The sequence below is a fragment of the Schistocerca nitens genome, chromosome 8 (assembly GCF_023898315.1).
Source record: "Schistocerca nitens isolate TAMUIC-IGC-003100 chromosome 8, iqSchNite1.1, whole genome shotgun sequence".
Lineage (NCBI taxonomy): Eukaryota > Metazoa > Arthropoda > Insecta > Orthoptera > Acrididae > Schistocerca > Schistocerca nitens.
In genome coordinates, this window is record NC_064621.1 from 238,241,058 (window position 1) to 239,394,490 (window position 1,153,433).

Here is a 1,153,433-nt window from a genome sequence, read left to right on the forward strand (position 1 = left end):
AAGACAGGGGTGTTCCCATCAAAACTTAAAATGTCTACTATAAAGCCACTTTACAAGAATGGTGATAAATATGATGTTAGTAACTTTAGGCCTTTATCAATGTTGTCAGGTTTCTCAAAAATAATAGAAAGGATAATGTATCAGAGACTATACAAATTTCTTATTAAGAATAGAATATTGGTTAATGCGCAAAATGGTTTCCGTAAAAATAAATCAACTGAAACAGCTATCTTCAATTTTTTGCAACTTGTTCTAAATTCCATAAACAGGAAGGAATTAAATTGTGGATTGTTTTTAGACTTATCAAAGGCCTTTGATGTCATCGACCATAAGTTACTGCTTAGGAAGTTATATGCCTATGGGATACGTGGAGTTGCCCACAAATGGTTTGAATCATATCTGTCAGACAGGTATCAGAAGGTGGAGATAAGCCAGGCAGATAGGACATATTCATCAAGATTCGAGAGAGTTTTGTATGGAGTACCCCAGGGATCTGTATTAGGGCCATTACTGTTTTTAATATTTATCAATGACCTACCAAGTCAACTATCTGAAGCAGAGGCAGTACTGTTTGCTGATGATACAAGTTTGTTTGTTAAAGCAAATAGTGAAGCTGACTTACAGGAAAAAGTCACATTAGCAACAGACGAAGCAGACAGATGGTTTAATGAAAACAGACTCATTGTGAATGCCAAAAAAACAACGTGGATCAACTTCAGACATATTACAAATAAAATAAAAACTAACCTTACAGTAGAACTGGGTAAGCGTAAGATTGAACAAGCATCATTCACTAAATTCTTGGGAGTATGGTTTGATGAACACTTAAGATGGGAAAAGCATGTAATATCATTGAACAAAAAATTAAGTCAAACATGTTATATACTTAGAATGCTTAAAAGCTCATGTAATATTAAAACAGTGTTATGTGTTTATTTCTCATTCATGCACAGTTTATTAAGCTATGGCGTACAGTTTTGGGGGAACATCAGTCTAACAAAACACTCATTTAGACTACAAAAGAAGGCAGTCAGAATAATAAAAGGTATAGGATATAGAGACTCTTGTAGGCAAGCTTTCAAAGAATTAAACATCATGACACTACCATCTTTATACACATATGAAAGCATATGTTTCTTAAAAGAACACGAGGAATTTTCTACATTAAACAGAGAATTTCACAACTACGAAACAAGGAATAGGAATGATTTTCACAGAGAAATTCATAAAACAGCTATGTATCACAAAAGTGTACTATACCAACCCAAAATCCTCTACAGTGCTCTCCCCAAAGAACTAAAAATAATACCAAAACTGTACATATTTAAAAGAGAATTAAAAAACATGTTATTGAGCAATAGTTTTTACAGTATTGAAGAGTTTGTGAATCGTTGACAATAAAAGCGCAGTTCTATGAAAGTGTGAAACTGTTAATGTAAGAATGTAAATAATCTTTGATGTGAGAATCACTAACCTTTTCTTTTTTTTTTTTTTTTTTTTTTTTTTACGTTGTTATCCTACTTGTATATTTTTATGTTAATGTTCTAAAAGTTCTATTAAAATTGTAATGTCTAAGTGACAAGTAAATTCAATTAAAAGTTTTCATGTATATGTATTTTAAATTGTAATGTTTATTGACAAGTCCTATATCATTTCGATGATGTACTACAAGGACGCTAATAAATTGAATTGAATTGAATTGAATAATAATAATACAGGATCAAACAATAAACACCAGGTATTACAGCAAGCATATTATTAAAGATCCCAATACCACAACAGATAAATGCAGACTTTGCAAACAACAAATAGAAACAGTAGATCACATCACAAGTGGATGTACAATACTAGCAAATACAGAATACCCCAGAAGACATGACAATGTTGCAAAAATAATTCATCAACAGCTTGCCTTACAACATAAACTTATAAAACAACACGTTCCTACATACAAGTATGCACCACAAAATGTACAGGAGAATGATGAATACAAATTATACTGGAACAGAACCATTATAACAGATAAAACAACGCCACATAACAAACCTGACTTCATCATCACCAATAAAAAGAAGAAATTAACACAACTAATCGAAATATCCATACCCAATACAACAAATATACAAAAGAAAACAGGAGAAAAAATTGAAAAATACATCCAACTGGCTAAGGAAGTCAAAGACATGTGGCATCAGGATAAAGTTGACATTATACCAATTATACTACCAACTACAGGAGTCAAACCACACAATATCCACCAGTACATCAACGCAATACAGCTACATCCAAACATATATATACAACTACAGAAATCCGTAATTATTGATACATGTTCAATTACCCGAAAGTTCCTAAACGCAATGTAACATATACTGTACAGTTAAAAGGAAGTCACGCTTGATCAAGGTCCGCATCACTTTCATTTCGAACCAGACCTAAGGTCTGAGAAAGGAAAGAAATAATAATAATCATTATGAACTGTTTGCAAAATGTGTTTAACATGTTTTTAATACTACAATCTTCAGTCTGAAACAACTTTTTCATTACACATTTTTACTTTTGAATTTGACTAGATTACATTTTACCATTTGCTTAAATGAAAACCAAAATTTTGTGTTGAGTGAAAAATATTTTTGGACCAGGTAGTGACTACAGAATGTATTGAGTTGTGTACTAAAAATAAAAGTGTCTACCACTGACCAGCTCCATTATAACCTCTACAGGCAGATGTACTTCCAACACCTAATGGAAAAAAACATAACAGAGCAAATCTGGAAGTAGGTGTGAGAATCAATGATGATAACAATAAAATAATGTGCACTGAACACAACGGAAAATCAAGTTGTGCAGATTTACAATGATGTCACAGAACCTGATGTTGAGATGATGTGTTTAAGACAATTTCAGACAACAACTTTAGAATACTAGTAATAATAATAATAACAATAATAATATTTATTCAATTTTAAATCATTTTGTACAATGATATGGACAAGTCACATCTAAAATGTTATTTGAAATACAGGATGCAGATAATATCACATGAAAGCAAATTAATATACCTTAATTATGAACAAAAAGACTGAAAATCAGATGTTAAAATCCTCAATGCATTTCATGTCTTTGTAGCAGCAAGTGATATCGATTAGTGGACATAGACAGCTGTGATATGTTTCAGTGTGTTTTATCTTTATTTATGCATTTCTTTGTTCTATTTTTCTGGTGCTTGCTCTGGGTATGTTTTGGCTCTAACTCACCATGTTTGTAACTTGTTCTTTAGTGTAAATACATTAAGTTATCTTGCATGTGTGGAACTTATTCTTCCTTGACATCAATTCTACTCACTTAAGGTAGATAGCTAAAGTGGTGACCCCAACAAAGAACTAGAATCATGATTAACAACCCCAATGGCACTACAGTCAAGTCGGGGCCACAGGAGCAGCTTCAAAATGCATCTGCACAGGACACCACAGCAGAGGCAGGCTCTTCAAATGAACTTACAGTCTCTGCAGTTCAAGGTCAGAACTTCGAAAATGTTAAGCTTCACACCTTCCTGACGAAACAACTGCACCTCAGACAGGTAGAGAGTATATTTTTGCAACATTGCATCCTAGCTTCTCTCAACAGTTTTCATGGTGTTGTGGCACATCTGAATGTGGCACAAATTACATGAGCAGAGGACTTGTTAAGTTCATAAAGTCATGAGATTCTAAAAACAGGTTTAATCAAAGAGTATTCTTTAGCCCCAGAGAACAGATTGCATACACTGTTACAGGAGATGTCGACTGGTGACATGTCACCAAAACAAATACTGGCACAACAAAAATTACTAGCTTGCAATGATTTGCTGCCTGAGGCTTCACCTAAGTTATTGTGGCTTAGGCAGCTACCAACAACAATCAGCACTGCCTTACTAGCACACATCGAATTACCCTCAGGAGTCTTGCCTGACAAAGCCGAGATGATGGCTGAATATTCAGAATGTAAGGGTTGTAACACTGTCAAACAGACACCTGGCTGAAAGCCCTGTACTGAGCATTACCCATAAAGGTGGGCAAGATACCCCCAACTTATGTATAGTGCCAGCCATGCATGCAAGCAAAGCAGAACAACTGACAGAGTGTGTAGATGTTACAAGCCATGGTGGCAGCTCTGAAACATGAGTAAATAGCCACTCTGGAGACAAAAGTAAACACAGATAAACAAAAAATATCAATCCATGCAATTTTCCAAACTAGTTCAATAATGTGGTAAGGATGTAGGTGACCTTTGACAAAAACATTGCCCTACTATTTCTTTTCCTCCCATGTCTACCATGCAAGGCTTACAGCAGGAGTTGATTGCTGCCATATGAAGGCAATGTGAGACATACCTGGATATGTCACACGAAGAAATTTCCGGGGGCTCACCATTCAATGATCAACAATCAACAGGTCATGTACCACTGACATGAAACAGGATGCACCAAACTGTTTTTATGCCAAAGGGAAGCATTGTCTACCATGCAACTCAGAGGTCTGTGAGAAGACAGTGCATAACATTTATGGAGGGACTCAAAACCTGTAGGTTCAAGGAGCTGCAACTGGCAGATAGGAGGCAGTTGACAAAACAGATTGCCCTTGCATATGCAACTAAGAAGCAATCTTGCCAGCTGTTTGTGAGGGACAATGCATCCGGAACAATGATTTTGGTAGAAACAGGTTCTGTTGTAGTGTGTTACCAGCTGGAATTTTCACAGTAGACGGTTCCAAGGTTCTGATAACTCTAACAGAAGCATATAATTCTAGAACTGATATTATGGAAAGAATAGTTTTGACACTTGATCTTGGGCTACAACACACATTCACATGGCCATTCCTCATGACAGACAGGGTGGAACCAATTTTGGCAGCTGATTTTTTACAAGTCTTCCGACTGGTTGCCGACTTGTCTTCTAACTGACTCCTAGAAGTGGCTTAATTGGCACAAATGGATGTGACACGGTACGGCTAGAATTTCCAGAGATTATAGAAATCAGGAAAATAGGAACAGCTCGCAAGAACAACACTCAGCACTACATTCAGACTTCACCCAGTCCTCCAGCAATGGCATGCCCACACAGGCTTACAAAAGAAAAGTTCACCACAGCTGAGGACGACATAGACATTCAGATTACTGAAGGCATCTTGTCTCTGTAAATTCCCATACTATTGTTGGTAAATATCCATTACCTTAAGTGGCAGACTGGAACAACGCTATAGCAGGAGCGAGAGTTTTCAATGTTGCAAGGTGTACATACAGATTCTTGTCACAAAGGGCAGCAGGAAGAAGACTACTGTCACTACTCCAATTTGTTTGTTCCATTTCAGCTTTACATTGTTTTGTCTTAAAAATGCTGCACAACCATGGCAAAGGTTTATTCATCAGGTTTTTAGAGGGCTTCCATTCCTGTTTTGTTGCATGGATGACATTCTTGTCTTCTCCGACAGTGTGGAACAAATAAGGTGCACCCACAAAGCCTTTTCCAGAGGCTTAAGGACTCAGAGTGGTAATCAACAAAGACAAGTGCATTTTGGTACAGAGAGCATACAGTTTCTCAGGCTCTTCATTTCTGCAAAAGGTCTGTCTCCAAACCCTGGCAGAGTACAACTCACCCGTGACTTCCTGGTTCCGAGGACTTTCGATGAATTACAAATATTCTTGGGAATTATGAATTTCTATTGATGCCACACGCAGCTGTGAGACAGGCTCCTCTGACTGCACTTCTGACAAGAAATTTCACCTCAGGGAACGAGAAGGTACCATGGAATGAGAATCTACTGGAGGTCTTCAAGAATGTTGAGGATACTATGACACAGGCTGTGCTATTACATCATCCTATTCATGATGTCAAACTGACAGTCATGGTTGACACCAGGCAGGTGACAGTCGACACGACATTACAACAGAGAGGATCAATGTTGATTGGCAACCATTTGTCATTTTTTTCCCCGCCTCTTGACAGAAGCACAGTGTAAGTGGAGTGATACAGAGTGTGAATTACACCATTAATGCAGCAATTAAATTCTTCAAAGAATACCTGGAAGACAAGCACTTTAAAATATGTGCAGATTATGCACCGCTTACAGCATTCTTTTCCAAGAGACAGACCTTGCATCGCCCCATCAGTGTTGTATAGCGGACTTCATGGTACAGTACTCCACAGATGTTAGACACACAAGCAGCGTGAATAATCTTGCAGCTGATTATACAGGGTAACACTGATTCAGTGGCATGGGATTTATTAATCAATTTCAGATAATTTTTGTCTGCTCAATAGGAAAATAATAATGGTTTTGTTGAATTGACTCTACTTTTTGAAGTAAAGTCAATCCATTTATACTGGAAATTAAATTATAAAAAATAAGAGAATATTTTTTAAAAGGTTTATTTTAAAGTTATCATATGATTTCAAACAAAGTGCTATAAATGATACAGAGAATAAAAAAATTAATTACAACAACAAAAACACATCAATAAGAATTAAGAAAATCATTTTGTTTGGGATTTTCTTCAGTGTTTTTGGTCTGGACAGTCTCTCTGCAAGTCCCAACAGTTGACTGCCATCATATGGAAATCCCAAAAGTCTTGATATCTTACCTTCAAAATCTTGATGTCCTGGAGGAACATTTTCCCTGTAATCGCCCAAGTTATTAGCAAATTTATCTAAATGATTATGCAAAAAATGCAATTTGACACTCATATTAGTTCCTAGTTATAGAAATTCTGGAGCATTTTCTCTACTATTTTGGAATATTCTTCAGCTTTGTGATTCCCCCAAAAATTTTTGAGAACTGATACAAAGCTTGTCCATGCTTCCAATCAACCTGAGTCATGCGGCTTGTGAATTCATCATTGTTTATAACATTTGTGGCTCATCAAAAATTCCTACTTTTAACTTTTTTATACTGAGACCAGGTAATGATTGATACACATATTTGAAGCAATCATCATTCCTATCTAAAGCTTTAGCAGACTGTCTTATAAGCCCAAGTTTAATATGTAGTGGCAGAAGAATGATTTTTTTCTCAACTGACCAATGGTTCATGAATGATGTTATCTTTTCCTACAGTCAGGTTCATTCTTGGCAGATAGTATTTCCTGTTCCAATGTTCATTTTTCGCACTACTGTCCCACATACAAAGAAAGCAGGAATATTTAGTGTATGCATTTTGCTGATCCAATAGAAAATTCACCATTTTTAAATCTACACACACTGACCTCTGATGTCGATGAAATGAAATTGTCTCTAAAACAAGTTTAACATCTTGATATTTTTCCTTAAGAGTAGTTGAATGAGCTATTGCGATCAAAGCTAATTCATTTCCATTATGCAGTAACACACATTTAAAACTTGTTTTTGAGCTATCTAGGAAAAGTTGCCATTCTTTTGGTTGGCATACTGGTAGACCCATTAAAAAGCCCAGAAATATTACTACACCATACGACATCATTCATCTCATTAAAATATGGAAGATTGTCATGCTCTCTAGTTCAATAGGATGTTATTGATATGCTAAGCTGAAGGCAGTCTTTTTCTTTTAGTCTTGATGCAAGAAGTTCAGCTGAGTTCTTAGATAAATTTAAATATCAAATCAAATTGTTTAGCTCAACCTGAGAAAAGCCTTGCAGAATAGACTGCATTCTTCGAATTCACTTTCATTACTGCTTTTACTCTGACTGTCTAACATTTTCACACATCACAGTATTTGCCTGATAAGAAAGTATGTACCAGTATTGGCAAATCTCCACTATGCAAGATTGGTGGCTTAACGGATTGTATGTATTTTTTATAGAACAGTTTATCATGAGAACCAGAGTAAAAAAAAAAAAAAAAGGGCTAAGTACTTCATCAGCGTATGTATCTAAATAGACTCCGTAAACTTATGCCACAAAGAAAAACCTTTAATTTTTTGTTCCCCTGTGTTATTTGTCATGTAGCTGTGCAAGTTTCAAGGTAGTCTTCTGGGATAAGATAGCAGTTGATCAAAAGAAAGGCCCTGCATTGGCTCGGTTGTTGGCTGATCAGTCTGAAGGTTTGGTGTTCGATAAAGCAGAGGTGAAAGACTTTATGGTGTGATACATCACAGGATAGATTACATCCTTACATTCCACGAGACACAAGAAAGAGGTTTTCTGTGCCTTTCATAATTTAGCACTTCCAGGAGTCAGGGCTTCAACTAAACTGCTGGTAAAATACATCATATGGCATAGAATAACAAAGGATTCCCACTGATGGACTCAATGTTGTTTACAGTGTCAGAAGAGTAAGGTCAGCAGGCGTGCACTGGCCTATGGGAATGTTCACTGAACCTACAGTCCACTTCATGCAGTATTGATTTGTTGGAACCTCTTCTGTATTCCACAAGTATAGTTACTTGTTGATGGTGGCAGATCAGTTTGCCCATTGACCAGAACCATTCTCTGTTTCCAACATTTCAGCAGACATGTCAGTTACAAACTACTGACTGCCTGTTTTGCTCTCTATGGCATACCCCAAGTGATCACGTCTGACAGCAGATGAGAATTAAAGGCTTGTCTATTTCAAGAGCTGATGCAGATATGGAGCTGCAGTCACATTCAGACAACTAGTTACCACCCAGCAAGCAATGGGTTACATGCAAGATTTCGCTGATCTCAATGGGTGGGTTAACGGCACATGGCTCTAAGTGGACGGATGCTTTGCCCCTAGTGTTGTTAGGCCTTCGATCAGTGATGCAGGTAGATCTAGGTTGTTCATTGGCAGAGTTGGTGTTTGGTGAGCAACTATGCCTGCCTGCTGACCTACTGACTGACGAACCTACAATCCTAATGTCTGAGGAACATACATTTGATTTCGATTGACAGTTAAGAGAGAGAATGTCACAGATCAATATCCATCCTCCATGACATTATGGCAACAAAGACGTTTTCATACAAATGGATCTGGTCACATCAATGCATGTCTATCTACTGGATGACATTGTACAGCCCCCTCTTCACCAACCATATACATATCTGTTTCAACTCTGCACTGATTGCCGAATGATGTCATGATAGATTGGAACAGAAAGCATGAAATGGTCTCCATAGTGTGGGTGAAACCAGCTGACCTCAGCACACAGAATAAAGAGACTTTTGAGTGCAGCCACTACAAACCAAGGCCTAATGGGGCCACACAAACCTCAGGCTATGGACCACACCACACCACCTACAGACCCTGCACCTATTGCTCCAGTGATCACACGGGCCAGATGAACTGATCTCTACCAATACCCCGAGTTACCTGGGGCACCAAACTTCTAAAACAGGGCCTAGTGTAGCAGCAAGTGAACATAGACAACAGTGATATGTTTCAGTGTGCTTTATCTTTATGTATGTATTTCTTTATTCTATTGGTCTGTTGCTCACTCTTGCCATGTTTGTAATTTGTGCTTTAACATATATATATATATTAAGTTATCTTGCAAGTATGGAGCTTATTCTTCCTTGCCATCAATTCTGTTCACTTAAGGTAGATAACTTAATCTATAATGAAACACACATCATAACTACCACTCTCACAGAATCAATATTGCTCTTCACCTTGGTTGCTTTTACTGGGTACTGGGTACCTGAATACAGCAACAATTAAAATAGAAAAGCATAAACATTCTTTTCATTTATTCATAGTGTTCCTTTGTATCGTTTCAGGATAGCAATTAACGGAATTTGCAGGTAAGTTCCAGACCTAAATGTAAGAATAATGAAGAAAAGTGTGCATCATGCAAAAATTTTAACTGGTATTGCAAACAGTTATGTATGACACGTTATACAATTTTCAAGCCGCAGAGAAAAGTGCTAAAACTAAAAATTTTTATAAAAAGAATTCTCTGGAGATAAGCGTACAAGAAAGACTGAGCTCTGCAAATAAAAGCAAACAATCTGAAAAAGTGTGTGAAATGTAAGAAGTCTGAAGTATTTTGTGACAGGCATGTATCTTTTGTAATGTAATTATGAAGGTTATGGAAAGTAACAAGGTACATGCAAAAGAGCATGAACACACTGTTTGCGTAGCATTGAATTCATAATACAGCCATGAGCGTTGAGCAGCAATGGCCAGCAAACAGTGCTTATGTACAAAGCAGTTCTTAATAAATTATAAGTTTTAAATTTACGATTATAAATAACAACTGTGTAAACGAAAACCCAAAACAAAATATATGAATATGTGGCAACTGTATAAAAGTGAACACTAAAGATAGCAAGGAAGAAATCACTAGTATCATTAGAAGAGTTACAAATATTAAAATCTGAATATGACAAGTTGTTGCTTAAAAAGCAATGAAGTAAATGTGAAATCCAAGATGAGAGAAACAGTTGGCACAAGTCTAAAAGACAATGAAATCTTGTTTCTCAATAATTAAATCACGTGAACACCAGCAAACATTTTAATGCCTTAGCAGATAAAATTGATGAAACAGGAAAATTCTGCCAAGTGACAAAACAAGGACAGTCATCCTAAAAATACAACAAAAAGATCATTTAAGAGTTATCATATGAAAACAAAAATTTATTAGTATCTGAGTCATCACCAAAAATATGCTTCCCTGCTAGACAACCTTGTAAAGCCTAAAATTGTTAGGCCCTAAATTTAATATTTTTCAGTTAACCTGTTTTGAACTGAACTTGCTCTAATAACAGATGAACACAGTACATGTAGAAGCTTATTACTTAGAGATACTTTTTTTCAAGTAACCATGCTCAGTACAGTTACAAATGCACTTGCATTTAACTGACACTTTCCTTAATTTAATTAAGAGAGAAAAGAAAGAAAGAAACCACTCATCTCAACACAAAAGACCCATCTTATGGCATAACTGACAGTCTTGGTTTTCCCAGGGGCTATGTCAGTTTATCTGTTAGCAGATCTTCAGCTAAAACACACGAAATGTGTACCTGTTCTTCTATCACTTCTTTTCGAATAAAAATGAAGGTCTTTATCTCTATATGTTTAGTTTGAAGAAGGAATTCAGGATTTGTGAGAGCCTCACCATATTATCACACTTGATGGAACTTTGGTCCACTTTCATATTTCTCTAAAAATTCTACACATATAAATTACCCCCTTAGCAGCTTCTGCTACAGCTATCAACTCTGTTTCAGATGTTGATATCAGGCCCGTATCAGGTGGGGGGGGGGGGGGGGCAACATATTCTAAGTTGATGCTTACGTGAAGTCACTGCCAGAGGAATCCCTGTTGCATCTAGAAATGAAAAACTTTCCTCCAGACAAAAGGGGACGGCGCTATAAGAGATGAGCCGAATAAATCCTGAACAATTGAACGCCAACCACTGTTTGTTCGTGTGGTTGATCGGGTGTGTGAATGATCAGCCTTGCTATAATTACTAGTGAAATCCACATAGGCACACTACCAGTGTGGAAATAAATGACTAACAAGGATAACAGGTAAGAAAGATTACATATTAATCTTCTTGGCATGTGAAAGAAAATAAATTTTGACAGAAAATTTTTGCCAGATCACTACACTGCTAAGGTTCAGTTGTACAGTTCCCGGTTAGCAGCCGCTAAAGTTCTGTTCTCGGAATAACGTGGAGAATGCGTTGTACAAACAGATAATAATGCCTAACCGGAGAATAAACGCATGGTGATTCTGGCAAGGTTAATGAAGTCAACTGGAGAATAAGTTTTGACAATGGCAGGAACAGTTACGGGATTAGTGATGAACGATTGTTTGCTAAAAAAAGGAAGGAGAAGAAACGGGGACATCATACAAATTCTACGGATAAATATGATGATTCTGTGAGCATATGAATGAAATGTGAAACTATTTCCTAACATAAAACTGTTTCCTTGTAGTGGGCCTAGCAGACAGCGACAAAACAGATGTAATCAAATCAAGAAACCACACCAGGTTTGAGTGTCTTTGTATTAACAGCTTTTTCAGTATTAGATAACAACATTTTGATTTACATCTACCAAAACGTTTTACTAACTTTGATGAGATAATAGAGTCTTTCGCAGAAAGGAAACCACGCTGCATAGAGCTGTAGCAAGATAAGAGAGAAAAAATGTGGTGATCTAAGGACTGAAGAAATGTGTTCTGCCTTGCTTGTCTCTTGTCTTTGCTGCTATTATGTTTCCTATATCTAATTTTATGTCTCACAAAAGAGAAAGTTATTAGCTTATAGGCAATAAAAGGTGTAAGTTTTTATTCTTCCAGTTACAAGTAATCCCACACAGCAATAGTTGTGAGCTTTTTAAAGGGGTGTAGGACGTCAAACTGGCTTACTGCAAGCAGGAGAGGCAGCTCGGGACATTTTATTTTCCACTATGCTGAATATAGGTTTGATGACTTCCACTACAAAATATACTCGTTTGAATTCCACAGAGCGAAATACAATGATGTGCGATAGAAAAATGCTGTGTGAAGGAGCGGGGCACTGCACTTTGGTACACTTAAGACCAAATAACATGTATTACATTTCCTCAAACACATGTTTTATGTATCAAACTCTTCAGAAAGATATGCGCTACAAAATGAACATATTTTTGAAAAATCAAGTTTTGTATTAAATTTTTGACGACCTGTCCCAAACGCTCGAGGTGGGGAGGGGGGTGCCACTATCAAGTTTTTGATTCGCTCCGGAAATATCGTATATCTTGGGCAGGTTGATATGACAGCAGTGATCTCTATACTAATATACTTAATATGGAGATCATTGTATGACAGTCATTGTCTGTTTCCCGCTGAGCCAGGTGTTAGCTCCATCTGCACAATGTAATAAGGACATCAAATGAAGACCGAATGTGGTTTTGCTGCATCCTCCAAAGTCTACATTACTGTAGCAATCGAGAATGCCCAGCACAAATCTGGATGACAGATTATATACTAATGTCAGGATAAAGTTCGTATCAAAGAAAATACTTGAAATATTCCCTCTAAAAATAGGAGATTTGGTATATATTTCTCGTATTACAATTTCAATGAGTGAGATGTGGTGGACAGTTTGACAGTTCTGATGTCACATGTTTTTGTAACAGCAACAAATTCCGCATTGAAAACTTATACTTTGCGAAAAAATGCAACTGTATGCGATTTTTGAGTATTCAGTTTATTTCACTTTGTTATTTATTTTTCGGAAAAAAATGCTACCAGGGAGGCGTCGAAGTGTCTGGTGGTGTGCGCAACGCAGATCAACTGCTTGATCATAGACTTCATTTTTTTGCAATGTATGAGGTGTTGTCCAGGAACACGTTCACCGGCAGGGAAGGTAACGCTCAGCCTGGAAAAATATTGCTCGGAAACAGACAATAGTAATGGACAAAACTCCGTACCATTCTGTTTTGATGCATAAAGCTCGAAGAATGCAGTGGAGGAAAGTGGACATTTTGCTCTGGCACACGGAAATGCTCCATGAGATGAAGTTGAACCTAACATGTGTAAGGCAAAGTTAATGGAAATTGTAGGGTTGTTCTAGCCAAAACTAACGCTATCGAGTTGGCAAACTTTCTTACAGTACAGGGAACAGTTTAATCAGGCTTCTTCCATACCATGCTCATTTAAATCCTACAGAGTATGTGGTCCTAGGTGAAAAGTAATGTGGCTAAAAACAACAGTAAGTACTCTCATTGAGGCTGAAATGCTGACAAAAGAGGCCACTGCAAATGCTAGACAAGACTGGTCTTGAGTTATTAGCCATACCAAGAAGGTAGTTGAGGAGACATTGATTCACGAAGGATTGTGACGAGTTTTGAGGAATGTGTAACTTCTCTAGTTGCCATGTTAATATCTCATTCTTTTGTCGAAACACAGCAGAGTTTATAATTATTCATATCACTAACATTTTAACGCAGTTGAAATCCGGACAGAATCCTGAACTAGTGTAACTGAAGAGAACAGAATCCTGAACTAGTGTAACTAACAACTGAATGCAAGTCAGGTCAATAGTTCATGAATCAGCCCACTCTCAGTATAAAAATAAACTTTAACTTCTTCACTTATATTGATACAAAACCCACACTACTTCTCGTATCGCCACCTACCGACAGCCCTCAATAATTACATTACATCATTGAAGAATTTGTAGTCGCTTGAATACGGTGGTAGGTATGGAAGTTTCCCATGTTAATCATATGGCAAAACACTCTCGCCTTTGAGCGCTGTCATTTGCCAGAATCTTGTTTCCATATTTTAACCCATTTATGAGATATGACGATTTTATGACTACTTCATTTTAGTTTTTTCACTGACGCTCGAGTTCGCGACAGAGAGCTTTATACACATTCTGGACAAATCTGGGCGACAGATTGTATGGTTAGGTCACATCATGAAAACTGATAACGGCTGGGAGAGCAAGTGTACTGACCCCACGCCCCTTAATACCACATCCAAATGACAACAGTGGCAGAGGACGACACTGTACCAGTGGGCCCACAAGGAGCCGTGGATCGATTTTAAGTTTTTTACATGTACAGTAAAACCCATTTTTAACACATTTCTCCCTAAATACCTTTTTCTCAAACAGGAGCTTTTCTTACATGGTGATGATGCAGAATAATAATTCAAGAATGTTTTAGATGATATAGATGCGAAGTAATTGTACAATTATCAGTATCCTAGGCTACAAATTTATTGGTATGCATGTGACAACAGACTTACCAATGTGTTCCAAAGTGCCGTGCATAAAAAAGGGATTTTCCGCTGCTCATGACTCAGGTAATAAAAAAGGTATGCTAGCTCCTGGTCTAGGGACCACTTGTAAGGAAGGGCTGTTTTAGTGTCACTATCCTACAATACCTATCTGTTGCTTCTTTTTGCGTTTGACGTAGTCTGTGGTGGGCTTCATAAGACTTGTGGATGAACTGTTAGTTTGTGGGTGGTTTCTTGGGAAACCCCAAAAAAGGGTTTTTTACTATATTTACGCCGTCTCCGGTGGCTCAAAACCCTGCCGAGGATTCTAAAATGGCAATGGGCAGCAAATCGCTGAAATTTTTATAATATATTCCTAAGATCACGATACCAAACAACCTTGAAAATTTTCTTGATATCTGTATCCCTTTCCGAGCTATAGAAGATCAAAGGTACCCTACTCGTACACGTAAAATGTCTATGTAAAAATTAAATATAGTGATTGATTCAGTTAAACCAGATGAATGAATGGGTGATGTTTTGCGTAAATTCATAGGCGGTTCCTAAGAAAATCCGCAAAAAAGCGTTGGACTCCATTTTTTATTTATTTATTTATTTTTTGCCATCAGCAATGGACCAATCCCAGCCACAGATTCCAAGACTGCTATGCACAGCAAATGACTGAAATTTTTCGGTATATACCTAAGATCCCAATATAGCTAGGATCCTGATCTCGAATTACCTTGAAAATTTTCGTGATATCTTTGTCCATTTCCAAGATACTGAGGTTAAAAGTTACACTACTTCTATAAGTAAAACACTAGGAACATAACAATTTTATCTAAATGAAAATCAACTGCCACATATCTGAAAAGGTCACCACTTGAGAATATCTCGACTTATTTGGTTTCTTTGCTTTTTTATGTGTTCTCAATGTCAGGATAAAGTTTGTATGAAAGAAAATACTTTGAATATCCCCCAGAAAAATAGGAGACTTGGTATATATTTCTTGTGTTACAATCTCAATGAAAGAGATGTGCTGGAAAGTTGACAGTACTGCTGTCACATGTTTTCATAACAAAAAATTGTGACATACACTTCGACAGTTCTACTGTCGCATGTTTTCATAACAGCAACAAATTCCGCATTTAAAACTTGTATTTTGCGAAAAAATTCAACTGTAAGCGAGTTTTGAGTGTTTTATCAGTGGTGATCATATCTTTGGTTTGTGGCAAAGTTTGCAGTGATATCAGTTCGTAGTGTTTTGTTGTGTTGCAATCATTCAATTCATTTCAGTTTGTTATTTATTTTTCGGAAAAAATGCTACCAGGGAGGCGTCGAAGTGTCTGATGGTGTACACGCAACGCAGATCGACTGCTTAATCATAGACTCCATTTTTTGCAATGTACGAGGTTTTGTCCAAGAACACGTTCACCGGCTGGGAAGATAACGCTCGGCCTGGAAAAATATTTCTCGGAAATCGACAATAATAGTGGTTTGATGCATAAAGCTCGAAGGATGCAGTGGAGGAAAGTGGACATTTTGCTGTGGCACATGGAAATGTTCCATGAGATGAAGTTGAACCTAACATGTGTAAGGCGAAGTTACTGGAACTTGTAGGGCTATACTATCCAAAACCAACGCTACTGGGTCGGCGAACTTGCTAACGGTACAGGGAACGGTTTAATCAGGCTTCTACCAACCATGCTCGTTTAAATCCGACAGAGTATATGGTTCTAGGTGAAAAGTAATGTGGCAAAAAACAACAGTAAGTACTCTCACTGAGGCTGAAATGCTGACGATAGACGACACTGCAAAAGTTAGACAAGACTGGTCTCAAGTTATTAGACATACCAAGAAGGTAGTTGAGGAGACATTGATTCATGAAGGACTGTGACGAGTTTTGAGGAAGGTGTAACTTCTCCAGTTGACATGTTAAAATCTGATTCTTTTGTCGAAACACAGCAGTGTTTATAATTACTCATATTACTAACATTTTATTCTTAATGATTATTTTAATATATATATTTACCACAGATTATAGTTACTTATGTCTTTAACTTAAAATAGGTTATTTTATTATAAATTATATAATTATATGTAATATACAGATTCTATTTTATATAATATAGATTATTCTTTTTATATAATCAATTATTTTTGTTCTATTAACATAAATAATTAATAATCAATGAATAGATTATTTAATTACTAAATATTTAAGTTAACTTAATATAAAGTTAATGTAATATTAATAACATATTGTGAAAATTTACATAATTATATCTAATATATTTATTATATTATTTAATGTTTCATTATTATTAGAGAAAATAAAGATTTATTTGTATACAGGTTCCATATTTATCTTTAGTTATATATAATAGAGAAGTTGTTGTAGTCATGAAGAAGAGCACAGCTCAATTTTTGTTACTATTTGTTTTTCTTTTCTTTTAATTTCTTCAAATTTTTGTGTTTTTTCTTATCTCTTGTGAGATTTAATTTTTTAACTCTTTATTGTTTATACCTTAAGTTTTATTCTTGCTTGTTTATTCACTTTTAATTTGTATTATATGTAAGTTTTGTTAAAGTAAATTTTCTTTTTGCAGTAATTTGATTTAATTATCAAGTGGACTTGGATATAGTAATTGATTAATGTCTGCATAATTCGTGGTAGCAGTCACGGTTATATGATTGGTACAAGGGAATATTATTGGTTGAAACAGTTGATAATATTATTTGGGTTAAAATGTAAATTTGTAAGGTGGAACATTAAAATTTCTTTATAGCTCTTTTTATGAATCTGTGAAATTTAAATAATGAACTAGGATTAGATACCTTATTAATTTAAATGTTAATTATATTTACCAGGGTATTATTTGTTAAGGTCTTTAAACCCCACGAATTTTGCAGTGTCTCATTCCATTCACAGTAACCTTCCACGTGACTGAAAATACATGATTTACTCTACTTAATTTACTTGTTTGTATGTCTCCATTAGCAGAGAATCATTCTAGAGTTTTAATTCTCAGGATTTATAATTATAACATATTTCAGCTCAAGGTGCAGCTTATAGTTAAGAGGAGGTGGGTTACAATAGAGTTTTGTTTATAACGGATTTGATGGTGAAATACTTACTGTTGATGAAGGTGGACTTGGTAGTAATTTGATTCATTTAATTTAACTGATATTGGCTCTGAGATGTGTACACATCGCCCATTGTTCTCATTATTGATTATTCGATTGCAGTTAATTTAAGGTAGCTTCAATTTAGATAAGTTGTAGCATAGTAGATGTACTGGAAAGTGTATCTAGGAAGAGCTTCAACATATAAGTTATTAGTAAAGTATTTCACTTACACTGAAAATTTTTCTGTGCAAATCAGGATGTCTTGATTATTTATTTTATTATATTTATTTTCTGTTTATTTAAAGTAAATTTTATTTTCTGTACCATTTGTATCAGGGTTTATCAAAATTTTCATATTTATATCACTTATCTCAATTTAGGTTGATTTATACATAATTTATAGTTAAAGTGTCATAATTATTGTTAAATTATTTATAGAAATTAAATTTTAATCGTTTTCTAAGATGTCTAGTTCCTTAAGAAAAATTTGATTTTTTTAAAGTTAATTGTTTTTATTTAATTTTCTAATTATAAATATTAACTTATTTATTCTTTTAGGGATAGGCTTTAAAGCTATTAACTTATAATTTGCTTTTTGAAATATAATAGCAGGCTTTAAACCAGCTGTCTTTATGATTGCATTTTAGTTCATTATTTTATATTTTGATTTTATAATAATTTTTGCTTTTATATTAAGATCCTTGATATAATTTAAAAGTCTTTGTAATGATGATAGAATTTTTATATTTCTTTATATAAAAATTTGACCTTGTTAACTTACTATAAGGAACTGGACAAAATTGATTTCTGTATATTTATCAAAAACATGTCCTCCTGAAAATTTTTGGAGGTCTGGCCTGCTCAGTGAGCGAATTTTTGAAGAGCCGTGGTATTTTGACTGTGCAAATTTCCAGACTGTGACGAAAAGTATATAATAGCAAAAATGGAATCGCTAACGGCTTCTTTTCGAAGAGAAAAGTAGAGAAGTATTAAATTCGAAGACCAGTACGGTAAGCGGTCAAGATGATGTGTATCAACCGACTCTGTGGTGTTACGATTTACTATTACTTACTGCTGATCAATAAATCGCCAGGAAAGCCTACCATTGTTGGGAAAATGGAGCAGAGATGTGTCAATGGAAGATGTGGATGGTGAGGATATGAAAGTGTGTGGAAATCTTAATGTAAGTGTTTATTTTATTTCTAATAATAATTACAATAGACTAAGAACTGTAACATCACAAGTATTACAAAACTTTAAATAGAAAGTCTAAAAGCTTACTGAATTATTGTTGTTTTAGGAATGTGTTAAATATTGGAATAAAATGTGAAAAATGTAGGGATGGAATGGAAAGAGCAGGGTTAAGGTCCTTGAGACTCACTCTGTATATTACTGCAATAAGAATGTTAATTTCTGCAAGCACAAGTAATTACAATCATTTCGTAGTACGCAAGGAACTTAATGTTGTGAAACATATCAGTTCATTTGGTTTTGCAGTAAATTGTATCATCAACATTTGTTGATAATTTTTTCTTGATATTCAACACTTCCATCAGCGTTATAATAACATTTGTACCGATCTCAAATTGCATTAGCTATTAACTGTTCTTTACTCTCCTGTCCATTTTTCTGAAGACCCAGATGTTCACATACACGCCATCTCCTTCACATTCTAATAACTGCCTTATTAAAGTACCTTCCCAATCCACGGAACTAGGGGTAAGGTACAAAGGACTTTTTTCCATAAAATGTTATGTAGACTGCAACACACAAGAACAGTTATGTCTACTGTTCTTACGTCAACATCAGTTATTGTCTGGAGAATTCTAAAACTGTTAACAGAATGCCAAACGCATTCAGTACCACTCAACTTCCATGGCATAGCCGATAGATGAAAATTTTCTCACAATGGGTTATTCCTGTGTTTGGGTAGGGCTTCATTGAGTTTTCCTTCAGGGCGAATGCTTCGTCTTCAAAAATGTAAATGGCAAGCAAATATGTCTAATATCTTGTTGGTGAGAACAAATTCAATCTCTTATTTTCCATCAACTCCCCCCCCCCCAAATCTGTTTCCGTAAGTACTCCTCCATCAGATACTCTTCCATTAGTTCCAGAATGGACGTAAATAAACTCATAATTTGCATTGACCACAGCAAACAGAACAATAATGTAGAATCCTTTATATTTGAAGAAATATGAAGCAGTTCTTGAGGGTTGGCTGGGTGTCTTTTATCAATAGTAACGAGATAGATTCCAACATCCCAGTACTTTTTGGAGTCTGTTGGTATGTTAATCCAGTTTGACAAATTACAAGGAAACTGAAACAGAAGATAATTACCTACAGAATAATTATTTAAAAACATACCATTTACGTGGTGATGAATCATGACAAGTGAAAACTGTGTGTAGAACTAAAACTCAAACCCAGGTCTGTTGCTTTTTCATGGCAACCGTGTTGCAGAGGCGCTAATTCTGTGGAGATTGCAGAACATAATTCATGGAATTTGGAAGGTAAATGAGGCCTGTAATGACATAAACTGTGAGGTATGCTTGGGTAGTGCAGTCGCTAGCACAGTTGCTCTGGTTCAAATCCCATACTGACACACATACGTAAGTTGTCATGGTTCATTAACCCACCGAATATTTTGCCCTGAATAAAAAAATCCATCAAATTTCTGTTTTATTAACAAAAATATATGATCCCTTATGCTGGGATGTTGTGAGGGTGGTGTTAACATCCCACCAAAATAAAGTAAAAGGAGTGTAATAATTTCTGAAGGGGAGGGCGCCACCTCCGTTTTCGTGGGAGGTATTCCATACCCCCAGACTATTCGATGTGTCCCCCAGAACAAAAATCTGCTTTATTTCTCTCTGTGTGTGTGTATGTGTTAGCAAAATTGTGGTTAATGTCTTTTGCGAGATTAATATAACTTTAAGATCACTCTGACATGTACTGAATTTACAGTTTACGACTCTTATCGTTTCAAAATGTGTTTTTTGTAGTTGACTTAAAAACCACATTGTTGACTCAATTTCTTATTTCAGGAGCATGATGTGCCTTCAGGAAGATTTGAAGATAGTGTACCCACAATTTCAATATCCAGAGTTTAGGTTTAAGTGATTCATCTGTGCCAAGTACTCCATATTCAAGTATAGAAAGAAGGGGTGTAAATAGGAAAAAGAAGATTGTATCGCCTTTGAACAAGAATCAAGAAAATTTCTTGGACTTCGCTACGTCTGTTCTGACCAGTCAGGGTAAATCCAGAGCATTTGGGAAGAATGTAGCATTGCATATGGATGATATGGATTGACACTGGCAAAAGATTGATGAAAAGTGAATATCTGATGTTCTGTTCCATGGCAAGCTAGGGAATTTTAAAGCCTTTTCTAAAATAGTTATGGATCTGCTAAATCATCACAATTACATCGACAACAGCCAGCAGTGAAATTCATATTTCACAGATACAAATGTTCAAACTCAGCCTTTCACTCACAACAGGATAGGTAATCAACATGCATTGAATTTTGATCCATTTCATTCATACTCTTTCAGTACCTCCGATTAGTTTCCGTATTTCAATGGAGCACCTTCCCAACTATATTCTACAGAAACAGGCACAGTGTCTTATCATATAACTGTTCATACTAACTGCACCTAATCTAAATACATCACATCCTGATAATAGACTTTTTCAAACAGAAGCAGGTAATGCTTCTTCTAATGAAAGAATTTATCGCCAAGAGATCAAGAAAGCGATCAGGGAAGATCTTGGAGAGCATTTAGTTCTGGATAATATTGCAAATAATGAACAATGAACAAAATCTAAATATATATGGTTTTCTAGGATGTTTTATTAACCATGTTTTCAGTAAATCTGCATTTTTTTACTGCCATACAGTCGTAATTTTTTATAATTTCAGAAACTTATCATTTGTACATTGCATCATCGATTAATATTGTGCTAATGCAGACTGCTAAAAGTTTCACATTTAATATTTTGATGAATTGATAATTACAGTGTTTGAAATACACATACTAATTCATATCACATTTCATTAGATTACTATTCAAAACATTAACATTTCAAACACAAAGCACGATTGTATTATTCTCAACGTATAGCAAAATTTATGCTGTAAATAGTCTTTATGGGTTTGACACCTGATCGTGTTGTGCAAATTCCACAATATTTCCTTGTAGCTACTGTCTGACATCTTCAGGAGGTACAACCTTGCTGGTTGCTAGGTACATCTTATGGCATAAGCACATCGACGCCCCATTTCTCGAAATAGGGCGTCGACGTGCAGATACCGCCTTTTGTAACTAACCAACAGCAAGGTTGAACCACATGAAGATGCTGGACAGTTGCTCCAAGGAAATATTGTGGAACGTGATCCGGCGGTAACCCCGTGAAGACTATTTACAACAAATCCGCCAGGAGCATCTATCGAGATTTGGATTAAAAGAAATATAAAAGATAAAATAGAAAATTGTTAGAGCGTCACCACACAAAATTTATATTTCCGCAAAAAGTAACCTTTCCTCATTTCCATTTGTTATGATCAGTACGTATAGCATTCATACTTTCTCCACTATGATATGTAACAAAGTCAAAATTTGAGTGGTAATGGAAAGTTAGTTTATGTTAATATGAAGATATTTCAGTCATGGCGTGCTTATCTTTAAGAAATCTTCCTTGAGAACATCAAATATGGCTGTGAGTTTGAGCTGACATTGTAAATTGAACTTCAGGTTCTCATTGCTTCTTCCACTGAGTAAAAACTGAAGGGTGGCAACAAGCCATTCTTTAGGAGAAATAGATTCCCTCATCCTAATATCTTGCTTTTGAATAATATTGAAAACTTGTGCAAGTAGATCGTCAGAAGACTCTTTGTTAATTCATAAATATCTTGTGACTCGTTAGCAGCAAGGTGTATCAATAAAGACATAAAATACCACGGTTCTTCAAAAATTCGCTCAGTGAGCAGGCCAGACCTCCAAAATTTTTCAAGAGGACATGTTTTTGATAAACAGACAGAAACAAATTTGGTCTAGTTCCTTATAATAAGTTACCAAGATAAATTTTTATATAAAGAAATATACAAATTCTATCATTCTTACAAAGACTTTTAAACTAAATCAACAATCTTAATATAAAACCAAAAAGTACTATAAAATCAAAATATAAATTAATGAACTAAAACGTAATCATAAAGATAGCTGGTTTAAAGCCTACTATTATACTTCAAAAAGCAATTTAGAAGTTAATAGCTTTAAAGCCTATCCCTAAAAGAATAAAGTTAATATATATAATTATTAATATTTACAATTAAAAAATTAAATAAAAACAATTAACTTTTAAAAATCAACCTTTTCTTAAGGAACTAGACATGTTAGGAAACGATTAACATTTCATTTCTATAAATAATTTAACAATAATTATGACACATTAACTATAAATTATTTATAAATCAACCTCCCCTTCGAGGTATATCAACAAAACCCATCGGCAGCTGAGGGTTTCAATTAATTATCATTTATTCTAGTGAAGCTGCATGGTCATCAATGGTATCTGTTCTTCCGAGAACAATTACTTTCTTCATATATATATATATATATATATATATATATATATATATATATATATATATATATATATATATATATAAAATAATTGTTACCCAGCCATTGACCTTCGTCTGTGTGAATGCGCATGGGTTGCCCGAACTCTTACGGGAATTGTCACCTTAGTGTGGGTGAGTAATGAGTGTATGGGCAAATACCTATTAGGTACATTACGTGTGTAGATTGTGGACAGTTGGGAATGTGGGTCTCACAGGAAGCGTGCAAGCGATAAGTTCCTGCAGTCGCGCTATTCATCTGTGTCCTTAGTGGGTTTGATGGATAGAGCATCTGGCATGTAAGCAGGAGATCCATAGTTCGAGTCCTGGTCAGGGCCCACATTTCCAGATGTCCCCATCAAGGTATATCAACAACACCTTTCGGCAGCTAAAGGTTTCAATTAATTATCATTTGTTCTATATCATTCAGGTCAGGACTCTATGCAGACCAATGCATTACAGGGATGTTATTGTCGGGTAACCACTCCACCACAGGCCATGCATTATGAACAGGTGCTTGATCGTGTTGAAAGATGCAATCGCTATCAACAGTGGGAAGCAAGAAGGTGCTTAAAACATCAATGTAGACCTGTGCAGTGATAGTGCCACGCTAAAAAACAAGGGGTGCAAGCCCCCTCCATGAAAAACACGACCACACCATAACACCACTGCCTCCGAATTTTACTGTTGGCACTACACACGCTGGCAGATGACGTTCACCAGGCATTCGCCATACCCACACCCTGCCATCGGATCGCCACATTGTGTTCCGTGATTCGTTACTCCACACAACGTGTTTCCACTGTTCAATCGTCCAATATGTACGCTCCTTACACGAAGTGAGGCATCGTTTTTCATTTACCAGCGTGATGTGTGGCTTATGAACAGTCGCTCGACCATGAAATCCAAGTTGTCTCACCTCCCACCTGACTGTCATAGTACTTACAGTAGATCCTGTTGCAGTTTGGAATTCCTGTGTGATGGTCTGGATAGATGCCTGCCTATTACACTTTACAACCCTCTTCAACTGTTAGCTGTCTCTGTCAGTCAACAGACGAGGTCGACCTCTACACTTTTGTGCTGTACATGTCCCTTCACGTTTCAACTTCACTATCACATCGGAAACAGTGGACCTAGGGCTGTTTAGGAGTGTGGAAATCTCGCGTACAGACGTATGACACGAGGGACACCGAATCAGCTTACCACATTCGAAGTCCGTGAGTTCTATCCAGTACCCCATTCTGCTCCCTCACGATGTCGGATGACTACTGAGGTCGCTGATATGAAGTACCTGGCAGTAGTTGGCAGCACATGGCACCTAATATCAAAGACGTATGTTTTTAGGGGTGCCTGCATGGAGGTATAAGGAGGGGAGATGCCATGACGTCACAAACTTGAAGCCGACAGAAACCGAGCTCCGCCATTGAAGTTTGGTCAGAAGACTCGTTTCCGATTGTGCTGCTGTGTAGAGCTGTGGAAGTTTTTTTCATTTTATAATGCCGGTTTGCGTTGTTTACGGGTGTACTAACCGTTGGAATAGTGCTACCAAGTTAAAAGGAATCACGTTCCATGCGTAAGTGGCCCCGTTCGTAAAATATTTGTCTATATTCGTGAGATGTGCGGCCTTGTTTACGTTTCGTGAAACTGTTTTCTTCTTATCTTATTTCAGATTTCCGATCAATGAAGCTCGTAGAGCTCTGTGGGTTCATATGGTAAGAAGGAAAGACTGGATGGTACTGAAAATACTATTATGTGTACTTGTACAAGTTTGCTGTGTTGACATTCACAAAAGCACTATCATATGCTTATTTTTCTTGACAAAGCACAAACGATGTTAGTATTTACAAATGAAATTTTGAATAAGTGTGTAAACGAGTAAGAAATATCATCCAGTATGTAAACTAGCATAGCTTTCGGGTTCTGCTTTCAGTTTACATCGACACAAATACAGTAAAAGGTGATTTGAGTTTGAAAAGAGCTTTGTACACTATTATTTTTCATCATTCGAAGTTCGTATCCAAAAGAAACACTTAAGTTAACGAGACCAAATCAGTTGTATTGCTGGGGCAAAAAAGGCATTAAAAAGAACGAAAACGCCTGAAAAAGCTATTCTGACGTTGTGTTATGCATGTAAACATTGTAACACTCAACATCATCTGAAATTATTTCGCAGACATAACGTTAAATATGAAGAACACGCAATTCTCATAAGAGCCCTGTCACTGTTTTGACCAATCAAACATGGCGGCCGACCACGCCCACCGCCTTCAAACAGACGTACAGCAGACGGCCATAGTGCCATCTCCCCTCCTTATACCTCCATGGGTGCCTGGATACGTTTGATCACATAGTGTATGTAGTACATCACACAACACAAAGCACAACCTGTGTGAAACAAAGAAATTAGAAAATCACTTCACCATGTTAGAAACAGCGTCAAAATGAGATTTTAATGTATAGAATGTTTGATATTTGTTCCTAAAAGAGGAATTTTTTAAAGTTGAGAAGAATAAGTTTTCTCTGGACCGACTGAAATATTCATTAAAAGCAGTATTTCCTTAAAATCAGGTATTGCTATTGCTGCTACCGACCAGAATACTCGTTTTAGTCTCACAATATCATTTATTGATGTTTAGTCAAGCGTTCGTGACATGTAGCTCACACTGTAACCCAAGTCAGGTCTTGTTCCAAGGATTAGGTACATTTGTGTTCCAACTGCTTATCGATAGGAAAACTTACATTTCCCTGCATTCTTTTTTTCCTTGTGGTATATCTGGTTTCATTACAATAGATGTAGAAACAAGTTTGTGCTCTTGAAAACTGAAACAACCCAGAATCTTAATTGCATAATCTTATTGATTTATCATGATTGCACCACCATCAAAATGTTTAATCTCAAGTCTGAGAATATACAATGCTGGTTTCACAGGGATGTTGAATTCAGTTTCAGCTCTTCAGTGAACTTCATGGCATCAGGTGGGTCACTCACCAAACCAGCAAATCTGCTATATAAACAGCGACTAACAATTTGTCATCTTCTTCTCTGACATACATGCACAGATTTGCATAATTTGTCTTGAAACTTGATAATCAGAGAAGTGCCCCAAAATGTTTATGTCAACATCTTCATGCTTGCTTATTTTCAAACAAACTTCGATTTATTTTGCAGACTCACATTGTACCATTTATGCACGATCCTGGCAGGTGCATATACATTACGTCTTATAATTTTCCGTAAAGGAAAGCAGTAGAAACATCAAGAAGATGTATCTTGTCTACTGCAGCAACCATCAATCTTTTCACGAAAAACTCACTTGCATGGTATGGTTTTTGGGCCTTTTGGTAGCACTGTTAATGTCCACATCTTATTCTCCTGCAGCGACTTTATTTCATTTTCTATAACTTACCTCCAGTGAACAAATTGTGCACTATTGACAGTTTCTTGACATGACTGTGTGTTTTCTTTTGTTCTGTTAATCATATCTTCAGTGAGCTTTGCAAAATCATGTAGCCATGAAGACTTCATTAATTTTGAATGATTTTGCAGTTATTGATGAGGTGGCATAAGCGGTTGTTACCAACACCATCCTCATCAGTCTTCGATTCATTAATCTCTTCTTTGTCCGAGTTTACCTCTTCTTTAAGTTCCTGAACTGCACACTGTCCTTGGTTTCTTGCTCAACAACCTAGAAGCCTAGTTTAATTTCCTCTTCACAACTTCCAGGTCTTTCATAATTTTATGCAAGATCGCAACTCTTCTGAGATAAATTTTTCTTTCACGTGAATTCTGCAATGCTTATCTCCATCGTACTGCTGATATATCACTCAACATATTTCTTAACCATCGTCTATCTTCGTTGAATTTGGGTGCCACGGGTGTCACCAGTGGTTGCCAGTGAGCATATGCACACTAAAAATTGTACTCAAATTATGTCATTTCTCTTCTAATGCGAGGCGGAAACTAAACAAAAATTAAATCATTTCTCTTCAGATTTGTGCTGGTACGCAAATAAAACGGACGAAAACGTGTTTTGTAGCGCTCTCTACACGATAACTAGAAACCAGCGTCAAGTGCTAAAATGATACTCAGCTGCACTGCTATCAAATCAAGGGCAGGGATGCAACTGTATGTTTTCGACTGCATATGCTCTGGCGTGATGTTAGATGCCGGTGTTGTGAATGCTATGTTGCCAGTACCACGAAATCGATATTTTTGAGGATGTGTGTGAAATGTTGTGCAAACAACATGGCGAATTCTGTAGTTGGTCTGCTAGAAAGGACCTTTTCACGTAGGCCTGTGGAGAGAAAAGAGATAATTAAAAATTAGGTAGACCTACTCCAAATTTAAATATTACAAAGGAAGGGTGTGGGACGGGAATCACTGATCTCGCTCAAACTATGCAAATAGAAGCAGGTAGATGCCTGAGTAGGCTGTAGGAAAAGGTAAAATGCTCTCTAAACATTTACAAGTATAGGATGAAGGTTTTTTTGTACAGCAGTTGATGTGTTGGTGCCATTGCACAGTAGTCCAAGGGTATCTGTGACCAAAATGGTACTGAAACAGAGGATGACAGACTAAAGGCCGAAATAGTAAATGTCTTTTTCCAAAGCTGCTTCACAGACGAAGACTGCACTGTAGTTCCTTCTCTAGATTGTCGTACAGATGACGAAATGGTAGATATCGAAGTAGACGACAGAGGAATAGAGAAACAATTAAAATCGCTCGAAAGAGGAAAGGCCGCTGGACCTGATGGGATACCAGTTCGATTTTACACAGAGTACGCGAAGGAACTTGCCCCCCTCCTTGCAGCGGTGTACCGTAGGTCTCTAGAAGAGCGAAGCGTTCCAAAGGATGGGAAAAGGGCACAGGTCATATCCGTTCTCAAGAAGGGACGTCGAACAGATGTGCAGAACTATAGACCTATGTCTCTAACATCGATCAGTTGTAGAATTTTGGAACACGTATTATGTTCGAGTATAATGACTTTTCTGGAGACTAGAAATCTACTCTGTAGGAATCAGCATGGGTTTCGAAAAAGACGGTCGTGTGAAACCCAGCTCGCGCTCTTCGTCCACGAGACTCAGAGGGCCATAGACACAGGTTTCCACGTAGACGCTGTGTTTCTTGACTTCCCCAAGGCGTTCGATACAGTTCCCCACAGTCGTTTAATGAACAAAGTAAGAGCATATGGACTATCAGACCAATTGTGTGATTGGATTGAAGATTTCCTAGATAACAGAACGCAGCATGTCATTCTCAATGGAGAGAAGTCTTCCGAAGTAAGAGTGATTTCAGGTGTGCCGCAGGGGAGTGTCGTAGGACCGTTGCTATTCACAATATACATAAATGACCTTGTGGATGACATCGGAAGTTCACTGAGGCTTTTTGCGGATGATGCTGTGGTGTATCGTGAGGTTTTAACAATGGAAAATTGTACTGAAATGCAGGAGGATCTGCAGCGAATAGACGCATGGTGCAGGGAATGGCAATTGAATTTCAATGTAGACAAGTGTAATGTGCTGCGAATACATAGAAAGATAGATCACTTATCATTTAGCTACAAAATAGCAGGCCAGCAACTGGAAGCAGTTAATTCCATGAATTATCTGGTAGTATGCATTAGGATTGATTTAAAATGGAATGATCATATAAAGTTGATCGTCGGTAAAGCAGATGCCAGACTGAGATTCATTGGAAGAATCCTAAGGAAATGCAATCCGGAAACAAAGGAAGTAGGTTACAGTACGCTTGTTCGCCCACTACTTGAATACTGTTCAGCAGTGTGGGATCCATACCAGGTAGGGTTGATAGAAGAGATAGAGAAGATCCAACGGAGAGCAGCCCGCTTTGTTACAGGATCATTTAGTAATCGTGAAAGCGCTACGGAGATGATAGATAAACTCCAGTGGAAGACTCTGCAGGAGAGACGCTCAGTAGCTCGGTACGGGCTTTTGTTAAAGTTTCGAGAACATACCTTAACCGAAGAGTCAAGCAGTATATTGCTCCCTCCTACGTATATCTCGCGAAGAGACCATGAGGATAAAATCAGAGAGATTTAGAGCCCACACAGAAGCACACCGACAATCCTTCTTTCCACGAACAATACGAGACTGGAATAGAACGGAGAAACGATAGAGGTACTCAAGGTGCCCTCCGCCACACACCGTCGGGTGGCTCGCGGAGTATGGATGTAGATGTAGATGTAAATATATCAGTTTAGCAACCAAACAACGCTAATAACTCAGATCTCTCTCAAAGATAATTTTAAATAAGGATTTGTTATTAACATTTTGACATTAGACTGTGTTAACTGATGTTCAAAAGATCTTGACAAGTAACAAATATATACACTATTGGCCATTAAAATTGCTACAACACGAAGATGACGTGCTACAGAAGCGAAATTTAACTGACAGGAAGAAGGTGCAGTGATACTCAAATGATTAGCTTTACACAGCATTCACACAAGGTTGGCGCCGGTGGCGACACCTACAACATGCTGACATGAGGAAAGTTTCCAACCGATTTCTCATACACAAACAGCAGTTGACCGGCGTTGTCATATGAAACGTTGTTGTGATGCCTCCTGTAAGGAGGAGAAATTCGTACCATCACGTTTCCGACTTTGATAAAGGTCGGATTGTAGCCCATCGCGATTGCGGTTTATCGTATCGTGACATTGCTGCTCGCATTGGTCGAGATCCAATGACTGTTAGCAGAATATGGAATCGGTGGCTTCAGGAGGGTAATACGGAATGCTGTGCTGGATCCCAGTGGCCTCATATCACTAGCAGTCGAGATCACAGGCAGCTTATCCACATGGCTATAACGGATCGTGCAGTCACGTCTCGATCCCTGAGTCAACAGATGGGGACGTTTGCAAGAGAGCAACCATATTCACGAACGGTTCGACGACGTTTGCAGCAGCATGACTATCAGCTCGGAGACCATGGCTGTGGTTACTCTTGATGCTGCATCACAGACAGGAGGGCCTGCGATGGTGTACTCAATGACGAACCTGGATGCACGAATGACAAAACGTAATTTTTTCGGATGTATCCAGGTTCTGTTTACAGCACCATGATGGTCTCTCTACCCTTCATTCGATCCCTGCGAAACCCTACATTTCAGCAGGATAATGCACGACCACATGTTGCAGGTCCTGTAGGGCCTTTCTGGATACAGAAAATGTTCGACTGCTGCCCTGGCCAGCACATTCTCCAGATCTCTCACCAATTGAAAACGGCTGTTACTGCTCTTGATGAATTGTGCCATCGTGTTGAGGCAGCATGGGCAGCTGTACCTGTACGCGCCATACAAGCTCTGTTTGACTCAATGCCCAGGCGTATCAAGGCCGTTATTACAGCCAGAGGTGGTTGCTCTTGGTACTGATTTCTCAGGATCTATGCATCCAAATTGCGTGAAAATGTAATCACATGTCAGTTTTAGTATAATATATTTGTCCAATGAATACCCGTTTATCATCTGCATTTCTTCTTGGTGTAGCAATTTTAATGGCCAGTAGTGTAAATTTGTCAGCATGCAACAGCTGTGCTGACCATTCTGACAGTGAACAGTTTTTCAAGCATGTTCATCCGACACGCGTTTCGTTTTTCGGCGGAATTTTTTCGATACTGAAGAAAATGGCTGACATTCTAAAGAAGAATACTATGGCATTTCGTCCAAGAAGGAAACTCACTCAGATCAACCTGCTACTCGCAAATCCACGACTGGCTAATGGAGGTAACTGGAATAAATTCAGATTCTGCACATACCACGAAATTAAATCCTGACAGTTACTGTGTTTTTGTCAAATTTCTTATTCCAGTGATGGTTGACAAGCTGTTGGTGCCCAGAGACAAATCAAATAGTAATGCTTCTACAAGCTGATATTGCATGTAAATCTGTGAGGATGTCGAACGCCCTGTTCGAAGTTGTTAATCAGATAATTAAAGATTCTCTTTCTAAATGTGAATATATCTATAATTGATGGAAGATGATCAAGACTGTATAAACTGCTATGTTTCAATGGAATCTGGTCAGTGGAAATTGAAGTAAAGGCAAATATAGCGGCTCACATTTCTGTGGATGGTCACAATGTTCACATTGTGTATTCTGGGCAGGTCATGACGTGTCACATTTGGAATTAGTCAGTTCGCTTTTAACGAGACTGCCCATACTGTGTTTTAGTTCTGAAAGACAATTTAACTCAGCAGAAAAACTCGCACTCAGTGATGTCTTGCTGTGTAATTAACAACCTCTTTCGTTACTGGTTACAAAGCAAGTACTTCTGATGTGCTCATCACTACTGGCAATGATTTTCCTCCATTAGAAATGGGGATAATTCTTGACTGACTTTTCCATGAATGTGATTTGCAAAATAAAAGAGAACACCATTAGATGCAACTGAAGACTGTTCAGGTGACTCCTCCTCCTACAGATCACATTCCGCTCATAAATAAAAACTGTACAATGCAGAAGAATCAGAGGAAACAGAAAGGACCCGTGGAGCTGGTGGTAACAGGGAGGCAACCCTGCCACTATCCAATGCCGATACAAAATCAGAAGACATGGACAAACAGATAACAGTCCTTGTAGCTGTGACAGGGATATCAAGCATAGAAGAACAGAAAATGATAGACCAGAGATAGTCTGAGTTTGTGGTTGAAATATGCAAATCAACCCCAGACATTCCGATGGAAATTCCAAAAGAAAATAAACAGGCAGGGAGAACTGCTAAACATGTAAATGTTGTAATCCCTATGGCAACAAGTGCCACACAAGAACACTTCCAAGGCAGATATGGTGAATCAAGACATCCGTTGATGCAGGATCAAACTTCAACCAAATGCAAAGATTCATTATCAAGGGAAACAAAAACTTGAGAAGGACGACATGAAGGTTAAAAAGAGAGATGTTAAAAACGTATTAGTGACACAAACCCCCACAGTTCTAATGAAATCAACATAGAAATAAGAGAGATAGATGATGTAAATGAAATAATGTTTATTTCAGAAAATCTTTAGCAAAATTACGATGACAGCAGAGTCTGTAACTTATTAACTGTTTCATTTAATTGTTCAAAGATTCACTTACTTCTTTATTATAGTAGATATTTATTTATTTCTTTGTTGGATGTTTTTGTCCTGTGAAATGAAATTAAAACGATGCAAGTCAATAAGAGTACACCTCCAAATATTAACGGAATGATGTCACAGCCAAAAGCTGGTGCTCTACAAGAATTTGTGTGTTAGTCAGGGATTGATGTAGAGTCATTGCAAGAAGTTGTGATGTCTAATTTTAAGACTGCAGAATATGTTGACTTAGTAAATATTTCACTTGAAACAAATGTGGGGATAGCCATTTTAATCAAATACATGTATCTGAAACTGTGAGAGTTAAGCCCAACAGAGCAATAGACAAAATATTTTAGTCATCACCGTATTAATCTGTATGCTGCTTCATGTACTTCCAATAAAATGAACAGAGAAAAAATCTTTAAAGAATAAATTACTCATTAACAAAAGAGATCTTGTAATTTGAGGTGATTTTAACTGCATTTTAAACAAGAAAGATCAGACTCTGAATTTCTTTGTTTCTAATGAATTAAAGCATTTAGTCACTAGCTTAAAACTTATGGACACGTGGGAAATTAAATATCTCACATTTGTTGAGTTCACGTATGTGGTTCTACAGTCATGAAGCAGAATCGGCAGAATCTATGTGTCACCTAGTCTAGAAAGATCTTTGATTAAGCTGAAACATCTCCCGTGTATTTCAATGACAACTGCAGCATGTTGGCTTGCATCAATCTTATGACACAAACGACTCAACGGATAAGAAATCAGTGGAAAGCATATATATTATTAGTGCAAGAAAAGATTTAGCAGACACTCTGAAAGAAGCACGGACATTGTGCCTACAGTTGTTTTTAAGGCATGCAACAATTATAGATTGGTAGAGTAAGAAGGTGGAAATAATGTTAAGGAAGGTATTATCCAATACACTCAAAATGATCCAGAGATATGAAAAACAACATAGCATTTTATTACACACCATTGAGAAACTTCTGTGATCAGTTAAATGTGTCAAAAATGTCAAGGCTAAATTGTTATGCATTAGGAGAAAGGATATGGAAGGCCTAAAATTAAAATCCAAGGTGAAGGTTGTTTTGGAGAATGTAACTACTTCTCTGTATCATCCCTTGCACTCCATCTTCGAGCCACAAGTGGCCCATCGGACCATCCGACCGCCGTGTCATCCTCAGTGTGGATGCCAATTGGAGGGGAGTGTGGTCAGCACACCGCTCTCCCGGTCATTATGATGGTTTTATTTGACCGGAGCCGCTACTATTCGGCCGAGTAGCTCCTCAATTGACATCATGAGGCTGAGTGCACCCTGAAAAATGGCAACAGCGCATGACGGCCTGGGTGGCCACCCATCCAAGTGCCAGCCACGAGCAACAGCGCTTAACTTCGGTGATCGCACGGGAACTGGTGTATCCACTGTGGCAAGGCCGTTGCCATTATCATCTCTTGAGGCACACCAAATAGATGGTGAACCTTCCTTGATGAACTTCGAACTGCAAACAGTATGGTCCTCACATTTCAGAAAGAGATAATGCTGGAGGCTTCTACTTATTACGAAGCACTCTATTCTGCAGGTCAGATATGTGAAAAGTTCTTTGAAGAATTCCTTGATATCGTGGTCCCACAGATTTCAGAAGAGGAAAATGAAGAGCTTCTTACTGCATTCAATGAAGAAGAAATATATGAGTGTGTGTGTAACTAAACTTCAAAAAAATCTCCAGGACCAAATGGCTTGCCTGTTGAATTTTATAAATGATACTGGAAGATAACTCCTGCTAGATTAATGCAGATGGCAAATGAAGTTATTCAGGGGAAACAAATACCTACTGAATTCAAAGAGAGTGAAATAACATTAGTTCTGAAGAATAATTCAAACAAAAACTTAAACATCTTTTACCTTTTTCCCTGCTTAACTCCAACTACAAAATAATCTCAAGAATTTTAAACAGCAGTTTTTTGTACTTGGCCAATAAGATTATAAGTCAACGTAGGTCATGTGCACCGGGCAGACCCATATGTCAAAGAATAGCACAATACAGAGTTGTAATTACTGTAACCTCCATGATTAAATGTGCACTCATGTTTATGATTTTCATAAATCCTATGATTGTGTGTGCCATAGGTTTCTTACCGAAACTTTGCAAAAAATGGGTTTTCACAAACCGTTTCTTAATATAATTAAGAACATAGCGACAGGAATCAGTGCTAACATGTCAGTAAACTCTCCAAAAACGGAATAGATAAAGTTAAGATGTAGAGTTCCTTAAGGCAGCTCTCTCTCTCTCTGTCTCTCTCTATGCTCCTGTTTTTTACTTTGAGCTGTTCCTCCATAATGTTCATGCCAGAGTAGCAGGAATAACATTATCAAGGCACCAGACAGTAGCAAGAATGTATGCTGGTGATGTAGGGGTCTCACTGAAAATTACTGAGATATTCCAAACTAGAAAAATTACTGTGTTGTGTTGGAAACAAACACCAATGAAAATGAAAGTATACTTTTAAATCTGCGGACTTCCACCAAATATCCATATATAGGAAAAAGATAGTCAATGTAAAGCACCTGGAACAACTCTGACTACTTGTCCAATGAAGATGACAGCTATTAATTGAAGAAATGCATTGGGACAAATTCAAGGAAACGAGAGTATTTACACCATAGTATAAACTAAGTTCAGAGAACGAAAATAATTAATAACAACTTTCTCTCTAATGCTTACTTCGTGGTGAAACTGTTTCCATTATCCAGAATGACAGTCAGGAAGACTATGTCTCCTGTCACTAAATGCCTGTGGAAAGGAAAAGCTTTCAGAGTAGACACAAGAATAGCCCTTCTAGAGAACAAAAATGGAGGTTTAAGATTAGTTGACATATTAAATAAGGCCTCTGAACCTTTTATAAAAGTGACCACTGCTATAAAAAGGAAATCTAGACAGCATTAAATTGTTGGAAACACTCAGACCTGAAAGTCTCCAAGCACTAACAGGTGTACTGGAAATAAATTGATGGCTCCAGTGTGCAAGTTACCTCAACAATGAGATCACTAATTCATAACAGATAATGACCAGATACATTATACTTCACAGAAAGAAACATGAAGGAAGAATCAAATATATAGAAAATATCCAAATATTGTATGGCATGATGTATGAAAAAATATCAGCGTGGATGAACTGTCATCTGACTTACTTACAACATGGTATAAAGCCGTAAATAATGTAGTCAGTGCAAATAAAAGGCTGAATACATCTGGAATTAGTGAAACAAATCTTTGTCAATAATGTAATCTTGAGGATACAGTAGTGCATAAATTTATATGTGCTGGCAATATACAAAACCAATAATAGTTCAGAGATCATCTAGCTTGTCTTACAAGCTCTTCAACAGACCATTTAGCATCAACAATACTCTGCAGACCGCAGGCTCAATACTTTCCTATATTAAAAAAGATTGCCATTCATTGATTAAAGGGACAAGACATGAGCTACATCATTATTGATCTGGGAGCTGACACATACTTGAAGTTCAGGTGTATATGTAGTATAAATTACATAAAATGATGAAGTACTCAGAACACAAGAAAAATATGGAAATGTTCTTAAAATTGTTTCTGAGAGAATGGGCATAGAAAAATAACAGCAATCATAAAATATTTCATTCTTAAGATTCTGCTTTTTAATTTACATCTAAATGTAGTTCAAGTAACACATCAATGTAGCAGAGTGAAAATGTTCTGCAAGATGAATCTGTTAGTGCTGTGGATACGATTATCGACCAATATTGTTCCTTACTTTAATTGTTTATATACTTTATTTTTAAAATTAATTACTTAATTAATTTAACAGTTTGAAGAATGATCTGCAATGACTAAGTTTATATCAACTTTTGTATAACACTGTAATTCATTGTATTCTGTACACTAAAATATTTTTAAAAAGTTCACAGGCTGATGATTTTATTACTTATAATCTTAAACTATTACTTGTCAAATTTGGATATATTTTAACTGTGCAATTTGTATGTGTAAAATAAATATATTTACCTTAGTTACAATTTTGTGTAGTCACCACTCACATGGGAGAGGACTGACCTAACTTTTTAGTGCAAAAAAACGCTCTGACACAGAAAAAGAACAATGCACCACAAAGGAATGATCTGAATGGGATGGAAATCAATGCATTTGGTGTACATGTACAGAAAAATCAATGACTAAAATTTCAGGAAAATTGCATGACTTATGCAATAGAAAGAGATTTACAAATTGTGCAAGTTAATAATGCATTGGTCCACCTCTGGCCCTTATGCAAACACTTATCAAGTGGTTATTCAGATTGGAATTGACTGATAGAGTTGTTGGATGTCCCCCCGATGGATATTGTGCCAAATTCCGTCTAATTGGTGCCTTAGATTGTCAAAATCCCGAGCTGGTTAGAGGACTCTGCCCATAGGGCTCCAAACTTTCTCAATTGGGGAGAAATCTGGCAACCTTGCTGGCCAATGTAGAGCTTGTGAAGCACAAAGATAAGCAATAGAATCTCTTGCCATGTGTGCCTTCATTTTATCTTACTGAAATGTTAAGCAGCAGCTTGCCATGTAGGGCAACAAAATGGGCAGTAGAATATCGTCAACATACTGCTTTGCTGTAAGGGTGCTGTGGTTGACAACCAAAGGTGTACTGCTGTGAAACGAAATGGCACCCCGGACCATCATTCCTGGCTGTAGGGCTTTACAGTGGGCGGCAGTCAGGCTGGTATCCATCGTTATCAAGGGTGCCTCAAGACATGTCTTCACTGGTCATCAGAGCTCAGTTCGATGTGAAACTCGACAACAAGACAGCTCTGCCCCAGTCAATGAGATTACACGCTGAATGTGCCCGACACCACAGTAGACAGGGTTGTTGATGAACAGAGGTCAATAGTGGGTGACAGAAGGAGGCCATGAGCTCAGCCCTCTTTCTGTGAACCACATATTTATGACAAAGCCAGGGCACTGAGTACCCCTCTGATGACTGCTTGGTTGTCATGTTCTGTTGTCTCTCTACCAGTAGATCGATTGCTTCCTTCTTCTTGCTGTGTTTAGCCATAGTTCGCTCACTCCTGCCAACATAATCGAACAATAGCATCATTCCTATTCAAAGGTCGAGCGATTTACCGATTTCTCCAACTGAATTCTTTGAGCCCAGCGACATGTCCTCCCTCAAATGCTGATATCTGCCTATAATGTTCATGCTTCTGTCTGCAAGACATAGCTATTGCCCAACTGAGTACATGGAATGAAATTTGCAAAGACTTTATGACCTGTTACCAACATGTCACCTGTTTACTATCCTTGACAGCTGCATGGTGAAACTGTGCTGCAGTAGCACACATTCATCCATCAGCTACCAAGGTTTACAATTTTTCTTTTTCTCTCAATAACTATGTGAATATCAATTTGGACAAATTTGGGTAACGCCATTGTGGTGCATCTATTTTTTTCTGTAAAAATTTATTTTTCGTTTCTCCTTATTGAAATGTGGTAGCCAGCTTGGACGTTGGGTAGCCACCACTTTCATATGCCTTCAGTGTGGAATTCTGAGGTATTAAGATTCCCACAGTGAGGGGTGCTGAACAAAGCATGCCTTTAGTGGATTTTGTCCAACCTTGTCAGCCAGTGGAGTGGTGTGAGAGGGATTAAGTGTTGCCTCAGATGCAAGCGTGCAGGGACCTGTGTGGGCATGCATCACTCCGTTGGCTGACATCACATATCCAAATAACACCCTCCTCTCCCACTCGCCCACACCATGACACGGAACTCTGTGTGCTGAACTTAAGGCTCCTTGGATCGCCTCTCCCCTTCTCCAGGCACTGATGTATACCCACATTTTGTAATTATGCTCTTCAAGGGTCAGTTCTTACCAGTTTATCTTTTTTCGTGGTTCAGGTCATCTAAATCCGGATACCCACTCCTCCTCCACTCATGTGCACTTTGTACAGATTACTTCCCTTGCAAGGGAAAAGGCTATGGCAGTGGTAAAAACAGCGAATATATGATGAAATTTAATATGAAAGTATGTGAAAGGAACTGTAGCTAGAGATATGATGTTGGCAATCCATTTCTTTTACTCTCCATGTTTGTTGTTTGGGAACTATGATGCTTGAGATACAGAGGGAGTGAAAGATCTGGGACTTATTAATGCATTAATTAAAAAACATTGTGGAAATCATAAACATACACAATATGCTTGATCTTAGTGCATCAGGTAAAACTAATAGCTCAACAATATTAAGCACACTTATCATGATGATATAGTGATACCATCTGTTTATTTTCGTAATATTGTAGCATACTGGGAAAATTTTGCATGGGCTGCCACTGCCTCTGACTCCCTATGGAGTTCTTTGAGCAACATCTTTCACCCTTCACGGGGATTCCAACATAACTACATGAACGTTTTAGTGCATAAGGATCTAAGCATATGTGTACATGTCATGTTGCATTTGGACATGCCCAAGGCACTATTACAAAAGCCACCATATTTTTGCGAGGGATGAACATACTGTAAAGATACCAGCGAGCAGTAAGCCTACTATTGAATCTTTGGGACAGGTTAAGTCTGCGTACCTTTTGCAGCAGGACGTTACTGCAGACCAGAATTACAAATGCCACCTATCGCTTACACCACACTACACCCGGAGAGTCTGAGACTCTGTAATCATCTGTGCAGCCTTTGCTGCAATCGGATGATCCACTGGCGTCACCTGAACAGTCTCCAGTTCGTAACAGAGGTAGTAGAGTAGTACACTACAATTTCCTCTAAAATTTCCAGGTAAGGCAGTGGGGGTTCATGCGTGGTAACACAATTCATCAACCGCTAAAGCAATCACTGAAAGAATAAACTTTTTGCTTCCTGGAAATTATAATGTCCAAATAGTATTAGGAACAGAGAGTTGGTTGAAATGGGAAGTGAATAGCAACAAAATCCTATATTCAGATTGGAATTTTTATTGTAAGGGTAGGTTAAACGTCAATGGTGGCAGTGTACTTATTGATGTAAAGAATTTGACGTTATCGGGGATTCCAAATCTGGATTAACCTGGGTAAAACTAAGCATAAGAGCTCAGTCAAAAATGGCAATCAGTTGCTTTTATAGATCACCTGGGTCAGGAACTGTGGCGGTAGAGCACTGGAGAGAGAATTTGCAGAATATCATCAGTAATTTTCATGGTCACGACGTTGTAATAGGCGGTGACTTCAACTTGCCAGATATAGACCGAGGAAGTTATGCTACCAAAACTGGTGTCAGTATCAAGGAATTAGTGTGACGTAATTCTCAACATCTTGTTTTATGCTACAAAAACTGGTGCCAGAAACAGGAATTACTGTGACTTTATTCTCAAAATATTGTTCGAAAATTACTTCTAGCAGATAGAGAACCACATTGTGAAGATAACGTCTTAGGCCTCCCATCAACAAACAAATCTAAACTTCTCGAATGAGTTAACTTAGAGTAGGGTATCAGTGATAACAAGACTATGATTGCAACTACATATATGAGTATTACAAGGAATGTTAAGAAAGTTAGGAAAATAGTTTTTCTTAGAGAGAATGACAGGATTCAAACTGGAGAGTATCTGGTTAGTCAGAATCAAAATATTCAGTACTATTGCGGATGAGGATGTGGAGCACAAATGGAGAAACTCGAAAGAATCATTCAGTATGCGTTAGACAAGTATGCTCTGAAAAATGTGTTAAGGGATGGGAAAGACCCACCATGGTTTAATAGCTGTGTTAGAGAACTGCTATGTAAACAAAGAGAGCTTCATCACAAATTCAGAAGAAGTCAAAACCTAGCTGAGAAACAAAAGCCCAACAAAGCAAAACTAAATGTAAAGAGAGCAATAGGAAGTGTTCAATGACTGTGAAAGTAAATTTTGTCAACCAATCTTAGAAAAACATTAAGAGGTTTTGGTCTTGTGTAAAATTAGTAAACCTTTCGAAATCACTTATTCATTTACTCAGTGACCATATTGGCACCACATTGTAAGATAACACAGAGGAAGTCGAAATAATAAATTCAATCTTCCGAAATTGTTTCACCTCGGAAGATCTGCACGTGATCCGTACTTTCAGTCATCATACAAATGTCGAAATGGCAGATACTGAGATAACCGATCACGGAATAGAAGAGTTACTCAAATCGATTAGTAGTGGAAAGGCATCAAGACCAGATAAGATACCTATAATATTCTACAAAGATTATGTTAAAGAACTTTCTCTCCTTCTACCAACAGTTATCGTAAGTTGCTACAGAAACGAAGGATACCTAGCGACTGGAAAAAAGGGCAGGTTATTCCAATTTTCAAGACACAGCGTTGGACAAACCCACATATTGTAGGGCGATATCGTTGACTTCAATCTGTTGTAGAACTATGGAACATGTTTTAGGCACAAGAATTATGATGTCTGCAAAAATTAAAATACACTGACGAAAAAAATAAAACACCAAAAAGAGTTGTGCGACATAAAAGGAAGTTGATAAGTGTGTTTCTACATCTGAAAGTTGATTTCTATTCAGATTTTACTCCAGCCACACAAGAATGGCGCTAGAAATCAAATTTGCTTTAAGTACACGCTGTAACGGACGTCAGTGTTAGATGCCTATGAGATTGGACGAGGTGGGCTATGTTAGTCAAGAATGCCTTTAAGGCGACAAATACACCATTATCAGCACCTCACTCAGTTTGAACAAGGTCCTGTCACAGTGCTACAAGAAGCTGGATTTCCATCTGTGATGTTGCAGAAAGACTTGACAGGAATGTAGCCACTGCACATGATTGCTGGCAGCGGCGGTCACGACAATGTACCGGCGCAAGGAGACTGGGCTCTCGACAGCTACATGACACGACTGAGAGAGAAGATCAACGTGTTCTGTGTATAGTTTTGGCGCAGCTTACTGCATCTGCAGCAACAATTTGAATAGCAGTTGTCACCACAGTGACACAACGAAATGTTAGAAACCACTTACTTCAAACCTGACGTCCTGTAGCGTGCATTCCACATGACACCAAACCACTGTCATTTGCGACTTCAGTGGTGTCAAGCGACAGCTTATTGAAGGGTAGGATGAAGGTCTGTTGTGTTTTATGATGAAAGCTGTTTGTACCTCAGTGCCAATGATGGCTGTATATTGCTTAGAAGGAGGCCAGTTGAGGGCCTGCAACCAACTTCTCTGCACACTAGACACATTGGACATAAACCAGGAGTTATGGTCTGACGTGTGATTTCGTATGACAGCATGAGCACTCTAGAGGTTGTCTCATGCAGTCTCATTGCAAATTTCTACATCAGTCTGGTGACTCGACCTTTTGTACTGCTATTCATTAACAGCTTTCCAGGAGGTGTTTTCCAACAGGATAACACTCACCGACATACCACTGTTTTAACCCAACATGCTCTACAGAGTGTCGACATGATGCCAGTCGAGCACGTTTGGGACATCATCGGATGACAACTCCAGTGTCATCCACAAGCAGCATTAACCATCCCTGTATTAATTGACCAAGTGCAACAAGCATGGAACTCCATCACATAAACTGACATCCAGCGCCTTCCAACACAATGCATGCACGTTTACGTGCTTGCATTTAATGTTCTGGTGGTTACACTGGTTATTAATGTACCAGCATTTCACATTTGCGGTAACTTGTAAGCTTTCTATAAACAATTGCCTGAATATATTACTTTCATAAGCTTTCCCCTCATGTAACATGCACTTTAGGTGTCTTATTCAGTTGCTGAGCAGAACTAACTGTTGGTTGGCCCTGTGATATGTATGTGAACAGTGTCATGAAATATAACTTTAAACTTCATGAAACTCAAAATTTTAAATACAGAAAATGAATCTAATTAAATGTCAAAAGAAACCAACTGTGTGCTCAATGAAAACTATATATTTAAAACTCAGTATTGAAATATATTATGAATGTCATGTGATATTAAGTGCTGCAGTGTTAGACTTGGAATATCCACAAAAATTAATTACAGCTGTTCAAAAATTGCTCTGAGCACTATGGGACTTAACATCTGAGGTCATCAGTCCCCTAGAACTTAGAACTACTTAAACCTAACTAACCTAAGGACATCACACACATCCATGCCCGAGGCAGGATTTGAACCTGCGACCGTAGCAGCAGCGTGGTTCCAGACTGAAGCGCCTAGAACTGCTCAGCCAAATCAGCTGGCAATTACAGCTGTACTTAGAAGAAAATAATTGTTTTAAATTACCTGTAATTTTCATTTAAAATTAATCTGCTTGCTAGCATGACATCTGACAATAATAACTGCACATTGTTTGCTGAAGAATGCAAGGTGATATCTCTCCTGAAATAAAAATGGCTTACCTCTTGCTCAGCATACTGTTTTTGTATCTGGAGTAGTGAAGCTCTGGAATGCAAATACAAACCAGCAGATTGCAGGAGCTAAAGGAAAATAAATTACTCACTGCTAATATTTTGATTGTCAGAAACAATATGTGACTTTGTGTGAGGTGCATTGTATATACAACAAAATAGTCAAAACTTTACTATAAATTGTGGAGGTGGGTTTTCCTTTAAAGAAAATCGTTCTTCAAAAATTAAACATTGATTATTTACAAAAAGGACTGTAAAACATAAGAAGACTCTAACAACTACAAAATTACAGACATCTCAACCAGTTGCATAATTTGCGACATAATGAAAAGAAAGAGATCAAATTAATACTAATGATAAAAGTTATTATTTCTATGAAGGACAAAGATTTACTCCTTCATGATCTTTAAAATTCCTCCACTCTCTTCTCCATCAATACAAAGAATGAAAATGTATTATAAATGCGTTTTCATCTCAAAAATAAAGTATTCCAGATAGTTTCTCCCACATTCACAAATAGCAGATCTCATTCTCTAACACACTCAGCTGCTCACTATTATGTCTCAAATAAGAAAGCCCAGTGCTACACGACTGAGTAACAAGCCAACCACAGGTAAAACTAAACACAGAGTCAAGGATCTTATTCACAACTCATGCAGTGCACTCATCTTAGCCCCAGTACAGTAAAGGTGGTGTATTTACAATAGCAAAAAAAAAAAAAAAAAAAAAGAGAACCTTACAAGCTTTTCTCGTACTTCCTTCAACCTGTGACCTTTCAATGTTAATGAGTTAAATATGCTACATAGACAAATGTATGCCTGAAATTTCATTACTCTACTTTAATTACTTTTTGGTGCTGCGATATTTTCCGATCAGTGTAGATTCTGCAAACAGAGATCTTGCGAATCTCTGTTTGCTCCATTCCTCTATGAGATCCACAGTGCTGTAGACATTGGCGCTCAGGTTGGTGCCGTGTTCTTCGACTTCAGGACTGCAATGCCAATTACTGAAAAAAAAAGTACGAGCTTCCCGAGTATCGGATCAGATTTGCGATTTGATTCAAGACTTTCTTGCAGATAGAACATGACACGTAAATCTTTATGAAACCAAATCGACAAATGTAAAGGTAATTTCGAGGGTACCCCAGTGAAGTGTGATAGGACCGTTATTGTTTACAATGTATGCAAATGATCAAGTAGAATACGTCAGAAGCTCTTTACAGCCGCTCGCAATGCTGCAGTTGTCTATAAGAAAGTAGCAATGTCAGTAGACAGTATCGATTTGCAGAATAACCTGTACAGGATTGATGAATGGTACAAGCTCTGGCAGCTGACTCCGAATGTAAACAAATTTAACATGTTGCACACACATAGGAAAAGATCCACTACTGAACAACAGCATTACTGATGACAAACTGCTGTATACAGCATATACCATAGAATATCAAATAGCAACTATCCAAAGCGACATTAATTGGAATGGCCACATGAAACAAATAGAAGAAAAAGCAGATACCACACTAAGATTCATAGGAGGAATCTTAAGGAAATTTAACTGGTCCACAAAGAAAGTATCTTACTAGGTGCTATTTAGACCAATTCTTCAGTACTGTTCATCAATCTGTCACCCTTACCAGATAGGTCAGATAGAAGATCCAATGAAGAGCAGTGCATTTTGTCTACACGTGAGATTTACACAGATTCTCAACAAGTTCCAATGGCAGAAATTACAAGAGAGGCATTGTGCATAACATAGAGGTTTACTATTCAAATTTCGAGTAGGACCTGACAGGGAGAGTTGGACAACATTTTACTTCCTCCCACATACATCTCACGAAATGACCACAACGAGAAAATTTGTGAAATTAGAGCTAATACAGAGGATTACCGTCAACTATTCTTCCCATGTGCCATTCAAGAGTGGAGCAGGGAAGCGGGGATCAGTTGCTGGTACCAAAAGCAGATCTCCTACTGGCACTCAAATGGCGCCACAGCTTTGAGAAGTAGCCAGAAGCCTCCTGACCAAGGTCAATGCAGCTTCCAGCTGTTTACTGACAGCAGCCAATTCCCATTGTGTCAGCTCAAGACAACCACAATCCTTAGCCATATCATAGTGTTTAAAAAAAGCTGAATAAGAACTCAAGAAACACAAACAAAACATTCATGAGCAACTGAGAAAGAACAAGCAGACCCCTGAAAAAGAGAAACTCACTGTGGCGCTACTGAAGTTGGGATGTGTCGAAAATATAGAGCAGAAGAGTAAACAAATACTAAAGTCTACGCCGTAGACATATTGCAGAGATGTTGGTGCTGGGAGTAGAGTTCGCACTATAACTGAAGATTGTAAGATCCTGAAGTTCTCAAAACAGAATTAAATATTTCTGCTTATAACAGGTATATCGACAGTTACTAGTCATTAGAGACTCGGCTTTCACAAAGACTAGTGCAGCAAATAAATAAGCAAGTTCTAAATGTAAAGAAATTCTAATTAGGCAGATAAGAACACAGCTAATTTTCACTTCTTGTGAGAAATACATCCCATTTAACATTCTGGAAGCCAACATAAATTATTAGGTTTGAAGCATCAGGCACCATATCCAAGATCTCAATCGAATACAGCAAAGCGCTCGGTCTCTCATTCACAATATTTTCCACCCATGCTGCCCGAGACGCTCATAGTCACAAATGATGGATTCACGTGCTTCCTATACATTTGCTGTATAAGTTTAAAACAACAATATACTTTTATAAGTTTTTAACGCATTATTGTGTTCGTTGATGAAGGTCTTATGAACAGTTTTTCTTTTAATGTTTGTAATAGATAAACTACAACTGAGGGCGTTTTTCCGTTCACCATCCACAATTTCAAGCAATACTTGATCTCCTAAACTTCTACCTTATTTGCACTTGTTTTTGTGATTCCATGAACAAGATCGTTCCTTCTGCAGTTCAAGAAACTATACAGTTGCTAATGAGCAATTCTCAACTTTGTTTTAAACTGTAAAAACTCACAAAATAACAAAATTACTTAAGGCCCATCACATGAAACGATCTGTCTGTCACACATATTTGTGAAATTGTCTGTGCATTCAATAAATCGCTGCAAATATCTTGTGTTTACACGATGAAACTTTCAGTCTACTGCTCACCCACCATCTGTAGGTCTAGGAAACAAATTTCAGTGGCAAGCGATTATGCGTTCACAAACTCAAAATTTATTTCATTTATTCTAAAATTCTTAACAGAGAAAGTACTACTGTAGTCTGTGTTTGCTACTTGTGTAGCAAAAAATTGTAAACGTAACGCAAGAAACAGAGAGAAATATCAAAACTGGTCTACACCAGGGCTGGCCGCGGTATGCCAAACAGCACGTGAACATGATATGTGGGCTGGTTGTAGGGCGAGGCTCGGTGTATCTCAGCTTTGCTCAAGTCTTCTCAGAAGTAACCACTACAGTGAAACATTTTATTTAGTATTGCGGTGTGCCACTTTTTGGCTGACATGACTAACTTCACTTTGGCAGAATCATGGAGTCAGTACTGTTTACCCTTCGCTATCAGTTGTTGCTATATCGGACGTTCAGAGCTCCAGCGACTGTTTGCATATAAAGAGGCAGTCTAGTGATCTGTCCCTACAAATCTTTAAAAATGAAATCGAATGACAGAAGAGATGGATGAGAATTCTCAGCATCTATTTCGCATTTGCAAATTTGTTATGTGATGACGTTACAACACCATGCAGAAAGAAATTAAAGACGTATTTGATTATGAAAGAGCAAAAATTGCAATGGTCAACAGATGGGAAACAGTGTTCTGTATTTCAAGGAGCAATGAAGAAACTGAATTGAATTTCTGGGGTTGCATGCATCATTCCAATGTCTGTTGCAACATTTTGCGGTGGAAATGAATGAAGAGTATAGAGACCTTAGTATTGCTGTAACGTATGTTGGTTAAATTAAGGGAAATGTCTAGAATAACGATTTAAAACCAGCTATTATTCAATATATGAAGGAAAAAGGAGTGCAGAAACGAAAATTATAACATCCGAAATCGATCACAGACCTCGCATTTTAAGTGGACTTAACTGCCCACTGCCCGTGGTAAGACACTGCAAGATGTAAAACAACTTATTTTTGATCTGACAGGGATGCATTTAAAAAGAAAATCGCATTGCAAAAGGGACAAATTCGGGCAGAAAGCACAATCCAGTTCCCTAAGTTCTTAATGTTAAAGAAAACGTGAGGTTTGAAGAACTCATCGTGAGGACATTGCACCATGCTTTAACTGCACCACAGTGAAGGTATCATGATTGTAAATCTGTAACTGTAAATGCATGGAACTCAATGTGGCACTGATGGAGTTATAAGGATAGTTTTCTAGGTGTTTTGAGGACACTGCCAGTCTTGCATCTGTTAGACAGTTTAACACTTGAGTCGGAAGCGTTCCTGTGCATATGTGAATAGAACAGATTGATCTGCATTGAAATTCCATTTTAAAGACAAATCTTTTCCCTTGAAGTTGCCCAGGACGTCTACATTGTTTTTCTCTGGAAGAGTTTCCCACATCTCCATCACACCTCTGCAAACACGTTAAAATATTGCGATCAAAATATGTTTGTTAATGTTTTTTATTCAATTATGGAACTAAATAAGTCATCATTACATGGCAGTCTGAGAGCCAAAACCTGTGAAATTGTCTCCGACTGCCATATGCCGACAGTTTGTACCAGATGAAAGTTATATTACGTGTTCAGTGCGCCAAAAACAATTAAATAATTCTGAAAATTCATTTCGTTTGAGATATATGTTTTTGATAAATATGAAATATGAATCTAATCGTATGTAGTATGACTGTATTTCCACTTAGTTATAGCACATGCGCAGTTTACCCCTCTTCACCCACCTACTATTCAGACAACATGGATTGGCGTTTTGGAAGTGTGTAGTGAGGTTGAGCACTGTGGCATCTACATCTACATCTACATCTACATCCATACTCCGCAAGCCACCTGTCGGTGTGTGGCGGAGGATACCTTGAGTATCTCTACCGGTGTTCCCTTCTATTCCAGTCACGTATTGTTAGTGGAAAGAAGGATTGCTGGTATGCCTCCGTGTGGGCTCTAATCTCTCTGATTTTATCCTCATGGTCTCTTCGCGAGATATACGTAGGAGGGAGCAATATACTGCTTGACTCATCGGTGAAGGTATGTTCTCGAAACTTCAAGAAAAGCCCGTACCGAGCTACTGAGCGTCTCTCCTGCAGAGTCTTCCACTGGAGTTTATCTATCATCTCCGTAATGCTTTCACGATTACTAAATGAACCTGTAACGAAGCGCGGCGCTCTCCGTTGGATCTTCTCTATCTCTTCTATCAAGTTTATCTGGTACGGATCCCACACTGCTGAGCAGTATTCAAGCAGTGGGGGAACAAGCGTACTCTAACCTACTTCCTTTGTTTTCGGATTGCATTTCCTTAGGATTCTTCCAGTGAATCTCAGTCTGGTATCTGCTTTACCGACGATCAACTTTATATGATCATTCCATTTTAAATCACTCCTAATGCATACTCCCAGATAATTTATGGAATTAACTGCTTCCAGTTGCTGACCTGTTATATTGAAGCTAAATGATAAGAGATCTTTCTTTCTATGTATTCGCAGCACATTACACTTGTCTACATTGAGATTCAATTGCCATTCCCTGCACCATGCGTCAATTCGGTGCAGATCTTCATGCATTTCAGTACAATTTTCCATTGTTAAAACCTCTCGATATACCACAGCATCATCCGCAAAAAGCCTCAGTGAACTTCCGATGTCATCCACAAGGTCATTTATGTATAATGTGAATAGCAATGGTCCTACGACACTCCATGCAGCACACCTGAAATCACTCTTCCTTCGGAAGACTTCTCTCCATTGAGAATGACATGCTGCGTTGTGTTATCCAGGAACTCTTCAATCCAATCACACAAGTTGTCTGATAGTCCATATGCTCTTACTTTGTTCATTAAACGACTGTGGGGAACTGCATCGAACGCCTTGCGGAAGTCAAGAAACACAGCATCTACCTGGGAACCCCATGTCTATGGCCCTCTGAGTTTCGTGGACGAGTAGCGCGAGCTGGGTTTCACACGATCGTATTTTTCGAAACCCATGCTGATTCCTACAGAGTAGATTCCTAGTCTCTATACTCGAACATAATAGGTGTTCCAAAATTCTACAACTGATAGGCGTTATAGATATAGGTCTATAGATCTGCACATCTGTTCGACGTCCCTTCTTGGAAACAGGGATGACCTGTGCCCTTTTCCAATCCTTTGGAACGTTACGCTCTTCTAGAGACCTACGGTACACCGCTGTAATAAGGGGGGCAAGTTCCTTCGCGTACGCTGTGTGAAATCGAACTGGTATCCCATCAGGTCCAGCGGCCTTTCCTCTTTTGAGCGATTTTAATTGTTTCTCTATCCCTCTGTCATCTATTTCGATATCTACCAGTTTGTCATCTGTGTGACAATCTAGAGAAGGAACTACAGTGCAGTCTTCCTCTGTGAAACAGCTTTGGAAAAAGACATTTACTATTTCGGCCTTTAGTCTGTCATCCTCTGTTTCAGTACCATTTTGGTCACAGAGTGTCTGGAGATTTTGTTTTGATCCACCTATCGCTTTGACATAAGACCAAAATTTCTTAGGATTTTCTGCGAAGTCAGTACATAGAACTTTACTTTCGAATTCATTGAACGCCTCTCGCATAGCCCTCCTCACACTTCATTTCACTTCCCGTAATTTTTGTTTGTCTGCAAGGCTTTGGCTATGTTTATGTTTGCTGTGAAGTTCTCTTTACTTCTGCAGCAGTTTTCTAACTCAGTTGTTGTACCACGGTGGCTCTTTTCCATCTCTTACGATCTTGCTTAGCACATACTCATCTAACGCATATTGTACGATGGTTTTGAAGTTTGTCCACTGATCCTCAACATTATCTGTACTTGAGACAAAACTTTTGTGTTGAGCTGTCAGGTACTTTTAAATCTGCTTTTTGTCACTTTTGCTAAACAGTAAAATCTTCCTACCTTTTTTAATATATATATTTGCGGCTGAAATCATCGATGCAGTAACCGCTTTATGATCGCTGATTCCCTGTTATGCGTTAACTGTTTCAAATAGTATAGTAGCTGTATTCTTGGTTGTCACTGATCTATATAGTGGGTGCTTAAAGCGAAGGTAGATAAATTTACTTCACGATATGCAGGAAGAATCCGACTACTGACATAATGATCTGTGGATTGCTTTGGAAACAAATAATTATCTTTTGACACTCATAACTTCTAGAATAACACGGAAAAATATTTGTGTGAGGAGAGTAGCTGATCGTCACGTTGAGGTTCGTGGCAACAGGAAGAAGGTATAAGGATCTAGAAATTTCGACTGTAATTTCAAAACAACCATTGACTGAAACCATACACAATACATGTGTAAATTTGGACACTTTCCTGACGGCAGCTTTCTTAAAGTCAAGTAAAGAACGTCAGATCTGTAATATATCACTAGTGAAAAGGTACAGACATTATTTTTATAGTTTTAGACGTGTTTGAAACTCAGCATATCTAAGAAATTATAGGTGTGTGTGGTATTAGCTACAGTTTAGTTTCTGAGTCCGGATATTCAATTTGCTGCCTGATGTCCACCAGCAACCCATTATAAGCTTCGTCACCAGAATGTAAAACTCTATTCTAAATTCATATATAGGGATTACAGCCCATATGTAAAGTTTTACTTCTAGTTATAACATAGTGAGTTCTATATTTCATCTCTAATTCACTCTTACTATGAGCTACATATTGTTTTTAGATCTCGTGACTTTGTTTATCTGTTTACAGTAAACAGGCCCTACGATACTTTTATTTTATTAAAAGTTTTCTTTATCGTTTCCCTATTAGTCGTAGGGCTAAATGCTCGTATTTTCTCTGTTAACAATGAGAAGCTTATCTCTGTTGCTTTATTCATTGCCCTTTATTTTCCACAAACATATGTGACTCCAGTACATTTCAATAAATTCAGCAATGAACTCTCTAGAGCACTGATATGTAAGCCTATTTGCCGTTCTGAAATTCATTGTGAACACACAGACGTGAAACACTAGACTGCAATAACAAAAAACTAAGTCGAACACCTTTCACGCACTGGGTTTGCAGCGATCTCCTGTTCACACGCTACTACTTTTCTGTGTAGATATGGTTGTCGGCAACAGATTGGAGCAAATGTCCTGTCCATATGCAGCTCGTTGTCTTCATAGTTGTGATATGTGCAGACATTTGCGCCAGCAGACCATTGCATGTGGAGAGGCCTTAACACGAAAACCAGAATACAGATATGGTACTTTGAAATTCTCCGTCGAGGTGGCAGTTGAACGACATTAATTGGTGGTAGAACACCGAAATTGGCGTCACAAAGTTAACCAGTTTTAACTTCTAGTGGCATGGCTAAAAGTGGTGTCACCCGAGGGAGTTCACAGGAATCTGGATATTTCCAAATGCAACTTCAGTATCGCCACTCGAGTTGCGAATGAGTGGCGTCACTTTAGTTACATGTCACAATAGTGTATTTGGACACCTGTTGGAAACCCGAATCACAGCATCTGTAGCAAAATCTGTGCTGTCTTTCGTATATAGTATCTTTGGTATTGTTGTTATTGTGGTATTATGGCGGATAGCAGTTCAGAAGAGCTGTATGATGATGCTATTTGGGTGTTTTATAAAGACAGAGTCAATTGGAAGGATGTTACACCAGTTCCGCAAGATGATGGACCACATCCCGTAGTAGCTATATCATATACTGAAAAATGTGCGTGATATTTTGCTGTCAGTCAAAGTAAACATTGTGTACTGGATAAGATTGTAACTATTGTTCTTCCATACATAACGTAGCCAAGGGATGTGTGTCACAATACGAGTGGAAAATATTTTTCAAGCTCTGTGTGCAGTGAATCATTGGTGTATAGTACTGTTGGGAAGGAAACATACGTAGCACGGCCTAGAATGTTTGCTGTTTACGACTTATTGAATTCACGATCGTTTGTTGACATCATACATTCTGTATAAAATTTGCCTAGACATGTGCAAATAAGTGGTAGTTTTATTAGAACTGGTAACAATCAGATTCATGGCATTCAGCCGCACGAACTAGAACTGAATGAGGTGCAGGTGAAGATGTTTGTTTAGAAAATATTCCAGATAATTAATAAACCGCGTTCAGGTGCACCATATTTGTAGTTGTTTTAAGTTACATGTACGGAGAGTGCCTCGAAATTGTTTTATGATGCTCATCTAATTGATTAGTTGTTACCAGCACCCTAAAAAACACGACGACGGGCGTTGGTCGAGACCTGTGATGTAACGAAGACGTGACGAGAGACCTTATAGTGTTATTGGTAGTATATTTATGTGCTCTGTGAGAAGTGTGCGTTTGTAGCAGACGTTTGCTTTGTGTGACGCTGCCTAATGTTTAATTTTGACTTTTGGAAAGTTGTTGGTTGTGGTGTTTGTAAAAGGGTATTTTGTGGGAAACGACGGTATGGATCACACTGTAAGGTGTGTTATACCACGCGATGGAATGTGTTTATACTACATCAAGCACTCTTTGGGTGACCGGCAACTATTTCAATGAAGTAAACTATGGAAATATTATTAGGTATAGAGAGAGTCATCTGATGTAACAGGGCCCAAGTCAAGATAAAAATCTATCTGTGGTAATGTAGTATAATAATCTTATTAAATTACACTCAACTGGAGTCTGAAATATCTTTTGCTTGATAAGTAGATAGAAAGTAAAGTCGTATGGCATTGTCACCCAGGAGATCCTAAAGGGCAGATTTAGATGCATAATTTCAAAGGTTTTTTTTCCTTTCTTTTTCTTGTACTTGTGGCACCTTTCATACACGAAGTGTGTGAGATGTGTATTTAACTGTATCTGGTTAGTGTAGGTGATAGTAAAGGGCCGTTGTAGTGTGGTGTCATGCCTGTGTTTATGATGAGGGAATGGTTAAGATGAAACCTAGTGCTGGCAAATAGCCTACATCTCTGGAAGAGCACCGAGGGGGCTGACAAGCTTAATATCCCCATCTGATGGACATCTTGCCACCGACAGTGTCACATGCCATTACATAATGAGACAGTGCAGCGAGGTTTGGAGTTTAATCCAGGACAGAAGTGCAAAGATAGGTGCTCAGGGAGCATACAATGCCATAACTCCAGCCTTCTGCCTTAAAAGCAAAGGGAAATCGTCCAACATCAAATGGTATACCCAGGCGATTACCCTGCATTAATAATTTTTGTATTCCTGTCTGTTATTTTAATATTAAAATTATTTCTTGAAATGATGTGATGGGAAAAGTACAAAAGAATTTCATTTTGACCTGCTTTATGTAGAAGTTATTTGTTTCCAACATGGAAATGTACTATCCTATGATATATTATCGATGTACAAGCCAAGGAATGAAAACCTTTGTCAGTGGTTAATATCAAGAATATAAACTGAAGACTATCACACCTTGACACACACACAGTGTTATCAGTTTTAAATGTAAATTCAGTGACAGAACTGTTAATTCAAAGGAAAGTCATTTGTTCATCAATGCCTCATATTAGAACTTGTCCTTTGAAGTGCATAATTATCATTTTGGTTGCAAATTTAACAAAGGAACTCACATGAATCTCTCTTTTCACCATCCATTTGACATGGCTGCCCTTCTGTAATCTTTCCACTGTGTCAATCATTATCTGGAGACCAAGCTGACATAAATGGCTCATGCATTGTCAGACCAATGCCAAAAAAGTTATTTTTTTCTCTCCCCTAAACTCCCGGCCATCTGGCTCTTCCACTTACATTTTCGCAAAGCCTGGCATATAGCCTAATGTAAGTTTAGACAAAATCTGTGAAGGCGAGTAGGCACAGACTTTTTGTTAGGCTAGTTATTTTTTTTAGTTTCTGTGTAGATATGAGGTTGAGTGATATATTTCGCAATGGTTCCCTGTGAACAGAATCGTGGCTGAGCTAACTGGATCACAGCAGATATGTTTGTCCTGCGCTAATGATCACTAGTCAGTCATCTGAACTATCACAACTTTCAGTCTACAGTAAAATAACATCCCATTATTCTTCGCTTTCAGGGACTAATTTCTATGTCAAATTCAAGATTATTATGACTATTAATTTTCAGAAGACAAGCCTGAACAACAATACAGGAGAGAGGCTGAAACAGCACATTTTGTTGTTGAGTATACAAAGCTGCAGGTGGTGAAGGCAATATCTAGTGATAGCCACCCGAACTGAAACATGACTGTCAGTGCTGAGAGACATATAAACAAGGTTTTATTTTTTCAAAGGGCTGTTCTCAAGTTACCTGAGTATACTCAGGATTTTAAGTTTCTACCAAAATAATAAGAGTGAGAACTAAGGGACTTTATGTTTAGGGTAAAGTGTTCCAACACTCTCCTTTCCCTAGTCTCAAATTTGATTATTCTACCTTTGGTCACTGTTTTTCCTCAGCTACCATGAGACCTCGCAGGTCATGAAACGAGTTGATACATAATCTGTTTATTTTATTTTTATTTACGTGCTTGTTTTACCTCTCAGGATTAGAACCTTCATACCTTTTTATATCTAACCAGACCTCCTTAGTCAACATAGCAGTAAGTCGAGTACATGAGCAGTATATAATGATGATGATGGTGATGACAATTAATTGCACAAATTAAGGAGAGAAGAAGATAAAGAAAGAATTAGTATTATGCCTGGGTACAGTGAAGATTCTTGGATCTGGTGGTGCTGTTATGGCGTGATAGATATGTGGCATGTGAGAAGAGGTGTTGAGGACACCACTGACTAGGAAGCTGGTGCATAAAACATTGTATATGAAAGCCATGACACCAGTCTGGCCATATCCACAGTGCTGTACATAGGAAGGACTGACATGATCAAACAACCAAATATTCCACTCATGTCCTAAGCAAGTGTTCATGGTTAATTCAAGTCATCTGGCATTATCACTATTTGTGCTGTGTTGAGTTACATCACAGTAGTAAATATTTCACAAGACTGGAGACTGACCTAATTTTTGTTTAAATTGAGGTGGAAATATTCTCTAAGTTTTTTGATTACACCTAGGGAAGGCAAGAGATTTTCTGCAAGCTGAATCAGTTTGTTCTTCTCAATTTAGATGCTTATCCAAGACATCTTTTACTGTGTTTGATAGTATAATTGGATATCATTAAGGATTTTTAGAGGAGCTATTTCACCAAACTGTCCGTTAATCAACTTTTGATGTAACATGAAGGTGATAAGTTACTTTTTAGCCTTCAGTTTAAGATTTTCTGTTGATCATGATACTGACTAAAGTTGTTTGCTGATATAGCAGCAGCAATGTCCCTAGGGCTGGTGTGTAGAAATAACTGGCTGTTGTCATTATATAATCAGTGATTACCAGGATGTAGTGCATATGAGATGACATGATATGGATATGCAGTGAGAACAGTAATGGACCAAGGCTGTACCCTGGAGGACTCTAGTGTGTGTGTGTGTGTGTGTGTGTTTCCGTGATTACTGCTCTGGCCGGCAGACAATTCTGTAATATTTGTTTTTGAACTAGCTGTAGAACTGCGTTGTTTGAGAAAAGCAGCTGTTTCATTTCTGTAAGTAATATGTCTAAAATCAGCATCCTCAAAAGCTTGCAGAAATCAAGCAGTGTCAAAATTGTCACTTCATGCCTATCCATGGTATGCATGGTGTTGTCAGTCACTTTAATAAAATTGCTGTGCTGTGATGTTTTTGGAGGCTTGACTGATATTGTCAAGGATCTTGTTAATTCTAAAGTAGTCCCTCAGTTGCTCATAAACAGTGATGTGATGGTACTGCAGATAATATGCTCATCAGGCCATACTCGCTTGGTGACCATTGGCTGTTGGTCATTGAAGGATACGGAAAACTAAAAGACGAAGATTGAAGGTACCAGTGAGAACTGGAATTTAATATTGACAGTGTTCTTAATCATACCTTCGGGATTCCATCTGTACCTGCTACCTCAGAACATTGCTTTATTTACTGTTGTTGTTGTTGTTGTTTTGGTCTTCAGTTCAGAGACTGGTTTGATGCAGCTCTCCATACTACTCTGTCCTGTGCAAGCTTCTTCATCTCCAAGTAACTACTGCACCCTACATCCTTCTGAATCTGCTTAGTGTGTTCCTGTCTTGGTCTCCCTGTACGATTTTTACCCTCCACACTGCCCTTCAATACTAAATTGGTGATCTCTTGATACCTCAGAACATGTCCTACCAACCAATCCTTTCTTTTGGTCAAGTTTTGCCACAAATTCCTCTTCTCCCCAATTGTATTTAGTACCTCCTCATTAGTTACGTGATGTACCCATATCATCATGATCATCATCATCATCAGCAGCAGCAGCAGCAGCAGGACTTGCTTCCAGCGAGCCGGTTAGGAACTTTGTGAATGATAGGCCTCCATTGGTTTTTGTCCTAGTATAGCTTTTCCCTCTCCACTACATCCCATGTTACTCCTCTCCTCTTGAGACCTTCCTTAACCTGGTCTGTCCATCTCTTTCTAGGCCGCCCAGTTGCTCTTCATCCTGGTACCTACATCTCCAAATACTGGCATGTAGTTTGAGTCTGGTGCATTTGCTTCACACGACCGAACCACTTCAATCTCAAAGCACTCATCCTCTCTTCTGTAGTCAATGTCAACTGCAGGTCTCTTCTTACATAATCATTCCTGACTCTGTCTCTTCTAGTTTTTTGTAGAGCTGACCTAAGGAACTTCATTTCACATGCTTGTAATTGACTCTCTTTCTCTTATTTATGACACAGGCCTCGACTATACATCATGATTGGCTGGAGAAAAGTTTTATACGTGGTCTGTTTGGCTCTTTCAGGGACTTCCTTGTCCCAGATCAGATTTTGTACTTGGTGGAAGAAGCTAGAGCCTTTTGTTATTCTGTTTAAGACTTCTAGTTTGGAACTTCCATCTCGTGATATGATGCTACCCAGATAATTGAAACTTTTCACACATTCAACCATCTCCCCCTCCAGTATGATGTGACAAGATGTGTGTGTCCTGGTAGTCTTCATTGCCACTGTCTTGTTCCTACTCACAGTTAACTTGAATTTTTTAAATTTTGTGTTCCAGTAATCTGGTCTCCTCTGAACCTCCATTTCAGTCTCTTCCCAAATGGCGATGTCATCAGCAAAAACAAAAGCATTGAGATCTTCATTTTCTTCTTGTTTGATTTCTTTTACGATTGTGTCCACAAGTGTAATGAAGAGTATAGGGGAGAGCGAACTGCCTTGCTGACCACCTCTCTTTGTCTTAAACCATTTTGATCTTCCACCTCCTACTTATAAACTGCTCTCACAACCATTACAGTACCTGGACTTTTTTAATTAATGAATCAGGAACATTATGTTTTCTCAAGCATTCCCATATTTTATTTACACTGTCATATGCTTTTTCCAAATCCACAAATACTACTGTCAAGTCATTTTATTTTTCTCAATATTAACCATTAACTGTCGGAGGGAGCTCTATTGTTCCCCTGTTACTTCTGAACCCATGCTGGTGTTCTAGAATTTTATGCAATCTTTTTTCTATGACCTTTTTCCATTATCTTAAGGCAGTGTGATTCCTCGGTAGTTGGTGCATTTCTTTCTACTACCTTTTATGAACAATGGTATTATAATTCCTTTTTTCCATTCACCTGGCACTTTGTTTTATTTCCACATCACCCCCAGCACCTGGTGTAACCATTGTATTCCATGGATTCCTGTGGCTTTAATCATATCCCCTGTCAGCTCATCTACTCCAGCCACCTTCCCACTTTTCATCTGTTTCAGGGAATTCTCTGTTTCTAACCAAGAGATTGGATCCTGCCCTTCCTTTAATTCAATGACTTTGGTGTCACTTTCATGTGCACCTTCCCCATTCACTAAGATTTCAAAATAATTTTTCATCTCTTCTCTGATACCTTCCATGTCCCTGATAATATCCCCATCCTCTGTTTAAATCGCTTTTATGTCTTCACAATCAGATCTTTTACTTTTCAATAACCCACATAGCAGTTTTTGATTCCCTTTGCTATCATGCTCTAGTTTCTGGGTGAATATTTCCCTACTCTTCTCCTTTTCCTCCTTCACAATTCTCTTTGCTTGGAGTTTCTTTTGTCAGTATTCCTTCTCTAGTGTTGTCACCTTGTGTTCATCTAAATGTTTTAAGAAAAATGCATTCTGTGGGGAAGATGCTGTCCTGTGGCTAACAATTTATCACAACACAGGAACATATTGCTGTTGAGAAAAGTTGTTTTATTTGTATGTAGGGGCTTGAAAAACAGCATCAAATTTTGATTTTTCTATGCTGAGTCTGCAGTGCTGCTGGATTTGACACTCTGCATACAACAGAGTGGACATTCCAGAGATTGGCATTGTGCACAAATGACTTCATTTTGCTCTACAGGTTTCTGTATGCATACCAAAATTCAGGTATTGGATTTTGCTTGAATCTTTTATGTGCAGAGTTTCATTTATTAACTATCTAGCATCATTCCATAGTCAGCCATGGAGCAGGAGGTATCTTTGCTTTAATACATCACTGAGGGGCATGTTTTTCACAAAACACAGTAAGCCTGTGACTGAATTCCCGCACTTTCCTGTGGTAAAGTTGTCTCATTGCTTATATTCTGCCTTTGAACATCTGAAGAGATCTTTTGTACTGCTTCAAGGTTAACCAGTATTAAGCTTCTGTAGATTATAAGGTGACACTTTTCTGTGGGGGTATGATCTCTGTCTGCCAGAAATTATGACTTTCCACATAGTTTGGATGGTCCCTCTTTCACTTTCTTGATTCCTGCATGCTGGTGGCTGTCAGAACATCAATCACTATATGATTGACCCTTTCTGGGATTCGGTCAGCATCTTGTTTGTCACCGGTCCTTAGTAGCCCCTATTGCTGCTTTTTGGACTGTCAGGCTGTTCAGAGACTAATTACAACATGTGGAGCCTCGCAGTCTATTGAATACTCAAAGCTGGAGAACACACGGTTTTTTAATTGTAATCATCTGTGTTTGTCACACTAATCTTTATGTTGTAATTTTTACAAACAGTAGTACAACATCCTTCATTGTACACGTGTTCATTAAAATTCATTTCTTTTGCAGTTGTTGACGTTTATAACTACTTTAGAGCAATCCTGAAATTGGGAGAGAAATCAGAGCGAGCCCTGCACCTTACGAAAGATGCACTGGACTTGAATCCTGCAAATTATACTGTTTGGCAGTACAGGTAATTTTTTTTTACTTTGTCTAGATTAGTTTGAGGTCACTGTTAACCTTATGTCTTCCAGGCTACACAGTAGACAGGTAGGTTTGATTTCTTATGGTTGTAATCAGTAACATAGTATGAGATTGTGTTGTACACATGGGGCACTTATGTGTTTTGTATGTACTGTATGTGTATTAGATCAGATTAACTTCATAGTTTCTACACCATTTACTTTATACTTTTTACACTATTTGCTGTAACGAGTGAAATGAAGGCCTGCTTTGTTTATACATCAGAGAGGAAAGGGACCAGAAAGCAGCAAAGGAAGAAGTGTAATGAATTGTGTGCCTATACATCAAGTAGCTATATGCAGTGTTGTATAAACAAGTATAGCACCCAACATCCAAGGTAGCAGGAAGTGAACCCCGTGCTACAGATAGGTAGTTGCTGTACAAGGTAGCTGTCTTTTACACTAATAACTGATGTGTTCACAGGGCATTATAACTGAAACACAAGTAATGTGTGCAACACAAAATAAAACAAGTAAGGACAGCTGACAGCAATGATCCCCCTTCAATTTACAAAAAGATAATTAACATTTATTAACACAGCAAACAATGAAATACTCAGCCTTGAGTGATGAGTGATGCATGACTCTGTAGTTAGAGCTCTAACACTAATCTAATTTTTATCACAGTGAAGGAGAACTATCCAATCTAGAGGTTCTCAAACTGTTTTGGTGACACAACCATTGTGCGATACTAAATATTTTACAGAGGGCTAAAATGTGCATTGATGTTCATTCTTTAATTATAATCGTTTAATGAAAATCATCCAAAAATAGATGCATTGTACACTACTGAATTCTACAGCAATGTACAAAACAACACACAACACACAAAATAACCTTATATTAGTTCCACTGCTAATTGATAAAATTATTTCCATTTAATGGAGATTATGAAGTTTTTATTTATTTTTTTATTTTTGACCAAATGTTTAATGCCAAGCTTGATAGAACGGAGTTAGGTTAGAGAATTCCCTCCCTAGGCCCGACAAGATGCCTCCTGAGACGCAGCAAGGTAGGAGTAGGCAAAATGCAACAGGGAATAACAATATTAATATGCTAATAGTAAACTGCAGGAGCGTCTATAGAAAGGACCCAGAACTGCTCTCATTAATAAATGGCCACAATGCCCACATAGTACTAGGGACAGAAAGTTGGCTGAAACCAGACGTAAACAGTAATGAAATCCTAAACTCAGATTGAAATGTATACCGCAGAGACAGGCTGGACAGTGAAGGGGGAGGAGTGTTTATAGCGATAAGAAGTGCAATAGTATCAAAGGAAATTGATGGAGATCCGAAATGTGAAATAATTTGGGTGAAGGTCACGGTTAAAGCAGGCTCAGACATGGTTATTGGGTGTCTCTATAGGCTCCCTGGCTCAGCAGCTGTTGTGGCTGAGCACCTGAAGGATAATTTGGAAAATATTTCGAGTAGGTTTCCCCACCATGTTATAGTTCTGGGTGGAGATTTTAATTTGCCGGATATAGACTGGGAGACTCAAACGTTCATAACGGGTGGCAGGGACAAAGAATCCAGTGAAATTTTTTTAAGTTCTTTATCTGAAAACTACCTTGAGCAGTTAACCAGAGAACCGACTCATGGCGATAACATATTAGACCTTCTGGTGACAAACAGACCCGAACTATTTGAAACAGTTAACGCAGAACAGGGAATCAGTGATCATAAAGCGGTTACTGCATCAATGATTTCAGCCGTAAATATAAATATTAAAAAAGGTAGGAAGATTTTTCTGTTTAGCAAAAGTGACAAAAAGCAGATTTCAGAGTACCTGACTGCTCAACACAAAAGTTTTGTCTCAAGTACAGATAATGTTGAGGATCAGTGGACAAAGTTCAAAACCATCGTACAATATGCATTTGATGAGTATGTACCAAGCAAGATCGTAAGAGATGGAAAAGAGCCACCGTGGTACGACAACTGAGTTAGAAAACTGCTGCGGAAGCAAAGAGAACTTCACAGCAAACATAAACATAGCCAAAGCCTTGCAGACAAACAAAAATTATGGGAAGTGAAATGTAGTGTGAGGAGGACTATGCGAGAGGCGTTCAATGAATTCGAAAGTAAAGTTCTATGTACTGACTTCGCAGAAAATCCTAAGAAATTTTGGTCTTATGTCAAAGCGGTAGGTGGATCAAAACAAAATCTCCAGACATTCTGTGACCAAAATGGTACTGAAACAGAGGATGACAGACAAAAGGCCTAAATAGTAAATGTCTTTTCCAAAGCTGTTTCACAGAGGAAGACTGCACTGTAGTTCCTTCTCTAGATTGTCGCACAGATGACAAAATGGTGGATATCGAAATAGACGACATAGGGATAGAGAAACAATTAAAATCGCTCAAAAGAGGAAAGGCCAGTTCGATTTTACACAGAGTACGCGAAGGAACTTGCCCCCCTCCTTGCAGCGGTGTACCGTAGGTCTCTAGAAGAGCGTAGCGTTCCAAAGGATTGGAAAAGGGCACAGGTCATCCCCGTTTTCAAGAAGGGACGTCGAACAGATGTGCAGAACTATAGAACTATATCTCTAACATCGATCAGTTGTAGAATTTTGGAACACATACTATGTTCGAGTATAATGACTTTCCTGGAGACTAGAAATCTACTCTGTAGGAATCAGCATGGGTTTCGAAAAAGATGGTCATGTGAAACCCAGCTCGCGCTATTCGTCCACGAAACTCAGAGGGCCATAGACACGGGTTCCCAGGTAGATGCCGTGTTTCTTGACTTCCCCAAGGTGTTCGATACAGTTCCCCACAGTCATTTAATGAACAAAGTAAGAGCATATGGACTATCAGACCAATTGTGTAATTGGATTGAAGAGTTCCTAAATAATAGAACGCAGCATGTCATTCTCAATGGAGAGAAGTCTTCCGAAGTAAGAGTGATTTCAGGTGTGCCGCAGGGGAGTGTCGTAGGACCGTTGCTATTCACAATATACATAAATGACCTTGTGGATGACATCGGAAGTTCACTGAGGCTTTTTGCGGATGATGCTGTGGTATATCGAGAGGTTGTAACAATGGAAAATTGTACTGAAATGCAGGAGGATCTGCAGCGAATTGACGCATGGTGCAGGGAATGGCAATTGAATCTCAATGTAGACCAGTTTAATGTGCTGCGAATGCATAGAAAGAAAGATCCCTTATCATTTAGCTACAATATAGCAGGTCAGCAACTGGAAGCAGTTAATTCCATAAATTATGTGGGAGTACGCATTAGGAGTGATTTAAAATGGAATTATCATATAAAGTTGATTGTCGGTAAAGCAGATGCCAGACTGAGATTCATTGGAAGAATCCTAAGGAAATGCAATGCGAAAACAAAGGAAGTAGGTTACAGTACACTTGTTCACCCGTTGCTTGAATACTGCTCAGCAGTGTGGGATCCGTACCAGATAGGGTTGATAGGAGAGAGAGAGAGATGATCCAAAGGAGAGCAGCGCGCTTCGTTACAGGATCATTTAGTAATCGTGAAAGCGTTACGGAGTTGATAGATAAACTCCAGTGGAAGACTCTGCAGGAGAGACGCACAGTAGCACGGTATGGGCTTTTGTTGAAGTTTCGAGAACATACCTTCACCGAAGAGTCAAGCAGTATATTGCTCCCTCCTACGTATATCTCTCGAAGAGTCCATGAGGAAACAATGAGAGAGATTGGAGCCCACACGGAGGCATACCGACAATCCTTCTTTCCACGAAAAATACGAGACTGTAATAGAAGGGAGAACCGATACAGGTACTCAAGGTACCCTCCGCCACACACCATCAGATGGCTTGCGGAGTATGGATGTAGATGTAGATGTAGATTAAGCCCCATGTCACATTCAGCATCCAGTCTGTTGGGGTATTTTGTCATTGTAGCTGCATATGCTGATTGTTTTGTTTCACACAGTTATGTTGTTGGGAACAGGAGAAGAACAGACAGAGCCTGTGTGGCAAGTTTTGGTTGTCCATCGCAAATGCTACACCAAAATTCAAGTGACATAGTTTTGAGTAATGATGCCATGCTTGACTAATGTTGATTCTAAAAAGGAATCATAGTTTTGTTTGACATATTTTCTGGCTTCTGAAAATTTGGTTCACAGGAATTCTGAACCCACGAATTCATTTCCAGTTTTGTAATCTGCTTTTCAGGGAATCATGTCGCAAAAGGTGCAGGCATATGGTGGAGAATGACCAATTCTTCAAATATTTCATTTGGTAATTCTGCTCTCTCTATAGAACACATTCAGCATTAAAAAGATTTCTAGTTCTCTTTTGCCAATATAAACAATCCAGAAATTTAATTTCTGCTTTGAAGGCGGTTGTTCTGTAATTAGTATTGAAAACTGTCCTGATTTCCTATTAAAGATAAATTTAATTCATTAGTTTTTCAAAATAGATCTGCCATAAAGGCTAGTCTGAGCAACCAGGTGATGCCTCTCAAATGGTCTTTTAATTTAAAAGAAATATCAGACATAAAAGCTTGTAATTCAGCTCATAGTTTGAATAATCTTGTTAAGGTCTCAGCCCGAGATAACCATTTAACCTTGGTGTGGAGTAGAAGTGTTTTTTGTATGCTGCCATAATCACCACACAGTATAGACAACAATTGACACTGAAGAGAGTACGGTTTAACATAATTGATTATTTTTACTTCATCACCTAAAGCCAATTTTAGATATGGCGGCATCATCTTTATTGTGAATGCTTGTCTATGTAGGATACAGTGGCTGCAACTACAGTTCGGTGCTTTACTTTTTATTAGTAATCCTGCTCTTACTTTTTTACCAGTTATTGCCTTGGTCCCATCAGTATGAAAATCGAACAGTCAAACCAATCAAGATGGTTTATAAAACAGAAATTGTTAGTGTGTTAAAAATTTCTCTTCCAGTAGTGTTAGTTGGCAGTGATGGGCACACAAGCAAGTCTTGTTCGAGTGAATGTTTATATGGACATAATAAAATTATCAACAAAATGGCTGGTCCAGAACAAGATAATTTGTTTGTGTTGAAGACGTCCAACTAGTTCTTGTTTGGTGTAGCCTGTGAAATCATTAATTCGATACAAAGGGGTGTCATTTGAAGGTTGCACTGTAGAAAGACGCTTTGCAGATTTTTCATCAAGCATACACTGTTTTAGGTCTGCCATACATGGTTTTATTAAATTCTCAGCATTAGTGTGCATTTTGCCCACTTGTGCAATGCGATAGCTGACCAAATACAATGCCTCCTTTCCTTTTTCATTCACAGTTTGAGCCTCATACTTCAGTTTTTTGACTTCTTAACAATAGTTCTTTTTTACATATAAAAATCCTTCATTCTTGTCTTTGCAATTGGGGTGTCAGTTTCTAAATGTCGAGGCATCTTAGCAGGTACCATGGACTATTAGAAAATAGCTTTGTACATAACGAGCAGAGAGGTGAGCCATTAGAATCAACATATCTGAGATTGGTGTGAGACTCTTCAGCTTTATAGACTAGTTGGAAACTTTACTGCTTGCAGCCTAGGAACTAGGAGTAATTACATCGCCTTTTCAAATTTCGGTCTTGATTGGAAATCTTTTAGGTTGATGCTGCATCTTTTATGTGAATCACCTTTGAGGTCTTGATGCAAGACTTTTTTGCAACACCTTTAAGCCAATGCTCCAGTCTATCTTTTAAAATGAACAATTTAATTTACAATACAGCAAACATAAAATAGTGCTGCCAGAAGATCAATAACAAACATGAATTGAATGTAGTGTAGTCTGAGAGTGGTGTGCAGGTTCACCATGCCAGATTGGATTGTGCATTGCAATCACAAACTTGAGTAGGAATTGTACTCCGTGTTGCACTGCGTGGGTTTATGTAGCCGCAGTTGGGGAAGCACAGTAGTGAAGCCATGAATACTTCGAGGCAGTTCCCAGCACGGTTGCTGCACGTGTGTGCAGTGATAGTTACCACATGCCTGCTTGTACAACCTAAATTCTTTTCAGTCAATAAAATTCTCCTGGGTTTGAGGCCGCATTGTCATCAGTGAAATTCTGACGTTTTGGCGACTGTTGCAAGGCGCCTTCCTCAGGGTGTATTGCCAACTGCTGAATGAGCACTAGTTTGGATACTTATACACTATGGAGGAGTGCAGAGGTCCCACATAAAATTGTACAAGGCCAGGAATATCTGTGTACAGGCTAGCAAAGCTTTGTTGTGGGGAAGGATCCGCCACATTCATGGTAGTCTCGACGCGAACAACATAAAACTGTATGAACTGCACCTCTTTCTGAGTGGGAAACTGGATGAGGATGACTGGCAGAAGGTCAACAGGTTAACCTTCCAACAAGCCACAAGGTCAAGTGAAAGTACCACTAGTCTCTAGGTGATGAAGTTGACAAATTGCAACGGAAAACAACAGATGAAGGACCAATTCTGGACATGCGCCGAACAGTGGTGAACTTCTCCAGCCATACCTTGAGCAATGCAGCCACAAAAATTTTGGGCAAAGGGATGAACTATGCAATCACACCAGAACTAGTACCGAAAGAAGACATTATTGAATCAGTGGAGGCCTCGGTTCATCATCTACCACAACCAGAAGCAGAGAAGATCCGACAAGAAACAGTACGAGTCTTGGCTCACGCAAAGCCTCCGAAGCAAAACATCAGTAAGGAGGAATGTCATGCCATCAAGGAGCTGAAGAACAACTTTCAGATAGTGCTAATACAGGCAGACAAGGGAAATGCCACCGTAGTGTTGGACACAGTAGATTATAGCAAGCAGATGGAGGATCTTTTGAATGGACCCATTTATCATAAACGTAAGGGAGATCTGGAAATGAAATGAAATCGATGCAAGCACTGCTGAAGCAAACCAAGATGAATTTTGATGCGACCTGATGACTCATTCCACAGATGCCACAGACACCAAGAATATATGGTGTACCAAAGATCCACAAAGAAGCCTTTCCTTTACGGCCGATAATGAGTAGTATTAACTCACCAACCTACAAATTAGTGAAAGAATTGGCTCCGAAACTTAGACGTTTAGTGAGCCATACAGATTCATACATTAAGGACTCCACCCATTTTATAGCAATTTTTGAAAGAAAAGTGTGTATCAGATACGGATCTGATGGTCAGTTTTGACGTGAAGTCTTTGTTCATGAATGTACCCATGACGGACACCATGAACATCTTAGAGGAACACATGGCACCTGATATCTGCGAGCTAGTGCGCCACTGTTTGACGACCACCTATTTTAGGTGGAAAGGGTTTTTATGAGCAGACGGACGGAGTAGCCATGGGTTCCCGTCTTTTGCCGGCCGCAGCAGACATTTTTATGCAAGTGTTTGAAGAAACAGCACTCCAGTCCGCACCATTATGCCCAGAATGCTGGCTACAATATGTTGATGACACCTTTGTTATCTGGCCACACGGAGAAGAAGAGCTTCAGAACTTTCACGAACATCTCAGCCAGCAGCAGAGCAAAATTCACTTTACCATGGAGCTAGAAAAGAATGGAGTATTGCCTTTTCTCAACGTGGAAGTTTACCATAAGCCAGAGGGGAAGGTTAGACACAGAGTTTATAGGAAGCACACCAACATGGCCAGGTACCTGCATGCACCCTTCCACCACCTTCCTACGCTAAAGAATTCAGCCCTGCAAACTTTAACTAAGAGAGCCTACAGGATCAGTGATGAACACAACCTGCAAGTCGAACTACAGAACTTCAGGTCCATTTTTGGAGCTAATGGCTACAACATGATGATGATGATACACAAAACCATGGTGCAGAAGGAGGAGGGCAACAGGGAAATGCAGAATGAAGCGCAGAACACTGTCGTGCTACCATATGTACAACGGGTTACTGAACGTCTGGGCAAAATTCTCCATCGGGCAGGCATTAAGCCGATTTTTCATAGCAAAACAAAATAATAGACATTCTGGGCTCGACGAAAGATACAATCGATAAGTTTCATGCTGCCGGAGTTTATGAAATTGGGTGCGAATGTGGACTGGTGTATGTAGGTGAGACTGGGCACCCAATAAGCACAAGGTTAACTGAACACAAGAGATATATCTGCCTCAAACAATACAACAAATCAGTGGTGGCGTAACATCAGTAACAGTGCAGGATGAAGATCGAATTTCGAGAGGTCCCGCGTACTGGTGAAACAGCCATTTAGTTTGAGGAGGAAGATTAAGAGAGGCTATAAAAAATAGCTAAGCAACCCGACAATATGAATAGAGAAGACGGGTACCGACGTCCAGCATCTTGGCTGCCAGCTGTGACAGCTTTGCGGAAGGACAGCTCTTGCAGAGCAACAGGCACGCGGTAGGCCACAGCGGTAGAGGACTGACTAGTCGATACTAGGTAGTTAGTAAACAACGCTATGTTGTAATTGCCGCTAAGTCTCCTATTTGCCGATTTCCACCAATGCAAGCAGTAAAGGTAACTCCAATGGAAAACACCCGTTTCTGCCTATGACAACACGCAGTGCAAAGACCAATAAAATGACCTCCTAATACCCTTCCTCCTCACCCTCACATCCAATGACAGCACTCCTCCACAGTATATAAGTATCCAAACTAGTGCTCATCCAGCAGTTAGCAATACACCCTGAGGAAGGCGCCTTGCAACAGACACTGAAACGTCGAAATTTTACAGATGACAAGGCCTCAAACCCAGAAGAATTTTATTGACTGTGACAGCGGCCGCGGAAGTCTACATTTACAACTAAATTCTTTGTTTGTAGTTTTTGATCATAGCATTATTGTAGAGTTATCATCATGTTTGTTGCCCCATTTTTGGCTATTACCCACTTAGAGAAAAAATAACTTTTATAAAAAAACATTCTCAGTGTGTGAAAGACTTGCTGTACTTCATTCTTTAGGTTGATATTATTTTGGCGGAGCCCTCCCAGAGTCCTCGGAGAGCCCCAAGGCTTTGTGGAGCACTCTTTGAGTCTTGCTGATCTACTCTATGGAAGTTCAGCCTGATGATCAGTGTAGGCGAGTGTTGCTGGCAATCTGTGCATATTGGAACTGTCTGCAACTCTTTCACACAATGAACTGTGACAGGATTTACAGCTGTGCGGACTGATGAACTGCAACTGGCTAAGGGTTGCTGTGTGTACATATGTCTATTCTTGGTGAAAGCGGAAAGTAGTTCCTTGTGTCAGTGCCCTCTGTGTGACTGCCATCACTATAGGTGGAAGTGAACACTTTGAAGGTCTCATGGTGGAGGCATAAACTAGCTACACGTTGAGCACCATCTGTGTGGTGGCAGATTTGAACTGAGTGGTATGTGGCACGGAGATTGCCTGCTTGGTGGTGCCCTCTGGTGTTTATTGCTGCATACCATGTCTATGCAGCCTATAGTAATGCATATTTTAGTGTTTTTTTCTAATTAGATGTTAAACATTTGAGGTAGAAATAGGAGCCCAGCACAGATTTTCTCAAAAGTTTACTGATGTCATGCTGTACCTCTGAGCAGTTAATTAGTTAGTTGTTTATTTCTCCATAGATCATTTACAAAATGTCAGACATAGCCATTAATTCTTAATTGAAAATGGAAACAATTTTTGAAAAAAATTAACTAATTAATGCATACAGTAATATTATCTTATAAGAAAAATACTTTAACACCATTCATTTGTTTAACATCACTGGTCACTGCCCGCTTACCCCCCCCCCCCCCCCTCTCCCTCTCCCTCTCCCCCCCGCCCCCCTCACTTCACTGGCATCAGGACCTCGGCAGTACTTCAGCATTTTATTGAGTTATTCGTGTTGTCACCTAGGCCCGTCTGAAAAAGCTGAGTCAGCACCTCACTACCATGATGAGATGTTGAGCTCCTGAAAGTGCAAAAAGATCAGAATTGTCTGTCAGAGATACCGGGCACAGGATTTTACATAACGAAATATTAAACTATGACAGTTTTCTGTAAATAACAGTTGTTTATTGATAAATAATGTTAATTTTTTACCATTCCATTCTGTGTTATCTAAATAATCCTCAACTTTCTAGTACAGATGTAGGAAAGTTCTTGTAGTGTGTAAATACTTTAGGATCAAAGGAGACCACTCACAGAGAAGTAGAAATGTTGAGTTGTCAATAGACACATACAAAAAGAGGGAAAACTTCCTAGCTTTTGGAGTTATTCTTTGATGAGCCAGAGTATAAAAAAAACAACCCACCCACACCCAATCCTTTCTCGAGGACCGGCATTTTCATTGTCGCATTGGTGATGCCATGTCTTACTCTATGTTCAGGAGAATAGGTGTCCCTGGGCAGTGTCCTCAGTGTCACATTGTTTGCCAAGGCTATCATTGACATTTCCTCCGCAGTCAGGAGCCCTGACAAATGCTCTTTGTTTGTGGATGACTTTGCAATTTTCTACTCTTTCTCTGATCTTACAACAATGACGAGGCAACTACAGCTGACCATTAGGAGGCAGGAAACCTGGGCCCAGACAACTGATTTTCGGTTCTCACCCGAGAAGACTACATCATGTGTAAATTTTAACCGTGCTCGTCGGAGTTTTAACCAACCAGTGCTCACAATGGGGAACAATATTTTATGTTTTCAAGACACTGCGTGCTTTTTGGGTTTATTATTTGACTCGAAATTGACTTGGCTCCCACACCTGAAAGACCTACGAACAAAGGGCTTCCAGTCATTGAATATTTTGAAATGCCTTAGCAGAAAAACATGGGAAACTGATTGGTCCCACCTCCTGCAGTTTTATAGGGCATTTGTTCGATCATGCTTAGATTATGGCAACATAGTCTTTGGATCGGCCCATCCTTCCTACCTCAGGATGTTAGATGCTATCCACCATGAGGGCCTTTGGTTATTGACTGGAGCCTTTTGAACCAGCCCAGTTCTGAGTCAGTGTGCAGGGGCTGGTGAACCACCACACTGGATTCGGAGACATATCATTTTGGCTCAACAGGCGCAGAAAATCTCAGCCTCACCTCAGTCATTGACATTTAGTTCAGTGGTCCAACCCACCTTTGAATGACTGTTCAGGAATTGGACCCATGCAACCAAGGCATTTGGTATATGTGCTACAGACTGTCTCAAGGACCTGGATCTCTCAGGTGTCAAAATACACTGTCAGGGCTGGAATGCATTGCTGCTTTGGCGTCTTCAGAGGCCCAAAGTGATTTTAAGCTTGACACAGTACAAGAAAACTTCTACTCCAGATTTTGTTTTTACAACTTTGTTTTTGCCCATTTTTAATACGTATCGAAGTTTTATCGTTGTTTATACAGATGGATCCCAGCAAGAGAATGCTCTCCATTGTTCTACTGTGTTCCCTGATAGGGTTTTTAAAGTGCATCTTCCAGAAAAATTTACAAATTATGATGCGGAATTATATGGTATTCTGATGCCACAGGAGAGGGTTCGCAGACATTACCATACAAGGTTTCTTGTCTGTTCTGACTCTGTTAGTGCACTACAAACACTTCACCAAATGTATCCAGTGGACCCGCTGATTGAACTCATTCATGACTCCTTACAGCAGGTCCAACACTGTGGTGAGGAGGTGATCTTCTGCTAGGTACCTCGCTACAGTGGGACACAGGGCAATGACATGGCCGACAAAGCCGCCAAGGAAGCATGTTGGGATAGTGCTGCCCATCAATGTCCCATCCCATTGCACGCCATCATCTCATTTTCTGACAGATGCATCATGCACCAGTGGGAGGCTGCTTGCTTGCAGGTGACAGACAACAGACTGCGTTTGCTCAAATCGACCATAAAGGCATACTGGACTTCATTTCAGCCTCGCTGCTGGAAGGAGGGTCTGCTTACCAGACTGCACATCGGGCATAGCCCTTTAACGTGTGGCTGCCTCCTCTGGCAGGAGGAACCACCACTCTGTGAAGTTTGTGGTGTGCTGCTTTCAGTTCAGCATATTGTGACTACATGTGTCCTATATAATGATATTAGGGTAGCCCCCAGTCTCGCTGGAGATCTGCCCACCATCCTCGCAGATACCGATTCCAGTGTTACAGGGGTGGTGAAATTTTGTGAACTGTTAGCCTCATCCTTAAAGCAAAGAACGGTGGACTTTAATACATTATAAACTGCTCCATATGTGGGGATAGCCTTTGTCCCCACCCATGAGATTTGCATGCTGACTTTTCATCAGGGTGCTGATGACTGTGATGTTGAGTGCCCCATCAACCCAAATAATAATAATAATAATAATAATAATAATAATAATAAATAATAATAATCTTCTGACTTCTTATTTTTTAGTTTTTGTATTGTTTATTGACTTCATACTCTGTGGAGAGTAATATCATTAAACTTTCCACATAATATTTTAGTGGAACAACCTTTGATTTTGGGAATATGTTTATTGTTTCTCTGCTATATGTGAAGATATTCATTCCTAAAATTTACTACTTTCTCTGGATCATTCATTGAGCACAGTATTTTATCCGTAAGTTTGTGTGATTCTGTTTTCCTGTTTCTGGTTTTATGATCTGCCATATTGCTTTGCTTTTATTTTCAGCAATAAGTATAGTTCTATCATTTTCTGACGTTTTGGTGCAAGCAACACCTTCATTGGTTGTTCTGACTCAGTGGCAGTAAACCTTCAGTTTTCTGTTTCCCATTGACATTGCTGTCTTTGGCACACTAGGGGAACATATTCTTTTATAATTTTTTTTATAGCCAGTTGCCATTCTTTCTCCTACTCTCCCAGAGCTTGCTTTTGTGACTTTTGTTTCACAAAGTTTTGAGACATTTGATATTGCTAACTTCCTCTTGTGATCTAGGTGCGACATTTGCCAGCTGCTCTGCAATTCATTTCCCTGTATGCCTGTGTGAGTTCTAATCCATGTAAAGTTATAAATCAGTTCTTCTTTTGCAACATTCTTATTTCTTGTTTGCTCAATTGGACTGTTGTATGGTTTGGATTCTTCAAAGAATATAATGGTATTTTACTGTAGATCTGTTTTACTGCCATTCTTTGTAGGCCATATAAAGTGTTTAGCTTTTCAAGAGCCTTTAAAATGGCATAGTGCTCTGCCTGATTGTTTGAACATTCATTTCCCAGTTTACATGTACGCTTTTTGGTGATGCAAATTGCAATGCCTCGTCCTAATACTTGTTCAGTTTTACTCCTGTCAATGACTACTTCTATCAAGTACTGTCTCGTGTTATTTATTTGGCTAGGAATGCAAATATTAGCTGGGTGATTCCAGTTTTATCAGGAACAGCAGTTTCTAATGTTTCTGTTGCATTTCCAGTTTTAATTTCATTGTTCACTATTTCCTGTATTTTGGTAATTATTGATGTTAGCCCCAATAGAGTACACTGCACTTTGTTAGATAATGCTTTGTAGGGTTTGGCAACCTTGATGTTTATTAATCACTCTACTCATTTGTACCTGTTACAATTGAACTGCCTTGTTAGAGTGTAAATCCATACTGGAGATGTATGTGATGTAGGTAGTATTACTCCATTGTGGGTGATTCTAAGAATCTCAGAACCAAGTCCCTAGTTAAGTCTGGCTGATTTTGATAAGGGTGTATGTTAATTTTGTACATATGTCTGTAATGTGTTGTAGATAGTCATTGACTCTGAAATTATTATCAGTAATTATTCCAAAGTATTTTAATTGGTCAGCTTGCTTCCACTCTTTATGGTTCAAGGTGATCTTGACATTTGTTTTGCCCCTTTTTCTTTTTCTTATTTTGAGTAGGATTTTTGATTTCTACTCATTGAAATATATTTTGTCATTTTCAGCCTCTTCTTCAATTTTTCACATTTCAATATTAGAAACCACTTTCGTCTGAAGAGATGCAGCTTCCTTTTGTCAATAATCAAATAATCAGCAAATGTGATAGTTTGTTTTTAATTGTGTATTTTGAGTTGAGTGATGATCTTGACGTTGTTGACAGGTAAAAATGATTCTCCTTCATCAAAATGACTTTTAACTAAATTGTAAAAGTTTTTAGGACATTAAAGTTCATGTAAGGAATTGATAGTACTAGATCATCAAGGGGTGTTGTGGTCTCCTTGTACATTCATGCTTACCATTAACATGTATTTACTGTACACCAGACCAAGTTCAGCAAATTTCCTTACAGCTTCTAAAGTGCCTTCAGTACTTTTCCAAGGAGTAAACCCATATTGGCTGTTGTTTGATGAGGCCTTTGAAGAAATTACATGCATGATTTTGTTTACTAGCAATTTTACCAGTACCTTTTCCTCTGTAAACGGAATGCTGACTGAGTGGTATTTTGTAATATCTGTATTGTTCTCCTTTCCAGGGTTTACTGCTGGTACTGTTTTGATTTTCTTCCATTTCTTTGGAAAACAGCAACGTTTTAAGCAAGTGTTGTTTATACTTTGGAAGAATACTAAACATGTGAAGGATCATTTTGCTGTTGATCCCATTGTGACAAGGGCTCTAATTTGGATTCATTCCTTTTATTATTTCAAAAATTTCTTGCTCTGTAAGTTTTCTGTCATCAAGTGTTTCTATAGCTTTCTGTGCCTGTCATTGTAATTGTTTATGGTGTTCATTATCAGCTCTTTCTTCATTTCTTGTTGCAAAATAATCATTGATTTTGTCTTCTAAGATATAGTTATAGAGATTCCCTAATTTCTTGAAAGTGATCATCATCATAATTGTACATACAGTTTTTCCAGGTAATAGACCACAGACTGGGTTCCAAGAGTTAGTTTTGGGCATTAGGTCACAACATTCCTTCCATGACTATAATTTTCAATTTAGTATAGACTTGATTTACTCCTTTTCAGCAAACTATTGTGTTTTTGTGTGTGCCCTAAGCTCATCATCATTTTTTGTCCATTGATAAAGTCACCTCATTGTATTTTTTCTCCTTTTCGTTAACCACCTGTCCACCAGGGAAATGATTTGTTCTGCAAGTAGAATGTTTCAAAAGCCATACTGCAGGCTGTTCATGAAATTATTTTGTATGCAGCTACAATTTTTCCTCTTCTGTTTCTCTTTCAACTAGTTGGCTCGTCTTGTCGTCTATTTTCCTTTATTCATTATGCTGCTCATGTGAAAACTCTGGCAAGCAAACTTGTCAAATATATACCCATAAAATTCACCCAATTTCTGTTCTTTGGCGATGAATATGTTTGAAATGAAGGTGTCATGAGGTTAGCTATTTTCTTATAACGGAGCAAACAATTTTACGATCTGAACAGCTTTCTTCTTTGCAAAATTCCCATTAACGTATTACAGTTAGCGTGTGAATGTTCCCTATCATGAGCTCAGTATTACTCTTGCCTCTGCTAATTTCAAAAGTGTTTTATCACTGGCTTCATTCACAATATCTAAACCCCCCCAGGGAGCCCACAGCTCTTTTGTGTCTATATATGTAGCTTGCATGGGGCTCTGAGCTATTGCAACCCTTCCTCTCTCCCGGGCTGCATTCCCTTTCCCATATCCAATCCATCCCATCCTAACTCCTCCCTCACCTGCCACACCCCCCTTTCTTTCTCAGTGTTTCCCTTTATGACAACCTGGGTAATCCCTCGGTTCCTCTATTCCTGTTCAGTCTCGTGTTTCGACTCCCCCCCCCCCCCCCCCCCCCTTGGTGTTTGACCTCCCTTTCAAAATTGTTTCCATTATGTGAGCCAGTTGGGGAAGAGCTCGCTCCCTAGTGTCTCTGGTGCAGGCTTCTCTCTCTCCCTAGCATCTCCGGTGTGGGTTCCTCTCTCCCTAGCATCTCCAGTGCGGGTTCCTCTCTCCCTAGCATCTCCGGTGCGGGTTCCTCTCTCCCTAGCATCTCCGGTGCGGGTTCCTCTCTCCCTAGCATCTCCGGTGCGGGTTCCTCTCTCCCTAGCATCTCTGGTGCGGGTTCCTCCCCCCCTAGCATCTCCTGTACAGGCTCCTCTCTCCCTGGCATCTCCAGTGTGGGTTGTTCTCTCCTCTTCCTTCCCCACCATAGCCTGCCCACCCCCCACCCTCTCGGTATGTCACTAGCATTTGTAGCCAGTCCTTGTAGCAGGGCTTTTATGTACCCGTTTGGCCGAGCCCCCTGACAGCACATGGATCACACTTCTGCTACCTGAGCTGTCACTGTCTCGTTTTTGCCTACGAGTGGTTGCTCATTGTTTTGGGGCATCAGAATCTCGCCATTGATCGCTGTGCCTGGTGGCCCTTGCTGCAGCTGGGTGGCACCCATGGGGTGATGGGGTGAGCCCCTGATTATACTGGGTGGTACCAGGGTGGGTGCTCTGCAAATGAAGAGTGCTAAGCACTGTACTTCTGGCTGCTCTTCTGTGGCAATCTCTTCAGACGGGAATGGTTCTCTCTCTGCTCCTATTTTTGCTCCCTCACCCTTTCCCTTCCCAGTCACCCCCTGGGAGGAGGGCCAGGCCCCGTGAAGTGTTGCCATATTTACCTGTGTAAATATGCCCTCGGTAGCTGCACCCCCATTGCATCTGGCTGAAAAGTGATTGTCTACAGTAGGCTATTTTAAATGATGCTGTCCAGATAAGGTTTTCAGTCCAAATACTTTAATTGTACATTGTTGTTGAATAATCTACAGTTTATGGCCAGATCAAGTCTCATTCACTATAATTTATGCACCAGTAAACCGCTAGCCACATACTACACTTCATAGATTCCATATATTGTTGTTCGAGTGCAGCAACCTAACACTGAAGTGACCCAAGTTTTCGTGTGGCAAGTAAATCAGTAACACAGTTACTAGTTACACTGGCCTTCCAAGAAGGTAATCATATTGTAACAAAAATGATGTGCACTGTAAGTATAATTTGCAAATGACAACAGTTTAGATAGATCCTGTTGTCACAGTAAGCATTACTTCAGATTAATACACTTCAGGAAACCAGTTAAGAGTTCACTGTGAATCATTGAAAAACATTCACTGTGTAAACTCTGGAACATGGCATTTAGATGAAACTCTACACATTGTATGAGTTGTATTTGTGCTAACTTTTCTGCGGCACAGTTTTAGACACAAAATGACTCGGATGGCTTCTAGCAGCCTCTCTTTTATAACATTATAATAATTAGCAATACATTCACGTATCATTGTTTGCTTTTGTTTTACAAATTACAGTTGAAGATTTACATTCCAGATTAACTTAATAGTGGTGAAAGATTCTTCTAAATGTGAACTTTTAGATACAGCAATAATTGCTATTTAATTATGGTGTCTAGTTTGCCAAAATATGGCATCCTATTTTAGTAACAATGTTTTGACTAAAAATGCCAATTACTCTGAAACTAAATAAGAACAAGATTTACTACCATTTTTCCAACATTAGCTGTATAAATGCTATAATTACCTGTAAATAGTTTGATCTGCTTTGTATGGAAGTTAGTAGTTGGTTATATGTTTACATAGGAACAATAACAAAGTTTTATATTACTGGTATCTTGCAATTACCACAGTTTTTAGATAAACTAATTACACTAATGGCTTCTAAACAACAGGGGGGAAGAATCCACCTGCTTTGTTACACACATTACTCTGTTTGTTCCATGACAGATGGGGAGACTTTTTCCACTACCAAACCATTCTATTTTTGTAGAAAACATCAAAGATATGTTTGGTGAAGTTGGCTCACTTAGTAATATATAACCTAATTCCTTGCTGAATAAACCCTCTTCTGTCAGGCAACGGGAAGAAGAAGAAGAAGAAGAAGAAGAAGAAGAAGAAATGTCATTCTCCCCTCCACCCTGACATCCCAGAGGGCGTCACCCCCTCCCTCTCAATCATGTCTGATCCTATATCATGGCTGTTACTCTGTCATTACTGATGATGGACACGACTTGTCACAATGACCAATTCTGGCTCATTTGATGCCCATCCAGCCTCTTGTGCTACTCTTCTCAAATGGAACTGTAAAGGTTATTATCGTTACTGTCCAGAATTGCAGTCTCTTCTGTCTCTTCTTTCTCTTCACTCTGTAGCTTGTGTTGCATTGCAGGAATCTCGTTTTGTGGATACTCATTTGCCGACTCTTCATGGTTTCCAAGCCTTCTGTCAGAACCAGGTCAGCCCTTTGCAAGCCTCTGGTGGTGTCTGTATCTGGTCCACATGGACGTCATTAGTTCCTGAGTTCCTCTTCATACTGCACAGCAAGCAGGTCCATTCATATCCATTTAGACTATGTGGTAAAGATATGCGATCTATATTTCCCTCCAGACTAGCCTCCTACACTTCCTGCTCTTTGTGTCCTTTTTTGACAGCTCCCTCCCTCCTACCTTCTCCTTGGGGATTTAATGCTGATAACACTGTGGGATGCTACTGTGACCACTGACTGGGGCAGGGTTGTTAAAGACCTGCTTGATCTCTGCTTCCTCAACACGGGAGCCCACACAGACTTGAGTGTTGCACATGACACTCTCTAGGCCATTGATCTTTCCATCTGTAGCTGTGGATTCCTCCCCTTCATCCAACTGAGAATTGATAATGATTTGCGAGACAGTGATCATTTTCTGATCGTCTTATCTTTACTTCAGCATCACTCGCATGGATGTGTGCCTTAACTAATACGAGTTGGGATACCTGTTTCTTGGCTGCTATCCCAACTGCTCCACTACACGATGACGTTGATGAGTCTATAAGGAATTTGACCGACACCATCCTTTCAGCAGCTATGTTGGTGATTTCTTCTTGCTTGGGTTCTCCCTCACGGAGGACTGTCCCCTGGTGGCCCCTGAAATTGCTGCAGCTATTAAAGACTGCCATTGTGCTCTCCAATGCTACAAGTGACATCCATTCTCAAATCACCACTTGACTTTTAAATTGCTTTGTGCCCAGGCTCATTATCTTCTTTAAAGGCAAAAATGGATTTGTCAGGAATAATATGTCACTGCCACACAGCTGCATGCTCCCTCTTCATAGGTATGGGCAAAGATCACATGCATTTTTAGCCGCCTCCTTCCTACAGGTATACCAGGAATTTCCCTGAATAGTGTTATCCTCACCAACCCAGACATTGTTGCTGAGCATTCTGCTCAGCATTTTGCCCGGGTCTCAGTGTCGATCCACTAACCACTCGCATTCTGTCTTCTCAAACACTCTCTGGAATGACTTCCTTTATCTTTACTTCCCCTCCACCTGGAGCCTTGTAACACCCCATTTAGCAAGTAGGAATTCATCAGCATCATTCTCTCTGTACTGTCACTGCTCCTGGGCCAGACTGGGTGCACAACTGAATGCTTCAACAGTTATCAGTGGCCAGCCAATGTCATATACTTGTACTTTAACCATCTCTGGAGCAAGGGGGAATGCCCTTCCCAGTGGTAAGGAAGTTCTGAAATTGAGTAAGTTGCCCCTTCGGATGGACAGCTATCACATGATCAGTTTTACCAATGTCCTCAGCAAGTTACTTGAATGTATGGTGAGTCGAAGGCAGTATTGCATCCTTGAGTCCCAGGACGTTTTGGCTTTGACCCAGGATGGTTTTTACCGAGGCTGCTCTACTGGAGGTAGTTTACTCCATCTGGAGTATGCTATTCAGATGGCTTTTACCCAGAGTCAATGCCTTGTTGCAGTTTTCTTCAATCTGCATAAATCTTATGATACTGCATATCGCCAACACATCCTTGCCACCTTAAATGAGTGAAGCCTCCCTGGGTCACTCCTGATTATTATCTGGACCTTTCTTTTGTGTTGTACATTTCAGGTTGGCACCTCCCATGTGCAGAAGAATAGGGTTCTGAAGGGTTCTGTTTTAAGTAGCCCTCTCTTTTTTATTGTCTGTTAATGGTTAGGCGGCAGCTGCAGAGCCTTCGATGTCCTCCTCTTTGTAAGCTGATGACATTTGAATTTATTTTTGCTTGTACGTGTTGAGCATTGCTGAGGGCAGACTGCAGGGGCAATACACTAAGTGCAGTCTTGGGCTCTCACTCATGGCTTCCATATTTCAGCTGATAAGACCTACATTATGGGGTTTCTATTATCATCATACAGTCCATCTCCATCCAGATCTGTACCTTGGTGGCCAGTCCCTCAGTGTGGTGGACAACCACCATTTTTTGGGACTGGTCTTTGATTCCAAGTTGACAAGTCTTCTGCATCTACGCAACTAAAGTGGACATGTTCTTCGCAACGCGGTGCTCTTCAATGCCTCAGCAACACCAACTGGGATGTGGGCCACTCTACGCTGATTAGGCTGTACACAGCATTGGTCCAATCCTGTCTAGATTACGGGAGTGTGGCATACAGCTCAGCACCACCCTCAGTGTTGCAGATGCTGGACCTGATACACAATTGAGGGGTATGACCGGCAACTGATGTCTTTTGCACTAGCCCCGTGATCAGCCTCTTAGGAGAGGCAAGGGTTCCACCATTGCAGGTTCTGCGCCAGTAACAGTTGATTGCTAATGTTTTATGCATGTGCTGCTCCCTGAAACTCCTGAACTACCGTTTGCTCTTTACAGATATCCATCTCCTGCAACGGCAGCCCAGGTCTGAGTTTACTATTGCTATACACATTCAGTCCCATTTTCCTGGACTCCAGCTTTCGCCTCTACCAGCTCTTCTCCGGACCCACTCACATGCTCCTCTGTGGCGCATCCGTTGCCCACAGCTCTGTCTTGACCTATCACTAGGTCTGAAAGACTCGGCTCATCCTGAGGACCCCCCCCCCCCCCCCCCCACTGACAATTCTTCTTCATTTTCAGCACATTTCGGGGTTTAGAAATAGTCGACACTAATAGCTCGATGGTTGCTGGTCGTGCTGGTTTTGCTTACATTGGTGTGGGATGCAATGAACTCTGCACCTTGCCGGATGGCTGCAGTATTTTCATTGTGGAGTTAGTAGCCACCTCTTGTACTCTTGAGCATATTTGTTCCTGCACCGGTGAGTCCTACCTCATATGTAGTCACTCTTTGAGCAGTTTATAAGTTCTTGACCAGTGTTACCCTTGCCATTCCTTGATCCTGACTATCAAAGATTCCCTTTTTGCTCTCAAACAAAGTGGACACTTGGTGGTCTTTGTCTAGATCCTGGGTCACATTGAGGTCATTCCATCTCAAATCAGCCAGAAATTTTAGGAAATGACACCCATCATCATGCAAATCCTTGTAATTTTGGGTAGTGGAAATTTACCTAGATATATTGACATTGTAAATGTTGCAGATCAATTACTTTTTCGCTTATGATAAAAAGAAGTTGTATAGATTCAGGAATTCAGGCTCTCATAGATGAGCTCCATTATAATTTAAAAATTCCTACAGTTTTTGCAGTGGAAGCTTGAAATTTTTTAGTTGAAGAGGAAGGTTTATATTTTTATAGGAATGCTTCTTGTGGTGAATATCCATCATCTACATCTCAGAAAAAATTGTAAATAATTTCTTTTAAACAAAATCCATGCATGGGCATTAAAATTTTTAAAGGTATTGTCCCCTCATAGATACCTTTGAAAAATTTTCAATATTATAAATATTCCATTTCGTCACACAAAAAGAATCAGTTTGTAGAAATAATGTGAAGTGTGAAAAACAATGTTATTGTACAAGAAATATTGAAGTTGCTAATTCATGACTACCATGTCATCACTAAATTGTTGAAGTTGACTACACTGGATTTCCCTAGAAACAAATCATATTTGAGAACACTGTTTCATTGCCGCTACATTATTGCATCATCCAGTTCCTTTGTTTTGAGTCATGTGTTCACAGAGCATGTAGTTCTGAGCTCTTGTACTGAGTTGTACCCAGAGTCAATTATTGGTTAAAAATTCTTTTAACTATTCATTCCAAAACAAAAGTAAGTCCCACAATGTTACAATAATAATGTGAAATAGTTTTGTAATGAAACAATGGGATAGAATGATTTTTTTTATTATTTAAATACTTTTTAGGTTACACCAATCATCTTTTGAAACATTTGCAACAAATGTTGGTTTTATGACTGAAGCAGTACGGAAAGTACAAGTAGGCAGTGTATTCTTGGACAGCATCTGCAAGATGTATGTGATAATGCCCTGACTTGTGTGAATGAACTGACCAGTGAAGAACAAGAACTTTTATTATGCCAGAGCAACAGTCATTCATACTGTGTTTCATGTGTGTACATTAAACACAAAGATAGGTACCTGTGCAGATTCTCTCTACATAAGAAAATTTGCTGTGATGCCTACAATTGCCATAACGACCTGGTTGGTTGGTTTGGGGAAGGAGACCAGACAGCGAGGTCATCGGTCTCGTCAGATTAGGGAAGGAAGTCGGCCGTGCCCTTTGAATGGAACCATCCCGGCATTTGCCTGGAGCGATTTAGGGAAATCACGGAAAACCTAAATCAGGATGGCCGGACGCGGGATTGAACCGTCGTCCTCCCGAATGCGAGTCCAGTGTCTAACCACTGCGCCACCTCGCTCGGTCATAACGACCTGTTTCATATGGATTGCATGAAATAGCTTAGAAAAGGCAACGACCTTCAAAATGAGAGGCTTTAGCATTATTCTTGGGTAGAAAATGTGTCCAACCTGTATCAAACTTATTAATGAAAAACAAGCAAGTGGCGACTCATCACCAGACTATATAAATGACAGTAATGTGAAGGTGCAGACTCCTGAAAAATCTGTGCTAAGTACTAGCTTAACTAGCTTATGAGTATCTCCTGCAAAGCTGCATTCAGTTGCTTGGCATAGTCGGTATGCAGCAGCCAAAAGAAAATTGGAATCAGCAGCTGGGGCCCTGAAAACTATAATTTCACATACATGTCAAGCTGATCTGGCTGCTGATGCAAGCACTATCCCTGACAGTCATTTAACAGAACTGGAATAAAAGGCAAAACATCATGATGAACTCATGGACAAAATCAAATAGAATATTGAATATACAAATAGTCAAGAAAAAATTCAGTTACTTACTCTTGTTCCGCCACCTTGGTCTCGACAGAAAGTTAGTTCCAAATTTCAGGTTTCTGAATATTTGGTACGACAAGCAGGGGCTCTTCTAATGGAGAAGGGTATTTTACCGGTGGCTGAGCAAAAAAGAGGAAAGACATTGCCACATGATGCAGCGCAAAAAGTAGAGAGTTTTTGTTTGGATGACGAAAACAAGAATAATGCCTGGGAAAAAAGACAAAGTGAGCACCAGCAAAAATACCTATGAACAAAAGCGTCTTGTTTTAAGTAATTTAACTGAACAGTATTCTCTCTATAAAAAAAGTATCCTGAAGACAAAGTAGGATTCTCAAAATTTGCCTCTCTTGCGCCAAAACAGTGTATACTTGCAGGATCACCAGGAACACATAACGGATGTGTGTGCATTTCCCACAAAAACGTTAAATTGCTTCTAAAACTCCATTTCTATTAAAGAAACATACCAAGAATAATTTAAATAATGACATGTGATATAAAAAACCGATCTTGTATGCTTCGTCTGTGTGAAAAATGCCCCACCAGTTCATTGCTGCAAACCCACTTGGAAAATGAAATAGAAGACTATGATCCCGATGAGATGGTTCAATACAGTCAATGGGCATCAACTGATAGAATGAATTTAAGTGTTCAGATCACTTCTCTATCCGAATTCTGTGACGCACTAATTAAAAAATTGGAAAACATACTACACACTCTTTTATTTCTCAATCACAATCTGATTATCTGAAAATGAAGAAGGAAACACTTGACATAGAATCAGTGTTAATTTTAATGGATTTCAGTGAAAATCTCAATTTTGTTGTTCAAGATGAAGTACAGGGGTACCATTGGAACAATGGCAGCTGCATTCTTCACATTGTCCATATGTATTACAAAAAGGACAAACAATTGTATGCAAAAAGTATTTGTTAGTGTTCCAGACTAAGAAGACTGTACTGAATTTTTTTAAGTGTGAATTTCCAGAAATTCGTCTTGTGTATGTTGAATATTTCACTGATGGTTGTGCTGCACAATATAAAAATTGTAAGAATTTCAGAAATATCTGCTACCATGAACACAACTTCAACATAAAGTGCAGCTGGTCCTGTTTTGCTACCAGCCATGGCAAATCTCCCTGTGATGGTATTGGTGACACTGTTAAAAAGACTTGGTCACAAAAACAAGTTTGCATAAAGTTTATAAAGATCAAGTACTTACAGTGTCACAGGTATTTGAATTCTGTCATGAGAACCTGCAAGGCATTTCAGTTCTCTTTGTTTCAAAAGGTACAAGTCAGACATTATCTTTCTCAGCACTTCATACATGCAAAACCAATTCCTGGAACATGATCTATGCATCACATTGTACCAATATCACCAACCAAGATTGGAGCAAAAAGGCTGAGCTGTGATATGGATTTTAGTATCTTGCATGATTTCTCAGATGCACTTCTGCCACTAATGTCAGAATGCACTGTGCAGCCCAGCTGCTATGTTGCATGTGCATATGACTCATCTTTGTATTTGGGAATTGTTGAGAAGGCGAATTGTGAAGGAGGAGATGTTACAGTAAGGTTCATGCATCCTCATGGACCATCCCTGTCCGTCTATTGGCCTGTTAATGGTATTTGTGATGTTTCTTTCTCTCACATTCTGTGTGAAGTTGGTATCACCACAGCAACAGGCCGTACTTATTCTCTGAGCAAAGAGTCCTCAAAGTTGGTGGAAGAAAAGAGGTTCTCATCCAAAAAAGCATCAAAGTGTCTTGTCACGTGTGTAGTTCCAAATCAACTTGAATGCAGATTACAGCACCAGCATTTTGTGCAGTGTTGACAATATTGGCTTGTGACAATTTATTTGGTTATGGCAGAGGTAAGAAAGTATTCATATGTCATGTAATGTACAAGTTGCCCTATATTTTATAATGCGTAATTTTGTTTCATTTGTGTGATGAAACTTTATTATTTGTTGATCACTTTCTAATTTTTTCAGTGTTTTCCAGAGTGGTGGGGGGGGGGCAATTTCCCAAAACATTTTTTCTAATTTAACAATAAAATTAAATAAAATTAATTTGCAAAAATTTAATTGGACATTTTTAATGTGTTTTCAGAAACTACATGTCCGAAAGGATATTCAGGGAAGAAACTGTCAACATACCAGTTTTTGTTTGAAAACTGCAGCCAATATTCAAATTTTTACAGTTGGCTTTGAAGTAATACAGTGCATCAAACTTTCAGCAGTTGCTACCAACAGAATGTATATACAGTAATAAAAATTGGCAGAAGTTCATGGTATTAGATACAAAAGCAGTACACAAAATCTCAGTTCACAGCTAGATAATGGGTGTCATGGCCTGGATGACTTGACAGGGAACGACCCATTGGGATCCCAGGGGATGAACTTGCTGACAGGCTGGCCAAATTAGCTACTGCAACGTTCCTGTTAAGATATCCATAAAAACTCCATCCGAACAGGTCTTGGAAGGCCCAATGGTACCGAGCGGCCGCTGTGTCATCCTCAGACCACAGGCGTCACTGGATGCAGATATGGAGGGGCATGTGGTCAGCACAACCCTCTCCCGGCCGTTTGTCAGTTTACGAGACTGGAGTCACTACTTCTCACTTAAGTAGCTCCTCAGTTTGCCTCACAAGGTCTGAGTGCACCCTGCTTGTCAACAGCACTTGGCAGTCCAGATGGTCACCCATCCAAGTGCTAGCCCAGCCTGACAGCGCTTACCTTCGGTGATCTGACGGGAACCGGTTCTGTTAATATTGGTAGTTTGGATTTGGACCTTGATCGGTATCGTACTGTCGAGTTCTAAGAACTTGGAGTGGCATACTCAGACTTCTGAACAAATGATAGGTTGTAAGGGAGACTATGAATTTGTGGAGGTCCTCCATGCGGGCCCCTCGCAAGGACTCCGTTGTCCTTTGCCATCTCAGCATTGCTCATACTTGGCTGACTCATGGTCATCTCCTCCATTGCAAGAATCCACTCCACTGTTTTTGTGGTGCCCATTTGATGGTGGTCCACATTTTGCTGGACTTTACTAATGTAGCTGCCCTGCAGCGGACTCTTTAATCATTCAGACTCGCTACCCCTGGTGTTAGTGGGCAATATGTCAGCAGCTGTATTGGTCTTACGGTTTATTCATGGATGATGTTTACCATTTTCTCCAAGGGAGAGCTCCTCAGCCTTTTCAGCCAATTGAGTGGTGCGCAGGACACATTGTTGCCATCTCTGCCCTTAACAGGCTCTGGACTTGGTGGTCTGCTCCAGCCCTTACCCTACCCTCTCTTTTGCTCTTCTCCCCCCTTCTCGTTTGTTCTGTTTGACATGGTGTTTTTTCTCTATTTTCCTTTGCTTGTCTTGTCCCATCCTATCGACAGTTTTTTTCGGAGTATTAGTGGATGGTGTCCTCTGGTACATGGTGAGGGGTATGCCCCCATCGCATGTTTTGCCTTTGGGGCCTTCTGGCTGCTCTCTGGATGGAAACTTCACCTTTCTTTCTCCCCTTTTCTTCTTCCTTGGTCCTTTCTCTAGGCTTTGTTGACCTTTGGTAGACCTTGGAGTTTTCTTTCCTAGGGTTTTGTGCACTGGAGCCTTCGTTGGTGTAGAGTTTTGTTGATTTGCCTGTTCCAGGTAGGAGCAACTGATGATCTCGTAGTTTGGTCTCTTTAAGCATTAAACCAAGCAACCACAATACATAAATCTCTGATGCTCAAGTATCTTTTCATTTCCTTACCACTGTCATTGGTTACTGAGTCAGGCTGTATGCTTGACCTTGCCTGAATATCTGTGGCAGCACCTTTCTTAATAGATAAAACTTTATCAGTTTTTCCTAAAGGAAATTGTAGGTCCCTTTCTATATCAGAATGCATGTTAACTCTCTAGAGTTGTAAGTGTTTCACAGTTATTTCTACCACTACAGTATCCTCATCTGAATACTACTTCAATATTATTTTGTTTGTTCCTTTGTTGACGATTATCACTGTGATGAGTTTCCTTCTTACTTCTTTGTTATTCCAGAGGTTTTATTTTGTATGCAGTATGATACTTTGGCAAATACTAATATTAAAAAAAGTGTATAAATCACAAAGTATTCTATAATACGATTGGATTGATAAAATATCTACGAAGAAAGCGTTGGCAGAGAACACATGTATAAAATGTATTATGTATGCAAGCTTTAGGAGCCAGTGGCTCCTTCTTCTCATAGAAGGGTTGAAGGGGGAGGAAGAGGGGTGAAGGAAAAGAATGGGTGAAGTTTAGGAAAGGGGGTAGAGTTTGGAAAAGTCAGCCAGAACCCCGGGTCAGGAGAGACTTACTGGATTGGATGAGATGGAAAGACTGATTGTTGTGGACTGCACCAGGTGAGATTTGAAAACCTGAGAGCTTAAAAGCAGAAGATAGGGTAATAATGCAAGACAGAGATTACTACTAAAACATCATGCATGAGTTAATAAGAATGAAAATCTAAGTGCATTGTACACTGTGAGATCAAAAGTATCCGGACACCCCCAGAAACATATGTTTTTCATATTAGGTGCAGTTTGCTGCTACCTACTGCCAGGTACTCCATATCAGCAACCTCAGTAGTCATTAGACATCATGAGAGAGCAGAATGGGGCGCTCCAGAGAACTCTAGGACTTGGAATGTGGCCAGGTGATGGGTGTCACTTGTGTCATACGTCTGTAATTGACATTTCCACACTCCTAAACATCACTAGGTCCACTGTTTCCAATGTGATAGTGAATTGGAAATTTGAAGGGACACTTACAGCACAAAAGCGTACAGGCTGACCTCATCTGTTGACTGACAAAGACAGCCACCAGTTGAAGAGGGTCGTAAAGTGTAATAGGCAGACATCTATCCAGACCATCACACAGGAATTCCAAACTGCATCAGGATCCACTGCAAGTACCATGAAAATTAGATGGGGGGTGAGAAAACCTGGATTTCATGGTCGAGCAGCTGCTCATAAGCCACACATCACGCCAGTAAATTCCAAACGACGTCTCGCTTGGTGTAAGGAGCATAAACATTGGACGATTGGACAGTGGAAAAACATTGTGTGGAGTGACAAATCATGGAATACAATGTGGTGATCCGAAGGCAGGGTGTGGGATGGCGAATGCCCAGTGAACATCATCTGGCAGTGTGTGTAGTGCCAACAGTAAAACTCGGAGGCTGTGGTGTTATGGTGTGGTCATGTTTTTCATGGAGGTGGCTTGCACCCCTTGTTGTTTTGCATGGCAGTATCACAGCACAGACCTACATTGATGTTTTAGGCACCTTCGTGCTTCCCACTGTTGAAGAGCAATTCGGGGATGGCGATTGCATCTTTCAACACGATCGAGCATCTGTTCATAATGCACAATGACCTCAGCAGTTTGGTCATGTAGGAACTTACCCCCCCCCGCCCCCACACTAAACAAACAAACAAAAGGTAAATAAAAAAATTACAATCACTTAATCTTGGGAAATGTACTTGCCCATGTGAATCTACTACCGTACTTTACAGATTATAAGACACTATGGGCTGTAAGATGCACCTTAATTTCCCAGCAATTAAAAAAAAACACTCACCACTTTCATTACTAGATTGCCAGACTAAAAATATTTATTAGTTTTTAAAACTGAACTGACCTTTAAAATCCCTGGAAATCATCATTCGGACTTTCTTCTTCGTCATCTTCTTCTTACTCCTCTTTGTTGTCATCATTGTTCTCTTCATGTATAAGATGGTCTTCACTGCCATTGAGAGCATTTCTTATGTCAGACTTCTTGAAAGAATTAACAATAATGCCTTCTTTCACTTTAGACTATGATTTGGTTTATCCACTGACACACTTGTTTGATTGTTGGTCGTTTTAAAGCCTCCTTCGGCGTGAATTCATGTCGAGTGTCATCCATCGTCCATTTGTTCCATCCCTCTCTCATATATACTCTAAATGGTTTATTTATCAAGACATCAAGAGGTTACAATTGTGGAGTAAGTCCTCATGAAATAACAGCAAGCTCTGGATTTCTGTGTCTCAGTTTCACTTTCACAGAATTTTTCAAATGACTAATAAACTGATCTAGCCCAAGGAAAGAAATCTTTTTCAATAAATCATCTTTCCTTCTCTCTCACAGTCTGTTAATCCATAATTTCATACCAGCCTTGTCCACCCAGCCATTGTCATGTACATGAACATCACCACCTGGCAGTATTTCAGACGGTTTTGACATTGTTTTATGCTTGAAAATGATCATTGGATTAAATTTAGTACCATAAGCACAACCTGAAAGGACAACAGTGTAGTGCATTTTTTCATGTCCACCTGTTTTTATTGTTACAGTTTTATCATCTTTCATGGCAACAGTTCTGTTACTTGGCATATCAAATGTTAGAGGAGTTTTGTCCATATTTCCTACTTAGCTTATTTCCACACTGGTTTTCTTTCGATATTTAATAATAAAGTGATGGAAAGGTAATATTTACTCTTCATACTCTTGTGGCATTTTGTGAGATATTTTGGTTTTGGTTCACTTGCTAAATCCATGACGCTTCATAAACCTGTAGCACCAACCAACTCCACTGTTAAAGTCTGTTAAGTTCCTCTGTAGCGCTAGCTTATGAACATGTATTTGAATCATTTTTACATTAATTCCAGTGACATTTTGATGGTCTTGAATCCATTCCAATTTGCCATCTTCTAGTTTTGGCCATTTTGTACTTAGTCTTCCTCATTGTTTTCAGTTCTTTTGCTAGCCCACCAATCGCAAACGGTTTTTTTTCTGTCGGTGGAGGGCTGAAATATATGCAATTACTTTCAATTTATAGCCTGCATCTTATGAATACCTTTTAATTTTTTCCATTGCGAAACTAGCTACTAACAGAAATATTATACTTTTACCGATAACACAAATCACTTTCAGTTCACATTCTGTGGTGTAAACTGGAGTGATGCATCATAGGCTAGACAGTGTTCTGCGTTTGCGATGGTGGGGTGGGAAGGAGACAGTGTTAGCTAGCTTGTGAATCCCTTCAACTCATGTTCATCGCATCAGTGCCCTGCTGCTGCCAGTCGAATCCAGTGTTGCCAAATAGTGGTATGATTCCGATGACATTGAATATGTGGCCATTTTTCAGATTGTTGGGGGTTTTAAGTCAAACATTGGACATTTTTATATTAATTTTGAGTATAAGATGCACCTGAATTTTGGAGGCAGTTGTTCAAAGAAAAAAGTGCATCTTATAATCTGTAAAATACAGTATTAAACTGTATCTCACACAGAAATACTGATAAATATATTGAGTTTATGCTAAATATTTTGCAGTGCTTGTTGAACCATTGCTATTGTCATTGCTAACCAGTGATAGGTTCATCACAGATGTCAATTTAATTATACCCTCTGACTTGTATAATAATGATTATCCAGTATCTAGATCACCTGGTATAGAGGAGCCTGAAGATGGTGTAATGGAACACAAAAATCGATTACAAGAAAAATAAGACCCACAAATATAGCCTAAATATGTAATATCTACTACATAAAACATTCCTAATTGTAGTCTAGACCATTGTCCATCATTACACTTGAGATAGTATCCTGTGTTCCAGTGGAATATGAAGGAGCAGAGTCCCACAGTGTTTGTGTCTTTTAATTCTATAGAATTATTGGTAGCCTGTTAGCAGCTTCCATTCTGGAGGGCTTGGATTTGGGTTTGTAGTTTTCATTTCATAGACCAGATACTTATTCAAAGTCAGGAGCCAAATTTAACTCAGGAGTTATCTTTGGAGTTCATCCTAGCTTATAAGGAGCTATCCACTCTATCCCTACAAGATACGAGGGTGGTTTGAAAAGTTCTCGGAACAGAATAGAAAAAAAGTACTTACATCATTGAAACCTTTTTTTTTTCATTGTAATCTCCTTGTAGATTAATACACTTGGTCCAATGATGATCCAGTGCTCTGATACCATTTTGCAAATGAGTTTCCTCCAGGCCTGCAAAATAGTTGTCAACTCCAGCTATCAATCCTTCGTTTGAAGTGAATCTTCGTTCACCAAGAAAAATTTTCAGTTTTGGGAAGTGATGGAAGTCTGACGGAGCTATAATAAGGCAGGTGTGCCAACAATTCATACCTTAGTTTGTGTAATTTTGCTATGGCCATGGCACATGTGTGCGTGTGCACATTGTCTTGATGGAAGATGAATTTCTTCCTTGTATGTCTTTTTTTTTTTTCAGTTTGTCCAGGGGTTAACATAGTATTTCCCAGTAATTGTTCGCCCAGTGGGGAGACAATCTACAAACAAAATCCCCTTCGCATCCCAGAACACTGATGCCATGACCTTTCCCACTGAAGGAATTGTCTTTGCATTCTTTTGTGGCGGAGAATCGGCATGTTTCCATTGCTTTGACCAGTGTTTTGTCTGTGGGGTATAGTAGTGCACCCAAGTTTCATCTGTGGTCACAAACCGGCACAAAAAAATCTTGTTCATTTCTCCTAAAACGGCCAAATATTGTTGTGATATGTCCATTCTCGTGTATTTTTGATCCAGCATCAAGTATCAAGTGTTGCGGAACCCATCCTGCAGATAATTTTTTCATTTCTAATTCTTCAGTTAAAATGTGATATACCCTTCAGATGACATCTGACAAGCGTGAGCAATTTCACGCACTTTTAATCGGTGATCCTCCATAATAATTTTGTGCACTTTTGCACTGATTTCTGGAGTAGTGACACATCTTGGCTGACCACTGTGCGGGTCATCATCTAAGCTCTCCCGACCAAATTTAAATTAATTTGTCCACTTGGCAACAGTTGAATATGAAGGAGCAGAGTCCCACAGTGTATTATGGAAATCGGCATGAATGTCCTCTGCTTTCGTGCCTTTCTTTATGAAGTACTTAATCACTGATAGAATGTCAATTTTTTTTCCCATCTTCGCGAATCACTACGCGATAACAACAACAGAGCCATGTCGTCGCCACAGCTCTCTTCCAAGAGCCCTGACGTGACACGTGTTTACAGGCAACAGTCCAATGAATATCACGTGAACAACTTGGTGCGCTAACACTGACCTCTTGTGGTGATTCCAAGAACTTTCCAAACCACTCTCGTAGTAGATTGAGAGCTTATTTGATGGTGGTACATATTCGCTATGTCAGTGGTCACTAGGCTCTCTGGTATATGTTGTATGATCGTACTATTATTCTAAATTATTTACTTTTTTAATGGCTGAACAGACTTTGTACATGCTTACACTTCATAATTTTTTGAATCTTTACATTAAGATCATACAGAAGGTGATAACCAAATGTTTTGTACTAGGGTAGTAACATCACACAGAAATTTTTTAGCTTGTTAGTGAAACACCTTTGGGTTAGAGATCACTCATTGAAATGCTAAAGCATTGAGTTATCGATAGGCACTTGGTGGGCACCTGTTGACGGCTCAACACATCTGCCTTTTTGGTGAGTGATCTCCTATAATCCAAAAGTATTTATGCTGTATCAGAACTTTCCTGTAATGTTTTTTACTGAAACAGTTTCTCATAATTCAAGGACATTTGAGTTTCGGTCTAAAATTTTTGAGTGTCATCATTCCGATTTTGAAAAGTGTGTTAACTGTGAATGTACTAAAAGCTTTTGGTTTATGGTAACATGTTTTTAACTATAATAAGATTTATCACTTCAGCATTCAGTGAATATAAATTTAATTTATGGTTTTCTGACTTAGAAGTGTAGTTGTCTCATGGGTTACAGAAATATAAATGTGATTTCTTAAGTGCTTTGTTATGAAACAAGTTATTTGATTTATAAATATTGGAATATTTTGTGTTTCAGGAGAGAGCTGTTGAAACATCTAGGCAAAGATTTAACAGAAGAACTAGAATATGTTAAGGCGATGATTGAAGAAAATACAAAAAATTATCAAGTGTGGTAAGTTCGTGACTGCAGTTAAGGGGGTGCTAGGAATCTGAGTCAGATATTAATTTGCATTGACTATAATTGTGTGTTCTTATTTGGTAATGGCATTTTGTGCTGACGGTGAGCTCAAGGTAATGTCCATCTTTAACCAACTGGAAATCTCAGTTATAATTGCAACTTGTTAAATTCATCTTCTGGTTAAATTTATAATATATTAATTTTAATGTCTCATTACATGCCATTTTCCACATCTGTTATTAGAACTCTATGTTATACACTGATATTTACAGTATTTTGTTCCATTTTAATGGTTAATTCATTATGCCAGTTGACTAGTAGGATAATAAAAATGTTTGGGGTTCAGTTCATGGCCACTACAATAATTATTTTCAATATTTAAATGGTAATCATCTTGTGCATAAATTCCTCTATTTTGAAATGGAAATGTTCAACCAAACTTTGTGGATGAGGTATTGCTTCAGAGGACTCCAAGGGATTTAATTAATGTACGGTTTGTGTCCTCAGTTGATAAAATTATAGTTTTTATTTTTACTTTTTTTTTCAATTATCTAGTGATGAAGTAATCATTGATTTCGTGCGCTCTGATGTCAGTGTCTGGATTTTGTGCTCATCTAACTACATCTAACTACATGCATTTTTAAAATTATGCATGTAAGATTGTTCTCCTGTTATTTAGCTTGCCATTGCTGACTATTTATAAATGAGAGACACATTTGAGAGTATTTAGTACTATCAGTGTAGTTACTCAGTGTTGTGTAACTTTTGTGTAAAAACACTACACTTGTGAAATGAGATTAACCTATGTACTCGGAAAGGACAGTCTATGGAATTCATGGGGGAAAAGGGGTACCAAATTAAAGAAATGGCTATAGTAGCAGAAGAATAAGACATATGATAAAAGAAGTTCTGGCAGAATGTAAATAATTTGGGAGTGAAGGTGACCAGTCACCAAATAGCAGAGGCACTGAGTTGTAGACAGGTACACACAAAAGAAGAAAAGCTTGATTGATTTTGGAATAAACCATTTTAATGAGCCAGTGTGCCTCCCCACATACACAAAACTGTGACCTGTGACTCTACGTGCCGGCTAGGTAACATAATGGTAGGAAGAGGAGTTGGGGATGCCAGAGCCATGGTGTGTAGGGCGTGATGAAGGTGACGTGGAGGTGTGGACTGGGTAGTGGTGACAAGACAGAGGGAGGGGAAACTGTTTGGTAGAGGACAGTGGGGGCAGTGGGTCTCAACAGTTTCCCCTTCCTCTGTTCTGTCAGCCCCTACCTGTCCACATATCAGTGTTATCTTCATTATGCACTGCACCTCACTGGCTCCGGTGCCCATATGTGTCATATGCATAGCTCATGCACGAGTTTTTGTGTTGTCCTTGCCTCTGTGGAGTCTTGCCCTGCCATCTGGCTTGCGAGGCAACAGGAACATCATCTGGAAAACTGCTGCCAGGGCACACATCCAGGCCTGAGGGTGTTTCCTGGAGTGATGATGGCGATGGTGATGGTGGGTCTAGATCCAAGGGGTCAGTGAGCGGTGACGGCGGGAGCAAGGGCGCATCGTACATCTGCTCTTCCTGTGATGCCCTGGTGGCACCTGTGGGTGGCTGTGAAGGCCGCAAGGTCATGTGGGGCTGTGAACTTGGGCGAATAAAAGCAGCAAAATCATGGGGCAAATGCCATGCCCGAATTTGGGTCTGGTGGTGGTGCTGCAAGCCATTGGGCCCTGCAATCAAGTACATAAAAGAGTCAATGTATTCCTGGATCACGCCTCTTTCCCAGTGTCTATGGTTGCCACAAACCCTGAAAAGAATGAGATCGTGTGGGGCAAAGTGATACTTGTGGACGGCAGTACTGGATGGTGCGGTGGGTATAGCAAATGTAGCAGTGTCTGATGGCAGTTGCTGTGCAGAAGTTCTGCCGGTGATGGTCTGTCTCATGGGTGGAAGCGATAGGAGATGACAAAGAGTTTGCAGCGCCTGTTCCCTTGTGTGGGTGGTGCAAAGCTTGGCTGCCTGTTGCTTAAAAGTGTGTACCAAGTGTTCTGCTTCGCTTTTGGACTGCAGGTGAAATGGAGCACTTGTTAGATGACAAATGCCAATTTGTTCACAATCACATGAAGTGAACTATGGTCCATTGTCCGACACAAGTACTTCTGGCAAACATTCTATGCAAAATGTGGAGGACAGCACTTGAATGGTGCTACATGATGTGGTTGAAGCCATAGGCACAGAAAATGGAAACTTGCTAAATGAGTCTACCACTGTGAGCCAATGAGTGTTCCAAAGTGGTCCTGCAAAGTCAACGTGCACTCGTTGCCATGGTGACTGAGTATTAGGCCAAGCTGCAAATATCTATGGTGGAGCGGATTGGTTTTCTGCACATGTGCATCATCTGATCAATGTGGGGATCCACGCCCTGCCAAGTACAGTGCCATTGCGATAACTGCTTAGCGCGAACAATTCCCCAATGTCCTTGGTGGAACAGTCACAACTCATCCTTTTGTTACACTTTGGGAATAAGCACACATGATGGTTCACTGTCAGTTTGAACTAGAACCGGACTGTATTAAAGAGAAAGGTTATGCCGACTTGCAAAATATCAGTGCACCACTGAGTTCTGGATGCTGATTGGGCAGCAAAATGCAGCAGATGCATCAAAATCAGAGTCTAGGCCAATCGGAAGGCAAGATAAGGCATCTGCATTGCTTTGCTTTGCTGTAGGTCTGTACACAATTTCATACTGATATTGCGAAAGCACCAAAGACCATCATTACAATTTTTGGGCAGTGCATGTAGGAACTGGCTTTGACAGATGAAACAAGGACTGTAAAGGCTTGTGAGTGGTCACTAAATAGAACTTCTGGCCATATAAATAGTGATGGAATTTTGTCACACCATACACAGCGAAAGCAGCTTTTTCAGTTTGAGAATAATTGCGCTGAGTTTGACTTTACAGCTTTGAGGCAAAAGCAATAGGTCTGTCTTGTGCAGCAATTCTGTGCAAAAGCACAGCACCGATTCTGTAGGAAGAGGCGTCGACTTGGAAAACTACTGGCTGGACGGGGTCAAAATGCATCCGTCACTAAACAAGGCATTTTTGAGTTCTTGAAAGGTGTCTTGACAGTCTTTAGTCCACACTTAGATACCTTTTTTCCAATGCAAGCGATGCAATGGAGTCGCAATCTGAGCGGCATTCAGAATGAACCGAATGTAGTATGTCATCTTGCTTAGTACTGACTGCAGTTCAGACACATTGTGAACAGGCAGGTCACAGATTGCAAGCAGATGTGATTGGAGTGGGTGCACACCCTGACTGTTTACCACATGATCTAAATACTATAGTTCAGTTTGAAAAAAGTCACACTTTTTGAGATGACACTTGAGTTCTGCTTCTGACAAAACTTGAAAGAGAGTACACAAATTGGCAAAGTGTTCCTCTGGTGTATGACCTGAGATGACAATATTGTCAAGGTAGTTTGAACAAAATGGCACATCGGCAGTCAGCTGTTCCAAGAAACATTGAAAAACGGTGGGTGCGGAAGCACTGCCAGAGGGCAAACACAAATACTTGAACAGTCCTAAGTGTGTGTTTACAACAAAAACCTTCTGTTGTTCTTCATCCAATGGAACTTGCACGTAGGCATCATGCAAATCTGTCTTCGAAAAGTAATGTCCTGCACCAAACCTGTCCATGAGTTCCTCAGAGCGAGGTAACGGATAAGTGTCAATTACTGTCTATAGGTTGAGTGTAGACTTCAAGTCAACACACATGCAAATGCGACCAGAAGGCTTAGGCAACGAAACTAGTGCCCTTGCCCATTGACTAGCTTGAATAGGAACAATTACACCATTATCTTGCAATTCTTTCAGTTCAGTGGCTACTTTTTCTCTTAAAGCAATTGGAATGGAGCAGTCTTGGAAAAACTTAGGCTGTGTATTGTCTTTCAGTGTAACATGCACTACAAAGTTATTAATTTTTCTCATTATGTCTGGAAATAGTTCAGGAAATTCTTTAAGCAAGCTAGCTAAATTGGCTTTCAGATCACAAGCTGATAGGGAAAGTTCGTTATCTTGGATACTAAGGCCAAACAAAGCAAAGGCATCTAAACCAAAAATGTTCTCACTGCCTCTTGACTTCAATATAGTAATATTCACAGTCCTAGTGTGAGATTTGTAAGTGCAGCAAAATACACTGTTCAAGCACTGGAATTTCCTGTCTGTTGTAAGCAGTGAGGTGCTTGCTAGATTTAGAAAGGCATGGCAAGCCTAACTGTTTGTACGTGTCATGATTTAGCAAAGTTATTGAGGCACCTTTGTGAAACTGAAAGTCACACGATGGCCAGCAATGCGTAATGAGACAAAAAGTTTGTTAGAACATCATTGCGCAACACTAGGGTGAGTAGGAGGCACAACCCTAATCTTACTTTTGTCAGACCCTGTTGTAGGTTTTGAAAATGCAGTATTCACTGCATGTGCATGAGTCTGTTTTTTCTGGGAGCGGGAAAAATTGGTGTTTTTGTGCTGTTGCAAACAAACTGCTTGGACATGGCCTTTTTTTCCACATGTGTAACATGTTGCATTATGTGATGGGCAATCCTGTCTTTTATGGTGAGCAAAACATATAGGGCAACATTTCACTAAGTTCACAGGTCTGTTTACATGTCTATGTGGCTGTCTGTGTGGCTGTGTATGCTCTCGTTGTTATGGCTGCTTGCTGCGGTCACGAGCAATGGGCCACTTGACCCGACAAATCAGGGCCTGGTCAAACTTATTGGCTGCTATGGCACTCGAATCATATTGTCCTAAGATTTGCAATACTTGGGGAAATGATGGATCAGAGTACTTTAGGATCTGTTCCCATATTCTAGTTTCTGGGACATTGAATGTTATTGCATCCCTAACCATTAAATCACTGTAAAAGTTGCCACAACTACACTTAAATTTACACTTCCTAGTCATGTCCATTAATTCTGTGTATCACTGACGATACATCTGTTCAGCTTTTTCTCAAGTGAAAGAACTGATATCTGGCTGCAGCTATTTGAACTTGCTGGTCATAGTATTGAGTTAATGGAGCGATTACTGGGTCATAACTGAGTTCATCAGGAGATGCTGTTGGAAATAGATTTTGTATTAACCTGAACATTGGGGTCCCCGCAATCAAAAGATAGTATTGCAGCTTTACAGTACCTTCAGCATGATGAACTTGACAATGCACTTGGAACTGTGACAGGTATTCGAGCCATTCCTCTTCTGTGTCACTAAATTGCTGGAACATTGGTATACTGGTCGGCAGCACTTATTGGGCTGATTTGTCACCTGTTGTGCGGCCGAGGCCGCTTGTGCAGCAAGAAGTTGTTGTACTGTTGTCAGCAAGGCAGCAGCCTGTTGGTTCTGAAACTGAAAAGCTGGTGTTACATCTGTCACATTGGCCGTCTGCTGCTTAGGCATGGGCGCACGGGTGGTGGGGGTGGGGTAGCGATGTTTCACACAAATACTTTATAGCAAAATAGCAAGCAAAACCTCTGAAAAAAGAAATTTGATTAGTTCTGTGGCTCCCCTCCTGGAATGCATGCAAGAACACAACAACAAATTAGCAAAATGAGCACCCCTGTAAGCTAAAACACAAGAGAAGCAAACAAAATCTTTGGCCAAGTTGATGAACTTTGATCTGCACTGACTTTTCCTCGGCGCCGCTTTTGTGTCATCATTACCACTGTAGAATTTTGTTCCAGGTGTAGCAAAGGAGAGAATGTTTGGTGGCTGGTATCCCCTGTCTACAACACAACAGCACACGTGTTAACAGGGTTCTTTATTCATAAGAACAAGAAACTACTTAACTTTAAACAGGTTCTTGTGGTAAAAGTTCTTCTGCAATAGTCCACATTAGCCTCACTGCTGGTAAAATACAAGTCCAGCTATAAACATTACACTCTCTTAGCCGGTGACGTGAACTGTCAGATACCAACGAGAATAGTAACTGAGCTAGTAACTGGGCTGACTGCGACTGTCTCTGTCTGTGACTGACTGGGCCCTCAGGTCCGCAGCAGCTATCTAAATACTGGCGGTCGAGAGGGCGTTGGTAGCACGTTGCTTGGAAGTTGGCCCTTCTCCTGATAGGTGCACTTGATTCAGCACCTGTTATCAATCTTCTTGCAAAATCTTTGCTGACTGGTGTGCTGCCAGCACACATGCCATCCCTCTCCCTCTCACAGTCCTAGCGAGCAAACCTGCCATGTTCCTCCAAGATACTATCTACTGAGCCCCAACACCTCTTCCAGCCAGGGTGTATATGACCGAGGAAAACTTGCAGATCCGGGAAAAACCTGGGAATTTTTTAGAATTCCAGGAAGTTTTCATGGTTTTAGTTTTCAGTTAAATTTTTGTAATTTCGACTGGTAAGAACCGATACTCTAACAAAGGATACTACTGTATCCTGCTACTGCAGAATAATACTGCAGCAATAAAATATGAACGAGAGAAAAAAATGAAAATAAAACATAAATTGCGAACGAAATGTGCCATATACAACAAAACACAGTGCTCATACAAGCGTCTGCCAACAGCAAAATGTGTCAAAGGCTTTAGGAAGACTATGCAATGCTTCATAACAAGAAATTGCTTCTGATGAGCATGATGTCCCAACTGTTTACATTAGATTCGTTTTAGCAGTTACGTGCAGGCTCATGTGCATGTGCAGTTGAGTCGCGTATGAGTAGTACCTTCTCCTGCTTTTGGCTGCAGAAATGTGGCTGTCGGCTGTGTAAGCAGTCGCAGCAAGCAGCTAGATGCTACTGGGAAAAATTTTACTGGTGCACCCAAGCTGCCAGATTCATGCATGCACAGCAGGCCCAGATCTAGGAGGCAGAGGAGGGGGGAGGGGGGTGTCAAACTGTGGAAATATTGGGGGGGGGGGAGGAGAGGGCTCCAAATTCATATTCTTGAGGAAAAAAAAAAAACCTTATTTCACAAAGCGCCTAGTAATCAGCACACATTGCTCTACCGATTTCATATAATTTTGAAATGCTTCCCTTTTGGTTTTCGAACATATTCTAAGCTGATTTCTGAATGAATCATGAGTTGATTTTTGAATGCGTGCATAGTGTACGTGATGTCTCTGTCAAGGGAATCCCCCGTGCATCTAGAAATAAACTTTCCTGCGGACAAAAGTGGATGGGGCTATACGAGCTGGACGGAGTAAAGCCGGACAGGTGAATACCAATCACTTTCTGATTATATGGTTGATTGGGTTTGTGAATGATCACTATTGTTCTGATTACTAGCGAAATCCATAGATTCAGACTACCAGAGTGGAACAACTAACAAAAAGAACAGGTAAAAAAGATTATTCATTATCTTCTCGATGTATCCAAGAAAATGAAACTTTGCCAGAAAATTTTTGGCCATTTCGCTACACTAGTAAGGGCCAGTTATACAGTTCCTGGCTATCAGCCGCTTGAGTTCTATTCCGGAAGTAGCACGGAAAACCCATTGTATGAACATGTAACAACGCCTAACCGGAGGATAATCTTGGGCTAACTAAACCGGTGATTCTGGAAAGGTTAGTGAAGTTAACCGGACAATAAGTTTTGACAACGGCAGGAACAGTTACGGAATTAGTGATGACAAGATTGTTTGTTAGAATGAGGAAGGAGAAGAAATGGGGACATCACACACATTATGGAAGAAAATGACGATTCCAAATTTATATAAAAATTTTGCACTACTACTTTTCAATCTCATGCTTGAGAAACTGGAACTTATGATTGAAATCTGAAACTGTTTCCTAACATAAAGCTTTTTGCTTGTAGTAGACCTAATAGGTATTGAATATTGGTACTTCGTGAATTGTATCATGTCATGTTATAAAAATGACGATTTGTGCCAAAACGGTCTCATTTATTTGGTGTGTGTTACAACTGCTGCAATAATAAAAAGGCCTATTTTGTTTTATATAGCAGACAATGACAAAATAGATGTAATCAAATCGAGAAACCACACCAATCTTGGGTACTATTTGTATTAACAGCTTTTTCAGTATTAGACAGGATGTCAAACCGCCCAACTGGGAGAAGGAGAGGCACCACAGGACATTTTAATTTCCACTGTCCGGAATATAGTTTGATATCATACATTACAAAATATACACGTTTCAATTCCACAGATCAAAATACATTAACGTGCAATAGTAGAATGCTGTGTGGAGAGGCATGGCACTGTGCTTTGGCACACTTAAGACCAAATAACCTGTTTTACAGTTCCTCAAACACACACATTTTGTGTATCAGACTCTTCAGAAAGATGTGCCTACAAAATGAACATATTTTTTAAAATTCGATTTTTAAAATTTTTGATGATGTCCTATCTCAAACACTCAAGGGAGGGAGAGGGTGCCACTATCCAGTATTGCCTAGGTTCGGAAATATTGTAGATCCGGGGCTGATGCACAGAGCAGTCTGAATTATAGTGGGGAGGTGGGTAGTCTCCACGTGACCCTTGTTTACATGTAGTGATTTTGCTGTTTCCTCTTCGTTTACTGCTCTCACGTCAAATGAAAACAAAACGGATTTCCATGGCAGGGAGCTGTCAAGTGAATTAAAATACATTCACATAATTATGGAAGACCAAAATATGTTATTAGTTTCAGACTTTATTATTTACACCTTTCTGACAGTCGAGCATTAATCATCTTGCAGAACAATGAAGTTATTTTTTTCGGTATGCTAAAGAAATTTGGCTTTTATTAATCTTTTCCACTGAGGCAGACAATGTATTTGAAACGAAGTGTTTAATTCCACACTACTGGCTGGCACACTACTGTTTGCTGCGTTTCAAGTGCGCATTTTCATCTTCTAGCATTTATAGCATTATGCCATAATAAAGAAGCAAACATGAGATAATACAGTACTGGTACTCCAAGAAGATTTACGTTCTGAAAACCACACTGAAAAGCTTAATATCAGGTCGAGGCCTATTTCATTGGGAATCTAGACATATGAATGTGCACTTTAAGCATGCACTTCAAATGTGCACATTTTAGTATGGTTCACAAAATTGCAATGCTCTTGGAGTATCCTCTGATGTCTTGTTTCTTTATGAAATAATGTAAAATGCAACATTATTCAACATTTTACATGTACGAACATATGGGCTTCCTACGTTGTCGTAGCTGCGCAAGCGTGGTGGTGCCTGTTATCTTGTACTCTCTGGCAACTGCTGAAATGAACCTATTTCTGACAGGTCGCAGGAAAATACTTGTGAATGGTGATTTGAAAAGCATTACTTTCAAATTAAATTTCCTTTTACTCAAGTTGAACCATGTGCGAGAATGTACGATGAATTTTTTAAATCACATAGCATTTGACTCTCATTTAACAATCAACTCTTTGATGATGAGCCATTTAGAAGAATTTTAAGCCCAGATATCGAACTTTTATGTTGTTATTGAAAATTTTACTGGCATATTTGTGTGATGTATCTTAAGTGTAACATGCACAAAAAAGATCAACATTATATGTGAAAGCATAGCTTCTCTTGCAGCTTATTTATCTTCGAGACCAATATTATATGTGAAAGCTTTTCTTTTCTTATAGCAACACTATGTTTTAATTTAAGCTATCAACTTTTCCTATTCATGTGCATGGGCTACTTACTCTGATGATGTAATTGGGTGACTACATCACATTTACTATGCTCTGAATATCTGCTGTCATCGGCTAGCGAGATCATGTGACGTGAGCTATGACTGGCTTACAAAAGCACATCACAATCTCGATTGCAATTCTTTGGAAAGTAACATGCAGTGTTTGGTGCAATTCGAATTTATCCTTTTGTAATACGAAAATATGCAGCATACATGTTGCTGCACATCAAAGATCTATCCAAAACATCTTTTTTTCCCCCTGAGTTTCATTTTCTAAAGTGCTGGAAAATTCTACGCCCGTGTATAAAACCATAACCATTCAAAGGATTGATAAGTTTTACAGTTCCGAGGGAAAATATACTGTACTGTCACTTACCATGGTGGTTTCACTCTGGAGGAAGTGTTTTTTTAACTGGGAAATCTGGGAAAAGTCTGGGAATTTTTTTCCCTTGTCTGCATATATGTCCTGTGGCACATTTGTATGATGTATATTAAAGTGTAACACATGCAAAAAAGACCAATACTATATGTGAAAGCTATACTACTGTATTAGAAAGGCTTGACAGCTGTGTGCTCACTATGTTCTCTTAGCATTTGCGTACAACACTCCAACAGAAATGGAACAGAAACAGATGATTAAAATATGCCAGTTAAATGTGATGTGAGATGCCATGGTGATGCAAGAACTCAGAAAAGTGTTGGAGGAGATGGACTTGCACATACTATGTATACAGGAGTCATATTCCAGCAATAGGACATTACCCTACATTCCTGTTACAGCACACAACATAAGACCAGGTCATATCCAATGGCTGCTATTGTGGTGCTAGATAAAGACAACAGTGACAAAGATACATCAGCTGTGTGATAAACACATGGTGACAATAGAAATAATGACTGCCTTACAAAAAATTTGCATAACTGATCAATATTTTCGATACTGTCAGAAGATACAATCACATGTAGAAAATTTAAAAACAGCAGAAATACTGCGTCAGCACAATAGACACATTTTCATATTGGATGCAGAGGCAAAATCAACATTGTGGCATAACAAAGTAATTGATGAAAAAGGAATCTTGACTTCAGGACTCTATGCAAGAACTTGGCCTTCATGTCATTAATAGGCCTTTCAACCAGCCAGCTTTCCAAAATTGCACAGGTTTGGCAACAAATATAGATCTTAGCCTCGCAAATTTGAGAATGTCACCACATTGCAAACTGAAAGGTGTGTGACGGACGTACAAGAAGTAACCATAATCTCATTTACTTCTCAATTAAAGGTGCAGATAATGACTTAGAAGCTAAAATTCCATTTGAGTGGCTGTGCAATCTATACCACGTGATCGGAAACTTTTAAAGGCAGACTTCAAGACTCAACCACTGCAAGGAAGCAGATTTGATGTTGAAGCCAAAGCCGATTAATTGATGAGAGTGTTGCACATAATGCAAAAGAAGGTTTAAAATTTTCTGGAGTTTTGCCGTACAGTTTTTAAGATGCAGAGCAACACAGATGAGATGATAATACCAGAGATCCTTAGAGGAAACAACAAAGAAGGCTGAATTTCTTTCGAACAGTCAAACATCCAAACATCATGAGGAAAAAGACTGCTTCAGCTGTAGGATAAATATTTATTATCCTACTAGTTTCATGGTGTTAGAGCCACATCTTCAGGGATACATCTGTATATAAAGAAAAACAAAACACACAAATATCTTGTTTGGTTAAAATGTATGGGGTTTGCTCAGAAAGTAATGCACCACATTTTTTTTTTCAACAATTCTTTATTGAACATAATGATAACTACACACAGGAAAGAATGGTGTTTTATGTACACATCCTATTTTTCCATGTAAACTCCATTCCGTTCTGTAGCCTTCCTCCAGCATGAGACAAGGGCGTGTATGCCCTGTTGGTACCAGTTCTTGTCCTGGTGGTGGAGCCAGTGCTTCACTATGTGACTCAACTTCTCATCACCCTCAAAATGTCTTCCATGAAGGGCATCCTTTAATGGCAGAGCAAGGGGAAGTCTGAGGGAGCTAGATCAGGGCTGTCAGGTGTGACAAGCCTTGGATGGTCTCCCAGACTGGTGCAAATTGTGGAGCTCCGCCAAACCGCCTTCTGATGATCTCACCCTCTGTGCCCAGCAACTAGCTGTACTTCTGTTGACAGCAGATTCTCCCTAGGCTTTGCACAAACATTTGTGAATATTTCCCAGAGTTTCTTTCTCTGTAGTGATAAATTCAATGATGGCATGTTGCTTGTAACACACACCACCTACAGACACCATTTTTAAACTGTCCTGCTGCTACGCTATCTGTTGGAAGTGACAGAAACTTGGTGCCCTCGCTCAGGACACTACAAATAATGCAGACGTAACGTTTCACATTCGTAACATTGTTTTCAGCTGGGGGGGGGGGGGGGAGGGAATGTGGTACATTACTCACTGGGCAACCCTTGTATATAGAAAAAGTATATACTCACATTTATTTCATAATTTACTTTGAGCAATAACTAGCAGGTGACCCAACATTCTTTGACCAAATGTGATAAAAATGTCTAGCCATCAAGAGGTCGCCAGTCCAATTTAAAGTATGGCAGAATGCAGGGAACATTATCCCAATGCAGGAAATGTAGAATAAGGATAAAGTGGTAAACCAGATTGAACAAATGATGTGTGTAGGTGATGAAAGTCACATTCACACTGGTAAGATAAAATAAATCTCGTAATGCAGAGCTTGTATGATTGTACAATAGTTAACGAAGGTCATGTTTAGATAAGGTATTGCTTACAACAGAGGACGTCTTGCTAAACTGATCAACTGGGGAAAGGTAGACTGCACGGAACATCATCAGAATACAGGAAATATAAATTAAAGTGGTAAATCAGATGTAACGTAAAAGTGTAAAACAACTTATGTGTAGGTAATGAAACCTACATTCACACTGTAAGGTAAAATAAATGTCATAAGGCAGGGTGTGCATGATTGTATGATAGGTAATGAGAGATATTTACTTTGTCTTACCAAGTGAGTGTAGGTTTCATCACTTACATATCATTTGTTTTATGCTTTTATGTTGTATTACATTTACATTCAATCCGATGTACCACTTTATTCTGCCCCCTCTACGTTGTGAGCTGTAATTAGTGGCATATTTGACTTTTGTGTGTACATAAAAATTAGAAATTTGATATAAAAATGTATATTTTTGTCTTGTTTTACATGATTTTTGTCCTTAATGTTCATGTACTATATAAAGTTATGTCGTTCTCAGATCCAACTGTAGCATTTTAATATCATTTAATTAATTTTCTGTCCTAGCAAAATGCGCCATGGTGTTCTTAACTTAAACTTTCCCAAAACTTAATTCATTCATCTAAGAATGAAACTCTCACTATAATAATGCTCTGAAATTTTCCAGGCATCACCGGAGAGTGATTTCTGAATGGCTGAATAATGGCTCATCAGAACTGGAACTTACTGAAGCTGCTCTTTCATTAGATGCCAAGAATTACCATGCCTGGCAGCATCGACAATGGGCTATCCGACATTTCAAGTCAGTAAAATCATTAATATGGAAATTGATAAATTTTATGTAACACGAATCTTGCATTCCAGGGAAGCATTAGGAAACGCTTGAATGGTCTTTTAGAGTTAGACTGGCCCACAAGGAAGTTTTGTACTTTGAGTTAGGTTGCAAGTGGTGGAATGAAAAACAAATCATATTGTTATTTATTTAGGTCACAGAGGTAGGTCTGTGTAGAAAGTAGCATCTTTATCACATTGAAATTAGCTTCAAGGGTTGGTCAAGTAGAGGTGGTTATTTGAGTAATAATATGTATAATATTAAAATGTTGGTAAGACACGTGTTTGATACTTAAAAGCATATTTCCCATGTTGTATGTGAATGATTTTCTGGGAAAATACAGGGTAATCATGAAGTCCATGAAACATTGTAAAAAATTGATACAGGTAAATTGCTAAACATGCTACACATGAAGCAAAAAATGATGAAAGACAGAAAGACAAACTCTCATTTTTTTAAGTGTGGTACTGGAGAGTTGTTTGTTTGGAAAACTGTCTTCAGTGGCATCAACAATAATAAGTTGCTGAAAATGGTGGTGAACTAGGCAAAGTATGCAGAGAGCTTTCCATGACAACTTTCACAGGATACCACTGGTCTATGTGAGAGATGTGATGTTCTGAAGTCCTACAAAGCCTGCCTATTAAGTTAATGACAAATTGAACTTCCCCCAGCCAATAGTGGGAAGAATCAAGGCATACAAACTGCAGCTTGCACAAGTCATAACCCTTGATGATAAATTGTTTGATCAGCAGTTTTGCATGGTATGCAGAACCATCTTAAAAATAATGACTTTGCAAGCAAATTGATCTTCAGTGATGAAGCCCCTTTTCATATTTTCAAAAAGGTCAACGAAACAACACTCACAAGGGGACAGAGCATTCACATGCACCTGTTGAACACGTCTAGGATTCTGAGAAAGTTAACTTGTTTTGTGCCATGTCCAATAAGTAAGACAGTCTACAGACCTGTCTTCTTTGCTGAGAGAAATGTCAGTGGTATCACCTATTTCAACAGACTGCAGTTGTTACTCATACCGTAACTGGAAATTAATAGCAGGGATTTTATCTTTCAACAAGATGGTACCCCTTGACATTTTCATTATTGTGTAAGAGATTTTTCGAATGGGACCTTGCCATATCACCCTGATTGGGCTTGTGTGTCTTCTTAATCTCACTCCTGATATTTTTTGGGGGTGGGTATGCACAGAATTGGGCTACCAATTAGATGTGTGCCATGTGATAAAGGATGTACATACAGAATCTTTTTAATCATTGTAAAAAGACTGTGAGTGTTAATTTTTCATGTACTGTATCATTTGAACATTGTCTTTTGCTATTTATCTGAAATGATTTTTTGAAATGTTTTGTGGACTTCATAATTTCCTTGTATATGGCAGCTGTTGACAGTTACTCAAGCCATCTGATATTTAAAATTGCAGAACCAGTGACATAATTGCATCTCATATGTGCCATCATGAACTTACCAGAAATCAAACTAAAGAACTACAGTAATTATTAAAGGTACTTGTTGTACAGTATGTTTATGATTGAAAGTAGTGTTCAGTATTGTTTATTATGAAGGGTCTCACAATGAAAATTTACAAAATTACCATTTGTCATTGAAAACATGTGACATTACAGAATGTGAGAGAAAAGACATATAAATGGAAGTACTCATATTTCCTGTATTTTCGGTTCGTACACGATATGAACTCACACCCCAGATTTGGATTGTATAATTTTCTGTGGGTGGATACCTTTCCAGACTACACGTCATCATTTACATGAAGTGAAGTGCTCAAAAATAAACATAGAAAATTGGAAGTGACTGGAAAGCAGTCTGGGGAAAAAAAATATCTTGTGAATTCAGGACTCCTTTTAGTTTTATGTTTTTTTTTTATTTTTAATTTATTTCATTTGTAATGCCTGATGCCCAACACAACTGTCCTCTACAAAGAAGACAATCTGCATGATACAGTGGTGAATGTAGTGCAGCATAAGCTCTATATATAATCGAAGTAAATCTACATTATTCTACAACTTCTACTTGGAAATGATCTGTGAATTATGCACATTAGTTATTAATCTGTTCTACAATTATTACTTACTGAGCAGAATACTTGTGGATGATTCAAAAGATTTTGCACCACCACTACATTCAAATGGAAATAAGTCTTCAGATCTTCAATGTTATCATTTTGCTTCAAGCAGGGACCTTTTCACAATACAGTTGTTTCTGTCCTTGTCAAAAACTGATGATTGTATTTGTGTAGTGGAAGAATAAACTTCTTTCCTCTTTGAGGAAGAAATGTACTAACTTTGATGTCTCAGATAACAAGGTATATAATTCTTCATCTTGAATGGAGCAGTACATAAGATAAGGGAAAGGCAACCACTCACCTATTGTTGATTGATGCATCAGTCACAGTAACACACAACACAAGACAGCATTCACACAAGCTTTTGAGCATTAGCTCCTTGTTGAGCTATGGTACACACATTCACACACTCAACCACAAGGGCATCCAAACATACGTGGCCACAGGAGCATGGGTTTTGGTGTGTGTGTGTGTGTGTGTATGAATGCATGTGCTATTGCCAGAAAAAGAGCTAATGCTCAAAAGCCAGTGTGAATACTGTTTTCTGTTGTGTGTTTCTGTGCCCCACGCATTGATCAACCATAGGTAAGTGGTTGCCTTTCCCTTGTTTTACATATTGATCCATCCAGGAATTTCCTTTATTGTTATAATTTTTTATCTTGCTTGTTCAATGTGTTGATAATTTTACAGGTTGTATGATGGTGAACTTAACTTTGTAGACAGATTACTTGATGATGATGTCCGCAACAATTCTGCATGGAATCAGCGCTATTTTGTGCTCAAGCATACAACAGGATTCACGCCAGATATTATTCGACAGGAGGTAGAATATACCAAAGAGAAAATAAGAATAGCATCAAACAATGAAAGTGCATGGAATTACCTTGATGGGTTTGTATAACCAAAATGTTTTTTTTTGGAATAATTGTTTTGTTTTAATACTAGCAAGTGTGTACCATGTTGGCATATTACTTCTGTAGGTGTTACAGGAATGTAAAATATCATTAGTTGAAAAAGTTTTTTTTTTCCATTTTGCAACACCATATGTGCCAAATTTTAAATTTCCATCCTTTCTATTAAGGCAGTGGACGTGTATTCAGGAGCTATGCTGTTCAAATCCTTTCGTATCCAGGTTTTATATGGCTTCTCTAAATCACTTATGGAGTGTTCTAGGATGATTCCCTTGATAAACCTATGCCTGATTTCCTGCCTTTTTTTGTCTAATCTGAGCTAGGACTTTATTTGTAATGAAGGCGATGAAAACTTTATTTTTGAGACTCCTATGACTTACAGGTAGTATAGCTTCACATTAAAATATCCTCCTTGCCACAAGAGGACAAACTTGATTTTCCATTAATTTTACAAAACTCAGTTTGCTTTTTCGAGCAGGTAGTTGTATTTTGTTTTAATTTATCACCTCTTCTAGCATGAGCTTTTGTAAATTACAGATTGCAATGATCAGTCATCCTTGTTTAAATTTTATTGTGCAGATCTAGATTTCTGCTAGAAGCTAGCCATTCTCAATGCTGAGAATACAAGAAGTACATAGTTAGATGATGTCATAAAAGTTACAAGTAAGGGCTTAACTCATATGGTTTGTACATTCATTGAATACTACGAGGGTCACTCCAAAAGAAATGCACACTATTTTTGTAAAAATACAGTGTTCATTCAGCATGTGTGAAAGTTTTAGTGTGTAGATACATCCTTCCCGCTTGTTTTCAAACTTAGTTCAACCTGTTTCCGTGAGTGGCGCCATCACAACATGTCTTCAAGTTGGCTGCTACACTTGATGTTCGTCAGAAGCAACGTGCTGTCTTAGAATTCCTGTGCTGTGAAAACGAGACAGTGGGAAACATCCACAAGAGGTCGAAAAAGGTGTATCGAGATGCTGCTGTTGATTGCAGTACAGTTAGTCGGTGGGCAAGCAGGTTATGTGATGAAAGTGGGCACAGCAATATTGAGGATTGTCCTTGCAGCGGCAGGCCTCGTACTGCACACACTCCAGACAATGTGCAGAGAGTTAACGAATTGGTGACTGCTGGCAGACGCATTACAGTGAACAAATTGTCAGCTACATTGGGATAGGGGAAGGAAGTGTTTGCAGAGTACTGAAAGTGTTGGCATTAAAAAAGGTTTGTGCCATGTGGGTTCCCAGGATGTTACAGTGGCTCACAAAGAAACAAGAAAAACGGTATGCAGCAAACTTTTGGAACAGTACGAGAATGGTGGAGATGAATTTCTTGGAAGAGAGATGAAGAGGCAATCAGTGGAGTGGCATCATGCAAATTCGCCCAAGAAAAAAAAATTCAAAACCACACCTCTGGTGGAAAAGTTATGGCTACGGTGTTTTTCGATTCCGAAGGACTCTTGCTTGTGGACATCATGCCAAGTGGAACCACCATAAATTCTGATGCATATGTGATGGCACTGAAGAAACGTCAAGCTCGACTGAGTCGTGTTCGACCACATCGGCCAAAGCTGGATGTTTTGCTGTTGCACGACAATGCATGGCCACATGTCAGTCAAAAAACCATGGAAGCGATCACAAAACTCGGATGGACAACACTGAAACACCCGCCTTACAATCCTGACCTGGCTCCTTTTGACTATAATCTGTTTGGGAAACTGAAAGACACTCTTTGTGGAACAAGGTTTGAAGATGACGACTCACTTATGCCCACTGCCAAAGAGTGGCTCCAACAGGTTGGTCCAGAATTTTACCGTGCGGGTATACAGGCGCTGGTTCCAAGATGGCGTAAGGCAGTTGAGAGGGATGGAAATTATGTGGAGAAATGAAAATATTGTTCCTAAAGGATGTATCTACACACTGGAAAACTTTCAAACATGTATAATGAATGATGGATTAAAAAAAAAAAAAAGTGTGCATTTCTTTTGGAGTGACCCTCGTATACTGAATACTACTGTTTGCGGAAGGCAGGCTGTATGGAGAACACATCGGTTGGTTGCATGGCACCATCTATGTGAACTGTGTATATGAACTTCAAGGGAAGTAAACCACTGTGGATGAAGCCCGACCAACAGGCATTACATGCACTGAGTGAAAATAATAGTGATATGTAATATACAAACCATATGAGTTAAGCCATTACTTGTAACTTTTATGACATCATCCAGCTATGTACTTCTTGTATTCTTAACATTGCGAATGGCTAGCTTCTAGCCAAAATCTAGATCTGCACAATAAAATTTAAAAAAGGACGACTGGTCGCTACAATCTATAATTTACAAGTCAATATAATAGTCATGGAGTGCAACAGCTTTCAGAGTGGAAGGTAACCTGACATGAGATTTTTATTAACCAATTGGACAGATTGGAAGAAAACATGGAATGGAAAATGAGGTTTAGCTTCTCAACTGATGTGTCTTGAAAAGTGCACTCCATAAGTGATTTAGGGAAGCCAGGAGGAAATTGAGCTATAACATCATGCCTCATGAATAGAAGCCCATTGCCTAAATAAAAAGGTTGAAAATTAGAGATGAACAGGTCAGTTGCAAAGAGCTCTTCCAGTAAGTTATTGTTTCTTGTCTTATAGATTCTGTTGATGAATTATGCCAAACTATAAAAGTAAATAAACATCAGAAGGGTGTTTGTTTGCCAATAACTGAAACAAAACAAAGTAGCAGTGGTAGAGACATGAATAAAAAGACTTTGGGATCAGCAGTTCCTATCCATGGTCAGAAATGTGGAAGTAAAATGAGGTGAAAATATGATAGTGTAGGCAAGAAAGTGATGCCTACAACCAGTTTCTGTTTTCACCCTGGAGACTGGAAATTTGATGTCTCCTTTTCTGTCTACCTGCCTTTTGTTGTTGTTTATATACTGCACTGTTGAGAAAAAAAAAAAAAAAAGTATCTTCAAGCCACATCAGTAAAGTTCGTGAACCACAGTCTTCCTTCCATGTTTTCTTCCAATCTGCCAGTTAGTTAGTAAACCACTTATACATAAGAGGAGGTAATAAAATATAACTTAAACACAACTACTTACTCAAAAAATTGAGTTGATTATTGTAAATTTAAGGCAAGATTGAATGTGTCCTCTTATTTTAGACAAAGAGGATATTTTAAAGGAAAGCTATACTACCAGTAAGTAATCAAATCTCAAAAATAAAAGTTTTTATTGACTTTTAATGGAACATTGTTTTCTTAGCTGATCTCTGAATGACAGAAAATTTCTAAAGCTTATTGATAGTTGTTTCATTTGTAATATGGATGTGGAATATTGAAAGTCTGTCATTAGAGTACATTCTTCAGTGCATTGTTTCTTTTTGTTTCTGTTAGGATACTGTTGCACGCAGAACAGAACATGGCACAACAATTAAGTTTACAGGAATTCTGTGAAGAACTCTATGGTGCAGGCAGCCGTTCACCCTATCTATTGGCATTTATGGTCAATCTTTTAGAGGATCAAATAGAGCAACAGCCAGAAAAGAGACCAGAACTGTTGCAGAAGGCTCTTGCAGTAAGTTTTGTTTTATTTCATTGATAAATAATCCTTTACTATGAAGTAAACAAACATTAATTATGCACAAGTCATTTTGCCAATAACTGAAGCAAAACAAAGTAGCAGGGGTGTAAAAATGGTAAAATGACTTTGTTACCAGCAGTTCCTTCCAGTGGACAGAAAAGTGGAAGTAAACTGAAGTGAAAACATGGTAGTGTAGGTAAGAAAGCAGTACTCACCTCCAGTTCTTGTTCTGACTTTTCACCCTAGAAAATTGAAGTGCCAGCTCAGGAAGTTGAGAATCTATGTCTCTCCCTCTAACTACCTTTTATTGTTGTTGACATGTGTGATTATTGAATAAAATTCTCTCTGTTTTAAGACATGTCAATTAAGTTGTATTCTCAAGATTTCAACAGTTGTCACTATCACTGTCTTCAGTTGTAATTTCCGAAGGGTTATTCAGCTGTTGGAAACCAAAAGGATTTTATGAAGTCATGGTGCTGGGAAAGACTTATAGGGGATATTTGATTGTTGTTTTAATCTTTATCAGGCGTGACATTGGACTGGGCTTATCGTGAAAGTAATTAATTCTAGATGGAGTATCATGAAGAGGTATAAAAATAATCTCAGAACTTTCCCAATATAATGCAAAGCAGCAGCTCTTTACAGTACTTTTAAGTGACTTAGCTGGTCATTTCTGTAATTTATGAGATTCCTTGCAGCATTTGCTGTTAACTGTTGAGAGGTGTTGTCTCGTAAGGAATATTAAAATTAAGAATGACTTCCAAAAAATTAGTACCTTTTTTTTGTGACCTACTGTTGACTGTATTACCTGAATAAATGTAGAAATAAATTTTTGACATTGCTGGAATAATTCGACATTATTGTTCAAAATCATATAAAATGTAATGACTGTATGAAAACCTTTGTCAGACCTCAGATTTAAAGGAGATGCACACACTGGTGAAGGTACACTTACAGTTTCGGCAGCTTCTGTTGGTAATGATCTGTGTGATAAATCGTGAGGAGTCAACATGACATATCCGGAGTCAGACACAAGTAACCAATGAGCTTCTCCTTTATAATTTTCTATGGGTTTGTTAGGTTGGAATTAAACTGCATCCTCGAATTTTTTCTCAAAATGAGAAATAAGACGTAGAAGTGGGTTACTGTAAATAATTTAGAAGTAAAGGAGATTACTCACCATAACAGAAGTATTGAGTTGTTGTCAGGCACACACCGAAGAGAATTAATATTTTGTTAGCTTCCAGAAGAGTCTATTGACAAGCTAGTTCTCTCTCTCTCCCCCCTCTCTCCCTCCCTCCCTCCCTCTCTCCCTACCCTCCCTACCCTCCCTCCCTCCCTCACTCCGTCCCTCTGTCCCTCCCCCTCTCTCCCCCTCCCCCACTCTCCCCATCCCCCACTCTCCCCATCCCCCACTCTCCCCCTCCCCCCCTCCCCCACTCACCCCTCCCCCACTCTCCCCCTCCCCCACCCTCCCCCTCCCCCACTCTCCCCCTCCCCCACTCTCCCCTCCCCCACTCTCCCCTCCCCCACTCTCCCCCTCCCCCACTCTCCCCTCCCCCACTCTCCCCCTCCCCCACTCTCCCCCTCCCCCAATCCCCCACTCTCCCTATCCCCCACTCTCCCTATCCCCCACTCTCCCCATCCCCCACTCTCCCCATCCCCCACTCTCCCCATCCCCCACTCTCCCCATCCCCCACTCTACCCCTCCCCCACTCTACCCCCCCACTCTACCCCTCCCCCACTCTCCCCCTCTCTTCCTCTCCTCTCCCCTCCCCATTCCCCTCCCCCTCCACACCCGCTCTATCCCCCTCCCCTCTCCCCCTTCCCCCTCTCCCGTCCCTCTTCCCCTCCCTCTCTCCCCCTTCTCCCTCCCTCCCTGTCCCCCTTCTCCCTCCCTCTCTCCCTCCTTCTCCCTCCCTCCCTGCCCCCCTTCTCCCTCCCTCTCTCCCTCCTTCCCCCTCCCTTTCTCCCCCCTCCCTTTCTCCCCCCTTCTCCCTCTCTCCCCCTCTCCCCATTCTCCCTCTCTCCCTCTTCTCCCTCTCTCCCCCTTCTCCCTCTCTCCCCCTTCTCCCTCTCTCCCCATTCTCCCTCTTCTCCCTCTCTCCCCATTCTCCCTCTCTCCCCATTCTCCCTCTCTCCCCATTCTCCCTCTCTCCCCATTCTCCCTCTCTCCCCATTCTCCCTCTCTCCCCATTCTCCCTCTCTCCCCCTTCTCCCTCTCCCCCCCTTCTTACCCGCACCTTCCTTTGGTAGGTGGAGTGGGGCGGTGGCTGTGTCAGATGGTGTGGTGTAGGTCAGTCTGTCAGCTCATCTAGTTTTTTCCCCGTCACCAAAGATATATATGAAAAATCAGTAAGCAATCTTAAAATTCAGTATAACCAGCTCACTAAACATTACTGTCACACTATCCATATCAAAAATGAATGTAACATCCTGAATGTAAAACTATCAATATCATCTTCACTTGAAACATCCGGGCTGAGAGGCTGTGGTCGATGTATAAAATTTCCACCTAATGTTTCGACTCCATCTGCGGGAGACATCTACTGCAGTAGCCAGACAACCTCAGAAGATGTCTCCTGCAGATGAAGACGAAACTTTAGGTGGGAATTTTATACACTGACCATGGTCTCTTAGCCCGGAAGTTTCAACTGAAGACAACACTGGCCGTGAAAGCCTACATTGTGTCAATATCATCGTCCTAATAGCACAGATAAAATTGCTATGAGTGACATAAACAGCAATGAAATTTATAATCTTGGTTATCACAAATATTTGTCTTTTTGGAATATGTAGCAAGTTACAAGGTTGTGGTTACCATGGGACCTGTTTTTTAATACATTGTGGATTTCACGTCTGGGTTGATGTGAGAATGTGACAGTATTCATTCGTCTGTTGCTCTCTCTCTCTTCAGTTGTGTAAAACCAGCAGCTGACACAGCCCCTTTTGTTACCATCAGACCTCACAGTGAGCATTGACATTGCTGCTTGAAACACGTAAGTACTCCATTGACTCGTATCTAGACTTCCAATGACACTTGCAGAAATTAATACTGTTGCTGAGTATTTAAAGTCATTTCAATTCTGACTACAAATGGATTCAGGTAAACTGTAGTTTAAACAAGATAGATATTCAGTAAAAGCCAAGGTATGTATGTGGTGTACTTTCACATGATAGGCAGCATGCCAAAATTTGCTGCCTGCTCAGAAAGGCTTTTCAACAGAAAGTACTGATCAAATATTAAATGCTCTGAATAACCGGACATCACCCATTGGTATTTTTTGTGATCTCTCAAAGGCCTTTGATTGTGTAAATCATGGAATTCTTTTAGATAAGCTAAATCATGGTTTGAGGGGGGCAGTGCACAAATGGTTTAATTCATACTTAACTGGAAGAATGCAGAAAGTTGAAATAAGTGGTTCATGTAATGTTAAAACAACAGCTGATTCCTCAAACTGGGGGGCTATCAAGTACGGGGTCCCACAGGGTTCGGTCTTAGGTCCTTTACTGTTCTTGATATACATTAATGACTTACCATTCCACATTGATGAAGATGCAAAGTTAGTTCTTTTTGCTGATGATACAAGTATAGTAATAACATCAAAAACCAAGAACTAAGTGATGTAATTGTAAATGATGTTTTCACAAAATTATTCAGTGGTTCTCAGCAAACGGACTCTCTTTAAATTTTGATAAAACACAGTATATACAGTTCTGTACAGTAAATGGCACAACTCCAGTAATAAATATAGACTTTGAACAGAAGTCTGTAGCTAAGGTAGAATTTTCAAAATTTTTAGGTGTGTCCATTGATGAGAGGTTAAACTGGGAGCAACACAAGGTCTGCTGAAACGTCTGAGTTCAGCTACGTATGCTATTAGGGTTATTGCAAAGTTTGGTGATAAGAATCTCAGTAAATTAGCTTACTATGCCTACTTTCATTCACCGCTTTCGTATGGCATCATATTCTGGGGTAATTCATCGTTGAGTAGAAAAGTATTCATTGCTCAAAAATGTGTAATCAGAATAATTGCCCACCCATGGTCATCCTGCAGACATCTATTTAAGGATCTAGGGATCCTCACAGTAACCTCACAGTATATATATTCGTTTATGAAATTTGTTGTTAATAATCCAGCCTAGTTCAAAAGTAATAGCAGTGTGCATAGCTATAACACCAGGAGAAAGGATGATCTTCACTATGCAGGGTTAAATCTGACTTTGGCACAGAAAGGGGTAAATTATGCTGCCACAAAAGTCTTTGGTCACCTACCAAACAGCATCAAAAGCCTGACAGATAGCCAACTAACATTTAAAAATAAGTTAAAAGAATTTCTAGATGACAACTCCTTCTACTCATTGGCTGAATTTTTAGATATAAATTAAGGGGATTAACCGACACGTTCCACATCATTACGAAGTGTCGTATTCATGATCTATGGAACAAGTATTAATCTAATCTAATCTCTCCACTTCCCTTCCCTTATTTGCCCTAGTGCTTGGCCAAGCTTGTGTTACTAACCCCTTCCAGCTAGTATTGTGCTTGAAAATGACTCAAACTGTTCAAGTTCAGCTTGAGAAATCCGTAGCTTTGATCAAGTATTCAAATGATGCCCAGTTTAGTGACTTCTGTTGATACTACTTGCTTGACGTGTCTTCATTTATTAGTATATCATTGATGTAAACACAGTTGCTAATAAATAAAGAAATGATCATAATCATGATTTAATCTTGATGTCTTGTCTTGTCTTGTCATGTGATCAAGTGACATCTGTTGGTATTATATCACAACATGTTTTGCCACTGCACTTACTTGCATGTTCACAGTTACAGTCAATTTACTATGATTTATTTCTTTTGTTAGGCATTTAATCCAAATTTATTGTGTTAATAACAAAGTTGATTTTTTTATCTCATAGAAGCATTTGTTCATTCGTAAATATTCAGCTGTAATCTATCAGTTTTGGCTCATTCCTATCTTATTAAGTGATGACAAAAGAAGTAGCTATAATAACCACAATAAATTATAATAATTGTAATAACAAAAGAAAAATTATTTGATTGAAAATGGAATACTTAAAAAAATTTCTTGGCGTCAGGAGACGACACTTCATGAGCTAAAGAAGCCATTCAACTTTGATGGGAACCTATCAGAACTTGATGAAATACCAACTGATGATATGAGTGGTGAGACCTTTGTCTCAATTACAGGTGCAGCATCTGTAGTTAAGTTGTATGATGATGACTCAAATGTGTTGGATCAACAGTGATGAAGTAACACTTCTTGACACTGTATGTGGGTATTTGAGTCCTTACTGCTCAAGCTTTTGAGTGGTAGTTTGAGGAGGAAAAGAATTTTTTTGTGTTTTTCCTTTGCATCTGCATAGATTGAATACAGGTGGGACCGCATTGCTCTGAAAATGGAGAGTTAATAATTAATAGATTACCCGAAATTCAAGGTTCAGGAATCGAAATGGTTGCTCTATGCTGAGAAGAATCACATGGCAACACCAAAGAGTACAGTAAAGATGATGTAGATGTAATATCCAGCCCTCCAACAAAAATAAAAACTTCTGGTGTGATATCCAAGTCAACCCGAAAAGGTAGACAGGAACATTACATATGCCAGACCCCCAGGGGGGATTGCCATTCTTTGGCGGGTTCTTGCTTGGCTCCCATGGGGCCCCAGCCTTTGCAGCATCTTTTCCCTTCCTGAATGGGGAGTCATCACAAAGGGAGTCCCACAGGGTTCAATTTTGGGTCCTCTGCTGTTCCTTATTCTTGTGAATGACCTCTCACTTAACATGCAGCAAGCAGAACGAGTACTTTTTGCAGGTGACATGAGTGTTATAATAAATCCCATTCCAGAAAAAGCAGCTGAAGATATTGTTAAGGATGTCTTTCAAAGAATTATTAAGTGGTTCTCAGAAAATGGACTCTCCCTTAATTTTGAAAAAACTCACTATATCCAGTACTGTACACTGAATAGAGTCATACCAACAATTGATGTAGCTTATGAACAGGGCTCAGTTAACAGGGTACATTTCTCCAAATTTTTGGGTGTTCACATTGATGAAAACTTGAACTGGAAGAAGCATATTACTGAGCTTCTCAAACAATTAAGTTCAGCTTCTTTCGCTCTTCGTATAATCGCTAGTCTTGGTAATAAACGGATCAGCCTCCTAACGTACTTTGCATATTTCCATTCAATAGTGTCTTATGGAATAGTTTTCTGGGGTAACTCACCACTTAGACATAAAGTATTGATTGCACAAAAGAGAGCAATGAGAATAATTAGTGGTGTCCACCCAAGGATGTCATGTAGGCACCTATTCAAGGAGTTAGGTATTTTAACTGCACCGTCAGAGGACATATATTTGCTAATGAAATTCATTATAAATAATCCATCTCAATTCGCGAAGAACAGTGATGTTTATACGTACAACACTAGAGGGAAAAATGACCTTTCCTATCCATTATTGAAGCTGTCAGTTGCTCAAAAAGGAGTACGTTATTCAGCAACAAAAGTCTTTGATCATTTGCCCAACAACATAAAGTGTCTGGCAGATAGCAGATCAAGTTTTAAATGTAGCTTAAAATAATTTCTTTTGGACAACTCCTTCTATTCAATGGACAAGTTTCTGTTTCAGAACTGGCGAAAAATAAAAAAATAAAAAAAATTAAAAAATTAAAACAATTGTACCTCTAAATGTAGTTGCATGTGTAGAACTAAAAATTTCAGTAATATTAATATTAGCACTATTCATGTGTGTATATATATCTTGTAATCTGACTTGTTCCACATCATATCGATAAAATAATTGTGAAAATGATCTATGGAACATGACATAACTAAACTAAACTATCCTGCATGTCTATCCTCTTGCTGTTCTTTTTCCCCTCCCTTGGGGAACATGTCTGGGGTGTTTTTGGGAATGTTCCGCATAGTCTGTCATTGATATAAGAACAGTCTCACCATTGTCTTTTGTTCTCCTTTTACTTTCTTTGTTTACCTTCTCCTCTTGTTCCTCTGCTTTGGCATTTGAGGCTCCTCTTTTTCTTCTTCCTTCCTGTGTGCTCCTGACAGCCAGCCCATGCGTCTGACACATAACAGGTGATGGGTAACGCATAATTCCCGGCCCTGGGTTGACAGGTAGGGTTCGCATGTACCGCCTGGTACAGACCAGGCCCAGGGAGGAGTGATTGCCTGAGCTGCTACCTTCCCAAGTTGTTAATTGATCCCTCTGTCAGGTGTTCTGGAGGTGTGACTTGAGGTGTGAACAGTCACCTAAGACAGGTGCGCCCCATTGTGAAGGGGGCCCCAGTTGGAAGGAGTGTGCCATCAGAGACACTGGCAATCATGGGGGATTTTCTTGCAATGAGACAATCACCTTCACAATCAGTGCATACAAAACATAAACGGAATGAGGCTAACGATTCCGAGACTCTTCCAGCTGTACGGTTTCACTTTCTGAAGACCGTCAGTCCTTCGCTATGATAAATCCACTTATTATTCTGAAAGGTGTTGATACAATTGCTGGCCCTGTGAATCCTGCTCTCATTCACACAATGGTACTTTGCTTTTGGAGACTACTTCTGATTCTCAAGCACAACTGCTTGCAGCTTCGTTCTTCCACAGCTATCCTGTTTGTGTCGAGGCCCATAGAACTCTGAATCCTTCCCATGGTGTTATTTACACTAGGCTGCTCGATGGTCTGACACAGGCAGAAAACCAATCTTACCTCTATGAACAGGGTGTCATTGCTGTCTGTCGGGTGATGAAAAAGTTAGCCCTATAGTGGTCTGTCTCTCTCCATGCATCTCCGGCTCCCTTGTTTATGTGTCTGTGCGTCAGTCCCTCTTATGCCGTCTCAACACTATCCACCATTGTGGCATCCGTTTGGCCAATGGCGCCTTTTAAACTAACTCGGTTGAGAGTCTGTATGCTGAAACTGCTGAACTATCGCTGTCCTACTGCTGTGACTTTCTCCTTAGCAGGTATGCATGCCATTTGTCTGCCATGCATGGCCACCCATCCTGTGTATCCTTCTTCGATGATTCCTTTGATTGCCAGTATTGGACACGTCCTTCTTCTCTGTTACCTCCTGGAGTTCATTTTTGGCACTTTCTATGACTGCTTAGCTTCACACTATCTGCAACTTTCCTGGTGTGTGTGAACCCTTCATCACCTTGGCATCATGAAGCGGGCCGTGTTACCCTTGGCCTTCATTGGCTTACGAAGAATACTACTCCAGCCTGACTCTATTGCCTTCAGTTTCATGATCTTTGTATGGAACTTCGTTATAGTACCTTTTGTGTACACTGATGGCTCTTGGACTGACGGTGGTGTAGGGTGTGCCTTCGTCATTAACACCCACATCTTTCAATATCGGCTTCTGGCACACTGCTCAGTATTTACAGCTGAGCTCTTTGCTTTGTATCAGTTCATGGAGTACATCTGGTGACACAGACATTTCAATTGTGCCCTCTGCTCACTCTCTCTCAGTGCCCTTCAAAGACTACTTGCACTGTACACCGCCCATCCCTTAGTGCAACAGGTCCAGGAAAACTGTCACTTGGTCACTGTTAGGTGGAGCCACTGTGATGTTTATGTGGGTTCCCGGTCATGTAGGTGTGCCAGGAAACGAGGCTGACAACGCTGCTTCCAACGCTGCTTCCAACGCTGCTTCCAACGCTGCGGTCTTCGTACCTCAGCCCATTAGTTCCTGTATTCCCTCCAATGATCTCCGTGTTGTCGTCTGTCAGGAGGTGGTGTCCCTTTGGCATCGGCATTGGCCCTCCCTTCATGGGAATAAGCTCCACATAATTAAGCCTCTCCCAGCGGGTTGGAGGACCTCCTTTCGGTCCTTCCTCCGTCTGAGTTATCGGCCGTTTTAGCAAATGACTCGTGGGCTGTCAACTGCATTTTACTATTTATTCATCAAAGCATATGGTGAAGCCCATTTAATTTTTGGTTTTGGACCTCCATTTCTGTATGGTGTCTTTTGTAGAGCTATTTCTCCAAATCCCTGTTTTTAGCTGTCTTCTATTATGTCAGTTGGGATTGACGTATAGTCATTTTTTAATGCCTCTCTGTCTTCGTGTTCTATAGTTTTGACTTGGGCCTTTATGACCCCAGTTGTTTTTGTGCCCTAAAGCAAAACAAACAAACAAACAAACAATCGGAACAGTCTCATCACTGTTTTTACGATCCATTTTTCTTTCTTCATTCATCTTTTCCTTTCCTTCCTCTGCTTTGGCATTTGAGATTCCTCTTTTCTCTTTTTCTTCTTCTCCCTGCCTGTGCACTCCTGAACGGTAACCCATGCATCTGACGCATAACAGGTGACTGGGTAATGTATAATTCCCAGCTCCGGCTCGCACATATTCCCTGGTACAGGCCAGGCCCTGGGAGGAGTGACTGCCTAAGCTGCTACCTTCCCAAATTGCTGATCGATCCCTCTGTCAGGTGTTCTGGAGGTGTGACCTGAGGTGTGAACAATCACCTAAGGCAGATGTGCCCCCTTTTGAAGGGGGGCCCCTTTTGGAAGGAGCGTGCCATTGGAGATACTGGCAATTATGGAGGACTTTCTTGCATTGACCCAATCATCTTCACAGTCAGTGGCTACAAAACGTGAATGGAACGAGGCTATCAATTCAAAGACTCTCCCAGCTGCACAGAGGTTCCTCGTGTTTTCCTGGACTGAAGACGGTCATTCCTTCGCTATGGTAAATCCACTTGTTATTCTGAAAGGTGTTGATACAATTGCTGGCCCTTTGAATCCTGCTCTCGTTTATACAGTGGTACTTTGCTTTTGGAGAGTACTTCTGATTCTCAAGCACAACAGGTGCTTGCAGCTTCGCTCTTCCACGACTATCCTGTTTGTGTCGAGGCCCATATAACTCCGAATTCTTCCCTTTGTGTTATTTACAGTAGGCCACTTGATGGTCTAACACAGGCAGAAATCCAATCTTACCACTCTGATCAGGGTGTCATTGCCGTCCACCGGATGATGAAAAAGATAGCTTCCTCATTAGTGGCCACCCACACTCTACTTCTCACCTTTGGTAGAGTGGTGCTTCTGTCCAAGATCAAAATACACTATGAAATTATCACAGTCCGACTGTACGTTCCGAACCCGGTGTGCTGCTACCACTGTCATCATTTCAATCACACTAGAACGTCTTGTCGACACCCAGCCCCATGTGTAACCTGTGGTAGGGATGCACACGAGGGCGATTGTTCACATCCTCCTTCCCATTGTATCAGCTGCAGTGGTAACCATGCCACCTCCTCCTGCAATTGCCCTGTGTGTCTCAATGAGTGGACTATCCAGGAGTTTCGGGTGAAGGAAAAAGTGCCTTAGTCGGTCGCTCGCAAGTTGTTGGCTAGTCGGGAACTCTGTGTCTATCATCTGGTACCTACAGTACTGTTCTTGCTACCTCTCACTCCATGAAGGACATGGCCACGCATACGTGCAACCTCACATTCAGCATTGAGATTGTGAAATCACCCAATGACATGGTAGTGTCACTGTCTCCTCCTTCAGCTGTGCAGCATGCCACCAAACTGTCACCTCTCGGGGCGAAGTCACCAGCTATACAATTGGCAGGCCAGAAAGGACAGAAGGAATATTCTCATGGAGGTCTCCTACATCCCTCCAGGCAACCAATATCTGAATCTTCCTCTGCAAACCAGAAAGGCTCAAAGGAGTCAAACAAAGGCAAATGGTCTCCTCATTCGCCAACTTGAAGATCCTCTTTGACTGTGTCACCATGTGGTACCCTCGCCCGGCCAAGCTCTGTGTCGCCGGTGTGCAGTACAAAACGTTTTGCTGCACTGTACTTCACAGGCTGACTGCAGAAAAATGGTGATGCCCCTGTAGACCACAGGGAGCTGGACCCGAATCATGGTCTTTGATCCAACATAGAGCATTTACGGCTGCTCTTAGTGTAGCAGTGTCCACTTGTTCTCTGCCTTCAGGAAAAAATTATCCTCACAACCACTTTGAGCTCTCGTGTTTCCTCCTGGTCCATTTTGACCTTCCGCCTGAGGTTGGCATTCCATCTCCTGAGGGAGACATGCTGCTCATATGGGATGCCTGTTCATAGTCAACCCATCTCCCTGACTATTTGCCTACAAGCTGTTGCAGTTCCCTTTTCCTTACTCACTTGACCTTTTCCCTTTACATCCCTCCATCATGCAGTATTACCAGGGCAGACTTTCTCCACCTTATTGGGCAGCTACCTCACCCCTTTCTGCTGTTCGGTGACTTTAGTGTGCACCATCTGTTTTGGGGTGATGCACTGCCCAGCTTGCACATTGTCTCGAGTGGTTCATTCTCTCTGACACATACTCGAGTGACCATTTCTCATGTGCAATCCGTTTGTTGACACCTACCCACCTATGTTCACACCCAAATGGCAACTTGGCATTGGGAAGGCATTATAGAAGATAGATCAGGGATGGTACATTAGTAAGCACTGTGTCAGCAGCAGCCCAGAAAATTTAAGAACAGAGTAAAAAGCAAAGATAGATTGAGGAAAGAGAAGTGAAAATTGCAAATAATTTCATGCCCCTCTCTCCCCTCCCTGCTCTGTGTTGTATGGTTCAGTTCTTAAATGCACTATACCTCTCTTGTCTTCCTATTGTATCTCCACTTATCTCTGGACAGAAGCTGGTGCAGTGCTGACCATTGTACTACCTCTGATATACTTTCCAACACCTCACCCTTTATCTTTATCTACCCATGTCCTCACTACAGTTGGGTCCCTCTCGTCCTGGGTTCCTGAGCTACCTGCCCTTCCTTTCAAACCTTCTCCAACCAATGCCCCTCTCTTCCCTTAGAAGGAATCAATGGGTCTAAAAGCGATGATAGCATCACCACATTTACTATTGTGTGTCTCTGTCCCCAATACTAAACATTCTGCCTCCTGAAATTAACTACTGGCCAGCCATTGTGTCTCAGAAGTTATTAATTTTCTCAGTTGAATTTTGCTTTGCTATAACTGAATATTTTCTGTTACACAAAATAAATGTGCGTCATAATTAAGTTTTACCATTTGTGTTTTTTATTGTCCTCCAGCTCTGGACACTACCACTGAGACTGGAAAATTATGATTCTACTTCAGTTTACAGGGTAATTATAAAGTCCATGAATTAAAACTAAAAACTAAACTCTGTGATCAGGCCCTGAAAGCCATTCAATGTAGATCAGCTGGTGTCTCATCATTCACCAACATGGCTTCATGTGGGTGCAGTCTTAAGGGACATGGGGTCAGAACACCACTCTGCCAGCTGTTATCAACTTTCAGACCTTGGAGCCACTACATTTACAAGCATCTCCTCAGTTGGCACCACGAGTCTTAGTGCATAATGTTCCAGTCCTCTCACAGGGAAAATACTGGGAGTTGAACATAAAACGTTTTAAAATATCAGTGTAGGTAAATGGCTAAACATAATGTATAAACTCTTAGAGTTGTTATTTGTTTTTAATTTGGAAGACTGCCCACAGAGTTGCCACCAGCCATAGTGGCTGAAAATGGTGGTTATCCAGCCGGAGAGAGCATTTTGAATGCTAGAATTTGTCTTTTGCCAGTTGGTAGTGAGTGTGCAAAGAGCTTTCCATGGTGAGTTTAACAAGACAGCAGCAGTTTACAACAACATTGTAAAGTAGTACAATGCATTTGAGGAGGATGGATGGTTGTGTGATGCAAAATGTTCGAACCAACAGGGTGTTACAGAACAGACAATGGACCATGTGAGGGAGATGATATTGTGAAGTTCCACAAAATCTATGTATCGAGCTAGTGCAAAACTCAACATCCGTCAGCGAACAATGTGGAAAATCCTTCATAAGCGATGGCGAGTGAAACTGTATGAATTGCTGTTCATGCAAGCCGTAAGCCATGATGAGGAACTGCACTGTCTAGAGTTTTGCATTGGTATGCAGAACCATCTTAAGAATGACAACTTCCCAAGCAGATTAAGTTTCAGTGACGAGGCCTCTTTTTATCCTTGGGGAAAGATTGTTGTTCTTTCCACCTTGTGACCTTTTTTTGTGTGATTACTTCAAGGCTAAAATTTTTGTTCCAACTCTACCACAAAATCTCAAAAACATCTGATTCCGCATAACAACAGCCGTTCTCACCTTCACTCCTTTTATGGTGGCTCTGGTATGAGTAGAATTGGGCTACTAGTTAGATGTGTGCAATTGGATGAAGGGTGGATACACAGAACATTGATAAACATTGTAAAAAAGCTTTGAGAATTTAATAATATTATTTGTTATCTGTTCTTGGCCATTCATTTGTAACGGTTTTTTTCAAATGAACCTGGACTTTAAAATTACCCAGTATTTATTTGCCAGTATTCATACTACAACTCTGGCAGGTAGACTTCCTGCTCTTCAGACCATGAATTAAAAGGTATATCCCAGTTTACTATGTATGACTTTCTTATGTTTTTAATTTGAATATGTAATTTGTTTTCAGTTGTGTGATGCCCTAGCCAAAGAACACGATGTCATCCGTGTCGCTTATTGGAAATATATTGCAAGAGTACTTGCCAGTAAAGCTTCAGCCAATAATCTTAGCAGTGATACAAGAGGGGGAGGTGATACCATTTAATTTTATTAACAAGATTTTAACTATCTCCTCGGCTCTGTACAAATGCTGTTACTTTTAAATGGCACTGTAAATGAATTCAGTTTATTTAAGAACCTGCAGGACCATCCATATATTTGCAGACTAATATATGAATCAGTGTTTCTTTTGTAATCACTTTTATCATCTGAGGTAACTACAAAGTTGTATAAAACATATAACTTGCAGTATTTTTCTGTGATACACATATGTATATTACTGTACATTCTTAAAGTTACTTTAATTTTACAACTTGTATATGAGTGTTGAAAGAGCTTACTGCTTTCCACTTAAGATAAATAGCTTAGTACATCTTTTGCTTTCTTATGCAATTAACACTGTACAAAGACTGTATACAATAAACAGATATCAACAGTAAACTTATTTGAATCTCTGTGATTTATTATAATCATTTAGTGACATATAATACATAAAAATCCTTATGTTACTTATGGCTGTACAAATGTTTAATAGATTCTATCTCCTATTACATATAAATATGTAACCCCCCCCCCCAAAAAAAAAAACAACTATTTTTAGCTTGTGGACTGTAGTATCCCTCTTATACCAGAATCACTAATGTACCTACAACAAAAAGGCAATTTTGACGTACATGTAGTGACAAGTTTAATTTGTGTGTTCTTTGTTATGCCAAAACATTGAATCAGTTGCCCTGGTAGTGTAGGAAAGAATGCAGTGTCCTTTATCATGAAAGTTTATAATGGGCATACTTTGTGATACCACAACATCAAATGCCACATTTGCGATTTGGCGCTCTGTTAAGAACCATCAGTGTGTTGTGCAGTAATGAATGTGCTACACAAGTTGAGTAAGTATCCTTATAAATTTTCTTGCGCGTGGTTACCGTTTTGTATTTTGTCATTTTTTTTTAACCTTGGCTATAACAATGTGACTGATAACACTTAAACTGTTTACTTACGAGATCAGTTCTTGATACACGGCTTAATTACGAGAAAAGAATGTATTTCAACAGTGTAGCCAGGAAAAGACTGCACTTTATTTGCTACTCTTTTGTGGTGAGCAGTAATTCTTAAACAGTGTGTGTGAGATTACAAGAATAATACGTGGTATGGCCAAAGAGGAGTATGAAGGAACTAAAATGATACTTGCATCTTGCAGAGGAGTAGTATCAAATATGAATGTGGTCGCACTAAAAGTCTTATAAGTTTTAATTTACTTTCACTTTCCATTAGTTATAGAGTAAGTGACTATAATCAGTAAAAGAATCTCGAGTCATTCCATACCAGTTGGTCCAAGGAAAAAAAAAAGACTACTACACCATATTAGAAAAATATACTTCCTGGGTGAATTCTCTAATGTTTAGTGAACTCAAAAATATTTTTAAATTTTTGTATCACTTAGTAACAATGGCAATTTTTGTTTCAGGCCACATTTTTTTTTTTTTTGCATGTGCAACCATCTGTAGAGTTTTAATTATTCAGTAATGGGATGTCATAGGTCTTTAAAATAAAAAGCATTTAGTTCAGCACATTCTGGCCAACAAATTAAAACCATTATCACCTAACAAAATGCATTCCTTAATATATTTTTGATATCTCAAAGTTATTGGCCAAAAATAAAAAAAAAAACCTCAATTTTTGAATAGTAGTTCTCTGAAGACGGAGTAATTTATCAGCCTTAATATTTTTTATGCTGTATAGTATTGTTACTTTTTATTGAGTATAAGTGGTGAGAAGCTTACACTTAAAACGGATTTTTTGAATTTTTTCATTTTTTGGCCTGCAGTATCTAGGTTAGGGGACTAGATGAAAATCTGAAAATTACACACTTAATAGACTTTTATGATCTCAAACTTCAGTATAAATATCAGCTTAGAGATTCAGTTGGAAGGTAGGGAAAAAACTTACAAGTATGAGTCAAAAATACATTTTTAACATTTGCGATATCTAGTCTAATGCATAAAGTACAATATTATGAAAAAGAAAGTTGCTACTCACCATATAGCAAAGATACTGAGCCGCAGATAGGCACAATAAAAAGACTGTTACAAATAAAGCTTTCAGCCAGTAAGGCCTTTGTCAACAATAGACAAAGGAGGAGGCTGGGGTTGGGAGGGGAAGGGATGGTATGGTAGGGGTGGTGGTCAGTGAAGTGCTGCTGTTTAGATGGCAGGGGAGAGGTGGGGAGGGGGAGCAGGGAGAAATAGCCGAAAAGGAGGGAAGTAAACGAACTAGGTGTGATGGTGGAATGACGGCTGTGTAGTGCTGGAATGGGAACAGGGAAGGGGCTGGATGGGTAAGGACAGTGACTAAAAAAAGTTGAGCCCAGGAGGGTTACGTGAATGTAGGGTGTATTGCAGGGAAAGTTCCCAACTGTGCAATTAAGAAAAGCTGCTGTTGGTGGGAAGGATCCATATGGCACAGTCTGTGAAGCAGTTATTGAAATGAGGGATGTCATGATTGACAGCGTGCTCGGCAACAGGGTGGTCCACTTGTTTCATGGCCACAGTCTGTCGGTGGCCATTCATTTGGACAGACAGCTTGTTGGTTGTCATGCCCACATAGAATGCAGCACAGTGGTTGTAGCTTAGCTTGTAGATCACTTGACTGGTTTCAACCCCACTGCCCCCCAAATCACCCCCTGTTAACTTTCCAGAACTTCCTAATCTCGGACCTTGCCTCACCATCATTCCCCGAATCCCTCAACATGCAAACTAACTTTATATCCGCAGAAAAAACCACAATCTGCCATCTAAAAACTGATCCTGACCTTATAATCCTACATGCGGACAAAGTCTCCACCACTGTTTTGAACTGCAAGGATTAGCCGGCCGAAGGACACCGCTAGCTGTCAGATGCTTCCATCTACAAACCTTACCACAGTGACCCCATTCCAGAAATCCATTAGGACCTCGTCACTACTCAAATCCTAGGCCCATCCCAGAACCTCTCCCTGGAGTCCATCTCTCTACTACCCCTACCACTCCTCACACTCCTACCTTCTACACGCTTCTTAAAGTCCATAAACCTAACCACCCAGGACGCACCTGTGGCCGGTTACTGTGCCCCCACTGAGAGAATCTCTTCTCTTGTAGACCAACACCTTCAACCTATTACCTGGAACCTACCCTCCATATAAAGGATACCAACCATTTCCTCCACCCATTCTCCACAGTTCCTTTCCCTTTACCACACGGTGCCCTGCTCATATCGATGCCACCTCCCTTTACACTAACATTCCTAATGCCCATGGTCTTGCTGCTATTGAACACTACCTTTCCCAATGCCTGACGAATTCCAAACCAGCAACCTCCTCCCTAGTTGCTATAACCAATTATATCCTCAGCCACAATTACTTCTCCTTTTTAGGCATTACCTACAAACAGATCTGGGGTATAGCTATGGGCACCTGCATGGCACCGTCCTATGCCAACCTATTCATGGGCCATCTAGAGGAATCCTTCCTGAAAATTCCAGGATCCTAAACCCCTCACATGGTTCAGATTCGTTGATGACATCTTTGCCATCTGGATTGAGTGTGAGGACACCCTATCCACATTCCTCCTGAACCTGAACAATTTCTCCCCCATTTGCTTCACCTGGTCCTACTCAACCCAACAAGCCACCTTCCTAGATGTTGACCTACACCTCAGAGACGGCTATATCAGTACCTCCACCCATGTCAAACCTACTAATCACCAGCAACACCTCCACTTCGACAGCTGCCACCCTTTCCATACCAAGAAGACCCTTCTGTATAGCCTAGCCAACCATGTTTGTCGCATCTGCAGTATGAGCGGTCCCTCTTGATATTACTGAGGGTCTCACTGAAGCCTTCACAGACTGTAATTATCCTCCCAACCTTGTACACAAACAAATGTCCCGTGCCTTATCTTTCCAGTCTCCCACCACCACCCAAAGTCCCACCGTAAGGCCACAGAGGAACATTCCCCTCGTAACTCAGCACCACCAAGGGCTGGAGCAACTGAATTACATTCTCTGCCAGTGTTTCGACTAACTCGAGAAATGCCCTGCCCACTATCCTTCCCACCCCTCCCACAGTGGTATTCCGCCGTCCACCAAACCTACACAATGTACTTGTCCATCCTTACACAACCCCTGCTTCAACCCCTTACCTCATGGCTCATACCCCTGTAATAGACCTAGATGCAAGACCTGTCCCATACATCCTCCCCCCATTACCTACTCCAGTCTGATCACAAACATCACCTATCCCAGTCAGAGGCAGGGCACCTGTGAAACCAATCATGTGATCCACAGCTAAGCTGCAATCACTGTGCTGCATTCTATGTGGGCATGACAACCAACAAGCTGTCTGTCCAAATGACTGGCCACCGACAGACTGTGACCAAGAAACAAGTGGACCACCCTGTTGCTGAGCATACTGGCAAACATGCCATCCTTCATTTCAATGACTGCTTTGCAGCCTGTGCCATATCGATCCTTCCCGCCAACAGCAGCTTTTCTGAATTGTGTGGGTGGGAACTTGCCCTACAACATATCCTATGTTCCCGTAACCCTCCTGGGCTCAACCTTCGTTAGTAACTGTCCTCACCCATTCAGCCCCTTCCCTGTCCCCATTCCAGCACTACACAGCTGTCATTCCACCATCAAACCCAGTCTGTTTACTTCTCTCCTTTTCCACTGTTTCCTGCCTGCTCTCCCTGCCCACCTCTGCCCTGCCTTCTATCTAACCAGCAGCACTTCACTGTCTGCCACCCCTACCATACTATCCCTCCCTTCCCCTCCCCGTCCCAGCCTCCTCCTAACTCCCACCCAGTTGCCACTCCCATCATGCAGTGGTGCTGCTGCTCGCAGTGTGGTTTCAGTTGCCTGAGACTGCAGTCGTGTGTTTGGTTTCCGCACACGTGTGTGTGTGTGTGGGGGGGGGGGGGAGTGGTCTATTGTTGATGAAGGCCCTACTGGCCGAAAGTTTTATTTGTGACAGTCTTTTTGTTGTACCTATCTTAGACTCAGGAGCTCTGCTATATGGTGAGTAGCAACTTCCCGATTCATAATATCATCCTGGATTTTCCAATGTTGGAATAAAGTACAGGGTGATCAACTGTTAATGATACTGATTTTGTGGCGTGTGGCCGCCGTGTCCATAGTGTGGTAGACAGATCTGCAGTAAATATAGTACAGTTTATCATGTAGGTTATTTTTAACACACATAACATAAAAGTAAAAGAAAGTAAATTAAGCATTTATATGAAGCAAGGGGTGCTGGAACTGCCTCCCTTTATTGTTCAAGCATTTCTGATACCTGCTTAGAAAATTGCTCGTTACACTTTGTTGTGCCCTCTGAGAAATGGCAGCAATTTCTTGACAAAAATTTATTTTAAGTTCATCTAAAGTGTGTGGATTCCACTTGTACATTTTCATGCCCCCAGAGAAAAATTGTAGGAGGTTAAGTCGGGGAAACCAGGGGTCATATGTTATTAGTAATAACTCTACCTTGAAACAAGTCATGAATTTCCTGTAATGAGAAGGTGACTGTAGTGCCCTCTCAGAGTCATGCTGAAAGGTCACAAAGTATGGTCTCTCACAGTCAACTGGCAGAAACAGGCCACCAAATGTGTTCCTTACATCTCTCACTTTCCTGGAAAAGAATAGGGCCTATTATTATCTCACCACCAATGCCACACCACACTCCCATTTTTTGCTGTTGCAGGAGTGCCTTGTGTGATATGTTGATATGTTAGGCTTTTCAGAGCTCCAATAATGGTTATTTTATGAATTAATTTCTCCATCATGCACCCTGTTCAAAATCCACTCACGAAACAGTAACCTCTTTGCAGGACCACCCAATTTAAGTTCATGCACTGCAGTTATTTTAAAGAATTGTACCATTTACCATTGGTAACTTATAGCTGTTCCTGTGGCTCACAGGAAATTCCCATTTGCTGAGAAAGATGTCAAACTGAATTTCTAGGAGACCTTTCCAAAGCATGTCCAGTGTTATGAAGAGTTTTCTCTGTGAGTACTGTAAGTGGTTGTCTGTGTTTCCTTCAACAACACTTCCCATTTCACAAAATTTATTGACCAATTGATCAGTCATATGCCAATTGGGAAACAGAGAATCAGGAAATTCCTCTCAAAGTAATCTGCTTACTGCACACGTGGATTCTGTACACACGTATGAATCACACATGTATTTCCCGTTTCAGTTGAAACATTTTCACTCAATATACTGTTTTGTTCTGCTTAACAAACATAGGATACCTGCACAAAATTTCTAAACAAAAAAAAACCTCGCAGTGGAGGGGAAATATACTGCCCACCAGTGCTGGCACCGGCTTGCCACTGGCAGGGGAAAAAATTTCCTGCCTGGCGGTTGCATGAATGATTGATCACCTTGTATATCAGTTATGTAATTTAAGCTTATCTATGCTTACTTGTTATTTTTTGTTGAAAATGAAGCAACTAATTATGTTATCATATTTTTGTCTAATTTGTTTTTACTACACTGTTCGTTGAACAGCTCAGAAATTTCTTCACTCAGTTTGGGCATTTGGTTAAAAATTCTACAATCACTGTTGTAAATTTCAGGGGGGACAGCTTCTTCATTACAGTTTTAACTGCCATCTGACCTTTATCCCTCTCAACTTTTTTAAATGAGGTCCTTGGTCCAAGTGGGTGATAAAATGTAACATAAACTTCTTGGTTTTGACAATCCACCACTGTTAATCGAAAGTGCTAGCTACTATGTCTTTATTTTGAAGCGTTAGCAGTAAAAGTTTTCCACATCGGTGAAGTTCACTATCACGGTTGTTGCAGTGAACATACAAGTGAACCCGTTGTGAGAACTGTAGAGGTCTTGTGTGTGCTTGCATTTTACATACTCTTGACAGAATTTACTACTCTTGACAGAATTTAAACATTTATAGGTCTGGTTCTCATAGGTCCATTGAAGCCTAGTTTTTGTTACAGTTCGCCTTGTTATACCCTTGATCCCATCACACACATTCTTCCCGTGACATGATTCAAAACAGTGCTATTATACATCAAGTCCAAAATCTTCTTTGTGGAAGGAGATGTTAATTTTTTTGTTTTTATGTTGGTTTGCAGCACCCTAGAGAAGGAGCCCCCCCCCCCCATGAACCATGGACCTTGTTGGTGGGGAGGCTTGCATGCCTCAGCGATACAGATAGCCGTACCATAGGTGCAACCACAGGGGAGGGGTATCTCTTGAGAGGGCAGACAAACGTGTGGTTCCTGAAGAGGGGCAGCAGCCTTTTTAGTAGTTGCAGGGGCAACAGTCTGCATGATTGACTGATCTGTGGCCTTGTAACGCTAACCAAAATGGCCTTGCTGTTCTGGTACTGCGAACGGATGAAAGCAAGGGGAAACTACAGCCGTAATGTTTCCCCGAGGGCATACAGCTTTACTGTATGGTTAAATGATGATGGCGTCCTCTTGGATAAAATATTCCGGAGGTAAAATAGTCCCCATTTGGATCTCCAGGCGGGGACTACTCAAGTGGACGTCGTTATTGGGAGAAAGAAAACTGGCATTCTATGGATCGGAGCATGGAATTTCAGATCCCTTAACCGGGTAGGTAGGTTAGAAAATTTAAAAAGGGAAATGGATAGGTTAAAGTTAGATATAGTGGGAATTAGTGAAGTTCGGTGGCAGGAGGAACAAGACTTTTGGTCAGGTGAATACAGGGTTATAAATACAAAATCAAGTAGGGGTAATGCAGGAGTAGGTTTAATAATGAATAAAACTATAGGAGTGCGGGTAAGCTACTACAAACAGCATAGTGACCGCATTATTGTGGCCAAGATAGACACGAAGCCCACACCTACTACAGTAGTACAAGTTTATATGCCAACTAGCTCTGCAAATGATGAAGAAATTGATGAAATGTATGATGAGATAAAGGAAATTATTCAGGTAGTGAAGGGAGACGAAAATTTAATAGTCATGGGTGGCTGGAATTCGACAGTAGGAAAAGGAAGAGAAGGAAATGTCGTAGGTGAATATGAATTGGGGCTAAGAAATGCAAGAGGAAGCCGCCTGGTAGAATTTTGCACAGAGCATAATTTAATCATAGCTAACACTTGGTTCAAGAATCATGAAAGAAGGTTGTATACGTGGAAGAACCCTGGAGATACTAGAAGGTATTAGATACACTACTGGCCATTAAAATTGCTACACCACAAAGATGACGTGCTACAGACGTGAAATTTAAACGACAGGAAGAAGATGCTGTGATACGCAAATGGTTAGCTTTTCAGAGCATTCACACAAGGTTGGCGCTGGTGGCGACACCTACAATGTGCTGACAGGAAAGTTTCCAACCGATTTCTCATACACAAACAGCAGTTGACAGAGAAATGTGTACCATCACGTTTCCGACTTTGATATAGGTCGGATTGTAGCATGTAGCGATAACGGTTTTATCGTATCGCGACATTGATGCTCGCGTTGGTCGAGATCCAGTGACTGTTAGCAGAATATGGAATCAGTGGGTTCAGGAGGGTAATACGGAATGTCATGCTGGATCCCAACGGCCTCGTATCACTAGTAGTCGAGATGACAGGCATCTTATCTGCATGGCTGTAACGGATCATTCAGCCATGTCTCGATCCCTGAGTCAACAGATGGGGATATTTGCAAGACAACAACCATCTGCACAAACAGTTCGACGACGTTTGCAGCAGCATGGACTATCAGCTCGGAGACCATGGCTGCGGTTACCCTTGACGCTGCATCACACACAGGAGCACCTGCGATGGTGTACTGAACGACGAACCTGGGTGCACGAATGGCAAAACGTCATTTTTTCGGATGAATCCAGGTTCTGTTTACAGCATCATGGTCGCATCCGTGTGTGGTGACATCGCGGTGAACGCACTTTGGAAGCGTGTATTCGTCATTGCCATACTGGCGTATCACCCGGCGTGATGGTATGGGGTGGCATTGGTTACTCGTCTCGGTCACCTCTTGTTTGCATTGACGGCACTTCGAGCAGTGGGTGTTACATTTCAGATGTGTTACGACCCGTGGCCCTACCCTTCATTCGAGCCCTGCGAAACCCTACATTTCAGCAGGATAATGCACGACGGCATGTTGCAGGTCCTGTACGGCCCTTTCTGGATACAGAAAATGTTCGACTGCTGCCCTGGCCAGCACATTCTCCATATCTCTCACCAATTGAAAATGTCTGGTCAATGGTGGCCGAGCAACTGGCTCGTCACAATACGCCAGTCACTACTCTCGATGAACTGCATGGGCAGCTGTACCTGTACACGCCATCCAAGCTCTGTTTGACTCAATGCCCAGGCATATCAAGGCCGTTATTACGGCCAGAGGTGGTTGTTCTGTTACTGATTTCTCAGGATCTTTGCACCCAAATTGCATGAAAATGTGATCACACGTCAGTTCTAGTGTAATGTATTTGTCCAATGAATACCCGTGTATTATCTGCATTTCTTCTTGGTGTAGCAATTTTAATGGCCAGTAGTGTAGATTATATAATGGTAAGACAGAGATTTAGGAACCAGGTTTTAAATTGTGAGACATTTCCAAGGGCAGATGTGGACTCTGACCACAATATAATGGTTATGAACTGTAGATTAAAACTGAAGAAACTGCAAAAAGGTGGGAATTTAAGGAGGTGGGACCTGGATACACTGACTAAACCAGAGGTTGTACAGAGTTTCAGGGAGAGTATAAGGGAACAATTGACAGGAATGGGGGGAAAGAAATACAGTAGAAGAAGAATGGGTAGCTTTGAGGGATTTAGTAGTGAAGGCAGCACAGAGGCAAGTAGGTAAAAAGATGAGGGCCAGTAGAAATCCTTGGGTAACAGAAGAAATACTGAATTTAATTGATGAGAGGGGAAAATATAAAAATGCAGTAACCGAAGCAGGCAAAAAGGAATACAAACGTGTCAAAAATGAGATCAACAGGAAGTGCAAAATGGCTAAGCAGGGATGGCTAGAGGACAAATGTAAGGGTGTACAAGCTTATCTCATTAGGGGTAAGATAGATACTGCCTACAGGAAAATTAAAGAGACCTTTGGAGAAAAGAGAACCACTTGTAAGAATATCAAGAGCTTAGATGGAAACCCAGTTTTAAGCAAAGAAGGGAAAGCAAAAAGGTGGAAGGAGTACATGGAGGGCCTATACAAGGGCGATGTACTTGAGGACAATATTACGGAAATGGAAGAGGATGTAGATGAAGATGAAATGGGAGATATGATACTGCGTGAAGAGTTTGACAGAGCACTGAAAGACCTGAGTCGAAACAAGGCCCCGGGAGTAGACAACATTACATTAGAAGTACTGACAGCCTTGGGAGAGCCAGTCCTGACAAAACTCTACCATCTGGTGAGCAAGATGTATGAGACAGGCGAAATACCCTCAGACTTCAAGAAGAATATAATAATTTCAATCCCAAAGAAAGCAGGTGTTGACAGATGTAAAAATTATCGAACTATCAGTTTAATAAGCCATGGCTGCAAAATACTAACATGAATTCTTTACAGACGAATGTAAAAACTGGTAGAAGCTGACCTCTGGGAAGATCAATTTGGATTCCGTAGAAATATTGGAACACGTGAGGCAATACTGACCCTACAACTTATCTTAGAAGATAGCTTAAGGAAAGGCAAATCTACATTTCTATCATTTGTAGACTTACAGAAAGCTTTTGACAATGCTGACTGGAATACTCTCCTTCAAATTCTGAAAGTGGAAGGGGTAAAATACAGGGAGCGAAAGGCTATTTACAATTTGTACGGAAACCAGATGGCAGTTATAATAGTCGAAGGGCATGAAAGGGAAGCAGTGGTTGGGAAGGGAGTGAGACAGGGTTGTAGCCTCTCCCCGATGTTATTCAATCTGTATATTGAGCAAGCAGTAAAGAAAACAAAAGAAAAATTTGGAGTAGGTATTAAAATCTATGGAGAAGAAATAAAAACTTTGAGGTTCGCCGATGACATTGTAATTCTGTCAGAGACAGCAAAGGACCTGGAAGAGCAGCTGAATGGAATGGACAGTGTCTTGAAAGGAGGATATAAGATGAACATCAACAAAAGCAAAACATGGATAATGGAATGCAATCGAATTAAGTCGGGTGATGCTGAGAGAATTAGATTAGGAAATGAGATGCTTAAAGTAGTAAAGGAGTTTTGCTATTTGGGGAGCAAAATAACTGATGATGGTCGAAGTAGAGAGGATATAAAATGTAGACTGGCAATGGCAAGGAAAGCACTTCTGAAGAAGAGAAATTTGTTAACATGGAGTATAGATTTAAGTGTCAGGAAGTCGTTTCTGAAAGTATTTGTATGAAGTGTAGCCATGTATGAAAGTGAAACATGGACAATAAATAGTTTGGACAAGAACAGAATAGAATCTTTCGAAATGTGGTGCTACAGAAGAATGCTGAAGAGTGGATGGGTAGATCACATAACTAATGAGGAGGTATTGAATAGAATTGGGGAGAAGAGGAGTTTGTGGCACAACTTGATTAGAAGAAGGGATCGGTTGGTAGGACATGTTCTGAGGCATCAAGGGATCACCAGTTTAGTATTGGAGGGCAGCATGTAGGGTAAAAATCATAGAGGGAGACCAAGATATGAATACACTAAGTAGATTCAGAAGGATGTAGGTTGCAGTAGGTACTGGGAGATGAAGCAGCTTGCACAGGATAGAGTAGTATGGACAGCTGCATCAAACCAGTCTCTGGACTGAAGACCACAACAACAACAAGCAACAGAGAAGTAGACCCATTTGTTTACGGGAAGGTGGTGCTGTTTTATGTAATTTGATAACTGCAGTTGAGAAGCGTGCACTGCTGTAAGGTTGTGTTCAAGGTGGTCACTTATGACTAGAACTGTGCTTTACCAAATTTTGATACAGTACATAAATGATGTAGTAAATGGTAGGATCACCGGTAGTATTAGTAGCATTGATAGAGAAAGAACGTAAATGTATATGTGGGAGAGGAACTGGGAAATGATGACTTTTCTTTGTTTTATTGTTTGTCTGTTTCACGCATAATCAGAACCACACATCAGTATTAATTCAGTAAGCATTTTATATTCTTACAAAATGTAAATTGCATTGTGTAAGTAATAAAAAATTAGCTGCATGTGTAACCTCTGCATTTTTATGTAACCAAAGTAATTACCTTTGACACAAATACAATTTGCAAGCACAAACACAAAACATTATATAATTATTGTTGTTATTTTGTAAAATAGAACGTTCATCATAATCAAAGGCAAGAGTTTCATCTTACTGATAAGTGCAAAAGTTGTTTAGCAATAAGAGAAACATGTTTTGTATAAGATCATCGAAGTACTGTAGCAATTTTGATATGTTTTAATTTTTCATTTGTAAAAACTTTTAATGATTTTTTTGAGGAACTTTTGTTTTCAAGCCCGCAGCTCGTGGTCGTGCGGTAGCGTTCTCGCTTCCCGCGCCCGGGTTCCCGGGTTCGATTCCTGGCGGGGTCAGGGATTTTCTCTGCCTCGTGATGGCTGGGTGTTGTGTGATGTCCTTAGGTTAGTTAGGTTTAAGTAGTTCTAAGTTCTAGGGGACTGATGACCATAGATGTTAAGTCCCATAGTGCTCAGAGCCATTTTTTTGTTTTCAAGCACTGTATGATAAATCTGTATTTTTTTTATTTTTACCACAATATCTCTCTGTTTCACATTAAGAAAATCAACTATCAAATAAAACCTGAATTAAACATTAGCAGTTTCAATTTTTCTATGAACACTGTGTATTTTTAAGTAACAGACAGGAGGATAATTACGTGAAATAAAAATATTCTGTAGGTTATGTGGCCATTTATATGTCATCACTCAGTTTCTAGACAGTTCACCACTTCCAGTTTCTAGGGGAACAACATATTCAAACAAAGTGATCAAAATGGGGCAATGCCCGACAGGTACGCAACACACCTAACACACAGGTAACACAGTTACAGTCTTAACTGACCAAAGCTGCTGGTAAAAATACCGTAGTGAACGCTCAATTACAGTAGTCCATGGTAACATATAGTAGTTTTACAATTCTACTTATGACACAAAAACTGCAACTCTATAGTTTATCTTGATCTTTATAATAGAACACAAATGAATGAATTGTGACTGATTTATTTATCCAATCGTGAACAATGAAGGAATAAAATTCGGAAAAGTTTGCAAGAGCTAAGCATTCATCAACTACCAAGGTTTGCTTTCTGTCTTTCATAAATTTGCAATCAGCCTTGGCGATAAAGATGCATTTTCAGATTTTCAAGGTTAGCTACCAACACTTCAAAAAACACTTCTTGTGATTTTATGATTGTCACCATTTCCAATCTGTTTTGTCACCCATTGTTTGTATTCTACATTGTTAGTCATCAAATCATCATCTTCAGATTCTGCAGGCATAACAAGTAAAACTTGTTTGCATGGACAACCTTGACGTTTTCTCATGATCATACACATCAACTGTCAACACTGCATACCAGAACTTCCAAAATATTTTTGTAGTCAGCTCTAAGAGTAGCAAATCAATCATCAACTTTACATTGTGGTGATACAAATGCATACATTATGGGTGTCAAATATCCCTGCAACGGTACACCATTTTAGTCTCAACTTGCAAAGTTTTGACCTTTCAGTTTCAATGTCAGGATTTACTTTTTTGAATTCAATAAATAGTTTGTTTAAATTACACAATATTAACATTTTTTGTCTTTGAATCTTATCTTTTTTGGCTGAATAATTTGTTTGGAAAATATTAAATCTTGGGTGATTAATGTTTTTGCAGTGCTTTATGCCATACAAAAGAGCAGTAAACACTTCAACCATCTCAGTTTTTTGTTGATGAAAACATTGTGTCATCTGACAATGGTGCAAAAGTCTTTTTGTAGGTTTTGTTTTTTGTGAAAGTTTGAAACAGTTTGTTGTTTCCTATATTGTAGAAAGCAGCCATGTAATTGCAGCCTGTAAGTGCATGGAACATTGGTAGATGCTGTTGCTAATTCTGTGCAGTTGATGCTGTTAAGGCCTTTATTAATTTTTCTACTAGTTGCTGAAACTGCCACCCAAATGTCAGATTCAGAAACTTTATGCATACTGGTCAGTAATATTATTAAAACATCAGTATCAGGGACTTTTACTAAAATTTTTGACGCTAGTGGCACTGTGCCAACATGAAACATAAACTATGTATCCTATTCTTCATGTTGATGTTTGTAATCAATCTCTCCAGGTTTTACAACATGATTTTCCTTTACTTGATAAGAGTAAGAAGCACTGACCTCCAATGGCTATAAAGGATTTCTTAGTTTGCATTATTGATACCAAATGGTCATTCCTCCATTAATGTACTAAGATCTATACCAAAGCCTCCTTAAAATAATTAAGACTTCCCACAAAATTGCTTTGTTTGGCTTGTGGAGGTTCTTTTAATTTTATAACAAATATCAAACTCTCATTGATTTTGACATTCGGAACCTTTGATTGAAGAATATATGTATCTCTGGAGTATAATTTAAACAAAATTTTATGAGAATAGGCTCAGCTGCGTTAGCTAAGGTTTGTGGCAAGGAGGACCCAGTCTGATATAAGATGTAAAATCTGCCTACTATTTCAACATAGATTTGTATGAACTTGAATCCTGTCGACTTGAGATTCCAATGTCATGGAAAATGTGGTCTTGTCTGTTTTTAACATTACCCCTGTACACAGGAAAAGAGTAGACGGTACTGGTCCTAGCGAAAGGGTCTAACAAGTGTTCTACACACACTTTTTTGTCATGGCTAATTGCGAGTAGCTGACCAAAGATGTTTTTGCAATTTTCAGTACTGCCTCTTTATCTTTATTCATTTGAACTCTGGAGGTGCACTGTGTTGAGAAATTAAGAATTTTGTTTTATGATGTTGGTTTCTCTAATCTTCCAATAACAGGACTGCATTCAGAAATAAAACTAAATTGATTTTCCACTGACTTAACAGTAAGCAGGAAATCTCTAACATCAAATGATGCTGCTCTACCAGTAGAAATGTTACATAAAACATTTTTTTGATACTGTCATCAAATTAATGAGTGGTATTTTTAATCATTTTAATAATTGGCCTACTGTGAACACTTGCTGTATCATTTTTTTCTGCTCATTCTTTCTTTTCTTTTCTCTCTCTCTCTTTCTCTAGATATATTATCTTGTTGTGACAAACCAGGATTTTACATGACAGCAGTCAATATTTTTGTTCTCATACTATGGTGAGAGCCACTCTTTGATGCGCAGATGTAGAGTTCGCAGTAAGATTATTAACAAATTGATTACAGGCAGCGGCATTAAAAGCAGGTGATCTAGCAAAATTGGCATTTGTATGCCTAATTCCAAATGTGCCTTGTCGAAATTTGGTAACCAACAGTGAATTTTCTTGATTCAGCCCGATTGAGTTACTTAAGCACATTAAGGACTGTATGTCATAATTAGTCTGGTTTAATGCAAAAAATAAATCAGTCATGCTGTAAACTGAGTCAGAGTACAGTTGAAATTTACTGGTACAGATGCTTTTTGAAAACTGCTTGAATTAGTTGATAACTCACAACAGTAGTAGTAGCATTGAGCCATTTTTCCATGTTCACCCATCAAAGTATGCCTGCAGAACTCTTTGTAACCTTTAACAGCTTTGCTCAGTAAATCAGGTAATTCAATCCTCCCGATGTCAGAAAGACTTTGATTAGACGTAGTATTGATAAATATTTTCAAGAGTTCATCCAGCATCTCAAGCACAATTTGAATTGTGAATAAGTGCAGTGTTTGCAATGAAGCAGCAGTCAGCAGATGTAGTTGCTTACAATGATTAAAGTGTCAAAAAAAAAAAAAACAAAAAAAAAAAAAAAGCTGACTATTGAGCCACCTGCTAATACTTCTGCTTGAGCCAGTACTTCAGCTAATCCATGGGAATGTATAAATTTTCCAGTGGCATCAAAAATTGCACCCAAATTTACAATTTACCCTGTATAGTGCAGCTACTCAATGTGGCATGGACTCAACAAATCATTGGAAGTCCCATGCAGAAATATTGAGCCATGCTGCCTCCATAGCTGTCCATAATTGTGAAAATGTTGCCAGAGCAGGAATTTGTTCATGAACTGACCTCTTGATTGTGTCCTACAAATGTATGATGGGTACGCAAATCATTCACTCAAATTGTACAGAATGTTCTTCAAACCAAATCACAAACAATTGTGCCCAGTGACGTTGCACATTATTGTCCAGAAAAATTCCGTCGCTGTTTGGAAATATGAAGTCCATGAATGGCTACAAATGGTCTCCAAGTGGCAGAATGTACCCATTTCCAGTCAATGATTGGTGTAGCTGGACCAGAGGACCCAATCCATTCCATGTATATACAAACCACACAATTATGGAGCTACAACCAGCTTTCACAGTGCATTGTTGACAACTTTGGCACCGAGCGAGGTGGCGCACTGGTTAGCACACTGGACTCGCATTTGGGAGGGTGACAGTTCAATCCTGAGTCTGACCATCCTGATTTAGGTTTTCTGTGCTTTCCCTAAATCACTCCAGGCAAATGCCGGGATGGTTCCTTCGACAGGGCACGGCCGACTTCCTTCCCCATCCTACCCTAATCCGATGAGACCGGTGACCTCGCTGTTTGGTCTCTTGCCCCAAATCAAGCTAACAGCTTTGGTCCAAGGCTTTGTGGGGTCTGTGCCATACTTGAATCCTATCATCAGCTCTTACGAGCTGAAATTGGGACTCATCTGACCAGGCCATGGTTTTTCAGTCGTCTAGGGTCTAACCAATATGGTCATGAGCCCAGGAGAGGCACTGTGGACGATGTCGATGTCGTACTGTTAGCAAAGGTACTTTCATCAGTATTCTGCTACCACAGCCAATTAACACCAACTTTTGCTGCACTGTTGTAATGGATACTTTTGTTGTACATCCCACATTGATTTCTGGGGTTATTTCATGCAGTGTTGCTTGTCTATTAGCACTGAAAACTCTTCTCCACCACCACTGCTCTTGGTCTTAATGGCCGTCGGCTACTTTGTTGTCAGTAGTGAGAAGTAATGCCTGAAATTTGGTATTCTTGGCACACTTTTGACAATGTGGATCAAGGAATATTTAATTTCCTAACAATTTCTGAAATGGAATGTCCCATGCATGTAGCTGCAACTACCATTCCATGTTCAAAGTCTGTTAATTCCCATTTGGCCATAATCAAATCAGAAACCTTTTCACATGAATCACCTGAATACAAAGACAGTTCCGCTAATGCATTGCCCTTGTATACCTCGTGTACATGATACTGCCACCATCTATATATATATGTATATCACTATCCCATGAGTTTTGTCACCTCAGTGTACATAGTCATCTTGGCTATGGTCAAATCATACAACATCATAATTACTTTTCCACATGTTTCAGCTATTTTTTGGACAATGACAACTGTTTCATTTACAGCAGCATGAGAAGTTGGAGAAAAATTTATTGCAGGCAAGCAGTCAACTTTTTGAATTCTACTGTGATATGTTGCATCTGGCAGTCATGTGGAAGGCATGCAACCATGGAGTTTCATGCTCACTGGACAGGGCTGCAGTTTCGGAACCATTCAGTTGTATTTCTCTGTCAGGCAGAAGGCACAGAGAAATGAGTATGCTCACTCTCTTTTACTCAGTGACTGTCTCACATGCTGCTTTTATTCTGCATCTTTCTCTATCACATAGGTTTGTAAATTGTGTTTCTGTGCTGCACAATGCTCTCATACTGTACATGTACAAGAAAACGCAGTGAGGGGAATGTACTGCTACATGCTTATCTCTTTACATCTAGCAATCTTTCATTATTCCCTGGAAGAAAGAGGAAACTTGACTTTGGCTTTTTATTTACATCTTTTACTCTTTATTTGCTTTTTTTTTTAAAGAGACTACGTAAGAGTTACTACTGAAAAAATTTAATTAAGAAATTTTTAATTAAAAATAGCTGTGCAGGGATATGGCATGGAAAACCAATCATGTTTTGTTTGTTTATACTTTATTGTACATAAAATATACATCTGATTATGAAACTTGATGGTTGAAGGTTGATGTAAGTCAGGATCTTAGACTATAAGTTCAATTCCAAACAATCACCACTGTACGTGTTTGCGATCAGTAAAGATTTCCCAAAATCATTGAATCTAAATCCTTTGATGATCTCTTTGGAAAGGAAGGTTGAGCTTATACCCCATCCTCCTTTGCTGTGGGCTTGTGCTGCATTTCTAGTGAAATTGCTGTTGAAGCATCATCATCTTACTTTAAATTTGATAGAAAATTGCTGTTAAGGTTTTTTTTTTCAGATAATTGTGCATAACAGTATTAAAAGATGTAGCTGCTCCTTGAAATTGAAGGTACTGCCTCCGGCAAAATGTACCCTGTCATGAGTACTTGATTGTGTGTAAACAGATGGAGGACAGCGAGCTCTTAAATACTGTACCTGTAGCATCCACTTACTTTAATTGAAACATTACTCTGAGAATTAGCAATTATAATGTGAGTTATATCTTTGTCTTCCTTGGCTTCATGGCAGATTGGCACAGAGCATGCTTCAAAGCAGTGTACAGTCAACTGGCAATTGATCTTGGGGCTCTAATGTAAATTAACAGTACATGCGAAACTGAGATTATATGATTCAAGGAAATGCAACCAAGTTACTGCTAATACCTTCACAACTGCAATGTAGGGTAGAAGAGTCCTTGAAAATAAGTGTTGGAAGAAGAATTGAGAATATTTTTTAAAGTGCTGATATCAGTTTCTATGAATACTGTGAATGGAAGGAGTCATTCACAATGAATGAGAGTTCACTGGAGAGCAGAGCCTTTAGAGGTTGTTTTACTTTGGCCATGTGATTAAGGAGTGTTCTGTGGAAGAGGATGGTAGCCAATCCAGGCAGACATAAGTGTGCATATAGTGGGAATAGCTGTCTGGTCCACCAGATCCCTGAAAGATAATTGCATCTGAATGAGGCAGTTGCTGTGTGTTTCACATCATAGTCAGCAGTTGACTGACATCTTTATGATTGTTGATAGTGAACAAAAATCATGTTGAATCTGTAGTGTGGACGGAACTATAAACAGTCAAGTACATTGCAAAACTGGAAATTTTTCAAATGGTGTACAGTTTGTGTTAACACCTACGTTAATTTTAACAAAAACTTGTCATTCAGATAGGACACATACAGGAAAAGAAGGGTGTAAATACTATGGAAGTTTTACCTAAGTGTCATCATTAAGAATTTGTTTCTGTGGACAGCAGCAGCATTGGGTTACAGAACTTTCTCTACATCACAATAATGGCCTTGTGGGTGCTTCTTTTCTGATTGATTACATGTTTGCTCATTTGAAAAACTGTTGTTTTTTCATAGTTTATTTATTCATACAACTATTATTAATGCTACTATTATTGTCATCATTGTTGTTATTTCATTTGATAAATTAGGCTGTGTACTTTACCATGATAATGATCTTGATCTTATGTTAAAAAGGAATAAGGAGGCTACTGCCTTAAGGATGTAAAGGAAAGAAAAACATTATATTAGGATTTAAGCTACACATGTGAACTGCACATAAAATTTATTTTGTATCCAACATTTATATACTATTTAGCATAGTCAGAGATTATGTTAGTTTAACAGGCACATTACATAAAATATTTTGACACAGACAACTTTTGTGTTATATGCATATCAAAATACATTCACTTACATAAATACATAAGAATATGCTTTTCTGATAACAGAGATGAACTGCTTGTACAATTTTCTTCCTCGAAAGATTCGAATTTGTTAATTTTTCATGAAAACTGGATGATCAAAGATCTGTTTGTGTATGTGGCTCTAATTCACACTTAATAATTGTTGTAACATAATCATTTATGCTATTATAATTTTTACAATTTTATTAAAAATAAAGCAAGAAATATTACATATAAAATAAAGTTTTTGATGACCATGATCTCTTGTTATATTCTTAGTTCATTAGAATAAATTTTATGCTAAATTAAGGTTGTGTGTTGTTGTAGAATATGGTAAGCAAACAGTTGGGCGGTATTTACATTTAATGAAGAAGATGGATCACAATTTAGTTGTCACTCAGACCTATAGACCACGATGAAAAGAAACTTAAAATTGGCAACATTTTTTTGGTTGGCAAGTTACTCTTTGAGTATCCTTCTTATATATGATGTCCCTGAATAAGAATCAAAACCTCCAAAACTGGAAATGTCACTCTGTTAAAAAATTCTTGTTTCTCATTCTTTTGTGGAAATTATGGTATGCACCACTATGCAGTTATGGACATGGCTATTTATGCATGGAGGTATGAAAAATAGGTGAAGGTTTCACTTAAACAGAAATGCAGCAAAGCAAGAATATCTACATAAATATTTTATTACCTCATGCGGAACCAAGCTTTGAAATATCGAAGCCATGTCATTAGGTGTGGTAATGACAGATTTATGATAAGAAGGCACATTAGCAAAGAACTGCCATTCTGTGAAGTGTATTGGTATTGTACAGTGTATTTTAGTAGAAATTCCAAATGCACACTGTAACTTATGAGAATTGTATGGTGTTTTGATCACTTAGATGATTAATGACATTGTATTAATTTAAGGAGCAGATAACAGAAGTGACATGGGAGAGACTTAATCTTTATAAAATGTGTGTGTGTGTGTGTGTGTGTGTGTGTGTGAGAGAGAGAGAGAGAGAGAGTGCTGTCAGGGCTGAAATATGGGCAAGACTAACTTTTGGAACTGACAGCTCTCATTGAGTATAATGTGCATGTAATTTTACAAAATTTCCAAGTTTAGACTGTGATGATTAATAGGTGGCAATTGTCTTTTTATGATTATTTTCCTCAGTTCATCCAAGTCTTCATTTATTTGCCAGGTTTCCACAGAGAACAACAAGTTTTTGGTGCAGCATTGTTTTAATTATTTGTTGATTATTATTGTGGTTGAGTGTTACTTAGAAGCTGTGTTAAATAAAGAACACACTTAACAAATCATAGTTGTTTTATTGAGCCAGGGGCAAGACAACATTTTCTCATTTTAAATAGAATTATGTTTTGCATAAAAAAAATTGGGCAATATAATTCTGATCTTTTTTCCTGTTTTATGATCTCACAAAGAGAACTAAGTTTAGCTAACCTAACATGTGAAACAAGAAGTTAATATTGACATTGTAGATTACTTATGGAGAATGAGGTTTTCAGATTTTCCATCAATAGTGATGAACAATTTACTGTACAGAAGGAACAAGTACAGTGATGGAAATCAAAAATTTTGTCGAGATATATGATAAATATTTACCCCAAACTAAAGACACCACTGTGTTTTGAGATTACTCTGGGGCTCTATGAACAAACATATGTGAATTGACTACTTAATTTCTGTTATAGCATAAATAGGTACTACCAGAATTAAAACACCAGTTTTAGGGAGAAATCACTAGATTTCTTTTCTGTAAGTATTTATGATGGAAAGTTGTCAAAAAATTAAATTTGATCAAAGGACAACAGATTTGCCAATATGTATTATTTCTTACAAGAGTTACATAGTTGAGGAGCAAACAGCTCAGCAAGAATAACATTTTGTGGTGATACAGTGGTGAAATAATATGCACTGACATTTCATTTGATGATTTTTCCATAGAGATTATAACAGGTCCCATTAGAGTACACACACATTCATATTTCAGTTGTTTCTCACTACAGTTAAAGAAACTTTACACCACAGTAACATTTATGCCATGGGTTACAAATTTTGTAGTGTTAATATCTGTATAACTGATGATATATCAGCTTCTTGTGTTTAAAATCAAATCAGTTTTACACTTATTGTGTAAAGATATTATTTCTTTTTCTTTTGGTTGACAGAGCATGATATGTACATTGTACAAATTACTGCATTACAAATATGGAGTTTCACTTTTATGAATTTTGTATGTATTTAATTTTCTTGAACATCTAAGAGATAGTATTCTTAAGAAGTATTGTATAAATAAAATCATTTAATACTTAAATTAAAAAAAGACTGTCATTTTTTGCAACTATTAGATATGGTTTTTGAGTAATTACTATGGCTTGCCAAGCAGTCAATAAAATGGTGAGCTTATTGAGTCGAAATAATACTAAAAAATAACAGCTTTCTACAACCTTTGATACAAGACCATGTGTGGAAAACCATTTCCGTATAATAGTAAAGCCAACAAAAAACAAAAACAAAAGGTGTGGCGGAAGAGAGATATAAAAGTGATTATCTAGACAGTAACCCAAATTCAGTTATACATTTCATATATAATATGCAGCCATCTTATATCTCATTGCGAAGTGTCTCATAAAGAATAATATTGCAGTAAAATATCAGATACATCAGTAACAGTATTTTTGTCCATGTTTTTGTGAATTGTAAATTATGCATTTATCTATGTTTTTAAAAAGAAGTTCCAATCATGATACTTGTGTGCATATTTTACTGTCAATGATCTGAAGGTGTCACATACATATATAAGCTCAAATGCGTTTTTAAACATCGACCATGAAGAACTGCTCATTCCAGAAGATCATTTAAGAGGAAAACATTCATCCCTATATACTTGTGACGCATAAAGCTGATTTGAACACACAGTTTCATACACTAATTGTGAGGAAATAAATATTCTTTTACAAAATTAAAGTCTTATTTACAATACTATCTGATGGCTTATAATTTATCCCAGTAGCATTATTTGTCACAGGTAAAGGTCTATCCATGCAATCAACAACATAAACCCTTTGTTTTTTTCCTTAATATTATGTTACTGTTTATGCATGTTGTAGATTTTATGCTTAGCAAAATTCTTTTACATGTTAATATCTTTTTAGTTAACACACAGAAGTGACAAAGAATGCATATAAGTTCAAAATGCTACACACCGAAAAAGCTTCTTGTAATTCAAATATACATTGTGCTTCATGATAGTCTTCACACATTCTGTTTAAATTTTCTTACAGAATATTCAGATATGATCTTCCTCATATAAAAAGAATTTCTAGTACTAAAGCATTTTTTCTCTTAGCTAAGTGTATATTTCATACTTACAGAGTTTGTCACACTACTGTATTACATTCTTTTCTACATCACAGAAATAGTTTGTTAATATATATATATATGGAAATAATTACTTTTATGGACAGTAGGAGGTACACAGAGCTGCATTAGAGACATATCTTTTTGATTCCATCAGAACATACAGTGCAGATACCTAAGTTTTTATTTCAGTATCATGTATCCAGTTACCTTCTTCAGGAAATGTACCTCTTTTGAGCAAACCTCCATCCAGTTTTCCTCTGTGCCATGTTTATTTTAGTGACTTTCTCTTCATCTGGAAAGAGATAAAGATGACACGAGTTGAAGTACTTCAGGTACTTGTAATGTACAATGTGAGTTTTCGATGCATGCTATAATGAGACTACATCAGTGTGATCCTGGAGTTTAGTAGATGGTGATATAGCTGTATTCAGTTATACAACATGATACGCCTTTTTGCTATTATAATATTTTGTAACATTGGTAATACATATTTTTGTCAATATGAGATTATTGGTTTATATTGATATTTGGGGATCCATATTTTTATGTAATGTTTATTTGCCTCCTTTTATTACAAGAGAGTATCCAAAACTAATTGATCGCTCAAAACTTAACAAAATACAATCAGTATCTGAAGTAAAATATTCTACTTAATTAGCATCTTTGAACAAAAATCGATATGTATCTCTGTGAGTTATTGATGGAAAGTTTTTGTAACTTTGGTTTATGTTTTCTCTGTGTAGCAATAGCTGAGAGTTGGGTGTGAGATGTGATGGAGAGATGCTGAAATGTAACTCATCTCTGATGTTCCCTTGTGGGTCATATTGTTAATATTTTATGAAGTGAGAAAAAGTTGTTTTGTGGTTAATCAAATATGATGAATAAGTAAAAAAGTAACTTTATCAGGTTTTTCATTTTAACTATGTTACATTTAACACCTGTTTATGCTGATTTGAATACAAGACAGAAAGGCATTATTGATGGCTTACTGAATGGAGGAATTATACCACAATACTGACAGCAAGAAGAAGATTAACTTTGACTTTTCAGAATGAGCAGTGTTAATGAATTAGTTCTTGGACCCATGCCTTGCAATTGATCTTAATCATTTCTTTGTTTGGTAACTGCCAACAGAATTATAACTGTAGTTTTGTTAAATCAGTTATTTAACACCATTTCAATTATAGGCAGGACAGGCTTCCATTAGAATGCGAAAACTTTGTCTGCAGAAAGCACAGATAATTCGCTGATGAAATTTCCTCTTGCATTTTTTTTTTTGTTTCCTGTATGATTTAACAAAATTAATGTCAAAGTATTTTGTTTATAGGAATGAGTTTTCAGAAACAGGCGTTGTCCAAAAGAGTCAGCTGTGGGTGGATATTGCAATAAGCAGTTCCACAGAAGACTTCCTGGATCACATTGACAATACACAGCAGATACTAAACAGGTGTGGCTATGGAATGGATGGTTTTGCAACCCTGGAAATAGTACATTATATTAGGAATCAAAAATGGGAGCGGTGCCATTTGGTCAACACACCTTCGCCATTGACCGTGATATCAATGTTCAGCTGAGATGGTGTTGTGTACCGGTGAACAAAGTGCTGTTGCCATGAAGGTATTTTACAAAAATGATGACAGCTATGTGGCCGTGTGGCACGTATTTTGTGTTCATTACAATTTGATACATCACGCCGAGTGCCATCGACACATGCTGTTGAAGTGTGGGTACAGAACTTTGAGGAAATGGGTGGAAGTGCAAAATGTGTGCACATCAGAGAATATTACAGGAGTTGAAGAAGCCTTCAGGCAAAGTCCCTCCCATACATCCTGTATACAAGAATGCACTGCAACTTGAAATATCGGATCACAGTGTACAGAGAATATTGCACGAAGAACTGCAATGCCACCCGTAAAATATTCAGATAGTGCAAAAACAGAATCCAGACGACTTCGCTTGGTTTACAACTGAAACAGTTTTTGCATTTTGTGACCAGTGTGCTGTTTGGACCAAGCAATTCCACTGAATCTTTATAATGTGATTGTTTTGCATATGAATTTGTTGGTGTAATGTTGTTCTGACTTTTGTTCATGAGCTACAATAAACTAGTGACAGTCCCATAAATATTGGTATGTGTGAAAACTGGCATATAATGTTTAGATTCCTTTCAGCATTCTCTCTACATCATTTGCTTTATTATACACACTGAAGAGTCACCCTGTATGTAGAAATGAAGAAATGCTGCGGAGTCGACGAAAATTAAAATTGTTAGTACTCTGTGAAATTCCATTTTAGGAATTACATTATCCACTCTTACCAAGAAGAAAAACACTGCTTAAAACAATCAACAGTAAAGTCAAGACACATCCTGAGGTTAACATTATGACTGGAACAGTTTGCCCAATTCTGCACTGATCAAGAAAAGGTTTGCATCACTCTCATCATTTAAATAGTTTTTCTTCTGCTTTTAATCAGTATTTAAATCAGAAACTTCTCTCTTAATACTCTTTTGACTACGGAAAATAGCTGTCTACAATTACCTTTGCAACTGAGGTAAAAGAAAAACACCATCCTGAGTGCAGTTCACTAGAGCATACCACGTTTGCAACTTTGAACAGGACAGGGCAGTTGACAGAGAATTCTGTTATGACTTACTGGCAACCAAAAGACCCAAACATTTTGGTACTTTTGCAGATTTTTGCCTATGACCTACATTCTCTGTGATCTACAACTGGAAGAACTTAGATCTTTCTTGCAGAGCATTAAATTTCTTACAATTTGCGTTGTTAACACACTGCCTGCCTCGAGACTACCAGGAGCCACAGCGGACCCTCACTTGTGCCTGACGCTGAGTGCCCACTGGCCTGGTGGTGAAACAACCATCATTGTGCATGCAGTGGTCAACATGTTAAACATTTTTTTACACAGATACAGTCAAAAGATACAGAGCTTCAGAGGAATCACAGAATTCTCAGAGTATCTAAAAAAAGCTGCAAAAAATGCAGGTTTTAGTGTTACAATTTTAATTTTACATTTTTTTGTGAAAACAAAGTGGTACAGGCTTGTGCTGGTCTGTGTTTGTCAAATCAAAAGAAGCTTCCTCCTCTTCCCCTCCATGACCTAACAACAGAGTGTTTATTTCTACTGGGGTTGGAGAGTTGGGAGGCCAGATGCTGATGCATGAGCACAATGCACCCTTGTGAAGTCCTCCCCACACAGTGGATAACCTCCAGAGGACAGTTGCTTAAATATAGGCTTGAGCAGCCATATCTCGACAGCCTTGTGGACAGCATTCCAAGGAATATTCATCCATGTTGCAACGCATAGGGTGGAGCATCATGGTGTCGAATGGTACCAAGAAGCAGATTTTGATTTAAAAGATATGCACTTTCTAACAGTTTAGTTTTATTTTGTTTATTCTTTTGTTTTGTTGCCTTTCATAGTAAAGTTGTTTCTTTCATAAGACTTTTTCTTTCATTCCTTTTCACCCCTAAGTGTTAGCCTGTTTATGTTCACAGGTATGCACGTAGTGCAATTTTTTGCAATTTTCTTCACAATAAAACAAGGAAAATGTATATTTTTTTGCTTAATAAGTGAAAACAAGTTTCAATTTATTGACTTGTTCTATACCACTGTAATCATTTCATTTAGAATCTGTGCAATGGACATTAAATCATTAATGCATGTGGAAAATATGTATTCCACGATAAGTTTTTCAGATGAATTCTGCATCTACGAGGACCTCCTCAAGATGAGTCTATGGAACAAATAATGTGTCTGATGTAATTCATGGTAAGACTATTCTGCTAACAGAATGTCTTGTTACCATACAACTGATAATTTTAACGTATCACAAATACTGGAATTCTACAAGCAATCAGTCCTGGTGGTCATTTTCACATAAGCAGTGGTGATGCACTGTCTTAGCAGAATGATTTACCACAATTTGTCACAAGGTTAACCATTGATAAGGCAGAAGCTGATCAGTCAGAATGTGAGGTACCAAATTCCATTGGAGTATTTAAAGCTATGATCTTGTGACAATTTAGAATAGTATTATCTATCAACATTTACAGCAAGGGTTGCTGAAAACCTATGAGATTGCATCTCAAGGACATGGTTTTTCAGCTTGCTACAGTGTGCACAATGTAAATGTAAATGGTTCAGAGCCTTCATAAAAGAAGTTTTGTTTAGCATGTGCTTTTCATTCACAGAACGGTGTTATAATAGCTAATGACATCAGGAAGAGGAATTTCATGTTTGGAGTTATGTTTATACTCTAATGAATCAGTTCAGTGTTGGATTTGACAGCAGATAGTTTTTCATTTGGAGAGAGGAGTACAGAATATTAGGATAAATTAACTTTATCCACAGAGCATCACAATATTAAGGGGCTGACTAATGATGTGGGTGGGAATCAGCAACTATAGGTCCACAGACCCTCCCTGTCAGAATATCTTTTAAAAAAATTGCTACCAGATTCCAAATATAACATAAAAATGGAGGGATCTATCTGAAGCTGAACTGCGAATATGTCAGGGCTAAAATAAATACAACCAGTAACTGTATAAAATTAGTCTTGCTCAATTTATATCTATTCTCAAATACTAGGCAGATCCTGGATTAGAATGTTCTACATATACTTGCAGTTACCTGCTGTTGAGACAGCTGAAACTTGCTGGCAATGGGTGTGGTCCAGTAGAAGGAATCTGGCCAGGAACAGAATCAAGCAGTGGGTACCACTGAGCTACAGGCTTTCGTGGGTTGTCAAGCATCTCCAACCAGTGGTCACGACCAACACCAATAAAGCTTGCACCAATTGCTGTACAACCCATGAGTTCATTTGGTCCAATCCTGTTGAAAAAATAATTAGAATTTTTATATTTTAAATTGACATTGTAAGTGTGATAAAAATGTAAAATATTATGAGTGAGGACACTGATATTATTCATGATTATATTTGTGATTGTAACTATTAACAAAAATAATAATATGAACATACACTGCTTAGTCAAGACATTACGACCACCTGTTTAGTACCATGTTGTTCCATTTTTCAAACACAGTACAACAGAGATTCTGCTTGGAATGGATTCTAAAAGTTCTTTACAAGATTCCAGGAGTATGTGGCACCAGATGTCTAAGCACATATCAAGAAATTTCCGCAGATTACAGCATGATGGTTTACGGGCGCACAGCTGGCACTCGATATGTATTCCGATGGGTACAGAGCAGTCACATATTCCAGCCAAGACATCAGCATAGTTCACAATAATGCTTCTCAAACCACTGTAGTAGGATTCTGACGTTGCAACAGGACAGTTATCTTGCTGGGAGGTGTCATCACCACAGGTGAAAACTCGAGCACGAAGCATTGCAGATGGTCCACAATAATCTTTATGTAGTTCACTGCTGTCATGATGCCTTTGATTACCACCATACAGGGTGTCCAAAAAGACTTTCCCTGATTACATAAATTGATAACTCAGGCTAGAAGTAAGATACAAATATGAAACTTGTGTCGAATTGTTTACAACTATCAAAGTTTTTTTTCTGCTTTAGGTTCGCAGTACATAAGTAGTGGATGAGGTATAGTGCCCAAGAAGCCATGTTAATCAATCAGGAGAAGGCACAGTGTGTCCTGTGGTACAATGAGACACGATCACCAAGCACAGTGCAGAGACAGTTCCAGACAACATTTGGAAGGAATCCACCTGATGTCAAGAGCATTAAAGCCTGGTATGAGAAGTTCAAGAACACAGGATCGGTTGCTGACCTTCAGAGGTCTGGTCAAACAAGAACTTCAGCAGACAGGGTGGAAGCTGTAAGGCAGTCTTTTCTGCGAAGTCCGAAGAAATCGGTGCGCGGGCCTCAGGTGAATTACAGATGTCAAAAAGCTCTCTCTATGAAATTTTACACAAACGTTTATTGTTTCGTGCATACAAAGTGCAAATCATTCAGGCCTTGTTGCCCAATGACAGTACACGTCGATATGACTTTGCGGTCGAAATGCTATCACGTATTGAAGATGATGATGGTTATCTCAGACGAATTGCCTTTTCCGACGAAGCGACCTTTTTTGTCAGTGGAGTAGTGAATTGCCATAATGTGCACATTTGGGGTTCACAACCCCCTGGCAGGGTCATAGAGTGCACCAGAGGCAGTCCAAAGGTGAATGTTTGGTGCGCGCTATTGCACGATCGAATTATCAGGTCATCCTTCTTCGCTGAGGCTACCATCACATCTGCAGTGTATCTGGACATGCTGTTCATCTGCTGCTTTAGTATCACCCCGATGTCTTGTTTCAGCAAGACAGTGCACCACCTCATTGGGGTTTGGACGTCCGTGCCTATCTCGATATGACCTTTCCTGGGCAATGGATTGGTCGTCATGGGCCAATGGTTTGGACTCCACACTCTCCTGACGTAACCTCAGTAGACTTCTTTTTGTGGTGTTATGTCAAGGACGAGGTCTACCGAACACGTGTACCAGATCTTGAAACTCTGCGGCAACGGATAACCACAGTCATTGAATCGATCCCTCCAGTGATGTTGACTAATGTGTGGACGGAAATTGAATATCGCCTACCAAGGGTGCTCATGTGGAAGTTTACTGATGTGTGTAAAAACCTTTGATAGTTTGTAAACAATTAGACACCAGTTTCATATTTGTATCTTACTTCTAGCCTGAGTTATCAATTTATGTAATCAGGGAAGACTTTTTGGACACCCTGTATATCCCATGGAATCACTACTAAATGTACCCCATTGCATAATTCTGCCCTCACTGGCTTGCATCTGTGGCGCAGTGCATGTTTTGTGCAGCCATTCACCTGTGTGACGGGGTGTAAGGACACAACCATTGACTTGGTGTTACAAGGAATGTGATTCATTCGACAGGTAATACGTTTCTACTGATCCACAGTGAAAACTCAGTGATGCCGTGCCCACTGCAGTCATAACTGATGATGGCATTGGGTCAACACAGGAGCACATGAGGTCATGTGATGTGGAAATCTATGTTCAACAATGGCCTTTGAATGTTGTACTCCGGAACACTTGTGCCTGCACCAGTATTGTACTCTGTCTTCAGATCTGCCACAGGTGGCTGCCTATCCTGGATTACATCATTTTGATAATGGCATGGCTTAATTTCTTTCACCTCCCAGGGATTTTCTTTTTCAACTCACTGGAACAAGTCAACATCAGAGATTTAAAATGGTTCACGTCTATTAAATCACAACATATCTATATTTTGAAGATGTATGGTTTTTGTTCATTACATGAATTAAGAGAAACCATCAACATCAACTGCATTCATGCTTTGAAATAAATCCAAAGCCAACAAGTGCAAATTTGTGCCTGATTCGGAATCGAATCCAGATTTCCTGCTTAACACAAGCAGTCGCCTTGCCCACCTTGGCTGTCCTGGCACACTTCTCATCCAACCCAAATTCCCATCTTGTCGCATGCAAGTAGCGTCCCTGCCCATTCGCCACCTGGTGGCTACTCTCCCTGATTCCCACAGGACTTTGGACGTAATGTGTATCCACACAGAGAATGGTCAGGGACACTATTTGCATACGACAGAATGGAAATTTGGGTCGGATGGGAAGCGTGCCAGGATAGCCGAGGCAGTCGGGGTGACCGTTTACGTTAAGTGGGGAATCCAGGTTTGAGTCCTGGCCTGGCATAAATTTTCACTTGCAATGTTTGGATTTATTTCAAAGCCCAAATGTGGCTACTGTTGTTGGTTCCCTTTAATTCATAGTATATGTCAGTAACCTTTGTGTCGACTGTCTTTTGTTTACGACTGCCAGCAACCTTGGCATTCTGTAAGTTGAGTCGGTGGAAGCACAGGCACTGACTCCATGAGTCTGAGGGAGCCCTAGTCCCCCTCCCCCCAATAACTTAAGAAAATTAGTAGTTATATTATGCTCTGTAAAATCAAAATTATGTTGGAATTTTTTATTTTCCTTGTCTGACGATACTTACCTTTCAAAATACATTCAGTAATGAGTTAAAACAAATAATTATTATGGTAGTAAGCAGGTTAACTGAAAACGAGTGGTGTACATCATGATAGTGTTACGGTGCTGCGGGCACACTTAGAATTTGTCTCGGTGCGCGAACCTTCGGGTAAAGTCTGGCGCCGCAGCCGCGGCGACATCAAGAGGACTGGAGCAGAAGCGCCTAGAACCCTCCGCCTCGCGTCGCCTTGACGCTTCGAGACATTACGACGCTGCGGCTATATAAAGACCACCCTGCTGTCGCAGTCATTCAGCGTGGATAGTTTCATTCAGTGCATGCTGCAGACATGTTTAGTGTTCCGACTTTAGTGTCTAGTGGACTATTTTACATGACTATTTTTTATTCGTTTACTTTACTCTCTTAGTGTATTGTGAATTAAGTCTGTATTAGATAAATTTGTTACCAAAAAGGCGTACATGGAAGTCGATGATACTGCAAGTCAACCTCCAACAATTATTGTGTTGTCAATTGATTCGTTGTTTTCAGGCGAGAACGATTCACAGCCAAAACCTGGACGATTCGGTAAGGGAAGATCATTTCAGAAGTCTTGGTTGATCAAATATACATGGCTACAATATGAAGCATCTACCGAAATTTTGTAATGCAAAACCTGCAAAGAGGCAGATGCTAAAAATCTATTACAATTTTCTTCAAAGGAAGAAGATGCATTTACTTCCGTAGGGTTTTCTAACTGAAAAAGGGCTTTGGAAAAATTCCGTTTTCATGAAAATATGTTTATGTATAAAGAAGGTGTCCTGAAACTAAATTTTATTACTAACCGAAGTGGGGCCTCTCAATTAAATGAACAGTTAGATAGTGATATGAAGAAAGGCCGTTTAGCTCTTGAGAGAATTCTTACTACCGTGCAATTTCTGTGCCGACAAGGACTAGCAATTAGAGGGCACGAAGATGTAAACTCAAATTTTTTGCAGTTGTTGGAACTCCGAAAGAATGACATACCAGAGTTTAAAGATTGGTTAGGGCGTTCGGTGTATAAGTGGATGTCGCACGATATTCAAAATGAGATCATTGATCTACTAGGAAAGTCTGTGTTGAGAAAGGTATTGGCTTCAGTCAAGAAGACTGACCATTTTTCCATTATGGTTGACGAAACAAGTGATTCTTCGATTCACAAACAAGTGTCATTTTGTATTCTTACTATCGATGATTCCATAGTCTTCAACGAAGACTGTATTGGCTTATACGAGACCACCAACACTGAATCACAAACTCTGTTTAGTATTTTAAAAGATGTTTTTGCTCATCTTGATTTGTCAATGGATAACTTAAGAGGACAGTGCTGTGATGGTGCTTCGAATATGAGACGTAAGTTCAAAGGAGTAAATAAGTTAGTTTTGGATATACAACCAAAAGCACGTTATGTGCATTGCACTGCTCACGCGTCAGACTTCCGACACTTCCTGAGGCTAGATATGAATATGGGCGTCATGTACAGTCTTGGCTTGCAAGGGGATATTATTGTGCAATTGATACACACACAGAAAAGAAGCGTTAAAGTGTATAATGAAGATAATATTGTATTATGAAGATGTTTTTCTTATTTCAGCTTAGGCTGTTTGTTTTTGATTGATTGTGTTTGAAATAATTTATTCTTTATTTGTTGAGCTTCTGAAGTAGGAATTCAGTTAAAAGTACGAGCTCAGTCAAAACTAACTATAAGTTTACGAGTGGCCACCACAACTGACTGGTCATGTGACACTGACTTTCGTCAGAATTCAATAACAGATGTTTATCGTTTTAAGTTAATATGCTATGCTGAAAGCGTAATGAAATTTAAAGGGAAATCATCATCCCATTGTTGAAAAGTTTCCAGCCCAAGGCTGCATATGTTTGGAACATAAGCCTCGTCATGTAGTCCTATTTTGCCACCGTCTTTCTGTGTCTCTCTGGTCCAGTCCTCGCCTCTGTTTTCTACACACTCCACATCTTTCAGTCATCTTCCTCTTGGTCGTTCCCTTCGCATCTCCATTTCATGTATCTTCTTGGGAATCCTCTTGCTTTCCATTCTCTTTAAGTGCCCATACCATCTTAGTCTCGATGTTTCTATCCTGCTCTGCAAAGTTTTCTCTTTCACTGTTTCCCTTACCCTTTCATTCCTCATCCTATCTCTCCTTGTTAGTCCTATTCTACTTCTGAGGGACATATTTAAATATTTAGACAATATTGTTTAATTTGGTTTCAGGGAAATAATCAGTAGCTGTAAAATGAAAGAAAAGGAGCAGTAAGTGGAAATGTTCTTACAAGGGAAGTGTATGGGCTCGAACAGGAATTAGGTGTTTCAATTCTACTTAGAAGCTGTACGTACCACTGAGACTAGCATGGTGGAAGCATTCCATTGGTTTACTCTTAATTTTCGACTATCGTACTTTGAAAATGTACATGAGGCTCCTCAACAAAATACATGAAACAGCATGCAGAATCACAATAGTCACATTTGGCGAAAGCAGTATCTGGACAGTCCTCACAATCTCATTCTTCAAACGCCATTTGAATCACATTTCTGAATTCAGCAACATGTGCGGAAGTATTGTACCCAGCCGCTTGCCAGGAATATTGAAGCATAAGCTGATACACTGGAGCAGACAGCTGGTTATGAGTAATAGAGTGCATCTTCATTACGAAAATTCTGTTTCCTAATTTAGTGTCGAAATCACTGTAGAGAATCCTTACAGAGTCTGTTATACTTCTTACACATATTCTGTAGTGCCCGACGAGATATACATCCAAAGCCTGTACGTATTTTATTGAATATTCGCCGAATGATCATGCATTCAGTGTCTTTACCCGCAAATGAATCATTTACTACAGTTTTGTCCTTGTGAGTACTCCCAGAATCACAAAGTATTATAGACTTCTGGTTATTCGCGACATTAACAACATTCACGAAATGGGATTTCAAATGGTCTTTTGGCGTGTTTTCCCACTTTTGCTAGCCTCCAAATGTATATTTAGTGGAAGATTGTCTTCAATAGCTTTTTTAACTTTTGGACCGAAAGTTCCTTCCAGAATACAAATATTCAGTTCTTTTGTTTGGTCTCCACTCACTGAAAGTCCAATATCTATTGTATAACTACGGATTGTATTGTGTGGAGATTGGACCAAGGCAGCTGTTGATTTCTCTCCATTTCTAGACAACGTCGTACTAGAAGACAGTTTATAATATAATACACTATGATCAGCGTTACAAATGAAGTGTCGCTGTATCTGGAAACATGCGGTTTTCTGGTTTACTTCTTCGACAAAACGCATCCCAGACTGGCTAATATCTTGGTCTTCCTGTATATCTCTGGCTGTCATGAAAGTAGTGGTGTGTTTAGGGCACATTCTGTATTATTTATTGATATGTGCTATGAAAGCTGCAGAATATTTAGACTTTTGTGCCCAGTTTCTGTTGTTTTTTTTTTCTTTTTTGCATAGCCCAAAATTTTAGGTGCCAGTAATGGACGCACTTTCCTTCATCACTTACTATGTCAGATTAGGACAGAACGTGTTTTTTTAATCTCCAGTTCTTTGATTGCCTTGTTTCCTCGAAATGGATGTCTTTTTTCTCTCCACGTAATCAAATGTTACTTTGATGTTCTATGTGTTTTTTATAGATGGATATCTCTTCAACAACGACGTGTAGGTCGTAGTTTTACGTGGAGGTGTGTGATAATCATCATAAAAACGTTCAAGACCTTCTTCCGAAAATCCTGTTAAAATACTAAAAGTGTTTGGATTTCTGATATTGTGAACGTTCAAATCAGCAGAACTGTTAGCTTCTTTTTGAGGAGTACTGTTTCCGCCGCTGCCGCTAGCACTAGAATCTTGGGCTCTTATTAGTCGCGTTATCGTCTATAAAGTTATTTTCTTCGTCCGCTGTCCTATTCGTTGTAACTTCAGTTGAACACTCAAATGAATATTCATGTTTCTGAATAATCAGATTCTCCACAAACATTGCGTCAGTGTCATCATTCTGTCCTATACCGTCTTTCGTTGGATAACGCCTTCTTAACTTGGATGCCACGATATTTAAAACGTTCCAAACATTAATGGTTTCGTTCATTTCTGCTGTACCTGACTGATAATGCAGTATCCGCTAAAAACGTAGACACTACTTTTTTGTTTTAAACAAAAATATCTTACGAGGATCCTCAGATAGTTCCTGATGGTTACATGTGTTGATTCATCTAGCAATAAACTGTATTTTTGGTCACCTATGTATGTATGTCAGTTAAGAAATCGTTCTTGAAATGATGTGCTAGACTATAGTGTATTAGCTCTGTGCATTTGGTTCTACGTAATTTTATGTCATTTGTCGACTTCGAATCCTTAAAGCAGTTTTTACACACATCAGTCAAGTGACCGATGTTGGAAATTGAGCTATATTCAGCAATGTACAAAGCTAAAGTACACTAAGCTCTTGCACAAGAATTACATGTTTCCACTGGGACTGGTCACATGTCAATTACTTATTTTGAGAAATCAGTTCATAGTGGTGTAAAAATGTTTTGAGGTAGAATATGTACGCGTAGAATATTACCCTGTAGAGTAACCTTTTATTTTCCATCCCCAGAAAGGGAATTATGGAAGTAAAGGACTGTTGATATTTATTAGGAACAGAAAATTAGCACAAAACTGAGGATGCAGCGCTGGCACATAGCCGAAAGTGAACAGGAACTGAGTTTTTTGCTTCTTCTAAGGTAACTTGTGCTAGGTGTAACTTAAGAAATTGACATAGGCTAAATAAGCAGAAAACATCACAGGTGAACTTGCAAGAGGAGTAAATGTCACAGGTGGGAAGCAGAGTCTTCAAGACAAGACAAGATAAGACAAGACAAGACAAGATAACTGGGAAGCGGAGTAGATAAATGCAATAGATTCACGCAAGGCATAGAAGCAAGAACAAGGGCGCAAGGCAGTTTAGAAGAAGTAGCAGCTAATCTCTATGAATGTAAAAGTAGTGAATAATAAAATGAGTCTAAAATCACTAAAGAGACTCGCGAAACAAATTACAGTCGATGTAATGAATGAGGAAATACGTGCCAGTCACTCGGATATACTCTTTTTTTTCTTTATTGTCATTTTAATACCTTAGACAAGGTAGGCCGGCAGCGGCAAAACTACGCCGCTCTTCGGCCACAGATAGCACAATTAGTACAGATGAAGACATAGAAAAACAAAACAAAACGATGGATAAAAAACAGTAGACATACAAAGTAAAATACATGGAGCCGTTCACAGGTGTAGCGAAATAAAAAACGTTCAGCACTGGTACACGAACATAGATGACAGAAACGACACACGTGAACGTTGGAGCACGGACGGTGAAACACTAAGGCAATAACACGATGGCACACAAAAAACTGATGGCGATGATCTCCGGCTCGCGAATGTTCACTGTTTGTGTACGAGTCCGGGGACCTACCAAAGCGGAAAAGGTGGAGGAGGAGGGGGAGGAGAGGGTGTAGATGCCAGTGGCAGAGGATAAGGGAGAGGGGGGGAAGAAGGTAGGGGGGTAGGGGGAGCCCGGGGGAGAGGAGGGAGGGAGGAAGGGAGGAGGGAGAGAAGGGAGAGAGGGTGCCATTGGGAAAAACACAGGGGGTGGAAGGGGAGGATCAAAGTTGGTAGGAGGGATAGATGGAGGGGATGAGGGCATCATCAGGGAGGGGGAGTTGGCGGAAATCACCTTGGGCGAGGGTATGGAGAGCAGGTGGGACGTGGGAATACAGGCGGATGGGGGTGGGAGAGGATGAGAGAGACAAGTGGGTGAGGTGGATCAAGTTTGCGGGAGGTGTAGAGGGTCCGTATCCCTTCAAGGAAAAGGAGGGGGTGCGGGAACGAATGAGGTCATACAGGATCCACGTGGGGGAGGGGAGGCGGATGCGATAGGCGATGCGGAGCACATGGCGTTCTAGGATTGGAAGCGATTTGTAAAAGGTAGGAGGGGCAGAGATCCAGGCGGGATGCGCATAGCAGAGGATAGGGCGGATGATCGGATATACTCAGTAATGTGTTCCTTTTGTACTTAAACAAGTCAGATTGCAATTCATTTCTGGTCTGAGAGCATTTTCGATGACAGAATTACGTCTCTGCTACTGTGAACTGCACATGTTATATTGCTCTGAGATTTTATTATTATATGTCGAAATTAATAGGAAACGGGATACAACTGTAAATATATTTTTATTCAGCTGTCACTACAGTCTAGTCGCTTGGAGAGCTAGCGTCGCTGCAGTTGTCAAACATTTTATTATTTTGCCCAATGGAATTTCGTTACTGCTTGACAGAATGTTCCTGGTACTGGGATTTCCGTTTTTTATGATTTAGTGCTGAAATTACCAGTATCAGAAGTTGTTAAAAAATGGTTCAAATGGCTCCAAGCACTATGGGACTTAACATCTGAGGTCATCAGTCCCCTAGACTTAGTACTACTTAAACCTAACTAACCTAAGGACATCACACACATCCATGCCCGAGACAGGATTCGAACCTGTGACTGTAGCAGCAGCGCGGTTCCGGACTGAAGCGCCTAGAACCGCTCGGCCACAGCGGCCGGCTCAGAAGTTATTGATTGGCTAAGTGCATGAATGTAATAATTATATTTTATTTTTTTAATTATGTTCGGTTAGCCGCACATTATTGATTTGCATGTGTTTGAACCTCTAAAAAGTCAGTAAAATTTTCTTCCCCACTAAAACCAGAATTTTATTCCAACCCTAGAACGGCAAACCTGATGGCAAATGCGGCGTGTGGAGACGAGAGAGGGGGAATGTTTTTATCTTTATTTTGCATTATTACCAATTCAGGGGCCACACACCGATCAGCGCTGCTATGGTACAGATAGAAGGTTTGTTTTCAAATGTGTTGCTTATTTGTAGTAATGAATATGAACTTAAAGCAATCCATTTGTAATACAACTTAATAAGTAGACGACAATCAACTTTTAAAGCATTTACTAAACATCTAACTCCGTGTCTCATGGCACATCGTGGTTTGATTTTCCTAATTCTTTGGGAAGTAGAAATTATAGTGTCCCCAATGGGCATGGCATAAATTCATCGCCATTCATCGCTAAATGCTTTATTAATTAATACTGGACACACGTTCACCGAGCAGCTACAATGCAACTGTTTGAACGTTGCAGCTGCCTAAGCACAGGTGTTGTTCCTACGGTGCACGTCGCTGACTTTATAATGAAAACTGGCGCGGATGTCGTGTCTGCATTTGTTTTCACTGCGTGCCCTCTCTGTCGAATTTACTTCCTCTGTCGAAAATTGCTCCATGTATGGCGAGCGGGTGCATAAGCAACAGTGATATTACACAAGCATTCTGTCGGAATGCAGGCCGGCAGGATTAAAATCCACTTATCAAAATAATAAAATTAACTGTCGCCGGATGTGTCATTAGGCATGAGGTTTTGTCTTTACGAAGATATCAGAGAAATCACCTGGTTCCAAGCCCTATCAAAAAGAAATCCGAAGTCACGAATAATAAGATCTTGCGCCAAACTTATTTCCACAGATTCCTTAATAAATGAAGCCCAGAAGGATATCGGTGTGACCAAGATTTTAGTGACAGAATAATCCGTAGAATGTCTTGTGGAGATACAGCGTTAGGCTACGGTTGCGTTACTGCACTGCAAAAGGCTGCAAAAGTATGGATACCATATTCCATGCAGTGCGTGTGGTCTGACCTACGTAGGCTTTTCCACTTTAAGTTGGTATTCTGTAGACTCCATCCTTCCTCAAACTCAGATCATCCTTTTCCGAGTCGAGAAGGGCGCAGGATTTTGTATGTGGCTTTGACCTGATGCTTCTTAAGGATTCTGCTTAATGTAGAAGAAATGTTACCCACATATGGGATGAATGCCGTAGATTTAAACTGTTCTTTCTCTTCTTTATGTTGAGAATGATCACGTTTACTACCCGTTAACACTGTCCTAATTTGATGTGAAGAGTATACAGAAGAACAGATTGTAGGTGCTCCAACTCCTTTACATGACTCAACATGTGTCCGATGCACCATTGTACGAAGGGCGCCACAGTCTGTGAAGGATGGTGGCAGCTAGACGCCTGTAAATATATGTCCGTATCTATGGGCTAATGATAAACAGAACGCCCTAGTGACCCATCCACTTGCCGGCTGCCTAAGATATCTAGAAATGGGAGATAGCCATCTTTCCCCATCTCCATGAATATTTTGTGAATAGCATTTAGGTGTTGTAAAAATTGTGACAGTTCTTCCTCACCAGGGAGTCATACCACAAAAGTGTCGTCCACATACTGCGAGAAGACTTTCGGTTTCATTTCTGCGGACTCGAGTGTCCTCTCTTCAAAGTATTCTGTATAAAATGTTGGCTACCCCAAGGGGATAGGGGACTACGCGTAGCAGCACCATAAATTTGTTCAAAATATTCACTACTGAACAAAAAGTGAGTTGAAAAAAGTGCGTGATGGAACAGAACTTTCATATCGGGTTTGAACTGCAATGAATCATTATAGGGAGCCTTGTGAGGAGTGGAGCAACATCAAAACTTTTTAATAAATCCGATTCAGTGAGCTGTACAGACTTCAACTTATTCATAAAGTGAGCAGAGTTGTGGAGACAATGTGAACATTTTCTTCCAAACGGTCTCAGTACCGAAGCAAGATGTTTAGCTAATTCTAATTCGTAAGCCGGTGCTCCAATATTACTCACAGCTAGCCGTAGTAGTAGGCCTTCCTTGTGGATTTACAGAGCAGTTAATATTCTCCTATCTTCCTATAGCTTATCAGTCTACTGTGATGCTGATCCATACTTTTCTGAAGGGCCTGATTCATGCTGTTGCTAGACATAGATTTGTGGAACCGACTGACTTCATGTTCCGACTTAAGGTGAAAAATGAAGGCAGAAAAGTGAAATCTGTGTTGGGCCTTTTCACTTTGTGTCACAATGCCTTTACAAAATGAATCCTTAAGTCATATATGACAGTGGCAACATCTCAAAAATATTTCTATTTGACATGGTAGTGGAATATTGGTGTCACTACACGTGTTCTTTGTATTTGCGCAGTCTCTGTTTATGTCAGGCTGTAAAGGCATTGGAAAGGCACTTACCTATCATAATCGATGACGTTGACAATGAGGCTCACGTCCTCGATGTTTTCTGCGGGGACATCAAACACCAGAGCCTCGTTGTAGACTGGACATAGCGTTGCCTTTTTGACAGTTGTTTTCTTCTTCTTTATACGTTTCCCTTCGCACAGCAGGTACACTTTGACGTACGGATCTGCAACAAGGAAACGTGAGGCTGTATACGTCGAATTACTACGATAGACACCAACTGCGTGTGGTCTGCACTTCGTAATTTACATTAGGTGTAAGTTTCTTGTTCTGGCGCGTCTATGGTTCTGAGAGAGGCTCTCCAGCCAGAACAGTGGCTCTCCAAAGGGGATTGTCGCTCACTGCTGTTGCTTTATCGTTACAGGGTAGTGCTTTATATTGAGAATTCCTCGAACGTTTTCATCTGCGGAATACTTCGATCTAAGAATATTTCTTAGAAGTGATTGTCGAGCAAATGGCAATTCTGTCATTGAATTTTTCTTGCCAAACGTTCAGCCTCGGCTTCTACAGGTAAACGTTAACTTCAGTGTGAAGCTCGCTACTGTAACGAGATCATACCGGCGCAGCCTCCACAACATATAGCTAGAAGAGACTTCAAATTTTTTCTGTGGTGGCACAAGTGACGTCAAATGTCTGAGAGGGAAGAACTACGCTAAAATCGCGTTTCAGAGAAATTCCGCATTTGAAAACGTTTCGTCCGAAAATTTGAGAAGAACACATTTCAGGTAATTAATTAATTTAAGAACTATAACATGAACAAACCCCACAACTTTGACAACGTCACAATTTACACAACATAAATCCAAGTCTGCACTCAACTACTATCAGTAGTTCACTTACCGCTACGACTTTTGAACGTAGGTCTGAAGACTGTGGCTCTCTGTGAGGGTATGAATGAGGTACTGACGTTTGTTTCAGTCATTTCTACCAATGATCTCCGTCGTTCTGTATTACATTAAGAAATTCAGTCTATTTGCACTAATGGCCATTAAAATTGCTACACCACGAAGATGACGTGCTACAGACGCGAAATTTAACCGACAGGAAGAAGATGCTGTGATATGCAAATGATTAGCTTCTCAGAGCACTCACACAAGGTTGGCGCCGGTGGCGACACCTACAACGTGCTGACATGAGGAAAGTTTCCAGCCGATTCCTCATACACAAACAGCAGTTGACTGCCGTTGCCTGGTGAAACGTTGTTGTGGTGCCTCGTGTAAGGAGGAGAAATGCGTACCATCACGTTTCCGACTTTGAGAAGGGTCGGATTGTAGCCTATCGCGATTGCAGTTTATCGATCGCGACATTGCTGCTCGCGTTGGTCGAGATCCAATGACTGTTATCAGAATATGGAATCGGTGGGTTCAGGAGAGTAATAAGGAACGCCGTGCACGCTCCCAACGGTCTCGTATCACTAGCAGTCGAGATGACAGGCATCTTCTCCTCATGGCAGTAACGGATCGTGCTGCCACGTCTCGATCCCTGAGTCAACAGATGGGGACGTTTGTAAGACAACAACCATCTGCACGAACAGTTCGACTACTTTTGCAGCAACATGGACTATCAGCTCGGAGACCATGGCTGCGGTTACCCTTGACGCTGCATCACAGACAGGAGCACCTGCGATGGTGTACTCAACGACGAACCTGGGTGCACGAATGGCAAAACGTAATTTTTTCGGATAAATCCAGGTTCTGTTTACGCATCATGATGGTCGCATGCGTGTTTGGCGACATCGCGGTGAACGCACATTGGAAGCGTGTATTCGTCATTACCAAACTGGCGTATCACCCGGCGTGATGGTATGGGGTGCCATTGGTTACACGTCTCGGTCACCTCTTGTTCGCATTGACGGCACTTTGAACAGTGGACGCTACATTTCAGATGTGTTATGACCCGTGGCTCTATCCTTCATTCGATCCCTGCGAAACCCTACATTTCAGCAGGATAATGCAAGACCGCATGTTGCAGGTCCTGTACAGGCCTTTCTGGATACAGAAAATGTTCGGCTGCTGCCCTGGCCAGCACATTCTCCAGATCTCTCACCAATTGAAAACTTCTGGACAATGGTGGCCGAGCAACTGGCTCGTCACCATACGGCAATCACTACTCTTGATGAACTGTGGTATCGTGTTGAAGCTGCATGGGCAGCTGTACCTGTACGCGCCACCCAAGCTCTGTTCGATTGAATGCCCAGGCGTATCAAGGCCGTTATTACGGCCAGAGGTGGTTGCTCTGGGTACTGATTTCTCAGGATCTATGCACCCAAATTGCGTGAAAATGTTATCAAATAAATGGCTCTGAGCACTTTGGGACTTAACATCTGAGGTCATCAGTCCCCTAGAACTTAGAACTGCTTAAACCTAACTAACCTAAGGACATCATACACATCCATGCCTGAGGCAGGATTCGAACCTGCGGTCGTAGCGGTCGCGCGGTTCCAGACTGAAGCGCCTAGAACCGCTTGGCCAAATTGGCCGGCGACAATGTTATCACATGTCAGTTCTAGTATAATATATTTGTCCAATGAATACCCGTTTATCATCTGCATTTCTTCTTGGTGTAGTAATTTCAATGGCGGGTAGTGTTTTTATGCCTTTACCTACTCAAAATACTGTGGTTTGTAGTCTCTATCTGTGGGCTTACGAAGTGTGCCGGATTTGTTGGTAGTAGGTTTTATCAGACATTGGCTGTGGACGTTTACCACGCCATAATGTTACTTGCCTCGTCATACAGCATCCACTTGGGCAGGCTTTAACACAAGCAACTCGGAAGTATCCTCTGGTCAAGTAAGTTGAGAAATCTGGAAATAGATGTATGTAAAAATATAAAGGCTTCTACTTAAATGTGTTTGTGTGTGTGTATGTCAGGATGGGGGACGGATCAGCGCCTGCTTTCCTAGCTCTGTACTTCATAAATTATTAGCTTGTGCCGTACATAGTCCATCTGACCAAAGCAAAGCCATTCGTGTTTTGAAATACACTGATGGAAAAAATCGCAACACCAAAAAATAGCTAACGTAGGGTAATGAAATTTCGAGAACACGTTTGTCTAGGTAATATATTTAAGTGATTAACACTACAAGATCACAGGTAATGTAAACGCGATATAAGACATTGTAAATCTAGCCGCCAGAATGTTGAATGCAGGCACGCAAACGCGCGTGCATTGTGTTGTACAGTGGCCGGATGTCAGTTTGTGGGACGGAGTTCCACTCCTGTTGCGCGTGGCCGGTCAATACAGAGACAGTTGACGCTGTTTGTGGATGACGCTGGAGTTACCGTGCAATGATGTCTCATATTTACTCGATTGGGGAGATGATGATATTGGCGCCCGTACTAATTCCCAACCATTGCTCAGTCCAACCTCGCCACTTTCATGAATGAAATGATGAGGACAACACAAACACCCAGTCATCTCGAGGTAGGTGAAAATCCCTGACCCTGCCGGCAATCGAACCAGGGACCCAGTGCTAGGGAAGCGAGAACGCGATCGCGAGACCGCGAGCTGCGGACGATTGGGGAGAGATCTGATGTTCGAGCAGGCCAAGGCATCATGTCGACACTTTGAAGAGCATGGTGGGTTACAACATCCTTAGCTGCTTACAGGCGTTGACATACGTCAAAGGGGACAGATGAAAATGTGTGCCCCGACCGGGACTCGAACCCGGGATCTCCTGCTTACATGGCGGACGCTCTATCCATCTGCACCACCGAGGACACAGAGGATAGCGCGACTGCAGGGATTTATCTCTGGCACACCTACCGGTCGGGGCACACATTTTCATCTGTCCTCGTTGACGTATGTCCGAAAGAACAGATACCATCTTAGTATATATCAGTTGTTACCTGGTTGTCTTCACATCATTGAGTCGCACTCATATGAGTAAGCAACCAGAGTTTCTGTTACTACATTGACGATACAAATGAATTAAGAAGAACGAATAAAAACCGTTCAAAAGATGTTATTAATGAAAATTTTTTGTTTGTGTTGAGAAGTTATTTGTTGCAAGAGTGTTTGTGCTACATGCTCATTGTGTTAAATCTTAACCAATGTTACTGAACAGAAGGATAGACATTAACTAAGTGAGGCTGAAGAAAAGGGAAGTGGACTATCTTCGAGACTGATGATTTTGGACGAAGTGACTTTGGGTTTTGGAGGCAGTATTAACATTCACGATCTATTCTGAAAGGCCATTACATGCTCTTTAAGTGCTCTAGAGTTTACGCAAGTGAAAGGATGTCGTAATTTTTGACTCTGATGTAATGTTAGCCCAGATATATGACTTTTACAGTCGCGCTCATAACTGATTAGTTGCAAGTACTAATATCGTTGGCTGTCTTAGCAATGGACGACAATATCTACATGTTGAGCTGCAAAAAATACGTTATTGCTTGAGATTAGGAGCAGATTCATTTATTGCAGTTACGCAGTTAATGCCCGCTAGTTCTATTAAACAAGATCCTGCTAGGGAAAGTATTTGATCGCAAAATGTGACAGTGATATAGACCAAATCAAAATTGGTGAAACAGTCTGTAACATCATGGTAAACGTTAAGGCCTTATAAGCCAGTGTGAAGACTGTTTAGCTGTTAAGAGTATTGAAAGACCACACAAATCATCATATACGAGGGCTGTTCGGAAAGTAAGTTCCGATCCGTCGTAGAATGGAAACCACTGTCAAAATCCAATGAAGTTTTGCACAGATGTGTTGGCCAGTGTCTCTAATACGTCCATCGATCGCATCACGTCGCTCGTTTCAGTTACGAGTTTACAGTGAACACGTAAAGATGCTTCGGAAAGTGTGTCACTCGCCAAGTATGAGGGTCCAGTGAGAAATTTCGCCTGATGGCATGCAGCCCACGTAACATAACTGTCACGCCGTTCCTTCTTCATGACAATTCTCAGCTGAACTCTGCAGGGGCAATGAAGATCCTCCTACAGCGTTTTCAGTGGGAAGTGTTTGATCACCCACAATACAGACCGCAGATGACCCCCTGAATTTCATCTCTGCTCACTTGAACCGATGGCTATGAACATTTTATCACAGGCAACGAGGTATAGATCAGCGTAGAGACTTAGCAGAAAGCACAGGCGGCAGCCTTCTATGACGAGGGTATTGGAAGGCTTGTTACGATAAGTATGTAAGTCGGAGCGGCGACTACGTAGACGAATAGCTGGAAGGTGTAGCTCATGTTGCATATAAAACATTTTTGATTTTCACAGTGGTTTCCATTGCGCGACCTATTGGAACTTACTCTCTGAATAGCCCTCGTAGCATTCAACTTGCGAATACCGTTGATGTATTGTCAACGAATAACACGATCAGTTCGACTGACGGACTCTCCGCAATAGACAGAACTTAAATTGTTTGTTGGATGTCAACAGTGTGCCAAGACCGAAGAACTAAAATTCTTAGTTGTCTTTTCATCAAGACAGACTCAGTGAGACTTAGCCTTTTCATTTGCGTGATAACCTTCTCCTCTAAACCACGGCCTTCAGCCAGTTACTTACAACTTGTAAATCTGGTATTACTATCCGTCGGAGTAGATAAATAGTGTTTATTTTTGTAAATAAACTTTTTAAAGAATCTGTTACATTTTTGTATCGCCTACGGCGGGTTATTCACTCTCTCAACATAATTTTAAGAGTGCAATGTTTCTTATTCACTGATGAGCCAAAACGTTATGACCACCGTCCACAGCGACGTTGGATGCAGCCTGGGGGCGTTGCGGGATCGTGACGCGGTAACATAAGTATGTGGGCCGAGCAGACACGGACGGGGGAACACCCTAGCGAAGATGTGGGCTGCAAATGGGGAAGTCCGTTGAGATAAGTGACTCTGTCTAATGGCAGGTTATTATTACGCACAGCATGTGAACGAGCGCCTCGAAACGGTGAAGCTGGTCGAATGTTAACGTGCTACTGTCAGAGTACCTATGGAAAGAGGGAGAAGAACAGTAAAACTACCACTAGGCGCTAAATGGTTGGACGTCCAGGATTCTTCACAGAACGTGGGGTTTGGAGGCTTGTCTGCTCTGTAAAGTAGGATAGATGATGATCTGTCCCATCTCTGCCGAAAGAGCACAATGCTGGTGCACGCACAAGTGTTTCGGAGCACACCGTTCATCGTACACTGTTGAACATGGGGCTTCGTAGCAGACCACCCCTACGTGTTCATATGTTGACCCGACGACATCGTCAATTACGATTGCAGTGGGCACGGGAGTATCGGGATTCGAGCGTTGATCAACGGAAACGTGTCGTCTCTTCCAGTGAATCGCATTTTTGCTACACTAGGTCGATTGTCGTCTCACAAAATCCGTCATCGAGGGGAACGGCAGCTCGGAATTTGCTTTGCAGCACGAGACGTATACAGGCTGGTGGGAGCAGTATTATGCTATGGGAGTCATTCTCCTAGGTTTGCTTGGGATCTGAGGTAGTAATCGAAGACACGCTGACAGCTGCAAACCACCTGCATCCCTTCATGATTCATGTTTTCCCCAACGGAGATATCATCTTTCAGCAGCATAATTGTCCGTGTCTCGGAGCCAGGATCGTGCTACTGTGGTTCGAGGAGCATTACAGCGAAGTCACGTTGATGTCTCTGCGACCAAATTCGTCTGATGTAAATCCCATGGAACCCGTCTGGCTCGCTATCGGGCGCCTCATCGCGTACGCATATCAGCGGCCTGTTATTTACGCGAATTACATGACCTGTGCATAGACGTCTAATGCCGCATACCTCCACAAACCTCCCTGATACGCAGAACAACTGATGTATTTCTTTCCAAAAGCAGACAGACAAGCTATTAAGCAGGTGATCATGATGTTCTAGCTCATCAGTGTACATGTGTACAAACTTAAATGACTGCTACATTTCTTGATGATTGTGGGTCGCTGTAGTTTGGGTTGTTGGACTCAAGACAGCATTTTATTTAGCGCTTCAGCAACTTAAAGTGATGCGATTGTTAGTACAATAAATAAAATATTAACACTTCCTTTATTAAAAACGACTAAAAGCGAATTTCATATAACGATTCCCCTCTCCCCTCCCCGTTCCCCATTTCCCCTTGACGCACAAACACACAGACTCACACATCTGCAAGAATGAAAAGGCCATAGAAAAGCTAAAGACAGAAAATGATTGTTGCTCTAAAGCACAGGATAAGAAATAAAGATTAAATGAAATGTTGCAGCAGACAGAAGTGGGTTGCTGATACTAGACTGAAAGCTGGTGAGCGCAGCAATGTGGAGACGGATTAGGTAAGGAAGAATCTGATGGCTTACAGAATTTGGAAAACTGAAGCATATTCGTCTCGTAAGTCGCTAAAGTCCCAAGTTTAATTTACAGCTGTCTACTGCTGTAAAATAAAACACTTTCCAAAGGAATGTGGTCAAATATACGATTTACAACGCCCTTAACAAATCAGAATTCCTCCGTGGGCTATAAGTCAAAGTATTTGTCTATGTAACGCATTTTTTAAGCGCGCAGTTGCTGTTGTTTGCTTTAAAAAAATTAATAGTAAACGAATCATGTATTTTAAAATCACAAACAGTTTGTTAAATATATTCATCATTAACTGAGTAAATGAGCCTGTTTTCACTTCAAAGCGTTTCATATTTCGAAATCAAACTGAATACAGCTGTTATTTTCTGTTCCATCTTAATTGTCGCGCCGTACTTACTCTTTATTACAGCGATCGCCGAAAACCTAGCTTCTTACAAAAGGAGTGAATATTCGTTGAGATTTACCACCGAGAGGTGGATATTTATCTTTTACTGACATCCAGAAATCGCCAAGTCCCATGCTGATGCATTGTGTAAGAGACGTTCACATGAAAATGAGACAGAAGGTAGAAAATAAGTAAACTGCTCATTGTTTCAAAAGCAATTGCTATAACTATTAACACATTTATCACAACGTGAGAAAAGATGGTCAGCGCCTTCATGGAAAAACGTTTGGGATTGCGTATGGAACCATGACTATACCCAAGTGACACCTTTCGCCCCACGCAAATCGTCTACCACGAATATCTTTCTTCAGGGCTCCAAAAATATGAAAATTTAATGGAGAAAGATCATGACTGAATGGATGATGTATACGAGGTGCATTCAATTTCTAAGGCCTCCGGTTTTTTTTTCTTGACTGGAAAGAGATAGAAACATGCGCATTGTTTTAAAATGAGGCCGCGTTCATTGTCAATACGTCCCAGAGATGGCAGCACCGTACGGCAGATGGAATTTTACCGCCAGCGGCGAGAATGAGAACTGTTTTAAATACTTAAAATGGCGACGTTTTCCTTACTTGAACAGCGTGCAATTATTCGTTTTCTGAATTTGCGTGGTGTGAAACCAATTGAAATTCATCGACAGTTGAAGGAGACATGTGGTGATGGAGTTATGAATGTGTTAAAAGTGCGTTCGTGGGTGCGACAGTGAAATGAAGGCAGAACATTGTGTGACATCAAACCGAAACAACCTCGGGCTCGCACAAGCTGGTCTGACGACATGATCGAGAAACTGGAGAGAATTGTTTTGGGGGATCGCCGAAAACTGTTGAACAGATCACCTCCAGAGTTGGCATTTCCGTGGGTTCTGTGTACACAATCCTGCATGACGACCTGAAAATGCGAAAAGTGTCATCCAGGTGGGTGCCACGAATGCTGACGGACGACCACATGGCTGCCCGTGTGGCATGTTGCCAAGCAATGTTGACGCGCAACGACAGCATGAATGGGACTTTCTTTTCGTCGGTTGTGACAATGGATGAGACGTGGATGCCATTTTTCAATCCAGAAACAAAGCGCCAGTCAGCTCAAAGAAAGCACACAGATTCACCGCCACCAAAAAAATTTCGGGTAACCGCCAGTGCTGAAAAAATGATGGTGTCCATGTTCTGGGACAGCGAGGGCGTAATCCTTACCCATTGCGTTACAAAGGGCACTTCGGTAACAGATGCATCCTACGAAAATGTTTTGAAGAACAAATTCCTTCCTGCACTGCAACAAAAACGTCTGGGAAGGTCTGCGCGTGTGCTGTTTCACCAAGACAACGCACCCGCTCATCGAGCTAACGTTACGCAACAGTTTCTTCGTGATAACAACTTTGAAGTGATTCCTCATGCTCCCTACTCACCTGACCTGGGTCCTAGTGACTTTTGGCTTTTTCCAACAATGAAAGACACTCTCCGTGGCCGCACATTCACCAGCCGTGCTGCTATTGCCTCAGCGATTTTCCAGTGGTCAAAATAGACTCCTAAATAAGCCTTCGCCGCTGCCATGGAATCATGACGTCAACGTTGTGAAAAATGTGTACGTCTGCAGGGCGATTACGTCGAGAAGTAACGCCAGTTTCATCGATTTCGGGTGAGTAGTTAATTAGAAAAAAAAATCGGAGGCCTTAGAACTTGAATGCACCTCGTATAGGGCAACAATCATCCCACTGAGAAGAGTCCTTCTTCATCTCGGCCAAAACAAGCTCAACAAGTAAACAGTAACTTTATTGTCAATCTTTTTCTATTACTTTTTTTATACTGACATGACTGTTCATAAAAAATGCGTCCCTGCTGTTCGTAAATCAATAAAGTGTTCTATCGCAGTATTCTAAGACATTCGAGGAAGGATTTTAGGAGAGAACGTCCACAGAAGTGCTCTACGATCGATTGGCTACTTCGCCATGACGCTGAACGATCGGCTATGGCCAACATTATTTAGGAACTTTTGACTGAGAATAAGATTATAGCTTGTCGCCATCCGCTTTACTTAGCTCCGCGTCACTTCTTTCTCTTCGTCAAAATGGAAATGAAGTTCAAGTGGTCGAAGGTTTGATACAATTCAACTGGAATCGCGGAGGGCACTAAACTTCTTAACAAAGAAACACTTCCGGTACGTAATTAAAAAGTGACGGAAACGTTGAAATCGGTGTATTCATGCCCGAGGAGACTACTTTTAAGATGATGGGGCAGAATAAACTTTAGTAATACGTAACAATTTTAACTAATATAGGGTGTTTCAAAAAGAATGTTCGTATTTAGAACGCATGTATTTATTAAACTGTAAGACATACAACTATGAAACTCGGGATTCATATGTACGAATCTTTCAACTATAGATTACAGATGTTCAATATGTTATGAACCAGTGATACGAACAATATCACATCGATACTCGAATTCCTCCTACACTCGGATAAGCATGTTCATCGTCGCTGATGTTAAGGCAATACGGATCCGTCTCTTCAACTCTTCCAGGTTCTGTGGTAATGTTGGTGCTTAAAAATGGTCTTTAATGAAACCCAGCAGGAAGAAGTCGCAGGTCGTCAGATCCGGTGATCGTGGAGGCCAGCTGAGGAATGCGATTTCACCAGCTGTTTGACGACCAATCCAACGGATCGATAGAGTTTCATTCAGATATTAATGCACTTGGCGACTCCAGTGAGAGGGTCTTACTGAAAAATGAAGTTGCGCTGATCCAGCCTCGGTGACAATCAGTTTTGTAATACTGTAAGATACTGCTGACCGTTAACTGTGTTTCTATCAAAGAAGGATAGGCCATAAACAGATGAATGTGATAGCGCACAAAACACATCGATTTTGGGTGAAGCTCGCACATGTTCAGTGTGTGCATGTGCGTTCTGTAGGCCCCAAATTCGAACATTTTGTTTGCTTACTTTCCCAATAAGATGGAAAGTCACTTCATCATTGAAAATGATGCGTTGTGTGAAAATCTTATCGTTGTCAATAGCATTCTGAAGCTCGTCAGAAAACTTTAGCGTTTGTCGTTATGACGTAGAGCCTGAAACAGCTGTTACTTGTACGGCTTCATTACCAACCGATGTCTCAAAACACGTCAAATTATTGTTGTAGGCAATTGTAACCCCCTACTGGCACGACGAGTTGATTTTGTAGTACTACGTTGAAAAGCGGTGTGAATTCGTGCGGCATTTTTGTCGGAAACATGAGGCCGGAAAGTACTCTTTCCTTTACATACACAACCTGTGTCTACAGACTGTCGATACCATCTGCGAATGTTCCATACATTCAGAGGATCAGTTTGGTACCTCTTCCTGAAACGTCTTTGCACTATTATCACGAAATTACATTTCGCAAACTCGAGAACACAAAATTATTTCTGCCGCGGAGTAGCCATTTTGAAACATGTGACGTTAACGAAACAAACAGAAGAAACCCGACATCGGGTGGCAATGAATATAAACTCGATCATGTATTCGTTCCTCCAATATCCGAGCCGTAGCGCAGCGGTCGACAGATTTGACAACGTAATACTTTGCAACATGTTTTTTTTTCTTTTTTTAAACACTCCGTATTTCGGAAACTTCTACATACCAGCCCGCAGTTTCTAGCATTTTGTTTTCCCTGCACGAGCAACGTTGGCTCGTGATGAAGCGCCGCTCTGAGTGCAGCAATTGGCTCTGCCGGACGTCACAACGCGGCCATTTAGCTTTTATTGGCGCGAACGCTGCATCGGAATTTATCGCGGACTATTCTCGCGTCCGTGTACAGCGAGCCAGAAGAGCAATGTTGACTCTGTTAATTACGGTGTGCGTGCAGCAACAAAACTCAGTCTCTTCGCCGGCGGCCGGGTGACCTATGCTTCATTTACCGGCCAAATAACCAAGTACCGGTCGTCCAGTCTCGGGGAGTTTGAGTTTCACCGCAGATTGAAACAGCACTGATCATACAATATAATGTGCGGCTTACTGTTGCTGTGAATACCTCCGGCATAGAATATCGTCCATAATTTCAAATGGCTCTGAGCACTATGGGACTTAACTTCTAAGGTCATCAGTCCCCTAGAACTTAGAACTAATTAAACCTAACTAACCTAAGGACGTCACATACACCCATGCCCGAGGCAGGATTCGAACCTGCGACCGTAGCTGTCGCGCGGTTCCAGACTGTAGCGCCTAGAACCGCTTGGCCACACCGGCCGGCTCCATAATTTCTCAAGAAGCTTTCTCATCATGAGAAATCGATATAAAATAGCCACAAAGAACATGAAATGGGTTAAAACATCCGCTCCTCACTGAATATCTAGATCTAGGTATGAGGTGGTATCCAAAAGTTTCCGAAATATGTGAATTAAAATTATTACGCCTAACCTTGATTTTATTCAGCGCCATCATCTTCAAAACTTGGGAGCGGAAGCACCGATTTTAATGGTTCTGCTACATTTGTGACCAGAACGGACGAACTCTTTATAAATAGTCTAAAATTTACTGTTGCTTGTGGCTTATTTTAATGATCACATAATAACATCTTTGAATGATAAAACATCACCAGTTGGGATCTTCTGTCACTTATCGAAGGCATTTGATTGCTTCAGTCATAATATTCTATCAGAGAAGTTAAGTTTTTATGGAATATGTAATTCAGTAAGTGCCTGGTTGAGTTCTCATTTAAGAAACAGAATGCACAAAGTTACTTTAGCCTGTGGGAATGAGACAAAGAGGGATGCCACGTCATCTGTATGACGAGAAATTACCTTGGTGGTCCCACAGTGTTCGATCATTGGCCCACTGCTATTCTTACCTTCTGTTAATGCTGTGCCATTTTATTTGAATCAGGAGGCAGACGTGGTCCTCTTTGCAGATGAAACGAGCATTGTTGTGAAACCGAGCAAAGAAGTATCAACAGAGAAAATATTAAAAAACTTTTGTGGAACTTGATGAATGGTTTTGTTCAAATGGGCTAACTGTAATCTTTGAAAAAAAAAAAAAACGCATTTCGCCTAGTTTTGTCCTGTCAAAAGCATCCCGCTTCCTATCGACCTAGTGTACCAACAGAAATAGTAAACTGGGTAGAAAACTGTAAGTTCTTTGGTGCGCATATTGATGACAACTAGAAGAAATCATATATTAGCCCTGGTAACACATTAGGTTTGGCTACTTTTACTATAAGAATAATTGAAAACTTTGCCGATGTAGAAGTGAGTAAATCAACTTATTTTGCATATTTTTATTCATGATATCTTCTGGGGCAATACTCTGTGGTACCTCCTTGCGTAGGCAAGAAGTATTCACTGCACGAAGGAAATTACTTAGAATTATGAGTGGAGTTCAACACATACATCTTGCAGGTATCCCTTTAAGCAGCTGAGAATATTCATCACAGCTTCACAGTGCATTTACTTACTTATGGAATTTCTTATTAACAATCCATTTAACAAGGGAACATTCCTAATTAATTTGGAAATACTGCTGAATTTTGGTTTATATTTTGTTTTCTGTCATGTATATCATGTGAAGCAATGTCGTTTATTTTACGTCCATGATGTAAGAATATATTGTATTTTAAGCATTTAGTTACTATTTATCGTTACTGTAATGATTTTATATCATAACAATGACTTACTTAAAATTTTCAATTAACAAAGTATATGTACGTGAAACGGCTACCTAAGAAACAAAAAAATGAATCTAAAAAGCAAAATAACAATTTAAAACATAAAGGAAATATAAATAAAATAAATAATTAGACCAATACTGAATGATTAGACATTAAATAATAAGTTGAAAAGACTCTGATAGTACATTGCGTACAGCTTATTTTCCAAAAATAAGTTGAAAAGACTCTGATAGTACATTGCGTACAGCTTATTTTCCAAAACAGGTGTATTTAAAAAACTAGCTTATTACTCATGGATATATCTAGCTAGAAAGCTTCTTTATGTTGTAAAGAAGTTTTCGGTTTTCAGCGTTAATTAATGGTGGTGGGATACTTTGAAAAATTTCAAATGATTTCAAAATTCGACTATACTGCTGCCAAGAATGTTAATTTCTTATCAAAGTTTATATGAGAAACATTTTTGGTATACCATCGTTCAGAAAATATTCCCTCTGAACTTAATATGGCAAATTACTTTTTTGGGGTTGTTCTACCCCTCAAAAATGAAATTGGACATAAAGAAAAAACTAAGTGTTGCATTATTTTACACCTTCTACATGCTTGCAAGTTTCATGAAGATCGTTTATTGACACTTGGGGAATGTTTCCTTGTAAATACGAGGGTAACAGGTATATTAACAAGTACAACGATAGAAGCCAAAATATCAGCATTACCCTTTAATGAATCTAACTTTGGCACAGAATGGGTGAATATACAGCCCTAAAAACCTTTGAAAATCTACCCTTGGAAGTAAAATGCCTGACAGATACAAGAAATGTATCAATTGTGGATTGAAGAGCTTTCTCCTTAACAATTCCTTTTATGCCATAGTGGAACTCTTGAATAGAGGTAATTAGTCATTAAAGAAATACTTGTAAATGGCCCATAGGCAGCCAAATAAACATTATTTTGTACTTTTTTACTGATTTGTATATAATTTTGTATGTTTGTTCTGTTTCTATAGTCCGCATCATAGCGTTTATCGTGAATTTAATCTATGGAAGAAGTAACTAAATAACTGATGTCAATCTCATGATGGCAGTACAATATATGTGATGGTGGTAGCAGCATTGTGGCACTGGCTTTCTCAAAGAACGATTCCCTAAATTTATGAGACACCATTTAGAGAGACCTGTGTCGCCAATCTACTAAAGACTGTAATTTAGTTTTCCTGAGCATCTCTGTTATACTTTAGTATCTGCTAGATCGATCTGTTAACACTCCTGAATTCTGAACGCAGTCGAGATGTACTGATATACGAACCCTAAATGTACATCAAACACTAGTACACTCTTGTGTGCCATGCCTATTATTCATACATGCCACTTCCAGAAATCCGTCAACAAAACTTATTCTTCATTCTCCTTCCCTTTTATGTGTTTTTTTGTTTCATATTGCTTGTAGGATATTGACTCCCCAGAAGGGGAGGAAGAAACGAAATGAAACTTCAAGGGTTCACGTTCTGGTACGTGATGTTATTACAGTGATTACAAAACAGAGACACATATACAAAGAGCTCGGCAGTACGAGCTCACTTATCAGGATGACGTTGTACCCACTCTGGCCTGGATGTACGCAATCACTCGTTTGCGAAGGGTGTCATAAAGCTGTCGCATCCTCTCTTGAGGCAAGCTGGCTCACAACTGTTGTAACTGGTCGTCGATGACCTGGAAACTGACTCTGGGATAGTGGTTTGGTTGGCTTGTTTGGGGGAAGAGACCAAACAGCGAGGTCATCGGTCTCATCGGATCAGGGAAGGATGGGGAAGGAAGTCGGCCGTGCCCTTTCAAAGGAACCACCCCAGCATTTGCCTGGAGCGATTTAGGGAAATCACGGAAAACCTAAATCAGGATGGCCGGACGCGGGATTGAACCGTCGTCCTCCCGAAAGCGAGTCCAGTGTTCTGAGATAGTGTTGAGGTCTGAAATGGTCCCCCACGGGTTGTGTTGGAGACAGATCAGGGGATGTTGCCGGCCGCAGAAGTAACCTCAACACCAAGCAGACAGTTCATAGAGATAGGTTCCATGTGTGAACGAGCATTGTCCTGTTGAAAAATACCGTAATGATTCTTGCACACGAGGGCGCCAGATGTCCATGAAGTATCGTTGTGCTCTCAATCAACACAAGCCGTTGAAGTCATATCTGACAGCTCTCCATACCATGAGGCCAGGAACAACACCACTGTTCCTCTGCAAAACATTGGAATAATGGGACCAGTCCCCAGGCGGCCGTGATACTCACCTATGATGGTCATCTGAGTTAGTGAAGACTAGCGAGGCTTCTCTGAACACAGTGTGACGCCACTCTAGTCACAGTTCGCTCCGAACACAGCCGTCCATGTTGTGGTGGCAATGGCAGCCTATTTATGGGACGCTAATTCTCTAGTCCTGCTGCAGCTAGCCGACCAATGTTGCAGCATGAGACACAATGATGCAGGGAATCTATTACTTCATCTCTGATGGCAGGCGCAAATGTGGAGGGGTTACGATATACTTGGTTCGATCCTCCATTGTAATGGTCGGACGAGCATGCTTGCCCTCGAATGTTCCACAAATCTGGATACAGCACGATTTGACCTGCCGGCTCAATGGAGACCCAATTAGGCCCTTTCCAAACTCTGTGAGCTGCTGATAACGCTTCATCACATCAGTACGCGGTACCTACATCTACATGATTACGCGGCAATTCACAATGAGTTGCCAGGCAAAGGGTTGATCCACCCACATTCAAGTTGTTTCTCTACCGTTCCATTCTCGAACAGTGCGGAAAAACGAACACTTAAATCTTTCTTTACACCTCTGCTTTCTGTTGTTTCATTGTAATGATCATTTCTCCCTATGTAGGTTGGTTTTCAGAGGAGAAAGTTGGTGACAGAAATTTTGTGAGATACCGTTGCAGCGAAAAACGCATTTATTTTAATGACGACACTCCAACTCGCGTGTCATATCGGGAAACTCTCTCCCCAATTTCGTTATAATACAAAACGAGGTGTCCTTCTTTCAACATTTTGAATGTCCTCTGTAAGTACTATCTGGTGCGCATACCACAACATTATCTATGTGATCATTCCAATGTAAGTTATTCGTAGTTGTTATCCCTAAGTATTAAGTTGAATTTACAGTCTTTAGATTTGTTTGTTTTATCGTGTAGCCGAAATTTAGTGGATTTGTTTCAGTACTCTAGTGCATGACCTCATACTTTTAATTATTTAAAAATCCACATTTCGCACCATACTGATGTCTTGTCTAAATCGTTTAGCGATTTGTTTTGATCATCTGATGACTTTGTAAGACGGTAAATGGCAGCATCATCTGCAAACAATATAAGAGGGCTGCTCAGATGGATTCCTAAATCGGTTTTGTAGGTCAGGAACAGCAGAGGGCGTATAACACTTCCGTGGGGAACGCCGGATATCACTTCTGTTTTACTCGATGATTTTCCGACGATTACTATGTTCTGTGACCCTTTTGACAGGAAATCACGAATCCATTCGCACAAATGAGACGATGCTTCATACGAATGAGGTTTGATTATACACTGAAGCGCCAAAGAAACTGGTATAGACATGCGTATTCAAGTACAGAGATATGTAAACAGGCAGAATATGGCGCTGCGGTCGACAACGCCTATGTAAGACAGCAAGTGGGTGGTGCAGTTGTTAGATCGGTTACTGCTGCTAAAATCGCAGATTTTCAAGATTTAAGTGAGCTTGAACATGGTGCTATGGTCAGCGCACGGGCGATGGGACACGTCTCTGAGGTAGCGATGAAGTGAGGATTTTCCCGTACGCCCATTTCACGAGTGTACCGTGAATATCAGGAATCTGGTAAAACGTCAAATCTCCGATATCGCTGCACCCGGAGAAAGATCCTGAAAGATAATCGTTCAACGTGACAGAAGTGCAACCCTTCAGCAGATTGCTGCAGATTTCAATGCTGGGCCATCAACAAGTGTCAGCGTGCGAACCATTCAACGAAAAATCATCAATAAGGGCTTTCGGAGCCGAAGGCCCGCTCGTGTATTTTTGATGACTGCACGATACAAAGTTTTACGCCTCGCCTGAGCCCGTCAACATCGACATTGGACTGTTGATGATTGGAAACAAATTGCGTGGTCGGACGAGACTCTTTTCAAATTGTATCGAGCGGTTGGGCGTGTACGGGTATGGAGACAACCTCATGAAACCATGGACCGTGGATGTCAGCAGGAGATTGCTCATGCTGGTGGAGGCTCTGTAATGGTGTGGGGCGTGTGCAGTTGGAGTGATATGGGACCTCTGATGCGTCTAGATACGACTCTGATAGGTGACACGTACGTAAGCATCCTGTCTGATTATCTGCATCCATTCATGTCCACTGTGCGTTCCGACGGACTTTGACAATTTCAGCAGGACAATGCGACACCCCACACGTCTATAATTGCTACAGAGTGGCTCCAGAAAAACTCTTCTAAGTTTAAACACTTCCGCTGACCACCAAACTCCCCAGACGTGAACATTACTGAGCATATCTGGGATGCCTTGCAACGTGCTGTTCAGAAGAGAACTCTACCCCCTCGTACTGTTACCGATTTATGGACAGCCCTGCAGGATTAATGAGGTCAGTTCCCTCCAGCACTACTTGAGGCATTAGTCGAGTCCATTAGACGTCGTGCTGCGGGACTTCCGCGTGCTCGCGGGGCCTCAACACGTTATTAGGTAGTTGTACCAGTTTCTTGAGGGGTAAGTAGCCTGTGAGGAACGGTATCAGAAGTCTTCTCCGTGTCCTTCACATTGTTTGCTCGACGCCTCACGCAGTTTGCGGCCGTTATACACCCTACCTGGCCTGGTAACTACAAACACGAACAACACTAATGTACTATGGTGGTCGTCCTATCTGTCACAGACAATTGAAACTATAATAATTTACATATCTACCAAAGACGTATCCGTGCATAAAGTTATACTGATGCCCGTCCATGTTTTCTGAGTGTCTCCTTTTCTTTGTGAGGCAGTGTACATCAGACCTAACGGGTGCCCTATCACGTCCGAATTCACTAAACCGTATGCATACAATAGTAAGTGTACGAGATGCAGTGGGGCCCATCGGATGCTTTTCCAGAAGAACATGAGTGGCAATCTTAATGGTACAAGTATCGCCCAAAAAGAATCTAAATAATTAATTTTTAGTTTCTTTTCTGGTATACATACAAATCCCCATTTCACAGTACGCAGCACGATGCTTGAGAGACAAAGCAAAATGGCGCAGTCCATTCATAAAATGAAGTTTCATGTGGTAATACGTTTTCTGCATTTGAAGGAGACAAAGCTGTGACAGTGCTTGCTGAGTTCGTGATAGTATACGGTAACAATCCACCATCATATGAAACAGTGATTATGTGGTGCACTCGCTTCCTGGGTGGTCAAACGAGTCTGAATGACAAACGGCTCGCTGTGAAGAACTGGAAATTGCAAGAGAAGATGAGTCCATAGTACTCGAAGACTGGCGAATGTCAAGTGTGTGAATAGTGAAAAAAATAAAATTTAATCGTAGATTGGTTATCAATATCTTGCACGACATTTTGACCACCTGCTGGGTTGCGAGACTGCTCCAACCCGTACAAAAAGGCTACCGAACCGAGGCAGTAACGGTATCGTTACTGTTATTTCACACCAGTACAGATGACCTGTTTAGCAGCCTAACCACCACGGGTACGTGCAGGGTATATCACTATGACCTCGCAACAAAGAAGTAAAGCAAGCTATGGAAACATATGAATTCAACCCCGCCGAAAAAGGTGATGATCCTCCATTAATGGGCAAAGTGATGCTGAGTGTATTTGAGGAGTGCCATGGTGCGGTGCAAACAGATTATGATGGTAAGAAATCACATAACGAGGTTATGGGACGATGTAAAGACAAAGTGGTACGGGAAGCTGTCGAAGAGGATTTTTTTTTATTCACGATGATGTCTCAGCACTCACAAGTGCCGCTTCTCTGGACTATCAAATTTTGCCTCACCCCCACATTTTTCCTGACGTGACCTGCAGTAACGTCTTACTTTATTTTCGGGTGAAGAAACTACTTTGTGCCAGACATTTTGAGAATGGCGATGAGGAGATTTTCGAAGCAGAATGTCTGGTGAACATCCAAAATGCAGACTTCTCCACCAAGTCATGCATCAGTAGGAAGAATATGTCGCGTTGCAGGGTGATTATGTGAGAGGAGTAGCACCATTAGCAAATTTAATGGCCTCAGCTTCTTTGTTTTCAAGGTGACAATCAAAATATTATGACTGCTCCTCAGACTTGCCATACTCCGTAATTTAAATGACAGCTGTTCTCTTCACTGTGGGTGAAACGCTGAGACGTGTAATAAGTTGCGTTTTTTCTATACAGCTGAGGCTCCCACAGTTAGTCGGCGCTCCAATCGTGGCTCTGCTGTCGTAGATTCTAAATTGACAGTGGAGGAAAATTCAAAAGTCCAAGATGGCACTGGCGAGAAAATTTAAAACTACAAGATGGCGGTAGCGAGAAATTAAAAAAAAAGGAAAATGGCAGAACTAGCCCAGTAGTGCCAGGAGGAAATTTTTTTTTTAAAAAACGGAAAAATTAAAAAGATCGAAAAGCGCCCAGTATTGGGGAACTAGCCCATTTATGCTTTGTAAGCCCACTGATACTATAATTCAAGATAGTGGCCTGTTCAAAAATATCCATAAGATCTGGATTTTGCGCTTGTTTCAACAGCATTCGAATATTTTTCAAAAATACATAAGGATATTGACAACAATGGCGTACCTTTTCACTAGTGATCTAACTTGTAGGTTAAGCAGCACTTGTCAGCAAGCTTAATTCGATTCACGTACCACACTTGGTATAAGCCACAATGGACTCTCACTGACACACACACACACACACTAATTGCGTAAATGGGGATCATGTTTAAAGTATCTGACTGACCTGAATTATTTGTCAAAAATACATAAGCGCACACAAAGCTTATGACACTGATGTTTCACAATCAAACAGTAATATTTGTAATTTGTTCCAGTCCTAAATGAGGCTGTATTACTGGTAGTAAAATTAAGATGTAGTATTTATCAAAAATCTGTAAGCATACACACACAGTGCTTACGTGAGTGTTCTTTCCACTTCAAAATACATAAAGAGTGTAATCTACAGCATTTCCTTATCTAAAATGCATGTAAAAAATATGTCAGCAACACTGTGTATATGTCAAGTGACGGAATGTTATTTGCATATCTAAGATAACATACACGCTGTAACTTACAGTTTCCCACATCTAAATTGTTCTTTAACTGTACTGAACAAACGTGATTAGCTGAAATAAGATGCTAAACAGTATGCTGACATTTCATCTTAGGCCTACTAAATAACTGACCAAGCTCCATTCAAGGGGGGAGGGGGGGGGGGGAAATAATGCATCATGTTCTACTCTAGAAAATATAACAGATGTTACTGAGAGGCTAATATCGTTTTTTGTTACTGGAGGTTATGTACGAAAAAATAACTTTCGCGGAAGGCTGCAACGTTTGACGATCGTAAGCATGGTGCAAGGACTATCTCAAATGTATACAGACCGTATTTCTGTACTAAATAACTAAATAATACCAAAATCTAATTGTAATGCGCCAAATACGAGATATAAAACAAACAACATATCTAAAGACAGACTATCTGATCAACCAACATTTTTTCTGGGAAGAGGGTTTTGAGGAGATCTTTAATTTGTTGTATCATTTAAACTATACAGTCTAATAGTATGCAAATATAACTTCATGTTGCTCCAAATATGAGATGTAAACATACAACATACACAAAGAAAATAACGGAGAAGCTTCCACGCACAGAGATGGAAGTCTGATACCTAGAAAATATGATCTTTGCACCAAAATAAAATTATTTATCAACTAAGTAAAGATACTGAGCACAGGCCAAATGCAGGTTGTTTATTTTATTGTAATATACAACTACAGCCTCTGACTGCGAAAGAGAATTCGATCACTGTGTCAAAATAAAATTATTTATCAAAGAATGTCACAATTTTGAGTACAAAACATATCTGGCACTACTGTTGTAATTTAACTGTCCTACAAGGTTTTTAAAAAATACAAATTGCTTGTACAGTAGCACAGACCAAATGCAGGTTGCTTATTGTAATACACAAGTATCATTACAGCCTCTGACTGCGAAAGAGAATTCGATCTCCGCATCAAAATACAATTATTTATCAAAGAATGAAACAATTTTGAGTACAAAACATGTCTGGCACTACTGTTGTAATTTACCTGTCCTACAAGGTTTTAAAAAATACAAATTGCTTGTATAATACAATTACTAATAAAACTTAACTGAACTTTGACATCTGTGCCACACTTTGCAAGATACCACAGACCCTCAAATTGAGGGTTGTTATTAAAATCAATCTGATTACATTCCATTACCTTTATTTTACTTCTGCTGATGTATATCTTATTATCTCTGTCAAAGACACCACCCATTTCATTCCGTACTTCTCCCATATTCTTTGCAGTCTCAGAAAGAATTATAATGCCACTGGCAAAACACAGAGTTTTTATTTCTTCTGTCTGTCATTTTCAAACATCTCCTTGATTTCCTTTACCACTTCTCAGTGCACAGATTGAATAAGTTCAGGGACAAGCTACAACCTTGTCTCACTCCTTTCTCATTTACTGCTACGATAGAGCTGCATGCCACTCGGAAAAAATCACAGCTGTATTTTCCCCTTGCTTTCAGCCATTCGCAGTACTAGCACAGCAAGGCCATGATGTGAAGTGATCGTATGGCATTGTCGGGTGGGAGACACTGCCAGGGGTTGATCGGCCATCTGGTGTCTTCTGTTTAACGTCATTTTAGCGACTTGCGCGTCGATGAAGATGAGATTCAATGATTTGGACAACAGAGGCACTCAGTCCTTGAGCGATGAAAGTCTCCAACGCAGCCTGGAATCGAACCCGGGACTCCAAGATCTAGAAGCAGCGACACTAACCTCCAGACCACAAGCTGTGGAGACAGCAAGGCCATGTTGGCTAATGGTACAAGGCCAGATCACTCATTCATCCAGACTGTTGCCCCTTCAGGAAGTACGTGTTAGTCTGGCCTCTCCACAGATACCACTCCACTGTGTTTGCCTCCAAGATACGAGTGTGCGTATTGATGAGGCATGCATCCTCTCCAACTTGTGAAGGTCCACGGTTCATAGGAGTGGGGGATAATAACAATGACAGGTATGAAATGTTTTAATATATGCATAATAATTAGTGTACGTTGCAAGGTTTTTACATTTTTCTGCCATTTTAAATAGTTCACCTTCACTGTGGAGGGGCAAAGATGAATGAGCGCACTACTCGAGTAGTGAATAATGTCCTTGACTCTGTGTTTAAGTTTATCTGTGGTTCGCTTGCTCGCCTGTTAGTTGTAAGCGCTGGGGCATTCTTATTTGGGGTACGGTAGAGAACAGTTGCGATTTTAGACAATATTTATAAATCTGAGAGAAATTATCTCGAATCTTTGTTATGGAGATGAAAACTTGTATGTGAACATGTCTTATTGATTCTATAGGTGGATAGAGTTTTTGAAGGAATTTTTCAAGGTAACTAATGCATCCGCAAGAATGAAATGTTTGTTTGTCGGAACTATTAACCGAAGTAAATCTTTTCCCTTCAGATTACTAATAACATATTGATTAGTGTTAATTTGATCTCGTTCTTTTCATTATGTCACAAATAATGCAATTGACTTGAATGTCTGTAATTTTTGTAGTGAGAGAATTTCGTAATTATTAGTGTTTTCTTGTGTTGCACAATCTTTTTTGACAACAATCAGATTTTAATTTTTCAAGAACGACTTTCTTGAAAGTAAAACCCTCCTCCATCATTCTTAGTACAGTTTTGAATATTTTGTCGTGTGTGCATTGCACCTTGCGTCACACGAAAGAACAGATTGTTTATGGCAAGTAAAAAACTAATTTTGTGGCGAGTAGTTTATTTTTTTTCTTTAGCTTCTGTATCTGCCGATTTCGCTTTGCTTTCCAGAAAGTCAGTTCACCAGACACAAAACAACGTGCTGAGCATGAGGTAAGTTACTTTCATTTCAGAGCAGATCTCACTTTGCATTCTTATGAGGAAACAGTTCGTCGTCAGAATTATCAGGTGTTGTGGTAAGCATGAACATTAATTTACGGTGAACGGTGTAGTTTATCTCAAACAGTTATTTTCCTTCTTAGTAGAGCAGTTTTTTTTTTATTTCTGTGCACATTTAAATGAGAAATAGCACTTTATGTCAAACAACTTTCACAATGTACTTCAGTGTTGAGTTTCGGTTAAATGGTTTTCACTGAGTACACAGTTAGTTACTTTTGGCGTTTAATTAGATTAGTTTTCATTATTTCAAATTCAGGATTTTACTAAGTTTAAAATTTTGTTTCACACACTCTTCACATGCGCAAAACAATGTGTAACACCCCAAGAAACCCGAAAACCCAAATAAGAATGTCATGATAATTTAAAGTAGGGAACAGTGTTATCCTGACAGGTACGACAACTTTGACAATAATATAACACGTTAAAGTTTTGATGAACACCAATTTCAGTAATTACTGAGTATGTCATGATATAAAGGTAGAAAGAAAGATAGGTTATTTTTAATTAGCTATCAAACATCTCAGAAATAACTGCAAATCAGTACGACGAAAGTTAAGTCCAAAGTAATATGTCGGTCAGAGATAACATTTATTGTGTGAAACAGTTGTAAACGCGGCGAAAAGGAAATTCAATGCCTCTACAATGCTCGATCATGGAAAAGTTACTCGCTTGCTAGCTTGCTTGTTATCAAGTCGTGAGAGAGCACCGTTTGTTATAGTACTACGGACGGAACGCTACGAGATTGTTTCTGTTAAAAAAAAAAAAAAGTACTATTGCGTGATAAAGATGCGAGGATTTTGTTCTCAGTTATTCTGACTTGAGAACTTGAACTGAAGTGATATTCTGATAATGTACGACGAGTTAATGAACTTTAATTATTGGAGATATTATTGTTGGACTCAATCTTCATCAAAGTGAACAGTTACAACGAAGAATGGACATAGTATCGAAGAATGCAATACCTGATTAGCCTTGAGCAGGAAATATTAATACGACCACATGACGGTAATACAAATACGCCGATTGTAAAAGTTGTAATTGTCACGATCACCGAACTGAAAAGAATCGCAATTGATCTGATCCATTGGTGTGCGTGTAGTGTGATGTTCTCATTCTCTAACTGCCAAGAAGGGACAATAAAAATTGTTCGTCAGTAATGGAAATCTCACGTGTTGGCTCCATCACTAATTGAACTGTGTGATAGTTGATGATAAAAATTAATTAACTTTGAACATTTTAATTGAAAGAGTGACTTGATGAACATTGAGCATTGAAAGGAGTGTTTTGGCGAAATAATATTACGACGCACGAAAGCAAGATAGCATTACAGATTATCTCTGGATTTGCGTCGTGCCGTAGTGAACAATTCTGCCTAGCAACGTAACAACAACTACTGATACTGAACCGCAAGTGAATGTTTCCTCGCTTCAGTGGTGTGAAACGACGCCGGTGATGAATGATTCACTCAATACTGCAATAACTAACTAACCGGGCATAGCAAATCATCATAAAACAGTAACAGACAATTAAAATCAGCAGTTCGCATCGCTGAGAAGACTGTGCGGACTCGCAAACGGACTTTCATGCATTACGCGAGGAACAATTTTCTTTAGAGATTTTCAGGTGCTGTTCCACGTTATCCGACGGGAACAACCATCACTGCGCGTCGCGTCTCCATTCCACCGACCGAACTGTGGCAGTAGCGGCTCAACATCAACAGCGACAACAAAAGCGGAGAGGGGACGTCACAAATGTCAACCAACAGTCAGTATCACTCAGCAGTTGAATACGATCTCTGAAGCTCAAGTTACACGAGAAGAAAGTTTTTGAAAAAAAAAAATATCTTCAGTATTTTTATTTATAGGCAAATTTTTATAGAAAGTTTACAACATCAGTGATTAACACAATGCTTTTGGTTTTCTTTTTGTGGATGGAGTGGTGGTCTTGACCGTATGACCCTTACTTGGAACCTCGTCTGGCGCAAATATCACGACATTAAAATCAGAGGGATTGTAACTTATAAGGAGTCTTACCGGCACCAGTTCTTGCAGCGCCACGTTCATGAGCGGGACAGGAAAATAAAACGGGAGGGAGGGGGGGGGGGGGGGGGAGGGTGGAGAAGTGACTGTGCTGTAATGCAGAAAGTGCCCTTCGGCAAACACAGTAATGTGGTTTGCGGATTATAGATGTACTTGCACAAACACGAAAGCAGATAATGCAGATAGATAAGGCATCCCTGTTTCAATATCAGCCGGTGGCCGGAACGAGTCCCCTCTCTCCTAACGGAGCTTTTTCAGATCGCTGCCAGCCATTTCGTCCGATTGGGCGGGCTGCGTGCTGGGACTAACTATCCTTCCTCCGGCAACGATCTCGGCGCCATTCAGATGCAAATCAGCGTTCGGGCGCTCTCGCCTCCGCACACCTGCGCTCACATTGATACTTCTGCCGTCCCTCGTTACGCCAGGCCTCTGCGCTTCTCATATTCCGGCGGCGCCTTCCTTTCAGCATTGCCGGTGATGGGATAGCGGACGCGTGAAGGCAAAAATTGGAAGCTCGCACTGCCAATATATGATGTCGCCTTGTCTCGGTAGCCTGGGAAGCCCTTCTATAACCAGTGCAGCACGTTAGATTTATTGCACAATGGCTCAAAAATCTAATGGTGATGACAGCGTTGTACCACAGCTTAACACGTGCAATTCTGACACTCACCAAACACCAAAATACCAGAAGTGCAAGGACCACGTTACGATGCACAGAGACTGACAGTAGCGCTCCTAGTGGTCTGGCACTGAACTTCGAATTTGGGGAAACATGACGCGATACTTTGTATTCTTGCTTTACCAAATACGAGTACTAGATGATAATATTTTTCATTTATACTTATGGGTGGCTCTGGTAGACTGGAGGTAAAGTGTATTTATTCGTAAAACCCAATATTGCAATTTCGACCCTGTGGCTGTTATCAAGTGGAAATTATGTTCCTTATTACGACTTTCTTATGCGTATTCCACTCTTTGAACTGCATTGTAAGTATGTTGTTCGTATTCTGCTTAATTTTTGTTCTCATCCATAATATTTGATGGGATAAATGATTCCATATTTAGAAATGTTTTATGGAGGTGGTGTTGAGCAGCTTTAATGAATGTTAAGTACTGCATTTTGCATATTTGTTTTTCGTTCATATGAAACAGAAGCTGGTTTCATCGTATGGTCTGTGGGCTCATCCTGTTTACTTCTGCATTAGAACTCGTGGGTCAACTGCTCGATTTAAATGCGTTGTTAAGTGTATTGCTCGTATTCTACGTTATTTTTGTTCAAATTCGTTTTTCGTGCTCTAGTATTTAATGGAGGCCACCGGAATTTTCATTCACTTGTGCTAAAATGTACTGTTTGTAGCAGCCCCGGATCTACATTTCCGAACCGAGGCAACAATACTGGCATGAAAAATCAAACTGTCGTTTAATACTGAAAAAGCTTTTAATACGAACAGCATCCAAGACTGGTGTGGTTTCTCGATTTGATTACGTCTACCTTGTTACTGTCTGCTAGATAAAACGAAATAGGCCTTTCTAATATTGCAGCAATTGCAACGCTAAATAAGCGAGACTGTTCTGGTACAAATAGTCATTTTTATGTACTTCATTTACACAAATAACACGACAGAACATAATTCAAGAAGTGCCAATATCAAATGCCTATTAGCCTCCTACAAGCAAAAAGTTTTGTGTTAGGAAATAGTTTCAAATTTCATTCACACACTCCAGTTTCTGAAACATGGGATCGAGAAGTAGTAGTACAAAATTTATATATAAATTCGGTATCTTCAACATAACTTGTATGATACCCTGTTTCTTCTCCTTCCTCTTTCCAACAAACAATTTTGTCGTCACTAATTCTGTAACTATTCCAACCATCGTCAAAACTTTTTGTCTGGTTAACTTCACTAACCCTACCGGAATCACAGTTCCCCCACGCTTATTCTCCGGTTAGGCGTTCTTATATGTTCGTACAATGTGTTCTGCGCCCTATGAACAGAACTTAAATCGGCTGCTAACCGTGGAGTGTGCAACTGGTAGTGTAGCGATCTGACAAAAATGTCCTGTCAAAATGTCATTTTCTTGGATACGCCGAGAAGATAATATATAATCTTTCTTACCTGTTATTCCTGTTAATCGTCTGTTTCCACTCTGGTAGTATGAATCTATAGATTTCGCTAATAATTATAACAACGCTGATCATTCGCACACCCAATCAACCACATAAACAGCGATTGGCATTCACCATTCGGGTTTACTCGGCTCAGCTCGTATAACCCTGTCCCCTTTTATCTGCGGGAACGTTTTTTATTTCGAGACGGGGATTTACCTGGCAGAGACATCACTTACACTATGCACACAATTCAAAATTAACTTACGATTCGTTTAGAAATCAATCTAGAATTTGTTCAAAAATGTTCAAAAACTAACTTGGATGCGTTTCAAATTCATATGAACAATCGATAGACCAACGTGCGCTGTATGCTAAGGTGCTTTGTGAAACAAGGTTTTTTCTTCAAGAACATGAATTTGGTGCCGCCTGAAATTGACGCCCGCGGCGGATACCCCGGTCTGCCCCACTTAGATCCAGGCTTGGTTTGTAGTAACCTTTAATAACGTGTGTTTTGTAGAAACGAAACCATATATGGAATCCGATTACGGATGCGAGCAGATCTTAGTGAGGATACGAGCAACATATTTACAGTGCAATTCAAAGAGTGCAGTACACACGGGAAGTCGTAATCAGAAGCATAGTGTGGTGAAATCAGCTTCTGTTATAACTACGAAACGAAAATAAAAGTAGAAGACTAATAAATTTCAGCCAATAAGAAAGCGAGCTAGTGCGTTGATAAACCTACAGCGCTCCAAATGGCCTGGCTGTGAACCAAGGTCGTGTTATTGGACGTACCTATATGAATTTCACCCCCGTGGTGACAATTCTGCTCAATTTTGTTATCCACTACGGCAGCAGCACACCAAGCGGACAGAAAGCTATACTTTTTAATACGAATCGCCTGAATGCAAATGGTATCTGTTATACTGATTTGTAACATAGTTTTTCAATAGGGAGCGTACGTAGTGCCATAAAAAAACGGCACTAACTGAAAAATGGCACCACTTTTGTCTGTATTTAGTTTACTAAGGACCCTGGGAGGTATGAAACGGTATAGTACAAAACAGCTTATCTACGATTCTCTTGTTACCTAGCGATTTCTGCTGAAGCACATCGTTTTCTTTCAGGAACAAAAATGCCTGATAAACAGCAGAAGGCTTAAACTTTTGCAGAAAGTAGTCGTATATCTACCCATCAACGTAAAGTTTTCTTCACTGCACTTGCAGTCAAATCAGAGAATGTCGAACGCGGGAAACTCGTATGGAATGCAATAACTACATTTTTTAACGTATCAAATGAGCCACCACGACTGTAGCTGAAGGGGAATCCATACAGACGTGACACTAAAGCGTCACAAGCAATAAAAATGTTTCCCATTACAGAAGAAACCAGTTCCACAATTGTTGCTACATCTGGAACACAAACGGGAAGAATCTGCAGCACGTTCGCTTCTGAAGCAAAAATGATTACGTTTACAGTTAGCAGTAGCTTGTTTGGCAGTTTATCTTGTAGCGAAATTGAAGTAAATATTGCTTGCGAGTTAGTATAGGTAGAGGTCATTCTTGGCAACCGGAATAAAATAATAATTGGATCCTTTTTCCGACCTCCCAACTCAGACGATACAATTGCTGAAAGGTTCAAACAAAACTTGAGTCTAGGTTCAAACACGTACCCGATAGCTGGTGTTGACTACCATTTACCCTCGAAATGTTGGCGAAAATGCATGTTTAAATCCGGAGGGACGCATGGTACATCATCCGAACTTGTGCCAAATGCATTTTATGAAAATTATTTCGAGCAGTTAGCTCATGAGCCCACTCAAAGAGCAAAAGGTTGTGAAAAATTCTTGACCTCCTAGCAACAATTAATCCTGAGCTAATAACGAGGATAAAAACGGATACAGGGTTTAATTAACACAGGGTTGTCGTAGCGACACTGAAATCGTAACTCCCAAATCCTCCAAGAATAAACGAAAAATATATATATTGAAAAAAGCGGATGAAAATTCGCTTGACACCTTTCTGAGAGACAAAGTCCACGCCTCCCAAATTAACATGTAAGTGTATACCAGATGTGGCTTGAATTCAAAGAAATAGTATCAGCGGCAATTGAGAGATTTGCATCAAATAAATCAACAAACGACGGAGCTGATCCCTCTTGACACACAAACAGGTTATAATACTATTGCAGAAACAACGAAAAAAGCACGGAAAATTTAAGCGAATGTAAAATCCCCAAGATTAGCGATCTTTTGCAGAAGTTCGAAATTTAGCGCTGACTTCAGTGTGAGATGCTTTTAACAGTTTCCACAACGAAACTTTGTCTCTAAATCTGGCAAAAAATCCAAAGATATTCTGGTCGTATGTAACGTATGCTAACGGCAAGACGCAATCAATGCATTCTCTCTGCGATAGAAATGGAAATGCTGCTAAAGCAGAGTCACTGAAGACAGCCTTTCGAATTCTCTTCACCAAAGAAGACGAAGTAAATATTCCAGAAGAAGAATTAAGCTGCCACCATGCGTAACTTACAGGAAGATGTCCTCGGAGTTGTGAAGCAACTTAAATCACTTAATAAAAGCAAGTCTTTCGGTCTAGACTGTATCCAGTTATGTTCCTTTCAGAATACGCTGATACAGTAGCTCCATACTTAACAATCACGTACAATCGTTCGCTCGACGAAGATCCGTACCCGAAAACTGGAAAGTTGCGCAGGTCTCACCAATATTCTAGAAAGGCTATAGGAGTAGTCAACTAAATTACAGGTCCATATCATTAACGTTGATATGCAGCAGAATTTTGGAACATGTATTTAGAAAATATATCAATATTGTGCGAAAATTGTCAATTGAACCCAAATTATGAAAAGTGTGAGGCTATCCACGTGAGTGCTAAAAGGAATCTCTTAAACTTAGGTTACACGATTAATCAATCAAATCTAAATGTCACAAATTACACTAAATACATAGGAATTACAATTACGAACAACTTGAATTGGAAAGAATACACAGAGAATTTTGAGGGGAAGGCGAACCAAAGTCTGCGATTTATTGGCGGAACACTTAGAAGACGCAACAGATCTACTAAAGAGCTGCCTACACAACGCTTGTCCATGCTATTTTGGAATACTGCTGCAATGTGCGGGGTCCTTACCGGATAGTATCAACGGAGTACATCAAGAAAGTTCAAAGAAAAGCAGCACCCTTTTTTACTATCGAGAAATAGGGGAGAGAGTGTCACGACATGACACAGGATTTGGGGTGGATATCATTATAAAGGCGTTTCTAGTTGCGGGGGTGCATTCTCATGAAATTTCTGTCACCAACTTTCTCCTCCGAAGGCGAAAATGTTTTGTTGACAGCGACCTACATAGGGAGAAACGATCATCATCATAAAATAAGGGAAATCAAAGCTCTCACGGAAATATAGAGATGTTCGGTTTTTCCACGCGCTTTTCGTGATTGTAATAAGAGAGAATTATTGCGAAGGTGGTTCGATTAACCCTTTGCCGGGCACTTAAGTGTGATTTGCAGAGTACCCATGTAGATGTAGACAAAAATGTACGTGTAGTATAAAGTCGAGTGAAATGTAAGAATGTGGGAATCGTTAGACTCCATACAAGAGTGTTACACGTCAAGAGAAGTAAATATCATAATACGAACTGACAACAACAGAAATACCTGCTCCTCATTCTTGAAATATGTGTTTATATTCTCTTGCTTTCCGCGGAATAAGCTACAATTATATACATAGTAGCACAGAATCCCGGTGTTGCCCAGGTATTTATTTATAGCTGTACGTGCACGCCCTTACCGCGCAGTTTCAGGCCTTGTGCTTAATGTTTATGACGTCACATCTCGTAAACTACGTGTAGTACAATGATATAATATTGTAGGTATATTCAGCGACACATATAGATACTTTCTGCGGAATTTATTGCGAATAGAGTCAGTAGCAAAGAAGTAATAAGTTTAAACGCCATGCATGATGCGGCAGTTTTTCACGCATATCATTGTTAATGACTTCATATCTCCTGAACTAGGTATCGTACGATGATATAATTTTCCACTTACATTCTTTGGTATGTACGCATACTGGCTGTAAAATGTGTCACGAATGCAGTTAGTAGTAAAGTAGTAATAAATTATAACGTCATACCTCATGATATACTACTGCTGCATGATCAGCGGAAAAATAGTAAGGGATAAACTGTTTTCCTTTCATCATTTTGTAGAAGTTGTCAGGGAGAAAAAAATTTCATGAAGGTTTGAAATTACGTATAAAACTTGTTGCAAGTCGGTAAGTGTTCGCATTCTCAAATACAGAGTGAATAAAGTCTGGGAATGCACGTGTTGTGAGCTATGCTTCTTCATCACCCTCATCCAATCCATTTGACAGGTAGGTGGTACTTACCCCCGCAGCGATTCTTTCCAGACAGTTAAGTGATATGAGCACCAAGTTTGGTTGCAATCGCTCCACTGGTTTAGGATGAGAGGTGGAACATAACATCCAAACAAACATACTTATATCCACTTTTGTTATATGTAGGAGTTCGAAAGTGATTCTTCATTAATAAGTTATAGCTTATGACGTCGAATCAGAGAGATTAGGCTATTTTTACACTTATTTCACGATCATTCATATCTTGACAATTTACTAATGATTGGAATGCCAAAACGTTATGACTATTTGGTTAAGTAAGCGCAAAAGTAATTAAAAACAAACATAAATTTACGTCCATCCTTCTCGTCACTAGGGGCGCTGGTGTTCCAATTGTCAGACTAACAACTTTCACAGAAGTGAGTGTCGCAGTTGTACTGTGCGTGTACTGTTAGGGCGGTTGCTTTCAGCAAGGCATCCACAAATCCCTCATCATAGCTCCTTCCACAACGCAGCCACAGAATAATCGTCTGCAACGCCCCTGCTTCGTTACTTGTCGTATAACACAATTTTCTGGAGCCACGGTCAGGCGCTAACGACCGCCTCGTCGCCTTGTAACTTGAAAGCCGTTCATTAAAAAGTCGCGTTTCAAGTTATTCATTTTTACGCGAGTTGTGAGACGCTTAACTATTGCAAAGACATTATGTTCCCGAGTTATAGATTGCTAGGCTTGTTACAGTCTGACTGATAAAATTACGCCTGTAACCAATATTTTGGCGCTATAATGATCTGACGAATAATATGCCCGTGCAACAGAACTGGGTCGAAGCGTGCCCTGTAGTACGAGAGATAAATGCACTCTGTTTCCGACTGTTCACCTGCGAGTTTCTGTTCCCTTCATTATCGCTGCCTGTCGGAGCTAGCTTGTGGACACTCCGACGTTTCGTTCCGCAGACCATTCCCATGTTGCAAGCTACAAGGGGTAATGTCAGATCGTGGTATTGCTTGCACAGCTTGGCGAAATATTTTGTTTGCAATGTTTTCAGGACCACAAATGAACCTTCAGTCATGTCCCGACGTAACTTCCGTTGTTCAGAGAGAAAGAGAGAGAGAGAGAGAGAGAGAGAGAGAGAGAGAGATCTTGTTCCATGTTGGCGGCCCAGTGGTCCATGCGTGAAGTTAGCGAATGGTACTGACTACGTTTCCACAGTTATAACACTATTCAGGGTATTATAGAGTGTATGTAGTTTTGTTTTGCTCTGATTCTCATGCATCATGGAACTGTAACAGGTGCGACAGTCAAACGAGCGATTTGGCAAACCTGGAAATAGCACATTACGTTATTAATCAGGTAACGGGAGTGGTACCATGTGGACAACAAACCTTTGCTACTAACCATGATATGTTCAGTCGATATGGCATCGTAGACCGATGAATAACGCGCTGTTGCTGTGAAGGCGTTTTACAAAAACAAACCGAGCAATGTGGCGCAGTTGTTAGTACACTGGACTCGCATTCGGGAGGACGACGGTTCAGACCCACGTCCGGCAATCCTGATTTAGGTTTTCAGTTATTTCCCTGAATCGCTTCAGGCAAAATGCCGGGATGGTACCCCCAAATAAACCAACTAACAAAAACAACGAGAGCTACGTAGCCGCGCAGCGTGTGTGTATTGGATGCTCATTACAATCTCGCACGACATGTCCCAGTCCCATCGGCACATACTATCCAGGACACGGGAGATACGATGTGAAAGAGGGGTGGAAGTGCAAGTGCATGTGCACACCAGAGGATGTTGCAAGAGTGGAAGAAGTCTTGTGCCAAAGTCCCAGGTGTTTTGCACGCAACCGTACGCTGCAACTTGACATATTGGATAGCAGTGTACAGCGAATATCGGGATGAATTTACCGTACTCTCCCGGTCACTAAACTGCCCGGATTTGAACCCAATCGAGAATCTGTGGGACCATCTTGATTGGGATATAAACGCCATGCCTAGAAATCGAACGCAGCTAACCACAGCACTGGAGTCAGTGTGGGTCCACATCCCTGTCGGTAATTTCCAGAACCTCAATGACTCTCTTCCTGCGATTCTTGCAGCGGTTCACGCCGTAAAAGATCATTCAGGCTATTTTCAGATGGCCACATTAATGTGACTAGACAGTGTATATCACTGTGAATAAATTTGTATCGCTGATGGTTTCAAAGTAGCTCGTTTCACTGCCACACATGTTTCATGTGTAATTGTTGTTTCTCTCTTCTTTCTGTATTGGTTATTAATAATTAGGAATGCCACTAAAGCATCTTAGATTTTTCTTCATCCACAATTATTTACGAAATCTGTACGATTTTCATACTTGAAACGTTATTTGATTTGAGAACGAATTATTACTGCATTCCACCTTCAGCCTTACTATTAGTCAAAGTAAAAGGAACTGCCACCAGCAGAAATTTGCACGCTTTTACAGGCAGATAGGTTAGCCAGTCTCTGCGAGACTTCGAGACAGAGTGCTGTCCAGACTTTGTTCTGCGTGACTGCTATATTTCATGTGGTTTTTTTAAGTAGATGTTAGGCTTCCAATGTGAGATTGTACATTCTCATGACACATGATCTTCCTAAAATGACGTTCACATACGCACTTATGAATCAGGATAGAAAATTTCAAGGCGTAGTCATGATCTTAGATTCATTCAAATATTAGCACAAGCTCCCCTTTTCTTTTCTGTTGCGCGATGAAATCACCTCTTGCTCTTGAATGTTTCATTTAAAAAGAGGTCAGACAGCATTAGTAGTTATTCTTGGGTCAAAATTTCGTATAAATAGGGGAATATTTTCATGACATTTTACTGAAGTCACATAAGTAATGTACTCAGTTTAGTTCAAGACATTTGAGCACACCAGACACCCAGAGCAATTAGACCCCAGCATTCTATTTTATTTATTACTAGACTTTCCCTGCAGCACACATATTTAAAAGGCCTCGTCCTCCCCCCCTCTCCACCTCATCCTCCCATCTCTATCTATCTTTCCCTCTCCATACTCTTTGTCACATTATCTTCTTCCCATCTCTTTGTTCATTTCTTCCATCCCCTCTCTCTCATCATATCTTCCTCCCTGTCCCTTTGACCATGTCCTCTTCCCCCTCTTTCCATATCTGCCTCCCCCTCTTCCTTCTCCATCTGCCCACTAACCCTCTACACCTTGCAGCTGCCTGTTGCATCTTCCTCTCTTCCCCTGTCTTTGTTCATTTCCTCTTCCCCCTTGCTCTGCCCATACTCTTCTCTGTTCATCTCAACCTGTCCCCAGCAATGATCATTGGCACATTTAGTCCCTGAAATACGGTCCAATAAAGCAGGACAATATTACTCCCACAATACATCTGTCATGCAGGACATGCCACAAATCAGGGGCTTGAAAATCATTTGTTTGTCCCACCATGCAAAGCAGGTCAACAGTGCAAGCTAATACTATTCCAACACAACACACCTGTCATGCACGGCAGCCTACACATGTGGGCCTGGAAAATCGTTTCTTGCCCCTGATGTGTAGGCTAACCCGCAAAGCAAATTGCTTTGTCAGGCTGATACTGTTCCCACAAACATGTCTTCCATGCAGGGAAGCCTATATGACAGAAGCTGAAGAAAACACATTCGAAATAGAGCAAGCGGGCAACAAACCCCACAGTGCTGATACTTGTGAGGCCTGCTGTTTCTGTGCCAAATTTGGTTGAAATCGGTCCAAGGAGTAGGGAGGGGATTCCGGACATACACACTTACATTCTGCTTTTACAGGGTGAGGCATTTTTACTGTCATGGCCACATTGCTCCAAAATGAAGGAGCAACTTGAAAATTTTTTCATACAAAATTTGCAGTATTCATAAGGGGACATACAAGAGTGACCATAACTCGTCCTTAAAACGCCATTCTCAATGTTTTTCAGGGTCAAACTACTTTTTAAAAAAATGAGATAGCGTATTTTCTTCTATGGAAATGGAAAGGCCATTTAGGTTCAAGTATAATAGTTGTAGTACATATGTCTGGTAGGGGTGATAGCAAGTGGTTTTCACACACTTTGACTTTACTGCCATCCATATAGATTCAATATGTACAGTACTTGTACACTGCATAAACACAATTCATGTTCACATTACAAACAATTTCAGTTTAGTAAATGCTCAAAGTTACGACATTAACTTCGACGCATTTCCGAAAACGCGCTAACATGAGTGTTGAACATGCCTCAACATTTGTTTGCTGATTACTGGACAGATATTCCTGATTTGCTGACATAGATCTTCGGGTGTGGTCGGAATTTGATAAACTTTGTTGTATCGCCATCAGAAAAAGTTTGTAGACGTCGTACCATGATACATAATCCCAGAATTCCACACCAAACATTCACGCTCCACTGTCTTTGGTGCTCTGCTTCCTGTAACCATCCACTGAACAATTATGCATATTACACCAGTTCACTTGAGCATGATTGGTGATGTCGTCTCATCAGAAAATAAAATGTTAGAAAACATACCATTTTCAATTTGTACCAGAGCTCATTGACAAAATTCAACATGCTTCTGGAAATCATCCCCAGTTCGTAAACGCGGTCGGTGTGCCCTTTGCTGGGCACTTTAAAAAGTTTCTGCACAGAGACACACATCCACCGATTTCTACCCCGCCGATGGGACAGGCAGTTATTTTGAAGCCCCTCAGATTTCGTTTGCGGCCGGTAGGCGATAGTGTCTAGTGTCGCTACCCGCCTGTGGGACAGGCAGCCCTTCCGACACGACTCAGATTCCGCATGTTTCCAGCAGATACTAGTGGCGAGAGGGTTGCCTGGTCTGTCGGCGGATGCGGAACAGTGTGTGGATGTCTTTGAACAAAGATAATTTTAAAGTGCTCAACAACGATGCCCAGGTGACATTAAGGGTTTTGCTGAACTGAGGGGTCCCAGAAGGCCCCCTTTGTCGTTTAATTCACATGTTCGTTAGTGTTGTACCGCCCGTGTACACACCACTGGAAGATCCGAAAACGGAGGGTTGAAAAACCATAAACACACTTTGCTGTTTTGGTTCATATTCACATTCGTCAAATGCTTTTATGCGGGTTTAGTGGTTGTCGAGGACGTCCTCCTGTCGTACATCGCATAGAAAATTGTCGTTTCTGACCACGAAATGCATGAAAATTAATGCCCCATTTATGTTACCTTCTAAGGCCTCTTCGTGTAGACTGTGAGCAGCGGTGTGTCCAAAACGTTTTACTCGGCCACCCTAAGAAAACGGCGTGATTTTAACGCTGGGTAGTGGGAGGTATGACGTTCTTCCCTTGATGTGGCACATCCACAGTGACGTTGGCAGAACTTTATCAAATTTTCATGCTAATGTGACAACATTAACCCAACTTACACCCGACTTGATCGTCTAAGCTCTGACCTTTTTATTATTTATTTATTTTTTATTTTTGCATGTGTGTTGACACGTTGCTGTTTGAAGCGTCACGGAGCTCCAGCGTGACGTCACAGGGCGCCACGTGTTGCAGCATTACACACGATGGTTGTAGGCACGTTCGTGCCAAATTTCGATCTTATGTGTCCCATCTGGAGAAAATGATGGGGCTTAAAAAAAGTGGCCTCTTAATGTTGTTGTACAGTGTATGTCACAAATTAATTTTCATCAAAGATATAAATTTAATAACAAACCGTCTTAGTAATACAAAAGTCGCTATTACACCACTCGGGCACAAATGTGACAAAACAAAAGATGATCAGCTCGGGTGGATTATTATTACAACAGTATGCATTTTATACAATTTATTGAGACTGCAGAACAGCACACACAAGAGATATTCAAGTCATAAATGGGTTGACAGTCTGAAACAACGGAAGATATTGTGAAGGAGGAGCCACTTGGCCCGAAAAACATTGTAAGGGCTGTGGAAAACATGGAGAGGGTGACACAAGTGGCGATTTGGAGCAGAAGGAGATCTGCATGGAAGCACACGCCGCAATTAAGATTAAGTCGTGAATTACTAAGTCAGTTTTGCGAAATAATTTAAATACTGATCTGTACAAGATTTTCAGCTATATACGGCATGCAAGTTATGATCATAGAGAACTTTGCGATTAGAATGCAAGTGCTACTTGAGGAAAATGAAAACGCGGTAATCATTGTAGCCAACGGCCTTGCCGCAGTGGTAACACCTGTTCCCGTCAGATCACCGAAGTTAAGCGCTGTCGGGCTGGGCTAGTACTTGGATGGGTGACCATCCTGTCTGCCGAACGCTGTTGGCAAGCGGGGTGTACTCAACCCTTGTGAGGCAAACTGAGGAGCTACTTGATTCAGAAGTAGCGGTTCCGGTCTCGGAAACTGACATACGGCCGGGAGAGTGGTGTGTTGACGACATACCCCTCCATATCCACATCCAGTGACGCCTATTAGCTGAGGATGACATGGCGGCCGGTTTGTACCATTGGGCCTTCATGGTCTATTCAGAAGGAGTTTAGATTAATTGAATAATCATTGTAGGTTCTGGAGCTCATGTTACTTGGGTGTGTGCAAGCGGTTAATAAACAGAATTTCCAATACTGGGCTCATTCGAACCCTTGAAAAATTCTCCACTCAAATCATTTAAGAATGAGGTTATCAGTTGGCATTTTTGGCATCATTGGATCATACAGCGTCCAGTCACATTAATGTGACCACTGCTAATGTTCGTCATCAACGTGCAATAACCACTCAGGCCGGCCGGAGTTGCTGAGCGGTTCTAGACGCTACAATCTGGAACCGCGCGACCGCTAAGGTCGCAGGTTCGAATCCTGCCTCGGGAATGTACGTGTGTTATGTCCTTAGGTTAGTTAGGTTTAAGTAGCTCTAAGTTCTCGGGGACTGATGTCCTCAGAAGTCAAGTCCCATAGTACTCAGAGCCAATAACCACTCACAGATGGCAGGTGACAGAACTAGTAGAGAAGGGTATACAGGGTGTTACAAAAAGGTACGACCGAACTTTCAGGAAACATTCCTCACACACAAAAAAAGAAAATATGTTATGTGGACATGTGTCCGGAAACGCTTACTTTCCATGTCAGAGCTCATTTTATTACTTCTCTTCAAATCACATTAATCATGGAATGGAAACACACAGCAACAGAACGTACCAGCGTGACTTCAAACACTCTGTTACAGGAAATGTTCAAAATGTCCTCCGTTAGCGAGGATACATGCATCCACCCTCCGTCGCATGGAATCCCTGATGCGCTGATGCAGCCCTGGAGAATGGCGTATTGTATCACAGCCGTCCACAATACGAGCACGAAGAGTCTCTACATTTGGCACCGGGGTTGCGTAGACAAGAGCTTTCAAATGCCCCCATAAGTGAAAGTCAAGAGGGTTGAGGTCAGCAGAGCGTGGAGGCCTCTACCAATCCATCGGTCACCGAATCTGTTGTTGAGAAGCGTACGAACACTTCGACTGAAATGTGCAGGAGCTCCATCGTGTCGTACTTGTAAAGGCACGTGTTCTAGCAGAACAGGTAGCGTATCCCGTATGAAATCATATAACGTGCTCCATTGAGCGTAGGTGGAAGAACGTGGGGCCCAATCAAGACATCATCAACAATGCCTGCCCAAACGTCCACAGAACATCTGTGTTGATGACGTGCTTGCACAACTGCGTGCGGATTCTCGTCAGCCCACACATGTTGATTGTGAAAATTTACAATTTGATCACGTTGGAATGAAGCCTCATGCGTAAACAGAACATTTGCACTGAAATGAGGATTGACACATTGTTGGATGAACCATTCGCAGAAGTGTACCCGTGGAGGCCAATCAGCTGCTGATAGTACCTGCACACGCTGTACATGGTACGGAAACAACTGGTTCTCCCGTAGCACTCTCCATACAGTGACGTGGTCAACTTTACCTTGTACAGCAGCAACGTCTCTGACGCTGACATTAGAGTTATCGTCAACTGCACGAAGAATTGCCTCGTCCATTGCAGGTGTCCTCGTCGTTCTAGGTCTTCCCCAGTCGCGAGTCATAGGCTGGAATGTTCCGTGCTCCCTAAGACGCCGATCAATTGCTTCGAACGTCTTCCTGTCGGGACACCTTCGTTTTGGAAATCTGTCTCGATACAAACGTACCGCGCCACGGCTATTGCCCCGTGCTAATCCATACATCAAATGGGCATCTGCCAACTCCGCATTTGTAAACATTGCACTGACTGCAAAACCACGTTCGTGATGAACACTAACCTGTTGATGCTACGTAATGATGTGCTTGATACTAGTACTGTAGAGCAATGAGTCGCATGTCAACACAAGCACCGAAGTCAACATTACCTTCCTTCAATTGGGCCAACTGGCGGTGAATCGGGGAAGTACAGTACGTACTGACGGAACTAAAATGAGCTCTAACATGGAAATTAAGCGTTTCCGGACACATGTCCACATAACATCTTTTCTATATTTGTGTGTGAGGAATGTTTCCTGAAAGTTTGCCCGTACCTTTTTGTAACACCCTGTATAAAGCGTCTCGGCGGGACGGGAAAACAGAGCAGTCATTGTCGTAACACGGAAACAGTTCGATTTATCTGACGTCCAAAAGGGCATAATCATTGTCTTTAGGGCCAAGGGTGGAAGCATTTACGGAACGGCTAAATTTGTAAAATGTCCGCGTGTCGTCGTGGCTAAAACATTGCAATTGTGGTGTATCATGGCCCATAGATGACAGGGGTGAACGACGGCTGCGGAGATGTGTACGGACGAACAGACGTGCAACTGCTGAGCAACTGACCTAACGGATGAACCAAGGGGCTACCAACAGTGTCTGTTCAGCGCTGCTACGCATGGGCCCCAGAGCACGCGCCTTGTTCATGCACTCAGGCTGACTAGTGTTCATTGGCAACCAATGCTGGAATTTGCACACCAGTACCGCAATTGGACGTCCACTGAGTGGCGGTAGGTATGCTTTTCAGATGAATCACGTTTTATGCTCCATCTGACTGACGGCCGTTGGCGCGTACGGCGTGAAACGTCTGAAAGCAAACACCCTGCAATAATCGTCGGAAGAGTTCAGGCCCGAGGAGGGTGCGTTATGGTCTGGGGTACGTTTTCGTGGCATCCCTTGGGTGATCTTGTCATTCTGGAATGCACAGTGCATCAACAGGAGTATGCATTGAGTATGGAGAGTACGTTCATCTCTACATGCATTTGTTTTTCCTCGGCACGATGACAGATACCAGCAGGACAGGTTATTTCCCCTTTTCGCGACATCTCTTAGTTCTCAAGGTCCATTGAGCCTTTTTCGTCATTAGACTTCAAATCATATGTCCGTACTCACAAACTCACCATGTTAACCAAATGTTCTTGTTGTGGTCTTGAGTCCTGAGACTGGTCTGCTGCAGCTCTCCATGCTACTCTATCCTGTGCAAGCTTCTTCATCTCCCAGTACCTACTGCAACCTACATCCTTCTGAATCTGCTTAGTGTATTCATCTCTTCGTCTCCCTCTACGATTTTTACCCTCCAAGCTGCCCTCCAATACTAAATTGGTGATCCCTCGATGTCTGAGAACATGTCCTACCAACCGATCCCTTCTTCTAGTCAAGTTGTGCCACAAGCTTCTCTTCTCCCCAGTTTTATTCAATACCTCCTCATTAGTCATGTGATCTACCCATCTAATCTTCAGCATTCTTCTGTAGCACCACATTTCGAAAGCTTCTATTTTCTTCTTGTCTAAACTATTTATCGTCCACGTTTCACTTCCATACATGGCTACACTCCATACAAATACTTTCAGAAACGACTTCCTGACATTTAAATCTATACTCGATGTTAACAAATTTTTCTTCTTCAGAAACGCTTTCCTTGCCATTGCCAGCCTACATTTTATATCCTCTCTACTTCGACCATCATCAGTTATTTTGCTCCCCAAATAGCAAAACTCCTCCACTACTTTAAGTGTCTCATTTCCTAATCTAATTCCCCCAGCATCACCCGACGTAATTCGACTACATTCCATTATCTTCGTTTTGCTTTTGTTGATGTTCATCTTACACCCTCCTTTCAAGACACTATCCATTCCGTTCAACTGCTCTTCCAAGTCCTTTGCTGTCTCTGACAGAATTACAGTGTCATCGGCGAACCACAAAGTCTTTATTTCTTCCCCATGGATTTTAGTACCTACTCCGAACTTTTCTTTTGTTTCCTTTATTGCTTGTTCAATATACAGATTGAATAACATCGGGGAGAGGCTACAACCCTGTCTCCCTCCCTTCCCAACCACTGCTTCCCTTTCATGTCCCTCGACTGTTATAACTGCCATCTGCTTTCTGTACTAATTGTAAATAACCTTTCGCTCCCTGTATTTTACCCCTGCCACCTTCAGAATTTGAAAGAGAGTATTCCAAGCAACATTGTCAAAAGCTTTCTCTAAGTCTACAAATGCTAGAAACGTAGGTTTGCCTTTCCTTAATCTTTCTTCTGAGATAAGTCGTAGGGTCAGTATTGCCTCACGGGTTCCCACATTTCTACGGAATCCAAACTGATCTTCCCCGAGGTCGGCTTCTTAACCAAATAGGGGGAGGCAATCAACGAGGAACTGGCAAAAAATGACCGGCTGTAGTTTGACCTCGTACACATGAATTTTCGGCAAAGGCTTCCAGAAAAAGTACATCACGTTATTGCATTTCCATTACAAAACTCATAGTTTTACATTGCTTTACTCTATTAGGCCCTTTCAAAAGACGTCGTACTGTAACATCTTACACATCCTCAGCCCCTAAGCGTTATTATTATTATTATCATCATTTTAGTAGAGTTTATTTAGTTATCGTTGTCGTTGTCAGTTTCTATCAATTAATCACATAAAAATTATTATCCAGAGATATTTTTGTTTTTGGCTTTCTCTGATGAAACAAATAATAAACGACTTATTTTCAGTCGTTGGAGGAAGCAGATGAATTTGTATTTTCGAAACCTATGTTACTCATGAAGCAAACAGAAATGGGCGAGTTCAGAAAAGATGTCTCGGACAAATTATTCACTTCCAATGATTCAAATGGCTCTGAGCACTAAGGGACTTAACATCTGAGGTCATCAGTCCCCTAGAACTTAGAACTACTTAAACCTAACTTACCTAAGGTCATCACTCACATCCATGCCCGAGGCAGGATTCGAACCTGCGACTGTGGCGGTCGTGCGGTTCCAGACTGAAGCGCCTGTTCGGCCACAGCGGCCGGCTCACTTCTAATCCACACCTTTTTTCGGTTACCAACCGAGTGGCCTCAAGAGCCTACAGGCATACAGGATTATTCATAAGTACCTCCAGGGTTTCAGTAGATGACTGCGAAAAACTACAAGGCATACAGAAAAATGACACGTATTACTGGATGGAGGATTTCTCCAAGTTTCGATTTGTAATACTCGCTGTGGAATAGTTGCACAGTAGGTAGCAGGGTGCAGGTCTATTAAAATACGTTAAGTCGTACTGAATTAGTTCGAGCCCGCAGACACGCAACTCAGTGAACAGATTTCCCGAGTGGGTTACTGTCAATGCGATTTCAATGAATTGCACCTACATGATCTTCCGTTCTAATGACATTTTCCGCACCACAAACGGCGCTCATGTTGAGCACCTATAATGTGAGTTAAAACATGGAGAGATTGTCTAACCACTCTCTTATGTCCATTTCCTGTATGTCTTGTAGTTTTCAGACAGTTGTCAGTTGCCTTCTAAAACTTCAGAGATATTTATGAATAACCCTGTTTTTAGGAGGAAATCAAGCCATGCTCCATTAAAAATGTGTTATAGTATGAAGACGACTTCAAGAAAGTACTTACGGCTCAGTATTGAGACAAGCACCTAGTTGTAAGCTGATAGTGACTGGGGTATACCGGATATATGAGATGAAGTGTTGACTAAATACTAAAGTGGGAAAGGGTTTTAGCACTACAGTACCGTGCCTCGTAATTGCCAACTGATTAATTCTGTAGTTTGATGTAATTTCGATTATCGCTTCAAAAACCGTAATGTATTTACAAACTATTGGCAAATAATATTGTAAAACTTTGTAGTGGAAACGCTGGCAAAGCCAGGGAAATCTGCATTGTATAAAATGTCAATTTACAATATGTTTCAAATATTGCAATAATATCATTGGGTGCAAGTGCGTGCAGAGATAGATAGATAGATAGAGAGAGAGAGAGAGAGAGAGAGAGAGAGAGAGAGAGAGAGACAGTAGTTGCAAGTTATCGGTGGTGAAGTATGGACGCAGATTGGATCAAGGGCGTAATGAAGTGTGTATTATCAAAATGGTGTTTTAAATATCACAAGGCATGGTAAAAGGATCGCCGAGCGCATATTTGGTCACAGAACAAAGCGTGCAAGAAGAGTTGGTAATTGAATTATTGAAAGAAGATTACTGTGTAGCCGAAGTTCATAAAAGTTGCTCGTTATTGAATAGAGCTTGTTGCCATTAATTATTGCCACAAAATGTAGTACGTAGCACCATCTGCAACTCGCCTCAAAGAAAGATCGAGTCATTTAATTGATTAATTTTGTATACGGCTGGCCAGCGTCGTAGACACAATATTTCGAACATTATAGTGTTTTTAGCTGTACTGTAATTGACTTGAGTGCTGTCATTACCCTGCTTCGCAAACTATCAGTACGTTCCTATCCTTTCACCATTACTGTTGAGAGTATCGTAAGTGTAAGAGATAAAACCATTTCAACTGAGGGAAATTGAATTGCACTTGGCAGTTAACTAAACTCGAACCATTTGACGAATCTAAAAGGGTTTGTTGAAAAATAATGCCTCTGAATTCTTTATGCGAAGAGCCTAGAGTTTTTTTAAATAAAACAAACGTTATTAACATGATCCATGCATGTGTGCTTTATGTGTGGACAAACTCTTCGAATTCGAAACTCGATTATAGCAGACTATTTCTCTCGCACCGATGCAATTATCTTACATACCGCCATGTTACACTCTACCATTCAGAGCCCTCTAGCGGTAGAGGGCTGCAAATATGTAGAAATGAAGAATAAAGAAATAGAATCTTAGTAATGTCTGCTTTATTTAAAGAGCTTCAAGAGTTTTCGCACAAAAAATCCGGAAGTGTTTTTTTCACCACACCCGCGTACATATAGTAATAATAAACTAACGTTCACTGTACATTGTAGTAGTTATACCGCATCTTATCAGTAACTAAGTAAACACAATGCAAAGAAAAAATGTTTGAAATTGTTGGAAATTAAAGTCAATATTCAGTTTGACTAAAGTGACTATAATTTTTTCATGTGTTCGAAAATATTCCAAGTATTTAGATTTTTCACTACATTTGTTTTTCCAAATCCTTGTCGTTAGTTAGTCAAATTATAACGAGCTTTCCTGAAGTAATATCTACTATAAAACAGAGATTAGTCGTGGCTATTTGCTTCACAAAACCTGACGACAGATAGTATTACAATGAGTGATGTTTTACGTGCAATCAGTATTTATTTGACTGTAGTAATTACAAAGAACTCCAATGCACTATTAATTCACTTAAATACATGTTACGATAAGTGGCTTCTCCACTTGTGTTTGCAAGTGAGCATTCTCTGTTGCGCTACTGCGTACCTTTACATCTGTAATTATTTACGTAATTTCAAATTAAATTCAGTAACTCACTTATTAGCTGGAATTTCATATTCTGTAATTAAAACTTTATACAATTTCAATTACATATTCAGGATTATAGTTAGCTGCAGTTTATTATTTAAGTATTTTCGAGAATTCTTTCCGATCGTTGTCGAATACAATAAGTATGTGTGCGATAACGGTGAAGTTACAATCTTATTTACACAATTTTGGTTACCATTATTCTTCGAAATTCATGCCTTTTCTGTAAAATACAGAACATAGAACATTAGGTTACACAGATCATTAAATAATTAATATACTGCTGAACGTAGACACGTTATAGCGTTACAGATGTCGTGCCAAGCTGCCAGTACGTATTGCTAATCCTTACGAAAGTCATAACTATAAAAGATAGAGACTCCAGGGGAAATATTTATTTATTGACTATGCTCCAATAATATGCAAACAGTGTTGCGTTATATTAACTAAACCACTTGTATCTTGTAAAGTCAAACCATGATTTCTGAATGTATAGGAAGGTCGGGTAGTACAGGACAGGTAAAGGTTTTAGAAATTACAATACCTGACGGATAAAAATTCGCTGTACCGAGAAGGAGTTGTGCAACTTAAAAGAAAGTTGGTAAGTGTGTTTCTACATCTGAAAGATGATATGCTGAAACGTCTCCTTAGACAAATTTATGAATGATTGTGCTGGTAAACCCCTTACGTTATTTGATTTTCAAACAGCTGAGCAAAACTGAACGTACTCAGACATTTCTCTCTTTACTTATTCTGATCATCACTAAACTGACACACAATATTTTTACCGCAACGCAATCGGACTTTCAAAAATCCCTACAAAAGAATGGCCCTGACTAACAATAACCTATACCTTTCATGAATCACTTTCCTCACCAAAATCTTCGTTACTCGAACTACTGCAATACAGCGAGCGCCAATACTGTCAGCTAAATAAAAGATTCTAACTACTGAAGGCACTAACTACTGATAAGCATAATTAGCAAATGAAAGATTTTGATAGAGAACAAACAATGTATTTACCTTAATAGTGTTCAAAAGTCATAATATATATATCAGTTCATGACATCCAGTCTTACAAATTTACTCATTCTGATGGACACACGTCCAGATCATCCGCTCTCAAAACTCCACATCTCACTCCCCACATCCACCACTGCTGGCGCCTCACCTCCAACTGCGCAACGCTACGCGCTGTTAACAGCCAACTGCCCAACACTACAATAGCGACTATTTCAACAATGCCCACCAGCCACAGACTACACACAGCACAGCCAGTGATTTTCATACAGAGCGCTAGGTGACGTTACCAACATAAAAACCTAAACAGCCTACTTACAATGTATTGAAATTTCGTGCCAGTCGCTTAAGAGTGGCGCTAGTAGCACCACTATGAAGATGCAAATCAGGTTTGCTTTACATACACGCTGTAATGGTCGTGTGCGTTAGTCACCTTTGACATTTGACGTGGTGAGTCGATGTTAGTCACGAATGCCTTTCAGGCGACAAAGACAACACTGTCAATACTGAGTTTGAACGAGGTCGTGTAATAGGGCTGCGAGAAACTGGATGTTCCTTCTACGATATTGCAGAAAGACTTGGCAGGAATGTAGCCACTGTACATGATTGCTGGCAGCGTTGCTCACGGGAATGTACGGTCGCAAGAAGTCGAGGCTGCGGATGGCCACGTGGCACTAACGAGAGGGAAGACCATCTTGTTCGGCTTGTGGCTCTGTTTGTACGGAACATTCAGAGCCTGAATCCTACTTGCACTTTCGCGAATTTTTTTCCAGCTGTCTCATTTGACTGCCCCTAGTATTTCACATAGAAAACAACCGGAAATTATGTGAAAACAAAATGTAATTCTAATATTTAATGTATCCTGGTCGATTCTAGTGCACTTTGGTTTTGGTTCATAAACTAAAACGAACGAAGAAATATTTTAATGGATGACCAGGGCACGTGGTGCGACTGCTCCTGCCAGCGCTAGCAGAAATTATCCACTGAAGCACAGGTGTGCGCACGAAAATACCTACTTAAGGGATTAATATGCATTAAAACTGGCGAGTAATTAGGAGAGATTTCATTTTATAAATATGATTATTTATTGAAAACAAATTGAGTACTGTGTATTTCAAAAACGTCAGTTTGCTGTACGTCGCTCCGTATACGAAGGCTATTCGGAAAATAAGACCCGATAGGTCGCGAAATGGAAACGACAGTGAAATCCGATAAACCTTTGCACAGATGTGTTGGACAGTGTTCCTAGTATGCCTGTGGCATTACGTCGGCCTTTTCAGTTCAGAGCACACAGTGAGAACGCAAAGATGTCTAGAACAGTAGTGTCTCCTGCTGAGTATGGATTCTCCCTTAGCAGCCTGCGCCTGATTTCATGCAACCCCACATAACGCAGCTGTCATGCATTCCTTCTTTATGACAATTATCGACCGCACACTGCAGGGGCAATGAGGACCTCCCTACACCCTTTTAGATGGGATGTATTTGATCACCCACCATACGAGGTGGAATTCAAAATTTTCGGGACTGGTGCTGGCATCTGGAAAGTAGGAGTAGTAGATCGTTGCACCACTAGGTGGCGAGAGCTGCCAGCGTGCACAGTGGCATTCATCTGGGAGGATGTGTTGCGTGTCCACAGTGATTTCCTTAATACTCAGTGTTTGGTGTATGGCGATTTTATGATGGATCCACAAACGGAACAGCACGTGTGTAGCAAATTCTGTGGGAATCTCGGGAAAAGTGCTATGGAGACCCTTGCAATGATTCAGCAAGTGTTTGAGGGACAGTGCGTGGGCCATACACGTGTGTTTGAGTGGCATGCTCGGTTCATGGCCGGCCGTACAGACGTCGAAGATGATGCTCACACTCAATGGCCCGTTAGCCACACAACGCCAGACATTGTTGCCAAACTTCAACAATTATTTCCTGAGGATCGACATGGAACCATTCAAGACCTTGTGGATGAAGTGGGTATTGGTTATGGGACATGTCAACCAATGTTGACTGATGAACTGGACATGCATCGTTCGCCGCGAAATTTGTGCCAAGGATCTTGACTGCCAGTCAGAAGGCATAGTGTGTTGAAGTGTGCACAGACCTTCATCAGACCACATCTGATGATTCAACCTTCTTGTCACGGGTTATGAGTGGCGACGAGAGCTGGATATATGGTTATGAACCAGACACAAAGCAACAATTGTTCCAGTGGAAGAGCCCGGGCTCTCCAAGACCCAAAAAAGCGAGAGAGGTGAAGAACAAAGTGAAGAGCATGAACATCGTTTTTTTTTTTTTTTTTTTTTTTTTGTACCAAGGGAATTGTGCACAAAGAATTCGTCCCACCCAACCAAACAGTGAATTCCACTTACTACTGTGACGTTTTGCGATGGCTCCGTGAAAACGTACGGCGACGATGGCCCGAACTTTGGCGTCAAGGGAACTGGCTGTTGCATCACGACAACGCGCCCTGTCACAAGTCCTTGCTGATCAGGACTTTTACAGCAAAAAACAACATGGCGGTTGTAATCCACCCACCACAACCGCCAGATTTGGCACCTTGCGACTTCGCACTATTCCCAAAACTGAAACAAAAGTTGAAAGGTCGTCGGTTCGACACTCTAGAGAGGATTCAAGAAGCATCGCTGGCGGTGACAAAAACCCTCAAAGAACAGAACTTCCAGAAAACGTTTGACCAATGGCAGAAGCGCTGGGACCGGTGTGTACATGCCGATTGGAACTACTTCGAGGGTGATGGTGAATATTAGTCCAAATGTTTTCAACAGATGGCTGTACCAGTCCCGAAAATTTTGGATAGCGCCTTGTACAGCCCAGGCGTGGCTCACTCTGATGTTCATCTCTGTTCACTCGAACCGCTGGCTATGAAGACAAGATTTCGGCACAGACGACGAATACAGACCAGTTTAGAGAAGTGGTGTGAAGCACAAACTACTGCCTCCTATGACGAGGATACCGGAAAGTTGGTTCAACACTACGACAAATGTCAAAGCCGGAGCGGCGTCTATATAGAGAAATGGCTGGAAAGTATAGCAAACTGTTGCAAATAAAGCAGTTTTGATTTTCACTGCGGTTTACATCTCGCGACCGATCGTACCTTACTTTCCGAAAAGCCCTTAGATTATCTTGATTGACTGACGTCGATGAGGTGAGCTCCAGTTTGACGGCAAACTGCATCAGAAGGGAAATTATGGCTGTCGTGATAATCGTGAGTTACAAGGTGCGAGATGGGTAGGGCCCCGGAGGGAAACCCACCCGGTAACCACGAGTAATGGAACGCACTCCGCCCTGGGGGCGGCCGTAGGCATCGCTATGGCGTGAGCTCAGCCGATGTCGGCCTGCGCGCTCGCACTTTCACGCACTGCGTCGCGTTTTTGGTCATACGAGTATCCTACTGGCCAGAATATAAGCCGCATCCGATTGTATGTTGCAGTCTTAATTCTGAGTGGGGTGGAAGCGCGTGGGAAGGGGGGGGGGGGGGGGGTTGGGGAAGGAAAGATTGTCAGGGGAAAAAAATACGCTCATTAATCATTTACAACTATACAAGCCCAAATTAATTGCGTGGCAGAGGGTTAATCGCACCATCTTCAAGCTGTTCCTATAACGTTCCACTGTCGAACAGCGTGCAGGAGAAACGAACACTTAAATCTCGTTTGATCCATTAGAAATCGTTTGTGAAAGCCCGCGACTGTGACAATAAGAGGCCTGCTTATAAATAACTTTTCTGCTACCAGTTAAAATTTTTATTTACGTTTTACACGACGCATTTTGGAAATGATTCCCATTTTCAAGTGCATTTTTCTCTGTGTAGTACGCCATTTTGTCGTAATGTTTTTGATGCGTGAGGTGCTGATTTTGCTGCAATATATAAAAAACGCTCAATATTTAGTTGATTCTCGATCTTTAAACTGTATATAGTTAGTGGCGAAATTTGGAAGAACTTGCACTTACAGTTTTCTTATAGTCCATTTGTGCAGTCTTTCAAGTGTTAAACATCACGTGGAACCTTCTGAATACAGTATATAGCGAGAATAACAAAACTTACGTAAACAAACAGTTTTTAGACGTAGTCAACAGAGGTAATATTATATGTTTTCCACAGTGTAGGATATGCTTTTGTACATAGAATATTTACCATAATTTGCGTATGTCTGTCTGCAGTAGTGCTTCTTTCTATGTGTTATACTTTTATTTAATTATATTGTCGACACTTCTGAAGAAATTCATTGATTCACTTTCAAGTTTTTCGTTTAATATTTTGTATTGATATTTTCTGTTATGTGAATATATCTCCAATTTCAAATTTCGCCTCTAACAATTTCTAAAGACAGATAACTAACTAAATATTGCTCTTTTTTATATAATGCAGTAAAATTAACAGAACAAAACAGAATTTCATTCATAAAATACATTACGAAAAAATGGCATAAATGTAAATAAAAGAAAATCGTGACTGATAGCAGAAAAGCCACTTCTGAACAAACCCACTGAACACTTAAATGTGTCCGTGAGAGCTCTGATTTCTCTTATTTTTATTACAATGCTCATTTCTCTCTATTATGTGGACGGCAACAACTGTTCGATATATGATCACTCTGAAACGCAGTTTTCAATAATATAAAATACAGAAATACCGGCCATCTAAGCAGAGTCTTCACTGATGTCACTGTTAACTTCGCTACAGGGTTTTGTCTCTCCGTTCTCGAAGTCGGTTGTCTTCGCTACCATGCAAGGGCATTGTTGACGCAACTCTTTGCAGGGGCGGATCCGGGATCCGATTCTTTTCGGGAGGGGGTTTGGGGGGGGGGGCGGGTGGCGGGAGCGTTGTTACTGTCTACACCTCCTTCCCACCCCTACGCCTGAAATTATACTTACTGTTACCCAAACTTTTAATTTGTCACAGATGCCTACAGCTTTAATAATTATAACAATAAGATAAATAAAATCTTTTAATATAATATTAACAATAATTTGTTTACGTCATAACTTAGTAGTGTTTTAGCAAGAAATCACAATTCAGAGAAATATATTATTTGAAAAGGATTCACCCAAAACATTTAAGAAAAACATGTTTCATGACGTTGATTTAAAAACCACAAGCGTGAACGAGCTTAATTTTATTGGAAAGCACTTTCTGTAGATCTGATTGTGATATGCTTCTCACTTACGCAGTTATTTCAGTTTTTAGTTCACATAGCGAGTGTGGACGTTGGCAACACATTACAGTTGTTGCTGCTGCCCCAAGAATCAAGTCAGTGATGACTGGTAACCATAAAATCTCATTTATCTCGCAAACGGTTCGCATCCAGATCTATGTGTAACAATACTTTTTTGCTTCTAGTATCGTGTGCTTTCAATCGTATGCATTTATGCTATTAATTCTGATACACCTTATATAATAGTATATATAATTATATAAGTGGTCGTAATCATCGTTCAGTGGAGTCAGGAGTAGACCAGAGTTGAAGCCGTTCAGTGAAAGTGAACTACATACATGCACTATCTTCAGACGTAATTGAAGTAGGTGTAATGTTTATGCCAATAAATTATTGTAAATTGTTGTTAATCTGTGGTGCTATATATTTCTGCTCAGCTGTATCCTAACCCTGTCTTGCACGGTCAGGAGCCTGTATAGTTGCTGAATGTAAACAAGCCATGTCATAACATTAACTACTTTGGATGGTAAGTGTTGGGTCTTGCCCACTCGTCTCGTATAGGGTGCCGTACAGGATGCTGCGTTATCATAATGCTATACAACAATTCAAGCAAATATTTCAATAAAAGCCGACCAGAGTGGCCGTGTGGTTAAAGGCGCTGCAGTCTGGAACCGCAAGACCGCTACGGTCGCAGGTTCGAATCCTGCCTCGGGCATGGATGTTTGTGATGTCCTTAGGTTAGTTAGGTTTAACTAGTTCTAAGTTCTGGGGGACTAACGACCTCAGCAGTTGGGTCCCATAGTGCTCAGAGCCATTTGAATCATATTTCAATAAAACAAGTTGACAATGCTTTACTTGAATGTACAAATGTGTCGCGAGGGAGGGCTGACATACAAAATAAATCCGAGTTCTTGCTACACACAATGTACAGACAGACAATGGATATGGATCACTACAATCTGATATCGTACCACTCTCTGATAGACCGTGCTAATACTCCACTAACGTCCGTATACTGAGCCGACCTGAGCGGTAAAGTCCGGCAGCGGCGCTTATATTCACTTCGGCTTGAGGCGCTCCTGACGTAGTGCTGTCCTGTTCCTGTCCATTGGCTGACGTCATTTCACCGCCTTCTCTGGTCTTGCGTTCTTCGTCTTAGTTCCGGCGCTTGTGGTTACGCCAGAACAGTTAGGGTTCTCTTCCTGCCACCTATTTATGCTTGATGTCAAGTACACTGGGTGATTACAAAAAAACATGCTTAATTTAGCATCTTTGTGTCTTAGTTTACTCTCTATTCTGTGCATGCTCTTTAGTTGTACTTGAAATCTCTGTATCAAGATTCATTAATCTCCTTGGTTTTCTTCTAACATATAATCAAAGCAATAACAGCCCTCGGTCGCAAAAATTAAGTCTATTGACCTGGTTTCGGCTCTAATGTGAGTGCCTTCATCAGAAGTAAAACGGTCAAACTGGCCTATAATATAAGTACAAAAATTATGGAAAAAAAAATTTTTTTTGTATAAGTGTGAGTCTGACTAACAGTACAAGAAAGAAAGAGTACTTACATATCACATATAAAATAAATATCAAGCGATAAAGCTTTAGTCACAAAATGTTATAAAAGGAATACATGGAAGGCAAGCCAGTATGGGCTGCTCACACATATCAAGCCAAAGGTAACAACAGACTGAGACGCCCGCCTTAACAATTGCGGACAGATGAACATTACACCAAGAGTGCCACCTAGTAGCCGCAAATACAAATAGCTACTTAACATACAAAATATAGAGATATCGATTCAAATCTTGTTAACGACGCGGTGTAAAGTATTAATTCCAAAAGTATGAGCTGTGGCCTCTTCCTCTCCAGGGGTGCTACGTTAAAGAGCCAGTCTTTTGAGTTCGGAAGAAAGGGATAACGGTGGGTCTCATATTGTTGTCGAAAGTCGTTGAAAAAGCAGTTGGTGCTCTGAGGACTGGAGCGACTTCTTTTAAAGAAATAACGAGGGAGAAGTGTGCTTCAGATCTATAAGAGGCAACTGCTGCTCTTGCGACTCAAGGGAAAACCAAGAGTGCTTGCTGCTAAAACGACGGAACTGGATAATTCTCAATAGGGCGCAATACAGTGGCATTTACACAATATGAGTATTACGAGCGGAAAGAATATCCTACACGGAAGAAGCTGCTACTCTCATTAGGAGATACTGAGTTGTTTTTCGGAGAAAAAACGACTCCTTAAGCTGTACTGAAGAAGTTAGGATTTCGATCGAAAACGATCGAAAACGTTTTCTGGAAGAAGAGGTGTGGTTGAACGGGAGGATATCGTTGTCTGGAGATGCCTTTTTTTCGTAGGGAAGTATTGAAGTGTAAGCCTCTCGAAATCGTTTGGTTGGACCAAACGTGGGTAAATGCTAGTCATTCCAGATCGACTATGTGGACAGTTCACACGGCACGTGGAAGAACGGAAGCTCCAGTTGGAAAATGTAGTCGGCTCATTCTTTTATATGCTGGAACAATCGGTGGCCTTCTACCAAATGCTTTGTTGGTGTTTACAACAAAGAAATCTGGGAACTATTACAAGGAAATGAAGGGAACGAGATTCAAAGAATGGTTCGTAAAAATTTTCCTTCCATGCATAGAAAGGAACTGAAATGTGATACTGGATAATGATCACTCCTTCGAATCAAGCAAAGCAGCAGAAAGAGTAAGATAGTGGACTGGCTGATGAAGAACGGCTTAGATCCATTTGATAGGGAAATGAAAATGCCAGAACTGCTGGAAACCGTGAAACAGTAAAAATAACGTAATATAATTTACTAGAATGACAAAATTTGAAAAGAAAATGTTCGTAGAGTGTTGCGCTTTCCATCATATAGTTGCCATTTTACTGCACTAGAACTCGTCTGGGCTCTGATGAAATTGTATGTTGCAGACAGAAGTAAAAGTTTTAAATTAAAACACGACGAGTTTTTAGTGCGTGAGGCATTGGGCAGTATTACTGTAACAAAACGAAACACTTTTGTTAAACAAATGTCGCAAATCTTGGAACAGACATGGCGAAGAGAACGTGCACTGGAAGAAAGAGTGGAAGGATTAATAATAAGTTTAGATGATAGCAGCAGCAATGGTCAAGATAATGACACCGACGTAGGAGATGTGGATAATGACAGCAATCTCTCTGAAGACTGTGGAGCCTACCCCCTTCCCTAAAATGCAGATTATAAATGCATCTGTCCATTGAAATACTGAAACATGGTAACTTTTTTTGAATATCTCTATTATGAATGACAAACTGCAACTGTGATCTAAAATTGGCGATTTATCTGGGTGCAAATATGCAACAAGTAGCTTTTTTGGGTTTTAGATACAATTTATTTTTCCATTAACTAGTTTTCAAGCCACTGCAGCCTCATCATCAGATGGGATCTTGCAGCACTATTTCCGGTCACAATAGCAAACGTGTTTTCCAAAAATACACAGAAAAGCCAATCCTGCTGACGGTGCCGTTAAAAAAAACCTCATACTACCCTAACTAAAATTAAACTGCGTTCTACAGGTCATCTGTAAGCTGAATGCCCCACATCCCCATCAGTGAAGCAGGTGCATGTGACGAAATTAACATACTTAAATCTATAGCCCAAAATAATGGATATAGCAGTTCCCTCATAAGCACCCTAACTGAAAAAGTCTGAACTAAGATTAAGTAACAGTCACCACCATTACAAGGTAAAAAAGAAATGCCAAAATTTGTAAGTCTTCTATTCTTTGGCAAAGTGTCATACAAACTTGCAAATCTTTTCAGATCGTTTAACATAAAAGTATATTTCTACACAGACAATAAATTAAAACTGTTCAAAATAATAAATCCACTGAAGAATGGCACAAAAAGGCCAGCATATACAAGGTCACATGCTCGTGTTCTTGCTTCTATATAGGAAAAACAAGTATAAAATTTGCATGAACAATAAATTAAAACTGTTCACAATAATACATCCACTGAAAGAATGGCATCAAAAGGCCATCGTATACAAAGTCAAATGCTCCTGTTCTTGCTTCTATATAGGAAAAAAAAGTATAAATTTTACAGCCTGCTACAAAGAACATATGGGTGTTTTTCGACTCAAAAACGTAAATAAGACCCTCTTTACATCACATATTGTTCATCATGAACAATCTGTCGGTGATATCTTTCTGTTCTACACATTGCTGAAAAAGGGTTAAGATGGATCTCCTTGAACAATTAGAGATTTACATTCACAAGCTAAAATCATCTCAAAAAATCCTTAACAAACAAACAGAATCAATGCAGAACCTTTTCTTCCAGAATTTCAAAGACATCCTGGCACCACAACACCAAACAAGACATATTGATCCTCTGATCTATATTAATTGTACATTGTCAATAAAAGAACACACCTGCAGCTAGGAAGACTCACTTAAGGTTAGGTTCTCATTCAAAAGGGTCAAAAATTCGATTTTTCATTGCATCTTTTGAAAGGTTTTTTAATCCGTGCGTTACAAATGTTTCTACAGCCAATTGTTCGAAGCAGTGTCACGGCCGCCTTGGAATGCTCTCAGCATGAGACGCCAGCTCAGGCAGAAAACTTGTCGTGCCATGACGCACGTTCACAAAATGATTTACATTGCAGTTTGCATGCAAACATATTCGCCGACAAAGCTGACGAACAATGGGTGAAGGCTGCCGACCGCAGCATATGCAGATCAGTCAGATCGGCTTCTCTCGCCAAGTAGAAAGAGGGAATTGTTCTCCAGGAACAATTCGAGTTAGAGGAAGGGATGGAATTACAGACTAAACATAAGTAACGAAAACATTTTTTTGGTCAAAATTAGTCAAAACACAATTTTTAATCCTCAGTATTGGATTAGCCATTTTCAGTTTTGAAAATCTAACTTAAAAAATATATGATTACTTGTAGCTTTTGTGCAAACTGAATTAGTAATATATAGAAAAGTCTTCCCTAAACTATAAACAGGTTTTTCTCGAGACACCATTTTCCAAAACTGCGTGCAGCATAAAATGAAAACGGTTCAGCCTATTAACTTCTACCTTCTACCTTTGACCCTCAAAAAGTAAACACTTTTCTTAGGAGCTTATACCTATAATATACGAAATTTGTTAATATTAACTGTTTTTGTAAAGCCACAAAGAGTGAAAAAACCTTCAAAAATCGAATTCAAAGTTTGAGTTAGGTGCATATCGTTAAATTTAAGGTTTAATGTAGTATCGACTGAAGTTATCCATTTTCGATTTCAGATAACTCTTGAAGGGGCCACAATGTACGAGACATGTCTACTTAAAATTCGCAGGCCGTTGATCAAACCATAATAACGGGCGCTATTTCCTTTTTTTGTATTGAAAATCTAAAATAAAGTTCAAAGTATCAAAGTATGATCAACCAATCTCCAAACAGATCCTTTGTACGTATTTTCATTGCCACAAAAAAAGCAAAAAACATATTTATACCACCATTATTGCCAAAAAAATGTTCAAATGTGTGTGAAATCTTATGAGACTTAACTGCTAAGGTCATCAGTCCCTAAGCTTACACACTACTTAACCTAAATTATCCTAAGGACAAACATACACACCCATGCCCGAGGGAGGACTTGAACCTCCGCCGGGAGCAGCCGCACAGTCCGTGACTGCAGCGCCTTAGACCGCTAGGCTAATCCTGTGCCATTATTCCCCATGCCCCTACTAATGAGAAGAATTCTCTAACAAAGACTAGGAAAGAAGTGGAAAAGTTTTGGAATCTCCTTGACCAAACAATAAACCAAGTAAATATTAACAATGTTAAGATCATGTAAGGGGACTTCATTGACCAACTCGGAAGAGAAATACCGGGATATCAATGGGAAATGGGCTCCACATAAACAAATAAGAATGGTCAAAGACTTGTTGAACTCTGTAGGGAATGCAAACTGATCTCAAAGTCCATATACTTCAAAAGGAGGACTAACAAACTTAAAACGTGGAAACATCCTGATTGAAGAAAAGGAGAATGGCAGCTGGATCATGTAGTTATGGACAAATTCTTCCACAGAAAAATCTACAATGTTAAAGTATTAAGAGGGGTAGATACAGGTTCAGATCATTACATTGTCAAAATCAAAATTAAGTTCAACCACAAAAAACGAAACCAAAGTGCAATAAATGAGAGAGGAACTTCGATCCCCACCAATTAATTAGAAATGATAAATAAAAAGAGAAGTCACACAAAACATAAAACAGACAGATAATTTAGAAGAACTGGTTCAAATTCTCAGACAACAAGCAGAAAATTTAGCCCCATTGAACCCACGTTGTAAGTAGGCTGTTTATGTTTTCTTATTGGCAACGTTACGTAGCGCTCTGTATGAAAATCACTGGCTGTGCTGTGTGCAGTCTGTGGCTAGTTTGCATTGTTGACTGCCATTGTAGTGTTGGGCAGCGGCAGCTGGCTGTTAACATCGCGTAGCGTTGCGCAGTTGGAGGTGAGCCGCCAGCAGTGGTGGATGTGGGGAGAGAGATGGCGGAGTTTTGAAGTTTGTAATACTGGATATCATGAACTGCTATGTATATTATGATTTTTCAACACTATTAAGGTAAATACATTGTTTGTTCTCTATCAAAATCTTTCATTTGCTAACTATGCCTATCAGTAGTTAGTGCCTTCAGTAGTTTGAATCTTTTATTTAGCTGGCAGTAGTGGCGCTCGCTGTATTGCAGTAGCTTGAGTAGCGAAGATTTTTGTGAGGTAAGTGATTTGTGAAAGGTATAGTTTAATGTTAGTCAGGGCCATTCTTTTGTAGGGATTATTGAAAGTCAGATTGCGTTGCGCTAACAAAATGTTGTGTGTCAGTTTAAGCTCAGTCTTGTATAATTGTTCAAAGGGGACGTTTCATATGTCGACCCTTAACCGAGGATACCTCACTGGAATCTTCTGATTTTTTCTTGTAGGTTGAGTAATTAGTGTAGATTTTGTTTATTGCTAGCGCGTGATTGTAGAGAGAATCTCCTTTGTAGTTGCAGTCTTTCATTGTTGTACAGTAAAACAGGTATGGCATGCATGTAGATTTGCACCAAGTATTTTGCAGCTGCGCTTGCAATTAACTAGATATCATTTTCAGTGCTATGTTAATGTGTTCTCTTATTTTTGCTCTTCAAATTGTGTTTTTCTGTGTTATCGTGTAAAATATTGTGACAATTATGGCGTGTGAAAAACGTAATACTAGGCTCCAAAGTAAACTGAGAAATGACAGTGAAGACGAAAGCAGTGTGTTAGCGCCGCAGAGTAATTAATTAACTAATGTTCAAAGTAGTAATTTGGTAATTGCGCATAGGGAAATGATGCGGGTTGCAAATAATGGTGTACACAGTGAAACAATTAGTGAACAGGGAAGCATTATCGATCGATCGGTCGGCAACAGCTCGCCTCAGGAATCCGAAATGACAGGAAACAATCTCGCAAATACTGTAGATTCAGGTTTTGGGTCCTCACCGTTTTCTCAAATAAGTCAAGACACATTTTCTGCTTGTCAAAATGTGAATGTTGCCGGTGCAAATGCACTGCCGAAAAGCATAGAGGAACAGATTCCAGACACTAATACATTATTATTGCAATTAATGCAACAAATGAAACAAAATCAGAGACAAACACAGCAACAGTTAGACAAAATGCAACAAAATCAGAGTCAAACACAGCAAAAACTACAAAAGTTAGACACAATGGAACAAAATCTTCAAAAGTTAGACACAATGGAACAACACCAGAGACAAACACAGCAGCAGTTAGACGCAATGGAACAAAATCTTCACACCACGCTTGAACAAACACGTGAAGATTTGACTACTGAGTTACATAAAATCGAATCGAAATGTCAAAAAGTCTGTAACGACGTAAAAACACAAATTTGTGAGCATTTTCAACCTATTTTTTCGCGGCATGAAAATGCATTACAGAATCACGAAGCAGCCATAAAAGAACTGCAAATTATTGTTCATGAAAATCATGAGACCTTTCAAGCTAAAATTGACTCAGTTGCATCTACCGATTCGGTTACGCAACTTGCAAAAACTCAGGAAAACTGAAAGGACACAGTAGAAAGACACATGGAGGAAATTAGTACATTATCAGAGAAAGTAGCTGAACTTTCGGATCAGCTAAATAATTTATCTACGAAGGTACATGATAATCTGAATGACACAAAACCGGTAGTCTTTAATGACACAGAAGAGTGCGAACAAATTAGGAAATTCAAACAAAATCAGAATCAAATTAATACGCAACACCAAAGAGAAATCCGCGAAGTACAAGATCAGCTGACACAGGTAATACAAGAATTACGTATTTCAGAGGACACTCGCGCCCCAATAAGGGAAGAGGGACATAGAAATACGGAACAGCCACAAAATAATAACACAGCGCATTTCGGAAATTATGAAAGAAATTGGCAAGGTGCATCGAATTTTGAAATGGAACCGCCGAAACGACGTAACAATGACCGATATGCGACTTGCCGACATGATGACTTTGACTATAAGCTGTTCATTACTACACGTAAATTCAAAACATTTAAGAATTCTGGCAACTACATTCATCCACAAACATGGCTCCATCAATTCTCTCATTATTTTCCTCCCAACTGGTCGTTAGAACACAGATTAGAATTTATGTGTGGCTATTTAGAGAACGAAACAGCTGTAAGAATGCGATCGGTCATTCACGATTGTCACAGTGAAGGAGAATTTTACCATGCCTTCCTCTCAGCATATTGGTCTCAAGCTACACAAGACCGAGTAAAACATAGCATCATGATGATGAAACACTTTGAACAATTATACAAGACTGAGCTTAAACTGACACACAATATTTTGTTAGCGCAACGCAATCTGACTTTCAATAATCCCTACAAAAGAATAGCCCTGACTAACATTAAACTATATCTTTCACAAATCACTTACCTCACAAAAATCTTCGATACTCAAGCTACTGAAATACAGCGAGCGCCACTACTGCCAGCTAAATAAAAGATTCAAACTACTGAAGGCACTAACTACTGATAGGCATAGTTAGCAAATGAAAGATTTTGATAGAGAACAAACAATGTATTTACCTTAATAGTGTTGAAAAATCATAATATACATAGCAGTTCATGATATCCAGTATTACAAATTTCAAAACTCCGCCATCTCTCCCCCCACATCCACCACTGCTGGCGGCTCACCTCCAACTGCGCAACGCTACGCGCTGTTAACAGCCAGCTGCCGCTGCCCAACACTACAATGGCAGACAACAATGCAAACTAGCCACAGACTGCACACAGCACAGCCAGTGATTTTCATACAGAGCGCTACGTAACGTTGCCAATAAGAAAACATAAACAGCCTACTTACAACGTAAAAGACATGTCTGGTGGAACTCAGAATGTGACAAAATTCATGAAGAAAGACATCATGCATGGTTAATATTTCAAACACACAAAACAGAAGAAAATGCAACCAACCTCAAAAATATCAGGAGAAAGTTCGCACAAATTATCAGGCAAACCAGGAGACAATCACAGAAAGATCTAATTGACTCAATAGAAGAAAATTACCACAAAACCAATTCCAGTGACTTTTACAAAATGTTTGGAAGACAATTACAAAATTTTATCCTTCCCACATTAATGCTGAAAAGAGAAGATGGAAAAATGGCACATAACGAGAAGGAAAATGCTGAAATCATGGCAAAAGCATTTAGTAAACTTTTGAATTGTGAAGAACCCCAGGAACTTTTAGCAATTAATACAGACATACCCACCAAGACTCCACCTGATATCATAAATCATCCAACAATCCAAGATGTGGAAACGGCATTCAGAGAGATGAAAAATTATAAGGCATGCGGAGAAGACCAAGTTTTTCAGAAATGTGGAAATATGCCAGTGATACAGTTCGAACATCCTTACACATAGCCCTAACAAAAATCTGGATAACAGAAAAGTTTCCCAAACATTGGACCACGGCCATAATCCAACCACTCCACAAAAAAGGAGATAAAAGAAACAGGTAATTACATAGGTATCTCTCTCTTAAACTGCACATACAAGATTTTCTCCAGAATCCTATTCAAGAGGATCAAAGAGCAACTAGAGGAAGAATTAGGTGAATACGAAGGAGGCTTCAGACCTTGAGAAGCTGTGCAGAACAGATCATCACTTTAAAATTAGCCATATCATATTACAAGAAACGAAATAAACCTCTTGTAATAACCCTCGTAGACTTTAAAAAAGGGTATGACTGTATCCATAGACCTTCAATGTTAAAAATCTTAAGAAATTTCGGGCTCTGTACAAAATTAATCAAATTGATGGAACTCACCTTAACCAACACTGTATCAACAGTCAAATTTAGGGGGGAACTCTCTGAACCATTCGACATAAAAACAGGTTTAAGACAAGGAGATTGCTTGGCACCTTTGCTGTTCAACTGTGCTTTTGAATACATAATGAGGGAATGGTACAAGATTAACCCAAAGAACATCCAAATTGGAAGTCCCAAAGACAAAATAAGTTTAAATTGTCTAGGATTTGCTGATGACCTTGCTCTCTTATCCAACAGTATTCAGGAAACCAAACAACAAGTTATCTCACTACAGGAAATAGAACAGAAACTTGGTCTTCGAATATCCTTTGAAAAAACAGTCATCATGTTAACTGACCCTCCACTCATAAACAAAATTGCGTTAGGAAACCAAGAAATCAAAATGTAGATAAATTTAAATATCTGGGAGAAATCATAACATATAACCTCAATGAAAAGCCAACATGGAATAACAGAATAAACAAATTGATTAGAGCACAATACATCACCAAGAACACCTACAACAAAAAGAACCTGTCAATAGCAACAAAATTAAAACACTACAAAACAGCCACTCAACCAGAAATAACATACACAAGTGAAACCATCTTCAAAACAACTAACACTGCACAAATAGACAAAATACTCAAAATAGAGAGAAGATCCATCAGAACGTGCATCAACAAATCGTACCAGAAAGATGGTCACCGGAGAGTAGCTACAAATGAAACAGTTGAGAGTTGGCAATATTCTCTTAGGATGTAAAGGTTGGCTACAGCGCGCACACACAAGCTCTGGAATCTAAGATATTGTTGTCGCGCTTCGCAGCGCACGGATTAACGAGTGGCAGTTTTGAAGCCAGTGTAGGAGCCCGCCTGCTGTGGTGCGCACGTGTGTTGGGCGAGGGGTCGTCGCCGAGCTGCCGTACTGCCGTGTCCACCAGCAGCGACACAGGATTTGGTATTGAGTTGATATTTTTTATAATTTGCAGCGCGCTTATTAATTTAAAGAAAAGGGTTTGTGTATGTGCGTAGCAGAATACGGTAATTTTGATAATGATAGGAGTTGAATTCTTAAGGGAAACCATTGTTAGCTTAAGTATTGATTTTTGTCATTGATTTCTTTTGTAATTGTCAGGGAATTGTTTCACTATGTATTTAATTGAGAAGTATTTCAGTCTGTCTCAAGAGTTTGATTAATTTGCAATATTGCTTTAATGCCACTGGAGGCAGATTTACACACGAAGCGATTGTTCAAAGAGCTTCTAGCGTTTTGTTAATTGAATGAGAAAGAATCGCTTTCAGAATATAGTTTTAAAAAATGGGAATTACGTATTTGGGTTATCATTTATCGAGTTTAGATTTGACCAAACCCTTTCTCTTGAATTATATGTAGTTGTAGTGCGCAGCAGCAGCCGCAGCAACAGCAGGAGCCGCCATACAGAACATGCATTGCACTCAGCATGAATAATAGGTTTTTTTATGTTTTTTGTTAAAATAAAGGAATGCAGCAGATCAAGCAGTGGCAGCAGAAAGACCAAGTAAGTTATTTGTTGCGCATAGGACCAATAATAAAAAAAATAAAGTTTAGGCGATCTCTGTAATAGTAAAGTTAACAAGAGTACAAGCACGAGATTTTCAGTAGAAAACACGAGGTAAGAACATATAGAGCTCGCGATTTTCACAGTCTACAAGGAAATAGAACCGGTAATGAGTACAATCAGGAAGAAACGCATTTCATTTTTCGGACATCTAATCAGAACACCAGAGAACAGAATCATGAGGAGAATAATAGAAAAATTGTGGAATAGTTAGTGCAACATTAAGCGGATTACAGAAATCAAGGAAGATATGGATGAGCTACAGATTACATTGCAAGACCTAAGAAACAAAACTGACAGAATCAGGAAACTCACAGACAAACAAACAAGACTGTAAACAAGAATCAACAAACAGACAATAGGAAGAGTGATGTACGGCGAGGAAAGGAGGAAGAGATCCGAGAGAATAAAGAAGTACTGGGCTGACAGGAAACTGAAAAATTCTGTGTATAAGGTTGCCTAAGGTAGTCAGTGAAGGCCATAAAATGTAAATAATAATAATAATAATTATAATAAGTATCTAAAATCCAAAAAAAGTTAGTGGTTGCGTATTTGTACCCAGATAAATGGGCAAATCGTAGTCTTTACTTTGTCTCGACACATATTTCCAAACAATCTCTTTTTCATTACGAGGACAGCCTGTTTTGATCCCCTGAGGCTATTAGCGTTTTTCACGCTTCAGTGGCACGGTAATGCTGCGGCCCTAAAATTTTTGAGTGTGATATTGGCAGACGGGCGACCGATACATCGTAACAACAAACAGCCACGTAGTAAAACTGGCAATATGACCGTCGGCTGCCAGGGACTTCCTTTGTGCGGCTCACTTTGTAGCTTTAGGGCACTGGGTCACAGTTCCGACGTGTGGCTGGCTTATTCTTTTAACTCCCCCCATCCACCTCCTTCTCCTTCTCCTCCTCTTCTTGTGCTCCTCCCGCACTTCCGACCTGCGACGCCAGGCCATCCAACTTCCCTACACCGACGGCCCCTCGGACATAATGAAGAAGAATTGGGCAGCTTCTTTAGAAAACGCACCCACGTAGCGGCCAACACTTGTCAGCCTTAAGACATTTCTGCCACAGCCTTCTACGCGAGCGAAAAATAAGCCCTAACATAATTTGTTATCAGCTTTATTTTATTTTCCTTCTTATATCTCATGCTCAGCGCTTTAACCCGAAAAAGTGGGAAAGTTTTAAACTTCCGGCGGCGTACTTTTAGCCTATATCATCATAAAGAGGGCAAGCGGCCTCTTATTCTTTTCCTTTTTTCTATCTAAAGAGGACGACTGACATGATTCGTACAACCATTTATAGCAAGAGTACAAAAGAAGATCACATTGTTCTTGGTAATCAGCATTTTTTCAGTGTATAAAATCCATCGCTGCGACTAAAGAAAAAATAAAATTAAAAATTTAGAACTTACAGTAACTTCTGCATGAGAAATTTGCTTTTCGGATAACAGTAGACGACTAAGCCAAGACAAACACAGTACAGTAAATTTAGTCAGAGAGATAATAATAATCGATCCAGCCACCACAGAACGACAGAAGATACATAAACCTATAACTGTCTGGGATCGAGGTCTTCCTATTATATGCCAGGGGTCCTTGAAAGGATACAGAAAGTAAAAGTCCAAATACTTTCAAATGCCACTACTTGCTTCCATGTAACACCATACTCCAGACAAATTCCTGATACTTAAATTTATATTCGATGTCAAAATTACCTCTTTCTTCAGAAAAGCTTCTCTTGCCGTTACCACCCGGTATTTTGTTTTCTCTTTACTTCAGCCATTACAGTTATTTTGTTACCCAATAGAAAAATTTGTCTTTTGCTTTTAAGGTCTCATTTCCTAACCTAATTCCATCAACATCATAGGATTTACTCCATTACCTTTCATTATCCTTCTTTTACTTTTCTGTTGGTAGTCATCTCATAATTTCTCTTCAAGACAGCTTTCTTACTTAAAACCCTGCCTTACTCCCTTCTGTGTCCTTTGATATTTGTGTCTATGGTCTGGTTTCTATAAGAGTTGCGGATAATCTTTCGCTTGCTGTACTTATCCGTGATAATTACCGAATTTTGAACAGTGCATTCCAGTCAACATTATCAATAACATTGTCTAAATCTACAAATGCTATAGCCGTGAGTTTCTTCTTCTTCAATCTATCTTCCACGAATTGTAGTAGGGTCAGTATCTCTTTGTTTCTCCTTAATTGACCTTCCACCTGATGGGCTTTTAACAATCGTTCCATCCTTCTGTAGAGAATTACTATTTAGTGTTCTTCTGTTAGTATATGGGCCAGAATATGACGAGAGAGATTACTACTGAAATAATAAACAAACAGTTCACTGACTTTTTCCATCTGTCCCGTTTTCATTTGACTGCCCCTTATATTTTGCAACCATGATTCGGTAATACATCAATCAGCGCAGCCTTCGTTGTTATTGATATTATTATATTCTTCTCGAAATCTATTTCCTGTACGCAGCATTCATCTTTCCAATATTCATGCACGCTTCTACAACTCTCCATGTATCCTCCAGCCATTCCCGCTTTGCCGTGTTGCATTTTCTCTCAAGTTCATGTTTATACGTCTGTAATTTCTTTTTCTTGCTTCGTTTTTTTATTTTCTCTTTTCATCAGCTGAAATGAGTACATTCTATTTCACCCAAAGATTTCTACCTGGCCATGTCTTTTTGCCTTTTTTCTCTTTGATATTTTCACTATTTCATTTCTCAAAAGCTATCTGCTTTGTTTCTTTTGCCTGTATGAATTACTTGATCTTAACTCTCAGCAATCTTTGTTTGTTTCGATTTATTCAGGTTCCGCCGCCACCGAGGTAGCAGCGTGGTTTGAGCCACTTTGCCACGGTTCACGCGGCACCCCCCTTCGGAGGTTCGAGTCCTCCCTTCGGCATGGGTGTGTGTGTGTGTTGTCTTTAGAGTAAGTTCGTTTAAGTTCGATTAAGTGGTGTGTAAGCCTAGGGACCGTATACCTCAGCAATTTGGTCCCATAGGAACTAACCACAAATTTCCAGAATTTCGGGTCCCACCTCCTTAACTTTCTATCTTCCTTCAGTTTTAATCGGCAGTACGTAGCCAATACATTATGGTTGGAGCACACATCAGCTCCTGAAATGTTTGGGAGTTTAAAATCTGGTTTATAAATCTCTGTCTTAACATATATAATGTATCTGATAGCTTCCGGCGTCTCCAGGTCTGTCCATGTATACAAGCCTCTCTTATTATTTATATACCAAGTATTACCAATGATTAGATTGTCCTCTGTGCATAATTCTACCAGGCGGATTGCCTTTCCAACCCCTACCCGGTTCATATACTTATACTATTTTGCTCCTATTCCTGTTTTTTCTATCAGTTCTGTTCCCATGTCACAATTACATTCTCACCTGCCTTGACGTATTGGATAATTTATCTCATCGCACGATTTTTCAGCCACACCATAAGCGGAGCTATTACACACACACACACACAGATATATATACTTATACACTGATGAGCGAAAACATCATGAACACCTGCTCAAGGGGTGTTCCGGTCTCTCAGCCTTATTTTACGCTCATGTTCAACATTTTTTTCTGCAAAAATTGTTTTTGCATCAAAATCTTTATCACCAAACAAAGTGCACATCTTAAAAACTATGTAAATAATTTATGGCTGGTAAAGTGATTAGCCAATGCAGCAGAAAACGACAGCCAAAATAGCTCTGCACGGATTGCGTAACTAAACGGTTCGCACGACTGAGCGTGAAGTATAGGTCTGCAGTCAAAATTAAACATAAGTACATTAGCAGAATTAAATTCTCTATGGCGTGAACTTGCAAAATCAGATTTCCTGAATTGCATTTAAGAAAGGCGGCCACTTGAAAACGCTGATTCTGAAAATCGACTTATTGTGTTGCCTTTAACAGTAAATAAATAACAAACAGTATGAAAAATGTATTTCTTTAGATGCACGCCAAACTTACAAATGTCTGTTTTACTAAAGAAAAAGCGGAATACAATTTTACCGAGCAGGTTTTTTGGACCAAGCAAACCATTTAAAAATAAAATTGTCTTGAGAAATACGTATTTAAAGTTTCCAGTTAGCTTTTTATCTATGTAACGATAAAATTTTTCAACTTATTATTAATCTGATATCCCTGGGCAATACAGAAAACCTTCCTTTTCGCCGAAGAATTCGTTTTCTAGAGTGGGAGCCTCTCTAGCCGCAGTTCTAGTCTAGACGCTGGTCTGAAACGAGTGCCGCTTCGAATGCTTGAGCCGTTTTTCGTTTTTCGTCCGTTTTTGTGGTGAATGAGCAAAGCATAGTGTCGACAACGACTCCCATGACTTAAATCCGTCGTAAAAAATGACTCACGCCCGGTTGTAAACAATTTGGACGACTTTTACATTGGGCATACTTGTAACATCTGATGGGCAAGTACAAAACCTATGTCGATATTTTCTTCGACCTAGGACTTTACAATAGCTTTACAGAGAAAGAGATACCGATCGGAGTGCCAAGCACCGAGAGCGGTTAGGGTGGGCGTACTCGCGTCCAGACAAACGCGATTTTCGAGTATCAAGAATAATTTCCCGACACAATCCTTTTGATCACATAAATGAAAAAATGATTTTTTGAAACCTCAAGACCGGAAAATTTCCTTAATAGAGTGTGGGTCCACCTTCGTAACGTGATACAACAGTGAATGTACGTGGTACAGATTCAACATGTCCATGGTAGATTTCCGGCGGGATGTAACATCATTTCTAAGTACAGATCAAGCAATTCCCATAAATTACGAACCGGTGATTTTTGGAGGCGAAGCTGGGACTCGATATCGACCCAGATATGTTCCATAGGGGTCAGATCAGTCGAATACTGTGGTCAAGATATCAAGGTCTGTTTCGGTGTGAAGCTTCTCAACACACTGTAGCACGATTCTGGCTATGCGACGCGGACAGTTATCCTTCTGGAATATTTCATCACCGTTGGGGAAGACATCAAGATTGAAGTGCTGCAGATGATCCGCATTAATGTTCATGTAGACCGCAGCTTTCATGGCGCCTTCGGTTACTACCAAAGGTCCAAGGAAGTACAGGTGAATGTTCTCATAGCGTAACACGGCCTCCGCCGGTATGTGTCTCTGACGCGGGGTATGTTTCGAGCAGACTTCCCATGGCTGGTGGCATATTCCGGACACGACAGTCAACATGGTGCGACGAGAAACCTGATTCATCCGACCAGCCTACACGTTTTTCCATTGATCTACAGTCCATTGGCGATGATCTTGTACCCAATAGAGTCTTAAATGATGATGTCGTTTGGGGACGTGGGAACACTTACGGGTCGTCCGCTGCAGAGTCCAATGTTCGGCAGTGTGCACTGAACGGCGAACTGTGTAACACTTGTGCTTGCACTAGCATTTCAGTCATTCGTCAGACCTGTCACAGATCGCCATCAGTCCTGTTACAGAGCAGGCAAGCCTTCAACCTCCGTGTTATGTGATGAGGCATGAGCATCCGGCACCTTGTCGCCAACTCGTGATTTCACTGTCCTTCAAACATTTTCGATAGATACTCACGACAGTACCATGTGAGCAGCCGACCAGATTCGCCGTTTCCAAAGGAAGAGATGCAGGAAGATCAGAGTTTCCCGTCCTATCGACATCCAGGTTATTAGGGACGGAGGAAAAGCTCGAAATGTTTCAAGCATGGAGAAGGAAATCGGCCATGCCCTTTCAAAGGAACCCTTCTGGCATTTTCATGGAGCTGAGAAATCATGGAAAACATAAATCTGGACGACCGGACGTGGATTGGAAACATAATCCTCCCGAAAGACATTTCCGAGATGGTCGTTGCAGGCACGGGGCATAAAAATCTGTCATTTGTTGGAGTCGTTTATGTCAGTGGATTTCCCCATATGCGTGTCATATCTCCATTAGAATGGTTCTCCATTGCTCTCTAATCCACTTCCTTAGCGCGTTACGTGCGCCCAACGTCAGCGTGCTGTATCAGTCTCGCAGTGAACAGTGAACTTAATGTTTGGGCTGATCAGTACGTACTGCTGTGGTGGGTCGAAGGTTTTTATCAGCCTTGGCTATGCTGACAGTTCACTAAGCCGTTCTTCTTGGTCTGTGACTAGCATTCTACTTCTCTTGTTCATTATGCAACACACTCCTGTCTGAGTTCCTGTAGCTTTCCAGTGCTCGCCAGTTATTACTCGTGCCACCATACTTCACAAATTCCCAATGTACCTGACTTTAGCTTACTCATTCCTCTTTTCAAGTTGTTTAACGTACATACATAATTAAGGGAGCTAACATTCCTTGCTCTACCGTGCTAAAGGCCAGATTGCTTTTTCTAACGATGTCAACCTTCTTAGTCGTCCCCGCCCAGATATCCGACTAGGGGACTGTTTACGTTTGGAATATTGCACCTGTGAGGATACCACTGTGCTTTAACCATACAGTACAGCTGTTGTCCTTGGAAAATGTAATTTCTGTGCTTTCTCCTTGATTTCAGCTGAGTTGCAGAATCAAGCTAGCAAGGCGAAGTTGGCTACTGTTATTAAGCCAGATCAGTCAGTTATCCAGAATGTTGCCTGGGAAACCACAGAAAAGGCAACTGTCCCTGCTCAGGAACTGTACGTTAGTCTGGTCTCTCCACACAGATATCCGTCGAATATGGCTGCACCTACAATACGGCAGGCTGTATGGTTGAGGTTCACAAGCCATCCCAGCGCGTCAAGGTCCATCAGCCGTGTATTGGCCTAACTAGGCACGTATTCATGAATATTATGACTAAACCTGGCGTGTAATACATGAGAGTACTGGTCTGGCTACAAATGAATAGCTTCATTTAAAATTTTGCTTTCATTGGACTCGTCATGGGTAGTCCCCTTAATGCGATGGTTGCCAGTTCCCTTACTGAGCACTTCGAAAGACAGGCGCCTTGTAAACATGACGTGTGGTAAAGGTGCGACGACGACACTTTCGTCATGTGGAGTAATGGTGAGGATCAGCTCGATCACTTCTGATCAGCCACCATGCCAACATTAAATTTACTATGGAGGTAGAAAACTGTCAACAGCAACCCTTTGTAGATGTGATGTTTGCGAGGCATAGTGAGGACCTGGGCCACAGTCTGTATCGAAAATTGACACCACGGACCAACACCTGTACAAACTTTCAATATTCATCCAGTCAGAAAAGAAGTGAGATTAACAAGTGAAAGGTGGCTACACTGAGCCACAGCGCCAGAGATCGCGCTAGAGAGTATTGTTCCGCCGCCTCCACTGGCAGTGATTCTTGAGAACTCGTAGTAGGCAGTGATTATTGAGAACTCGTAGTGGGCAGTGGTTGTTGAGAACTCGTAGTAGTCAGTGCTTGTTAAGAACTCGTAGCAGAGAGTGTTTCTTGAGATGTGCTAGTAGAGAGTGCTTGCTGAGATGTGATACTGAAAAGTTCTTGTTGAGATGTGGTAATAGCCAGTCGGTGTGGAGATATATTGTAATGATTAGAGTGATTTTGGTCAATATATGAAGGTAACGAAACTTGATTTATTTTTCATTATTTAATGTCGTAAATAATGCTTCATTACAGGTTCAGTCAACAAAGCATCTGGCTTGTGTTCTGGGATTAAAGTGTAATTCTGGTTTTCTTGAGTAATTATGGTATTTTTATTTCCTTTAATTAATTCAGTATAAATGATATTTAAAATTTCTTGTGTTGTTGAAGAAGAACCGTGCCAGATGCGTACGTTGAGTCATACTTCCACACACAGAACAGTTATACTTGTGCTTTGGTTTCGTAGGTTTTATAGTTGCTGGGGACTTAATTAATTAATTGTGTTAATGAAAATTTCCACTTCATTCTTTGTTGTTGTTCTATGCAGTCAGATAGCGTAATAATACCAGTCAGGGCCAACCGTTTACGAGACATAGCGTAATCGGACATACAGCTACCAAAAATTAAAATTATTTGCATTCTATTTTAATTAAGCCCCCATGCACAAGCTCGTGACGTGCGTAAGACGAATGAATACGCTGCAGCCCTTTGGACGGAAGATGCAACATATGGAATGCGTCCTGAGAAACAAAGATACTTCACCATAATAATAGCGATCTGCTCCGTCTTCGCATCCTTCTATGGCCAGAGGACTTGTCTGTCGCAGCTGTAATAAATTACATACACACAAAAGTGCCTCGATCATCATTCTATCTACTAGTGAAAACCATATAAAAACCCGTGTAGTATTTCCTGATATTAGCCTTCATACACAGACAGAAACAAGTGGCGCGGGCCTTTAATTTGGAATATGGATAGAAGTGTCACGAAACCCAGCACCCGGCGGAGTGCCACATCAGAAGAGGATTTGTCTGGCACGTCCTTTCTATCTTACATCCCCACGGTGACAGATAGAAGCATGTACCCCACAAATACAGCGTAAAGACTTTATACAAACCAATCAAACAGATCAGGATGTCTCAGAACAGTAAAGGACCAAACGGACACATTCACCATGTCTGGAGTATGCCACACACCGTGCACATGTGAAAAAGTCTGTGTTGGAATGACCAGACGATCGACCAGTAGAAGGATCATCGAAAATGTACGGCTGGCTGGTTTAGGTGCAGTGACGGAGAACGACCGTGGAGTAAAATTCGCCGACAAGCAGGTTCTCGCTGTGGAGAGGAGCTACCACGCCCGTTTTCTTCGGAAAGCCTTTGAAATACTATAAGAATGACATTAGTTTTAACAAGAAATAAGAAACCCTCATGACAAACGGATCACAGTGAAAGACCGTTGCAGGTAACGAGGGAAGAACCACAGGGGAAGATGCGACTAGTGCGTATAGCCTCCTATCGCGGCCTCGACTCCAGTCCGCCACCAGCAACGGAGAGCGAATCTTTCAAAATGCCAGCCACTTGTGCTGGCAAAACGTAAAAACAAATCAACAAATATCGGCCATAGATCCCTAGCCGAAATCCAACAGGCAGTATGTCGCGGGACTCCTTAAACATTTCAGTAGTGCCTTCACAAGAGTTAACTGATGTCCGAATACTAAAATAAATTTGTTCTTTGATAATGTGTTTAAATGTTCTGTTTTTCGAAATTGGAATTCCAGGGCCGCGCGAAGTGGCCGCGCGGTTAGAGGCACCATGTCAGTAGTCGTGCAGCCCCTCCCGCCAGGGGTTCGAGTCCTCCCTCAGGCATGGGTGTGAGTGTTGTCCTTAGCGTTAAGTTAGTTTAAGTAGTGTGTAAGTCTAGGGAACGATGACCTCAGCAGTTTGGTCCCTCAGGAATTCACACACATTTGAACATTTTTGGAATTTCAGGAAATGTATGTAGAGAGTTCTAAAGGATTTCAGTCTCGGGTACGTGGCTAAAGGTAACAAATTTCCAAGTTTTTTGTTTGATAATGCAGTTATTAAGCGATACACTTTTAACTTAGAGTTTGTACACCGAATGGAATGGCCTACGTTCTGTAACTGTAGGGTCTCACTTTCAAAAAGAGAAAAAATTACACAATATTGTTGGTGTCTTAGTGCAAATCAGACAATTTTGTGCAACGGTTATGTGATCATTGAAAATATCTACCACAATAAACCCAGAAAATTGTTCCACATAGATTAATCCGACTTCAACTGTGTTGGTTATGCTGTGGCATCAAAAGACGAGAGCTGTTTTACTGAAAGTGACTTTCATTAACACTTGGTAAGAAGAAAATGATCATCGACGCCAACAGCAAATCATACACTGATCCACCCTGGTTTAAAACAGCGCTATGTAGTGGAAAATTAGATTACGCGCAGAAGCTTTGAAGTCGCCTCCTGCTGGAATCTGGCAGCAGCGTGGTCTTTGACCCGCCCTGCTAACCCACCATCTACCTTAATAGTGCTGGCTACAGCGTACAGCGTGTCAGACATTCATCAGTCTGTCAAAGCGCAGATAATCCAGGATAACGACTGGACGAAATAATATGAACAGCGTGCTAATATAGAGTGGGGACATCTTTGCCATCCACCTGTTCCGATTCCTCAAGCAGAGTTAGGTGGCTCAAGAGAATATATTCGGCAAAGCTATTGTTTATAATGTAATGCAGTGTCTCTGAAATCAAAGATAGCCTTCATCTGGCTTGAAAGCAAGAGCGTACTTTGGATCTGAGCTTGGAGCGGAGGAAGGGAAGATATTGAGCTGAGGTGAAGGCAGGTGATTGTGTGTAGGGGGAGGAGAGGTGTGGGGTGAGGGCAGGAACTAATGTACGTTTCACGATGTAGAGCGAAATAGTATTGAGATTTCACAACAAACGGCTCTATGTATACTCGCTATTGGTCAGTACTCATTATACGCTGCGTCTTTTTGAAACAATTGCATCAGTGTGATGGGGCATCATGCGGGTTTGGATTATGGGGATCATTTTCCCCAGAAGGGTAGAGGAGATAGTTGTCTCCAACCTCCCTTTCCTGTTTGGCACTTTATGCTTGTTTTGGAGATACAGAATACTGGGATTTAATTACGAGGGCTTACTGAAAAATGATGCCCCCGAATTTTTTATTCTGTTCTCAACAACAGTTGAGGTATTAATTGTCATGCATATTACTCAGTTGACTTTCCCGCGTCACTGATGCAAGATGCTACCCTCTGACGCTAGAGGGCCCCGAATTTTAGTGAGTAAGATGGCGGTGTGCAATGTAATTATGTCGGTGCGTGAGAATCAGCGTGCTGTGATCGAGTTTCTAATCGCAGACAACTTGCCTCCATTTGAAATACATGGCAGAATAAAGGCTGTGTACGGGAACTACCGTATCGACATCAGTAATGTACGACGTTGGTGTGTTGGTGCTCGTAATGAAGGAAGTGCAGGTGCTAACCCGAGCATGTGTGACAGAGCTCGGAGTGGAAAAAGGCGTACGGAAGCCGACGAGACTCATTGGAAACGAACTGATGAACTCATCAGAGAAAATTGTCGGATAATACAGACACAACTATCAGATGAGTGTGGCATAACACGAAGACGTGTACAGGCAATTATTCTAGAACTTTGGTAAAGAAAACTGTGTGCGCAATGGGTGTCTCGAATGCTCACTCCTGATATGAAGCAGAAGAAATTGGACGTCTGTCAAAAATTTTGTTTTGCGTTTTGAGCTTGAGAGTGATGGGTTCCTTAACAACATTGTTACAAGTGATTCTGTGAGTCGGTAAACAAGAGAGCACCAATGGTTCCACCAGAACGGATCACCAACACCAAAGAAGTTCAAGGTCATGCCATCAGCAGGCAATGTTATGTTCACAGTGTTCTGGGATGTTCAATGTGTTTTGCATTTGGAATTAATGTCCAAAGGCACCAGAATAAAATCTTCAAGATACTGCGAGAATCTCATAAAACTGAAAGCACGAATCCTTCAAATTCGTCGATACATGGAGCACCCTCTCCTTGACAATGTCAATCCACACACGAGAGCTGCGGCATCTGCAATAATCCGACGCCTAACTTTCACTGTCATCGATCACCCTCCATATGGTATCGATTTTGCCCGATCCGAATTTCATCTGTGTCCAAAACACCTTCAAAGACTTCTGTTTGGTAGTGATGAAACTGTGCAAGAAGAAGTGAAGTTGTCGCTCTATCAACGAAGTCAAGGATTCTACAGTGATGGTATGAACAAACTGGTCTCTTACAGGGAGGAGCCGGCCGGTGTGGCCGTGCGGTTAAAGGCGCTTCAGTCTGGAACCGCGTGACCGCTACGGTCGCAGGTTCGAATCCTGCCTCGGGCATGGGTGTGTGTGATGTCCTTAGGTTAGTTAGGTTTAATTAGTTCTAAGTTCTAGGCGACTGATGACCTCAGAAGTTAAGTCGCATAGTGCTCAGAGCCATTTTAACCATCTTACAGGGAGGAATGTGTTCGTTGTCAGAGAGACTATGTTGAGAAATAAATATGTAGAAGTGAAGGATAAAGAAGTTAATAATATTCGTTTCATTTAAAAATCTTTAACGGTTTTTCACATAAAAATTCAGGGCATTATTTTTCATCAGGCCACGTATTTTAATTTATTTCTTGGGTAATATTGTCAATTATCTCAGACAAAAATCAAAGTTTTCACAGTTTGTCCAAATTCCTTTAGGACTGTGGCTACCAAAACTAGAAGGCATGAGTTAAGTTCACAAAATCACTGTATTTATTGAAAATAATATCCCCCTGAGTCAATACACAGCTGAAATCGAACTGTTTTGAAACACTGCAGTGTTTTTATGGAATTACAGCTTGCTTGGATGCATTTAATTGTGTCACAACAGTGTCCTTTCATTGCCAACTTCAATTTGGGGAACAACCAGGAGTCCGCTGGGGTCCAATCCGGAGCATACGGTGGGGTGAACCATGACTGATCTGTTTGCTGGCCTAAGACTCACGCAAGGCCTCCGCTTTAAGGGCTGGGGCGTTGTCGTGCAGGAGCGACCAGAAACTTGTCTCTCGGTATTCGCGTCGAATTCCACGAATTCGGTTTCCACAAACTCAAAACTTAACACAAAACTTTATGTTGCCTCGCTGCTCGACGGCCATTTCCCGGCGAGTGTCAGACACGTACTGTTAGCAATCAGAATGCCTGCTGCAGCGATGCTAGCGCTTTGACCTTCTGCACGGCCATTGTTGAAACTTCAAGGATCTCAGCGCGGCAACTCGCCACGAGATAGCATTGCAGTTTGGAATTTCATATAAGCAATCCTGATAGAACTGGGATACACTGTGTAGTGCATGTGTTTGCTGAAGTACCATGTTATTGATTATGTATAGCATAAACTTGAAACAGAGCGAGGTGGTGCGGTGGTCAGCACTCTGAACTCGCATTCGGAACGACGACGGTTCACGTCCCCGTGAGACTTAGGCTTACCATGATTTCCCTAAATCGCCCCAGGCAAATGTCACGATGGTTCCTTTGACAGGGCACGGCCGATTTCCTTTGCCATCCTTGACATAATCGGAGCTTGTGTTCCATCTGTAATGAGTTCGATGTCAATGGGACGTTAAATCCAATCTTCCTTTTTTTTTTGTAAACTTGGACTAATTTTTTTCCTTTTTTGACGAGAAGAGAACAGTGAATTCCAGTTACTTATAGAAATATGGTTATTTTTGTAGTTTAGTATTTTGTATGCGTCATGTCTAAATTTCAGCTCTGCTGTGTGGAACCAGAGTGACTTACACATAAATACGTAATCTGGATTTTAGGAGGGTATGTAGACGAAGCACATTTCTTTTGTGACAAAACAGGTAGAGATAAGGCTTTGTAGGGTTAACACTGTACGGGAAGTTTCAAAGACATGTTTTTAGGCACAGAAATAATTCGGAAGGCAATTCATTCCATGTAACTGAAATAATCGAGTATGTCTCTGACTGCGGAAAGAAATATATCATAAATGCTTTGTTCAGTGAATTATAAGATGATATTTTGAGATGATGTAATGTGGGTAATGTGAAGAAGACTCACTCTCATCCTATTAGGCTTGGAACGAAAAGTCGCTGTCGTCGAAGCCTAACTCAGTAACACCTGGAGAAATTTCAATCAAATTGTTAGGTACATGATCTTTTATACAATAATAATGGTGTGGGAGTACTACCACTAGGGGTTGGGATGTGGATCAGAGGGACAGGGTAGCATAAAATTAATAGAAAGCGCGCTTTTGGCATTTGTGGTGTCACCGCCAGACACCACACTTGCTGGGTGGTAGCTTTTAAATCGGCCGCGGTCCGGTAGTATACGTCGGACCCGCGTGTCGCCACTGTCAGTGATAGCAGACCGAGCGCCACCACACGGCAGGTCTAGAGACGTCCTGGCACTCGCCCCAGTTGTACAGCCGACGTAGCTAGCTACAGTTCACTGACTAATACGCTCTCCTTTGCCGAGACGATAGTTAGCATAGCCTTCAGCTACATTTGCTACGACCTAGCAAGGCGCCGTATTCAATTGATATTGAGATTCTATTAATGTATCATCAAGAGCGATGTTCTACAAATGTGGATTAAAGTTAAGTATTCCAGAAGCTACGTACTTTTCTTTATAGCATTCATTACGCATCCTGTTTCAGACCTCACGCCAGCCTGCGTGAGTTTAAGCGCGTGCCTTTCGGCTTCCTCTCATTGTGTCTAGGCTGTCTTGTCTAGACACAACAGTATTTATTTTCTGTATTTGACTGACTCGGTATAAGGGCGTTTATAAATTAGTTATACAAAAGTTACCTTTGATTTTGAAAAGGAAAAATAACTTACAGAAACGTTTGATACAGCATTGAATGTAGTATATCTTCAAGTTCTATTCCCGCCTAACACTATTAGCTGCCGACGTGCCAGCATGTGACATGCACAGTTAAGTTATTGCAACAGTCACCATGCTGGCCGACCTTGATCTGGCGTCCGATATGTACACAGCCGGTTTAGGTGAGGCGATTGTACCAGCTACTAAGAATTTGTTTTTGAGGTGGTGGCTTGCGATATTTAGTTCTGACTTGTCTTCGAACTGTAGTAGCGGATTTGGATTCATGAAATCATAGACAAAACTGCGCACACTCTGCGCTATTATACATCTCCATGATTACTGTTGAAACAACTCATTTGCACATGCCACCTAGCCGCAACGTCAGGAACTAACAGCGTTAGCGGGGATAGAACTTGAAGTCATATTGCACTCAGAGCTGTAGTAAATATTTCTGTAAGTTACATACCTTTTTCAGACTTAACGGCTAGTTTGGTACGACTAATTTATAAACACCGTGTACTTTTAAAATTATGAAGTGCAATTTGTTCCTTATTTGTGTTGTTCAGTGCGTCAATCAGATTGCGAGAAGGGGCACTGCAAATAGGTAATAATTTTAAACTTCCTGGCAGATTAAAACTGTGTGCCGGACCGAGATTCGAACTAGGGACCTTTGCCTTTCGCGGGCAAGTGCTCTACCGACTGAGCTACCCAAGCACGACTCACGCCCCTTCCTCACAGCTTTACTTCTGTCAGTACCTCGTCTCCTACCTTCCACACTTTACAGAAGCTCTCCTGCGAACCTTGCAGAACTAGCACTCCTGAAAGAAAGGATATTGCGGAGATATGGCTTAGCCACAGCCTGGGGGATGTTTCTAGAATGACGGAGCGTGAGTCGTGCTTGGGTAGCTCAGTCGATAGAGCACTTGCCCGCGAAAGGCAAAGGTCCCGAGTTCGGGTCTCGGTCCGGCACACAGTTTTAATCTGCCAGGAAGTTTCATATCAGCGCACACTCCGCTGTAGAGAGAAAATTTCATTCTAGGTAATAATTTTGTTAATGTGTTTCAGGATCTAAGACCAGGTCCAGTGGCTGAATATCACAGATAAAAATTCTTCCAATCCATCTGTGGCATGAATCAGCAAACCAAAGTTTAGTAGTATTAGTTGAAAACAGTCTTGTTTGCAATTTTAGTTTTTTTATTTATCAACTACGCATTTCACCTTACTTAGGCATCTTCAGGCTTATCTTAATTTGGTATTTCTTAGGACGATCCTTTAGACAGTGTAGCTAAAGGACATCGTCGAGTACATCAGGCCAACATCGTCTTCGTTAACCTCAGTAAACACTTTCTAGGTTGACGTGAGTGGATCCAAGACCTGCACAACGCGTACACGTAACCAAACTTGGTAGACGTATTTCTTACTATCTGGAGACAAATGCAGTGGAGGTAAAACCAGCAACCTCCCACTGATGTGTGTGTGTGTGTGTGACAGAGAGAGAGAGGGGGGGGGGGGTCATAATGGAGCGATGAACAGGGAAGCTGGGGCAGGATGGTGGATTGGGGAGGAGGAATGAGGAGATGAACGTATAGAGAGGGAGGGAGGAAATGGACAGAGAAGGGGGAGGAGATGGACAGATAGACACAGGAGGAGGGATGGACAGAAAGAGGAGTGAGGAGATGATGGACAGAGGGGGGGGGGGGGGATAGGAAGATATGTACGCAATATATCTGCTAATACACACACACGGGTGAAGCCGCAGGTGAGGAGGTGGTATAGATACTTTACTTTGTTTAGTTGGGAGAGTATGTATAAGATACCTTCAGTGGAGAGATCAGCATCATTTGACACTTAGCGAGAAAGCATAGATCTTGATACCGTTGAACAACGATATCTGATTTCTTAATAGCACGGTTTATGTTCTTTTATCCAAGTGCAAAACACCAGCCCTGTAGCCGAGCCAGGTCACATGGACTAGGGCGCCCACCCACGTAATCACGCGTCCCGGGGGCACGTGAACTACCGCGGGTGCTGTTACTTAATTAGTACGTCGCTACAGTTTCTCTCACGTTTAGCCCCTGTGTTCCGCTGTATCCGACTGAAGTGACCTAAAGTTTTTGTTTAAATACTATTAAGTATCGAGATCATTAAAAGGTTCATTGGTTCTACCGAACAAGAACGGAAGAGGCTGTGATGTCATTGAAGGAACCATTGCAACGTGGTACGAAGTACTCCGCTGTTAATTAAAATTTCAGTATCAGTTCGACTCAATGCCCATGTGGCATCTTAGTGTACTAAATTTTGCACCCTGTGTATCACCGAATGAGCCACAAATTTAATCGTGCGTTCTCCCTACTATACTGTATACGCATAATAAGTAAAATTCCATTGTTTGATAAATTTATTCTATGCCAGTTTTGATGTCTAGTAGTATACTTGTGAATGCCATTTGAAATTAGTAACAATCATGATTAAATCTAAAATGAGATGTGTATTGCTCCCGATCGTAAGAAGCAGCACTGTCCTTAAGCAACGTCAGGTAAGTAAAATGCATTAACTGTTCATTTACGTGTATTGTATGTAACGTGTAGACGAAGGATGTCTTGTGCCTTTTGTCAGTTTCATGTCGAACGAGCAAGTTCCTGGTAAGATGATCCAGTGGCGTTGTATCGACGCAGTGGTCAGCAGTACGGGGCTCTGAACGAAGGACGCCGAAGTTCATGACGGAGAGAACAGCTGGGAATCATTCTCAAGAACTACTACACTGCCTATCAGTAACAAAATATTCCGAAAGGATTATGAATTATGTATCAATCTTACATCAGACTTTAAAAAGGCTTTCATATGTAATGATGTATGTAACACCTATCAGAGTGTGATTAAAAAGAAATGTCTTCTTTAATTTGTGTCTTTTGAGTAGAGCAATAACTCTACAACGACAAGAAAACGAATATTTGTTCAGATTTGCTGGAAACTGTTAATACGGTATAAATCTGTCAGCGAGATATCTGAAAAGGAATTTCTTTATTTATGAACTTATTATGAACAGGCAATAAACATTCAAAAGCCGTTAGTGAGAAAATATTAATTTGCAAACTATTATGAATTTCAAATAATATTGTTATGTGTATTGATCTTTGGTAAGCGACTCATAACTTATTACAGTGAAATTAATGCTTTGTCGCAATAGTGTCATTTTAAAGAGTGATAATTAATTTGTTTAAAAGTGGATGTATATTCCGTCTATGCAACTAACTGAAGGCCATGCGCGTTTCGCTTCTTTTATTTGTGACGCATCTTCAGTGGCGACTTCCACCGCTTTTAGCACCTGTATGTGGCCCTGAAAATGTGATCATGTCTCCATGTTCCAGTTCGCCGATTTCCGGCGTTCTTTCACCCACATTTGATTGAACACTTCGCGTACATGACTTCCACTTTACATTTTGTGTTCAACATGTTAATGATGGTTCAAATGGTTCAAATGGCTCTGAGCACTATGGGACTTAACTACTGAGGTCATCAGTCCCCTTGAACTTAGAACTACTTAAACCTAACTAACCTAAGGACGTCACACACATCCATGCCCGAGGCAGGATTCGAACCTGCAGCCGTAGCGGTCGCGCGGATCCAGACTGTAGCGCCTAGAACCGCTCGGCCACCCCGGCCGACTGTTAATGATCAAATTAGAATTTGTAACTAGTTGTTTTCAAAGCAACTGATCTTACAATTAGAACATTACGCGTACATTAAGTATGCAACGAATCGTAACATTTATGAATGACTACTAATAATTAATTTAATGCTCAAAGGTGTTCTGAAGTCTATTAACTAAGAAGACCTCAGAAGAATATCAAATATTAGATTATACGGTGAAACTTAGAAGTTATGGCAGTGAAACTCACTGAGATAATATATGGAAATATTATGGAGCAATTCAGTTAAACAGAATTTGCCCATTACCGATTACCGTTGCGATGCGTGATTGTTTTTGAGAGAAAGCTCACAATTTAATTTGAATTAACTCTCTGACGTAGTGCATTCTCTTCTATACAAATTAACGGCCCTGTTGATATTTGAGGGACTGTTTAACCTATTCGCATTTAATGGGAGCATTGGAATATAAGAGAAAACTCATAGCTTGTGGTGAACGTACGATATTTAGCACGGACAAACTAATATTTGAAGAGAGACTTTCTATCTGTTATTAGCAAGAAGCTGAAACCAAATAAGGGGGTTTCGCACAATATTATCTACTGTATATAAGAGACTTTCTATCTGTTATTAGCAAGAAGCTGAAACCAAATAAGGGGGTTTCGCACAATATTATCTACTGTATATATCAGTCGTCCTTATATAGAATCAGGACTGGAGCGATGCAGACTAGATTGGCCAAATAACACGGGAGATATACGCGTACGCCTTATTCAAAAATGTTTCAAATGGCTCTGAGCACTATGGGACTTAACATCTGAGGTCATCAGTCCCCTACAACTTAGAACTACTTATACCTAACTAACCTAAGGACAACACACACGTCCATGCACGAAGCAGGATTCGAACCTGCGGCTGTAGCAGTCGCGCGGTTCCGGACTGAAGCGTCTAGAACTGCTCGGCCACCGCGGCTGGCACACGCCTTATTGAAAAGTAGCTAAGTACCCGGCGTTGCCGTGGTATGTATTTATTTCAATTATCTATTAATCGATGTCTTCCCTCCCCCTCGCTGTCTGTCCATCTCCTTCCCCTTCTCTCTCCACGTTATCACGCTCACAGCAAGAGGAATTCTTACCTCCATATGTAAAATATATTTCAAGTATGTTTAACAGATCTCACAGGTATTTGAACACAAATTTCACCTGTATCTCTAGCGAATTTCGTCCTGCAGTTTCATTTTCATTCAGCTCAATGTTTCTGACGTCTTATTTCCTGACCTACGTATCGCAAAATGGTATATTTTTGTAGGTACATTCAGCGATATATGTGGTTACTATATGCGAAACGTTTTGCGAATAGAGTTAGTAGTAAAGAAGTAACAAAATAAAACGTCATTCCTGCACGCAGTGCGAAAGTATAGTAAGCGATAAAGATTTTACCTTTCATCGTGCTATGAGGGTCACCAGCGAGAAAAAGATTGGTGAGGGTTTGAAGTTACGTGTTGAGTTTGTTGCAGTTCTCTAACTGCTCTCATTCTCAAATACTGGATGGCTAAATTATGGCTATATTAAGATGGTATCTATTCTTTAGGCCATGACCATGCAGTTCGTTATAATGAGATTACAATAATATAAATACCCTCAGCTGTATACAGGCGTTGATATCAGTCAACAGAGACAGTTGAAAATGTGTACCCCGACCGGGACGCGAACCTGGGATCTGCTACTTACGTGGCAGACGCTCTATCCATCTGAGCCACCGAGGACACAGAGAATACTTCGACTGCGAGGACTTATCTCTCGCACGCCTTCCGTGAGACCTATATATATGTATGTATATATATATATATATATATATATATATATATATATATATATATATGACGAAAGAACAGATACCATCTTCACATATATAATTAAGGCTCACCGGCCATTTGACCATCTTCTTCTGTGCGGACGCACAAACAGTACCCGAACTCTTACGGGAATCGGCATTAAAGCCACGAGTAATGAGTATGATGGGCAGGGACTCTATGAATATAGTGCGGGACAATAAGTTGCGAATGTAGGTCTCACGGGAGGCGTGCCAGAGATAAGTCCCTGCAGTCGCGCTATCCGCTGTGTCCTCGGTGGCTCAGATGGAGGGTCGGCTCACAGCCGTGTTAGCGTGCGGAGCTGCTCCGCGCGCCGTCCGACGCTCCGCTCTCGGTGGTGTTTACTTCCGCGTCGCGGTGTTTGTGTCTATCGAGTCCAGTACTAACGTACTCCATGGCGCACTCGTACCGCCGTGCAACGATCAAAGTAACGTTTCAGGCCGAACATCCACGACCCAGAGCTTTCGAAGTCGAACAGTTCATACGAGAGGAACCCCCAGGACGTAATCGGCATACATTTTTCCTTCACTGGAAGTGTTGTCTACATCAAGATGTCGACGCAGGAAATCTGTACTCACATAATTCACCGTCATGCCACCGGACTAAAATTTAAACACTCTGATGGACATATGGGTGCTGTGACAGTCGTCCATGCTGGATTCGTCTCCGGATATTGCGGGTGTTTGAGCTCCCGTTCGAGGTGCCTCAGGATGTGGTCATTGCTGCTTTTCAACCATATGGCACCGTCTTGGGTCACGTCGCGGAGAAGCGGCAAACATTTACGACCTACCCCGTATTAAATGGCGTCCGGCAAATAAAAATTGATCTGACGAAACATGTCCCATCGTACCTGCTGATTGGCGGTGTGAGGGCCATCTTCATGTACGATGGACAGCCACGAACGTGCGCAGGATGTGGCCAGGAGGGACATGTACGTTCCGAATGCTTACACCGCCGCTTAATACAGACGCCGTTACGTGAAGAGACCCAGGCTTCGACGGTTACGTCCTTACCCATCACCTACGCCAAGGTTGCACAGGACCCCGTCGTGCCACTCCCGATTGCGCCAGCAGCATCGTCAACGCCGCCCGCCGCAGCACAACGCGCCGAAGACACAAGCACGGAGTCGCCTCCAGTGCTCGCTTCTGGACCGTCCGGGTTGCAGACCGAAACCGGTGTTCCTGTTGGAACCGTGGACGTCGACCTCGGTGTCGTGCCGACGTCTGCCTTTGTCCAGACAGGTTCGGCGTCAGAACACGGGCGACCACATTCTGATTCAGAAGGCCACATCAGAAAACAGCGGTCGCCTCGCAAACACAGGAAACGACGACGAACGCCTTCCGATGACGCCCTTTCTCAGACGGCCCCGCGAGATGTCGACCTGATGTCTGACGGTGATCTCCCATATTTCGTCCAGCCACGCAATGCGGCAGCAACAGGCACCCCTCCTGTGACGCCTCCTCTCCCAGCCTGGGACGTGTCCTCGCCGTTGTCAACTAATGATGACGGCGGTCCCCCTGCCACTCATGTTGCGGAATCCACAACACCCGTTCCGGAAGTACGTGACCGTCACATGTCCACGTCGTCAGCTTCTTGGGCCGATGACGTTGAAGAAGAAGTGGAACAGACTGCCAGCGTGTCTGCAAAAGAGTCCACCACGGCGACACTGGGGCTGGCGCCCCGCCAGTAATTATCACCACTGCGGCACCACCGGTGGGTCCCCACCTGCCGGCTACTTCTACCGCACGTTCTGCAAATACTGAGGATGGCTGTACACAGCAATATCGTATCGCCACGATGAATTTGCCACCATTCGTGCCTCCCATAAACTGGCTATTTTCCGAGACACAATTTACTCTGCGGATGTGGATATCGCACTCTTACAAGAGGTGTTTGTGGCTGACTTCCTAGTTCCCACCGGATACAACGCCCATGTTTCCCCCGCATCCGACACCGGTAGCGGCGTCGCCATCCTGCTACGCGACGGACTCCCTGCAGAGGACGTCATCTACCTCCCCACTGCGCGAGGTATGGCCCTCACACTGTTCGGCGTGCGTATTATTAATATCTACGCTCCGTCCGGCATTGGCCGCCGTCATGACCGACAAAATTTTTTTGCCGAAAGCGTCGCACCCCTCTTCACCGGTCCGCAGGACGATTAGGTACTCGGTGGGGATTTTAACTCGACACAAGAGCCCGCGGACCAACTCCCGCGACATTCCCCTTGTGCATCTCTCTCAGTGGTCATCGACCGTCTACGACTTGTTGACACTTGGAAGAAGCTCCACGGAATTCAACCGGGCTATACATTCTACACTTCTCACTCGTCAAGCCGCATAGATCGCATCTACGTTACCCGCTCCCTTGCTGATGGCACACGTCATGCGGAAGTCTGGCCCTTGGCCTTTTCAGACCATGATGCGTACCTCTGTGACGTCACTCTCTCCCGACAGCGAGTGTGGCATTGTCGTAGTCTGTGGAAACTCAATGTCGCTCACCTGACCTCCTCAGACTGTCGCCGTATGGTCGAAGAAGCGTGGGCACGCTGCCGCCATCGTCGAGAAGCCTATGACTCCACATTATAATGGTGGCTCTCCTGTACAAAGCCGACCCTCAGGAAGACACTGATGAGTTATGGGAAGGAATTTAAGGAGTGGCAAACTAATACCCTGCAGCTCTACTACACCATACTACGTGACTGTGCGACGATGCCTTTCTCACCAGCCCGGCAGTCGATGGTCCATCGCACGAAGGCGCAGATCTCCTTGATCATGCGGCGTCACTTGGAAGGAACTGTAGTCCGTTCTCGTGCTTCTAATCGTATCCCTCAAGAACGTCCGTCGATGTACCACCTCCTTCAGGAAAGACAACGACGACGACGAGCTCTGATCCAAGTACTCACTGATGTGGAAGGGCGCCGGCACGACACCCAGCAAAGCATCGGTCGTGCTCTCCATGCTCATTTTGCCGGGCCATACGCAGCCGTACCGCATTCTGCAACACTGATTACAGAAGTCGCTCAGCTTACTACGAACACTCTTCCGGAGGATGCCGTGCATGGCCTCCAAGACGACGTAACCACAGATGAAGTGGTAGATGCTATCAAGGCGGGTTCCGATAACAGATCTCCTGGACCTGACGGTATACCCATAGACTTTTATAAAAGTTTTCACTATTTGTTGGATTCCACGTGGACGGCAATCGTACAGGAGCTGATGTCACCGATGACAGTGGTCCCGAGCGCCTTTCTAGATGGCATTATTATCCCCGTACATAAACCGCACGGGTTATCGAGGATCCAGGACTATCGACCAATTACTTTGCTCAACAGCGACATGAAAATATTCACACGGCTACTGGCATCGCGACTCAAGAAGGTCGCACGTTACGTCACATCCTGCGACCAGACTTCCCTAGGAGGCGACAACAACATCCGTACGGCCCTTTGCCGTTACAGAGACATGATAGCATTAGCGCATTATCAACGTCTCCCTGGCGCCTTAGCTTCACTGGACTTTAGCCAGGCTTTCGACCGTGTTGACCACTTCTATTTACGGACAGTTCTTCAGCATATGGGTTTTCCTGGCGGTATTGTCACAGTGGTTATGCGCCTGTTGAGTAATGCAACCTCTAAAATCATGTACAATGGTCGCCTCACACCGTCCCTGGTCATCGCACGATCTGTACGACAAGGCTGCCCTCTTTCCACGATTTTGTATGCTTTCGCCTTTGAAACCCTTGCTCCAGGGCATGCGCCAACGTTTGGAAGGTATGGCTGTGCACGGCCACCGTTTCTGTTGTACAGCCTACGCAGACGACATATTACTATATCTGCGCAGTGAAGATGAAGTACGAGCAGCACTAACATGGGTGGCGACTTACAGCGAAGTGTCGGAGAGCTGCCTTAACGTGTCAAAATCCAAGGTCCTGCTCATTGGTGAGGGCTTGCCGGAGAGATGCGTTGCCACCATACGATGTCTTGGACTTGATTTCGCAGCAGATTGCGCCGCTCAGCGGCTAAAATGGCAGACGCTTGCTACAGACAATCAGAGCAAATCTCGCAGAGTACCGGCTACGAGCTCTCGACGTTATCCAACGCGCGCAATACGTGAACATGTATCATGCTTCCCGTATACCACACGTGGCTCAAGTACTACCAGTCCCAAATATCCTGGCCCGACGACTGTTGATGGCTTTCGGCTCCTTCTTCAGCTCGGGGATGTTGTTCAAGGTGCAATATGAATCCCTTGCACTGCCACGAGATCGTGGCGGGGTGGGACTCATCCACGTGCCGACTCGTGTCAAGGCACTTTACGTCAGCTCCCAACTAAAACTTTGGCATCGTTGCCCGCAGAGCCTTACTAGCCTCCTGCTTCACAACTTTGCACCGGCCTCCTTGTCCGCCCCAGTACTGGTATCGACCATTCCAACCCCCTTTTATTACATTAAACGATTTTTCCTGGAGTTCAGTTATGTCTACCGGTCCTTACCACTTACACGTTTGTACCCCACGAAAACAGTCTCCGAATTGTTACAACAGTGCCGCCCGTCCAACCCCATCGAACGTAGGTATCCACAGTACGTGTGGCGACACATATGGAAGGCGATCCATGCCCGTTTTCTCGAATCAGACGTTCAATCAGCGTGGTACATCACCGTGAATGGCAAACAAGTTAACCGAGATCGTCTGCACCGCATCCATCTCGCCGATTCATCCCTCTGCACCCATTGTGGAGTGGATGGATGACACGGATGTCCACCGGTTCCACTGTGGCAAAGCGTTCGACGTCTGGACATTTGCGCGGCGAATTTTGGCGTTTCTTACTCGACAGAAACCAGCTCAGATCGACATCCACATGCTTTTGTACCCCGATAAGACTTTCTACCCCTCCACCAAAACTCACTCTGTGAATTGGATCTGTGGCCACACGATCCGCTATCTTTTTACTTCTGGCGACAAGTCTACGCTAGGATATTGGACGTATCTCAACGAACGACACTGCGTCCTGATACGCAACCCACGCTATAAGCAATATTTTTCCAATTTCTTACGGAGCACCTTCGATGACCCACCTCGTAGCTGGAACGTCCAAGCCCTGAGAAACTGAAACGTGTATTAACTGTATTAACCGAACCGAACTGAATAGATCTGCTACCCAGAACCCACGCCTACGCAATGAGAAGACACGTTTGGACGAGCTGGCCTGCTGTAGGCGGAGACACTTCAGGAGCTCCTATAAGAACTGGTCTTTAACTACAAGTCGCACGACGACCTTATATATATAAAGCTTTTCCTTATTTATTCATCATAATTTGTTCTTAAAGGGAAAAAAAATAAAAACAAAAAAAAAGTGGCAATCGTCGTGCATTTTAAACTTATAGTCGCCTGTTCGCGGCCAAGTGTATTTTTTTTACCACATTTCGGCCCTCGTCTAAAGTTATTAGAAAAAAAAGATGGATAGAGCTTCTGCCAGGAAGCAGGAGATCCCAGGTACGAGTCCCGGTCGAAGCACACATTTTCAACTGTCACCGTTGACTTACATCAACGCCTGTATGCAGCTTATTTCCCTGTAATTTCATAAATTATGGTTATTCCCACGTTGTGGGCTACAGTGCTTTTCCATCCCCACCCCTTTGATGGACTGGTGGTTCATACCCCACAGCGATGAAACCCTGACAGTAAGTGATATGTGTACTAAGTTTGGTTGAAATCGATCCAGCTGTTTAGGAGGAGATGTGGGACATACATGCATACATATGTACATCCATTTTAATATATCCGGATTATATAGACGAATACCGCACGTGGCGTGGTCCACAACATAAGACGGAAGGCTTCTACAAACCAAAAGCGTACCGGGTCACGGCAGATGTTGATATTACTATATAAAAGAAAGAAATGGTGAAGTATTAACTTATTTAGAAACTAAACGCAGTCCAGCACGGCAGGCACTTTGTCGAGCTGTCGCGTCATGTAGCTGTTAATAGAAACGAAAAAAGCTCCAGATGGCGTCCTGCAGGTGATCGGGCGGCGGGCGGTGCGTGCCCTGCGCGGCGACTGCTCCTACCCCAGGCGGGCATCTCCGGCAGGAGGTGAGCGAGTTAATTCGGCCGCTATTCAGAGGGAGCCCGCGTTCGAATGGAACACTTGTCCCGCAGCCAATGAAGCGCGGCTCTCGAGAAAGCAACGGACAAATTCGAATGGGGAACAAATCGCGGGCGGAATACAAAAGTGGGTCGCCGGCCATTGTCCGGCTCGCCCGGGCTTATCTGTCGCGGCCAGCCGGCGTTCGGCCCTTCCCCTCGGCCCTGTGCGTCCGTGTACCGACCCCGGGCTATTTCCAGTAGGCTGCGCAGGCCTAAGCCGGCGCCTCTTCCTCGACGCTTTTTGGCCTCGGTTTTCCTGTCCTCGTTTTCTGCCGATCTGAGCGAAATGGCATTCGCGGAAGGGCGGACAACGCGTGGCTTTCGTCGCGTCCCGGCGCACACATCGGGTCCAGCGGATTTACTCATTCCGTCTGACGCTCCGCTGCTCGTAGATTTTGTTGGGCGAGCAGCCGCGGGAATCAAATCGCGAAGGCCGGCCGCCCTGGGTCAGGTCAATAACGCAGTCCCCAGCAACCTCATTCGCGGAGTTGCTGTTGTCACTTTCATCTGGGTGAAGGTCCCTGCTGGCAGAACACGCTTCCAGTCGAGGATTCGTTACGCGAGGTCGCTACATAACAGAAATAAGGTCGCAACTCAGGTTTGATCACTGCGAGCGCGCTGGTATCTCGTTTATCCGGACTATGTGGGGCAGTGTCATGTGGATAACAAGGAAATTCAATAAAAACTAGTATGACGTTGCGTAAATAATATGAACATATACGTTACACTCATTTCACGGCCGGCCGGGTGGCCGAGCGGTTCTAGGCGCTTCAGTCTGGAACCGCGCGACCGCTACGGTCGCAGGTTCGAATCCTGCCTCGGGCATGGATGTGTGTGATGTCCTTAGGTTAGTTAGGTTTAAGTAGTTCTAAGTTCTAGGGGACTGACGGCCTCAGAAGTAAGGTCCCACAGTGCTCAGAGCCATTTGAACCATTGAACTATGGCTCTGAGCACTATGGGACTTAACATCTGTGGTCATCAGTCCCCTAGAACTTAGAACTACTTAAACCTAACTAACCTAAGGACATCACACACATCCATGCCCGAGGCAGGATTCGAACCTGCGACCGTAGCAGCCGCGCGGTTCCGGACGAACCATTGACCTCATTTTACGTAAACATACATATTACACATTATTTTCAAATACATTTTAAGCAATGATTTTATCTTGGAACTCTTCCTTTTGCTCCGTGTTTGCATAGAAAACAGTAATGTGTTTGTATAACCATGCTAATTTCTGCACGTTTTTAGATTTAAAAAACCCACTGATGATGGTGATATTTATCGCCGAAACTAGTTTGGGAAAATAAAGAAAAAAACGAATAACAAGGCGTTTTGCATCAAGGTGGACTCAATTTTCTGATATTAGAAATTTTAAGCAGATATTCAAGAATTTAAGTTTTATGCATTGAAATCCACATATTTTGTAAAAACGGATGTGGAGATACACTATGTGATAAAAAGTATCCGGACACCCCAAGAAACATACGTTTTTCATATTAGGTGCATTGTGCTGCCACCTGCTGCGAGGTACTCCATATCAGCGACCTCAGTAGTCATTAGACATCGTGAGAGAGCAGAATGGGGCGCTCCGCGGAACTCACGGACTTCGAACGTAGTCAGGTGATTGTGATTGCGTGTCACTTGTGTCATACGCCTATGCTCGAGATTTCCACACTTCTAAACATCCCTAGGTACACTGTTTCCTATGTAATAGTGAAGTGCAAGCGTGAAGGGACACGTACAGCACGAAATCGTACAGGCCGATCTCGTCTGTTGACAGACAGAGACCGTCGACAGTTGAAGAGGCAGACATCTATCCAGACCATCACACAGGAATTCCAAACTGCATCAGGGTCCACTGCAAATACTATGACAGTTAGGTGGGAGATGAGAAAACTTGGATTTCACGGTCCAGCGGCTGCTCAAAAATGCCAAACGACGCCTCGCTTGGTGTGAAGAGCGTGAACATTGGACGACTGAACGGTGGAAAAAAGTTGTGTGGAGTGACGAATCACGGTACACAGTGTCGCGATCCGACGGCAGGGCGTGGATACGGCGAATGCCCACTGAACGACATCTGCCAGCGTGTGTAGTGCCAAAAGTAAAATTCGGAGGCGGTGGTGTTATGGTGTGGTCATGTTTTTCATGGAGGGGGCTTGCACCTCTTGTTGTTTTGCGTGGTACTATCACAGCACAGGTCTACATTGATGTTTTAAGCACCTTCTTGCTTCCCACTGTTGAAGAGCAATTCGGGGATGGTGATTGCATCTTTCAACACGATCGAGCACCTGTTCATAATGCACGGCCTGTGGCGGAGTTGTTACACGACAATAACATCCCTGTAATGGACTGACCTGCGCAGGGTCCTGACCGGAATCCTACAGAACACCTTTGGGATGTTTTGAAAGCCGACTTCGTGCCAGGCCTCACCAACCGACATCGACACCTCTGCTCAGTGCATCACTCCGTGAAGAATTGGTTGCCATTCCTGAAGAAACCTTCCAGCACCTGACTGAACGTATGCCTGCGAGAGTGGGCGCCGTCATCAAGGCTAAGGGTGGGCCAACGCAGTATTGAACTCAAGCATTACCGATGGAGGGCGCCCCGAACTTGTAAGTCATTTTCAACCAGGTGTCCGGATACTTTTGATCACATTGTGTATATGTATGTATGTATACCCAATATTTTCTCCGAAACTGTTGGACCTATTTCAACCAAACTTGGTACACATATCTCTTACTCTCTGTAGATAATCGCTGTGGAGTAAGGGGCGGGGTGGGAATGGGGGAGGGGAGGGGGGGGAGGAAGCAATGTAGCCCACGACGTGTGGGTATCCTTAATATTTGAGAATAGGACCATTTAGTGACTTGAAACGAACTTTACACATGACATCAAAACTTAATGACTTTTTTTCTCGCCAATAACACTGGAAGAAATATCTACTCGGACAACATCGGGCACTCATCTAGTAATCATTAAATTTCTTTTGAGCCAGTTTCGTAAGTCATTTATGTGTAGCATGATCATGTACGCGCTTCACCAGCAGTAGTTCAACCGACGTTGTTTCCGTGTGGCTTTCCAAATAAACCATTATTTTGTAAGCTGTGTTGTTGCCTTTGTGTCATAATGTCTTCAGATTGAGCGCGAAATTTGCTAGATAGCTCTTCATCACTATCGTCATCGTCTGCAGACGAGCAAACGACTGTAATGTCGGCATCAGAAATGATACAGCGGTTGTTATGTCGTAGCAAGTCATTTATGTCATTAATATCGATGTCTGTGCGTCCTAGCATGTATGCAAACACTTTAATGAATTCCGACAGGTCGAACTTTGCACTAGCTCCTTAACATATGTGTAAACAGCGTCAGTGGACTCAAAAACGGCTAATCTTACGTTACCAGTCTGTCACCGTTGAAACTCCAACACAAAATTCAGCAGCAGTCCTTTTAAAGAATTCTTCTTTATCCATCCTATGCGCTGCATCTCTTTATTCATTGACACTAACACATTCTTCCTTTTTGTTTTCATTTTGCACACGCAACAAACGGAACCAACAACAAACGTTTCCAGGTCAGGGTTTCAATCTTCTGACCGATTTTAGAATCATATGACGGAACGCACACTAGAGACCACTATTTTCTACAGCTTTGTTGTTCTGAGACAAGTGGTTATGTTTCGTGCAGAGTTTGTAAATATAAGGAGCTCTAAATATTTAATGGCTATGTTATTATTTATTTAGCGTATGGCTAATACAGACCTATCATAAAATCAAATTACATATACATATGTACATATCGACATACAAGAAACTTAAGTTTGTCTTTACAACTGAATATCCAGTCCTTCAATCAAGCGCACTGCATCTGGAGTTGCTAGCAGGATTCCTCTTCAGCACCATGATAGACTCGAATCCTGCATTCACTGACAATGTGGTGAACAGTCTAGTATGGGGCCCCGCAGTACAGGCTGGATTAGGCAGCTTCTTCCACTTAAAGACAGCATCCCTGCATCGGCCATGGCCCTTACGGATTCTGTTGAGAATAGTCCAGGTCTTGCGTGGTAGGTCGAATCCACTTGGAAGTTTAGCACCTGAGAAGATGTTATGCAGGCGCACATCTGTCACTGCTTCCCACCGACCTTTACATTCTTCAAGAGGTTTGAAATCCTTAGCAACCATGTCAGCAGCATCGTACATATTTGAATGTCGTGATTTCAGTCTCTTACGATTTGAAATTGGCAGGTTGCTATGCACGAGTAGGTTAGAATTCCTGGAGATCTTGTGGAATTCTCTCATAAGGGCAGTACATCTGCGTAGATCAGGAGGCATTAACAGTGGAAGCCAATAAAATGGAGTAGATCTGATTGCGCCAGATATTATTCGCATTGTCGTATTCAGCTGGGTATCAACAAGAACTGCATGATGACTGTTCATCCGAACAGGTGCACAATACTCAGCACTTGAGTACACCAAGGCCAGAGCTGAAGATCGCAGGGTGGTTGCTGAAGATCCCCAGGTAGTTCCGCATAGCTTATGGAGAATGTTGTTTCGAGTCCTCAACTTTTGAGATAAGTTAAGAAGGGGTTGTGTTGAAGCATAGTGTACAGTCCAGGATGACACCAAGATATTTTGGGTTCCATTTATGACGAAGAATTCTGACTCTGAAACTTACTTCCAGTTTTACGTTCGCCAACCGATTATTTAAATGGAAGCAACAAACTTCCGATTTACTCACACTGGGTTGGAGCTTCCAGATTTTGAAGTAATTATCTAATGCAGACAGGCCATTGGTTAGAATCTCTTCTGTTGTCTTCATGTCCTGGTGTTGTACAGGTAGAGCCAGGTCATCGGCATAGCAATATTTTCTGGACGAAGTGTCAGGTACAACAGATAGATATAGGTTGAACAGTAATGGTGAGAGAACTGATCCTTGAGGCAATCCGTTGTTCAGCATCCTCTCCTTACTTATGTTGCTTCCAGTGATTACATGGAAATTTCGATCGCTTAGCATGCTGTTAATCAGTGGAGCCATTGTTCTGCAGAGTATGATGCGGAGAAATCTGTAGATAAGGCCTTCATTCCACACATTGTCGAAGGAGGCAGTTGGATCACCAAACGCCACAGATGTTTCTGCTTCATTTGATATCCTGACTCTATGAAGAATATGAGAGACAATGCTTGGTCGCAGCAGCTACGCCCTGGTCAGAAGCCTGCCTCATCAACTGGAACGTTCTATCCTAGATAATGGCTATGTGATATATAAAACCGTTTGGGGATTATCAATTCTTCAGGTACTGAATTTTAATGTGATAAAATTCTATAAATTTTTAAAACTACCCTGTCGGAAAAGAATTAGTGCACCCTTTTAGATTCACTCAAGATTTATTGTTGCAACAGTACATGTGCAGTACGTGAAATGATTACATTCACAGTTTAGTAGCACAAGCGGTTCTGAGGTATCAGGTATAGACCAATGGTGATACACCAATATTAGTACGTGGTGTAGATTCCGTGAATGGCAAAGCAGGCGCTGACTCTGGCACCAAGTCGATCGTACAGATGGCGAATACTGTCCTGGGGTACGTTATTCCACGCCTGCTCGACCTGTTCACGTAATTCTGTAAGAGTTGGTTAACAGGCCACGCAAGCCATTTCTCGTCCCATCGTAACCCACAGTTGCTCGATTGGAAACAAATCCGGAGATCATGCTGGCCAGGGAAGTTGCTTCTGCACGTTGAGTTTCATGGGAAGTGTGGGGACGAGCATTATCGTGTTGGAACAACACATCATCTTCCTGTTGCAGAAACGCCAAAAGAATGGCTTTTACAACAATCTGCACGTACCGAGGCTGGTTTACGTTCCCTCCATAAACAACAACGTTGAACGAGAGTTGTAGCTTATCGCACCTCAGACCCAGAGGCCTGGGGTGAGGTCAGTGCGTCTTTGACGAATATACGAGACAGAGTTCATCAGGTCAACGCCATACGCGCAAACGACCATCAGAATCTGCTTTCATCGCTGAAGACCATGACGCGCCATTCCATCTCCCAAGCGATCCCCTGATGGCACCAGTCGGGCTGTGCATGTAGATACTGTGGTGAGAATGGAAGACCGGCTAGAGGTGTGAGTGCTCCTAGTCCCTCTGCTAATACTCGGTTCACAACAGTATATGTTGACACGTCTGGGCTCACAAGGCCTCTTATCTGTGCTGTAGTGCCTGTACGATCTACCAGTGCTGCCCTTACAACACGACGATCCTGGTGGGCGTCTGGGCTGTGTGAGAATGTTCAGGTGACCAGTGATACTAACACAATTGCACAATTGACGCAGCACGTCCAACTTGTGTCGCAATTCTCCGAACGGATCATCCCACCACTGGGAAGGCCATAATTTGACACCTATGAAAGTCGCTCAGCCGGCTGTAGGAAGCGTGAGTTCATCCCCGTGGCATGGTTGCCTTCTTGCTTCACACTTTGCACCACACAGACTTACGGCTGTGAACATTCCCTTCTAAAGGGTAGACAGATGGCATTCTGGTAGCTGCGCCACTTCCTTATCTGCTGGCGGGCGATGTTACAACCATTGTCAGTACATCTCCTATCTTCCAGATGGCATATGCTCTTATCGGATCAAAATCGACGTCGTTTTTTCACATATACAATTTTTTTTTCTGGCAGCGTAGTTATGTAATGTGTACACGGTTAACTGTAATAACACATTTCTATGTTGACGATGACAACTGCAACTGTCATGAAATATTATTGTTTCAATGTTATTAAATACAGAGTGATTCAAAAAGAATACCACAACTTTAGGAATTTAAAACTCTGCAACGACAAAAGGCAGAGCTAAGCACTATCTGTCGGCGAATTAAGGGAGCTATAAAGTTTCATTTAGTTGTACATTTGTTCGCTTGAGGCGCTGTTGACTAGGCGTCAGCGTTAGTTGATCCTAAGATGGCGACCGCTCAACAGAAAGCTTTTTGTGTTATTGAGTACGGCAGAAGTGAATCGACGACAATTGTTCAGCGTGCATTTCGAACGAAGTATGGTGTTAAACCTCCTGATAGGTGGTGTATTAAACGTTGGTATAAACAGTTTACAGAGAATGGGTGTTTGTGCAAAGGGAAAAGTTCTGGACGGCCGAGAACGAGTGATGAAAATGTAGCACGCATCCAGCAAGCATTTGTTCGCAGCCCAGGAAAATCGACTCGCAGAGCTAGCAGAGAGCTGCAAATTCCATAATCAACTGTATGGAGAGTCCTACGAAAAAGGTTAGTTATGAAACCTTATCGTCTGAAATTGGTTCAAGCACTGTCTGCAGCTGATAAGATTAAAAGAATCGATTTCTGTGATTTTATCCTTGCTCAAATGGAAACAGATCAATCTTTCGTTTCAAAGATTGTGTTTAGTGATGAAGCAACTTTCCACACTAACGGGAAAGTCAACCGTCACAATGTCTGTATATGGGGCACTGAGAATCCGCGGGAAACAACTCAGTATGAACGTGACTCGCCTAAGGTGAACGTTTTCTGTGCCATTTCAGCCAATACAGTTTTTGGTCCCTTTTTCTTCGAACGTGCTACTGTAACTGGACTACAGTATCTGGAGATGTTCCCTCAGCTCGAACAAGAAGCACAACAATTCATATTTCAGCAGGATGGAGCGCCACCACATTGGCACTTATCTGTCCGTAACTACCTGAACGTCAACTACCCGAGGCGATGGATCGGCCGCCATGCAGCCCGTGACAGAGCACTTCATCACTGGCCTCCAAGAAGCCCTGATCTTACCCCCTGCGATTTTTTCTTATGGGGGTATGTTAAGGATATGGTGTTTCGGCCACCTCTCCCAGCCACCATTGATGATTTGAAACGAGAAATAACAGCAGCTATCCAAACTGTTACGCCTGATATGGTACAGAGAGTGTGGAACGAGTTGGAGTATCGGGTTGATATTGCTCGTGTGTCTGGAGGGGGCCGTATTGAACATCTCTGAACTTGTTTTTGAGTGAAAAAAAAACCTTTTTACTCTTTGTAATGATGTATAACAGAAGGTTATATTATGTTTCTTTCATTAAATACACATTTTTAAAGTTGTGGTATTCTTTTTGAATCACCCTGTATTTCCAGTAAGACATGGAGATAAACGAATTAAGCGTAGAGCGCATGGACAAAGTTCACGATATTAGTGTAAGTGTCAGAGAAACATTATTAACTGCAACAAACAGCCTCCCTGCAATGTGGAGTATTCTGATGTGCTGGGACGAGAATGAGAGGTGTAACAAATATTGTAACCTTTGTCCTCAGCTGATTGCTAGAATAGACGTTGAGGTTTATGCGGAAATTTTCCTGTTGTTGAAGAGCTGCCATTGTGATACTTTGTAAATATGGAATTTTATTTCAGCGCTAATTCATATAAAGTCGTGTAAGTATTCACATGCACGCCCATAGACAGTCGTCTCCTATTGTGAATGAGTGCCGTTTCTAGCCCGCGCACAGTCCAGTTCCATCTGAATAGGTCTCCTTTCATTGGAACTGTTTTAATTTTACCAGTAATTTCCCCCAATCTGACGTTAGCGTTTAAGAATCATCGGAGTGTCTATTGCGCCTGTTCTGTAGTCACGTCTGTCTATAGCGAAGTTGCGTACATAGAGAACGTTTCAGAGAACGACGGAGTCTACCAGCATCAGTGGCGCGGAGCAGAAAAGAGCTCAACGTTCCAGCACAATTATCTTTCAGATTACGGCGACTGTGGAAATTCAAGTAATGTAGAAAACTTTCAAAACTTGCTGGGTAAACTCTGTCCTGATGAAGGATACTTAGGTATTCAAGAGGCTACACAGACTTTTTAGTATTACACATTCCATGTAGCAGAACTCTTTAAAAATTTATTAATTTATGAGTAGTAAGTAAATATGCAATCATTAAACGTGTCAACCGTATAAAGAACTCCAATTTTGGGGGAAATTCGTGACTAATATTAAACGTATACAGTGTTTAATCTCTGTTGTGTAACTTGATTGCATGCTTTGCTGTGGAGCTGTGTGTCATCGCGAGAGCTGAGCTGACTGGTCCATCAGAGATGAATTTCATGAGACAACAAGCACAGTTAACTGTTCTTCTAGTGTGGTTCACCTGTACCAATTTTATGAATGAGATATCCTCAAACAAAAAAGTAGAACACTTTGTTTCATAGCAGTTAATATAGAAATTAGTGACATGGTGCATTGTAATGTCTCATACTTATAGTGCGTAGACTACTGTGTGTATTGTTAAGTTAGTGTGATCATAGGAGGGAGCGTTGACATCCAATAGTGAATTTTGGTTATTGTCAGGACCCCTCCACAATACAGAAGAATGCAGCGCGAAGGGGAGTAAATATTGGGTCCATTTCTGAAGATTGTTTGTGTGCAGAGGCAATAGCTTCGCCGCAGGCAGTAACGGATCCATTAAGGCACTTAACAATTTTAGCCACAACTGTTACAGATGTTTCTGCAAATGTAGCTAATATAGAAACTAAGCAATTTGAAATGAACATCGAGGTAGAGAAAGCTGTAATTAAGCAAGATTTAGAGCCAATTACTGCGGGTATTTCAGGTAAAGCTACAAGACAAGAACAAAGGTAGAATGAAATAATGCAACTGCCTTAAGCACAGGAACAATTTCCAAACCAACTGACTAAGATTTCACAGCGGATTAAGGACATGAGTAAGCTGTGAAATATGCAGTAGATCACATAAATACGACTGTTAACAGTGTGTCGTCAGGATATAAGAAACTCATTTCCGAGAAATTTAACGAACATAGGAAGAATTTTTCGAATAAAATCGAAGAGTGGACTCGAGTGAAAGAAGGTCAAGTTTCCGCTTACGTTCAAAAAAGCGTACAGAAAGCTGTTTCTAATCCATCGGCCGAGAAATTGCCTTCCGCTGAAGAACGTAAGACTGTACAACAGGAAGTTAAGGAGCAAATTGGCTCACGCTTCGTTCATTGGAACAAACAGATAAATGCGCCAGTCGACACGTTTTCTAGAAAAATGGAAGAGGTCCAAGGGGCAATACGGAATCCGAAACCAGAGGTGCGTGGCGAGCATGTATCACAGGCCTCGAGCCCTGTACGAAATCGAAGCAATGTGCAGGTGTATTAGATATTTTATCAGATATTTAATTCTGACGCTGCCAGCTGTGTGCTATCACCCACAAATTTAGATACAACAATGCTGATGGAAGAGAAGCTGTTAAAACAGTGACAATTTCGGCCTTTTTCAGCAGACAAGAAGACTGTTAATTCCGTTGTATTAATTAGAGGATTTCATGGAGTTTCACCACGAGCGTGGGCAGAGAACAAAAGATCAGCTATGCTGCAGGATATTCTCAACAGGATTCAGCTCTCTACGTCTACATCTACATATATACTCCGCTAGCCACCAAGCGGTGTGTGGCGGAGGGCACAATTCGCGCCAAAGTCATATTTCCCCCCTTCTGTTCCACTAGCGGATCGCGCAAGGGAAAAACGACTGTCTGTACGCCTCAGTACGAGCTCTTATTTCCCTTATCTTTGAATAGTGATCATTGCGCGATTTGAAACTTGGTGGTATTAATATATGCTCTATATCCTCGGTGAAAATCAGATTTCGGAATTTTGAGCAGCCCCTTCCGTTTAGTGCGTCGTCTATCTGCAAGTGTGTCCCACTTCAAACTTTCTATGAGATTTGTAACGCTCTGGCGACGGCTAAATGTACCAGTCACGAATCATACCGCTCTCCTTTTGACCTTCTCAATCTCTTGAATCAGACCCAGCTGGTAATGGTCCCATACAGACGAACAATACTCCAAGACTGGACGAACTAACGTATTGTAAGCTATTTCCTTTGTTGAAGGACTGCATCGCTTCAGGATTCTATCAATAAACCGCAATCTAGAGTTCGCCTTACCCGTTACTTGTGTAATCTGATCATTCCATTTGAGATCATTTCGAATAGTCACACCCAGATACTTGACGGACGTTACCGCTTTCAAAGACTGGGCATTTATTTTGTACTCGTAAATTAATGGGTATTTTCGCCATGTTATATGCAGTAGATTACACTTACTAATATTGAGAGATAACTGCCAGTCATTACACCACGCATTTATTTTCTGCAAATCCTCATTGATTTGTTCACAATTTTCGTGTGATACTACTTTCCTGTAAACTACAGCATCACCGGCAAACAGTCTAAGGCTGTTGTCAATACCATCAACCAGATCGTTTATGTAAATCGTAAAAAGCAGGGGACCTATTACGCTGCCCTGGGGCACACCTGAAGTTACGCATGTTTCTGTTGGAGTCACCCCGATCAAAACGACATACTGCTACCTGTCTGTTAGAAAACTTTCTATCCAACCGCATGTGTCATCGGATAGACCGTAAGCGCGCACTTTTTGTAGCAACCGATAGTGCGGAACTGAGTGGAACGCCTTTCGAAAGTCGAGAAATATGGCATCAACTTGGGAACCGGTATCTAGAGCCTGTTGCATATCATGCACAAAGAGGGCCAGCTGTGTCTCACATGACCGCTGTTTCTTAAAACCATGCTGGTTTCTGCAGATGAGTTTCTCAGAGTCTACAAAGGTTATTATGTCTTAACACAATCTCTCTTTGCTACAGATATCATGGGTCAGTGCCGTACGTATGAGGAATGTGAACATGCATTCCTCGCAAATTACTGATCACTTGGGATACAGGAACTGTTGAAAAAAACAAGTTTTTCATTCTCAAGTATTATCGTACAAGAATGGTAATTTTCGGAGATGCCTTGAGAAGTATGAGAACAAAGCCTGTTACTGGGATGAATGCATGTCACACAAAGACTTATTAAACATGCTCAAGGCAACGTTACAATTGTAAATAGTTGACAAGCTGATTCATGCGAATGAGGATAATGTGGAAGAGTTTTTGTCGATCTTGGAGTCTATGGATTTAATCCAGAAGGACATGAAGTTGAGACAGGGACAAGAAAACGAATGTACGCCAAACCCAAACCAAAATAATGGCCAAACAACCACAACCCAACGGCAGATCATATGGCTAACAGTATGAATCAGACACATATTCTACAATATAGCTATAATGCAAATCATCGTCTTTACAATCAGGACGGCAATCGTTCTTGTTTCAGGCATAACAGGAACGAAAAAAATAGACCGAATCGGAGACTTAATCCTATGTATTGTAACCATCTGAGACAATATTAGAATCCACAGTGGCGTAAGACACGGTTCGGCAGGAGCAACAATTAACTCAGGACTGGCGAGAGCAGCGACGGATTATTACGGAAGTAACTGAAGAACGTGCTCCCCGACCATGGCCTCACTGGTAAACTAAACTCGACCGTACCGTGCCTCAGAGGAGCGGTCGAAGAATCTTTCGGGGGCTATATGCAGAAGGTGAATGATACAAATAAATGTAATGAGGATTAGCCAACAGTACCGATCTCAGGGGTAAAAGTAAATACTGAAGGACTTCATGTTACTGTTATCTGAACACTGGTGCTTCGGTAAATGCGATCTCCTGCAGCCTCTTTGAAACGTTTGCCTACTTTACCTGTAAGCAATTGCAGAACAGTTGGAGCTGTCGCAGACAGTAAAGATACAAACGTTGCTTACACTAAAGTGATTCAATTTGTAATACCAAAAAAGCAGATAAAATACCTTCTGCACCATCCAAAATTTTCCCCGTTTCATATCGATTGATAACTTGTACTGTACTTCTGATTCTGAATCAGTAAGCTTTATTACAGAAACTATATTTAATACGTAATCGATGTAAGAGCGTGTTTATTTCTGACTGTATATAATTGATTGTAATTATAATGAAAATATTGTAAATTGCTGGGTCATAGCCAAGGGAACTTTATTTAAACATAAAGCAACGATGAAATGGCAGTAGCTGAGCCGTTGTTTTTTTTTTTTTTTTGCGTATGGAAAGTCTCTGTCGCGTTGTGAGCAGAGAGGGAGCAGAGCAGCTTGAGAAATGAAAGAGTGCGGGAGTGTTTGTTGGATGTTCCCGCACACGCGGTGTGCAGCTATGCTCGCGCCAGTGTAGACGCGCCTGATTCGTTAACCCGCGAGTACGTATTGAGAGCACGGCAGGAGTGGACAGGCGGAGGAAGCTGCAATTCTAGCCGTTGCCTGCCCCATAATTATCCGTGTCTCTGGAGACGACTCGGGGCTCTCAAACAGCTGCAGAAGCAACAGCGGCAGCTCAGCGGTGTAGTCGGCTACATTCTTCGTCGTCCGCACAGCTACAACATCGTAAGACTGTTAACTGACAGATACAGTACTGTAGAGGCTATACCCAGTTGCATTTCCTTCACAAAGTTTGACTAACTCTAGTAATAACCTGCAATAGTTAAAACTTGTAGCGCCCCTGTGATGTCATTGCCCTCAGACATTGTAAAAGAGCACAGACCATTTCCTTTCCATGCAATCGCCGAGTGTGGTAAATGTATGAGAATTGATTAAGTATTTACTGCCAGTTTAGTTTGTTTGCTAATGACGAGTTTCAGTCTAAATTTTCTGCCTCAGTAACTGTTCATTCTTGTATATCATAACAGAGGCTTAACTAATTTGCTATTTTGAGTATTAACTTCAGTCGCTTGAAGTGGCGTAAAATTACACTAGCAAAAATATTAACTAAAGATACAGCTCAAATTAAGAGTCCGCATTTTGAATTATTCTGTATTTAGGTTAGCGACTGAATTCTGCTGGCTTGGTACGTATTTTATTGTTATATTAAAAGTAAAATCAGTTACTCATTTGCTTAAAGGAAATTCAGTTCAATCTTTCAATAATCAGAAATAAATTGCTTGTCCTTTTCTAAATTTTGCATTGCATTGCACTGAGGTTACTGAACGTATTTTTTTTACATAACAAAGTTATAGTTACATTCATTTAACTTTACTTTCAAAATTTAGAATTTCAGAATAAATAACTGCAAACTCACTTTTTTCTGATTCATTTATTTCCTCGTGAACTGTTGTGCTGTGGAAAAGCGTGACAACCTTCTATTGCCACGCCAGTGGTCATTTGCTTAAATTCCTTTGCCATTACCTTTCTTAAGATTCTGCAGACTCAATGCCCTAGAGGTTTGGCGACCGTTTAGTTATCTCCTTTTTAGCTAACCAGTATTTTTTTGTATATCACTATTTTTTATTATATGTTACGTGGTGGTATCCTTCCCCCTCCCCCACTCCCCTCCCGGTGTCGTTCGTGGGCGATTGTACTATATTCCACCAATTCCAAAATTATCATCAGTATTTAGCTTAAGTTTAGAATAGATTCTTCCTTCAGAAGAGCCTGTTGTACACTTTCCTCCAACTAACCGGTGTTATTTTGCTTCGGTAACGACAACCTTACTCACTGTAAAATTTCATTAGGCATACGCGATAACGGTCAATTATATAACAATTCAGTAGGCTGATTAGGAATGGTGACGTTACAAATTCACTTTCTTAGTGATTAAGTGAATGTCGACTGTATCGTAGGATAGGAAAATATATGCGAGAAGGACGGAAGAATCCACTTCTCTGCTGGAAAGTTTATAATTAAGTTAGATGGTGCCGAAGTTTAACTAGATCTGTTGAGAAAGAAGAGTAAGCATGAGCGATACTGCAGACGGGCATGCATAAAATTGATTATTTATAGTAACCGAAGGTGTTCAATATGTTTCAAATGACGCTGAGCACTATGGGACTTAAATTCTGAGGTCATCAGTCCCAGGAACTTAGAACTACTTAAACCGAACTAACCTAAGGACATCACACACATCCATGCCCGAGGCAGGATTCGAACCTGCGACCGTAGCGGTCGCGCAGTTCCAGACTGTAGCGCCTAGAACCGCTCGACCACTCCGGCCGGCTAATCTAAGGGATTAGAACATAAGGAAAAGATAAGATGTTTGAATGATCAGGTCCTTACGACTAGAAGATCAGTTAGCAAATTTAGTTAATAATTATTATAAGGTCTTTAAGGAAAGTCCAAGTTTCGTAAAAGGATACACTTGCCACCTCGATGTCTTCCCACACCAAACTGTCTACCATAGTTTTATCCCATACCCAGAAAGCTGATATTGGCAATAGAAGAGGAGGTTAATTAAATGATTTCGTAGGATTTGATCGAACCCTCGAGCAGCTCCATATCGTAGCCCGCTCCCGGTGGTACCAAAGCAAGCACAGTTTCGGTAGGCAGCCAAAGGATACACACAATGTAAAATTAAAGGTAAAGTACATATGTAATTTACTGAAATAAATGGAAGAAAACTACCATCTGTCAAACAAACAATAAACGTTCTCTTTTGCAATTAACTGATGTTTAAATAACTAGGAGTCAAAGTGCCAAACTATCTGTGCGGGAAGTGTTACTAAATGGGAAAATACGCGAATTCCGACACTAGCTGAGAAACTAAAATTAGGAGTTTCATATCAACAATGGAGGCAACTACAAAAACATGCTGGAACGTTGTCATATGCTCATAACTAAACGTTTTGTTCAAAATCTTTATGACATACGACACCGTACATCCTAATGCTTTAAATATCGTTACTACTGAAGGAGAATCGCAGTTTTTAATCAACCAAGGTTGAAACGACGGTCAGACTTAATGCATGGGACTGATTATTAGCTTCTTGAGAAAGAGAGAACTTCTGAGCGAAATGGGAAGAGGTGAGTTACGAATTTTTTACGTAAATGTTATACACACATACATTCGAAAATATAAGAGAAACCCATAGTTCAGTCACTTAACTTGCTATCGTTCAGATCTTTCTTATCGTCACAGTCACAGGTCTAAGTTAGTGCCATGCTATCTGCAAACATAAGGGATGTTAGGATAACGTGTGCCTGAATCTTTCTTTATAATCCAACCTTCTAAAATACATATATATTTATTCAGCCATCCCAACACAGGAAATATTGTACCCCGGATCACGTACGCTACAATGCTAACTGACCTGTCCATGTCGCGGAATTGGCAACGCTTTATCTTCTGTGACGTGAATGACGCTGATTTGCGTTCGGCTAGAGCGCTGCGGGCGAAATCATTCGTCACACTGCTGACTGTAGCTCATGATCGGCTGTGGTTTTTCCCGAGTTTTCAATCTAAGAATGTAGATTAGCTCCTGTAATTCAACAAACCAAGTTTATTTCTCACAATCATATGCGAAATGAAATAAATGAAAAGTAACACACAAACATTTCTCGCGAGTTCCTGTTTAAATGCAAACTGTATTGCAGTCGCAAGGGTTTTACACTCGTCTTCCATGCCGTCAATTTCCACTTTGCTATACAGCTCTTCTGGTACGGATTATTATGGTAAAAAAGATCTCCACGTGCAGGTTAACACTAGAAAGTTTTCAAAATGCGCACTCGGTTATGATGCGAATTAAGGCTGGACATATTTCAGTGACAGTCATTTCAAATTTAGATTGTTTTACTTTGCATGTAACTTATCGCAAATGATATAAGAGTGGCACAAAACGATGAATTTTGGATTGTTGTTGAAAGGGGGCTGCAAACGCAGTAATATACAAGTGAAAGCGTGTTTTTCGAGCATATTTTGACGGTGTCAACTTTGAAGAGCCACAGACGGCAAACCATAATTATGTTAAAAATTTACTTTGTACAGTTTAAAGATAACCCGCAAATATTCGCAACAGACGTACGCTTTTATCTGCAGCACAGTTATTACTGGGGATATCCGCACTCACGCAGACCTGTTATTATAAGTAGTGTTGTTTTCAAGTGAAAGCTGTGTGAGGATTATTAGCGCACAGATAAAAAAAAATTAAAATAGGCAGCGTCTATCGTTTGCATGTTATGCTCGTTCTCTTCTATTCTCCTCCCTTCATTCCAGTATAAACGCTTGTTCACAAGTATAAACGAATGGCAGTGAACATTGGCGAATTATCTATGAATACTCGTTTGCAGCAGTGTAAACGAGGTTTTACACTCGTTCACTTCGTTCGCTCTAGTATATACCAGGATTTAGAGGGACCGATGATCTAGCAGTTAGATGACGACTATTATTCATTTATTTCACAGCTGCGATTTCAGCTCTAGAGCCATTTTCAAGTACCAAGGGAAAGGTCTTGTAAGGTAATGCTTCTTAAATTGTTTACCAAATGTTACCACACTATGCTTTGCATTTTTTATCCATATGTTATATTGGTTTCAGTTTTCACATTGCACACAAAAACGCCTCTACACCCAAAATTACGATAGTGAAGTGAATAAACAGTTTTAAAAAGTCCAAATCGCAGCAAAGATTTCATTTAAAAATTATATGATATGATTCTTGTACAGGAAGGGCTGCCACGTTATATCGAATATAACATCGACAAAATTTAAATAGGATCTAATGCTTATGGATCTTTATTAATTCTTACTCGTAACTAATTTATTGATTTACCTGAATTTAAAATCCACTCGCGTGACCTTTCTTTATCTTTGACGGGAAATCTGAACATTTTTAGTTCAGGATTTGTTCGTCTACTCCTTCCACAGCTGATATACTCGTAGGTTCTCGGAATGACGACTCGATCCTCTACCACCGGTATGTCAGAAACAACTGTACTTCACAGAAGCCAAATAGTGGAAAGCTGCACGCGTTCGGCCTATGTTGCCACACATTTCACAGAACGGAGTGCCATCTAGTGGTTGATTCCAGAAGTAAGGGTGTGACGCTGTTGCCGCCTGGTGGCCGCTCCCTGACAAGGGTTGCCTGCTAGGCCAAGCGATCGCCGATGAGTGCGGACAACGGAGCGCGCGCGTCCGAGCCAGCCGGCTGGGTCGCGCCGGGGCCGGCCGCTGGCCGGTCGGTGGGGCCTGCCCCGCTCCCCACAGGACGGATACAACGGCGACGACCCCTGCAACGACAACGGATTCTGACAGACAAGATAATGAGGACACGACCACGACGAGCGCTATGCGAGGACAACATACGTCAAACCCCTATGACGAGCGACATCAGCTAACACAGAACGATCGGCAACAACGGGAACTAAGACGTGAAATACAACACATGATTCTGCAAAGTCAGGAAGTATACGACAACCGCACTAGTACAGTTCCTACTTCACAGCCTGAAGAACAAGTAGACGACGTGGAACAATTTTCTCCTCCAGAAGACGACGACGAAATGGAGGGAGTCTCCTCTGAAGAAGTTTGGACCATGCAGCCCACCGACGGAGAGGGCGATTTTAAACTAGTTCGCCAAAGAAAACGACTCAACGCTTCTCCTAAGCAGAACAACTCTCGGAAGCGACAACGTCCAGAAGAACTGAAAACTTCCAACCGTTATGCGGCTATTGCGACGGAAGATAATACGGATGCTCCAGAACGTATGGACCAGACGAGTGATGTCAATCTCGAAGCAGATAAAGAGGGGACAGATGGCTCTGGCCGGAACTTACTACGCAAAGTCCCGCCCGTTACTATTTACCATACCAAGAACTACATGGAACTCAACAAGGCGCTGAAAGCGAATACTGACGGCAGTCTTAAGGCCATCTACCGACGAGACAGGATCAAATATCACTTTGACTCCTATGAAGATCAACGGCGGGCCATCAATTTCTTTGTGTCGAATGACATCCACTTTTTTACACATCAGGCCGCAGAGGACAAGGACCTCAAAGTGGTTGTCAAACGTCTACCTGCCGAAGTTACGGAGGAAGAACTGAAAGCCGCTCTGATAGAGAAGGGTTTCCCTGTCATCAACGTCCACCAGTTTAAAAATCGAGACGACCACACGAAGGAATTACGACCTCAAGATGCTTACTGTGTCACGTTGCCAGCCCAAAAGGAAAACTACAAGATTTTCGACATCAAATACCTTCTATATACTGAAGTCGTTATTGAAACCTACAACAGACAAGAAGGACCTGTTCAATGTCGCCACTGCCAGCGATTCGAACATACGGCTAATTATTGCAGCTTGCCTGCTCGCTGCGTTCGATGTGGAGGGCAACACCGATCTTCAGCATGTACTCATCACCGAGGGGTTCCGCCGAAATGTGCTAACTGTGAAAAGGACCATCCTGCCATATGGCGTGGTTGCCAGAAATACCAGGAACTTCTCAGGAAATGCACACAACGGTCTTCCCCGCAGCCCTCTCAACGGAGGACTCGTGTAATACGGAACTCCAACCTGACGCCACACCCTCCGCCCCACCGTCAGCAAACGCCACAAGAACAGCCGGCGGCGACACGGCAGCCAGTAACACAGCCTCCTCCTGAAGCACGCCCACCTCGACAGCACCGCCAGCATTATTCATACGCCCACGCAGCATCACCCCGCCGACCGGAACCGGAAACCTACGTCTCATCAGCTCATTTGATGGAATCTATAGCTCCAGCGCTCTCTGATGTCGCCAAACTTCTCACCGCCGTGCAGCAACAACTAGTCGGGATACTTTCTTTAATCGAAAGTGTATTGAAGGCCTTTGGAACACCTTAAGATGGATCGCCCTGGGACGACGAGAAACCTGAAAATCTGTATATGGAACGCCAACGGAATGAAACACAAGAAAACAGAATTCACTGATAAAGGTAGCCAAACGGAGGGCAACTACTCACACGGTCTACCCTGTAGTAGCTTTCGACGAGTTCCCGCCTCTACTCCAAGAACTGAAGACACAGAGAAACAGGAGCAGGCGACGTTGGCTCCGCTATAGAAACCCGATCGATCGACGAGAAACACACGTCTTAACACGAGAACTGCACAGGAGAGTAGCCGAGTGGCGACAGCAGGTCTGGGAAGATAAGATGGATGAATTCTTACTTCGAACCAAGAACGAATGGCAGGTAGTCAAGAACATACGACACCAGCGGCCACCTAAACGAGCCATCAGAGGAACAGATGGCCTCCTCGCCCAGGCGGAGCTGTATGCTACGACTTACCAAGAACAGATGTCTACACCAGCGACCCCCGTGAACGACGTCCGCTTGCAAGAACAGGAAGCCGTCGTTACAGCAGAATGGACTGCTTTTCGTACTGCGCCTGTGCAGAGCCGCCCACAACTCACCACACCAGCAGAGATCCGTAAAATTATCCGGAAGACTCGGAATAATGCGCCGGGCAACGACTCCATAAGCAACACCGATTTGAAACACTTGCCCAGGAAGCCAACTGTGCTCCTTACCCGAATTCTCAACAGCTGTCGTCTGCAGGGATATTTTCCTACGGCATGGAAGACGGCTCGAGTAGTTCCAATACCCAAGCCAGGTAAAGACCCAGCAGAACCCACCAGTTACCGGCCAATTAGCCTCTTGCCGACCCTTGGCAAGGTGCTAGAGAGAGTGCTGTTGAAGAGGCTCCATGACACGCTTACAGCGCATGATGTTATACGACCCGAACAATTCGGTTTCAAGGACAAGTTATCTGCCGAACTTCAACTTCTACGGATCACCGAACGGATACAAGACGGATACAACAAGCAGCACTTCACGATTGGTGTCTTCCTTGACATCGAAAAAGCTTACGATAAGGTGTGGGGGCCCAACCTTATCGTCAAAATGCATCGCACTACCCCTATTGCGGATTGTTACATTAGACTCAGACAGCTTTCTGCAGGACAGGAAACTGTATGTCCGAGTCGACGACCAAAACTCCGAAATGAAACTGATCTCCGTAGGAATTCCGCAGGGGTCTGTCATTTCGCCTCTGCTTTTCAACTTATATATAAATGACATCCCAACAGTCCCCCTTGTTACGGCGAGTTTTATGCGGACGATACGGCCTTTCTGACAACTGGACGACACTTGGACCAGCTAATCGCTAGGATGCAACGGCAACTTGCTGTAATGGAACGCTGGGCGCTGCAAAATAAGATAACCATCAACCCGACGAAGACGGCAGCCGTTCTATTCACACGGAGGAAACCAGTTCTGAACGACAGACTCCAAATAGCTGACCAATTTATCCCATGGTCGCCGGGAGTGAAGTATCTAGGTGTCTACCTTGACAAAAAATTACTCTTTACGCAGCATATTGGCGACAAGCAGACGGCAGCCCAGAAGATGGCCAGGTCATTTATTACGTTCCTGAAGAGTAAGGATCTCAACCCTAAGACTAAACTCCAATTGTACAAGGCAATGGTGGAACCCACAATGTTGTATGGCTCCACCTCGTGGTGAACTACGTGCGTCTCCAACTACAACAAACTCCAAGCGCTGCAAAACATTTGCTATCGATGGATCACAGGAGCTCCATGGTGGACAAGAAACGTCGACATCCGCACCGCACTCCACGAGACCACTATACAAGAGAAGGTCCATGACAAGGCTCTATGAGTTTTTGACAAGATCGATGCCCTTAGGGACGAAGTTCGACAATTAGAATCGGTAGGAACGGTAAACCCTGCAAGATGGCACAAGTATAGAGTACCGAAGTCAATAACGTTTCACCCCCCATAGGCAATCTGTCATAACACGAGGAAGCAGTCACACATAACAGCCTTGACACATTTCACCCTCCACAGGAGATAGACATCACCAAAGACAGCAGGCTAAAGGACCCATTGCGTGCCCAAGCCTAACTCAATGTGTAATAAATAAAGTGTTTTCCTTTTATCCTTACATCCCATCCTAGAAGAATAAGTCATCAAGGATGGTCTCTTCAGTCCACACTATATATATATATATATATATATATATATATATATATATATATATATATATATATAAAGCGATCGGGCAATCTGTTTCTTACGTGATCTGGGATTATACTACAATTTGTTTTGACAATTCGTGGTAGACATTATTTTAAGTCGTACCACGGTATGAAGTTACATAGGAACAACAAAGGACTGATTCGATATAAAACAATATTTACGATCAGGGTATCGATTATTGTTCAATGGCCGGTCATGAATACGATTATTGTTCCAGTATGCACACATTCAGAGAGTAAATAAGACGAAATTAGAACACGGGAGACAAAGTTGTAGTATACTACAAAGATTCTACTGGTAACATAATAAGAAATGATAAATCGCCAGCCAGCCGCTGTGGCATAGCGATTCTAGGCGCTTCAGTCCGGAACAGCGTTGCTGCTACGGTCGTAGGTTCGAATCCTGCCTCAGGCATGGGTGTGTGTGATGTCCTTAGGTTAGTTAGGTTTAAGAAGTTCTAAGTCTAGAGGACTGATGACCTCAGATGTTAAGTTTCATAGTGCCTAGAGCCATTTGAACCATTTTGATAAATCACCGTTGGTACACATTTGGGATATTCCCAATTCAGTCAATATTAATGACTACAAATCTGAATTACAACAAAAATTTTGTTTGTATGTCCAATGAGAATTGTTTGAAAGCTATGGACAGAGAACTGAATATTTGTGCAGGTCTATAAGTAAACGAACTGATGATCAAGACATTATTCCCTTTTAGTTTTTAAGTACCATCTAGACAGCATAGGATGACTGTTTACAGGAACCAGAGCTGTTTATTACTGCCACTCGTATAGACAGATATTACCCACGCTATCATTTCCGAAAGTGGGAGACTGCTATAGTCCAGCTATTCGCCTGACACTACAGCTACCTTCCACACAACTGTGACCGGCGGGTTACTCTATTGCTCCAAATACCTCCCACCGTTGCCAGCACTGGTACCGGCCATCGAAATACTGGCCAGCACACGCAAAATTCCGGACAAGAACATCAATAGGGCTGTTTATTGTCAAAGAAACCTCCTGCGGCCGCTACGGATATAGGCGCCACTAGATCCGCCACGAGAGGTGCCAACCTCGCCACCAATGGTGCGAAAATCACCAGCAACAGCGCTGCAGTCACAGGCACTATCTTCTTACCTCTGTAAATCACTTGTCCTCTGAGTGGCAAGTGGATATCCTTCGACTGGGCAGGCATTTAGGGAGCCACCTCACCACTATGGAGCAGTCCAGTTTGCTGAGCCTACCGAGTATCACCTCTCTGAAGTGTCCAAACAGTCAGCTGTTCCAGAACCCAGTTGAAGCTGATGCTCCTCCTCGACTCCAGCACCTCCGGAGTTCTATATGAGCTGCCAGCAGTCCACCATGAGCAACGCTCTGTGTTTTTGGCCCCCAAGGACTCAAACGGCAGGAAATGGTACCCAGCAGTCTTAGACATTTCCTGTGTTTGTGGGTTTGGAAGAGCCGTCCAAAATGTGGTCCACCTGGGCATGGAAATTTATTCTGTCAGTCTTGCAGTGAGAGCATTTTATGGCAAACTGTGATTAAGGCTGGCCACTCATTTTCAAGCTATAAGGCGGCTACCAGAGTGGCTGACGTAACCGTTGCTCTTGTGGTCAATAGGAAGTGCCTCTGCTTATGTTATTGATAATAAAGTGTTTACTCTTAATTGTCTAGCTGGAGCCTGTTCCTTCTGTGTGAGCCCATGCCAAGGCACATCAGAAGACTTCTGGGGTGAAGAGTGCTTGTTCTTGAAAGGGAAACTGCTCGACTCACTCTGACCTCTATCTACACGTATTGGGTCACTGACGTGTCACGATACAATCAACGCGGTCTGTGACATGAGGACGCATTTAGATAGGGATGCATTGGGTAACGAATGAATCCTCATGCAGAAGTCATATGTTAGAAATTGATGGTGTTTAGATTTACGGGGTTGGAACTTAATTATTTTCAACTATTTATTCACAACCGACACAAAAGAGCTACATGTTTGGACCTGTTACTATCCTACAAGGTAGTCACAAGCGTTGTGTAGAACCCGTTGCCAGCGATGTGGAAGGCGTAGTATATCGTTAGCAGAGCCTGTTCTGTTGATGGTGCGAATGGAGCGGTCTACTGCCTGTCGAATCTCTGGAAGAGTTCTGAAGCGAATGCCACGAAGTGGTTCCTTCATCTTCGGAATCAAATCAAAGTCAGAAGGACTTAAGTCTGGGGAGTATGGTGGATGGTACAGTACTTCCCAGTCTCATCGACCGAACAGAGCAGCCATAGCTTGCACTGTATGCACCCGCGCATTGTCGTGCTAAATGATGGGTGGGTTGCGCACTAAGTGTCGCCGCTTCTTTCTCAAAGCTGGTCGCAGGTGATGCTCCAAAAACGAACAGTAGTACTGTGTATTGACGGTCGGCCGTGGAGGAACGTAATGCGTTAGGATAACACCATCACAGTCGTACACGAGAATCACCATAACTTTAGACCGCTCCACTGGCACCATCAACAGAACAGGCTCTGCTAACGGTATACTACGCCTTTCCACATCGCTGCCAACGGGTTCTACACAACGCTGGTGACTACTTTGAATGACAGTAACAGGTGAAAACATGTAACTCTTTTGTGTCGGTTGTGAATAAATAATTGTCACTATTTAAGTTCCAACCCTCGGATGTAATTTCCGATTTTGGATGACAGTGGCACCCCCTCCCCCTTTATCCTATTGAGAAAAAACAAAAAGCTTCTTTTTACATAAAATGGAACCAAACTGAGGGTATCCCATGAAAATTATAAAAATTCCAAAAATTGTCAAATAAGAGCCTCCCTGTTGAGTATGTAGTTCGTAGGAATAGGCCGGATAGTCGAGTGTGGAGCAACTAGATAGCTGGAGGTCGTGTCTAAGATGCAGTAAGAGGCGGCCTCGGCTAAGGTTATTAGAAGCTGAAAAGTTGCGTTTTGTTCCAATAGAAGTTTGAAGTGAACAGTACTCTATGTGACTCGCTCTCCTTTTTAACTTTAAATTGTAATCCTGCTTTGTTTATTAAGGAGATCATCGACGGGAGAGACTAAAAGCAGGTTTGATGCGTTGTAGTGAGAGCGGTGAATGTTTTCCATTTCAGTAGTTGGATCCGAGAGTCCTTTGAAAATAATTGGGTTGCTAGAGGGCATTAAATGTCGTGCTGACAAATTGAACCCTGTTTCGCTGGGCAAAGCGAGGCTGGCTACATTTAATTAGACGCATAGTAAATGTGTAACAGTGCCGTACAGAATATGGATTGAGAGTAAAGTAATGAGTAGTAGCAGAAATGAGAACAGCGGGAAGATTGAAGGGAGGTACCGGGGAAATTTCAACCCACTTGTAAAAAATTCGAAGTGGGATGAAAATTTGTTTCATAACATAGTTAAGCATGCTGAATTTAGTGGGTAAATCCGATTTTCTTAACAAGTTTTTTGATAGTTTCGGATTTTTGAGCTTTGAAAAAAAATCAATATTTTTTCATATCCATACGTGGACTTGTTGTTTATCACGGAAGTTTGAGCCAAAAGTGTTTGAAACTGATGGAGGAGCAGCATATTTTTTTGTGACCATTTTGATTTTTTCAGAAAAGTTAAAAAGTATAGTTAGTTTTCTATCAATAGATAGACACGAACAGTGCAGAAATTTAACTGAAACATTAATTTACAAGAATATGTCTGTATATGTGTATAACCTGTAAGTGCATCCCTAATCGTGTACGTATACGCGCCTAATCTACACGTACGTCCAAACTGAACGCAGATAAATAAATTACTTTTTTTTGATAATTTCCAGACGCGCTGGTTTACGTTCGGGGCGGACCAAATTGTGTAAATATTTATAAAAGTTTCTGGTTCACGAAAGGTGGCAGCAGGGTGCGAGGTTCTTAGGGTGAGCAGGCGACCAGCATTTGACCACAGTCCAGTTACTTTGCATAACTTTATTTACACCACAACACATATACAATAACTAGCAATCAGCACCCCTGCAGTCTACCAAGTTTAACGTGATGAAGAAGTCCAGCGACAGATGACAGCATGACTCCGGACGGCCGGTAAAGAACCTATTTTTCAAATGGTTCAAATGGCTCTGAGCACAATGGGACTTAACATCTGAGGTCATCAGTCCCCTAGACTTAGAACTACTTAAACCTAACTAACCTAAGGACATCACACACATCCATGCCGGAGGCAGGATTCGAACCTGTGACCGTAGCAGCAGGGCGGTTCCGCACTGAAGCGCCTAGAACCGCTTGGTCACATCGGCCGGCGAACCTATTTTTATTCCGCGTGGCCAACTAAACTCACGGCCGACGATCCGCCGTTACCATCATTATTATGAAAAACGAAGTGCGCTGATTGCAACCAAACTACATTAAATTTTGAGTTCGATCCAACGTGCGGGAAGTTTTCGCGTAAAATCACGCTAAAATGTTCTTATTGCGAAATGAGTGGACATTAATCTTCCAAATCACATCACAAAGCTTCCAATGAAATACAAGAAGCGCTCCTTTTAATGTAAGTACATATCTGTGCTGGGCATTTATATATGCAGGAACAGGATATTGTCGCATTCAATAGTTCGCGATGATTGTGAATATGCTATCCTTCTCCTGTGATACTTTTCAAGAACATGTGCGACTTAGAGAAACTGCTGTTGATAAATCTACGAAAGTAATTTTTGATGAAATTGGGTAATACTAAAAACGCACATATAAAAGGTCACAAGCTTGCTGAAAGTAACTCAGATAAAGATTCAAAATTGAATTTCGAGAATGAACTGATCCATAATGATCTTGAGGAAAATAAAAAATTGGATTCCGGTAACTGAGATTATTGCTAATGATTGTGAGGACATTCGCAAGTGGATTTTGTGTGTCTGATTAGTTGTGATAATATTGTCAACATGGATAGAATACTGCAAGGTTCAGATGACAAAATTAATTTAGCGGTGAGTTACGAGGGTTCATGGCCAACTAGAGGCTTCCGACAAACGTTAGTTTTGGCAGCGTTGTTGATTTGATCACAGGATATTGTCGATTTTGCTATCGTAACAAAGTTTAGTCCAGCTTGCACGGCTACAGCAACTCAATTAGGTGGAGATTCAACGGAATTTCATTATTGGTTGGAAGGGCACGCCAATCAATGTTCTATGAATCAGTCGGGATCCTTTGGTGCAAAGGAACCTACGATTGCTGAAAATATATGGAAATGATCGGAGTGCTGTGGATTTCGATGTACCAAAATGCTTTGAAATGGTGATTCGAAGGCTTTCAATCATGTTGCCTCATTGACTAATTATGGAAGTAATAATGAAATGCAAAAGGAAGAATGTGTGAATTATGTTGCAAAAAAAAAAGTGTTCTATGTCAATATTTCTACACAAAATCTCTTGTATATACGTAGATGTGTACACATACCTGTTTCACATCCATTTTATTTTCAGTATTTATAGCCCAAAATTCAGATAGGATGCATTAACAACTCATACTTTTTTCGGGGTCTGTACAGGTATAACACAAATTGTGAAAGAAGAAAGAAGTGGAAAAGTTACGTTGGCTGGCAATGGTCATGGGCGACTGAAGGACACTACATACAGAATATTACAAAAAGCAAAATATGGAAAGAAAGGTGATATAAAGGTACATATAAACATACTTTTCGAATGATTGACATTTTACAGCTACAGTAGTGTCAACTAATTTATTATTTACAGAATAAAAAATCCGTTATATTCTCCACTACAGAATTGCGCTTCTGCTGAAAAAATCTTCGACAAATTCACTGCCCGATAGAAAAGTCATCACGGTGTTTTATCAGTCAGCATTGGCAAAGGAAATTGAGCCTGGATCTCATGCTTCTTATATAGAAACGCCAATTAATCAACTTTTTTAGATAAAATGCTTCCTCTATATGCTCGCTAAACTGATGAATCAGTAGTAACAAGATGTGCTAGATGTCTAACACCCAATGCTAATGAGAGTTTACACAGCATTATGGGCAATAGGTGTCGCAAAGAGAAGTATGTTTCTGCAAAGAGTGTAAAAATAGCGGCTTCTGTCAATATCGAACAGCACAAGCATCAGGAAAAAAGGATAAAGTAGTATTGTAGCAAGCTGAGTGAAAAATTCGAAAAACAACAGAGAAGTTTGTTTAGAAGTTGATTCTGCCAAACATCAAAGAAAATAAGCTGTACTCGAACATGATGGTGAAAGCTATGGTGCCGGGTAGATTTTATGTAACTGCGTATTATTCGTACATTTACGGTGTGCTTGTAATGTAATACGTAAACTGAAAATGAAGAATACAATTTACAAACGTATCAAGTCGTGTTTTATTAATTTTTCCTTAATACTGGGCCAAACATTGTATTTTGTCGTACTAATTTTATTTTACGCTAAATTATGCAGTTTTCGTATGTATATAGTGTTAAAACGGTCAATATACTTCAATTTCTTTAAAAAAATCATAATTGCTGAAACGAAAGAAAGCTACTCCTCCGTCAATTTTAAAAATTTTTGGCTCAAAACGTTTTTGCGAATACATCTCATAATAACCAACAACCCCACCTATGGGTTTAAAACATTTTTGATTTTTTCAACACTCAAAAATTCAAAAGTGATGAAAAAAATTTTGCTTAGCAGATTGGATTTACTCACTGAATTCGCAATGCCAAGATATGTTATGAAACAAATTTTTTGCGCCCTGTGATTTTCCTCCGACTGGGTTTAAATTTCACCAGTACCTACTCTTAACGTCAGGGTTGGTGATTACAAAGTGAATGAACTTATGGCATTCTGCTACCTAGGCAGCAAAATAACCCATGACGAACAGAGCAAGTAGGACACCACAAGCAGATTAGCACTGACAAAAAGAGCATTCCTGGCCAAGAGAAATTTACTGGTATCAAACAGAGGCCTTAATCTGAAGAAGAAATTTCTGAGAATGTACGTCTGGAGCACAGTATTGTATGGAATGAAACATGGACTGTGAGAAAACTGGAACAGAAGAGAATCGAAGCATTTGAGATATGGCGCTACAGAAGAATGTAGGACCTTAGGCGGACTGATAAGGTAGGGAATGAGATTCTCCAGAGAATCGGAGAGGAAAGGAACATATGGGAAACACTGACAAGAAGAAGGGACAGGATGGTAAGACTTCTATTAAGACGGCAGGGAATAACTTCCGTGGTGGTAGAGGGAGCTGTGAGGGTAAAAACTATAGAGGAAGACAGAGGTTGGAATACGTCCAGCAAGTAACTGAGGACGTAGGTTGCAAGTGCTACTCTGAGGTGAAGAGGTTGGCACAGGAGAGTAATTCGTGGAACGGGCAGCACCAAACCAGTCAGAAGACTGATGACTCAATAAAAGAAAGAAATAGTGCATAGAATTAATCCAGATCTTCCAATAAACAGTTCCGAGCAAGTCTACGGAGCAGGAGGGATGTAGGAGGAGATTCACAGAGAGAAGAGAGACGAATCGATGGACGGTGAGGGGGAAGAAGCAGATGGACAGAGCGATGTGGGAGTAGGGTTGGATACAGAGGATGGAGGAGGCAGAGAGGTGGGATGTGGGGACGGTGGACGGAGAGGGGAGAAGGAGGAAGTAGACAGAGAGGGGGACAGAGGCATGGGAGAGGATGAGATGAACACAGAGAAGGAGAAGAGGAGATAGGCAGAGAGAGGTGGGGATGTTCCTAATATATGTGACATTCGCATACGTGAGCGAAGCCGCGGGTAAAAAGCCATTTAATCTGTAAAGTCATGGAACAAGTGGATGGGCAGTCGAAAAAAACAGCTGGATAGACCGCAAATGAAATGAGCAGACGAGTAAAAAGACCTAAAGTGCTGTCGGCAAATTAAATAGTATTGACAAGTGGGGTCTAGAAGCAGCAATAAGACACAGACTTAAATGGCGTAAGTCGTTCACACACAATTTATTTAGCTTGAGTGTCACAGAGATGCTCCACAAACTGCAGTGGGAGATATTTCGAGAAAGATGATGGGTATTCCGAGTGCCAGCGATCTAAAACGACTGAATAAACTTATAACACTCCGAAAGACAAACATTACGGCTAATGACCACGACGTTGAATTTTGAGAAAGCAAAGAGGGGAGTACTGACATTAATTCTTACCAAGTACCACCTTGAAAGAAATAGGAAGGGAATAACATGATACTGATGCACTATGTACACTCTGCCACACGTGGTACAGTGGTTTTCGCAGTAAGAAAGACACGTCGTCGTTTGTCAGCTCAATACAGTGATCTACGAAAGCCACTTCAGCGGTGGGAAAACTGTTACATTTGAAATACAAAATGCTGTAATTTACAACCAATTATTTATTATAGTCAAAGTTTCGATGTAATGGAGCAAAAGGAAGGATGATTAGGGTTTAATGTGTCGTCGACATCGAGGGGATTAGACACAGAGCACAAGTTCGGAACGTTTCAAAGATGGAGAAGGAAATAGGTCGTAGCCTTTCAGTAACACAATAGACTACTATTCAGTGAAAGTATTTAGATATGCCCACTAACGGTCGAAACCGGCAAACAACGGTACTGCATTGCAACTATGATTGCAATAAATAATCGATTGTGGATTTTCAGTGGTTGCTCTGCCTCTTGATGGACCACAAAATGGTTCAAATGGCTCTGAGCACTATGCGACTTAACTTCTGAGGTCATCAGTCGCCTAGAACTTAGAACTAATTAAACCTAACTAACCTAAGGACATCACACACATCCATGCCCGAGGCAGGATTCGAACCTGCGACCGTAGTGGTCGCTCGGTTCCAGACTGTAGCGCCTAGAACCGCACGGCCACAACGGCCGGCGATGGACCACACATAGGCTCTTAAACTTGCTGTAATATGTATAGACTTGTCGTATACACCCTGTCTGGCTCCTTGTAACGTTCACCTCTTCGCATCCTGTTGAAATGTACAGATGGAAAATGTTTTAAATTATGTACAATAACCTAGATTCTAGGTTACTGTCGTACATCAGGGCTTCCCAACCTGTGGTCCGCGGACCCCTTAGGGGTCCGCCGGCTCTTTCTAGGGGGTCCGCGGCCACCTTTCACCAAATCGCGTAAAATAATGAGTAAAATTATTGAATATAGATGTGAAAATCAAATTCATCACTATTTTTTTTTTTCGTGTGAAAAACGTGTGTACTTTTACTTCAGGTCGTATTCCCAAGCAGCCTTAGCGGTTCGTAAGTGAGAACGCATACACAGTTTAGTGCCGGAGAATGCGGCTTCTCTGATCGACTGCTTCGCAACAATACGGGGGTCGTTTGTGCGCCGGCTCACGGCGCTAGATGCGTTGAAACCTTTTACGCATGCGCGGAGCGAGCTTCGTCGACCAATCACAGCGCTCGCTGGCACGTATGCGGCCCCAGGCATCATTAAATGTTAAATTTGCTTTGTCAGTGTACTACCCATTTCATAAGTCGATTTTTGACCAGTTTATTACTTCTAACATGGATCAGTGGCTGAAGTCAGTATCACTGAAGAAGGGTGCAGTTTCTCCATCGCCTTCACAAGAGAAGTTTCCAGTTGAAATGAATGAGGAGGGAGGACGACCAAAGGAAGACTTTACATACATTTGAACATTTTTCTTCGGATTTCACGAAAAACCAAACACACACACACACACACGAATGTTACGAAATACGCATGCTCCTTACACAACAGTAGCCAAATAGTGGAAGTGAACAGATCATAAGCGGCAGCTTGTCAACAGCGAACAGTTTGGATGTGACGGTGATTGCTCTTGGAGGAAGACAGCTCCATCGTGTGAAATTTCAATTACCAAGTAATTTTAATCAGGCTATAGTGTGTTGAACAAAGGGAGTAAATCCACTAGTAACTGTCTGGATACAGTGGGAATTCAAATTGGATCGTTAATTTCAAGTTGTTTTCATTCATCTCCAAACCGAAGACTATTGATACTTCGGTGTGGGGGGGGGGGGGGGGCGTCATTGGGAACATGGCACATGGCACTTGCATTAAGAATGTTTCAGTTCCCATGGGTTTCGCTCGGAAATTTAAAGTTACTGTGCTCTTGACTGACTAGGGGTCCGCCATGGATTTTCGACTGAAGAAGGGGTCTGCCAGCTGAAAAGGTTGGGAAGACCTGACCTAGATGAATGGTTTCGAGACCTAGAATTGCGCTTCAAGGACTGAGTCTACTCTCTGGAAAGGCATAGAAAAGGTGAATACGGCTGCCCTTGCACTTCCTGGTTTCATGTTACGCTCACCTGCGCGCCAAACGCGAGTCACTTGTTCCTTAACAATCACCGTGTGGGATATATTGGTCACTCGCGAAGCTTTGACAAATGTTGGCCAGTCAGGGCAAGCAGAGAGCAGAGCTTTAGTCAAGTTCATGCTTCTTCGCAAAATGGATGTAATATAGAACTTGTCTCATTTGTTTCGATGTAAATGCATTCAACAGGCTGCGTCGAAGGATTTGGTGAGATCGAAACTTGCTTCTTACTTTGAAGTTATCCTTACATTGCTGGAATTTACGTATGCTTCAAAGCTGCGCAAAATCTAACTAACTTCTAGTGTCACATAACCATTCGTTTTCTGAGTGAATTTAGAATTATTGTTTGGTCAATTCGATATCGCAAGTGTACGTGGAATTCAGAATAGTGTTTTACTTTACATATCCGTGGTTATAAATGACTTATAATCTCTCTCTCTCTCTCTCACTTGTAAAATCACGATATTTAGTTTTGTAATGCTAATTTGAAGGTGTTTTGTGTGACGATTTGAAGCTTTAATTTGAACACGGTACATTTAATGCATGGTATTTGACAGCGAGGTGTAATTCACTTTGTGCAATCCTTTTGATCTTTATAAGGCTTTTTCAGTACTTCCGGCGTTCATGAATTCATTGCTTCACATACTTGCCTTTGTCTATAATCCCCACCACACGTCCCTCACCTACACATACGTATATTCAGGGTGGAAATCATGGACACGTCTACCATTCACCTACAATGTGCTACTTTTGTGTGCCGAGCTGTTGTCTATCTTAGAATTTTCAGAGAATTACAGGTAAGACAGCTTGATGAAGTTCTTCTGGAGACGTAGTCGCAGCAGCGTGTCATCGTAGTTCACTCTCTCCACCACAATCAACTCGTAGCTTTTCATGCATTACAGATTACAAATGGCAAGGAAGTTTTGCCTTCACAAGCAAAGCTTATAAAGCAAGGTTCAGAAAATGGTTCAAATGGCTCTGAGCACTATGGTACTCAACTTCTGAGGTCATTAGTCCCCTAGAACTTAGAACTAGTTAAACCTAACTAACCTAAGGACATCACAAACATCCATGCCCGAGGCAGGATTCGAACCTGCGACCGTAGCGGTCTTGCGGTTCCAGACTGCAGCGCCTTTAACCGCACGGCCACTTCGGCCGGCTAAAGCAAGGCTTAATAACGATGGTTGTTTGCTGTGCAGTATTTGTAGTCAGTGTTCCAACCTAAAATTTCTCAGAATCATTAACAATAGCCCTTTGTTGCGTTTGCAAGAATTGTGCCTCATCAGTAGTAATATTATTCAACACGTTTTGCGTCACAGGAGGCCATACTTAGTAATTTTGAACAAATTTCAGAGCACATTATACAGGGTGTTACAAAAAGGTACGGCCAAACTTTCAGGAAACATTCCTCACACACAAAGAAAGAAAATATGTTATGTGGACATGTGTCCGAAAACGCTTACTTTCCATGTTAGAGCTCATTTTATTACTTCTCTTCAAATCACATTAATCATGGAATGGAAACACACAGCAACAGAACGTACCAGCGTGACTTCAAACACTTTGTTACAGGAAATCCGGGCGGTCGCAGAGGGTGGGCTTACTGGTAGTTGGGAGCTCCAACGTCAGGCGCGTAATGGGGCCCCTTAGGGATATGGCAGCAAGAGAGGGGAAGAAAACCAATGTGCACTCCGTATGCATACCTGGGGGAGTCATTCCAGATGTGGAAAGGGTCCTTCCGGATGCCATGAAGGGTACAGGGTGCACCCATCTGCAGGTGGTCGCTCATGTCGGCACCAATGACATGTGTCGCTATGGATCGGAGGAAATCCTCTCTGGCTTCCGGCGGCTATCTGATTTGGTGAAGACTGCCAGTCTCGCTAGCGGGATGAAAGCAGAGCTCATCATATGCAGCATCGTCGACAGGACTGACTGCGGACCTTTGGTTCAGAGCTGAGTGGAGGGTCTGAATCAGAGGCTGAGACGGTTCTGCGACCGTGTGGGCTGAAGATTCCTAGACTTGCGCCATAGGGTGATGGGGTTTCGGGTTCCGCTGGATAGGTCAGGAGTCCACTACACGCAGCAAGCGGCTACGCGGGTAGCAGGGGTTGTGTGGCGTGGACTGGTCGGTTTTTTAGGTTAGATGGTCTCGGGCAAGTACAGAAAGGGCAACAGCCTCAAAGGGTGCGGGGCAAAGTCAGGACATGCGGGGACCAAGCAGCAATCGGTATTGTAATTGTAAACTGTCGAAGCTGCATTGGTAAAGTACCGGAACTTCAAGCGCTGATAGAAAGCACCGAACCTGAAATCGTTATAGGTACAGAAAGCTGGCTGAAGCCAGAGATAAATTCTGCCGAAATTTTTACAAAGGCACAGACGGTGTTTAGAAAGGATAGATTGCATGCAACCGGTGGTGGCGTATTTGTCGCTGTTAGTAGTACTTTATCCTGTAGTGAAGTAGAAGTGGATAGTTCCTGTGAATTATTATGGGTGGAGGCTACACTCAACAACCGAGCTAGGTTAATAATTGGCTCATTTTACCGACCTCCCGACTCAGCAGCATTAGTGGCAGAACAACTGAGAGAAAATTTGGAATACATTTCACATAAATTTTCTCAGCATGTTATAGTCTTAGGTGGAGATTTCAATTTACCAGATATAGACTGGGACCCTCAGATGTTTAGGACGAGTGGTAGGGACAGAGCATCGAGTGACATTATACTGAGTGCACTATCCGAAAATTACCTCGAGCAATTAAACAGAGAACCGACTCGGAGAGATAACATCTTGGACCTACTGATAACAAACAGACCCGAACTTTTCGACTCTGTAAGTGCAGAACAGGGAAACAGTGATCATAAGACCGTTGCAGCATCCCTGAATATGGAAGTTAATAGGAATATAAAAAAAGGGAGGAAGGTTTATCTGTTTAGCAAGAGTAATAGAAGGCAGATTTCAGCCTACCTAACAGATCAAAACGAAAATTTCTGTTCCGACACTGGCAATGTTGAGTGTTTATGGAGAAAGTTCAAGGCAATCGTAAAATGCGTTTTAGACAGGCACGTGCCGAGTAAAACTGTGAGGGAAGGGAAAAACCCACCGTGGTTCAACAACAAAGTTAGGAAACTGCTGCGAAAGCAAAGAGAGCTTCACTCCAAGTTTAAACGCAACCAAAACCTCTCAGACAAACAGAAGCTAAACGATGTCAAAGTTAGCATAAGGAGGGCTATGCATGTTCAGTGAATTCGAAAGTACAATTCTATGTACCGACTTGACAGAAAATCCCAGGAAGTTCTGGTCTTACGTTAAATCAGTAAGTGGCTCGAAACAGCATATACAGACACTCCGGGATGATGATGGCATTGAAACAGAGGGTGACACGCGTAAAGCTGAAATACTAAACACCTTTTTCCAAAGCTGTTTCACAGAGGAAGACCGCACTGCAGTTCCTTCTCTAAATCCTCGCACAAACGAAAAAATGGCTGACATCGAAATAAGTGTCCAAGGAATAGAAAAGCAACTGGAATCACTCAACAGAGGAAAGTCCACTGGACCTGACGGGATACCAATTCGTTTCTACACAGAGTACGCGAAAGAACTTGCCCCCCTTTTAACAGCCGTGTACTGCAAGTCTCTAGGGGAACGGAAGGTACCAAATGATTGGAAAAGAGCACAGGTAGTCCCAGTCTTCAAGAAGAGTCGTCGAGCAGATGCGCAAAACTATAGACCTATATCTCTGACGTCGATCTGTTGTAGAATTTTAGAACATGTTTTTTGCTCGAGTATCATGTCGTTTTTGGAAACCCAGAATCTACTCTGTAGGAATCAACATGGATTCCGGAAACAGCGATCGTGTGAAACCCAACTCGCTTTATTTGTTCATGAGACCCAGAAAATATTAGATACAGGCTCCCAGGTAGATGCTATTTTCCTTGCCTTCTGGAAGGCGTTCGATACAGTTCCGCACTGTCGCCTGATAAACAAAGTAAGAGCCTACGGAATATCAGACCAGCTGTGTGGCTGGATTGAAGAGTTTTTAGCAAACAGAACATAGCATGTTGTTATCAATGGAGAGACGTCTACAGACGTTAAAGTAACCTCTGGCGTGCCACAGGGGAGTGTTATGGGACCATTGCTTTTCACAATATATATAAATGACCTAGTAGACAGTGTCGGAAGTTCCATGCGGCTTTTCGCGGATGATGCTGTAGTATACAGAGAAGTTGCAGCATTAGAAAATTGTAGCGAAATGCAGGAAGATCTGCAGCGGGTAGGCACTTGGTGCAGGGAGTGGCAACTGACCCTTAACATAGACAAATGTAATGTATTGCGAATAAATAGAAAGAAGGATCCTTTATTGTATGATTATATGATAGCGGAACAAACACTGGTAGCAGTTACTTCTGTAAAATATCTGGGGGTATGCGTGCGGAACGATTTGAAGTGGAATGATCATATAAAATTAATTGTTGGTAAGGCGCGTACCAGTGAGATTCATTGGGAGAGTCCTTATAAAATGTAGTCAATCAACAAAGGAGGTGGCTTACAAAACACTCGTTCGACCTATACTTGAGTATTGCTCATCAGTGTGGGATCCGTACCAGATCGGGTTGACGGAGGAGATAGAGAAGATCCAAAGAAGAGCGGCGCGTTTCGTCACAGGGTTATTTGGTAACCGTGATAGCATTACGGAGATGTTTAGCAAACTCAAGTGGCAGACTCTGCAAGAGAGGCGCTCTGCATCGCGGTGTAGCTTGCTAGCCAGGTTTCGAGAGGGTGCGTTTCTGGATGAGGTATCGAATATGTTGCTTCCCTCCCGAGGAGATCACGAATGTAAAATTAGAGAGATTCTAGCGCGCACGGAGGCTTTCAGACAGTCGTTCTTTCCGCGAACCATACGCGACTGGAACAGAAAAGGGAGGTAATGACAGTGGCACATAAAGTGCCCTCCGCCACACACCGTTGGGTGGCTTGCGGAGTATAAATGTAGATGTAGATGTGTAGAAATGTTCAAAATATACTCCGTTAGCGAGGATACATACATCCACCCTCCGTCGCATGGAATCCCTGATGCGCTGATGCAGCCCTGGAGAATGGCGTATTGTACACTCCTGGAAATTGAAATAAGAACACCGTGAATTCATTGTCCCAGGAAGGGGAAACTTTATTGACACATTCCTGGGGTCAGATACATCACATGATCACACTGACAGAACCACAGGCACATAGACAAAGGCAACAGAGCATGCACAATGTCGGCACTAGTACAGTGTATATCCACCTTTCCTAGCAATGCAGGCTGCTATTCTCCCGTGGAGACGATCGTAGAGATGCTGGATGTAGTCCTGTGGAACGGCTTGCCATGCCATTTCCACCTGGCGCCTCAGTTGGACCAGCGTTCGTGCTGGACGTGCAGACCGCGTGAGACGACGCTTCATCCAGTCCCAAACATGCTCAATGGGGGACAGATCCGGAGATCTTGCTGGCCAGGGTAGTTGACTTACACCTTCTAGAGCACGTTGGGTGGCACGGGATACATGCGGACGTGCATTGTCCTGTTGGAACAGCAAGTTCCCTTGCCGGTCTAGGAATGGTAGAACGATGGGTTCGATGACGGTTTGGATGTACCGTGCACTATTCAGTGTCCCCTCGACGATCACCAGTGGTGTACGGCCAGTGTAGGAGATCGCTCCCCACACCATGATGCCGGGTGTTGGCCCTGTGTGCTTCGGTCGTATGCAGTCCTGATTGTGGCGCTCACCTGCACGGCGCCAAACACGCATACGACCATCATTGGCACCAAGGCAGAAGCGACTCTCATCGCTGAAGACGACACGTCTCCATTCGTCCCTCCATTCACGCCTGTCGCGACACCACTGGGGGCGGGCTGCACGATGTTGGGGCGTGAGCGGGAGACGGCCTAACGGTGTGCGGGACCGTAGCCCAGCTTCATGGAGACGGTTGCGAATGGTCCTCGCCGATACCCCAGGAGCAACAGTGTCCCTAATTTGCTGGGAAGTGGCGGTGCGGTCCCCTATGGCACTGCGTAGGATCCTACGGTCTTGGCGTGCATCCGTGCGTCGCTGCGGTCCGGTCCCAGGTCGACGGGCACGTGCACCTTCCGCCGACCACTGGCGACAACATCGATGTACTGTGGAGACCTCACGCCCCACGTGTTGAGCAATTCGGCGGTACGTCCACCCGGCCTCCCGCATGCCCACTATACGCCCTCGCTCAAAGTCCGTCAACTGCACATACGGTTCACGTCCACGCTGTCGCGGCATGCTACCAGTGTTAAAGACTGCGATGGAGCTCCGTATGCCACGGCAAACTGGCTGACACTGACGGCGGCGGTGCACAAATGCTGCGCAGCTAGCGCCATTCGACGGCCAACACCGCGGTTCCTGGTGTGTCCGCTGTGACGTGCGTGTGATCCTTGCTTGTACAGCCCTCTCGCAGTGTCCGGAGCAAGTATGGTGGGTCTGACACACCGGTGTCAATGTGTTCTTTTTTCCATTTCCAGGAGTGTATTATAGCCGTCCACAATACGAGCACGAAGAGTCTCTAGAATTGTACCGGGGTTGCGTAGACAAGAGCTTTCAAATGCCCCCATAAATGAAAGTCAAGGGGGTTGAGGTCAGAAGAGCGTGGAGGCCATGGAATTGGTCCGCCTCTACCAATTCATCGGTCACCGAATCTGTTGTTGAGAAGCGTAAGAACACTTTCACTGAAATGTGCAGGATCACCACCGTGCATGAACCACATGTTGTGTCGTACTTGTAAAGGCACATGTTCTAGCAGCACAGGTAGAGTATGCCGTATGAAATCATGATAACGTGCTCCATTGAGCGTAGGTGGAAGGTTCAAATGGCTCTGAGCACTATGAGACTTAACATCTGTGGTCATCAGTCCCCTAGAACTTAGAACTACTTAAACCTAACTAACCTAAGGACATCACACACATCCATGCCCGAGGTAGGATTCGAACCTGCGACCGTAGCAGTCGTGCGGTTCCGGACTGAGCGCCTAGAGTAGGTGGAAGAACATGGGACCCAATCAAGACATCACCAACAGTGCCTGCCCAAACGTTCACAGAAAATCTGTGTTGATGACCTGATTGCACAATTGCGTGCGGATTCTCGTCAGCCCACACATGTTGATTGTGAAAATTTACAATTTGATCATGTTGGAATGAAGCCTCATCCGTAAAGAGAACATTTGCACTGGAATGAGGATTGATACAGATAGCCGTACCGTAGGTACAACCACAACGGAGGGCTATCTGTTGAGAGGCCAGACAAACGTGTGGTTCCTGAAGAGGGGCAGCAGCCTTTTCAGTAGTTGCAAGGGCAACAGTCTGGATGATTGACTGATCTGGCCTTGTAACAATAACCAAAACGGCCTTGCTGTGCTGGTACTGCGAACGGCTGAAAGCAAGGGGAAACTACGGCCGTAATTTTTCCCGAGGGCATGCAGCTTTACTGTATGATTAAATGATGATGGTGTCCTCTTGGGTAAAATATTCCGGAGGTAAAATAGTCCCCCATTCGGATCTCCGGGCGGGGACTACTCAAGAGGATGTAGTTATCAGGAGAAAGAAAACTGGCGTTCTACGGATCGGAGCGTGGAATGTCAGGTCCCTTAATCGGGCAGGTAGGTTAGAAAATTTGAAAAGGGAAATGGATAGGTTAAAGTTAGATATAGTGGGAATTAGTGAAGTTCGGTGGCAGGAGGAACAAGACTTTTGGTCAGGTGACTACAGGGTTATAAACACAAAGTCAAATAGGGGTAATGCAGGAGTAGGTTTAATAATGAATAGGAAAATAGGAATGAGGGTAAGCTACTACAAACAGCACAGTGAACGCATTATTGAGGCCAAGATAGATACGAAGCCCACACCTACTACAGTAGTACAAGTTTATATGCCAACTAGCTCTGCAGATGACGAAGAAATTGAAGAAATGTATGATGAAATAAAAGAAATTATTCAGACAGTGAAGGGAGACGAAAATTTAATAGTCATGGGTGACTGGAATTCGAGTGTAGGAAAAGGGAGAGAAGGAAACGTAGTAGGTGAATATGGATTGGGGCTAAGAAATGAAAGAGGAAGCCGCCTGGTAGAATTTTGCACTGAGCAAAACTTAATCATAGCTAACACTTGGTTTAAGAATCATGAAAGAAGGTTGTATACATGGAAGAACCCTGGAGATACTAAAAGGTATCAGACAGATTATATAATGGGAAGACAAAGATTTAGGAACCAGGTTTTAAATTGTAAGACATTTCCAGGGGCAGATGTGGACTCTGACCACAATCTATTGGTTATGACCTGTAGATTAAAACTGAAGAAACTGCAAAAAGGTGGGAATTTAAGGAGATGGGACCTGGATAAACTGAAAGAACCAGAGGTTGTGCAGAGTTTCAGGAAGAGCATAAGGGAACAATTGACAGGAATGGGGGAAAGAAATACAGTAGAAGAAGAATGGGTAGCTTTGAGGGATGAAATAGTGAAGGCAGCAGAGGCTCAAATAGGTAAAAAGACGAGGGCTAGTAGAAATCCTTGGGTAACAGAAGAAATATTGAATTTAATTGATGAAAGGAGAAAATATAAAAAATGCAGTAAATGAAGCAGGCAAAAAGGAATACAGACGTCTCAAAAATGAGATCGACAGGAAGTGCAAAATGGCTAAGCAGGGATGGCTAGAGGACAAATGTAAGGATGTAGAGGCTTATCTTACTAGGGGTAAGATAGATACTGCCTACAGGAAAATTAAAGAAACCTTTGGAGATAAGAGAACCACTTGTATGAACATCAAGAGCTCAGATGGAAACCCAGTTCTAAGCAAAGAAGGGAAAGCAGAAAGGTGGAAGGAGTATATAGAGTGTCTATACAAGGGCGATGTACTTGAGGACAATATTATGGAAATGGAAGAGGATGTAGATGAAGATGAAATGGGAGATACGATACTGCGTGAAGAGTTTGACAGAGCACTGAAAGACCTGAATCGACACAAGGCCTCGGAGTAGACAACATTCCATTAGAACTACTGGCGGCCTTGGGAGAGCCAGTCCTGACAAAACTCTACCATCTGGTGAGCAAGATGTATGAAACAGGCGAAATACCCTCAGACTTCAAGAAGAATATAATAATTCCAATCCCAAAGAAAGCAGGTGTTGACAGATGTGAAAATTACCGAACTATCAGTTTAATAAGCCACGGCTGCAAAATACTAACGCGAATTCTTTACAGGCGAATGGAAAAACTAGTAGAAGCCGACCTCGGGGAAGATCAGTTTGGATTCCTTAGAAATACTGGAACACGTGAGGCAATACTGACCTTACGACTTATCTTAGAAGAAAGATTAAGGAAAGGCAAACCTACGTTTCTAGCATTTGTAGACTTAGAGAAAGCTTTTGACAATGTTAACTGGAATACTCTCTTTCAAATTCTAAAGGTGGCAGGGGTAAAATACAGGGAGCGAAAGGCTATTTACAATTTGTACAGAAACCAGATGGCAGTTATAAGAGTCGAGGGACATGAAAGGGAAGCAGTGGTTGGGAAGGGAGTAAGACAGGGTTGTAGCCTCTCCCCGATGTTATTCAATCTGTATATTGAGCAAGCAGTAAAGGAAACAAAAGAAAAATTCGGAGTAGGTATTAAAATCCATGGAGAAGAAGTAAAAACTTTGAGATTTGCCGATGACATTGTAATTCTGTCAGAGACAGCAAAGGACTTGGAAGAGCAGTTGAACGGAATGGATGGTGTCTTGAAGGGAGGATATAAGATGAACATCAACAAAAGCAAAACGAGGATAATGGAATGTAGTCGAATTAAGTCGGGTGATGTTGAGGGTATTAGATTAGGAAACGAGACACTTAAAGTAGTAAAGGAGTTTTGCTATTTGGGGAGCAAAATAACTGATGATGGTCGAAGTAGAGAGGATATAAAATGTAGACTGGCAATGGCAAGGAAATCGTTTCTGAAGAAGAGAAATTTGTTAACATCGAGTATAGATTTAAGTGTCAGGAAGTCATTTCTGAAAGTATTTGTATGGAGTGTAGCCATGTATGGAAGTGAAACATGGACGGTGAATAGTTTGGACAAGAAGAGAATAGAAGCTTTCGAAATGTGGTGCTACAGAAGAATGCTGAAGATTAGATGGGTAGATCACATAACTAATGAGGAGGTACTAAATAGGATTGGGGAGAAGAGGAGTTTGTGGCACAACTTGACCAGAAGAAGGGATCGGTTGGTAGGACATGTTCTGAGGCATCAAGGGATCACCAATTTAGTATTGGAGGGCAGCGTGGAGGGTAAAAATCGTAGGGGGAGACCAAGAGATGAATACACTAAGCAGATTCAGAAGGATGTAGGTTGCAGTAGGTACTGGGAGATGAAGAAGCTTGCACAGGATAGAGTAGCATGGAGAGCTGCATCAAACCAGTCTCAGGACAGAAGACCACAACAACAACAACATGAGGATTGACACATTGTTGGATGAACCATTCGCAGCAGTGTACCCGTGGAGGCCAATCAGCTGCTGATAGTGCCTGCACACTCTGTACTTGGTAAGGAAACAACTGGTTCTCCCGAAGCACTCTCCATACAGTGACGTGGTCAACGTTACCTTGTACAGCAGCAACTTCTCTGACGCTGACATTAGGGTTATCGTAAACTGCATGAAGAATTGCCTCGTCCATTGCAGGTGTCCTCGTCGTTCTAGGTCTTCCCCAGTCGCGAGTCATAGGCTGGAATGTTCCGTGCTCCCTAAGACGCCGATCAATTACTTCGAACGTCTTCTTGTCGGGATACCTTCGTTCTGGAAATCTGTCTCGATACAAACGTACGGCGCCACGGCTATTGCCCCGTGTTAATCCATACATCAAATGGACATCTGCCAACTCCGCATTTGTAAACATTGCACTAACTGCAAAACCACGTTCGTGATGAACACTAACCTGTTGATGCTACGTACTGATGTGCTTGATGTAGAGCAATGAGTCGCATGTCAACACAAGCACCGAAGTCAACATTACCTTCCTTCAATTGGGCCAACTGGCGGTGAATCGAGGAAGTACAGTACATACTGACGAAACTAAAATGAGCTCCAACATGGAAATTAAGTGTTTCCGGACACATGTCCACATAACATCTTTTCTTTATTTGTGTGTGAGGAATGTTTCCTGAAAGTTTGCCCGTACCTTTTTGTAACACCCTGTATTCAGGAAGTTTCGTGAGCATTCAGGTTTAATTTTTCAAGGAGTAGTAGAAGTTCAAGTGATCTGTCCCGAAAGAGGATTACATCCAAAAAACAGTATACTTTTCCTCTTACAGAGACAGTATTTTCATTGATTTACAGATAACATTCCACTTTGCCTTCACAGTATCCAACAGGCAAAGAGATTCACCTGAAAACCACAGCGATCGGCGAGCGCGCGGAGCAAGCTCACCTGAGGAGCCGGTGATGTCCATGGCCTTGAGGTTGCGTCCCTTGATGATGGTGACGGTGAGCCGACCGGCCGTGGGCAGGTAGCACAGCGACAGCATCAGCTCGCCCAGATCCACCTTCTCCTGCAAGCAGACGACTTTTTCTGAGCTTTACTTCCAAACCTGATACCTTGTTGCATGGTACATGAAGTACACAGCTGGCCACTAACAATGAAATAGCACGATGGTCGCATACAACATACATCAAACTGGCGTGAAACGCACCACATGCTCGGTACGTAAACGATTAGCAGTTCAACGCAACCGCGGAATAAAGTTTGACTAAAGCGCTATCTACATTGCGTGCCAATTTTAAAAGAACACAAAATCCCGAAGATTGTGGCGAAGTTTTACAGAAGCTTGAAATTTAGCGTGATTTGCTATGCGAGATGCTTTTAATAGTTCCCGCAACGCAACTCCGTCTCGAAATCTGGCAGAAAACCATAGAGATTCTGATCATATGTAAATTATACTAGCACCAAGATGCAATCAATACCTTCTCTTCGCAATAGCGATGGTAATGTTGCTGATGACACAGCCTCGAATGCAGAGTTACTAAATACGGTTTTCCGAAATTCCATCAACAAGGAAGACGAAGTATATATCTCAGAATTCGAATCGAGAAGAACTGCCAAACTGAGTAACTTGGACGTAGGTATCCTCGGTGTGCCGAAACAGCTTAATTCACTTAATAAAGTCAAGCCCTGCAGTTCACATGGTATACCAGTTATGTTCCATTCAGAGTAGGCTGTTCAAGTAGGCTGTTTAGGTTTTTATGTTGATAACGTCACGTAGTGCTCTGTATGAAAACCACTGACTGTGCTGTGTGCAGTCTGTGGCTGGTTTGCATTGTTGGAATTTGCGATTGTAGTGTTGGGCAGTTGGCTGTTAACAGCGTGTAGCGTTGCGCAGTTGGAGGTGAGCCGCCAGCAGTGGTGGATGTGGGGAGAGAGATGGCAGAATTTTAAGAGCGGACGATGTGGACGTGTGTCCGCCAGAAAGAGTAAATTTGTAATACTGGATATCATGAACTGATATATATATATATATATATGTATATATTATGACTTTTGAACACTATTAAGGTAAATACATTGTTTGTTCTCTATCAAAATCTTTCATTTGCTAACTATGCCTATCAGTAGTTAGTGCCTTCAGTAGTTAGAATCTTTTATTTAGCTGGCAGTATTGGCGCTCGCTGTATTGCAGTAGTTCGAGTAACGAAGATTTTTGTGAGGTAAGTGATTCATGAAAGGTATAGGTTATTGTTAGTCAGGGCCATTCTTTTGTAGGGATTTTTGAAAGTCAGATTGCGTTGCGCTAAAAATATTGTGTGTCAGTTTAAGCACAGTAATTTATAATTTTTCTAAGGGGACGTTTCAGCTGATGCAATAGCTGCTCCCTTAGCAATCGTATACAACCGATCGCTCGTCAAAAGATCCGTACCTGAGGACTGGAAAGCTGCGCAGGTCATGCCAGTACTCAGGAAAGTAAACAGCAGCAATCCGCTGAATAACAGGCCCAGATCACTGACATCGGATTGCAGTAGGAATTTGGAACATATACTGTGTTCGAATATTATTAATTACATCGAAGAAAACGATTTATTGACAAATAGCCAACACGGATTCAGAAAGTATAGTTCTTGCGAAACGCAGCTACCTCGTTATTCTCACGAAGTAATGGGTGCTATCGGCAGGGCACCTCAAATTGATTCCATATTTCTGTATTTCTAGAATGCTTTTGCCACGTTCGCTCACAAGCGACTTCTAATAATAGTGCGTCCCTGCGGACTACCGTCTGAGTTGAGCGACTGGATTCGTAATTTCCAGTTCAGAAAGGTCACGGTTCTTAGTAACTGACCGAAAACATCGAGTAAAACAGAAGTAATATCAGTCGTTCCCCAAGGAAGTGTTATAAGCCCTCCGCTGTTCTTGATCTATATAAACGATTTAGAAGAAAATCTGAGCATATCCCTTAGATTGTTAGCAGGTGATGCTGTCATTTAGCGTCTTGTAAAATCATCAGATGATCAAAGCCATTTTAAAAATGATTTATGCAAGATATCTGTATGGTGCGAAAACTGTTAACTGGCTCTACGTAATAAACAGCGTGAAGTTATGAGTATGATTACTAAAAGGAAGCCGCTAAATTTCGCTTACACAATAAATCAAACAAATTTAAAAACAGTGATATCAACTAATTACTTAAGGGTTACAATTGATAACACCTTATATCAGAACGATCAGATGGATACTGTTGTGGGGAAAGCTAATTAAAGGCGATGATTTATTGGTAGGACACTTAGAAAATGCAACAGGTCCACTAAAGAGACTGCCTACACTACGCTTTTAAGTCCTCTTCTGGAGAATAGCTGCGAGCTGTGGGCTTTGCATCAGATAAGATTGAAGGAGAACATCGCAAAAGTTCAAAGAGAGGCAGCTCGTTATGTATTATCGCGAAACAGGGAGAATGTGCCATGCGTACGGTACGCGAATTGGAGTGACCTTCATTAAAACAAAGGCGTTTTTCGCTGCTGCTGGATCTCCTCATGATATCTCAATCATCAACTTTATCCTCCAAGTGCGAAAATATTTCCTTGGCGCCCACCTACTTAGGGAGAAATAATGATCATAATGAAATACACTACTGGCCATTAAAATTGCTACACCACGAAGATGACGTGCTACAGAAGCGAAATTTAACCGACAGGAAGAAGATGCTGTGATATGCAAATGAGTAGCTTTTCAGAGCATTCACACAAGGTTGGCGCCGGTGGCGACACCTACAACGTGCTGACATGAGGAAAGTTTCCAACCGATTTCTCATACACAAACAGCAGTTCACCTGCGTTGCCTGGTCAAACGTTGTTGTGATGCCTCGTGTAAGGAGGGGAAATGTGTACCATCAGGTTTCCGACTTTGATAAAGGTCGGATTGTAGCCTATCGCGATTGCGGTTTATCGTATCGCGACATTACTGCTCGCGTTGGTCGAGATCCAATGACTGTTAGCAGAATATGGAACCGGTGGGTTCAGGAAGGTAATACGGAACGCCGTGCTGGATCCCAACGGCCTCGTATCACTAGCAGTCGAGATGACAGGCATCTTATCCGCATGGCTGTAACGGATCGTGCAGCCACGTCTCGATCCCTGAGTCAACAGATGGGGACGTTTGCAAGACAACAACCATCTGCACGAGCAGTTCGACGACATTTGCAGCAGCATGGACTATCAGCTCGGAGACCAAGGCTGCAGTTACTCATGACGCTGCATCACAGACAGGAGCGCCTGCGATGGTGTACTCAACGACGAACCTGGGCGCACGAATGGCAAAACGTCATTTTTTCGGATGAATCCAGGTTCTGTTTACAGAATCATGATGGTCGCATCCGTGTTTGGCGACATCGCAATGAACGCACATTGGAAGCGTGTATTCGTCACCGCCATACTGGCGTATCATCCGGCGTGATGGTATGGGGTGCCATTGGTCACACGTGTCGGTTTCCTCCTGTTCGCGTTGACGGCACTTTGGACAGTGGAGATTTCAGATGTGTTACGACCCGTGGATCTACCCTTCATTCAATCCCTGCGAAACCCTACATTTCAGCAGGACAATGCACGACCGTATGTTGCAGGGCCTTTCTGGATACAGAAAATGTTCGACTGCTGCCATGGCCAGCGCATTCTCCAGATCTCTCACCAATTGAAAACATCTGGCCAATGGTGGCCGAGCAACTGGCTCGTCACAATACGCCAGTCACTACTCTTGATGAACTGTGGTATTGTGTTGAATCTGCGTGGGCAGCTGTACCTGTACACGCCATGCAAACTCTGTTTGACTCAATGCCCAGGCGTATCAAGGCCGTTATTACGGCCAGAGGTGGTTGTTCTGGATACTGATTTCTCAGGATCTGTGCACCCAAATTGCGTGAAAATGTAATCACATGTCAGTTCTAGAATAATATAATTGTCCAATGAATACCCGTTTATCGTCTGCATTTCTCCTTGGTGTAACAATTTCAATGGCCAGTAATGTAAGAGAAATCAGAACTCACACGAATAGATTTGAGTGTTCATTTTTCCGCATACTTTTTTAGAGTGGAACGGCAGAGAAATAACTTGCAAGTTGTTCGATGAACCCTATGCCAGGCGCTTCATTAGGAATTTCAGAGTGTTGTTTCTCGCTTTGGTCGGGATCTCTTGACTGTCACGGGAATATGATGTCGATGGGTATAGTGAGACGACGCTCATCGCTAGGCAGTATCTTAATGGCACTGCGTAACTATCGCCTGAGAAGACAGACGTATTGTTGGTTTGATCGCGCAGAAACGGGCGACGTCCTCGGCATTACAGCCTGTCTGCAAGGGGACAATTGTGGAGCTTCCCTTCATGCGGCAGTAGAGAGAGGACCACCTCATCACGGCACGGGGCACAGCAGTCGCACCACGTTGTTTTTGTAGACTATTTAAGCTTCAGCGAGCTGTATTACGATGGGTGTTGCTGTGTGTGAAGACTCCGCGGAGAATGAACCTTTCCAGATTCCATTCACTGTCATGGTACAGGCTCAGTACCTGCTGTGTTGATACGGCGTGATGGTGTGTACAGAACACGATCACCCCTTCTTCGTTTATCTACAACTACAATAACATTCCGCAAGCCAGTGTACAGTGCATGGTGGAAGGTAGACTGTACCAAATGTTTACACGATTTCACGTGTTCAAGATGTTTATCACTAATCTTGTAATCATAGGCCGTTGTCCTACTTTTCATACTTTTTGCTATAGGAATTACCTTACATTTATCCATATCTAAAGAAAGCTTCCATTCACTGAACCAAGTAGAACTGTTGCTGCGCCATGAATAAGTGCAGGCATGGATTTGGGCAATTCTTGTAAATTTCACGCAGCTATGGCTGGAAGGTAGTAGTTAAGAGACCGATTGTCAGATCGGATGGCAGGCACGGGTAATGTTACGAGGGTAATCCCAAATGTTAGGTCTCCTATTTTTTTATAAGTACATAGACCTTTTTATTTCTACAATGGTTTACATCAGTTTACAGCTTGAACATTTAGCTATTTTTCGACATAATCATCACTTCTGTCGACGCATTTTTGTAGAAGCTGTGGCAGTTTTTGTATGCCCATGTCATACCAGCTCGCCGCCAAGCTGTTCAGAAAGTTATGAAACTCTTCTTTCACCTCGTCGTCTGAGCTGAATCGCTTTCCGGCCAAATGTTCTTTTAACTTAGGGAAAAGGTGACAGTCACTGGCGCCAAGTCAGGACTATAGGGTGAGTGGGTGATTATGTTCCACTGAAACTGTTGCAGGAGAGCGACGGTTTGCCGAGCAATGTGTGGGCGTGCTTTGTCATCGAGAATTTGTACGCCCTTGCTCAACATTCCTCTTCTCCGGTTCTGAATTGTCCGTTTGAGTTTTTTCATAGTCTCACAGTACCTGTCAGCGTTAATTGTGGTCCCAGTGGGCATAAAGTCGACCAACAATACCCCTTTCCGATCCCAAAACACGGTTGTCATGACTGTGTTTGTTTGAATTTCCGCGGCTTTGGCGAAGAAGGATGCCGCCACTGGCGTGATTGTTGCTTGGTCTCAGGTGTGAAGTGGTATGCCCAGGTTTCGTCACCCGTGACAGTTGAGTCCAGAAAGTAGTCCTGTTCAGCTGCAACGCGGTGAAGAAATGCGCGGGAAGCGTCAACTCGTTGCAGTATGTAGTCCTCAGTCAGCATGCGTGGCACCCATCTTGCGCACACCTTCCGGCAATTCAATGTTTCCGTTAAAATTCTGTAAGCAGTGCTTCGGGAAACCTCAGGAACCAACGTGCAGAGATCACCCAGGGTGATCCGCCGATCTTCACGCATGCTTTGCTCAACCTTCAACATTGTCTCCTCAGAAACTGACGGTCTCCCGTTCGTTTGTTCGTCGTGAATTTCGGTCCGACCAGCTGCAAACTCTCTACGCCACTTAAGAACATTGTTGACATCCATGCACGTCTCACTATACACTTCTGTCAATTGGCGATGGATTTAAATCGGCGCGGTGCCCTTTGCGTTAAAAAACCGAAAAACTGCGCGCAATTCGCATTTGACGGTAACATCCAAGGGCAGCTCCATTGTCAACGGCTGCCAAGTCAAGATTGAGCGCCTTAGCGCGACGTGAGCATGTTTACACACAGAGCGTGAAGCACTCTTCATAACAGTGTGACCAACTGCCACACAAACAGAGTTCTGTAGTTATAAAAAATAGGAGACCTTACTTTTGGGATTACCCTCGTAGTATTTAGTGAATTATTCTGTGAAGCAGGTTCGCGACACCACCCGTAGGCGAGAAGGCACTGTTCGGTGGGCACTGTATTTAAGCGTGAAGTAATCAGGGCAGCACAGGGCACTGACGTGCTGTGAAGAAGCCACACGTTGCAGTTACAACAGCGCCCAGTGACCTGTGTGTAGGAGCCGAAGTGCGATGAGGAAAGCTGACGTTATCCCCTCCAGAGGAGCAACGTCAGAGGCGTAGGGAAAAGACGTAGGAACAAGTGAGCCCGGAGATTCAAAGGGGGCAGTTGTGTCGCCCTTCTGTCCACGTCTAGATCTTGAGAGAATGATGACTGTCACCGTCTGGTGATGGATATCGGTGGCCAACCCACCCGCTGAAACTATCACCAACCTCCCCTGCACGGACTGTGGCGGGGTGGGCCACATCTTGGAGCTGCTCTGGTATGAGGAGCGAGAGGGCTGCTAGTCTCTGTTCCCTGGTAAAAATCATCTGGTAGGACTGCAAGCTGCCGTCCGCAGGGATGGGGCCGGTGTGGAAACTTGTGACCTCCCAGGTGCAGAGCTGTCTACGTCACTGACCAAGCTGCCCTGGGTGGACGCTGGAGCTGCTAAGGCTCACTACAGCGACGGTAGTTGGCTGTTTGCCTACAGCGCTCTACATGGGGTCCACGAGTTGCGCTTGAGGGAGCATTCGTCGTGTCTCGGGCTACTGGCACAGCCAAGCACGGCAACCACTTAGCGACGGCTTGAATGGGAGCGCAACGTCTAGGAGGCTGGGCAACCGGACGCCGACGCAGCAGATTCCGGCATTGGCATTGGAGCTGCCTCATGCATGCAGGTCGCTCGGCACCTTCACCGTGCCGGTGTTTCTCTTCACGCTTTGGTGTGAGTCACGTATCTTTCTCAAACCGTACCTCTCGGTCGTTCTGACATATTACAACACCTGAGCTCGGGTTCATTGTAACACTGTTCTCCCACTCTTTCTGCAATTTAGTACGATCGTTCAACGATGGTACTTTGCTGTACACATCACCATCACCAATGCATTGTCTTATAATGATTGTATCTGATAAATCGCTTATGTATGGGTTACTCAAAAAGATAGGCCCAGTTTAAGTAATTTGCATTTCACTGCGCGTAAATGGGACGTGAACAACCTACACACTGAAGGAAAGAGGAAGGCCCAAAGTTTTGTTAACCATTAGCTGCGTGAACGGCCATTAGCATGGTGATAGTTATGTAGGACACTTGCGCTATTAAGCAGTTGCGAGTAAGATGGCTACGATGCAGCAAAATGTTCTCTCGTTCTTGAGTTTTCAAGAAGTGAGTTGGCACTTACAGTGCAGCGGGCACTTGATCTCCGATCCGACACTAAACCGCCAACTACAGGGAGCATAAGATATCAGTTTAAGCAGTTTCAACAGTCTGAACGTCTCTGCAAAGCAAAAAGCCCGAGCCGACCGTGTGTACCAAAGGATGACGTTAGGCGAATGCAAGACGGTTCCTCTTCCAACACGATGGAGCTCCATCCCAATGTCACCTTTGTGTACCAGGAATTGTTTGATCGACCCATTCCTCGCCTATGGGTGGATCACATGAGAAATCAAGACGTGGCTGTACACTTCTGGCCACCGAGATCTCCTGATTTCATGCTCTGTGACTTTTTCTCTTGGAGCCATGTTAAGGAGGCTGTTTACATCCCATCTCTGCCCACAGCTCTGGCCGACCTATGGAATCGGTGTTCACAACACATGCTTCTTCGCGTGTGCGCCAAGTTTGGCTACCGCTTAGATGTTTGCCGTGTAGCAAAGGGGAGACATATTGATGCGTTTACAAAAACAAACTTGAAATGCCCTCCTTTCATTGGTATGTAGACTGTTCGAGTACAATTTATATTTCATGAAATACAAATCAACTAAATTGGCCCATCTTTTTGAATGACCTTGTATATCTAAAACATGATACATCCTATTACGCTTCCTTGGCGCACACTCCGTGTTATTCTCGTTTCTGCAGAATATTTGCTGTCCAGTGTAAACTACTGAATTCAGTTAGTCAAATATTCCTCCAGCCAATCACTTAATATGAGCGCGCCTTGATTAGCAGTCCTCGGTGTGCTACAACGTCGAATCTATGGAACTCTATGAGGACGCAATCTACCTGTTCATCTGCTCCACATATTGTTAATAAGATATCGTGTATGAATATAGCAAGCTGTATTTCACACGAGTAGTTTATCTCTGAATCTGTGCCGATTCTCTGAAAGAAGCTTTTTTCCTCGAGGGACGTAATAATGTTTGAGCTTTGAATACGTACTAAGGTCCTACAGCAGACGGAAATTGCAGATCTTGGTCTATAATTATGCGCATCTGATCTATTACTCTTTTCGTAAGGGTAGTTTCCAGTCCCACGAGATTATTTGCTGCGCAAGCGTCTGTTGGTAAATATGTGGTAGGAAAAAGAGATTATTCCGAGGTGTATTCAATGCAAAATCCAACTGGAATTCCGTCGGGGCCTGTTGCCTTTTTCGCTTCAAGTAGTTTCAATTGTTTTCCAATACCAGTGGTGCTAATATCGATATCGCTCGTTTGTGTGTGCGGTGGTACTGTTGTGTTCTCTTGAGTGTATTTATTTTTAAATACTGAATTTAATATACATGTTTTGTGTCTGTTGTTTTAGTTTTGCACCAGGCAGATCCACAAGAGGTCGAATTGACGGTGTACTTTCGAAGTGATTAAAATTTGAAAGATTTGCTAGGGTAAGTTATTTATATAATAGCGGCCCACGATGTAAAAAGGTTAAAAACGGTTTCTTTTTGTGGTTTCCTGTAGAAGTACGGCAACGTTAATCTCTAGATCTCAGTAACGGATAATGACGTCGAAAAATTTTCGAATTTCCTCGAGAATACCCTCTTAAAATCATACGGTAAAAATTTAGACAATCTGCCGTGAATAAAAAAGTGCTCATCCTCACATTGGTACTATTCGAACCTAAAAATCATGGTTTTTTGGGGTTTTCTTACGACCAGCCCATAAACAAATGGTGCCTTTATAAGCCGCATACAGTCCACCCCAGACCACACCTAAGGCTATAGAACCGACCAACTTTCTCAGTTTGACTGGGCTGGAGGGGGTGTGTAATGTTTAAATTTTGACTCTGTACTGTAGGATAGTGAAAGTATGTCCGATCATTCGATACGTACACAAATAGGCTTTAGGCAAATGGCTCCCCAGAATAATTGATCCATAACCTCTTTGATCAATAGAGCGAGAGATATGACCTGAAGAGTCGCATGGACCGATATACCGACATAATTAACCAATCTTCCTGTACTGTCATATCCAGATTCTACCTCTTCGCGTTGCGACAGTACCAACGGTCACTGCTGCCGGGAAGTAGCTCTTCCTAACAGCATCCCATACGAGAAAAACAGTTGCGTCTTTACTTGCGGTTACTCGCACTTAAGGTACTGGGGCTACACACGGCTTTGTTTTAAAAAGAATAGCTAGATGTAGTCATAGGGTCGAAGCGTGCATGTCTCCTTTCATGTCCCGCAGCTAATTCACTGTAAAAAGTAACCTGTAGCTGTGATTCTGCAGTCAAACATTCTATGCATTAGACAGAACTACGAGTTAATAAAATACGCAGAACTATAAACAAAAGATAAAAGAATAATTTAATAAAAAGGGTTCTATTCTAACTCTGTAAGTTATGAGTACGACAGAGAATTACTTTGAATAATGTTTATTGAAGAAAGGACATCTGAAATGAACGGGAAGTGATCCTTCTATATTCAGTTAAAATACAGACAGAAAATACCCTTATCAAATGCAGCAAAGTCGAGTTGAGAGCGATATGGGAATGGTGGCAAAATCCCCAAACTAAATACTCGTTAAAGATTCACGAAAACTAAGTCCGTTTTGTGACCACAATACACGAAAGATTCACCAGTTCAAAATAGTTCATAGTTCACCACGATGATTCACAAAGTAACACACGTGATATAAAGAATAGTAACTCGTACTCTGTCTGTCCACAATCCCGCATTTCAAGCGGAAAAAGTTAGAGTTTTGCTCTGGAGCACATTCAGACCTGTCGAATTACAGTGTCCCTTCAGAAGTATGATAGCGGCTATTCACCGCCCAGAATCAATTACCTATACGGCTGAATCGCACACGTTACTCTAGAGAGGTCTGCCTTCTTCCAGCACTGGACATAAAGTGTCCCTAATCACCCCATGAGTCCTTCACTCGAGGAGTCCCAGTCTCGACTCGACTGCAGCAGTGTTTCGCTACTATCCGCTCCTCCATAGGCTGAGTGCTATCCCCACCAAAAATACAGCGTCTTTAAGCTCTACAGGAATGATTTGATTCAAGGTGACCACTTCCCAGACTAAACTAATGTGTTACAGCAACTACATAAAGAAATGTCATAAACATTCTGTTACACTCAGATCATTTACAATAAATATAACTAATAGCTGGTTAATAAATAAATAAGCAAAAACTCTTGCGCAAGTCCACTCTCGTTAAATGAGTACAAATTATTGCTTAAACAATTATTTATACCTGCTTGACAGAAGCAACTTTTGGCACTCTTTACAATACAGGTGTCAGCTAACACAAGCGACTGAGCACTTTCAAATTACCATTGTTTTAATAGCACTTGCTCTGCTTCATGCCTCACTTGTCAGTTCTGACGAGGTGGGAGGCCATACCGCCCTCGTAAACTTTTACAAAATAGTAAAAAAATAATCGCATTACTTCATAACATGTATAAAAATCACAATTCACGTAGCTGAAACAACAAAGTGTTTCAGTAGATCTGAGCCAAACATTATTAAAGTGACGCGAAGAATTTATTTCGTGACGCATTAGACCCATTAAAACATTAAAATAAAGTTACTGGCAAAATAGTAAACGTTCGTTAAATAACTACAAAAGTATGATAGTATGAGGTATTGATGCTGCGTTCATTTGCTGTGTAAATGTAGCGAATAAGATGTTCTGACAAACGTTTGCATAATGAAGAAGGTGTAAAAGACCTTGTAAATCAATAAATGAAATAGATACGCAGCTTTCAGGGATGATAGCTATAGTGTAAAGCTATAACCTGAGATAAGGTTTGGTTTCATCGCTTCATACGATGTCAAGTAGTTAATTCAGAGATTCATTGTGTAAATATTTATTCAAAGTGAAATGTTAACTTCTGTAGTTTTAGAGCTACTGAAGTATTCCTGTGTCACTGGATGCCTCTCAGTTTTCTGAGATCGCAAATGTATTCGGATCTGCATCAATAGTTGATGTGAGTTATTGTCGAATCTCAAAGAACTTAAGATTGTCTGACACTCCACCATTTCCTGGAGCATATTCTGCACAAAGGCAATGCGAGCATCAGCCGTCCAAATTCCCGGCTATGGAATTTACCCGTTTCCGGCAACGAGCTCATTGTCTCTGCATCTCGCAGGCCACAAATGGAGCCGATTAGCTCGCCTAGATATGTGTAGCTTTACAGCGTGGAACGTTTGACGGGCCAAAAAGGGTATAATGCGGCACGAAATAAATCCTTCGTGCCACTTTATGTACAAATAATGTTTGGCTCAGATCTACTGAAACACTTTGTTGTTTCAGTTAGGTGAATTGTGATTTTTATACATGTTATGAAGTAATGTGATAATTTTATTACAATTTTGTAGAAGTTTACGAGGGAGGTATGGCCTCCCACCTCGTCAGAACTGACAAGAGGGGCATAAAGCAGAGCACGTGCCATGAATGCTAATGAACGGCCACGGCACCCAAGCGGTTCGCTATGAAGTTTACGGATGGACGTTACATACGAGCAGTCTTTGTTAAAAAGTGCAAATAACGCTGTTCCTTTGCTTTTTTAATTCAGGATGAGAATGGTTTTTAGGACAGCTAGTTTTTGGTTTGGAGCCGACTGGGTGTGTTGGTCAGTGAAGTGTTGTCATCTAATTGGAAACAGGAAAGAACTTTTTTTTTGGGGGGGGGGATTAATTGGACGTATTGTTTTCATTAGTACAGTTACAATTAATGTGGGTTTCAGATTTAATTTCGACGATTTCCAGAGAGAAGAGGCGAAACCATTAATTGCAATGTAAAATTTAATTTGGGTAAAAGGATATTAGTTTCGGAAAAGTGGTGAACATTAGCTGATCGTGAAGTAAACTACATCTGTAACAGATTTGGAGATAGATTTAAGGGAAAGTTAATTGGCGGATAATTGTATCCCTCGTTACACAGAGTTAGTAGCTATTCGTAGACAGCCCCGTGTCCAGTGAGAATGGTGGCTGTTTTCTTTTTTTCATTATTGTTGTTGTTATTATTATTGTTATGGTGGTAGGTCGTTCCGAATTATAGAACAGACTCATTTGTAATTTGATGATGAAGTGGATGCTGTTGTTAATGTTTTCCGGACAGTTCGAGATCTCGTATGAAGTTAGTAGTACTGAGCTTCACAGAGAAACAGTTTTTGTTATCCAATTTGCGGGTTGATATTTTGGAAATGCATTTTTTGTACGTTCGTAACAGGCTGTTTGTAACATACACCACGTGTTGTAACCAGTCTAACTACGACACTTCTGTTGATTGAGACGCCAAACGTCTGAAGTGGAACAGATTTGCTTCAGTGTGTTGTAAAGAGAGTGAAAGTGACGGTGGCTACTAGCCTTTAACACTGCGGGACAAGACAGCGAGTATAAGAAAGGAATGAAAAAAAGCATATTCTTCAGTAGCATTAAAAAAGTTCAAAAAGGCTGTTGAGCATATTATTTTTCAAGTTATCCCAAAGTAAATTTGACATCGGATTACGAACGAAAATAAACTGAAAATGTATTTTATTTGCTTCTGAAGTGAGTACAAGAAGGAAACCATGTATTAGTGCCTTATAAGAGGAGTAATTTCATTCCGATACTATGGGAAAAGTAATTACTCAGTGAGGTGTATGTTGAAAATCGTTATGTAATAAAAATCAATAAATAACGTTATATAGCTGAAACAAAATAACAAGCAAATGTCTCTCACTTGTGTTACATCACTGGATTTTTACTACATTTTTACTAACAGAGGAGTGACGAAAAGCCAAAATGGAGCTTTCTGCGTTACTGACGCACAATTTACATTAATTAATCAATATTGAAAGGGTAGTCTTAGTGTATTCTTAATAAAAAACATTTATAGATGAAGGGTATATCACTGGGCGAAGTAAAAATATTGATTTCTGTAGTTTTCATTAATTACATGAAAGAGACTTGTACACGAATGTAATAACTTCATATCGATAAAATCATATCATCGTTAATGTTTGCACTTCTTAATTTAGAGAAGGATTTACATGTTTTCGCTCGTTACGGCGCAAAATGTGCCTAATGTAATAAACCCAGTATCTAAATTGTTATATTTTTATTACTCTAACTGAGTTTGTTACTTTTCCGTAAGAATTTTTTTTTTATATCAGATAAAGAGTGGCACAATGAATAGTAGAGTTGGACAGTCTGCTTTCGCTATAATTGAGCGTCTTGAGTGTTTGCTGAAAACAAGTTTTTGAACTAAAAAATAATATATAACAGAAAACAAAAGCAAAGTAGTGTGGGATGTTATAAAAGAAGAAATTGGAAGAGGGCAGACACAAGTACAAATCAAAGATAAGGATAGAATAAACGAAAGTCCTCAGGAATTAACAAATTTTGTAAATTATTATTTCTATAGGATTTGCGGAGAAGCTGTAACAAAACCTTCCTGAAACACACCCACAATGACTTACTCAGCAAGAACAGTGATGTTGTTTCCCACAACAGAGTTTGAAGTCAGGACGACAATACAACATTTACAAAATAAGAAGTCAGAACGCATGGATGAGGTTCCTGTCTCTGTTGTGATGGCTTGCATACACAGCATAAAGCTCCCTTTTAACGAACATAATAAATGAGTTCTTTAATTCAGGTATTTGTCTTGGGAACCCAAAGCATGCACGAGTTGTGCCCTTACTAAAGAAAGGTAGTACAGATAGCATCGAAAACTGCAGAGTAGTTTCACTACTGCCTCCATACTAAAAATAAAAAGGTTACTTGAATAAATACAACCTTTTTAACGAAGCATCTTTTGATATCCGGAATAGGGGAAATACAATATCAGCCATTTCAGAGTTCACAAAGCAGTACTTGAAGCTCTTGACAAGGGTGGCCGTGTTACAGGCATATTCTTTACTTGTCCAAGTTTTCTGACACATTGACCACAAAATACTACCAAACAAGCTGGAAGTGCTAGATATAGGAGGAACAGTGAGCGAGTGGTTCTAGTCGTAGCTGGGAAACGATGGGCAAAAGGTAGATATAGTTCACACATCTGCTGATGATAAATGTTTAGTAAAACAACTGTCAGACAAGAAACAAACGTTTTCTTCGGGAAAGTATATTGGGTACAATTATGTCCTTCATACATATCAGTGACTCTTCACACAGTATAAGATATGAAGAAAAAGTGATCTTTTATGATACCAACAACATCATAGTCGCTGATAAAACACCAGAATTTCTATTAGAGGTAGCAAATGAAATCATAAGGCCTTGTAACACTAACTAAAACGACCTTGCTGTAATGGTACTACGGACAGCTGAAAGCAAAGGGAAACTACAGCCGTAATTTTTTCCGAGGGCATGCCGCTTTAGTGTAGGGTTAAATGATGATGGAGTCCTCTTGGGTAAAATATTTTGGAGGTAAAATAGTCCCCCCATTCGGATCTCCGGGCGGGGACTACTCAGGAGGACGTTGTTATCAGGAGAAAGTAAACTGGCGTTCTATGAATCGGAGCGTGGAATGTCAGATCCCTTAATTGGGCAGGTAGGTTAGAAAATTTAAAAAGGGAAATGGATAGGTTAAAGTTAGATATAGTGGGAATTAGTGAAGTTCGGTGGCAGGAGGAACAAGACTTTTGGTCAGGTGAATACAGGGTTATAAATACAAAATCAAATAGGGGTAATGCAGGAGTAGGTTTAATAAATAGGAAAATAGGAATTCGGGTAACCTACTACAAACAACACAGTGAACGCATTATTGTGGCCAAGATAGATACGAAGCCCACGCCTACGACAGTAGCACAGGTTTATATGTTTACTAGCTCCGCAGATGACGAAGAGATTGGTGAAATGTATGATGAGATAAAAGAAATTATTCAGGTAGTGAAGGGAGACGAAAATTTAATAGTCATGGGTGACTGGAACTCGATACTAGGAAAAGGAATAGAAGGAAACGTAGTAGGTGAATTTAGAATGGGAGTAAGGAATGAAAGAGGAAGCCGGGTGGTAGAATTTAGCAAAAAAAAATGGGTCAAATGGCTCTGAGCACTATGGGACTCAACTGCTGTGGTCATAAGTCCCCTAGAACTTAGAACTACTTAAACCTAACTAACCTAAGGACAGCACACAACACCCAGCCATCACGAGGCAGAGAAAATCCCTGACCCCGCCGGGAATCGAACCCGGGAACCCGGGAGTGGGAAGCGAGAACGCTACCGCACGACCACGAGATGCGGGCAGAATTTAGCACAGAGCATAACTTAATCATAGCTAACACTTGGTTCAAGAATCATAAAAGAAGGTTGGAGATACTGGAAGGTCTCAGATAGATTATATAACGGTAAGACAGAGATTTAGGAACCAGGTTTTAAACTGTAAGACATTTGCAGAGGCAGATGTGGACTCTGACCACAATCTAATGGTTATGAACTGCAGATAAAAATTGAAGAAAATACAAAAAGGTGGGAATTTGAGGAGATGGGACCTGGATAAATTGAAAGAACCAGAGGTTATAGAGAGCTTCAGGGAGAACATTAGGGAACAATTGACAAGAATGGGGGAAAGAAATACAGTAGAAGAAGATTGGGTAGCTTTGAGAGATGAAATAGTGAAGGCAGCAGAGGATCAAGTATGTAAAAAGACGAGGGCTAATAGAAATCCTTGGGTAACAGAAGAGATATTGAATTTAACTGAAGAAAGGAGGAAATATAAAAAATGCAGTAAATGAAGCAGGCAAAAAAGAATACAAACGTCTCAAAAATGAGATCGACAGGAAGTGCAAAATAGCTAAGCAGGGATGGCTAGAGGACAAATGTAAGGATGTAGAGGCGCATATCACTAGCGGTAAGATAGATATTGCCTACAGGAAAATTAAAGAGACCTTTGGAGAAAAGGGAACCACTTGCATGAATATCAAGAGCTCAGATGGAAACCCAGTTCTAAGCAAAGAAGGGAAAGCACAAAGATGGAAGGAGTATATAGAACGCCTATACAGGGGCGATGTTCTTGAGGACAATATTATGGACATGGAAGAGGATGTAGACGAGGATGAAATGGGAGATATGATACTGCGTGAAGAGTTTGACAGAGCACTGAAAGACCTCAGTCGAAACAAGGCCCCGGGAGTAGACAACATTCCATTGGAACTACTGACGGCCTTGGGAGAGCCAGTCCTGACAAAACTCTACCATCTGCTGAGCAAGATGTATGAGACAGGCAAAATACCCTCAGACTTCAAGAAGAATATAATAATCCCAATCCCAAAGAAAGCAGGTGTTGACGGATGTGAAAATTACCGAACCATCAGTTTAATAAGTCACATATGCAAAATACTAACACGAATTCTTTACAGACGAATGGAAAAACTGGTAGAAGCCGACCTCGGAGAAGATCAGTTTGGATTCCGTAGAAATGTTGGAACACGTGAGGCAATACTGACCGTACGACTTATTTTAGAAAATAGATTAAGGAAAGGCAAATCTACATTTCTAGCATTTGTAGACTTAGAGAAAGCTTTTGACAATGTTGACTGGAATACTCTCTTTCAAATTCTGAAGATGGCAGGGGTAAAATACAGGGAGTGAAAGGCTATTTACAATTTGTACAGAAACGAGATATCACTTATAAAGAGTCGAGTGGCATGAAAGGGAAGCAGTGCTTGGGAAGGGAGTGAGACAGGGTTGTAGCCTATCCCCAATGTTATTCAATCTGTATATTGAGCAAACAGTAAAGGAAACAAAAGAAATATTTGGAGTAGGAATTAAAATCCATGGAGAAGAAATAAAATCTTTGAGGTTCGCCGATGACATTGTAATTCTGTCAGAGACAGCTGAACGGAATGGACAGTGTCTTGAAAGTAGGATATAAGATGAACATCAACAAAAGCAAAACGAGGTTAATGGAATGTAGCCGAATTAAATCGGGTGATACTGAGGGAATTATTAGGAAATTAGACACTTAAAGTAGTAAATGAGCTTTGCTATTTGCGGAGCAAAATAACTGATAATGGTCGAAGGAGAGAGGATATAAAATGTAGACTGGCAATAGCAAGGAAAGCGTTTCTGAAGAAGAGAAATTTGTTAACATCGAGTATAGATTTAAGTTTCAGGAAGTCGTTTCTGGAAGTATTTGTATGGAATGTAGCCATGTATGGAAGTGAAACGTGGACGATAAATAGTTTAGACAAGAAGAGAATAGAAGCTTTCGAAATGTGTTGCTACAGAAGAATGTTGAAGATTAGATGGGTAGATCACAACTAATGAGGAGGTGTTGAATAGAATTGAAGAGAAATTTGTGGCACAACTTGACAAGAAGAAGGGATCGGTTGGTAGGGCATATTCTGAGGCATCAAGGGATCACCAATTTAGTATTGGAGGGCAGCGTGGAGGGTAAAAATCGTAGAGGGAGACCAAGAGATGAATACACCAAACAGGTTCAGAAGGATGTAGGTTGCAGTAGGTTCTGGGAGATGAAGAACTTTGCACAGGATAGAGTAGCATGGAGAGTTGCATCAAACCAGTATCTGGTCTGAAGACCACAACAACAACAACAACAACAATGCATCTACAGATAGTGCAAAAAGCAGAAAGTTCTCAAGGATTAGCACTGATTATCAGCTAACATGGAATGAGCACACAAAGATGCTGACAAAATCAATACCATCAGAATGTTGTGCTCTTAGGCCTACAGTGGTTTGTAACAGGCTATAACTTTTGGTGACATACTCTGCCTACTGCACTTAGTTCTTAGCTGTGAGATTATATTCTAAAGATCGAAGGTACAAAACATGGACACAGTTTTTAAACTGCAGAAAAGGGCCGCACTTATAATAGCCGGAAACAGTAGTCGGGCTCGTTGTGAAGAGTTACTTAAAAAATTGGGCATCTTTACTGCTCCAAATGAATACACCTACCGGTCTGTGGTGCATATCAGGGCAAACATTATCAAGAATTTAACTTACAGTTCTATACATAATCATGGGATAAGATCCAGTTTGGACTTATATCTCCCAAGGAAAAACAAATAAAACACTCAAAATAGCATTTTGTATACGGGAATAATATTATATAATGCATATCGAAAAAGGAAATGACATAGATTACTAAAATGCATGTGTTTAAAAAGTCAGTTTACACTTTGTTCATAAGTAATGCACACAGTTAGAGATTGATTAGAGGACTCGAAGTAATGGGTAGCAACTGCGACACTCTGTCACATTTCAACACGTGATCATGGTTTACTTATTTCAAAAGGATATGATAGTAATATTTTATCATTCTCCTGAGTTCAACATATCACTCGTTTTGGGGGGATGCTGACTCAGTTTTTCAGGTCTGCTGAATATGCCCAGGTATGGGATCTGCTTTCTGAACAGATTGTAGTTGGTGCAAGGGGCACAGCAGCATCTTTACAGGCAAGGAGTACCCAACTGGTGCCGTTAGCGTTGAGAGTCTGTTATATTACGAGTTGCCAGAAAGAAGATAGAAGTCAAGGAACTTCGTACAATAGGAACCAACCGAATGGGGCAGTGAAGCTGGTAAGATATTGACCTCATATTCGGGAACGTGGAGTTGCTCTGTCCGGCCATTCTTATATGGGTTTTCCGTCGTTTTCCAAGATCACTAAGGCAAATGATGGTTCGTTAATCAAAGCCACTGCAGACCTCTTGTCCTATCCTCACAGACCACCTATCCGATCCTTCATAAAGCATTTTATGTATTCTGTATGTTGTATATTTTTAGCTATTGATCTGTACTGTATTATCTTGTAAGTCCTATGTCATTTTGAGATGATCCTTGGGTAACTAAAGATGATAAAAGTAATGAATGTGCTGCTTCTAATGGATGATAAATGTAGTATCCCAGGGTACGTTCATTGGGCGTCACAATACTAATGAGAGCTTGTATTACTTCTCGCAGTTGACGAAGAGTCATCAGTAGTTGTACTAGGGCAGCATAGCGGATAGCGGCACGAGATCTGTTTAACGGCAGAGACGCAAGGCTTTCAGATCTGTGTGAGACTTTCGAGTAGAATGAACAGAACATATCTATTTATTGTCCTGAACATGTCGGGTTTTGTACCTACAAATTATTACTCCTCTGCCTTCATCTCAATAAATATGTTTCGGAAATTTATCGTTTAGGAGTGGAAGCGAATGGAGAACATGCTCTGTCGGAAAAAATGTGCAGAGATTGGTTTCGAAGGTTCAAAGACAACGATTTGCAGGTGAGTGACAAAATGAGTACTGTTCGGTGTGGCGTAACACGAGCTGTTGCACCGGGGCAAACGGCAACTGATGAACGCTACGAAGCACAAATTACTCAATTTGCATTGCACACTTAAGGATACATGTCCGCAATATGCTCAGACACTTGACGAACTCATTCTGCTTCTTGTCAGTGCCATACAACATGTTCCAAGCTGAGAGAAGGAAACGTTGAAGGGACTTCGATGGGATGTCTTATCCCACCCGCCTTATTAACCAGACATCGTCCGTTCCTATTACCACTTGTTTCGGTCCATGCATCATGATGTTGCTGAAAAACACATATTTTAACGATCTAGAACACTGCATGAACGGATCACCTCGCAAGAACAAATTTTTTATCGCGGAATCCATTTGTTAAACGAAAAGTGGAAAAACGTTGTAGCTATCGAAGGACACTCTTCAGTAAATTAGCTTATAGCCGGCCGAAGTGGCCGTGCGGTTAAAGGCGCTGCAGTCTGGAACCGCAAGACCGCTACGGTCGCAGGTTCGAATCCTGCCTCGGGCATGGATGTTTGTGATGTCCTTAGGTTAGTTAGGTTTAACTAGTTCTAAGTTCTAGGGGACTAATGACCTCAGCAGTTGAGTCCCATAGTGCTCAGAGCCATTTTGAAATTAGCTTATACTACTCAGTCAAAATAGCCGGCCGGTGTGGCCGTGCGGTTCTAGGCGCTTCAGTCTGGAACCGCGTGACCGCTACGGTCGCAGATTCGAATCCTGCCTCGGACATGGATGTGTATGATGTCCTTAGGTTAGTTAGGTTTAAGTAGTTCTAAGTTCTAGGGAACTGATGACCACAGATGTTAAGTCCCATAGTGCTCAGAGCCATTTGAACTCAATCAAAATAAACTCGTTTTTGTCCATTAACCAGCGAGAATTAACTCAAGTACCCAATAGGAGATGCCCGAACAGTGCTTGCTTTCACTAGCAGGGATGGAGATATTAACACAATAACAATCATTCGAAGCGAGGTGAAATGTCGACAGCTCTATAAGACAAAGAATTTGCAGGTATCGGAGAAACCTAATATAACTCTAAATAATGCTAGAATGTTTGTAAGGAAGAACTTTCTTGGTGAGTGTGTGTTTGCAGAATGGGAAAAGCGGGTATTGTGAAATAGCAAAAAATGTACTACCAGAAAATTCGACTGGTGAAACAAAGAATCCGATTTGGGCAATCAGATGGATGCAAACTGTCATAGCAATTTTGCAGAATGCTAGCACAGAGCCCCTGCTAGGCATCAGGAGCATGCCTTTCCTTCTACATTTCATCTGAATCCATTCAATATCTCCTGAGAGGTTGGGCAAGATTTTATTTGTGCACTTAAGCAATGACTGTCTGCGAGAGTCGCAGTCTTTAACCATCTGTTGCCTGATCCAGGCGCTGCAACATTTCCCCACCGCCTACTTAAGAGGCAACTTTCTCTATGACGCAGCATAGCCATCACACAATGTTCACATTGCGGACTGATCACCAGTAGGTAATGATGCACTTAAGTACTTTAGTCACAGGGATCCCTTACCGAGGGCGGGAGTCCATGGAATAAAAATGATGTAATTTAATGTTGCCAATGCAATACTTTTTACTTATCTTTTTCTTATGTATCTATGTCTGTGTCTTAAATACCACGTTGTTTTGCATTTTATTTTAGTTTTAAAGCATTTTTCAGGTTCCGTTTCATCACATGCCTCTCCCTGCTTACCTTCCTGTCCTCTACAGGACTCCCTGTAACATGAGCCGGCCGCTCCCGGCGGAGGTTCGAGTCTTCCCTCGGCCATGGGTGTGTGTGTTGTTCTTAGCATAAGTTAGTTCAACTTAGTTTAAGTAGTGTGTAAGTCTATGGACCGATGACCTATGCAGATTGGTCCCTTAGGAATTCACACACATTGAACATTCGTAACTCGAGCGTCCAATTTTAAGTGGTACTTCCTTGTCCATCTCATCGGCCGTTCTGTGTTCTCTCGGGACGCTGACGTGCAAGTTTATGCTACATAATCGATTTCTGCGTCGTGTAAACGAGTTAATACAATATTCATGTTATTATTCTGTTTTCATTATACAAGTTGACAAGCTATTTTTCAACATTATTTAGTTAATGTAACATATATGTACTTTACAATACTAGACAAGTTTTCACAACAGTGTATTATGTTGCTTTCATGAGATGTGTGGACGAGTTGTTATGCAACTTATATTATTGTGCTTGCTGTCAATGATCCCTATCGCTACATTGTTATCTGTTTTACTAGTTCCACTGTACTTTTTTTCGATACTACTGTACGCACATATTATTAGATTATGGTCTTGGGGGCCGAAAGCAGTTTACAATAAGAATTCCAGCTGTTGCTGGCATTATATTCATGATTAATACTACAGTTGCGGAATCTGTATCAAGTTGCAACATGGTATTTTTCGGTTCGTGACAAACAGTGGTCACATTCAGACAACACTTTACTTCTCTCACTGTCTTTTTCAAATAAAATTACTATTACAGTGCAGACCAGAAAAACTGCAATACTAGGAAGGACAGGAAGTAAGGAAAATTTAATTTTTGTGCTTATACAGCGTAGCAGGAACAATATACGCTACCGTTTAGAAAAGTGAAGCACCAAGACCGAGAGATGTGATTAGAATGAAATTTGTTCCACCGACTAGGGACATGGCACTACGCAAATGATTAGCATTACAGACCAGTATATGCACGGTGACGTATGTGCACCACCATGTGCTGCTATCACAGCCGCTAGACGTCGTGGCATGAAATCAAAGAGTGACTGAATATGGTGCTGAGAAATAGTCTGCCGTGCGGCTTGTAGGCACATCCACAAAGCATTAACTGTGATTGCAGGAAGAACTGAACGAACAATTTGTCGGCCGACTATATTGCAGAAACTTTGAATGAGTGACATCCCAGGTGAACGGGTAGGCCAGTGAAGCAGTGGTATGGTATTGTATTGTATGTTAACCGGGGACCTAGAAACGACGGAGAGGCTCCGTCCAGCAGCAGCCGCAGTGGTCCACAACCCCACGACGACTACAACAGTCCACTTCACCCCTCCACCACCCAACACCGAACCCAGGATTACTGTGCGGTTCGGCCCCCGGTGGACTCCCCCCCCCCCCTCCCCTCCCAGGGAACGTCTCACACCAGACGAGTGTAATCCCTATGTTTGCGTGGTAGAGTAATGGTGGTGTACACGTACCTGAAGAATTTGTTTGCGCAGCAATCGCCGACATAGTGTAGCTGAGGGGGAATAATGGGAACCAGCCCGCATTCACCGAGGCAGATGGAAAACCGCCTAAAAACCATCCATAGACTGACCGGCTCACCGGACCTCGACACAAGTCCGCAGGGCGGATTCGTGCCGGGGACCAGGCGCTCCTTCCCACTACGGAAAGTCGTGCGTTAGACCACTCGGCTAACTGGGCGGGCGAAGCAGTGGTACCTGTCATTCTTCGAAGAAGGCTTTCACGTTCCTCAACAAATACGGTCGGGTTTTGTCCTACTGAAATATCGCATGTGGAATGGCCTGCAGGAAGGACAGCGCCTCGGGTTGTAAAACCTCCCGGATGTAGCGGTTGCTGTTCAGATTGCTCCCAAGACGTAGGGGGCGAGATCGTGTGTTATAGACAATGGGATCTCAAACCGTCACACTTGGCATTTATCCTCTATGCCGTTCGACAATACAGTCTGCCCGATTTCATTCACCAAGCCGGCGTCGAATGCGTGTGCGGCTATCGCTGTAGAACAAGTTGAAGCGGGACTCGTCCGGAAATACTACACTACTGGCCATTAAAATTACTACACCAAGAAGAAATGCAGATGATAAACGGGTATTCATTGGACAAATATATTATAATAGAACTGACATGTGATTACATTTTCACGCAATTTGGGTGCATGGATCCTGAGAAATCAGTAGCCAGAACAACCACCTCTGGCCGTAATAACGGCCTTGATACGCCTGGGTATTGAGTCAAACAGAGCTTGCATAGCGTGTACAGGTACAGCTGCCCGTGCAGCTTCAACACGATACCACAGTTCATCGAGAGTAGTGACTGGCGTATTGTGACGAGCCAGTTGCTCGGCCACCATTGACCAGATGTTTTCAATTGGTGAGAGATGTGGAGAATGTGCTGGCCAGGGCAGCAATCGAACATTTTCTGTATGCAGAAAGGCCCATACAGGACCCGCAACATGCGGTCGTACATTATCTTGCTGAAATGTAGGGTTTCGCAGGTATCGAATGAAGGGTAGAGCCACGGGTCGTAACACATCTGAAATGTAACGTCCTCGGTTCAAAGTGGCATCACTGCGAACAAGAGGTGACCGAGACGTGTAACCAATGGCACCCCATACCCTCACGCCGGGTGATACGCCAGTATGGCGATGACGAATACACGCTTCCAATGTGCGCTCACCGCGATTTCGCCAAACACGGATGCGACCATCATAATGCTGTAAACAGAATCTGGATTCATCCGAAAAAATGAGGTTTTGCCATTCGTGCACCCAGGTTCGTCGTTGAGTACACCATCGCAGGCGCTCTTGTCTGTGATACAGTGTCAAGGGTAACCGCAGCCATGGTCTCCGAGCTGATAGTCCATGCTGCTGCAGACGTCGTCGAACTGTTTGTGCAGATGGTTGTTGTCTTGAAACGTCCCCATCTGTTGACTCAGGGATGGAGACGTGGCTGCACGATCCGTTACAGCCATGCGGATAAGATGCCTGTCATCTCGACTGCTAGTGATACGAGGCCGTTGGGATCCAGCACGGCGTTCCGTATTACCCTGCTGAACACACCGATTCCATATTCTGCTAACAGTCATTGGATCTCGACCAACGCGAGCAGCAATGTCACGATACGATAAACTGCAATCGCGATAGGCTACAATCCGACTATTATCAAAGTCGGAAACGTGATGGTACGCATTTCGCCTCCTTACACAAGGCATCACAACAATGTTTCACCAGGCAACGCCGGTAAACTGTTTGTGTATTAGAAATCGGTTGGAAACTTTCCTCATGTCAGCACGTTGTAGGTGTCGCCACCGGCGCCAACCTTGTGTGAATGCTCTGAAAAGCTAATCATTTGCATATCACAGCATCTTCTTCCTGTCGGTTAAATTTCGCGTCTGTAGCTCGTCATCTTCGTGGTGTAGCAATTTTAATGGCCAGTAGTGTAGGTTTTGCGTCTGAGTACTTCAGTGTCGGCGTTCACGGGCCTCTTCCAAACTGCGGCGTTCGTAGGATAACTGAGTGGAAGCCGACGCAATGGCACGCTTGCCACCAGTCCAGCCTGCGGAAGACGGCTTCGAATCGTCGACGCAGTCATGTCTACACCTGTTGTAGCGCTCCAACGTCGCGCCTATACTGTGGACGAAGCTGCTCAGTCCGTTACGGTCAAGCGGACAAGATGGCGGACATCTCTAGCTGTGGCCACTTTGTATCGTCCAGTACCCTGTCGGCGCTGTGTACGGCCCTCTTCTCTCGACTGGTTCCACATATGCCTCAAAAATGGTTCAAATGGCTCTGAGCACTATGGGACTTAACTTCCGAGATCATCAGTCCCCTAGAACTTAGAACTAATTAAACCTAACTAACCTAAGGACATCACACACATCCATGCCCGAGGCAGAATTCGAACCTGCGACCGTAGCGATCGCGCGGTTCCAGACTGTAGTGCCTAGAACCGGTCGGCCATTCCAGCCGGCTCCATATATGCCTCAGTGTTGAAGCAGTGTGCCCTGTGCGAGCCACACCTCACGGAGAGCAATAATTCTGCCCCGTTCCAACGCATTAATATACCGATATTACACCTGTGATGATGGCGAGGTACAGTGGCACTTGGTTACGGGTTTCCACTTTGTATGGCGGCTCCGCACCAACTGGGCATTGCGTAAAACTGACATGTCCGGCCACACAAAAGAGGGCGCTGTTGTGGCTACGTGCACGTCACCTCTCCGTCATTTGAAACACTTACGACGGTTCCGCTGTTCTACAGGTTCTCATATCGTGGTGTGTTGAACACCATTACTTCTGGTCTTTCATCTTTTGCAAACAGTATTGTATGATTAAATTTGTAAGTGATATGGGGCTAGAGTGGGGTGCAAACTTCCATTCGCAGAGCTAGCACCTCTGAAAGCAGCACTAGCTTTATCCTACCTGGACACCGAGTCCAATTGAGCTCAGATGATAGATATGGGCACACCAGTCCGGCTTTCGCAGCCGTGCAGTGCGGACGTGCTGTTGTTTCCGCAAGCGGAGCGCGCGCGCTCGCTGTTGTTTACATTTCAGCGGCCGTCATTTACGTGTCGCTTACTTGTAGTGGAACCATGGCCAACCGTTTTAGAAAATCAATACTACGATTCAGCTTCTGCAGCGACTACACTCGACCAAAGGCCTTGGAAGTGGGACGCTTCCTACGCGACGTTGCTAAGATCCCAGCTTCCGACATCTTGGGCATCCATTTGTCCATATTAAGTAGTACGGTGTACGTGAAAGTCGTCAATGACGCGGTATGTGAAAGAATACTTCGTGACACCAAACACGGATTACGCTCTTGCCACGCCAACGGATATGCCGGTGCGGTCACTGCCGACCACGCAGTCTTGAGAATGCACACCATACGAGTTTTCGAACACCCGTTCGAGCTCCCGTCGGAAGACTTTATCATGGCTTTCCGCCCCTATGGCACTGTGCGTAGCCACACTGCCGAACGCTGGGCGCAGTTCCAAACGTACCCCGTTCTTAACGGTGTACGACAGATCACCATCGATCTCCATCGCCACGTGCCATCTTACCTGCAAATTAGCGAGTGCCGCGCGGTCGTCATATACGTCGGCCAACCCAAGACCTGTTCCGGGTGCGGCACAGAAAGCCACCTCGGGTCTGACTGTCTTTAGTGACGAATAACTCAATTACCAGCCGCTACCGGGGCGCCTCCGATCCCGACGACGGTTTTACCGATCACCTACGCATCGGCGTTTCTTCTCCTCCCACCGGCCGCCTCCCATCGGACCACGCACCGGTGACCCTTCCTGTTGCTGCGGATACCGCTGGGCTATACGCGTCGCGCTCAATCACAGCCTAACGCTACTCCGGCGCCTCTATCAACAACGACGCCTTCAGATCCCCACCCGGCCGATGATATGGACGCCCCCGCGACGGACTTCCTCCCAGAGCGCCGCGACTCCCTTCCGTCTTCCAACACAGAGGGACGAATACGCAAACGACGTTCACCTAAAAGGCGCAAGAGGAGGTGCCGCACGGTCTTGGAGCGAGACGGATCACCTCTCTCTGATGCTCCAGACGCCGTCCGACCCCGACGAGGCCTCGGAGAACCTGCATCACGACACGAATGACGACAACATGATGCCAGCTGTGGTTGTGCCGGTGCCCACTCTGCTGGCTCACCCATGTGCACCTGAACCAACGGTCTCCACCTTTGCGACTGCCGCTGAGACGTCCTCCGCTCCTACGAACGAAGTGGAACGTAAGAACATCACAACAGCCCCTTCAGTGGCGTGGAGTGATGAAGTCAACGAAGGCTCGGACCACACGCTGGGGACAGAGTTACCACAGACGGAAGCATAGTTACGCCGCTGATAACGCCGTCTGGTGGCGTATGGCATGACTCGCCGTTGCCTCGCCCCTCTTCACTCTCCGCTGATGGAGGTCCCCTCCACGGTGGGATACGGCTCCAAACCTACCGAGTAGCGACGATCAACACTAACAGCATTAGCTCCCCCGTGAAACTTCAACTGCTGCGAGAGATGATATGGGTGTCGGACGTCGACATCGCACTACTACAGGAAGTGCACTTGGCCACACTTCCAGACGTCGCGGGATATAACACTTAACCTTCTCCTGGTGACCACCTGGGACGCGGCGTAGCCATCTACGCCAGAGAAGTCACTCCAGTGGTTGATTTCACATACCTTTCATCCGCTAGAGGCATGGCCGCCACCGTCATGGGGACGCGTATTGTCGACATTTACGCCCCGTCAGGCTCCACCCGCAGACGCGACAGGGCACACTTCTATTCAGAAGAAATCGCCCCTTTGTTTCTTGGACTCTGTGACCATTACTTGTTTCAGGGTGATTTTAATTGTGTCCTTCACCGTAAGGATGAAATGGCCCACTACAACACCTGTCAAGAACTGCCTCTTGTCCGTGAGTTGTTGCTCCGCGACACTTGGGAAGTTCGGCACGGCGACGAGCTTGGACTTACTTACCAGACGAGTCACTCCTTGATCCACCTTGATAGGATTTACGTCTCTCGGGAACTCACCTACTGTCCAAGGTGCAGAACTTTAGCTCTTGGCGTTTTCGGACCACTGTCTGATAACGATCGTATCAACAGGTGATGCAAGAATGAGCAATAATTTTCGACAAATATAGGCGTTCAAAGTCAACAATGTCTCGGCAGAGAACCTAAAAAGAAATAGCTGCATAGACAAAGAATCAAAGAAAGCAAAACAAATACAACCATGCACTGCCAGAAGGAAATCTCCTCTTCTATATCTTCCGCATTTTTCGTGAAGTATGAGGGATCATCAGGAAAGACTGGGACAGATTATTTTTCACAGACGTTTATTAATCCATTTCAATATTTACATGATCTATCTCTTACTTGAATGCGCTTTTTACTGCGTCTCTGCCAGTCCTCGACAACATTGTGCAGTCCATTCATTGTCAGGTCCTTGGGAATCGCCTCACTTTTCTCGAGCAATGCTTCAGAGTTGTCAAATCGAATACCCTGAATATTTGCCTTTAGTGATGGGAATAAAAGAAAATCACAGGATACAAGATCGGGTCTATAAGGCGGAGTCGGTACACAGACAATACTGAATTGAGCTAGAAACTGAATGACGTGATTCGCAATGTGAGGCCGCGCATTGTCATGATGAACTCACCACCTAGCCCGAGAAAGTTCTGGCCGTTGCCTTGCAATGTGCTTTCTCAGTTTAGCCAATAGTGACGTATACTATGCTGCTGTAAGAGTAGTGTGAGAGGAAACTGCATGCTGGTAAATCCTTCCATGACGGTCAATAAATGTGATCACTATCACTTTCCCGGCAGATGGAACAACTTTCGACATTTTTTATGTTGGCGAACCTGGCAAATTCCACACTTTGCTGGCTCGTTTTTCTTCAGAATCATAATGATGAAGCCATGACTTATCACCGATGATAATCGATCCCAGATACGCGTCAGCAAAGAGACGTAGCACCTCGCGGCGTTTCTCCATTCGCACAGTCTTTTGTTTTGGAGTCAACAGGCGTGGCACCTAACAGGGCACAGACGCTGGCCATATGGAGGTGATAATGCATAATCGTAAAGACAATGCATAATCGTAAAGACACTGTCAAGCGAAATTCTTAAGACTTCACTGAGGTTATGTAGTGTTATACGACGATCATCACGGACAATCACAGCAGCTGTGTTGATATTGCATGCGGACATGGCAGCAGCTGAAACACCGGGTCCATCTTGCTTAACAGAGACATATCGGCCGTCTTCGAAGTCCTTGAACCACCTAAACACTGTTGCATGAGATATTGCACCTTAACCGTACGCTTGCTACAACTTTTCGTACGTTTCAGTGGTTGAATAGAACACAGAATTTTACTGTACTGTTCCTCTCTCGTCACCTCCATTGCTTGGCATGCAAAATGCAAAGAGCATTTAGAAAATAGAACAATACTGTCAACCTACCGATATGAGAGTGCTGCCGCCTATGGACATTATACATAAAACCCCTGTTTTCAAATATGCATGGTAGATATAGAAAACTATCACGGAAGCGGCAGGAAAAAATCATTCTCAGTCTTTGTCGATCAGCTCTTATTCTTGTAGCTATGTTCCCCCACCCCCTCCCCCTCTTCTTTATTCTTTTTATTGTGACTTTGGAATACGTAGCGGTTTCTGTAAACCCCTCAGGCACACTTTTTAATATTATTTGTTCTTTCCCGTGTCTCTTCTGAGAAAAATTCAATAACGTTGCGTATAATCACTTGAGTCCATCCCTGCATAGACGATGCGTGAGTATTGTGGTTTCATGATATGTAAGCCGGCCGCGGTGGTCTAGCGGTTCTAGGCGCTCAGTCCGGAACCGCGCGACTGCTACGGTCGCAGGTTCGAATCCTGCCTCGGGCATGGATGTGTGTGGTGTCCTTAGGTTAGTTAGGTTTAAGTAGTTCTAAATTCTAGGGGACTGATGAGCACAGATGTTAAGTCCCATAGTGCTCTGAGCCATTTGAGCCATGATATGTAATAAAATAATAGCAATGATGTAGCTAGATCGAAGAGTGCAGGTCGGCAGGTCACAGGCAACTAAGGTGGCGGCCCCTTTGGAACGAAGGGATAGACTTGCCCGGCGCTGATGAAGAGAATGTATTTCTATGCATGGGCTGAGTTAATTTATTCGAGTTCTACCTACTTTGCGTTGATGCGCTGAAACGCCGATCATATGCATATCCACGCAAGTAGTACACTTTGTTCCAATTTGAAATCTGTTGGATGCTACCTTCATGGTGTCTGAATGGCCAGCAGTACAGTTAGTAGTCGCTGACATTTTCTGTGTTGTCGCACAATATGTCTGAAGGAACAGGCACTGTGGCGTCTACAGCCGTTACTAAACACATGAAATGCATTCGCAGTTGCGAATATGGACCATCATCATCTGTATAATGGAATGGCGACAGTGAAAATTTGTGCCTGACCGGGACTCGAACCCGGATATCCTTGTTAACGTGAGCGGTCTCCTTATCATTCGGCTATCCGAGCACGGTTCAGAGCCAGACCCAAACTTCCATATGTTGTCAACTACGTGTCTACAACTTGTACATTCATTCTGTATATTACAGGGGAGACATATGAAATGAAAGTCACTTGCCCGGTGTAAGCCGATAAATACAATAGTGCAGTGCCCGTGTTGTTCAGAAGTGCGGTGCTGTGTTCCTTCGGACATGCATGGGTGTTCTTGAGAGTCTTCACATAACCTACATCTACATCTACATCTACATGACTACTCTGCAATTCACATTTAAGTGCTTGGCAGAGGGTTCGTCGAACCACAATCATACTATCTCTCTACCATTCCACTCCCGAACAGAGCGCGGGAAAAACGAACACCTAAACCTTTCTGTTCGAGCTCTGATTTCTCTTATTTTATTTTGATGATCATTACTACCTATGTAGGTTCGGCTCAACAAAATATTTTCGCATTCGGAAGAGAAAGTTGCTGACTGAAATTTCGTAAATAGATCTCGCCGCGACGAAAAACGTCTTTGCTGTAATGACTTCCATCCCAATTCGCGTATCACATCTGCCACACTCTCTCCCCTACTACGTGATAATACAAAACGAGCTGCCCTTTTTTGCACCCTTTCGATGTCCTCCGTCAATCCCACCTGGTAAGGATCCCACACCGCGCAGCAATATTCTAACAGAGGACGAACGTGTGTAGTGTAAGCTGTCTCTTTAGTGGTCTTGTTGCATCTTCTAAGTGTCCTGCCAATGAAACGCAACCTTTGGCTCGCCTTCCCCACAATATTATCTATGTGGTCTTTCCAACTGAAGTTGTTCGTAATTTTAACTCCCAGGTACTTAGTTGAATTGACAGCCTTGAGAATTGTACTATTTATCGAGTAATCGAATTCCAACGGATTTCTTTTGGAACTTATGTGGATCACCTCACACTTTTCGTTATTTAGCGTCAACTGCCACCTGCCACACCATACAGCAATCTTTTCTAAATCGCTTTGCAACTGATACAGGTCTTCGGATGACCTTACTAGACGGTAAATTACAGCATCATCTGCGAACAACCTAAGAGAACTGCTCAGATTGTCACCCAGCTCATTTATATAGATCAGGAACAGCAGAGGTCCCAGGACGCTTCCCTGGGGAACACCTGATATCACTTCAGTTTTACTCGATGATTTGCCGTCTATTACTACGAACTTGGACCTTCACGACAGGAAATCACGAATCCAGTCCCACAACTGAGACGATACCCCATAGGCCCACAGATTGATTAGAAGTCGCTTGTGAGGAACGGTGTCAAAAGCTTCCCGGAAATCTAGAAATACGGAATCAACTTGAGATCCCCTGTCGATAGCGGCCATTACATCGTGCGAATAAAGAGCTAGCTGCGTTGCACAAGAACGATGTTTTCTGAAACCATGCTGATTACGTATCAATAGATCGTTCCCTTCGAGGTGATTCATAATGTTTGAATACAGTATATGCTCCAAAACCCTACTGCAAACCGACGTCAATGATATAGGTCTGTAGTTCGATGGATTACTCCTACTACCCTTCTTAAACACTGGTGCGACCTGCGCAATTTTCCAATCTGTAGGTACAGATCTATCGGTGAGCGAGCGGTTGTATATGAGTGCTAAGTAGGGAGCTATTGTATCAGCGTAATCTGAAAGGAACCTAATCGGTATACAATCTGGACCTGAAGACTTGCCCGTATCAAGCGATCTGAGTTGCTTCGCAACCCCTAAGGTATCTACTTCTAAGATACTCATGCTAGCAGCTGTTCGTGTTTCAAATTCTAGAATATTCCATTCATCTTCCCTGGTGAAGGAATTTCGGAAAACTGCGTTCAATAACTCCTCTGAATTAATGGCCGACCGTTATGGCAACACATTCACGAGAATGACATCGTCATAATTTTCGAAAGACTGTCATCACGACTTTGCCAGCAGAGGAAGCTGCCTTGAATTTAATTTTTGTGATTGCGGATGTTGACACTTCAGTGATTGGCTTTTTATTTTCAGCTCAAAGTGATGCGCCATGTTTCGTCACCTGTTGTGACCCGTGACAGAAAGACCTCTTCATTACCCTCAAACTTCTCTAACTGTAAGATGAAATCGATTTTATTGCAGTCCTGTGATCTGTTATGAGTAATTGTGGAACCCATCTTGAGCACCTCTTCGAATACCCAACAGTCTCTATCATTGCTCACGCATTTCCAATACTTCTTGTAGCTGCACAGCCACATGTTGAGTTTTGGTGCGCCGTTATGCATAACGTCATTCAGACGATTCACCATGTCAGGAACAGTGGCTGTGACCGGATGTGCCTAACGTGGTCGTGGAACTCAGTTTCCGTACCTCTTGACGCTGTAACTCTCATTACAGATCGCCCCACAGTATTCCTATCAACTGCATTAAAACCACACGTTACACACAAAAGTTTATCGATGTTTGCACGGCTTCCTTTTGCGCAACCAAGAATTCTGTAACAGCATTTTGCTGATAACGAGTGGCCGGCCGGAGTGGCCGAGCAGTTCTAGGCGCTACAGTCTGGAACCGCGCGACTGCTACGGTCGCAGCTTCGAATCCTGCCTCGGGCATGGATGTTCACAGCTGTTCACTGTTGATGTGACTACATCATTGGTGTTGAAGTGTTTACTTCCAAGATGACCTTTCAGTTGAGGGAAAACGTGAAAGTCACTTGCGGCAAGATCAGGTGAATATGGAAGATTTGGGAACACTTCCCAGTTGAATCTTGCTAGCTCCGCCTGCGTAATTCGAGTTGTATGAGGTTGAGCGTTGTCATGCAGGAAGGGGGATTTGTGAGACAAAAATCCAGGACGTCTTGTTTTGATGACAGATCGCAGGTTCCTCAAGACATTACGGTACCTCTTTCCATTCAGTGCGGTGTTGCGATACAGCTAGTGAACGAGAAAAAACCACTGACAGTCCCAAAAGATGGTCGCCATAACTTTCTCTGCCGAAATATGAGACCTCTGCTATTTTAGGGACACTTTCGCCACGTTTCTTCCACACCATGCTCTGACGTTTCGTCTCAGGAGTCGAATGGTCGACCCAGCGGCAAGCCGTTTACAGAGCAGGTCTCCCTCCCTCTGCTGCATTTCAAGAAACATTCTGACCGAACCCATCCGTTGCTGCTTGTGGACTTCATTCAGCACACGTGGCACAAACCTCGCACGGGCTCTGGGTAGTGAAGGCGGTCTGTCAGTGTCCTTGTGAGAGATGAGCGCCCACTTGCAGCCCCAGGAGGTAGCAGCATTAGTATTTGTCAATGTAACTCGATGTTCTTCCAGAATATTGGGAACTGCAATAGTGGCATCACCATACACTACTGGCCATTAAAATTGCTACACCAAGAAGAAATGCAGATGATAAACGGGTATTCATTCGACAAATATATTATACTAGAACTAACATGTGATTACATTTTCAAGCAATTTGGGTGAATAGATCCTGAGAAATCAGTAGCCAGAACAACTACCTCTGCCGTAACGACGGCCTTGATACGCCAGGGCATTAGTCAAACAGAGCTTGCATGGGTTGTACAGGTACAGCTGCCCATGCAGCTTCAACACGATACCACAGTTCATCAAGAGTAGTGGCTGACGTATTGTGACGAGCCAGTTGCTCAGCCACCATTGACCAGACGTTTTAAATTGGTGAGAGATCTGGAGAATGTGCTGGCTAGGGCAGCAGTCGAACATTTCCTGTATCCAGAAAGGCCCGTACAGGACCTGCAACATGCTGTCGTGCGTTATCCTGCTGAAATATAGGGTTTCGCAGGTATCGAATGAAGGGTAGAGCCACGGGTCGTAACACATCTGAAATGTAACGTCCGCTGTTCAAAGTGCCGTCACTGCGAACAAGAGGTGACCGAGACGTGTAGCCAATGGCACCCCATACCATCACGCCGGGTGATACGCCAGTATGGCGATGACGAATACACGCTTCCAATGTGCGCTCACCGCGATATCGCCAAACACGGATACTACTATCATAATGCTGTAAACAGAACCTGGATTCATCCGAAAAAATGAGGTTTTGCCATTCGTGCACCCAGTTTCGTCGTTGAGTATATCATTTCAGGCGCTCCTGTCTGTGATGCAGCGTCAAGGGTAACCGCAGCCGTGGTCTCCGAGCTGATAGTCCATGCTGCTGCAAACGTCGTCAAACTGCTCGTACAGACGGCTGTTGTCTTGCAAACGTCCCCATCTGTTGCCTCACGGATCGAGACGTGGCTGCACGATCCGTTACAGCCATGCGGATAAGATACCTGTCATCTCGACTGCTAGTGATACGAGGCCGTTGGGATCCAGCACGGCGTTCCGTATTACCCTCCTGAACCCACCGGTTCCATATTCTGCTAACAGTAATTGGATCTCGACCAACGCTACCAGCAATGTCACGATACGATAAACCGCAATCGCGATAGGCTACAATCCGACCTTTATCAATGTCGGAAACGTGATGGTACGCATTTCTCCTTCTTACACGAGGCATCACAATAACGTTTCACCAGGCAACGTCGGTCAACTGCTGTTTGTGTATGGGAAATCGATTGGAAACTTTCCTCATGTCAGCACGTTGTAGGTGTCGCCACCGGCGCCAACCTTGTGTGAATGCTCTGAAAAACTAATCATTTGCATATCACAGCATCTTCTTCCTGTCGGTTAAATTTCGCGTCTGTAGCACGTCATCTTGGTGGTGTAGCAATTTTAATGGCCAGTTGTGTATGTCGCTGTGGTGGGTATCCCTGTGCGCTGTTCGTCATTCACATCTTCGCAGCCTTCCACAAAATATACATGCTAACGCTGAATCATTTGAATGGTCATACAGCCTATCCCATTGACAGACGTTAATTCCCGATGGATATCAACAGCAGATAATTGTTTTCCTGCAAAAGAACGAATGACAGAGCGTAGCTCACACTCGGATACACATTGCAGTGGTAACTCCATGATAGCTGGTTCAAATGGCTCTGAGCACTATGGGACTTACCATCTGAGGTCATCAGTCCCCTAGCACTTAGAACTACTTAAACCTAACTAATCTAAGGACATCACACACATCCATGCCCGAGGCAGGGTTCGAATCTGTGACCGTAGCGGTCGCGCGGTTCCAGACTGAAGCGCCTAGAACCGCTCGGCCACACCGGCCGGTCCCACATATCATGAGCATAGCTTATTTTGCAGAGAAACAAAACAGGAAAATTTATTTATTGGACGACCCTCGTATTTACGGCTGTAAAAAAAGTTAGGACATTACTTATTGAACGACGCTTATAGTTGTGAGATGGTGCTAACAGTTCTGATAGATTAGCCTCCCCCTGTAGGCCAGCCAGCAGCCGCCTCCGCTGTGTCAGCATTTCCTCCAGTGCCGGCCCCCCGGCGCCTACCTGCTGTTTGCGGGTGCTCGGATGCGCCTGTTTACCTCTACGCTGCCTGCGGCGTAGCTCTCGCTTCGCCCGCCCCAATTAGCTCGCACCGGACTGTCTGCGCCATCCGCTCGAGTGGTCGATGTGTGATGTGTGTGTGTGTGTGTGTGTGCTCATTTCCCGCCGCCCACGCGTCAGGTGGCTGAGACGTATCCAATCACTGCCACCACATTTCCGGCACACCGGGCTAGTCTCAGAGATTCTAACGGTTCCTCCAGTCCCAGTTCTCTAGTTGTTATATGTTCCACTGGTCATATGAACGACTAAAAAAAAAACTATTTAAGATAAATTATGTAGAGCGAGTCAGTTTACAGGATATGTATTCACGATTAGTTTTAACGTTGATGAACATATTATTTTTCAGTCCTACTCACGCAACGTACTTAAAAATTATTTATTTTTTTATTTTTTTAAGACTACAAGCTTTTAAATGAAAATTTATCCATGGAGAAGAAGGAGATTTCGTGACAAAATGATTTTAGGTTAGCTTTAAAACTTGCTTTGCTACCTGTCAGACCGTTCATATTGTTGGGCAAAGCATCTAGATTTTTTGTAGATGTATGTTGAGCTCGTTTCTGAGTTACTCATAGCTTTAATGATAGGTAGTAAGTTCATTTTTTTTTTTTAGTGTTGTAGGTATGGATATCACTAACATCACTGTTCTTCTGAAATTGTGATGGGCTACTTACAATGATTTTCCTTTAAGTACTCCGCCACGTTTTTCTGACTATATGTTATGGCTAATCTCAGGAACTACTATAGGGTTTTTGATACAGTTTCCGCTAGTATATAGGCTCACACCAGTTCGGATAGCAGCCGACACGGTAACTCACCGTGTTTGGTTAGAGGGCTGACGGCCCTCTGTAATAATAATAATAATAATAATAATAATAACAATTAAAAAAACTGAGTGAAGTATTCAACTTTTCTGCCTCATGATGACTGGGTGTTGTGTGATGTCCTTAGGTTAGTTAGGTTTAAATAGTTCTAAGTTCTAGGGGACTGATGACCATAGATGTTAAGTCCCATAGTGCTCAGAGCCATTTGAACCATTTTTTTGAAGTATTCAACGATGAACCTGAAAGGGTGTCAACTTAGCTGCAAAAGGCAAAGGTTCCGAGTTCGAGTGGATATTGGATTTTTTTTTTAAGTAGCCATCCGTGTTAAAGCGCCGTTTCCGGGATTGAGAGGTGCGCTGGTCTCATGCAGAATCCGCCCGGTGGATTAACGACGAGGTGAATACCGGGTTGGTACCGACGTCCAGCCTTAGTTTGGTCGAAAATATTTAGAAAACTTTCGCTCGCTGTCACATGAATAACACTACCCTCAGACAGTTGGGGTAAACATATTCTGTACTGGGAGGCGCAGGGCGAAGAGCGAGGGGAAGGGATGCAATACAAAACCTAAATCCTAAATCAGGGTTCGCAGACTCCCAAGTATTTGTGCAATATTTTAACGAGAATGCCACCTCGTTCGCCATGTATTTATTATACAGGTTGGTCCGTAGACGTGGAATCACACTTCTAAAAGAAAAAAAACCGGCAGATAACAGATATTTAAAGTCAAGTAGTTAGGTAATCATCTTGTGGTGCAGTTCTTCTTATTGTGTCCGTGCTTGTTTCACCCATACATGTTTCAGCACTTTTGTGCTGTCATCAGTGGGTTTAATTTTTATTTTTAACTTACATTATTTTATTGTTTATTTATTTTGGTAGCAGAATAGCTACCAAAATAAATGGACAATAGCATCATCTAAGTTAAAAATTAAAAATTTAAACGCACTGATGATAGCACAGAGGTGCTGAAATATGTATTGGTGAAACAAAACAGAAAAGAGATGTCTTGCATAAGGCGGAACTTCTCATCCCAAGCGGTTAGTGATGAGTGAGGGGGGGGGGGGGGAGGGGAATGTGAGACTATAGTAACAACGTGGCGACAATTTGAAGGTTGTCATCTTGGATAAAACTCGTAATATTCAGCTGGAAAGGGGGTCATGCGATATATTAAACAGATAGAGTATTACCCGAGAAATTAATGCTATCTATCATAGCTTTATTCGTTCCCGAGTTATGACTAATATCTCTTCCTTACAAGCGACTTGAAAGCTGACGGTGTGGTGTGAACTCGCAAAATTCCGTGGAACTGGCTCTGTGAAAGTCAAACCGAATGTGGCAACGGATGAAGCACATTAATCACAGTTTTGGCGTAGTTTAGTGATGGTCCACAGTTTAGTACACGCCACATCTTACAGAAAACTGGGGGCAACGTAAATCAATAATACAGACATCAAAAAAAGTTTTGCATCACCTCGGTTCACAGAACTCCTGAAGATAGACGTTGACTGTGGATACTGCATCATAGACACAATCCTTTTGACTTTTGCCGGTCGCTGTGGCCGGGCGGTTCTAGGCGCTTCAGTCTGGAACCGCGCGACCGCTACGGTCGCAGGTTCGAATCCTGCCTCGGGCATGTATGTGTGTGATGCCCTTAGGTTAGTTAGGTTTAAGTAGTTCTAAGTACTAGGGGACTGATGACCTCAGAAGTCAAGTCCCATAGTGCTCAGAGCCATTTGAACCATTTTGATACGTGAATGCCATCCTCCGACTGCTAGTGCAGCTATATCGGCAACATATTGGCGAGGCTTTCGTCTTCATGGACGACAATTCGCTCCCCCATCGTGCTTATCTTGTGAATGACTTCCTTCAGGGTAACGACTTCGCTCGACTAGAGTGGCTATCATGTTCTCCAGACATGAAACCTATCGAAAATGCCTGGGATCGATTGAAAACGGCTGTTTATGGATGACGTGACCCACCAACTACTCTGAGGGATCTTCGCCGAATCGCCGTTGAGGAGTGGGACAATCTGGACCAACAGTGTCTTGATGAACTTGTGGATAGTATGCCACAACGAACACAGGCATGCATCAGTGCAAGAGGACGTGCTACTTGGTATTAAAGGTACCGGTGTGTACAGCAATCTGAACCACCACCTTTAGAGGTCTCGCTGTATGGCGGTACAACATACAATGTGTGGTTTTCACGAGCAATAAAAAGGACGGAAATGATGTTTATGTTGATCACTATTCCAATTTTCTGTACAGGTTCCGGAACTGTCGGAACCGAGGAGATGCAAAAATTTTTTGACGTGTGTAAGAATTTATGCCGGACGTAAATGGGACCCTTACAAAATGAAAATGTTACATTTCACTGAGGACGATCCAGGTAATCGGTTTCAGTTTGCAGAATGGGTGACACACAAGCTGGTGGAAGACTGTCTTTTCCTGTATGACATAATGTTTGGTGATGAAGCTAATTTCTGTGTGAAAGTAGTCAGTGGTCAGATTGAACTGTCACTGACTAGTTAAATCGGAGGTACTTGATGCACAGAAAGTAAGGGGTGGAGAGCAATATGAAGTTCTCGTATTGTACGCCTCTTCTTCATCCGAGGACTACTAACAGCAGCCCATTATCTACCATTGTTAGACGAATTTGTACTGCCGTCACTGTTGTCTGAAGACGGAACATTTCCAGTTTTCTTTGGGTACGATGGTGCCCCACCCAATTATGGGTCAGCTTTTCAGGCGTACCTGACTATCCAATTTTTCTAGAGATGGCTATGTCATAGAGGTACGATGGAGTGGTTGTCACGGTCCTCGTATTAAAGCCCATTTGATTTATGTCTGTGGTGACATATGATGGCAATTGTGGATGCTGTGAAATCAGAAGCCTTCCGGATCTCAGGGAGTGGGTTCATTTGTTGGTTAATGGACGTAATGAATGGATAAAGTCCATAAAACGTGCTGGACAAGCCTTTAATATTACGACCAGCATCTGCCTTGTTCTGCACAAAATACTCGAGAATGACTAAAGCTATGCTGAAATGTAAGACACCATTGTTTTCACGTATAATTTCTTATCTGTTTGATACGTCGTACGGTTTCCTGCCATTTAAATATTACGAATTGTATCCAAGATAGTGGCTTCAAAAATGGACTGTTGTTGCTATCAGAACTTCACAGGATTTTCTCCTCTCCCGTCTTATATTACTTGACTGTTTATCCATCTGCTTTTTCGAATGTTCCTTTCACACTTATTTGCCACCCTTTGAATCATTCATTTGCAATCAGAAAGTACAATATCAAGCACATGCGTAACGATGCTTTGTTTTTGTATCTTGATGTGCTTTCAGTGACACTTTAATCGTCCATTGTCGTTACATTAACAATAAATTGCTCAAAAGAAGTTTTGAAGCGCTCTCATAACTCGTATAGTTTCCCGCTTTTTGATGGGGAATCTCTTTTTCAGTCCTCTTTTGACTGCAGGAAACGCAAAGTACAGCCATTTGTGCAATGGTAATCTGGGGCGCCCGTACCCTGTCCGTCGGTAGAGTGCGACCACTACCTTGGCACCCACAGATAACGTTGAAGTTAAGTAGACGAACTAATCGATCCCTGATATTAAAGAAATTATTGAGATGTTAACTTCGTTTTAGGATTTACACAAAAAATACATTTTGTAGCATCTTCATTTACTATCACACACACAACATTAAACCTTATAATAACTAATTCGATGGTTTTAGTACAGATTAATAATTATACTAGCGACACATCTCGCGCTCAACCTTCGATGCCATGTGAAACCGGCTCCTGGATGCGGTGCTCCTCTTCCATCCCCACGTAGGGTCGCCTCTGATATACACTGCACAACACAATTCAAGGACAACTTTTTCGAAACGCCGTAATTGTTTCCCGTTGCGACGAAGAAGTATGAAATTTAGTTAAAAGGCGATTACAATCCTCCTCTGTAAAGGGGTAAAAACATGGCGTCCTGCGACGCCTCCGTATTGGCCTCAGTCACTGTTCAGACAGCAAGGTCTCGACACATAGGAAAAAAGGGGAGGAGCTTAGAAGCTCACGTGAGGTGTAAGGTGGGTTAATAAAGCCATACTGACAACACATTTCACGACAATTCAGCCAAATGTGGACATGTCACACTATGGGAAGGTAGTCACAGCTATCTTACCTTCAATTCACCCCTTTTATTGATGACTTTGCGATGGAGGTCAGAACCGCGATGCCCAGCGCTGAAATCACCCTATTTTCTTATGGCTGGCTGAGGAAAACATTTAAGACACACCGCCGATCATAATCGACGCACTGACCGTGATCGCGCCCCTTTGGAGTGCAATGTGATAGCAATTTTTGCACAGGTGTACAGTGTGGCTCCACCAGGGACCTTTCAAAACCACGCGACGAAATTGGAACGTGATCCGAAGCAGGAAAGGGTGCATCTTCTTTTTCAGCCATCCCATTTCGCGTCCTCCTAGGCTTGATCACCGACACATGATCAAATAAAACGCCAAAGAATCCCCCTAAGACCATCCAGTTCGGCAACAACCTCGGTGCTACCCGCCCACATTTGTTGAGCATACGTAGATGCGCATGGACAATCTGTAATGGAATTCTAAGCGTTTCCAGACAGGCAACCCCTTCACAGCTCTCCGATTCTGCATACCCACTACCAGACACAAGAGTAGCAGCGTAGCCTGCCTGCAAGCTCCTAGGACCGCTGTCGCGGATTTTTTCTGCACAGGTACATTTTTAAAGTGGTCAACAAAGGTGGGCGATTAGAACAGAGGGTTCTGCGGAACTAGGTGATCTTAGATACATCCTTTGCTGTTTTATTTCACGCATGTATCAATGTCGCACCCTTCGGTGATGACGCCACATGAGGGCGTGAAACATCTACAGCTACGTGATTACTCTGCTATTCACAATAAGTGTCTAGCAGAGGGTTCAATGAACCTTCAAGCTGTCTCTCTACCGTTCCAATTTCGAACGGCGCGCGGTAAAAACGAGCACTTAATTTTTTCTGTGCGAGCTCTGAATTTTCTTATTTTATCGTGATGATCATTTCTCCCTATGTAGGTGGGTGCCAACAGAATGTTTTCGCTATCGGAGGAGAAAATTGGCGATTGAAATTTCATGAGAAGACTCCGCCGCAACAAAAACTGCCTTTGTTTTAACGATTACTACTCGAACCACTTCAATTCACGTATCATGTCTGTGGCACTATCTCCCCTATTTGGCAATAGTACAAAACAAGCCACCCTTCTTTGAACTTTGTCGATGTCATCCGTCAGCCCCACCTGATGCGGACCCCACACCGCATAGCAATACTCCAGAATAGGGCGGACAAGCGTGGTGTAAGCAGTCTCTGCAGTAGACCTGTTACACCTTCTAAGTGTTCTGCCAATGAATCGCAGTCTTTGGTTTTCCCTATCCACAACATTATCTATGTGATCCTTCCAATTTAGGTTATTTGTAATTGTAATCCATAAGTATTTTGTTGAATTTACAGCCTTCAGATTTGTGTGACTTATCGCTTAATCGAAATTTAGCTGATTTCTTTTAGTACTCATGTGAATAACTTCACACTTTTCTTTATTCAGGGTCAATGGCCACTTTTCGCACCATACAGATATCTTATGCAAATCATTTTGCAATTCGTTTTGGTCATCTGATGACATTACAAGGCGGTAAATGACAGCATCATCTGCAAACAATCTAATAGAGCTACTCGGATTGTCTCCTATGTCGTTAATATAGATCAGCAACAATAGAGGGCCTATAACACTTCCTTGGGGAACGCCGGACATTACTTCCGTTTTACTCGATGACTTTTCGTCTATTACTACGAACAGGAAATCACGAATCCAGTCGCACAACTGAGGCGATATTCCATAGGTAAGAAGTTTGGTTAGAAGACGCTTGTGAGGAACGGTGTCGAAAGCCTTCTGGAAATTTAAAAATATGGAATCAATTTGACATCCCCTGTCGATAGTACGCATTACTTCATGAGAGTATAAAGAGTTAGTTGTGTTTCACAAAAACGATGTTTTCTGAATCCATGCTGACTATGTGTCAATAAATCGTCTTCTTCGAGGCAATTCATAACGTTCGAACACAGTATATATTCCAAAACCCTACTGCAAACAGACGTTAGTGATATGGGCATGTAATTCAGTGGATTACTCTTACTTCCATTTTTGGGTATTGGTGTGACTTGAGCAATTCTCTAGTCTTTAGGTACGGAAATTTCTGTGAGCAAGCGGTTGTATATAATTGCTAAACATGGAGCTATTGTAGCAGCCTACTCTAAAAGGAACCTGACTGGTGTTCAAGATGGACCGGAGGCCTTGCCTTTATTAAGTGATGTAAGCTGCCTTGCTCCACTGAGGCAGTCTACTTCTAAGTTTCTCATCTTGACAGTTGTTCTTGATTGGAATTTAGGAATATTTACTTCGTCTTATTTTGTGAAGGAATTTCAGAAAATCGTGTTTAATAACTGTGCTTTAGTGGCACTGTCATCAATGACTTCACCGTTGTTATCGCGCAGTGAAGTTATTGATTGCGTCTTGCCACTGGTGTGCTTTATGTACGACCGGAATCTCTTTGGGTTTTCTACCAGATACCGAGAGAGAGTTTCGTTGTGGAAATTATCAGAAGCATCTCGCATTGAAGTACGCGTTATATTTCCAACTTCTGCAAAACTTTGCCAATCTTGGTGACTTTGCGTTCTTTTAAATTTGGCATGCTTTTTTCGTTGCTTCTGCAACAGCGATCTGACCCGTTTTGTGTACCATGGGGGTTAAGTACCGTCACTTATTAATTTATGTGGTATATGTCTCTCAATCGCCGTCAATACTCTCTCTTTGAAATCATTCCACATTTTTTCTATGCGTACGTGATCAGATCGGAAGGAGTGGAGACTGTCTCTTTTTTAAGAGGCGTTAAGAGATTTTATCAGCTTTATTAAGTAGATGTACTTTGCGTTTCTGTTTGATGGTTGTAGGTGTTACGGTATTCAGCCAAGCAGCAACTGCCTTATGGTCGCTGATCCTTGTAATCGTCAAGATACTCCCTATGTGTCCAGGATTATTTGTTGCTAAGAAGTCAAGTATACTTTCGCAACCATTTACTCTTAGAGTGGGCTCATGAACTAATTGTTCAAAATAATTTTCTGAGAAAGCATTGAGTACAATTTCGGATGACGTTTTATGCCTACAGCCGGCTTTAAACGTATAATTTTTCCAGCATATCGAGGGTAGTTTGAAGTCACTCCCGGGAGGACGACTGTTCAATCCCGCGTCCGGCCATCCTGATTTAGGTTTTCCGTGATTTCCCTAAATCACTCTAGGCAAATGCCGGGATGGTTCCTTTGAAAGGGCACGGCTGACCTCCTTCCCCGTCCTTCTCTAATCCGATGAGACCGATGACCTCGCTGTTTGGTCTCTTCCCCCAAACAAACCAACCAACCAAGTCACTACCGACTATAATTGTATGAGCGGGGTACCTATTTGAAATGAAACTCAAGTTTTCTTTGAACTGTTCAGCAACTATATCTTCTGAGTCGGGGGTCGGTAAAACGATCCAATTATAGTTTAGTCCGATTGTCAAGTGTAACCTCTACCCATACTATTTCGCCGGAACTATCTACTTCGATTTCACTACAAGGTAAACTACTTCTGACAGCAATAAATACTCCACCACCAACTGTATTTACGTTATCGTTTCCGAGCACTATCAGGTAGTTTGTAAACATTTCTACTCAACTTATTTCCGGCTTTAGTCTGCTTTCCGTGCTATTACTATTTGAGCTTCCGATCTTTCTATTAGGGCTTGGACCTCTGGTTCTTTCCTAACACAGCTACTATAATTTACAACTACAATACCGATCGGTTCTATAACTACCTTACTGTGTTTTACCTGCCCCCTTTTAGACGGACGTCCTTTCTGTGGTTTCCTGAGACCCTCTAACCTAAAAAACCGCCCAATACCTTCCACACAGCCCCCGCTAACCGTGTAGCCGCTTCCTGTGTGTAGTGGACTCCTGACCTATTAAGCGGAACTTGAAAACCCTCTACCCGATGGCGCAAGTCAAGAAATCTGCAGCCTACACGGTCACAGAACCGCCTGAGCCTCTGGTTCAGACCTTCCACTCGACTCTGCACCAAAGGACCACAGTCGGTTCTGCCGACAATGCTGCAGATGGTGAGCTCCGCCTTTATCTCGCAAACAAGATAGGCAGTCCTTACCATTTCCGCTAACTGCCCGAAAGCAGTGTCCAAAGCGACACACGTCATTGGTACCGACATCGGCCACCACCTGCATCCGGTATCCGGATGCACCCTTCCCACATCCGGAATGGTTCCCCCCCCCTCCCCCCCCCCCCCCCCGGTATACACACGAAGTGCACACTGGCTTCCTTCCCCTCCTTGACAGCCATGTTCCTAAGTGGCCCCATTACGCGACTAACGTTGGAGCTCCCAACTACCAGCAAATCCACCCTCTGTGAAAGCCCAGACCAGGTGGGCTGAAAAATTATAAGCACCCATTGCTGCTTTGGGTCTCATTTAAATTTCATTGAATGGTTATTAACGGTCCCTAGTGGTTCCCCACTGTACACCAGTGCAAAAACTGCAGTGCCACTGTAGGAATGCGATCATCTTCAATGGGGTTGTTGGCCAAGTGTGCCCTTAGAGAAGTGCTGAATCTTCCAGGGAAGTTGGGGTGGGCACTATTAAAGTTTGTCAAAAACGTCATCCTGTTGCTCACTGCACTGCGAACTGCCGTTTTCCAACGCGAAATGTATGAGAGTCAACGTCCCAAATGAAGGGGTGGTTCCACTGATGCATTTTCTGCCACTCCCTGAGGACTTTTCGTGTCGATTCTGTGCGGCGGTGTGTCTGTAATGTTTCCCCCGGCCACCGCGTGATTTCAACGATAAGCGTAGCGGTTTTGACCCCATCGCAGCGGCCTCGAAACAGGAGTTAAATGTGGATAAAAGGGTTGAGACGATCGTCCCGTCGTGTGACACGTCCACGAGAGCATTGGGCAAAAAATGTGGTGAGGTTTGGTGCCATTGTGACGTCATTAACCCACCTTGTACCTCTAATGAATATCTAAGCTCTGTCCTTTTTTCGCATCTGTCAAGACGTTGTTGTTTGAGTCTCGCCGAGTCTGAGGGTGACGTCACAGGCTGCTAAGCTGGTCACACATTTGAGTCACATTTCATACTTCTACATCACAGTGGGAAACAAATAGGATGTTTCGAACAAGTAAACCCTTATATTTGTTGCGGAGTGTATTTAAGCCTATATAACCAGGGTATTTCAATACATCAAGCCCTGTCTCCAGTCGTGAAGCCGGCCGATGTGCCCGAAAGGTTCTAGGCGCTTCAATCCGGAACCGCGCTGCTGCTACGGTCGCAGATTCGATTCCTCCCTCGGGCATGGATGTGTGTAATGTCCTTAGGTTAGTTAGGTTTAAGTAGTTCAAAGTTCTAGGGGACTGATGACCTCGGATATTAAGTCCCATAGTGCTTAAAGCCATTTGAACCATTTTGAACCAGTCGTGAACGGAACAGCATAACTTGTGTACATTCTTGACTCTATCAACATGGCATTGACAGCTGGATTAGACTGTTTGCCGATGATGCTGTAGTCTACAGGAAAGTAGTATCACACGAAAGTTGCGAACAAATCAATGAGGATTTGCAGAAAATAAATGCGTGATGTAATGACTGGCAGTTATCTCTCAGTATTAGTAAGTGTAACCTACTGCGTATAACAGGCGAAAATCCCCATTAATGGACGAGTACAAAATAAATGCCCAGTCTTTGGGAGCGGTAACATCCGTCAAGTATCTGGGTGTGACTATTCGAAATGATCTCAAATGGAATGATCAGATTACACAAGTAACGGGCAAGGCGAACTCTATATTGCCGTTTATTGGTAGAATCCTGAAGCGATGTAGTCCTTCAACAAAGGAAATTGCTTACAATACGTTAGTTCGTCCGGTCTTAGAGTATTTTGCATCTGTTTGGGACCCTTAGCAGTTGGGTCTGATTCAAGAGATTGAGAAGGTCCAAAGAAGAGCAGCAAGATTCGTGACTGGTACATTTAGCCATCGCGAGAGCGTTACAAATCTCATGGAAAGTTTGAAGTGGGACTCACTTGCAGATAGAAGACGCGCTAAGCAGAAGGGGCTGCTGACTAAATTCCGAAATCCGATCTTCGCCGAGGATGTAGATCATATATTATTACCACCAACTCTCAAATGATCACCATTCAAAGATAAGGGAAATTAGAGCTCGTACTGAGGCGTTCAGACAGTTATTTTTCCCTCGCGCGATCCGCTAGTGGAGCAGAGAGGGTAAATATGACTTGGCGCGAATTGTGCCCTCTGTTACACACCGCTTGGTGGCTAGCGGAGTATATATGTGGATATACAACATGCCTCCAATGGTAGTTTCAAGCTAAAGGGATGCACATTGTCACTTTACGGAAAGAAGATTTGTCAGTAAAATTGCCTGCGAAATTAGCGAGCCGGCCGCTGTGGCCGAGCGGTTCTAGGCGCTTCAGTCTAGAACAACGCGATCGCTACGGTCGCAGGTTCGAATCCTGCCTCGGGCATGGATGTGTGTGATGTCCTTAGGTTTGTTAGGTTTAAGTAGTTCTAAGTTCTAGGGGACTGATGACATCAGAAGGTAAGTCCCATAGTGCTCAGAGCCATTTGAACCAAATTAGCGTACGTCATTTGCACATTCATCCACTATGGTGTTTCACAAAGCACTGAAGATCTACCTGATAGTGGTGGCCCGCAATAAACTACACCAGTTGATAACCGCTACCGGCAAATTGCGCTCCGTAGGACCCCGAGGGGAATGCAACAGAAATGGAAGCTGCCGTTTTGCAGACAACAGGGAAACCAGTGTCACCCCAGACAGTATACAGTCGTCGCTATACAGTCACTTTGGTTTCTAGGTTGGTTGCCTGATTTTGGGGAGGGAACCAAACAGCTAGGTCACTGATCCCATCGGATTAGTAAAGAAGGGGAGGAAGTCGGCCGCTCTCCAACAGAGGAACCATACCGGCATTTGTCTGAAGCGATGTAGGGAAATCACGGTAAACCTAAATCATGATGGCCGAACGCGGGTTTGAACCGTCGTCCTCCCGAACGCAAGTCTAGTGTGCTAAGCACAGCGCTACCTCGCTCGGTAGGCTTCTAGCATTACATTATAAACAACAGTACAAACCTACAGCACTAGGACCGCAAAGGAGGCGTGTGGCAGGACATCTAGAATGGAACCTCAGTTAATGGCAAAGGGTTCTCTTCAGCGGAAAATGCAGGATTTGTTTGACGCATGATGGTAGTCGTAGGAAAGTGTGAGGTGAATAGGTACCAGTACACGTCATAGGAGTACTGTCCCTCTGATTCAGGAGCTAGGTCGATGCTTAGAGGGGTGTTATGTATTGATATCGGACGCTTCTTGTCAGTATTCAGGATGATTTGATGCTGCGCAGTATTGGAACAGGGCCGGCCGAAGTGGCCGCGCGGTTCTGGCGCTGCAGTCTGAAACCGCGAGACCGCTACGGTCGCAGGTTCGAATCCTGCCTCGGGCATGGATGTGTGTGATGTCCTTAGGTTAGTTAGGTTTAACTAGTTCTAAGTTCTAGGGGACTAATGACCTCAGCAGTTGAGTCCCATAGTGCTCAGAGCCATTTGAACCATTTTTTTATTGGAACAGGATTCTCCAATCCGTTGTCTATAAACAAACTCAAAGTTTCGGCAGTAAGTTCCTCTTTCAAGAAGGCGATACACGAGGACGTAGCGTCCACCTGCTGAACATCTTCTTGCTGGAGGATGAAATCAACTGCTTAGGAATGGCCAGCTGTAGCGCTGTTATTAGCTCGACTGAGCACGCTTGACGCCAGTTGACACTTGCAGTGTGTCTCTGCAGGAACCCTCACGACACATGGAGTGGTCCCAGGAGGGCCGTCGTTCAAGAATGGGACAGGCTTGAGAAGTAGAGTCTCAATCACTGTGTGGACAGAATGCCAGCAAATAGCCAAGAAACTTACAGTGTATGGGGAGGAGTAACTTGGTACCGAAAGTTAACCAGCCGCAGAATTTCCTTTGCAGTTGGCATGAAAATGCTACGAGACGACGTGGTCATCTGGATGCAGAAAATAATTGCAGCGTGTACCACGTACCCTACGCCGCCTGGCGGTCTGCTCCACTTGGCTTCCAAAATTCTCTCTTGGTAGCAGTTTGCACTTGTATCGTACTCGACAATGTTGACGTGACACTATGTATCTAATGTTTTTACATGACTAACATAGCAATGGTAAGCTAGGAAGTCACATTGTAGTCGTCGTAGTATGTCTCTTGTCAATGCTGAAGTGTATCATATTTTTATGTCTTCTGATACCAGTCTTATGTTGTATTTTTGTAGCCTTTGCAAATGACTGAGAGTCGAAACGCGTAATGTTGATGAAAAATAAAAGTGTGATCAAGACAAAAGTAAAGTAATTAAAAGAATTTTCTTTCGGAGATGTGCAAGTTGTTGCACTGTCGGACAGACTGCCTTCATTTGGGTTATTGTTTTGTTTTCATTTTAAATGTAAGTCACTTTTCATCTCATAATGTTTACTCTTTCATTCTTTGCTCTCCTTGAATCTAACAAGTCAATCGGATATTCATATTTTTTTATAGTTGTGGTTCATGAAGTTCAGAACTCAAATATCAATCAAGGTAAGCAGTTTGCTGCACCTCTCAAAATTTCTTGAGAAAATCGACTTTGAAGTTTTCCGGGGAACTTAAATTTACCAGAATTAGGACGACTTCCACGGCAAGCTATCTGGTTCACTTGATAGCTTTGAAGGACGGTAATCGGGTTTCAACTGGATCCCTGCCTCAAATCTTGCTAGTATATTTTTTTGTTTTATTCCAATACCTACATCATTTAAATATAAAATTAATCAAATACATACTAATTAACGCATATCTAATCATCATTTTAATGAAAAATACACGTCTTCTTGTTTCTAATTACATATCGCTTGCACTGCGAACATAAATACTTAATTATCGATATTTTATAAAAGACTGTTAGTAATGATTGTTTAAATTACAAAACATAAATTTATTAACAATCTGTTACAAACTATAGATAATTAGATTTCGTATTTGCAATGGGAACTGGAATTTTGCATGAGCTATGTAATTAGAAACAAGAAGATCCGCATTTTTCATGAGAAATGATGACTAAATATGTGTTAATTCATGTGGTATGTATTCGAAATGAACGAAAAAAAAAGACAATAGCAGGATTCGAACAAGGGATCCAAATATTACCCGATTAACACTCTCCGACGCTACGCGGCCTAAAGCGCAAATCGCTTTAATTTTAGTGAATTAAAGTTCTTCGAAAATCTTCACACTCGATTTTCTCGAGAATTTCTGGGAGTTGCATGGAATGCTTTGGTTGACTGATATTTGAGTTCTGAGCTTCAAGTAGCATAAATACAGAAAACTGCAAAAATCCTATTGCCCTATAGTCTCCTTGCCAACCCACAGACGTTCCCAGATGTGCTGCAGGTGGAAATAATTTTTGAGTAGTTTATATGAAATCTACATCGTCACTTATAGTCAGCGAGGGACCTCACGTTTTGTGGTGAAGAGTACTTCGTTTGCTACTGTCACTTCCTCAGTTTCCGGTGCCTCACATTTTACCTTCATGCTGTTATGGCATGATATGATGTAGAAAGAAGCAATGTTTCCGTAGACTCTTCTAGAAACGTACGCTGCAGGAGTATTACCAATGAGCGATGCTGCGTTGCACAAAGCCTCCCTTTTGCTGTCCGACACCCACGTCTGCCAATCAAACCCGTGACAAAGCGTTCTGCTCTTCTTCTGATCCTTCCATTTCTTTCTATCAATCATATCTGGTACAGGTTCCTGATTGTAGAGGAATCGGTCTGTCCAGGATTCTGTAAGCTACCTTCTTTGTGGACCGTATATACTTCCTGAGAATTCTTCCAATGATTCACTGTATAGCATCTTGCTGTCGTAAGATAAGTTGTATGCGCGCGTTCTACTTAAACCACGCCGTCCGCATACTCTCAGATATGTTGCATATGTGACGGTTCCCCTGTGACTGTTGGAAATCGTATAGTTAAGAAATAACGGGAATTTCCTCCTATTTATGCCCAGTACAGTATTTTGTTTACGTTGAGAGTCAACTGCCAATTCTTGCACCAAGTTAGATGCTCTGCAGATCTTGTATGTCACTGCAACTTTCTAGCGTAAAAACAGCTCTATATACTGAAGCACCATCCTCGAATCGCATCGTGGTGCTTAAGACATCACACGCTAGGTCATTTGCATGCATTGTGAGCAGTGACAGTCATTTAACACTTCTTTGGTGTATGCTTGAAACTATTTCTATGTTTGAAGATTTATCTCTTTTAAGTGTAACATCCTGTATCCTGCTTGCTAGGCTACCCTCAATTCAATCACGAAGCTGATACGATATTGTGTGAATTCGTATATCGATTATTTGGCATCGATGTGGGACTGTATCGAACGCCTTCCGTAAGTCAAGGAACACGAGATCAACTTGGATGGCGTATAGCGGCCTTCTGAGCCTTGTGAACCATTAGAACGAGCTAAATTTCAAATGATCGTTATTTGTGAAATCCATATTGATTCTTACTCATGAGATTTTCGGTCTCCAGAGCGGTTGTGATACGTGAGTTTCAATTCTACAACAGACTGTTTCAGCAACAAAGGCATCTGTTCGACGACTCTTTGAATCGGGAATGACTTGCACTTTTTCCTATCAGTTGAAGCTCTTCGTTCCTCCAACGACGCAAATAACATTTGAACTGTTCTCATTGGCATGCCCTAGTACTGACGCAGGTAACGGGGGTGAAGCTGAGAGAAAGGTGACTGTCACGGAGTGTCACAGGTGCCTTGACGTATGTGGGTCACAGCTGAGCTACGGGTGCCATCTGTCATCTTTGTAAATATGACCGTAGCTTGCGGCCGGAATCCTATTTGGATACAGCACGTAAATCACATTCGGTACCTGTCAGCTATCGTTTCGACCTTCGTCCCAATATTACGTTCACGCGCGCGCACACACACACACACACACACACACACACACACACACACACACACACACAGCCCGCATCTCGTGGTCGTGCGGTAGCGTTCTCGCTTCCCACGCCCGGGTTCCCGGGTTCGATTCCCGGCGGGGTCAGGGATTTTCTCTGCCTCGTGATGGCTGGGTGTTGTGTGCTGTGCTTAGGTTAGTTAGGTTTAAGTAGTTCTAAGTTCTAGGGGACTGATGACCATAGATGTTAAGTCCCATAGTGCTCAGAGCCATTTGAACCATTTGAACCACACACACACACACACACAGACACACACACACACACACACACACACACACACACACACACAGAGGGAGAGAGAGAGACATACATACTTATGTGATGCCTATAAAAGAATGAGTTTCTTGGGATTACACAGAAATATACTACAATGTATTTAAAAAGTGGAAAAGCCTTTATGGCGGCTGTTAACATAAATATGAAATTTTCTGATACGGATCTTTAAGATAAATGTATTACAAAGATCAGTCCTTTCCTGGACTGATTAAAATTACATCCACATAATAAATAACGCTGAATTATCTAGTAGCTCCAGGAAAATCAGTTATCATGCAGTTACAATGCCGTACGCCGGCAAAGTAGCGAACAAAATCGGCAGAATCCTGACCCAACGCAACAGAAAACGAGTTTTCCATCCAGCTCCTAAAACACGTACAGTATGAGATACAGTGAAAGATGACTTGGAATGCCGTATACTGGGTGTCAATTTATTGCTTGCAAATACTGTCGCGCGTATTTCGGGAAGACTGTGCGGACAGCAGAAAAAAGTTCCATGAGTACAGGAGACTCTGTGAATTCAACAAAACCTATAAAATATGCTGTTGCGCAACAGTGCATAGCTACAAGGGATTCAATGAAGTATGAGCAAACGGAAGTGCTAAATAGGTCTCGTCATTTTGACGTTGTGTTTTAAAGGACTAGGTTGAGATATGGCTGTTCGAAGGCCTGACCTGGAGAGACAGTGGCTTCACTCTCAGTAAAGCGAGGGGAAAAGTGAATTTATAACGTGAGAGCGGGCGGGGGGGGGGGGGGGGGGGGGACTTTCATGCGCGACGGCGGGGCAGTAGCACTGAGAGCCGGAGTTCGCGCCCAGCATTCCACGATGTTCCCGTCCACTCCCTCCTACCACCACCCACCATCATCTACAATATCGTCATCACTACATCCGGTGATGTGTGCGGCGGAGTAAGAGCTCATTCTACAATTATCACCTGAAGACATGACAATGTACGCTGTCGCAATATTGCGTTTCGTGTACGACTGAACTCGGCTGAACACCCGAGACCAGCGCAAAGGGTTGACTCGTCAAAATACCTTGAGACGATACAGAAGTACAGAATCTAACGAACTAAAATACGTCTTCGTTATCACCTTCAGTTTATTTCACCGCAAATTTTCAAGTTTTGTCTCATTGCAGACTACGGCGAAATTTATGGTTCGGTCAGCTCGGGATTTTTCCTCATATCGTGATATGAATAATGACAATGGACAAAAGAGAAATACGCGACTCAGTCTGTTCTCGTGGCATTTTAACAGTTGGAAGACTATCAAATAATGTCATTTCGGCGGTTTGGATGGCAGCTGTCTCAAGTATGACTGTAATAGTGAAAGTGACCGGACGATTGTAGAATTATACTTGTGCTCTCTGTGATGATGAGAGGCGATTTCGGTGCCGGCCCTAGCATACACCTCCCAAATGGAAGCTTCTGGTGTTCCGATCTCAATGCCCACCTCCAGGTCGACGGATCACTACCTAAGAGTAACATACGCTAGCTCCATGAGAGCGTGCGGAGAAGTACGAGATCCAACACAGGAGCCGGCCGCGGTGGTCTCGCGGTTCTAGGCGCGCAGTCCGGAACCGTGCGACTGCTACGGTCGCAGGTTCGAATCCTGCCTCGGGCATGGATGTGTGTGATTCCTTAGGTTAATTAGGTTTAACTAGTTCTAAGTTCTAGGGGACTTATGACCACAGCAGTTGAGTCCCATAGTGCTCAGAGCCATTTGAACCATTTGATTCCAACACAGGGAAAGTAACAAACGGCGTACATGCTTTCCTTTGGCGCTAAATGAGCATACACATCTTCACAGATTCTCTTACCTAAGTATATTCAATCTTGTGGCAAAAATCAGGAGACTGCCGTCAAACTCTCAGATACAACACAACTCACGGTATTTCTTTTTGAAATTGATTAACTTTTCTACCGCGATGGAATTCTCCATGAATCATGAAGAAACAATCTACTGACTAGTATTGATGTTCCGGGAGTTTGCGTGTGCTCATAGATGTGAGCAGGGTTCGTCACTCATGAAATACACTGACGTTTTCAATAACCACTCATATTATTTAGAGGATACACATTTACTTACACAGTAGTATTCCTCATTCACTATTTTGACATGTGACATTTTGTACATCTTATTTCGAAGATGTGGTGAAACACTTTCACAACATCTAGGCGCATCACGATAAATACCTGAAAACCAATGAAGGTACAGGGTTTGATAATTTCGTGCCATGTTCTCGCAAAACGTGTACGAAATCAGGTGATACGTAACTTCTTTTTCATGGGTGAGCTACGTGTCATTTATGGCACCATAACTCACGCATGTCCTCATTATTACGCTCCAAACCTTTACAGCCTGGGTATTTACGTTGCTCAACAGAATTAAAGGATCACTTTTTAGAAACTTCATAATTGTCCCCCTTTCCGCAGCATAAGTTTTAAGTTTGGTTCAAACCTGCCTAAAACCTTAATCGGTAATGGTGAAAAAGCGCGGAGTCCTACGACGTCACACTCCGGCTCGACGGCATTTCAAACAGCAACGTGTGGACACAGGCGGAAAGAAGATCAGAGGTCAGATGTACATGTGACATGTGAAGTGGGTTAATGATGTTACATTGGCACCATATTTCACCAGAAAGTTGCCCAACGTCACTGTGGACATGTCACAATAACAAGATCGTCCCAGCCCCTATTACCCATATTTCATCCTTGCTTTTGACGCCTTCGCGATGGAGGTCAGAACTATGACATCCAACGTTGAAATTACGTCTTTTCTTGTGGGTGGCCACGGAAAATATTGCAGACACACCGCCGTTCAGAATCGAAACTAAAAGGCCTCAGGAGGCTACATAAATTGCGTCAATGGAACTACCCCTTTCTTTGCAACATTTATTACCACATGTTTCGCAGTCGATAACCGCAGTTCGCATTGCGATGAGGAGTAGGAAGATGTTCTTGACAACCTTCGGTACTGCTGATGCCTCCTGAGCCATTCAGCCCTTCTCAATGAGTATCACGTTCTGGCTTAACGTTAAGCACCGACACGTCAGGTGGGAACGGTAGAGCAGAGGGTGCTGCAGCACGCTGACAGGTGCCTCTCCAGGACGACAATGCCACGGTAGCGCCATCTACACGAAGAGGACATAAGCGCCGCGCTGCCTAGCCACGACCCAATTGAAGACTAGCAGTTCTATGACATACACAGTGGCATCAAGAATAGACAGTTGTATAGCAACGACTTGGGAACTGTAATACTTCTCTTGTATTGCGAATTGTATATATTGAAGAGATTCCTTATTTGTCTGTCGCCCTTTGCTTGAGACACATCATTGTAAATTTCTCAGTGTTAAGTATTTTCATTTATTTTCTGCAAAGAAAATTCATTAAAACCATTTTCTTGAATTGTTGTCTGCTGGCCGCTGTGGCCGAGCGGTTCTAGGCGCTTCAGTCCGCAACTGCGCTGCTGCTAGAGTCGTAGGTTCGAATCCTGCCTCGGGCATGGATGTGTGTGATGTCCTTAGGTTAGTTAGGTCAAGTAGTTCTAAGTCTAGGAGACTGATGACCTCAGATGTTAAGTCTCATAGTGCTTATAGCCATTTGAACGATTTTTTGTTGTCTAATGATCCAAGAAAGTAGGTTTCCTACGCACCCCTATACTCAATGCGTAGGCAGGATACAACACATCACAGGGTTGCAACGCCACTGAACGTGATCTCACCCCTTTAGAGTGCAGTGTGACTGCAAGTTTTGCTCTGGTGTACAGTGTGCAATCACTAGGGACCGTTCAGAGACATTTGATGTAATCTGAATGTGGTCCCAAGCAGCAAAGGGTCTTATACTTCTACTGTGTTCCTTTTCCATGCCATCCTGAGATGTGGTCACGGTGGGGTGCGACATTGACACATGCATGAATAAAACGGGAAAACGGTCCCTTTGGGATACCCAGTTCGGTAAAATTCTCGGTGGCACCTGCCATCTTCAATTGAGTATTTCAAAAATGTGTCTTTGCAGAGCAAACCTGCGAAATACTCCTAGGTGGCTGCAGGCAGGCAACTGGCTTTAGTGTCAAGTGTTTGTTTGCCTGTAGACGCCTCTGGATACTTCGCAGTTTTCTCTGTAAAGACACGTTTTCAAAATTTTGATTAAATGTGGGCGGGTGCCACCTAGGGTTTTGCCAAGTGTTGCACTCCTCAGTTACCACGCCACAGGAGGATGTGAAACAAGAGCACTGCAAATGCTTAAGAACTCTTTGGTGCTTCAGAGCAAGTTCAAATTTCGTAGAATGGTTTTGATCGGTCCTTAGTGGTTCCACTCTGTACACGAGAGCAAAAGTTGTGGTCGCACGACACTGCGAAGGGGTGAGATCAAGTTCAGATCGAGTGCTCCCTTGGGCGCGCGCGCGCGCGTGTGTGTGTGTGTGTGTGTGTGTGTTGTTCTTAGCGTAAGTTACTTTAAGTAATGTACACTCCTGGAAATTGAAAAAAGAACACATTGACACCGGTGTGTCAGACCCACCATACTTGCTCCGGACACTGCGAGAGGGCTGTACAAGCAATGATCACACGCACGGCACAGCGGACACACCAGGAACCGCGGTGTTGGCCGTCGAATGGCGCTAGCTGCGCAGCATTTGTGCACCGCCGCCGTCAGTGTCAGCCAGTTTGCCGTGGCATACGGAGCTCCATCGCAGTCTTTAACACTGGTAGCATGCCGCGACAGCGTGGACGTGAACCGTATGTGCAGTTGACGGACTTTGAGCGAGGGCGTATAGTGGGCATGCGGGAGGCCGGGTGGGCGTACCGCCGAATTGCTCAACACGTGGGGCGTGAGGTCTCCACAGTACATCGATGTTGTCGCCAGTGGTCGGCGGAAGGTGCACGTGCCCGTCGACCTGGGACCGGACCGCAACGACGCACGGATGCACGCCAAGACAGTAGGATCCTACGCAGTGCCGTAGGGGACCGCACCGCCACTTCCCAGCAAATTAGGGACACTGTTGCTCCTGGGGTATCGGCGAGGACCATTCGCAACCGTCTCCATGAAGCTGGGCTACGGTCCCGCACACCGTTAGGCCGTCTTCCGCTCACGCCCCAACATCGTGCAGCCCGCCTCCAGTGGTGTCGCGACAGGCGTGAATGGAGGGACGAATGGAGACGTGTCGTCTTCAGCGATGAGAGTCGCTTCTGCCTTGGTGCCAATGATGGTCGTATGCGTGTTTGGCGCCGTGCAGGTGAGCGCCACAATCAGGACTGCATACGACCGAGGCACACAGAGCCAACACCCGGCATCATGGTGTGGGGAGCGATCTCCTACACTGGCCGTGCACCACTGGTGATCGTCGAGGGGACACTGAATAGTGCACGGTACATCCAAACCGTCATCGAACCCATCGTTCTACCATTCCTAGACCGGCAAGGGAACTTGCTGTTCCAACAGGACAATGCACGTCCGCATGTATCCCGTGCCACCCAACGTGCTCTAGAAGGTGTAAGTCAACTACCCTGGCCAGCAAGATCTCCGGATCTGTCCCCCATTGAGCATGTTTGGGACTGGATGAAGCGTCGTCTCACGCGGTCTGCACGTCCAGCACGAACGCTGGTCCAACTGAGGCGCCAGGTGGAAATGGCATGGCAAGCCGTTCCACAGGACTACATCCAGCATCTCTACGATCGTCTCCATGGGAGAATAGCAGCCTGCATTGCTGCGAAAGGTGGATATACACTGTACTAGTGCCGACATTGTGCATGCTCTGTTGCCTGTGTCTATGTGCCTGTGGTTCTGTCAGTGTGATCATGTGATGTATCTGACCCCAGGAATGTGTCAATAAAGTTTCCCCTTCCTGGGACAACGAATTCACGGTGTTCTTATTTCAATTTCCAGGAGTGTATAAGTCTCGGACCGATGACCTCAGCAGTTTGGTCCCTTAGGAATTCACACAAATTTGAACATTTTTTCACGTTCAGTGGCGTTGGAGATCTGTTATGTCCATTGAGATGGGTTGAAGCGCGCGGGAGGTGTCAATAGCGCCAAGAACTTCTTCCTGTTCCTTATCGCACTATGAACTGTCGTTTTAAACTGTGTGCGCGGCTGGTCCCGGCGGAGGTTCGAGTCTTCCCTCGGCGTGGGCGTGCGTGTTTGTACTTAGGATAATTTAGGTTAACTACTGTGTAAGCTTAGGGACTGATGACCTTAGCAGTTAAATCTCATAAGATTTCACACACATTTGAACATTTTTTTTAAACTGCGAAATGTGTGACAATCAAAGAAACATTGTTTCATCGACGGCCTTTATGTCACCCCCAGATGCAATCTAGTTTCGTTTCTCAGCGAGGGTGTGTCTGAAATGTTTTCATCAGCCAGCCATTAGAAAACCGCATGATTTCAACCCTGGGCGTCGCGTTTCTGACCTCCATCGCGGAGGCTCAAGAGAAGGGGTTAAATGTGGATAAAAGGGGTCTAACGACCTTGCCGTCGTGTGGCACGTCCGCTGTGGCGTTGGCAACATTGGTGAAATTTGGTGCCAATGTGACATCATTAATCCACTTTACACATCAGGAGCACTTTTGGCCCCTTTTCGCAAGTGCCGAGACCTTACTGAGTGACGTCACATCATTAAACCGTTTTACACATCAGGAGAACTTTTGGCCCCTTTTCGCAAGTGCCAAGACCTTACTGGGTGACGTCACAGGGCGCCGCGCTTTTGCACCACCACAGAGGAAGGTTTTAGGCACCTTTCAGCCAAATTTCAAACTTACGTATCGGAATGGGAGACAATTACTAGGTTTCGAAAAAGTGATCCTTTAATTCTGTTGTGCTGTGTGTTATGGCACTCGAGATAGGGAGTGCTTACTTCTCTTAGTGTGGTGTATATGTAAGGTATTGCACGAAATAATGTGAATATTTATCTATCGCGGTAGGGCCACCTCCGGCATATATCGCAGTCTTGCATCTATTGGATATCTGAATATATAAATCCTGAATAGCGGACCAATGGCATTTCATAGCATTTATTCCAAGGACAAAAATCAGGCTTTGTTGCAAGAGGATGTAGAAGCGTAACTGGCTCTTTATTCTTTTCGTACAGGGTACATAGTAATCCAATAATATTCACATACGACAACTGTAGATGTCAAGGAAGACGTTTTAGTTTACTTGTGCGGTAAACAATCTTGAATGATTACAACCACATAAATGGCGACATACAAACAATTGATAGTAATATATACCGCTTGGGTGAAATACCGGGTGATCAACAAGTCAATATAAATTTGAAAACTTAATAAACCACGGAATAATGTAGATAGAGACGTAAAAATTGACACACATGCTTGGAATGACATGGGGTTTTATTAGAACAAAAAAAAGTATTGCTAGACGCGTGAAAGATCTCTTGCGCGTGTCTTTTGGTGATGATCGTGTGCTCAGCCGCCACTTTAATCATGCTTGGCCTCTCAGGTCCCCAGACCTCAGTCCGTGCGATTATTGGCTCTGGGGTTACCTGAAGTCGCAAGTGTATCGTGATCGACCGACATCCCTAGGGATGCTGAAAGACAACATCCGACGCCAATGCCTCACCATAACGCCGGACATGCTTTACAGTGCTGTTCGCAACATTATTCCTCGACTACAGCTATTGTTGAGGAATGATGGTGGACAAATGGTTCAAATGGCTCTGAGCACTATGGGACTCACCTGCTGTGGTCATAAGTCCCCTAGAACTTAGAACTACTTAAACCTAACTAACCTAAGGACAGCACACAACACCCAGCCATCACGAGGCAGAGAAAATCCCTGACCCCGCCGGGAATCGAACCCGGGAACCCGGGCGTGGGAAGCGAGAACGCTACCGCACGACCACGAGATGCGGGCAATGGTGGACATATTGAGCATTTCCTGTAAAGAACATCAGCTTTGCTTTGTCTTACTTTGTTATGGTAATTATTGCTATTCTGATCAGATGAAGCGCCATCTGTCGGAAATTTTTTGAACGTTTGTATTTTTTTGGTTCTAATAAAACCCCATGTCATTCCAAGCATGTGTGTCAATTTGTACCTCTCTATCTACATTATTCCGTGATTTATTCAGTTTTCAAATTTATACTGACTTTTTGATCACCCGGTACAACTGGTCCGGAAAACATTTCGAGTGCTTTAAGATAGGCAATCCAGTAAACATTATCTGCACATGCATACGAGTAAAGATGATATAAGTTCCGCCACCTATGTTAACGTGCTAGAAATATTTTTCGGGCCTGGAAAATCCTCACTAAATGACGTATATATATATATTTTTAGTTGCATGAATTACAGTGGTATCGGTATCAACTTCGCCTTTTTGAAGGGAACTATAGTAGTTTCAAGTTGCTGCATGCATGCATGTCTGAAGGAACATTGCATCAAACTATAGACATTTTCAAATACAAACACTGCACCAATCCATTGCATGCCAAAGCCAAGGCAACTTGAAGAGAAAACTGAATATGTCTCTTCCTGGGCGCGAGTCACATAACTGTGCGAGCACTATGGAAAGCAGAAATTGGGACATGTGGAGGTTTGGGTCGGTACAGGAAGCGTGATTCGATAGTCGAAGTGGTTAAGGCGACTGCTCGCGACCAGCAGAAAATCTGGGTCTGAAACCCAGCCATGCATTAATTTTCATATGTTTCCAGTAAATTGTATAGCTACTGCGGAGCCGTATTCGCATTCTGCGTATTTCTTTCATAACAAGATAAATTAGATACGCTGCCACTGTCGTAGCTTTGTACCAACTTTCCAGTACCCTCGTCATAGAAGAATGCAGAAAGAACGCGAAGAGAACATTTGGAATTTATACACAAAGGTATAGTGACAGACGGTGGCCAACAAACTCTTCAGTGAGTGTACAAAAAGTTATTAGAATGATGTTGCAGTACTATGCGGAGCGTAAGGACCAAGCTTACAGCTAGCGGAGCGAAAGAAATAAACGTTCTCACAACTGTTGCTCACAATCCACACCTAAGCACTAGAGAAACTGCGAGTGCTTCTGGAATAACTCAGCCCAGCATTTTGCGTGAAAACACGTTCCATCTGCATCATGCGTCACTTCACCAGGAGATAAATAAGCGAGATTGCAAAAGACGCATGGGATTCTGTCGCTCCGTTCGGAAGCGAGATCAGGACAAGAGGTTCTTTCTTGAAGGAATTCTCTTTACCGATGAAACTATCTTTACAAATCATGCAATGCTGAATGTAAGAAATATGCGATATTGAGCCACTTACAATTCGCACAAATAGAGGCAGATTGAACATTAGAGGTAGAGGACTGTGAATGACGGTGCGTGATTGGTCCTTCCTTCATCGATAAAAACCTTTAACGGGTTCAAGATACGTACAATTTCCTACCGCAGTACTACCGGCTCTCCTAGAGCAAGCACCACTTGGAATTCGTAGATATACGAGGACTGTCCAGAAAGAAAGTTCCGATTGATCGCGAAATGGAAAACACAGTGAAAATCAGAAATGTTTTATTTGTAGCACTTAGCTACAAAAATGGTTCAAATGGCTCTAAGCACTATGGGACTTAATATCTGAGGTCATCAGTCCCCTAGACTTAGAACTACTTAAACCTAACTAACCTAAGGACATCACATACATCCATGCCCGAGGCAGGGTTCGAACCTGCGACCGTAGCAACAGCGCGATTCCGGACTGAAGCGCGTAGAACCGCTCGGCCACAGCGGCCTGCAGTTAGCTACACCTTCCAGCTACTTCTCTACGTAGTCGCCGTTCTCACTTAGACATCTGTCGTAGCGTTGTACCAACTTTCCAGCACCCTCATCCTAGAAGACAGCCGCCAATGCTTTCCGCCAATTCTCTACGCTACCCTAAGGCTCGTTTTCTATGCGAGAATGTTGTCTTCATAGCCACCGGTTCATGTGAGCAGGGAAGAAACTCAGAAGGAGACAATTACGGGCTGTATTGTGGGTAATCAAACATTTTCAATTGAAAACGATGCAGGAGCATCTTCATTGCCCCTGCAGAATGCGGCTGAGAATTGTGTTGAAGAAGAAACCGCACGGCAGTTATGCAATGTTGGCTGCATAGCTTCAGGCGAAATTTCTCACCAGGCCCTCGTACTTGGCGGGGACCACTATTTTCTAGACATCTTTACGCGCTCACTGTGGGCTCAGAAATGAGAAGAGTGACGTTATGCTATCTAGAGTAATACTAGAGACACTGTCCAACACATCTGTGCAAAGCTTTATCGGATTTTCATAGTCGTTTCCATTTCGAGACCGATCGGAACTTACTTTCTGGTCACCCCTCGTATGTAGTACCACCAAGAGGGGTGCCTGGTCCACTACTCACTTGCGGAAAGGTGGATGTTCATCCAATTCTATCCTGTCGCTGGGTAGGATATGGAAGCGTTATCAGTCGCCCTGCACGTTCGTGGTGATTTGATTCTACTGACGTTTTTCTTTAGAATAAACTGAAAGATGAAGTCCATGCACAAGTTCCGACAATCAAAGAGGATTTAAAGCATCATATTGGCCCAGCGTGTGCCATGATATCGAAGAAAACTTTTCAGGCTGTGCAGAAGTCCTTGCACCCACGATAACAAACATGTATTGCAATAGATGGTGGGCACATCGAACAGATGAATAAATTGGATTTCAAGAAAGTCTTTATGACCACACATGTAATTGTTTTCTTGAAATTAAATCTACAACGTGAAGTTAAATAACTACCTTTATAACTCATTTTCCTATATTAAAAATCATTCAATATATTACATGTACCTTTCTTACAAGGCCCTGGCAAAAAAAAGCAGAAATGTTTCCGTAGTTAGTTGGTAAGTTATCGTTAGATTCCACGTGCTTTACCTTCCAGTTGGTGTTGGGGTCCCACCACAAGTAACCGAATCTAATTAGTATCAGATTTTAAGCAAACCTTTCTCTAAAGTTTCGCCGGCCGGAGTGCCCGAGCGGTTCTAGGCGCTACAGTCCGGAACCGCGCCGGTCGCAGGTTCGAATCCTGCCTCGGGCGTAGGTGTGTGTGATGTCCTTAGGTGGGTTAGGTTTAAGTAGTTCTAAGTTCTAGGGGACTGATGACCTCAGCAGTTAGGTCCCATAGTGCTCAGAGCCATTTTTTTCTACAGTTTCGCTTTTGTAAATAGACATTTTAGCTATGTCAAGCTGGAACTTCCCTTTTAACTTGTCGCAACATTTCCGTATAAAATGTTTTCATCATAAGGCAGCAATCAGTTTCATGTTAAAAACAAATTAATCGTAAGTTTTAGATATTGTAATGTCTCTGAAACCACTAATCCGAATATTAATTGTGTAACGCCGTTGAATTTTTCTCTTCTACCATACCAGCAGCAGAAATTACTAGAGTTCCATTTCATAAAACGAAGTTGATACCGATACGTCTGTAAACAATACAGCTATGAAACAACAACACTCTCTCACAATTCATTTGGGTGAAAACGAAGAACGATATCTTAAACGGTTCATGTAATACCTTAGTTGAAGCGCCCTATACACCGAATTTTCTCGCAAGGCTCCTCAGGCGTATTTTCTCCGGTATTTCGGCAGATTTGCAGTTTCATTTTCGCAAACAAATATTACTCATGGTACATTGTCGAAGGAAGGCACTGGTTTCTTTCCCGTTACAAACAAAATGATTTTTAAAGCGGAATTTCACGTGCCAGTTCGATAGAGCGGTACCAGAGTAGTCTAATGCGATGTTTGTTTTATCGACATGTGTTAATAGGCACGGTAGAACATGAAGACTGACCAGTCCTCCATCAGCGACAGTGCGGCCCTCGTCGGTGCTGACTGCTACCATTGCTGCGGCGCTGCTCAGCCGATATTGGAGTCTGGCCGCCCTTCGTGTGTTATTGCAACTGTTAGTATATGTCGATAAAACTAATATCGCCCTACACTAATTTGGGACCGCTTTATCGACCGGGCACATAAATTATACAGTAAAGAAATCGACGCTGTCCGTCGACAGTGGGCCTCGCATGAAAGAGACGATGAGCAGCATCTGTTTGGACTGACTCTTGCTACACATCGCAATAACGAAATTGCAAACATATGTCGAAATATCAGAGACAATGCGCCTGACGACTCATATCCTGTACATATACAGGGTGGTCCATTGATCGTGACGGGACCAAATATCTCACGAAATAAGCGTCAAACGAAAAAACTACAAAGATCGAAACTTGTCTAGCTTGAAGGGGGAAACCAGATGACGCTATGGGTGGGCCGCTAGATGGCGCTGCCGTAGGTGAAACGGATATCACCTGCGTTTTTTTAAATAGGAGCCCCCATTTTTTATCACATATTCGTGTAGTATGTAATGTTTTAGTTGGACCACTTTTTTCACTTTGTGATAGATGGCGCTGTAATAGTCACAATACTCACAGTTTTAGACGAACAGTTGCTTACAGGTAGGTTTTTAAAATTAAAATACAGAACGTAGGTACGTTTGAACATTTTATTTCGGTTGTTCCAATGCGATATATGTATCTTTGTGAACTTATCATTTCTGCGACCGCATGTTGTTACAGCGTGATTACCTGTAAATACGACATTAATGCAATAAATGCTCAAAATGACGTCCGTCAACGTCAATGCATTTGGCAGTACGTGTAACGACATTCCTCTCAACAGCGAGTAGTTCGCATTCCGTAATGTTCGCACATGCATTGACAATGCGCTGACGTATGTAGTCAGGCATTGCCGGTGGATCACGATAGCAAATATCTTTCAACTTTCCCCACAGAAAGAAATCCGGGGACGTCGGATACGGTGAACGTGTGGGCCATGGTATGGTGCGTCGACGACCAATCCACCTGTCATGAAATATGCTATTCAATAGCGCTTCAACCGCACGCGAGCTATGTGCCCGACATCCATTATGTTCGACGTACATTGCCATTCTGTCATGCAGTGAAACATCTTGTAGTAACATCGGTAGAACATTACGTAGGGAATCAGCATACCTTGCACATTTAGATTGTCATCAATAAAATGGGGGCCAATTATTCTTCCTCCCATAATGCCACACCATACAGTAACCCGCCAAGGTCGCTGATGTTCCACTTGTCGCAGCCATCGTGGATTTTCCGTTGCCCAATAGTGCATATTAGACCGGTTTACGTTACCGCTATTGGTGAATGACGCTTCGTCGCTAAACAGAACACGTGCAAAAAATCTGCCATGATCCCATAATTTCTCTTGTGCCCAATGGCAGAACTGTACACGACGTTCAAAGTCGTCGCCACGCAATTCCTGGTGCATAGAAATATGGTACGGGTGTAATCGATGTTGATGTAGCATTCTCAACACCGACGTTTTTGAGATTCCCGATTCTCGCGCAATTTGTCTGCTACTGATGTGCGGATTAGCACGTCGTGGTTGTCGTTTCACATGTGGCTGAACACTTCCTGTTTCCTTAAATAACGTAACTATCCGATGAACGGTCCGGACACTTGGATGATGTCGTCCAGGATACCGAGCAGCATACATAGCACACGCCCGTTGGGCATTTCGATCACAGTAGCCATACATCAACACGATATCGACCTTTTACGCAGTTGTTAAACGGTTAATTTGCACACGGGTAATGTTGCCTGTGTCTATGTGCCTGTGGTTCTGTCAGTGTGATCATGTGATGTATCTGACCCCAGGAATGTGTCAATAAAGGTTCCCCTTCCTGGGACAATGAATTCACGGTTTTCTTATTTCAATTTCCAGGAGTATATATATATATATATATATATATATATATATATATATATATACTATTAATGAATGGGACTCAACTTCTGAGGTCATCAGTCCCTTAGAACTACTTAAACCTATATATATATATATATATATATATACATATATATATATATATGTATTTGAATTACAAAAAACTAATAAAAAAATTGCACGGCGCGAGATTCGATCCGGCGACCTTCGGATTACGAACCCGAGCGCTTACCGCTGCGTCACGATGCTGTAGAAAATTATCAATCGTAGAGAGTATTTCACCGTAATGGTTTCTTTTAACTGTCGATTTTCTCGACAACGGCTGAGAAGTGCATCTTGGTGCTTTGCCACATTAAACCTCTGGCCATGAGCTTTTATTATGCGCAGCATGAATCGAATCTGAATTTCACAATTGGCGGCCTCCCCTTGTCAGTGCCAGTGATGGCTGTTTGTTGGTTAGAAGGAGGCCAGTTGAGGGCCTGCAAGCAACCTGTCCGCATTCTAGACACACTGGACGTACTACCCCTAGAGTTATGGCCTAGGGTGCGATTTCGTACGACAGAAGGAGCACTCTCGTGGTTATCCCAAGCACCTTGACGGCAAATTTGTACGTCAATCTGGTCATTCGACCTGTTATGCTGCCATTGGTGAGCAGCAATCCAGGGTGTTTTCCAAGAGGATAAAGCTCGCCCACACACCGCTATTGTATCCCCACATGCTCTAGACGGTGTCGACATGTTGCTTCGGCCAGCTCGACCACCTGACACGTTCCCAGTAGAGCATGTATGGGACATCATCGGACATCTCCATCGTCATCCATCAACAGCACTAACCGTCCCTGTACTGTCCGACCAAATGCAACAGGCATGGAACTCCATCCCACAAGCTGGCATCCGGCACCTGCACAACTCAATGCATGCACGTTTGCATGCTTGCATTCAACACTCTGGCGGCTACACCAATAATGTACCAGCGTTTCGCATATGCAATGGTTTATCTGGTGCTAACATTAACTTGTGGTCTTGCATTGTTAATCTCTCAAAAAGGTTACCTACACAATTTTTTTCCCTTGGAATAACACTATTGGCTACAACAGGCAGAAGACGTGCTTTGTTAGTGCTATACATGTTAGACTTTTAAATCACACCACTCCATGTTTCGGCTAATGGTACAGCAGGCTCTTGAAATCTTTAGGAAAGAATAGGCAGTCTCGGGTGCAAAATGGTTTTTAATTTATTTAATTTATTCATTGATATCGTTTAGTTGTTTTCATCTTACATAACGGATACACGTTTATCATTAATCTGTAAACATATTCTGTGTTTTCCCGTCTGGTGGCGTCACCTAGTAAAATGTCGATCATTTTCATTCATAGCTCTGCGGTAGGAGCCGCGAACTTGAGCCATAAGGCTGCTTTATACACCTGGCCTATGTTGTAAACATGCCCTGCGTCGTGTTAAGAAAAAATAGTTCACATGGCTCTGAGCTGAGGTCATCAGTCCCCTAGACTTACAACTACTTAAACCTAACTAACCTAAGGACATCACACACATCCATGCCCGAGGCAGAATTCGAACCTGTGACTGTAGCGGTCGCGCGGTTCCAGACTGAAGCGCCTAGAACCGCTCGGCGACATTTGTGTTAAGAGCGAGCACGCATAAACACAGGTAACGAGTGACTCGTGTACGATTTTATTCCTTATATTACCCACATACTCTATGATTAGACATCTCTTAGCCCTCAACAACTGCTTCTTTATCTCCATCCTTATCTACGTGGTTGCTTATGTTTGCTCCGCTTACCGCTCTTCACTCTGAAACATATTCTTCTTTATTTCCGTAGGTGGATGTGTCCTGTGAATTTTATATGATGACGTGTCACTTTAGGTGATTGCAAGACTTTCTGTACACTTGTCAGTGGTCCTCGAGTGTATTTACCCGGTGCGTTTGTCTTTGGTTACGTTCTTTTCACAACTCTGGTCGTGGTTTCCCAGTTGCTTTATTTAACTGATAATGTAGCTTTATAGCTGATTCCTGACTCATAAATTTGTATCGAGCAAACTTGTTTTTCCCCCAGATGCTCCTCTGAGAGTCAAATACGTCACAGATTAAATAAATTAAAAACTGTTTTGCAACCGAGATTGCATATCCTGTCTTTTAGCGATTTTTACTGCCGTGTTCTTCTTCGTATGCCAGTGTTGAAGCAGCTAAGTGAAAAATCCGTGTAATTCGCTCGTTTATTTATATGTAAAAGCCGACTTTGTGGGAGACCGTGTGTAGAAGATTCGTGTGCCGATTTGAAATTCCACATTCACATAGTTTACTTTTTGCGTCACTTCTGCGTTACCTTTCATGGATTTTACCAATGCCCTTTTGTATTGTGATATATTGTGAAATTTCGAACATTCACGAGTGCCGCGGTTAACTTGTACTGTTATCATCAATTGTAGGGTTAAACGTAAATGTGCTCTTTTAAAATTTTTGAGAACAGTATGCCTATCCTCGTTCAAAACAATCGTTCTCTAATTTCATTGTATAATTGCGTGAGAAATACGTTATTTTTGAGAATTTTCGGACGCTTACAGAACTATAGTTTCGTAAGTTACCGGTGCGATTATTTTGGATATGTAACTTATTTCGTAGCAAATCAGCGTTTGTGGTTCACAGTTACCACCAAACAATAGATCAGCTCTTAATTTGACTGTATATCCAAGCAGATAACCGTGCTTTATTGAAAATTTTCGGACGCTAACGTTGTCTTGTGCATAATCTAATTTGCAGTAAATTGGCGTCTGTAATTTAGTTATTGTAGCAATACCCTAACCAAAATATTGTGTTACATTTAGTTATCCCTTAAAGAGGAGTAGCCGTATATATTACCTACATTTATCATAAATTAACTCTTTTTTACGAGTCCGCTCACAACCTCATTAAGCTTTAGGAAAATAGTAACTTTTACCACAGGTTTTTCTGTTGCCTTAACAGAAATCTCTTTTTGTGTATTTGCTTCTATCCTTACATAGAATTAGCAGCTTTTTAGCTCAACAGATTAAAACATAATCAGTGGGCTCAATTTAAAGTTATTTGTTCACTGTCCTGAAATAAAAGGCACCAGCTGAAATGCAGTCCTTTTTGAATTCTGTACTTGAACAAGTAATGAGCTGTAAGAAAATGAAACGCCTACAGCCGTCCTTATGATCTTATTTATTGTACCAGTTTCGACGCTTCAGTGCACCATCTTCAGGCTTTAATTGATGGTGAAGGGGTTATCACGGCCCATGTACCCTGCATCTGTGGCCAACATAACTGGTTTATGTGGTCTGTCTGTAATCGTGGGCCGGCCACGGTGGCCGAGCGGTTCTAGGCGCTTCAGTCCGGAACCGCACGACTGCTACGGTCGCAGGTTCGAATCCTGCCTTGGGCATGGATGTGTGTGATATTATTAGGTTATGTAAAGGATGAGCCAGACAGAAGGGGATTTTACTTTATTATGTCAGCTTTAAAACGGTAACTTCATTTTTCTTGTTACGGCCAAGCCACGGCCGGCAGCGTTGACTGCCTGTAAATTCTTTCGTCCCACGGTTTAGCAACAGGAAGTCAGCACCATCGAAAGGCACCTTGGCCACGTGCCTCACTCACGTGCTGACGAGGTAACGCCGCCCCAGGCGTTGCTTAGCAGGAAAATTCTATGCCGCCTGCACGGCTTTCTCGCTCCCGACCAATCAGGGTGGAGGAAGCCGCGTGGTGGGTCGAATATACCCGGCCGCCCATCGCCAGGCCCGCTCTCTTGTCTCTTGTCTTCTCGCTCTGTTGGACGCGCGCCCTGTAGCAGTGAATATCTCCCGCTTTCGTTACCTTCGCGAACTATGTTTTGCCAAACTCTACACTCTGGCTCACCCTTGCCTGCCTAGGCCCGGCTATGTGACCCCTTTTTAACATGCTTTCGCCAATAAATGGCCTTTGTCTAAGTATTATCCTATTCATTCCATAACGCCCACCGCCTACCCATACACCCATCCTGTACAAGTTCTAGGGGACTGGTGACCTCACACGTTAAGTCCCATAGTGCTCAGAGCCATTTGAACCATTTTTTGTAATTGTGGTTTCAGCACTCCAACTGACTGTTGGCAGTTCATGGCTGGAGTGCTGAAACGTCTACACCCGTCTTTATGATCTTATTTATCGTACCAGTTTCGGCGCCTCAGGGCGCCATCTTCAGGCTTTAGTTGACGGTGAAGGGGTTATCACGGTCCGTGTATACATCGCATCTGTGGCCAACATAACTGGTTTACGCAGTCTGTCTATAATTGTGGTTTCAGCACTCCAACTGTTGTTGGCAGTTTGCAGTTCATGGCTGGAGTGTTGAGACCACAGCTACAGATAGTATGCGTAAACCAGTAATGTTGGCCATTGATGCAGCGTATATATGGATCGTGATAAGCCCTTCAGCATCAACTGCGGCCTGAAGATGGTGCACTGAAGCGCCGAAACTGGTACAGTAAATAAGATGATAAGGACAGCTGTAGGTGTTGCATTTTCTTACAATAGTGAACAGCTGTGGTCCCCAAGACTCCCAGTCAAAAGCGTGGACATACAAAAAGTAATGAGCTGATTGACTTCCTTGAGCAGCCGGAAAGCGCCTTGAATACTGTCGAACGATGGGCAGCCGTGGCGAGTCGTCGTGTCGGAAGAGCTCCCGACAATCATGTAGCTGTGATACCAGTTTCAAAGGTACCTCAAGTACTGTCCGCTCCTGTGGGTCCTGTCTCTTCTACAGAAAGCACAGAATCTGTCACTACACATCTACTTGACTGCGAGCAGCGTTTCAATGGTAGAGGTTGGGTTGTTTGGGGGAGGAGACCAGACAGCGAGGTCATCGGTCTCATCGGATTAGGCAAGGACGGGAAAGGAAGTCGGCCGTGCCCTTTCAAAGGAACCATCCCGGAATTTGCCTGGAGCGATTTAGGGAAATCACGGAAAACCTAAATCAGGATGGACGGACGCGGGATTGAACCGTAGTCCTCCCGAATGCGAGTCCAGTGTGCTAGCCACTGAGCCATCTCGCTCGGTTCCAATGGTAGAGCTAGGCACCCTGTACGAGGTGGATGGGGACCAGGGAGGACTCAGGGTGCTGTGCCGATCCGTCTGACAAACAAAACTGAGATGCTGTCTCCCACTGAAACGGAAACTAAGCCAGTGGGACGCACTTCACATGTTTTGGAGAAACCCATTTTGTCTGGTGTCTAGAGGAGGGGTCTATTAGTCATCAGCAGTTCAAACATACGGCGAATGATGGTACCCGCTAGGAAATGGCAACAAGGAACAGTAAAGGACACGAGGTGCACTCAGTGTGTTTGCCTGGGGGTCTCATTTAACATGTTGAAGAGGCTACTCCGACAGCCATTGAGGGAACAGGGTGCAACCAATTGTAAATTGTTGAGCACGCTGGAACAAATTATGGCTGTCGTCAGGGCTCCGAGGTCATACTTGGGTCATTACAGTGACTGGCAGAGAAGGTTGAGAAGACCAGCCTTGAACGTGGCGTTTCAACGAAGTTCACAATTTGCTGCATTCCCGATGACTGATCGTGGCGCTTTGGTTCTGAGCGGAGTGGAAGGACTGAACCAGAGACTTCGAAGGTTCTGTGACAAGCTAGGCTGCGACTTCCTGGACTTACGCCATAGGGTTGAGAACTGTAGGGCATCCTGAATGGGCTCAAATGGCTCTGAGCACGATGGGACTCAACTGCTGAGGTCATAAGTCACCTAGAACTTAGAACTACTTAAACCTAACTAACCTAAGGACAACACACACATCCATGCCCGAGGCAGGATTCGAACCTGCGGCCGTAGCGGTCGCGTGGTTCCAGACTGTAGCGCCAGAACCGCTCGGCCACCAGCGGCCGGCATCCTGAATGGGTCAGGTGTGCACTACACATCAGAGGCTGCTAATCAGGTAACTGACTGTGTGTGTGGTGCATATACGCGTTTTTTTTAGATTAGTCGAGTCCAGATAACCCCCGCTTTAGGAAGCCAGATATATCAATCTAAGATCGAAAGACATGCCTCCCACAGGCAAGAGTATTAAAATCGTAGTGTTTAACTGCTGAAGCAGTTTCAATAAAGTGCTGGACCTTGAAGCTCCCATGACAATCAGTGAAGCTTACATAATACTAGGGACGGAAAACTGGCCGAAGCCTGAATTTGACAGCAGTGAGATTTTTGGGGAAAATTTAAGTGTGTGTCGACAAGCTAGGCCAATGGGAAATGGAGTTGGTGTATCTGACGAAGCAGACAACAGTCTCAAATCCATGGAGACAAAAATTGAAATTGCATGTGAGACTGTTTGGGCACGACTCAGTATCAGCTGTGAGCGTAAAATGATACTTGGATCCTTCTATCGCCCACTAGACTCATCTCCTGATGTAACAAAAAACTTTAGAGAAAAACTTAGTTCACTTGTAGGTAAGTTCCACAGTCATACAGTAATAATCGGTGAAGACTTTAATCATCCAACAAACAGGCGGGAAAATTAGACTTTTGTTAATGTTCAGTAAACTAGATAAAAATCAGTAGTGTTATAGCTCAGTGAATTTGAAACTTTCAGCGCAGGGAAGGAGAACGTTGAGGAACTACGACTCAAGTTTAAAAGAATAATTGACCCTACACTGGATAGATATGTACCCAGTAGAACAGTTCATAATGGAAGGGGCCCTCCACGGTTACAGTCGCTGTAAAGAAACTTCTAAACAAACAGAGACTGCTGCATAATAGGTGTAAAACAAAGCATAGGCTATAGATAGAGAGTCACCGAATGAAATACTTTTGGCCGTCGTGAGAGAAATGTGTGATGCCTTCAGCATTCTACGTAGTAGAATACTCTCACATGATTGTTCACAAAACCCAAAGAAATTTCGTCGTATGTAAAGGCTGTTAGTGCCGCCAGAGTTAGTTTCCAGTCCCTATTGAATGGAGGGAAGCCAAGCAAAAGCTGAAATGCTTACCTCTGTTTTCAAATGTTCCTTTACGATGGAAAACCCAGGAGAATTGCCCCAATTTAAACCTCGTACCACTGAAAAGATGAGTGGAATAAGTATTAGTGTCAGTGGTGTTGGCGAAACAGACGAAATTGTTCAATTGACAAAGCTACTGAGTTCGATGAAATTCCCATCAGATTCTGTACTGAATATGCGGCTGAGTTAGCCCCTCTTCTAACTATAATCCATCTTAGATCCCTCGAACAAAAAACCGTGTCCTGTTCGTTAAAAAAAGATCTCAGATCACACCCGTCTACAAGAGGGGTAGTAGAAGTGATCTACAAAACTACCGTCCAATATCCCTAACATGGATTTGTTGTAGAACCTTAGAACATATATTGTGAGCTCAAACATAATGAGTTATCTCGAACAGAATGACCCCCTGCATGCCGAAAACCTCGGTCATGTGAAACCCAATTCGCACTTTTCTCACATGACACTGGAAGATTTGGATCAAGGCAGGCAGGTAGGTGCAATATTTCTTGATTTCCGAAAAGCATTTGACTCGGTACCATACCAATGTTTATTATCAAAAGTACGAGTATATGGGGTACCAAGAGAAATTTATGACTGTATTGAGGACTTTTTGGTAGAGGGGACACGATATTTTATCTTGGACGGAGAGTCATCGTCAGATGTAGAAGCAACTTCTGGTGTGCCCCAGGGAAGTGTGTTGGAACCTTTACTGTTCATGTTGTATATTGATGACCTTGCGGACAATGGTAATAGTAACCTCAGACTTTTTGCAGCTGAATCAGTTGTCTGAAAGAAGCTGCATAAATATTGTCAGACCTCGATAAGATTTCAAAGTGGTGCAAAGATTGACAACTTGCTGTAAATATTCAGAAATGTAAAATGGTGCACTCACAAAACGAAAGAATGTAAATCCCATGATTATAATATCAGTGAGTCACTGCTGGAATAGGTCAATTCTTACAAATACCTGGATGTAATACTTTGTAGGGATATAAATGAAATGATCACGTAGTCGCAGTTGTGGGTAAAGCAGCTGGTAGACTTCGGTTTATTGGTACAATCCTTGGCAAATGCAATCAGTCTACAAAGAAGATTGCGTACAAATCATTCGTGGGATCGGTTCTACACTGAAGCGCCAAAGAAATTGGTATAGGCATGCATGTTCAAGTACAGCGGTATGTAAACAGGCAGAATACGGCGCTGCAGTTGGCAACGCCTATATAAGACAACAGTGTCTGGCGCAGTTTTAGATCGGTAACTACTGCTACAATGGCACGTTTTCAGGATTAAAGTGAGTTTGAACGTGGTGTTACACTCGGCGCACGAGCGATGGGACACAGCATCTCCGAGGTAGCGATGAAGAGGGGGATTTTTCCCGTACCACAATTTCACGAGTGTATGGTGAATATCAGGAATCCCGTAAAACATCAGGTCTTCGACATCGCCGTGGCCGGCAAAAGATCCTGCAAGAACGGGATCAACGACAACTGAAGAGAAACGTTCAACGTGACATAAGTGCAACCCTTCCGCAGATTGCTGCACATTTCAACGTTGGACCATCAACAAGTGTCAGCGTGCGAACCATTCAACGAAACATCATCGATATGGGCTTTCGGGAGCCGAAGGCTCACTCGTGTACCTTCTGACTGCAGGAAGCAAAGCTTTACGCCTCCCCTGGGCCCGTCAACTCCGACATTGGACTGTTGATGACTGGAAACATGTTGCCTGGCCGGCCAAGTCTCGTTTCAAATTGTATATAGCGTATGGACGTGTACGGGTATGGAGACATCCTCACGAATACATGGATCCTGCATGTTGGAAGGAGACTGTTCAAGCTGGTGGAGGCTCTGTAATGGTGTGAGGCGTGTGCAGTTGGAGTGATATGGGACCCTTGATACGTCTACATACGACTCTGATAGGTGACACGTACGTAAGCATCCTGTCTGACCACCTGCATCCATTAATGTCCATTGTGCATTCCGACGGACCTGGGAAATTCTAGCAGGACAGTGCGACACCCCACATATCCAGAATTGCTACAGAGTGGCTCCGGGAACACTCTTCTGAGTTTAAACACTTCCGTGGCCATCAAACTCCTCAGAAACGAACATTATTGGGCCTATGCGGGATGCCTTGCAACGTACTGTTCAGAAGAGACCCTCACTCCCTCGTAGTCTAAGGGATTTATGGACAGCCCTGCTGGATTGATGGTTTCAATTTCTTGCAACACTACTTAAGAGATTAGTCGAGTCCATGCCACGTCGTGTTGTGGGACTTCTGCGTGCTCGCGGGGGCCAACACGATATTAGGCAGGTGTACCAGTGTCTTTGGCTCTTCATTGTAGACTATTGCTCAAGTGTGTAGGACCCATACCAAATAGGTCTAACAGGGGATAGTGAATGTATACAGATACGGGCAGCACGAATGGTTACATATTTGTTTGATCAGAGGGAGAGTGTCACAGAGATACTGAAGAAACTGAACTGTCAGGCTCTTGAAGACAGACGTAAACGATCCCGAGAAGGTCTGCTAACAAAGTTCCAAGAACCAGCTTTAGATGATGACTCTAGGGATAGAGGAATATTCTACAAACCACTACGTACCGATCACGTAGGGACCATGAGGATATGATTAGAATAGTTGCTGCACGCATAGAGACATTCAAACAATCATTCTTCCCGCGCTCCATACGTGAGTGGAACGGAAAGAAACCGTAGTGAGTTGTTGAAAGGGATGTACCGTTTGTCATGCACTTCACAGTCATTTGCAGAGTATAGATGTAGATGTATTTTCGAAATTTCATTACTCTACATTTATTACTTTTTCTGTCAGTGTACCAATAATAAAAAAGAGCGTAAGCAGTCGTCGATGAACAGAAGAATAGAACCTTCGAAATTGATAAAAAGCGTATTTAGAACGACCCAGTAGAGTGCAGTTGCTGTTCAAGTTACTTATTAGGAAAGAAAACGCTCTTAAGCGTCAGTTTATTGCATCCCGGATCGTGTTTAGACTTACGGTTACTTTAGTGGACAGGAAAGAAGAAGTGAAACCAGAAACTTTTGTCGGTGAGCTGGCGGCAGGATTGCGGCTCTGGAGGCTTTGGCGCCCTCTACCTGCCCTGGGTGGCTCGCAAAGGGCTGCCGAAGATCTGAGCACTGCCTTTCAGAGGCGGCGGCGGCGCCGGCCCCAATCACACGCGGGCCAGCCCAGACTGGAACAGCCGCCCGCCTTTGAGGACGGCGGCTCGTTAATTGCCGGCAGTCTGGAAACTTGGCCGGAAATACCTAACGAGGATCCGGCCTGAGTTGTGCATCTTACCCTCCTCTCCTTCTTCACCCTTTCTCTACCACGAAACTTCCTCAGACGCACAGTTCCTACTCTTATCTGTCTGCTTTATTCAATAACGCCAGGATGTCGGAGAAAAAAAAATCGGGTCGCTGTAATAAAAGTGTCAACATACTAGCGCCCCCGGCTGTTTTATTTTCCACTCTCGGTATGGGCAATACATGACCTACTTTGTTTACTTGACTCTTTTTTTCATCGGAGGAATGGGTCGTACACCGCCGCTTTTAGAGGCCATATATTTAATACGGAACTAATCCTCACACCCTTTTCCGTAAGTAGACAAGTTAGCGAATTATATAAAAACATGTGAAATGACTGGATAATACCGTAGGATTAATAATGTTAGCGAAACCGGAGAGCTATATTTTAAACCAAATAAATGTTTATTAAATAATTTTCACTAATAGGTGTATGGTGGTCTCACGTAAATAGCCCGTTCCAAGGAAAAAATTGGCCAGGTGCGAATAGGACTCTCGTCCTGACGTCTCCGTACAAACTTAATCACGCGCATGGACAGTTTATCCACTCTGGGAACTGAGATTCTCGCAGATTTTTGCCTGTAATCGACACTGATACTGGCAAGATATCGATCCCAGGGTTTCCACGACTTTCGATGTTTTAATTTCAAATTTGAAGTCGGATAAGAAATACGCTGCTGGCCATTAAAATTGCTACACCACGAAGATGACGTGCTACAGACGCGAAATTTAACCGACAGGAAGACGATGCTGTGATATAGAAATGATTAGTTTTTCAGAGCATTCACACCAGGCTGGCGCCGTTGGCGACAGCTACAACTTGCTGACACGAGGAAAGTTTCCAACCGATTTCTCATACACAAACAGCTGATGACCGGCGTTGCCTGCTGAAACGTTTTTGTGATGCCTCGTGTAAGGAGGAGAAATGCGTACCATCACGTTTCCGACTTTGATAAAGGTCGGATTGTAGCCTATCGCGATTGCGGTTTATCGTACCGCGACATTGCTGCTCGCGTTGGTCGAGATCCAATGACTGTTAGCAGAATATGGAATCGGTGGGTTCAGGCGGGTAATACGGAACGCCCTGCTGGATCCCAACGGCCTCTTATCACTAGCAGTCGAGATGACAGGCATCTTATCCGCATGGCTGTAACGGATCGTGCAGCCACGTCTCGATCCCTGAGTCAACAGCTGGGGACGTTTGCAAGACAACAATCATCTGCACGAACAGTTCGACGACGTTTGCAGCAGCATGGACTATCAGCTCGGAGACCATGGCTGCGGTTACCCTTGACGCTGCATCACAGACAGGTGCGCCTGCGATGGTGTACTCAACGACGAACCTGGGTGCAAGAATGGCAAAAAGTCATTTTTTCGGATGAATCCAGGTTCTGTTTACAGCATCATGATGGTCGCATCCGTGTTTGGCGACATCGCGGTGAACGCACATTGGAAGCGTGTATTCGTCATCGCCATAGTGGCGTATCACCTGGTTCTTCAGTCTGGAACCGCATGATCGCTACGGTCGCAGGTTCGAATCCTGCCTCGGGCATGGATGTGTGTGATGTCCTTAGGTTAGTTAGGTTTAATTAGTTCTAAGTACTAGGCGACTGATGACCTTAGAAGTTAAGTCGCATAGTGCTCAGAGCCATTTGAACCATTTATTGATCCCTGCGAAACCCTACATTTCCGCAGGATAATGCACGATCGCATGTTGCAGGTCCTGTAGAGGCCTTTCTGGATACAGAAAATGTTCGACTGCTGCGCTGGCCAGCGCATTCTCCAGATCTCTCACCAATTGAAAACGTCTGGTCAATGGTGGCCGAGCAACTGGCTCGTCACAATACGCCAGTCACTACTCTTGATGTACTGTGGTATCGTGTTGAAGCTGCATGGGCAGCTGTACCTGTACACGCCATCCAAGCTCTGTTTGACTCGTCGCCCAGGCGTATCAAGACAGTTATTACGGCCAGGGGTGGTTGTTGTGGGTACTGATTTCTCAGGACCTATGCACCCAAATTGCGTGAAAATGCAATCTCATGTCAATTCTAGTATAATATATTTGTCCAATGAATAACCGTGTAGCAATTTTAATGTCCAAAAGTGTAACAAGAGAAATATTTTTTTCGTGTGATATAATCAAAAATTAACAATCACAGAAAAGGTATTCACAGTTTCCGATATAAACCACCTTGGGCTGTATAATGGAATGGCAACAATGATAATTTGTGCAGGCCTGGGACGAGAACCCGGATTTCCCCATTTACGCGAGCAGTAGCCTTAACCGCTTCGGCTATCCGTGCACTAATCATGATCAGATCAAAACTTCTGTATGTCGTCATCCTTGTGCCACAACCTGTACTCATACTTTACCTATATTCCCGTCCAAGGAGGGCCCATTTATTGACAGCCGAGGTCATGGTATTGCGAAATAAACATGAAATCGCTGTGTCTGTGTTACTAAGATGAAGGATGAAGTGTTCCGTTGTACATGAATATGTCTTTAAGAAGTACGATGCAATGTTCCAACGGAACAAAAAAATGCCGACGAAAGACTTGGCATGCCGTACTGCTCGCCTTTAAATACTTTCTGTGACTTCAGAAACAACTGAAGCCAAGTTAGAAACTTAAATAATGGCCACCATTCAAATTTAAAGGTAGCTGTACCACACAGAAAACAGTGAAAATTATTGTGGTCGTTTTGTGGTCTATTATTATGATATCACGTAACTCAACAAATTGTTAAGAAAATTTACATAGCTTGCTTATATCCAGTTTTACAAAGTGACAAAATTGTACGTAAAACTATAAATACACGTCAAATAGTAAATTACGGGTACTCACCCACTAGGAATATAAGGGAAGGGTCTGGGAAACTCACGCCGTCCTCGTACTGCGTGTAACTGTGGAGGATTTATAGTATTTGCATACTTGCATACCATCTTTTGACAAACACGTCTACAGCTCTTTATACATATGTCTGATTTGAAATGTAGCTTGTTGTGGTGTGCATAATGACATTGTCAGCTTTCATATGGCACATGATATGATCAGATTATTCCTGTGGTTAAGTTGTTATTAATTTTACGATCTACCACAGTTAAAAAAAATTCAGATTGCTTAACATCAATCCCAGAATCATTCTTAAAGCTGCAATGAGCTTGTCTCACCACCGCGACTTTTTTGGTTTATTTGGTTTTCTGTATGATGTTTGTAGCGTCTGTAATCGAGACTCGTTGAAAATATAAAATTTGCCTTTTATTCTGTACACCTCCGTTGTCACTGTGTTGTCTCCACCCCTCTTCCTAGGCCTGGGTCAGAGTTATCGATATGTCAGAGTAACGATATTTTTTATATTATCGATATACTGTGTCGAATACTATCGGCGTTTCTTGCATGCTTCAATCGACTAGCTAGCCGCTGATATACTTATTACGGCCTTTCGTTATGCAGGTTATGTTCTCGTAATGTCAAACAAACCTTTAAAAAGTGGACAGACTGCAGTTCACACGCGAAACTTCTGATCTATTGCAACAAAACACAGAAACTAATAAGAAAAGAGTTGCAAAATTACAAACAGACAAACTCCCTTAGATTAAATTAGATTGGATTAGATTCAGTTTTCGTTCCACAAACCCAAAAAATGTGATGATTATCTTGAGTGTGGAACATGTCAGAAAGTATAACATAAAAACATAAATCATTCAAATATAATACTTGCTACCCTGATCATTTGTCAGGAGATTGTCGAAATAGGCGAATACAATGTGGTAAACTGGAACAGCTAACATTTGCAGAATTAACAAGCTGTCAGAATCAAACATTGTTATGCACTATTAATAAATTTATACACAAAATACGTAATCTTGACTGTTGTGACCAAGTGCTGTCAAAACTGAAATCTAACAGACATTTTTACTTAAGCTGGCTTAACAGTCTCTGTTAAGATACTCATCTATAGGGTAGAATAAGTTGCCTATCAAAAAGTCTTTCGAACTCTGTTTAAATCGTGCTTAATCTGAAATGGTTGCTGCCAATTTATTGAAAATGTGTGTTCCTGAATATTTGACCCCTTTTTGGACCAAGGTGAGTGATTTTAGGTCTTTACGTAGATTTTTCTTATTCCTAGTATTGATACTATGTATTGAGCTATTGGTTGGAAATAGAGATGTATTACTTGCAACAAATTTAATTAAGGACAAAATATACTGAGAATCAGTGGTTAGAAGACAATGTTCCTTGAACAGGTTCCTACATGATGTTCTTGAATTTACACCACAAATGATTCTTATCATACGTTTTTGCACTCTAAAAACTTCCGCTCGGTTTCATGAGTTGCCCAGAATATGACCCCATATGATATATGGCGATTACTTTTGAAATAATAAACAGTTTTACTTACTTTTTCCATCTATATCGTTTTCATTTGTCTGTCCTTTATGTGTACGCAGTACGAGCAGAGCATCGACTACTGAAACGTGTGTGAACAAATTTCATTTAACTACAAATTAATTCCCAAAAATCAATCTGTTTCACAAAAGGCATAACTTTAACACTGTTCCACAGTTGTTATAACATAAATGGTCGTAGTTTACATGTAGAAGCGATGGTAGTTGGTTGCAGATCTAAAAAAAAAAACATCGATAAACAATAAAATTCTGAGGGAAATCATGGAATCCTGACGAGAAATGAAATCTGTTTGAAGAAGAAATCAAAGGAAGTCCATAGTGTTACACAAAAAAGATAAGATCAAGAAATAATGATTACATTTTTTTATCACTTACGTGGAATGAAGAAAAGGCTGACAAACAGAATTTTAAACTTAGCTTTCTCAATGAAGAACTGAAACAATGAGATAACCGAAATTCGCGAAGATCTAAGAAATTAGAATATACGGAAAATATTTCAAGACAGAATAAATTCAAAACCATGATTAACAATGAAAAATTTGCTCAGGATTCACCTCGACAAGCTACACTGAGCAAGCTGGAGCAACGGTACGGCACTGGACTCATATTCAGAAGGAAGGCGGTTCAAATCCCCGTCTGCCATCCAGATTTAGGTCTTTTTGGTTTCCCTAATTCACATGCGAGAAATGCTGGGTTGTTTACTCTGAAAGGAACATCCAAATCGCACCATCGTCTTTCCCCAATCTGAACTTGTGTTCCGTCTAAAGCCATGTCAGTGACGGCTCTTAAAAGTCTCTCTTCCTTCGCAAGTTACTGGATGAAAGAAGAAACAACGCAGTGGACTGACAAACAATTATTGCGAGGAAAAGAAGTGCTACATAAGTTCACACTTGGTCCTCTGTTGAGCACACCAAGGAAAGAAAAGCTCAATAAAAGAGGTAAAGTCAGGGAAGCAGTTAAATACCCTTACATATAATCAGTATTCTGAAGATGACGAAGATTAAAGGAAAGGCCAAATAGAAAAAGAATTGACAGTGGTTGTCATAATACAAAATTAAGTAAATTAATAAATTATAGAAATAATATTAATCTGAAGAGGCCGGCCGGAGTGGGCGAGCGGTTCTAGGCGCTTCAGTCTGGAACCGCGCGACCGCTACGGTCGCAGATTCGAATCCTGCCTCGGAGATGGGTGTGTGTGATGTCCTTAGGTTAGTTAAGTTTAAGTAATTCTAAGTTCTGGGGGACTGATGACCTCAGATGTTAAGTCCCATAGTGCTCAGAGCCTTTTGAACCATTTTAATATGAAGAATAAGTTTTGACTGTGCTAGAACTTAGCCTAGAATAATCACATGCATGACTTGAATCTAAATCTCATTTCTAAGTAAAGAACTTACCTTACATTAAAAAAATGCTATGATCAAGGTGCATGTAGCACTTTTACAGTACAAATAATGGTAATAGAAATACTGATTAATCTGAGAAGCGATATAATGCATACAGTTTTTCTGAGACTGTTAGCGAAGATACTCAATATGATACATAAAAAGAGAATGCAAATCTTACTGAAAAAAAATCAAGTCGAGTGGCGCAGTGGCAACAAGCTGGACACAAATTCTGGAGGACAATGCTTCAAAACCCCTTTTCACCATCCGGTTTTTGGCTTTCCTTGGTTCCCTTAAAGCGCGTGAGGAATTTGCCAGAATGGAACTTTCAAAAATAAGACAGGCAAGTTCCTCACACTCCGCCTATGACCTCGATGTCGACTTGACTTTCAACCCTACTCTTCCTTGCTTCCTTCCTTTACCAACCAGAGCTTATACTGCGTCTTTATATCATCATCGACACTACATTGAACCCTAATATCTCTTCCTTTTTTTCCCTCCTGCCTTCATACTAGGAAAAAGTGGTGACAGAATTGCTAGCATATGTCAGCGTGATTCAAAGAGGGAGCTGTGGATATTGGGCTCCGTCTTTGACGTATGTTAATGAATCACACTCGAAAATAATGAATTAGGAATTAAATGATCGCTAAATAAAAAAAATCACAATTCGGGTTATTCCTTTAAAGAAGGCATTTGATAAGCAATGATTAGATTCTAATAAAGCCTTGAAGCACATCTAATAGAAGAGTCTGGGTTAGGATTCTAATAATTGTGTAAACGAAACAATTGCAATCGCGTAGTTGTGCCGTAACAGTCGTGATATTAGTAATAAAGGCAGATAGTAATAATGAAGGGAATGTGTTGAACCTGTGGTCAGAGTTGAAAGCAAGCTGGATATTGAATCAGTACGGAAATCTTCAAAGTGAAGCTTGAAGCTATGAAATTCTATAAAATGTTTTTAGTGTTTCTACGCATCGTCGATCTCACTGAAGCGACTGCAGAATAAGTCATTGACGGAACACCAATAACCGTTGCTAATGGCTAAGTGCGAATCAGCCCGAAATCTTTCTAAGTTCCTCGATACACCTGCCTTGGCGGTGGGCCCCGGTAGTCAAGACTCTCAGGAGTGAAGCAGTCACTGCCCTTAGTGAAGTAGGAGTAAGGAGTCTCTCTCTGAAGAAGATGTAAGAAGAAGTAACTTTGTACCGACTGTTCGCTAAATGGTAAACTCGCATTTCTGCGTTCTCGATCTTTATTCAGATGGGCTAGGCTACGCTTCTTCCGACCTACGACCGGTGAAAAGTTCCTCAAAAATCGCTGCTCCTCTAGCCTGGGCTACTATTTAGGAGGTTAATCCATTTGGCCCAGCTGAGTCTCACACCTTCAAAGTGTCTCAAAACTGAGGGTTCCCGCTCCATATAGCATCTGGCACTTGATGGAGAAAACACAGATTTCAGATTTAATCCTGTTTTATTGCTCCACACAGTTTCCTCGGCCTCCAGCCTATCAAACAGTTAGAGTTTTCAGCTCGGAAGCGGGAAAACTAATGAACTACTTCATATTGAAACTCACTAAATTTCAGTGCCTGTCTTGTTAGTCGCCACACAGGTTCCTCGGTCTTCATCCTGATCCACAGCAGGGGTGTGGGCGACACCTACAAAATTGAGGCCATCTCCTTGCCTCCCGTTCTCAAAAACAACTATCTCTTGTCTCGAATGACGTATACGTATTACCTTGTAGAGTACCGTAATACCAGTTGCAAGCTAATGAGATCCGAGTCGTCCAGGCGTTACTTTCACGTCATTCCTTCTCTAAGCCAGAGCCGAGGAGAAAGCAATTTTGCAAGAGAAGTGGAATCCACCTGATATGGAGATCAAATGACGACCATCCATAATAATACTACACAATGCCACATTTGCTGCATTGTCGTGGGGTAATCATACTCCGCTGTGCTATACCAAACTGACATATTAATCTTGAACATTACTATGTTCTTAAAAGTCTGAAGACAAATTCTCAGTCAGAAGCTCGGTATTCTTGTATTATTTCTGTTGCATCATGAATTCTGCTTTGTATAAGTTTAATCAGATTTGACACTTAGCATATGGATTTATAACACTTTATACGATTTTCATTTGCTCTACAGAAATATATATCTTTTAATTAAGGTGCACCTGCTATGTTAGTAAATACGTTTCTGAGCCAAGGTAGTGCTATAAGGTGTAGCATTGACGTTATTCGAAATACAGGCTGAGCACAAAGTCTTGCCCTGATTGTAAAAATTTATAACAGAATAACCTTTTGACATAATAAGTTACATTTGATGCTGTTAGATAGGTTAGTGTTACTAGTTATATTGTAAGACCATGTTCGTTAGTAAGCCTCAACGTGTGCTCCCTTGGTAGCTCGGTTAATGTTGAGGCGGTATTCCAGTTCCCACTAGGTGTTTCGTAATATGTGTCCTGTCACAGTACCCACAGCAGCTTGTATCCTAGCCTTCATTTCGACGACGTCAGCAACTGGTGTGACGAAGACTCTGTCCTTGGTATAGCCCCAGAAAAAAAAAAAACCAAGGGGCGTAATGTGTGGAGAGTGGGATGGCCAGGGTGTTGGACCGTTCCTTCCAGTCCACCGATCCGGACATTACTCCCCTCTCCAGACATTACGCCCCTTGATTTTTTTTCTGGGGCTATACCAAGGACAAAGCCTTCGTCACACCAGCTTCTGACATCGACGAACTGAAGGCTAGGATACAAGCTGCTGTGGTTACTGCGACAGAACACATGTTACGAAACACCTGGCGGTAACTGCAATACCGCCTCGACATTCTCCGAGCGACCAAGGGAGCACACGAGGTTTACTAACGTAAGTGGCCTTAAAAAAAACAGTAACACTAACCTATGTAACGTCATCAAATGTAAATTATTATGTCAAACGGTTATTCTGTAATAAATTGTTATTATCAGGACAAGACTTTCTGCTCACCCTGTACACTTTTTTTTTTCAAAATTGTAGTGTAAAGTTCTTGATATTAGAATGCTAATCGGAAAAAAGTACTTCGTTGAAGTTTACATTCGAACAATTAAATATCTACACTTGCTCAGGAAGAACCACATGCTCATGTCAAATTGTTCCCATCGATTTGTTTACGTAGTATAGCCGAGCGAGATGTCGCAGTAATAATAGGGGCGTTAGAGTATTTGTGTTTCTCATACATTTCCTAATGAAAATGCTGTAATGGTTCATTTGGTACAGATGCGGTCGGTTTCCATTCCAATCTCTGTTCAATCAGTGCTTGCACTCCGCCTCTAATGACCTGTCACAGACGAGTAGCTAAATCCAAATCTTCCTTTCGTCTTCCTCCATTCATTTTGGACATCCTTTTTTCGTCCTCGTTTCATCTTTAGGACTGCCGATAATGGTCTCTCCAGAAACTAGCAGGTGTGCTTGAGAATTTAATTGCCTGGTTGACACTTCTTTTTATCTACTGAATGCAGCCCCGCTCCGGCCGCCATTGTGACTCGCGCTTTTAGGAGAGGCGTCAAGTTACTTTATGACGCACGGCAAGTGGAATACGTCTCAATATCAACTTGATGCGTTTGTGTTACAGATTCATAACCGCGGCTGCACACGTTTGGGATGCTGTCTGTCTGCCATTTCTCTTTGTATGCCACATTAAAAACAATATTACGCCTATCTTTTCCAGGCAGCATTAAGTTACGAGATGAATAAAACAATACACTGAATGTATCATATATCTACAACTGTTCCTTATTTTCTGTTTTCTTAGCTGAGACAAGTATCATTATTCCATTTTAAACTGTACTCCCATTTCACTAAATCTAAAATCTCAGTGAGTATTTTTTTTCCCTTTATTGTATTTCAATTCCCCATCAAGGCGGGCTGGCAGCAGCATATGCGCTGCTCTTCAGCCGAAAGACATAGATCATACAATAGAAGACATTCAAAATAACATAAAGGACAAAATACGGTGTACAAAGATATAAAAAAGGGGGGAACATTATGAAGACAATAGACAAAAAGAAGGCGACTGTAAAACGGAGATAAAGAACCAAAAAAAGTAGCGCACACAAAAAACCACGCACTGGGACAATTAAAAGAACACACAAGGCAAAGAATGACCGGAGCATAAAGTGTTGTTCGGACGGCGCAGCACATAACAATTACTGAAAATAACACTATGTACAAGTCCAGCACACAATTAAAATCGCAGCTCTCGATGCACAGGAGAACAGCACCAAGCACAACACAGATGTAGCACACTGATGATGATGAGGAGCAAACAGAGGATCTGCCAGGCACATGGAGATGAGGGAGATGGGAAGAATGGAGGGAGGGGAAGGAGGGGAGGAAAGGGGGGAGACGAGTGGGGGGTGCGTCGAAGAGGGCCAGGCAGGGAAGGACGTGGGAGGGAAAGGCTTGAGGATGGGGTTCTGTGGCTCAGGGGGGGAGGAGAAAAATTCGCTCTGGGAGAAGGAGGGGAAAGGAAAAGGGGGGCTCTAGGGGGGGGGGACAAGGCCAGTTTACAGTTGGAACGAAGGGTATATGTCATGGAGAAGTTCATCATCCGGGAGGGGGGGGGGAGCTGGAAATTGCCCTGATGAAGGAGATCGAGGGTGTGGGGGAGGAGAGAGGGAGGGAGGAATAGAGCGATAGAGGCGTGACAACGGGCGGGGGGGGGGGGGTGTAGAGGAAGGAGGAATCCAGGGGGTTGGGGGATCAAGCCTGCAGACAGTGTAAAGGACGTGGAGATGTTGGAGGAAAAGGAGGAGGTGGGGGAAGGGGATGAGGTCCTATCAGTATTTTTATCCAAAGAGGTCTTTTAAAACAACAAACGAGAGTAACTTATTCAGCTCAGCAATATCTGAGATTACTTTGTATCAGATTAGATTCATAAGGTGGAGATGTTTTCTATTTACTGTTCTCTTAAGTTTAGTTTACTGCAAAAAAATTATTTTATTTACACGGTTCAGTCACATTAGTATAACAACCAGCTACTTTCGACATCAACGTGCAATAACCACTCACAGACGGCAGGTGGCAGCACTAGCAGCGGAGGGTATAGAAAACGTGTAGAGGTGGGGAGGGGGATAGTGGGAAAACAGTATAATCATTGTCGTAATACGAAAACGGAGCGATTGACCTGACGTCCAAAAGGGTATTATCATTGTCTTTCGGGACAAAGGTGGAAGCTTTCTGTAACAGCTAAATTCGTAAACAGTTCGCTTGCCGCCATGGTTAAAGTATACTGAGGCAACTGAGGTGCACCATGGCTTATAGATGATGGGGGTGAACGACGGCTGTGGGGATGTGTACAGGCGAACTGAATGCAACTGTTGAGCAACTGACCGCTCAGGCTACCAACAGTGTCTCCTCAACGACTGTTCGGCGAACGTTGCTGTGTATGGACTTCCCCAGCCATAGCCTGATTCATGCACCTATGGTGATTGCTGTTCGTCGGCGACAAAGGCTGGAATTTGCACGCCAATACCGCCACTGGGCGTCCACTGAGTGGTGACAGGTGGCCTGTCCAGATGAATCACGTTTCATGCTCTATTGGACAGTGGCCGCTGACGTGTACAGCGTGAAACGTGTGAAAGCAAATACCCAGCAACAATAGTTGGAAGGGTCCAGGACATTTTGGTCTGGTGAGTGTATTTTGTGGTATTCCCTGGGAGATATCGTCATTCTGGAAGGTGCAATGCATCAAAACAAACATCCATCTCCTTGTGGACCATGTCCGTCCCTCATGCAGTTTTTTTTCCTCGGCACATTGGTATCTGCAAGGAGGACAATGCAACGTTTGACATAGCTTGCAGTGTGCGTACGTGGTTCGAAGAGCACAAAGATGAGTTTAGTGTACTCCCCTGGCTAGAAAACTCCCTGGATTTAAACTCAGTCGAGGATCTGTGGGACCATCTCCATTGGGCTGTTGGCACCATGGATCCTCAACCGAAAAATCTACCGCAGATGGTCACAGAAATGGAGTCGGCATGGCTTCACATCCCAGTCGGTTCCTTGAAGAACCCCTTTGACTCTCTTCCTGTACATCTTGCAACGGATTGCGCTGTAAAAGGTGGTGTTGGGAAAGCGCTGTCGATACTATCTCACTGCAGCTCATCCATTTTCATTCACAGACCCATGTAGGCCATTTCAGTATACGTAGTCCGCCCCCGGTAGCTGAGTGGTCAGTGCGACGGACTGTCAATCCTAAGGGGCTCGGTTCCACTCCCGGCTGGGTCGGAGATTTTTCTCTGCTCAGGGACTGGGTGTTGTGTTGTGCTAATCATCATCATTTCATACCCATCGGCGCCAAAGTCGCCGAAGTGGCGTCAAATCGAAATACTTGCACCAGGCGAACAGTCTACCCGACGGGAGGCCCTAGTCACAGGACATTTACAGTATACGTAAGACGCTCTGTGCTCACAAGGCGGTGATGCTCGCGAACGAATAGGTGTGTTTCCAAGCAGACATCAGAGCCAACCATTCGTACACAGAGCAGTTTTGAATGTCAGCACACATTCCCAGCCAGCGACTCCTACACAACAGCTTAGGTCGGCACCAGTAAAAAAAAATGCCCCCTAAAATTACAAGTTGGCTTCAGAGACCATTTTTTTCTTTACCGAAATATATTTGTATTTATGTTCTCTACCTTATGTATTAATTTGAACGAATAGTTTCCGAACACACTGCGTGCGTCATCGAAGTTGTAAAAATAACTTTGGATCGCCCTGTATTCTCCTCCTCTCTCGGAACAGAACACATCTCAAACCTGCATTCTTACTTGATCACTACCACAGTCAGTGCTCTTAAAATGGCCTGTTTTTATTTTTTTATTTTTTTAAATATACTGGACTGGCACATGTGTCTGTGTAATGGGGCAGGGTGCAAGTTTGATTTGTGAAGATAATAATTTTTTTTACTAAAATGGTGGTGTGATGATGGGGGGGGGAGGGGGGATGTGGCTGTCATCCACCGTCCTTTGCTGGGTATGTCCTTGATGCCACATATCTAAGAGCGTCAGTACGGTAAGCAATTAATACCCCTTTGTGCTTTCTGAATACTGGGTACAATCAGGAAGGAAAACGATAAAGTTATAGAATTATCATACAATACTTGATTATTACGTTGGTCTCTCCCGCTCGCTCGAGTTTATCCATTAGACTCTTCCAGATATTTAGGCCTGTATGAGGTGTGGGTCTCCGCGGTGAAACTTTTGTCACCAGCGCGGAGCGTGTCGATAGCTCAGTCCTGTCCCCCGCGTGAGCAAGTGTCGGCGTTCCATTATACAAAGTACGGGGCCAGGCCACCCGTGGCCCTCAAGCTTTCTCTGCCACCGCAGGCGGCAGGGGGGTGGGGTGTAATTAATTTGATGCGCTCTGGCTGGCGACGGCCGCCCAGAAAAGGTGATGAATGTCGCCGCGCTGAAATGGCGTTCCATTCGTCAGCGGTAAGGTGGAGAGAGAGTGAAGGAGGTGGGTATAGGGGAGAGAGGGGAGAGGTGGCTGTGCTGAGGCAGCGCCGAAGTAGTCTCTCTGGAAGATACGTTAAAGCCGTCAGATGTACGCTAAGTTGTTCGTAATATCCTAGCAGTAGAGACAGCTTATCCGCTTCTTCTTCTTGCGGCTGCCCTATAGCTGTTACAGCATCCCGCATCTGTATCGCCAAGCTCCTCGACCCCGTCATTCTTCCTCATCTTCTTCTATTCCTGTTCTCTCCATCGCTTCTTGGATACCGCTTAGCCACCCTTTTCGTGGACTTCTTCTTTTTCTTCCAGGTGGTTACCATGAAATAAAGATCCTTTATCATTTGGCTACATTATAGCAGGTCAGCAACTGGAAGCAGTTAATTCCATAAATTATCTGGGAGTGGGCATTAGGAGTGATTTAAAATGGAATGATCATATAAAGTTGGTGGTCGGTAAAGCAGATGCCAGACTGAGATTCATTGGAAAAATCCTAAGGAAATGCAATCCGAAAACAAAGGAAGTAAGTTACAGTACACTTGTTCGCCCACTGCTTGAATGTTGCTCACCAGTGTGGGATCCGTACCAAAATAATGGTTGAAATGGCTCTGAACACTATGCGACTTAACTTCTGAGGTCATCAGTCGCTTAGATCTTAGAACTAATTAAACCTAACTAACTTAAGGACATCACACACATCCATGCCCGAGGCAGGATTCGAACCTGCGACCGTAGCGGTCGCTCGGTTCCAGTCGGTAGCGCCTGGAGCCGCATGGCCACTCTGGCCGGCGGATCCGTACCAGATAGGGTTGATAGAAGAGATACATAGGATCCAACGGAGAGCAGAGCGCTTCGTTAAAGGGTAATTTAGTAATCGCGAAAGCGTTACGGAGATGATAGGTTAACTCCAGTGGAAGACTCTGCAGGAGAGACGCTCAGTAGCTCGGTACGGGCTTTTGTTGAAGTTTCGAGAACATACCTTCACCGAGGAGTCAAGCAGTATATTGTTCCCTCCTACGTATATCTCGCGAAGAGACTATGATGATAAAATCAGAGAGATTAGATCCCACACAGAGGCATACCGACAATCTTTCTTTCCACGAACAATACGAGACTGGAATAGAAGGGAGAACCGATAGAGGTACTTAAAGTACCTTCCGCCACAACCGTCAGGTGGCTTACGGAGTATGGATGTAGCTGTAGATGTAGATGAAGGAAGTTCTCTGTTTAGCCATCTGTCGTCTTCCATTCTTTTGACATGCCCTAATCATCCAATCTGTCTTTCTTCTATTTTATAAGTAATACTATAATGAGTCTGCGTCCTTTCTCTTTTTTCCTCATTTATTACGCGGCTATGTTGGGAAATTCTACGTGATCTACCCAGTTGGTCCATTTCTAAAGCTTTAATTCTCTTTTTATTTCTTTCTATGGGTTCCTAACATTCACTTCCATAACTCGTTATTGGTTCCACTATGGATTTGTATAATCACAGTTTAACCTTGAAAGGCGTATGTACTCGTTGGCAGCGATGTCGAGGCATTGTGGAATCTTTGACCAGAGCAGTTGCGCTCGAGGCGCAGTTCAGTGCAGTTGCAGTCCAGATAGGACTCAGTACAGTTGCGAGCTAGCGGTTGCGAGTAGCACGTGCGAGACGAGGCAGTCGCGGTCTAGATGCGAGAGAGTTTAGTTGTGTGTGAGCGGTCGGCGGGCGTCGACATGCCACTGGTCAAGATTCAGGATGAGGTATATTTTTATTAAATAAGTACTCATGCAGTATTGCGCTCAACAGATAATCTAATGTATATTCATTGTAATTAACTTTCAAGAATCGCCCCAATAATAATTTTGATTTCAAAGCAATTTTTAACAAACAAAAAAAAATCATTTGATACCCTTGCATTTCCTTAAACAAAAGTTTCAGTTTATTTAAAAAAAAAAAAAATTAATTATTGCGATGCATTTCCTCCAAGCCGCGGCCAACAATAAGAGCAGAACTTTGACATGCAGTTATACTGAGGTAAGAAATTAATTCTGATTTTTGCACAGGGCCAAAGACTGACATTTCGGTCTATTTGCATTTTTATTGTCAGTGAGATTTTATTATCACTGAATTGACTTTCATTTTGTGAAAAACTTATACTTGGGTCAGATAGCTAATTTTATTTAATTGTCTTTGTCATTAAATTTCTCTGGGGAGCTTACACTTAGCTCTGGCTCCATTTCTAATAAATATTGGCTTTTCAAATTTTTGTGGGGAGGTTACACTTGGCGACACCCAGTCCAGGATCGTATTTCGTGAGAATCTTTTGAAAAACAGTCAGATATCTGCTCTTATTTGCTTAAATATAATTATAATTTGGCGCAACGCTTTTACTAATTTGTGACTTTTCTTTCCTTAGATCATCGGCAATTCGTTGCTCTGTTGTATTTTGTTTGTTGCTTTTGCATTGTGCTGATTTGTTTTGTGAATAATTTTGACTATTGTAAAAATGCCGCGAAAAACTGTGAATAGTGTATCGCGAGGTATTTTGAATGAAATTTCCGACTTAAACAACATGACCGACAGCAATTGTGACGCGCAGAGTAGTGATGACAATGCTGTGTTCACTAACAGTCAGTGCGTTCAGCCGCGAATGACGACTTTTACCTTAATGATGAACAAGAGAACTCAATTGTCTCCTCTGTTAATTTGACGACAACTGATGACGCGGGGCGTTCTGTTGGAATGAGCGCTGCCCAGCTTAACACACTCGGTTTGGAAAATTCAGGTAACGTGCAGAGAAATTTTTCTAATGAAAACGGACAATGTACTGAAAGTACGACGGATTTATTTGATTCCGAAATGGTGTCTGACAGTGTACATCTGACTGATAAACGTTTTTGTAAATTACAGAATGACCAAGTGGTCACACAAAGAGAGACAATTCCAGATCCACCATTAATTAGCACAGAGAATGGAAATGTTAATTTTAGCTCGGATCAAATTATGGCACTATTGCTGCAACGAATTAACCAAATTATTGAAAAACAAGACAACCAGAGTGAAAAATTAGACAACAATGATGTAAATCTCAAACAACTTAGTGAACAGGTCAAACTGCAGAACGAAAAACAAGACAAGCTTAATGAAAAATTAGACAACAATTCTAGGCAGCTTAGTGAACAAATTAGAGCCGTTGCCGCGCAATGTCATGACACTAAAGTACAGTTACGCGAGGAAATTGAGGTTTGTTCAAAGAAAAGTAGCGAAGAGATTAGAACTGTTGCTCAAGATTTAAGGGAAATGCAAACAGCCACAACAGAAACACTTAGAGTGGAAATTAGCGCAGTCGCTAAACAATGCTCTGAAAAAGCTACACAATTACGCGACGAGTTTAAAGCAATGACGGTAGAACTTTCGCGCACAATGGATGAAAAGATTGATGCGAAATTCGAGCAACAGAACATTCAAATTAATGAACGTCTTAGTCTTCACATACAAAACAGTGATACGCGTTTCCGCAAATTTATTGATGATCAAAATAAAGTAAAACGTCAAGTAATGGAAACAATCACTGCTCAGAGACAGGAAGACAAACGTAAAATGTTTGCGAAGGCAAAAACGTATATAGACAACAATATTGCTACAGTGTCCGACGAAATTAATTCCATCAAACAGTTGAACGCGGAATTAGGTGATGAGATTTCTGACCTTAAATCAAAAACAGATACACACACAGCAGATATTCAAACAGTGACCGATAGACTCGAACAATTAGAACTAACACAGGATTCCGATGTCGTCAAAGCTGACGTTAGAAAACTGAACGAAACTACACGTAATTTGCAAAAACAGATTAATGCGTCTGATTCTAAAACCGATGATCAGGCAAAAATACTGACTGAAAAATATGATGAATTGGCCAGTCGTATTGATGCTATCGAAAGTAGTAATGACAGCAAATCAGATGATACTTCACCGGTTTCATTTAACCAAACACCTGAATTTCAAAATTTGCAGCAGACAATTAATGAGATCGATTCATCTAATAACACCTTGCGTAGAAAATTGTCAAGTTTACAGCAGGAGGTAACAGAGATGAAAAACATTTCAATTAATAACACATCACAGCACACGCCACTTTTCGAACATTTGCCAGACTCACGCAGCGCGTGTAATTTGAGTAATCTACAGAGAGTACGGGACTTAGATTCCGAACAACCACAGTTCAATAGATTCTCTTACAATACTGAACCTGTTCCATCATACAGAGATGATAATTTCGATTACAAACATTTTCTGTCAGTAAGAAAATTTAAAGTGTTTAAAAACGACAGAACACAGATTCACCCACTAGATTGGATACAACAGTTTAGCTTTGCTTTTCCACCGACTTGGCCCGTAACACACAAGCTTGAATTTATTTGCAGCTTTTTGGAAGGCGAACCGGCAACTCGTATGAGACCGATCGCGAGACAATGCTATTCAGTAGAAGAGTTTCAGAATGCCTTTCTATCTGCGTATTGGTCGAAGACGACACAGCGCGGAATTAAAGATCAGTTAATTAGCTTACCAAATTATGAGAACACAAATTTTTCCAGTGTCACGCAATTTTTTGAGCACACGGTCCAACAGAACCAGTATTTAAGTGAACCTTATAGTGAATCTGCACTTATACAATTATGCATTTCTAAGTTACCACGGTCATTAAGAGTTTCACTTCTAACGGGTCAGCAAAAGGAAAATATTTCAGCATTCAGAGATCTGTTACAGCTCTTGGAAGTACAACAATCTGATTATTCTTTTGTAAATAAAAACTTTTCGTATAATAACCAAGGTCAACAAACTTACAGTAATTATGATCAGGGACGTAATTTCAATAGGAAAAATAACAGACGCTTTAGGAACGACAACTACCAGAACTTTAACAGCAGACAAAATTCTCATTATCAACATCATCAAAACCTTCAGCAACAGGAACCACCTTTTAGTAACAATAGACGTTTTCCACCACAACAGCATGAAAGTCAGCCGGTTGGAATACATAACCAACAATGTAATGCACAAGGTCAACCCAACTACAATGTTTCGCCGCGTGCACGTATAGTCCCAGATCCAACAAATAGTGACGCACGGCAGCAAGGAAATAACTACGTACAGAGAAGACAGTATTTCAATTCCTATCGCAATGCACCGTATAGGAATGACTATCACGACAGACGTAAAAATGACGAGCACAATTATCAACGTACATATAATAACAGTCGATCTTACCAACAGCAAAATCATCCGCAAGAACATATTCTTATGAATGAACCCGACAGTAGGTATCATCCAGAGCGTAATACGTCTGGAAGAAGTAATAGAACTGTTCAAATTGTAGAAATGCCACAACATCCTCCTGATAATAATAACACGTCAGATAGAATCTGACTAGATACAGTACAGGACGCATCTTCCAATAACACAAGCACTACTTTTGACACGCAAAATGTTGTTCATGAAAATGTTATTACTTTCGACGACATCCGAGACACTCTTTTACAGGAAAGACCAGTTGTTCAGAAAACCATTTCACATCCTGTCATCGAAATTAAAATAGGTTCATCGAAATTTTCAGCAGTAATTGATTCTGGCTCACCTATGTCAGTCATTAATGAGGAAACTTTTAACGAGTGTAACAAAGAGAATACGTATCCCACATTACCATTAGGCAAAACAAAAGTGAAAGGAGCAGTATCGAGTAAAGGAGTAGATGTTAAATTACAGACGCATTTATCATTTTGTATTGCAGGTCACACATTTCACTCAAATTTTTGGATTGTTCCCTTATTGACAACAGACGTAATTTTAGGTACTAATTTTCTCGTACAACACGACGCAGTGGTCGATTTTCAAAATTCTTATTTAATGTTGAAGGACGAAAATGTACAATTAGCTTTAGAATTTCAGCATTCCTTATCTGCGGAAGAACAAACAATTAATCGCACAGAGGTTATTTCCGCAACACGTAACATAGACTGTAATCCCACTTTGTTCACAGACACGTACGTACATAACTATAACACTCCAGACGAAGCTGACTACGACGTTATGCAGATGATTTCCGATAAAGTTAAACAAAGCAGTGCAAATACAGACGACGAACGAACGCAATTACATAAAATTCTTTTACAGCAAGCTCCAGTTTTCGACAACATTCCTGGTACTATGTCCGGCTTTATGTATGAATTTCAAGTCAAACAGCACGACACATTTAAAGCAAAGCATTATCCCATTCCATATATCCACCGAGAACAGGTTAAAAAAGAATTGCAAGATATGCTCGACCAAGGAATTATAGAACCGGCAGTTAGTCCGTACATAAACCCGCTGCATATTGTTAAGAAAAAAGATGGCTCACTTCGCCTTGTACTTGATTCACGTCACATTAATGACATTATTATTAATGAAACAGATCGACCACAGACATTAGAGGAACTTTTACAGAAATTTCATGGTACTGCTATTTATTCTACATTAGATTTGAAATCGGGATTTTGGCAAATTCAACTTCATCCGAATTGCAGAAAATATACAGCTTTTCTCTGTTTTGGTGACTGTTATCAATTTTGCAAATTACCATTCGGCTTAACTATTTCTTCTGCAGCTTTTATTCGCGGTTTAAACACAATACTTCCGACAGAACTTAAAGACAGAATTACGACGTACGTAGACGACATTCTTATCGCAGAAGCTAACTGGACTGAACACAATGTGATTCTTGAACAACTGTTGCAAACTTTTCGTGCACAAGGACTCACAGTTAATCTCAGTAAATCACATTTTGGTAAAACTTCTATAAAATTTCTTGGACACGTAATTTCAGCAGAAGGCATTGCGCCTGATCCGGAAAAACTTCAAGCTCTACGTGACATTACTGTTCCTACGACGAAGAAACAATTACGCAGCTTTTTGGGCTTAATTAACTTTTTTCGTAAATTTATTCATCACTCTGCTTTAGATACACCTAGATTATGCCAATTAACAGGTAAAAACACTATTTGGTCATGGGATAAGCAAGCACATTCTGAATTCGTGAACCTGAAACATGCTTTGTTGAATGCTCCACTTTTATCACACCCAGATCTTACTAGAAGTTTTTCCATTGCCACCGACAGTTCCAATACAGCTTTAGGCGTACATATTTTTCAGGAAATAGAAGAAGATGGTTCTAAAGTAATTAAAAACATCGCATTTGCAAGCCGCATTTTGTCACCTGCTGAACGAAATTATTCCGTTACTGAACTAGAAACATTATGTGTTGTATGGGCTTTTGCGAGATTTCGATACTTTCTTTATGGCAGACACACGACCGTTTACACAGATCACAGAGCTATACAATTTCTACTTTCGGCTAAATTCACTTACGACCGGTTAAGTAGATGGAAACTATATTTACAGGAATTTAATTTTACAATAGTTCACATTCCCGGCACACAAAATGTTGTAGCAGACGCACTTTCTCGTTCTCTCAGCAACAATCAGCAAGACGTAGCAACCGACTTCTGCAAAGCAAATTTCAGTGTCATGTACATTCAGCAAGTTGCATTTGAAAATTTTATTTCGTCGTCACTACAGGACATAGCACGAGAGCAAAGCAAAGACAATGTGTGGAAAGAAATTAAACACCTTTGGGAAGATAAGAATAATGTTACGATTAGGAACCACTACACTGTACGCAACGTCATTCTGTTTCGCCGCTCTCATCCAGACAGCAACAATTGGTTATTATGCATTCCTGACGAACTGGTTAACAAATTAATCTGGTACACTCATTTAAGCTACGCACATTACGGAGCCAGAAAATGTTTTCTTATACTGAGACAGAACTGTTATTTTTCAAACATGGAAAAACGTATACGACGAGTTTTAGCGTCATGTAAAATTTGCCAGAAAGCTAAGTCTGACACCACTTCACATATTCCTCCATTATATGCTATTATACCTGTTAAATTAAGACATATGGCCGCAGTAGACATTTTTGGTCCAATTCCGAGAACTAACAGAGGTTTTTGCTACATCTTTGTCGCTGTTGAGCTCGCTTCAAAATTTGTTACCTTCACTCCGTTACGTAAAGCTACTACCAAAACTGTCTCGAAAGCATTTGTAAAACATTTTCTATTTCATGTAGGACATGTGTTGAAAGTAATTTCTGACAATGGATCACAATTTCGTTCTGCTATATGGACACGCATGTTACGAGCTAGAAACATTTCTCCGATTTATATGTCCAAGTACCACGCTTCTTCGAACCCTTGTGAACGATTAATGAAAGAAATTGGTAAACTGTGTAGAATATACTGCCACAAAAGACATGTTAATTGGGACACACACATACACTCATTCCAAGATGTAATTAATTCCATTCCAAATGAATCCACTATGCTATCTCCGTCTGTAATACTGAAAAACGTTGAACCACCAAACAAAATTAAAGAATTAGTAACATTTCCTACATCTCGTCGATTACGACACCACGAAATAATTGACATTGCGCTGAACAACATCAAACGTGCCGCAGAGCGCCGGAGAAGACAGCAAAAACAGGTTTGTAGACGCCGAGACTTTCACGTTGGACAGAAGATATTAGTACGTACACACTATTTATCCAGCAAATTAAAAGGTAAGTGCAGTAAATTTGAACTTCTATACGCAGGTCCATATCGGATTCGCAGCATTCCTCACCCCAATGTTGTACACGTCGAAACTCTGAGAACCAGGAAATCGAAAGGCAACCACCATTGGTCAAACATAAAACCCTTTATTGAGTGAACATACTTTATGATTTATCACGCCGTAATGCTATTTGCTAATTTTTACGAACATTTCTGCAATTATATTCACATGACTACTTATTGATGATTATCGTATTTTTTCTTGGCAAGTGCCCGGCAAGGTAAGGTTAGCAGGTCGCTCTTCTTGTCGTTACACATCAGACCGTGCATATTTTTCAGATGAACTTACGCATTTTATGAATAATTATGCAATTGTCTGTAGTGACGCATTAATTTTATCAAATTCTCTCTCCATTAAAGTCTTTAATTATCGCCTCTATTAACTATACTACATACAAGCTGAACACAACGAATGTCACATTTTGTCTTTCTTATGTATGTACGATTGTTTTCATGTTTTGTTTGTATGCACTGTGAACTAGTTAAGGTATAACACACACCAGTTGACTTTGACATTTTTTGCCCTATGATATCTCAACATCGTGACTGTTTTACATTTTCCTTTTTTTTGCTGCTGCATTGTGATATTCTGTGTACACTTTTTGCGTCTGAACACTGCCTATGTTTTTGACATATTACGTTTTCTGTCATGTTACGCGGTATGCTTAATTGTGTCACCATTAACCAGTCATTATCAAATGGGTATATGATTTAAATACAAGACATTAATCTTTGTTCATCAATTTCAGAAAGAAATGATACGTAAAGGAAATAAATTAAACAGAAATGGGAATTTCACTTACGGAATAAACGAAAGAAGATGCAATAACTTTATGAGGAAGAGTAAATGGATTAGGATTAACAAGCATTAACAAGAATATACTATACACATTGTAGAATAGCAGTCTTAACTAATTTTTTCTTTCAGAATACAAGGCGATTGATACAGGCTGTCAGATAGAACTACACATCTTAGTTTTAAGTGATGAAATATGCTAGAGATAAGGAATAGTTGTGTGATGAATAATGAAGTGATTTTTGCAGATGATAATGAATGCTGATGATGAATAATGATGAAGAATATACTAATATGGATAATGAAGTTTTTCTTTACAGGTGATGACGATAATGAAGTTATGATAATATGGATAATGAAGTTTTTTCTTTACAGATGAGGATGATGTTGAAGTTTATGTATTTATGCTATGTAGTTATTTAAGTATTTGTTGCAGTTTGCTTTGACAGCAGGTGTTATATTGCAGAGTAGGATGACTGAAGGTTTTGGAAAGGACAGCTATGGAACACATTTTTATACACATTTCACTACCTGTTAATTCGAAGTTCACTACTTTTCAGCATAGTCTGCGTTTCTTCTTTCAGCTCAATAATCCATTTTGTATTTTTTCCAGGAGAAGCTTTTCATGATACTTACTAAACTTGTTACTTATTATACCTGTTCTAGTACTTGCATTTTACTTTTTTACCCATTTGTGTCTATCATTTATAAATGTGATAACCTTGCTACAGCTGACTCATGACGAATGACGTTACACATTTTTCATTTATAGGAACAACCTAGAAGCAATTTTTTCTCTTATTTCTTCTTGCTTTCCCTTATAATTACCCAAAGCAATGCATTGCTAGCACAAAAAACAAAATGTATTACCAGTCCCACATAATGTCACTAGTTTATGATAATTCTGAATGATACTGATCAGTTCTGAATAGTATGTCACTTGAATAATGACTTCTTAATGATACCAAATATATATATATATATATATATATATATATATAAAAATATAATGCTTTGTAACTGGCTAATGGTTGCCACTGTTTATTGTAATGAGACTACTTATTATGCCCATGATTATTAATGCTATGATTGTAATTTTGTAACTGGCTAATAATTGCCACTGTTTATTGTAATGAGACTACTTATAATGCCCATGACTATTAATGCTATGATTGTAATTTTGTAACTGGCTAATAACTGCCACTGTTTATTGTAATGAGACTACTTATAATGCCCATGACTATTAATGCTATGATTGTAATTTTGTAACTGGCTAATAACTGCCACTGTTTATTGTAATGAGACTACTTATAATGCCCATGATTATTAATGCTATGATTGTAATTTTGTAACTGGCTAATAACTGCCACTGTTTATTGTAATGAGACTACTTATAATACCCATGATTATTAATGCTATGATTGTAATTAACTGATTTTTTTATAATGACTTCTTAATGATCTGAATAATACTGAGTGAGGAACAATGTTTTATACTATTCGATACTTGATGGCCACTGAGTGCCAATAATTAATGTAATTAAGACTTCTGATGAACATTATTCTGTCATTCTAAACATGGTTTGTAACCGGCCCAAGACTGCCGCTATTTATTGTAATACGACTACCCATGATGGCAATAATTTAATTTTATGAACATTATTCTGTAATATGGTTTGTAACTGGCCCAAGACTGCCGCTGTTTATTGTAATACGACTACCCAGGATGGCAATAATTTAATTTTATGAACATTATTCTGTAATACTAGAATAAATGGTACAGAAATGTTCAATAACTAGGCTATGGATGCCGCAAACTACTTATGTAATCATTAATCAAAACTAGTCTGTGATATAATGTCCTTCACCTTCTGACCTAACTACCTGGAATTACTGTAACATCCATTTGTCTTGTCCATCCTCATTATCATGGAGCACTATATTTGGTTTTTGCACTAATTCTACGTTGGTGTGCCTCTTAAGAGCGTGGTGTTGACACGACATGCTGTCCACCACCGTAAGCGATGAAGACGTTATTATGGTTCCACTGTATGGTGTACCTGGTGTACTGCCAAATGATAGCATGGAATATTACTACGACGTTTCAGTGTCTTGATACGCTGATAAATACTTCTGGGAACGGAACTGCAGATTGTATCACTTGGTATTGTGATTCTGTGGAAAGATATGGACTTTCAGTGCAGCTGTGTGCAAACTAAAGTGCTACAACCATGATGCAATCCTTTCCTTTCCTATCCTAATAGTGAAAATCATTTTAGCTAACATCATTTATGTTCATGGCCTATACATTTTTTTTCGATTTGCTGAATTCTAGTGCAAGAACACTTATTTCTCTTGTCGACGTGATTTTTTGCCATTATGTTTCTTTGTTGTGTAAATGCTAAAGACATTTTTTTCAATTTGTTCTGAAGTGCAGTATATGTGCACTTTTGTCATTTATATTGTATATACCTTTTATGATTTGATGATTTTTTGTAAAAACTTGAAGCATTCTTCAGTGCATGTGCACTTATATGTTAATATGTTTTCTACTGAACTTCAGAGCCTGTGCACTTTTCTCATTTTTCAATATGATTTGTGCTTATTCTGTATACCTTTTGTGATTTCGTGATATGTTTAATACTTCAGTGCGTATGCACTTGTGTCATCTGTTGCTCATTGTATATACATTTCGTCATATGCTGGTGTGTTCTGAACTGCGGTGCGTGTGCACTCGTGTCGCTTGTCAACATGATTTTTTTTTTTTTTTTGAAAATGCTACAGAATCTTACAGTGCGTGTGCACTTTATCTATCAAATAATTTGTATATATATTTTTCTGATTTACTAATATGTTTTGTACTTATATTTTGTCTTGTCTGTAATGTTTTGTAATCGGTGCATGTGCACAACATTTAATTCATGTACTACATCTAAATATTTTGTAAATGTTAATTAATTAAAGAAAAAATTTTGCCGCGATTGGCAAGTCCAAATGACTCACCATCGCTGCCAAATTTTTGCCCCCCCCAGTGGAGGGTTATGAAAGGCGTATGTACTCTTTGGCAGCGATGTCGAGGCATTGTGGAATCTTTGACCAGAGCAGTTGCGCTCGAGGCGCAGTTCAGTGCAGTTGCAGTCCAGATAGGACTCAGTACAGTTGCGAGCTAGCGGTTGCGAGTAGCACGTGCGAGACGAGGCAGTCGCGGTCTAGATGCGAGAGAGTTTAGTTGTGTGTGAGCGGTCGGCGGGCGTCGACATGCCACTGGTCAAGATTCAGGATGAGGTATATTTTTATTAAATAAGTATTCATGCAGTATTGCGCTCAACAGATAATCTAATGTATATTCATTGTAATTAACTTTCAAGAATCGCCCCAATAATAATTTTGATTTCAAAGCAATTTTTAACAAACAAAAAAAAATCATTTGATACCCTTGCATTTGCTTAAACAAAAGTTTCAGTTTACTTAAAAAAAAATTAATTATTGCGATGCATTTCCTCCAAGCCGCGGCCAACAATAAGAGCAGAACTTTGACATGCAGTTATACTGAGGTAAGAAATTAATTCTGATTTTTGCACAGGGCCAAAGACTGACATTTCGGTCTATTTGCATTTTTATTGTCAGTGAGATTTTATTATCACTGAATTGACTTTCATTTTGTGAAAAACTTATACTTGGGTCAGATAGCTAATTTTATTTAATTGTCTTTGTCATTAAATTTCTCTGGGGAGCTTACACTTAGCTCTGGCTCCATTTCTAATAAATATTGGCTTTTCAAATTTTTGTGGGGAGGTTACAACCTTTAAACTCATTTTTGAGGAGCAAAGTGCAGGATTTAATTTTTGGATAGCCTATAGCTGACCTTCCCTGCCTTATATGTCACATCTTCCATCACTTGAAACGATTCTACATAGATACTTCACTTGCTTATATATTTCAATTCGATGTCCGCCAATGTCCAAGCTACTCTTCTGCTTTCTGCAACATGGGTATAGCGTCTTCTCAAAATTAATTTTGAAACTTCACTTTTTATATTCTTTCAGCAGCTTCCTAAGCATCCTCTTCGTCGTTTGCTGTAACGTCCTGCTAACCAGCATGCAGAAGTGTGTACAGTCGTGGACAAAACGAGCGAGACCCGTCGCCTTTTCGTTATGCTGATCCGCACAGCTTTAGAGTCTGCTACACAGCATAACAGGCAAGGCGACGAAGTGCTACCAACATACTATGCACAGGCGTGAAATTGAAAAACTATTCGAACTTTGTCAGACTGTTTTCAATCATATGTAAGAGTATATTAATGCTGATTAGTGTATTAAACACAACACGTAAATATAAGATATAAATGAAAGAAGCTCACTTTTTTACACCACCAAGGGACCGTATACCACAGGAAGTGCGATACATTTCCGTTTATTATGTCTACTCGTACACGAGGTAAACAGGTTTTAAAGGTTGGGTAGACAGATAGACGGTCAAGAAAGTGAGACTAGTAGGTGACGAAATCCTAACAATGAAAATAGCTACGACGGTTACTGAAGATGAGGGTCGCATATTAATTTCCTCCACTCTTTATTCGAAATGTTCTAGTTGCTGTCGATACATCAGCATATTAATCGTAGCTACGCTTTCGATCCAAATCACGTTTACAGGAATGCAAATAAAATCCATTTACCTATACACGTGGTAATTCAGATTCCAGTATTAATGCCACCGCGTTTTAGAAGTGCGAGCATTCCCATTGCTAGCTAGCTTAAGAAACACTTTGGCTAATGAACGTTTTATGGCTGTGGCGAGTCTAATGGAGAATTCGAAACATGGTAGAATACGTTTGGCAGCTATGTAGCCCTTTATTTCCTGGGGTGGTGCAGAATTATCCTACTAAATTTACTCGCTAATAACAGTATTTTGTTATTTCGATAAACATCCCGAATGATTGTCACATAAGCGGTGACATAAAGGTAGAAAATTCATGTTTTTGAGTCCACAAAGCTCTATGCAACAGAAACTGCAGATCATTTTGCCATTTTCATTGCGAAATTGCCGGCTTATTCCTGTCTGGGGTAATAATAGAAGGCTGTTTGCCTGGGTTGTCTGCTAGCGTAGTGAAAGGTGTTTGCTACTGCAAGGAAGGTCTGGTTTGTTTTAGATTTTAATCTCGATGGAGGCAGATAGGCTATCAGTAAAGAAATTTTAAGAAATTCTCGCGCTCCAATACGTTTTATTGCTACCTTTATTCTGTATCGGCGCCCTGTGGATGTCAATATGAAACTCTTGTAGAATTTTATACTTGTTACTGCCTACTTTTTCCGCTTCTGTTAATAATTGAATTGACTTAAGTGTGGCACTGAATGATTTTTAACTGAATTTCGTTATGAATCTTCACACATTGCTAAATTTGAACACTTTCATGGTAGGTCAGCAACGGTAATCCAGTATGACTTGTCTGGATGTTGACACAGACCGTTTCGCAGCCGAACGCACATAATATTTTGCTAATTCGTAACGATCTAGGGTACTTTGTCTTACTAAAACAGTTATGTTATGTCGATAAGCTGAAATTCATTTTTATTAGTAAAGTTCATACTCATTAGCGTTTCTTGTTTCATTTATATCTTATATTTACGTGTTGTGTTTAACACACTAATCAGCATTAACATAGTCTTGCATATGATTGAAAACAGTCTGCCAAAGTTCGGAAAGTTTTTGAATTTCACGCCTGTGCATGGTATGTTGGTAGCACTTCGTCGCCTTGCCTGTTATGCTGTGTAGCAGACTCTAAAGCTGTGCGGATCAGCATAACGAAAAGGCGAGGGGTCTCGCTCGTTTTGTCCACGACTGTACATATACTAGTTTCCTGCTTCACTCCCAATGCCTATACACTTTTTGCATCAGACGGCAGTGTCTTCTTCACATACTGTACATCTGAAAGAGTTTGGAGCCAGTATCCTGATTTAGTCCTTTAGTTATTCTGGAGACCTCTTTAGAAAGTTCTTTCCCCGTTTTAATGACACATTCTGCCGACTTGTAGAGGTTTATGATACTTTTTATATACATTTTCGGCAATTATCCTGACTACAACATGTCGCACAATATTTGTAGTGGCACTGTGACATATATTTTCTCAAGATATATGAAGACTAAATTTCTTTGAATTCTATGATGACTAGAATCCATTCCAGTCACTTCTCCGTGATCTGACTAGGGTGAAGATGTTATAATCTTCTCCATTTTTTATTTTAAAATCCTCCCGTACAGCCCCCAGCCAACTGAAGTTGTGACACTTACGCCACGATAATTACTACACACTTTCCTGCTTCCTTTTTTGATGTGTGTCCTAAATTCGCGAAGTTCCGCTCTGCTGGAATTTCCTCCCCACAACACATACTTATATTAAATATTCGTACAGAATACTTGAGCCATACGTCACTATGTTGCTACATTTCCGCGCTGGTGTTTACCTCATGCTCTCGCCTTCTGTACCTGTTTCGTGGTTTCTCTCTCATCTCCCACTTTATTTCCTTGTTCTCTATGCCATTTTCTGTTAACAGGTTCTTTAAAGTGGTTCTACAATCCTATCAGATTGATAATCGGCCTGTTTGCTCTATCTTTTACCCCTTTCCTCAACCTTGCAGCCATTTTACGTGTTACCGCCACATTTGTGCCACCCATGCGTCAATCGACTTCGACGCATTTATCATCCCACATTTCATTTTTCCTTTTACAGGTGTCCTTTATTACTTCTCTACTCTTTCTAGTGTGCCGGCCGGGGTGGCCGAGCGGTTCTAGGCACTACAGTCTGGAACCGCGCGACCGCTACCGTCGCAGGTTCGAATCCTGCCTCGGGCATGGATGTGTGTGATGTCCTTAGGTTAGTTAGGTTTAACTAGTTCTAAGTTCTAGGGGACTGATGACCTCAGAAGTTAAGTCCCATAGTGCTCAGAGCCATTTGAACCATTTTTTTTCTTTCTAGTGTACAAGTCTCTATCCTGTTTGCCCCTTGTTCTCAACCAGTTATGATACATCATCTTTATTAGGTTCTCCTTTACGTCAATGCTTGAGTCCACCAATGTGGGGGCCTTCTACAGTCTTCTTTATTCTGCCCCGGTGCGTCAAAAGCTACCTCATGTATGCACTTTTCAATTCCTTCATACATGCGCTTAGTCTTTCCTTCTTCTAGGTGACTCATATTGCTTGCTAATGATAAGTTATAGAGAAATTGTGCAGACTCTTGTTTCTAACTACCTAAGTTGTGTTTCGTTAGTTCCCATTGCTCTCGTACGAAAATTTGTCTGTCTTAATATCTCTTTGGTGCTTAGATATTACTACCTCCTCTGCACCTAACTAGAAATGGCGTGAACCCCATTATGCATCCCTGTGGAATCTATCGTCATTTGTTCTTATGTTTGAATTTTTGTTTTGAGTAATATCGTCGATTATTAACCTGATTTTGCTGGAAGGACTCTCCCATGTATTCGTGTAATCTACTTGTGAGGAAAAAAAACATTGGAATCTTTGAAGGACAATGTCTCACATACATCAACTAAACTTTCTCCGATGTCATTTACTGTATCACCTTCATATCCTCCCACTGCTCCACTATCCGCTGCCGCCCCTACTTCCTCACTAAAATTCCCCAATGAAATTTTTTCTTTGCATGCACTTTTGTTCTCTAGCACCCTCGATAATTCTTCACAACACTCGTCTTTGATTTTACTGCCAGCGTCATATGTAGATGCCTAAGCTCCGACAGTGATAATTTCGTGGCCATATGTTGATATTTTCTAAGTCGTAATCCTCTCGTAAATATCTTCCCAGCATTATCCCTTCTAGGCTTCTTATGGACAGCCATTCAGATTCTTCTTTTGGTCCGTTTCTCCATTGTAAAAACGAAGGTAATCTGTTGTAATTTCATTTCCCTTTCCCTTGATCTTTGTTTCACTGTGAACACACATCTACATCGAACCTACTTAATTCCTGGAATACTTCTCTTTCCTTTGTGCCCAAACTCTGCACATTCCACATTATATAGTCCTCTTCCGTAGCCTTTTCGTCTCCGTGATGATGCAATCCTGTTATTTTTCCGAGTATTTTAACAGTGATCTTGAGCCGAGAACAGCTGTCAACATGAGCAACGTAGAAGTAAATATCCTCGGAGTAGTGAAGCAACTTAAATCACTTAATAAAGCAAGTCTTCTGGTCCAGACTGTATACCAATTAGGTTCCTTTCGGAGTTGCTGATGCATTAGCTCCAAAATTAACAATCATATACAACCGTTCGCTCGACAAAAGATCCGCACCCAAAGACTGGAAAGTTGCACAGGTCACACCAATATTCAAGAAAGGTAGTAGGAGTAATCCACTAAATTACAGGCCCATATCGTTAACGTCGATATGCAGCAGGATTTTAGAACGTATATTGTGTTCGAACGTAATGAATTTCCTCGAAGAAAACGGTCTATTGACACACAGTCAATATGGGTTTGGAAAACATCGTTCTTGTGAAACACAACTAGCTCTTCATTCACATGAAGTGGTGAGTGCTATTGACAAGGGCTTTCAGATCGATTCCGTATTTCTGGATTTCCGGAAGGCTTTTGACACTGTACCACACAAGCGGCTCGTAGTGAAATTACGTGCTTGTGGAATATCGTCTTAGTTATGTGACTGGATATGTGATTTCCTGTCAGAGAGGTTACAGTTCGTTGTAATTGACGGAAAGTCATCGAGTAAAACAGAAGTGATTTCTGGCGTTCCCCAAGGTAGTGTTATAGGCCCTTAGCTGTTCCTTATCTACACTCCTGGAAATGGAAAAAAGAACACATTGACACCGGTGTGTCAGACCCACCATACTTGCTCCGGACACTGCGAGAGGGCTGTACAAGCAATGATCACACGCACGGCACAGCGGACACACCAGGAACCGCGGTGTTGGCCGTCGAATGGCGCTAGCTGCGCAGCATTTGTGCACCGCCGCCGTCAGTGTCAGCCAGTTTGCCGTGGCATACGGAGCTCCATCGCAGTCTTTAACACTGGTAGCATGCCGCGACAGCGTGGACGTGAACCGTATGTGCAGCTGACGGACTTTGAGCGAGGGCGTATAGTGGGCATGCGGGAGGCCGGGTGGACGTACCACCGAAGTGCTCAACACGTGGGGCGTGAGGTCTCCACAGTACATCGATGTTGTCGCCAGTGGTCGGCGGAAGGTGCACGTGCCCGTCAACCTGCGACCGGACCGCAGCGACGCACGGATGCACGCCAAGACCGTAGGATCCTACGCAGTGCCTTAGGGGACCGCACCGCCACTTCCCAGCAAATTAGGGACACTGTTGCTCCTGGGGTATCGGCGAGGACCATTCGCAACCGTCTCCATGAAGCTGGGCTACGGTCCCGCACACCGTTAGGCCGTCTTCCGCTCACGCCCCAACATCGAGCAGCCCGCCTCCAGTGGTGTCGCGACAGGCGTGAATGGAAGGACGAATGGAGACGTGTCGTCTTCAGCGATGAGAGTCGCTTCTGCCTTGGTGCCAATGATGGTCGTATGCGTGTTTGGCGCCGTGCAGGTGAGCGCCACAATCAGGACTGCATACGACCGAGGCACACAGGGCCAACATCCGGCATCATGGTGTGGGGAGCGATCTCCTACACTGGCCGTACACCACTGGTGATCGTCGAGGGGACACTGAATAGTGCACGGTACATCCAAACCGTCATCGAACCCATCGTTCTACCATTCCTAGACCGGCAAGGGAACTTGCTGTTCCAACAGGACAATGCACGTCCGCATGTATCCCGTGCCACCCAACGTGCTCTAGAAGGTGTAAGTCAACTACCCTGGCCAGCAAGATCTCCGGATCTGTCCCCCGTTGAGCATGTTTGGGACTGGATGAAGCGTCGTCTCACGCGGTCTGCACGTCTAGCACGAACGCTGGTCCAACTGAGGCGCCAGGTGGAAATGGCATGGCAAGCCGTTCCACAGGACTACATCCAGCATCTCTACGATCGTCTCCATGGGAGAATAGCAGCCTGCATTGCTGCGAAAGGTGGATATAGACTGTACTAGTGCCGACATTGTGCATGCTCTGTTGCCTGTGTCTATGTGCCTGTGGTTCTGTCAGTGTGATCATGTGATGTATCTGACCCCAGGAATGTGTCAATAAAGTTTCCCCTTCCTGGGACAATGAATTCACGGTGTTCTTATTTCAATTTCCAGGAGTGTATATAAACGATTTGGGAGACAATTTGAGCAGCCGTCTTCGATTGTTTGCAGATGACGCTGTCGTTTATCGACTAATAAAGTCATCAGAAGATCGAAACAAACTGCAAAACGATTTAGAAGAAATGTCGGAATAGTGCGAAAAGTGGCAGTTGACCCTAAATAACGAAAAGTGTGAGGTCATCCACATGAGTCCTAAAAGGAACGCGTTAAACTTCGGTTCCACGATAAATCAGTCTAATCTAAAAGCCGTAAATTCAACTAAATACCTAGGTATTACAACTACAAACAATTTAAATTGGAAGGAACACACAGAAAATGTTGTGGGGAAGGCTAACCAAAGACTGCGTTTCATTGGGAGGACACTTAGAAAATATAACAGACCTACTAAGGAGACATGCTTACACTACGCTTCTCCGTCGTCTTTTAGAATACTGTTGCGCGGTGTTGGATCCTTACCAGACAGGACTGACGGAGTACATCGAAAAAGTTCAAAGAAAGGGAGCACGTTTTGTATTATCGCGAAACGTGGGAGAGAGTATCACAGAAATGATACAGGATTTGGGATGGACATCATTAAAAGAAAGGCGTTTTTCGTTCCGACGGAATCTTCTCACGGAATTCTAATCACCAACTTTCTCCTCCGAATGCCGGGCGCTAATGACCGTAGCAGTTTTGCGCCCTAAAAAACCATAACAAAAAAAAAATCCTCCGAATGCGAAAATATTTTGTTGACACCGACTTACATAGGGAGGAACAATCACAAAGATAAAATAAGGGAAACCAGATATCGTACGGAAAGATATAGGTGTTCATTCTTCCCGCGCGCTATACGAGACTGGAATAATAGAGAATTAAGAAAGTGGTTCGATGAACCCTCTGCCAGGCACTTAAATGTGATTTGCAGAGTTTCCATGTAGATGTAGAGATATTTTATAAACGCAGAGGAACCGGTCCATCGCAGAACCCTCACCCTGGAGAAGCGGGTAACATTTCGGGTTGCCGCTCCGTAGTCAGACCGCTGTCCGAGGGCTTCGAGTAAACAGGGAAAGGAAGTATCAGGACCGGATGAATTAAAGATGGCACGTTGTGAAACACTCTTCGTGTGTCCCGGCTTGGAAGACTGCGCCAGCAGCTGCGCTGCCACAGGTGTAGTCCTCCACTTCATTGAAACATGCAAACCCTCTCGCTCTCATAGGCAATGTGACGGTAAGGTGGTGTTTCCTGAGACGGGTCAGTTAATCCAGTCGTATTTAAAAATTTCTTATTGCTCATACCAGGCGTCTAGACAGCATTGTGACCGAACTGAGTACTACTTGCTAACCGGAATGTGACGAGCTTTTCTCTTCTAATGAATTTATTAGTTGATTTTTTTGTCATTGTGTCAGTTGCAGTTCCAGTGTTTTCTAGAAAGATATGAATGAGTCACAACTTTTCATACTAAATACTAATTTATATTAGCACATTTCAAAGTCCCCTCTCCCATAGAAGACATCACGCTAACAGCGTGTAACACATGATCTAGCTTTGATAACGGACTCATTCACGTATGAGCATTACGCATTGCTTCTTGAATAAGAGGTATATCATATAAAGACGAACAACAGTTGTACAAAGATGGTACAATATAGATAGAAGGTGAGGCTTAAAGCTTAAAATTTAAATACAAATAAGTTACAAACATAAATTACAGTTTCTTGACAGTAACATATGGACGAACAGTAATTCTACGAAGTGGTAAAATATGGATGAAAAGAGAAATTCAAAATTTAAAAGAGGGACGTAAATATGTCACGAAAACAGGTTACAGGCTTTCAGCCAGTCCAGTGCTGCAGTCGGAAGTCCGTGGATCTCTTGCAGCGATTCTTCAAAATGGATATTTGGGCGTTCGAAGGCTTTTTGTAAGGTTGTTTGTTCTTTGGCGTCACACTTTACATATAAAGGATTTTCGACCATTCCCCATTGGAACATTGATTTATTGCATATTCCCCGCACAGTGCGGATTCTGGTGAGGTTGCATCACACCCTTCTAATGTGGCTGAAATCAGCGACTTTCGTTGTCGGGTCTTTTACGAAGTTACAGTTTCTGACTTCTTCTCTCCATTGTGATTGCCAATGCTCGTCTGTAGTAAATTTCCGAAGTTATGTTACTGTTATCACTGGGGATCTCTTGATTCCAGTCGTAATTCCTTATGTTCGCTGGTAAATTGTGTAGAATCGGCGTGAATATGCAACGCTGATTTGTTAGAGCGTTTTTGCAGCTGAGACTTTAGAGCAGCGAGACGTCTGGTCTGGGGTTGCGCTCTGTTGCTGAGACCAGGTAGCCACTGAGCGGGAGTTGCCCTAATTTCATTGCATGATTGAGTTGGACATCAACGAGATGTGTGTGGAGGCTGTGATCCAAAGAGGAGCAAAGTACTCACCAGCAGAGTAGACTAGAGAGCTGCTGCTGGTTCTGAAGGTGTTGTATTCAGCTCCCCAAGACGTATTTGCTAATTAATTTACGTAAATTGATGCAGTGAAATAGCTGCTGTCAATATTACTAGCTGTAAACGAAGCAGAAGGAGGCTGTGGGTACTGTTTGCGCCGAGTTTTACGTCTTTGTAAAGGCCGGTAAATTAAATCTATGGACTTAATGTTTTTTAAATCTTTTTAACTTTTATCCTCTGTCTTTCTTTTCCGCCATATACATAGGATCTCTAATGGGGGAGAAGGAGTACTACTTGCCAATATTTAGGAGTGGATTTCGAGTTTCGTATTTGATTAATGCGATGGAGGCCTTCAGAAAACCTTCATCAGAATCAGGGGATGAGAACTACACTGTCTGAAAATAAACAGATGAAACACCCAGATGATGTGGTTGAATGTCTTTGTTAATTTGTACATATACACACCACTGGACGGTATGTAAATAATTAACATTACAATTATTTGTTAAAGTTAGAAGGTCCACCTGGAGTGCATTAGCATTGTTCATGTTAATGTTGTTAACAGGCCTGGTAGGGTGCATAAAGGTCATGTACAGCGTCAGATATTGAGTGATCACAGTGATGGACATGGAGATGCGGCTTACTCAGGTGACACAATGTTGTCAGCACCTGAGAGAGTTTGAAAATGGCTTCATCGTGGACTCCATTTGGATGGCTGGTCGAATCATGGAATATGTAGAGTTGTGGGTCGTTTGAAAGTGACCATGGCCCAAGGTTGAAGAACACTGTTTTGAGGGCAGGCATACTCTTCATCAGGATTGGGATTGACACGTTTGAACTCTCCAAGGGAGGGTCACCATATTGTGCATCAAGTGTATCATAACCCCTTCACATCAGTGCCTGCCATCTGAGAACAAGTAATGGACTCCCTGTGACATTCTGTGTCATCCCACACCATTGGTCAGAGACTAGCAGCTGCTGAAACAGGCAAATATTGTCCCACTGTGATGTTACAGTTAAATTCAAATTGAAATATCTAAAAATTGTTTTTATTTAAATAGTATCGAATCTGTGCTGGCATATGCAGTCGACAGCACACCAGTCGGCAAAGAGGTTGCAAGAAGATCGATAATGGGTACCGAATCAAGTGTGACTATCTGGAGAGAGGCCAAAGACAGACTCACAAGCTACACACTGCCAACGCCCTTTTGACTCCCAGTATTTAGATCGCCGCTGCAGACCCGAGGGCCCAGCCAGTCAGTCAGTCACAGACAGTCAGCCCAGTCACAGTCGGAGTCTCAGCTGCTAGCCCAGTCACTATTCTAGTTGGCATCTGTCAGTTTACATCACCGGCTACGAGAGTGTAGTATTTATAGCTGGACTTGTACTTCACCAGCAGTAGACTAGCGTGGACTATTATGGAAGAGTTTGTACCACAACACATGGACTAGATTAAAGATAAGTAGCTTTCTCTTCTGAGAAATAAAGAACACTGTTAATACATGTATGCAGTTTTGTTGTAGAAAGAGGATACCCACCACCAAACAACATCTTCTCCGTGGCTTCCTCTGGTACAAGACTCTACAGTGGCAACGACGACGCAAAAAAAATGAAATGCGAACCAGTATAATTATCGAGCTTATGCTAAACAATGTCAACATGTAAAAGTGTTATTTCTGTGATAAATGTTCGTTGGAAGGAGGGTATATCATGTGAAAACACTACTAATTTTATGGAAAATAAAATATGGAAATGACTGTAATTTTTAAAGGTACTGACTGTAACATTCTACGGTATTAGAACATGTAACCCACTTAAACAAACTGAAATCATGAAGGTAGGGAATCTACTGTTGGTTTTAGATGACCTTGGCGCCAGCAGCGCAAGGGAGGAAAAAAACGCAAAATCAAAGACAGTTGCAGTTGGGCCTTGGCAGTGTACGTATTGTAGCATGTCATGTCTGGTGCTGTGAAGCTTAAACCGTAAAAAATTCTGTATGAAAGCGCTTAATAGTTGTGACAGTAGCTTATAGTTCCTGAAGTCGTCTCCAGTTTATTTTGTATCGGAAAACAAGAGTAACAGACTTGTTTTATATGTTGGAATATGGAGCCAATGATACAGCAAGTTAACGTGGCTACCACATGTGCGTGGTATTATAAATTAATTCCGTCACTGGAGATGGGAAGAGCCTATCCAAATATTCGTTCAGCAAGTGACAACTTCAACAAGGCGGCATTTTTGTGTTAATCGTATTTAGCAGTCTGTCAAGATGTTACACTCAACCTTATAGTTTGCCAAAGTTTTATGAAAAGTATATGTTAGAACCATTGTTCCAAAGTCATATACCGATCCAGAATTCCCCATCAGTTTTGTTAAATGTAAATTTTGTGTCATTTTGTACGGCCAAAAGATGATAATTAATTAATTTTGGTGTTATGACAATCTTTCAGTGTCATATAAAAGTAATTTCCAAGAATTTGTTTACTTTCGTTCTGAAGAGATAATAAGTGTGGTCGCTTTGATATATCATTGTAAACTTCAATTTTATGAGATTTCTTACCTATAAATTAGTTTTAGCAGAATGTTAACTTAATTATTGAAAATCAGGATGGCAGACATTAAGCCGCGTAAGGATATCTCAGTCTGCCTCCATCTCGTTTCCAAATAAAATTGTTTCCGCAACAGTCATTAATGTAAATTTACTTCTGACACATTAAAAAACATAAACTAAAAGAAAGTACTTAAACCGCAACTTCAGAACTGCCGACCGAAACAATCTTTGTAGATATAGTTTTTCTTTTTTGCTACGGGGGTGCGGATAAGAAGAAATCCAGGTAGCCCATATAAAATGTCATGTGTGTCGCCACTTGTGTTGTGTACAGATACGGAAAATCGAGCGCCATTACCCACTCCTCGCTCTGGAGCGAAGTTTAAATCATAAATAGGTGCCTTGCTAATAATAGTATTCTGTTATGTACCACATGTCAAAAAATTTTGTTAGAGATTGTTGTTAATGTTGAAAAACAGTGCAATGTTGTGCAGTTTTAATGAAAATGCTCTACTGGGCGAACTAAAAGCTGTTTCTCTTTTCTTTGTCTGACAAGCTGCATGGAGGCAGAGCAGGAGAGACGAAAGTTATTTTTTGTGAGACGGTCCCAGCGGCTACCGGTACACACCAGTGGTGCCATAAATTCGCCTGCCAAGCGGGTTCACTTTTTGTACGCAGCCAACGCCATGTTTCACTTCTGGAGAGACACAAAAATTTATTCTGCGTATTATTAATTCCATTTTAAGCAATATTAGCGGGTAATACGGGTAAATATTGTCACGTTTGTAGTTGAAAAGCTTTCCTTTCCCTGCTGTGTAACGTTAAAAAAACAGTTAGATTACACATGATTCGGACATTTAAAAGACAAAGGCTGATTGGTCACGCGTGGAATACGGGGTTCGGTTATACACTACTGGCCATTAACATTGCTACACCAAGAAGAAATGCAGATGATAAACAGGTATTCATTGCACAAATATATTATACTATAACTGACATGTGATTACATTTTCACGCAGTTTGGGTGCTTAGATCCTGAGAAATCAGTACCCAGAACAACAACCTCTGGCCGTAATAATGGTCTTGATGCACTTGGGCATTGAGTTGGATGGCGTGTACAGGTACAGCTGCCCATGCAGCTTCAACACGATACCACAGTCCATCAAGAGTAGTGACTGGCGTATTGTGACGAGCCAGTTGCTCGGCCACCATTGACCAGATGTTTTGAATTGGCGAGAGATCTGGGGAATATGCTGGTCAGGGCAGTAGTCGAACATTTTTAGTATCCAGAAAGGCCCTTACAGGACCTGCAACATGCGGTCGTGCATTATCCTGTTGAAATGTAGGGTTTCGCAGGGATCGAATGAAGGGTAGAGCCACCGGTCGTAACACATCTGAAATGTAACATCCACTGTTCAAAGTACCGTCAATGCGACCAAGAGGTGACCGAGCCGTGTAAGCAATGGCACCCCACACCATGACGTCGAGTGATACGCCACTATGGCGATGATGAATACACGCTTCCAATGTTCTTTCAACGCGTTGTCGCCAAACACGGATGCGACCATCATGATGCTGTAAACAGAACCTGGATTCATCCGAAAAAAATGACGTTTTGCTATTCGTGCACCCAGGTTCGCCGTTGAGTACACCATCGCAGGCGCTCTTGTCTGTGATGCAGTGTCAAGGGTAACCGCAGCCTTGGTCTCTGAGCTGATAGTCCATGCTGCTGCAAACGTCGTCGAACTGTTCGTGCAGGTGGTTGTTGTCTTGCAAACGTCCCCATCTGTTGACTCAGGGATCGAGACGTGGCTGCACGATCCGTTACAGCCACGCGGATAAGATGCCTGTCATCTCGACTGCTAGTGATACGAGGCCGTTGGGATCCAGCACGGCGTTCCGTATTACCCTCCTGAACCCACCGATTCCATATTCTGCTAACAGTGATTGGATCTCGACCAACGCGAGCAGCAATGTCGCGATACGGTAAACCGCAACCGCGATAGGCTACAATCCGACCTTTATCAAAGTCGGAAACGTGATGGTACGCATTTCTTCTCCTTACACCAGGCATCACAATAATGTTTCACCAGGCAACGCCGGTCAACTGCTGTTTGTGTATGAGAAATCGTTTGGAAACTTTCCTCATGTCAGCACGTTGAAGGTGTCGCCACCGGTGCCAACCTTGTGTGAATGCCCTGAAAAGCTAATCATTTGCATATCAAAGCATCTTCTTCTTGTCGGTTAAATTTCGCGTCTGTAGCACGTCGTCTTCGAGGTGTAGCAATTTTAATGGCCAGTAGTGTACTATGAGTAGGCTGCCGCTAACACAACTGCTGTGCTTGGAGTCGTGCCGTGATAAGGGAAGCATGACGTCGCAATGTATTCAGCGACGAATAGATGTTCTGCACTACCTCGGATGGCCTTCGATGGCGAGTTTGTTCGCGAAGTTAGGAGAGGTCCCATTCTTCGAAAATTTTGGAGAGGCGTCATGGTATGGGGAGCCATCGTGCATGACTTCAGGTCACGGCTGATTGTGACGAAATGAGCTCTGACGGCACAATAGTGTGTCACGGACATCTTGCATCCTGACTTGTTACCTCTCATACGACAATCGTGGTGCTGTCTTTGAACAGGAAAATGCTCGTACACAAATGGAACGTGTATCGATGAACTGTCTGTGCGATTGCCAGCAGCATCCCTAGGTTTGTCTCTGATAGAATATGTGTGTAAGCTGCTCAACTGTCAGCTCCGTCCCAGTTCCAGTATCTGGTATATCAAGAATCAGTTACAACAGCTGTGTGGCAGCTTCCCTCAGAAGAATATACAATGGCCTTACGACACCCTTGTTAACTGAATCAGTTCATACATTCAGGCCAGAGGGGATGTTACGTCATTTTGATTAGTGGGCTCAAACTGCCAAGTTCTTTGTAAATGAGACTCGATCTTGTAATCACTGAAATAACATGACATATCCTGCATCAAACCAGTCTCAGGACTGAAGACCACCACAATAACAACATCCTCTCAACACGTGAAGTTTTATTTCGTTTTCGTCGCCTCTTTTCGGTGCTTCATCTTTTTGCTAGTCAGTGTATTATTAATTTAATTCTGTGTTAAGAAGTACAGATTGACTCGTAAGATGCTAAATTTTTGAATGGAGATTAATGGATGAGCACTATTACTTTACAAATATTTACACTACTGGCCATCAAAATTGCTACGCCACGAAGATGACGTGCTACAGGAGCGAAATTTAATCGACAGGAAGAAGATGCTGTGATAAGCAAATTAATAGCTTTTGAGAGCATTCACACAAGGTTGGCACCGGTGGCGACACATACAACGTGCTAACATGAGGAAAATTTCCAATCGATTTCTCATACACAAACAGCAGTTGACCGGCGTTGCCTGGTCAAACGTTGTTGTGATGCCTCGTGTAAGGAGGAGAAATGCGTACCATCACGTTTCCGACTTTGATAAAAGTCGGATTGTAGCCTATCGCGATTGCGGTTTACCGTATCGCGTCATTGCTGCTCGCGTTGGTCGAGATCCAATGAGTGTTAGCAGAATATGGAATCGGTGGGTTCAGGAGGGTAATACGGAACGCCGTGCTGGATCCCAACGGCCTCGTATCACTAGCAGTCGAGATGACAGGCATCTTATCCGCATGGCTATAACGGATCGTGCAGCCACTTCTCGACCCCTGAGTCAACAGATGGGGACGTTTGCAAGACAACAACCATCTGCACGAACAGTTAGACGACGTTTGCAGCAGCATGGACTATCAGCTCGGAGACCATGGCTGCAGTTACCCATGACGCTGCATCACAGACAGGAGCGCCTGCGATGTTGTACTCGACGACGAACCTGGGTACACTAATGGCAAAACGTCATTTTTTCGGATGAATCCAGGTTCTGTTTACAGCATCATGATTGTCGCATCCGTGTTTGGCGACACCGTGGTGAGAGCACATTGGAACCGTGTATTCGTCATTGCCATATTGGCGTATCACCCGGCGTGATGTAACGGGGTGCCATTGGTTACACGTCTTGGTCACCTCTTGTTCGCATTGATGCCACTTTGAACAGTGGACGTTACATTTCAGATGTGTTACGACCCGTCGCTCTACCCCTCATTCGATTCCCGCGGAACCCTACATTTCAGCAGGATAATGCACGACCGCATGTTGCAGGTGCTGTACAGGCCTTTTTGGATACAGAAAATGTTCGACTGCTGCCCTGGCCAGCACATTCTCCAGATCTCTTACCAATTGAAAACGTCTGGTCAATGGTGGCCGAAAAACTGACTCGTCACAATACGCCAGTCACTACTCTTGATGAACTGTGGTATTGTGTTGAAGCTGCATGGGCAGCTGTACCTGTACACGCCATCCAAGCTCTGACTCAATGCCCAGGCATATCAAGGCCGTTATTACGGCCAGAGGTGATTGTTCTGGCTACTGGTTTCTCAGGATCTATGCTCCCAAATTGCGTGGAAATGTAATCACATGTCAGTTTTAGTATAATATATTTGTCCAATGAATATACGTTTATCATCTGAATTTCTTCTTGGTGTAGCAATTTTAATGGCCAGTAGTGTATTTATATCAACGTATAGTACACAGTTTGCATTATTGAATGTCATAAGCATTTTTATTTCTCGAATATCACATCCGCTGGATGAGCTCCTCCTCGACATTCACATTTCTGCACCCTGACAGGAACATTTGACCTAACATTTCAATAGGAATCCTGGAGTTTTCCTCTGGTGTTATTGCTTTACGTTATTCGGTGGTAGCAGGTCGAGTACGGTAAACCGCATTCTTATGGTGGCCACACGAAAATAAAAAAATCACACGTTGTCAGGTCAGGCGGTCTTGTGTGCCATGCAATGTCACCGTACCTTGGAACGACATGGTTACCAAACAATCGTCGTACGGCTCCCATCGATATCCGCGCCGTATTCGCCGTTGCTCAGTCATGTTGCAACCAACTGTTGGCGGGAAAATGGTGCTATTCTTGAGCAACAAAACTTTCCATGGTGGCAACATACCGAACAGACGTTACAGTGGCTGCGCACCCGTCATCATCTTCAAGGAAATAGGGGCCTATGAGGCCGAGCGGTCTGAGGCGCTGCAATCATGGAATGTGCGGCGGGTCCCGGCGGAGGTTAGAGTCCTCCCTCGGGCATGGGTGTGTGTGTTTGTCCTTAGGATAATTTAGCTTAAGTAGTTTGTAAGCTTAGGGACCGATGACCTTAGCAGTTAAGTCCCATACGGTTTCACACACATTTGAACATTTTTGATAAAATGTCGCAGCATATAGCCACCCTTCCTGCTATGCTGAGGTGGATCTTACTAGGATGAATAGCGAAAATTATGTCTACTGACAAAGCCTCTGAGATGGAAGTGAGCTTCGTGCGATATCTAGACTGTTAACGAAACTGTCGTCATAGTGCACTTTTTCTAACATGCGTTCAGTATATTCTACATGCCTTAGCAGATCGTTAGGCTGAAGTTGCCAAACGACCTGCAGCTTATACGGATAGAACAACTTGGAATTCATTCAGTATTCGTTGAACATTCGAAAGATGCCGCAGTAGACGCTCTGCATGATGTCGAACACAATGCTGTGGGTTTCTTAAGAAAGCAAGAAAGTAGTTTTCACAGCCTCGATATTGTCTCCGGTACGAGTGATTCGAGGTCTCCCTGCAGAAAGCTTCAATTCAGAACCCTTTGCATCTTCAAAATTGCGGGCCCAGGTGTTGATTGGATGCTGTGAGGAAACACGACCATGCTCTCCGATGTTGGAATAACGCCGAAATCCTTGACATGTGGCCCCTACACTTTCATTCTTTTACTGCAAATGCACGCTGAACACTGTTCCATTGCCGGCCGAAGTGGCCGTGCGTTTCTAGGCGCTGCAGTCTGGTACCGCGGGACCGCTACGGTCGCAGGTTCGAATCCTGCCTCGGGCATGGATGTGTGTGATGTCCTTAGGTTAAGTTAGGTTTAACTATTTCTAAGTTCTAGGGGACTAATGACCTCAAAAGTTGAGTCCCATAGTGCTCAGAGCCATGTGAACCATTTGAGCCACTGTTCCATTGCTCCATGTTTACTAGGCAAGACAGTGGGAGCAAAATTGTATATGTCATTTAGCGCCAGCTACGACGCACCGTTGCTTCAACACATTTCAAAATATCCGATTCTTTTGAGTCACCCTGCTGCTGTAGGTTTATTTTCTTATGTGTAAAACAGTGCAGTCGCTGGCTTGCTCGACATGTTCCTATGTCGCAGGCAAGTGTAGACCTTTTACTACACAGAGAAATTTTATTGTGTCCGCGTTCCGGACGAACACTCTATTCAGGCTAGCTGGAGCCCATATTTAGAGCCATAGAGTAGACGGCTAGTGCAAGCAGGACTGACCTGTCGCTGCATGCGCAGCAACAAGGTCTACGACAAAATAAAACGAGTCTGTTGGGCAGTGAATGGCGCGTATCTGCCTGCAACAAGCCAGCGCACGTGTCGGCTGCTGGGTGTCGCCGGGCGCACAAATAATTTGGGGAACAATAGCGGCGGGCTCTTTGTCAGAGACCGGACGCAGTTCCCGCAAACGGCGGGCCCGTTCACTGAGTTTTCCCGCAGCTGTGCGCGAGGTGGACGCTTGGGGAAGGGGCGGCGGCGGTTTTAATGTCCCATTATCAAAATTTCTCTGAACGGCGAAATGTGCGACCGCCTCCTTCACTTCTCTAAAGCCCGCGCAACTACAACGCAGAGCCCCGACGTTGTTTAATTACAGGCTTGATTGGCACCATTCTTCACAGAACTTGATTTTACGTCACTCTCTACATGAAGAACAATAGGCGGGGGAAGACTGACTTACCACGAAGAAGCACCACGAAGAAGCACCTACACTTTATACAATGTATTCACAAATGATCAGCCAATATCAAATCACACCAGATATTTCATATACGTTCACGAAATAGCAGTGGCAGTTCTAGATTCGAGTTTCTTAAAGGTAAAAGGAATACTGATACGATCTTTGAATATGCTCCACTTCTACTATGATTCTAACCACCCGAAGCGAAACCACAGCAAGAAGCAGGTGTGCGCTTTCCACCTTAGTGGTGGACAGGCATGGCGAAAACTTGCTCTGCTCGTAGCTAAAACATCCAGGAAGGAAGATTAGGGTTTAACGTCCTGTCTGCCCGTGGTAGATGAGTGGTTAGCGCGACGGAATGTCATACCTAACGGCCTTGGTTCGATTCCCGGCTGGGTCGGAAATTTTCTCCGCTCAGGGACTGAGTGTTATGTTGTCTTTATCATCATCATCACTTCATCCCCATCGACACGCAAGTAGCCGACGTGGCGTCAACTCGAAAGAATTGCACCAGGCGAACGGTGTACCCGACGGGAGGCCCTAGCCACACGACATTTCCTGGTGAGGAAAGGATAAAATAGACACCAACTGCCGCTACAATGTGCACGGTTGAATTCTATGTGAAGGAGTCTGAGAGCCATAAAAAGCAGTATGCAAGGAACGCTGGTTCTCGTGGGTGCCTATCAGGAGTACCGAAGGGACAGATGAAGAACACAACTGGATACCCTTCCACAGCCTCTGGCTGTGTGTCGAATTTTGAACAGGAAGAGGGTGGGAGTGATACGCTGCAAGGCCGACATATGGAAATATTACCTTTCATTTTAATTCAAATGTGGCTGGGGGATTAGATAAATAATTAACTTTATTACTTGCTTTACTACTCCTACATGTGAAGCAAATAATCATCTGAAGTAAATAATTATGAAGTTAACTAATATCCAAGCTCCTTGAAATTAAATTATTTTGTGATAGGGAAGCTGCTCATTAATTTCAGCTGAGTTAAAATCGATCATTATTATCTATTCAGAGACAAAACAGATTCCCCTCACTGTCTTGAACGCTATTGATTAAAGTCCTTACTGAGTGAACCTTGCGTACTAGATCTTGCTAAGGTTAATAACAAGGCCTCATTGGCCACAATTTTCTGGAAAAAGCTTATTTCAGCTGACACAGCTATAAATAAAATACACGGTCCAGTCAGGTTAATGTGGCCACCGCCTACACTCTAAGCCAACGTATAATAACCACTCACAGATAGCAGGTGGCAGCACTAACAGTGGAAGGTGGATAAAGCGGTTGGGACGTAGTCATTGTCGTAATGGGAAAATGGAGCGATTTATCTGCCGTCCACAGGAGCATGATCATTGGCTTCCGGATCAAGGATGAAAGCAATTCCGTACTGGCTAACTTTGTGGTAAAGTATACTGTGCATGGCAAAATGAAACTACGAGTATCTAGAACTGGCTCTGAGCCAACCTGTGGTGCACCATGGGCCATATATGACAGGGGTGAACGACTGTTACGGAGGTGTGTAGGGGCGACTACACGTGCAACTGTTGAGCAACTGACCACCTAGATGATCCAAGGACTACCACCAGTGTCTCCTCGACGACCGTTCAGCGAACGTTGCTGCGTATGACTTCTGCAACAACGCCTGGTTCATGTACCCATGCTGACATCTGTTCATCTGCGATGATGGCTGGAATCTACGCCAATGACGTAACTGGACGTCCACTGAGTGACTATAGGGGGCATTTTCAGATGAATCATGTTTCGTGGTCCATCGGACAAATGGCGGTTGGCGTGTATGGTGCGAAATGTCTGAAAGCAAGCACCCTGCAACGATCATCATAAGGATCCAGAGTGGAGGAGGGAGCAATATGATCTGGGGAATGTTTTCGTGGCATTCTCTGGATGATCTCGTTATTCAGGAAGGCACAACGAATCAACACAAGTATTCATCTATTCTCAGGGACCATGCCTCCCCCACATGCTGTTGGTTTTTCCTCGGCGCGATGGCATCTACCTGCAACGTGTCACACAGCTCTCAGTGTACGGGCGTGGTCCGAAGAGCAGCAGGATCAGTTTACATTTCTCCCCTGGCCGTCAAACTCCCAGGGTTAAAACCCACCCCCACTGGATCCTTAGCAGAGAAACCCAGCGCAGCTGGCTATGGCATTGGAGTCGGCAAAGCTCCACATCACTTCACCACCAGTACCTCTGAGAACCTCACTGTCTCTCTCCCTGCACGTCCACACTACAAAAGGTGGTTATTCAAACTTCCTACTGATGGTCACATCAGTGTGACTGAAAAATATATGTCACTTTCTTTAGGGTGTACACCATCTGATCAAAGGCACCCACATACCTTTTAGTGGACACTAATGTGGAGTGTGTCCATCCTTCGTGTTTGTAACGGATTAAATTCTCTGGGGACACTTCCAATGATGTAAATGAGCGTCTGCGGAAGAATGCCAGCCCATTATTCCTCAAGAGCGGAAACCATGAAAGGTAATGATACTGGACACTCGGATCTGGAGTGAAACCAACGTTCTAACTTACCCAAAATGTGTTCCATTGGCTTCAGATCGGTCTATTTTGGGAATGTTATTGTCCACTAGACATTGCCTCACAGTCGCTGCTTTGTGACAGGGTGCATTGTCATGCTGATACGAACCATCATCGCCTCTGAACTGTTCGTCTACTATATGGAGCACACAGGGCTGTAAAATGTATTTATGTCGTTCTGAATTTAGCATTTACTTAAACGCAATAAGGGGACCACACCCGAACCATGAAATACATTCCCATACTGTTATGCCACTTCACTGTTGGAACTACACATGAAGCAAATAACATTCTCCAGACATTCGCCAAACTGAAGCCTTCCACCGGATTGCTACAGCACTCTGTCTTCATGCCACAAGTGGCCCATCGGGATCATCCGACCGCCGTGTCACCCTCAGTTGAGGATGCGGATAGGAGGGGCGTTTGGTCAGCACACCGCTCTCCCGGTCATTACGATGGTTTTCTTTGACCGGAGCCGCTACTATTTGGTCGAGTAGCTCCTCAATTGGCATCACGAGGCTGAGTGCACCTCGAAAAATGGCAGCAGCGCATGGCGGCCTGGATGGTCACCCATCCAAGTGCCGGCCACGCCTGACGGCGCTTAACTTCGGTGATCTCATGGGAACCGGTGTATCCACTGCGGCAAGGTCGTTGCGGGATTGCTACAGGGTGTAACGTAATTCATCACTGTGTTTCAGTCATTGGCAATAGCCAGTCGTCCAGTGGCAGCTCGACCATTGTATCCCATCCTTTTCAACTCCTTACGCACAGTCATTGTGCTAACTGGACAGCTGGTACCACTTTCGAACTCAAGAGTGATTGCCTCCGATGGTTTCATGCGATTTTTCACAACAGCCCTCCGCAATGCTCGACAGTCCCCGTACATCGGTACATGAGGTCTGCCTGGTTTTATTTTAGCTGAGGTTGTCGCTCCGCATTTTCACTTCACAATCACACCACCGACAATCAAAATGGGCAGTTTTAGAAGGAATTGCGATGTTCCTGATGGATCAGTTACTCAGGTGACATCCAAAAACCAGTCCATATTCTAAGTCACCGAGTTCTTCTAACCGATCCAGTCTGCTGTTAGTGCGTTCCACTGACAACACAATACTCCTCGCTTCCTTTTACAATGGCAGGTTGACCTCTCGTGGAATGTAACAGTCAATTCCACATTACATGGGAGTGTACGGACACTTTTCATCAGTGTGATTTCATTACGTATTTCACTCACTGAACTGCACAACTATAGCGTATTGTGATGCAAAACCCTATAAAAAAGTGCGACGGACTATTAATATGACGATAAATGTAAAGCACCTCCGCGAGAGATAATTACTATAGGGAATTTAAGCATCTCATTGCGAACTCGATAACAAAGATATACAGACTTTATTAAGGTACGGCAAAGAGATAATTATTCCTTGATGGACATTGGAGGAGAGATGTTCTATGTCGCATGGAGAGGAGATTGTTGGAAGCCACCATTAAGACACTAATCTATGTTTTATGATACTGAAGAAAATAAATTCATATAAAAGCACAAAAGGAGTATCAGGTGTGTAGAGTTCATAAACCTTAATCATTTCAAAGGAAATGTTCAGTGATTGTAAAGACACAAGTCGTTCGGAAGTGTTGTGTGGCTTGATGGTCCGAAACTGCAGATTTACACGGTTTTGGGATTCGTAGAGAATATTGCTCCGAAGACCTAAATAATTTCGCGAACTAAAGTTGGACGCCACATTCTATACACCTGACACAGCATAGCACTCGGCTGTACCGATCGATTTCCGTAGAGCGATAAATTATCTTTGGCGATTTCAGGTGGAGGAGTTCCAGCAAAGAGACTCAACGAGATCTGCTGCTGCGAAACGCATATCGTATTACCGTATTCTTTAACTTGCGGAGAACAGTAAGCAGTATCTACTTCATAACCACCGCAAACATAATTAAAAGGACTCAGCTTAAATAAAAGAAGCAAACGGTAAAAAGGAATCGCTAAACCAAACCATAAATAAATATCAATCAATAATAATACGCAGTCACATTAATAAAACGCTCATTAAATAATAGAGAGAATAAAAATAAGAACTTTAAATAACACAAGACTTAACGCGAAAACGATCCTTTTTCTACCTCAGTCTCGCTTTCGTTACTCGGTTAACGTGGCGCCAAAACGAACGAGAATTGCATACGAAGGTCCTGGGTTGTCTCTGGTATGATTAACGCAACACCGACGTTACTGAAACACGTCAGTGGCCTGCCGTAGAAGACGCTGCTCTGGCAGGTAGAGCTGACCAAGAGATGCTCGTGGTCGAACAGACCCTTGATTTCCCGATACGGTGAAGAGCTAGGCAGGGTATCGAGCGCTGCTCTAACCATCATGTGATATGTGACTGGCATTGCACGAGTGAAGTGTTATGTGGGTAACTAAGACGTAGCCACAAGAAGAAGTGACTGCTTTGTTTAAACTCCAATAATTTTGTGGAGGTTAAGATGGAGTGTATTAATCCTGCCAGCGACATATAAAGTACACCTTCCTGTATTTGAACCAACTTCCAAAGGGAGTCTCATAATAAAACTAGAGCTGTCATCAAACCTAAGGCCGATTTGAGCACCGCAAAGTTTTACTAGTCATGTTCCTACCCGAAGTAGTATTCCGTTAGCCGGCCGAAGTGGCCGTGCGGTTAAAGGCGCTGCAGTCTGGAACCGCAAGACCGCTACGGTCGCAGGTTCGAATCCTGCCTCGGGCATGGATGTTTGTGATGTCCTTCGGTTAGTGAGGTTTAACTAGTTCTAAGTTCTAGGGGACTAATGACTTCAGCAGTTGAGTCCCATAGTGCTCAGAGCCATTTGAACCATTTTTAGTATTCCGTTACCTTACAGGGCATTTCAAGTGGACTCCAAACCACAGAAGAACTCTATATGTTTCACATTAAGACATATTGCCCAGAATGAAAGAAGTCGTGAGTACCAGATAAAATCCTGGAACTGACTGGGGATCGATCCCCAGACATTTAGATTCATAGTATAGCACCGTAACACTGAGTTATATACACTCATGTTAAAAAAAAAAAAAACAGAACCTTGAACAACTAGAGGTAGGACATTCATATTTACAGGACCTGTACATTAGTATGTTCTGCAGCAGAAACGATTAGCATTTGAACGATGTCGGTCCGCGGGTTCAAGGCCAGCATCGATATCGCGACACAACACCACCTACCGGTAAAATGTGTCTGCGGCTCTCGCTCTCGCTGTAGTAATGGATCAGTTTGACTTGAGCAGACGTGCAAGATGCCTCACAGACGCATACGCGAACCGCACCGTCATATCAGTTATCCTCACCTCTGACGCAACAGTGGAACTGTGTAACACATTGTGCACTACCAGGGATGACAGTCCGTCGCCGTTTATTACGGCATGGGTTACATGCGGGTCATATACTTCTATGCCTATCATTGACAAATGTACGGAAAGATGCTGGACGGTAATGGTGTATGGAACGACATCACTGGGAACAGTAATGGCATCAGATAGTGTTTCCGGACGAATACAGGTTCTGTTTGTTTGAAAACGATGGCAGCATTTTGGTTCGCCGCAGACAGGGGAGTGGCATCTCAGTGGCTGCATTCGACCGAGACATACAGCGCCATCTCAAGGCTTTATGGTGTGGGGTGCTATTGAGTACACAACAAATCACGGTTGGTGCGTGTCCAGAGCAGTGTGACCATTAGTCACCTACGTGAATCACATCTTGCGACCAGTAACCACACCATTTTTACACAACACCCCAGACGCCATTTTTCAGCAAGACAACGCACGATTACATGTTGCTGCGCGAACACATACCTTCTTGCTATTACAGGATGTCAGAATTTTGCCTGGCCCGCTAGATCACCAGACTTGTCACCAATCGAAAATGTGTAGGATATGGTGAAACTAGGGTGCAGCACTGTGACCTAATGCCAACTGCCACAGGCGAACTTTGGAACCAGGTGAATGCAGTGTGGATAGCTATACTACAGGGCGCCATTCGCATCTTACACGCGTCGATGCCATTACGCATCGAACAAGTCATCAGGGCCCGTAGCGGACCCTGCGACTACAACCTGCACTCGTAAATCCATTATATATATTCCTGTACAGGGAGACATTTTTAAGTGAAAGTTGCTTGCTTGGTGTCGGCGGATAAAAACTAAATTGCAGTGTCTGGGAACCGTGCGACTGCTACGGTCGCAGGTTCGAATCCTGCCTCGGGCATGGATGTGTGTGATGTCCTTAGGTTAGTTAGGTTTAAGTAGTTCTAAGTTCTAGGGGACTAATGACCACAGCAGTTGAGTCCCATAGTGCTCAGAGCCATTTGAACCATTTTTTTGCAGTGTCTGTGTTGTTCAGAAGTACGGACTTGCGTACATTCAAAGTTTCATTGTCGTCATTCCATTATGCAGCTGATGGTTGTCATTATTCGCAACTGCGAATACATCTCGTATATTTAATAAAGGCTGTAGTCGCCACAGTGCCTGTTCCTTTGAACATGCATGCATGTCCGAACAACACAAGCATTGCAATATCGTATAATATATGCATTGCCGCTGCGTGCCTCCGATGATGGACATGTTAGGATTATGAAGTTATCAACTAATCGAGGTCTAGGCGCACCTGACTGCCTCAGAAGCAATTCCCATTATGAATATTCGTACAGGGCCACTCACCGTCAGACTCTAAAAGTGGTTCAAATAGCTCTGAGCACTACGAGACTTAATTTCTGAGGTCATCAGTCCCCTAGAAGTTAGAACTACTTAAACCTAACTACCTAAGGGCATCACAACCTGCTGCCGAAGCGGTCGCGCGGTTCCAGACTGAAGCGCCTAGAACCGCTCGGCCACACACATCAGACTCTTTTGGTGCATACTTCGTCTTTCATTTGCCTTGTAAATCGGTCATGAGTGGTTAACTTGAAAAAGTAAATTATCTAATTAAATACATATCAAGAGGTCCTTTTCGATCGTTCTACTTAGATTTCCAGTTGTTGTTGTTGTTGTGGTCTTCAGTCCTGAGACTGGTTTGATGCAGCTCTCCATGCTACTCTATCCTGTGCAAGCTTCTTCATCTCCCAGTACCTACTGCAACCTACATCCTCCTGAATCTGCTTAGTGTATTGATCTCTTGGTCTCCCTCTACGATTTTTACCCTCCACGCTGCCCTCCAATGCTAAATTTGTGATCCCTTGATGCCTCAAAACATGTCCTACCAACCGATCCCTTCTTCTAGTCAAGCTGTGCCACAAACTTCTCTTCTCCCCAATCCTATTCAATACCTCCTCATTAGTTACGTGATCTACCCACCTTATCTTCAGCATTCTTCTGTAGCACCACATTTCGAAAGCTTCTATTCTCTTCTTGTCCAAACTAGTTATCATCCATGTTTCACTTCCATACATGGCTACACTCCATACAAATACTTTCAGAAACGACTTCCTGACACTTAAATCTATAGTCGATGTTAACAAATTTTTCTTCTTCAGAAACGATTTCCTTGCCATTGCCAGTCTACATTTTATATCCTCTCTACTTCGACCACCATCAGTTATTTTACTCCCTAAATAGCAAAACTCCTTTACTACTTTAAGTGTCTCATTTCCTAATCTAATCCCCTCAGCATCACCCGATTTAATTTGACTACATTCGATTATCCTCATTTTGCTTTTGTTGATGTTCATCTTATATCCTCCTTTCAAGACACTGTCCATTCCGTTCAACAGCTCTTCCAAGTCCTTTGCTGTCTCTGACAGAATTACAATGTCATCGGCGAACCTCAAAGTTTTTACTTCTTCTCCATGAATTTTAATACCTACTCCGAATTTTTCTTTTGTTTCCTTTACTGCTTGCTCAATATACAGATTGAATAACATCGGGGAGAGGCTACAACCCTGTCTCACTCCTTTCCCAACCACGTTACGTTTGCAATAAATAGTTACTAATTAGATGAACAGTTTCTCTCGCAGAGTTCGTGCACATTCCAGTGTTCTACATCTGGACCAGAATAGCAGAGTATTTTATAGTTGAGCGACTAAGGGGACAACGTTGGCAGTTCACCGTTAGACCTACCCAAGTGCGGAATATGGCTATGGCAACTGTGTGCTTCCGCAGGTTAATATGAACACCCACGGGTTCCGCTATAAAGCGCCGTTTGAGCTCGCTCTGTAGGATCGTAATGGCCTTATCACTTTCCTGTGCAGTTTCGCTACAGGAAGGGAATCCGGCCACTCTCTAACGTTAACAACGCCAAATCAGATAATATCCATGCCGACCACATCTCTGTAGGAAAGAAAGACAAAAGAAAAAGAAAAGAACGTTTGTATCAGACAAGTAAGACACGTAAATCAATATTTGATCGGGTTAGCAAAACAGATTCAGGACAACATGGAAAGACCTTAGTGAACGTCAGATCCGGATTCCGAAATTAGATTTTTGCCTTCTGGAAACTGTGTCGCTTATAAACGTGGAGGTAGACAGACGGAGACTGACAGCGATCCACTTGCAAGAGTACCGGACTGTATGCCAGTATTACTTTGTTCCCCTCGTTTCACGGGAGTAGACATGGCGGTGCTGCCTCCGTGGCGACATTATCACTTCACTTTGTCGATTAATAGCTGGCAATGTGTTTACTTCCCACAATATCTGTAATGCTTGTTTTGGTGTCAGTCAGTACACACTGTAAAGTTATGCTCCAAGTTCATTCAATTCCTAGCTTTCGTTTTCAGTACTACCATAACTGGAAGTCTATTCTTAGACCTTGTGATAGAATTTTATTGAAATCTCTGGTTTTTTCATAAGCCAAGGACGATTGCGACGATGTCAACAGGACGTTAAGCCCAATCTTACTTCCTTCTACTCCGAGCCCTAGATCTGTTCCTAATCGATTGCTTCAGAGGGATGATGCTTTGTTCATCATTACATAAATTTTCACGTAAGAACATATGGTCCCGAGGTAAGATCACGGGCGCTTTAGACACCTGCATAAAACTGAAATTATCCATCTGTATCTTTTTACTCGTATATAAAGAAGTCAGATGAAAACGAGACAGCCCGCATCTCGTGGTCGTGCGGTAGCGTTCTCGCTTCCCACGCCCGGGTTCCCGGGTTCGATTCCCGGCGGGGTCAGGGATTTTCTCTGCCTCGTGATGGCTGGGTGTTGTGTGCTGTCCTTAGGTTAGTTAGGTTTAAGTAGTTCTAAGCTCTAGGGGACTTATGACCACAGCAGTTGAGTCCCATAGTGCTCAGAGCCATTTTTTTGAAAACGAGACAAATGGAAAACGAACTGTTTATTACTTGGAAAGTAATCACCGTAACAGTTAATACATTTACCCCACTGTTAGACAAGACGGTCAATGCCTTCATGGAAAAATGTTTGCGTTAGTTTACGGAACCGTGATTTCACCCAGGCGCTCGCCTCTTCGTCCGTAGCAAATGGTCGCCCACGAATGTCTTTCTTCAAGGCTCCAAAAATATGGAATCCGCATGGGGAGAGATCGGGACTGTGTGGAGGATGTGTAAGGGCTTCCTAGCGAAACTTGTGCAGCGCAGTCGAAACGACCTCCCAACAAAACGTCCGCCCACATGTTGTGTGTGTTGTTTCCAGTACGCTGCGGAAGTTTCCTGGGAAGCCCTTACCCGTACAACATACAGTCCCGATCTCTCTCTCTCTAGCCCCCCCCTCCCCCCCAATGCGAATTCATATTTTTGGATCCTTTAAGAAAGACATTTGTGGCCATTGATTTGCTTCAGACAAACAGGTGCACGCCTGGGTACAATTATGGCTCTACAGCCGACAACAAACATCTTTCCATGAAGGCATTGGCCGTCTTGTCTTACAGCGAGATAAAATGTATTAACAGTTATGGCTATCATTCTCGAAATAATAAACTGTTTACTTACATTTTACCCATCTGTCCCGTTTCCATTTGACTTCCCTTTATATTTAATTTATCAGCTTTCTTCGTGTAGTTCAGGTTTTTCTATTCGTTTTCTCTTTTAAATATTGTCCGCATGGTTACGACTTCTATTGTAACTCAGAACCACCTCTTATTTGCAGTGACATAAAAAGTTTTCAGGCGAGTAGCTTTCATGAGCTAATTCTCCGAGGCCTCATGTGAGAGCATTGCCAAACTTACTTTTCAAAAGTATTTTTGTGAAATAAATGAAGTATCACTGCCTGCAAGTTACGGTGAATGTAATCGGTATTGGTAATGATTTTCTCGATAATATCAAATACTCGCCGCCAACCTTTCGCCAAAATTTTGATGGTTCTGCTTCATCAGAAAACTATGTCCAACCTGTTGTTCTTGCGGAGTCCAAGAAAAAGGACTTTGGCTCCATTTTTCAGTATTTTAAAATAGAGGATGATCTAATAAAAATCAGAGTGCAAGGAAAATAATTATTTAAAGTAAATAGTGGGAGTCGTGACTTAACTATAATCGGAGTTCTTTTCATTTTATTGTTTAGAAAAGTTCATTTCACCCCTAGGCGCTAACTGACTCTAGGTTGGAACGCGCTGTTTTGTGAGTAGGGTGGTTGGATTTTGGTTGACCACCTCATGATTACAGTGAGCTAAGTGTTTCGCGTCACCCGATTTCAGCGACCAGGGCGTTGGAGTCTGGTGACAGGTCTATGCCGTGTTCAAATCCCGCGACGTACTAAACAATTCGCACGTACAAAACGCTGGAGCCTACTCAGCAAAGGAAGGAAGGAAAATTAGATTTGCAACATAAGTTTGGAATAGCAGGTTCCGGATTAAAAAAGGTGTAAGGCAGGAAGTAGTCTTTCGCCCCAACTATTCAAGAGTGGAATTAAAATTGAAGGGGAAAGGGTATAAATGATAAGATTTGCTGATGACATTGCTATCCTCAGTGAACGTGAAGAATAATTGCAGGATCTGCTGAATGGAATGAACAGAAGACGAAAGTAATGAGAAGAAGCAGAAATGAGAACAGCGAGAAATTTAACATCAGAACTGGTGATTACGGAGTAGATGAAGTTAAGGAATTTTGCTGCTTTGGCTGCAAAATAGTTCATACGGACGGAGTAAGGAGGACGTAGAAAGCAGACTACCAGTGTCAAAAAGAGCAGGGCATTCCTGTACAAGAGAAGTCTACTAGTATCAAACATAGGCCTTAATTTGAGGAAGACATTTTTGAAAATGTACGTTTTGAGCTCAGCATTGTACGTCAGTGAAACACTGACTGTGGGATAACCAGAAAAGAAAAGAATCGAAGCGTTTGAGATGTGGTGTTACAGAAGAATGTCGAAAATGAGGTGGACTGATTAGGTAAGGAATGAGGAAACTCTTTGGAGTATCGTCGAGGAAAAGAATGTATGGAAAACACTGACAGTTGAAGTGACAGCGTAGTAGGACATCTGTTAAGGCATCACGGAATAACTTCCATGGTACTTGAGTGTGCTGTAGAAGGTAAATATTGCAGAGGAAGAGAGAGATTGAAATACATCCAGCAAAAAAATTGAGGCTGTAGGTTGCAAGTGCTAGTCTGAGATGAAGAGGTTGGCACAGGATAGGAATTCGTGGTGGGCCTCATCAAACCAGTCAGAAGGCAGATGATTCAAAAGGAGATGGAGCCGGAAGGAAATCGGCCGTGCGCTTTTCCCGACAGTTGCCTAGAGCGATTTAGGGAAACCATAAGTATACTTGTGTGAGAGCAACGAGCAATGCGGTTCCCCACATTACAAGATGGTGAGCGCTGGGAAACACCGCAAAATGGTTGGTGGCGAGGAAGGCGGAGCCTTTCCTGACTATCTCTCTGGATATCACTGCTTTGAGATGCCAAGCCGCGAGACGTCAGAAGACTGTAGGGCTGTCGCGACGGTACAGATAGCAGGCTTCTTTGTACTCCGGAGTCTGCGCTCCCCCCAGCGTTAAACGAGTCGTGTTGTTTGCCCACGACTGCCAGTGATGTTCTTTCAAGACGATCAAAGCACCTCGTGAGCCGTGACAGCAGCTTGTTTGCTTTTAACAACAAATCATATCAAGCCATTTTTCGGTTAGTTTGAGCACTTGTTAGAACTTAAACGTTGAAGGCAGTAACCATGTGTAATATATCAAGTGCTGTAGGAATTTATCCCTTCAACACAAATCTGCAATACCATCTGTTTTTTGGACACATTTGAACCTACTTTCATTTGTAAAATATTCAATCGAAGAGTCTGGACGTTTATAAAGTTTTCTAGAACTCGGGCGTAACTTTGCCACATGTATATTTTTCCGTTTACACGTATATCGAAGTTACTTAAGCTACGATAATATACCGTGAGAATTTATAATTGTTAGTAAAAGTGTGTATAGTAGATTAATATCACTTATTCTTATTTTGTAAAGTCATTTTAAAGTCATTCAAGACAATTGTTACCATTTATTCTGTTACTGATATACAATCGATATCCGATTAAGGTATATACGAGGGCTATCCACAAAGTACATTACGTTTTCGTTTGTGTCCGTTAGGGGCGGGGCTAGCGCGGCCATCTTGGTGTCATGGCATTCTGTCGCTCAGTCGGAATCCTGCCGTGCTAGTGAGAGGTTCGTGCTGTACTCCGTTGAGTTACTGTGACAGTTTGAAATGTCAGCGTTAATTAAAATGCCACGAAGTGTGAAGCGCGTGCTGTAGTAAGGTTTCTGACTGCAAAAAACTGTACACCGATAGAAATCTATCAGCAGATTTGTGAAGTGTATGGGGACAACATAATCACTGAAGGTGGAGTGCGTCAATGGGTCATAAAATTTAAAAATGGCCGAACTAACGTTCACGACGAAGCGCGAAATGGAAGACCCAGCATAGTGACTGCCGAACTTGTCGAAAAAGTCGATGCCACGGTCCGTGAAAACCGTAATTTCACAATAACGGAACTCTCTATGAGTTTTTCACAAATTTCACGAAGTTTGTTGCACGAAATCATTACCGAAAAGCTTAGTTACCACAAGTTTTTTGCAAGATGGATACCAAAAGTCTTGACAGAGATTCACAAAAATCAGCGAATGGCTGCAGCGTTAACGTTTTTGGACGCTTACGAGAAAGATGGCGACTCATTACTCGATCGCATCGTTACTGGTGACGAAACATGGGTTAATCATGTGAACTGCGAGACAAAATTGCAGTCAATGCAGTGGGGGCACATAAATTCCCCCCAAAAACCCAAGAAATGCATGCAAACAATGTCGGCAAGGAAGGTGATGGCGACTGTCTTTTGGGACAGAAAAGATGTGATTTTTGTGGATTTCCTGGAAAGAGGCACTACAATAAACTCTCAAAGGTATTGCCAAACTCTGCGCAACCTCAGAAGAGCAATACAAAACAAGAGCAGGGGAAAGTTGGGCTCAAAGATCTTGCTGATTCACGACAACGCCCGGGCCCACACGGCAAATGCCACTCGTGAAGTTCTCGAATCTTTTAAGTGGGAGTTGTTTCCTCATCCGCCGTACAGTCCCGACCAGGCACCGAGCGACTTCCACTTATTCCCAGCAATGAAGAAGTGGTTGGCTATGCAGCGTTTTGATGAGGACGCACAGCTTCAAGAAGAGGTAACCACGTGGTTGAAGGCGCAGGCGGCCGAATTTTACGACGAAGGAATTTCCAAGCTCGTCCATCGCTACGATAAGTGCCTTAATTTAAATGGCAACTATGTAGAAAAGTAGTATTTAAGTGTGGCTTTCATCTGTATATAATAAAAAATTTTAAAATACTTTATTTATTTTTAAATACAAAACGTAATGTACCTTGTGGATAGCCCTCGTACTTAATGTAAAGCTAATAACTTTAGAAATATTTACTCTAATTTTACAGTACTGATATTAGCTGTTAATTTCATAAATCTCTAAAAGAGTTTACATTTGGAGCAAATAAACTTTAAGTCTAAAAGACTACAAAACTTAAAAACGGAAGTTACCTGATAGTAATTTGATTTATAGATCTTTTTGGAAGCTTCCAGAACAATCCGCAAGCTATTCAGGATGTAACTGGTATAAGTGCAGATATTTTTACTGGTGACTGAGGACAGTGTACTGAACAGCATTATGCCAGTATTATTTGCAGACTAAATTATAGCAATTAGCAACAGAATGTTTTTAGGTTGGGCAGTATCACCAAATACATGTGCCAAGAGCAAACAATTAATGTTTATTTTTCCCAAGGGCAATACGTCAGTTGGTGAAATGTGACATGTGGACGCAAAAGGATTAGTCTATACTGTAAGCAGCGGTGTACCGTAGGTCTCTAGAAGAGCGTAGCGTTCCAAAGGATTGGAAAAGGTCACAGGTCATCCCCGTTTTCAAGAAGGGACGTCGAACAGACGTGCAGAACTATAGACCTATATCTCTAACGTCGATCAGTTGTAGAATTTTGGAACACGTATTATGTTCGAGTATAATGACTTTTCTGGAGACTAGAAATCTACTCTGTAGGAATCAAGCATGGGTTTCGAAAAAGACGGTCGTGTGAAACCCAGCTCGCGCTATTCGTCCACGAGACTCAGAGGGCTATAGACACGGGTTCACAGGTAGATGCCGTGTTTCTTGACTTCCGCAAGGCGTTCGATACAGTTCCCCACAGTCGTTTAATGAACAAAGTAAGAGCATATGAACTATCAGACCAATTGTGTGATTGGATTGAAGAGTTCCTAGATAACAGAACGCAGCATGTTATTCTCAATGGAGAGAAGTCTTCCGAAGTAAGAGTGATTTCAGGTGTGCCGCAGGGGAGTGTCATAGGACCGTTGCTATTCACAATATACATAAATGGCCTTGTGGATGACATCGGAAGTTCACTGAGGCTTCTTCCAGATCATGCTGTGGTGTTCGAGAGGTTGTAACAATGGAAAATTGTACTGAAATGCAGGAGGATCTGCAGCGAATTGACGCATGGTGCAGGGAATGGCAATTGAATCTCAATGTAGACAAGTGTAATGTGCTGCGAATACATAGAAAGATAGATCCCTTATCATTTAGCTACAAAATAGAAGGTCAGCAACTGGAAGCAGTTAATTCCATAAATTATCTGGGAGTACGCATTGGGAGTGATCTAAAATGGAATGATTATATAGGGTTGATCGTTGGTAGGGCGGATGCCAGACTGAGATTCATTGGAAGAATCCTAAGGAAATGCAATCCGAAAACAAAGGAAGTAGGTTACAGTACGCTTGTTCGCCCACTGCTTGAATACTGCTCAGCAGTGTGGGATCCGTACCAGATAAGGTTGATAGAAGAGATAGGGAAGATCCAACGGAGAGCAGCGCGCTTCGTTACAGGATCATTTAGTAATCGCGAAAGCGTTACGGAGATGATAGTGTATTGCCAAACTCTGCGCAACCTCAGAAGAGCAATACTCCAGTGGAAGACTCTGCAGGAGAGACGCTCAGTAGCTCGGTACGGGCTTTTGTTAAAGTTTCGAGAACATAGCTTCACTGAAGAGTCAAGCGGTATATTGCTCCCTCCCACGTATATATCGCGAAGAGACCATGAGGATAAAATCAGAGAGATTAGAGCCCACACAGAAGCATACCGACAATCCTTCTTTCCACGAACAAAACGAGACTGGAATATAAGGGAGAACCGATAGAGGTATTCAGGGTACCCTCCGCCACACACCGTCAGGTGGCTTGCGGAGTATGGATGTAGATGTAGATGTAAGCATAGTTCACTTAGTGGTGCAGGTACGACCGTGCAGAAAATATTATGTAGTAAATTATGTGATGTATTTGGTGGAAGACTGTTTAATTCAGAGAAAAAACAATCAATATACTGATGTGTGTACATATTAAGTTAGCACTTATGCCCGTTACATCCTATAAACTGTTCCTGCTTTTCGCCAATTGCGTCAGACCAGTTTTGTATCGGAGAGAGTGAACAGGATATGAAAGTCTTTGGTTGTGGTTACAAAGACAATGGATCGCTTCTTAACTTCAATGTACATTCCGAATTTATATTTGCCTTGAGATTTGGGGCAGTTTTTGTGACCATGGATTGATTAAGGTTAAATGGAAATAAAACATCATAATCTGGAAACAAAGTTATTACGGTCTGGCGTGTCAGCAACCCAGGACCTAATGAGGTGTATTAAGACCAGGCAGCTATCGCCGCCCCTGACATTGACGTTATTTGCAAGTTACGTAAATAATTGACAATATGTGTGAAAATTGACAATATATGTGAAGATTTCTCTCTTGAACTTCATGCGTGCACATTGCATATGAATTGGTTTACACTCATAAAGCAGTTCCATTTAAAATTAATATTTGCAATGTTGAAAATTAAGGGAGGATCCTTAAAGATCACTCTGAATTGGCAAGCAACTCGATTTCGCACATGGCTCATATAAGGATTAAACCTTCTACCTGTATGTTGACTCACAGGCACTCCCTATGCATCATCTTCATACTTGGAGATCTCAAGGTCTGGTACAACTTAAGTATATCGACATCAACAATTAATTTTTTTGGTAGAGTTCTTCTATTGATTTTCTTTTGCTGTCGTCCTACTAATGAACGTGAAAGTTTTTCGCCGAAAAAATAACTGGACGCTTTGCTCTAGCACCCATCTCCAGAATCAACGCTACCGACGTAGTCTTCTTCGCTGACACACAGCCCGAAGGAAGTCTGCTCGAATCTTGGTGGTGAACAATTATTATTGCTATTATTTGGCCGGCAAAGGGCAGGAGAGGTGGTGGCGTACAGTTCTTCACCATTACGCTCTATACCAAAGCCGTAACTTCCAACTATCTTCGTGGTGCCTTGTGGAGTGAGGAGAAGTCACACTTTTGTTGGTGATCCGTCTGTCGGACGAGGATGTAAGTTTCCGTGACCCAAGAGCGCCCATAAGATGGTTTTTAAGAGGGGTGGGGGGAAAGGGGATAGACCTTAAGGAACGAAGTATTTTTAATACTTTGGGAGACGAATATCCAGTTTTAAGTAGCCAAAACAATTCCAGTAAGGCTTAGTTAAAAATCCACGTAATACCGACTTTTCAGTCAATTTATTGAAAGAACAGTTCCTGGTTACAGTATATTTTTTCCGTTGCCTGGGTGTTATGGGTGTGGGGCGTTCGGACCCCCTTGCCCCCGGTATGGGCGTCCTTGCTGTGACCCCCTTTATGCCCTTCAACCTTCAAGAGAAGTGGGCTGTGTACCGAAAACAGGTTCAAATGGCTCTGAGCACTATGGGACTCAACTGCTGAGGTCATTAGTCCCCTAGAACTTAGAACTAGTTAAACCTAACTAACCTAAGGACATCACAAACATCCATGCCCGAGGCAGGATTCGAACCTGCGACCGTAGCGGTCTTGCGGTTCCAGACTGCAGCGCCTTTAACCGCACGGCCACTTCGGCCGGCTAAAACTGGTTCCACGCCCCCAATTTTCCCATTATTGTCAACAATAAAAACACGTATAGCAATCACTGCCCTGTTCGCAAGAGAATTACACATATAAACAGTTCAAATGTGGTCTACCGGTAAAGCCTGTAGCAGATTCTGAGCCAGTGGAGTTCGTCATTCTCATGGAGGTAACAAAGAAGGGAGATGACGCTTTAAACTTCAGTTATACGTTGTTTTGAAGTCAGAGTGGGTTGGGCCGCCATTCTAAATACTTCAAAACATTAGCAGACTACTGTTTACGATTGCTTCTTGTTCAATATTTCAGTTGTGTGCACTCAACAGCCGTTTTAAATACTAACAATTACAGTGCTCTGAATAACATAGTGTCAGGAAGACAATTTCGAACGTTTTTCTGTTCTTGAATGCGTATTTGCCCTAGTAATACGACACATTTGTGCTCGTTAATGTAGCTTGCTTTTCGTTGATATATTTGAAGTAACCAAGGAGAGAAGGATCTGATGTGAAAAGAATACCTTCGTAATCCATTCAATTCCACTCCTACTGTATTTGTATCGATAGCAAATGAAGCTGAACTCCGAAACCAATACTTGTTTGCTTACTGGTACTGCTTCTTGTTCGTCAGATTTTCAGTTTTCAACTCGTATGCACGACATTTTTAATGTTCACAGTTGCAAAAAACGTTGCGTTCTTTGTTAGGCCATAAACGTGTGCAATGAAGAAAGAAGCAAGGCATGTTATCGTATACTGTGCATGTCGACAGAGTGAATGGTTATTGAAGTATCACCGGAACAGAACTGATAGGAAATCTAAAGTCAACTGACACAAATAAAAGCACTAGAACAAAAGTAAAAAGCAAAAGCATAACTAATGCATACAAAAGAAAATATTTCTTGAACGGCTCCACTTACGAATGAAATGTGATTCCTTTAAACTTTAGATTATGATGGGATCGATTAGTGTACAGCTAAAAGACGCAAGCTGGCATTTTTGATGAAACAACTGCGTCTCTACACAATCAAAGCACCAGACGCTATTTGGGATACGATCACGAAAGTCAGTAGAAATCCCCAACAGTCGAAACTGGGCAAGGACACGTCAGAGTGACGTCACGGGGAACTAGCACCGCAGTGAACCACGGAAGAATAAATGCGGTGAACCTAATGTTTTTGGGCTACATAAGATGGCGGACGTCGGATTCAAGTTTGTGACGCAATGACAACTCCCTTCTTTTTTTTCACTTCCATGGTTATTCTCGTGGTCACAACAGTTCTCTTTATAACCAATATCATGAAAACGCCAAAAAGTTTTGTACCATCTGAATATTTAAGAACGTGTGCGGGCTTACAACAGGTAACGAAAGAAGAAGCATAATTTACTGTGAAATACATAGCCTGACGACAGAAGTGAAGCACTCAGAAAGGAAGAAGGAAACAAAATGAAACTTCACGGATTAAGACGGCATGTGATATTTCACTGATTACAGCAGCAAACCGTATTGACAAAGAACTTAGCAGCATGAGTCCACTTATCAGTATGACACTGCACCCTCTCCGTCACAAAGCCGTTATGTCTTCTCCTCGGGCAACCTGGTCCACTACTGTTGTAACAGTTTCTTCATGTCCAATATACTGGCACTAAGACACCTTTAACGTCCAAGATGCTCCCACACATGTCGTTCTATCGGAAACAGTTTCCGGGATCTTGGTCACCTTCAAGCAGACATTTGTGCTGTATGGGGACGACCATTGTCCTGTTGATAGCGGCTGAATGTTCGAATGATGTCGCTGTAGTGTACACCACTTCGGCGACCAGCTTCCTGTGCTGAAAACCCTTCTTGCCTAAAGTGACAACGTTTGCACTGTCTGGTCTGGAAATGACCCTCCACGGCTTGTGGACAAACAATACACGTAAGCCACACTGACCAGCTCACTGAGAGTGGTGGTTCACATTTTCTTCCATTACGTAAGTTGCCGTACGTAGCGATCTTCTGTAGTCAAAAGAGTATTGAGGAAGAGGTTCCCAATCAACTAACACGAACTACGGAAGACATGATGATGGGTGCAAATTATTTTCGTATGTTTATTTTAAGCTGGAAGTTACTGTATCCCTTGGAAAAGTGTAATTTGCAGCTGTATGTCTGATTCTAGAACATCTGCATACAGGACTTTCCCTTAAAAACCTCTAGGATGTGCAGAGCTTGCCTGGTGGATACTAATACGAAAAAGAACAGACCGGGAGGTTTTTTAGTTAGAGAGTGTCGGGAAAGTACAGACAGGGCTTCAGTCTTAAAGCGTGCAGAAAAAACTCAGGAAAATGATTGACAGAGCAACAACCAGTACTTGTAAATTGTCGCAGCTGTGTTGGGAAAGAATCAAAGCTCCAAGTGTTAATAGAAAGCACTGAAGGTCAAATCATTATAGGTACCGAAAGCTCGCCAGAGTCGGAGATAAGTTCAGTCAAACGTTTTACATAAGAACTAACAGTGTTCAGAAACGACAGATTATATACAGTTGTATGATAAGAAGTTTCTGGCCTAGTGTCGCTTCCTAGAGTTTAGCGGCGTTGGATACCGCCTGGTGGCGTTGCGGGCACGGAACGCGGTAACGAAAGTATGTAAGCGAAGCAGACACGGACGGGGACCCTCCCTAGCGAAGACATGGGCTGCAAAAGATGAAGTTCATTGAGGAAAGTGGCTTCGGTAAAGGGCAGGTTATTATTACGGAGAGCCTGTGGACGACTATCTCGAAAACGGCGAAACAGGTCGAATGTTCACTTGCTACTGTCGTGAGCATCTAACGAAAGAGATAGAAGGGCAGTCAAACAACCACTAGGCGCTAAGTGGTTGGACGTTCACGACTGTTCACAGAAAATGGGGTTCGGAGGCTTGCCTGCTCTGTAAAGTAGGATATATGGTGACTGGTAACCTGTGGCATCTCTGCCGAAAGAGCACAATTCTGGTGCACGTACAAGTTTTCGGAGCACACTGTTCATCGAACACTATTGAACATGGAGCTCTGCAGCAGACCACCCCTGTGTGTTTACATGTTGACCCAATGACATTTCTAGCTACGTTTGCAGGGGCTACGAAACCATTGGGATTCGAACGCCGCTCAATGGAAACATGTCGGTTCTTCGGGTGAATCACGTTTTTGCTACGCCACGAACTCCGTCATCGAGTTGAAAGGCGGCTCGAAACGTGGAGTGCGCCACGGACGCAGGTTGGTGGGAGCGGTATTATGCTTTGTGAGACCTTCGCTTGCATGGGACCAATGGTAGTTATCAAAGACACGCTGACAGCTGCGAACCACCTGTATTCCTTCATGCTTGATGTCTTTCACGACAGCGATGTAATCTTTCGACAGTATAATTCTCCATGTCTCGGAATCAGGACTGTGCTACAGTGGTTGCAGGAGAATTATAGAAAACTCACGTTAATGTCTCGGCGATTAAATTCCCTGGTTGGAAATCCTATGGAACCCATCTAGGTCGCTATCGGGCGCCATAACCGCGTACGCATACCAGCTGCCCGTTATTTACGTGTTATTACATGAGCTGTGGGTAGACATCTAACGCCACATACCTCCACAAATCTACCAACAAACTGTCGTATACCTGATAAGCAGAATCAGTGATGTATTTTGTTGCAAAGATGGACAAACAATCTAATAAGCGGGTGGTCACTGTGTTTCGGCTCATGAGTGTACGTTACCTTAGCGGCAACGCCACGAAATACGTTCGGTTTAAGTTTTAGAATCCGGAGATTTGGTTGGTTCTTACTGCTATTTTCCGCAGAGCACGCAGATTCCCAGCCGTGCCTATATGTCAGCCTTCTCATTGGTCCATTTGAAAATGGTGCCAATTAGGGGAGAGATTTTCTGCCTCGCTCCCCACCTCAGAGCATTATTGGTCGGAAACAGCAAAATTAAGCTAAACTAGGAGACTGTTTATCATCTTTACTTGGGTTTTGCTGGACAGAATTCGCAATGTCTGCCACCACTGAACGGTGAGTTCCTCCTCCGGCGAAAAGCAGTTAAGTTACAGAGCGTCCAGAAAGAGCTCAGTTCGTTTCACGCCTTTGGACAGTAATGACTTGATACTGAGCGATGGATTGGTAATGATTTCATGTTAGGGGATGGAAGAGTACCTCTTGACCTGGGAGATCATGGAGTGAAGACTTATTGCTGGACGACTGATGAGGTGAGCATTGAGGTCGCAGAGGAATGTTTCCACTAGAGTTCTAAGGACAGAAAGAGAGCCGAACTCTGGATATCAAGCCACTATTGCCACTGCCATACACATTACGTTGCGAGTGTGGTGAGATGCACCATCGCTGCATTCAACGATTCAGTAGAGACGCGATATTAGTTTACTCCCTTCAGAAGCCGCTTATTCCGTTTTAATACTCCGCCGCTAGCTAGTTTGCTTTCAGTACGCGCTTTGGTGATCTCACTGGTTTTCGATACTATTTATCCGCATTCATCTTGAACTTTACTAAACATGCGTTCAGTCACTGGTCGTATTTGTGTGTTATCGGGATAACTTTGAATTTATCGTGTCCACCAACTTGTACCATTAGAACCCTTTGTCCAAGTATTAAATGATCAATTGTTTATCTCTGTGGGTAACTCATGTATTTCATTTTAAGATAATAAATCTGACTGTTATAGTGACCGCTTGTTTCTATTATATATATATAGACTAGCTCAGCGCCCGCTTCTCCGCTCGCTTAGGCTGTATGGCATACAGAGATTTTTTTAATGCAGTTTTGTCATATATCGACATGGTTGGAGACCGTGGCTATTATATAAAATAAGTTGTTGATGGTGTACAGTTCTTATTTAATCGAATTTTTATTTTTTTCACAAACTGAAACAGCTTCTAAGCTTTCCACGCTAGTTAAGGCCATATAAACATGGTCTTTTCGAATGCACTTCTGACCAAAGTGCGGTTCTGGTAGCTGGAGTCCGAAAGTTTTGTTAATCATGACATTTCCGTTCTTTTGGGGATGTTCCCATAGCAACTTTCATCCTCTAAAAAGTATTTCTTTATATCTATCCGAGAAGTGCTATATCAATTTTCATGAATTTAGCTCTAATTTTTTTTAATGTAACGAAATATTTTCTTAAAAATTTTCATTCCCTATTGCACTTCCTTGGGGACTGAATTTCACTGAAACACCATTTGTTTTATTTCTAACCGAAAAGTCAGATACCACCCGTCATAGATTAGTCTTAAAATTCCTTAAGTAGTTCTTTAGCAATTATTCATTTTGAAAAAACTTTCACCCTCTATTTTACCCCCATAGTGGCTGCATTACAAAAATGCTGAAACATATGTTTTTTCATCTCTAACCCCGAAGTGAAAGACCAATTTTCAAAGATTTAGCTTTAAAAATGCTTTCACAGTGAACTAATTCCATAAAAACATTCATTCCCCATTTCACCCCATAGAGGTTGAATTTTCAAAAACAGTGAAACACTTATTTTTTATTTCTAACTGAGAAGCCAAATTTAAATTTTCAGATTTAGCTTTAAAAATGCTTTCCTAGTAAAAATTTTCATAAAAATCTACTCCTCTATCCCACCTCCTTGGGGGTTCAGTTTGCAAAACCACTGGAACACGTATTTTTTATTTGTAGCCGTGAAGTCAAATACCAATGTTCATAGATGTAGCTTTAAAAATGCTTTAGTAGTTTTTTAATAACAATATATTTTCAAAAAAAACTTTCACCCTCTATTTTACCACCGTAGGACTGAATTTCAAAAAACGCTGACCGAGAAACCAAATACCAATTTTCGTAGGTCTAGCTCCAAAATTACGTTAGTCGCGATTTTTTTTAAAAGAACCTCCATCCCCTATTTCACCCCCTTAGGGTTGGAATTTCGAAAAGCCTCTTCTTAAACTACGTCTACAGTATAAGCTCCACACTTTCTCCAAATTTCTATCCTTAGCGATTTTGGCTGGGTGATGATGAGTCAGTCAGTCAGTCACTCAGTCAAGACATTGCGTTTTATATGTAGAAAGATGATCCCTCCTGTCATTAATTTGACTATGTGCGTGGCGTGGTATCCATATTCCCATGTTTGATTGGGCCCAACGTTATTAATTACCATTCAGTAAGACGTTTCCGTTCCGCGACATGATCATTTATTTTAATTAATTTGCATGATCATATGGGGTGCTTTCCTTCTCTGTAGTCACCCGAGGTCGGACTTTAGCATCATAGGTGTATGCAAAACAGCACAACAGACACCCCACAACATCTCGACAATTCTGTGACTTTGCGTCTGCCGTTCGGCGTCTGAATACGATGACTGCAATGAACCGACTATTGGCATGTCGCCATTAGGTATCACTTAGTACTGGAAGATAAATTTGTATGCAGTGCTTGCAGTGACTGACCTGCGGCGCGCAGAGGATGTTCATGGTGTACTCCATCTCCTGCAGGAGGTCGACGCTGTCGAGCAGGCCCTTGAGGACCACCTGCCCGATCAGGTCGTGGCGGGAGAACCGGTCGAAGTCGTAGACGGAGAACTGCAGGTACCGGTGGCGGAGGTCGTCGTACGGAACACTGCAAGATACAGAGGTGTGCTTCGTTAGACGCTGAGGATCATCTGCACGACGAAATTACGCTGGAGAACTGGAAAAAGGCGTCTGCTTGAAGAACATTGGCACGTGACTGTTCTAGGTACTTATTCGGCCAAGTTCTCGCAGTGGACTGAGACGAAGCTTTCTCGCACTAAGACACAGAAAGTAAACAAACGCGATTCGATCGTGTGAAGTTTTGCAAAAATGGAGGGATCATATAAATGACAAAAAAATGAGAAATGTACCTCATTTGCCACAAACTTTGAATTTGCGCCGTAACCTCTAGAAATTTAAAAATAATTGCCTGACCACAATACAGAAACACTTGATTAAACTGAAATGTAATATTTTAATTATCGTATAAATTATTAATTCATAGGTTCTAAAATTAACATGAAGGTTTTCGGTGTGTTGCAGAGACGTTAGAGGTATAGAAATAGAATAATGCTATTTGAGATGTACAGAAGTATTGCTTTTTTTTGCGCATTTTAATGTTGATGTAATTCGTTTCATTTTATAACTACCAATTTTCATTTAAATGAGGATGACTGTTGAGTTCTTTACGAAACAGGAAGCCATGAGCTCAAGGGTACCTCTGGTTTGTGGCGAGAGGGTGGCGGGAGGGGGGGGGGGGAGTGCGGAAGGAGTGGAGGTCGATGAAGACCATTCTGGTAAGGGCAATAAAACAAATCAGTGAGATTCTCTTGCAACTCACTTGTGAAATGACCTTGTTTCTTTAGGAACTTGAGTTCAGGGTTGCAATAGGAACAGTACCAACTACGATGCTATTCTCTTTCTTGCTAGAATCGAGCCCTGACATGCGACCCAGGAAGATACCTCAGCCTCACAGTCGTCACTCTTCTGGTGCATCGAAATTATAGTCCAAGTAATGTGATCAGTGTTCTCCGCAATTGGCCCAGTGGTAGGCGCCATGTTGGCGAGAGTTTTTCCAGTGAGAGACCGTACACAGTGGGTAACAGTAACAATTTCTAAAATACTTTGTGTTTCTAGAGGAATTGTACGAGGGCGTGCTTCAAAGTAATGCGTCCGAATTTTTTTATGTGAAAACTCTTAAAGCTTATTAAAAAGCACAAACGTTACTAACATTCTACATCTTTATTTTCCATTTGCCATACTTATTTCTCAACAGTCATCCTGACGACGAACACAATTCTCCCAACGAGAGACCAGTTTGTTGATACCGTCCTCTAGAACGATTGACTTTGTTGACGGAGCCACAGCCTCAGCTCTGCTTGCACCACTTCATCATTATCAAAGTGAAATTCTCGGTCTTCTTTGAGTTTTGCAAGCAGGTAAAAGTCGGTTGGTCCAGGTCAGGACTGTATGGATGATGATCGATGACAGTGAACCCAAGGCATAGGATTGTTGCAGGTGTTGTAGCGCTCGTGTGTGGTCTGGGGTTGTCATATTGAAGGAGAAGACGGTCCATGTGTTGACGAACTGTTTGGATTCGAAATTTAATTACAGCACGCTGTTTCCCCCTCACCGACATACTTGCGTTACACATCATGTTACGCGCTACAGTTCGGAGCCCTCTAACGGCAGGGGGTTGCAACGTGCGTCAGCGAAGCGGGAAAGTCGACGGAGTGATGTGCACGGCACGTAATATCAGTCGCAGCTCGTGGTCTAGTGGCTGGCGTCGCTGCCTCTGGATCACGGGGTCCCGGGTTCCATTCCCGGCCTGGATGGGGATTTTCTCTGCTCTGGGACTGCGTGTTTGTGTTGTCCGTATCATTTCATCATCATAATTCGTTACGCTGGCTAGATTGGACTGTGTAAAAATTGGGACTTTGTATGGGCGCTGATGACTGCGCAGTTGAGCGCCCCACAAACCAAACATCATCATCATCATCATCATTATCGTCACGTAATACCTCAACCGATATTGAGAACAGAATAAAATATTCAGCACACTATCGTAGATATTATTAGAAGTAGTAGCATAGACTAATTCGACAAAACACTCCGGTTAACATTACACAGATACAGCTGCTAGACTGTAACCCAGACTAATACCACAGAAGGTGTGAGGCAAAAGCAAATGAATAAGTTCAAAGTCGATTTTCATAAATTCCACTTCTGACTTCAAGGCACTTTCAGATGTTCCTGATAACCACTTGTCCGTTCTTCTGACGTCGTCTTAGCGTTCTTTTATGACAGCAGCGTTCATACCCCGAGCGATCAAATCGTCTACTTTGTTTACTTTTTCTTTGTAGACTTCGACTTTCAACCATCGCCAGAGATGAAAATCTGAAGTCCGGGGACCTGAGCAGCCGAGAAACATGGCCATTTCTGTAGATCCATCTTCCGGAAAATATTAAGATTAGACGATGAATCACCTGATTACTAGAATTTCATCCTCCTGAAACAATCTGTATATAGCGACGTTTATGTTTCAAGAACCGTAAATTCCCTCCGTAATCTACGTAACTGCAAGATTAACCGCTGTCCTGTTGTCCAGTTACACGTGAAGATGCTGTCGCCTACAGGTTAGGCAACTCGCAGTTACGTTTCACTGTCGCTACTCGCAGCTCAAAAAGCTCTCCTTTGTACGTCTAAATCAGATAGGTCCTTTCGAAAGATCAGAAGATATTAATTTCGTAACCTTTTCTGAATTAATGACTTTCTTAACCTGGAAAATCTGGTGAAAAATATTTGTGTCCTCTTTCTCACCGATTAAAGGTCAGAAAATTTGTTTGCTGATGTAAAGGTAAATTTTAGGCACCCAGTAGATTTCAGTTATCAACTAAAAGTTTTATTCTTATCGATGTTACGATTAGCTTAGGACTTTCTGTTGACCCACATCCCCACCATCAACCTTGATTACAAAATGTAACGGTTCAATGTTTCATTCACGTCTGTAAGATTCGTCGAGGGTTCACGGTATGGAACTTTCACTCGTTAGAGGAAATTGTGGGCGGTTTATAATAATAAATACAGGAGAAAAGAAAGGCTATAGTTTAGCTCCTCGTATAAACCGTTTTTTCACGAGGGTAAGTTTAATCTACATCAATAATGGAAATAAATAACTTCTTTTCCAGCCTACGATAGGTGGTTGACAAAAGTGAAAGTTAGTGTATATTGAATTTCAGGTAATTTCGGGTGCTAGAGAAATGTTAGGAACATGAAAGACAATATTGAGCATAACACTTATACTAGAAGACAAATTAAAGAAAGGCAAATCAATGTTTACATCATTTTAGAGTAATTTTCTTATAATTTAGACTAAAAGACACTGTTTGGAATTGTACAGAAACAAGACTGTAGTTATAAGGAGGAAGCAGTGGTAGAGAAGGGGTGAGACAAGGTTGTAGTCTACGTACGATGTCATTCAATTATTACATTGAGCAGTCAGTAAAGGAAACTAAAAAGAAAATAGGAAACGGAGCAAAACTAAAACTTTTTCTATTGGCCGATGACATGGCAATTCTGTCAAAGATGCAAAGGACCTCGAATAGCTGTTGAACGAAATGGATAGTGTCTTGAAAAAGGACTGAAAGATGAACAGTAACTAAAGCAAAACAAGGGCAATGGAATGTAGTCGAATTAAATCAGGAGATGCTGAGAAAATTAGATTAGAAAATGAGACACTGAAAGTAGTAGATGCGGTTTGCTATTTGGGCAGCAAAGGGACTTACGATAGCGGAACTAGAGAGGATCTAAAATGGAGATTGCCCGTGCCAAACAGAGCATTTTTTAAATGAGGATTATGTTAACAGTGAATACAAATTTAGGTGTTTGGGGGTCTTTCCTGCAAGTATTTATCTGGAATGTATTTTTGTATGGAAGTGAAAAGTGAACGATTAAAGGATCACACAAGAAGAGATTAGAAGCCACTGAAATGTTATGCCACAGAAGAATGATGAAGATTATGCGGATACATAGAGTAACTAATGAACAAGTATTCGACAGAATTGCGGAAGGACGAAATTTACGGGACAACTTGACTGAAAAAGTATTGGTTGATAGGATACATCTTGAGGTATCAAGAAATAGTGAATTTGGTAATGGAAGATGTGTAAGGAGTAAAAATTGTAAAAATAGGGCAAACATATTGAATGTTTCTAAAATCTAATCTGACCTACGAAGAAAAAAGTATAATATCGACTGGTATGATATTTTCGCTATATGTAAGCCGAGTGTTAACTCAGACATGAAGAAACTTGAACAGTAAGAAAAATTTAAACTGATGCTCCCATGAAAATCTCAACTTAAACTCAGTAGGCTTTTTTGAAACTGCAGAGGAAATAATTTACATGTGCGAGTCCGTATCACTGATATATAAGAAAAAGATAGAACACAACATAAAGTACTGTAGAGAAAGTTGAATAGTATTCTGCATTAGATGATTTTGGGATCGCATGATTGTAGGAAGAATGCTCCGTGTTGAGATTACCTAAGTGCAGTGTAGTCAAGGAAATATTATCTATCTTGAAGCTGGGAGAAAATGGAGAAGAAAATCGATACATTTTGAAATTTGTTTTCAAAAATGGACGAATATGTTTCACGTTGCCAAAAAAGATTTGTGATGTTTTTGAACATTGTGCGGTACCCGTAGCTGATGCACAAAGCTGACTGAATATTTTTTGTCTGGAAATTTTGATGTCTAAGATACACCTCAATCTACTTGTATGGGACTAAAAATCGGCCATCAATAGGTTCCGATGCATTTATGCTGTTTAGAAACGCCCCGAATTTAGATGCTCTGAATAATGAATCCAAATTCTAACTCCGAAAGATATCTAAATTAGAACAAAATTTCACAACTTTATGAGCGACCAAATTTGGCCACGTACGACAGTGGTGTATGAAAAATGTGTTCTTCGAAGTAATGTTAACTGATGTAAAATAATTATAGGTGCAAGAAAAATGCTGGTGCTGTGTGGAGGAGTGTTTGGATATTTATTGCCTTGTATATAAAAAAAAACTGTAATAGTTTTGCTCCACGTGTCGTGACCACAACTCTGATGGCCAGAGGTCTACGCATATAAGAGAAGTGAGCCTATAATACGTGCCGCATTCGCAAGTCTTCTGTCCTCACCATCCGCAGGTATTCAAATTTTGTAGACAATTTTATCCCGTCCGGTACAGTGGAATTCGAATGTTGATTTTTCGTCTGCTTAAGCCAGACTCGTAGTTTAGAATCCATGAACTAACAACGCAGAGGCCGACCATGACCACACTCTAATATAACATAGCCTGTCACATTCTTGATACATTTCTTATGTTTATATCTTCTATCGTAATTACTGAGCCACATTTTGTGAAATTATTTGCGGGACAGCTCCCCACAATGGGAAGTCAGTTGAAGTCGTGCTACAAGTTGTCACATATTGCATACTGTTAAACATTATGTGGCAAGAACGACATTTCTGTTGGGCTGGTGATCACAGTGATTAATTGTTTTTAAAATAATTAATTATCCGGCACAATCACATTTACAAGGGCCAGTCAGAAAATAAAACTTTCTAATTTGATGGCAGTGTAGTACTCATGAATTTGGTGCACTTCTTCTACCGCCCACTCTCGGGACAGCACCCTTCATCAAACGATGGCAGCATTGTGTACGTTATGAAACGGTCAGCATTGATGTAAGTACAAGGCAGCGTTCTGTGATTGAATTCTCTACTGCAGAAGATGAAACGCTCAATTCGTAGCTGTAGAGAAGCTGAAGGGCAAACAGTGTTAGCTGATGCAACACAGAGCAGCCAGACAGCAAATGCAGTGATGTCACGCAACATCCAGCGTGTCGACCAAATCATCAGACCCTTGGGTAACAATAGATGAGTTATGTCGCCAGTTATCCATCGGTGATGGCAGTTCGATGACCATTATACACTGACTGACCAACTCCAAGACGCGCAGATACTGTGCACCGAAAACGTTGAATGACCAGAATAAAATGGCGAGGAAAACTATTCATCCACTCTGTTGCACCTTCAGGCCTCCATCTGTTCGGTCCAATCAAAGAAGCTCATCGGGGCGCCATTTTGAAGAAGTGGATACCCTGAAAATTTTTGTGCGCCAGTGGCTGAGAAAGCAGGACCGTGATGTTTATCGCACAGGCAAGTACTTTTCTTGTAAAATAAAAATAAAGAAAGAAAGCATTACTTTCCAAATGACCCTCACATTTCTAACGAAATGCCCAGATTCGGCCGACATCGGCCACCATCAGACCATAAAGTATAAGCTGTACTTCAGTTCCACCACTGTGGAAACCACACTTAGTGACAGTTGGTCATTTCTTTACAAATAAATCTGTTAAATATTGGCTATATAGTTTTTTTTTTGTGAAAGGTACTTTAATTCAAATTCACCACAATGTTAAATAATTTTAATGTCCTACACCTCTCAATGTGATATGTGTTGCATTTTGTACACGTATACTGCTGGTTTTTGCATCGAGAAGTAGATCATCTTGTTCTTCCTCCTCCTCCATTCTCCATTATCTAAGATCGGCCCCATGTCTTCTTCGTTACTCTTCTTTCAAATGCTATAGCTTTTCCTTTTTTGTCATGACCAAATGAGAAAATGAAAAAAAAACTGTGAATACTTAAAAGAAGAGTAATGAGGAAGATAGAGGGACCGATCATAGAAAAGGAGAGTGGAGGAGGAGGAGGAAGAACGAATAAATCTCTCTTTTGGCGCAACAACCAACAATCCTACAGAAGATGAAGCGCAAAAGAATTCAGTGGGCTGGCCAAGTAGATCATATGCCAGAAGAAAGACAGGTGAAGAAGGCACTTGATGGAAACCAAACACCAGATGCCCGATTGGACGAGGAAGAAAGCGCTGAATGGACGACCTAGTGAAGGACCAGGCAGCTCTGAACACTCCTGGACGAACCGAGCACCAAACATCAAGGAATGGAGGCAGTTTGTCGTAGCAGCGCTTAGTCTGCAGGGCCTGTGATCGTTGGATATGTATTTGAGTATATTTAAGACAAACGTTGATAGATTCACTAATTTTGGGCAGAACATTATTTATAATGTATAAGACAAACAGAGGCCAGGCCACGTAGCGAAGATGCCATTGGATGCAGCGTGTTAGAAAATTCTTTACGTCACTTCAGCCCTTTTAGTTTCATGAAGTTCCAGTAGTTGGCGGTGCTATTCGTAGCCTTCAAAATGGTGTCTGTAACGTAGGTGCGTCCCAAGCAGAGAGCTGTTTCTTTTCGTCGCAAACCAGAGCTTCGCAGAGTGTCGTCACAAAAATGCAAACTAATATCTCCTTCGCCCTGACATCGCAAGGCTTCACACAGGTCCGCGGACCCTAGAGGAGCTCATAAAATTTCATTGGACTGTTCTTCGTCATCCACACTACTGCCAGGATCTCGCAGCTTCCGACTTCCATCTGTTTGGCACAGTGAACGATTCACTCCGCCGAAAGCAGTACGTCATGATGGAGAGGTTACTGATGGAGCAAGATGTTGGCTCTGACGTCGACAAGTAGAGTGGTACCATGCGAGCATACAGGTCCTTCCAGTAAAGTGACGTAAGGCCGTCGCACTGAATGGAGAGTGTGTTATAAAATAGGGGTTTTTAGCCAAAAGAGTGGGGAATAATATAGTGTATTGGAATCCTGAATAAAACCGACTTGCTTTCAGAAAATAAACCGTTACATTACTTACTGAACGCCCCTTGTAATACTGACTTAAAAGTATAATTATTATTATCTGCTCCATGTAATTCAGAAAGGCAAAAATCATAATACTGAAACTGTCCTTTATCTTCTAGCCTCAGCGTAATTATTATTGTAAAAATCTGTAGATATATTCGCGCTGGCGCGGACCTCTAATTATGGCTCTATGGGCATACAAAGTGGTATCGCAGACTGCATGCGGCCTGAGGGTTGTCGCACATTGATATAATAGATAAAGTCAATATGAAATTTTGAGTTCAAAGAATAGTTGATTCCTCACCTAAAGATGAAGGTCTCGTTAAAAATGGGGTTGAGGTTCTTGCGGTGCACCTTGGTCTGGAACTTCTTCTTGCGGTCCGGCAGCAGGTAGACCTTGACGTATGGGTCGCTGCTGCCCATCATGTCCTTCACGGGCAGGTCGCGAGCCTCCAGCACCTGCAAGCACAGAGAAGATTCAGTAGACTGGCGGAGTGAAGCTGCCTTGTAGGTTTCTGGAACAAAACTTTCACTCTTTATACAAAGCAAATGTTTTTGAAAACTAATATGTGGAAATTGAGTGTTCAACCAGAAGATGACCCTTTAGTGGTCGACAGCTATCATGTGGCAACTTATGATCCACCCCCATAGCTTTAATTTGTCAACATGTCCTCAGGAGATCTCCTACACCGCTTGGTGCACTAACGCTATTAGGAGCGAAGGTATAGTGGAGAATGGATTCCTTTCTCTCTTCACAAGAATGTTTGTCCAGAAAGGTTTCTGCTTACTATAGTCAAGCCGTGATTCTCCCCATACAACTTTATTTTCCCTCTCCCCCTCTCTCCCCAACTCTTCCCTCTATTACCAAACTCATAATACCTTCATACTTCAGGATGTGTCTTATGACATGAGCCCTTCGTTTGTCATGTTGAGCGATAATTCTAATTTCTCCAATTAGATTCAGCATCTCTTCATTAATTATATTGTATGATCTACTCGACTAATCTTCAGTGTTCTTCTACAACAACTCATTTCGAAAGTGTCTGTTGTCTTATCTGAATTGTTTATCATGTGCATTAAAGGCGCTTCAGTCTGGAACCGCGTGACCGCTACGGTCGCAGGTTCGAATCCTGCCTCGGGCATGGATGTGTGTGATGTCCTTAGGTTAGTTAGGTTTAATTAGTTCTAAGTTCTAGGCGACTGATGACCTCAGAAGTTGAGTCGCATAGTGCTCAGAGCCATTTGAACCATTTGAGCCATTTCACTTCCATTCAAGGCCCGACATAAGACAAATGCCTTTAGAAACCATTTCCTAAAGTGGAGGCGATGTAAGAAGATCCCTGACAGTTGCAGTGGGCTGGGTGCGGCAGATCCGCGAGTCTACCTCAACCAAACAGGTAACCCGAGCCTATAAACATCTCTATGGGAACGCTTCAGTGTTGTCGCAGCTCTACAGAAGGTTACTCCCTCACAAATAGTACTTCGCAAGTGAAAGCTGGCCACAGCGCGCTTGTGGGGGATCTCCTTACACCGTCTCGACTATGACACTACTTCTCTACTGCACCCACAGTCTTTTATTCTACTGGCAAACTGATCTAATACTTTTGCTATCTCTTTCCATAATATAATTTCCTCAGGAACCCGTGATTTAATTTGCCTACACCTAATTACTCTTGGATAATTTTTGTTTATGTTCATTTAACAAAGTCTTTTGAAAACTCCATCTTTCCATTCAACTAATCTTCCACGTCCTTCGCTGTCTCTGACAGAATTAGAATGAAATCGGCAAACCTGAAAGTATTTACTCCGCGCATCACAGTTGAAGGATCATTTTTTCTAAACCTCATTATTGTCTCCCATTGCGACGCAAAAGTTTGAAATTTGACTCAAAGGTGTCTAAAACCTTCCTCTGTAACGGTGCACAAATGTGATGCACTATGACGTCATACTCGGGCTTGGGGACGCTCCACACAGTAAAGTGTCGACACGTGCTAAGAAAGGGCCACAGCTCAGAAGTTCATGTGCGGCGCAAGGTGGAATCATGATGCCACATAGGCACCAGACTGCAGCACAATTCTGCCCAACGCTACCGTGAACGTGTCACACCCATCTTACCGACATTTCACTCCTTCTTTCGACATCTCTGAGATCGAGGCCTGAATCGCTACGGCCAACGTTGAAATCACACGGATTTCTTATGAGTGGCCGATAAAAAACATTTCAGATACACCATAGCTCAGAATCTACTCAAAAAGGCCTCGGGCGGCATATAGGCGTCAATGAAACCATCCCTTTGGGGCGCTAATTCTCTAACAGTTCACGGTCGAAAATGACAGTTTGTCTTGTGATAAGCGACAGGACAATGTTATTAACAGCCCTTGATACTGCAGACATTCTCTCTGGACGATTTAACTGTCTCTAAGGACATTGTGAACATGCAATACCGTTGAACATGATTACTCCCATTTGGTGTGTAGTGTGACAACAATGGCCGGCCGGAGCGACCGAGCGATTCTAGGCGCTACAGTCTGGAAACGCGCGACCGCTGTGGTTGGAGGTTCGAATCCTGCCTCGGGCATGGATATGTGTGATGTCCTTAAGTTAGTTAGGTTTAAGTAGTTCTAAGTTCTAGGGGACTGATGACCCCAGAAGTTAAGTCCCATAGTGCTCAGAGCTATTTTTTGGTATTTCGCCTGTCTAATACATCTTGCTCACCAGATGGTAGAGTTTTGTCAGAGTTGGCTCCCCCAAGGCTGTCAGTAGTTCTAATGGAATGTTGTCTACACCCGGAGCCTTGTTTCGACTTAAGTCTTTCAGTGCTCTGTCAAATTCTTCACGCAGTATCGTTTCTCCCAACTCATCTTTACCTACGACCTGTTCCATTTCGGTAATATTGCCCTCAAGTACATCACCCTTGCATAGTACCTCTGTATACTCCTTCCACCTTCCTGCCTTCTCTTCTTTGCTTAGAACTGGTTTCCCATTTGAGCTCTTGATATTCATACAAGTGGTTCTCTTTTCTCCAAAGATCTCTTTAATTTTCCTGTGGGCAGTATCTATCCCTGCTTGGCCATTTTGCACTTCCTGTCGATCTCATTTATGAGACGTTTGTATTCCTTTTTGCCTGCTTCATTTACTGCATTTTTATAGTTTCTCCTTTCATCAATTAAATTTAATATCTCTTCTATTACCCAAGGATTTCTACTAGCCCTTGTCTTTTTATCTACTTGATCCTCTTCTGCCTTTACTATTTCGTCTCTCATAGCTACCCACTCTTCTTCTACTGTATATCTTTCCCCCGTTCTTGTCAATCGTTCCCTAATGCTCTCTCTGAAACTCTTGACAATCTCTGGTTCTTTTACTTTATCCAGGTCGCATTCCCTTAAATTTCCACTTTTTTGCAGTTTCTTTTAATCTACAGTTCATAACCAATAAACAGTGGTCAGAGTCCACATCTGCCCCTGGAAATGTCTTAAAATTTAAAATCTGGCTCCTAAGTCTCTGTCTTACTATTATATAATCTATCTGAAACCTTCAAGTGTCTCCATGCCTCTTCAACGTATACAACGCAGGTAATTAAACCTAACTAACCTAAGGACATCACAAACATCCATGCCCTAGGGAGGATTCGAACCTGCGACCGTAGCGGTCGCTTGGCTCCAAACTGTAGCGCCTAGAACCGCACAGCCACTCCAGCCGGCGGCGGAATACCCTCAAACTTCAAGAAGAGTATATTAATTCCAATCTCAAAGTAAGCAAGTGTTGACATGTGTGAAAATTACCGCATTATCAGTTTAATAAATCACGGCTGCGAAATACTAACACGAATTCTTTACAGACGAATGTAAAAACTGGTAGAAGCCGACCTCGGGGAAGATCAGGTTTGGATTCCGTAGAAACGTTGGAACACGCGAGGCAATGCTGACCCTACAGCTTATTTTAGAAGATATATTAAGGAAAGGCAAACCTACGTTTCTAGCATTTGAAGACTTAGAGAAAGCTTTTGACCATGTTGAGTGCTATACTCTCTTTCAAATTCTGAAGGTGGCAGGGGTCAAATACAGGGAGCGGAAGGCTATTTACAATTTGCACAGAAACCAGATGGCAGTTATGAGTGTCGAGGGGCACGAAAGGGAAGCAGTGATTTAGAAGGGAATGAGACAGGGTTTAGCCTATCTCCGATGTTATTCAATTTGTATATTGAGCAAGCAGTGAAGGAAACAAAAGAAACGGATTGGCCGTGCGGTTCTGGGCGCTACAGTCTGGAGCTGAGCGACCGCTACGGTCGCAGGTTCGAATCCTGCCTCGGGCATGGATGTGTGTGATGTCCTTAGGTTAGTTAGGTTAAATTAGTTCTAAGTTCTAGGTGACTGATGACCTCAGACGTTAAGTCGCATAGTGCTCAGAGCCATTTGAAACAAAAGAAAAGTTTGGAGTAGGAATTAAAATCGATGGCGAAGAAATAAAAACTTTGAGGTTCGTCGATGACATTGTAATTCTGTCAGAGACGGCAAATGACCTGGAAGAGCAGTTGAACGGAATGGACAGTGTCTTGAAAGGAGGATATAAGAGGATCATCACCAAAGCAAAACGAGGATAATGGAATGCAGCCTAATTAAATCAGGTGATGCTGAGGGAATTATATTAGGAAATGAGACATTTAAAGTGGTAGATGAATTTTGCTATTTGGGGAGCAAAATAAGTGATGATGGTCGAAGTAGAGGGGATACAAAATGTATACTGGCAATGGCAAGGAAAGTGTTTCTGAAGAAAAGAAATCTGTTAACATTGAATATAGATTTAAGTATCAGGAAGTCTTTTCTGAAAGCTTTTTTATAGAGTGTAGCCATGTATGGAAGTGAAAAATGGACGATAAATAGTTTAAACAAGAAGAGAATAGAAGCTTTCGAACTTTGGTGCTACAGAAAAATGCTGAAGATTAGATCGGTGGATCACGTAACTAGTGATGAGGTACTGAACAGAATTGGGAGAAGAGTAATTTGTGGCACAAAGCGACTAGAAGAAGGGATCGGTTGGTAGGACACTTTCTGAGGCATCAAGGGGTTATCAATTTAGTATTGGAGGGAAGCTCGGAGGGTTAAAATTGTAGAGGAAGACCAAGGCATGAATACGCTAAACAGATTCGGAAGGATGTAGGTCGCAGAAGTTACTCGGAGATGAAAAAGCTTGCACAGGTTAGAGTAGCATGGAGAGCTGTATCAAACCAGTCCCAGGACTGAAGACCACAACAACAACAAAGAATCGTAAACATTGGTTTATTCCGTGAGAGAAGGTTAATGTCGGCACCACACAGGCACCACTGAAATAAGCTCTGTGACATTCTAGTTACTTTCAGAAGATCCAAGATCCAACCAGTGGGCTGAAAAAAGTGCACCATTAAAAGTCAGTATTCTGCTTCCGAAGGGTTGCATAGATTATCGACAGGGTAACAGTTCAATGGTACATAGTATACAATGATCAGGCAGAACATTATGACCACCTATTGAATAGCCGGTATGTCCATCTTTGGCACGGATAACAGCGCGACGCATCGTGGTATGGAAGCAATGAAGCCTTGGTAGGTCGCTGGAGTGAGTTGGCACCGCATCTGCACACACTAGTCACCTAATCCTCGTAAATTCTGTGGAGGGGGGGAGGGGGGCGATAAGCTCTGTCGCCACGTTCAATTAAATATCCAGATGTGTTTGATTGGGTTCGAATATCGCAAGTTTGTGGGCCAACACGACAGTTGGAACTCTCCATTGTGTTTCTCGAACCACTGTATCACACTTCTGGTCTTATGACATGGCGTATTATCTTGCTGAAAAATGCCAGTACTCTCGGGGAAACATGATGGTCTTGGAGGGGTGGAAGTGGTCTGTAAGTAGTGTACGATACTCCTTGGCTGTCATGGTGCCTTGCACGAGCTCCAATGGACCCATGGATGCCCAAGTGAATGATCCTCAGAGCATAATGGATCGGTCGCCAGCTTGTCTCCGTCCCGCAGTACAGGTGTCAAGGAGCTTTTACCCTGGAAGACGACGGATTCGCGCCCTTCCATCGGCACCAGGATTAATCAGCTCATGCAACGCTCTCCCACTACGCCAACGTCCATTGCCGTTGGTCACGTGCCCATTTCAGTCGTAGTTGGCCATGTCGTGGTGTTAACACTGACAAAAGCTTGGGTCGTCGGCTGCGGAGGCCGATCGTTAAGAGTGTTCGATGCACTGTGTGTTCAGACATGCTTGTACTCTTCCCAGCATTAATGTCTGATCTTACTTCCGCGACAGTTTGACTCTTATCCTGTTTTAACAGTCTGCCAGGCCTACGACGTCCGACATGTGTAATGAGGGATGGCAGCCCAACTCCACGACGTCTGGATGTGGTTTCACCTTGGTTTCGCCACGTTTTGAAGACGTTCACCGAACCCTCTTTGGACAGTCGACAATTTTTGAAGTTTCCGAAATGCTCGTGCCTAGCCTTTGGGTCATCAGAATCTACCCTCGCTCAAACTCGGGTAGATCGCGCGCCTTCCCATTCTACACAGGGACAGCAAGCTCACTGACATTACATACACTGCGGATTGTCTGACTAGCAGACATTCTCCCTGAGGTGACGCTGCTATCGCCTGGACAGGTTTTTATTGATAGTCAATCGGTGGTCATAATGTTCTGGCTGATCAGTGTACATCACAAATGAGGTCTGTATACTCGTTTTAAGGTCGTCAGCATGGCTTATGACGTCATCTGCGAACTCTTCTTCTCCGTACGCTAGGCGACTCGACGCGCCAGTCTTCGAAGATGGCGATTTAACTGAAAATTCGTCACCTCAATCTGTTATAGACGTGCACTATGTCATCCATGAAAGGAGAGCGAGGACACGAGTTAGCAAGTGCAACCTAAGACTTGCGGCATTGCCGCTACATATACAGCTGTTGGACATGACGATCATTTTTTACCAGTACGTCTACATATACGTGATTACTCTGGTATTTTCAATAAAGTGCCTGGCAGAGGGTTCAATGAACCACCTTCAAGCTATTTCTCTACCGTTCCACTCTCGAACGGCACGCGGGAAAAAAGAGCGCTTAAATTTTTCTGTGCGAGCCCTGATTTCTCTTATTTTATCGTGATGATCATTTCTCCCTATGTAGGTGGGTGCCAACAGAATGTTTTCGCTATCGGAGGAGAAAACTGGTATTTGAAGTTTCATGAGAAGATCCCGTCGCAACGAAAAACGCCTTGTTTTAATGATTGCCACTCCAATTCACGTATCATGTCTGTGACACTATCTCCCCTATTTCGCGATAAAACAAAGCTAGCTGCCCTTCTTTGTACTTTTTCGGTGTCATCCGTCAGTCCCACCTGATGCGGATCCCACACCGCACAGTAATACTCCAGAATAGGGAGGATGAGCGTGGTGTAAGCAGTCTCTTTAGTAGACCTGTTGCACCTTCTAAGTGTTCTGCCAATGAATTGCAGTGTTTGGTTTGCTCTACTCACAATATTATCTAAGTGATCGTTCCAGTTTAGGTTATTTGTAATTGTAATCCCTAAGTATTTAGTTGAATTTACAGCCTTCAGATTTGTGTGACTTATCGCGTAATCTAAATTTAGTTGATTTCTTTTAGTACTCGTGTGAATAACTTCACACTTTTCTTTATTCAGGGTCAATTGCCTCTTACACTGACCAATCGGTTAACAGTGAATGTTGTTTTATATATACCGGGTGATTCAGCTGCCCCTATTGATGTCGTTTTTGCAGCTCTCAATTTTGTATCTGTCTAACATCTGCCCGTCTGGTATGCCCGGAAATCAGATATCTTGGCAGTTACTGCCTCACCGTAATAGGAAGCCGTAATGTTATAATGTTATTAAACAGTGGAAATTATACATGTGCTCTCAAGGGAATATGACACTGATACACCGGCGAAACGCTAAGGTGATAGTGCCACTGCATTAAAACTAATACGTGCTATACTCTGCACCAGTCGGTCTGTACTGTGCTATCGGGTGTTAGGAGCAACGTTCGAATCCGGAACGAGAATTCAATTTATTTTATATGTTTGTTTAGTTTTGATCGCACATAATGTGGGTGAAAAATTCTATTTTTGTGCAGATTGTCAGTGACCCTAAAGGGGGCCGATTTATTAGCAGACCGGGCAAATACGAAGCAGAAGTAAGGGGAACGAATCTGCACTGACAATGTTTACCAAGTCTGTAAATCCTCAAAGTGATGCCTGTTTTGGTTTATTTGCATCTGGACCCTCTACTGAATAGATCTGTTTGCGTGACGAAGACTTACCGGTGTCAATCATTTGCAGGTTACCGTGACGAGATGCCGTAGGTGGTCAAAATCCCACCCGTCGAGTTCTTGTTGTAGCTGTAGATGATATTGGTGATATTTATGTGAATGCGGTATACATCATATACAGAGGACTGGTCGGTGTTAAACAGTTGTGCATTTGCCTTTGTACTCATGTGTGGGCTAGTAATAGCTGTATCCAGAATGGCATCTTCATTTTCACAAGATGTTAAGGTCCTCTCTCGGACACGTGGTAATTTTTGACTCACACCTCTTGTCCTTCCACGTCTTTCACCACTGCGGATTGTCTTTGTAGTCAGGTGTCGCATATCTGGATACTGTTTCTGATACAGACGTAGCTCAGTTTTTCTTACTTCTCCATACATAAAGAGCATGCCAACGAATTTCTCTGTGGAAAACATGACGAGTGACAACGGAGCCTACACTCGAGTCATATACCAGTACACTGTTCACAGGTCACAATATCAATAACAGCGTCGTTTTTCTATTTGAACTCTGCGAGATTCGAACCACCTTTCGTTAGTTGCTTGGCTAACGCATAACCACATGCGCCATGCTAAACTGCTAGGAACATTCTTGTATTACGAACAGATTACAGTACATTCTCCATTATTTTGTCATTTAATGTGTTTTTTACTTTGCTGTTGCCACGTTTTAAGCATTAATTTTGTTCTTCATTACATTTGGTCAACAGGCAGAACATATTAACATAGTTACATAGTAGACGAATGTAGATAAATGATTTAAAGGATTGATGTTTTCAAACGGACTACACCACCTGTCAGATACGTTCAGAATCGTTCGCAAGATGAGCTTACTGGTCTTTGCACCATACAGGCAGCAGGAGAATTCGACCCCATGAAGATTTCACAGTTTTGTTGGGATGCATCAGACAATTTCGGTAGGGTCAGCTGAATCACTCTGTACATATATACAGGATGTAACGGGCATAAGTGTAGATATTTCGACTGGTGACCAACATTACATCAGTGTTTACATCATCTGCAGATTAATAATTATATACATCATAAGTAGTATGTTTTTAGGTTGGTTAGTACCTCCAAACACAAGTACATATGGCAAGAGCAAGTCATTAATGCTTATTTTTCCCTGGGCAGCAGGTCAGGTGTTGAAGTGTGGATGTACGGTCGCAAAACCGTTAGTCTAAGCTGACAGGCGTAGTCCACTTAGTGGATCTGTATGATTATGCAAAAAACATCAGGTCATAAAGTTTGTGACGTGTTTATGGGAAGACTATTAGACATACACACACACACACACACACACACACACACACACACACACACACACACAGAGAGAGAGAGAGAGAGAGAGAGAGAGAGAGAGAGAGAAAGAGAGAGAGAGAGAGAGAGAGAGAGAAAAGCAACCAACACATTAATATGTGTACATATTATAGTACCACATATAAAATATCTGCACTTATAACTGGTACACCCTGTGGTATGTATAGAGTGATTCAGCTTCCCCTGTGGGTTGTATGGAACATACAACGTCTTCAAATGCAATATGTAATATTTTCATATTCTCTCGCTCGATAAGTGCAAACTGTTAATACACTCCTGGAAATTGAAATAAGAACACCGTGAATTCATTGTCCCAGGAAGGGGAAACTTTATTGACACATTCCTGGGGTCAGATACATCACATGATCACACTGACAGAACCACAGGCACATAGACACAGGCAACAGAGCATGCACAATGTCGGCACTAGTACAGTGTATATCCACCTTTCGCAGCAATGCAGGCTGCTATTCTCCCATGGAGACGATCGCAGAGATGCTGGATGTAGTCCTGTGGAACGGCTTGCCATGCCATTTCCACCTGGCGCCTCAGTTGGACCAGCGTTCGTGCTGGACGTGCAGACCGCGTGAGACGACGCTTCATCCAGTCCCAAACATGCTCAATGGGGGACAGATCCGGAGATCTTGCTGGCCAGGGTAGTTGACTTACACCTTCTAGAGCACGTTGGGTGGCACGGGATACATGCGGACGTGCATTGTCCTGTTGGAACAGCAAGTTACCTTGCCGGTCTAGGAATGGTAGAACGATGGGTTCGATGACGGTTTGGATGTACCGTGCACTATTCAGTGTCCCCTCGACGATCACCAGTGGTGTACGGCCAGTGTAGGAGATCGCTCCCCACACCATGATGCCCGGGTGTTGGCCCTGTGTGCCTCGGTCGTATGGAGTCCTGATTGTGGCGCTCACCTGCACGGCGCCAAATACGCATACGACCATCATTGGCACCAAGGCAGAAGCGACTCTCATCGCTGAAGACGACACGTCTCCATTCGTCCCTCCATTCACGCCTGTCGCGACACCACTGGAGGCGGGCTGCACGATGTTGGGGCGTGAGCGGAAGACGGCCTAACGGTGTGCGGGACCGTAGCCCAGCTTCATGGAGACGGTTGCGAATGGTCCTCGCCGATACCCCAGGAGCAACAGTGTCCCTAATTTGCTGGGAAGTGGCGGTGCGGTCCCCTACGGCACTGTGTAGGATCCTACGGTCTTGGCGTGCATCCGTGCGTCGCTGCGGTCCGGTCCCAGGTCGACGGGCACGTGCACCCTCCGCCGACCACTGGCGACAACATCGATGTACTGTGGAGACCTCACGCCCCACGTGTTGAGCAATTCGGCGGTACGTCCACCCGGCCTCCCGCATGCCCGCTATACGCCCTCGCTCGAAGTCCGTCAACTGCACATACGGTTCACGTCCACGCTGTCGCGGCATGCTACCAGTGTTAAAGACTGCGATGGAGCTCCGTATGCCACGGCAAACTGGCTGACACTGACGGCGGCGGTGCACAAATGCTGCGCAGCTAGCGCCATTCGACGGCCAACACCGCGGTTCCTGGTGTGTCCGCTGTGCCGTGCGTGTGATCATTGCTTGTACAGCCCTCTCGCAGTGTCCGGAGCAAGTATGGTGGGTCTGACACACCGGTGTCAATGTGTTCTTTTTTCCATTTCCAGGAGTGTAGCACAGAAAAATTAACAGGACCTTTCTGCAGGAAATTTAATGCAGTTAAATTTTATACTGTGATACTATGCTGCTAGAAGCCGTAATTTTCGAATTTCTCAACAAAAATGTACAAACGTTACCTTCAGACACGTATTTATTGAATAACTCGAAAACCTTGGCTTCTAGCGAATCCCAGTACAAATATTAACTACATTACATATCCTACAAAAAGATCCTGGTCATTTTTTCTTTAGGTTAACAGTTCGTGTATAGTGAGCGAGAGAATATGAAAATTTCGTATTTGGTTTCTGAAGGCATTGTGAATTGCATAAAACCCATAGGTAGGGGCAGTTTAAAATATGGTGATTAACGAAGATAGTCAAATATTTTAATATGTTATTCTACAAGTAAAAATCAAGAAATTTTTTATATAAACATAGGTCCGCAAATGTTTGGTTACGGAGTTACGGCTAATAAATAATTTTGCCTGAAATTTAGCAACTTCGCTCATATGAATCCATCGCAAAACTGTGCGAGGTTAAGGTAAAGCACGATTTCCATTTATTTCGATGTTACTGATCTGGTGAATCTAATAAAACATGTTCCAAACGTGTATCTGTAGTAGTTTTCCACAACATCAAGAAAAGCAAAGATTATTATACAAGTAAATTTGTTTACTTTCCATTAAGAATGGATTCATTGTTGGCAACCGTTAGTGAGTTGTTTCAGTCGTTTCCTAACCTTGAAACGAGTTAGTTTTCTGTATTTTTCAATGAAAGAACATAATAGCAACAGTGTATTTGTGTGAGAAACATAATAACTGCTGTAGTTTGTAGATTATTTATGAAATAGGGATGCCTTTCAAATTTACGACAGAGGAATACGCCGATATGGTGTTTATTTACCGCAAATGTGATGGTAATACTACGGCTGCAGTTAACTAATATCGCGTACGTTATCCAATGCACGATCCATTAGTGGAGTATTTCGAATATTACGGGAGACAGGTTCTCTACCTAGCGTCCATAATCAATACGAGCTCTCGATACGTGAAGACGATGATGAGAATATTATGGAAGCTGTTCAACGTAGCCCGGGTACCAGTACAAGACTTATCTCTCAACGATTAGGAGCCGCGCGGGATTAGCCGAGCAGTCTGAGGCCCTGCAGTCATGGACTGTGCAGCTGATCCCAGCGGAGGTTCGAATCCTCCCTCGGGCATGGGTGTGTGTGTTTGTCCTTAGGATAATTTAGGTTTAGTAGTGTGTAAACTTAGGGACTGATGACCTTAGCAGTTAAGTCCCATAAGATTTCACATTTGAACATTTTTTTTCAACGATTAGGCATTTCAGAATCTCAGGTAAGGCGTACAATGAAGTGCAATAATCTGTATCCTTACCATGAACAGAAAGTGCATCATTTACATCCGGGAGATCCTGCCCTTCGCTTGGAGTGGTGTCACTGGTTAAATACTAATCGGCAGTTACACAAATACATTTTATTTACTGATGAGGCACAGTTTACTCGAGATTGTATAAACAATTTACATAACGAGCACATACGGTCTGAAGCAAACCCACATGCAACAGTGCAACGTAATTTCCAGCATCGATTTAGCATAAATGTGTGGTGTGGTATATTCAACACACACTTTATTGGACCGTTCATTTTCCCAGGACGTCTAATTGGAGAGACGTGTTTACAATTCTTTCAAGAAGAAATGCCCCGCTTGCTCGAAGGCTTTCCACTTGCTACACGATTGCAAATGTATTTTCAACATGACGGCGGGCCTCCAGATTTCACCAATGCCGTTACTACACATTTAAATGAACGTTTTCCCCAGAAATGGACTGGTCATGGTGCTACACGTCTGTGGTCAACCAGATCGCCCGATTTAACACGAATGGATTTTTGTGTATGGGGATGGATGAAAGACATAGTTTATGAGGACAAAGTCAATACACGTGAGGCATTACTTGCTCGCATTATGAATGCAATAAACGAAATTAAGAACAGCGCTGTGAAACTGAAACGAGCAACGAAATTTGTTCATACGCATGCCGCTAAATGCGTTGAACTCGGTGGAGACATTTTTGAATATTTGTTGTGAATGTACTGTGAAATTGTATGTACACTGTACAACTTCCTTAACACCAGCTTTGTTTTTTTCAGTTTAACAAGAATTCACGTGTGCTGTGGTATTAATAAAAGCAGATTATCTGACACATTCATACAGTTTCAGTTAACGTTATTACCATCACTTTTCCAAAATTAAATTCTCTACAACTTCTATTGAAAACTTTGTGCAGTTATCTGGAATTTAAAATACAAATTGGGCCAAGTAGTTAATAAATTAAAAATTTTACTAAATTACTAGTTTGCTTCTCTGGATGTTATGGAAAACTACTGCAGATACACGTCTGGGACAGGTTTTATCAGATTCAACTGACCAATAACAAGAAAATAAATGGAAAGCGTGCTTTACTTTAACCTCATACAGTTTTGCGATGGTTTCATATGAACGAAACTGCTAAATTTCAGCAAAATCTTTTATTAGTCGTAACTCCATAACTAAAAATTTGCGGGCCTATGTTTATATGAACTTTTTTCTTTAGTTTTACTTGTAGAATAATATATTAAAATACTTGCATATCTTCGTCAATCACCCTGTGTACACAGACACACACAAACACACACACACAAACACACACACACACACACACACACCATAACCATATATATACAGGGTGAGTCACCTAACGTTACCGCTGGATATATTTCGTAAACCACATCAAATACTGACGAACCGATTCCACAGACCGAACGTGAGGAGAGGGGCTAGTGTAATTGTTTAATACAAACCATACAAAAATGCACGGAAGTATGGTTGGTTGGTTGGTTTTGGGGAAGGAGACCAGACAGCGTGGTCATCGGTCTCATCGGATTAGGGAAGGATGGGGAAGGAAGTCGGCCGTGCCCTTTCAGAGGAACCATCCCGGCATTTGCCTGGAGTGATTTAGGGAAATCACGGAAAACCTAAATCAGGATGGCCGGACGCGGGATTGAACCGTCGTCCTCCCGAATGCGAGTCCAGTGTCTAACCACTGCGCCACCTCGCTCTGTCACGGAAGTATGTTTTTTTAACACAAACCTACGTTTTTTTAAATGGAACCACGTTAGTTTTGTTAGCACATCTGAACATATAAACAAATACGTAATCAGTGCCGTTTGTTGCATTGTAAAATGTTGATTACATCCGGAGATATTGTAACCTAAAGCTGACGCTTGAAACCTCCGACGTTCAGTTGTGTGTTGTAACAATCACGGGCTACGGTCAGCGAGCAGCATCTGCAGGGACATGTTTACGATGACGACCGTGTTTACGAGTGTGGCTGTAGTGCACTGTTGTGGTTTGGTCTAGCTTTCGCAGTGTCCGCATGTAGCGCTTGCTGCTATTGTTATTCTGCATTCGTCTCCGCACGCAGACCAATTGCAGTACACCGTGTTACCAGACGTCTGTGATAGTGTAGTGTTGTAGGAACTGTGACCATGGTGTATTCGAACTCTGAAGAGGCGGAGATGATACTCATCTATGGCGAGTGTCGACGAAATGCAGCTGAAGCCTGCAGGGTGTATGCAGAACGGTACCCGGACAGAGAGTACCCAACGTGCCGCACGTTGCAAAACATCTACCGCCAACTGTATGCAATTGGTAAGGTCGTAGCACGCAAACGGGTCCGTAACAGGCCCGTCACAGGAGAAGCGGGTGCAGTTGGTGTGTTAGCTGCTGTTGCCATGAACCCACACATGAGTACACGGGACATTGCGAGAGCCGGTGGACTGAGTCAAATTAGTGTCATGCGCATACTGCATCGTCACCGCTTTCACCCGTTTCATGTGTCGCTACATCAGCAATTACATGGTAATGACTTTAATCATCGATTGCAATTCTGTCAATGGGCATTAACAGAGAATGCGTTGCAGTTCTACCTGTTTACCGATGAAGCGGGTTTCACAAACCACGGGGCAGTGAATCTACGGAACATGCATTACTGGTCCGTGGACAATCCTCGCTGGCTCAGACAGGTAGAGCGACAGCGACCGTGGACTGTAAATGTATGGTGCGGAATCTTTGGCGACCGCCTCATTGGTCCTCACTTCATTGCAGGGGCCCAAACAGCTGCAACATACATCGCGTCTCTACAGAATGATCTGCCAACGTTGCTCGAAAATGTCCCACTGGAAACGCGTCGACGTATGTGGTATCAGCATGATGGTGCACCTGCACATTCCGCAATTAACACTAGGCTGACCCTTGACAGGATGTTCGACGGGCGTTTCATAGGACGTGGAGGACGCATAAACTGGCCAGCCCGTTCTCCTGATCTTACACCTCTGGACTTCTTTCTGTGGGGTACGTTAAAGGAGAATGTGATGTGCCTACAACCCCAGAGGATATGAAACAACTTATTGAGGCAGCCTGCGGCGACATTACACCAGATGTACTGCGGCGTGTACGACATTCATTACGCCAGAGATTGCAATCGTGTGCAGCAAATGATGGCCACCACATTGAACATCTATTGGCCTGACATGTCGGGACACACTCTATTCCACTCAGTAATTGAAAACGGAAACCACGTGTGTACGTGTACCCCACCCCTCACGGTAATGTACATGTGCGTCAGTGAAAAAGACCAATAAAAAGGTATTAGCATGTGGACGTAATGTGCTGTTCCAGTCTCTTCTGTACCTAAGGTCCATCACCGTTCCCTTTGGATCCCTACGGAATTCGGTGCTCTCCGATACACACGATCGAACAGCGGAGGAGTGGTACTCAAGCGTCAACATTAGGTTACAATATCTCCGGATGTAATTAACATTTTACAATGCAACAAACGGCACTGATTACGTATTTGTTTATATGTTCAGATGTGCTAACAAAACCAACGGGGTTCCATTTAAAAAAACGTAGGTTTGTGTTAAAAAACATACTTCCGTGCATTTTTTTATGGTTTGTATTAACCAATTACACTATCCCCTCTCCTCACGTTCGGGCTGTGGAATCGATTCGTCAGTGTTTGATGTGGTTTACGAAATATATCCAGCGGTAATGTTAGGTGAATCACCCTATATATATATATATATATATATATATATATATATATATATATATATATGTGTGTGTGTGTGTAGAGAGAAGGAGAGCGCCGGTAGAGTGGATCATAACAAGCATATTTCACATAGCAACCCATGTCTGCGTCCCTTAGCGTACGGCGCTAGGCTTCGATGAACAGCGTCGCGCGCCGTCGAGAGGGTAGGCACACAACATGCCATCCGAACCGTCATGGTAGCAGGTCTGCAGGGCAACGATTTCAATGCGTTTGTGACATCAAGGTAAGAGAGACGTCAGGTTGAAGTTTTATGTTCTTTATTTGCGAATGCTGTAGTTTACATTGTTGCGGATATTCCATGCGGGAAAACACTGCAGATTTTCCTCCTCTTATCGAAACGTGAAAGCGTTGCTTTTGACTCTGCAAATACCTGTTTCACAAGTATTGCATAGAGGGCAGCACCTGTGTGCGAGTCCCTTTGGCCATGCGTCAGTCTGTCATCAAACGGGGACACTTTTGTTTTTGTTACTGTGTGGAGCGGACAGGAAATGAAGCGCTACTCTTGGGAGGAAAGGGGAGACGTGCGCTGTGCTGACGGGGCAGCGGAGGATGGAAATACTCGCGCTGCCCGTTTGTACTTTCGGCGGTTTCTGAACCTTCGAATGCCAGATCCACGCATATTTACTGCCATCCACTGGTCCCTACGAGAGACAGGTTCAAATGGCTCTGAGCACTATGGAGCTTAACTTCTCAGGTCACCAGTCCCTTAGAATTTAGAACTACTGAAGCCTAACTAACCTAAGGACATCACACACATACAAGCCCGAGGCAGGATTCGAACCTGCGACCGTAGCGGTAGCGCGGTTCGAGACTATAGCGCCTAGAACCGCTCGGCCACTCCGGCCGGCAGAGACAGGTTCACTTGAGATTCATTTTCCACTGGTAAGTTCTCGCAATGGCACATGTGCATAAGGCCTATTTCGAAACCCGGTGTATTCATTTTGTGATGGACGCGGCCGTGAACATATAGCGCGTTCACCAAGGCTTGAAGGGGAGGCGTTAGCACTGCTGGAAAACACGCTCAATAAGCTCGCGGCGTATTGCACGGGAAATGGGTGTAAGTCATTCTACAATTCGGCGTATTTGGCATGAAGATCATTTACTCCCCTACCGCCTTCAGAATGTTCACGGCCTTAACTCAGGCGATTTTGCACATCGAATTGAATTCTGCCAGTGGTTTTTGGAAAGGAGTGCCATTCAACCGGATTTTCTGGACCGTGTACTTTTTACAGATGAGACATCCTTTACACGAGAGGGTATGTTCAACCAGCAACACGTGTGTGCACAAGAAAATCCCCACACCGCCTTTGCTCGTCATCACGAAGGTCGTGTCGATGTCAACATTCCGGCCGGCTTGGTAGTCGAGAATGTGGTCGGTCCATACATGTTTCCCCGGAGACTGAACGCAGACACTTAATCTTTTCACGAGAAACTCTGACAGAATTGTTGGAACATGTTCCACCCAACGTGCGACAGCGAATGTGGTACCAACACGATGGTGCACCTCCGCACTTTTGACATGCAGTGCGAATGCATTTCGATCAAATCTTTGCCGGCCGCTGTGACCGAGCGGTTTTAAACGCTTCAGCCCGGAACCGCGCAGCTGCTATGGCCGCAGGTTCGAATCCTGCCTCGGTCGTGGACGTGTGTGATGTCCTTAGGTTGGTTAGGTTTAAGTAGATCTGAGTCTAGGGGACTGATGACCTCAGATGTTAAGTCCCATAGTGCTTAGACCCATTTGTACCATTCTGATGAAATCTTTGGTGAGAATTGGACAGGGTGCAGTGGGCCGATGGCATGGCCTGCACGTTCCCCATATATTTCTTTGTTCTGGGGCCACCTGAAACAAGTTGTCTACGGAACACCCATTGAAACTAATGAAGAGATGATAAAGCGCGTTATGGCAGCCTCCGATGAAATTTCTACTTTGCCAGGACTGTTTGAAAGAGTGCGACAGACACTCCAGCGTCGTTGCACGGTGTGCATTCAAGCAGGAGAGCGAAATTTCGAGCAAATTATGTAACTGTTTTCAAAGAAAGGGTAAAAAATTTCACCCCGACTTCTTATTTACCTTAACACCACTAATACATTAAAAACGTCGTCCTACAGACATGATACCATGAAGGCTCGCATGGCCTGTTGTGTGCCTACCCTCCTGGTGGCGGACGCTGTTCAAGAAAGGGATGCGGACATGGGTTACTATGTGAAATTAGTTGTGACAAACTCTACCAGTTCTTTCATTTTCTATATTCATTTCAGCCGCACACACACACACACACACACACACACACACACACACACACATATATATATATATATATATATATATATATATATATATATATATATATATATATATATATATATATTACTGACGAGCCAAAGAATTTGTTACACCTGCGTAATATCGTCTAGGGCCCCGGTGAGCACGAAGAAGTGCCACAACACGACATGACATAGCCTCGACAAACGTCTGAAGTACTGCTGGAGGTAACTGACGCCATGAATCCTGCAGAGTACGAGGGGGTGGAGATCTCTTCTGTACAGCAGTTTGCAAAGCATCCCAGATATGCTCACTAATGTTCATGTCTGGGGGGAGTTTGGTGGCCAGTTGAAGTGTTTAAACTCAGAAGAGTGCTCCTGGAGCCGCTCTGCAGCAGTTATGGACGTGTCAGGTGTCGCATTATCCTGCTGGAATTGGCCAATTCCGGCGGAAAGCACAATGGACATGAATGGATGCAGGTGATAAGACAGGATGCTTACGTATGTATCACTTGTCAGAGTCGTATCTAGACGTATCAGGGGTCCCATATCACTCAAACTGCACAACACGTGCACACCATTACAGAGTTTCCACCAGCTTCAACAGTCCTCTGCTGACATGCTGGGTCCAGCGATTCATAAGGTTGTCTCCATACCCGTACAGGTCCATCCGCTCGATACAATTTGAAACGAGACTCGTCCGACATGTTTCCAGGCAACAGTCCAATGTCGGTGTTGGCGGGCCCAGGCGAGGCGTAAAGCTTTGTGTCGTGCAGTCATGGAGGGTACACGAGTGGGCCTTCGGCTCCAAAGCCCATATCGATGATGTTTCTTTGAATGGTTCGCACGCTGACACTTGTTGATGGCCCAGCACTGAAATCTGCAGCAATTTGTGGAAGGATTGCACTTCTATCACGTTGAACGATTCTCTTCAGCCGTCTCATTCTTTCAGGATCTTTTTCCAGCCGCAGCGATGTCGGAGATTTGGTGTTTTACCCGATTCCTGATATTCACGGTACACTCGTGAAATGGTCGTACGGGAAAGTCCCCACTTCATCGCTATCTCGGAGATGCTGTGTCCCATCGCTCTTGCACCGACTATAGCACAACTTTGAAACTCACTTAGAGCGTAGACATCTAATGCTACGTAGCTCCTCAAACTTACCAACAGACTGTCAGATCCCTGCTACGCAGAAACAGTGATGTATTTCGTTCCAAAGACGGACAAACAAGCTACTACGAAGGTGGTCATAATGTTTTGGCTGATCAGTGTATGTTAGCACGTACTAAGCCATAATGCTCACCTACAAGAATCTGAAAACCTGATTAAAATTGCACGTCAGAGCACAGAGAACTCATTTCCAAATTGTTGTTCACTGTGGACATTAAATTCCAAGATAAGAAAACAGCACCTTCACTCCATAGGGTCAGCGCTAGATGCTACAACGTGTTGCGAACCCGTTTGAGAGGTTATCTTCCCCTATCATTCGCTTTGCCGCGCTTCAGCTTCTGTTTAATGAGTGTGGTAAAGTACGATTAAAGTAAAAGATGAATTATTCTCTGAAAGATTTTAACCATAGAATTAATTCAAAAATAATACAGAGGGGTTAGGGATTGCAGTTGACTCTCTAGCGATAGGATTTACGTTTCTCTTCAAATGGTTCAAATGGCTCTGAGTACTATGGGACTTAACATCTGAGGTCATCAATCCCCTAGAACTTTGAACTACTTAAACCTAACTAAGAACATCACACACATTCATGCCCGAGGCAGGATTCGAACCTGCGACCGCAGCAGTTGCGCGGTTCCGGACTGAAGCGCCTAGAACCGCTCGGCCACTCCGGCCGGCTAAGTTTCTCTGTTGGTCCATCATGGCCAGGGGATACCGTCTGGTAAGTACTTTTCAGTGTCAAACTTCACCAACAGCCGTATACTTTAAGATATTTTATTTTATTCTGAGACCAATCAGTTTCTGCAATTCATTTTGCCATCTTCAGGCTCCATACGCTTTTATACAAATAAAAGAACTCATCGTATAGCGCCAGAAACCAGTGGATATCGTGAATTTCAATCGTTAAAGACGTCACGCCTTCGTATGAAGCATTTATATAACGACTGAAATTCACGATACCCAGTGTTTTAAGGCGCTAAACGATTGGTTCGTTTATTTGGATAAAAGCATATGGATCCTGAAGTTGGCATGAATTGCCGAAACTGGGTGCTTTCAGAATAAAATAAAATATTTTAAAGTATACGGCTATTGGTGATGTTTATTGACATTGAAAAGGATTTAAGTTTGGCCCTGAGACAGCGTCTTGAAACAACCATCTAACATAACGGAAGTTCCCTGGAAGACCTCTACTTGAAGTGACTTTATCTCTTCCTTTCCCACAAACTACAGTTATCGATTGAATCGTACACAGTGCCTGCAACTGTCCCTGGAATCAAATCACATGCAGACAGATCAACAACATACTAAATGACTCCCCTTTTACCTTTGCCACCAGATATACTATTTTCTGACAACGTGAAGTTGGTGATGAAAGGTGAGTTCTCGAAATCTGAAAGTTCGTAATTTCAATTCAGTGCTGTTAATATACAATAGAAACTACGTAACGAGTAAGAATATATATTGGGTGGTTAAAATTAAACTTTTCCTATTTAACTCGTTATAACTCCGACAATAATTACCGTACGATTACCATACTTGCTAGCATTAATGTCCAGAGTATGGGTTGCATTATTTCCATGCGTTTCAGCCCCACAGTCCAGTTCCAACTACGACCACCAGGTACCTAATCAGTCATCGTGATTCATAGTCTCACACACATGAAAAGTCGCAGTGTACTTGTTGACGTGTCAGCATGAGCTTGGACAAAAGGAGCAGGGCATTATTGGTAAAACTGTATTACCAAAACAACGTAATGCTGCAGCTGCTCTTCGAGAATATGTCCTTGACATTAATGCTACCAAGTTTGGTCCTCGTATAGTAATTAGTTTCCTTATTATAACGTCTTAAATAGGGAAATTTTAATTATAAACACCCGGTATAATATGCGTTCCGATAACAATATCTTTGTAATTCTTTAAAATAATTTTCGTACTATCATTATTAACTTGAAATTGTCACCGTCTATTTTACTACAATATACCTCAGCTACCAGCATCAAACATGCGTCACATATGGCAAGACTGTAAACAACAACTTCAGTTTCTATATGTACAGGGTATCCATTAATTATCTTTACAGCTTAAGACTATAATAACTTAAAACTATACTAGATATTAACAAATAGTTTCCAACATGTGATAAGATAACTCATAAAGTTTTTTTACCTTCCAGATATTGCGGTTTTCACGCAGAATTGAGCTTGAAAGCATGACAAAATGTGGACGCCACAAGAGAAAGCTCAGTGTGTGGCCTGTTTCATACAGACGACGACTGATACCCAAGTGCAACGTAACTTTTGAACACGGTATGGAAGGTAACCACTGTACCGACCAACTATTCAGGTTTGGCATACATCATTTATGGTAACAGGTAGTGTTCGCCATGAAACGGGGTGGGTCGCCCAGCTCTTTTAGATGCCAATTTTAGACAAGTTACGGCAGGTGTCTACAAGGAGTCCGAAAAAATCGGTCAGTATACTACGGCCAGAATGTTGGAAATGAGACCATCAACACTGGATAGTATTTTGCATAAGATGTTACGGCTGTACCCCTACAAGGTGCAGCTGCTTCAGGCATTAAAGCCTACGCCGACCCCTGTGACCGAGCGGTTCTAGGCGCTTCAGTCCGGAACCATGCTGCTGCTACGGTCGCAGGTTCGAAACCTGCCTCGGGCTTGGATGAGTGTGATGTCCTTAGGTTAGTTAGGTTTAAGTAGTTCTAAGTTCTAGGGGACTGATGACCCCAGATGTTAAGTCCCATAGTGCTCGGAGCCATTTGCACCATTATAGCCTACGGACAAGCCTCAGTGCGAACAATGGCTCTAGGCACTATGGGACTTAACATCTGAGGTCATCAGTCCCTAGACTTAGAACTACTTAAACCTAACTAACCTAAGGACATCACACACATCCTTGTCCGAGGCTCAGCGCGAACAGTTTGTGGCTATGCAAATAATGAATTCTTGGAAAAGATTTGTTTCTCCGATGAGGCAAAAGCCGGCCGCGGTGGTCTAGCGGTTCTGGCGCTGCAGTCCGGAACCGCGGGACTGCTACGGTCGCAGGTTTCGAATCCTGCCTCGGGCATGGGTGTGTGTGATGTCCTTAGGTTAGTTAGGTTTAAGTAGTTCTAAGTTCTAGGCGACTTATGACCTAAGATGTTGAGTCCCATAGTGCTCAGAGCCATTTTTTTGATGAGGCAAAACTGAATCTTCAAAGCGTTTGTGTATGGAGTTCACAGCATCCTTATGTTACACGTCAAATGGAGGGAGACATTCCCAAGGTCAATGTTTGGGAAGGACTGATGCACAATTGCATCATCGGTCCATTCTTTTTTGTCTAGTCTGCCATCAACAGTGTTGTTTACCTGGACATGTTACAAGAGTTTTCTGTGCCACAGTTGGATCACCTAATGTCGTATTCCAGCAGGATGGGGCACCACCTTACTGGTCCCTAAATGTCCGTCATTTCTAGACGAAAAGTTCCCGGGTAGGTGGACTGGACGAGATGGTCCAATTCGATGGCCGCTACAGTCCGCTGATCTCACACCGTTAGAATTCTCTCTGTGGGGTTTTGTAATGAGCTGGTGTACCGAACCAAGGTTAGAGGCCTACGGGACTTGAAGGCACGCATTCGCGGTGCATTTGAAGATGTCACCGTGGAGATCTTGAATCGTGCGTCGAGAGAAATGGAAGTGAGACGAGAAATTATCCGTGCCACTAAATGAGCACAGATTGATGTGTATGAAGGAAACAAAACTTTATCAATTTTCTTATCGCATGTTGAAAAACATTTGTTAACATCCGATTTTAAAAGTTGTTATTAAGATTGTTTATGGACACCCTGTACTTTTGTTAAATGATTTTTGAATTGCCGCTGTAGCCTGAAGATCATGTTTGTGTGTCGAAACGTGTAGCTTTATTAAATTATTAAATTAAGTCAACAAAAATTTATGACCGGTAGCGGTCTCTCAAAAAACTTTTCGTATTTTCGAAACACTCAAGCTCAATTAACAGATAATATGGCTTTAAAAAAATAAGATCAGTTTCAAATTCCCCATTTGGCCAGGTAATATCAAATACCTACGTAGAATAGTAGTGTGTCGCTGAGTCACTCCGTGATCAAATTAGTTGTAATTGAGCATGGTCAGATCTATCATGTTGTTATTTTGGTAAATATATGCGAACTAAGTCAAATAATATTTCTTTCTGGAATACGCCGTTTATTGAAAAACTGTAGAGTCTTTTTTGCAGCAAAATGTTGCATTAATCCGGAATATTTCTTGAAATCTGTAACAGTCGGTAGAGTCAGGAGTAGGGACGGCGGTAACTGCTGAAACAAATGGCTTTCGGTTATATTGTTGTTTTTCTTTTTTTGTATGCCACTTTAACCTGACTGTTAAAACCGTTCGAAGTAAACGGTTTCTGAAAAAAAAAAGATTTTCGGTTTTTTATTCATTTTATTTCCTGCAATAAATGTAGAAATCGAGCATAGACTGAAAAATTTTGACTCCTTTAGTTTCTAGATGTATGGAATCAAAATATTGAATTAAGTAGACAAATAAAAGAAAACGTAGTCCGTATACCGTTCGTTGCTTGTCTGGAAAAGTGATAGGTGATTGAATAGCACAAATATCACCAGAATTTTTCTACGGATTCTAATTTTTTGAAACTGTTCAAAAATGATGTTGCAATCGAGGAACATTACACTATTTGGGCATAACGAATACTCAGTTCTAAAGGGTGAAAACTGAGGTTGAAGAACTCTATTTTTCGTATTAATTTGTCCGTTTTCAAGAACTACACACAAGTAAAGGCATATTACGTAGACACAGGCAGCAGGTCAGCTACTTTCTGTTTTTACTGTATACTATGAATGAATTAAGTTCTAAGTTTTCTCGCCCGGCCGTTGTGGCCGAGCGGTTCTAGGCGCTTCAGTCCGGAACCACGCGGCTGCTACGGTCGCATTTTCGAATCCTGCCACAGGTATGGATGTTTGTGATGTCCTTAGAATAGTTAGGTTTACGTAGTTCTAAGTCTAGGGGTCTGCTTAGAGCCATTTGAACCATTTTTTCTAAGTTTTCTCCTTATATGATGTAGCAAGTTTGTTGTGGCTTCTCCCGCTTCTAATATTTTAAACCAAGCGATGCATTGTACTTCATTGATACCGCACTTCGTAAAATACTTCCTGACTAGGGATGGTCTCATTCTGTAATACAACTGATGTTCGACAACAACAGCGCGCGTCATGTAAGATGGCGCTTCGGTGCATAGAGGCGGAGCGGTAAGAAAGCGTGCTCTCAAATGGCTCTAAACACTATGGGACTTAACATCTGAGGTCATCAGTCCGCTAGATTTAGAACTACATAAACCTAACTAATCTAAGAACATTACTCACATGCCCGATACAGGATTCGAACCTGCGACCGTAGCAGCAGCGCGGTTCCGGACTGAAGCGCTTAGAACCTCCCGGCCACGGAGAAGTGTGCAAGGATGAGAACTGCGCATGCGCGGCAGCAGAGAGCGGGTAAACGAAGTCCACGTTGCCGAACTGTGTTGCTGAGGACAACAATCGGGTCCATTTGCTATTCAAGTCTTGACGATGTTCCGTCCACTGCTCCACAGATTTAGTCTGCGTGATGTCGGGAGGCGAGAAAAGTTGACACAGCTTTATGAGGATGTGCAGTACAATTTTTCTCAAAATGACAATTGCCTGACAACAAGATTATTAAAACTGCTAGCAGTTGTTATCATTCATTGTGATTTGAACTGAATTATAATTATAACGTAAACCACAACAAAATTAACTTCAAGCACGAACCGAAATTATTTTGCTTGCTAACTGCTTCTACTCAACAGAATTTTTAAAAATGTGTGTAGGGTGTGTGTGTGTGTTTGACTGTACTTAAATGAAATCATTGTGTGCAAAAAAAATAATTGCTACTTGAAACACGTATGTTGTGTGGCGGCGATGGCGAGGCATTGCAGAGTCTCTGACCAGAGAGCTATTTGTCGTTCCTAGTCTGCGCTTGACCGCGCGAGAGTTCAGTTGCGAGTTACAGTTCGAGAGTAGTAGCGCATGCGAGATGACGTAGTCTGTGGTAGTAGCGCGCGAGAGATAGTCGCAGTTGTGTGTGAGGAGTCGGCGGGCGTCGACATGGCACACTGGTCAAGATTCAGGACGAGGTAGAATTTTAAATAAGGTAATGAGGCAGCATTGCGCACATTTGATAATGTAATGTAAATTAACTGTAACTAATTTGATCAAGAATCACCCCAATAATAATTTGTTTTCAAACCAAGCATTTTAACAAAAGAAACATTTTATTGAAAGAAATATTTCCCTTGGTATTCCTTAAAGAAAAGTTTCCCTTAAATTCAAAATTTTTGCAATGCATTTCCTTCGAGCTATGGCGAAAAATAAGAGCAGATCCAGTTTTACTGAGGTAAGAATTTGAGTTTAATCAGGGCCTAAAGATCGACATTTCGGTCTATTTGTGTTTTCATTGTCACTGAGATTTCATTATCATTGAATTGACTTTGATTTTTGTGAGGAACTTATACCTGGGTCAGATTGCTATTTCTGATTTATTGTCGTTGTGATTAAATATAATTACTGGGAGGTTACACTTAGCACAACATTTAAAATATTGACTTTTCAAATTTCTGTGTGGAGGTTACACTTGGCGACATCCGGTCCAGGATCGTATTTCGTTGAGAATCTTCTGAAACGTAGCCAGATATCTGCTCTTATTTGCTTAAATATAATTAGCATTTGGCGCAACGCTTTTACTAATTTGTGAATTTCTTTCCTCAGATCATCGGCAATTCTTTGTTCAGTTGTATTTTTGTTTGTTGCTTTTTGCATTTGTGCCTATTTCTTTTGTGAATAATTGTGGCTTTAGCAACAATGCCGCGAAAAACTGTGAATAGTGTATCGCGAGGCATTATGAACGAAATTACCGACTTAAACAACGTGACTGATAGTACTTGTGACAGGCAGTGTAATAATGACAATCCTGCATTCACCGACAATCAGTGCGTTCCAAGCACTAATGATGATTATTGTCTTAATGATGAACAAACGAACTCGGTTATGTCCTCTGTTGATTTGACGACAATCGATGACGCGGGACGCTCTATTGTAATGAGCGCTGCCCAGCCTAACACAACCGGTTTACTAAATTCACGTGATGAACACACAAATTTGTCTAATGAAAATGAACAGGATACACAAAGTACGACGGATTTATTTAATTCCGAAATAGTGTCTGACAGTGTACATCCGACTGATAATCCTTTTTGTAAATTGCAGAATGACCAAATGGTCACACAAAGCATGACAATTGCAGGTACACCACTAAACAACACGGGGAATAGAAATGCTAATTTTGGCTCGGATCAAATTATGGCACTATTGCTGCAACGAGTTAACCAAATTATTGAAAAACAAGACAACCTTAGTGAGGGTAACAAACAACTTAGTGAACAGGTCAAGCTACAGAATAAAAAACTAGACAATAATGATGCAAATTTCAAACAACTTAATGAAAAACAAGACAATCTTAATGAAAAATTAGACAAACAGAGTAAAAAATTAGATGACAATGATGAAAATTTCAAACAACTTAGTGAACAGGTCAAACAAGATAACGAAAAACTCAAACAATACTTTAATGAAAAATTAGACAACAATTCCAAACAGTTAAATGAAAAATTAGACAACAACAATTGGTTATTATGCATTCCAGACGAACTGGTTAATAAATTAATATGGTATACTCATTTAAGTTATGCACATTATGGAGCCAGAAAATGTTTTCTTATACTGAGACAGAACTGTTATTTTACCAACATGGAGAAACGTATACGACGAGTTTTAGCGTCATGTAAAATCTGCCAGGAAGCTAAATCAGATACGACTTCACATATTCCTCCATTACATCCCATTGTACCTGTTAAATTGAGACATATGGCCGCTGTAGACCTTTTTGGTCCGATTCCCAGAACTAATAGAGGTTTTGGCTACATCTTTGTCGCTGTTGAACTCACGTCAAAATTTGTTACCTTCACTCCGTTACGCAAAGCTACTGCTAAAACTGTTTCGAAAGCATTTGTAAAACATTTTTTATTTCATGTAGGGCATGTGTTGAAAGTAATTTCCGACAATGGATCACAGTTTCGATCTGCTATATGGACACGTATGTTACAAGCTAGAAACATTTCTCCGATCTATATATCCAGGTACCATGCTTCTTCGAACCCTTGTGAACGATTATTGAAAGAAATTGGTAAACTGTGTAGAATATACTGCCATAAAAACGTATTGATTGGGACACACACATACTCTCATTCCAGGATGTAATTAATTCCATACCAAATGAATCTACTATGCTATCTCCGTCTGTTATACTGAAAAATGTTGAACCACCTAACAAAATTAAAGAATTAGTAACATTTCCTACATCTCGTCGACTACGACACCATGAAATAATTGACATTGCGCTGAACAACATCAAACGTGCCGCAGAGCGCCGGAGAAGACAGCAAAAACAGGTTTGTATACGCCGTGACTTTCACATTGGACAGAAGATATTAGTACGTACACACTATTTATCGAATAGAGGAAAAGGTAGGTGCAGTAAATTTGAACTTCTATACGCAGGTCCATATCGAATTCGCGGCATTCCTCACCCCAATGTTGTACACGTCGAAACTCTGAGAACCAGAAAATCAAAAGGAAACCACCACTTATCCAGCATAAAACCCTTTATTGAGTGAACATACTTTACGAGTTATCACACTGTAATGCTATTTACTAATTTTTATGATCATTTCTGCAATTATATTCACGTGACTAATTATTGATGACTATCGTATTTTTTCTTGGCAAGTGCCCGGCAAGGGAAGGTTAGCAGGTCGCTCTTCTTGTCGTTACACATCAGACCGTGCATATTTTCCAGATGAACTTACGCATTTTATGAATAATTATGCAATTCTATGTAATGACGTATTAATTTTATCAAATTCTCTCTCCATTAAAGTCTTTAATTCTCGCCTCTATTAACTACACTACATACAAGCTGAACACAACGAACGTCACATTTTGACTTTTTATGTACGATTGTTTTCATGTTTTGTTTGTATGCACTGTGAAATAATTAAGGTATAACATACCATTTGACTTTGACATTTTTGCCCTATGATATCTCAACATCGTGACTATTTTACATTTTTCTTTTTTTCTGCTGCATTGTGATATTCTCTGTACATTTTTGCCTTTGAACACTGTCTATGCCTTTGACATATTACGTTTTCTGTCATGTTATGCTGTATGCTTAATTATGTCACCATAAACCAGTCATTATTTAGAGGGTATATGATTTAAATGCAAGACATTAATCTTTGTTCATCAATTTCAGAAAGAAATGATGCGTAAAGGAAATAAATTAAACAAAAATGGGAATTTCACATACGGAATAAACGAAAGAAGATGCAAAAACCTTATGAGGAAGAGTAAATGGATCAGAATTAACAAGCATTAACAAGAATATACTATGCACATCGTAGAATAGCAGTCTTAACTAATTTTTTCTTTCAGAATACAAGGCGATTGATGCAGGCTGTCAGACAGAACTACACATCTTAGTTTTAGTGATGAAATATGCTAGAGATAAGGAATAGTTGTATAATGAATAATGAAGTGATTTTTTGCAAATGATAATGAATGCTGATGAAGAGTAATGATGAAGAATATGCTACTATGAATAATGAAGTTTTTCTTTACAGGTGATGATAATAATGAAGTTAAGATAATATGGATAATGAAGTTTTTCTTTACAGATGAGGATGATGTTGAAGTTTATGTATTTATGCTATGTAGTTATTTAAGTATTTGTTGCAGTTTGTTTTGACAGTATGTTTTATATCGTATGGTATGATGACTGAAGGTTTTGGAAAGGACAGCTATGGAACACATTTTTATACACATTTCACTACCTGTTAATTCGAAGTTCACTACTTTTCAGCATAGTATGCGTTTCTTCTTTCAGCTCAATAATCCATTTTGTATTTTTTCCAGGAGAAGCCTTTCATGATAGTTACTAAACTTGTTACTTATTAAGCTCATACTAGTACTTGCATTTTTTTTTATTTTACCCACTTGTGTCACATCCTTGCTACAGCTGACTCATGACGAATGACGTTACACATTTTTCATTTACAGGAACAACCCAGAAGCAATTTTTTTTTCTTTTTCTCTTCTTGCTTTCCCTTATAATTACCCAAAGCAATGCATTGCTAACTAACTAGCACAGAAACAAAAAAAATGTATTACCAGTCCCAAATAATGCTACTAGTTTAAGAGAATTCTGAGTAATACTGATCAGCTCTGAATAGTATGTCACTTCAGTAATGACTTCTTAATGATACAAAAAAAATATAAATTAATGCTTTGTAACTGGCAAATAACTGCCACTGTTTATTGTAATGAGACTACTTATAATGCCCATGATTATTAATGCTATGACTGTAATTAACTGATTTTTAATCATGACTTCTTAATGGTGTGTATCACCAGTTTCAAATAATGCTACTCATTTAAGAGAGTTCTTAATAATACTGAATGATGAACAATATTTTATACTATTCAATACTTGCTGGCCATTAAGTGCCGATAATTAATGTAACTAAATGAATTACGTTATTAATTATGCCATTAATTAGCTCCTGTTTTCAATGATGACTTTTCATGTTTTGGTAACTGGCCAATGAGTGCCAATAAATTGTATAACTCAATGAATTATGTTAATGCTATGCCAATAATTGACCCTCCTTTTCAATGATGACTTTTGATGAACATTATTCTGTCATACTAAATATGCTTAGTGACTGGCCAAGGACTGCCACTGTTTATTGTAATACGATTACCCATGATGCCAATAATTTAATTTTATGAACATTATTCTGTAATACTAAATACATGGTACAGAAATGTTCAAAGACTGGGCTATGAATGCCGCAAACTACTAATGTAATTCTCAATCAAGACTACTATGCGACTTAATGTCCTTCACCTTCTGACCTAACTACCTGGAATTACTGTAATATCCATTTGTCCTGTCCATCCTCATGATCATGGAGCACTATTTGGTTTTTGCACTAATTCTACGATGGTATGCCTTGTAAGAGCGTGGTGTTGACACGACATGCTGTCCACCACCGTGAGCGATGAAGACGTTATTATGGTCCCACTGTTTGGTGTACCTGATGTACTGCCAAAATGATAACAGGGAATATTACTACGACATTTCAGTGTCTTGGATACGCTGATAAATACTTCTGGGAAAAGAACTGCAAATTGTCTCACTTGGTGTTGTACTTCTGTGCAAAGATATGGACTTTCAGTGCAGCTGCGTGCAACTTAAGTGCTACAACCATGATGCAATCCTTCCTATTGCTTCCCTAATTCTTGTAAAATGAAAAAGTCATATACAGTGCGTGTGCACTTCCTTTTTTTGATTAATAAGATCAGTTATCCTGAAATTACTTAAGACTTGTATAGTGCATGTGCACTTTATCACACTCCTTGATTTGTTTGTTTGTTGTAGAAAAATACTAGAGAGTACTACAGCCCGTGTGCACTTTTGTCATTTGTCAATATGATTTGTACTCATTAGGTTTATTTGTCGTAAAATTATTAGAGTTTTTCAGTGCGTGTGCAGTTTATGCCATTTGTACTCATTACGTATATATTTTGTGGTTTTCTGATATGTTCTGTACTACAGTGCGTGTGTATTTTTGCCGTTTATTAATATATTTTCTGATTTGCTGATATATTCTCAACTGCACTGCATGTGCACTTATGTCACTTGTCAAAATGATTTTTTACCTTTGCGTTTATTTGTTATGAAAATGCTAAAGAGTTTTTCAGTGCATGTCCACTTATGTTGTATGTTAATATGTTTTTTACTGAACTTCAGTGCCTGTGCACTTTTCTCATTTTTCAATATGATTTGTACTCATTCTGTATACCTTTTATGATATGTTCAATACTTCAGTGCGTATGCACTTATGTCATTTGTTACTCATTATATATACATTTCGTCATTTGCTGATATGTTCTGAACTGCAGTGCATGTGCACTCATGTCACTTGTCAACATGATTTTTTGCCATTCTGTTCTGAAAATGCTACAGAATTTTTCAGTGTGTGTGCACTTTGTTATCTATCAAATAATTTATATATACATTTTCCTGATATGTTTTGTACTTATATTTTGTCTTTGTCTGAAATGTTTTGTACACGGTGCATGTGCACCACATTCAATTCATGTACTACATCTGAATATTCTGTAAATTGTAAAGGATGATTAATTAAAGAAAAAAATTTTGCCGCGCTTGGCAAGTCCAAATGACTCACCATCGCTGCCAAATTTTTGCCCCCCCCCAGAGGAGGGTTATGAAACACGTATGTTGTGTGGCGGCGATGGCGAGGCATTGCAGAGTCTCTGACCAGAGAGCTATTTGTCGTTCCTAGTCTGCGCTTGACCGCGCGAGAGTTCAGTTGCGAGTTACAGTTCGAGAGTAGTAGCGCATGCGAGATGACGTAGTCTGTGGTAGTAGCGCGCGAGAGATAGTCGCAGTTGTGTGTGAGGAGTCGGCGGGCGTCGACATGGCACACTGGTCAAGATTCAGGACGAGGTAGAATTTTAAATAAGGTAATGAAGCAGCATTGCGCACATTTGATAATGTAATGTAAATTAACTGTAACTAATTTGTTCAAGAATCGCCCCAATAATAATCTGTTTTCAAACCGAGCATTTTAACAAAAGAAACATTTTATTGAAAGAAATATTTCCCTTGGTATTCCTTAAAGAAAAGTTTCCCTTAAATTCAAAATTTTTGCAATGCATTTCCTTCGAGCTATGGCGAAAAATAAGAGCAGATCCAGTTTTACTGAGGTAAGAATTTGAGTTTAATCAGGGCCTAAAGATCGACATTTCGGTCTATTTGTGTTTTCATTGTCACTGAGATTTCATTATCATTGAATTGACTTTGATTTTTGTGAGGAACTTATACCTGGGTCAGATTGCTATTTCTGATTTATTGTCGTTGTGATTAAATATAATTACTGGGAGGTTACACTTAGCACAACATTTAAAATATTGACTTTTCAAATTTCTGTGGGGAGGTTACACTTACTAGTAAAGACTAAAGTAAAAGACTATCGTAAAATTGTCAGTAAGTTGTCATATTTTCTGCTGTCAACGGGAATTATGAGTGTAAACTAACTCGTTCGACATTACAGTGAGAGGCCGTATTTATAATCCATTGAACAAGCAAAGAATTGACTATCATCTGCGAATAACTCCAGCGAATGCTGACAGATAACATCGAAAACCGCCGATATCTCAATAAGTAACAGTTACCGTCATTTTAAGGCATCTTTCAGTTCTGCCTTGAAAATTGCAGGGGTTTACATGCGGAGTCATCGGACTTTTGACAAATGTATCCGGCTGCATTCTCGCGTGTTATTAGAGCAAACGACAACTTGGGAGAAGCTTAACTTCCCCTTGAGAAATATGTTGAACATTATGGTCTGCTTAATTCAAAGGGTACAATATCCTAATCAGTAAAGGCTAAGAAGTTCTCATTACTATGTATCCAAGTGATTTGTTGACAAACCCATTTTTTAAACCACGTGCCTTTAAAACTAAGAAATATTATTACTTTACTTTGCTTCGAAGTCCACATCGTTATACCATCACCACTGCTATTTGAGTCTGTTTCCGGACCATCTGATTTATGATGATGGGTTCAAGGCTTACGTCCAACATCACCCTGTCAAATTCTTCTTTCTGGAGCTTTCCAGAATGCCGCAGTCCCACACTAAAGGGGGGATGTTACCTGTTGCCTCATGCACAGCGATTCAGTGTCTGTTCTCCTGAATGTTTTAGTTTTTTTTCTCCCACATAGTCTTTAGGCTTTGCGCAAATTCCATGGGGCTATACTGACAGTGACACGTGGGTGGGCAAAACTGTGACCCCATTCACGGGCAAGCAAGTCAGATTTGTACGTTCTGTGGCGTGACTTGTATAAATTAACGAACTGCAGATCGGCACGACTCCGGTTTATACTGTGCGAAATATTTTTATTTTTAAGCCATGGGAAAATATCCGCATTTCTAGTGTTTGTTCTTGGTGTTTTCTGTGTAACAGTTGAATTATAACTGTCAATGACCGACTTCGAAGCAAGGTGTTCAAGAATTGTAAACCACGTCACGAAACTGACAGTGTTCATTTCCGAATGGTAGTCACTGCTGATTTTCTTACACCGAGGAACAAAACCGGAAGAAGAGCGAGCATGCAGAATAATTATCCGAGAACCTATTCCTGTGAGAGTTTTAAAACCACCAGTACCATCACGCAATTTGCTGCAGGTCTTTCTGGAATTTTTCTGATTGGCCCATGTTTCATAAATGTAATATACTGTTGAACTACCTCCCTATCTTGTATCGTGAATCTTTATATAGGATGTAGTTCGCGCAACACCTGTCACTACTCTGAACTAAAACTCTCTTCGTAACATATGTGCAACCAATGTCTTTTAAAATTCTTTACATTGACGAAGCGCTTACCTTTGCAGACAATTTTCTCCTGCATAAATGCAACAAGTTTTTGTGGCGTCGGGCATTCACCACCGACATGGAGCACTTCAAAAGATTGATGTTGAAACCATCCAGTTGAATTACAGGTTCCTTGCGATTTCGATGTTTTCCAGGCGACACGAAACCAACTTTTTCCACGGTTCTTACAGCTCCAACAGTTTCGTTTATAATTCTCTTTACAGTTCTCTTGCCGACACCTCAAGCTTCTGCAGCCCGTTCCTGTGTCCTCAAATGTCAGTAGTTGGAGACCTCACGTTTGACAAAATTAAAAATGCGGTAAATAATCCCCCTCGCCTGCTTGTGAAGAGCCTAACGTTTATTGCCATCACCTGACTTTTTTTTCTAATCACACTAAAACATTTTCAGATACACATTCACAGCTATACTGCTCCAAGAAAAAAAAACAAAAAAAAACCCCAATGAATGAATAATTCGGTTGTCGCGAAGTACGGCAACAGTGCAGGATGCAGGAGACAGATTCTCGCTGTCTGGCTGTAACTCGCTGCTAGCCGCTCGGAAAGAGAGTGAATATTATCGGCTGTCAGCGGCTAATGGGGAGGACGTCCAGAATGGCTGATAACTGGGCCATCTTCCTACATGACGCGGACTTAAGTTCAAGCTGCCATCGTAGATATGCGCTGTCGCCACTTATGCGCCATTGATCAGACCAGCTGGGACAAGTCCTGCACACTGCATGTACATGCGTACCATGTAATAGGCGACACCACATGGTAACAGGTACAGTATTGCCTCAGCAACGCAGTACCAATTCTTATGCCACGTGTTTCTTGCTCATTTCTGTCGGCACTGTTATTGAAGTAGCACTGACCGCTTTCTCCATTTTTGGTTGTAGCGCAATATCTCAAAGCAATAGCAATGCTACGAATAAAAATTACTCGTATTTTAAAAAAGTATTGTTTAAAAACCAAAAATTTTGGAGCTGCTGCTATGGTTGATTAATACTTAGGTTCTTTTACACTGCCAATAGCAAAAAATTGATAACAGCTCATGTTTTCAAATGGTTCAAATGGCTCTGAGCACAATGGGACTCAACTGCTGTGGTCATCAGTCCCCTAGAACTTGGAACTAGTTAAACCTAACTAACCTAAGGACATCACACACATCCATGCCCGAGGCAGGATTCGAACCTGCGACCGTAGCAGTCGCATGGTTCCGGACTGCGCGCCTAGAACCGCGAGACCACCGCGGCCGGCTGCTCATGTTTTAACCGAGGCCAAACAAATTCAGAATAATACCGGTTATTCAGAACTGAAATAGGGGAACTCGGGGCAAAACGGGATAGCGGGGCACGATGGGAAATTGCTCTTTTCTAGACTGGACAGTGTTGCAACCTGTTGTATGGGCATGTAACTATTTCTCCGAATGGAAGGGAAGTGAGGGCAGCCATTCTGATTTAGTTTGAAGTGCGAGATCTAAGTGAATTGTTGTCCGCCACGTTACCGCTTGCGTTGTTCTAAAGTTTGGTGAATTTCAGCGCCAGGTAAGCTGTTAATTGTTAATTGTGTATCCTAAAATGACACATTCCTTTAAAGTGCATGGAATTTGTTATACTTTAGTTATTTAATGCGTTTAAATACGTCAGTTATTACACTCCATAAAAGTTGTTAACCCCAAAAGTGCTCTTGGGGCGGAACGGGACGGGGCAGAATGGGATAGTGTCCCGCTCTGCCCCGTCATATTTTGATGCAAGTAGAAAGCAAACCCAGCCTGGATGTTCATGAATGCCAGACTCTCCCAGCCAGCTACGTTCGCCGAATAACTCAACTTTCCAGATATCGCCCGAGGCTGTCATTCCAATCCCACTAATCTGTCAAAATACTCGGCGGAGTACAAGACGAAAAGGAAAAACCGTCGTATTAACAGATTATCCTTATAAGAAGGAACTGCAGAATGCTGTCGCACGTAAAGTAGGCCTACAGAAAGGAGGAGGGTGCACAAATATAAACAGTCTCAGGGCAGAGACGTCAGGTGCAATGCAACTTACGGCAAAAATATCAAACTATACACCCAAAAAAACCAAAACAGAGGACATCAAAGACCTTAAGAAAAGTAAAAGGAAGAAGATGATGGAGAAGAGAGAATCAGAGAGAGAGGATGCTGAGTGTCTCTACTATGGGGACTTCTACTCCGTTTCTAATGAGGGCTGGGTCGCATGCCAGACTGGGCACACAATTCATGTGCTGGCATAGACAGTGAAGATGATTTGTGACTATTGTCGAAAGGGCTAGTAGTTAGTGGTTTGGTGGTTATTAAGCATTGTACATTTTTCAGAATGACATTAAAATATTTCCTTATTTTGAAGAATGACTTTTTAATTGTTTAAATTACAGATTCCTTAGTCTGAATTGCCTGTTATACAACATTTTGTCATAGTTTAATACGATATTCGTAATTCAAATTCAACGTTTATGCAATAATTTAACAAAAAATACCCTTATCCCATTCTGCCCCGTGGGTGGGGCGGAACGGGAAATATGCAAGACTTTCTTTGAAAAATTGTAAAAAATGCAAAATGTATTGTTTTAAGTGCTTTTAAAATAGGATACATTAGGTACACTACAAGGTGTTTTTTTATCACTTTAAGAAGTGTTCCCTTATTTTATAGAAATTGTTAAACATTAAGTATCCCGTTCCGCCCCGAGTTCCCCTACCGGTATAATTTTTAGCCGGTCGGTTTTCCCATCCCTAGTCAGGAGGGTAAACATGCTCTGTCCTACTTCGATTAGGCGGAGCCAGAGCGTCCAAACATTTACGGCAACCTCGCGGGCTCAAAGAGGCGAATGTCTGCGGTTGTCGACCGTACAGTGTACCGCGCCGCGACACCTAGTGCAAGAACTGCCTAACGGCCACGAGGCGGCGGGTCGCGCTCTTTGTGTTGTTTGGCGGGCGAATACTCGGCGAGGCATAATTTATTGCGGGACCCCGCTTCCCTCCTCTTGCGTTCACCGAACAATGAGGAGAGACCTCCCGTGACTGACAAGGCAAACAATTGCCGGCAACAAGTGTGATTTGTGTGCGGGTTTTTCGCTTCCTTTCTTTTTCGTTTCGTTTTTACCTTCGTAATTTGTTACCGTGCGGGAGAACAGAGGTAGCGAGTTCGTACTTGCCGTCAAACTGATTGTGGAAACCAGCGTGCGATAGCAAGGTAAAAATTTCTATGCCTGATTGTGAATGCGTATCGTAGATAGAAACATTCTCTTACTGGTTGACGTAATCCGCTTTTCGTTCAGTGCAGTGTGTTCAGCTCTTCTCCTCTCAGCAAATTCCACCCCTCGTGTGTGTTTTTTTAAGATTTGAAAATTAACCGTCTTGAGGTTAAAGCTCACTTTTTGTTTGCAAGTAAATTTGACACTGGGTCTGTGGTGGTCACATTCGCAGCAGATAAATTGAAATTGTGGAAGTTTAAAATAAAAAAGCCTTTTACATGTTGCACATTAAGTTTCTTATTTAACTTATGCGTTTCATCTTATTTACAAGGCCTCTTCAGTGGATGTGAAATATTGCGCGATATTTTTCGTTTTCACACATAGGTTATAGATTTGAAACAGCTGATTGAAGTTCTTATAATAAAATGGAAAGGTACTTATAGATCAGCGTCTAATTCATTATTTGTAAGCCAAACTGCTTTCCCTCTTGTGACAAACCGATTGGAAGCTTGCAGTTTTTATTTTGGTCACTATGTTTTCGAAATATAGCCATTTTCTGTGTCTAGACTGTCATTCTTTCTGTAAGTGCTACCAACTATATCGTTTTTTTGACTTCAGTAGTTTTTTTTTGTTTGCCTGTCTGTGTATTGTTGTAAGTTTGTGTGTGTGTGTGTGTGTGTGTGTGTGTGTGTGTGTGGGTAGGTGTTATATTATTGCTTTTTTTAAAAAAAATTATTTTTATTTTCTTATCTTTTTCATTATAATTTATTTTTTTCATTTTTCGTTGCTTTGTCAAGAAGACCATCAATTGGGACCTTTTTGTATTACATGATCAGTCATTGTAAACACTGAGTGGTTAGTCATATTCACTAGGTAATTTATTAGAAACTAATTTTCAGCTTTTTTTTGTATATGTGATTATTTTCCTGTAAGGTTAGGAGGTGTCTTCCAGTATTTATTCTAATTATTTCCATATCTTTTTCTCTTCTAGTAGGTTTGTGATTATTTTCTATTAAATGTTTGCAAAAGTTGGGTGACTTGTCCTGTATTTCCATGCTCTGATATGTTCTTTGTGTTGGGTTTGTCCCACATACCTTTCATCACAAGAGTTGCATTGTAGTTGGTATGTTCCTCTGTCTGCCAGATGTCTGTCTTTTGTTATATTTTGAATGTAGTTTTGGACTGAACTCTCTGTTTTGAATGCAATGTCCATACCTTGTCATTTGAAAATGTCTATTTTATGTGTGAGTGTACGCTTGAATCTTCTTCCTTGTGTTCATGTATTCTTTGTGTCATCATTGTTGTGTCACTATGTGTCTTTGATTGTGTAGTTGTTGGGCTGTGGTTTGTGACTGTGTGTGTATAATTTTTTTTGACAACATTTTTTTAATGTTTTGGCTAATAATCTGACTAGATTAGTTACTGCGCCCATTATTTGTTGCTTCTTTTGTGATGACGTCTAGTTATTTCTCAAAGTTTTCTCTGCAGAGTGGTATTGTGTTGAGTCTATGAAGTATGTGTGTGAGTGCTGATTGTTTCTGTGAGAAGGTGTGATTTGAAGTCTGATGGATGACTGTGTTACTTTCTTTAGGTTTATAGTAATTTTCAAAGTTATGGTGATTGTTTCCTTTATTAATGATTATGTCTAAGATTTTTATTTGGCTGTGACGTTCTTCTTCCATTGTGAATTATATGTGAATATGAATATGATTATCCACTCACTGTTTACACTGACTGATCATGTAACAGACAGAAGTCCCAGTAGATGATCACAAATCTCATTCTTCTCCCAATTATATGAATGAAAAATACAAAAGAAAAATTATAATAAAGATGAATAAGCAAAAATAATAAAATAAAAGGGGCACACACACACACACACACACACACACAAACTTAGATAAACACCCAACACTATTGAAAACAAAAACTGAGAACATTGGCAACAGTTGCAGAAAGAATGATACTCTTCACACAGAAAATGGCAATTACAGTGCTGTATTTCTAAAACATAGTGACCACGATGAAAATTGAAAGCTTTCGAGCGGTTTGCCACATGAAAAAGAGCTGAACGGCTCGCAAACAACGAACTAGACGCTGATCTATAAGTACCATTGAATTTTATTATAAAAACTTCAATGAACTGTTTGAAATCTATAGCCTACACGTGTAAGTGCAAACTATAACCTATATGTGCGAAAGAAAAAATTGCGAAATATTCATACAATGAAGGCTTTCACGACCGGCTGTTTCAGCTGCCAAGAATTCTTCCGGGTTGTACGGCAGTGGTCCATGGAACTTTTCTAACCCTGACGTTTCGTCCAAAGCTACGTTGGACATCTTTGAAGGTGCTCCTGGTTGTGCTGAGTCTGGTCGACTGACGAGTCGGAAGTCGAAGAATGGCCTAAATACCGTGGAATGTGGGCGTGATCTGGATTTCATGTGATAGCAGAGATAAACCTTGTCAAGGATAAAATATAACTGTCGATCATAGCACGTTAAAGATAAAAACTTCTCATTCTGTAGCGCCACTGTCCATATATCGCTGTTTCATAGCTTCTTATTTTCTGTTAAAATTATTCCCATGTTTTGGCCTATATCTTTCGATGGCTTCTCTATATATCCGTGGATAATAGTTCGTCATAGTGCATAAAACTTCAGTTTCCCGAACTTTCACTACGTGATCACCGGACTGAAGAGCATGTTCCGCCACAGCTGATTTGTCTGTTTTCCCTAGTTGGCAAAGACTTTTATGTTCCTTCAACCGTGTATTCACACTTCCCTTTGTAGTTCCAATGTAGACCCTACCACATGTACAGGGAATCTTGTATGTACCACTTGCAGACAGAGGGGAACGTTTATTCTTAACGGAACGAAGTGCTTGACCTACTTTCTTGGTTGGTCTGAAAATCGGTCGAACATTATGTTTCCTTAAAATCTTGCGGATTTGATCCGTTACTTTCTTGATGGAGGGTAGAGAAACCGTGTTCTTCCATCGCTGTGTCCTATCGTTGTCCTTAGGCCTCCTGTTATTCGGTCTCAAAACTCTATTTCCTTACTAGAGTAACCATTCTTCTCAAAAGCCTGCTTTAGGCGTTTTAGCTCGGCGTCCAGGTATTCCGGCGCACAAATCCTTTTAGCTCTGACGACTAGACTTTTAATTACACCTCTTTTCTGTTGTGGATGATGATAGGAATCCTTATGCAAGTATCTGTCAGTATGTGTAACCTTACGAAAGACTTTATGCTTCAAGCTGCCATCAGTCTGTCTCATAACGAAGACATTCAAGAACGATATTGAATTGTCTTTCTCCATTTCCATGGTAAACTGGATTTTAGGATTTATACTATTTAATCTACGTATCGAAACCATGTCGATGGTATCGCTTTGGACGAAACGTCAGGGACAGAAAAGTTCCATGGACCACGGCCATACAACACCGAAGAATTCTCGGCAGCTCAATTGCGTAATATTTCGGGACTCTCACTGGAGATACCTTATAAATAAGGCGAAAAGCGTCTGGGTGCACAAGTTAAATAAGAGAATTTGCAGCATGCAAAAGGCGTTTTTCTTTTAAACCATGGCAGTTCAAGTAAATATGTTTTAGAGACGGTTTCTGTCTTCAATAAACAATTCTTTTTCGACCAGTTCGTATTTCAGTGAAGTTTTGCCGTTATCATTGTGTTCCCTTCATTTTTATAAATAGAAGATACCGTACTTCATGCAACTGCCTGTCACTTGCACTGCAGCTGATATTCCTGCACAGTTTATCTTTCCATGTTTCGTCAACAGTGGTACAGCGTGTATTTGCGATTACAGTTTCTTACAGACATGACAATACAGAAAGCACGAAAACTGGTGATGACACGCGGTACTGTGCCCTAATATCGTCTGTACTACAGATGAACAGCTACACCAGCAACAGAATGTACTATGAAGAAAAATAAAGGGCACTCTCTGAAGATGGCGAAACTTCACAGTAACATGTATGAGTGAAAAAGACGAGAACAGTGCTTTCTCCAGGCAGAATCCTTCTCCAACACACACGGGGGTGCACTGAAAGTGTAGCCTCTGAATGTTTTATGTGAAAAATGTTTGGGCCTTTTAAATGAAACAAACGATGTTAACATTCTACATCTTTATTGTTTATGTCTACCAATTTGCAGCTCTCTGCCGTAAGAGGGCTCCGTACTGTAGCGTGTAAAAATCAGTGTGGGCCTCTGGAGGAGCCAAGGTGGATATCTGCTCCAACCTCGACGTGAAACATTAAAACCGGCCACACCCATCTCTAAAAGGCAATCCTTTGCGCGAATCCCATAGGGCCTTGTTGGTCGTTGCCGGTTGCGAAAAGCCTTTCCAGTGGAGGCCGAGCAACAGTGTGGTATGCAGGTGTGTATGGTGTGGATAAGGTTTGATAGGCCTGGCGCACCATTAGTAGACGCCGCCGGAGGTGAAGTGGCGGTTCACCTGCCTCTGCACAGAGGCTCGGTATGGGGCTGGTTCTGAACGCCCCAGTGGCCAACCGAATCCCCTCATGGTGCACCACATCCAACAGCTTCAAATAAATGGGTCTTGCAGACCCATACACCGTTCATCCATAATCAAGCTGGGACCGCACGAAGGCTCTGTAAAACCGGAGCAGACAAGTCTTGTCTGCTCCCCATGTGTGGTGACTAAGACATTTTAAAATAGACAGCGCCTTAAGAGACCGTTTTTTCAGTTCCTTAATGTGTGGCAGCCACGTAAGCTTAGAATCAAAAGTCAGGCCCAGAAACTTCACCGTGTCTTTAAAATTCAGAACGGTGTCCCTCATCCTCAACTCAGGCAAGTCAAAAATGGAACGAGAACGGTTAAAAAGAACACACACCGACTTATCAGTTGAAAACTTAAAACCACTCTTCTGTGCCCATTCATCCAAACGTCGCAGAGTGAATTGCAACTGACGAGTCATCGTTGCAAGGCTTGAAGAAGAGCAAAATACAGAGAAATCGTCCACAAACAAGGAACACTGCACAGGACTTTTCACAACAGACGTAATACTGTTAATAGCAATAGCAAAGACCGTCACACTTAAAAAACTACCTTGAGGGACACCGTTCTCTTGTTCAAAGCGACTAGACAGTACGTCTCCGACTCGGTACCGAAAATAACGTGGCGACAGGAAGGACCGAATAAAATTTGGAAGACATCCACGAAAACCCCATTCGTGGAGCTGCCTGATGATAAGATGCCTCCAAGTAGTGTCGTATGCCTTTTCAATGTCAAAAAATATTCCCAACAGGTGATGCTGGCGCAGGACAGCCTGTCGTATAGCCGCCTCCAGGAGGGCCAGGTTATCAAAGGTGGAGCGATACCTCCTGAACCCACACTGAAAGCGACAAAGGAGTTGTCTGGATTCTAACATCCAGACATGGCGGCGGTTGACCATCCGCTCCAAGGTCTTTCCCACGCAGCTAGTGAGGGCAACACTACGGTAACTACCCGGGCACGTGCGGTCTTTCCCAGGTTTTAAAAGAGGAATTAAAATTACTTCACGCCACGCGTCGGGGAAGTGACCAGACATCCAAACTAGATTAAAAAGTCGGAGGAGGATTTCTTTATTTCTCCCTGTGAGGTGCCGCAGCATGCTATAGTGGATTCTGTCCTGACCAGGGGATGTATCACGAGCCCCACACAATGCAGAATCCAGTTCCCACATGGAAAATGGGCAGTTGTACTCTTCTGTATTGGGTGAGCGGAAGTCAAAACTGCTACTCTCAGCAGCCACTCTGTGGGGCTGGAAAGCTGGATTCTGACTGGCGGTTGCAGTAATAGCTGCAAAATGAGCCGCCATAGACTGGGCAATATCTTTTGGGGTCGTTTGGAGAGTACCATTCCACATTATAGCAGCCATAGGGCACCTCCCACCTCTCCCAGAAATCCTCCTTATGGTCTCCCATACAATGGAACTTCGTGTAGAACGATTAATGGTGTTCAGGAACTGCTGCCACGACCTCTTCTTGCTCTCTCGTATAATCCGACGACACTTTGCCCTCGCCACCCGAAAGGCTGCAAGGTTCTCTACAGTTGGCCGGCATTTGAACCTAGGCAGAGCTGCCCGCCTAGCCCTGACTGCAGAGCGGCATTCGTCGCTCCACCAAAGGATAGGCTGCCGCTTCGGTTGTCCCATGGACTGTGGGATGGACGCTTCACTGGCGCGGTGGATCACTTCAGTAATATGATCCACCCACTCCTGGACACTGACCCGATGTTCAAACTGGGCTAGTTGACTATACAGTGCCCAATTGGCTCTACGGAGCACCCATCGAGGCGGTTTCCTTTCCGGTTCCACTGCATGTGGCAGGTGAATCCAGATGGGAAAGTGATTGCTGCCGTGTAAGTCATCAACCACTTCCCATGCAGCAGTGTGGGCGATGGCTGGAGAGCAAAGCGATAGATCAATGGCAGAGAACGACCCAGTTGCAATGCAAAAATGCGTGCTTTGACCTGTATTTAGCAAATAGGCACTGGAAGACTGTTAGCATATGACGCACATGTACTAATATTGCAACTGCCTGTAAATTCGTCGTGAGGGAGAGAGGCGAGGAGTGGTAGTCGGTGTTGACGAAGATACCTACTCCTCCTCGAGCTCTCTGTCCACTCAGGTCGTCCTTTTTGTGGAGGACATAACCACGTAGCTCAGGAGTGTATGTTTCACTGAAATTTGTCTCTTGCAGACATACACACATAGGTCTATCCTGAATCAATAGACGTAGTTCCTCCACATGTGTCCTGAACCCTTGCAGGTTCCATTGAAATATGGGAGCCATCACGGTGGTTGTATTTTCTGCCTCTCTTTCCGCCGAGGTGGGGAGACTGCAGCGGGTGGAGGCTCAGTCTTGGGGCGAGATGATTGCCCCATATTCTCAGACTCCATCAGCTCATGGGAAGAGTCTGATGAAGCGTCTAGTGGGACCACATTAACATGATCCGAGGGTTTACCAGCCGATTTAATCTGTTGGTGCTGCTTGATGTGTGCTTTCCTTTGTTTAGGCGGCTTTGCTAGAACTGGAGCAGGGGTGTTTATGACCACGCTGGGCTTTGGAACAGCCTCAGCAATCGGAGATGCCTGGGGCTCTTCAATGTTAGCTACTGTACCTTTGTCTGCTGTTCGAGGAGGGGCTACAGGCTCTGATACACTTGCTGCCTTGTAAGTGCACTGACACGTGCAGGTGTTCGTGCCAACACTAACAACCTCCGTCTGTGTAGATACATCGACTTTTGGAGGCGGCTTCTGAACAATGGAAGCAAAAGACGTAATGAATGTGGGTGGCTGCATGGCCTTAAAGATCTTTTTGGCTTCACTGTAGGGGATACGCTTAGTTGTTTTTATTTCTTGTATTTTACGTTCCTCTAGGAAGATTCTACAGTCCCTACTCCAAACAGGGTGGCTTTCAGAACAGTTTATACATCTGACAGGCGACGAACAGTCAATTCCGTCATGGGCAGCCTTACTGCAGTTACCACACATCGCTTCTCCTTTACACCCTAGAGTTGTATGCCCAAAACGCTGGCACTTAAAACAGCGCATTGGGTTTGGGACATACGACCGGACGTTTAGTCGAAGAAATCCTGCCTTGACGTGTTCTGGGAGTTTGGGGGTATTGAAAGTAAGAATGAAGGAGTCAGATTTCACCAGGTTCCCATCCACCCTTTTCATGATGTTCTGAATGTCAACAATTCCCTCCTGAGCCCACTCACTCTTTAATTCATCTACAGGAATGTCAACAAGATCCCTACAGGTAACAACACCCTTACTGGAGTTCAGGGTGCTGTGAAGCTCTGTATCGATCGTGTATTCCCCCAAGCTTTTAGCTGTTTGAAGGTTAACTGCTTGCTGAGCAGTTGACGTTTCAACAAGCAGTGTCCCATTCCGTAAACGCTTCACTGATTTTAAAGTGCCAGCTATTCCTTCTAGACCCTTTTGGATATAGAATGGCGAAACCTTTTCAAAGGAACCCTCTTTCCTTTTTATTATTAAAAACACATTCTGGTTGTCAGTATGGGCTCTGTTACTCTGAACTGCTGTCCGTTTCCTGACGCCTGAGTCAGGAGGACTGGCTAACCGAGCCCTCTTGTTGGATTGGGCGGTAGTGCCTACCAGCGGTCCACCCATCCCACTGGCCAGCGAAAAATTAGAAGGAGGAAAAGATGAAGAATTCGTGGTATCCATGGTCGTCCCACGAGCAGCTAGGGAAACTTATGTCCATCCAGACAGCGCCCCGCATGCCTGGATAAGCCTTGTACAACTGAGGTGCGGCAGGTGCCCCAGAGGTTGCCCGCTAGCGACTGTTCCACCTCAACAGCCATGCATCTTGTCGGCGCGCAGCACACCTTAAGATTGAAGGGTTTTTTATAGAGGTATGTACCGTCCTCGCGATCCAGGCAATCAAGCCAAGATCCCCGGTCCCTACGACACACAACGTTCCACCGTTGCGCCACACTGTGGTCGCTGAAGCATGCCCAGAGCTTACGGTATCTGCAGACTGGCGGCGCACACCAGTCCACAGCTCGAGGACCCCGGGTTCGCCAAGCCCGTACCCAGCAAACGAATGCTGAGCCCTCTGAGGGCTAGTGTGTAACATGGCCGTGCGTAACGCAACTACGTGGGTGCATGAGAAACACCGCGCTGTAATAGAATTTCGAATTCAAAGAGATGGTTCACACCCAGAGCATCCTCTCCTCCAGCAAGACGGTGCTAGATCATTCACGAGCGCTGCGACATCGGCAACAGTCCGACGCGTGGGTTCACTATCACTGACCGTCCTCAATACATTCCCGACTTGGCCCCATCCGATTTTCATCTGTTTGCGGAAACTAAACAAACCTTCGAGGACTTCACTTTGATACTGATGAAGCGGCGCATGCAGAGGTGAGGTTGTGGTTCAGTAAACAAAGTCAAACATTCTACAGTGACCGTATCAAGAAATGTGTTCGTTGCCAGGGTAACTGTGTTGACAAATAAATGTGCAGACACTAGGAATAAATATGTACAATGTTAATAACGTCTGTTTTATCTGAAAAGCTTTAAGAGTTTTCACATAAAAAAATGGGTGCCATTACTTTTCCTCACGGTCTCAAACATTTAGTAGTCATAACATTATGACCACGTACATCAAAGTGTGTTGTTACACTTCTGGAACGCAATGCAGCTGCGATTCTGCATTGGATGGATTCGAGTCCTTGATAAGGTTCCGGAAGTACGTGGCATCAGACAACCTAAATTACACATCGTTAGTTTGTGGGCGCGGAGCTGGCGTCTCACAGTGACCCACGTGTGTTCGTCTCGTTCATATTCGGTGCATTCGGTGCCCTGGACAACAACGTAAGTTGACTATCATGCTCCACAAACAATTATAGCACGTTTATGACCTTGTGGCACAGAAACTTATTCTGCAGGAAAGGGTCATCTACATCTACATCTACATGGATACTCTGCAATTCACATTTGAGTGCCTGGCAGAGGGTTCATCGAACAACCTTCACAATTCTCTATTATTCCAATCTCGTATAGCGCGCGGAAAGAATGAACAGCTATATCTTTCCGTACGAGCTCTGATTTCCCTTATTTATCGTGGTGATCTTTCCTCCCTATGTAGGTCGCTGTCAACAAAATATTTTCGCATTCGGAGAAGAAAGTTGGTGATTGGAATTTCGTGAGAAGATTCCGTCGCAACGAAAAACGCGTTTCTTTTAACGATTTCCAGCCGAAATTCTGTATCATTTCTGTGACACTCTCTCCCATATTTCGCGATAATACAAAACTTGCTGCCTTTCTTTTTCGATGTACTCCGTCAGTCCTACCTGGTAAGGATCCCACACCACGCAGAAGTATTCTAAAAGAGAATGGATAAGCGTAGTGTAGGCAGTCTCCTTAGTAGGTCTGTTACATTTTCTAAGTGTCCTGCCAACAAAACGCAGTCTTTGGTTAGCCTTCCCCATAACATTTTCTATCTGTTCCTTCTAATTTAAGTTGTTCGTAATTGTAATACCTAGATATTTAGTTAAATTTACGGCTTTTAGATTAGACTGATTTATAATGTAACAGAAGTTTAACGAGTTCCTTTTAGCACTCATGTGGATGACCTCACACTTTTCGTTATTCAGGGTCAACTGCCACTTTTCGCACCATTCAGATATTTTTTCTAAATCGTTTTGCAGTTTGTTTTGATCTTTTGATGACTTTATCAGTCGATAAACGACAGCGACATTTTCAAACAACTGAAGACGGCTGCTCAGATTGTCTCCCAAATCGTTTATATAGACAAGGAACAGAAAAGGGGCTATAACACTACCTTGGGGAACGCCAGAAATCACTTCTGTTTTACTCGATGGCATTCCGCCAGTTACTACGAACTGTGACCTCTCTGACAGGAAATCACAAATCCAGTCACATAACTGAGACGATATTCCATAAACACGCAATTTAAATACGAGCCGCTTGATTGGTACAGTATCAAAAAGGTCAGGAAGGATTTAAAACATAAAGGGCTATCGGTGATACAGAATAATGCTCAGTTACAAGAGGACCGCCCCCTACTCGTCATCGTCGAGTTCGTCACAATTTGTGGGATACGTAGCGCTTGGCCAGAAATGAAATTCACAGAAGTGGTAGCGCCAGATGGTAAAGCGTACAGAGAAAACAGCATTTCTGGCGCGGATCGGAGAGGCATTAGCCATTTATGCCAGCTTAGTTTCTAGACGGCGGTTGTCGTAGCGGAAAGAGTGCAGAACGGTAGTCACGGTCGCTGGGTCGACTATCTACGCGGAACCTTCTTTATGTTCAATTATTACGTTACTTACACTTCAAATAAACCTACATAATGCTCAGTACATTGTATCTATTATTATTTTTGTAAAATGCGGTAACGAGAGGCAAAGGAAAATATGGAATAGCAAATAGAGTTCCAGGAAAGTGTCGTATGGCGATTATGAGAACTTCGTATTTAAAAGTAATTACTTTTATTATTTTGCAATTAATGATTTACGCCTGCTGCGGTGCCAGTCACCGTAAAAACAGAGGTAACAGTAATTTTATCGGTATCTTGCACACGTCAGGAAGACAGATTTTTTACAATTAAGCGTTTGTTTTAAAGTTTATGTAAAGAAAGAAACGTATTTTACATTCATAGACAAGTCTCTCACATCGGGCAGTTTGGCAACAAACCACGCTTAGGTTACGATTCCATCTTGGAAAGCTATTTGCAGAGTCCTCGTGGACCCTCCAAGTACAATCCATTCCTGCAAATTTATTTCAGATCCCATTTTTCCTTTCCCTTTTTCGAATATTTTGTGAAAAAATAGTAAATGCAATATATTGAGCGTTATTTCGGTTTATAGGCAGTGTAAGTAACGTAAAAACTGAAAAGATAAAAGAAGAAATGCTTCTGCTTAGGGAACTGATCCCACGATCCTGGGATTACCATAGTGTACTCTTTCCGCCTTGACAACCGCTTCTTAGATACTACGCTAACTTAAATAGCTCATGCCTCGCTCGGTACACTCCAAAAATGCTTTTTTTCCCTAAACTCTTGGCCATCTGGCGTTCCCACTTCTATCACTTTAGTTTATGGCAAGGCCCAGCATATACGATGAATTTGTACGAAAACGCTGATGACGAGTATGCGCGATCTCCTTGTTGGTGCACATCTGTCATGGCGGTTGGTATCGCAGTCCCCTTGTAAGCTCAGGTAAATGTTACCCAGAACACAATACTGCCACAAATGTTGTGCGTCCACGGCGCGGAGCATGTTTAGAACAGCATTTCGCCTGTATTACGACGTATCAGCTCAAGAAACACGATTATTCTGATCAAGAGAACCATTGATCTACTGTCCAAACTCGAAGACTACGTGTTCACTGCAGTAATATTAGGTTGGTGCATTTGTTCGTAGCCGGCCGGAGTGGCCGAGCGGTTATAGACGCTGCATTCTGGAACCGCGGGACCGCTACGGTCGCAGGTTAGAATCCTGCCTCGGGCATGGGTGTGTGTGATGTCCTTAGGTTAGTTAGGTTTAAGCAATTCTAAGTTGTAGGGGACTGATGACATCAGAAGTTAAGTCCCATAGTTCTCACAAGGGAACCTCCCCATCGCACCCCCCTCAGATTTAGTTATAAATTGACACAGTGGATAGGCCTTGAAAAACTGAACACAGATCAGTCGAGAAAACAGGAAGAAGTTGTGTGTAACTATGAAAAAATAAGCAAATTATACAAACTGAGTAGTCCAAGTGTAAGATATGCAACATCAAGGACTGTGTAAGCCGAGGAGCGCCGTGGCCCCGTGGTTAGAGTGAATAACTGCGGAACGAGAGGTCCTTGGTTCGAGTCCTCCCTCGAGTAAAAATTTTACTTACTTTATTTTCGCAAAGTTACGATCTGACCGTTCATTCATTGACGTCTCTGTTCACTGTAATAAGTTTAGTGTCTGTGTTTTGCGACCGCACCGCAAAACCGTGCGATTAGTAGACGAAAGGACGTGCCTCTCCAATAGGAACCGAAAATATTTGATCGCAAATTCATAGGTCAACCGATTCCTCCACAGGAAAACACGTCTGAAATATTCTATACGACACTGGTGACGGCATATGCTTCACATTACAGGAATATGTTGTCGACCCACCTAACTTGCACACTTGGCGAATGGGTAAAAAGTTTCTTCTACCTTGCCCGATTTAGGTTTCCTTGTGGATGTGATAATCACTCCCAAAAAAGTGATGAAGACATAAGAGTTTGTCACATAAACTGCAACAAATGAATGCAAGTTTCACAGTCGCACAGGTTTCCCTGTGCTCTGTCAAAACATACGTTTTTAACGTTTTCAAGTTTTTCCGTGTGTAGACCGTCAAATCCTGCATGTGTCCAAGCAAATCTGAACATGTCCTGGAATTTTGGAGAGCGAAGTTGATCATGTCTGAGTGCATGAACTTTGATAATTGTCTGAAAATAAAAAATTAGAACTTGTCACTCGAGGGAGGATTGAACCAGCGACCTTTCGTTCCGTAGCTGCTCGCGGTAACCACGGGACCACGGTGCTCATCAGTGTACACGTACCTTTATGTGGCTTATCCTGGACACGGACTGCTCAGTTTGTATATTTTGCTTATTTTTTTCATAGTTCCATACAACTTCTTCCTGTTTTCTCGATTGATCTGTGTTCAGTTTTTCATGGCCTATCCCTGAGCCAACTTATAACTAAATCTGAGGGGGGTGCGATGGGGAGGTTCCCTTGTCAGAGCCATGTGAACCATTTGTTCGTAGCGCTTTCCCATAAGTTTGACGAACACAGAAGATATAGTTAACAGAGACTTGAGTCATCAATAGTATCCTCTCCTTCACTATTTACAAAACGCTGAAGGAACTTTTCGATTCCATGGCTGCAGCAATCACCTGGTTTTGAGGCGAAGAACTCGTCGAGCCATGTTCGAAGTGCATTTTCATTCGGAAACGAAGTTCCTCGAAGACTGTTGGACAGAGAGTAGAAAAGGTGAACGAGGTGGGTGCGGAATGACTCGCCAACCCAACTCCTGCATAGTGTTTTCTGTCAGTGTAGGCCGGCCGAAGTGGCCGTGCGGTTAAAGGCGCTGCAGCCTGGAACCGCAAGACCGCTACGGTCGCAGGTTCGAATCCTGCCTCGGGCATGGATGTTTGTGATGTCCTTAGGTTAGTTAGGTTTAACTAGTTCTAAGTTCTAGGGGACTAATGACCTCAGCAGTTGAGTCCCATAGTGCTCAGAGCCATTTGAACCATTTTTTTGTCAGTCTAGCAGAAAGCTGGAGGGGGTTATCGTGGAGCAGCATCGTTTCACGTAGTCTTCCTGGTCGTCTGCAAGACGTCTCAGTTGTTGATAATAAATGTCAGCACTGATGGTTACTCTCCGAGGAAGCAATAGGTAGTACACCACACCGACGAAGTTCCACCACATGCATAACATGGACTCTTAGGACGCGCGCAGGTCTTTGTACGGGAGGTTGCTGCTTTGTTTGGGCTCAACCATTTATCTCTTTTCTTTGTGTTAGCACAAAGTCAGTAACAGTACAGGACATGAATGGTCGGTGTTGTTCACGAGCCAACTGACGACGAGCCAGCGCAGATTCACTTATGACCACCTGCTCACTTTTGTGAATTTGGCTTAGAGCACGTGGTTCCCGTATGCTCAGTTTTTAAGTCTTTCACAATGCGTGGAAATACCACACGGTGGTGAAATGATCCCAGTTTGTCACATCTGTCAGCTCGCGAACACGCTGACGTGGGTAGTTGTTGATTAATGCGTTTAGACGATCTTCATCAGACTCCGAAGGTCCTCCTTAACGTGGAGGGTGACTAACGTCAAAACGATCCTCCTTAAACAGAAAACAATTTTCTTTTCGTGCTCAGTCCAGTGACATAACCCCATATGCGGCACCAATGTTTCTGACCATCTCCGCTGCTGTTACCCCTCTATTGAACTCAAACAGAAAAATATGTCGAAAACGTTCCGATTTCTCCACTTGGAACTCCATTTTGTTGGGTCCACAGCACCACTCATTATATACAAATGACAAAATTACAATAAGTAAACTCAAACTGCAACAATTAATTACAAATAAAAAATGACAATCGACAAATAAACCCATAGCAACAGGAATACCAATAAGCAAAACAAAAACACTACAAAAATGGTTCAAATGGCTCTGAGCACTATACGACTTCACTTCTGAGGTCATCAGTCGCCTAGAACTTAGAGCTAATTAAACCTAACTAACGTAAGGACATCACACACATCCATGCCCGAGGCAGGATTTGAATCTGCGACCGTAGCGGTCACTCGGTTGCAGACTGTAGCGCCTAGAACCGCACGGCCTGTCCGGCCGGCAAAAACACTACAAACTTATGCATAATCCTAATAATTAGTGATGTCATGCGTCCAACAACTTGTCGCCCACTCTTGGAGGCACCGTCCTTCAACTACTCTCCGCAGATGTTCACTATAATAGTATGCGGAAAGCTCATGTAGGCGAGTTGAACCGTCTCCGCAATGTTTGTTCCTAGGCTCCAGGCCATAACAGTCTGACTTTCTCAGAGTCTGTTATATCAGTGGATTTCATCCAGTTGGCGTCCGTTATCGTCGCTAGAATTGTGGTATCGATAGCTACGATGCCACAACCTAGGTGCGCTCTGCTAGGTTGGCACTGCGACACCGACATCGACGACAGCGCCCTCTAGCCGGCGCTGTGCAGCTCTACGAGCGCTGCTCCGGATTCAGCCCCATTTGATTGCGAGTAGACGATGGAGCAACATTGTTTCTCTTTCATAGTGGGCGAGCCACTACAGATTTTGCCTTTGTAACTTCTAGCCGAAGTTAGATTTGATTGATGTACAGCTTCGCACCTACGTGTTAATCTGTACGCAAATTTAAGTAATAATATCCTTTGTATATGTTCATACCCCAGTAAAAGAGTTTTAACCTATACGCAGTACCAAAGCATTTCACCTTTTCCTGCTCCTACTCGCTTCCTACATTGGGCCTGTCCTTGAGTTTACAGGAGCAGACCCACGCGCCGCCTACCAGGCGGGATACAAAACGAATGATACCCCACTCGCCACCACTCCTCTTGCACTCTTTCCCTAAAGCGTCACGTCACCACAACGACTCCAGGTCGCATAGAATAGACTATGTTGTTCTCGGCGGCGAGTGTTCATCGGAGACAAGGGTATCGTCATGGGTGCCACATGGAAGTTGACAGGACCGCTGTTATTTTATATATATCCGTAAATGATATGGCGGAATGGGTGGACAGCAGTCTGCGGTTGTTCTGTCGACGATGCTAAGGTCTACTGGAAGATGTTGAAGATGAGCGACTGTAGAAGGATACAAGACGACTTATAAAAAATTTGTAGTTGGTGTGATGAATGTTAGCCGGCCGGTGTGGCCGAGCGGTTCTAGGCGCTTCAGTCTGGAACCGCGCGACCGCTACGGTTCCAGGTTCGAATCCTGCCTCGGGCATGGATGTGTGTGATATCCTGAGGTTAGTTAGGTTTAAGTAGTTCTAAGTTCTAGGGGACTGATGACCTCAGGTGTTAAGTCCCATAGTGCTCAGAGCCATTTGAGCCATTTTGTGATGAATGTTAGCTACCTAGCTAGCTAGCTAGCTAGTAGAAAAGTATAAGTAAATGGGGATGATCAGGAAAAAACAAACCCATAATGTTCGGATACAGCATTAGTAGTGTCCTGCTTGACACAGTCAGGTCGTTTCAATACCTGGGCGTAACATTGCAAAGCGATATGAAATGGACGAGCATGCGAGGATTACGGTAGGGAAGGTGAATGTTCGACTTCGGTTAGTGGGAGGTTTTTAGGATAGTGTTGGTCATCTACAAAGGAGACCGCATATTGGACGCTGGTGCGACCTATTCTTGAGTAGAGCTCAAGTGTTTGGGACCCGCACAAGGTCGGATTAAAGGAAGACATCGAAGCTGTTCACAGACGGGCTGTTCGATTTATTACCAGTAGGTTGGAACAACACGAAAGTGTTACACAGATGCTTCGGCAACTCAAAAGGGAATCCCAGGAGGGTAGGCAACGTTCTTTTTGAGGAAGACTATTGAGAAAATTTAGAGAACCGGCATTTGAAGCTGACTGCAGAACAATCCTACCGCTATCAACATACAATTCGCGTAAATTAGGACTCATACGGAGGCATAATGACAGTCGTTACTCCCATGTTTTATTTGAGAGTGTAACAGGAAAGGAAACGATAAGTAGTGGTACAGGGTACCGTCCTCCACACCCCACAAGGAGGCTAGCGGAGTATGTGTGTAGATGTAAATTCAGTCTCGCGGTAGGCAATGATCATAATGTTTTGGGTCGTCATTGTACTTATTATGCATCTGTGGCTGCTCAGAGATCACACTCAAGTCTCCGGCTTCTCCGATCTTTCATTGAGGTTCTGAGAGCGTACGAGATTACTCGTTGCCCTCCCATTACTTTCATTCAAAGACCAACAAAAGAGTTTCGAAAAGAACAGACACCACATATATAACTAAGGTGATGACGGCACGGGAAGATGTACACAGAACTCGAAATCTTACAAGGAATGGAAGAGATACCGCGAGTAATGAGGCTAATGAGTGGGAGCACTGCATCCGTAGTGTGTGGTATAAATTAGGAATTTCAGTCTGACGAGAGGCGTGCTAAGAAAGTGCGTGCAGCTGTGGTGACTACTGTGTGGGGATAGCGTAGTAGTCAGCGCATCTGCCTCGTAAGTAAGAGATCTGGCTTCTAATCCCGGCCGGCCGCGGTGGTCTCGCGGTTCTAGGCGCGCAGTCCGGAACCGTGCAGGTTCGAATCCTGCCTCGGGCATGGATGTGTGTGATGTCCTTAGATTAGTTAGGTTTAAGTAGTTCTAAGTTCTAGGGGACTGATGACCACAGCTGTTAAGTCCCATAGTGCTCAGAGCCATTTTTCTAATCCCGGCCGGCCGCTGCGACCGAGCGGTTCTAGGCGCTTCAGTCCGGAACAGTGAGACTGCTATGGTCGCAGGTTCGAATCCTGCCTCGGGTATGGATGTGTGTGATGTCCTTAGGTTAGTTACGTTTAAGCAGTTGTAGGGGACTGATGACCTCAGATGTTAAGTCCCATAGTGCTCAGAGCCATTTGAACCAGTTTCCTAACCCCTGTCCGTGACAAATTTTTAACTTTCCCTATTGATATAAATCAATACCCATTGGCAGTTAACGCTTTTAATTCTTTCGTGTCAAGGCTGTAGTCTACACATGCTCAGTTTCTAAATTTAATACTTGTCTTATTGCGTCAAACCTTTAATGTAAGATTATATCACTTAATGAGAACACGGTATGAAAATATTTAAAATTTTGAAATTCTGTCAATTTTATGAAATACTAAAAATCAAATTTTTATTGTTCCTCCAAGCCGTTAATAGAAAACTTGTAACTGGAACTAGTTGATTTTAGCCATTTAGTAATACAAATCCCTTCGCGAGAGTGAAAACCCTATAACATGCAGTCACCAACAAGTAAAATATGAAACACATAGTAGTGCGACATCCCTCAGACGGAACACACACTTTTATCGCTGCGGAAACAGTTCAGCTTAGCTTCCTTGCGCAGCTCTCCCATTGCATTCAATGATCCCATAAGGTAGATGCATATCATCGATCTCTTCATCTCTGAACCGACCCATACTCATGAGTATCTCTGTTAACGTCCAAATATCGCAGCCGCAAAAACAAACCCGAGAGAGGAATGACTAGGGGAAGCTCTCAAACACGGCCAACCAATTCGATTCATACTTGACAGGTCGCTTGTGTACAACCTACAATGTAAAACTCTAGGATTTTTGGCTCAACACTCTTCCGTTTTTGAAAAAACTGCCCCGCAATCGACTCAAAATTAACGGAATAGATAGATAATTAACAACAGAACATTTTTCATCCCTAGAAATCGGTGAAGGAGACTGAACGGCCGCGTATCGACTCATAACGTAACGGCTCTTCAGATGCGACCGATTCTCAAATGCGTTATGCAAATTTTTTTTAGTAAGGCAATCAATAATTTCACAAACCACTTTGACTAGTAAAGAAAGAAAATTTTAAGCATTGTTGTATGAAAAAACTCCGCGCAGTGCTGCTGCGAAATCCTCATGGACAACTCGCGATGTGGTACAGAACTTTATTTGGAGGTTCCTGAAGTGCAGTGTGCTTCCATATACCCATCGAGAATTGCCAACCGGGCGGATGCAACAACGATTCATAACGTATTTCATGATCAACTTTCAGCATCGATTTTGTAAGTGACGTTGTCGTACGCGTGGTATTCATAAAATTAATTCCTGAAAAATAAGTATTTCTAATATGAATAAAGTCTGTTTTCCGCCAAATCTTCCACAGGTACGATGTAATTACGCGAAGATAGGATTCATAAAATGTTCTTGGTGCAGCGAGTATATTTGCTTCGAATATTTATGTGACAAGTACCATCCATGTAGTTTTTATTAAAAATGAAATTCCTCCAGCTGTACTTAAGATTTTATATTTACTTCGCTACTAGTTTCGACGTTGCGTCAACGCCATATTCAGGCCCGTACACTTTGATGAAATCAGTTGTGTGTGGCTCAGTCTAGCAGTCCGCAGTGAGACCAACACGTGATCCACATCGATGGCGGGCACTAACTAGTTTCATCAAAGTGTACGGGCCTGAAGATGGCGTTGACGCAACGTCGAATCTAGTAGCGAAGTAAATATGAAATCTTAAGTACAGCTGGAGGAATTTCATTTTCAATAAAAATTATACCAGCTGTGTCCCACATTCATCCAGTTTAAATATGGATGTACGAAGATCCACGTAGTTGTTCGAAGGAGACTGAGAACATTAACAAAGTTTGTGTAGAGCTATTTTAAGTAGACCCGGATTAAAATATTCACTGCTAATCCAAGTCGTTAGAGAAATTTATCGTCTACCTTGTTGTTTCTATGTTTTCTTCTTTATTTTCGGCTCCTTTTTACGCAGTTGCACGTACACAGTTGAACAGGTTAACTTCCGTCTTTTGCAGCTGTAATCAAAGTCTTATTAAGAACAGATGCGTGTCGCTTTGTTCTAAACCATCTTCAGTGGTCACTGTAACAATATGTTTTTTTTTCTCTCACAATTTTATATTTCTCATTCTTTACTTACTACTATAAACAGTTTTTGTTCTTTTTTTACTCATGGCTTGTGACGTCGCAAGTTATTACAGGATAACATTTATTGCAGTAAGACACATAGACGTGGAGCCCGGTGAACATACAGGAGGCTGCAAACTTGTGTCTTAGCCATGACTCATAGCACATTTGTCGCTGCTAGCCAGCGTGAGAACGGGCTTCTGTGTCACTTAGAACGACTGTACTCGTATATTCATACCCCCTAGAAATCTAAATAAAACATATTAAATATTAACCGATTATTTTCAAACTTGGTATACTATTTTTTGTTATTTAGAAGAAGATCCCCCCCAAATTTCAAAGCTATAGATATAATAGTTTCAGAGATTCAGAAAATTACCTAAAACCCCCCAAACTGACACTCAGAGTGAAAAATTCATTTAGGAACAATAACAGTTTGTCTTTTGTTATCGTTTGAAATCATTAGCAGAGTTCTCAAGTTAGCCAATCAATTTATTTGGATTTTTATTTTCAAAACTTTAATTAGTTTAAAATTCGGGAAAAATTAATATCAGTTTATGATGTTGTTGTGTGAATATATGGGAAAGAGTGAGAGTGTGTATGTGGGACATACGTTAAAAAAAATTCAGTGTTATATTTTGTACAAGATTAAGTAATTGGAACGTGGGAAAGATGTATTTTGCCCTTACTGCTGATGACGTATGTGTGTGATTGCTTTTGTAAGAAGGCAGCCAGAATATCAGTTTAAAGTGCAATTGTCTTCTAAATTATTTTCAATACTAATTTTATTTTCGTTTTGTTATATTAAACATTGTGTTAGTATTTGCATTTTGGGATGACGTAAAATACTTTCTGAATAGTGATGGGCTTAGGCGAGTTTAGCCACGATAATAGCCTCGAAGGATCATCTGACTGGTCCATCAGACTGATCAGCCAATCAGAATTAAGTAGTTCCCGAGCACAAATAGTTAGATATGCTGTGAGTGAGAGAGGCTCGTGACAGTCGCTCGCCAGCTTCGGACATGCAAAGGTCATATTAAATGTCTCAGTGTTTATTATGTGTAAGATGAAGAATTATTGAGTGCCAGCCATTTAAACCGAGTCTTAATAAAAGCCGTTGCAGTTATGGACAGTTTGATGAAATTTTGGAGTTTTTGGATTGTTTTGTTGGAAAGTTACGAGCGTGCGAACTTTCGGCGTTTGTAATAATTCCGAGTGGCGTATTCTGTTATCATTTATGGAGTATTTGGCGAGCAGTTTCTATTAAAGAAACCCACTGAAAAGGACCGAATGTGAACCTCATTTATAGTAGCGGATCTGTGACTCAGATCGCGCCTTCAATCGGGTCGCAGGTTCGAATCCTGCCTCGGGCATGGATGTGTGTGATGTCCTTAGGTTAGTTAGGTTTAAGTAGTTCTAAGTTCTAGGGGACTGATGACCTCAGATGTTAAGTCTTATAGTGCTCAGAGCCATTTGAAGCATTTGGTCAGAGAGCGGACGCCATACTGAGGTAGGTGGACATTCAGTGTTGAGCAGTGCGACGAACAAAAAGCTGCACATAACCCACCCCGCCACAGGTTATTCAGTTCGAGGCTGTTCTTTGTTGCACCGTCTTCGTCTTCCACGAGTTTTTGCACACAGCACAATCACTGTACTTAATACACATGCATTTCTGTATTGGGAAGTATCGCCATTTCGCGTGTTTTGTTTTGCTATTGCGGGATGCGTTCGTCTAGTAAGAGAAAAAGTGATATTGTTACAGTCACTACTGCAGACGCTTTAGAATAAAGCGAAACGCGTCTGGTTCTTAAAAAGAGTATTGTCACAGTTGCAACATACAGCAATTAACCTATTCAACTGGTTATTATTCCTTGTTGCTTGTCTTGTTAACCCTCCTATTCCTCAATGCACAAACGAAAAAAAAAAAAAAAACACTGGATGCATACAGGGATCGAATACAGGTTCTCTGACGCGCAGCCAGATGGCTTGGTAGCTACGCCAGCGGCGTTATCTGTCACCTGTGTTTTCGGACCCCATATTAAATGATGAAAAATGCTGGATTTCCAATTGTCTATGAATCCCGTTAAGTTAGAGCCGATTGCACGTCTTGAATTTTAGGGGTCGTTTTCTCAAGAACAGGAGGTTGTTAGCTTTTGAGCCAAATTCTTTGAGAGTCTTTTATTTTAGGTTCCATACATACGGCCTGCCAAATACGAGCCGAATCGGTCGCCTGTGTCTGAGGTCTTCGTCTTGCGAGTAGTACTGACTGAAGCTGGAGGCCGTAGAGTAAAGCGGGCATTATTGTTGTCAATAGCAAGCACCGTGAATAAGTGAAACAGATTTGCTTAGTGTAGTACAGATACTAAGACAAATAAGAGTAAGCAATCAAACGAAATGCAAATACCTTCTAACGACTCATCAAAGACCACTGACCCCTCTTACCAAAATACCCAGAAAATATCCCTGAACAATGCTCGAAATCGGGTTCATCTGTAAAGAAATATGTGCTAACTACTACACTTATTGTTACTCCAATCTTGTTGGTGTCCTCTTACCTTCACTATGAGCCCCTCGATGTCTTGGTCGTATCTGAGGGCGAAGTGGAGTTTGCCGCAGTACTCCATCTCGGTGCTGGAGCTGTCCGTGGAAGACTGGCGGGCCATCATCTCCTTCTTGTACAGCTCAGGCTGCAACGTAAGAGGCAGTGCGTTAGAAAATCACTGGGGTTTCTGCAAAAATGCGATTTCAATACCCATCACTGAAGTTTCATAGTCACGAGGTTCTAGTTCTAGTTCGGGGAGATGCATTATCTTGTAATTAATGACTAAAAGAATGTTTTGACTTAAAAGTAACTGGATATCTTATGTACCAAATGTGGTGAAAATGTAAAAGGCCGCGTGTGTCATGTAGTCAAGTATGCCAAATATGGAGTGAACGGGAAGGACGTGGGGATCTGAGTAGCACTCGAACAGGGGCAAGGTAACATACGTGTCGTCCTGATTAACAACACAGTACGCGTCTCGCTCTATATTTCGAGGAAGATACACAACCAGAAATGCGACTAACGATGAAACATCGAGTTAAAATTAAACATTCATTTAATAAAGGCAATCTGGAAAAAAGCCTTAGCCTCTTTATACAAATTGCCTTCATTTCATTGGAGCGCAACAGGTTTCGACTTTCTTGGTTTTCATCGAGTGCAGAGTAAATGACGGTTATATGACTAATCGCCTATCTACATATGCGATCAACTGTCATTGTCAAATAACTCGAATCAGCGTGCGCGACCTATGTATCACCTATGGGCTGTTGTTGTGGTCTTCAGTCCGAAGACTGGTTTGATGCAGCTTTCCACGACTACACTATCGTGTGCAAGCCTCTTCATCTCCCAGCAGCTTCTGGAACCTACATCCTTTTCAGTCTGCCTACTGCATTCATCTCTTGGTCTCCCTCTACGATTCTAACTGCCACCCCTTGCCCCGTACGCACACACGCGTTCCACCACTATTAAAGTGGCGATACCTCGATGTCTCAGAATGTGTCCTACCAACCGATTCCTTCCCTTAGTCAAGTTGTGTCACAAATTTCTTCTCCCCCTAATCGTATTCAGTACCTTGTCCTTAGTTACGTGCTAACTACTACACTTATTGTTACTCCAATCTTGTTGGTGTCCTCTTACCTTCACTATGAGCCGCTCGATGTCTTGGTCGTATCTGAGGGCGAAATCTTCAGCAATATATCCATCAGATCTTCAACATTCTTCTGTAGCCCGACATTTCAGAAGCTTCTATTTTCTTCTTGTCTAAACTGTTTATCGTCCATGTTTCATTCCTATATCTGTGTACGATCCAGGAAAATACCTTCAGAACAGACTTCCTAACGCTTAAATCTATATTCGATGTTAACAAATTCCTCTTTGTCAGAAACGCTTTTCCTGTCATTGCCAGTATACATTTTATATTCTGTCTATTGCGGCCATCATCAGTTATTTTGCTGCCCAAATAGCAAAACTCATCTAATACTCTTAAGTGTCCCATTTCCTTATCTAATTCCCTCAGCAACACCTGGTTTAAGTCGACCACATTCCATTACCCTTGTTTGCTTTTGTTGATGCTCATCTTATATCCTCCTTTCAATATCCTATCCAGTCCGTTCAACTGTTCTTCCAAGTCCTTTCCAGTCTCTGACAGAATTAAAATGTCATCGGCAGACATCCAGGATTTTATTGCTTCCCCTTAACTTTAATTCCCTCTCCAAATTTTTCTTTGGTTTCCTTCACTGTTTGCTCAGTGTACAGACTGAATAACGTCGGGGATAAGTTACGATCCCGTCTCACTTCCTTCTCCACCACCGCTTCCCTTTCATATCCTTCGACTCTTATAACTGCCATACGGTTTCTGTACAAGTTGTAAAAAGCCTTTCGCTCCCCGAATTTTACCCCTGTTACCTTCAGAATTTCAAAGAAAGTATTCCAGTCAAAAGTTTTCTTTAAGTCTCAGACGCTATAAACGTAGATTTGTCTTGCTAAGATAAGACGTAAGGTCAGTATTGCTTCGCCTGTTCCTACATTTCTCCGGCTTCCACATCGATATTCCCCGAGGTCGGCTCCTACCAGGTTTTCCATTCTTATGTACAGAATTCGAGTTAGTATTTTGAAACCATGACTTATTAAGCTGATAGTAATGGAATATTCACACCTTTCAGCACCATATGGGCTAACGATGTTTAATATGTTGAACTGTTATTTCCTGTTCCAATCGTGAATGTAGAATGAGTGGAATGAGTGGAATGGTAGTCGGTAAGCCTCGGTGTGAGCTCGAATCTCTTTAATTTTACGTTCATGGTAAGCAATATATTGGTTAACGTGTTTAGGAACGTGTGCTTGTGAAATTTTAACGTTACGTCACACGGTGGTACATGACGCCTCTACTGTGCCGTCTACCACAACACTTGAATGGAAGATCTCCATGATGCATTCGCTCTTGCTGAATGAAACTGTGACGAAACGTGCTACTCTTCTTTCTATCTTCTACATTTCCTTTGTCATTCCTATCCGCTACGGTGCCAGATTGATGAGCAATATTCAAATATCGGTAGAACGAGGGTTTTATACTTACTGAGATTTCTTCCGATGAATCTCGATCTGACCTCTGCCTTTCCTGCAGTTACTTTTAAGTGGTTGTTCCACTTTAAATCGCATACTCCCAGACAGTAATACTGACTGGTTCCAGTTATTGTTCTGAAATCGTACAATCATGCAGTGAGGGTTTTTTCCGCCTATTTATCTGAAATTCATTTCTTTTGTTTGAACGTCACCTAGCATTTCCTGCAGCAGTCGTCACTCATCCGCAGGTCTTCCGGCCTTTCGATACACGTTCCTAGCGTTGCTCTCTCTCTCTCTCTCTCTCTCTCTCTCTCTCTTTCTCTCTCTCCCTCTCTCTCTGTAACAGCATCATCCTAGAACAGCCTCATGGTGCTTCCGACGTTATACACAAGGTCATTTCAATGTACTGCAAAAAGTAATAGTCCTGTAACATTCCCTTAAGATACTCCTGAAGTCGCATCTATGCCTGAAGATTCCTTTCCGTTCCGGATGATGTGCTTGTGTTATATTCGCTAGGAACACTTCTGTCCCATTAAAACCATGGTACGATATACCGTGTGCTCGCATTTCGGTTATTAGGGGACTATGTGGAATTGTATGGAACGCCCTCCGGATATCAAGAAACAAGGCAGCCTACTGCTGCTTACAGCCACAGGGCAAAATGACGCGTTACATTATACTTGATCTGAGCTAACGGCAGAGGAAAAATCCTAGTAGTACTAGTAGTAGTAGTAGTAGTAGTAGTAGTAAAAGAAGAAGAAGAAGAAGTAAAAAGATTCACCCATGGCTCACTTTTTCAATGATATTTTACACTTTATGGTATTACAGCAAAAAAGATAATGTAATGCATATATACAAGGTTTAAGGGGAATAAGTGCAGGTATTTCTATTGGTGATTATGGACGATGTACTAAACAACATTACATAACTATTTACGTCATTTTCAGACTAATGGTTCAAATGGCTCTGTGCACTATGGGACTTAACATCTGAGGTGATCAGTCGCCTAGAACTTAGAACTACTTAAACCTAACTAACCTAAGGTCATAACACACATCCATGCCCGAGGCAGGATTAGAATCTGCAACCGTAGCGGTCGCGCGTTTCCAGACTGAAGCGCCTAGAACCGCTCGGCTATAACGGCCGGCTTAAGACTAATAATTGTAGGTGTTACAAGATGTTAATTTTCAGGTTGGTTAGTAACTCCAAGTATATATGTTAAGAGGAGGATATTAATGCTAATTTCCTCCAGGTCAGCAGGTCAGGTGATGTAGTGTGGAAGCAAAACAGTTGGTCTATATTAACAGGTTGGTTGGTTGGTTGGTTTGGGGAAGGAGACCAGACAGCGTGGTCATCGGTCTCATCGGATTAGGGAAGGATTGGGAAGGAAGTCGGCCGTGCCCTTTCAGAGGAACCATCCCGGCATTTGCCTGGAGTGATTTAGGGAAATCACGGAAAACCTAAATCAGGATGGCCGGACGCGGGATTGAACCGTCGTCCTCCCGAATGCGAGTCCAGTGTCTAACCACTGCGCCACCCCCCTCGGTATATTGACAGGTGAAGCCAAATCAGTGTGCAGTTACGACCGTGCAGTAAACATAATATAATGTGACCTGTTTGCGGGAAGACTGATCAATGCAGGGAAAAAAACCAACCAATACTCTGATCCGTGTACATATTAAGCTGCCACATATAAACATACCTGCGCTTATACACGTTACACCCTGTATAAGACTAGACTCTCAAGGGCCTTGGTCTTATGATACGAATCATCCCAGCATCTGCCTAAAGTAATTTAGGGAAACGTCAGAAAACTTCAGTCAGGATGTCCACATGGAGATCGGAGTCTCCAGCCTCCTGGACAAATGGCAGTCTGTTTACAACTGCGCAAACTGTTTGGCTTATCTCTAGTGTACAATACTGTTTTACAAAGAAGTTTTTTAATAATGTACGGAGCTGGTATACATTGTCATTCATTTCATAATACCTGTTACCGCACTCCTACACACACACACACACACACACACACACACACACACACACACACACACACAGTTTTTCACAATGTAACACAGTACGAGTTAACATCAGGGCTTTGCCAATGAAGTTTGGTTTCTCATTTGCATGCCTGGAAAATTGAGTCAGAGCCCCTTCACAATGCGTGATATGATGAGCTATGAAAGAGGAGAAGATGTTAATGTCATTCATTGCAGAGATATGTAGTGCGATTCTCTGAAAGAGGATAAGATACTAATATCAATCCATGCAGAGATTTGGAGTAAGGTTTTCCAGCAAAGAAAAGGAAAAAGAGAAACACTGTAGCGCGAACATATTGTGTGAAATGATAGAGATGTTTTGTAATTATTATTTACTTATGCTAAATTATCTGCCAATCCCCTGTTCAGTATTATCTAAGTAATTCTTGAAAGTATATCATGTACTGTTTAACAGATACTTTCTAACTGGGACTTAAATAAGTTCGTTCGACTAGTTTCTCTAATATTCTTGAGAAATTTATTGTACGGGGTGATTATAATTAATCTTTTGCTGCTTGATCCAGCAAAGACAGAAAACTATTTACCGTATGGATTGGATACTAACTTTATAGGAATGATTTTCAGATTGTGCGCTGCAGAATTTGCGTTGTTAGTGCCATGAATTGATGTTAGGCGCTGATACTGGTACATCTACATCTACATTGATACTCTGCAAATCACATTTAAGTGCCTGGCAGAGGGTTCATTAAACCACCTTCGCAATTCTCTATTATTCCAATCTCGTATAGCGCGCGGAAAGAATGAACACCTATATCTTTCCGTACGAGCTCTGATTTCCCTTATTTTATGTGGTGATCGTTCCGCCCTATGTATGTCGGTGTCAACAAAATGGTACGGCGACGTAGGGTTGAAACAGAAAGATCAGTGAGCTTTAGAGCTGCAGTCAATCAACACCGGTCTGGACAAGGTGAACAGGGTTTTACTGGTAAAGCCGTTTTATCAAAACAACAGTAACAGTCCAGCCAGTCTTCACGAGTATCGACGCATTTCTGTACCGTACCGTGGTTAAAGAACATGATTCAGCAGTTCGAATTAACAGGCGATATGGAAAATGCTCTTGGGAGAGGTCAACGGTCCACTGCGCAACAAACTGTTGAAGAAGTTACTGTTGCCATGACTGAGAGTCCTGGAATCAACGTGCGATCTTCAAGCATTGCACGTGCAATGGCACGACAGCTGAACATTGCATGGTCCACCGCTCGAAAAGAGTGCGAACAATTGTGGAATAGTTTTATTATAACCACCCTGTATATTTTAATCCATAGGTATAAAATACTATTTTAAGTTTCATCTTCTAATTGTAAGTTCAGTCTACATATTGTTCCATGTGTATGGAAAGAACGATTTACGCAGTAATTATCAAGGTTATTTTTTATATGAACAATACATTGGCATGTAAACACATGGCGTAGTTAAAATCCCCAACTTTTCATTAAATCTTTAGAAAAGGTGCAGTTACTAATTCTTGTTGTTGTTCTTACTTGCCGGCCGGTGTGGCCGTACGGTTCTAGGCGCTACAGTCCGGAACCGAGCGACCGCTACGGTCGCAGGTTCGAATCCTGCCTCGGGCACGGATGTGTGTGATGCCCTTAGGTTAGTTAGGTTTAATTAGTTCTAAGTTCTAGGCGACTGATGACCTCAGAAGTTAAGTCGCATAGTGATCAGAGCCATTTGAACCATTTTTTGTTCTTACTTCTCCTTTCCGTAATTCGTGAACCGTTTTTGTGTTTAATGGAACTGCTGAACAGAAAAGAATGCTATAGCAAAGAATTGAGATTAGATATGATTAATATGTGACTAAAACACTGGCTGGTAAACACTGATGACAATTCTGTAAGGGGCACGACAATGAGCGCTGTTGGAACGACAATGTGGCGTCTTCAGTTTGGCGAATGGTGGAATGCGCAGCTGATCTCCACGGGGAACTGGACGTGCAGCATCCGTTGTCGAGCTGGGGCCCTCTCTGCTCAAGAGTTGCTCCAACAGCTTGAGCACGAATGTCGGGCAAGGGGCGCCGTTGCCGGAGAACGCTTCACGAGGACGAGAGACCCTCCAAGGCCACTTGAGAGGTTCGTCCCAGAAACAAAGCAGTGGCCGCTGTTAATTAATATCCAAAAGCCTCGCCACTAATTAGTATCGCGCATCAAAACGTCAACTAGACACCGGCAAACCCTGTGAATTAATGTTTTACAGGTCCTATACAAAGAACGAGCGAGACGGCTCACATTTCCTAACGCCCTATTAACCGGTCATGTTAGGTTGTCCTCGAATTGTATCGTTCTGCTGCCATAAGTTTCATGTTTACATCAACTCACAGGGGACTTGATCGTACGGACTATGCCTTTAACATTTTCTTCATTTTTAGAAAATTTGAAGCTCAGTGCCTGGGCGTTAGTTTCGTAAAATAAATAAAGAAAACTAAAAATATATTGGAAAAGTGACATTAAATATTACAAGTTTTTTTTTGCTCTTAACTGAATCACTTTTTGAGCATATCAGTGGAGTCACTGGAAACCTAAGAAATAAAAGTAAAAGGTGTGTAATACACAAGTCTTGAAACAGTGAAGTAGCTGCCTCGATTCTTAGTATGTGCAGTTTATTTTTAGCTTTTTATATTTCTATATTTATTCTCAAAATGAAAAGTTAATTAACAAATACTGACTGCTAATTTAGAATAAAAATAACGTCTTTTTATTTTTAATGGCATGAAAATGAGAACAATCACAAAATAATAAAATATGATACAGAAATGCGAAGTGCCAAAAACAAAGTAAAAATCCCTTTTCTGTTTCTAAAGCTTGAACAGTTTTATTGATATATGAAATTTTTCAGTAACATCTTAGTATATCTGCGGCAAATTATTATTTATTTTTATGTGATTAGTAATTAAAAGATGTTATTTTTATTAGAAAATTATGATTCAATATTTGTTAATTAAAATAAATAATGTAAATAAAAGTAAAAAACTGGCACGTACTGGGAATCGAGCTGGTGATTTTGCACTTTTAAGACCCGGATGCTACACACCCAACAACTCTGCTAATAGCCCGGAAATTTTCTATGTTTAATAGCGCTCGGAAACCTTATTAAATTGAAAGGCGGCTTTTTCCGATACTGTTCTTTTGAGAGCTGCACTGTGCTGCTTTAGGAAATTTATGTTCCAGCATTGAACTCGAAATGCTATATGTATTTAGAAAATAAAACGGCGGCAGGTTTGCAAGATCGAATTATTAGTGGTAGTGGGTGAAGAAGCAAAGAAGGGAAGGCAGAAAGGTGGAAGGAGTATATAGAGGGTTTATGCAAGGGCGAAGTACTTGAGGACAATATTATGGAAATGGAAGAGGATGTAGATGAAGACGAAATGGGAGATAAGATACTGCGTGAAGAGTTTGACAGCGCACTGAAAGACCTGAGTCGAAACAAGGCCCTGGGAGTAGACAACATTCCATTAGAACTACTGATGGCCTTGGGAGAGCCAGTCATGACAAAACTCTACCATCTGGTGAGCAAGATGTATGAGACAGGCGAAATACCCTCAGACTTCAAGAAGAATATAATAATTCCAATCCCAAAGAAAGCAAATTAAATCGGGAGATGCTGAGGGAATTAGATTAGGAAATGAGACACTTAAAGTAGTAAAGGAGTTTTGCTATTTAGGGAGTAAAATAACTGATGATGGTCGAAGTAGAGAGGATATAAAATTTAGACTGGCAATGGCAAGGAAATCGTTTCTGAAGAAGAGAAATTTGTTAACATCGAGTATAGATTTAAGTGTCAGGAAGTCGTTTCTGAAAGTATTTCTATGGAGTGTAGCCATGTATGGAAGTGAAACATGGACGATAACTAGTGTGGACAAGAAGAGAATAGAAGCTTTCGAAATGTGGTGCTACAGAAGAATGCTAAAGATAAGGTGGGTAGATCACGTAACTAATGAGGAGGTATTGAATAGGATTGGGGGGAAGAGAAGTTTGTGGCACAACTTGACTAGAAGAAGGGATCGGTTAGTAGGACATGTTTTGAGGCATCAAGGGATCACAAATTTAGCATTGGAGGGCAGAGTGGAGGGTAAAAATCGTAGAGGGAGACCAAGAGATGAATACACTAAGCAGATTCAGAAGGATGTAGGTTGCAGTAGGTACTGGGAGATGAAGAAGCTTGCACAGGATAGAGTAGCATGGAGAGCTGCATCAAACCAGTCTCAGGACTGAAGACCACAACAACAACAACAGTGGGTGAAGACCTGCTCCACTATCCTCGAAGGAGATTTCTGTTTGTAGGAATATGTCATGCTTTGTGACTAGTTTTGGGGCTGAAGCTCTATTTTTAAGCATTCATTCTTTTAACGAATGTCAAGCTGTGAAATGACAACATTATTGCTCACAATTAAACTACAATTTCATAAAAATATCAATCTGTGATCAATTTGTCAGCTTGCCTCATAACGAAGACGAAAAGTTGAGTGTGAGATTCCTCCCCGAAACTAGTCGCTATGGATGAAATATAACTAAATAAAACAGACACAACAAAATTTGGCTGCCAAACTGCAAAACAACCAATGACAGCTACTGAGCAATTTACTACAGACGTGTTCAAGTACCCCACAGGAAGATGATGTGTTTGAAGTCTGATACAAAAACAACGAGGCTGGTACAGTAAATTTTTCGATTTAAAAATTCAGCATGTACTAAATTTTTGGGGTCAAATTTGTAGATACGGCAAACGATACTAAATTGAGTACTTTGACAAAATTAGCATTTAATTTTTTTGGGCATATGGATTTTACACCTTAGGGGACGTCTGTTAACTGCATAAGCTCAAAATGGGAAGGAGGGGTCCGGCAAAATCTCATCAAATCTCGTTTAAAGGGAGGAGTGGGCGGGGGAGGGGGGGGGGGGAGGGAGAGGGGCAACGAAAACTTCAGATCAACATTTTAATTCAGAGAATATACATTATTATAATGGATAACATTTTGTTTTATATAATTAATCCCGAGCATACACGATAGTGAAATGCCCACCAATCTTTATGGTCTCTCTAAACTGAACTGAATGCTTTACACCTGTGCACGTGTGGCATTCCTCGATTTGAAACAAATACGGCACACGTGTCAGATTTAATTCGGGGAGTTCTCGTTCGCACTGATCGAAATCACGGCATCAGTCAGCGAGTCACTCGTTATATTCTGCAAAGCATATAATGCCAATGTAATTGGATTCAACATGAATTGGTATAACAATCTGTAAAGTGCGTATATTAAGCGGCACGCCTACAAGTCGAAACACGTATGTGAGCAAGAAGTTAGTTGTTTCTGGAGAGAAACTAAGCTGAAGTTCACCCAATAAATTCTCTTAGTGATCATTTAGATCATGAGACTGAATAACTACGTAATTATATGGTTCAACAATGTTGTCTGTCCTATGTAAGTAAATAAAGGTTCAATGGCATTCAATGGAAACTAAGTTGAGGTTCACGCACAAGAATTCTTTTAGTGATCATATAAATCATCAGAATGAAAAGGGACGTACTCATATGGTTCAATAATTTTGTCTTTAATGGGCAAAGTAAACAAAGACTCAATGACGTTTAATGTATAAACTACCAATAACAGGTCAATTTCTCAGGGATCCATCAAAACGGTTATTCCCATTCTCGTGAAGCCTCTTTGTCCGTCTTTCTCTGTGTGTCTGTCTGTCATTCCGAACACTACTCTGGGTCGATATGCTTAAAATGAAGCACTTTTAATCGTGTGTTAAAACACTTCATAAATAAATCATGGTTTATTAAAATAATTCTCCTTGAATTGTTCTGAGGAAACATGTGTTCCAGCTTGGGTGTTTGGCTGCAGACGAATTTGCAAGCAAGGGATGGCCCAGTGGTCCGCGCATGTGCAGAAGGTGTGCGAATAGGGCTGCCTGGAGGGTAACTTAGCTGCGCTCGCCTGTGAGCGAGCTAACAGGCGCACCAAACGCCCAGGTCCCATGGAGTGAAACTGGAACAGCCTAATCTACATCTACATTTACATAGATCTACTCCGCAAGCCACCGTACGGAGCGTGGAGGAGAGTACCCTCTACCACTACCAGTCATTTCCTGTCCTGTTCCACTCGCAAAGAGAGCGAGTGTAAAACGACTCTGTGTATGTCTCCGTAAGGCTCATAATTTCTCTTAATTTACCTTCGTGGTCCTTACGCGAAATGTATGTTGGTGGCAGTAGAGTTGTTCTGCAGTCAGCTTCAAATTCCGGTTTTCTAAATTTTCTCAATTGTGTTTCCCGAAAGCAACGCCGCCTTCCCTCCAGGGACTCCTTTTTGAGGACCCGAAGCATCTCCGTAACATTTACGTGTTGTTCGAACCTATCGATAACACGTGAAGCAGCCGGCCTCTGAATTGCTTCAACGTCTTTCTTTAATCCGACCTGGTACGGATCCCAAACACTCGAGAAGTACTGAAGAATAAGTCGCACCAGCGTCCTACATGCGGTCTCCTTTACAGGTGAACCGTTCTTTCCTAAAATTCTCCCAATAAACCGAAGTCGACCATTCGCTTTCCCTACCACAGTTCCCACATGCTTGTTCCATTTCATATCTCTTCGCAACGTTACGCCCAGATATTTAAATGACTTTACTCGCCGGCCGCTGTAGCCGAGCGGTTCTAGGTTCTTCAGTCACGAACTGCGCTGCTGCTACGGTCGTAGGTTCGAATCCTGCCTCGGGCATGGATGCATGTGATGTCCTTAGGTTAGTTAGGTTTAAGTAGTTCTACTTCTAGGGGACTGATGACCTCAGATGTTAAGTTCCATAGTGCTTAGAGCCATTTGAACCATTTTTTTGGCTTGACTGTGTCAAGCAGGACGCTAATAATACTGCAACCGAACATTTACGTGTTTGTTCTTTCAACTCATCCGCATTAACTTACATTTTTTTCATATTTAGAGCTAGCTGTCACTCATCACACCAACTAGAAATTTTGTTTAAGTCGTCTTGTATCCTACTACAGTCACTCAACTTCGATATCTTACCGTACAGCACAGCATTATCAGCAAACAACCATAGTTTGCTGCTCACCCTGTCCTCCAAATAATGTATGTATGTAAAGAACAACAGCGGTCCTATCACACTTCCCTGGGGCACTCTGAACGATATCTTTGTCTCTGATGAACATTCGCCAAAAAACTGCGTCTTCACTGTTTCAAGAAACCAGTTTCTCGTAAGTTTCTAGTCACGATGATAAATTTCTTCCAATCAGGATGACGTGAGTTGTGAAATTTCTATCTGCACTTTTGTTCATCTTTCTGTTCACTACATCCTGCTGCACCATAAGCTCTACCGTGGAACGTTTCCAAGACTGCTGTATGACTTATTTCAAGGTGGTGTCACACACTTTAATGCAGCAGGCAGTCGTTACTCACGAGATAAACATATCACAAAGAAGTGCTTACGCCTATTATCTATTATAGGTTGCATATAATATGAAATATTCATTTCAAACCACTGGATCCTCATCTCGAATGTTACTTTGTTTTGTACTATAGTCCAGTTGCCGTAAGAAAAACCTTTACAACTACAGTGGGCTGGGAAAAGCAGCTTCGCTCACCTTCCGCAAACAATCGCATTATGCGATTTTGTAAGCGTCTCTATAGCGAAACCTCAGTGGGTCTTCAGTGTTGCCTGCAGTCATTGGTACTTCATAGTTGAAAGCTGGCATCTGCGTTTCCAGCTGTCAGGCACCAATTTACGCCGTCTCGACTATAGCAGCCCACCACCGCTTCACACGGGTAGCACTAAGTATCTTATGGAGGGAAGACTTGTTCATAATATGTAGTGAGGAGCGAGATGATGTATGAGGCTCTCTATCAGAATTACGTTGCGTCTCGTTTTCAGACCGAATTTCCAAAGTGCGAGCTAATACTTGATATATTCGAGGTACAGCAAGTCTCGCCCCACGATCTTCACTGGATTCTTGATACTGCGCAGTCCTTAGACTTTTAGCTGTTCTATTTGTATTGAGAAAGACTAGACCAATTTCTAGGCATTTTTTGTAAAGAAAACGAAACCAAAATGTAGTAATTAGATACCTAAATCATAGAGTAAAAGAAATAAATTTGTTTTTCGTAGGTGAGAAACCGAATATAAATAAAAACTATCGAAAGAAAGAAAGCAACTTGTTTACGTTTTTATTACACAAAGCGATATCAGTAAATCTACATACTCTAGACATGTAAATTCAATATTAGTGTGTATTCGTAACGATAAGATTGCGGTGCTTAATTCTGTTACTGACGTAAACTTCCGAAAATACTTCAGTCACTCAGATGAGGGAACTTACAAAGCTGTCTTTTGGTTCTTTGGTGTACTACGCCGTGATGATCGTATCACTGAGGTAAGCATCCGAACTACAAAGCTGTGCAGACTCCTAAAACTTTAAATGAATATATCTTTTTTTATGATCCAAATGGTTCAAATGGCTCTGAGCACTATGGGACTCAACATCTTAGGTCATAAGTCCCTTAGAACTGAGAACTACTTAAACCTAACTAACCTAAGGACATCACACACACCCATGCCCGAGGCAGGATTCGAACCTGCGACCGTAGCAGTCCCGCGGTTCCGGACTGCAGCGCCAGATCCGCTAGACCACCGCGGCCGGCATTTTATGATCCAGTTTTGATGAAATATACCCTATATGTTGCGCCAAGCTATCTGTGAAAACCCCATGAAAATTTTCTATTAGTTTTCGAGATAGCTTGCTCAGACAGACAGACAAACAGACAGATAAACAGACAAAGTTTTTAAAAGTTGCCCTATTATATGCTGTTACACTCCCTCTTTATCCAGAAATCAGTTTTTGGCAAATGTTATCAGTGTACAGAAACGACGGTTTTACAGTTATATTATTGGTACATATTCATCAGATATACTTGGCGTCAAAGTTAAATGTGACAGGAAGAGAACCCCTCCCACCGAAAGTATTTTCTGTCACTGAGGTGCCTTGCTCGAACGCAGCAACCATACAAAGTCTCATCATGGGTTCAAACTGGTGTAGGTAAACTACATGGCAGAAATTATGGCAAGATAGATTGACAACAGATTATAATTATTGACTAAAAGAAGTAACACATTACGTATCTTGAGCGTGAAGAAGATACACAACAATGTAGTACGATATTCACTTACACTGATCTATATACGAACACTTGTGTGATCCTAAATCCAGTGGATAACGACTGATTTATCTAGTAGAATGTCCACGTGGTCTCCTCATAGCAGCGACTGGAAACAAGTCCGACGCTGTCTTGAGGCACGGTGCTCGTAATGACGACACGCGATGGATACTGGGTGAGTGGATCCATGCGTCTGCTTACATGCATATTTGGCAAATCAATTTCCACTTGGGAACTATTTGCGTAACGTAAAGCAGAAGTATAACGTGGCCAGTGTTGCGTGCGCACTCTGGACGCTGCCTTGTCGTTGGGGCTCCTCTGTGTAAGGCTATGTACTGTATCTCTGGAGGGCACGGAGTTACCTTAAGTATTATCTACTGCATAAAATTCATAAAAGTGAGACCGAGTGATCCAGGTGAGTCCCAGTTAAGGACTATGTCACAGTGAAAAAGGAATATTGCTGAGGCTGGCATTATTTTCTCCTGACACCGTAAAAGGTCGTTCAGACAATAACTATGTCACTTTACCACAACAAAATAGACGAAGAACCTCACGATTACGGTTATGAGCTGTTTCGGTTGACTGACCATCATCAGGTTCTTGAAAGCAGTTACAGTACAATTTTAGGCGGCTATGCAAGGATCAGTCACATTAATGTGACCTCACTCAATCTCTACCCGAACATCTCGCGCTGTAAACGGTGGCTATTCTCGTTTTTACAGGTGTTCACATTAATCCGACTGGACAGTGTAAAATCATTGATGTCAGGTAATAAAATCGTGAACTAGCCATGGTTCTCACATCGCAACATAAAGTACATCGTCAGTATGTGCTTTTATATTGATGATGTATATTATGACATTACAACAACGATTAATTCGTGGTTTCATTATGTGACGTTACTGATTTTGTATTCACCTGATATGATATTTTCTTTTCTTTTAAGGACCTGATGATGGTCAGTACAGCGAAACTGATTGTTCGAATAAAGATTTTATCAGCAGCACAAGGCGGTGATCAGGGAAGTTTTCAAATATGTACAAGCTGTGGGGCGCCACCTGGTGAATCAACTATTTTGATCTGTGTGGGGGTCATCTATTAGGCTGATGTAACTGTACTCGACATAAAATTAGCATATTAGATTTCCCTGCCCGACTGCAGCAGAACGCATCTTTTTCGTAGGCAAGTCTAACTTTCTTTGGAAAATGACATATCCGATTTCCAGTCCTATCTTCGCTCTGTACGAGCATTATGTTCTGTCCCTGTTGACAGCGTCGTCGTCGGGACGTTACATCCTAATGTTTCTTCCCTCTTCCCTTCCTGTCTCACCCCTCTCATCCCCACTCTATCACCTCTCACCACCCTCACACCCTTGCATTGGCAGCTGGTGACGCATAGACCCCCGCGTCGCTGGCGGCAACTTCTATTATTTTGCTTGTTTCCCACCGGAAGCGCCTGACAGCCTCGGGGGTCGTCGATCGACGTCCGCCGAGAATTGATGGCCTTGTTTACGTCACCTTTACGATAACCGATAATGGTTTCACCCGGGACATTTTTTTCCCCGATGTCTAAGCCGCAATCTAGAAGCAAGAGGCAGCTTGGCTGGGATTCCCCGTGGAAGTGGACCTCTGTGTTTTTTACGGAAGCAGGAAACATTTATCTAGTCAGAATTTCAGGGAAATATCTTTTCTGGTCTTCATAACATTATCAATCACTTTATTGGACATTAACGCTGATTTATGATATGCTTTACATGCAGGAACCTACGAGGGTTGCTCAGAAAGTAATGCGCCGCATTTTTTTCTTCAGCAGTTCTTTATTGAACATAATGATAATTACACACACGAAAGAATGGTGTTTATTTTTCCACGTAATCTCCATCTCGTTCTATGGCCTTCCTCCAGCGCGAAACAAGGGCGTGTATCCCCTGTCGGTACCAATCCTTGTCCTGGTGGTGGAGCCAGTGCTTCACTGTGTGAATCACTTCCTCATCGTCCTCAAAATGTCTTCCACGAATGGCATCCTTTAATGGCCCAAACAAGTGGAAGTACGAGGGTGCTAGGTCAGGGTTGTCAGGTGTGACAGCCCTGGATGGTCTCCCCGACCGCTGCAAATCGTCCTCCATAGACTTTACCCATAATTTGTGAATATTCCCCACAGTTTCTTTCTCTGCAGTGAGAAATTAAACGACAGCACATTGCTTGTAACGTGCATCACCTACAGACGCCATTTTGAAAGTGTCCTGCAGCTACACTGTCTGTCGGTAGAAATGGAAACTTTGCGCGGTCACTTAGAAGATTTCAATTAAAACATACGTACCGTTTCGCATTCGTAACATTGTTTTCGGCTGAGGAAAAAAATGCGGTGCATTACTTTCTGGACAACCCTCTTATAACAAATGGATACAGTACATCGCTGCACACTGTTTAGTTTGTTTGTCAAAGAAGTGGTAATGAAAGGTGAAGAATATATCGGAACAATACAAAAGAAAGGTGAATGGGCAAGACTAAAAATAGTATTTTTCATGATTCACATTGTACGAGTATTCATGGCTAAATTTATGAAAAAGCCACACTATAAATAATTAATCATAAGAAAAGAAATACAATAAAGGAGAGGAAAAAAACTCGAAAGATAATATAAAGCTAGTATAACCAAGGAATACGTCACATTTCAAACAATATATCGTGTATCATAAAAAAAAAAGAATTTACAAGGTTAAAAGCATCTTCATTGTAGAAGCTGTATTTTGGCACCGAAAATCAATGGTGAAAGTGTTACTTGGGCTCCAGCTTTTTCCTTTATCGCCCTTCATTCATTATAAGAAGTAACGAATCTTCGATGGTCTATTCGTTTTATTTTGTAACTGTCTTAGAACCAATGTCATGTTTTTCTTTTTCCGATGCACAGTAGTCTCTGAAATGCTGTCTGTTAAAAATTTGTAAACTTGACGAACTGGCGTAATTAAACCAATTTCACACCTTAGGTAACAAGTAATCATTGAATGCATATAATTCCGCAGACAGGCACTTAAGAAACTACGCAAAAGGTTAGGGAGTCTTCCGTTATTTCCTACAGTGTGTGGTCTGACAGACTCTGATGTCAGCAAGGAAACATAGTTTAATAGTGAAGACTTATTTGGAACGTGTATTTATATCTGTTTAAATGTAAGCAAAGTAATGCACATTTTATGTTGGAAGAATTAAGAACTAGAGTGAGTCCTGAACGCAAAACGCATGAAAGTTGTTTAGTACGTGCAAGAGGTCTGACTCGAAAAATTAGGAGCTCTTCAGCTAAGAAATGATTAGTTTCACATTAATGTGAATAGGTCTTCGTGCCAGTTTATTTCACACAAAAACGAAAAAAGAACTCCTTGATTTCTGGAGCAGAGATATTATTCGGCGGATTATGCTATGGCATACCTAATTCACTCTATGATGTATTTAAATTTGTGTGGTTCCAGTAAATATGTGAACTAGTAAAGTAAGAATTCATACTAAATGTAAGTGATTTTCAGTTTCATAATGAAATTTAAGGTTTTCATAATTATTACTAAATTGGTACCCAGCAATATTCAAAGTGCAGTGTTGCGACTTGGCTATCTGTTCAGTAGCACGTCACCTTAATTACGAATGCGCCAGTGTAGGGACGGAGACAAATACACGAACCAGTAAACCAACTACAACAACTGCATTTATTAGAATACTCAAATGAACGTGACAGTCTTATATACCTCAACACAAATCCCTCTCCCGGGATAGGAAATTTCAGACAACAAAGTCCGCAACTTGACAATAAATCCAAGTGTAATAGTTCTTCTTACGAGTCCACATTTGTCGCGTTGTATTCCAAGATGGTTTCGTGGGAGTCCACTGCGAAGGCATTGCTGCCGCTCAGTGACTACCGCGGGAGGCAGTTCGCTGGCTACTTGTAGACCTCAACCTTGGTCTTCCGTGAACTCGCTGTGCTCTCCGTGGGCCGAGTGTAGACCGGCTACGGATGCTCGGCGGCGCTAGTTATACACTCTAAGAAAAAAAAGGGAAAAACAGTCGCATTACGAAGGAATTATCCACATGGGACCGAAGTCGGGAGGTATAATGTACATGTACAACAAATGATTACAATTTCAGAAAAATTGAATGATTTATTCAAGAGAACGAGCTTCACAAACTGAGCAAGTCAATAATGCGTTGGCCCACCTCAGGACCTTATACAAGCTGTTATTCGCCGTGTGATTGATTATTAGAGATATTTGATGTTCTCCTGAGGCATATTGTGCCAAATTCTGCCCAACTGGCGCATTAGATCGTCAAAATCCGGCGCTGGTTGGAGGGCCCTTCCCACAAGCTCCAAACGTTCGCAATATTGGGGAGAGATTCGGCTACCTATCTGGCCAAGATAGGGGTTGGCAAACATGGAGACAAGCAGTAGAAACGCTCGCCGTGTGTGGGAGGAGGAGGTGGGAGGGTTTGCTGAAATGTAGGCCCAGAATGGCTTGAAATGAAGGACAAAAACATGGGGCATAGAATATCAACGACGTACTTTTATACTGTAAGGTTGCCGCGGATAACAATCAAAGAAGTCCTACTATGAAATAAAATTGCACCTCACACGACCATCACTTCTGGTTGTCGGTCTGTATGATGGGCGGGAGTCAGTTTGGTAGCCCATAGTTCTCTGGTGCGTCTCCAGCCACGTCTTAGCTGGTCATCGGAGCTCAGTTCGAAGCGGGACTCATTACTGAAGACAGTTCTACTCCAGTCAATGAGATTACAGGACGAAGATGTTTCTGGAGACGCCAGATATCTCCTAAATTGAGAACGTTTGGAGCATTATGAGCAGGGCCCTCCAACCAGATCGGGATTGTGACAGCCTAACACGCCAGTTGGACAGAATTTGGCATTATGTCCCTCAGGAGGACATCCAACAACTCTGTTCAAATGGTTCAAATGGCTCTTAGCACTATGGGACTTAACATCTTAGGTCATCAGTCCCCTAGAACTTAGAACTACTTAAACCTAACTAACCTAAGGACATCACACACATCCATACCCGAGGCAGGATTCGAAACTGCGACCGTAGCGGTCGCGCGGTTCCAGACTGAAGCGCCTAGAACCGCTCGGCCACAGCGGCCGGAAACAACTCTGTCAATCAATGCCAATCAGAATAATTGCTTGCATAAGGATCAGGGGTGGACAAACGCATTATTGACTTCCTCATATTGTGAAGCTCTTTCAGATGGATAAATTGTCCAATTTTATGAAATAGTAACCTTTGTTTGTCTGTACGTGTAGATAACATAATCCCATTTCTGTTCCATTCAGATAGTTCCTTCGTAGTGCGCCGTATTTTTTGTCTGGGAATGTATTATAACGTGGATGACCACACTTGTGATTGGCTGTCGCCGACCGACATGACACGCTGCTTATATATTGGCTCTCTGCGTAGTGAGATGTCCTCCGGCGGATGATTGGCGTCATGGGAGGGGTGCCAATGTAATCCCTTTAGCTGTGGTGCCCTTCTTACGGCAGCTGTTGATACCAATGTTGTCTAATGGCCGCACCTGGTGATTATGCAACCCGGGACACCGCGCCGTACCACGCGATATCGCCTAGCGAGTGGCGCAGGGTGTAACCTGCAGTAACTGCGCAGCAGCTTGGTGAAAGAAGAACACTGGCAGTTAAAGTGAGTTGGCCTGGCTGCTCGCTCGTTTTCGACAACCAATCACTTAATGCGATTTTGTATACGTCTCTATGGCAACGCCTCAGTGTTGTCGCTGCTCAATAGACGACTATTGTTTTCGATACTATCAGCAGTAGCTTTTTGCTCATCACAGCTGAAAGCTGGCAACAATGCTACCAGCTAGCACGGCTGTTGTTTCGGAGCACGGAGTACAGGTGTTGTTAACATGTGTATACTTGTAGCTGTGTTTGTAACTCACATTCATACCTGTGTTCCACAAAGATGATTTTCTTTGCATATACCAAAAAAATAAAACCTACAAAAGAAGAACACGACTGATACACACTGACGGAAAAAAATCGCAATACCAAAAAAATATGTAATGTAGAATGACGAAATTTCGGGACTACATTTATCTAAGTAAGATATTTAAGTGATTAATATTGCATGATAATGCAAGCGCGAGAGATACCATTGCAAAAATGTGAAATGCTGCTACATTAATAACCGGTGCAGCCGCCATAATGTTTAATGAAAGCACGCGAATGCGCATAGATTGTATTGTACAGGTGCTGGTTGTCAGTTTGTGGGATGGAGTTCCATGTCTGTTGTACTTTCTTGGTCTATACAGGGATGGTTAATGCTGTTTGTGGATGACGGTGGAGTTGTCGTCCGATGCTGTCCCATATATGCTCAACTAGAGACAGATCTGGTATTTGAGCAGACCATTCTGTAGAGCATGTTGGGTTACGACAGCGGTATGTGGGCGAGTGTTATCTTCTTGGAAAATACCCCATAAAATGCTGTTTTTGAATGGTAACACAAGGGGTCGAATCACCAAATTGACGTACAAATTTGTAGTCAGGTTGTATAGGATAGCCACGAGAGTGTCCCTGCTGTCAAATGAAGTCGCGTCCCAGATCATAGCTCCAGGTGCAGGTCTAGAGTGTCTAACATGCAGACAGGTTGGATACGGGCTCTCATTTTTCCTCCTCCTAACCAGTACTCGGCCGTCGCTGGCACCGAAACAGAACCAGCTTTCATCAAAAATCACAACAGACCTCCACCCTGCCCTTCAATGAGCTCTCGCTTGACACCTCTGAAGTCACAAATGACAGTCGTTAGGGGGCAGTGGAATGCATACTACAGGGCGTCTGGCTCGAAGCTCCTTGAGGTAACCGATTTGTGACAGTTCGTTATGTCATTGCAGTGCCAACTTCTGCTCAAACTGCTGCTGCAGATGCAGTGCGATGCGCCAGAGCCACACGCCGAACACGGTTTCTTCCCTCCCGGTAGTGCCACGTGGCCGTCCAGAGTCCGGTCATCTTGCGACTATACATTCTTGTGACCAATATTGCCAGAAATCGTGCAAGGTGGCTACATTCCTACCAAGTGTTCGTACAGTATTGGAGAAGGAACATCCAGCTTCTCGTAGCCCTATTACACGACCTTGTTCACAATCAAAGAGATACTGATAAAAGCATCTTTGTCGCGTTATAGGCATTCTTGACTAACATCGACTCTTCCGGGCGGGAAGGAGCGCCTGGTCCCCGGCAAGAATCCGCCCGGCGGATTTGTGTCGAGGTCGGGTGAGCCGACCAGTCTGTGGATGGTTTATAGGCGGTTTTCCATCTGCCTCGGCGAATGCGGGCTGGTTCCCCTTATTCCGCCTCAGTTACACTATGTCGGCGATTGCTGCTCAAACAAGTTCTCCACGTACGCGTACACCACCATTACTCTACCACGCAAACATAGGGGTTACACTCGTCTCGTGTGACACGTTCCCTGGGGGGTCCACCGGGGGCCGAACCGCACAATAACCCTGGTTTCGGTATGGGGCGGCGGAGGGGTGAAGTGGACTGCGGTAGTCGTCGTGGGGTTGTGGACCACTGCGACCGCGGCGGGGACGGAGCCTCTCCGTCGTTTCTAGGTCCCCGGTTAACATACAATACTATACACCATCGATTCATCACCGCCAATCTTAAAGGTAACCGACGCTCACCAACGCTACAGCGTATGTTTAAAGCAAATCTGATCCGCATCCTCATAATGGCGCTACTAGCTCCACATTTCTGCGAAATTTGAACAGACATTATCTTTCAGTTGTAGAAGCCAGCCTACCATCTTTCCTTTATGTCGCACAACTCCATCTTGGTGTTGCGATTTTTTCCTCGTAGTCTATTTACACAGCATAACATCACTAGAGACTTCTTAAATTCATTTCTATGTGCTACATTGTTGTTTGGGCTTTATGTTCATAACTGAATGAGGGAAGGACGTTCCTGATATCTATTTGGTAGGTTTTAAAACCACAATTACAGTCTCCATTATAATGTTATGTAAATCTGCTATTCACATTCACATTACCGTTATTTTCAAGGAATAGTGCAACATATCAGGCAGGATGCACAATTTTTTGAGGGTATAAACTTCTTTCACTGCTATTAGGATAAAAGGATATTTCCCAGCCCGTAACCTAAAGGAAAGTTTAAACAATTATCGTTTATTCTTCAGTCTTAGTTGTACATTTTTAATGCATGACGTGTTTCGATCCCCCTTTATCATCTTCAGATCTGTGCATTTGCGTCAGCAACCCGTCATGTCTGTGCTAGAACCTCATATCATTGTTCTGTGGTTTCAAAACACAGTACTCTGATATGAGGTTCTGACACAGACACGACGGGTTGCTGACGCAACTACACAGATCTGAAGATAATCCAGAGAGAGCTAAACATGTCAACTGAGACTGAAGAATAAACGAGAATCGTTTTAGATATCAATGCAGTTGTTTTTTTCTAATGAGGAATGTGTCGGCTAAAGGGGAAATCAAGTTTCTTTAGTGACCTGAGGTAGTCCAAGGAGCGTACATTATCCCCCATGTTTTATTCTCGAAGGTCTGTAAAATATCAGTTTACATCTGCTGTAACCTTGTCATTGAGTTCGAAAGGATTTCCAGCCAATATTTTCTGCAGATGCTGAATAGGTCACAAGGTGGCAAATTCGGTTAATTGTGTGAATGTCCTAAGAATTCATATTTGAAATCCCTTAAACTTTTACTGGTCACCTAACGAGATGTCGCCGTTCTTAAGAGACTGGACTCTATTCGGTAGGACAACAGTTCACGTTCCATTCCGGCCATCCGGAGTTAGGTTTCCGTGGTTTCTTTGAATCACGGCAAATACCGGAATGGTTCCTGTGAAGAGGAACGGCCGATTTCCTTCCATATCCTCCTCCATTTCGGCTGTGTGGTTCATTCTCTGGATATTTAACCCACTTTAATCGGCGGCTGTAATGTCTTGATTAAATGTTAGTTTATTCTTTCCAATCCGAGACACTTGTAAGTGAATTTATCATCGAAATGGCACACCTGATTTCCGTACTAATCCCTAGTTTTTTGTTCCTCAATACAGGATTTAACGATGCCAGTAATCAAAGAAGTGGGAACGGCAATAACCATAGATACAAATACAAGAAACATGATAGGCGATTTAATCCCAGTTATCAAAAGGATCCAGGAGCGTCACCCTGGAATCAGAATAGTAATATTCCACCAAATCAAAACGATATCAGTAATGACTGGCAGAATCAATCAGCAATTATTAATGACAAACGTCACCGAAACATAGATCGTAGGAAAACTAGACGCGACCAACTTTAGCCCCGAAAGGTTGAATGGGGTTGTTACACTAATATTAAGATGATAAGGTACAGCCATTATGCTGACATTAGGGACGAATCATTGCAAGGTGACAGACCCTGCAACTTTAAACCGAAAAGCATGCCAAAAGCAGCTGTTAATGCCAACAATGTTGGGATTCAATGTTACAGCAATCTTAGACACGGGGGCAAGTATAAATGCTATCTGCATGGCTCTTATGAGGAGATTACAGGTACGAACAAATTTGCCAGCCTTACCCATAGCGAAGTGCAAAATACTTGGCACTCTAGGAGGACGCTCTCGTTCTAATAAACTATAAACGAGAATCAAAATGGAACTCGGTAATGGAGCGATAGGTTGCACGTGCATAGTGGTACCTAATCTTGTTGTGGACTTAATTTGGGATACGAATTACTGAGAGAGATTAATGCACTAGTAGACTACGCCTCCAGTAAGCTCATGTTAGTTGTAGACAGAGTACCTCAGACAGTTAATCTGGTATAGAAGCAGGAACTGCATGGGCGCAATCGCAAAGGATCAAAGGATTGCCATAAAATTCATTACACGGGCTAATAGCAGGAAGATCACCAACCTAATGACTAGTGGTTACTGCTTAAGCATATTAGAGCAGATTAACACAAAATTAAATGAACCTAATGGCCTAGTGCCTCAGCAAAAGCATGAATTAAAACAATTACTATAGGATTATGCTATCGTGTTTGAAGAGAAAACTACAAGAGGATATGTCTGTCATTTAAATGCGAGACCTCATAAACATACTGTCACAGGACTAACTCAATTCCTTGAGCACTAAGATCAACCACCGATCGGGAAATAAAGCGAATGCTTAGTTGAGGCATTGTTGAGCTACCCAAATAGTCATAATTTTAGTCCATTACACGTGGTACCTAGTCAGATGGGAGTTTTTGCTTGGCTCTGGATGTCAGAGAAATAAATAAAATTATTCTTCCAGTAAGATCACAAACTAGTAAGATCACAAACTCCTAACATAGAGGAATTAATCCAAAAATTTCCTGGTACTGCGAAGTCCGTCATCCACAGACTCACGACAGATTATATTCCATGTATTGGAAAGCCACACGTTTTGTTGTCTGACAATGCAGCCAGTTTTACGGGACATAGATAGAGAAGACATTTACAGGACAACAGGATTAACCAAATTTTAATGTTCAGATGCCAGCCGGAAGCTAACCTGATTGTGAGGCTGTTTCGTGAAGTAAAAAGATGTATTAGAACATATTGCCAATATAAACATACATGGTGGGTGGTTTATCCGCAGCAATTTGAAGAAATTTATAACAGTTTAACGCAGTCATCAATTGAGTCTACAGCAACAAAAGTAATTATGAATAAGAGAGAAAACAATGAGTGACTTATTTGTTTAGCCAAGGTATATGATTTAGAAGAATCCCAGGAGGCCAAGATTCGTCGAGCATTAGCCACAATGGAGAGAAAAGCTCAGCAGAGGAAAAGTTATTATAAGCAACAATTGAAGAGCCCGCATCTCGTGGTCGTGCGGTAGCGTTCTCGCTTCCCACGCCCGGGTTCCCGGGTTCGATTCCCGGCGGCGTCAGGGATTTTCTCTGCCTCGTGATGGCTGGGTGTTGTGTGCTGTCCTTAGGTTAGTTAGGTTTAAGTAGTTCTAAGTTCTAGGGGACTTATGACCACAGCAGTTGAGTCCCATAGTGCTCAGAGCCATTTGAACCATTTGAACAATTGAAGAAAACACAGACATACCAAGTGGGCACGAAAGTACTACTAAAGACCCATGTAAAAGCATTATTGCTTAGAATGAAGAACAATAAGTGGTCACATATGTACTTGTATGCTTCTGTACCATTTCTATTCCCAATCCTGAAGCCTATATATTAAGTCGCACGAATAGTAACAAAGTGAAGGGAATGTACCCTCATCACGATCTGAAACCTTACCATACAACGGACCGATGTAATCAGTGTCTAATAAGTCTATTTAAGGTTCAAACGTAGGTTTTGCACTAGTGTATAGTTACAATTATGCTCACTAACTGAGAATAATTTTTACATATAGATATTATGTTCTTTTAACTTTATGATTATTCATTTTAATTGTTTCTACCACCATTGCAACAAAAATATCTTGTTATTTTGTTATTTCTTTTAGTATTAACTGATTAGTGATAACTTCCCACTGAACGAAAAGGATGCTAGTGATTTATACCTACATAGCGCACACATAGACGTAAAAAGAATTATAGATTTATATTAGTGGTACCTATCTATTGATAATGTACACAGATTCTTGAGGTGTGTATTTGACTCCTATGAGCGTATTTTTTTGTTCATTTGTCTCTTTCGTGTTAGGAAACCCATCCCCATAAGATGAGTCAGTAGAGTATGAAAGTGTACATACTAAGGTACAATTGCATCTCATATATATTGCTACACCACGAAGATGACGTGCTAAATACGCGAAATTTAACCGACAGGAAGAAGATGCTGTGATATGCAAATGATTAGCTTTTCAGAGGATTCACACAAGGTTGGCGCCGGTGGCGACACTTACAACGTGCTGACATGAGGAAAGTTTCCAACCGATTTGTCATACACAAACAGCAGTTGAGCGGCGTTGCCTGGTGAAACGTTGTTGTGATGCCTCGTGTAAGGAGGAGAAATGCGTACCATCACGTTTCCGACTTTGATAAAGGTAGGATTGTAGCCTATCCCGATTGCGGTTTATCGTATCGCGACATGGCTGCTCACGTTGGTTGTGATCCAATGACTGTTAGCAGAATATGGAATCGGTGGGTTCAGGAGGGTGATACGGAACGCCGTGCTGGATCCCAACGGCCTCTTATCACTAGCAGTCGAGACGACAGGCATCTTATCCGCTTGGCTGTAACGGATCGTGCAGCCACGACTCGATCCCTGAGTCAACAGATGGGGACGTTCGCAAGACAACAACCATCTGCACGAACAGTTCGACGACGTTCGCAGCAGCATGGACTATCAGCTCGGAGACCATGGCTGCGGTTACTCTTGACACTGCATCACAGACAGGAGAGCCTGCGATGGTGTACTCAACGACGAACCTGGGTGCACGAATGGCAAAACGTTATATTTCGGATGAATCTAGGTTCTGTTTACAGCATCATGATGGTCGCATCCGTGTTTTGCGACATCGCGGTGAACGCACATTGGAAGCGTGTATTCGTCATCGCCATACTGGCGTATCACCCGACGTAATGGTATGGGATGCCATTGGTTACACGTCTCGGTCACTCTTATTCGCACTGACGGCACTTTGAACAGTGGACGTTACATTTCAGATGTGTTAGGACCCGTGGCTCTACCCTTCATTCGATCCCTGCGAAACCCTACATTTCAGCAGGATAATGCACGACCGCATGTTGCAGGTCCTGTACGGGCCTTTCTGGATACAGAAAATGTTCGACTGCTGCCCTGGCCAGCACATTCTCCAGATCTCTCACCAACAGAAAACGTCTGGTCAATGGTGGCCGAGCAACTGGCTCGTCACAATACGCCAGTCACTACTCTTGATGAACTGTGGTATCGTGTTGAAGCTGCATGGGCAGCTGTACCTGTACACGCCATCCAAGCTCTGTTTGACTCAATGCCCAGGCCTATCAAGGCAGTTATTACGGCCAGAGGTGGTTGTTCAGGGTACTAATTTCTCAGGATCTATGCACCCAAATTGCGTGAAAATGTAATCACATGTCATTTCTAGTATAATATATTTGTGCAATGAATATCGGTTTATCATCTGCATATCTTCTGGGTGTAGCAATTTCAGTGACCAGTAGTATATACACTCCTGGAAATTGAAATAAGAACACCGTGAATTCATTGTCCCAGGAAGGGGAAACTTTATTGACACATTCCTGGGGTCAGATACATCACATGATCACACTGACAGAACCACAGGCACATAGACACAGGCAACAGAGCATGCACAATGTCGGCACTAGTACAGTGTATATCCACCTTTCGCAGCAATGCAGGCTGCTATTCTCCCATGGAGACGATCGTAGAGATGCTGGATGTAGTCCTGTGTAACGGCTTGCCATGCCATTTCCACCTGGCGCCTCAGTTGGAAGAGCGTTCGTGCCGGACGTGCAGACCGCGTGAGACGACGCTTCATCCAGTCCCAAACATGCTCAATGGGGGACAGATCCGGAGATCTTGCTGGCCAGGGTAGTTGACTTACACCTTCTAGAGCACGTTGGGTGGCACGGGATACATGCGGACGTGCATTGTCCTGTTGGAACAGCAAGTTCCCTTGCCCGTCTAGGAATGGTAGAACGATGGGTTCGATGACGGTTTGGATGTACCGTGCACTATTCAGTGTCCCCTCGACGATCACCAGTGGTGTACGGCCGGTGTAGGAGATCGCTCCCCACACCATGATGCCGGGTGTTGGCCCTGTGTGCCTCGGTCGTATGCAGTCCTGATTGTGGCGCTCACCTGCACGGCGCCAAACACGCATACGACCATCATTGGCACCAAGGCAGAAGCGACTCTCATCGCTGAAGACGACACGTCTCCATTCGTCCCTGCATTCACGCCTGTCGCGACACCACTGGAGGCGGGCTGCACGATGTTGGGGCGTGAGCGGAAGACGGCCTAACGGTGTGCGGGACCGTAGCCCAGCTTCATGGAGACGGTTGCGAATGGTCCTCGCCGATACCCCAGGAGCAACAGTGTCCCTAATTTGCTGGGAAGTGGCGGTGCGGTCCCCTACGGCACTGCGTAGGATCCTACGGTCTTGGCGTGCATCCGTGCGTCGCTGCGGTCCGGTCCCAGGTCGACGGGCACGTGCACCTTCCGCCGACCACTAGCGACAACATCGATGTACTGTGGAGACCTCACGCCCCACGTGTTGAGCAATTCGGCGGTACGTCCACCCGGCCTCCCGCATGCCCACTATACGCCCTCGCTCGAAGTCCGTCAACTGCACATACGGTTCACGTCCACGCTGTCGCGGCATGCTACCAGTGTTAAAGGCTGCGATGGAGCTCCGTATGCCACGGCAAACTGGCTGACACTGACGGCGGCGGTGCACAAATGCTGCGCAGATAGCGCCATTCGACGGCCAACACCGCGGTTCCTGGTGTGTCCGCTGTGCCGTGCGTGTGATCATTGCTTGTACAGCCCTCTCGCAGTGTCTGGAGCAAGTATGGTGGGTCTGACACACCGGTGTCAATGTGTTCTTTTTTCCATTTCCAGGAGTGTATATAGCTCCTAGTTCCGAACGCACCAGTTTCTCGCAGCTGTTGATGCAGCCAGACGAGAATGATCTGTGATTTCATAATTACAACAAGATCTGAAGACAATGACCTCTTCTTGGCTTGTGTGCATACAGTGAAGTGGAAGATCCGAAAGCGACCTGATCGTCAAACTAATTTTTTATCCAAAACGTAAATTTCCGGACTTGGCTTCCTTAACCAAACGTCGTCTACTACGTCCCCTCTGCAACCACTAGCAGCCTGTAATAGGAATTTTGAACCACCTCGTATATTATTTATTACCACTCCGGCAGGCAAGTCATCCGGCTGCGGGTACTTAGAGCTACCCGTGCGAAGCCGGTGCGGGGCGGTAGTGAGTTAATAAATGGACGGCTCAGACTGCATTTAATCTGACCAAGAACTTCAGTTTGCTCTGTGGAAATTTGGGACCTAACTGCTGAGGTCATCGGTCGCTAAGGTTACACACTATTTAATGTAACTTTAATTAACTTACGCTAAGGACGAGAGACACAACCATGCGCAAGGGAGGACTCGAATCTCCGACTGGGGGAGCCGCACGGAATGTGACAAGACGCCTGAGACCGCGCGGCAGGTTGCTCTGCAACGGGCTGGCTGTGAACTCAGCCCATAGTCTTATCCAAAAGGAATTCATTACGTCTTTAGTAAACGCTTAAATCTGAATGGTGATTATGCAGGAATGCAATATAGAGGTGTAATAGATAAGATTTTACCAATGGATTTGCTTTCATTATCAGAGTGCTTCAGTAATAATGAAATGGAGGTTACTAGCTACTCAAGACTGATAGGCAGTCGGAGAAATCACCTTCCTGCTGTCGTATAATTTTAGTCGCTTCGCTTTCGGAACAGCTAATAAAGCCAAAGAAAATGTGTGGCGTCCCTGCGACCAGAGGCATTAGACGCTGTGGCGAGCGGCATTGTGGCCACGTGGCAGCAAAGGCGCGGCGCGGCGGTGCTACGGCAGCGGCAGCGGCAGCGGCGGCGGCAGCGGTTGCTAATGAAGGCCGCGCGATTGTTTCCGTACAGCAGCAGCAGTGGAGGCGTGCCTAACGCCTGCCCGCCTGCCTGCCTGCCCCTCCGCTATCGGCTTCCAATAGCGCGCCGCCAGCTGCCGCCGCCTCCACAGACCGCAGTACGAGCGCGTCGCTGGCGCTGCTTAATGCGTTCGGTGGAGCATGGCGGAGGAGCCGCCGCGAGGGAATACAACCTGCGCCTTGTATTCCACCAGCCGGCCGGTGTGGCCGTGCGGTTCTAAGCGCTTCAGTTTGGAACCGCGTGACCGCTACGGTCGCAGGTTCGAATCCTGCATCGGGCATGGATGTGTGTGATGTCCTTAGGTTAGTTAGGTTTAAGTAGTTCTAAGTTCTAGGGGACTGATGACCTCAGTAGTTAAGTCCCATAGTGCTCAGAGCCATTTGAGCCATTTTGTGTATTCCACCCTCAGACCTGTTCCACTTTCGTCTCGCTTGGAATAATGCAGTAAATAAGAGTGCGATAAGATGTTAGTCTGCAGGCTTTCGTAGCCGTTGCCACTGAAGTTAAAATCTTTCAGGTTGTTAGGCCGCGTCATGTTTCTTCTAAAAAGTTCGACGTTTCGACCCCTCTGCTGGGATCTTCCTCAGGATCTTTTGGTGTCCACTATTGCTAAAACACTGCCAGAGACGATTTTTTTCCTTTATTGAATTTCGATTCCCGCCCCCCCCCCCCCCCAACCGAAGGGGGCGGGCTGGCAGCAGCTTAGTATGCCGCTCTTCAGCCTACAGACTTTGTTAAAAAGAGGAAGAGAATAAATAATAAAATCGGGCGATAAAATCGGAGACTTAAAGAGTAACATGGCGAAAAGAAATCGTGGAACTTAAAACATAGAACAAAGGGATGATAACGCTAATAAAATACATACGGAGCAGAGAGGTAAAACAATAGACAGACAACTAAAAAACACGGCGAAAGTCTGGTTTCTGTTCGCAAAAGAAATAAAACTCACAACCAGCGACAGCATGGTTTCTGTTCGCAACACTAAAAAGACGAACAACACTGAACATTCACTGGAACACTGCACTAAAAAGTTGGCAAATGTGACAGACCACAGCCGAGAGCAGGCGGGGGGAAACTGGACAGATGATGGGAAAATAAAAAAGGGGGGAACGAGAGGAAAAGCGAAGGGGGGGGGGAGGCGGGAAAGGAGCCGATGGAGGATGAGGACCCATAACAGGGGTGGGGGGTGCTGGGCAGACGCGACAGGGAGTGGGGAAGGCAGAGGAGGGGAATACAAAGGGACTCGGGGGGGGGGGGGGAGGTCAGAGACGAGTGTCGCGTCCAATTATAAAGGGGGAGTTTTCTGGCGTTCGTGCTGGAGAAGTGATAGTATTGGTTAAAATTCATATGGCTACCATTGTTGGGTCATAGTCATAGGCTAATGCAGAAGAAGGGGGCGTTGGTAGCTCATCTCCTGTGGATGCCATTGGTGGTCAACGTCATTGGATAGAAAGGCACTATTCTACACTTTTGCTGGAGAAGGGTTATTGTTGAAATGACTGCTACCGCTATTGGTTGGTCGTCATCAGTGGCTAGATTCGAAACAGGCAGAGCAAGAGAGGGGGAATGTTTACCCAAAATATTATTGTCCGCCGCGGTGACTTGCAGCGCGTTGTTTATGCCGCTCACACACCGCAGCCCCGTATTTACTTCCTTGATGGCGGGGATCCACGGTGCCGGAAGCCTATAGCCGTCCTCTGTATTGAAACTAGATGCATTCTTCGAAATTTCAACCGCTTCTCGGACCTTTCTTCTATAAATGTTTGTTTCTTTAGCCACTACACGTACGTAAATTCGATGTCATGGCCACAGTTCTCGTGATGTTCCGCTGCTGCCGATTTTGCACTTCGTTTTGGCCGCATGTGCCGTTCGTGTTCCTTAATGCGTTCTTTGACAGTTCTTCCCGTTTCGCCTATATACACTTTGCGGCAGCTACGAGAGACTTGATAGACGCATGCATTGTGGAGGTAATCAGGTGCATCCGTTTTCCGTCGGAAAAAGTCTTTTATTTTGTTTTGACTAAAGAAAGATGTCTGAATACCACTTTTCTTTAAAATTCTGCTTATGCGGTCAGTGACCCTAGAAACGAACGGTAACCTGACGGAGTGAGAACGCGGTTCCTCGTCATTCTTATTAGCGGTATAAATATTCCGCCTAAAAGCCCTGTCGATTGAATAACTATCATACCCATTTGCCTTCAGTGTCCTCTTTAAAAAGTTCAACTCCGATTCTAAGTTTTCGTCATCGTTGATACGGAAGGTACGTGAAGACAGAGTGTTGAGTACTGTTTGCTTCTGGGCTGGGTGGTGGTGCGAAGTGGCATCTAAATACCTCTTTGTGTTAGTCGGCTTTCTGTATACTCTGTGACCTAGAGTGTTATCAGATCTTCTATATACCAACACATCTAGGAACGGGAGACCGACATCACTCTCAACCTCCAAGGTGAATTTGATTTTGGGGTGAATTCCATTTCGGTTCTAGGCGCTCAGTCCGGAGCCGCGCGACTGCTACGGTCGCAGGTTCGAATCCTGCCTCGGGCATGGATGTGTGTGATGTCCTTACGTTAGTTAGGTTTAAGTAGTTCTAAGTTCTAGGGGACTGATGACCATAGATGTTAAGTCCCATAGTGCTCAGAGCCATTTGAACCATTTTGAATTCCATTTAAGAAATTGTGGAACGCATGATGTTCTTCAGAATGCGATTTTCACTCTGCAGCGGATGTTCTTCTTCGCCGTGTGGCCATATAACAAATGTATCATCCACATAGCGGAGCCAGCAGGAAGGCTTCAAAGGAGCACTACTTAACGCTTGTTGCTCAAAATGTTCCATAAAAACGTCAGCAGTAGTGGACACCAAAAGATCCTGAGGAAGATCCCAGCAGAGAGGTCGAAACGTCGAACATTTTAGAAGAAACATGACGCGGCCTAACAACCCAGAAGATTTTAACTTCAGTGCGACAAGATGTTCTCCAAAACTAAATACTGCTTTTCCCGTTATCTTTAGCACACAAAATAAGCTGTCGCTCACAAACAAAATAAAAAATTTCAAATTTTCTGGAAGGCATGACGTCGGCAACTATTCTGGTTAACTAAATTATGCAATATACTGCTGAGAACCGTCAAAGTTGCAATGTTAATTTAAGTAAGTGAATATACAATGAGGTGAAAAAAGTCATGGTATATCTCCCAATATTGTGTCGGACCTCCTTTTGCCTGGCGTAGTGCAGTAACTCGGCGTGGTATGGACTCAACACGTCACTGGAAGTCCACTACAGGAACATTCAGTCATGCTCCCTCTATAGCCGTCCGTAATTCCCAAAGTGTTGCCCGTGCAGGATTTATCTAGTGCACGAACTGACCTCTCGATTATGTCCCAAAAATGTTCGATGGGTCTCACGTTGCGCATCTGGGTCACCAAACCATTCGCTCGAACTGTCCAGCCGCGCAGGATTGGCCGTGCGGTCTGAGGCGCTGCAGTCTTGGACTGTGAGGCTGGTCCCGGCGGAGGTTCGAGTCCTCCCTCGGGCATAGCTGTGTGTGTTTGTCCTTAGGATAATTTAGGTTAAATAGTATGTAAGCTTAGGGACTGATGACCTTAGCAGTTAAGTCCCATAACATTTCACACACATTTGAACATTTTTGAACCGTCCAGGATGTTCTTCAAACCAATGGCGAACAATCGAGGCCCAGTGACATGGTGCATTGTCATCTATCAAATTCCATCGTTGTTCGGGAACATGAATTCCACGAATGACTGCAAATACACTCCTGGAAATTGAAATAAGAACACCGTGAATTCATTGTCCCAGGAAGGGGAAACTTTATTGACACATTCCTGGGGTCAGATACATCACATGATCACACTGACAGAACCACAGGCACATAGACACAGGCAACAGAGCATGCACAATGTCGGCACTAGTACAGTGTATATCCACCTTTCGCAGCAATGCAGGCTGCTATTCTCCCATGGAGACGATCGTAGAGATGCTGGATGTAGTCCTGTGTAACGGCTTGCCATGCCATTTCCACCTGGCGCCTCAGTTGGACCAGCGTTCGTGCTGGACGTGCAGACCGCGTGAGACGACGCTTCATCCAGTCCCAAACATGCTCAATGGGGGACAGATCCGGAGATCTTGCTGGCCAGGGTAGTTGACTTACAGCTTCTAGAGCACGTTGGGTGGCACGGGATACATGCGGACGTGCATTGTCCTGTTGGAACAGCAAGTTCCCTTGTCGGTCTAGGAATGGTAGAACGATGGGTTCGATGACGGTTTGGATGTACCGTGCACTATTCAGTGTCCCCTCGACGATCACCAGTGGTGTACGGCCAGTGTAGGAGATCGCTCCCCACACCATGATGCCGGGTGTTGGCTCTGTGTGCCTCGGTCGTATGCAGTCCTGATTGTGGCGCTCACCTGCACGGCGACAAACACGCATACGACCATCATTGGCACAAAGTCCGTCAACTGCACATACGGTTCACGTCCACGCTGTCGCGGCATGCTACCAGTGTTAAAGACTGCGATGGAGCTCCGTATGCCACGGCAAACTGGCTGACACTGACGGCGGCGGTGCACAAGTGCTGCGCAGCTAGCGCCATTCGACGGCCAACACCGCGGTTCCTGGTGTGTCCGCTGTGCCGTGCGTGTGATCATTGCTTGTACAGCCCTCTCGCAGTGTCCGGAGCAAGTATGGTGGGTCTGACACACCGGTGTCAATGTGTTCTTTTTTCCATTGCCAGGAGTGTAGTTTCTAAGTCGCTTAACATGACCATTTCCAGTCAGCTGGACCGGAGGATCCAGTCAATTCCACGTAAACACAACTCACTCCATTATGGAGCTACCACCAGCTTTGGACATAACGATACGTGAGGCAGGCCAGCTGATATAAAATCAGCTGGTCTGCCTCACGTATCGTTGTATACAAAGGATTTATACATGTTAAGCTACATTCAGATCCGATGATAGCACCTTTAGTGTGTTGAAACCGGTCATCTAGTAAACAGTGTTTAAGCGATCTTGCCTTTTGAATAATTTCTAGAACAGAGTGATCACCCCACAACACACTGTGTTCACTGCAAAACATGTAGATGTATTGTAAATAACGAAACGTTTCTTCAATTGCTGTTCTGCATACTTACATTCTGCAAATAACACTAACGCTCGTACTGTAGTATCACCCAGGCAGCGCGGTGCCACACCGAAGTCGGCAACACTTATCGAACGACGGACGTCAGTCAGGTCTCGTTGCAATCTGCAACGATGTACAGGAGGCGCTCCTGAAAGCCAACCCCCCTTCTCACCACAGCAACGCCCTCATACCGAAGGTCAATGGAGAGCCGAGTATGGGAGAGCTCGGCTCCCCAGCTCCTGACCTCATCTGAAGGAGTCAACATAGCAATGTAGGAACAACGAGTTGTTAAAGTTTCTGATGAACTTGTACTTCACTATTTGTTGAGCACTGTACCTCAAGAGAACAGTTTATTATTTAGTACATCATGTGATGCTTTGCTACTGAATGACACTTGTAAATTATCCAGTACTTCTGTGGTGAAGAAGTGAGTCAAAGTTGAGTGAATCTTTTATTCATTAATGTATTAAAACGAAATAATATTTCTTGCATTATAGTTCCTATGTCCCGCCTCAGTGGGCAATCAAAGAACCCACAGTTACGGCCGGATGACTGTAGTCTCGTATGGCCACAGCATCTACCTTCACTTCAATGGTGTGCATTGTTCTCACACAAACCTTTAACTGAAGACAGCTGATTGAAATAGCGATGTGCGTTTTCCTTGTGTTTTTTTGGTTTACTGTCAACTCCAGCTATCGGACGAGTTATGTTATTCCGGATACTTGCACTGTAAGCTCGTACAGGGCACCTACTGTGTAACGTTTTTAATGATTTCATGTTTACGTGAACTGCACATTGTGATACAGTTTTGAAGACATTTTGAAAGGAAGATATAAGCGTCATTCAGAAAGAAACGATCCGGAGGCTGTCAAATGGAATCTGCTGAAGGGATTGTAATGTCATTGGCTGTGGAAGAAGGAGTGTTTCCTATCAGAGTCTCGTGGGCTCACATTCTCGCGACAACAAAGCGATCTTGTGGATGTGTGGACCGGCCACTGATCTCAGTTCTGCTGAAAACAGGGGAATGGAGGCTTCAAAAGAAGAGCAAATGGAGGCATTACGATTGAGCACTGAATATCCGTTACAGTTCCAACGCTCACCGAAGCTCGTCGATCTTCAATACTGCGGGCATCCATCCATCTGATGGGCAATGGTCCTCCACGTCGTCAACGAAACACAGAAAGCAACAGATAGAGGCGCACAGGTATATACCCTATTCCTCCACTTCCGAAAGGCATACGATACAGTTCTGCACGGCCGCCTAATGAACAAAATAGGAGCGTATGGAATATCATACCGACTTCGTGACTGGATTGAAGTTTCTAGCAAACAGAGAATAGCATGTCACTCTTTACGGAGGGAAGTCATCAGGCGCAAAAATAAATTCGGGTGTGCTCCGGGGGAGTTCTGTAGGACCACAGCTTTTCACAATTTATGTAAATGATCTAGTACATAACGTCGGAAATTCCACGAGACTATACGTCGCGACGCTAGAAAATGGAAGCGAAATGCAGGAAGACCTGCAGATGACAGACACTTGGTGCAGTGAATGGCAAGTGATCCTCAGCATAAACAAAGGTAACGTACGGCGAATACATAGAAACACCCTAAAAGTATGATTACAAAATTGCAGAACAGTCACTTGAAACAGCTATTTCCATAAAGTATGTAACAGTATGCGTACGGCGCAATTTGAAATGGGACGACTACATAAAATTAATCGCGGGTTAGGCAGATGACAGGATGAGATTCACTAGTAGAATTTTCAGGAAATGTGCTCGCAGTCCATCAACAAAGGAATTAGGTTACAAAACACTCGTTCGACCAATACTTGAATATTGCTTACCAGTCTGGGATCCTCACCACATAGGATTGATGGAGGAAATAGAGAAGGTCCAAACAAGAGCAGCGCGTTTCGATACAGGTTACTTAGTAAGCGCAACAGCGTCAAGGAGATGCTTATTCAATTCCAGCGGCAGACGCTGAAAGAAGGGCGTTCTGCATCATATTATAGTCTACTGTTTAAGTTCCGAGAGCGCACATTCCTAGAAGAGTCAACCAATATGTTACTTCCCCTACGTATAGTTCGCGAAAAATCTATGATGTTAACATTAGAGAGATTATAGCCCACACGGAGGCTTAGCAGCAATCGTTCCAAGTCCACACGGAGGCTTAGCAACAATCGTTCCATTCACGAATGGAACATGAATTGGGGGAAGTGACAGAGGTATACAAAGTACCCTCCGCCTCATACTGTAAGGTGGCTCGCGGTGTATAGATGTAGACCCATGTCTCGGTAATGCTGTATTGCGTTCCAGATCGTGCGCCACCGGCCAACGACAAATGCTCTCCTTGAATTTGATCCTTGCAACGGACGTGCAGTACTCTCCGTACACTTGAGCTATTCTGTGATGAATTTCCGTTACCCGCACTCCTTCCGCTGTAAGGAAGTGCACGACATCCCTTTGCTCTTCTTTTTAAGACTCCATTCCCAAATTTTCAGCAGTGCAATGGAAGGCTAACGCGTGCAAGTGCTGGGTCTGTCGTCACGAAGCTATGCTCCCGTGTATCTCTAGCTATGAGCCTGCGGCCTTAGCGGTCTTATGGGGACCACATCTTCTTCTGTAGGCAATGGCGTTACGATTCCTTCGGCAGTTTTCATTTTATAGTCTCCCACTCGTTCCCAAGAGAATATAATGAAGAGAACTGCATGCTTTGGACATTTGGAATACAGATCCCCGCAAAAGACCACTGCTCGCAGCGGCAAAAGAAGCTGTACGTCTTCAATGGATCAAACAACACAAACGTGCACAATAGCTGACTGAAGGCGCCAAATTACCAAACAGTTCTCACAAGGAACATCGCCACAGTTCTCGTACTATAAATCTGAAGTTATTGCTAGATCAGTAGTGATGTGTTTCACATCATTTACCTAACGAGAAACGAAATGTGAAAACAAAAAAAGCAAAATATATTGAGTCGAATATTTGTCGAATTTTCTCATGTAAAGTCGAGTTGGATCGGTTTTTGGAGGAATGAAAACAAAATTATATCAAAAGTTCCTTGTGGTGAAGGGATCTTCAGTGGATGTCTGAAATTTTACATAATTTCTTCATCTTTACATATAGATTATCGTTTGCACATGTAGGTTATAGATTTAAAACAGTTCATTGACGTTTTTATAATAAAATGGAAAAGTACTTACAGATCAGTGCCTAAATAATTATTTGTAAACTAAACAGCTTTCTCACATGTGGTAAACTGGTTGACAAACTGCATTTTTCCTTGTGGCCACTCTTCTCGAAATATAGTACTGTAACTATTTTCTTTGTCTTCAGTGTCATTCGTTTCTGTAAGCGTTGCAAACGTTCTCATTTCTCTCCTAAGTATATAAGTCAATGATGAAAAAGGAAAGAAAAAAATTAAACCATAAAATGAATAAAGAAACAGACTCTTCCCCCCCTCCCCCCCCTCCCCCCCAACTACGCGCAGAGAGACTGAAGCTAAGTAAGCACACGTGTAATCAAACAAAAAACAATGAAAGCAGAACATGAGAATGTTGGCAACATTTACAGAAACGAATGCACTGTAGAAACAGAATATAGTTACAGTACTATATTTCGAAAATAGTGACCACAAAGGAAACTGCAAGGTTTCAACCGGTTTGCCAAACGAGAGAAAAGTGTTCAGATTACCAATAAGGATTCAAACGTTGATCTGTTAGTAGCTTTCCAGTCTGTTATAAAAAATTCAATGAACTGTTTTAAATCTATAACCTTCTGTAACCTATGTGTGATAACTATAAGGTATGTGTGCAAACGAAAAAATCGTGTAATATTTCAGGACACATACTGGAGATGCCTTGTAAATCAGGCTAAACGCTTCTGGATGCTCAAGTTAAATAATAAACAAAACCTAACCTGCAGCATGCAAAAGGAGATTTCTTTTAAAGAAGTGCAATTTAAATATTATGTTCGATAAATGCCAAATCAACAAACTTGTTATCTTAAATTAGAATGGGAGTTATTTGATGGACATCATATGAACAACCGCTTGGACATAAATATCTTGAGAAAGAAAAGAAACTGAGTATTATTTTTATAATATATCGTCTTCAGGTGTCTTGAGTAAATATGACAACTGGCGCTCTCAGAAAAAACACTGCACTTATATTATTTATTTCGTTATCCGAAGTTAGTACTGAAAGAAATATCAAAGGAAGCGTGAACACGGTGACGAAAAACTGTACCCTGTACTCATACATCAGAATTCTTAACAAAGAACGCAAAAAATGTAACAGAAGCCTTTTCAGCTTTTTACACTGTGCTGACATGAGTTATTAAAATGCATTACGTTAAGTGCTTTCCTGAGACACTCGAAGAGCGAAGAAAGTGTTAGGACTACGGGGTTTTTGAAAACTCTTGTCTGTCTCTCGGAGAATGTTGTCGATGGCGCTCTACCTGTCTGTTATTATCTTCAAGACACGGAAACACAAGGGTAAAATGCCGGTTTATGGAACTTCTTTGAACACATTCCGTAATGCAATTCCGTGGTGAGATACTTCCATACCAGTAAAACCGTTGTAGAAGCACTTACTGAAACGAACACTAAAATTCAGCAATGCAGAATCAACTCGAAATGTTTTCGCAGCAAACATAGGTGAATTATGACAATACGCCAGAACTGTTTACAAATTCAGTGGTCAGCCGCACTATAATTACATTTGACGTTCGCGCCTGTCAACATCCATATCATCATAAGTTTACTCTCCACTTTACTTACATGTCCTCGGAAACTACATTGACAATCACTCTTTTGGCAGAAAATTTTTGTAGCATCAGATCCTTTCACATACATTACTTACTTAAAAATTCGAAATCAACCGAATTTCACTCTTTTCTTTCAATGAAGTGTTTAACCCGCACCTGTGGATAATACAGGTCGGAGATGATTCTGTGAGTCTTTGAGGTGTCTTCGATACCTCAGTTTGAGCCCACTCGCAGGCGAAGGTTCGCAGGAGAGCTTCTGTAAAGTTTGGAAGGTAGGAGACGAGGTACTGGCAGAAGTAAAGCTGTGAGTACCGGGCGTGAGTCGCGCTTCGGTAGCTCAGATGGTAGAGCACTTGCCCGCGAAAGGCAAAGGTCCCGAGTTCGAGTCTCGGTCGGGCACACAGTTTTAATCTGCCAGGAAGTTTCAGAACACAGTATGTTGTTCTGGACGGCGAGTGTTCGTCGCAGACAAGGGTATCGTCAGGAACGCCTCAGGGAAGTGTTACAGCACCGCTCTTGTTATTTCTATACATAAACGATTTGACGGGTGGGGTCGTGATGACGCTGTAATTTACGGGAAGGTGTCGTCGGTGTGTGACTTTAGGAGGATATGTTGTGCTGGGCGATATAACACTCGTCGCCACACTGTGGTGAGTTCTAAAATTTACTTCTGAAGGAGGCTGAGTTCACACTACACTGAAGCGCCAAAGAAACTGGTGTGGGCAAACATATTCAAAAACAGAGATATGTAAACGGGCAGAATACGGCGCTGCGGTCGGCAACGCCCATACAAGACAACAAGTCTCTGCCGCAGTTGGTAAATCGGTTACCGATGCTACAATGGCAGGTCATCAAGATTTAAGTGAGTTTGAACGTGGTGTTATAATCGGCGTACGAGAGATGGGCCACAGCACCTCCGATGTAGCGATGAAGTGGGGATTTCCCCCTACGACCATTTCACGAATGTACCGTGAATATCAGGCATCCGGTAAAACATCAAATCTCCGTCATGGCTGCGGCCGGAAAAAAAAATCCTGCAAGAACGGGACCAACGATGACAGAAGAGAATCGTTCAACGTGACAAGTGCAACCCTTCCGCAGATTGTTGCAGATTTCAGTGCTGGGCCATCAACAAGTGTCAGCGCGCTAACCAATCAACGAAACATCATCGACATGGGCTTTCAGGGCCGGAGGCCCACTCGTGTACCCTCGATGACACAACGACACATAGATTTACGTCTTTCCTGGTCCCGTCAACACCGACATTGGACTACTGATGACTGGAAACACGTCGGCTGGTCGGACGAGTCTTGTTTCAAATTCTATCGAGCGCATGGACGTGTACGGGTATGGAGACAACCTCATGAATCCATGGACCCCGCATGTCAGCAGGTCACTTTCAAGCTGGTGGAGTCTCTGTAATGGAGTGGGGCGTGTGCAGTTGGAGTGATATGGGACCCCTGATACGACTAGATGACTGTGACAGGTTACATGTACGTAAGCTTCCTGTCTGATCACCTGCATCCATTCATGTCCGTTGTGCATTCTGACAGACTTGGACAATTCCAGCAGAACAATGCGACACCGCACACGTCCAGAAATGCTCCAGGAACACTCTTCTCAGTGTAAACACTTCCGCTGGCCCTCAAACTCCTCGGACATAAACATTGTTAAGTATATCTGGGATGCTTTGCAACGTGCTGTTCAGAAGAGACCTTCACCCCCTCGTAGTCTTACGGATTTGTGGATAGCCCTGCAGGATTCATGGTGTCAGTTCCCTGCAGAACTACTTCAGACATTAGTCGAGTCCATGTCACGCCGTGTTGCGGCACTTCTACGTGCTTGCGGGGTCCCTAAGCGATTTTAGAGAGGTGTACCAGTTTCTTTGGCTCTTCAGTGTAGTACATAATGAAGTCAACTGAATCAATGTTTAAGCTCTACCTCTTCTTTAATTACATTTTAACTCATCCCATTTTGGTTGGAGTAAAACATCGTACATCATATCTCTGGATTTTTAACACGCCATTGCAAAAAGTCCTTACAATCAGCTACACCTAGCGCTGGAGCTCTTCAGCCGCTTGTCTTATAGCTGTAATGGCCATGGAGGTAAAAGAAGAGGGGAGGTGGCATTATTTTACATACTTGAAGCCGATGTCCGCCGTCTTATCTAGGTACAAAACATTAGTTTCACCACATTCATACTCCCATAGTTCACAACGGTTCACCTTCCCCGTGAAGTCACTCTCACTGTATAGTATTTCTAGAGTAAATACCCATTCCAGAAAAACGTTCGAAAGTGCCTTCCTGACACTATGTTATTCACGTAAGCACTATAAGTTTTAGTATTTAAATCAGTTATCAGGCTCACACGAAAGAAATAATGAACAAGAAGCACTCATAAACAGTAGTCTGCAAGTTTTGGGCTACTGTAGCTTCAAAACGTACAGCATAAGTCCTTTTTTTTACCTCCATGGTAAGTACAGTGTACCAACGACGGCCGCTGTGTTTTATTCCAATTTTATAATGCTTTTATACTATGTGACGATGAGAATGGCTACAAATTCTATTGCCTTCTGTTTTTAATTTCAAGGAGACAGGTGTATTGTTTGTTAGGTGGTTCTCAGATAATTCAAATCAACGCTTCTTCTTATAATCATAATACTCTTACTTATTAATAAAATGGTTCAAATGGCTCTGAGCACTATGGGACGTAATTGCTGTGATCATCAGTTCCCTAGAACTTAGAACTACTTAAACCTAACTAACCTAAGGACATCACACACATCCATTCCCGAGGCACGATTCGAACCTGCGACCGTAGCGGTCGCGCGGTTCCAGACTGTAGCGCCTAGAACCGCTCGGCCGCTATTAATAAAATGCACACTCTTTTTTAGATCAGTCAGATGATAATCATAACGATCGAAACAGCTCATTGAATAAAACAAATATTCGCCATCAGAAACTGTGTTGGTTTTCACATATTGTCAAACATTAGAGCCCAATTATCTTCAAGGTGACCATGTGACCACTCGTTAACTACGATTTCTCTTCCTATAAACATAGTATGAAATCAGCGTGAGTATCCCAGACCATTATCCAACATCTTATGATGCCTAAGCAACCTCAGTTTGATGTTTTAAGGTGCCATTATAGGGATTAGTTCAAATTTCAATACGATACAGGCCGAATATAGCCAGGTATTTGTGCATTTATTCGCATCTATTGAAATCATATATAAATATGTTAATGAAAGGTCGCAAACTGACCGTGAACATTTATTCTATGCATTAGTGTGTTGTATGTATGTGAAATTATTGTTTGATTTGATATTGGTCGTTCTGCAGATACTTGTATTGAGTAGAAGTAATCACATGGCTAAAAGGAAAAAAGACGAACAAATCGGCGTGCAGTGACTTTTGGCGGTCTATTTTAATGGTGCTTTTAGAGAGGAAAGTTGTTGAGTATATTTCGGCAGCCAGACTGCCGCAAGATAGCGTTCGTCGGAGTGAGTAAATTTCTTGTGGTCGCGAGCTGAACACTTAGACTTTTCGTGGAAATGAGTTCTAGACTTTGAAATTTGTCTGGGCTTAACGATTTTGTGTATCTTCTAGTGATTGTTTCTGCGAGCACGCGGTCCTCATCATTGCTTTAACAGTGTAGGGTACAAGTGAACTTTAATATTTTGCGGTATTTGGTATGATAATACTGTGACGAACATATTGGATACTTGGGGCGATAGTAATGGTGATTAATTAAGTTCAGCTTCCTCTGTGGATATTAATGAGGTTAAAAGATTTTGTTACTGTTTTTCGTGAGTTAATGCACCACTGAGTGAACTTCTTTTGCACATACTATTGCATGTAAATGGCCTACTTGCAATATGCTACAACATTTTTAATTGCTGGTTTACCTATTGTTCAATTGATTTATCCATTTTATCTAGGTAAGGCCAGAATTAGAACAGTGATGTATTGATTTCTGAAATAAACATTTGGCTTGAACTTTAAATGTAATTTGTTTTACTCATTATTACTATCATAAAGGATAAATTTTAACCGTTGGTATAACATTTTAGTTGTTTTACTTAATATTCTCGCTACCTTGTTAATCTACTATTAACAGGTTTGATCAATATTCACTTGTTTTAAGATTTGGACTGCAAAGCGATGGTGCACAACCACTCTGTTTGGCTTCAGAGAACTAGGCTAGAGTTTTAGTTTGGGCATTGCCGACACCAAGCTATCAGACAGAATTGAGGGTGTACAGCCACAATGAGGCATGTTCGTCCGCGACTGGACGTTCTCGTAGCATAAAGGCACCGTCGCATCATAAGCAAACTGAATTGCATTTAGATGCATTCTTGCATTTCTTTTGATTCATTGGTTGCTCTATGCACAGGCAAGCCAAGGAATTAACATCGGTTTATTACCAGCAATTTGGCTGAAGAACAGAGTGAAACAGTTTCGTCCTTAGATTTTGCACCCTGGTGTAACTTTCGGATTATGTGTCACTGCCAAGTAATATAGCCCGATGAAACTCGGGCCACACTGCTAAAGAACTGTTATGGAACATATAGCGGAAAGACAGATTACAGGCCACAGGAGGGGGAGTTTTCATTACAGTTGACAAAAATATTGTCTCTATTGAGGTCGAAGTTGAGTGCAGGTGTAGGTGAAACTAAGTTAATTGTTGGATGTTTTTACCGGCGCCGGCCGGGGTGGCCGAGCGGTTCTAGGCGCTACAGTCTGGAGCCGCGCGACCGCTATGGTCGCAGGTTCGAATCCTGCCTCGGGCATGGATGTGTGTGATGTCCTTAGGTTAGTTAGGTTTAAGTAGTTCTAAGTTCTATGGGACTGATGACCTCAGAAGTTAAGTCCCATAGCGCTCAGAGCCATTTGAACCATTTTTACCGGTCACTCGATTCCGCTGTGGCAGTTATAGAGTCATTCAAAGGAAGTCTACGGTCAATAGCTCGTAAATACTCAATCCATGCAATACTAGTTGGAGGCGACTTTAATTTGCCGAGTATAGACTGGGATGTCTATGGACTCATTGTGGAGGATACAGACAGACAGTCATGCGGAATACTTCTGAACACGTTTTCTGAAAACTGTCTTGAGCAGCTAGGTCGGCAGCCAACAGGGAATGTAAATATCGTAGACCTTATAGCTACAAATAGGCCGGACCTTATCGACAATGTCAGCATAGAAACGGGGATTAGCGATCATGATGTCTTTATAACAATTATGGTTAGGAAAGTTAATAAATCAGGCAAGAAGGGTGGGAGAGCGTTTCTGCTAGATAGAGCAGATAAGTAGTTATTAACATCTTACTTAGACAGTGAATTGGCATGACTTAGTACCAGTAAGATGAATGTAGAGGAACTATGGGCAAAGTTTAAGCAGATTGTAAGTCGTAGTCTGGAGGATTACGTACCTAGTAATTGAATAAAAGATGGAAAAGACCCACCATGATTTAATTGAAATTCGTAAGATGCTGATAAAGCAGAGGCTGTTGCACTCTAGGTTGAAAAGGGGACATACAAACAACGATAAGTGGAGGTTAGTAGAGATTCGTGCGTCTGTGAAAAGATTTATGCGCGAAGCTTACAACAACTACCACCGTCACACGTTATCAAAAGATCTGGCAGAGAACCGGAGAAAATTCTGGTCGTATGTAAAATCGCTACGCAGGTCTAAGGCTTTCATTCAGTCCCTTGTTGACCAGTATGGTGTGGCAGTTGAACATAGTGAAACGAAAGCCCAAGTTTTAAATTTTACTTTCAAGAAATCGTTCAAGCAGGAGAATCATGGAAACATACAGTCGTTTGGTTGATGGTTCACATGGCTCTGAGCGCTATGGGACTTAACTTCTGAGGTCATCAGTCGCCTAGAACTTAGAACTAATTAAACCTAACTAACCTAAGGACATCACACACATCCATGCCAGAGGCAGGATTCGAACCTGCGACCGTAGCGGTCGCTCGGCTCCAGACTGTAGCTCCCAAAACCGCACGGCCACTCTGGCCGGCCGTCGTTTGGCCATTGAACAGACCACCATATGGACGACATAGTGATAAAGACTCCCTTGCGTGGAAATACAACTGAAAGAGTTGAAAACATATCAGTCACCCGGTCCAGATGGTATCCCAATTCGGTTTTTCACAGAGTACTCTACGACATGGCCCCTTACCTGGCTTCCGTTTATCGTGTATATGTAGCGCCGCACAAAGTCCCAAGCGACTGGAAAAAAGCGCTGGTGACTCCAGTATATAAAAAAGGTAAAGAACGGAACCGCAAAATTACAGACCAATATCCTCTAACTTCTGTTCGCTGCAGAATCCTTGAACATAGTCTCAGTTCGAATATAATGCGAAACTCAGCCTGCACTTTTCTCACAAGACATGCTGAGAACTATGGGTGAAGGGCAACAGGCAGATTCAATATTTCTAAATTTCCGGAAAGCATTTTACACAGTGCTCCATTGCAGGCTGTTAACGAAGGTCCGAGCATATGGAATAGGTTTACAGATATGTGAGTGGCTCGAAGACTTCTTAAATAAAACAACCCAGTACGTTGTCCGCGACGGCGAGTGTTCATGAGAGACATGGGTATCGTCAGGAGTGTCCCAGGGAGGTGTGTTAGGAGCGCTGTTGTTCTCTGTACACATAAATTATTTGGATTACAGGGTGGGCAACAGTCTGCAGTTGTTTGCTGATAATGCCGTGGTGTACGGCCAGGTGTGGAAGTTGAGTGACAGTAGGAAGGTACAAGACGACTTAGACAAAATTTCCAATTGGTGTGATGTACGGCAGCTAGTTCTAAATGTGGAAAAATGTAAGTTAATGCGGATGAGTAGGAAGACCAAACCTGTAATGTTCGGATACAGCATGTCCAGCTTGACACAGTCAAGCCTTTTAAATATCTGGGCGTAACACTGTAATCCGATATGAGGTGGAACGAGCAGGTGAAAACTGTGTTAGGGAAGGCAAATGGTGGACTTCGGTTTAATAACATACAGGGTGTTTCAAAAATGACCGGTATATTTGAAACGGCAATAAAAACTAAACGATCAGCGATAGAAATACACCGTTTGTTGCAATATGCTTGGGACAACAGTACATTTTCAGGCGGACAAACTTTCGAAATTACAGTAGTTACAATTTTCAACAACAGATGGCGCTGCAAGTGATGTGAACGATATAGAAGACAACGCAGTCTGTGGGTGCGCCATTCTGTACGTCGTCTTTCTGCTGTAAGCGTGTGCTGTTCACAACGTGCAAGTGTGCTGTAGACAACATGGTTTATTCCTTAGAACAGAGGATTTTTCTGGTGTTGGAATTCCACCGCCTAGAACACAGTGTTGTTGCAACAAGACGAAGTTTTCAACGGAGGTTTAATGTAACCAAAGGACCGAAAAGCGATACAATAAAGGATCTGTTTGAAAAATTTCAACGGACTGGGAACGTGACGGATGAACGTGCTGGAAAGGTAGGGCGACCGCGTACGGCAACCACAGAGGGCAACGCGCAGCTAGTGCAGCAGGTGATCCAACAGCGGCCCCGGGTTTGTCCAAATGACGCCAACGTCCACGTATCGTCTCATGCGCCAGAGTTTACACCTGTATCCATACAAAATTCAAACGCGGCAACCCCTCAGCGCCGCTACCATTGCTGCACGAGAGACATTCGCTAACGATATAGTGCACAGGATTGATGACGGCGATATGCATGTGGGCAGCATTTGGTTTACTGACGAAGCTTATTTTTACCTGGAAGGCTTCGTCAATAAACAGAACTGGCGCATATGGGGAACCGAAAAGCCCCATGTTGCAGTCCCATCGTCCCTGCATCCTCAAAAAGTACTGGTCTGGGCCGCCATTTCTTCCAAAGGAATCATTGGCCCATTTTTAAGATCCGAAACGATTACAGCATCACGCTATCTGGACATTCTTCGTGAATTTGTGGCGGTACAAACTGCCTTAGACGACACTGCGAACACCTCGTGGTTTATGCAAGATGGTGCCCGGCCACATCGCACGGCCGACGTCTTTAATTTCCTGAATGAATATTTCGATGATCGTGTGATTGCTTTGGGCTATCCGAAACATATAGGAGACGGCGTGGATTGGCCTCCCTATTCGCCAGACATGAACCCCTGTGACTTCTTTCTGTGGGGACACTAGAAAGACCAGGTGTACCGCCAGAATCCAGAAACAATTGAACAGCTGAAGCAGTACATCTCATCTGCATGTGAAGCCATTCCGCCAGACACGTTGTCAAAGGTTTCGGGTAATTTCATTCAGAGACTACGCCATATTATTGCTACGCATGGTGGATATGTGGAAAATATCGTACTATAGAGTTTCCCAGACCGCAGCGCCATCTGTTGTTGAAAATTGTAACTACTGTAATTTCGAAAGTTTGTCTGCCTGAAAATGTACTGTTGTCCCAGGCATATTGCAACAAACGGTGTATTTCTATCGCTGCTCGTTTAGTTTTTATTGCCGTTTCAAATATACTGGTCATTTTTGAAACACCCCGTATATGCAAAACATTTTGTCACGCCAAAATCATGTTTTTCTTAAGAATCAAGGGATATGCTAACTTGCCGATGAAATTCTCATTTACATCGTTTGGTTTGCAGATGATATGGTATCAATGCAGGACACCATACAGACGGTCCGGCAGAACCATATAATGTAAATTCACGGTAAGAAACAAAACGGACAAAAACTTTCTTTGGACCTCACTTCGTTAAATCAGTAACAACCTAAAATTTGCCCACTTTTTACAGCTTTCAATTAACAAAACCTACCGATGCTCGCACAGAGGTGCCGAAACAAATTTGCATAAAAAGAAAAAAAAGTGTGTTTGCATAAGGTGAAATCTATATCCAATAACCTGTTGTGTGATTTAGATTTTTGTTCATGTTATTCAGCAACTGTTTTTGAGGAATGCCGATGGCAAGAAATAGCACACTAATTTCGTTAAAAATTGTTTCTCAACGTAGCTGGTGTGCTATTTTTTCATATCAGAAATCTTGTTATCCCAAGCACCCCCCCCACCCCCCTCCCAGTGCTATCGGACTTCTTTGCCCACCTATATTTTATATTTGTGTCACACATTCAAGGGCAACGGCCTTGCCGCAGTGGATACACCGGTTCCTGTGAGATCACCGAAGTTAAACACTGTGGGGCGTGGCCGGCGCTTGGATGGGTGACCATTCAGCCGCCATGCGCTGTTGCCATTTTTCTGGGTGCACTCAGCCTCGTGATGCCATTGAGGAGCTACTCGACCGAATAGTAGCGGCTCCGGTCAAAGAAAACCACCATAACGACCGGGAGAGCGGTGTGCTGACCACACGCCCCTCCTATCTGCATCCTCACCTGAGGATGACACGGCGGTCGGATGGTCCCGATGGGCCACTTGTGGCCTGAAGACGGAGTGCTTTTTTTTCACACATTCAAAGAGAAAGACTGGATGAGATGAAAGCTCAAAAAGGAGTAAGACTCCTTCACACAGTGAAAGTAAACTTATGTTCTATTACAATTTCAAATATTTATTGACAAATTGCAAAAAAATAAGATATAAAATAAAAATATTGGCGCTCGATATTGATATTTTGATATATCTAAGAAAAATATATTGCCGATGTATATCGATGCTTTTTGGGAAAAATATCGATATATCGATATTTTATCAACAGCCCTAGTGTCAACCTCGCTGGTGGAGGAACGGAATACCCTACCACAAGAACTCCTTACCAGATTTGTGGCCAACATGGGAGCGTTGCACACCATACACTGTGACTGTGGTGGTTACACACCTTACTGAGAGCCATGTCTCACCTTTTGTGATGTCCGGGTGGGCCCATCATAAATCGCGGTGGCTTCAGTGTGTTTATTGACTTTGAATAGAAGTGTCATTTTTGTTTGTTACACAGCGTATTTCTTTCAGTTACCTTTCGCACTGTACTGTAGCAGTTATTTCTACGTGTAGGCCAAATTTCATCGATCTATGTTACTTGGTAGTGACGCATTGTGAAAAAAGTTTTCGTCTTTAAGTTTTGCACACCAGTGTATTAACGTCAGTGCGCAGTGAGGAGTATAAAGCAAAGGGAAAAAAATGAACGGGGCGCAGGAGTGAGGACAACTACCTGGGCGGTGGGCACAGTGTCACCTGCTGTTCCTGCAACAGTCAGGATGGCAACAGGCGGGGCTTTTCAGCAGGGGGCGTCGCCCGTCAACCCTGGCTGCTAATTGGGTCCCGGGAAGGACAACAGAGCGCCACGCCCAGGGCCGGCTGCTACGCGCGACGTGCGACACATGCCAACTACACCCCAGCGTTTTGTTTCGCCTCCCAGCGTGCGCTGTCTCGGAAAAACACTGTCCGACCTCTGTCGCCCCGCTACCACAATCTCACTCACTTTTGCTTCGCGACGTGCAGCGAATACGTGAGTAGCTGTCAGATTTCAGGCATGTCTCTCCTTTCCTCTTCCTTCTTTCTTTTCCTTGTTCGCTGTAACAAAGTGCGCGGAATTTACTCTCCGTGTCCAGAAAGCCTGGCAAATTCTTGCGTCATTTCTTTTCCTTTGGCTCGCCTCGATTGGGGGGGAGAGGTTTCCACAATGAGATGTTGTCTTCTAAACTCAGTGCGACTTGACTTCTAACAAGATTAGCTGTGGGCGTTTGTTTAGTCATTAGACCAATTAATCTTTTCAACAGTTGTGTTTCTGTATTCGTGACTCAGAAGCAAGCAAAAAATGACCTGATACAGCGCTTAATTAGTCGGGATAGTAGCGATGAAATGCAGGGAGTGAATGGTTATCTACAACAAGCACAGAATGCAGACTGTTGTTTCAAGAATCGAACATGAAAGTGTAGCACCCGTTGAGAGGGGTTGGGAGAGTGAAGCGTGGTTTTAGACTATCTCCAGTGTTATGTAATGTCTATAACGAGCAGTCAGTAAAGAAACCCAAAGGGAAATTTGGAAAGGGCTATGGTTCAGGGAGACGAAATTAAAACTTTTGAGGTTTGATGATGACATTGTAATTCTGTCGCAGACGGCAAAGGACTGGGAAGAGCAGTTGAACGGAACGGATAGGGTCTTGGAAAGAACTCTAAAATAAGGGTAATTGCATGTTTCTGAATTAACTCAGACGATGCTAAGGGATTTCGCAAAGCAAAAGAGACAGCTGATGCAGTAGACATGTGTTGCTAATTGGGCAGTGAAATAACTATTGATGGTCGAAGTAGAGAGAATATGACGTGCAGAGTGGCAATATCAAGTAAAGTTACCTGAAACAGAAAAACATTTTAACATTCTCTCTCTCTCTCTCTCTCTCTCTCTCTCTCTCTCTCTCTCACCCACACACACGCACACACAACATATGAATATATATATAAACTCAAGTCGGTTGCTCACGTCTGTATATTCAGGCTTATCTCAGGAACTGCGGTAGGGCATTTGATCCGATTTTCATTAACATATACACTGATTCAAAAGGGAAGTTTTTGTATAAAGTTTATAAATATTTTAAATATTTCGTACGGATTATCCAAATTATGATGAATTAAAATTAAGTTGTGTAAACGATGCCATTGCCACCTAGCGAACAGCCGCCATAAATCGAGAGAACAGCGGTGCTTCAAGAACAGAGTAAGTGGGACCGACCCAAAGCGCATTTAGCATGGCGGTCTAGACTTTCAGAATACTTTGATAGAGTAAATAGTCATTATTATTACTACTCTATTCGAAATGATGAAGGCAATGGGTTTTTTACAACGCTTTATCAAATTAATCTTCAGAATATTAAGCCGAGGTTCAGGAAGAATCTTAATAAAACGTCAGTTAAGGAGAATATTTAAGTGCAGTAATTCGGTGGGACAGGGATGTCCAAAGTCGATGGCCCTGTTCGCCATCGCATTGGAACTTCTGCTAGTCACTCTAGAACAACAGCTAACAGGACTAAACATAAAGGTACAAAGTATCATATTAGGGCATACAATGATGACGCGCATCTCGCGGTTACCAATGAAAATCGTGTAGAGAAGTCCATACAAATCATTGGCTAGTACGAAATGGCATCAGGAGCAAACCAAAATAAACCTAAATCATATATGAAGAGCATCGGACGCTGAATACGCATGCAAAACTCAGGACAATTAAAGATAGTCCTCCATATGGAAATATTTTGTATCGATTACAGATCCAGCATAGAGCGCACCATCGCTACTAACTGAAAAAAAATACTCGCAAGCTTACGAAAAAGTGTACAAGAGAACAGTATCAGGAAACGCGACGAATATCAGGAAGCATCCCTGGCTGGTATATGCATCGTTGCAAAAATCATCTATGTGGAGCGAGTGGTACCCATTTCTCGAAACACACGACTACCTCAATTACGTCGGCCTTAGGTCGCTTTGTAACCCACGAAAACACATTCAAAGTTAAATCTGGTATTCTAACTCTCCCTGCAGGAAACGGTGGAATAAACCTTGTGGATGTTAGCACGAAGTCTATAACTTTGTTTGTATGTACTATGTACAAATTACGGAAAAAGATTATTCAACAGCTTAACATCTCGCTTGCTCAACGAATTTATTCCAGTCAATGTGAACCCGCCCGTGAATGCGCAACATGTCCTAACGGGATTTCACCCTCTGAAACAATTTTTAATCGGATTTAATTACATTTAGTGAAACATTCCGGCGAAGAATGTGACGAAGACAAGGGAAAATAAAACTGGCGGGAAACAAAAGTAAAAATGCAATCGAGTTAAAATTTCCAGTCTATGACTGGAAAGCCATCTAGAAAAATATCAGTAGTCGAAATGTACCACCAAATGTAAAGGCATCTGGTATAAAGCAGTTAACAGAAAAGTTACGACGAATTCCAGACTGTATGCTGTTAACCTAGTGGACTTATCATCGTGCTCGTCGTGTTATTTAATCGACAGCGAATAACACAGATTTGTGTGTAAAAAAAAAGTGACTAAACTTTGGCAGGTTATCTGGTAGAAGCTAGCGAGTATAAAAGGAACAGTTCTCAAATATATTACACTAGCAGATCTTCTAAACTCAGATGACGTCCCATACCAGTTGCAAAAGGCAATGCTGTGAGCTGGATCAAAGGACACACAATACACCAAATACTGACGGAAGAAAATAGAAACAAGGAAAATTTCTGGCTGTATATCACAACCTATGGTAAACCAAAAAATATAAGGAAAAGTTCACAAATTTCGTAAATTTACGTTTATATATATATATAAAAAAAATAGCTGACTGAAATTGACGAGAAATAGAAATGTGAATAAAAGTTAATTTGGAAAGTTCCAACAGATGTCCGAGAATCTGACAGTTCATCAGCAATGGATACACATTAAAAGTTCGTGAAATTTTACACTCACAGACCCCGACGAAATAAACAGAAAGTGTATTCCCACAAATATCCATCCTTAAGACTCAAGTGTGGATGTGTTACGCTATATATAACAACTCATAAACTAATTGTTTTGTTAGTATGTTACCGTGGCATACTTCTGTAAAGTTATTTTGTTAAATAACGTTTTGAAAAAAAATATGGTAGTGTGTGTGGCTAAAGTATTTTAGCACGGAATTCATCTCTCAGTCAGATCTTAGCAACTGAAATCGGGACTCATCTGACCAAGCCACGGTTTTTCCGTCGTCTAGGGCCCAACGAATAGGGTCATGAGCCAAGGAAAGACGCTGCAGTCGATGATGTGCTGTTAGCAAAGGCACTTATGTCGGCCGGCTGCTGACATTGTCCATTAACGCCACATTTCGCCGTACTGTCCTAGCGGATACGTTCACCCCACATTGATTTCTGCGGTTATTTCACGTAGTGTTGCTTGTCTGTTGGCACTGACAACTCCACGCAAACGCCGGTGCTCTCGGTGGTTAAGTGAACGGCGTCGGCCATTGCGTTGCCCATGGTGAGAGGTAATGCCTGAAACACGGTATTCTCGGCATACTCTTAGCACTGTCGATCTCGGAATATTGAGTTACCTGACGATTTTCGAAATGGAATGTCACATGGGCCTAGCTCCAACTACCATTCCGTTTTCCAACTGTATTAATTCCCGAGGTGCGGCTATAATCACGTCGGAAACTTTTAACATGATTCACCTGTGTGCAAATGACAACTCCGCCAATGCACTGCCCTTTTATACCTTGTGTACGTGGTACTACCGACATCTGTATATGTACATATGGCTGTTCCATGGGTTTTGTCATTTCTTTGTAATAGAGAGTTTAAAATGGCGTATATGGCTTGCGTTACAGCTAGAATCATTCCACAGCGATAAAAATATAGTGAAACACCAAGTAGCTTTCTGGAACTTGAAAACCGCTATGTATCAAACTATCCTGATCGTCATATTCAGTCTACGTATACTGTATGATGTACGATTCAGCAGCCATGGGAAACATGCTTCTAAGTCACTGAGACAACCTACCAAAGATTTAGACACTCATTACCAGTCATCTTATCTGCTGCTTATGTTACAAAGTGAGGTAACTTCAAATATTTCTCGGCCTCATGATTGTATGGCTGCTCTTTACGTCCAATTTGGTCAAAGACTGTTCACTAGATTTCATTACTTCTACCTATCCCATTTTCTACTTACGTCAGATTGGTATGAGTAATTCTGACACCAAGCTGAATGTGTTGCCTCTCTTTGCTTCTGTAAAGCACACGTATTTTTTATAAGGCCTATAATCACACCTTAGTAACAAGCAATACCTTTCAAAAGAGCATGTTGGCTTACTCTATTTTCTATAGAGGAAAGATTCACCTTCCACTTACATTCATTTCCATTACAGGCCCTAATGTATCTCATCAAAGGAACCTCCCTTGAATTAGAGTTATACCGTGTGATTTAGCACGCCATTAAAATTTTAGGAATTCTCTTTCAAAGGAAACAAAGTTCTTATCGGAAACTATTCTGTATTCCTCCTAAGTCTCTTCCAGAAAGAAATGCGTGATTTATTACTCCACATTCATAAAATTCGGACAACTTGAAATGAAAAGTTATTAGTATTTCTCTCACTCCGGGACTGTTAGCTCGATTCGTGATTTAGTTACATTGATTTACGACCTCCTCGCTTTTATAGCTCCACTCCAGAAGGATGGGTAAATTGGCGACGCTTCCAGAGGAGCGCGAGCAGCGTCGCATCGAGAATGATAAGTTCGGGCGGATGGAGAAGAACTGCTCAGCTCGAAGAAAATCATCATTGAGCAATATAAATTCAGTATGTGTGTAATTATAAGAACGGTGGACATCGCAACGACTTTGTATTTCGCGTTGAGTGCCGTGTCCGACAAATTTCCGCGGTACACATCCGCTAGCTCCAACACCATAAGCTGACTGTATATGTATAAGAAAAAGTATTGAAAACAGTAACAATATGAAGAAATTTAAGCAGAAACTAATGATGGGTGGACAACACATTTCATCTGTTAAAACGGTATACGAAGCAATATCTAACAATAGATAGAAAATTGTATAAACAACTCAAAAACAAAAAAAAAAAGAAAAGAAAGATTAGAGATTAACATACTGTCGAGGGCAGGGTCATTAGAGCTTACGATAGGAAGAGGGAAGAATGAGAAAGGAAAGTAGGTGTGGGTTTTCAGAGGAACCATTCAAGCATTCGGCTTAAGCGATATAGGAAAATCAAGGGAAACCTTAATATGGATGACCGAACGGGACTTGGAACTAGCGTCCTTCTGAATACAAGTCCACCGTGCGACCTCCGTCGGTAAGCATTCCAACTTCCCTTCAACTATTTGTACAGTTCAAGAGACGAGTCGGAAATACAAATATTCAGTACCATAATAATGACATTCCGGATGAAATGTCAGACAAAAAGTGTAACGCCGTTCAAAATATGTACATTGACATCTATACTCCACAAACAACCTGCTGGTATGTGGCGGGGTGTACTTGGTGTATGACTGTCACTTATCCTCTTTATAGTTCCAGCTGAGGATGTTCCGCGGGAGGAGCGATTGGTGGTAAGCCTCGGTTAGCTCGAATCTCTCTAACATTGAATGAAATTTTCACTCTGCAACAGAACGTGCGCTGATATGAAACTTTCTGACGGATTAAAACTGCGTGCTTGACCGAAACTTGAACTCGGGACCTCTGCCTTACGCAGGCAAGTGCCCTACCGACTGAGCTACCCAAGCACGACTCACGACCACTCCTCACAGATTTACTTCCGCCAGTACCTAGTCTTCTACCTTCCAAACTTCATAGAAGCTCTTCAGCGAACACTCCTGGAAGAAAAAGTACTGAGGAAACAGGGCTTAGCCACAGCCTGGAGGGATGTTTCCAGACTGAAATTTTCATTCCGCAGCTTAGTGTGCGCTGATATGAAACTTCCTGGCAGATTAAAACTGTGTGCCGGACCGAGACTCGAACTATAGACCATTGCCTTTCATGGTCAAATGCTCTCTTTAATCCTGCCTTCGCGGTATTTTCGTGAAATATGCTTACGAGGGGTGTTCATTAATTAACGCGACACTTTTTTTTCTCGGTCAATTTCGGTTGAAAAAATGCGGAATTTGTTGTGGGACATTGTAGACTATTACCGCTTGAGTCCCTATACTTTCATGAAATTTCGATATGTGGCCGCGCTACACCTAGCATTCAAATGTTCAAATGAGTGTGAATTCCTAAAGGACCAAACTGCCGTGGTCATCCGCCCTTAGACTTACACACTAAACTAAATTAAACTGCGTCCGAACAGGCCTTGGATGGCGTTGGAAGGCCCAAAGGTACCAACCGGCCGCCGTGTCATCCTCAGACCACAAGCATCACTGTATTTGGATATGGAGCGGCTTGTGGTTGGTACACCGCTCTCCCGCCCGTATGTCACTTTACGAGACCGAAGCCGCTACTTCTCAATCAAGTAGCTCCTCAGTTTGCCTCACAAGGGCTGAGTGCAACTCGCTTGCCAACAGCGCTCGGCAGACCAGATGGTGACCCATCCCAGTGCTAGCCCAGTCGACAGCTCTTAACTTCGGCGATCTGACGGGAACCGGTGTCACCACTGCGGCAAGGCCGTTGACTTAGAAGTTCCTTACCAATGGTTTAGTTAAAAAATCTTTCATCCACTATCTGAACCCCACAGGGCTTAAATTTCCAAAAATGATGAAAAACGTATTTCTTTGTTTCTGACCAAGAAACCAAATAACAATTTTCGTAGTTCTAGCTTCAAAATTACGTTAATAGTATGCGGGGGATCTCTGCTTTGTTAAGTAGTCTTCTTGCTCGTTTCGAAGGACCTCGCCTTCCACCATCCATTCCTTGTGAAGTGACTACTATTACGTAAATGCAGGAGCAGTAAGGTTCACAAAAAGGATTTATCATCCCAATTACAAACTGGTTTAGCATTCAATCGACAGTAAGTTCATAAAACCAGGTAACAACATGCATAAACTCTCCTTACAGTTCCGAGCCAAATTCGGTTCTGTGTTATTCATAGACCTCCTCAGTTGCCGAGACCCACTATCACAGAACTTCGTCATGGATGAAGCTCCATAGCATGCCACACTTCTCTGAAGACTCTGAGCCCCAATTTGATCTGAAGTCACAGGCAGCCGTCCAACACCCCCGGAAAATCTCCAGCATAAATCACCACCACACCAATCCGAACAGAACCTAATTTTATTTTACCTATAACTACTATTACCCATATCTTGTCTCCCGCGATTCTACTGTCAGCCTTACATGGATAATAGGGTGGTTCAATAGGCAATACAACACCTACTTCTTTCGGATAATTTCGGTTGAAACAATGCGGAATTTGTTGCCGGACATTATGGAATATTCCCGCTTCAGCTCCTATAGTTTCATAAGTTCCCATAGCTACGGGCGCTATACGTAGCTTTCAGAAAGGCGTCTGTAACGGAGTTGCGTTCCAAGCAGAGAGCTGTTTTTTAGTTTCTTTTGGCCGAAATCCAGAGAATCGCAGATATTAATACTCATTTGCAGAATGTCTATGCAGACTGGTAATGAACAAAATGATGGTGAGTCGTTGGGCGTGGCATCTGTCATCATCGCCAAAAGGTCGCGCAAACGTGTCCGACCTCCGGCGTGCCAGCCGGCCACACGCAGTTGTGACTCCTGCACTGCTGGAACGTGGCGGTCACTCTTATTCGAGGTGATCGATGGATCACAATCAAACACCTCGCTGCCCAGTTGGTTGTCTCTGTTGGTAGTACTGACACAATTGTCCAGAAGTTTGGATACTCAAAGGTTTGTTCCCCCTGGGCTCCTCGCCGCCTAACAGAAGATCATAAAGAGCAATGGCGACGGACAACTTGTGCTGAATGCTTGCCCGTTACAAGGCTGATTGTGACAATTTATTGTCATACATCATGACAGGCGACGGAAGATAGGTTCATAGATTCGAACCTCCAAAGAAAAAGTTCAAAGCTGAACCTTAAGCTGGTAAAGTCATGGCGACTATCTTCTGGGACTTTGCAGGAGCTATTCTGTTTGATGCCTTCCTCATGGTGCAACGATCAACTCTGAAGTGTATTGTGCCCCCTCGGGAAAGTGAAAAACGAGTTCAGCGTGTTCATTGCCAGAGTGCCAGAAAAATGAAAACGAACTTCTCCTTCTTCATGACAACGCAAGGCCTCACACAATTCTGGGCACCCGAGAGGAGTTCACGTAACTTCATTGGACTACGAGGAGCGACAATAAAGTAATGAGACTGATTTTCTTTGCAAGATATGGCAACCCTGCAGGCTTGCGTAGGCACAATATCTTTGACCTTGGTCTATTAGCTGCTTCTAGTCTAAGCAGCACATCGATGCAACTGCTCAGTCGTGAGTTGTGCTGTAATAAGTTAACACGTCTTTGTGTCTCTCGTCATGGAAATGGAACCGCATAATATTGCGCAACGGTATGCCATTTCTTTTTGCGTTACATTGGGTGAAAACGCGACAACAACTTACAGTAAGCTTCAGAAGGCTTTTGGAGAGGAGGTTATGTGAAGAGCTCAAGTTTTTCGTTGGCATAAAATGTTTAGTGAAGGCAGAAAGAATGTTGAAGATGAAGACCACAGTGGATGACCATCAACTTCATGGACGGATGTCAACTTGGCCAGGGTGCGTGAACTCCTGGACAAACAGTTAACAAATATTACTGCAAAAAAATAAAATGTTTAGTGAAGGCAGAACGAATGTCGAAGATGAAGACCACAGTGGATGACCATCAACTTCATGGACGGATGTCAACTTGGCCAGGGTGCGTGAATTCCTGGACAAACAGTTCACCATTATTACTGCAAAGAAATTTTAGAAATACTTCATAAAAGAGTTCTTCGTGGCCGTGCCAACATTGATGATAGTTGGATTCTGCATCACGATAATGCGCCATCCCATACTGCTCTGTTAGTAGAGCAACTTTTGACCTCAAAACAAATTTCAGTACTACCACAGCCACCTTATTCACCAGATATCGATCCGTGCGACGTTTTTCTATTTCCAAGAGTCAAAACAGCGGTGAAGGGACACCATTTTCAAACAACACAACATGTCCAAAAAGCTGTGACGAGGGGCTTGGAGGATATTACAGAAGATGAGTTCCAGAAATGTTACTATCAATGGCAGAAGCGCTGGAAAAAGTGGGTGCAATCAGAAGGGATCTACTTTGAAGGAGACAACACTAAACCTGACTAAAACTGTAAGCAACATTGTTTTTTTCACATCAGTCTCATTACTTTATTGTCGCACCTCGTATTCTTCCTCATCCACCCTACTGCACAGATCTCACACCTTCCGACGTCCATCTGTCTGATCTATAGGGTGCGCGAGGAGGAATAGTCCAGTAAAGTGTTGTGAGCTCCTGTCGGGTGCATGACGCCTTGTGCTGTCATGGAGGAACACCCATACACACGATGCTGCAATCTCAGTTTAGCAGTAAGGGTGCACATCACCAGCTCCCATTGACCACCATACGCATTTGCACCCTTACTAGTGACATAGTTTAAAAAAATCCTGCCCTATTTTACCCCCTTAGGTGCAGGAAGTCTGGAGACCAGAGGAGTAGCAAAACAGATTATTTGGACGATGAGGGAAGTGTACCATGGAAGTGTGAGCTGTCTGAAAGTGGGAGGAGAGAGATCAGCTTGGACTGAACAGAAGAATAGCTTGAGGCAGGGAAGTGCACTTTCACCATTACTGTTCATTGTAGTGATGGATGACATAATGAGTACAGTAGCACAAGTAATTGGTGAAGGAAAGACGAAAGCAATGGTGTTTTCAGATGATCTGTTGATTTGGGGGAATAAGGAGAAGGAAGTACAAGAGCAGTTGGACGTATAGGAACCAACAGTACAGGAATATGGGATGAAATTTAGTGTAAGTAAGAGAGAGATGATTATCACAACAAGAAAGAAGGAGAGAGGAACAACTGGAATAACAATTGGTGGGGAACGATTGAGGATAGTGGAGAGTTTCAAGTACCTAGGAAGACTGATACAGGAAAATAGAAAAAAAACGACAGAGAAATAAACGAGCCGGGGAGAAAAGCAGAAGCATTTTGGAAGAGTGTCAGAAGCCTGGAGCAAGGATGTACTCCAAGTAAGTAAAAAGGTTAGATAATGGTCATGCTATGTCCCGATCCTGACATATATAGCCGAAACCTGGGCTATGAAAGGAAGAGGGAAAAGCAAAGTACAAGCTAGAGAGATGAAACTCTTGAGGAACAGAATTGGATTGACAAAGATAGACAGGTTAAGAAATAAGAGGGCTCAGAGAGTTAATGAAGGTGGAAGCATTACAGGAGGAGACAGAGAAATCAATGCTGAGATGGTATGGTTTAAGTAGTTCTAAGTTTTAGGGGACTGATGACCACAGATGTTAAGTCCCATAGTGCTCAGAGCCATTTGAACCATTTTGGAAAAACACTATTCATTAACCAGTTGGTTACTAGAACAGTAATTATTGCGTACCTTACATGAACAAACGTTCACTATAGGAGTAGATCACACACAATACCAACAAAACCACTTCACAAAATAATAGGTGGAAATGTTAACTATGGCACTAAATTACTTAAGATAATAAAATGTAACAATTAAAAATGTAATTTAGTATTATGTTTTGGAAATGGTTAAATTGTGAGTTCTCTCTATTACAATTAAAATTGCTTAACCACACAGTAACATTTACCTGCACATGCAAAACTCATCAATCTCGCAAATAAAGATTATTGGATTTAGCTGTTTCAAGTAAATTTTAACCCTATACTTGAAATAAAACAGGAAAGTGCCGCAGACTGGAACGGCCCCCATCCCAAGGTGTATCCGCTGGTCTCTTAGCTCTGTATTCTACTCTGCTCTAGTAGGACCAAGTTGTTTGGACTTCTACCACTCTACAGAAAATTGCCCAAGTCGACCACTTCACTTGTGCTTATCACGGGTTTTGACGATGGGAAACGTTTTTAATTGTCCTACATTTTTCGTTAGTTTTCCTAGGAACTAACAAGTAATCCTTTCATCCTACATATATGCTTGAATAGTAAGGTTTAACGTTAATTTTTATGACCAAACCGTTTCATTTAGAATTTTGGGTAAAAATTTATTGGGTTAACAAAATGAGGGCTATAGCTGCGTAAACTGGAACTCAATCAGTAGTTTAAACCGGACTCCTTACTGTTTCATGTTTAAAGTCTGTTGTTTTTAGTACACAGTCTTTTCATCTGGAGATCTATCGCAGATTTAATGAGAAGAAAGTGGAGTCTGACAGACTAAAGCTATTGATACGGTTCAGAAAAAGAAGATGGGTTGGAAGGTCGCCACTAAGCAGTTTGTTGTCCAACATGAAGTACAGAACACCTGAGGAAGCAGCAAAAAAAGAAGAGACTCAGACCTACAATTTTGGGTAAAAATATGGAAGAACAGCTAGTTTAATATTAGCTTGCTATGGAAACTTACTCGTATGACTTGAGAGGGATGGCCGTAGGCCTACAATTACTGGAGAGTAATTAACATTGCAAATCCTTTCAAAGATGAAAATTCTGATAAAAAGTGGGTTATTCGTTTTCTAAAAGCCACAAAACCAAACTTTCATAGATGAAATTTACAGGAACAGCAGGGCTCTTGGGTTCGGCAAAGAAAACAAAGGTAAATTCAGTAACCTTCTGTAAGACGTAACATTAAATCTAATTTGAAATTCGATTGTATTTCCTCCTATTTTGTACCTTTCTCCAATATCGTTTAGTGCTGTTTCGAATATTTTTGGAAAATGTACATTGTTTGCAACTATTTCTCTATTTCACAAAGAGTAATGTTTTTACAAACAATTTTTCAGAATAACATCTAATTATATTTTCTAAGAATAAAATGTAAACCGTGCATAACATTATAACGTAAGTGTTATTTGTTTGTGAAAAATGATTTTTTCATATTTTCTATTTAAAAAATAGAAAACAATTTGGAAATTTCCTCTAATAATCAAAATTAATTGCAGCTGCAACACCGAAATACCTAACACCAAGCAAGCCAACAGAACACTTTCGCATACGTAGCTCCCCCTGTGTCTCGATCTCACATTGTCCAGCTTTTCAATTTGCATGAGATACACACCCACTCTAAATCGTGGCTGGTACCGGAGCGCTGAGCGCGCGTACTCTGACGTAAAGTGACAATTCACAGGGGCGGTGCAACTCTAACAAATATAAAAACACTCATCTTTCCCTAACGTTTTCCTACGGACATAACCAGGTGTAAAATTAATTTACACTTTTTTTTTTGTAAACCTAATGGCAAAAGACACACACTTATAGGAAGAGGTGTCAGGACAGGGAAAAATCATTCTCTTAGGAGGCTCTTATTACGCCTGAATTAAAAGCAGTTATCACCATTGAAAATTAAACACATTTTGTGATGTTGTCAGTCTGAGAATCAAGCAGATTTCTAAGATGAATCAGGAGGGTCGCAATGTGTGTGGGACTTAGTGGATGCTAACGTTACCGCCTGGCAGCTCTTCAGCATCTTTGCGATTAGCATTTGATTGTATTTCCAAAATCGGAAAAGGCAACTATGTCTAGGTACTTTCGGCAAGTATCGCTACCATACCACACTTCCAACATTGTAGAATGCTTGGTACGGATCTGTGTCATATAATCAAGTATGCATTGGATATATGAATATTTCACACCCTCGCTTAAAAAAAAAAACAAAAAAAAACATGTAGTTCATTTCATGGTTTTGTTGAGGGTCAGATCCCCCAGAAAAGTGAATTCATCAGCAATGTAACACTGTCTAATTTTTTACCGTCTACCATAGTGATCAACACAGCAATAGATATTACGACTGAATGTCATGAAACTGGTCATGTGAATAAATCAGCAAAAACGTCCTAACATGGAAGGACGTATTCCATGTAGTTTCTCAGCTACTTCTGCCACGGACCGTCCGAAACGTCAGCAAAATAAACAAAACGTTACAACACAAATTTAATTTCACAGTCATTTTCACAGAAATTAATAAGTGGACTGCATCTGTGGCGAACTAAAAGAGACCATCCAGTTTATATCTCTGGACACTAGTCACTGGTATCTGTGAACGCTTTTTGTCTGGGATGAACTCGGCGGAGCATGAAAGGGTGTTTAAAAGCGTGTATTACTTGTTGCACAGTTAGAACCATTCCATAGCGGTTGAGACGTAGTGAACCTCCAAGGAGCTTCCTGGCACCTGAAAACAACTGACCATCTATTAAACCATTCTCATTACCTCATTAATTCTATGCACCCTCTATGATGGGTCATTCAGTAGCTTGGGCAGCTTGGCTCCAGCTAGCTGAGACAACCTACCACACTTTTAGACGTTCATTACGTCAGGTTACCGGCTGCTCATATTACACAACGGGGTAACTGCTGGTATTTCGGTATTTCAAGGCCTCATGTCTCTGCTGTTGACGTCAATTTTGGTCACAGACCATTCACTTGATCTCATTATTTCCACCTATTCTATTTGCTACTTATGTCAAATTCAAGTGAGTAATTCTGACAGTGACGATGAAGACATCGCCAGCCTTTGATTCTGTAATGTGTGGGGGGCGAGCAAGTTTCCGTTTAAAGCCGACAGTCCAGAATCGGTATGACAATCAAGCAAAATCGCCTTGTGCATTGACGCAATCATCTGACAGATGCGCCCAATTGAAGATACTAGTAAAACACCGTGTCTGCTGTGTGAAGTAGTCCGTAAACATCCTCGTTCGGCAGGAATCGTCAACAATTCAAGCCCTTTTTTATTGGACCTAAAGCGTGATAGTTGCTTAGGGAGAGATCAGGGCTATAGGGCGGGTCTTTGACTGTCACCCACTTGACATGGCGTAACTTCTACGTTACGACATTCGCGATATGGGGACATTCGTTACCATAAAGCAACAATAGTCCTTATCGCACGATTCCACAACGGTGATTTTCGACCGGAATGTCTCCGAAGATATAGTCTTTATTGTGCAACCGCTATTTGTCCTCCGGAAAACCAGAAAAGAATAACACCGCTTTGATCCTGTTTGGACGCATTTGGTAATAACGTCGTCATAATTCTCGTTTCCGCATTTACCGCACACACGCCGAAAGGTATGATCGCCGCAGTAATTCCTCGCCTACATGTCGATGGTTGTACACTAGAATCAGAGTGAAGCTACGTTGTATATACGCTGCAGCAGCGCCCTCATACTGAAAATTTTGATAGCCCATTATATTTAAAACCATTACATCTGTGTTATAGTGTTACATGCTTCACGTATTTTGAACTAAGCTGCTCTTTCACTTTTGGGAGGAGGCTATTGATGCCTTCCCGTTCGCGCTGTATCCCAGGAAGCTGCCATTCTTGCGGAGGTTGTGGTTGTGCACAGTATTGACAGTAGCAGCGTGTTGTGTCGACTGCGCGATGTTGCAGACACCTGCACGTGCGGACGTCACGTGGCCAATGATGCGCCTGCTTCTCTTCCTTCCGGCGCTAGATTTCAGCAGCAGATTTCCCCAGGCGCGTATCAGCTCCGCAGTAAACTCGCCGACGCAATTTACAGCCGAGTCCGCCGAAATATAAATCGGCTGCAGGCTGCAATGGGAAGGCTGAAGGAGAAGGCGGGCTTCGATATAGCGTACTGAGCCGCAGGTGTAAACAATGTGCAGCGCTGCAAGTTGTATGTTTCCACTCTGAGTTTGGTGAAGTACAAAGTGTTTCAAAAAGACGACGCGTTGAATTAGCTGCTACGAGTTTATAGATATGAAGATGTTCTATTTTGGCTAAAACTACTCATGAAAATAAAAAAAAGTATAAAAAGAAATTGTGATGTGCGAATGCATGGTCTCGCATAGCTACAATCCCACGAGATTTCGACGGAGCTCCCCTCTGGCGTTGTCAAGTGATAAACGTGGAGTATTAACCACATGACGCGGCTGGAAACCCGAGAAGATTTCATTGAATAAAGCTGTGTTCCATGTCACTGAAAACAAGGACTAAAAATTTCGTAATCACTTTTGTCGAAAAGTTTTGAACATCGCTTCTTGGTTCAGTGACCGTTTATAAATTAAAATTGAAACAAATACTAAGACTAAATAATTGTGACCGAGTGCTCATTTGTTTCAATTTCACTTTTGTCGACTTCAGAAAAGCTACGACTCAGTCGATAGGAAGTCACTGTTTGATATAATTAATTGACTGGGCTTAGATAGTAAAACCACAGCGCTAATTAAGCAAACACTAACATACACTAATTATGAAGCGTAATTTAGAGGGGATGTTGGTAAAAGTTTTGGGATCAAATCTTCCCGCTGCTCTTTAACTGTGTTATAGAAAAAGTCATAAGGGAATGTAATATGTCTATTAGGAGAAAGCCAGGTCAGTGAGGGAGTTAGATTAGGCTACAAAACGGACAACTTATACAAATAGACTGTTCAGCTTTTGCAGATGAAATAGTAATTTTTTCCGACTCAGTGGAAACAGCTACAAGACAGAACTGTTTAAAGAACAAACTGAAAAATCATGCTTACGAGCCTTTTTTGAGAAAACCAAATTTATGACAAACGTTAGGGGAGCCCTGAATATAATGGAAACTACATATGAAAAAACTGAGATAATTACCAAGTCAAACTAAATAGGAGAAGTAACTGAACAAAACATTTTGGAGAAACCAAGTCAGTAAAGCAAGAGTTAGTAAGATGGAAACAGCATACTACCTCACTAAGGACGTATATAATACGAAATTAATATCCATTAATGCTAAACTGACACATTACAGTAATTCACCCTTACGCCCATTATACAACAGAATGTTTAACTCTGGAAATCACAAGAAGAAAAATAGTAAAAAAATATGGGACCATTTACAGATCATACATAATACGGAAGACGACATAATACTGAACTTTATACGCATGCTGAAAAATGATTAGGAAAAGAAGAACAGCTTTCTAACGCTGCGTACAAACGATGAATCCCAGTAGACTGACTAAAAGACTGTTCACTTACTTCTGTAAATTAAAAATGGATAACACATAGTGCAAGGAACGTGGACGAACTTCAAATGATGCCTCAAGATTTTAAGGAACGACTGCCAGTCAGTAAGAAATTACAGGATCCAAAATGTTTCCTCGAGAAACTCAGCAAGAAGACTGAAGCGACTTGGAAGAAGCAAGAAGAGAGAAACATGGAGAAATGATGGAAGAAATGTGGAAGGAAAGGAAGGAGAAATAGTTGAAATAACCGTAGTCCGTGGTGGCTCATAGGTAAAAGAAGAAGAAGAAAACTGTGATCTATACCGAGATATCCAGACAATTTGTGTATCTTTTACACATTTTTGAATATTTTATATACAAGCATATACAACTTTGAGGTACTTTTTACAATTACATTTAGGATCAGAGTTTTTATTTATCTTCCAAAAATGTTCAGTTCGTTTTATTCTATTCTATGTTTGTTACTGCTTGTTGGCGTATAAATTACAAGTTTTGAATTGGAAATGTTTTATATCTTTTAACTGTGAAATCATACATGGAAGTTAATGAAATGCTTTTAGAGTCGACTGCGGAACAGACACCATCAAACAAATCTGAAATAAACTTTCTAGGAAACTGAATAGTAATGCTCTGAGTTGTATTTTATTCTCAGTGGGAAAATTGACCTCATGTTTCTGTTGTGGTGGTAAAAGTTGCTAATTGTTGACCCCGTCGCCTATGAAACTTCTGTTAGATGTGATGAGATGAACTGTTTGTCAAATAGACAGCACCGTAATTCACTTCACTTTTTTTTATATTAACCCAAAATAAAATCTTATTCAGTAAACTCTTACAACAGGAACAGCGATAAAAGTTTTAGTGTTCTCTCTTCACCAAGACACATCGTGGACTCCTCTCTTTCTATCGACTTAAAAAGAAAGTAACAGCCACATCTCTCTCATCTAACAGCATCTTTGCTGCAGCATATCGCTACCTTTTTTATCTTACTTATACCTCTTTGGAAACATGTAGTAAGTGCCATTATAATGTCCTCCGCCGAAAGCACGACTAACTTCGATGCGATAGAGATACTCAAACTCGTTCCGTACTTTTGCGAACATGCCCACCCTTCTCCTCGAAAGGAAAGAAAACTACGAGATCAGAGGACCGTTGAGACTTGCTGTGTTCCATATGGTGTTACGTTGTGGTGGTTTACTTTTCTACTTAAATGAAGGTAGCTTCAACAGTAAACGTGAAGAGAGATAGCTATCTTCGGAGTCCGTGTCCAGAATGAATTCACAAAGTTATACGCATTGTTGTTTATCCCCATCACAAAAGGCTTTGCAACAAATGAATCTCGTGCGGTTTGAAGCACGTACATTACAAGTAGGGCACGTATATGGGGCATGGTTATGTCTCAATTGGCACTTCTGTGGACTGGGGGCAAAATTACGATGAATCCGTGCTAGATCCACAGCGAACCCATGACCTTATTAAGAATAACACCTCGTCTGCAGCTCCCTGGAAGAATCCACTGAATAGTGTTCAGATACAATGTGTCGAAGAGGCTTTCGGCCAGTGTACATGCCAAGAGCCTGTCGTTAATCTTCAATGTGTAAGTCATAGGAGAACATCAAATCTGTCATATCCTATGTGGATTAATAAGACACAATGTAACTGTTCACGTTGTTCACAATCCACGGAATTGCTATTGTTCTGAAGCCAGCGCAACCTCAAAAGGATAGGTACGAAATAACTGATGTAGGAGACAGGTGTGAAGTGCTATGTCTGACAACAGCATTGCAAACAGAGGACTAAGCAGAGGCAGATATTACATAATATTCCAACAGATATTTATTTCTTTACATATGTCTACACGACCGCCTTTGTTCACATTCTGTTTCATTCGGAGTATCGATAATCTGAATCTGTCTATGGATTAAGTACCCATAAATTCAAGTGATTGACGAGGTGCGTTTGACACTCACTTTCAAATCTGCAGGGGATTTGTAATATTATTTATTTATATGTCGGAGATGATGTTCCGAAGGAAGTGTTAACTATTCTGACTTCGTGTACGGAAAATACCGCACAGTGTTGCAAAATCGTACGACTTCTTTCCTGCATTTAAATCTCATGGATTGATTTACTCATGTCTTTTTCTGTTATTACTAATTTCAACCGCGTGTTTTCTAATCGATGTTGGAATTTTCATACGTTCTCATGGCGTCATATGCTTCTTGCTTATGCTTGAAACTTGTGCTCAGGGTTACATTGCACACACACACCCTGTTAAGCTTTTGTGTGATAAACAATTGTCAACAAACAAGGTAAGTTGTCGCTGATGCTGCTGTTCTGAAATCTTCGAATGCTGAGACTACGTTACTGCGACTCATTGCATGTAACACAGGCTAAGTGATTTAGATTAGATTAGATTAGATTAGATTAATACTTGTTCTATAGATCATGAATACGACACTTCGTAATGATGTGGAACGTGTCAGGTTAATAAAAGGTGTCTATACAAGATATTACATTACACAAAATATTACATGACAAATTTTTTATTTTTTATTTTTTTGTGGGGGTTGGGGAAATTACCCACTTACTATATCCAAAAAATCATCTAATGTGTAGAAGGAGTTGCCATTAAGAAATTCTTTTAATTTCCTTTTAAATGCTATATGGCTATATGTCAGACTTTTTATGCTATTAAGTAAGTGACCAAAGACTTTTGTGGCAGCATAATTTACCCCCTTCTGAGCCAAAGTTAGATTTAACCTTGAGTAGTGAAGATCATTCTTTCTCCTAGTGTTGTAGCCATGTACACTGCTATTAGTCAGTCAGAGAGAGTCCCTTTAGTCAGCCATAGTGCCAGTAGTGCTAGTGTTTGTTTTCAATACAGTCCAGAGACAGGTAGTGCTATTTTCTTTGTTTTCTACAACAAGTGGCTAGCAATCACAGTTAGTCAATAGTCAGCCGCCTTTAGTGAATAAGCAGTCTAGTTAAAAGTTGATTAACTCTCTTCAGTAAATTGATTCCTTAGGATGGATAGGATGTGTGACTGCTGTGTACGGACGCAGGAGGAGCTGGCCACTGTTCGCGAACAGCAGAACGTGTTGATGGCCGCGGTCAGCCGTCTTCAGGCTGCTGCCTCGGAGTGTAGCGGCAGTGGGGAGTCTGGTGTGTCGCAAGGTACACCCGAGGTGTTACATGCTTCACCCACTGTCCCTGCTGTCGAGACATCTTCGCGGGTACCGGGCGCGGTTGGGCCACCCTCTCCCCAAGGGGAGTGGCGGGTTCAGCGGCGTTCGCGGCGCACGAAGCGGAGGGTAAATGTGGAGGATGGCCGTGTGGCATCGCTCGCTCTGCCTGTGAGTGGACATGTGGCTGCTCCTTCAGCAAGGTCCGAGCAGGAACACGGGGGGAGGGGTTTATTAGTTATTGGGAGCTCCAACGTTAGGCGGGTGATGGAGCCCATTAGGGAAATAGCGAAAAGGTCGGGGAAAAAGGCCAGTGTTCACTCTATCTGCTTGCCTGGTGGTCTCATCCGAGATGTGGAGGAGGCCCTGCCGGCGGCGATAGAGAGCACTGGGTGCACCCGACTGCAAATTGTTGCTCATGTCGGCACCAATGACTCCTGCCGTCTGGGTTCAGAGGTCATCCTCAGTTCGTACAGGCGGTTGGCGTAATTGGTGAAGGCGGAAAGCCTCGCTCGCGGTGTGGAACCAGAGCTAACTATTTGTAGTATCGTTCCCAGAACCGATCGCGGTCCTCTGGTTTGGAGCCGAGTGGAAGGCTTAAACCAGAGGCTCAGAAATTCTGCGGAGATCTGGGGTGCAAATTTCTCGACCTCCGCTATCGGGTGGAGAAATGTAGGGTCCCCCGGAATAGGTCAGGCGTGCACTACACGCCGGAAGAAGCTACAAGGGTAGCGGAGTACGTGTGGAGTGCACATGGGGGTTTTTTAGGTTAGAGAATTCCCTCCCTAGGCCCGACAAGACGCCTCCTGAGACGCGGCAAGGTAGGAGTAGGCAAAATGCAACAGGGAATAACAATATTAATGTGCTAATAGTAAACTGCAGGAGCGTCTATAGAAAGGTCCCAGAACTGCTCTCATTAATAAACGGTCACAACGCCCATATAGTACTAGGGACAGAAGTTGGCTGAAAGCAGACGTAAACAGTAATGAAATCCTAAACTCAGATTGGAATGTATACCGCAGAGACAGGCGGACAGTGAAGGGGGAGGCGTGATTATAGCGATAAGAGGTGCAATAGTATCGAAGGAAATTGACGGAGATTCGAAATGTGAAATGATTTGGTTGAAGGTCACGGTTAAAGCAGGCTCAGAAATGGTAATTGGATGTCTTTATAGGCCCCCTGGCTCAGCAGCTGTTGTGGCTGAGCACCTGAAGGATAATTTGGAAAATATTTCGAGTAGATTTCCCCACCATGTTATAGTTCTGGGTGGAGATTTTAATTTGCCGGATATAGACTGGGAGACTCAAACGTTCATAACGGTTGGCAGGGACAAAGAATCCAGCGAAATTTTTTAAAGTGCTTTATCTGAAAACTACCTTGAGCAGTTAAACAGGGAACCGACTCGTGGCGATAACATATTAGACCTGGTGACAAACAGACCCGAACTATTTGAAACAGTTAACGCAGAACAGGGAATCAGCGATCATAAAGCGGTTACGGCATCGATGATTTCAGCCGTAAATAGAAATATTAAAAAGGGTAGGAAGATTTTTCTGTTTAGCAAAAGTGATAAAAAGCAGATTACAGAGTACCTGACGGCTCAACACAAAAGTTTTGTCTCAAGTACAGATAGTGTTGAGGATCAGTGGACAAAGTTCAAAACCATCGTACAATATGCGTTAGATGAGTATGTGCCAAGCAAGATCGTAAGAGATGGAAAAGAGCCACCGTGGTACAACAACCGAGTTAGAAAACTGCTGCGGAAGCAAAGGGAACTTCACAGCAAACATAAACATAGCCAAAGCCTTGCAGACAAACAAAAATTACGCGAAGCGAAATGTAGTGTGAGGAGGGCTATGCGAGAGGCGTTCAATGAATTCGAAAGTAAAGTTCTATGTACTGACTTGGCAGAAAATCCTAAGAAATTCTGGTCTTATATCAAAGCGGTAGGTGGATCAAAACAAAATGTCCAGACACTCTGTGAGCAAAATGGTACTGAAACAGAGGATGACAGACTAAAGGCCGCAATACTAAATGTCTTTTTCCAAAGCTGTTTCACAGAGGAAGACTGCACCGTAGTTGCTTCTCTAGATTGTCGCACAGATGACAAAATGGTAGATATCGAAATAGACGACAGAGGGGTAGAGAAACAATTAAAATTGCTCAAAAGAGGAAAAGCCGCTGGACCTGATGGGATGCCAGTTCGATTTTACACAGAGTACGCGAAGGAACTTGCCCCCCTTCTTGCAGCGGTGTACCGTAGGTCTCTAGAAGAGCATAGCGTTCCAAAGGATTGGAAAAGGGCACAGGTCATCCCCGTTTTCAAGAAGGGACGTCGAACAGATGTGCAGAACTATAGACCTATATCTCTAACGTCGATCAGTTGTAGAATTTTGGAACACGTATTATGTTCGAGTATAATGACTTTCCTGGAGACTAGAAATCTACTCTGTAGGAATCAGCATGGGTTTCGAAAAAGACGGTCGTGTGAAACCCAGCTCGAGCTATTCGTCCACGGGACTCAGAGGGCCATAGACACGGGTTCACAGGTAGATGCCGTATTTCTTGACTTCCGCAAGGCGTTCGATACAGTTCCTCACAGTCGCTTAATGAACAAAGTAAGAGCATATGGACTATCAGACCAATTGTGTGATTGGATTGAGGAGTTCCTAGATAACAGAACGCAGCATGTCATTCTCAATGGAGAGAAGTCTTCCGAAGTATAAGTGATTTCAGGTGTGCCACAGGGGAGTGTCATGGGACCGTTGCTGTTTACAATATACATAAATGACCTGGTGGATGACATCGGAAGTTCACTGAGGCTTTTTGCAGATGATGCTGTGATGTATCGAGAGGTTGTAACAATGGAAAATTGTACTGAAATGCAGGAGGATCTGCAGCGAATTGACGCATGGTGCAGGGAATGGCAATTGAATCTCAATGTAGACAAGTGTAATGTGCTGCGAATACATAGAAAGATAGATCCCTTATCATTTAGCTACAAAATAGCAGGTCAGCAACTGGAAGCAGTTAATTCCATAAATTATCTGGGAGTACACATTAGGAGTGATTTAAAATGGAATGATCACATAAAGTTGATTGTCGGTAAAGCAGATGCCAGAATGAGATTCATTGGAAGAATCCTAAGGAAATAAAATCCGAAAACAAAGGAAGTAGGTTACAGTACGCTTGTTCGCCCACTGCTTGAATACTGCTCAGCGGTGTGGGATCCGTACCAGATAGGGTTGATAGAAGATATAGAGAAGATCCAACGGAGAGCAGCGCGCTTCGTTACAGGATCATTTAGTAATCACGAAAGCGTTGCGGAGATGATAGATAAACTCCAGTGGAAGACTCTGCAGGAGAGACGCTCAGTAGCTCGGTACGGGCTTTTGTTAAAGTTTCGAGAACATACCTTCACCGAAGAGTCCAGCAGTATATTGCTCCCTCCTACGTATATCTCGCGAAGAGACCATGAGGATAAAATCAGAGAGATTAGAGCCCACACAGAAGCATACCGACAATCCTTCTTTCCACGAACAATACGAGACTGGAGTGGAAGGGAGAACCGATAGAGGTACTCAGGGTACCCTCTGCCACACACCGTCAGGTGGCTTGCGGAGTATGGATGTAGATGTAGATGTAGTTTTGAATTCGTTCTGATTGTTAATAACAAATTTCATAAGTGAATATACATATTGTGAGGCTAGAGTGAAGATCTCTAGCTCTTTAAATAAGTATCTGCAGGATGATCTTCGATTAGCTCCACCAATTATTCTGATTACACGCTTTTGTGCAATGAACTCTCTTTTACTCAATGATGAGTTACCTCAGAATATGATGCCATACGAAAGCAGAGAATGAAAATAGGCGTGGTAAGCTAATTTACTGAGATGTATATCGCCAAAATTTTCAATGACCCTAATAGCATAAGTAGCTGAACTCAAACGTTTCAGCAGATCCTCTGTGTGTTTTTTCCAGTTCAACCCCTCATCAATGCATACACCTAGAAATTTTGAATATTCTACCTTAGCTACCGATTTCTGATCGAAGTCTATATTTAGTAATGGTGTCTTTTCATTTACTGTTTGGAACTGTATGTACTGTGTTTTGTCAAAGTTTAATGAGAGCCCATTTGCAAAGAATCACTTAATGATTTTCTGAAAAACATCGTTTACAATTTCACCAGTTAATTCTTGTCTGTTGGGTGTGATAGCTATACTTGTATCAGCGGCAAAAAGTACCAGCTTTGCATCTTCGTGAATATAGAATGGTAAGTCATTAAACAGAGGAACCAAGACCGAACCTAGCGGCACCCCATTCTTGATTGTTCCCCAGTTCGAGAAACCACCAGTTTTTTGCATATTATGTGAACTGCTTATTTCAACTTTCTGCACTCTTACAGTTAGGTATGATTTAAACCATTTGAGCCCTGTCCCATTCATACGACAGTACTTGAGCTTATCTTGAAGTATTCCATGATTTACACAATCAAAAGCCTTTGAGAGGCCACAAAAAATCCCAACGGGTGACTACCGGTTACTCATAGCATTTAATATTTCATTAGTGAAAGTATATATAGCATTTTCCGTTGAAAAACCTTTCTGGAAACCGAACTGAGATTTTGTTAAAACTTTATTTTTACAAAGGTGTGAAGCTACTCTACAATACATAACTTTTTCAAGAATTTTGGATAAGGCAGTCAGAATAGAGATTGGGTTGTAGTTGTTGACATCAGACGTATCCCCTTTTTTATGCAGTGGTTTAACAATGGCATACTTCAGTCTATCTGGGAAAATACCCTGCTTCAGAGAGCTATTACATATGTGGCTAAGAATCCCACTTATCTCTTGGGAACAAGCTTTTATTATCCTGCTGGAAATGCCATCAATTCCATGTGAGCTTTTATTCTTGTGATAGTTTATTATCTTCCTAATTTCAGAAGGAGAGGTGGGTGGAATCTCAATTGTATCAAATGGTTTGGGTAAGGCCTCTTCCATTAACTGCCTTGCTTCTTCTAATGAACATTTAGATCCTTTTTTCTCTACAACATTTAAAACATGATTATTCAAAATGTTTTCGTCTTATGGCTTGTTGTTTGTCAAGTTTACATTCACTTTGTTGGTAATGTAGTCATCCTATACTCTTGGTTGCCCTGTCTCGCTTGTAGTAATATTCCAAATTGTTTTGATTTTGTTATCAGAGATATTAATCTCAGACATGATGCACATGCTTCTGGAATTTTTAATAACCTTTCTTAATAGAGCGCAGTAGTTTTTATAATATTTGGCTGTTTCTGGGACATTTATTGTTGCTAGATACAGTTCCCTTTTGTGGTTACAAGATATTTTCATTCCTTTAGTAAGCCAAGGTTTTTGCATGGTTTCTTATAATTGAATTTAACTACTTTCTTGGGGAAACAGTTTTCAAATTCTCATACAAGTATATCACGAAATAAGTTATATTTTAAATTAGCATCAGGTTCTTTGTACGCCTCATCCCAGTCTAACTGCTGAAGATTTTCTCTGAAATTTCTAATTGAACGCACAACTTTGGAGGGTAGTTTTGAATTACTGAATGGAGCTATGTCATACACTGTAATTAGCTGAGCACCATGATCAGAAAGGCCATTCTCAACAGGACAAGAATTTCTGTTTTTAAACTTATCTTGGTCTATAAAAGTGTTATCTATCAATGTACTGCCGTCCTTTACTACCCGAGTAGGAAAATTAACGACAGATGTCAAATTGAAAGAACCGAACAAGAGTTCCAGGTCATTCTCCCTATTACACTCTTTCACTGAATCAACATTGAAATCCCCACAAATAATAATTTGCCTTCCCCTATCTGACAGATAGCACAACAAGGCATCCAAGTTTTCCAGGAATAAATGAAAGTTTCCTGAAGGGGACCTATATACTGTTACAGTTACAAAAGAGCCCTCCTTCAGTTTGAGTTGACATGCACATGCTTCTATATGTTGCTCTAGACAAAGCTTTTTTGTATCTAAGCTTTTTACACAGTGATAACTTTTGACATAGATGGTAACTCCTCTCACCTTATTCTCTCTACTCGTATGTGCAGCTAGTTTATAGCCACTGATATTTACCTTTTCCATATCAGATACAATGTGATGCTGAGGCAGGCATAGTATATCTGTTACATTATCAGATTCAGTGTCATCTAAACAAACCAGGAGCTCATCTACTTTTATTCTTCAATCCCGAAATATTTTGGTGAAAAATGGTAACATTATTTTTTACTTTACTTTTGTGAGAATTTACTTATTTCTTTAATCCACCTATATTTTGGTTAAATATGGTAACATTATTATTTGCTTTCCTGTTGTTCCTATGAGGTGTAGGCTATGCGTTGTGAAATCCCCCCCCCTCCCCCCCTATCAATAGCCTCGACAGGAACCAATCCAATGTCCGACAGAGTGGGCACCCTACACAACTGATCCAGCTCCATATTTACCCTCCTGACATAGTGGTTGAACTGGGGCTGATCATGCCGCACAAAAGCAAGCGCCAGCCCAACATTGGTATGGGTCGTTGCAGAGGCTATTTTCACCAGGTCACACTAAATACTTTAGCCCTGATCCCTATCAATACTGTTTCCCATTCCACCCACTATCATCACATGATCCTGCTTTGAGAAACCCTTATTGGTCGTTAGACAAACTATTTAACAGTTAGTGAACACTGTCCCCCTCCCCTCTTCTTGCACATTCCGTGAGCTCACTTCCACCTATCGTTAGTAAAAGGTCAGATCCTATGATCCATGAATCGAATTAATTTTATGGGCATGAATGTCAGGGGCATAAAATGTGAAAATGTGCTCATTACTTTGAAAAAACTCGTGGTGGCTTACAGTATCAACGCCGTATTTCGACATGCTAAGGAATTTTCTTCTCGCTCTCATTAATTGCGCAGTGAAGTTGCCATTTGGACGCATAAATGATGACGCACTGATCTTTCTGGATAGGCTCGCGAGAACTTTGTTGTTCCTCTTACAGCTTACAGCAGTCTTTGGAGCTATACAGCACAGCGACACGATCTTTAGTGATAGTGACTCACGCTGTACGTTCTAGGTGATTTAAAGCAGCCAACATATTTATAGTGATCAGTCACCGAATAAGTTGACGCACTATATGGGAGTTCTATACAAACAAAGTGTGACTTACCGCAGGGCTTATTATGGGACGTGAGTATACAAGAATATTGGAAAAGGCATCTGGAGTGAATGTGGATCATCTCCACTGGTGCTCGCCATCTGCGGGGCCTAAATCGCGAGAAGAGAAACTGGAAACTATGAGGACAGAGTTGCCTTGAGTTACAAGAAGATTATGGATCTTTGATTCGCCGGTACACTTTCAGCTACCATCGAAGAAGATATGAGTGTCTCATTGTACTTATAGATCTAGACGTGAAGCTTAGTTTGAGGCTGGACAAATACGTGTTACCTGATGCCCGTGGGTTGACATCGCTCATTACACCGCACGTTTCATTTCTAAAAAACTGTAGAGCACAGTTAAGAACTGATACGTCCCAGATTTCACTCACCCAAATAAAGAGCAAAACAGACAGCACTGCGGAGAGGTAGATTCTAAAGTAACACCCATTGGATTGCGATCTACGCTTCCAAACTATTACCAGTTGGTAAATTACTGAAAACCAATACTGCATAGCTAAGAAGAGTAAAGAGTTTTGAAATAACATGCCACTGTAAAATGATGTGATTTTGTTCTCCGTTTCATACATGACTGAAGTGGACTGTATTAGAATTAGACTTCTTTTCTGTCCAGTCATATCCCTGCGATCTCGAAATGGAACGAAGGGGGATTCTCATATGAAAGTAGTTTGGGACAGTATTTCGATTATCGGTATTTGCCTTCTAGTCAACGAAAACAGCTAGAAAATTTTTGCTGGAACAGGAAGTGGGAACTAATTTTAATTTGTAGCTGAGAAATGTTATGAATAATATTTATCCTACATGTATGCCCGTATATGTGTTATACAGCGACAAGGAGGAATAATCAATGAATACATCTATATCTATGAGGTTCATTCAAATGAAACCTGGTCAGTAGGTCTACCTTCGCCTTACACGTAAGGGGGCAACACGTAACTGCGGGTACGGTGGCGCCATCTATACTGGTAGAGAGGCGGACGCGTGCGCACCGTTTGATGTTGCATAGCGCCAGTGTGGTTTCACGTCGAAGAGAAGGTGCTCACACAAGTTATCGTCCACTACCGGACATTCAGGCGAGTGAGCAGCAACGACGGGGAGTGTTTCGATTTTTGGCGGCAGAGGGAGTTGGAGGCCATGGAATGCATCGACGGGTGAAGGCTTTGTACTGTGGGTACAGTCTGAGTCGTTCTAGTGTTGTGGAACGGAGCAAACGATTCCTTGAGGGCCGCGAGTCACTGGAAGACGATGCTCGTCCTGGACAGGCTCATCGTGCATCACACCGTAAATAGTTGCGGAAGTGAATGCTTCAGTCTTGGAGAACCGCAGACTCACCGTGGAGAGATCCATCGGCCATTGGGTATTAGCGTGGCCAACGCCGAAGTGTGTGACTGTGTGCAGACCTAGAGCCAACAGCAGCCTACTAGCTTCTTCAAGGATGGAATCGACCGGCTAGTGTCGCAATGGGATAAATGTGCCAACAGTTTTGGCGACTATTTTTGAGTATGTATACTATGTATAACTACATTTTTGAGTTAATAAAATCGTTACCGTTACTTTACACTAGTGACCGGGTTTCACTTGAATGCTCCTTATACATGCATACTCCGCAAGCCACCGTACGATGCGTGGCGGACAGTACCCTGTACCTACTACTCATTCGATTTTCTATTTCACTCGCAAAGAGCGAGGAGAAAACGAATGTCTATATTCCTCCGTATGAGCCCTAATTTCTCTTACGTTCGTGATGCTTACATGAAAAGAATGTTGGTGGCAGTAGAATAGTTCTGCAGTCAGTCTGAAATGCCATTTCTCTCAAATTTCTCAATGGTACTCCCCATTAAGACCGTCGCCTTACCTCCAGAGATTCCCAAAAAATGGTTCAAATGGCTCTGAGCACTATGGGACTCAACTGATGTGGTCATTAGTCCCCTAGAACTTAGAACTACTTAAACCTAACTAACCTAAGGACATCACACACATCCATGCCCGAGGCAGGATTCGAACCTGCGACCGTAGCAGTCGCACGGTTCCGGACTGCGCTCCTAGAACCGCGAGACCACCGCGGCCGGCTAGAGATTCCCATTTGAGTTCACAAACCATCTCCGTAATACTTGCGTAGTATTCGAACCGATTGGTAACAAATGTAGCAGCGCGCCTCTGAACTGCTTCGCTGTCTTCCTTTAATCAGAGACCGATGACCTCAGCAGTTTGGTCCCATAAGACATTACCACTTTGATTCCATCTGGTGCGGATCCCAAGTACTCGAACAGTGCTCAAGAATGGATCACATTCGTGTTCTACACGCAGTCTCCTTTACAGATGAACCAGACTTTCCTAAAATTCTGTCGATACACGAAAGTCGAACATTCTCTTCCCACCACAATCTCTCGTGTTCTTTCCATTTCATTTTCCTTTGTGACGTTATGCTTGTGATTGCGTCAAGCAGCACAATACTAATTCTGTATTCGAACATTATGGGATTGTTTTTCCTAGTCGTTTGGAGTCAGTTACTTACATTTAGGGCAACCTGCCATTCATCACAACAACTAGAAATTATTTCTAAGTCCTCTTGTATCCTCCCACAGTCAGTCAAGACTACACCTTACAGACCGTATCAGAATCATCAGCAAATAACTGTAGATTGTTGTCTTCCATGTCCGCCGGATCATTTATATAGATAGATAATCATAACCGTCATGTCACACTTCCTTGGTGGCACTCCTAGCGATACCCTTGCCTCTGATGAACACTCGCCGTCGAGAGCAGTATACTGAGTTCTGTAACTTAAAAAGTCTTCGAGCCACTCACGCACCTGTGAAACTATTCCATATGCTCGTATCTTCTTTAATAGCCTGCAATGGGACACAGTGTAGACCGCTTGCCGGAAACCTGGAAATATGGAATCTGCCTGTTGGCTTCCATAGTTCGTAGGATATTACGTGAGAAAAGGTCAAGCTGATTTTCACACGAGCTGTGCTTTATAAAACCATGCTGATTCGTGGATACACTGGAGTGTATCTTCTCGGCTCGCATTATGAGAAGCTCATGGCTGATGAGAAAAAGAAGAAATTCCATTTTAAAGTGAATTAAAGATACGATTAATATTAAATCATCTAGTCTTTCAGGTATTCAGATGCAAAAAAGGATGATCATGGGTTAAACGTCCTATAGACAGTGAGGTCGTTAAAGATGGAGCACACGCTCAGACTGTGTGAAGGTGGGGAACGAAACTGGTCTTCTTGTTTCCAAAGGATCAATCTACACAAATATCTATAATCCATTGTGCTGCGCATGGCGCAGGGTAGCCCGTATCAATATTATCCATTTTCTTTCCAATTCCATTAGCATATTCATCAAGGGAAAACTGATTTTGTACAAGCCTCCGTACGCGCCCTAAATTCTCTTATTCCTGTGATCCCCATGCGAGACGTAAGATTGTGGCAGCAGAATGGTCGCACTGTCCTTTTCGAATACATATTTTCTAAATTTATCTAGCAGGATTTCACGATAGCTGCGTCGCCTTTCTTTGAAAGATTGCCATTCAAGTCCCCTGAGCATCTGCGTTACACTTCCTTATAGATTATGTCGAGCTGTTAAGACTCTGGCAGGACATCTCCAACTTAGTTCCATGTCTGTTGTCATACGTACTTGATCAGGATTCAAAACACTGGAAAAGTCATATAGAACTGCTTGCACTAGCGTATTGTAGGCTATTTCCTTTACAGGTGCATTGCCTGCTCCCAGAACCTAACTCTTCCATCGGTTTTTGCATGAGGGTCTCATTTCAAATCTCATCTTAACATTACCCGCAAATCTGTCAGTGCACTTCAGTATGTTCCAAAAAGCCGCACAAGGAAACGCGATTTTTCTTGGGGTCATATCTCGCTTTCTATTAATCGCAGGGACAAGTGGTAAACTGTTCTGTATAGCCCTTGGCCTAGGAATCATTTGTATACCTATCGGAAGAATGGTTATACTGTTGCTATCCTACTGCACAGTCAAAATTTAAACATCGCACACTCCGTCCAGCCAAGGCAAATTGAGCAAATCGGTAGGTACTTTTGTATTAGGTGTGGTCTGTGGTGGGCTGTAGGCGGATTATAAAACCACAATTTGTTTATGTGCAGTTTCTGGGAAAACCCCGAAAAATCACGGTTTTTGGGTTCCAGAAGTATAAATTGTGTGGATGGCCACTTCTACAGTTTATATTCACGGCAGATTTTTAACGCATGTTCTTAAGATTATGTTCGTGGGGAACCTTGAAACTTTTTTTGATGTCGTTCTCTGTTACCGAAATCCAGAGGTTCAAAGTCAGCGTACTTATGCACTTAATATCCTGTCTGAGGCGTGAATGTACTTTAAACTGACGTAACGAAAACTTGGGAAGGGTTCTAGAGTCACTGTTTTTAGTCAGCAGTTTTTCACCATAAAAACTTTATGACACGTTTCCTCTATGTAATGGGAACTTTACACCTGTACGAGCAGTCTTGACCCGGCGGCGTAAGCACGTTACAAAAATAATTTTTTCACACGAATATCTTTGTACTTGCAAATAAAACACGGCATTTTTTGGCATACTGTAGGTCTACCCTTAAATCTTTTTGTGCATTTTTGTGTAAAATAGTTTGAGGTGAAATTTGGCTGGGTGGGAGACGATGCTATTTTAACGTGATGTTTTGCATACTTACTTATTGGTTTTACTTGTCAAAGAACGTAAATGTATCGAAGCATGTCAACAAATTGTTAAAACTTAGCTGACCTACAGATTTATTTTTATGTAAGCAGCGGAAGGGAACTAGCTAAAAATGCTATGCCAGAGCACAAAAAAGGCCAATATGCTACTCTTTAAAAGATTCTGACAGTAAAGTGTGACAGGGAAGTGTGGAACCATCTGCTTCAACCTCATTCCACCTTCCTCCCCAAAAATTTTGGCACGAGAACATATTCGCGCTCTTTTGCGCTGAAAGAGAGTAGCTGCGAGACAGCGACGGCGGGATAGAGAGGAGACAGTGATGGAGGGAGAGAGAAAGTGGCACTGAAAGAGGAAGAGAGAAGGCAATAGCAGTGGGAGCCGAAAAGACAGGCCACAGTGGCGGTCAGTGAGAGACAGTGGCGGTAAAAGAGACAGAGAGGTGGATGGAGACAGTAGTAGTGGGAGCAAAAGAATGAGGAGACAGTGGAAATGAAAGAGAGAGATTGAGTGGAGCCCATATATAGGCTTGGGGTGGGGGGGAGGGGGGAGTGGAAGAGAGGTGTCTGGATACGCTGCCCCTCCGACCAGCGAACTTAAATACGAAAGAAATTGGCCACTTTCCCCATCCCCGATAGGCCAGGTGTTAAAATTTCTCGGTTTAGGGGTCAAAGCCTAGGCAAACCATCCTCAAGGACGTGTGTGGAGAGGAGACAATGGTGGATGAAGAGAAAGACAGCAGAGGGTTTGCAAGAAAGGCAGAGACAGTGGCAACTTGAGAGAATTAGAATGGGAGATCGACAATGACAGTGGGGTGGAGAGAAAATGAAAGTGGCAGAGGAGGAGACAATGATAAGGAAGATCGAGAGACAGGGATGAAGACAGTGACAGTGGGAGATACAAAGAGGAGAAAGTGCCAATGCAAGAAAAAGACAGTGGGAGAGACACATAACTGTGTAGACAATGGCGGTGAGAGGCAGATGCTGAGTATGAACTCTTCACTACAGAGTGAGACTGGGTAAAAGAGCAGAAATATGTTTGCATGCCAACACTTTTGTTGAGAGAGGTGGAAAGAGGATTGAGGCAGCTGTGTTCCTGCTTTTCTGTCAGTCTTTTAAAGAGGAGCATATTCGCCTATTCTGTGTTCCGACAGAGTGTTCTCCGTCTGGTTCTTATATGATGATGTACACAAGATATTCACCAGAAATCTTGTAATCAGCCACTATAGTAACTTTCGCTAATAAGAAATACTAAAATAATAATGTCCAGTTTCCTTTTCCAAAATATTCGAAAAAGTAATGTGGTCAAAAGCAGTCTTAGAATTAAGTGGCAACAATTTACTTAGCACATCACAGTTTACATTCCAGAATATTTGATCGACTGAGATTCACTCAACAAATATTAGAAACCTTAAATAATAAAATATTACTGGTAGGTATTTTCTGTGATTTTTCTAAGACGATTGATTGCCTACTTCATGTTAAACTCTTAGAGAAACTTCAGTTTTACCGAATTTATAGCTTTACACACAACTGTTTTGAATCATAGTTAACCAACAGATTGGAAAGAGATGTGGCAAATAATTTAAATGATAGGAGAGGAAACTTGATTGACTGGGGAGAAATAAAGAAGGGGTTCGCACTAGATTCAGTTTTTGGTCTACTACTATTCCTTATATATTTGAATGTCCTTCCACTACACATTCATCAAGCAGCATTGCTACTTTTTTCAGGCGATACTGGTGTCAAAATAACACCCAAAAGACAGGGAGAGGAACAGAAGACATTGTCAACGACGCTTTTTCCAGAACTGTTAGGTGGTTTTCTGAAAATGGACTCCCTCTAAAGTTTAAGCAAACACACCATATTCACTTCTGTACAAGAATTACAGTCATGCCAACAGTTGATGTAGCACATGAATACGAGTAAGTAAAAAAGGATAGAAATCTTGAAGTTTTTGGTTACACGTGGATGAAGAAGCATATTACTGAGCTGCTTTCGCCCTTCTTCTGATCAACAATTTTTGAAAGAAATGAATGAATCTCCTGAACTATTCTGCCTATCTGTTCTATAGTACCTCATCACTTCGAAAGAGAATACTGATTGTACAAAAGCGAACAGTAAGACTATAATGGGGTTTCGTTTTCATGTAGGTGCCTCTTTAAGGAGTCAGGCATTTTAACTGGACCATCACAATGTATACACATATATTCGCCAATGAAGTTCTTCATAAATACGTGTTAAAGGCTGTAACAATTGATGCCTTCCAGCGCTGCTGCCAAGACTCGGAACAAGGTCTCCGCTGCAGAAGGGAACTACTTTCAAGGGGGCAATATTGCTGTCTGGAAAAAAATAAAAAAAACATTGGTAGATAAAAATTGAAGACATTCTATGTTGGAGGCCATATCATCAAAAAATTTTGTCGCTATCTTTTAACTAGTTTCTGAGCTACTGACGGCTTTAATAATGCATAATAAAAGTCATTTTGTAATCTAGTGTTGTAGATATGAACATCAATTCTTCTCAAATTGCGCTGGATTACACTACTGGCCATTAAAATTGCTATACCACGAAGATGACGTGCTACAGACGCGAAATTTAACCGACAGAAAGAAGATGCTGTGATATGCAAATGATTAGCTTTACAGAGCGTTCACACAAGGTTGACGCCGGTGGCGACACCTACAACGTGCTGACAAACACAAACAGCAGTTGACCGGCGTTGCCTGGTGAAACGTTGTTGTGATGCCTCGTGTGAGGAGGAGAAATGCGTACCATCACGTTTCCGACTTTGATAAATGTCGGATTGTAGCCTAATACGATTTCGGTTTACCGCATCGCGACATTGCTGCTCGCGTTGGTCGAGATCCAATGACTGTTAGCAAAATATGGAATCGTTGGGTTCAGGAGGGTAATAAGGAACGCCGTGCTGGATCCCAACGGCCTCGCATCACTAGCAGTCGAGATGACAGGCATCTCATCCGCATGGCTGTAACGGATCGTGCAGCCACGTCTCCATCCCTGAGTCAACAGATGGGGGCGTTTGCAAGACAACTAACATCAGCACGAACAGTTCGACGACGTTTTCAGCAGCATGGACTATCAGCTCGGAGACCATGGATGCGGCTACCCTTGACGCTGCATCACAGACAGGAGCGCCTGCGATGGTGTACTCAACGACGAACCTGGGTGGACGAATGGCAAAACGTCATTTTTTCGGATGAATTCAGGTTCTGTTTACAGCATCATTATGGTCGCATCCGTGTTTGGTGACATCGCGGTAAACGCACATTGGAAGCGTGTATTCGTCATCGCCATACTGGCGTATCACCCGGCGTGGTGGTATGGGGTGCCAATGGTTACACGTCTGGGTCACCTCTTGTTCGCATTGACGGCACTTTGAACAGTGGACGTTGCATTTCAGTTGTTACGACCCGTGGCTCTACCCTTCATTCGATCCGTGCGAAATCCTACATTTCAGCAGGATAATGCACGACCGCAAGTTGCAGGTCCTGTACGGGCCTTTGTGTATACAGAAAATGTTCAACTGCTGCCGTGGCCAGCACATTTTCCAGATCTCTTAGCAACTGAAAACGTCTGGTCAAGCTCTGTTTGTCTCAATGCCCAGGCGTTATCAAGGCCGTTATTACGGCCAGAGGTGGTTGTTCTGGGTACTGATTTCTCAGGATCTATGCACCCCAAATTGCGTGAAAATGTAGTCACATGTCAGTCCTAGTATAATATATTTGTCCAATGAATACCCGTTTATCATCTGCATTTCTTCTTGGTATAGCAATTTTAATGGCCAGTAGTGTATAACACAGGTACAAATAGTTTTGTACACTGTCCAGTCACATTAATGGGACAGGATGTCAAAAGCCTGAATAACAATCCTTTGCAGTGCAGACTGCTGCGTGACGTGCAGAGACAGTGAGTTTCTGGAAGGTGGATGTGGAGCCACGACGACTCCTGTGAGGTAGACTGCTGCGCTAGATTTTTCGGTTGAGGATCCATGTTGCGAACAGCCCAATAGAGGTGGTACCACAGATTGTCGATTGGGCTTAAATCCGGGAAGCTGGTGGCCAGGAGAGCACGGAAAACTCATCCTGGTGCTCTTCGAACCACGGACGTACACTGCGAGCTATTTGACGCCTTGCATTGTCCTGCTAATAGGTGCCATCACGCTGAGGAAAAACAAATTGCATATAAGGGTATACATGATGTCCAAAAATAGATGCGTACTTGTACTGACCCATTGTGACTTCCAGAATGACGAGATCACCCATTAGACGACATGAAAACTATCCCCACACTATAACGCTCCCTTCTGGTTTCAGAGTGTTTGCTTTCAGACGTTTCACGCCGTCCAGGCCACGGCCGCCTGTCTGATGGCGCATAAAACTTAATGCAGATGAAAAGACCACTTGTCGCCGCTCAGTGGACTTCCAGTTACGGTACTGGCGTGAAAATCCAGCCTTCGTCGCTGATGAACAGCAGTCAGCGTGGGTCCTTGACTCAGGCGCCTGCTGTCGAGGCCCACAGGCCACAACGTTCGGTGGACGGTCGTTGAGGAGACGCTGTTGGTATCGCCTTGGCTCATCTGAGCGGTCACTTCCTCAACAGTTTCACTTCTATTCCCACGTACACCGTTCCGCAGCCGTCGTTCTTCCCTGTCTTATTTGATCCGTGATGCAGCACTGCTCTCTTGGCGCCAGTTATACAAATATCAAAAAAAGGTTTTGCATCACCTCGCTTCCGAGAGTTCCGCAACCTGTATAGGAAACTAGTTCAAAAATGGCTCTGAGCACTATGGGACTCAACTGCTGAGGTCATTAGTCCCCTAGAACTTAGAACTAGTTAAACCTAACTAACCTAAGGACATCACAAACATCCATGCCCGAGGCAGGATTCGAACCTGCGACCGTAGCGGCCTTGCGGTTCCAGACTGCAGCGCCTTTAACCGCACGGCCACTTCGGCCGGCGGAAACTAGTATACATGCCAAAATAGACAACATTTCCGCCCTTTTTATTGCTCATGAAAACCACACATTGCATGTTGTACCACCCCACATCGATACCTTCAGAGGTGGTGGTCCAGATTTCTGTACACACCGGTACCTCTAATACCCAGTAGCACGTCCTCTTGCATTGATGCAAGCCTGTATTCGTTGTGACATACTATCCACAAGTTCATCAAGGCGCTGTTGGTCCAGATTGTCACACTCTTCAACGGCGATTTGGCGTAGATCCCTCAGAGTTCTAGGCGCTACGGTCGCAGGTTCGAGTCCTGCCTCGGGCATGGATGTGTGTGATGTCCTTAGGTTAGTTAGGTTTAAGTAGTTCTAAGTTCTAGGGGACTGATGACCTCAGAAGTTAAATCCCATAGTGCTCAGAGCCATTTGAACCAACCCTCAGAGTTGTTGGTGGGTCACGTCTTCCATAAACAGCCCTTTTCAATCTATTCCAGGCGTGTTCGATAGGGCTCATGTCTGGATAACATGCTGGTCGTTCTAGTCGAGCGATGTCCTTATTCTGAAGGAAGTCATTCACGAGATGTACACGATGGGGGCGCGAATTGTCGTCCGTCAAGACGAATGCCTCGCCAATATGCTGCCGATATGGTTGCATTATCGGTCGGAGGATGCTATCCACGTATCGTACAGTCGTTACAGCGCCTTCCACGACCCACCAGTGGCGTACGTCGGCCCCACGTAATGCCACCCCAAAACAGCAGGGAACCTCCACGTGGCTGCATTCGCTGGACAGTATGTCTAAGACGTTCAGCCTGACTGGGTCGCCTCCAAACACGTCTCCGACGATTGTCTGGTTGAAGGCATATGTGACACTCATCGGTGAAGAGAACGTGATGTCAATCTTGAGCGGTCCATACGGCATGTTACTGGGCCCATCTGTACTGTGCCGCATGGTGTCGTGGTTGCAAAGATGGATGTCGCCATGGACGTTGGGAATAAAGTTGCGCATCATGCAGCCTAACGTCGTAACACGACGTCCTGTGGCTACACGGAAAGCATTATTCAACATGGTGGCATTGCTGTCAGGGTTCCTCCGAGCCATAACACGTAGGTAGTGGTCATTCATTGCAGTAGTAGCCCTTGGGCGGCATGAGCGAGGCATGTCCCACTGTCCCACTGTATCTCCTCCATGTCTGAACAACATCGCTTTGGATCACTCCGAGATGCCTGAACACTTCCCTGGTTGAGATCTCTTCCTGGCACAGAGTAACAATGCGGACGCGATCGAACCGCTGTATTGACCGTGTAGGAATGGTTGAACTACAGACAACAAAGCCGTGTAACTCCTTCCTGGTGGAATGACCGGAACTGATCGGCTGTCGGACACCCTTCGTCTAATAGGCGCTGCTCACGCGTGGTTGTTTACATCTTTGGGCGGGTGTAGCGACATCTCTGAACGGTGAAAGGGACTGTGTCTGTGATACAATACCCACAGTCAACGTCTGTCTTCAGGAATTCTGGGAACTGGGGTGATGAAAAACTTTTTTTGGTGTGTGTAGATAGAGCCATTTTGCGATCCACAATGTACTTTGACCATGGCGGCACGCGAACGGTTTACAAACTTAGCCGTTTCGAGAATGCTTCCATTCTTGATCCGAAAACCAATGACCACTCCCTTTTGGACGTCAGATAAATCGGCCCGTTTCTACATTACGACAACGGCTGTAGTTTTTCCGTGTCCCCTGTCTCCCCGAAACGCTTTATATACCTTCTCTGCTACTGCTGCCACGCTCCGTCTGTGAGTGGTTATTGCACGTTGACGTCGACCATAGGCGGCGGCCGCAGTAATGAGACTGGACCGAATACTAGGCAGAAAACAGAGGAAAATGCGACAACGCAATCAATCATCATGGGGTGTGCGAGAGAGGTGAGGCTGAGAACACCGCGATCGATCTGGCAACACTGTGTTTTGCTTGTGTAGACCAGTGTGTTCGTCCCTTCCAGATGCGGAGTCCGAGTTTCTGCTGTGTACAGCCAACAGGTGATTTTTGAGAGCGCCATCAGTGAAGTTGTGTTTTTGTTGTGTGTTGCGAAAATGTAGCATTGGAATTTAGAGCAACTTTATGCCATCACGTTTTGTGTTAAACTAGGGGAATCTTCGAGTGAGACCTAAGACGAACATTACTTATCAAGATCACAAGTTTTTCGATGATACGAATTATTTTTAGTAGACCGAAAATACTCTCAAGATGAACTCTCTCAGGGAGACCTAAAACTCCAAAAGGCGACAAAAACGTCGAACGTGTGCGTGCTTTTGTGAGACCAGACCAACGTTTAGCAATAAGGATGAGTAACCCGTTAAAGTTAAACAGTTTCACCATATATCAAATTTTGACCGAACTGCAAACAAGTGGATTCTGCACCATGATAGCGCCCCATGTTTCAGCTCTTCCCCTTGCCACATGACTCGGAGTTTCCGTTTGGCTTGTTTGTTCCTAAGATGGAAGGCGGATACTTGAGATTTACTAGGGTTTGGTTTGAGATTGTTGCCGTCGTAATAGGTAGCAAGTTCTGTTAAGGCTCCTGTGAGATTCTCCTCCACTTGTTCAAAGGTTTTATCCTGTGTGGCCACTGCTGCATCATCAGCATATATGAACATTCGTGTCTGGCGGCTGATGGGAAGATCATTGGTATAGATGTTAAATAATATTGGAGCCAAGACACTACCCTGTGCAAGTCCATTTTTCTGTGTCCTCCAACGGCTGTTTTTAGATTGTAAGGTTACATAGTAGCGTCTGTTTTGTAGCAGACATTGCACGAACATAGAAAGGGTGTAGTCCTTAGTGACATTATACACTTTCTGCGTAAGCAACTTATGGTTAACTGTGTCATATGCAGCACTGAGATCCAGGAATTCGACCCCAGTTACTTCTCCCCTCTGATAGCCGTCTTCGATGTACTGTGTGAGATTAAGAATTTGGCCACAGCATGATTTTCCTGGTCGGAATCCAGCTTGTTCGTTAATGAGGGCTTTGTCCACATAATCAGCTATGCGTTTGAGGACCATTCGCTCCAGCACTTTAAATAAATGACAAAGCAGTGATACAGGCCGGAAATTTTTAGCTTCAGCTGGGTCTTTCCCTGGTTTTAGTAACGCAATAACCCGAGCTTTCCTCCACAGTTTAGGAATTTGCATTGTTGTAATACAGTTATTCATTAGCTCTAGGATCCATGCTTGTACTCCCGGTCCAAAATGTTTAATTTGCTCAGATCTCAGATCGTCGAGGCCAGCGGCCTTATTGTTTTTCAAATACCTGGGAGTAACACTGGACAGAGCACTTACTTTTAAGCAGCACTGTCACAACACTAAAAAAAAGGTCTGTGCCAGGAACAACATACTGCGGAAGCTAACAGGTTCATCATGGGGAGCTCAACCACATGTTTTGCGCACCACGGGCCTGGTGCTGAGTATCTCAGCAGCGGAATATGCGGCGCCAGTTTGGAGGAACTCTGCTCACACTAAGCAAGTTGACGTCGCCGTAAACGAAACTGTACGTATTGCCACAGGATGCCTCAAACCAACTCCCACAGACATCATTTACCCCATCATAGGCATAGCACCACCCACTATCCGCAGACAAGTAGCCGCCGAGATCGAAAGATCAAAACAAAAGAATGATCCTCGACACCCGATGCATATGCACCGAAAACAACGTGTCCGGCTGAAATCCCGCAGGAGTTTCATTGAAACTACTGAAGAGCTCGCCACCAAGCCCGCCGCAAGGCGGCTATCTCTTTGGGAAGAAATGGTGCCACACTCCACAATGGAACTACTTGAGGAGGGATCCGCAGGATTTCAACTACCCTTTTATAACTTGGAGGTCATTAAACCGGCTGCGCACTGGAGTAACTGGGTGCAAATCAAACCTATTTAAATGGGGTTACAGTGATGGCGACAGGTGTGAATGCGGAGCAATACAGGACTTGGACCACCTACTGATCTGCCCAGATATGTCTATGACATGCACTAAAGATGATATTTTGAAAGTCAATGACAAAGCAATCTACGTTGCTAATTTCTGGGAAGGGAAGATATAATTGGTGCATCCGGACACGGAAGAAGAAGAATAGCGCCCCATGTCACACGACCTCTTCCATCACGGAATGTTTTACCTAAAAAGGTCACGTTGTGAGATTTTTCCTTTCCAGAAATCGAAAAATGTCGTCATTTTGGGACATTGGAGAACATTTCAGAGAATGTTCGTGCAGGTGGTTGTCTTGCAAACGTCCCCATCTGTTGACTTAGGGATCGAGACGTGGCTGCACGATCCTTTACAGCCATGCGGATAAGATGCCTGTCATCTCTACTGCTAGTGATACAAGGCCGTTGGGATCCAGCACGGCGTTCCATATTACCCTCCTGAACCCACCGATTCCATATTCTGCTAACAGTCATTGGATCTCGACCAACGCGAGCAGCAATGTCGCGATACGGTGAACCGCAATCGCGATAGGCTACAATCTGATCTTTATCAAAGTCGGAAACGTGATGGTACGCATTTCTGCTCCTTACACGAAGCATCACAACTAGGTTTCACCAGGCAACGCCGGTCAACTGCTGTCTGTGTATAAGAAATCGCTTGGAAACTTTCCTCATTTCAGCACGTTGTAGGTGTCGCCACCGGCGCCAACCTTGTGTGAATCCTCTGAAAAGCTAATCATTTGCATATCACAGCATCTTCTTCCTGTCGGTTAAATTCCGCTTCTGTATCACTTCGCCTTCGTGGTGTAGCAATTTTAATGGCCAGTAGTGTACAATACGAATACCGATGCTCTGTGCTTTAAGTCCTTGCCTTGATTTTCTGGAGCCAGGTTGTAAGAAGAGAGATATAGTGGCACAAAGGTGGGAAGGAGGAGTTGGTGGGTGGCGGGGAACAGGACAGGCCCGCCAAGAAGCCACGTGAGACAGTGTCGCCGTGCAGCTCTGTCGCGCCTTTTGGGATTATGCAAATGTCAGAGACTCCAATTTTCTGCTCTGCGGGGCGCCCGAGCCTGCTTACGCCTGCTCAGCAAATTCTAATTCGCAACAACGGCCGCGGAATTAAATGTAAATGAGAGCAAACTGTTTCCTTTGCCGAGCCCTGATTAAATTATGACGCTAACGCAGGCGTCAGAGTAACCAGAATAATTGAGGGAGAATACTTGCCTCATATCGCTCACACAAGCACAGGGAGAAAAGAAAGGCGAAGATTTGCTGCGGACACCGACTCTGGTTACAACGTCTTCAGGTGTGGCAGCCTTTAATTTGCCAGGCTTTCTGCTTATTACTGCTGCATCCCCACTACGTACTGTAACCTCCCCACGGAAAATTTTATAAAAACTATATTTATTAGTAATGGAGCCACAGCTAAGTGTGACCTTCCCACAAAAATTTTAAAAACAATATTTATTAGAAATGGTGGCACAGCTAACCTTCCCGTAAAAATATTAATGACAAAGACAATTAAACAAAAATTAGCAATCTGACTCAAGTATAAGTTCTCCACACAAAAAGTAAGATAATCTCATGACAATGAAACTACAGTGATAACCAAAAGTCAATTAAACCGAAATGTCGGTGTTTGCCCTGTGCGAAACGAGAATAAATTTCTTACCTTAGTGAAACTGCATGTCAAAATTCTGCTCTTATTGTAGGGTGCGGCTTGGAGGAAATGCATTGCAAGTACCTTTTTTTTTGAAATTTAACTGAAATTTTTGTTTAAAGGAAATGGAAGGAAATCGAATGATTCTTTGTAAAATTCCTTTTAAATCAAAATTATTATTGGGGGCGATTTTTTTGAAAGTTAAATTACAATGACTGTTCGTTACATTATCTGATGAGCGCAAAGCTGCATGATTATTTATTTAAATAAATTATACCTCGTCCTGAATCTCGACCATTGCGATGCCGGCGCCCGCCGACTGCTCTCCGCTACTGCTCGCGACCGACTCCAAGCACTACTGAGGACTGACTACTGCAGACTGACTACTGCAGACTGACTGACTGCTCGCTACTGCGAGTCGAGTGCAACTGCTCTGGTCAGAGATTCTACAATGTCTCAGCATCGCTGCCGCACAACATACGTGTTTCATAACCCTCCACTGGGGGGGCAAAAATTTGGCAGCGATGGTGAGTCATTTGGACTTGCCATCGTAACAAATTTTTCCTTTAATTAATTAACATTTACAAAATATTTAGATGTATCACATGAATTAAATGTTGTGCGCATGCACCGATTACAAAACATTACAGACAAGACAAAATATAAGTACAAAACAAATCAGGAAAAATGTATATACAAATTATTTGACAGATAACAAAGTGCAAAGACGAAATGTATATACAATGAGTAACAAATGACATAAATCATAAAAAGTGTACAGAATGAACACTAATCATGTTGAAAAATGAGAAAAGTGCACAGGCACTGGAGTTCAGTTGAAAACATATTCACATAAGTGCACATGCACTGAAAACTTTTGAACATTTTTATAGCAAATAAACGCAAGGGTAGAAAAATCATCAAATCACAAAAAGTATATACAATATAGATGACAAGAGTGCACACATACTGCACTTCAGAACAAATCGAAAAATGTCTCGAGCATTTACACAACAAATATACATAATGGCAAAAAATCATGTCGACAAGTGACACAAGTGTACTCGCACTGGAGTTCAACAAATCGAGAAAAAAAAATGTATAGGCCATGAACATAAATGGTGTTAGTAAAAAAATGATTTTCACTATTAGGATAGGAAAGGAAGGATTGCATCATGGTTGTAGCACTTTTAGTTTGCACATAGCTGCACTGAAAGTCCATATCTTTCCACAGAATCACAACTAAGTGATACAATCTGCAGTTCCGTTCCCAGAAGTATTTATCAGCGTATCAAGACAGTGAAACGTCGTAGTAGTATTCCATACTATCATTTGGCAGTACATCAGGTACACCAAACAGTGGGACCATAATAACGTCTTCTTCGCTTACGGTGGTGGACAGCATGTCGTGTCAACACCACGCTCTTAAGAGGCGGCACACAGTGCTCCATAACAAAGTCTTGATTAGTGATTACATAAGTAGTTTGCGGTATCCATACTCTAGTCATTGAACATTTCTGTACCATGTATTTTAATATTACAGAACATGTTCATAAAAAGTCTTAATTATAGGCACTCAGTGGCCAGCAAGTATTGAATAGTATAAAACATTATTCATCATTCAGTATTATTCATATCATTAAGAAATCATTATTAGAAAAATCAGTTAATTACAGTCATAGCATTAATAAGCATGGGCATTATAAGTTACATTAATTATGGGCACTCAGTGGCCAGCAAGTATTGAATAGTACAAAACATTATTCATCATTCAGTATTATTCATATCATTAAGAAATCATTATTAGAAAAATCAGTTAACTACAGTCATAGCATTAATAAGCATGGGCATTATAAGTTACATTAATTATGGGCACTCAGTGGCCAGCAAGTATTGAATAGTATAAAACATTATTCATCATTCAGTATTCTTCATATCACTAAGAAATCATTATTAGAAAAATCAGTTAACTACAGTCATAGCATTAATAAGCATGGGCATTATAAGTAATTACATTAATTATGGGCACTCAGTGGCCAACAAGTATTGAATAGTACAAAACATTGGTAGCATTAATAAGCATGGGCATAATAAGTACTCTCATTACAATAGATAGTGGCAATTATGTTTAGGTATCATTAAGAAGTCATTATTCAAGTGACATACTATTCAGAGCTGATCAGTGTTATTCAGAATTATCATAAACTAGTGACATTATCTGGGACTGTTAATACATTTTGTTTTTTTTTTTTGCTAGCAATGCATTGCTTTGGGTAATTATAAGGGAAAGCAAGAAGAAATAAGAGAAAAAATTGCTTCTAGGTTGTTCCTATAAATGAAAAGATTGTGTAACGTCATTCGTCATGAGTCAGTTGTAGCAAGGTTATCACATTTATAAATGATAGACACAAGTGGGTAAGAAAAATGCAAGTACTAGAACAGGTATGATAAGTAACAAGTTTAGTAAGTATCATAAAAAGCTTCTCCTGAAAGAAAAATACAAAATGGATTATTGAGCTGAAAGAAGAAACGCAGACTATGCTGAAAAGTAGTGAACTTCGAATTAACAGGTAGTGAAATGTGTATAAAAAATGTGTTCCATAGCTGTCCTTTCCAAAACCTTCAGTCATCCTACTACGCAATATAACACCTGCTGTCAAAGTAAACTGCAACAAATACTTAAATAACTACATAGCATAAATACATAACTTCAACATTATCCTCATCTGTAAAGAAAAACTTCATTATTCATATCATCATAACTCCATCATTATCATCACCTGTAAACAAAAACTTCATTATTCATAGTACCATATTCTTCATCATTGTTCATTATCAGCATTCATTATCATCTGCAAAAATCATTTCATTATTCATTACACAACTATTCCTAATCCCTAGCATATTTCATCACTTAAAACTAAAATGTGTAGTTCTGTCTGACAGCTTGCATCAATCGCTTTGTATTCTGAAAGAAAAAATTAGTTAAGACTGCTATTCTGCGATGTGTATAATATATTCTGGTTAATGCTTGTTAATTCTGATCCATTTACTCGTCCTCATTAGCTTATTGCATCTTCTTTCGTTTATTCCATAGGTGAAATTCCCACTTCTGTTTAATTCATTTCCTGTACGCATCATTTATTTCTGAAATTGATGAACAAAGATTAATGTCTTGCATTTAAATCATATACCCATTAAATAGTGACTGGTTAATGGTGACTCAATTAAGCATACAACATAACATGACAGAAAACGTAATATCTCAAAGCATAGACAGTGTTTAAAGGCAAAAAGTGTACAGAGAATATCGTAATGCAGCAGCAAAAAAGGAAAATGTAAAACAGTCACGATGTTGAGATATCACAAGGCAAAATGTCAAAGTCAAATGGTGTGTGTTATACCTTAACTAGTTCACAGTGCATACAACAAAACATGAAAACAATCGTACATACATAAGAAAGACAAAATGTGACATTCGTTGTGTTCAGCTTATATGTAGTGTAGTTAATAGATGCGATAATTAAAGACTTCAATGGAGAGAGAATTTGATAAAATTAATGCGTCATTATAGAGAATTGCATAATTATTCATAAAATGCGTAAGTTCATCTGAAAAAATGCACGGTCTAGTGTGTAACGACAAGAAGAGCGACCTGCTAACCTTACCTTGCCGGGCACTTGCCAAGAAAAAATACGATAATCATCAGTAATTAGTAATGTCAATATAATTGCATAAGTGGTCATAAAATGTGTAAGTTCATCTGAAAAAATGTGCACGGTCTGATGTGTAACGACAAGAAGAGCGACCTGCTAACCTTACCTTGCCGGGCACTTGCCAAGAAAAAATACGATAATCATCAGTAATTAGTAATGTCAATATAATTGCATAAGTGGTCATAAAATGTGTAAGTTCATCTGAAAAAAATGTGCACGGTCTGATGTGTAACGACAAGAAAAGCGACCTGCTAACCTTACCTTGCCGGGCACTTGCCAAGAAAAAATACGATAATCATCAGTAATTAGTAATGTCAATATAATTGCATAAGTGGTCATAAAATGTGTAAACGGCCTCATAGCATGTTACATCGTAAAGTGGTTTCATTCGATAAAGGGTTTAATGTTTGACACATGATGGTTGCCTTTCGATTTTCTGGTTCTCAGAGTTTCGACGTGTACAACATTGGGGTGAGGAATGCTGCGAATCCGATATGGACCTGCGTATAGAAGTTCAAATTTACTGCACTTACCTTTTAATTTGCTGGATAAATAGTGTGTACGTACTAATATCTTCTGTCCAACGTGAAAGTCTCGGTGTCTACAAACCTGTTTTTGCTGTCTTCTCCGGCGCTCTGCGGCACGTTTGATGTTGTTCAGCGCAATGTCAATTATTTCGTGGTGTCGTAATCGACGAGATGTAGGAAAATTTACTAATTCTTTGATTTTGTTTGGTGGTTCAACGTTTTTCAGTATAACAGCCGGAGGTAGCATAGTGGATTCATTTGGAATGGAATTAATTACATCTTGAAATGAGTGTATGTGTGTGTCCCAATTAACATGTCTTTTGTGGCAGTATATTCTACACAGTTTACCAATTTCTTTCATTAGTCGTTCACAAGGGTTCGAAGAGGCGTGGTACTTGGATATATAAATCGGAGAAATGTTTCTAGCTCGTAACATGCGTGTCCATATAGTAGAACGAAATTGTGATCCATTGTCAGAAATTACTTTCATCACATGTCCTACAAGAAATAAGAAATGCTTTACAAATGCTTTCGAAACAGTTTTGGCAGTAGCTTTGCGTAACGGAGTGAAAGTAACAAATTTTGAAGTGAGTTCAACAGCGACAAAGATGTAGCAAAAACCTCTATTAGTTCTCGGAATTGGACCAAAAATGTCTACTGCGGCCATATGTCTTAATTTAACAGGTACAATGGGGTATAATGGAGGAATATGTGAAGTGGTGTCAGACTTAGCTTTCTGGCAAATTTTGCATGACGCTAAAACTCGTCGTATACGTTTTTCCATGTTTGAAAAATAACAGTTCTGTCTCAGTATAAGAAAACATTTTCTTGCTCCATAATGTGCGTAGCTTAAATGAGTGTACCAGATTAATTTGTTAACCAGTTCGTCAGGAATGCATAATAACCAATTGTTACTGTCTGGATGAGAGCGGCGAAACAGAATGTCATTGCGTACAGTGTAGTGGTTCCTAATCATAACATTATTCTTATCTTGCCAAAAGTGTTTAATTTCTTTCCACACATTGTCTTTACTTTGCTCTCGTGCTATGTCCTGTAATGACGATGAAATAAAATTTTCAAATGCAACTTGTTGAATGTACATGACGCTGAAATTTGCTTTGCAGAAGTTGGTTGCGACGTCTTGCTGATTGTTGCTGAGAGAACGAGAAAGTGCGTCTGCTATAACATTTTGTGTGCCGGGAATGTGAACAATCGTAAAATTAAATTCCTGTAAATAAAGTTTCCATCTACTTAATCTGTCGTGAGTAAATTTAGCTGAAAGTAAAAATTGAATCGCTCTGTGGTCTGTGTATACGGTGGTATGTCTGCCATAAAGAAAGTGTCTAAATCTCGTAAAAGCCCATACAACACATAATGTTTCTAGTTCAGTAACGGAATAATTTCGTTCAGCAGGTGACAAAATGCGGCTTGCAAACGCGATGTTTTTAATTACTTTAGAACCATCTTCTTCAATTTCCTGAAAAATATGTACGCCTAAAGCTGTGTTAGAACTGTCTGTGGCAATAGAAAAATTTCTGGTAAGATCTGGGTGCGATAAAAGTGGAGCATTCAACAAAGCATGTTTCAGGTTCACGAATTCAGAATGTGCTTGCTTATCCCATGACCAAATAGTGTTTTTACCTGTTAATTGGCATAATCTAGGCGTGTCTAAAGCAGAGTGATGAATAAATTTACGAAAAAAGTTAATTAAACCCAAAAAACTGCGTAATTGTTTCTTCGTCGTAGGAACAGTAATGTCACGTAGAGCTTGAAGTTTTTCCGGATCAGGCGCAATGCCTTCTGCTGAAATTACGTGTCCAAGAAATTTTATAGAAGTTTTACCAAAATGTGATTTACTGAGGTTAACTGTGAGTCCTTGTGCATGGAAAGTTTGCAATAGTCGTTCTAAAATCAGATTATGTTCAGACCAGTTAGCTTCTGCAATAAGAATGTCGTCTACGTACGTCGTAATTCTGTCTTTAAGTTCTGTCGGAAGTATTGTGTTCAAACCGCGAATAAAAGCTGCAGAGGAAATAGTTAAGCCGAATGGTAATTTGCAAAACTGATAACAGTCACCAAAACAGAGAAATGCTGTGTACTTTCTGCAATTTGGATGAAGTTGAATTTGCCAAAATCCCGATTTCAGATCTAATGTGGAATAAATAGCTGTACCGTGAAATTTCTGTAAAAGTTCTTCTAAGGTCTGTGGTCGATCTGTTTCATTAATAATAATGTCATTAATGTGGCGTGAATCAAGTACAAGGCGAAGTGACCCATCTTTTTTCTTAACAATATGCAGCGGGTTTATGTACGGACTAACTGCTGGTTCTATAATTCCTTGATCGAGCATATCCTGCAACTCTTTTTTAACTTGTTCTCTATGAATATATGGAATCGGATAATGTTTTGCTTTAAATGTATCGTGCTGTTTCACTTGAAATTCATACATAAAGCCGGACATAGTACCAGGAATATTGTCGAAAACTGGAGCTTGCTGCAAAAGAATTTTGTGTAATTGCTTTCGTTCGTCGTCTGTATTTGCACTGCTTTGTTTAACTTTATCAGAAATCATCTGCATTACGTCGTAGTCAGTTTCGTCCGGAATGTTATAGTTATGTACGTACGTGTCTGTGAACAATGTGGGATTACAGTCTATGTTACGCAATACTGAAATGACCTCTGTACAGTTAATTGTTTCCTCTTCTGATGATAATGAGTGCTGAAATTCTAAAGCCAATTGCACATTTTCGTCCTTCAACATTAAATAAGAATTTTGAAAATCGACCACTGCGTCGTGTTGTACCAGAAAATTAGTACCTAAAATTACGTCTGTTGTCAATAAGGGAACAATCCAAAAATTTGAGTGAAAAGTATGACCTCCAATACAAAATGATAAATGCGTCTGTAATTTTACATCCACTCCTTTACTCGACACTGCTCCTTTCACTTTCGTTTTGCCTAAAGGTAATGTAGGATAAGTATTCTCTTTGTTGCACTCGTTAAAAGTTTCCTCATTAATAACTGACATAGGTGATCCGGAATCTATTACCGCTGAAAATTTCGATGAACCAATTTTAATTTCGATGACAGGATGTGAAATAGTTTTCTGAACAACTGGTTTTTCCTGCAAAAGAGTGTCTCTGATGTCGTCAAACGTAATTACATTCTCGTGAACAACATTTTGCGTGTCAAAACTAGTGCTTGTGTTATTGGAAGATGCGTCCCGTACAGTATCTAGTCAGATTCTATCTGACGTGTTATTATTATCAGGAGGATGTTGTGGCATTTCTACAATTTGAACAGTTCTATTACTTCTTCCAGACGTATTACGCTCTGGATGATACCTACTATCGGGTTCATTCACAAGAATATGTTGTTGCTGATCATTTTGCTGCTGGTAGGATCGACTGTTGTTAGATGTACGCTGAAAATTCTCGTCATTATTTTTACGTCTATCGTAATAGTCATTCCTATACGGTGCATTGCGATAGGAATTGAAATACTGTCTTCTCTGTACGTAGTTATTTCCTTGTTGCCGTGTGTTACTATTTGTTGTATCAGGGACTATACGTCCACGCGGCGAAACATTAAAGCCTGTTTGACCTTGTGCATTCCATTGTTGGTTAGGTATGCTAACCGGCTGACTTTCATGCTGTTGTGGTTGAAAACGTCTATTGTTACTAAAATGTGATTCCTGTTGCCCATAATTTTGGCGATATTGATAATCAGAATTTTGCCTGCTGTTAAAGTTCTGGTAGTTGTCGTTCCTAAAGCGTCTGTTATTTTTCCTATTGAAATTACGTCCCTGATCATAATTACTGTAAGTTTGTTGACCTTGGTTATTATACGAAAAGTTTTTATTTACAAAAGAATAATCAGATTGTTGTACTTCCAAGAGCTGTAACAGATCTCTGAATGCTGAAATATTTTCCTTTTGCTGACCGGTTAGAAGTGAAACTCTTAATGACCGTGGTAATTTAGAAATGCATAATTGTATAAGTGCAGATTCACTGTACGGTTCACTTAGGTACTGATTTTGTTGGACCATGTGCTCAAAAAATTGCGTCACACTCGGAAAGTTTGAGTTCTCATAGTTCGGTAAGCTAATTAGTTGATCTTTAATTCCGCGCTGTGTCGTCTTCGACCAGTACGCTGATAGAAAAGCATTCTGAAACTCTTCTACTGAATAACATTGCCTCGCGATCGGTCTCATACGAGTTGCCGGTTCGCCTTCCAAAAAACTACAAATGAATTCAAGTTTGTGTGTTACAGGCCAAGTCGGTGGAAAAGCAAAGCTAAATTGTTGTATCCAATCCAGCGGGTGAATCTGTGTTCTGTCGTTTTTAAACACTTTAAACTTCCTCACTGACAGAAAATGTTTGTAATCGAAATTATCGTCTCTGTGTGATGGAACAGGTTCATGGTTGTAAGAGAATCTGTTGAACTGTGATTGTTCGGACTCTAAGTCTCGTACTCTCTGTAGATTACCCAAATTACACGCGTTGCGCGAGTCTGGCAAATGTTCGAAAAGTGGCGTCTGCTGTGCTGTGTTATTAACTGAAGTGTTTTTCATCTCTGTTACCTCCTGCTGTAAACTTGACAATTTTCTACGCAAGGTGTTATTAGACGAATCGATCTCATTAATTGTCTGCTGTAAATTTTGAAATTCAGGTGTTTGGTTAAATGAAACCGGTGAAGTATCGTCTGATTTGCTGTCATTATTACTTTCAATAGCATCAATACGACTGGCCAATTCATCATATTTTTCAGTCAGTATTTTTGTCTGATCATCGGTTTTAGTGTCAGTGGCATTAATCTGGTTTTGCAATCTACGTGTAGTTTCGTTCAGTTTTCTAACGTCAGCTTTGACGACATCGGAATCCTGTGTTAGTTCTAATTGTTCGAGTCTATCGGTCACTGTTTGAATATCTATTGTGTGTGTATCTGTTTTTGATTTAAGATCCGAAATTTCGTCACGTAATTCTGTGTTTGACTGTTCGATGGTATTAATTTTGTCGGACACTGTAGCAATATTGTTGTCTACATACGTTTTTGCCTTCGCAAACATTTTACGCTTGTCTTCCTGTCTCTGAGCAGTGATTGTTTCCATTACTTGACGTTTTACTTTATTTTGATCATCAATAAATTTGCGGAAACGCGTATCACTGTTTTGTATGTGAAGACTAAGACGTTCGTTAATTTGTGTGTTCTGTTGTTCGAATTTCGCATCAATCTTTTCATCCATTGTGCGCGAAAGTTCTACCGTCATTGCTTTAAACTCGTCGCGTAATTGTGTAGCTTTTTCAGAGCATTGTTTAGCGACTGTACTGATTTCCGCTCTAAGTGTTTCTGTTGCAGCTGTTTGCAATTCCCTTAATTCCTGAGCAACACACTTAATTTCTTCGCTACTTTTTCGCGAACAAGCCTCGATTTCCTCGCGTAACTGTTCCTTAGTGTCATGGCACTGCGCGGCAACGGCTCTAATTTGTTCACTTAACTGTCTGGAATTGTTATCTAATTTTTCATTTAACTGTCTGGAATTGTTATCTAATTTTTCATTTAACTGTCTGGAATTGTTGTCTAATTTTTCATTTTGTTGTTTGACCTGTTCACTAAGTTGTCTGAAATCTTCGCTCTGTTGTCTGAAACTGTCTTTAAATTGTTTGTTATCTTCACTCTGTTGTTTGTTCTCTTCAAGAATTTGCAACAATAATGCCCTAATTGGATCCGACACAAAATTAGCATTTCTATTCTCTGTGCTGTTTAATGGTCGATCTGGAGTTGTCTCGCTTTCTGTAACCATTTGGTTATTCTGAGATTTACAAAAAGGTTTGTCAGTCGGATGTACACTGTCAGACATTATTTCGGAATTAAATAAATCCGTCGTACTTTGTGTATCTTGCTCATTTTCATTAGAGAAATTTGTCTGTACGTTATTTGAATTTTCCAAACCGGGTGTGTTAAGCTGGGCAGCGCTCATTACAATAGAGCCCCCCGCGTCATCAACTGTCGTCAAATTAACAGTGGAGACAATTGAGTTCGCTTGTTCATCATTAAGGCAAAAGTCATCATTAGTGGTTGGAACGCACTGACTGTTAGTGAACACAGCATTGTCATCATTACACTGTGTGTCACTAGTACTATTGGTCACGTTGTTTAAGTCGGAAATTTCGTTCATAATGCCTCGCGATACACTATTCACTGTCTTTCGCGGCATTTTTACAATAGTCACAATTATTCTCAAAAACAAATAAGCACAATGCAAAAATAACACACAAAATTACAACAGAGCAACGAATTGCCGATGATCTAAGGAGAGAAAGTCACAAATTAGTAAAAGCGTTGCGCCAAATTATAATTATATTTAAGCAAATAAGAGCAGATATCTGACTGTTTTTCAAAAGATTCACAACGAAATACGATCCTGGACTGGGTGTCGCCAAGTGTAACCTCCCCACGGAAAATTTTAAAAAAACTATATTTATTAGTAATGGAGCCACAGCTAAGTGTGACCTTCCCACAAAAATTTTAAAAACAATATTTATTAGAAATGGTGGCACAGCTAACCTTCCCGTAAAAATATTAATGACAAAGACAATTAAACAAAAATTAGCAATCTGACTCAAGTATAAGTTCTCCACACAAAAAGTAAGATAATCTCATGACAATGAAACTACAGTGATAACCAAAAGTCAATTAAACCGAAATGTCGGTGTTTGCCCTGTGCGAAACGAGAATAAATTTCTTACCTTAGTGAAACTGCATGTCAAAATTCTGCTCTTATTGTAGGGTGCGGCTTGGAGGAAATGCATTGCAAGTACCTTTTTTTTTGAAATTTAACTGAAATTTTTGTTTAAAGGAAATGGAAGGAAATCGAATGATTCTTTGTAAAATTCCTTTTAAATCAAAATTATTATTGGGGGCGATTTTTTTGAAAGTTAAATTACAATGACTGTTCGTTACATTATCTGATGAGCGCAAAGCTGCATGATTATTTATTTAAATAAATTATACCTCGTCCTGAATCTCGACCATTGCGATGCCGGCGCCCGCCGACTGCTCTCCGCTACTGCTCGCGACCGACTCCAAGCACTACTGAGGACTGACTACTGCAGACTGACTACTGCAGACTGACTGACTGCTCGCTACTGCGAGTCGAGTGCAACTGCTCTGGTCAGAGATTCTACAATGTCTCAGCATCGCTGCCGCACAACATACGTGTTTCAGTACGTTACTGTATGGTAAAAAGAATACACAGCCTTAGTCTTGTAACAGTACCACCCTCGTGAGTCGCTTAAAAATTTCGTGACCTCAAGCAACCGTGGTTCATAGCTCTCTCTCTGTTTCCAGTGGTCTTTGTTCAGACGTGTTGTCTCTGTTGGTGCTGCGTCTGTCAAAGATTTTTCTTGACCAGTGTGTGTAAGTATTGGTTCGTAGCTTCATTCGTTCCTTGACGACTGTGTCCATTACTCCTGTGGTAATACACTGGACATGCAATAGGAAGGATCCTCGTCCACCCATAAAGATTTAGGTTTTACGAAGTTTCCTTAAATATCTTAAGGTAAACGAGCATCACGTTGTCACGTTATGCTGTATAGATCTGCAAGTAAGAACACGATGGTGTGGTGTGTTCTGCGTAGTGAAAGATTATATATATATATATATATATATATATATATATATATATATATATATATAGAGAGAGAGAGAGAGAGACGTGGGAACAAGGAAAATACTTTGCGGTATTGCCAGTTGCTCTCTATCTTTCCATCTTTGTTCCAGCCTTGTAGACCAGCTGTCACCTAACCTCCTAAATGGCTGGCAGCTCTGGGGTAAGCGCCACATTGACTGCTCGTACTGTTTCAGTCTCTTCCCAGAAAAATTTATGTACTCAAAAAGTTAGCGATTCTTAATTTAATACTTGCCGTGTTTGCTTTAAGCTACCTATGATGAACACTATACTGCGTAAGTACCTTCAGCAAAGCTAAACAGACATGACAATCAACGCTACATGTTCTGAAACTCACCCTGAACTCCACGGTACATATAGACAGGACAGAATGACGTTATTAGACGGATCGTCATGTGATACACTGTCCATTGCCACCCGATCTATTAGATAAGATCAGCAACACTATAAGATCGCTGACGATGCTGTGGTATACATTAGTTAGTAAGTAGTTAGTTACATGTTCCATAGATCATTTGAACGATACCTTTTATCGAAGTGATGTGGAACGAATCAGTTATAGGAAATGTATATCTGTTAACATTAATAAAGATATTAATCTTTTGTCCTGTTTAACCAAATACATTTAAAAAACTAGGTTTTTAAATAGGATACCAGTTTTTAAATAAATATTCGTCCATGGAATAGAAGTTGTCCAGGAGAAATGATTTTCACTTATATTTAAGTCTCTGAAGAAATTCAAAATAATGTGACCGACATGTTAGAGAACCTACCAGCTGAAGCGTTACAGCGCTGCTACCAAATCTGAGGACAACGACTCCGGTAGATAAAAATTCAGTCTCATTACTTTTCGCACTCGTATGTTGGACAGCCCCTAAAAAGGCCACACTTGTCACTTTAGAGCGTTTCACATGGTCTGGGAGTGGCACCAAGCGGTCATGTGACTGTCCACCGCTGACGTAAGTCATGACACTGAAGTTGTATGTGTGTGTCTGTCTGTTGTCTATAATAAGTGTACGGAGATGGATCGATGTGGAGACGTGACGGAACAAAAGACAGGAGCTACAGTGTTTGGACGCGCTCATGACCACACCGTGAATGAAGTTGCCCGAGATGTTGATCTATCGACAGGCTGTCCAACAAGTCCATAAGAAACCACATATCGCTTGCAGGTAGGTTAGACGGAGTAAGGACAGCAATCGTAAAGAAATCACAATTGACGGGGACGAGAGACGAGTGTCACTCCTTGTTAACGGCAATCTGTTTCAAGTCCGACAGGAATTGCTGCTCTCGCTTAATACAGATCCGTTTCAACCAGCTTCCGAGCGAACATTGCGAAGGGAACTGTCCACAGTGGACATTTGGAATTGGGTTCCTCGCAAATGTTATGGCTCATCGTGTCACATAGTACTGCTCGTCTTTCATGGTCCAAACAAACTGAAACTGGACAGCACTTGACTGGAGGCTCTTACTGTAACTAAACGTATCATGATTTCGGTTCTTTTCAAATTATTTTCCACACGTCGAGTGCACCTGTAGTCCAATGAGGCGATTAATGTCTAGATTACTTTAGTAAGAGGTCGAGTAGATACTACAATAAACACAAAAAGTATTAGTAATTCATTAATACTTTGCCAAGGACTTTGCCGCTGTGGTAACACCAGTTCTCATCAGATCACCGAAGTTAAGTTGTGGCCGACTTGGCTAGAGTTTGGATGGGTGACCGTCCGGAACTGCCTAGCACCTTTAGCAAGCAGGCTGCACTAAACTCTTCGGAGGACGATTGAGGAGCTACTTGACTGAGAAGAAGCGGCCTTGATCACGAAAACTGACAACGGCTGGGAGAGCAGGGCTGTTTTGTTTTGCTTTAGGGCGTAAAAACAACTGGGGTCACAAGCTGACCACGTGCCCCTCCATTCTGCAACCAGTGATGCCCCTCAGCTGAGAACGAACGGGGATCGGTTGGTACCAATGGGCCACCCACGGCCTGTCTGGACGGAGTTTAGCTGTTAGTACTTGAGCATGGTAAATATTTAACTGTGGAAGCTGTTAGTTTCCACACAGATGACATGTATTTGATGCTATCGCTGACTCTTACAACATTTAGCACTTTTACGAGTACATAAATGTGTGGTGTCTGTTCTTTCGGACACATCACGTATTCTTATAACTGATTCGCCTAAATGGGCAATGAATCCGCCACCTTCAGCGCGGAGGCACGATTACGTCCGACTCCTGCGGGAATCTCAAAGCAGCGAGGACTTGGGTGGGAGTGTGAGTCGGCCGAGAGCCGTGCCGAGACAGTCCGTGCAGGTGCGATAAACTGTGTGTCCATGTGGCGCAGTGTTTAACGCAACTGCCTGGTAAGTAGGAGCTCCCAGGTTCGAATCCCAGTCCCGCACACATTTTCACCCGTCGCCACTGGTTCAACATACACTCCTGATGTAGCTGACATCTGTAGTCCCTTTCCTTTTCTTTCTTCCCCGTCCACCTTCAGTTTACGAGGGTCACTCCAAAAGAAATCCACACTATTTTTTTAAAATCTATCTTTTATTCTATATGTTTGAAAGTTTTACAGTGTGTAGATACATCCTTTAGGAACAATATTTTCATTTCTCCCCATAATTTCCATCCCTCTCAACTGTCTTACGCCATCTTGGAACCGGCGCCTGTATACCCGCACGATAAAATTCTGGACCAACCTGTTGGAGCCACTCTTTGGCAGCGTGCACAAGGGAGTCATCATCTTCAAACCTTGTTCCACGAACAGTCTTTCAATTTCCTAAAGAGATGATAGTCACATGGAGCCAGGTCAGGACTGTAAGGCGGGTGTTTCAGTGTTGTCCATCCGAGTTTTGTGATCGCTTCCATGGTTTTCTGACTGACATGTGGCCGTGCATTGTCGTGCAACAGCAAAACATCCTGCTTTTGCCGATGTGGTCGAACACGACTCAGTCGAGCTTGAAGTTTCTTCAGTTTCGTCACATGTGCATCAGAATTTATGGTGGTTTCACTTGGCATGATGTCCACAAGCAAGAGTCCTTCGGAATCGAAAAACACCGTAGCCATAACTTTTCCAGCAGAAGGTATGGTTTTCAATTTTTTTTTTCTTGGGTGTATTTGCATGATGCCACTCCATTGATTGCCTCTTCGTTTCTGGTGAAAAATGGAGCCATGTTTCATCACCTGTCACAATTCTTCCAAGAAATTCATCTCCACCATTCTCATACTGTTCCAAAAGTTCGCTGCATGCCGTTTTTCTTGTTTCTTTGTGAGCCACTGTCAACATCCTGGGAACCCACCTGGCACAAACCTTTTTTAACGCCAACACTTTCAATATTCTGCAAACACTTCCTTCCCCTATCCCAACGTAGCGTGACAATTCGTTCACTGTGATGCGTTTGTCAGCAGTCACCAATTCGTTAACTATCTGCACATTGTCTGGAGTGTATGCAGTAAGAGGCTTGCCGCTGCGACGACAATCCTCAATACTGCCGTGCCCGCTTTCATCACGTAACCTGCTTGCCCACCGACTAACTGCACTGCGATCGACAGCAGCATCTCCATACACCTTTTTCAACCTCTTTTGGATGTTTCCCACTGTCTCGTTTTCACAGCACAGGAATTCTATAACAGCACGTTGCTTCTGACGAACGTCAAGTGTAGCAGCCATCTTGAAAACATACTGTGCCGGCGCCACTCACGGGAACAGGTTGAACTAAGTTTGAAAACAAGCAGGAAGGATGTATCTACATACTATAAAACTTTCACACATGCAGAATGAAAACTCTATTTTTACAAAAATAGTGTACATTTCTTTTGGAGTGACCCTCGTACATTTTAGTACTTTGTTCGTAGCAGAACGAGAGTTTTATATCACAGTGCAACTGTCTTTAACTCGGTATAAAGTGCTGATTAGCTAGCTGTTCTACTTGCACGCTGCTGCATCTGTGCTAAGACGACACTATAGTGGTTAGCGGTGATTGCAAGTGGTCGCTGATTACATACAGTCTGCGCCATTACAAAGAGATTGGGATGATTACATAGAGACCAGGCAGAGCGGCACTGCTATCGGGCATACGAGGTGTGGCTAGAAAAAAACCGGACTAGTACTGGTGAAACAGTAAAACGAATGCAATAAGGCTGAAAGTCGCGTGGCCTGTCACGTGACTCTCGCTCCGCCTACTGCTCGAGTTTCATCTGCCTCCTGCACTCAGTCTGCCCGTGGCGTCTGTTTTAAGTAGTTGACGTTTTGTCTGTGCGTCGGAAAATGTTGAGTGTACAGAAAGAACAGCGTGTTAACATCAAATTTTGTTTCAAACTAGGAAAATCTGCAAGTGAAACGTTTGTAATGTTACAACAAGTGTACGGCGATGATTGTTTATCGCGAACACAAGTGTTTGAGTGGTTTAAACGATTTAAAGATGGCCGCGAAGACACCAGTGAGGACACTCGCACTGGCAGACCATTGTCTGCAAAAACTGATGCAAACATTGAAAAAATCGGTAAACTTGTTCGACACTTTCCTTGTCAACTCCTGTTAACTCAGACACTGCTCTGATTGTTAAACGGCGATCTTGTCGAACAAGTTTACCGATTTTTTCAATGTTTGCATCAGTTTTTGCTGACAATGGTCTGCCAGTGCGAGTGTCATCACTGGTGTCTTCGCGGCCATCTTTAAATCGTTTAAACCACTCAAACACTTGTGTTCGCGATAAACAATCATCGCCGTACACTTGTAACATTACAAACGTTTCACTTGCAGATTTTCCTAGTTTGAAACAAAATTTGATGTTAACACGCTGTTCTTTCTGTACACTCAACATTTTCCGACGCACAGACAAAACGTCAACTACTTAAAACAGACGCCACGGGCAGACTGAGTGCAGGAGGCAGATGAAACTCGAGCAGTAGGCGGAGCGAGAGTCACGTGACAGGCCACGCGACTTTCAGCCTTATTGCATTCGTTTTATTGTTTCACCAGTACTAGTCCGGTTTTTTTCTAGCCACACCTCGTATATAACTTTCCGGATGCGGCAGCGTAAGGAAACACTTGGGGGCGCTTCAAAGCCGACGTCTCCAATTCGTTTCTGCAATTGGCAGCGACCGTATTCACTTGTGGTGCCGTTGTGATACACCAGCTTTCGCGTGAGACTTCGTTTTGCGAACGACGCCACAGAGGGAACTTGTTCTGTAGTCTTTCGTGGGTGATTTTCAGAGCATGGCTTGTGTCCACTATTTGAATTTGCCGTGAACCTGAACCAGGATGTTTATTTTAATTGTTTCATTGAACAAGTATTGATCTTCTTTTTACATCTTACTGATGAGTGTGTTGCGAAAATTTCGTTTTCCAAGATGATGGGCATGTTGACAGGGCGACGTGCACAAGTTCCTGGTTTGACGAACACTGCTCCTACCTCACACGGCCAGATAAATCACTAAATCCAATTAGGATATGCCCGTGAGTATTTGTAGAAGTGGGTGTAAGATAAAGATCAACATTGTTGTAATTTGGTAGCTCTTTGGGATCTAACCATTGAACTTCATTTGGTATACCTGAGAAATCTTGTGGACACTCTTCTTCGACGAATGAGGTCATGATCAAGACATTACAAGGTCTTTCATAGACGTATCTTGATGAGTTCTAAGGGCGAATAAACTTTTTGTCCGCTGTGGCTATTTCGAGAAAGCAAACAACGTAAGAGAAAACGATAACATAAGGAGCCAGAGGGAGAGTATTCTCAGTGTGAACTAAATCTGTGCTAACATCCCTTCACAAATAAGATGTTGATTCAACCAATGTCTGTATACAGAAGAAAACATACAACGGTGTTAAGATTCCGTGATAGTTGTCAGGACAAGGAGAATTTAGAACTGAAGGAGGAATCAGGCAGTGGGATTGTATAGGGAGTTTAAAATAGTCACATAGTCCTATAGGAAATATTTTTGGTCGAAACTAGACGAAAAGTTCCCATAATGTTATGACCGGAAATCAACATCTGTAGAGACATAGGTCAACCTATCGTCTCGTTCCCGCCTGTCTGCTAGGTAGAAGTAGTCATTATAAGCAGTACTGCATGGGTTGACCATGCAACCCGACACATCCTTCACCTCTTCTTCGTGGAAAATCACGCTTTCTTTCAATAATACCTGGTTCCATTCACACTGCGTTCGATGTATTGGTCACAGGCTCCCGTAACGTCTAAAATGTCGTCACCATAACCAGCAATTCAATGGATTCCAAGTGCAGTGAAAAGGGACGCGATGCTACAGGACTTCTCCGGCTTATCCATCGCCCATGGAACGTTGCGGTACTGTCGCACTATCTGTAGAGAGCGGGGTGGTGCCCCGTTGCGCATAAACCACTGCCTCTGTCTTCCTGCAAGGGTAACGTTCTGCGATACCGCTGGTAACTTATCGAACAGAAATCGTTGGTACAAAGCACCTGTTAACTGTTGATTAAGTGTACAGACCTTTGAGTCTGTCACCGACAGTTCTTACCCATACATTGATACTGAGGCGATCCTGATGTCTCACCTCCATTATTGCTCGAAGAATTGCACCTGTCCACACGTGCTTGTGGTAATTTACTGTTCCATCTCTTGCAAATACTGTCCCAGCTGTAAGTAAAACTGCTGTAAATATTTTAAAATCTGGTTCCGAAATCTGTCTTACCGTAATATAATCTGAAATCTTTCAATGTCTTTTTGTCTCTTCCGTATATACAGTCTTCTTTCATGATTCTTAAGCCTAGTGTTAACGATGATTAAATTATACTCTGTGCAAATTTCTACCAGGCGGCTTCAGTGACTCACATCCCAACGGATACTAGTTTCTGGACATATCATTCTAGGAACTTTCCTTCTGGTTCAAAATGTTCAAATGTGTGTGAACTCTTATGGGACTTAACTGCTAAGGTCATCAGTCCCTAAGCTTACACATTACTTAACCTAAATCACCCTAAGGACAAACACACACACCCATGCCCGAGGGAGGACTCGAACCTCCGCCGGGACCAGCCGCACAGTCCATGACTGCAGCGCCCTAGACCGCTCGGGTAATCCCGCACGGCCTTCTGGTTTAGACCAATACTACATACCACAGGAATTGTGATAATTTAAAAAAAACCTGTGTATCGTTACAATTACGCTCAGCAATCGCAAAGTTTCCTAAAAACAAGTGAGGATGAAGCTTCAAGAAATAATGGGAGAATTTAATGTATAAAATTCAAGAGTGGGTGTGCGAATCCATCATAATATTACAAAAAATGTATGAAATATTAAAAAGAAAATAATCTAGATTAACGACGTCTTAGAACATAATGATGACAATTTTTACACACACACACACACACACACACACACACACACACACACACGCGCGCGCGCGCGCGCACTGAGACGGGTCCATAAGTTCCGTTTCGTTATGGTGAGATTTTTAGACGCATGTTGCATATGTATCACGCTGATTTTCTTGTGAGGCACTTAATTAATCTGCAGACCAGTAATCTCTGGAGCAGAGATTGTCCGATTTGTTCATTTGCGTGTTCTGCGCTCATGAACAAATGAATATGAATGTATGGTAAGTTTGAATGCATACGCGGGTAACCGCAGAGGCATGGGCATTTTAGGTCAATTGTCAACCTAACTTCAGCAGCAAGTTTAGCAAAGAACGAAGACTTGGAGATAAGTCAAAGACAGAATAGAACTTTGCCATGCAATAATTTGTCAGGCCATTCTTTTGAAAGTCGGCAAGGTTAAGCAATCTATCTCCAGCGTAGTAAGTTGACGAACAAAGTTCTATAGCGCTGCCTCGGCTACATTGTGAATACTGGTAATTGAATGCATTATTTTCGTTATAGAACGCCTTGGTTCTTTTTCCTTCATCGTCATTTGTTTTAGGAAAGTGAGCATACGTCCCATAATTTTGACTCTTTAATTTTATTTCTCTATAAGTATGTAGCCTGATGGTCATTGCTTTGTGTGGGACTGAACCGTTGATACGTGTTTAGGTATCCAATGCCTTAAACACTATAGGTTCATAGCTTATTAACATTTTGTGTGTAGATAGTTCAACTACAAATTCGGGTGAAGTATATCCTAATTCAGTGATTCTTTGTGGCCATTATGAAGATTCTGTTCGCCACTACAACCAAATGCTCATTATTTCATTGGCAGTAAGCCAGGATACATTGCATTGCGTAGTACATTAAAACCCGCGTAGGATGACTACCTACTTTCAATGTGTATTACTAACTGATGATTTTTTCTGATTATTCGAGATTGTCTTTCACGTACAGTCTTTAATATGGGCTTCACCTAACACACACTGTCTAGTCTTTGCCCCCCCCCCCCTCTAGTTAAGATGAAGGAGAAGTATGTGTGAGGATTTGGACCTCTTCAAACGATAAATTCTTGTCGATATTTCGCCAACCTTTGATCACTATCATATTCAGATTCCATAACTAGGAAGCCATAATATCTTACATTGTGCCGAACATCAAAATGTGCATTGAACGACTACCTGCTTGCTGTCCGAATTATTCTTAAAAGCCATTCTATGGATGATTGAAGTCTTTGTCTATGTACGTGTGCTTTTGGTATGAGATTCCTCTACCATCTGGTGCTTTTGCCCTTTGCGCATCTAGCTCATAGTACACAGTAGTTAGTGTATTTGTCTGCTATTTATTAACTGAATGAGTGCATGAGTGATTTACGCATTTGGATCAGCTAGTGGTGATCAGTGATGCTCAATCCCAGTCTTACCTTGTGTATCTAGGCAATCCTATTACAATCAAATATTACGGGACCATCCGTTCTATATGAGTTAATATAACTGCCTGTGCGATGAGTGTGTTAAGTATGTTCCAAATCGACAGCGCCAACGCCTTGGATTTAAGGAAACAAATGTCTGACTCTAATTAAAAAGGAATACTGTTGGTTACGTAAATGATTTTCCATTCCCCGAGACCTTGTTCTTTGTGCCAAACTCTATTATCCCAAGAGATCAGTAAGTCTACAATGGTGACACTGATAAGCAGCAGATTAGTGACTGGAAAGAGGAATTTGTACTATGAGAGAATATAAACTGCCTTACGAAACGTTGCTTCCCCGACTAGCTCATGTCAAATCGCTTTATCCCTTGTGCTAAGAATCAGTGTAATCCAATTACTGGGTTAGATTAATCCTACACGAAGACGAGCCTTTTAGACGGCAATATAAGGTGTCTGCAAGCGCATTTCCAGTCTTTACAAGAGACCATCGAACTCGTTTAAAATCAGTGATCAGGAATTTTATTTCTCCTGAGCGTGAGCTATTCATTAGGAAATAATCCAGATCATATTTTCTACATCCCCCTTTGAGCACCAACCATAAACGAAACAGGAATGATGGCCCTAGCCTTCGCTACACACCGAAAGAGGGTCTTAGGAATATCGATGCAGATGTAGAGTTAGACAGCAGAGCAGGAATAGAGAACTGGCTGAGAGCCCGGCCAGACGAAGTGTTCTTTGTCCAGCCCGCCTCGTCATTTGAGGGGGAAGTCGTCCCTCCTCCCCGAGGGAGCAATTACCGCTGCACGGCCAGACAGGGCGGCGCCAGACGCCAGACGCCGGACAGCAGCCAGCTGTACAACAGTACAGCGGCAGCACTGAGGTTGCCCCAGAAATCTCGACGACGCTACACCACCTAAGACGTCTTCTCTCACATACTCATGTCATCTCTATGTGCCCCCTTCTTTTCTTTAGCATGGAATGTCGTTATACAGGGTGGTCCATTGATCGTGACCGGGCCAAACATCTCACGAAATAAACGTCAAACGAAAAAACTGCAAAGAACGAAACTTGTCTAGCTTGAAGGGAGAAACTAGATGGCGCTATGGTTGGCCCGATAGATGGCGCTGGCATAGGTCAAACGGATATCAACTGCGGTTTCTTAAATAGGAACCCCCATTTTTTATTACATATTCGTGTAGTACGTAAAGAAATATGAATGTTTTAGTTGGACAACCTTTTTCGGTTTGTGATAGATGGCGCTGTAATAGTCAAACATATGGCTCACAATTTTAGACGAAAAGTTGGTAACAGGTAGGTTTTTTAAATTAAAATACAGAACGTAGGTACGTTCGAACATTTTATTTTGGTTGTTCCAATGTGATACATGTACCTTTGTGAACTTATCATTTCTGAGAACGCATGCTGTTACAGCGTGATTACCTGTAAATGCCACATTAATGCAATAAATGCTGAAAATATCCGTCAACCTCAATGCATTTGGCAATACGTGTAAAGACATTCCTCTCAACAGCGAGCATTTCGCCTTCCGTAATGTTCGCACATGCATTGACAATCCGCTGACGCATGTTGTCAGGCGTTGACGGTGGATCACGATAGCAAATATCCTTCAACTTTCCCCACAGAAAGAAATCCGGGGACGTCAGATCCGGTGAACGTGCGGGCCATGGTATGGTGCTTCGACGACCAATCCACCTGTCATGAAATATGCTTTTCAATAGCGCTTCAACCGCACGCGAGCTATGTGCCGGACATCCATCATGTTGGAAGTACATAGCCATTCTGTCATGCCATGAAACATCTTGTAGTAACATCGGTAGAACATTACGTAGGAAATGTGCATACATTGCACCATTTATATTGCCATCGATAAAGTGGGGGCCAATTATCCTTCCTCCCATAATGCCGCACCATACATTAACCCGCCAAGGTCGCTGATGTTTCACTTGTCGCAGCCATCGTGGATTTTCCGGTGCCAAATATTGCATATTATGCCGGTTTACGTTACCGCTGTTGGTGAATGACGCTTCGTCGCTAAATAGAACGCGTGCAAAAAATCTGTCATCGTCCCGTAATTTCTCTTGTGCCCAGTGGCAGAACTGTACACGTCGTTCAAAGTCGTCGCCATGCAATTCCTGCTGCATACAAATATGGTATGGGTGCAATCGATGTTGATGTAGCATTCTCAATACCGACGTTTTTGAGATTCCCGATTTTCACGCAATTTGTCTGCTACTGATGGATTAGCCGCGACAGCAGCTAAAACACGTACTTGGGCATCATCATTTGTTGCAGGTCATGGCTGACGTTTCACATGTCTCTGAACACTTCCTGTTTCCTTAAATAACGTAACTGTCCGGCGAACGGTCCGGACACTTGGATGATGTCGTCCAGGATACCGAGCAGCATACATAGCACACGCCCGTTGGGCGTTTTGATCGCAACAGCCAAACATCAACACGATATCGACCTTTTCCGCAATTGGTAAGCGGTCCATTTTAACACGGGTAATGTATCACGAAGCAAATACCGTCCGCACTGGTGGAATGTTACGTGATACCACGTACTTATACGTTTGTGACTATTACAGCGCCATCCATCACAAAGCGAAAAAAGTGGTCCAACATAAAACATATTTTTTTATGTACTTCGCGAATATGCAATAAAAAATTGGGGTTCCTATTTAAAAAAACGCAGTTGATGTCCGTTTGACCCATGGTAGCACCATCTAGCGGGCCAACCATAGTGCCATCTGGTTTTCCCCTTCGAGCTAGACGAGTTTCGTTCTTTGTAGTTTTTCGTTTGACGCTTATTTCGTGAGATATTTGGCACGGTCACGGTCAATGGACCACTCTGTATATTGTTGTTGGACTGAAACATTACTAGAAAACAGCATGTCGCTCTGAAGAGAGAGAAATCTTTAGATGTAGAAGTAGCTTTGGGCTTAGAAAAATTGAGTGTTAAAGGACATTACTGTTAACCATAGACAATGAGATGCAAAAAGTCATGGGATACCTCCTAATAGCAAGCGGAACCTTCTTTTGCCCGACGTAGTGCAGCAGCTCGACGTGGCATGGACTCAACAAGTCGCTGGAAGCCCCCTGCAGAAATATTGAGCGACCACACTTGTGAAAGTGGTGTGGATGCAGGATTTTGTGTACTTATCGGTTATCTCTCATAAATGTTCGATGGGATTCATGTCGGGCGATTTGCGTGACTAAATAATTCGCTAGAATTGTCCAGAATGTTATCAAACTAGTTGAGAACAATGCGCCCAGGTGACAAGGAGGATGGTCATCTACAAACATGAAGTCGTTGAATGTCTGCAAATGCTTTCTAAGTAGCTGAACGTAATCATTTCCAGTCAATGATCGGTTAAATTGAACCAGAGAACCGTGTCAATTCCATTTAAACAAGCCCACCTAACTATGGAGCCGCCACCAGCTTCGACAATGGTTTGTTGACAACTTGTGTCCATGGCTTCATGGGATCTGCGCCTCACTCGAAACCTACCATCAGCACTTACCAACTGAAATTGGGACTCATCTGATCAGGTCACAATTTTTCATTCGTCTAGGCTTCAACTGACATGATTGAGCCCAGTCGAGGAGATGCAGACGACGCTGTGCTGTTAGGAAAGGCCCTCATATTGGTCGGCTAGTGCCATTGCCCAATAACGCCAAATTTCGCCGCGCTGTACTAAAGGCTACGTTCGTCTGCGGTCATTTAACGCAATTCTGCTTGTCTGTTAGCACTGACGACTCTATGCAAACGCCGCTGCTCTCAGTCGTTAAGTGAAGGCCGTGAGGCACTGCATTGTCCGTGGTGAGAGGTAATGCCTTAAACGTGTTATTCTCGGCACACTGTTGACACTGTGGAACTCGACCTATCGAATTCCCAAACGATTTCCGAAATGTAATTTTCCATGCAAGGAGTTCCAGTTACCATTATGCGTACATAATACTGTAATTCCCGTCGTGCGGGCATAATGACGTCGTAAACCTTAATAATCACCTGAATACAAGTGACTACCCCGCCAATGCTCTCCTCTTCTACACCATGTGTACGCGATACCACCGTTACCAGTATATGGCGTCTTGCTACCCCAAGACTTTTGTTATCTCAGTAAATATAGACAAGGGTGTAATTAGTCTGTGGGAACCGGGATACTGCCCCACCACAGACGGTGTAGGCGGTGTCGCCAAACGTGTACTTCGTTTGGTTTCCTAGAACCGAAGAAGAGAGGGATACAAAAAATGTGCGTGGGGCAGTAGTAAGGATCTAACCAGAGTCAAAGACTGAGCAGTCTCAAGCGCTATCATCTAAGTTATTAAGACAACACTCATTATATGTAGCGGGCAGCTGGAATGTGTGCGAACAACGACCTAATTGGCTAACTTTAGTGCTAACTAACTCGGAAACGGTGCAACGTATCGAATTTTTTCTTAACAATTATTTCTCAGCACAACCTACCTTGCAACACCCGTACAAGCTTTTCGGACTGATTTTGATCACTTTGTACATTTCATTAGTAGTCTAAATTTTTAGATGGATATTCAAACTTCCGTTCTTCTTTGAAATTATCTATTCGTTCTTCTTTTGTCTTCAGTAGAGAATTGTATTTTGCAAAATTATTGTTCTTTAATGACTGAGTTTCTTATTATTATTCAGAACGTAAGAAGATTGCATTATTAGTTAAATGCACGTTCTGATAAGACACAGTTTGTTTTAATATTTTGCTACAATGTAATTTGGGTAGTGTGCAGTGTTAGATGCAACGATGTAGGGACGAATACGTTTTATCCGTGGATAAAAAAATGGTTCAGATGGCTCTGAGCACTATGGGACTCAACTTCTGAGGTCATCAGTCCCCTAGAACTTAGAACTAGTTAAACCTAACCAACCCAAGGACATCACAAACATCCATGCCCGAGGCAGGATTCGAACCTACGACCGTAGCGGTCTTGCGGTTCCAGACTGCAGCGCCTTTAACCGCACGGCCACTTCGGCCGGCTATCCATCAAGCAAGGAAAATTTGTTGTTATATTTCGATTCATCAAAGTAATTAAAATAAATCAGATTCTTTAAAAGTTTATTTTACTGATTTTCCTTTTTGACACAAGAGGGATAAAAGCGGGCGCAGTAATGGTTGAATGTGCAATGAGACGACAAAAGTCATGGCTTAGCGACACGCACATGGACAGATGGCGGTAGTATCGGATACACAAGCCGTAAAAAGGTGCAGTGCATTGGTGGAGCTGTCATTTGTACTAAGGTGATTCATGCGAAGAAGTTTAGGACGTAATTGTGGCCGCACGAAGTGCATTAACGTGTATTAACAGACTGTGAACGCGGAATAGTATTTGGAGCTAGACGCATTGGACATTCCATTTAACACATCGTTACAGAATTCAATATTCCGAGATAAACTCTGCCAAGAGAGTTCTGTTAATACCAAATTTCAGGCATTACCTCACACCACGGATAACGCAGTGGCCGACAGCTTTCACTTAACGACCGAAAGCAGCAGCGTTTGCGTAGAGTTGGCAGTGCAAACAGAAAAGCATCAGTGCGTGAAGGAACCGCAGAAATCGATGTGGGACGTACGACAAACGTATCCGTTAGGACAGTGCGGTTAAATTTGGCGTTAATGTGCTGTGGCAGCAGACGACCGACGCAGTGCCTTTGCTGACAGTACGACATCGCCTAGAGCGCCTTTCCTGGGCTCATGATGATATCGGTTGTACTCTAGGCGACTGGAAAACCGTAGCCTGGCCTATGAGTCCCGATTTCGGCTGGTAAGACATAATGGGAGGGTTAGAGAGTGGCGCAGGCCCCACGAAGCCATAAACCCAAGTTGTCAACAAGGCATTGTGCATGGTTCAAATGGCTATGAGCACTATGCGACTTAACTTCCGAGGTCATCAGTCGCCTAGAACTTAGAACTAATTAAACCTAACTAACCTAAGGACATCACACACATCCATGCCCGAGGCAGGATTCGAACCTGAGACCATAGCGGTCACGCGGTTCCAGACTGAAGCGTCTTTAACCGCACGGCCACACCGGCCGGCCATTGTGCATGCTCGTGGTGCATGCATAATGGTGTGTCCTGTGTTTACAGGGAACTGACTGGATCCTCTGGTACAACTGAAGCGGTCGTTGACTGGAAATAATTATGTTCGGTTACTTGGAGACCATTTTCAGTCTCATTCATGCACTTCATGTTCCCAAACAACGATGGAATTCTTATGGATGACAGTGCGTCGTTTCACCAGGCCACAATTGTTTGCGTCTGGTTTCAAGAACATGCTGCACGATTCGAGCCAATTATTGGACACACCGATCGACATAATCCGGAGGTCTGTTCGTGCACAAAATCTTGCACGTGCAACACTTTTGCAATTATGGACTGCTAAGGAGGCAGGCGGAGGTGACCATGGAAAAAAGATTGAATAACCAACGAAAGGATAACAGGGTTCTACGGGTCGGGACGTGCAATGTGAGAAACTTGAATGTGGTAGGGAAGCTAGAAAATCTGAAAAAGGAAATGGAAGGACTCAGTCTAAATATAATAAGGACCAGTGAAGTGAAATGGAAAGAAGACAAGGATTTCTGGTCAGATGAGTATAGAGCAATATGAACAGCAGCAGAAACGTTGTAACGGGAATAGGATTCGTTGTGAATAGGAAGGTAGGGCTGAGAGTATGTTACTTTGAACATTCAGTGATACGGTTGTCTTATCATTGTATCAGAATCGACAGCAAACCAGCACGGGCAACTCTAGCTCAGGTGTACATGTCGACGTCGCAAGCCGAAGATGAAGAGATAGGGAAAGTATATGAGGATATTGAAAGGGTAACACAGTACGAAAAGGAGAATGAAAATCTAATAGTCATGGGGGACTGGAATGCATGTATAGGGGAAGAAGAGTATGGGCTTAGGACAAGGTATTAGAGAGGAGAAAGACTAATTGATTTTTTAAATAAATTTCAGCTGGTAATAGTGAATACTCACAGGAGGAGGAGATATACTTGGAAAAGGCCGGGTCATGCGGGAAGATTTCAGTTAGAGTACGTCATGGTCAGTCAGAGATTTCGAAATCAGTGTATTGTAAGGCATACCCAGGAGCAGATATAGACTCAGATCACAATTTAGTAGTGATGAAGAGTAGGCTGAAGTTTAAGACATTTCTTAAGAATCAATACGCAAGGAAGTGGGATATGGAAGTTCTGAGGAATGACGAGATACGCATGAAGTTCTCTAAAGCTATAGATACAGCAATAAGGAATATCTCGGCAGGCAGTACAGTTGAAGAGGAATGGGCAGCTCTAAAAAGGGCAATCACAGAAGCTGGAAAGAAAAACGTAGGTACAAAGAAGTTGACTGCGACGAAACCATAGGTAACAAGAAATACTTCAGTTGAGCGATGAAAGAAGGAAGTACAAAAACGTTCAGCGAAATTCAGGAATACAGAAATACAAGTCGCTGAGGAATGAAATAAATAGGAAGTACAGGGAAGCTAAGACGAAATGGTCGCAGGAAAAGTGTGAAGATACCGAAAAAGAAACGGTTGTCAGGACTGACTCAGCATATAGGAAAGTAGAAATAACATTTAGTGAAATTGAAAACAAGGGTGATAACATTAATAGTGCAACGGGAACGTTATACGCAGAGGAGAGAGCGGATAGGTAGAAAGAGTACATTGAAGGCCTCTATGAGGGGGAAGATTTCTGTGATGTGGTAGAAGAAGAAACAGAAGTCGATTTAGAAGAGTTAGGGGATCCTGTATTAGAATCAGAATTTAAGAGAGCTTTGGAAGACATAAGATCAAGAAGGGATCAATAACATTAAATCAGAATTTCTAAAATCATGTGGCGAAGTGGCTACAAAACGTTGGTGTGTTGAATGTATGTGTCTTGCGACTTATTATCTGACTTTCGAAAGAATATCATCCACAAAATTCCGAAGACTGCAAGAGCTGACAAGTGCGAGAAGTAAAGCACAATCAGTTTAACAGCTCATGCGTTCAAGTTTCTGACTAGAATAATATGGAGAACAATGGAAAAGAGAACTGAGGATGTGTTAGATGACGATCAATTTGACTTTAGGAAAGGTAAAAGCACCAGAGAGGCAATTCTAACGTTGCGGTTGATAATGGAGGCAAGACAAAAGAAAAATCAAGACACGTTCATAGGATTTGACGACGTGGAAAAAGCGTTCGACAATGTGAAATGGTGCACGATGTTCGAAATTCCGAGAAAATTGTGGTAAGCTATAGGGAGAGATTTGTAATATATAATATGTACAAGAGACAAGAAGGAATAATAAGAGTGGATGACCATGAACGAAATGCTCGGATTACAAGTGGTGTAAGACAAGGCACTACTGTTCAATCTGTACATCGAAGAAGTAATGACGGAAATAAAAGAAAGGTTCAGGAATGGGTTTAAAATTTAAGTTGAAAGAATATCAATGATGCGATTCGCTGATGACATTGTTATCCTGATTGAAAGTGAAGAAGAATTACATGATCTGCTAAATGGAATGAACAAGCTAATGAGTACAGAATATGGACTGAGGGAAAATCGAAGAAAGATGAAACTGGTGAGAAGTATCAAACATGAGAAAATCGAGAAACTTAACATCAGGAAATAGATGAAGTTAAGGGATTCTGCTTCCTAGGTAGCAAAATAACCAGTGATGGACGGAGCAAGGAGGATATCAAAACTAAACTACCACTGGCGAAAAGGGAATTTCAGGCCAAGAGAAGTCTACTAGTATCAAACCTATGAGGAAGAAATTTCTGAGAATGTACGTTTTGAGTACAGCATTGTATGGTAGTGAAACATGGACTGTGGGCAAATTGGAACAGAAGAGAATAGAAGAATTTGAGATGTGGTGCTACAGACGAATGTTGAAAATTAGGATGGCTGATAAGGTGAGAAATGAGGAGTTTCTGTGCAGAGTAGGAGAGGAAAGTAATATGTGAAAAAACTGACAAGGAGAAGGGACAGGATGATAGAAGATTCGTTAAGACGTCAGGGAATGACTTCCATGGTACTAGAGGCGAGAACTGTAGAGGAAACAGAGATTGGAATACATCCAGCAAAAAATTGAGGACGTAGGTTGCAAGCGCTACTCTGAGATGATGAGGTTGGCGCAGGAGAGGAATTCGTGACGGATCGCAAAGAAAGGGGGAGGGGGGGGTGGAAGGAGGATAAAGGGCAATGGGCAACGCTTCGTTGGACTGAGAATGGGGTAGGGCTTGGGCAGAGGACTCACGTTATGCACTTGCCCTGCGGTCCTCATGACAGAACTTCCTCTCCAGCTAGCGGATAACGTCGGAGCGTCCATGAAGCTGTTGGGGCAAGATGCTGTTGAACTTGCAAGAGAACATTTGAACATTTTAAGCAGTAAAAAGAATAGTAACTTGCCGTTACCAACGTAAGGCATTTCAAGGCAAAGGCATATAGAAGGTCCATCAGAAACACATTTTTGTTGGTACGATTTGTTATAATTAAATGTCATTAGTAACACGTATGTGATTCAAGCGACCAGAAGATAATAAAATACAAGACAACGTCTTATGTTGTTAAAGTTCAGAGTAGTGTAATGGATAAAACGCAAAGCCATATGTGAGTGCTAGTTCTGTAATGTTTGGGAGGTAGGAGACGAGGTACTGGTAGAAGCAAAGCTAAGTCGTGCTTGGGTAGCTCCGTTGGTAAAGCACTTGCCCGCGAAAGGCAAAGGTCCCGAGTACGAGTCTCGGTCCGGCACACAGTTCTGATCTGCCAGGAAGTTTCATATCAGAGCACAATCTGCTGCAAAGTGAAAATCCCATTCTAGAAACATCCCCCAGTTTGTGGCTAAGCCATGTCTCCGCAATTATCCTTTCTTCTAGGAGCGCTAGTTCTGCAAGGTGCGCAGGAGAGCTTCTGTAAAGTTTGGAAGGTAGGAGACGAGATACTGGTAGAAGCAAAGCTGTGAGGACGGAGCGTGAGTCGTGCTTGGGTAGCTCAGATGGTAGAGCACTTGCCCGCGAAAGGCAATTGTCCCGAGTTCGAGTCTCGGTCTGGGACACCGTTTTGATTTTTGTTTTCAAGTTAATACAAGCGTACTCCATAAGATTCGATGTTCTACATCTACATCTACATTTATACTCCGCAAGCCACCCAACGGTGTGTGGCGGAGGGCACTTTACGTGCCACTGTCATTACCTCCCTTTCCTGTTCCAGTCGCGTATGGTTCGCGGGAAGAACGACTGTCTGAAAGCTTCCGTGCGCGCTCTAATCTCTCTAATTTTACATTCGTGATCTCCTCGGGAGGTATAAGTAGGGGGAAGCAATATATTCGATACCTCATCCAGAAACGCACCCTCTCGAAACCTGGCGAGCAAGCTACACCGCGATGCAGAGCGCCTCTCTTGCAGAGTTTGTTAAACATCTCCGTAACGCTATCACGGTTACCAAATAACCCTGTGACGAAACGCGCCGCTCTTCTTTGGATCTTCTCTATCTCCTCCGTCAACCCGATCTGGTACGGATCCCACACTGATGAGCAATACTCAAGTATAGGTCGAACGAGTGTTTTGTAAGCCACCTCCTTTGTTGATGGACTACATTTTCTAAGGACTCTCCCAATGAATCTCAACCTGGTACCCGCCTTACCAACAATTAATTTTATGTGATCGTTCCACTTCAAATCGTTCCGCACGCATACTCCCAGATATTTTACAGAAGTAACTGCTACCAGTGTTTGTTCCGCTATCATATAATCATACAATAAAGGATCCTTCTTTCTATGTATTCGCAATACATTACATTTGCCTATGTTAAGGGTCAGTTGCCACTCCCTGCACCAAGTGCCTATCCGCTGCAGATCTTCCTGCATTTCGCTACAATTTTCTAATGCTGCAACTTCTCTGTATACTGTATACTGCAGCATCATCCGCGAAAAGCCGCATGGGACTTCCGACACTATCTACTAGGTCATTTATGTATATTGTGAAAAGCAATGGTCCCATAACACTCCCCTGTGGCACGCCAGAGGTTACTTTAACGTCTGTAGACGTCTCTCCATTGATAACAACATGCTGTGTTCTGTTTGCTAAAAACTCTTCAATCCAGCCACACAGCTGGTCTGATATTCCGTAGGCTCTTACTTTGTTTATCAGGCGACAGTGCGGAACTGTATCGAACGCCTTCCGGAAGTCAAGAAAAATAGCATCTACCTGGGAGCCTGTAACTAATATTTTCTGGGTCTCATGAACAAATAAAGCGAGTTGGGTCTCACACGATCGCTGTTTCCGGAATCCATGTTGTTTCCTACATAGTAGATTCTGGGTTTCCAAAAACGACATGATACTCGAGCAAAAACCATGTTCTAAAATTCTACAACAGATCGACGTCAGAGATATAGGTCTGTAGTTTTGCGCATCTGCTCGACGACCCTTCTTGAAGACTGGGACTACCTGTGCTCTATTCCAATCATTTGGAACCTTCCGTTCCTCTAGAGACTTGCGGTACATGGCTGTTAGAAGGGGGGCAAGTTCTTTCGCGTACTCTGTGTAGAATCGAATTGGTATCCCGTCAGGTCCAGTGGACTTTCCTCGGTTGAGTGATTCCAGTTGCTTTTCTATTCCCGGGACACTTATTTCGATGTCAGCCATTTTTTCGTTTGTGCGAGGATTTAGAGAAGGAACTGCAGTGCGGTCTTCCTCTGTGAAACAGCTTTGGAAAAAGGTGTTTAGTATTTCAGCTTTACGCGTGTCATCCTCTGTTTCAATGCCATCATCATCCCGGAGTATCTGGATATGCTGTTTCGAGCCACTTACTGATTTAACGTAAGACCAGAACTTCCTAGGATTTTCTGTCAAGTCGGTACATAGAATTTTACTTTCGAATTCACTGAACGCTTCACGCATAGCCCTCCTTACGCTAACTTTGACAATGTTTAGCTTCTGTTTGTCTGAGAGGGTTTGGCTGCGTTTAAACTTAGAGTGAATTTCTCTTAGCTTTCGCAGTAGTTTCCTAATTTTGTTGTTGTACCACGGTGGGTTTTCCCGTCCCTCACAGTTTTACTCGGCACGTACCTGTCTAAAACGCATTTCACGATTGCCTTGAACTTTTTCCATAAACACTCAACATTGTCAGTGTCGAAACAGAAATTTTCGTTTTGATCTGTTAGGTAGTCTGAAATCTGCCTTCTATTACTCTTGCTAAACAGATAAACCTTCCTCCCTTTTTTTATATTCCTACTAACTTCCATATTCAGGGATGCTGCAACGGCCTTATGATCACTGATTCCCTGTTCTGTACATACAGAGTCGAAAAGTTCGGGTCTGTTTGTTATCAGTAGGTCCAAGATGTTATCTCCACGAGTCAGTTCTCTGTTTAATTGCTCGAGGTAATTTTCGGGTAGTGCACTCAGTATAATGTCACTCGATGCTCTGTCCCTACCACCCGTCCTAAACATCTGAGTGTCCCAGTCTATATCTGGTAAATTGAAATCTCCACCTAAGACTATAACATGCTGAGAAAATTTATGTGAAATGTACTCCAAATTTTCTCTCAGTTGTTCTGCCACTAATGCTGCTGAGTCGGGAGGTCGGTAAAAGGAGCCAATTATTAACCTAGCTCGGTTGTTGAGTGTAACCTCCACCCATAATAATTCACAGGAACTATACACTTCTATTTCACTACAGGATAAACTACTACTAACAGCGACGAACACTCCACCACCGGTTGCATGCAATCTATCCTTTCTAAACACCGTCTGTACCTTTGTAAAAATTTCGGCAGAATTTATCTCTGGCTTCAACCAGCTTTCTGTACCTATAACGATTTCGGCTTCGGTGCTTTCTATCAGCGCTTGAAGTTCCGATACTTTACCAACGCAGCTTCGACAGTTTACAATTACAATACCGATTGCTGCTTGGTCCCCGTATGTCCTGACTTTGCCCCGCACCCGTTGAGGCTGTTGCCCTTTCTGTACTTGCCCGAGGCCATCTAACCTAAAAAGCCGCCCAGCCCACGCCACACAACCCCTGCTGCCCGTGTAGCCGCTTGTTGCGTGTAGTGGACTCCTGACCTATCCAGCGGAACCCGAAACCCCACCACACTATGGCGCAAGTCGAGGAATCTGCAGCCCACACGGTCGCAGAACCGTCTCAGCCTCTGATTCAGACCCTCCACTCGGCTCTGTACCAAAGGTCCGCAGTCAGTCCTTTCGACGATGCTGCAGATGGTGAGCTCTGCTTTCATCCCGCTAGCGAGACTGGCAGTCTTCACCAAATCAGATAGCCGCCGGAAGCCAGAGAGGATTTCCTCGGATCCATAGCGACACACATCATTGGTGCCGACATGAGCGACCACCTGCAGATGGGTGCACCCTGTACCCTTCATGGCATCCGGAAGGACCCTTTCCACATCTGGAATGACTCCCCCCGGTATGCACACGGAGTGCACATTGGTTTTCTTCCCCTCTCTTGCTGCCATATCCCTAAGGGGCCCCATGACGCGCCTGACGTTGGAGCTCCCAACTACCAGTAAGCCCACCCTCTGCGACCGCCCGGATCTTGCAGACTGAGGGGTAACCTCTGGAACAGGGCAAGCAGCCATGTCAGGCCGAAGATCAGTATCAGCCTGAGATAGAGCCTGAAACCGGTTCGTCAGACAAACTGGAGAGGCCTTCCGTTCAGCCCTCCGGAATGTCTTTCGCCCCCTGCCACACCTTGAGACGACCTCCCCCTCTACCACAGGTGAGGGATCAGCCTCAATGCGGGCAGTATCCCGGGCAACCACAGTCGTAGTCCGATCGGGGGATGCGTGGGACGAGCTGGCCGTCCCCGACAAACCCCCATCCGGAACCCCACAGTGATGCCCTTTGGCAACAGCCTCAAGCTGTGTGACTGAAGCCAACACTGCCTGAAGCTGGGAGCGAAGGGATGCCAACTCAGCCTGCATCCGAACACAGCAGTTGCAGTCCCTATCCATGCTAAAAACTGTTGTGCAGAGAACGTCTGAACTAATCTACAGAGAGCGCAAACAAATCGACAAAATTTAAACGGTTATTAAAATAGAAGATTGCCTAGTAAATGCAGTAATGCTGCTACTTGCGCACTGCTGACACACTGCTCGGCGGCGGAAGGAGACTACGCGATTTTACACTATTGAGGTACTAAAACGTGATGCTACAACTCTCAAATACTATAATACGCCAGAAATTTATGAATTAAACAATGCAAGTACCAAAAACACGCAAAGAAATTAAGAATTAAACTATGTAACAAATGAGTGAGCTAGGAGTATACGACTTGCTGCTGCAGCTGCTTATCCAACGGCGGCACGGAGCACTGTTAGGAAAATTTAAGCCCGTTCTGTTTCACCAGTGTGTGTGTTCGATTGCCTTTATATATAAGAGAGCTTGCACTACTTGCAGTAAGATATTTTGCACATTGTTGTTTAGTTTTGCATCTCACATGCTCTAAAGATTCTGCTACTGTATAGAAACAGCGATCAAATAAGAATGGCCCTAGGGTTTCTCAAAAACGTAAGAAAGATGAAATAATTTTTGTCTTTTGCGAACTACTGCAAATTTTTATTGCGCCATTGGTAAAGGAATTTATTAATATGATCTCATAAATGACTGTATACCGAACTTCCTTTTTTTTGTCTTTTAATATGTTCATGGATATCGAAGTTTTTATTTATATACAGGCAGAAGAACAAAAGTAGAATATGGGCTAGGGAGGAAATATGCGTTTTAGTTTAGCCGACGTAGGAATTTCGCGCTCGTCCGTTTCGTAATAAACTGTGTGATTTGCGAGCCAGATACAGCCGACAACTCCGGCTGCAGCGCGCTGCGATCGCATACAACGCACTGAGTTACGCGAATTGTATGCACAAGCCGCATCGCTTCTAAGTGTTCAGCAGAATGGCATCGCTTCTAAGTGTTCAGCAGAACGTTGAATTCGGCACGTTCAACGTTGACGTTCGAATGCACGGTGGCGTGCAGACGCCTTAATGCGGGATGTACGGTACACTGGAGGGGGAAGAGCTTTGTGAAATATTGTTTTGACACTGTTAAGATGCTTTGTTCATTGTGTCACAGTGGGCGGTTCTTAATTTGTAGCTGGGGCAGGCAACTCTCTGCTTTGAACGTTTTTATGTTGCGATTCACAAATGCAATGCAAACGGATGAAATGAGTTAGTGTGTAATTAAAGATAGCGTAGCTCTGTTTGTTGACTACTTTGGATTTTAAATCTCACACTGTTAAAGTGAAGTGAACCTGCAGGAGATGCGCTGTTCCTCAACGTTATTGACACAATTAAATTGTAAATCGAAAATCAATTTCATTTCATAATAAGCCTCAGTTACATACGTTAATTAATGTTGATTTTTAGGTGTATATGTAAGTGCAGAATATCAATAGGAGAGTACTGTTAAAGTACTATTGGACATACACTCCTGGAAATTGAAATAAGAACACCGTGAATTCATTGTCCCAGGAAGGGGAAACTTTATTGACACATTCCTGGGGTCAGATACATCACATGATCACATGATCACACTGACAGAACCACAGGCACATAGACACAGGCAACAGAGCATGCACAATGTCGGCACTAGTACAGTGTATATCAACCTTTCGCAGCAATGCAGGCTGCTATTCTCCCATGGAGACGATCGTAGAGATGCTGGATGTAGTCCTGTGGAACGGCTTGCCATGCCATTTCCACCTGGCGCCTCAGTTGGACCAGCGTTCGTGCTGGACGTGCAGACCGCGTGAGACGACGCTTCATCCAGTCCCAAACATGCTCAATGGGGGACAGATCCGGAGATCTTGCTGGCCAGGGTAGTTGACTTACACCTTCTAGAGCACGTTGGGTGGCACGGGATACATGCGGACGTGCATTGTCCTGTTGGAACAGCAAGTTCCCTTGCCGGTCTAGGAATGGTAGAACGATGGGTTCGATGATGGTTTGGATGTACCGTGCACTATTCAGTGTCCCCTCGACGATCACCAGTGGTGTACGGCCAGTGTAGGAGATCGCTCCCCACACCATGATGCCGGGTGTTGGCCCTGTGTGCCGCGGTCGTATGCAGTCCTGATTGTGGCGCTCACCTGCACGGCGCCAAACACGCATACGACCATCATTGGCACCAAGGCAGAAGCGACTCTCATCGCTGAAGACGACACGTCTCCATTCGTCCCTCCATTCACGCCTGTCGCGACACCACTGGAGGCGGGCTGCACGATGTTGGGGCGTGAGCGGAAGACGGCCTAACAGTGTGCGGGACCGTAGCCCAGCTTCATGGAGACGGTTGCGAATGGTCCTCGCCGATACCCCAGGAGCAACAGTGTCCCTAATTTGCTGGGAAGTGGCGGTGCGGTCCCCTACGGCACTGCGTAGGATCCTACGGTCTTGGCGTGCATCCGTGCGTCGCTGCGGTCTGGTCCCAGGTCGACGGGCACGTGCACCTTCCGCCGACCACTGGCGACAACATCGATGTACTGTGGAGACCTCACGCCCCACGTGTTGAGCAATTCGGCGGTACGTCCACCCGGCCTCCCGCATGCCCACTATACGCCCTCGCTCAAAGTCCGTCAACTGCACATACGGTTCACGTCCACGCTGTCGCGGCATGCTACCAGTGTTAAAGACTGCGATGGAGCTCCGTATGCCACTGCAAACTGGCTGACACTGACGGCGGCGGTGCACAAATGCTGCGCAGCTAGCGCCATTCGACGGTCAAAACCGCGGTTCCTGGTGTGTCCGCTGTGCCGTGCGTGTGATCATTGCTTGTACAGCCCTCTCGCAGTGTCCGGAGCAAGTATGGTGGGTCTGACACACCGGTGTCAATGTGTTCTTTTTTCCATTTCCAGGAGTGTATAAGTGCGCGAGTTTGACAAGTTACGTACTCATATTACTTACTAATTTTTTTTTGTAGAATAACATATCTTCTCGAATAAGATTTATAAACACATTAACCCGATGTGTCCGCCTCCCCTTCCTCTTCCCTCGCCTCCACAGCACGCGAAAACGAAGGATCTGGTTGTCACTCCACTGTACGATACTTCGCACTTGGGCATTAGGCTGCTGTGTACTACAAGAATTATGAGTCATATTTTCGCGAGGGATATCTTGCAGATGTGCTTTTTCTGCTTAAAATATGAAGTTGGTGTCGTTTCCTTGCCAGATAAGTCCCAGCTCTATAAAACAGGAAAGATATCTAGGAAGACCTGCAGAGGATCGACGATTAGTGCAGAGGCTGGGAGTTGACCGTCAACACGATAGAAAAATAGCGTAGATGCATGAATATGCAGAAAAAGCCATTGTTGAACAATCACTGGAAACAGTTGTATTCAATAAGTACCAGTGATTATAATTAAAGTGCAGTTAATCACGAAGGTACAGACAGCGTGAGCTGTAATTATGGTAAGGCAGGGAAGCTTGTCAGATATGCTAATGCATTAAAGGTGACCGATTAGCGCTGGAAAAAAAATCAGCTCCAGTTTTGCCCACCAGGTGCAAATCTGGCGCTGTGAATGCAAGAAAGACGTACAGAAATGTTTGCATGTGTAATGGATTAGCAACAGCACGTGGGCAGAAAAGGTCGAGCAAGTGAGAAAGGGATAGTGGTGATTTTAATATTAATCACAAGTTATGCAATTTGTGAATTGAAGATGTAGAGGAGAAGAAAGGACAGAAAATGGGTGGGATCACAATTGTCAGCTGTATTGGGACACTACGCGGAATCGGCGGCGACGAGAGAAAATGTGTACCAGACCAGGATTGGGACCCCGGACCTCCTGCTTACTAATGTAGGTGCGGTAACCACTGCGCTATCCAGGTCACAATGTTATCGCAACTGCACGGACTATCTCGGCATTACCTCTCGGCCGATCCACATTCCCATCGAGCCCCACCTATCCGCAGCCAATGTCCATTTCCTCCGTGTTTGCTCCCTGAGATTCCCACAGGAGTTGGGACAAAAATAGTTCAAATGGCTCTGAGCACTATGGGACTTAGCTGCTGAGGTCATCAGTCCCCTACAACTTAGAACTACTTAAACCTAACTAACCTAAGGACATCACACACATCCATGCCCGAGGCAAAAAAATGGCTCTGAGCACTATGGGACTCAACATCTAAGGTCATAAGTCCCCTAGAACTTAGAACTACTTAAACCTAACTAACCTAAGGACATCACACACACCCATGCCCGAGGCAGGATTCGAACCTGCGACCGTAGCAGTCCCGCGGTTCCGGACTGCCCGAGGCAGGATTCGAACCTGCGACCGTAGCGGTCGCACGGTTCCACACTGTAGTTGGGACATATTTGTGCATCCGCACTGAAGCAGGTTGATTCATTGCCCAGCGGGACCTATCAAATTATATGAGTGTGTGATGTCTGTTCTTTCGGACGACTCTACGCAAACACCGCTACTCTCGGTCGTTAAGTGAAGGCTATCGACCACTGCGTTGTCCGTGGTGAGAGGTATTGCTTTAAATACAGTATTTTCGGCACACTGTTGAAAGTGTGGAAGTAGGACTATTGAATTCCCTAACAATTTCTGAAATGGAATGTCCATGCGTCGAGTTCCAACAACCATTCCGGGTGCAAAATCTGTTAATTGCCGTCGTGCGGCCATAACGACGTCGGAATCCTTAATAAACGCCTGAGTACAAATGACTTCTCCGCCAATACTCTCTTGTTTTATACACTGTGTACGCAATACAACCACTACCTGTAAATGTGCGTATCGCTATCCCAAGAACAAGGGTGTAATTACGCTGTGGTAACCGGCACATTGCCACAGGTCCTCAGAGTTTGGGTACCCCTGGCACCAGAGGAAAGAAACGAAAAATAAGGAAAAATTAAAATAATAAATTACTAAAATCGATCAGACGCGTGAAATCTTATTCTGCATTCAAATAATCAAATTTCGTTGTGAAAATCATTCTGACAATGAAATTCATATCATTTAGAAAACTTCAGCTAGCAGACAATGATGTGTTCATTTGCGTCATTGTGAACGAACGCAGTCTAACACGCAACCTTAAAGATCATAGAAGTTTTATACGTAAATGAATTAGAAATGGTTTAAATTTATTAATATGCTCACTGCAGAACTCTTTCGAATTCTATCAAAACAACTACTATCGTCAGCCACTGCTTCGAGAGTCTTCGCAGAGTGAGTGATTAATACCTCTTGTGTCAGATGCAGAGGTACGCAATGGCATAAGAGGTCATGTGCAAACGATGCTGCTACAAATTGCTTATCACTGAAATGAAACACAATATTAAACGATAAAAACTATAGTGCCAGGCCTGTTGCGCGGTGTGCCATTTGATCACCAAAATTGACTGCGAGAGGGGTCAACATATTAGCAGCTCGAATTATTGCGATCTCAACCGATTCAGTACTAGCGAGACGAGAAGCTGAGCAAATGTGGGTGCTCTGTGCCGGGGTCGGTGATACGAAATGCATTGCCACACAGACTTCCGGAAGCTGAACATCCTTATTTAATGATACGTAAGGCAAACAACAATCTACAGTCGTCTTTTACCCCTTTATGATACACTTATTATTTTAAAGACAAATAAGTTTCCGTAGAAAAATACAGTTTAATGTTTGAAATTCGTCTACAGTCGTTTGAAATACGTATAAAAATGTATTCAAATGGTTCAAATGGCTCTGAGCACTATGGGACTCAACTTCTGAGGTCATTAGTCCCCTAGAACTTAGAACTAATTAAACCTAACTAAGCTAGGGACATCACACACATCCATGCCCGAGGCAGGATTCGAACCTGCGACCGTAGCGGTCTCGCAGCTCCAGACTGTAGCGCCTAGAACCGCACGGCCACTCCGGCCGGCTACAGATGTATTATTTATTGTGATTCGTGCATGTAAAATGAGTATTTCAAGACATAATGGTAACGCACTTGATTCGTCGGAGAATGTCTATACGAGCGAATAGAGACAAAAATTGACACAAACTCCGTAGAAGAAGGTATTATTCGCAATATTCAAATCTTCCTGTAATTACAAGATACGTTAACATTCATGATTCCGCAACACTAACTGCCTCAGGCAAACCTCGATGAAAGATCTGGATGACTGGTTAGCAAAATCAAATTACCGTGAATATAACTGCAGTGTAGAAGATCTCCATATTCATTATACACACATACCTGTGAGAATTTCTGTGACCTCAGAAAAGGTCCAGTTAATTTGACGCTTGTGCTGCGAGTGCGATGGACTGGTGGATGCGATGGATTGGCGGTACACCAGTGATTGTTGTACCTCAGCATCTGACACTTATATGCATAGTTGCTCCATGTTGTTAACTGTATTCCACGGTTTTACTAAGAGTTTGCGCACTGGAGGCGGATACATTCATGTTGCTCGCCATTCAACTCGTCACAAACTATTGCCAAGCAACGGCACGGACCGCTGAAGAGACACGTATTGTTGAGAACTGCGTCACATTACGATGCATGTTTAGTGTATGCGAATATGCGGGAAGCAAGAGCTGCGGAGTTAAAGAAATTATCCAGCTATAACAGCAGGGGCGTAACTAGGATGGGACGACCACGGAAATGCTCGCGAATATGGGGCCCCTACGGAAAAGTTAAAATGGGAAGGAAAAGTGGAGAGGAAAAACGGAAAGACTGGTAAGATCAGTCACGCGAAGTCTTTCGTTATGTTAAAACAATCAAAGAGTATTTTGGTAATGATTCTGGTTTGTCATACATTCACTCCTTTACACAGATCAAAAGCCAATCTACGTTAGGCGCTTAACATCGGTCAACTGAATAAGGGAAAGGGAATAACTGTGAGCAGGTGTGCGGGTCAAGGCTATGATGAATCACACTTTCTGAATGGCCTGTGTACAAATAAGAACCAAGTAACGTTGTAGAGGCTAAGAGACTAATCCAAAAACGTCATGTGTTTAGAAACGGTTGAGAACGTACAGAAATACTTCCGCTATCTGCGGTGGTAGGATTTAAAATCTTGTCCCGTGAATATTTCGAAGGTAATGCCAGAGACATCAAACCCTACGCATTGGGATGCCAGACGACAAACCTCCTATACTGTGAAAAAATGTATTCAGTCCTTTAGCCTCTGATAAAAGTAATATATGATACAATTCAAAAAATGTAACGAATGAAGTATAGTTATAAGTGAAAAAACATAATTCAGCTTAAACCACTACAAAGAATTAATATACCACCTGAGACTGCAAGCTAAGCTCATGCACGTTGTAACAGCATATGACTTCTTAGGAATGGCGCTGACAGAAATAAAGCAAGGATGTTTAGTTAGAGTTTGACGTCCCGTCCATGACTATGTCATTAGATAAAGGTGCAAAAACTCGGGTAGGGGGAGGTTGGGTAGCGAAATCGCCTGCATCCTTTTCAAAGCAACCATTTCAACGTTTCCCTCAACCGATTTGAGGGAAAACCGTGGAAAATCGCAACATAGGCAGGTGAGCGAAGATTTGAATTGCCGTCCAACCAAATGCGAATCCAGTGCTCTAAAACTGCACCATCTCGCACTGATGTTGTCAGAAATCAAAGGATCACACCACGAATCACTTGATGGAAGACAAGATACTGATAATAAATTGCCTAATAAACTTATTAAAGCAGTAGTGAAGCACATCGATAACTTGTCAAGGACGAAAGGCTGACATGCCACGTAACTGTACTTAAAGTGACAATTTTTTATACAATGACGGCCAACATTTATTTGCTACTAAATACCTTGTTTTAAGGAGTGAAATATGCTACAGGTACATACATAAGAATTCAACCGTTTTAAATTCTCCTTCTATGACTAAGATCTTAAAAATGAAGCGCTTTAGTTTTTCAGAGACTTTTCTTATTATCTTTTCCTCTGTACCCAGCACAGGTGACTTTGATAAGAGCTGTTTTTAAAGCCATGTTGATGTATCTAACAGGATCTACTGCTGGTAGAAAAGCATATCTTCTTTCTGAACTAAAATATTTAAAAAATACTTGTACTCTACAATTGTTTAAGAAAATTCATCCTGTTTGGAAATACAATCATCATGAGGAAGGTGGTATCAATAATCACTTGCCTATTTGTCTAGGTGCAGAGTTTATCAAAAAGGTTGGAGAAGCTTAACTGGCAGAACTTGACTCAATACGCCGTGTTTATCTCACGGAAGTGCTTGAAAAATTCCGAAACCTCTCTCAGCAGAGCACCTACGACTCTTTTTCAGCCCACTGTGGGGTGTCCTTTGCAATGATTACAGTGTTTTTCAGAGTATACATGAAGATGCAGAAGTACAAACATGTTTAGAAACTGAAAAAAGGACCATTTTGCACATTCAAGAACAAAAGAATTTTTTAAGTAAGGCACCAGTTTAGGTCGATAGGTACATACAGGATGGACGGAAAAAGTCCGAGAAGCTTGTGAGGGTGTTGCAGGATGGGCTGAGAAATTATTTTTAAGAAAAATTGAAAGCGTTGGTCAGTTTCCGAGTAAATTAGCTTTAAAGTTAGTCATTGAGGCCGTTGCGCCCACAAATTTAAGCGGCCCACCGGAGACCGTGTCTCCAAACATGTTCTTGTTTGGTTTTCTAAAACCGAAGAAGAGAGGGATACAAAAATTAGGCACGGGACGGTAGTAAGGCTCGAACCAGAGCCGAAGGCTGAGCAGTCTCAGGCGCTATCACATAAGTTATTACAACAACAAACACTAATTGTATGTGCGGGGCCGCCTGCATGTCTGCGCGCAACGGCCTGATTGGCTAACGTCAATGCTAATTAACGCGGAAACGGTGCAACGTATCGAATTTTTTCTTAACACTTACTTCTCAACGCAAGCTGTCCTGCAACACCCATTCAAGCTTTTCCGACTGTTATTCTGTACATTTCATTAGCAGTCTAAATTTTTAGATGGATGTTCAAACTTCCGTTTTTCTTTGAAATCATCTATTCGTTCTTCTTTTGCCTTTAGTAGAGTATTATATTATCCAAACTTACAGTTCTTTAATTAATTAGTTTCTTATTGTTATTCAGAACGTAAGAAGATTGTCTTATTAGTTAAATAAAGATTCTGATAAGGTACAGTTTGTTATTGTATTTAACTACAATGTAATTTGGATAATGTGCAGTGTTTGTTACGTGCAACGAAGTAGGGACGAATACCTCTTTTATGTAAGGATCAAGCAGGGAAAATTTGTTAAGATTATATTTCCCTTCATCATAGTAATTAAAATAAATCAGATTCTTTAAAAGTTCATTTTACTGATTCTGCTTTTTCTGGGATAACAGCGGGTGTGGTAATGGTTGAATGTGCACCAAGGCGACAAGAGTCATGGGATAGCGATACGCACATGGAAAGATGGCGGTAGTATCGCGTACAGAAGCTATAAAAAGGCATCGCATTGGTGGAGCTGTCATTTGTACTCAGGTGATTCATGTGAATAGTTTTACGACGTAATTGTGGCGCGAATTAACAAACTATGAACATGGAATGGTGGTTGGAGCTCAACGCATGGGAAATTCCATTTGACATATCGTTACGGTATTCAATATTCCGAGAGCCACAGTGCCGTGTATACCAAATTGCAGGAATTACCTCTTACGACGGAAAACGCAGTGGCCGGCAGCCTTCACTTAACGACCGAAAGTAAAGTTCACAGCGCTAACAGACAAACAACACTGGTTGAAGAAAGTGCAGAAATCGATGTGGGACATACGACGAACGTATCAGGACAGTGCGGTAAAATTTGGCGTTAATGTGCTATGGTAGAAGATGACCGACATAGTGCCTTTCCTAATAGCACAACAATGCTTAGAGCGCCTCTCGTTGGCTCGTGACCGTATCGGTTGTACTCTGGGCGATTGGAAAATATCCTTATATTTCCCAGAGTGCACCGACTTCGGGGGAGGAGGGAAGAACAACGAGAGCGGTGCCGACATACCCTCCTGAACGAGAAGACCTAGGACGCAGCGTCCAGACGGCGGGAGAACGGACGCTGCACCTGGACTGCGCGCGGGGCACGGACCGCACCGACTCATAGGAAGCGCCTGAGGGAGGAGCGGGAGGGGAGGGGGGGGGTTCCTACATGGCGCCGGCCCACCGCCGGTCAGTACATCAACGCACCTGATGATGGCTACGTGGTCAATTGCCGAAATATTGTGTCCTATGCACGCACACTCATACCAGGGAAATCTGTTACAGTGAACTGCGCTGGTCGTCTGCTTCAAATTTGTATGTATGCATCGCAAATATACACACTAACTTTAGCAGTCGTATTCGGCATCCATTGGAAATTGGACTCAACTTTGAAGGAAATCTGTAAGTAGGAACTGTTCTTAGCACAGCTTCCGCGAAGTATTTACCAGTTCTCCCGATACGTGCCGTATACTGGATTGCGGGAGAAGTGAAAATCGTGTGTCCTGACATATGTTGTCAAACCTACAATTTTCTCCATTTGTTATTTCATTACCTCACCAGTCAAGGCGAGGGTTGTTTGATGGCGGTAAATACACTATGTGATCAAAAGTATCCGGACACCCCCAAAAACATACGTTTTTCATATTGCGTGCATTGTGCTCCATATCAGCGACCTCAGTGGTCATTAGAAATCGTGAGAGAGCAGAATGGGGCGCTCCGTGGAACTCACGGACTTCGAACTTGATCAGGTGATTGGGTGTCACTTGTGTCATACGTCTATACGCGAGGTTTCCGCACTCCTAAACATCCCTAGGTCGACTGTTACCGATGCGATAGTGAAGTGGAAACGTGAAAGGGCACGTACAGCACAAAGGCGTACAGGCCGACCTCGTCTGTTGACTGACAGAGACCGCCGACAATTGAAGAGGGTCGCAGTGTGTAATAGGCAGACGTCTATCCACACCATCACACAGGAATTCCGAACTGCATTAAGATCCACTGCAGGTACTATGGCAGTTAGGCTGGAGGTGAGAAAATTTGGATTTCGTGGTAGAGTGGCTGCTCATACGCCACACATCAGGCCGTTAAATGCCAAACGACGCCTCGCTTGGTGTAAGGAGCGTAAACGTTGGACGACTGAACAGTGGAGAAACGTTGTGTTGAGATAAGAATCATAGCACACAATGTGGCAATCAGATGGCAGGATGTGGGTATGGCGAATGCCCGGTGAACGTCATCCGCCAGCGTGTGTAGTGCCAACAGTAAAATTCAGAGGTGATGGTGCTATGGTGTGATCATGGTTATCATGGGAGTGGCTTGCACCCCTTGTTGTTTTGCGTGGCGCTATCACAGCAGAGGCCTACATTGATGTTTTAAGCACCTTCTTGCTTCCCACTGTTGAAGAGCAATTCGGGAATAGCGACTGCATCTTTCAACACGATCGAGCACCTGTTCTTAATGCACGGCCTGTGGCGGAGTGGTTGCACTACAACAACATCCCTGTAATGGACTGGCCTGCACAGAGTCCTGACCTTAATCCTACAGAACACCTTTGGGATGTTTTGGAACGCCGACTTCGTGCCAGACCTCACCGACCGACATGGATACCTCTCGTCAGTGCAGCACTCCGTGAAGAATGGGCTGCCATTCCCCAAGAAACCTTCCAGCACCTGATTGAACATATGCCTGTGAGAGTGGAAGCTGTCATAAAGGCTAAGTGTGGGCCAACACAATACTGAATTCCAGCATTTTCGATGGAAGGCGCCACAAGCTTGTAAGTCATTTTCAGCCAGGTGTCCGGATACTTTTGATCACATAGGGTAGCTGTTCTTCAGCCGAGAACGTTAATGAAATAACGTGAGATTCTACAGCATTTTAAAAACAACAATATGTACATATTCTTAAAATTATTAAAACAGTCGAATGTAGAGGGAGGGTATAATTAAAGTTTCGCTATGTGAGAGGGCCCCATGGAAAACGGCTGATCGTAGAACAATGAAAGTTTGTGGAAATGTTTGTAAAGAGACGCGGAGGAGAAATAATTAATAAACCATGAAAGAAACATATTTTAATTTACAAATGAGAGGGTAACATTCGTTAATTGCGTGCAATGTTCACGTTCCAAGACGTAAACGTTGCTCAATGTGACGACCATTTGCATCCACGACAGCGTGCAACATCACTAGAGATATCTTTTCACAATTGTTCACTGCACTTTTCGAGCTGTGCACCATGGAATGCTCATCTGTTTTGAAATAGCTCGTGCACTGCCTGAAGATCGCACACTCAGTCAGTGACGGAAACAGCGAGTTCTTCAACAAGTTGTGCCGCAATTGGCCGTCGGCCTCTCCCATGAGCAATTCACAAGTTTCCTGTTAATTCGACTTTCCGAGTCACGTTCTTCAACCACGGTGTGGAAAGAGGACCTGTCCGTATTGCTTTAAAACAGGGTCGGCCACGGCATGCCAAACTTAGCGCGTGCAGCGTGTGTGAGCCACGAGCGGGCCGAAGCCCGGCCTGTCATTCGGCTTTGCTCGGTGTTTCTCGGCAGAACCCGTAACTGTGCGACGCTTCACGTAGCATTGCGGGGTGGCGTATTTCGGTCGGCACAGCTCTGAGTTCGGCTGAATCATACTGTCGGCACTGTTTAGCCTTCACTATTTGTTCGTAGTGTGAAGGACGTTCACAGGTCCAGTGGCTGTATGCACGAAAAGAGTCAATCTAGCGATCTATCGTCGCAATTTCTTAACATGAATGGGAATGACAGAAAAGAGGGATGGAAATTCTCAATTCGCATAAGCTACGGGTATTGTATATTTGCTATGGAACAACATTACAATATCATTTAGAAAGAATTTAAAGATTTAGTAGACAATGAAAGACCAAAAAGTTACAACGATCGATAGTTGAGATTCATTGATCTGTACAAGAAGCAGTTTGTGTCAGATTTGCAGGCCTGGAGCACGTGAAGAAATTGGTAGTACAAATAGCAAAATTTCTAAAGTCGCACGCACTATTCTAGGACAGTAAGGGTATCCGGCCATGCTCTGTTACTAACACCACCAAATCCTGATTAACACGCCATTTCCGTGAATATACAGGGTAAGGTCAGGAAAAATGTCAAGATATACGAGAAAAAAGAATATCATTTTACAGAAAAATTTGAAAAATGAATTCTAGTAGAAGGTACAGGTCTTTTTGGAAGCACGTTCTTTACGTCTACTTAAGATGAAGGTTATCGCAAGTACATGTATCAACTTCAAGACAGATTGTTCGTATTGACATGCAAAACAATAATGATATGAACTTATGCATCAGTCTAATACATCTGTTGAGTGTAGATGACTGTATTACGTCTGTGCAAAATGAGGTGTGTCATGTATGCTCCTGAGATAAGGGAGAGGGTGTAGCATGTAACCGTTCAAAATGTTCAAATGTGTGTGAAATCTTATGGGACTTAACGGCTAAGGTCATCAGTCTCTAAGCTTACGCACTACTTAACCTAAATTATCCTAAGCAAAAACACACACACCCATGCCCGAGGGAGGACTCGAACCTCCGCCGGGACCAGCCGCACAGTTCATGACTGCAGCGCCTAAGACCGCTCGGCTAATCCCGCGCGGCCCATGGTTCAAATGGCTCTGAGCACTATGGGACTCAACTGCTGAGGTCATAAGTCCCCTAGAACTTAGAACTACTTAAACCTAACTAACCTAAGGACAACACACACATCCATGCCCGAGGCAGGATTCGAACCTCCGACCGTAGCGGTCACGCGGTTCCAGACTGTAGCGCCTAGAACCGCACGGCCACTCCGGCCGGCGCGCGGCCCATGTAACGGTCTCCTCTCAAATAGCACGACGGGGCCCGCCGGGCTTAACATCCCCATCCGATCCAATGAATCACCATAAACATTATGAAGGGTCCTCATTACGTAGGACACTGAGACGACTTCTAGAATTTAATTGAGATTATTTGCGTAATGTGTTAGCACCACCTCTACTCCTCTTCCCAGCCAAAGAGGGGAAGAGAAGCAGTATTTGATTTTTGAACGTATCGCCCAGTCCTCAAAACACCTTTATGGTATGAATGCTTCAGAGATGCATATCCTATTACAGAAGGGGCAAATAAAAGTGCCCAGTACGAGTGTATACCATTGGGAGTGAATTTGTGGGAGCGTTAACGAAGGAGAAAAAGACCTACAGTTACTCGAAACAGGATGGAGCAACTGCCCATACAACCGGCCGAACCTTGGAGCACATTAACGCGATGTTCACTCCTGGTTGCCTCGTTATCAGAGGTCAGTCTGGTGGAGCACATTAACGCGATGTTCACTCCTGGTTGCCTCGTTATCAGAGGTCAGTCTGGTCGCAGCCCTAGCTGGCCGGCCAGGTCAGCTGATCTGTCAGAGTGCGATTACTTTGTCTGGGTAGCCCTCAAGTCTAAGGTAAATGGAAATGAGCGTTTGGCGTCACTGGCCGGGAGGCCCCTTGCGGGGCAGGTCCGGTCACCTTGGTGCAGGTCTTATTACATTCGACGCCACATTGGGCGACCTGCGCGCCGGATGGGGATGAAATGATGATGGAGACAGCACAACATCCAGTCTCTGAGCGGAGAAAATCCCGGACCCAGCCGGGATTCGAACCCAGGCCGGCCGCTGTAACCGAACGGTTCTTGGTACTTCAGTCTGGAACCGCGCGAACGCTACGGTCGCAGGTTCGAATCCTGTCTCGGGCATGGATGTGTGTGATGTCCTTAGGTTAGTTAGGTTTAAGTAGTTCTAGGGGACTGATGACCTCAGATGTTAAGTCCCATAGTGCTCTGAGCCATTTTGAACCAATCGAACCCGGGCCCTTAGACGGAAATCCCTCACGCTGACCACTCAGATATCGGGGCGGACAAGTCTAAGGTGTATCGCAACAACTTCAGGAACTGAAGTAGAACATTTCGGATGCGATTGCAGTAATTCTAGCAGTTCAGCTTCTGCCCGCTTTCAGGAACTTGCTCACCACGACCCAAAAGTGCCGAGAGATGAATGGTAGTCATTTTCACCTTCTGCTGTAGTCAGGATGATACTGTATTTCCTTTTCTCTGCCGTATTTCTTTGTACCCTGGAGTTCTGTTCTCTGGGCCACTTTTATTTGCTCCACCCTGTATTACAAGAGAGTGCACTCCACTTATGGCAGTTCATTATCCTAATGAATAGCATAGCGTCGGTTATTATAGAAAATTGTTAGTTAACACTTTCGTGAAATTCATTGCATATAAATTCTGTAAGCACGATTTTCTTTGCCTCATTATTCATCTCCCCCCCACCCACTCTCTCCTCTGTCTCTTTTAATTTCGTGTCGTCCGTGGCGTCTACTTCAATTAACAGCCATACGATGTATAGCACATGGGACACCTTTCCAATTGTAAATAGTCTACTGTTTCTCTGACGTCAAAGGGTAATGGCTTATCGAGAAATACTATAAATCCATCAGTCACAAACGGAAATTAATGGTGGTTATGAAATGGGAATCGGTGAATCATGTAAGTTAATTGAGGAATACTGCAAAAACTAAATTTTTCGTTTTACTATTGATGTGCAATCGATTGTTTCGGATCAGAGTTTTGAGGACTGGAATTTAGGAACGCACATTCTCTCTCGCGTGTTATTTCGTGAAAAAAAGAAAAACCTACATATTTGAATTGAACGGAAGTGTAACTGTTTGGAACTAGCGAAAAGAGACAATGGATATAAAGCGGCCAGAAGCAACCGAAGCGCAAAGTTCTGGAACACCTTTCAAGTAAATTAGAAACATAGCCGCGGAGCCATTTACGTAATTGTGAAGTAATGAGATTACAGGCCGGCGCGCAGACTTGAAGAGAATAAGAAGGGAACAAAGGACATAAAACTTCCAGTGTAGTTTCATGCAATAGTCTTTGAGTTTCTAATTCACTGACCGTAGCACTATACTGCATGATCTATGCCTGAGATCCAAAGGAAATATATTCTGCAGGTGGCTGACCCCCTTACTTCATCAACGAAAATAGCTTTGTACTCTCGTATCTCAACGGTGATCGAGTGCCCTAAAAATCGTCAAAAGAAAAATTCTCATCGTGTTAATGCTGCATTTCCAACTGCGCACGACTCGCTGCAAACTATGAGAACGAAGAACGCCAGGCACAGTATCTAGCTGTCAAATTTAACATCTGCCCTTGTCAATAGGGAAGAAATTAGTTTTTCTGATTGCCTGGTACAGTATAATTCAACATCACACAGTCTAGATCCAGGTCTGTACTAATCATTTCAGTTTTCCGTTTTGCCTTCATGTCACATATCCCTCCCTCTCTCTGCTGATCGTTTCTGTATGCGCAAGGACGTGTTAAGTTACTGAAAGTAACTCTGTGCTCTTGTTGATATCAAAGAGCCATAAAAAACTCGAACAAACATTCAGTAATACACTGAAGCGCCAAAGAAACTGGTATAGGCATGCGTATTCAAACAGAGATATGTAAACAAGCAAAAGACGGCGCTGAGGTCGATAAAAAATGGCTCTGAGCACCATGGGACTTAACATCTTAGGTCATCAGTCCCCTAAAACTTAGAACTACTTGAACCTAACTAACCTAAGGACATCACACACATCCATGCCCGAGGCAGGATTCGAACCTGCGACCGTAGCAGTCCCGCGGTTCCGGACTGCAGCGCCTAGAACCGCACGGCCACCGCGGCCGGCTGAGGTCGATAACGCCTATACAACACAACAAGTGTCTGGCGTGGTTGTTAGATCGGTTACTACTTCTAAAGTGGCAGGTTATCAAGATGTAAGTGGGTTTCAACGTGGTGTTATAGTCGGCGCACGTGCGGTGGGACACAGCATCTCCGAGGTTGCGATGAAGTGTGGGTTTTTCCCGTACAACCGTTTCACGAGTGTAATATCAGGAATTCGGTAAAACACCAAATCTCCGACGACTGAAGAGAGTCGTTGAAAGTGACAGAAGTGCAACCCTTCCGAAAATTGCTGCAGATTTCAATGCTGGGCCATAGTGTCAGCGCGCGAACCACTCAACGAAACATCACAGATATGGGCTTTCGGAGCCGAAGGATCACTCGTGTATCCTTGATGACTGCATGACACAAAGCTCTACGCTTCGATTGGGCCCACCAACGCCGACTTTGGACTGTAAATGACTAGAAACATGTTGCCTCCTCGGACGAGTCTTGTTAAAATTGTATGTAGCGGATGGGCACGTACGGGTATGGAGACAGCCCCATGAATCTATGGACCCTGCGTGTCACCAGGAGACTGTTAAAGCTGGTGGAGGCTCTGTAATGGTGTGCAGCGTGTGCATTTGGAGTGATATGGGACTCTTGATACGTCTAGATACAGGTGACACTTACGTAAGCACCCCATGTGATCATCTGAATTCATTCATATCCACTGTGCATTCCGACAGACTTGGGCAATTCCAGCAGGACAATGCGACACCCCACACGCCCAGAATTGCTACAGAGTGGCTCCAGGAACACTCTTCTGAGCTTAAACACTTCCGCTGGTCACCAAACTCCCCAGACATGAACATTATTCAGCATATCTGTGATACCTTGCAACTTGCTGTTCAGACGAGATCCCCCCCCCCCGTACTCTTACAGATTTATCGGCAGCCCTGCAGAATTCATGGTTTCAGTTCCCTGCAGCACTACTTCAGACATTAGTCGAGTCCATGCCACGTTGCGGTACAAATCGACTGGAAATAACGTTTCAATACCAAACCACTGTACGAAGGGTGAACTGCTGAATCTCGTGAGTCAGAATAGCCCACCTTTACCGCTGTATGTTGCAGATGAACTGCCGGAAAGGTTCCATGCAACATAGGGTTCTCTAACTGCCCTCATATCACTGCCATTTCAATTCCATTGAGCTCACATGGCCTCAAGTTAAGGGTTATGTGGCTAGGAACAACAAAAGACACACGTAGGCAGAAGTGTGAAGATTGAAAAGGGGCACTGTAAACCATGTTTCATCATCAGATTGGCATAATATTGTAAAGACACAAGAAGAAAGTAATAATGAAAGAGAATGTAACACAGAACAGGGTATTATTTAATTAAATTCTGACTGCAGTCCTTGAGACTACACGTACGACAATGAAAGTGATTCAGATATAACTGGCGTGCATCCGTTTACGGTACAGTGTATTACGCTACTAAAAATTCAGAAGTGTTGACTGCTAACAAATTTCTTCACTTGATTAGATAATCTTTTACTTTACGTCGTGCGTGTGACTGAACACTCATAGTTTTGCCGTTATTATTACTGTGGTATTCGGAATCCAACAAGTTTAACAGTTTGGCTGCTGGTCCTGAATCATCTAAGGTTATGTACCAAGCCGAGGCCTTTTTCAGTTGTGTATAATTGTTACACATGGTCTGTGAAGTTAATTTCCCCAATATCCTACCCTCTATGCCACGTGTATGGGATTTATGAACAACCTCTAATAACAAATCAAGAGTCCTTTCAGCATTTCACACGAATGACATTTTTAGAAGAACAGGGAAAAACTAATATAAATTTGTAATATTTATTAATTCAGCAGGTTGGATTATAAATTCACAGCAGATGTAACAACATATTTGAATTAATTACTAGATTTTATGCTTTACTTTACATGTGGGAATAACGAAAAAACAGCCCAGGCACATGAACTTTTCATTCCGGCAACCCTTACAGTTTGTGATGACTTGCTTTGATTTGTTCATAGCTTCAGTGTCTCTAAATTTGTGACAGTTTCGTTGGTAACATGATGTGCACCTGTTTCTCTTGCTGCCAGTTCCATGCAAGACATGATTCCGTAAACGTCATGTCTCTGGTGTTCCTGGTACATCTTTTGGGTTTCCAATGCTTATCAGTGCAAGTACAGATTTCTCTGGAAATTCAGTTACACGCACACGCAGTTTACCCATATTTGGACTAAAACATACCTTGTCGCTGCCAGCGTACACGGGTGTCACCACTGTTTACTCTTTATTGAAGAAAAATAAAGCTAGCTTGAACTATTTGAGTTTAGGCAGTCAGTTTCAAGGGGATGTGACGCAGCAGGCGATGCCCTTGGCTACATATAAAATGGTGAAAGGAATTCAATTTGCTTCATATATGGAGGACGTATAGCCACTCTATAAAATATAAACTCGTTATTGGAATCTTATGTATAGCCGTACCTACAGCGGCAGTGAGCCCAACCACTATCCCACCTACTACTATACAACGACATTGTCAACAGTCGATAAGTGGCCGACTTTTTTTTTTGTACGTGCACAACATACAACTATCGATCGTGTGAGCACATGGTGTACCGTGTTTGAACCGGCAGCTCTGCTCCCCACCACCGCCACCTGTCAATCACAAAGTAATTTTCATCAGAGTGTAAACTGTTGTACAAATTGCTAAGCGATGAGTAAGAAGATTGAAACACTTGAAACGCAGTCAGGGAGGCTGGCAACGCATGTGGCGCTGAAAATACGCCAGTCGTCAGCGTGGATCTAACTTGACGATCTTAAATGAAGGGAAACGATCTGCATTTCCGCGTGAAACTAAACTTTTTCTGTATCAGATATTGTTAGAGTCCACTTGGTACATAATAAATTTTAGGGGAACCTAAATGTCATTAAAGCTATGTTACCATAATTCCACTAAACCGTAAACTACACTCCTGGAAATTGAAATAAGAACACCGTGAATTCATTGTCCCAGGAAGGGGAAACTTTATTGACACATTCCTGGGGTCAGATACATCACATGATCACACTGACAGAACCACAGGCACATAGACACAGGCAACAGAGCATGCACAATGTCGGCACTAGTACAGTGTATATCCACCTTTCGCAGCAATGCAGGCTGCTATTCTCCCATGGAGACGATCGTAGAGATGCTGGATGTAGTCCTGTGGAACGGCTTGCCATGCCATTTCCACCCGGCGCCTCAGTTGGACCAGCGTTCGTGCTGGACGTGCAGACCGCGTGAGACGACGCTTCATCCAGTCCCAAACATGCTCAATGGGGGACAGATCCGGAGATCTTTCTGGCCAGGGTAGTTGACTTACACCTTCTAGAGCACGTTGGGTGGCACGGGATACATGCGGACGTGCATTGTCCTGTTGGAACAGCAAGTTCCCTTGCCGGTCTAGGAATGGTAGAACGATGGGTTCGATGACGGTTTGGATGTACCGTGCACTATTCAGTGTCCCCTCGACGATCACCAGTGGTGTACGGCCAGTGTAGGAGATCGCTCCCCACACCATGATGCCGGGTGTTGGCCTGTGTGCCTCGGTCGTATGGAGTCCTGATTGTGGCGCTCACCTGCACGGCGCCAAACACGCATACGACCATCATTGGCACCAAGGCAGAAGCGACTCTCATCGCTGAAGACGACACGTCTCCATTCGTCCCTCCATTCACGCCTGTCGCGACACCACTGGAGGCGGGCTGCACGATGTTAGGGCGTGAGCGGAAGACGGCCTAATGGTGTGCGGGACCGTAGCCCAGCTTCATGGAGACGATTGCGAATGGTCCTCGCCGATACCCCAGGAGCAACAGTGTCCCTAATTTGCTGGGAAGTGGCGGTGCGGTCCCCTACGGCACTGCGTAGGATCCTACGGTCTTGGCGTGCATCCGTGCGTCGCTGCGGTCCGGTCCCAGGTCGACGGGCACGTGCACCTTCCGCCGACCACTGGCGACAACATCGATGTACTGTGGAGACCTCACGCCCCACGTGTTGAGCAATTCGGCGGTACGTCCACCCGGCCTCCCGCATGCCCACTATACGCCCTCGCTCAAAGTCCGTCAACTGCAAATACGGTTCACGTCCACGCTGTCGCGGCATGCTACCAGTGTTAAAGACTGCGATGGAGCTCCGTATGCCACGGCAAACTGGCTGACACTGACGGCGGCGGTGCACAAATGCTGCGCAGCTAGCGCCATTCGACGGCCAACACCGCGGTTCCTGGTGTGTCCGCTGTGCCGTGCGTGTGATCATTGCTTGTACAGCCCTCTCGTAGTGTCCGGAGCAAGTATGGTGGGTCTGACACACCGGTGTCAATGTGTTCTTTTTTCCATTTCCAGGAGTGTATTTAAGTTTTTAAGCTGCGAACGATATTCTGTCGTCAGTGTACGGATCATTACGAATGGTTCAAATGACTCTGAGCACTATGGGACTTAACATCTGAGGTCATCAGTCCCCTAGAACTTAGAACTACTTAATCCTAAAGACATAACACACTTCCATGCCCGAGGCAGGATTCGAACTTGCGACCGTAGCAGTCGCGCGGTTCCGGACTTAAGCGCCTAGAACCGCTCGGTCACAGCGGCCGGCGGATCATTCCGAGATTGTACAAAGTATGCTAGAGATTTCTGTTGCACGCCAGGCGCGTCAGTCAGCGATAGGATGCACTCCAGATCTGATTTCTTTGTCGAACATGCTCTCGATTCACTGCAGTCCCCTAAATTAATTGTAGCAAAGAGAGTACTTTACGAAATTCGTTAATAAATGCACCGTAATGGCATCATGGAATGTTGTTTGAATTTGATTAGCTATCTGTTCAGCCAATCGTAGCCACATAATTGGACTGTTTGCAGCCAGGACCGATGCCAATACACTACGAGATCTTCTACAAGGGACCTTGTCAGCAAGACCACTGCACAGGACTCGTAGAGGAAGTTCTAAGCGGCGAACCACAAAGGTACACCAGGGAAGGGTTAACTTTAATTTTGCAGTCTCTAATGGGCAGGAATCCAACGGCCTTGCCGCAGTGGCAACACGGTTCCCAGCGGTGTCGGGCTGGGCTAGCACTTGGATGGGCGACCACCCGGTCTGCCGAGCGCTGTTGGTAAGCAGACTGCGTTCAGCCCTTGTGAGGCAAACTGAGGAGCTACTTGTTTGAGAAGTAGCGGCTCCTGTCTCGGAAACTGACATACGGCCGGGAGAGCGGTGTGCTGACCACAGGCTCCTCCATATCCGCATTCAGTGATGATGTCTTTGAGCTGAAGATGACACGGCGACCAGTCAGTACCTTTTGGCCTACATGGCCTGTTGGGGTGGAGTTTAGTTTTTAATGGGCAGGAACGATTGGTTTTACTACACGTCGCCTATACCGCTTTTTGCTGAATTGTTGTTAAACTGAGAAACATTTGTGCAGGTTTGGTGTACGAGGGCATGGTCCTTAGTCAACTTGCTCCCTCGTCCTGATGAATACATTGTTTTTTTTCCTTCTCTAGTAATACATGCAATGATACTTGCTGTCTACTTGCGTCCACAGTGTTGCAGTATGTTAGACAGGACAACTTCACCCTTGGCTCTTATTAAATGTGTGTATTTAGAATCGCAATATTTGCTGTTGTTCATAGAGCTACTTCTGTCGATGCTCACACCCCGAGCACGCACAGTGACGATAAAGAGCGCAGTGTGACACAAATTCTGTAGGGATTATTATGAGAAGTGCTAGAATCTTTTTATATAGATGACGAGGAATCCTGTTTTATTAGTATTATGAATGAAATATGTAAATATGGTTGACATAGTATAAGGCCCTCTTCGGAGGAATGAATGTACATTTACAAAATTAATATTGAGCAATAGCCGAAATCGCAGTCATATATAAATACAGGTTGTCGCTCTGTTCATGCCAGACTGCGGGCCACGATTTATAATATCATATATAACTGGTTACACTGCTGCAGCTCTGCGAGCCGATTGAGGCGAGAAGTTACCCACTCCACAAGTAACAGATGGTCATGCTATATGGACAGGGATGTGCTTGAAAGCTATGAGGGTACGTGCGTTGTCCTGGAGCATAGACAGACAGCAGAAATCCTATGTTAGATGTGGCACCAAGATGAATAGCTTCTGTTATTAATATTTAATGTTGAGATAATTAAAAACTATTCTTACAGTATTGGTGCATATAAAATTACAATTTTGGTTATCCAAAATTAGCCTGTGAAGATTAATTTCGCCGTGCGGGGTAGCCGCGCGGTCTCAGGCGCCTTGACAGGGTTCGTGTGGCTCCCCCCGTCGGAGGTTCGAGACCTCCCTCGGGCATGGATTTGCGTATTGTCCTTAGCGTAAGTTAGTTTAAGTTAGATTAAGTAGAGTCTAAGCCTAGGGACGGATGACCTAAGCAGTTTTGTCCCATAGGAACTCACCACATATTTCCAAAAAAAGAAAAAAAAATAATTTCATGTGACTAATGATGGCGAAGTTAACCGACCAATCACGAAAGCACGCCGTACGGGCAGTCGGGAAATAGTTAAGATAGCCCAGAACCGAGGCTAAGACTAGCCTTTATACACGAAAGATGTGTCGTTATTTCGTGTAATTATAAGTGAAGTAAGTTTAACTTTGCTGTGGGGAACATTGCACCCAGTCTAGTATTGTCATCAACATTGTGAACACGTATAAATCGCGAGTGCTAACTTGAAGTTTTATGCTGACTGGTGGGACGAATAGAACTGGAGAAACTTGGAAACAGATACCGTGTATTCCTTCTTGAATATTATAGTGCTCGATAAGTTGTAATCAGATCCCATGATGGTTATTGCGATTAATGATTTCTGACTGGCTCTCGGAGAGGGTTGATTGTGAAAACGTATTTTCCTCGTTTTGGCGTGAATTGATAAATAGGTGTCATCCCACGTATTGAGATCTTACTGTAGCTTCGTAGCAGCAGTGCTGAAAGCCACTCCAAAATTCACTGTATTTTGATCGTACATTAGGAGTGTCCGCCTACGGAAAAAGTTCAGTGAGGATATCGACACAGTTTTAGAAGAGACGAAGTAAACACCTGGTGATCGAATGAAGAATCAGGTGAAATCTGTTGGAATTTACGTTCGCAGTTCATTCAACGTATCCCTCCATAGGTAAACCTGCGCAAACTACACCTTGCGTGGTTAGCAATTCATCGTAGTAATGTGATACAGCAGGAACATTGCTTCTCGTTATTTATTTGAAAGGAGAGGAAACGCTACAATGTTCCAAAACGATTCATCGTATTTGCAAACATCATACCTTTTACGTCAGCTGGCGGCCAAAATTTCGGCTCGCAGGCTGTGCCCGGGCACGATTGCCAAATCGCCCAGCCTTACTCCACGCTTCCCCGACCGCCACGCAAAGCTGTATGAGAGCGAGGAGGGGGAGAGGGGAAAACTGGGAATGTGCCGCATTTAAATTGCAGTTCAATTGCATTGCGTACTAATTGGTTTTATATTTCGTGTTTCTCAACAACATAGGTCACAAACAAAAAAACCTTTGGGTATTACGTAATTATTTTGGGCGTGCTGAAGATGTCATTTTTATCAGGTACAAACTGTCGCTATACGGAGAGACACGGACAATTTCTTACAGTTTCGCACTCAAGTTACCACAGAATCGTGACTTATTTTTTCATAAATAAAAAAATGTCTGTGACAAAAATATGTTCATCGAAATATTGTAGCACTTTTGCAACTTCATTGTGGAGATTTGGAAATTCTATCTGAGCAAAGCAATATACACTGAAGAACAAAGAAACCGGTACACCTGCCTAATATCGTGCAGGGCCCCCCACGAGCACGCAGAAGTGCCGCAACACGACGTGGCATGGACTCGACTAATGTCGGAAGTAGTGCTGGAGGGAACTGACACCATGAATCCTGCAGGGCTGTCCATAAATCGGTAAGAGTATGAGGGGATGGAGATCTCTCCTGAATAGCACGTTGCGAGGCATACCACATATGCTCAAAATATTTCATGTCTGGGGAGTTCTATGGCCAACGTAAGTGTTTAAACTCAGAAGAGTCTGCCTGGAGCCGAGCCACTCTGTAGCAGTTCTGGATGTGTTGTGTGCCGTATTGTCCTGCTGAAATTACCCAAGTCCGTCTGAATGCAGTATGGACACGAATGGATGCACGTGATTAGACACGATGCTTACGTACGTGTCACCTGTCAGAGTCGTATCTAAACGTACCAGGGATCCCATATCAATTCAACTGCACACGCCCTATACCATAACAGAGCCTTCACCAGACTGAACACTCCCCTGCTGACATGCAGCGTCAATGGCTCAAATGGCTCTGAGCACTATGGGACTTAACATCTGTGGTCATCAGTCCCCTAGAACTTAGAACTACTTAAACCTAACTAACCTAAGGACATCACACACATCCATGCCCAAGGCAGGATTCGAACCTGCGACCGTAGCAGCCGCGCGGCTCCGGACTGAGCGCCTAGAACCGCTAGACCACCGCGACCGGCCAGGGTCAATGGACTCATGAGGTTGTCTCCATACCCGTACAGGTCCATCCGCTAGATAAAATTTGAAACGACACTCTTTCGACCAGGTGTGTAGATACATGATTTCTGTCGTGTATTAACTGAGTGAAAGCTGCTTATTCTTGTGAATAAGCTAATATTGTTAACACGAAATGATAGTAAGGAATATATATTGAGAGGCGAAGGCCAAAATACCCAGATTCGTGAACAGGGGCCGACAAGAGGCTCGAGAACTCACACCAATTATTATCCGAACCACCTGTTTCAGAGCCAAAAACGTCCGTTTAGAATGGGAAGAAATTGCATCGTTATTTGGCAACAAGAAGCCAGTGAATGCGTGCAAATCGTGCCCAAGTAACCGGACATAACTAGAGGACCCAGTCCATTCCATGTAAACACAGCCCACACAATTATGGCGCCAACGCCAGCGTGCACATTGCCTTGTTGACATCTTGTGTCCATAGCTTTGTGGTGTGTCCGCCATACCCGAACCCTTACATGAGCCCTTACCAACTGAAATCGGGACTCATCTGAGCCGGCCATGGTTTTCCAGTTGTGTAGCGTCCAACCGATGTGGTCACGAGCCCAGGAGAGGCGTTGCAGGCGATGTCGAGCTGTTAGCAAAGGCACTCACATCGGCCATTTGCTGCCATAGCCCATTAACGCCAGACTTCGCCGCACTTCCCTAAAGGATATGTTCGTCATACGTCCCACACCGATTTCTGTGGTTGCTTATGCGTTAACTCTACGCAAACGCCGCAGCTCTCCGTCGTTACGCTAACGCCGGCGGCGGCAGCGTTCTCCGTGGTGAGACGTAATGCCAGAAATTTAATATTCTCGGCACTCTCTTCACACTGTGGGTCTCAGAATATCAAATTCCCAAACGATTTCAGGAATGGAATGTCCAATGCGTCTAGCTCCCACTAGCATTCCGTGTTCAGTGTCTGTTAATTCCCGTCGTGCGGTCATCACGTCGGAAAACTTTCACATGAATCGCCGGAGTACAAATGAAAGTTCCTTCAATGCACTGCTCTTTCATAATTTGTGTAGGTGATACGCGCGGGATTAGCCGTGCGGTCTTAGGCGCTGCAGTCATGGACTGTGCGGCTGGTCCCGGCGGAGGTTCGAGTCTTCCAAAGGGCATGGGTGTGTGTGTTTGTCCTTAGGATAATTTAGGTTAAGTAGTGTGTAAGCTTAGGGACTGAAGACCTTAGCAGTTAAGTACCATAAGATTTCACACACATTTGAACATTTGTAGGTGATACTTCCACCATCTGTATAAGTGTATACCGCTATCTCATGACTTTTGTCACCTCAGTGCTAAACTTGGTATTTAGAAGCTGAAAACAGTGCACCATTTGCAAAGAGGGTTAAATAAAATAAAAGAAGAGGGTGAGAAACTTTGAACGATGCCATCTTGAGATTACTTTTCAGTTGCTATCTACCCACACGTGAATGGTTCTTAAGCGCCCATATAAGGCGTCGTGCAATTAAAGTGTAAGATCTACTTTCGAATTTGGCTTGCCGGTAGTTTCTGAAGTGCCCCCGGCGTCCTAGCAGCTATCGCTTGTTGAAATTACCTCGCAGGCGGTCATTAATTACCCCAGGTGGGCATATCGGCTGGAGGGCCAGAGAAGCGCGCCGGCTCTTTAATTCCGCTAAGCGGCCCGGCTGCGAGTTAGCGTATCGATTTCGGATGTAGCCACGGCGTGGGCGGAGATGCTGTCTCCGCGATGCTGCCCACGAGTCAGCCAGGCAGCCGTCGTCGGCTTAATTTGTGTTCCTCCGCCCCTCTGTTTAGCCATCGCGATGAATTGCAATCGGGCACTGAACTTCGAGGACGATATAACCTCGGCAACGATGCAAACTAGAAGAGTGAAGATGCTAGATACAGTCTGCGTTTTGCAAGTATTCGGTTTCCTGAAATCGGGAAACAATGGCTGTATTACGGAAGGCTTTAACATTAGGTAATTTGTGGTACAAAAAGAGGCTCGGGACGGGAGAGCATTCTGTCTCCCTATCTTCTAATCTGTATTATGAAACCATGCTCACGGAGGTCTTACGCAATACTAAGCGATGAAAATTTGATGTTTATCTAGTCATATGTTAAGCAAGATGTATGGGACAGGCGAAATACCCGCAGACTGCAAGAAGAATATAATAATTCCAATCCCAAAGAAAGCAGGTGTTGACAGATGTGAAAATTACCGAACTATCAGTTTAATAAGTCACGGTTGCAAAATACTAACAAGAAGTCTTTACAGACGAATGGAAAAACTGGTAGAAGCCGACCTCGGGGAAGATCAGTTTGGATTCCGTAGATATGTTGGAACAAATGAGGCAATACTCGCCTTACGACTTATCTTAGAACATAGATAAAGGAAATGCAAACCTACGTTTCTAACATTTGTAGACTTAGAGAAAACTGTTGACAATGTTGATTGGAATACTCTCTTTCAAACTCTGAAGGTGGCAGGGGTAAAATACAGGGAGCGAAAGGCTATTTACAATTTGTACAGAAGCCAGATGCAAGATATAAGAGTTGAGAAGCATGAAAGGGAAGCAGTGGTTGGTAATGGAGTGAGACCATGTTGTAGCCTCTCCCCGATGTTATTCAATCTGTATATTGAGGAAGCAGTAAAGGAAACAAAAGAAAAATTTGGAGTAGGAATTAAAATCCATGGAGAAGAAGTAAAAACTTAGAGGTCCGCCGATGACATTGTAATTCTGTCAGAGACAGCAAAGGACCTGAAAGAGCAGTTGAACGGAATGGACAGTATCTTGAAAGGAGGATATAAGACGAACATCAACAAAAGCAAAACGAGGATAATGGAATGCAGTCGAATTAAATCGGGAGATGCTGAGGGAATTAGATTAGGAAATAAGACACTTAAAGTAGTAAATGTGTTTTGCTATTTGGGGAGCAAAATAACTGGTGATGGTCGAAGTAGAGAGGATATAAAATGTAGACTTGCAATGGCAAAGAAAACGTTTCTGAAGAAGAGAAATTTGTTAACATCGAGTATAGATTTGAATGTCAGGAAGTCGTTTCTGGAAGTATTTGTGTGGAGTGTAGCCATGTACGGAAGTGAAACATGGACGGTAAATAGTTTAGACAAGAAGAGAATAGAAGCTTTCGAAATGTGGTGCTACAGAAGAATGCTTAAGATTAGATGGGTACATCACGTAACTAATGCGGAGGTACTGAGCAGAACTGGGGAGAAGAGGAATTTGCGGCACAAGTTGACTAGAAGAAGGGATCGGTTGGTAGGATGAGTTCTGAGGCATCAAGGGATCATCAATTTAGTATTGGAGGGAAGCGCGGAGGGTAAAAATCTTAGAGGGAGACCAAGAGATGAATACACTAAACAGATTCCAAAGGATGTAGGTTGCAGTAGTTACTCGGAGATGAAGAAGCTTGCACAGTATAGAGTAGCATGGAGATCTGTATCAAACCAGTCTCTGGACTGAAGACCACAACAACAACATCCTTTTCTTTGTCAGAGTACAACTGACAATCACAAGTGCACTAATTGTACTACTCACCTCTAAAACTATTAACATTGCCACAAAATGTGACAATATCGGAAATTTGACGTTTAACTTGGATCTTCGAAGAAATGGAAACAGCGTTAAATCTACTCATTATCGTTATATAGCTCTCATCATTGTGTCTTATGTGAGTTACAAAATACTACTTTTTTTTCTTCTTTTCATTTTCAAATTGCGGTGACGCACATGCGGTGCGCCATACCAACGTAGGGGGTATGGTCTTATTTTACTACACAGATAGTTGCAGCTTATACATACGAACAGAAGGACATAAAACACATTGCAGTGCTGCAGTTTGCGTTAAGGTTTTACGACTAGTGCTACGCTATATAAACGTTCTTATTCCATCACTGTCTGTCAAATAACGACAAACGCAGCCCACGATGTAAATGGAATAAAATGCTCTTGATGATGATGGCGCGACCATTGGAACGCGAATAGCATTTTAAAGAAACAGTTAGAGAAGACGGAACGGAAGTTCAAAAAATGATCATATGTGTGTGAATTCCGCAGCATGTGAAGGTTGCTGAGTGTGGACGGATTACTCCTGTAACCGAAATTGCAGATCTGAAGGTGGTTCTAGAGGAACCGAAACCGGTCACGTGAATAAATATTTTGCAATCAAGACGGATTATACGTAACATTGCATAAAAAAGTGATTGCTGTATCCCTGCAGACATTGTCTGTTTTTGAAAATTGCTAAGTGACCAAACTGCTGAGGTCATCTGTCCCTAGACTTAAACACTGCTTAAAATAACTTAATCTAACTTACGCTAAGAACAACACACACACCCACGCCCAAGAGAGGACTCGAACCTCCGGCGACAAGGGCCGTGCAATCAGTGACATGGCGCCCCAAACCACGCGACCACACCACGCGGCAGGAACCGAAGTTCATTCGTGTGTTACCCAGCGTTAGCATAATAAATAATGAGCGTATGGCATTGGTGGCCGGGAGACCCATCGCGGGGCGGTTCGGCCGCCGCTCCACAAGTTCTTTAACGCCACTACGGCGACTTACGAGTGAATGAGGATGAAATGATGATGAAAGACAAACACCCACTCATCTCGAGGCAGAGAAAATCCTCGACCCCTCGAACCCGGGACACCGTGCGCGGGAAGCGAGAACGCCACCGCAAGACCACGAGCCGCGGACAGCGTTAGCATTTTATGAATATATATCGCCTCTTATACTTCTTTACAGAGTAGGCCTACAAGTAACTTACGTGAATAGTGTGCTCAGGCTGTCAGTAGCTGCAACTCTCCTATGCATCCTTTCACCATGGCCTACAAGTCCCATACCATCACAGATAGTTTGGAAGATGTGAAAAGAAAGCTATAAGTTGAACCTTTCATTTCGTCCTCGAAAAATGCTTGCATAGAACAATTGCAGCTGACACCCTATGAAAAAAAGACACCCTGGTGTGATTTCTGGTCCTACACATATGTTTAACATGATACTAACGTTTATCACAGCTTACAAGGTGCATGACGTAGGTACAAATGAAAGGGATGAATAGAGGACACTGAAATAAGTACATAATATTAATAAACATATGTCTCCGATAAAACGTATTACGATTTAGCACATGAACCACTTGCAACTGAGTCCCTGAGGATCCAGACTGCAGATGTGCCCTTGCGGATAAACACATTAAGGCATGTGTTCCACAGGACCACGGTTCATCTGAAGGTAGGCCTCAGAACGTTTACGCTTTGGTACCCCAACACGTTCAAAAATCAAAGGGATGTTCCGAACGCATTGACAACCACGCACAACAAGTTCCAGGAATTCACTGACGTTATCAACATATGCCTGTATTACACAACCATCCTTTCACCATAAGGAACATCACCCTAACAGTCGATTACCTTGTCCATTATTGCACTTATGCTTACGTCATATAAGGGAAACCAAAGCATTCCGTACTTCTGTTTATTAGGATTACTTGCTCGTTTCATTGTCTTATATTCTCCCCCTTCATTAGAACTTACAAATGTCAAACACTTTATACACTCTTCTAAAGGAGCAAATGCTATTTTACAGAATTATCCAAGGTGTTGGTGAAGCCTTCTATCTCACCAGTCAATATAACCGTAGAAACCATTGTAAGTTAATTTTTTACGTTGAAGAGCCACTATGGATCTTCATCTGTGCCTACTTTTTCTACCGAGCAGTTAAGTAACAGTGGGGATAGTTTATCTCCTTGCCATACTCCTTTTTTAATTATTATTATCATCATCATTATCATACAATAAATAACGACAAAGACAACAACAACAACAACAATAATAATAATAATAATAAACTGAAACACTATACGATAGTGTTAAGACCAGAAAGTTTGTGTGCATGCGCAAAGAATCAGAAATTACAGAAAGGCTCTTTTTAAGTATAAAAGTACTAAATTTAGTAGGGTTTCAAGACAGAATAAGAAAAAAATCAGAAGCAACATGGAGAAAAAGAAGGAAGACAACATGGGTACAAGATGGAGTACTGGAAAATAGGTAACAACAAAGAAAGAAGGGTAGCTGAAGTTACTAAATGACCCTACGTGGCCAATACGATGGCAAAACGTCATCTTTATTTATAAAAGGCAGTGTCTCGACTGACTGGCTCACTCACTGACTCATCATCGGCCAGCCCAAAGAAGCAGTAATAGAAACTTGAAATTTTCGAAGGGTGCTGACATTACACCCCACAAGCCAAGTTCTCCACGTACGCGTACACTACAATTACTCTACCATGCAAACATAGGGGTTACACTCGCCAGGTGTGAGACGTTCCCTAGGGGGTCCACCGGGGGCCGAACCGCACAATAACCCTGGGTTCGGTGTGGGGCGGTGGAGGAGTGAAGTGGACTGCGGTAGTCGTCGTGGGGTTGTGGACTACACTGCGGCTGCGGCGGGGACGGAGACTCTCCGTCGTTTCTAGGTCCCCGGTTAACGTAAAATGTACACCCCATAAGGAGGTGAAATAGAGGCTGAAAAGTTTTTTTTGAAAATACGTCACTATTAAGGCAATTCTGAAGCTAGACTTACGACAATTTGAATTGGTTTTCTCGGTTCGAAATAAAAAAAAAAACACATTTTTCACGGTTTTTGGAAATTTACAGCCTATGGGGGTGGAATAGGGGATGAAAGTTGTTATGGAAATAATTCATTAGGCAAACTTTCTTGAAGCTAAATCTATGAAAATTTGCATTTGCCTTCTCTTTTAGAAATAAAAAATAAGATTTTCATTGTTTTTGGAAATTCAACCACTTAATGGGAGAAATACGGGATTAAATGTTTTATGAAAATATTTCATTGTGGAAGCACTTTAAAAGTGAAATCCTTGAAAATTGGTGTTTGGCTTCTCCACAGGAAATGAAAAAATATGTGTTTCATTGATTCTGGAAGTTAAACCTGTAAGGGGGTGAAATATGGCCAGATTGATTCACTGACTTTTAATCGATCAGCCTAAGGATAGAGACTTGAAAATTGGAGAGGGTGTTGATCTTATACTTTCGGCAGCGTTTAAGATGGAATTTTTCGAAATTTCACGCCTATGGGGGTGGAATAGGAGATAAGAGGCTTTTTTAAAATATGTCGCTATTAAGATAATTTCGGAGCTAAAACTACGCAAACTGGTATTTGGTTTCACAGTCGGAAATAATTTACGTGTTTCAGCATTTTTCGAAATTCAACCACTAAGGAGGTAAAATAGTGGGTGAAAGTGCATTAGGATATAAATCCTAATTAAAGAACTACTAAAGCTTGTTAAAGATACATCTGTGATAACTAGTATTTGACTTCTCGGCTAGAACTTTAAGAAAATTCGTGTTTCAGTGTTTTTGCAAATTCAGCCGCTAAGGGGGTGCAAGATTGGCTCTGAGCACTATAAGACTTAACTTCTGAGGTCATCAGTCCCCGAAAACTTAGAAGTACTTAAACCTAACTAAACTAAGGACATCACACACTTCCATGCCGAGGCAGGATTCGAACCTGCGATCGTAGCCGTCGCGTGGTTCCAGACTGTAGCGCCTAGAACCGCTCGGCCACTTCGGCCGGCACTTAGGTTTAAAGAGAGAAGAAATTCCAAAAATGTTGGGCTAATTAGCCTAGAATGACCACCGGGATTGCTTGGATACTGGATGGATTGAATTTTAACTCTATACTGTTTGCTTTTTGAGGTAGTTCACAAAGGTTTATAACACCCATATTCTCAATTGCGTTCCTGAAGTTATTTGGTTTTGCACAGGAGGTCATCAGCATCCATGTTGTATTTACAGTGAGATCTAGCCGATGACACTATGAGGCCTTTGTTAGGGAAGAGTAATAGAGGAAGTAGATATGCTCCAAGGAATAGTCCAGCGTTTCGTTACAAGTTAGTTAAGGAAGCGCGAAAGTTTGAACAACGTCATCATCCACTCCCAGCGGTAGATGCGTGATTGACTCAAAAATCGATTGAGCGATTTCGGAAGCCACTTTTTTCGTGTGCTGATGTTTTCTTAGGATTCTTCCAACGACTACCAATCTGTCATCTCTATTACAACTACATCGTCCAGTCACATTAATCTGACTATCTGTCAAAATCCTGAATAACCAACTTTTGCAGCGCGAGACGTCCAGAAGCGAGTAATTGAGGTTCTGGAAGATACCGACGGAGATGTGGAGCCACGCAGACTCTATTGCCGTGGCCATTTGCGCTAGGTTTCTCGGTTGACGATCCAGCTCGATCGAAGTGGTCCCACAGAGTCTCGATTCGGTTTAATCCGGGGAGTTTGGTGGCCAGGAGAGTACAGCAAACTCATCCTGGTGCTCTTTGAAACACGCACGTACACTGCGAGCTGTGTGACAAGTTGCATTGTCCTGCTGGTAGAAGCGTTCAAACTGCATGTAGAGGTAGACATATTACTCTAACATATATGAGCCATGGCTTAGAATTTGTCCATCAGTCTGCTGATTCGACCTGTTGTGTTGCCATTCATCAACAGCATTCCAGGGGGTGTTTTACAGCAGGACAACGCTCGCTCACATACCGCTGTTGTAACCCAACGTGCTCTGCACAGTATCAGCATGTTGCTTTGGCCTGATCGATCAGCGGATCTGTCTCCTATCGAGCAGTTATGGGACATCATCGGACGACAGCTCCAGCGACATCCACAAACAGCATTAACCGTCCCTATATTGACCGAACAAGTGCAACAGGCACTGAACTCCATCTCACAAACTGGCATCCGGCAGCTGTACCGCTCAATGAATGCACGTTTGCATGCTTGCATTCAACATTCTGGCGGCTACACCGGTTAGTAATGTACTAGCATTTCACATTTGCGATGGCTTGTCTCGCTCGTACATTAACTTGTGATTTTGTGATCTTAATCACTTAAATATGTTACCTGGACTTTTTGGTGTTATTTCTTTCTGCCGGTATATTTCGCATTACTGTCATGAAGATAAGCATTTTGTAATATGTGTTACAACTAATATACTATCCAAAATTTAGAAATAACTGTGGTGAAAAAAGTGGAAGCAGTAGTAGTGATAGTAGAAAGAAAAGAAAACGAACAAGACCAAGTGGAAATTTCACTCTGAGTGTTCCGTACAAACTTAATTATGCAAATAGATAATAAAAATAATAATTTCGTGTGGCCGGGTGAAAGTCTTTCTATTGGACCCCTCTTTGGCGGCTTGCGTGTTCCTAAGGTATTGCAGTTATCCACGCGGAGAAACGGGACCTTCATTTTAACGTGAAATACGAACCTAGTGTTGTTTCTGGCGTCTCCTTATACCATTGAGAGGTGAAAGCTAGGTTAAAACGAAGACTACTGAGATGTGAACCCGCGACCTCTCGATTTCCAGGTATGCGCTTTACCGCTAGATCATCAGGAATGACACGTATGTGAATCCATAGATTTTGATGAGGGATTTTACGAGTTGCAAAACATGACACATACGGCTATATCTTTTGATTGCAGTGACTTAGAACTTTAAATTTTTTTTACACCGCCAAGGGGTCGTAAACATTGGTATTTCCCATATTTCAACTTGATACGACTACCCTTTCGTGAGAAAAAGGATCTTCGCTGACGACAATCTCTTATTATTGTTGACAAGTTAACAATTTTGGGTTACTTTCCTTTACTTGTACAGTGAAACCTTGTTTCCCGTCAAATTTCATGATCCTACGTCAACGGAAAGTAATCTATAGGTGCTAACGCGTGAGTTTGCGAATATAGATGTGTGACAAATGTCTTTTCTTTTGATTTCAGCTTAAATTTTTCACACCGCCAATAGACATAGACCTTAGTATTTGACATAAATTCCAATTTTTTAAAACCTCTCCCCGTTTCTGAAGAAAAGCGGTCTTAAAAATAGGACAGAGATGGAAAACATGATTCTATAAGGAATCCGTTTTGACCGACTGAGGCACAGAGTCCTAAAAACACGGGTTATTTCGTTCTTGAAAAGAGCAACGAAGTAAGATTATAAGCGGTTAGATTTAAACAATGAGAGTTGGAGGCAGTCGACAGGACACAAAAGATTGAGGAGGAAGGGATAGAGGAAGGCAATTACTGAAGATAAGGTGTGAGACAGTAGAGTATCAGCCTGAGAAATGAGAAGAGAATGAAGCCTAGCTGGGAGAAGATGGGGGCCTTTGCTTTTCTGTCTTATAGAGGGAAACTGTTGTGCGTCTCAATTAGGGAAAAGTTGTGAGGCTGATAAAAAGAAGTGCTTCAGCCGTTTCCTGAATGCAATTCATGAATCAAGTTGAACTGTATGCGTAAGTTAGTTTAAGTTATATTAAGTAGTGTGTAAGTCTAGGGACCGATGACGTCAGCAGTTTGGTCCAATAGGAACTTACCACAAATTTCCAAATTTCCAAGCAGCAGAGACATTTACGGATATGCTTGTTTTATGGATGGGCGCAGCTACTATCATAAGTAATTGAGACCTAGTGTTACGATTACAAAATGACAGGAACTTCATCTTTGATGCAAGGTAATGGGATGCACCCACTTCGAGTAGTCGATGACATAGACATAACATATAGTAGTCACGTACTTTGTCTGGCTACGACAATCCTAACTGTTTCTATGAAGCATGAAACGATTGAACCGATGAATGTTGCAGATGTAATACACACACGCATTCATGGTTAATTCTAACCGTGTACCCTTTTCACTACTCATGCGCAATTTGACTACATATCAATAGTAGAAGTTCAATAGAAAAAGTAATTAATTACGTTTACGTTCCATATACAATGGAAGTAAGTTCTGAAACTTTGGATGGCATAGAGACTTGTCAAAATATTCCATGTCCAGCTGAAGTGCTCATGCAACGTTACGCCTAAGTTATTCACTTCTGCTACAATCTACATCTACATCTAGAGCCATGCTCCGCAAGCAACCGTATGGTGCATGGCAGAGGGTACTTTGTCTGCTAGTCGTTTCCTTTCCGATCGTAGACAGAGCGAGGGAGAAACGACTATCTATATGCCTCCGTTCGAGCCCTAATTTCACTTATCTTGTCTTTGTGGTATTTAAGCGAAATGTGCGTTGGTGACGGTAGAACCGTGTTGCAGGCAGCTTCAAATTCCGGTTCTCTAAATTTCCTCAACTGTTTTTTGCGAAAAGAACGTCCTCTTTCCTCCAGGGGTTCCCATTTGAGTCCAAGAAGCATCTCTATAATATTTGCGTGTTGATTGAATCTACCGGTAACAAATATAGCAGCCTGACTCTAAATTGCTTCGATTTCTTCCTTTAGAGCAAGCTTCCGTTCATCACACCAACTAGACATTTTCCTCCTACAGTAAATGAACTACATTTTCCTGTACACCACAGAATCATCAGAAAACACACACAGATTGCTGCCCACACTGCTCGCCAGTTCATTTATGTGTACAGAGAATAAGATCGATCCTATCACACTCCCGTGTGACACTCCAGACGATACCATTGTCTCTCATGAACACTCGCCATCGAGGACAGCGTAATGGGTTCTGTTACTTAAGAAGAATTCAAGCGACTCACACATCTGTGAACTTACTCCGTATGGTCGTAAGTTTAACAGTCTGCATTAGGGCACCATGTCAAACGCATTCCGGAAATCATGTGAAAATGACTAGGTGAGTTTCGTGCAAGCGATGCTTTCTAAATCTATGCTGATATATGGACAGAATAATGGCGCCGTGACCATTTTGTTATAAGAAACAAACAAACACTGTCTGGATCAACGTTGACAAATTGCACTTTGCAGCTCCAGACCTGAATACGACCTGCAGCGCAGTTTGAAACCGGTTGCCGGCCTAAGTGGCCGTGCGGTTAAAGGCGCTGCAGCCTGGAGCCGCAAGACCGCTACGGTCGCAGGTTCGAATCCTGCCTCGGGCATGGATGTTTGTGATGTCCTTAGGTTAGTTAGGTTTAACTAGTTCTAAGTTCTAGGGGACTAATGACCTCAGCAGTTGAGTCCCATAGTGCTCAGAGCCATTTGAACCATTTGAAACCGGTTGTCGGTAAACAAAAGGTTGTGATCGAGACGGTATTTGTTTGTTTTTTGTGGACAGAAGCTCTCCCATCTAGAAGTCCTCCAGTAGGAAAAATCTTGAAGAGATACTCACTCTTACTACGTCCTGACGCAGCCGTCGACAGAGAAGCATTGCGGGAAATTTAAAATCTCCGAAGACTTAAAACCGGTATAGACAATATACAAAATTTATGTGAACATGAACTGATAATGTTTATAGAAAAATTTAATGAACTCAGGGACGCTCTACACCAACAACATTGAAATGTGAATAAGTTCATCACAGTCTGGATACCATCGAGAAAAAATAGGCAATTGTTCGCGGAATGAAGAACCACTTAATTTCTGTGCGAAATATTATTTAGAACTTTTTCGCATTTAGTTTAACTCCAAAATTTTCCGTCTTTCATCAGGACAATGGCAGTAAAGATCTTTTCAAGGAGTTTTAAAAAAAAATGGTTCAAATGGCTCTGAGCACTATGGGACTCAACTGCTGAGGTCATTAGTCCCCTATAACTTAGAACTAGTTAAACCTAACTAACCTAAGGACATCACACACATCCATGCCCGAGGCAGGATTCGAACCTGCGACCGTAGCGGTCACGAGGTTCCAGACTGCAGCGCCAGAACCGCGCGGCCACTTCGGCCGGCCAAGGAGTTTTAATCTCCATCTCAATATCGATACATTTTCACTACCATATACGAGGACTTTTTTTTTTTTTTTCCAGATGCGAGCTGACACATAATTAAAACCTCAGTGAAAATCAGATGAAGCTTTGCGCAGTGTATCTAGTATGCCAGTCGATGACATATTTCACTTTTGTGCGAACAGGAGCACCTAAAGACGCCTAAAACAATAGACTCTTCCGAAAAGTGTGGAGTGCTTGCTTTCATTCAATTTCTTCATCCTTAAGGATTCTAATTTTTTGCAGTCCAGATAACGTAGCTGTCATGCGTTAATGGACGTGACAATAATAATTTATCATTTCAATTCACATTCACACTAATACTCACACTTCAAATCAGAAATAATTAATAAAGATATAAATTGAGTAGCAGATAACTGTGTAGGAGCGTTGGTACCACGCTGCTACAGATGTCTGAACCAGAGCTGCAGTGGTCTCCGAAATTTGAAGCATGAGCTACAGACGTTCGTGATTCAGCCAGCCAAGGAAGGAAGCTAGTACAATTGATGACCTTGTGCAGGCGATTCGAGAAAAGCCTCTACAAAGGGCAGTACAGAACAAGCGAAGAGGAATGTTGTCATCAAGCAGTCTTTCTTCATGACAATGCTCGGCCGCACACTGCATCTGAAACAAAGACGCCCCTGCAGCGTTGTCTAAGGGAAATGTTTGATCGCCAGCTATATAGCCTGGAATTGGCTCCCTCTGATATTCATCTCTTCGCTCACATTCACCGCAGGATAGGACGACAGCCTTTTGGCACTGACAACGAATTGCAGACCGGCGTAGAGAATTGGCGGAAAGCACTGGCGGTTGGCTTCTACTGCCGCACCGCGGTGTGTTTTTGTTTACTTATGTGAGCAAGATGTATGAGACAGGCGAAATACCCTCAGACTTCAAGAAGAATATAATAATTCCAATCCCAAAGAAAGCAGGTGTTGACAGATGTGAAAATTACCGAACTTTCAGTTTAATAAGTCATGGCTGCAAAATACTAAAGCGAATTCTTTACAGACGAATGGAAAAACTGGTAGAAGCTGACGTCGGGGAAGATCAGTTTGGATTCCGTAGAAATGTTGGAACACGTGAGGCAATACTGACCTCACGACTTATCTTAGAAGAAAGATTAAGAAAAGGCAAACCTACGTTTCTAGCATTTGTAGACTTAGAGAAAGCTTTTGACAATGTTAACTGGAATACTCTCTTTCAAATTCTGAAGGTGGCAGGGGTAAAATACAGGGAGCGAAAGGCTATTTACAATTTGTACAGAAACCAGATGGCAGTTATAAGAGTCGAGGGGCATGAAAGGGAAGCAGTGGTTGGGTAAGGAGTGAGACAGGGTTGTAGCTTCTCCCCGATGTTATTCAATCTGTATATTGAGCAAGCAGTAAAGGAAACAAAAGAAAAATTTGGAGTAGGTATTAAAATTCATGGAGAAGAAGTAAAAACTTTGAGGTTCGCCGATGACATTGTAATTCTGTCAGAGACAGCAAAGGACTTGGAAGAGCAGTTGAACGGAATGGACAGTGTCTTGAAAGGAGGATATAAGATGAACATCAACAAAAGCAAAACGAGGATAATGGAATGTAGTCAAATTAAATCGGGTGATGCTGAGGGAATTAAATTAGGAAATGAGACACTTAAAGTAGTAAAGGAGTTTTGCTATTTAGGTAGTAAAATAACTGATGATGGTCGAAGCAGAGAGGATATAAAATGTAGACTGGCAATGGCAAGGAAATCGTTTCTGAAGAAGAGAAATTTGTTAACGTCGAGTACAGATTTAAGTGTCAGGAAGTCGTTTCTGAAAGTATTTGTATGGAGTGTAGCCATGTATGGAAGTGAAACATGGACGATAACTAGTTTGGACAAGAGAATAGAAGCTTTCGAAATGTGGTGCTACAGAAGAATGCTGAAGATAAGGTGGGTAGATCACGTAACTAATGAGGAGGTATTGAATAGGATTGGGGAGAAGAGAAGTTTGTGGCACAACTTGACTAGAAGGGATCGGTTGGTAGGACATGTTTTGAGGCATCAAGGGATCACAAATTTAGCATTGGAGGGCAGCGTGGAGGGTAAAAATCGTAGAGGGAGACCAAGAGATGAATACACTAAGCAGATTCAGAAGGATGTAGGTTGCAGTAGGTACTGGGAGATGAAGCAGCTTGCACAGGATAGAGTAGCATGGAGAGCTGCATCAAACCAGTCTCAGGACTGAAGACCACAACAACAACAATGGAAAATGTCTCACTCATCTTACAGCGATATCTTATTCTGCAGCAGCTCACATTCGTGGCCTGTTAGAAGACGAATAACGATTCTCAACTGGGTAAGCTGTAGCAGAACCAGTCGGGAAAAACGATTCTGATGGGTACCCTACATCAATAGTTTTTTAGTATCATGTTAACTGAGCTACTAAATGATAAATAGTCTTCAAATGAACGCAACGATACATTGTTACTTCTTTGTTGCATAGTAACCGCGCAGTGCGTACCAGTCTGAAGTTACAGTTTCGACATTCACACACACACATTCACTCTTAGCAGCCAGCTTATGGTGTTTAACCGAAACTGTCACTGGAAAGTATACAAACGGATGTACTGTGTTTTCAAAGTCCCGCTCAGTCCCGAAAATCGGTTGCTTCCAATGCTCAGTTCCCAATTACGACTTCCACAATACGCAAAGTGGATTATAGCTATTTATCAAGTCACGTTTTGCACAGAAAATTCGGAGTTCGCATGTTAGTCTTCGTCAATTGTCCACGATTACTTTACGGCACTCGACGACCAACTTGAACTCTTAATTCCGCAAAACTACTATATCTGTTCGGCGCTCCATAGCATACGTACCCTATCACCACGGTAGCTGAGCTCCGAATGCATCTAGACTCCACAAAGCAACGCTGTAATCTAGAAAATATGCGCGAATGTACTCTCTTGTGATTGGCTGAGAACATCATAGCCAGTCCAATATCAGAATTAAACCGCGCTGTGCTGTGTCTTTTACATTGGACCAATCACAACTTAATAGTTTCTCAGCAATTTATTAAAAGCGCCAAGTTTTGAAAACCCATAAATATCAAAATAATCCGCTCTTTATCTAACAGAATTATCTAACTATGTTTCTTGTTTCACCAATATCATAAACTGACGAATTATTCGTTACCAATTTCCCCAGAGCTTATGACTCATGTTGTTTCCATACAGTTCTCACGCTAACATATCCTCCGTTAATTGACATGACAATAGTCATTTATCATTTTACTTCACATTCTTTCTAATAATTAAAAACTTTAAAATCAGCAATAATTAACAAAAGATTTACCAATAATAGATGAAAATCCAAATTAGACTGAGCACGGAAATCACTGTGCAAGAAGGCGTCAGCATCTCTCCATGCCCTACAAAAATATAAAAAGCTCTTCCCTCTTGACGTAAAAATTATACAAAGACTTATATTTCTAATTACTTTTTACAGCGAGGTTGTTCTGCAAGACCTTTCTCAGGAAAGCTCACGGCGCTTGCAATTGGTTACGCATGCCTGTCTTCGTAACATCTGTGATGTTTGGCTCTTTGATCACATGTCACATTCATACATAGCTATCCTGGCTGCGTGCAGGCAAGCGCAGAGATTTCTATGCGCTCTTTCTCCGCTACTCTATTATCAATGTGAACACTGTCCCTTATATTTCTCCTCAGTCTTAACGCACTTGTCTGAACAACATGGCAGAAACATCCGTTTCCATCAGAACAAAATCTTTCCTGTCCCAGTCCATCATTCAGCCACTTTCTCGAAGTCCTTTTAGTAGCAGGACCCCGGCTCTGGAATAACCTCCCACATTATATTTGAGAACTGAAAAAACATGTCCAGTTTCAGAAGCCAGTCAATGTTATATTTACATATCTACTAAAGCAACAATGTCCTTAACCAATGGAGTGTCCTCACATTTCCTTTCCCAAGAACTCGATATGTCAGAAAACAACTGTTTTGTACATCTATGCCGGCCTTGGTGGCCGAGCGGTTCTAGGCGCTTCAATCTGGAACCGGGCGGCCGCTACGGTCGCAGGTTCGAATCCTGCCTCGGGCATGGATGTGTGTGATGTCCTTAGGTTAGGTAGGTTTAAGTAGTTCTAAGTTCTAGGGGACTGATGACCTTAGATGTTAAGTCCCATTTGAATCATTTTTTTGTACACCTATAAGTTCTTCCTATCTGCCACTATTGTTATTATAGTCATTATTATTACTGTCATCACGCCGGTGATGTGGTTTGCTTGCCTCAGCAATACATATCGGCGTACCATTGGTTCAACCGCGGCGGAGAGGCATCTGTTGAGAGGTCATTTTTGATTTCGGGGAAATGTAGGAACACTCGAAGGGATACTGATCCTACGACTTACTTTAGAGGATAGCTTAAGGAAAATCAAACCAAAGTTTATAGCATTTGTAGATTTAGAGAAAGCGTTTGACAATGTTGACTGGAATACGCTTTGAAATTCTGTGAAATGTAGGGAGCGAAAGACTATTTACAACTTGTACAGACACCAGACAGCAGTTATAAGGAGCGAAGGGCGTGAAAAGGAACAGTGGTTTAGAAGGGAGTGAAACAGGATTGTCGTCTATCCACGATATTATTCAATATGTACACTAACTAAACAGTAAAGGAAAAAAAAGTAAAATATGGAGTAGGAATTAAAATTCAGGGAGAAGAAATAAAAAAATTTGAAGTTTGTCGATGACATTGTAATCCGGACTTGGAGGAGCAGTTAAATGGAGTGGAAAGTGTCTTGAAAGGATGATATAAGATGAACATCAACAAAAGCAAGACAAGTATAATGGAATGTAATCGAATAACATCGGGTGATGCTGAGGGAATGAGATTAGGAAATGAGACACTTAAAGTAATAGACGAAGTTTTGATATTTGGCCAGCAAATAACTTGTGATGGGCGATGTAAAGAGGATATAAAATGTAGGATGGCAATAGAAAGACAAGCGTTTTTGAAGAAGAGAATTTTTTTAACATCAAATGTAGACTTACGTGTTGGGAAATCTCTTCTGAATGTATTTGTCTGCAGTGTAGCCATGTATGGAAGTGAAACGTGGACGATAAAGAGTTCAGATAATAAGAGAATAGAAGCTTTTTAAATAATATGCTGCAGAAGAATACTGAAGATTAGATGGTGGATCATGTAATTATTAAGAACTGCTGAGAAAAGAAATTTGTGCTACAACCTGGCTAGAAGAGGGGATCGTTTGATAGAACACATTCTGAGATATCAAGGGATCGCGAATTTATTATTGGACGGAACTGCAGGGGGTAAAAATTGTAGAGGGAGACCAAGAGATGAATACAGTAAGCACATTCAGAAGGATGTAGGTTGCAGTATTTATTTGGAGATGAAGAAGATTGCAGAGGATAGAGTAGTATGGGGAGCTGCATCAAACCAGTCTCAGGACTGAAGACAACAACTTCGTTGTTAGTGACAGTAACTGCAGTAGTACAGGTACTGCTAGCATTAACACTCTTTGTTCATAGTAAATTCAATTTACTTACACTGCCATTTCAGACACTCAAATCATTTTAATACGAGTTGTCACATTACAATTGTTATTTCTTAGGTAACTATGAAGTTAAAAGTTACTGCATGTGTGGATGCCTGATCTGATGCAAGAGAGGGTTTGATGGCTCTAATCAGGTCAGGTTAAACAAATAAATAAAATAAGTTTAGCAGCAAATCGCTATTTACAAAACTACATTTATTTATGATTTCTTAGGATATTTACCATCTGTACGATAGCGCCACAATTCGGCCACAGCCGTAACTACTTGGAACTAACAGGTTTGAAAGGAACACATCTGTCGTGACAAACCCATGGCTCATCTCTGCATGAAGCAGCTTGCTACCGTAATACTGCTATGAATGATGTAGATTGCTACGCCACAGAAGGTATTGCAAAGTTGGTACCACGCTATGACGTATGTCTGAATCGGAGCGGTGACTATTTCGAGAGGTAGCTGAAAAGTGTAGCTAAATGTTGCAAATAAAACATTTTTGGTTTTCACTGTGGTTGCGATTTGGCGACCGCTTGGACCCCGAAAAAAAAAAAAAAGCCTTCGTAGATGATAAAGTAACAAATCAGAATGGAAAAGCATATGGAATTTGCACTCGAGTAATACAATTCTTGATAAATAAGAAAATCAGATAATGTAAGAAAATGTTTGAGAATAATGTAAGGAATGTAATACAGAAGTAAAGTGCAAGACAGCGCTTATTCTTGTGGACAGTAAGCGAGCGCGTAAGTTAAGCCTCAAGATGTGCATACTTGGCGGTCGTGCTGGCGGAATGGAGGGTCTGGGCAAATACCTGAGTGCGAGTATTACACGGCGCTGGGTATTTGCATGTGGCGGATGAGAGTGTAGACTGTGCGCTCAGCAGAGTCCGGAGACCCCGTGACGCACTGCAGGCTGCAGCTCTTATTTGACTCCGTGTTAAGAGATTTACAGTGAACGGGAGGGCAGAGAGGCGACGCCAAAGAAAATTCCCTTAGAGCGAAACGTGCATTTGGTGCTGCCTGTTCCGGTCGCTGAGGAAGGTGCGGCAGCATTCATACTGTCCGCCTCGAAGAAGAATAAGTGGAACAGGAATGCGTCACTGAGTCAAGTGTGCGTTGTGATGTACTTCAAAGCAGAGTTTTATCGAATACTGCTAAATAAAAATGTAGCTATGGCTGACTTGAGGAAGTTCAAAGAAACGTAAGTGTGTTAAATAGTTTCACTACGAAAATGCACTCCTACTTTCGGAATATAGCCGTCAAATTTTCCAATTGTGTGTATATGGTTTCAGTAGTTGCTCCACCAATAGTTTATTACTACTTATACTGATCCATGCAACAGTTTACGTATACGAATGCAGTGAAGACAACAGTATTGTATGGCGTAGCATTGAATTTATTTTAGGGTAACACTTATCGTGTCCAGTTGTTGCAATTCTGCAGTTTAATTCCTCTAGTTTACATCTAAAACCATCCTAGACAATGGATTAATAGAGAACAGAGAAAATTGTCGGGAAGCAAAATCATATCGTTGTGGATGCCAAATGTAGTGACATTTTTCTTTTTTTAAAATCTTGGCTTAATGTAAATGCACTGCTCTACGAAGTGTAAGAACAGCAAGCGTGCAATGTTAACCTGGCCATGCAACGACTTTGTAATAACTTTATTCGTATCAAGTAGGACAGAGATTCCCTGTGTTATGTTTAAAGTTTGCTGACAAATTTTATATATACTAATTTGAAGGTTCCATAGTTGTCTTTACGTTAGTTGCCATTTCAGTCAAACAGGCTACAATGCTTTGCATCAATTTTAATTTAATTGTTAGGGGACTGTTAGAAATTTCCTGATCTTTGGGTGCCGGTACTGGATTGAACTAGGCCACTTTCTTAAAATGCATATATTAAGTGACTGTCGAGTTTTGCAATAATGGGTGTTTTATTATTATCAAAAAGAGAGATGATACGGTGATGCCATGTGACCGTCACATAAAGCTAAACGACATTTGACTGTTTCTACTCATTTCTTGGCTGTTTCTGAGGACAGTACAAGGTTTGCAGATTCTGGAGAAAGGCTTCAGATTATCTTGTTACGAAATAAGAGCCACATGACTGTCTTGTTGTCTGGCTTGACCACAGGCGATCAGTCATAGAGACTCTGGAAAAGAGAAGACGGTCCTCCGGGCACTGCAATTTGCAAATGCGATTGCGGAGTCCCTGCCCCTAGGCTTGGTGGCGAATGTGCCTTTTTCCTTTGTAGGCAGCTGTCGCTAAGCCACATCAAGTCCCTATCGTGTGAATATGTATGACGAATTCACTTCCCTGTTCGCTGATCTAAGAACGGGCCAAAACGTCACTACTCGGCCAACGTGATTCAGTTCGCTGTCTTTTCTCCACAAATCTTGTCATCCAATGAACTGTGTCTTGCTAGGCACCATATTTAGGTGCTAAGGACTCGAATAACGAGAGCAACAAGGCTAGTTGCTGATACCAAGCTCTTTCAAGTTGAGATGCAGCCTGTAAGTCAAGAATGGGAAATTTCTGTACTCACGTAAACAAAGCTAAATTCTCGCTGGTCGCTATGGTAATGGGCAACGGCCTTGCCGCAGTGGATACACCGGTTCCCGTGAGATCACCGAAGTTAAGCGCTGTCGGGCTGGGCTAGAACTTGGATGGGTGACCATCCAGGCCGCCATGCGCTGTTGCCATTTTTCGGGGTGCACTCAGCCTCGTGATGCAAATTGAGGAGCTACTCGACCGAATAGTAGCAGCTCCAGTCAAAGAAAACCATCATAACGACCGGGAGAGCGGTGTGCTGACCACACGCCCCTCCTATCCGCATCCTCAGCTGAGGATGACACGGCGGTCGGATGGTCCCGATGGGCCACTTGTGGTCTGACGTCGAAGTGCTGAGTGCTATGGTAATGGCTGGTTGTCTTCCGCTTCCATGTATAGTTTTTCGATAAGCCAAGGAGTGAGGTTAGGGGACGATACTTTCAGAATCAACGCAGAGAAGCCGTCTGAGGCAGTCTTGACCAGAGAACGTCGGTAGCAGCAGCCTTTTTCTGCCGCCAATTTGGCCGTCTTTATCCGGAGCTGGCTGTAGCGTGTTCTGGCAAACGGTGCTGAATTCTGAGTAAGTTACATATTTCGTATCGCCGCTGTCCACTTTCTGAGTAGCTAACAATTTGTGGGATTTGCTTCGTAACTTGAGTTGACTGATCAATTGAATTATTTCGTGCGTTCTGGACTCGTTTACTTTGCATTTGCGAGATGCACAGATTAGGAAAGCTTGTAGCATTTACCAAGCAGTCTTCCAGGAACGAGAGGTTTCTCCCTAAAGCGTTAGCGGGACATTAATCATTCGGTTTAGCTGTTGGACAGTTTCGTGGTTTCCGTATTTTATACCACTTTGTGTTCGTTGCATTGGAACAATTTCTTAATCAACATTACGAGATTTTAAGTTCATTTAGCTGAAAAGTTGTTTTCTATCAATTTATTGTGGTAAACGTCGTGACTTTGGTAAAAAGAAAATTGACCTATTAAACACAGATTTGGTTTGAATGTGAGAATTGAAGTATTGTCCCACGACCGATCCTGGTTAGGAAACCATCTAAATCTATATTCCTAATTTGCTTGTCTCACTGTGATGGTGTCGAATTGCAAAGCAGGGTAAAACCTTTCGTTTAAATGCAAAATATGAGTTTATTTTGATCTGCGGTTATGAATTGTGATTTATGAGCGTTGTACTGAGCACGTCATTGACGTGCTAAAGGCAGGTCTCAGAGGGATTATCAATGACAGCAAAACGCTTATTGTTCAAAGATGTGTTGATAATATTTAAGTTTTACATCAACATTTGTGCAATTGTGCAATGCTTTAGTTCAACGGATTTCGTTATAGTAAAAGAAAAGAGCCTTTGGGTTCAGCTTAAGAGAGGTGGTGAAAATATGCAAAACCGATATTAAGAAAAATACTGATGACGTACGCGAAAGAAAAAGTTTTGGTGCAGGAAGACCACGGAATTTTACTTCAAATATCTCAGATGTCTACACTGTCTAGACGAAAGAATAGTAGAGAATTAAGGGAAGAAAAAACAACAAATTAAAGCAAAACTAGTAACACTGAAGCGGCAACAAACATAAGGCTACGAAATAAGATATAGAACGCACAACGCGACACACAGAGAGGAGGTATGGATACACCATGTTACTCGGGGGAGTAAAAGAACAAACGCGAAAATATTCAGTGAAGTCACTGTAGACGATAGAACAACGCTCACGAATCTAAGCAAATTAGAACAGCAATATTTAATTATCTCACTGGACTGGTGACTAACGAACCTACCGAGGAACGGGCTCAACAAGAATTAACGAGAAATTTACGCGGAAAACTAAGCACCAGAGAAACAGACAATCTGACAATGGAAACCAGTGATGACGAGGTGGAAGATACAATTTTATTATGTCCAATAATCAAACATGGACCAGACAGCATCCCCGTGGAATTTTTATCTGATGTTCCGGTCAGAAATTAAAATGAGTGTATCACGCGTGCGTAATTAGGTACTAAATCTGAGCTGTTGTATTCCGAAGGATTTCGAGGACCGAATAATAGTCTCACACCTCAAAAATCTACGAACGAAACAGCAATGAATTAACAAGTTAAATCATATTAATTATCACACTTATTCTTGTGACTAAAGAGCCAGTCGTGGAGAAAAGTGGTTAAGAGCCAGATTGCAGATCCGAAGGTATCGGCTTCGATCCCCGGTCAGTCCTAGCATTTTTATCCACTACTTATTAATCCTCTTACCTCTGGCAACAGTATAATACCTCGAATAGGACCTTGCCTAGTAAAGCACTGTGACGATTAAACCAACCTTTGGGTTGGTGGCAGTTTTACTCACCGTGAATGCAACAACTGAAATGCATTTTTATGTTAGGAGACTTTTTTGGCTTTATTCTGTTAAAACATTGCTAATAGGTTTCCTCGTCCGTCTCTTGATTGCAACGCGGAAGACATGTTTCCATGCACGTTTAACTATAATTTTCCCCTTTGAAATTGAGTTTTGAAGTCAAACATTGATAGATGTCAAATGAGCACTGCGAAAGACACAAAGATGCCGCGTACTCGTGCGATACAGCGTTGTCAGTACCTGACTCAGCTTGAAAGGGGCCTCGTTGTGCGTTTTCATTTCGACTGCTTGTCGAATCGTACAATATCCACATTTGTGGGGACAGTGGCCCCATGTTGGACTGCATACCGATATTATACTTAATTTTATTCATTGTTTGCAGTGCTTTTTCCGTGACTGTATTACTTTCGTGATAATAAGAACAACCACCTTCAGCCACAAATCGCGACTTTAGTAAAATGCACAATGCATTTCGAGTCCGGGGAGGGGGGGTTGTCTTCAGGTGCTTTGACAGTCTACATCGACTTTACATTTCGTTTAATTTGGGCTGTTTCTGGTAGTAGGTATTTGGTTCTCGGAGAATGTTTATGTACAAATGGACCATTTCTATTAAACAGCACATTTGCAGAAACATTTTGACACAGCAAATTTTCGAACACAGTTCAGAACTTGTTTTGGCACAGAACATTTTCGATCACGAATCAGAACTTGTTTTGAACTCTGTTCGAACATGTCATATGTCAAAATGTTTCTGTAAATGTGCTGTTCAATACAAAGTGTGTATTTGCACATAAACATTCTCCAGAACCATACAACTACTACGGGAATTAAACAGGAACACCCAGGAATTAAACGAAATGTGAAGTTGCATCGTGCATTTTAATAAAATAACGAATTATGGTAGGAGGCGGTTGTTATTTATTACTGCATACTGATAACTGGGTTCATGCTGCCAAACTCTTTGCAAATTACCCTCGATATTGTAATCAGCGAAATAATTGCACGTACCTTCCCAACCCGTGACGTTTTATTTCGTTTCCTCCTCCTGTGCTGGATGCGTCGGTTTTATTGTGAGGCAGCGTATCTTTGGCCAGAATCTAACCATTCTGGCAGGACTACCTTCAGTCCCATCGTAGCTGCAGGATTACGCACAGTACATACAGAAGCTGTAGTGGTGGTAGTGGGATGGGGGAACAAGAATCAGCAAATCCTTGATCAAACTGGTTGATCCATGAGACCGGCAGCGTGTTATCACAACGAGACTGTATGTGTAGATGCGCTTCAGTTCGAAAAATTAAATAAATTTCATGTAAGCACAGATAAATACATTGGAATATTAAAAATCCCCATTTCCAAGCACGCACATTACCGCTAGACCAGCAGGCGTGAGACACAGATAGTATGTCCGTTGATTCTGATGAGTGACCATGCGAGTATCAAAATATGTGACATGAATGGCCGTATCTTTGGATTGCATTGACTTAGAAGCATAAATTATTTACACCGCCCAGGGACCATACACTTGACTACACGGAAGCTCCAAAGAAACTGATAAAGGCCTGCGTATTCAAATACAGAGATATGTGAACAGGCATAATACGGCGCTGTGGTCGGCAACGGAGTGACTGGCGTAGTTGTTTGATCGGTTAATGCTGCTACAATGAGAGGTTAATAAGATTTAAGTGAGTTTGAACGTGGTGTTATAGTCGGCGCACGAGAGGTGGGACACAGCATCTCCGAAGTAGTGAACGAACACTTCACGAGTGTACCGTGAATATCAGGAACCCGGTAAAACATCAAATCTCCGGCATCGCTGCGGTCGGGAAAAGGTACTGCAAGAACGGGACCAACGACGACTGAAGAGAATCGTTCAACACAAGCGCAACCCTTCCACAAACTGCTACAGATTTCAATGCTGAACCATCAAGAAGTGTCAGTGTGCGAACCATTCTACGAAATGTCATGGGTATGAGTTTTCGGAGCCGAAGACCCTTACGTTAGCATCCTATATGATCATGTGCACCGTTCATGTTCATTGTGCATTCCGACAGACTTTGGCAATTCCAGCAGGACAATGCGACACCCGACACATCCAGGACTGCTACAAAGTGGCTCCCGGGAGACTCTTCTGAGTTTAAACACTTCCGTTGGCCACCGAACTCCCCAGACGTGAAATATTTTGAACATATGTGGGATGCCTCGCAACGTGTTATTCAGAAGAGATCTCCACCCCCTCGTACTCTTACCTATTTATGGACAGAGCTGCCGGATTCATGGTGTCAGTTCCCTCCAGCACTACTTCAGACATTAGTCGAGTCCATGCCACGTCGTGTTGCGGAACTTCTGTGTGCTCTCGGGGGCGCTACACGATATTAGGCAGGTGTACCAGTTTCTTTGTCTCTTCAGTGTATTTGACATAAAGTTCAATTTGATACCTCAATCCGTTCCTGAAGAAAAGAGTCTTAAATTTAAATGGACGGGCAGGCCGGCAGACGGACAAGAAACGGAAAAAAAATATTTTTTATGTGATCTAGTTGTAAATGAACTACTTTCGGACTTTTTGCTTGACTTATACTGCGAATCTTCGCTTCAGGTCACATTTCATGATTCTATATGTTGCAATGAGTGAGATTGCAAGTATCGACATATGCCACAAAAATGGCCGCGTCTTTTGATTGCATTGACTTAGAAGTATAAATTATTTACACCGCCCAGAGACCGTATACCTTAGTATTTGACATACATTTCAACTTGATACTTCTATCCGTTCTTGAGAAAAAAGGGTCTTAACAGTAGGACATATGCAGACAGACAGCCAGCCAGCCAGACGGACGGACAATAGAACGAACCTAAAAGGGTTTTGTTTTTACCGATTGAGATATGGAACCCTAAAAATAAGTTAACGTCGCTGAATAACCATCTAGGTAGGTCAACAGATCTCAAGGGTTATTCTGCTACGGTTTGTGCTCATTATGAGTTTTCTGTTATGTTAACGGGTCCCTTGCTTTTCTATTTCCTGCGATTTTGCTTCCTCCTCAGTGTTGCTCCATGTGCTGCTGTCCATCGCGTCATCCAGGATCTGAAATCTCTTCCTCCCTTACCTGCTCTTCCCTTCCACATACCTCTCAGGGCTGTTTTTATAAGCCCTTCTTTCTTAGTAAACGTCCCATTCAGTTTGTTTCCCTTATTTTGTCTTTGCTCTCCACTCTTCTCAGTACTTCCTCATTTTCGAAACCATCCATTGAACTGATTCTTTCCACCCTCCTCCATGTCTACAAGTTGGAAGCCTCAAACCCAGTTGTGTCTATCTTCCTCAATGTCCACTTTACAGTATCGTACCTGATGACACTCCATAGAAAACATTTTATTAGTCTTTTCCTTAAATCTTTGTCCATATTGCAGAAGAAAATTCTCCTTTTCTTACAGAATGCTTCTTTCGCCATTGCTAACCTGGTTTTAACATATGTGTTGTTCTTCCAGTGGGTTTCTATCCTGATTCCTAAGTATTTAAAGCTTTTAACGTGTTCGAATATTTCTCCATTCAGATTTTCTGTCTTAATGAGATTTTATCCTGGGCTCATGCGAATACGTTGTACGGGAACTTTGTGCAAAGGCAGCTGTTAAAATCGGCTGCAGCTAGATTATTAGTCATCTGATTTAGCCAGGAAGGAAGGGAATTTGGAACGAGGAGGTCATTAAAGACAGTGCACAAACTCGAATTGTGGGAAGAATGGAAAAAAATCGACCGAATCTTTTTCGAAGCAACAACTCCGGCATTGGCCTTAAACGATTTAGGGAAACTACAGTAAACCTAAATTTTGAATACTGAACAGATATTTGAACCGACGGGTCCAGTATCTGACCACTATGTCTCCACTCTCGGCTGTAGTGTTTAAAGACTCCTCACTTAATGTAGCGATGTGTTTACTTAAAAATGGATAGGCGTAATTAGAACTGAATGCAATATTGCTGCCTGCAGAGCTGTACTTTCTTTCATACTCATGTATTACAATATTTTCATAACTCTACAGTAAGTAGCTAACATTTTACATGTAATAACGCAAGTATCGGGAAGTTTATGGAACGGGAGGGACTCTGGTTACGAGTGTGACGCAAATTGCCTCGATCAGTATGCAAAAAGTAGTCAAAGAAGACGCCGTATCGATGGATCCGAATTTACATTGTGGCCGGTGGCAGCGAACCAATAACGTGGAGTTTAGGAAAGCATCGGCCGTGCAATCAGGGCAGAGGCAACCGGCTGCGGCCGCTTTATTGCGAAGTTTTTATGGGGCGCTTCCAGGGGAAGTTTCGTGAAGGACGGCACGTACCGCCTTGGGTTCGCCAATACATCTGTAGCGACAGCAGCAACGAAGAAGCGCTCGCTTCAAGTCCCTTGGCAGAATCTCGTCGCATATTAGAGTGAAGCTGTGTTTACTGCCGGATTCAAGGAAGGCAGACATTCGTTGCTGTCCGTCAAGAAGATACAGTTTTTTTTTTTTTTTTTGTTCAACTTTACGTAAAGCACCTCTGGTGTTAGAAGAACTTCACTACTGGGCATAAGGCTTATGAGACATTATGCCTGAGAGGGGTTCATGAAATACGCAACATAAGACTAAGGAGAATACATAAGTGTTTTAAGAAGGAAAGAATTACGATGTAGAAAAAGTAAGGGAAAAGGTGTGAAGAGGTCCGAGGAAAGAGAGGTATGGTGAAAAGATGAAAGAATTTGAAGAAAGTAAAACAGCAAATGACAGGGAATTGGGACTGGCACTTGGTCCATGGGTACCCATCACGAAAAGAGAGAAAAATACCGAAAATAAAATGAGATGCATTGTTTAGTGTAAGGTTTGCTACTTCGTGAGACACTAATCCATCACTTAAAAGTGATCACAAAGATTGATTATAGAACATAAGTGTTAATTGTGAATAGTTTTTGGATGACTCATGCTCAATATTTAACATGTATGTACATGATTTCTGATAGAGGTACCGCCGGCCGGAGTGGCCGAGCGGTTCTAGGCGCGACAGTCTGGAACCGCGCGACCGCTACGGGCGCAAGTTCGAATCCTGCCTCGGGCATGGATGCCTGTGATGTCCTTAGGTTAGTTAGGTTTAAGTAGTTCTAAGTTCTAGGGGACTGATGACCTCAGAAGTTAAGTCCCATAGTGCTCAGCCTTTTGAACCATTCCGATAGTGGTACCAGGCAGTTAGGTTGAAATGACGATAATTATGAGACAGGGCCCGAATCGTAAATCTTCTAAAATTAAGTTCTCGGCTCGTATCCATCCTCGCTAATTAGTTCTGCTGGTGCGTTTCGGTATCAGTGACGTAGATGATAAAGTATTCCTAGCTGTTCAGCACGTCTCAGATTCAATAAATAAGAATTAATACAACCCTTGAAGATGACAGTTACGGATACATGCAGTGTTGATCAACACAGTTCACGTTATAGCCACGATTTTATTGTATTTCATCGGAAATTCTGAAACAATGTTTGAAGATCTGCCAAAACCAAGTTAGTGGCATCATAATAATTAGCCTTGCAAGGCTCTTGAAACAGAAATAATCAACAAACATAGTTTTAATAAAGGTACACGCTCAACCAAGTACAAATTTCGGTCAAAAAAGTGCTTATATGAAATGTTACATTTGAACAAAACCAGATAAAATTTACAAGGATCGTAAAACTGCTTTAAACAATATTACGCGTACTTTAAACCTCCAAATGCAAACGCCACATGATCATTTAATGTTTTTAGAAGTACATTTATGCATTAGAAATAATCATCCTTCACAACTTTAGCTTCTTCCAAGAATTTCAAAGTCTATCTAATTTATCTTGTTGTAAGTACTATATTAACGTAATTTGTGTACGTATCGAAAGCGGGTCATCGAGCGAGGTGGCGCAGTGGTTAGCACACTGGACTCGCATTCGGGAGGACGACGGTTCAATCCCGACTCCGGCCATCCTGATTTAGGTTTTCCGTGATTTCCCTAAATCGTTTCAGGCAAATGCCGGGATGGTTCCTTTGAAAGGGCACGGCCGATTTCCTTCCCAATCCTTCCCTAACCCGAGCTTGCGCTCCGTCTCTAATGACCTCGTTGTCGACGGGACGTTACACACTAACCACCACCACCACCACCGAAAGCGGGTCACGTATGGATGTTGAATGTTTCGTGAGACAGTTAGGGCGACGTAATTTTTGGTAGATACACATTAGTTTTCGACGTTTTCAAACATGTGCTTCAAATTGGATAGATTTCCATCTTATGCAATACACCTTTTGTGGTTTTGTTTTCACCCAAACATATTTCTGCACTTTTGTGCTATCTTCAGTGAGTTTGTTTATTTTCCTTCTGCAAAACTGTTACATTTTAACCTTTAAAGGGACTTTCGGTACAAGATATTTACGTTTGTAAAATAAGAGTTTATTGCCAAATGCTTTTACATCGGTTTGCATGCAGAACAAAGTTCACAAGATGATTATATACTTCAAACACTTTTACTTGGAAGCATATTGTTGTTATTGGCCCAATATCAAGACGAAATAATCACAGTATTTACTATTACCACCACGCGTTTTGGCGACTATAAGCTGTTTCTGAAATCTGCTGGAATCTGATTAGCAAGTGGCACTCATATTCCACTGCTTACTGAGATATGGTGAAATGTAACACATAATTCTACGTAGACAATTCCGGAGAAAGAATGCCAGAGTAACAATAAATAAACACAATTATGCAAATACTTGCACAGAGTAGTGCTATTTATTTTCTAATGTTTCTGGAACAAAAATGAATTATTCCCTTCTCTGAATATTGTCAGTTGCACAGGGACTGAGTATTGTCAGTTGTGCAGGGAGCAAAACACAGAGCAAATACACGTTAAAAAAATCGGCTGTGAAAACACGAGGCGAATGCAGTGAAATACGCTCGCAGATATCAGGAATAGGGCATCCTGGACATACTGGACAACCAAATACCGTTCCATCGAGGTTAAAATAAGAAGAAAGGAGGACGCGAAATTCGTTACTGAAGAGAATTCGAAAATAACAGAAGAGAAAGGCGCATCGTAACCAACAAACAGTTTTTTACTTGCGATCCTTGATGTTTTGAAGGATGTACGCGAAAAGACGATGGAACAGCCTTTTCATTGGCGGCAGAGACGTACCTTATACAATGGAAAGATACTAATGATCATTTTCTCGACTAGGATACAACAGAGGTTACATAAATGATAATAATAATTTTTATATACTCTTTTACACTGAAGAGCCAAAGAAACTGGTACACCTGACTAATATCGTATAGTGCCCCCGCTAACACGCAGAATTGCCACATCAGGACGTGGCATCAGCTCCACGAATGTCTGAAGTAGTGCTGGAGGGAACTGACACCATTAATCCTGTAGGGCTGCCCATAAATCCGTAAGGGTACGAGGGGGTGGAGATCTTTTCTCAACAGCACGTTGCAAGGCGTCCCAGATATGCTCAATAATGTCCATGTCTTGGAGTTTGGTGGCCCTAAGAAGTGTTTAAAATTAGAATAGTGTTCCTGGAGCCACTCTGTACCAATTCTGGACGTTTGGGGTGTCGCACTGACCTGCTGGAATCGCCCAAGTGGACATGAATGGATGCAGGTGATCAGACAAGATGCCTAAGTACGTGTCACCTGTCAGAGTCGTATCTAGACGCATCAGAGGTCCTATATCACTCCCACTGGACACGGTCCACACTATTACAGAGCGTCCACCAGCTTGAACAGTCCCCTGCTGACATGCAGGGTCCATGGATTTATGAGGTTGTCTCAAAATGGTTCAAAGGGCTCTGAGCACTATGGGACTTAACTACTGTGGTCATCAGTCCCCTAGAACGTAGAACTACTTAAACCTAACTAACCTAAGGACATCACACACATCCACGCCCGAGGCAGGATTCGAACCTGCGACCGTAGCAGTCGTGCGGTTCCGGACTGCGCGCCTAGAACCGCTAGACCACCGCGGCCGGCCATGAGGTTGTCTCCATACCCGTGTACGTCCATCTGTTCGATACAAACAGAAACGAGATTTGTACGACCAGACAACATGTTTGCAGACATCAACAGTCCAATGTCGGTGCTGACGGGCCCAGGCGAGGCGTAAGGCTTTGTGTCGTGCAGTCATAAAGGGTACATGAGTGGGCTTTCGGTTCCGAAAGCCCACATTGGCGGACTTGGGAAATTCCAGCAGGACAATGAAACACTCCACACATCCAGGACTGCTACAGAGTGGATCCATGAACACTTTTCTGAGTTTAAATACTTCTTCTGGCCACAAACACCCCCCCCTCCCCCACCCCCCAGACATGAATATTATTGAGCGTATCTGGGACGCCTTGCAGCGTGTTGTTCGAAGAGATCTCCACCCCTCATACTCTTACGGATTTATGGACAGACCTGCAAGGTTCATGGTGTCAGTTTGCTCCAGCACTACTTCAGACAATAATCGAGTCCATGCCACGTCGTGTTTCGGCACTTCTGCTTGTTAAGGCGCCCTACACGATATTAGGTAGGTGTACCAGCTTCTTTGGCTCTTCAGTGTATATTGCTAAATACATTTTTGCCATCACAAAGAAAATCACACATGTAATTTTAATAATGCTGAAGGATCGCAACACTATGAAGAAAGTCTTGTGTTCATGTACGGACTTGGTTCATAACAATGACAACATCTTGACAATACGAAAAGGAACAGAGAACTGTGTAGCACCAAGTGAATTTCTCGAAGCATCTAGTTCAGGAACGTATAACGACCCTTTTTATTTGTTATTTTCCAATAATGATACAAGAATTTATTTTGTGTGTAAGTAACAGTTTTCATTGTGCGATTTCGGTCTCTCTTGTGGTCTAAAATAATTCGACTTCATCCCAGCTGATAGACGAAGTCCTGTTAAATTGGGACTCTGAACAATAGTAGGGGCTTGATGTTTTTTAATTACGAAGTGAAAGACGTCTTTTGGTGTTTGTTAAAATTTGTGTTTGTGGTGAGAATCGAACATTTAACCTTCGGATTATCACGCAACAACATATCGACGAGACCACTCGAATCCACGGTAATGTGTAGAAAAACAAACCTGGCGACGATCGAGTTGTACTGAAATTAGTCGAGAGTCGAGCGTATTGCTTTCTTTCTTTTTCAAACTGCACTTCGTCTGCTAGACGTATCAGTCTGATGGAATCTCAAAGGTAATTTACTTTACTGTCTAAGCCATCAGTAATGGCAAAAGTTTCTGTAAACACTTCTGCGAAAGAGCTCCCGGGTGTCTGTCCTGATGAGAGCAACTTCTGCCTCAGACTTTCCTCTCGATGTAGCCGACGGTAACCCCCTTCCACCCGCCGTCTGGAGTCCATCCAGGTGTTCGCGACGCTTCGTACTTTGCGGCTGTAACCTAAGGCGCACGATGTTGAACTTGCATTGGTAAACATAAAATTCTTTATTATCGTGATTTGATTTTCCGCGTTAAATATGTTCTCTAAACTGAGGAAACACAATACAGTAACAACAGCAGTGCGATTATTGATCGTGCAGCATACGACGGGAGGAATATTGTGGTATGTAATCTACCACTGTCCACAAAAAAAGAAGGAAGGAAGGAAGACTTGGGTTTAACGTCCCTTCCATAACAACGTACGACGTTATTGGAGACGGATCTTGTTGACAAATTTTCCTTAAATAAACAGGCTGGTGCATTTTCTACATCTACGTGATTACTCTGCTGTTCACAATAAAGTGCCTGGCAGAGGGTTTAATGAACGACCTTCATGCTGTCTCTCTACCGTTCCACTCTCGAACGGCACGCGGGAAAAACTAGCACTTTTGTGGTGTTTGCGTTTGGTGTGTTGTCATGCAAGTTGCTATAAACGGATTTATTAATTATTAATGAATATTGGGTCTTAGTATTGTTCTTGTGATGACATGTTAAATGTTACATACCTGAAGGTTACCAGAGTGTTGTCTAAGAGGAGACGTTCGTGAAAAATACATACAATGTAAGAGGTGCACCAAATAGTCAATTTGGAAGCAGTTCGTACTCTACAAGATGTTATTTGTGTCAAGAAATTCATATTATAGATGTGGACTCACGTCAACAATTACGTGAGATGTGTTTCTGGTACATCTCGACTAATAATTTGTTTTAATGCACTTAACACAAAGGAATCTTATCTAGTCGCTAGTCAAGATATTTGGTTGGTATGCTCCATGACGCATCTGATTACGTTCAAGACAAGTACACCATACTTTACAGGAAATTAAGACATTTATTCTTACGTTCCATGGATTATATATATCTAACTTTTTAATGAATTTAAACGTTTTATCTTAAAAAATAATATATGTATCTTTTTCTCAGGAATCATTCAACAGATTTTTATAAATTTTTTCTGTTTCATTTCTTTGGATGTAATAAGCTTCTCCCATGAGGTGTTTTGAATGTATCGAATCACAAAATATTAATAATTTTTTAGTTATAATTTTGCAGGTATATTATAAAATTCAGGCAGAATTCCAAGCAATTTGTTCCATATCTTAGCTTAAACTCAAAATTTCACAATTTTCTCTTGAGACAACATTTTATTGCAAACATAGAAAAAAAGGTACAAAATTTCATAATTCTAGACTGCATTGATTTTCGGAAAAAGGAATCTAAGCTTTAAAATAATTTTCAGGAAATGCAATTTTAAGTTCAACATAATGTTTCTCTTACATCAGCTCTTCAGAAGGCCCGCGATTTGATATCAGAGTCCTCTTGCCCTTCAAGGTTTCTCTTCTGGTTTCTTACTTCCTGCCTTCTTTTCTTTACCAGGCCTTCAATGGCTTTTTCAGCTGCAGCGAGGCGCTGTAAATCTACTTTTGTGTAGAGTGAAATTTCCTATCTTCTAGCCTATTCTAATACTTTCATCCTCCCTACTTTCCCACCATTAAATAAAAGAACTACATCATAAGTTGGAATTGTGACAACTGTAGCAGATGAAAATGTGATTGTAGGGCATCGTTGCCATATGGGCGAATTTAGAGACTCATTTGGATTCTCAGTTTTGTTTCTAAGATACGGAACAGAGTCACAGATCTATAAATCCAAAGAGGATATTGCACAGCACTCTACATGTGTCTTGTGTAAGTTTGCTTGAAAGTAATCCACGGAATCGGTGTTCACCAATCTTCAGGATTAAAACTTTAGGAACTTAGTGTCCTTGAGTTCTACTAATAAATAAAAGACAAACTGAAAATTTTCATTTTCGGTCACTTTCAATGACGTCCCCCCTTTAAGCTTTAGAAAACGGAGCGTCAAATTGAAAAAGTCAGACATTTGGGACATTTCGTTCTGTTTCTATACTGCTGGGTTGGAGAAGGGTACCAGATGCTCTCGTCACATTTGTGCTATTTCAAGTACGAACATTATGATGTGAGGAATTTGTTAAATTCAATGTGCAAGGTACAAGGATCAGTGATAAAAGTAAGATTAACGTCCCGTATGCAACGAGGTCATCTTAACATTAGCTTTCTGCTATTTGGGAAAATCGCAGAAAATCTGTATCTGGATGTGCAGACGGTGATCTGCATCACTGTACTCGAAAACAAGGGCGGAGGCTTCATGCATGCTCTAATCGAAATCAGCAAATATCATTTGGTGGCCGTATATGTTTTGGCTTGAACATGGTCAGGTGCGTCATCGAACATACCTAACGAATATCTTGACTAGTGACGAGATGTTTTACCTTTATATTAAGTGCGTTAAAAGAAATTATTGGCCGAGACCTAACAAAAGCACGTCTCGAGCCATGGCCTGTGTGAGTCCACAATGATGATATACTTCTCGCGGTGCAAAGAAGATGAAGTGTACTACGAACTGCTCACAGCGAAAAGTCCGTCGCAGTCGGCCTTTAAGCTGAGGCGCTTTGCCGTCGCAATATCTGAAAAATGACCAAAGGATACTGCACTTCGATGATTTCACAAAAGGAGCTACTGATCTTGTACTTTTAAATATTTATCCTTTACGTCCCGTTATAAGCAACCACCAAGAATATGCGCTTCGGACTTAGCTTCGCGATATCTTTAACAGCAATCTAATAGGGTTATCAGGTATGAAACCGATTAAATTATCTGAGCATTGTCAGACTGTTTTAGATAGAAAGGGAGAATATATCGTCGAGGATTAACTTCTCCCTTACGTTTATTTGTTGTGTCCAAAAGCTAACGATAAAACGCTATAAAGTATGAACTGTACTAACAGAGATGAATTACAATTTATTGTGATGTATTTACAATGAAATCCTTTTTTTAATTCTAGATATCACCCATACAACGAGCGTGAACCAACAGCCTCCAATTAGCAACATACTATACACTCCTTTCCTCTAAATGATCTGTGTCTCTGTGCAGTCAACAGATACACTGTATTATAGTTATAGGCCTATCTCGAAATTGTGGAAATGTTGCAATAGGAACAGGCACATAATGAAACCCAGTCGACAAATTATTCTGTGATAGAATTTAGTCAACAAAACTGTGAAAAACTAAAAATTATTTCAGCAGAAGCAGGAAATTGGAGACATAAACACTTGTGCAGTTCTGAAAGATTTTAATCTATTGGGTACTGAATCATGTTTGTGAGAAGACTTTTTAGGGAGAAGTTGGATTAAGATTTCCTTATTGATCACCTATCTGGCTGTCTGTAGCTGTCTCACAGAAGAGGTAAGAATTTCGTTTCTAGCAATCTTAGAATCGCCAACTAATTTAGCCTTATCTGTGAAACACGACACCATTGCCAGTGCGCTAGCAAACGACAGTGACTTCCAGCGCTCTGTCATTGGCCCAGTGATTGTTAGGACGGCCGTTTATCGATTTAAAAGACGATATTAGTTGTAGTTATTGCTTGAAACGAGCTTCCTGGACCCAGAAATGCAAAACTGCTAACTCGGTCACGCCTTAACTGAGAATCATTCAGATTTTTATTAAAAGTGATAATATATTTTCAGTTGAATATAGTAGGATATTCTGGGATGTTGGCATGTCTCATGCTAGTGGCTGGTAGAATACTTTCCATAACGGAACTGTTTTTTGAGTGCGTTGTTCTTGTGATCCAGAGATCTTGCGCAGGAAGCTACCAGATTGGCCAGACGAGTAGGCCAATGCATTTTATTCAACTTCTATAACTAGAGGTCGGAGCTGATGCGTAGCTACAAATAGTGTGCAGATTCACTGATTGCAACTTGAACACCATGACTTAAGAACAAGGCGAACTATTCAATGGCAGCTACCAGCTATATTTATTTTTGTTTTTCGGTCTTAAGCCTACTGCAAACGGACAAGCTCATTTCCCAGTTATAATTCAACAACAGCGACTGATTGCATCACTATATGTTTTCGAAACAGGAACAACCGAGTTGGATCGAGATTGAATGTGCCAGAGGTCGTACAGCACGACAGTGTCATCAAGGTCTTCAAGAGGCGTGCGGGGAATCGGCATTGATCTACAGAACAGTGGCACGTTGGGTAAAGGCCTTCAACGAAGGTCGGCAAACTGTGGCAGACATGCATCGGGTAGGTCGTCCTAGTGTCTCTGAAGAAGTAGTGCATGCTGTTGCCGCGGTAGTGGATAGTGATCGACGCCACGAGATTCGTGAGCTCGGCCACATAAGACTGTGCTTCGCATCCTGAAGGAACGCCTGGGGATGCGAAAAATTTCATCACGATGTGTTCCGCATGACTTGACGGAAATGCAGAAATGGATGCGTTACGACGCTACTCAGATGCACTTGGAGCGCTATGAGCGCGAAGGAGAGGCTTTCTTACAGCGTATCGTAACACTGGATGAGACATGGACCATATCGTACGAGCCAAAACTGAAACGCCCATTCAACGAATGGCGTCATTATGGGTCGCCGCTGAAGTCGAAAGGGCGTCAGAGCCCCAGTATAGTGGAAGTTATGGTGATACTCGTGTACGACTGTGATGGTGTTATCGTAACGCATTACGTTCCTCAACGGCAGACCGTCAATGCGAAGTATTATTGTTCGTTTTTGGAGCATCACCTGCGACAATCTTTGCGAAAGAAGCGGCGCAACCCACCCATCATTTTGCACAATGTGTGTGCGTACACAGCGCAAGCTGTGACTGCTCTGTTCGGTCGATGGGCCTCGGAAGTACTGTACCAACCACCATTTGACTTTAATTTGATTCCGAAGATGAAGGAACCACATCGTAGCATTCGCTTCAGAACTGTTCCAGAGATCCGACAGGCAGTAGACCGCTCCATTCGCACCATCAACAGATCAGGCTCTGCTAACGGTATACTACGGCTTCGACATCGCTGGCAATGGGTTCTACACAACGCAGGTGACTGCTTTGAAGGACAGTAACAGGTGCAAACATGCAACTTTTTTGTATCGGTTGTGTATAAACAGTTGCCACTGTTTAACTTCCAACCCTCGCATGAAACACATACATTGCGTGGCAAGAATTTTAATTACTTCGACAAGACAAACAATCCTCCCGGAGGAACATCCGCAATTGAGCACTCAGTCTTCTTGCCATTGCTCTGGTGGCTCTTAATTAGGGTGAACTACTTAACGGCATATGCCTGTTTCCCATGGTAAGGACTTCAAGGTCCACCCAGTTTGTGTCCTGCATAGCTGTAAAACGTCCTCTTTTAAAAGAACCTTACATATCTTTAGTTGAATATGGTGCGCTATTGTGCTTATTTGTGTATGTCTTCATTAAATTAAATTTTGAATGTCGTTCGTGATGTAAAATTAACTCTCTACGTCTTACATTATGTAAGCCGGCTTTTGGTTAGCAGTTTCATTACCTTTCTGTATTTCTCCTATTGTTAATGTGTCCATTTATTGCTATTGCTACTCGCTATTAAATAGTATCAGGGTTTTTGGCAGTGAGAACTTTAATGTTTAGCTGCCTTAAATTTTGCTAAGTAGCAAGCTTTTTTTATTTTTTTTTTTAATAGGAGTTATGTACATGTGCTTTTATCTCCTGACTATGACACCTTATTCCTCATAGCGTTATACGTCCCCACCAAATTAAAATTAATTTGCATGCCACCCAGTGAAAAGAAAAAAAATCACTTTGTTTCACGTTTTTATGCATAAGATTTAAGTTGCGGCTTCCAGTTGGTAGTTTCACTACGGTTCTGTACTGACCCAGTTTCAGTAGGTTTCTTTATAACTCATAATGTACAATTATGCTTTTCATGCAACTTTTTTTTCCTTTTGCACGTAAATAACTAATTCGAATTGTGAACGACCGGGTTATTTGGTCCCCTATTATTCTTCCCGTCGATAGATGGCAGTAGTATTGCCAAGCTGGTTTATCAGTTTGCTTCCTGCCTTCTGATCGCTACTCCGAGTCCTGCGTTCGCTGACGGTACACCGCGTCCTATACTCTCCATCGCGGCGCTCGGGGGTCACAGCACAAAAAGAGTCCCGGTGTTCATTCCATACTTCTTTAAACAGGCGGTCGTCCGTTGTATTCTCAGGTGTCGCTTTGGCTTTGACTTATGTTTTACCGCACGTAGCCCGATCGCTATTTTCTAAAATGGTATATGGTACTTCTTTTTTGTTTTATCGTGTCTACTACTTCGCGTACGAATGATTATTAGCTTAGGGCTCTTGTTTATTTTCAGTATCACACCTGTTGATGAGCATGTAATAGTCGAAAAGCGGGCGCGGCGTAAACATTGAAAAATAAAAAACCTTACAACGGAAGCGGTATTTTCAGTCTCTTATTTCGACAAGCACTCTGTCTTTAGGCTACAAGTGGCCCATCGGGACCATCCGACCGCCGTGTCATCCTCAGTTGAGGATGCGGTTAGGAGTAGCGTGTGGTCCGCAACCCGCTCTCCCGGTCGTTATGATGATTTTCTGTGCTCGGAGGCGCTACTATTCGGTCGAGTAGCTCCTCAATTGGCATCACGAGGCTGAGTGCAACCCGAAAAATGGCAACAGTGCATCGTGGCCTGGATGGTCACCCCTCCAAGTGCCGGTCAACCCCGACAGCAATTAACTTCGGTGAACTACTTCGACAAGATTACTGTAAATTGCGTTCTGCAGCCGCGGCATCGACACTACATAACACACGCACCACGGAAACTAAAACACAAAGGATGTCAAAATATCAGAAGTGCATGGCCTGTGTTAAAATACGGAAACAGAGACCGACGTTAGCGCCCATGCTGGCCTGGCAGTGGACTTCGAATGCGGTTGGTTGTTTGATTTGGGGGAAGGGACCAAACAACGTGGCAATCGGTTCCATCGGATTAGGGAAGGAAGTCGGCCGTGCTCTTTCAAAGCAACCATCCCGGAATTTGCCTAAAGCGATTTAGCGAAATCATGGAAAACCTAAATCAGGATGGCCGGATGCGTGTTTGAACCATCGTCCTCCCGAATGCGAGTCAAGTGTCTAACCCCTGCGCCACCTCACTCGGTCACGAATTCGAGAAAAGTGACGTGATAATCTATATTCTTGCTTTGCGTAATAGGAGTATTGGATGATAAAAAATTTTCATTTGTATTTTACGTGTGGGTGGTGTTGGTAAAGTGCGTTTATTTGTAAGTCCCAATATTGCAATTTCGAACATGTGGCTCTTATCAAGTGGAAATTATTATATATTCCTGATTATTATCTTCTTGTGTCTATTTCACTATTTGAATTGAGATGTAAATGTATTGCTCATATTTTGCTTAATTTTTTGATGTCGTCAATAATATTCAGTAGGATAACTGGTTCGATATTTGTTTTTGTTTCATAAATGAAACACAAGCTGGTTTCGTCGCATGGTATTCTGTGGACTAATGTCTGTCTGTTACTGCTTACGAATCCGTGTCTGAACTGGTTGATTTAAATGCATTGTAAGTGTATTGGTTGTATCCTACGCTGTGATTGCTCCCATCCGTTTTTCGTACTCTCGCATTTAGAGGGCACCGAAACTTTCATGGACTTCTACTAAAATGTGCTGTTTGTAGTACCTGTTAATAACGTATGATAACGTTTGTTATATTTTCAAGGAACAGTGCTCTATATCTGCATCTATAAGTACGTGGACACTCTGTAAATCACACGTAAGTGCCTGGCAGAGGGTTCATCGAACCATCTTCACAATAATTCTCTATTATTCCAAACTCGAACAGCGCGCGGAAGAAACGAATACCTGTATCTTTCTGTGTGAGCTCCGATTTCCCTTATTTTATTTTGAGAATATTTTCTCCTTATGTAGATCGCCGACCAAAAAATACTTTCGCGTTAGGAGGAGAAAGCTGGTGATTGAAGTTTCGTGAGAAGATTCCGCCCATCGAAAAATGCCTTTGTATTAATGATGTCCACCCCAAATCATGTATCATGTCAGTGACCTTCTCTCCCCTATTGATCGATAATACAAAACATGCTGCCCTTTTTTGAACTTTCTCCATCCACTCTATTACCCTCTCTCGTAAGGATCCCAAACCACGCAGCAGTACTCCAAAAGAGGACGGACAAGCGTAGTGTAGGCAGTCTCTTTAGCAGATCTGTAGCATCTTCTAAGTGTTCTGCCAATAAAACGGCCTTTGGCTCGCGCTCCTTACAAAATTTTCTTGTGTTCTTTCCAATTTAAGTTGTTCATAATTGCAATTCCTAGATATTTAGTTGAATTTACTGCCTTTAGATTTGACTGATTTATTGTCAATCAGAGTTCAACGGGTTATTTTTAGCACTCACATGGGTGACCTCATACTTTTCATTATTTAGGTTCAATTGACAAATTTCGCACCGTTCAGATATCTTTTCTAGTCGCCAGACTGCAAAGCACACTCATCTACATATACGTCCATACTCTGCAAGCCACTGTGAAATGCGTAGCATGCAGTGGCAAGAAGCAATACCATTCAATGCAGAATTACATACTCATTCCATGACAAGATGAAATAAAGTTGAATACCCGTAGAGTCAAAACCTGCTAATATGGAGTTCTCCATTAATTGCGAGAAAGTACGGAAAACGGATGAAAACAAAAATAAAGTAAAATGAAAGCTATATACTTAACAGTGATTTAAATCGTGCTGTTCACTCACAGATCCGTAAGCAGTAACAAACACACAAAAGACCACAGAACACTAGGTGATGAAACCAGCTTCTGTTTTGTATGAAGGAAAACCAAATACGGAATCTTTCACCCCACACAATATTATGGATGCAAGCAGAACTCAACCAGAATACGAACAACATATGTACATTGCAAATACACAGGAGAAGTCTTAATCAGTAACTCAATGTTGTGAAACAAGCTTATGTTAAGTACGAAACGAAAACAAACTTGGAAGACTGAGCAAGCAACAAATAAGAAGGCGACACGACGGACTGATAAACTTGCAGCGAACTTACAATGCGATTAAAATTTCTTCATAGTTGACAACTTCAATCGTTGTAGTTGGATTCCTTCAATCAGGGCGCTCAACATCACAACCGGACCGTTGACCGTTGCTAAAATGCCAGAAGAATTACTCACTTCACTTCCAACTCTTTGTTCAGCTTTCTTTCTTGATGTGTTTGGATCCTGAATCCTGCGTCTCATCCTTTTATTTGTGTTTCATCACACATGATAACCCCCCCCCCCACACACACACACAATGATGCTAACGAAATACACACGTTTCATACACAACGCTAACCAAACATTCCAAACATTTAGGATCCTTCCACAAATGACGCGAGTCAGCGTTGCATACCGGGTGATCAAAAAGTCAGTATAAATTTGAAAACTGAATAAATCACGGAATAATGTAGATAGAGAGGTACAAATTGACACCCACGCTTGGAATGGCATGGGGTTTATTAGAACAAAAAAAAAACAAAAGTTCAAAAAATGTCCGACAGAATAGCAATAATTAGCATAACAAAGTAAGACAAAGCAAAGGTGATGTTCTTTACAGGAAATGCTCAATATGTCCACCATCATTCCTCGACAATAGCTGTAGTCGAGGAATAATGTTGTGAACAGCACTGTAAAGCATGTCCGGAGTTGTGGTTGGTGAGGCATTGACGTCGGATGTTGTCTTTTAGCATTCCTAGAGACGTCGGTCGATCACGCTACACTTGCGACTTCAGGTAACCCCAAAGCCAATAATCGCACCTGCTGAGGTCTGTGGACCTGGAAGGCCAAGCATGACGAATGTGGCGGCTGAGCACACGATCATCACCAAACGACGCGCGCAAGAGACCTATCACGCGTCTAGCAATATGGGGTGGAACGCCATCCTGCATAAACATCGTACGTTCGAGTAGGTGTTTATCAGCCAGGCTGGGGATGATGCGATTCTGTAACATATCGGCGTACGTCTCACCTGTCACGGTAGCAGTCACTGACGTTTTGCTCTCCAGCACCATCTGTCGGATATTTTGTGAACTACTTTTTTTTAGCTTCTAATAAAACCCCATGTCAATTCAAGCATGTGCGTCAATTTTTACCTCTCTATCTACATTATTCCGTGTTTTATTAAGCTTTCAAATTTATACTGACTTTTTGATCACCCGGTATATAGTTATTACCATCACAGAGATCTGTTCACATTCGATAAGCTTCGCGCAACGCTGTGTGAAGCCGAATTTTTGAAGGCTGCAGTTAATCGTTGCAACTGGGTCACCAGAGTCATAAACACAAAAACCTTCCGCAGTGTAATGGCGTAGCGCATTGGTCAGCATCTAAGCCTGATGTGTGGAAGGTCGTAGGTCCGAATCTCGTTGAATGGAGTGAATTTTTATTTTTTAAAAATTTAATCAAAGTCTTTGATTATTATTTTTATTCATTTAATTGGTTTAATTGCATTTTTTTAAATATCTAATACTTTGTTGCATCATTTTCATCATCACATTGACTTTTTTTATTTGATCTTATTTTTCTTTCCATCATTTTCCTTCCGTTTGGAATCTGCTTGTGTCGCCTATTAAATGCAGCCAAGGGCCAACCACGACTGCTCATCGATTGGTAACGCGGCAGCCACTTAGCCGTGGTGAGTATAGTTTCAGGTAACAAATTACAACGAGAAATTACAGTTTGCTTTTACCGCCAAAACTGGAATTTTTCTGTCTTGAGTTTCCTTATAGAGGTTAGCGTTAAACACTGTGAATAAAGCGATCGCGATTTCAGTCCTGCCGCAGATTGTTGATCACCGTTTTCTAGGTTACATTGCACGTCTTGAGGTTGTGGTTAGGTTAAAATGGTTCAAATGGCTCTGAGCACTATGGGACTTAACTTCTGAGGTCATCAGTCCCCAAGAACTTAGAAAGACTTAAACCTAACTAACCTAAGGAGATCACACACATCCATGCCCGAGGCAGGATTCGAATCTGCGACCGTAGCAGCAACGCGGTTCCGGACTGAAGAGCCTAGAACCGCTCGGCCACAGCGGCCGGCTATTAAAAACAGCAGGGGTATTTATTTCAGGGTGAATTGCTCAGACACATAAGTGAATTGCTCAGACACATAATCGAAATCTTAATGAACTACTAAATACTGTTAAACAGCGAGAGCAAAGTCGCCTTATTTTATTATATTGGTTGTGATCTACAATTAAGAAAAAGATCTATAGCGTTGCAGAAAGTCAACTCACCCATTGACTTAAGTTTCGATATTTCGTACGGAAGCAGTGACTCTGCAGGCATCCGTGTGTAACCCGCGTGCTGTCGACTGGACGTTAAACGAAAAAGAGTGGAGAAAAGGGACAGGGAAAAGTGTGCGCCAATGAATAAACGGCTCCGTCACAGGCGCAGAGCCTCACGAGCGGCAGACGCGCCGCACTGCGGGCAGCTACAGCTGAAGGGAGGAAGATAAAAACGATGCGCAAAGGAAAGCGAGTGCCTGTGATTAAGGACGAGCCTGAAAACACGCGGGAGCTGTTGCGCTCCGCCGCTCTGTGTGCAATTTGACGCTGGAGGCCGCGCTGGTGGGGGTAAGGGGGGTGGTGTTAGGTGGAGGGGGGAGAGCGCTGTGGTGGGGGTAGCGAGCGGGCGCCGTACCGTTTATCGCAGATGGCAACGCTCGGCCGCTCGCCTGTGCAGCGCCCGGCGTCGGATACCGTACGACAGCGGGCAAAAAGTTTCGTTGGAAAAGTGAAACAACGGCGAAACGGCAGTGGGCTGCCGGTGGAACGAGACCGGACACGTGCTGGTAGTCTGCTGATAAACGTGCACAGCAGAACAGCGGCGGGCTCAAGCGCTTGCCGATGATGCGACAGGTAGACACGTTTTGATCAAGAGGACAGAGTAATTTCCGAGGGGCAAGTAAATGTCGGTAGGAAATCGGTGTTTTATACTTGTGAAGCACCCACGTGAATCACAGAAGGACCAATACGACAGAAGAGCCGTCTATTAGGGTTAACGTCTAGTCGACGATGAGATCATCAGAGATGGAAGACAAACAGGGGGAAGCAAATCAGCCGTGCTCTTTCAAAAGAACTATCCTGGAATTCACCTTAACAAATGTAATGAAATCACTTAACAGCAGGACCTGATTGGCCGGACAGGGCCTTAAACTTCTGTTCTCTTGATTACTAGTCCAGTGCTGTACCGCTGCGCCACTTCGGTCAGTGGGTCAAGTCCCTACCGTACTGAGGCTTGCAGAGACCTGCGAGCAGAGCAGGTAAATGAGTTTTAACGAAGAGTTCGCCACGATTTGAAAGAACCAACTACCTGTTGTCTTTTATCAATCGGCACTTGAACCTGTTTCCTATAGTGAAGCCTTTGTCTCCTTCTACAACGCTGACACCTCACACTACCCTCCATGACCAAATTAAGTATTCTATGATGCCTCACGATGAGTTCTATAAACCAACAATTCCTTTTATTCAAGGTGTGACATAAATTTCCTTTCTCCCCTATAAATTACAGAATGTTTTGATTAGTTATCCGACCTACCCGTCTAATTTAATCGATTCTTCTGTTGCATCGCCTTGCCAAAATCTTTGTTCTCTTCCTGTTTATACTGTTCGTAGGCAACATTTCATGTCCTTTTAAGGTAAATTCTCTTCCAGAAAAGCTTTCCTTGCTAATGTCAAACTGCATTTTTTACAGTCCAGTCACATTAATGCGTCCGCAGCCTACATTCGACGTCAACGTACAATCATCACTCACTACAGTGGAGGCACTTACAGCGGATACTATACCAAGCGTGTCAGGGGACGCGGAAAACAGTGCAGTAGTTATCGTAATACGGAAACGCAGCTATTTATCTGACGTCCAGAAGGGCAATATCTTTGGCTTTTGGGCTATGGGTGGAAGCATTTCCGAAATGGCAACGTTTGTAAACTGTTGGCGTACCGCTGTGGTTGAAGCATACAGGGCAAATCGCTCTAACCAAAACCGGCGACGAGACAACTGTAGTGCGCCACCGGCCACAGATAACAGGGGTGAGCGGCGGCTGCGGAAATGTGTACGAGCGAACAGATGTGCAACTGTTGAGCAACTGACCGCCAGGATGAACCAAACGACTACCAAACTGACTCCTCAACAACCGTTCAACGATCATTGCTGCACATGTGCCTCGCAGTAGGCGCCTGGTTCATGCACCCATGCTGAATGCTGTTCATCAGTGACGAAGGCTGGAATTTCCACTCCTGTACCGCACAACTGCACGTCAACTGAGTGGCGATAGATGGCCTTTTCATATGACTCACGTCTTATATTCCATCAGATAGACGTGCGTTGGAGTGTACGGCGAGGAACGTTTAAAAACAAATATCCTGCAACGACTGTTGGAATGTTTTCGGTCGGAGGGCATTCCCTGGGTGAATTATCATTCTAGAAGCCACAATGGAACATTACAAGCATGCATCTATTCTTGGGGACAATGTCCAACCCAACATGCAGTTTTGTTGTTTCTCGACTCAATGGCATGTTTCAGCAGGACAATGCAACGTATCGCACACGTCGCGGTGTATGTACATGGTTCGAAGAGCACGGGTGAGTTTACTGTGCTCCACTCGCGCCAGACTCTCTGGATTTCAATCCAGTCGATAATCTGTGGGACCACTTCAATTGGGCTGTTGGCACCATCATTCCTCAACCGAGAAACCTAGCGCAACTGGCCACGGGACTTTGATGGGCTAGGCTGCACATGCCTGTCGGTACCTCGCTGACTGTCTTCCTTATATATCTCACGGCTGTTCGCGCTACGAAAAGTGGTTATTCACACTTTTGACAGTTTGTCGCATTAAAGTGACTGAGCAATGTTTATCCTCTTTACTTCTGCCACTGTTGGTTATTTTACTGTCCAGTAACAAAATTGATCCATTAGTTTTAGTACATAATCTACTACCATTATCTTCATCTGATTTATTTAGACTGTATTCCATCACCCTTGTTTTACTGTTATTGATGTTCCTATTAGGAGCTGTTTTGAAGACACTATCCATTTCACAATGAGATTTTCACTCTGCAGCGGAGTGTGCGCTGATATGAAAGTTCCTGGCAGATTAAAACTGTGTGCCGGACCGAGACTCGAACTTGGGACTTTTGCCTTTCGCGGGCAAGTACTCTACCAACTGAGCTACCCAAGCACGACTCACGCGCCGTCCTCACAGCTTTACTTCTGCCAGTATCTCGTCTCCTACAAAATTTTTTGAATGCTGTGTCGTTTCTGGCTAGATATGGTGCACACACATCTCTTATATCTTACGAACCTGGCCCACAATTTTAACTAGATTGTTTCTACAACACATAGTATATAGTTTCGAAATTTGCCTTTGATACGCAAACAAAAACTGCGGCTTCTATGGTTCAAAAACCGGTGTCATAGTTAGTTCTACGAGGGAAAAGTACTGCGCTTCTTCATCTAATACAAATATAACGTCAGCTGCCTCGTATGTCTTTATTCAAGAACCGTAAATATTGCACAATATCTCGATATTTTCGTCTAAGATCTTTTAAACAATTAAAAATGTTTACAGGTTATATGTCACATTCCTCTAACGAATGGAAGTATAGAAGGTGCCACAGTAGCTATTCCTTTCGTGAGCACAGCTCTGTAAAAATAGATAACAGCTCGTGGCTCAATGGCTTGGTGCGAGTCTTTCTATTGGACGCCTCTTGGAGGAATTGCGCGTCCCTATCCTAAACTCAGTTATCCAGCTGAAAAGGGGATCAACCGTTTAATGTGGAATCCGAGTTATGTGTCATTCCTGGAAATTTGTCACTTTGTTGCGAGGAGAAGGTTTCATTAAAGGCAGACTGAATATTTCCGTGGTTTTACTGGAATTCACACCCGCGACCTCTGTTTCCAGGTACACGCAAACCACTACAACACTAGACCTGACTTACAAATTGTTGGAGAGGATTTCACTTCGCCTATAAAACTCCAACCTGCAACGCCGCCAACCCGCAACGCAGCACCGCTATGCGGGTCATCGCTCCAGCTCCGCAGGCGCACCGGCCAAAGTCAGCCGAACTTCGCCGACCTGCAAGAAGCAGGATAGTTCAGAGGGCGCGCAAGAGCAGTATACGCCACCACATTTACGGACTCTTTCTTGCATCCGCCACGTCATTTTCCTCAGCCAATCCAAGCCCACATCGCCTGAAAATGGCTGTCTGGTAGTCATCTGCCACGCGGGTTTAACTGCCCTTGTAAGGCCAGCAGCAGGCAGTTCGGTTTCCGCCAGCAGAATTAGAAGCTCGCCAGCGCTACATCACCGCCCGGCCTCGACATCGCCCTTGCCACCCGGGACCAACGAGCATTGCCATCCGCTGCCCCGGCCGTGGTCTCTGATGCTGGAACTTTTGTACTGCCAGTGAGATGGGGCTTTAATTTTCCACCTACTGTTGATGTCTAAGAAGTTAATCTGTTTCGTTTGCAAGAGAAGTTATCAGAAGATAGTCTCACGCAGAGATTTACCTGTGTTGTCTTACAAGAGCTTTAATTTGTCGAAGAAGTCCTTCCTTCATTTTCAAGAAGAACTTTTCTTATTTGTTTTGAACTGCTAACGGGTCGCTGAACTTATACGAGGGTCACTCCAAAAGAAATGCACACTATTCTTGTAAAAATACAGTTTTTATTCTGCATGTGTGAAAGTTTTACAGTATGTAGATCCATCCTTCCCGCTTGTTTTCTAACTTAGTTCAACCTGTTCCCGTGAGTGGCGCCGTCACAGCATGTCTTCAAGATGGCTGCTACACTTGACGTCCGTCAGAAGCAACGTGCTGTTATAGAATTCCTGTGCTGTGAAAACGAGACAGTGGGAAACATCCAAAAGAGGTTGAAAAAGGTGTATGGAGATGCTGCTGTCGATCGCAGTACAGTTAGTCGGTGGGCAAGCAGGTTACGTGATGAAAGCGGACACGGCAATATCGAGGATTGTCCTCGCAGCGGCATGCCTCGTACTGCACACACTCCAGACAATGTGCTGAGAGTTAACGAATTGGTGACTGCTAACAGACGCATCACAGTGAACCAACTGTCACACTACGCTGGGACAGGGGAAGGAAGTGTTTGCAGAATATTGAAAGTGTTGGCGTTAAAAAAGGTTTGTGCCAGGTGGGTTCCCAGGATGTTGACAGTGGCTCACAAAGAAACAAGAAAAACGGCATGCAGCGAACTTTTGTAACAGTATGAGAATGGTGGAGATGAATTTCTTGGAAGAATTGTGACAGGTGATGAAACATGGCTCCATTATTTTTCTCCAGAGACGAAGAGGAAATCAATGGAGTGGCATCATGCAAATTCACCCAAGAAAAAAAAAATTCAAAACCACACCTTCTGCTGGAAAAGTTATGACTACGGTGTTTTTCGATTCCGAAGGACTCTTGCTTGCGAACATCATACCAAGTGGAACCACCATAAATTCTGATGAATATGTGACGAGACTGAAGAAACTTCAAGCTCGACTGAGTCGTGTTCGGCCAAAGCAGGATGTTTTGCTGTTGCACGACAATGCACGGCCACATGTCATTCAAAATACCATGGAAGCAATCACAAAACTCGGATGGACAACACTGAAACACCCGCCTTGCAGTCCTGATCTGGCTCCATGTGACTATAATCTCTTTGGGAAACTGAAAGACTCTCTTCGTGGAACAAGATTTGAAGAAGATGACACCCTTGTGCACGCTGCCACAGAGGCTCCAATAGGTTGGTCCAGAATTTTACAGTGCGGGTATACAGGCGCTGGTTCCAAGACGCCGTAAGGCAGTTGAGAGGGATGGAAATTATGTGGAGAAATGAAAATACTGTTTCTAAAGGATGTATCTACACACTGTAAAACTTTCAAACGTAGAATGAAAAGATGGATTTTTTAAAAAAAATAGTGTGCATTTCTTTTGGAGTGACCCTAGTATTTGTGATCATAAACTGATTGTGTCAATAAACTGATTTTTGACTGTAATCAACTGCCTTACTGTGAAAGTGCCTCAACCTGGGATACTTCAGATTTCTTGCCACCTCTTATCTACTGACGGCCTGGGAGAGACCGTTGGTTGGTCGAAATCGTTCATATCATTGTGCAATGCTCACGTTATTGTGCCGTAAAAAATAATAGAGCATAACCCTTTAGTCACTCTATCTCTATGGACAGTCATTTGTTCCACATCTCCAAGTGCCTTTCCGAAACCAGAAACAAAACGTCGCATAGAAACACCGTGCGCACTGGGAGCTGTTCAGCGTCACCGCCGAGTCTCGTAAGAAGCAGTCGAAGGGTTGAAAGGGAAACCAGTACACAGATTCAGTTAAAATTTTGCTTCTGTTATTGTGTAACATGTACCAACAAAACACATACGAAATTTCTTTTTGCTTTTCAAAGGTATTCCTTTGGCAGAACGAGAAATTTTCTCCTTGGTGTTATATTAACGTTTTGCGCATAATCCGTGGAAATTCAGAGATTTTTTTTAGAAAAGGCGGAAATCTTCTTTTATCATTAGAACGAACATACACTATGTGATCAAAAGTATCCTGACACCCAGAAAAATATACGTTTTTCATATTAGGTGCATTGTGCTGCCACCTACTGCCAGGTACTCCATATCAGTGGCCTCAGTAGTCATTAGATATTCGTGAGAGAGCAGAACGGGGCGCTGCACGGAACTCACGGACTTCGAACGTGGTCAGGTGATTGCGCATCACTTGCGTCATACGACTATACGCGAGATTTCCACACTCCTAAATATCCCTAGACCCACTGTCTCCGATGTGATAGTGAAGTGGAAACCTGAAGGAATACCTACAGCACAAGAGTGTACACGCCGATGTTGTCTGTTGACTGACAGAGACGGCCGACAGTTGAAGAGGGTCGTAATGCGTAATAGGCAGACATCTATCCAAACCATCACACAGGAATTCCAAACTGCATCAGAATCCACTGCAAGTACTATGACAGTTAGGCGGTAGGTGAGAAAACTTGGATTTCATGGTCGAGCGGCTGCTAATGACCCACACATCACGCTGGTGTAAGAAGCGTAAACATTGGACGATTGAATAGTGGAAAAAGCCATGTGGAGTGGCGAATCACGTACACAATGTGGCGATCCGATGGCAGGGCGTGGGTATGGCGAATGCCCGCTGAACGCATCTGCCAGAGTGTATAGTGCCAACAGTAAAATTCGGAGGCGGTGGTATTATCGTGTGGTCAGGGTTTTCATGGAGGGGGCTTGCACCCCTTGTTGTTTTGCGTGGTACTATCACAGCACAGGCCTACACTGATGTTTTAAGCACCTTCTTGCTTCCCATTGTTCAAGAGCAATTCGGGGATTGCAACTGCATCTTTCAACACGCTCGAGCACCTGTTCATAATGCTCGGTCTGTAGTGGAGTGGTTACACGGCAGTAACATCCCTGTAATGGACCGGCCTGCACAGTGTCCTGATTTGAATCCTACAGAACACCTTTGGGATGTTTTGGAACGCCGACTTCGTGCCAGGCCTCACCGACTGACCTGGATACCTCTCCTCAGTGCAGCACTCCGTGAAGAATGGGCTGCCATTCCCCAAGAAGCCTTCCAGCACCTGACTGAACGTATGCCTACGACAGTGGAAGCTGTTATCAAGCCTAAGGGTGGGTCAACAGCATATTGAATTCCAGCATTACCGATGGAGGGCGCCACGAAGTTGCAAGCCATTTTTAGCCAGATGTCCGGGTACTTTTGATCACATAGTGTATGAGTTTAGGCTGGTCTCCCATGCATGTGATTTGTATTTTATCATGCGCAGATAATCAGTGAAATGACTATACCGATGTTTCGACTTCCATACTCTAAAAGTAAGAGACTGAAAAACAGAAACAGAGAAGAATGAATGATAAATTCTTGAAAGTGAACTTAGAATAAATGATATGAAATATCGTCTACCTTTATTGTAATTTTGTATATAAGCGTTTCCGGCGAGTGACATAACTCGTAATTAATGCAGTTGACTCTCAAATATGCCATGGAGGACGTTTTATAAATACAGAGAATTGCAGTCTTCGTTAAAAAAATAGTTTTTTCGGACAATTTGTTTTTTTCGAGTATCCATATGGCCTCGGGTCCGAAATCACCCCAGTAACTGGGAGCTCGCTGTGTTTGTTTATGCACTATGTTTATAAGGTACTGGTGGGGAAACAGCCTGGTATTGACCTTAATTGCTGTAGGCAAGCAGAAATATAGAGAACACTCTCATAAGTGGCAGGCTTCTGACACGGCCAACCGATTCGGCTCTTGTTTGGCAAGTCGGTTGCGTACCACCTCAAATGTAAGAATGTAATATACTTTTTCTCCCTACCCTCAATTTTTGAGAAAAGCTGCCCTGAAGTACACGATACACAAATGTCCCAATACTGACAGGATTGACAGACGATAACTGAGCATTTTTCAGCGTCATATGTGGTGCTTGCAAATGCAGAATTTCCGAAAAAAATCGAGGAGAGACACTTTAACGACTGTCACCCGTGTACAGATGAAATTGGCAACTTTCAACGATAGCGGCAGTGGCCGAACGACGAAGGCGTCTGGCCGTGAAGCGGAGGATCTGTGTTCGATTCTTGCATGAATTCTTCATATTTGGTTTTTAACATGTTAAATGAATCGATAAACAATAACAACAATGCCGGGTGATACCGTGAATATGTTTCTTTCGATTGCCTTTTTGTAAATACCATTCATCTCCTATTTCGGAGAAATGTCTGGATGCGTAACTCAGAGAGTGAAAGAGCTATGGTAAAACAACCGGGAGTAAAATTTTAATATTTAACTAATTCATGTTGTTTCATAAATTTATTTACTCACCTTGTTATTTATCCTCATTATTTTATTTACCTTACTAGCTGTACCCGGCTACGCGTTGCTGTGACTCCGTCTGGTTAAATGAAAAAGAAAGAAAAGAGAAAGCACACGTTTCTGTTACATTTGGGAATATATGGGATATTGGGATATACTTCCTAATCTCCTTCTCCCCCATGCCCCTGTCCCTCTCCTCCTTCCCTCCCTCCCTCTCTCTCTCTCTCTCTCTCTCTCTCTCTCTCTCTCTCTCTCTCTCTCTCTCACCTCCTGCCCCTCTGTCTCTCCATTTTCTCCTTTCCGTTCTCCATGTCCATTTTGTTCCACCCCTCTGTCCTCCATCACCTTCTCCCCCATCCCCCAACTGACCTCAAGCCTTGTTTATTTCAATAGCAAGCTTATAAGGCAGAAATAAAACTTCCTGTTTTCTGTGAATACCGTCTATGAGGAAGAAAACAAAGCAGCACATTGTTTCGTATATAATGTATGCTATAAAATATATATAGTGAGAAATAATATGTATGGAAGAAAGAATTTGTCTAATGGTTCAAGGGCCGCACTACTGTAGATAAAACTGCCTGCGAGAAACGAATCACAGCTTCACATTTTTACAGAAGAGCACATCAGGGCATTTTATTTCTTGCAGACAGTTAAAAAAATGTCATGTACGTCTGTCTGAATGTTTAATAGAGTATCGTTTAAAATTTAAAGCAAATCATGGTAATATCTCATACATATTTCAAATTTACAGCCAATGACTGTCAAAATATTCGTGAGAGTTTCGTGTAAAGATTTGAAGAAAATAGTTCAAGAACTTTGATACTTCCGTTAACAGCGTTTCCCCTTTATATATTACAACTTATTTATATATTACATATATTTAAAAAGAACAAGTTCATAAAAACACACGCATGTTAGAATGCAACGTTGTATCCAAATTTAAAGTTAATCGACCGACTGATTTTCGAGTTTTGCGAGCACAGACATAAACAGTTTGAATTTTTGTGTGCAAATGTTAAGCCTCCTATTCCTACGAATTTCGGAAGGGAAAAAATGAATAAGAAAAACAGCAGACTGCACAGGCCCTACTTTTCCCAGCCAGGCCCGTTGGTCGCTTGGCCAGCGTCAATTTTGAATCGATTGTGCGTCATATTCTTTAGGGGATGAAACACGGGATGATAGCGGGACAAAATATCTTAAGGCGGAATTCCATCAAGGCAACGCTAACAAACACGTTGCCTCATGTCGCATGCTACATGTCGCCTAGTGTTGCCAGCATTTACTGCACGACATGAAACCATGAGTTTTTAGTATGCACCTCATTCAATTTCATTGAAGCAACATCGGAGCAGTGCACTTATAATTATCGTATGGCAGCGAAACATGGTAGGTATGCTGTTGCGTCTATGCGGGACCGATTTACGCTGAAAAACAAATTAGTTCCGATTCTATTTAAAAATGGTTCAAATGGCTCTCAGCACTATGGGACTTAACTTCTGAGGTCATCAGTCCCCTAGAACTTAGAACTACTTAAACCTAACTAACCTAAGGACATCACACACATCCATGCCCGAGGCAAGATTCGAACCTACGGCCGTAGCGCTTGCGCGCTTGCAGACTGTAGCGTCTAGAACCGCTCGGCCACTCAGTTGCGATTGTATCCACCATATGCAGATCTAGCGCTGTACACAGTTTGTACGATGTTATGACAACTCTTCGCTTTGTCGCGCAGATCGAAGTTGATGGCATGTGACAGGGCAATATTCTACAGAGTGATCAGGCACATTTTACTTACAGGGTGCAGTGAATACACAGAACTACCGAATTTGGGGTGCTGTTAAACCACGTGTTGTGCACGAAGAGCCACTACACTCGCCATGTGTGACTTCGTGGTGTGTATTCAGGGGCATCTTTATTCTCGCTCTGTTCCTCTTTGGATAGAATACGCCAGGTGTAACGTGGCGTCTGTACGTTATCGGGACATTCTTCTACAGCATGTGATTCCTGCTTTGGAAGAGCGCAGTGGTGTGGGAATCACTGATTTCATGCAAGACGGGGTGTGCCGCTCGCCCAATGCAACCTTCCACGAGCGTGTTATCTCCAGAGGTTATCCAGAAGTACGGCCTACAAGATCACCTGGTCTGATTTTATTTTGGCTCTGGGGTTTCTAAAAGAACGCTGTTAACAGGGAAATGTTCGGTCTCTATCTGCTCTGAAGGGCAGTATCCAGGAACACGCTGTTCAGATTTCACCGGAACTGCTATGAGCATTGATCACGACTTTTTACGGATGCAGTATTTCGTCGGCGTTTCCGGTGTCCATATTGAACGAACAGTGTAAGAAGCGGTTAATAGTAAATTGAGCATGACGTTTTTCTCATTTTTTTTGTAGTTTCTTGCCCACGTTCCGTTCTAAATTATTAAACATTGGAAATAATTTTTTTACGTCTTTCTTACTTTCACAGCGCCAGGATTGCACCTGGTGGCCACAACCGGAACTAAATTTTTGCAGCGTAAATCGGTTCCGCATTAATGCTTTGGAATATCTATCAAGTTTTACTGCCACACGATAATTACAGCCCACACTGGACTTTCTTAAATTATAACCACCCGGTATAACGCAGCATGTTGCATGCGCCGCCACGTCATTGCTACATACCACATGTTGCCCAAATGTTGCCTCGGAAGAACTGCGCCCTTAGAGTCCGTCATTTTAACTGGTACGCAAGTGACAAGCCAATCATGAGCCGCTGATAATCCAGCGAAAGAGTCATGAATTTGGAGCCCGTGTTTAGTGCGACTGTGCTTACTCTCGCTGCCTGACTCGCAAGCGCTCTGCCCGTTACGCTATGCAGGCTGCTTTACTTAACAAGTGGTAATACCTGAGCTCGCTCTCCTTGGACCGTCACTGCTGTTCCCTTATCTGGCTGGCGCTTACTACAGGCTGGCGGTACGGCTGTGAGGTGCGATCTGCCCTAGTGGCTAGGCTGCGTCTCTCCCGGAACAAAGGAAATGAGGCGGTGAGGGGGGAGGAGGGGGTGGGGGTGGGTGTCTTACTGACCCCCGGCCAATGCTCTCAGTGCAAGGAGAGCCCTCTGCCGTCTGCTTTCGGGATTACGTTTTCCACTACTCCACCATACCCCCACCTGCCCAGCACTGCCGTTCGCAACCCTCTCAGCCCGTGGGGGGCTTTCAGACCCCCCTTCTCCCGTCTCTCCTAAAAGGCGTGAGCATCTCCCGGCGCCCTGGCTCTAACTACGAGGGTGGTCTGAAAAGCAATGCCCTCGAAATTTTTATGTAGAAACTCATAAAGCCTTCTAAATAAAACAAACGTTATTAACACCCTACGAGGGCGTGCGGAAAAGGAATGTCTCCGAAATTTTTAGTCAGTTCTCAATATCAGTTGATATATTATTTGCTGAAATTCCTCCCCCCCCCCCCACTCTCCCATGAAGCAAGTTCAAAAAACCCTGTGCCGCTAGCCGGTTCCGAATTGTAGCGTGTGACATGGTGGTGTGTAACGTAGTTATGTCGGAGCATGGGGAAAAGCGTGCTGTAGTCGATTCTCTAACCGCAGAAGATTTCTTCCACACATGGAGCATCCTCTCCTCCAGCATGACAATGGGAGGCAACAAACGAGCGCTGCCACGTCTTCAACAACTCAGCGCCCTGGGTTTACTGTCGTCGATCGTCGTCTATATAGTCCGACTTGGCCCCATACGATTTTCATGTCGTTCCAAAACTTGAAGAACGCCTTCGAGGACGTCCTTTTCGCAGTGATGAATCGGTGCAAGCAGAGGTCAGATTGTAGTTCCGTCAACAAAGTCGAACATTCTGCAGTTACGGTGTCAACAAACAAGACGTAGAATGTTAACAAAGTATGTTTCATTTAAAAAGCTTTAAGAGTTTTCACATACAAAATCCAGAGGCATTACTATTCAGCCCGAACTCGTATTCCCTTATTTTTCATATTTACATACTTGTTTCTCAACATAAGCAACCTGGTGACGAAAGCATTTCTCTTGTAGTGACCTATTTCTGACAATCGATCCCTACAAGTGTACAGTGCTACATAAACATTCCGTGAAGTGTTAATTTACCCGCAGTGATATAGTTATTCTTTGACTTAGCTTTTGTTAGTTATTCCGTGATGTTCATGTCTACACAATTCATTCATGTGTGTAGTATTAAGTTGTTGCTAAATTTATGTGGGAATAAAGGAATTGTTTTCTGCAACACCCACACTCTCAATAGTAGATCACTTTGTTGATACTGCCACTGTCGAATGTTTGACTTTGTTGGTGGATCTGCAGTCTCAGCTGGTCTTGCAAGACTTCATCACTATCAAAGTGAGGTCTTTGAAGGTGTTCTTTGAGTTTTTGAAGCAGATAAAAATCGGATGGGGCCAAGTCGGGACTGTGTGGAATATGATACATGGCAGTGAACCCGAGGCTTCGGACTGTTGCAGATTTCGCGGCGCTCGTGTGTGGTTTGGTGTTGTCATGCTGAAGGAGAATGAGCTCCGTGTGTGGACGAAATGATCTAATTCGAAACTCGATTACAGCAAGGTGTTTCTCGTGCACCGACATAGTTATGTTACACATCGTCATGTTACACGATACAATTCGGAATTCTCTGGCGGCAGAGGACTACAAATATGTATAACAAACATGAAGAATGAAGATGTGGAAAGTTAATAGCCGGCCGCAATGGCCGAGCGGTTCTAGGCGCTTCAGTCTGGAACCGCACGACCGCTAGGGTCGCAGGTTCGAATCCTGCCTTGGGCATGGATGTGTGTGATGTCCTTAGGTTAGTTAGGTTTAAGTAGTTCTAAGTTCTAGGGGACTGATGATCTCTGCTGTTAAGTCCAATAGGGCTCAAAGCCATTTGGACCATTTTTTAATCTTAATAACGTTTGATTTATTCGAAAAGCTTTGAGAGTTTTTACATAATAAATTCGAAGACATCACTTTTCAGCACGCTTTCGTAAAAAAAAAAAAAAAAAAAACAGGTGTTCATTAGCCGCTTATCGTATAGGCTGTTCCCCGGGAGGTGGTGCAAATATTCACGACTGATGCAAACGAGCGAATACACGTATCTGAGAGAGGGACTCCTGTCTCGGGAGAAATGACTCGGTTGAACGTTAACCTTTCGTAAACTGACAACGACGAAAAATCAAGAACGGGGCGGGGATTATTTTATTTTTTAGGTAAATGCCAGTTGTTTGTTAAACAAAAGAGTGTCCTTTTGAGAAACTGTTATTATACGAAAGCCTATACTTTAATCTCTTTGTCAATATAATTGACACCAATAGCACTAGTGACACCTCAGTTATAGAACTAACCTCTTTTCTTAACATTATTAAGCATGAATCATACGGAAACACCTTAATCGCACTAGTTACAGTGTTATTAAAGCACTTAAGTAGGGCAGCATAATATTTCTTGCCAGGAAACATAAATATACGGCTGCAGCAGTTGTGGCAGTTACCTCAATGTGCTGTACGACACTAATACTTAACTTATCTTTTAACTGATAGCATATGGAAAAGTACTTTCCATCGTAGGCTTTAACTGAATAATATTAATCTCTAAAAATGACTCTTGCAGCGAGTTAGTAAATCACGAAAATAAGATTAGTACGAATACCGATTCTAATATCAATCCAACAAGGTAAGACTATAAAACGTGGTGATTTGTTTCATTAAGAGATGCTTTCGTAAATGAATTAATATGATAAGAACTCTTCAATAACCAACACCTGACATTATTGAGTAAAAACATGTTCCATAATTCTACAACAGACTGACGTCAACGATATAGGTCTATAATTGTGTGCATCTGTCCTAATGCACTTCTTAAACACGGGAATGAACTGCACCTCCTTCCAGTCGCTAGGTACCCTTCGTTACTCAAGCGATCTACGATAAATTACTGCTAGAATGTAAGTTCTTTCGCATAATCGTAGTAGAATCTTACAGATATGGCATCTGGTCCTGACGACATTCCACATTCACAAATATGGTACAGTGAACCGGCATAATATGCATTACTTGTCACATAGGATCCTGGGTAGGTGCGTCCTGTCGGTGGTCAACAGAGATAGTAAACATGTGGTGGGACATCTCTGGGGATGAAATCATCGGTGTACACTCGTCTGCAGGTACACTGACAGTTGGGCTGTATCGAACTTTTAATGTCGATACTTTAGGTCCTCTCCTTGCAAATGTCCGTCTGGACATTAGAGGCTGCATGTGGATGCAGCACGATGGTCACCCAGCCCATTCTGACCGAGATGATGTTCAAGAATTGAACAACGGATGCCCTGGAAGATGGTTGGGACGCCGCGAACCTCAGCAAATGGCCTCCATTTAACACCAGCAGATTTATTTTTTGGGGCTGTCGAAAGAATCGTTTTTATGTAGTGAACTCTCAACCCGAGGCGACTGGAAACGGCGAATCGAGGATTCTTGGCGCACCGTAACACCAGCGACGTTACGTTTAGAAGGTGCATTGCATTGCGCATTCAGGAACATGGGCTCCCATTTGATCAGCTCCCTTAAATCAACATTCCGCCATCAGAACACCCATATGCACACGGCCGAGTGTTATCTACAGCATGTTGCAGCCACCCCTAACACTCTGAAGGTTACTACCTCCCAAACAAAACGTGAAATAAATGCGGCCGAAGGCTGGAGTACTGCGAGTGGTTTAAAGGCATGCTTCGCGAGGATGAACGGTTTGCAAGGATGGTTATCTAGTCTGACGAGGTGCAATTCAAATTGATCGGGACCGTAAACCGCCACAACTGCGTGTCCTGGGCTCTTGAAGATCCTCACTTTCATGTGGACAAACATATTAAGCTACCGGGTTCTAATGTGTGGTGCGGTCTGTCAAAAATGGTTCAAATGGCTCTGAGCACTATGGGACTTAACATCTGTGGTCATTAGTCCCCTAGAACTTAGAACTACTTAATCCCAATTAACCTAAGGACATCACACACATCCATGCCCGAGGCAGGATTCGAACCTGCGGCCGTAGCGGTCACGCGGTTCCAGACTGAAGCGCCTAGAACCGCTCGGCCACACCGGCCGGCTGTGGTCTGTCATCGCGTGGTTTGATTGGCCCATTATTCTTTGAAGGTACCGTAACAGGAGAGGTATATCTTCATATTCTGCTACAGTTTGGAATCACGCGACCGCTTCGGTCGCAGTTTCGAATCCTGTCTCGGACATGGATGTGTGTGATGTCCTTAGGTTAGTTAGGTTTAAGTAGTTCTAAGTTCTAGGGGACTGATGACCTCAGAAGTTAAGTCCCATAGTGCTCAGAGCCATTTGAACCATTTAATATTCTGCAAACATCAATTTTACCTGCCATCCAAGAGATGTCTGGAAATGCAAGATTTTTCCTATAACAAGATGGAACTCCGACTCACTACAACAAATGTCGGAGGCAACTTGGATAACTCTTCCTGGGCGATGGATAGCTCGCAGAGAAGATGTCGGGTACCCATCACGATCTGCAGAGCTTACACCTCTTGACTTCTGCTTAAGGGGGACCATGGAAAATGACGTTCGTCAACAGAAACCAGCTACACAGGACGAGCTACGGAAAACCATCGAAGCGTCGTGTACCGCTGTTACACCGGAAACATAGACAAAAGTAGTTCGGTCAACAGCTCAGCCGCATCGACGTTGTCTAGCCGCTAATGAGGGTAACTTTGAACACACAAAATAACGTAATGGTATGTCATTTTGTTACATTATTTCTGACTATCAAAGAGTGTCTAAATTTTTCTGGACTCCTCTGTATGTCATACCATAGATAAAATACCCTACTCTAAACATTGTGTATTCCCGGTGTACTGCATCTATTTTACTGTAAGTAAGGTATATCCTAGTGCTGCTGCAACTTGGGAGTGACTTTGTACGCAATTATACAGATGTGTGTTTCATATTTGATTGTTATAATTACAATTCGTTGTCTACATCCATGTAGCACTGCGACAGACTACAAGTCGAGTGACTACAACACATTCACTGGAATGTTAGCGATGATTTTCATGTTTGCTGGTGTTCAATTTACTGATACCATGTCTGGTATTTTTCTGTTCCTCGACTAATGTAAGTGTGTTGTGCACAGATAGCTTTCGTTTGTATTGTTACAGTCAAATTGTGTGCCTTAATTCATAGTATGGGTCATTATTCTATTATAGCGCATAGCTAGTGTAAATCAGGGCATGTTGAGTCTTACTCGCGCTAGTAAACCAAATTTAAAACAGAGGAGACGCCTTCCGAATAATGTTAAAAAATTACTCTCTAAAAATGGCCATTTCGTTGTATTCTAATATTTATCAAATGCACAACTAATAATACATTACAGTTTCCAAATACGGCCATTAGCGGATGAGGCAATGTGGCAGAAGTCACAGTTTGCACACGACTGAGTTTATTTGAAATGTGCATGCAGTCGGCAGTGACCACAACATACTGCAGCGCTTCACTCGCTTGGCGCAGAATATATAGTGGTTCCACAGAGTTCGTTCAATATAACGCACGTGAACAGTTCGTTCGCCAATCGGGGCGAAGTAATAGACTATTTATTTCCAAACTGTCATTCCTTGCAGGCTTCTAAAGAGATATAAATTACGTTCGTTCTCAGCTTGCAAAGAAATGTGGTCACTCTTTTAACATTGCATAACCCCTCTGACAGTTTTCTTCGCAAACTGGAGCTTTACCAATGCACAACTGAAGTTGAGAACGGTTCGATATTACCGGAACTGACTCTGATACTCGACAGATGCAATAAAAATGCTCGGTCACAGGTGGAATAACTCAGTAACAAATTATATTGCGAACTACTTCCCTGTTTGGAGAATTGGCAAGTAAATGCCTAGGTTCTTAGATCATCAGTGAAGGAATAATTTTCAGGTAGAGCCAATGAAGACAAAGTACTCCTTTCTGGTCACCACAAAGCCAAAACACCAGAAAATAGGTCCTGATAAAACCATTTGATACAATTATGATGAAATGTTGGTGGTAAGATTCTATTATTATCGAAAACATCTAAGGATCCTGACGCCTGTTACCAGAACGTACATTTGTGAAAGATGGTTTTTGGCTATTGTGGCAGTTAAAACAAAAATTATAAAATGAATGAACTGACTTAGGATTTAAATTGGCCAAAACGTAACGAATAAAATAAATAAATGCTACCAACCATCTGAAAGTTTCATTATTTCTTGGGTTAATGCAGTATCCACAATGGTAACGCTGCCATGAAGACATTAGCGACAGCGCTGAGTTACAGTTCCTCTCCGTGCCCGTTTCTCCAATCATTCAATCGGTCAGTTAGTCAAATAAACAGGATTCCTCAGTAAGATCTTTCAATATGGACAGTAAGGATTTAAATAACAATGTCGGGTCACAAAAATATTGCAATCCAAGGCATTATTACATTTAGAAAAATTCCACACGCCAGAACACACAATGAATTTTTACACAATGAAAATTCAGTTGTATTATAAACGCGGAGCGGTGGTTTAACTGAAGATAAAATCTCGAGACGAATGCAATTTCAACCCGGTTGTATCGAGAAACCCACGTCTCCGTGTTCATCGCATGTGCGCTACCGGCCAATTGGTTCAGATAACGGCGCACACAACACGAACAACAACTCATAAAACACTGGCAGCAGTCAAAGATTATTTTAATTGCTGGATACAGCTTAACCAGTTGTTGCTGCATGACTGTCTATAATCAGTATTCCCACAAACTAATGAATAAGCTTCAAAATTCAAAACGCAGCAACACAATCTACGACAAAAAAATGACGCACCATGATGCACATATGCAAATATACCAGAAATTGATAGTCTTACAGGTACTGACGTACATTGCAAAACTGTAAACTTTGGCTACCGATGGATGAATGTGTGACGCTGCAGTGCAGTTTCACGACTCAGCTAGGAAAGTAAACTGGGAAAATGTTGAGACCAGGGCTCATGGTCTTTGTAAATTTCATTTCGAGTACTGTCCGCGCCCGGTAGCTGAGTGGTCAGCGCGACAGAATGTCAATCCTAATGGCCCGGACTCGATTCCCGGCTGGGTCGGAGATTTTCTCCGCTCAGGGACTGGGTGTTGTGTTGTCCTATCATCATCATTTCACCCCCATCGACGCGCAAGTCACCGAAGTGACGTCAAATCGAAAGACTTGCACCCGGCGAACGGTCAACCTGATGGGAGGCCCTGGTCACACGACATTAACATTTATTTATTTCGTGTACTCTGTTGGATAGTAACTACAGGGGATACGCAAAATAATGTGAACAGTGATAGTGGGAGGGTTGTGTTTGACCGTCAACTTCGCAGATAAGGCGCGTGTCGCGCTGGACTGTGAGTGTTCAATACGGACTAGGCATCACTGCAGGTTGTTTACGAGTAGTGCACACTTCGTATTTGCATTCAGAGGCCGAGGTCGATGTGCAATGAAAGACTTGAGAGTTCCAAAGAGGGCAGATTGTGGGGGTCCGATTAACTGGAGCAGCAATAACCGACAGCCAACGTATTGAATGTTTCAAGAGCAACTGTTTCAACAGTCATGACAGCCTACTCAAAACATGGAAAGACATCATCGTGTAAACATTATAGTGGGCGCAAATCGAAACAAAATGACAGAGATCGTCGTACGCTAACACGAATTGTGTCAAAACAACACAAAATTACGGATGCTAAAGTGACTGCAGAGCTCAAAAGCCATCTTCGAGTCCTCGTATCCATCGACACTGTCCGCCGATAATTCCATAAAGCGAATATTCATGGACGACTGCTATACCGAAACCATTAGTAACGACAACCAACGCAAAGAAGCGTAAAACATGGTGTCAGGAACAAAAGTTCTGGACGGTTGATCAGTGGAAATACGTCATATGGTCATATGGTCCAACAATGGGCCGGACTTACATCTGGAAAACGTCAAAAGAAGCCTACAAACCCTGTTGCTTGATTCAATCGGTTAAACATGGAGGTGGAATTGTGATGGTGGGCAGCCATATCATGGTATTCTGCTGGTCCTATCATTACTCTCAAAGGCCGTGTTACAGCCAACGATTATGCGAACATTTTAAGTGATCAGATGCACCCCATGATTCAAATGTTGTTCCTCAACAATGATGCCATATTTCAGGACGATAATGTACTCATTCACACAGCTAGGACGTACAATAATGGTATGAGGGGCATCCAACTGAACTGCAGCGTCTTCCCTGGCCAGCACAGTCCCCAGACTTGAACATTTCGGACCCCTAAGGGCGGTACTGGAGCAGAGACTCGGGAACCGATTTTCACCTGGCTGGTCACTACTGGATGTTAGAAGAAGTTATGATCGAAGAGTGGAATAACATACGACTGGAGACTATGCAATCATTATACGCGAGTATTCCAAGAAGTATCGCAGCTGTATTACGGGCAAATGGGGGTCCAACACCTTACCAATAAACTATTCCAAGTACAGGTGTTCACATTATTTGGCCTATCCCCTGTATGCTTCGCGACCGGCGCGTAAGCTCTATATGGAAATGTCAGCGTTTGAGAGAGGACGTGTATTCGGGCTCAAAGAAGCTGGTTGGAGTAATCGGCGAGCTGCTAGACATTTGAATAGTAGCGATGCCACTACTAGTCGATTTTGGCAGGAATGGATGAACCATGGCCGAACACAGCGTCAAGAAGGAAGCGGAAGACTTAGAGAGACGAGAGAACGTGAAGACCGAGCTGGCACTCAGAGCCCTGGATTCATCATTATCATCAATCCGACGTACTACTGGTGTTTTAGTGACCCCAAGGACCATCAAAAGTTGGCTTACAGAAAGAGGGCTGGGCTCAGGGCGCCCCTTACCGTTGTCCTCTGCACGCCAGCAAGCCTGTTTGCATTGTCGGACACATTCGGCCTGGAATCTCATTGACTAGAGAAGGATTGTCTTCAGTGACGAGTTCTGCTCTCAGCTGAATGAAGACATGTCTGGAGACGCCTCGGACAGCGGTGGGATGCCAACCTGACTGTTGCGCGTACGGTCCTACAACCAGTGTCGGTGCCAGTTTATTTCAAAGTAGGAATCTTTTGGGTCTCATTAGCAGCACACTTACAACAGAGTGCTACGTCGACGATACTGTACGTCCCGTTTTGTTGCCCTTCATGGCAAGCGATTCTTGGCTTGCATTTCAGGAAGATGATGATCTCCCGCACACGGCGAGAATATCTATTGCTTGTCTTCATGCTGGCCAAACGCCTCCTTGACAAGCAAGGTCGCCGGATTTCACCCCAGATGAGAACGTTTGGAGCATTATTGGCAGGTCCTCCAACCAGCTCCGGATTTTGACTGGCTAACGCTCCAATTGGACAGAATTTGACACGATATTCACCCCTCAGGAGGACATCCAACAGCTCTATCAATCAGTGCTAAATCCAATATATGCCTGAGTAAGTGCCAGAGGTGGACGAACGCGTAACTGACTTGAAACTTCCTGGCAGATTAAAACTGTGTGCCGGACCGAGACTCGAACTCGGGACCTTTGCCTTCCGCGGGCAAGTGCTCTACCAACTGAGCACGATTCACGACCCGTCCTCACAGCTTTAATTCCGCCATTACCTCGTCTCCTACCTTCCAAACTTCACAGAAGCTCCCCTGCATACCTTGCAGAACTAGCACTCCTGGAAGAAAGGATATTGCGGAGACATGGCTTAACCACAGCCTGGGGGATGTTTCCAGAAGGTCCCGAGTTCGAGTTTCGGTCCGGCACACAGTTTCAATCTGCCAGGAAGTTTCATATCAGCGCACACTCCGCTGCAGAGTGAAAATCTCGTTCTACATTACTGACTTGCTCAGTTCGTGAAGCTCTTTCTTTTGAAGGAATCATCCGATTTTTTCTGAAATTGTAATAATTTGTTTGTCTGCACTTGTACATCGCGTCTACTGATCTGCATCGCGTTCGAATAATTCCTTCGTGATGAATCTCTTTTCTTTGTCTTAAAGTTCAATGCGACGTGTGAGGACATAGGATCCTCGCAAGGTTTAGTTGCCTGAACATAAATTTCTTTTACCGTTGATTTTAAAAGTATCACTGTGTATTTTTAGTTAATTTGCAGTGTAGTTCTAAGTGTTGTTGGGATTTTTAGTCTCTAATGGGTAGTCATCTCAGAGATATTGGGCACCACAGTGTTACGGGGAATACATATGGCTGAGTATCGACCATACATAATACGTCCCGAAAACCGAAAATGCACAGTATGATAGAAGGTGTGTGTCCGAGGGGCTGCCATGAACGCTATAGCCTGGGCAGTCGATAAGCTGGACTGATGTCTCTCGGTACCCAACGTAAGGTAACATTCTGAGCAGTCAGTTGTGCCACATGCTCTATCTTGCCATTTCCATTGAATGTTTCCTCCCTCTTGCCATTCTCTATGGTCTTATATTGCTGCTGTAGACGACGTTCACGTACTAAATTTTCGCACCATATATGGCTGGCCAAGTACTTGTAGTATCATCCAGATGAATTCGCTGTGCCATCCTGCTTTTCCAGCACAAGAGTACTGTGTAACAAACATATACATAACCCGCGGTGAAAATCACTACACTAATGGTGTCTGCCCACAGTATTCCGGGCACTTTTGGAAATTGAAAATCTCCCATATCCCTTTGTGACAGCTGGAATTTGATAACATTGCGTCTAGAAAGCGGGCGGGCGCCTTACCTTGATGAGACCGATGCCGGTGTCGGGTCGCGGGCCGAGGCTGCAGACGCTGAACTGGATGTTGGGCAGGTCCAGCCGGTGCGACAGCTGCCTCTGGAACGTCTGGTGGCGCGTCGGCACCGACGGCAGCGTCGTCTGACGCAGCACCTGCTGCACCACAAACACGTCACCTCGTCAGCCGCGCCCAAACTGTAGGGGAACGGCTCCGCCGCATTCAGTTGCAACGGAGTAAGCAAATACTCAACGTGAAACTTCCTGGTAGAATAAAACTGTATGCCGCACCGAGACCCGAACTCGGGACCTTTGCCTTTCGCGGGCAAGTGCTCTACCATCTGAGCTACCCAAGCACGACCCACGACCCGTCCTCACAGTTTCAATACTGCCAGTACCCCGTCTCCCACTTTCCAAGCTTCACAGAAGCTCTTCTACGAACCTGCGAACCTGCAGAAGAGCTTTTGTGAAGCTTGGAAAGTAGGAGACGAGATACTGGCAGTATTGAAGCAGTGAGGACGGGTCGTGGGTCGTGCTTGGGTAGCTCAGATGGTAGAGCACTTGCCCGCGAAAGGCAAAGGTCCCGAGTTCGGGTCTCGGTGCGGCACACAGTTTTATTCTGCCAGGAAGTTTCATATCAGCGCACACTCCGCTGCAGAGTGAAAATCTCATTCAAAAATACTCACCATGATGTTAAAAGTTCTTTGGTAGTGGCACCGCATTATCATGATCGTCCTTCTTTCTGAGAACTTCTTCAGTGAAATTATCTCACACTATGGCGCACTGTGTAGCTTTATCTAATGTAGGAAATTATTATCGCGTTTGTCTACATCTACATACACTGCCCGACAAAAAAAAAAAAAAAAACTGAACAGTTCAAAAGACCTGGTGAAATTTCAGTGTAACTTCATACATGTACGTAACATCAATGGCTCAATGCTCGACTGTATGGGAAGATGAGGTTAGATATACCAGTCTTGCGGCCACAAACTTTACACAACGGCTAGAACTCCAACTCTTAGCTACCAACAGGAGGGAGTGCGTATTAAAATCAGGGAGCAATCCCTCTCACGACCAGCACGTCTTCATGCTAGTGACTTTATAATCTATGTTAAGTTCGCCAGTCTCTACTCCACACACTCCTACTACTAAATATACACTATTAAATACAGGTATAAACAATATCTCCGGGAATCGCTTCCTTGGTGTGCTGATTACAAAATTTATTACTGCTCAGGTTTCGTACCCTCCTGGAACGGCTTGTGACAAATGCAGCCTGAATATCCATCTAGTATTAGGTTCCTTCACAAGTAAGATTACCAGCGTTAGATATCTGAATGTTGGTCCTGGCTCCCTAAATCGCGGCATCCGAAAACTACATTCTGCGTCCTCCTGAACCATTGGTCTGCGATTAACAGCAGCCGGACTAGAGAATTACAGTATTGTGCACAGTTGACGTTAATACCACAACATAGGCGGCTGCATTTCATGTGGATCCACGACTGGGAAGTATGGACTGCTGACTAATGTCTTCGCAATGATCGCACTGTATTCAGCGACACTCGCGGCTCTGCACTATTGCGGATGATCATCTTGGGCAATAATGGCGGCGACCTGGAGAGAGGTTCCGTTTTCCAGTGCTTTGGAGAGGCTAAGTGCTGTTACTCACAGTGTCACGATATCGGGAGCCATAGGGTATGACTTAAGGTCTATGTCGGTGATTGAGACAGCTCGAACGGTACAACTATATGTCATGGGCATCTTGCATGGTCATGTGTTACGTCCCATGCGACAGTATCGTGGTGCTGTATCAATAAACTGTCTGCGTGATTTTAAGGTACTCCCGTTGCCAACAAGATCCCCAGATCTGTCCCCGATAGAAAAAGGAACAAGTGTAAGACCAGCTCCGATGTGAAGCCAGTTCCAAGCCAGTATCCAGGATATCAAGAAAGGGTTAAAAATTGTGGACTAGGTTTCCTCGGGAGAGCATAAAATGACCACACGATACGTTTCCGCACCGAATCAGTGTATGAATGCATGTCAGAAAGGGTGCAATTCGGATAAGTGAACTCGCACTGTCAAGTTGTTTGTATATCTGCACGATATTTTCATTAATGAAATTGCGTTACATTCTCTCTCGGCCCGTGAAGATTTATTTTGTCCACCCCCTCCCACACCCTTTCCTCACTACTGGGTGCTTCACTTTTCCTGCCAGGCAGTGTATACAGATTGTTTCAGAACTCCATCGACAGACTTTCAGAAGTGGTAGTGTCGACGAAGGAAAGAAAAAAAAGTCCAGTAAACATGGGCTGTAAAATTCACCTTACACGTGTTGATCTTTGCCACTGTTAAAATATCTCTTCTACCGAAAGCTCTCTGTTTTCCATATCTTGAAAGGTGGTATTATGGGCCAAAACAAGAAAAAATGTCCAGTAAACATGGCATCTAAGGCGCATATCTTAAGAGCAATGAGCACTTGTTCATCTTCGTCAGTGTGAAACACATCTCTTCTGCGCGTGTAGTAGAAATTAAGGTAAGTCTCTACTGGACATTTTTTCTTGTTTTGGTCCATATAACCTCATACAAAAATACGGACAGCAAAGACCTTGCAGTAGAAGAGATGTGTTTCAAAAATGAAAAAAAACGCTGGTAGCTAAGCTATGAATCTTAGAACCTGAAGCATACCTTACAATTCGAGTGTTAATTTTTCATCATTTCTGTTAAATTTTTAAGATGAATCAGTTAAAGTGTAAAGAGCAATATACCATAAAGCGTGTAACATAGAAAACCAGAGGGTCCATATTAAATGTACTGCATAGATATTGCAAGCGAGATGTTAAAACCACAGTCTCTGTGACATTTTATAAAACAAAATTTTGTGTAAAATAGAACTTCCTTTCCTGTTAACTTGCCTCTGCTGTTATAGACGACGAAATAGCACATATGTTTCCAAGTCTCTGTATACGTTGTACGATTTATTGAGTAATAAGCTCAATTGCATTTTAAAGGTGTCTGCAAGTTATTTGTAGAATCCTATAGTGGATCGCATTAATTTGCTATGAGAATTTCTTTATGTTTCAGAGAACATCAGAATTGCGCACTCACTGTTTGACAGTAGACCAGCCGAATGCTATATCGCGCCATGTCATTAAATATTATTTTTATACACTGAAGTACCAAAAAAAACTGGTATAGCCGTGCGTATTCAAAAACAGAGATACAGGTGATAGGCAATAGAATGTGAAAAGTGGTTGTAATGGGACGGTTGTGTTTGAGGGTCAACAACGCAGATAAGGCACGTATCGCGCTGGACTGTGCGTGTTCAGTAGGGACTAGGCATCAGTGCAGGTTGTTTATGAGTACTGCACACTTCGTATTTGCATTCAGAGGCCGAGGTCGACGTGCAATGAAAGACCTAACAGAGTCCCAAAGACGGCAGACTGTGGGGGCCCAATTAGCTGGAGCGACACTAACCAAGGCAGCCAAATTACTGAATGTTCCAAGAGCAGCTGTTTCAACAGTCACGACAGCCTCCTCAAAACATGGAAAGACGTCATCGTGTAAACGTAATATTTGGCGCAAATCAAAACTAAATGACAAAGATCGTCATACGCTAACACGAGTTTTCTCAAAACAACACAAAACTACGGCGGATAATGTGACTACAGAGCTGAACAGCCATCTTCGAGACCTCTTATCTATCGACACTGTCCGCCGATGAGTCCATAAAGCAAATATTCACGGACGACTGCTACACCGAAACCATTAGTGATGACAACCAACGCAAAGAAGCGTAAAACATGTTGTCAAGGACATAGATCCTGGACGGCTGATCGGTGGAAACGCTTCATATGGTCCGGCGAGTCAACGTTTTCTTTATTTCCAACATTGCGCCGGATTTACGAGTACGTCTGGAGAACGTCAAAAGAAGTCTAAAATCCTCATTTCTTGATGCCACGGTTAAGATTGGAGGTGGAAGTGTGATGGTGAGGGCAGCCATGTCATGGTATTCTGCTGGTCCCATCATTACTCTCAAAGTCCGTTTACATCCAACGATTATGTGAACAGTTTAGGTGATCAGGTGCACCCCATGATTCAAATGTTGTTCCCCAAAAATGATGCCATATTTCAGGACTGATAATGCATCCATTCACACAGTCAGGACAGTACAAACGTCGTATGAGCAGCATGCAACTGAACTGCAGCGTCTTCCCTGGCCAGCACAGTCCCCGGACTTTAACATCAGGGAACCCTCTTTGGCAGTATTGGAGTACAAACTCCGGAGCAGATTTTCGCCTCCCTCGTCACTATAGGAGTTAGCAGAGGTTCTCTCTCTCTCTCTCTCTCTCTCTCTCTCTCTCTCTCTCTCTCTCTGTGTGTGTGTGTGTGTGTGTGTGTGTGTGTGTGTGTTTTGGGATGTTATGGGCGCCCAACGGCAAGGTTAGCAGCACCCTGACATTTATTAAACCAGACGAATGTGGATAAGAACTAAAACTGTCGTACACGCATACACTCGAAATGACCACACAAACACTCTATCGCGCAGGCACTCTCACATGCACTAAAACCATTGAGGAGCAAGATAGCTAATCAAGAAATTAAAACATATGGAAAACAAAACACAGAAGAGCTAAAAGAAGAGCACAGGGAAATGTGACTGGCTGACCACTTACAAAAACTTGGGTGACACAGCCACCCTGTTGACACATTAAAAACATCTCCCTAGAATCTTGTTAAAAACGTGGGACAATCCACAAAACCTTAAAAATGCGAACCACATTTGTTTGATCATTACAGGAAATAGAGTGCAGATCCGCCGGCAAATCCGCTGCGTTCCGCTGGTCAGGAAATAAAATGCAGTCCAATAAAATGTGGCGCACAGTGATCTGCACGCCACAAGCGCCACACATCGGAGGGTCCTCTCGCTGGAGTAAAAATCCATGCGTCATGATAGAAGAGTGGTATAACATTCCTCTGGAGACTTCACAAACATTACATGGCAGTATTCTAAGAAGAATCGCAGCTGTAGTACCGGCAGATGGGGGTCCAACCCCTTATTAATAAACCATTCCCATTATTTTGCTTAACCCCTGTATGTAAACAGGTCAAATACGGCGCTGCGGTCGGCAAGGCCTATAAGACAAGTGTATGGCGCAATTGTTAGATAGGTTACTGGCTCTACAATTGCAGGTTATCAAGATTTAAGTGAGTTTGAACGTGGTGTTATAGTCGGAGCACGAGCGATGGGACACAGCATCTCCGCGGTTGCGATGAAGAGGGAATTATCCCGTACGGCCATTTCGCGAGTGTACCGTGAATATCAGTATCCGGTAAAAAATGAAATCTGCACCATCTCTGAAGCCCGAAAGAGATCCTGCAAGAACGGGACCAACGACGACTGAAGAGAATCGTTCAACGTGACAGAAGTGCAATCCTTTCTCAAATTGCTGCAGATTTCAATGATGGGGCGTCAACAAGTGTCAGCGTGCGAACCATTCAACGAAACATCATCGATATCGGCTTTCGGAGCCGAAGGCCCACTCGTGTACGCTTGATGCTTACCTGGGCCCGTCGACACCGACATTGACCTGTTGATGACTGGAAACATGTTGCCTGCCCGGACGAGTCTCGTTTCAAATTTTATCGACCGGATCAACGTGTACGTGTATGGAGCCAACCTCATGAATCCACGGACCCTGTATGTCAGGAGGCCATTGTTCAAGCTCGTGGAGGCTCTGTAATGGTGTGGGGGTGTGTGCTGTTGTAGTGATATGGGACCCCTGATACGTCTAGATACGACTCTGGCAGGTGACACGTACGTAAGCATCCTGTCTGATCACCTGCAGCCATTCATGTCCATTGTGCATTCCGACGGACTTGGGCAATTCTAGCACGACAATGCGACACCCCCACAAGTCCAGAATTGCTACAGAGTGGCTTCAGGAACAGTCTTCTGAGTTTCAACACTTCCGCTGGCCACCAAACTCTCCAGGCATGAACATTTTTGAGCATATCTGAGATGCCTTGCAACGTGCTGTTCAGAAGAGAGCTGTACCCCCTCGTACTCTTACGGATTTGAGGACAGCCCTGCAAAATTTATGGGGTAAATTCCCTCCAGCACTACTTCAGATATTAGTAGAGTCCAATCCACGTCCTGTTGCGGCGCTTCTGCGTGCTCGTGAGGGCTCTACACGATATTAGACAAGTGTACCAGTTTCTTTGGCTCCTCAGTGTACAAATTCGAACCTGCATTTCCTTTTTTCGAAAGTTCGAAGTTCGATCTAATACATGTTACCACATTTCTTACGTTGAAGGCAATATGTTATTTTCGCGGTGAAAGAATTCTTTCAAACAATGGAGATGTACCTTAGCCTGCGTAGTATTATACAGCAAAAGCAGAAGGAAAATGCGATGGAATTTGTATGGTAACAAGAAAGCTGACAATGTTAATGGAATTTTGTATTTGATGTACGCTGATGATCCGAAAGATTATGACCATCTGCTTAATAGCTTGTTTGTCCGTCTTTGGAAGAAAATACGTCACTGACTATGGCATATCAGGGACCCGACAGTTTGTTGGTAGGTTTGTGGAGGTACGTGGCATTACACGTCTACGCTCACGTGGAGTACTTTGCGTAAATAACGGGCCGCTAATTTGCCTACGCGGTTATGGGGCCCTAAAGCGACCCAGCTGATTTCCACGGGATTTACATCAGGCGAAATTGGTCCCCAGACATCAACGTGAGTTCACTATAATACGCCTCAAACCATTGCAGCACAGTTCTGCCTCCGAGACACGGACAATTATACTGCTGAAAGAGACATCAGCGTCTGGGAAGACATCAATCATGAAGGGATGGAGGAGGTTCGCAGCTGTCAGTGTGTCTTCGATTACTAACACACGTCTCATGCAAGCGCAGGAGAACGTCTCTCACAGCATAATACTGCTCGCACAAGCCTGCGTCCGTTGCGCGCTGCACGTTTAGAGCCGCCGTTCACCTCTATGAAGGGGTTTGTGGAGGCAAAACCTAGTGTAGCAAAAATGTGATCCACCCGAAGAGATGAAACGTTTCCATTGACTGACGGTAGAATTCCGATGGTTTCATGTTCGTGGCCACTGCAGTCGTAATTGACAACATCGTTGGCTCAACGTGTGAAGACGCCGAGTGGTCTGCTGCGGAGCTCCACGTCCAGTAATGTGCGATGAACAGCGTGCTCCGAAACACTCGTGCATGCACCAGCATTGTGCTCTTTCGGCAGAGATGTCACAGATCACCGTATATCCTACTTTAGAGCAGACAAGCCTCCGATCCTGACGGTCTTTGAAGAGTCGTGGATGTCCAGTCATATAGCGCCAAGTGGTACTCTCATTGTCCTTCTACCTCTTTCCGTAGATGCTTAAGACAGTAGCACGTGAACATTAGACCAGCTCCGCAGTTTTCGAGATATTCGTTCACAGGCTCTTCGTAATAATGATATGCCCTTTTCAAAGTAGCTTATCTCAATGGATTTCCCCATTTGCAGGCTATATCTTCATTAAGCTGATCTCCTGTTGATGTCTACTCCGCTTACATACTTTTGTTAGCGCGTCACATGCCCGCAACGCTTCCAGCAGGCATCCAGCGTCGTGGTCGGCAGAGGTCGTAATGTTTTGGCTTATCAGTGTGCGTTATACTGTTAACTGCATCTTGCCATCGGACTTGTGACGTATTTTTCTCGAGGCAAACCATTCTTCAATGCACAGCATACGTTTTTATAACGGCTAAATACTTTTCCAAATTTGTCCTGCCATTGAGGAGACGGTATGTTACAATCCAATGTTTACTAGGTATTTATGTCTTGTTTCGGTCCATACTATCACCACTGAAAGTTTGTTCTCGTTCACCCTGTATACGCCGCAAACCATTGTACTGTACTTGGCGCAGGATAACTGGTACCAAATTTCATTCGGGTACTGAGCAAGGAAATAATGACTGTCTACATGCCACTGTACGTATTCTGATCTCTCTTATCTTATTCTTGTCTTGCCTACGCAGGATATACGGTAGTGGTAGCATACTGGTTGCACAACCTTCTTTGAATAAAAAACATTCCCTAAATTTACCTCACAGCGTTTTGTTACAGCTACTTCGTCTTTCTTCAAAGTCTTTTGTGTGCGGATATAGTAAGCTGCGTTTCACACGACCGGTTTTCTCGGGAGTCAGTGGTATTTCTTTGAGAGACGCTTGTTTTCCCCCAGGAATATCGTAATGTTCGAGCTTAGAACACCCAACAGACGAGGTTCAGCAACACTGGTCTGTGATTCGGTGTATCCGGTTATTGCCACGGATGTTTATGACTGGCTTTTGAATGACGTTGCCGTGGTTGTTGGATGCGTTCACCGTCTGCTGGTGAGTAGAGAGTGGGCCATGAGTGGTGTTTAGTTTGTGTTTATGCCCGCACACATCAGTAGCGTCCTCGAAGTACCGAGCGCAAAACACAGTGGTGGCAGTAGCTAAAAGACACTATCACGGTTAAAAAGTTTAAGCCATTTACTACACTACTGGCCATTAAAATTGCTACACCACGAAGATGACTTGCTACAGACGCGAAACTTAACCGACAGGAAGAAGATGCTGTGATATACAAATGATTAGCTATACAGAGCATTCACATAAGGATGGCGCCAGTGGCGACACCTACAACGTGCTGACATGAGGAAAGTTTCCAACCGATTTCTCATACACAAACAGCAGTTGACCGGCGTTGCCTGGTGAAACGTTGTTGTAATGCCTCGTGTAAGGAGCAGAAATGCGTACCATCACGTTTACGACTTTGATAAAGTTCGGATTGTAGCCTATCGCGATTGCGGTTTATCGTATCGCGACACTGCTGCTCGCGTTGGTCGAGATCCAATGACTGTTAGCAGAATATGGAGTCGGTGGGTTCAGGAAGGTAATACGGAACGCCGTGCTGGTTCCCAACGGCCTCGTATCACTAGCAGTCGAAATGACAGGTATCTTATCCGCATGGCTGCAACGGATCATACAGCCACGTCTCGATCCCTGAGTCAACAGATGGGGACGTTTGCAAGACATCAACCATCTGCACGAACAGTTCGACGACGTTTGCAGCAGCATGGACTATCAGCTTGGAGACCATGGCTGCGTTTACCCTTGACGCTGCATCACAGACAGGAGCGCCTGCGATGGTGTACTCAACGACGAACCTGGGTGCACGAATGGCAAAACGTCATTTTTTCGAATCAATCCAGGTTTTGTTTACAGCATCATGATGGTCGCACCCGTGTTCTGCGACATCGCGGTGAACGCACATTGGAAGAGTGTATTCGTCATCACCATACTGGCGTATCATCCGGCGTGATGGTATTGGGTGCCATTGGTTACACGTCTCGGTAACCTCTTGTTCGCATTGACGGCACTTTGAACAGTGGACGTTACATTTCAGATGTGTTACAACCCTTCATTCGATTCCTCCGAAGCCCTACATTTCAGCAGGATAATGCAGGACCGCATGTTGCAGGTCCTGAACGGGCCTTTCTGGATACAGAAAATGTTCGACTGCTGTCCTGGACAGCACGTTCTGCAGATTTCTCACCAATTAATAACGTCTGGTCAATGGTGGCCGAGCACGTGGTTCGTCACAATACGCCAGTCACTACTCTTGATGAACTGTGGTATCGTGTTGAAGCTGAATGGGCAGCTGTACCTGTGCACGCCATCCAAGCTCTGTTTGACTCAATGCCCAGGCGTATCAAGGCCGTTATTACGGCCAGAGGTGGTTGTTCTGGGTACTGATTTCTCAGGATCTCTGCACCCAAATTGCGTGAAAATATTATCACATGTCAGTACTAGTATAATATATTTGTCCAATTAATATCTGATTATCATCTGCATTTCTTCTTGGTGTAGCAATTTTAATGACCAGTAGTGTAATTTAGACCAAAACAAACTTTTCCTTTACACTATCAGTTCGTGATTCCTCGACAAAAGTACATATATACGAGGGTGCGATCCGATCCGTCACGAAATGGAAACCATAATGAAAATCAAAATGTTTTATTTGCTGCAGTTAGGTACACCTTCGTCCGCCTGCTTAGCTGAGTACTAACGTGCTTGACTACCACGCCGCGGTCCCGGGTTCGATTTCCGACCGGGTTGGGGATTTTCTCCGCCCGTGGACTGGGTGTTGTGTTGATCTCATCATCACCGTCGCGGAAGTCGCCCAATGTGGCGTCACACGAAATAACACTTGCATCCGGTGGCCGAATTTCCCGGACGGGGCTTCCCGGCCAACAATACACACGATAATTTCGTTTCCTTTTTTCAGCTACACCTTCGAGCTTACTTCCCTGCTTCGAATTAGACGTTTATCGTAGCGTTGTACCAACTTTCCAATAATCTCGTCATAGAAGGCAGCCGCCTATGCTTTCCGCAGCTCTTTGTCTGTTGCAAAATGTTGTCTTCATAGCCAGCGGGTCATGTGCCCGACAGCTGAATGGTCAGCGTGACTGACTGCCATCCTAAGGGGCAGGGTTCGATTCCCGGCTGGGTCGGGGATTTTCACCGCTGAGTGACTGGGCGTCGAACGTAATAAGACCTGCACCAAGGCGGCCGGACCTGCCCCGTAAGTGGTTTCCCGGTCAATGACGCCAAACGCTCATTTCCATTTCCGTGTGAGCAGAGATGAACGTCAGAAGGAGCCAACTCCGGGCTGTATCGTTGGTGATCAACCACTTCCCCGCTGTAGGAGCGCATTCTTTTTTTTGCTGCTGCATTGTGTGGCCGAGAATTGTCATCAAGAAGGAAAAGTGTGACAGTTACTTTACGTGGTGTGCATGGAAAAAAGCGAAGATTCTCAATACGCACTCGTGCTTGGCGGGAGACACTATTTTCTAAGCACCTTTACGTGCTCACTGTGCGTACGCAACACACAACTGAAAAGAGCGACATGTCGCATACAAGAAACACTGTTCAACATATCTGTGCAAAGCTTCATCGGATTTTCACTGTGGTTTCCATTTCGCAACCGACTGGTCTTTAATAAACGAACAGCCGTCATGTAAGAGGCAGTCAAATGAAAACGAGTCAGATGAAAAACAACTAAGTAATCTTTTTATAATTTAAAAGATAATCTTCATTACTGTCAATACGTTTACGTCACTGTCAGCCAACACGGTCAATGTGTTCATGGAAAAAATGTTTGTCGTCTACGGAACAATGATTGTAGCCGCGAGTGCACCACTTCCTCCGAAGCCAATCGACGTCCACGGGTGTCTCTCTTCAGGGTTCCAAAAATATGGAAATTCCATGAGTACTGTATGGAGGATGTGTAAGGGCTACCCAGGGAAACGTCTGTAGCATAGTCGAAAGACCCTACCAAGAAAACGACAGACTCCATGTTTCCAAAGTTGTTTCACCTAAGCTGTAGAAGTCTCGCTGGGAAGCCCTTACACATCCTCCATTCCGTTCCGACCTCTCCCCATGCGATTTCCATATTTTTGATGCCCTGAGAAAAGATATTCAAGACCAGTGTGTAAGAGTTGTGTCTGAAGTGTACCTGTTGAGCGTAGGTGACTAAATGCTGTATGGTGTTATGTTTATTTTGTACTAGCTGAGAAACCTGGCGTTGCCTGGGCATTTGTGCCTGACACTTCGTATACGTGAAATTATTTTTGACTTATAAAGCTCCTTTTCACACAACATTTGACGTACGAGGGTAATACCAAAAGTAAGGTCTCCTTTTTTCTTTGTAAGTACAGAACTCTGTTTTGTGGCAGTTGGTCACACTGTTATGAAGAGAGCTTCACGCGCTGTGTGTAAACATGCGCACGCCGCGCTGAGGCGCTCAGTCTTGGCTTGGCAGCCGTTGAGAATGGTTCAAATGGCTCCGAGCACTATGGGACTTAACTTCTGAGGTCATCAGTCCCCTAGAACTTACGAGGGACAACACACACATCCATGCCCGAGGCAGGATTCGAACCTGCGACCGTAGTAGTCGCGCGGTTCCAGACTGTAGCGCCTAGAACCGGTAGGTAACTCCGGCCGGCCAGTTGAGAATGGAGCTCCCGTTGCATGTTACTGCCAAGTGCGAATTGCGCGCAGTTATTCGGTTTCTGAACGCAAAGGGCACTGCGCCGATTGAAATCCATCGCCAATTGACGGAAGTGTATGGTGAGTCGTGCATGGATGTCAAAAATGTTCGTAAGTGGTGTAGAGAGTTTGCAGCTGGTCGGACCGGAATTCACGACGAACAAAGGAGCGGGAGACCGTCGATTTCTGAGGAAACATTGTTGAAGGTTTAGCAAAGCATGCGTGAAGATCGGCGGATCACCCTGGATGATCTCTGCACGTTTCCCGAAGCACCGCTCACAGAATTTTAACGGAAACATTGAACTACCGGAAGGTGTGCGCAAGATGGGTGCCACGCATGTTGACTGAGGACGACATGCGGCAACGAGTTGATGCTTCCCGCCTATTTCTTCACCGCCTTACAGCCGAACAGGATAACTTTCTGGACTCAATCGTCACAGGTGACGAAACCTGGGCATACCACTTTACACCTGAGACCAAGCATCACTCACGCCAGTGGCGGCATCCTTCCCCGCCAAAGCCGCGGTAATTCAAACAAACACAGTCTGCCGGTAAAGTCATGACAACCGTGTTTTTAGGATCGGAAAGGAGTATTGTTGGTCGACTTTATGCCCATTGGGACCGCGATTAACGCTGACAGGTACTGTGAGACTCTGAAAAAACTCAAACGGGCAATTCAGAACCGGAGAAGAGGAATGTTGAGTAAGGGCGTACACATTCTACATGACAACGCTTGCCCACACATCACTCGGCAAACCGTTGCTCTCCTGCAACAGTTTCAGTGGAACATAATCACCCACCCACCCTATAGTCCTGACTTGGCACCCAGTGGCTATCACCTGTTCCCTAGGTTAAAAGAACATTTGACCGGAAAGCGATTCAGCTCCGACGACGAGGTGAAAGAAGAGGTTCATAACTTTCTGAACAGCATGGTGGCGAGCTGGTATGACATGGGCATACAAAGATTGGCACAGCGTCTACAAAAATGCATCGAAAGAAATGGTGATTGTGTCGACAAATAGCTAAATGTTCAAGCTGTATACTGATGTAAACCATTGCAGAAATAAACAGATCTATGTACATATAAAAAAAATAGGAGGCTTTACTTTTGGGATTACCCTCGTAGTACGATGGAGCACATGAATGAAGCAGGTAATTGCTTCAATAACATGGGGGAGAGCTACATAGCATTGGCCATGCGAAAAGAAACTGACACTAAGGTCCATGCCCTCAAAAAGCGGCATCTGGCCTTGTGCTTTGTTTACGGTAATGGTACAACATAAGCTTACTGGGATACACACGTTTAAAGAGAAGTGGTAAACTGTTAATAATAAGTGGGGTCATGGGAACGAAAACTCGCTCGTCTGCGCCACTTCCCATCAAAATTTCAGCTTTTATCATGTTATGTTGGAGAGGAGTAACTTTAAGCCTCTATGAGTGTAGGGTTCTGAGGAGCGAGGTCATGCATGATGCTCTCAATCAAAGTTTTGTGCCTCACTTTCGGGATGAGATTTTAAACAGTGAGTTAAAATCTGGTGTTCTCGAGCCACAGCAAGTCTCGCCACACGAGCTTAACTGAATGCTTGAGACTACATATTCCTCAGCCCTTTAGCCATTCTGGTGCATTCATAAAGACACAACGGTTATAATGGCGTTGTTATTCTTAAACAGAACTAAATGAAATTTTATTGAGTAGGCAACCAAAACACAAAACACACTTAATAAATTCGTTTTTGATAGCAAAGACTATAAATAAGATCTATCTAAAAAAGCAAAGCACGTTGTTTAGTTATTAAAGCACAAAGCGAAATCAGTAAATCTATATATCCCAGTCAAGGAAATTCGCTATTAGTTTGCATTTTTAAAGAGAAGATTAGGGCTGTTAATTCTGTCACTGAGATAACTTTCGGTAATACATCTGATAGTGGGTTATAAAACACTAACAACGCCGTATGTTGGTTTTTTGGTATACTACGAAACTAATAGCGCCATCTATTGTTTCTTTGGTGTACTATGCTGTGATGGCTAAACAACCGAACTACGAAGCTGACGATACGATTTTAGATAAGATTTTAAATTATGATATCTTTTTTCCATGTTCCGATTTTGATGAAATAAAGGCTGCATTGTGGCCCAAGCTACGCTCAAATTACCTGTGAAAACTCGATGAAAATTTGTCAGATGGTTTTGGAGATTGGCGTGTTCATACTGATAGACAGACGGACACGACGGTTTTACAGTTTTATTATTAGAACAGATATAGATGACGAGAAAAACAGAGGGTAAAACCCGGTGCAGTCAAACTGCCTTCTCCTTTCAAACAGTTCTGTCGGGGTGGCCAGGCGTAACGTCCCTATCCGACGTGCGGATCACCCTCAGGAATGTTACAAGCCGTCAATTCCTTAGAAAATGCGGAGAGATTTGGAATGCTATCGAAGGGATGAGCTCAACGTCTTGTGATCTGTAACTGTATGCCACCACCTCTTCTCCCCTTGCAAGCCAAATAGCAGTGTTGAAAATTTTTCTTCAAGGATTCTAACAAGCTACCTCTGAGCCGAACGGCACCGCATAGACTTGCGTTAGCGATGTGGCTCCTGATGCTGCGACTGGGACTAAGTGATGCTCTCGAACACAAGAATTTATCCAGGATTCAAACAACAGGCATATTCTGACATATAAATCAAAATTTAGTGAGTGTCAAGTTCACAACGAGCTAGGCCGTGGCCAAAGCAGAGGTTTATTGTCTACGTTTGTAAACGTAATGATATAGCTATTGTCGGCGCCTTCATCCATGTACATTACCAAGCCCATGCTCATTTAAATTATACGGGCATGCTATTGTACTTGTTCCGACACCCTTCACAGGTTAATGAGACTCTCATTACACGGCTAGTATACCTCTCCACAAGCTGCTTCGATCGACAGCTGTCTGGCGGTATGTAACTCGTACAGCACTACATGCCTAGGTTAATACCCTCTGCATCCTGTATTTCGTGGACGTTAACTGTAGAAAATTTAATTGAAAGCAATCGAAAATTATTTACTAATGGCTGGAGGGTGAAAACTCATACACTGTTCGGTAAGGGAAGATGTAGAACTGTGACCGTGCGTCTAATACCAACTCCATGTTCCTGTTTCGATTTAGTTTTCATTATTTATCATTGCAGTTTAATAGAGGGGAATAGCACGTGGTATATATTCCAGTAACTAGGAAGGAGCAAACTAGTAAATATAGTGACCTCTACTGCGTTTGAACCCAAACAGTTTCAGTTCACACTCGAACTCATCACCATTTTTACAACAAGATTTTCACTGCGGCGAGGGCCATTTTAGAAACTGGGTTATGAGAATCGCGATAATTTAACTGAAACATCGTACAAAACATACCTCACTATTCTCATGCGACTGTTCACCGTAACTGCTTGAGCAACTTTAAACTCGAATGATACACTACACGACCATGCGGCTTTTCGCGGACGATGCTGTAGTATACAGAGAAGTTGCAGCATTAGAAAATTGTAGCGAAATGCAGGAAGATCTCCAGCGGATAGGCACTTGGTGCAGCGAGTGGAAACTGACCCTTAACATAGACAAATGTAATGTATTGCGAATACATAGAACGAAGGATCCTTTACTGTATGATTATATGACAGCGAACCAACACTGGTAGCAGTTACTTCTGTAAAATATCTGGGAGTATGCGTGCGGAACGATTTGAAGTGGAATGATCATATAAAATTAATTGTTGGTAACGCGGGTACCAGGTTGAGATTCATTGGGAGACTCCTTAGAAAATGTAGTCCATCAACAAAGGAGGTGGCTTACAAAACACTCGTTCGACCTATACTTGAGTACTGCTCATCAGTGTGGGATCCGTACCAGGTCGGGTTGACAGAGGAGATAGAGAAGATCCAAAGAAGAGCGTCGCGTTTTGTCACAGGGTCATTTGGTAAGCGTGATAGCGTTACGGAGATGTTTAGCAAACTCAAGTGGCAGACTCTGCAAGAGAGGCGCTCTGCATCGCGGTGTAGCTTGCTGTCCAGGTTTCGAGAGGGTGCGTTTCTGGATTAGGTATCGAATATATTGCTTCTCCCTACTTATACCTCCTGAGGAGAACACGAATGTAAAATTAGAGAGATTCGAGCTCGCACAGAGGCTTTCCGGCAGTCGTTTTTCCCGCGAACCATACGCGACTGGAACAGGAAAGGGAGGTAATGACAGTGGCACGTAAAGTGCCCTCCGCCACACACCGTTGGGTGGCTTGAGGAGTATAAATGTAGATGTAGATGTAGAAAAGCATATGGATACCTATTAGTGGACATTACTATGGTGTGTGGCTATCCCTCGCCTTCGTGACGAATAGAAATTTGCTGGGGAGAGTTCAGTGTAGTGTCTAAATGACTGTGGAGGAATGGCAGTCCATTCTTCCTCAGGAGCCAAAGTCAGAGAAGGTGCTGTTGTTGGACGGTGGGGTTTGGTGTGAAGTCGAAGTTCTGACACAACCCAGAAGTGTTCCATTAGGTTCAGGTCGGGTCCCTGGTCACTACAGTCCATTTCAGGAATGCTATAGTCGATAAACCACATAGTCCTACAGGTGCTGCTTTATGACAGGTTACATTGTCATACTCTCCGAAACTGTTCCTCTACTGTACGCAGTACACAGTGCTTTAAAATGTGTTCACATCCTTTCGCATTTTAGCGTTTTCTTGAGCGCAATTAGGGGATCACACGAGAACCACAAAAAACACCCCCATACCGTAATACCACCTCCTCCAGTCATGCGTCAAAGCCGGCCGGGGTGGCCGAGCGGTTCTAGGCGCTACAGTCTGGAACCACGCGACCGCTACGGTCGCAGGTTCGAATCCTGCCTCGGGCGTGGATGTGTGTGATGTCCTTAGATTGGTTAGGTTTCAGTAGTTCTCAGTTCTAGGGGACTGATGACCTCAGAAGTTAAGTCCCATAGTCCTCAGAGCCATTTCAATTTGAACCATTCGCCAAACCAAACCCTTTCATCGGACTGCGTCAGGGTATTGCGCCAGCATTGACTACAGAACCATGTAACTAATGAGGGGCAGCTCGGCCAGTGTGCTCCATTCTTTTTAACTCCCTACGCCCAGTTATTGTGATAGCTGGATTCCTGGTAGCACTTTGGAACCCACGAGTGATTGCTTCCACTGATTTCATGCATGTTTTTTCAACCATTCTCCACAATGCTCGACGGTCCTTGTCTCACAGTGTATGAAGTCTGCCTGATCTTAGTTTAACTCTGGTTGTTCTTTCTGGTTTCCACTACAGAATCACATCAGCAAAAGTGAACTTGGGTAGCCTTAGAAGGATTTAAATTTAGCTGATGACTTTGTTGCTCACATAGATAACTAGTCCACGTTCGAAGTTATTGAGTTCTCCTGACCAATCCATTCTACTGTTACTGCTTCTGATCATGACAGCGCAATACTCCCCGTCTCCTTTTATGCTGGCGGGTCGGCATACTGTGACATGTGGTGGCCAATTCTGCATTGCATAAGGGTGCCCGAATACTTTTGATCAGAATGGCATACTCCTTTACAAACGTTGTTTTACAGTCTTACCAATTAAGATTAATCTCTTCAGAATATTTACCCTTTTTACCTATCGCCTACATTAATTTCATATTTTATGTTCACAAAAAATATTCAACGTAAGCAAGCGCAGAGAGCAAAAAAATTTGTCACCACTACAGAAATCATCACAAGCATCATTTAATACCGAGTAATACCGCACGTGGACTTGATAACTTGTTGGTCTCGATTAGGAAGGGAGTCCACAAGATTGGGCAGGTACATCGCATCCATTTTAAGCCACTAGCCGATGGTTTGATCCCACAGTCCCTACAATCTACGGGGAAACTGATGCCGCTGTTCTAACATGTCCCATAGGTTTTCTGTGGGGTTCAAGTCATATGATTTAGCAGCCCATTCGAGATACAGTAGGGTGAGGAAGTGTTCAGAAAACCAGTCGCATATTTTTCCAGCCTAATATAGGCTATTTATATGCCTGTGTGATCAATAACCTCTTGCGAGATGATAGACTCCAAATGTTCATTGTATGTGCATCCCGTCGCAACGTTCTCTCGCTAAGCGTTGGGATGGACCTTCATTTACTGGCTGCAGCAATTCCTGTCGGGTTTGGAAGCGATTTTGATTCACAAGCAGTGAATTGCGTCGCTGGTCCCTCTGGCAGGATCTTTTCCCGATCACGGTTCTGATGTCATGTTTCGTGTCCACGTATGTTACATCTCAGCCTGTAGACTCATTGAACAGTCAGCCGCGAAACACCAACAAATCCAGCAACTGCTCACACTGTATGGCCATGGGCACGACCAAACACGATTTCCACTTTTACCCACTCTGTAATGACCTTACATTTACCCATGTTTACGTACAGTGTCCACTTTAGATACAAATGTCTCGCTGATAGCTACTGCCGTATGCTCACATTGAGGCAGTGAATGTGCGGTTGAGCATGTGACTCGATCGCTGTGCCATCTGTAAAGGCTTAAAGATTCATCTGTGCGTCCGCACTGGGGTGACAAATTTTGTGTCCGGTGAGCTTCTGCTCTTCAAATTTATGCCTGTGTCCACCAGTTGCCCCGGCTTACTAACTATTGAAAATGCACACGTGCTTGTATCCAATCAAAGTCCGTGTGCAAAAGAACCTGCCTCTGGTAGCCGTGATAGAATCATAAACTGTCATATTCAATCAAAAGCTGTTCCCGCCTTGACTACTCTGAAAGCAGTGACCTGTTACAGAATTTGCACACAAACTGTACGTGTTTTGACATTAGTTCGCGTATCAAACCATTTGCTTAATACAATATTTAAATGAATCAACATTTGTTTCCATTTCACATATTAAAATAGCTGCAGAGATAGTAAGAACTTTATCGAATCTAAAATTATGACTCATATGTCTGAAGTAAATTGTAATCCCATCAGGTACAGGCAGGATTCTCCGCATTATGTAGAAGGCTGGCATGCTGTTCCAATATTGGGGAGCCTCGGCAATGATGACTATTTGAGAAGGGGAAAATGGACGGAAGGCATGGACTGAAATTTGCGTTAGAGAGGGTTCTGGGTTAGGGTAATCCGTGCAGCTATGTTAGCTGTACTGGTGCGTGATGTAGTTTTATCCGTGCGGTCTAACGCATGGTTTTCCGGATTGGGAAGGTGCACCTGGTCCCCGGTACGAATCCGTCCGGCGGACTTGTGTCGAGGTCCGGTGAGCCGGCCAGTCTGTGGATGGTTTTTAGGCGGTTTTCCATCTGCCTCGGCGAATGCGGGCTGGTTCCCCTTATTCCGCCTCAGGTACACTATGTCGGCGATTGGTGCGCAAACAAGTACTCCACGTACGCGTACACCACCACGCAAACATAGGGCCTACATTTGTCTAGTGTGAGACGTTCCCTGGGGGGGTCCACCGGGGGCCGAACCGCACAATAACCCTGAAAGAGTGGTTCGGTGTGGGGCGGCGGAGGGATGAAGTGAACTGCGGTAGACGTTGTGGGGTTGTGGACCACTGCAGCTGCGGCAAGGACGGAGCTTCTCCGTCGTTTCTAAGGCCCCGGTTAATATACAATACATACATAAAATACGTGATGTAGTTAGTACATCACCCTAGTAAGCAGGAGACTTGGGTTCAAGTCCTGTCCCTGCACGAATTTTCGAATTTCAAGTTCTATCATTATTGAAGATGTATGTCTCAAGGAAATTGAAATTCCATCAGGGCAAAAGTAAAGATTGCGCTTACATAGAATTGATCGATATTAGAATTCAGAAAAAGGCAGAAATATTTTTAATTGCAACGTTACAGTGCAATAAACTCAAGCGTACCCATAGAGCTTACTAAATGACGTAGTACTGTCGATATACCTGTTGGCTATTCTTGATAGGAAGAAGAGATGTTTTGTTAAATTTCTGTATGTGCAGGATTACTCCATTTATGTGACAACTGTGCGACAGCTGCGTTTTTCCTGACATAATATTGCAAAGCTTTATAATTGTTGCTTGAAACTAAACAATTCGTCGTATAGTACATGGCTTTAGTCACTGGAGTCAGTTGTTACAAAATTATTTTCGGCTACAAAGCACGTCTTGTTATATACACCAACAATCCTGTCACTATTGAAGCTGGTCATCATCAAGGTATGTAGGACTACAGTGGCACTTTAGCTATAATATAAAACTTATTACGCTTAATATTTAAGTTAAGTTTGCATTACCACAGCAGTGCTGAAAACTAATGTCTCCGAAGTTTTTATGCTGTTCTCAGGCGATACATAACACTCAAATTGCTCGGCCGAATTTCCCCCTTCGCTGATGCAAGTTGTAGCACTCTGCCGTTAGAGGGCTTCGAATTGCAGCGTGTAACACGGCAGTGTGCTACGTAACTATGACGGTGTGTGAGAAACAGCGGACTATAATCGTGTTTCTAACGGCAGAAAACGAGCATCGAGTTGAAACCTATTGATGAATGAACGCTTTTTACGCCGATGATTGTATAGACATCAGCAATGTGCGGCCTTGGTTTGTTCGTGCTTGTAATGAAGGAAACGGTGGTGATAACCTCAACGTGTGTAATAGCTGACGAGACTCATCGGAATCCGGTTGATGATGAACTTGTCAGAGAAAATGGCCATATCACACAGACACAGCCCTTACGTTGGGGTGGCATATCACGAGAGCTTGTACAGGGCATCACTGCAGAACTTCGGTACAGAAAACTGCGTGAACAATGGATGCCTCGAATGCTCAATCCTGGCATGAAGCAGAGGAGACTGGACATGCCAGCAATTTTTCTTTTTGGTTTTGAGTGAAAGCCCGAGACGTTCGTTAACTGCATTGTGACAGGTTGAGAAAGCTGGATGCATCATTTTGTGAACGACAGCGAGAAAACATCCACGGATTTCCACGATAAAGGATCACCAACGCCAAAGTAGTTCAAGATATGTCATCAGCAGGCAAAGTGATGTTCACAGTATTCTGGAATGTTAAAGTGTGATGCATGTGGAATTCATTCCTAAATGGACCACCAAAACTCTGCAATGTGCTGTGAGATCCCAGAAAACTGGAAGCACGAATTCGAGAAGTTTGTTCCTATAAGGGGCACTCTCTTTCAGCATGACAATGCGGCACCACACACCAGTGCTGCGACATCTGAAAGAACTGACTCCGACTCCGTGGGTTCACTGTCATTGATCATCCTCCATACAGTCTCGACTTGGCCCCATCCGCTTTTTGTCTGTTTCTTCGCCTCAAAGAACACTTTCACTTTGATAGTGATGAAGTGGTGCAGGTCGAGGCGAATAATGGCACCGTCGACAACGTCAAACATTCTACGGTGATCACCGAACTGGTATCTGGTTGGGAGAAATGTGTGCGTCACCAGGATAACTAGTTGAGAAATAAATATCTAGAAATAAAGAATAAAGATGTGGAATGTTAATAAAGTGTGTTTAATTTAAAAATCTTAAGGCTTTTCAGATAAAGTCTGATACATTACTTTTCAGCACAACTTCGTACGTACTCTGATGATGACCAATTTACACTGGGACTGAAACGTACATACACCGTTTCACAACATCGTGAGTCGTAGAACCCAGATGAATCTTATGAAATTTCCTTTCATGCTACTGCATCACTCTTTCTGCAGACTGCAGTGGTTATCAGTGACTACTGCAGGCGCTGAGGGAGCTTGAATGTTGTTCGCATCAGTATGCAACACTATCCTTTTGAAAGGATTTTCCTGCACTGTATGCCGAAACCGAACAGCCTTCGTCAAGACAGTTTTCTGTTAGTTTCAGGTCAGTTTATTGAAGTGACGTCTGAGAGCATCTACTGAGAGCACCATACACTGCCTCTGATACTCTGAGAGTAAATACTCTGTTAACCGGAGTCTTATTCTATCTTACCCGTGTAAATTTTACTGTGATTTCATTTGTTAACTCATTGAATATCATGGAGAGACATAAGAAACTTTTACTTCATGTTAACTAGAATGTTGTTATTCTATGGACTTACAATGAAGAGTTTTGCATAATGTGAAATATTTTATAAATATTTTGTTAAAAATTTACATTATTATTACTTTTTGACAGCGTAAATCTATGTGAAATAAACCCAGGTGAGAATATGTTCATGAATATTTTCCATATTTTAGCGAATGGGTGTAGGGGAACCTGTAAGAATCGAGAACAATAGGTTGAGTACTTTACCAGAAAATAAGTAATATGCCACGAAAATTGTTCAAAGTGAAAGATTAATTGTATGCTTTCAGGTATACAGTCAAGTTGTCGTTTCCATTTTATGCACAATGTTTCGACAAGCGACTCATTTGTCACTATGTGGACCACTGGGGTGTGTACGTTGAAGCACACAATTCATCAGTCACACAAAAAATATATGAGTGATGAGAGAGAGATATATTTAAAATTTTAAAATCATGAAATGTTTTGTCTTAAATATAATTTCAAGCATTATACATCCGTAATTTTAGTGTCTATGCTGTAGCGCCACGACTATTTTTGACGTGACTAAGCAGCAGCTAATGCAAGAGGCCATGGAAGCGGGTCTGATCGGATCACGCCAGACGCAGACACGACAGGGGATGCACGATGATATGGCAAATACTGACTCCATGGCGTTGGGTGGATTACTATATGCGGAGGCATCAGACCCATCATAGCACTGACGCAGCAGAAAGTCAGAGCCAATGTGACCTAGTTGCTTCACAGCCAAGCCACAGACTTATTGTGCCTTACATGGTCGTAACCGCAGCTGTAGCAAAACAAGGACTTTTTTTTCTTTATTGTGATTGCATTCCCCTGCCCCATATGGGCAGGGGAGGGCTGTCAGCGGCACAATCCGCCGCTCTTCAGCCGAGTGACATGACAACTAAAACAAGAATAAAATGATACATACATAAGGAGATAAAAAAGGTGAACATAAAACAGATTAAGGGGAGAAAATGGAGCTAAAATATACACTGACATGGAGTCGTTCATGGCAGACAGTTAAAGTCACCATAAAGTTAAAAAAAAAAACACAGTTGGCGATTCTTAAAACACAGAAGACACTGAATGCGCAGGCACAGGTTAAAAGTCGGCCACAGTATTAAAAACACTTCGGAACAACACACTTAAAACCCACTTGGAGCACACACGACGAAGAATAAAACTGCCAGGTGGGATCTGCTGAGGGAAAGGGCAGGGAGGATGGAAAAGGAGGGGAGAGCATGGGGCAGCTGGGGAAGCGGCATGATGAAGAGAGGAGGGGCATCAGTGGGTTCACGAAGAGGCAGGAGACACGTGGGGCGGGAGAGGAAGAGGGAAGACAGGGCAGGAGGGAGCGCAGAGACACTGAAAGGAGGCGCAAGAGATGGAGGGGGAGTAGGAGGGGGAAGCTGCTCAGGAGGAGGGAGGGGGAGGAGAGGGAGCCCTGAGGAGGAGGCAGGAAGATGGGTTTAGAGTTGGTAGGAAGGGTAGATGTCAGGGCAAAGCTCATCATCCGAGAGGGGTAGACGGTGGAAGTTGTGTTGGGAAAGGAGATGGAGGGTGTGTAGATGGAGAGAGGGTGGGACACAACGGTAAAGGCGCAAAACAAGGACGGACGATGTACATTTAAATACTCGCCAATTTTAGTCCAAGGTATTGCACTCTGCGAGCACAAGGCGCTAGTGGGGCCTACGACGATCTAAGAGTCTGCGAGGGTGATTCAATAAGTTGCAAACTGGAATAGAGACGTTAGAGCTGCATACAGGGTGGTCCATTGATAGTGACCGGGCCAAATATCTCCCGAAATAAGCATCAAACGAAAAAACTACAAAGAACGAAACTTGTCTAGCTTGAAGGGGGAAACCAGATGGCGCTGTGGATGACCCGCTAGATGGCGCTGCCATAGGTCAAACTGATATCAAATGCGTTTTTTTTAAAATAGCAACCCCCATTTTTTAATTACATATTCGTGTAGTACGTAAAGAAATATGAATGTTTTAGTTGGACCACTTTTTTCACTTTGTGATAGATGGCGCTGTAATAGTCACAAACGTACAAGTACGTGGTATCACGTAACATTCCGCCAGCGCGGACGGTATTTGCTTCGTGATATATTACCCGTGTTAAAATGGACCGCTTACCAATTGCGGAAAATGTCGATATCGTGTTGATGTAAGGCTATTGTGATCAAAATGCCCAACGGTCCTGTGCTATGTATGCTGCTCGGTATCCTGGACGACATCATCCAAGTGTCCGGACCGTACGCCGGATGGTTTCGTCAATCTAGACCTGCAACAAATGATGATGCCCAAGTAGGTGTTTTAGCTGCTGTCGCGGCTAATCCGCACATCAGTAGCAGACAAATTGCGCGAGAATCGGGAATCTCAAAAACGTCGGTGTTGAGAATGCTACATCAACATTCATATTTCTATGCGCCAAGAATTCCATGCGACGACTTTGAACGTCGTGTACAGTTCTGCCACTGGGTACAAGAGAAATTACGGGGCGATGAAAGATTATTTGCAAGCGTTCTATTTAGCGAAGAAGCGTCATTCACCAATAGGGGTAACGTAAACCAGCATAATATGCACTATTGGGCAACGGAAAATCCAGGATGGCTGCGACAAATGAAACATGAGCGACCTTGGGGGATGAATGTATGGTGCGGCATTATGGGAGAAAGGATAATTGGTCTCCATTATATCGATGGCAATCTAAATGGTGCAATGTATGCTGATTTCCTACGTAATGTTCTACCGATGTTACTACAAGATGTTTCACTGCATGACAGAATGGCAGTGTACTTCCAACATGATGGATGTCCGGCACACAGCTCGTGTGCGATTGAAGCGGTTTTGAATAGCATATATAGCAGGTGGATTGGTCGTCGAAGCACCATACCATGGCCCGCACGTTCACCGGATCTGACGTCCCCAGATTTCTTTCTTTGGGGAAAGTTGGAGGATATTTGCTATCGTGATCCACCGACAACGCCTGACAACATGCGTCAGCGCATTGTCAATGAATTTGCGAACATTGCGGAAGGCGAACTACTCGCTGTTGAGAGGAATGCCGTTACACGTATGGCCAAATGTTATCAGGTTGACGGATATCATTTTGAGCATTTATTGCATTAATGTGGTATTTACAGGTAATCACGCTGTAACAGCATGCGTTCTCAGAAATGGTAAGTTCACAAAAGTACATGTATCACATTGGAAAAACAGAAATAAAATGTTCAAACATACCTACGTTCTGTATTTTAATTTAAAAAACCTACCTGTTACGAACTGTTCGTCTAAAATTGTGAGCCATATGTTTGTGACTATTACAGCGCCATCTATCACAAAGTGAAAAAGTGGTCCAATTAAAACATTCAAATTTCTTTGCGTACTACACGAATATGTAATAAAACATGAGGGTTCCTATTTAAAAAACGCAGTTGATATCCGTTTGACCTATGGCAGCGCTATCTAGCGGGCCAACCACAGCGCTATCTGGTTTACCCCTTCAAGTTAAACAAGTTTCGTTCTTTGTAGTTTTTTCGTTTGACGCTTATTTCGTGAGATATTTGGCCCGGTCACGATCAATGGACCACCCTGTATACCGCCCTAAAATTTATTTTCCTTTACAGCGTACTGCCGCTGTAAACTTAAACAGTCATCCCATCGTTAGACAAGGCATAATGGCCTGCCCCACAGAATTATTATGGCATCTTGACCTCGCGTGATATAACAAGTTTATTTGGTTCCTGTTGCTGGCAGGTGTGAAAATTACCAATCTGTCAGTGTAATAAGTGATGACTGCAAAATACTAAAGCCAATTCTTTACAGAAAAATGGAAAAGCTGGTAGAAGCTGACCTCGGGGGAGATCAATTGGGATACCGGTGAAATGTAGGAACACGCGAGGTAATGCTGACTTACGACTTACCTTGGAAGACAGGTGAAGGAAACGCACACTTATATTTATAGCATTTGTGGACTTAGAGAAAGTTTTTGACGATGCTGACTGGAATAAACTCTTTGAATTTCTAAAGGTTGCGGGGGTAAAAAACAGGAAGCGAAAGGGTATTTGCAACTTGTACAGAAGCCAGTCGACGGTCGTGAAAGATAGGCAGTGGTTAAAAAGGGAGTGATACAGGGTTGTCGCCTATCTTCAATGCCATTCAATGCGTATATTGAACAAGCAATGATGGAAACCAAAGAAAAATTTGGAGTACAAATTAAATATCAGGGAGAAGAAATAAAAGCTTCAAGGTTTGCCGATGACATAGCAGTTCTGTCAGAGACAGCAGAGGACTTAGAAGAGCAATTGAACGGAATATACAATGTCTTAGAAGGAGGATATAAGATGAAGATCAACAAAAGCAAGGCAAGGAAATGGAATGTAGTCGAATTAAATCAGGTGATAGGGACTTAGAACGGGAAATGAGACACTTAAAGTATTGAGTTTTGCTATTTAGGCTGCAAAATAACTGAGAATGGAGGAAGTAGAGAGGATATAAAATGTAGACTGGCAATTGCCAGAAAAGGATTTCTGAACAAAATAAGTTTGTTAATATCGAATACAGATTTAGGTGTTAGGAAGCCTTTTCTGAAGGTATTTATCTGGAGTGTAGCCGTGTATGGAAGTAAAACATGGATGATAAACATTTTAGATAAAAAGAGAAGAGACACTTTCAAAATCTGGTGTTATAGGAGAGCGCTGAAGATTAGATGGGTCGATCACGTAAGTAATGAGGAAGTGCTTAATAGAACCGGGGAGGCAAGAAACGTGTGGCACAACTTGACCAAAAGAAGGGATCAGTTGATAGGATACATTCTGAGACATCAATGTATCACCAGTTTACTGTTTGAGGAAAGTGAGGGAGTTAAAAATCGTAGAGGGAGACTAAAGGTGAATACAGTAAGCAGATTTAGACGGATGTAGGTTGCAGCAGTTATTCGAAGATGAAGAGGCTCGCACAAGGTAGAGTATGATGGATAGCTGCATCAGAACAGTCTTCGGACTGCAGACCACAACAACATTTGGTTCCTTAAATTGCTGAAATCCACAGAACTGTGTGTCCTGGGGGTAACGAAATACCCCTAGACGGGGAAACAATAGGCCATCATTGGATAAGCAGGGCGAGTAAGACGCCCCTTGTCTGTGACGTTTTTTCTTTGTTGAATTCCTGTACCAAATTGATCACAAATTTCCATGAAATACAGTTCTAAGCACGTGGTGTACGAATTTCGGTATGGACTTGTCTGCAAACAGTTCCTCGGCTCACAAAAAATCTCCTTGTTCTAATCGGGTACACACTCATAGCACACCCTCTTAAGTGGTCTCATAACAGATCATTAACCACTGGCCGCGGAATACTGTGTATCGGCTACCTCCCACACGATATGTGCTGTCACTTTCTAGGTATGTATAGGCGAGAAATATAAAACGCTATGCTGTATTCTGACATCAGCGACTTATTTATTGACTCACCTTCGTACATAGTTCAACAACTCACCAATTTCAGACTCCACCACTGCTAGCTGCTGCCCCACAGCTTGCACCAAGTTCGATGCTGTGTACTTAGCGTACTTCAGTCGCCAGGCTGCCCGGAGCCTACTTCAGCTATTGCAGGCCTCCTACTCTGGGAGTCGACCATTCGAGCCCGGGGTCGGGCAGCCACTCAGCTGCCATCACTTTGGCGGGCGAACCCCTTGCTGCCTACCTCAGCTCGTGTGGAGGACACTGATGCTGGTGCGAGATCGTCTCGTCCACGCTGAACCACAGCGTGATTCGGCGTGCCTCTACAAATGCCACATGGCAGCTGATGGTCAACTCCTTCACGAGCCGCCCACCATTCCCGGGGACTTACGCAGTGCCATGTTCCTCTTCCAAGTTTTTACTTACATTACCGACATTTCGACCTCTCTTGTATGATCCTCCGTAGGAGCTTCTGGATTCCCCGGTTAGCTAAACTCTATCGAAGAACAACGTCACGTTCACTTATAAAAAGGAGTTCACTTAGTACAAGCACGAGAAAACTCACTTTTATAAATGAACATGGGCACTGGACTTTGACAATGTTGATCTAGCCGGGGCACCAGAAAATCCTGAACATCCCAGAAAGTGGACATGGAAGAAATTTTAAGTGGGACATGACGGCCTAGAAGTCTTTACCTTCAATTTTTTTTGTTTCTTTTACTGTCGAATGACTATGGAATGAAAATGACGTGTCCGCGGATAAATTGAGGTAACATTTGCATCAACTGACATTGTGGACAGAATGCAGAGCGAGTTACCTGTATCAGAGAGGGAGGCAGAGAAGCCTATAATTGCTTTCTTACACCACTGAATTACGTATGCATTGCAGCAGGTATATAAACGTAGAGGGAAGTACAGAGGTTGAAAAAAATGGAAACACTGCGAGAAACACATGCTTGACCACAACGCTAGTCACGCCTCCATGTTGCACTGCTGTGTTTCTTCGCGAACGGTGTTTGTGCAGTACCCTCAATCCGTTGCAAGTGTGACTAATCAGAAGAGATCTGTGTAGCTGCGAGTGCATTACGTCGCAGCTAAAACAATTCGAACGAGGGCAAATTGTTGGTGCTCATATGGTGGGTGCGTCCTTAACCGAGGTAGCCGAAGTGTTTGGTGTTCCGAGAGGCAGCATGTCGAAGATTTATACACATCAAAAAGTGTTTCATCACCCCGTTTCCCAGAACTGCTGAAGATAGGCGTTGACTGTGAATATTATATCATAGACAGAGTCCCTTTGACTGTTCAGAGATGTCACTAAACCCGCCCAAAGATGTTAACAACAATGCATGAGCAGCGCCTATTAGACGGAGGTGGTCCGACAGCCGATCAGTTCCAGTCATTCTACCACGCAGGAGGTACACGGCTCGTGTTGTCTGCAGTTCATCCATGACTAGATGGTCAATACCGCGGTTCGGTCGCGTCCGCATTGTTACTTTGTGCCAGGAAAGACTCTCAACAAGTGAAGTGTCCAGGCGCCTCGGAGTGAACCAAAGCGATGTTGTTAGGACATGGAGGAGATTCAGAGAGACAGGAATTGTCGATGACATGGATCGCTCAGGCCGCCCCAGGGCTGCTACTGCAGTGGATGACCGCTACATACGGATTATGGCTCGGAGGAACCCTGACAGCAACGCCACCATGTTGAATAATGCTTTTCGTGCAGTCAGAGGACGTCGTGTTACGACTCAAACTGTGGGCAGTAGCTTGTACTCCCGACGTCCATGGCGAGGTCCATTTTTGCAACCACGACACCATGCAGCGCGGTACAGATGGATCCAACAATATGCCGAATGGACCGCTCAGGATTGGCATCATGTTCTCTTCACCGACGAGTGTCGCATATGTCTTCAATGAGACAATCGTCGGAGACGTGTTTGGAGGAAAAGGTTCAGGGTGAACGTCTTAGACACACTGTCCAGCGAGTGCAGCAAAGTGAAGGTTCCATGATGTTTTTGGGTGACATTATATGGGGCCGACGTACGCCGCTGGTGATCATGGAAGGCACCTTAACGGCTGTACGATTCATAAATGCCATCCTCAAACCGATAGTGCAACCATATCGGCAGCATATTGGCGAGGAATTCGAATTCATGGACGACAATACGCGCCCCCATCATACACATCTTGTGAATGACTTCCTTCGGGATAACGACATGGCCAGCATGTTCTGCAGACATGAAGCTTATAGAACATGCCTTGGATAGATTGAAAAGGTCTGTTTATGGACGACATGACCCGCCAACTACTCTGGGGGATCTATGTCGAATCGCCTTTAAGGAGTGGGCAATCTGGAGCAACAGTGTCTTGATGAACTTGTAGATGGTATAGCACGAAGAATAGAGGCATGCATCAATGCAAGAGGACGTGGTACAGGGTACTAGATGTACCGGTGTATACAGCAATCTGGACCACCATTTCTGAAGGTCCCACTGTATGGTGGTACAACGTGCAATGTGTGGTTTTCATGAGCAGTAAAAAGGGCGGAAATGATGGTTATGTTGATCTCCATTCCAATTTTCTGTACAGGTTCCGGAATTCTTGTAACTGAGGTGATGCAAAACTTTTTTTGATGTGTGTATATCACTTATAGGGAAAGCGGAAAAGAAATCATCCGCTGAGCCACAGTGCGGACAAACGTGTATGTTGAGTTATTGTGACAGACGGCCATTGAACAGGAATGTGACGAAAAATAAGGAAACAACACCTGAATAACTCACTGCAGCTGCATGTCGCACCCTGTCAGCGCCAAAACAACACATAGGGAGCTCCAGAAGCAGGGAACTGCTGCGCCAGTTGGAACTCCAAAACCACTCATACAGTGATGGCCAGTGCTCGTAACAGGAAAACATGGTGACGAATCCATAAAACCTGGACTATGGAACAATGTAAGAAAGTAATCTGGTTTCCGATTTGTGGCCTAGTTTACGTCCAAGAGCGAAGTATGGTAGGGGTATAGTGATGATTTAGGCACCCGTATCGTGGTATTCTATGAGCCCTTTGGTTGTTCTGCAAGATCGCATTACTTCCGAGAGTTACGTTACCGTTTTGGCTAATTAGACACATCCCTCGTTTCAGCGTTTGTTCTCCAGCAGTGAGACAGTGTTCCAAGGCGAAAGGGCCCCTGCTCACTTAGCTGGCATAGTCCGGGACTTGTTTTGTGAGTACGAAGATGAATTGCACACCTCTCCTGACCGCCACAGTCACCAGATCTCAATATTATTGAGCTCCTTCTTAAGTGTGACTGTGTGCCTGGCGTCGAGAAGGAGTAGCTCCTTCAATCGCTTTCACATTGACAACCGTTCTGTACTTTTACTAATAGTACAGTTAAGGCTCCACTGTAGTTCCAGAATAACGGGGAGGGTATGTCAAAATCTGGTCTCAGGCACTTTTATCAAATGGTTCAAATGGCTCTGAGCACTATGGGACTTAACATCTGAGGTCAGCAGTCTCCTAGAAGTTAGAACTACTTAAACCTAACTAACCTAAGGACATCACACACATCCATGCCTGAGGCAGGATTCAAACCTGCGACCGTATCAGTCTTGCGGTTCCGGACTGAAGCGCCTAGAACTGCTCGGCCACCGCGGCCGGCGCACTTTTATCACTCATCAAGTGTACAATGGTGTTTCAGTACTAACCAAAAGACAGTGCATTCCGACAAATATGTTTAAATATTATTTCATCATAGCTTTTTTCTTTACTTAAAACCACTACTATGTAGTGTACAAGTGATTTTTATGAATCTTTTAGATGTAATAGCAAAGGCAACAAGCCGGCTGGTGTGGCCGAGTGGTTCTAGGCGCTTCAGTCTGGAACCGCGCGACAGCTACGGTCGCAGGTTCGAATCCTGCCTCGGGCATGGATGTGTGTGATGTTCTTAGGTTAGTTACGTTTAAGTAGTTCTAAGTTCTAGGGGGCCTCCGATGTTAAGTCCCATAGTGCTCAGAACGATTTGAACCATTTTTTGAAGCCATCAAGCCAGTAAGTTGCCAGTGTCCATAGTCATATTCTCTGATAAATTCTTTGGTTTTATGGGGGAGTACAGCAGCGCCACGAAGGTGTTCTCACAACACGATTAATCACATCAGCGTATCTAACTTACTTATTATGTCTAGAAATTACGCTGTCTATCGATATGAATTCTTTAAAAAATATCAGTTACAGTTATATCCCGGGGACCATTTCTACGTTTATATTCAACGGTACAGCATGGGTATTAAACGTATCTCGAGATGTACACAACTTAATCCTATTTCCAGCTAGCGTATAGCATCAATCAGCATACACAATTTCGCATGTGATTACTATGTCGTGATTACCATGTAAGCCAATCACTTTAAATCCATCAACTAAATTGCATGCCGCTAACAAATATTATTTACTTTATTTCGATTATGGACGTACCTAACACGTATTCATCCACATGTACCAGTCTGTACTCAGAAATCTTCTGATAATCGCTCCATTACGTTTTTATATTTATATATGGATCCAGTTTCTGTTATTCTAGTTTTTTATTCGAAAGCAATTACCGTATCTTGTTTATATGTAATTAATTGCGGAAGCAGTCTAGTCTCCGCTGCACCATTTACAGTACACAGCAGCTAACAAACGGCAAAACAAAATCCCCTCGCCGTGGAAAATGATTTATACGCTCCATTAAATGGAAACTGTAAATTGTGCCACTTTTAGCGTTTAAAAAAGTTCCTTAACACTGCAGTTGCGAGGGTTTTATTTCTTCAGGAATGGCTTATGATTTATTTGTTAAACGCAAATGTGGGGAGGTGTGTATAATATCATGTGAGATGGTATTGGAAAAAAATGTGACGCATCTATCTGTCACCTAAGTTTCAATAATTTCTAAAGTCACGTTTACCTATTTTATTCACTTGCACACGTCGTTTTCACAGGATACTTTGCAGCAGAGAAGACAGGATACAACGACATTCATACTGCGGTTTGGAAATGACACACTGGGCCACAACAGAGTTTCGTATCTGCGGGCCACAGGTTCTGCAGGTCGGAGCTGAAATGGAACGGGCACTACATCGCGAATAAACCGAAGCATAACTTTAGCGACATTCTGTTGTTCTACTTTTATTAAACAGAGAAGAGACCTTAGCAGCAACAATGCTAGGGACGTTTTAGTTTCACGTCTTGTCTTGTGGCCAGACGATAGAATGAGATCGCTAGCTCAGTTGGGAATGAGTCAAGCAAGGAAATGGCTATGACATAGTGTGTGCCTATAAAAAATTGTGTGTGCATTTGTGCGTATGTGTGAGACCATCATCACGACCGTAATAATAATCATCTTCGTGATTGTCATCACATGTTCACCATTCATTTGACGGCTTCTGCTGGGTAAAGGATTCTCATAGACTTTTTATGCATTATTATCTTTAATTACATGCAGGCACGCTCCTCCTGTCCTTTTCTAGTGGCCGGTTTCCTGTAGTGTCAAATGGTTTAAATGGCTCTGAGCACTGTGGTACTTAACTTCTGAGGTCATCACTCCCCTAGAACTTATAACTACTTAAACCTAACTAACCTAAGGACACCACACACATCGATGCCCGAGGCAGGATTCGAACCTGCGGTCGTAGCGGTCGTGCGGTTCCAGACTGTAGCGTCTAGAACCACTCGGCCACACCGGCCGGCTGTAGAGTGTCATTTAATTCTTCTATTCTCTGTTGCAGTTCAAAAAGAAATTTAATGGTCTGTCTGCTAGTAATTTCTTTGGATATATGTTCCGCCAAACGCCATTTGATTTCTGTTACAGACATTATTACGTATTCCAATTCAGACTGATGCCTGATTTATTTCTTCGTATTCACTTGTACTATCAGTCACGTTAAACCTAACAGGCAACTCTCTATTGATCACTGAAAGATACTAAGTATTTGAATTGTCTTCGTATTAAAAGCCAATTTCCCACTGTTCTACATCAAAATTTTTAATGGACACATAAGCTTGCAGTTAAAATCACTCCACTCCGTAACTACTGCGGTGGCACTTGTATAGCAACCGTGATAGATCTTCAGATACCGAAGAAACTGTGCTGGTTGCACAAACCAAGACTGTTTCTTTTGCGTCTAAAAGTGAGCTTGCCGTCCCAGACAGATTGGAAGGTAAATTTTGGAAACTGAATATCTTACATAGGGGATATAAGTTACAAATGGTAACTTATTGGGAATGTTTGTTAAATAATATGCGACGTAAACTCCGCTACGCCGGTCCGAAGCCCGGGGCCTCACCATACAAGAGGTGAGGAAGGAGGAGGGGGAGGAGTAACAACCTCGTTAAAAAACCAAGGTTCACCTGGCCCGGGTGATAGCACCTTGTAAGGGCTCCTTGTTAGGACTACAGTGAAGACCTCAACGGTAGTGAAGGTGGAGGGAATAGTTCTCGGTACGGCGGAACTAGCGGAAGAGGCAACCAAAGAAAAAAAATCCACTTGGCGTCTGTCTTGAAACAAGCGGCTGAGTGGTCAGCGTCTGTCCACCAGTGGTGCGGCTGAAAACCATTCCTCGGAGCTAATAACCTCGAGTAGAATCCTTAGGGGACTTGTTCCCCTAACCCAACAAACAATCAACAATGGATACGCACCTTGTAAGAGATTTTACCCCAGGGAGTAACCAATCTCCAATTTCTAAGGAAATTAAAAGTAGGCATTCGGATTCTGGGGGCCTACAGCAATGTGCGAAGGATGAGTCGGAGCATCCTGAAACCTGCCTTAAGCAAGCAACAAATAAAATTAAACAAAAATATAAACTACTTGGCAACGTTCAACGTAAACTCACTTCTAAAAACAGGAAAACTTAAAACGTTAATAAATTTTATAAAACAGAAAAATATAATGATAACTGCACTCCAAGAAACAAGGTATACTGATGAACATTCATTTGATTCAGAGGGATTCAGAATCTTCAAAGGGAAGCCAGGAAAAAGAGTTATGAAGAATGTACCCCAATTAGGAACAGGATTCATTGTAAACCAAAATATATTGAACTCGATAGTAGAATTTAAATCTGTCAATGAAAGGCTTTCAACATTAACCGTCAAATCAGTAAACAAACTGTATACCATTGTAAACTCACATGCACCAACAAATGAGAAAAACCGAACACAAAAAGAACAAACAGAAATTTTTTGGCAGGAACTGTCAAACACCTTAGACCAGATTTCATCCAAAAACACAATAATATTGTTGGGAGACTTTAATGCTCAAATCGGCAAAGAACGTCATCACCAATCCATAGTAGGCAAATTCCCTGCACATAAAAGAACCAATGCAAATGGAGAAAGACTTATTAGTTTATGCAGAGAACATGACATAGTTCTAAAGTCTACATATTTCAAAAAACTCCCTAGAAAACAAACTACATAGGTATCCCCGAATCCAGTCTGTGGGGAGAAACAACTTGACCATGTTGCTATAAGCAGACTGTCTGCATCAGAGATACTCAATGTAAAAGTTGCTAAGAGTGCAAGTTTAGATTCAGATCACTATCTATCTGTCGTTAAATTCAAAATTAGACCAATATATAAAAGAAAGAGCGAATATCAACCTAAAAAGTTTGACACTCAGAAATTAACCAAGGAACACAATTTCAGGACACTTTTGGAAAAGAAAACACCTAAAACATGGGAACAACTTCAAAAAGATATAGTACAGACAGCAGAAGAAACCATTCTCCTTACCAAAAAAATGGAAACATGCCTGGTGGAATGATGAGTGTGACAAACTAATCCTAACAAGACAACGAGCTTGGAACATTTGGAATGCCAACAAAAATGATAAAAATAGGAACTCCCTAAAAGAAGCCCGGAAGCAAGCTTCAAAAGGCCTTAAAAAGATCCAAGTTCAATACATAAAAGACCAACTAGCATCAATAGACTCCAACTTCAAACAGAACAATGCTAGGGACTTTTACAAAACCTTCAAAAGTAACTTAAAGAAATACTCTTCTCCTAGTCTACTTTTCACGGACCCAAAAACGCAGAAAACTGCATACAATAGCATAGAGAACTGTAGAATACTTGCTGAATATTTTGAAGAACTACATAACTGTTATCCACCGAAAGAAAAATTTAATTTCAATATTGTAAACCCAACACCACCAGACTCCAAGCCGCCAACCACAGAAGAAATAAAAGAAATCATAAAAGAGCTTAAAAATAATAAAGCCCCTGGAGAGGATAATATAGTTGCTGAACTATGGAAGTACTCTAGTGACAACATGATACAGTGTCTATCAGAAATACTAAAAGAAATCTGGACAACACACAGATTACCACCAGACTGGACATCTGCTTTAATACATTCACTACATAAAAAAGGGAAGAAAACAGATCCCAGCAATTATAGGGGAATCTCCCTCTTACCAGTGACCTATAAGATCTTGTCTAAGGCGCTTTTAAAAAGAGCAGAAGAGATACTTGAAAAACAGATAGGAGAGTATCAGGCTGGATTTAGGAAGGGAAGATCATGTGCAGAACAAATACTAAATTTAAAGAACATAATAGAAATGAGGAAAATCAGGAACTTAAAATATGTAATTACTTTTGTGGATTTTAAAAAAGCCTATGATTCAATTGACAGAAATACACTGCTTGATATCTTAAAAGAATTGGGACTCGATGCTAAAACAACTGCAATAATTAAAGGTACTTTGACAAATACAAAATCGAAAGTAAAATTTGGGGGAGAGCTCTCAAAATCGTTTGAAATAAAGTCAGGTGTTCGACAGGGAGATGGTCTGTCACCTCTGGTTTTCAATTGTGTCTTGGAGAAGGTAGTTCGAGAATGGAGGAAGGCCATCAATACTAAATGGATTCAACTAGGGAGAAATCCAAACAAGATCAATGTCGACTGTTTAGCCTTCGCAGATGACATGGCATTGATTACAGATTCACTAGACAATGCCCAAGAACAAATAAGAGAACTACAAAAACAAGCAGCCAAAGTAGGACTACAAATATCCTATGAAAAAACAATGTTTATGACAAACATCTGTGATGCTCCTCAAAATATTGCAGTTGACAACAACACAATACACAAAACAGATTCCTTTAAATACCTAGGAGAGTGGATTACATACAATGCTAAAGAAAAGATAGCTATAGAAACTAGAGTGCACAAAATGGAAAGAGTGTTTCATATGACCAAAAACGTTTATAATAAAAAATCCTTGTCCTGGAACACGAAATTAAGACCCTACCAAACAGTGGCCAGACCTGAAGCTCTCTATGCGGCAGAAACACTTAAACTAAGAAGAAATGGAGATCTTGAGAAACTAGAGAAGGTCGAAAGAAGAATTTTAAGGAAAATACTGGGAGCTAAAAGAAACGATAATGCTGAATACAGGTTAAGACCAAACAGAGAGCTATATCTGAAAACGGAGAAACTAACTGATGTAATGAGGAAGAGGGGACTACAGTTTTTGGACATATATTCAGAATGGATAACAACAGACTAACCAAGCGGATATTCACATTACTCAATAGCTACAAATCCAAGCCAGCATGGTTCATAGAGACTGAAAAGGACATTGAAAATGCTGGAGTTACAATAGACACAATAGAAAACAGAACACATTTCAGAAAGGCAGTTCAAAAGGCAGAATTTCAGGAGAGAAAGAAAATAACTAGACGAAAGTGGACTCAAGAAGAAAGGGAACAACACTCTAAAAGGATGGAGGAAATTTGGAAACTGAAGAAATCTAATACAATGAAGAGTAGCCAAAGTTGATTCATCGTACCCTCCGAATGGGTTATTCGAAAGAAAAAAAAATGTGCGACGTAATGACAATGTAACAAAGTAAGCTGCTGTTAGAAGTATTCGTTAATAACAACAATAGTAATAATAACAATAGATTCTAGTCTATGTCGTATTTCCAGGGGAAATTAGAGTTTATTCTATTTGCGCAGGCCTACCTTACGGTGTACAACTATGCAGCCTGGTCCGGGACGCTTGCTTGGCAGTGGTTGCACCGTAAATGTCGTTTCCGGCCAACGTGCTCGCACATCCTATGACATTTCTCGAATTTATTACGATAGATTTCAACGTCAATATTAACAAACGCTGTATCACTGTAATTGTCTTTTCAAGAGGTATCGAATGCAATTACAGAAAGTATACCGTTCCATTTAAAAAAAATGAACTTACTGCAATATCTCAGTTGATTACAGCGCCAAAAACATTAACCAGATAAAAACATACGTACCCCTCGAGGCTCCAACATTTGCCGAAAACCTGAACCCTCTAGCCAATTGCGAGGGAACCTTCAGTTTGAAGTCGAATGCAAAACACGGTGCTACTTGTCCATTTTTAACTCATTGTGGGCGATAAGTGACAGAGAAAGTCCTCAGAGCGGCTGCAATCTGACTTCGACAAAGAACTACAATCGTCGATCCTTCGTTTCCATTCGGCGTGTGGATCACCGCTACCAGTGTCATTAGCTTTCATTCCAGGAGAATAGGTTTGTAATTTAATATAGGACAGCATTCAGTTAGGTATCTTCGAAACGAGCGCCACCGTAAAGGTGACGTCGTCTACGGAGTCTAGTGTGAGAAAGTACGTTATAGCCATTCATAGGCACGTGTGCCGTCTTTTAGGCGATAGCTCGGGTGGAACTGGTGTATTTCTGTTTCGTTACAAGTGTTAGGGTGGCTTAATTCATAGGATGTCTCCCAAGTTGCTTTGGTTTTGGAAAATATGATGGTTGTATTTCACTCGAAGCTCAGATTGCCAGCCGTTGTGGCCGAGCGGCTCTATGCGCCTCAGTCCGGAACCGCTCAGTTGCTACGGTCGCAGGTTCGAATCCTGCCTCGGGCATGGATGTGTGTGATCCCCTTAGGTTAGTTAGGTCTAAGTAGTTCTAAGTCTAGGGGACTGATGATCTCAGATGTTAAGTCCCATAGTGCTCAGAGTCATTTGAACCATTTGAAGTTCAGATTAACAACTCAAGGTGTTTTACACTTACTATAACTTACGTATACTCACTACTTGTCCTCGGGTGCAATCTGGCAATGCTGCAGACTTGTTGGTGTTAGTTTGCTCAGATTTTATGTAATTTAGTTATCCATGCCGGCCAGTGAATAACGAACCCAGGAAGTTTCATATCAGCGCACACTCCGCTGCAGAGTGAAAATTTAATTCTGGAAACATCCCCAAGGCTGTGGCTAAGCCATGTCTCCGCAATATCCTTTCTTCCAGGGGTGCTAGTTCTGAAAGGTGAAAGGTTCGCGGGAGGGCTTCTGTGAAGTTTGGAAGGTAGGAGACGAGGTACTGGCAGAGTTGAAGCTGTGAGGACGGGTCGTGAGTCGTGCTTGGGTAGCTCAGTGGTTGGCAGGGGACTGGATGTTGTGTGTCCTTCATCATCATTTTTATCCTCCGACCAGCTTCTCTCGATCCACCGCTCAATGTGGCACCTATTTCTCCATTATTGTACCACGTCGCCAATTGTTTCATAGAACTCAGCTACGTTGGGGCCGATCTTCCAGTCACCCGTCCTCCCAGTACGAAAGATTATTATCTTTTGTTTATGCTGTCCACCCGTTGCGACCCCATGTTGCTACAGCACCCTGAAATTAACTGGCGAACGGTTTGGGGGTGTGTGCATGCACCCTTTTTACCGTCGTCTGTGTCTGCACTCTGGTATGTTTTAGTCTATGGCAAATTCCCGTCTAATAGTCGACTTTATCGCATAGGACTGGCCACTTCCCCGCTCTGCCCTGACTGTCAGCTCGAAGACACCGACGAGCACCGTCTTACGTGCACCCTCAAACGAAACGTAGGACTCATCCAACGAATCGTGCGCTTTTACCTCCGTGCCCCGCCAACGACGGTAGCCCCAGGTTTCTTGTTGTTGCCCCAGTCATTTCACTACCCTCTTGCTAAGCACCATACACTCATCTAGTTTCGAGGACAGGCCATAGAATATCACTTTCAGAGTGGTCCGCATACAGTCCTTGACTTCTGACTTCTGTACAAAGTTGTGACCGCGCATGGCACCCTCACCCGAAAACCATCTCACCGACAAACTTTTGCCCGTTATCTCCGCAGCGTCTTCCTTGACCCCCCTCAAAGTTGGGGTGTGCCGTGCCTACCCGTCACATGATGCAACACCCTTATCCCCGTTCTCATACATCGACAAAAAAAGAATATGTTATATTTCGATGTATTTAATGTTATTCTAATATTTTTGTTAACTAACAATCATTTGCATATGTTTAAATGGTACCTTGAAGATCTGTTGCATTATATATATATATATATATATATATATATATATATATATATATATATATATATATATATATATATACTGTTAGTTTGTTCAATAAAGGAAAACGAGTGGTGGAGCGCTTGCCCGCGAAAGGCAAAGGTCCCGAGTTCGAGTCTCGGTCCTGTACACAGTTTTAAACTGCCAGGAAGTTTCATATCAGAGCACACTCCGCTGCAGAGTGAAAATCTCATTCTGGACCCAGGTAATAGTTTTGCACGCTGTGAATAACATAATTTAAGTTCACTCGTTAATCAGACGGCCCTTCAAGCCTTACGCATGCACTACACTGAGACAGAATCTTATGTATATTGCTGTGAATTATTAAAGACAGTTTTAATCACACAACTGTAGTGAAACTTTTTATTACATTTTGTAAGGGTGATAGTTAACAACAGTACAATTTCAGGTTTTTATGTTAAATAACTTCTGGTATACAAAACTTACCTAAAATACATAAATCATGATTTTTTTGATAAGTAACATCCTGATAGGTTAATATGTTTTGTATACTTGCAGAAGTCAGCAAAGAATGTTAACTACAGACTTGAACCTTAAATAAAATAAAATGGTTCAAATGGTTCTGAGCACTATGGGACTTAACATCTATGGTCATCAGTCCCCTAGAACTTAGAACTACTTAAACCTAACTAAGGACATCAGACAACACCCAGTCATCACGAGGCAGAGAAAATCTCTGATCCCGCCGGGAATCGAACCTTAAATAAAGAAGAAAACAATATTTTGATGAAAAGATTAAAAATTTACGTACTTTAGATTGCTTCTATTATTTTCTGGACGATATGATTTCCAGTTGTTTTGTTGTTTGAGTCAAGGAGACAACGAGTGCAGTATGTTTGTGGAGTATGAGTCAGTGAAATTGTGAACAACTAATTGTGATTGAGTGTCGAAATCAGTTTGTGCAGCCTTGATGTGAGTCACATACCATTAGTATAAAATTTTTCTATTTTCGTTCTTTCAATTCTGGAACTGTTTGCTAGGATGGACTTTGTAATTCATGTATTTATCCAAAGTGACAATATAGAAGTTTTAATACAAGGAGTTTCGATCATGTAGTAGTTATAGCCAGATCCGATAAGTGACTGACTTCAACAGTATAATGCTTTAAATACAGGGTGATTCAAAAAGAATACCACAACTTTAGGAATTTAAAACTCTGCAACGACAAAAGGCAGAGCTAAGCACTATCTGTCGGCGAATTAAGGGAGCTATAAAGTTTCATTTAGTTGTACATTTGTTCGCTTGAGGACCTGTTGACTAGGCGTCAGCGTTAGTTGATGCTAAGATGGCGACCGCTCAACAGAAAGCTTTTTGTGTTATTGAGTACGGCAGAAGTGAATCGACGACAGTTGTTCAGCGTGCATTTCGAACGAAGTATGGTGTTAAACCTCCTGATAGGTGGTGTATTAAACGTTGGTATAAACAGTTTACAGAGGATGGGTGTTTGTGCAAAGGGAAAAGTTCTGGACGGCCGAGAACGAGTGATGAAAATGTAGCACGCATCCAGCAAGCATTTGTTGGCTGTTCCCTCAGCTCGAACAAGAAGCACAACAATTCATATTTCAGCAGGATGGAGCGCCACCACATTGGCACTTATCTGTCCGTAACTACCTGAACGTCAACTACCCGAGGCGATGGATCGGCCGCCAGGCAGCCCGTGACAGAGCACTTCATCACTGGCCTCCAAGAAGCCCTGATCTTACCCCCTGCGATTTTTTCTTATGGGGGTATGTTAAGGATATGGTGTTTCGGCCACCTCTCCCAGCCACCATTGATGATTTGAAACGAGAAATAACAGCAGCTATCCAACTGTTACGCCTGATATGCTACAGAGAGTGTGGAACGAGTTGGAGTATCGGGTTGATATTGCTCGAGTGTCTGGAGGGGGCCATATTGAACATCTCTGAACTTGTTTTTGAGTGAAAAAAAACCTGTTTAAATACTCTTTGTAATGATGTATAACAGAAGGTTATATTATGTTTCTTTCATTAAATACACATTTTTAAAGTTGTGGTATTCTTTTTGAATCACCCTGTATATCCGAGTACTTTGTTGACGTGAGTACTGCAGCTAATTTTTTTACAGCTCTTCTTAGCTGAGGAACATTATACGTCGCTTCAGGGCAAACCGTGTTTCTGAAGAACTCACTAAGTTGTATACTTTCTGTATTAGCAGGAAAGCAGAAGTTAATTGAGAAGCCAGACAACCAATACAAACGGTGTCACATTAACAGCTGGTGGACCGCGATGTTACCTATGAATATGAAAACAGGTCAATAAAAAATTAAGTAAGTTTCAAATGACATATGGACTCAGTACATAGAATACTACATGAAAATACAAGAAAGGATACAAAGCTACAATTTTACAAATATATGGAAGAAAATCTTGTACATTAACTAAGAAAGACAAAATGAGAACGCAGTCGGCTAAAATGAAATTTGTAAGTATAGTTAAAGGTTGTAGTTTAAGAGTAAAAATACAAAACAGTATATTAAGATAAGAACTTCACAATTCTATACTAATGAATAATTTGAGCATGGATGCATGAAACTGAAGCAGCATAAAATAGAATGGAGGAAGACAGATTAATTAAAGAAGTAGTCAACTATAAATATTTACGAAAGAAGAATGTGGGACGATAGAGGATCAAACGGTTATAGTGAAGACGGAATTGCAGTCAGCAACCTATATGAAGTGAATAATAATAATAATAATAATAATAATAATAATAGTGGAGGCCACGGAAAGGAAGATTCTGAGAAAGGTATTAGGTCCCATCAAAGAGAATGTTGAATAAGGGAGACGTCATAATCATGAACTGTATTCCCATTTAGAGCAGATAACCGATACCATCCGGAAAAGGATTATGTTTTATGGACATATGACCCGAATGAGCCCTGGAGGACTCACCAACCGTATGGTCATCTACTTTCAGGAGCAGAAAACAAAATGAGCCTGGTTCACAGAGGTGGAGAAAGATCTTAAAGAATTGGAGATCACCCATGATGACATCTTGGAGCGTGTCCGACTCAAAGAGAAGCTTATGGCGTGGCAGGGTTTCCAGGAAAAGCCAAAACTAAAAAGAGGAAAGGCTTGGATCCAGGAGAGGAAGGAGCAACACCGAGAACAAAGGCGGGAGCACTGGCCAAACATCAGGAAACGTAAAGCACGACAGTTGAAATAACGTGGTCCAAAGATGGCCTATACAAAATGAATGAATGAATAAATAACAATAATAATAACAATAATAATAATAATAATAATAAGAAGAATAAGAAGAAATTGCGGCGATAATCAGTCAGCTCAGTAACAACAAAGCACCAGGAGAAGGTGGGATTATCGCAGAACTCTGGAAACTGAACGATTCCTCACTGACACAGAAGGTTCATCACCTAATCTCAGACATATGGTAGACTGGAAATGCGCTCTGATGCACCCGTTACATAATAAGGATGACAAGACCGTCATCAACAACTACAGAGGAATCTCCCTGTTCTCCAATGCACTTCGAAACAGAACAGAACCCGAAGCGAATCCATTGCTTGGTGAATACCAGGCAGGATTCAGAAAAGGGCGATCATGTGCGGAACAGATCTGGAGCCTAAAGACGATACTACAAATTAGAAAATGTAGGAATACAGTAATTACATTCATCGATTACGGGAAAGCTTATGACTCAATAGACAGCGAAACACTCTTTGAAACCATGGAAGAATTCGGAATCGACCGAAACACCCGGAAAATCATGGAACAATCACTTCCAAGAACAACTTTCAAAGTGAAATTCATGGGTGTAATATCGGAGCCCTTTGAAATTAGAGCGGGAGTACGGCAAGCGAACAGGCTATCCCTGATTATTTTCAATATTGTTCTAGAAGAGATCATCAGAGAATGGGAACGTCGTGTATAAGGTGTCCAAATTGGTATCAGAAAAGAAAACCGTAATAAAGTAAAATGCCTTGCCTTCGCGGACGATAGTGCGATTATCAGAAATAACAGGACAGAAGCGATTCACGCCGTTGAAAAACTACATGAAATTGCACAGAGAACTGGATTGCAAATTTCGTATGATAAAACCCAGTATGTGGAAATACGGCCAGAAAATAAGTCCCCGTTAATCACGAGACATGGTAATATAACACAAGTCACGCACTTGAAATATCTTGGCGAAACTATGCAGTCATCAGGACTACACAGAATCGCCAGTGAGCAAAGGATCAGCAAGCTGCAGAAGACATATAAATTAACATAGGCCTACTACAACAAGAAGGGAATTTCGACAGACGCAAAATTGAGATATTACAAATGCTTAAAATGGCTCTAAGCACTATGGGACTTAACGTCTGAGGTGATAATTCCCCTGGACTTAGAACTAATTAAACCTAACTAACCTAGGGACATCACACACATCCGTGCCCGAGGCAGGATTCGAACCTGCGACCGTACCAGCAGCGCTGTTCCGGACTGAAGCGCCTAGAACCGCTCGGCCACATTGGCTGGCTGAGACATTAGAAAACTGTGATTCTTCCAGAAGCAACATATGCAGCTGAACCAATGATAATTGACGGTCACTCCAAAATTACGGAAATAGAATAACAGGAACGAAAAATTCTTAGGAAGATATAGGAAGCAATCAACAAAAACGGCATTTGGATGAAGAGACCACAGAATTTTCTCTCTTTCTTTCTTTTGCTTGTGCCTTTGTTCCGCAATGACGCATGGTCGGTATGGTTAATCGGATTTGGCAAGGTAAATTAAAAGGGGGCCAGATGCCCTTCCTGCCGCCACCCTATATCCCTCAGGACGGAATTAGTGTACCCCAACTGTCTGCATATAGTGTAATCCATGGAATAGGGCGAATGTGTTCAGATATCTGCGAGCCGTGTAACTGAGTCGGGACATGGGGACCAGCCCGGTATTCACCTAGGGGGATGTGGATAACCGCCTAAAAACCACATCCATAATTTCGGTTTGTCTGATTATGTGTTGCATTAATTTACCTTCTTTACTACGCTGTAGCTCTTCTTTCTATGTATGGTCCAGGTTTCTACGAGCTATGTCAGTTGGCAGTAAGACATCACGTGAAAGTCACTTTCGCCCTTAGGTTCTGCACACCAATGTGTTCATTACGTCGATAGAGAGCTGGAATTAATGAAAATGGATCTGTACTCAGACTAAAACAAGTAAGGGGACAAAAATGCGTGACTAGCGTGAACTCTTCATAGACACATTGTACGGGGTGTTCAAAAAGTCTCTCCGCAGTGCCGTATGATTGTCAGCCGCGCGTGCCGTATGCAGCAGTGAACATATCGAAATGAAACTCAGTGAAATGCAAGTTATTAATTTTTGAATATTCATTTTTACTTACAAATTTTCACATTAAATGTTGAAAGTGTCCCCTCTGTTGTTGAATACAAAATTCAATTCGTCTAATCATGTTTCCAAACACAAGCTGTAACATTTCAACTGTAACAGAAGCAGTGAAAGTGGATAATGCAGTGTTCAATTCCTCGATGAATTTTGGACGGTTTTTACAAACAGTTACTTTCGCTGCTCCCCAGAAGAAAAAGTCAGATGCTGTTAGGTCACGTGATCGTGGAGGCCAAAGTCCCTGCGAAATTATGCGATCACCAAAAACACAGCAAGCAGTGACATTGAGAAGCGACCTGTACGCGCGGTTGCACCATCTTGTTGAAAGTAACCGTTCAGTATTTCACTTAACACAAGTGCTCCTATGAATGGGTACAAAATATCACTGCAGTATCGTCGTGCGTTTATTGTTTCATTGAAAAATGTGGGACCCACAATCTGACGTCTAGAAATTGCAATCCAAACTCCTACTTTCAGAGAATGAAGTGGTTCCTCATGAATACACAATGGATTTGCAGTATCTCACATACGAGAATTTTGCGAGTTCATGTACCCGGATAAATGAAGCCACGCCTCATCGGTGAAAATCGTTTCATTAAGAATATCCCTTCCATTTTGTTGAACGAAATTTTTGAACCATTGACAATAATGCAGTCTCTTGAAATGATAGGTATTTTTCAGTTGTTGCACGATTGTCACTTTGTATGGTAAAAGTTCTAATTTTTAAAAGTTCTAGTTTTTACCGAGCGAGGTGGCGCAGTGGTTAGCACACTGGACTCGCATTCGGGAGGACGACGGTTCAATCCCGTGTCCGGCCATCCTGATTTAGGTTTTCCGTGATTTCCTTAAATCCTTTCAGGCAAATGCCGGGATGGTTCCTTTCAAAGGGCACGGCCGATTTCCTTCCCCGTCCTTCCCTAACCCGAGCTTGTGCTCCGTCTCTAATGACCTCGTTGTCGACGGGACGTTAAACACTAATCTCCTCCTCCTCCAGTTCTAATTTTTTCCTTACAGCTGCGTGGGCCGTTCCGACACTAACATCGATTTCCTGGGCGAGTTATCTTACAGACTTTTTCGGACTCATGGACATTTTATCGGGAATATCGAGTAGTTTATACTCAAACAAAACGCTAGGACGACCACTTCTAGGTGCATTTGTCACTGAACCCGTACTTCGAAATTTGTTAGTCAAATATCGCACAATATTGCGATGTGGGAGTGTTGTCTCCGGGAAAACTGAATTAATGTTTGACGAACTGAAACTGTGGATTTACCGCCAGCTTTGAACACTTGTTCAACTAAAAACACACGTTCTTCAATGGTTAGCATTTTAACAGTGACAAAAACGAAACAGACGAACGAAGGACCTAAACTTAACCGTTCACATCAACACGTAACGACACACACCAACGGTACTACTGACGCTGGCTGAGATAAATGAAACAGTGGAATGTTAGGAGAGTCCACTTGAAGGAAAGTAACCCAGGCAGGCGAACAGGCATACGGCACCCGCGGCTAACAATCATACGGCACTGCGGAGACACCCCGTATAACCGCATTACTATTTGCAGTGCACGAAAGACCTTGACCCATATTCGTAACACTGAGCGATGATGATATAGCGACAGACCTATCTTCACCCCCGTCTAAGAAGCCACAGAAAGGCAATGCTGCCGGCCGGAGTGGCCGAGCGGTTCTAGGCGCTACAGCCCGGAGCCGCGCGACCGCTACGGTCACAGGTTCGAATATTGCCTCGGGCATGGATGTGTGTGATGTCCTTAGGTTAGTTAGGTTTAAGTTGTTCTACGTTCTAGGGGACTGATGACCTCAGCAGTTAAGTCCTATAGTGCTCAGAGCCATTTGAACGATTTGTACCAAAGGCAATACTGAATGTGAAGTGTTGGCAGAAGTGCCAACACCGTGTTGCTAGAGGAGGCCGAAATGCACGCGTTTAATTACACGAAGACTGGCGTGAGGTCTGGGACAGGACAATGTCTTGAGAATAGCAAATAAAGTACGTAGATGATGTAATACTTAACTTTAATCCGTAATTGGTGTACATCGCTCCTGACGGTACAGGTTTTATAATAAGCTCAATATAACTGGTAATGGCGCCTTGCTAGGTCGTAGCAAATGCCGTAGCTGAAGGCTATGCTAACTATCGTCTCGGCAAATGAGAGCGTAATTTGTCAGTGAACCACTGCTACGAACGTCGGCTGTACAACTGGGGCGAGTGCTAGTAAGTCTCTCTAGACCTGCCGTGTGGCGGCGCTCGGTCTGCGATCACTGACAGTGGCGACACGCGGGTCCGACGTATACTAATGGACCGCGGCCGATTTAAAGGCTACCACCTAGCAAGTGTGGTGTCTGGCAGTGACACAACAGAATGAACATGTTATTCCGAAGCTGGACTACAAGCTTTCCGCGGAACAACTTGTCAGTTTTCTTCAAGAAGCTACTCGGACCCCCTTAGAGTTCTCTCAGTACAGAAAACACTTCGGTAATCGGACGGGACTAACAAACAAGCTCACCACTCAGATACGAAGGCGATCATTTTGGATAATCCTCTCATTTGAATGTAGTATACTTTTAGCCCAGTGCAACGAGTAAATACATTGACTGAAAAAATTGCAGCACCAAAAAATAATTAATATAGAGCAAAAAACTTCGGGAACACTTTTATCTGCTAAATATTTAAGTGATTAAAACTGCAGAACACAGGTTAATTTAAGTGGGAAATAAGCCATTGCAAGTACGAAATGATGGCACATTAACAAGTGTTTAAAGCAAACGTTTGCGTTGTACAGGTTCCATATTTGTTTGTGAGATGCGTGTTCCATGTGGTCGCCCAATACAGGGACGGTTAATGCTGATTGTGGATGACGCTGTGGTTGTAGCCCGATGATATTCCACATGATCTCGACTGGAGACATATCTAATGATCGTTCAGGCCAAGGCAATATGCCGACACACCTTAGAGCATTTTGGGCTACATACCAGCATACAGGCGAGCGCTGTCCTGTGAGGAAACACCCCCCCCCCTTCTGGAAATACTTTCATGAATAGCAGCACAACAGGTTGATTCACCAGACTGACGCACAAGTTTGCAGTCAGGATGCGTGAGATAACCATGAGAATGCTCCTGCTGACATACGAAACCGCACCCCAGACCGTAACTCCAGATGCAGGTCCAGTGTGTAGCAAGAAAGGTTCTCTGCAGACTCACAACTTGCCTCCTTCTAACTAACACACGACCATCACTGGCACCGAGGTGGAACGAGCTTTCATCAGAAAACACAACAGATCTCCACCCTGCCCTCCAATGAGTTCTCGCTTACCCAATGAACTCGCAAATGGCGGTGGTTTGGGGTCAGTGGAATGCACGCTATAGGGCATCTGGAATGGAGCTGTCATTTCAGTAACAGTTTTGTAACGGTTAGTCTTGTCACTATGGCGCTGAGTGCTGTTCAAATTACTGCTGCAGATGCAATACGATGGGCCAGAGCGATACGCCGAACACGATGGTCTTTCCTCTCGGTAGTGACACGTGGCCCGGTCTATTGTCACCATACGTCCTCCTGACCACCGGTACCAGCAATCAAGTACAGTGGCTACATTCGTGCCAAATCTTTTTGCACAATCGCAGAAGGAACATCCAGCTTCTCGTAACACTATTACACAACCTCGTTCAAAAACAGTGAGTCGCTGTAAAGGCGTCTTTGTCGCCTTAAAAACACTCGTGACTAATAACAACTCTCCATGTCCATCTCAAACGTAAATAGCGCCCATGAGCGTTAGAGTGTGTATTTGAAGCAAACATGAATTGTATCCGCATAGTGGCGCTACCAGCGCCACTCTTATGCGACTGGTGCGAAATGTGAACAGACATCATCTTTCGGAAGTAGAAACACGGCTACCAACTTCCATTTGTGTCATTCAGATCCTTCTCGGTGCTGCATTTTTTTTTCCGGCAGTGTAGTTAGGTCAAACATGAGAAAATCTTCGATTCAAATTGTATCAAAGAACATAATGCGATGATCACTTCTCTGTTAAAAACGTCGTTGAATTGGTAAGTTTAAAGACTGCTTGTAACATTACTTGAGTATCTGAGTGAATACCAAAACATGATTTCGAGTTCAGTGGTATATGGTGCCGCGTTATCCCTTAACTCTCACCAGTGAAAAATATGACAAATAAACAAAAATTGATTGCCTTTTTACTCAACGATGCGACAAAAATTAGCAAAATAATTTTGTTGACTAGATTAATGTTGTCGCTTTAAGGGGGGACGTTGATGAAAAACACACACTATTTCAAAAATGCAACAAATCCACAGTGTTGGAGATATGGCAATGAAATTTTGTACTAAGCTTTACATGAAACTAACACATTTACATCTAAAATCCTTTGATTATATATATTCAACTTTTTTTGAATGAAATTTGAAGTTTTATTTTCCAAAAATATAGTATGTTCCTTTTTCTCAGAAAGTATTCAAGAGATTTCTACAAAAATTTCTCTGTTTCATTTCTTTATATGTTGTAAGCTTCTCTCGTGAGCTTTTTGGAATAGGTCAAATAGGAGTATCTTCATAATTTTCAAATTATATTTCCACAAGTACAATTCTTAATTCATGCAAAGTTCCAAGCACTTTGCCGCATATCTCAGATTGCAATCAGATTTTCAAATTTTTTCTTGAGAAAACGTTTATTAGGTTTACAGAAATATGTGTACAAAATTTCATAATTTTAGCAGTCATAGATTCTGAGGAAAAGGTACATAAACTTTAAAAAACAAACTTTTCAGGAAACGCAATTTAAAGTTCAACCTAACTTTTTTCATCATGTCACTTCTTCAGAAGGCACCACATTTGTACTCTGGGTCGTCTTTCCCTTCAAGGCTTCTCTTCTGGTTTCTTGTTGTCCGTCTTTTTTCCTTTACCAGGTCTTCAACTGACTTTTCAGCTGTAAATCTATTTTTCTCAGCATGTCTCGAGTAAAATTTCCTATCTTGAAGCCCATTCTTTCTAATACCTTCCTCCTCCCGATTTTCCCCATCATTAAATACAATAACTGCATCATAAGTTGCAATTCTGATAACTGTAGCAGATGAAAATGTGTTTTTAAGAGTATCGATTCCATATGAGTGAATTTAGCGACTCATTTGTATTTTTGGTTTTGCCATTAACACACTTTGATCTATAAAACCAAAGAGTATGTATCACGGCCTTCTAGATGTTTGCCGCACACGTTTCGTTGAAAGTAATACACAGAGTCGTTGTTCACTGAGCTCGTATTGAAGTGCTGCTTTAAAACGTGGGCGTGGCAGGGAGGCCGCGTCACACTTTTAATTAATTTTCAGGCACTTCGGATGCGATTTCAACATTGAAACTTTGGGAACTTATTGTCCATGAGTTGTGCTAACAAATAAAAAATAAATCGAAAATTGACATTTTTGGTCAATTTCCTCAACGTGCCACCTTAATGGGTTACCTATGAAGAAGAGTGAAATTGGATTATTGGAAACGAAGGTTCTTTGAGTAATTGTTACTGTTGCAAACAAAGCCCATACTTTTATCACGTTTCCAAATTCTCTTGACACTCACTAGTGAGCAGTAATAATTACTGACGTAAATAGTCTATAGAACGAAACTCATCTATCATTCTGCTGCGGCATTTCAGCAGCTTCAGAGATTCATGAAATGTATCATAGGAGGCGTTTTTGTTTCTTAGCTTGAATGTAATATTATAGTCTTTTCTTTTGTTTCCTAAAGCATTTGCGCTTTTCTATACAAAAACTACTCCGTTTCAAGCAAAATATTTAACTTCAGCTTGTACTCCTGGAATAAAATAATTTCGCAAGTTTTTTAATCAGACTGTGAGATGGAAATACACAGGGCGGGGCAAAAAAAGTGGCCCAGAGAACAGAGTTCCAGGATAAAAAGAAACACGGTAGGGGAAAGGAAATACAGTACTAATCTGACTATAGCAGATGTTGAAAGTGACCACCATTGACCGCGCGACACTTTTGGGCCCCGGTCAGAAGTTCCTGAAGCCGGATAGAAGCTGGACTGCTGGGATTGCTGCAGTCTCATCCGGAATGTTCTGCAGCAGTTCTTGAAGACTATGAGGGTTGTTCCGATACGTCTTAGACTTGAGGGCTCGCCACACAAAGTAATCGCACACTGACAGATGAGGTGAGTTGGTGGGCAGCTAGGGCAGCGACCAGACTGCAGGTCTGGGTGGAGTATTCGTCCGCGTGATCCACCTGATATACCGGTCTCTTGAGAGAGACGTCGGGTTGTTTGGTAGAACTCTAAAGCATCTTCTGGTGATCTGCAGCCATGTTTTCTGGTGTGCAGGCACGTTTCGGAATATGTTTTGACTTGAAACTTCCTGGCAGATCAAAACTGTGTACCGGATCGAGACTCGAAATCGAGACCTTTGCCTTTCACGGGAAACTGCTCTACCATCTCAGCTACCCAAGCACGACTCACGCCCCGTCCTAACAGCTTCACTTATGCCAGTAACTCGTTTCCTAGCTTCCAAACTTCACACAAGCTGTTCTGCAAGGTTCGCAGAAGAGCTTGTGTGAAGTTTGGAAGGTAGGAGACGAGATACTGGCAGAAGTGAAGCTGTGAAGACGGGGCGTGTGTCGTGCTTGGGTAGCTCACATACCGCCGGCCCGGTAGCTCAGCGTGTTCGGTCAGAGAGCAGGTTGGCCTCTGTAATAAAAAAACTGAGTGGAAGGATCAACAAACGAACTTGAACGGAAGTCATGTGACGTCCGCAAGACCAAACACAACGATCAACAACGAACAAAATGCAAAAAAAAAAAAAAAAAAAAAAAAAGAATGATGATATGAGCACTTGCCCGCGAAAGATAAAGGTCCCGAGTCGAGTCTCGGTCCGGCACACAGTTTTAATCTGCCAGGAAGTTTCATATCAGCACACACTCCGCTGCAGAGTGAAAATCTCATTCTGGAATGTTTTGACTTGTTCAAAACAGATCCTGTGTCACGCCATTTTCGGACCAAGAGTTGCTTGGCACTCTTTTCTGGCATTTTTACGCCATTACAAGTCTCAGCAAACAACTGACGACAACGTTTCCTCGACTTTGTTGTCATGTGTCTTTCCTCAATAAACACCATTTGCTCTACTGTGAGCACCGTCGACCCCTTTTCACTGCGCCACTCACAATGACAGCCTGCACTTCGCTCCGAACCAGTGCGGGTCACGTGGTGGCCGTACACGTGGTGTGAGCGTCACAGGTTGGTTTTGTGCATACGTTCACGACCAGTCGTATCCTCACTTCCGGGCCACCTTCATTTGCCCCACCCTTTATCTGTGAGACGCAGAATCACTCAAGTTTTTATTCCCCTGTATCTAAACAATTTTAACTGCCATAAAATAGTAGATATTTTGATGCTTTCGCACTTCAAATAACACGATGAACGCACAGTGCAAGGTCAGCTAGTATCGTTTAAGAGATTTGGTTGCTGCAGCGGGAAAGTTTCAGAAATGTTAGAATGGATACATTGCGATCTAAGAGTGAGCTGAAACAATTCGAGGGAAGTAATGCATGATTATATGAATCATATGTGATACACAAATATTGGAAACTGTAGTGATAACAGGAACCAATAAGCAGTTAGGGGAAGAACGTAAGAGACCGCTCCACTGCGATCAGAGTATCGGCGAGGAGCAAATTTCTTATCAAAATGGGGACGGAACATTGAAACGCCTTGCTTAAAAGCATGCGGACAACTGCACGGAAAGATATGACGTGCCCAAGTGAAGCTTAGTTTCAGCTTAGTTTCAGTACGTCTTAGGGATATTGTCAGTTTTTTCCGGAACAGAGGAAGATGCTGCTCTCTGGTTTGACCGGCGCAGAGGCATCTGGCAGGGGGATGCATTTACCAACGATTGGAGACTAATAACATATTTAGAGGAAACTAGTAGCGAAGAGGTTCACAGGGCAACTTTGAACGCGTGACAGTTCTGCTAAGCAGGAAACTTGGAAGTAGGAGCCTTCTTGAGGATTTAGATTTTGGTGCCTAGTATCCAGCGTCAGACGATAGCGGGCGTGGCGATATATCGACAAGGTAAAAACAGGTGCCGACACTAAAGGGTGAATGAGTGATACTTTGCGCTACAACAACAGAATTATACAAAAACTTCGTTCCCATCTTTCTTCTTGTAAACCGTTCTTCTTTCGGATTCAAGTTTTTGTTGATCGTAGACCAGTGTTAGAGAGGTACGTCAGTATCACAGTGGCATTCTGAACGTTGTTTCTCATCTTCAGTGATGCAAAGAGCTGCGTAGAGATAAATTCAGTGGTTCATTTGCACTATATGCGGCCCGCCGCGAATTTCTCTCTTGTGCCAACCTCTTCATCTCAGAGTAGCACTTGCAACTTACATCCTCAATTATCTGCTGGATGTATTCCGATCTTTGTCTTCCTCTACAGTTTTTGCCCTCTACATCTCCCTCTAGTACCATGGAAATCAGTCCCTGATGTCTTGACAGATGTTCTATCATCCTGTCATTTCTCCTTATCAGTGTTTTCCATACACTCCTTTCCTCTCCGATTCTGCGCAGAATCTCCTCATTCCTTACCTTATTAGCCCGCCTAAGTTTCAACATTCGTCTGTAGTGCCACATCTCAAATGCTTGCAATTACATATGTTAAATGTACGGAACCTACAATACTGTATTTAGGCGTGATGAGTATATGTGAATGTGGTCGAGCTACTGCGTTCAATAAGTAATGCAAGACATTTTTAAATCCGAAATCAAGTTCTTTTATTCAGGATTCCAATACACCATATCCTTCCCCACTCTTTTGACTACAAAACTCTGTTTTTCAACACAATCTCCGCTCAATGCGACGACCTTACGCCACCTTACTGGGAGGGCCGGTGCGCCCGCATGCTATCACTCTGTTTGTCGACGTCGGAGTCATCGTCTTGCTGCATCAATAACCTCCCCATCATCTACGTTCTGCTTCCAGCGACAAGCATCCTTCACTGGACCAAACAGATCCAGGTCGGAGGGTATGAGATGCGGGCTGTAGAGTGGATGAAGAAGAACAGTCCAATGAAGACAGACGCCTTGCTCAAGGACTCACCGTTCTTTTGTTCACTGCCAGACCTCCGTAGACATTCTGTAAGCGCCTATGAGTACCTATCTGTGATGCTCTGGTATTCCGCGAAAAGAAACTCAAAGACAGTTCTCCGCTTGGAGCGCACCTTCGTTACAAATGTCATTTTGAAGCCTATTTATGGAGCCGCCGCCTGTCTGAACTTCATGAAACTATAGATTCAAAAGCGAGAATATTCCACGATGTCCCACAAGAAATTCCGCATTTTTTCACGCGAAACGGGCCGAGAAAAAAAGTGTCGCATTACTGATTGAGCGGTCTTCATAATTAAAATTAAGCAGTGTTGACGAGATTATAATGCTCGTAAGACTACAATCGAATTCAAAGAAGCCCTCAATTGCAGATCCGAGAATCTCACTTAATTAGCCACTCTGGTAGCGCTGCAAAGAGTGGCACTGTGTGGTTAAACTGTTCAAGATTTACAGGTTTTTGGTCCGGCAGTCACTGCTCGATCAGCTGCAGAGAACTACAAAGAAGAAATTTTTAAATACAAAAGAAAATGAAAGCAAGCAGGACAGAAATTTTGTTATCTGATTAAACGACGGTAGCAAAACATTAGCGCTACATGAGGGGCAGCGTGCGTGACTTCGTGGATCGGTTGCCATCATATTTTAGAGCTATAACCGTAATATGAGTAACTGAGTTGCGACTAGCGAGCTATAAGATACTTAAATAGCCTGCTCGCCGAAAATTGGAAGCCTTCACTAAAGGTCTGAAGCTTTGATACCACAGATCCCACGTAGAACCTTACAGTTAGCAATCCCAAAGATACAACTACCAAAAATGCCGTAAAGAAAGTGACTACCTAACCGAAGAGTACAGAAACCTCCTGTCTACAGCTATCTGTACGTTCCTTCACATCCTAGTACAATATTCTAAATTGCTATCCCCAGCTCAGTGTAACATACTGAAAGGAAGCGATCTACCTAGTTGGTATCGTAAGCTTCCTTTCACTTTTTCTTGCGTGTTTGTTATTCTGCCGTTTATTATAAACCCTACGTGGGTGCTGCTCGATCATAAAAAATATGTACAACATACATTTACTTTAAAGTAGGGATATGCTGACAAGAGCAATTATTGACGCTTTAATTTCTATCATGGAGGAGAGCATATGAGAGCAGACTTCGACGCATCCTAGGAGTCACGCAAGGAAGCAACCAATACGTTATTCTAATAAAAGATGTGAGGCATGTCACATAGACAGAAGGCAACCGCGATGTTTAAAAAGCATAATACCCCAGCAATGCACAGCAAAATCAGCTATTTGTTAATTGTCAGTCTCTGTATAGCTGCATCTGTGGAATGTGTTTCAAAAGGTCAGGCACCTTGTAATTAGCTGTCTCTTTTGTCTAGACGTTCTAAAGGGCAAGAAGTATATACCATTTGTAATAATTTATTATATTTCCAGAATGAGATTTTCACTCTGCAGCGGAGTGTGCGCTGATATGAAACTTCCTTGCAGATTAAAACCGTTTTAATCTGCCAGGAAGTTTCAATTTATTATATTGCTTGAATTTGCAGATTTATGTTAGTAATCACTGTGAGACAAACGGTAATTAATCATTTGAAAAATAATAGGTTTTCCGATGAATAACCAAGTGTTATATATAAACGACGAATTGCATCATTGTTAATGCGTTGCAATAAAAAGAATTCGTTCTTGCTTGGAACTGAAATTCATTTATTTCTTAAATCATTGGTCCTATTACAGTTAGACATTGATGAATTAACTCGTCTAGACATGACGTCTATACGCTTTTAATTTCAGCTGAAACACTGGCAGACGAAATGGACTGTTCAAAGATTCTTCCGCACAAATCTTACTGTAGCCAACATGCTGGAGTATTCGAATCCGCCTTTATAGATAATTCTACAAATAAGGACAGAGCTATAGGAACATCACATCAAGACAACAGGTAAGCTGAGACTTCCCTTGCCTTAATCTTTCTTACCATTATGAGTTTTCTAACATCCACCCAAGACGCAGTGCAGTCAGTTCCGCTATGCTACGCACCTTAGACATTATGTTTGCATGATTATCTGGAGATGTTTTTCAGTTAACTTCGTCACAATGTTTGGAACGTTGGTAAGTTGGTTGCCACAGCAACAAACATCGTTATTTATGTAGCTGCAATTATTTAAACTATTTCGCACACGGCGCTAAGACCTCTGGTTATCATATGAATTCTTTATCTTATGACTTGTGTGTTGTTTTTTAAGTAACATTGCAATATATCTACTCTTATAAGTATAAGGGGCAGAACTACCTTCCTCCTGTATGAGGTTGAGTCCTTCCTCGGTCATGGGTGTGTGTGTTGTCCTATGCGTAAGTTAGTTTAAGTAGTGTGTAAGTCTAGGGACCGATGACCTCAGCAGTTTGGTCCCATAAGAATTCACACACATTTAAACATTTTTTGAAATACACAGACATGTAAACAGGCAGAATAAGGCGCTGCGGAATTCCCACACATTTGAACAGAACTACCTACCGCAAAACCTAAAAGGACTGTTCCCATTTGCTTTATAGACACGCCAATCCATTATAGCAACTACATATATCTCACGATCCACCACAGAAAACGTTATCAGTTTTATCTAAACAGTCCTGCAAAATATCCATCCGTTTGAGATATCTCAGTTCCATCATAACATCCGCTGGCTGTATGCTGTATTTACCATCCCAATGCCACCACTTCAGACTACCAGAATCACACTTGTTCTTCTCTCGTCATCTTATCCTTGTCTCATCCCATTCCCGCCCTACTGTGTACAGCAGCTGTAATATTATTACACTAGCTCTCCATCATAAACTCAAGCATACTCTGTCCCGTAGTCCACCTCTTCAAATAATCCTAGAAAACTCCCTTTCTAAATCCGATTGTGAGTGTACCATGCTCACGATACCATTTTTTAAATTTCATACATATTATTATTGTTGTGCACCTGTTAATATTAATCAGGCACAGTATTCCAGAACAGCATGACGTGAACGAAATCAATAATTGCTGCCAGCAATGCACTTTTCAGTCAACAATGCTGGCTGCATCGAGTGTGCAGGATGCGAAACAGTTGTTGGAGACTAGCCTTCATGTGGATAAGAGTTTTCTCGCGCGCTTTTATAAACTTTGTATAGACTGTTTGACAAAAAAAGTGAAGCACCCAGAAGACATGGTCGGATTTCAATGTAACTTCGTGCATGTATACACCAATGACAGATATCGTAGTCGTAATTCTCTGTATTACATTGAATGGCCACCAGATAGCATTAGTGTCGTTTGTGTTTAGCATTGTTGCCAGGCCTGGTAGGGTATATAAGAGACTTGAGGACCATCTGATGTTGATCCCCCTCCCGGATGCTCTCTCTCCCTCCATTTATCCCCCCTATCAACTCTGATCCTCACTTCCCTCTCCCTTCCTCTGTTCTTTTCTTGGGATCCCTCTCCCCTCCCTTGCATCCTGTTTTTTTTCATCTACCCTCTCTCTGCCTCCCTTCTCTCCCCCAAGTCCTTTTGTATTCCCCTCCTCTGCCTTTCCAAACTTCCTCTCGTGTCTCCCCTGCCCCCTCTTATGAATCCTCTCCCTCCACCACTCCACCAGTCCCCCCCCCTCCACTTCGTTTTTCCTCTCCTCACCCCTTTCTTTCCCCTCATCTGTCCAGGTCCCCCCTATCTGCCCTTGGCTGTGGTGTGTCATCTTCGTGCCAACTTTTTAGTGCAGTGTTTTAAGTGAGTGTTTAGTGTTGTGCACCTTTTCTGAAGTGTTGCGGACAGAAATCATACTGTCGCTGGGTGTGATTTATTTTATATCTCTTGTGAACAGAAACCAGACTTTCGACGTGTTTTTTAATTGTCTGTCTACTATTTTATCTGTATGCTTCCTGTGTATTTTATTAGCATCGCCAACCCTTTGAGTTATGTTTTAACTTGCGCAATTTTCCGCCATTTTACAATTTAGTCACCCTTTTTGTCGCTTGCTTTTATTGTTTATTCTATTCTTCTTATATTTTAAAAATTCTGTAGGCTGAAGTGCGGGGTACTAAGCTGCTGCAGCCTGCCCCTTCGGGAAGGAATCGAAGCTCAATAAAGGAAAAAAAAATCACATGTTGTGTGATCGTTGTGAAGGGCACGGAGATGCCACGTACGCGTGTTAGACAGCGTTGTCAGCACCCGACAGAGTTTGGGAGAGGCCACACCGTAGGACTCCATTTGGTCGGATGGCCGTATAGTGCAATACCTAGATCTGTAGGGCATTCAGATGTGACAGCAAGTTGATGTTGGATTGCGTGGAACGTGCGGGCACAGATACTCGTCGTGGAGGTTCCAGTCCATGACGCCTGACCATCCCATGGACGGTCGCTGTATTGTGCACCAAGCATATAATAAACATTTCCCATCTCTCTGCCATCCGCGAACCAGCAAGGACTCATGCAGTATTTGTGTTAGCACGCATCATCGGTCAGAGAGTAGTAGCACCATACCAGAGAAACATTTTCCCTTGAATAGGCTGCTGTCGACCCCACACCACATACAGCTGTTTCTGGAGTGGGTGCCATGATCGGGAAGCGTGGACTGCTGATGAATGGTGTCGCGCTGTGCTCACCAATGAATAGCGGTTCTGCGCTATCCCGGATGATCATCATCAGCGGGTATGGTGGCTACCTGGGGAGAGGTCCCATTCCTCCCGTGTTTTGGTGAGGCACAGTGGCGTTGGTCCTGGCATCATGGTGTGGGGAGTCAACGTGTATGACTTCACGACACGGCTGTTAGCGACAAACGGAACTTTGACAGCAAAATGGCGATTCCTCATGTGTTAGGTTTCAATACGATTCACGTGTCTCTATGGACTCCCTGTCTGTTACTGAGGTCATTCCATGCTAGCAAAGTCCATAGATCTCTTCCGGAGCAGCTAGTATGTCAACTCCGTCTCAGTGCCAGTATTCAGGATAAAAATGACTAGTTACAACAGTTGTGTGCCATGTTGCCTCAGTAGAGGATGCAATGGCTTTATGATACCTTTTCCAACCGAATCAGTGCATTATGCTGTCCAGAGCACTTGTCCCGAGTTCGAATCTCTGTCCGGCACACAGTTTTAATGTGCCAGGAAGTTTCATATCAGCGCACACTTCGCTGCAGAGCGAAAATCTCATTTTTCCAGCATAGTGGGATGTTTTTAAATAGCTGCGACGCTTCCTCACCTTAGTAGGTCATCGAGAGGTAAACTAATTGGAAAGAAGGAAGCAAGATTAGGGTTTAACATCCTGTCCATGACTGGGTCATTGGAAACAGAGCGCATCCTTGGAATAGGGAAATATGGAGTTGAAATCGATTTTATCTTTTAAAAGGCATTTGCGTTAAGGAATTAAGGTAAACCGAAATCATTATGACCGTTTGGGCATACGAACTGCCGCTCTCCCAAATCCCATGTCAGCGTCTTACCACCGCACCACCTCGCTCTGTGAAACACGGGCGTGAGAACGGGGTGCTACAATGCTGCACATCCCTGTTCCACATCTGTTTCCTTTTCCTGACTCAGGATGTTATCCGAAGCTGATCATAAAGACTGCAACATCGTCTTCCAAAAACCCAACTGTAGCATCGCCACCATCGTCCAAGACAACATCAGTGCCACAACTAGGTACATAAGGCGGAAGAGAATTGTTATCCGCTGGAGACATCACGCTTAATACCGTGTAACACTGCCTCTATCCTTTATAACGATCTCAATTCGTCAAGGACAAGTGTCCACCAGCCGCTTATGGTATGTCACAACCAGACTGGCCACTTATTGATAATTAGACACTGAAGGACAACCAAACGGCGTGGATGTTGAGTGCTTCACCTGCTTTTGCAAATAGTCCCAGACGTATTTAGTTGAACTGAGATAAGGTGGTTTAGCGGGCCATTCAGGATGCGATAGTATGCATGAGTGCCGGCCGCGGTGGTCTCGTGGTTCTAGGCGCTCAGTCCGGAACCGCGGGACTGCTACGGTCGCAGGTTCGAATCCTGCCTCGGGCATGGATGCGTGTGATGTCCTTAGGTTAGTTAGGTTTAAGTAGTTCTAAGTTCTAGGGGACTGATGACCACAGATGTTAAGTCCCATAGTGCTCAGAGCCATTTGAACCATTTGAAGTATGCATGAGTATTGTCAAACAAGGGACGTCTGAACGGATCTCTATAAACATGACTGCTGTCACCGTAGAAGACAGAGATGGTATATAGCACTGACATCATAAATATAGAAGGACAACTCTCGGACACTGAGGACGTTGAAAAAAAAAACAGGTTATGTTCACGGTAACCTAAGTTATTACGTCCAAGACATGACACAAAACATCCCCAAGCATCACAACACCACCGGCCTGAACTACACCCTTTACAGACTGAGCGTTAAGCAGCTCACCGTTACCTCGGTGTATTCGACACTTTGCAAGCAGGTTGGCAGCCGTGACCGAGACAGCAGACGCTGGAACACGTAACTCGTAAGAGATATGCGTTTAATTTTGTTACAGCCATTAATTACGTTAATAGTACCCTTAAATAAGTTAATAATCGCCTAATCTGAATTATTGATTGGAGATTTCACTTTTCCAAACGTATTTTTCGAGAAAACAAAACATTTCGTAAGTGCCGGTTTTCGGGTTTTCCAGACATAGTTTTTCAGAGACTTGAGACATTTGGGTAAGTAATGAGAGCAAAATTTAAGTTGCTTTAGTTCGACATATACACTCCTGGAAATGGAAAAAAGAACACATTGACACCGGTGTGTCAGACCCACCATACCTGCTCCGGACACTGCGAGAGGGCTGTACAAGCAATGATCACATGCACGGCACAGCGGACACACCAGGAACCACGGTGTTGGCCGTCGAATGGCGCTAGCTGCGCAGCATTTGTGCACCGCCGCCGTCAGTGTCAGCCAGTTTGCCGTGGCATACAGAGCTCTTTAACACTGGTAGCATGCCGCGACAACGTGGACTTGAACCGTATGTGCAGTTGACGGACTTTGAGCGAGGGCGTATAGTGGGCATGCGGGAGGTCGGGTGGACGTACCGCCGAATTGCTCAACACGTGGGGCGTGAGGTCTCCACAGTACATCGATGTTGTCGCCAGTGGTCGGCGGAAGGTGCACGTGCCCGTCGACCTGGGACCGGACCGCAGCGACGCACGGATGCACGCCAAGACCGTAGGATCCCACGCAGTGCCGTAGGGGACCGCACCGCCACTTCCCAGCAAATTAGGGACACTGTTGCTCCTGGGGTATCGGCGAGGACCATTCGCAACCGTCTCCATGAAGCTGGGCTACGGTCCCGCACACCGTTAGGCCGTCTTCCGCTCACGCCCCAACATCGTGCAGCCCGCCTCCAGTGGTGTCGCGACAGGCGTGAATGGAGGGACGAATGGAGACGTGTCGTCTTCAGCGATGAGAGTCGCTTCTGCCTTGGTGCCAATGATGGTCGTATGCGTGCAGGTGAGCGCCACAATCAGGACTGCATACGACCGAGGCACACAGGGCCAACACCCGGCATCATGGTGTGGGGAGCGATCTCCTACACTGGCAGTACACCACTGGTGATCGTCGAGGGGACACTGAATAGTGCACGGTACATCCAAGCCGCCATCGAACCCATCGTTCTACCATTCCTAGACCGGCAAGGGAACTTGCTGTTCCAACAAGACAATGCACGTCCGCATGTATCCCGTGCCACCCAACGTGCTCTAGAAGGTGTAAGTCAACTACCCTGGCCAGCAAGATCTCCGGATCTGTCCCCCATTGAGCATGTTTGGGACTGGATGAAGCGTCGTCTCACGCGGTGTGCACGTCCAGCACGAACGCTGGTCCAACTGAGGCGCCAGGTGGAAATGGCATGGCAAGCCGTTCCACAGGATACATCCAGCATCTCTACGATCGTCTCCATGGGAGAATAGCAGCCTGCATTGCTGCGAAAGGTGGATATACACTGTACTAGTGCCGACATTGTGCATGCTCTGTTGCCTGTGTCTATGTGCCTGTGGTTCTGTCAGTGTGATCATGTGATGTATCTGACCCCAGGAATGTGTCAATAAAGTTTCCCCTTCCTGGGACAATGAATTCACGGTGTTCTTATTTCAATTTCCAGGAGTGTATAAAGTAGAGCCTTACCTACTTGGGGAAGCAAAGGTTTAATTTTCTGTCTTTTATTTAGTTTGAAAACGCGAAAAGGCCATACCATGCTTACGCAGTTTTAGGCCTAGCTTCACGAGTGTACAAGTTTAGCATTTTAAAGTAATTTTAAGTGCATTATGTTTCTTTTTTAATAGTACATACATTTATTAGTGTCCTACATAACTTTAGTGTCTCCTGGGATCTGTAGATAATAGTTTACCGTTTCTTCTAAGATAAATTTCGTAAATAAATTTGTAAATAACCATGAGTCCGAATTGTTTAAGCTGCCTGAGGAAAGTTGGTTCTGGAGTTCAATGCAGCTGTTGTGACAAATGGTTTCATTTGAGGGGGGGGAGGGGAAGGGGAATGTGATGTGGTGGCATGGGAAATGGGGAAGTAAATGAGAGTCTTCCACGGTACTGCAAAGTATGTTCAAGAGACAGGAAAATAGCTACTCAGGAAGGAAAGGTTAGACCCCTTGAGGCTGAACTGGATAGCGCTAGGGAGGAAATGTTAATGTTAAGGGGGGTGAAGCGTGAAGACAAGTGGGAAATGGTAGAAGGGAACAGGGGCCACAGAAAGAGAACGATATCTGATCGTTTCATCATTGGCACAAAAATAGATTTGCCTTGCTACCTCAGTTAAGTAATGAAAAGGCTCAAAAATGTGTGAAATCTTATGGGACTGAACTGCTAAGGTCATCAGTTCCTAAGCTTACACACTACTTAACCTAAATTATCCTAAGGACAAACACACACACCCATGCCCGAGGGAGGACTCGAACCTCCGCCAGGACCTGAAAAGGCTCAAGTAGGCGTAGCTGTAATGAATACCCAACAGAATTTCATTAGTAAACTAACGTTTCAAAAAAAGTTCTGTTGCTAGGAGGTAGCCATAGAAGAGGTGTGGTCCAGATTTTGCAGGAAAAATTAGGTGATAGGTACCAGGTCACAATTTTTTTCAAGCACAGTGCATGTCTTAGCCAATTGGTAGAGGATGTAGGATCCTTATGAAAGGGCTTTGCAGAGCAGGATAATGTTGTGATAATAGGTGGAGCAGTAATCAGTATTGATAGGGATCAGAGTTACAACATTGAAAGTGACCTGGTAAACATAGCTTCTGATACGAACCATACAAATGTTTGGTTGGTGCCTGCTTCCATGCAGAATGATTGGCCCCAGTTGAGGAGCTCTATAAGTAGCCTCAATATGGTGTTGGATCAGCTGCTTCAGGCGGCTTCTGTGTCAGACATGGGTTTGGTTCCCGTTGATGCTATTGATAGGTTGGATCTCACTAGGCCTGCATCTAAGTAGGAAAAGGAAGGGTAAATTGGTTGGGTTGATAGCAAAATCTTTAAGGGGTGCACTGAAACTAATGGAAGTAGCTCTTTTTTTTAGGATGAGAGCAGTATTCAGTGATACAACATTGAAAGGAATGAAAAAAAAGGAACAATCCTAATGAGAAGCTCGGACAGGTAGATACTAAGCATGTTAAAATGTTAAAAGACTCTTACAGAAGTATAGTGAAAAATAATGTTAGTGTACTGCATCAGAATATCAGGCAATTAAGAAACGATGTACATGAACCTCTTGTTTGTTTGAAAGATTTAGAAGCAGAGAATACAATAGATGTAATATGCCAGTCAACATCATGAACACACAAGTATGGAAAAGGTAAATGAAAGCGGATATAAGTTTTCATCACATGTATGTAGAGACGATACGTAAAAATTTGTTATAGTGTGAAAAATTTATACACTAAAAAAAATTTGTATAGAGGAGCATATAGATGCATGTGCCCGTGAGCTTAAACTAAATGATGGTAATTTTATAATTCTAGCTGTGTATAGCTCTCCACTGAAAAATTTTCAACTATTTCTGCCAAACTTGGATTCTTGTTGTGCTGACTCTCAGACAGAGGGATGCAAATTATTATTTGTGGTGATTTCAATGTAGAATTTCTGAAAGAGTCTAATAAGAAGAATTATCTTGAAGTATTACTCAGTTCTTACAATTTGACGTCAGTTATTGGTTTTCCTACTCAGGTAGTACAGGAAAGCAACACATTGATAGATGTTATAGAATATGATAACTTTAATCAGATAAGCATTTATCCTGTTAAGAATTGTGTTTCTGATTATGAGACATAGCTAGTTACAGTGTGTGACACAGCTCCATAGAATAATGCAAAACAGTTCTCCAAAACGATGCGTTCGATTAACAGTTTCAACGAATGCACATTTTAGAAAAAGCTTGCAGCAATTAAACTGGGATGAAGTGTACTGGGAACCTGATGCTATTTTAAAATATAAGTTATTTCATGATATGTTTATGAGTATTTTTGAAAACAGTTTCCCTGAGAAAACTGTTAAATACAATTGTAAGAAACATGTAAACACCATGGCTTACAAAAGGGATAAAATACCTTATAACCAGAAAACGGAAATGTATCTAATAGCAAGAACGTGTAATGACCCAGAAAAATAAAATATTATAAAAACTCCTGTCCTATATTAAGGGAAGATACTAAAAAGTTCATAAATACGAGTATTATGTCTGAGATTATCAACTCTGATAATAAACTTAAAAAAATGGAATACTGTTGAAAGGGAAACAAGGCAACCAAGAGCATGGGTATACTGTATTAACATCAAACTGACTGAAAAGTTTACTAACAAAAAGTCAGAGGTTGAAAATATTTTTAATAATCATTTTTTTAAATGTTGTGGAGAATATAAGACGCTGATGTTCTTTAGAAAAGGCAAACCTATGTATGGAGGAGGCAATACCTATGCAATTTGATAAAATTGAAATTCCACCCACCAGTCCTTCTGAAGTTAGGAAAATAATAAACTCACTCAGAAGCAAAAGCTCGCTTGGAATTGATGGCATCTCCAGCAAAGTACTAAAAGCTAGTTCCCAACAGATATCTACATCTACATATATACTGCTCTGCGTGGCAGAGGGTACCCAGTACCAATACCTGTCATTTCGTTTCCTGTTCCAGTCGTAAACAGAGTGAGGGAAAACGACTGTCTGTAGGTCTCCGTATGAGCCCTAATTTCCCGTATCTTATCTTCGTGGTCCTTACGCGCGATGTATGTTGGCGGCAGTAGAATCGTTCGACAGTCGGTTTCAAATGCCGGTTCTCTAAATTTTCTCAACAGTGTTTCTCAAAGAGAGCGGCGCCTTTCCTCCGGGGATTCCCATTTGATTTCCCGAAGCATCCGTAACATTTTCGTATTGATCGAACCTACTGTTAACGAATCTAGCAGCTCGCCTCTGAATTGCTTCGATGTCTTCCTTCAATCCGGCCTGGAACGCTTCTGAAACACTCGAGCAGTACTCAAGAATAGGTCGTACAGCGTCCTAATGAGGTCTCCTTTACAGGTGAACCACTATTTCCTAAAATTATCTCAATAAACATAAGTCAACCACTCGCCTACCTACCGTAGCTCTCACATGCTCCTTCCGTTTCATATCGCTTTGCGACGCTACGCCCAGATATTTAAACGACTTGAGTGTTTCAAGCAGAAGACGAACATTACAGGTTTGTTCTTCCTAGTCGTACGCATTAACTCACATTTTCCAACAATTAGAACTAGCTGCCATTCATCACACTAACTATAAATATTGTCTGAATCGTCCCTTTATCTTCCTACAGTTACTCAAATTCACATAATGAATTGCCCAGAGCCAAATCATAATTTAAAACTTTCGGATTTTTAGGAAAAACTAGAAGCTGATTCATTATATAGTGTTGTCCGCCCCTGGTAGCTGAGTGGTCAGCGCGACGCAATGTAATACCTAACGGCCCGAGTTCGATTTGCGGATGGGTCGGAGATTTTCTCCGCTCAGGGATTGGGCGTTGTGTTGTCCTTAATATCAGCATTTCATCCCCATCGACAAGCAAGTCGCCGAAGTGGCTTTAACTCGAAAGAATAGCACCAGGCCAACGGTCTACCCGACGGGAGGCACTAGCCACACGGCATTTCCTTATCTAGTGTTGAAGAAGGCAGTTCAAATCCTCATCCACGCATCGAGATTCGTAATCTGTGTGCTTTTCCTAAAAGTAATTTAAGGTAGTTCCTCCGGTAGAGATAACGGCACATTGCCTCTCCATTCTTTCGTAATGAGCCCGTCACTATGGGACGTTTGAGATAATTTTCGTTTGTGACTTGGTAGAGTATATACAATACTGGCCATTAAAATTGCTACACCAGGTAGAAGTGCAGATGATAAACGGGTATCCATTGGACAAATATATTATACTGGAACTGACACGTGATTACATTTTCACGCAATTTGGGTGCATAGATCCTGAGAAATCAGTACCCAGAACAACCACCTCTGGCCGTAATAGCGGCCTTGATACGCCTGGGCATTGAGTCAAACAGAGCTTGGATGGCGTCAACAGGTACAGCTGCCCATGCAGCTTCTACACGATACCACAGTTCATCAAGAGTAGTGACTGGCGTATTGTGACGGACCAGTTGCTCGGCCACCATTGACCAGACGTTTTCAATTGGTGAGAGATCTGGAGAATGTGCTGGCCAGGGCAGCAGTCGAACATTTTCTGTATCCCGAAACACCCGTACAGGACCTGCAACATGCGGTCGTGCATTATCCTGCTGAAATGTAGGGTTTCGCAGGGATCGAATGAAGGGTACAGCCACGGGTCGTAACACATCTGAAATGTCCACTGTTCAAAATGCCGTCAATGCGAACAAGAGGTGACCGAGACGTGTAACCAATGGCACCCCTCCCCCTGCGGGTCCGGGGTAAGAGTAGGCCCGAGGTATTCCTGCCTGTCGTAAGAGGCGACTAAAAGGAGTTTCAACCGTTTAGGCCTTCCACGTGATGGTCCCCCTTGAGGTCTGACCTCCATTTATCAAAATTCTACAGAAGTACGAGCCTTTTGGGGAAGGACGCCTTACGTGGTGTACCACTGGTCCTCAGTGCACTAAGACCTTGGCACTCAGCATTGTACCGGCGTTGTAACCATACCCACTATTCCTCAAATTGGGCCTAAACGCCTGATGGGTTGTACAAGTTACGCCCATAGTGCATCCCCATCTGCACCTACGATCATGATGGACTTTACATGGCACCAGAAATCCAGCACGGTAGCCAGCCCGTTGTGGTGGGGTCGTCATGTACCCTCTAGGTTGTAGCCCCCTGACAACACAGGGATTGTACTGCCGATACCTGAGCTGCACCCTCCCCACGTCGGCCAAGGAGTAGATGCCCGTCTCCTTGGGGCATCAGGACTCCCGGCAACGGTCATCCTGTCAGGTGGCCCTTGCTGAGGCTGGGTGGCGCCCATGGGGAGAGCCCCTGGTCGGAGTGGGTGGTATTGGGGCGGACGTTTTGCAGATGAAACGTCAACACGTATGAGGTCGCTCTGCGGCCGAGTCTTTCAAAAGGAAAGGTACTGTCTCTGGTTCTGGTTCTCCTGCCCTTTCCCCCTTGGCCACTCCCTGGGAGGAGGGACAGGCCCGCCGGCTTGGGGCGAAGTACTTCCCCCGCTATTTGGTCTGTTCTCGAACCGATGGGGGGACGTTCGCCACCTCCAAGCCCATGTTCTTTGTTCAGCACATTGAGGACATCTTCGGGGAAATCGAGGCTCTCAGTAAGATGCGTTCAGGGTCCGTTCTTATAAAGACCACCTCCGCCACACAGTCGGCGGCGCTCCAGGCGTGCGACCACCTAGGGGACATCCCAGTGTCCATTGTCCCGCATCGGGCACTAAATAGGACGCAGGGGGTTATTTTTCATCGGGACCTCCTGCTGCAATCTGATGAGGAGCTCAGGGCCAACCTGGACCGCCGAGGCGTGCATTTCGTCCGGCGAGTCCAGCGCGGCCCCAAAGACCGTCGCGTCGACACCGGGGCCTTTATCCTCGCCTTCGAAGGGGACGTTTTCCTGGAGAAGGTAAAGGTGATGTGCTACCGGTGCGACGTGCGACCTTACGTCCCGCCTCCTATGCGCTGTTTTCGGTGTTTGCGCTTTGGGCACATGTCGTCACGGTGTGAGGCTGAGCCCCTTTGTGGCGATTGTGGACGTCCTCTTCGTGAGGAACATACGTGCACCCCACCACCTCGGTGCGTTAATTGACCTGGCATCCACTCGCCTAGATCCTCAGACTGCCCCGCATATCAGAAGGAGAAGAAGATACAAGAACTCAAAACTTTGGATCGTCTCTCTTATTCTGAGGCCAGGAAGAAGTATGACCACCTCCATCCCGTGCCGTTGACCACTTCCTTTGCCTCAGTTGTGTCCCCTCCTTCCGCGGTATCCTCACCCCTATCCTGTCCCCCCTCCGCCTCCTCCCCCCATCCGGGGTCTCTGCCTCTGCCTCCCAAATCCCTCCCTTCCAAATCCTCCTCCCCCATGGCCCCCGCCCCCTCTGTCCCAGGGGCCACCCTTCCTCCTCCTCCTCCCCCCCCCCGCCGCCTGAGAAGCGATCCTCTTCTCAAGTGTCCATCGGGGAAACGTTCCGGACCCCAGCTTCCGAGGTCCGGCGTTCCAAAACGGACCCCGCGCGTGAGGACCTTCTTCGGGTCCAGCCCACCATCCCTGTGCCTCCTCGGACTTCCAAGAAGGCCTCCAAGAAGAAGTCTCTATCCCCCTCTCCACCCCGGCGCGTTTCGTCTGACGCTCCATCCGTGAGTCGCTGCTCCCAGCCGTCCTCAGTTTCGCCGGGACGCCGTGCTGCCAGGCGCTCAGCTGGCCTCTCGTCGGCAAATGATGCTGCCCCTCCTACACAACCAGGGACAGCGGCCGCAGCTGGCGACGACTCGATGGAACAGGATCCGCCTCCGGCCGGTTGTAGCGTTGTTCCCTCGAAACCTGGCCCTCCGCGGCCGTCGAGGTGACCAGCTCTTCCCCCGTCTCGTTCCCCCTCTTTTTTGACTAGCGATGGCCTTGTTACATTGGAACATAAGAGGTATTCGATCCAATCGGGAGGAATTACAACTGCTCCTCCGCCTGCACTGTCCGCTCGTCCTTGGTCTCCAGGAAACCAAGTTGTGCCCGACTGACCGTATTGTCTTTCCCCACTATACCTCGGAGAGGTATGACCGCACTCCTGTGGACGGTATTCCAGCTCATGGTGGCGTCATGTTGCTCGTTCAGGACGGTGTCTATTACCATCCCATCCCATTGACCACCCCACTCCAAGCAATGGCTATCCGTATTACTCTTTCTGCTTTTACTTTTTCAGTTTGTACCATCTACACTCCATCGTCATCCGCTGTTAGTCGGGCTGACATGATGCACCTGATTGTTCAGCTTCCCCCGCCGTTCTTATTGTTTGGCGACTTCAATGCCCATCATCCCCTTTGGGGCTCTCCTGCATCCTGTCAAAGAGGCTCCCTCTTGGCGGATGTCTTCAACCATCTCAATCTTGTTTGCCTCAATACTGGCGCCCCGACTTTCCTCTCGGACTCTACTCATACCTACTCCCACTTGGATCTCTCGATCTGTTCTACCACTCTTGCCAGTCGGTTCGAGTGGTATGTCCTTTCTGACACCTATTCGAGCGACCACTTCCCCTGTGTCGTTCGTCTCCTGCACCGCACATCCCCACGTCCTTCAAGCTGGAACATACCGAAAGCTGACTGGGGACTTTACTCCTCCCTGGCGACCTTTCCAGACCACGATTTTCTCAGTTGTGACAGTCAGGTCGAATACCTCACGGCTGTTATCATCAATGCTGCCGAAAGTTCCAATCCTCGTACTACCTCTTCTTCACGTCGCGTCCCCTGGTGGAACGAGGCTTGTAGAGACGCTATCCGTGCTCGACGACGTGCTTTACGCACCTTTCGCCGCCATCCTACGTTGGCGAATTCTATTGGATACAAACGACTCCGAGCGCAATGCCGTAGAGTCATCAAAGACAGCAAAAAAGCTTGTTGGGCCTCTTTCACCAGCTCCTTTAACAGTTTTACTCCCTCTTCTGTCGTATTGGGTGGCCTTGGCCGGCTGTCGGGCATTAAGGCCCATTCCTCGGTACCTGGCCTGACCTCAGGTAATGAGGTCCTCGTTGATCCTGTGGCTGTCTCCAACGCCTTCGGCCGGTTTTTCGCGGAGGTTTCAAGCTCCGCCCATTACCATCCTGCCTTCCTTCCCAGGAAAGAGGCAGAAGAGTCTCAGCGACCTTCCTTCCACTCGCTGAATCTGGAAACTTATAATGCCCCCTTTACTATGCGGGAACTCGAACGTGCACTTGCACTGTCCCGGTCCTCTGCTCCGGGGCCAGATGCCATTCACGTTCAGATGCTGGCACACCTTTCTCCGGCGGGCAAAAGCTTCCTTCTTCGTACCTACAATCGCGTCTGGACCGAAGGTCAGGTCCCCATGCGTTGGCGTGACGCCGTCGTTGTTCCTATACCCAAACCCGTGAAGGATATCCACCTTCCTTCTAGTTACCGCCCCATTTCTCTTACAAGCTGTGTCTGTAAGGTGATGGAGCGCATGGTTCATGCTCGGTTAGTTTGGATTCTTGAATCTCGACGGCTACTTACCAAGGTCCAATGCGGCTTTCGTCGCCGCCGCTCCGCTGTTGACCACCTTGTGACCTTGTCGACATTCATCATGAACAACTTTTTGCGAAGGCGCCAAACGGTAGCCGTGTTCTTCGATTTGGAGAAGGATTATGATACCTGTTGGAGAGGAGGTATCCTCCGCACTATGCACAGGTGGGGCCTAGGCGGTCGCCTGCCCCTTTTTATTGATTCCTTTTTAACGGATCGAAAGTTTAGGGTACGTGTGGGTTCCGTATTGTCCGACGTCTTCCTCCAGGAGAACGGAGTGCCTCAGGGCTCCGTCTTGAGCGTAGCCCTTTTTGCCATCGCGATCAATCCAATTGTGGATTGCATTCCACCTAATGTCTCAGGCTCTCTCTTTGTCGATGACTTCGCGATCTACTGCAGTGCCCAGAGAACATGCGTCCTGGAGCGCTGCCTTCAGCGTTGTCTAGACAGCCTATACTCATGGAGCGTGGCAAATGGCTTCCGGTTCTCTGAAGAGAAGACGGTTTGTATCAACTTTTGGCGATATAAAGCGTTCCTTCCGCCATCCTTACATCTCGGTACCGTTGTTCTCCCATTCGTGGAAACAACTAAGTTTCTAGGGCTCACGTTGGACAGGAAACTGTGTTGGTCTCCGCATGTCTCTTATTTGGCGGCCCGTTCTACACGTTCCCTTAATGTCCTCAGAGTTCTTAGTGGTTCATCTTGGGGAGCGGATCGCACTGTCCTGCTTCGCTTGTATCGGTCCATAGTCCGATCGAAGCTGGATTATGGGAGCTTCGTCTACTCGTCTGCTCGGCCATCCCTCTTACGCCGTCTCAACTCCATCCACCATCGGGGGTTACGTCTTGCAACCGGAGCCTTCTACACTAGTCCTGTCGAGAGTCTTTATGCTGAAGCTGCCGAATTACCATTGACCTACCGGCGCGACGCACTGCTGTGTCGGTATGCCTGCCGGCTGTTGTCTATGCCCGACCACCCCTCTTACGAGTCCTTCTTCGCCGATTCTCTCGACCGTCAGTACGGGTTGTATGTGTCTGCTCTGCTGCCCCCTGGAGTCCGCTTCCGTCGCCTGCTTCGACAATTGGATTTTGCCCTCCCTACCACCTTCAGAGAGGGTGAGAGCGCGACACCACCTTGGCTCCAGGCTCCGGTTCATATTTATCTCGACCTCAGCTCACTCCCGAAGGAGGGTACTCCGGCTGCAGTGTATTGCTCACGGTTTGTCGAACTTCATGCTCGACTTGCCGGTCGCACCTTTATTTATACCGATGGCTCCAAAACTGTCGATGGTGTCGGCTGTGCCTTTGTCGTCGGAGCCGCCACCTTTAAATACCGGCTCCTCGACCAATGTTCCAGCTTTACGGCCGAGCTTTTTGCTCTCCATCAGGCCGTTCAGTATGCCCCCCGCCACCGCCATTCATCGTATGTACTCTGCCCTGACTCACTCAGTGCTCTTCAGAGCCTTGGAGCTCCCTATCCGGTCCTTCCCTTGGCTCAACGGATACAGCAGTCCCTCCATTCTTTCGCTGATAATGGTTCTCCTGTCAGCTTTCTGTGGGTTCCCGGACATGTAGGAGTGCCTGGGAATGAGGCTGCGGATGCTGCAGCCAAGGCTGCAGTCCTCCTGCCTCGGCCAGCCTCCCATTGTGTCCCGTCATCTGACGTTCGTGGGGATGTTTGTAAGAGGCTTGTGTCGTTGTGGTGGGATGCTTGGTCATCCCTCCAAGGAAACAAGCTCCGGGCAGTAAAACCGCTTCCAACTGCTTGGACAACCTCCTCCCGACCATCTCGGCGAGAGGAGGTCCTTCTGACCAGGTTGCGGATTGGGCATTGCCGGTTTAGCCACCGCTACCTGCTCTCCGGTGACCCAGCCCCGCAGTGCCCTTGTGGTCAAGCATTAACAGTGCGCCATGTTTTATTGTCGTGTCCCCGCTTTAGTCAATCTCGTGTTGTCCTGTCCCTGCCATCTACTTTACCGGATATTTTAGCTGATGACGCGCTCGAGCAGCTGCTCGTGTTCTGCGTTTTATAACTTTGACTGGCTTGTCCAAAGACATCTAACCTTTTTACTTATTTTATCTACATCTTTGTTAGGTCTTTCTGGTGTCCCCTCCTCCCCTTGAGTTTTACTAGATTCCCTGTGCTCTAACAACAGTGACTGGGCGCTGATGACCTCAGTAGTTGAGCGCCCTTAAACCCCACAAAAAAGAAAAAAAAATGGCACCCCATTCCATCACGCCGGGTGATACGCCAGTATGGCGATGACGAATACACGCTTCCAATGTGCGTTCACCGCGATGTCGCCAAACACGGATGCGACAATTATGATGCTGTAAACACAATCTGGATTCATCCGAAAAAATGACGTTTTGCCATTCTTGCACCAAGGTTCGTCGTTGACTACACCATCACAGGCGCTTCTGTATGTGATGCAGCGTCACGGGTAACCGCAGCCATGGTGTCCGAGCTGATAGTCCATGCTGCTGCTAAGGTCGTCGAACTGTTCGTGCATATGGTTGTTGTCTTGCAAACGTCACCATCTGTTGACTCAGGGATCGAGACGTGGCTCCACGATCCGTTACAGCCATGCGGATAAGATGCCTGTCTTCTCGACTACTAGTGATACGAGGCCGTTGTGATCGAGCACGGCGTTCCGTATTACCCTCCTGAACCCACCGATTCCATATTGCGCTAACAGTCATTGAATCTCGACCAACGCGAGCAGCAATGTCGCGATACGATAAACCACAGTCGCGATAGGCTACAAACCGACCTTTATCAAAGTCGGAAACGTGATGGTACGCATTTCTCCTCCTTACACGAGGCATCACAAGCTCTGTTTGGCACGAGGGAACGCCGGTCAACTGCTGTTTGTGTATGAGAAATCGGTTGATAACTTTCCTCATATCAGCACGTTGTAGGTGTCGCCACAGGCGCCAGCCTTGTGTGAATGCTCTGAAAAGCTAATCATTTGCATATCACAGGATCTTCTTCCTGTCGGTTAAATTTCGCTTCTTTAGCACGTCATCTTCGTGGTGTAGCAATTTTAATGGCCAGTAGTGTATTTATTTATTGCAAATTTAAAAAAGGTGTGTATTTCAGTTTTCGATGGTCATCCTTTTTATAGTTTTTTTGTTTTGATATTATCTGTAGCATTTGCGAAAGACTAATATTTTAAAAAACAAACAGCGATTTGTGGTTGAAATATAAATAAAATTTTGTTTTTTAAGAAGAATATAGAAAGAGATAGGACAGAGGAGAAATTTGTTAGTGCCATTACCGACTGTGATTGGCGGTGAATACCTAGGAATAGTTTCTACGAGTGTTGACCGCCAGTCACGACAGAATAGCTGCCTCGCTATGGAGTGGAGAGAGCGAGCGAGCGGGCCTGACCTTCTTGGGGTCCTTGGGGTCCTGGACGTACTCGGAGCGCGGCGGCTCGGGCTGCAGCTCGGGCAGCGAGTGCGAGATGCGGATGGCGGCGGCCGCCTGCCGGCCCAGGAAGCCGGCGCCGCCGTCGTCGCCGCGCGCCTTGGAGCGCAGCCAGCGCCAGGTGGCGGCGCAGTGGTACGACACGGCGGCCAGCAGCACCAGCGCCATCGCGCCCACGGCGCCCGCCGCCGCCACCCCAAGCCACGAGAAGCCGCCTGCCGGCAGCCGGGGGGCGCTCAGTCGCTTGTCCACAGTACAACACCTACTATTATTCACTATTTTTAGCGTTCCCGTCCTTAATCTCTAAAAAGCTTTAAACACTGAAGCGCCGAAGAAACTGGTATAAGCATGCATACTCAAATACAGAGATATGTAAACTGGCAGAATACGGTGCTGCGGTCGGCAACGCCTATATAAGACAAGTGTGGCGCAGTTGTCACATCGGCTACTGCTGCTACAATGGCAGATTATCAAGATTTAAGTGAGTACGAACGTGGTGTTATAGTCGGCGCACGAGCGATGGTACACAGAATCTCTAACATAGCGACGAAGTGGGGGTTTTCCCATACGATCATTCCACGAGAGTACTATATAAGGAATGCGGTAAAACATCAAATCTCCAAAATTGCTGCGGCTGGAAAAAGATCCTGAAGAATGGGTCCATCGACAACTTGAAGAGAATTTTGGTCTGAGAAGAGAGAAAATTATACAACAGCAACAAAATTTGAAACTTCCTGGCAGATTAAAACAGTTTTAATCTGCCAGGAAGTTTCATATCAGCGCACACTCCGCTGTAGAGTGAAAATCTCACTCTCGAAACAGCCTCTAGGCTGTGGCTAAGCCATGTCTCCGCAGTATCCTTTCTTTCAGGGGTGCCAGTTCTGCAAGGTTCGCAGGAGAGCTTCTGTAAAGTTTGGAAGGTAGGAGACGAGGTACTGGCAGAAGTAAAGCTGTGAGAAGAGGGCGTGAGTTGTGCTTGGGTAGCTCAGTTGGTAGAGCACTTGCCCGCGAAAGGCAAAGGTCCCGAGTTCGAGTCTCGGTCCGGCACAGAGTTTTAATCTGCCAGGAAGTTTCATATCAGAGCACACTCCGCTGCAGAGTGAAAATCTCATTCTAGCAACAAAATTTGCTAAGAAATAATTCTATTCCCAACATTGCTGGCGATCAGATATAGATAAATCAAACTACCATTAGGAAATGCTGGCAGGATATGGAACCCCCAAAAAGGTAAAGGCAAAAGGAAACGAGAAAAGACATCATAACAGATTAATGGTCTACTTCCGTTTGTCCAGCCGGATTGTTTTTTTTTCCATTTTGTAAACAATATTGCGGCTATCGGTCGTCTTCTTCAGCTGCGAGTTGTACTATTGTTTGTACTCGCTGCCTGGACTCCAATCAGCCAGTGAACTATTCTTGCTCTCACACCGCCATTTACAGTTGTTTATGAATTCAACTATTGGCGTACTCTACACCATTTGATGCTCCTGTCGTTTTATATCGAACTAAAGGCGTCAGCAAGTCTTAACAAATAGGGACCGAGGTTATGGCCCGGTATTCAATTTATTAAAGTCTCACCGGCCACCAACCACATCCATCAGAGCTCGGAAACGCTGAGAGAACATGCGTTTTAAGGAACGGGCTCTGAAAAACAGAACTGCACCACCTGACGTACTGAACGTTGGGAGTCGAACTTACAGACGGCTGACTAGCGGTGCGAAACCAACAACAGTTAACAGTCTGGTTGGAGTGCTGGCAGCGAGCATACATAACACGACTCGCAGCACCTGAATAGGACGGCTGGGTTGGTCGTTCATATACTGTGCAGAAAATGGAAAACAAATCGGCTGGAAAGTCAGAAGTACATAATCAATCGATCACACCAAGAAAACCTGAGATGCGACATCATACCAGATGAGAAAATGTTTCGAGAAAGGGTTTGTTACAGAAATCGCTTTACCAATTTTTTAGTGGATGGGTCTATTTGCCTGCCGGCCCGCTTGTCTAATAATAGTTTGATTTAACAGTTGTTTTGTTCTAGCTGCATAGTATACATGTACGAACTCCTAGCTACTAGTTTGATATTCGTGCGTCATATCGGAAAGCAGGTACCAACTATTCTGTTTGTAACGCACGTCCAGCTTATCTGTATTAGTTTTCTTACTAGTTTCACTCTCAATAGGCTTTCCACAATATATTTTATATTTTGGATGTTTTAATGTTATATTTGTGATTTAAGTTACCAATATTAAGCCATTACAGTTAACTGTAGACTTAAGCTCCAACAATGAGGGCGCACATAGGTTCACACTACGAGCACCTCTTTGGGCCTGTTCAGTTGACGAGTTATTCCGTGACTTATTTTGTAGCGTATATACGTTATATAAAAGTTTGTTTGATTTGTGGCTTAATTAACTTGTATTTTACCAACTCCTTTTTAGGGCTGTCTGTCTCAATCGGTAAAAATGGAATTCTTATAAGATCATTTTGTTGTCCGTCTGTCTGTCTGTCTGTCCTACAATTAAGACCACTTTCTCTCATGAGTGGGTAGAGGTATCAAATAGAAATTTACGTCACATACTAAAGTTTCTAGTCACTTGGAGATGTAAAAAATGTAAGCTTGTAATGCAAAGAAATCAAAAGATACGGCCATTTTTTTATAGTCGAAAGCTTGTAACACCTATTTTCGACCTATTTTGTATCTGTGTCGAAATGTCTATATCATTTTGTAGTGTTGCTTATAAAGGATGTAGTATCTATCATGGAAATGTTTTGACTATGCATACATTTTTTAGCTATGTGGACTTTTGAACGATGTTGTTTAAAAAGTGCTTGTGAATTTAAATAACTACTAGTATTATTGTCATATAATGTACTATAAATGACTTAGTTCATAGTTAGGGAACGTAGTGTTGAATGTAAAAGAAGTGGGGAAGCCCCGCAGCTACGGAAATAGCCTGATGGAGTGGAAAAGGTGTAGTTGGCGCGCAAGTGGCAACTCGTCCTTTGTGACGGGTAAGGAGTGTGGGCTGAGCAGTACTGTGAGTAACACCATTGTGGCTCATATTCTTGGAGTTTTTAGGCCAGAAGCGCTTAAGAGCAGTATTTGTGGGCCTCGGATGCTGTATTTGGTGATAATATTATCATGGTACGGTTATTTGGCCTTACAAAATTATAATTCCGACTGCAATAAGATCTATTAACCACCGAGATCAACAGTACTGCCATGACTGCATCGCGGCCATGTTAACAGCTACTGAAAGTTAAGCCATCAGTACCACCAGCCTTCCACGAAATTGTTTATATTTGGCACTCTGTAAATGGACCAGGTATTTGTGAAATTTGGTTGATTGTAATAATAATCGTGGTGTTGCTAAACATTCTGTCTTACAACCGTGACTATCCCAAATCACAAACCTGGACAGGAATCCTAAAAAAATGGTTCAAATGGCTCTGAGCACTATGGGACTCAACTTCTGAGGTCATTAGTCCCCTAGAACTTAGAACTAGTTAAACCTAACTAACCTAAGGACATCACAAACATCCATGCCCGAGGCAGGATTCGAACCTGCGACCGTAGCGGTCTTGTGGTTCCAGACTGCAGCGCCTTTAACCGCACGGCCACTTCGGCCGGCCAGGAATCCTATCCTAGTGAATTTAACTCCAGGTGTCCTAATTTATTATGAGAGAGCGACTGATCTTGAATTTATTGCTGTGTTGTCATTTGCATAGCCAATTATATTTTTGAGGAGATCAAGTAGTTATTTAAAGATTTATAGTTAGTTGTGCTTTGCTTAGTTAATAATTAAGGATAAGAGTGCTTACCATTTCTAATACACACTGTAGTTTTATTAATGAGCATGGTTCTTCAAACCATGGAAGTTTAAGGGCCCTCATATACAAGGCTAGGTAGTTAATGAAGACATGCAAAGGCTCCTTCACAGCCAGTGTCGTTAGATTGGCATTCTGTTTAGTTGCTTTAAACCGAGTTTAAGAAAAAACTATTTACTGTGTTATCTATTCTAATGCAAGTTGGTTAATTCACAGACATAGTGAGCCTGTACTAAGCACTGATGTTATAGAGTGTGATCATTAGCAGACCCCCTGATTTAAATTCAGAATCCTTTCAAGCCTCACCCTATTCGCTATTGCTACTAGTTTCATGTGGTTTTATAAACTGTTGTACCTATTTCATTTAAGGTACGTCTTGTTGAGAGGCATATGTTGCTGTTTACTATCTCATTGGTCATTTGTTTGTATGACTTACTAGTTACCAGCACATTTATCTGCAGGTTAGGTTACTGTACGATTAAATATAAAGAAAGAGTTTAATATGTGCGTCAAGGAAGATTAGGTTAGCCTTAGCACTGACTTCTGATTTACTATATTGCTCGACACAAGAATGCCTTATTAGGCTGGCGATCGATATTAGTATGTAATGTTACAACTTGCTTTTGTTCTGGGAGAGTGTCTGTTCCTGACCCACTTGTTTACTGTTAGTTATACTCTACTGGAGTGTTTCGAAAACGAATCTCAGTTTGATTGTTCTGTTCCTATTAGGTTACCTCATGATCAACTTTCTCAAAAATTTCTCGCAGAGGTACAACGTTAGCATCCATTGCCGTTTAAGGCGAGCATTGTAACAATTAGAAGCTCACTCGTCAAAACCTATAAAGTACTTCTCGTTGGCCTAGAATTATGAAATTTGGAATGAAGCAAGGTTCCACAGTACAAGAAAAGTAAACAAAATCCTAAAACGTGAATGGATAATTATGTCACAAGAAAGTACTTTTTTGCTACTACAGTCTTACATTGCAATCGGAATTCGTCAAAAATCTCAGGAACCATAGAAGGGACTTTCATCTGATTTTCAGTAATAGGTAGAGTGATTCACGAGGAACGTTTATATATATATATATATATATATATATATATATATATATATATAATTTACAAACATTTCGTGGTAATTGGCTGAGCTACAATGAAATGAAGAACCTGGAACTGTGGAAACGATGCCTCTGCCATCTAGCGTGATAGGCGTAAAGCCACCTGACTACAGCGCCACGCGGGCGCTAGCATCGTAGGTCCTTCACAAACTGCTCATTCTAGATGTCAATGTTTCCTGAAAGTGTATGCCTACAAGACGCACAGCACCTGTAATGATTCAAAGCAAAGGGATATCGGTAATTGATGCAGGATTATTTCACTGCCAATATTCGGGATTAATTTGCGATATCCTGTAAAATGTCCGTTGAAACGTCGCAGACAAGAATTCCACGTTTGCGAAACAACAGTAACCCTATGTCCGGCTGCACCATTTTCTTCTCCCGCTATGTGTACCAAATTTTACCAGTGATCACAGCAGAGATGCGAGCAGATGATGTCAATGCATCTGAAACTGCTTATTAGCGTAGCACGTTAATTAAACTCCAAAACTAATAAAAATGAGAAATTATATTAGTGAGCGAAAAATTACACTAAAATTTAAACTTAAATCTTTAAATCAAAACATTTTCGAAAGTCTTGGAATTCCCGGGACTGATATCTTGCCAGAATCGATATCGATGACACACAGAAATTTTAGAGATTCTCGATTCCCGGGATAGATAAACTTTCTATGTGCGTAATAAAGTTCGTGCGGAACCCTCGGTGCCCGAATCCTGTTTTCACTTGTTCAGTTTTTTTCTTCCTTTTTAAGCATATCATCTGCTGATGGCGTGGTAATAAGTGAAAACAGGTAGTGATCCAACTTGTGTGATCTGGGGCCAAAATATATGATAATAAATTTTCACAAGATCATCGTTGTGTTCCCCTAAGTCAGTTTGTCTGCTCTGTGTAATACAGCGGAACTCCGATGTGCAAGGCAGACTCTGTTTTCAAAATATTATATTCACAATATTAGGTTACAGATGGTGACTGGGAAAAGAGCCGACAGGCGTTGCAGCTTTTTAAATCTTCTACACACTAGCCGCATGTGTCTTGCGTATCCAATAAACACCACAGAGCCAATCGCAATTAGAGAAATAGTAATATAGTAAATAGGTGCAGGGCAGTGGTCTAGACCAGGGGTTCCCAACAAAATTTTCTCGAGGACCCCCTCATTGAGCATGATTGGTACCTTGTCATATGACAGTATCAAGTATCTAAAAAGCCAAATTAAGTCTTTTTATACGTTTTCTATTGTGAAAGCACTGGCAATAAATTAACAATGGCCGATTGTCGTCCGAAATGCGAGTTTCTGCGTAAAGTGACTGTCAGTTGTCAGCTGCAAAGAGGCAGCGCACGCAGTCTAGCGGCATACAGCAGAACTATTTGCCTCTATCTAATTCTAGTTTTGCGCCAGAGTGTGTTAGTGTCAGTTGGCTCTAGGAAGATGCTAGACGCAGAAATTAGCGTTCGCTAAAGCTCTGCTCATGCAGGAAGAGGCAAAAAAAAAAATCTGTTTTCGTACGAAATATATTTAATATATCTTTTATTCTATTAGCATCCTGCTGACCCCTCTGGCATATCCCGCGGATCCCTGGGGGTCCGCGGACCACCTGTTGGGAACCACTGGTCTAGACACATGGCGTTTTGCCAGGATGGCGGTTTCGGCTTCTCCATCAACAGCTGACCGCGAATAACAAATAGCGGTCTGTAGTGTAGTTCTCCTGTCTGCAGCTTGTCAAAATAGTGAACGGAACGAACACACAGCAAGGGGTACTGAAGAGTAGTGCGGTGGGTCGAAACCACAAGCGGTAACTACTGGCTTGTCAGATCCATGCCATTGCTAGGTCGGCGCATTAACAAGCTTCGCTGTTTAGAGAACGTATAGATGTCTTTACACGTGAACACACTACAGACCGCAATTGATTATTCGCGGTCGGCTGTTGATGGAGAAGCCGAAACCGCCATCCTGGCAAAACGCCATACCTGAACAACCCAAGAAGAAAGTTAAGCAACTCGACAGTATTAGATTACAAGATTAACACTGGACATGGAGAACAGCACATAGTTTAAATTTTTTATGTACTACTAAGAAATACAGTCGTAAAACTACCCTACACTACGGTACATCATCATTAGTGTAGATTACCACAGTTCTTTTAGTAGCTTTAGTCAATTAAGATCGCAACCGCGTTAGGTGTGTTGTATACCTGTGGGGCAGTACCTCATTTCAACTGATTTGTTGACGTATGTGATCAGTGTCTTATTAGATTCGCCCAGAAACCGGAAACGGCAAACCGTCTAGAACAGAGTGAGGATATGTAAAGAGCAAGAGAAACCTACGGAATATTTTTGTTCCAAAGAGTCATCCTTCTGTTTGTTACTTAAAAATCCCCACTCTCAAGTACATGCGAGTAATGCCAAAACAGTTTGTCGTGAATAAAAATGAATAATTATAAGCATCTATTTTGATACATCTTTCTAATGATCATGTCATTATCATAAATGTATTATACTGATAGCCTTAGAAAAGAAAGAATAAGAAGAAACATGTTTGTCTGTTATCAGTGGTTAATGACCATGAAATGCCATTGTTGTGAATTCTAAGACTGCATGTTTTTGTTGCTTAACAGCTGAAATTTAAGTTCTGAAGTTAATTCTATTACACTGTTAAAGTTCCTTATAACTGCCTGTCACCTTAACTGCTGCACTAAGTTGATGGTATAATTACATATATTACCATGTTCATGTCACATACAGCTCTTGTATTTCTCTTCATTCTTTCAAGGACTACTACAGCGTTTGCAAAACGAACTGGGCTGGAAAATATTTTAGTCACCTTAAGATAGGCGACGCAACCTACGTCTTCTTCCCTGGGTGTATGAGATGTAAGCTCGATTGTCCATCATAAGATCCACGAAATATTTTCCATGTCAGTTTTATTTTGCCCATAGTGTAGGAACCTTTAAAATGTATAAGACAACAAGCTTCCCCGTTAGAGTATACAGAAACGTCTTTCAAAAAATCTCTGAAGGGGAGCAGATGTCTCAGTAACGTTCTTCGTGAACTTATGACTGGCACTTTTAGTAGTTTAGTAAGGTGTGAGCCACTCAGAGAGTCTGCAAGTCTGAGAAAATTCTGTTAGATACTGAAACAAACCAGCGATTGAGTAAGCTTCCACTGAAATCAAGCCTATTTCAGTGACTGAAAGCAATGAGTCGTCATCGCTCCATACAATTTGTTATAATGGATACTTACCGGAATTGACCCAAGTGGCTCTACAGCTCGAAAAGAAGTTGTACTTAACGTGTTTGGCTCAAAATATAATTTGTTTCTCTTTGTTTCTATTGTATGCTATGTTCCTTGATCATACCCAAAATGAAAACAGTAATGTTTTCTCGTCTGTGTTACTATGTATTTAAAGGTCACTACTATAGCGTATTTAACTACGAGGTGCGTTTGATAAGTCTGTGCAAAAATAAAAACTACTTATGTGTTTGGGGGAACCTTTTTTATTTTTCGACATAGTCTCCTTTTAGACTTATACACTTCGTCCAACGCTGTTCTAATTTGTTGATCCCTCCCGAATAATAGGAATTGTCCAAGTCTGCAAAATAACTATTAGTTGCTGCAATCACCTCCTCATTTGAATAAAATCTTTGTCCCGCCAGCCATTTCTTCAAATTGGGGATCAAATAGTAGTCCGAGGGGGCTAAGTCTGGAGAATAGGAGGGGGGGGGGGTGGAATGTGAAATGAGTTTGAATACTATTTTCAATAATTTTCCGATCACAATTGCTGGAGTGTGTGCTGGTGCATTGTCGTGATGGAAAAGGACTTTTTTGCGGTCCAACGCCGGCGTTTTCTAGCAGCTCGGTTTTCAAACGGTCCAGTAACGTGAATAATATGCGCCTGTAATAGTTTTATCCTTTTCCAAATATTTGATGAGGATTATCCCTTCCGAATCCCAAAATACAGTCGCCATAACCTTTCCCGCCGAAGGAATGGTTCAAGTGGTTCAAATGACTCTGTGCACTATGGGGCTTAACATCTGAGGTCATCAGTCCCCTAGAACTTAGAACTACTTAAACCTAACTAACCTAAGGACATCACACACATCCATGCCCAAGGCAGGATTCGAACCTGCGACTGTAGCAGTCGCGCGGTTCCAGACTGAAGCACCTAGAACCGCTCGGCCACACTGGCCCGCGAAAGAATGGTCTTCGCCTTTTTTGGTGCAGATTCTCTCTTGGTAACCCATTGTTTAGATTGTTCTTTGGTCTCAGAAGTAAAGTAATGTATCTATGTTTCATCCACATTGACGAATCGGTGCCTAAAAGTCTTGCGGATTCTTCCTGAACAGCTGCAAACCATCCTTGCAACACTTCACACGATTCCGTTTTTGGTCAAGCGTGAGCAGTCGCGGAACCCATCTTGCGGATAGCTTTCTCGTGTCCAAATGTTTATGCAATATATTATGTACCCGTTTATTCGAGATGCCCACAGCACTAGCAATCTAACACACCATAACTCTTCTGTCATCCAGCACCATGTCATGGATTTTATCAATGATTTCTGGAGTCGTAATCTCCACAGGGCGTCTAGAACGTTCAGCATCACTTGTGCCCATGGCCCTTCCGAAAACTTTTAAACCACTTATAAACTGTTCAAATCGAAGGGCCGGCCGGGGTGGCCGAGCGGTTCTGGCTGCTACAGTCTGGAACCGAGAACCGCTACGGTCGCAGGTTCGAATCCTGCCTCGGGCATGGATGTATGTAATGTCCTTAGGTTATTTAGGTTTAAGTAGTTATAAGTTCTAGGGGACTGATGACCTGAGCAGTTAAGTCACAAAGTGCTCAGAGCCTCTAATCGAAGGCGCAGAGTCACCGTAATGTTAATGAAGCTTCTCTTTAGTCTCCTGAGGCGTTTTGCCTTTCGTAAAGTAATGTTTAATCACCACACTAAATTCTTTTTCGTGCATTTTTTGACAATCACTCGAATTCTTTGATTCACATGAATGCCAAACACAAAGAAATAGACCAATATGGCTGAAACTTGGTGTGCTTTCTTACCAGAGACACTACTAACTAAACATGTCCTCGATACGCGCCGGTGGTGCCATCTCTTGGACTTTGCACGGATTTTTCAAACGCCACTCGTATAAGGGGCGATCAAAAAGGGTCTTTTCGAAGCCTGTACAGTCCCCAATCCATACGCGAATCAGGCAAAATAGCCGTGAGCACTGAGGCGATCATTTCTTAGATGCACCAGTTTGAAGATACCTGTTTGTAAAACACCGTGTCCCTCTGCGTGAAGATGTCCGTATCTGCCTGCTGCTCATCCTCGTCACACAGGAGCCGTCGACTCTTCAAGCCTTTTTTTTAGCGATCGAAGGCCTGATAATCGCATGTGAGAGATCAGGACTACAGGGCGGGTGCTCGAGTGTCTCCCACTTGAATTGGCCGTAACTTTTGCGTAAAGATGTTTTCGATATGGGGACTTCCGTTATCATGAAGCTGCAGCACTCCTTGGCGCACGGAACGTGGCGCACTATTCCACAATGTTGGTTTTAGACAGACATGCTGCCACATACACGTTCTTCATTCTTTGATGGATGTCTACCAGTCATCATCCTTCCACAGTCAAGAAAATAATAATAATAACCATTTGGTAGTAAAATCACAGTAGTACACGTTTCCGCATATACAGCACACTCGTCGGAAAGACACGAATGCTACACTGTTCCCTTGTCTACACGTCTGTCTTTTATTTTAAAGGTTGTAAATTTTGAGCAGGACGGCCAAATACTGACAAAAAGAAAGATCGTCGTGTTGTAATTTATTGATTATTCCTTGCTACTGCAGTGTTACATTGTAGCTGTGAGAAAGGACAGGCGCTCCAAGGCGCGGAATCAGAGACGATGCTGAGGGTAGATGAACTAGGAGAGATATTGTTACATGAAGTAAACCGTAAAGGGAGACCCTTGCGAAAATGCAGACGCCCCTAGACGCGGTCCCAGGGTGCTAGTTGCTCGTCAAGGAATTAACATGTAACTTCATATGTCGTCTAGACGCTGTGGTAGGTTGCCACCGTAGAACTTTGTAACCAACAGGCACGTATTAGCGTATAAGCGCAGCTTGATACCAGCCCTGAGAACAGCAACGTCAGTAGGCTCACAGGGGTTAGAAAGAGAGCGAGAACGCCATCAAACTGTTGACCTAGCAGTCCCTACTCCGGGGACCCCGAGGGGCTTGGCTAAATGACGTATAACAATATTGTTGCAAGCCTTATTTGGCACAGCAGTTACGTTTAGCTTTCAGCTGAACAATGGTGATACCAAATACGGACTTAGTTAGTGAAATTGCATTAACATCCCCGCCTTAGGAGCAGTAGAGTTGACCTAACTAAACCGTGAGTGGCAGGCGCCTGCAAGAGACCTGCCGATTGGCTGGGTGGTTTTAAGTGGAAGAAACAGTGCCCCCGCGCGACTCTTTAAAACCTCTAGATCCCGCATTTTGGCGGAGTTCTCCGTCAGACGATCTGGGCGCCGAATCCGCGTCCGTCGACTCCAACCTCGGTCCAGCTCCGCGGAAGTCTGCTCTCTCTCTTGGAGTGCCTCAGTGAACAGTGTCACATTCAGAATGTTTTGTTTTGCAAGTTGTTGCCTGAAGATACTGCTAGTGTTTGCTACTGTGGTTAGCATCCACTGCTGGGCCTTTTGCACTGGCTGCTGTTGTAACAGTGGTATTCATGCTTTTTCTAACCCTAGAGCTAGCCTCCAGTGTATTAGTTACTCCTGTCTGGAATAAACAACTATTTGAAAACCCTGTTTGTCCAAGAGTCTCCACAACGAGTTAACTACTTTTCTCCCTCTCCCACCTATGTTAGGACACGACAATGGGTGGGATACAGGGGCTTGTGTTTGCTGATAGAGATGTTCGCCAGGTTCCAGAGTAGGAATGAAACAGAGGCCACCACACACGGAGCTGGGCTAACTGCTTCGCCTGTCTGTATTTCCAAGAGGTTCAGTAAAGGAGGTCTCTATGAAAAGTACACACAACGACTCTGCAATTGTGGAATTGCAGAAGACACCAGTGCCACTGCATCAACGAAGCGAATCTCTTAATGCAGTGCCTATACTCTGCAGGTCAAGTTAGAGTTTGATTGGCAGCTGTAAACTACAAGCATTGAAAGTTACTGAAAAGTTAATATAATCGATTAAAAATCCACGTATGCGACTGCTTTTTGATGTTGACCCCTTCCTGTTCATTGTTGGATAACTAAACCAATCCCAAAAGTAACTCCGTTTATTGAAAATTAATTGAACAGCACAATCCATCTTATGTTACAAGGATTAAGAGCATGTTGCATTAGGTGTGCTTTAATCTATTAACATGGCCGAAATTAAAGTAGTACCTTATCAGTACGTGTAGCCACTTAGGTGGTATGTAGACTTGTGATACTATCTACGATACTTTTGGTGAATAATAAACATATATAACGAATTTGCGACTGTACACTGAGGGAAAATATAAATGTCTGTTGCAATCGGAAGTGGAGTATGTGTCTTAGACACTAATCATTTTATATGCATTATTCGCATCGGAGGAACACATTTGCAGCACAGCACGTCATTAACCATATGGATCATTATTTTCTCATTGGGAAAGCCATTTGCTAATGGTAGTTCTGAAAATGATATGACGCATAAACAGAAAAACATTATTATTTGAAATTTCTTATCGTGTGCCTCGGTGTCTTTTAAGCACTTGCGCTAAGTTTCGAACGAAGATGTAGCTGTGAAACTTATCTCATCAGAGAGGAAATTAAAATTTCTTTTCTTTCCCGTTAATTTTTTTCCCATTTGGAAATGGTTTTTTACTCTTTTAGAAGACGGAAACATTTTAATTTATTCACCATGAAAATAGTGAAATTTTCATTTCAGTATAAACAACGTTTTAAGCGTAGTAGGGAGGATTTAATTTTGTCAGGACATGTTACACGTAATTTATGTCACGAAGAAGTATTCCTTTTTTTTACTAATACATTTTATAGAGGAAAAGTACTGGCAGTAAATAATAGGATCTTTTAAAAAAAAGTTATAGCGTAGAAGCTCGGCAACGAATGCGTAACTGGAGAGTGAAGTGACGGACGGGCTATAAGGAATGTTATGATGGCCTAATGAAAAAAATTTGCAGAAAGACAGGGTGACCGATAAGGCGAGATGGAAAAAAAAATAAAACTATAAAATAAATGGTAAAGTGCCGAACTATGGATCGAAAGGTCTCGAGTTCGATCCTCGGTGAGTCCTAGGAGGTTTGTCTGTCACTTTTCGCTTCTTCCCCTCTGGTTAGTATGTTGTGCAAAATACCGAGCTGCGTTGTAGTTCGGAGTCTTGTCTAGTAGATTTCTGTGGTGTTCAAACAATCTTCGAACTGATGACAGCTTTACCTCATCACTATGCTCTGATTCAGGATCTATACAGGGTGAATCACCTATAACTTGTACCGCAAGTATTACAGAAATGGAAAATGCTATTGATGTGCGGTTTTCACGGGATAGATTGGTAGTCGGGGGGTCGTACTGCTAGTCAATATATAGATTCTAATAATACCTAGAAAGTGTAATTTTTGTGCAGACACAAACTTTTTAAAATGGAACAATATCTATTGAAATTAAAAAAATCAGGATAAATTAGAATGTGTTTGGTGTTTGTTGCAGGAGTCCGTTGCGAGTAGTTTACGAGGTATCGTATCGTTTCCGCACCCATACTTGTTTATGCCGTTCCAACTGCGTGGTCGCTAGCTACGATGTTGTTATGTTTTCTTACAGTGTGCTTGTGTTTTCCTTGAATACACTGCGACTTGCTAGTCAGTTAGTATGTGACAGTCCAAGCAATAGATCGTGAGTGGACGATGGGATTTACCACTGGAGAAAAAACAAGCATGCTCATGGTGAATGGAGAATGTAGGATGAACGCAGTTCGTTCTTTTACAATGCATGCGGGAAGATATCTCAATAGATGTTAGCCATCTCAACAACTGTTTATCAAATTCTTCAGCTACTTACGTGAAAGTGGTAATGTAACACCTGGACAACGTAACAGAAGGAAACAAGTGACGACAGAAGAGGCGGAAATTAATGTTGTTTCTGCTGTTGCAGTTGATCTGCACGTTAGCTCCCGCACAGTCGCACAAGGAAGTGGCATGAGTCAGGCAAGTATCCTCTGCATTCTCCATAGATATAGATTTCACCCGTATCACATCTCTCTCCATCAAGACCTGCATGGAGATGATTATGAAAATCGTGTTAATTTCTGTACACGGGCATTAAGACAGGATACTCCCACTGTATCATGTATCTTTACTGTTGAAGCCACATTTTACAATCATGGGCAGGTAAACTGCAGAAACATGCACTGCTGGTCAGCTGACAATCCCCGTTGTCTTCATCAGATGGAACGTCAGCGTCCACGGAGTGTAGACATTTGGTGTGGGGTAGTGAACCATCAGCTCATAGGCCCGTTTGTCATAGACGGAACAATGAACGTGAACAACTATCGCAGCCTCCTAACAGACCATCTTCCAAGGATGCTAGAATAATTGTCTCTGCAGACTATGAGGAACCTGTGGTACCAACATGGTGGTTGTCCAGCCAATAGTGCACCAAGTACTGCAGCTTGTCTTCACGAATTGTTTCCAAATCATTGGACTGGACACAGAGGACTTGTACCTTAGCAGGCTGGTTCCCCGGATTTGACGCCTTTAGACATTTTTCTCAGGAGAAAGCTGGAAGATGGTGTCTACAAGGACATACCAACTACATCTGATGATATGCAACGGCGCATTACTACTGCCTGCACGGACATCTCCGCTGAAATGCTAGCATGTGTGCAGCAGTCGTTCCATACCGGACCGGAAGTGCATTGCCGCTGCCAGTGATCATTTTGAACACAGCCTGTGATGGTTACTTGTCTCGTTACTGCTCAGAATCCACATAACTAGCATATCCACTTGTGCTGTTCTTTATTGTGTACTAGCACACGTATTGTAGAAGTGTCGGTGGGAGAACTGATCAAAATACAATATCTCGTAAACGTCTCGCACTACAACTCTGCAAACAAACACCACTGACATTCTAATTTGCCCTTCATTTAGTCTGTTAATGTCAAAGGGCAATGTTCTATTTAAAAAGTGTATGTTTACACAAAAAATAGACTTTCCAAATATTATTACAGTCTGTTTATTGCCAGACAATATGAACCTGTGACTATCAATCTATCCTGTGAATACCACACATGAATAGCAATTTCCATTTCCACAATATTTGCGATGCAAATTTTAAGCGAATCGCTCTGTATAATAATAACGTGTCTTGTTGCAGTTATAAAGAATTAAAAGTATCAAAATTGTTGAAGTAAGATTCCCAAATAAGATTTTCTTTATTTTTCGGGTACCACTGTATTTCCAGTCTCCGTGAATGTGTGTAACCTAAGATTTAAGTAATCTTGCTAGGACGTCTGGTAATTTTGTTGATTATATTAGGCATAAAATGGAATAGCGTTAATTAAACAGGTACCCTTCCGCTGCAAAATCATCAAATATTATGCCATCATCAGCACAAGAAAGAAACTGAAAGACAATATTATGGATCTTTTAAAATACTTTTCATTCTTTAGGAAGTGCAGGTGTTCGTGTAATGACCCATGTAAGGTCAGGAACTTTTCAACCGGCAAGGGGACAGAAGGGTTCGCTACTGGGAACATTGGGGGCGTTATTTACAATTCCAGCACTTGCATTACATCCAAGGAAAACCCCCTGAAAATCTCGTTCAGAAATGGGCTGGTTGGGAAGAGGGACTGGAAAAGTGAATATTACGTATGAAGAGCTTAAAGACTGGTAGACGCTGATGACCTCGATGTTGAGCGCCCATAAGCCCCCCCCCCCTCCCCCTCCCCCCAAAAACTGGTAGAGACCGACAGTTTGAGTTCTGGAGAAACGTAAACATATAGCAGACCTACATTTGAAGAATTTGTACATTTAAAGATCTCTTATGTTGGGTGGAACACAATCTTTAGAATTCTGGAGCTGGTAGGTATAAAACACAAGGAGTGAAATGGTGTCTAAACTTTGTACAGAAAACAGACTGCAATGATAAGAGTCAAAGGACAGGAAATGCAGATGTGATGGCGCAAGTATAAGAAATTTATGAAACTTCTTTAGAAAGTGAAGGCTCCGTTGATTGGGCATATCGTAGAGAATCCAGGCTTAATCTATCAGATTATGGAATAGAGTGTTGAGAATAAAACAGCAAATAATTTTGAGCAGATAGGACGCATCTTGACAGATACAGGGATTTGCGACCATGAGGTCGACCTAGCGAGACTGTATACCGTAACATCCAAATCCACCAAAATTAGACTTAGAATATATCGATTTAAAATAGCAGATAATTTGCCCGACGCCTTTATAATCGACAGTACCCAATCCTCCCGAACTAACTCTGTAAGTGTAGGCAAGATGTGGCTTAGACTCAAAGAAATAGTATCAATAACAACTGAGAGATTTGCACGAAATAAATTAATAAGAGGTGGAACTAATCCACCATGGTACATAAAACAGGCCAAAACACTATTACAAAAGCAACGAAAAAGTATGCAAAATTTAAAAGAACACAAAATGCCCAAGATTGGCGAAGTTTTATAGGAATTCGCACTTAAACGCGGAGATGCTTTTTGCAGTTTCGGCAACGAAACTCTGTCTCGAAACCTGGCAGAAAATCCAAAGAGATTCTGGTCATATGTAAGTTACATCAGCGGGAAGACACCATCAATACCTTCACTGTATGATGGTGATGTAAATATTACTGACAAGAGTCGCCACTAAAGCGGAGTTACTAAACATGGTTTTCCGAAATTACTTCGATAAGTAACACGAAGTAAATATTCCATAATTCTTACAAATAACTGCTCCCAACACAAATCGCTTGGAAGCAGATGCCCTCAGTGTAGCGAAGCTACTCAATTTGTTTAATAAAGACAAGTCTTCGAATCCACATAATATACCAATTAGATTCCCTTCAGAGTATGCTGATATAATAGCTCCATACTTGGTAACCATATACAATCGCTCACTCGAAGAAAGATCCGTATCTAAAGACTGGAAAGTTTCCAGGTCAACACCAATACTTAAGAAAGGAAATAAGAATAATCCACTGAATTACATACCTATATCAAATGGCTCTGACAAGGGAACCTCCCCATTGGTCCCCCCTCAGATTTAGTTATAAGTTCGCATAGTGGATAGGCCTTGAGAAACTGAACACAGATCAATCGAGAAAACAGAAAGAAGTTGTGTGATACTATGAAAAAAATAAGCAAAATATACAAACTGAGTAGTCCATGTGCAAGATATGCAACATCAAGGAAGGTGCGAGTTGAGAAACGCCGTGGTCCCGTGGTTAGCGTGAGCGACTCCGGAATGAGATGTCCTTAGTTCAAGTCCTCCCTCGTGTGGAAACTTAATTTTTATATAATCAACTGCGCTCTCCAAAATTCCAGGACATGTTCAGATTTGCTTGGACATATACAAGATTTTGACGGTCTACACACGGAAAAATTTGAAAACGTTAAAAACATATGTTTTGACAGAGCACAGGGAAAACTGTGCGACTGTGAAACTGTTGCATTCATTTGTTGCAGTTAATGTGACAAACTCTTGTGTTTTCATCATTTTTTTGGGAGCGATTATCACATCCACAAGAAAACCTAAATCGGACAGGGTAGAAGAATCTTTTTACCCATTCGCCAAGTGTACAAGTTAGGTGCGTCGACAACATATTCCTGTCATGTGACGCACATGCCGTCACCAGTGTCGTATAGACGTGTTTTCCTGTGGAGGAATCGGTTGACCTATGACCTTGCGATCATATGTTTTCGGTTCCCATTGGAGAGGCACGTCCTTTCGTCTACTAATCGCACGGTTTTGCGATGCGGTCGCAAAACACAGACACTAAACTTATTACAGTGAACAGAGACGTCAATGAACGAACGGACAGATCATAACTTTGCGAAAATAAAGAAAATAAACATTTCACTAGAGGGAAAACTTGAACCAAGGACCTCTCGTTCCGTAGCTGCTCACGCTAACCACGTGACCACGGCGCTCCTGCGCTCAAATTGTCCTTGATGTTGCCTATCGTGCACGTGGACTACTCAGTTTGTATATTTTGCTTGTTTTTTCATAGTTCCACACAACTTCTTCCTGTTTTCTCGATTGATCTATGTTCAGTTTTTCAAGGCCTATCCACTGTGCCAACTTATAACTAAATCTGAGGGGGGTGCGGTGGGGAGGTTCCCTTGTGAGCACTATGGGACTTAACTTCTAAGGTCATGATTCCCCTAGAACTTAGACCCACTTAAACCTAACTAACCTAACGACATCACACACATCCATGCCCGAGGCAGGATTCGCGACCGTACCGGTCGCGCGGTTCCAGACTGTAGCGCCTAGAACCGCTCGGCCATCCCGGCAGGCAGAACTATATCACTGACGTCGATTTGCAGTAGGATTTTGAAACATATACTGTGTTAAAACATTATGAATTACTCCGAAGAAAACTATTTATTGACACACAGCATAGATGCAGAAAATATCGTACTTTTGCAACACAACTAGCTTTTATTCTCACGAAGTAACGATTACTTTCGACAAGAGTTTTCAAATTGATCTCATAGTTCTACATTTCCAGCGGGATTTTAATACCGTTCCTGACAAGAGACTTGTAATGTAGTTGGGTGCCTATGGAGTCTCGTCTCAGCTGTACGACTGGATTTGTTGATCGTAGTAACTGATGGAAAGTCGTCGAGTAAAACAGAAGTGATATATGATGTTCCCAAAGGAAATGTTATGGCCTTCTGGTGTTCCTAATGTATATAAATGATTTAGGAGACAATCGGAGAAGTCATCTTAGGTTGTTTTCAGACGATGCTGTCATTTACGATCTAGTAACGTCATCAGAAGATCAAAACCAATTGCAAAATGATGTAAGACAGGATATCTGTATGATGCGTAAAGTAGCAAGTGACTGTAAATAATGAAAAATGTGACGTCATCCACATGAATACTAAAAATAATCTTTTAAATTTCGTTTACACGATAAATCATAAAAATCTAAATGCTGTAAATTCAACTAAATACTTAGAGATTACAATTATGAATAACTTATACTGGGACGATCACACAGATAATGCCGTGGGGAAGGCGAACCAAAGACTGTGTTGTATTGACAGAACGTCTAGCAGATGCAATAAATTCACTAAAGAGATTGGCCAAGCTATGCTTGTCCGTTCTCCGCCAGAGCGTTTCTGTGGGGTATTGGATCCGTACCAGATGGGATTGGCAGAGGACGCCGAGAAAGTTCAAAGGAGGGCAGCTCGTTTTGTATTATTGCAAAATAGGGGAGAGGGTGTCTCGGATATGATACAGAAGTTGCGCTGATAATCATTCATCCTTAGTAGTTCTATAATGCGGCCAGACCTTTTCACGAAATTTCAATGCTGATAATTCTATACCGAACGCGAAAATGTTTTGTTGATGTTTAACTACATAGGGAGAAATGATCATTGTAATAAAATACACTCCTGGAAATTGAAATAAGAACACCGTGAATTCATTGTCCCAGGAAGGGGAAACTTTATTGACACATTCCTGGGGTCAGATACATCACATGATCACACTGACAGAACCACAGGCACATAGACACAGGCAACAGAGCATGCACAATGTCGGCACTAGTACAGTGTATATCCACCTTTCGCAGCAATGCAGGCTGCTATTCTCCCATGGAGACGATCGTAGAGATGCTGGATGTAGTCCTGTGGAACGGCTTGCCATGCCATTTCCACCTGGCGCCTCAGTTGGACCAGCGTTCGTGCTGGACGTGCAGACGGCGTGAGACGACGCTTCATCCAGTCCCAAACATGCTCAAAGGGGGACAGATCCGGAGATCTTGCTGGCCAGGGTAGTTGACTTACACCTTCTAGAGCACGTTGGGTGGCACGGGATAAATGCGGACGTGCATTGTCCTGTTGGAACAGCAAGTTCCCTTGCCGGTCTAGGAATGGTAGAACGATGGGTTCGATGACGGTTTGGATGTACCGTGCACTATTCAGTGTCCCCTCGACCATCACCAGTGGTGTACGGCCAGTGTAGGAGATCGCTCCCCACACCATGATGCCGGGTGTTGGCCCTGTGTGCCTCGGTCGTATGCAGTCCTGATTGTGGCGCTCACCTGCACGGCGCCAAACACGCATACGACCATCATTGGCACCAAGGCAGAAGCGACTCTCATCGCTGAAGACGACACGTCTCCATTCGTCCCTCCATTCACGCCTGTCGCGACACCACTGGAGGCGGGCTGCACGATGTTGGGGCGTGAGCGGAAGACGGCCTAACGGTGTACGGGACCGTAGCCCAGCTTCATGGAGACGGTTGCGAATGGTCCTCGCCAATACCCCAGGAGCAACAGTGTCCCTAATTTGCTGGGAAGTGGCGGTGCGGTCCCCTACGGCACTGCGTAGGATCCTACGGTCTTGGCGTGCATCCGTGCGTCGCTGCGGTCCGGTCCCAGGTCGACGGGCACGTGCACCTTCCGCCGACCACTGGCGACAACATCGATGTACTGTGGAGACCTCACGCCCCACATGTTGAGCAATTCGGTGGTACGTCCACCCGGCCTCCCGCATGCCCACTATACGCCCTCGCTCAAAGTCCGTCAACTGCACATACGGTTCACGTCCACGCTGTCGCGGCATGCTACCAGTGTTAAAGAGCTCCGTATGCCACGGCAAACTGGCTGACACTGACGGCGGGGGTGCACAAATGCTGCGCAGCTAGCGCCATTCGACGGCCAACACCGTGGTTCCTGGTGTGTCCGCTGTGCCGTGCGTGTGATCATTGCTTGTACAGCCCTCTCACAGTGTCCGGAGCAAGTATGGTGGGTCTGACACACCGGTGTCAATGTGTTCTTTTTTCCATTTCCAGGAGTGTATAAGGAATCAGAACTCGCACGAAGAAATTTAGTTATTCATTTTTCCTGTGCGCTCTTCGAGAGGGGAATTGTAGAGAAATAGTATGAAAGTGGTTCGATGAAAGCTCTGCAAGGCACTTAAGTGTGACTTGCAGCATACCCATGTGGATCCAGGCGTAGAAAATTGTAGAGGGAGGGTAAGATTTGACTGTAGAAAGCAGTTTACAACGTGTGTAGGTTGTATTAGTTACTCAGTGGTGAAGCGGCTTGCACAAGAGACAACAGCGCGGAGAGCTATTTTAAACCAGTCCTCAGATTCGAAACCACAAGAACAACAAGAACAACTTTAGGTCGGACTGTGCGTGTGTAATTAATTCAGTGCGACTTTCGTAAAGCGGAACTTGGCATAGCGATTCCTGTAATTTTCTGAACATCGTTACTAGCTAACCATTAAAAAAAATAATATAAATGTAATACAAACCGAATCTACACGTTGCATAATTTGTGAATTTACGAAAATATAATTAAGATGTAACATATCAGTATGTTAGTAGCATTTCTGCAGAACAGAGGTGCTGTACATTGTTAGTATTCGACTATGTGACATGTCGCACGTGTGATGGCACAGAGACAGACATCCTGAGACATATGGGCGACTGTCGCCCCACGAAGGGCAGGGCAAGCGGAGGAGCACGGAGGCGATTAACTGGTCGGTGCGCTGGCAGTTTCGGCTTTGAGACTGAGCTGCGCGGCCTGCAATTAGTTTCGGATTACCGCCTTGCCTCGAACGCTGCGCAAGTCACGTGGCCCAGCACACTCAGAGACACAGAGCCCCTGGGTGGCAGGCCACCTAGCAGTGCACGCTACGTGTCTGTCTATCGTTGTGCCGCATGCGATGCGTTGCTTTGCGACGCCGTTATCGTCACCCCGTTAGCATCCCCTTCCCATACGCGGGTGCTCACACCACGTTTTGATATCTCTGTTCTGACATCCTGCCTCAGTAGAAGTTTTGAGCACGACGGTGATTTTTCGTTAGAGATGAAGGTATCCAGAGGAGAGCCCCCGCTGGCCGGAGTGGCCGTGCGGTTCTAGGCGCTACAGTCTGGAGCCGCGTGGCCGCTACGGTCGCAGGTTCGAATCCTGCCTTGGGCATGGATGTGTGTGATGTCCTTAGTTAGTTAGGTTTATGTAGTTTTAAATTCTGGGCGACTGATGACCACAGCAGTTAAGTCCCATAGTGCTCAGAGCCATTTTTTTTGGAGAGCCCCATGGAACTGTGATAGAACCGCTCTTGCTCTCCACATATATAAATGATCTGAGGGACAGGTTGAGCAGAAATTAGTGACGTTTGCTGGTGATGCTGTAGTGAACAGGAAAGTGTTGCCCTAAACTGCAAAAGGATATAGGACGACTTGGAGGGAATTTTTGTCTGGTGTGGCCGCGCGGGAAGAGCCGAGCGGTCTGGGGCGCTGCAGTCATTGACTGTGCGGCTGGTCCCGGCGGAGTTTCGAGTCCTCCCTTGGGCATCGGTGTGTGTGTTTGTTCTTAGGATAATTTAGGTTAAGTAGTGTATAAGCTTAGGGACTGATGACCGTAGCAGTTAAGTCCCATAAGATTTCACATACATTTGATCATTTTTGTCTGGTGTGATGAAGAGCAGCTTTTTCCAAATCTGTAGAAATGTACGTTAATGTAGATGACTAGGAAAAAAAAGTCCCATGTTGTTCGAATATAGTATAAGCGGTGTGCTGCTGGACAGTCATGTCGATTAAATATGTTGGCGTAACTCTGCAAAGCAACATGAAATGGGACGAACATGTAAGGTTAGTTGTGCGAAAGGGTAATGGTCGGCTTCGGTTTATAGAGAGAATTCTCGGAAAGTGTAGCTCATCTAAAAAGGGTATCGCTTACAGAAAACTCGGGTGACCCATTCTTCAGTACTGCTTGAGTGTTTGGGATCCCGCAGGACTGGATTAAAGGAAGCCATCGAAGTAAACCAGGAGTGTTCTGTTAGATTTATTGCCGGTAGGTTCGGTCAACAAACGAGTGTTATGGAAATGCTCCATGAACTGAAACGGAAAAACCTGGACGGAAGAAGTAGTTCTTTTCCTGAAACGCTACTGAGGAAGTTTAGCGACGCGACGTCTGCAGTAGACTTCAGAACGATTCTACTGTCACCAGCGTACGACAAGCGTAAGGGTTGTGAAGACGAGATAAAACAAATCATGCTTTGTACGGAGGCACACAAACAGTCGTTTCTCCCTCGCTCCGTTTACGAATAGAACAGAAAAGGAAGCGACAAGGTGTCGAACACTGCCCCATGCACCATGTGGTGACTTGAGAACTATGGATGTAGACGTATGTGGTGTTGTAAGCATTATTTCTCGTCACAAACGTAGGAACACCAATGTCACATTGCCTGCTTACGCTTACATTGCGGAAGGCGAGTGATAATTTCAAATATTAATTAAAAAACTTGAAAAAATTCATAGTTCAGTATTACTGAATCTGTAGTATTGCGGCGGAGATGACTTCTTCTGTAAGATGGGAGTGGGGTCGTTTGTATTAACAGCGTTCATTTATGACGTATCCGATACACAGTGGTAACAAGTATAAGTAACGGAGGAATGGGGAGTGTGTTCGTGGAGTATCGAACAACTTAATGAATATATGAGCAAATTCGCGACAGATCTTTATGTGTATTGACGACTTGAAAGCTATTTCCATCTGTAATTGCTCTCAGAAAAGTGAACGGCCAGTGCAGACTTTCGTTAATTCTGTATAAGTGTACATAAATTTCAGCAAGGTGCGGGATCCTGTATTATATGACGCGACAAATGAATAATTTTCTTTATGCGAGTTCTTGTTTATTATGAATTATGGACAGCGTTGAACAAAACATAACGAAACAAACAGTGCATGTGGCGGTATTCTCAAAAGTTCTCAAACTGTACGAGTAAAAGTGAAAGTAAACTGTAACACAGTGTGCAATCAATATTTGTTGAATAACTCAGGAAAACACGATGCGAGTTATTTATTTGTGAGCACCCATACTTATCCGACCACAACCACTTGCAGCAGAGAAAATGTTGGAAATCTACTGAGTGAATACTGAGTATACGTCTTACTTGGATGTGTGGTGCCAGGACATTCATTGACTACAAGTTATCCAATAACAGTATTTAAACAAGAGCGCTGTTAGTGACACGCAAAACGTTATATGTGTATTCATTTATTTTTATTAGAATACTATATCCATTATTTTGAAAGATATAATACCTTAATATTTCTACCAGTTAATACTGGATTTCTGGAGTTCTGTATTGAATTCCGTGATTCTATATGTAGTTTATCTACTCGCACATAAGTATTCAGTCTGTTTGCGGTGCAGAACTAAACACAAAGTACCCTTTGCTGCTAGAATATTCATTGCGTATATTTTTATGAGAGCTTTAAAGTGTAAATGGTTGATGTCATTGATCATAGAATTTAGTTTGTGGTATCGCATAACTGAATTTAATTAAACATCAAATATTATGTCGAACATCAGTTGTATTTTGTACATCATTATAAAAATGAACAATGTCATTGGCACGATATTCCGACGCTACGTCTGCTATGGGTTTGGCCCAAGCGGTAGCCATCCATACCAACAGATATCTGATATTAATGGGTAGCGACTTTACAGCATGGCCACTTTGCAGATGCTAATCCTTAGCTAGGTGTTACGGAAAATATAATAGACCAATACAACAAATAATTTTCTGAAAAAATATTTTCTTACTTCATCTCCTCGAAAAAGAATTAAAAAAAAATGTAGTCTGAAAAAAAGTCTTGAAACCTTCTCAAGAGTTACAGATAAAAGGAATGCATATTTTGTGGTAAACACTTAAAATTCTTTGAAAATAAAAACTAAAATACTGAGAGATGAGTGAAATTATTTTGTTTGCGTAATGAAACGTGTTTTCGCCCTTGAATTTATATTCTGTTGTACCTCTTAAACTTTCATCAAGAAAGTTGTTAAAAATTAATAAAATTAACTGTAGTAACTTATGACACATTATTATTCTATAACGCTACAAGGAAACTTGATTTACTTGCGATGGATTCCGTGTGCAAAAGTCTCTTCGACCCGCATAGCGCTAGCCACGCAAATTTTTCCGTTTGCTCGCCTTAGGAAGCTGTAACTTCCTAAAGTGTTGTAGTACTTTCAGGTTCCGCATCTCCTTCACAGTGTAAGAAGAACACAAGTAATTGATTTGAAGCGTATAGTAACATGTTTGTCCATTAAAAAAAAAAAAACCAGTTTATCTTGGGGCAATGTTTTTGGAAAAGTAGACACTGAATAGTGCGCCCGGGCTAGACGTGTTTTTTGGAAACTCGATACACAGCAGACTGCGAGAATTTATTAAACAGGATCGAAACACTACGAGGTGCCTGCTCCACCCCCTCCCCCAACACTGGAGCACATATGTAAGCACTTATGTAAGCTATCGGTTAGTGTTATTTGCTGCTGCGCGTACTGAAATCGCGAGCTTGAGTCGCAAACACGTAGAAAACAACGGGCTGCGTGGCTGACTCACTGTAATACGGCATGAGAGAATACGGCCTACGAGTACATATTTAATTTGCATAAATTTAGAGATACCCATGAAGAAGGCAGAGGCCCACAACTCGAAGAACGTACATTGAAAGCTGAGGAACAGTTTCTAGACCGCATCCATGAAGATCCAGAGTACTAGAAGCATCCCCACTCTGAAAGAGAAGCGTCTGCGGCCTTACCACATTCAAGACGGACAAGCGTTGGAAGAGTAACATTTCCCTCCGTGTCGAGAATTCTCAGAGTAGTTTTTGTTACAAAGCGTGCAGCATAATTTCGTAAAAAGATATTCGTCACAGATGGAGCGTATTTCAGTCTGGAAAGAACAACCAATTTACATAAAATAAACTTGTGGAGTGTAGACAGTCCGCACCAAGTAGTAGTAACACATTTTCAGCGCCCCTTTTTCGTAAATATATGGGCGGGCATAATGGATGGTTACATTATTTTATCTTACGTTTTACCTGCACGATTGACTGGTAAAAATTACTGGGCCTTTCTAAAGGAAAGATTGTTACCAATTTTATCAGAAAATATGCCGTTAGCCGTACGTCATAACACGTGGTTATTCCACGATGGTGCTCCAACCCACATTGGTCACAGAGTATGAAGATTTTTGATCAGAAGATATCCAGGACGATGGACAGGACTTTTTGGTTCTCGTCGATGGATAGCTCGCTGTCCTGATTTAAATCTAATGGATTTTTACATTTGGGGCCATGTGAAGGAACTTACGTATGCTCAGCAAGTAAATAATGCGGACGAACTTACGCAGAGGATTTTCGATGCTGCTAATACCGTAAAGGTACATGTGCTTGTAAGTAAAAATGTGTGTGAAATCTTATGGGACTTAACTGCTAAGGTCATCAGTCCCTAAGCTTACACACTACTTAACCTAAATTATCCTAAGAACAAACACACACACCCATGCCCGAGGGCGGCCTCGAACCTCCGCCGGAACCAGCGGCACAGTCCATGACTGCAGCGCCCAAGACCGCTCGGCTAATCCCGCGCACATGTGCTTGTGTCTGAACGAGTGCGACGAAGGGTTCTCAACAATGAAGCATGTATCGAATTGCATGGTGGCCGTTTTGAACACTTATTGTAATATTGGTGAAACAGGAAACAAAACAATGTGGGTTTCATTTTCGTTACGGTACTGCTGTAGGAAAGGAAAATAGTCCGAATTTATGTTTCGTTATGGTATTGTTGTTAAAAGAGGAAACAGTTGATTGTAATTAATGCAAAACTAATTACGTAGTAATTGCTTGATTTTGTACTAAGGTAATATTTTATTTGATGTTAGCTTTGCTTTTCTGACACTACCTTTGTTATGGTAATGCTGTAAAAGAGAAAACGTCTGGTTGTGTTTAACTCATTGTTCGTGAAACGAATTACACGTTCTTGACAACTCAATGAATGTTTACATTGCTTTTTTTGGTAGTACCTAGCAGGCGGTGCAGCTTCGTTCTACGCGTCCGACGTTTACATTGCTCTGGTTCGACCTTACCTTTCTCTGACTGCCACGTCGATATCGATAACAGAGAAGCAAGGTTGTGTGCCATCAGCTGACAATACATACAGAAATGCGTGTACTGTCAAACCTACAAATATCTGTATTTTAGGACTACAAAAATAAAGAACGTGATACAACGATATTTCATTAGACTTAATTGTAAAACACACCGATATGTATAGTCTGTATAATTTTTGCAGCTTATACCGTTTACACCCTGCATATTTGAACAAAAGAAGTACAAAATATAAATGAGAGGAACGAACGCAGTTTTAATGTTTAAAATGAAACTCAAAAATCAGTTCTGAGTTATGGACAGCTAGTTGCTTTGGCCTGACCCTCATATTGAACAAAAAAGCAGCGAAAATTAGCTACACACAACAGCAAAGCGAATTGTGTAGGCTGACCGGCCGTTACCGGACATGGCAACATCAAAGGGCGAGGGGTGAAGGGAGCTGAGACTGCAATAACTGGAGCAGCCTAGTTTTAGGACGGTTGCTATAGGTACAACACAAGCTTATACAAATGATAAGTAAGACTTAGAGGCAACAGAACAGAAGACACACAAATGCTAAGTAACGCATTAAAAGTGACAATATCCTTTTGTTTCAGTGTTCAGTAGTATCATAAAACCTACAGTACTGATTGGAAGAAGGAACATATTCCCCAGAGATTGTATCTAATATTCAAGATCCTGTGACTTGTCATCTAGCTCACGAGAAAATAATTTTAAAAAAGTAAAAGAATTAAAATGACAAAAATAATTGAATTCGATTATGTGACACAAGGGATGGGGAAGGGATTCGGAATAATTCAAACAATGCTGGAAAAGTAGAAAATTTTAATGATTTCTGAAAAATTACGAATGGAACCCTGCAAGTTTCAAGTCTATGGTTCACTCATTTACGCTGTTGTTGTGGTCTTCAGTCCAGAGACTGGTTTGATGCAGCTCTCCATGCTACTCTATCCTGTGCAAGCTTCTTCATCTCCCAGTACCTACTGCAACCTACATCCTTCTGAATCTGCTTAGTGTATTCATCTCTTGGTCTCCCTCTACGATTTTTACTCTCCACGCTGCCCTCCAATACTAAATTGGTGATCCCTTGATGCCTCAGAACATGTCCTACCAACCGATCCCTTCTTCTAGTCAAGTTGTGCCACAAACTTCTCTTCTCCCCAATCCTATTCAATACCTCCTCATTAGTTATATGATCTACCCATCTAATCTTCAGCATTCCTCTGTAGCACCACATTTCGAAAGCTTCTATTCTCTTCTTGTCCAAACTAGTTATCGTCCATGTTTCACTTCCATACATGGCTACGCTCCATACAACACTTTCAGAAACGACTTCCTGACACTTAAATCTATACTTGATGTTAACAAATTTCTCTTCTTCAGAAACGCTTCCCTTGCCAGTCTACATTTGATATCCTCTCTACTTCGACCATCATCTGTTATTTTGCTCCCCAAATAGCAAAACTCCTTTACTACTTTAAGTGTCTCATTTCCTAATCTAATTTCCTCAGCATCACCCGATTTAACTTGACTACAGTCCATTATCCTCGTTTTGCTTTTGTTGATGTTCATCTTATATCCTCCCTCCAAGACACTGTCCATTCCGTTCAACTGCTCTTCCAAGTCTTTTGCTGTCTCTGACAGAATTACAATGTCATCGGCGAACCTCAAAGTTTTTATTTCTTCTCCATGGATTTTAATACCTACTTCGAATTTTTCTTTTGTTTCCTTCACTGCTTGCTCAATATACAGATTGAATAACATCGGGGATAGGCTACAACCCTGTCTCACTCCCTTCCCAACCACTGCTTCCCTTTCATGTCCCTCGACTCTTATAACTGCCATCTGGTTTCTGTACAAATTTACGTTATACATATATACGAAAATGACCACCCAACTAATGTACATCAAGCAGAGCTGGTACTCTTCCGAAGATGACACAAACGTTATAATTTATCCGACTACAGAGACAAGACATGAGGAAACTGTTAATGCTGTTCTAGGAATCAAAATGTGGCTTCCTGCAAATGTATTCTCTCTGAATTTCGAAGTAAATCGCATGTGTTGTTCTGTAGAAAGACAATGATTAATTTATTAAACGAACAGTAGTCAGTAGTTTTGTAGGATGTCCACAATTTCTCAGGATGCACGTTTATGAAAATTTGAACTGAAGGTAACAGGTTATTGAGGTTTTTAACCACCTAATTTCTTTTGCTCATCGCGTAATTGCCAGTCTGAAAGACAAAAAAATCAATGTATTATCGTATTTTGTACATTAACACTCATTACTGCCTTGAGATGTAATTTTCTAGGGTAGCTCATTGGTTAGGAAGGAAGAATTGATTGTACGAAAGTGGGCGGCGAGAGAAATATGTGGTGTTCCTGCCATATCCCCGAATGCAGAAAATTCCTCCTGTTCAGTAATGAAATTAATCATAAATGATCTGTAAGAAACTAGGGAGAACGGTAATGTCCGTAGTGGAAGGACAAAAAGAAAACAAACCTTACTAAAGCTGTCAATTTCTCCGCAGCCTGTCGATGGAAAATGTGCACATTATCTACAGAAAATTTAGTTCACTAAATAACAAAATTTCCTTGTAAATACTCCAAACATAGTTTTTTATTAATTATGTCATCTGTGATTAATTACGTGTAAAGTAAATTATATGAACCATATATATGTGGGTTTTAGGCAGTAGTTTGATAGGCTACAGTGGGGCCTTGTAACTAGCCAATACAGTCCATGTTAAGTCTATGCTAGGCGTTCCTCCCGAAAGACGTCGAGTGGATTCTCTGGCACTTTCAAAGTTATTTTCAGTCACCATTTCTGTAACGTGTAGCCGAATCTGCCTAAAGGAGTACTGCTTCCCAAGTGTTAATCGTGGTGGTGAGAATGAATGGAGGCTACCCGTTTAGTTTCTAATTCCAATCGAAATTCTTTTTTTTTTTAATATAGAAGCGTTTCTCATCTTTCTGATGATCTCTGTGGTTTCCAGGCACTTTATGTTCCATCTGTGTGGCAGTGAGTCAAAAGCTCGTTTGTGGCCAGTCCAAATCATTTGCAGAGTTGTTTTTCGGCTTTTGCAGTTCTCCAGCATCTTTTTGTCGATCAAGATCTAGTCACTAGTCATTATTGTTATTACATATATTATCGCTATTTTTTTATTAGTTTGCCTACAGAGGACTACATGAAATAACTCAAGTGTTCTCTCTTTTTCCTTTCTTTTTTTCCAGCAGTTTTTCATTCTTTCCCTATGTTGTTCCCTACTTACTGTTTGTATTGCACCTGCTTCTTCCTTTGTTTTTTTTTTTTCTTGGAAGTCCTTGAAACTTTTTTATTTTGTCCTGAAATTTTCAATGTGTCCTTTTTCTTCCTCCGTCATTGCCATTTCCCTCAGAGCCATTGAGTTTTTGGGTTTCTGTAAAAAAAGGTCTTTTCGTTATACTGTTCTAATCTAGCCCTTTTAGGTGTCCATAGAACACAAATCTTTCATTCCTCATTGTCTCTAATATTCGTTCTGTTCTATCATGAACTTACTTTTCCCATTGTCATATTTCTGTCCCTAGATTTTCCAGATTATTTTTCTCTGCTTCTTTTCTGTTTCACCTAATAGTCTGGCTTTATGATAGTGTTGTAGTGCTGCAATTATTCATTTATGGATAAAGATTTTTTGTTATACAGGGATTTTGTTGACTAAAAATGCACTTTCATTTTTCTTGCTCTTGTTAAGTTAGCTTTTTTGTCCAATGCATTTGGTTGTATTATTTCATCTAGATATTTAAATTTTGTAGCCATAAGCAGTTTCCATGTATTTCGGTGCTTCCGTCGCCCATTTGTCATACACTCTGTTTTTAAAAAGATATACATAGAAGTACTTTTGAACCTGTCTCCTGTAGGCGATTTATCTACATTTCTGCATTTTCTATAGGTTCAGCTAATTCTTCTTCTTCTTATTATTATTATTAATCTCTATGTGCCTACAAGCCCCCTCTGTAGCTGAGTGGTCAGTGTAGATGGCTGCCATACAGAGGACCCGTGTTCGATTCCCAGTACTGCCAAGAATTTTCCTGGATGGGAGGTCTGGTAGAGGGTGATTGCAATTAAGGAGTTACTTGACGTAGCAGTAGCGGCTCCAATGTCTGAAAAGTCTCCTAAACGGCTGGGAAACCGATGTGCTGACCGCGATCTCAAGTCGCCGCAAGGGTGACACGGCGGCCGGTACACACTCCTTGAACATTCACCGCCTGGCGAGGAGTTCGTTATTATTACTACACTGATAAATCAAATAAGCACCTAACTAGGCCCCAAGTAGCACAGAAATTGCCAGGCTTAGTAATTAACATTTAGTAATAGTGTTTGAAATGTGTAAGTCCTTATCCCAGAGTAAAGTGGGTCTGAAAGCGTTAATGTGGTCATTCTAAATAAAAATAAATGAATAATGAGAGTATGCACACGTGCAAATTTTAACTTTGGCAAAAAAGGTTTTGAATAAGTTACAAGTACTAACTAGGAGAACACGGCACGTGCCATAACTCGATTTCCCAGAAACCGTAATCAGTAGAAGAGGGGTCAAAATAAGCGAACACGTGTCTCGACTTGTTCCTAGATGCTTGACCATTTCTGAGAAAACAACGGTTAATGTTTTCGAGATACTTTATAAACTTTTTAGAGAGTAAGTGAGTAAGCGGCGGCACAGTGGGTAACATCGCGTCTTCATCTTTCACGCCCCGTGTTCGAAACCAGATTATTGTTTTTATTTTTATTTCTCATGTATCTGGCCATGTCCATAGAAGATTGCCACACGAATGTTTTCCAGGATACAATGAACTAACGTTGTGCTCACTCGTTTACTAGTTGTACCTACGTCTAATGAATGAATTAAAAAAAAAAAAAAAACTGAACGAGAAACTTATCTGAAGTTTTTTCGGTGAAATTCCTGCAGTTTATTTTGATTCAAAATCAACTGCAAAGGCCAGTTTTCGCAAAGTGATCGCTTATGCTCGATTTTCCGACAAATTATTGCCAACGCATAAAATCTTCAGCAGTGTTAACGATATTTTTTTCCCGAATGAGATTCATAGGAAGAAATGTCACTGTGGCAAAGCTTCCTTCGCGTGATGTTCGCGATGTTCAGAATTCCTGTGGTCGAACGTTTCTGTGATCGGTATCATCCAAGGGAATGTACCAAATCTTCCTGAAAAATAAACATAAAAATAAAATATAAGAATGGAATACAAGAATACGAGAATTTAAAAAAAATATCCTTGAAAATACCGTACATACATGTACACTGAAGCGCCATAGAAACTCTTATAGGCATGCGTGTTAAAATACAGACATACGTAAACAGGCAGAATGCAGCGCTGTTGTCGAAAACGCTTGTATTAAACAACAAGTGTCTGGCGCATTTGTTAGATCGGTCACCGCTGCTACACTGACAGGTTATCAAGATTTAAGTGAGTTTGAACGTGGTGTTATAGTCTGCGCACGAGCGATAGGACACAGCATCTCCGAGGTAACGATGAAATGGGGGTTTTCCCGTACGACCACTTCACGAGTATACTGTGAATATCAGGAATCCTGTAAGACATCAAATTTCCGACATCGTGAAAGTGTTGTTAATAAAAATTCTCTATTTAAACTAGACTGAACTGCATGTGACTGCTTTAGTCTTTAATAAAACTTGCATCTGACTGCTTATTTAACTGAACTGAACTTTATCTGACTGCATGAAAATATTGTTGGAAAACTAATACTCAAAATACACATCTGACTGCATGAAAGTTTAGTGGTAAAAATAAATGAAAGTCGCCAACCTTCATCTGACTGCGTCTGTGGACTTAGCTCGTGCAATCCTTCCCGTTTAGCCGATAATAAAACATATATTCAACTCAGCCGTAGTGCAATGGCATAAAATTGTCAGTCTAGATAACTTTACTCATTTTGGCCCTGTTTGTTACGTAATAAAAATTCTGTCCTGATCTGAATAATTTGCCAACTGTGCAATGGCATATAGATTATTTTACTCTGATAAATGAAATTATTAGCTTTACTCATGGGAACTTTACTTTAATGTGCCTTTTGGTTCAATGCAAGCACAGGATGCGGACAACGACATAAGGTGTGAGATGAAACTCTAATTTTATATAAAAAATATTTATTGTTCAAACTATTAAGGCACATGTGAAAAACTAAAAAAAAAACTTCTATAGCATGGATTTACGAGAAAGTTTCACAAAACGCTTATTGCATGAACAATGGGATTTCTATCTAGCTTTTAGACATTATTTAACCAAAGAAAACCAATTTTATTAATTATTCTTTCTAGTTTCTCCAGGTATGTGCCGAGTTTCGCTCAATATATAGCTTATTATGTGCGTAGCGCCAATTCTTACTTCCATGCTGTCACGACCCGGCTGCCTCCTGCAGCCATCTAGCTCCGACTCGAAACACGTCTGCTGTCTCTGCGCATCTCCTCACCACTACTCAAACTTTTACCGCGTGCACCTAGCTCTGTTAGCTGACAAAGATCTTACTACTCGAAGATGTACTACTCGTCCAACCTTGCGGTTGGGAACTATCGACATTTTTCACTGGCTCTATCCTGATCGAATCTCAGCACATACCTTTCAATCGCTGCGGCCGGAAACCGATCCTGCAAGAACGGCACCAACGACGACTGAAGAGAATCGTTCAACGTGAAAGAAGTGCAACCTTCCGCAAATTTCTGGAGATTTCAATGCTGGGCCAACAAAAAGTCTCTGCCTGCGAACCATTCAACGAAACATCATCGATATGGGCTCTCGGAGCCTTAGTGCCACTAGTGTAACCTCGATGGCTGCACGACACAAGGCTTTACGCCTCGCCTGGGCCAGTCAACACTGACATTGCACTGTTGATGATTAGAAACATGTCGCCTGACTGGACGAGTCTCGTTTCACATTGCATCGAGCGGATGGACGTATACGGGTATGGAAACAACCTCATGAATCCATGGTCCCTGCATGCCAGCATGGCACTTTCAAGCTGGTGGAGGCTCTATAATGGTGTGGAGCGTGTGCAGTTAGAGTGATATGAGACCCCTAATACGTTTAGATACGACTCTGACAGGTGACAGGTACGTAAGCATCCTGTCTGATCACGTGCATCCATTCATGTCCATTGTCCATACCGACAGACTTGAGCAATTTCAGCACGACAATGCGACACTACACACGTAAAGAAGTGCTACAGAGTGGCTCCAGGAACACTCTTCTGAGTTTAAACACTTCCATTGGCCACCAAACTCCTCAGACATGTACATTATTGAGCATGTTTGGGATGCCTTTCAACCTGCTGTTCGGAAGAGATCTCCACCCCCTCGTACTCTTATGGATTTATGGACAGCCCTGCAGGAGTCATGCGGAACTAAAATGGCTCTGTCATCAGTCCCCTAGACTTAGAACTACTTAAATCTGACCAACCTAAGGACATCACAACACATCCACGCCCGAGGCAGGATTCGAAGCTGCGACCGTAGCAGCAGCGCGGTTCCGGACTAAAGTGCCTAGAACCGCTCGGCCAACACTGCCAGAATCATGAGAAACACAGTTGAACATTTACAGTTAATGTAACGCTGTTAGATCCCATAAATTAATATGTAACATTCGTGTAGTAACCTTGTACAGACGTTGGTAGATAAATGAAAAAGTCAAGTATATAAAATAATTAAAAAGAATAATCGAATTTCGAACATTGGGCACAAATGTGAGAGCTGTGACGCTAGCCATTTCTTTTTCTTTTTCTCGTTGATCTCATTTTGTTCTATATTGTTCGTTTGATCTTTTCGGGGCGGACGTCCGATGATAGCCATTTAGGTTCTTTGTTTACCAGTTCACTCAGTTTTTTTATTATAGAGGGTAGCTAACCCTGTGATGGAACCCGCTGAGCTACCGTGCCGGCCGCCATTGAGTCAGCAGTTCGATTGGCATCATTCTGCTGTGAAAGACGTGTAAAGTGCGTCGAAAACTTTGACCGTCTTTGACTCAGCAACGGTCCAGTATCTACGGATAAGCAGACACATGTTCGCTTATTTTGACCTGTCTTTCACCGAGTGAAGTTTCTGGGAAATCGCACTGTGGCATTTGACGTGTTCTCCTCGTAAGTTTGTAAGTCACATAACTGTCACAAAAAAGTGGGTCACCAATAATACCGCTTTGTATGCATTACATGAGAGTTTCCTGGATGCAGAGAGAGGAAAAATAAATGACTCACAATAACATCTTTCTACACAGTCGGCAAAACGTGAATGTAGATAGAGAGGGACTGGATTGAGGGGGGGGGGGAGGGAGGAGTCAGTGAAGCGGCAGTTACATTACAGGCAAACACAAAACCGGGGGACAAAAGCCGTCGGTGCGACTGAAAATGGAACATTTGAGCCGTGGCGAACGTTCTCATTCGCGGGCCCGCGCGGCGGTGCGGCTAGCTGCGTTGAATGGTCGGAGGGCCGTAGATTGAATTTACGGGGTGAGGCGCTAAACGAGCGCGTGTCAACTGGCGTTCATCCGACCGCGTTCCGAGACCCGCTGGCTGAGCCAGCCCCGCACACAGCACCGTTATCCCGGTCTGCGGTCCGCCGCGCCGCTAATATCCTATATACGTCGCGTGTTAATGCTGTACTATCTCGCTCAAGTTTGTTGCAAATGACTGCCGCCCACAACCATTCGGAAGGACCGGAAAAAAATTGTGTTTCCACCGTTTGTTTTTGCTCTTTATTTGTCTTTCCCCGCAATACCAGACTACGCTTCCACAAACGAGCGATTGCCTTCACAAATGGACCATTTGAGGACTCACAGCTGTGCCAGTTTAGTCGATGCATATCGTTTCTTACCTGTTTTATTTGTAAAGAAAACGAAGTCAATGAAAGAATTCTCCATAGGCAATAGGCAGAATATTGGTGCAACTTTATCAGCGTGAAACATTTTTGCGACTGTGAAGTACATGAAACATAATTTCAGCATGTAGTGCAGTCTTAAAACAATCTGCAACCCTAGTTTGAATGGGCACAATCAGACGACAAAGCAAGCCAAGTGAACTGTATGTACACTAAGTGATCGAAAGTGTCCTGGCACCACCAAATACATAAGCTTTTCACATTAGGTGCATTTTGCTGGCACCTACTGCCAGATACTCATTATGAGCGAGCTCAGTACTCATTAAATAACGTGAGTGAACAGATTGCGGCGCTCCGCGGACCTTACGGACTTCTAACGTCTTTATGTTGATTGTGTCACTTGTGTCATACGTCAGTAAGCGAGACTTCCACACTCCTAAACATCCCTAGGTCCACTGTTTCCGATATGGTAGTGAAGTGGAAACATGGAATTGCCGTTGAGAAGTGGGACAATCTGGGGCAGCATTGCCTTGACGCACTTCTGAATAGTATGATTTGATTTGATTACTATGATGAAAGAAGCAGTTCTTGGCATTCGCTTCAGAACTGTTCCAGAGATTGGACAGGCGGTAGACCGCTCCATTCGCACCATCAATAGAAGAGGCTCTGCTAACGGTATACTACGCCTTCCACATCGCTGGCAACGGGTTCTACACAACGCTGGTGACTACTTTGAAGGACAGTAAAAGGTGCAAAGATGTAACTCTTTCGTATCGGCTGTGAATAAATAGTTGTCACAATTTAAGTTCCAACCCTCGTATTTGGTGGTCGTTTCAAAATTTTGGTCTTTTATATTCAGTTTCTTTTCTCTTCAATAAAGTTTTTTAGCATCAATTTTCATATGTTTTCTTTCTGCACATTCCCATACAAGCTACTGATTACGTTTAGGGCACAAAAGTTGAAACCAGGAGACAAGAGATGATTTCAGAATCTTCGTCTGACAGGCTCACTGCGCCCAGTGGATTGTACCTCTGTTAGCACTGAAGTTAGCCAGTCAGGCAATTACACGAGCAAATTCAAGCGGTCTGCCACAGATGGTGCGGCCAAATGTGCTCTTTGTTTCGTTTCCTAAAACTGAACAAGAGAGCGATCCAGAAACAAGAGATGGAATGGTAGTAAGGATCGAGATCGAGACAAAGGCTAGGGCGTCTTACGAACTTTCATGTACGCTATGAGAACAAGTGACACTAATTATATCTACAATATGACGAGGTTGTGTTGTTTGAAAGTACGATGTAATGTTCCTTCGAACATACATCTTTGTCTGAAGGAACATTCACTGCGGTGACTACAGCTGTTATGTAATACATCAAATGTATTCGCAGTTGCGAATATCGACAACCATCAGCTCTATAATGGAATGACGACAGTAATAATTTCTGCCAGACAGGGATTCGAACAGGGATATTCCGCTTATCGCAAGTCCTATCAGAGCACGCAGAGCATGCATCACGTTGTACTTCTGAACAACACAAGCGCAGGAATATCTTATTTATCCTCCGGCGCTGGCCATATGGCTTTCAATTAAAATGTCTCCACTCTATGGGAATATAGGTAATGGGTTTGCGAGTGCAGGGTGTAGACACATGGTTGAAGACATACGGGAGTTAGGGTCTCTCCATGAAGCGTAATCGTAAGGTGACTGCTTGCGATAAGCGGGAAATCCGGATTCGAGTATCGGTGTGGCACAAATTTTCATTATCATTCCATTACAGAGATGATGGTTGTCCATCTTCGCAACTGTGAACACATTTCACCTAATTGTATCTGGCGGGCCGCTTGAATCTGCGTGTGTAGCGGCCTGATAGGCTAACTTCAGTGTTAATTAAATCGGAAACGGCGCAACGTATCGAATTATTTTCTTATCAAATATCTCTCAGCACAACCTAGACTGCAACACCCTTACAAAGTTTTCAGACTTTTCTGACCACCCTGTAGATTGCTTTCCTCTTCGTATATATCGCGAAAACCCCATGATGGTGAAGTTAGAGAGATTCCAGATCACGCCGTGGCTTACCAACAATCATTCTTCCTCAGTATTATTCGCGACTAAAAATGGAAGGGTGGGTGTGACAATAGTACATAAAGTACAGTTTGAACAGTTTAGCTTACGGTCTTGGTATAACGTGTAAGTTGTTTCTGTCAGTAAAAAACTGAATACCCACTTCTTATCACCAGTTCCTTATCTCAAAGAACTCGATTAGAATTCTTCTATAACGTGTAAATATTTGTCCGGCCATCCAGATTTAGGTTTTCTGTGATTTCCGTAAATTGACACAATACGATCTTGTGCTCCCTCTCTAACTTCCACATTGTTGATGGGGCATTAAACAGAATCTACATTCGTTCTTATACATGTATAATTTTAGTCTTACAGCTTTGGGACACCTTGTATACTTCAGAGTTGTGTGAAGTGTGGGGGATGATGCTGATACAATAAGATGAAATACTTTTCCACTGGTTAATTAGCTACATGTTCTGTACAGGTAAAATCCGATCTCGAGGAAGAAATTCAGAAATACAGGAGGATATACTAACCACACGATGTATCCTATAAGACAGGTTGAAGAAAGGTAAACCTAGGTTTATACGATATGAAGATGTAGTGAAAGTTGATTAGAAACAGTTATTGAAATTTTTAATATTACACTCATTATATACAGGTAGGAAAACGTCGACAGCAACTTGTGCAGAAACCATACAGTAACTGTAAAAGTGGAAGTGTACGAAAGAGAGGCGAGGGTTGAGAGACGAATAAGAAAGAATTTTAGTATGTCGCTGATGTTATTCGGTCTGTACATTGAGCCATTCAGCGAGCAGTAAAATGAATTAAAGAGAAATTTGGAAAAGGAATTAAAGTTAAGGGAGGAGAATAAAAATATTAAGGTTTGCTGATAACATTGTAATTCTGTCACAGATGGCAAAGAGCTTGGAATAACAGTTGAACAGAATGGATGGCATCTTGAAAAGTGGATATAAGATGAACATCAAGAAAAGTAAAACGTAGGTAATGGAACGTAGACAAATTAAAATCAGGTCATGCTGAGAAAGGTAAGTTAGGAAATGAGGCATTAGATGAATTCTGATATTTCGGCAGCAAAATAACGGAAGATAGATGAAGTAGGGAAATCATAAAATGCAGGCTGGCAATAGCGATGAAAGCATTTCTGACGAGGAGTAATTCGTTGACATCGAACTATAAATTTAAATGTTAAGAAGTCCTTTCTGAAGGTATTCGTCTTGAGTGCGGTCTTATATGGAAGAGACATGTGGACAACAAACAGTTCACACAAGCAGAGAATAGAAAATATTGAAATGCAGTAATACAGGTGAATGCTAATACCTGCAAATAGTTGCAGAAATCACATAGCTTATGAGGAAGTATTGAACAGAAATGTGGGAAAATTATGGCACAACCTGACTACAAGAAGGCGCCGGTTGATAGAAAGCATTTCAAGCTATTAAGGAATCGTCAATTATATTGTTTTATAGTGGAGAAAAGTGTGGGAAGGAGGAAGGCGTCGTAAACACTGCAGAGAGAGAACATGTCGAACACAGTTAGGAGGTACATGGATACGGGCTGCAGTAGAAATGCTGAGATAGATAACAACAACAACGACAACAAGTACAAAATGGTCAACGACGAGTCAGGACAGCAGAAGAGGGAATCGTTCTTTCAGACTTCTTTATAACAAGCTGTGTTGTCTTCTGTATTTTCGCTCTGTGTAACACCACTATGTGTTTCCACGCTGCATCAGGATTGATTTTTTCAAGGCTGTACAGAACCTTTAGTTAGAATTTAAACTTTAATCACCTTCCCATAAATTGAGAAAGAATTACAGAGTCAGGAACGCCTGTCATTCTCGTCTCCCTGCTGACATACATTTTCTGATTCTACGGATGTATTTATCATTCGTCATGCAATCTGGTAGCCGCGCGGTGAAATTTACAACGCTTTATGTCGGCAGTTTTTGTCAGCATACAGTGCCAGTGATTCAAATTACTGAAGCGTAAAATGAGGTTCCTGTTCGGTAACATATTGAATCATAAATCATGCAATATCTAACATACGTTATGAACGCACATGAATGCGAGTAGAGCTGAGCTTGTTAACGGTAAACCAAATGTAAACAACACAGACTTTTCTTTTTCAGCGTACAGACAATACATAAATACAACCTCTCATATCGTGATTGTGACTAAGTACCACTGGTGAACATTTCGGACAGTCAAGAAATATTGTGTATAAAAGGTTATTTTCGCTTCCGTTTCTGTAAATGCCGTCCACAGTTACATTCAGTTAAGCAATGACACGGAGATCGATTTATTTGTCCGTCGTCTGCAATCTCTGCATTTACGTTACCAAGCTTTAGCATATTTAATTGTCACACTGGCATAAGAAGGAATTGCGTTCGATCCCCAGTAACAGTAAGTTCTCTTTTTTCCTTGGAAAAGGTACAAAGCGGTACCACAGTCTCGCGGAAGCAGTCAAGGAGGAACTTAAATGGGAAACAGCGCCTACATGTTTAGAGGCCTACATTAATGCCCAGGAAAGGATACGATGCAAGTGTTCTTCTTCACAGCAGTCGTAGAGCAACAGAAGTGTTTCCACGCTCTATATAGCCAACAGCATCGCAAACTTTAGTTAATTCAATTAAATTATCAATTTTTGAGAACGTTTCTCGTGGAGAATATCAGCGGTCTACATTAATAATAACTGATAGTCGGTGCGTCCACCTTTGGCACAGATAACAGAGGCGATGCGTCATGACATGGAAGCAATGCTACTTCCCCATAGTTTGTAGAAGCCTTGCAAAACCTAGTGCCCAAATATCATGATTGAAACACATAGACTTAACAAAATTACTAGGTTTCATGCCTGAAATGAACAGACAGTTTTATCTGAACATCAAGCCAGAGAATGTGATAAAATGAAAACGATGGTAATGAAGACCATGAAGTGTTGAGATAGTTCGTAATTGTATGCATGGTACACTATGTGATCAAAAGTATCAGACCATACCCAAAAAAATACGTTTTTCATATTGGATGCATTGTATTGCCACCTACTGCCAGGTACTCCATCTCAGCGCCCTCAGTAGTCATTAGACATCGCGAGATAGCAGAATGGGGGGCACCGAAGAACTCACGGACTACGGACGTGGTCAAGTGATTGGGTGTCACTTGTGTCATACGTCTGTACGCGAGATTTCCACACTCCTAAACATCCGTAGGTCCACTGTTGCTGATGTGATAGTGAAGTGGAAACGTGAAGGGACACGTACAGCACAAAAGCGTACAGGCCGACCTCGTCTGTTGACTGACAGAGACTGCCGACAGTTGAAGAGGATCGTAAAGTGTAATCTAGCCAGACCATCAGACAGGAATTCCAAACTGCATCAGGATCCACTGCGGGTACTACTACAGTTAGGCGAGAGGTGAGAAAACCTGGATTTCATGGTCGAGTGGCTGCTCGTAAGCCGCACATCACGCCTGTCTTGGTGTAAGGAGCGTAGACATTGGACGACTGAACAGTGGAAAAATGTTGTGTGGAGTGACGAATCACGGTACACAATGTGGCGATCCGATAGCATGGTGTAGGTATGGCGAATTCCCGGTGAACGTCGTCTGCCTGCGTGTGTAGTGCCAACAGTAAAATTCGGAGGCGGCGGTGTTATGGTGTGATCGTGTTTTTCATGGAGAGGGCTTGCACCCCTTGATGTTTTGAGTGGCAGTATCACAGCGCATGCCTACATTGATGTTTTAATTACCTTCTTCCTTACCACTGTTGAAGAGCAATTCGGAGATGGCGATTGCATCTTTCAACACGATCGAGCATCTGTTCAGAATTCACGGCCTGTGGCGGAGTGGTTACACAACAATAACATCCCTGCAATGGACTGGCCTGCACACAGTCTTGACCTGAATCCTATAGAACACCTCTGGGATGTTTTGGAATGCCATCTTCGTGCCAGGCCTGACCGACCGACATCGATACCTCTCCTCAGTGTAGCACTCCGTGAAGAATTGGTTGCTATTCCCCAAGAAACCTTCCAGCACCTGACTGAACGTATGCCTGCGAGACTGGAAGCTCTCATCAAGACTAAGGGTGGGTCAGCACCATATTGAATTCCAGCATTACCGATGAAGGGCACCACGAACTTGCAAGTCATTTTCAGCCAGGTGTCCGGATACTTTTGATCACATAGTGTACATTTTGTACCTGTTTTTTACCTTCTGATTCAAGTTTCGCATTAATTACAAACTTCTGAACAGTCAAAACGACCCCATTGCCTGTAGCCTATATACGAAACTAAGAATAATCCTAAATATTAATTAAAATTTCATTACATAATGCGGGTACAATATATTTTTATAGGAAATAGAAGACGTTGACATTTGGTTAAAAACCAAGTCAGACCTATCAGACTGGTGGTTTGTCTACTAAACTGATTTTCACAAACATCAATTTTTCACAAAATTTCGTATATGTGATTTGGGCCCTTAGGAGTTCTCAGGGCCTCAATTAAATTATGTAGTTTGGTGCACACCGTGTTACTTTTGTTTCGTCTTCTTCACTGTGTTGTTTATCGTAAATACTTTTTACTACCATTTAAGGCTGAACTCCTGGTGCACAGTTCGCTAGATACATATTAACACTTAAATTAGGTGTTGAAGTTTTCCTCTTTTTCATAAAAGTTATATTTTACTATTGATGGTCTAAAATTTGTATTCCATTTGTTGCTGTCGTCCTCAGATATTTTTCCGCTCAAATATCAAGTTTCTTCTCCAGTTTTTACTGTCATCTGATTTAATTTGAGTATACTCCATTATCCTTGCGCTACTTTTGTTGATTTTCATCCTATAATCTCTTTTCCAGGCACTGCCCATAAAGTTCAGCTGATATTCCATGTCATTTGCTGTGCCAGACTCAATTCAGAATTACTACGTTACTCGCTAAAATTAACGTTTTTATTTATTCTCTCGGTACTTGAACTCCCTGTCTGAAGATATCCTTACTTTTCTTTACTCCGTACTCAATGGGAACCAAAGTATGGTGGACAGGCTGCTAAACTGTCTCACTCTTCCCTATTACTGTGTCCCTTTCATGTCCTTCAAGCCTTAGAACTGGAGTGCGGTTTCTATACAAGTCAGAGATAACCTTTAGCTCCTTGTATTTTATCCCTGACAACTTCATAATTTAACTGAGTGTATTCTAGTCAACATCGCAAATGCTGTTTTTAAATCTAAGAATTTGGTAAATGTGGATTTACTTTTGTTTGAACTATCTTACTACGTCGTAGGATCAGAATTATATTGTACGTTCCTACATTCCCTAGGAATACAAATCTGTATTCTCCCCAGTCGGCTATTATCAGTCGTTCCAGTATTCTGTAGGTAATTCTCTCTAGTACTTTACAATCATGACTTATTACACTGGTCGTTCGGAAATAGGTACACTTGTTAGCTACTGCGTTTTTTGGATTGGATTATTACATCCCCTCCATTGTAGGTCACGTAATGTTCTTGAGCCACATTAGATAAATTGGTGGTACCGACGAGCTTTATTTTCGAGCACCACCCGGAAATGTAACAGGACGGGGTATAGAAAATTCGGTACTATGGTGTCTGTCACGCATCGTATGGTGTCGCAAGGACCACAGCTGTTTATTATTTTAAAGTTGACGTTTCTTGCGGAAGTATCTACTTGGACTTGGAACTCTGAAAGCTTTTGTTCTGTAGAGTTGTCGGTTTGTCAGCTGTATGACCAATACAGATCATTAAATCTGCCTGATTCAATGTTAACTGTCATTCTTGCTCTACTTTTCATGTACGAGTACTACCTTTTCTTCTGTTACAGCTCCAACTTTTTCTTTATTTATATCACATTTATCTCTAAGTCTGTATTTAATATAAGATGTAGGATTTCTTAGAACCTGTGTCGTAACACACATAGCTTTCCTCATCATCTTCCTGGAGCATGTGTGGTAGTGTACTACGAGAAAATGTTAGGTACCCTGAAGACAGTAAGTGAGCCCAGAGCTGCGGATTATTCGTTCGACATGAGGACGGCTTCGCAAAGCCTGAGACGGTTCTTAGTTTTAAACGAAGTGGATAACACGTAGATGAAGATAACATCCTCTCCCATTACCAAGTCGTAAACTGTATTACAGTTACTTCTTTCCAAAGATGCTGCTCATTAACTTGTTTGCCTTACAGTATTAGCGGAAACTTTGTTTCAAGCCGGGGTTCTTCAGATATTATCGTTTTAAGAACACCTGCGCCTGTGTTAAATTGCTTTCAGGTCAGGGGCTCAGGCCAAGATGGCGGCTTAAAGGAGCTCAGTGAGCGTCCGCTGGGCGGGGGCGTGCTGGGAACTTGGAAGCTCCATCTGCGTTTTAAGTCTACGTAAGCAGCAATATGCTTTCTTTTTACTTTAAAGTCCGCCCACGTAATTAACTGCCTTCACTTCGCAGTATGTAAGAACGTAATAATAAGGTTGTGGCATATTAAGATTGCTTAATATCGTCTGATTAAAATAACTTGATTTCTGGCGTAAATCAGCCAGAGTTGTCGATGTCACGTGATAACTGTACACTCTTCCTGATGAGCCACAACAAAAGCATCAGTTCACTCCCAATGACGAGCAATGCTGAATAAAAAATACGTGTTTCGAGTTGCCGACGCCGTGGGCTATAAACATGTAGATTTTTTTCTGTTGTTGTTTTGTTGGGAATCTTAAGTTAGTTGCGGACCCAGGCCTCAGGGTTCCAAACAGACATAAATGAAAAGCAAACAAGGGAGTGTACTGACACGACAATCTCTTAAATTTGTGTGCAATGTGCTGATACACTTTCAGAGGTGAACGGAAGTCGAGGACCTCTCTTAATTGTATCCAAAGTAATAACGGTGCTTATAAGTCGAGTGACTGTGCTCCACATTATGAAAGAAAAAAAAGGGAAGGAAGGCAGTGAAACAGAGACGTGAAGCCTCAATGCACCGGACGGCAAAAACAATGTTCAGAAGAATATAATAATTCTGTATCCTTTTCCAGAGACGTTATCCGGTGACATTCATACAGTTATTATCATCATAGACGCACCATCATTTAGTTAAGCTATTTACTCCTCTTCCACACTTTTTAACAGTAGGAAATCGTCATTGAAACTCGTTCTCAGGAAGCTTATTGCTAAATATAAGACTGTTTCCGGTCATATAATGTTGATGAAGTCAGCAAATACATCTGGGTGGCGATGCTGATTTTGCGAGAAGTGGAAATCAATTTCGAGGACGTATTCTGGATTTTTTCTGATGCAGTGGATGACGTGTGGTAGTGTTTAGGTTGACGAAATAAATCTCGGGTGAACAGCCTGGTGTGAGTGTACAAAGGAGCACACCTGATGATGTCAACAAGGTCGATTGCTGAAATATTGTGCCCTTGGTACACTCATACCAGATGTTCGCCCGAGATTTATTTCGTCATGAAATACGCCTGGAGAAATTGAAGAATCACAATGTTTAGGTTGTTTGCTTACCATTCCGCACACACAGCACCTGAAATCAAAAGCTTTCAATAAACCGCCGCAGGTTAGATTGATACCAGACTTTTGCTGAAATGAACAGCTACAAAATATTCCATCTGCCCATTGTTCTCTCTCTGGTATCTTAAAACTAGATCCTGAAACAGCGTCTTGCGTTCGCATCAAAACTCATGGCGGACGCAGCCAGCATCACCCGGAGAGGACACATAATGATGAGACAATACTTTACGGCCATCTCCTTTAAATTTATGGAATACGAAAGGAGAAACCCCGAGTTTCCCAGGCATTTATTTATAACTATACGTCCACACTCGTACCACCCAACGTCTGGCCGTGCACGTAATGTTTATGACGTCATATCTCCTGAACTGTGTGTGTCGTACGATGATATAATTTTATATATGTGGGTATTGCCTGGGAAATTTATTGCGAATAGAGTTAGTAACAAAGATGTAATAATTTTAAACGTTATACATGATGCAACAGTTTTTCGAGCATCTCATCTTTTATGACATCATATGTCTTGAATTATGTGTCGTACAACGATATATTATTTTGTACTTACATTCAGTGACATATGTCAGTAGTGTGTGTAGAATGTGTCATGAATACATTTAGTACTAAAGAAGTAAAAAAAATTATAACGTCATGCTTCATGCGATGCTTTTACTGCATGAATATCGGAAAAATAGTAAAAGATGACTGTTTTTCCTTTCATTGTTTTGTTGGGGTTGTCATTGAGAAAACATTTCGAAAATGAAATTATGTGTAAAGTTTGTTGGAAGTCACTAAGTGCACAAATTCTTAAATAATAGATGAGTAAATTCTTAGAATTCTCACGTCCCGTGATAAGCTTCTTTTTCAGCCTCATCCTCACCCTCACCATTTGATAGGTAGGGTGTTTTGTTCTTACCCCCGCCCCCCCCCCCCCACCTACCCCCGCGATTGTCGCCTGACGTAAGGTATGTGTGTACCGTTGAAATCGGTCCAGTGGTTTCGGAGGAGATGTGGAGCAGGAAACACACACACACACACACACACCTTAAAAGCACAGCATTAATGTTCCACAATAATACACCCATCAAAAAATTTTTGCATCACCCCAGTTCCCAGAACTCCTGAAGATAGACGTCGACTGTGGATATTGTATCACAGACACAACCCCTTTGAGTGTTCAGAGATGTCACTAATCCCACCCAAAGATGTACTCAGCCATGCATGAGCAGCGCCTATTATATGGGGGGGGGGGGGGGTCCTACAGCCGATCATTCCAGGAAGGAGGTACACGGTTCGTATTGTCTGTAGCTCAACCATGCCTAGACGGTCAGTACCGCGGTCCGATCGCGACCGCATTGTTACTTTGTGCCAGGAAGGGCTCTCAACAAGGGAAGTGTCCAGGCGTCTTGGAGTGAACCAAAACGATGTTGTTCGGACTTGGAGGAGATACAGAGAGACAGGAACTGTCGATGACATATCTCGCTCAGGCCGCCCAAGGGCTAATATTGCAGTGGATGAGCGTTACCTACGGATTAGGGCTCAGAGGAACCCTGACAGCAACGCCACCATGTTGAATAATGCTTTTCGTGCAGCCACACTTTGCGCAATAGGCTGCGTGATGCGCAACTTCACTCCCGAAGTCCATGGCGAGGTCCATCTTTGCAACTACGACGCCATCCAGCGCGGTACAGATGGGCCGACTAACATGTGGAATGGATCGCTTAGGATTGGCATCATGTTTTCTTCACCGAGCAGTGTCGCATATGCCGTCATCCAGAAAATCGTCGGAGACGTGTTCGGAGACAACCTGGTCAGGCTGAACGCCTTACACACACTGTCCAGCGAGTGCAGCAAGATGGAGGTTCCCTGCTGTTTTGGGGTAGCATTATGTGGAGCCGACATATGCCGCTGGTGGTCATGGACGGTTCCATAACAGCTGTACAATACGTGAATGCCATCCTCCGACTGACAGTGCAACCATATCGGCAGCATATTGGCGAGGCATTCGTCTTCATGGACGACAATTCGCATCTAATTATGCATATCTTGTGACTTCCTTCAGGGTAACGACATCGCTCGACTAGAGTGGCCAGCATGTTCTCCAGACATGAACCCTATCGAACATGCGTGGGATAGATTGAAAAAGGCTGTTTACGGACGACGTGACCCACCAACCACTCTGAAAGATCTACGCCGAATCGCCGTTGGGGAGTGGGACAGTCTGGAGCAACAGTGCACTGATGAACTTGTGGATATTATGCCATGACGTATATAGGCATGCATCAATGCAAGGGGACGTGCTACTGGGTATTAGAGGTACTGATGTGTACAGCAATCTGGACCACCACATCTGAAGGTCTCACTGTGTGGTGGTACAATATGCAATGTGTGGTTTTCATGAGCAATAAAAAGGACGGAAATGATGTTTATGTTGATCTCTATTCGAAATTTCTGTACAGGTTCCGGAACTCTCGGAACCGAGGTGATGCAAAACGTTTTTTTGATCTGTGGATTTATTTAACAGGTTGTTATAAATTTGTTATGGTCCAGGCCATCGTCACAAAATTTAATAGTAAACAGATAGTCCACACAAATTCAGCGAGAGTTCATGGTTATACAAATATTGTTTTTCAAAGGTATTTGACATTGTACGATTATTTTGATACAAAAACACAAGCACAGTGTAATACAATTATGGCTCTGAACAAATAAATCTTATGTTATATTCGAAGATAAAGAGCGTGTGAATATGCAAGCCGAATATAAACGTACAAGTGAGTAATAGCACAGACTATTATGCTATATGGAGAGACTGGTGAATGTCATGAACAGGCCGAAAAAGGGTTGTAGCAGAAAGAGAAGGAGTCTATGGAATGTGGGTGTGCAACAGTCATAACCAGCAATTATCTAATGATGAGAGAAATACGAGCTGGCTGCTGCTTCTTAAGCAGGAACGAGTAGTGGATCTGTGTTTGGTCATAAAGCCTTAGATTAGCATTCTTTGATTGGTTTCTATTAATGGACAGAATTTCACTTAGTTATCTGCCTTTGTTTTCTCTGTGGAAAACATCACTTTCTCACTGTTACTCATGTAGCAGCATGAAGTTAATAGTTCTCACACCATTAGATCATATGCTTGTTACAACAGTTGCACACCCACATTCTGTGGACTCCTCTCTTTCACTGAAGCTGTGTGGACTGTCTGTTTAGTATTAAGTTATCTGACGACGACCTAGGAAGCAGAAGGCTGGCACATAACGAATTATTAAATAAATATTACTGTGGAACATTAATACTGCCTATTCAAGTTTTTAAAGTCTGCTTAACAGCTTTTGGTCCACTTTTGGAAGGCAACTGGAATGTTTGTAGCATGGATTCGACAAGTCTTCGGTAGGTTTATGGAAGTATATGGCACGAGACGTCAACGCACAGGTCACACAATCCCAGCAAATCTGGTGGTTTGTGAGCACGAATCACACTCCCAATATCGCCCCAGTTGCGTTCCACCAGGTTCAGAACAGGCTAATTTGGTGTCGACCACATCAATATGAGTTCACCATGATGTCCCTCAAACGACTGTAGCATGGTTCAGGCCTTGTGACACGGACAGCTATACCGGAAGATGCAATCGCCATCGTGGAAATCATCAGGCATGAGCAGATACAGGTTTACTCCAAAAATGTTCACATATGATTCTTGAGTTTCTCCCGGCGTATTTGATAATCAAAATATCCACGGGTGTACTGCCGGTCTATAGTGTCCAACGGGCACAATATTTCGGCGATCATACATGTCGCCATCATCAGGTGAACTGACGGACTGAGCTCCTGTGAACGTGCTGGGACGGAGATCCGTACGCTAAGGCTGCTCAGTCCGTCAGTTCACCTGATGATGGCGACATGTATGATCGCCGAAATATTGTGCCCGTTGGACACTATAGACCGGAAGCACACACGTGGATATTTTGATTAATGTTCACATAGTTTACAGCTGCCGCGTTGGCTTAGATTCCTACTGAAACCCAGGTGGATGTCCCTGACAGCGTAATACACTGAAGCAAAAAATTGTCATTTGATAGCGATATCCGCATGACAGCGATATGCACATACGTAGACGGCGGCAGTATCGCGTACACAAGGTACAAAAGGGCAGTGCACTGGCAGAACTGACATTTGTACTCGGGTGATTCACGTGGAAAGGTTTCGTACGTGATTACGGCCATACGACGGGAATTAACAGACTCTGAATGCGGGATGGCAGTTGGAGCTAGATGCATGGGACACTATTTCGGAAATCTAGGCTAATTCAACATTCCAAGATCCACAGTGTCAGGAATCTGCCGCGAATACCAAATTTTAGGCATTATCACTCATCAAGGACAAAGTAGTGGCCGACTGCTTTCAGTTAACGACCAAGAGCAGTGGCCTTCGCCTAGAGTTGTCAGTGCTAGCAGACAAGCAACGCTGCATGAAATAACCGCAAAAACAAAGTGGGACGTACGACGAATGTATCTTTTAGGACATTGGGAGGAAATTTTGCGTTAACGGGCTGTGGTAGCAGACGACCGACGCGAGTGCCTTTGCTAACAGTACGACATCGCCTGCAGCGCCTCTCCTGGACTCGTGACCGTACCGGTTAGACACTAGACGACTGCAAAACTGTGGCCTGATCACATGAGTCCCGATTTCAGTTGGTAACTGCTGATGGTAGGGTTGGAATGTGGCGCAGACCCCGCGACGCCATGAACCCAAGTTGTCAACAAGGCAGTGTGCAAGCTGGTGGTGGCTCCATAATGGTGAGGGCTGTATTTACATGGAATGGGCTGGGTCCTCTGTTCCAAGTGAACAGATCATTGACTGGAAATGGTCATGTTCGGCTACATGGAGAGCATTTTCAGACATTCGTGGACTTTACGTTACCAAGCAGGGACGTAATTTTTATGGATGTCAATTGTCATGTCCTGACATAGGTGGGAAAGGGAAAAAAGGGGTTACTGGTCAGCCTGCGCTCCCGAGCGGTACAGAGCAGAAAGCAGAAGGACAATTCACAGTGAAGGCATTTGATTGTTTTCTTCTATCTGAGCCAACACTGGTACAGGCATTTACTAGAATTGCAGGTGGTGAGATTCGGTAGGGAACTCGTTGTGGAGACTCTAGGACAAACAGGGTTTTCAAATAGTTGTTTATTCCAGACAAGGCAACTAATACACTGGAGGCTAGTTCTAGGATTGTAAAAAGCTTGAATAACACTGTTGCAACAGAAACCAGTGCAGAAGTCCCAGGAGTGGATGCTAACCACAGTAGCAGCACCTTAAGGCAACAATTTAGTTGCAAAACAAAACATACTGAATGTGACACTGTTCACTGAGGCATTCCAAGAGAGAGTGCAGACTTACGCGGAGCTGGACCGAGGCTGGAGTCGACGGACGCGGATTCGGCGCCCAGATCGTCTGGCTGAGAACTCTGCCAAAATGCGGAATCTAGGGGTTTTAAAGAGTCGCGTGGTGACACTGTTTTTCCCACTTAAAGCCACCCAGCCAATCCCGCAGGTCTCTTGCAGGTGCCAGTCAATCACGGTTTAGTTAGGTCCCCTCTACTGCTCCTAAGGCGGGGATGTTAATGCACATGCACTAACTAAGTCCGTAATTGGTATCAACATTGTTCAGCTGAAAGCTAAACGTAACTCCTCTGCCAAATAAGGCTTGCAACATTATTGGTGTAGGTCATTTAGCCCCGCCTCTCGGGCTCCCCGTCGTAGGGACTGCTAGGTCTACACTTTGTTGGCGTTTTCGCTCTCTTTCTAACCCTTGTGAGCCTACTGACGTTGCTGTTCTCAAGGCTGGTATCAAGCTGGCTTTATCGCTAATACGTGCCTGTTTGTTACAAAGTTCTACGGTGGCACCCTAATACAGCGGCTGGACGACATATGAAGTTACATGTTAATTCTTGAAGAGTAACTAACGCCCTGGGACCGCGTCTGGGGGCGTCTGAATTTCGCAAGGCTCTCCCTTTACGGTTTACTTCATTTAACAATATCTCTCCTAGTTTCGTCTGCCCTCAGCATCGTCTCTGCTTCCGCGCCTTGGAACGCCTATCCTCCTTTCTTACAGCTTCAAGATAACACTACAGTACCAAGGAATAATCAATATGTTACAGAAAGCGCCATGTCACCAGGCCACAATTGTTCACGATTGATTTGAAGAACATCCTGGACAGTTCAAGCGAATGATTTGGCCACGCAGATGGCCCGACGTGTATCCCATTGAACATTCATTGGAGATAATCGAGAAGTCGATTGGTGCACAGAATCCTGCACTGACAACACTTTCGCAGTTATAGACGACCACAGAGGCAGAATGGCTCAATATGTCTGCAGGAGACGTCCAACGATTTGTTGAGCCCATGCCACGACGAACTGCAGTAATACGAGGGCAAAAGGAGATCCGACAAGATATCAGGGGGTATCTCGCGCCTTTTGTCACATTAGTATATATTGATCCTAACTTCAGTACTTGTCATATTGTGTTTAATCTGTAACGTAAGATAATACCTCTTAATGAGTAGATAACATTTTAAATTTTACATTGTCACCTCGGTGATAGGACACATTCTGAGACATCAAGGGATCACAAATCTAGTGTTAAAGGGAAGTGCGGTGGCTAAGAACGTAGCTGGAGACCAAGAGATGAATACAGTAATCAGATTCAGAAGGATGTAGGCTGCAGAAGTAATTCGGAGATGAAGAGGCTCGCACAGGACAGAGTAGCATGGAGAGCTACATCAAACCAGCCTTCGGACTGAAGATCAACAACAACATGTTTTCCTAAAAATGTATGTATGGCACCATTTGCCCACAGCTAGGTGACCTACATAATATAACTTTTCTAGTAGGCCAATTTCAACTATTTTGTGTTCTTATTTGTTTCTTTTTCTTATGCCTTGGTCTCACGTTGGCACAGAGTCGACATGGTTGTTAACAGTTTTTAAGGGGTGGCCGGATGCTCTTCTTGTAGCGACCCAGTTACGTCCTGGTAATGTATGTGTGTACCCTAACTGTTTACATATAGTGTCCTTCGTGTGAAAGTGGGCGGAATTTTTTTTAATGTTTATGAAGTGCGTAACTGAATAGGAAAGGAAGTCAGAATGGCAACTTCACAGCCCAGCAACACGTTTCATACGGCTAGTTCTCCCTCCATCGTCTACCTCTTCTCCTACCCTTCCATCCCGGTTATACTCGAGTCAGTCAATTGTTTTGGGGTTTGCTCTGCACTTCTTTTTCGGATTTATGATTATGAATGAAGACTTTGGTTTTGTGGGCCTCTGTATGATTCGAATCAGTGATAATGCCACGTGAATTGACAGTTCTCTAGTTCTGTGGTACGTAATGTGGAAGGAAATTCTGAAACACACTAACCTCTTGCACAACAAATGAGTGTGCCTATATTTACTCTAAATATATTAATAATTACTATTACAAACAATAACACCAGAAATAGAAAGGAGAATACAAACAACTCTTAAATGCTTGTGTTCAACATCGTACGTACGAATGGACACTGGGACCGATGACCGTCGCAGTCTGGTCCCTTTAATCCCACAAACCAACCAACCAACGAATGGACAGCAACAAGAAACTGTAGTTTCCTTAATACATTCCTGTGGCTTATTTCGTTGGCAATGTTATTTGTAGCTGCCTAGTAAACAGGGTCATCAACACAAATGTTCTTTGTATACCGAAGTGCTCTAGTGATTAAGTAGACATTGGAGGTACTATGACATTTCCTTCGTCATATCTGAGAGCTGATCCATCTTGGCAATGATCCTGATATCTACAGCTTATGTTGAATATGTACCACTACATTTATGGTGTGCCTCCGGCTGTTCATCCGAATTGTTGTGCCCATTAGATGCAGGACTTTTTGACGACTGACTCAGTCTGCAACACTACAACATAGTGCTTCACGTATTTTACAGTCACTTGGGTGGATAATCTTAAAACCTTTTCTATAATTATATTTATTTATGAGTTTTGTCAGTAATTAATGTTTATGAAATAAAAGTACGAAGTTACAAGAACAAGTAAGAAATAACAATGTTAAAGCTTTGTAGTATCAGGGATGTTCATACTGTACAGAGCCAAAATAATATCTTTTATTGTAACAATAACGTCGTTGGCGCAAGCACGCGCAGTCATAGTAGTGCAGGCAAGACAGGGAATTACGAATCATCTGTGGAGGGTTACGTACTTGAAGTGCAGGTGCGCTAACGCCAAATAGATTGTTCTGAAGTTGAGTGGCCCAAAGATACTCAAGCTTTTCGCTAACCAAAGAAAGCTTGTTGCCAATAATGAATATCATATAGAGCATTACGTCTCACCACAAGTAACTCATCGCAAACTAAGGTCAAGCCAGTTATTTTGCAGTTGTGTACAACGCTTGCCACAGTAATAATTAATATTTTGGAACATTATAGTGTTGTTTAGTCAAATAATAAATGCAGTGAGCAAAACAGATTAACCCAAGTCATTAATCATCAGCAAGGCCCTACCCTTTCAACAAAACTTCCGATAACGTCACAAATGAAAGAAATACACTCCAGGAAATTGAAATAAGAACACAGTGAATTCATTGTCCCAGGAAGGGGAAACTTTATTGACACATTCCTGGGGTCAGATACATCACATGATCACACTGACAGAACCACAGGCACATAGACACAGGCAACAGGGCATGCACAATGTCGGCACTAGTACAGTGTATATCCACCTTTCGCAGCAATGCAGGCTGCTATTCTCCCATGGAGACGATTGTAGAGATGCTGGATGTAGTCCTGTGGAACGGCTTGCCATGCCATTTCCACCTGGCGCCTCAGTTGGACCAGCGTTCGTGCTGGACGTGCAGACCGCGTGAGACGACGCTTCATCCAGTCCCAAACAAGCTCAATGGGGGACAGATCCGGAGATCTTGCTGGCCAGGGTAGTTGACTTACACCTTCTAGAGCACGTTGGGTGGCACGGGATACATGCGGACGTGCATTGTCCTGTTGGAACAGCAAGTTCCCTTGCCGGTCTAGGAATGGTAGAACGATGGGTTCGATGACGGTTTGGATGTACCGTGCACTATTCAGTGTCCCCTCGACGATCACCAGTGGTGTACGGCCAGTGTAGGAGATCGCTCCCCACACCATGATGCCGGGTGTTGGCCCTGTGTGCCTCGGTCGTATGCAGTCCTGATTGTGGCGCTCACCTGCACGGCGCCAAACACGCATACGACCATCATTGGCACCAAGGCAGAAGCGACTCTCATCGCTGAAGACGACACGTCTCCATTCGTCCCTCCATTCACGCCTGTCGCGACACCACTGGAGGCGGGCTGCACGATGTTGGGGCGTGAGCGGAAGACGGCCTAACGGTGTGCGGGACCGTAGCCCAGCTTCATGGAGACGGTTGCGAATGGTCCTCGCCGATACCCCAGGAGCAACGGTGTCCCTAATTTGCTGGGAAGTGGCGGTGCGGTCCCCTACGGCACTGCGTAGGATCCTACGGTCTTGGCGTGCATCCGTGCGTCGCTGCGGTCCGGTCCCAGGTCGACGGGCACGTGCACCTTCCGCCGACCACTGGCGACAACATCGATGTACTGTGGAGACCTCACGCCCCACGTGTTGAGCAATTCGGCGGTACGTCCACCCGGCCTCCCGCATGCCCACTATACGCCCTCGCTCAAAGTCCGTCAACTGCACATACGATTCACGTCCACGCTGTCGCGGCATGCTGCCAGTGTTAAAGACTGCGATGGATCTTCGTATGCCACGGCAAACTGGCTGACACTGACGGCGGCGGTGCACAAATGCTGCGCAGCTAGCGCCATTCGACGGCCAACACCGCGGTTCCTGGTGTGTCCGCTGTGCCGTGCGTGTGATCATTGCTTGTACAGCCCTCTCGCAGTGTCCGGAGCAAGTATGGTGGGTCTGACACACCGGTGTCAATGTGTTCTTTTTTCCATTTCCAGAAGTGTAATTAAAAAACGATAAATCCAATTAATTTCACAGTAAACTTCCATTCATTTACTTATTGGAATCAGAGGCATTAGTAATTATAGTTCTTCATACAGTGTTGCACTACTACTACAGAAAATCAGACAAAACAAAAGTTGTTTAAAAGCAATTTATATTTCAATAATAAATGTGTGTTGACACTAACGCAACCGAAATAATTTTATGATTTTACATTGTGTTTTACAAAAAAATTCATGTACTTATATCATCGTAAGACTGGCATTGTCAGTCGGTTGTTGCTATAAATGTAACCACTGACGACCTTAATTTGAGAAGTAACCAATTAGGAACAACAATAGGTGTTGATCACGTATTTGCAAATTTGATTTTCAGACACACAGCTGTATAGTGAGTTACCTAATTCAGTACCGTTTCAATAAAGTGTTGCTGATAATGGTGTTCGTAACTATAAGTAATATCAGTGTATTCCAAATTAACATAATTTACTTCATTTTCAACGTGTCATGAACATCCAAGCTCACGCGAGTGCATTTAGTTCAGTTGTTACTATTATTCGATCACAGTTATTACGTGATTTCAAAGTCACGCCAGTCATTAACCAAATTTATTTATTGTTCGTTTCCAAGCTGGTGATCGTAATTATTCTGGAGTATAAATTTATTCAACAGTTTATTTATTCAGAATTATTTCTGTCTACGGTACGTAGTAACTTAGTCATTTCCATATTTCGATTGTCTTGTACTTAACAAAACCCTGTGCGGTAACGTTCGGGATATAGCTATCTGCATTCTTTTGTTAAATACTGCTCTTCGTAATTAATACCTTGTTTCCATTAATTGAGGAACATTAGGTACAAGTCTCATAAAACCTTTTATACACCAAATGGTATAGTTACGTTATAAGTCGTCTTCGTCTTCTTCAAGTGCTATTCATAAATTGTTGCACGTCGTTGGCAAAAGCCAAGGGCATATTAATTGGTATGAGAAATTATTGAATTGGCTCTGTATCAATGGAATAATACCATAAATAGGTCGGATGCTAAATGAAAGGAAAGCATAGCAAACGACAAGCTTCCGTAGACTACCATTATGCATAAAGGCCGTTGTCAGCTGGAGTTAGTTATTTAAGTTTCTTCCTCTGCGCTTAGTACAAAGTGGAAACTATTTTAGAACGTTGCTTAATCCGCGCCACGCAGCGATGACGAGCAATAATAGACTTTAATGAAATCACGTAAGGCGAAAGTAATTTCAGAGACTCTCGGAAGAAGTTAAGTCTGCGTTGTCTAACTTGCGGAGACATCTTTTCATTTCACAGCTGAACGGTCTGCGAGCGAAGTTAATCAAGACAGGAGTGCCGCGGTGGGATAAGAAGTTGCTGATGGGCGGAAGGAACTCTTTAGGACTTAAAAAGAAAAGATGCTCGCCTGCAACAACGGGGCAAGCTACAACCTTCACCATCCGCTCAGCCAATAAACAGGTGGCGGGACCGCTAACCGCATGGCTTTCCACGTCAGTTACGACTCAGCAGCAGAGTGGGTCATTCTAACAGTGCTTCACACAGCCACAAACAATAGGATTTTTTCCAACTGGTTGCTCATTGCCTTTGAGTATTTTTTATAAGGGAATACAGCGAAAACTAATCGGACTACATTAGCAACTTCTAAGAAAAATTTACTCCATTATGAAGGAATCCTAATAGATAAAACTGAGAAATGTAATAAAAAAAATTGGTTTTGAAAAATCTGCCGTAAATGAACATACATGCAAAAGGCTGAACGAGCACATGGATTAACAAAAACGTCTACAGTAAAAGTTGCATATCAAGAAATGCGACAATAATGCAGTGCAACGCACAACTGATACAAGGAATTTCCGCATGGAAGTGAATGCCGAACACTGAATTATGAATTACACAAACTAGAAATATTAGAGAGAAAAATTTTGAGAAATATTTCGAATCCAATAAAAGGCACAGAAGCCTGGAAATTAACACTTAATGACGAAATACGCCACATTAAGGAAAAATAGCAAATTTTTAGGAGAAAAAGGCTGGTATTTTTAAGACATTTATAGAGGATGAATAACACTAACCCAGGGGAAAAAATAACAGATATTAAAGTTCCTCTGGGAACAGAAACTAACAACAAGTTTGATACGAGAAGTCAAAATTTATTTAGATATACAGAATATAAAAGCGCGAGACGCATCAGAAAGAGAGAGTTCAGTGTAAAGTATTAAATTGAGATGGATTCCAAGGGAGAAACACTTTGAGGACAGTGTAAAATGGTCTGAAGAATGAAAAAAGAGACACAAAGAAAAGATAAAGGATATTGATGTACAGAAACAGAGCAAATAAAGAAGAAATTAAAACTTCACGTAGTCCTTAGTTGGCCTAAACAAAAGGTTCGTAAGAACGCCTAGCATTAAGTATCACTTCTGCCATATTAAACAATAGCTCTGATAATATCATTTGCGAGGTAAAAATTTTAAATACCTTTTGTCGTTGGCTTAAGATCAGATTCAAGAGTAAATGATTAGAGTGCAATTGCCGATGATTTAACATTTCTGGCAGACAGTACAGAGGTAGCACAAAACCACAAAGACATTTTCAAACTTGCAAGCACGTACCATTGTTACTTCCTCACTTTCCTGTTCCACTCTTTAATGGTCTGCAGGAAGAATGGTTGTTGGTAAGCCTCTGTTTGAGGTCAGATCTCTCTAATTCTTTCGTCCATGTTACTTTCACAGTATAAACGTAGTTCAAAACAAAATGTCGATTGACTCTCTTAGGAACATACGCTCTCGGGATTTCATCAGTAAACGACACCGTGATGCAGAATGCCACTTTCGTAGCGTCTGCTATTGGAATTGGCTGATCATCTCCGTAACTTTGGTGCTTACAAAGTGTACCTTTAATACAACAGACTGTTCTTTCCTATTTCCTCTAGCAATGTTGTCTGGTGCGGATCGCAGACTTAAGTGCAGTATTCAAGTACTGGACGAATGAAAAGAAAGGTAATGGTAGTCATAACGAACAACACAACACCTTCGAAATTAGGTACAAATTAGGAAAAAATGTGAAGAAAATGCAAACATTAGAACCTATGAAAAATCGTCCAGCATCCTGGTGGGTGACAGGAATCCATCAGAGAAAGCCTGAGGTAGACGGACTTAGCCTTTCACTTAAAGAGAGTTGTTTATAATAAAAAACCATTCCCTATAAATGTAAAAGTTCATCATTATAAGGCAGTAATTTGGCCACAATGCATATAAGCATGCAAAACACTCATTTTAGGATAAAAAAATGAAGATGTCAGGAAAAATGAAAGAAAGATTTTGTAGAATATATTAGGAAATACAACACTGAAATCATTTAAATTAAGAAGGAAAACAGATATATACAACCAAGCAGAAAAAGTTACAGACCAAATTAGGAAAAGGAATCTAATGTTCTATAGGCACATTCAAACCTAGCTGACTGATAAGAAAAGTGGTACAGCATTTTCCGAAATTAACAAGAAAACCCAACGGGTTTAGAAAAGTGCGTGGAATTCCTTAAGAAATACGGAACAGATACGAAAGAAATCAAAGACAGAACAAAATACATAAACAAAATTAAGAAGGCTTTCAAAGAACAGAATTCGGGGAAGAAGATGGTCAACAGAAAACGGGAAAGAAAAATTTGAATGTATGGAGCATTGGAGAATGTGTACAGCTAACTTAATGGCTTTAACGTAGCCCTTTAGCTGGACTGTCAGAGGGACACCATCTGTAAGTGCCTCAACGACCTCACGAAATTAACTCCCAAGAGGATAGGCATATAGTTCGTCCATATGTGCGACCGTACAACTAAGTCACGTACCTTGATTTACGAAATAGGTGTGTTTGCAGCAAGATAAGTATGGTCAAGGACAGCAAGCGACATCTAGAGCACCATGGACTGTTAGCATGACGAGTATTGTTGCCGTTTCCGTTGATGGGGCAGCACAGAGAGGCGGAAGGACAGTGGTGAGCTCAGCAACGCTGGATTCATCATGTGGATGCTCCGAGGAAAACGAAAAGCGCCACCTCCATTCGTCATCGTCATACAGGTCCAGCATCTTGCGTTTCATATGGGGTGCTATTGCGTAGGTAACATGATCATCTCTCGTTCACATAGCAGGTAATTTGGACAACAGGCGTTACATTTATGACTTGTCATCACCAATGGCTGTGCCACAACTTCGATGTCTCCTCAATCTTTCTTTCGACTAGATAAGCCAAGACTGGATGTTGTACGTTCTCAGTATCTTTCTACTACTGGAAACATATAGTTTTGATTGGTTTGCTGACATGCTTGCACATCATTACTAGTAACCCGTTACATTTGATGAAGTGGGGCATCGAGTTGAAGAAAAACAATATGACGTACTTGTAAGTGTTATTCAGGCTAAAATCAACTTGGCGCTCTGGCAGGTCGTTACTGCCACAGGTGTTCTAAATTTCGTGCCCTGTTTCTCCACGTTGCCTGCACATGCAGTCATTTATTCTACCTACTATACTGCATAAGCACAAGAAGCAATATTTCGTTATATGATGTCATCCATGGCGTTGCAGTTATAGTGACCACCAGCAGTGTGTTTCGCATACAAGTTAACTGCAATATTGTGTAAATTTACGTTAGAATCTTAAGACATTTTATCAGTTGTGTGCACAATGTTGGAATAAAAATATGTGATCAAAAAGGTAGTCTCATCTGAAAGGGTCATTTAGCGTCCCTTTCCATGAAATCGATCATTTATGGAAGACAGACAGCAGACAGGTGGAGGTGTATCACTTACGTAAATTAAAGATAGGGAATGATTGATATTGCTTTTAAGAAGTCTATGTAAGACAGCAAATAGTTAAACATAGCTAAAAGTATTGCTTATTGTTTGCTGTACTGCGTAAATGCAATGACTCTATGAACACGGACAACTGTGAGTAGTTCAACAACAGCTTACATTCCAATTATGGCTATGAGAGGAATGAATAAATTTTTGCTGTATGTATTTAGTGTCGTCAAGATATCTGCATTTTTTAAATTATTGGTTAACTTCGTTACTCAACGTAATTACAGTTGAAACTGGAACAAATAAATACTTCTTTACTATCATAACAAATAATGTATTTATCTGGTAACAGCGTCCGTATCAGCACGATTAGTACGTGCGTGATGCAGAACTCATACCAAACTGTTGTGTTGGGTCTGTGGTCTGTGCTAGAGCTCCATCAGCAGGTGTTGAGATAATTTTGTTGGAACCTAGAGGCATAGTGGGTAATATATATAATAATTTTCGCTGTATCATGGGATATTTTGTTATGATTTAATTGTACATGGGCTTTTTATTACAATTTTTCCGCAACAAGGTAATTTTGTTACAATTTTACTGGAATATGTGGCACTTTGTTACAATTTTTGATGGAACATGGAATAATTTGTTGCAGTTCATTGTAACCACAATACTTCTATTACAGACTCACTCTAACTTGCGGTATTTTGTTATAGGTTCATAGCAGCATGCGGTATTTTGTTATAATTTCTCATTAACGTGTAGATGAATGGGGTGAAGTGTTATATAGTCTCCACTGACCAACAGACGAATTGTTCAATTTCACACCTTATCCCCACTTCATATGAAATTTTCAAAGTCTGAATTTCATCTACAATATTTTCTACATCTACATCCATACTCCGCAAGCCACCTGACGGTGTGTGGCGGAGGGTACCTTGAGTACCTCTATCGGTTCTCCCTTCTATTCCAGTCTCGTATTGTTCGTGGAAAGAAGGATTGTCGGTATGCCTCTGTGTGGGCTCTAATCTCTCTGATTTTATCCTCATGGTCTCTTCGCGAGTTATACGTAGGAGGCAGCAATATACTGTTTGACTCCTCGGTGAAGGTATGTTCTCGAAACTTCAACAAAAGCCCGTACCGAGCTACTGAGCGTCTCACCTGCAGAGTCTTCCACTGGAGTTTACCCATCATCTCCGTAACGCTTTCGCGATTACTAAATGATCCTGTAACGAAGCGCGCTGCTCTCCGTTGGATCTTCTCTATCTCTTCCATCAACCCTATCTGGTACGGATCCCACACTGCTGAGCAGTATTCAATCAGTGGGCGAACAAGCGTACTGTAACCTACTTCCTTTGTTTTCGTATTGCATTTCCTTAGGATTCTTCTAATGTATCGCAGTCTGGCATCTGCTTTACCGACGATCAACTTTACATGATCATTCCATTTTAAATCACTCCTAATGCGTACTCCCAGATAATTTATGGAATTAACTGCTTCCAGTTGCTGAGCTGCTATATTGTAGCTAAATGATATGGGATCTTACTTTCTATGTATTCGCAGCACATTACACTTGTCTACATTGAGATTCAATTGCCATTCCCTGCACCATGCGTCAATATACTGCGTTTCAGTTCAATTTTCCATTGTTACAACCTCTCGATATACCACAGCATCATCCTCAAAAAGCCTCGGTGAGATTCCGATGTCATCCACAAGGACATTTGTGTATATTGTGAATAGCAACGGTCCTATGACACTCCCCTGCGGCAACCTGAAATCACTCTTACTTCAGAAGACTTCTCTCCATTGAGAATGACATGCTGCGTTCTGTTATCTGCGAACTCTTCAATCCAATCACACAATTGGTCAGATAGTCCATATGCTCTTACTTTGTTCATTAAACGACTGTGGGGAACTGTATCGAACGCCTTGCGGAAGTCAAGAAACACGGCATCTACCCGGGAACCCGTGTCTATGGCCCTCTGAGTCTCGTGGACGAATAGCGCGAGCGGGGTTCACACGATCGTCTTTTTCGAAACCCATGCTGATTCCTACCTTTAACAAAATAAAAGTCCCACAACCTTGAATAACTCTCATTTCAACGACTGTCATAGATATTTCACTACAGTCAAACATATTTCAGCTAGTTGAATTTCTGAAGTTCGCAAACACAGTCATTTCAAAACACATCTCTGAGTACTTGCAATCTTGATCGGCAGAAGACTCATTCTTCTTGAATGAATTATACCGGTATTTGTCAGAAAGTTATTTGGAAATCCTATGTAAATGTGTATGATCACAAACAGAAGTCTTACTACCCTCAAATCGATTATGAGCATGGGAACCTTTTGCATATCTCTCACGCCTTCAGATTCCTCAACTGTCACAATTTAGAAATCTGTTAGAAATGTTAGATGTCTTACATACGCCGTAAAACGTTTATAATTTCTGCGAGTACTGCTTAAGAACACTTAAAAATGCAGTGCTAGCATGAACATCTGAACGCTTTCTGTTTATAGGAGGAATGACTAGAGTTCAACATACTATTTACACTGACATTAAATTCCCATTGCACCAAGTCATATGTGTAACGAATATCAGTATTAGTTAAAGGATAACACTTACACACGTAAAAAGAAGTTTGTGGTCATCACGGTGCAGCTGAGAATCTATGGTATGAATCTGCTGCTGCTACTAGTACTAGTAATACTACAGCCAATTGGGGACAACTCAAACTATATTATGAATCTGCAGCTACTACATTACTGAATTCACCACAGGACCTACGGTTTGCATCTATGGAATGAATCTACTATTACAACAACCACTAGCATTCCACTAACTTCACCATAAGAACCACACATTGTTATGGGATATTATACTTGATTTTCCCTCACAAGCCCCCTTATATATATACTGTGGTGTAAGGTACTAATCAGGCTACGTTTGTTTGAGGAGCACCCACATTTACGTACGTCTTCTTAGCATCAAATTTGTCTGACCTTAATGTATCGCGGATGGTGTACATCAGATAAGCACCGATAGTTTATGCAAACATGCGAAGCCATATACCTCTGGAATCCTGGAAAAATCTGTTGTAGCATGTTGGAACTGTTGGAAATCCCATGCAGCTATGTGGAGCGCAGTGTAAATCGTAATAGCAATATGCCAAGAAGTTAAGTTAAAATTTTCCATATAAATGGAAGATTTTTGGTTGACTGATAATGTAGTTCTTACAGATAAACGTTCTTATATGACACTCCACAATGTTATCTAGAAGTAACTGCATTTTATAACATGAAGCAACTTCGCATTTGTGACAAATTTTTGTGTCTGTAACAACCAGGATATTTATACCGCCGACTTCAAACATTCGTTTATGGAGATACGCTAGATGTCTTCTGTCAGATATCTCCGTTCATGTTGTGAAGAAGACGTCTGGCTCCTTACATCGCTTATAGACGTATGTCCAACAGACTAATGCAATAATGATCTGTCATCTTATTTTAAAAAAAAATAATACAATCATGTGAAAACGTGGATGGGAGGGAGGCTTAGATTTGCTGAAATGGTCCTCGGAAAATGTGACGTACATTGAAGGTAATAGCATAGAAATGCCATTAGAGGTATGTTTGGAGTATTTATGAAGTAAACATGCAAACAGAATCGAACAACATCAAAGAGGCTATGCTATTATTTATAGCCAAGACCAAAGTTTAATGCGAAATTCTCTGATTTAGATACGAATCCAACTGATTTCTTTACAGCACTCGTTGGTTTCAGTTTAAAAGTGACATAAACATAAAGTGAGTTGATGTGTGCACTATACTGAAAATGTCCAGCCTTGCCAACAAAGTAAAGCATCAGTCTCCAACGATCCATTATCGCCACGAACACCTTCCACAAAACAATAGTGCTTGTCTGCTGCTGGATGGTATTACGAGCCCCCTCGTGGTTCCCGTGCTGTGCGATCCTTTGACTGGGCAACCGGAAGCTGTGGCATTGTGTAGCACTGACTGGAGATATTGGCTCATATCTATGGAATGTCTTTACGAATGGACTACCTCCTATTTGTGCAATTAGACAACTGTGTTCAGCATCCCTTCACTAGATGGCGCAACTCCTGCACCTTATACTGCAGACTGTTTTTCTTGTAATACGGCATATAAGTAGGTTACAGACCACTACTATCGAGAAATGTAGGCATGCATATTCAAATACAGAGATATATAAACAGACAGAATACGTCGCCGCGGTCGGCAACGCCTATATAAGACGAAAAATGTCTGGCGCAGTTGTTAGATCGGTTACTGCTGCTACAATGGCAGGTTATCAGGATTTAAGTGAGTTTGAAACTGGGATTACAGTCGACGCAGAGGCAATGGGACACATATCTCCGAGGTAGCGATGCCGGCCGCGGTGGCCGAGCGGTTCTAGGAGCCTCAGTCTGGAACCGCGCGACTGCTACGGTCGCAGGCTCGAATCCTGCCTCGGGCATGGATGTGTGTCATGTCCTTAGGTTTAAGTAGTTCTAAGTTCTAAGGGACTGATGACCTCAGATGTTAAGTCCCAGAGTGCTCAGAGCCATTTTTGAGGTAGCGATGGAGTGGGAATTTTCCAGTACGATCATTTCACGAGTGTACCGCGAATATCATGACTTCGGTAACACATCAAATCTCCGACATTGCTGCGTCCGGGCAAAGATCCTGCAAAAACCGGACCAACGACATCTGAAGAGAATCGTTCAACCTGACAGAAGTGCAACCCTTCCGCAAATTGCTGCAGATTTCAATGCTGGACCATCAGCAAGTGTCAGCCTGCGAACCATTCAACGAAACATCATCGATATGGGCTTTCAGAGCCGAAGGTCCATTCGTGTACCCTTGATGACTGCACCACACAAAGCTTTACATCTAGCCTGGGCCCATCAGCACCGACATTGGACTGAGGATGACTGGAAACGTTTTGCCTCTTCAGATTGTACCGAGCGGATGGACGTGTACAGCTATGGAGACAAACCTCATGAATCCATGGATCTTGCATGTCAGCAGGGGACTGTTCTAGCTGGTGGATGCTATGATGTGGGACGTTTGCAGTTGGAGTGATATGGGACCCCTGATAGTTCTAGATACGACTCTGACAGTTGACATGTACATAAGTATGCTCTCTGATCAGCTACATCCATTCATATCCATTGTGCATTCCGACGGACTTGCCGGCCGGGGCGGCCGAGCGATTCTGGGCGCTACAGTCCGGAACTGCGAGACTGCTACGGTCGCAGGTTCGAATCCTGCCTCGGGCATTGATGTGTGTGATGTCCTTAGGTTAGTTAGGTTTAAGTAGTTCTAAGTTCTAGGGGACTGATGACCTCAGAAGTTGAGTCCCACAGTGCTCAGAGCCATTTGAACCGACGGACTTAGCCAACTGCAGCAGCAGAACAATGTGACACACCACAGGTCCAGAATTGTTACACTGTGGCTCCAGGAATACTCTTCTGAGTTTGAACACTTCCGCTGACTACCAAACTCCCCAGACATGAACATTATTGAACGTATCATGGATGCCTTGTAACGTGCTGTTCAGAAGATATCGCCATCTCCTCGTACTCTTACAGATTTATGGACAGCCACACAGGATTCATGGGGTCAGTTCCTTCCAGCACTACTTCAGACATTAATCGATTCCATATTACGTCGTGATGCCGGACTTCTGAGTGCTCGCGGAGGACCTACACGATGTTAAGCGGTTGTACCAGTGTATATTTGCGATGTTTTTTGAGGGTTAAATTTAGACTTCCCGTTTCTAGTAAGTGTGCTTCGTTCTCAAATGTGCTGACACAGGTAAGATCGACGAGTTTGATGCAGATTGGTCTCTTTTCCTGATGAATATAATCTACCTAGGCTCCTCTCAGTGTTGGAATCTCGGCAGGTGAAAGTTTCCAGTCGTCACCGTCTACGGCGTGTCACTTGCCGGCAGACATTGCTGCGTGTCATTATCATTACTTCTGCTGCCGGTCATCGCCTTTGCTGCCAATCCTCACTGCCTCTCCACGCTGCCAAGCGTCCCCTTTGCTGCCAGTCCTCGCTGCCTGTCATCGTCTACTCCCACTTGTACTCCACTTCCACCTCCACTTGCTCCCTAACCTCCTACTCACTGTCCCCTCCTGCTCTTCCTTCTTTTCCTTCGTTTAGTACTGCTCGAATCACTCCATCAGTCTTCCCACTCACATGCACTTCATCCCAGACTTACTGACGTCCCATTGGCAGATCAGTCCAGCATGCTCTGCAGCCCCATTTCCAGCGCCACCACCACCACCACCACCACCACCACCACCATCGCCTCCACCACCAACATCAGGTCTGCACCAGCACTATCAGCCCTTACTGATGCTGCATTTCGACTACCCTCATCACTACATCTGGGTCCAGAAGCAGAAGGCCCAGCCACAGTACTCCTGCAACAACCAAACCTTCACTATCATCTTATGTCATTGTTGTGACTGTGTCAGCTACATCTTGATTGACTTCAACACCACCAGCTGGAAGTAAGAAAAATGAGATAATTCGTTCAAAATCCTATCCCGCTCTACAATGTCTTCTAACTCTACATCCTCAAACAATCCCAACAGTACACTAATGTCGATATCCCACCTATCTTTGACACCCACCCCACCAGCCCTACACACGAGAACCACTCCCATCCTATCACACATATCTCCTCAAACATATTTATTTATGCTATCACACCCTGATGTCCAATTCCTCAACCCTGAACATTTTCCTTAAAATAAGAAATTATCTTCCAAACATCAACATATCACAACTTATAGCCTGCAAAGACTCCATTATCATCAAGTCCTTTTATCCTGATTTCGAAATCTACCTTCAGCAATACCTGCCTCTACAATGAACACATTCCGCCCCCCCCCCGTCCCCCCTTTGCCCGCTGAGTCCTACTGCTGTGATCTATGGGGTTGACCCAAGATCACAGTGGGGAAGTTCATTGGTATTGGAAATTCCAATCCTTACACATACATCAGAAAAGCTCCTCTAATTAACGTCCTTTCTGGTCTTGCATTCCTCATTTGCGTTTTTCCTGAAGACGCCTTAAACATAGATTACCTCATACGGAATAGAAACATCATCTATCACCACAGACATTAAGTATGGGCTTCCTGGTCCCAAGGCCAAGCCAACAATTGCCACAAATGCCTCATCTACAACGATCATTTAAGTCCAAACTGCGAAAATCCTTCTACCTGTCCCTGCTGCAGAACCTAGTTAGAGGTAGTAACCTGCACTTTGAGTTAGACAGTCGAATCAGTAGTGTGTGTATGTGTGTGTGTGTGTGTGTGTGTGTGTGTGTGTGTGTAGCATCCCTGTGTGTGGAGCTGTCACCAGCTGGTGAGTGAAAGCCAGCACTCATGGCCCTTATCCTTCAATGATGGCAGCAGTGATTGCGACGTGGCGCATATGTCACCTGGATTGTTGTTTGTTTAAATAATGTCTCAAACATTCTAATCCCATCCAAGCAGGGGTGGCAGTTGTTTAAGCATGAAGTATGAGCATAGCACATGATTCAGAGGAAAGCAATAATTTTTTTTAAATTTCCCACCATTTAAAACTTAGGACAATTTATCTGATAACCATACAGACAGTGCTAAGGTCAGCTATATTGGACTGTGACATCATAGGGCTGGAGAAATCTGCCAGCAATGAAGGCCATGCCAGGGGGCCATCTTGGATTATGATGTCATAGAGCTGTGCTAAACAATCCAGGGCGTGCTTAGGTGGGCCATGGTGGATTGTGGTGTAATAGAGCTGTGCTACTATCAGCCATCTTGGGCTGTGATGTCAGAGGATTATAAGACTAGCCATCTTGGATTTGGATTTTACACTTGGCATAACTAGGCTGGGTCCACCATCTTCGTTTTCTGTCCACATATGTTAGAATTTCCTACCATTTTACAAATAGGGAAATTGGTCTCTGTCAGAGGGGTTGTGGAGTGGCAGTTGGAGGAAATCTGGCAATGGTGGATGATGATGTTAAGAGAAAACTGGCAACAATGCAGCCTATGCTGAAACTGACTCAGTTCCACTGCTCACCACTGCTGTGGGTTAATACAATACTGACTGCAAAATGTGTTCACTGTTGTTTCCTTACGAATTATGCATTATTGTTTTATTTTGTACATGTTTAATGTGTTGAGTGCATGTTTTCATGTGGCTCCGTAGTACTGCCTAGTTATTTGTTATGTAACGTATTTTGCAAATAAATTATTGTTAAATCATGTTCAAAATCATCTTCCGCAACTCTGTCAACCTTGATTAAATTATGTTTTCTAATTTAAACGACTGATTTCAAAACGAAACACGTTAAAGGACAATACTCGTACTATATGTGTTTGCATCTTGTTAGCAGTAATACAAGGCTGTGCGTCCGATTCATCTATGATCAGTAAGCCTTATGAGGAAAGATGTTTTAAATTATAAGCCCTGACAGCCGAGTTACAGCAGATTTACAGTGGAAAGATCATATAAAATTAATTATAGATAGCCAGATGCCTCGGGCATGGATGTGTGTTATGTCCTTAGGTTAGTTAGGTTTAAGTAGTTCTAAGTTCTAGGGGACTGATGACCTCAGATGTTAAGTCCCATTTTTTGAAACCCTCATTCGACGGAAACGTGAGTATATCTCTTCCGCCTGGTAGCCTTAGGATTAATAGAAAAAACAGAATATGCTAGGAAGAGCTTCATTTCAAGAGTGTATAAAGCGTCCATGTTGACAACCTTACGGAAACAAAATCTTGATTGTGAGATGTTTCTCGGCATGATCGCTGGTGCAAAACACTGTGATATATATCTTTGTTCTGTAATAAGGAACATCTTTGGGCAGACTAAGATCTAGGAAATGCATACGGGGCAGACTCTTCAGTGGGTTGGAGAAGGACTGGATTGAAGTATGCATAAAGTAAAGATTGTTTCACTATTTTCATTTGTATCTCCATGAACATATTTCGTGGTTAGAGGCGTTGTTTTAGATGGACTACAGCTATAGAAATACAGAGTGTATTAGAGTCGTGCAAAAATTCCTTTATTTTGTTAAGAAATACTTCATTTGAAATACTTCATTTGAATACTGACGTGTATCACACTGCATGGATCTTCTAAATCATGCTTTGTACAGGAATTTTATTAAATTTATCTTTTACATAGATAACTGAGTTTCTGGGATATTTTCTTTAGTGACATGGCGTTAGAAGTGTGATAAGTCGGAAGAGGGAGGGAGTAGGTAACTTCTGACTGATCGTTTAATTTATCTTCTGAAGTGTCAGAATTACAGTTCTAGCGACGTATAGGCGAAGTTTAAAGGGTCGTGTGACTAAGGCCTCCCATCGGGTAGACCGTTCGCCGGGTGCAAGTCTTTCAATTTTACGCCACTTCGCCGACTTGCGCGTCGATGGGGATGAAATGATGATGATTAGGACAACACAACATCCAGTCCCTGAGCGGAGAAAATCTCCGACCCAGCCGGGAATCGAACCCGGGCCCTTAGGATTGACATTCTGTCGCGCTGACCACTCAGCTACCGGGGGCGGACAGTTTACAGGGTGAACATGTTAGTGATGCTCATCCAACTCTAGCTGGCACCACTGTGCGCTTGTTTGAGCATCATTCACAGCTGTAATAGGAAAGCTGGGAAGTAATCTCTGCCCACACCATAAGATAGCGCAGACTTGGAAATGTGGAGCTCTATTCTAACTTTAATTTGAGAAAGAGAGAGAGAGAGAGAGAGGAGAGAGAACATCCGTGGGATACAAGTACCGCTAGCTACCGCATCTCTCCTGGTATGCAAGGTGTCTGGAGGCCGACAGTAATACAGCCCAAGTCTAGACTAGTTTCACAGCTGTCGAAAGTTGTACGAGGCGGGCCGTGTGTGGAACTGTTAGGTGGAGCGCAGGTCTGGCGCGGCAATTTGAGAGTGACGAGCGTTGAACCCGAGCGCGACAGTCTGCACTTGATTCACGCGCCTGCCGCCTCTCAGCCCGGCGGAATTTTCCGCCGTGTAGCTTTCGCCGTACAGTGGCAGCAGGCTGATATTGGAGAAGTTTCGCTCACAGGGTGGCCGTCGCTGTCGGAGGAAGCCATATGACTCGGCTGTCGCCTGCTAAGGAACTGCCCGGCTTTCCGTGAGGGATCCGCCACCTAAGTTCGCTCCCCGCTCTGCCCTCTACCCATACATTTTCTTCAGGACAGTCCCCGATAAAAATAGATGGAGTTCTAAGGGCTCCTGAGGCCCAGGTGCTCGATTTATTAGATTTGTCTGCCAACAAGACTGGTTTTATGCACACTGTTGGAACAAAAAGACCAGAGAAAATTTTATCGAGCTAACAAAGGAAGTACCCCTCTTCAAATGACTGAAACCGAATGCAAGTTTTCATTAAAGTATCGAGATACTGAAACGTTTCTTCTCCTCTGTGCGCCAGCCGGTGTGGCCGAGCGGTTCTAGGCGCTTCAGTCTGGAACCGCGCGACCGCTACGGTCGCAGGTTGGAATCCTGCCTCTGGCATGGATGTGTGTGATGTCCTTAGGTTACTTAGGTTTAAGTAGTTCTAAGGTCTAGGGGGCTGATGACCTTAGATGTTAAGTCCCATAGTGCTCAGAGCCATTTGAACCATCTCCTCTGTCCTCGGAGTTTTCGCAGCGTCTGGTAACGATGCACTCGCCGCGAGGGCAAGTTCGACACATTCTTAGTGCCGTGTGATGTGCCAGAAATATTAAGCGACGTACTGCTACGTAGATTTCTTGCAAAATGTTTATTGCTGTGCAGGGGTTATTTTTGTACATTTCTACGCACATACTATCATGCTAAACGAGCGTCACCAGCCTCTCTTTGACTCGCAAATCCGGGTTAAAACAGTAACTTCTTCTACGGGCCATAGCGATGCAACTACTTCAAAAATCCGACCACTGGATTGAAGAACATGCCTCGCAAACAGTCGCTAAACCGTCCTGCGCTCGTTAATATTAGGTTTACAACTTTGCTTCCGCCGTTCTTTCTCGAAACTAGAGGCTTTATTGTGAAAAACTTACAAAAACGTATGACTGAAAGTATTGGCCATCGCTGACCACCACTTTCTTTCATCTTTCAGGCAGCATAGGACTTCCATGGCGGCAGAACTGGTCGTCTTTGGAGGAGATCCACGGATCACTCCAATTATCGAATTGAAGTGCTGGTCAGCCAGGCCGTGTGCCACAGTCGAAAAAGGTTATAGTCAGATGGAGCAATGGCAGGTGGGGTAGGACTTCCCATTTCAACTATTACAAGCATGCTCTGAAGGATTTTGCGACATAGGGTCGAGCGTTGTCATGTTGCAAAATCACCTTTTCATATATATCGCTCTATTGTGGCCGTTTGTCTTTCAGTGCTCGTCTCAAATGCATCAACTCCTTTCCATAACTGTCTCCTGTGATTGTCAGCAGTTTCGAAAACCTCTGTTCCTCTGGCGTGCCTGTCTTCCACGTCAAAATCACAATTCTTGATGCGTTGAAAACATTCTCTGTTCGTCCTTTCGCTAACCGCAGCCGCACCACATGACTTACCCAGCATCTTAAGAGCTCAGCCGCAGATTTCTTCATGTCAAAGCACAAAGTTAAAAAATCTCGCAAATGAGGAGAAATGGATTTGTAAGTTGGCATATTCAGTAGAGAATAACTTTATGATGCAATCATAAATCGACTAATATTTAGATGGCGATATGTTTACAAATTCCTAAGCTTATTGAATGACACTTACGACTTCACAATCAACACCACTTGCCGCCACTGCCATTTACTGCGAAGTGGCGGAAGCAGAGTTGTAGACCTAATAGTTACATAGTATCTCCTCCATACAATAATTCTACTGGATCAAATGAAGGCCATTTCACTAAAACTAAACGAAAGCCATTTTGTTCAAACTGCATTTTTAACGTACTTTTTTACTTTAATTTGAGCCTCACACAGTGGCTAGCAGAGAATACGACAAAACTGAACATTTGCCATTGTAAATGGTGCCAGAATATTGTAAATTTTCACAAAGCTCGACATATTCATTTTACATACAAAAATCGAACTAATTATTCTTTTATGCTGAATGGTTGAAACTTAGAATATACTCTTTAAAAATTAAATTTAGTAGCTTTCAGACTTGCGTCAGTTGACTGTCAAGCAATACCACAACATCCTACAAGATAAACCAACTGCTTGCTAAGCGATTGTTGGACAACAATGCATATTTTCCTGCGTAATTCTTTCATGTTCAGCCACTATTTTACTGTAAGAATAGTAGCTGTTATAGAACCCTCTTATTGGAACATCATTATTAAGATGTTACAAGATTCAGAATATTCTGAAAAAGTGCAGGAGATGAAAAGTGGAAGCCAAAGCATAAGCACTTCTTCGTCTTTGGTACTGTGAAACACATCCTCCTCTCTACTGAACAAGTGCTCATAGATCTTAAGGCGAGCACTTTATAGTCTACGTTTACAGGGCAGTTTTTCTTGCTTTGGTCCGTGTTAACTTATCTTAAAATATGAAAAGCAAAGAGCTTGCAGTAGAAAAGTTCCACTGTCAGAGACAGCAAGACGATTTTCAGTTATAACGTTCATTTCTTCGTTTGTGGAGCGGGGCCCTTTCCCCATCACTGAAAGTTTGTAACATCATCATGTAATCACTTTGTATAGTGGTATAGAAATATGTGTGTTTATGTATAAATGTATATAGAACCTATAATAAGTATAATGGATCTGTTTCATTATTTTGCCGTTGGTCGAATCTTATTTAAACATATTAAAATCTACAAAATATTCTTTTTTATCAACTGCTTGTTGCACGACCTTAACACGGTCTAAATACAACGTTTTTGACCTTGCATTCTTGTTGTGTACATAGTTCTGCGTAGTCACCGAGTACACAACTTTCTCACTAGACCGCGCCCTGCCAAGCACAACAGCGCAGGCACAGCGCTCATCTGTTTCCACACTACGAGATGGCGCTGCCATAGAGACGGACCAAATTCTGCTTCCGCCAATCGTATTAATATGTAACGCAGCCAATGGGATTGCTCCTTACGTAGAACCTTTTCTCCTCGCGGATCACACTCGTGCAGTGATACATGAATGCGCGAGGTATTATAACGAGTGTACAGACCTCCTATCAGTCAGTCTGCATTTGTCTGCACCAGTCTGTACCAGTCTGCATTAGTCTGTACCAGTCTGTACGAGTTCTACATTTGTCTTTACCAGTCTATAGTCAACTTTCAGTCTGCGCCCAACAAGATTACCATATTCCTGTACATAGCCATGAAGATAAATGTATAGACACTTTTGGCAAGTATCAGAGACATATGTGAGAATAAGATTAACGTACCAATACCAAAGGAACTTCAGATTGTCAATTGTAAATAGCATCCAGAACCAAGTTAAGTAATTTTTATGCTTGTTATTATTTTAATAAATGTGTGTGAAAATTAATCAAGTTCTGTTTAAAATTGGTCACCGTCAATCTGCTACTCTAAGCGTGCAAGTGGCATTTCTATCATATGACCTAGTGGCAGAAGATAAACACACCACGATAAGACCACGTGACATATTGCTGACACTCGCCTACTTCATTAGAGTGACAGGTCAAATAATCTGATGGTGTGTGTACTGAAGGTCTTACAGTACGCTCCCCACAATTCTTTTGCAAGGACATAAAGATTTTGTGGGGTGGATGCACATGAGTAAGTCCACTAGAATTGTCCACGATAAAAGCACCGTTTTTCTAAATGCACACCGACAGCTTTAAGGTTGTTGTAGAAACTTAAGAGATTGAAAACATTTCAGAAGTTGAAGAAAAAAGAATATATTGTTACAGGTACAAAGAAAGAAGTAAATACTGTAGAACTACTCAATTTAACAGGACCTTTGTAAAATTATAAGAAAAAATATCTTTTCTTACTTATTACCGATTGCTGATGAAAAATCACTAAAAATATTCACAGCGAAAGGACTCACGAGAAAATACACAATACATTTTTAAACAACTGTTTAATTTGTGACTGTATTATCAAAACTAGATTAAATGTGAAACCGAAATTTAGAAAATATCTGTTATCTATTACAAACTGGATTCCTGTTTCGAGGCCACTAAATTAAAATTTTCACTTTCCAAAACTGTTAAACAGTGTTAAACTGACGAAGAAAGTGTCGCTCCGAAGCGGTGCGTTCGGAGGGACTTGGGCAGGAGTATGCAGCTCTGCATTGTGCTATTGCAGTAGCTATACGTCACACGACGTGTAGATTATAAAACAAAATTTAATAATTTTTAACAAAGTCAATGCTTAGTGATGTAAAGAAAATGTTCCATTCCCTCTTAGGGATTGACTTTTTCCTCTATTTTTCTTGAGCTAGCTAAATTCTTCCTCAGATTTCAAGCTGTCTTCGTACTAAGTTTCATCAAATTAGGTTCAGCGATTTAATCACGAATTTTTTTTACACTATATACAAGATGATGTATTTATACATAACTTTTATATCCTTGACTGTAACTCTCCCATACTGTCTGTTGGAATATTTGTCAGCACTGTGCACCTCTGGCTAGTGATTTCAGTGTACTGGGTGGCTGTAAATAAGGCGCAGCTGCTCACAACGGTCCAGTAAGCAGATTCCGCTGGAACTGCTGCGATCAGCTGTTGATCACATCGTTCTACGGATGCAATATCTCGTCGACGTCTCCGGTACTCATATTGTGTAAGCCGCGGTTTATAAAGAAATCAACATTATGCCTTTCTCACTTGTTTGACCTTTTCCTCCCACGTCCCGTTCCTAATCCACTTCATATGGAAACACTTCTATACGTGTTTGTTGCATTCATAATGCCAGGTTTCCAAGTGGTGGACAAAATTGGAACTAATTTATTTTTCCAGAGTAAATCAGTTCGCCGGTCGGTGTGGCCGAGAAGTTCTAGGCGCTTCAGTCTAGAACCGCGCGACTGCTACGGTCGCAGGCTCGAATCCTGCCTCGGGCATGGGTGTTTCTGATGTCCTTCGGTTAGTTAAGTTTAAGTAGTTCTGAGTTCTAGGGGACTGATGACCACAGATATTAATTCCTACAGTGCTCAGAGCCATTTGAACAATTTTTTAAAATCAGTTCCACATTAACACATTCGAATCGCTGCCATACTTTAGTTACAGCCCCCACTGGACCTCTCTGAGTAGCTGGACTTCAGTTATATCCATTCGGCAAAATCACTTGCTAGCTGTGATCAGATCAGTAGCATCGTGCTTGGTGCTTCTGTTGTCACTGCCAGTCTTCCAAGATCTGGGTCGCAGCCTGGTTTGTGTCACCATAAAAACCAATACAAAGGTTTTCATTTGGATGACATGGATGGAAGCGAACATGATGAGTTCTGTTGGAGCGAGGGCCGCGGCAGCGGTCAGATAAAAGTCTCTTCTTCCGCAGGTCTCCTTTCCCGCGACGATGTCTGAGGCTTCTGGCACGTTGTAGGCAGTCGACAAAGACACTATCTCCCCCAGCCCCCATCCCAAACTGCTCATCGTCGTCGCATAGTGTGCGTGCGGACAACCTCTTGGGGAAGTCTTGGCCTTGGCCCAGCTGATATGAGTTGCAGCTGCTCCGTGGTAGATGGTGCCAACTAACGGCATTCGCCAAAAAATCCGAGGTAAAACGTCCAGCCCGCGGCAGAGGTGGTTGCACCATTGGTGCCGCTGAGGACGCTGAAGGTCGAAGGACAGATGCAGGGTCGATGTTCGTGACTCACATCGCTGAGAATGGCGATGGGTGTCGTGGCTGTGGCAACGGTTGCGAAGGGACACAGTTTAAAATTTCTATTCCTCCGTGGCGATGTTTGCGACACACGGTACGCCCTTTGCGCTTGAAAAACACCGCCGATGTTGCACGAATGACGGAATTGCGGTGCGGTAAATTAATGCGCCACGTCTCGGCCGTGTTGCGTAAATGGGCCTTCATATGCTCTTATTGCGCAGCAATATTCTGTCAGTTCCAGTCACAGAAACTGACAACGGCCGGAAGAGAGTTGTGCTCACCATAAGCCCTTCATTCCTGCCGCATCCAGTAACGTATATCGAATGAGGTTGACGCGGCGGTCGGTCGGCACCGTTGGCCCTTTCGAGGCCTCTTCGGTGAGAGTATATTCTTTTAACATTGTGTTACTATATTGCACGAAAGTGCGTGGCCAAGAGTGGAACAGTCTTATTGCGCAAATTTATACCCGGGGCGTGGCAGTTATACCTCTTGTCTTCCTAGCGAAAATGTCGGCACTCGACGATGTGGAACTCGCATATACTATGACTGAGATACCTTGCAAAACACAAGCAAAAATTATGTAGAATAGACTAAATAAGTCTGAAAAGCTTCCAGTAAACATTTCAATAGACCAGGGGACACATTCACTGCGGTATATTTCGTAAATCACAACAATGATAATTTTTGTTGTGTACATGTGCTATTTTATATGTATTTCTCTCCTGTGCCAACTGTGCAAACGGAGTAAAACAAGTATTTACCTTATTTATTGAAAGGTTACATGAACTTGTGTGGTATGGCAACTGTTGCCGTTTAATGAGCAATACTATCCTTATACCGTACAATATATCCTCAGGGAGTCACACCTAGGTTCCTCACTTTTATATTTCCTATCTGGCCACCCTCGGCCAGCTCTTGTTCTTTTCCGACCCTGACGCTATTAGGTTTCGAGGGCTAGGGGTCTTTCATTTTCCAATCTATAATTCTCATGCAGCGTCTGACCCGGAGCGGGCGGCTGCAAAAGGCGTCTGTCTCCCATGTTAGGGGCGGCCTCCAGAACTGCGGAAGGCAACGGAATGCCACCGCAGATTATCTTCCCTGCATAATGCAGTCTCCATTTTATGCACAAAAAAATGGCTTCCTCTCATGTTAAATCAGTGTCCGGAGGTAAAATAGTCCCCCATTCGGGTCTCCGGGGAGGGGGGGGGGGACAACTTGAAAGGAGGCAAAAAATCAAAACGAGAATTGGTACCTGGAATGTCAGAACTCTGCTACAAGCAGGAAAACTAGAAAACCTTAAAAGAGAGATGGAAAAGAATCATATGGACCTCGTAGGAGTTGCTGAGGTAAGATGGAATGGACATGGAGAGTTGCAGTCAGATGAATATGTATTCTACTACTCAGGAGGAGAAGTAAAAGGAATTAATGGAGTAGGAATGATTATGACAAAGGTATTGGCTAAATGTGTGGAATATGTAGACTATGCAAATGACCGGGTTATTGGTGTAAGGCTGAAAGGAGCACAAAAAGATTTACTGATTGTTCAGGTGTATATGCCAACTTCAGAACATGATGACCAAATTGTAGAGGAAACGTACAATGTAATAGAGAGAATAATGGACGAAAATAAAAAATGCTGCAAAATAGTAATGGGAGACTGGAACGCCATTGTGGGAGAAGGGAAAGAGGGAAACATAGTAGGCAGTCATGGTCTAGGAAAGAGAAATGACAGAGGTGAATGGTTAATTGACTTCTGCAGGTAAAGGCAGCTGACAGCGGCAAACACATGGTTCAAGAACCATAAGAAGAGGCTCTACACTTGGAAATCACCAGGGGATAAATATAGAAACCAAATCGATTTTATACTGGTAGAAGAAAGATACAGGAATGGAATCAAGAAGGTGCACACATTACCAGGTGCAGATATTAATAGTGACCACAACTTACTTATGGCAGAAATAGAAATAAGAATGAAAAAACTGAAAAAGGCGACCATGGTGAAGAAGTGGGATTTAGAGAAGATAAGGTCCAACAAAGAACAAATTACAGAAATGCTGTCTCGGGACTTTCTAAACACATTACCAGACAAAGAAGCACCTGATAATGCCAACGAGTACTGGAATATGCTGAAAGAAGGAATCATTATAAGCAGGACAGCAAAATATAGGATATGTAAAAGAGAAAAGGTCAAAAAAACCATGGGTCACACAAGAAATGATTTCCAAGGTGGAGGAGAGAAGAAAATTGAAAAACAAGAACACTGAAGATGCAGGAAAGATATACCGAAGGTTAAATAACGAACTGCGAAGAGAAACAGAGCAGGCTAGGAAAAAATGGCTAAAAGAGGAATGTGATGAAACTGAAGAACTGGACAGGAAGGGAAGATACGACTTACTATACAACAGAGTAAAGACTATGACATTGTAACAAAACAGAGCAGGAAGTGCTACTATGGAAATTTTGAGTAAAGACGAAGAGGTAGTGTACAAAGATCATGACGATGTCCACCAGAGATGGGAAGAATATATAAAAGAGCTATATGACACAAATAGCAAACCAGAAACTCTGGAACTTGAATCACACAACAGTGTAAGTGATGAAGAGAAAGGACCGACCATCATAATGGAAGAAGTAAAGTCTGCCATTGCTACAATGAAAAATGGCAAAGCATTAGGTACAGATACAATACCGGGAGAAATACTAAAATGCTTGAACCACAATGGAATAAGAGAAATATTGAGGTTATGTAATAAAATATATGACAGTGGTGAATGGCCTGAGGACTTTTTGACAACAGTAATGATTCCATTACCGAAAAAACAAGGAACCAAGAAATGCAGCGAGCACAGGACAATTAGCCTCATTTCACATGCAGCCAAAGTGATGTTAAGAATAATTAATAAAAGACTTGAAAAAGTAATAGAGGAGAATCTCGGCGAGGAGCAGTTTGGCCTTAGACGGAATACGGGCACCAGAGATGCAATAGGGCTCCTACGAATCTTGGGAGAAAGGTTTATTGACAAAGGAAGAGACCTATATATGTGCTTCATCGATTTAGAAAAGGCATTTGACAATGTGGTTTGGGACAAGCTGGCGACTATTTTGAGGGAAAAGAGAGTGGACTGGAAAACCAGAAGACTTATAAACTCATTATACCTTAATCAAAAAGTTTCAGTTAAAGTGAGAGGAGAAAGTACAAACTGGATCAGACTAGGGAAAGGAGTAAGACAAGGATGCTGTTTATCACCTACTCTTTTCAACCTGTACTTGGAAAATATGATTGAACAATGCTCATTAGATGACAAAGGAGTAGAAATTGGAGGAATAAGAGTAGGGTGTTTGAGATTTGCTGATGACATGGTCCTTCTAGCCACAGGGGAAAAAGAATTACAGGATTTGGTGGACACCATTGCAACTAACGGAAAAAAATATGGAACGAAAATTAACACAAATAAAACAAAAGTATTGGCAATAGGAGGAAATAAGGAAATAAAAATTGTGCTGAATGGAGAAACACTAGAACAGGTGCAAAATTTTAAGTATCTTGGAAGCAGGATAGACACCGACTGGAAGTGCACCACAGAAATTAAAACAAGGATAGCAATGGCAAAAGAGGCGTTTTGTAAGAAAAGGAGAATCTTCTGTAGCGGTCTGGACAGAGAACTCAGAAAGAGACTCATAAAATGTCTTGTATGGAGTGTTCTTCTATATGGCGCTGAAACATGGACTATGAGGAAAAAAGACAGAGAAAGGCTGGAGGCTTTTGAGATCTGGACATGGCGGAAGATGGAAAGAATAAGTTGGATGGACAGAGTAAGAAATGAAGAGGTACTGAGAAGAGTGGGAGAGAAAAGACAGTTACTAGATGTAATAAAGAGAAGAAAAAGAAATTGGATTGGGCATATATTAAGAAAGAATGACGGACTGATAAAAACAGTTTTAGAAGGTTATGTAGAAGGGAAAAGGAAGCGAGGAAGGAAGAGATTCCAGATACTGGATGACATGATGGACGGTACAACATACAGCAGCCTTAAGAAGGAAGCAATGGATCGCAGAAAATGGAGAGGCAAAGGACCTGCTAATATAGCAGATAACTGATGATGATGATGATACAGGGTGTTCGGAAAGTCTCGTTACAACTTCTCCGCTTTTTATAGGGGAGTGAGTACATGATGTTTTGAGTAGGAATTTGTGTTCAGAAACTTGCCGTTTCCGTGCTGCAGCCGTCTGAAAACATGTTTGCTCACTAGGTTTGCAGCAGGGTAATGTGGGGGTGGCGGGGGGGGGGGGGCGCTTACGTCGGGTACATCTGTCCTACGTCTACGAGTTGGTGCGAACCTCATTCAAGTGTCTGTGAGTGTTAGAGCAACATGCTTGAGTACACGTATGGGAAGAAGCTCACGGCAATGGAAGAACTGCTCTTCGCCTTCACCAAGATCGTTATGCACGACGTCCGACTCTATCGCATATCCTTTTCGCCACAAGTACTCAACGGCTTCCAAACAGGGGTACCTTCACTGTCAGCAGGAGTGACTGTGGTGCTCCAAGTAAACGCCGCACTCCAAAATTGAAAGTGGCCGAATTGAATCACTTTGAAGAGAAACCGTCAACAAGTACACCAGCTACTGCGCATGTAACGGATGTTGCTTCAACACCGTCTGGTATGTTGTGGATGACCAACAACTACATCCACAACACCTCCAACACTCCATACCGCCTCTAACACTCAAAGACACGTGAATGAAGCTCGAAGCAGGTGAGAAAGGTGGGACTGACGTCAACTGACATCAACCAATCTGACGTAAGCACCCACCAGCATGACTATCTTGCTGACGTGTTTTCAGCCGCCTATAGCACGGAAACGGTACAAATCCGGACATGCGTTCCTATTCAAAATATTATCTACTCACTCCTGCCTATGTTGCTGTTGTGGTCTTCAGTCCTGAGACTGGTTTGATGTAGCTCTCCATGCTACTCTATCCTGTGCAAGCTTCTTCATCTCCAAATATCTACTGCAACCTACATCCTTCTGAATCTGCATAGTGTATTCATCTCTTGGTCTCCCTCTACGATTTTTACCCTCCACGCTGCCCTCCAATACTAAATTGGTGATCCCTTCATGCTAAAGAACATATCCTACAAACCGATCCCTTCTTCTAGTCAAGTTGTGCCACGAACTCCTCTTCTCCCCACTTCTGTTCAATACCTCCTCATTACTTACGTGATCTACCCATCTAATCTTCAGCATTCTTCTGTAGCACCACATTTCTAAAGCTTCTATTCTCTTCCGGTCTAAACTATTTATCGTCCATGTTTCTCTTCCATACATGGCTACACTCCATACAAATACTTTCAGAAACGACTTCCTGACACTTAAATCTATACCCGATGATAACAAATTTCTCTTCTTCAGAAACTCTTTCCTTGGCATTGCCAGTCTACATTTTATATCCTCTCTGCTTCGACCATCATCAGTTATTTTGCTCCCCAAATAGCAAAACTCCCATACTACTTTAAGTGTCTGATTTCCTAATCTAATTCCCTCAGCATCACCCGACTTAATTCGACTACATTCCATTGTCCTCGTTTTGCTTTTGTTGATGTTCATCTTATATCCTCCTTTCAAGACACTGTACATTCCGTTCAACTGCTCTACCAAGTCCTTTGCTGTCTCTGACAGAATTACAATGTCATCGACGAACCTCAAAGATTTTATTTCTTCTCCATGGATTTTAATACCTACTCCGAATTTTTCCTTAATTTCCTTTACTGCTTGCTCAATATACAGATTGAATAACATCGGGAATAGGCTGTAACCCTGTCTCGCTCCCTTCCCAACCACTCCTTCCCTGTCATACCCCTCGACTCTTTATAACTGCCTTCTGCACAAATTGTAAATTGCCTTTCGCTACCTGTATTTTACCCCTGCGACCTTCATAATTTGAAAGAGTATTCCAATCAACACTGCAAAACCTTTCTCTAAGTCTACAAATGCTAGAAACGTCGGTTTGCCTTTCCTTAATCTATTTTCTAAGATACGTCGTAGGGTCAGTTTTGCCTCACGTGTTCCAATATTTCTACGGAGTCCAAAGTGATCTTCCCCGAGGTCGGCTTCTACCAGTTTTTCCATTCGTCTGTAAAGAATTCGCGTTAGTATTTTGCAGCTGTGACTTATTAAACTGATAGTTCGGTAATTTTCACATCTGTCAACACCTGCTTTCTTTGCGATTGGAATTATTATATTCTTCTTGAAGTCTGAGGGTATTTCGCCTGTCTCACACATCTTGCTCACCAGGTGGTAGAGTTTTGTCAGGGGATGGCTCTCCCAAGGCCTTCAGTAGTTCTAATGGAATGTTGTCTACTTCCGGGGCCTTGTTTCGACTTAGGTGTTCAGTGCTCCGCCACTCTTCACGCAGTAGCATATCTCCCATTTCATCTTCATCTACATACTCTTCTATATCTATAATACTGACCTCAAGAACGTCGCCCTTGTATATACCCTCTATATAGTCCTTCCACCTTTCTGCTTTCCCTTCTTTGCTTAGAATTGGGTTTTCATCTGAGCTCTTGACATTCATGCTAGTGATTTCCTTTACTCCCAAACGCCTCTACGATTTTCCTGTAGGCAGTATCTATCTTACCCCTAGTGATATAAGCCTCTACATCCTTACATTTGTCCTCTAGCCATCGTTGCTTAGCCATTTTGCACTTCCTGTCGGTCTCATTTTTGAGACGTTTGTATTCCTTTTTGCCTGCTTCATTTACTGCATTTTTATATTTTCTTCTTTCATCTATTAAATTCAATATATCTTCTGTTACCCAAGGATTTCTACTAGCCCTCGTCTTTTTACCTACTTGATCCTCTGCTGCCTTCACCACTTCATCCCTCAAAGCTACCCATTCTTCTTCTACTGTATTTCTTTCCCCCATTCCTGTCAATTGTTCACTTATGCTCTCCAAAAATGGCTCTGAGCACTATGGGACTCAACTGCTGAGGTCATTAGTCCCCTAGAACTTAGAACTAGTTAAACCTAACTATCCTAAGGACATCACAAACATCCATGCCCGAGGCAGGATTCGAACCTGCGACCGTAGCGGTCTTGCGGTTCCAGACTGCAGCGCCTTTAACCGCACGGCCACTTCGGCCGGCTTATGCTCTCCCTGAAACTCTGTACAACCTCTGATTTAGTCAGTTTATCTAGGTCCTATCTCCTTAAATTCCCACCTTTTTGCAGTTTCTTCACTTCAGTCTGTAAGTCCTAGAAATTTGTGACAGGAGTTTGCGAACATCCTATACAGAGCGAGCGTCAATATTTTCAGAGCTGTGCAGTTTACGTCAATGTATTGTGCAAATCGTCAATACCACTCCCAGACGCTGAATATTGTTGCGGAAGTTTCAGTACTGAGCGTCTGAAAGCCCGTGAACAGCGAAGTGTGTGCACAGTATACTGTGGCTGGACTGAAGTGAGTCGCGGCGGGGTGACTCGGCGCGCTCACCTGCGGTGGCAGTGCTGTCGTGTCGTGTCGTGTCTGGTACACATCCGCTGAGTCGCTGTGATTAACGAGCCACCCCGGGGGAATAATATAATTAGCTCTGCGCTGTTCCCAGAAGCAGCCGGTAACACTAACTCACACGTGGATGCAAAGGGTAGTAAATACCAAATATTATTACTGTCAGTATATCACACTCAAAGCACAAGCAAAATATGACAGTGTAATTGGCGTAACTGCGGTTTGCTCAACATAGAATGAGCATACTATCTGTTCCTTATAGAACACATCCGAACAAATTTCGTTTGGCTGAGGACGTATCATGGCAACTCGTGCATACGAGGCGTATTCGAAAAGTAAGGGTATTCCCGTCAGATACAGAATAATTCACCTAACCTGTTCACTTTACCTGCTCACCGTTTAAAATATCGTAACGAATCTAGATTAAATGCGAAAAATTTGTCACAGAATGACGTGTACTTTCTGTCAATAGCTATATTAATTTTAGAGATATCGATACAAACTTCACTTTTTCAAGTGGAACTGTACTAATTTCTGCAGCCTTTTCCTTTGCTGTAATTGAGAGCAATTCAACAGTGTTTGGCGATTGAAAAACCGATTTGTGGTATAGGACAAATTACGATACTTAGGATTTATCTTCCGCACATAAAACCGATAGCTATCTTGTGCAAAAGTTCATATTATACAAAACTGTCGTGCCAGCCTGTTGATTCGTTGCAGGTAGAAGCAGCTAAGAAAGTTAGCTTTCAGAAGCGTAATCATGGAGAAAAGTTGAATTTAAAACTGATACAAGTCACACTCGGCTACATTTGGTAAGACAGACACATTTCCTGGAAGGCAAAGGACGTGGAAAGAAGGACGTTGAGAGTTTAGCAGGCCGTCGACAGCGAGGTCATTAGAGACGGTCAAAGAAAGTGGCATCTAAGGATGATTCAGCAGTTAATTATGGTAACGGCTATGCTCTTGCTCCTGCTAGAGCCTTTAAAGCAAAGAGCATATCAAAACTTGAATGGATTTATGGAACAGGTATTTTGGGTATAAAGACTGTTAAACAATAATTTCGCGTTATGAGTTTAATGTTAATGTACACTTAAATTGCAAAATTACATCAGTAACAACAACAAAAAGGAATACACATAAGGATAGGGTCATTAACACTTCCTTAAAGTTTAGTTTATGTCATCAAAGATTCGAAATGACCACCGTGTGCTGAAATACGCGTTTGAAGTCGCTGGTGCAAGGACCTCTGGACCGAATGGAGAAATTTCTTCGAAATGAGTGCACATTCCGCAACAATGCGATCATTCAAACCTCTTTCGTCTTCGGAACTTGTGAATAGCCTTCATCTCTGAGTTTACCCTCAGGAAGAGGTCTAAAGGCATCATGTCAGGTGCCCGTCTAAGCCAAATGATAACGCTCTCAACGTCCTATCCAACCACCGGGGAAAGAATTGGGTGAGCGGTTTCCTATCCACACGCGAGCATTGAACCGGACACCTATCGCGCTGATGCCAGATACTGCTACTTATTTCAACTGATACTTCCTCTACGAACGCCGTTAGGACTTCGGTAATAAACTGTGCGTAACTTTTACCTGTTAAGATCTCTTCAATGAGGTAAGGGCCAGTCATGTGGTCCCCAATAATCCGAGACCTAACGTTTACACTCCACTGTATTTTACGATGAGCCTGTCTCAACCAGTGGAGATTCTCAGCGATCCGACAATGCATATTTCTTGCATTCAGATTTCCATGATTTGTACAGCATCAGTAAAGAGAACTGTTTGAAGAAACAACCTATTGTCCGGATGACGCACGAGAACCGAGAGACAGAGGTACATTTGTCTTCCATTCATTCACGATACATGTTGTTGTCAAGAGCAATGCCCACTTGAGTCTTCACCATCAAACTTGCATTCAGTACGGCTCTGTTATGTCCCGGATTTATTTTCCTGCTGTTGTTAGTTGTACGTTAACAGCAAAAGACTGCAGTATAGGTATATGTGAGGACTGTGTAAAAACTAAAACGGTATTCGGTGATCAGATCTAGAGGCACGCGCGACTCCATCCAGTCCATATAGCGACATTCGGATGGGCAGGAGGTCAACACATCACTCTCCGACTAGTTGTCGGATTTCCAGGCCTTGGAGTAACTATTTATCATTCCAGTAGCTCCTCAGTTGGCATTACGAGGCTGACTGCATCCTATTCCAGACCTCCCACCAAGGAAGAATCCCTGGCAGCACCGTGTCTTCCTCGTTGTAGTCACACGTGCTGACCATTCACAACGAGAGGTTCCCAGTGGTAGGATAGACTTTTCGAAATCATCTCTACCTTGATGAAGGTTAAGATCTTCCATTCACCCTGGGAGGTGGTCGTTTGCCAATAACTGAAAAAAAACAGAATTTTACGTGACCCTCAATAGCTTTGAAAACAAGCATTTTGTGCCTTTGTTGCGTGGTGTAATGGGCAGGGGTGGGGCTTCACATGCAGAGAGTGTTAGGTTCGAATCTTGTCAGGTACATTACTTTTACGTTATTTTTAAATCTTTATCGAAATGACTTTGACGATTATTTTTATTCAATTAACTGATTTAAATGTAATTTTTTTATTTCTAGTTCCTTGTCACATCATTTTAATCGCAATATAACGCTTTTAATTTGATCTCATTGTTTTTTACATCATTCGGAATTTTCTTGAATGTTAATTTAATTATATTTATCTGTTATAATATTTCATTATCTGAAAATGACGGTATCAGTTAAAAAACAAAAGACGATACAGTTTACTTATACTGACTTTACGATGGTGTCAAAAGTTTATTTTTAGTTAGAAGATGGACTTTTTTTGAATGGTTATCGTCATAAAAACATTTAAAGTAGCCTACATTTCTATTGCACTATGGGCAAAAATCCACACATGAGGATTAAAACGATAGAAATGATTACAAATAAAACGAAGTACAGGCAAAATGAGGAATAGAAGTAACGAATACAATAACACTGACGAAAAATTAGGATGCTAAAATGAAATAAATTACGTCGAAATTAATACATAAAATTAATTAAAATCACATGAACAAAGATATCAAGTGAAAAAGAAAAATGGAAAGAAAAATGAGTGCAAACGAGGAAGTTTATATGATGATTAAAATGACATGACGAAGGAACAGAAATAAAAAATTACAGTTAAACCAGTTAACTAAATACAAACAATAGTCAAAGTCATTCTAATAGAGAATTAAAAATAAAAAAATTTATGCACCTGATAAAATTCTAAAACACGGCCTTTTACATACGAAGTTTTTATCCTGTCCATTACACCACGCAACAATTCCAGTCAATACTAACTTTTTAACGCTACTGATTGTTATTCAAATCTCCAAAACTTTTTCGTCAGTTACCCGCAGACAATGGTCCTTAAGGGTGAATGGTTGCACTGTCACTGTACTGACGGTTTCAAAAAGTCCATTCCACCACTGGGGACCTCTCTTTGTCAGCTGCAGAGCGGAACCACTGACTGTATAACTCATAATTACAAAGAACCTGTATTCGTATTTACTTGTAGGCCAGCGTGTAGTGAACTAGTGTCATTGAGAAGCTCGGTGTTTTCTGGCAGCTAGCTTTAGTGTTTTTAACGAGTTTGAAAGTGCAGATCCTTGAAACTTCCTGGCAGATTAAAACTGTGTGCCGCCCCGAGACTCGAACTCGGGACCTTTGCCTTTCGCGGGCAAGTGCTCTACCAACTGAGCTACCCAAGCTACCCGAGTTCGAGTCTCGGTCCGGCACACAGTTTTAATCTGCCAGGAAGTTTCATATCAGCGCACACTACGCTGTAGAGTGAAAATTTCATTCTAGAAACATCCCCCAGGCTGTGGCTAAGCCATGTCTCCGCAATATCCTTTCTTTCAAAAGTGCTAGTTCTGCAAGGTTCGCAGGAGAGCTTCTGTAAAGTTTGGAAGGTAGGAGACGAGGTACTGGCAGAAGTAAAGCTGTGAGGACGGGGCGTGAGTCGTGCTTGGGTAGCTCAGTTGGTAGAGCACTTGCCCGCGAAAGGCAAAGGTCCCGAGTTCGAGTCTCGGTCCGGCACACAGTTTTAATCTACCAGGAAGTTTCATATCAGCGCACACTCCGCTGTAGAGTGAAAATTTCATTCTAGAAACATCCCCCAGGCTGTGGCTAAGCCGTGTCTCCGAAACATCCTTTCTTTCAGGAGTGCTAGTTCTGCGAGGTTCGCAGGAGAGCTTCTGTAAAGGACGGAAGGTAGGAGAAGAGGTACTGGCAGAAGTAGAGCTGTGAGGACGGGTCCTGAGTCGTGCTTTGGTAGCTCAGCTGGTAGAGCACTTGCCCGCGAAAGGCAAAGGTCCCGAGTTCGAGTCTCGATCCGGTACACAGTTTTAATCTGCCAGGAAGTTTCATATCAGCGCACATTCCGCTGTAGAGTGAAAATTTCATTCTAGTGCAGATCCTTGTCTAAAAAAGGGTCCTCATTTTTATCTGTGTTTTACCTATTGTTTTCACTCGAGTTTTCGTGTAGGATGGATAAGTAGTGTACATGTTGCGTGCAGATGCAGGGAGGCTGGCCACAGGTAGCAAATAGCTGATGACAATGAAGGCCACGGTCAGCCATTTTCAGGCTACCGCCTTGGGGTGCAGCGGCGGCTGAGAAGCAGGCGCGTGCTAAGGGACAATTCAAATGTTACTTGTTCCACACACGGGGTCTACTGCCAAAGCAACTTTCAGTGTGCCCAACTCGGGGGAACCGGCATTTGTGGTTGACTATAGAACGATACTACTGCCACCAAGGTGCATTTCGCGTAAGAATTGCGAACATAAGATAAGAGAAATTAGGGCTCGTTTGGATGAATACTGACAATCGTTTTATCTCCTTGCGTTTCCGAGTGGAACAGGAAAAGTAATGATGCGTAGTTGCGCAAGATACTCTCCACTATGCACTATTTGGTGCCTCGCGGAGGGTACATGTAGATGTAGATATTATTTAAAGGTAGCTTTCAACAGGTCTGACTGTTGCTCCGCTGATTAACTTTTTGTTAATCAAAACATCCTATGTACTGTAGCAGACAGCTGACGACATTGTACGTTTGCGATCAAGGAACGTTAGACCTTTCGTATTGCACATAGCACCTTAGTCTGGTGGCCTTCATTTAGCTGACGTGGCACCTACACTCTGATTGGGTACTGCAGTGCTGCAAGATCGTCGAATCTCATAGCCTCTTTACCTATTGTTTCTTACATACGGCATCAAATAAGAATTTGCATAAGTACAAAATGGCCTCTTATCAATGTAATCATTTTGAAGTAGCTATAAAAATAATCTGACAACAATATCTGAACATATGAAAAGTTACATACAGCTCGAATCGCTCAGAGTGTTGTGTTGTCACCAACGTGCCGCGAGTCTCCGTGTAATGTAGAACAGTTACGCATTAGGAAAGTTTTATTTGTTATTAATTTCTATAAGTATGTTAATTACATGTATGGATCACTTTGCGTGTGTATTTGTAGATCACCTATAGATGTGAGCATACGACTTTATGACGACTGTTGTTGCTATTTTACCCAAAGTTAACGGCTTGAATAAAATAGCTGACGTACCTTCCGAAATTTCGACTTAATCACGTAACAGCGTAGTCACGTATAGCGTAAGGGGCGATCAAAAAGTTCCCGCCTGATGTCGTTCCTATGGCGTTTATGAAACGTAGCGCGACTCCGCTGCGGATATATTAACACCGACATATAGGCAAGGGAATAGTGTGGCATTCGTGTCTTTCCGACGTGCATGCGGTAAATGCGGAAACATGACCTATGGCGACGTTATTACCAAATGCGCCTAAACAGGACCAGCGTGCTGTTATTTATTTTTTTTCTTGGCTGCCGAAGGACAAACACTGACAGATACCCAACGGAGAACGAAGACTGTATATGGGTCAGCATAACTGTCAACAACCAATGTTGTGCCGTAAGAGGTACCGCTGCTTCATGATAACGTACGTTCCCCTATCGCTAATGTAACGCAGAAGTTATGCCAACGCAAGTGGGAGACACTCGAACGTCCGCTCTCTAGCCCTGATCTCTCCCCATGCGTTTATCACGCCTTCGGTCTCGTGAAAGAGGCCTTGAAAGGGACGACGATTTCTGTCGGACGAAGATGTGCAGAAGGCACTTATTGGCGCCTTCACGCAGCTGGGCAGTTTTTTTTTTTTTTTTTTTTTTTTCAAACGGGTATCTTTAACCTGTTGCGTCGGTCGGATGATTGGCTCAAAGATCATGGTGATTTACGTACCGGTTCACCGGTTCTGGACTGCACAGCCTTCGACCGGAGACTTTTTGATCGCCTCTTAACAGCAATCCATTTCAGTCAACAGTGCTTGATCAAGATCTGACACTGTTCACTGCGCTGGGGCAACAACGTCGAATGAAAACACTGAGTCAGTCCAATTTATACAGGGCTTTGAAATCATTACCAGTGCTTTAAAATACAACTGCGAACGCGGTCTCGATTAGGCGAATACTGTTAACAAAGCAGTAACGTTTGTAGGAGAAAGATTATATCCACATACGAGGTGCGACAATAAAGTAATGAGACTGATTTTCTTTGCAAGATGTGGCAACTCTGCAGGCTTGTGTAGGCACAATATCTTTGACCTTGGTCTATAAGCTGCTTCTAGTCCAAGCGGCACACCGATGCAATTGCTCAGTCGTGAGTTGTGCTGTAGTAAGTTAGCACGTGTTTGTGTCTCTCGTCACAGAAATGGAACCGCATAATATCGCGCAACGGTATGCCATTTCTTTTTGCGTTAAATTGGGTGAAAACGCGCCGACAACTTACGGTAAGCTTCAGAAGGCTTTTGGAGGGGAGGTTATGTCAAGAGCTCAAGTGTGTCGTTGGCATAAAATGCTTTCTGAAGGCAGAATGAATTTTGAAGATGAAGATCGCAGTGGACGACCATCAACCTCACAGATGGATGTCAACTTGGCCAGGGTGCGTGAACTCGTACGGTCTGATCGAAGATTATCCTGAAAATGATTGCAGAAGAACTGAACATCAATCGAGAAACGGTTCATCTAATAATAACTGAAGACCTTGGTATGAGAAAGATTTGTGCAAAAATGGTCCCCAAAAATCTCACACCACAACAGCGAGATACGCGGAAAAATGTGGCAGCCGATCTGTTAGAGCAATCAGAAATAAATCCAGAATTGTTGAGCTGTGTTATCACAGGTAATGAAGGTTGGTTTTTTCAGTACGATCCAGAGACAAAACGCCAAAGTTCGTAATGGTGCTCAAAGGGATCACCCAGACCAAAAAAAGCTTGCATGTCAAAGGCAAAAGTGAAATGCATGCTTGTGTGCTTCTTTGATTCCAAGGGAGCTTTTCATAAAGAGTGGGTGCCTCCTGGACAAACAGTTTACCAATATTACTACAAAGAAATTTTAGAAAGACTTCGTAAAAGAGTTCTTCGTGTCCGTGCCAACATTGCTGATAATTGGATTCTGCATCACGATAATTTGCCATCCCATACTGCTCTGTCGGTACAGCAATTTTTAACCTCAAATGAAATTTCAGTACTACCACAGCCACCTTATTTACCAGATATCGCTCTGTGCGACTTTTTTCTATTTCCAAGAGTCAAAACTGCGGTCAAGGGACACCATTTTCAAACAACACAAGATGTTCAAAAAGCTGTGACTAGAGTCTTGGAGGATATTACAGAAGATGAGTTACAGAAATGTTACCATCAATGGCACAAGAGCTGGAAAAAGTGTGTGCAATCAGAAGGGAACTACTTTGAAGGAGACAACACTAAATTTGAGCAAAACGCTAAACAACATTTTTTTCACGTCAGTCACATTAATTTATTGTTCCACCTCGTATTATGTTGGTGCATAAGTTTCGTAGCGTTTTTCCATAAGTTTAATAAACACGACAGATACACACATCAGGGACTTTAGTCATCAGTAATACGTTCTTCTTCACTCTATAGTTTGCCAACGCTGGGGTAACTTTCCGATTCTGCGACTGTTGTAATCACCTTGCTTTGACGCGAAGAACTCGTCGAGCAATGTTCGTAGCGCATTTTTATCCGGAAAGGAAGTTTCTAGAAAGTTGTGTGATTGAGAGCGGAAAAGGAGAAAATCTTAGTGTGCAAGATCAGTGAATAAAGTGGGTGCGAATGATTCCGCAGCCCAGCTTGTGTATAGTCAATCTGGCACAATGTGAGTGGCCGTTACCGTGAAGTAGCATCACTTCACGCAGTCTTCCTGGCCGTTGTTCTTGGACTGCATGTGCAAGACGTCTCAGTTGTTGACAATAAACGTCAGCGATGATAGTTACGTCTCGGAAAGCAGTTCTTCGTACACCTTATCGTCGCTGTTTCACCAGATTCATAGCATTATATCGAGCGAGAAGGCGCAGTGGTTAGCTCACTGGACTTGCATTTGGGAGGACGACGGTTCAAACCCGTGTCCGACCAGCCAGATTTAGGTTTTCTGTGATTTCTCTAAATCGCTCCGAGTCAATGCCGGCTGATTCCTTTGAAAGGGCACCGTCGATTTTCTTCACCATCCTTGAAACTATCCGACCTTGTGCTCCGTCTTTAAGGACGGGAAGTTAAACTTAGTCTTCCTTCCTTGTTCCTGGCATAACATTATTACTTCTGGATGCGCGCAAGTCTTTGTACGGACAGTTACTGCTTTGTCTGGGCTCAGGCACTCCTTTGTTTTCCTTATGCTAGCATAAATACACAATTTATATTCACCAGTAACGATAGAGGATTGGAAACGTCGGTGTAGTTCAAGAGGCAATTGGTGACGGGCAAGCAGATATACACATATGGGCACCCACTGATTTTTGTGATTTTAGCTTAGAGCATGCGGTACCCGATTTTCGAAACTTCCTCATTGCGTACAAATGTCGCACGAGATTGGAGTGAGCACAGTTCACCACATTTGCCAGTTCTCGAGTGGTACAATGACGTGGACCATTTTGGATTAATGTGTTTCAGCAGTCTACATCAAACCACGAAGGTCTTTCTGAACATGGATAGTCATTGAAGTGAAAAAGCTCCGCTTTAAGAAGAGAAAACCAATTTCTTGCCGTGCTGTGTCCATTGGTTTTATCCCAATGCAGCGCCCAAATGTTCCTGGCTGCCTCCACTGCTATGACCTCTTTGTTGAATCGAAACAGAAGACGGTGTCGGAAATGTTCCAATTTTTCCACTGGGAACTCCATTTCCTAGTGTCCGCAGCTGCACTCACTGTCGCCAAATGACAAAATGACAAGATGTAAACTCGAATAGCAACTGTGTACTACAATGAAAAAAGTATAGTTGATAAATAGACACGTAGCAACTGGAATACCAACAAGTAAAACAAAAACACGACGAACTATTGCACTACACTAATAATGATTATATTGTTGTACGCTGGTTCACACTGAATCAAACGAATGTGGTGATGCTAATAACGTGTTTGAAGTACACGACAACGTCAAATAACTCTCGTTAGTACAGAAACAAATAAATAATTAAAAAGCGCTACACACACTTAAAACGAACTGTTTGTTTCTTACTTTCAGTCATAAACATGTAAAGAAAATCTAAACACTTAAGCCAATGGCTGCTGTGTAAGTTGGTGCAACTGTTGCGACACCATGAGATCAGAGGCACCACTGTCAGACACGTACCTTACGACATGACCCTGTTCACATGCTGTCGTAGGAGAAACAGGTTATGTGACCGTGTTGGCAAGGCACCAGACTCCTTTTCCACTTTTTCCATATACAATCCAAGAAGCAGGAGGGGATGTTAGAAGGATGTAGCGTCGTCGGAAGACATTAAACCTCTCGAGCGCCATGCCTCTCTCGTGCCACGTCGTTTTGCACCTTCACGGAGCTATATGCGGCTACCCATCCCTCCCTCCACGAAACAGCCGACGCCTAGTGCGTATCTCCTACCACCCGGTCGCTGTTGGGCGGAATTAAATTTTGTGCCTCTTACCCCCCTCCACCTCCCTCCCCCCACCCAACTGCAAATGGAATCAGTTCAGCTGAATATGCAAAAGGCCACGACGAAGAATCTGAAATAACTCCACTGCAAAATGCGTGAAAGCCCAGAAAGACCCCCGAAATTTCACTGCTCCATCTTAAGCGACTCGCTCGCTGCGCAAAATGCCGAAGCAAAGAGCGGTATACGTTTGTTCGCATTCGAGGAGGAGAGATCGTTGCTGCATAAGCCTCCTGTTGAATATTTAACTCGCCTCTTGAGCGCTGCTTTAAAGTATATAAAGATGTTCGTGTGAAGGGACTAACCCGTGATTTAATGCGACGTGAAATCCCACGATTTCGCAGAAAAAGACATTACAGGTGTTTTTCTTTTAGAAATGATAATTTAAAGCAATTAAAGCAAAAATAGTGTAATTCGGTTTAAAAAAGGTCATATAAACTTCCACCTTCGCAGAGTAGTCTTTAAGGGCGAAACCTAATTTTCTTATGTCCTCGCACTTATTACTGCTCTGCTTCTTACTTTCGTCATTGTGACGTGCCCCCTTCCTTACTTCCGTTATTACCACATCATTACAGAATCTCTCGCTCTTGCTCCTATGGTGTAATGCACAGCACGCTTGCTGACTAGACTGACAGGTGAGCCAAAGCATGAGCTAACGCCTGAACAGAATTAAAGGTCGTTCATCTCGTACATCAAACAGCTTATTAGTGGTTTTCAGGCGGTTCTCCACAGCGGTCTGGACAGATACCTAGCTTATTCCATTCCTAGTCTCTGAATAAAACACCGAAACAAGCAGATCACTGAAAGCTTCGGAACAAGAAATTTACTGGAGTTCCAGATTTACAACATTTGCCTCCTTGTTGCATTAAGGCAACAGAACGTGAAGCTGGCCTCTTTGAGTGAGTGCCGAATAACGCCAAAGAAAAAGCTGTAGCGTAAAACTACCACTTTTAATCAGAAAACAGACTACCGTTACCTACCAAGCTGTAGGAAGACGCCCACTGTACTGGCGTTGTGTCGGGACTACAGAAGAAATCCGGCTTTCTGAGCTGATCAAAGAGTCAGTATGTCGTAAGTTTCCCTTAACAGCTATCACAATTTCGGACTTAGTAATACCGGTCTCACAGGGAAAACACGGCAAGTGCCACAAGGCGGTTTCGCAGAAACTCGCTCAGTGTAAGGCAAGTTAAATTAAGCGAAAGCTTGTATTCGACGGTTTCTGAGAAAACGACGGTCAACGTTTTCGAGATATTTTGTGTGCATTTTAGCAAGTACGCTGATGAGCCAATACATTATGACTACCTGCTTAATAGTTTGTCTATCTTTGGAACATCACTGATTCTGTGTATCACGGTTCCCACAGTGTGTTGGTAGGTTTGTGGAGGAATATGGTGTTAGATGTCTACGCAAAGGTCATGTAATTCGCGTAAATAACGGGCCGCTGATTTTGTTCGCCGTGGTGGAGCCCGATATCGACTCAGGTGGGTTCGATAGGATTTACATCAGGCGAATTTGGTGACAAAGACATCAACGTCAGTTCACTATAATACTCCTCAAACCACTTTCGGGAAGACATCAAGCATGGAATTGTGCAGGTGGTCGTAGCTGTCAGCGTGTCTTCGATTACTACCGCAGGTCCCATGCAAGCGTAGGAGAATGTCTCCCATAGCATAATAATGCTCCCACCGGCCTGCGTCCGGGGCGAGCTGCACGTTACGAGCCGCCATTCATCTCGATGACGGCGTTTGTGGAGACGACCATCGATCTAGTGTAGCAAAAATGTAATTCACCCAAAGAGCCGACAAGTTTCCATCGATCGACGGTCGAATCCCAATACTCCCGCACCCACTGCAGTTGTAATTGACGATGTCGATGGGTCAACATGTGTACACTTGGGGGTGGTGTGCGGAGCTTCGTGTTCAACAATGTACGATGAATGGTGTCCTGCGGAACACTTGTGCGTGCACCAGGATGGTATTCTTTCGGCGGAGACGCTACACGTCATCATCTACCCTACCTTATAGAGCAGACAAACCTCCGAACCCCATGTTCTGTGAAGAGTCGTGGACGTCCATTTGGCACCTCATGGTAGTTTCACAGTCCTTCTACCTTTTTTCCTTAGATGATCACTACAGTAGCACGTGAACATTCGAGCAGCTTCGCCGTTTTCGAGATACTCGTTCGCAGGCTCTGTGTAATAATAATCTGCCCTTTGTCAAAGTCGCTTATCTCAAAGGATTTCTTCATTTTCAGCCCATATCTTGGAAAAACTGGAAGAAGCCGACCTTGAAGATCAGTTTGAATTACGCAGAAATATTGGAACACTTGAGGCAATACTGACCCTACAACTTATCTTAGGAAATAGATTAAGGAAAGGCAAACGTACGTTTCTAGAATTTGTAGACTTAGAGAAAGCTTTTGACAATGTTGACTGGAATACTCTATTTCAAATTCTAAAGGTGGTAGGGGTAAAATACAGGGAGCGAAAGGCTATTTACTATTTGTACAGAAACCAGATGGCAACTGTAAGAATCGAGGGACATGGAAGGGAAACAGTGGTTGGAAAGGGAGTGAGACAGGGTTGTAGCTTCTCCCCGATGATATTCAATCTGTATATTGAGCAAGCAGTAAATGAAACAAAAGAAAAATTCCGAATAGGTATTAAAACCCATGGAGGAGAAACAAAAACTTTGAGGTTTGCCGATGACATTGTGATTCTGTCAGAGACAGCAAAGGACTTGGAAGAGCAGTAAAACGGAATGGACAGTGTCTTGAAAAGAGGATATAAGATGAACATCAACAAAAGAAAACGAGGATAACGGAAAGTAGTCGAAGTAAGTCGGGTGATGCCTAGGGAATTAGATTAGGAAAAGAGACACTTAAAGCAGTAAAAGAGTTTTGCTATTTGGGGAGCAAAATAACTGATGATGGTCGAAGTAGAGAAGATATAAAATGTAGACTGGCAATGGCAAGGAAAGCGTTTCTAAAGAAGAGAAATTTGTTAAGATCGAGTATAGATTTAAGTGTCAGGAAGTCGTTTCTGAAAGTATTTGTATGGAGTGTAGCCAAGTATAGAAGTGAAACGTTGACGAATAGAAGCTTTCGAAATGTGGTGCTACAGAAGAATGATGAAGATGGGTGGATCACATAACTAATGAGGAGGTATTGAATAGAATTGGGCAGAAGAGGAGTTTGTGGCACAACTTGACTAGAAGAAGGGATCGGTTGGTAGGACATGTTATGAGGCATCAAGGGATCACCAATTTCGTATTGGAGGGCAGAGTGGAGGGTAAAAATCGTAGAGGGAGACTAAGAGATGAATACACTAAACAGATTCAGAAGGATGTAGGTTTCAGTAGGTACTGGGAGATGAAGCTTGCACAGGATGGAGTAGCATGGAGAGCTGCATCAAACCAGTCTCAGGACTGATCACAACAACAATAACAACAAAAACAACATTTTCGCCAGGTGATTCCCTATCTGTCTCTGCTCCGCTTATATACTTTGTTATCGCGCCATGTGCCCTCAACGCCATCAGGTGGCATCCAACGGCGCCGTGGACAATGGTTATAATGCGGTGGCACAGTGGCTAGCGTCGTGGCTCTACGCTTTCGCGCCCGTGTTCGAAACATGATTGTTATTTTTTCTTTTATTTTTATTTTTGTTTTTCATTTATTTGTCCATGCCCGTAGAAGATAGCTACTTGAATGTTTTCCAATGTACATAGCGATACATATAAACCTGAAATATTTTAGTGGGTCATAATACCCCTCCAAAAGCTCGTAGAAACAGGAAAGTCATTCTAACGGTCTCAGTAGCTCTGGGAGAATCAGAAGTACCGCCCGTTTTTGATTCAAATGGCTCTGAGGACTATGGGTCTTAACATATGAGGTCATCATTCCCCTAGAACAGGGCTTAACAACTGGCCGGTTTTGAGCGCGAGTACTCGCGTCTGCTCAGGCACCTGCTCGCGAGCAGGTGCAAGGTCGCGGAGTAGGGAAGGAGGGGAGGGAGGGGAAATGCGCGCGCACGTTTGAATGTGATCTCGCGTTCTTAGCAGATTTAACTAGCCATCTGAATGCTTTGAACATTTTACTACAAGGTAATTACTGCTAATTACTCATTTCATAGATCGAATACGAGCTTTTAAAAAGAAATTGACACTTTCGGTGAGTCAGCTGGAAACAGGAAACCTAGCTCATTTTCCTAAATTATCATCCATGCAAGATGTTCACAAAGACTGTGAACGTTATTCACATAGTTTAGTTGATCAGCGCTTTCAAGATCTGACAGCACTAGACAGTGATTTTGATCTGTTCTCTCCATATTCAGCGAATATTTAAGAGATTCGTCCTGAGCTGCAGCAGGAAATTATTGACCGGCAGTGTGACAGAGAATACAGAGACAAATATCAGAACAAGAAAAACATTTTGGAATTCTACAGACACTTCCCTCAGGACAGATTTCCTCGTTTGCACAAACTGGGGGCTACAATAATATCAATGTTCGGTTCCACGTATGTTCGTGAACAACTATTCTCTGCAATGAAATGTAACAAGACGCGCTGTGAAACGCATTGTCTGATCGAAATTTAAACTGCATGCTGCGCCTAAAATGCACAAGAACAATTACTCCGAACATAGACGCAATTGTAAAGGGCAAAAGGTACAAGCTAACCGAGAATCTCACACTTCAGTGACACCTTTTATTTTGTAACAGTTCACAAATTAATGCGAATGTAGAGGCATACACTAAGCTAATAAAATTATGTGGCATGTGTACATTCTCCTTTATTTGTTTCATTTGTCGCAGTAATAATTCGTGAGTGATATCCCTGCAGGTGGCCGCGGATTTACACTGACTGGCGGCAGCTGTTGTGTGCCCCACGTGACTTTCCCCACTCTCCGCTCTAGTCCGGTAGTGGGGGTAGCGTGCTCGCGCTGCTCCGTGCTCGCGCCTTGCTGCTCACAGCTTGCTCCGCGAGCATGTATGTTGTGAAGCCCTGCCCTAGAACTTAGAACTACTGAAACCTAACTAACCTAAGGACATCACACACATCCATGCCCGAGGCAGGATTCGAACCTGCAACCGTATCGGTCGCGCGGTTCCAGTCTGTAGCGCCTAGAACCGCTCGGCCACCCCGGCCGGCAGGTTTGTGAAGCATGTGAGTGTGTATTTCGGGCCGTGTGACAATAACAAGCAAATTAATGATTCATTGGCGGTCTGTCACTTGAAGAAACATGTAGTACACACTTCAAGACCTGGTTTTTGTTGGTTACAACACAACGGGCATTACGGAGAGAATTCAGTGTGCGCAATGTTCCAACAAAGGCGCACAATTTTATCGATTGTAAGGAAGCTGGAGGCAACTGGTGTACTAAACAGCGACAGTGTTAAACAGAGAGCATCAACGAGCCCAGAGATTATTGATAACGTTCGAAGACCCTTGGAGAACTCTCCAAGGAAATGTTGCGTCGATTGAGCCAACAGACGTGCGAAGAAATCGGCAATGTGGCCATACAGCGCGCACATGATGCATTGCATGAAGCGGATCATAAGAAGAGAAAGCGTTACTGTCGGTTGTTTCAAGGGTTTCTTGTTCAATGTACAGACATTCTCACCATATCTTGGTTTATACATTAGGCATGGTTACATCTGACAGGTTACATCAGCACACAAAATAGCTGATAGATACCGGAGAACACGACAAGCGCCATAAGGCGATTTTCCAGAAATAGACCATGCACGAGACACCACTGCATGATGAAAAACGTGGGGTGTGGTGCATGTTGTTAGCTTCCAGGATTACTGGCCCCACTACTTTTCATGCGACCGTTGTCACCACAGTTTATACTGGCATCTTCAATACATTTCTGGAGCAGCTGGACGACGTCGAGCGTTCAGAAGGTTATTTCAAACAACATGGAGCAACGTGTCACACGTGTAACGCTTCCATGCAACTTGTAACAAGTTACTTTGGTGACCGAATAATCTCAAAAAATTTGTGGCCTCCCAAGCACCTGACCTAATCTCCACTGGTGTTTCTGTTGTAGGGCTATCTTAAAAGCTGAGTGTACAGGAACAGACCACGGACAACGTCAGACCATTACACGAGAAACAGGCAACATTGACGAGGATGCAGTTCACAGGACATCACGGAATATCGAAAAAAGAGTACAGTTGTGCATCGATGCTCGTGGAGGCACTTCCGCCATTTACTGTGAGAACTTTGTATGTATCTATGTAATCTCCCAGTAGTATATTATCACCTACCAGAATTGGTAATGTGTTCCACTATTCGTTCGAACGTTATGACTGATTAAAGTAGTTCAGGTTTATTTGGATTGCGGTTTATACTGAAATAACGTTGTCCTTTTTCTTCTGCTAATTGTGTGTCGTCCGAATGAATTAGAAAATTAATCAATAAATGAATGGAAAATTTATTTGAAATTGTATTCGGTGAGATTACTGTTGAATATATTGATTATTAATCAACTGAAGCTCCAGATTTCGGAAAAACGATCCGTTGTGCGTACTTTGTCGCAAAGTTATTGCAAGCGAGTGACATCTTCAGCATTGTTAACGACGATTCTTTCGCGAGTGAGATTCGTACGAAGAAAAGCTACTTTCACACTAAGCGCGCGCTGTTCGGAATTTGTATGTTTCACATGTTTCTACGACCGATATCGTCTGAGGGAATACACCTAATCTTCCTGAAGAGTAAACAGAAGAATAAAAATAACACTTAATACCAGAAAGAAATGTTTATTTCATAGATATGTATTAATTGTATAATTGCAAATGGGTTTCAAAATAAGTGTACATATTTTTTATATGCTGTATATGTGTGGTATTTTGAGGGGTTACAATTTTTTAAATATGTATAATAAGTTAGAACACAATTAATGTAACACCCCTCGTATCCCTTAAGTTGAGAAGAAACATTCGTGTAGTAACCTTCTACGGACATGGTTAGATAAATGAAAAAAAAAGAAAATGAATAAATAAAAACAACAATCGTATTTCGATCACCGGACGTAAAAGAGTGTAACAGTAAGTGTGTGTATGTGTGTGTGTGTGTGTGTGTGTGAATGAGTGTGAGTGAGAGCGAGAGAGAGAGAGAGAGACCGCAATGCTAGTCATTATGCCACTGTTTGGGCTGAGCTTACCGCACACAAAATGACATCTAAATCAGGTCGAAAGCTTTGACGCACGTTTTCTCATAAACGTTCGAATATCTGTGGGTAAGCCAATACGTGTGTTAACTTATTTTGGTTCCACTTCCACTGAGAGAGATTTCTGGGAAATCGCGTTATGTCGCTTGCCGTATTCTGCTCGTTAGTTATGTGATGTGCTCTGCTAGTATTCTCTTTCACTTCAGGTGTTTCATACACAACTCTTTGACTTATGAACATCTGATTCTTACGAATATATGTGAATTTTAATCCAAAAAGGTCAACATAGTGTTGATTTATATACCGGGTAGTTAAACTTTTCCTATTTAACACGTTGTAACACGGAAACTAATTACCGTACGAGTACCAAACTTGGCAGCATTAATGTCAAGAACATGGGTAAGAGAAATAATGCAGAATCAGTTCAATTGAAACACTTTTAATGTGCTGCTGCGGTATATCATAACATTACACACCGGTACCATTATTGCTACAAAAGCGGCTCAAGGTGGCGCCCATCATTGTCCAGAAGATCCTGCAATCACACGATTGCATTCTGCACAGCAGAACGAATGATGTCCGTAGATATGCTGCCTACCTCTCTTGTTATGCTGCGCTTCGGATCAGTACATGAGTGAATGTTTCCCTGGTAAATCCTGTCCTCCAAGTAGCCTCACAACCAGAAGTCACAGGGAGTGAGATAAGGTGATCATGCCATACAAGCGTTTGAAAGCAATCGGCTAACAATTCGATAGTTTCCAAACGTGTTTCGGTGAAGCAGGTGAACTTCACGAGCGATATGCTGTGGGGCCCCATCTTGCATGAAAACTGTTGAGCTCAATGCATCTCGCTCCTGTAGGGGGGGGGGGGGGGGGGGGGGCACGGCGTGTCGGCGAAGCATATCGCAGTAACGCTGGCCAGTCACACTGCATGTCTTTGGTCCTTCAGCACCAACTTGGTCAAAAAAGAATGGGCTAATGATGAATGTAGCCGTGAGCTGCACCATACGGTGATACGTTCACCATACAGAGGAACTTCACGCACAGTTACTGGAGGTGAAGATCCCCACACTCGGCAATTCTGTGTATTCACCTCACCCGTCAGAGAAAACTGAGCTTCGTCTGTGCATAGGATGGTCGAGAGCCAGCCCTCGTCAGTGTCAATCCTTGTGAGAAAGTGGAGAGCGAAGTCAACACGTCGTTGTGCGTCCTGTGGTGCAAGCCGCTGTACGATATGGATCTTGTACGGATACCATTTGAGAATGGTTCGAAGCAGCTTCTGTACAGTGGACTACGGTATGTCCAACCGTTGTGACACAGCACGCACACTCCCTGACGATCGGGAATTGCACGCAACCATAGCAACAGCGATTCCATCAACCATTTGTGGGGCAACCGGTCGTCGGCCTCTTTCTGGAGGGACGCCCAGTTCTCCAGTTAATTCGAACTTCTTCATCATGCTCCGCACAGCTGGTGGAGAAAGATAATAGAGCTTAACCAATGATGCCCTGCTCCTTTTGCCTGCAGCAGAGGAATATATGCAGCAACTTTCGTTCAACGGTCCTTGAGGAGACGTAATTGGTAGCTACTTAATTCATCTTGGAGGTCAGTTCCTCAAGAGTTGCACATCTATTCGCTCGTGCACATTTCCACAGTCGTTGTTGACCCCTGCCATTTGGACCATAGTAATCTCAGCGCCGGTTTCGGATGACGCCATTATGGCATGCATTGTATACTTCAACCACGACGGCATGCGAACAATTTACGAACTAAGCCGTTTCGGAGATGATTCCACATTTGGTCAAAAAGCCAATGATGATGACCGTTTGGGCGTTAGATAAATCGCTCCCATTCCGCATTACGACTACTTCTGCACTGTTTCCCCGCGTCGCCCCCCCCCCCCCACCCCACCCATTTGACATACTTTACATACCCTCCACCGCTAGTGCTTTCGCCTGCCATTTGTGAATGGTTATTACACATAGGCGGTTGTTACATTAATTTGAGTGGGCCGTGTATATTTTAAGAGAGAGAGAGAGGGAGAGAGAGAGGGTATTACTTAAATGTGAGTTGTTTAAATGTTTTGACGAGATTGATACTTCTTTCGTCTATTGTTGTCGCATAAATTTTCGATTTCATTATCTGACATCATGCTGCTTTCTTTGTATATTGGATCACATTGTCGAAGGGCAGTTTTAATCGTGCTGTAAGACGAATGAATGTTTCCATACTGTTTCTTTCACTGATTACAAGGCTGCGTGTGTGTTTCAATATTGCTTTGCTATAAATTACCGGTTTCATTTTCTGATTTCATTGCACTTTCTTTATGTACTGGGCCACGTGCACGGATTCTGTTTCGCTCTGTTATAAGGTCAGCAGAGTTTCTTGTAGCTCTTGGGTGTGCAACACATTTTGTTTCATATGCTGCCCTACCCCAGTAGTACGCTAATAGTCATTCCTCCACACTGTGTCACATAATAAGAAACGACAGTGGCATCTCATTCTTTCTTCCTATATCTGAATCGTGTATGCTGCTGTTTGGTTAGTATGGGTTCTCCACCACTAACTTAGCGTTAATAGTGTGTTTTATTCTCCTTTTTGTGTGTTGTTATTAAGCTCATGTTTCTTTGATCGGATATCACAAGATCAAAGTATATAGTGAAAGTTATTCGTGCAAAAACCAGTTCCTAACACGCATTCTTGCCAATACTCAGTTGATTGATTCTAATTAGGAATGAGTTGGTCAGAGGCTTTGATTATATGCTTGAACCTGGAATTTAAATAATGGAACGCCTTGTCAAGCCTCTATTAACCAAGAGGAGTAGTGTTACTATGTTCCTTATTTAAACCCTACTTTACGGATCGGGAAAACCTCCTACGTCCATGTTCTGTAACGAGGCGTGAGCGTCCAACAAATTCTTACCTTCTCGCAGGCTCATCGTCCTTCAACTACACTCATGCTCATAAATTGAGGATAACTGCAGAATGTGGTGCCACACAACGTGGCACTACACAAAACTGGCGCTTATAGCATAGGCACATAGGGAACACACACGACACAAATCTGTAAGTCCACGGTATTGGTGATAAGTTGAGAAAACCGTCCCGAAACACATGTGCTACAAAACGCCACTGTTTCCTGCGCATGTACCCCGACATCAGTATGGGATATGATCACCACGCACACGTACACAGGCCGGACAACGGGTTGGCATACTCTGGATCAGGTGGTCGAGCAGCTGCTGGGGTATAGTTTCCCATTCTTGCACCAGTGCCTGTCGGAGCTCCTGAAGTGTCGTAGGGGATTGGAGACGTGCAAGAATACGTCGAGCGAGAGCATCCCAGACGTGCTTGATGGGTTTAGGTCTGGAGAACAGGCAGGCCACTCCATTCGCCTGATATCTTCCGATTCAAATTACTCCTCCACTATGGCAGCTCGTTGGGGCCGTGTTTTATCACCCATCAGGAGGAAGGTGGGACCAACTGCACCTGTGAAAAGGCGGACATACTGGTGCATAATGACATCCCAATATGCCTGATCTGTTACAGTTACTCTGTCAAAGACAAGCAGGGGTGTACGTGCACCTCACACCGTCAAACCACGACGTCCATACAGGCCTCTTTCAAGGACATTAAAGGGTTGGTATCTGGTTCCTGGTTCACGCCAGGTGAAAACCCGGCGAGAATCACTGTTCAGGCTATATCTGCACTCGTCCGTGAACATAACCTGGGACCACTGTTCCAATGACCATGTACTGTGTTCATGACACTATGCTTTACGGGCTCTCCTGTGACCAGGGGTCAGGGGAATGCACCTTGCAGGTCTCTGGGAGAATAAACCATGTCTGTTCTGTCGTCTGTAGACTGTGTGTCTGGAGACAACTGTTCCAGTAGCTGCAATAAGGTCCCGAGCAAGGCTACCTGCAGTACTTGTGGCCGTCTGCGGGCACTGATGGTGAGATATCGGTCTTCTTGTGGTGTTGTACACTGTGGACGTCCCGACTGTAGCGCCGGGACACGTTTCCTGTCTGCTGGAATCGTTGCCATAGTCTTTAGATCACACTTTGTGGCCACGGAGGGTCCGTTCTACGACCAGCTGTGTTTGACCAGCCTCCATTCACCCTAGTATTCTACCCTTCATAACGTCACCAATATGTGTTCTTTGAGCCATTTTCAACACACAGTCACCATTAGCATGTCTGAAAACGTCTGCCCACTTACTCGCTGCACCGTACTCTGCCAGGCACCAACACGCCTCTGCGTATGTGGACTGCTGCCAGCGCCACCGTGCGACGACCGCAGGTCAAATGCCCCGCATGATCATACCTCGAGGTGATTTACACCCGCAAAACCGCCCACCAGAGCGTTGTTCAACATGTTTCAGCATTATCCTTAATTTATGAGCATGAGTGTAGTTACCACAGATGGTCATGACAGTAGCACACAAACAGAATAACAGTTTCGACGTTTCACCTGTTCGCGTTCTTAGCCCTTAGTCAATGGATGTTCCAATATGCGACCGGTACCGTAGCTAGTATGATTCTCCATTCGTCTCTGTTTCACTGACACACACTATAGGCCATTAAAATTGCTACACCACGAAGTTGACCTGGTACAGACGCGAAATATAACCGACAGGAAGATGATGGAGTGATTTGCAAATGATTAGCTTTTCAGAGCATTCACACAAGGCTGGCGCCGGTGGCGACACCTACAACGTGCTGACATGAGGAAAGTTTCCAACCGATTTCTCATACACAAACAGCAGTTGACCGGCGTTGCCTGGTGAAACGTTGTTGTGATGCCTCGTGTAAGGAGGAGAAAAGCGTACCATCACGTTTCCGAATTTGATAAAGGTCGGATTGTAGCCTATCGCGATTGCGGTTTCTCGTATCGCGACATTGCTGCTAGCGTTGGTCGAGATCCAATGACTGTTAGCAGAATATGGAATCAGTGGGTTCAGGAGGTGATAAGGAACGCCGTGCTGGATTCCAACGGTCTCGTATCACTAACACTCGATATGACAGGCATCTTATCCGCATGGCTGTAACGGGTCGTGCAGCCACGTCTCAATCCCTGAGTCAACAGATGGGGACGTTTGAAAGACAACAACCATCTGCACGAACAGTTCGACGACGTTTGCAGCAGCATGGACTATCAGCTCGGAGACCATGGCTGCTTTTACCCTTGACGCTGCATCACAGACAGGAGCGTCTGCGATGGTGTACTCAACGACCAACCTGGGTGCACGAATGGCAAAACGTTATATTTTCGGATGAATCTAGGTTCTGTTTACAGCATCATGATGGTCGCATCCGTGTTTAGCGACATCGCTGTGAACGCACATTGGAAGCGTGTATTCGTCATCGCCATACTGGCGTATCACCCGGCGTGATGGTATGGTTACACGTCTCGTTCACCTCTTGTTCGCATTGTCGGCACTTTGAACAGTGGACATTACATTTCAGCCGTGTTACGAGCCGTGGCTCTAACCTTCATTCGATCCCTGCGAAACCCTACATTTCAACAGGATAATGCACGACCGCATGTTGCAGGTTCTGTACGGGCCTTTCTGGATACAGGAAATGTTCGACTGCTGCCCTGGCCTGCACATCGTACAGATCTCCCACCAATTGAAAACGTCTTGTGAATGGTGGCTGAGCAACTGCCTCGTCACGATACGCCAGTCACTACTCTTGATGAACTGTGATATCGACTCGAAGCTGCATGGGCAGGCGTACCCAGTACACGTCATCCAAGCTCTGTTTGACTCAATGCCCAGGCGTGTCAAGGCCGTTATTACGGCCAGAGGTGGTTGTTGTGGCTACTGATTTCTCAGGATCTATGCACCCAAATTGCGTGAAAATGTAAACACATGACAGTTCTAGTATAATATATTTGTCCAATGAATACCCGTTTATCATCTGCATTTGTTCTTGGTGTAGCAATTTTAATGGTCATTAGTGTACTTTCCTTATCTAGTCACGTACCCGCTTTGCCACCAAGCGGCATTGAATCTCGCGGTTCGCAGTTGTCATAATGTTTTTGCTTATGAGAGTATGTTACGCATTTTGGATTCCAGTGAATAATTGATGTCTACCTATTGGTAACGTTATGAGACGATGTAGAAGGATGGTACCGTTAGGTTCAATGCTTCCCTTGAATGATGCTAATCGACATACCGTAATAGTATTTGACACATTTCTGCATTATTCCATCAGACGATCACCCGCTGAGCCGGCCGAAGTGGCCGTGCGGTTAAAGGCGCTGCAGTCTGGAACCGCAAGACCGCTACGGTCGCAGGTTCGAATCCTGCCTCGGGCATGGATGTTTGTGATGTCCTTAGGTTAGTTAGGTTTAACTAGTTCTAAGTTCTAGGGGACTAATGACCTCAGCAGTTGAGTCCCATAGTGCTCAGAACCATTTTTTTCGATCACTCGCTGTTGTGGTGTTGTTTTGAGTACGCTGTCGGTGTGTGTGTCCTGGTAAGGCTGTCAGGCTGTCTCAGCAAAGACGGCGTGTCTACGCGGCAGCCGCATGTGGCGGTGGGTCGAGGCCGGTCGCGGTGCCCCGCCCACGCACATTACGGGCGACAGCTGGTGCGGTGGCGGCGCCGGCACTAACGGCCCCGCCCAGACCGCGTCGCGTGTCGCCCGGCGAAATCTCGCCTGGGCGGCGCGGCGCACCGGCCTTCACTGTTTACAGTTACGCAATTAAGTTCAGTGCCGAGCTCCCATCTGGGGGTTTATCTGCTGTGAAAAGACAGTTTACCAGTTGCGGGTACGAGAAATGCTTTACCTGTCTTTAGCGGGCCAACTTCTTAGGCGACTTGTGCTTGTTTCCTGTTTTAATCTTAACAAAATCTTCTCGGACTTACGTCCATGTCAGGTGGTTAAACCCTCAAGTGCTTTTTACTGAGTAGTAATATCCGTGGACCGAGTGCAGAGTACTGTTCATGCCATAATAGTCACGTGACTTTGGTATTGTGGCTGCTGCTTGTAACACCATTGTCGATTGTGAGTAATTGGTACAGTGTAATTAATCGTATGTTAGGAGTATTTATTCTTTACCAATTAAGTTCTTTGAATTACTGGAGTTAAATGGAACTTAATAGTGTGCTTAAATAATGGATTTTTTGTAAAATATGTTTGTAAAAACTAAATTGTATATAAATAAATAGTTCATACTTAGGGAAATTATATGATATAACTTAAAAGGCGTAGGGAAACCCCTCCATTACGGAAGGGGCTTGGAGCGCAAGAAAAGATGGAAGTGGCGGTCTGTCTGGGCGGCAAGCGAGAGAGCACAGTAGAGAGTCAGTGGCCAGCAGTCGCATGATCAACACTGCAGGTGTTCTGTAACTAAACCCATAATTGAATGGCCTCGGATGGGGTTGCGGCTGTAAAAATGGTGCTCTCGTATTTGGCAAAGCTCTAAAGATGATGAATACGCGGCCAAGAAGAATTAAATAGACCTTAAAACCGCCAGAAGGAGACCAGATAACCGCCACGTTCTTGCCACCAATATTGTGTCACTTCTTCAACAACTTTGGAAAACAGATATGTATGTCAGTAGGAACCAGTGTGCTTGTGTGTGCTTTTGCAATAATAATCAGTAGTGCAAAATGCGTCTTTAAACTTTGAACTGCCCTCTTCATGATACCAAATAGGGTCCTGTCCTAATAGTGCTAGAAACCGAGTATCCTAATTATGAAGAAATGCTAATTTGTTTCCATTTAAACGTCCCTAAGCTCAGTTGTAAAGCATATAAAATTTGCTAGTTAAATCATTTGTTTGACAGATAAAAAGAGAGGCACATAATATTTAACTGATGAAAAGTTTTAATTTGTAATGAAGTTCTTTAATTTGAAAGTGGCAAAAGTTTTAGCACTAATGAACATAAATGTGATTAGTTGGAATTACTTGCTTCACAAGTGGTGTTATGAGGCACTTAAATATGATCCTATTTGAAACGTAACTTGAATTTATTTACAAAGCTCAATAACAATATTGATAGTGTAAATTGTTTTAAAGCATTCAGGGCTAAATAATCTTAAGTGGAGGTATAGTTCAGCATTTATGTGATGCAAAGTGTTTCTGAAATGTGAGCATACTTAATTATAAAGAAAGGGATAGTTTAAGGACCCTCACTTTAATCTTTACTAACAGGAGAAAGTCAATTTGAATCTGGGTTTTGCAAATGAATCTGAAACATTGCCACTGTGGTATGAATATGAAATGTGTTATTTCGATGTCATATTATTACACTTCTGATGTGCATATGTGTTTTAGGTAAACTTGAACTCTTGTCAGGTACAACTTAGTCTCGTGTTGTATTTGGGGACAATTCCTGTGCTGAATTAGTTAAAGGTTGAAGTGATGAAACTAGTTAACAGGGGTAAAGTCTGTTTTATATTTCTGTGATTGCTAACCTAGGCTGTTGATAGATACTGCTACCCTCAGAGTAGTTCACCTGATTGTTGTAGGTGTTCATTGCACTTTACTAAATGGTTCAAATGGCTCTGAGCACTATGGGACTTAACAACTGAGGTCATCAGTCCCCTACAAATTAGAACTACTTAAATCTAACTAACCTAAGGACATCACACACATCCATGCCCGATCCTGGATTCGAACCTGCGACCGTAGCGGTAGCGCAGTTCCAGACTGAAGCACCTAGAACCGCTCGGCCACTCCGGACGGCTGCACTTTACTAAGAAAGAATTTTTGAAAGTTACATTTGCAAGAATATACACAAATCCATTGAGAATAATGTTTGCGCATTATCATGCCTAACTAGGCTGGCGACCGTTTTTTGTTTCATTTAAGTAAGCTTTCATTAATTTCATTATTTTCTAAATTATAGTATTTCCGCTTTCTGCTAATTGCCACCCTTACGAAATTTAGGTTCGATTCCCCTGTCCGTTAGGTCAAAGAACGGCCAAACAGCAAAATTCGTCCCAGTGGGTAACGCTTACTGCATTTTAAGGTCATATTTGGCATTATACATTCAGCGGTAGCGTTATATGCTGCTTCTTGTGATGGCGTGAGATGATGAGACTAACTGAAAGTACGATAGCAATGAGTAAACTGGCTGTCTGTTCTCCTTGTTCCCCTAGTGAGCTGGCGATGTTAAGCCTCAGCTGCGATTCTGCTACTGTCCCGACTGCGGATGGCATCGGACTCCATGACGTCCAGCTGGGGTTTCAGTATTCTAATTGACATTGAAGAGAGACCACAAGTGGAAGCTACAGACCAAGGAGAAACAGACTGATCTGGTAAAATGTTGCACACATAGCATAGAAGAACACATTAAATGAGAAATAGCCTATTACAAACGAATAACGGTAACTACACACAGATTGAGCTAAGAAGCTGACGAGAACTTGTCTTGCTGTGGGTCGAGACTCAAAACATCTAAATGGGGAAAGAATTAGAGACATTCTGATCAATGGTTTCACTCTGAATTGAGAGAGAGTGCGCCGGAAGTTACATGCAATGTTAATAGTTATGAAAATTGAGGAGCCCGGCCCAGGCAGGTGCAATCTTACCCTCCCACATATCACTATTAAAATTCTCTGTCTCTGCACAAGTTTTGAAATCTTCTCGACGCGTAAGATATTCAAAAGGAAAACTTTTTACTTATCTTCATTTTGTCTTCTTGTTGTTGGCTCCAGTTCTTGCGTCTAGGTGTACATTCTTGGGGCTGAAATTTTGACTTAACGTTGTGGGTTGCTAATGACTAAATAACTGATGAAGATGTATCTGTTGCTATGATTTTCTTTTATTTCATCCTATTCTTCTAGATCACACCGACTTCACAATCTCCATTTTCATACAACCATCAGTTACATTGTTGAAGACAAAATTAAAAATATACGTTCGTTTCCATGCATGCCCACTACTACCTACATTCTGCGGTACTCACAAAACTCCAAAGAGTTTACAAAGCAGTAGAGTTTAGAAACTTTCTTGACAAAAGAAGAATCATCAGCAAGATATAACATTATTTTATAAATGAATTTAGAAATAAATTTAATAATTAGCGTTAGATTGTGCAGTTAATAATATGAATTTTAAATGTACCAGAAATTCCGTAATTTCAAATATTTTCAAAAGAAGAGTAATTTTAACTTTACGTACAGAATACTAACAAATTAATTTCGTTTTATATGTTTTGTATAATACATCATATACAAAATCAAATGAAATTCTTTCAGTGAAACAGCCGAGAATGTTCACCTATACCAGATTTGGGATTAATCCTGGTATCGGCTACTTCTATATAAAAAAAAGGTTATGTTAGAGGAGGGTGTTCGATTACAATGAGGAGTTTTCATTGCTGTTGCGGAAAAACGATACGTTCGCTGCGCTTACAGTTCGGTAGACGGGCTGTTCCCCGCATCGAAATTATTACCGATTAGCAGGCGGAAGCTGATTACTTATTCTACTGTAGCGACTTGTACAATCAATGGCCACTGCCGAATCAAAACGCATGCACACCCGTGCATAATGGCTGCAACTCACTAGCTGACAATGGTCACAAACCTGTTCCAACTAAGATATGACTTGAACTGTGGCCGTCGATGGCGTCTCTAGACACTTTTGTGCACAAAGACCCAGGGACACAGCATGCCTCCACCGGCAGAAGAGGAGCCCCGTGACCAAATTAACACGTATATCTCTTGCGAATTTGTTCCTGCCCGTGACGACAGTGCCCACAGCTCCAGCTTGGAAGACTTGAAATAACGGCTCTTCTACGAAAATGACGGGCGGGATGTGTCCCTCCACCGCTGGAGAAGAACTGAAATTCAAACTAACGGCTACTTTCGCCATATTGTATAAATTCTATATTAACTAAACCAGGCGCCAGAAAAATTTAATCTCCTTACTAGGCGGGAGTCCTGTGGTTAGGCAAGCCTACGAAGATCCCTAATTGCTGGGGAAAATTCATTTTATATGGTGTAGTCAGCATTTAAGTAAATCGACTTTTAAACTACTAGGTCGATTAGCCCGTGACATACATCAATGGGCTCATAATTTGAAGGCAAAGCTGACTATGCAGTTAAAAGCATTAATTAATTTTTTTTGGGCCCTCTTACATCGTCAGAGCACTGGGCCAGATGCTGTGTAAAATCGCTAAGCGATTCTAAGGCTTCCATACAGTACCTTGTTCACCAGTCTGGAGTGGCAGTCGAAGCTAGCAAAACGAAAGCCGAAGTTTTAAATTTCACGTTCAAGAAATCGTTCGCACTGGAGAATCCTATAAACATACCGTCATTAGACCATCAGACACATTCCCGTATGGACGGCACAGTTATAAGCATCCCTGGCGTAGATATTTGAAATCAAATAAATCACCAGGTCCGGATGTAATTCCAGTTCGATTATACAAAGAGTAATCTATAGCACTGACCCCTTACCTAGGCTGCATCTATCACGAATCAGCGTGGTTTTGGGAAGGAAAGCTCGTGCGAAACTCAGCTTGCTCTTTTCTCACGTAACCACTCACGAACAATGAATAAAGGGCTACAGGTAGATTCCATATTTCTAGATTTCCGGAAGGCATTTGACACGGTGCCCCATTGCATGTTGTTAACGAAGGTACGAGCATATGGAATAAACCCAGTATGTTGTCCTCGAAGGCGAGTGTTCATCAGAGACAAGGGTATCAACAGGAATGCCTCAGGGAAGTGACTGCAGTACGATACAACATCACGTAGACAAAATTTCCAGTTGGACTGCCAAACGGTTCTACTTGCGCCAACATACATTGCTCGTTGAGACCACGAAGATACGAAAAATTAAGGCCCATACGGAGGCACGTAGATAGTCGTTTTTCCCTCGCTCTTTCTGCGAGTGTAACAGGAAAGGACATGACTGGAACTGGTACATGGTACCCTCTACCATGCACCACACGGCGATTTGCGGAGTATTTATGTAGATGTAAATGTGCCGTGTTTCCGCATACTTTGTGGCTAGGCAGTAGCACAGTATGACGCTCTTGTTTACGTCTCGCGCTAAGACTGAAACTTTAATATTATGCTACGTGCCCTGTTTTCTAACGTTTATTAGTAACAGGAATGGTGTTCAACTGTTGCTGCTAAGGGTGAGAATTGAAATTCGTCAGAAGAGGTACAGTTTCATCTCAAAATACAGTGCCAAAATGTGTAAACGTAATTCTCTTACTGGTTACAGGCGGTTTATGTGTTGATTAGAATCGACATGACGTACTGAAGGCATAAGAACGTAGGACTAATTTATAGACTGTCTCACGGTATTTTTTGAGGAAATTGGACTCGCATTCGGAAGGACGACGGTCCAAACCCGCGATTTTCCATCCAGATATAGGTTTTCCGTGATTTCCCTAAATCACTCCAGGCAAATGCCACGGTGTTTCCGTTGAAAGGGCCAACCGTTGTGGCCTAGCGATTGGAGGCACTTCAGTCTGGAACCGCGCGACCGCTACGGTCGCAGATTCGAATCCTGCCTCGGGCATGGCTGTGTGTGACACCCTTAGGTTAGTTAGTTTTAAGTAGTTCTAGGTTCTAGGGGACTGATAACCTCAGATGTTAAGTCCCATAGTGCTCAGAGCCATTTCAACCATTTGAACCTTTGAAAGGGCACTACCGATATCCTTCCCCATCCTTGACGCAATCCGAGCTTGTGCTCCGTCTCTAATGACCTCGATGTCGACGGGACGTTAAACTCAGTCTTGCTTCCTTTTTTATTTTTGAGAATATTGCTAAATAAATTTAGGTGGTATGGCAGTATTGCGAGTCAATTCCTTGAGTACATACATACTTCATTTGTATGTGACGTTCCGAGTAGTTTCCTTCGCATTAATCAGTTTTCCAAATCAGCGTGTTTATATAGTACTCATAGAGCTCCAAGTTCTAAGTTTTTCGGCACACTTTTACTTTGGAGAACTACGAAGATATTTCGCAATGCTACCGACGTGTCATACATCGGATACTCGGCAATACAATAAAGTGCAGTGCAGAACCGATCAAAAAGTAAAAACGAAAAGGACAATATTTTGTACGTTTCTCAGCATTGATGTACCTGGTTGACCTATTTTCGGCTTACAAGGCCATCATCAGACTTCAACTGTTTTATGCTCGTCGAAGAAGTTACGTCATTTGCAAGCAACGTTGGAATAGAAGTTATTCACTTAGAGGGAATCACGAATACGGAGTAAATGTCATTCTTGACAGTGGAGTGGTAACACAATTAAATGGTTAAAAGTTGAACGGGTAAAGAGAGCAAGCAAGGAAAAACATTAACACTACATTTGAAAAACAGTGGCTATATAACAATTTAAATTAAATTAACAATGCTAATAAAATTAGTACTGGGCAAGAATCTTAAAGAATAACTAAAAGAAGTATTACATTTGGAAAGTGATGTAGAAAACAATAAAGGGTAGTAATGACAATTATAGCAACAGGATTTTTGGATTACGTAGGCAATCACAATAAAACGAATAAAAACGGGAAAATGGAGGAATATGAAAACAAAATGAGCGTTTGGCGTTATTGGCCGGGAGGCCCCTTGTGGGGTAGGTCTGGCCGCCTTGGAGCAGGTCTTATTACATTCGACGCCACATTCGGCAACCTGCGCTCCGGATGGGGATGAAATGATGATGAAATCAACACAACACCCAATCCCTGAGCAGAGAAAACCCCCTACCCAGCCGGGAATCTAACCCGGGCCCGTAGGACGGCAATCCGTCACACTGACCACTCAGCTATCGGGGCGGACAATGGAGGAATAGAAACGAACAGACATTGTGGGAAGCACTGGGAGGAGCTTTAAGTGAAGTTTAGAAAACTAGAGTCCTTGAATTGTGATTGGTCATTTAATATGGTCATTTAATATTAAATAAAGACTGAAGAACAGATGTTTGTCGATTTCCAAGACTTCCAATAGGTTGAGTTCTTGGCCTTTGTTTGCTAAGTAGAGGACATGGGACGGTGGCTGGTAGCTGAGGCCCTATCTCAGTACAGGCTCAGCAAATGTGGCGTCATAATTCTTTAGCCTACAGCTGCGTTCATGTTCAGCCAAACTAGTTGCTGTGTCTTTGCCACATGACATATCACAGTCAGGGCAGATGATTTTGTACATTACACTGTTTGCTAGTAACTGGATCTTATCTCTGCTACTAAAAATACACTAGTGTATGGTGTTCCTCACACTGTAGGACATCCAGTAGCTGCAGGATTTCTGTGTTGTTCCTACACTCTGTGATATCTGCCCTACGTATGGTGTACACCAATTGATGTAGGCATCGGAAAGAGTAGCAGAGGCGTCATAGAGGAGGAAATAATTTTCAATTTTTGTTTGCTATACAAGATGTGGCCAATCAAGACACGGTTGTAGCCATTTGTTGATGTAATAAATTGTATTATGTCAAATTCTGCTTTGAAACCTACTTTGGACCTGGAAACGGATGTGAGAAGTGCGCAACTGAGTGGAAAGCTGCAGGTTTATGTGTTGCTGGGTGTTGTGAGTGCTGGGTGTTTTGAGCAAGAAGGTATTGACGCATATGTAGTCTTAGTTTTTATATAAATTTCGAAATACCATGTTTGTGTAATGGTGTTGGTTAGATCTAGAAAGTTCACAACGGACGTTGGCAATAGACTCTTAAGTATGTCATCTTGCTTTTTGGCTGCAGGATACGCAAGTCCAGAGTGGATTTGCTATGCAGATGCCAGACAAGGAGACGTAGGACTTCACTACACTTGCCTTAGACTGCCTACCACCAACTCCTGCAGACATCTTATACTTACTGCCTGGAATACCGACACTAGATATCCGTAGAGATGCAGCAGCAGACATGGAATATACACTCTTTGATCAGTTATTAGTAGGCATTAATATGGGATGTGTCCACAGTTCGCCACTGTGACGGACTGAACTCTGCTAGGGACGCTTTCAGCGAGGTGTCCGAATGCCTGTGGAGGAATGACAGCCCATCCTTTCTCAAGAGCCGAAAGAAGAGAAGGTAGGGGTCTTGAGAGAATTCGACATTCTCTCTCAGCCCAAATGTGCACCACTCCGTTCAGGGTGGGACTCTGGGCAGGACAGGCCATTTCAGGAATGTTACTTCTGCGAACCATTGCTTCACAAATGCTTTTTGGTTTATTTCCTTTTTTTACAGGATACAAGTTTTTAAATAGTAATTCGTCCATTTGCTGGAAGGAGTTGTCCAGAATAAATGATTTTTCTTTAGATTTAAAACTTACTTTGCTACCTGTCAGACAATTTGTGTTATTGGGCATATGATCAAAAGTTTTTGCAGCTTTATTTGTGTAACTGTTAGTATTAGCTTTAGTCATGAAGTTTCATTTATCACCTCCAAAAAAGGTTACATATTTTTTTTGTTTGTTGGTACGTGTGTACAGTCATGTAACTCAATGAAATCCCCGCTCCACAGAACCGTAGCTCGCCACTAGAGGAAAAATTTAACACAAGATGGCTTTGCCCATTGGTAGGGTATAGATGTTCTGTTCCATTCCAGTTGGCTTTCCATAGCGGCGTGATATCGTATTGTGGCACGGCGAATCCGTTGTTGCAAGGACCGGTCCTCATATACCTATGGCAATGTGATGTGTTCCTGACACAAAATAAGTCGCTTTAGCAATTTTCATGTTCAGTAGAAAGCGTTTACTCGATCAACGTCAAAGGGCTGTGATAATTGATACGTGACATATTTCTGTTACATATTAAGAATCGGTAAGGAAATGGATCATGTAACAAAGGAACTCTTGTTACGCTCATTAACAGACGCGTAGGTGTACGGCACATAATCAGCACATATATAAATAAGAGAAGTGTATACTATAGAATCTGGTTCACTATTAATCCTAACTTCTTAAGAGCTCTTGAAATATCAAAACCCACACGCCTCTCACATCCGACTACCTTCTCCAACTCGCATTATACACCAACTCATTCATTTCCCACGTCTTTTCCTGGATCATCTACGAATCCAGTATATCGGCCAGAAAAGTCAGTCCCAATTTCTAACATCCTGTTCATCAGTAAACTATCAAGTTTTCAGGCTACGCCACTGCACACATATACTAGTCTCCGTCCGCCTCCATAAATCATACACCCTCTCCCACCAGAACTTCAACCAGCTACTACATCCAGATCATATAATTCGCCCCGGTATTCGTGCTTCCTGCCAGCCACACCTTACAGCCAGAAACATCCCCCAGGCTGTGGCAAAGTCATGTCTATGCAATATTCTTTCTTCCAGGAGTGCTAGTTCTGCACGGTTCTCAGGAGAGCTTCTGTGAAGTTTGGAAGGTAGAAGACGTGGTACTGGCGGAAGTAAAGCTGAGAGAACGAGTCGTGGGTCGTGCTTAGGTACCTCAGTTGGTAGAGCACTTGCCCGCGAAAGGCAAAGGTCCCGACTTCGAGTCTCGGTTCGGCACACAGTTTTAATCCGCCAGGAAGTTTCACACCTTACAAAGCTGCATCCCAGCGTTGAGCCTGGGCGCCCTATCTTTTCTCCCTCTCCCTATACACTTCCATTCAATATTATAGCGCTCCATCAGATCTTCTTGTTCCCATTATAGTACATATACCTTCATCTCCATGATGAAACGTAGTTGTCCTTCATACACCATTAAGGCCACCATTGAGCAAGGTCAACATAATGATCACTAACAATAAGTAATTTTTACAGTCATTTAAATCACTTGTCTATGTTGAGAATTCATGCTGTTGTCATCAGCGCATAGTTTTTAAATCCAGAATTATTGCTTCATTTGTTTTATAGTGCAACACTGTATAATATGTAATACTTCGGTTGAATAGCGGTTTTAACCACTGTTAATCTGCCACTTGTTGTAATGTTGGCAACTGAAATTAGAATGAAAAAAACAGCATTACTTCTATTGGTGAGGAAGATTAAGTGATAGTGTAACGAAATTTCCGTTTAATGCAGTTAGGCGCCTGAAATTGATCGCACTCACTAATGTGTGCTCATGTTAACTCTGACATGAGTTAAGAGAATCTAGATACAGTGTACATCAAAGCAAAACTCATTTTCGCAACAAGAGATGTATTAGAAATCCTCTGATATTTTAACTATCAATAATAATATCAGTTTAGCAATACAGTAACGACACTGCTAGAGCTAATGCAAGAGGCTAAGGAAGTAATTCAAAACGAGGCTACCCAGACGTTGTTACCTCAGGAAATGCTTACCGATACAACAAAAACTATCACTTTGACGCCAGGCAATTACCACATCGCCAGGCTATCAGCAAGACAGAACCTCTGCAGTATTGGAAACCTGGATACCTCATGCCTGAGCTGACGGCTCTGTTGGGGCTTACATTCTGGGAATTGATACCTTGGCAAAAGAAGTATGCACTAATCCTGTATGAATACCCCTAATTTTTAGACAGATGCATGCAGTGAGACGACTGCAAGATTCAAGGGGTGGTCTCCGCTGGTCTACGAGTCGACATGAATTTACAAGCTGCCATCACAAGACTTGGCCTACTGTCGGTTCTGACACCGATGTTGCTGACTTAGGACCCTGCAACAAGTGGCCCACCTGGAGGACTACTGTTCGAGTTGAAGGCCTTGGTAGCCTCTTAGCCACCTTCACCTGTGCAGGAATACTGTTGCCGTGCACCTCTGATTCCAAAGGCAGACAGAATTGCTGAGAGAGGTCATCCTGTACGGCGCCTACATCACGATTTCACACTTTTTGGCGCATCCTGCACTGGTCTGTGAAACTGCGTCCAGTCGGCACGCACACAGCCTAATCCGCTGCATGCAACTTGGGTCGACGCCCTCGTTGAGTCACCGGCGTCGTCGTTTCCCCTAGTACACGACACTGCAAGCTGCCAGAGACTGCACGCCGCACGCTTGCTCAGTGCCACCACACACGTTGTCAACTGCACACGCCCTGTGTGGCGTTGGCACTGTCGGTCTTTACTGAAACTGTCCTAGTCTGGTCACGAATAAAATGAATGTTTAATCAGTAATATTTCCATGGAACGTCGGACTGTAACCAGACAACCGGTACCCTGTTTTCATCTGTGTCCCAAACTTAAAGAACACCTTCCAGGACTAAACTTTGATAGTGACGAAGCGGTGCAAGCAGCGTTGAGATTGTGGCTCCGTCAACAGGTCAAACATTCTACAGTAACGACATCAACAAACTATCTCTCATAGGGATAAATTTGTTCATCGACAGGGTGACTTTCTTGAGGCGTATATGTGTAGACATGAAGAATAAAGAGTGTGTTGATAGGAGGATATAAGATGAACATCAACAAATGCAAAACGCGGATAATGGAATGTAGTCGAATTAAGTCGAATGATGCTAGGGAATTAGATTAGGAAATGAGACACTTAAAGTAGTAAAAGAGTTTTGCTATTGGGGGAGAAAAATAAATGATGATGGTCGAAGAAGAGAGAAGATAAAATGTAGACTGGCAATGGCAAAGAAAGCATTTCTGAAGAAGAAGAATTTGTAACATAGAGTATAGATTTAAGTATCAGGAAGTCGTTTCTGACAGTATTAGTATGGAGTGTAGCCATGTATGGAAGTAAAACGTGGACGATAAATAGTTTGGACAAGAAGAGAATAGAAGCTTTAGAAATGTGGTGCTACAGAAGAGTGCTGAAGATTAGGTGGGTAGATCACATAACTAACGAGGAGGTATTGAATAGAATTAGGGAGAAGAAGAGTTTGTGACACAACTTGACAAGAAGAAGTGATCGGTTGGTAGGACATGTTCTGAGGCATCAAAGAATCACCAATTTAGCATTGGAGGGCAGCGTGGAGGGTAAAAATCGTAGGGGGAGACCAAAAGATGAATACATTAAGCACATTCAGAAGGATGTAGGTTGCAGTAGGTACTAGGAGATGAAGAAGCTTGCACATGATAGATTAGCATGGAGAGCTGCATCAAACCAGTCTCAGGACTGAAGACCACCACCACAACAACAACAACAAGAATAAAGATATAGAATGTTAATAAGGATTTTTTACGAGAAATTTTGATGAGTTTTCACATAAAAAATTCTGAGGCATTACTTCTCAGCACGCCCTTTTACTTTCCGCCTCGATAATGTAGGAAAGGGACGACGCACATCGCCAAATTTTATAAGATGTAGTGCTTCAGGACATGACGCTAAGTTTTATCAAGCAGTATTTGTTGTTTTCAATGTGTAAGTAGTAATTAACTCAGTCATAGAAATTATGCTACAATAAGAAGGGTTATGACAGTAGTCCATTTAAGTGTCCATATTGTCTGTGTTTTGTGCGATTGATAAAGGGTTAGCCATGTCGGTGTCGATATCACAGGGGGCTACCCTGGGCTAACACTGTATACTTTAGCCGTCCATTGATAGAGTCGCAAACAGACAATACAAATATGTGTAAGGAAAATGAAGCTCTTGGAGAGACTTAAAAAAATGGTAGACGGTAGCAATTTCACAGAAACAGTAAGTAAGCAGAAAAATTTTAATAAGAGAGCCTCGACAATACCGAAAATTTAAGAAGGGAAAAATAGATTGAAGCCATGGACTAAAGTTTGCGTTACGGGGAGAGGGGGGGGGGGAGTTCTGGACCAGGGCAGTCCATGCAGTTGTGTTAGTTAGACTCTTACGGTGGTGTAATGGTTAACACGCGTGCCTAGTAAGCTGCGGGCAACAAGATACCATGTCATACGTAGGAAATTCTCCACAACTCAACATCTTCGCACAATCGGATTGTCGGACATTCCACTTTGTTGAATTTGAAGCCTCGTGGATGACGATGCCCACCATATGATTTATACTAGAACCAGTGACGTCTGAGAACAGGTCGACAGTTTGTTGCCTGCTGTATCCGCGTTCCACCGGACTCGATTGACCGATGAACTTTTATCATTTCCCTGCCACCAGAAATCATGCGATTGTAGAGGTCAATGGACGGACGATCAGGTAGCTGTATACTTATGCACTGATGACGATAAGTCATGCCTTGGTGTCTGGCAGTACTTACAAACCGCCCACAATGAAATCGAGCACCAACTTCGCTACCGTGCCTTCTTCACCAATTACCTTCGTGCGATCTTTACGTCACCACCGCTCAGCTGGATGGTGCCACACTTAGTGTAACATGTACTAGAGGTAAGAGGGAGCTTCATGCAAAAAATGGCCTTAGGTGATGCACGACTGATCTTGGGGGAACAATGTTGCAACTTGGGAAACTGTTGTCAGTGATAAAAGGTGCATGGTTCTTCTGTTATGAATGACCGTCCAATTAAACTGCAGGCGAATTCGATAATACTCAGGTCACGTGACCTAGTACTGCAAGTCGCAAGGAAACGTAATACTGCAAGAAGGATTCAATCTGCGATTAACATTACACTGAGGAAAATTAGTGGAACTACCTGTCAACGTATTGTGTGAGGTAGTGCCGTATATGGTGTACGAGTGTGTATAGAGTTAGGATTGTCTCTTCTGGGAAAACTTTGTAGAAACTTCCGTCAAGTGGAGAAGTTCCAAGAGACGTACGAGAGTAGCGGGTAAAGACGCCAATTAGGGAAGTTCAACAAACTTATGACTACATGAGAGGGACACATTTCTGCAAAGCAGTTCCTTCAACTCGTGCAACAATACGGAGATAATCACCATCACACAGTCGTAACGATGACTGTACAATATTGAGCACCCTGGTAACTCTGACAATGCTTTGTTCAGCCTTCACCTAAGCCAGGAGGAGGACCGCCCATCTACATCAACTGCCGCTGGACTTGATTACCCAGAGGCAATAAGGAATAGTTACGTGAAGTTTCGCATAGACACTGCGTGGTAAGCGTGAGCAATTTATTGGGTCAATCCATTTTTGTAAGTACTATTAGCGGATGAGTCGAGAGTAAAACTCTGATAATGTAACTTTGCTAGTTTGTAATTGGTAATTCGGTGAAATAGTAGTCATCGGTAAAAATGAAACAAGCCAGTGCCCTAATCATGGAAGCACTGTTTAGATTAAGTACGAGTGCTATCCACAAAGTACATTACGTTTTGAATTAAAAGTAAATAAAGTATTGGAAAATTTTTTTATTATATACAGATGAAAGCCACACTTAAATACTACTTTTCTACATAGTTGCCATTTAAATTAAGGCACTTATCGTAGCGATGGACGAGCTTGGAAATTCCTTCGTCGTAAAATGTGTTACTCTGTGATGAGTGGGAAACCAGTTCCTATAAAGCAATGAAATTGTCATACGGACAAACGTTCAGAAGACACGTTATGTCATGACGCGGCGTCCAGGGAACCCCCACCATTCACACATTGAACAGGTATCTGCTATAAGAAACTTGTAAATACTTTTTAAGTCTGGACGTGACGCAAATTTACTAGACAGGTTAGGAAACAGTTTACAGGAAGCAATGCAACACGTCGTGTTCACATCATTTGAAATCGCCAGCGTTGACCGAAAAGTCAAATGTTTTGGGTGGTAAGCCGATAAATCAGTCCCTGAAAAGTTGTCAGCCCACACTAATGTCGAGTTACAGGCGTAAATAACAGAGAAGCTCTACATAGCAACATCCCAATTTACCGCCCCTTGCTTTGATATTGCGGAGGCAAAATTCTAGACCGATGCCTCTGTGATGGTAGTTTACACAGATTTTTCTTTACCAACTGTTTCGTGGTGTGGTGCAACAAGGCACTGACGGATGTAGATCTCATTGCGGCGAAGTGATGTGTGTAATGTCTTCTGATCGCCGTTGTTGGCTGGCAACATTCGGTAGCCATGCGATGTGTCTGAAAGCATCTGTCTGGGTTGGCGGTATTAGCTCACTGAAACTGGCCCTTACGAAAATACACCCAAGCTCTTAAATTAAGGATAATCGCAGAATGTGTGCCACATGACGTGGCACTGCACAAAACTGGCGCTAATAGCGTAGGCACGTAAGGAACACACACGACACAGATCTGTAAGTCCACGGTATTGGTGATAAGTTGAGAAAACCGCCCCAAAGCACACATGCTACAAAACGCCACTTTCTCCTGCGCATGTACCCCGACAACAATATGGGATATGATCACCATGCACACGTACACAGGTTGGCATACTCCGGAGCAGCTGCTGGGGTATAGCCTCCCATTCTTGCACCAGTGCCTGTCGGAGCTCCTGAAGTGTTCTAGGGGTTTGAATACGTTCTGCGATACGTCGACCAAGAGCATCCCAGACGTGCTCGATGGGGTTTAGGTCTGGAGAAATGGCAGGCCAATCCATTCGCCTGATATCTTCAGTTTCAAGGTACTCCTCCACGATGGCAGCACGGTGGGGCCTTGCGTTATCATCCATCAGGAGGAAGGTGGGACCCACTGCACCCCTGAAAAGGCGGACATACTGGTGCAACATGACGTCCCGATATACCTGACCTGTGACAGTTCCTCTTGCAAAGACATACAGCGGTGTACGTGCACCAATGAAAATCCCACCCCACACCATCAAACCATGACCTCCATACAGGTCCCTTTCAAGGACATTAAGGGGTTGGTATCTGATTCCTGGTTCATGCCAGATGAAAACCCGGCGAGAATCACTGTTCAGACTATACCTGATCTCGTCCGTGAACATAACCTGGGACCACTGTTCCAATTATCATGTACTGTGTTCTTGACACCAGGCTTTACGGGTTCTCCTGTGACGAGGAGTCAGTAGAATGCACCTTGCAGATCTCCGGGTGAATAAACCATGTCTGTTCAGTCGTCTGTGTGCATGGAGACAATTGTTCCAGTGGCTGCAGTAAGGTCCCGAGCAAGGCTACCTGCAGTACTCCGTGGCCGTCTACGGGCACTGATGGGGAGATATCGGTCATCTTGTGGTACTGTACACTGTGGACTCCCGTACTGTAGCTCCTGGACACGTTTCCTGTCTGCTGGAATCGTTGACACAATCCTGAGATCACACTTTGTGGCACACGGAGGGCCCGTGCTACGACCTGCTATGTTTGACCAGCCTCGAGTCGCCATAGTATTCTATCCATCATAACGTCATCAATATGTGTTCTTTGAGTCATTTTTAACACACAGTCACCATTAGTACGTCTGAAAACGTCTGCACACTTACTCGCTGCACCGTACTCTGACATGCACCAACACACCTCTGTGTATGTGGACTGTTAGCAGCGCCACCGTGCTACGCCCGCAAGTCAAATGCACCGCATGGTCATACCCCAAGATGATTTAAGCCCGCAAACCGCCCACCAGAGCGTTGTTTCACCATGTATCAGCATTATCCTTAATTTATGAGCATGAGTGTACTTCGGTACTTACGGACGAAAGAAATTTTGCATCAGGTGTCACTGCCAAGTAACACAGCTCGATGAATCTTAGACCGTACATAGATACAACTGCTACGGTTTAGTACAGATGATAACTCTAAGATATACGCAATGTATCTAACAGAAATGATGCATGTACTCGAAGACAGCAATTATACTGAAGTCACAGCGACTTGTGATGGTGCGGTGGACATTACAAAAGACGGGACATGGTTCTCAGTATGGTACGCCATCGTCACAGGCAGCAGTGCAAGCTCTGAAACGTGTTGCCACTCTGACCACAAGGTCGATAAGGAGTTCTCGTGGGAGGGCGTTCCATTCGTCCACCAGCGCAGTTGACAACTACTGCACCGTCATTGGTGCTTGTGGACGTGCCGTAATATGTCACCCTAACACACTACACACGTGCTCGATGGTATTTAAGTCGGAGAAATGGCTGGCCAGTCTATTCACCGAATAGTCTCTTGTTCCAAGAACTCCGCCTCTATCTGCGCAGTTGGATCCGGTAGCGCATACCTGTCACTAAAAAAGAAGTCAGAGCCGAATGCACTCCTAAAAAGACCATCATGGGAGACGATTACTGTGCCATAATAACGTTGACCAGTGAGTGTGCCGTGTTCAAAGATTTGGAGGTCAATATGCCCTTGAAAATTTATGCCTTCACACACTGTAACACATGGACCAGCAAAACGACCATATTTCGTCCATGCTCCAGTGTGCCTGACGTGTTCTCGTATGTCGAGAGGTGAAAACACTTCTCACTGCGTTTTTCTTTGTTACCTTCTGTACTGTAGCAGTTCTTCCTACCTATGGTCCAAGTTACATCGAGGTGCGTCAATTGGCAGTGAAACATGTTGCGAAAGTTACTTTCATCCTTAAAGCTTGTACACCAGCGAATTATTCAACAAAAAACATCGAGTGGTTCTGACTGTAAAATTTTACAACATTAGGTATAATTTCTAAGAAGTGTCTATTACATCAAAAGAAACGAAATGCGTGAAAACATAGTTTAAAAAACCTTTAATGTCGGGGGCGGGGGTCTATATATACATATGCTGATGTTCGAACAATGGAATAATACAATAAGTCCCAGAATTTCTATATTTATGTAGCCCAAATAGATATTTGATACAAAATGAACTATAATTTGATAAGGCTACAGTTTTATGACCCATAAAAAAGAAACTACTATAGTAAACTGGGAAACTGGATTAGGTTTCGGTTTATCGTCGATAAAGTGAGGGGATAAATTTTAGTAATAATTACTTCACGCCTTTTTTCTTCATGTAACAACATGAGATTTGGGGAGGCATTATACTATTAGTAAATAACTTCTCTCCTGCAAGTCTTAAATAACAAAACAAAAGGGTCTATACCATAACATAAATGAAACTCATAACGATGAACAAGGTTCGGTAGTTATTAAAAACGTAACAAACTATTTAATCCTGTCTGGCACCAAACACGCTACTACAAAATTTACTACGAATCGGAAAAACATTAAACTGAGTTGGCATCCCACACCGAAAAATCTTGATGGTAAACTTTACTATAAAACTTCCTGGCAGATTAAAACTGTGCCGGACCGAGACTCGAACTCGGGACCTTTGCCTTTCGCGGGCAAGTGCTCTACCAACTGAGCTACCCAAGCACTACTCACGGCCCGTCCTGACAGCTTTAATTCCGCCAGTACTTTACTATAAACCGGAAAACAACGCTGAATACATTACAAATTTATATCCACCACCCAGTAGACCGTAAAAAAAAAAAATTGAAAACTTAGTTGTGTATAGAGGTAGTTCATCTACAGGTTCTGATGAGCGAGTTTTCGAATGTTAAAATATGTGACGTAAATGGCCATATCTTTCGATTACATTGACTTAGAACATTAAATGTTTTACACCACCAAGGGGTGGTAGAGCCTAGTAGTTAACATAAATAGCACCTTGAAAACCCTAAGCGTTCCTGAGAACAGAGGGTCTTAACTGACGGACAGATAAACGGACAACGAAATGAACCTGTAACTTATATACCTGCATGTATGGTTGCAGTATTTACATTGCTTCGAGTATTCTACTCTTTGATGCTACATAAAACTTGTGTAGCATATGGTATCACCGTATAGCGGAGCAAATAAGGACAGAATTCCGTGAGGCAAGCAAATCAGTCTCCGCCGTAAAGAAAGTCTTTATTAAGGCACCATCAAGTACACAGACGTGCAAAGAACGATTTCCAGATGTCCTACTGCCACCTTTATCTTTTGTTAGCCGCTGGGGCACGTGGTTAGGAGCAGCAGAATACTGCAGCAAGCATCTCCCAGTCATCCAGAATGTAACTGAAAAATCTACTGGAGGATGCCACCTCTGCAACTCCATCAAAATAATTACTCTAAGATCCGTCAATCCAACGGAACTTTGTTTATACTAGATCCAACTATACATTTACGGCAAGAATTGTTTTCGAATTAGAAAGCTCAGAGAGACCTACTTTCAAGATCATTTCTTTACTCGGGGAAGTTTGAAAGAAAATTAAAGAAGTGCCAGGTGAAGAATGAGAAAAAAATACGGACAAAAATGTAAAAGATTTTGCAAAATAACACCGGCTTGAAGGACTTATGCCCAGCAACATACATACTTAACGGAAATCTAGCTCTCCTCATTGCAGCATTCCTGTTCAACATGCGCCGAAACTGAAGTATACTCCTGTCAAATCCACTAATGAACGTTCTTTCTGGCATATAATTTAATATTGACTGACAGAGCCAAAGATTTTCTCTGGAAAACTTAGGAAATGTTTTAGTTACGTACTGTGAAGTCACCTATGGTCTGAAAGTTTGAAACAATTGAATTATCCGACTGGTATTAAAATATATATTACATCTATTTCAACGTATGACTGTATTTGATTTATACTGTACTTTTATCTTGAAGAAAAAAAACCTTTGAAGTTTAGTTTGAACATTAAAGTAGTGTAATATTTGCTGTGTTGTGCAACAGTGAATATTTTCATTTTCCTTCCTTTTAGCTGATAATAATATGCTCGTATGTCAACACTGTCTATTTTAGATATGTTCATTTTTTCAGCATAATAATTTTTAGTGCCTATTCTAGGTTTTATGTGGCCTAAGTGAGTTACCAAAAGAGGGTATTTTAAGCATCTAAAATGCACTTTTTACGACCTAACATCCGTGGTCTACCTATAAAGGTTCCATTTCTAGCGACTGAAATTCGGAACGCTAAAGAAAGGAAGGTAATCATTTACTAAAGCATGCTTCGTGCGGACCAACCTCGTTTCCGCGTGACATCTTCTCTTACCAGACCTTTGAATAAGGCTCACTGAAACAGAACGGTCAACACTTTCAAAATTTCTGCAGAAACGTCGGTCAAATATGATTTTGTTTGACGGGAGTAGCTATTCACACCTTCGGTTTACTCGGATGTGACGTCAAAATGACGTTTACGTGTTTAGCGGCATTTCGAGTAAGCGGAGCGATGCGCAGGTACCAGATTCGCTCATGGGTGAGTGGACCCTCGGAAACCACAGAAACTACAGCTAAATATTACATGAGCAGCTGTTTAAGCTGTCCTCTTTGGTTCCTGCGTATCCCCAGCTTCGGAAATCGCGATGGGAAGATGAATGGAATATTCTAGAATTTGAAACACGAACAGCTGCTAGCATGAGTTTCTTAGAAGTAGATACCTTAGGGGTTGCGAAGCAACTCAAATCACTTGATACGGGAAAGTCTTCAGGTCCAGATTGTATACCGATTAGGTTCCTTTCAGATTACGCTGATACAATAGCTCCCTACTTAGCACTCATATACAACCGCTCGCTCACCGATAGATCTGTACCTACAGATTGGAAAATTGCGCAGGTCGCACCAGTGTTTAAGAAGGGTAGTAGGAGTAATCCATCTAACTACAGACCTATATCATTGACGTTGGTTTGCAGTAGGGTTTTGGAGCATATACTGTATTCAAACATTATGAATCACCTCGAAGGGAACGATCTATTGATACGTAATCAGCATGGTTTCAGAAAACATCGTTCTTGTGCAACGCAGCTAGCTCTTTATTCGCACGAAGTAATGGCCGCTATCGACAGGGGATCTCAAGTTGATTCCGTATTTCTAGCTTTCCGGAAAGCTTTTGACACCGTTCCTCACAAGCGACTTCTAATCAAGCTGCGGGCCTATGGGGTATCGTCTCAGTTGTGGGACTGGATTCGTGATTTCCTGTCAGGAAGGTCGCAGTTCGTAGTAACAGACGGCAAATCATCGAGTGAAACTGAAGTGATATCATGTGTTCCACAGGGAAGCGTCCTGGGACCTCTGCTGTTCCTGATCTATATAAATGACCTGGGTGACAATCTGAGCAGTTCTCTTAGGTTGTTCGCAGATGATGCTGTAATTTACCGTCTAGTAAGGTCATCCGAAGACCAGTATCAGTTGCAAAGCGATTTAGAAAAGATTGCTGTATGGTGTGGCAAGTGACAGTTGACGCTAAATAACGAAAAGTGTGAGGTGATCCACATGAGTTCCAAAAGAAATCCGTTGGAATTCGATTACTCGATAAATAGTACAATTCTCGAGGCTGTCAATTCAACTAAGTACCTGGGTGTTAAAGTTACGAACAACTTCAGTTGGAAAGACCACATAGATAATATTGTGGGGAAGGCGAGCCAAAGGTGGCGTTTCATTGGCAGGACACTTAGAAGATGCAACAAGTCCACTAAAGAGACAGCTTACACTACACTCGTTCGTCCTCTGTTAGAATATTGCTGCGCGGTGTGGGATCCTTACCAGGTGGGATTGACGGAGGACATCGAAAGGGTGCAAAAAAGGACAGCTCGTTTTGTATTATCACGTAGTAGGGGAGAGAGTGTGGCAGATATGATACGCGAATTGGGATGGAAGTCATTACAGCAACCGAGCGAGGTGGCGCAGTGGTAACACACTGGACTCGCATTCGAGAGGACGACGGTTCGATCCCGTCTCCAGCCATCCTGATTTAGGTTTTCCGTGATTTCCCTAAATCGTTTCAGGCAAATGCCGGGATGGTTCCTTTGAAAGGGCACGGCCGATTTCCTTCCCAATCCTTCCCTAACCCGAGCTTGCGCTCCGTCTCTAATGACCTCGTTGTCGACGGGACGTTAAACACTACCCTAACCTAACCTAACCATTACAGCAAAGACGTTTTTCGTCATGACGAGATCTATTTACGAAATTTCAGTCACCAACTTTCTCTTCCGAATGCGAAAATATTTTGTTGAGCCCAACCTACATAGGTAGGAATGATCATCAAAATAAAATAAGAGAAATCAGAGCTCGAACAGAAAGGTTTAGGTGTTCGTTTTTCCCGCGCGCTGTTCGGGAGTGGAATGGTAGAGAGATAGTGTGATTGCGGTTGGACGAACCCTCTGCCAAGCACTTAAATGTGAATTGCAGAGTGGTCATGTAGATGTAGATGTAGATGTAGAGTTAGAGTTATTAGGAAAAACAAAAACAGATAAGCAGGCTATGTGATCAGAAGTATCTGGACACCCACAAAACATACGTTTTTTATGTTAGGTGAATTGTGCTGCCACCTACTGCCAGGTACTCCACATCAGCGACGTCAGTAGTCATTAGACATCGTGAGAGAGCGGAATCGGGCGCTCCGTGGAACTCACGGACTTCGAACGTGGTCAGGTCATTGGGTATCATTTGTGCCATACGTCTGTAAGCGAGATTACCACACATCTAAACAACCGTAGGTTCACTGTTTCCGATGTGATAGTGAATTGGAAATGTGAAGGGACACGTACAGCACAAAAACGTACAGCCGACCTCATCGGTTGACTGACAGAGACAGCTGAAGAGGGTCATAATGTGTAATAGGCAGACACCTATCCAGACCATCACACAGGAATTCCAAACTGCATCAGGATCCACTGCAAGTACTATGACAGCTAGACGGGAGGTGAGAAAACTTGCATTTCATGGTCGAGCGGTTGCTCTTAAGCCACACATCACGCTGGTAAATGCCAAACGAATCCTCACTTGGTGTAAGGAGCGTAAACATTGGACAACTGAACAGTGGAGTGACGAATCACGATATACAATGTGATGATCCGATGGCAGGGTGTGTGTATGGCGAATACCCGGTGAACGTCAACTGCTAGCGTATGTAGTTCCAACAGTAAAATACGGAGGCTGTAATGTTATGGTGTGGTCGTGTTTTTCATGGAGGGTCCTTGCACCCCTTGTTGTTTTACGTGGCACTATCACAAAACAGGCCTGCATTGATGTTTTAAGCACCCTCATACTTCCCACTGTTGAACAGCAATTCGGGGACGGCGATTGCATCTTTCAACACAATCGAGCACCTGTTCATAATGCACGGCCTCTGGCGGAGTGGTTACATGACAATAACATCCGTGTTATGGACTGGCTTGCACGGAATCCTGACCTGAATCCTATAGAACACATTTGGGATGTTTTGGAACGCCGATCTCGTGCCAGGCTTCACCGACGGACATCGATACCTCTCCCCAGTTCAGCAGTCCGTGAAGAATGGGTTGCCATTTCGTAAGAAAACTCCCAATACCTGATAGAACGCGTGCCTGCGATAGTGGAAGGTGTCATCAAGGCTAAGGTTAACCAACACGATATTGAATTCCAGCGTTAACGATGTTGGGCGCCACGAACTTGTAAGTCGCTTTCACCCAGGTGTCCGGATACTTTTGTTCACATAGTGTATTTGTGTCAAGCATTGCTCTTCGTCTCACTCGCAGCAATATCATCTTTCGTTTTCTAATCGGACAGAAGTGAGATAATTGAAAAAACTCGTTCCTGAGAGAGGACCCTATTATACGGAACTAACGTACTTGTTTTACTTTAACGAGAAAAATCCCAAAATGTATTAAAAATGCTAAGATGAAAAAATATATGTAGCGTATGGCAAGAAGCTAACCTACGTCCTTCGACTCTGTAGTCCACGTTCTTAACCACTGCTCTACAGCAAAGACATGCAACTTTCGATTTCATCGTTGTTCGCCTTAGAATCTCCTGAAGGTTTTTGGCGTCGACGCGTCACTAATTATCATTTAATTATAAGAATTTGTACCAAAGGTGACGTGCTTGTGATAAATCTTCAGTGCACAGCTACCTTGAAACGGCATACTATAAGTTATAATAGGAAAACAGCTGAATACGACGAAATCATTATGGCGTCTGTCTCATCGAGTTGCAGTCATTTTGACGTCATTTCCCAATAAGTTTCTTCCTCGTTTATCTGCTAGTCCGTACACCACTTGTACAGGGAGAGACAAAGACATCATACTTCACCTGGCGGAACGTTAGTCTTTGGCAAGGTGTGTCGAAATATAAAGTTGAAGATCACGTAGCTTGCAAGCGCCAGTACACGAAGAAAGTCATACTCAGGAAAGCTTTTCTTTAGATGCCAGACAGCGTATAGACATCGATAAACAGTAACACTAACATCGAGGTGAGTCTTTTCGACACCTCACAGACCAAAGAGCTTTTATATTGTTCAAGTTCTTCCTTTTAGTCATTCAAGACCGAGAACGGTAGATTTGAGAGAGTGCATCACAGTGTGGATTAAAACCGATGTGCGACACCAGGATGAATTCATTTGAAATAAGTGAAACGACTACATCTGAGTGCATTGCGATGCAAGTGGTGCGTTGATGGTGACTCACGTAGATCAGTTGCTACAGCAATCACGATTGGTGATTTTATTGTCTATCTGTAAATCAGTCTATAAATGTTGACAATAAGCACACTACTGAAATCATTTATTCGTTGTCAATCGCCCTTCGTCGCTTGACTCTCGCAATACCATGGGAAGAGACCGCGGAGCGGCGGTGGGCGGGGAAGTGGGGGGTCATATACCTTATATTTTAAAATTTTGAAAACAAATTTATTGTTTTAATGATTTTTTCTAATCAGAATGTGTTAACTGTTTTAAATTTTTCAGTAAAAATTAACCTAAAAATTTATGTCTTAACAATGGTTGTGATTTTTTGCAACAAATTTCATATGCGCATTTTTGATTTCAGAACCATTCCTGCACACAAATACATCTTTAAAAAGCATGTCGTGAATCAAAGTCAACATAAATTAAAGAAATTTTTATTTTTAAAATTTTTTTAATGGTTATGAAGAACATCCCATCCTCTAGGTAGAACACATTATGGAAAATGCGATGGTAATGCTACGGTTAAGACACAGTAACTAGTTTGTCTGGCGAATTCAGTTAAACTTGGGAGCTGTTGTATTAATTAACTCCTGGCTCAAAGTTAATTACGGCCATTAGTTCTGACTTGCGTAGAATTTCGCGTGGGGTGAGGCTGGATATATAAACAGAATCAGGGAAGTTTCGCTTCAGTAATTTACAGATTTACAGGTGCGTCGTTTCTCATACTGATGCTCCAGTCTACCGCCTTGAAATATCTCGTACTGCAGAGCATTCAATACTTAGTAGTATGTTTCTCATTTGTGGATGCGTGATTGTTACACTGCCCTTCTTTGAAAGCGAGAAAGTCCAGGATAAAACTGCCCGACTAATTCAGTCTCAAAAGACGAGTAGAATACAGAAGGCCTACATGCAATTACTGGTTATCATTGCCGAGAGATCATCCGCACTTAGCCACAGAATATTCCTAGTTATTCAGAATCAACATCTTCCCAAAGAACGCACGTAAACAAAGTTCAGTATAGTGTCAAACTCATTCAGTGAAGTGTCAAGACACGAAGATTGCACTTATCTTCGTCGCATCTAAGTAAACTTGAAACAGGCAAAATAGCCTGTCCCTGGGGAAATGAATTTACCGCTCAACTACATTGCATTTCGTACTGGGCATAGTCTAAGACATTAATGCGTGTGTGGAGCAAAATGATAGGAGAATTTAAGCGAGTTTATATTTTAATTTTAGATCTGTGTACTCCTACTTTTCTGAAACCAACAGGCGTAGTATGTCGTTGGAAATTATATTTTAATTTTGAATTATAATTTTGGGTTTATTATATTTTGGCTTTTCGTTTATTAAAGAAAAGACTTCTAAGAATGTTAAATGGTGGAGACTTAATGCCAGGTGAGCAAACTGTGGTGAAATAGATATCTACAACTGGAAGAATCTGTTTAGAAGACAGTAATCTTCAATATCCTTATTTTTACTCATAAAGAATATAAAACATCAAAAAAGGGAAGTGTTAGTCTGATAAAAACACACTGTATTTTCAAATATGTGAAAGAAGTGCGTGACCCGTGAAGGATAAGAATTACTAGTTTCTGTTTCGCTTTGGAGTCATTCGGTATTGAATCGCTCTATGTTTTAATTAATGCTCATGAAAATGAGAGTTTAAGTTAAGAGTACCGTGACAGTACTTTTCAGGGGTAAAACACTGAAATTTCACGCTGAAACGAGTGCAGTAGAACTTGTTAAATAGCTCTGTCTGGGAATATATAAATATCAGACGCATCTCACTAATGCCTTAATTTTCCAGTGAATGGATATGGCAGTTTATCAAATAATGATTCTTTAACGACAGTGCGACTTGATTCCTTACCGACAGCACTACTTTTCATCACAGCAGCTCCAGTTGTAGATATACAACGATTTAAATACATGAGCGGTTTCGGCCTCCAAATCAAGACCATTTTAAAGTATATCGGAAAGCTGTACCGCGGTGAAGCAATATATGAAAGACCTAACTGGTCGAGGACTTGAATGAAGCATCTATCAGCAACAAAATCGGTTTTTCATTAATTATATAATGTTTTTGGTAAATGTGCTAATTTTGAACAAAATATTTCAAAAAAAGTTTTCATGCGATATTTGTTTTCTTCTCTAAATATAGCCGGCCATTGTGGCCGAGCGGTTCTAGGCACTTCAGTCTGGAACCGCGCGACCGCTACGGTCGCAGGTTCGAAACCTGCCTCGGGCATGGATGTGTGTGATGTCCTTAGGTTAGTTAGGTTTAAGTAGTTCTAAGTTCTAGGGGACTGATGACCTCAGATGTTAAGTCCCATAGTGCTCAGAGCCATTTGAACCATTTTTCATCTCTAAATATAGGGGAACAGGGGCACGGCTTTCCCTTTTAATATGACCCCAAATTACACACAGATAATTTTCTTGGAGCCGTAGAAGTGACCTTGGGTGTAGCACAAAGAAAAGAGTCAGAATCGGAAATACAAAACATCTTTCTTTTTCTGGCGTGCTCCACATTCCCTACGATCTCCTTCCTTTGGAACGAATCGTATTGTATATCTTATTATTGCCGCCATTCGGTCGACCGCACTTTATAACACGCTCGCCGCCAGTTATACCGCGTTTCCCACAGCTGCCACCGCTGCATGAGGGCGCTCCAACTAAATGTTATGTATTACTTTTACTATTTGATATTAGGTGTAATATAAATTAATATCTGAATTCTCTGTCCACGAACCGCATCTATTCCTCGCTCCTGCAACCATTAAACAACCACAAAGCTTGCAAAGGAAGTTACAACAATTATATCCAGTATCCAATATAATTAAACCCAAAATACTTCCCATTCATCACCCCCCCCCCCCCCCCCCCCGATATGTGGCGAGGACTATGGGAGCCTTCGTCGAAGGACATCGGGTGCCTATTCTTCCCTGATCTGCATATTAGTGTGATGTATCGCACATCGAACGTATCTGGTATGTGGGTAGTAGGCAACTGTTATCCAGCGGTCTCCGGCAACGTTTGATGGTGCTTCATGAACCAGCATTCAAATTTTGTGGAGGTAATTCCCTCCGAACGTCTACAATTCCTTCGTGATGTCATGCGATCGAGTTTAAGAGGCTCTGACTGCAGCCACGATTGGGTTCATATCGTTATAAATTGCTCAGAGATCGTGAACAGCCCCGAACTCTTACTACTTCCGTGTTGTTGTGTACCTGATTTGTACCATAGAGAATGGAACCACATCATTTTCAGAAAACGGATCTGTTGCAGTCACCTATGACTGAACAGGCTACGGCATGTGCACTATAACTTACTATATCATTATGTACGTGACGATCTGTAGTAACGTAGTAATCACCATATGCTAATACTTATGTAAAAAAGAAATTAACTTTGATTTACTACGTCGAATGGATGATGGATTTTTTTGTAATGGTGAAATATTGTCTTTGTAGAATGAAACGTTTTTTCTGTCTCATCAGCAGAAACGAATTTCAAGTTTCATGTACAGCGTACACGTTTCCTTTGAACGTTTGTGCATGCAATATCTGTTTTCTTTGTTGTTTTTAATACACTTCGAAAGATGGCCGTTTTGGATTGGACGCCTTTGACGTATCGCAGAACAGCTTCCTTTTCGACGTAAATCACTTCTTTGATCACAGGCATTCGGTGCCGTGTCTCCCATTTCTGCCTCAACGAGATATCTTTGCCAAAACGAGAAAGCAAAAGCGTACCTTACCCAGAGGGTTACCTTTTGACCTGCTCCGGCCAATGAGAATGCTAGGTGGCAGAATTCGGTTCTGTTCCACAACGCGCTGCTGGACAAAGGCACTCCTTCCCTGTTTGCGTTCTGAGGCAGCACGTTGTAACAAACAGTTTCGCAAGCATTTACCCAGTGTGAATATGAACGCAATCGGTCATCAAACATCAGTATTATGGTGAGATCTCACTCAGCTGCAAGCATTGCAATAGTTTTTTTGTATGTAGGGGAACCACGTTTGAAGGCAGATTAGGTAGCGTTGTACTGTTTTCGCTTGTTCTTTTTCATGCAGATCTCATCTGTAAAGTATAAAGTCTTTGTGCACTTGGTTCAGAACAAGTAATGATCTGCATCCATTCCGTACTAGACATCTGTAAACTCAAGTGACTTACAAGTAGCCTTTTCCAATCACGACGAAATTTTCAGGTGATCTGTAATATTACTTTTTTTCGTGAATATGAAATGATGTTCGGAAGAAATCTGAGATAATAGGTTTTCTCGTCGCGCCCACGGCGAAGTTGTGTAACAAACGTGCCGGTAAATTATTCTATTATCTACTGTGTTTAGATTTCGCTGATTCATTATCTAAGACTTTCTCTTGGTATTAGACATCTCAGCCTCGTGTATTTGCCTCCTTATTAGAATTCCCATATAGTTTTATAGGGTGCTATGCTTCTTGCACTTGTGCTGGAAATGATTCACAGTTACGTTGCACATGTGTTCCCTTTTAGAGTTTATTCAAATCAAATGGGTCTGAGCACTATGGGACTTAACATCTATCTGAGGTCATCAGTCCACTAGAACTTAGAACTACTTAAACCTAACTAACCTAAGAACATCACACACATCCATGCAGGATTCGAACCTGCAACCGTAGCGGTCAAGCGGTTCCAGTCTGAAGCGCCTAGAACCTCTCGGCCACATCGGCAGGCTAGAGTTTATTGTTTTATAGCAAACAAGGTAAGTTGATGATGATGCAGTTACCCCGAGATTTCCTGCTGCTGAAATTACGTAAATAAGTTAAACTAGACAATATGTTATCAAGTGCTCTGAACACAAGAAATAGAATAAGGTAGGGAGACGCATTATCCTACCATCTGCACAGTATTGCCATGAGAAAGATGACAAGAGATGTGGGCATCAGTGCAATGCGGCTTAGCTGCGCATATCAGTTCAGGTGCTGGTATATGCAACTGATACGCAAGAACGCAAAGAAGTCTTTACAAGTCTTCAAAGAACTGCTAGAAAGGTAAACCTAAAGATAAATGAATGGAAAACTAAGAATATACTGGTAACTAAGAAACATTATTCTAATGAGCCCCCATCCATGAAACCTGGCTCATGTAAGTTTTAAGTGTGTAGTTTTACTTACCTTGGAACAGTAGTAAACCATAAAACAATGTCAGCTTCGAAATCCAAAAACGAATATTGTCCTAAAAAAGTGCTACCATGGCCTGGAAAAACTTACTTAACTAAGATACTGTGTAGGGCAACTGAAGCTATGATGTTCAAAGTTTTAGTGAGGCCGGTGCTGAAATACGGTACTGAATGGTGGACATTAGCTTGGCGTATTTGAAAGAAAGATCTTGGAACAAATTCTTGGGCCAGTGGAAGAAAATGGCATGTAGAGGAGGAGATTCAACTATGTACAGTCTGTGCAGGGTGATCATAAATTGTCTGAAAAGCCTGTAAGTGTGTTGCAGCGTTGGTTGTGCTGACAAATAATTGTTCAGGAAAAACTTCAATACTCTGAGCCGTTTCCGAGTTAGTGAGACTTGAAGTTAGCGAATCTTGTGCCGCAAAACTCGAGAAGCCAGTCAGAGACGGTGTCACCAAACGTGTTCTTCGCTTCCTCCTAAACCCAAACAAGAGAGCAATACAAAAGTTGGACATGAGACGGTAGTAAGGACCGTACACGAGGCAAAGATTGGGGAGCCCCATTCGCTATCATCTACGCTGTGAGAGCAACTGTCACCAACTGCATCTAGTGGGATACGTGAATTTATGGGGGCAACGTCCTCATTAACTAACTTCAATGCCAGTTAACTCGGAAACAGTGCAATGAAGCAAATATTTTCTTAGCAGTTATTTCTCAGTACAGCCTCCCCTGCAATACTCCTAAAACTTTTCAGACTGCTTCTGATCACCCTTTAAAATAAACCAGATATTGTCAGCCGGAATCCCTGACATGTCAAAATCATTAAGACGGCATTCAAATCAGTGACTGGTGGAACAAGGAGAGTTGAAAGACCGAAGCTAAGTTGGAAGAAAGGTGACAGAGGACATAAGCAAAACTGGAATTTATAATTGGAGGAGTTCGCCGCTAAACAGAGAAATATGGAATAATTTCCTACAGGAGGCCTGAGCTCACAAAGAGCTGTCGTGCCGATAATGATGATGATGAGACTACGTGAATGCAAACCACTGCATTCACCACACAGACTACATCTTTATAAGTAATTAGGCTAAGTAGATAACAGACGATACAAACATTTGTCCTTGAACAAATCTGACCTTTAAGTTGCGATTTACCATACTCGGAGGTTCTGTTGTGTCTGGTTAACAGTTCCATGCGCATGCTCAACATCAATTATCTTACTTGCGAGTAACTCGCCGCCTTTTCGTTGCGCTTTGCGTGAGATTGCCATCTCCTACCGTTAGTAAAAAGGTTAGTTCGCATTATCACTGGGTCACGTTGACTTTCTGGGAATAATAAAGTGTGTTCATCACTTGCATGAATTGCGGTGACTAGTACGATAGGAGGTGGGCAGACATCTCATTTTTTTAATTTCTTGATATTTATTAGTTTCGCGTTAGTTGTACATCAGTCTACTCCGATCGATCTCGAATTACGACATTGCAGCAGATAACCGAAATCAGCGGATCATTCGGGAACTCCGACTTGCTGTTTAGTTAATATCCGCTGAACAGCTCTTTCACTTTTCGTGGATGTAGGAGATCGCTGGCGTTATGGACGTGTGTGTAATGACGGTGAGGCAATCGGAACGACTGACCGATATGCCGATTCGGTTGGGCGACGCTGCTGGCACTGAGGTCCATTTCCACGGGCGATCGCTCGCAGAGAGCCTGGCAGGTCTAGGGATAATTACGGCGGCCACGGCTACTGGCGCCCGCCTCATTGCTCTGCGAGCACTCCACACGTGCACTGCGCGGTTGCGGCTCCGCCAGGCGCATCGGCGTTCGTGGCTCCGGATTCTCACGCCAGGCCTCGCCGGTGTTAACCTGCATACCGCGACTGAGTGCCGCAGCCGGACGCGAGCGCCGGCTGACGTCACATTACGAGAGACCTGAACCAGATTACAGCCCGGGCAGTCACCGGCGTAGGTGGTACTCCATGTCGCAGTAAGTGCACGGGTCCAACGCTAGCAATGCCCGGTTTTAACAGCGGACTGGTCAGTCGTCTGTTTCTTCGTTCAGTCTGTTTTGTCAGTCTAATGAAACAAACGAACGGATCTAGTCTCTGCGACTACGTCAGTCACACGAATAGTTTTCACTCGCCCTCCATCTCTGAGTGGTTTAACTTACGATAATAATAAATGTTTTCATTCAGTCTCCTGGTTTGAGTCATTTCACTTACATACTTAAAAAGCTTTATCGGTTAGGCGCAAACCACGACGAGGGTTGCCTATTTTATTAGAGATAAGTGTCGTATTTTATTTCAAGGAGAGCAAATGAAAAGTACGGTATAGTTATAAAAATAAAGTATTTAAAAAAACGTTTGTATTTATTATTTAAATACAAAGTTTTTCGTACTTCTGGCTTCAAATAGGGATTTTTGATTGTTTTAATACTGGCGATACATTATAAATTTATGTTAAAATACATGAATGATTACCTTTTAATGAAATTTACTGAAACGGTCCAACTTAGCTCTGCAGATGATGACGAAACTGAAGAAATGTATGATGAGATAAAAGAAATTATTCAGGTAGTGAAGGGAGACGAAAATGTAATAGTCATAGGTGACTGGAATTCGAGAGTAGGGAAAGGGAGAGAAGGAAGCATAGTAGGTGAATATGGATTGGGGCTAAGAAATGAAAGAGGAAGCCGCCTGGTAGAGTTTTGCACAGAGCAAATCTTAATCATACCTAACGCTTGGTTCAAGAATCATGAAAGAAGGTTGTATACATGGAAGAATCCTGGAGATACTAAAAGGTATCAGATACATTATATAATGCTAAGACAGAGATTTAGGAACCAGGGGCAGATGTGGACTCTGACCACAATCTATTGGTTATGAACTGTAGATTAAAACTGAAGAAACTGCAAAAAGGTGGGAATTTAAGGAAATGGGAACTGGATAAACTGAAAGAACCAGAGGTTGTACAGAGCTTCAGGGAGAGCATAAGAGAACAATTGACAGGAGTGGGGGAAAGAAGTACAGTAGAAGAGGAATGGGTGGCTCTGAGGGATGAAGTAGTGAAGGCTGCAGAGGATCAAGTAGGTAAAAAGACGGGGGCTAGTAGAACTCCTTGGGTATCAGAAGAAATATTGAACTTAATTGACGAAAGGAGAAAATATAAAAATGCAGTAAATGAAGCAGGCAAAAAGGAATACAGACTTCTCAAAAATGAGAACGACAGGAAGTGCAAAATTGCTAAGCAGGGATGGCTAGAGGACAAATGTAAGGATGGAGAGGCTTATCTCACTAGGGGTAAGATAGATACTGCCTACAGGAAAATTAAAGAGACCATTGGAGAAAAGAGAACCACTTGTATGAATATCAAGAGCTCAGATGGAAACCCAGTTCCAAGCAAAGAAAAGAAAGCAGAAAGGTGGAAGGAGTATATAGAGGGTCTATACAAGGGCGATGTACTTGAGGACAATATTATAGAAATGGAAGAGGATGTAGATGAAGATGAAATGGGAAATACGATACTGCGTGAAGAGTTTGACAGAGCACTGAAAGACCTGAGTCGAAACAAGGCCCCGGGACTAGAGAACATTCCATTAGAACTACTGATGGCCAGAGCCAGTGCTGACAAAACTCTACCATCTGGTGAGCAAGATGTATGAGACAGGCGAAATACCCTCAGACTTCAAGAAGAATATAATAATTCCAATCCCAAAGAAAGCAGGTGCTGACAGATGTGAAAATTACCGAACTATCAGTTTAATAAGTAACAGCTGCAAAATACTAACGCGAATTCTTTACAGACTAATGGAGAAACTTGTAGAAGCCGACCTCAGGGAAGATCAGTTTGGATTCCGTAGAAATATTGGAACACGTGAGGCAATACTGACTTTACAACTTATCTTAGAAGAAAGATTAAGGAAAGGCAAACCTACGTTTCTAGCATTTGTAGACTTAGAGAAAGCTTTTGACAATGTTGACTGGAATACTCTCTTTCAAATTCTAAAGGTGACAGGGGTAAAATACAGGGTGCGAAAGGCTATTTACAATTTGTACAGAAAGCAGGTGGCAGTTATAAGAGTCGAGGGGCATGAAAGGGAGGCAGTGGTTGGGAAAGGAGTGAGACAGGGTTGCAACCTCTCCCCGATGTTATTCAATCTGTGTATTGAGCAAGCAGTAAAGGAAACAAAAGAAAAATTCGGAGTAGGGATTAAAATCGATGGAGAAAAAATAAAAACTTTGAGGTTCGCAGACAGCAAAGGACTTGGAAGAGCAGTTGAACGGAACGGACAGTGTCTTGAAAGGAGAATATAAGATGAACATCAACAAAAGCAAAACGAGGATAATGGAATGTTATCGAATTAAGTCGGGTGACGCTGAGGGTATTAGATTAGGAAATGAGATACTTTAAGTAGTAAAGGAGGTTTGCTATTTGGGGAGCAAAATAACTGATGACGGTCGAAGTAGAGAAGATATAAAATGTAGACTGGTAATGGGAAGGAAAGCGTTTCTGAAGAAGAGAAATTTGTTAACATCGAGTATAGATTTAATTGTCAGGAAGTCGTTTTGAAAGTATTTATATGGAGTGTAGCCATATATGGAAGTGAAACATGGACGATAAATAGTTTAGACAAGGAGAGAATAAAAGCTTTCGAAATGTGGTGCTACAGAAGAATGCTGAAGTTTAGATGGGTAGATCACATAACAAGTGTTGAAGTAGTGAATGGAATTGGGGAGAAGAGGAGTATGTGGCACAACTTGACAAAAAGAAGGGACCGGTTAATAGGACATGTTCTGAGGCATCAAGGGACCACAAATTTAGCATTGGAGGACAGCGTGGAGGGTAAAAATCGTAGAGGGAGACCAAGAGAAGAATACACTAAGCAGATTCAGAAGGAGATGAAGAAACTTGCACAGGATAGGGTAGCATGGAGAGCTGCATCAAACCAGTCTCAGGATTGAAGACCACAACAACAACAACAACTGAAACGTTTTCTCTCACTTCTCAGTAGTTTTGCGCCCATCACCGATAACTGTCTTTCGGTAAATATTTAGGCGATGTGAACAGGTAGCATATCAGAAACATTACTTGGTGTCTTAATGTGGCTTTTTAATCCTACACTGTCACTTGTCGAAAGCATTTTTATCTTGAGAAATATTTGTGATCACTCGCTAATTTACTTCGAATTTCTTTAATTAATATAGTTTCAGCACATGAATCATCCTTGCAGATACTGTACATCGCACAGAATTTATTGTGAAGGTTAGTTCTTATGTAGTTATATGATTTCTTCCATTGCCACGCCACTGACAGTTTCGACTTTCTGATCCAGATACAAGGTCTACTATTAAGAAAATGCGTACATATAAAGACGGACGGAAAAGTGAAATGAAAGCTAGTTTTTGGCGCTGTGTACAAAGTAAATTGTGGGACGATATAACAGAGACGACAGGCGATAACAGGGTGAACAATAATGATTTAACAATATTAATAGGATCTAATGTTTCCGCTCAGAGATGAATGCATCACGGTTCATGCGAAACAAATGGTCATTCCGAAGGTCCAGATGAGTGAAAACGTGGAAACCGACTGTTTACAATGGTGGTTAGAGGCAGGCTTCACTGCAACACTGAACTGCCACTGTTTGAATGTGAAAATTACTTCTTCACGCCCGTGGAATGCTATACCTGCTATCTTTTAAAGACTGTTAAATGTAAACAGCTTTGTGTGCATGAGTATGATTTGAACATACGTACGTAGTTGGTAACGTCAATTTCTGGTGAATATATTTTTGTCTTTCACACAAATAAATGGCTGAATAAGTGCTTAAGAGCTCAATTCGAACTGTTTTTAGTTAATGGACATAATCACACCTTTTCATTAAAACAGCGTGTAGGCAGTCGTTAAAATTTGGATATGTTTCCTGCTTCTTTGCGTACCTCTAACGAACTACTACTTTGAACCACAATGATACACCAACTTAAGTAATTATGTGTTAATAGCATCTCTAACAACTTAATCCACAGCCATATATTAAATGGTTTTAATTAATGAAAAGATTTAGTCTATTCAGTAGATCATTAAATCAATATGTATAATGCTTACTTTAATTGTGGCTTACCCGTGGAGACGTCTTCACATAACCCTGGATAGAGGGATACCTTCCGGGTATATGTGTACTGCGGTGGTTTACTACAGCTTAATTTCAAGCAATGGAAGTACTGAAGACTGATTTCACTTATAAAACTGAATGGGTAACTCAGTCAGATAAAATACTGAAGAGTGGCTGCAGTTAAACGAGATAGTATGTGATTCAGCGGACAGAAAAACTGGAGACTGGTTTCACATGAAAGGAAAGAATAAATTTAATCCAGTTATTATGTAAAAACTGTAACTGACTGTGTCGAATGTTTTGATTCGGTTGTTCCCACAAACTGATTTCACTTAAAGCATGTAATCGAGAAAATTTTTAGGAAAGGTTTGAAATTACGCTCATGCTTGTTGGAAATCGCTAAGTGCTTTCATTATGGAACATTGGACGAATGTAATCTGGGTAATTTGCGCTCTATTTTTGGAGAAACTAGTTTTTCATGAATCCAAATGTTTATGACACATATCCTATCCATCGCACAGTGACATAATTTTGCAGGTACATCAGTAGTATATTTGGGTACTTCCTGCAGACAGTGTTTCGAATAGAGTAGATGGTAAAGTTATAATATGTTATTGCGTCATGCTTGATATCGAAGTCTGACTGTATGGACAGTGAAAATGTATTAAGAAACAAACTTATTTTTCTTTATCGTTTTGTGCGGGGTGTCAGCGAGAAAGAGTTTTGCAAAGGTTTCAAAGATTTGAAACTATGTACAGAGTTTATACTGGGAATCGCTAACTGTTCTCATTCTCCGATACTGGATGAATATAGTCCGGGTATTTGCATGCCGCCAGATATGTTGCCTCAAAATAAACACACAGTTTCTAAGACTTTTGTTTACTTTTGACACAAACAATGTCTTATGAAAGAACCGTAACCGGTTTCAGCCATACTGGCCACCTGCAGATGCTAAGAGTGGCATTTAGTGAACAAATGCTGATGCGTTGTCAAACAGTTCCTGACTGTCATACTTGTCTTACTATGTTAAACTTCTAACATAAGATTATATTTCTTAATGAGAATATTATGACAGTATTTTAAATTATTAATTTTGGTGAATGATTCCGAAAAAGACTGAAAATGAAATTTTTGTTGCCTCTGAAAGCCGTCAACTAGGCAACCTACGTGAGGTACTAGGATAGTGATTTTGTAGTATAGATACTTCGAAGCCACTCTGTGGTTGAAATTATGTTTTGTTTCTTGGTTTTGTATGTTTTGTTTCTTGGTGAGCTCACGAACGTAGAACATTAAACGCCAAAATGCTAATAACATCTTGTTTGTCATGCATGTTATTCATGTCTGCCGGCCATTGTTTTTGTATTTTTTTTCCATCGACTGATACCACCTCTTCATAATTTCAATGATGACTAAAATGAGTGGACATAATGACATGCTGGCGGGTACGTGTGTAGTTTGTGTCCTGACGTTGTGTTCTGGAGAAAATTATTGCAAATTACGTTACCATAAATATTGTTTTCCCCTGACCAACTGCTTTGCGTAAATAGCATACCATAATAAAAGCTAATTAATGACCATTGATTGCTCATTAGTCTTTCATTTATTGGACAACGGCCTCCATTTGTATTATTCGAAGCCACTAGTCTCATATATAACATCTGTATGCATCACAAAACCCGTGTACTCTATAACTGTGTTATACATTCAAAGCTGTTCCTCTTATAACCACCTGGTTTCCATTCTTGCCATTAAATCCACCGTTTACGATGTAAAACACACCCACCAAATGTGAAATACAAAACGGGAAGTTGCGCCATTCTAGGCGGAAATATGTTCTCTTGCTGCAAAGATGACTGGTACCTATCCTTTCTAGCTTTTGCCCCTGCACCGTTATTGGTTATTTCCTGCAACAGCAAAGGACAAAGTATACACTCCCATCTCTGAGGTAAAGGAAGAAATGCAGGCGACGTAACAAGTTAGAAAAGTTATTCTTATACCTGTCAACATATTACCAATTATTACGACGAACTTCTGTTAAACTGTGATGTTTATGGGTTCAAAGAGATTAAATATTTTTAGTCATTAGTAATTTATTCACACTCCAGGATAGTATCAACGTACCCCATCTGCATGCGTCTAAAGTAAATTTCAAGGTCAAGTATTACAAAGTGTCCTAAATGTTTGCGTAGCGTGTATCTGTTGGGGTACATGGCTACCAGCACGGTATTTGTCTAGTGGGATATGGAAAACCACCACCAGTTGTCACCGGTAATTCACCTGGTCGATTCGATCGGCGTCAGGCTCGACTACCCGTGCCTAGAAAACGACGCAAAAAGGCGCTCAGCTATCCGGATGGGTGTTAAGCTATAAGAACTTTATTCGTAAGCACTAGAATAGTCTCAGTATAGTCTTAGTTTATATTTCGAGTATAGATACTTCTTCACTCAGTATGTATTTAACAGCGACAAATTTTTAAAAGATTTAAATTTGTCGATTTGTCAGGAACTTAGTTTTCTACTTTGTACTGTTTTTTATTTGTTTTAAATTTTCAAATTTTGTAAGATGAGATTTACATGCATAAATGCATCCATAAATATAATAAAAAGATCAGCATATCGATTTCAACCAAACTTCGTACACATACCACTTATGGTCAGGAAAGAACCTCGGTGTGAGTGAGAACCACCTACTTCCTAAAAGTGCGGGAGTGAGAGTGAAAACTGAGTGTAGATCAGGAAGCACAAACAACCGGCGTATATACATCCAATATTTGAGAACTCGAGCACTTAGCGACTTGTACAAGATTTACACATAATTTCACCCCATTACGAGAGTTTCTCTCGCTGACAACCCCTACAGATTGAACAAAGAAAAAAAGTTTATCACTCACTACATTATCGCTGTTCATGCAGTAAAACTGCCGCATAAGGCATCACCTTTTAATTTATTATATACTTACCATTACTCTATTTGTAACAGATTTTGTAGACATTATGCACATAATCACTGAATGTGCTTGAAAAAGTGTATCATTGTACGACACATAGTTCAGAAGATATGATGTCATAAACATTGATCTGCCTCGAAACGAAACTACATGGCTAAATTAGCTAGAGGCGAAAAAATATTTGAAATTTGTTAACTATACATGAAGTATGAACAGGTTGAAAAATCTGTCAACCTGTTGCAAACAAAGGTCTATTAGCCCTTGATCTAGGTTTCGATATTTGTATAAATATCGTCTTCTGAAGTAGTGGGTTTTGTTACATCACATCATGGTACATTATAATAGATGAAGCCGAGGGGCTCTTGTCAGATACAAAATTGACAAAACAAGAATTATTCCAAGCCATTGCTTTAGACAGCACCCAGATTACATGTATCATACTTCAGAATGAATGCTTGCTAGTAAATGCCCACAGGGAGAGGCTGTTGTCAACACAAAATTGTAATGGCGTTACAAGAGCCTCTACCTGTGGGAATTTACTGATGAACATTCACTCTGAAGTACGATATATGTCATCTGGCTGCTGTCTAAAGCCATGTCTTGCGATAATTCTTGTTTTGTCAATTTTCTATATGACAAGAGCCACTTGGTTTCATCTAATCTAATATCTCATCATGTGATGTAACGAGGCCCCCTACTGCTGAAGAAGATATTTTTACTAATATTGAAACCTAGGTCAAGGGCTACTAAACCTTTCTTTGAAACTAGTTGGCTGTTTCGCAGCCATGTTGAAGATTTTGATATATGAAATATACGTGATATGTGCATTTGCGGTCAAATCCAAACATAAAAAGCTCGTCCTAAGCTTCCAGAATGATTTAAACCGAACGTGGTGCTCACAACTCCAACCGTCGTGAAATAAATATCGTAGGAGCAAGCGCCAGCAAACTCCTATTGAGATTGGTGTGATAACATGAAGAGAGAAGTAGGCAAGAGAAGATGAACGGATAGAGAGGGAGAAGAAGAATATGGACACACATAGTGGGATGAGGAGATGGACAAAGGACGGGCAAGGGAGAAATGGACAGAAAGTGAAGAGGAGAACATGGACAGAGAGACGGAAGAGGAAGAGATGGAGAAAGTAAGGGAACAGAAGAAGGTGGACAGAGAGACGGGAGAGAAGCAGTTAGGCAAAGAAAGGAAAGGGGAGGAGATGCACAAAGAGAGGTGCGGGAAGATATGGCCAGAGAGTGTGGGAGGGAGGGGGGAGTGGGAGGTGGAGAGCATGGACAAAGAGAGAGGAGAGGAGGAGATGAAAGGAGATGGGGGACGACGATGCGGATAGAGAGAGGAGGAAGGAGAAGATAGACTAACAGAAGATTGTAATAAATAAATGCCCAAGCAACGCCTGGGACACAGTTACCTATGAATAAAGTTTCGTCGACTCTACGCCTTTCGGGCTTTTATGTCTCCATCAACCAGGTTTCCCAGATTCACTTGGTGACAATTTCCTTACCTCCTCTAGTGGAATGCTACAGTAGTTGGATTCCAATGTGTACGTGGACTGCAAACCTGCACTTGGAAACAAACAAAACTTTATCTTGTTGTTGTTGTTGTGGTCTTCAGTACTAAGACTGGCTTTATGCAGCTCTCCATGCTACCCTATCCTGTGCAAGCTTCTTCATCTCCCAGTAATTACTGCAGCCTACATCCTTCTGAATCTGCTTAGTGTATTCATCTCTTGGTCTCCCTCTACGATTTTTACCCTCCACGCTGTCCTCCAATGCTAAATTTGTGATCCCTTGATGCCTCAGAACATGACCTACCAACCGGTCCGTTCTTCTTGTCAAGTTGTGCCACAAACTCCTCTTCTCCCCAATTCTGTTCAATACCTCCTCATTAGTTATGTGATCTGCCCATCTAATCTTCAGCATTATTCTGTAGCGCCACATTTCGAAAGCTTCAATTCTCTTCCTGTCCAAACTATTTATCGTTCATGTTTCACTTCCATACATGGCTACACTCCATACAAATACTTTCAGAAACGACTTTCTGACACTTAAATCTATACTCGATTTGACAAATTTCTCTTCTTCAGAAACGCTTTCCTTGCCATTGCCAGTCTACATTTTATGTCTTCTCTACTTCGACCATCATCAGTTATTTTGCTCCCCAAATAGCAAACCTCCTTTACTACTTCAAGTGTCTCATTTCCTAATCTAATTCCCTCAGCATCACCCGACTTAACTCGACTACATTCCATTATCCTCGTTTTGCTTATGTTGATGTTCATCTTATATCCTCCTTTCAAGACACTTATCGAAGTGGTAAGAAAAACCTTATGACTATATCTCGTAATAAGGAGTAGTATCACGGCAATGTTCAAAAATGGTTCAAATGGCTCTGAGCACTATGGGACTCAACTGCTGAGGTCATTAGTCCCATAGAACTTAGAACTAGTTAAACCTAACTAACCTAAGGACATCACAAACATCCATGCCCGAGGCAGGATTCGAACCTGCGACCGTAGCGGTCTCGCGGTTCCAGACTGCAGCGCCTTTAACCGCACGGCCACTTCGGCCGGCTCACGGCAATGTTGTTTGAGTGTCTATTGTCGGGTGAAACTTGAGTATCGTCCGGCGTATGAAATGTTCATACTACTTATGGGAATACAGCCAAATGAAGTCTTCGACAACCGTCCATATTTTTACAGATGAACAAAAATGCAGTGACACAACGATGTGCAAGGAAATGTAAACCTTTGGTAGGCAGGAGCATGCCTACCCGAACCATAACATGGGATATGCACAAAGACAAAAACAACTAGTGCTACCACACAACCTGATGTAATCACTATCAGAATTTATCGAAGGTGTATATTAATTAGCAACGGAGGTGAAAGTAGCATTAATTCGGTCGTGCTGTTGTTTCATCAGAGAGAGAGAGAGAGAGAGAGAGAGAGAGAGAGAGAGACAGACAGACAGAGAGAGATAGAGAGAGAGAGAGAGAGCAAGTTTCCAAACAGACTTAAAGCAAAAAAGTTCAGTCTCTGTTTATAAGGTTACTTGCGAATTTAATCTCACTTTTTTCCTTAATAATACTATCCAAATAGCGGAATTGCACGGCAAAAACCCTGCGTAGTTATATGCCGTAGGATGACGGGTACCAAGGCGATGCCCTGTGATAGCAGATTTGCTCGGCTGTTGCAAGTATGGGTGACGCTTTTGCTTTATACACCAGCTCTCCACGGTCTCGATGGTCTCACACAAATTAGGTATGAGGCGGTATATGGTGGACACCTGCCTTATGCGAACCATAATCATGCAGACAGCAAAGGGCCTTAATCTTAGATGGTGGTCTAAAAACACACTCCACATCGTCTTTCCGCAGATTACGACCAGTACTATTGGAAATGTTTCCTGCGTAAGAGAAAAAAGGCTGTAGAGTTATGTGGCATCTCACTCGTTTCATCACTTACCCGATCCACGGTTGGTTGAGAGCGTAGTGTGGTGTCCTAACACAGCACAGATAGAACGTAATTTCCGGGTGGTTTAAATGGCTCTGAGCACAATGGGACTTAACATCTGACGTCATCAGTCCCCTAGAACTTAGAACTGCTTAAACCTAACTAACCTAAGGACGTCACACACATCCATGCCCTAGGCAGGATTCGAACCTGCGACCGTAGCAGTCGCGCGGTTGCAGACTGAAGCGCCTAGAACCGCTCGGCCACAGCGGCCGGCTTTTCCGGGTGGTGACGAGCAAATGCAGGAAGACAAATTCCCAGTAAAGGCAGATTGATGACTTGGATAAGGGACAAATACTGTTACAGGACACATATGAGGATTCTGATTTTGGAGTCGACAGGAAGCTTGCAGTAGGAAACCCGTGGAATTCAGGGGTTTGATTAACACTGTTTACTAACGATCACACTACTACACTGAAGTCAGTACTAAATATTAGAAAAAGCAAGGGAAGCAATTGGTTGCACAACAGAAGTCAGTGCCTGAAGCCAAGGGGGTGAGTGCTAACAGAAGTAGCGAACACTAGCAGCATGTTAAGTACAAACTTGAGAGCAGCGCTCCAAGTGAGAAAAACTGACACGTCGGAGATTACCGAGGCTGGCCACGAGTGACAAAGTGCTGGCACTCCAACAATCGGACTGAGAACTCCCTCTGAATGCAAAGTCATGGGTTTTGAAAGAATTGTGACGGCGCGCTATTTCTCTCTTCCTATAGTCGATCCATTGATCCACGAACACTTAAAAAGCTTCGGCTAATTTAACGAGTCGCTCTGAACCTACAGGGCGCTTGTGGCCGAGCATATTTAGATTCCTCCCCTTCTCCTACTCGGTAGGGATGCTTTTGGACTTTGCATTAACGAACTTCTACTCTGATGGCAATAGCTACTACCACTCCCATCATGGCCAGCAACAACAGTGTTTTACGTTACTTGGCCCCTCCCTCAGCCGTTTTATGGGTGGGGAATGCAGTTGTGGCACTCTGTCCTGTGTAAACCCACTGACGTTGCAGTTCTCAGGAGCAAGTATCAAGCTTGCTGCCCCTGCTGAGACGTGCCTCCTCATGGCCACATTCTACTGCGACGCCTTACAACAGCGTGTACGCTGTGGATGGAGCAACCAGTTAAATCTCTGAAGTGAAACTTCTCTCCTGGGACAGCTGCTGAGAGCGTCTGCAGTTTCCAGGGGTTTGGTGTTACTGCTCAGCGGCAGTAACCTAAACTGTACCATTTTTCTCTGCTCTCTGCATTGTGTCCCTGATTTCCTATTTTGGAGTACCCTTGATAGCTCCCCACAGCCTTAATTATACCGATGTACAAGTCATTACGTCGTCAGTACATGACAGCAATGTGCATCTGATCTGGCTTATACTGTAAATATTCTGGCGAAAGGTGACTTCGAGGTTGGCTAACCCATCAGAGAAACTTTCAGAGGCAGCGCGGATATAGCCGCGAGGTCCATAACGCCTTGCCACGATTCGTGCGGCGTCTCCTGTCGGAGGTTTGAGTCCTCCCTCAGGCATGCGTGTGTGCGTTGTCCTTAGCGTTAGTTAGTTTAAGTTAGATTAAGTAGTGTGTAAACCTAGGGACCGATGACCTAAACAGTTTGCACTCTTAGGAACTTACCACAAAAAACTTTCAACGTCTGAGATGATGTGGGCACTGTGATGCGAAGTACAGCTGTATGCTGATAATTTAACGTCTATATACAAAATAAATGTGAGTTGTATTCCTATAAACTGGGCAAGTCCAAATGTACCATCGAACTCCCTCCTGACTGACACATCAGCGAGGAGACTATCACTGTGAAGCAAAGTTCTTCGACATTTAATTCAGATGCTCTAGAAAGCTGTGGAAATTCTCACTGCCATTAGGTCAAATGTGAAAAGTGTCGTAAACATGTCTAAAAATAGTATGCAGGCTTCAATACCATTCTCTTGTTGCATTTGTGCCTAGAAAAAAAATGACGGGCCGTGCACCTTGTTACTTAGTGAAGACATCTCTAAGCAACTAAACTGAGTGATCAAATAAGTGAGGCCTTTGAGGCAAGGTGGCCAACAACCGTTGTAACAGATTCTTGACATTATGGCTAATGGCAAGGACGTCCCTACATGGGGTCAATGGGGTCCCGCAGTATTACGTAGGCTTTTAAAAAGGCCGGAAATGGAACTCTTCATGGCTATTTAAAAGCCACCATTCGTCTTCCAAAATATTAAAAATACTCCATACCCCCAGGACTAGCCTCCTCATCCCCCCTACATACTATCGTATGGACGCCTTGGCTAGTGTTACTGGGAAGGAGCTGACGTCTGCTCTGGCCCCACATATGTTTATCGGGTACAGGTCTGGCGATCTTCTTGACCGCAGGAGTACCTGTACTTTGCGCACAGACATCATATGTGGACGAGCGTTGTTCTGTTGAAAAATGACACCACGATACTATTACATCAGTGGTAGCACATAAAGTCGCAGATTCTTCCTGACGCACCGTTGTGCAGGCAGAGTTCCCTCAGTCGCTAATAGCCATGAGATGAAGTCATGCTCGATGGCTCCCCTCACCAACGAAGGGGTTAACAACACAGGAAGAAAGTGAACTTTCCCCAGGTCACCGCAATATTCACCAACAATGGTTATCCATGATAGTACAGATCTGCGATTCATTGTTGAATACAATGCGACGCCACAGAAGCACTCCAAAGTCAGCCGTTTGTGTTATGGTGTTATTGGGAGCTTACGCATGGGGCTGGAATTTCCTAGTCTGGTTGCTGACAGTTTCTGACCAGTGTGTGAGATAACACAGAATATTGCAAGAAGTCCAGTACTTATTCTCGGGTGAGAGGTGCAGAAGAAAAGGGTTTAAGATGTGCTCGGTGCACCGTACGGCGAACCTCCCTCGCAGTGATTAGATGTGGCCGACAGGAAGCTTGATGAGGACTAAAGGCTATGCCTGCCGTGACGTTCCCATGCAGTCAAACATAGGTCTGAATGACTCAAATATAGAATAATGCACGATTCAACAAGATCGCCAAATGGAGACCCACAATGAGGCCCCTTTCAAACTCTGAAAGGTACTGATACCGCTGTCTGGCCCAAGTATACGGACGGCATCTTCCTATCCTCGTATCGATCACTCAACATCTGATCACTCAACACCTGATCACTCAACATCTTCACACCCCTTGTATACACTACTAGGCCTGATGACACTAAACACGAAGAACACTGATACACTCTGGTTCCGTTCTACTTGCTACGGAGAATTGCAACTCTAATCATGTACATACTCGCCCATGGTGTTTACACGTATGATGTTACTTTGACATATAACCAAGTCTTGTTCCGAGCGCATCACGTTTTCTGTCGGGCGGTATATATGGTGTTGCTGGCCACTTTCCGGTAATCTCTCTCCTCTCCTCTCGTCTCAGTTATTACATTCGCTTCCAAGGCCATCAAGGGAAAGCGCTGAGACTGCCGCCCATAACGGGGGAGAGCACGTAAGCTGCCGTTTATTGCCGGCCGGTGCGGTGCAAGCTCTTACTCTTGCGAGTGCGCTCAGACAGCACGTGCCGCTCGCTATTCATACGCGACTCGACACCCTGCTGCGCTGAATTACAGCATCGGGCAGTAAACGTCGACTGAGTTACGGCAGCAGAATACCGCGACGAATCCTGCGTAACGGCCATTTTGAAATGGCCGGTGCTGTCCGTTTTACGGCGCTCGGGGCCAGCGGTGGACACCGCTGCGCGGTCCCGACGGCGCGGCGCTGGCGAAGCTACGATACATGGTTGCCTGGTGTCGTAAATGGCCGGCCGTCATCGTGGGGGGTGGGCACCATATGAGCTACTGAACTGCAAGGAGTCAGTGGTTGTGGGAATTCGAGGGGGAGGTAATGAAGCGTGCAGAAATATGCAACCCACAGGCGCGAACGCTCAGTGACAGGTAGACTCCTGCAAATGTTCCCTTCGTCTGTTCTCGAAACACCAGTAGCGTTGCTTCAAATCACACACGGGGCACGTACTTTGGCGATTTGCAGCGAGCGACACAAATTACGCGACATACTCCTCCACGAATTTCGTAGAAAAAGCATTTTTGGAGGAAATGGATTAATTTAGTACGCTGCTTCACATGGAACATCAGTATATACAAAAATTGACAGCCTTGTGTTTAGAGTTAAACTTCTCACCACTCTGAAGTCAATTATTAACATCCCTGTATAATGCTCTGCAAAACTTAAAGACGAATTAGATAAAGCACCATAACATATTAACTGCCTGTCGATATTTAACTCCTCGCAGCGTAATGAAAAATCCATTAAATTTCGGTCATGTAGCCACGCGAATACTACTTCTTTCACTGATATTTCGAGCGCACGCTGTACAGCCATCTTCAGAGTGAGATGTAAGACTGACGGCAAGGTTGCAAGCGCGGCCTTATATGCTCCACCGCAGCGATACTGCGCATGCGGGTCAGATGCTGATCGCGTGCAAAGAGGTAAAATTACATACGCGCCGCCTGTGGTGAAAGCGTACAGCATTCGATTCGCTTATCGATGAATGTTCGACGTCGGTAGCAACTCGATGACTTCTCTGAAATTTAATTACACCGGGATCCGGATACCATGCCTTATACAAATTAAAACCATTATCCCTGTTGTTAAGTTATCCGTTAATCTAATTTCCACGGCTTCCTTGAAAACAGAACCCCAAAAGGAAGAGATGGATGGTAAAAGCTTCACCTCACTTTAGTTCATCGGAAGACCCAAATATACACGATGTTGTGACATAGATGACTTGTCTGGCTGTAGTAAACGTGTGTATCTTCGGTGTTCCACGCTCCTTTCAAGAACGGTGCGTGTTGTCTGACATATATAAGACGTATCACAATTTCCGCAAGGAATATGAAGCACACCTGTCTTACAAAGCACTAACTCATTCTTCACAGAATAGAGTAAGGCTGCAATCGATGAGCGAATCGAATGTCTGAATTCCTTCACCACAGGTGGCGCTTGTGTAAGTGTACCTCTTTGCTGCCGACCTGCGTCTGTGACTCGCAGTCGCATTATCGCCTCCGTGGAGTGCATAAGGTCACGCTTGCTACCGTGGCGTCAGTCTAGCGTCTTACACTGAAGACAGCCATACGGTATGCAGCCGAAATATCAGTGATAGTAGTAGTATTTGCACAGCTGCATGGCCGAAATTTAATGGATTGACGTATTGACTACTCCGTGGAAATGGCTGAAATTGCTGGAGCATGTTGCTTGAGTCATCCAGTTGTCACATGGGGTGAGGGCAGCATAACTATATCACCAAATGACTCTGGCCCTTCAACACGAGGCCTTTCAAGGAATGGAAAAAGACATAAAGACATTACATGTCAATCAGCGTGTAAGGTGGCAGAATAAATGAAGGTCAGATTCGCACCTTACATGAGAGCTTTATACATCACAATGGAAGGTGAATATGGCACCTAACTTAATTTGGCAGTAATGAGAAAATATGCCTAGTAGTATGTAATGCAAAAAGGGATGACATTCAATCAGCAGTAATTAACACACTGTTCCTATAGTGCATGTTTGAGCGGAATGTAAAATAAGCAGCAGGCGTTTTAGTTCGGAATTCAGAGAGATGATGCAGAGGGAAGGCCACGGTACAGGGGGTACCAGGGAAACCACTTAAAGGGGTGTCCCAGAAGGAACGTCAACAACCGGCCAGGTGACTCAGATGAGGCGAGTGAGTATAATGGCCCATCAGAGGGAGGACAGAAAAGAAACCTTTTAGAAAACTGCATTTCGGAATTACAAATGGATATGAAATAAGACCAGTGACGCATTTCCGATCACATTTCCAGCGGGTGGTACACATGTGATAGAGTCAATGTATGTATTTAGGTGTATGGAATGGGCACAAAAAGTCAGATTGGCGGAAACGCGCTAGGAAGGAGAAAAGAGTCAAAATTTCGATGCAGTTTAATGGTAGTGACCTTGCAATTGGTAGAGAGAGTTCCCACAAAATAAGAGGAACGCTCCTACTGGTCGAAAAAAGCCGTGACGTGAAAAAATGGCTCTGAGCACTATGGGACTCAACTGCTGTGGTCATTAGTCCCCTAGAACTTAGAACTACGTAAACCTAACTAACCGAAGGACATCACACACATCCATGCCCGAGGCAGGATTCGAACCTGCGACCGTAGCAGTCGCACGGTTCCGGACTGTGAGCCTAGAACCGCGAGACCACCGCGGCCGGCCCGTGACGTGAAGAACGAAAGAAACTAGGTGGCGAGATAGTTTGGCTGTGAGTAAGACAAGACGGAAATTATCGGGGACTCTTCTCTGAAGTGGCGTCAAGTGCAGAATGGAGCGCATAACGCTCTGTATTACGCAGAGGAGTAATTTGTGTGAACACTGCGTTCACAGCCGCTGATATCCAGCTTGCAATTAGCTGTAGCATCGTTTAGTTCCAACTGCGGAGAAAAGAACCTGCCAATTAGTTAATTGTTCTTGCGAGAACTGAGTGGGCATTACAATATGCACGCTGCTCCAACCATGCGCATGTAAATCGCCACATTCTAAGACTAAAGATGAGTACATGTTCTCTAGCATAACGAGAAACATAGGGAAAGTTTCTGCTGGAAAATTCAGCAAAGGTGTAATTAGTTTTATAGGAATTTCAGCGGAAGAGAGCAGCCTAGCAGTAAAATATATCTCGCCACAAAGAAAACCGCCTTTGTTTCAGTGACTGCCACCCCAACTGGCGTATCATATCAGTGACACTCTCACCACTATTGCGCGATAACACTAAACGAACTGCCCTTCTTTGCACTTTTTCGATGTCCTCCTTCAATCCTACCTGGTAAGGATCCGAAACCGCGCAACAATATTCCAGCAGAGGACGAACAAGCGTAATATAGGCTGTCTCTTTAGTGGGTTTGACGCATTTTCCCACTGTTCTGCCAACAAAGTGCAGTCTTTGTTTCACCTTCCCCACAATATTATCTGTGTGGTCTTTCCACTTTAAGTTGCTCGTAATTGTAATTCCTAGGTATTTAGTCAAATTGACAGCCCTTAGATTTGTGTGGTTTGTCGTATACCCAAAATTTAACGGATTTCTTTTAGTACCCATGTGGATGACCTTGTACTTTTCTTTGTTTAGTGCCGATTGCCACTTTTCGCACCATACAGAAATTCTCTCTAGATCATTTTGTAACTGGAATTGATCGTCTGATGATTTTACTAGACGGTAAATTACAGCGTCATCTGCAAACATTCTAAGGGGCTGCTCAGATTATAACCTAGATCATTTATGTAAATCAGGAACAGCAGAGGGCCTACGACACTACCTTGCGGAACGCCAGATATCACTTCAGTTCTACTCGATGATTTACCGTCTATCACAACGAACTCTCTGAGAGTAAATCACGAATCCAGTCACACAACTGAGACGATACTCCATATGCACACAACTTGATTAATAGTCTCTTGTGAGGAACGGTATCAAAAGCCTTCTGGAAATCTAGGAATATGAAATCGATCTGAAATCTCTTGTCGACAGCACTCATTGCTTAATAGGAACAAAGAGCTAACTGTGTTGCACAAGAACGATATTTTATGAATCCGTGTTGGTTATGTATCAATAATTCATTTTCTTCAACGTGATTCACAATGTTGGAGTACAGTATATGCTCCAAAATCCTACTTCAAATTGGGGTCAGTGATATGGGTCTGTAATTCAATGGACTACTCCTATTTCCTTTCTTGAATATTGGTGTGGATAAACGGGTATTCATTGGACAAATATATTAGATTAGAACTGACATGTGATTACCTTTTCATGCAATTTGGGTGCATAGATCCTGAGAAATCAGTATCCAGAACAGACACCTCTCACCGTAATAACGGCCTTGATACGCCTGGGCATTAAGTCAAACAGTTTTTGGATGGCGTGTACAGGTACAGCTGCCCATGTAGCTTCAACACGATACCACAGTTGATCAAGAGTTGTAACTGGCATATTGTGACGAGTCAGTTGCTCGGCCACCATTGACCAGACGTTTTCAATTGGTGAGAGATCTGGAGAATGTGCTGGCCAGGGCAGCAGTCGAACATTTTCTATATCCAGAAAGGCCCGTACAGGACCTTCAACATGCTGTCGTGCATTATCCTGCTTAAATGTAGGGTTTCGCAGGTATCGAATGAAGGGTAGAGCCACGGGTCGTAACACATCTGAAATGTAACGTCCACTGCTCAAAGTGCCGTCAATGCGAACAAGAGGTGACCGAGACGTGTAACCAATGGCACCCCATACCATCACGCCGGGTGATACGCCAGTACGGCGATGACGAATACACGTTTCCAATGTGCGTTCACCGCGATGTCGCCAAACACGGATGCGACCATCATGATGCTGTAAATAGAACCTGGATTCATCCGAAAAAATGATGTTTTGCCGTTCGTGCACCCAGGTTCGTAGTTGAGTACACCATCGCAGGCGCTCCCGTCTGTGATGCAGCTTCAAGGGTAACCGTAGTCATTGTCTCCGAGCTGATAGTCCATGCTGCTGCAAACGTCGTCGAACTGTTCGTGCAGATGGTTGTTGTCTTGCAAACGTCCCAATCTGTTGACTCAGGGATCGAGACGTGTCTGCACGATCCGTTACAGCCAAGCGGACAAGATGCCTGTCATCACGACTGCTAGTGAGACGAGGCCGTTGGGACCCAGCATGGCGTTCCGTATTACCCTCCTGAACCCACCGATTCCATATTCTGCTCACAGTCATTGGATTTCGACCAACGCTAGCAGCAATGTCGCGATACAATAAACAGCGATCACGATACGCTACAATCCGACCTTTATCAAAGTCGGAAACGTGATGGTACGCATTTCACCTCCTTACACGAGGCATCACAACAACTATTCACCAGGCATCGCCGGTCAACTGCTGTTTGTGTATGAGAAATCGGTAGGATACTTTCCTCATGTCTGCACGTTGTAGGTGTCGCCACAGGCGCCAAACTTGTGTGAGTACTCTGAAAAGCTAATCATTTACATATCACAGCATCTTATTCCTGTCGGTTAAATTTCGCGTCTGTAACACGTCATCTTCGTAGTGTAGCAATTTTAATGGCCAGTAGTGTAATTTTTGGTGTAGGCTTGTGAACATCAGAAGGATTACTTCAAGTTCGCTACAGTTTGATGTGAATGGTGAGCAGTGACACGTGCTGCAGTCGGCACTCTCCTATTGTCCGGCTGCAGGTATTGTCCGTCGCCTGACTGCACTTGCTGGACACTGAGCACTTGGGGTGAGGGGATGAATGGGCTAGCTGGGCGGCTATTGGGTGGATGGCAGGAGAAGGGGGGGGGGGCGAAGCTCGTAGTCCCAGAAGCTCATCTTTCCATTTGCTCTTTCTCCAGGTAACAGCTGGAGGCACCGCAAAAATGGGGTTCGGTTGCTCCTGCCGAACCAATAGGGCTGACGCCACTTTTTCCATTCGCAGGAACCTTTACAGCAGAGGGGTCGTATCCTGATAATAGTCGTTGGACCGGAGATACGCTAAAGGTCGCCGGCGGAGAGCTTTCGCCAGAAATTGGACTCCGATACGAAAGAAATTCTTTCCTTTCCTTAGTAATGACACTACAAACCTCCGAATGTTTGCAACGTTTCATCGGATCCCAGGCACAGAAAGTTGCAAATTGTTGATGAGCTTACCACCTCGCTTTCTTCGGGCACACTCAGATCTTCCGCCAGGGAGAGTGTCCCTTGGCGTTTTTACAACATTTTCTCTCAGCTATCCGAAAAATACAGTTACTCACTGAAATCGAAATGCTGAGTTGGCAGTTAATTAACAACTTGATCCGCATGTATACAGGATGGCGGCTACATCCTTCTCGGTTTCGTATTTCAATAGTGGAAGGTGGCTTCCGTCAGATCACTGCTTATAGCATTTGTGCTTGATACGAATGACTACTTTTTCATGCGTGTATCAATGATATGTATGTCGCTAATTGTTAGGCGATAGATTTTCAAAATGAAGTACAGTATATCAGCCGGCCGCGGTGGTCTCGCGGTTCTAGGCGCGCAGTCAGGAACCGTGCGACTGCTGCGGTCGCAGGTTCGAATCCTGCCTCGGGCATGGATGTGTGTGATGTCCTTAGGTTAGTTAGGTTTAAGTAGTTCTAAGTTCTAGGGGACTGATGACCACAGCAGTTGAGTCCCATAGTGCTCAGAGCCATTTGAACCATTTTACAGTATATCACATGTAAATAATGTTAAAGTGTGTTATATTTTTCTTTGGTTAATAAGTAATTTAGATAAATGATATGCAAGGTATTTGAAAATCATGGACATATGACAAATAACATTTGAAAATTCGACGTCTACCAGATGACTGCACGCTGCCTAAAATAACTGCAGAAGACTTAAATAAATAGAACGTTTTACTGGTTATAAATCAAAATGTCATATATCAACATTGCCAGATTCTAAGTTTATTTTATTTTCAGATAATAAGAACATTGTCTTAAAGAGCAGCTCAAGTATATTTTTAGAAAGAGCTCTTCACTAAATTTTCATGGACATTAATTATGAACTACTTCCCGTCACTAACTTCAAAGAGACGCATTAAATGCATTTCATAACTTTTACTCGTAAGAGGTTTCTTCGTAGCATGTGTCTGAAATATGACAAGAAGAGGTTGACAGAATTATTGGAATTACAGCTCAATAATAAATTCAGCTGTGAGGTGCACACCATAAAACAGCATAAGCAAAGCCGCACTTATAAAGCGGACGTTGTCAGATATAGGTGATTCAAAAATCCTCAGTGTCATGCAGGATACTACTTTAGAAAACTCATTAAGCCAAGATAAACTTTTATGAAGAGTGTAATGCGAATTGTGGTATGAAGAACGGCCTGCAGAGGCCTGTTCAAGGAAGTGGGGGTACTAATTACAGCTCCCCAACATAGCTAAATGTAATACAATTTTTCATACATAATATATCATTTTAAACCAATAGCTCAGTTCATGGATGCAAGTTACTTCCTTTGACCGAGAGATGTCACTTATTGAGGAGCACACACTATCAATAACCTACCAGCAGCCGCAAAATGTTTAGCTATAAATACTAGTAAATTACAATATGAGAATTTATTAACGAGAAACTTCTTCCAGTGAATAGAACCTCCTAGTAGAACCAACGGAGGTATGTATTTTTAATAATATTATCCAACATAATGTTGTGTAGGATCACACATCTGAGTATCTTCAACGCAGTAACGACATCTTTATCACCAGTAAATGTTGTAAAGTGTTTTCTGTTTTATTACGCACGGCTGCAATCGCCTAATAACAGTATTTTTCACTTGTATGTACAAAAACGGTTCAAATGGCTCTGAGCACTACGAGACTTAACTTCTGAGGTCATCAGTCCCCTAGAACTTAGAATTACTTAAACCTAACTAACCTACGGACATGACACACATCCATACCCGAGGCAGGATTCACAACTGCGACCGTAGAGGTCGCTCGGTTCCAGACTGTAGCGCCTAGAACCGCTCGGGCACTGCGGACGGCTTTGTATGTACACTGAGTAGGTTTGAAGTAGTGGGATAGCCATTTGCACGTATACAGATGTTGGTGGTTCGCGTACACAAAGTATCAAAGGACAATGCTTTGGCTGAGATGTCGCTTGTACTGATGTGATTCTTGTGAAAAGAGCAGTGGTGTTTGCTTAGAGTCGTCTGTGCTAACAGACAGAGGACACTGCGTGAAGGAACCGCAGAAATCAGAGTGGGACGTACGACGAACATATCAGTTAGGACAGTGCTGCGAAATTTGTCGTTAATGAGCTATGGCAGCAGACGACCGACGTCATTGCCTTTGATACCAGCACGACATCGCCTGCAGCGCCTCTCCTGAGCTGGTGATCCTGTCTGTTAGACCCTAGATGACTGGAAAACCGTGGCCTGGTCATATGAATCCCGATTTCAGTTGGTAAGAGCTGATGGTAGGTTTCGAGTGTGGTACAGACGCCCACGAAGCCATGGACCCAAGTTTTCAGCAAGGCATTTTGCAAGCTGATGGAGGCTCTATAGTGGTGTTGGCTGTGTTTACATGGAATAGACTGCGTCCTATAGTCCTACCGAACCCATCATTGTCTGGAAATTGTTACGTTCGGCTACGTTGAGGTCAGTTTCAGCCATTCATGAACTTCATGTTCCCAAACAACAATGGAATCTTTATGCATGACAATGCGCCATGTCAGGACATTTTGAACAATCTGCCCTGATGATTTGGCCATCCAGGCCACCCGACATGATTCCCATCGAATATTTATTGGGAATAATCGAGAGGTCAGTTCGTACACAATTATGGGCGGCGGAGTGGTTACACGACAATAACATCCCTGTAATGGACTGGTCTGCACACAGTCCTGACCTGATTAGATTATATTCAGTTTTAGTTCCATAGACCCAAAAAATGAGATGATTCTCGTGGGCGTGAAAGATGTCAGAAAGTATAACATAAAAGCATAAAACATTTGAATATAATACTTACTACCTTGATCATTTGCCAGGAGATAGTCAAAATACGTTAATACAGTGCAATAAACAGGAACAGCTAATATTTACCGAATTAACACGCTGTCAGAAAGAAAGTCTGTTATCCCATAGAACACCTTTGCAATGTTTTGGAACGCCGACTTCGTGCCACGCCTCACCGACCAACGTCAATACCTCTCCTCTTTGAAGAATGGTCTGCCATTCCCCAAGAAAACTTCCAGCACCTGATTGAACATATGCCTGCGAGAGTGGAAATTGTCATCAAGGCTAAGGATGGGCCAATACCATACTGAATTCTAGCATTACCGATGGAGTGCGCCACGAACTTCAGCCAGGTGTCCGGATACTTCTGATCACATAGTGTACATAGAAGAAAAATATTAACCTAGGGACACAAAGACTTAACAAACCATTAGATTTCACGCCTGACGTGAACAGGCAGTTATCGCTGAACCTCAGGCCACAGTATTTGCTTAATAAAAATTATGTTAAGGATCAGCATGAAGTGTTTGAATGGGTCATAATTACTATATATTTTGGTGCACTTAGTAACTGTAATTTATATTCTGATTCTAGTTTCACGTTAACCACAAACGTTACAACTGCCAAGAAGACACTATTGTCACTAGCATATGTAACACATTATGGATTAACTTTAACAGTAATAATCCTAAGCATTATTAAAATTTCATAACGTAAAGTGGGCGCGTAATTTTTTCATAGCTGTTACAGGATGTTGAGATGTGGTTAAACTTACTATACTGCTAGTTTGGTTACAGATTTGGTTTCCACAAACATCTATTTCTCTCAAAACTTTGTCTGTGCTTTGGACCCTTGTGGATCTGAGTGCCTCAATTATAAGTGGAATGACTTCCCTACGATAAATTTTTAAAATTCGCATGAACGTATGTATAAGTAAATGTTTGTTTCGTCATGATTGCTTACCATACCTCGCCACATATTTACCAACATCATTGTCGTCATCATTTCTCCTTTCTGAAAAATGGGTATTAGTTGTTGTACGAGTGTTTGATGAAAGATTATAAGAAAATAACTGCGAGATTCCAGAGCGAGCACGGGCAGGATGCTGCTCGGCTGCTGCTACTCTCGTGTACTATTCAACAGGCTCGTAAAAATTTGGAACCTCCATTTCACGAAAACTCTTGAGAAGCACATCGCGCTAGAGCAGAGGTCTAAGTATGTACCACTACCGTCCGAAACATGAAAAAAATAAGGGATCTATTCGGTATAGGAGTCTCGTGAAAGTCGAGTCACTGTAGCCCATTGTAGTACGGTGCCTACCGAAATAGATCAAAATAATGATCTCATTTCAAGTCTTCCTCAAGCGGTAGATGCCAGTTTAGAGTAAATAAGCACGGTCGGGTGGTGATCCCATTAAAGAGAGAGCGTAGCTGCAACTGTGGTGAAGGAATAGCAGCGCTGGGGGCTATTCCGCAAGTCAGAGGGAGGAATGCGCACGCGCTAAAGTCTCCTGATGTAAACTGGGTCACGACACCCTGGGAATGCGGCCGTTTCCATGGGGACCGTGTGTGTCGCTCTGCTTCCAGCAATGCACACATCACAGTATTATTGCGCTAAAGACAGCTTGGCGTATAGCGGAAAAATTCATACAGATCTGATAGTATTTTCAGTAAAATACTAACACACTGTCTTACAAGAAGTGTTATTCTTTCGACGTGTGTAATGCATCGGTAAATAAGGGAACTTTCTCATAGAAATTAAAATATGAAAGATGGGAGTGATGATTTAATGGGACTTAACTACAAGATTATCAGTCTTTCAATTCACTTGGAGAGAGCGAAAAGTTGGTGTATGTAAGTTGCCAGATTGCTAATCTTGGTAATCCTCGGGTTTTGATTAATATCTGTAGTGTTTCGTTTTTACGAGTGGGATCAGAAAGGATAATTATTACACATAAAATTTTTTTCTAATAATATTTTTAAACTTTTAATTCTGTAGGTAGTAATCCGATAACAATAATTAGACAATCATTTTAAACTGGAAAGAAAACAAGCACCCTATCCGAGAAGAATAAGCAAATAGAAAATTGGGATGAGTGATAAGATTTTTTACACTGACTGTATTTCAGAAGAAACCTTTTATTGCAGTATTTAAGTAAAGAAGTACAACATACCCAGTTTGGTGAGAAATTAGTGTTAACCGTAAATGAAACAAAAAAATACAGCATATTAATAGCAGGAAGCATTCCATTTAAAAATACATAAAATAAACATTTTTGTACCACAATGGAACTCATGAACAAGATATCTTTATTGAAAATAGGCAGTATCAACACAAAAGCAGCAAATGGGCTCTAAACCTGCAAAAGGAATTAAGAACGGCGTACAGAAATATAATACCAATATAAAAATAGTCTATGTTATCCTATATAGAAAAGCAATTATAGACAATATGTAGATAAGTTATAGGTAAATGGGTAAGTTATAAAGGCAAGCATAGCACCCCAGATGAAAATGTTTTTATAGGCTCAAAGCACTTCGTTGTTCTTTCGTTGATATGTCCTGTTTTAACGAACACAACAGTTACAGAGATTCCGTTCTGATAGTCACATGCACATTTTTTGATTTTATGGTTTTGATGGGAATGCTTCCCACTAGTGAGATGCTGTATTTTATCCATTTAATATATAATTTACACCAATTTTTCACCAAAGTAGGTGTATTCTATCTCTTTACTAGTTATATAATTATTGTTAGATAATGGCTATCTAGAGAATTAATTTGTTTTTAAAATACTTTAAAGTTTTTCATATGTCAAAATATATTTGAGATCGTTTCTATCCATGGTAACAAAGACAGATAGCAATTTTAAAAGAAAAAGTAACACGCCCAGAAGCAGTGCTGTAGGTTGAGGGAAGGGGGGCGGTGGGAGGGGAGGCAGCTGTATGCCAGCGTGAAGCTGGACTCCCTATGGTGCAGTTTATAATCTATTGTGAGAGGCGTTTAGTTTTCGACGCTCGTCTCCCACAGACATCAACAATTAAAATAAACTGCCTGATAAAAAAAAGTGAAGCGGCCGGAAAACATGGTCGGATGTCAAAGTAACACTGATCGCGTGGACACCATTGGCGGATGTGTAGAAGACCAGAGCTGCATTTCTCTCTGATAGGTAGAACAGCCACCAGAGTAGATTAGTGCTCTTTGTGTTTGGTGTTGTTACCAGGTCTAATAGGACATATAAGGGGCCTGAACAGCGTCAGAACTCCATGGGGGGACTAGGTTGTCCTTAACCTTCCATCGTCAAAACTGATAGAAAACTCGTGGAAAGACTTAGTGTCGTATGGTCTTTCCGCTATTGAGATGGCTCTATGGATACTAACCGAAAGCTAATAGATTTAAAAAGAAACAAAATAAGAAAAGTATCAGACGGTGAGTGATCATTGTGAAGGACGTGGAGATTCCACGTCCTCGTGTGCGACAGCGTTCTTGACACCTGGCAGTGACTGAAAAGGACCTCACTGTGGGTCTGCTTTAGGCTCTAGTTGAATCGTGTAATATCCAGATTTGTGGTGCATTCGGATGTCACAGTGCCCCGATGTTGGACTGCATGGGAAAGTGAGGGCAGCAATACATGTTGTCAAGGTTTTGGTCTACCACCCCAAGAGAGGATCGCTGTGTTGTGTGCGTAGCACGTCGTAACAACATTGGAGCGGCACCTTCCACCCAAAAAGAAGTAACGGACTCCCTGCAACATTCTGAGTCTTGCTGCACCATTTTCTGAAGACAAGCAGCAGCCAGTATGAAGAATTACAAGCCACGAGTATGCTGCCGTTAAACACCACAACAGAAATGGCTACATCTGGAGTGGTGGCATGCCCGAGAAGCTTGCATTACTAATTAATGGCTTAGAATTGTGTTCAGCGATAAATAACGGTTCTGCACTACCCCGGATGACCATCGTCAGCAGACATTGCAGCGGTCTGGGGACAAGTCCCATTGCTGTTGATATACTTTTCGGGATGTGAGGTCGTGGTCCAAGAACTTTTCTGCTCCTTACGTTTCGTCCAGAACTGCGCTGGACTTCCTCAGAGGCGCTGCTCCGCTGAGTCTTGCCGACTCAGCGGAGCAGCGCCTCTGAGGAAGTCCAGCGCAGTTCTGGACGAAACGTAAGGAGCAGAAAAGTTCTTGGACCACGACCTCACATCCCGAAAAGTATATCAACAGCCATGTCACCCGGTCGTGAAAGCCTTCATTCTACAACAAGTCCCATTCTTCTAGGATTTTGGGGAGGCACAGTGCACTTCCTGGCATCATAATGTGAAGGCACTGTGTGCGATTTCTGTTCACTGCTGGTAGTGATTCATGAAACTCTCATACATAACAGTGCGTCACAGACATCATGTTCGCTCATGTGCTACCTCTCATGTGATAGTGCTGTACCGGAGATTTCGCAATAGCGATCGGCAACCCGTAGGGCACCTCGGCCACGCGTGCAGCCTACATGACCCCTGCAAGCCACTTCATCGCCGACTCACTCTGCCGCTGTAACGGAAGAACACCAGGCGGCGGTACCAGTTCTGGTGGAGGCTGCCTCTTCCAAGGAACCTATTCGCATCCGCCACACACACGACCAGAAAATAGTGCCGCCAGTATTCCGCCGATGACCGTTATATATGTCGGCGCCATTGCTTCAAAAATCAGTTCCTCCGGCTTCGAGAGTCTCTCCTAGCCTCCAAGCAGGTGCTACTCATTCCATCGACATAGGACTATCTCGAAGCCCATCACAGAAACCGATGATGCTGTATTCAGTTGTCATTGTTGTTCGCTTGGCTCGATCAGACTGTATCCAGGATACACTTTTCTGCTCGTATGGTGGTTATATTCAGAATAGCTTATTCGGACTTCAGTACAAATGTATTTGTCCATGAAGATTCTATTTGTGTTACTTTGTCAGGCTTCGGAATCATCATACTGTCAAGCCTTCATTCCTGTGAGACACTGGCCGGCCGCTGTGGTCGAGCGGTTCTAGGCGCTTCAGTCCGGAACCGCGCTGCTGCTACGGTCGTAGGTTCGAATCCTGCCTCGGGCATGGATATGTGTGATGTCCTTAGGTTAGTTAGTTTGAAGTAGTTCTAAGTATAGGGGACTGATGATCTCAGGTATTAAGTTGGGTTGGGTTGTTTGGGGGAAAAGACCAAACTGCGAGGTCATCAGTCTCATCGGATTAGGGAAGGATGGGGAAGGAAGTCGGCCGTGCCCTTTCAAAGGAACCATTCCAGCATTTACCTGGAGCGATTTAGGGAAATCACGGAAAACCTAAATGAGGATGGCCGGACACGGGACTGAACCGTCGTCCTCCCGAATGCGAGTCCTGTGTACTGACCACTGCGCCTTCTCGCTCGGTCAGATGTTAAGTCCCATAGTGCTTACAGACATTTGTGAGACACTGTAATGGGGATTCTGTCATTATCGCCGAAGCAGACGTTTCTTTCTTCGATCAATAAACATTCTGTAAACTGTGATTACTGTTTTCCCTGTGTCGGTGTGAGTGACACATTATGTTCCATAATGGTATCATTATGCAACAGGACAATACTCGTCCACACATGGCACTTGTCTCTATGAACCGTCTTCGTAATTTTGAGATACTCTCGTGGCCAGCAGGATCCCTAGACTGTATCCGATAGATTATGTGTGAGGCCAGCTCAGACGTCAACATTTTCCCAGTTACTACAGCTGCGGGCCACCTTGTCTCATCTCAGGAGAGGGTACTGTGGCCTTATGAAACCCATCTCGATAGATGTCATACTGATAAATGGGTTCGTAGGAGACCAGGGATTAACTTTAAAAAAAAATAAAAAAAAAGGAACTGACAGACCGAGACTGCCACACGAACGGGATTACCGCTCTGGGACATGCTGAAATGTGAGTCGTCCAAATACACTACATTTTATGATTCAGCAGACCAGCAATTTCGATCGGGTGCCTATCTGCAGCCTGGTGAATTTTTATTTTCTGGATAACGTGTACCGACGTAGAAAAGATGAATGCCTCAAGACCAACTACAGCAGACAGCAGCCAGTCGCAGTGCCATGTACAACCTCAGTGAATTAAATCTGTGCAAGTATATGGTACGTTAGAGCCATGCTGAGAAGATGACGTTCAGCCAGTTACATAGTCACATTGCGCAGTCTGGTAATCAGTCTCCACTGTGTTCGACTCTTTTTTCTTTTGCCCAACGGCAGCACATTCACTTCACAGTTGTTAGCAGCAAACATTGTAGAAACCGAGATGCCACAGTATGACAAATCAATTTTTCAGAGAAGGAAGGTTGTGTTCCGCTCATGCTGATTGTTCATAATTTACATCGATGAGGAATATGGTGCACGCTTTCAAGTTTCCCATCCGTTCAATGGCGTGTCACTGTTTACCTTTGGCGCAACACCAACATTACGTTTCCTTCTATGCAAGAGATGATGCTGCTCGTACGCATTGCAAAACGCAAAAGATATCTGTATGGTGCGGAAAATGGCAATTGACCCTGACTAAAGAAAAGTTATTCACATGAGTAGTAAAAGACATTCGGAAATATCCATTACGCGATGAGTCACACAGCACTAAATACTTGGGGATTACAATTACACATAACCTAAATTGGAACGATCACATAGATTATGTTGTGGATACAGCAAACCAAAGACGGCGATTCGTTGGCAGAACACTTAGAAGGTGCAACAGGTCTACTAAAGAGATTGCTAAACACCACGCTTGTCGGCCCTATTCTGGATTATTGCTGCGCGGTGTGGGATCCGCATCTAAGTGCGACTGACGGATGACATCTAAAAAGTACAAGAAGGGCGGCTCGTATGTATTAACTCGAAATAGGGGAGATAGTGCCACGGACATTATACGTGAATTGGAGTGGCAATCATTCAAACAAAGGCTCTTTTCGTTGCGACGGCATCTTTTCATGAAATTTTACTCTCCAGTTTTCTCCTCCGATTGCGAAAACATTCTGTTGGCACCCACATACATAGGAAGAAATGATCATCACGATAAAATAAGAGAAATCAGGGCTCGCACAGAAAAATTTAAGTGCTCGTTTTTCCCGCCCGCTGTTCGAGAGTGGAACGGTAGAGAGACAGCTTGAAGGTGATTCATTGAACCCTCTGCCAGCCACTTTATTGTGAATAGCAGAGTAATCACGTAGATGTAGATGTATCTGTAATCTCAGCCACTTACCCTTTCTCCTCACACTCATGGAACACTTCCATATGCACTTCCTAAAAACTCGACCACAACAACCCCAACATTTCCCTCTGATTTCCAGTCCTGGTTTGCCGCTTCATCTATGCTGACAAGCGCCACTAATCCCACACCTGCGCACACAATGCTGTAGCCAGCTACTCAAATAGCCAGACTATAGTACACTCATCCAGAAATGGAGGGCGTCACATATGCGCAGCAGATAGCGTGCGTCTGCATCTACATCTTCATGTATACTCTGCAAATAACTTTTTAAGTGCCTCGCACAGGGCTCTACGAATCACCATCACAATAATTCTCTGTTATTCCACTCTCGAACAGTAAGCGGGTGAAACGAAGTACTATATCTTTCCGTGCTATCTCTGATTTCTCTTATTTTATTCTGATGGTCATTTCTTCCTACGTAGGTCGGCGTCAACAAAATATTTTTGTATTCGAAGGCGAAAGTTCGTGATTGGAATTGCGCGAGAAGATTCCGCCGCAACGAAAAACTCCTGTTTTAAAGATTTACTTGCCAAATCCTGTATTATTTCCGTGACAATCTCTTCTATTTCTCGATAGTACAAAACGTGCTGCTCTTTTCTCAAATTTCTCGATATGTATATAATAATCCTATATGGTATGGATCTCACATCTAGCAGCAGTAGTCCAAAAGAGGACGAACAAGCTTAGTGTCGGCGGTCTCTTTACTAGATCTGCTACATCCTCTAAATGTTCTGCCAGTAAAACGCAGCCTTTGGTTCGCCTTCCCCACAATATTTTATATATGTTCTTTCCAATTTAAGTTATTCGTAACTGTAATCTCTTGGCATTTAGTTGAATTTACCGCCTTCAGATTGGACTGATTATCTGGGCACCGAAGTTCAACGGATTCATTTTAGCACTTATGTGGATGACTTTACACTTTTCATTATTTGGGGTCAATTGCCAATTTTTGAACCATACAAATATCTTTTCTAATTCGTTTTGCAATTCGATTTTATCCTTTCATGATTTTACTAGACGATGAATGACAACATAACTTGCAAATAACCTAAGACGGCTACTTAGACTGTCTCCTACATCGTTTATATAGGTAAAGAACAGCAGAGGGACTATACCATTTCCTTTGGGAATGCTAAAAATCACTTCTATTTTACTCGATGGCTTTCCGACAATTACTTCGATCTTCGACCCCTATGACAGGAAATCACGAATCCAGTCACATAACTGAGACGATATTCCATAAGTACGCAATTTCACTACAAGCCGCTTATGAGATACAGTGTCAAAAGCCTCCTGGAAATCTAAAAATGGGGAATTAGTTTCAAATCCCTTATCGATAGTACTCAACGCTTCGTGTGAGTAAAGAGCTAGTTGTGTTTCACAAGTACAATGCTAACCAAATCCGTGTTGACGGACGTCAATAGACAGTTCTCTTGGAGGTAAGTCATAATTTCTCTGCCTCGTGATGACTGGGTGTTGTGAGATGTCCTTAGGTTAGTTAGGTTTAAGTAGTTCTAAGTTCTAGGGGACTGATGACCATAGATGTTAAGTCCCATAGTGCTCAGAGCCATTTGAACCATTTTTTTTTGTAAGTTATAGTGTCCGAACACAATATATGTGCCAAAATCCTACTGAAAATCGACGTAAATAATTTGAAATTATAATTTAGTGGCTTACTTCTACTGTCTTTCTTGAATAACCGTGTGACATGCGGAATTTTCTTTGGGTACGGATCTTTCTTCGAGCGAGCGGTTGTATATGATTCCTAAGTATACAACTATTGCATCAGCATACCCTGAAAGGAACCTAATTGGTATACAATCTGGATCGGAAAACTCGCTTTTATTAAGTGAATGAAGTTGCTTCACTACTCCGAGGATGTCTGTTTCTAAGTTACTCATGTTGGCCGTTGTTTTTTATTCGAACTCTGGAATATTTAGTTTATCTTCTTTGTCTGAGGAATTTCGGAAGGCTGTGTGATAAGTCATTCTGCTTTGGCACCACTGTCGTCGACAGTATTTCCACTGCTATCGCGTAGAGAGGGCATTGCCTTGCCTTTACATACGACCAGAATCACTTTGGGTTTTCTGCCAGATTTCGAGACAAAGTCTCGTTCTAGAAACTATTATAAGCATCTCGCATTGATGTCCTCGCTAAATTTCGGGCTTCTCTAAAAGATCGCCAATCTTGGAGTTTTTACGTTACTTTAAATTTGGCATGCATCGCAACAGGCTTGATCGTGGCTACATCACGTCACATAACGTGATCCCGTGGTCTCCAGAGCAGGATAAAGTTGTCCACTCAGAGACAACAAGGACAAGAAGCCAGTGTTTGAGGTCCCACCATCGGCATCCGACGCCCTCTTTTTGACGAGATACGCTGCGAGCCTGGACTATGTTTAGTGTTTGACACTGGCTGGATTTCTCAGAGCAGTGTGATGGACTTTGTCTTGAAATCCTATCACGTCGTGTAAATTTTCAACTGAATATACAAACGAAGTTTTGAAAGGGTTTCACCCTCATTTATATACCAAAATTTCAAATATGATCACTGGAAAGTCAATCTGACATGCCAGAAACAACACAAACGCAGCAAGGGTTTTTATGGAGCATGTTTCACTGGTACAAAATCCAACGGGCAGTCAAATAAAAACAAGACTGATTGAAAAAAGTGTTTATTATTTCCGAAGTAATCGCCATAATCGTCTTTACATTTACCCTATAGTCAGACAAGACGTTCAATGTCTGATAAACTCTTAAACTTGCTCCACAAAATTCCAATCTCTCCCAACGCGATTTCCGTAGTTTTGGAGGCTGAGGAAAGACTCTCGTAATCGTCGATTGTATTCGGACGAAGAGGTGCGTGTCTGGAGACATTCATAGTTCCGTAGGCAACCGCAAACATTTTCCATGAAACCACTGACCCTCGTGTCTCACAGTGGGATAAAGGTATTAACAGTTATGGCGATAACTTTTGAAATAATAAACAGTATACTTAGCTTCTTCCATGTGTCTGGTTTTCATTTTATAGCCCCTCATGAAAGTTAAGTCTATACGTTGCCAAATCAAAGAGTAAATGTTCTATTAAATTTGCTTCATGGACTCTGTCCGTGCAGGGCGAATGAACTTGCGATATGCTATATTTATCACTTGAAACAGTAATAAATAATGTACTGCTTTGGTGCATCTAATTAGCACTCCAAGCTGCAAATCAGGAACTGTGTCTCATTGTCCTTACATGATCACTGAGAAACACTACGAAAGAATGTTGGCACATGCGTTACAGTGCTTAATAGGTGTCTTTCTCTCGGCAGAAAACACACCGGAAAATGAGATCAGATCCCATCTTCTGTGGATGTAAATGGGAAATCAGATGAAATGACCGTGTGGCATTGTTGGCCTGGAGGCCACGTCCAGGGAAGTTCAGCCGCCGGGTGCAAGTCTTAGTTTAGGTGATGCCACGTTTGACGACTTGCGCATAGGTGATGATGAGGACAACCCCAGTCCAAGGAGGGAGAAAATGTCCAACCTGGTCGGAAATCGAACCTGGGTCCGCTGCATGGTAGGCAAGCACGCTACTACTCATCTAAAGTAATGTAAAAAGCCACGTGACTGTACTCATCCTATGGACAATCGGGATCCTCTAATGCCGTATGTGTGCATATGAAAAATGTGATAAAGATATGCTATAATGTTCAAAATAATGGTAGTACAACATGGACGATCCAAGCCACCAGTATAAGTTCTGCACAAGGTTGTAAATAACAGTCAGTTGACGAGAACAAAATAAAAATGTTCCACTGCTTTTTAAGAGAGTGAGAGAGAGAGAGAGAGAGAAATATTGCAAGCCATAAATATGCATTGATTATAAATGGATACTGCCAAGTAAGTGTGCAAATGGATTTGAAAGGACCAAAAAAGGGTAACGAAGTTCCGATACATGCAGAACAGACATGTTTTTTGAATAAGCTTGTTGAAAATACACTTGGAATGCAAGATAGGTAAGTAGAATGCGAATGAAATGCACGGATAAAGCCTACAGCGGGCAGCAACTCACTTCCAACGAGCACCGTTTAGAGACACCGTCACAGCCACCACTGACATGTCTGGCAGAACGAATGCCAGACCCAGGAGTAATGCTTCGTTTTCCAGGGCCTCCTGACACAACCAAATTTTGGAGATATGCGCTGTCATTGCCTCCCGCGGACCAAAGTTCCTGAAGTGACGGAGCCGTGTTACATTAGGGGCCACAAAAGATAGCATGCCTTGGCCGGTCTAACGTGCCAGCTCGCGATGCTTTGAAACAATCGACTCGTACGGGTTGAGACCATAGACTTACTACATAAAAACTAGACCGCGCATTGGCGCTAGTGTGGCGTCCCCACATTGAATGTGATAGATGCCGCCATTTGCAGGGAAACAGTGCGTAAACATGGTTCGTTCTTGTGCTGCTTTTAATTGTAACAGTATAATGGAAGCAAAGACGAAGACGGAAACAATGTTACATGTAGTGGACTGTTAAGGCAGCCAGTCCACAGAGACGGGTAGCCGAAAGGGCACACGTACACACACGCCGATTGGCGCGAAGTCTGGAACAGGATTCGTAATGAATGTGATAAAGAAAAGAACGTAGCTACTAGAACACTTAACTTTTATATCGTCCTTTGGTATACAGCATTCTTGATGATACAAGTGAGACTATCTTGAGATACATGCAATGGTACAAATGGCGCCTTGCTAGGTCGTAGCCATTAACTTAGCTGAAGGCTATTCTAACTGTCTCTCGGCAAATGAGAGAAAGGCTTCGTCAGTGTAGTCGCTAGCACAGTCGTCGTACAACTGGGGCGAGTGCTAGTACGTCTCTCGAGACCTGCCTTGTGGTGGCGCTCGGTCTGCGAGCCTGACAGTGGCGACACGCGGGTCCGACATGTACTAATGGACCGCGGCCGATTTAAGCTACCACCTAGCAAGTGTGGTGTCTGGCGGTGACACCACATTACATTTCACAGGTCAGTCACTTCTGGTTGTTTGTTACTTAATATTACTTGTATATAGTATTTTCATGGATAAATAATACATCATGAGCGTTTGTTTTTGTTTAGGTTTCCCCTTAGAAATGATTTTCTAAATCGGAAACGGATAGTTGCTACTCGGAGAGAGAAATTCCAACTGAAAAGAAATCATTTGCTGTGCTCTCTTCATTTTGGAAAGAATTGTTACATGGAAAATTATGTACATAGACGTCAACTGAAGGACGATGCTATACCGACAGTATTTGGATTTCCAACTCATTAGGATAAGGTATAGTGTCCTGGAAATCGCGCAATATAGGCCTAGGTTAAATAGTGTGGAAATACTGTCAGTGTGTATAATTTTGAACGTTCCTTTTCCAGGTTACCAAGGCAATCAAATATATATTAAGTATGAATCATAGGTAGGTCGAATAATTGCGTTTAGATACTTAACATGTGTTGTCAGGTGGTGATTATACTTCGTAAATGGTCAAATATTTGATCAGATGTTGCAAACTCAACCACTTTTAGAGGTGCTATCAGTGTTAAAAACTAATGTGCGAATGAAATTCCTACGGTATTTAAAGTGATATGGGTTATTACAATTAATCATACCATAATTCGAGTGTAGACAATACTGTGCTAAACAAAAGTAAGCGTGCAAAATGTACACAGTAGTCAGCAAAAAGCAATCAGGACCTGACAGGAAAATTACGTGAATTAAATAATAATCGTACTGTCTGCTACTTTAAAAGTTTCATGTGATTATCTAATGCAAATAACTCGATGTAAACTCACTGCACCTTGTCAGGAAAGAGCCTTACATTCTTAAATTTCGCGTCTCTATGCAGACGTATTTCGGAAATTAGGAAACTTCATTCATTTAAGTATACTTTTAGAATAGACTCGAATACTCTGTACTTTTTTAAACGAACATGTGTTTAATTTGTGCTTCAATTGCTCTTGTTGCGTCTCATATACTTCAAATCACAACACCAATACTAGGATTCATCCATGCAAATGGCGGAGATCAGCTGCTTCAATTGGGGGACAGTTGTCTCGCTTTTCCGCTATGGCATGGTAGGGGCTTGGGTGAGACAGCGTGCAATATGAAACGGTGCGGTTTTTTTCTGCGGCGACGTGCCGCAGCAGAGCCTTATGTGCGGGAAATTTGTGGGCAGAGGCCTGCCCTGCCTCAGGTTTACTCGGTCCTTCACAGAATTACTCAGCAGAGTGCGATATTTTAGACTGCGGTACGGCATTTGTCGGCCGGCACGACTTCCTTCGTTTTGGCAGAATCATGGTGTCGCGCTGTTCACCCGTCGCTACTTGTTCGTGGTAGTTCACAGGTCCTGTGGCTATTCCTACAAAAAAGTGGCACTCTAGCAATCTGTGCTCACAAGCCTGTAAAAACGAGCGCGAATGACACTAGAGAGGGATGTGAATTCTTCAATCACGTAGAAGATATATAGTCACAAGTTTGCTGTGGAACAACATTACACCAAGCAGAAAGAATTTAAATATTTAGCTGAAAATGAAAGAGAAAAAAAATTACTACTGTCGACTGACTGATGTCATTATTCTGTACATCTAGAAACACCTTGTGGAAAATTTACAGGAGTGGAGCACATGATGAAATTAGTGGTACGAATAGTAAATTTTGTGATGTTACATGCATTATTTCATAGGCACCTGCAGTAGTTTTCAATGGAAGTGAACGAAGAGTATGGAGACTACATATTATTGCAAAGTACGTTGGTTAAGACAAGAGGCATGTCTGGTGCGATTTTTCAGTTCAAAACCCGGTATTGTTAAATTTGTGAAGGGAAAAGGAGAGGAGGAACGAAAATTAGAATATCTAATTGATTGCAAACCTTGCATTTTAAGTGGACTTGACTGCACACTGCTCACAGTAAAAAACTGCTAGGTGAGTAACACCTTAATAAAGATTTTATGCGAATGGATTTAAAAGGAAAATCGGATTATGGAAGGGGCTAATTCTGAAAAAAAAGAAAAATACGTTTCCCGAAACTAACTGGCATTGGTGAAAATTTAATATCTGATTATAACACAAATTATTTTACGTTAAAGCTGTCCAGGAGGTCTATGTTGTTTTTCTGAGGAATAGTTTCTATGTCACCACTATGATGTTACATACCCAGTAAAGTGTTTCGATCACTGCAAAAATGACTTTTTTCAGTTATGAAACTAAGTCAGTCACGATTACATCAAAGCCTGAGTACAAAAATTTAAACTTGTCTGTATCTGTTTATAAGCCAACAATTTGCACCAGATAAACCATATAAAGTCTTCAGCATGGCAAATTAATTAAATAATACTAAGAATTTGTTTGGGTTGTTATCTACGTTATGGAGAAATATGAGGGAGAAACATACAATACTAATGCACTGCCATCTAAACGCGAGACTTTCGCAGTTTTCCCCTTTCCACTTTCCTCATGTTCAGACAGCGTGGCGTGGTGATGGGGAAAGTGTGCAGCCGGGAGAGACTAGTATGACACGCGAGCAGGAGAATTCTGGGCCGTCCCTGCATTACAGGCTTTATTCATGGAGTTGCAGTATTACACAGTGATCGTTCTCTGAATAACTGCGCCAGACTCTTAACCAGCACAATACTTAAAAGTTATAACTAGTGTTATGGTTCAAATATAGGGAAATCTCCTAGTTGCTCCTCTCCTCTCTAACACCCACCCTCTGCCGCGCCTTCACCGTTGTGTCCCCCCTACCTTTCACCTCTACACCCTTCATCTCCTTTACCAAGGTGGCTTCCGTCGACTACCCGTCCTGGATGATGCCCTCTCTCCCTCCATTTATCCCTTCTATCAACTCTGACCCTCACCTCTCCCTCCTTTCCTCTGTCCTTTTCCCGGGCGCCCTCTTCCCCCCCTTCCATCCTGTTTTTTCCCCGTCTACCCTCTCTCTGCCTCCCCTCTCTCCCTTGAGTCCATTTTGCATTACCCTCCACTGCCTTTCCCACTACTTCTCGCATCCGCCCTGCCGGCCTTTTCTATGTCCCCTCCCTCCATCGGCTCCCCCTTTTCTCTTTTCCTCTCCTCCCCCCATTTTCCCCCTCATCGGTCCTGGTCCTCCCCCAACCCCATCAGCCGCCGTGTCACCTGAATAGTGCTCTTTTAAGTGAGTGTTCAGTGTTGTGCATCCCCTGTCAGTGTTGCGAACAGCCGCCATTCTATCGCTAGTTGCAGAATTTTGGAACACGTATTATGTTCGAGTATAGTGACTTTTCTGGAGACTAGAAATTTACTCTGTAGGAATCAGCATTGGTTTCGAAAAAGATGGTCGTGTGAAATCAAGCTCGCGCTATTCGTCCACGAGATTCAGAGGGCCATAGACATGGGTTCACAGGTAGATGCCGTGTTTCTTGACTTCCGCAAGGCGTTCGATACAGTTCCCAGTCGTTTAATGAACAAAGTAAGAGCATATGGACTATCAGACCAATTGTGTGATTGGATTGAGGAGTTCCTAGATAACAGAACGCAGCATGTCATTCTCAGTGGAGAGAAGTCTTCCGAAGTAAGAGTGATTTCAGGTGTGCCGCAGGGGAGTGTCATAGGACCGTTGCTATTTACAATATACATAAATGACCTTGTAGATGACATCGGAAGCTCACTGAGGCTTTTTGCAGATGATGCTGTGGTGTATCGAGAGGTTGTAACAATGGAAAATTGTACTGAAATGCAGGAGGATCTGCAGCGAATTGACGCGTGGTGCAGGGAATGGCAATTGAATCTCATTGTAGACAAGTGTAATGTGCTGCGAATACATTTAGCTACAAAATAGCAGGTCAGCAACGGGAAGCAGTTAATTCCATAAATTATCTGGGAGTACGCAATAGGAGAGATTTAAAATGGAATGATCATATAAAGTTGACCGTCGGTAAAGCAGACTGAGATTCATTGGAAGAATCCTAAGGAAATGCAATCCGAAAACAAAGGAAGTAGGTTACAGTACGCTTGTTCGCCCACTGCTTGAATACTGCTCAGCAGTGTGTGATCCGTACCAGATAGGGTTGATAGAAGAGATAGAGAAGATCCAACGGAGAGCAGCGCGCTTCGTTACAGGATCATTTAGTAATCGCGAAAGCGTTACGGAGATGATAGATAAACTCCAGTGAAAGACTCTGCAGGAGAAACGCTCAGTAGCTCGGTATGGGCTTTTGTTAAAGTTTCGAGAACATACCTTCACCGAAGAGTCAAGCAGTATATTGCTCCCTCCTACGTATATCTCGCGAAGAGACCATGAGGATAAAATCAGAGAGATTAGAGCCCACACAGAAGCATACCGACAATCCTTCTTTCCACGAACAATACGAGACTGGAATAGAAGGGAGAACCGATAGAGGTACTCAGGGTACCCTCCGCCACACACCGTCAGGTGGCTTGCGGAGTATGGATGTAGATGTAGATGTAGTTGTGTTTTTTATCTCGTGCGAACAGAAACCAGACTATCGCCTTGTTTTTTGTAATTGTGCCTGTCTACTTATTGTGTGTCTTCATCCGCATCGTCACTGCAGTGTTTTTATATTTTAAATTCCACAACTTTCCGCTATTTTACAGTTTTTTTATAATGTCACCGTTTTATCGCATTTTTTCTTGTTTGTTTATTTTCTCATTACGCTTTTTTTTAACATTTCTGTAGGCTGTAGAGCAGCATATTACGCTGCTGCAGAAGGGGTGGGGGGAGGGGGCGGATCTAAATGCAATAAAGGAAAAAAATATAGGGAACAGTGTACATTCCTTATCGTTTCCTTCTGCAATTCTAACAGACTCTCCCATAACGTGAAATTCGTACTGGGATTTACCCTTGCCACGAGGTCTAACCCAGTCCCTCATCCTCCCTCAAATCAGGACTCCTACTTTCCTCCCCCCACCCTCCTGCAGTAGCTGAGAAGTGAGTTAGACGACGAGGAAGTTTCTTATTCTCCATGTTATTTAATGTGTACATTGAGCGAGCAGTGAAGGAAACTAACGAGAAATTTAGAAAGAGAAATATAGGCCAGAAACAGTAGTCTGAACTCCATCCTGGCTAGACTCATCTCAAATATCGTTAACCCCTATCACGCACCCTGCAGCTACCCCAGAATACCAAAAGTCGTGCTCCATTGCTGTCTCACTCCTTACACCACTCAACCTCTCTTCACGGTGCACGTACTTCCGGTTTTATTGTAGTCATCGGTTCATAAGATTTCTTAAAGACTTTTTTAAAAAAATATCGTCAGTGTGTGTTAGCGATTTTAGGAATGTAAGAAAGCAAATAAATATTTTATCTTTTTAAACACTTTAAAACTATTTGTATTAGCATAATTGTTCCTGGCTGAAGATCGTCATGTTGTATCACTGCCAGACCTATCTCACCCATGAGGAGCGAGTAAATGAAAGATCAACTAAAAATTCAGTCACTTAGAGGTAGTATATCATTCATTTTTATTTCGGCTGGTCTTTCAAGGTGGTAGATGCAGTGTAATAGACAATGCACACTGGTACTTATGTTCATAAAACAAAGTGATTTATGTTCATAAAACAAAGCGACTTATGTTCGTAAACTCCCAATATTATAATAAAATCGAAAACCACGCTTTTAAGTGCTCCATATATTGTCTGTACAACACGTCGACTTATTCTGATGTCTTAACAGAATTACTGTTCACGGAGACGCATACTTTGCTAGTGGTGAAAGATCTTTACTAGCAAACATATCTGTATCATATAATTCAGAAATTCAACTCAATCTTTCACCTCGACTCCTTTAGTAATTCTTCTTCCTTTCTTTTCTATTTTTCTGGAAACAGAATTTGTCAGAGGTATATAAAGATTCTTATTGCTGCTTCTTTAATGTCTCGGAAGCATAGTATTTAAATACTTCACGCATTTCAGCGTGGTTTACACGTTCACCAGTTCTTAAGATCATATTTTTTGGGCTTTTACGTGGCGCGTCATTAAAAACGGTTGCATTTGATACATTGCATAAAACTGAGATATTTGATACAGGCCTTTCATCTTATAACACGACAATTGTTGCGTAATGTGTCTGCAAATGGAACACACCTCTAACTTGTGAAATATATCGTTCAAGGCAGTAAAGTAGACTGACTAACTTAAAACGTTGCTTTTGAATGCAGAAGTGGCGCAATTTCCTAACTGAGATGTTGTTGATTAGTGCTAACACAAATCCACATTTACTAGGTATCAGTGATGTTTCAGTGGGTACATATACACCATGTGTAGTTTTGTGTACTTTGCAAATGAGGTAGTATTTGCGAACTGGTGTGCTTTAAGAAGTACTAAGAGAAAAAAGAAGAAGTTGAAGACATAGTAGATGAACCATACTGTAAGAAAATGACAATAACAAAATCAAATTTTAGAACGAAAGTATAGTATAAAGAAGGGAAGCTCCATTGAACTGATATTCCAGATAAACAAACACAAATATTTCAAAAATATTTCCGAAATGATAGTTTCAAGGTAAGTGCTGGTGGTCGAGTTTGAAACGATGACCCACAGCAGGTAAGCCAGCGATGTTAACTACTGCTTCACGCTGATGGCACCGGAGATTCTGCCAGCTGAAGTGTTGGTAGCTTCGACAGATTTCCTTTGTTAACTTCTGAAAATGTCGTGAAGACTGATGGCAACTGTTTTTCAAAGCACCTACTTCAGTCAAAGAGAAAAAGAACGTCTTGACGAAGAGCCAGTTCCTGTTAATCACAAACTAGAAAGATGAAATGTTAATAGTTGTGATAGATTAACACGAAAACAGGAGAAATCATTCAAAACAAAACCACTTTTTATTAGTGGTGGTGATCAACTATAATGAGAAATACGATATACATCGAGAGATATAAACTCAAAAGGGTCATGTGACTCGGGGGGATGGGAGGGGAATCAGTAATAACTTCAATTAATTATTTCCAATGACAATAGCTGACAACAGTCCCATTTTATGCGAGTAAAGGAGTTTCTACCATCTCTAAGGCCTTCTGTTCTCCATTTGCAGATCCATTAAGCGAGACGTCTCTCTGAGATTTAATAAAATACGAAGCCCTGGTAAGACTCGCTGAAAATTCGTAATGCAAATCCACCGCTAACTCAGCACACGAGTTAGACCTCATCGTTACAAGTTGCAAGGCTTCCGCTTTGCTCACGAGTTTGCTGCGGCTGCCATTGTCCCTCCTGTAGTTTTGTTTAAGCCATTTATGTCTCAGAGTGCGGTTGTAAAAGGAAGTAAAATTTAAAGAACGGCATCACGAAATCACTAAAAGTTACTCTAGAGTGTATCTATTGTCCAACATCCAGTCTTGTCCTAGCGACAGTCTTCAAATCACGGATATCATCACATAAGGTTAAAAGAAGGTACCTTGACGTCAAGTATATTTAATAGTTGTAGCTTACTTCAAGTATACGGGGAATGGACAAAAATATGGGAGCACCATAAACGAAACGCATTACCATACCTAATGTTGTGTAGTAAACACGAGGGCTTTCAAAACACCATCCAGTCATCTCGGAATTGATAAATACAGGTCCTGTATGGTTTTCAATGGAATCTTATAAGAATCTTCCTGCAAAATAGTGAAAACTTCGCGTAATTATGATGGAAGCAGATAGCGATCACGCATCCTTTCCTTCAAAATACATTACTGGCCATTAAAATTGCTACACACGAAGATGACGTGCAACAGACGCGAAATTTAACCGACAGGAAGAAGATGCTGTGATATGCAAATGATTAGCTTTTCAGAGCTTTCAAACAAGGCTGGCGCCGGTGGCGACACCTACAACGTGCTGACATGAGGAAAGTTTCCTACCGATTTCTCATACACAAACAGCAGTTGACCGGCGTTGCCAGGTGAAACGTTGTTGTGATGCGTCGTGTAAGGAGAAGAAATGCGTACCATCACGTTTCAGACTCTGATAAATGTCGGATTGTAGCCTATCGCAATTTCGGTTTATCGAATCGCGACATTTCTGCTCGCGTTGGTCGAGATCCAATGACTGTTAGCAGAATATGGAATCGGTGGGTTCAGGAGGGTAATACGGAACGCCGTGCTGCACATGGCTGTAATGGATCGTGCAGCCACGTCTCGATCCCTGAGTCAACAGATGGGGACGTTTGCAAGACAACAACCATCTGCACGAACAGTTCGACGACGTTTGCAGCAGCATGGGCTATCATCTCGGAGACCATGGCTGCGGTTACCCTTGACGCTGAATCAGAGACAGGAGCGCCTACGATGGTGTACTCAACGACGATCTAGGATGTAGGAATGGCAAAACGTAATTTTTTCGGATGAATCCAGGCTCTGTTTACAACATCATGATGGTCGCATCCGTGTTTGGCGACATCGCGGTGAACGCACATTGGAAGCCTGTATTCGTCATCGCCATACTGGCGTATCAAGCGGCGTGATGTTATGGGGTGCCATTGGTTACTCGTCGTGGTCACCTCTTGTTCGCATTGACGGCACTTTGAACAGTGGACGTTACATTTCAGATATGTAACGACCCGTGGCTCTACCGTTCATTCGATCCCTGCGAAACCCTACATTTCAGTAGGATAATGCACGACCGCATGTTGCTGGTCCTGTACGGGCCTTTCTGGATACAGAAAATGTTCGACTGCTGCCCTGGCCAGCACATTCTCCAGATCTCTCACCAATTGAAAACGTCTGGTCAATGGTGGCCGAGCAACTGGCTCGTCACAGTACGCCAGTCACTACTCTTGATGAACTGTGGTATCGTGTTGAAGCTGCATGGGCAGCTGTACCTGTACACACCATCCAAGCTCTGTTTGACTCAATGCCCAGGCGTATTAAGGCCGTTATTACGCCCAGAGGTGGATCCGCAGCTCGTGGTCGTGCGGTAGCGTTCTCGCTTCCCACGCCCGGGTTCCCGGGTTCGATTCCCGTCGGGGTCAGTGATTTTCTCTGCCTCGTGATGACTGGGTGTTGTGTGATGTCCTTAGGTTAGTTAGGTTTAGGTAGTTCTATGTTCTAGGGGACTGATGACCATAGATGTTATGTCCCGTTGTGCTCAGAGCCATTTGGACCACGGCCAGAGGTGGTTGTTCTGGGTACTGATTTCTGAGGATCTATGCACCCAAATTGCGTGAAAATGTAATGACATGTCAGTTCTAGTATAATATATTTCTCCAATGAATACCCGTTTATCATCTGCATTTCTTCTTGGTGTAGCAATTTTAATGGCCAGTAGTGTAGATGTGTGTGATGTCCTTGGGGTAGTTAGGTTTAAGTAGTTCTAAGTCTATAGCGAAATGACGACCTGAGATGTTAAGTCCCATAGTGCTTAGAGGCATTTGAACCATTTGATACTTGCAACGAAATTAGGGCATAGCACTGGTGCCTTTCGATCAAATACGACAGCGTAACCAGCAGCTTCGGCTAGCATCTGCATTTATCCTCATGTATGTTCAAGGATAGATTTCTCACAGTGCTTACATAATTTTGTCCACCTCTTATAATTATTATCGGTTGCAGCATCCGTCAGTTATACACACGTCCGTTGAATTAAGTTTATGTGTGATACGCCGTTGGCAACAGTACGCGTAATAGTGGTGTAGTGCAGTGGACCGAAAATGTGTGCAGTAATATAAAAAACGTATGGATGAATGCTGCGACTGATAATATTTACATACTTGACCTCTAGGAACTATCCTTTAAAGTGATGTAATGATGCCCGTGAATTGAAAATGGGCTCTTTACGGGCATTGGTTGTCCATTAATCAAAGCACAGTACAGCGGTGCAGCTCTTCAAGTGCGCTGAAGCACTGCAGCGCTCATACTTTAAATTTTGGGAATTCAGCGGCATAAATTTTATTTCTTCTAACATTTCAGCTGTGAATCTTCCCGACATCTTCAGAGTGAGCCGTTTGAGGCCACAGAAGGCTACAATGCGCTATAGTGCTTGTTCCGTCGTTTTAAATCACAGAAAACAACTTACGCTTATTCTTTGACGCCGAATAACGTCTCTGGCGCTCGCGTTTTCGGTGGTTTAACAAGACGGAGCAAGTAACTTAGCTCCTGTCCACTCACTCTGAAGACGGCAGGAAGATAGATGGCCCCGAAGTATTATAAAAAGCATAAATGAAGTTTATGCTGCTGCATCCCCGAAACCTACTGGATGAATTATTTCGCCACGAAAACAACAGGATTCACATCTGTGCAGCACTGTTTCATGAACATATTTTGAAACAAACGAAAGCTGTCTTGTCGGTATGTAAAGGAGTAACTAAAGTTTGGTTGTGGCGCATTGAAGAAAAATTAAGATACTTTAACGATTTCACACCGGATTAATATTGTTGTTGTTGAGGCCTTCAGTCAGAAGTCTGGTTTGATTCAGCTCTCCATCCTACTCTGTCCTATGGAAGGCTCTTTGTATTCGAATAACAACTGCAGCCTACATCCTTCTGAATCTCCTTAGTGTATTCATCTCTTGTTCTCCCTCTACGATTTTTACCTGTAACACTTCCCTCCAGTACAAAATTGGTGAGCCCTTGTTGTCTCAGAATGTGACCTATCAGCTAAGCTCTTCTTTCAGTCAATTTGTTTCACAGATTTCTTGTCTCCACAATTATGTTCAGTACCTTGTCATTGGTTACGTGATCTACCATCTAATACTCAATATTCTTATGTAGCACTACATTTCAAAAAGCTTCTATTCTCTTCTTGCCTAAACTATTCGTCACCCATGTTTTGCTTCCATGAATGGCTACACTCCACACAAATATTTTCAGAAAATACTTCCTAACACTTCAGTCTACGTCCGAGACTTTCTTCGTCAGAAGAATATTTTAGGTTAGGCTTTACCGTGACTGTTATTGACATTAAATGAAACAAGTTTACTGTTACGTCACTGTTTATTTATTGTTTCCGACGCCATATTTGTTTACAAAATATGACAGTATACATGTGATGTGTTACGACAGTGAAAGGAACCTGTGACCAGTGGAGAGTTTTGTTTCTCCACTAGACAGTGCCACAAGTTCCTCCAAAACATCGTAGTACAACACGCAAACAAATGTCATATTAACGAATGTAAATCCACCTGATGATGGAGGTTTAAACCTTTGAAACACGTCGTGGAGATAAATAAACAGTGACTGGGAACAGTAAACTTGTTGTTTAATTTAATTAAAATTCAGCTACTACTTTAAGTGCCTTGTTTCCTAATCTAATTGCCTCAATATCACCTGATTTAGGTCCCTATACTCCATTATCCTTGTTTTGCTTTTGCTGATGTTCATCTTATGTCATCCTTTCAAGACAATGACCCATTGAGTTAAACTGCTCTCCCATGTCCTTTGCTGTCTCTGACAGAATTAGAATGTCACGGGTGAAACCTCAAAGCTTTTATTTCTTCTTCCTGAACTATAATTCCTAAAGGAAATTTTTTCTTTGTTTTCCTTTACTGATTGCTCATTGTATAGATTAAATAACATCCGGGATAGGCTATTACCCTTCTCAGGCCCTTCTCAACTACTGTTTCCCTTTCAAGCCCTTCGACTCTGATAACTGCCGTCTGGTTTCTGTACAAGTGGTAAATAATCTTACTCACCCTGCATTTCATCCCTGCTACCAACAGGATTTCAAAAAGAGTACTCCAATCAACATTGTCATAAGATTTCTCTGAGTCTAAAATTCTATAAACGTAGGTTTGTCTTTCCTTCGTCTGTCTTCTAAGATAGCTCATGGGGTCAGTACTGCCTCTCGTGTACATATATTTCTCCGGAATATTCCCCGAGGTCGGCTTCTACCACTTTCTCCATTCTTCTATAAGGAGTTCATGTTGGCATTTGGCAACTTTGACTTAGTAAACTGATATTTCGGTAATTTTCAGACCTTTCAGCAACTGTTTTCTTCGGTATTGATATTATTAGATTTTTACTGAAGACTGGGGGTATTTTGCCTGTCTCACACAGCTTGCACAATAGATGGAAGAACTTTGTCATGGCTGGCTCTCCCAAGGCTATCATAAGTTCTGACAGAATATGGGACTTTGTTTCGACTTGGATCTTTCAGCTCTCTGTCAGATTCTTCTCGCAGTATCATATCTCCCATCTCACCTTCAACTACGTCCTCTTCCATTTCTATAATGCTGCCCTCAAGTTCATCTCCCTTCCTTAGGCCCTCTATATACTCCTTCAACCTTCCAGGCTTTCCTTCTTTGATTGGGACTGGTTTCCCACCTGAGCTCTTGATTTTTATACAGCTGCTTCTCTTTTATCCAAAGTGTCCTTAATTTTCTGTAGGTGGTATGTATCTTCGCCTTAGTGAAATATGCATCTAAATCCTTACATTTGTCCTCTAGCCACGCCCTCATATTATGCACTTTCTGCCAATCTCGTTTTATAGACGTTGATATTCCCTTCCGCCAGCCTCATTTGCCGTATTTTTATATTTTCTCCTTTCATCAACTAAATTCAATATCTCTTGTGTTACCCAAGGATTTCTAATAGCTCTCGTCTTTTTACCTATTTGATCCTCTCCTACCTTCACCATTACCTATTCAATTCTATTGTATGCCTTTCCCTGTTCTAGTCAACCGTTGCTTAACGCTCCCTCTGAAAATCTCAAAAACCTCTAGTTCTTTCAAATTATCTATGTCCCGTCTTCTTAATTTTGTACCTTTTTGCAGTTTTTTCAGTTTTACTCTACAGTTCATAACAGATAAATTGTGGTCAGAGTACACATCTGTCCCCAGAAGTGCCTTACAATTTAAATCAGGTTCCGAAATCTGTCTTACCATTGCATAATCAATCTGAAACCTTCAGGTATCTCAAGCTCTCTCCTTCGTGTACAATCTTCTTTCATAATTCTTAAACAAAAAGAGTTAGCGATGATTAAATTGTGCTCTGTGCGAAATTCTACCTCGCGGCTTCCTCTTTCATTCATTTCCCCTAGTGTGTATTCAACTGTTATTTTTCCTACTCTTTCTTTTGCTACTATCGAATTCCAGTCGTCCAAAACAATTAAATTTTCATCTCCCTTTGCTATCTCAATGATTTCTTTCAGTTCATTGTAGATTTCTTCAATCTCTTAATCATCTGCAGAGTTAGGTGGCATATAAACTTGCACTACTGTGGTAGGTGTGGGCTTCGTGTTTATCTTGTCTACGATAATGCGTTCACTATGCTTTTCGTAGTAGCTTTCTCCCATTCCTATTTTCTTATTCACTATCGAACCCATTCCCACATTACACCTATTCTTCCATTAATTTCGGGAGTGCAGCCACATCAACTTTATTTATTGTTTTTTCCAATATTTCGACCTTATATCTTCCGGCCATCTTTAGAGTGGACTGGAGATAAAGAACTTGCTCCGTGATTTTAAACCGCAGAATTAATATTATTTCTAGGTAATATGTGTTAAATGTCAAATTTCAGTTTCCCCGCCCATCTGACAAGGTACGCTGCAGATGTTTCGCTCGGAATCCCTTACACATCCTCCATACGGTCCTCAACTCTTGCCATGTGAATTCCATAGTTTTGGAGCTCTGACGAAAGACATTCGTGTCCGTCGATTTGCTTCGTATCAAGAGGCGCACGTCTGGACACAATCAAGGTTCCGTTCGCAACCGGAAACATTTCTTTATGTCACCACTATCCGTCTTGTCTGACAGTGGGATGACTTATTTATAGTTATGGCTATAACTTTTGAAATATAAGTAATAAACTGTAAGCTAACTTTTTTACATCTGTCTCGTTTCTGTTTGACTGACCCTCACAAGGGTGTAATAGCAAAAAAGAATATTTTTTATCTGATATAATTACAAATTAATCTTTTTCTTTAAAAACCATGCTTCTTGGCAAATTTCATTATTCTACGTCAACGGAACGAGTATCAAAATATTTCCGTATCTTTTAATTGCACTGACTTAGAAGTTTAAATTTTGTAGAGATGCAGGGGGCCGTAGACCTCAGTGTGTGACATAACTTGATGATTCTATACGTTCCTGAGAAAATGGAGTCTTACCTGCCGAACAAACAAACAGACAGACCGAGAAAAAGACTGACAGACGAAAAAAAAGTGATCTTATAAGGGTTCCGTTTCTACCGGTTGCGGCACGAAACTCTAAAAACTAGCCAAATTGTCTTGGTTTCTGCAGATATGGCAGCACATTCTATCTTTGCACAAGTATTGCTCCGCGCTGCTGACACAGACTCATTTATGAAACATATGAGATCACACTCGAAAGCAAAATTGACTAGACTCAACTTTCAAAAGCGTAGTGAATTTCCCCATCTACAAATTTGCATTAATGGAAGTTCGAAATATTTAAGATTAGTTTCTAGGATATAAAAACTATGTGTTGGCTGGAACTCCAACACAGAACCTTTGCATTTCGAGGGGAAACTGCTTTACCTACTGAGCCATCCAGGCACGCCTTTCGAGCACACTTCGCAGATTTACTTCCGCCATAATCTTTCTCGCAACTTTCCAGCTTCGTAAAAGTTGTCCACAATGGAATAAGAGGCTGTATACCCGTGTAACAAAATGACACATATTTTAATGGTGTGCGTTTCACCATTTCATGATGTTCAGAATGATTATAAATTGAGTTTATGTGACATGAGCATATAGTTTGTGGACTGATTATCACATCTGAGGGTGAAAATAAATTTGAGAAACCGGTAATGTGAATTAGACAATCTTGACAAGTTAAGAAGTGCAAATAATGATGAGTCCGATTTCACGATTTCAAATCAACAACAAAGTAACGTAATGGAGAATGACAGTCAGAAAATCGTATAAAATTACAAATAAAGTAGACTAAAAAAGGCGCACTCTTTTGAGACTACGTATGAGACTTCCACTGAGAAAGTATTGTTTGTTTTCGAAAATAACATACTTTCTGACAATTGAAATTCTGCAGTTTAATTTATTAAGTTTACATCTAAAACTAGTTGATATAAAATATCAACAAACCACAGAAAATCCGCTGGTGTACAAGAGTAAATTATGGAAGTATCTTTCACTTGATGTGTCACTACCAAGTAACATAGCTCGAAGGAACTTGGATCACACATAGAAAGAACTGCTACAGCATAGCACAGAAGATAAGTGAAAGAAATAGTCAATAAGACGAACACATATGGCCGTTTTATTGCACCGAAGTTACCACTATTCATGCAGTTCCCTGGACATTACAGAGTGCGGGACATGGTTCTTAATAGCGTGTTTTCACTACGGACCGCAGCACATGCTAATAAACGAGCCCCCATGGGTTGGTAGGGAGTTCTTGTAATAGAACGTTACACTCCTTCACCAGCGCGGTCATTGGTGCATACGGGTACGTTGCAATACGTCTTCACAGCGCATCCCTCACGTACTCGATGGGTTTTAAGTCGGGAAGGGGGAAGCCAGTCCATTCGCCGATCCAAGCGAGCTCCTCCACTGTTCTGTTGGTTGCGGTTCTGCATTTGTATTCATAAAAATGAAACCAGGTGTTAAGGAACCCCTGAAAGGATGCACATGAAGAAAGTGTACAGTGGAACGATCACGTTGACAGGTGAGTGTAACGTTGTGAAAGACTTGGAACACTGGACTACCGAAACGACCATGTTCGACAGTGCAAGCGTACCCTTATATGGCGAGAAGTGAGAGCGTATAACCAATCCAGAAATACTGGCGAACATGATAGTTTTGGTGATCCAGTAGATATGGTGTGAGAGGCATAATATTGCATGCGCATAAAGACCCCCAGATATTTGAAGGTGGTACACTCACACAATTATGGCTGAATGGTTCAAATGGCTCTGAGCGCTATGGGACTTAACTTCTGAGGTCATCAGTCCCCTAGAACTTAGAACTACTTAAACCTAACCAACCTAAGGACATGACACACATCCATGCCCGAGGCAGGTCGCGCGGTTCCAGGCTGTAGCGCCTAGAACCACTCGGCCACCCTGGCCGGCGTAATTATGTCAGTGTACCCCTTTAGTATTTTTTTTTCAATGATGCTTCGGTTCTCATTTCATTTTTACGGATGGAAATGCGCGGCCGTATCTAAAAGAGCAAATACAGGAGTTCTTGTATCGTGAGGCGAATGGACTGGCTTGCCCGTTGCCCCTACTTAAATTACGGTGCTTATGTATCTGAATGAATGTGTGCATACATGTTTACTGTCTACAATCTGTTATAGCCTAAATTCTCTGTTGAGTGTGGATACGAGTCTCTCATTTGAATCGTCGTGTAATGTGTACCTAACTGACGAATGAGATGATGGAGCTAACTGGAAGCCTTCCGATACGTGTTTTCACACTTCGTTTGTATGAATGTGGAAATGGATGGTGATCCTAACAGATCCCTAACGGACTGAAGCGGCAAAGACACTTGTATAGGCATGCGTATTCAAATACAAAGATATGTAAACAGGCAGAGTACGGTGCTGTGGCTGGCGACGCCTGTATAAGACAACAAATGTCTGGCGCAGTTTTTAGGTTACTGCTGCTACGATGGCAGTTTATCAAGATTTAAGTGGTTTTGAACGTGGTGTTATAGTCAGCGCATGCACCGTCGAACACAGCATCTCCGAGGTACAAATGAAGTAGGGATTTTCCCGTACGACCATTTCACGATTGTACTGCGAACATCAGGAATCCGGCGAAACATAAAATCTCCGACATCGCTGCTGCCGGAAAAGAACCCTGCAAGAATGGGACCAACGACGAATGACGAGACTCGTTCAACGTGACAGAACTGACAATCTTCCGCAAATTACTGCAGATTTCAATGCTCCGCCATCAACAAGTGTCAGCTGCGAACCATTCAACGTCACAGGATCAATATCGGTTTTCAGAGACGAAGGCCCACTTGTGAACCCTTGACGACAGCACGACACAAAGCTCTACGCCTCCCCTGGGCCCGTCAAAACTGACATTGCACTGTTGATGATTGGAATCATGTTGCCTTGTCGGACGAATCTGTTTGAAATTGTATCGATCAGATGGGCGTATACCGGTATGGAGACAATCTAATGAATCCATGGACGCTTCATGTCAGCTGGTGGAGGCTCTGTAATGATGTGGGGCGCTTGCGTTTGAAGTGATATTGGACCCCTGATACGTCTAGATACGACTCTGAAAGGTGACACGTGCGTAAGCATCCTGTCTGATCACCTGCATCCATTCACGTCCATTGTGCATTCCTACGGACTTGGGCAGTTGCAGCAGGACAATGCGACACCCCACACATTCACAATTGCTATAGAGTAGCTCCAGTAACACTCTTCTGAGTTTAAACACTTCTGCTGGTCACCAAACTCTCCAGACATGAACATTATTGAATGTATCTGGGATGCCTCGCAACGGGCTTTTCAGAGAGATCTCTACCACCTCGTACTCTTACTAATTTATGGACAGCCCTGCAAGATTCATGGTGTCAGTTCCCTCCAGCACTACGTCAGACATTAGTCGAGTCCATGCCACACCGTGTTGTGGAAGTTTTGCGTTCTCGCGTCGGCCTACACGATTTTAGACAGGTGTACCAGTGTCTTTGGCTGTTCAGTGTAATATTGTAGCCTGCATGAGAGCACACTGCAAAGCATGCATTGCCGTTAGCGGTGATCACACGCACTGTTACGGACCATGTATGCCTTTTGTGATATCCAGAGGACTATCAAAACTCGTGGTGGCCTCAGAGTAATTATTATCTTCGAATAAAAGTTTCATTCTGTGCTTACGGAGAATCGCCTCAGTTGTGCGACCGGATTCGTGATTTTCTGTCAGAAAGGTCACAGTTCGTAGTAATAGACGGAAAGTCATCGAGTAAAACAGAAATAATATCCGGCGTTCCCCAAGGAAGTGTTATACGTCCTCTATTGAACCTGATCTATATTAACGACATAGGAGACAATTTGAGTAGTCGTCTTAGATTGTTTGCAGATGATTCTGTCATTTACCGTCTTGTAAAGTCATCAGATGATCAAAAGGACTTGCAAAATGATTTAGGTAAGATATGTGTATGGTGCGAATAATGTCAATTGACCCTGAACAACAAAAAGTGTGAAGTTACTCACATGAGTACTAAAAGAAATCAGCTAAATTTCGATTACGCGATGAGTCACTCAAATCTGAAGGCTGTAAATTCAATTAAATACTTAGGGATTACAATTACAAATAACCTAAATTGGAACGATCACATAGATAATAATGTGGGTAGAGCAAACCAAAGACTGCAATACAGTGGCAGAACACTTGGAAGGTGCAACAGGTCTACTAAACAGACTGCTTACACCACGCTTGTCCGCCCTATTCTGGAGTACTGCTGTGCGGCGTGGGATCCGCATCAGGTGGGACTGACGGATGACATAGAAAAAGGACAAAGAAGGGCAGCTCGTTTTGTATTATCGCGAAATAGGGGAGATAGTGTCACAGACATGATACGTGAATTGGAATGGTAATCATTAAAACAAAGGCGTTTCTCGTTGTGACGGGATCTTCTCATGAAATTTCAATCACCAGTTTTCTCCTCCGATTGCGGAAACATTCTGGTGGCACCCACCTACGTAGGGAGATATGAACGTCGCGATAAAATAAGAGAAATCAGGGCTCGCACAGAAAAAATTAACTGCTCGTTCTTCCCGCTTGCCATTCGAGAATGGAACGGTAGAGACAGGTGGTTCATTGAACCCTCTGCCAGGCACTTTCTTGTGAATAGCAGAGTAAACACGTGGACGTAGATGTAGATGTCTCATTACATAATTCTCTCAGTTACCTTCTGTACTGTACTTTACTGTGATGTACTGTACTGTACCATACTGTATCAGTACGTTCTACGAGGGTCGAAGTCTGATCGCGCTCTGTTGCTTGGCAGTGACTTTCGTCCTTAAGTTTTGGACAGGAGTATGTTTTGCAAATTAAACTCAATTTGTGGTGCTGAAAATATATAATCTTGTGGATACAAAATTTATACTAGTATTGTCACTTCTACTTGTTTTCTAATTCTTTCCTTACTGTAAATAATTTGAAGGATATGTTGATGATGCCTAAGCTTTCATTAGTATTTGTAGAACGTTGTAGCTGTGTATATAACTTAGTTGGTAGGGTCTTTGGCCGAGAAAGACAAATATTCTAGGTTGACGTCCCGGTCCATCACTCAGGTTTTAATCTGCCCGAACGTTTCTAATAAGGGTACACTTCGTTTAAGCGCGAAAATTCATTTTTGACACGCAAGGAAAATCGCTAACTACTACACTACTGGCCATTAAAATTGCTACACCATGATGATGACGTGCTATAGACGCGAAATTTAAGCGACAGGAAGAAGATGCTGTGATATGCAAACGAATAGCTTTTCAGAGCATTCACTCAAGTTTGGCGCTGGCGGCGACAGCTACAGCGTGCTGACATGAAAGTTTCAAACCGATTTCTCATACACAAACAACAGTTTCCGGATTGTAGCCTATCGCGATTGCGGTTTATCGTATCGTGCCGTTGCAACTCGCATTGGTCGAGATCCAATGACTGTTAGCAGAATATGGAATCGGTGGGTTCAGGAGGGTAATATGGAATGCCATGCTGGATCCCAACGGCCTTGTATCACAAGCAGTCAAGCTGACAGACATCTTATCCACATGGCGGTAATGGATCGTGCAGCCACATGTCGGTCCCTGAGTCAACAGTTGGGGACGTTTGCAAGACAACAATCATCTGCACCAACAGTTCGATGACGTTTGCAGCAGCATGGACTATCAGCTCAGAGACCGTGGCTGTGGTTACCCTTGACGCTGCATCACAGACAGGAGCGCCTGCGATGGTGTACTCATGGACGTACGTGGGTGCACGAATGGCAAAACGTCATTTTTTCGGATGAATCCAGGTTCTGTTTACAGCATCATGATGGTCGCATCCGTGTTTGGCGACATCGCGGTGAACGCGCATTGGAAGCCTGTATTCGTCATCGCCATACTGGCGTATCAGCCGGCGTGATGTTATGGGGTGCCATTGGTTACTCGTCTTGGTCACCTGTTGTTTGCGTTAACGTCACTTTGAACAGTGGACGTTACATTTCAGATGTGTTACGACCCGTGGCTCTACCATTCATTCGATCCCTGCGAAACCCTACATTTCACCTGGATAATGCACGACTACATGTTGCAAGTCCTGTACGGGCCTTTCTGGATACAGAAAATGTTCGACTGCTGCCCTGGCCAGCACATTCTCCAGATCTCTCACCAATTGAAAACGTCTGGTCAATGGTGGCCGAGCAACTGGCTCGTCACATTACGCCAGTCACTACTGTTGATGAACTGTAGTATCGTGTTGAAGCTGCATGGGTAGCTGTACTTGTACTCGCCATCCAAGCTCTGTTTGACTCAATGCACAGGCAACCAGAGGTTGTTGTTCTGGGTACTGATTTCTCCGGATTTATGCACCAAAACTGCGTGAAAATGTATCCATATGTCAGTTCTAGTATAATATATTTGTCCAGTGAATACCCGTTTATCATCTGCATTTCTTCTTGGTGTAGCAATTTTAATGGCTAGTAGTGTAGTTACTTTTGGTGTAGCTAAACATTTTCTATCATTTCATTGGTGTTTGCTCGAGACAAAACACAGCTAGTACCACATTGTCTAGACATAATTCGTAATGAAGCCCAATAAAAATTGTAACGTCCAGAAATATGATGTCGCCAGTTAGGAGTGAAAATCAGGGAAGGCCATGAAATGCCGAGTTATAAAACAAGAGTCCAGCAGCAGCATTCGCTCGAGTCTTCAACATAAAACGTGCGAGCACAGCTGCGGAGAGGCAACTAAAGAGATACGGCCCAGTGTAGAGGGCAGGTTTGTCAGGGCGCTGACAGGGGGTGGTGCTGACAGACATAGAGGCGGGGGGCGGTGTTACGCGCAACAGGCTCCGGTGGCTTAGGGGGCGGCGGGGCCGGCGGGGGGTGGCGGTGTAGCAGCGGGAAATGGAAGAGCCGCCGATAAGGCGAGGCACGGCGCCGGAAATAGAGGGACGCGACGCCAGCCGTGTCGGCGCCAGTCTAGTGGCAGCGCGGCCCGCAGGTGGCGCCACAGCCGGGGCGGCGCGGCTCGCTGATAAAGTGCAACTTTTTTAATTACGCCGAAGAGCCACAGCGCGTGTCCGCCCGCCTAGTAGAGAGGTGCGGGGAGAAACTCTGCGGCGTTCTTTTGTCACACGCCGCGCGGCGGACGTGTGAGACGGAGACGAATGATGCAAAAAGAGACCTTGGAAATGAGTTGACGGGCCTCTTTAACCGTCATTTTCTTTACGCTGGTTTCCACAGCCGCTAAGAGATCGTTTTAGGTTGACGACATGATTCCACCGCGATTAATTAAGAACGGAACTCCGCAAGTATAAACTGATGAAATCATTAGCCTGTCGCAGATTCGGGCTTCAAGGTTTGAGCAACTGGTGACACCGACACGAAAACATAAGCAAAAAAGAAAACAGTCAAACTTACGGGTCCTCCAAGGGGATTATGTTTCTTGCATAAAATATATTAAAAATATGAAATATCATACAGAGATACTATAGAATATGTGATAGTATATGTTTGTATATTAGCCTCTTCACCACAGCTTTGTCTGCACATTCATTCATTTATATTGAACATACCTCCTCATCCCCCTTTCTGATTTAACCTCTTCTTCCGTCTACCTTGTACTCCCACCTCTATCTGTCTACCTCTTGCTCCGCATTCTCTCTGCCTCTTCATCTCGTCCTCCTCCTCTATTCTTCCATTTTCCCCAACCTCTCTCGCTCAGCATATCTTCCTCCCCTTCCCACTGACAAAATCCTCCTTCCCCTCTGTCTTCCCATCTCCACTCCTCTTCTTTCTTTTCCTCTGCCCACTACCCCCCCCCCCCCTTCACCCAGTATCTGCCTGAAGTATCACCCCCTTTTCCTCTCTCTCTGTCCATTTCTTCCCCCCACTCACTCTGTCCATCCCTTCTCTACCCATCTCAACCTGCCACCTACCATGCTCATTGGCATACAGCTCAATAAAGCAGGTTCGAATCCTGCCTCGTGCATGGATGTGTGTGATGTCCTTAGATTAGTTAGGTTTAATTAGTTCTAAGTTCTAGGTGACTGATGACCTCAGATGTTAAGTCGCATAGTGCTCAGAGCCATTTTAACCATTTCAATAAAGCAGGCCAGTACTGCCTCCATGTATCATGATATTGTCTCCCTACCCTTACATGGCCATCCGCTCGTACAATTTGAAATGGGACTCGAGCGACCAGGTAACATGTTACCAGTCATCAACAGTGCGATGTCGGCATTGACGCGCCCAGGTGAGGTGTAAAGCTTTGTGTAGCGCAGTCATCAAGGGTACACTAGAGGGTCATCGGCTGCGGATGCCCATATCGATGATGTTTCGTTGAATTGTTCGCAGCTGACACTTGTTGATGGCCCAGCACTCAGATCTGCAGCAGTTTGCGGAAGGGTTGCTTTTCTGTCACGTTGAACGATTCTATCAGCTGTTGTTCTACATCTACATCTATACTCCGCGAGCCACCTTACGGTGTGTGGCGGAGGGTACTTATTGTACCACTATCTGATCCCCCCTTCCCTGTTCCATTCACGAATTGTGCGTGGGAAGAACGACTGCTTGTAAGTCTCCGTATTTGCTCTAATTTCTCGGATCTTTTCGTTGTGATCATTACGCGAGATATATGTGGGCGGTAGTAATATGTTGCCCATCTCTTCCCGGAATGTGCTCTCTCGTAATTTCGATAATAAACCTCTCCGTATTGCGTAACGCCTTTCTTGAAGTGTCCGCCACTGGAGCTTGTTCAGCATCTCCGTAACGCTCTCGCGCTGACTAAATGTCCCCATGACGAATCGCGCTGCTTTTCGCTGGATCATGTCTATCTCTTCCATTAATCCAACCTGGTAAGGGTCCCATACTGATGAGCAATACTCAAGAATCGGACGAACAAGCATTTTGTAAGCTACTTCTTTCGTCGATGAGTCACATTTTCTTAGAATTCTTCCTATGAATCTCAACCTGGCGCCTGCTTTTCCCACTATTTGTTTTATGTGATCATTCCACTTCAGATCGCTCCGGATAGTAACTCCTAAGTATTTTACGGTCGTTACCGCTTCCAATGATTTACCACCTATGGCATAATCGTACTGGAATGGATTTCTGCCCCTATGTATGCCCCTATGTAGCTGTTGTTGTCCCGTTCGTGCACCATCTTTTCCTGGCCGCAGTTACGTCGGAGATATGATGTTTTACCGGATTCCTGATACCCATCTGTACGCTATTGATATAGTCATACGTGAAAATTCCCCATTTCATCACTACCTCGGAGATGCTGTCTCTAGCCGGCCGAAGTGGCCGTGCGGTTAAAGGCCCTGCAGTCTGGAACCGCAAGACCGCTACGGTCGCAGGTTCGAATCCTGCCTCGGGCATGGATGTTTGTGATGTCCTTAGGTTAGTTAGGTTTAACTAGTTCTAAGTTCTAGGGGACTAATGACCTCAGCAGTTGAGTCCCATAGTGCTCAGAGCCATTTGAACCATTTGAACCATGCTGTCTCTTATCGCTGGTGTGTCGACTATAACACCACATTTAAACTCACTTAAATCTTGATAAACTGCCATTGTAGAAGCAGTAAACGATCTAAGAACTGCGCCAGGCATTTGTTGTCTTATATAGGAGTCGCGGACCGCAGTGCAGTATTCTGCCCGTTTACATATCTCTGTATTTGAATACGCATGCCTATACCAGTTTCTTTGGCGCTTCATTGCGTTAGGAATCTGTTAGGATCACCACCCATCTCCACATTCATACAAACGAAGTCTGAAGGCTTTCAGTTAGCTCCTTCATCTCATTCGTCAGTTAGGTACACATTACACGACGATTCATGTGAGAGACCTGTATCCACACTCAACAGACAATTTAGGCTATAACAGACTGAAGACAGCAAACATATATGCACACTTCCAATCAGATACATAATCCCGGCCAATTTTCGTAAATCACTAAGGCGATGCTGGAAGTCAGTGGTGCTTCCAAGAGACGTGTCCAGAGACATTCGAACGTCTCAAGGCAGTTAGATTTAGTCCCCGACAGTGACGATCGAATTACCTGTCGAAAACTTCGGATTTTATTAGAATTTGACGCGGAAACTCAACTGAGATCATTTCATCCAAACACTCTTCTTTTTTTGGGGCTATCAAATTTTGTCTCAAACCGTGTACTTTCCTCTCTTGGCACCCAAACTTTTCTTCCTCAATGAGCGGCAGACATTTCCAGTTTAAAGACGAGATGAATTTCGAAATGGAACTTTTCCTGAACAGCGTAAATACTAATTTCTACCTGAGGTCTTCGGGAAGTCATCCATAGATGGAATAAAATCTGTCGCATTGAAAGGTGTAAAAATAGAGGAGACTATGTCACAGCTTGCAGAGCTAACACCGACAACAGTTTTTATGGCCACTCTTTAATTTTTTGGTGATGATAATTCAAAGATTATGACTATACTTAACTTGTTCCGAACAGGCCTTGGAAGGGCCAACGGTACCGACCAGCCGCCGTGTCATCCTCAGCCCACAGGCGTCAGGGATGCAGATATGGAGGGCCACGTGGTCAGCACACTGCTCTCCCGGCTGTATGTCAATGTATGAGCCCGGAGCCGCGACTTCTCAAACAAGTAGCTCCTCAGTTTGCCTCTTAAGGGCTGATTGCACACCACTTGCCAACAGCGCTCAACAGACAGGATGGTCAGCCATCCAAGTGCTATCCCAGAAGGACAGCGCTTAACTTCGGTGAACTGACGGGAACCGGTGTTACAACTGCGGCAAGGCCGTTGGCACTATACGTAATAAAATTTTCAGACCATCTACAAGACTAAACGCGCACTACAAAAAGCCCGTTTCGCTATATTTATCAGTGCATGTTGATCCACAAATATCAACGGTTTTTAATTTTTATGACTTCCATTATAGTTCTATGTACTTTAAAAGCGAACCGCAATGAGGAGGTGTTGGAAAAAATATGGAAAGACCGCGAGAAATGCTCGCTTGAAAATAAATACGATACTAGCGAAGACTGCAGGTTGCTCCGTTGCATTTGACAATGTGCGACATCTGTCCAATGTCCTCAATACGTTGTAAATGTCAATTGTGATCAGAAAAGGATCTATGTAGTAGAAAAGCGTTATGTCGGAGCTAAATGGTCCGCAGCTCGTGGTCGTGCGGTAGCGTTCTCGCTTCCCACGCCCGGGTTCCCGGGTTCGATTCCCGGTGGGGTCAGGGATTTTCTCTGCCTCGTGATGACTGGGTGTTGTGTGCTGTCCTTAGGTTAGTTAGGTTTAAGTAGTTCTAAGTTCTAGGGGACTAATGACCATAGATGTTAAGTCCCATAGTGCTCAGAGCCATTTGAACCATTTTTTTGGAGCTCAATGAATACGAAAGTGGGAAAATGGTTCGCGCTCGTGTGGTCAGTGTTTCCGTAACTATTGTAGCGGATTTGTTTGAAGTTTCAAGATGCACCATATCGAAGTTTTATAGGCATACAGGGAAAGCGGAGAAACGTCCCCTGCTGTCATAACGCGGACGAAAGTGTAGGTTCAATGCTCACGATGGACGCTGACCGCAGAGGTTTCTGAAGAGAAATAGGAGGGCGACAGTTCCAAAAGTCAATGAAGAATTAAACGTCGCACACGTCAACAACATGATGGGAGCTCCATAAGCAGGAAACTGCAGGTAGAGTTGAAATTCCAAAATCACTCATTAGTGACGCAAATGTCCTCCCACTGTAGCTGAGTGGTCAGCGCGACAGAATGTCAATCCTAAGGGCCCGGGTTCGATTCCCGGCTGGGTCGGATATTTTCACCGCTCAGACTGGGTCTTGTGTTGTCCTAATCACCATCATTTCATCCCCATCGTCTCGGAAGTCGCCGAAGTGGCGTCAAATCGATGCGGGGGCCCTATTCACACGACATTTACATTTAGTGATGCAAATGTGGTGCGGAAACCATAAAACATGGACTATAGTGGAATGGAAGAAGGTCATTTGATCGGATGAGTCTTCTTTCACACTGTTTCCAAATTCTGGCCGAATTTACGTACCAAGTACCAAGAGTGAAACGTGATAGCGGCTGGGTGATGGTTTGTAAGCCATATCGTGGTATTCCGTGGTTACTCTGCAATGTCGCATTACTGCCAAAAATTATGCTAAAATTGTGGCTGATCCCGTCCATCCTGTGATACAATGGTGCGCTGTGTTCCAATACGACAGCGCTCCTGCTCACACAGCCTGGCATTGTCCAGGAATGGTTTTGTGACCACGAGCATGAATTGCCGCATGATCCCTGGCCACCACGTTCACTATATCTCTGTATTACTGAAAATTTGTGATCTGGTTTGGAGGAAAAGTTGCGTGGTCGGTATCTCCCTCCATCACATTTCATGAAGTCGCCATTATTCGCACGATGTACGGTATAAGATTTTATTGAAAACCATACAGACCTGTTTTATCAGTTCCGACGACAACGGTTTGTCCGTACCGGGTTAGCTACAGTAATGCATTGTCTTCTTGGCGTTTCCAAGTTTTTGTCCTCACAAGTACGCCTTTCAGGAACATAATAGTCACGCTTTCCTCCTATCATAGACTCTTGTTTATTTTGCCTACTCATAAGCCACGGCGCCAGACACTTTCAATCAGCAACTGTCCAGTTTGTATGTTGACGTGCAGCTTTATGCGCCATTGCGACCAACGCTATTTTACGAGAAACCCGACACCAAAGGTCCGTGCACTGGTTAGCACGCTTCAGGAAAATTTTGGGGTTGTTCCTTTGAAAGTGCACTGCCGACTTCCTTCCCATTCGTCCCTAATCCGATGGGACCGATGATCTCGCTGTTTGGTCTCCTCCCCCAAATCAGCCAACCAACCAACCAACCAGAAGTCCATTGTATGCAGTTCCTGTCTGACAAGAGAAGTCCCCAAAGGTGCGATCGACTTTTGAATCGAAATATACTGCGATATTAGTTAAGATCCCAGGTATGGAACCCTGCAACGATTAACGCTGGTGGTGCCTCGTTTGCGAATGATTGACGAAAAAAAAATCGGATTTTTCCCTGACGCTCAGTAATGTTAAAAAAGTCATGTTACATACAGTGGTTGGGTGGTGCAGTGGATGAGATAATGACTTCCCAAGGTGAGGTTGTGGTTTCGAATCTCCTAAGGGGCAGTAAATTTTTTTTGTGTTTAAATCTTAATCGAAAGACTCTGATCGTTATTCTTGTTCAATTAATTGGTTTAAATGTAATTTTTTTATTTCAATTCCTTTGTCACTTCATTTAACCACTGTATGAACCTTAATATTTGTTTAATTTTTTAATTATATTATTATTTTTGCAATCGGAATTTTCGTGAATATGTATTTCATTATATTTATCTATCATAAGAGGCAATTATTTGAAAACTTCAATTAGTGCAATGGCGTGAAAAATGTATTTTTCGTTACCAGATATGCAATTTTTTTTGCACCGTAATCGTCATACGAACATTTGAAACATAAACTAAATTCCTACTGAATTACGGACAAAATAACGTAGATGAAAATTTAAATGAAAGAAGGGTTTGTAAGTAAAACGAGATTTAAGCAAAATGAGTAACAGATATAATGGACGTAATAACATGGACGAAAAAACAGGGTGATAAAAGAAAGAAATTAAATGGAAATTAATACATAAAAATAATTGGAGACATGTGAACGAATATTTCAAGTGGTAAAATAATGATAGGAAGGAAAATGAGAGGAAATAAAGAAGTTGATGTTATGATTAAAATTATGTGACAAAGGAATGGAAATAAAAAATTACATTTAAACCAATGCACTGAATACAAATAATGGTCAAATTCATTTAGATACAGATTTAAAAACAAAATTTTACTGCACGTGAGGAGGAAATAAAAAAGTTGATGTTATGATTAAAATTGTGGTGTCACCGCCAGACACCACACTTGCCAGGTGGTAGCTTAAATCGGCCGCGGTCCATTAGTACATGTCGGACCCGCGTGTCGCCACTGTCAGGATCGCAGACCGAGCGCCACCACAAGGCAGGTCTCGAGAGACTGACTAGCACTCGCCCCAGTTGTACGACGACATTGCTAGCGACTACACTGATCGAAGCCTTTCTCTCATTTGCCGAGAGACAGTTAGAATAGCCTTCAGCTAAGTTAATGGCTACGACCTAGCAAGGCGCCATTTGTACCATTGCATGTATCTCAAGATAGTCTCACTTGTATCATCAAGAATGCTGTAAACCAAAGGACGATATAAAAGTTAAGTGTTCTAGTAGCTACGTTCTTTTCTTTATCACATTCATCACGTATCCTGTTCCAGACTTCGCGCCAGTCGGCGTGTGTGTACGTGTGCCCTTTCGGCTACCCGTCTCTGTGGACTGGCTGCCTTGTCAGTCCACTACAAAAATTATGTGACAAAGGAATGGAAATAAAAAATTACATTTACACCAATGCACTGAATACAAATAGTGGTCAAATTCATTTAGATAAAGATTTAAAAACAAAATTTTACTGCACCTGAGGAGATCCAAAACCACAATCTATTGCGTATGAAGTTACTATTCTGTCCATTATACAGCGCAAGCAGACTATATAAAGCAACATTTTTAACACTATTGAGTGTTACACAAGATTCCGAAATTTGTTTCGTCAGTTACTCGCAAATGAGGGCCCACCAGTATGAATGGCTCCAGTGTGTGATATCTGGGCCATATAGACGGTTTCAGAAAGTCGATCCCACATTGGGGACCTCTCCTTGTCAGTGTTCGCTCGAAAACTGGCTGAGATGAACTTGCCTTCACTACAGAAATTCTTCCTCGGTTTGAAACTGTCTGTCACTGTTAAGACATACCTGACGTCTACAATCCCTGTTGATTAGGATCTACTCTTAACGCTGTGTTACGTGGCTGCAAATGGCACACTAATCCTTATAGACTTGTTGGACAATTCGAGTTGATATACTAACAAATCAGGTCACATCATTCACGTTGTAGCCACAGGCAAGTACAAATGCGGTAGCTCCCTTCTGATATTTAGTCACGCCACCTCTTCACTCCATCTTACTGCACCGATTCCATTCAATCGATTAACACAGACGCACCACTTCTTTGGTGTGCCTTATTAAAGTATGTCATATACACACATCTGTCGAAAGTCGCTACAGTTTGCCCCAGTTACTGTATTGTATCGTAGCCGAATCAAAATGCTGGTGGGAGAGAAGAAAATGAGAAAAGTGACACATTAAAGATGTGCTGAGGAGTGAGACTCGGCCCTACTTTGCCGCCACAGATATTTAATCTTAATTCGGATATATCTGCAAAGCAGCCCTTGAAAATTTCGAAGCTGATGTCGTCTTGAATGGAGAGATGCTGAAAAATATCGGCGACATTGAGGATACTGTAATATTCGCTGACAGCTTAAACAGTCTTCGACATTTTGTACTCCGAAACAACGAACGTCGTTAGCGAATTTCCTAGATATGAACAAAGGTAAAATCGAATTAATTGGTCATGTAAAAGTTAACGGAAATTTTACTGAACAGATAGAGAAAAACACTTATTTGTGAACTAACTACAGTAACCAGTGGGATAACTGGAAAAAAAAACTGAAGGCCGCACTTGGAAAGCCAGAGCAGCGTATTGTAAAACGGCTAATGTGCTCAAAAGCCATCACTTCTCAATCCAAACAAAATTAAGATTTCTAAGTTGACTCCTGGTTGTCGAGTGAGACGAAGAGTAAACGACTTCACGCATTTGAAATATTGGTGTACAGGAGAGTGCTGAGAATTCCATGGACAGATAAAGCTGCTAAAAATGCCACAAAACGAAAAAAAAGTAAAAAGTAAAATGGAAGACGCTACGATATCTCTGCCATGTAAAGTATAATAGTTACGGTTATAAAAATGTTGGAGGACATTTTTCAAGGGAAGATGTCTAGTAAAAGAGAACGAGGACGAAGAACATTATGTCGGCTCGGAAACTTAGGGACATGGACTTCACACACGGGTGAGGAATGTTTTACAATAAGCAGAAGTGATGTAGCTATGATGGTCGTCAGAATTCGAAACTGATAGACACTAGAAGAACAAAAAGAATTATTATACAGGAATGAATGATATCCAACCAAATAAGGATATACAGAATTCAGTAGTTTACTGTAGGCTCTCTCAGTCTGCTGTCGTAAAACATTAGCATAGGAACAGAAGCACTCATGTTGTACTCCGCCTGCGACGCATTATCAGATATTTCCTAGGACTTGGAGCTGGTGATGCAAATGCTATGTGTCAAGTTGTAAACGCACTTTTCCTTTCTTTTTCAAGTATCCCCTTTACTTATTGAAATTTGCGTCCGGAAATAGGTTAATATCCTCGGAAATGTACAAACCAATGTTTATAAAAGTTTGCTAGCGTATGCTTTGTAGCTTTTATACAGATTTCTTAATGTCGAGATGCAGTACCTGCACATTCTAGAGCTGCTGAGATGCACTACAGCCTGTCACCCCACAGTCCAGAGAGGTTACAGCCTACCATCGTAGGTGGTCGCTGAGGGTGCAGCAGACGACTTTCAACAATACTCGTATTTAAATTGTTAAAAGGAATACCGGCGCTGTAGCCTGCATCTCGTGGTCGTGCGGTAGCGTTCTCGCTTCCCGCGCCCGGGTTCCCGGGTTCGATTCCCGGCGGGGTCAGGGATTTTCTCTGCCTCGTGATGGCTGGGTGTTGTGTGATGTCCTTAGGTTAGTTAGGTTTAAGTAGTTCTAAGTTCTAGGGGACTGATGACCATAGATGTTAAGTCCCATAGTGCTCAGAGCCATTTGAACCATTTGAACCGGCGCTGTAGGTTTGCCAAAAGTAATGGCTCCCATACTTTTTCATATGGTCTAGATAGACAGTGCCGCTTTAACCGAACCACAAGTCGATTCATGTCGAGAAGTAGTCTTGGGTACGATTGTTGTCGGGAGCGAGCTATTGTGTGTGGTAAGTCGTAATTGGAAGAGATTACCAACAAACATGCTGCTTCGAGTATCTTGTCAAGATAAATTTTGGAGTATGTAGTTTACTAGTTTCATGGTTAACAAGTCAGGAATTGCCTAACAGTTTATGTGACACAAGGAGATCTTCGGCTGAGAGTTAGTGTTCGTCGGACGAGCGTAGTTATTGATTGGTATTGAACTTTGTTAATGGCCTGTAAAGAACAAGAGTTAATGATTATAGATCTTTGTTTTTGATGTATGCTATCAAACTAGACTCCATACTCTTCTAGTGGTTCTAGTAGCACCCTCAGAGGTTTTTGAACTGTGGCTATTTTGTTGTAGTGTGGCACACTATTAGAGGACGGAGTTGTTACTGTTTAGTGTTTGTGCACTTCATGGTTTTAAGTCTTGAGCGAGGTAATGACTCAGGAGCATTGTTTAAGGTGAAAGATCCTAGAATTTTAAAGCGGAAGATTATATTGTTCCTACAGTCACGATTTGCCCGTGAGTTCGTGAAGATCTGTCCTGATCCAGGCAAAGAGAGAGCACGACTGTCATAGGAACCATTGCAGAAGGTTCCTCACAGTAATGTTATTACTTGTGATTAACAATGTCGAGTGACCATTTAAATTAGGGATATTTAGTGGAATGCGTGTTGCTAACATCTGACAAGGTTTTAATTTTTATCTGATTGTTTACTTGTATGGACCAAAGTGGTGGTGTCACAGACGTATTTTGCTTGTCCTTTTTGTTGATAATTTCTGTCCATCAGTGGGGACTTACCTTTTTGCTGCATCGTACACTTACGACGACTTGGCTTTACTGAGTCAGGAATAAAAGACATATAATAACGCCTTTGTGCTTAAACGAAAATTTGGTTCCAGAACTATGAATGAAAATAAATTACCCTTCAACGACCTATTTTACTGATGAGAAATAATAATATCAAAAGATCTTTTAAGAAAGAAAGATATTCAATATACACTAGGTAGTCGTAATTGTGACAACGGTGACGCAACGAGTTTTGATTCTACTACAACTTTCTAATTTGAAAGAGAAAGATATATATTATCAAAAGAGATTGATTGAAAGTGACAGATTCATATATTCTGTTTATTTCATTAATGTTAGAAAATAACTGATTCGTCAAAGATAGAAAAGCAAGGGAAATCAGATTTACTGTCACAAAAGCAAAATAAAAGAAAGCCGACGTAGGCAGTAAATTATATCGCTGATTTGGTGTGGCGCTTAATTCTGATACAGTGATAACTTTAGAGAACGAAAGAGCGTAATTTTCGATTACCAGAATTCTGACTAATAAAAGTTAGTTTTCGCTCATATATTCACGTGATTCCCATGAGTGGAAGGTTTTATTTTTAATATCCGTTCCTGTACTAATTTTAATCTGAACTACTCTGAATAGATTTTCAATAATATATCGGTGCAAGTCTGAGACATATCATTCGCGCAGTGTGATATACTTAAAAGCATGTAAAATTCTTAACACCATTAAATAAACTTCAGTAGGTTTGAGAAAGTATTTTTACGAAGACAGTTTCTCTTAATCCACTTTACATCAGCAAATACCGACCTGTGATTATTTCCGAATACTACTACCTCTTCTCTTTAAATTCACAAATACCTATGACCATTCTATTCAGAACTAAACGATCTTTGTGTTAAAGTAATAAGTCAGATGATTTAAAACAAGAAATTTCTTATACGTATAACAAATTTTTCACAGATGCGATAGCAGACACGGACCAATCAAACTATACAGCAACCACATAGTACCAATAGTACCAATCAACTTGATCCACTTGTTTACCCATTGTTACGCAAATAAAATTATACCTTGTATTTGTTTATAAAAGTAAGACAGCGCACAGACCGCTGGCATTTTTCCTTTTGGTATCTGTGTAATACAGACGATACATGCAAATTTGAAACGTTTCAGACATTCAAACTCTTTAAAATCAAAAAAGAAATGAGGGCTATATTTATTTAGCATTACAGAAAAAATCCATGCCTATATCATGAGTCGTCAAAAGTACTCTTGGACAAGTATTTGAAGAATGCTTGTTAAGAGTGTTTGTGAGTGTTAACATATTAAATTTCAAACACTCGAATGACATGACAGTGGCCAAAAATCGCGAAGTTACTCCTAATTCACTGTGGACTAGGCTTGCTTAACTCACTGCAGCATTTTTTTAAAATTGTTTGTTTAATAATGATTCTAAATAATTATTGGCCGTTGTGTGCAATAGAATGTAGCAACTGTTGAAACTGAAGGTAGTTTTTAAAGTGTATATAATGAATATGAAGAAGACGCACAACGACGGATAGTGCCAAATGAAATGATGTACAGTGAACTGGAAGGCATTACAGACATCATACACAAGAAAAGGACCTCTTTCTTGAACACATTATGAAGAAACCAGAAACAAGATTACGAAGAAAAATTGCAGGATTACGAAACAAGTAGGATGGATGCAGGAAATCAGTTACGATATAAAAGAGGTAGAATTAATCCTGAACAAAACGCGAAAGAAAACAGAAAATTCAAAGAAAGTGAAAAATATAAAAAAGGGTTCAACCACAAATACAAAAATGAGATAAAATAAAAAGGGGATTTGGAGATGAGGAATGTCAAAAAAGATCGAAATGGACGAAGAAATAATGGGCAATTCGGAAAGAAAACTTACTGAAGATGATGACCAGAAAATGTTTGACTGAAGTGGCCCAATGAGGCCGTAAAATCAGACCAAGAAGAAGAACAATTATCTGCAACCAGTTGCTTATATAGGTGTTTATTTTTTCACGATGACATTTCAGTAAGTCATGCACTGCATAGAGTTATGTGAACATTGTTTTTTTACTAATGGTGTTGCAGAATTCTGCAAAGGAACTTTTTAAGGCTTCCATGCGTAAAGAAACAATGCCCACGACGCATACACTACTGGCCATTCAAATTGCTACACCAAGCGGAAATGCAGATGATAAAGGGTATTCATTGGACAAATATATTATACTAGAACTGACATGTGATTACATTTTCACACAATTTGGGTGCATAGATCCTGAGAAATCAGTACAGAGAACAACCACCTCTGGCTGTAATAACGGCCTTGATACGCCTGGGCATTGAGTCAAACAGAGCCTGGATGGCGTGCACAGGTACAGCTGCCTATGCAGCTTCAACACGATACCACAGTTCATCAAGAGTAGTGACTGGCGTATTTTGACGAGCCAGTTACTCGGCCACCATTGACCAGACGTTTTCAATTGGTGAGAGATATGGAGAATGTGTTGGCCAGGGCAGCAGTCGAACATTTTCTGTATTCAGAAAAGCCCGTACAGGACATGCAAAATGTGGTCGTGCATTATCCTGCTGAAATGTAGGGTTTCGCAGGGATGTAATGAAGGGTAGAGCCACGGGTCGTAACACATCTGAAATGTAACGTCCACTGTTCAAAGCGCCATCTATGCGAACAAGGGGTGACCGAGACATGTAACCAATGGCACCCCATACCATCACGCCGGGTGATACGCCAGTATGGAGATGACGAATACACGCTTCGAATGTGCATTCACCGCGATGTCGCCAAACACGGATGCGACCATCATGATGCTGTAAACAGAACCAGGATTCATCTGAAAAAATGACGTTCTGCCATTCGTGCACCCAGGTTCGTCGTTGAGTGCAACATCGCAGGCGCTCCTGTCTGTGATGCAGCGTCAAGAGTAACCGCAGCCATGGTCTGCGAGCTGATCGTCCATTATGCTGCAAACGTCGTCGAACTGTTCGTGCGATAGGTTACAATGCGACCTTTATCAAAGTCGGAAACGTGATGGTACGCATTTCTCCTCCTTACACTAGGCATCACAACAACGTTTCACCTAACTGCTGTTTGTGTATGAGAAGTGGGGTGGAAACTTTCCTCATTTCAGCACGTTGTAGGTGTCGCCACTGGCGCCAATCTTGTGAGAATGCTTTGAAAAGCTAATCATTTGCATATCACAGCATCTTCGTCATGTCGGTTAAATTTCGCGTCTGTAGCACGTCATCTTCGTGGTGTAGCAATTTTAATGGCCAGTAGTGTCAACATCAAATATAAATTTTGTTCCGACGTAACATCTAGCGCCAGCACGTCGCCCTGGATCGTTATCGCAGAAAAGGCTGTGAGACGACATCAGCCAATAGAATACCGACTAGGACGACACCACTACAGGAACGGCCTCTATACGAAGAGAATATGAGCGCCGCTCCAGCTAGCCTCTTCCGCACTAGAAGAGCCTCACTAAAAGAGCCGCACTAGAAGAGCAGCTGTGATATAAACTCTATAAACACTTACGAACCTCTGTGATTTGCTTGTATGGAAATTGTATGTATCGAAGGACATTGATTATTTGCATGTCACCATTTGCTTGCGACCCATCTTTGTAGAAACACAAGTACTGTCAATTTAACATATTGTAATAAACTACGTTAATAGTATTTGCTTGAATTGTTTAGCTATTCAAGAAAGTAGCGTCCTAGGCACCCTATATTACTAGAGTGGGCAGTCTAACAACCCTACTACAACAAAGGTCAGAATTTAATAACGACTGTGGTGTTGCTCACGCTACTAAATACTACATTTTGGGGCTACAACAGTCATATTATGTTGCAGGTGTCATTAGAGCACAGTTTATAGTCATTTCATGTTTCCCACGCTGGTCTCGTCGTAAAATTATGGCTCAATCGTTGAAAATCTAGGTGGATATGATTCCAAGCTCGGATGCAAAAAAGGCCTAGGATTTATTCTGCTATATTCAAAAGTTATGTAGATGTGCTTCTCAAACCATTCTTGGAGATTAAACCTTTCAAAGTTAGCACAATAGTGATGTAAAAAAAAAAGTAATCAGCACTCCGAAATTAAGTTACACTTCCTTTTAATTGCTTTTATTGCAATATCACGTAAACACAAAACATCACTTCACTATACAAAACATACTTGAAAACATCTTCCTCACATTTTATAAGCCAACTACAATATGCATCTTTCCAACATGACGTCCAAGACTTGACTTTCTCAAGGTCCGACTCTCTAAAAACTTAACAACTAACTAATAATCGCTTACGCGCCCAAAAATCAGAGTTACAAGTACGTCAAAGATCATAGTGACAAAAGAAAGAATACACATAAGAATAATACCATTGCAATATAAACATATCGATGTATCAAAAATGAAATAAAATCTGAATGTTGTCTCAGAAATACGTTAAGTAGTTAACAGAAACACAGTAGAATATTACTGGTATCGAGAGGTTCAGGTGAGGTACCATAATGGTTACGTAATTCAAGTACCATTACAGCAGGATACCACAAATTTTAGAGTTAGGAAGTGTTCTCTGAATGTATTTGTGTGGACTGTGGCCTTGTATGTGAGTGACTCGTAGACGGAATGCATATTGAACATGAAGTAAATAGAAGGTTCTGAAATGTGGTGCTACAAAAGATTGTGGGAAAGTAAGTGCGTAGATATAATAATTGATGAGTATGTACTGAATGGAAATGAGGAAAAAGGAAATTTGTGGCACTACTGGACTAAAAGAAGGGATCAGCTGAGACATCCCCTTAGAACAATTATGAAAGACTGTGCTGGTAAACCTCTTACGCTATTTGATTTTCAATCAGCTGAGCAAAACTGAACGTACTCAGACATTTCTCTCTTTATTTATCCTGACCAACAGTAAATTGACACACAATATTTTTTTAGCGCAACGCAATCTAACTTTCAATAATCCCTACAAAAGAATGGCCCTGACTGGCAATAACCTATACCTTTCATGAATGACTTACCTCACAGAAATCTTCGTTACTCAAACTACTGCAATACAGCGAGCGCCAATACTGCCAGCTAAATAAAAGATTCTACCTGCTGAAGGCACTAACTACTGATAGGCATAGTTAGCAAATGAAAAATTTTGATGGAGAACAAACAATGTATTTACCTTAATAGTGTTCAAAAGTCATAATATATATATCAGTACACGACATCCAGTCTTACAAATTTCCTTTTTCTGACGGACACACGTCCAGATCGTCCATTCTCAAAACTCTGACATCTCTCTCCCCACATCCACCACTGCTGGGGCCTCACCTCCAACTGCGCAAAGCTACGCGCTGTCCACATCCAACTGCCCAACACTACAATAGCAAATATTACAACAATGCCAACCAGCCACAGACTGCACACAGAACAGTAAGTGATTTTCATACAGAGCGCTACGTGATGTTACCAACATAAAAACCTAAACAGCCCACTTACACAGCTGATGCGACACAACTTGAGGCATCAGGGAATGGTAAGTTCGATAATCGAAGGGAATTTGTGTGAGTGTGATGGGAGGGGGGGGAGGGGGGAGAGCGTTTAGAGGCAGCCCGCGGCTCGACTACATTAAACAAGTTCAAATGGCTGCAGGTTGCAGTAGCTGTACAGACATGAAGAGGGTGCGCAGATAGGCTAATGCGGACAGCTGAATCAAACCGATCGTTGGAGTGAAGCCGCCACAACATTTTACTGACGATAGTTTATTAAATATTTAGATCTTTACGTAGATTTTAAAGGGGCGGTGTGGAGCACGATGCAGGTGAGTGGGGAACAGGTGAAGCAAGCGGCAGCGGAGGAGGCCGCCCCAGAGACCGCGCCAGCATCCGGCGCCTGACGTCAGACAGCCGCGGCAGCCCCGCCTAACAAACAGCCGGCGACGCGCCCTTGTCGCAGACTGCCCGCCCTGCCGGCAGCGCGCTTCGTGGGGTCGGGTTTCGCAGGCAGTCTGACACAGGCACCCTAAAATACTCTCTCACCTCCCGGCAATACTATAAAGCAGACATGGGCCGTCTTTAGTGACCTGCGGGCTTGATTCGCAACTTACTTAAGCTCGCGGGCCGTCTCGTCACGTGACGCGCCCCTAGCGCTTGAAGTGAATACTAAAACTGCCATGGCGTTAATGTTTATGGCGTAAGTCACCGATATGAACGGTACTGCTTCCCCTACACGCCACACCAACAAGTTATGCCTCATAACATGAATTTTTGAGAGTACATTTCTTTTATGTTAACCCCGTCTTCAGAAACGCTTCTATATCTACATGCAAAGTCTGCAAGGCACCGTAAGGCACGTGGCGGAGAATACTCTGTACCACTACTGTCTATTCCTTTCCTCTTCTGCTCGCAAATAGAGCAAGGAAAAAGGGACTGTCTGTATGCCTCCGTATGGCCTCTAGTTTCTCGTATCTTACCCTCATGTGGTCCTTACGTGAAATGTGTGTTGGTGGCAGTAGAATCGTTGTGCAGTCAGCTTCTAATGTCCGTTCTCTAAATTCTTCCAATAGCGTTCCACGAAAAGAGCGTCGCCTTCCTTCTAGGAATTCCAATATGAGTCCCCGAAGCATCTCCGTAATATCTGCGTGTTGTTCGAATCTACCGGTAACAAATCCAGCACCTCGCCACTGAACTGCTTTAATGTCTTCCTTTAATCCGACCTGTTGCGGATCCCAAACACTCGTGCAGTACTCACGAACAGGTCGCACTAGTGTCCTATACAGATGAACTAAACTTTTCTAAGATTCTCCCATTAAATCGAAGTCGAGCATTCGCCTTCCCCACTACGACCCTTACACGCTCCTTCCACTTCATATTGCTTTGCAACGTTAAGCGCAGACGCTTAAAAGACGTGACTGTGGCAAGCAGCATATTAGTAATGCTATATTCGACGATTACGGCTTCGTTTTTCCTACTCATCCGCGTTAATTTACATTTTTTTACATTTAGAGATATCTGTTGTTCATCAAACCAATTAGATATATTATGTGAGTCATTCTGTATATTGAGCAAGCGGTAAAGGAAACAAAATAAAAATTCGGAGTAGGTATTAAAATCCATGGAGAAGAAACAAAAATTCTGAGGTTCGCCGATGACATTGTAATTCTGTCAGAGACAGCAAAGGACTTGGAAGAGCAGTTGAACGGAATGGACAGTGTCTTGAAAGGAGGATATGAGATGAACATCAACAAAAGCAAAACGAGGATAATGGAATGTAGTCGAATTAAGTCGGGTGATGCTGAGTGAATTAGATTAAGAAATGAGACACTTAAAGTAGTAAAGGAGCTTTGCTATTTGGGGAGCAAAATAACTGATGATGGTCGAAGTAGAGAGGATATAAAATGTAGACTGGCAATGGCAAGGAAAACATTTCTGAAGAAGAGAAATTTGTTTACATCGAGTATAGATTTGTCAGGAAGTCGTTTCTGAAAGTATTTGTATGGAGTGTAGCCATGTATGGAAGTGAAACATGGACGATAAACAGTTTGGACAAGAAGAGAATAGAAGCTTTCGAAATGTGGTGCTACAGAAGAACGCTGAAGATTAAATGGGTAGCTCACACAACTAATGAGGAGGTATTGAATAGAATTGGGGAGAAGACGAGTTTGTGGTACAACCTGACTAGAAGAAGGGCATGTTCTGAGGCATCAAGGGATCACCAACTTAGTATTAGAGGGTAGCGAGGAGGGTAAAAATCGTAGAGGGAGAGCAAGAGATGAATACATTAAGCAGATTCAGAAGGATGTAGGTTGCAGTATGTACCGGGAGATGAAGAAGCTTGCACAGGATAGAGTAGCATGCAGAGCTGCATCAAACCAGTCTCTGGACTGAAGACCACAACAATAACATGTGAGTCATCTTGTATCCTCCTACAGTCACATAACTTTGGCACCTTCCGGTACACTGCAGCTTTTTTAGCGAACAATTGTAGGCTGCTGCCAACAGTTCCGCCACATCATTTGTGTATATAGAAAATAATAGCAGTCCTGTCACACTTTGCTCGAGTACTCCTAACGATACTCTTGTATCTGATGAACGATCGCAGTCGAGGTCAACATACTGGGTTCCGGAACTTAAGAAGTCTTTAAGCCACTCACATCACTGAGAACCTATTTCACATGCTCCTACCTTCTTTAACAGCCTGCAATGGGGCACAGTGACAAATGCTTTTCGGCAATTTAGAATTATGGAATCTTTCTATCGCCCTTCATCCATAGTTCGCAGTATGCCTTGTGAGAAAAAGGCAATCTGAGTTTCGTACGAGCTATGCTTTCTAAAATCTTGGTGATTTCGTTGTCATATGCTTTTCGGTGTCTAGGAACTTTTTTTCTATTCGAACTCAAATTATGTTTGGGAACAATGCAGTTAACCGATGTTAAGGGTATTGGTCCGTAATTTAATCGGTCCGCTCTTTTACCGCTCTTATATACAAGAGTCACCTGCGCTTTTTTTCATCCGCTTGGGAATTTGCCCTGGGCGAGAGATTCGCGATAAATGGAAGCTAAGTAAGCGGCCAATGCTCTTGAGTACTCGTAGTAAAGCCGAACTGGGATACCAGTAAGACTTGGCGACTTATTTGTCTTCAACTCCTTCAGTTGATTTTCTATGCCAGGGACGCTTATCACTATATCCATAAGGGACTAGGTACGGTGGTTGCACGACGATATATTTGTTACTATTCTCTTGCATGAACGATTATTTAAACGGAAGATCTAAAACTTCGTCTTCCGTTTTGCTATCTTCTACTATCACACCAGATTGGTCGACAAGTGACTAGATGGAAGCCTTGGACTCGCTTCCCTCGATATTTCCAGTGTCCATTTTATATTCTATTTTCTTTGGTCATGGTCATTTTGTTTTGCTCCCCAAATAAGAAGAATTATCGAATAACTCTAGTTCGAAATTTATTGGTTCACTTCGAGCACTTTGACATCAACTGTGTTAGGTATAGATATACTGCATATTAGTAACATACGAAAATTTGTGCCGGACCGGGATTTGAACCCGAGATGTTCATACATCACTAATAGATTGTACATCTATATCTAATACAGCTGATGTCAAAGAATTCGAGGTCAGTGAATAAATTTCGAATTATTTCTTACAGCTGTAGATCGTCAAGAATGTATGTTATTTGAGGCATGCAAGTAAAGCTGCTTTTAATGTCACATTTCCGAATTCAATTTTAGCAACGTCACCTGATTTAACTCGACTACATTCTCTTACTCTTGCTTCAATTCTGTTTATATTCGTGCTTTAGCCTCGAAGAAATTATTTTCCGTCACTGACAGAATTATTATGTTATCGGTGTACCTCAAAGTTTTTATTTATTCTCCATCAACTTTAATTCCCTTTCAAAATTTCTCCTTATATTCCTTTTCTGATAGCTCAGTATAGAGACTGATTACCACCGGAATGCAGCAGAAAACAGGTTTCACTTTATTCTCAACTACAGCTTTTCTCTCATGGCCTTCGACTCTTAGAACTGCAGTCAAGATTGTCAAAAGGCTTCCCTAAATCTATAAACGTTATGAGCAGAGTCTGTCTTCTCAGTTAAGTGGCAGAGTCAAACTGTTCATCTCCGAGGTTGGCTTGTACCACTTTTCCCATTCCCATAAAACATTAGCGCCGTTTCAAATAGGGCAATGCTAAAAATTCAGAGATTTCGTTAGTTCACACTTAGACTTTAGTAAAAATCAATTTATTTTTGAGAAGAATATCTGGAATGGAATTTTTGACATTATCCACATTTTCACATTTTTTGCACATTAGAAAATATTGTAGCGATATAAGTAAATAAAAATCCGATGGAGCAATGTCGGGCAAATATGATTGATGAGGCAATATCTGCCACCGTAAATCATTAATTTTTTCCAGTTACGTCTTGCACATTACTCTCTTGCATTATCATGTTGTGGATTAATCCTTTTTCTGTTGACAAGCTCCGGAACCTATCCAATTAAAGACTGTTCAGAGTGGAAGTCAACATGCACAGTTTGTCCAGGTATGAGCATTTCAGGCACACAAAAGCGCCCTTTTGGGGTGTAAACCCGACTTAGCTGTACTTCTTGACGATTCATTCGGCCCCCTGTGGACCCCACCGGCGTCTCATACCGAACGAGTGTAACCCCAAATTTTTGCGTGGTAGAGTAATTATGGTGTGCGAGTACGCGGAAACTCTGTTTGCACAGTAATTGCCGACGTAGTGCATCTGAGGCGGAATGAGGGGAACCAGCCCGCATTCGCTGAGGCAGATGGGAAACCGCCTTAAAAACCATCCACTGGCTGGCCGGCACACCGGACCTCGACACTAATCTGCCGGGTGGATTCATGCCGGGGACCGGCACGCTTTCCCGCTCGGGAAGCAGCGCGTTATAACGCGCGGCTAGCCGGGAAGGTTTTATGCACAGTACTTCTGCCGTGCTCCTTTTCACATTGTACCTGACTGGCTGCTAGTGACGTCGGGTGGAGGACGTTGGGCGTGGCCTCCTCTAGTTGACTTGTAGCTTCCTCTCGCTATCCAGCGGTTGACATCACTATCTTCTACATACGATTCGTGCTCCATGTAGAAGTCTGCACCTGCTACATGTGGGTATATCATCAGTTAATTATTAGATTAAAGTTGCAGTTCTTCTTTATACATACCTCTAAATCTCTAAATTTATCTTATTGCAGTACCAGCCACCATCTAAGTCACCGCTAAGGACAGAAACTTGAAATTTGGAGAATGTGTGGATCTTATACTGTAATCATCGTTTAGTGACGTATTTTTCGGAATTACAACCCTAAGGGGGTGAAATAAGGGACGAAAGGATTTTTGAAAGTATGTCGATATTAAGAGAATTTTAAAGCTAGAACTATGAAAACTGGAATTGGTTTCTCCATCAGGAAATAAAAAATATATGTTTCAGCATTTTTGGATGTTCATCCACTATAGGGGTAAAATAGTGGGTAAAAGTTTTTTAAGTAAATAATCACCAAAGAACTACTAAATGATTTTTAGCTAAATCTATGACAATTGATATTTGACTTCTCTGTTAGAAACAAAAAATTACACGTTTCAGTGGACCTAGAAATTCAACCGTTGAGGCAGCGCAGTAGGGAATTAACATTTTTAAGAAAGTATTTCGCTACATTAAAAAAGTTGTAAAGTTAAATTTGTAAATATTGGTACTTCTTTTTTCGGTTAGTTATAAAGAAATATTTGTTATGGGATGAAAAATGCTATGGAAATAGCTTCAAAGAAACGCAAAAGACAGGATTAATAAAAACTTTAGACTCCAGGTATCAGAATCGGTTTTTTGTCAGAAGTACTTTCAGAAAAGACGATACTTATAGGGTTTAATTATCGTGAAAAGCTTAGAATGTGTTGCAATCTGTGTTGAATAAAAAAATTATGATTAAATAAAAATAAAACAAAAAACGCCCCTGATGGACATACACTCTACACGAGCGAAGCACCTGGCGCTAAGCTAGTTTTCAAATAAATGCTTTTATGCACTCAAGACTGCTTAATTTTTATTAAGAACGAGTGTCTATAAGCGGAGAAACATATCTTAGAAAAAATTAGGAACTTAAATCTTGTTTCACTTCATCCTTTAAACACATCTTCAGAGTCCCGCAAAATAATTTACAATTAAAACAGTTGTTTGCTTAACTGTAAGTATTTTAAGTAGTGTTTCCTAAGAGAAACTTTAGAATACCACGCTATTTATTGTAGTTATGATAATTTATGTAAACGAGAATTTACTTTTCTCTCTTTTGTCTTCACTATCTATCCATAAAACTCTGTTGCACAATACAAAAATAATTGTCCTTACCTACAAGATAAACCTAATATGAACTGTTTTGTTATGTACATGAATATTTGGTATGTTAATAATACCTCTATCTTCCAAGGGTATGATGAATATAAATTTAGTTACTCGCGTTATTTTAATTTCCTTAAGCGTCTTACCTTAGTGATAAATTCTTCACAATGCTATTTAATGCAACACTTGTTATACAGCATTCTGGGTGGAGTTTTCTCCTTAGTTACGAGTTATCTCACATAGCGCCTCTAAAAACGATACTTCTCTTAAAATACCTCCTGGAAATATTATAGGTGTTAATTAGGATCATGTATGATTAACAGTTACGTGCCGACATCTCAATAACATTTCAATCTTTAGATCAAGTGGTGTAGATCGATGCTTACGATATGTGGCAAATGTAACGTCACAGGAGTACAGATAAGCCATCCATGGCTCTCGTAGACACGACAAGTGGGAGAGACCATACTTTTACGGTACCAGAGACATGACGCACTGAATACCAAGTACCATATCTTTTTTATTGACAGTACTTCACCGTCAGGTCACACTTGCAGCAAGAAACAACATAAAAGCTACTGCACACACCGTAAAGTGTTTGATAATGTAGACAGGACTCCAGAAATGAGAATAATTCATGGCCGACACCAACAGTCAACGGTAACAGCTTCTCTCACCATTGACCGATAGCATGTAGTGTAGTGACTCCTTCAACAGGGTTTCTAGGTAACTTTACGTTGATCAATCTTTATATCAACACAAAGCATCTACTCTTCATTTATATTCGGTCCACTTAAAGAACTTTATAAACTGACCCACTTTTGGGAATGGATGAAAATTGAATTTTAAACTGTATAAATTTCACTGTGTTGCACAGTATTGCATCCATTGCCATTGGAGTGACGGCTTATAACGGCACGCTCTAATTTTGTAAGTTCCAAAAATTGTCATGATAAGTATTTGGTTGTGCACACATTTTCTGGTGTTTTCTCACTGGCTTCCCAGGTTGTCTGCATGCAGAAAAATTATGTAACCTCCAGTCTCAATTTGCAAGACATCTTTCTACACTAGCTACAAACATGACTGCAGTCGCCAGTGGAATTGAATAACTGTAGTCATAAACAGTAAATGTTAATGAAACGACTTGTTTTCGATTTGGGTGCACAGTAAACAACCTGATAACTATTAACATCAGATTTATGGAATACTGTTTTGTTGTATCATCTGACACATTCGAATACTCTCATATAGACTGATGTTATTAATCTGAAACTGGTGTCCACAAAATATGACCGCGCTCCCTCGTGTTTACGTATAGTTGCTTAGTTTTCTTATTCAGATCTTCATTACTTCACTCCTTGTATTCACAATTATTTTTGTGTGGTGCTAATACTTTTCTCAGTATTGTCAACTCTTTTTATTACTTATTTCGGTTGTCCTACCGTAATAAAATTTAGACATTCACCTACATACAAATATTCTGGTTTTCTTACTTTTCTTGAGACACATTTTTTGTAACCAAATAAGACATTTACATCTTTCTTGCCTATTGTTTATTAATCTGTAAGCAATAACCACTTTATTTTGTTATCCTGATTAAGTGTTTAAATTCATGGACTTTTCAAATTTTTCTGTATTCTGTGTTATAGAAATTTGGAGCATAATTAACATTTATTGTATATTCTAACTTTGTGTAAGATATATGAAGGCCATGAATTTTGTAACTTTTTTTTTGTTCCCAAATATTGAGTTTTGTGGTTTCCACTGCTATGTCTCCAGATAATACTGCAAGATTGCACAGCAACAGTTAAAAACAAAATTCCCAAGATTCTTATTTTTATTTGGCAGTTGAATCTAGCCATTTATTCCAAGCTTCTTGAGCTCTTCTCCCCAATCCTGGGACACTATTTCAAGGCTGCCATGGAAGGAAAGAGGTGAAAGAGCATTTATCGATCTGTTTGATGTACATTATTTAAATGTTATTGTAATTAATTTTCACACAGATATCAAACTTATTGTTTTAACAATGTTTGAAGTGTATTGGCCTTATAATCAAACAGCATAATGAAATCAGCAAAACTACAATGGTCTGGATGTGTTGCTCTTACTCTTTCTCTTCTGTTTTCTCAGTTGAAGATCATACAGTTTACTATAGGACTGCTGAGAATGGATTTGGTGATATGGAGCCAAGCAGCATCAGTTTTGAGTTCCTCATTTGAAACGGAAGCTACGAAACCCAGACAAAGTCGTAATTCAGCTTATAAGTCTATTCCATAACTTCATTGATGTCTTAAAAATGGTCCATCCCTTTCCTTAACCTGACTCAAATGTATCTTCTTTCCATACAATTCATTTTAATGAATACCAGGTACACTGTTTATGTATTTTTATGTCTTGTCTGCCACGTTTCTTCGAAAGTTTTCGGAATTGTCACCTTTCTCAAACATTGTGTAAACTGTTCTACAATTCTTTTTGTAGTATGTCTTTCCCACATGGTATTGTTTCCGGAATGTCACTATCACTTTCACTGTGGAAAGTAAATAACGTTTTACTCTCTTTTTTTTTCATATCCGAACAGCTGTATTTATTACTTTTCAGCTTAATTCCAATCGATTTCGAACCCTCTGGGCTCCGACTCTAGGCACGCAGTGTGGGAAGCGATGTTCAGTATCAGTGAGTATATCGTCTGAATATGAGTCAGTTCGCCCATACACCCATCAGTGGGCATGAAAAAATGAGTCCTGCATTTTATGTCTGAAAATTGAGCCTTCTGCATCGATTGTAATACTACCTTTTAAGTACATTACCAGTGGGTAAAATAATTCATTGTTACAAAAGAAGGGGTATTGAATCTCAAAATGTTTCCTACAGTACACATGTAAACATGTAAACCTTGAAGAAATACCTCAAATGAATAACTGGCCTTCAAATAGTGAACTTTACCTAAGGAAATAAAAAAGACAACCACAAACATTTTACAAGAAACAAACCAAAATGAAACGAAGACACTTCTGTTGTGGAAAACAAACCGATGGAGTGATATCAATTACATACAGAGTATAATGTATGTAAAACATCAGTATGTGAAGAACATGTGCTTATATTGATCACTTTTCCAGAGTGTGAGAACATAGATGGCGATGAAGATACAGAGTAGTATTCAATATGTGTTGAATTTAATGAATTTTGTTTATATATGTTACGTTTAAGTTCTCAATAAATGTATGGTATCCGCTGAAGACAGTTTGATGTTTCGGTGTAACACTTTGGTGAGATTTGTCACTTTCTAAACTGGTGTACGAAATAAACAGCATGAGTATTTGTGACACATATTTAGGTGTGCATAATTAAAGATTAAATTGGAAAGCAAAAATATGGAAATATAAAGCTAATAAATAGCAATTATTTCCCGTTGTGAAAATGTTAGCACCTGAGATCACCAATGAAAGCTACAGGAATGACATAATTTTCTATGTTCACTAAATGCGTTTGTGTTTCATCTGATGCATACATAAAAAACGGTTAGTCTCGTACTCAGAAACTGAGCGACGGTGCCAGATGTGGGAATACCACATTGACGTCATGGGCTAAGTCCTAGCGGAGGTGGTCTGACGTTACATTTCTCCGAACGCGTATCTGTGTCGTGTAGCTGATTGTGAGAGTCCTTACACGGACATGTGTCTATGTTGTCATGGATGAATGAGTGTGGTAGTGTGTAACCTAGTGCTGACAAAGAGCTTACTCCTATTCCTAGCAGCCCCAAGGCTACCTTTGATCCTTCCGCCCACGGACGGACGAATCACCACCCATAGTGTCACATGCCCTTACTCAATGAAACAATGCAAAGTGATCTCGAATTTAACCTTGGACAATGGCGCAAAGTCTGGTGGTCAGGACCTGTACTTCACCACGTCTCCTCTTCTCCCTTCACTTACCAAATACCAGGAATAAAAATTTCTTCCACCTCCAAAATTAAAGCCGGCAACCTCCGAGTGAGCAATCTTCTCCATGTGATCTTTCGAAATTTTGACACGACATGATTTTCAGTAACGACAATCGTCTCGCATGCCACCTTACAGATTCTTTCAATCAACCTGCAGTGTAGCGGACTGATATTTCTCTCTAAAATTTCTTTTCTTCTGCACTTATTCATAGAGTCATATTATATACTGCAAGTGTTTGCTTTAGTCATGTGGATTGCTGCAGGCCCATCTCACTTTTATCTTTAGAGCTATAGTTATCATCGTTACAATGAAACCGTCTTGAATCCCTGCAGAAAATATGAAATTATTTTATTTCGCAGAGGCTATCAGCAGAAGTAGGTTTTTGTGCATTGCTAGTATTTTAATTGAAGTGCAAAGAGCAGGCGAGCAGAAGAGACTGTAGAATATGTGTTGCCATACTATCAGCTTGCTAAGAAGTCGACGTACGAAATATTAGCAGCAAGCTCACGACACAAAGTAAATCAGACCACTATTTTCAAAATTCCTATGAGTTGTGTTATGCTCAGAGGACACAATAAAATAGTGGCAGGATGTCGTTGAAAGAGATCGACTGAACTTGATACAACAGACTCTCGTTGTTTCGGAATCGAGTAAACGGAAAACTCAGTTAACCCGTACTAGCTGTTCGGACCTTGCCAAATTACATCAAAAAATCTGTCGGTTAAAATGAATTGAGGATAATTCGTACTATAATCTAAAATCTGGTGTTCCCACTGTACTTATATATTCCATATGTTATTCTTCGTGTGAACCGAATAAGCATATAAACATATAGTGTTGTTCACTACGGCATTTTCCGTTTCGTAATTCACATAATTTTTGTCAATAGTATACTATACTGTATTTCGCAACAATGGTCCAATCGCTTGCTTTTGCTCGCGTGTCACTTCCACGGCGTAAGACTCTAGGGTGGAGGAAGACGGGCGCTGGTCAGCAAACCGCACACAGCGTGCGACACGTAAGAGTCCAGAAAACTCTTTGCCTCTGTTTGTGAACAGTCAGTGTGTTTTATCTTCCTTTCACTCCATCACTTCCAATATGTCACGGAAGCAGAAACACATTTAAAACATTAAATGTATTCGCAATTTCGAATATGGACAACCATCACCATTAGAATGGAACGAGGACACAGAAAATTTATGCTGGACAGATAATCGAACCCGCATTTCCCCTTTATCGCGAGCGGTCATCTTACCACTTTGCTATCCGTGCATGCACGCATTACCAAAGGAACTTTGCACCGTATTTAGAATAACACAGGCAGTGCAATATCGGAAACAGAAACGGTTTCATAACGCACTGTCGCTAAATCAAATGCAACAAATTCTTCGTATGAAATGGTAATTAAATCAAGGCCCTAAGCTGTAGACAGGCGTTGATATACATCAACGTGTACGGTTGAAAATGTGTGCCCCGACCGGGACTCGAACCCGGGATCTCCTGCTTACAAGGCAGACGCTCTATCCATCTGGGCCACCGAGGACAGACTGAACTTGATACAACAGACTCTCGTTGTTTCGGAATCGGGCAATGACTGCAGGGATTTATCCCTGGCATGTTCCCAACTTAATGTCCACACACTACATTCGTAGTGCCCCTTCCCATTACACTCATTACTCGCGGCAGACAAACTTACCGAGTACCGTAAGGGTTCGGGCGATGCGTGTGCAACCGGCACAGAAGAAAAAGGTCAATGGTCGGTTAGCGTTAACCATATGAAGATGGTATCTGTTCTTTCGGACATGTCCATATGAAGAATTATATGAAGATGGTATCTGTTCTTTCGGACATGTCCGAAAGAACAGATACCATCTTCATATAATTCTTCATATGGTAGACAGTAGAGTGAAGACTAAAACAAAGTTGCAGACCACTTCCAGAAACCGAAGTTTACTCTCTCGTCGATAATAAGTTCAAGAGACAAATTGAAAGCAAGTCCAACGAGCTGTTCATTTAGCGGCAATAGCTAGGGCATCAGGCCAGCCAAACACGAAGTGGACGGTTCACTGTTTCAATGGTTCCACCATACGCGCTCACAGCAGATTCTGTTGTCCGGCCCCACACTCCACGAAAAGGATAGTGTTCTGGCTATGGCGTTTCCAGAAGAGGCATAAAATCAGTGGTGACAGTGTCTGTGGAGAGGCTCATAGGGCAAACGGGCTCATTTATATTACCCAAGGTATGTGTTTATTATGCATGAAGCTCACGTTTCCTGTAACTTGATACCTGAAAATACACTAATGTCAAGGGCGAAAAAAGTCCCGCAGGAAAAAGCAGCAGGGATAGACTGACATTGGTCTTTTGTTGTAATACACATGGTTCTGAGATGTTCAGATCATTAGTGACTGTATAATACAAAATCCACAGTTTTAAAAATGTTAACTTGTTCAATGGGTCATGCCATTACGAGAATAACAGTGAAGCTTGTATAACCATAACTCTCTTCTGTAGAAAGTTCAGCAACTAATTGTTGTGGGGAAAAGAAATTTTTTACTGATTTTGGACCACTGTTGCGCACATCAGTTAGAAGATCTTGAACTTCCGAACATAGAAATTGTCTTCTTACGAGCTAACACGACGACCCGTCGGCAGCCTTTGGATCAAGGAATAATCGCTTCGGTAAAGCGCAATTATAGAAGCAGATTTGTTAAGTTTGCCATCTGTAGAAACGAACTGCAAGAAATAGTTGTACTGGAAGCTATCCACAACTTATCTGCTGCTTGGGATGAAGCTAAAATAGACACTGTAACTAACTTATCTAAGAAGGCCAGGACAGCAACTGATAACGCCGCTGAACTTGAAGAGGATACAACATCTGAACTTACACGTAATGCAGATACACCTTTGGATTCAGATGCTGTTCTTCTGCAGGTTTACAATCGGTTGGTACTCTTTCCAACCGTCAATACAGAAGAATGGCTGCAGACAGACGACGACATCTATCCGACTGAAGATCCAGTCATCTGTTCCACCGAAGATGCAGAAGACAATGATCATGGTTTATTGTCATCTTTAGAAGAGGAACACAAAGATATGACCCCTCCTCCACCTCCCCTCCACTCCCTCCACCTGTTGAAGATGTAGCAGCAATTGCTGTTCTCGAGCGATTTTTTTTGCTGACACTTCTGATGTCTCCATGGCATTTCAGGCTGCTCTGGGTACGGTATTTTCAGAGAGTGCTATAATAATACGACCAATGGTCCGAGAAACAACAATTAATTACTTTTTTCAGATTGATGTGTCAAAGTAAACTGTGTAATGGGTAACAATTGTTGTAAACTAAAACATTAATTGCGATTAACATTCAGCATATTAAAGAAAAGTACGTTAACGTACTCTTTAAGATTGTCGTTTATTGTATTACATGACGCACTAATGGTTACATGATGCACTAATTCAATGGGTACAATAGTATTTTAATTTTTTCTTAGATGTCATGAAAATAGAGCACTCTCATTCATTGGTAGCAATAACAAGAAAAAAGTAAACACAGCAGTCATATATTATTACAAAAAGCTCGTTAATTCAAACTTCGTTATTTCTCGGTCCCTTGAAATTCGGTTAATCGAGAGTCTACAATATGTTGTTTAAAATATACGAACCCGATCAAAAGGAACTGTTGCAGCAGTCAAACACATTAGCATTTGTTCAAATAACTTACGGGTTTGCTGCCGGGTGACGTCGTCCAACACCGCCAATATTTCGACAGGAGCACACCCTGCCATTCTCAAGGCACAAATGCAAGGAAGAAAACCGTAAGTTATTTGAACATTCGATTTGCCGGGAAAAGTTAAGGTCTCTTATTAGCATTTGTATAGCTGGCGTAAGCGGTTAACGCGTTCTTGCGCCGTCACAGTACGCTCATGGCCTACATGAGTTGTTATTTCAGTGACAGTTCGTGGGCACTACGAGAAAGGTACCCGCAAACGACTCGTTAATGGCTGTATTCGAATAAAATGTCAGGAAATCAACGGATGTTTAATAGTTTTCCGTCCGCTCTTCATTACACTAATTTCCGCGAAACATTTACTAACAAGGAGAACATGTTTTTAAACGTGATTTTACCGAACTTAGGGCACAGCAGAAGGATGGTGAGCTACCATTATTAATGCCATGATATAAATTTTCGGAGAGCTGGACACGTGTTAAGCTCATGTTTTGTATATCGTCATTCCACCTCGCTCTACATCAGCATATATACTCTGCAAGTCATTATTCAGTTTGTGGCGGGGGATACTTCGTGCCAGTCTTGGCGATCGTCTATCCTAGAATTTGTATGTCCCTCACCGCACCATGAATACTCTTAGTGCCGTCTCATAATACGCTTATCTATGCAAGAGCTAAGAACTTTAAACCACGACTCGTACTTACGATCTGTAAGCTACAGTCACAGACAGCCCTTGAAGCAATCTCTCTTAATAAAATTAGTACGAATGTCCCTCCAAGAAACGATATCGTTTCGTATCAGCCGATATTGCTTTGTGTTAAACGAAAAAAGTATGAAATTAAACAGTATTTTGATAGACTGCAGTATTAGCTCAGTTTAACAGATTGTTCGTGTTAAGCGTTTTAGTTTTCATTTACTTGATTGCCCGTCAATACTTACCTAAGTATTTGGCAGACGGTTCGCAGAACGACGTTCAGTCTATTCCTCAACTGTTCCAGTCTTGAACAGCACATGGGAAAACTGAGCACCTGATTCTTTCCGTACGAGATATGATTTCTCATATTTCATTCTGATGGTAATTCATCCTATTTTAGGCGCGATCAACAATATATTTACTTGCCTGGAGGAAGAATGGTTCAAATGGCTCTGAGCACTATGGGACTTAACATCTATGGTCATCAGTCCCCTAGAACTTAGAACTACTTAAACCTAACTAACCTAAGGAGAGCATACAACACCCAGCTATGGAGCAAGAAATTGATAATTGAAATGTCGTTAAAAGGTCTCACCGCAACGAAAACCGCATTTGTCTTAACCCTTGCAGTATCAAAAGGAGGGTTTCTTTATGCCCACCTTTTGAAAATACTATAATTGAGTCAATTTTTTGTTGTATTTTAAAAGTTTGGTTAATTTTTTTGTTTTAATGAGTTCTTCTTCCACATTCCATATATGTTTCAAATTTTTCAGTTAATCTTAACCCAAGAATCCTCGCAGCACCAAGGGGTGAGGCAGGGTGGTGGAAGGGGGGGGGGGAGTGAAGGGGAGAGAAAGTTACGCTCACCTTTTGTAAAAATTTTAATCTAGTAGTTGCTTTATATTTTAAAGTTATGAAAAAGATATACTGTTTTAAATGAATTCTTATACCGTATTCATATACGTTTTAAATTTTTCAGTTAAACTTAAGCCAAAAGTTAAAGTTCCATAGTAGACCTCACTTTCTCCAGTGTATGTCGTATTCTAGGTTTCGACGTCCAGAGCCTTACTTATACATCAACATCTCTGTAAAAAGTATGCTGTTAATATAAGTCAACAACAATCAAGGAAATTTTGATTTTTAAAATTTTTCTTATAGTGGTCATGAATTCGGTAGAACACGTTATTGAAAGGGCATTGATACCGGTAAGAGTGTACTAAAAGATATTTTCATGTTCTCGATTGTACTTACACATCAACACATTAATAAGTATGTTGCTCAGATAATTCAACAACAATCAACGAATTTTGCTTTTTTAAAATTTTTCTTCGGGTGGGCGCAAAGCACCTTCCCTCTGCCACACCTCTGGTAATGCACGTTATGGAAAATGCCTTGGTATTTTTAGGGGTAAGTCTCAGTAGTAGACGTCACTTCCCCAACAAAGGTCGTATTCAGTATTTACCGTTTCAATTCCTTACTTACAAATCAATTTCTTTAGGAAGTATGTTGGGAATAAACGTCAGCTTTCTTATTTTTTTTTATAGTGGCCGTAAGACAGTAATACAAGATACTGAAAGTGCGTTGTTACTGCAATAACATTAAGACAGCAGAGCGTTCAGAATAGCAGTGGGCCTATAACGCTTCCTTGTGGAACCCCAGATATCTCTCTGAGCGAGGTGGCGCAGTGGTTATCACTCTGCATTCGCATTCAGGAGGACGATGGTTCAAACCAGCGAACACCCATTCTGATTCAGGTTTTCCGTGATTTCCGTAAATCTCTTCAAGAAAATGTCGGGATCGTCCCTTTAAAATGGCACGGCCAATTTCTTTCCCCATCCTTCCATAATCTGAGCTTGTGCTCCGTCTCTAATGACCTCGTTGTCGACGGCACGTTAAATACCAGTCTCCTCCTCCTCCGCCTCCAAGTTCACTAAATGACTTTGGGTGAATTACTGCGATCTGTGACCGTGTCAGAGAGTTTTTTTTAGGACAGTGCTTGAACTAATTGTAAACTCCTAGATACCGACGAGGCTACCAGCCGGCGCAGCAGGTCGCCCGCGAGTAGGGCGTGCCGCTCTACGCCGCGCCACGTACCACCCGCTATGACGTCATCAAGGTGAGTGTCGGTGGCGGTAATGGGCGGCGCGTGCTTCTATTGTTACGGCGCGGCCAGTTATGGAGCCATTCCGTCCGCGCGGAAGGCAGTAAGCCCGCCACCCATAATGACAGCCAGTATGGCGACACTGGGCTTGATTAAATCGGGAAACTTCGCGGGTAGCATGAGAGACGCAAATACGAACGCTGCGGAATTGTGTCGGAGGTTAGCGTGTCTGAAATCCGGGAACCCATTTCTATGATGGATCTTCCTCATCGTACTTTCCAGCGTGGCCTTTATATATGGTTTCCAAAACGGATGATTATGCGGCCAATAAAAGTTAATTGAAGTGGAAATTTTGTTTTTATGCAGATATTCCACTGCTTATAGATGGCCAAAAGTTGTACGAAACGCAGGCCGTTTTTCATAATGCAGCCGTAAATCGTCGTCCGCATTCTCCGCACCCTCAACATTTTACCACTCCATACATGTTCTGGAACATCACACTGTCTGCTTGCCTTCCGTATCTATCTTCTCTCCTCTACATGTATCCCTAATGGCTGAGTACATTTCTGCCTCTCTACACAGTCCTCGAATATCTTCGTACATCGCATAAATCCTGCATACTCGCCTATCATAACACTGTTATCTCCTCAATCCTAACTAAGCCTGCACTCCTGATGTGAATTGCCAATACATACTGCCTCCTAACCCCCCCCCCCCCCCCACCCCGCGACCACAATCGCCATATCCTGTCTCAGGACCTTCAACTGGTTTCCTCTTCTGATCCAGAAATTCGCCTTGACATCTATCCATCGTACCAGCCACGCCTTGGTCCCATACTCTTTCATTAGATCAAAGTTCCACTACTTCTCCCAGCCTCACTCCTTCATTTTCTGTCTCTACTCACACATACCTCTTCCCTACATATACACCATCCCATCATTCCCATGCACTGACACAATTATCTGCATTGCCCTATTGCCCCTCCCCCCCCCATTCCTTTCTATGTACATGGTATTTACTATGAGCTGATATTAAGGGAATTGCTGGATGCATCATCACCAGCATCATCATCATCATAATGATCACAACAGTCATAGTCATCATTATTATTATTGTCTCAGTACCAGGCACACCATCACCATCTATGTTCTGTCATCAAATGAAAATGAGCTATTTTTATTGTTGTATGGTCATATTATATGAGTCTCTTAACTGCATAAAAACAGGATGAAAATTTTTCAACAAAATTTGGCTGCAAAGCAGCTGCTGCGCCTAACCCATCCAAACGCTCCCACCACCGAACAACAAAGAAAAAAAAGTAGTCCTCCTCCAGCCTTAAAGTATATTGCTGCATTCCTTGTTATTCTCCAGTCATTTTCTCTGTGAGAAGGTATTAGGACACAAGATGCTGTAGGGTACCAAGATAAGCCTGATGAATAATTTAAGCCATGTTGCTGGTTCGTCTGTTGCACACACCATTCTGTGGTGTGTTGCCTGAGGCGGTACTGATTGTCATCCAGTTTTCTGCAACTATAACTAAATCTACATTTCTACACTGCAAATGACGCTCAAATGCCTGACAGAGAGTTCATAGGACCACCTTCACCTTAATTCTCTATTATTCCTCTCTAGAACAGCGCGTGGAGAAAAAAACACCTATGTGTTTTCGTGCGAGCTCTGATTTCCCTTATTTCATTATTATAATCGTTTTTCCCTTTGAAGTCGGCGTCAACAAATATTTTCGCATTCGGAGGAGAAAGTTGGTGGTTGAAATTTCGCGAGAAGGTCCCACCGCAACGAAAAACGTCTGTGTTTCAATGACTTTCACGCCAAATCCTGCATCATCTCTGTGACACTCTCTCCCTTATTTCTCGATAGTACAAAACGTGCTGCCCTTCTTTGAACTTTCTGCTGCACTCCGTTCATTTTATTTGGTTGATTTATCGTGTAACTGAAGTTTAAAGGATTGCTTTTAACACAGATGTTGAAGACATCACAGCTTACATTATTTAGAGTCGATTGCCATTTTTTGCGCTCTTCAGATATCTTATCTAAATCGTTTTGTAATTGGTTTTGACCTTCTGATGACTACTAAACGATAAACAACAGCATCTTCTGCAAACAATCTAAGACAGATGCTCATATTGTCTCCTTAATCGTTTATATAGATAATCATCAGCAGCGGACCAATAACAATACTTTGGGGAACGCCAGAAACCACTTTTGTTGTACTCGATGCCTTTCCATCAATTACTACGAACGTGACCTCTCTGACAAGAAATCACGAATCCAATCGCATAACTGAGACGATATTCCATAAGCACGCAATTTTATGGCATACCGCTTCTGAGGTACGATGTCAAAAGCCTTCTGGATATCTAGAAATACGAAATCAGTTTGAAATACCCTGTCGATAGCACTCAAAAATTCGTGTGAGTAGAGAGCTAGTTGTGTTTCACCAGAAGTATGTTTTCTACATCCGTATTAACTACGTGTCAAAAGACCGTTCTCTTCGAGGTAATGGATAGTGTCTGAATACAATGCATGTTCCAAAATCCTGCAGCACATCGCCGTTAATGATATGGTTCTATAATTTAGGGGACTATTCCTATGGCCTTTCTTGGATACTGCTGTGGCCTGTGCAACTTTCCAGCTTTTGGTATGGATCTGTCGTCGAGCCAGCGTTTGTATATGATTGATAAGTATGGAGCTATTGCATCAGGATATTCCAAAAGGAGTCTAAGTGGTATACAATCTGGACCGGAAGACTTGATTTTATTAAGTCCTTTAAGTTGCTTCACTACTCTGAGGGTATATACTTCTAAGATATGTCGGCAGATGTTCTTGATTCGAATTGTGGACTTTTTGCGTCGTCTTCTTTGACGAAGGAATTTCGGAAGGCTGTGTTTAGTAACATTGCTTTACCACGACTGTCATCTAGAGTACTTCCATTGCTATCGCGCAGAGAAGGCAATGATTATGTCTTTCCGCTAGAATACATACGACAAGAATCTCTTAGGATTTTCTGTCATGTTTCGAGACAAAGTTTCGTTTTAGAAACTATTATAAGCATCGCACACTAAAGTCCTGAATAAATTCCGAGCTTCTGTAAAAGATCCCCAACCCTGGAGATTTTGCGTTCGTTTGATTTTGGTGTGCTTTTTCCGTTGTTTCTACAACAGTGTTCTGACTCGTTTCGTGTTGCAAGGGCGATCGACTCCGTAATTTGCTAATTAACAGGATGTGAGTCTCTTAATAGCTGTCGATACTACTTCTATGAATCGAAGTCACAGCTGGTGTACAAGTTCGTTATTAATTTGGAAGGCGTGGAGAATGCCTCTCAGGAGGGCATTAAGCAAATTTTAATCTACGTTTTTTATAGATATATTTTTTATTTATTTTTGGTGTATTTGTGAGTTACGGTATTCAGTCTCGGTACGATAACCCTGTGTTCCATAATCCCTGCATCCGTTTTGATGCTCGCTATTAATTCTGGATTACTTCTTGTTAATTGTTGAAGAGTGTTCTTACGACTGTCTACTATTCGCGTGAGCTTATGAACTAATTGCTCGAAATAATTTTCAGGGAATGCGTTTAGCACAATTTCGGATGATTTTTTATTCGTACCTCCGGATTTATACACGTATTTTCGCCAAAATATTAAGGGTAAGCTGAGGTCACCACCAACCAAAATTTTATGAGACGGGTTCTTGTTTGAAATCAGACTCAGGTTTTCTTTCAACCTTTCAGCGATTGTATCATCTGAATTGGGAGGTTGGTAAAAGGATTCAATTATTGTTTTATTCCTGTGTTAGAATGAACTGTACTCATGCTAACTCACAGGAACTATCTACTTGAAGTTCCCTACATGAAAACTACTTCTGACAGCAACAAACACGCCACGGCCAACTGTATATAGCCTATTCTTTCTGAACACCGTTAGGTCCTCCGTGCTTTCTATTAGCGCTTGGAGCTCTGGTACTTTCCCAACATAGCTTGGACAATTTACAACTTTTATAGAGACGGTTTCTAGATCTACGTTCTTCCTATATTAGATCTGTGCCCTTTGAGACTGAAGCCCTTTTTGTGTTTCCCCGAGACCCTCTAACCTAAAAAAAAACCGCTCAGTAGACTACACACACCCCCACTACCCGTGTAGCCGCCTCCTGCTTGTAATGGACTCCTGACATATAAAGCAGAACCAGAAACATCTCCACCCTATGGCGCAAGTCAAGAAGCCCGCAGCCTCTACGGCCGCAGAATCATCTGAACCTCTGATTCAGACCCTCCAATCGGCTGACAATCGACCTTGTTGGCTACGCTGCAAATGGTGAGCTCTGCTTTCATCTTTAAAAGCCTTTACCACTTCAGATAGCCGCTCGAAACATGAGAGAAACTCTTCCAATCCGAAGCGACACTTATCGTTGATACGCAAGTGATCTACCAATTGCAGTTGGCTGCAAACTGTGCTCTTCATGGCATCCGGAAAGAGCCGTTCCACGTCTGGAATGACTCCAACCGGTATGCACACGGAGTGCACAGTGGATTTCTTGGCAGTTATTCCGCTAAGTACCCTCATAACGCGTTTAACATTGGAGCTCCTCCTCTGTGGAAGAAGTGTACGAAATCTGTGAAACCGCCGACGCCGGATTTCATGGATCTGTCGGTGGAATTTGAAGAACTGTAGAAGTATGTGAGAGTCACATCTGTGAACCAGTGGAAACCAACTAGTGTGAATTGTTTAGATGCACACGTGTAATCTGACCAACTATGGGATTGAAGGAATTGATGGAGTGGCGCAGCGGGGGGTGCACATCACGAACTGCTCCACCCTCTTCGGTTTCATGCATATGTATAAGATTTGTAGGTCAGAACCCGAACTTCAGTTTGCTAGGCACTATAAAGAAACTAGACAAAAACGCTTTAAATGTTAGAATATTTTTGAGCCCTGGTAAATATAAAATATTTTTGGCCTACGTAGCGTGCACCGTAGTTAACAAAAAACTAGGGAGACAAATTTCACCCAGTTCGTAACTGAACAAATAATTTACATCATTAACATAAATATCACGTGTTTACTTTCCTGTGATACACATGATATTGCAGCATTTTCTGGAGCAATGTTGACGTCGAGATACAGAGCACCAAACGCTTTTAGTAGCTTGTTTATTCATTTCAAACTCTCCTACTTGGACTAAATTTCAGTCAAATATAAACGAAAGACTGTGGTTTCAGACTATGTGACGTGAAATCGTAAAATGTAAGAATTACTGGCTGATTTGTATTTCACTGAAATCGTTGTTCTAGAGACAGCTTCAGTTATTATTTTAGGAAAAAATCATGTATTTTTCGAAATTATTACAGTTCTGTTGTCTAATTTCTGAAATTTACATCTAAAAGTAGTTCTAATAATACATCAACAAAAAAAAAATATAAAATGTTCTGCAAGAGACAGTTAAAATACTTGTTGATACAACTGTACATGAGTATTTCCTCCTGTTATCTTATTTGTTTTATTAGATTTTTTAAATCAGTTCCTTGCTGGATTGTTATAATTTGAAAGATGTGTTCGTTGTACTATATTTTACATCAACATTTGCACAGAATTGTATTTTTTTTTTGTATTTCAGTACAATAAAAGATGGTAACTGAAGAAAATTAACTGATTTGATAGAGCAATAGTCTTACAATCGCGAAGTAGCTGCTTCAAATTGCGCCAGCAGCGGTATCTCTATCTCGTTTTTGTCACTATACTACTATTGTCATCTGGAAATGTCAGCTACGAAATATTGGATCAAAGCATAGTAATGAAAGTAACATTTTATTTTTGATCACTGGTCATATGAAAATAAATTAGATGTAGATATGTGAAATGGCTTATTGTTAAAGGAAAAAAATTGTGTACATTAATAATACTGTTTAATCTCTGGATGTAATGCAGTATTTTATCTTCTGCTTAATGTACCTTCTTTTGTAATATATTTTAACTTAGTATGAATACTTGCATTTTATGTGATTAGTAACTAAAAATAAAATATCTTATTTTCATTAAAATTTGAATTCAATATTTCTTAATCAACATTTAATTTGTTAATAAAAATGGAATGTAAACAACAGTAAGAGATAGGTTGCTACTAGCGAGGTTTGCACTTCATAGCTATAAGCTGTCTAAGCTACCTATTCAGCTAAGATTCTTTTCTTAACTAAAATCATTTACTGTGCTGAGATAGAATGGACTACAACATTGTGCAAACGTTTATTCAAAGCTTCGAAGCTTAAATATTAAATATTCTGCTATTGGCCAGACATGTTATGAATTAAGTTCTCCCAGAAATTTTAATCTTCAAAGGCAATTTTTCGAGTTGTTTTGATTTCTGCGTTGTATTGGTTTATGAAATTGAAGTCTGGACACTGTGATTCAAATCTTATAGGAACTTAATAAAAGTCGACGAGCGCAGAACAGTCCGTAAGGTACCCTTGCGCGAGAGAACCGCCAGTAAACTGGCAGGAAGTAAGAAGTCTTAATGGTCGATAACAGCCTCCATAAATATGCTGTATCTAATCAAAGGCAAGTACAAAATAGTGAAGACCAAGCAATTAAAATTGACTGTACACAAAAGAAGAATTGTTAGCTGTATGAGGTCACTCATCATTGATCTGTTAATCGTTCCACGTCACAGCCATTTGAGTTGCCAGTGTATTGAGATGCCAACCAGCGAACAGTCGCTACGGCCCTCCGGCCGCCAATCCCAGGGAACCGTGCAGTGTTGCACAAAACATTACTTGGCCAATTCCTACGCTAACGGCGCAATAGGAGATGCACAGCGATAGCGGCGGTGGCTCTGTTGTGAACGATCACCAATTGGAAGAGGATGCGCAGTCAGACAGCTGAAGCCTACCCACAAACATAACTTGTAAGCTACAGCTAGCGAGTCTGCAAAATAGAATACGTTACCACAACCAAGAATTCCGCAAATATGCACGCCAAAGTCAACAGTTTCTCACTGGAGTATCAAAAAGGAAATAGATGCATAAACAAAGGATTATGCAAAGCAAAACATGTTCAGCCATACGCTGCAGGAAGGAAATATCATGAAAGTAATTACTGTTCCAGAGGACAGCTGAATCCATGAATACCAGTTTACAAAACATACGAAGATCTCAAGATCCAATTTTGGGGTCTCTGCATAAACCAGTAAAGGTGGTTCCAGTGACTCTTGGTGAACGTGGCGTAGTTAACAAAAATCTCAGTGTGCAACTGAAAATCATACGCATCGATAAAATATTACAAAAAGTTTCTTTACTGTGATCTGCACACATCAAGCAGTGTTAGGTGCAGTTTACGGATGGTGGCAAAATAGGAAATCCACCACATTTATCTTATTTCATATTCTTGCCGTCGTCATTCATATCTACGTTAGTAACACAGGATTGCTGCACTTCTCGGTTAACTTCAAAATGACAGCATCATAATTTCTACTCCGTACTCCAAAGACGGTAGGTCACACGTAGGAAATTCATTGACAAAGACCATTACCATCAGAGGTAGCTTACCTGATGCAGCATTTCAGCAGATATCGTGGACAGTACAACGTATTATCCGGCAACGCAACAGTTGCTCGAAACAGCAAGCCCTACAGCTGAAATCTTCACGTCAGTTCTTCACGAATACGTATAATGTAATGCCACCATGCAGTTCTGCCCTTCGCTGGTTAACGGTTTCTTCAGATTTGGACTGAGACGTTACTACGCGACGAACCACAGACCCCTACTGATCATTGTTGTCTCCTGTGAGCGTGAAACAGAAGAACACACAGACGACAGTTTCGTCAGCATTGGTCCTATTTTGACATCTCTAGGAGAAAGCTATCTTTGATTTGTACATAAATTGAATTTCATTTCAAAAAGAGATCATTTAATCGAACATTTCCTTCCTTTATTGTAAATGTTCAATCTGAATTCTAACGACATTGGTATTACTTTCAATAGTGTGGGTGCAACGCTTTATCTGCTTGCATCCATTAAAAACGGACAAATTAAAACAAAAAAACACATTTCTTAACGTCAGATCCAGACGTGGACAAACGTACGTTAACGCGGATGAGCAGGAAGAATAAACCTGTAATGTTCGGATACGGTATTACCAATGTCCTGCTTGACACAGTCAAGTCGTTTAAATATCTGGGAGTAACGTGCAGAACAATATGAGGTGGAAAGAGCATGTGAGAACTTTAGTAGGGAAGGCAAATGGTCGACTTCTTCTTATTGGGAGAATTTTAGGAAAGAATGGTTCACCTGTAAAGGACCGCTTACAGCACGCAGGTGCGACCTTTCTTGAGTACTAATCGAGAGTTTGGAGTCCGTACCAGGTAGGATGGAAGGAAGACATCGAACTAATTAATTGAGAGGCGGGCTGCTAGATTTGTTACCGGTAGGTTCGAAAAGCACGTATGTGTTACGAAGTTGCTTTGAGATCTCGAATGGAAATACCTCGAGGCAAGACGGCGTTCTTTTCGAGAAGAGAAAATTTAGAGAACTGTCGCACGATTCTACTGCCGCCAACATACATTGCGCGTAAAGACCAAGAAGATAAGATACGAGAAATTAGGGCTCATACGGAGCCATATAGACAGGCGTTTTTCATCTCTCTATTTGCGAGTGGATCTGAGAACTGGAAAATGGTAAAAAAGTATGTATTAAAAGCATGTAGCATTTAATTTATGGTGTTATGCACCATTTACATTTTACTCTTCTGTACTATAAAACAGTATAAAACTATTGTCTGTCTTTTAGCGCGTTGATCTCCAAACCTTCTTGACAGATTTCTAGGGCATCTTTACTGGTAACTTCAGCGCCGCTAGGGAGCGGCATGTAGGCTTCATTTCATCAAAATCGGATATCAGAAAACATATTGCAGTTTCAAGTTTCACTAAATTTCTTGCATTTCCGTCTGTCTCCTTGAAAACGCTAATCGCCAAAACTACAAGACGAATTTTCGTGGTGTTTTCGCAGACAATATGAGCATAGCTTTGGGGATCATATAGTCTTTATTTTATCAAAATACATACATATTATACAGGGTGGTCCATCTGAAGTTTCGGGTGAGATTATCTCGAAAACTATATATCGGGCAAAAATAGTGGGTAAGACAAGTTCGTAAGCACAAAGGAGGACATCAAATGATACTAACACGTGACCCCCAGCCCCCGTCCCCTTGGGTGAGGAGGAGGGCAACTTTTAAATCTTAAACGGAAACCCCCATTTTTGTTGTAGAGTCTGGTTCTCCATAAAAAAGTAATCAAGTTTTGTCTGAAAGATGTTTTTAAACAATTGACTGATGGCGATTAAAACGAGAAAATGTAAAATTGGGGAAGAAATCTGATTTATTTAGAATTATCCGAGAAAGACGCATCAAATCGATAAAAAAATGTACACCAATTCTTTCGTTACGCCAAATTAAGCTATTTTTGTACAAAATGTACTGTATCCTACTTTTAGCGTCACCGAGGAACAACGACATGGACGTAGTAGAATGATGTTCCCTTGGGGCGCTTCATTAGTGTGAGTCCCCTTGCCTCTCACAATTTGGGTGCTTAATTAATGAAATTAGCCACGAAGAAATTGTTCGAAGGTATCCCCATTTGCTTCAGTGCATGAAGTCAAACGTCTGCGAAAGTTGTCCACAGTTTCGAGGAGCACATCCAGTGGTACGGCTGCACGCGCTCTTCGAATGCGTTGCACCATATCGTTTCTGGTTGTGGGCTGTCTTTCATAAACAATACTTTTTAAATAACCCCCAAGAAAAAATCAGGAGATGTTAGGTCTGGTGAAAGTGGAGGCCACTGAATTGGTCTGCCGCGTCCTATGCACCGATCAGGATACCGTAAATTTAAAACGTTCCTCACATTTTTAACATAATGGGAAGCTGCTCCGTCCTGTTGGGACCACATTAGTTGCCTTGTTTCTAAATCAACATCTTTCATTAGCTCCAACAAATCATCGCGGAGAAGCTGTAAATAAGATTCTCCAGTAACATTACAACCAAAAAAATACGGTCCTATCAAGTGACCGTTTAAAATTCCACACCAGACCATTAACGACCATTTGTGTTGATTGTCAACGGGTCTGTGCCAGTGTAGATTGACAGGGGACCAATAATTTCAATCATGATGATTTAATTCGACATTGTTTTTGAATGTGGCTTCATCGGTGAACATAACTTATTTAAAAAAAAAAAAAAAAAAAAGAAAACAGAACCACCTCTTACCATTTCCAAGGCCCATTGGCAGAAATGCACGCGTATTTGCATATCTTTCGGCGTCTTTGTCAGTGTGATATTATACGCATAATATTTGTGTGCCTTCAAAATCCTCAAAACAGTTGATTTCGGTATTCCAGTTTGTCTCTGAATCGCATGACTACTAATTTCGGGATCCGGTTGAACACAGGCGAGAACGGTAATGGTACGAGCGTCATTTTCATTGTATTCGCGATGACGAGGTGGACGGTGTATGTATCCATTTCGAGCCCATTGAGTGCAATTTCGAATAATGTTTTCACTTCGATGTAGTCTGTTTGGGAAACGATCTGCATACAATTGCGCAGCTGCAGCGTAATTGTTATGGCATTCACCTAAAATTAACATCACATCAACAATCTCTGTAGGAGGATAGTGAGCCATTTTTCGCAAAGAATAATTTACTTTCGTCAATTGATGTTTACGGTTCACAATCTGAAAGTGAAGTGACGCCTGATCGCATTGCACCTTTATACTGAACCATAGTTCGCAGTTTGGCCACGGCAGCGAAACAGTTGTGAAGAGTTCCCTAACGAGATTTTAATACCATTCCGCCTCCCTCCATCAAAAACTGTGGCGGGTAGTATACATTTTGTGAAAAAAAAGAAAAAAATAGCTTAATTTGGCGTAATGAAGAATTGGTGCACATTTTGTATTGATTTGATGAGTCCTTCTCGGAGCATTCAAAATAAATCGGAGTTCTTCCCCAATTTTAATTTTTCTCGATTTCAGCGCCATCTGTCAACGGTTTAAAAAAATGTTTCAGACAAAACTTGATTACTTTTTTTTATGGAGAATCCGAAACTGCAATAAAAATGGGGGTTTCCATTTAAGATTTAAAAGTTGCCCCCCACCCCACCAAAGGGGACGTGGCCTGGGGGTCATGTGCAGTATCATTTGATGTCCCCATTTGAGCTTACGAATCTGTGCTTGTCTTACCCACTATCTTAACCCTATGAGTAGTTTTCGAGATAATTTCTAATTTCGTCCGAAACTTCAGGTGGACCTCCCTATACATATATATGAAAGGAAAAAATATTGTCACTTAAAACATGTTCCTGTTCATTTTCACATCTGGCGTAAAGTTTTGATTTATTACTTCTTTACTGTATTCGCGACACATTTAGCCGACAGTGTCACATATAACACCGTAATCTACAAAATTATCTCATTGTACGATACTTAGTTCAGATTATATGACGTCAAACACATTGAGATGCGAGGAAAACTTCATCATATTTGTGAAAATGCTTTTATTGGTTGATATATGCCACGTGACATGATTCAAAGTAACGAATACAATGTTTATACACTCAACAATGTATTTAGTCCATACTTCCAGACAATTTGTTGCACAATGTTCACGTTGCATAATGCCTAGCTACCAAGCGTGCTATGCAGTATTTGAGATCGAGAGCGCTTAGTGACTTGCAACAAAGTTTACACATAATTTCAAACCATTATGAAATCCTTTCTTGCTTACAACCACCAGAAAATCATAAAAGGAAGACTGTTTATCAGTTACAAGATTTTCGCCCTTCTTGCAGTAGAACTGTCGCATCATGCATGATGTCACGACGTTTACATTTATTACTTATTTCGGCAGGAGTGGCCGTGCGGTTCTAGGCGCTACAGTCTGGAGCCGAGCGACCGCTACGGTCGCAGGTTCGAATCCTGCCTCGGGCATGGATGTGTGTAATGTCCTTAGGTTACTTAGGTTTAATTAGTTCTAAGTTCTAGGTGACTGATGACCTCAGAAGTTAAGTCGCATAGTGCTCAGAGCCATTTGAACCATTTGTTACTTATTTCCTGCTAACTCTATTCGCAACACATTTAGTAAGCAGTGTCCACACATGCCTCTCAATTTACCTACAAAATTACATCATTGTACGACACTGAGAGAGGGGTAGGAGGAGATGGGCAGAGAAACTTTGTAGCAGACTAAAACTGTGTGCCGAACTGGGATTCGAACCCAGTACCTTTCCTATCGCCGGCAAGTACTCTACCAACTGAGATATCCAAGCAGGACTCACGACCCGACCCCACAAACTTACTTCCACCAGCACTTCACCTCTTACCCTCCAAACTTCACAGAAATTCTATGTCTATGTCAGGATGTTTCGTATCAGTGCAAACTCCACTCCAGAGTGGAAAACCCATTCTGGAACCATCCCCCAGGCTGTGGCTAAGTCGTGTCTCCGCAATATCCTTTCTTCCAGGAATGTCAGTCCCGAAAATATCACGGGAGAACATCTCTGAGGTTTGAAAGGTAGCCCATCAGGCCCTATCGGAATTAAAGCTGTGAGGTGACGTTGTGAGTCGTGCTTGGGTAACTCAAGTGGTACAGCGCGTCCCAGCATACAGTTTTAATCTGCCAGGAAGTTTCATAATTAGAGATTATTATAAAAAAGATACTTTCCAAAAATTACACTTATTAAGTTTGAAAACTGGTTTCCAGTATCAGAAACCCTGCAAAAATAATCAAAACAACGATAAACAAAATTAGAAAAATAACTTAAATCAGATAAAACATAACGTAATTTCGAAGTGTAAGTACAATATAACACCTTCCAGGAGGTTACAGAATTTCTTTGTTTTTCCTTTGCTGAACCCAAGAGCCCTGCTGTCGGATGTTCCTGTAGACTTTCTTTCCGATAGTCTTGTTTTGCGACGTTTAAAGAAAAAGACAAATCCACTTTTTCTCAGGAGTTTCGACTTTGAACGGATGATGATTGTATTCATCTCTGCCAATTGTACGGCCGTTCTCCACATGTCATTACCAGTAAGCCTAAAGGAAGAAGCTTCCATAGCATTACCATAGTAAACCACCCATTCTTCAAGATCTTTACCCAGATTTGTAGGTCTGCCTTCCTTGTTTTTCGTGATTTCTCAAGTGTGATATACTTGCACAAATTCACAAGTGATGTTTTTGGAACTTAAACTGTTTATAAGCCTTCTTCCAGCTGATTTTCTCTTTGCGAAATGCATCAATAACCTTAGTTATTTTAGACGGACTCCACTTTCTTTGATCAACCTTCTCTACTGTCATTATCATATCATCAAGAGAATTCCAGGAGAACAAGAGTGCGTACTAATAGTGGAAAACTTTAAACATGAAAGAGGAAACTATCCGGTTTGAACAACTGAAGTGAGTGAATTTTCATCCAACCATAAAAAGAAACAATTTGGTTATAGACATTAACCTTAAACCTTACACTATTCAAGAACACATCTATGTTGGAAGGCTTATCTGTCAACATATAGGAGAAATAACGGAAAATGTAGCAATATGTACAGACTTTTCCATTGTCAAGCACGTAATGGCGAACTGACAAGCAATCATCGAAGTGGGGGACTGGCGCACTCCGCTGTGATAGAAACCTAAACTACTACTCGAACTCACTACAGTTCAGGACTGTCGAGCAGGTAACCAGGGGGTCAGCTTTAGGACATTTTCCTCTACAGGGTGATTCCGCGATAATGTTGAAAACTTTCAGGGATTGTGGAGAAGAGTAAAGGTATCAATTTGAGGTATGGGAGCCTGGTCTGCATACGGGCAAACGGGCGAATCGATAGTTACAAGCGAAAATCCTTCTGATACCTCTGACAGTCGGCCTTTTCTACCGCAACACTTTGCTTTCCACAGTTTGGGAGAATGTAGTATGGACCATAACGATAAAAAATATCCAGTAAACATGGGATCTACAGAGCATAGCTTAAGAGCTTTGGGGATATATTCAGTAGAAGCGAATTTTTTACAGTATCAAAGATGAACTAGTAATGAGAAGTTTAAAGATATGTACTTAAGAGCCCATTTTTACTGCACATGGGCTTCAATACTGTCAACTAAAATATGGAAAGCAAAGAGCTTTCAGCAGAAGAGGTCCACTGTCAGAGCTATCAGAGCGATTTTGAATTATAACCTTCGACTTGGTCATTTCCGGAAGAGGATTCTGTACTTCAAACTGATGCATTTACCGCTCTCGATTATCCTGGAAAGTTTGTAACATCATTACGGAATTACCCTGTGTGTCTGTCACATCTCGGACTAAACACGTGGAGGCACCGATACCCTGCATGGGGTTGAGTACGCGCCAGAAGATGCAATCTATTCAGTATATTCGTATGGCATTCGTGGCACCTGGACAAACGCGGGCTGCCAAATCACGCGATAATAAACGCCATTGTCGGTAGTCCCCGACCCTGCCACTGTCAAACTGCGGCTATTGCTAACAGATGTTTCTCCTCATTAATTAAGGCATTACACGATCGTGTCACAAACAGCGATTTTTGGGTGAGAAATCCACTGCGTCATTTTCCCGTTTGTGCAGTGTGTAGATTTAGCAATAGAATAGTACAGCGTGATAGGAAGGACGAACGGAAAATACGCGTTGTCTGCTTTCAACTCTGCAAGCTTAAACCCCCACTATCCTGACATTTTTCGCCTGGTGGCGTAATTAAGAGCAATGCACGCTGGATTTCACTGATATGCATACCAAATAATTTAACGAATCCGAAGTGGGGAGGCAGAATTGCTACTACCCAATCCAATTTACTTGCTGCCGAATGGATGATGCAGAACTGCCTAGACGCTCCGCACAAAGCGCGTTGACGAAACAACATGGATTACTCTTTTTACACGCGCACTTTCGGCACTTTAATGAATCCGTATAACGTGTGGAGGTATAGGTGGAGCGGTACATTTACGTTTCAGCGACAGCTTCCAGCTACGTCTCCACATAGCCGCTTCTCCAAGCTAGTCATTAGACATAGCGCTGTACGAACTTTCAAACATCTTCGTTATAGAAAGTGCCTGCCTTTGCTTTCCCCACTTCTCTACGCTTGTCTACAGCTTGTCGTCTGACAAGGGGAGGCCGCCAATTGTGAAATTCAGATTCGATTCATACTGCGCATAATAAAAGCTCATGGCCAGAGGTGTAATGTGGCAAAGCACCAAGATGCACTTCTCAGCCGTTGTCGAGAAAATCGACAGTTAAAAGAAACCGTTGCGGTGAAATACTCTCTACCATTAACAGCTTACTACAGCGCCGTGGCGCAGCGGTAAGCGCTCGGGTTCGTAATCCGAAGGTCGCCGGATCGAATCTCGCGCCATGGCGCAGCGGTAAGATCCTGGGTTAGTAATCCGAAGGTCGCCGGATCGAAACTCGCGCCATGCAATTTTTTTATTATTAGTTTTTTGTAATATATATATATATACTATTAATGAATTGCTTATGCATGTTGGTGAAGGCGGATCGCTCTCCAATTGTACCGCCTCCATTTTTCCGTTTGTTTAACAGGGTGTACCAAAGCTCTCCCGTCCGCACTGATTTTCGACGATGTTATAAGTTGCACTAGGGACCGCATCTACCTTCTTTCGAAGTTAGCAGGCAACTACGCTGTTATGCAGCGGCTCGTTTCGGCCCATTCAACATCTGTCCTTCAAGTGTAACGAGCGAGTGACGGAGTTTATATTTCATGCCTGCCACAGCGAATTTGTGTTCGTGGGGTCTCTATTCTAATGCGAACGTTTGACTTAACGCTATACGTATTCGTTTCGGAAAATCGTTTCTACGTCTTCCGTTAACTATACGTGGTTAGCACTATGAAGACAATTAATAACATTTGTGAAATACAACTTTGTTTGCGGAAAACATAATGATGTTCGAAGTCGCCAGTTTTTCCACGACAAACGACATTCAACAACTTATTATATGCATAATTGTTGCAACTGATTGCCTGGAACCATATATATATATATATATATATATATATATATATATATATATATATTTGAATTACAAAAAACAAATACTAAAAAAAAAAAAAGATGCATGGCGCGAGATTCGATCCGGCGACCTTCGGATTACGAACCCGAGCGCTTACCGCTGCGCCACGGCGCTGTAGAAAACTGTTTATCGTAGAGAGTATTTCACCGCAAAGGTTTCTTTTAACTGTCGATTTTTCGACAACGGCTGAGAAGTGAATCTTGGTGCTTTGCCCCATTACACCTCTGGCCATGAGCTTTTATTATGCGCAGTATGAATCGAATCTGAATTTCACAATTGGCGGCCTCCCCTTGTGAGCCAAAGTGCTGTCTTCATAGCCACCTGTACGAGTGAGCAAAAATATGAAAAACAGATGGCGCCAGATCCAGGCTGTATGGTGGGTGATCAAACAGTTCCCATCGAAGAGGCTGCAATACCGTCTTTCTTGCATCTGCTATGACTTTCTGCAACACTGCTGCACTTTGCTGCCATGTATGGCAGCTAAGTTATATGGTTTGCATGCTGTCAGGTGGAAACCCTCAACGAATGCCAGCACGCATTTCACACTTGGCGGGAGACTCTATTGTTCCAGTCATCTTTATATTCTCATTGTGTCCTCAGAATTGAAAGGTGCGCTCTGACACAATCGATGGGCATACTAGACATACTGCGTAAAACATCTGCACAGAGCTTTATCAGATTTTCAATGTGGTTTCAGTTTCGCGACTGATCGGACCTTGAATGAAAAGAAGCGCTTGTGTTAGGCCAATGGGAAAAAGTTTTGAACGGATACACACACGCCACTGAAATACACTCCTGGAAATGGAAAAAAGAACACATTGACACCGGTGTGTCAGACCCACCATACTTACTCCGGACACTGCGAGAGGGCTGTACAAGCAATGATCACACGCACGGCACAGCGGACACACCAGGAACCGCGGTGTTGGCCGTCGAATGGCGCTAGCTGCGCAGCATTTGTGCACCGCCGCCGTCAGTGTCAGCCAGTTTGCCGTGGCATACGGAGCTCCATCGCAGTCTTTAACACTGGTAGCATGCCGCGACAGCGTGGACGTGAACCGTATGTGCAGTTGACGGACTTTGAGCGAGGGCGTATAGTGGGCATGCGGGAGGCCGGGTGGACGTACCGCCGAATTGCTCAACACGTGGGGCGTGAGGTCTCCACAGTACATCGATGTTGTCGCCAGTGGTCGGCGGAAGGTGCACGTGCCCGTCGACCTGGGACCGGACCGCAGCGACGCACGGATGCACGCCAAGACCGTAGGATCCTACGCAGTGCCGTAGGGGACCGCACCGCCACTTCCCAGCAAATTAGGGACACTGTTGCTCCTGTGGTATCGGCGAGGACCATTCGCAACCGTCTCCATGAAGCTGGGCTACGGTCCCGCACACCGTTAGGCCGTCTTCCGCTCACGCCCCAACATCGTGCAGCCCGCCTCCAGTGGTGTCGCGACAGGCGTGAATGGAGGGACGAATGGAGACGTGTCGTCTTCAGCGATGAGAGTCGCTTCTGCCTTGGTGCCAATGATGGTCGTATGCGTGTTTGGCGCCGTGCAGGTGAGCGCCACAATCAGGACTGCATACGACCGAGGCACACAGGGCCAACACTCGGCATCATGGTGTGGGGAGCGATCTCCTACACTGGCCGTACACCACTGGTGATCGTCGAGGGGACACTGAATAGTGCACGGTACATCCAAACCGTCATCGAACCCATCGTTCTACCATTCCTAGACCGGCAAGGGAACTTGCTGTTCCAACAGGACAATGCACGTCCGCATGTATCCCGTGCCACCCAACGTGCTCTAGAAGGTGTAAGTCAACTACCCTGGCCAGCAAGATCTCCGGATCTGTCCCCCATTGAGCATGTTTGGGACTGGATGAAGCGTCGTCTCACGCGGTCTGCACGTCCAGCACGAACGCTGGTCCAACTGAGGCGCCAGGTGGAAATGGCATGGCAAGCCGTTCCACAGGACTACATCCAGCATCTCTACGATCGTCTCCATGGGAGAATAGCAGCCTGCATTGCTGCGAAAGGTGGATATACACTGTACTAGTGCCGACATTGTGCATGCTCTGTTGCCTGTGTCTATATGCCTGTGGTTCTGTCAGTGTGATCATGTGATGTATCTGACCCCAGGAATGTGTCAATAAAGTTTCCCCTTCCTGGGACAATGAATTCACGGTGTTCTTATTTCAATTTCCAGGAGTGTATATTAAATTTTGTTTCATGTGATAATTAGGCCTACAGAGGAATCACATTAATGAACACTGCGTATTACATTTAAAGCACCTTAATAAAGACTAAATTACTGCTCTTAGCTAAACAGATACTGCAGAAACCGTAGTATGCGTCATGAAAAAGAAACTCCTAGAGCAAAATCGGTCCCCAGTGGTTTAAAGAAGGCAAAATGTACAAATATCTGCTTGAATGGTAGCAGAAGTGATGCACAAAACTACCGTCCAGTGTCTTTGACATCCCTATGTTGTAAAGTCTTGGAACATACGCTGAAGCGCCAAAGAAACAGATATAGGCGTGCGTATTTAAATACAAAGATACGTAAACGGGCAGAATACGGTGCTACGGTCGGCAGCATCTATCTAAGACAAGTGTCTGGCGCAGTTATTAGATCCGTCACTGCTGGCACAGTGGCAGGTTATCAAGATTTAAGTGAGTTCGAACGTGGTGTCATAGTCGGCGCACGAGCGATGACACACAGCATCTCCGAGGATACGATGAAGTGGGGATTTTCACGTACGACCATTTCACGAGTGTACTGTGAATATCAGCAATCCAGTAAAACATCAAATCTCCGACATCCGTGCGGCCCAGGTGTGGCGTAAATCTTTGTGTCGTGCAGTCATCAAGGGTACACGAGTTGATCTTCGGCTTCGAAAGCCCATATCGATGATGTTTCGTTGGATGGCTCGCACGATGGCACTTGTTGATGGTCCAGCATGGATGGATGAGGAATTATTGGCATACATTGAATCCGGAGACACAAAAAGGAGACTACAAAGGATTGATACGGATTACTGAAAAGGTTGCAGCTAGATCGATACCCCACATATCGTACGCCACAACCATGGTGGCACGAAGAATACCATACAGCGATTTCAGAAAGGAAGGAAGCGGTAGAAGGACTGAAAAAGTTAGTATGGGGAAGATCTTCATTCGGTTGAAAATGTATCAGGCATGAATGAAAAGAAAATTGAGAGAAAAGAAAAGATACTAGTGGGCAGAAAACTGTAATGAGTTAAATCATCAAACCCCAGTAGTGACAATATGGAAAAATATTGAAGGGTCTATAACGCTAAGGATGCGTTGCCCTCCACACTGAAAAACTGCCTAATGACGGAGAAAATACTGTCCCGCATAAACCTGCCAACAGTAAAGAGCTTGACTGAAAAAAACCTAGTCAAAACGATGACTTTCATCTTATGCAACATTACAAGCTAAATGAGCTGAAATAGCCATCTAATGATCCAGAAGTACATCCTCTACACCTCCAGACTGGATAACATCTGCTATCCCATGATGAGGCTTTCGCCCTAATGAGGAAAACAGACTTTATTACGCATTTTAAACGAAGTGTGGAAAGACAGAATTAAGGTCACAGACATGAAAATTATACGGGTGGTGACAATTTTACATCAAGGAAAAGACGCAGTGCGAGCCGATTCATGAAGATCGCTGTCTTTGTTATCCTATGCCCATTAAATTTTGATACGTATGGTTGAAAGGGGTTTGAAATGATACGAAGAGTATTTTGAACCATCTCTCAACTTTAAACAAGGTTTCTAGCGTGGTTAAACCTCGTCAGACTTGTTGTAGCATGTGATAGTGGATATCCAGTTGAATTACTCTACCAATGTCTGCCCCCGTTAGCTGAGTGTGGTTGCCGGCACTGTAGCTTAGCGTGTTCGGTTGGCCTCTGTAATAAAAAACTGAGTGGAAGAATCAACAAACGAACTTGAACGGATGTCATGAGACGTACCCGCAACGACCAAACCCAACGATTAAAAAAAAAAAAAAAAAAGAAAAAGGTGGTCAGCGAGACAGATGTCAATCCCAAGGCCCGGGTTCGATTCCCGGTTGGGTCGTAGATTATCTCCGCTCAGGTACCGGGTGTTGTGTTGTCCTAATCACCATCATTTCATCCCAATCGACGCGCAAGTCGCCGAAATGGCGTCAAATCGAAAGACTTGCACCCGGCGAACGGCCTACCCGACGGGAGGCGCTAGTCAAATGACATTTACATTAATTTTTTACTCTGCCATTAAATTTTTGCCGACTGTTGTGGCCGAGCGGTTCTAGGCGCTTCGGTCTGGAACCGCGCGACCGCTACGGTCACAGGTTCAAATCCTGCCTCGTGCATGGAAGGGTGTGATGTCCTTAGGTTAGTTAGGTTTAAGTAGTTCTAAGTTCTAGGGACTGATGACCTCAGATGTTAATTCCCATAGTGCTCAGAGCCATTTGACTCAATTTTGATTAAATGTTTAATGTCATTTTATACTGGTTTAAGTCATATGTACAATGTAGTGCCGTTCCCTGTCCGCGCTAAAAAACTGAGAAACTTGCGGCTACCACAGAGTTTCATCTGCAGCCTTCTGTCTCTGTAACAGAAACAGAGGTTAATAATCTTTTCGGACTGAGGGTGACCAGTACGAGAGTGGCACAAGGATAGGCTCTCTGTCATTTGTTATTTAACATTTATGCCAGTGACCTCCGATGTATCTTGTCAGACAAATTTGCTTACTTCAATATGCCGATGATCTGCGTATTTATGCTACTGATAATTCATAGTAGGCCTTTAAAAATAATGTGAACGGAACAATACATAGTTCCAGAAAAAGACTACATGTGAACGGATTTACCAATATGCCTAGTAAGTCGAAGTCAGCATTTACTCATGCCACATATTTAAAACGATTAAAGCCTTACGGGTAGGTGCTTACCAGATTCCTTTCAAAGTATGTGTTAAATATCCAAGGTTTCATACAGACAAAAACTTTCTATAGTCCCTCCATATAAACCATATAGAAGATAAGTGGTGGGTGAAAGTGCTTTGAATATGCTTCGTGCCCAGCGGGAAACACATGGTGTTTGGCTCCCGCAATAGCTTTATGTACGTCTGGCGCTGTGCTGCGACCTCAGGTAGACAACGCCTGCTTTGTGCATGGCACAGCTTCCAGGAAGCTGTCGCGGGCACTCTACAGGCATCTATAGCACAAAGCACCGCGATTACGCACAGATGCTCTGGGATCTACTCCTACGAACGCACTGTCAGTCAAAACAGTGGAAGCACCGTTATCTCCACGTAGGGAGTACCTCAGCAAAAGAAAATATTCTGGAACACCGACAGCAGTTTGAGGACGAGCTGAAAAAAGATTTTGCGTCCTTACAGTACGATGCTACACAAAACGTTACTGGACCATAAATCAACAGCAAACCTTGTTGAGGCGTTTTCAACGCTAAGCAAGTACCAGAATCTTATCCGAAGAACCGCAAGTACTACCCTACCTTGATCAAAATTACAAACGTATCAGCCGGGTACTGGACGTAAGTACAAGGTATGTGAGAAAAGCAATGAGAATGATTTTTTATCGACCAAAGTCTTTATTTATTTTTTCAAATAGCAATATCGTCCCCTTCAATGTAGTTCAGATCGGCCCCTAAACATAGGTGGAGCCGTTATCTTCTGTCTTGATCGCGTTGCTGAAAGACTTCAGTTGGTTGGGTCTTGAGCATGTCGGTTACATTCTTCTGAATGTTCTCCAGAGTCCCAAAGTGACGACCTCTTAAGGCGTTTTCCAATTTCGGGAAAAGAAAAAGTGACAAGGACTTAGAACAGGGAGACTGTGGAACAACAGAAAAGCCTTTTGAGGTCCAAAATTTCATTATGGAAGTGTCTGTGTGATATGGGGCGTTGTCATGATGCGTCATCCACTTGTCTGCAAAGTCCAGTCTCAATCGATTCACCCTGCCCTGAGCCATTCAAGGACATCTTCGTAAAACGTGTGGTTGACAGTCCGTCCTGGGGTAAAAATTCCTTATGCATGGTACCCCTACTGTCAAAAAAGCAAATCACCATTATGTAGCTCTTAAATTTGGTCATTCGAGCTATTTTAGATTGAGGAATTGTCTCAATGTGCCACTCCTAACTTTGCCACTTTGTCTCAGGATCGCACTCAAAAATCCAGGATTCATCATCACCTGTGATCCCACGACTGAAACATTCGTGGCCATTGGCAATACTCTAATGAAGATTAACGATCACATTTCTTCGATTATCCCTCTGCTCAGCTGTGAGGTTTGTTGCCACCATTTTGACACAATCTTTCGCATGTGCTAAAGTTCGGTCAAAGTACGATGAAAGTGTTTTAGTTTAACGGATCACCTATCATCCTTATCATTAAACCTCGATCGGACCTGACAAGAGCGCCCACACATTAGACGTTTTCGTTGGATTTTGAGGTTAAAGGGCCGGCCGGAGTGTCCCAGCGGTTCTAGGCGCTTCAGTCTGGAACCGCGCGACCGCTACGGTCGCAGCTTCGAATCCTGCCTCGGGCATGGATGTGTGTGATGCCCTTAGGTTAGTTAGGTTTAAGTACTTCTAAGTTCGAGGGGATTGATGACCTCAAAAGTTAAGTTCCATAGTGCTCAGAGCCATTTGAACCATTTTGAGGTTAAAGGTCTCACTGAGCCTGGTTCATCTTCAACGTGTTCTCGGCATTACAAAAAAGGTTTGTGCCAGTGAAAAACTTGCGCTCTTGATTAGAAATATTACCCATATGACTCCTTCAACTTTTCAAAGGTCACACTTGTCGTTTCTCGAAGTTTGAAAGAAAACTTGATGGCATAACATTGCTCTAAATTCCGCTGTTCCATTTTCGTAGCCAACAACAAAAAAACACAAATTCACTGATGGTGCTCTCGAAAATTATGTGGTGGCTGTATGGAGCTGTAACTTGGGCTGAGCATCTGGAAGAGATGAGCAACACAGCGTTGCCAGATTGCTCTCAGTGTTCTTAATCTCCTTACTTTTCACACACACCTCGTATTAATCGTGATTACTTAGAGAACCCAGTAATCAGTAACATCAGTTAAGAAAGCCTTCTTGAATTCTGGCTAATGCTGCTTGTAAGTATACCGCCGGGTGGAAATACAAGAACTACGTCGGCTGTCCCTCAACAGATATTTAAAAAAAAAGGACTATTTCGCCTACGGAAAGAGACTAAACTCCTGGCCATTGAAAGATCACTAAGATACGACATGACCACATTGTAATACTCACGGACTCGCTCTTCGCGGTGCAAACACTGACATCTGTCGGTAAGCACAATGGAAGTTGTTATCTACCATACCGAATAGCTGCTGCTGTATCAGAGATGCACAGAACTAGTGCGAAGGCATCGTTTGTAAGGATTAAGGGTCATGCTAGATTGCGTGGAATGAGAAAGGTGACCAGTTGGCTATGGACACAACGACGAATGGCGTACAAAAACGATGCATTGCTGTCATTGCTGCAGTTAGAGATATGGCCAAACGCGAATGGAAAAACTCATGGGAGACCAAAGATCTGTACCAGAGCAACACAAACAAATTTACCGGAGGCCCAGACGTACGCTGAAAAGTGGGCTCTACAATGCATTTCAAATGGCATAGAGAACGAGAGGCAGTTTGTGAGGGCCATCATCAGGCTGAAATTCAGTCGCTGTTGCAAGACTCATACTTCTCTCACACATCTCCAACGTCAACGACATCGTGGGATCCACCTCATCCTATCTCCATATTGTGACTGTGGAGAGACACAGGACGTCAACGACATCTACGGTGGCTGTCCACGATACAGAAGAAAGACTGACTACTTACAAAGCTGGTCCACACGAATCAAGAACTTGCTTCGAACGCGTTAACACTCTTGACTGCAATGGATATAGGCTACATAAATTGCTTGTAGCTTTCGCATCAAAATTTGGGATTAAATTGTAACTGAAAGTTGTGTGTGTGTGTGTGTATGCGCGCGCGCGCGTGCGCGTGTGTATGTTTGCGCGTGTATATGTAGGTGTATAAGAGTTTAATTCCATGTATTTTCAATCCGTTTATTAGCGTAAAGGGCCACTTTATTTATTCATGTGTTTTTCGCTGTGTCACTAAAATTTGATCTAAATTTCTCGGATGTTACAGCAACAATTGACTGATGTCTTCAAAAAACAGGCAGCACTGTAATTTCGCACTGGCTGTGTTGGTGCACCCAAAGGCCAACAAATAATAAACTTCGTAGATCTATGACCTACTAACTAAAAAAATCGTAGGACAGCACATCTCTAGCTCCTCTAGGAGTATTTTTTTTAAATACGTTACTCATAGCTTCTTTGTTGATATTATCTCAGTGAAACGTTTTCCACCAAACTTGGTAGATCTATGACCTACTAACTAAAAGAATCGTAGGACAGCACATCTCTAGCTCCTCTAGGAGTATTTTTTTTAATACGTTACTCATTAAGTGTAAGTCGCCTCCAATTTTGTAAAGGCAGGTTGGGAAGCGGCAAGGCTGTGATATATAAAAATAATCGACAGTTGTCCGCCCCTGGTAGCTGAGTGGTCAGCGCGACAGAATGTCATACCTAACAGCCCGGGTTCGATTCCCGGCTGGGTCGGAGATTTTCTCCGCTCAGGGACTGGGTGTTGTGTTGTCCTTACCATTTCATCCCCATCGGCACGCAAGTCGCCGAAGTAGCGTCGACTCGAAAGACTTGCACCAGGTGAACGGTGTACCCGACGGAAGGACCTAGCCACACGGCATCGACAGTTACCGATATTACCTTCGAATCTTCAGTTTCCGGGTAGTCTGACTGAGGACACTCCTGTGACATTTAATTTCACCGCTAAGAATAGGGGTGAGTGTAGGAGAGGCAAAGGGGTGACACCTAAAGATAATCTACAACAGCAAGCATCAGTTTCCTGCAGGTATCAGCTTCCTGAATATAGGTTTGGCGTCTCTAGTCTCACTGGTGGGTCTTGGAGACATTTAACCAGCAGGGATAGGAGGGAGAGGGGGAGACGGGAGGGGTCGGGAAGGAAGGTGCGAGGGAACGCAGTGATATTTAAAATTAATAGAAGATGATCGATTTCGATAAAGGACATCATGTTGTAGACCATGTGCTGCACTTGAAGAATGTTTATTTCTCAAACAGGTATTCGAACATGTAGCCCTTCACCACCATCATCTGGTACAGAGGATAAACAAACAATGCATATCGACGTACTGTTTGTGTATCCTCTGTATTAGTAATCGTTGGTAACGACCTCTATCCCAGAATACCTGTCTGGCAAATAAATACTGCTCAAGTTCAGGTCCTGGTGTGCATCAACCCAACATAAAGTATATTTACTAGTGATATTACAGTCGGATCAATACTTTCCGTGGTCACCTGGCACACTGACGACAGTTTCGGTGACATTTAATCTACTAGAACTTTCTAGAAAAGTTTTCGATGCCTCTTTGGTTTGGGAAACCGTTCATTTACTCCTGTGCGTTCGCAAGCATTTGTGTGTACAGATAGCAGATGTCGGCAGAGCGTGGGGACTGTAGCTGCTACACAAGTCACGCAAACACACATGCACCCAAAAACACAGAAACACACACAAACTCTCATCTATTTTTCCTCAATTTACCTATTATTGCCCTTGGTATAGAAAGAAACCGGGTTCTTGTGCTGAATTAATATTAGACCTAAGAACTGATTGATTATACTTCATAATTTGCATATTATGCCTACGATTCTAGCATATTTATTGTACCATGTGTGTTCTGTATAATTCGCGTTAAGTATCGTCATTGGTCTGGAATCAAATATATATACATCGTTGATTTGTTTCTAGACTTAAAACCAGTTCATTCTAAAGCACAGTGGAGTGTGCATTTTATTCACTGCACATTTGTCTGATTTCCGCTTACATCAGATAGTGTCGTCTGCATGTACGCTGTTCAGCAAGTAAAATTCGCAGTTCAATATTTTTTAAAACGAACAATTTTAAATCGCAAACTGAAAGTATAAACACATTTTATTCTCGACTGCTGATTATGTTATAAATAAATAAAAAGAAACGCTTGTTGTAACGTAAGTACACATTACTTAGTTGTTGTAACATTAAATGAAATAATTCTCGTGTGGGTATGTTCCGTTTATGCAACTAATTGAAGGCAGTTTGTTTATTGCCATATGTGTTTCGCTTCTTTTATTTGTGACGTATCTTCAGAGGCCTGTAATATATGTTTCTTTTTATAGTGTAATAAATATATTACGTGGTAGCTACTATGCTTCATTTTGTCATGTATTTCTCTTGTTTTTTTTTTTTTTTTTTTTGGGGGGGGGGGTAGAATCAACTTTTTGTAGCACAAATTTGGTGATTTGAAATTATCGTTGGGTACTACTTACGATTTACAGCGCTGTTAGCCCATGTATTTGGTTCTGGAGATATGTTCATTAGCCTCCATGCTCCAATTGGCCTATTTCCGGCGTCTAGCACATTACATTTTTGTGTGTGTGAAATCTTATGGGACTTAACTGCTAAGGTCATTAGTCCCTAAGCTTACACACTACTTAACCTAAATTATCCTAAGGACAAACACACACACCCATGCCCGAGGGAGGACTCGAACCTCCGCCGGGACCAGCCGTACAGTCCATGACTTCAGCGCCTTAGACCGCTCGACTAATCCCACGCGCCTACATTTTGTGTTCAACGTGTGCGTGTTTTCGGTGCGTTGTGTTACCAACTGTCGCTGTGTTTATCTTTCGTCTTTTGTTTGTGCTGTGTGCGTGTGATTTGGTATTTCCATTTGTTTTGTGTATTTGTCTCTCTCTCTTTCTATGTGTGTGTGTGTGTGTGTGTGTGTGTGTGTGTGTGTGTGTGTGTGTGGTTCAAATGGTTCAAATGGCTCTGAGCACTATGGGACTCAACTGCTGAGGTCATTAGTCCCCTAGAACTTAGAACTAGTTAAACCTAACTAACCTAAGGACATCACAAACATCCATGCCCGAGGCAGGATTCGAACCTGCGACCGTAGCGGTCTTGCGGTTCCAGACTGCAGCGCCTTTAACCGCACGGCCACTTCGGCCGGCTATGTGTGTGTGTGTGGGTGGGTGGGTGTGTGTGTGAGAGAGAGAGAGAGAGAGAGAGAGCTGGAGAGAGAGAGAGGGAGAGAGAGAGCGAGAGAAATGGGAGAGGAATATTCATTACTTATTCTGGTTATGTTTCGGATCTCTATTTGTTATTGTTTTAGTGGCTACTATCTACTTTGTTTGTACACTGTAGTTACATATGAGTCCTTTTTGTGTCTAATAGGGGATTACGATACTCTGGTAGCACCAGCTAATCAAATATATGCCCATTGTTCCTAAAACTGCAGCTTGTCGATCTTTAGTTGGCTGGGTTTGTTAGAGACGAAACACATGAGGGAGAGTGTTCTCACGCCGAGCACACTGTACACTAGTAATTGACAGTTACTCTCTGACGTTGCTCAGGCCTGGTACAGGCTACGAGTCCCGCTGTTTCTGTGTCCGGATCTGCCCGTTACCTCAGACGGCCTGGCGTGTCGTGCGCAGCCCTTAGCTTTTATCTCTCGCTGCCGGCCCCCCGGCCCCAAACGGCTCGGTGGAGGTCCGGCCTTGCAGCTAATAGCTTCCTCTAATGCGTCGATATAGATTCTGCCTGTACTCAGGGCATCTCACGGGCTCAGTGCACGCAGCACACCTGCTAAAAGGCAGCTAGCATAATCCTGTAAGTCTTACTGTTTGGGTACATCTCAAAATACTGAGCAAGGGCGTTTAGATATTCATTTTATCTATATTTGGCTGCTCAGCTTTTGTTTCTGATTTAGAGTGACTGTTCATAAATCTGTTGTAAATCTCTTTCATGCTTTCGTATACCCACTGGTCTTTATCATCCCTCGGCACATGCTGGCCTAAGACGTATTAAACAATGCTTCTGAATGTAATCTATTTTTGCTTTAGATCTTCGCCATTGGACCTGAGTATATTATGTTGGCCAATTAGATACTAAAATGGTTCAAATGACTCTGAGCCCTATGGGACTTAACATCTGAGGTCATCAGTCCCCTAGAACTTAGAACTACTTAAACATAACTAACCTAAGGACATCACACACATCCATGCCCGAGGCAGGATTCGAACCTGCGACCGTAGCGGTCGCGCGGTTCCAGACTGAGGCGCCTAGAACCGCTCGGCCACACCGGCCGGACAATTAGATACTCTGTTTTCCCATAGCAAAAAGGTGTGTATTTTGTGGTAATCGCAACAGCAAAGTGGTTTAACATGCTGCTGATTTGCTTGTAACTGGATTCCATACACTGGTGAAAACAGTGTGTTTGACTGAACCCACAACAGCAATTTATGGGAAGTGAAGAGATACCACTATGACGAGAAGACGTCTTCTTGGAAACGTCGCGTTCGCTTTTTGTCGGCTTATTGGTTAGTAAACCTTTCTACACGATAGGCCGTCCTCTTGGACCAGAAAACGCTGGCCTCTGGAGAACAACTGCGTCAGGATGCTACAACTGAACGAAGGACGTTGCTAGAAAAGAACGGCTTAGCCATAGCCGGTGCAAGAGGCAACTACTCACGGAATTCGTGACCGCAACGTATCTCTGTAGAAATTATTTTTATGGATGAATTAAGTAGCACCTGAAGACTTAGTGCAGGCTACAAGTTGGTAACCGCTAGACGGAGAACGTACCACGGACGGACCAATAAAAAGTAAACCATGGGGATGCCCGCCCGGTTAGCCGTGCGATTTAACGCACTGCTATCCGGGCTGGAAGGCGAAGCGGTCCCCGGCACGAACCCGCCCGGAGGACTAGTTTCGAGGTCCGATGTGCCAGCCAGTCTGTGAATGGTTTATAAGGCGGTTTTCCATCTGCCTCGGCGAATGCGGGCTGGTTCCCCCTATTCCGCCTCAGTTACACTGTGTCGACGATTTCTACGCAAACACTTTTTTCCACGTAAGCGTACATCACAATTACTCTACATTTGGGGCTACACTCGTCTGGTGTGGGACGTTCCTGTGGGGTGGGGGGGGGGGGGGTCTACTGGGGGCGGAACCGCACAATAACCCTGGGTTCGGTGTGGGGTGCCGGTGGGGTGAGTGGACTGCTGTAGCCTGTTGTGGGGCTGTGAACCACAGAGAGCTACGGCGGGGACGAAGCCTCTCCGTCGTTTATAGGTCTCCAGTTCCATACAATACAATACAAACCATGGGGATTGAAGACTACGGAAGAAAATTACAGTGGTGTGTGATTGAAGCTTTAGAGAAGAACACTTGGCCATAGATGCCTGTTCTTCTGGTCTCCTGGAGGATTCGAGATGTTTCCCTAGGTGCTGCTGCTACTTCGATATGATAACTTTGACAATTACTGTCACTGCCGCCTTTTACACCCTCCGCTGCTGACATCACCACACGTCTTCCCTGCACAATAGTTCGAGATTCGCTGCATCCATAGTGATGTGCACGTAAGAGGGACAGTGTTGGTGGTGGGATGATGTGGAGTGGGAAGGCGTAGTGTACCACATGACACTCAAGCAAATAGCGTCATTCTACCGCTACTGTCTGTAGCATGCGCTTTGGGATGCAAATCCATTTATCGACGATTTCACTATGGGTGGCATAAAGCAAACAAGACAAGCATTTGATTAAGAAGCGAAGAAGCAACAGCTATAGTTTTGAGAACATATAAATTTTCAAGGGGATTCAGAACCAGGAACAATGGCTCAATACGACGCTTAACCCTGCGTAGGCAACAGCTGGAGCTTATGGTATGGAACAAAGACATAGGGTACGGTGGTGACATATCGAAGTATTCTCGTTCTCTCCTTACACAGAACGCATCATGCACCTTGCACACCACTATGGCTAAGGATATGAACAACACGTGAGCTGTTGTTCACCACAGCACATCTATGGCACTATCTGCGTCTCCATCTTGTGCCATCGACCAATCCTGGAAGACGATGATCCTCAGTTTTTTGTAAGTCTTTTCCTACAGTAGATAAGAACTTAAAATCCCAAATAACATGAATATCTAGCATTACCTAGACAAAGTGCGCTCGGGGAATGTTCCTCATTGAGAAGCCACTAAATATTTACTTAATAATTTATTACGCCAAAGTCGCCTAACCACTGCAATATGTACAATATCGCTTTCAATATTTTATTTCCATCTTCAGATAAGGTAATTACTATAAGAAAAATTTCGTCATGATACATAAACTCAAACTGTATGCATTCTGAACGTCATGAAGTGATATAAATCATGTCCATGTAATACACTGAAAAGCCGAAGAAACTGGTACACCAGTCTAACATCTTGTAGTGCCCCAGTGAGCACGCAACACGACGTGACACGGTCTCGACTAATGTCTGAAGTAGTGCTGCAGGCAACTAACACCATAAATCCTCCAAGGCTGTCCATAGATCCGTAAGAGTACGAGGGGGTGGAGATATCTTCTTAACAGCACGTTGCAAGGCACCCCAGATGTACTCAATAATGTTCATATCTGGGGAGTTTAGTGGCAAGCGGAAGTGCTTAAGCTCTGTAGCAATTCTGCGCGTGTGGGTGTCAGACTGTCTTGCTGAATTGGCTGGCCGATGTGGCCGAGCGGTTATAGGCGCTTCAGTCCGGATCCGCGCTGCTGCTAAGGTCCCAAGTTCGAATCCTGCATCGGGCATGGATGTGTGTGATGTCCTTAGTTAAGTTTAAGTAGTGGGGACTGATGACCTCAGACGTTAAGTCCCATAGTGCTCAGAGCCATTTGAACCTGCTGAATTTCCCAAGTCCGTCGGAATGCACGATGACATGAATGGATGCAGGTGATCAGACAGGATGCTTATGTACGTGTCACCTGTCAGAGTCCTATGTAGACGTATCAGGGGTCCCAGATTACTCAAACTGCAGACGCCCCACACCATTACAGAGCTCCCACCTACTTGAACAGTCCTCTGCTATCATGCAGGGTCCATGGATTCATGAGGTTGTCTTATATCCTTACAATTCCATCCACTCGATACAATTTGAAACGAGACTCGTCCGATCAGGCAACATGTTTCCAGTTATCAACAGTCCCATGTCGGTGTTGATAGGCCAAGAGGAGGCGTAAAGCCCTGTGCCGTGCAGTCTTCAAGGGTACACGAGTGGGCCTTCGGCTCCGAAAGGCAATATCGATGATGTTTCGTTGAATCGTTCGCACGCTGACACTTGATGAAGGCCCGTCATTGAAATCTGCAACAATTTGCGGAAGGGTTGCACTTCTGTCACGTTGAACGATTCTCTTCAGTCGTCGTTGGTCCCGTTCTTGTAGGATCTTTCTCCGGGAGCATCTGATGTTTTACCGGATTCCTGATATTCACGGTTCACTCGTGAAATGGTCTTGCGGGAAAATTCCCAGTTCTCGCTATCTTGGGATGTTGTGTGCCATCGCTCGTGAGCGACTATAACACCACCTTCAGACTCACTTAAATCTTGATAAGCTGCCATTGCAGCAGCAGTAACAGATTTAACAACTGCGCCGGACACTTGTCTTATATAGGCCTTGCCAACCGCAGCGCCATGCTGCGCCTGTTTACATGTCTGTGTATTTGATTACGCATGCCTATACCGGTTTCTTTGGCGGTTCAGAGTATAAGATAATCACACCGTCACATGGTCAAAGAGACTGAAATTGAAATATTGCCGCGTGTTCATTATATAGAGCATATGGAGGAAAGAGGCACGGGCAGTGTGGAAAATGGGGGAGGGGGGGGGGGGGTGTCAACCAAGTTTATGGATGAGTTTATGTCGCCTACGACCTTGGTTTTTTCCCCCACCCCTCATTTTTAACTACTACATACTATCAAAAAAATAACTTTTCCACATCATTTGGTATGAATACGCACTGTGTCCGAAGCTCCACACGTCCAAGGCTGTGTAATATGGCTAACCGATGGCAGCTACTCGCCAAACAATTTCAGCAGTAATACTATCGATACAGCAGGGATACACTATGTAATCAAAAGTATCTGGACACCCCCAAAAACATACGTTTTTCAAATTGTGTGGATTGTGCTGCTACCTACTGCCAGGTACTCCATATCAGTGACTCAGTAACCATTAGACGTCGTGAGAGAGTAGAATGCGACGCTCCGCGGAGCTCAGGGACTTCAAACGTGGTCAGGTGCAGCAGCGCTGCTCACAATAAGTCGCTGCTGGAGTACTATCAGTTCCGCCAGTTGTGTAATACGTCTGTACGCGAGATTTCCACACTCCTAAATATCCCTAGGTCCACTGTTGCCGAGGTGATAGTGAAGTGGAAACGTGAAGGAACACGTACAGCACAAAAGCGTACAGGCCGGCCTCTTCTGTTGACTGACCGCCGACGGTTGAAGAGGGTCGTAATGTGTAACAGGCAGACATCTTTCCAGACAATTACACAGTAATTCCAAACTGCATCTGAATCACTGCAAGTACTATGCCAGTTAGGTGGGAGGTGAGAAAAGTCGGATTGCATGGTCGAGCGGCTGCTCATAAGCCACACATCACGTAAGTAAATGCAGAAACGACGCCTCACTTGATGTAAGCAGCGTAAACATTGGACAGTGTACTGTTGGAAAACGTTGTGTGGTGTGACAAGTCGCGGCACACAATCTGTCGATTCGATGGCAGGATGTGGGTGTGGCGTGCACCCGGGGAACGTCATCTGCCAGCGTGTGTAGTATCAACAGTAAAATTCGGAGGCAGTGGTGTTATTGTGTGGTATTGTTTTTCATGGAGGGGGCTTGCACCCCTTGTTGTTTAGCGTGGCACGACCACATCACAGACCTACATTGATGTTTTAAGCACCTTCTTGCTTCCCACTGTTGAAGAGCAATTCGGGGATGGGGATTACAACTTTCAACACGATCGAGCACATTTTCGTCATGCACGGCCTGTGGCGGAGTGGTTACACGACAATAACGTCCGTGTAATGGACTGGCCTGCACAGAGTCCTGACCTAAATCCTACAGAACATCTTTGAGATGTTTTGGAACGCCAACTTCGTGGCAGGCATCACCGATCGACATCGTTACCTCTCCTCGGTACAGCACCCGATGAAGAATGGCCTGCCATTTCCCAAGAAAAAATCCAGGGCCTCAATGAACATGCTTACGAGAATGGAAGCTGTTGTCAAGGCTAAGGTTGGGCCTGCACCATATAGAATTCCAGAATTACAGATGGAGGGCGCCACGAACTTGCAAGGCATTTTGACCATGTGGCCGGATACTTTTGATCACATAGTGTACGACAGTGTACTTGCAACGTTTCACGGCACTATTCGTTAACAGATTGGCGGGTTCAAACTTCAAGCTCTAGGATCTCATCCAGGTTTAAAATGGCTCTGAGCACTATGGGACTTAACATCTGAGGTCATCAGTCCCCTAGGACTTAGAACTGCTTAAACGTAACTAACCTAAGGACATCACACGCAGCCATGCCCGAGGCAGGATTCGAACCTGAGACCGTAGCAGTCGGGTGGTTCCGGACTGAAGCGCCTCGAACCGCTCGGCCATCGCGGCCGGCCCTCATCCAGGATATTAATACAATATTTTCAACTACTCTTCATATGTGCAACGATGCGTCTTCCTTTATTTATTTGTTGCCAACGGCCTTGCCACTGTGGTGACAACAGTTCCCGTCAGGTCACCTAAGCTAAGCGGTATCGGCTGGGGTAGCACATGGAGTGCTGTTGGCAAGCGGGCTGCACTCAGCCCTTGACTGAGAACCAGCGGCTGCGGTCTCGTAAACTGACATACGGCCGGAAGAGCGGTGTGCTGACCACATGCCGCCCCATAATGGCATCCAGTGACGCCTGTGGGCCTAGGATGACACGGCGGCCGGTCGGTACCGTTGGGCCTTCTAAGGCCTTTTCGGACGGAGTTTAGTCTAGTTTATTTATTTATTAGGTCCTTTTGTACTTTTAGGATGAGTGACTCGTTCAATACGTCTCCTTTTTTTCCAGTACCACTTCTTGCTCCGGCTCCTCCTAGTGCTATCTGTTCCTGTGATATGTACTTTTCTTGTTCTGCTTTTCGTGAACTGATAAAAACTGTGCTTGTTTCTGTGGGGGTCGAATTTTTTCCCTAGAAGTACGTAAAGTCCATACAGAAACTTAAGGATAGTTTTGGGTTTCTGAAGGAGGGGAAAAGTCACATAGTGCTTTCGTGGAAGATCCTAGCACGGTAAATTGCCTGTAGCTGCCGTTGAAAACAAAGAGAAGTGTTTAAGTGTGTGTCCGTATCGCGTAGATAAATTGTGACGTGTACTTGGAGAGAGCAGAGTCGTGTGTGTTGTTACGAATATGTACGAAGCGAAAGGAACAGAGAAGGCAAGGCGGTGAGTCGGCTCTTAATTTAGTCCACTTGAAAAGCCATTGGGGAACAACCATGTTCAATGACCTCTTCTGATGGGAAACTCACCTTCAAGACTGTTACATACTTCCGTCTATGGAACACAGACGACGCTGGTACAGTCTCATCATCACGAACTTCAAGCTGCAACCTCTCTTTCCGTTGCCGATACTTGATATCGAAATTTATTACATGGCAAGGATTCTAGCATACTGCTTCCTGTTCAAGGACAACTTCATTTGTTTCTATCAGGATCTTTGATTTCTGAGTGTACTGCAGCAGTTATTATTGTTATTCCGAAACTCCAAGGGACACAATTAGTTATGCTTCGTGTCCTAGCATCCCCAACATACTTTTCGGCAGGACTAGGGAATTATCGTGCCACGCGTACGCCGCCGTTAACAACGCAACACAAACGCCTACGTCTGGATTGGGGCAGTGGCCAGAAAGCGTGAACTGCTGATAAATGGTGTCACGAGGGGTTGCAGTTCTGCACTGTTCCGGATAACCACTTTCCGGCCTGGGGGAAGACATCTCATTTTTCCAATGGTTTCGGGACGCACAACATTGTTACTCCTGGCGTAATGGTGCTGGGAGACATCCAATATGCCCTGAGATCACGACGACGGTGACTGAAGAAACTCTGACAGCGCAATCGTAATACAGAGATGCCGAGCGGAGACATCTCTGCACGAAGTCTGGATAGCCTTTGGGTACCTGTGCAGCGTCTCTGACGCTACGCTAGTAAAACATTGTAAGAGTTCAGTTATTTATTAACCATGTTTATAGTTATCTTGTTCTACATCGGCCTTATAGCTGATGCCTCACTAGCTGCGTGCTGGATTTCCGCTGGCAGCTGCAAGTGAAGAGTGAGTAACCTCAAGCTGCTGCAAGCTGCCAGCGCGGCTATGGTCCAGCAGGACTAGCTGGTAGATTCCGCACGATCCCATCCCGAATTCTGTGTTGCCCCGCGATGACCCATCTGCGATGTGCTGGTTTCGGAAGTAAAGTTCAACAAGCAAAGACCATCATCTCAAGTACATCTTGGCTGGTTCGTAGACTGTTCTTGAGTATCTAGGACACAAATTCGGTACACTATCGTAATCGTGGAATCGAGTGATATTACTTTGAAACCTATCGATCCCAGTGATCAATTCCTCGAGAGCTGGAGTACTCGAGTGTTTAAAGGGAGATAACTTGTGGCTATGACGCGATCCTAGACTCGTAATGACTGCATGTGTCCTTCTTATTCTGCTATATTCGCTTAACAGGCTTAACCGCTGTGTAACACCTATGGTACTAGTTCCTATGAAATAAGTACAGTTCCTTTCGACATGTCTTACGAACTAACGAGTATGCGTGTCACGGTTCCGTTGGTTTTCTGTCCCGAGCTATTTTCTGCTGAGCTCGTCCTCTGTGTCTCTGCCGAGGTCTGACCCGCTTGCGACATACCGCTTATTTTCTGATTCTGTCTCTGCCTCTGGCAATACCGCACTTTGCTTGTAGCAAGGTGAATGAGTTTTAATAAAATTTTCTAATTTTCAACGTCACGGATATCCTGCGTCCACACTGTGTTACTCCTCACACAACAGTATCATGGTGCAATTTTAAAACGAGGAAATGCCAGCCAACATATGGCACGTGTGTCCGTCAAGTGTCTGTGTGATGCTGAGGTACTCCTATGACCAGGAAGACCTCTAGATTGCCGGCGGGGGTGGCCGAGCGGTTCTAGGCGCTACAGTCTGGAACCGCGCGACCGCTACGGTCGCAGGTTCGAATCCTGCTTCGGGCATGGATGTGTGTGATGTCCTTAGGTTAGTTAGGCTTAAGTAGTTCTAAGTTCTAGGAGACTGATGACCTTAGAAGTTAAGTCCCATAGTGCTCAGAGACATTTGAACCATTTTAGACCTATATATCGGTTCCCTGTAGAACATACGTGGGACCAGTGCAGACGTCAATTGTGTTCCGGTGCCAGTGCTCAGGGTATAAATGAATAGTTACGGGTACAACAGTTGAGTCCCACCCTGCCTCTGAGGCGAATACACGCCGGTCGAAGTGGCCGCGCGGTTCTGGCGCATTCAGTCTGGAACCGCGAGACCGCTACGGTCGCAGGTTCGAATCCTGCCTCGGGCATGGATGTGTGTGATGTCCTTAGGTTAGTTAGGTTTAATTAGTTCTAACTTCTAGGGGACTAATGATTGGTTGGTTGGTTGGTTTGGGGAAGGAGACCAGACAGCAAGGTCAGCGGTCTCATCGGATTAGGGAAGGACGGGGAAGGAAGTCGGCCGTGCCCTTTGAAAGGAACCATCCCGGCATTTGCCTGGAGCGATTTAGAGAAATCACGGAAAACCTAAATCAGGATGGCCGGACGCGGGATTGAACCGTCGTCCTCCCGAATGCGAGTCCAGTGTCTAACCACTGCGCCACCTCGCTCGGTAGGGGACTAATGACCTCAACGGTTGAGTCCCATAGTGCTCAGAGCCATTTGAACCATTTTTTTTTTAGGCGAATACAACAGCCTTATGGCACCCTCCCAAATGAATCAGTGCACGTATCCTTGTCAGAGAGGGTGCAGTTTCATACTGATAAGTAGTGTCATACTGCCAAGTTCTTTGTAAGTTTGACTCGGTTTTTTTTAACGAAGTAAGATCACATAGCCGCTCAACTCATTAAGTTTCATTTCTTTCCCTCCTCTCCTAGAAACTTCATTATTTTGTGAGGCGTTGTGTTTCGTACAGCCTTTCGGCAGATATCTGCAATAGAGTATTTCCAATGTTAGGATGAAGGCAGCCCAACTAAATACAGATCATCACGCGTTGCATGCTATGTTCAGTGGTTAACAGAAAACGTCAGTCCGTTTCTCTTTAAACAGGCACTTTTTAAAGTGTAATTTTATGTCGCCTTCAGTAAAGTGACCCAATACGACTATAGCACGATATTTATGTCAATGATATGTCATCTAGGGTCCGTCATAGAAGTAAAACTTTGTTCGTTGCTCGTCTGGCCCCTACTCGTATCTCGTACTACCCTTCCCGCCGTGCATGTCTACTACCGCTATGCAGCAGCGCTATTCAAAATCAGTCGCTGCTGGAGTACTATCAGCTCTTTGTGTTAGATGTCCTTCAGTATGAGGGTGGTCAGATATAGTCTGAAAAGCTTGTAAGGTTGTTGAAGGGTAGGTTTAGCAGAGAAATATTTGTTGAGAAAAAAAAATCGATATGTTGGTCTGTCTCCGAGTCAGTTAGCATTGAAGTTAGTCAATAACGCCGTTGAACGTGGAAATTGAAGTTGTCCGCCAAACAAAATTAGTGCCACTTGTATATGACAGTACAAAAGAGTGTTAAACCTCTGCCTTCGGTGCAATCCTTACTACCGTCCCAGGTCCAGTTTTTGTATCACTCTCTTATTTGGGTTTTGGAAACCAAAAGCATTTGGCGACACCGTCTCTGGCGGACCGCTTGGATTTGCAAGCGTAACGGCCTGATTGGCTAACTCCAATGGTAATTAAGTCGTAAGCGGCACAACATATCGAATTTTTTCTTAACGATTATTTCTTAGCACAACCTACCTGCAACACCCTTACATGTCGCCGCGCGGGATTAGCCGAGCGGTCTAGGGCGCCGCAGTCATGGACTGTGCGGCTAATCCCGGCGGAGGGTCGAGTCCTCCCTCGGGCATGGGTGTGTGTGTTTGTCCTTAGGATAATTTAGGTTAAGTAGTGTGTAAGCTTAGTGACTGATGACCTTAGCAGTTAAGTCCCACAAAATTTTACACACATTTGAACTTACAGGCTTCTTAGACGACTTCTGACCACCCTGTGCATACTTAACAGGAATATTGCACTGGACCAATATTTAACCACTCCATCGAGTGGGTACATTAAGTTTTACTTTCAGTATCGTTTTGTTAGTAACCTGAAGTAATCCGCAGTTTTCCGTTGATAAAGGGCTTCGCGTAGAACACGTAATGAAGATTATTTGTTTGGACTACTTTCATCTGCACAGTGAAAAGCGAAACTGCAGTTGTTCAAATAATTTTCAGAGAAATTTCTTCTGTCGACTCTCACGAGAGACGAGTGGTATGTTGGTTCTCTACGCATTTTCCTGCCTCTGAACATCTTTCATATGATTGTCCCTACAATGTAATATCGCTTCCGTATATGTACCTTTTCTTCAGTAAATATGATAGCAGACATTTTACTTGTGTGCTCAGTCGACACCTGCAACCTACTGCCAGATACTCCATTTGAACACAGTAATGAGGCATATTCTTAGGTGCAGTACAGTGAGTTAAACGCAGTTCCAGTGCCTAACTCTTCTTTGAACAGTCTGAAGTTCAATCATCATTGTTACTTCCTAATAATTATGTTAATACTTCTACATTTTCGCCTACATACATACTCCGTCAAACTCTGTACAGTGCATGGCGGAGGGTGCATCATATCTATGTTGACACAAATTTTACATTCGTGACTTCAGTCTGCAAATATACATCATAGATGTTTGGGAGTTGAAAAAGTTTATGAAACCATGTACTTTCATTTTATTAAAGTATCTACGCCTGTATTTCAGTCAGTATTCCCAGTTTCGTTCGTTGCGTTCGATGCTGGGGCGCTGTTCCCATACAGTTGGAGAGCCTCTACAATGCTATTCAAATAAAGGGGAAACACCAAGTGGGCCGATTTGTGAATGGGAATTTGGATTGAGGAGGGAGGGCGTGCTAGGGTAGACTGATCAGGTGTGCAAAGGCACTGTGCCAGGGCGGCGTAGTGGGTAGCTCATCTGCCCAGTGAGCACGAGACTCAGGTTCGAATCCCGGCCTTCATACAAGTTTTCATTTGTCGCTTCAGTCTGCATATACGCACCATAGATGTCTGACCCTTGAAAATGTATCTGTAACCATAAAGTTCCATTTCATCAATATTATCGACTTCTCTCCTGTTCCACTTTCGTATTGGGCCCTTCGCGAGGTGTATCATGGTGGCAACAGAATGCTCGCACAGTCTTCTTCTAATTTCCCCAACGGGGTTTCGTGAGAGCTACCTCGTCTTACTTCCAATGATTCCCCTTTAAGTAATGCACAGAGAGTGAGTGCAAAGCTAGAGTCATGTTCGATAGTGGAATATTAAAATAAGTGGAAACATCAAGCTCATACAGTCTTCTTGGGATTCCCCAGTCGTTGGTGCAAAAACTGTAACGGCTACAAGTTTATAGCAATATCGCTGGTATCGCAGCCACAAGAAATGAGTTAATAATATCGATTTTTAGCAATGGTCTCTATAATGATACCTTTACAGCCAGAATAATAAAAGTGAAGTAAGTATTTTGAAATAGAGTTTCCTATTGTTGTCGAGTCAATAGTGAGTATGGCGATGCTGTGAGTTGATCCCCTTTTAATGCAACCGCTGGAAGGCCTTAGCGGCCATAAAATGTTTCCCTGTATTAGCGCCATTTTTATGCAGTCTTTATGACCCACTTAAACTGCAGACCCAGCGCGTAACATGGAAGTTGTTTACGCTTCGCGCTCGTAAAGAAAGGAACTTCGCTATTCATCCTACAGATTACGTTTGTCGTTAAACAGCAGTGAACATATGTTTGAGGTGCGAAGGAGCTGAGGTCGCAAAATAGCGGTAAGCAGGACTGGTTGTCGTGGTAACAGAAAATCTGCAAATCAACCTAAGGTAGCAAGCCTAGCGCTACTGGGAGAACAAGTTAGTCCAGTACCGTCTTCAGTGAAATATGCTTTTTGGCAGTAAGTCCGATCCTCTGGTGTGCTTAAATTACGTATCTGTGCTTTCACTAAACGAAACTATTTCAGATCTAAAACCTATAGTTTACTGTCTGGTCATGCTTGAATTTCAGACTATATCAAAGAATTTCAGTGTTCAATAATTACTTGCAATATAGACGCCACATTAGTCCTAAATACTAGTGAATAATATTGCAACCATTTACAAAAAAATGTAAGTAATCATTCACCATCTAACTAAAATAACATTTTGCAGCACTGGTCAAACAGAATCATTCATAATAATAAGAGATACTGAAACAATGTTCACATTATTCGCTAGTGTGTAACATCGTATAGAGATCTGTCGAGATATCGTTAAATACTGATACAAAACTGATACGTAAATTAATTGAAGTGGAGTACTTGACTACATCCACATTCGTACTTCTGCAGTTGCAGTTTCAAAGTATATCATGTCTTCATGATTAATTTCTTGTGACTCTGTAGTTCAAAACGAAGAAAGTTAGACATGTCTCGCTAGCGTAAGATTAGCACAAAATGTCTATGCGAGGTTTTAACTGTAAGAATTTCGTGCATTGTCTTAAACAGGCTGAACTGATGAAGCAAGATATCGTCTTTAGTTTGGTTAACTACTGCGAATATATCTCTTTCTTCTGGGCAAGTAACCGAATCTGTATGAAAGTGGCGTAAATGACAGAAGGTAGCATTTGGACTAGAGCATGGAGCAAAAGGTAATAAAGTTAACCATTGCGGACGTTATGTTTGTGTTTCTGCACGAAAGAGTAGAGAATAACGACGGGCTAGGATTAGATAAACAAGCGAATGTGATTGGTCGCGGTCCAGTTTTTCGATGACATACAAAAGAAAAACTAAAATACGATACTATCCACCGAGTTATACGACGCAAGGACAACAAGACGTAACTGGTTCACTGAAACACGCTGACTATTGCCTAAAAGTCACTTACTAACTAATCACAAAACGTATCCTGTTTACACGAAGAGATCTCGAGTGAAGAGTTAGGAGAAACCTGTAAATTTTAAGTAGCCAAACTTGTTAAATATTCATTAGGGTTGGAGCACTACTATTGCTAGATATATTTGTCAGACGCAGGCAAAGATTAGCATTAAAAATATACTTAGCTAGTTCATAAGCAGTAATAGAACAAAACAACGGCAGTAAAATAAGATTGTTTATACCACTGAAAATTAGTGACAATCATGACTGAATGCATAATATACACACAACATTGTTCCTCAAAATGTAAGGAACTAAAAATATCTAAAAATAGCCTTGATATCACCGAACACCATATTTTTGTACAACGTAAATATATTAGCCTCTTTTATTATTGAATCTACTTCACGGCTCTGAAATTCACAATTAAGTGCATGGCATAGGGTTCATCGACTAACTTTCAAGCCATTTCTCTACCGTTACACTCCCGAGCACCGCGCGGAATAAACAAATATTTAAATTTTTCCGTGCTAGCTGTGATTTGTCTTATTTTATTTTGATGATCATTACTCCCCATGTATGAGTTAAGAGAATTCTTTTCGAATCAAGAGAAAAAAATAGGTGATCGAAATTTTTTGAGGAGAACTTGCCGCAAAGAAAGACGCCTTTCTGTTAATGACTGCCAGCACAGTGCTCACTATTAACATTGTGAGGCATAGTTACAACTTCGAAGAACAAAACCATTTCTCTTTTAACGCAATCGAAGTCATTATGCGAGGGAGTATGGAATGCAGCAGTCCAGCTTTGAAAAAGTATCACTGCATCTTGTAAATATTTTTCTGAGGTTAAGATTCAGTTTATTTATTGTCTGTCAGTTACCTCTAGTAAATCTGTAGGAATATACTGGAATACACCTGTCTTCTCTTTTCAGGCCGTGTAACAGACTTCGGGTAGTGAAAAAGAGCCAGTTTTGGTAAACATGAATCAGTAACAAGTCACTATGGGTTACACTATGATTTAAACATTTTCTCATCTGAAGCTAATACCGATATGCAAATGTACGAAAAGTTCTGTTGGGTTAGTGTTCACTCAGGTGACTTCACGAGCAACTCCACGAATAAAACATCTATTTTTTATGACGACTATAAGACTTCAGTGTTTTACGAACCGAACCACGCAGATGCGAGATTCATTCTAAATGTCACGAATCACACATGGAAAAGTGTTTTGACGACCGCGGAACAGTTTTTAATGTTATTCGTACTTTAAAGAGGGTGCGATAAGATTTTTTTCCCTGCTGAAATACCGTCAAACGTCTCTCGAGTAGTCGAGCTTTCATTTAAAAGCTATTGTCAGTTGTCGTTCAATATTACAAATCGTAGATATCACTATGTAAATTATGAATACTCATAGTGTTTTATCAACCATTCTTTATGAAGGTATTATTTACAGAGTTTTTGATAAACCCCTCCCTGAACGACAATCAAGCGTGATACGACAAAAGTAATGGGAATAAGTGTTTTTCTATATTTCTAACAAAGCAACAATGGTCTCTATAGAATGGAAATATCTCTAATGTTACAGCTCCAATACTGGTGATATTTCATAACTGAATAAAAAAAAAGTTGAGTTTGGTGATAAAGGTTTTCTTCACTTACAGAATTAATATATTCCATTTCTTCGGCTCGAAAGGGTGTCCCTCGCTGAATTTTATGGATTGAGCCTAAGAGGAATCTTTAACGTCTGTTGTTCTGTCATCGTCAGTTGAGCGTAATATTATGCAGCAATCGCTCTCTCTTATAAGTGCTCTTTTGTTTCTAGACCTCTTACCTCAGACTCTGAAGTAAACATACATTACAGATTGCTTCTTTAACACACAATACATATGCGAGTAGTTTGAATAAAACCCAGTCTTAAGTCTGGGTTCAACTTTCTAACTTACCGTTCATACTGAGAAAACTGGCGTTGCCTTTCAAATAATAAATGCGCAACGCGTTTGGCAAGAAAAATTAGTGTTATTCAGTTGTAATTAGACGCAGCTAAGGTGATAAGTCTAAATAACTACGTAGGAGGAATGACTACGTATAAGTTACGTCTCTAATCAATTTTTTAATAATGCAACTATATTTGTGCAAGAAGATGGAAAGTCTATCTTTGGAACTATTTGTAGTTAGATGTTTAATTATTTGCCCAATAAATGTTTCCTCCTTTCACGTAAAACCCCTCTGTAGCACACTTGCCCTATTTCTTTCTATCCCTGTTACTTCTGACTGTCAAGAAGATGTACTCTACAAACTGTCCCCTTATCGCGCGATGTACATATGCGATTGGTTTGAATAATATCCAGTCTTCAGTGTTTCATCACATTTCTAAGTGTTTATATTAAGAAAAATGATAGTTTTGCTACGAAGCGCAACTGAACGTGCAATGCGTAAATTCAGTATTCTTAGAATCCTCTTTACAAAGGCTGCAATAAAAGCTTCCAAGAAGCTCGTATATTTACAACACGTATCAACATTAGAATTACCAGTGGTGTTACAAAAGCACTATTCCCCTATTAAAGTCTGTGGCTTCACCCAGCACATACAGCGCAGCATGTTACTGGCATTGGCGTAATTTAAAACATTACATCACGTGAATTAATCAAGCTTGTCATTCTATGTGTACACTCGACGTTTCCAATGCAATCAACACAATTAAAGTCTCCCGGACTTAGTATTCGCTTCTGTGTCGACACGACCACTAAGAAAATTAGTAAATAAAAAACCTCAAACGAATGTTTTCGTCTAAGGCGTCGTGCAATAGAGAAACTATCATTTAGAATGCGAACACTCTGGTTAACATGACCAGTGATTCAATTTTTATAAATAAAAAACCGAAAACTAATATATTAATTGGGTACAGAACGAATGCATAATTTATCATTTCGAAAATGGTATGTGAAAGAAACAATCGTGTTATTTCAGCTAGTATTTAACATATAACAGCTATGTGTGGGAAGCAATACGAATGAGAGGCAATAACCACGGGAGAAGAAGATGCACGCGGCTCCAGTGTGGGGTCCCGACGGCACGGGAGGTGGGCTGGCCGGCGGCTCACCTGTGGAGTGTGCCGGGACGTCGGCGTCGATGTCTGCGGCGGCAGCGACCCCTCGCACCACTCCCATGGCGCGACGTCGGCCGAGTGCCGGCCGCCGGTGCCGGCTGCTGGTCGCGGCGTCGTCGTCGGCGGCGTCGGCGGTGGGGGCGGCGCGCTGCCGGCCTATCGCAACAGGCGGCGGCGCGCGCACCCCGTGACGTCACAGCGCCACAACAGGTCCCGGCGAGTCCCGACGCGGCGCCGCGCAGCGCAACAGGCCGGTCAATGTCAGCTACTGGGAGCCGAGGAGGGACAGCAGACCAGCATCTGCCCTGCTCGAACATCGATCGCCTGGGGGCGAACGCCGAATAAGCACACCGGGCCAAAAACGGGTCGCTCCTCCAGGGGATATCACGCTAATGCGTGTAACTCCATCTCTACCTTTGGTACTGGCTTCAACTCGAGGAGGAAGAGAGTCCACGAGCGATATCTAGCTGAGGACACCCACTGATGACTGGATCCTGTAGTGGCACAAAGTTGCTGTGGTGTTGTTTCCAACTTTTCACCCGCTGTTCCAGATAGCAAGAGACATTTTCCATAGGATTGAGAGCGGATGTTTCTGAGCGCCAATCGAGATGCGATAGGGTGCTATAGTTTCATCGAAGCAGGAGGGCTGAAACTTCCCCTTGGAAAAATTAATGAATTTCTGTGCTGATAAACCCCTTACGTTATTTCATTTTCAAACAGCTGAGCAGAAGTAAACGTACTCAGACATTTCGCTCTTTACTTATTCTGATCAACACTAAGCTGACACACAATACTTTTAACGCAACACAATCTGACTTTCAAAAATCCCTACAAAGAATGGCTCTGACTAACAATAACCTATACCTTTCATGAATAACTTACCACACAAAAATCTTCGTAACTCGAACTACTGCTGTACAGCGAGCGCCAATACTGCCAGCTAAATAAAAGATTCTAACTACTGAAGGGACTAACTACTGATAGGCATAGTTAGCAAATGAAAGATTTTGATAAAGAACAAACAATGTATTTACCTTAATAGTGTTCAAAAGTCATAATATATATATATCAGTTCATGACAGTATTACAAATTTACTGTCTCTGATGGACACACGTCCAGATCATCCGCTCTCAAAACTCCGCCATCTCTCTCCCCTCATCCACCACTGCTGGCGGCTCACCCCCAACTGCGCAACGCTACGCGCTGTTCACATCCAGCTGCCCAACACTACAATAGCAAACAACAATGCAAACCAGCCACAGACTGCACACAGCACACCAGTTATTTTCATACAGAGCGCTACGTGGCGTTACCAACATAAAAACCTAAACAGCCTACTTACAGGGCTTTCGTGCAGCGTTGTGAACACAGCTCTTATTTTGAAAGAAAGCGGTGTCCAGGAAACACAAATCATGAACACGCAGAAGGAATACCAACACTTGACTGTCGAGAATGTAGAAATTTACGATGTGCGAGAGAAGTCGCTGCCTTGTTTGAAATTTTTAGCCGGCCCGTGTGGCCGAGCGGTTCTAGGTGCTACAGTCTGCAATTGCGCGACCGCTACGGTCGCAGGTTCGAATCCTGCCTCGGGCATGGATGTGTGTGATGTCCTTAGGTTTGTTAGGTTTCTCAGCCATTTTTGAGATTTTTATTAATGAATATTTGGACACTGAAAAAGTTGTAGTAGCTTCTCAGTACCATGAGAATTTGTGTACTTCGCTAAAATTCCACATATGCTCCTTCGTTGTCGACTAAACGATGTAAACGCGTGGGAATGCCACCAAATGATTTCTGCAGGAAAGTAACAGGTACATTTCCGACGACAGCTGTGATCCTCTCCTATAATTAGTCCAGACTGCGTGGGATTTTTCAGTAGTTCTGTTCTATGGTCCACCCGACAAGAAGAAGTCACAAAGGATGACGTAGAGACTCCTCGGGGACCATTTATGTGGTCCCCGCCGTTCCAGCCAATGTACTGGGAAGTGCTCGTGCAGCCAGTCACAAACGATGCAAACAAAGGAGGTGGTGCTCCGTCTTGTTGAGAAAGGATATTCGTAACATTTTCCTATTGTGACATCAGTTGCCACAAATATTCATTTAGCCGGCCGGTGTGGCCGAGCGGTTCTAGGCGCTTCAATCTGGAACCGTGCGACCGTTACAGTCGCAGGTTCGAATCCTGCCTCGGGCATGGATGTGTGTGATGTCCTTAGGTTAGTTAGGTTTAAGTAGTTCTAAGTTCTAGGGGGCTGATGACCTCAGATGTTGAGTCCCATACTGCTCAGAGCCATTTGAACCACATATTCTAGGCGATACCGGTCGCTGTTCATGGTGTCTCGCAAAATGAGTGGACCAATGAAGCGATCCACGGTCATACCGCAACAGACTGTCAGGTTTGGTCGACTTTGTGACTTTTCATCTGTTTTTCCTGGCTTTGTTTCTCCCCAATAATGACAGTTGTGTCGGTTGAATAATACCCCAAAGTGAAATACCACCTCTTCACTCCAAACAATGTTCTTGAACAAATTCGGCCCATCGTTATGCCATGACAGTATAATTTCCTCATCCACCCTACATCGCGGATCTGGCACCTTCCGACTATCATCTGTTTGGCTCAACGAAGGTTGCTCGCAATGGGAAGCAGCAGCACGTTGCCTGGGACGTCGACCATTAGAGTGATACCTTGCGGGCATGAAGGCCCTCCCAGTAAGGTGGCGTAAGGCCGTCGCATTGAACGGGAATTACGGTAAAAACAGAATTTGGCGGAGAAACGAGTGGGGAATAATATGGTGTACTAGAATCCTGTATCAAACCAACTTTCTTTCAGAAAAACGTGTTTCTTTAGCTGTTGAACGGCCCTCGTAGTACGTCCAAGTACAGTGCGTCTCCTGCGCAGTCGGTTAGAACCGTTTTCACTGCCAGATGTGTCAAGCCTTTGTAATAGTTTTCTCACCCTGTATACCAGCAAATCACCTCCTGTCATGTATTGTCAGTATTATACTCAACACACACAGTAAGTGCAACTTAGTTTTTTTAACCTTCGTTGTTGTAATTTTAGTGGCCAAAAGTGTGCATCTGTTTTTTTAGATTTTTTTCTTTTTTTTCTTTTACTAAACGAAATGCCGCTCGGTTGATCGCAATGTAGGTACTGAACATCTATCACTCTTTTTTTATACTTGTCCGGTATCGGACAATGATCTGCCAGCGCATATTGTAAGCCACGTTCCAAGTACATTCACTTCCTCGCTTTTGTTTTCATTATTACATAGTCCAAAATCTCCTTTCACGTCTGCGGCTTAAGAAGATGGACCCGGTATCTTTAGGACTTTCCAATAATAATGGAATACTCACCAATAAAACTTGTTGCCGGTTTCATGGAAAACTACTTTTACTTTTCAGTGTGTTGTCTTCAAGGAGCTCTGGTTTTTTTTTTTTTTTTTTTTACTTTATTGTTATTTTAACACCTGAACAATCAGGTAGGCTGGCAGCGGCATGCTACGCCGCTCTTCAGCCATAGAGTTGACAATCACAGTACAATAATTGAGAATGAAAATGAACATAGTGACGGGCAAAAAATAGTAGGCACAGACACACAAAAAACACGGAGCCGTTCACACTCGACGAGTAAGACACTGAAAACACGTTGGCACGGCGCACATAACACTGATGAATCCGATGGCACAAGTGAACGTAGAAGCGTGACAGCGGACACTAAAAACACAAACGACGTCACACACACGAGACACAGATGGCGATGATCTCCGGCGCGCGAAAGTCCACGTAGCGTGTGCGAGTCCGGGGACCTGCCAAGAGGGGAAGAAGGGTGAGGGCGGGCGGAGAGGGTTGAGAGGGGAGAACAGAGATGCCAATGGCTGAGGAGATGGGAGGAGGAGTAGGAGGACAGGGGAGGGGAGGCCCGGGGGAGGAGTGAGGAGAAGGGGAGGAGGGATGGAGGGAGCCCAAGGGAACAGAAACAGGAAGAGGGAGGGAGGATCAAAGTTGGTAGGAGGGGTAGATGGAGGGGAGGAGGGCATCATCAGGGAGGGGGAGCTGGCGGAAGCCACCTTGGGAGAGGGTAAGGAGGGTGGAGAGATGGAGACCGGGTGGGACGTGCGAATACAGGCGCAGCAGCGGGCGGGGGTGGGAGAGGATCGGGGAGACGAGTGGGTGAGGAGGATCGAGTTTGCGGGAGGTGTACAGGACCCGCATCCTTTCAAGGAAAAGGAGGAGGTGGGGGAAGGGGATGAGATTGTACAGGATCCGCGTGGGGGAGGGGAGACGGATGCGATAGGCGAGGCGGAGAGCATGACGTTCAAGGATTTGGAGGGATTTATAAAAGGTAGGGGGGGGGGGCGGAGATCCAAGCCGGATGGGCATAACAAAGGATAGGGCGGATGAGGGACTTATAGGTGTGGAGGATGGTGGAGAGGTCCAGACCCCACGTACGGCCAGAGAGGAGCTTGAGGAGACTGAGTCGGGAGTGTGCCTTGGCTTGGATTGTCCGGAGGTGGGGAGTCCAGGAGAGGCGACAGTCGAGGGTGACGCCAAGGTACTTAAGGGTGGGAGTGAGGGCGATACGACGGCCATAGATGGTGAGATAGAAATCAAGGAGGCGGAAGGAAGGGGTGGTTTTGCCTACAATGATCGCCTGGGTTTTGGAGGGATTGACCTTGAGCAACCACTGGTTGCACCAAGCGGTGAACCGGTCAAGATGGGATTGGAGAAGGTATTGGGAGTGCTGTAGGGTGGGGGCAAGGGCAAGGAAGGCGGTGTCATCGGCAAACTGGAGAAGGTGTCTGGGGGCTGACGGCGGCGGCATGTCCGCCGTGTACAAAAGGTACAGAAGGGGGGAGAGGACGGAGCCTTGGGGCACACCGGCAGTGGGGAAAAAGGTGTAGGAATCTGTGTTATGGATGGTGACATAGGAAGGACGGCGGGAGAGAAAGGAGCCGATCAGACGGACGTAGTTAATGGGAAGGGCGAAGGTTTGGAGCTTGAAGAGGAGACCGGAATGCCATACGCGGTCATATGCACGTTCGAGGTCCAGGGAGAGGAAGATTGCGGAGCGACGGGAATTAAGCTGTTCGGAAAGGAGATGAGTGAGGTGAAGGAGAAGGTCGTCGGAAGAGAAGGACGGCCGAAAGCCACACTGGGTAACGGGAAGGAGGCGGTGCTGGCGGAGATGCTGGTGGATGCGTCGGGTGAGGATAGATTCCAGGACCTTGCTGAAGACCGAGGTAAGGCTGATGGGACGGTAGGAGGAGACGGCGGACGGCGGTTTGCCAGGTTTAAGGAACATGAGGATATGGGAGGTTTTCCACAGGTCGGGGTAGTAACCGGTGGACAGGACTACATTGTAGAGCCTGGCCAGGGTGGAGAGGAAAGAGACAGGAGCTTCACGAAGGTGGCGGTAGGTGACACGATCGTGACCAGGAGCGGTGTTGCGTTTTGTGCGGAGTGTAGCAATGAGATCCTGTGTAGTGATAGGGGCATTGAGTTCCGTGTGTGCAATGTTGTCCAAGTACTGGAAACCAGGAGCGAGGGGAGGGACGGAGGTGTCAGTTCGATCGCAGACATCCGGGAAGAGGGAGTAATCGAACTGGGGATCATCGGGGATGGAAAATACATCGGAGAGGTAGGAGGCAAAGTGATTGGCCTTACTAAGGGTGTCAGGGAAAGGGTGATCATCATGGAGAAGAGGATAATAGGGGGAGGGTTTAGTTCCGGTAAGGCGAAGGAAGGCCGACCAGAACTTGGATGAGTTGATTGGTAGGGTAGCATTTAAAGGGGTGCATGTCTGTCGCCAGTCCCAGCGTTTCTTAGCCGCGAGCAAATTACGAATGTGTCTTTGGAGTTGCCGGTGGCGTCGTAGTGTGTCCGGGTCACGCGTGCGGAGGAAGGCACGGTAGAGACGACGGGATTCAAGGAGGAGGAGAACAGCCTGTGGGGGTAAGGTAGGACGGTGGGGGTGCATGGCGACAGTAGGGACGTGGGCCTCCACGGCCTCAGACAAGGTCTGCTGGAGAAAGGAGGCGGCATGGGTGACATCGTCAGGGTGGTGGTAGGTGAAGGGGTGGCTATCGACCTGGGTGGAAAGGGTATCCCGGTAGGCATTCCAGTCGGCACGGGAATAGTCGTGGACATATTTAGGGGGAGGGTCACTACGAGGGTCGGGGCGAGGGCGACGACCGTCTGAAACGGTGAGGAGGACAGGAAGATGGTCGCTACCAATAGGCTCCAGGACATCCACCGTTATGCGGCCAAGGAGGTTGGTGGAGGAGAGGATAACATCAGGAGTGGATTTGGATTCGGGACGGGTGTGCTGGGGGATGGGGATGAGGTCGCCTTGAAGGGAGGAGAGGAACCGATGCCACCGCCGTAACTGGGCGGCGGAACGACTATGGATGTTGAGGTCGGCGGCGATCACGTAGGAGGAGAAGGTACGGTCAATGTGGGAGAGGAAGTCGAAGGGAATAGGGGCGTTAGGTCGGACATAGATGGTGGCGCAGGTAACGGTAAGGCCGGGGAAGAAGAGACTAAGGATCAGGTGTTCGGTGGGGTCGGGAAGGAGAGGTTGGAGCCAAACGGGGATCTGGCGGTGGTGACCAATGGCAACTCCGCCACGCGCAATTAGGAGGGGGTATCGGAGCGGTGGAGGAGATAGGGTGAGGTGTGGATGGAGTGGTGGGGATGGAGGAAGGTTTCATTGAGGAGGAAGGCATCCATGTGGTGGGTGGCAAGGGTGTGCAGGAAGAGGTTCTTGTTGGCGGAGAGGGAGTGGATATTGTTGAAAAGGATACGTTGCTGTCGCGCCATGACAGGGATTTAGACGAGGGTGTCAAGACGGGAGAAGGTGAAATGGGCCTGGTTGTTGGAGTAGGTGGCGTACATCTTCAGTTGGAATATGGAACGGGCGGCAAGGGAGAACTGCTGGAGGGTGTGGGGGCGCTGAAAGGGATGAACATTTTGAAGGACGATGGTGATGAACCTGATGATGTCCTCAGCGGTGGGGGGGGGGGACGAAGGGAATTGCCAGGAGGGGTGGGGGCGTCCAGGGGACGGACAGGGACGGTGAGTTCAGGAGTGGTCGGAGGGGGTCGGGCTTTACACTTTTGGGAGTAGGTGGGATGGGGGAGATTGCAGGTATTGCAGGAAGGAGGGGATTGGAGGTTAGGGCACTGCCTGAGGAAGTGCAATTGCCTACAATGCGGGCAGGTGGGGGCCTCGTGGCACTCAGCTGTGGGGTGCGCGTTATAGCGCAGACACGTCTGGCAGTGCAGGGATTGAGGAGGGGAACGGGAGGGGTCAACCTTATAACGCTGGTTAAAAAGGAGGGCACCCTCCTTCAGGAGACGGTCTATGGAGGGGGCGTGCTCAGAAAAAACCCGCATAAGGCGGGTGGGGCCGGCAGCATTATGGATCCGGCGAACCGCACGCACCTCCAGATGGGGATGGGCCTGAAGCTCCGCCAACACCTCCTCCTCCGTGATCACTGGACTGAGCCGAGTGATCACGGCGGTGAGGGTCGGCGGGCGACATGGAGGTTGGGGTTGGCGGGAGGGAGGTGGCGAGGGAGCAGGGGTGAGAGAGGCATGAGGGCCAAAGCGGGTGACAGGGATGCGGGAAAGGAGGTCTGTGTGGAGGGTAGGGCTGGGGGAGGAGATGAGTACCGAATCACGGCGAGGAGTGAGGTGGGAGATGGGGGCACCAGGCCAATTCTGGCGAAGGAAGAGGGTGAGGTTCCGGGCTTCAACGAGGGAGGGATCCGGACGCGAGAGGAGGTAGCGGTAGGAGGAGGGGGTAGAGGAGGAGGAGGAGGGGGCAGGGACGGGCGGGGAGACATCCATGGCATCAGGGGTGGGGGAAGGGGGACGAAGCGGAGCCTTTTTTGGAGCAGACGAGGCAGGGGTGCCACCGGGGCGCTTGACGGCGGCGGACGAGGTGTGGGGGATGGGAACAACTGGAATGTGGCGGGGAGTGGCAGGTCCCGGGGCAGGAGTCGGCGCCGGAGATGGTGACGGTGACGGTGAAGGCGAAGGCGACGGCGACGATGACGATGACGATGACGGTGGCGGTGGCGGCGGTGATGGCGAAGGCGACGGGGAGGGAGCTCTGGTTGACTATCTCAAAATATACCTTCACACACTGTAAATAGCCTTTGAGCCCAAAGATTTATTTGTAAATTATAGAAGTAAGAAAAATGTAATTTCTGGTAGAATTTGTTGCTGTTGACAAGCGCTGACTATTTCTATAGGACCCAGAGGAAACACGGCAGGATAAAATTGGCCTAAACAGTATATTGAAAACCAGGCCGGAAGGCAGTGCGTGTTAAGGCGCCGCTTCGGAGACGGGGAGGTGCACTGACCCTGGGTCTAATCAGCCCGACAGATAAACGAGGCGTGGTTTGCCAACCAGCCTCTGCCTAGGTGAATACCCAGCTGGTACCCAAGTCCCGCCTCAGTTACACGATTAGCTAAAATTTCGGGAACTTCGCTCATTCTCACTTAAATACCACTACATGCAGACAGTTGAGGTACAGATACTCCGTTCTGGAGGCTAATGTGGTGGCGGTAGGTAGGGCATCTGGCCACCCCTTAATAACATCGCCGAGTCAGCGCCGATGTGGGACAAAGACACAACAAAAATAAGAAGAAGAAACAGAACTCCGAAAACAGAGCTTACTATGTTCCCAGAAAGATGATTTTCCGAGCTGTTTTAACGTGCGGCTGTGGTATTTGGACTTTTAGTGCGGAAAGTATTCAAAAACTGTGAGTTGCTCAACGATCAGTGGAGAGAACCATGTTGTTAATTGCCAGCGGAGAGAATTAAAAAGTTGCTCAGAGAACAGAATGACGTGAAACGTGATTATGAACTCAGAGAAAATTAATTGTAGGTCGAGCGAACATACACGCGAATGGATTTAATACTTATTTGTTGGATTCCAAGAGATGATAAAAGACCGAGACGATGACATGATGAAAAGTGGGCAGCTGTTGTTGTTTTTGTTGTTGTTGTGGTCTTGAGTCTTGAGTCCGAAGACTGGTTCGATGCAGTTCTCCATGCTACTCTGTCTGTGTAAGCCTCTTGACCTCCGAATAACTTCTACAACTTACATCCTTCTGAATCTGCTTACTGTATTCATCTCTTGGTTACCCTCTGCGATTTTTACTCCTCGCTCCCCGCTCCCCCCTCCCCCCTCACCACTTCTACACACACACAGACACACACGCACACATACACACACACACACACACACACCCACACACACACACACACACATACACACACAGTTCTGTCCAGTACAAAACTGGTAATCCCTTGATGTCTCAGAATGTGTCCTATCAACCGATCCTTTCTTTCAGTCATGTTGTCCCATAAATTTCTTTTCTCCCCAGTTGCATTCAGTATCTCCTCTTTAGCCATGCGATCCACCCAACTATTCTTCTGTACCACCACTTTTCGAATGATTCTATTCTCTTGTTGGCTAAACTGTTTATCTTATATTTTTCACTTCCATGCGTGGCTACACTTCAGACAAATAGCTCCAGAAAAGACTTCACAACACTTAAATCTGTATTCGATGTTATCAAATTTTTCTTCTTCAGAAACGATTTCTGGCAGTTGCCAGTCTACATATTATATCCTCTCCACATCGGCCATCATTAGCTATTTTGCTGTCCAAATAGCAAAACTCATCCACTACCTTAAATGTCTCGTTTCGTAATTTAATTTCCTCAGCGTCACCTGATTTAATTCGAATCCATTCCATTACCCTCGTTTTGCTTATTTAGATATTTACCTCACGGCTTACTTTCAAGACAATGTCCATTCCATTCAACTGTTCTTCCAAATCCTTCACTGTCTCTTATATAACAACAATGTAATCGGCCATCTACAAAGTTTTTATTTCTTCTTCCTGAACGTTAAATCCTTCTCCGAATTTTTCTTTGGTTTCCTATAGTCCTTGGTCAATGTACAGGTTAAACAACATCTGGGATAGGCTAGAACCCTGCCTGACTTACTTCTCAACCACTGCTATTTTTTTCATGCATCTCGACTCTTACAACTGCCGCTGGATTCAGTACAAGTTGTAAATAATATTTAGCTACCCGTATTTTAACCTACTACCTTAGGAATTTCAGAGTATTCCAGTCAACATCGTCAAAAGCTTTCTCTACGTCTACAAACGCTATACAGTAGGTTTGCCTTTTCTTAATCTGTCTTCTAAGAGGAATCGTAGGGTCGGTATTGCCTCGCGTGTTCCTACATTTCTACGGAATCCAATCTGGTCTTCGCGAGGTCGCCTTCTACCACGTATTCCATTCTTCCGTAAATATTCTTCTGTGAGGTTATTTCTCCTGTCCCATACGTCACGTGTAAGCAGGCTGTTAGGTATTTATGTAGGTAACGCCACGTAGCGCTCTGTATGAAAATCACTGACTGTGCTGTGTGCAGTCTGTGGCTGGGTTGCATTGTTGGAATATTTGCTATTGCAGTGTTGGGCAGTTGTATGTGAACAGCGCGTAGCGTTGCGCAGTTGGAGGTGAGCCGCCAGCAGTGATGGATGTCGGGAGAGAGATGTCAGAGTTTTGAGAGCGGACGATCTGGACGTGTGTCCGACAGAAAAAGGAAATTTGTAAGACAGGATATATATATATATATATATATATATATATATATATATATATATATATATACACTCCTGGAAATTGAAATAAGAACACCGTGAATTCATTGTCCCAGGAAGGGGAAACTTTATTGACACATTCCTGGGGTCAGATACATCACATGATCACACTGACAGAACCACAGGCACATAGACACAGGCAACAGAGCATGCACAATGTCGGCACTAGTACAGTGTATATCCACCTTTCGCAGCAATGCAGGCTGCTATTCTCCCATGGAGACGATCGTAGAGATGCTGGATGTAGTCCTGTGGAACGGCTTGCCATGCCATTTCCACCTGGCGCCTCAGTTGGACCAGCGTTCGTGCTGGACGTGCAGACCGCGTGAGACGACGCTTCATCCAGTCCCAAACATGCTCAATGGGGGACAGATCCGGAGATCTTGCTGGCCAGGGTAGTTGACTTACACCTTCTAGAGCACGTTGGGTGGCACGGGATACATGCGGACGTGCATTGTCCTGTTGGAACAGCAAGTTCCCTTGCCGGTCTAGGAATGGTAGAACGATGGGTTCGATGACGGTTTGGATGTACCGTGCACTATTCAGTGTCCCCTCGACGATCACCAGTGGTGTACGGCCAGTGTAGGAGATCACTCCCCACACCATGATGCCGGGTGTTGGCCCTGTGTGCCTCGGTCGTATGCAGTCCTGATTGTGGCGCTCACCTGCACGGCGCCAAACACGCATACGACCATCATTGGCACCAAGGCAGAAGCGACTCTCATCGCTGAAGACGACACGTCTCCATTCGTCCCTCCATTCACGCCTGTCGCGACACCACTGGAGGCGGGCTGCACGATGTTGGGGCGTGAGCGGAAGACGGCCTAACGGTGTGCGGGACCGTAGCCCAGCTTCATGGAGACGGTTGCGAATGGTCCTCCCCGATACCCCAGGAGCAACAGTGTCCCTAATTTGCTGGGAAGTGGCGGTGCGGTCCCCTACGGCACTGCGTAGGATCCTACGGTCTTGGCGTGCATCCGTGCGTCGCTGCGGTCCGGTCCCAGGTCGACGGGCACGTGCACCTTCCGCCGACCACTGGCGACAACATCGATGTACTGTGGAGACCTCACGCCCCACGTGTTGAGCAATTCGGCGGTACGTCCACCCGGCCTCCCGCATGCCCACTATACGCCCTCGCTCAAAGTCCGTCAACTGCACATACGGTTCACGTCCACGCTGTCGCGGCATGCTACCAGTGTTAGAGACTGCGATGGAGCTCCGTATGCCACGGCAAACTGGCTGACACTGACGGCGGCGGTGCACAAATGCTGCGCAGCTAGCGCCATTCGACGGCCAACACCGCGGTTCCTGGTGTGTCCGCTGTGCCGTGCGTGTGATCATTGCTTGTACAGCCCTCTCGCAGTGTCCGGAGCAAGTATGGTGGGTCTGACACACCGGTGTCAATGTGTTCTTTTTTCCATTTCCAGGAGTGTATATATATATATATATATGTGTGTGTGTGTAATCACTTTTGAACACTCTTAAGGTAAATACACTGTTTGTTCTCCATCAAAAATCTTTCATTTGCTAACTATGCCTATCAGTAGTTAGTGCCTTCAGTAGCTAGAATCTTTTATTTAGCTGACAGTATTGGCGCACGCTGTATTGCAGTAGTTTGAGTAACGATTTTTGTGAGGTAAGTGATTCATGAAAGGTATGGGTTATTGCTAGTCAGGGCCATTTTTTTGTAGTGATTATTGAAAGTCAGATTGCGTTGCGCTAAAAATATTGTGTGTCAGTTTAGTGATGAACAGAATAAGTAAGGAGAGAAATGTCTGAGTACATTCAGTTTTGCTCAGCTGTTTGAAAATCAAATAACGTAAGAGGTTTACCAGCACAGTCATGTATATATTTTCCAAACGGGACGTTTCACATGCACACCTGATGGAATAATTTTGTTGTGGACAGACGACACTAGAAAACAAGTACGAGCAGCATGGGTACTTACAGCTAAGGATAGTTAACCTAAAAACGACTAGGGGAGGCCATTATTCAGATGTAGATGTCAAATGGATGTCAATGATGAGCTATTGGAAACGAGAGATCAACGAAGTAGTGACAATAAAAATTTTTTAAGTAATTCTGAGTCACGATTAAGCCCTAACGAAAGGTTTCTTATTTGTAGTCCTCAGCTAAATTAAATTACTCCCTCCGCCAGGGGTAAATAAGAGACAAGAGGGGGTCGGCGTGCTTATTAAGGGGTGGCCGAGTGACCTACCTACCGCTACCCGTGCACCCCATTAACCTCCAGGACAGAGCGCGTGTAAGAGTATCTCAACTGTCTGCATGTAGTGGAATTTATGTGAAAACGAGCCAAGTTTTTGAAATGTTAGCGAATCGTGTAACTGAGGCGGAACTACGATACCAGCCCAGTATTCATCCAGTTGGATGTGGGAAACCGGCCCTCGTCGTTAACCTACCGAGCGAAGTAGATCCAGGGCCAGCGCACCTCCCTGTCTCGGAAGCGGCGTTTTATTACGCACTAGTTTCTGGGCTGGTTTTCAAAATCCTATATAGCTGAGGAAAAGCGTTATAGCGTAAGGAGATTTCCAACAGCAACAAATTCTATCAGAAATTACGTTCAAATGGCTCTGAGCACTATGGGACTCAACATCTTAGGTCATAAGTCCCCTAGAACTTAGAACTACTTAAACCTAACTAACCTAAGGACATCACACACACCCATGCCCGAGGCAGGATTCGAACCTGCGACCGTAGCAGTCCCGCGGTTCCGGACTGCAGCGCCAGAACCGCTAGACCACCGCGGCCGGCAGAAATTACGTATTTGTCTAATTTGTAAAGTCTACACATAATTATTTTGACTCAAAGGCCATTTAAAGTGAGTGGAGATATATTTTGAGACAGTCAACCACAGCTTCCTGCAAACAACACACTGTAAAGTAAAAGTAGTTTTTCATAAAACCCGCAGAAGGATTGTGGGTGAGTATTCCATTATTATGAGAAAGTGCTGAGGATACTGATTCCATTCGTCTCAAGTTGCAAGTGTGTAAGGAGATTTTCGACTGTGGTAATAGTGAAACCAAGGCGGAAAAATGAATTTACTCGAAACATGGCTTGCAATGTGTACTGGCCATTCATTGGCCAATACCAGAAACGTATAAAAACAGAGAGACAGAAATATTCAATACCTACATAATGACCAACTGATATTTTCTTTTGGCCACTGATATTACAACACGAGGATGAAAAAAAAAAAATAAAGAAATTGTATTTATTGTGCTTATTGCGTATAAAAGAGACAATATATGATTGCAGGTGATTTGGTGGGATGAAAGGTGCGAAAACTATTACACAGGCTTGACACGTCTGGCAGAAAAAAACGGTTCTACCTGTCTCAGAAGGAGTCGTACTCTGCTTGGGGGTCCTACGAGGGGCGTTCAATAAGTGATGCAACAATTTTTTTTTTCTGAAAGCAGACTGGTTTGACTCAGGATTCCATTACACCATATTATCCCCCACTGTTTTAGCCACAAAACCCTACTTTTCAACATAATCTCCGTTCAATGCGACGGCCTTGCCCCCACCTCACAGGGAGGACCTGTATGCCCGCATGATAGCGCTCTAATGGTCGACGCTGGACCTAACGTCTTGCTTCTTCCCATTGCGATTATCCTGGAAGTCTGAAAGTGCGAGACCCAGGATGCAGGGTGGATGAGGAAGACCAGTCCAACGAAGTTTTGTGAGGTCCTCTCGGTTGCGCAGACCTGTGTGAGGCATTGTGTCCTCATGATCCGTTGATCACCTTGAATGAGAGTGTCCACACGTTCCAACATTGTAGCAGTCACAGCTGTGTGCAGTCTGCCGGCACGCGGGCGTTCGGACAGGTTTCGTGACCTTGTCGCGACGATGACAGACGCTTCGCCTAACAACTCACCGTGCTTTTGTTCACTGGCACGTCTCACTATAAATTCTGCAAGCGCCTATAAAAAATGTGTTGCGTTACTTATTGAACGTCCCTCGCATATGAGTACTTCAATCCATATTGCTTCAAATGGGTGCCAGAGGGCATCAATCGTAGTAAATGGTGAGTAGTGGCTTGCAAGTATAACGGCCACTCAGGACCAGATATCTTAAACAGTTAAGAGATCTGAAGAACGTGGTGGCCTGGGCAACAGCCGAACTCCCTCTGTGTCCAGGTAGATTAGGACAGCATGTGAAACAAATAGCCTTGTGTTATCTTGCTGAAAAAGAAAGCTTCACAGAGATCGCGAAGACAGGCCAGACCTATGGGCCTTAACAGATCGCAAATGAAACCCTGTCTGTTCAAATTACCTACTATACAACCAGAAGTGATCATATTCTATCGAAAATGCTAACCTTTATCTTCTGGCCATGTGCTAGGCCAGAATAATGATGAAGGATGTAATCTGGCAATGACTTCCTCCTCGGAACTTCTACACTCGGATACGTCCTTAGTGATTCTCTTACGGAGACTACCATGTTTCACCTGGAAAGAGTAAGTAATGTCACTCTGTGTGATGTGTTGTGATTGGGTGCACCACTGTCAGCGTGCCTTTAAGCGATGCTCACCACGATATTCTTACAAACAAGCAACATTCAGATGCGATTTCTGAGTGAGAAACCTGCTGCTTAACCTTTACTTAAACGCACAATGCATAGGGTGTTAATCTCAACTACTCTGGGTGACTGCATTGAACTACATCTACATCTACATATATATACTCCGCTAGCTATCAAGCAGTGTGTGGTGGAGGGCACAATTCGCTTCAAAGTCATACTTTTCCCCCTCTGTTCCACTCGAGGATCGCATTAGGGAAAAACGACAATCTGAACGCCTCAGTAAGAGCTATAATTTCCCTTATCTTTGAATGGTGCTCATTGTGCGATCTGAAAGTTGGTGGTAATAATATATGCTCTATTTCCTCGGCGAAGACCGGATTTCGGAATTTAGTGAGCAGCCCCTTCTGTTTAGCGCGTCGTCTATATGCAAGAGTATCCCACCTCAAACTTCCTATCAGATTTGTAACGCTCTCGCGATGGCTAAATGTACCAGTTACGAATCTTGCTGCTCTTCTTTGGACCTTCTCAATCTCTTGAATGAGACCCAACTGGTAAGGGTCCCATACAGGCGAACAATACTCTAAGACTGGGCGAACTGACTTATTGTAAGCAATTTCCTTTGTTGAAGGGCTGCATCGCTTCATGATTCTACCAATAAACCGCAATCTAGAGTTCGCTTTGCCCGTCACTTGTGTAATCTGGCATATGTTGCATATCTAATCAGGTATACACAGGGTGATCAAGCTGCCCATGCCACTGTCGTTTTATGCAACCCGCAGTGTTATGTCTGACCATGTGCGACATATTCATAATCTCTCGATCAATATGCGCAAACTATTAGCCGCACAGAAGAAATGAAAAGGACCTTTTTGTAGTAAATGTTATGTAGCTAAATTTTGTACGGCATACGTTTTAGTTAGAGGCAACAGTTCTCGAATTATTCACGAAAAAGAAACAAAATTGACCTTCAAATGGACCTTAACCCCCCACACCTATCCTTCGCCAGTCATGATTTCTAGTATGTTGTTCTGGCACTCCAACACTGTTCAAAAGTTTCTGACTGCAAGAAATGTTCCCGATATTCGACTTTTTTTAGTCTCTATTGAATGGGCTATAACGCTACCAGCTTAGTAGGCTATTTAGTAAACATTATTACTTTAAAAGTGCCCGTGAGGGTGATGAAAGTAAAACGACTTTTGGAAGAGTTGCGCAAAAACTAATTACGTGAACAATTCGATGTAAACTTAACCCTTACAAGTACAGTACTTTCGTAGTCGGAGTGTCTGACGAATTCAGCGTTGTAAATGTTTACTTTGTGCTGCTTAAATTGACAAAGTTGTTAGGTAAAATTTACTCAAACGTCTATTTTGTTGTTGTAATTGCTCGACTACACCGGAGGCGTAATGAGGTCCGTCAATGAAGATCAAAGAAGGTCGATTGTGGGAAATAATTGGAGCAGTCACAAATTTCTGTACAGTGGTAAGAGGCAGCGCCATGAACACCGTACTGGAAATCCGGATCGGTGGGGGCTGAGTGTGGGGGTATGGGTGTATTTGAAGGTCTCTTTTTACGTTTTTCTTGAATAACTCAAAAACAACAGCCTCTAGCGAAAACGTATAGCAGCAAAAAATTTAACTACATTAAATTTCCCGCAAAAGTGTCCCCCCTTCATTTTTTCTGTTGGATTAATAGTTCGCATGAAAAGCGAGAGAGAGAGAGAATATGAAAATCTCACTCGAGGTTCACGAAGGCCGCATATGACATTGTGGGCTGCATAAAACGACATAGGTAGAGGCAATAGAATATAGCCCATGAGACGAGCGTCTGTTATTGACAGTTCACGTGGCCAGGTGTCATTGTTGCCAGACATGGCTTACGGAGCACTGCGTCCGGTCCCTGCTACCTTCATTCTCTAGCATCAAAAGCAAATTCCTCGACAATATGCATGGCGTATTTGTATGCATTAATTTACAGTTCCAAATTTTAATGTATAAACTCGAAAAATTGAAACGACCGTTTAGTATCTAGTAATGCAAGATTACTATTTCGATAGGAGTCGACAAGTGCATGTCAATCACAATTATTAAGAAAACTTATATTAAAATCTGGCCTCGTTTCACAAGAGACAGAGGACCGCCTACGACTGTGCAAGAGTAGTGGCTCAAGTTGCCAAATATCATGGACTTCGGTGCTTGACCTAGGTTATCGAAATGAGGAAATAAGTAATTAATGTAACTTTCGTTTCACTCTTAGCTGCCATGCGTGCAATGGCAACCGTCTGAGATGTCTTTTGAGCTTTATCAATGTCCTAATATTATCTTGCGCAATAGTCAGATCCCGGAAATAAGGTTCGACAGCTCGACGTCAAAATGCGCTTTCCGGAGACGAGTAATATGCATAAAGTCTGCACGTCTCGTGGAAACATTTGGAGGATGTGCGAGTACATGGGGAGGGGAATATTTGACAGGATTTAAATTTATTACAGTGATTGATAGCCCGCATTGAATACGTGCCCTTACGTTAGGTTAAAAATAAAGTTTATGAAGTCCAACATTTGTAGATGTCAGCCTTAAACGAAGTTACACGGGAGCAACAGCACAAATGATCTCAAGGTAATGACACGAAAGTGGGAAAACATGCTAAAATGGAAAGTAACTGATCTGAGCGGTATTGGTACGAAAGTGGGAATCCATGCTAAAATAGAGTATAATCCTGCATTATTATTGAAACAGACACATGCTACATACTAACAGAAAGGAATAAAACTTCCTCAACGACTACTGAACCACAAACACACGATATTTTTCAGTCTTGCCCACACTTTATTTTTGTTAATTTGATTACACGTTTCGTCTAACTACCATCTTCGGATCTGTCAAGAGCAAAGAATAAACACGTGTGATATACAATTCTTTGCCCATCTTACAAAATTATTTTTGTAAGAAAAGAAAAAATCCATGGGCTGCACATTATTTCAGTAGACCACAAAATTGGAAGTTCTCACCATAAACAGGGTACAAATCAGTAACACACATGAGTAATGCATACCAAAAAAAATAAAGAGTCAAAGAAACTGGTACACCTGCCTAATATCGTGTAGCGCCCCCGCGAGCACGCCGAAGTGCCGCAGCACGACTTGTCATGGTTCAAATGACTCTAAGCACTATGGGACTTAACATCTGAGGTTATCAGTCTCCTAGACTTAGAACTACTTAAACCTGACCAACCTAAGGACATCATACACATCCATGCCCGAGGCAGGATTCGAACCTGCTACCGTAGAAAGAGCGTGGTTCCGGATTCAAGCGACTAGAACCGCTCGGACACAGCGGCCGGCTACGACGTGTCATGGGCTCGACTAATGTCTGCAGTAGGGCTGGAAGGAACTGACACCATAAATCCTGCAGGCCTGTCCATAAAACCGGAAGAAATTCGAACTGCTAGACAGACAAGTCATGCCGTTGCGTGTGCCATCAAGTTGTTCCACATGTCGGTAACCCAGCTGGTGCATTGTCACCTTGGAAGGGGCGGTTCGGTGGATACCGTCAGCTGCTCACTCAAAGACAGGTACGCCACTAGGGATGGGCAGACAAGTAGCCCCACAGGCCAGGAAAGGTCAACGCCAGTAGGGTAGCAGGGCGGGTATGAGGCAGAAAATTGCTGACATGAGTAGTGTTAGTTTATAGCTGAGGCAACTGTCCTTGTCACATTCAAGGTTGTCCCTGGGGAGGGATGGGGACAGGGATGGGAAAGGGAAGGAATAGGTGACGTCAGGTGAGGGGTATGAAGGGAAGGCGAGGTCGGCCAATAGCGAAATGTCGACATCATCATGCTCTTGGCCAGTAGCAGCAGCACTTCGACGTTTTCACCCAATAGGGATCAAGTTGCCCTCCCCTCCCATTTTTAGGGTTCCGTACATCAGTCGGTAGAAGCTGAACCCTTATAGGATCATTTTATTGTCCATCTGTCAATCTTACTGTCTCCAGACTGTTGAGACCCCCTTTTCCTTAGGGACGGTTAGAGGTATCAAGTTGAAATTTATATCACCTAATAAGCCTTACATTCACTTAGTCGTGCAAAAAACTGTAACCTTGTAAGTCAATGGAATCAAAAGATTGGACTGCCATTTGTGTCCACACAATTTGATAATGACAAACTCTCTCATCAACACCTATAACATACTTTCCATTGATCTAGAATTGTGAAATTCCACGAGAAGCAAGGATTAATGGTACAAAGAAAGGAAAAATCCGAAAATTGTTAATAATAATTTTCATCACATAAAAACAATTTTTTCCATTACAAACTTCATTGCAACCGTAATCCGTCAAAACTCTCAGGGACTCCTGAAGATACATTGACCTGCTTTTCAGTAATAGCTAGAATGATTCACGAGGAAGGTTTTTGTTCATAATTTACAAATATTTCATGCTGATTGGCCGAGCTGTGATGAAGTGAAATCTTCTGTTGCTGTGGAAACAATGCCTTTGCCATCTAGCAGAGATAGGTGTAAGGCCATCCGAATCTCATACCAGCTCTAGCTTGGCATGCCCTTTATAAATTGATCATTCTACGTATAAACATTCCCCGAGAGTCTAAGACATACGTATCTGAAATGTTTCAAAGTAAAGTAATACTTATAATTGACGCAGTATTGCCTGTGTGTTGTTTGGGATGAGATTCTGATGTCCCATAAAATATCAGTTGAAGCACTCCACAGAACAACTCGACATTTGCGTAACAATAACAACCCTACTGCCATCTACATCATTTTCTTCTCTGGGTACTTCCATCAAATCATACCAGGGACAAGAGCAGATGAAGACAATGCATCTGCGATTTCCAATTAGCACATGTTAATATATCTCGAAAATTAATAAAATAAATAAAAAGTACAGTGGTTAAAGAGAAATTACACCAAAAATATGAACTTAATTCTTAAAATTAATTCATTGTCGAAAGTATTGGAATTCCTGGGACCGATGTCTTTCAAGTATCATTATCGATAAGAGTTAAAAAAATCGTCAAGATTCTCCATTCGCAGGATGGATGAACTAGCTACATACATAATTAAGTTTGTATGAAACCCTCGGAGTACGAGTGCGTCCCGTAATTGTCCATTTTTTTAATCATAGAAATCACCTACTTCTCATCCGAGCTATGTGCATTGTTGTTCAACATCACCACGAAGAGCCATCAGCAGAGACAAACCAACTCCAGCTAGAATAGGAAGCAGATGAAACCTCTCTGTATTTTTCCATCAGTTATTAACAATAATATCCGTTTATTAATAAATTCATGTATACTTACGTTCACTTTTGTCCCAGCAGCTCATCGCACCCCAGATTCGGCACTAGCAGGACTGCAGCCTTTGTCCCCTCTTCAATTAACTGAGACTCATATATGTGCCAGGCGAAAAGTGATATTCGCCAAGTCACGTGACTGCTAACGTGTTTAAACACGTGAAAGTCGGTCTAGCACATGATAGTGGCTTTGATCTACTAACTGAAGTAGAAAATGTTCAGTATGCTGGGGCCAGAGTGCAGTGTTCATAGTACAAATGAGACTATGTGTGCAGCATGAAGGAATACAAGGAATAGAAGATGACAACAGAATATGAGTCATTGCATACGCCGGTTGACGTCAGTGTGTTTGGGAGGAATGTTTCAGTAGGGAATTTGTGTGGAGAAGCTGTGATTGAATTAATTTCAGGTGACATGCGAATCTAAGTAAAAAATTCAAATGTTATGAATCTGGATGATCTGTACTGGCAAGCATGCATTTCATATTTTACCGACTCTGTCAGTAGAGAAAAGTTTGGGCTTGCAAAATGAAAAACCAGCGAGTTCATGCTTGCCATTACCCAATAAACATGGAAGTCATATTATGTTGATTGGCTGCGAGAACTGTCGGAACAAGAAAAACGCTCAGTCAGTGAGGTCAATCTTATTGATGTCTGCCTGCCTGGTATGACACACAATAATAATTAAAATGTTGAAAATAATTTAAGGCATTCGAATTTCGTAGATGCACAAATGGTGCTTTACGAATTTAAGAGTGTTCAGATACTTTCAAACACTCTGTAAGATATTTGGAAATACTGCAATTAACACTCTACGTAATTTTTTGGTTTAATATCGCACAAAAGAAAAAAAGAAATTCAGAACTTTGGGATATGTTTGAGAACCATGTCATGTACTGCAGTTTACACCGTTTAATTTTTTTGATAAATGCTTTTGAATATGCCTCAAAAACAGTGTCTGAATGCTTTCAGCACTGCGTAAGCACTGAAATACTGCAGTTTACATATTTTTAGTAACCTTCGATTGAATATGGCGCAAAAGAAAGACTATTTGGATACCTTTGATCACTTTATATAATTCTTTGAAATGCGCTAAATTATGCTTTTTATGTAATTTTTTGGATAACATGACACAAAAATGAGCATTCGAATACTTTTGAGCACTTGCGTGTGTAGTTATGAACGTTGTTTTGACAAATAATCGAATAATGCCATCTTGAACAGTGATTGGCTGAATTTTTAATTATGAAACTTACTCCCATTAATCATCTTTAATTTTTAAATTGTCCGCCATCCACCATCTTTAATTTTTGAAATTTACTGCAGTCACCATTATTAATTTTTAAACAGCAACTTTAATTTTTAACTTTTTGCTGTCCACTATCTTGATGACATCACCGAAAAATGGGTATTGCCTGTGGCGTCATAGATAAGGGGACTAGCCTTGTAACGTCATTGGTAGGTCGTTGAGCCGAGTCACATGATGTCACAGCTGTAAGAAAATGCACCATACAGTACATTGCCACGACCACTCGAATATGTACCATTACTGGAAAGGAGTTTCACTCAGATAAGTTGAAACTGCTCCTTGTCACCCACGCACATTGCTTGCGAATCTAAACGATCCATATGACCATTTTCGAGAAACTAGATACACAGAGTCATTTTTATGGCAACATATTCCTCCTGATACTATACTGTAACCTTTATTTCATCTCGTCTAAATTGATGAATTTAGCGTCTTTCGTTACCGCTGAGAGAGGCGGTGCAGTATTTAAGACCTTAGTCTAGCAATTGGGGATGATAGTGGTTCGAATCCTAGTGCAATCATCCAGATATAGATGTTCAGTGGCTTCCCAGAGTCGCAACCGTCGGGATAGTGCCTTTGAAACATACATGAGCTTGTGCACCGTTTATAAAGACCACGTCGTCTACGGATAGTTAAAGTCTATTATACCTACATATGAAAAAGAAATGGAGGCCCGAACCTTTTTTTTTCTCTATTGCGACCTCTTTACCTTGAATACTTGTTTGCCAGGATTTTTAGAATGCATCAGTAAGCGAGCAAATGGCTTGTCATCTTACAAAGTAGAGGATGTTTTCTGCAAGATGGCTGGAAATTCAATGAAAATCAGTTGATAATATGAAGATCAAATGATCAAACGGATTTACCAATTTGGAGTGTGTACGTGGGTTCCAATGTGTAAACAGAGAGGTGTAATAACTTCATGTGTAAACTTTTCTGGTTAATGTAAATGACCGCTACCCATGAGTTTGCATTTGTATCTGTTCCGAGCAGCGATGGAGAAACAGAATGACTTAAACGTCCATCCGATAGTGCTACTGAAGCGGACGCCGTGGAGGCCGCGTACTGTATTAAGAGAGTGCAGCGCTATTCACGTTTAGTCCAGTATCAACACAGGTGCCCACAGTAAATAGCGATTCTGGGTATTCTCCTTGCTGGACGGACGCTAATTATGACGCGAATACAGCATTCCACCCTTATAGAAGTGTCGATCACTTCTCCAGAGTCTGGCACAGAGCGCTACGGTCGCAGGTTCGAATCCTGCCTCGGGCAAGGATGTTTGTTATGTCCTTAGGTTAGTTAGGTTTAAGTAGTTCTAAGTTCTAGGGAACTGATGACCTCAGAAGTTAAGTCCCATAGTGGTCAGAGCCATTTGAACCATTTGAGCTATTTTCTGGCACAGAGGATTGCAATGGAAACATCGTGAATTTGGCTTACCGAGAACCTAAATTCGACTAGTGGTTTCGTGTTTTCAGTATACCTTTACAGTCCACACTAAAGACATGGCATCGACAAGCAGAAGAATCCAAGCCCCAATGGCTCAAGAAGCTTTACTCGATTAATACATTCAGTCTCCCGAAGAGTCCTGGCGTCAAAGGATCTGTACAGCTAGTCCTATTGATATTCTAGCATGCACCTTTCAATTTTGTATCTTGTCTTCAAAAAACACGCTCGAGATTTTCGTATTCTCTCTTTCATGCGCTCTAGCTACTACTCCTACAGAAAAAATGAACAGGGCCTTCTTGCAGGACATTTAATGTCATTAAATTTTGTACTGGAATACTTTTACGTTGGACGCCACGGTTCCCGAGTTATTCAACAAAAACGTACAAAAATGACCTTAAGACGCACCCCCAGCTCCATACTCATCACCCACCAGTCGGGCTGTCTAGTATTTTGCTCGTGGCACTCCCTCCTACCACTGCACAAAAGTTTCCGACTACACGGACTATTCCCGATATTCCACCTTTTACTGTCTCTATTGATTGGTCTATTACACTAGCAGTAGAGTCGGCTATTTAGTTAATTTAAAAAAGTCCGTGAGGGTTTTGAAAGGAAACTGACTCCTGTAAACGTTACGCTAAGACTAATTACGTTGAGAATTTGATCCAAACTTAGCACTACAGGAACAATATTTCCGTAGTCACAAGGCCTGAAGAAAACAACGATGTAATTGTTTAGTTTACGCTGTTAAAATTCACAAAATTGTTAGGCAAGACTTATACAAGCGTGAATTTCAAATTTTTAACTGCTCGACTAAGCCTGTAGTGTAATAAGGGCACTCAAGGAAGATCAAAAGAGGTCGAATATGGAAATAATTTGTGCAGTGACATATTTTTGTTCAGTGGTAGAGGGGACTGCTATTAGCAGCATACTATCACACTGAAGCGCCAAAGAAACTGGTATAGATATGGGTGTCCAAATACAGAGAAATAGTTGCTAGATCGGTTACTGCTGCTACAATGGCATGTTATCAAGATTTAAGTGAGTTTGAACGTGGTGTTATAGTCGCAGCACGAGCGATGGGAGACAGCTTCTCCGAAGTAGCGATGAAGTGGGGATTTTCCCGTACGACCAATCCACGAGTGTACCGTGAATATCAGTAGTCCGGTAAAACATCAAATCGCCAATATCGCTGCGGTCTGAAAAAGATCCTGCAAGAACGGGACCAGCTACGACTGAAGAGAATCGTTCAGCGTGACAGAAGTGCAAAACTTCCACAACTTACTGCAGATTTCAATCCTGGGGCATCAATAAGAGTCACCGTGCAAACCATTCAAGGAATCATCACCGATATGGACTTTCGGAGCGGAAGGCCGATTCGTGTACCCTTGATGACTGCACGACACATAGCTTTACTCCTTACCTGGGCCCATTAACGTGGACACTGGACTGTTGATGACTAGAAACACGTTGCCTGCTCGCACGAGTCTCGTTTCAGATTGTATCGAGCGGATGGACGTGTACGGGAATGGAGACAACCACGTGAATCTATGCAGCCTGCATGTCAGCAGGAGACTGATTAAGCTGGAGGAGGCCCTGCAGAGCTGTGGGGCGTGTGCAGTTAGATGATATGGGACTCCTAATACGCCTAGAAACGACTCTGACAGATGACACGTACGTAAGCGTTCTGTCTGATCACCTGCATCCATCCATGTCCATTGTGCATTCCGACGGACTCGGTCAGTTCCAGCAGGACAATGTGACACCCCACAAGTCCAGAATTGCTATAGAGTGCCTCCAGGAACACTATTCTGAGTTTAACATTTCCACTGGCCGCCTGATTCTCCAGAAATGAACATTATTGAGTATATCTGGGATGTCTTGCAACGAGCTGTACTGAAGAGATCCCCATCCCCTCGTACTCTTACGAATTTATGGACAGCCCTTCATGATTCATGGTGTCAGTTCGCTCTAGCACTGCTTTAGACTTTAATCGAGTCCATGCCACGTCGTGCTGCGGCACTTCTGCGTGCTCGCGGGTGCTCTACACGATATTAGGCAGGTGTACCAGTTTCTTTGGCTCTTCAATTTAATGTTGACCGGTGAAGACTTTCAAAATCGTGAACAATCAAAGCAAAGGAAACTCCGCGTTCTGGCACTGATGGACCCGTCAGGACCGACCGAACACCTGTCGTCCTCTGCCAACGGCGTCATTCGTTGCGGTGCGGAAGGGTGTAGAGCAGCTCACAGCCCCCTCGGCTACTGTCTGATGTCTAGGCCTCGGAGCCGATACTCTTTTTTAAGTAGCTCCTCTGTTCTCCTCACGAGGTAGAGTGTGCACAGTAGCAGTCCTCCCGTCAACGAAAACTCCCTGACAGTACCTGGGTCCTTCTGATAGCAGCCGGATGTGCTAACCACTGAGCTACAAAGACAGATAACTTCATGAACATATAAGCAGTCCTTTTCACCAGCTGCAGCAGTTAAGTGGACAACTACCCTAGGAGTTATAGTGGACAGCAGGTTGACATGGCAAGTGCAAACAGTGGAAGGGAAACACGAAGTCAATCAACCCTTCAGTTACCTGGGTCACATTGTGCCGGGACGTAAATAACATCCTTAACAGTTTAACATTAATTATTAATTTTTGTTTCTGTGTTATAAAAAGGTAGATGGAATTAATTTGAAATTTCATATTTGAGGTTTCATCACTAACGAATTGTGGATGGGTCCTCCTTTTGCAAGTACGCAAATTATTTCTTTGTTTAGTCATTCAAACACGTTTCGCCACAGTTACGGCATCCTCAGTGAATTTTCTTTTATTTTCTTCCTCCAGAGATAGAAACAGAATTCCAATGGACGAAGATAGATACACACAGGGGCTAAACGTAATCATACAGATTGGTACACAAAATGGTTACAAAGTAAACACTGATGACATACTAAACCAAAAAATAAAAGTACAACCGACACGGATCACACACAACAGTATCAAATGGTTCAAATGGCTGTGAGCACTATCGGACTTAACATCTGAGGTCATCAGTCCCCTAGAACTCAGAACTACTTAATCCTAACTAACCTAAGGACATCACACACATCCATGCCCGAGGCAGGATTCGAACCTGCGACCGTAGCGGTTGCGCGGTTCCAGAATGTAGCGCCTAGAACCGCTCGGCCACCCCGGCCGGCTCACACACATACACACACAACTGAAACAAACGGAACGCATTCAAATTTCGCGGACCTCAAACCAAAACAAAACAGTAAACAAACTATACTCGGAAGTGCATCAGAGACGAATTCACTATTAGCCAGAATATTACGGCTATGTGCCTAATAGTCGGTACGTCCACCTGCGGCATGGATAATAGTGGCGATGCTTCGTGTCATGGAAGTGATGAGGCTTTGGCGGGTAGCTGGAGGAGTGAGGATCACATCTGCACATACAAGTCACTTAACCCCCGTACCAGATGTGTTCGACTGGGTTCAGATCTGGTGAGCTGGCGGGCCATCACACCAGTCAGAACTCGCCACTGTGTTCCTCGGACCATTCCATCACATGCATGGCCATGTGACATGGCGCATTATCTTGCTGAAAAATGTCGCTACCATTGAGAAACATGATCGTCATGAAGGGGTGTACGTGGTCTACAACCAGTGTACGGTACTCCTTGGCAGTCATGGTGTCTTGCACTAGCTCCACGTGACCCACGGAGCCGCCGCCAGCTTGTCTCCGTCTCGCAGTACAGTGCCGATGGTTACTTGCCCATTTCAGTTGTAGTTGCCGATGTCGTGGTGCTAACAGTAGCACATGCACGGGTCGTCCTAGCGGAAGCCCATCGTAGGGAATGTTCGGTGCATAGTGTGCTCAGACCCACTTGTACCCTATCCAACATTAAAGTCTGATGTTGGTTCCGCCACAATTAGCTGCCTGTCCTGTTTTACCAGTCTGCCCAGCCTAAGACGTCCGACATGTGTAATGAAGGGTAGCCGAACACTACGACGTCTGGTCGCCTGGTTTCGCCACGTGTTGAAGACACTGACCACAGAACTCCTCGAATATCCGACAAGTCATGCAGTTTCCGAAATGCTCGTACCGATTCTCCGGCTCATCGCAATTTGCCTTCGTCAAACTAAGACAGCTCGCGCGCCTTCCCCATTCTACATAGGGACAGCACGCTCTTTGGTACCACGTGCGCCGTGCGTGCGTCTGACTATCACTCATCCCTTTCCAGACGAGGCTGCTACCGTGTGGACGGGGTTATGTCTATAGCAGGTCGGTAACCATAATGTTCTGGCTGAACAGTGTATTTGTGCAGTGGAAGGTCTGTCCAAGCCATAGCAACATAGCAAGACGCATTATTTAGAATCGAGAAGGAAGAAACGTGAGAAGATACTGTCAAAATACAAAAGATAATCCATGAATAACAGACTACACGAAATAGTTCGCTATACCTATGCTTCACAAAACTTTTACCGATGTCCACAGATTTAGCTCAGCTGCACAAATACACGTTTGGTTCATAAAAGCAAACCTGTCACAGCTCACGGTAACCAAAATATAACAATGGCAAGACCAAAAAGGGGAATACGCCACGTGTTGTACCAGAACAAACATTTTAAAGATTGGATAATGGACAAAAATTCAATGCAGATGATTTTATAATGCACCTCATGCCTTAAGATCATATGGTGTACTAATTTAAAGCTGTGGCTGATTTTCGTTGGCAACCACAGGACTCACACAATATAAAATAAAAGGTAAAGAGCATACATAATTTAAATGACAACGAAATCTGATGTATCATGTTCTATAACTTAAACATTGTCTGCAGGTATGTATTTCAGAAAAATAAAAGGAAAATCCCACTGAATTTGCCACAAAGGTGTTGAAACATGTCTGGAAGTGAAACATAACAATAATTTGTATACCTGTAAGAAGGGGGGCCCATGCTTAATTCGTTATTATTTTTCTGGAAACCAGCCGCTGGGGTCGAGCGGTTCTAGGCGCTTCAGTCCGGAACCACGGAGCTGCTACTGTCACAGGTTCGAATCCTGCCTCCAGCATGGATGTGTGTGATGTCCTTAGGTTACTTAGGTTTTAGTAGTTCTAAGTCCAGGGGACTCATGACCTCAGATGTTAAGTCCCAAAGTGCTTAGAACCATTTGAAACATTTATTTTTCTGGAAGCTCAGGAACTGAGCTCAAAACTCCAATATGATGGAGATCATTACTTTCATAACTTCACATAAAAGTAATTTTGCGGATTTCTTTAACGATCGTGTGATAGATGCTCACTTCTTGGACCGCAGTGATAGTTGCTTTGTGCCGCCCTTGGGCTACGAGTTGGACACCCCTACACTACACCGAAGCACTAATGAAAATTCAGAACTCTCCATTAAGAACGGACTAGCTGTCTACGGGGATTTTATTAAGCTGCTTATGGACTACGGCTGCTTCGCATGAGACAATGCAGCGGCTAGTCTTCTGCAGAGACTGCAGATTGTACAGAATAAGGCACCGTGGAGGATATTCCACGTACAGGCATACTTGACGGCGAAATACCTCGATGAGGCAGCAGAGGAACACGAAGTCCTACAGAGATTTAACAAGACAGCTAAGGCGCTATATCAAAAAGCAGCGGCCTCACACAACCCGCTGATAAGAAATACTGGATTCCTTCAGGACATCCGAGACCGTCATAAGCCTGCCATAGACCTATTAAGTAGAGTTCAGTGAAGCGAACTTCAGTTGAATATAATATCGCAGCAAAAAACAATTGGAAGTCCCAAATTTTCTCCTGTCAAATGAACATAATAGTAAATGCATAAGGATAGATGCTACACAATAGAGCAAAGAACGACAAGAGTTATCCACCCGCAGTCCTTATAAGCATTTGAAACATGCAGTTACGCACCCTAGTCGTACAGTCTTCAGCACTTTATTTTGGTGTTTAGATGTTGACCTCTATACAATTATCAGTATTTTGCTCGCGAAGACGCATTCATCAACTGACAGTTCATCTCACAACTTCTCACATGAGGTACGTGGGTCCAGCATCAGCGCTACTGTTGACTCTGAACGTTACTACGCAGAAGAAGTGTCTGAGGAATGGACGTAGTAATCTGCGTATGTCTTTAACATCAAACCGATATTTTCATGTGATGTTGGAATTTACTGCAGTTTGCATTTTTCGATAATGCCAATACTTAAATGTTAGACATAACTCTGTGATCAAAAGTATCCAGACAGCATAAGAAACATACGGTTTTCATATTAGGTGCATTGTCCTGCCTTGTACTGCCAGGTACTCCATATCAGCGACCCCAGTAGTCACTAGACATCGTGAGAGAGCAGAATGGGTCGCTCCGCGGAACTCACGGACTTCGAACGTGGTCAGGTGATTGGGTGTCACCTGTGTCATACGCCTGTACGCGAGATTTACGATGTGATAATGGAGTGGAAACGTAAAGCGACACATACAGCACAAAAACGTGCAGGCCGACCTCATCTGTTGACTGACAAGTATCGTCGACAGTTGAAGAGGGTCTTAATGTGTAACATGCAGACATCTATTCAGAACATCACATAGTAATTCCAAACTGCATCAGGTTCCACTACAAGCACTACCACTTTTGAACAGGAGGTGAGAAAACTTGGATTTCATGATCGAGCGGCTGCTTATAAGCCTCACATCACGCCGGTATATGACAAACGACACCTCGCATGGTGTAAGAAGCGTAAACACTGAACGACTGAACAATGGGAAAACGTTGTGTGGAGTGACGAATCACGGTACACAATGTGGAGATCTGATGCCAGGGTGTGGGTCTGGCGAATGCCCGGTGAACGTCATCTGCCAGCGTGTGTAGTGCCAACAGTAAAATTCGGAGGCGGTGATGTTATGGTGTGGTCGTGTTTTTCATGGAAGGGGCTTGCACCCTTTGTTGTTTTGCATGGCACTATCACAACGCAGACCAACAATGATGTTTTAAGCGCCTTCTTGCTTTGAAGAGCAATCAGGGGATAGTATCTTTCAACATGATCGAGCACCTGTCCATAATTCACGGCCTCTGGCGGAGTGGTTACACTACGATAACATCCCTGTAATGGACTGGCCTGCGCCGAGTCCTGACCTGAATCCTGCAGAAGACATGTGGAATGTTTTGGAATGCCGACTTCGTGCCAGGATTCATTGACCGACATAGATACCTCTCCTCAGTGCTGCACTCCGTGAAGAATAGCCTGACATTCCCCAAGAAATTTTCCAGCACCTGATTGAACGTATGCCTGCGAGAGTGGAAGCTGTGATCAAGGCATACTGAATTCCAGCATTATCGATGGACAGCGCCACGAAATTGTAAGTCATTTTCAGCCAGGTGTCAGGATACTTTTGATCACATAGTGTAATTGCCCTGCTATCGACGATTTATTTATTAATAACAGCAATGGTGCTGAAGAGTTGCTGCTAAGGTTGCAGTTTGAAACTCGCAAAACAAGGAAAAGTGCTTTTCGTAGGTGAGGACCACATGGCTCTAGTTACGGTTATATGTTCGTTCCGTTTTGTTTAACATCAAGACGGTGTAATAAAGAGTTAATATCGTAAAGTTAATTTTCTGACTTTGTGGCGCTATATACGTTGGCATGCAAAACTTAAAGATGAAATTAACTTTTGCATGATGTGTCACTGTAATGTAAAATAATTCTATGAAAATTGGACCATAGATGGAAAGAACTGCTTCAATATAGTGTAGAAGGTATCTGAAAGAAATGCGTAATGAGACGAACAGAAATAACTCTTCTATCCAAAGATAATGTTTGCACTGAAGTCACCACGGTACATGATGTGCCCCTGGAAGTTAAAAAAGACGGTGAATGGTTCTTAATAGGGTGTGTCATCACCACGGCGACAATCCATGTACTGCAATGCGCTCCTAACCTTTCGACAAGTATGGTAAGGAGTTCTTCTGGTAGGACGATTCACTCCTCTGCCATCGCGATTGACAGCTGTCGGATGGGCGTTGGTGCATGTAGATGTGCTGCAGTTTGTCTGACCAATGGGCACCACACTTGCTCGATTGGGGAAGTAGGGGGAACGGACAAGCCAGTCCATTCGCCGAATATCCTCTCTTTTAAGAGGTCCACCATCTGCGCTGTTCGATGAGGTCGCGATTTGTAATCTACAAAAATGAAGTCAGGACGTAATTCACGCCTCAAAAGATGCGTGTGGGGAAGGAGTGAAGTGTCGCAATAACGTAGACTGGTAAATGTACTGTGTGCAAAAATTTCCTGGTCAGTACGCACGTGCAACATTCCATCTCCACACAAAATGCACGAAAGAACAAACACCACACTTATAAATAACATACACTGAAGCGCCAAAGAAACTGGTATAGGCATAGAATGAGATTTTAACTCTGCAGCGGAGTGTGCGCTGATATGAAACTTCCTGGCAGATTAAAACTGTCTGCCGGACCGAGACTCGAAGTCGGGACCTTTGCCTTTCGCGGTCAAGTGCTCTACCAACTGAGCTACCCAAGCACGACTCACGCCCCGTACTCACAGCTTTACTTCTGCCAGTATCTCGTCTCCTACCTTCCATCATATCAGTGCACACTCCCCTGCAGAATGAAAATCTCCCCCAGGCTGTGGCTAAGCTATGTCTCCGCAGTACCCTTTCTTTCAGGAGTGCTAGTTCTGGAAGGTTCGCAGGAGAGCTTCTGTAAAGTTTGGACGGTACGAGACGAGATAATGACAGAAGTAAAGCTGTGAGGACGGAGCGTGAGTCGTGCTTAGGTAGCTCAGTTGGTAGAGCACTTGCCCGCGAAAGGCAAAGGTCCCGAGTTCGAGTCTCGGTCCGGCACACAGTTTTAATCTGCCAGCAAGTTTGGTACAGGCATGCGCTCTCAAATACAGAGATATGTAAACTTGTAGAATACGGCGCTGCGGTCGGCAACGCCTATATAAGACAACAAGTGTCCGGAGCAGCTGTTACATCGTTCACTGCTGCTACAATGGCAGGTTATCAAGCTTTAAGTGAGTTTGAACGTGGTGTTATAGTCAGTGCACGAGCGATGAGACTCACCATTTCGGAGGTAGCGATGAAGTGGGGATTTTCCCGTGCGAGCATTTCAAGAGTGTGCCGTGAATGTCAAGAATCTGGTAAAATATCAAATCTCCGACATCGCTGTGGCGAGAAAAAGATCCTGTAAGAACGGGACCAATGACGACTGAAGAGAATCGTTCCACGCCACAGAAGTGCAACCCTTCCGCAAATTATTGCGGTTTTCAATGCTGTGACAACAACAAGTGTCAGCGTTTGAATCATTGAACCAAACATCATCGATATGGGGTTTCGGAACCGAAGGCCCACTCTTGTACCCTTGATGACTGTACGACACAAAGTTTTACGCCTCCCCTGGGCCCGTAAATATCTACATTTGACTCATGATCACTGGAACCATGTTGCCTGGTCGAACGAGTCTCGTTTCAAATTGTATCGAGCGGATGGATGTGTACGAGTACAGAAACAACCTCATGAACCCATGGACCCTGCATGTCAGCAGGGGACTGTTCAAGCTGGTTGAGGCTCTGTAATGGTGTGGGGCGTGTGTAGTTGGTATGATATGGGACCCCTGATACGTCTAAATATGACTCTGAAAGGTGACCTGTGCGTAAGCACCCTGTCTGATTACCTATATACACATCCGCCTAATCAAAAAGTGGTGTCTGTCCTTTCAGACATGTTAAGACATCAGGGAATAACCTCGATAGTCCTAGAGGGAGCTGTATAGCGTAAAAGCTGTAGGGGAAGACAGAGCCTGAAATACGTAACAAATAAGTGCTTCTCTGAAGTGAAGAGTGCAGCTCAAGAGAGTAATTCGTGGTGGTCCGCATCAAACCAGTTACAACACTGGCAACCAAAAAAAAAAAAAAAAAAAAAAAAAAAGGAAAGAGGGAGAGAGAAAGAAGAAGAAAAGCCGTTTCGTCCTCTCCAAGCAGTTGTATCCACTTCAGAGGCAAACTAGGCCTGAATACCACGACTCTTGTAACTGGTCCTTCAGATCCTGCATACCGTGCAAGGTTTTCATATGTTTTATCTAATTTAAATAATTCACCTTTACTGTACTGGGACAAAGATGAACGAGTGTACTGCACGAGTAGTAAATCGAATTGTTAACTGTGTGTTGAATACAATCTGTGGTGCGCTTGCTCGACTATCAGTTGCGCAGCACTGGGACATTCGTATTTGAAGCATAGTAGCGGGCAGTTGAGTGTTTAGAAAAGGAGTTTTGCTATTTGTGAATCTGAGAAAAAGCATCTGGAATACTTTCTTATGGAGATGAAAACTCATTTGTAAACATACGTTGTTGATTCTATTGATGGCGAAGATTTATTGGAGGAATTTTTCAAGTTAACTAATGCTTGCGCAAGAAGAACATGTTTGCTTATCAGAACTATTAGTCGAAGGAAATCTAACAAAACTCACTGTTAGTATTAATTTGATCCCTTTGTTGTCATTATGTCACAAATAACGCAATTGTCTGGAATTTCTGTAATTTTTGTGTTGAAAGAATTTATTAATTGTTAGCGTCTTCTTAAGTTGTACAGGTTTGGTTGACACTAATCAGAGTCTAATTTTTCAAGAACTACTCTCTCTAAATTAAAACCCTTCACCACCATTCCTAGTAAAGCTTTCGATATTCTTTGGTGTGTACGTTGCACCTTACGTCATACGAAGTCACAGATCGTTTCTAAAAAGAAAAGAAAGAAATTTTGTAGTGAGCAGTTTATTTTTCATTAACTGCTACATCTTCTGACTTCTATTTGCTTTCGAGAACGTCAGCACAACAGACACAAGACAACGTGCTGAGCATGAGGTAAGTTACTTTTATTTCAGGACAGATTTCACTTCGCATCCTCGTGAGGATATAGTTGGTAGTCAGAATTATCAGATGTTGTGCTAAGCAGGTAGATTAATTTACATTGAACAGTGTAGGTGGTGCCAAACAGTTATTTTTCTTATGTGTAGAGCAGTATTTTATCTTTACTGGTATTTAAAGTCAGGAACTGCACTTCATGTCGCGCAGATTTCATAATGTAGTTCAGTATTGAGTTTCGGTTAATGTGATCGCCGTAAGCTTAGTGACAACAGTGCATCCCAGTTTAAGTTATACAATATAGCACTGAAGATGGTCACTCAGTGACAGAAAATCGATTTTGCAATAGTAAAAAATATACGACCAATGCTGTCTCTTTTTTCAAGTATATTCGGTTAAATAGTTTTCGTTGAGTACAGGATTAGTTACTTTGGCATTTAATTAAATTGGTTTTCAGTATTAAAGTGCAGTACTTCACTGAGTTTCATGTTTTATTTCAAGACATTGGTCACACGCGCAACACAGGGCCAACGAATAGTTGGTATTGCTCAGCAGTTGAATACGATACCTAATCCGCATGTTACACGATGATAAAGGTTTTGAAAGAAATAATATTCAGTATTTTCATTTAAAGATAATTTTTTATAGATAGCTTACAACTGGTTATTGGGCGGAGTTGCCGTCCGAGTTGGTTCCACACACGTTCTGTGGGGCGCAGATCTGGAAACCTTGTTTGCCACAGGAGTGCATCAAAATCACGCAAGCAGTTCAGAGAGAGACAGGTCATCTATAGACTAGCATTGTCCTTCTGAAACATGCACCACGCTTTTCTCACATGAGACGTTACGGGTGAGGGACGCAGGATATTCGTGACGTAACGTTGTACCGTCATAGTTCTCTAAATCACTACCATCCGTGACCTGAAGTCATATCCGATGGCACTCCAAAACAGAGGCAATGACTAAAACCGCTGAGCCTCTCCAAACCATGCAAAACTGGGACCTCTACCAATGTCGCCGTCATACTCGCTATCAATGGTCGTCTGGGATAGTGCAGAGCCTCAATTAATTGATGAACACAATGCGACGCCATTCGTCAGCAGTCCACACTCGCTGGTCACGGTACCACCTAGATGCAGTTCTTTGTGTAGTGATGTTGATGGCAGTCTATGCATGGGAAGGCAATTCCAAAGTCAGGCCACCAAGACACAGAGCTTTGTGTTGAGATGTTAATGGCAGTCTAGGTATGGGAAGGTAATTCCAAAGTCCGACCACCTAGACGCAGCGCTTTGTGTTGTGATGTTGATGGCAGTCTAGGTATGGGGAGGTAATTCCAAAGTCCGGCCACCTATACGCAACGCTTTGTGTTGTGATGTTGATGGCAGTCTAGGTTTAGGAAGGTAATTACAAAGTCCGGCCACCTTTGTGTTGTGATGTTGATGGCAGTCTAGGTATGGGTAGGTAATTGCAAAGTCCGGCCACCTAGACGCAGTGCTTTGTGTTGTGATGCTGATGGCAGTCTAGGTTTGTTGTTGTTGTGGTCTTCAGTCCTGAGACTGGTTTGATGCAGCTCTCCATGCTACTCTATCCTGTGCAAGCTTCTTCATCTCCCAGTACCTACTGCAACCTACATCCTTCTGAATCTGCTTAGTGTATTCATCTCTTGGTCTCCCGCTACGATTTTTACCCTCCACGCTGCCCTCCAATACTAAATTGGTGATCCCTTGACGCCTCAGAACATGTCCTACGAACCGATCCCTTCTTCTGGTCAAGTTGTGCCACAAACTCCTCTTCTCCCCAATCCTATTCAGTACCTCCTCTTTAGTTATGTGATCTACCCATCTAATCTTCAGCATTCTTCTGTAGCACCACATTTCGAAAGCTTCTATTCTCTTCTTGTCCAAACTATTTACCGTCCATGTTTCACTTCCATACATGGCTACACTCCATACAAATACTTTCAGAAATGACTTCCTGACACTTAAATCTATACTCGATGTTAACAAATTTCTCATCTTCAGAAACGCTTTCCTTGCCATTGCCAGTCTACATTTTATATCCTCTCTACTTCGACCATCATCAGTTATTTTGCTCCCCAAATAGCAAAACTCCTTTACTAATCTAATACCCTCAACATCACCCGACTTAATTCGACTACGTTCCATTATCCTCGTTTTTCGTTTGTTGATGTTCATCTTATATCCTCCCTTCAAGACACCATCCATTCCGTTCAACTGCTCTTCCAAGTCCTTTGCTGTCTCTGACATAATTACAATGTCATCGGCAAACCTCAAGGTTTTTATTTCTTCTCCATGGATTTTAATACCTACTCCGAATTTTTCTTTTGTTTCCTTTACTGCTTGCTCAATATACAGATTGAATAACATCGGGGAGAGGCTACAACCCTGTCTTACTCCCTTCCCAACCACTGCTTCCCTTTCATGTCCCTCGACTCTTATAACTGCCATCTGGTTTCTGTACAAATTGTAAATAGCCTTTCGCTCCCTGTATTTTACCCCTGCCACCTTTAGAATTTGAAAGAGAGTATTCCAGTTAACATTGTCAAAAGCTTTCTCTAAGTCTACAAATGCTAGAAACGTAGGTTTGCCTTTCCTTGATCTTTCTTCTAAGATAAGTCGTAAGGTCAGTATTGCCTCACGTGTTCCAGTATTTCTACGGAATCCAAACTGATCTTCCCCGAGGTCGGCTTCTACTAGTTTTTCCATTCGTCTGTAAAGAATTCGCGTTAGTATTTTGCAGCCGTGGCTTATTAAACTGATGCAGTCTAGGTACGGGAAGGTAATTCATAAGTCCGGCTACCTAGACGCAGCACTTTGTGTTGTGATGTTGATGGCAGTCTACGCATGGCAAGGTAATTCCCAAGTCCAACCACCTAGACGCACTGCTTTGTGTTGTGAAGTTGATGGCAGTCTACGTATGGGAAGGTAATTCCTAAGTCTAGCGACTTAGACTCAGCGCTTTGTGTTGTGGTGTTGATGGCACTCTACGCTTGGAAAGGTACGTAATTCCTAAGTCTGGCCGCTCTTAGTCTCAGACCAGTAATGCAGGAGATGCAGTATATTACTGGGAGTCCATTACTTGTTCTCAGATGGCAGGCGATCCTCCGTTGCCTGCCTTCGGGTTCCAATGCAGTCGAAAATCGGGACACTGTCATTCGAACGCCCTACAGGTCTGTATATTACACAATTCGACCAGCCAGCCAAATGGAGACCACAATGACGCCCGTATTAATCGATGCTGATAACGCTGGCTGGTATGAGTACACAGCATTACTGTGTCCTTCACAGTGATCACTCAACCGCTGATACTGTATTTGTCTCTTATATACCCTACCAGGCCTGCTAAGAACACTAAACAGGGAAAACACTAATGAACTGTGTTGGCCGTTCTACCTGTTACAAAGGATTGCAATTGTGATCGTTTTCATACTAGCCTACAATCTGTATATGAAGGAGGCTACATTAACATCGGACTGTAACTTCTGTATACGTCAAATTTTTCGGTAGGTTTTATATACAGGGTGAGTCAGGAGGAACGTTTCATGCTTTTAGGGGTGAGGGTTCCAGAGATTTTGATCAAGAAACGTTATATGAATTTAAGCTGTGTTCTAACAGTTTCCAAGGAAGTCAATGCAAGACTGATGAAGGGGGTAGTGCATGAAACATTGTTATCTAAGGTTTTATTAAATTGTGTGGATTTCCTAACAAAACGTTCACTGTCAACTGCAAAGCTAGTTGCAGTTCTTGTAGACAGGTGTTGTGTTGCTGACCTGGGTTAATTCGTACGATCCTTTACTTTAGCCCACGCATGTAAGTAAAATACGGGTGAGAAGTTCTCCATTTGTATCCACTCTGCCCTTGTAGACTTCACTCTTAAGACTCTTAAGCCAACCCCACAAGCAGTAATCTGTTGGAGATGCTCGGGTGACCTCAGTCGCCAACAAATGACTCCACGGCGACCGAGAAAACGTGCAAGATATGTGTCACTGGCCATATGCAATGTGCAGGAGCTCCACCATGCTGAAAGTACGTATATACGACCTAGAGTTGCCAAAGGAATATCCTCCAAGTATTTGGTAACACATTTTGAAGAAAATGAAGATATCGTACCCAATTGAGACGGTTATCTGAAACAAGCGGACCAATGCGTTCGTCAACAATAATACCGCATCACTCGTTCACTGAGAAACGTCGTCGAAAATTTGCATCCAGAGCAGCGAGCAGGTTTCCATCCACACACACGTGAGAAATGTGCGTGTTACTGGTGTTGACTCATAACTGAACACATTACGCACAATACAGCTTTTATTGGCGATGATTCATTCACAGAATTCCTTTCTCTACATGCCGGTGTTGCATACTCTGTCAATGACATGGATGCAAACCTTGTTGGTGTACTGTGCGCATTACTAGTGTTTGTGGAACATCAATCTTCACAGGAGTTCTTCTAGATCTGGTAGTTAGGCTGCGTTCTACCATTTCAAGACCGTTCTCAGTTGTAGTAGGATCTTGCTGCACGGCACCTTCAGGTGCAACAGGTATTCTTGGAAGCGTACCACGCTCACGTAACCTGTCACAGACCCAGCCAAATGCCATACTGTCCGGAATTCTGCGATTAGGAAATCGTCGTTCGTATTTGTGAACAGCGGATCTGAAATTCCGGTTGAAAAACCGAGAGAAAAAGATCATGTTACCATACCCCCCTTGTGTGAAGATCTGTGGCATTTTCACTGCACTGACCAGTACTGTTTTGACCGTACACGTAACGATACCGTACTATACCCGTGCAACTTCTAAAGTAATAAGACGTGAGGTGAACAATCCGTCACCCCACAATGCGCAAGTGAAGTGCCCATTGAAGTGGTCAGTACAGACACCACTACGTAGACTAATGTCACTTTGATTTTATCCTAAGATGAGTTGTTGAGGAAGGACATGCGAGTGACGCCCGTCATTTTCAAAGAGTTGTGTATCAGATACGGTTTTAAAAAAGGGCACACTGATAAGTTTATTTGAAACGTTTTGTTCAGAATCTACTCTGAAGCGCCAAAGAAACTAGTACACGCATGCGTATTCAAATACAGAGAGATGCAAACAGCAGAATACGGCGCTGCGGTCGGCATCGCCTATAAAGACAACAAGCGTCTGACGCAGTTGTTAGGTCAGTTACTGCTGCTACATAGGCATGTTATCAAGATTTAAGTGAGTTCGAACGTGGTGTTATAGTCGGCGCACTAGCGATGCGACACAGCATCTCCGAGGTAGCGATGAAGTGGTGATATTCCCGTGCGACCATTCACGAGTGTACCGTGAATATCAGCAATCCGGTAAAGCGTCAAATCGCCGACATCGCTGCGGCCGGGAGAAGATGCTGCAAGAACGGGACCAACGACGACTGAAGAGAATCGTTCGAGGTGACACCAGTGCAACCCTTCTGCAAATTGCTTAAGATTCAATGTTGGGTCATAAAAAAGTGTCAGCCTGCGAACCACTCAACGTAACATCATCCATATGGGCTTTCGGAGCCGAAAGCCCACTCGTGTATCCTTTATCACTGTACGACACAAAGCTTTACGCCTCACCTAGGCTCCTGAACACCGAATTCGACCTTGATGATTGGAAGCATGTTGTCTGGTCGGTCGAGTCTCGTTTCACATTGTTTCGAGCGGATGGACGTGTACGGGTGTGGAGACAACCTCATGAATCCATGGACCCTGCATGTCAGCAGGGGACTGTTCAAGCTGTTGAAGGCTCTGTAATAGTGTGGGACGTGTGCAGTTGGAGTGATAAATGATATGAGCTACCCGATACGCCTAGATACGACTCTGACAGGTGAAACATACGAAAGCATCCTGTCTGATCACGTGCATCCGTCAACGTCCATTCTGCATTCCGACCGACTTCAGCAATGCCAGCAGGACAATGTGACGCCCCACGCCTCTGGAATTGCTCCAGAGTGGTTCCAGGGACACTCTTCTGAGTTTAAGCACTTCCACTGGCCACCATTCTCCCCATACATGAACGTTATTGAGCATATACACACATCAAAAAAGCGTTTGCATCACCTCGGTTCCAAGTGTTCCGGAACCTACACAGAAAATTGGAGTAGAGATCAACATAAACATTATTTCCGTCTTTTTTATTGCTCATGGAAACCATACATTGCATGTTGTGCCACCATACAGCGAGACATTCACAGGTGGTGTTCTAGACTGCTGTACGCACCGGTACCTGCAATACCCAGTAGCATGCAGTAGCATGCCTGTATTCATCGTGGCATACTATCCACAAGCTCATCAAGGCACTGTTGGTCCAGATTGTCTCACTCCTCAACGGCGATCCGGAGTAGATCCCTCAGAGTGGGCTGGCCGCTGTGGTCGAACGGTTGTAGGCGCTTCAGTCCGGAACCGCGCTGCTGCTACGGTCGCAGCTTCGAATCCTGCCTCGGGCATGGATGTGTGTGATATCCTTACGTTAGTTAGGTTTAAGTAGTTCTTAGTCTAGAGGACTGATGACCTCAGATTTAAGTCCCAAAGTGCTTAGAGCCATTTGAACCTAAGAGTGGTTGGTGGGCCACGTCGTCCATAAACAGCCATTTTCAGTCTACCCCTGGTATGTCCGAAAGCGTTCATGTCTGGAGAACATGCTGACCACCCTAGTCGAGCGATGTCGTTATCCTGAAGGAAATCATTCACAAGATGCACTCAATGGTGGCGCGAATTGTAGTCCATGAAGACGAGTCCCTCTCCAGTGTGCTGCCGATATGGTTGCAATATCGGTCGGAGGATGGCATTCACGTATCGTATTGCTGTTAGGGCTCCTTCCATGACCAACAGCGGCGTACGTCGGCTCCACATAATGCCACCCGAAAAGAGCGGGGAACCTCCACCTTGCTGCACTCGCTGACAGTGGATCTAAGGCGTTCAGCCTGACCGGGTTGCCTCCAGATCGTCTCCGACGATTGTCTGATTGAAGGCATATGCGACACTCATCGGTGAAGAGAACGGGATGTCAGTCCTGAGCGGTCAATTAGGTATGTTGTTGGGTCCATCTGTACCACGATGCATGGTGTCGTTGTTGCCAAGATGGTCCTCGACAAGGACGTCGGGATTGAAGTAGCGCATCATGCAGCCTATTGCACACATTTTGAGTCATAACACGACATCCTGTGGCTGCGCGAAAACCATTATTCAACATGGTAGCGTTACTGTCAGGGTTCCTCCGAGCCCTACCGTAGGTAGCGGTCATCCACTGCAGTAGTAGCTGGTCTGAGCGAGGCATTTCATAGACAGTTCCTGTCTCTCTGTATCTCCTCCTTGTCGGAACAACATCGCTTTGGTTCACTCGGAGACGCCTGGGCACTTCCTTGTTGAGAGCCGTTCCTGGCAAAAGGTAACAGTGTGGACGAGATCGAACCTCAGTATTGACCGTCTAGGCATGGTTGAACTACAGGCAACACGAGCCGTGTACCTCATTCCTGGCGGAATGACTGGAACTGATCGGCTGTCGGATCCGCTCCGTCTAATAGGCGCTGCTCAAGCATGGCTGTTACATTTTTGGGCGGGTTTAGTGGTATCTCTGAACAGTCAAAGGGACAGTGTCTGTGATTGTGATACAATATCCATAGTCAGCTTCGATCTTCAGTAGTTCTGGAAACTGGGGTGATTTTATATATATATATATATATATATATATATATATATATATATATATATATATATATATATACTCCTGGAAATGGAAAAAAGAACACATTGACACCGGTGTGTCAGACCCACCATACTTGCTACGGACACTGCGAGAGGGCTGTACAAGCAATGATCACACGCACGGCACAGCGGACACACTAGGAACCGCGGTGTTGGCCGTCGAATGGCGCTAGCTGCGCAGCATTTGTGCACCGCCGCCGTCAGTGTCAGCCAGTTTGCCGTGGCATACGGAGCTCCATCGCAGTCTTTAACACTGGTAGCATGCCGCGACAGCGTGGACGTGAACCGTATGTGCAGTTGACGGACTTTGAGCGAGGGCGTATAGTGGACATGCGGGAGGCCGGGTGGACGTACCGCCGAATTGCTCAACATGTGGGGCGTGAGGTCTCCACAGTACATCGATGTCGTCGCCAGTGGTCGGCGGAAGGTGCACGTGCCCGTCGACCTGGGACCGGACCGCAGCGACGCACGGATGCACGCCAAGACCGTAGGATCCTACACAGTGCCGTAGGGGACCGCACCGCCACTTCCCAGCAAATTAGGGACACTGTTGCTCCTGGGGTATCGGCGAGGACCATTCGCAACCGTCTCCATGAAGCTGGGCTACGGTCCCGCACACCGTTAGGCCGTCTTCCGCTCACGCCCCAACATCGTGCAGCCCGCCTCCAGTGGTGGTTGGTTGGTTTGGGGAAGGAGACCAGACAGCGTGGTCATCAGTCTCATCGGAGTAGGGAAGGATGGGGAAGGAAGTCGGCCGTGCCCTTTCAGAGGAACCATCCCGGCATTTGCCTGGAGTGAGTTAGGGAAATCACGGAAAACCTAAATCAGGATGGCCGGACGCGGGATTGAACCGTCGCCCTCCCGAATGCGAGTCCAGTGCCTAACCACTGCGCCACCTCGCTCGGTCCGCCTCCAGTGGTGTCGCGACAGGCGTGAATGGAGGGACGAATGGAGACGTGTCGTCTTCAGCGATGAGAGTCGCTTCTGCCTTGGTGCCAATGATGGTCGTATGCGTGTTTGGCGCCGTGCAGGTGAGCGCCACAATCAGGACTGCATACGACCGAGGCACACAGGGCCAACACCCGGCATCATGGTGTGGGGAGCGATCTCCTACACTGGCCGTACACCACTGGTGATCGTCGAGGGACACTGAATAGTGCACGGTACATCCAAACCGTCATCGAACCCATCGTTCTACCATTCCTAGACCGGCAAGGGAACTTGCTGTTCCAACAGGACAATGCACGTCCGCATGTATCCCGTGCCACCCAACGTGCTCTAGAAGGTGTAAGTCAACTACCCTGGCCAGCAAGATCTCCGGATCTGTCCCCCATTGAGCATGTTTGGGACTGGATGAAGCGTCGTCTCACGCGGTCTGCACATCCAGCACGAACGCTGGTCCAACTGAGGCGCCAGGTGGAAATGGCATGGCAAGCCGTTCCACAGGACTACATCCAGCATCTCTACGATCGTCTCCATGGGAGAATAGCAGCCTGCATTGCTGCGAAAGGTGGATATACAGTGTACTAGTGCCGACATTGTGCATGCTCTGTTGCCTGTGTCTATGTGCCTGTGGTTCTGTCAGTGTGATCATGTGATGTATCTGACCCCAGGAATGTGTCAATGAAGTTTCCCCTTCCTGGGACAATGAATTCACGGTGTTCTTATTTCAATTTCCAGGAATATATATATATATATATATATATATATATATATATATATATAGAGAGAGAGAGAGAGAGAGAGAGATATCGCTCCAACGACATGTGTAAGTTATATACACTGGAGAGCCAAAGAAACTGGTACACCTGCCTTATGTCGTGTAGGGCCCCTGCGAGCATGTAGAAGTGCCCCAACACGACGTAGCATGCACTCCATTAATTTCTGAAGTAGGCATCCCAGATGTGCTCAATAATATTCATGTGTGCGTGGTTTCGTGGCGAGCAGAAGTGTTTTAACTCAGAACAATTCTGGACATGTGAGGTGTCGTATTGTCATGCTGGAATTTCTCAAATTCGTCGGAATACATATTGGACATACATACGCACACACACACACACACACACACACACACACACATTAGTCCAGAATCACCAAACGTAAACTTAGCACGTTGTGAAAGCTTATTCCCTACACAAAATATGACATTTCATTTTAATGAGGTATCCTGTAATTTTGGGTGCGCAGTTTTACTGATATGTCTAGCGCAATGGGTGCCACAACAGAGAGTCACAGTTATACTGAGTAAAGAGACACACATGTAAGTACTTTGAATGATTCTTCCCCTGTATCTTGTTCTTCGAAAGCGAAGACCAGAACGAGACGGCGGGCGGCCGTTCTATTTTTGGCTGCAGCTGCCCTGTGAACGGGCGGTGCGGCGCGGGGCGGCGCACGCATCTGGGTCGGCCGCTCGTCCGGAGCTGAATGGCGGGGGCGTGGCCACGTGCGAGCGGCCTCGGGACTGGGTCACGGCCCGGGGTCGTGAGCAGGCGGCTCCCGTCCCAGCACAGCCACGTGTGCCACCCGACCAAGCCCGGCGGCCTGCGCACCCGCTGGGTCGCCGCGGTAGGCCGCGGTCGCGCCGACCCTCTGACATTACCTGCCTGCCCTCACTGGCTCAGTCACGCTCAGGTAATACTCCTTCCTATAACTTGGGCCAAACTGTATGGCTTGTTTTCCTCAAAGTACAGCCTATTCCTAATTGTTTTCGTGTGAGTCACCATGCCAGTCGATACTTCTACACTACTGGCCATTAAAATTGCTACACCACGAAGATGACGTGCTACAGACGCGAAATCCAACCGACAGGAAAAAGATGCTGTGATGTGCAAATGATTAGCTTTTCTGAGCATTCACACAAGGTTGACGCCGGTGACGACACCTACAACCTGCTGACATGGGGAAAGTTTCCAACCGATTTCTCATACACAAACAGCGTTGCCTGGTGAAACGTTATTGTGATGCCTCGTGTAAGGAGGAGAAATGCGTACCAACACGTTTCCGACTTTGATAAAGGTCGGATTGTAGCCTATCGCGATTGCGGTTTACCGTATCGCGACAATGCTGCTTGCGTTGGACGAGATCGAATGACTGTTAGCAGAATATGGAATCGGTGTTTTCAGGAGGGTAATACGGAACGCCGTGCTGGATCCCAACGGCCTCGTATCACTAGCAATCGAGATGACAGGCATCTTATCCGCATGGCTGTAACGGATCATGAGGCCCCGTCTCGATCCCTGAGTCGACAGATGGGGACGTTTTCAAGACAACAACCATCTGCACGAACAGTTCCACGACGTTTGCAGCAGCATGGACTATCAGCTCGGAGGCCATGGCTGCGGTTACCCTTGACGCTGCATCACATGCAAGAGAGCCTGCGATGGTGAACTCAACGACGAAGCTGGGTGCACGAATGGCAAAACATTTTTTTTTTTTTCGAATGAATCCAGGTTCTGTTTACAGCATCATGATGGTCGCATCCCTGTTTGGCGACACCGCGGTGAACGCACATTGGAAGCTTGTATTCGTCATCGCCATACTGGCGTATCACCCGGCGTGATGGTATGGGGTGCCATTGGTTACACGTCTCGGTCACCTCTTGTTCGCATTGACGGCACTTTGAACAGAGGACGTTACATTTCAGATGTGTTACGACCCTTGGCTCTACCCTTCATTCAATCTCTGCGAAACCCTACATCTCAGCAGGATAATGCACGATCGTATGTTGCAGGTCCTGTACGGTCCTTTCTGGATACAGAAATTTTCGACTGCTGCCCTGGGCAGCACATTCTCCAGATCTCTCCCCAATTGAAAAGTTCTAGTCAATGGTGCCCGAGCAACTGGCTCGTCACAATACGCCAATCACTACTCTTGATGAACTGTGGTATCATGTTGAAGCTGCATGGTCAGCTGTACCTGTACACGCCATTCAAGCTTTGTTTGACTCAATGCCCAGGCGTATCAAGGCCGTTATTACGGCCAGAGGTGGTCGTTCTGGGTACTGATTTCTCAGGATCTATGCACCCAAACTGCGTGAAAATGTAATCACATGTCAGTTCTAGTAATATATATGTGTCCAATGAATACCCGTTCATCATCTGCATTTCTTCTTGGTGTAGTAATTTTAATGGCCAGTAGTGTAATTAAGTTTATTGAAGAATTAGTTGTAAATATGGGTGGCCGCTCAGCTATGAACTGCACTAACTATTGCAGCAACGCTTTTTTGCATGTTTAAATATCCAAATTACCCCGAACGAAGGAATAGATGTACCATAAATTGCCGGAGAGAACTGGGGAACAGTATCTGTTGATCAACTGCGTATTTGCAAATAAACGTTGATTAAAGTAGTTATGAACATGAAATCAGTTGGATACAATTGAGTTTCTCCGCCCGGTCGAAAGCTATATCCAGGCAGTTTGTCCCAAACTTTTTCGGTTCCTGAGACATTTACGCAATTTGTGATGTATCTATCTATACGTCCTTATCATAAACATACTTACACAAACTAAATAATATTTGACGTCATTTCTTATAGTGAGGACGAGTGACAATAGAGATAGATTTATAGCTGATTTGTCATTGTGAGGGAATCTGCAAAAGAAACATAACCTTCAAAGAATAAAGTTTTCATCACAGCTCAACATGAAACAGACATATCATGAAGTACACAAAATTAATACTGGTTAAATGATAGATGAAACTATTAATAAAAGTTCGTTTCACTGTGAAACCTTCCCCTTTCCTCTATATTTCTTTGGTTACGCAACCTTCCCTTCTACAGTAACCTATGAAACCTTCCCTTAGGATTTCTATCTCTTGCTTAATAATAACAAATGAACTCTTCCCTTTGAAATTAATTCTCTTTCTCAATAATAATAAGTTCAATCTTCTCATACAAATTTAAATGCTGTTTAATAAAAGTGATTTGCTGATTATTTCGGCGAAACATAGAATGTGTCGACGTCGCGGTCTTCAGTCGTTACCTGCAATAACCCAAAACTGTTCCTTACCTTTTTTACTGTTACTGGATCGCCATCTGACTACTACAGCGAACTGCGGCATGAATATACTTACTCTGCTTTACTATACTCTATTAGCTGCTGGTGGGCTTTCATAATAAGTGGCTGTATTTATTACCAAAGCTCACGTTATTCTTTAATAGCAAAGCTGACGTTATTCTTTAATTAATTTGACTCAATTTAGGTAATTCATAGTTAAACTTTTTCTTGACAACAAGTTTTACGTTGATGGTTTTTGGGATGGATTATAATCAGTAATGCAATATTGCTGGCAGAAATTAATTATATTCTGAAAGCGATTCTTCAAATGTTTACTGTTGGTAATTAGGTGATTTTTCAAACGTTCAAATCGGACTTACTTTTTCCAATAATCTTACAACTAGCATTGCGCAAACATACCTTCAGTAGTCTTGAGTTTCTCAAAAAAATAATTGAATAATATTAGTTCCTCTTATGTTAATAGTTAGCTGATGTCTCTGTACATCCGTTTATAATCTCTTGTAAATCATAGCTGGTGGCTGGCAGGCACACCGCTCCTCTCAACATCTCGCTTCAGACCTGCTACCGACTCGCTTCACATCTCGCTTACTACTGACTTCCTACGAACGCTAAGTGCAGTCTCTCCCGCCAACAATGCTTTCTGGTGCAGACAATCCCAGCTACCATTACAAAATGTATCAATGCGCCGTCTTTCCCGCTCTTTTCTTAAAATGTATCCATACGCGGTCTCTCCCGCCCTTTTTTTAAAATTATATCAATGTGCGGTCTCTCCCGCCAATAACACTTTGGTGCAGACATTCCCTGCTACCACAATTATTTCCAAAATGACAGATATTAATTATTCCTACTTAATCCTATTAATAAAATATAAGCATCTTTCATAAGTTGTGGTTGGACAATAGACAATAGAAATATACATGTCTTACAATTGTAACATGAAACTATACTTTTGCTGTTATATGTACAATAAAAACGCCACATTTCTTAAAGTACCTACTTACAATTAAATAAGAAAAGCCTCTTTCACAAGTGCCTATATGGGCAAAAACTAATAAATAGCCACAGGTTGTTACTGCAAAATACCCATATTTGAAGTTACTGCTACCGAGTTCTTAACTCATTACATCTAATGATTGCAAACTACCACACAAGTTCTGAGAATACATTTCTATAGCCGTGCAATAGGGCTATTACATTTCAACTTTTATGTTATATATAAAAAGAGTATTCTGCCGGCCGCGGTGGTCTAGCGGTTCTGGCGCTGCAGTCCGGAACCGCGGGACTGCTACGGTCGCAGGTTCGAATCCTGCCTCGGGCATGGGTGTGTGTGATGTCCTTAGGTTAGTTAGGTTTAAGTAGTTCTAAGTTCTAGGGGACTTATGACCTAAGATGTTGAGTCCCATAGTGCTCAGAGCCATTTGAACCATTTTTTGAAAAGAGTATTCTAAATATCTCTATATACAGCAATTACTGATCTGTACACTTCATATATCTAATATCAAATAGTTTGTAAGAAATATTGTAAAAAGTTGCGTGAATGTGTTAATTACACACAGGGTAAACAATGCCGAATCCTCAGAGGTGCGGAAAACATGGCGGACGGTTCAGCCTATTACATAGGAGCTCTACCCTCAGGTCTCGGCATGACGACGAAATCAGCAGATCAGCATTTTTAGCTAAGAGGAACACGAGCAGGTGGTTCGCAAAAGAGGCGTCGATGTGATTTGGGTCATGGATCAGCTGATATCGACACTGTAAGAGCTACCTAAGTTTACTTCGAATGGATTTAATACGAGCCCCTGGTGATATTGTCCCAATCCATAACTCCTGTGGATGTAATGACACTGCTCGACAATTGCTAAGGAATAACTGACACTTGGTGAGGAACAGCTGGCTACGGAACACCTCATGAATGATAGTAACAGGAAGCGTAGAGTGCGGAACGTGATAACTGCAGCGAAACCTGTGCACCAAAGTCCTACATGCATTCGACAGTTCACGCAGTACGGTGTTTGACGGAAGTTGTTGTGGAACTGATTAGTGCGACATTTCGTGTGATATGGCAACATGACTGCATGACATCATTTGAGTGCTTACGATCGTGGGTGAGCAGTTGGACGCCCCAAAGACGGTCAGTCACTGTTGTAGCGACAATAATGAATTTGTTCCAAAAGTGTCATCTCGCCATTAAGAAAAGCCACTGAAGAAGGAAATGCTGAGCGAAAGCATGCCAGAGGTCGTAGATGCACCACCCACCGCACTGACGGAGCTGACGTCACTCCTACTCAGAAAGCTGCAGACTTCACAGTCACTAGTGATATAGGCAGGCGTCTCTGCCAGAACCATTTCGCAGTGACTGAATCAGGCTGGTTTGTATGCTCGCAAGCCTATTAAGGGAATCTCACTTCAACCATGGCTTCGTCGAGAAAGAGGTCGTTGGTGTAGGGAGCTTGTTGGTTGGAGTCGGTAACAACGGTCCAGAGTGAAGCTCTCCAAAGAACTCAGTCGCTGAAGTAGTGACTCCAGCTACCCGTTAGTATGGACGGAATGGGGAACGCTTTACATACCACAGAATGCTCTCGAACGTCATCATTATGGCTTCGCCGTTATGGTGTGGCAGGCATTATGAATAATGGCTGAAAACCACAGCGTATCTTCGAACGAGGTACCGTTACAGCACAGCTGTATTGCAGGGAGATTATGCTGGATCACGTCAGTCGGTTTGAGGGTTGGATTGGTCCACACTTCCTGTTTATGGACGACAATACACAGGAACGCTGAGGTAACGGACACACTGGAAAGTGAGGATACTGAACGTATGGAATTGCCTGCGACCTCCCCAGGCCTAAGTCCTACAGAACCTGGCTGGGATGCTCTTGGCAGACGTTTTTATCACGAACACTCATTGAAAACCGCATTCAGAGAGGACTCGGACAACATCCCCAAGGACTCCTCAACAGTTTGGTAGCCAGCAGCATGAGTAAGTGTAAAAGGTGTATTAGTATCCCAGGAGTGCATATTACTTACTGAGAGTCGGATATCAACTTTATGTTGCGAGTCTGACCCGTGGCCTACATGAACGTCCAGCATGAGCGTTATTTATATCTGTCATCCCGATTTCCAGTGTGATGAAATCTACGCCATTTTTCTTTATAAATATGCCACCACACCTCTATTACGTATGTACTGTGTTTCATGTCGTCCATCACTGTATGTGATAATTCGTGTCCAACAAGGTGTCTGTTGTGAAACTTCCTCGCAGATTAAAACTGCATGCCGGAGCGAGACTCGAACTCGGGAACTTTGCCTTTCGCGGGAAAGTGCTCTACACTCCGCTGCAGAGTGAAAATCTCACTCTAGAAACATCCCCCAGGCTGTGGCTAAGCTATGTCTCCTCAATATCCTTTCTTTCAGGAGTGCTAGTTCTGCAAGGTTCGCAGAAGATCTTCTGTGGAGTTTGGAAGGTAGGAGACGAAATACTGGCGTAATTAAAGTTGTGAGGGCGGGTCGTGAGTCTTCCTTCGGTAGCTCAGTTGATAGAGCACTTTCCCGCGGAAGACCAAGGTCCCACGTTCGAATCTCGGTACGGCACACAGTTTTAATCTGCCAGGAAGTTTCATATCTGCACAGACTCCGCTGCAGTGTGAAAATCTAATTCTGAATATCTCTGTTCCTTATCGATTGTCAAGCAATGTATATCGTGGTCGGTGGCTGTCCAGATTTGCCGTTCCACAGAACCATTTCATACGTATGGTACGATCTTAACACAGAGATACTTTGAGTAATGCCTGTTTTTTTATTTTTCAGTATAAATGCAATAACACAGGTGGGATGCAGTGAGATGTTTCGCAGCGTCTATGTTGGCACTTTCACACTAGGCAAAAACGATAGAGCGCCATCTTGAAAAATATGCACATCTGTAGCTGTCAATGTGACCGCTTGCTATAGCCATCGCTATCGTGGCGAGATTCTCCGCGACTGCTACATTCAGTTAAGTTACTTCTTTTGTACTGGTTGCTGCTAGCGTTAAACAAGCCCAATGTCAGACCTACGATGTATCTTACCTGTCAATTTAAGTTTCATATACATCCAAGCTATGAAGATCACCATTTATGTAAATACGAGGCCTGTTCAGAAAGTAAGCTCCGATTGATTGCCAAATTGAAACCACAGTGAACATCAGAAATGTTTTACTTGTAGCAATTAGCTACACCTTTCAGCTACTTCTCTACGTAGTCGCCGTTCTGACTTAGACTTTTGTCATAGCGTTGTACCAACTTCTCAATAGCCTCATCATAGAAGGCAGCCGCCAGTGCTTTCCGCCAATTCTCCACGCTGGCCTACACCTCGTTGTCTGTGTCAAAATGTTGTCTTCAAAGACAGCGGTTCATGTGACTAGAGATGAAACTCAGGGGGAGACAATTGCGGACTGTATTCTGGGTAATCTCACATTTCCATTTGAAAACGATGCAGTAGCATCTTCATTGCCCCTGCAGAATGCGGCTGAGAATTGTCTTGAAGAAGAAACAGCACGACAGTTATGTAATGTTAGCTGCATAGCTTCAGGCGAAATTTCTCACCAGGCCCTCGCACTTGGCGGCAGACACTATTTTCTAGACATCTTCACGCACTCACTGCGAGCTCAGAAATGAGAAGAGCGACGTGATGCTAACTGGGGTTATACTAGAGACACTACCCAACACATCTGTGCAAAGCTTTATCGGATTTTCATAGTCGTTTCCATTTCGCGACCGATCGGAGCTTACTTTCTGAACGCCCCTCGTAATTAAGTAACTCAAAATTAATTTTGAATTCTCACACAAACAGTAGCTCTGAGAGGATGTATTACAAACAGTAGCTCTGACAGGATGTATTATTGTCAAGTAACGCAGTTCACTGGAAACTGGACCATACATAGAAAGACGTCCTAAGGTAATTGAAAGAAATTCTAAATAAGAACAGAAATGACACTTTTACCGAAACATAATAGTGATACTAATTTCACAGTGCCTTAGGATGGTCCCCTGAATATTGTGTGGTTCTTAATAGGGTGTGCAACCACCACAGACGTCATTGCATTGTCTGCAACGTGCTCCCACGCTGGTCACAAATTAGGAAGGAAGTCTCGTGGTAGAGCGTTCCATTCGCCCACCAGGCGAGTTGACAACACCTGGGTGGTCGTTGTCGCATGTGGACATCCTGCATTATGTCTCCCCAACGCATCCCACACGTTTTCTATGGGATGCGAGGAGGGGAAACAGACAAACCAATTCATTCCCCGGATATCCTCTCGTTCCAAGAGATGTTGAATAGTTCGACGCTGTCACACATTAGTGTCACAATAACATTAATCGGTGATTGTGAAAGCCTTCTACTTTCGTTACAAATCTCGACTTTAATAATAAAATGAGAAGGTACTGTTAACCAGAACTCAGGGAGAAGTTGTGATCTAAATGACTATAGATTTATTCATACTTAACATCACAAGAGAACAAAAATGACTAAAGAAACATCACACAAACATTTTTATTTGACAAGCGCTTCCACTAACATGGGGTCTATGGTGGACAAAGTGATCAGCCGGGGATCGACACACGGCACTAATCGTAACACTAATCGCTTTATATGACTTCATACACGTGAATCCGGGTTATGACACAAAAACTACACCACCATCAAGCATCTATATTCTACCATTCCAAAAAGAAAAATATGGTTCGAAAGAACAGGGTGCTGAGAACGCGGTAGCAGCGAATACCCTACCCTCCCGCTGGTCAGGGCGTCACACCACGATGCGTTCGGCGACTGGAGTCATGGACGGCCGAAATCTGTTATTAATGGCGTGCGTCCGAAAAGTGCAAGTACTCGGTCTCACGTTCTGTTAATTCAGCACGCAGGTACTTTCCTATGAGCCTCTGAAACCCCGGTAGATTCCAGTGTGCAGGTGGTCCCGTTTGCTGGTCTGCCAAGACAATTTGACTCTGTGCCACGACTGTGCGTGACGGAATATGTCAAATGTTTAGACAGCCGACTCTAGACAAATAAGTACACCCATGTATCACTCGTTGTGTGCGTGATGCTAGAAGCAGTACCTCTAACAGTTCAGAAGGTGACTGGCACAGGCTCTAAGTGGCACACTAGCAAAAGACACAAGTCTCACAACTTAGGTAGAGACCTGCAGCTCTTTACTAGCGATGCACCAGTACAAGAGTGAGCTCTTCTCTTTGTGTCTGCTTCCTCCTCAGCTCGGTAGGAAAGCACGTTTACATCTTAGACTTCCCCCACTTTAGCACAAGCCAATCACGAGCTGGAGCCCGGCATTTCAAGCTGGGAGAGTGGCCTTTGCTCTGCATACACCGATTTGACCAAACAGAGACTTTAAAGTTAATTGGGAGAAAATGAAAAAAGATTCAGCTTCACGGCCTCTTACCCTCGCCTTTGCCATTTCTTTTGCTAACAACGTGACCAGGATGGAACTACATCCCTCCATAAAAGCTTTTTATCTCCCCCGTTGTGTCCATTTCAAAGTTTACAAAGAATGGCCATAAACTCGCTAAAAGCCTTGCGCTTTCACAAATATGTTTTGTAACAGAGTCTGGACATGTGGGTGCCAGTGGCCTTGTCCCACAGAAATTCGCAGAATGCTCACAGTTGTTTTCTCGGCTTCCTCCCTAACAAGGGCCCATCCTCTGCTTTATTGCCAGTCTACAATTCGCTGGCCATTGCAGCGGCGACTTCTTGGCGCTAGTCAGTCTACCTGGACGCAGCTGCCTCCCGACTGGTGCCAACCAACGTGCCTGCACAATGAGACGGCGGAACTCGGCCGTCTGGAAATGTCTTCTCCCAGGCTCCGTAGAAAAAAACGCGTATCCCTCGGCCCACCGTCGCCATGCGCTTTTACCGCAGTCATTTGAATCGGCACCCTATTCCTTTGAAGGCTGATATAGATTACTTTTATTCCTTCCCTAGAGCACGCACACAAGAGCATTAACTACTGCCCACCATCATCACGATGTATGAAGTCAAAATTGCAATAAAGATCATATTCCCTAAGGACATGAAGCGGCAAAGCACCGAATTAGAAGTGAGAATGCCCTGCAATCTCTCAACTGTACCATCTCCCCACACCATAAAACCACAAAAACCATCATAGTCGACAGCGTTCCTTAGTACATTACGTGTTCCCACCCCTCATCATATGAGGGTACATTCAGAATAACTACTCACAAGGAAACATCACCAACTTGACCTCGTATTTTATCGAGAAAAAATCACACATGTAAGATATCAGCTCCACTAATAGATCCAGCACGAAAACTTTGGCCATAATTCTGACAGTAAGTAGTTTCGACCCTCTGAATGTACAGCTTTTAAACTGCGCTCCCCTCCACTGCAGTCGCCTAACGCCCAAGCCGGGTACAGTAAAGCGGAGTGACAACCAGCACGCTTCTATGGTCGGCATGTTGCAGGCGAGCGAAGATTAGGGAAGGAAGGAAGGAAGATTAGGGTTTAACTTTCCATCGACATCGAGGTCATTAGAGACGGAGCACATGCTCGGATTATTTTATGGATGGCGAAGGTAATTGGCCGTGGCCTTTCATAGGAACCATCCCGGCATCCTACATCTGGATACACGGGCGCGGATTTGAACCGTCATTCTCCCGAAAGCTGTGGAGGAGGGGAGCACGTCTGCCGAGCGAGTCTTAAACTCTTGCTCGAGAACACGTTGTTTCGTTGTTTTACGAGAAAAGAGTACTTAATAAGCATCCCACGGACATATACAGGGTTATTACAAATGATTGAAGCGATTTCACAGCTCTACAATAACTTTATTGTTTGAGATATTTTCACAATGCTTTGCACATACATACAAAAACTCAAAAAGCTTTTTTAGGCATTCACAAATGTTCGATATGTGCTCCTTTAGTGATTCGGCAGACATCAAGCCGATAATCAAGTTCCTCCCACACTCGCCGCAGCATGTCCCCATCAATGAGTTCGAAAGCATCGTAGATGCGAGCTCGCAGTTCTGGCACGTTTCTTGGTAGAGGAGGTTTAAACACTGAATCTTTCACATAACCCCACAGAAAGAAATCGCGTGGGGTTAAGTCGGGAGAGCGTGGAGGCCATGACATGAAGTGCTGATCATGATCTCCACCACGACCGTTCCATCGGTTTTCCAATCTCCTGTTTAAGAAATGCCGAACATCATGATGGAAGTGCGGTGGAGCACCGTCCCGTTCAAAGATGAAGTCGGCGCTGTCGGTCTCCAGTTGTGGCATGAGCCAATTTTCCGCGGGCTATGCGTGAAACTTGCCCGCATGCGTTCAACCGTTTCTTGGCTCACTGCAGGCCGACCCGTTGATTTCCCCTTACAGAGGCATTCAGAAGCTTTAAACTGCACATACCATCGCCGAATGGAGTTAGCAGTTGGTGGATCTTTGTTAAACTTCGTCCTTCGTGTCGTTGCACTGTTATGACTGACTGATGTGAGTGCATTTCAAGCACGACATACGCTTTCTCGGCTCCTGTCGCCATTTGGCTTACTGCACTCTCGAGCGCTCTGGCGGCAGAAACCTGAAGTGCGGCTTCAGCCGAACAAAACTTTATGAGTTTTTCTACGTATCTGTAGTGTGTCGTGACCATATGTCAATCAATGGAGCTACAGTGAATTTATGAAATCGCTTCAATCATTTGTAATAGCCCTGTATATATGATTTTTTTCCGAATTTGGCCAAATATGGACCGCTTGGGACGTAGTATTTTTGGTCTTTCCTTTCCTCTCTTCCCAGAACCTCTTCATTCTTTCACTTCTTTTCTTTCTCTCCTCTTCGAAAATGTAATGTGAGGACCTTCTCGTTAGTGGTTTCTCTTCACATGATTTCATGCTGTCGACTTTGCTTCTTGTTCTTCCCTGTTTCTCTAGTGTAATGCCAATTTCTTATGCATCTACTTTGACCTCTTCTACCCACTTAGATGATTTGATGTAACTGAAGATCTGTTTGCTCAGCCGGTGTTCGTCCATTTTCACTAGGTGTCCATAAAATTTCAACGAATGTTTCCGCATTGTGTGGGTAATTTTTCAGGTTTACTTGTAGAGATCCTCATTCTCTTTCTATTCTTCTTAATTCCAAGAATAGTCTTCTGAGATTTCAGATTGCTCCTGAGAATATGTTCTTTCCTTCTTTTCAAGTTATTCTAACTGTCCCTTTTTATTTAGAATAAGACTATGCTTCGAAAAACGAATAAACCTAAACAAATGAAGAATTATTATGAAATAGATTTAATGATTTTTCGATTTACTATCAAATCATGTCAATCATGTTGATGAATAATGTAACTTCTTCTATTCAACAGTATCAGTTTTTCAATTCAAAGAAAATAACGCACAGCAGTGACGTTAATAGCGGGATAAAACTGCACTACTTGTTTAATGACACTCATTCCTTTCATTAAATTACGCTGCAAGCGTTCAGAGCAGAGAGATCTTTGGCACCAGTATAAGGTTGGAAACCGAACACTTTTACATAATGAAGAAAACACTACCACTTGTTGGTTCACCGTGATCACGGACACGAAACTCTTACTTACCCTGCTGCACATTGCTTCGCACTCGCTCATTAAGCGGCTACAGTCCATCGCAGCGAGTGACAAATAACCGATGCGCGCAGAGTATATAAGCTGAACATTCAGGAGGCCATAATGGCCTACTATTACATTTATGTCCTACAGTCTCGCGTGGGCTCGATCGGTGATGCTGGTATCTTGCTAGCGCGCTCTTTTATTTCTTTAAAATACGAGGTCAAGTTAGTAACGTTTTCTTGTGAGGCTGAATCTTCTCTCATCCGAGAAGCACACGCGTATCAATCCTCCTTGGTCCAGGTCCTACACTCTTAGCACCATCGCAAAAGGTGCCGAAATTTCGAGGGTATGGTCGTCGGGGCAAAAGACAAGCCCAGTGCAGTTCCCGTGCCACTGCTGAGTGCAAGATTGCGTGCCCTCCAGTCCTGTTAAATGTGGCTGCAGTTACACCAGCTGTTTGATGTGGGTCCCTTCTTAGCTGCTGCACAATGTAGCGGTTCATCTGCCTTCGTAGTTTACTGTGGTCGACAGCCTCCAATCCTTCGGACAGCAGTGCCTGTGGTTACGAACGCTCGCCATGTGTTTGAAACAATGCTGTGAGTAAAAGCAAATTCCTGGAGTTTACACGACACATTTCGTCCTTCTTCCAGTTTCCCGGTGATTCTCCCCCGTGTGAAGTTATTAAATGCTGTCATTGGAACAAGCTGTAAAGAAGGACGCCACTACGCCGGCCGGAGAGGCCGAGAGGTTCTAGGCGCTGCAGTCTGGAGCCGAGCGACCGCTCAGGTCGCAGGTTCGAATCCTGCCTCGGCCATGGATGTGTATGATGTCCTTAGGTTAGTTAGGTTTAATTAGTTCTACGTTCTAGGCGACTGATGACCTCAGAAGTTAAGTCGCATAGTGCTCAGAGCCATTTGAACCACTTAGAACGCCACTTCAATCCGCCGTCACTGTTATCTGATTCACACACACACACACACACAGCACATGGAACATACAAGAAATTGCATTAAAAATGATTGCATTCAGAAAGGCGTCGACTCTAACAGTATTGTCCCTAGATGCAGCTATGGGCTACCATGGCCTGGGGTGCTGGGCACGTTGTACAGGCAGACGACCTACGAAACCACTGGCGAACTGCGTATGAGCCTCGGTCTCTGACATCTCGTAACATATGAAGTGCCGCCTGCTGGTGAAGGCAATGCGTTCAGTTTTGTTGGGAGTAGGGAACTGGCAGCCCTCTTCCTCCCATTCGAACACCTTTTTCGTCTTCAGCCCCACATAGTACACAGTTCAGTCACATTGATGTGAGCCTGTCCATGTTCGAATTCAGTGGGCTCAGAGACGGCAAGTGGCATCTCTAACAGTGGAAGTTATACACAGCGTGACCGGAGAATGAGCGAAAACAGCGCAGGTGTTGTCATAATGCGGAAACGGAGTGGTTATACTTCATTTATTTGCGGTTATTCACTATGGTTGCTCATTGGAAAGATTTTTCTGTCTTTTCATTCGTATGAGACGGCTAAATGTTCACTAATTTGTTGTGCTAAACTTCCCGCATTGGGAGAGACAATGTATTTTCTCGTCCATTTACCTCGCTTTAGCATGAAATACGGTTAGTGCAATGTCTGTGTTTGATAATGCCCGTATAGTTCGATGGAAATACATGCATATCGAAATAGAGAGACACAGTCAAATACAGACACTCCACTAACTGTCATTGCGAACACGTTGAGGTTGAAGCTGTTAGAGAATGGCCTTCTTATCATTGAATCCGTAACATTACGCAATCAACTCTCTGACTCTCCACATCTATTTAGCTCACTTTACACAATTCATGAAGTGATGCATACGCATTTTTATCGGTGTGACTGATAGGTCACCGAGAAGATGTGGGAATATGGCGAAGACCTGCATATGATTTTCGTAGATTTGAAGACGTCATACGACTGCATCCACAGAGAGAGCGCCGGCAGTTGTGACCGAGCGGTTCTAGGCGCTTCAGTCCGGAACCGCGCTGGTGCTACGGTGGCAGGTTCGAATCATATCCCTGGCATGGATGTGTGTGATGTCCTTAGGTTAGTTAAGTTTAAGTAGTTCTAAGTCTAGGCGACTGGTGACTTCAGATGTGAAGTCCCATTGTGCTTAGAGCCATTTGAACCATTTTTGAACCGAGAGAGCGTCATGAATTCCTTAACCGAGCATGGAAGGAATAAGAAACTCGTCAGCATAATATTGTCAGCCTAATATTAGCTTGTCTCATTGGTTCCAAAGGCAATGTGAAACTCGGAGGCAAAACCATGGAGAGCTTTTATATAAACGCAAACTTGAGACAAGGAGGCGGCGCATCACCAATATCGTTCAACCTGGCGCTCGAAAACATAATGAGGCAAGCTTTCCATGAAAACTTTGAAGTAATCGAGGTAGAGAGAGAGTGAAAGTCACACATCTCGCAATTTGCCGACAATGTGGTTGTGTTCTCCAATCCAAGGAAGAACTGACGCGGATGAGCGACAGCGTGGAGCGGGCAACGAGCAAGCTCGGTCTTTTTGAGACTGTATCGATGAACAAATATCTGGTGATGAAAAGGATTCATGCCTATTCAAAAGACCCACTCCAGGCTCTGGTGATCGGAACCCGATCGTACAAAGGGTTCATAATTTTAAATATCTGGGGGTAATCTTTACAGAGGACGCAACGTGCGAGGCAGAAATCAAAGTGAGGGTGCACGCCACAAACCGAGGATACTTCAGACTGAGTTATCTTTTTAAATCGCGGAGTCTTTCAAGGAATTTCAAACTCTAGCTGTATAAAACACTTGTCCAACCCATAGGGCTATATGATTACGAAACTTGGAGTGTCCGGATAAAAGTCTTAAATAATGTCCTCGTTTCCCAACGAAAAGTCTTAAGGAAGATCTAGGGGTCGGCGAATTATCACTGGAAAATGGTGGATCCAGCATAATTGTGAGCTGTATAGACTAAGCATCGTAGGCGTGATGGGAAGGAAGCGGCTAGTGTGGGCAGCACATGTTGCTGGGATGAATAAACATCGATGGCCATTGAAGTCCAAAGAAAAGGTGGACAGATGGAATTCATGGGAACTTGCTGCAGATCGGCAAGGATGGCGACTGGTGACAGAAGGCACAAAACAGAATCCAGCGGTAGAGGAGCTTCGTAACTGCGCCCGGTCCTCTGGACCAGACTGCATGAAATAAACTGAGTGATTGATTATAGTTTCAGTTCATGTAGACGCGTTTTTTGGAAGACAAGTGGGCTGCGCTCGATAGTGTTTTCCATTTCCACTTACGTAAGTTCTTTATTAAATACTGAAGTACATTTTGATGCATGCTTTGTCCACCGCCATCTTGTGTTCTCGTATGGTATTTTGCCATCTTTGTTTACTTAACAGTTACAGAAAACAAAGTTCATCAACCATATCAGTTCTCAAACGGTAGGAGCGTGGTACGGAACTACGGAACTATAGCACAGACAAAGGATTAACTGAGTTCAGTGACATTTATACAATTCACTTTTAATAAACACCATTTCATGTAACAACACTTTTAATAAACACCATTTCATGTAACAACACGTCTCGAAGTAGCGTCATACAGGTAGTTAACGATTAGAAAACTATTATTTTACAGAAAACTATGCCCCCTAGTAACAAATCAGCACACTAACAAATGGCTCTAAGCACTATGGGACATAACATCTGCGGTCATCAGTTCCCTAGACTTAGAACTACTTACACCTAACTAACCTAAGGACATCACACACATCCATGCCCGAGGCAGGATTCGAACCTGCGACCGTAGCAGCAGCGCGGTTCCGGACTGAAGGGCCTAGAACCGCTCGGTCACAGCGGCCGGCCTACCTTCTCTCCATATTCCACCTTTTTCTTTATTTTCTTCAGGAAGCTTTAGAAACGTTTATCTCTGAACTTTTCTCTTTTTCTGTTTCTTCCTCCGTTATTTCCATTTCCCTCAGGCGTCCTTCATTTGTTCCACTTCACAGATTTTTTTTTTTTTGTTATGACAAAAAATGTAAGATTCCCTTTGTTATTCTTTTCTCATTTAGCCTTTTTAGGTGTCCATAAAATGCAACTCCTTTCTTCCTTATCGTGTCTAATATTCGTTCCATTATTTAATATACTTATTTATTATTCCTTAATATTTATTTTCCGTTGTCTTATTTTGGTACCAAGATTTTCCTTACTACATTCCTTCTTTTTTATTTCATCTAAATGTTTTGATGTATTTAAGACAAGGCATCTGAAACATAAAGGCGTTTTTGTTATTGAAAATGAAGTTCTGTTTTCCTCGTCCGTGCAAAGTTAGCTTCTTTGTACGAAGTATTTGTTTCTGTCATTCCACCGACATATTTAAATTTTGTAGTCGTCTTTTGTCTTCCATAATCACTTTCTTGCAAGGACAGCAGTCAGTCACAATCACACTGGTTTTTTAAAATTATTTTACATTTAAAAATTTCAGCTGTAAATGCCCATCTTCAGTGCATTCCAGTGAGCTACCGTCCAAAAGTCTCGTAGCAGTACATGTCACACGCTGATCACAATGGTTTCTTATGGAAACAGAATTGATTACGTTTCCTTATATTTTGGTGCCATCATAGCGTCTGTCATATACCCTGTTTTTTGAGAATGTACGCATAGGACTGCTTCTGAAAATGTCTGTCTTTGGAGGCTTATCTGCTCTGTTTCATATTCTATACATATTCTAAGATGGAAAGATAGTCTGTGAAAGCGAATCAATCAGTGTTGATATGATTCCCTTTTCATACGAATTATGATTTTTTTTAATTCCTTTTTTTCTATTCTTTTCTTCCATTCCCTGATTATCTTTTGTAGTACACGATTGAACAGCGATGGGGGCATCCCTCTCCTTGTCTAACATATATTTTATGTATTTTATTGTTATTGTTATTAAAATCGTAGGCATTTGTGGCACGTTAAAAGTGAGACAGTAACAATCTTTAACCTCCCCGAAACAGAACCCCGAATTCGTGCCATGTGCCATTTGACAACTGCGTCTTAACATTGAGCCTCGTAGCCCTACAATTCCACCATCTCAGCATAGATTGTTGCAGAATTGTTCCCCTTCGAATGCAGAAAATGCACTTTCCATCGACACTTCACTTTATCAGTGGGTTGTGCCTCTCTTTTTTCTCCTTTTTGCGTCTCTAGAGGCATGGTACGGTACAGTGGGGCGTGGATCTCGTTGTTCGGCAGAAATGCAGAAATATGCCTGCAAAAAACTAAAAGAAAATTATGTTACCATACTTTCTTTCCGAAGTATAAATAGTATTCCGTTCTATACTTGCCTTAAGTTAACAACTAAGTCTTGAAATTATCCTTCCAAAATACAAAATGAAACAGTGCTGTCCTTAGTGTCAACCCCACACTAGACGTTGTCCATCTGTGCCTCTCTGGCCTCTACAGCAGCAGACATTTTCTCGGACAAACCCAGAAGACGAAAAACTTCAAGTGGATTGGAGAAGAAAAAGACCAAAGAAAAGAAGAAAAAATGAAGCCGTGATAGCCTTACAAATTTCTGCACTTTCTCGGAAGTTAGGAACATAGCGAAACAGGTGCTCCTGATGGGAACATTACGGGCGCAGCAAGAGATCTCTAAATCACAGATTCGCGTGGGCACTAAAATGAAAGGCAGACTATTATGTGCGGCATCTACAAGACCGTAGTTTCGCTGGAGGTGAACAGTTTTCATTCGCAGCGAATATCTCGATATCCTCGAGTATATCAATGCTATATATTGCTGAATGAGAGAATGAGAAGCTGTTTATGATTAATGTTTATGTGACTTAAACTGCGAGCTGTATTTTCCTACTGTTCTAACTGTACACCCTTTGCTAAATGTACACACGACGTTTCAAAGGGCTATGATAGAAACAACAATAATTATAACAATAATAATTTATATTATTACTATTGTCACTTCGGGACTGTTGAGCCGGAACAATGTAACAAGACACAGTTTTAACATATCAGCAAGAGGATACGTGAGTAAACGATTTTTAAAGTACGAAACATAATCAACTAAATAGGAAACCGTACCAAATAGTTCCGCGTAGTAAACCTTCACAAATTTTTTACCGATGTCCACTGGTCAGTCCAACTACACAAAAACTACCAAAACGCGCTTGGCAAACAAATACAAACGATCTACAGCTCAGGACAAAGCCAATGCAGCGATGGTACGGCCAACAAGGTGCATATACCACGACTTTTCCGGGAATGTATATTTTAATAGTGGGTTTATAAACAGAAGTTCAATGCAGATGATATCCTAACATCCCTCATATTTGCAGATGACATGGTGTACCAACTTTGACTTGTGGTTGATTTCAGTTGGCAGCAACAGGACACATACGAGCAAAGATAAAACAGATATATAAGCTAAATAACAACAAATCCGGTATAAAAATTTTTCTTACCTAATTATAAAGTATATGTATATATTTCGCAAAGGTAAAAGACAAAGCGCATTGTGGATGCCAGATTAGTGGTGAAACATACACTATGTGATCAAAAGTATCCGGACAATTGACAAAAATGACTTACAATTTCGTGGCACCCTCCATCGGTAATGCTGGAATTCAGCATGGTGTTGGCCCACCCTTAGCCTCGATGACAGCTTCCACTCTCGTACGCAGACGTTCAATCAGGTACCGGATGGTTTCTTGGGGAATGGCAGCCCATTCTTCACGGAGTGCTGCACTGAGGAGAGGTATCGATGTCGGTCGGTGAGCCCTGGCAGAAAGTCGGCGTTCCAAAACATCCCAAAGGCGTTCTATAAGATTCAGGTCAGGACTCTGTGCAGGACAGTCCATTACAGGGAAATTATAGTCCTGTAACCACTCTGCCACAAGTCGTGCATTGTGAACAGGTGCTCGATCGTATTGAAAGATGCAATCGCCATCCCCGAATTGCTCTTCAACAGTGGGGAGCAAGAAAGGAGCTTAAGACATCAATTTAGGCAAGTGCTGTGATAGTGCCACTCAAAACAACAAGGGGTACAAGCCCCCTCCATGAAAAACACGACCGCACCATAAGACCAACGCCTCCGAATTTTACTGTTGGCACTACACACGCTGGCAGATGACGTTCACCGGACATTCGCCATACCCACAACCTGAACTTCATCATACCCACACCCTGCCATCGGATCGCCGCATTGTGTACCGTGATTCGTCACTCCGCACAACGTTTTTCCACTGTTCAAACGTTGAATGTTTACGGTTCTTACTCCAAGCGGGGCGTCGTTTGTATTTACCGGCGTGATGTGTGGATTATGAGCAGCCACTCGACCATGAAATCCCAGTTTTCTCACTTTTCGCCTTACTGTCATAGTACTTGCAGTGGATCCTGATGCAGTTGGGAATTCCTGTGTGATGGTCATGGTAGATGTCTGCCAATCACACATCACGAGCCTCTTCAACTGTCGGCGGTCTCTGTCAGTCAACAGACGAGATCGGCCTGTATGCTTTTTTGCTGTACGTGTCCCTTCACGTTTCCACTTCACTATCACATCGGAAACAGTGGAACTAGGGTCGTTTAGCAGTGTGGAAATCTCGCGTACAGACGTATGACACAAGTGACACCCAATCACCAGACCACGTTCGAAATGCGTGAGTTCCGCGGAGCGCCACATTGTGCTCTGTCACGATGTCTAATGACTACAGAGGTAGTTGTAAGTAGTACCTGGCAGTAGGTGGCAGCACAATGCACCTGATATGAAAAACGTATGTTTTTGGGGGTGACCGGATACTTTTTATCACATAGTGCACATGGATGGAAAGAAATCACAACAAAAAAATGGTAGAATATTAAAAGTCATTATCATTGGAACTTAATATGGTAATGTAAGCGCGAGAGAAGCCATAACCAATGTGAGATGCTTATACATTAAAAACCTATGTAATCGCCAGAATGTTGATTGCTAGCATGCAAACGTGCATGCATTGTATTGTACGGGTGCCGGATGTCAATTCGTGGGATGGAGTTCCATGCCTGTTGCACTTGGTGGATCAATACAGGGACAGTAAATGCTGGTTATAGATGACGCTGGAGTTCTATGATGTCCCATATGTACTCGATTGGGGACAGATCTCGTTATCGAGCCGGCCATGGCAACATGTCGACCCTCTGTAATGTATGTTGGGTTACAACGGCGTATGTGAGCGAGCGTTATCCTGTTGGAAAACACTGCCTGGAATACTGTTCATGAACGGCAACACAACAGTTCGAATCACCAGACTGATGTACAAATTTGCAATCAGGGTGCGTGGGATAACCACGAGAGTTCTCCTGGTGTCATACGAAATCGCACCCCACACCATAACTTCAGGTGTAGATCCAGTGTGCCTAGCACGCAGACATGTTGGTTGTAGGCTCTCATCTGGCCTCTTTCTAACCAACACACGGCCGTCACAAGCACCGAGGCAGAACCAGCTCTCATCAGAAAACACAACAAACCTCCACCCATCCCTCCAGTGAGCACTCTATTGACACCACTGAAGTCGCAAATGGCAGTGTTTTGGGGTCAGTGGAACGCCGTTAAGGGCTCTCACTCGGAGCTATCCTTGAAGTAACCAATTTGTAACAGTTCGTTGTATCACTGTGGTGCCAGCTACTGCTCAAATTGCTGCTGAATATGCGGTATGGTGCGACAGAGCTATACGTCGAACACGACGGTCTTCCCTCATGTTAGTGCCAAGTGGCTGTCCGGTAAAGAAGGAAGAAAGGAAGATTGGCTTTAACGTCCTGTTGATATCGAGGTCATTACAGATGAAGCACACGATCGGATATTTTCCACTATGGGGAAGAAAATCGGCTGTGCCCTTTCAAAGGAACGATCGCGGTATTTGCCTGGAGCAATTTAGGGAAGTCACGGAGAGACTAAATCTAGATGTTCCCGAAAGCGAGTCCAGTGTGCTAACCACTGACCCACCTAGCTCGATATGGCCGTCTGGAACCCGGTTCTCTTGCCTCTGAACATTCTGGTGACCACCACTACCAGTAATTATGTAAAGTGGGTACTTTCCTGCCAAGACTTTCTGCAGTATCTCAGAAAGAGTATCCAGGTTCTCGTAACACTATCACACGATCTCGTTCAAATTCATTGATGTTCTGATAACGGCGTCTTTGTCACCTTAAAGGCATTCTTGACTAACGTCAGCGCACCACGTCCAGTCTCAAAGGTGACTAACGTTTACCACCGTTACAGGGTATATTTAGAGCAAACTTGATTTGGACTCTCATAGTGGTGCTACTAGCGCCACTCTTATGCGACTGGCGCGAAATTTGAATAGATATCATCTTCTGACGCAGAAACACGCGTACTAACTTTCGTTTATATCGCATATTAACTTGGTATTGTGTTTTCCTTTTCCATCAATGTATTTGGGTATTAAAATAGAACAATAGTTGTGTGTTTGCAAAAGGACAGACCCCTCCTTACTTTATATTTTGCTGTTAATGTTATTTGTTAACTACAATTTATTGTTTCAACCTGCATGAGTGACGCAAAATACCCTTGAAAGAAAACTTGAAAGCTTAAAAGAGGGACTCAAAAAACTGAGCTCGTAGGGTGAAGCGCATATTAATGACAATGAATACTTACAAGGGAACCTCCCCAACGCACCCCCCTCAGATTTAGTTATAAGTTGGCACAGTGGATAGGCATTGAAAAACTGAACACAGATCAATCGAGAAAACAGGAAGAAGTTGTGTGGAACTATGAAAAAATAAGCAAAATATACAAACTGAGTAGTCCATGCGCACCGTAAGCAACATCAAGGAGAAGGTGAGCAGAGGAGCGCCGTGGTTCCGTGGTTAGCGTGAGCAGCTGCGCAACGAGAGGTCTTTGGTTCAAGTCTCCCCTCGAGTGAAAAGTTTACTTTTTTTATTTTCGCAAAGTTATTATCTGTCCGTTCGTTCATTGACGTCTCTGTTCACTGTAATAAGTTTAGTGTCTGTATTTTGCGACCGCACCGCAAAACCGTGCGATTAGTAGACAAAAGGACGTACCTCTCCAATGGCAACCGAAAACATTTGATCGCAAGGTCATAGGCCAACCGATTCCTCCACAGGAAAACACGTCTGATATATTCGATACGACACTGGTGACGGCATGTGCGTCACAGAAATATGTTGTCGACCCACCTAACTTGTACACTTGGCGAATGGGTAAAAAGGTTCTTCTACCTTGCCCGATATAGGTTTTCTTTTGGATGTGATAATCACTCCCAAAAAAGTGATCGCATCGGACGGACGAACGGACAGATAATAATTGTCTGAAAATAAAAAATTAAAATTTTCGCTGGAGGGAAAACTTGAACCAAGGACCTTCCGTTCCGCAGTTACTCACCCTAACCACGGGACCACGGCGCTCCTCAGCTCAAACTCTCCTTGATGTTGCATATGTTGCGCATGGACTACTCAGTTTGTATATTTTGCTTATTTTTTTCATACTTCCACACAACTTCTTCCTGTTTTCTCGATTGATCTGTGTTCAGTTTTTCAAGGCCTATCCACTGTGCCAACTTATAACCAAATCTGAGGGGGGTGCGATGGGGAGGTTCCCTTGTTAGATCAAAGAGATGTCGTGTTTTCTCTGAAGCAAGCGAAGATAACTCTGTAAATATTACTGACCTACTGTTATCACTGTTATTAGGGGTTTTAGTGACGCATTTTTAGGAATAAAGTGGAAACAGCTGGAACTGAAGAAACGTCCCGAAGAAGTCAAAAAGGAAACAGGCGTCCAGTTACAGAAGAGAGAGAAAGACTCATCCCAACGTGAGGAACTGAAAGAAGGCGAAGAACAAAGGGGAATGGTCATCTTGCCGTACATCGGCAGTGTATCTTCAAAAATAGGAAGATTATTGAAGAGGCATAAAGTTAAATGTGTCTTTCGTCCGCCGGCAAAACTCAGAGCTCTCTTGGGCTCATCTGACAGCCTTGGCCTAAGAAGGCCTGGTGTTTAGCTGCGGCAAGTCGTACATCGGACAAACTTGTCGCACTGTAGAAGAGAGATGTACTGAACACTGACGCAACCAGAGAAGTCCGCAGTGGCCGAGCATTATCTCAGTTCGGCCATTCTATGAATTATCAACACACAAAAATTTTCGCATCAATGAGTTTTTTTTTTCTTTATTGTGATTTTAAAACCTCTAGAACAGGCAGGCTGGCAGCAGCATTCTACGCTGCTCTTCAGCCGTAGAATAGACAATGAGAAAAAACATAAGGAATATCAACGAGTTCGTACTGGGACAGTGTTATTAAGGAAGCAGTGGAAATACGTAGCACGACGAGTCTTGTAAACAGAGACACTGGCTTTCAGCTCAGTTCAGCTTGGGATCCAGTACTGGCCATATTGAGGTCGCATCGAGCAGAGAGGAGTATTATTGGTCATACGACGGATGACGATTCGCCAGAAACATAAATATTCTGTTGACAACGGGAGGATGGTCACGCGCCTACGCGGATGAGCATTTTTGCTTGCGGCTTCCGACAGAGATCGCTGGGGCGGCCGATGGTAGCGGAGAGTAGCAGCAACAGCCTCGGCGCTTGCGCCGAAGTCTTTGGTTCTTAATATTGCAGGTGGCGTTGCTCTCCTTCCAGCTATCGGTTGATATCGTCGCTACTGGTCATCGAATTATGGCACCACCACACATGCGCACTTTCTAAGACTGGCTTAGATAGTGGGCCCTAGTCATGCCTTAGCACATCTCCGGCGGTACCTCGTAATGAGTACCGCCCTTCGATAGTGACATTCGCCTCTGATCGAAGCGTTAGGGTTTTTGCAGGGTCAGCCAGCCAGTCAGCAGCAGTCCAGCCATACAGCAGCAGTCCAGCCATCCAGCAGCAGTCCAGCCTGACAGCAGCAGTCCAGCCGGCCAGCAGCGGTCCAGCCCGCGGCAGCAGCAGCTGCAGCGTTCCTGCCAGCCAGCCAGCGTTCCAGCCAGCCAGCGTTCCCGCCAGCGCGTTCCTGCCAGCGTTTCTGCCTGCGGTCACCTCCCGCCAGCATCAGCGGAGTGGGGCTTTGGCCCCAGTCAGTGTTCCATCGGTCTTCGTCCGTCTTCGTGAGTCCCTTGTTTTCTTCTGTACTTTTCGTCCAGTTCTGTTTCTTTTCCTCTTTGTCGTCATGTCAACCCCCACCACCTCTACCACTACCACCACCACCGCAGTAGTATATACCTCTCCCTCTGCCGCCACCACCACAATTACGTGGTGTGCCCAATCACTCCCCACCCATTCCATCCCTCCACTCCTCACTCTCCATCGCCTTCGCACTTTGTCGCCCCATCGCCAGCTTCTTCCTCCTGCACCTCCACCTCTGATCCTTTTCCTCCACTCCCTCACCCTGTTACTGCAGTCTCCGCTAGGGTGGTGGCCCGGAGGTCCACAGCCCATGCCCTGCTCTCGCCCTCACCTTCACCATCACTGTCATCTTCATCATCGCCGTCACCTTCACTGTCGCCATACCTATCTCCGGCGCCAGCTCCAGTATCCACGCCGGGACCTGCCACTTCCCACCACCTCCCAGTTGCTCCTGTCCCACACGCCTCCTCTCACCCTTCCGTTGCCGTCAAATGCCATAGTGGCACCCCTGCCTCCACTGCTTCCAAAAAGGCCCCACCCCGTCCTCCTTCCTCCTCCCAAGACGCCATGGCTGTTTCCCCACCTGGCCCTGGTACCACCACCACCTCCTCCTCCTCCTCCTCCTCCTCCTCCTCCCCCTCTCCTCCTACAAATACCTCCTCTCTCGTCCTGATTCTTCCCTCCTCAAGGCCCGGAACCTCTCGCTCCTCCTCTGCCAACACTTTCCCGGAGCCCCCATCTCCCTCCTCACTCCCTGAAGAGACACCATTCTCATCTCCTCCCCCAGCTCCACCCTTCACACTGACATCCTCTCCCGAATCCCCATTACCCGGTTTGGCCCCAATGCCTCCCTCACCCCTGCTCCTTCCCCATCCCCCTCCCGCCAACCCGAACCCCCGCATCGCCCGCTGACCCTCACCACCATGATCACTCAGCTTAGTCCGACGATCACGGAGGAGGAGATGTTGGCGGAGCTCAAGGCGCACCCCTTATTGGAAATACGGGCAGTCCACTGCATCTTCAATCCGGCTGGCCCCACCCGCCTTATGCGGGTGTTCTCGGAACATGCCCCATCCACTGACTGCCTCCTGAAGGAGGGTGCCCTCCTCTTCCACCAACGTTACAAGGTCGACCCCTCCCATTCCCCTCCTCAATCCCTCCACTGCCAGAGGTGTCTGTGCTATAACGCACATGCTACATATGAGTGCTGCAAGGGCCTTGCCTACCCGCACTGTAAACAGGCGCATTTCCTCCGGCAGTGCCACAGCCTACAGTCCCCTCGCTGCTGCAACACCTGTAATCTCCCACACCCACTTACTCCCAGAAATGTAATGCCTGACCCCCTCCCACTACTCCTAAACTCACCGTTCCTGTCCGCCATCTGGACGCCACCACATCTTCTGGCAATTCCCTTCGTCCCCCCCCCCCCCCGACCACCGAGGACATCATCAGGTTCCTAACCATTGTCCTCCAAAATGTCCACCCTTTCCAGTGCCCCCACACCCTCCAGCAGGTATCTCTCACTGCCCGAACCATCTTCCACCTCAACATGTATGCCACTTACTCCCATAATCAGGTCCATTTCACCTTCTCCCATCTCGACACCCTCGTTTAATTCCCTGTCATGGTGCGACAGCACCGTATGTTATTCAGTAACACCTGTTCCCTTCCTGCCAACAAGAACCTCTTCCTGCACAACCTCGCAACCCACCACGTGGATGCCTTCCTCCTCAATGAAACCTTTTTTCAGCCCCAACACACTGTACACACCTCGCCCTACCTCCTTCACCGCTCCGATAATCCCCTCCCAATAGTGTGTGGTGGAGTAGCCATTGGTCACCACTGCCAGATCCCTGTTCGGCTCCAACCTCTCTTTCCCAACCCCACAGAACACCTGATCCTTAGTCTTTTCTGCCCTGGCCTTACCATCACCTGTGCCACCATCTATGTCCACCCCAACGCCCCTATTCCTTTTGTTGCCTTCCTCTCCCACATTCAACGTACCCTCTCCTCCTATGTTATCACCGCTGACCTTAACGTCTGTAGTCGTTCCACGGCCCAGTTACGATGGTGGCATCGGTTCCTCTCCTCCCTCCAAGGTGACCTCATTCCCATTCCCCAGCGCACCCATCCTGAATCCAACTCCACTCCCGATGTCATCCTCTCCTCCCCTAATCTCCTTCGCCGCATAGCAGACCCTGGACCCCATTGGTAGTGACCATCTCCCTGTCCTCCTCACTGTTTCAGACATTCGTCACCCCTGTCCTGACCCTCGTACTGATCCTCCCCTGAAATATGTCCATGATTATTCCTGTGCTGACTGGAATGCCTACCGGGATACCCTCTCTACCCAGGTCGATAGCCACCTCCTCACCTACCACCACCCTGATGGTATTACCTGTGCCGCCTCCTTTCTCCAGCAGACCTTGTCTGAGGCTGTGGAGGCCCACATCCCTTCCGTCACCATCCACCCCCAACGTCCTACTTTACCCCCACAGGCCATCCTCCTTCTCCATGAATCCCACCGTCTCTACCATGCCTTCCTTCACTCGCGTGACCCAGACACACTACGACGCCACCAGCAACTACAACGACACATCAGAAACTTGCTTGTGGCTAAGAAAAGCTGGGACTGGCGACAGACATGCACCCGTCTTAATGCTACACTTCCTATCAACTCGTCCAAGTACTGGTCAGCCTTCCGCCGCCTTACCGGATCTGAACCCCCTCCCTACTACCCTCTCCTTCATGACAATCAACCCTTCCCTGACAACCTTAGTAAGGCCAGTCACTTTGCCTCCTACCTCTTTGATGACTTTACCGTCCCAGACGATCCCCAGTTCGATTGCTGCATCTTCCCGGATGTCCACGATCGAACGGACACCTCTGTCCCTCCCCTCGCTCCTGGCTCCAGTACTTGGTCAACATTGCACACACCGAACTCAATGCCCCCATCACTACTCAGGATCTCATCGCTACACTCCGCAAGAAACGCAACACCGCTCCTGGTCACGATTGTGTCACCTATCACCACCTTCGTGAAGCTCCTGCCTCCTTCCTCTCCAGTCTGACCAGACTCTATAACGTGGTCCTGTCCACCGGCTACTACCCTGAACCGCTGTCCGCTGTTTCCTCCTACCATCCCATCAGCCTTACCTCAGTCTTCAGCAAGGTCCTGGAATCCATCCTTACCCGACGCATCCACCAGCATCTCCGCCAGCACTTCCTCCTTCCCGTTACCCAGTGTGGCTTTCGGCCGTCCTTCTCTATCGCTGACCTTCTCCTTCACCTCACTCATCTCCTCTCCGAACAGCTTAATTCCTGTCGCTCCACTATCTTCCTCTCCCTTGACCTCGAACGCGCCTATGACCGTGTGCGGCATTCCGGTCTCCTCTTCAAGCTCCAAACCTTCGCCCTTCCTATTAACTACATCCATCTGATTGGGTCCTTTCTTTCCCAACGTCCTTCCTACGTCACCATCCATAACATGGATTCCTACACCTTCTTCCCCTCTGCTGGTGTGCCCCAAGGTTCCGTCCTCTCCCCTCTTCTGTACCTTTTGTATACAGCGGACATGCTGCCGCCTTCACCCCCCATCCACCTTCTCCAGTACGCCGATGACACCACCTTCCAGGCCCTCGCCCCCACCCTGCAGCGCTCCCAACACCTTCTCCAGTCCCATCTTGACCCATTCACCACTTGGTGCAACCAGTGGTTGCTTAAGGTCAATCCTTCCAAAACCCAGGCGATCATTGTAGGCAAAACCACCCCTTCCTTCCACCTCCTCGACTTCTATGTCACCGTCTATGGCAGTCCTATCGCCCTCACCCCCACCCTTAAGTACCTTGGCGTCACCCTTGACCATCGCCTCTCCTGGACCCCCCACCTCCGGACAATGCAAGCGAAGGCCCACTCCCAACTCCATCTCCTCAAGCTCATTTCTGGCTGGACATGGGGTCTGGACCCCTACACCATCCTCCACACCTATACATCCCTCATCCGCCCTATCCTCTTCTATACCCACCTTGCCTGGATCTCTGCTCCTCCTACCTTTTACAAATCCCTTCAGCTCCTTGAACACCATGCTCTTCGCCTCGCCTATCGCATCCGTGTCCCCTCCCCCACGCGGATCCTGTACGACCTTATTCCGTTCCCCCACTGTCTCCTTTTCCTCGAACGGATACGGATCCTCTACACCTCCCGTAAACTCGATCCTCCTCACCCGCTTGTCTCTCCCATCCTCCCCTGCCCCCGCCCACTGCCACGCCTTTATTTCCACGTCCCACCTGCTCTCCATCCCTCCACTCTCCGTACCCTCTCCCAAGGTGGCTTCCGCCAGCTCCCCCTCCCTGATGATGCCCTCCTCCCCTCCATCTACCCCTCCTACCAACTTTGATACTACCCTCCCACTTCCTGTGTTTGTTCCTATGGGCATCCTCTCTCCCTTCTCTTCCCCTTTCCTCCCTCCTCCCTTTTCCACCCTCATACCCCAGGCTTCCCCTACCCCCATACCTTCCTTCCTCCCACCATCTCCTCTGCCATTGGCATATTTGCTCTCCCCTCTCCCTCCCCCACTACCTTCGTCCCCTCTTGACAGGTCCCCAGACGTTAAGTGGACATTTGCGAGCTGTAGATCATCACCATCATTTTCTCGTGTGTGTGCCAACATGTTTGTGATTTAGTGTTTTTCGCCGCCACGCTCCTTCGTTCACTCGTACCCTCTAAATCATCAGTGTTTGTGCGCAGTGCCGACAGTTTTTCGTGTTTTTTTCGTCGAGTGTGAACGGCTTCATGTTTTTAATTATTGTATCTACTGTTTTTTAACCACCAATCTGTTACTTTTCTGTCTGCATTTTCTCTTTCATTGTAATGCTTGTGGCTGAAGAGCGGAGTAGATTTACCCGCTGTCAACCCACCTTTGTATGAGGTGAAAAATAACAATAAAGGAAAAAAAAAGGAAAACATGCCTTAGCAGTGTGTTCGTCGCACCTGAAGATGTCGGACAGTTGCACTGATGAAATATTGTGGAGTTTTCACTATGACATCCGACGTCTCGCCCGAGAACCATATATACAAAATCTACAGATATTTCAGGGTCCAGGTAAACCAGCTCTGAATTAATGAGACTCTTAAAATTTTCAGATTGTTAGTGAACGTGATTGTAAACCTCTGGGTATTGGTGTACATATGGTATGTATATGAGTTTTTGCCTAATGTTGTGCCTGCAATGGAAATATCACGCCTATAAACCAACTACATCTAGAGGGATACATTAGATGCAATATCTGGTCATGATTATCGATAGTGCTGAACAGGTATCCTACTAGAATGAATACAAATAGATACTGTAAAACTATTTCTTCTCAAACAACAGAAAAATGCGAAAGTGTATAAAGTCAGTACAGAAAGTTAAATCCTGCTCTTAATCTAGCTTTGAGCATGGGCGAATATCTGTGTCTTTCCTCAAAATCGTACCGCCATGACACACTAAACTGGCTTAAACTGATTAGCCCCGAGAAACGGAAGACCTCCACTCTAAGTGGCGCTGACAGTAAAGAGCTGGGAAAATACGAAAATAGAACATAACACATCTCCTGTGATTGTTTGTCTATCATTGTAATTACCAATTACAAGCCGGGAGATGGGGTATTGCAGCGTCGATGTACTCGGTGCCGTTGGCCGCAGTGCAAAGGATGTGCGTTGCTTACCTGTAAATTCTGTCCACACAGTGGACGTAGTAACCAGTCCGCAAAGTCCTAGATGTGAAACTACTTCAGTAGAACACAGAACACGAGTCAATATGCACTTCAGTATGCCTCATACATAGGACATCTGTAAAGGTATTTGGATATAACTTCCATGGTAGTAAAGGGAGCTTTAGAATAGGAAAACTGTACAGGAAGACAGAGACTGGAATAAACCAGCAGATAGTTGAGCATGTAGGGTCCAAGTGCTATTCTCACGTGAAAATTTTGTCGCACTACTAGTCTGTGTCGAACCCTTCCGGGTATCAAGGAACACAACCACTATCTACTGACTTTTCCTTCTTATTTGGAACACGTCGTCGCTCCATAAATCTAAGATAGACGGCTACTAGAAAGAGATCAGTTCTATGAAAGCGATTTCAGCCGAACTCATGCAAACTACTACTAGTACACACGCAATCTCTCACTCCTACGGCCGCCAACTAATTTCTGCTTTTAATACGTTCTTTCTCCAGCAGATTATATTTAATAATATTGGTTGTTATGCACCAGAATTTTTTTTATTTTCTACTATATGTTCTCTTCCGTCAATTTTTAGTGGGATATACACTGAAGCGCCAAGGAAACTGGTATACAGATATGTAAACAGGCAGAATATGGCACTGCGGTCGGAAACGCCTACATAAGACAACAAATGTCTGATGCAGTTGTTAGATCGGTTACTACTGCTAAAATGGCAGATTATCAAGATTTAAGTGACTTTGAATATCGTGTTACAGTCGGCGCACGAGCGATGGCTCACAGCAACTCCCGAGGTAGCAATGAAGTGGGGATTTTCCCGTACAACTTTTACACGAGTGTACCGTGAATGATGTCAGGAATCCGGTAAAACTGTGAAGTCTCCCACATCGCTGCGGCCGGAGAAAGATCCTGGAAGAATGTGACCAACGATGACTGAAGAGAATCGCTCAACGTCACAGAGGTGCAACCCTTCCGTAAATTGCTGCAGATTTCAATGCTTGGCCATCAACAAGTGTCAGCGTACGAACCATTTAACGAAACATCAGCGATATGGGCTTTCGGAGCCGAAAGTCCACTCGAGTAATCTTGATGACTGCAAGACACAAAGCTATAAGTCTCGCCTGGACCCGTCAACACCGACATTGCACTGTTGATGACTGGAAACATGTTGCCTGGTCGGACGAGTCTCCTTTCACATTGTATCGAGCGGATGGGCGTGTACGGGTATGGAGACAACCTCATGAATCCATGGACCCTGCATGTCAGCAGGGGACTGTTCAAGATGGTGAAGGCTG

General features: G+C 42.6%; 2 protein-coding genes, 1 non-coding gene and 2 pseudogenes across 3 annotated transcripts; 3 read left to right on the plus strand and 2 right to left on the minus strand.

Moving 5' to 3' along the window:
- The first annotated feature begins 51,548 nt into the window (after positions 1-51,548).
- Positions 51,549-125,787, plus strand: LOC126198645 (protein farnesyltransferase/geranylgeranyltransferase type-1 subunit alpha). The gene is made up of 7 exons (XM_049935109.1): positions 51,549-51,694; positions 59,067-59,190; positions 91,909-92,004; positions 105,085-105,219; positions 108,038-108,238; positions 111,650-111,830; positions 125,334-125,787. The coding sequence occupies exons 1-7, from the start codon at positions 51,553-51,555 to the stop codon at positions 125,466-125,468; spliced, it is 1,014 nt and encodes a 337-aa protein (XP_049791066.1). The 5' UTR covers positions 51,549-51,552; the 3' UTR covers positions 125,469-125,787.
- Positions 125,788-148,758: 22,971 nt separating this feature from the next.
- On the minus strand, positions 148,759-730,936 carry LOC126199498 (synaptotagmin-10-like). The gene is made up of 9 exons (XM_049936421.1): positions 730,901-730,936; positions 730,224-730,370; positions 512,533-512,664; positions 452,843-452,997; positions 444,715-444,883; positions 298,975-299,095; positions 165,719-165,890; positions 153,244-153,444; positions 148,759-148,882 (listed from the first exon to the last, which is right to left on the minus strand). The coding sequence occupies exons 1-9, from the start codon at positions 730,934-730,936 to the stop codon at positions 148,879-148,881; spliced, it is 1,137 nt and encodes a 378-aa protein (XP_049792378.1). The 3' UTR covers positions 148,759-148,878.
- Positions 203,988-204,105, plus strand: LOC126199987 (5S ribosomal RNA; annotated as a pseudogene).
- LOC126199920 (5S ribosomal RNA) lies at positions 684,904-685,021 on the plus strand (annotated as a pseudogene).
- A 297,451-nt stretch (positions 730,937-1,028,387) lies between the features above and the next one.
- Positions 1,028,388-1,028,461, minus strand: Trnat-ugu (transfer RNA threonine (anticodon UGU)). Its single transcript has one exon. It is a non-coding gene; the product is annotated as a tRNA-Thr (tRNA).
- Positions 1,028,462-1,153,433: the final 124,972 nt, after the last annotated feature.

Excerpts from the sequence above, each read along its gene's own strand:
- LOC126198645 (XM_049935109.1), top strand. The coding sequence starts at position 51,553 with ATGGCGGATAGCAGTTCAGAAGAGCTGTATGATGATGCTATTTGGGTG. Across the intron at positions 105,220-108,037 it reads TGGGCTATCCGACATTTCAA|GTTGTATGATGGTGAACTTA; the intron begins GTCAGTAAAATC and ends ATAATTTTACAG. Across the intron at positions 108,239-111,649 it reads GCATGGAATTACCTTGATGG|GATACTGTTGCACGCAGAAC; the intron begins GTTTGTATAACC and ends TGTTTCTGTTAG.
- LOC126199498 (XM_049936421.1), bottom strand. The coding sequence starts at position 730,936 with ATGCGGTGCCACTACCAAAGAACTTTTAACATCATG. Across the intron at positions 730,371-730,900 it reads AAAGAACTTTTAACATCATG|GTGCTGCGTCAGACGACGCT; the intron begins GTGAGTATTTTT and ends GTGGTGCAGCAG. Across the intron at positions 299,096-444,714 it reads ACATCCTCTGCGCGCCGCAG|GAGAAGGTGGATCTGGGCGA; the intron begins GTCAGTCACTGC and ends GTCTGCTTGCAG.